The sequence below is a fragment of the Ambystoma mexicanum genome, chromosome 3p (assembly GCF_040938575.1).
Source record: "Ambystoma mexicanum isolate Mex_15411 chromosome 3p, UKY_AmexF1_1, whole genome shotgun sequence".
Classification (NCBI taxonomy): Eukaryota; Metazoa; Chordata; class Amphibia; order Caudata; family Ambystomatidae; genus Ambystoma; species Ambystoma mexicanum.
The window spans coordinates 735,838,315-736,890,982 of NC_090925.1; the positions used below are offsets into that span (position 1 = coordinate 735,838,315).

At 48.0% G+C, this 1,052,668-nt stretch overlaps 1 protein-coding gene across 2 annotated transcripts; it reads left to right on the plus strand.

Moving 5' to 3' along the window:
* Positions 1-352: 352 nt before the first annotated feature.
* FBRS (fibrosin) lies at positions 353-710,977 on the plus strand. 2 transcript variants are annotated; one of them, XM_069651625.1, is made up of 19 exons: positions 353-1,169; positions 127,810-127,992; positions 129,775-129,861; positions 129,985-130,020; positions 189,939-189,968; positions 253,284-253,332; positions 305,874-306,255; positions 361,513-361,757; positions 361,947-362,164; positions 418,817-418,861; positions 472,201-472,281; positions 507,571-507,639; positions 562,432-562,461; positions 596,786-596,857; positions 667,237-667,369; positions 667,458-667,538; positions 685,114-685,197; positions 687,537-687,753; positions 709,323-710,977. In XM_069651625.1, the coding sequence occupies exons 1-19, from the start codon at positions 864-866 to the stop codon at positions 710,509-710,511; spliced, it is 3,537 nt and encodes a 1,178-aa protein (XP_069507726.1). In that variant the 5' UTR covers positions 353-863; the 3' UTR covers positions 710,512-710,977. The 2 variants fall into 2 exon arrangements, with proteins under 2 accessions (XP_069507726.1, XP_069507727.1); XM_069651626.1 differs by having other exon boundaries at positions 361,947-362,143.
* Positions 710,978-1,052,668: the final 341,691 nt, after the last annotated feature.

Below are 1,052,668 nucleotides of genomic sequence, written 5' to 3' on the forward strand. Positions count from 1 at the left end.
CATAACGTCCCTTTAAAGAAGTTTTCCGTTGAAAACATAGATCAGTTGTATGGCAAATAGAGAATATTGCTTCTTCCGTGATTAATTTCAGTTCTTTTTTTCAAAAAAGGCCCTAACCATGCTCAGACACGAAGTTATATTACAATTGTATTGGGGAATAAAGTTCTCCCCATCTCTAATTTGCTGAAACAAACTTTAGCTCCTTGTTCAATGAGTCGTCACGACAATAGTTCCTTCACTAAACGCAAACACAAAGGTGAACCAAAAGGTTCGCGCATGCGTACATTCTTTGTGTACGTTTACCCGGACAAGAAGTGGGTCGACATGTCACGTGATATCCACATCCTGCGCATTGACGGTGTTACGCACGACGTGCACAGACCGGGCGGCTCCTGACCGAGGAGAAAGAAGGCGGCGGATAGAGACGGAAAAAGAAAGGGACCGGTAGCCGCCAGCGAGAAGCGAGTAAAAGATCTGAACTCTTCCCACCTAAGAAAGGACTGGAGGCTGCCCTGCGTTAGAGATTGGCACGCAGTTTTTGAGCAATGTGAGAGGAAGCTGCACAGGGAACCCACGTCGAAGGCCGTTGAAGCGGGTAGGAGAAAGAAGGAGCAAGCACTCTCCGGACAGCTGTAGTAAATAAAGGGAGGAGAACTGGAGACTAAACGAGGCAGACTGTTGTGATGGCAGACGCGTGGGGTCAGGTGAACTGAATGTAACGGAAAGCTCGCCCCGCGACGTTGCTGTGCCAGGGGTGACATTTTGGAGTTTCACTGTGACGCCACGCAAGCGTGGAGCCACCCCAGAAGACGCTTTAAATGTTAAAGATTTAGGCAATGCAGGGTGAGTGACGAGCTTATGCCATGGAGGCCCCGCCCCTCTGCGCGCGTGTGGCCCCTCCCCCGCCACGCTCGCGCCGCTCACGCTCAGCGCGGGACCGCCGTCGTCCCCCCAGGAGCACCCCACTGACCCCTCCCTCCTCAGGTTCTGAGGGGGAGGGGCGGGGGCCGCACCGTAGACACCGGCGACCACCTCGCCGCCGCCCTCCTGCTGGACCCCCACCTGAACCCCCGAGCGAGGAGGAGGAGGAGGAGGAAGAAGAAGAGGAGGAGGAGCTCATCATAGACGGGTTTGCGATCTGCAGCTTCAGCAGTCTTGAGGCGCTTCAGGTGAGGTGTTAATTGAAGGTAAACTGTATATGTGGGCGTGGCCAGAGCTTTATGGCTCACCTCGACCATTTGTCAGAAAAGTGGCAATACTCAAGGGAAATCGCCCTATCCCTAACAGTGATATACAGACGAATGAGAATAGGATAGTTTCTTGTTATTGGTAACTTGAAATGCCTTCATGCATAAGGGTGGCCTATCAGAAATTTGACAGGTGTGTAGAGCTGAGGTTATGTTAAAGCAGGCAAATGTTTTGGTAAATTGTTTAACAAAATAAATGATGAAAGCGGGTGTATCTAGTAAACACTTGTACACAGATTTTTTAAATTGAGCATGACGCAAAATCTTCCCTCATTCAAGTGATCATGCACTTTTGTCTAGTAAGAGATACTATCCTGCATGCCTGTGATCGTGTCACAGATGACCGCGAGAATACCACTACTGCGAGAGACAGTTGAAGGGTTTTTTTATTTCAATTTTGTAGTAAATGACTCTAAGGGCTGACCCCCTCTCTCTCTCTGGTATTGGAATGGGCAATCCCTTCATACCCCAGGATGGTAGTAGAGATTGGTAAGTCCTACTATCTAAACACCCTCAGCCTTTTGGTGTTGGTCTACATGAAAACGTCTTTATCTGTCTAGACTTCCTCTGGCAACAATCTAGGGGTTCCTTACTCCAAAATTCCCCAATTATGTGATTCAAGGTTTATGCCTTTCAAACACTCAAGTGCCACACTCTTCTCCATCAATCTTTTGTTCCTCTCTGTCTCTCTTCTCCCTCCTATTCCACAGACCGTCTCTCATCTTTCTCCCTGACTCTACCTCCTCTGTCCTGCCAATCGTACTCCCTACCACTTTACTCTTCATCTCACCACTAATCTCTCCTCAACCTACTACTCAGCCCTCACCAACCTATTGCTCTCCTCTCCACACCACTACTTTCCTCACACGTCTATTACACCCACTTAGTCAATCACTTACTCTTCCTGACAACTTATCGTTGACTCCAAGCTCTCCCCTGCCGCTCGACTCATACACACTCCTCTTATTCAACTCCTAGTACCACTTTCACCAACCAATACCTCATCTTGTTCGCTGTCTGAATAATCAGTCACCATGCTCCTCTTCACCATCCTTCCTCCCCATGGTCTCTTGCTCTGGCTCCTTCTCCCCTGACCTCACCCTAAAAAGCCACAACTTTGTGTCTTTTTTTTTTATCCTCCAATGGCTGTCATTAATTGCTGGTTCTGTAGGCCACTTTCCTCCTACTCTACCTGCCAGGGAGGAGTTTGAATATTCAAAAGACATAAAAGGGGTATCTAATATCCACACCGTTCTTGTTTCCGGGTCTGCCTGGCAATGGCAGCCCAGAGTTCGAGAGTTTCCATTCCAATTTGTGCAGTGGGCTCGCTGTCCTAGTGGTTTGCCTGGTGAGCGGTTCTGTGTCTCCATAACAGGTACATTTCCTTAAATTATGGAGCGGTTGGGAGCTTGCAGCATCTGTTCTTATCACCCTTCAGTTTTCTCCTGTTGTAGCACCTTGCAGCTTCACTTAATTCTCTTGACGGTTTGGGAGTGTGGTGGTTCTTGAGTCTTTCAGTCTCAGGCTGTTTTGTTGTTCTGTTTGTTTACAGGCTGGAACCAGTAGTTCTAAACGAAACTGGCCATCTTTATGCAGGACAAGTAATGGAATGATTGGCAGTGGTACCTCGCACATGCGTACTGGGCCTGGGGCCCTCTCAACTGCCACCTTTCCACTCTGGGGTAGGACTAGATCCTATCCTGATAAACCTCCCACCCCAGGCTGAGGGGAGGGTGGGGGTGGCATTCCCACTTGACGGGAACAGCTTAATGACCATGTCACAATCACCAATGAGAGAGTTTTCCTCTTTCATTCTGGGTCATTAAGGCTTTGCCATTATCATGTGATGTCGCTTCTCAAAATCTCGTTTAAGAAATATCAATGCATGTTCCAGGATATATTTTTGGTCTTAGGTTTGTAGAAACCCAAATACATCACCAAGTAATCCAGTAAGCATCCATAGTCTGCAAAGGACCATATTTATTTCTATATATCTGTGCACAAGTAGAGAGAGGCTGACATAGTAACCCTGTCGTAAATTTGTGACTGCCCTCGGGGGGGGTGGAGCGGGGGGGGCATTGGTGGGGGCTAGGGGTCATGGGATTTTATACAATGAGCTATGTATTAACAGAGCATCCTTTTGTCCTTGAAGGGCAAGGCTTTACAGCACCATCATTTTTTTCTTTTTGTTTCTTCACACAATTCCATTGAGCCGCCTCTAGCAGATCTTACTGTTAGACATAATACCTGATGGGTCTTGTGCTTGAAATTTGCACTCTCCACTAGCCATTTGCTAGTGACAATTGACTCTTGGTGAGTAAGAAATGGTTTACTGTGTGCTTGTAGAGAAATGAGGGGGCAAGTGGCTTATAATGCCTGGCAAGTAGCTTACAAATGTTATATATATTTATTTTATTTTATTACCCCCGGTCTAGTGGCTTTGTGGTTACTGTTCTCAGGCTGCTTAACACACCTTTTGGTATACATCGATGTGTTTCTGGGCATACCTGTGCTTCGAACAGAGGCTAATGCCATGATGCCTTCCCTGTATTATGGGTCTTTATATTTGTGCTAACTATTCACACGCCACCTCCCTAAACGATTGCTGCCGTCCGGCTGAAGTTTTTCTGTCCATAGTGCGTGTATGTCTGTGGCTCATCAGAAATTGTGTGCTCTGTGTATGTTATACCAATGTGATTTATACTGCGTACCACTTCCATTTTTATGGTCGCCAAGTGCACTGGCGGGTCTGAAAAGAAGAGGATGGTTAGTGGGAGGTGCACCAGAGTGCTTTTGCTGTTCTGGTAGTGGTCTGTTTGGAAAGAACTGTCACTGTTGTGTTGGGTTTGCTTCTAGGTGGTATGGGTTGGTGGATGTTCTGGTGTAGGGTTGGAATTTGAGCTTATTGAGTTCTTGGAGATGTGCATGTAGATTGTTTGTTTAGTTTAGACCAGTGGTATTCAAACATTTTCATGCTGAGCCTCCGCTTGAGTAAAAATGTTTCTTCTTGGCCCCTTTCACTTGTGGGTTGGCGACCCTAATGGTCCCAGGCTCTTTCTATCTAGTCACCTTAATCCTTTTGTAGTATTAACAGTAATCTTAATCCCTTTTTTAAAGAGTCTGGGCCCCCCAGCCATCTTTCGGTGCCCCCAGTTTGAACACCACTGGTTTAGACTGAGATGCAGCGGTAGTTAGTGATACTAAGTTTTGATTCTCTGACCCTGTCCAGTTTGGCTGACTTGATCCAGGAGGCAAAATCGACCCCATCATTCCTGGTGCATTTCTTTTGTATTGAGGTTGCATGTTTTCTTAGACCGTGGTTTGGCTTTTAGGTTGGCAAATCAAAGAGCCAGGTTTTGAGTGATTTCCTGAAGGTTAGATGTTCTTCTATTTTGCGTATTTCCTTGTGAAATGAGTTTTTTTTTTAAAAAAAATTTTTTTTATTCAAACCGTTGTTTGTAGTTTGATTACCAAACTTTTACAACTTTCTTTTTCATTACAGATTTCATTCATATTTTTATGCTTTTCCACAGACAATTTTCTAACATGTTTTAAAAAATATTAGTGATTGTAAAATACAAAAAATCAAAAGCACCTAAAATGCATTCTCAAACAAAAATAGTGATTGTCACATGGTACCTTCTCCCCATTCTTCCACTTTTTTGTTTACATAGTACAACCCCATACATGTGATCGCATTGTCAATTTTCACTTTCACAGTATCAATTTGACATTAGCTACTTCGCTGAACATTTTGACATGAGTACAGCAGATTGTGTTTGTCCATATATCAGCAGGGACGCGGCTTCTCAAGCAATTCCATTTGAGTTGGACACACAATTACTTACATAGTAGGCATTATGTTTTTCTTAATCCACATTCATTATGGATATAAAGCGCGTGAGCCGTAAGATGGCTTTGGTTGTCGAGCCCCACATAGATACCAACCAGCGCCATTCTCTTGATTCAGCAGAATCACTTGCATATTAGAATTCAGATATTTCTTTACGTTGCACTTCAAAATAGGTACAATAAATGGTCAGATGCTTTAGTGATTCGTGCAAGTTGATCACTTTACAGAATCTGCAGATGTCTCCGGACAAAACTTCAGTGGACTTTATCCAATTTATTGTTTTCTCTAAGGTTAGCAGTGAACCTTAAGTACATGTCCCTGGCTATGGGGCAAGGACATTGCTGTAGATATAGCTTGTGTGGAATGCGAGCTGTAGCAAATTTGGCAGCTTCTTTGTAGGACTTGAATTTGTCCAAGGCATTTAATGTTTTACACCAATCGTGCACAAATAGGCGGATTGACATGTGCTTGGCGATATTCAAGATCAGCAGGAGTTAATGCCATCTCCTCCTAAGAGAGCTTCCATTTTCCTGTAGATTTTTTTTTTTTTAATGGAGGGAGGGATTGAGGTCATTAATCATCATCCCCAGATCTTCATATAGAGAATTTTGGAGGGGAAATAACATTTTTGCAAGGTTTGTGAGTTGACGCCAGTTATAGCGGGCTGACAATGATGTCAATCCTAATTCCTGTCTTAATACCGTGTTCGGAAGCGAGTTAGCCAGCTGCAACACACCCTTCCAAATGCGACCTTGCAATTGATCAAGGAAGTGATCTATGTTTGCCAAGCACATGTCAAGGGCATACAGTAATATCGCCTCGACTTTAAGGATATAAAATTCAAATGGTGGAATCAAAGAAAACTTGAAATATTTGACTAATACCATGCGCATTTGTGTTGAGAGAATTTTTGATTCAATATGTTCTTCCAAAATGAAATTGCGTTTGAGTCTGATATCAAATAACCCAAGTATCGAATCGTGGATATCTGTGGGATGTAAATCGAAGGAATGGTCCAGAGCCGTGGACAGGAGCGTTAGTTTAAGTTCTTGAACAAGAAGATATTGGATTTCCCTGCATTGAACTGCAAGTTGTGAGTTAAGCAGTATTCGGCAAACAGGGATAGCTTAGTTTGCAACCCTGACAGTGTTCGGTCAAAGATGACTGTCATCAGCGAATGCGAGCCACTGGATTTTGAGATGGCCTAATTGAGCTGGATAACTGATTTGTTGTAACCAAATTTCGTTGATACTGCAGAGATATAAATTGAACAGGGTAGCAGCCAGGTTGCAACCCTGTTTTACTCCTAGTGCAGTCGGAATTGGCCCCGTGGTAGCTCCAGTTTGGTTAACTCTAATGAAGTACACTGTATTGGTGTGCAGTTTGGCAATTAGGTATATATGATGCCCAGGAATACCCATTGCCCGCATTTTTGCCAGAAGAAGGCACCGCACTACGCAGTCACAGGCAGCTGTTAGATCCACTGAGGCCATGTATAATGCCCCTGTGTCAGGAGTCTTTGTTTTGGCGAGTAAATGTGCCATGAGTGTTGCGTTAAGGAAGGTTCTCCTCCGTGATCTAAAACCAATCCGAAAACAGGACCGAATATTGTTGGTTTTCAGAAATGCTTGGAGATCCCGTAAAAGTAAGATAGCAAAAACTTTGGCTGACTAATCTACCAGTGCGATAGGCCTGTAAATTGCGGGATTATTCCTTTCCCCCTTTTTGTATTTGGTACAATAATTGAACCCAACCATGATGGAGGAATAACTAAGGATGTTAACACGTTATCAAATTGAAGTTTCAGTAGTTTAGCCCAAAGTAGTGGATGGCGTTTCAAGACACAGAGGAATGCCGTCTGGACCAGCTGCCTTTGAATAGTTAAGTGCATTCATTGCACACTCAATATCTTGAGTGACCACGGGATTAGTGGCAACTGTGTAGGAGTTGGGTCAATTTCATTGATGGGAGAGAAACGGGATGAAGGCGCAAATCTGTTCTCATAAAAGTTGGCCCATGTTGCTGCAGAAATCGTGGATGTCTGATTCATGGGTAATTTGCTTGCATCTGACCTCAGAATTGCCCATGTTGATCGCCGGTCATTGCGACAAAGGGAGTTTATTATCTTGATTATCGGATTTGTATGTATGTCGTTTGATGTTTTTACATTTATCACGATATGTGTTACAAATCGTTCTTTTCTGCTTATCTTAATTATCTGGTGTACAAAGGCTTTTTCTTTTAAGTTTGCGTACTTCAGCATTTTTAGTACGTTTTGCTAAAAGGAGTTCAGGACAGCCACTCGATGGAGTTTTGGTACTTTGGTTGTTTCGTTTTGGATCGCAGTCATGGTATGCGTTATCTGCATATATTTGGCTGGGTTTATGATGATTGATTGATACTTTCCAGAACTGTCCTGAAGCACATCAAGCCAATTATCTAGGCGAACGTTGATTCTATCGCATAGGCGATTGTTCCATCTAATTGAGAGCTGTGGGCGATCACCTTCCAGAAATCTCTGATTAGGATTGTGATAACAGCAGCGTTTGTGTTTATAGTCAGCAAAATTATCATGTGATCGCCATATACCGGGTCGATTGTTATGTGGTTACAAGAGTCTTGAAGGTTCAGTGAAATAGCAAAATGATCTATGCAAGATCTAATTGGTCCTCTCTTCCAGGTGTACTCTAGACCTGGATTTTGAAGTGGGAGAAATATTAAATCCCAAGATGCTAAATGTTGATTCCACATGCAGCCCCTACCTTGTGAAGAAAAGGGAATCTCATTATCCATGTTAGTGGTAGGTTGCTTCCAACATTCGGCGTTAAAGTCCCCACCAATTATTCGACATGCCGCGTATTTGGTGAGTACTTTGTCTAATAGTGTGTCTAAAAGGTCAAATGCACTTACACGGATGGGATTGTGATATAAGGATACACATAAAAAGTACTCCAAGGAAGAAGGTTGGAATGATATAACAGCAGCTAGATACAGTGGTATTCATAAACTTCATGGGTAATTGAATGCAGTTTTGTGTTTATACAGATGGTGATTCCGCCATGCGGACGGCCACTTTGACCACACTCGGCTGGTAATTGATGGACAAGAAAGCCAGGTAGTGTGGTGACTTGCATTGCCATGGTTTCTTGGCAAAGTAGTATATCACAGTTTATGGCATCATACCTCTTATTGAACCATGAATCAAGGTTTTTAAAGCGACATGAATTCCATGAAATGATGGAAATCTTGTGTGGCTTGTTAAGTGGGGATGTTATCCATGGCGGGGTTCAATGTGGAAGCTAGGGAGGTCAACCAGGACCAATCCTTGCTGGCATTTGAAAGAGAGACCAACTGACTAATTACTTCCAGTTGAATCCCACCCTGATCCTTTGGAGCGGCTACAGTTGGTAATGTTTGGGCAGGTTGGCTGTGTGTTGTTTCATTAAACGCAATTGCCTCATCAAGAATTTCGAATGGTGTCGGCAGGAGCCCAATCATTTGCAATTCGCGCCTATGTTGCCATATTAAGTCGGAGATGATTGTGGTTTGCATTTTGCATACCATCCGGTAGTTGTGTGTTTGGGGAAGAGTCATCCGAATGGAGCGTCCTGAGTGCTGGAATTTGTCTAAAAGCCTTCAGCTGAACGATTTAAACGTTTCTTACTGTAAATGTCCGGATCGGACTCCCATCCAAATATGGTGGGCAACAGTGTGCTGGCTTTGTGTTTGGACTTTGCAGAACCTGGAGGTTCTTGGGGGACGGGGCCGTGGGGGGGTGGTTTTGCAGAACCTGGAGGTTCTTGGGGAGGGGGGGGGGCTCGAGGGGGGGCAGAGCTTCTCAACTGCAGGCCCTGCCAGTTCAGAAGCATTCCGCATGTTTACATGGTCGGGTTGGTCAAGGTCTGTATCCCTTCCCAGAGGTGAATTAGGTTGCGGACTACCTGTTGATTCGATGGACTGCGGCTTTAATATTTGTGAGTCTTCATGATTGGAAGGAATTTGCTTTCCCTGCTTGTACAGCTTTGATAGCAATGGGCTTAAAGAAAGCAGATAGCTGAGTTTGAGCAGCAGTTGGTGTTTTACCGTGTGACGCAGGGAGTCCACCAGAGCTAGGCCCTGTTGTTTCTTTGCGGTTTCCCCAAAATGCTCTTTCCTTTGTGATTTGTGGATGACGGGACCGTACCGATACTTTGAGTGGGGAGCTGGCGAACTTTTTTAGATTCAGTGAGGGGGACATGTGGGGAGGGGCCTTGTTCAATTTCTGGAGACTGGATGTCATCCTGTTCCGAACGGCCCATTTGGGTAGAATCAGAATTTTAATGTTTTTGTATTTTCATTTTTGTTTTTTTAATTAATTTTTGGAGTAGGTGGTTTTGCCGCAGTAAGAGATGGTTGTCTGTCGGCCTTCCTTTTTAGAGCTCTAAGGAAAAGGCGTTTTTCTTTGCGGGAGGTGAAGAATGGCCCAGCACTGGCCGAGTTTTCATTCTTCTCTTTTCCTTTGCCATCCGGAGCAATTGGATTGCTCTTGGGCTCCAAAAAAAGGTTGGTAAGAGCTGACGGACTGTCTGGGTGGAATATTTGATCTACCTCCGAGTCCTCTAGGACCTCTTCACACTCAATTGGATAATCAGTAGGACTCTTTTGAACAAAGAGTATTTGGTCAATCTTTTCTGTGTTTTTATTGACTATTTGACATAGTTGGGCGTGAGTGAAAATGTGATGGTCGGACGGGATCAAGGGAGCAGCAACCGTTTGGGCAAAGGATTGCGCAAATGAGTAAGTGTTTGGTTGGAGGTGGCTTAGCTGGAGAAGACACCTGTTCCCTTGGTTCAGTTTGAGTAGCTGGGCTCACTAGATCACCTTTTACTGGATTATCGATGGATGCAGGTACACTGCCTCCAGTCAAGGGAGTTACCCCTTCAAGGCGGATAGAGTCAACGAAAATGAAACCTTCAGTTTAAATAGAATTTGATTCAGAGAGGACTTGCAGTCCCTAAGTTCATAGTGGGTATAATCGTGGCCTTTGTCAAGTAGGTTCAGGATATGTGGTAGAACAGGGTATGAGGCCTCTAAGGACTGCAAGTCTTCTTAGGGATCCAACAGATCGAAGCCCAATGGGGGGACAGAGGGCTTAGTAGTAGAAGAGGCAACACCTACAACCGGGGACATTGGATCTATTTTGTCCGAGGAAGGCATCACTTAAAGCAGATCCGTCGTTGCAGGGAGATTAGTATGAGTCGTCGAGCTTGAGATGTTGGAGATGTCTGACATCACACTTTCCTTGCAGTGCAAGTGTACATCTGCTCTTTTGCAGCTAGGCAGAGTGACCGAGGTTGAAGGTCCATCCGACAGACGAACACGTTTTTCAAGGGCAGCAAGAACTGCCGGGGCAAGAATTGAGTTCTCGGAGGGTGAAGTATTCAATGGATCAGTGATGCCCTCACCCAAAGAAGATGGCTCATCCATTCTCATACCCGGAAAACTCTTCCGTGAAGAGGACGGGCGTGCCAAATCTCCCCCCCCCCCTTGTAGGAGCAGGTATCTGTTTGGGCAGGGCTGACATTGCTAATTCCGCCTGAGAACGTGCATATGCGAAGGCTACTTCGTGGCAGATTGTATCATTTGCCATAGCAGAGTTCCAGGCGGGTGCAGTGCTTTGCTCTCCCTGAATTAGCTCCATGTTTACAATCTCAACAATTGGAGAAAGATTTGAGGTGACAGTTTTTGAGTTTTTAGGATTTTAGTTTTTGGCCACGAATTTGCTAGGGGGGCGGCCACTGCGTAGGGAGTAAACCATTGAGACTAGACCATAGGATACCCACTTCTCCTTCAAGGATAGTTCCGTGTTAGTAAAGTTTGTTTGTAAAGTGGGTAGATGTCTCAAATATCAGAACAATTGCTACAACAAAGCAATGTGTAGTACACTCTTCATTATACAGTTTTCCATACACCTGCTATAGTTTAACGCATGGCCTCAACGGCGGCGCCAGAGTTAAGTATGTACTCAATTAGGCAACGTCACGGAAATACATAAGGTATTCCGGACCGAGCCTTAATTTGCGATGCTGAGTTGTTCAATCTGAGAGGGAATCTAACCTGTAGTCCAAAAGTAGCCACCTTTCTATTTTAAATCGGAAAATAAGCAAGTAAATTCTCAACGAGAGAGGTGGGATACCAGCCTCTCCCAAGGCTGAGAACAAATAATAGTCACCATTAAAGCCCTTGAGTGCACCCAGCACCCCCGCGAACAGTCAACAGTACTTCAAAAGTACTTCCATGGTGCGCACGCGGGTGTGCTGGATGCGCGTGATTTATTCAGGCAAATGGGGCGTCGCCACAGCACAGGGCGGGGAGGCGTTCTGTGACACACCTTCAAGAGAGGAAATACAATGTGTCAGTATGTACTGTGTTAATTAATTTCAACACTCAAGGTTAAGAGGTAAGGAGGCGTGTCTTGTGCATCCAAGGCGCTGTGCACCTTCACGCAGACACAATGTGACACAACGTATAGAACGAGTAGGTCCCCCAAACACAACGTGCACAACGTTGCACACCACTCGTGCGTTCAAATGTGCAGTCGAGCTTAGACAGGAGCTTAGACAGGAGCTTAGACAGGAAAACAGTCACCATCCTTTCCATTGAGGCAGTCCAGGCAGTTTGTGCATCCAATAAAGACTTCCTGACTGCTCCGGATATTGGAAGACAGAGTAGTAAGGCAAATGCACAGCCAGTGACCGCTTCCAGATAGAGCTCCAGCAGCACCCGCCGCCAGGCAACAGTACTTCAAAAGTACTTCCACGATGCGAAATGAGTTAGAGTTTTGTTGAGATGGCTGAGAAGACTGATCCGCTATATTTCGTTGTTTGTGTTCAAGGAAAGTAATTTCTTGATTCCAGGGGTCTTTTCGGTCTATAGAGATTATTTCTTGCAGGAATTCTGCTCCTTGACCATGGATTGCTCTGTGGGCTATGCAGAATGTTTTGAAGCAAACCTCTTTTGACTGGTACCCACTGTAGGAATGTTAGTGCTCTTGTGATGTGCAAAGTTGAGGAGTAGTCTTGCTGCTGTGTTCTGTAAACTTTGCAGTTTTTTTGGTACGGTAGTCCAGCGTTCTAAGGTACATGCTGTTGACGTTGTCTACTCTCCTTTTATTTTATTTTTTAATCATAGCAAAAGAAACAATCCCTGTGGCTGGATTTATGCAGGTTTTACATCCATCGCAAGTGCAGCATTGATGGAGCCAAGTCTCCTGGAGACAAATGATATTATGTTGCTTCAAAGCCTTATTTTCTTCATTTACTAGAGCACCTGATCCTCTGGAATTCCAAGAGCAGAGGCTAAATCTTGACTCTAGCGGTACGTTTAGTTGTTACTGACGAGCTTCTCGATGTATTTCTTGCTATGCACATTGATATCATCTTCTCTGCGAATGGGATGATACGTTTGTGACAATGTTCTACTTAGTAGCATAGAATTATTTCTGTATCTGATTACTTGTGTCGTTAAAGGCTTCTTCGTTGTGTTGATCCTGGCTATGATCTTGAGTCATAGCTTTGTCCATCTTAGTTGCAATATTTCCATTTTGTTGGATGTAGGAGTCTTGTTCGTCCTTTTCTTCTAGTCGAGTGCAATTTGAATCCCAAATTGATGAACATTTTTTTTTTGTGTCCATCACCTTTTCAAGCGTAGATGAGGTGTTAAATAAATCCAGACTTTCTGTTTTACGTTCGTGGAAAAAATCGACTAGTCTGTCATCCGATTTAATATTTAGCTGTGGGGCGACATTCATTACTCAAAGGGTGTTTGTTCGGTTCATAATAAGCCATTGTTCGTTGTTTATCTGTTTCAGCTTTATTTTATTATTGTGTTCCTTGGTTTGGGGATTTTGGAATATGGGCATCTTAAGTCGTTCTGTTAGTGGTTCTGTTGTGTTTGTTGAATGGTCACCCTTGTGTCTTTCATCTAAATGAAACGAATAATCTTGCATTGATGGATCTGAAATGTAACTGTAGTCTGTGATGTTATTCGCAAATTCATTATCTGTGTTAGTTTCACAGGATAACTCTCTCCTTTTGGTGTTTGTGGTATGCCCTTCTACATATTCGACTATGATGAGGGAATCGTCTACTTCATTGGATGTCATTTTTTTCGCATGTTATTTATTACCTCTGTGTCCATATATGTTGAGAGATTCATTAGAATTTCTTGGCCTGTAGTTTCTTCAGATAATGGCAAGCTTTGTTGAGTCCCATAATCAGCGAGTTTTGGTTTTTCATTTTGTTTGGGTTTAGGAGTGAGCATCTTTGTCTTTTTATAGATTTTTGATGGGCTCCTTTTGCGTTGGTATTGTCAAATTTCTTTAAAATGCTCTCAATCCTCTTTGGATGTATGTTTGACTTTTGGCCTGTAAGTTGGTTCGTTCTTTTTTTCCTTTCTCAGGTTTGATTGTAAATTGCTAGAATCGACTTTAGCTCAGTCTAACATAGGAAAAGTTTCCGTCCCTTGAGGAGGCATGGCTGGTGGTGGAACTGTTTGTTGGCTATCTTTTAATTTGTGTGTCCTTTTCTTTTAAGGGTTTTGGAATTCCAGTGAGTTTATCTTCTATTATTTTGCCCGTAGCTTTTTGGTTCTTTTTGTTTTCATATCTGTCCCTGCTGAGTTTGGTGATTGCCTTATTCCAATTCTTTGATCTTGTGTTGTCGTCTCTCAGATTGTCCTATTTTGGGTTTTGATAATTGGAATGGTGGTTTCTATAATCATTTTGATGCTTGTATCATTGAACATTTGCATCATGGTTGTCGTCATTAATGCCTTGTCCAGAGCAATGTCGAACAATCTCGCCTGCCAAGTGTTTGTTTCTGCTTCCAGACCCAGTCTAGATTCAATTTTGGTAATGAAGGATTCACAGATTTGTTTAGTGTGAATCATAGCTAGTAAAGTTGCATGGTCTTTTAAAGATTCACTAATTGACGCATACAGTTTTAGAAATTGAATCAGTGTGTGTGTGTGTTGACGCAGCCATAAGCATGTTTTTGTAGCTCAAGCATCGAGGTTGGAATCGCTTCTCGTATTTGTGGTGTCGGCGGGCATCGGCATGTCTTTCTCTTTCTTGTTGCAGATTCAGTGTCAGAATTTGTGGCTGTGATTGGTGATTATCTGGTTCCTCAGGGTCTTGTCTGGTGTTTTAGTTCTTTTTCCAGTTTAGTCTTTAAATTTTAACTTTTTAATGGCATTTATATAAACATTAACGCTTCCAAACGTGAATGGAACCCCTGCCTCCTCCCTTCCCCTTGGTTCGAGAGTAGTCCCAAAAGGTGGCAGTTCATATTCTGCAGAAAACACTGTGTTCGATAGTTAGGTAGATGTGAGTGCTGAGTCTTTAGACCCTTCATAGGTCGCCTTCTCTGGGATGTTTTACTATCCCAAGGAGCCGCATGGCCCGAGGGCACCATGCTACCCTTGCCCCGTCCTTCAGGTACCCCAGGAGGGAAGCCCAGTCTGAAGAGAATCTAATGTGATCCCCCCCCTGGATGGAGTACGTGAGCCACTCCACTGGCAACAAGTTTAAAATGTTTGCTACCCATTCGTGGTCCTGGGTCCCTCACCTTCCATTTGCGGGCCAAGACCAACGCAGCCGCCATCATCTTTATCACATAAAGCTTTCGACCCGCCTTGGTTTTGATTGATTCGAGTGATCTCCCCCAGCCCTATGAGTGTGAGACTTTTGTACCCCCCTGAAATCAATTCCTAGGACTTGATTGGCAGCTTCTAGGACTCCCGCCCAGTATTTTGCCATTTTTGGGCATTCCCACCATATGTGCTCCCAGGTGCCCTCCGCTCTGCGTTGCCTCCAGCAGAAGTGCAATACCACTCCCCCCCCCCACCCCCACTGACGTGTATATTCTATGGAGTTTCGATGTGGTCCTGTGCCACTGGGTTAGCAATTTCAACCAGATCTCCCTTATCTGGAGAGACCTCAGTAAGTTTGGGATCTGTGTCCATATCCAGGCCCAATCTTTCTCCTCCACTACACACCCCTTGGCTACCACCCATCTCCTCATGTATGGTCTCGCTAGGGGTTCCTCTCCTGCCTGCAAGTGTTTGTATATTGCTGTGATCCGGTGCCTATTCCCATCCCCTCCCTCCTCCCCCCCCCCCTCTCACCCCACCTTGAGTCCCTGCTGAGCTATCTTTCTAACTCGTTTAGTTGGCGGTTTGCCGCTTGTAGCATGGTGGGATGGTGAAGCCAGTGCCTCAATTGGAAGTGTGGGGGTGGGGGGTTTGTTGGTCCACACAAGTCCATATACATTTGATTTCTAGGAGCTTCGCTGGGTAAGGGTTGTTTAAAATAGGCCATTAGTTGGTTGGGCTGTCTCCTTTTTCTCAAAGGCTCTTTGACGAACCGTTTAATGTGTGCCACTTTAAAAATCCTTTGAATGGTTCCTGTTGCCAAGGAGTAGTTCAGAAGGTTGAGGAAATATTCTGCAGGTGTCTTTACTGAGGAGGCCTTTGCAGATTTCCGGTGGGCCAGTGTCTACTGGCGATCCGTCATTGTTGCTTTTCTTTATTAGTTTAGTCAAGTCTTCTGTCGAAATTGGTATGAAGTAGTTTATTTAGTCCTTAAGAAGTTGGGTCGCTGGAAAAGTTGTTGCTCGTGCGTTTAGGCATACAGTTGATGACTTGTTGGATATTTATAACCTTGTTTTTGAAGTGGTTTGCAAGGTTATCAAATCGTTTCTGCGAGGGAGTGGATGTGTTGCAGGCTGTTGGGTTTCTTAACATGGATAATGGATAATGCTGAACATATCTTCCTATGTGCTGTTTGCTTTTGAAGTACGTTCTGTGTAGTATCATTTTTTTCGCTTTCAGGATTTCTGCTTTTTATAGAGCTGTATTTGTTTCTGATGTGTGATTATTTTTGTCCTGTTGGTTCTAGTCTTTACTCCATTCCTGTTCCTGTTTCCTATTTGTTTGGTGGTCAAGGGCTAGGTGGATGAAGAGTGATTCACATTTTGGGATAATTGACTGTTTTTACTTCTGTATTGTTCTTCCTGAATTTGTGTAGAAATAATTTGGTGAGTACTATTTATGGCTGGCTAGTAGCTTGCAACCTAAAATCTTTACCCCTGCTGTCGGATTAGACCGGTTAACCCGATTATGTTGTATAGAGTAGCCTGTGCAACCTACAGTATTTACATGTTGCCAAATGAAGGCTTGTAGTCCTTTTTCTACTCTACAATTTTTATGCAGGACAAGTAATGGAATGATTGGCAGTGGTACCTCGCACATGCGTACTGGGCCTGGGGCCCTCTCAACTGCCACCTTTCCACTCTGGGGTAGGACTAGATCCTATCCTGATAAACCTCCCACCCCAGGCTGAGGGGAGGGTGGGGGTGGCATTCCCACTTGACGGGAACAGCTTAATGACCATGTCACAATCACCAATGAGAGAGTTTTCCTCTTTCATTCTGGGTCATTAAGGCTTTGCCATTATCATGTGATGTCGCTTCTCAAAATCTCGTTTAAGAAATATCAATGCATGTTCCAGGATATATTTTTGGTCTTAGGTTTGTAGAAACCCAAATACATCACCAAGTAATCCAGTAAGCATCCATAGTCTGCAAAGGACCATATTTATTTCTATATATCTGTGCACAAGTAGAGAGAGGCTGACATAGTAACCCTGTCGTAAATTTGTGACTGCCCTCGGGGGGGGTGGAGCGGGGGGGGCATTGGTGGGGGCTAGGGGTCATGGGATTTTATACAATGAGCTATGTATTAACAGAGCATCCTTTTGTCCTTGAAGGGCAAGGCTTTACAGCACCATCATTTTTTTCTTTTTGTTTCTTCACACAATTCCATTGAGCCGCCTCTAGCAGATCTTACTGTTAGACATAATACCTGATGGGTCTTGTGCTTGAAATTTGCACTCTCCACTAGCCATTTGCTAGTGACAATTGACTCTTGGTGAGTAAGAAATGGTTTACTGTGTGCTTGTAGAGAAATGAGGGGGCAAGTGGCTTATAATGCCTGGCAAGTAGCTTACAAATGTTATATATATTTATTTTATTTTATTACCCCCGGTCTAGTGGCTTTGTGGTTACTGTTCTCAGGCTGCTTAACACACCTTTTGGTATACATCGATGTGTTTCTGGGCATACCTGTGCTTCGAACAGAGGCTAATGCCATGATGCCTTCCCTGTATTATGGGTCTTTATATTTGTGCTAACTATTCACACGCCACCTCCCTAAACGATTGCTGCCGTCCGGCTGAAGTTTTTCTGTCCATAGTGCGTGTATGTCTGTGGCTCATCAGAAATTGTGTGCTCTGTGTATGTTATACCAATGTGATTTATACTGCGTACCACTTCCATTTTTATGGTCGCCAAGTGCACTGGCGGGTCTGAAAAGAAGAGGATGGTTAGTGGGAGGTGCACCAGAGTGCTTTTGCTGTTCTGGTAGTGGTCTGTTTGGAAAGAACTGTCACTGTTGTGTTGGGTTTGCTTCTAGGTGGTATGGGTTGGTGGATGTTCTGGTGTAGGGTTGGAATTTGAGCTTATTGAGTTCTTGGAGATGTGCATGTAGATTGTTTGTTTAGTTTAGACCAGTGGTATTCAAACATTTTCATGCTGAGCCTCCGCTTGAGTAAAAATGTTTCTTCTTGGCCCCTTTCACTTGTGGGTTGGCGACCCTAATGGTCCCAGGCTCTTTCTATCTAGTCACCTTAATCCTTTTGTAGTATTAACAGTAATCTTAATCCCTTTTTTAAAGAGTCTGGGCCCCCCAGCCATCTTTCGGTGCCCCCAGTTTGAACACCACTGGTTTAGACTGAGATGCAGCGGTAGTTAGTGATACTAAGTTTTGATTCTCTGACCCTGTCCAGTTTGGCTGACTTGATCCAGGAGGCAAAATCGACCCCATCATTCCTGGTGCATTTCTTTTGTATTGAGGTTGCATGTTTTCTTAGACCGTGGTTTGGCTTTTAGGTTGGCAAATCAAAGAGCCAGGTTTTGAGTGATTTCCTGAAGGTTAGATGTTCTTCTATTTTGCGTATTTCCTTGTGAAATGAGTTTTTTTTTTAAAAAAAATTTTTTTTATTCAAACCGTTGTTTGTAGTTTGATTACCAAACTTTTACAACTTTCTTTTTCATTACAGATTTCATTCATATTTTTATGCTTTTCCACAGACAATTTTCTAACATGTTTTAAAAAATATTAGTGATTGTAAAATACAAAAAATCAAAAGCACCTAAAATGCATTCTCAAACAAAAATAGTGATTGTCACATGGTACCTTCTCCCCATTCTTCCACTTTTTTGTTTACATAGTACAACCCCATACATGTGATCGCATTGTCAATTTTCACTTTCACAGTATCAATTTGACATTAGCTACTTCGCTGAACATTTTGACATGAGTACAGCAGATTGTGTTTGTCCATATATCAGCAGGGACGCGGCTTCTCAAGCAATTCCATTTGAGTTGGACACACAATTACTTACATAGTAGGCATTATGTTTTTCTTAATCCACATTCATTATGGATATAAAGCGCGTGAGCCGTAAGATGGCTTTGGTTGTCGAGCCCCACATAGATACCAACCAGCGCCATTCTCTTGATTCAGCAGAATCACTTGCATATTAGAATTCAGATATTTCTTTACGTTGCACTTCAAAATAGGTACAATAAATGGTCAGATGCTTTAGTGATTCGTGCAAGTTGATCACTTTACAGAATCTGCAGATGTCTCCGGACAAAACTTCAGTGGACTTTATCCAATTTATTGTTTTCTCTAAGGTTAGCAGTGAACCTTAAGTACATGTCCCTGGCTATGGGGCAAGGACATTGCTGTAGATATAGCTTGTGTGGAATGCGAGCTGTAGCAAATTTGGCAGCTTCTTTGTAGGACTTGAATTTGTCCAAGGCATTTAATGTTTTACACCAATCGTGCACAAATAGGCGGATTGACATGTGCTTGGCGATATTCAAGATCAGCAGGAGTTAATGCCATCTCCTCCTAAGAGAGCTTCCATTTTCCTGTAGATTTTTTTTTTTTTAATGGAGGGAGGGATTGAGGTCATTAATCATCATCCCCAGATCTTCATATAGAGAATTTTGGAGGGGAAATAACATTTTTGCAAGGTTTGTGAGTTGACGCCAGTTATAGCGGGCTGACAATGATGTCAATCCTAATTCCTGTCTTAATACCGTGTTCGGAAGCGAGTTAGCCAGCTGCAACACACCCTTCCAAATGCGACCTTGCAATTGATCAAGGAAGTGATCTGTTTGCCAAGCACATGTCAAGGGCATACAGTAATATCGCCTCGACTTTAAGGATATAAAATTCAAATGGTGGAATCAAAGAAAACTTGAAATATTTGACTAATACCATGCGCATTTGTGTTGAGAGAATTTTTGATTCAATATGTTCTTCCAAAATGAAATTGCGTTTGAGTCTGATATCAAATAACCCAAGTATCGAATCGTGGATATCTGTGGGATGTAAATCGAAGGAATGGTCCAGAGCCGTGGACAGGAGCGTTAGTTTAAGTTCTTGAACAAGAAGATATTGGATTTCCCTGCATTGAACTGCAAGTTGTGAGTTAAGCAGTATTCGGCAAACAGGGATAGCTTAGTTTGCAACCCTGACAGTGTTCGGTCAAAGATGACTGTCATCAGCGAATGCGAGCCACTGGATTTTGAGATGGCCTAATTGAGCTGGATAACTGATTTGTTGTAACCAAATTTCGTTGATACTGCAGAGATATAAATTGAACAGGGTAGCAGCCAGGTTGCAACCCTGTTTTACTCCTAGTGCAGTCGGAATTGGCCCCGTGGTAGCTCCAGTTTGGTTAACTCTAATGAAGTACACTGTATTGGTGTGCAGTTTGGCAATTAGGTATATATGATGCCCAGGAATACCCATTGCCCGCATTTTTGCCAGAAGAAGGCACCGCACTACGCAGTCACAGGCAGCTGTTAGATCCACTGAGGCCATGTATAATGCCCCTGTGTCAGGAGTCTTTGTTTTGGCGAGTAAATGTGCCATGAGTGTTGCGTTAAGGAAGGTTCTCCTCCGTGATCTAAAACCAATCCGAAAACAGGACCGAATATTGTTGGTTTTCAGAAATGCTTGGAGATCCCGTAAAAGTAAGATAGCAAAAACTTTGGCTGACTAATCTACCAGTGCGATAGGCCTGTAAATTGCGGGATTATTCCTTTCCCCCTTTTTGTATATCGGTACAATAATTGAACCCAACCATGATGGAGGAATAACTAAGGATGTTAACACGTTATCAAATTGAAGTTTCAGTAGTTTAGCCCAAAGTAGTGGATGGCGTTTCAAGACACAGAGGAATGCCGTCTGGACCAGCTGCCTTTGAATAGTTAAGTGCATTCATTGCACACTCAATATCTTGAGTGACCACGGGATTAGTGGCAACTGTGTAGGAGTTGGGTCAATTTCATTGATGGGAGAGAAACGGGATGAAGGCGCAAATCTGTTCTCATAAAAGTTGGCCCATGTTGCTGCAGAAATCGTGGATGTCTGATTCATGGGTAATTTGCTTGCATCTGACCTCAGAATTGCCCATGTTGATCGCCGGTCATTGCGACAAAGGGAGTTTATTATCTTGATTATCGGATTTGTATGTATGTCGTTTGATGTTTTTACATTTATCACGATATGTGTTACAAATCGTTCTTTTCTGCTTATCTTAATTATCTGGTGTACAAAGGCTTTTTCTTTTAAGTTTGCGTACTTCAGCATTTTTAGTACGTTTTGCTAAAAGGAGTTCAGGACAGCCACTCGATGGAGTTTTGGTACTTTGGTTGTTTCGTTTTGGATCGCAGTCATGGTATGCGTTATCTGCATATATTTGGCTGGGTTTATGATGATTGATTGATACTTTCCAGAACTGTCCTGAAGCACATCAAGCCAATTATCTAGGCGAACGTTGATTCTATCGCATAGGCGATTGTTCCATCTAATTGAGAGCTGTGGGCGATCACCTTCCAGAAATCTCTGATTAGGATTGTGATAACAGCAGCGTTTGTGTTTATAGTCAGCAAAATTATCATGTGATCGCCATATACCGGGTCGATTGTTATGTGGTTACAAGAGTCTTGAAGGTTCAGTGAAATAGCAAAATGATCTATGCAAGATCTAATTGGTCCTCTCTTCCAGGTGTACTCTAGACCTGGATTTTGAAGTGGGAGAAATATTAAATCCCAAGATGCTAAATGTTGATTCCACATGCAGCCCCTACCTTGTGAAGAAAAGGGAATCTCATTATCCATGTTAGTGGTAGGTTGCTTCCAACATTCGGCGTTAAAGTCCCCACCAATTATTCGACATGCCGCGTATTTGGTGAGTACTTTGTCTAATAGTGTGTCTAAAAGGTCAAATGCACTTACACGGATGGGATTGTGATATAAGGATACACATAAAAAGTACTCCAAGGAAGAAGGTTGGAATGATATAACAGCAGCTAGATACAGTGGTATTCATAAACTTCATGGGTAATTGAATGCAGTTTTGTGTTTATACAGATGGTGATTCCGCCATGCGGACGGCCACTTTGACCACACTCGGCTGGTAATTGATGGACAAGAAAGCCAGGTAGTGTGGTGACTTGCATTGCCATGGTTTCTTGGCAAAGTAGTATATCACAGTTTATGGCATCATACCTCTTATTGAACCATGAATCAAGGTTTTTAAAGCGACATGAATTCCATGAAATGATGGAAATCTTGTGTGGCTTGTTAAGTGGGGATGTTATCCATGGCGGGGTTCAATGTGGAAGCTAGGGAGGTCAACCAGGACCAATCCTTGCTGGCATTTGAAAGAGAGACCAACTGACTAATTACTTCCAGTTGAATCCCACCCTGATCCTTTGGAGCGGCTACAGTTGGTAATGTTTGGGCAGGTTGGCTGTGTGTTGTTTCATTAAACGCAATTGCCTCATCAAGAATTTCGAATGGTGTCGGCAGGAGCCCAATCATTTGCAATTCGCGCCTATGTTGCCATATTAAGTCGGAGATGATTGTGGTTTGCATTTTGCATACCATCCGGTAGTTGTGTGTTTGGGGAAGAGTCATCCGAATGGAGCGTCCTGAGTGCTGGAATTTGTCTAAAAGCCTTCAGCTGAACGATTTAAACGTTTCTTACTGTAAATGTCCGGATCGGACTCCCATCCAAATATGGTGGGCAACAGTGTGCTGGCTTTGTGTTTGGACTTTGCAGAACCTGGAGGTTCTTGGGGGACGGGGCCGTGGGGGGGTGGTTTTGCAGAACCTGGAGGTTCTTGGGGAGGGGGGGGGGCTCGAGGGGGGGCAGAGCTTCTCAACTGCAGGCCCTGCCAGTTCAGAAGCATTCCGCATGTTTACATGGTCGGGTTGGTCAAGGTCTGTATCCCTTCCCAGAGGTGAATTAGGTTGCGGACTACCTGTTGATTCGATGGACTGCGGCTTTAATATTTGTGAGTCTTCATGATTGGAAGGAATTTGCTTTCCCTGCTTGTACAGCTTTGATAGCAATGGGCTTAAAGAAAGCAGATAGCTGAGTTTGAGCAGCAGTTGGTGTTTTACCGTGTGACGCAGGGAGTCCACCAGAGCTAGGCCCTGTTGTTTCTTTGCGGTTTCCCCAAAATGCTCTTTCCTTTGTGATTTGTGGATGACGGGACCGTACCGATACTTTGAGTGGGGAGCTGGCGAACTTTTTTAGATTCAGTGAGGGGGACATGTGGGGAGGGGCCTTGTTCAATTTCTGGAGACTGGATGTCATCCTGTTCCGAACGGCCCATTTGGGTAGAATCAGAATTTTAATGTTTTTGTATTTTCATTTTTGTTTTTTTAATTAATTTTTGGAGTAGGTGGTTTTGCCGCAGTAAGAGATGGTTGTCTGTCGGCCTTCCTTTTTAGAGCTCTAAGGAAAAGGCGTTTTTCTTTGCGGGAGGTGAAGAATGGCCCAGCACTGGCCGAGTTTTCATTCTTCTCTTTTCCTTTGCCATCCGGAGCAATTGGATTGCTCTTGGGCTCCAAAAAAAGGTTGGTAAGAGCTGACGGACTGTCTGGGTGGAATATTTGATCTACCTCCGAGTCCTCTAGGACCTCTTCACACTCAATTGGATAATCAGTAGGACTCTTTTGAACAAAGAGTATTTGGTCAATCTTTTCTGTGTTTTTATTGACTATTTGACATAGTTGGGCGTGAGTGAAAATGTGATGGTCGGACGGGATCAAGGGAGCAGCAACCGTTTGGGCAAAGGATTGCGCAAATGAGTAAGTGTTTGGTTGGAGGTGGCTTAGCTGGAGAAGACACCTGTTCCCTTGGTTCAGTTTGAGTAGCTGGGCTCACTAGATCACCTTTTACTGGATTATCGATGGATGCAGGTACACTGCCTCCAGTCAAGGGAGTTACCCCTTCAAGGCGGATAGAGTCAACGAAAATGAAACCTTCAGTTTAAATAGAATTTGATTCAGAGAGGACTTGCAGTCCCTAAGTTCATAGTGGGTATAATCGTGGCCTTTGTCAAGTAGGTTCAGGATATGTGGTAGAACAGGGTATGAGGCCTCTAAGGACTGCAAGTCTTCTTAGGGATCCAACAGATCGAAGCCCAATGGGGGGACAGAGGGCTTAGTAGTAGAAGAGGCAACACCTACAACCGGGGACATTGGATCTATTTTGTCCGAGGAAGGCATCACTTAAAGCAGATCCGTCGTTGCAGGGAGATTAGTATGAGTCGTCGAGCTTGAGATGTTGGAGATGTCTGACATCACACTTTCCTTGCAGTGCAAGTGTACATCTGCTCTTTTGCAGCTAGGCAGAGTGACCGAGGTTGAAGGTCCATCCGACAGACGAACACGTTTTTCAAGGGCAGCAAGAACTGCCGGGGCAAGAATTGAGTTCTCGGAGGGTGAAGTATTCAATGGATCAGTGATGCCCTCACCCAAAGAAGATGGCTCATCCATTCTCATACCCGGAAAACTCTTCCGTGAAGAGGACGGGCGTGCCAAATCTCCCCCCCCCCCTTGTAGGAGCAGGTATCTGTTTGGGCAGGGCTGACATTGCTAATTCCGCCTGAGAACGTGCATATGCGAAGGCTACTTCGTGGCAGATTGTATCATTTGCCATAGCAGAGTTCCAGGCGGGTGCAGTGCTTTGCTCTCCCTGAATTAGCTCCATGTTTACAATCTCAACAATTGGAGAAAGATTTGAGGTGACAGTTTTTGAGTTTTTAGGATTTTAGTTTTTGGCCACGAATTTGCTAGGGGGGCGGCCACTGCGTAGGGAGTAAACCATTGAGACTAGACCATAGGATACCCACTTCTCCTTCAAGGATAGTTCCGTGTTAGTAAAGTTTGTTTGTAAAGTGGGTAGATGTCTCAAATATCAGAACAATTGCTACAACAAAGCAATGTGTAGTACACTCTTCATTATACAGTTTTCCATACACCTGCTATAGTTTAACGCATGGCCTCAACGGCGGCGCCAGAGTTAAGTATGTACTCAATTAGGCAACGTCACGGAAATACATAAGGTATTCCGGACCGAGCCTTAATTTGCGATGCTGAGTTGTTCAATCTGAGAGGGAATCTAACCTGTAGTCCAAAAGTAGCCACCTTTCTATTTTAAATCGGAAAATAAGCAAGTAAATTCTCAACGAGAGAGGTGGGATACCAGCCTCTCCCAAGGCTGAGAACAAATAATAGTCACCATTAAAGCCCTTGAGTGCACCCAGCACCCCCGCGAACAGTCAACAGTACTTCAAAAGTACTTCCATGGTGCGCACGCGGGTGTGCTGGATGCGCGTGATTTATTCAGGCAAATGGGGCGTCGCCACAGCACAGGGCGGGGAGGCGTTCTGTGACACACCTTCAAGAGAGGAAATACAATGTGTCAGTATGTACTGTGTTAATTAATTTCAACACTCAAGGTTAAGAGGTAAGGAGGCGTGTCTTGTGCATCCAAGGCGCTGTGCACCTTCACGCAGACACAATGTGACACAACGTATAGAACGAGTAGGTCCCCCAAACACAACGTGCACAACGTTGCACACCACTCGTGCGTTCAAATGTGCAGTCGAGCTTAGACCGGAGCTTAGACAGGAGCTTAGACAGGAAAACAGTCACCATCCTTTCCATTGAGGCAGTCCAGGCAGTTTGTGCATCCAATAAAGACTTCCTGACTGCTCCGGATATTGGAAGACAGAGTAGTAAGGCAAATGCACAGCCAGTGACCGCTTCCAGATAGAGCTCCAGCAGCACCCGCCGCCAGGCAACAGTACTTCAAAAGTACTTCCACGATGCGAAATGAGTTAGAGTTTTGTTGAGATGGCTGAGAAGACTGATCCGCTATATTTCGTTGTTTGTGTTCAAGGAAAGTAATTTCTTGATTCCAGGGGTCTTTTCGGTCTATAGAGATTATTTCTTGCAGGAATTCTGCTCCTTGACCATGGATTGCTCTGTGGGCTATGCAGAATGTTTTGAAGCAAACCTCTTTTGACTGGTACCCACTGTAGGAATGTTAGTGCTCTTGTGATGTGCAAAGTTGAGGAGTAGTCTTGCTGCTGTGTTCTGTAAACTTTGCAGTTTTTTTGGTACGGTAGTCCAGCGTTCTAAGGTACATGCTGTTGACGTTGTCTACTCTCCTTTTATTTTATTTTTTAATCATAGCAAAAGAAACAATCCCTGTGGCTGGATTTATGCAGGTTTTACATCCATCGCAAGTGCAGCATTGATGGAGCCAAGTCTCCTGGAGACAAATGATATTATGTTGCTTCAAAGCCTTATTTTCTTCATTTACTAGAGCACCTGATCCTCTGGAATTCCAAGAGCAGAGGCTAAATCTTGACTCTAGCGGTACGTTTAGTTGTTACTGACGAGCTTCTCGATGTATTTCTTGCTATGCACATTGATATCATCTTCTCTGCGAATGGGATGATACGTTTGTGACAATGTTCTACTTAGTAGCATAGAATTATTTCTGTATCTGATTACTTGTGTCGTTAAAGGCTTCTTCGTTGTGTTGATCCTGGCTATGATCTTGAGTCATAGCTTTGTCCATCTTAGTTGCAATATTTCCATTTTGTTGGATGTAGGAGTCTTGTTCGTCCTTTTCTTCTAGTCGAGTGCAATTTGAATCCCAAATTGATGAACATTTTTTTTTTGTGTCCATCACCTTTTCAAGCGTAGATGAGGTGTTAAATAAATCCAGACTTTCTGTTTTACGTTCGTGGAAAAAATCGACTAGTCTGTCATCCGATTTAATATTTAGCTGTGGGGCGACATTCATTACTCAAAGGGTGTTTGTTCGGTTCATAATAAGCCATTGTTCGTTGTTTATCTGTTTCAGCTTTATTTTATTATTGTGTTCCTTGGTTTGGGGATTTTGGAATATGGGCATCTTAAGTCGTTCTGTTAGTGGTTCTGTTGTGTTTGTTGAATGGTCACCCTTGTGTCTTTCATCTAAATGAAACGAATAATCTTGCATTGATGGATCTGAAATGTAACTGTAGTCTGTGATGTTATTCGCAAATTCATTATCTGTGTTAGTTTCACAGGATAACTCTCTCCTTTTGGTGTTTGTGGTATGCCCTTCTACATATTCGACTATGATGAGGGAATCGTCTACTTCATTGGATGTCATTTTTTTCGCATGTTATTTATTACCTCTGTGTCCATATATGTTGAGAGATTCATTAGAATTTCTTGGCCTGTAGTTTCTTCAGATAATGGCAAGCTTTGTTGAGTCCCATAATCAGCGAGTTTTGGTTTTTCATTTTGTTTGGGTTTAGGAGTGAGCATCTTTGTCTTTTTATAGATTTTTGATGGGCTCCTTTTGCGTTGGTATTGTCAAATTTCTTTAAAATGCTCTCAATCCTCTTTGGATGTATGTTTGACTTTTGGCCTGTAAGTTGGTTCGTTCTTTTTTTCCTTTCTCAGGTTTGATTGTAAATTGCTAGAATCGACTTTAGCTCAGTCTAACATAGGAAAAGTTTCCGTCCCTTGAGGAGGCATGGCTGGTGGTGGAACTGTTTGTTGGCTATCTTTTAATTTGTGTGTCCTTTTCTTTTAAGGGTTTTGGAATTCCAGTGAGTTTATCTTCTATTATTTTGCCCGTAGCTTTTTGGTTCTTTTTGTTTTCATATCTGTCCCTGCTGAGTTTGGTGATTGCCTTATTCCAATTCTTTGATCTTGTGTTGTCGTCTCTCAGATTGTCCTATTTTGGGTTTTGATAATTGGAATGGTGGTTTCTATAATCATTTTGATGCTTGTATCATTGAACATTTGCATCATGGTTGTCGTCATTAATGCCTTGTCCAGAGCAATGTCGAACAATCTCGCCTGCCAAGTGTTTGTTTCTGCTTCCAGACCCAGTCTAGATTCAATTTTGGTAATGAAGGATTCACAGATTTGTTTAGTGTGAATCATAGCTAGTAAAGTTGCATGGTCTTTTAAAGATTCACTAATTGACGCATACAGTTTTAGAAATTGAATCAGTGTGTGTGTGTGTTGACGCAGCCATAAGCATGTTTTTGTAGCTCAAGCATCGAGGTTGGAATCGCTTCTCGTATTTGTGGTGTCGGCGGGCATCGGCATGTCTTTCTCTTTCTTGTTGCAGATTCAGTGTCAGAATTTGTGGCTGTGATTGGTGATTATCTGGTTCCTCAGGGTCTTGTCTGGTGTTTTAGTTCTTTTTCCAGTTTAGTCTTTAAATTTTAACTTTTTAATGGCATTTATATAAACATTAACGCTTCCAAACGTGAATGGAACCCCTGCCTCCTCCCTTCCCCTTGGTTCGAGAGTAGTCCCAAAAGGTGGCAGTTCATATTCTGCAGAAAACACTGTGTTCGATAGTTAGGTAGATGTGAGTGCTGAGTCTTTAGACCCTTCATAGGTCGCCTTCTCTGGGATGTTTTACTATCCCAAGGAGCCGCATGGCCCGAGGGCACCATGCTACCCTTGCCCCGTCCTTCAGGTACCCCAGGAGGGAAGCCCAGTCTGAAGAGAATCTAATGTGATCCCCCCCCTGGATGGAGTACGTGAGCCACTCCACTGGCAACAAGTTTAAAATGTTTGCTACCCATTCGTGGTCCTGGGTCCCTCACCTTCCATTTGCGGGCCAAGACCAACGCAGCCGCCATCATCTTTATCACATAAAGCTTTCGACCCGCCTTGGTTTTGATTGATTCGAGTGATCTCCCCCAGCCCTATGAGTGTGAGACTTTTGTACCCCCCTGAAATCAATTCCTAGGACTTGATTGGCAGCTTCTAGGACTCCCGCCCAGTATTTTGCCATTTTTGGGCATTCCCACCATATGTGCTCCCAGGTGCCCTCCGCTCTGCGTTGCCTCCAGCAGAAGTGCAATACCACTCCCCCCCCCCCCCACCCCCACTGACGTGTATATTCTATGGAGTTTCGATGTGGTCCTGTGCCACTGGGTTAGCAATTTCAACCAGATCTCCCTTATCTGGAGAGACCTCAGTAAGTTTGGGATCTGTGTCCATATCCAGGCCCAATCTTTCTCCTCCACTACACACCCCTTGGCTACCACCCATCTCCTCATGTATGGTCTCGCTAGGGGTTCCTCTCCTGCCTGCAAGTGTTTGTATATTGCTGTGATCCGGTGCCTATTCCCATCCCCTCCCTCCTCCCCCCCCCCCTCTCACCCCACCTTGAGTCCCTGCTGAGCTATCTTTCTAACTCGTTTAGTTGGCGGTTTGCCGCTTGTAGCATGGTGGGATGGTGAAGCCAGTGCCTCAATTGGAAGTGTGGGGGTGGGGGGTTTGTTGGTCCACACAAGTCCATATACATTTGATTTCTAGGAGCTTCGCTGGGTAAGGGTTGTTTAAAATAGGCCATTAGTTGGTTGGGCTGTCTCCTTTTTCTCAAAGGCTCTTTGACGAACCGTTTAATGTGTGCCACTTTAAAAATCCTTTGAATGGTTCCTGTTGCCAAGGAGTAGTTCAGAAGGTTGAGGAAATATTCTGCAGGTGTCTTTACTGAGGAGGCCTTTGCAGATTTCCGGTGGGCCAGTGTCTACTGGCGATCCGTCATTGTTGCTTTTCTTTATTAGTTTAGTCAAGTCTTCTGTCGAAATTGGTATGAAGTAGTTTATTTAGTCCTTAAGAAGTTGGGTCGCTGGAAAAGTTGTTGCTCGTGCGTTTAGGCATACAGTTGATGACTTGTTGGATATTTATAACCTTGTTTTTGAAGTGGTTTGCAAGGTTATCAAATCGTTTCTGCGAGGGAGTGGATGTGTTGCAGGCTGTTGGGTTTCTTAACATGGATAATGCTGAACATATCTTCCTATGTGCTGTTTGCTTTTGAAGTACGTTCTGTGTAGTATCATTTTTTTCGCTTTCAGGATTTCTGCTTTTTATAGAGCTGTATTTGTTTCTGATGTGTGATTATTTTTGTCCTGTTGGTTCTAGTCTTTACTCCATTCCTGTTCCTGTTTCCTATTTGTTTGGTGGTCAAGGGCTAGGTGGATGAAGAGTGATTCACATTTTGGGATAATTGACTGTTTTTACTTCTGTATTGTTCTTCCTGAATTTGTGTAGAAATAATTTGGTGAGTACTATTTATGGCTGGCTAGTAGCTTGCAACCTAAAATCTTTACCCCTGCTGTCGGATTAGACCGGTTAACCCGATTATGTTGTATAGAGTAGCCTGTGCAACCTACAGTATTTACATGTTGCCAAATGAAGGCTTGTAGTCCTTTTTCTACTCTACAATTTTCCCTGTTTCAAGGCTACCAGATAATTATTCACTAGGAACATAATCATTTTGTACCCAGATCATGTAAGATAAAAATGGTTCCAGTGTATCTTGTTTGAAATGCTTGACTCCTGGGAGCAGATAACTTTATTGGAAGCAGTCTCCTTCCAAACGTAGATGAATTCCCAGATATTAAACTCACCATTTGCTAATTCTGTTAGCCCTCCACCCCTCCAATCCCCATGTACTTGGGTGGAGGGGTTGGGGAGGCAAATGGATTTTCCCCAAATAATCTTTAATGCCCTGTGAAAGCCGAACTCCCTTACTAGGTCTACGGTCCGGGGCAGTAATATTCCAGTTACTCGGGCCCAACTATATATCATTGCGTTTAAGGATATGCATTTTTGTATTGTGAGAAACATGAAGGTGTCTCACCCGCTAGTCCCCAGGGATCTGTCATCCAGGTGGCCAGGACATGGCCAACGCAATTGGATCCAGTTCCTAGGGGTGGACCAGTGCGGGAGGATCACATCCTGGGGGTGGACCAGTGCGGAAGGATCACCTGGATGAGGGGTCTTCGGGGAGTGGAAGTGGAACACCGAGGGGTGAGACACGGTATCCCCTTCCTGTAACACCTTTTCCCCATCCTACCAGGTAGGATACCTAAAGGCTCAACAATTCTACCCCACCACCCCCACCAGCCCTTTGCGACACACTTTCTCACAGACAGTTCATCATGAGCGACGAGAGGACTGCAAGGAGGGAACTACCTATGACCTTTTTGCAGAACTGTGACTTTGAGAGGGCCTGGGGGGGGGGCTTCAGGGAAGAAGGGATTGCCGCTGTGGTACTGTCCTTGCCTCCGGCAACAAAGCGACAACAGTAAATTCAGCATAGCCGGTGAGTCAGAAAGACCGATAACAGACCGGGCTGTGTTATGCTCAAGGTTGCCAGTGCCAACATTGTATGAGGAAAGATGACTTGTATGCGATTGTACTTTATGAAACCGAAATTGGTAGCGGATACAGACTGGTCCGGTGCCACGTGGATGCTCTCTCAAAGGTCTCTTGTTTGGTATCCAAATGGGGCGTGTGAGAATTATTGAACTGTGAAACTGAAGTGATCCTGCTGCGGGTCAAGCTAAATCCCGGGCACATTTGAAAGTCTTTGATAGTCTATGAACTGAAATTGGTCTGAGCCCACTGAGGGAGACTAATTGTATAAAGGGGATCGGAGCACTGAAGAGAGGGAACCGGGGTGAACCAGGAGTCACCCGAGAAGATATTGCTGTGGGTGAAATGTGAACCTGGCTGAGGGATGCCTGCAAACTAAAATTGGTCTGAGCCCGGCAGAGGGAGGCTAATCGTATAAAAAACGATCTGAGTCTGGCTGAGGGGGAATCCAGGGTGAAGTGTCTTGCCCGACTTGAATATTTGGAAAGGAACCCCCCCGCCCCCCCTCCCACCTTTTAATTTTTTTTGTACATCAGCTCCTTTGAATCTGGAGACTTTAAATGTAAGACTTGGGCACAGCAGGCCCCGATGTTGGTAAAAGGAACTGTCCTGGTGCAGAAGAAGCCCAACAGTGCTATGCTCGAATGAACCTCCTTGTTCCGTGCTGAAAAGTGGGGAAGGGAGGCAAACGGCCTGAACATCCTGACTTATCATTTTGCAAACACTTCTTTCTTTTTCATGAACATTACCCCACACTATTTGTAACTTGGCGGTAAGGATTGGCAACAGATTTTTTTTAGTATACGCCCTTTCTTATTTGGCGAGACTCCTAGGACTGTATTATTTGATGTTTGTAACTTGCTCCTATCTTAAATTTCACACCCTTGATAAAGTTCAATAAACTGCCCTGAACTGTGGTCACTTGTCTGTCTTATTTTGATACCATGCCTTCCTTACAGTATACTGTCTGGAACCTCCAAAACCATCAAAATGCTGTGCCTCCGGATCCAACGTGTCACAGCCTCGATTGGCAAAACAAAGTCGGAAAGAGCGTGGGCAGCCCTACTGCATTCTGCGTGTTTAGCCAAAACTGTCTGAAAATAGTCCTTGCACTGTGACCCTTGGTTTACTATCAACTTGTTAAACCAACCTGGAGAAAGTTGGGGCAAACCCATCATCTTCTCTAGCACTTCAAACACATAGCTGCCATGAATGGATTAAATGCTGTATGGGAGTCCAGCGAGAGAACGCTCGCAGGAGGGTGGGTGACTGGGGAAGGCAGTGGGCTTCATGTAAGCTGGCACAACTAAAGCGATTATGTTGAGTCGCAAATCAACAGAGAAACATGCAGTTTGGGATGCAATACATGTCAGAATAGTTGCTCGGTTAAGGATCACAAAGAACATTGGTTTCCCCACTGCATTTTCCGATCTATTTTGTTTTGGGGGTGTTGCACTGACTAGTGGTAGGGACAATGATCGTCTGTAGGGACAATGATCGTCTGTTCTAACAATGTCTCAGCGATTACAGATACTTCCTTCTCTACTTCAGGCATTGGGGGATATTTGGTATCTCATGGAACAGGTATTGTTGGGTTCACTTCAATATGTATTGGTTGGTAATTTATGATTAAACCTACTTCATTTGCTTGCTGTGACCATAACTCGTTATACCTTTGCCAGTAACGACTCCAAATCTGTTTGACTAATTTCTTACCTGCTCTAGCTCTGTCTGCAATATTGCCAGCACTTCATTTTCATATTCCCTTCGGATATCTGAACACTTGTTCGGAGTATGTAGCGGGTTGTGATTTTTCTAAGCTCTCGACCCAATAGTAACAGGAGACAACGGAATGAGGAAAAAATACATGATTATCAGAAATTGGACCTATAGCTATGTACAAGGGGTTGTTGCCCCGCCGGCCCCCCATATCTATTAGACAAACTACATTCTTTTTTTATCTGTAGGTATCCACGTGCGAATTGCGTCTTTTAATCCTTGGCTTTCCTAAACTTTACACATTCACGTTTCGAAATGGAGGGTGTTCCAGTGACCTGAAGCTTGGGTCTGTTGGGACACTCTAGCTTTCAATGCCCATCCAGCTTGCAACAGTGTAACTTGTGGCAAACCCATTATATGGATTCTGATTGCGTTCTTGGTTTGGAGCACTACAACCCCCTTTTCAAGTTTGGTTGCTCTGAACACTTGCTGGTTCCCTCGCTCCCCTTCCCACAATCTCATATTTGGGTTCATGTTTGCAATTACATACACACCCAGACCCACCCTTGCTATTGCAAATTCTGTAATTGGAGAGAGACTCTCGAGAAACGAGAAGAGTACCACAGTCGAGAGACTCATCCCAAACCTACTCCCCACACTTAATTCACTCCCCGATAATTCGGATCCAGAAACCTTGGTCGAAGAATACAATAAAACTATGGCCACCTCACTGGACCTTATTGCCCTCCCTCAAACTCAGACCTAGCAAGCCTAAAACGCATCTAAACAAATGGTATACTCCATTCCTCAAGAACTTAAGGCAGCAAAAAAGAAATTGCGAGGCCACCTGGAGAAAACTCCCTTCAGTAGCCAATAAACTTAAGTTTTCTAAACTAGCTGCCCTCTACAAAAAAGACATCTACAACAAACTTTCTTTGACTCCCGCATATTCCAAGCGAAAACGTATATGAGGGAATCAATCTCCATCCTTAAAGAAGTAGAAACCCCTATATTACCACCAGATACTTGTACCAAAGATAAAAATTGGTGCTCAGAAATCCAAAACGCCTTCGCTAACAAGATTGCTACCTTACAAAATAAAATCTCTCGCAAAAAAGCCTCCTTAAATGAGCCTTTTCCCCTACAAACTACCCGAGAAGCTTAATCTAATAGAAACCATTTGCTTCAATTTCTCCAAAGTCACCACACTTGAGGTAGAAAAAATCATCTTGTCACTGAAACCACCCCTGCACAGCTCATTAAAGACGCCGCCCGCGACCTCTCCCCTTTCATTACAAAACGAATTAATGCCTCCTTCTCCACTGGTTCTATCCCCACTAATTTTAAAATAATCCTGTGTACTCCCACTACTAAAAAAAAAAAAAAAAAAAAAAACACACACTTGGCCCAGCCACGCCTACCCATAACGACCGTACCATTCCTTCTGATTGATAAGCTCAGAGTCAATGGCCAAGCCACCCTACGCCTCCTCCTTGATCTCTCTGCAGCATTCGACTTGGTCGATCACTCTGTCCTGTGCACACACCAGCTCACTTCTCCGTTGAGGCCATCACCTGGATTAGATCATTCCTTAACGGTAGAACCATGAGGGTCTTCTCACCCACAGCTGCAGCAGACCCCATACCTATCACTTGCGGTGTGCCACAGGATTCCTGTGTCTCCCCTACATTGTACAATATATTTACCAAGCCCCTTTTCGATGATTTGGATCTTCTCGGTATCACCTACACTAACTATGCTGATGATACCCAGATCCTCCTTCCGCTTTCTGGAGATTGAGAAGGATTTGGCCTTGGTGAATAGTGTACATCATCATCCAGGCATGGATGGCCACACATGATCTATGCCTGAATGATGATGAAACTGAACTCATCATCCTGGGTACTACCACCAGTTTAAAGAAACTAGGCCCTGCCTACTGCTCTTTCATGATTGATGGCAATAGCATAAAAGTAGGACAAGAGGTTAAAACGCTAGGCTTTTACCTGGACTCTAACTTCTCCTTCAACAGACAGGTGAACTCCCTGGCATCCTCCATGGCGTAAGCGTGTAAATTTATCCGTGCAGCCAAACCGTTTCTGTTGCACACAAGTTGCCTTACCCTCGCTAGAGACCTCATACTGTCCCGCCTGGACTATTTTACCGCTCTTTACCTAGGATCTTCGAAGGCTACTACTGGCAAACTACAAACCTTTCAGAACAACGCTCTTAGAGCGGCTCTGAGCATCCCCAGAAGAGAGCATATCACAGCACATAGCCAACATAACAATTGGCTTTCCATCAAAGATAAAATACTACTAAAAACAGCGTCACTCCCTCATAAATCCCTCAATAACGCTGCCCCAATGTACTTGATCGACAGATTTCACAGACATTCCTCCCTGAGACCCACAAGAACAGCCTACAAAGACTGCCTTTCTGTCCCTAACTTCAAACCGTCCACAATAGGGGGCAACAGCTTCCCAGTGAAAGCAGCTAAACTGGAACTCTTTACCGACAACTCTCAGAATGGATTTGCCCTATCAAACTTCGATCCAAGGTAGTTTTATAGCTGAAAAAGTAGGCCTTCAAACACTTCCAGGTGCCAAAACTCTCCTGCACCCTCTAGTTGCACACTCTGTAACCACTTTTGCCTACTTGTATAAATGGATATTATCTTGTTACCACTCTTATTGTGTCTATGTATGTACTATGATTGTTGTAACTAAGCTTTGCATATTCATGTAAATGCTGCGCCCTGATACCTGAGGGTATGCTCGCGCATTACAAATAAAACAAACATGGTTTGCCTTTTTTAATTTTAATTTCTTTTTTTTTTTGACAAACTCAATAATTTGCCAGTGCAGTTAGTTCCACAAGTGGCTATGTTTGCCACTATTTGTCTTTCTGGCACCCTGCTGAAATTTTCCTTACCCAATTAACTGCTCGTACCAACTCTTTACCATATCTTTGGTGGGCCAGCCGCTCTTGCTTTGGCACACCTCACTCACGCATGATTACCCTATTGGGCTGATTCATATCCGGCCAGGATGGGTTTTAACACTGGATTACTGTTTTGAATCAATCCGCTTTTCAGGTTCTTCTGATACTTGGGGATCTTTTGACAAATGTAGTTACGCCGCCTCACAACCCTAGTCATCAGCTGTGGATACAACTGTCCTTTCTGTCCTCGGTTTTATCCATGCCTTTTTAATCCCCTCACCCTTAACTCTCCAACTCTCCTTGTTCTTGTGCCCTCCCCAATGTTCTGATATTTGTGTACCTCTTCACCGTATGTCGTAACACACATTTGGACTAAACTGAAGTTACCCTCCACAGGAAATTGCCTACGTTAATCTCCCTATTTTATGGAGTTCCATTTCTCTAAATATTTACAGTTGTGCAGTTGTTTGGATAATTCACCTACATAGGGGACACTGGAGTGGCCCTGTTTGGGGTGCTGTGTTCCTTTGACTGACCCTTGCCCACCCCCCCTAATACCGCCTGCAGCTTTTTCCTAAAAATGTTCTTGTCCACAGAACTGTGATTTAAACGAACAGTGCCACTCGAGCGCAGCTCCTAGTCCCGATTACAGGTTGTTTCCATCCCCTCATAGTTTTGAGAACTGTTCCTACTGGGTCCCTTCCTCGACATCTTTCCTCCTCTTGGCTCTGTCCTCAGCTCCCTTCTAATTTTTCCCTATCCTTTTTTGGTTTTATAATTGTATCCCCTTTCTAAACTAGTATTTCAGAGTTGAGTATCCCCTTTCCCCACATTAGTCTTTCCCAGAGCTTAATTCCTCACACCCATCACTCTGGATCTACCCATGCTTCCAGTTTAAATTAGTACAGGCTTTTGTGTCACCCCAGAAGAAATACCAACCTTCACAGTAGTTTAAAACACCTTGTAGAAGTTTTTTAGGCCTCCTACCTAGCATTGTTTGCGTAGTAATTCCATGGAGAGCGGTCTGCGATCTTGTTACGGTCTCAGCTGAGCCTAACAATACGAGGCGCACCAACATTGAAACTCAAAAAAGCTATGCAGGGCGCTTTAATTTCATACAGCTGTATAGAAATGGACAGAGAAACTGGCAGGTGTCACCATCCCAAGTAATGGGGCTCAAGCTCTCAATCCTCTGGCTTTTATAAGGGTTTACTGTGACAAAAGGACTGGCTGCCCCCTGGGGAGTAAAAGGGGGGAGTATATGGCCAGACTAGACTACCTACTCAGCCCCACACCATCACATCTACTAAGCAGCAGTGATCCAAATTATAAAGGTGAAGCAGGCGCAGCCTGGCGGGTGTACCTCATTCTCCTTTTATGTAGCTCGGACAGAAGGTAGGATACACTCTTCAGGAGGGGTGTGAGATGGGACAGAAGCAATCCAAACCTCAATAATCCGAGTTGTAATGACATGGCGAACAGAAGGCTTTCAGACTTTGTAATTTTTACAAAAGCTACTTTATTGAGCATTTGTAACCAAAACAGTGTTGAAAGAACAAAGCAAAATGTTCAAACGTAAATGCTTTAGAAGTCCATGCCTGATTGAATAATGCAAATTGAAGGTTTACCTTACCTATGAAACAAAAGGGTGCCCAAAGTACTAAAACCCCCTAAAATAAGCTTGCCTGTCGCAACTAATCCTTGACCGTAAGGGGTTTCCTGAATCAAACGCCCCTAAAAGTGAGTTGTTAGAATAGCTAAATCAAATGGTGCAATGGCGAATATAAACTTAAAGCCCTTCCCTTGGCTGAAAAGTATTGAGGGTAGAATATCTGTCCTTCCCTAAATAAAAGTCCCAACAGTTCAAAAAGGTCTTCTCGCGGTTTGCTCAACAACAAGGCCACTTATGTAAAGCGGCCAAACTGGGACACGTAGTTGTCTCTTAGGTGCAGGGCCTTTTAGTCGAGGGATCTGCTAGTTTCTGCACTTTGGTTCTCTATCTCCATGCTTCCAGTGGTTCTTCCTGCATGACTCCTCCTTCAGTACGCTATCTTTACCTATCTTCTTTACCTTCCTTCTCTCTTCTTTTGCCACTCACGTCCTCAAGGGACCTGGATTGTCGCCCCCTCCTCTCTTCTTGGGTGTCATACCTCTGTCCTGGTCTCTCTCTACCAGGAACATAGCAGGGTTTTGCTTTATCCTCTTCCTAGGCGGGTCTACCGCGCCAACAGTAAAACCCCATTTGAACTCTTGTTTGGGAGAACAAACAATGTCAGGTTGTGAGGTGTCCGGCTCTGTGTCCATTGTCCAACTCAATCCACTCAGTCTTTACAATTCTGCCTTATAATGGTATTTACATCTGGCACGTGTTGAAATGCTGACCATTGAATCCATCTAGTGTGTAATGCCCTTGCAACGCTAGCTTTTGTGGCAGCTTCAAGTTGAGCTAAAGGTGTTTTTATGTGTATGGTTCTATTTGCTGCCAAAAGCCTCTTTCGGAATAATCATTTGAACTGAAGCCAGAATTTTCTCCTCGGGTGTAAATATTAACTCTGGTGTGGAATATACATGTGACTTGTATGCAATTGGTTTAGCCTCCCCTAGATTGCACACTGTGTTTGTGAAAGCATTGTCTCCCACCACAAGGTTTTTCTCGAAGTCTTTATCTGTATTCTTGTCCTGCAAAGGACCAGCGAGAGTCATTAATGAATATACCTGGTGCAGAATGAGTGTTCTGGCAGCCAGTGAGCTGCCTTGAAATTTGGTTTTATCAAAGCATACAATGGTTTCACTAGCTCAGCAAAATTAGAAACCTACGATCTGCCAAAATGTAACCGTCCTAGAATAGCCTGTAACTGCCTAAGCGTGATAGGTGTTTTTTTGTTGTTGTATTAATCGTGTCCTTTTGCAGCCGATGTGTGAATCTGTCTACTTGTTGCAGTGTTCACTGAGATTCTCATGGGTGATGTAAATATCATCTACATACTACCAACAATTAGGAATGTCTGCGAGTAAGCTCTGTATTCTACTTGAGAATGCAGATAATATTAATTATTATGAAGTGCTAGGTGAATTTTTATACCCCTGCATTATTCTAGTGTACTGGACATGTGTTCTCTTAAACGTAAATGCAGTGCATTTCTGGCTTTGTTTTATATTTACATCTGTGTAAGTTGGCTAGTAATCCAGAACTGTGTTGGTTCTGGACTGCCTCTGTCTTATAATGTGCATTCTAAATTCGTGTGTCGTTTAGTCTTGGGGACGATGAGATGAGTGCGTGGACTCTGCATTCTGCGAAAACAGTAGGGCTGCCGTGTGTTTTTTTTTTTTTTTCCTCAACCTTCACTTCCTTCACCTAAGCCTTAGAATGGACCAGAGTCCTTGCTTGTTGGGAAGGAGACAGGCTCTCATCAGTGCCATACTTCTGTGGACTTCATGTGTTTCCTTTCTCTAAAATCATAGTCCGTAAGTCTGAAATGGGACTGGCCCCCAGGCTTACCCCATGATCGTCTACCCCTGTGGTTGCCATGCCACAGATTTCTCATTTGTATGCCCATGCTCGGGATATTTTTCTTCCTCTATGGGCGATAATTGCCGGCTCTGTGGTTTGTTGCCTTTTTTAGCATGGAACGATCCTCGTCCATTCGAGGGCTTTCCTTCGTGGTGTGTTTCTTTATCTGGTTTTCTGTGTCTCTGCGGGTCTTCTACCCAAGTGATCCCAGCCTAGCGATGGGTAGATCACTATGTCCCCAAATTGCTCCCTTTTTTTTGTTTGTTTATTTTTTATTTATTTTTTGGGTCAATTTTCTATGGACTTCTAACCTTGCAGGCTCTCCTTTTAATAAGGGTAGGATTATGCTGTCAACAAATTGATAATCGTTAGATGCTATAGACTGGCCTAAATTCATGGCTACGGCTGCGCCTTGTGTTCCCATGATGCCAGCTGGTATTAGTGCTAGTGATGTGATGGAAGGCCTGCCTACCTGCTGTAAATAAAGCCAGCTATAGATTGAGATCCAGCTATCACAGCTCGCTAGAGGCGGAGTGCAGCCAGATGGAAGAAACATAGCTTGGGCCCTATGTCTGTGCTGAGGGGTGACTTGTGGATAGGCAGCTTGTAAATGCCCTAATTTCTCTGAATACCACTTTGGAATGTCTTCATTCTTGGATGGACACGATCTTAATATTATTCTCAATGTCTGTAGTAGTACCCCACCTGCATCCAGATGTTGCTGGATTGTGCAGTTTGTCAAGTGCAAGCCTTTCTGCAAGTGGCCCGAATAAGTTGTTTTTAGTTGATGTACTTTTGTAGAACTATGACAAGGGTTAGAGCAGGCAACTAGACATTGCCTTTGCAACGAGACATCTTCCTTTTCTTTTTGGACACAAGTTCTTCAAACATCTTTGCCTGATGAAAGACTTTCCTCTGTTTTCTATTATAGCAGGCTACAGAAGCCGGGTCTACCTCCATGCCGTTACTGCTCGTAGTCCCTTTATTAGCGTTCGGGAAGTCCGGTAGCAAATCCTTTAGTGCAGAAATAGTTGTATGTATTGCATCCAAACTAGTCGCGTGAGTTTTTGGAAGTTTTAGTGAGTGAATCCAAATCCAATATGCTCACTGATTTGAGAATTAGGGAACCTTGCTGTTCAACTTGAATAGCATGCCATCACATTTAGTTATGAGGTCGGACAGCCGCATTCCAGAATGTTGAACATAGCAGCCGGCGACCCACTTTCATCAGCAAGTGACATTGAATGGTTTGCATCACTGAGCTGCTCTTCATCAAAAGACAATACGTTGGTAAACAAAGGTTCAGGCGGCACTAGAAGAGGTAGTACGCCACCTATCGAGTGGGCCAAAGCCCTGGCCCCATCCTAGGCACCACTACTCCAGACTCCATCCCACTTAATAGGGATACTGGTTTACAGTGGGGTGGCTGGAGAGAGCATCATTCACCAGTACCACCTCATCTATTCTCAGACAGGTCGCCAAATCTGAGGAAAACATTCCGAAGATGTGGCATACAGCCACTGCATAAGATTCCACGCACAGCGTCTGCTGAAGTGTTGGTGTAATCAAAGCCTTAACCAACGGTTCAATGGTTTTTGAACCGATACATGGGATTGAGGCCGTAAACTCTTTCGTAAATTCAATAGAAAAGGCTGGGTCCGTACCTACACCCATTGGGCCATTATCACATGAAGGAAAAAATCCATTATTTGCTGATTGCCTCTGTTCGAAGCCCCCAGCTTAACAGTTCGTGGGGCGCAAGTATTTTTCGCTGGAGCAGAGGGGTGTAAATCACCTGAAATTAAGGCTTGAAGTGCCTTCGTTCCCCACGACTCCTTCTAAACAAGAAAAAAGTGAAATTCGCGAGTAGTTCATCCGTTTTACTGCTCGTCCTGCAATAATACTGGGGGCCTGCTGCTTCGACATTTTTGCAGCGGAGAGATAATTGACTTGAAAGGAAGGAAGCTCTGTGAGCACTAGAGTATAACTGACCACAAGTGTGAAGATTGGCGAAAAAGTAAACCCAACGTGGTAGCAGGATACAGAAGAGTTCAAAAGTTAGAAACACTTACTGCTGCTTCGCTTGGTCAAAACTCTGTTGTACGTACTGTCAGGAACTCATGGTGGCAACAGTGAAGACAGAAACAAGTGATCACAGTTCAAGAGTGTTAATTAAACTGTATAAATGGGTGAGAACGCCTAATCTAACCGAAATCTCAGATGGGAGCAAGCTACGGCCATCAAATAATAAGGCAGTCCTAGTGGTGTCTTGGCAAATAAAAAGGGTTATACAAAAAAAAAACGAAGTTCCAAAACAGTGTGGGAAAATGTTAATCAGAAAAGAAAAGCGTTCACAAAATAAGTCAGGATGGTATAACTGGGGTCTCCCTTCCCCACGTTTTTAGCACGGGACAAGACGAGAATCTCTAGCACAGCACACTCCTGGTCTTCTCCAGCACATGCTTACATTTCGTTTTCCAAAATATCAGGGTCTACTTTGGCCAAGTCTCCGTTAAACTCAGTCTCTTACCTCAGAGGACCTGATGTACCATTAACAACAAACGAAAAATTCCTTTCCAGTAATCTTATCGTCTGCTGATTTTTCCTTTCACCCGTGGATCCCCCTCAACCGGGCTTGGATCCTTTTTATAACCTTGGCTTCCCTCAGTCGATTTCACATCTGCCAGTTTCACACAGTTCACGTATTCGTGAAGGCTTGCGGGATACACTTGCCTTAGCTTTCCAGCCCCCAGTCAGGCTTTCCATATTCATCGTTCATACAGAGTTTTCCCTCCGCCGGGCGCATACGCTGGTTTCACACTGTCACAACTTTGGTAATGGGTTAAGAACTTTGGATTGTACCAGGAATTTTGGCTTGACCCTCGTATGACCACCTTAACGCTGTATGTCAGCTTTTCCTACAGCCCCTTGTTACTATATTATTCACAAGAAAAGGGGACTCGCCAGAGTCTTTCAGTAGCACACAAGTTCTTTGTTCAAGTTGCCGTTTGCAAACTTTGCTCAACATAGCCCGTTTATCGTTTCTCCCTCCGACTCAACAGTTGTGCTGATCTTCTTGTTGTTTCTCGTCTCTGGAGTCACGGACGGTACCACAGTAGCAAGTAGGTCTCCCTGCCTCGGTTATCAGAGCGGGAGGGTCCTGTGCAAAGTTGACATCATTACACCACACGTCAGCTGTAGGTCCCAGTCTTAAGATTCCTTTTACGGAAGCTTTGCAGGCTCGGCCAGGAAAGGGCAAGGGCATTTCCCTCCTTGTTGTCCTGTCTCTCTGCATTTCTTCTCCGTTGGAACTGCTGTCCTGAAATGGCTGCTTCCCCGTGCGCTTGTCCTTGCTCAAAGTGTGCACTCCTGCTCCACCTTTTATACATGTGGGGAAGGGAAAGGACTGTCAGGTGTGTGTAGTTATGGTCAATTGCCTGACTCTTGTGTTGAACACGTCTGGTAAACGGCTCTGGTGTTAGTCCATTGTCTTTCACGATGTAAGAAAGTGTTTGTGTCGGAAAGGGGTCGGGGTGGGGGATAGAGCTTCTGTGTGCTACGGGATGGGATGGGGAAAAGGTGTTAGAAGGAAGGTGGTATCTCGTCTCACCCGTCTGTGTCCCACTTCAACTGCCCGAAGACCCCTCATCCAGGTGATCCTCCCCCACTGGTCCACCCCCAGGAACTGGATCCTTTAGCGATGGCCGTGTCCTGGCCACCTGGATGACGGATCTCGGGACTAGCGGGTGAGACACCTTCGGGTTTCTCACAGTACTCTCCAGCCAATCAAAGAAAGGCTCAGGATGCGGGCAAACCAAGTGGAACAAGCAAGGAACTTCAGCAATTACAAGCTGATCCTTGTGACAGTGGAGCGCCACCGGTCACACAGAGCCATCAAACACTCTGCAGCACTCAGCCACGCTCTACTTGTGGTATGGAGTTTAATAGGGAAAGCACCTCCTCTCCTGCGTAGACAGTGTAGTTTGACTGAATCAGTGTTGCTCCTCTGAACACTCTGCAGCCCTCTGCAATTGTTTAATGACCAGTGTGAATTTTCAAATTGAATAAGTTTATACTTTAGGCATGAATAGTGTTCTCTGCTAAAATCAAGATTTAAATGTATCATTAAAATACCATATTAGTCCTGAAAATTAGGGACATACTAATACTGTATGTAATTTGAATGGCTGTAAATGCATCCAGGTTATAATAGAGTACATTACATGCAATCAAACTATCACTGGCTTTAGTTTGCCGGCTCGATATCCAATATATTAAATAACGAGCACACTATTGGTGGGCTCGTGGCTCAGCATCTCTGGCGAACAATCTAACAGTTGTGAAAATGTCTAAGCAAGCTGCCGGGCATAAAAATGAACTTGCCCTCTTCATTCTCCACACATATACACAGCACACAATGTCTTACTCTATTTTTATGAGCCAGTTGTTTGTGTTAGACATTTTTAGGCTGCAGTATATTGTAAGTCTGTGAGTGAACCTTCAAAAAATCAGTTGTGGAATCATATATAAGTAGTATGTGCACATTGTCTTATGATGTGTTATGGCTGGAATTGTGTTGTAATGTTGCAATATTTGTAATAAAACGTCTGGTGCCTGATGGTATTATGAGATGAAATTAGTTTTGATATGCAACTATAATCCTAGTGATTCATGTACCTGCCACATGCAAGCTAGGTTTGTAAAATAATTAACATAATTCGAAATTGCATGTTTTAAGTGAGGGTGAAGGTATCCTTTCACTGTTCTATCAGACCTTTTGATTTCTTTCATTAAGGCATGGTTATCCTTCTTTACACCTGGACAAAGCTTGCTCCTCTATCTTAAAAATAAAAAGTTTTACATACATTTATTCCTGAATCCTTTGTCTCAAGTGGACAGATCTTAGCTTTGTGTGCTGAAATTGCAGAGGAAAAAGAATATGCGTCGGCTTTTAAACCTAGCACAGCTCATTGATGGCGTCTTCACTTGTATTGTCAAAGCTGCTGCTTGCAAAAGCTGTATCCCCCTAAGAGCTTCACTCCCATTGAAAGGTGACTTTTCAGATGAATGACTACTGGGGTACCATTGCTAAAGCGCCCACTTGAGCTACACCATCAGCACTCTGTAAGTACTAATGTATGCATGTCTGCTCTCTAGCTGACACCGTGTGGCCAAGCAGTTGTATAAAGTTGGGGAGTAAACCTCACTGTTAATTTTGTTGGGATTCCTCAAGTATGGATGGAAGTGAAAGTGCAAGTTAATGTAGTGACTACTGCACTCCTAATCTATGGTCGTCTCTCCTCTACACGCCACCCCATCTTCGCCACCATAAAATCGGTCGGCTTTGTCATAGGCAGATGAAAAGCTATTTTGGGAAGAGGGTTTGAAGTAGAAGGTAGGGTTGAAGTCATGTGCATGTCTTTGTAGAAAGTTTAATAGGGAATTTGCAGGAGGAAAAAAGCTATGTCCAAGTAGCTGGAAAATGGAGACGGAGTAAAGTGGACGAAGAGTATAGTGGTCACCATAGAGAGCAACCTGTTCTGTCCCAGAGAAGTTACATTTTTGGCCAGCCTCTCGTTTGTGGAGACATTTTTGTTTATTTGAGGTTTACACCAACCAACCGTTGCATTTTGTACATGTTAAGAGGGTAGCAGATTGAGATTATTCTTTTGGGTGATTCCATAGACTGGGACTAGGAACAAATAGTAATGGGCGAATGCAAATCAGCAGAATCTCTTCATTCTGCAACATCTGTATACTCTGGCTGTAAATTCGATCTTTTTATCATTAAACGGCAAGGAAGAGATGGGCAGCAAGGTACAACAGTATGATGGATCATTTGAATTGTAATATTGTATTTTTACATGAAATTTGATTGCGTCGCCTATTGATGGATTTACATCTATAATTAAAGCCAAAAAGGGGGCGAGGGCCTGGCCCTCGGTGGGTTTGTTGATAGCTATCGTTTGGGGCTGGGCACCTTTGAAAACTAACTCGGACTCCAATATTGGTATCAAAATGGTCAAATCTGGGGCCAAAGGGATTCATGTTTTAATGATATATATTGCAATCCATGGTCGGTTAAAGAGGATCACATTAGGTCTGAATTACTGGAATGGGTGTCAAATAATCGGTTACCTATGGCTTTGTGTAGGTGATTATAACTGTTTTTGCCCAGATATAGGCAGTGCAATTGAAGAAACAAGTAGCATTCAATGCTCCAGTAAAGTGTTCCAATAGAATCACTTCAGAAGGAAGCTAGAGGCCGTATCTGGGCGCACTTTATGAATCAATTTGATCTTTTAAGAATTCATGTGAATTTTCATGCTGATGGTCCAAGCCAACCTACCTGATATGGCCGAATGTCAAGTTCAACTTTTGATTTTGTTTTCAATTTTCTTTCAGATGGTATTTTTTTTTTGTGGTTTCTAAAAATGTAAACTGTGATCATACGATGTTGTCTTTTAAAAACGTAGGCCTAATTTGGGCGGCTGATGAGGGTAAGTGCCATCTGTAAAAAATGTCATGGTCAACGATTCAGGAAATTGCCTGCTGCAGGGCTGTTTAATTTGAGGATAAGTAAGTGCTAGAACAGTCGGTATTGGAGAGAGATAATTGTTCTCCTAAATCCTTCAATGCTACTTTAGAGAGGTCTAGTTTTCCACTGTCATTTGAGTGTTGGAAGCAGCACCTATTTATAAATGCTATTTATAAATGCTAATGTTTGCGAGTTTGACCTTGTTCGAAATAGCAAGAGAGTACTGCGTTTTGTCTTGAGAAAAACAATTTGGACTTAGTTGCTATCGAGGAACGAGTTGCAGAGTGCTCGAGGATTACACAAATACAAAAACTGGCATACATCACACAATTAACCATATCAAAGTAAATCTATTGATGAAGGTATTAGTTATGAATGATATCTGGCGGTTATTGCACAGACAGGAAAGTAAACCAATTTCATGTCAAGCCAATTGTTTTTCGGAGTCCTGGGCCATCCACTTTTCAAATCTCTTTTCTAAAGATGATGCACCTTTTGCACTCGTTGGGTTTTCTCAGATTCCTTGAGGTGTGGGGGGGGTGCTGAACTTTGATTTGGAAGACTTGGAGTTGGCCCTCAGAAGACTACAATTCAGGTGCTAGTTGTCCCGATGGCGTCTTCAATAGCGTGCCAATAGAAAATGTAAATATGAGGGCACTCCTTTTAGTCAGTTGGCCATTGATTTGATCATTCCGGACTCCTGGCATATTGCCCTCATAGTATCAATTTACCAATGATGTCCCCCCAAAAGCCTTAATTGGTACATCGAGTCGGGTGTTACCTTTGTGCTTTAAGACTTGGTCAGGTGGATGGAAAGCAATAATTTAGCAAACAGGTTTTATGAGAGGAATGGGGGACCTCTCTGAATGTACTAATTATACACCTTATGTCAAACCAAGGCTTCTATGGCCATGGAACAGCCTCTCTATTCAGCAGCTTGCACTTATCCGCTGCATTTGACGGGGTGGATAGAGGTCGCTTGGGGGCCAAGTTATTTAATTGGGCCATCCCCCTCAGTTCTTTTAAATACGTTAGTGCCATTTTACTTTAATAATCGCTTAAGAATTTGTTTGGACTCTGCGCTATTAAGGGATTATTATTTTATTATGTTACGTTAACTTATATTGTGCATCGCTACCACCAGTGAGGCGGTCTCCAGGCGCTCATTAGTATTATTAGGGATGCACCAGTTGAGACTTGTTTGTTAGTGTTGTGTGTTGGCAGCCACGCTCTTCACCCTGTACATCTGATTTGCGGGCAATGCTTCTTAAATCCCCCCTTTTTCCTCCAAAACTAGGCTCCTTGGATGTTGGGTGGATGGCCTATTGTGAGAAACCTGAAGGTGTCTTGCTAGTCACGGGGGGCGGGGGGGAATCTGTCATCCAGCTGGCCAGGACACAGCTATCGTTATTGGAACCAGTTCCTGGGGGTGGACCAGTGTGGGAGGATCACGGGGTCTTCAGGGAGTGGAAGTGGGACACGGTATCCCATTCCTTATGACACTTTTTCCCGATCCTGCCACATAGGATATTTAGAAACGCTACCCCTCCCCCCTTTCCTACACAAACACTTTGTCACGCCGTGGGTGACAACTGACTAATACCTGACCTGTCCCAACACACGGGTCAGGCAGATTTGGGCAATTGCCAACAACTACTCACTCTCTTCCCCATTGGGATAAAAGTCAGAGCACAGGAGCAAGGCCGAATGCACGAGGAAGCAGCTATTACAGGATGGCAGTTCAAACTGAGGAGAAAGGCGACCGAGACCTGAAAGGACATCAAGGAGGGAGTTGTCCTTGCCCTTTTCAACCCAGACCCGCAAAGCCACTGATTAAAGAAACATAAAACCGGGAATCGCAGCTGGCGGATGTCAGTGGTACATGGAACCCTCCCACACTGTTAGCCAGGTCAGGGAGACACGGTTGCCATCGTGGTACCGTCCTTGACTCCAGCGGCAAAAGAAACGTCAATGAGTTCAACACAGCCGGTGAGTCGGAAGAACTTGATCGTGGACCGGAATGTGTTAGGCGCAAGGTTGCAATGGCAACATGAAGAAGATGAATAGACCAAAGCCCCGTGTGAACAAGCTTGGTACCAGAGATAGTGGTCGGGGGCGCTCGTTTGGAGGTCTCTGGCTGGTACTCCCTCTCCTGAACAAAGGGACTGTGTTGAACATTGTGAATGAAGAAGCTACAAGTACCTAGAGGCCATAGGGAAGGCCAACATAAGGAGTTAAGGTAGTCATACAAGGGTCAAGCCAAATCCCTTGCACAATCGAAAGTCCTTGACACATTGCAGAAGTTGTGACAATTGTGAAACGGGTGTTTGCACCCTGCTGAGGGAGGAATGCCGTTTGAACTGCGATTTTGTAAAACCTGCACTTGCCTCAGACTAACAGTGACCCAGCGAGATGAGATCGCCCTCCGGAAGTCCAACATTGGCAAGTGCTTTGGAAGGTCTGAGCCCAGATGAGGGGCACCTCACTAAACCGAGGGGGTTGTTTAAAAAGACAGACTTTTGATCATTACAAATAAGGAGATTGTGATTGAAAGGCGATAGTAAAGCCGACTGAGGGACGTCAAGAGTAAAATTATGAAGAAGCTAAGTGAGCAACATTGTGATGACAAATATGAACACGTCTGAGGGATGTCCACATTGAGTGGCTGGTCTCAGCCCGACTGAGGGAGGCTGACGACCGAGAGAAGGATGGCAGCCTGGATGAGGGGGATCCAAGAGTGAAAGGGTAATCACCCGACGTAAAGGTTACCAGAAGGAACTTTTGTTAAGTTGTTTTGGCATATCGGGCCCTCTGATGCAAGATACTGTGCATGAGAAGAGACTTGGGCACGTAGAAGCCCAGGAGTATGCTGTGCTCAAGAGTCGCGCCTTGTCCCATGCTAAATAACATGGGGAAGAGAGACCCCCGGCCATAACATCCTGATTTATCATTTTTTGAACACTTCTTTCTTTTGAACATTAGCCCACACTATTTTGTAACATGGTGGTAAGGATTGGCAATAGGTTTCTTAGTATAGGCTCTTTTATTTGACTAGACTCCACTTGGACAGTATTTTTTGATGGTCGTAGCTTGCTCCGATCTTAGATTTAGATTAGGCGTTTATCTCACCCATTTTACAGTTTATTAAACACCCTTGAACTGTCTTAATTTGATACCATGCCTTGCTTGCACTATGCAGACCTGATTCTTCTAGATTCAAAAACCATTGGCCTCCCAAAGATGTGTGGATCGCGTTGGGTTGTATGCAAGGGCAAATAGTGTAGAGATTAATCCTGATAATCACGTGTTGATTTTTTTCACACAAAAAAGGAAGTATAAAAAACTTTAGGTGGTATGTAAATGGTAATAACATTGAATAAGTCAATCATTTATTGTAATTGGGGTTTATCTTTGCTAATACGAATCAGCTAGGCCTCATTAAGGCGATATTGGGGACCAGGATTTATGCTTTCGTTACATAGATGACGAACATTCAGGCCATATTCTGTAACTATCCTTTAAAGCTTCTATTCTATGAAGCAAAAGTGATGCTGGCTGTTATTTATGTACTCAAGCCGATAACAATAAAGAATGGGAAATGGCTTAATGTTTTCATGGGAAAAATTGCGTGCAGTCTTTTGGGTCACCCTTCCGATTGGGGTTATTTGTTTTGCGTTTGGTCTAAGCTCCTGGTGGCTCAACTATACATGGAATAAATTGCTTCCTTGCACGAAGATCCAAGAGGAAAGAGGTGAATCTCCTTTTCTAAGTTGGGGACTTTCGCTTAGAATTGGGCTTCTCTAAATGAGGTTCAGTCCATGAGGACCGGTGAAAACTCCTGCTTCAGTTAAAGTTATCTTGGAATCTCATCTCTCACAAGGAAAAGGTTCAAGGAGTTTCATTATATTGAAAATGGGGAGTATGTAACTAATTTAAAACTCTCTATAAAGAGTATATAGATACTCTCCCAAGTGTTAAATCCTTGATGGCTTACCTTTTTATAAATCCCTGTCTAGGGACTGTAGAATGTGGTTCCTTGGATTCAGGTTTAACTGTCTTCATACGTTGGAAGTGGTTGGCTCTCGAATTGTACTGCTTAGAGAGAGTTGTATATGTAGACTTTGTAAATTGAAGGAGCTCGAATCACTATGCCATTTAATTCTGTATTGTCCCTTCTTACAGAGAAGCACATTTTATTTTTTTTTAAAATTCATCCATTCCACTTGGGCAGTTTCCCAGCATCTTTGGCGGGGGCTGAATGGCAAACATTTCTCTCTGAATAATCGTTTATTTTTTTAAGGGAGATATTTCCTCAGTTTGAAGATATTTCTAGTTAAGCAGACTTTTTGTGGATTTTACAGGACCTCATGTTCTGTCTGGGAGCACGGTTTTGTAGAATGTTTCCAATTTAATCAGGTCTAGTGCCTCTGTACTGTATTCTAGACACTTGTTGCTGTGGCTTAATTGGACGGAGGACCCAATGATGGTTTCTGTGTTTTGCTGTCTGCATATTTGCACCATGACCTCACAATAGGTTCTATTTTGTAAAGTATGATGGTCACTTTATGGAATTTGCACTTGTCACTTTATATGGTTGTAGGAAGTTACAGTGGGGTTTTAGCAAAGCATTTGATTTCTTTTTATACGAATCCTATAATAAGATTAGCAAACTTCAAATGCTCTCATTGTGAAATGTTATACATCAGAGGAATTTTAGAGTGTACATTTTAGACTGAAGGATATTGTTTGTAATATTTTATTTTTATTGTGCTAGTTTTTAATTAGAAACCACAATAAATAAAAAATAAACGGCTAGGCCGTGCGTGAGTCACTAGAGCATCCCCCACCTCGATTTTGTGCACCCTTCCTGTTGCGGGGAGTACAACTTGTCTATGGCATTATTTTGAGGTTTAAAACAATATAAGAAAAGCCCCACTCCAATAAGACAGCCACCAACTGAGAGTGAAGGTTTCACTTGTGATTATTCTCAGAGCACCTACTCAGAATCTGCTTCCTTATTGGCTCTTCCTGGGGAAGTGCGATAAGTGGAGAGTATGGCCATTATCACATTTCTACTGGTAGGAATGCCAGTTGCAGAGATGTTGTGCAGATCTACTTGTTTAACTAAACCATTGCAATTGTGTAGACTGTCAAATTTGCACCACCTAACCTGCAATGCTCTAGAAGAAAGCCTTCACAGCATAGGTAGTCCTGAAGTTTCAGGAGATTGGTGTACCAAAGCACTTAACCGGGGTACACAATCTATAGTTAAAACCTGTTTACGGTTGCACACCAGCATAATAGTGCCACACCTGTTGTGCTTAACACAGAGTGACTATGTTCTGGAATGGTGATCATCCAACCAGAAGAGCGCTAAATCTGCAGGCGTCTCATTTTCATCCTGGTATAAGGCAAAGGGAAACATGTAAGAGGGGCCATAGGGCAGAGCAGTCTCTGAAACAACCATGCAATTGCTTGTTTGTGGTTAAGAGGGAAGATGCAAGTCTGAAGGTCATGGATTCGCTACTTTGTTTTAAAAACTCTTAATTGCTTTCTTGTGGGATGTGAAAATGGCTGGTCGTGCACAGCCGCTATGGACTATTTCTTGTGACTGACTGAAAGCCCTTTATCGAAAAGATCCAACGGGCACCTCAGTGATGAGGGTGCCTCCTGACTGGTGCCACTCCCAACCCTCAAACGTAAATGTGCACCTCCAGATTGCTGATTAGTCCGGTAGCATCTTGTACTGGAATAGGCTCCCCCACCCTCCCAAGAAAAGGGAACACAGAAAAAAACGGCAGGGTTCCCATGTCGCTATGTGGAGGTATTGGTTCCTGAAGATTCACTGATGGAACCCATATCCGCAGGTGTGATAATCTTGAACCTCTATAGGAAGAGGGCTTGCAATATGATGGGTTAAAACTTGTCTGCAGGCTTGCCTGGATTCTTTTGGGCAATGGTGAACAACCTGGAAAAGGAGCAGGTCCTCCACTGGTAGGGAGGAACTTTCTCCACTCTTCCAAGGCCTGATAACATCTACCTCTCCTGAAGAAGAGGCAACAACCTTAACTGCTGCAGCTAGGGATAATACTCTACATCCTCACTGGAGTGACATCAGGGCGAATCCAGCTGTGGCGGATTAGGAACCCTTACCAAATAAAACCTTAAGGGATTGAGCACTGCTGCTTTCTACAGTGGCCTGACTGTGACCTGTACTGTTTCCTAGCTCTCTGATCATGAAACCTCTGGAATCCTCTAAAGGATCTATATTTCTGCTGAGGCTTTGCCAGCTCAGCCTGAGACTCGTCAGTCAGCATTGCAGGGGAGGCATGACATCACAAGTATAACACAGACACAATAGGTACAATTTGTAAAACCATTATTGTTTCTGGGGTTGGAAAACTCCTTCTCTGCCCTAGAACTAAAATGGGAGTAGTCTCGACCATCAAACGATAAACAAAACGGTCCTAGTGAAGTCTAACAAAACCTGATGCCGCCTCCCCTATCTCTTGTACAAAAAGTGTAAAAAGGAGAAATGTATGCAAAGGAAAATTCAGTGCTCATATTAATAAATGAGGCTGAACTAGCTCTCCTCCTCATGTTGGACCCCATGGGATAAAGTGGTCCTTGTAGGCAGGATGACACTCTGGGTTGGGTTCTCAGTACAAAAAACAGTTCCAAAACGTGGATTGATGTCCGCCCGGCCTTCCACGTTTAAAGTCTCTTTCTGACCGTCACATATGGCTTGCACACAAAGTTCATGTAGGTCCCCTTCTGTCGGGCTCGGACCTTTTCAGCACAAAGTTCAACCAAATTTGCAAAGAGACTTCCTTCCCCAAACTTATTTTATGTTGTGTGTCCCTCAGCCGGGGTCAGGCCACCTTTGGGTGTCGAAGACTTTTGAATGTGCGTGGTTTTATTTACAGACCTCCTTCGCCTAAAGGTTCACATGTCAACTTGCCCATACCCACAGGCAGTTGGGGTGCTTTACAAATTAAAAAAAATAAAATAAACTTCCACTCTCCCCTTCCCTAGGAGGTAATTCTGCTTACTTGGCTTTTGCACTTCAATCGCTTTATCGTTTCAAACAATGCACCTTTCACTGAGACTTTCGAGCGGGCTACTTTGTTTTGTTGGACCACTCCGTTACTCAGTATCGCTGACTCCAGAGCTGTCTTTTACTTCAGAGTTCATTCACAGGTCTGCCTTTCTTCGCGTCTCATCCTCACGCGTGCAGCCTTCACTTGCAATATCATGTTGCCACTTCAAACATTTTATAACCCACACCAGTCGCTTAGTCACTTGCCAACTCACCGGCTGTGTGCATTTGTTTCTTGGTTTTACGATTCCAGTTCATGAGTCCAGGTTAGTGTCTGGTCCCAGTCATACGCAGAGGTAGCACGTACTCCTACTGCCCCCCAGGTGTTGGGGAAGAGAGATGCGCCTTATCTTGTGCTGCTGCTTGCTGTGCGGTGGCGTGATGCCATCTCATTCATACCATATCATGCATTCATGCCCACTGTGCCCCAGCAGTGTCCATACTATGATCACACTCACCCCACACTGTACTGACCCTTGTATACGCTGCCCAGGTTCTTCACCAGGCATTACATGAGCCCAGTTACCTCACCAGACTCTACTGATCCCCCATTGCCTCACTGGGTAGTGTGTTGGCCAACACCTATACTGATTAGGCATTGTAGATTGCTCTCCCGAATAGTAGTTTAGCAGTTTTCCCTCTGCGAGAGAGCCCCATTTTAATCAAGGAGGTTCACACTTTGGAGGAGGTAAAGGGCAGTTTTCTCATCGGAGGCAAGTGTTGGGAGAGTGAAAGAGGACCAGATGGTTAGTTGGACATATTGGGGGGAGTGGAGAGCCTGTTTAGAGTCAATTTTATTCTGACCTCCGAAAGCCTGTGGGGAAAATTGCATGCCACGCTTGGAGGGAAGGGGCGTGGGGTACGGGGGTGTGATTGAGAGGTTGAAGTGCAACATGGGAATGAGGCGAAAGACTATAATTGGTGGGAGAAAGGACAGATTTTCGGTGGGTGGGTGGGTGGGTACTACAGGAGGGACATGTGTAGACTGGTGGTGGGGAATCGAAGACTTCCTAATTGTCAAGCTTTGACACATTACTGTAGTAATTGAGAACTGCCTATCTGCAGGATCGATTCTCCAAGAATATTAGGTGGTGCCATGGTGATCAGCGTTACTTTTCTGCAGGACATTTTTACAGGGGAACACATTTTGGGATTTGAGGGGGCTAAAATTAAGGGGGGGCACATACTTTTAGCTTAATTGGCTGGTGTGGTTATTTACTAAATTGGGGGCCCCCAGACTAAAGTATACATTTACGATTGCGTCAGTAAGAAAATCATTCGATTATGAAGTCTTTGCAGGAGGCGAGAACTGCATCACACTTAAATACTTTTTAGGAGGCTTGTGGTATGTCCCATGATGAGCAAAATGTATTGCAATTTAGTATTGCTCCAGACACTTGGGCCCCTTTTTTTCAAATTTGTATAAAGCCCTTGGAGGCCTCTAGAGATTCTAATAGGGCATAAAATAAGCTGTGTTGCATAGCAATGTGCTATGCAATTCTGTATCATATGATACGTAGTTCATAACGAGTCTGTACGCAAGTGTTTCTAGGGGCGACGAGACCGAGGACAAAGCAAACGATCTTACTAGGCCTTGTCATTCAGATCTTGCAAACCATGCTAAGTGCAGGGGGGGGAGCAAGTGCCACCAGGGTGTAGCAGTGCTCTGAGGATGAGCAGCCAGGGATGCACCGCGCTGGTAAGTGCAAGGAGGCAGGGGACTGTAGGGTTACAGTTACAGCCCCTAAGTGCACGATGGGCCCGGAGGCAGTGCAGGGGAGACTGGTTGTGGAGGAGCCTGGTACTCAGTGAGACTCTGGGGGTAGCCAGGCAACCAGTCAGTGCAGCGGACAGGAAGGGTCAGCAGGGGGGAGAGAACAGAGGCAAAAAGGAGGGTCTTGAGCTGCTTCTGGAATTTCAGGTGGTCCGGCTCAAGTTTGAGACGGGCTGGGAGGCCATTCCAGAGGGAGGCACCTGTAGAGGAGAAAGATCTACCCTCCACTCTCTGCTGGAGGAGCGTCTGACCCTCTGAGTTGGAGGTGGCTGAGCGAAGGGCTGGAGAAGGAAGGTGTAGAAGAAGGAGTTGGATGTAGTGTGGGTCCTGGCCTTGAGGCCTAAAATTATGGTGATTATTCTTGTATGGCAATATGTTTGCGTGGCTATTAACACATGGAACCCTTTAACTAGATCCTTGCAGCCACTGGGAGCCAGTGGAGGGATTTCGGGGCTGGAGAGATGCAGTCCCTGGGCTTGATGCCAAGGATACGTTTTGCAGTTCTGTTCTGGATTAGTTGCAGAGGGCGGAGAGTAGAGGAAGGCAGATTTAGAGAGGCTGTTGCCGTAGTCCAGCCTAGAGATAACCAGGGTTCTGGAGACTAAGCTTCTGGGGGAAAGTGAGAAAAGGAAGAATGCCTCAGAGGAGGTGCAACTGGTAGTGGGCCTTCTTGGTGTGGTCTGTGATGTGAGGAGCGAGTGGAGTTGAAGAGGACGCCAAGGTTTTTTGCCTCACAGGAAGGTGAAGGAAGAGAGGCCCATGGAGGGTGGCCAGAGTGGAAGAGGGAAAGCTGGAGCACGGGTCCCAATCAGAAGGATCTGTCTTACTGGCATTTAGACAGAGATTGTTGGAGGGGCAGCAATCCTGGATAGCGGATAGACAGTCAGGATTGAGTGAGAGGAGGGTTGGGCATAAACACATAGGGAAACAGTTTGGATGGGGGTGACTTAATTGCCCCTTAGGGCGTGATTCCCTGCCCACCCCCCCTCGACCCTAGGTAGGGCTGTGTGGTGTGGGCACAATCAAAAGTTTTAAGTTATCATGAGAGGTGCCTTATGGGTTCCGGCCTAGCGCTTTGACAGTTTCCCCTGAGTGTTTGTACCTCTTGTCATAATTGACCAACATTCAGCCAGAAAATATTGTGTAGTTCTTTTTGACTCAGAGAGACCTCATTTTGAAGCATTATTCAAAAATATGAAGCTGACACTGGAAGGTAGCAAGTCAATATATTTAATATTTCTGAACTCTACCAGCTTTGATCATCATTACACCTGCTATGATTAACGCAGTAAAAACATAGCATACTGCTAGATAGAGAGCAAGCATTGTCGCATAAGCTATAAGCATGATTTGCATTTAACAAAGAAAGTACAATTCATCATTCTGAAACACCGGCTTGCGCAATCATAGAGTTCATGTTATGTTTGTCTAAGCTATACTATGGTATGATCAGGAGTGGAGTGACATAATAAAACACGCAGTCAGTCTAACATATGTTAGAGAGGTTCAACCAACACACTTGAAACTCAGTCTCCTGGGCTTGCTGCTCCGACCTGCTATCGACTGCTCTTCCCAACCCCCCATGATCTCGTGGTCTGCCTGCTGCGGAATTCCTCTAGCCCTAGTCTGTTGTGCTTTTATATTAACACCCGAGACTTGGCCTACATGTGCTATGTGCGTCACTTCCTTGATCTGGAGAGAAAGTCTAGAGTCTGAATATGCTCTTGTGCACCGGTTTGCATTGCACACATGATTTACCTATGTGAAAACTCAATCGACAGGTACCGTCTCCGTCTTTTGGATATTTTACCTTACAGTGAATGTGCTCCGTGTAGGGACAAGAGCAAAACATGTCATTCACTCGTTGACACCTTTAAAGCCTCATTCTAGTGAATGCCTTTCTTCAGAGGGAAACAGCTACACTTGTCTTCAGCCACTCTAACCGCGTATTTTCTATTTTGGTATTGTTTCCTGCCTTTTGACTATTCATCAGCGCAGAAGCATCTTAACTCCTACGAGCTTATCTTAAAACGGGTAACTGTTACTTGTGGTTGGCTTTCTCCTGTTTGAAAGGGGAAAGAACTGTTCACCTTTAGCTAACCCTAACGGCATGTGCCTGTGGATTTTACAGTTAGTGTCTGATTCTGTCTTATGAAGGCCACGCTAGCATTGTGTGTGAATGCATGTTTTTTGCTCAAAGAACATCCATAGCTTATTACTATGATTGTGTATTTTCAAGGCATTAAGCCGTTGAAGACCAGAGGCTCGCTACCAGCTACGACGACATTCTGCTCATTCTCTTACTTCCTCTTGCATAACGAATACAGAAAGCTAATTAGATGTTTACATTAAGTAGTGATCAATAGCTCCATCCAGTCTGTATATCTACAGACCTACTGCAATACCCTAACACTGGAGATAGCCTTCAAAGCTCACTTTGCTCTAAGATTATGATCGTATTATTTAGTAGCATCTGTGGGAGAGCTGGACAATCCGGAGGCTGGGAAAGCAAGCAGAATCTGCAAGCAGCTGCCTGCATTTCATGCCCCCCCTGCCCAGCCTTCACCCTATTCTTGGAGGTGGTGCACCAGTCTGAATTTCCACTGACTGCCACTCTGACGGGGCCACCCTCATTCCCCCTGACCACTCCTGTACATCTCCTTGTTTCCTTCAGGTTCTGGAAAGTGATTTCCTATTGCTGAAATATGTAATTGCTTTTTAAGGGAAGCATGAATTGCGCAAAGCCTGGTTCCCTTAAAAATAAACAAGAAAATAGATGGGTGCCAATAGTGATGCATGGGTGCGTTCTAGTGAGTCATGGGTGCGCAGTGCTGGAATGTTGCACTTGGGTGTACCTGGCTCAGGCTTGAAGGCTGGTAGCGGCCCTGCTCGCCTCCGAACTGGTATTGAAAACAGTTAATATCAATGAGGGGCAAAAATCATCTGGTCTACCCGAAGTTGACATTTACCCTGCCTACCTCAACACTATATAACGTACTTGGTCTCAGGCTATGACTTTCCTTTTTTATATTTTTGTTTTTGATTTATGAAACTTTTAAACTTCTTATTAGACAGAAAATAATGGGGCAAGCATGCAGTAAACTGGATACTGCACTGTACAACTCCTACTGCACCCAGCTGCACAGAGCCTTGCAATGAAAAGTTGCAGTGCCTTTTTATCATTTCGATTTTTGTCTATTCATGCAGCTAACCTTTACATTTTTGCAGCCCCCTATCTCACTTATGTGTGTCTTCAGCGGTACGCACAAATGCTGAATTGTTTCTCATTTTGTCTTACAAATAACCTCCGGTGACATTAAAAATTAGTACATCATTGCTAATAAAATAGGTATGTTTGCTAATTAAAGTTTTAATTACCAACTCTTGCATATCAATTTTTGAAAACAAATGTATGCCTTGCTAATCTGGTTGCCCAGAAAGGGGATTTGTCAATGTATGCATCAGATATTGTATGGAGCATTGATGAGGTAGTCCAGGCCATTACAGCCCGGAAGGTGGAAAGGCACAGGGGCCCGAATGCATACCTAATAGACCTTTTTACGCATGAGTTATCAATATGGGGTCCGGTTTTGGCGAGAGTTTTCAGTGCAGTGATTGAGACCGGCTTAGTACCAACCACCTGGTGAGAGGCATTGTGCCCATAAAAAAGAAGGGTCGGAAAGATCAACCAGAAAACTACCACCCCATTTCTTTTTTAGATGGGGTAGGGAAATTGTTTGCAAAGACCATTCTGGGACACCTTCAAGAGTCGGCAGACTCAACTGGAGTAATAAACTCTCTGTAGGTGGGCTTCGAACAGGGGATGGGTACCTTTTGGAGCAGTGACTGAGACTTGACCTACTTGTCAAATAATATGAATAACCAGCTGCATTTGCTGATCCAATAATCTTTGGCAGGTTTTGCATGGTTATAATATTCCTACTGTCCTCATACAGCTATTATACTCCAACAATGGTGCCTCTGTAAGATGGGGGATGAGTGGAGAACATACTGAGAAGTTAAGGCAGGTGGCATGGATCCACTTAGGATTATAAACTCCGATTTCTAGCTTTCTTCAGACAGTGTTGCTGTCAACATCCCCGATGGGTATAAGGCACATTGTAGGACAAAAGCACACACCACCAAGCACAAAAGCCCCAGTCGACATTCGGCAGATAAGTCGACTAGCCGACAATGTTCGACACCCCGTGAAAGGTCCAGAGTCCCGGTCCTCTAGGCAATCTCATTCAAGATCGGCACACGACAGGATTCAGCCGTCGTAAGACGGCAAGGGGGTTGCACGAAAAACTCCCTCCGAAGGCCGATCATCCGCGGACGAAGCCTCGGCTCCCACACCCGAAGTTCGAAGTTCATCGGCCCCCAATAAGTCTGTTAAATGCTCATCTGGGCCATCTGGGTGGGGAAAAACATCATAAAAAACATCATATAAGACCCCTCATAGGGACAAGCGTTCTACTAGGGACAAGTCCTCTCAAAAGTTTATACTGTCCAAGCCCATAGAGAAACCTAAAGAGATTATACCTCCCACTAATGAGGATAATGGTATTTCCACTCAACCCATTGTAATCCCAAGTTCGAAGGAATGGTCTTCGCAAGATATCGATAGGGTTATGTGAATAATGACCTTTATGGCAAATTTTTATGAAAAGAACCTAGATTACTTTTCACTCCACTCCTCCCACCTAAGCTCCTTCCGACTCTCCAGCCTCTGCCTTACCCTCTCAACCCCCCTGCTAAGAGGTCTTGCTCTAATGTCCCCTACAAAGCAAGGTTATAGATCTATATGACCCTGAAATAGACCCAGAAGACCAAGATGACCTTTCATTTGTGGAAACATCTGACCCTCAATTTATTGAAGAGGAAACAGATGAACTTTATTATGGGGGTGATAAAGACCCAGACGAAGACCAGGAGGCAAACATGGACTCCATAGATTCTCCTATTAATCAAGACCACCCCAGTGGTAGATTCCCCTGTCGACAATCAACCCATCCTCAATGAAGTATTCGCCAAAGGGGTGGAACACTTCCGTAATGAGACACAGGAGGTACAGGAAGATGGACTTCGCTGAACAAATATTGGGGGACAAAAAGACAGTAGGTCAGTTTATCCCACTGCTAAAATCGGTACAACGCAGAATATAACCTTCCTTAGAGGCTCCCAATCTCACACGGGCCGCATGTTTAAAAACTGTTCAAGCCTGCACCTTCAGACCCTTTTAGACATAAGAGGCCAATTGAAACCAGGCTCATTGGTTGTCACCACCACAAGCAAAAGAGCAGGCACGCCCTTGCTTCCCCCGAGGCACCAACGGATAAGGAAAGCAAGAAGGTATATGCAATGGGCAGAAAGGTCACCCCTTCGGCGGCCTACCAGACGAGAATAGACAACGCTACGCTTTTGGCAAGTTATAACTGCCATAAGTAGGAGGAGGTGTCGGCGTTACTTTCGACCCCCCCCCCCCCCCCCCCCCCCCCTCTCCGAGCCACTTAATCACAACTAGCTCAAGTGGCAGCAGACGGAGGAGCTGGATCTACTTGTCTCCTCATCAAATTCCGATGCAGCTGACCATTGTCAGTCATTGCAGAGGGGACTATTATAAAGAGGCATGCATGGCTTTGCCAGTCAGGCTTTAGGCCAGAAACATAAGCCACTGTAATAAATATGCCAGTGGAACCCAATGTGCTCTATTCGGCAAGGTAGTAGAAGACGCACTTAAGACTGCAAAGGATGAGTATGACATTCTAAAATCTTTAGGTCAGCTCACAAACCTACGGGTCAGAGGTAATGGTAATTTTCGCCATTTTCGGGGCCAAAATTCAGAGGATCCGGCTACAATCCAGGCCAAGGTTCCTATGGCAACAATCAAGGACAAGCCTTCCAAAGCGATCCACGAGGACAACACAGAGGTCGTGGTAATCTGGGCAGAGGCCCAGCTCGAGGTGCACCCCACCTAGGATCAAGTGACGTTCCGCTCCAGGTACCCTCCTATGCATCTCCAGTAGGACGCATTTCCAACTTCACCCACCCATGGGAGGGTATCACCTCGGACAGATGGGTGCTGTCCACGGTAGCAGGGCGCTGCTGCATAGAACTTCAGTGTCCTCACGACCACCCCCCAGGACAAAAAGTCCACTCGGAGGAAAATCAGTGGATCCTTCTAGAAGAAATAACAGCTCTTCTATTAAAGGACGCCATAGAAGTGGTCCCAATCAACCGGGTAAACAGTGGTATTCAACTTACTTCATTGTGCCAAAAAAAATCTTAACAATGCGCTCTGTATTAGATTTGCGCCCTGCGAACAAGTATGTCAAGCCACAAAAGTTCTGCATGGCTACGCTACAAGAGGTAATCCACCTTACTAAAAAAGGGGATTACATGGCAACACTGGATATGAAAGATGCCTATTTTCATATTTCAATGTTCCCAGCGCACAGAAGATACTTGCGTTTCAAGATAGCAAACAAGCATTACCAATTCAAAGTGCTGCCCTTTGGAGTAGCCTCGGCTACAAGGCTATTCACAAAGGTTCTGGTGGTAGTGGCGGCGCACCTGCGAGCAATCCCGGTGTACCCCTACTTGGACGACTGGCTCATAACCGGGGAATCCCCTCTGATTTGCAGACAAAACATCCAAACAACAATCAACCTCCCTTTTCAATTGGGCTTTTCAATCAATGAGAAAAATCAAGCTTAGTACCAAGCACTTCCAAACAGTTCTAGGAGCTATCCTAAACACAGAGGAAGGATTGTTCTTTCCCTCGGAGGAAAGAATAGAAAATGTGTTACTGTAAATACCACATTATCAGGCTGGTCGGCAGATAATAAGGGTGCACAAAGCAATGTGTTTAATTGGCATGATGGCATCTTGCATGTACCTGGTTACGCGCGCCTGTGTCCCATACATGAGTGGTTGGTGAAACAATGGTCTCAGGCAAGCAGTCAGTGGGGCGATCTAGTGGTCGTTTAGCCAACACTTGTACAAAATCTTTGCTGGTGGACGAGATAAAACCTGACGGGAGGGAAACCCTTCTACGACCCACAGATACAGGCAGTGGTCACAACGGACGCCTCACTGGCAGGGTGGGGGGGGCTCACTACCTTCACCACACAGCTCCGGGTCTGTGGTCATGCACTGCAGCTCAGAACCACATAAATGTGCTGGAACTTCTGGCAATATTGAAAGCCCTTCAGCCATTCTAACCCCCAACAAACCTGTTGGTGCAGATTCTAACGGACAGAACCACAGCAACAAATGGGGGCAGGGGGGGGGGGGGTACACGCTCTCCAAATCTATCTAGACTTGCACAGAAAATCTGGAAAAGGGCACTCCTACGGAAAATGTTACTGTCATCACATGTTCCAGGGGGACTCCACGCTCTAGCAGACTCATTGAGCAGAGATCCCCTACCAGAGGAACACGAGTGGCGTCTACACAAAGTCGTAGAACGCCTCTTCTCTCAATGGGGTTTCCCAACTATAGACTTATTCGCCACAAGCGAAAATAGTCAATGCCCAGACTTTGCGTTCAGGGTACCCCCAGCCAGGCTCCAAGGGGAATGCCCTATGAATGAACTGGTCAGGGATGTTTGCTTACGCTTTTCCCCACCGACTCCTCAAATGAGGAAGGTGGTAAACCAGTTACACAAGGATCCGATGACGCTAATCCTAGTTGCTCCTATGTGGGCAAGATAACCGTGGTATCCACATCTGCGCAAACTGGCGATGTGATCCCATCAAACTGCCGTGCCAGTACAATCTACTCACCCAGCACGGGGGACTAAGTGCACCCACAGCCACACTCCATGAACTTGGCAGCATGGCTTCTGAAGTCAGAGTTCGGACATCTCAATCTACGACAGATGCATGGATGTCTTGAAAGAATCCAGAAAACCAAACACTAGGCACTGTTACTATGATAAATGGAAACTATTCGTAATTTGGTGCCAGAATAAGCAAATCAACCCCATTGATTGTACTCCATCTAACATTCTAACCTATATGGCCCACTTACTAGATGCAGGGGTCAGTGTTCAACTCCCTAAAAGTCCACCTGGCGGCTTTGTCAGCCTACACCACTTCCATAATGAGGTCTCATGGTGGAAGGTACCGGTCATCAAAGCATTTATGGAAGAGGCAGACTCCACCCTCCAATCTCTAACCCCCGCCAGGTTGGGACTTTAATGTGGTACTCGCTAAGCTCATGGGACCCCCATTCGAGCCAATGTGGTGAAAAAGTTGCGGTAGGTTGGTAGTGACGCAATACTTTGTGAATGGGTGTGGGTACGAGTGGTGGAGGTTGTGGTATGTTTGTACATTGTGCGGATCACAACCTGTTTTCGTGATTGGGTGCAATGCAGAGGTTCAGTATGTGATTGGGTGTGTGTACAGGTTGGGTAAGAGTGCTGGTGGAAGTGGTGTGTATGTGGATAGGGGTAGTTGGTAATATGGTGGCATTACGTTGAGGTGCCTGTGTTCAAGGCTTAGCCTATTGGGTGAATGACCGAAGGCCATGGATTGAAAAACCTACCACTTGAGGAAACCCACGCCCCAATGCAATTTTGACTTTTTATCTAGTAGAGGGCGTTGACCTGTAAAGAATGGTTGTGGAGTATATTTCAGACGCCATAGAGCAGCAGAAGTGAGGTGCCAGCTGTGTATGTTTGGTTCCGCCGGTGAGGTCGCTGGTTCGAGGTGGTAAAGTTTTGGATGTGTGATTGGAGATGGTGCAATCCAGTGTCATGCAGTGTGGGCACTGGGAGCAGTGTGTGCATAGTGGCTCTGCACAAAGCGTTGCAGAGAATTCTGTAGAGGTGTAAGATGAGCGTTCATGTTCAGGTGAGAAAAATGTGAGGAGCAGAAGCAAACAGTGAGCAAAAGGGAGAAATGAGGAACAAAAAACTGTATGAATGCACGAACATAAACTTGATGAAAAGAAAGTGTTTTTAGAGAAATTCCTAAAGAGACAATCCCCATCCCTGTTTCACATCCCCAACACCCTCTGATTCCCCCTCCCAGTTTGTATCACGGTAATGCCATGGATTTTGCAGCACTTTGAGGATTAGAAGTGGCATTGCCGGCTCTGTTTAGGATGGCACTGGCCATGTGGAGGCTACGCCATTGGGCAATGTGCTGGGTGGTTGTGGTTGTGCTGTATACATAAACACTCTGACAGGTTTGTTGGTACCGATAAATGTAGGAGGCTATGGGGAAAGCTAAGGGGCATGCATCCTTTATGTATGCACTGCACGCACTTAAAGTTGCTAATATACATTCCCTGCTGCTTTTGTGGGTTCACTTTTCTGACATTTGTATTGCATGCATGGCAGCAGGAAGAAGACCTTATTCTGAAGTTTACAAGGTACGTGGCAGGCATCATGTTATGAGTGTAGTGTGTGTATTATTATGATATGGTATTTTGTGCCATTTGTATCGCGCCTACATACAGATTTGTGAAGGCGCGCAGAAGAAAGGGAGGCGGAACGGAGCCCACACAGAGACATTGATTCCTCTAAGACAACTGACATTGAGATTGCGCAAGTGAATGGGAAGGGGAAGGGCAAAGTGCAGTACATGGGGAACACTAAAAACAAATCTAAATGAATGCAACTACGGCCGGTGCCGGCAAGTGCAAGGATAAGTGTTGACATGAAGTGGTGGCTGCAATGTTAACGTTATAGAAAGCCAGTGGAGGGGTGGAACTGTAGGGAGGGAGGTGGCCTGGGGCACAGATTATAGGGTGGGTTGGAAAGCAGTGCACAACACTTTTCAGCCAGGACGTGAGTAGGGGAAATGAGGGGAAAAGTAAGCACATGGAAAGGTTTCCAGGTGCTTTCAGACCCTACGATGCTTCTCCTCAAGGTCCAGGGAGACGGAGAGCGTGTTGCACAGGGAGGCTGCAGCAGAAGAAACACATCTACTAACATGTGGTTGGGTGTAGAAGCAACTGACCCTGAGGGAGTATGAGGTGGACGAGGCTGGAGCAAGCAGGTGTTTAGGAAGTCGCATTGCAAGTTATTGAGGAGGTCCAGGGACCACAAGGCCTTCTGTATAATGCACAGGGCTTTAAGTTTGTTTGCAGTCGCTGTGAGGTATTGCAGACATTTTAGTCTAGCAGAGATAGAATCCCTGGTGTTCAGGCCAAGGCCAAGTTGCGCACTCCTCTTACGGATGAGTTGCTGAGGGTGCAGAGTGGAAGCTGTCAGATTTTAAAAAGGGCCTGTGACAACAGTGCAGTGTGCACTTCACCACAGCCGTGCAGAGACTGACCTTTTGGAAAGTGACTGTACGTTGCTAAGATATATTTAGTGGTGGCTTTACTGCCTTCTTTTTATGAGTTATGTAGTAGGTGGATTAGTGGGGAACAATTTTTGTAGCATTGTCGGAGGGAAACAGTTCCTGCTTCGCTAATATAGTGTATGCTATGGGTAAAAACATTGCACGCACATATGAACAAATTGCTACTTTATGGAAGGAGATGGGCGGAACATCAGTATGCTTTTTAAACATGTAGTGGACGCTTGGAGGCAGATATCGTGCGCAGAGCCACTTATAACAGAGTTGTGCACATGCTGCAAAAAAATCTGTCCATAGCTTTCTTTTGTGGTGAAGGGTGCTTATGTGGGTGAATGTGTATGTACAACTCATGCAATGTTTCACTGAAGTTTCCAATAACCGCACACGTGCCGGCTGATTTTGGAACGGTACATATGATGTCTTGTGGAGAACTGACATTGTAAGCTGCTGAAGTCTTGGAGGCCTTTGGTGGATGCGTGTGTCAGTACTTAGCAATACCAGAGGTGTGGTGGGAAGAGGATGGTAGAAAGGGAAGGACTTGTCATGATTTACTGGGGCGCGGCCCTACCATACTTTGTGCGTCACATGTGCTACATTCTGCGCTTTTAAACATGCTGGCCATTGGAAATGCGATTGTTGCAATTGTCCTATCAGGTGGTTAGAGTGTGCATCACAGGAAACGGCGGCCATATTTTGTTTAATTACTCTGTGTACTGAGACTGGCAGAGATGGCCAGGCGTACAGCTTTCATAGTGGGTGATCGCTTTGTTGTAGATCTGTTCCAGTCTGCCGTGGAAAGAGGCCTTAATGGCAATTTGAATTTGGATGAAGTGGAGACTTTGTGGTGCGGTGTCGCTGTCCGTACTTTGGACCATTTGCTTGTAGTGTCGACGAGTGACCAGTTTCGGTACTGTACACGTTGTGGTAGTGCATTATGGAGCATTGCTTTTGGGTACCATAACTTGTGCAAGTGTGTACCGTCAAATCAAAAAGATGATAAAAAGTGCAGCGCATTTTTGCCACTGCAAAGGTGCATTTCTCATGTATACCACCAAGTCCATTATATAACTATCCCAATGAATGTTGTCTGCAGCTAGAGGTGGGAAGGCGTCTTATCAACAGAAGCATGTGTAACGTTTTGCGTGCTGCTCGGATGCACTCCTGTGACAATGGCGACATTGGTGATCGATATGTGCACCTTCTCAATGGAAACAGCATTTCATTGTTGCACAGTGGCAATGAGATTTGGTTTTGCAATCTACAGGCTGCACTAAAGATGGTATTGTTTGAATTTGAGGCAAAGTGCAACAAACTTTTTTCAGGCTTTTATAAAAAAAATGAATGTAGAAGTTGTTTAAAAACAAAACTGCTTTTTTCAGAGCCACCACTACAAAGGACATCCCCTACCCTGGTTGACACTTATTCCCCTATTCCCGCGTGCGCACACTTGGAAAAATCCACGCAAATCGCAACAGTTGCAGGGTGTACGTGTAAAATACGCCCCTTTTGCACATGGCCATTTTACGTTTGGGACTGTGGTGGACACAAGATTGCCCAATAAGCTTTCAGGGTGTGGAGTGCAAGCCCAGACTGTGGTATACGGTATATTTGTCGACCTAAATGCAGAGGGTGAGCTTATGGCTGTGTTGTACGAGCCACAGCGTATGCTTTGTGGTGGAAACCAGAGTCTGGTGGAAGTTGTGTGTGGAGTGTATCATGTGGGTTTTTACGCGTATGGAGCAGCTACACTGAAGTGATTGCTTTTGGTTTGTCTGTGTGAGACTTTGGTGATGCTCTATCACAATATTATTGTTGTTGACTTATGAGGGACAAATGAACACAATGTAACACGATTTTCAGTGCCGTTTGTGCTGAGGGAGGCAGTAGGCCACGTAATGCTTCTGTTTCCAGTCTCCTGCATGATTGTGTATCCCATTATGCAGACACCCATGTAGGCACGTTCTTTTTTTTATTTGGTCTGGAAATGGAGGAAGCGTGGTACATTGTGAGGAAGTGTATTTATGTCCTTTTATAACTTGTGCCATTGTCGTACTGTGCAAACGGTAATCTATGGTTTCACAGCACGAACACTTTTGCCCACAAATAGCGTTCCTGTTGATATGCTCTACACACATTGCCTTGCTGCCCTTTTTGGAAGTATAGGAATAATGTTTGTGCTTGCTCTTGCGTTCTTGGTTCTGTGTGTTGCAGTGAGTTTCCATCTGTTTCAAAAGCCACACATTTCTACCTGTTTCCACTACAGTGTTTCCCACAGTACCACAGTACAATTGTGTGGTGGGTATACGATGCACGTCGCACTGCCTCCCTTCATTGGCACTTATATTGTGACACTCTGAAAGGAGCTTTATATCATAATCGGCCACAAAAAATATTGCTAATGGGACGGTATGGTACTACAAACATAGCATCATTGTTAAATACACTATGCTAAAGCAACGTTATGTTTAATAGTGCCCTAATGAAAATCTGTGAAATTCACTAACAAAGCACGTTGTTAAAGGGACTTTATGGTTACAGGTAAAAGGGAAAAAAAATACAGAAATTCGCCAGTTATGGTAAACTAAGCAACCATAACTCGCGCTACCACTGTGCACTGCAAGGACGAACACCCATGACATCAAAGATGACATCACAAATATCATTGATGACATCACGTGCAGTTATTTTTCATGAAAAGTCCTTACAAGGGGTTGTGAGGATCATGTTGGCAAAAAAGTGTGAGGGGGTGATTGCAAGACTTATTGTGAACTACGTACTTCACTAAAGAATGTACTCCTATAATTTGCCATTTGAGTGTTCTTTCTAGCACAGCAATCTACTCATACAGAAACATAGGCATTGCCTGCAGCATGCACCATAGAGGCACAATATTTATAATGTTGCCATGTTGCATAGTAAAACAGTGAATGCTTCCAGATCAAACTTTTGCATATTGTGCAAAATGTTATAACTAGCTAATAATGGATCACTTACTACACACTTGTACTGCTACAAACAAAACATAACGAGGTCACCATGCATACAAATCTGTGGCATACAGAGGGAATATAAAGTAACCCAAAGAGAAGCAGTAGCATCAGAAACTGTTCATAACCTAAGTGGTTATCTTGATGTACTGAAGTTATAGCTGTGCTTTAGGCCTGCTTCTTCCCCTATGTAATAGGCATCACAAGATGCGACTGAACCCTAAAGAAAGTACTGTAAGAACATATGAGAAGGGAACGTCTGCAAATACAGTACCTGAATTTTCCGTTTGACTGTGAAGAAAACCACCTGGCCTAGATATGTCCGTGAACAAAAAAGGATCCAGGCATGTGATGTCATCAGTGATATTTGTGATGTCTGAAGCTTACCATAACTGGCGAATTTTCGGAAGTTTTTCGGTTTTACTTGGAACCATAACGTCCCTTTTTAACAAAGTTTTTTTATAGAATTTCATAGGTTTTTATTAGTGCAACATAACCATAAAGTCCTTTTTTAACCAAGATATTTTCAGGAATAGTATGTTTTTTATTGGTGCAACTTAACCATACATCTCTTTAAAAAAAAAAAAATATATATTTCAGAGAATTCCATGCGTTTTTACCAGTGCATGATATTTTCGCTACAACTTAATAATATCATACTTCACCCAATATAGCAACGTTTTTGTCTAATTTACGTTTCTCCTTAAAACGCTGCCATTTCCCACCTTCTGGCATCATTTTTAACACTTATATACTTTTTCCACTGTTTTTGCTTCCGTCAATGTCTGCAAACGTCTGACGTCATTGTGGAACTTCCGGACAGAGCCGCGTGACCATGCGCTTGCGCGCTGCATGATTTTTCCATGAAAGCATTTGCTCTTTGCGTTCGGGTCCTTGTTCTGAGGACCGTTCAGAACTGCATTTTTCTACTGATCTAGGAACTTTCAAGCTCAAAATGTACCTTGCACAGCTCCTACATCTATTCTTACTCATTATCCATTAACATGCACATACTTGGAAGAATAATGGCAAAACTGCTATTTATCTTAAAATGGCATCAACTATTGCCATCCCTCCTCAAGAGCCACCACCACCAGCTGGAGGACCCCCACAAGAACAAAAAAGCACAGTATTTTCGAAGACAATGAAGAGGACCAAGAAGATGAGGTAGAGGAAGTGCCTACCTCTAAACCTGTAGCACCCAGAGAGAATCAATGGTGTGGCAGTTCTTTACCACTATTGGGAATGTAGCAAATGCTAAAGCTACAAAAGTGAAAGGCACTACTCAGTCGCAGACTACCTGGACATTACTCCTACGGGACCACCTCCATGCGCTGCCACACCACATCCAATTACTGCAATGCTCTCAGAAAGATTGTTAGCACGTAGTAGGCTGTCTTCCTTCACATCCTCTTCCTCAACCAATACTGTAACCACACAGCCTACTTCTGTGCGACACAGAATCCCACCAGCTACCTTGCAAGCAATATGTTTTTTAAAAAAAAAGATTTTACTGATTTTTACAACAAACAAAACGTAACCATCACACCGACATTTTACAAGCTTCTTAGCTTACATTTGCATGTTATGTATTACTGTCTCCCCCCGACCCCCACTCGAGCTTCCACCACGGTTCTTAAGACTTCCCATTTGTTGGGGTTCATCCCCTTCACCGTTCTCGGACGTGTCATATTCACTGGAGCTGGCATGGGAGGTTCCTGACAATGTGGCTACTATTTGTCCCCATGCTATCAGAGGTCCCACTTCATTGTCCTCCCCTCTGCTAGCTGCCCCGTACCATACTACTGTCTCAGCGTCTGCCCATTTCAGGAGATCGTTCCACCATACCTCTAATCTAGGTCTATGGCCTGCTTTCCAGCCCATGGCTATTCTCCTTTTGGCCAGAATGTAGGCCAGGTCCTTGAGTTTGCTCACATGTTTCAGGTTGCGCGGTCTGGTGAATTTCCCCCAACGCCCCCCCCCCCCACCCCCCCCACCACCATCCTGCATGCCCACACGGATTTCACATCTAGCTTGATTCCCTTTTCAGACAGCAGGAGCTTAACTTCCTCCCAGAATCTTCCCACCTCCGGGCATCCGGGCACGCCCAAAACATGGATCATCCCGGCATCCACCTCCCCGCACTTAGGGCATTTTTGTACTTCTGTACTTCCGAATCTGGCAATATTTCGGGGGGGTCATGTACGCCCTATGGTTCACATGTAGCTGAATCTGCTGCAGCCTCGCATTCCTATACACCTTATTGATATCTGTGAGTTCTTTCACACTGCCCATCCTGCATAGGTTCTCCCGCTTCCTCCTCCCAGTCCCGTCTCAATTGGAGAAACTCCCTACCCACTCTAGATATCACCAGTTCATAGATCTGGGATATTTTGTGCCCTCCCTCCGAGATATCATACATTGTTTATATGGCAGTATCAGGTTGTTCTGCTAGTGCTATTTCAGACCACATTTCCTTCACCCGTTTAACTATTCTAGTATATGTGATATATTGCCCCGTTTGTACCCTGGTTTCATCCGCTATCGTTTGGAAGTCCAATGCCTTCCCCTCTTGCCATATATCTTCCAAGGTTGCTAGGCCTACCGGCTCCCAGTGTTTGCGGATCCCTCTCCTCAGTTGCTCATCTGCCCCGCATAGCGCCACCAGTGGCATCTGCGGGTAGCATGGGGTAGAGTTTCCTGCCCAGTTCCAGCAATCATGATCGCCCTTGCAACTCTGGTTTGGGCAGCCATATCAGTTCTTTTAAGAAATAAGGCTCGCATTCACCCCTCAGCAATCTAGATTCTGCTGTCTCGTCTTCCGACAGCCACCTAGTGGCATATTGTAACTGCCCTGTCAAGTGGTATATCTCATAGTTCGGCAGGTTTATACACCCTGTCATATGTATTCTGTAATTTTCAAAGGGCCACTCTGTTTCTGGAGTTGTGCCACAGGAAACCTCTACATAAACTCTGGAGTTTAATAACAAAGCGTTTGGGCAACATATGTGGGAGATTTGTGAAAAAATGTAGTAGCCTAGGTAGGACCACCATCTTGAGCAAGGCCGCCCTTCCCACCATAGCTAAGGGGAGCTTTGGCCAGAACCCCATGCTGTTCTTGATACCTTCTACTGCCCTCTCCGTGTTGTATTTGTGCTCGTCTACAATCGTGTGATATGTTAATCCCCAGGTATCTGAATGTTCTGCCATCATTCTGCCAGGCTATCTGTAAGATGGCTAAGCTCTCCCTTGGGACTCCGCCGTGCCTCCCCAAGGGGAACATGCACGATTTTTTGGGGTTCACCGATATGCCCGAAAGAGTCGCGTAGCGCTCCATCACCTCCAACATGTATTGCAAGTTTTCCTCTGGAAACCTCAGGTATTACAGCATATCATCCGCATACAATGATATCAAGTGCAGTCTCCCCTTAGTGTAAACCCCTATTTCTTCGTACTGCTGTCTGGGACAAATCGCTAGTGGTTCTAGTGCGAGGATGTACAGATGGGGGACCATGGACAGCCCTGTCTCGTGCCTCTGCTAAATTGCCATTTATCTGAAACTATCGCACCCATTTTGACACTGGCTGTTGGGGAGCTATACATCATTTGCACCCACCGCAGATACCCAGGTCCCATCCCGTATTCTTCCAAGGCCGCCATCATCCAAGGCCACCTTACGGAGTCGAAGGCTTTCACTGCATCTAGCGAGACTACTGCTATTTCACTTGGGTCGCCCTCTGCCTGTTCTATGATATAGTGGAGCCTCCTGTGGTTATTGGATATGCTTCTTCCTGGGACATATCCAGTTTGATGAGGGTGTATGAGTTTATTTGTTACCCGCTTCAGTCTATTTGCCAGCACAGCCGTGAGAATTTTGCTGTCCTGGTTCAGCATAGATGGCGGTCTGTACGACCCACAGTCTGTGCTTGGCTTATAAGTTTTGAGGAGTGGAATAATTACTGCCTCCCTCAGATTCCGGCAGTGTCCCTTTCTCGACGGCTTCGTTAAGCATTGCCAGTAGCGGGGGGAAGCACTTCTTGTCTATATGTTTTATAGATTTCGCTAGGGAGCCTGTCTGTCCCAGGGGCTTTGCTCGTGGGCAGATGTATTACTACTATCTCTAATTCCTCTATTGTAATTGGGGCATCCAGGTTCTCTCCGTCTTCCTCAACCAGTTTAGGTAATCCTATGTCTTCTAGCGTCTCCTGCTCCGCAGTCTCTCCTGCATCTTCATAGAAGCATTTGTAGAATCTAAGGGATCCCTCGTTCACACTCTCCTGGGTGTTCCAGACTTGGCCCGCTTCTCCCGTTATCTCTCTAATTGCTGATCTTGGTGTCTTGTTCTTATATAGCCATGCGAGCAGCCTCCCTGGTTTCTCTCCCCCTGCGTGTTGTCTTTCCATGTATTTTTTTGTAATTGGGTTGCATTGCCTCTCCCAGAGCCCACCACAAGCCTGTTGTAATTGGCTCACCTGTTCGGCGTCCTTCTGTGAGGTGCCCTCTCTTTTCATAATTGCTTCTGGTCTCTTTTCTGTCTCCTGTAACTCTCGCACTGTACCTCCTTGGAGCCCTTTAGATTTGGATATGGCCGCCCCCCGCACTACCACCTTGAAGGCCTCCCACAGGGTACCCTCACTCCACACTTCCTGTATTATTTTCAAAGTACCAGATTATCTCCTCCCATAGGTCCTCTCGGAATGCGGTATCCTTCAATGCCTCGGCTCTAAGCCTCCATGTTGGGATTCTGGCCCTGGGGGGGGACTGATGTCTCCATGTCAGGACCAGAGGGGAGTGGTCCGATAATATTCTCGCTTTATATTCTGAACCCGTCATTTCCCCAGCAAGTTCCAGGGCGGCGAACATGTAATCCAGTCTAGTGTACAGGCTGTGAGGGGCGGCATAGTGTGAGTAGTGCCTATCATTCGGGTGTTGCTGCCTCATACGTCTTCCAGCCTAAAGTCTCTCAGCAGGGCTTGTAGCGTTTTCGCTGCGGGGGTGGGTTTATCTAGTTTTGTGTCTGATCTGTCCATTTTGGGGTTCAGCGTGCAATTGAAGTCCCCACCCCATATGACTGCGCCTCCTATGTGGGGACTGATTTTACTATATAGTGTCTTAAAATAGGCCTCTGTATCTTGGTTAGGGGCATATGTTTAGAATGCACAGTTCTCTAGCAGCCCCCAAATCACTACTATCCGCCCATCCGGCTCCACCGTGGCCTGCAGCATCTGGAAGGGCACGTGAGGCGCCACCCAAATGATCACCCCTCTGGCATATGCTGAATACGTTGCTCCTATGGTGGTCCCTCTCCACTTTCTTTTAACCACCTCTTGTTTCTCTTTGGTGAGGTGGGTTTCTTGCAGTAAGGCTATTAACGCTCACCTTGTTGGTCCACGGGGGCGCCTCTCGAATAGCTCGGATGCTCTCGGGAACCCTTCGCCTGTCCTGGAATCTGAATAATCGAGGGGCAATTCTAGAAGATGGGAGGGGGAGATAAGCTTCGGTTCTTTCCTTGCAACCCACCTCCCGTGTTCCCCTTGCAGTTCCCCAGAGAATGTCTCTCACCTTGCTTTCTATAATGGTGCGCCCTCTGTCCTGCCGCGCTGGGCAGGGCCGCGTCGAAAGGTGGCACCGTTCTGCCGAGTTTCTTCACTGGCAAGGGCCGGAGTTCAGGCTGGCTGCAACTCCTTTCAGGCAAAAGCCGTGTCTTTTTGATGCAAGCAAAGTCTTTAGTTAAATTTGCAATAATGTCTTTCTCGCTTCTTGTTGCAGGTGGCTAGTGCTGCGGTAGAAGCCGAAGCCCGGTTTGAATAGGTAAGAAGAACGCCAAGCGGCGCTGGGAGCGTCCTGGCAAGAGGCTAACCTGTGGTTTGGTTTTGTTCTGTAGGTCGCGACAACCAGGAGAAGAATGTTCCCCGGGAATCCGACTGGATGAAAGATGTCTTGAAGATGATGGCCTTCCGGGCGACCAGTGGAGCTGGTAAGGATGGCGATGGTTCTTGCCTTGGATGAGTTCGAAGCCAATGGATGCTGCAGAGCAGGTAAGGATGGCGATGGTTCTTGCCTTGGATGACTTCGAAGCCGATAGATGCTGCAGAACAGGTAAGGATGGCAGGGCAGGATCTGATGAGCGTCACGCTGCAAGGCAGAATAACGCGAAGCGCGTGCCCTTAGTCGGGCGTGGTTTAAATAGCAAGGTGGTATCCCAGGTGTCTTTGGGGCGGGCCCCATCCTGAAGGCTAGACTGCAGAATGCAGTTCCCCAGTATTCCACATGGGGGCGGCCATGCTTGTCCTCTGTCCATAGAAACCCCGTCCCAGCAAGCGTCTCCTATGCCAACAGCGCCAGGACTGGCTCCAAGGCATCCGAGGGGGCCCGAATAAGGTCCTTGGGGCCCTGTGAGCACCTGGTGTGGATAAGGTTGTGACAGCTATATACACTTTTTGCCTTCTCAGGTACTTCATTACCTTATTTCTCTTCAGGTAGCTGTTGAGTCCTCTGACATTCCAGGTTACTATTCTAAAGTCTCCCATCATCCTCCATATCCCGTCCCTTCTCTCTCCATCCTTGCCGTTCTCTCTGACCCCTGTTGCATTGGCGTATAGATATTAGCTTGTTCCCTGTCGAACCTCACCCCACTCAACTCCCCAAGCCCCCCCCCCCCCATCCAACCCAAACTCAACCAACTCCCAGCCCTCCCACCCCATCCCAACTGATGCCCAGCTCTATCCCTGGATCTCCGGCTATCCCGCATCTAGCCCTTTTTCCTGGTATTTGCCAGTACTCTGAACACAGCAGGGGAACACCGCCCTTCTGGCGATTCTCCTACTTTAACTACTGGGGATCGGTCGCTTCCGTCTTGTGTCTCCTATGTAAGCTATTGGTTATTGGGCACTCCCAGCACATGTTTGACTTGTGCCATTCTATATTCTAGCCCAACATGTCCACATGTGTGTCAATTGATTTCTATCCGCACCCTACCAATGTGCCCCTTGCACCAACCTGTTATCGCTGCCACATTAACACCACTCCTAGCAATAAAATAGCATGGCATCGGGTCACTTATCCTGTCCACCTCGCTCTGGTCCATCCTCAGTCTCTGGGCAAACTTGGGCGTCCAACCAGTGCGTTGCGCGCCTCCGGTGATTCGAAGAAATATGTCTTGCCTTTGTGTAGGATCTTGAGTTTCGCAGGATACAAAAGCATGTACTTGAAACCAGCTTTTCTCAGTGTTCTCTTCACTGCCACGTAGCTGAAACGTTGTCTCTGTACCAGCATGGTATAGTCCGGGTACGCGGTGACAGTTGCCGACGCCCTAGTTATTGTACCACCTTTCCGAAAAAATTCCAGGATCTTCTCCCTGTCTCTGTAGTTCAAGATTTTTGCTATAATAGCGCCGGGAGGAGCCCCAGGTTAAGGCCTTTTTGTCTGGGCCCTGTGTGCCAATTCGATTGCAAACCCTTGGGAGAGCTTGCTAGCCCCTATTTCCTGGATCAACATGTTCTCCACATAGTCCGTAGGGTCCGAGCCTTCTTCCCCTTCTTGTAGGCCCACCACGGGTATGTTGCGTCTCGCTCGCCCTTCAGCCTCCTCTGCTCGATCCTTTAAGTGACGCACTTGCTGTTTCAATATATGAACCTCCTTGGCGTTGGCAGTACTGACCTCTGTATTGGTTTTTACCGCTCTCTTTAGGCCACTCATGCATTCCGCCAATGCTCTCACATCCTGTCTCAAGAGGTTAACATCCACCCCTACCGCGTCTATCTTAATTTCCAGTGCTGCTTTCAGTATCGCCATTGGGGACCCCCATGAAGATTTCAGGTCTGTTATGGCGTCCAGTATCAGATGGTCTTCCCTTGGCGAGGCCTTCCCTTCCTGCGTGGTAGCTCCGGCTTGTGCGGGCATGGTCGGGGACTGCTCTGGTTTGGTAAATATGTCCATTCTTGGCTGTTTCCTTTTGACTTTGCCACTCTTGAGCGCCTTTGCATTTGGCGTTGCTGGCACGGCCAGCCTGCTGCTTGAGGCCATGTGGCACCAATGTTGTAGTTCTTATGCCGGTCCGCGGCCCGTGCTTTGCAGGTGCGGGGCTTCCTGTGGTGCTGCCTCTCTTGTTCCTTCCTATCAGTGGCCAGGTCTGCCGTGTGTGGGATCTGCTTCTCTCATCCACTGGCCCTCAGGGCCTGTATTGTCATGTTGCACCAATGGGGTCTTCGGCACCTCTTTACCCCAAAGTTCAAGCACTGGCTCGTTGCCTATGGAAGCACATGGGAGTGGAGTCCTATATGAGCCTGAGCTGGCTGCTAGTTGTGGGCCCACTCACTTCTCCACGGGTTCAAGTCCTAGATTAGGGTTGCAGCTTGCTGGACCATATTGGGCTGGACGAAAGCTCAGCCGACCCAATAGCGCTCGATCATCCCGGGTGGTCCTATAACCCCTGCGCACTCGGATTAGGATACCTGGCTTTCACCCGTCTGGACTTTCTATTTGGCGCAGTCTCTCGGTTTTCAGATGTCCTTATGCACACCTTATCAGACTCACACACCACATGGCGTTGCACGCCCCACTCTCTCCATCATTCAACTAATATGGATTATATTCAGCTTCTGGGTCTTTCCAGAAAACAGGAGGCGGCAGGGGGGTATTTGTACTGGGCTGAGTCACGCCTCTCCAGACTCCATAGCGTCTGCCTCTTATCTTATCCATGGGCGTCCTCTGCCGACGTACCTCTTTGTCTGCTGTTCGCCGCCTCGAGGCTGTGGCCTCGTTCCCCTGCTCCTTGGTGCATTCCGACATTGACCCCCATCTATTCCACCACTGTTGCTCCCATCTAGTGACTTACCGGACCCTCGTCCTGACAATTTGCAGAGGCACAGCCCATCAGTCATCTCGTTCTCGCTTTTTTGCTATGGGAGGCTGCCTCTGTGTCCCGGACCGCCCCACGTGCCTCCTGTACTGTTCAGCTCTCGTGTAATTCACCCTCCTGTCGTTGCAGACACGCTCATAATGTGCCTGTGTCCGAGGTTTCGGCCATGCTGGATATGGGCACCCGCCTTGCCAAAGCTGTGGGGGCGCCCACCAACCTCATGTGGTGCAGCGATGGTTGTCCCAGCTCACGGACACTGCGTGCACCTATTTTCGGGTCTTCTGGCCTCAGCGGCGTGGTTGTCCCCGCACTGCTGCTGTTCGCAGGGGTCGTCTGCCACAAGCGCAGGCGCACCCAGGACAGTCTCCCACGTCGCCGGTCCCGTGGGCGCTCCGGTGCGAGCGTCTTGGTCCCTCCCAGCAGCACATCGTTCCTGTTCTGTGGATCATATGCGGGTCGGCTGGAGGCAGTGTCTGCAAGGGGGCCGATTCCTCAGTGTTCCTGGTGTTCGTCCTTCTCATCATGGTCCTCACCCCAAAGGGGTCCTTTGTCTGGGGACGGCTGCCATTTTGCTGCCAGCTCCGTGATGCCAGGCCACATCTTCAAAGCTCCATAACTCCGGTTCCTCTCATCCAATCTGCCCGAAACGACGTGCCTTAGAGTCCCTCATGTTCCCACAGCTTGGAACGTATTTTCCTGTTGGTGCTATAGCTCAAAGTCTGCGCGTGTCGTGATCAGTTTGCGGATCAGCCAAGCTCACAGGAAGAGCAGCCTAGTCCATGTCTGCCAAGCCACGCCCAATAAAAGAGGTTGTTGAACAATATCTTTGGAAGACTATAGTCCTCTGTATATACTTGAACACACAACTCTGCAGAGGGAAGCGATTTCGACATGCGTTTGAAGCTGTAATCCAAGACCATGAGAATCACTGCCCACTACCTTACAAGAAAAACGTTCGCAACATCTTCCCCGTCCACCTGCCTCTTCCCTCATTTACTTCCTCAACTTACGTTCTAACCACTCCTGCAAACATTTTTTTTTCAAACAACAAAAGAAAGGTTCCTTTAGGAACCACCTTTCACAGTTACAAAATAGAACAAAATAAAACAAAATAAAATCTTCGACTCATCTACTTTACATTTCTCAGTAAAGTACATAGACTCAATACGTTTTTCCAACATTTCCGTTAGCATTGTGTTATTCTAATGGGGATAATGTGATGTTCATCTACCGTTGCAGGGACCGGAACGGGGGATAATGGGCCGGCAACATAAGTTATCGGCCCAAGCAAAGTGTCTGTGTGCGCCCTGATGCATGCATGCAGGCTTTGGTGCGTTATAAATGAATAACGAGAGCTCCGGACCATTATCCTCCATTGCAGCCTCTGCAATGGGGGATAAAGGCCATTCGCACCCCTGGTTCCCAAACCGGGAACCTGAGGTGCTAAAAACGTCCCGCTGTAGGAAGGAAAATCACTTTCCAAGGTGGCTCCATGGAAAGAGAAGGCGGGGCTCCGTAGAGAGACCCTCTTCCCTTTCCATGGCAGTCTGCAGAAGGCGAAGTCAGAACCCTAGGACTATATTACCACAAGCGCATTTTTATTTTTCCTTTTCAAACCTAGCCTACTTTCGAATAACTTTACGACATAGCCGGTCCCAGGTGGACATTGTCACTTAAATACAATTTTTCGTCCCTCGTGGTCATGGCCATTAGCCAGATTGTCCGGGTCATTACCTTATACCATGACCCAGACAATGCCCATATACCTCAGTCACCAAAGGTATATCACTATTTGTTTGTACCTACATTATGACACTTGTTGAAAAAAAAAAAAAACCCGGGCACATTTGCAAAGCCATGCTTTAAGGTCCTTGCCAATGCTCCTTACACGAGCTTGCTTGAAATCCGCCCATGTTTTTTATTTTTTCAAGTGTCGAAATGTGTGTACATATAATAGTCATATAAGTTGGCCCCCACTTCACGCAATCTATTCAGTCATTACACAAACATTGAAGGTTGGGTCTATAATCTTTCTGAAAACTTTTTTTTTTTAACTTTGTTTTTATTGACATCATACATATAAGGTAGGGTCGCGGGCAATCCCTGTCAGCAATACATTGAACAAGCATAGATGGCAGTTTACAATTTAGATTTTTTTTTTTTTTTTAATTTTTTTAAATCCAACGTCCAAACATCCCCCCCCCCCCCCCTCCCACTTTTTTGAACATACCAGGTCCAGAGGTGTCGCGGGTTATAGAAGCTGCAGAGGGAGCATTCAGAAATCAATACGTTATTAGACATTCAATTTGACATAGTGGGGCCAGATCAGTTCACAGCGAGTAAGGGGCCCAAGCTGGGTCCCTGTGGTTGGTGGAGAGACGTGTGAAATGGGGGCGTTGAAGGACGTACTTTATAGACGCATAGAGATGCAATCATCATTAAGAAGCACTGCGGTCCATTCCTGTATAAAATCCGACATGGTGTCATTTGTTATCGCAGAGAGTTTTTCATAGGTGAAGATCGACCTAAGTTTACAAAGCCATTCTTCCTTGGATGGAGCTTGGGCATTTTTCCATTTTTGAGCTAGTGCTAGCCTCCCTGCCCTCCACATGGCCCCAATGACCCTTAGGAATGTGGACTGTTTTGTCTCCGGCATATGAGTACCCAGGAGAATTTCCAGTGGCTGTAAGGTTGGGGCGTACCCTTCTATGTCCTTGATCCAGCTGAGCAGTTCCGACCAGTACACCTGAATGACCGGGCATCCCCACCACATGTGAAACCAAGTGCCCCGTTGTTGACATGTCCTAGGGCAAAAGGGAGACACCTCTTCAAACATCCTGGGCAGGGTGGCTGGAGGGCGATGCCATGAGTGGAGTATCTTAAAGCTATGTTCCATGGCAGCGGTGTACAGTGAACCCGTGAATATAGCTTTAAAGATTGCCGACCAAGTGTGGTCATCCAGAGTCATGCCCAGCCTTACTTCCCAAATTCGTTTGAAGGGCTGCCTACCCTCCAGATTAGCAGTTATCAATGTGCCATAAAACTTAGATAGGGAGCCTTTCCGGGAGGTGCTTTTAGCTAGGACAGATTCAAAAGGCGTGAGGGGGCGTTTGAGGTCGGCGGCCCACCGAGGGTGGGTCAGGATCCCTTTCAGGCGCAAATATTCAAAGACTGAGGGCGGGTTGTCGCCCAGTGCCTCATTCCGCTGTTCATATTCTATGAAACCCTCCTCCCGAGAGAGTTGAGAAGCCCTCTCCATGCCCGAGTCCGACCATGCCTGTGTGTCTCTAAAGCCCTTGGTGTCCAAATCAATGGGGGGCCCCCACAGCGATGTTAAAGGAGACAGCCAGGATGACAGCAGCTTGTTGTCCTTGTTCGGCTTCCAGACTGCCCAAAGGGCCGCTAAGGTTGGGTGCGCTCTGAGGTGGGGGGGTGTAACGCTCACCTGATTCCCGTAGAGGCGCCGGTCTTGACTGGGCGTATACCGTATCTTCAAAGGTGATGTGTAACACACGGCTGGCTCTTTCGGCTGGACCTCTGTGCACTGTATGTCTGACTCGAAGGGTAAGATGTCTGCAGATAGAAAATATGGGATTAATGAACTGGGTTATTGAATGTCTCTCTCTTCTTCCCTTTCTCTTCTCCTGTAGAACCCCAAAGGTTAACGCTCTCACCTTAGGTAAGTGAACGCCGTGCTCTCCATCTGCCTCGGGGCAGGGTGCTGTAACCAGTTTCTTCACTGGATAAGGGGAGCAGGCCTCTTGACTTCAGAGGACTGCTGTCCGTCGTTTACTGCACGAACGGTAAGTTTCGAGTAATTCTAATGTCTTTAAAAGTCTTTAGTAATGATGTCTCTTGTTTTGCAGGGTTCCGGCGATGGCGGATGACGGGCTGAAGTGAGTTGAAGATGGAGCCCGTGTGATGAATAGAAGCGCCTGGAAGCACGTAAGTAAGCGCTTGTTGCCTGCTACACGATGCGCTCTAACTGTCTTTTTATTTTGCAGGTACAAGTTCGGAGCGGCTGCAGGGTGCCGGAATACCCACTGGGTTAGATGTGGAAAGGAGTAATGGCACGTGAGTATTAAAGTTCCCCAATGTCTTTAAACGCACCTTGTTTTGTCTTTCAGATGCGGGATGCAGCGCCGAAGGCCTCCGGAGCGTGCGAAGAGTTGGTAAGCTTTTGTCTTTCAGATGCCGGAATGCAGTGCGAAGACCTCCGGAGCGCACGAAGAGTAGGTAAGCCTTTGTCTTTCAGATGCCGGAATGCAGCGCGAGGCGTTGGTGACAGCCGATGGACCAGGTAAATGAAGCGCTGTCACTGAAGACCGTAATGCTAACCTGTTCTTTCTTGTCTTTATAGGTGTTGCTGAAGACTGGATTCAGGATGGTAAGCCTTTTTCCTTAGGCCCAGGATCAGATGCAGAAGACACGATGAGCGTTCTGCTGCAGAGGATGCAGAATAACGCAAAGCAAGATTCATCCATCGGGTGTGGTTTAAATAGCCTCCTGTAGTGCTTAGGTGTCTCCTTCCACAGCCACGCCTAGGTAAGAAAAGAGTTCCTGCTTTCCAGAAGAGTTCCAGTGTTCTGAATCTAGGGAGTGGCTCCTGCCCCACCCAACAGGAAAAGTAGTTCCAAACAGAAGAGGATCAGAGGCTCAACTGGCAGGCAACTAAGCAGCATGGTCTGCTGCAGGTAAGTCCACCCAAGCATTATGAGCCCGGCGCTTCCAGCGCTGGGACTGGGCATATTTATGAGCCTGGTGCCACTGGCGCCAGGACTGGGTCCAAAAGGTCCCAATTGGGACTGGTTGGCACTCGGAACCTGGGTTATGGATCTGCTTCCAAGGGAGTTGGGAAAACCCTGACCTTTTGGAAGCAGAGATCATGACAGGGGGGGCGGGCCCTTAGGAGGGGCCCATAGCAGGTCCCTGACTTTTCGGGTGGGTGTGGACATCCTCAATGAAAGTCCATTATGTCCCCAGGTTGTCCCTCATGTGCTCCAACATCACCCGGAGTTGAGCTGCTTTGTAATAAAGTCTGGGAGGCTAAATCCACCATGAGACTTGGGGAGAGTTATGGTAGAAAATTTGACCCTTGCTCTTTTGCCGGCCCAGATGAACTGAAGGACTCGGGACTGTAGTGTCTCAAAAAAGGCCTCCGGGATCACCACGGGGAGGGCCGCAAAGAGGTAGAGTAAGCGGGGCAGGATAGTCATTTTAACAGTGACCATACGCCCAAACCATGAGAGTGTGAGAGGTGCCCATCGTTTGAGATCACTGCTAATCTTGGCCAAGATCCCCGGGAAGTTACATTGATAAAGTTGTGACAGATCCCTGGGAATGGTGGTGCCCAAATACCTGGTGGAAGTCTGTTCTATTCTTACTCCTAGGATTTCGGAGTTACCCCCGATGTCATGGTCCCCGGGACCCATGGGCATAATGCTAGACTTGGACGTGTTCACCTTAAGCCCCGAAAAGGTGCCCTAGTAGTCTATAAGTCCAAATAATCTGGGTAGAGAGTCCTGAAGGTTAGTCAGGTATCCCAGGATGTTGTCTGCAAACAGGGAGAGCTTAAAGTCGCAATTGTCGCATCTAATTCCTGTGATTTGCTGGTCAGTTCTGATTGCTATAGCCAGGGGCTCCATTGCCAAGGCGTAGAGCAGGGGAGACGAGGGACAGTCTTGACGGGTGCCTCTAGACAGGGCCAACTGGTCTGAAGTGCCACCATTGACCAGGACTCTTGCCGATGGGCCGTTGTAAAGGGCTGAAACCCAACCACAGAAGTTGTCTCCCAGACCCATTTTCCAGAGGACTCTACCCATGTAAGGCCACTCGACGCGGTCAAAGGCCTTTTCCGAGTCTAGTGAGAGGAGATAACCCTCCACCCCCTGCCTAGAAGCCTCATGCATGAGATCCAGGGTCTTCCGTATGTTATCAGATCCCTGGCGACCCAGGATAAAGCCAGTCTGTTTGCTAAAAGTTTGGCTAATATCTTTACGTCGGCGTTGAGGAGGGATATAGGGCGGTATGGTTGGCACTGAGAGGGGTCCTTCCCTTCTTTGGGGAGCACTACTATCAAGGCGGACATCGTGGGTGGAAGGGAGCCCAGTTCCAGTGCCGAGTTGAACATTCTGGCCATGAATGGGGCCAACGTAGACTGATAGGTCTTGTAAAACTTAACAGTGAACCCATCATCCCCCGGGGCTGTACCACTCTTTAAAGAGGATATGGTGTCTATTATTTCTTGTGGGGTTATGGGAAGTTCTAGTGTTTCTGCCTTGTCGGGAGAGAGGCCTGGGATCGGGAGGGCGTCCAGGAAGCCGTCTATTTCGGTCCCGTCCCCTGCATACTCCGAGCAATACAGCTGTTCGTAATATTGTCTGAATTGCTCAGCTATCTTGCTGTCTCTCACAGTCGAGTCCCCTTGCGGGGGTGCGAATGGAGTTCACCCTCCTACTATTTCTGAGCTCGCCGAGCCTCCAAGCTAGTATCTTATCCGCTTTTTCCCCCTTTTCCATGTATTTCTGTTTCGAGAAGGACAGCTTCCTTTCCGTTTGTCCCACCTGGAGGTCTGCCAGCCCAGAACGCAATCTTTGTAGCTCTTCCCATTGTCCGGGGAACATCTGCGTTTTCAGTTTCCCCCCCGGTTGGATAGCATCTCTCTTCTCTCAATAGCTTCTCCTCGTGGCCCCTCTCCCTCTTTTTTTCTCGAGCCTATCTCTATAAGGACACCCCTAATGGTTGCCTTGAATGCCTCCAGACACCCATGACACCAACCTCCCCATTGTCATTGGTAGAAAAGTAATCTTTTATGGCTTCTAAAAGGGTTTGGCGTACTTCCTTATCATGCAGGAGGAGGTTGTTACACCTCCACAGGGATCCGGATGCGGGGGCTGGGGGAATGCCCAATTTTACTCTAACCAAATTGTGATGAGACCAAGGGACAATCTCCACCCCCGAGTCCGTAACCTCACCCCAGAGCGTGGCGTCAACCAGAATGTAATCGATACGGGAGAATGCGTCATGAGGCTTTGAGTCGAAGGTGAAGTTGGGGTCTCGGCCTTGCTTAAAGGGTTGCGTATCACTCAGGCCCAGTTCTCCGTTGACTTCTTGGAAAATTTCCGCCAACTTTTTGTGGTGACGCGAGTTTGGACATGGGTTTACTGACTTCCTATCCCTCTCGGGGCAAAGAACCATGTTAAAGTCCCCACCTACCAATAGGGTGCCATCGGAGAAAGCCATAATTTTTTCTTTCATCCCTTCCCAAAAGATATCCTGAGCCTCGTTTGGAGCATAAATACAAACCAAGGTGAACGGCCGGCCCCTCACCTCCCCCTTGACCATAATATATCGTCCTTCCAGGTCCGACTTCTGAGCTTTGGCCATGAAGAGGGCCCCGGGAGAAACCAGGAGGGCCACTCGCGTTTTTTTAGCCCGGAAGGACGCCACATACACCTGATCGATGTTCTTGGCCCTTAACTTGGGTTCCTTGCCCTGCACCCAGTGAGTTTCTTGTACAAACAGGAAATGAAGGCGGAGCCTTGAAAATTCTCTCACTACCAGCGACCTCTTTGTAGGTGAGTTAAGCCCATGTACATTCAACGACCCCACTGTTAAGAATTGAAGCGAATCATCCATCAAAACGATGATGAAAGCTCATGGCTCCCTCCGAGGAGCACAAAATGACAATGCTTCCGCAGAACTTCTGCACCCTGCTGGTGCCCAGAAACACTTCTATAAATGCAAAGTGGACCTGAAAACCTGGTGTGACCCAACAAAATCCCCAATAAACGAGCCCCAACTTTTCCCTCCCTCCTCCCCCCTGAACGCCTGGTTGATTAGCGGCTTCATCCAGTCGCCAGTCCAGGCCACCATTGTCTCCCCCTTCCGGGTACCCAAACTCTTCAAAAACAACTCAAGCCCCTCTACACCCTAGTCCTTATCTTTTACTCCACATTCGTCAAACTGAAACAAAGTTATAAGCCATCTAAAAATGTTGAGCCCCCTCTAATTCAGACACCTCTTGAGAAAATACCACCAAACTTTACAAAAAACATTTATATCTAGATTTTATTTTTTGTGCAAATTCGTCAAATGGCATCACATTTATTAGCCTTTACAATATTTTGGGGCCCCCTGCACCGCTCTAGATTGTTCCCTCTTGACAAAACAACTCCACACTTTCCAAAACAATTCAGAATCTAGTCCAGAATAGAAATCCAAAATTTTATGCGGTTTCATTGAGTGGCGCCAAATTTATAAGCCATCCAAGAACTGCTTTTCACCAACCTTGTAATGCAGAAATAGGCATAGATGCCCCCGAAAATCCGGACTGTTTGCGGACTTTCAGGGGTGCAAAACGCCTGTTTTTTTGGCTTCTTACGGCCATATCCCATCCCATCCTCATCACTCACCCACCCAGAGATTGTTTAAGTTTGACAGTGCAATGTTGTGTTTTTAAATTTAAAAAAAAAATGATTCTATCGCAGTGTGCGCGAATCCAACATGGCTGGCGTTTCCAAAAATCTGACGCACTTCACGCTTTTCAACATTTAATCAGTGGGCACGTCCGATGTCCGCGGACATCACTGCACCTGCTAGGCCAATGGAATGCCTGTCCACGGACCAAACAGGGAAATGGGTCCGCAAAGTGGAGCCAGATATCACTCATTTATTTTATTTTTTTTGGACCTACATTTTGGTCATTTAAAAAAACTACTGGGTGGATTTACACAAAATTTACAAAAGCACGCTTTCGTGACCAAGCCGCTTGGGCAAAACTTTGTTCCATTATGTCTGACCCCCCTCTAATAATTTTGCCTCCCATACCCCACTTGACAAAACCTCACCAAACTCTGCTCAGCATGACACAGAGAATCACTGTTACACATACATATTGCTGCCTGTCGCGATCAGTTCTTCCCAAGTCCTCTGTTCATTTCAGTGACTTTTCAGAGTTTTCTTCAAGACTGCCATGCTGTTAGCAGTACTGTGCCCTGCTGCCAAAACCCAATAGGGAAACAAACTAATTATGCACACTGCTCCTGCCCGCTCACCCATTGCCCCTATTCTCCCGCTTACTTATCGACTCTGCTTCGGCCTTCGCGTTCCCTGTATTTGCTCAGTCTGCTGCTGCTTATGCTTCACGGGGGCGGGTTGCCCGAGCGCACAAACATCCTTTGTACCAATGCATTCCATGCAGTTAAGTTGTCACTGACCTCCTTCTGCCCCCTTCGTACTTTTCTGTGCCATTCTACGGTCTCTGCCTCAGGACATTTTTTCAGGTCTTGCCACCATACCTCTACCCGGGGTTCCTCTGCTGTTTTCCACACCCTGGCAATCTGACGTTTGGCCAGGACGCAAATTAGGTCTTTCATCTCATCTATATGGGTTTCTGTGCGCCGGCTCTTGAACAGTCTTCTGGTGGCCAATCGTGAATGCTTATTCCCTCCGGCTGGGCCCTGTCTGCTATGCCACTGCCATAAGATATGTATGTCTGCCTTATCTTACACCTTGGGCATGTCTGTGTCCCTGTTCCCTGGAATTGTAAGATAGCATGCAGTGTCATGTATGCTCTGTGGTTAACCTACAGCTGTGTAGGCTTAAGGCTGGTGTTTCTCGATGCCCTCCTCTTGTATAACTTTACTCTGGTCCACTCATCGTCTGTAAAGGTGCACCCATTTCCCACTTGACCCTTACCCAGAGCTCTGGTTTGCTCATCGCCTCCAGTATTCGTAGAGCCTGGAGCCAGGGGACCACCCCGGTGATGATAGTGCGCAATACAAATATCCTTTAACATGACATGGCCACCCTCAGCTACCTCATATATCGTGTCTAGCATGGCATCTCCCACTATTCTGGTCCTCACTGCTGGCCACCTGCTCACTACCAGCCTGGTCACCCTGTGCTATGTCAAGAACTGCCCACCTGTGATCCCATACAGCTCTGTAAAGTCAGGCAGGCTCCGTAGTACTCCGTCCTGGATCAGTTCCCCCATGGAGATTATCCTGCATGGTTACAAGTGTCGCCTAATAATTTGGGCCTCCTCGCTCGTCCTACCAACCACGGCAAGGGGTATATTCTCAGAGTATGGGTCCTGTTGCCCTACTAATTTCGAAATTGTGCCACAACTTTTGCCCCAGTGCGACCAGCCTGACACTTTTCCAAGCCCACGCGCCACTGCCTATGTCACTTCCTTTAAGTAGTACGGCCGGACCTACTCTCCTAGTAACCTTGTGTCTTGGGATTCCTCATCCACCAGTCAGCGACGAACTACAGCACACATCAAAATGTGATGCCCTGATTCCCCCGCCCCCCTTCCTTATAGCCCCTGTGTAGCACATCCAGTGAAATTCAGCACCTTTTTCCTCCCCAAATAAACCCCTGCATCGTGGTGTCCCGTCTAGGGATTTTGTAGGGTACATTTACAAAGTTATAACAATAGGCGTGGTAACACTAGCATCTTGCGGCGCGCCACCCGACCCATCACGGGACAGTTGGAGATTCTGCCTGAATGCAATTGATTTCTCAACCCCATGTAGCACTTTCAGCATATTTGCTTGTTAGGCAGAAACCTGTGCAATTCCCTTAGGGACCACTGCAAAAAGTTTAAGACTACAGGTGTTAGCAGTAAACTCAATTGGTAGCAGTCTGCACCACCCAGATTTACCTGGTAGCTGTGGCTGAGCAGTCGGACTTCTCTCAAGAAGAGTTAGGCAGTATATAGAGTATACACAATAGGGCTAGAAATACAGTAGTACAAGCAAACACTGACCAGAGCTTGGGTATAAAAGTATATAATTATTTATGTAAAAATACACTGGCACTAATATGTCAAGCAAGTTCACACACAGTCACTGGAAATATATACACCTCCCTAATTAATTATTTGACAAGTCTAGGTTAAGACACCACTTATATAGCAAAACGGAGGTGAGCGCGTAACCGTAGATGGCACTCCAATAATTATTTAAAAAAGGAGAGAAAAGACAGAATAGAAAAATCACACAGTACCAACACTTTTAAGAACTCACAGCAAGTCAAGAAAGGCAGGGTCTACTGTAGAGAAAAAAGGTCATAGGCCAGGCCCACTCTTGGAGAGAGAGAGCAAGGCGGAATGTGCCCAAGATCACACAGTGGAAATGCACTCTGTCTTTGCAGGAAAGTCAAAAAGAGGTTGGATTAAGTTAGAAAGGTAATGTTAACAGGTCCGAGGTCACCCCAGGATAGAAAGTCAAGGATTTACGGGACACCTTGGACAGTCTGTTGCAAGGGAGACCAGGCGGGACACAGTACCTGAAATGGTGAGAAAGCTCCAGCGGGGGCAGTTGTTCCTGGCAGCGGGTGCAAGTCGAGGGTTTGTCCAGCAAAGAGATCTCGACGTGGAGGAAAGCTGAAGGTCGTTGCACTGCCAGGGAAGAAACCAGCCGCAGAGTTTCTCGGTTAAAAGGTGCTACCCTTTTATTCGCGGTAGTGGTGAAGCGTGGCTATCCGGCCGCCGGGGTGCTTTGCAAGGGCATTCGACCACGAAACGATCCAGGAAGACGAAAAAGGCGAACTGGTTGCTCCCACCAGCTCAAAGGGAAGAAGTCTCTCCTGGAAGAAGATCTTCTCTGTCATCGGGAAAGTGGTGAGTTTCGTACAGCAGGGCTTCACCGGTGGTGTCGTAGATGGCTAAGCTTCTCCCCTCTTTGGATTCTTTAGGTCCTGTGGTGACTTCAGTCCCCAAAGCCCTGCTTTTATGCAGAAAACCCCCATTCATCAGCCTAGCGGTCAATCAAACATGCTAAATGGTGAGCCGGCACTGAGGGTGCTGTGTAACACACTTACCAAAAACACATGAAGCCCTATGGAGTAAAAGACCCCATAGCTCATAAAACACATTATTAAGTCAAAGGGCATTCTCAAATCATGCCTAAGAGTGGGAGATAAAGAGTCTTGGCAGGAGAAAAAAATAAACCCCAAAAATCCAGCAAAGCTGCTGGGGGACTCACTAGGTTTGGGGAAATTAGCCTTAACAGAGAATTCTCCCTAACATTGCTTCATGTTCTTTCTTTGGTGTGTGGGATATGTTTACCCCCAGGTATCAAAGTATCCACCTCCCACTTTAGCCCTAGGTGCGGTACGTTCCCAGGCTCTAACTCGGCTAGGCCTGCCAATGGGAACAGGACCGATTTCTCCCTTCTGGTGGCGATACCCGACAGCTCTGCAAAGCACAGCTAATGTATGGGCTAGGTTGTCCGTGTGATTCTTAACCTACTGCAGCATGTCTGCATATAGCGATACTACATGGATGCCGCCCCCATAGGTATGCCAGCTTTGTTGAATTCCGTCTTGAGGTAGGCCATGAGCGGCTCGAGTGCTAGTATGAACCGCATGGGAGATAGCGGGCACCCCTGTCTGGTGCCTTTACCCAACTCCCGAGATATGCCTCCCTGTTAAAGGCTGGGTGTTGAGCAGCTGTATCCACTTTGCAAAACGCGGGCCTACCCTGAAGTGTCGCAGGTAACCAGTCCCATCTTACAGTCGAAGGCTTTTATCGCGTCTACGGAGGCCACCGCGTATTCTGCGTCTTTCCCGTTAGTTTGTTCTATAACATGGTGCTGTCAGCGTATGTTCCAGGATGTGCTTCTGCCGGGTACATAACTCAGCTTGGTCCGGGTGGACCAGTGTGCCAATCACTCTCCTCAGCCTGGTTGCCACTTGAGCGGCCAGTATTTTACAGTCTCGGTTTATCATTGAGGGTGGTCTTTAAGTCTCGCATTCCTGCAGGCTCCATCGTGTGCAGGAGGTGCAGCGCGATTGCTGCTGCATATTCCCTATAGAATTCTGTTGGGAACCCGTCTGCCCCCTCTGTTTTGCCAGTGGGTAGTGACCGTATGGTCTCCTGCATCTCCTCTTCCGTGAGCAGTGCATTTAACATGTCCACCTGCTCTCGTCCCAAACAGGGTGGCTCTATCTCTTCCCACACTGCCACTTTGCCACGATTGTCTCCACCCTGTCCTCTGTCGGCGTCATATAGGTTCTGATGGAACCTTCTGAAGACTGAATTAATCTCCCCTTGGACTTGCCATTCCTCCCCACCTCATCTCTAATGGCGCTGATCATGTCTCTGCTCTCCTCCGCTCTGCACAACCAGGCCAGCAGTTTCCCAGGCTTGTGGCTTCCGGAAGCACCTTAAGACCTTCCTCTTTTCTTCTGCCTTCGCTCCCCCTCTCCCCTGTTCTCTCTTGGCACCGTGCACCTGGCCACCCTGTCTTTTGGGCCCAGGTACCTGCTCATCCTGTCACCCTCCCGCACTGCCTCCGGGCCACCCCTCGCACTGGGGTCTGTATCTGTACCTATACAGCCCCCCCTTTTTCTTCCTGCACTTATCGGACCTATCCTGTCTGCTGCCTTAAACCTAGCACTTGCAAATTGCTGGCTGCATTACCACTGTTTGTTGCCTTTATTATTTATTTATTGTTTATATGTTTCTCCTCTGCTTCACACTTTTCCCCTCCCCCCTCCCATGCACTTATGCATTCTCAATGTCACTGGGCCTAGTGAGATCGCGGTTTTGTTCTCCTCTGTTCCCCTCCCTTGCCTTGTTGCGCTCAAACACTTGGGTCCGAGCACGATAGAAATAAAATATCAATCGGTCCCTTCCTTCATGGAGTTTCTCCACATAATTGCCATATGTAATCACATCCTTATTGAAATGACTGACATTAAGGTTATGTAAGAGTGCAGAAGGAGGCGACTGACACACAGGTGGCATGGTTGTTGGCATAAACTTTTAGTTGTAATGAAAAAATAAAAAGAACATAACTTTCCCTAATTCTGAGAGTTGTTTCCCTACCTACCTCAACTAAAAGTGCTAATGGATCTTTCAGGGTGTCTAGCAACTAAGGAATCTACCGTCCTGTGTCAAAACCCTTCTGCTGTCCCTCACACCTACAACTAAACCAAAGAGGTAGTGGATCTTCTTGGTCCAGAACAAATGGCTCCCTTCTTCTGGACAGTGGATCACAGTTCAAGTTCTTGGGTGGGATCTTTACCTGAAGGAATTGACTCCTTTCCACAGGCTCCATCCCTTTCCAAGGTACAAAACAAAAGTTCCAGGTTGTAATGCCAAAAAGCAGTAACATTCTCAATTCAAACTCAAAAGGTAATGTTTAAGTTCAAACATAAACATTCCTTATAGCCCATAGTTGCTGCTTCGCTGTTGGGTTCCTGAAAAATGCCTCCAGGTATCTTGACGCAAAGCCGGGGGGGGGCGGCGGGGGTAATGACTCCCTTTCACTGGCCTTCCTTGGCTTTGTTCTCACACTCTTGGCTTTTACTTTAACATTTCACAACGCCAGAGGGGACACCCTCTTTACCCCCCTTCCCCCTGGCCTTTGTCAGCCTTCATATCACAGTTTACAATGCCTGGGAGAAATGTCTCCTTTCCCCTGGCCTTTCTCATATACTCAGGCCGATGTGGATTCCAGACCCTATTGCAGTTCCTTTAGTGATTGTTTTGGCAGACCTGGTTCACTACCCTGCCAGGTACTGCTACGAAAGACTAGTGATGCTCTCCCTCTTGAGTTGTGGTTCCCAGGCCCTGCTCGTATTTTACTTATAATAGACCTGATTCACTCTCCTGCCAGATACTATTGTTTAGAGTATTCCTGTGTTTATATATGGGTTGCAGACCCTTGGTTTGCGGTTTCTCTTGTCTCCTTCTGAACCCAACAGCTCATGTTCCTTCTGGGACTGTTGTTCCTCTTTTGGTGGTCTTGGGCACTTCCAACGTTCTTGTTAGCGTCTCTTGCTCTCCCGCTGCACTTGTGGTGGCTTTGCAGTGTTCTGCCATGGGCGGGCTGCGCGTCTCTCCATGACCGCGCCATCCGGCTACTTCCGGTGTCAGGACTCCTGTTTCTCCAGTCGGCCTGTTCACGGCAGACTGGGTAAGGATTCCTTGCTTGCCCTTCTCGCGTCCCAGACAGCTAACCTCTCCTTTTCTACTCTGGATGTCCTCAAAGCTCGCGTTTCATCTTGGGAGGGGTCTGATGACCAGGTAACTAAGTCCTTCGTCTGTCTTTATTTGGAATGGGCAATGGTGCCTAGATGGCACCTTCAGATTCCAATGGGGATTTGCTATGGCTCAGCACCTCCTTGTCTCAGGAGATCTTACTGAAGTCGTAGTCAAGTCATCCCTACTCTTCCTCGTCTGTGACTGCTGCCTCATCAACCTCAGATATACATGGGACAGGGTGGTGTGAAGGAGTTGGGTGCGGGGTCTGGAATGCCATGTTTTCCCGAGGTTTCCTCACTGATTTCCCCCCCACCCCACAGGGGGATCCCTCCTCATGAGATCCAACTGCTGAGTAACACCGCCAGGGGGACTATCGGGTAGCGGCCTCACCTCCCTGGCCTCATGTGACAGAGTTTCCCCTCTGAGGAAAAGTGACAACATCTCGGTATTCGTCAGTTAGCAAAAACGCCCAGACATACGTTTAGAAACCCAGTGCCTCACTATACATTGTACCCACATAAATTTAACTTTAGTGCTATTTTAATCTAACAATTTTTAAAGTACTTTTTTTGAGGAGTAAAGAGTGACATTTAATTTCCAATCAGGGTTTGTTTTCGCTTTCTCAATGGCGTACCCAAGGTTTGTAGACTTTATCATCATATAAATGTTTTCGGCCGCCAGGCCATCAAAATACATCCCAACACAAAACATTTATTTAAATTCCATAATACATCATGTCATGTCAAAAGAACAGTGGCTAAAGACCCGCTGAGGCACAGTAATTTGCAAGCGAGGGGGAGTCGGTCCAATGCTCCACAAGCCCATACCTAAAACGGGTCCCAGTTAGCCTTGTCCTCAAGGGTGTAAGGTTCGCACCAGATAAAACATGGGCAGTTGTTGTACTTCCAGGTGGGCCAACCGGGCCAGAGTAGAGATGCCGAATAATTACAATCCCGCTGTTGGCAATCCCACCATGGCTCCCCGATCTTCCCAGGACAACATTGGCCATTCTCTGGTCCCAAAAGTCCAGCTTTACAGAGTCATAGGGATTATCACACTCGCTAGGCGATCTATAACAGCCCGCCAAGGCTTCCCTGGAAACGCACAGCCCCCAACAAAGGGAAGCCAATGTGGGCATTTGTTTAGAAGGGCGTTTGTTGGTTCTTGCTTGTTGGCTGGCAATTTGGGTACCCCATAGAGGAAAAGTTTCACTTCTTAGCCCCTATGATCGTGACTCTTAAGCATGCTCCCCCTAGGGCAGCTTCTTTGTGCTCTTGATTCCTTCACGCTAAGGCATTGAATTCCCATTGTGCATCGCTCACGGGCCACCAAGCAATGGGCTTTCCATGAGGATTTAGGGGCTTATTAGGCAGGTTGTGCAGCTTCTCAGACAGGGACTGCATCATGTGAATGTGGGCATTAGTCTCACAGGGGGCAATGGCCGGATTCAAATTATGGCTAATGGCCATATCTTCGAGTCAACAGGCCAGATGTGACTGTATTAATAGGAAATTCTAAGGATGGATTGTGGGGTTCCATAACCACAAACTGGACACTAGATGGCCTCCCCTGTCCTTGGTCTCTCAAGACTAGTAGCAGTTTTTAAAAAAAACATGTTTTTTATTCTAGCTGCCTGTTCGGAAAGCACACGTTGACAATTACATCCACGGGCAATATGGTCCTCCTTGGTTGAAGATTCAGTGGTAAGACCGAGTGCCTTGGATACATTGGTTGGCTTGAGAGCCCTAAGTGAGGTTATTTGGAGGAAAGATCTAGAACCGGAGCACATGGATGACGTATTCTCACCCTAGATGCTACCGGTGAGACAGAGGGCTTGCCTTTAATTACCTCATTAATCTCTGTGTCCATTGGGTCCAACGTGCGTGATGCAGGATTGGGTGAATAGTCTTTGAAGGAACAGAACACAGGCAGGGGATGAGGAGCCTGACAGATGTTCACAGGAGTAATCCCCCCCCCCCCCCCCACGGTTCTGTGAGAAGGGCAGCCAACAGAGCGGGCAGATTTGGCACCATTTGCCACTGCTATTGGAGATTTCCCCCATCCCAGAGATGATCAAATCCGAAGGGCGATGGAAAAATGGGCACGGTAGGTTCCAATATGGGGATGCAAAATACACTATCCAGGGAATTTTCAACTGGAGTTTGAGACGAAGGGAGAGGAAGCCCATTATGGGATTAGGGAAGACCCTTCCCAGAGAACGCTGTATAATTCAGCTTCTAGTGCTAGCCTCCCCGCCCTCAACATGGCCCCGATGACCCTCGGGAATGCAGGCTGTTCTGTCTCCGGCATAGGAGTACCCAGGAGGATTTCCAGTGGAAGTAAAGTTGGGGAGTACCCCTCTATGTCCTTAATCCAGCTGAGCAGTTCCGACCAGTACACCTGAATGACCGGGCATCCCCACCACATGTGAAACCAAGGTTGGTCGGGTAGCCCAGGATATCATCTGTGAACAGGGAGAGTTTAAAGTCGCAATTGTCACATCTAATCCCTGTGATTTCCTGGTCAGGTCTGATCGCTATAGCCAGGGGCTCCATTGCCAAGGCATACAGAAGGGGTGACAAGGGACAGCCCTGCCGGGTGCCTCCAGATGGGGCCAGAGGGTCCGAGGTGCCACCATTAACCAAGACTCTCGCAGAGGGACCATTGTAAAGTGCTGAAACCCAGCCACAGAAGTTGTCCCCCAGACCCATTTTTCGGAGGACTGTAGCCATATTAGACCACTCGTCGCGGTCAAAGGCCTTTTCCAAACCTAATAAAAGGAGATAGCCTTCCACCCCCTGCCTTGAAGCCTCATGCATAAGATCCAGGGTCTTCCGTATGTTATCTGATCCCTGGCGTCCCGGAATAAAGCCCACTTGATCTCCGTGTACTAGGGAAGGGAGGAGTCTCGCCAGTCTGTTTGCTAAAAGTTTGGCCAGTATCTTTACATCGGCGTTGAGGAGGAATATAGGGCGCTATGATTGGCACTGAGAGGGGTCCTTCCCTTCCTTGGGGAGCACTACTATCAAAGCGGACATCATTGTGGGTGGAAGGGAGCCCAATTCCTGTGCCGAGTTAAACATCCTGGCCATAAACAGGGCCAACGTAGACCGATAGGTCTTGTAAAACTTAAGTGTACCCATCATCCCCCGGGGCTGTTCCACTCTTCAAAGAGGATATGGTGTCTATTATCTCTTGTGGGGTTATGGGAAGTTCTAGCGTTTCTGCCTTGTTGGGAGAGGGGATCGGGAGGGAGTCCAGGAAGCCGTCTATTTCGGTCCCGTCCCCTGCGTACTCCGAGCAATACAGCCGTTCATAATATTGTTTGAATTGCTCAGCTATCTTACTGTCTCTCGCGGTCGATTACCCTTCCGGGGTGCGAATGGAATTCACCTCCTACTATTTCTAAGCTCACAGAGCCTCCAAGCTAGTATCTTATCCGCTTTTCCCCCTTTTCCATGTATTTCTGTTTCAGGAAAGACAGCTTCCTTTCCGTTTGTCCCACCTGGAGGTCCGCCAGCTTAGAGCGCAGTCTTTGTAGCTCCTCCCATTGTTAGGGGAACATCTGCGTTTTCAGTCCTCATCCCCCCACCCCTCATCCCCCCACCCCTCATCCCCCCCCCCCCCAACCCCCGGTTGGATAGTGTATCTTTTCCCTCAATAGTTTCTCCTCGTGGCCCCTCTCCCTCTTTTTTTTTCTCGAACCTATCTCGATAAGGATGCCCCTAATGGTTGCCTCGAATGCCTCCCAAACACCCATGACGCCAACTTCCCCATTGTCATTGGCAGAGAAGTAATCTTTTATGGCTTCTAAAAGGGTTTGGCGTACTTCCTTATCATGCAGGAGGAGGTTGTTGCACCTCCACAGGGACCCGGATGCAGGGGCAGGGGGAATACCCATTTTTATTCTAACCAAATCGTGGTCCAACCAAGGGACAATCTCCACCCCCCGAGTCCGTGACCTCACCCCGAAGCGTGGAGTCAACCAGAATGTAATCAATAAGGGAGAATGTGGCATGGGGCTTTGAGTAGAAGGTAAAGTCGCGTCTTGGCCTTGCTTAATGGGGTGCGTACCACTCAAGCCCAGTTCTCCATTGACTTCTTGGAAAGCTTCTGCCAGTTTTTTATGGAGATGCAAGTTTGGACATTGATTTACTGACTTCCTATCCCTCTCAGGGCAAAGAACCATGTTAAAGTCCCCACCTACCAATAGGGTGCCCTCGGAGAAAGCCATCATTTTCTTTCATCCCCTCCCAGAAGCTATCCTGTGCCTCGTTTGGAGCATATATACAAACCAGGGTGAACAGTCGGCCCCTCACCTCCCCCTTGACCATAATATATCGTCCTTCCAGGTCCGACTTCTGAGCTTTGGCCACAAAGTGGGCCCCGGGAGAGACCAGGAGGGCCACTCCACCTTTTTTAGCCCAGAAGGACGCCACATACACCTGATCAATGTTTTGAGCCCTTAGCTTAGGTTCCTTGACCCGAACCCAGTGAGTTTCTTGTACAAATAGGAAATGAAGCCGGAGCCTTGAAAATTCTCTCACCACCAACAACCTTTTTGTAGGTGAGTTAAGCCCACGTACGTTTAACGACGCCACTGTCATGAATTGGAGCGGATCATCCATCAAAGCGATGGTAAAGGCTCATGGCTCCCTCCATGGAGTCTGAAATGTCAATGCTCCCGCAGAACTTCCGCACCCTGCTGATGCCCAGAAACAATTCTAGAAGTGCAAAATAGACCTAAAAACCTGGCGTGACCCAACTAAATCCCCAATGAACAAACTTCAACTTTTCCCTCCCCCCTCCCCCCTGAACGCCTGGTTGATTAGCGACTTCATCTTGTCGCCAATCCAGGCCACCATTGTCTCCCTGTCCGGGCTCCTAAACTCTTCAAAAACAACTCGAGCCCCCCCCCCCCACCCCATTGTCCATACCAGTCCATGAACAGTTGCGTCGCATCCCCACTCACAGAATCCAGTACACGCTTGATCGTCGAGCTCCCAGGGGTTCTTCAAGTGTTGGGCAGATCTGGGGATGCCAGAGCCACTCTTCTGAATTTCCTGTGGCCTCTGACCTTACGCCTTTCCTGTGGAGCCCTCCTCTGCCCCGGTCCAGCTGGGGCTCTCTCACGTTCTTGCTCGCCCACTTCCATATTTGGATCATCCAGGAGCTCCCCCGACACCCTGCGAATATCGTCCTCCGTGACCAGGGCATACTTGTAGCCGTCTAGCGCAAAGGAAGGTGAAAAAGGGTATCCCCACCTATATCGGACCCCTTTTGGTCTGGAGCATTTTCATCAGCAGGGAGCAGAGCCGACGTCTCGCCAGGGTGAAGGCAGACAGGTCCTGATACACCGAGATCTGGGTCCCCTCCCAGTCCACTGGGCCTTTCTTGCGGGCCAGTTCAAGAATTTTACTTTTCTCTGCAAAGTAGTGGAATCGTACTAGAATGGACCTAGGCTCTATCAATAGTCTGTTTGTTCGTGTTAGCCCCTTCAAAGAGTGATCCCACCACCGCGTTAACAGCTTTTATAATGTCTGCTTGTGTTTTACCCTTGCGCTCCGGGAAGCCTAAAAAGCGCAGGTTACAGCGACGTTTCCTGTTTTCCAAATCGTCAAGCTTTAGGGAGCATTTCTCTTCCCGCCTCTCAAGCTCCGCCAAGCGCATGTCAAATTGCGTCTCAAAGATGTCATTCGAGGCCGTATTGTTTTCCAGCGCTTGAACCCTGTCATCTATATTGTCCACTTTTTTGTCCAAGCTGTCCAGACGTAGCGCTATATCCACTCTGAAGCCTCTGATCTCCTCGAGGAGGGCGGCCATACCCTTGGTGACTGTGCTAGTGTCTGTTAGTTCCTGATGCGTCGAGGCCACCATCTCAGAGAGTGGGGGGGGCCAGGGGCCAAACGTCGGAATTTCTGCAGGGATTCTTTCCAGTTCATAGGCCTTCCCCCGGATCTTCACCACTCCACGGGGTCCACCCCTAAAAGCCCCAAGTCTAATGGGCACCGCCGTGGGGCCACGATACGACTCTGAAGAGGTCCTGCCGTCTAGGCCCTGTGCTCACTGTTAGGGTGGGGGGTTGTTTAGGCCTGTTCTCCGGTTCTAAGCCAGCGGGGGTCTGTTCCCCCCCCCCCCCTCCCCCTCCCCCTCCCCCCCGGTCCCAACGTTGGGTCCAGTCGCATATGCAAGGGCAGTCCCTGGAGGGGAGTGTTCACTGATGTGGGGTAAGGCGGAGACCTAACAGTAATTGTCCGGGGGCCGGCTCTCTTTGCCCCTAATATAATGCAGCACTTTAGGGCAGCCTCTCACCTCATGGGGGCTCCGGTGCCCCCTCGGCACGTCTCCCGATCCACCGCCAGATCCAGGGAGGGCCCGAAGTGGGGGGGGATGGGTGGACTGCTGTGGGCACCCCTTTGGGGGGGGTGGAGGGGTGCCCGTTCTTCCAAGTCGCCGGCGGGGCCTCTGCTCTCGCTGGTCTCCGATGAGGGCTGGCCCCCTGGGAGAGGTGGGGGCTGAGGATGCTGCAGGGGCAAACCAGCTCTCCAATGGGCCTCCTGGGCCAGATCCACTGAGCGCCGAAACCCGGGGGTGCAGCGCAAGCCACCGAGCCCGGTGCGCCGCTCCGGGGTGCAGCCCCAATGGCGGGAAGCAGCCTAAGGCGTCCTGCAGCCCTGCCTGGGCTCTGTTGGGCACGGGAGACCGCTGCAGTCAAGTTTTGGGGGAAGGGGGCTGCTCTCTTCACGCTGTCTGAAGCTGCAGGCCTCACCTTAGCCGCGGCTCTCCTCTGTGCGGAGCAGCGGTGCAGGGGGAGGCGGGGCTCTCCCTCCCTCCTGTCTTCGAGGGCTCACTGCGCAGCGAAGGCGCCACATCGGGAGACCGGAGTTGGGGTATTCAGGTGCCCCACGGTGTTAGAGGGCTGCAGTGGGGGTCGGCACTTCACTCCGGGGGATTGTGGGGGGGCTCAAGTCCCAATGACGGCACCCTTCGGAGGAGACGAGAGGAGATGCGTCAGTGCATCTCTGCGCCCCCTGGTGGTTTGCCTGGTACTCGTTTATCGCCCTTGAAAGGATAAAAGGCTGAGTTGGCCTTGTCGGGACTCAAACCTACAAATCACTCAAAGATTGTGGCAACGAGCTCTCAACCGGATGAGCCATCTTATTGGCTAACCTCCTTTTAGAGGTCGGTCGACTGAGGTATAATGACAGTGCCTAGATGTTGGACGAACCATGTATTAAGCGCTACATAAAGTTAACTACCTATCTGGATTATCACAGGGCCAGGTTTTGCTGAGTTTCTATTTCAGTTACGAATGTAACGTTCATTTTTTTTTTTTTTTTTTTTTTTACAGCCCTTGCACTTCCTGGGGAGTCAGGTTTTGGATGTTTAATTTGTAGTCTTGAAGATTTGAGAGGCTAGAACATCTGTGATTTCTGTAATGGCAATAACTCACCCTTGAGCAAAGACTGCTGCCACTGACAATTTATAGTAATGTACTCCATTGACTGCAAGGTTGAATGGCTGTAAACGAAACCGTGCATAGTAATAATTTTACAGTTTTTTTTAATAAGAGATTAAATCAGAAGTGTAAAAATGATATGCCTCTGCATGATTATGCACACAGCACAGGAACTCTGAAAAATACAATTGTGCAATACTGGTTTGCTTTCACTGGGGGGGGGGGGTAAGCCTAATTTGTTACAAAAGATGTATTCTTAATTGCAACTTAGTTTTCCATCCTATTAATTATAGAATCCTAAAATGCTAGTGAAATGTGCACAGTGCTTCTGTTTGCTCCATGAGCATCAACACAGCAGAAGCTGAATGTAAAGAAATCATTCCTTTTTATCACAGTGTGCAGTTGCTTTTTTTGAAAGGCTTCAGAGAAATGCATTCAGTTTCAGAGGCTTTTATTAATCGCTTGCAATTGCAACATGTAGACACGAATCAAAAGCATTCTGGTTTCTGTCAAGTAACCTGACCTTTACACTGCCCTCTGCTCTAAACTTGTGTGTAAATGTGCAGAGGAAAGTAATAAAGCTGTCGTATTTACAAGATTTTCATACGTAAAAAGGCCTGGTACGCACCTTATATGGAGGCCTGACTATTGGCTTTCCATATAAAGATTACACAAATACTGTGAAGATGATGCCCAGGAGAAAGCAGATCGCTCCAGAGAACCAGTGTGAACTGTCTAGTCTTCTGCAATATTTTATTCTAAGTGCGCAAGTTCAAATCCCTGTCGGCTGGGACACCAAGGAAGAGTTACCCTCCAAGGAGGAGAGTCGAGAGTAGCTGGCAGCCGCGAGAACCGCACTGGCAAGCCCGATGGAGAAGGGGCGATGATGTGCACATAAGACTGAGGTACACGGCTGGTAGTCCAGGAAGAAGGGAGCGGTGCGAGCAAGGACCCAAATCAACCTCCAGGTGTCCTCTTGGCCCTCCGCCCCCCCCAAATTTGAGAGATGCATTGCAGAGCACAGCCGCTCGGAGAAGGATGCCAAAGGCAACGAAGCGACAAACAGTGAAGCAAAGTCTCCAAGTGCTGCCGGAGCATCGAAGACGGGCCAGGTCTCGGGAGACGCGAACCAAGGGAAAAGGTACACAGGCATACCGAGAAGGGCTGGAGGTCCGGGGATTCTGGGGGAGAAGTGTGGAAAGCAGTTGAGAAGGGCCTGAACCCTGAAAGCAGTCGGATGTGCACCCCCGTGAGAAACGGAACGAGAGGGCCTGGGATCTTGAAAGTAACTGAAGGAAGTAAGAGCCATGGCCTTGGCATAGTGAACCAAGCTGCTGTGAACACGCATTGCAAGTCTGGGACCTGCACCCATATAAGGGACCAATTCTGAAAACAATGAGTGGGCCTGGGAACGTAAAGAGTGTTGCAACATTTAAAAGGGGCACATGTACTTGACATAGTAAACCCAGTCGTGGTATTGCAACATTGCGAGTTCCGCACCCATATGAAAGTGACGTGTATTTGGCAGGAGAGTAAACCAAGACCTGGTGTTACAGCCTTGCGAGTGTGGGACCCACATCCACACGAGGACCAAATAATGGGGTCTGGGACCCTACGAGAGAGACTGTCCAGAGGGTAGTATGTTTGTCAAGAGAGTACATAGTTTTGTGATACAGCTTTACAAGTCTGGGACCTGCACCCATATGAGGGCCTGAGAATAAGAGGGTCTGAAAACCGAAAACCTAGTTAAAAAAAACTGCCTCTTACTGAAAAGGAGACGATCAGCTCCTAATCAGAACCAGTTAAAGGCCAGGGGAAAGGAGCCAAACCCTGGTCACTGGAATATAGTTGTAAGAAACTGATAATTTGTTTTCCTTTGATAATTTGTTTTCCTTTGATAATTTGTTTTCCTTTGATAATTTGTTTTCCTTTCATAATTTGTTTTCCTTTCATAATTTGTTTTCCTTTGAACACTTGAGACTTTGAGAACTTTGAAGTGGCAGGAACTGTCATTAGTTTACTTTTGCGTTTTGGAGTCCTTAAACCATAGTTGATTTTGTTAATTTATATAGCTGCCAAAACCCTGAGGTATCAAGGTGCTTAAATTTAAGAGATTGGTTACAGTGCTTAAGGTTACAGAAAAGGGAGCGCAAGAGGTGAATTGCATACATCGTGGAACGTTCATAAATAATACATCGTATGCAAAGTGCAAAAGAGAAGTACATAGTGATCATATTGAGCCTGAACTCAAATTGCCAAATTGCAGGGTGGCAGCAACATACAGAAGCAAAGTCAAATCAGTGGGCAAGTGCATGGTGCCTACCCCATGTTGCAGGGCGGTAGCTGGGTCCGAAGTAAGGTTTTGGGACACAACGTTGACGGGCTGTTTTCATTCAGACATTTTGACAGTTTTCCTTCGTTTTTAGGGATAGAAAAGGGTTTTCTCCAACCCCTTCATTTTTATGAATGAAAGTTCATAACTAAAACAATGCCACACTTGTGTCCGAGCATTACTCCTGCACCCTCATACAGGACTAATTTGTGTTTTATGTCCTGTCAGTGAGGAACGTTATCCAGCGTAGCGTGGTTCCTGTTAAACTGAAGTTGTCATATCATTTTAGCAGGAGTTTGTGGCTGCTGTTGATTGTGACGGATGTCCTATAGGATAGGGGCACTTGATAAATTGGCATCAGAAAAAAAACTTGTGCAGTATCTGTAGTGAGCTTTTTTTTTTCTATTTTTTTTGGAGTTGTGGGTTTTCCTGAATATTGAGTTTGGGGTACAGCATTTGTCTTAGATCTGCTTTTGGGAATACTAAGAGGGGTTGGTGTTTGGGGCCAATTTTAGGAGTGTCTAGTTTGATCTCCTTCCAGAGCCAATAGATTTTAGTTAGTGGTGCAACTTGTGTTAAAATGCTCAACGGTTTTTCGAGTTGGCATGTCACTCCTAGCCTTTTTCCTCTGCCTTAGAAGCACTGGGGAAGAGTTACATTTTGATTACTGAGAATTAAAGGGAATGTGTTTTTTCCTTTTTTTTTTCTTTTCTGTTAGTGGGCCTTCATAGCTCCTTTAGCTCTAAGGCACCCAGGCTTGCAATCCAAAGATTAAAGTCTGAGAAACACAGTAACATCAGGGCTCATACTTTGCACTTCCTATTGGCTAGTGACCGTTGACTCTTGGTGCATAAGGTGTGCTTTGTGTAGGTCGCCCAGGGGCTTCATGGCATGAGGATAGCACAGCGAGCAACTAATGAGTAACAGCAGTCTAAAAGCGACCAGTTTTGAGGAGACTACGAAACGGAGGTGATTATCAACACGTCTTAGGGCAGCAGGCAATTCATTCCATAGTTTAGCCGCTGCCACAGAAAAGGCCCAGCCACCTATCCTAGAGAAGCAACTTCAGAACCATCACCAGAACAGCTTTACTGGAGCATAGGAAGCGGCCTGGGACATAGGGTAAGAATTTTTCACGGAGATGGTCAGCCCCCTGCTCATTAACTGCTCTGTGTAACAGAGGGCTTTAAACTCTACACTATGTGTAGAGTTGAGGTGGAGAGAGAATGTTTGTCTGGCTAGTGTGTTGCAACTTGAATTCCCCCCACCATTCCTTAAACAATAACCTAACAGATGTGTACCAGACTCTATACAGAAGGACACATGGTTCTTCTCTCCCTTTTTAGTCTAATTAATTCAGCCTGCATGGGTAGCTCAGGCTCAATTTTCTCACACTTGGCTATGCACTGTGAGGAGCCAAGAATGAGACTGACACTAAGGATTCATGCATTTGGTCAGACTTTTATTAAAGAAAAAGGGGGTGGGGAGATGTCTGTTCCCGCTATGAGGTGTTTCCTTACCTAAAACCAAAATGAAGGATCTTTCAAGGGAGATTCTCCAAAGCAAAGCTGCCCCATGTCCAAAGTACTATTCTGGCCCTCACATTCTAATAAACTAAACTCTGAAGTGAAAAGGGTAATGTCTTTGGCGTTGCGGGGGCTCAAAGTTTGTAACTCCAGCATAAAAGTTCCAAAAGGATGGAGTTCCTTATTCCAGAGGGTAGTTACTTTCCCATAGATTTTCTTCCCTTGGGTTTATCTTGATCAAATGTACGAAACAACTTAGCTTTCTGTCTGTCTTTTTATTTTAGGATGCCTGGTGCACTCTCCTGCCAGCTAGTATAGCTCAGTGGCAACACGCTCATCTTGGAAGCAAGACGATGGTGCACAGCAACTCAAGTTCGAATCCCGGGTCCCAACTTGGAAACCTCTTCGGTATTAAACACGTTATAAATAACCAATTATTATAACCAGTGGTCAGGCCTTTAAGACTTCCGAGTCCAGGTGGGCCTGTGCATTTTGAAACAATGCCCAAATACAAAACGAAGACTCCGAGCCCTTCTTCTGAACCCTGTAAGCCCTGAGCAGTTGGGTTCTTTAGATCCGAGAGATGGAAGGAAACCTGTGCCCTTTTAAGTTAAGGTGGTTTTTGGACTAGAACTCTTCTGGGGGCAAATCCCTTGACCTGTTGAAGTTCTGCTAGGAGTGTTAAGGGCATGGACCGCTAGGAATTTTAGGGGAGTGGATCTAGTAATTGTGTGAGCCAAGACTTCTCTTGTGGTGTGGTTGGGCTCTTATGTAATCTGTGTAATCCTGCCCGGTTATTGTCTTCTCCACCTGGGCTGCAGTTACATTGTCCTGTTAAAAGCGAAGCAGGTGAATCTCAAGCAGTAACCGTGACATGCCAAACTAATATTTCCAGTCCTATCTTGGGTGTTGAGGGATTCTATCATAAACATTTGGGCGCTCTTGTGTTTTTATTTGGGTGTTTGGAGGTCTGCCTCCTTATGACTGCCTCAAAACACTTGAACATCAGACATTACTGCAATTTCATGTAATTTAACATTACAATCTTAACCGTATCATGTCCCAAAAGAAATGTGTTGAAAAACGTGGACTAAAATGGATGTTCTACTATGCAATGTATTGTGATACAATGTTCGACAAAGCCAAGCTGTGCTATGTTAATCTGCTTGCATACTGGGCAAACCACCACCATAGTTGTCTCTGATGAGGGATCTATGCGAAAATAAAATCCTGGAAATGAAAATGTTGAATGTATAACAATCTTACATGCATATTGATGCATAGATATGCGGCGAGGGATGGAAGGGGAGCCCCCCCCACCCCTCATCCTTGCTTCCCCCATATTTATGATCATAACCCCTGACCTCTGTTGGCTCCTGGCATTCCCACAGCATGTTACTACTTGCAGTCAGATTCCCTGCTTTTGGTTCTAGAGCTGGTCTGTGCTCCGGCTTCCTCTACAGCCTGTCTCTCGGCTCGTTGCGAGAGAGGCAGCTTTCTCTCTCCAGCAGCTCTCACTGGTCAGCTGCTCCTCTGGTTTAGTGCACTAATCGCTCACTAAGACTAGAGCGCAACCTGTGTTCCTGGCTTTCCTTGGTCTGCATTCATCTTTCTTGTTGCAATTCTTTGGTGGTTATGGAAATACATGCTTGAATTCTTATAGGTAAAGTCTGGGTAATTGTTCTTTAAAGTTGTCAGTTGTAGATGACTTGGTTAGAAGCCGAGATTATATTTTCCTTATTTTATAGGGTAAGCCTGACCGTGATGACTTATACACAGCTACCATTAGAAAGTCATCGGCATCTTCCCATAGTGGATGAGGAGAGGTGTTGCAGTAAGCCATTAGACAGGTATGGGGTTGTCCTCAAAAGAAGAATGGGGATGCCATGTCTCTGATGGTGCCATGATATTCCCCTGGAAGATGGTCTCTGCCCCAGGCCCCCAACTACCCCTCCTGCTTCTCTCCCCCGAATGTGATCCTCGATCATTTATCTCCCCCCGGACCCCCAAGGAACCAAGCTATGCGGTCTAGTGTTTTGGGTGTGGTAGCCTAGGGACTACTTTACCTGGACTATTTTGTTGGGGCTATTTAAACCACACCCGAGCAAGACAACATGCTTTGCGTTACTTTGCAGCTTGAAACGTGACACTCACTGTGTCCAGCTATTCACTCGAACCTCGGAGAAGCAGAACTTGCAAGGAGACAAAAGGAACATCATTAGCAGCAGCATCTTACCTGCAGTCTTCATCTTTAGCCACTCGCAGCTACTGAGAACAGCTTCCTCGAATCTGCACGCCTCCCGGACAGAACGACCTGAAAGAGGAAGATAGTGGCAACATTAAAGAAAGCAGAGACATTTGCAAGTTACGAACTGCCCAAAAGTCTTACCTGGCTGGTCGCCCCTCGGCTGGCACCACTCTGGACATTCCACTCGCGCTGAAGAACACCGCGACCTACAAGGAAGGAAAACGCATGTTAGTAAAGGCAAGACTTTGCTGCGCATAGCGCTTACCGCATCATAGCACTCTTAATACGCCATCATTTACCAGCGGGGCTCAACCAAGCCAGTTCGTCGCGCTGAAGCTCCGCATACCTAAGGGAGAAAAAACACATTTTAAACAAAGGCATGCAGGATAGCAACAAAACTAAAGAACAGCAGTAAGACCTACCTGACCAATATCAAACGGGCCGGCGTCGGTGAAGTAACTGGACCGCAAACACCCATGAAAGACAACACGCCCCTGCAAAGAAGGCAGGACGGAGAGCACGCCTAACTCTACCACAAGGTGAGGAGAGGGCCCCAGAGGGGCTGAAATCCTACGGGGGTGGAAGGAGGATACTTACCCCGGTCGGTCAGCCTTGAACACAGTCCTCCTGTATTTTCAGGCAGAACCTTCCCCCGCAGACAATATCTGGGCAAAGCTGAGAAGCATACCAGCGAGTAACCCGACTGGGTGGCGTCCCTGTGGATACCAGGTGAGCGTAACGGTGCCAAACGCAACAAAACAGTTCCTATGCGCCGTCTTAAACACGGAAGGAGGGTTAACCTTTCCATCTATGGAAAGTGTTCAAAACATGCTACAGCAAATACCTCTGCATCTGTCAGGAAGGTCCGTAGACTCCTCTTCTTCCTGTGATACCCCAGACTCCCCTCCCTCCCCTTCCTCCTCACCTTGAAGTCTCCGGCGTTGAATTAGCGTTGGATTGTCCTTAGTTCGAGTCTTCACCCCTTTTTTTTGAAGATAGGGACGACCAAGGTAGGACGCCACAGTGACACCCTTTTGGGTGATCTGTGGCAACCCTCCTCGGGCGCAGTTATTCGGGGAAAAAGCCAATGGCACAAAAAACCCCGGAAGAGGCTGCAGTAGAAGGAGAGGAATCGGATGAACACGGTCCAGTTATCGAAGAAATTCCAGGAAGAATCGGGTAAGATCTAGATCAAAGAAAGTTCCAGAACAATAAAACAGAAGAGGGCTAGGCGAAGCAATCCAAATGGCAGGCAGAGGTCGGTACACGGGAATCAACAGGAGGTAACTCTGGTACAGATTTAGCAGACAAGGGCTGGGCGAGGCAATCCACAAGACAGGCTGAGGTCGACTCCGGGATATCACTGATAGAAAAGAAGGAGGATAAGAGGAGGAACAAGAGTGGAGAAATCCTAACGGGGAGCAGACTAGAAAAGACGGAAAAAGAATAGAAGGAAAAACTCAAGACGGAAGGGTGATTAGATGGGAACGGAACCGATAAGGAGGAGAGGGCAAGAAGGAGGGGAAGAAAAACCTAGATGAATGTTCGGAGCGAAAGAAAGGGAAGAAGAAGTGAAACAAAGAATACGGAAGGGAAATCTGTTGCTACTCAGGAAAAAGACAGCGGCGCAGGAACAGGACGAAAACACTGTACGTTGCAACGCACCTGACCCCGGAAGTGAAAAGGCTTAAATACCGAGTTCAGGTACGCCGCAACGACAACTAGACCTGCATTGCACGCCCAAAATGTACGTGACGGAACCCGCTAGGGCGGGCGCATCTTCCACTTCTTCCAAAGCCGCCAGTTTCCCTGCGGCGTGACAGCATCAAGCCGGTCGCCAGATAAGCGTATGCAAAGCAATGCGATTACTAGGCATGATGGCGTTGTGCATTTACCTGGTACCACACGCACATCTGCGCATTCGCCCCATGCAAGAGTGGTTGGCGAAACAATGGTCTCAGGGTAGCGGTCAGTGGGACGATCTAGTGGTAGTTTCGCCAACACTAGTACAACATCTATGCTGGTGGACAAAGGAGAACCTGTTAAAGGGAAAAGCCTTTCACAACCTGGAAGCGCAAGCGGTTGTAACAGACTCGTCACTCTCTGGGTGGGGGGCACACAACCTCCACACCCACAGCACACTGTCTGTGGAATGGCATCACTCCACAGAACCATATCAACCTGCTGGAACTCCTAGCAGTATTCAAAGAGCTTCAAGCATTCGAAGCACAGCGAACGAACCAGTTATTTCAAATCCTAACAGACTGCACCACTGCAATGTTCTGTGTCAACAAGCAGGGGGGCACACACTCTCCGAATCTGTCCAAGTTGGCACAGTAAATATGGAGATGGGCACTGAGATGGGGGATGTTCCTATCCTCCCAAACGTGTTCCAGGGGTACTCAACACTCTAGCAGACTCTGAGCAGAGATTCCCTGTCAGAGGAACACGAGTGGCAACTTGACTCGTGTCGTAGACCACATCTATGTACTCATCTGAGGTTCTCTCCTAAATACATTTCCAAATTCCACGTGAACCAATCCATTGAGCAATCCGCCTTTTTTCAGAATCCAACTAGCTCAGCTGAGGTAAAACTCTGGTTGTGAGGAGGGCGGTCCTTTACTACGTAAACAAGGCCAGACCACTAAGGAAAACAGACCAGCTGTTTGTCTCTGTAGCACCAGACAGAGAGGGAGACCTCATGTCCAAGAATGCCATCTCCAGATGGATCGTCAGATGCATACAACTGTCCAATTCATTATCCAACAAAACGCTGCCTTTCACACCAAGAGCTCACTCCACAAGGAGCACAGGAGCTACTTTGGCCTTTATCGCAAATGCCCCCTTAGACAGCATTTGCAAAGCAGCTACATGGAGCTCAGTACACACCTTCACTCGGCACTACTGCATTGACACCCATTCCAAAGCAGATACACAGGTGGACAAGCGGTTCTAAAATACGGGTTTACTGCGGCTCCTTCTCACAACCCACCACCTTCTGCAAACAATGCTCGCTAATCTATGCATAGCATGTGATCTAAGCAGATTCCACAAGCCTCAGAAGGGATACATTACTCACCATAATCGTATTTCTGATGCTTGTATCTGCTTAGATTCACATTTGCCCACCCTGCCTCCCCCGAGAGAAGGTGCATAGATGTTTTATGAGCTTTTCTGCTATGTATCTGCTTGGATACACCTGTATGCACGACACACTTCATGCTGCCTCACGTCAAACAAAAATTGAAGGACCTCGACGCTTTAAGGACCATGAGTACAGTGGGCGTCACACTAGGGATAGTATTACTGGCACGCCCTGTCGACTTCTCATTTCGAAAACTATAATACTCTGCAGCTTCCACTAGATGTCTGCCTATGCACAGCATGTGAATCTAAGCAGATACAAGCATCAGAAATAGGATTACGGTGAATAATGTATCCCATGGGGGGGTGGGGGTGGGTTTAGGTGTTTGGAGGCAGAGTTAACGGAGCGTGAAAAACACGAAGCAGAAGAGCCCAGCAGGGACAACGGGACCTAGAGAAGCAAAGCACTAGATACAGCAACCGAAGAGGAGACCCTGAACAAGCGCTGCCAGTCCACCCAGAGGAAGCCAGGCCGTATTGGCAGTCATGCCAAATCCAAGTAAACATCAATTGTGTGTGTGTGTGTGTGTGTGTCCGACTGACCAACCACCAGGCATACAAGCTGTAAGGGAAAAACCAAACCAGAGACTAGCCACTTTGGAGCGGTGTGCATAGCCCACATAAGAAAGCCCTGGCAGGAGGGTATACCAGGCAGTTGCAAGTAGGAAGCCCTAGAAGGAAAAGTACTCCAGGCAAGGGCAGGTTGAACATTGAATAGGGCTGCAAGGCATAAAATAAGCAGTGTTGCATAACAATTTGCTATGCAATTCTGCAGGTTTGCTAATTAAATGGACACTTGTGTAGCATAGCTAGCTATTGTTTACTTATTTGAATTAGCTTAAATCAACATTTCGTACAACCATTCAACATAAAAATATGACAATAAATAGGTAAAAATAACCATGACAGCATATCAAGAAAAGAATACATAAAAAGGAAAATACATGATAAAATTATTATACAATAAAATTTCCATGACATCAACCCATGACAGCAAACCAATTATTCAGATAACACAAATGCAAATAGTCACATGTTCAATTCCTAGGGCTTTGTATCACTATCTAAATCCAAACGTCTTAGAAAGTTAATGGATGCAATGTGTAACGGCATATATGCTGGTGAGAGTATTAATGCCCAACATTGATCAGGATCCAAGTCTCCCAAATATTTACAATGACGTGAAAAATGGGTTTATCTGGCTGGTCGTAGTACCACACATGTTGTAATAAAAGTGCTCCAATGTTTCAGGGGTCCGTGGACTTGAACAAAAACGACAACCAATGTCTGTGAATGGTAAGAGCTTAGGTTGGACCAAGGGCGCCTTCGTGGGCCATAACTCAAATCTCATACGTAAGATACTAGAACGAAACTGAACAGATGGAGCACGCAGCAAATAGGTTGGTAGTGTACGGGCTTTTTTTGGTGGAACTCTACTCGCAGAACCATTTTTATAATAGAGGCATTGATCTAGAGTTTTAATCCAATCCACATCATAAATTTTCGATTTTGCTTTGTCTGGATTGGTAAGCAACTCATCAATTGATACATTCGCTTCAACCAATGTGTGGTATACTTTATAAATCCATTCAGTTACAAAGACATGCTTTGTTGTGAAAAAGTAGTTAGCCAAAGATCTTAGAATGGAATTTTGATTCGTAGAAATGAAGCATTTCCTAATGAGAGAGCATGCTCGCCATAGATGGAGCGCTCGAAGGGAAACCAGCCCCAGCTCATATCTCAGCCAAGCATTTGGAATGCAATGTGGAAGATGCAAAACTTGCTTCCAAAAGGTTGCTTCCCATTTATCGAATTGGAGATCAATACCACCAGACAGGGTTTCTAGTTCATATAAGACTTGGGACTATTTTCATGTTCCAGAAAATCCATGCTGGTTTGATTGAGAACTTCCCATATTTGTACAACATTTTCGCCTGGGATATGGCTGTAACTAGTTTCGCCTCGATTTGCACAATTTGAGCCCTGGCGTTGCTATGACCTTCAACAAAGGCCATGCCGAAGTATATATAATATGGGACAACAATCAAGGGAATGTTGTTAATCGACCAGATGAAGACCTTCTTAGGTACTTTTTGGGGAGTAAAACACAATTTGGGTTTTATCAGTATTAATCCGTCGTTCATTTTGCGTAATATAAGATTGGAAGCCATCAAGCAATTTTTGGAGACCTATTTGTGTTTTTAAAATTAGTACCAGGTCATCTGCATACATTAGCGCTTTTATTGATTGTTCATTAAATTTAGGTGAATCTGAAATTATTTGATCAAAAATATATCATACATCATGTATGAAATAATTTAATATTGCAGACGCCAAGAGACAGCCTTGCTTCAGGCCTCTCGCTGTTGGAATTGATCTTGATAATAAACCTGCAAGTGACAATCTGACTTGTATTGACGTCTCAGAATGTCGGGATGAGATGATATCAAGAGGATGGACATTGATCTCTATTCAGTTTGGAGAATAGGGATCACGCGTGAAATGGAGTCAAATGCAGCTTTGAGGTCCACAAACGCAAAAAAAATTGGTTGTTTTAGCTTGTGGCATTTATGTTTAATGGCTTTTAAACATAATAAATTAATGTTGGTGCCTAAACCTGCCACAAATCCTGTTTACGATGGATCTCTAAAATGACATTTTCCTGTCCACTCATTGAAATCTCTTCGGATCAGTTTGCAAAAACAATTCCTGGCGCATCCAAAAGCGCAATTGGACGATAATTACTGGGCATACTGCGATTTCTCCCCCCCCCCCTTTAAAGATTGGGATAATAATAGATATTTGCCATGGTGTTGGTACTTTTTGCTATTAAGATTCCCCAGAATAATTTGTATAAAATCCGACTCCATTCTGTGTCGGGTGTGTCTTGAGCATTAGATTTTTAAGCCCATCGGGACCAGCTGCTCGGGATGAGCTTGCCTGTAATATAAAGTCATAAATGGTCTGTTGTGTGAAAGCTATTTGCCAGTGGCTCCTTGAACAAGAGATACGAGTCATGCCGGTGTAATGAATATCGGAATAGAGATCTGAATAAAAGGAGATCCACTGGTGTTCTTGTACGCCATTAATCTGGGCGACAGCTTGCATGTTAACCGAATGGTTTGTTAAAAGTTGCCACATGCCAGCTAGTTTTTATTTGCCATCGCTAACCCCATGCGCTCGCTATCTTTCTGGAACATAAGAGATTTCCGACTTTTGATCCAATTCTTATAGCAGCATTTGCCTGTTTTGAGCTCCTTGCATAACGTTAACGAATTAGATTGTTTAAGAGTTTTCCATAGCTGTCTATATTCCACGCGTTTTACACGCAAAGCTGGATCAAAGATATATGCATGTTGTACTACATTGTTCCGCGGGATAGTGATGGTGTTGGAAAACGCTGCAAGCAAATCTGGATATTTAACTGAACAGTACCCTGAAATGCAATTATCTATATCTGATTGAAATTGAGCCAGCTGAGCTGGATTCCAGCGTATTCTAGATCTCGATGAATTAGTGATCATAGCTTGGGGGTGGGAATTGGGTATTTGAATTATTGAATCCCAAAGAATGGTTAATGACAGAAGTCTATGATCACTTTCATCTTGATCGGTTAGAACCATTGTTTGGATATGCTGTAATAATGAGGCTTCAACATAGATATAATCAATGGTACTACTACTACTGTTTCCTCTATGCCAAGTGTGTTTTGGGGGTGTATCGCCCATTACCGCTCCATTGACCATGTAGAAATTTCGATTTTCCATGAAGGAAAGCCATGTATACACCTCTGGTAGCTTTATCCTTATGCCAACAATCAAGATTGAGGTCGCCCACAGTGATGGTGTGCGTGTAATGGACGCGCATTTGATAATGTTGTTCAAAACTTGGGATAAACCTTGGTAGAATGTCACATCCGTCATAGCCGCAGGATTGCGGTATATGTTCACTAACGCAATGGTCTTATTTGTACACGATATTATCACTAACTGGATATAGGCATTCACTGAATCCCATGGTGCTATTGTTAGGCCTGAGGCCACATTGACTGCCACCATTAAACAGGATGACTGTCTGTCTCTGACAGATATAGCTGGTAATAAAACCACATCATAATTATCCCACACAGGCATATTTAAAAGCCATGTTTCTTGGAATGGCAAGATATGATAGCGCCCTTCAAATTTTTTAATCGATGGCTGTAGATGAGAATTACCCCGGTGTTCCAGCATGCAATATTCAGCTCAACAGGGGAGGGTCCCAACGGTTGTTAATTATACATGTGCTTTGGGATAGACAAGGGACCTTCTACAACCCCTGAGAGCTTTGGTAAATGTTAGGTGTAGTCAAGGTATGATGTGGTCTGGCGGCTGTGCAATTAGAAAGCCCATATTGAACAACACAATTTTGGCTTTCCAGGTGACGTTCATGACCACTCCCGATGTTACCCAAAGCGGCACCACCGGACACGTTGATTCAGAGATTAATTCAATTTGATCGATGTCGCTCGAGACGACATCCTCTAATTCCACCAGATCATTAAAGATGTTAAGTATACTGCAGCTATTGAGGTCATATGATGGAAACGGTCCATTTCTACACTTCATTATCTGCGTGTGACACGGCGAGTTGAGAGGATGAGCATATCTAGATACGTTTTATACGCAAATCTATCGCGGGCCATATCTGGATGGGAATGAGATGAGGTAGCCCCCTCCCCTTGTCTTGGCAGACAGTCCCTTTCCTGCGGCCGAGCCATGGTCAAGGGAATAGAAGCAGTAGATTGAATGCTAGCATTGACTGTATGCTGTCCTATGTGATGTTGGGTCAGATTGCCATTTTGAGGAATCAAGGGTTTGACCTCTGGTTTAGCTATACGTGCTGCGAGATAAAGGTCCACCATATGATGCATTGTTTGAGTTTCAGTTTCATTAATCAATGCTGATGGTGCCACAGGTAAGGAGAAGGATACAGTTTTTCTGAAGGGAATGACAGAGGCATTGCATTTATCTGCCTTGGCCCCCTCCTCAATAGTGTGTATGAGGTTATTCAACAGTGAATAGGGCTTGGGTGTTGTATCCTGCTCTGAATTGGGAGGAATCATCAATGTTTGTTGTGAAGCACTGGCATCATTTGATGCACAAGATGTCATACCATTTGTCCCATCTGCAACCTTTGGGAGTTTGGTTGATTGGTCAAGGTCTTGAAAAAAGGCATTCAATGTTCCTCTAAAAAAGTTTTGTAGCAGCCATGTTTTTTGTTTTCTTGATAAACGTGCAGCGACCTTATGTTGCCCGCTTAGAATGTAATTGGATTTTGGTTTGCTTTGGGGCCTTTGTAGCAGCAATGGATAGTTGTATGGGAAGTTCCACCCCCAAGGGCAACGCGAGCGGCGTCTTCGTAGGCAGAGCTGGGGGCGAGTAATCGGATAGCGATGACTTATCTTCCCTGCAGGGAGCGGTTGGTGTTAAGTTTTTTTTTTGTTCAATGGCACGAACAATACCCGAGATAAGTGGTAGAGGGGGATTAGAGATGGATGGTGCAACATGGATATCCTCTACAACAGAAGCCAACTGGCGGGATCTGGAAATCTCTAATTCGGATGCCACGTGAGTAGGTTTAGCTATAGATGGTACTATTGTGTTGAAATAATGCAAGGATTGATTTATTTTTGAAGCATGTGGTCAACTCCATCTTGATAGATTGAACAGAAAGTTTACTGTCTACAGTCTCATACAATTTTACCAGGCTAACAAGAGTGGTGTTAATGGCCATTAGTGCGGGTTGTAACATGGTCAAATAATGAGGAAATGGATCTCTCAAAGGGGAACACGGCGGTCTTGGTGTTGGGTGCATGAATGAGTCCGCCAGTGAGTGAACTTGCGCCATGGAAGAATTCAAAGTAACAACCTCAGAACAACTTAGCCGCGTCTCCTCAATAATGTAGATGGGAGACTCACACTGATTGGCATATATTGAAATGCCAGAGGTATTTATTATGTGTCGGTCTCGGAACAGCAATTGGAGAAAGGGGCAAAAGGGAATTGTTTCAACAGTATTACCCTTGACTGAAGTCAAAATCGTGTGGTCATATAATAGGTGGGAAATTGGCCTTGTATTGGGTGTCTTTAAAGACCTACATGGAATTTGTTGAAGAGAGCACATGTGGTCTGAAAGACACTGCCGCTTGGGATGGGTGGGCATGTGGCAAACCAGAAGGTGTAGAAACAGACAAATGGATTCTCATCGGGGTAATTGTAAAGGCTGATTGGAACAGTTGGGGAGGTATGTGTGGAATGGCTGTTGCATTGCTCTCTGAGGAGCTAGGCAGCCTATGTGTGGAAGGTGTCGGCATGTTTGTTTTGAGGGAATACATTGTGAAAACCATGATATACTTTTTAGCAGGTGCAGCAAATAACAGTCTTAACTTAAAATCAAATTTTACAGAAACTTTCCAATATGTCACTGGTATGACAATTATGAATACCATGAAAACCAAAAAAGAGAAAAGTGTGTGTGTGTGTGTGTGTGTGTGTGTGTGTGTGTGTGTGTATGCACAATTTATGTGAGCAAGGAAGTACGGCGTTGCAAATGGGCAGGCCATGGGCGGACCAGGCAGCAACTGCAATGGAAAAGACACTATCGGTTCAGGTCGTGTCTCGCAAACATGGAAAAAGTGGCTTCAGTACATGAATCACGGAGCGAGTTTAGTCCTCAGTCACCTTATTGTCTGTATACAGTTTGCAAGTCCATGAGTCTTGCTGGATTAGCAGACATAAACAGCGCACAGCAGGCGTCCGGCAGGGAGACTCGAGTTCAATGAAAGCATAGCTCACCCTGCATTGCTCTCAAGGATCTTGCCACTCTAATTTGTCTCTTCACTGCACGTTCAAACGGTCTAATGGAGAAAGAGTACAACAGTAATCACCTCCTGCACTTTTAAAACAGTATTGCCCCATTCCTCACACAGTCCCAAAGCATGAGGCTCGACTTTCCATAATGACCGCACTATTTCAATAAGGTGTTCCCCATATGTGTTGAAACTAGCCACTACATGGGTGCTCAGGCTTGCCCATCACAGTTCAATATGTAGCTATAATATGCTATCCCTCCCTGCCAGCGATATGGTCACCTGCTTTTACCTTGTTGCCTGCACTGTGCCTATGCCATTTGAAATGCAATCATTATAGCCCTTCGTGCCTTGCTACTTGCACCCTAGTCACTGCAGCCCACTGTGCCTTTGCTGATCTCTGCCCACTGTGCCCATGAGTATTGTAGTCACTGCAGCCTATGGAGACTATGCTGAACCATGCCCTCTTTGATTTTGTGTAACTTAGTTTCTGCTACCCACTGGGCCTATGCTACTTGAACCTTAGCCACTGTGGCCTACTGTGCATATGCTATTCTCTGTCCAGTATGCCCAATTGAAATACCCTATCCAGCTCTCCGTGCTTATTGAAATTTAGCGTCCACAATAGACCTTCATAGTACTGTTACAGCTTGAGCAGCCCTGAACAGTGTGTTTTTCACCACCTACTGCATAAACATGGTCCCCTACTAATACACCTTATGACCCATTTGAGACCCTCCTGGTCGCTTGCCAATTGTATGATCGCTCAGAGACCACTATGAGCGACCATAGGGCACAGCACAATATCAGAGACCACTGTGATATTGTGTTGTGCCTTATGGTCGCTTAGAGACCACTGTGATATTGTGTTGTGCATTATGGTCGCTTAGAGACCACTGTGATATTTTGTTGTGCCTTATGGTCGCTCAGAGACCTCTGTGATACTGTGTTGTGCCTTATGGTCGCTCCTGACCGCTCACAGGCCCTCCTAGGATTTTTGCTATTAGCCTAACAGTATTTTACTGTTGACTACTGTATCTAGCCCAATTGGTGCAAATAAAGCCAGCCGAGCCTCACTTTACACCACCCCCCCCCTATATCCCTAGCTATGTTAAGTTGGATATTGTGCATCATGTTCCCCTTCTGCCTTGTCCGAGCGGACACCCCGTGCACTGGCACTCACTTCCTCGCCCTCAGTAATGGGCTCACCAAACTAGCTTGCCCAAGACACCATCCCATCCCCTGTCCTACCCCCTTCCTCCCCACCACACCTCCCTTCCCAGCCTCCTCCATTCTCTTTTCCAGGCTCAAGGACACCTACGCAACCAGTAAGGAACACCATCCCACCTCGACCATCACTGATGATCCACATGTACACCCCAACCCCTCAAGCAATGGTAAAACACACCCTATCCTAGGATATGAGAGAACATCCCGTTTAAGAGCTCGCACAAGGCTACCACACCACAACCCTACTACCAAGACCCAGCCTCCCATATCACCCAAACCCACGGCCCACACAACAAATGACACACACACCCAGCCTAGAGCAACTAAAACTACTCCACTAAGTGGCCCACCAACTATAAACACTCCCACTAAGGAGCCCAACCCTCCCATTAGTCTCAAAAATGCACTCATCAATGCCCGCTCCCTTGGAGCCCACGCCATTGATATTCATGACCTCATCATCGAACTTGACCTTGACATGTTAGTAATCACAGAAACCTGGCTACACCAAGCATCAGGCCCTCTGCTAGCATTGGCTATTCCACTAGATTACACCATTCTCAGATCTGATAGAACCACCACTCCAGGAGGCGGTGTGGCCATCATTGCAAAAAACACTTATCAAACTTAGATCAAGTTCCATTGAAATAATCTCAGGGTACGAACTACTACTCGCCAAACTCTCATTGAATGAAAACACCACAATTAACATAGTGGTCATCTATAGAGCCCCTAGCACAAACAGCCACCCAGAAACAGACATCCCACTAATACTGGCGCCCTTCCTCAAACCCAAAACGAAATGTATCATCATTGGTGACTTGAATCTAGGTTTTAATGATAACCAAGACACCAAAGCAACCGCCCTCATCCTGGCATTAAATGACATGAACTTCTGCCAACACGTCAATGTCCCCACCCATACCAAGGGCAGAACCCTTGATTGGATCCTCACCCTCAACACCAACATCACCTTGGGCCCGATTACCGCACTGAATTGGACAGACCACTACTGCATAGAATTTACAATCACTAGCGACGTCCCTTGCACACCCAAGAACATATCTATGGACATCATCGAAAGTAGACACTCTAAAAAGCTCACACCTGAGAACTTCGACCCCACCTTGAACAAATTGCTAGATACCCACTCAATCCTCAGCAATGACCCAACTACTATCGCTGAGTACTACCACAAATGCCTCTCCACAGCGATTAACACCATAGCACCTGTAACCTCCAAACTAAGGCGCCTCAACAAAAAATCCAACTTCTGGTTCAACAAGGAATTAATCGCCCTTAAAAGTAAAAAACGCTCTCTTGAGCATGCCCATAATAAACATCCCTCCCCGGACTCAGCTAAAGCATTCAAAGACGCAAATACCCTCTACAAATCAGCTATAATCTCACATAAAGCTAACGCCTACAATGCTCGCATTAGCAATGCAGCATCCGACTCCAAAGAGCTCTTCTCTATCCTTAGAGAACTTGAAAATCCACTTCCGACCGACACACCCATAAACACAAGCAAAGAATGGTGTACCACCATACAAGATGCTCTTGCCACCAAAATCACTGTTACAAAACAAAATCAACTCCAAAAAATTACTCCTAGCTACAAACCCCCCCCCCTTCCCTAATCCCTGTACCCTTTTCAGTGACAACTCCAACCCCCCCTTCCAATTCACACCAGTCACCCACAATCTCGTACTCAATACTATCGCCAAACTAAAAGCATCCAACTGCAAAGGAGATACTGTCCCAGCCAAACTAGTCAAAGCCTGTGCACCCACCCTGACCCCCCTCATCACTAAATTTGTCAATGCCTCATTCAACTCCAATACAGTTCCGACTTGCATTAAAGAAGCCTGGGTTACACCACTTCTAAAAAAACCAAATCTAGACCCTACCATTCCAACTATCGCCCCATAACCACGGTCCCATTCTTACTCAAAATCATCGACAAACTAGCCTACAACCAAATTCAAACCCATTTAGAATCTAACCAGCTCCTCGGCACCAGACAATCAGGCTTCAGGCCCAACCACAGCACTGAAACAGCTCTCTTGGACCTCAAAATCCAGATGGATGCCATTAGGGATTCAGGGAAACTCTGCATTCTCCTGCTGTTGGACCTCTCAGCTGCGTTCGACTTGGTGGACCACGACAAACTCTGCAACTCACTTGCCCGTGATTTTAATTTCTCTGGGGCAGCCACTGCTTGGGTGAAATCATTCTTAACTGACCGCACCTCCAGAGTGTCCATAGGCAAAGAAGCAGCCAACCCCATCCCAGTCCCCATAGGAGTGCCCCAAGGCTCTTGCCTTTCTCCCACGCTGTATAACGCATATACCAAGCTCCTGTTCTCAGCACTTGACGATATGGGTGTCATATACACACATTTTGCGGATGACACCCAGATCCTTATACCTCTTACAGGCAACTATGACCAGGACACTTTAACAATCAATAAAATTTACGTCATCATACAAAACTGGATGGCATTAAACAGCCTATGTCTTAACGATGAGAAGACGGAAGTCCTCATCGTAGGAGCTCCAGCCAAATTAGCAACCCTTCAGCCAGAATATTCAACCATCAACATCGACGGCACCAATATTCCAGTGTCAAAACAAGTAAAAACACTGGGCGTGTACTTCGATGCTAGCCTGACCATGACTAAACAGATCAATGTACTTTCCTCCTCCACGGCCTACACTTCCAAATTAATTGCACTCAGCCGACAATTTCTGACCCCAGCAAACTGCCTCACCCTGGCCAGAGCACTGGTCCTATCGAAATTGGACTACTGTAATGTATTAACTGGGCACCTCAAACACCAACCTAGCCAAAATGCAACTTTTGCAAAACAAAGTCCTGAGGGCAGTGCTAGGCATAAAAAAATCAGACCATATATCCAAGACCAGGAAAGATGCCCACTGGCTCCCCATCAAAGCCCGCATAATTTTCAAAACATTATGCATCACCCACAAATGCATTACAAAAAAAGGACCTATCTACCTCAATAACACTCTGCATCCTAAAACTAACATAAGATTACTGAGATCCAACGACAAACTCCTCCTGGACCCCCCCCCCCCCCGATTCAAAACCACAAGAGCAGGGGGCAGCAGCTTCAGCACTTTAGCCCCCAAACACTGGAACACCCTACCCTTCATCAAAAAAAGCATCCTCCTTCACGATCTTTAAGAAACAGCTAAAAAACTGGTTATTCAACCAATATTGGCACCCAAAGATAGGACACCTTCCATCGGATACTGTTGTGAATATGTTGTAACCTATATCATGTAATGCAACTAATGTAATGTTTGAATGTGACTAATTTCTAAGCTATCTTATAACCTCGCCGTGACACCCGAGGGTCTGGGCGTGTAACAAATAAAAAAAATAAAAAAATAAAAAAAAAATTCCTGCGCACACCATTACTGTGAAAACGAAAATAGTGCATCATTTACAATGAACATAATGCGAAAATATAGATGGGGTGGGGTAAGGGATTCTTTAAAGTGGGGTGAATGGGGTGGGAAGCACTTCAGGACCCCCGCCCCATTTCCTTTCACATACATTCGTTGAAAATGATTAAACATTTTTGCATTTGCAGTAGCAGATGCCAAATGTTCACATTAGATCCCTTAAAAATGCCCAAAGGGGAGTGCAAGCCAAGAAAAGATTTCTTTTTCAAATAATAGAAAACCAGAATTAATCAGGATGATACTTTTATCCAGCTAACTGTAAACTGTTTGGCAAAGGCCGGTATGTGTTAACTTTATATATTTTCAGGCAGTCCTGCAATTCCATTCCTAAAAATGAATTTGTTGCGTAATGCATAACTACATTATTGCTACTGTAAATCACTGCAGTGTTTTTTTTCAATGATGTTTACGTTGGTGACCCTAGTGTCAAATAGATTTCATTTTGTTGTGGAAGGTGCATAATATTGATGACTAACCGCTTTTTGAAAAGTTAAATGACGACACAACCAGGTTCTGTGACCTGCTAGTGGCATCTTTGCAACTGATGCTCAACCCATGAACTGATACCAAACTCCTTGGCATAATATCTTTTCGCCCCTGTTGCTTCATACCAATTCCCCTGAAAAGTGAGATGGCCGCAAACTACAATATTTTATCTAGTTTTCTGCCTACTAGGCCATCCACTTTGCTTAGTCTGTTATTTTCTTTCCTCTTAGATAATGAATATACAAAGCTAACTAGATGTTGATGCAAAGTCGTGATCAATAGTTCCATCATATCTGTACATATACAGATCTACTGTAATTCCATACACGGTAGTTAGCCTCCAGAGCTCACGTTGGTCTTCGATTAGGATTGCATTATATATTACTACCTCAAGGAAAGAGCTGGCCAATCTACAGGCCAGGATTGCAAGCAGAATCTGCAAGTAGCTGCCTACATTTCATGCCAGCATTTTGCACCTCTGTCCAGACTTTAACCTGTCCTTGGAGGGAGTGCCTCAGGCTGAGTCTCCACTTGGGGTGTCACACCTCTCACCTCTACCCACCCCCTCCCAAGCCCCTCACTCACACCTCTGGGTCCACCTGCAGGCCCTGGGAATAGTTATTTTCCAATCGCAGACGTATGGGTAGTTTCTTTTTAAGGTAAGCCTGAATTGTTCAAAACATGGTTCCTTTAAAAACTAAAAATTAGCACCCCTGGTGGCAGCTCTCGGTACCAATAGTGATAAATACTACTTTCATGAGTGCACAGGGCTGACATGCTGCACTTGGACCTACCTTGTTCAAGCTTGAGGGCCATTAGCGTCCCTTCCCACCCCCGAAAGTGGTATTTAGCGTTCTATTGAAAACCGATGCTAGCAATGATAGACAAGGCTCATCTTGCCCACCTGAAGTTTGTCTCGGGCTATGACGCTCCTTTAACATTGAACTTTTTGATATATGAAACTTCTTGCACAGCAAATGATGGGTCAAGCGTACAATACACAGGACGCTGCCCTGTCCAACACAGACTGCAACACACTGCACAGAGCCTTGCATTGAAAACTGAAGTCAGTCTTTTTTTATCACATGTATTTATGTCCATTCATGCCGCTAACCTTTACATTTTACAGACACTCATCTCACCGTTTTACTTCAGTGGTACACAAAAATGCTTTGCAACATTGCTAATCAAATAGGTTTGTTTGCTAATCAAGAACATTTTAATTAGCAAACTCTGCTAATCAATGTTTGGAAACTATTTTATGCCTTGGGCTGGTATCTGGTTGAGCTGACTACATCAATAGATCCAGTGATATGTTAGCTTGGTGTGGTAGGATGGTGCATGCATGGTTGTATGCAATTGACCCAAGCCCATGGTCAAGCTCTACTTCATGTATGCGTAAATGCTTCATTTTATGGTAGCAGGATTAGATCCCCAAAGTTGACTTGGCGTGTTAAAACTTATGTTTCATTTGTGCATCCTCAAACATGCAGCTTCCGTTATCGGTACCCAGACAGTGCCGTGCTACTCATCTGTTCAACTTTGGGGATCTAAACCCGCGAGCATGATGCTTTTGAAGATTAACCATTTACGCATACATGAAATGGAGCTAACCAGGATGTGCATAAACACGGGATATCCAGAAATAGATTACATAGGACAGTATGTCTTTGTAATTGAGGAGTGTGTAGTGATATAAGCCCCGAGGAAGACCTTCAACAGGTCGAAACATCTGCCGGCTATATGTAACTAACTCACATTAAATGAAGGAGAATACGAAATCAGTGTTAGTGTTGTTTGGACAATGGTTTGTTAAGAATCTAGTAGGCGTAAAACGAATGTGGGCCACTTAGGATTGTAGATAAGTACAACTTAGAATTATCAGGATTAAAGGAGCACATGTAGTATTGCTAAAACAACCCCTTTGCAGTTTAAACATTGTATAAGATATATGATATGTTACTTATAACACACTTAATACCCAGAAGTTTCTAAGCACGGACTCGGGGATCGAACCTGTGTTGCGCCGTGTCGCCTTGCTTCTCAGGTGAGCACGTTGCTCCCGAGCTATCCTCCCAAGACGAATCGGAGGTGCTGGGAAAAGCAAATCTGGGATGGCGAAAAAGGTTGTGCTGCACCAAAGACACTGCTCCGTGTCCTTAAGTCTTTTCCACGAAATGGACAAGCCTAGGTGCTCTGAGAACTACTGCCATGATGATTTGGTGCAGCATTACAATATTGCATCATAAAGAGGGGAAAACTGAAATGTTGCTGATTTTTCAGGGATTTGCTAACACAGCAAATTCTCATTCCTGAACCATAACTCCTCCCAACATGTTTTTGCTAAAGCTACTTGACAACCTTTGCCAAGCATGTTTAAAGGGAATGCAGAGCAATTTCTGCATTGAGCACGCATCCATGCTTCACTAATTTTCATAAACCCATTTCCCATCTCTCTGAAGTCTTGGAAAATACTCCTCGACTTTTCTTCAAGATCATTTTTCCAACATTGCATCACGTTACACACACATGCAGATAATGACCCCTCTACCCATGTCCCCATTTTTCTCGTTAACTTTGTATCTTAATGTATCTCGTTACCTTAGAATTCCTGTCTGTATTGTTCTATGAGCTTACACTTACACATGCGCTTACAGAGGTATACTCACTTACACATGCGCTTACAGAGGTATACTTTGTTGAAAAGGGCCTGCATGTGGGATCTGGGGGGGGGCATAGCAGAGAAACTCATGTCCTGTTGCAAAGAGAACTCAAATGGTCTGTTCAATTGAAGGTGTCTAAATGCCCTCTAAATCTACACCACCTTGATTTGTAATTTGGACTGTTAGTCATCTGATTGGAAGGTCAGTCACTCCGCAGTCTTCCGAAGTGCTTGGCTGCATTTTACCTACTAGACTAACCATACTCTTCTACCTGATGGAGGGTTTTATTCACCCCTGCATTGCAAAATGTTCAGTGGAATTAATTTCCAGCAAAGCATAGTTGCTATGTATGTTGAGAAAATTATGGAGTCAATGAACTAGCAAGTATATCCATTTGAAGGTATTTTAAGGTGACTTTCACACAGTGCATTTGCATTATTTTACTCAAAAGAATCTCCATTTATGACCCATATAACTCACTGCCCCTCGAAGAGCAATTTTTAGGTTTGGCAAGAAAAGTTGTCAAATGTGATCTTTCTATGGTTTTTCTACTTAATGACTGGAGGAGGAACTTCATTCGAGATTAGAGGTGGGATGGTAACCAGTCTATTTCGGGTAGACTCTGGTATTTGGAGTATATAGAAATGCAGTTATGTTGGTGTGTATTTGAAAATGAAGAATCGGTACTGAAGGTTATATGCTTCAATTTTAATATATTTACCTCTGATGCCATCAGCAATTAGTTAAAATTTGAAGTTGCAAGCCACTAGCCAGCCATAAAGTCACTTCCCACCGCAATGCTGCACACAGTACACCACCACACACTTACTCGCCAAAAGTCAACCATCATTACCAAATTGCGAGTGCACATTTTGAGCCCGGACACAATTCACTGTATTAGTAAAATATTGTTTCTTTAACCTTTTTAATGTGTAAAAGGTTTGTATTAAGGAATATGATAAAAAGAAAATAAACACGCTATGGCCAATCAGAGTTTCCAACATGGACCATCAGAAAATGAACGCATCAATGAGTGCAGCATTGGCACAAACTATAGTCTGGCTTAGCTATACTAACGAGCAGAAAGGTGACTTGGTATAATCCTTTGGCTACGGATTGGCAAGAATGAGAGATGATGGGATGAAACATATTGACCTACTGTGAGATTACTAGCAAAAGCCACCAGTCTGGGTTAGCTTTTATAATTGCAATTCAAAACAGATACACAGGTTCAAACAAGACCTAGGTGGAGTTCCCAGGTTTATGTATATGACCAAATCGAAAACCCATTGATATGATTACGGATGTTTTTGCCACGAAGGCTGGAGCAGTAGCTAAATGCAGGTCCTCGCTATGGGGTTATGTGAAGGCTCCTGACCTTAAAGTTGCAGAAAACTGCTTCCTTAAAGTCCTAGGTTTGCCTCGATCTGCATCAAATTATGGAATTCGCCTAGAGTTTGGACTCATTAATTTGGAAGATGATTTTGTAATTCAGCCAACTTTACATTGAATGTGTCTGGACCAATAAGAGGGCTTCCCTTACCCAGTCAATCATTAAGGTGATATTATCGGAAACAAATGCACTTGAAATTCCTTGGCTGAATCACGTTCGTACACAATTCACTATTAATGCAGAGTCCTATTTCAAAGACAGTTCCATTATAGAAGGAAAAACAGCTATTGTTTTAAGTAGTAGGATAAGGACACAAGTAGAGGAGAACCGAGAATCTTACAAACTAAAATCTTAATCCGAATTATTATGTACCAATTTCGTTGGGATGCACACACAAATACCCGACGTGGGTAACTAATCCAAACCAAAGGATAGTAATAACAGGGGCGAGATTCAGTGGTCTTCCATTGAGAGTGAAGACTTGGCAATTATGTACAGCTCTGGGATTTTTAAATGACTGCAGAGATGTTTTTCCTGTCGTCAGAAAAATCCGGCCTTTTGTTTTTACTTGAAAATGGATTGTGGCTTGATTTGCACGAACCCAGCTCTACGAGTACCCTATTGAAGGCACCCAAGCACTACATTTGTTTTCATTTTAAAGCTTGTTGAAAAATAATAGTTATGACTTTATATTTACGGACCCAAAAACAAATGTGGATAAGTACAAACGGAACTGTTGAAAAAAATAAATACTATAAAACCGAGATCCTTAATTATAATATGCAGGGTTATCAATTGCTGCTGAGGTAGCTTGCCGATGATGGCCCCTCCTTCCTCAAACTTCCCATTCCCCACCCCTCCCAGAAGCCCCACATACGCATCTCTGCTCTTTGATCATCAGTCAAATTTTATGCCATCTGTAAACTGAACATTGGTATAAAGTGCAGTACTTCACTAAAAAGACTGGTTGAAAGAGGTGTTTATTGGCAAAATCAGACTTGGGATTTAAAGGTTTGCTCTGCAATCATGGGCATAATTTTGGTGTAGTGGTTGGTTGTACCTCTGTTGCACTTTCAGCACAATCGACACATTTGCAACGTCCATGATTTTAATCCATGCGACTACTAATATGGTTAGTCCTTATGCCCTTTGGTTTGGATAATTTAGGTAGTCTGGTCTGTGTGTCTGTAATCGCTTTTGTTTGAGTTGCAGTTTTGTAGCTAATGAATATCGGCGAAATGGTGTTTTTGTTTGTTTTATTTCTAATGCGCTCCAGGCCCATAGGTAGAAGGGCGCAGCAGGTAGGATAATGCGAAGCTTACATCGTTACAGATTATACAGGATAAAGTGAAAGTTATACATATTATACAAGATACAGTAATGGATATTATAGATATTATGCAAGTTATACAAATTATACAGGATACAGTAATAGTATACAAATGTGCAGGACCATCGTCGTGCAAGTCGATGAGTTCCATAGAGGATGGTACGCATAATGTCGTAAGACAGAGGAGAGGTCGAAATGTCATAAGACATGTCGTAAGACAGAGGAGAGGGACCAGTGTCAGGTCTGAGAATACTATAAACCTATGTCTAGTGGTCGTTGGAGATAAGATATTGGATGGCATTCCTTCTGAATAGTGGGTACTGCTGATCTGCTCTTAGATTGTTAGGTAATAGATTCCAGGTTTTGGCCGCCTTCACAGGGAAACTATTCCCACCGACCGTGGTTAGTTTAAATCTAGGTACTACCAGACAGTTAGTATTAGTAGCTCTCATTGGTCTGATGGAGGTTTTTTTTTGTATTTTGTTCGTGCGGTAGCTTGGGGCAACGTTGTTAAGAGCTTTGTGTGTCAAGGAGATCATTTTTAATTGAATTTTGTGGTTTGTAGATAGCCATTTATGTTGACGTCTAATGGTGGAAATGTGTGCCCTTTTATTTATGCCCAGTGCGGCTCGCAAAGCATTGTTTTGGAGTGTTTGTAGTTTCTGGATGGTTGATTTGTTGGCGCCACTGTAAAGGGCATTACAGTAGTCGATCTTGGAGAGGATAAGTGCTCTAGCCAAGATCATGCAACTGTTGTTAGAGAGGAAAGGCTTGCCTGCTCTTATCAGTTTGCAGGTGTAGGCGGTGGTGGAAGCCAAGGTATTAAGTTGTTTATCGAATGATGGTGTTGAATCCAAGTAGAAACCGAGGGTTTTTACTTCCTTGGAGACCCTGATAAGGTTTCCATCAATATTGAAGGAAGAGAATTCCTGACTTAATTGCACTGACTGGTCAACTTTATGTCACTGTCGCATTTGTGACAAATGTTTACATGATTAGTATTAAACTTCTGTTAAATTTGGTGCTCCTCCAGACAAGATTTTGTAACTTAAATGGCAATGGAAGCTGTTGTGTTTTTCTAGGTAAGACCATACATTTTTCTATAAGCAAGACAAACGGATGCTTTTTAGATTTCTGACGGATGATATGATAGGTTATTTATAGCATGCTTAATACCCAGAGGTTTCTAAGCGCAGACCCGGGGATCGAACCTGTGTTGCTCCGTCGTGTCTTGCTGCCAAGGCGAGCACGTTACCCCTGATCTATCCTGTAGATGGTGATATCATTCATATTTGTACAGAGACTGGCAATAAACTTGAGTGGAACTGAATTTGGTTCTTTTGTAGTAGCACTGAGGGCAAAGGTGGGACTACGTGTGTTTTTTAAATTATTTTTATTTCCCCCCGAACAGGAGGTAAAACGCCACAACCAACCTCAAAGGTGTTTAAGCGGCAACAAGGTTTCAGCAAAAAACAAGTGTTAAACCAAAATATTCTTGGGTCTTCATTTTAACAGCTCAAGTTGCCCCTCGAGGACTGTGTAGGATTTAAAGACCACTGTTAAATACAGTAATTCATCAGCATATATTTTCCTAGAAAATGATAAAAGGAGGATACAGGCACCTATGAAACAAAATCTGTAGATTAATGTACAGTGGATTTTATATGGCGCAAAGGAAATTGTCAGATAAGGAAGCTAAAGCAAAGAAAAATGATTTGCACAGATGAAACCATTAGACTTCAGATACAGATTTTATAGCTGGCATGGGTAGGTTCCAAGCTACTTTCCCCAAGTATTCATCCTTCTAAAACTGTGTTCTTGGTTTAGTCATCTGTTTTCAAAGACAGGTAAGCCGCTAGAGATGAGACCATTTAGGCTCTGGCTCGAGTCTTTGCTCTCCCTCGGTCTCTTATGGCTTGTTTCAATAGGCACACTTCATACCAATTTGAAATGCCTACTTCTTCATAATAGTCACGCTTTAGTTCTTACAAATGTCACAATAGGTCCATCAAACTCCCCTTGCAAAAGTGCTTTAAGGGTTACTAGCTATGTGAATCTGCTGTGTAAATAACATGTGCGTTCTTTGTTGCAATACTTTATTTTCTGTTCCCTGTGTTTGCAATCTGCAGAAGGATGCAACTTTGAAGCCCCCACAGCGGCAGAAGCATCGGATGAAGCACACTGGGAAGAGGAAACGAGGCAGCGACAATGACTCTGAGCCTGAGCATCCAGAGGCATGTTCAGAGCATGATCCAAACCAGGCCAGCGGGGAAAAGGAGAGGAGAAAACTGATGAAAAAGAGTAACAAAGAGGTAGGCAAGAGGGACAGGGGCTTATGCAGCTACCAAGTGACTGCAGAGAACAGGAGGCATAACGTGCTACCGAAGCATAATATTGAGATTGCAGGCACGAGCAACTGGACATTAGGGGCCAACCTATGCTGCAGATGTAAATCCATTGGGGCTTGGATAGAAGTAAAGTCTCTGATGCAAGACATGAGAAGGTAGAGCCATAAAGTTGCAGTTTTGTGCCAGTTAGGGTTTGAGCTGTGTTGAGCCTGCAAGTAGATCTGGGTGTAAATGTTTGATATGGAAGGGGGGTGGGGCAGAGTGAATGTTTTTTTTTTTCAGGCATGCAGTGACGTGTAGGTTACTGGGTGTGCAGAGTTGTGTTGGAAATTCTGGGTGGTTAGGATGTTGCTCTAGCCATTTGTAACCCGAGGGAGCTGGGCGTGAGAGTTGCAAAGGTGCATGTGGCTTGGCGAGGGACATACAAGCGCTATGCCATGCTTGAGTAGTGTGGTAGTCTGCAAGGCAGAGCAGAGTGGGTGTAGGTTGTGGTGAGGCCACTTCGGCTCGTTTTGTGTAGAGCAGTGTTGCAGTTGGAGGTGGTTAACAGGTAGGGGCCGTTGACTAAGATGTGTCCTCCTGTTAGTTATGTGTTAATGTGCCTCTGGCCCTTGCATTATTGGCCTTGTCCATTTTGTTTGGGTACAAGTTGACTGTAAATGAGAAGGTGTTGTGGCTTGGTTGGTGGTGCAGCCTAACTTGGTTCATCTGGTGGTATCATAACCATAGACCTGCCCAGTTGGGTTGCTTTCATGAGTTGGTTGTGGTTTATTCTTTCGTTTTTACTGTTGGAAAGGTGCAGAGTTTGATCTTGCTGTTGAAAGATTTGCATATGCCTAGCTTCTTTACATGTTGCTATCTTATCAAGTGTGGGTTGATCTTTCTTTTTTTTTTTGCAATGTTAATGGGAATGGTTTTGTCTAGGTGCTTGACTTCATTGGTTAAATTGGGCATTGTGGTAGATCCCTGCTTATATTCTTTGATTGTTTAAGCATATACAAGTTTGATATTGTGAGTTTAACGGTTCTTGGATGGATTAATATCATCTTGTGTGGATTTGGGATTAACTCCCTGAAGTAGGTGAGTAACCCATTGTGATCACATAGACCGGAATTGATCAGATGGCACTTTCTGTTTCTCTTGTGATTGTTGTAGCTGGACCTTGCACTTAAACTGATCTTAAACTGAACGCATTGTTACAGCTCGGCGGTGTTTATTGGACATTACAGTAATATCGCAACCCTGACTTTGTGGATTATCGGGTGGGGTCTTGTTACAGGGCTTCATTTCAGCTGATGGGATCATTTTGGTGGCCAATGTGGTTTGTGTAGTGCTCATTGAAACAATGCTTTGTTTGACTTTAGGTTCCGATGGATCGTGGTGGTGTCTTGGTTTGGGTATTGAAGGATTCCTTTGGGTCAAGCTCTGCTTACTGTGTCTCGGGTTGTTCAGTATGGCGTGGTTGGAACTTTCCTCTTTTGCTGATATCAATATAGCCAGGCTGCTAGTAATGATAGTGTCTGTTCGAAGATGTTGACCTCCATCTCTGCCAGACTTGCCAGTTATGATGGCTTGACAGACCGTGTGGCATATCTTTGCTTTTTCAATGTTGGGGAGGGGCTGCCGTTAAACATGTTATATTCCCATGCATTTCATGGTTTCCAATGGGGTTTTTTCTACTGTTTCAGGGCTGTTGACTGTTTAATTTTTTTTCCGGTCGATTTTAATACAGACTTTGTTTTTTAGGTGTCCTGGCTGGGAAGCGAGAGTGAAAGTGGCAAAGTGGAGAGAAAAGTTTTCAAAAGGAGTGACTCCCTGGAAGTTGGAAGTGATGTGAGTAATAGTTACTGCTGCTTTTCTTGCAGCCTATGTCCTTTGCTCGTCCATGGGACCTTTTCTAGACATACTGATGTAATGTTTTCGGTTTTATCCTTTATTTATTCTCTTGTTTTGCAGGGATCTGGCCGCTCGTACATGGAGACGGGATACATCGTAAGTCTTTGATTCACTTTTAGAGCACTTGGGTTCTGTTGAATCCATAGTTTTTTTTTTATGTTGGGTGGGGTTCCCAGTTTAGATTTTTTTTCTCTTCATTCTGGAGGTGGTGGGAGCACATTCAAGGGTTGACTGGACTATGGGTCAACTGAGGTTGTTCTACCCACCAGGAACAGATGTATAGGTTTAGTGACACTGGCTTTGATGTGTCTACTACACTGTGTTTTTATGAATTTAGGCAGCCATACTGAACTGTAGCTTCTGTTGGGCTTTATTCAGAATTCATGGGGAAACTCTCAAGGACCGGATTTAGGGAAGGGCTGTGCATATGTTTGTGCTACCAAGAAGAATGATTTTGCAAGGGGGAGCAGGTGCTGTAAGGCAAATAATGCTAATGGAAATCTGTGATGGGTTGGTCCTTTTGGGCAAAGTCTGCAATAAGTCTGGGCTCTGAGGGAGGAGGTTCTAATGCAAGGGTGTGCAACCTGCGGATCTCCAGATGTTTTGGACTTGGACTCCCATGATCCCTCACCATTGGCTGTGCTGGTGAATGCTGATGGGAATTGAAGGGCAAAACATTTGGTGAGCCAAAGGTTGCAGACCCCTGTTCTAATGGCACATAGCTAGTGGAGATTTGTTAGACATGGTGATGTTTACAGGAGAAATATGTTGCAGAGCAATGTTTTTGTTGAAATACCGGTGCAGTTTTTATTTTTGTGGATTTTTAATAAAGCACAAGCCTAGCCAATGGGTAGCAGACTGTTGCACATGGGTCATTTAATTAAACTATTATGAAAGTGATGAAAGTAAACGCTGCCGCAGGGATCCTGCCCTTATTGAGGCACTGTCGGAACAGTAAAGTCTAAGTTGGTGCTAAGTGGATGGCTGGTGGATGCTTAGTGGCATGGTGTTCTACAGTGTGGGTGCAGAACAGAAGACCTGCCTCCTGATCTTTTCTATCTAGTATGTCTTTTAAAATGTTGGTGTTCTTTATTCTTTTCATACACAATTGACAAACTTAACCCACAGTTGGGCAGAGTCTCTCTTTAAAACATAATGGTGCAAAAGCGTCTCCAACCCCCCCCCCCCCCAACTCCCTGCTAACCTCAGGAATCCCTGCCCCGGCATTAAGCGTCCAATCCACAGTAATTTCCTGTCTGGTATGTCAATGTGTACAATTTCTTTGCTGGAAGTATCTACACTATTCATAGCATGGCAGAGTGGCTGACGTGTGAGTCCAGGCTATCTTGGGCTGTGCCACATTTTTGCAAAAATGCACCCCATTCCAGTTCTCTTGACGGCTGTACATCATGCAAGGCCCCTGTTATATTCTCGATCTCGTGCATTTCACTCTCTGTTGATCAACTGGAATTTTTACAACCTCTATCTCCTCTACCCAAACAATGCCAGCAACGCTTCCACTCTTCTCTCTACCCCATCAAGGCACCTGGTCCAGCCTAGGACTTCCTTCCAAAATCAGCATACATCTGGGCATGTCCACTACATATGCCAGTACGTAGCCCTCTGGCTGCAGCCTCTCCAGCAGGATGGGTACACTCCACAAAACATTCTGGAGAGGTGGTGATGGCTGTATTGCCACCTGTATGAGCTTTAACCAGTGCAACATATATTGACACGCCACTAACGTCTTATGCGCATGAATGCACAGGGGTCTCCACTGCCCTAACTGCAGCTGTCTCCCGTGGTCCCTTTCCCACCTCATGTGGTACTGCACTTTCTAACCTCTCCCTGTCTGCAACAGCGCCTGGTATATGCTGGAGGTCAGCCGCCTGGTTGTCGTCCTCTCACGCATTTCCTGTCTGTGCCCTCTGTTGCTCCCCGTTCAATTTCTCTGCCATCAACATCCCTTGAATTGCAGATAGTGGAACACAGAGTCTCCCCAATCCTAACGTCTCTTAAAGCCCATCTATGGAGATAAAGGTGTCTGCCTTAACCAGTTGTCCCACTCTTTCCAGCCTGCCTCAAACCATGCCTGGAAGCGCAGCGGCTCCTGAATTTCGTCTGATTGGGGGCACCCAGATGTGGCTCAAGGGTGACAGCCAGTTTGTCGCACCCCTTTATCTCTCGTTTCACACTCCAGTTTCCAGAGCGGGCCTAATAAATTGTCTCCTTACCATTCGAGGCACCTTGCTTGGTGGTGCCCACAGCCACTTCCCCATCGTTACTGTCCATAGTAGGTAATTTTCAATGGCTTCCCAGTGCTTTTCCTTATCTATCGGAAGGTGTGGTATCTGTGCACGAAATTGAGCTGCTCGATAGTAGGTGTACATGTCTGGGAGTGCCAAACCCCTCTCCCCCAACCCCCCTCCCCCTCTGTTCCCCCTTCCTTGTGCTGCATCAGGGTCCCCCCTTGCTATTCTGTTTCTGGCACTTCCATATAAACCTCCATAATCTTCTGCATTAATACTTTTAAATGCTCTTCAAGCATCTCAATCGGTAGCATGTGGTATAGGTATAGTACCTCAGAGTAGGGTCACCTTGACTGCGTTTAAACGCCCCAACCAGGACAGTGTTTGAGAGGGCCAAGTCGAAGAGCTTATTGAGCAGCGCGGGGGAAATTTCGCCTCATAAGTGCCCGCTATGTCTTGTGTGACCCAGACCCCCAAGTACTATAACGCTTTCTGCTCTATGGGCATCGTGTATCTTTTTAGACCTTCAGTCAACTGCAGCATGGTACAACCAAAGGGGAAGATGACTGACTTGCCACTATTAATTAACTTTGAAGCCCGAAAGGTGCCCATACTCCCCTAGCAACTGGAGTGTCTTTGGAATTGTGTGCGGATCCCTCATATGCAGTAGTATGTTGCCTGCATACATCTCCAGCTTATTTTCCCGTTCCCCTATCACTCCCGCATTATCCTTTTCCATCCTGATCCATATCCCCAAGGGTTCAATTGACAGTGCAAATTGCAGGGGTGAAGGGGGGGCAGCCCTGTCTGGTTCCTCTTGCCCAGCTGATCGATCTTGATGACCTCCAATTCACTACCACTTGGGCTGATGGGTCTCTGTATATGGCTTGTATACCCTTAAAGAGCCTTAGCCCCCCCCCCCCCCCTTTCCACGCGGCCTAATCCCTTTTAGGCATCCAGACTCAATAGCACGTTATTATTATTAGTCCTCCAGTTGCTGGAATTAAGGGAATACTTTGTGAACTGGATCACTATGCCAAGGAAAATGAGTTGATAATACATTTGGAGAAAACAAATGTTATGCTGGCGTCTAAGAAAATTAAGAGTAGCCATGGATGGCCCTCTGGGTCTAATTCAATATACTTCTTCATATAAATATCTTGGATTGGAGCTGATGCATTCAGCAAGCTACGAAAATGTTAAGATCAAAACAGCAAAGTCAAGACAGTTAACATTTCTAGTAAAGAGATTTGCTAGAGAAAGGACGGCTTTCTCTTATTTGTTTGCTTGTTATGCCCTTATACAGGAAGCAAATACTGTTTCAATGCGCCCACAGGGCAACGGAGGGGACAGGGGATGAAGGACAATTCAAATTATAATACATTAAAAAGAAAACTGGGTAGGAGAATACGAACCTATGTCTTGCGAGTGTTCAGAACGTGCAAGTGCAGAAGGGAGGTGCTATGGTGCTCGTGGGTGAGCAGCAGGTAAAGTGCAATGAAAGGGAAGTGCAAGCCTCCAAGGGTGGAGGGTGAGCCAAGGCAAGTGCTGATGATACAATGTGGGTGGCCAGGGCCTTGAGGATGCATAAGGACCCTGCACACCAATCAACTGAGGAAACCCATCAACCACCTGCTCTGTTTAGCAAATTGCTTTACACACAAGGAATGTGTGCCAGAGGAGCTCTAGAGGGGGACTATTTAGTAAGTAAGAGTTGAAGATAGTGTGGTCGCCAGCCAGCCTTGTGGATGATAGAGAGGGATTTGAATTTAATCTGTGCAGCAACTGGGAGCCAGTGCAGACTTTGTAGGGCAGGAGAGATGCGGTCCCTGGGCTTTAGGCCAAGGAGAAGTCTTGCTGTCCTATTCTGGATTAGCTGAAGGGTTCGCAAAGTGGACGAAGGTAGATTCAGGAGGAGGCTATTGCAGTGGTGAAGCCTAGAGAGAACCAGAGCCTGTGTAACACCTTTGGGGGAAGGTGATAAAAGGTAGAATTCATTTGAGAAGGAAGAGCTGAAAGTGGGACTTGTTTTCAATGTCCTGAGTGTGAGGGAGGGAGGAGAGACAGGAGTCAAAGATTACTCTGAGGTTTCTGTTTTACGAAGAGGGAGCAGGCGTAGATCCCATGGAAGAAAGCCAGAGTGAAGGGTAGAAGTAGGGTGCAGTGGTCCCAATAGGAAGGATCTGTTTTGCTGGCATTGAGGCAGAGATCATTGGAAGTGCACCAGGCCTGGATGGCAGAGAGGCAGTCTGGGATGATGGAAGGTGCAAGGGCGTTTGAAGCTTTCTTGTGTCTCGTCGGCTTAGCACTGGAAGTTGGGGGAGAAGGCAGAGATGAGGTGTGCCAGCAGAGTAGGTAGATGTTAAAGAGCCAAGGCGAGAGAATAGAGCCCTGGGGGATGCAACAGCTGGAGAAGGAAGTAGGCAAGGAGGTGCCCAGGATAACTTAGGAGGAGCAGTCAGTTAGGAAGGAGGTCAGCCAGTCCAGTGCCCGCTCCGCGATACCAGGGGTGTCATAGAGCTTTTTTATGAGGATGGAGTGGTTGACAGTCAAATGCAGAGGAGAGATCAAGCAGGATGAGGACATCAGGGGAGTTGGAATCTAGGGATGCAAGCAGTTCTTTACATGTATTCAGAAGAGCAGTTCTGATGCTTGTTAATCTGCTTAGAATCACATGCTTTGCATATGGTCCGACATCCAGTGGTAACCGCGAGTATTGCATCTTGTCTTTTGAGGATCGAAAGGGGACGTCTGCATAGACGTATCTGTAACACTATCTTTAATCTAACGTGTAGTGTACCCAAAATCCCTCGCACGCTGACGTCCCTCAGATTGTTTTTTCCGCCCAGATTACTGGTTGCCCTAATGTGGAGCTCTTGCGTAAATAGCGTTATTGTCATTATTATCGACTTTGTCGTTATTCCCATTAAGTCACTTCGACTGTTGAATCCTGTGAAACAACGCCAAAGACTGCTGTGGACTTTAGGCACCTGTTGATCCCAGCGGCGCTGCCGTCCACGTGGCCGGGCCTTCCGACCGGCCCTACACAGTATGGACAGTGGGGTTGGGGTGGACATATCCTTTCCAAGTATGCCTTTCCTCTTTCACCCTATCTGCTCCATGGGTTTCGTCATTGCTCTAATTAATTGTCTTTTGCTATGGAAAAGCCACCATTTAGGTTTTGTCCCTCGGGCAGGGCCAAATATCCTTGGAAGGACGAGCACGCTTGGTGCAACAATTGTCTGCCCCTCGACCACAAAGAAGCGAGTTGCGCGGCCTGTAGTCTCCTGAGCCCTAAAACGCTTAAGGGGTGCCGCTTAAAGCAGTGGGCGGCCTACGACATGTTGCAGGCCGGATGTTCTTTTTCCCCCTGTTGCAATCGACGAACGTGATGAACTAGCGATGACCAGGCCTCTGTGTCGGAAGCCATTGACCCAACTGCGGACCACGCTCGGTCCACGATACCTTCCCCGACCCCACCAGGCCTGCCGCGAGTCACGCTACGGGAAAAACACCTGGCGACAGGGGGTGCACACAATCGGAACACTAAACGCACAACTCAAGGTTCTGTTTCGGCGACTGTGTTGAAGCGTACCAAAGCGCCAACGGAACCGTCAAAATCTTCGACAGGATCCTCTGATCGGCAGTCTTCCCCGCAACCGCAGTTGCGGCCTGCGACTGGGCAATCCAAAGTCAAGGGCGCTAACACTAAAAGACACGCTGAAGTCGAAGCGCTCCTAGAGAATGCGCAGATGCTGCTTAAGGGACGGGTGGCGGTGAAATCCTCCGCTCAGCCGATAGCCCGCCCGGATTCTCCTACCATTGCCGACAGCATCGCTAGGATTACTTCGGCAGTTAGACTGAAGGAGCGGCCGAGAGACGTGTCGAAAGCTACACCCCAGCGCCCAGAACCCTGCCAGGACTAGTGAAAGTCCTGTACCTTTATCAGGCATATTGGGGGGAAAAATCTCGACGCCACAGGGAAGATGAAACCTTTCCTCCCCTGCACTCCTCTGGTTCATCCTCGTGGACCAGGGAGAAATTTGAGGGATGGACGGACAGATTAGAAACATGTCTCCTATTCTGAGGCCCTTGCTTCCAAAAGACCTCGAAGACTTTCCTTCTACCCCTGTATCTAAGTTTCGAAGGACCTTGGAGGATCCACATGAAGAGTTTACTTGTGTCCTCACAGATGAGGATGTTATGGACATGTGATCAGGATGAAGATGGCACCTTTCTGGAATACTGCAATGTGGATGATCAGACGGGTCCCGCCTCTGGTCAGAAATGACCTGCAGATTTAGGTCCCCTCCCATGCAACCCCGGTCGAGGGGCTTATTACATCTTTCCTTATAGCATGTGAGGGGATAACAGACCAGTGGGTTCTAAAGACGGTCGCCCACAGGAATTTGCCAGACCACCCTGATAGTTAAAATAGAATCAACTCTGTGACTCTACACCAATACAGACCGCCAAGATCAAGACACCCGACACCAGACCACCTGCAAATCCTACTGCAAGAGGTGCAGACCCTTCTAGGAAAGGACGCCATAGAAGCAGTCCTTATTCTACAGGTAAACGAGGATGTTTATTTAGTGTACGTCCTTGTACCCAAGAAGGATCTCACCATGCGCCCTGTGCTAGACTTGCGCTCAACGAACAAGTTTGTCAAACCTCAAAGGTTTTGTATGGTTACTTTACAGGAAGTATTCCCGCTGTTGAAACAGAAGGATTACATGGCAACACTGGACATGAAAGATGTACACTTTCATATTTCAATGTTGCAAGCGCACAGAAAATACCTAAGGTTAATAATAGAGGACAAACACTATCAGTTAAAGGTGCTCCCCTTTGGCATTTCGTCAGCACTGAGGGTGTTTACAAAGATACTGGCAGTAGCGGCAGCACACCTGCACAGACTATCCGTCCCGGTTTACCCTTACCTCGGCGACTGGCTCATAACGGGGGAGTCCTACGAAACATGCCTATTGAACACTCAGAAGACAATAGACCTCTTAATCAGTCTGGGATTCTCCAATAATGAGACGAAATCCAGCCTAGACCCCAGTCAAGTCAAACAGTTTCTCGGGGCGCTAATTCAGATAAGACAGCATCGTCTTCCCCTCCGAGAGGGTTCAAAACGTGCTGTTTCAGATCCCTCACTATGTAGCTAGTCGGGAAGTGACGGTACGCAAGGCCATGCGACTGTTAGGGATGATGGTGTCCTGCATTTACTTAGTTCCTCACGCGCGTCTGCGTCCCATGCAAGAGTGACTTAACAGCCAGTCGTGTCAGGCCAGCGGACAGTGGGAAGATCTGGTAGTTGTCTCTCTCTTTTTCTCTCTTTCTCTCTTTCTTTCTCTCTCGTTCTCTCTTTCTCTCTTTCTCTTTCTCTTTCTTTCTCTCTTTCTTTCTCTCTTTCTCTCTTTCTCTCTTTCTTTCTCTCTTTCTCTCTTTCTCTCTCTCTTTCTCTCTTTCTCTCTTTCTCTCTTTCTCTCTTTCTCTCTCTCTCTCTCTCTCTTTCTCTCTCTCTCTCTTTCTCTTTTTCTCTTTTTCTCTTTCTCTCTCTCTTTCTCTCTCTTTCTCTCTCTTTCTCTCTCTTTCTCTCTCTTTCTCTCTCTTTCTCTCTCTTTCTCTCTCTTTCTCTCTCTTTCTCTCTTTCTCTCTTTCTCTTTCTCTCTTTCTCTCTTTCTCTCTTTCTTTCTTTCTCTCTTTCTCTCTTTCTCTCTTTCTCTCTTTCTCTCTTTCTCTCTTTCTCTCTTTCTCTCTTTCTCTCTTTCTCTCTTTCTCTCTTTCTCTCTTTCTCTCTCTCTAGTGGTGGTCGAGGGGAATACCTTCACCAACCCCGCAGTACAATCCACTCTAACGACTGACTCCTCACTCACAAGGGAGGGGGGGGGGGGCCCTCATCTGCTTCAGCAGATGGCACATGGCGTGTGGTCCCCACATGTAGCGTCCAACCACATAAATCTGTTGGAGCGATTAGCAGTATTCAAAGCACTCGAAGCCTTTCAGACACAATTACAGGGGAAGACAGTCCTGATCTTCAGACAGCACCACAGCCATGTACTACCTGAACAAACAAGGGGGCACACACTCCCCAGGGCTATCCAAGCTATCCCAAAACATTTGAATATGGGCTCTCAAACACAGGATGTTTCCTGTTGTCCCAACACATTCCAGGGAAACTCAATCTTCTGGCAGACGTGCTCAGCAGAGATTTCCCACTGCCCGTAGAGTACGAATGGCAACTACACGAAGACATTGTCTCCAACGTCTTCGCAGAATTGGGTTTCCCAGAGATCGACTTGTTCACAACTCTGGAGAACGCTCAATGCCAGGATTACACCTCCAGGTACCCAGGGCTTTGGATAACCTGGTCAGGGACATTTGTTTATGCTTTTGTTTATGCTTTTCCACTGACTCGCTTACTCAACAAGATCGTGCACAAGATGCACCAGGAGCCAGTCACAATGATATTGGTGGCCTGGGCCCGCCAACCCTGGTTTTCTCATCTGATGGAGATGTCCTCTCCGATGAAACTGCCCTGCCCATACAACATTATGTCTCTGGTCAGAGGACAATTATTTTATTTATTTGCATTTTTAAAGGGTTCCTAGTGTTAGTTTCGAATGGCAAAGTTTCGTACAAAAATGCGTTGAAAAAATGAATTTTAAAAAAGTGAATGGGGGGTCCCCCTCAACCCATGTTTTTTTGCTGCTTCATACCCATTTTTGTTAAAAAAAAACCTTTACCTACAAAAAAAATGCAGTTTTTCGATGCATTTTTCCGAAACTTTTGTCATTCGAAACTGTTTTTGAAAGTATGTCTGGATACCTTTTTAAAGCGCTCACACAGCCCAGGGGCATTGCGGCGCTGTTACATGAATATGTTGCTTAGTTGTGTATTTATAACACGCTTAATACCCAGAGGTTTCTAAGTGTGGACCCGGTGGTCTAACCTGTGTTGCTTTGTGTCGTCTTGTTTCCAAGGCGAGCATGTTGCCGCTGAGCTATCCTCCCGGCACACTGCACCCATGCCCACAAGCTGCGAACTTGGCGGCCTGGCTCCTGAGGTCATAGAGTTCGGACACCTTCAACTACCTCAGAGATGTATGCACATACTCGGGGAAGCGAGGAAAGTCAACACCCGATACTGCCATTCCAGTAAATGGAAACGCTTTATCTGGTGTAATGCCAAGGGCGTTAATCCCACTGACTGCTCTCCTACTCGCATTGTATTGTACCTGACCCACTTACTGGATTCAGGCCTGGCTTTTAATTCCCTAAAGGTTCACCTAGCTGCTCTCACCCTACACTACGTCACAGCAAAAGGTGGAAAATGGCAGTTAACATGGCTTTCATGGAAGGTGCTAAGAGGATTCACCCCCCACTCTCCCCCTCCCACCTCCCCCTCCCCTCCATCCCCATTTCAAACCTAGCTCCCGGATGGGACTTAAATGTGGTTCTGACTAGACTCATGGGGTCTCCCTTTGAGCCTATGCACAAAGCAAGTCTAAAAAAGACCTTACCTATAGGACAACCTTACTAGTGGCTATCACTTTTATTAGAAGGATTAGTGAACTGCAGGCCCTTTCAGTACTAGACCCTTTTGTTACTCTTCAGAGATAAGGTGGTTCTGCGCACTTTCCCTCGATTTGCGCCTACATTTATTTCCAAGTTCCACGTGAATCATCAATCGAACAGCCCCCTTTCTTCCAGAACCCCACTAACATGGCCGAAAGCAGCCTACACATGTTGGATGTGCGCAGGGCAGTCATGTTTTACGAGAAGGAAAGAATTTTGGAAGAGGGAGTTGAATGTATTGTGGGCCCGGCCTTAGAAAGCCTTGCGGGCTATGCAGAGGGTATGGAACTTCATCCTTGCAGCCACTGGGAGCCTGTGGAGAAAATTTAGGGCTGTAGAGATACGGTCCCTGGGCTTGAGGCCAAGGACAAGTCTTGCAGTCCTGTTCTGGATTAGTTGCAGAGGGCGGAAAGTAGAGGAAGGCAGATTGAGAAGGAGGCTGTTGCAGTAATCCAGTCTAGAGAGAACTAGGGCTCTGGAGACAGTGAGCTTCTGGGGGAAAGTGAGAAAGGGAAGAATACCTCCGAGGAAGTGCAGCTGGTAGTGGGCCTTCTTGGCAAGGTCCGTGATGTGAGGCTAGAAGGACAGCATGGAGTCCCTCAAAAGGAAGAGGGCCCAAGGAGAAGGGCCAACGTGAGGGAGGGAAAGTGGGAGTCCCAATGAGGAGGATCTGTCTTGCTGGCATTAAGGCAGAGATCGTGGATAGACAGTCAGGAATGAGCGTGAGCGGAGAGAAGGCCGAGGGAGCCTAAAATAGAGCTTAGTGTCATCTGTATAACATAGTTCGAATAGAGGGTAGATATCAGGGGCCAAAGGGGGTCAAGTAGACCTTGAAGAGCCAGGGTGAGGAGTTGGGGGGGGGGGGGGGGGGTGGGGGGGGAGAAAGAGGACACACACACCTGGGAGGGTCGGTCCAGGAGGAAGGTCAACCACTCCAAGGCCTGATCCGTGATGCCCAGGTTCTCTCAGTCGATTGATCAGGATGGTGTGATTTACCGTGTCAAGAGCAGATGAAAGGTCAAGGAGGACGAGGACAGAAGGAAGGCTGGAGTCAAGATTAGAGAGCAGATCTCCACAGGTGTTCAGGAGAGCAGTTTCCGTCCCTCTGGCTGCTCTGAAGCCAGACTGATGGTCATGGAGACAACCAACAGCTTCAGTGTTGGGAGTAAGCTAGGAGATGGCCAATTTGTCCAGGAAAGGAGTGTTAGCGATCAGGCGATAGTTAGCCGGACAGGTAGGATCGGCAGAAGGCATTTTAAGGAGGGGGTAAACAAGGGAGTGCTTGAGGAGAGAGGTGAATGATCTAGTGAAGAAAGAGTCCTTGCAGAAATAGGCCAAGGCTGGAGTGAGTGTGTCAATGTGGTCCTTGATGGTTCTAGAGGAACTGGGGAGCAGCCGTTTGGACGACACTTTTATAGATTGGACTTGTCTAGAAACATTGTTAGTCTCATCGGAGAGAAGGAGTAGCGGAAGAAGTGGGGCCAGGAGTAAGTAAGTGAGTGAATGAGGGAGTAAGAGCAGAGCGAGGACAGGATGTCCTGTTTTTTTGTTTTGTTGTGAAGTGAGAAGCCAGAGCTGTACATGGGGCCTGGGAGGGAAGAGGAGAGGTAGATACTGCCGACGGATTGGCCAGCTCATTGCTGATTTTAAAGAGTTTGGCCGTGTTGTTAGAGGCCGCATAGATGCTGCCTTGGATGTGGACTCTTCTTGCACAGGACAAGAGAGTCTGTATTTCCTTTGGAGCAGGTGGCAGGCCAGTTTGTCAGAGGATGCGCCCGATGCCCTCCATTTCCTCTCAGCCACCCTGCACTTGAATTTCTGGGCGGTGAGGTCAGTCATACCAAGAGTTGCACTTGGAGGTAGGCTTCAAACAGGTTCTCATGACCAGGGCCAGGATGTCCAGAGTGTTGGAGATAGAAAGATGCAGGTTAGAGAGGACTGTGTCAGAGTGTGAGTCAGCCACAGGCGTAAGAGCAGAGAAGGTAGCAGCAAAGGCATCCACTGACATGCTTCATGGGCCGAATGTACGAGAAAGTAGGTGACAGTGCTGGAGTGGCCTTTAGTCTGAGAGACAGAGTTTCAGGTGAGAGGAGAGCAGGAAGTGGTTCTTCCAGGAGAGGAGTGGTGAGAGGGTTAGAGTGGGGCGGTGGGGGATGTCTGAGGCGTTAACATCCACAGTGTGTCAGACAGAGTGTTGGACCAGAGGGCTGAATGGAAAGAGTTGCTGAGGTTGCAGAAGAGCCCAGAGGGGGTATTGGATGCATCCAGGTAGATGTTGAATTCTAAGAGGAGTTCAAGTTGAGAGGTAGAAGCGATGAGATGAGAGGTTAGCCCACTCGGAGAGGACGAGGGCAACCTGACCAGGTGGCCTGTAGATGGTGGCCACAGTCGGAGAGGCCAGGAGAGATAGAGAGCCTACAGACCAGGCTTTTCAAAGGAGGAGTAGGCTTGTGTAGGAATGACGGGACCATACATTTTATATAATGTTTGTGATGGTTTCCTACATTGCAGCAAGTGCATGATGAAATCCTGCACCTTTAGCTGTTCCTTAGCTGCAAGGGTATTAGCAGCATCTTGCATGCACATTGTTTTATGGGGGTTGGATGGAAGGAGAGCTTAACTTTATTTTGCAATATTTAGCGTTTGTATTTGTGTTGCCCATGGCATTGAATCTCTGGCCGTTGCTGGAAATATGAATTCATGTATGACCGGTTAAAAAACAAAATCCCATCTAGTTCACGGGTGGAGTTTATTTCTCTTGGGTAAATTAGATAAACTGTTATGCAACCTGTGGGTTTGGAAGGATTGTTCAGGTTTTTTAGGCCTGAAAGGTGTGCCTTTTTTATTTATTTATTTTTAAACTGATTCTGACGGGTACATTGATGCTAGTTGATGTATATCAAAAGCATGTTTTGTAAACATAAGACTGTGGAGGTCTTGGAAAGGCCTGTGCCATTGCCTACTCTGTCTTACAGCATATGTCTGGACGATGAATGAAGTATTACGTCCTAAGAGTTTGATCCTCGATGCTCTTTACTTCAAATAAAAATCTGAAGGCTGTAGAGCGCTATATTTGGTTTCCAGCTTCTTGCAAAGCCCGCCTCCCCACATCCAAAGCAGATATATATCTGAAATTGAGTTACAGGTACTCCCAGTAGCAGAATGTAAAAAATATTCTGGAAGGCAAGATCGATGCCTCTGTATGATTCTGTGGTGGAGGCAGTAACGCACCTCTTTGTTACTCTACCCTCTATCAGAACTCAGTTTGTTCATGCTCCTTCCATATTTTACATGATGGAGGTGCTATGGCAACTTTTTTTGGATGTCAAATGGAACTACCACCAGCCTTTTTGGAGATGAAGAGGAAGACATTTGAGAGTTTGCACGGGGGCGAGCAAAGTGCCCAGGAAAACCTGAGGGGTGGAAAACAGTGGTATAAACGGCTTGAGGAGGATGCAGGAAATGAGTCAAGAACTCTAGAAACCAGAGCAAGGAAGAAAATGGAGGTAAAATTGTGTATATATGGTGGTGTGACCCTTCCGTTATCAGACAATTGGAGTCCCAGGGGGAGTAGGATGGAGGGTTGTCTTGGAATTTCGAATGGGGCTTATGAATCCCCACAAAATTGTTCTGAGGATGAGTGAGGGCCAGGCGCGAGGGACACATCGTCCGAGTGTTCTTAGGAACCTGATCTCTCCTCTGGGAAGTGGAGGGGAAATTAGGGCCCTGGGTGTTGGTTGAGGATAAAGGGAAGGGGAAGAGTTATGGTGGGGGGGAAATCGATGGAATGAGCGTAGGGATCTGGGGGCAGGAAGATGGCTAGAGTTCAGTCAAACACAGTGAAAATACTGTTATTCAGTGTACGGGGGATGAACACCCCGATCAAGAGGGAAAAGCTAGAGCGGCTGGTCTGGTGTCTGAAAGCAGACATCCTTGTAAAAAAGCTGATAGTAAGCAACTAAACATCAGAGGGACAGCCCAAATATACCAAGCATACACAAGGGTAAAGAAGGCGGTGTCCTGATAGCCCTAAATAATAGATTGCAGGCACGAGTACAGGACTCAGAGGGGCGGCATCTCTTCCTTAATGTCGAAGTCAGGGATAGGAAATTAACATTAGCAGCGATATACGCCACAATACTTGACAGAACAGCTTTCTAGGCTACGTATGGGCCTCCACAGGCCTAATAGGGAAACTGGGGGACATTGAAGTAGGTACTATCTCTTTTCAGACCACGCTCCGGTACCAGCACCACTTGTGACCCGGGGAGGAATATGGAACTGAAAGTTTCCTACAGACTTTTACAGGGCCAGCTCCTAGTGGAGTCTATAAAGGACGATATTGAACTGTACTTTTCCAACAACGACACAGGGGACACTTTGCAAGTAATCTAATGGGACACCTTTAAGGCGGTATTAAGGGGATGCTGAATAGCCATAAAAGCGAACAGGGATACACACAGAATCAGATAGGAAGAAGAACTTGAAGAGAAAGGGTAACAAAAAGAAGTGGCAAACAACTCCGACAGGAAAGTAAAACTAGCCAACTGGGGACATTGCAAAATAAGAAAGCTGCAGAAGCACTCCTACGCTTAAAACACTCCTACTATATACTGCGGGGGAAAAAGGGCAGAATAAAACGATCCTGAAAATACGGTACAAGCAAGGACAAATAGACATCGAACCAGGACCTGGGGGAGATTCTGAGGGGCTACTACTAGACCTTATACAGGTCAGACGATCTGCGTGTGGGTTTACAGAAGAAATATCTAGAGGAACTTAATCCCCCCCACCCCCAAATCATGGAGAAGGACAAGACACTACTAGATGGGGATATATACAGGTAGAGGAAGTTATAAGTGGAATTAAACAGTTACCGAGAAATAAAGCACCATGCCCAGATGGGTACCCAGACTCCTATAGGAAATATCCGGACATCCTAGCACCAAAGCCAACTAACCTGTTTAATAGCTTTAAGAGTAAGGGCGACCTAACTAGATCAATGAACGAAGCTAAACTGGTGGTTTGCCCCGAACAGGGGGAAGGACCCAACACTCCTGGGATCATCCCCTTAATAAACCTAGATGAAAAACTCTACATGCAAATCCTGGCGGACAGGCTTACATGTCTACTCCTGACGTTTATAGGCCCAGACCAGTCTGGATTCGTACGAAGCAGGCAGTCTGCGACAACACCTGCAAGGTATGCCATCTAATTGAGAAAGCAGAACAGACTCGCACCTCGACTATACTCGTGTCACTAGACGCAGAGAAAGCTTTTGACAGGGTAGAATGGACACAACTCTTTGATACAGTAGTGCGAATGGGCTTTGGGGCAAGCTGTTTACAAATGATTAAGATCCACTACAATTCACCAGCGCTGCGGGTGGCCATAAAGGGAATTTTGTCGGGAACATTCTCCCGAAGTAGAGGCATTAAGCAGGGATGCCCACTCTTACCTTTTTTTTTTTTTTTTAAAGATTTATTTAATATTTTCAGTTACAACAATGTAAACCCCTGACTGTTCCCCAACTTCCCCTAACTCCCACCCCCCCTCCCACCCCGGAAGGTTCTTGTTAGTTCTTCGTTTCTGTGTAAGTCTATGTTCTCAATATGTCCGAAATTCTTATATTATGGGGGCACCATTGCTCCATGTAATCTGATTGCAGGTATTCGAGTATCTCTCCCCATTCCTTTGCAAAGGTCTCTTTCGTTCCTTGTAATGTGTGTGTTAGCTTTTCCATGGTCAATTGTGTCCATACTTTCTGGAGCCAAGTGAACATATGTGGGGGCTCTTGTTTCTTCCAGTTTTGGGCAATTGTCGCCCATGCGGGTAGTAGAAGGCCCATGAAACCCCTCCATTGCGATTTCCTGAATTTCTTCGCTGCCTGATCTTTGATACCACATAGCCAAACTTTTTCGCTCAGGAATTCAGCCTCTGGAAATATTTTCCTAATTTCCACCTTTAGTTCCGACCAGAAGGCTCTGATTTCCCGGCAGTCCCACCAGATGTGTTTCCAGGTGCCCACCTCCAGGCAGCCTCTCCAGCACGTGTTCGATGTTTGTGGGTACATGGCGTGCAGTCTTTCCGGAGTGTAGTGCCATTGGGTTACTATTTTTAACCACATTTCTCTTTTTTGGACTGATCGGGTAATTTTCGGTATAGTGTTCCATAGGTCTTCCCACTGGCGTTTGTGGATTTCCTCCCCCAATGTTTTCGTCCACTTGACCAAATACGGCCATTTGAGTTCCTCCCCTGTGGAGTTGATAAATGTGTAGAGCGAGGAGACTAATTTCCTAGTTCCTGAGTTGGTGATTAGAAACTTCTCGAATGGCTTGAGATCCCTTGTAGCTGCTGTTTTTATGTCTGAGGTTGTGAGCCAGTGCCTTAGCTGTCCGTATTTGTATTTGTCTGCTTCCGTTAGTTTTAAAATTTCTCTACATTCTTTGAAGGTCCTTATTTCTCCGTCTTGGAACATTTCGCCTATCTTTGTGTAACCTGCTGCCTCCCACTTCTCGAAGGCTCCCTGTTCCATTCCCGGTGGGAACTGCGGGTTTCGACAGATGGGTGTGAACGGCCCCTCCACTGTTGTCATGATGCCCTTCCGTGTCTGCTCATCCCAGGCCTCAAGGGTGGTTTTCATGATTTCGCTTATGCGGAGGTTTGGGTGCCTGTGTTGTTTTGCTTTCCATAGGGTTTCCTCCAATGGGGATCTGGCTACCGCTCTGTCCTGAGACACCCATATTGTTTGTTGATTGTCCCCCAACCATTCTCTCAGGACCCACAGTTGCGCAGCCGTGTAGTATTTGCGAAAATGTGGTAGGGCCATTCCCCCCTCCTTTATTGGGGCAGAAAGGGTCGCTCTGGCAATCCTCGGGGGTTTTTTGTTCCATATATAGGACGAGATAGCTTTGTTCAGTGCTCTAAAGAACGATTTAGGGATCCTGATTGGGAGAGCCTGAAAGTGGTATAGCATTCTGGGGAGGATGACCATTTTTACTGCTTGAATTCTACCCCACCATGAGACCATTAGGGGGTTCCAGCGCTCCAGGTCTCTCTTTACCCGTATCAGTAGGGGGGGGTAGTTCTCGATGTATAATGTTGCTATCTTGCGTGTTAAGGTGATCCCTAGATATTTTATTCCTTTATCGGCTATTTTCAGGTTTTGCGAGATCGCTATTCTTTCCATTTCCGGCCTCCCTCCGGCTAAAAGTAAGAGCTCTGATTTGTCCTTGTTAATTTTGAGGCCCGATACCGCCCCGAAGGTTTCCAGCTCTCTAATGGCTTGGGGAAGTGCTGTTCCCGGGTTCGTAAGGGCTAGTAGCATGTCATCTGCGTATGCTATTACTTTGTGTTGGGAGCCTCCCATTTCTATTCCCGTTATGGCTTCCGTCTCCCTTATTCTCGTTGGAAGTGGTTCCAGGAAAATGGCATATAGGAGAGGGGACAGGGGGCATCCTTGTTTGGTGCCACGTGTTATTTCTATTTTGTCCGTGATCGCCCCGTTAATGGCTATCCTGATTGACGGGGAGGTGTAGTTGGCTTTTACCATTTTTATGTACTGGTCTCCAAAGCCCATATGTTTTAATGTTTTAAATAGTATTGACCACTCCACTCGATCGAAAGCCTTTTCGGCATCTAATGAGAGCAGGGCTGCTTGTATTTGGGTGATCTCGGTCTTCTCGACCGGGTGTATAATTCTTCTCAGGTTGTCATGCGTGAGTCTCCCTGGGATAAATCCTGATTGGTCTGGGTTTATTAGAGACGGGAGAAGTGTCGTTAGTCTGTTCGCCAGGATTTTAGTGTATATTTTTGCATCAATATTAATCAGTGCTATGGGACGGTATGAACTGGGGAGGGATGGGTCTTTCCCTTTTTTATGGAACACCAGGACCTTCGCTTCATTCATTGATTGGGTCACATTGCCCTGTTCTTTAAAGGTGTTTAGAAGTCTCGTGAGGACGGGGATAAGTATATCTGCGTATTTTTTATAGAAGGGGGCGGTAAAGCCGTCTGGCCCAGGAGCCTTCTCTGTCGGGAGCGCCGCAATTGCCTTTTTGACTTCCTCCTCCGAGATCGGGTTCTCTAGTGCTATTCTGTCTTCCTCAGGGATTCTTTTTAAAGGGAGGGTTTGCAGATAAGCGTCTTGGTCTGTTTCGTTCGGGTGTTCTGTGGTGTAGAGATTTTGGTAAAAGTCCTGGAAGATTCTCCCTATGTTTAAGGTTTGTGTGTGTAGTTTTCCCTGCTTGTCCTGCATACTCATTATGTTTGTTGACTTTTGTTTTTCTGAGCTGTCTTGCTAAGAGTCTGTCCGCCTTATTGGCTTTTATATATAGCCGTTGTTTTAGAAATTGGAGGGATCTTTCGGCTCCTTTTGTGCGAAGCATTTCCAATTGCCCCTGTGTGTGTTTTAGGGCCTTTTTTAAGGCTCTAGTTGGGTGGGATATAATTTCTTCCTGTATGTCCGTTATTTTCTTTTCGAGTTTTTTCCCAGCGGTGTCTTTGGTTTTCTTTAGAGGCTTTCATGGCTATAAAGTTACCTCTGGTCACTGCTTTGAATGCCTCCCAGACCGTGCTTAGTGGGACCTCTCCTGTGTTGTTTTGTGTAAGGTATTCCGTTATCTTGTCCCTCATCGATTCTCCCATTACTGGGTCATGGAGGATATCCTGTGGGAGCCTCCAGCGCCACAGTCCTACTCCTTTTTCTGTGGTTGTAATCTCAAGCCAGAGTGGGGCGTGGTCAAACAGGGATATTGACCCCGTTTCTATATCTTGGATTTTCCCCATAAGGCCCACCGACACCCAAAAATAGTCTATTCTTGACATTGTGTTGTAAACGTGTGAGAAGTATGTGTATCCTCTCTGCTGGCCCTTTTGCTGTCTCCAAGCGTCGCAGAGTGCGAGTTGTTCCATTTTTTGTTTGAGTCGTTTGGAGGGAGCACCCTGTATAGCGGGGCCCGCAGTGCTCCTGTCTATTTGTGGCTGCCATGCGAGATTTAGGTCACCTCCCAAGATCACCTCTCCCATTGCGAAGCCCTCAAGCTTCTCCAGAGCCTCTCGAATGAATCCGTCTTGTCCCGTGTTTGGTGCATAGATTGTGGCCAGAGTTAGATGGGACCCGTCCAGGTGGACATTGACCATTGCGAGTCTCCCTTCTTTATCCGTGTGCCTGTCCGTTAGAGTGACCTTTGCTCCTTCTTTGATTGCTATGAGGACTCCTGCTTTTTTGTCCGTGGCATTCGATTGTGCCCATATCCGATATCCCCTGAGGCGTATTCTCTGCTTGTCTTGTGCTTTGATGTGTGTTTCTTGAAGCAGGAGGAGGTTCGCCTTTTCTCTCCTCAGCAGGGACTCCACTTTCTTTCTCTTTATCGGGGAGTTCAGGCCTCGTATGTTGTATGTTAGGATTCTAAGTTTCCCCATTTCGTGCTCTCAGATTGGGAGATTCCCATTTCCTTATGGTGTGAGAACTTTGCATCTTCCGGTATCTTTCCCTCCCCCCCCCCCCTCTCAGTCCCCCCAACTTCCAACTTTTGAACATATAACTTCCCAAGGAGGGCCCGGGTACCTATGGTTGCTTGGGCGTTGCGCCTATCCCTCCCGGCCCTCGAAGTGCTCGGTAACTGGTTCGCGGGGGGTCCTAAACCCCGCATGGCCTGAGGCCTTCCTGAGTTTCTATTCCAAGGGGGCCCTTTCCGGGCCGCCAATTTGTGTTTTCCGTGGGCTGATGTTGGGCTGTGTGATTACCCATTTTATTTCTTCTTTTTCCGTATCTCTTCCCATCCTCTCGGCCTTTTTTGGAGACCGCCTCTAGTTCTGTCGTGCGCTTCCGCCGGTTCCTCTGTTTGTATGTCCATAATTTGCAGGCCTTCATCGCATGTTGTCACTCTTCGTTGATTGCCTTCCCAGCTGAACAGTAGGCCGAATGGGAACGTCCATTTGTATCTTATTTCCTTTGAAACCAGAACCTTAATTAGCGGTGCCATATCTCTCCTTTTTTGTAGTGTGATCGAGGCCAGATCTTGGTACAGTTGGATGTCCGTCCCGTTCATCCTGATGTGGTCCATTTGTCGCGCCTTCCTTAGAATAAGTTCTTTTTGTGGGTATGATGAAAGGGCTGCTAGGACATCTCTAGGTCTTTCTCCGGGCGCCCCTGTCCTTCTTGGGCCCACTCTGTGGATTCTGTCTATCCCTATGGTTTCCGTATCCTGTGCCTCCAGAATGTCTCTGAAGACTTCCTGGACTGCGTTCTTAAGATCCTTGTCGAGTACTGCCTCCGTGATGTTCTTGATCCGGATGTTAGATCTGCGTGAACGGTTTTCTAAGTCCTCGCACTGGATCTCTAGGTTGTGGGTTAGGCGTGCTAAGTGTTCCTGGGTCTCACTGTTTTGGGTTGTCTCCTCTTCTAGGTTTTGGATGATTTTCTCCACCGTGTCTGTTCTCTCTTCCAGTTGGGCAATGTCTCTCTTCACTTCTTGGACCACCTGTTTCATTTCATTTCTCATTGAGTTGAACTGGTCCTGGACCGTGGTCATGAATCTCTCCTGTAGCTCCGTGAACCACGAGTGCATGTCGTCCCTTGATGGGAGCGATGGGGTTGCGTTGGGGTGGTTGCGGTCCTCCGGGGAGTCTTCCCGGGGTCTCCCCCTGGTATGGATCTGGGATTCTGCCGACCACATTTGGACTAGGTTCGCATCTTGTTTGGAGGACTGCGAATTTGGGAGTGCCGTACCCCCCCGCCCCTTTGTTTTCGACATGCCTTCCTTGGGGAATCCTCTTCTCCCGCGGGTATGGGGACTGACGGTGTGCTTTTGGGAGGGCCCGGGAGGTGAGTCCTGCTCTTCTTCCTCCCTGGCTTACCCCCTGCTGCGTGGGGTTGTCGGTGTGGTTGAGGGGCTTCCTGCGTGTGGCGGGTGCCCTCGATAGGGCTTCGTCTGTAGCCGAGGCAAGTTTGTCCTTTTTCCCCCTCCCCCTCTCCCCTCCGCTCCGGAGTTCGGGTTATATGATGTTGGGCGAACTTGTCCCCCGAGTCTATTAGCGTTGTGGGGGGGGGGGGGGCGCGCTCACCTTGTCGAATTTCGTGGTGTTCCGGCGCCGGGCCTTTTCTTCTTCAGGGCGGGCCGCTCGGTGTTTGCCGGGTTGCGCCCTCGCTACTGCTAGTTTCCTCCTTGGGGGAGGGGGGGGGGCGTATGGGCCCCGAGGATGTGGGCCCCCTCGCTCACCCTCGTGTGCTCTGTCCGGGTACTACGCCGTGGACTGGGTGGTGCTGCGGCCGCCTGTGTCTCCTCGGTGGTGCCCCTCTTCCGCGGGAACAGTTCCGGAGGGGGAGGGGCGGCCGCTCCGCTCTGCCTCCGTGTGTCGCGTCTGGCAATTCCCTCTGATGCGAGGTCGGTTCCCGGTGCCGAGTGGTGCCGTGCACGTATCGGGTAGGTTTTCGTGGTTTTTCCACGGTTCTGAGCTGCTTTATTGTCAATTCCGTGGCGGCCCGGGCGGAGAGCGATCTATGTGCGTCTTCCTATCCCGGCGGCCATCTTGGAATCCCCACTCTTACCTTTTATTAAACACCATATACTCCTACGTCCCGTCCCCTTTCCTCCATACTTGTGGACATTCCATCCTTTGGGATGGGTCCGGAGCACTTTTGATAAAAAGTATCAAAATGTTGTCCATCTTTTTTACGCAGGGTATTGCACACAGCTATATGAAGCAAGATAAAGTTTTTATCTTGCACCTCCTTCACTGTCAATAGCTGCATAACCCCTGGTATACTCCCCTGCCGGGTATCTTTCACAAATGCCTTTTCCTTTTTATATGGATTACCTGGGATAATCCCCTGTCAGGAATACCCCCTCTGGGTTTTGCAGATCCCCGGATATACTCCCCTGCTACGTACCTTTCTCCCAAAGGTTCACTGCCTGATGTGTTTGTAACACCAGGACTTTCCACAATGTTCTTTTAGTATAACAAAGCTGTACTAATTCGCTGATTATGCTGCCTTGACATTAGATACTACTTTTTATTGGTATTTACAACACAAAACATAACCTAGAACAACTTAAACAACAAACATCACATCCCTACTGGCACGTTTAAGTTGGAGTTTACACTGCTTTTCGCTATCGGCTTGATTTACTGCAAGGCCTCTAATTCCTCTGTCCACAATGTTCGTACGCTTCTCAGGTTCACCAGGGTGCAGTTGTGTGCAAGCCACCCCCCCTTGACTCTTTTCTTCTCTTGTTTGCCAAGCTTTCTCCGCTGTTCTCTAGTTAGTCCTCCTCCGGGCCTTGAGGATCCTCTAGATTATCTCCTCCTTCGCTTCTGAACAGGTCATGCACTTGAGTGTTCCACGCTAATACCTTGGCCCCACTGTCATCTTCTCCCCTGCGCAGCACCCTTGTCCACACTGATGTTTCGGCTACCGTCCATTTCTACAGGTCTGCCCACCACATCTCGATTGACTGTCCGGGGCTTGTGTTCCATGCCGTTGCTATGCAGTGTTTCGCCAATATTGTCAGCAAGTCTTTCATTTTTGCCAGGTGTGTCCTCTGTTGAACTCCTCTCGGGAACAGGCCCAGCAGGTAAGACTCCGGTGACCATGCCTGCATTTGGATTCCCACTTCGCTCTTTCCCTGATAAGAGTCCCAGAAATACGTTATCACCAGGCATGACCAGAACATGTGCAACATATAGGCCAGTTCTGCCGTGCAGCGCGTGCAACTCTGGGTCTGCCTATTCCCCATGGTCGACATTCTTTTAGGCGTGAGATAGGCTCTATGTATGAGATAAAGCTGCATCTGTCTGAACCTTGCGCTCCTGGAGACTTTCTTTTCATATCGGAGGGTCCGGCTCCATTCTTCATCTGTGAAGGGTTTCTCTGGAGTTCATCCTCCCATCTGGCACGGGCTTGTAATTCTCTTGAGTTGACGCCCAATAGCTGCTCAAAGTCTGGATACAGTGTCTCCTCCTCCCCACCCCTCCCCCTGAGAGGTCATACCATGCATCTAGTGCCGCACCTAGCCCTCCCACCCCCGCATCATCCGCCTCCGGCAAGGTATCCTAGGTCTTCCTGATCATTTGGACCATGTTGTTGTACAATATGAATTGGCTGTTATGAATGCCCTGCCCTTCTAACAGGCTCTGAAAGTCCACCCAGTGTCCATCTTGCCACAAGTCTCCAATCTGGGCTATTCCCTTATCTTTCCACTGTATTTGGTACATTGCCAGAGTCACAATGCAAGCTTCAACTAATCCCACAAGGGGAATTTGCCTAGAGTAGGGGGTCACTTATCCCTTGGATTTTCCACGCTCTCTTCCATAGGGCCAGGCCAAACTTAACCATGTAGGGAAGTGTGTGAACTGATGCTGTGTCTATCCACAGGAGCTCCCTCAAATAATATTGCTGCAATGCCGGCTGTAAAAGTATGGAGTTTATAGATGTGTCTTCGCCCATCCACTATCTTAAATTGTAGTTGTGCCGCCAAATAATCATTCCAAGTCTGGCAACCTGATGCCTCCCCATTCATAGTCTCTCTGTAGTGTACTTGCTGCTATCCTGTTTCCCCCCACAGGAATTCCCTTGCCCTGGTGCGTAATAGTTTAAGAAATGACCTAGGTATGTTGTAAGGAATGTTCGTAAAATAATACAGGAGATGGGGTAGCACAGTCCTATTCAACGGAGCCGCCCTCCCTATCATCCCCAACGGTAGCGTCCTCAAACTGCATTGCCTTCCCTATTTTGTCTAGGGCCACCTGAGTGTTAGCCTTGTGTGTCCCTGTATTCGGCCCTGAGAAAGGCAGCAAATGACATCGGGGACAGTGGGCATCCCTGCTTTGTACCCCTTGCAATGTTCCACTCCTCCGAGACATGCCTGCCTGTCTTCACCCTTGCCCTTGGATCCTTATATTGGAGCTTAATCCAGCGTAGAAACCCCTCACCTATCCCAGAGTGGGCGAGCGCTCCCAGAAGCCAGTCCCAGTTCACCGAATCGAAGGCCTTTGTAGCACCCAGTGATGCTACTGCACATTCCCCCCCCTCTCTGATTCGTGTGGTCTATGACATGGTGGAATCTGCGGAGATTCCACATTATATTCCTTCCTTGTACATAACCTGTTTGGTCTGGGTGTACCAGCATGGGTATAACCAGTTTGAGTTGGCTGGCCAGAGCTGCTATCAGGATTTTGGGCTCTTGGTTTATCAGGGAGATTGGTCTGTAGGAGCCGCACTCTAGGGGTGGTTTCCCTGGTTTTAATATGGGTACAATTATAGATTCTGACATACTCCTCGGCAACTGTCCCCTCTCATATAACTCCTCAAATGTCTCTAGAAGTCTCTCAGCCAGGCTATCCGTGTATTTCTTGCAGAATTCACTGGGTTACTCATAAGGTCCCGGGGACTTGCCTGTTGGGAGATCAGCTTTGACTGCGGACAGTTCCTGCACTGTGAGGGGCGCATCTAGCATTTGAACTTGCTCCTCTGTTAGTTGGGGGAGGATTTCTCCACAAGAGCACCAGCTATATCTCCCGTCTCTGCCTTCTGGACCCGGGAGTACAATTTCTCGTAGACTCGTGAGCAGCTTGTTTATGCCTTCCTGGTTCCTGACCTCCTCGCCCTGTTAATCTTTAATTGCATTTATCGGTTCCTGCTTTCTCTCCTGTTTAGCTAGCCAGGCTAGCAGCCTGTTGGGCTTATCCCCCCTCTGCGGGCAGCCTCTGTATATACTTCCCATAAGCCAGCCTCTCCCAGATTGCTCTACACTGAGTTCTCCTGGCACCTCTCCCATCCTGGCTGCTCATGCTTCCACCCGTTCTATCTCCCTTTCTACATAGCCCAGTTTGGCCAGAAAACTTCCCCATAGTCCTCCAGTCTTCCCTATTGCTGCTCCCCTAACCACCACCTGCCATGTGGGTACGGGGGCCCTCCTGTATGTGCCCATGCTGCAACTGGTGGGCGTGGTCGGATAATGTGTGTGAATGTGTACCCCAGTGAATTCCCCCAGTGCCTCCTTGCCCATGAACAGATAGACTATGCGAGTGAATGTCCCATGCGGGGCGCTATAGTGTGTGTATCCCTTAGTGCCTGTGTGTACCTTCCTCCAGTTCGAGCTGGTCCAGTATGTTCTGTATTGTTCTGGCCAGCGTTGCTGGCTTCCTGTGCTTGGTATCCAATCTATCCAGTCGAGGGGCCAATGTACAGTTGAAGTTGCCACCCCAGATGACCGAAGTTACTCTGTATGGGGCCAGCCGGGGCGTAAGTGTCCTGAAAAACTCTGTTGCTTCGTGGTTGGGGGGGGGGCATACGTATTTACTAGGCACACCTCCCGGTTCTCCAACATTCCCTGAACGATCACAACTCTGCCTTCCACATCCCTTTCCTGTTTTATAAGCTGGAACGGGGTCCCTGGGGCAATCTAAGTCAAAACTCCTCTGGCGTAATTAGAGTACATTGAGCTACACATTTGGCCTCCCCACTTCTTGGCTATCTTGGTTTGCTTCTCGACCGTCCGTTGTCTCCCGTGTAGCATTGCGATGTGAACTTTCGCTCTTTTCAACCAGGCATAGAGCCTTAGCCTCTTGACCTAGGCCTTTAGTCCTCTGACATTCCAAGTAACTATGTTTAGTGCTTCCTGGCCCATTTGTTCACTGAATCTGGCGGTCCGCCCGTTCCCATGGGCCTGTGTGCTGTTATTCTGATGACTGGTGCTTCCTCCTCTAACCTCCCCGCCTGTTAAGGTGTTGTTGACCTCTCTGCATCTCATTGAATTCTGCTTGCGTCGGTTCTGTGCCAGCCCTAGTCTCTGGCGCACCTCTCTGGATCTTTGTATTTGGTCGCACCTCTGGTGTTCTCCCTTTTTGCCTCTGCTGTGTCCTTGTTGTTTGCTTTTTCCTCCACTCATGCCTTCACCTAACATAACTAACCATACAACTACTATAACTATGAACAAATGCCCAGTCACCCTCCCCCTACTCGGGCTCTGCCGCTTTCAGGTGCTTCCCTCCTTCCTGTTGGTGCACTTGTTGCGGCGTGGTGCCTTGAAACTGGCATCACAAGTACTGTCATTCCACAGGGTCCCGTCTGTGGGTCTTGGTGGCCTGCTCTCGGAGACTGCGGGCTCCCTCATTGTCAGACTGCTGGTTCATGTCTCTGTGCTGTAACTCGTCTGTTTGGTGCGCTTCTTCATTTTTCATCGGGGGCATCCTTGTTCTGCTCGTCCGTCTCTCTATCAGTTGTGGGATCCTCTGCTGGTCTATGCACTCCTGGGCCTCAGTTGTAGTCTCAAAGATGTATGGTCTGCCATTATGCAACACTTTCAGTTTGGCCAGAGACCGCAGCATGAATTGCACTTTGGCGACCCTGAGGTGTTCCTTCAGACAAAATTGCACTCTGCGCCTTTGCACTTGCGTTGTATAATCCGGATAGATAGTTATTCTGGCGTTTCTTGTTCTTACTCCACCCTCTCTCGAGAATGTCAAGATCTTTTCCCTGCCTCAAGTTCATATAGGAAGGGATTGTGTCCTCCGACGTATTCCTGATCTTTGATGATTCGTCTCCAGCTTGCTGGCCTCGGGAATGTTTTCTCTGTAGAGGGCTCTGCGCGTCGACGTCCGCCGAGTCAATATCCCTCGACAGCCACCGTATTGGCGCCGACGTCCCCTTGCCCATAAATAGCCACGCACTGCGTCCGTTGCTCAGTTACGTTTTTCTGCGCTTCGTGGGGCCTCGGAATATCATTGCTCAGTTCAGTCAGATAAAACCTCTTATATTTACTCGATAAAACCAACTCGTTCTCGATGGCTTGTTCATCCGAACCAACGACTCCGCGGTCCGGCTTCAAAAAATGTTGAGACTACGGAAAGAAAATGAAGATAACGGATCCTCACAGGATCTGCTTGTGGTGCTTGGGAGTCGAGCACCATTGTTCGGAGTGTGAGGACTGCATGTCCATGACGGCGAAAGCCTTGAAGGAGCGCAAGGAGAAGTTCGAGAGAGGTAAGTCAGTCAAAACCTCCTCGAAAGTTTCTTCGGCCGAGGCATTCGTCTCCTCCCCGTCGAAAGCATTCCCATTCTAGGTCTCGAAGTAGCTCCCACCACTCGTCGAGATCTAGACACTCAAAGAAGAGATGTCGAAGATCCCCTTCCTCGTCATCTTCTGTTTCACCAGAAAGGGTCTCCTGCCCCACAGCTCTCAGGCTGAGTGGGAGGAATTCAGGAAGAAAATGCTAAGCGTCTTCGAGAAAGCGGCCTCGACCCCCTCGAAGACAGCTGAGGGTGATACCCCGGGTGAAAAACCCAAAAAATCGAAATGCCGCGAGTCGTTGCACCCGGCGAAAGTCCACCCGAGAGCGCCACGGGTCATCGGGTAAGAAGGCACCATCTTCGCCGTCGTCTAAGATCCCTTCGACGCATGGATCGACGCCATCGACGCCGTTGTCGAAGGGTTCTTCGACACATTGGTCGATCGAATTGACGCCATCGTCGACGCCGATAAAAGAGAAAACCACGGCTACTTCACTGCCAACGGTTATACCAAGAGCCTCAGGCACGACGCCGAGAACGTCGTCGACATCCTCGAGTAGGATCCCGATCCTCTCAAATTCTTCTAGGTCTCTTTCAGTTTTCTAGATGCCTTTCTCGGCGCCTTCGAAGCCTCTCACATCGGCGTCGACGACATAGACGTTTTCTCGCCCAATAATGACGAGTTTGGCTCCTTCTGCCTTAGAAATGGGTTTTACACCATTTCCGAGGTCAGAGTACCCCAGATTATCTTCAATCTATGAAGAAGGGGAGGATTCCGACCAGGAAAGACCCTTCGGGTTGCAGAGGACCACACTACCTGTTTCAGAGGATTTTACCTCTGAGGAAAGCAGGTTGAAAGACCTACAGGAATCATTACATGAGGCAAGTGGGCTGGACACTTCCCCAGAAGTGGAATTTGTCAAACCAGACCCAGGGGAACGTGCCGAAACACCATATAGAACTAAATGGCAAGGATTATTGAATTTATGGGTTGGTCTGCGCCTTCACCTGTTTTTCAACAGGATGACCTTACGGACATACTAGACAAAGGTCCACAGGAGGATCCTGTGGTCCCCTTCCATGCAGCCTTGCAAAGGAAGATTTCATTAAATTGGGAAACTCCTGAGGTTATCCCTGCAGTCAATAAAAGATTGTCGGCCAAGTATAGGGTAGCTGCGGCTGACCCTGAATATTTATCAAAACACCAGACTCCAGAGAGCCTGGTGGTTCAAGCGGCAACTTCATCAAGCAGCAGATCCGCTTACCCTACTGTCCCACAGGATAGAGATGACAAAAGGTACGATTCTATGGCAACAAAAAGTATTTTCTGCTTGTAGTATGGCGTTGAAGTCCATCAACGCCACCTGTACGCTTGCCAGGTTCAGTCGCACACTGTGGGAGTGTGCTTCATCAGCGGCTGACTGCATACCGGAAGGAGAGGAAAGGGAAGCCTTCCTTAACATCATTAAAGATGGGAAAGATGCCATGTGCGAATAACTTCAAACTGGCATTGATTCCGCTGACAGTATCAGCAGGGCCATGGCTGCAAGTACGACAATCCGCGTGGTTGCGAGTCTGGCTTTGCTCCAGATGTACAGGCCAGACTTTTGAATATGCCCTTTGACGGCTCTTCTTTATTCGGTAAAAAGGCTGATGACAGTCTGGAAAAGTTGCAAACATCTAAAGCAGCAGCAAAATCTTTAGGAGCTGCAATCCGCCAAACTCCTTTTCGCCTCTCAGGAACCTCTGGGAGAGGAAAGTTCTTTCGCTATTATTCCGCATTCGGGAAAGGCAGAGGACAGCCGGCTCAAAGAGGCCAAAGGAGAGCCACCCGAGGTGGACGGGTCAAAAGTACTAAAGCCGCAGCAGCAGCAGGTGCCTCTTTACCCTCGGCATCTGCATCAGCCGCCTCCCAAACAACTCTGAGGTCTTTCCACACATCACCTGTAGGGGGCAGGTTAACTCACCATCTGAGGCAATGGCAAGCTATTACGTCAGATGCTTGGGCATTGGAGACAGTTGCCCAGGGTTACTGCCTACCCTTTCTACACATCCCTCAGTCATCCACTGGGGCATAGCTCTCTAAAAGTTCCGGATCCGCTCCTCTTGCAGGGAATTGTAGACCTGCTAGAGAAAGGTGGCATAGAACCGGTACCTGTAGCGGAGAGTAACAAGGGCTGGTACTCCCCCCTACTTTCTCATACCGAAGGAGGACGGAGGACTGAGACCCATCTTGGACTTACGAGAATTGAACAAGTTCCTCAGGAAGGAAAAGTTCAAGATGTTAACTCTCTCTCAGATCCTTCAGGCCCTCCACATCCAGGACTGGCTGTTATCTCTCGAACTTCAGGATGCTTATTTCCATGTGCCAATCCATCTCAAACACAGGAGATACCTGAGGTTCGCAATTGGCGGCTCATTATCAATTTCGAGTTCTGCCATTTGGGCTGACCTCCGCCCGAGGGTCTTCACCAAGCTAATGTCGGTAGTGGCTGCGAGTCTGAGGGAAGGGATCCACGTCGACCCCTACCTGGACGATTGGCTGATCAGAGCTGTATCTTCGGAACAAGCTCAGATCCAGCTAGATTGTCTGCCACTACCTTCACAAACTGGGCTTCTCCCTCAATTTAAAGAAGTCACAGATGATACCATCACAGAGACTCCAGTTCATTGGAGCGGTCCTGGACACTTCCCTGGGAAAAGCCTCGCCACCAGAGGTGAGGGCTCAAGATATTCTGCAGATGGTCACCAAGTTTCAAAATGCCCAGCGTCTCCCAGCCTTCGACTTTTTGAGGTTGCTAGGCCTCATGGAACCCTGCATCTTCCTTGTGCCAGAGGCTCGCCTGAGAATGAGATCTCTTCAGTGGGCACTGAACTCAGTGGTCGCAATTCTCAGGGAGAATGACAGATCTTCGGACGGATTCCGGACAAGGTATCCCACGACCTTCAATGGTGGGCCTATCCAGAGAACATCTTGAAAGGAGAACTGTTTTGGCAACCATGGCCGGAGATGACAGTAGTCACAGACGCCTCACTCACGGTGTTGGGAGTCCAGACCACACATCAACCTATTAGAGCTGAGAGTGATCAGACTAGCGCTGAAAGCTTTCCTGCCATCAGTACAGGGAAGAAATGTCCTGATAATGACGGACAACACGGTGGCCATGCACTACCTCAACAAAAGAGGAGGCGTAGGGTCACTGCCACTGTGCAGAGAGGCAATGCAGCTCTGGTTTTGGGCAATTCAGGAAGGAATCTCTCTATCGGCAGTCCACCTAGCCGGAGAGAAGAACTTGACAGCGGATGCTCTGAGCAGGCAGAGCAGTCTCCCACGAGTGGGAGCTAGCTCAGGAAGTCCTTCAAGAGATCTTCGCCCTTTGGGGAACCCCTCAGGTGGATCTGTTCGCCAGCAGCACCAACAGGAAGTGTTATCTGTTCTGTTCAAGGGAATTTCCCCCGAGAGGAGCTCTAGGGGACGCGTTCGTAGTGGACTGGGAGTTCCCACTCCTTTACGCGTTTCCACCATTCCCTGTTATTCCTCAAATGATCAGGAGGTTGAGAAGATTCCGGAAAACCATGATCCTAATTGCCCCAGACTGGGCCAGGAGAACGTGGTACCCGGACCTTCAAGATATGTCCATCTGTCCTCCAATCCGTCTTCCACTCAATGAGAATCTTCTCTTACAGAAGGGAGGTCAGGTTCTCCATCCAGACATCGGAGCCCTCACCCTTCACGCTTGGCTTCTGAAAGGGCGAGGTACAAGGATTGGGACCTCCCTGATGACGTCATGGAGGTGTTGCTTTCTGCCAGAAGGCCAGCAACAATGTCTTTATACCGCTGCCGTTGGAACACATTTTGCAGCTGGTGTAGAGAAGAGAATATCGACCCTTTTTCATGTGGTACACCAACTGGGTTATCGTTTCTACTCTGCTTGGCAAACTCAGGCCTTCAAGTTGGCACTGTAAAAGGCTATCTTGAAGCGCTATCAATCTTCAAGCGCACTGCGGAGGAACCATCGTATTTCAAACTACCCCTAGTAATACAATGTCTCAAGGGATTAACTAATGTTTATACTCCAAGTTCCCTTATGGGACTTAAATTTAGTCTTAAATTATTTCCTAATGGGTACTCCCTTCGAACCACTCCACTCTTGTTCGCTGAGATTTCTCACTCTTAACTGTCCTACTGGTAGAACTAACATCTGCTAGGAGGGTGAGCGAATTACAAGCTCTTTCTTGTAAACCCCCCATACAATTTTCCATAAGGACAAAGTTGTCCTACAGGTGAAGCCTAATTTCTTCCCAAAGGTGGTTTCTGAAGTTCACATCACTCAGAAAATTACCTTACCTTCGTTCTACCCTCCTCCCCATCCGGGGAAAGAGGAAGAAAGGCTACATAGGCTGGACCCAATGCGAGCTTTAAGCTTTTACATCAGCAGACTGGCTAGGATTATGCAAGCAGACCAACTGTTTGTAGGATACTTGGATCACAAGTTGGGACTACCCATAACAAAACAGACCATTTCCTGGTGGATTATTTTTGCCATTCTAGAATATTACAAACTGGCAGGGAAAGAGCCACCCCAAAATCTCAGGGCTCATTCAACCAGGGGTATCGCAGCCTCTTCGGCCCTCCAAAGAGTGGTACCGGTCCGAGACATATGTGCGGCTGCCACATGGTCGTCTGCACATACATTCACAAGATTTTACAACCTGGATTCCTCCACTGGTCAAGAGACCAGATTTGGCAAAGCCGTATTACATTCGGTTCATTCCTAAAAGGAATAAATGACATTATTCCTCCCACCTCCAATTACATGCCACTGCCATGGGAGTCTATCAAAGATAAGGAATACGTCGGAGGACACAATCCCTTCGAAGAACAAGTTACTTCTTACCTGGTAACGTTCTTTCGATGGGATGTTCCTCCGACGTATTCCTTATCGCCCCTCCCATCCATCCCCGCAGTAATACTTCCCTTGTGGTTGCAGCTTACGCTCCTTCAAGGTCAATAACCAATTCAGGCATGACTTATCTTATGCTACAAAACGGAACTGAGCAACGGACGCCGCGTGTGGCTATTTATGGGCATGGTGACATTGGCACCGATACGGTGGTTGTCGAGGGACATCGACTCGGCGGATGTCGACGCGCAGCACCCTCTACAGAGAAAAAGTTTCCGAGGCCAGCAAGCTGGAGACGAATCATCAAAGAAAAGGAATACGTAGGGGGAACATCCCATCAAATGGTAAGAAGTAACTTGTTCATCTTCGCTATGATGGGTGTTGGGCGTGCTCCTGGGCGAGGTTTTCCTTCTGCGTCCTCAGCCCTTTGCTCCAAGGTAATTATGCGATCTAGCGCCACCGCCATTTGGCTTTGGGTGGTAGTTATGTTCGCTGTGTTACCCTGCGCTTGCTGTTCTGTGGTGCTGACCCTCTCTGACAGGTTAATTACATCTTGACTCGGGAGTCCCACGTCAACTATCACTGCATCCATCTTGTATTCGAGTGATGTTTTCAGCGCCGCTATGGCTTCAAGTATCCAGCCCTCCTCCTTTACCTTCTCAGCCTGTGTGGTGTCTGATGTGCTGGAACCAGCTTCTGGTGTTTGTCTGGGGTGCTTCATTCTTCCGGGCGAACACCCCCATGCTGGTTTGCTTACCTTTCCCTCCTTTCTGTTTCTCCGACGTGTCTGTGCTGGAGGCGCTTTTGTCGTTTGTGTCGGGGCCCCAGTCTTGCTTCCTCTCTGCCACCGCAGTGTGTCCGGCTGGTATCCTGGCGCTGCTCTCCGCCTACTAATGTGGCCCCCTGTGTCGTTGGGTCACTGTGGCGCTCTGGACCTCTCTGGCTGCAGTTCTTGTTGCTCTGCTCCTCCTTCCCTCTGCTGTGGCCCCATTCCCACAGTTCGGTCAGGGCCCTGTTTGTGAAGGGTGGCTATGACGTGGCACCCCAGGCTCCCCTTGCAACAAGTGCTGTGATGCCCTAGTTGTGTAGGCTGGTCCTCCTCTTATGTAGGTCTTTAATTGGGGTTGTCCGTGCTTCCTTCTCCGTGTCTATTTGAGGCCAGGCTCTCCCTTTTGCAGCTAGTGGATGCGTGATTGTGAGCCAGTGGACTGTGGCCTCCCACTTAATATGGCTTGTCTTGCTATGCAATACTAGTCCACCATCTGCTGGTGTGAACCCCCGGCTGCATGCCGATTGTCCGTGGCTTCCGGGTCCCCTACCCTCTGTCTTGCCCCCACTTCTTCTGTCCAGCTGTCGAGCCTTGTTCTCTTCACCCACGTGTAGGCTTGACTAGGCCGGTTTGGGGTGGCTCCCTCTGCCGCAAGGAGCTGCGATGTGAACTGTGTCTTCTCTCATGTGTGGGATGCTGCCCCGGATGTGTCTGCTTAGCACTTAGGCAGCAGGCGTTCCGCTAGGTGGTCTTTAATGCTGGTGTACGGAGCCTTAGGGTTCGCCGTTCTGTCTCCTACTCTTCTCTCTTGAATTTAGTTGTGTGCTGGTCCAGGCCTAAATCCCCTCCGGGGGAGTGTTTCAATCCTCCCCTACCATCTACGCCTGCTGCTCGCCAGATTGGGGTCGCCGGCGGTAATTGACCCCGTTGGGTTGTGCTGGATCGTGGTGATACTGTTCGCCTCCCACTTGCCACTAGTTGCGCTGTAGTTCGCCACCCCCCCTGGTCCTCACTACAATGTCGTTTGAGCGTCCCTATACCCACTGAAACCTCTTATTCCCCGGGGGCTGTTAGTTTCTAGTGGTCCCCATGGAGGCCCTCCACCTTTATTGTGCTTACTGTGTCTGATGTGGCCTTCTGCTCTCTCCGTTCTCTCTCCGTAGCCTCAATGCACGGCAGAGCTGTCTGTTCTCCTCGGCGCAAGGGGGGGGAGGGGTGTCCTTTTGTTCGATCGCTCACTTGAGGGTAGTGTAGCGGGCGTGCTTGGGGAGCCTGCTTGTGCAGATTCCAGTTTGCCCCAGTGGGTCTGCCTTCCTGGTCTGGGTCTTAGCTGGCTAAGGCTCCCCGGGCTGCTCTGCGTTTCTGTTTCCTGCGCTTGGTGCTGGTGCGAGGTCTCCATGGTGCCTTCAGTCCTCGCTCCTTCCCAGTGTCCAGGCCCAGGGGTGTTCACTGTCCGCCTGTCTCTCCTCACCCTATGGCTCAGGTGTTGTGGCCTCTCCCCCTGGGCATCACCCGCTCAGTGTCCTCCGTCGCGGGTTCCCCTTCTCGCTCTGTCTGGCGCTCCGGGGGCCTGGCCGCTCTTGTGTGCGCCCTGCTTTCGCCCCGAACTGCCACCCTCTCCTGTGTTTCTCGTTTTTACCTCTTTAGGTAAAGGGTCCGATATCACTATTGGAGTGCCCTTCTCCGCCAGCGTCAGTAGTCTTTCCTGTCTTCCACTGCACCTCGCAGGGCTGCCCCCACCAGCTCGAGGTTGCGTCTGCCATTTTGTGAGGCGACACAGGTCTCGCTTCGGGCTCTCCGTCCTCCGATTTCGCTCTGGCGTCTCCCCAGCTGTCTCACAGACCTTCAGGCACCCTTCAAGGTTTCTTGGGTTCCCTTCCCGTTTCATACCAGCTTTTTGTATGGATTTGCCGGATCGTGTATGAGCTCCAAGGAGCTGCGTCTCTATCGCATGGCCGACGAGCCACACCCGACTTTAGATAGTACTTGTTCCAACGTTCCCCATAGTGACATTTCATGTATGGAGACTTGTACAAGATCTGGATGTTGGCTTCTTCACTGTTATTTGCTTGTGGCAATGCTTGTTCCAATTTTCCCCTTATTGACATTTCATATATGGAAACTTGTACATATATTGCCTTTCAACTTCCTCATTGCTGTTCATTTGCTAGTGATAATATTTACTCAAACTTTCCCCATTTTGGCTTCTATTATTTGAGGACTTATGTACATCTTGCCTTTCAAATTTGCTTGGTCAGTATTCAAACAGGGGTTTGATTGTCCATATCTGTTGGTACGCCCCGTGGTCCCCACCTCCTATGGGCAGACTCGCCAGTGTTTGCTGGCGTTTCCGACCAGTGATACACTGTTGGAGAGATGCATTTTCTTCGGGAAGGCTTCACCTGCTCAGTAAACCCTTGCCTGGTTCCCTTTCCAGCTCTGCATTCTCCCACTGGCGGAACTTATGCTTTTCCAGGAGACCGTGTCTCCAGCAGCCTCGCTTCCATCGCCAGTGGTGCAGTGGTCCTTTCACAGCATCCGCTGTGCTTCTTTCGGTATCCTGCTTCTCTGGTAAGTCAGGCTCACAAGCGGTTGCTTGTAAGAGCCTGTCTCTTAGTATGGTCCGTTACCGTGCGCTGGTGTCTGTTTCCAGTGCTGCAGCTCTCGTCTCCACCAGTCAATGGAAGGTATTCTCCAGATTTAAATGTTCTGCGCAGCTGATATTTATTATAAGAACTACTCCTTCAATTTACATGAACTCCTTCCTCGTCTCAGTACTTGAGGCTTTGTGGAGTTGAGTCCACATGAACTTTAGAGCTTTTAAAGCTGAGCTGTTTTGGATCTTGGTTTGAATCATAAACTTTAGACCGGAGATGTTAAATGAGAATTGTGTGTACATGAAGTATGGATGGTGTTCGGTTTGGGTTGTTTTTAAGAGGTTTTTGGATCATACAATGAGGGGGATTTTTCAATTGGCAGCAAGCCGTCAGAAGTTTGGGAATTATAGGGGCTTCTTCCTCTGGAAGGGAAGAATACCTAGTCTCTTCTGATGGGGTCACCACATGTCCCCAACAGCCATCTGCTCCCATGTGATCCTTGCTCACAATACCACCCCCAGGGTCATGATCAGGTAGCGACTGCCTTCCTCTGGCCTCATGGGAGGAAATTTTAGGCTGGGGTTAAGTGTTGACTTCACAGGATTCATCACAGATCTTCATTCAGATCCATAATTGGTGATCCTCTCCTCCGATGTGTGGTATCCAGGAACGATTGTTAACATAGGAGCGAACAGTCTTCTTGCTAACATTTGAAGTAGCGTCTCATACATTTTGTTTTTGGTTGCGTGTGGTAATTTATAGATGTATACATTTTTTTTTTTGGAGACTTGCTTTACAGGTGCGTACTAGGGAGCAAGACTGGTGTGAGGGTCAGGAATGAGAGTCGGACACATTTTGGACAAGGACTTTTATTAATGAAATGGAAAGGTTGGGAAAATGCCTTGCTGTCCCTGTGCTAGAGGAGTTTCCCTACCTAAACCAAAATCTAAGGAACGGTCAGTGGCAGGGTAGCGTCCAAACTAAAACTGTCCTGTGTCCAAAATACTATTCTGACACTCCCATTCTAATGAAATAAATCTTAGGGTGAAAAGGATTTTGTCTTTGGCCAGTTCTTCAAAAGCGTTAAAATGAAATAAATAACTCCAACAGAGATTGAAATTGGTTTGTTTGCTAGGAGTCAAAATCTGCTTCTTGGTATCTGGCATAACTAGTTAGGCCGGAGCTACCTCTGTGGTACCCAGAGCTAGTACAGACTTCACAGCAAGTCCAACTTTGCACAAGATTCAAACTCTAACATTTTGTCAATTTCATGTTATCCAATATGCTCTAAATGTTCCTTGCGTGTGTTCTTTATCATCCTTTATATACATCCCCAAACATAAATGGTTAATGTCACACAGCTAGGGTTGCATTGAACTGCTTGCCCCAAGAGTCAAAAGTAGCTCCTGGTAGCTGTTGGTTTCAAGCTAACCAGGATCCCCCTGACTAGTACCAGGAGCTAAACAGCTCCCAGCTCCTGCCAATTTCGAAGCCTGCTCCAACCTACAATCTCGCAAGATTATAGTTCCTTGATCCAGAGGGGATCACCCCCTCCCCCCCCCCCCGGTTTCTTATTCACAATTTATGGACAGTAGTGATTGTCTGTTCCTTTTGTTCAGATGAAAGGTATGAATAATTTCGACATTGAGTCTTTCAAGGATAAAGTGCCGTAGCCCAGAGGGTGTCATCCTTTCCCTGGTTTCTTCTTTATGATTTCTCATCAGTAGTGACTTTTATCTTTGACATTTGTGTCTTAATTTCACCTTTGATTGTCAGAATACCTGGTATACTGGTATACTTTTTTTTTTTTTTCCCCAAAAAATCTTTATACATCACCAGAGATCGCAAGCATAAAACAGTGGGTATGGCTTAATGTGGTCTGGTCTTCACTAATAGTTCTTCTATGGAAGCCCTGTTCTATACATTTCTAGCCATTGTCTCTTGGTGATGTCTTTTATAAACATATAACAAGTCCTCCATTTGCCCCCCCGCCCCCCTGTATTTAACATAAGGAAAGTAGGATGACCCCTGACGGATGATCAGGCACTCAGTATTCCGCCTCTTATTCGTGTAAAGCGTCTGTTATTATCACAGGACTGACAGGTTCTTAAGCATGGTAGGTCTAAAATACTGTTATCGGACGAACTCTTGGAAGAGGAACCAGACCTTGAGATACTTGTAAGTCCCTGTAGGCAGAGCGCCAACTTTTTCCATGGCCAATATCCCCATACCTTCGCCCACCACCACGCTATTGACGTGCATTCCTCAGTTTCCCATGCTTGGGCTAATGTCATTTGTGCTGCTGCTAATAAGCGTGTGATTAATGTCACTGTAGGTCTACTAGCAGAGTAGGGCTCTTCGGCTGTTGCACCCCAGCAGCCTCACCAGTGGTGAGTTGGGTAGTTCCGCACCTGTTATCTCCTTGATGTGGCTCAATAGCTCCGTCCAGTAAAATTTCGTCTTTGGGCATGACCACCACCTATGCCCCAGATCACCCAGAGTGCCTTATTTGCTGCAGCAGAGGGAAGACCATTCTGGCTTTATCTTGTTTAAGCACTGGGGGGGTTAGGTACCATCTGTAGCAGATTTTGGCCATACATTTGGAGGCCCTATGTGCTCGCACCCAGATTTGTCCCCATACCTCTTCTGAGATTTCTGTATCCAGGTCTTTCTCCCACCTAGACTATTGTTGAATATGATTGTCTAGTAGGCGATAGTCACAAAACGCCTTTCTTTGCCCCTCCCTCTTTCATTGTCATTTCTCAGCCCTATCAGTGTCCGTCTGCCAGCTTCTTTCCTTCTGGGATATCCAATGTCTAATCTGGACATATCTATAGCGTTCCCCCTCTCCCACATGGAAGTTAGTCTTGCAGTCTTCAAAACAGAGAGGCTCCCCCTATAGTAAAAATCTATCGGTCGTAGGGCCGTGCGCCCTCCCCATTTATCCCAAAATACTTTGCTCCAGCCTGGGGAGAACTCCCTATTAAAACCCTTCGGGCTATAGGCACTAAGGCTTGGGGTCAGCCCCTTCATTCGCATCGCCTGATACCATGCTTGGTATTCAGGTCGCCCCTTGTTCTACTTTGCACCATCCTTTCCTTGGGTTGCCCTCTGCCCAGTGTAGCATGGGTGCTATTTGTGCTGCAGGTATGTATCGTTTTAGTTCCGGTGCTTCCAATCCCGCATCATCTGGGCTCTAAACAAGATTGATCTAGGGACCCTTGGTCGTTTCTTGTGTCATATGAATCCTAAGACTGCTGTTTGTAGTGTTTGTAACCATCTGCATTGGAATTATGATTGGGAGTGAGCTCGAAACATAAAGGAGTCTGGGTAGTAGTGTCATTTTAATTGCAGAGATTCTAGTGAGCCATGAGGGTTCCTGACTATCCCATCTGTCTAGTCATCCAGCAGTTTCTTCCATAAGGGAGGAATGTTTGCCCCATATACTCTAAAAAATCTAGACTCCCAATTCAGTCATTTCACCATTGACTCCATTAAAATAACTGTCTCCGACTCGGTCAAAACTCTTGGTGTCTATTTGGATTCCAACATCTCCATGGACAGACAAGTCAACGCAATAGCCTCCTCAGCTGCGTACCACGCCAAACTGATCAACGCAGTCAGACCCTTCCTCTCAAAGAGAATTGCACAAACATAGCCAGAGCAATCACCGGCTCCAGGCTAGATTACTGCAATGTACTCTTCCTAGGAACTTCCAACAAAAACCTGGAAAGGCTTCAAATCATACAGAACAATGCCCTCCGCGCTGCCCAAGATATCACGAAAAGAGAACACATCTCTGAGGCCAGAAAACTAGCCCACTGGCTACCAATAAGGGAAAGAATCATCTTCAAAGCTCTGATACTGACCCACAAGTGCATCCACCTCACAGCCCCGGTCTACCTCTCACAAAGAATCCACCCTGTCTCCTCCACAATGTCAACCAGGTCACCATATACCAACATATTCTGTGTGCCACTAGTAAAAAGAGCCAGAGCTGGAGGATCCAGCTTCCCTTAACTCGCACCATCACACTGGAATGCCCTACCTCCCACAATCCGAGGTGAGCCCTCCCTCATTGCCTTCCGGAAAGCTATGAAAACCATCCTCTTCAGATAAGGTCTCTCGCAGCACTATGCTTGCCAATAAACTGCCTGTAATGTAATAACCAAAGATGCATGAGCTGTAATGACTAATTTGTTTGTAGCAATCATAATGTGCCAACGACTGCTACCAATCCTGTACCCCCTGTAACCAAGTTCCTGCAAGTAACAGCGCCACAATGCCCCTGGGCTGTCTGCACGCTATATAAATGTAAAGAAATAAATAAAAAAAATATAGCTCCTTGTATGTTTTAGTTGTTCTCCCCAGGTAATCTATCCCCTTCTGCGAGATCAGTGGGAATGCATTACTTAGGTCAACTATGCTATCAGATCTGTTGGGCACATTTAAGGCTTTGGATATCGAATAATTAAGTGAAACCAGAGACTGCGAATTCCTGAAGTCTCTTAACTTTTGCCATAGTCTGGTTTGTATCCCTCATGAAAAGCAGGATAATGTCAGCATAGAGGGCAATCTTACGTTCCATCTGTTTGTACGTGACACCACCCGCTATTCCGGGGTCTTGCCTGATCATTGCAGCTAATGGTTCCATAGAAATCGAACTTTTTAATGGAGAAAGTGGGCATTCTTGTCTCGTACCCCATCAATGTCTGTTAGGAAGAAACCTGTGCAGTTCCCTCTGGGACCACTGCAAAAGATTTAGGACTAAAGGTGTTTGGCAGTAAACCCACTTGGTAGCAGTCTGTACCACACAGATTCACTTGGTAGCTGTGGCTGAGCAGTCAGACTTCCCTCAAGAAGAGTTAGGCAGTATTCAGAGTATTCACAATAGGTCAAAAGAACACAGTAGAACAAGCAAACACCGACCAGAGCATGGTGTAAAAGAGATATAATTATTTAAAACCACATCTAATAAAACACACAGGCACTAATATTAAGCAGTTCAAAAACACGGTCACTAAAAGATATACACTCCCTTAAAAGAATATTAGACAAGTCTTCAGTAAAGCACCACTTATTTTCAGACTGCAGTGAGCGCTTAACGCAGATGGCACTCTAATAATTCGGTTTAAAAAAGGGAGAGAAAGGCACAGCATAAATTGAAACGGATCCCAACACTTTCAAAAGAACACAGCAAGAGAGGAAGGCAGAGTCAAACCGTGAAGTTAGAGTTCAGAAAGCCGGATCCACTTTGAGGATCAGAACGAAATGTGTCCAAGGTCACACGGTTGAAAAGTGCACAAAAGTCTCGATGGTTCAGAAAGAGTTGGACCAAAAGAAAGGGACCAGTTAGAGGGTCAAGGCGACCAGCCCAGTCCAGAAGGTTAAGGGATTATTATTATTACCTTGTAGCAATCTTTAGAAAGGGAGGTCTGGCGGACACGGTACCTTAAAGTGGTGAGAATACTCCAGCGGAGGCAGTTGTTCCTGGCAGCGGATGCAAGTCGGTGCTTCGTCCGGGGGAAGAGAGGATCTCGTCGGGGAGGAAGACAGGAGTTCGTTGCACTGCCAGGGAAGAAACCAGCCGCGGAGTTCTCAGTTAAAATGAGCGGTCCTTTTATTCGCGGTCAGGTGGTAAGTGGCTATCCGGTTGCCGGGGTGCTTGGCACGGGCAATTCGACCACAAGACGTCCTGGGATGCGAGGAAAAGAAGATAAACTGGTTGTGCCCACCAGTCAGGGGAAGACTCTCCAGCAGGGAGATCTTCTGTCGTCGGGAAGTGGTGAGTCGGTTTCTTAGGGCTCCACCGGTGGTGTCGTCGTAGCAGGTCGGCTCAGCTTCTCCCTCGTCGGATTCTCAGGTCCTGTGGCGACTTCTGAAGTTCCAGTCCCAAAAGCCCTGCTTTTATGCAGCACACCCCCATTCACTCAGCCTAGCTGTCAATCAAACATGCTAAGTGGTGAGCCGGCCGGCTCACCACTTGGGCCAATCACACACGAGTGCGACTTGAGTTACCAAGGTAACTCAGTCCAGGGTCCCTAAACCCCCCCCCCCCCCACCCCTCCCACACCCCCTGTGGTACCCAGACAGAGTGGCACCACTTTTGGAGGCTTCAGTGGAGAAGCCCGCCAAAAAGTGGAACAAAGGGCTTGACTGCGGTTGGAGTCACAGAAGAGAACACAAACGCCATTTTAGAATCGAGTCCTGGCAAAAAATACCAACCGGCGAATTAATATTAAATGAATAAACCGGCGGTATGTTCAAGGCTATGAGAATTAAATAAAGTTGGTAGCCTCGAACAATGGGAAAATCCCATAGAGATATATTTGCGGTGGAATATAAAAAGTAGTATCCACTGCCACCAGCCAAAACTCAATCGGGGGGGATGGAGACGTGCCCCCTCAACTAACAGACCCCGGGGCAATCAAATTGCCCCGACCAGTACGTCCACAATATGATGGTTTGTACTGGTTTCTGTTCATAATTTGGGACTAGTAAAGCCAATGGTGACTTTACATGCCCTGGGAGACAGTAGTCAGTCCCAGGGTATGGAGTCTATGGTGGGGTGTCGCTATGACACCTCTGTGTCACTGCACGGAGGGTGCTGTTAAACACACATAGTAAAAACACATGAGACCCTATGGAGTAAAGGACCGCATTGCTCATAAAACACATTAACAGTCAAAGGAACACCACCTGTTATCCTGTCCAAGAGTGGGAGAAATAGTCTCACTCTTGGCAGGAGAAAAAACAAACTCCAGAAATCCAGCAAAGCTGTTGGGGGACTCACTAGGTTAGGAAATTCAGCCTAAACGGAGAATTCTCCCTAACAATGTCCACCCTTGCCGTGAGTTTCCCATGAATCAAGAATTTAGTAGCGGGAATCTGAAAATTAGCTCGGACCATCCTAGTAAATGTTGGACCACCTTCAAATGTGACTAGCGTTTGTTCAAGGAACTGCCAGTCCATACTGTCGAACGCCCACCTTGCGTCAAAGTGGCTATCGACATTTGGTCTGACTTGATGCCGATTTCAATTATGTCCACTGCTCGCCTTACATTATCCTGGGCTTGTCTTCCTAAGATGAATGCCGATTGGTCTTGATCGATCACATACGGCATGATTCGTGTTAGTCTCCCGGCTAAGATTTTGGCATACAACTTAGCATCGCCATTAAATAGGGAGATGGGGTGATAATTGGCGCAATCAGAGGGATTTTTTCCCAGGTTTCAATATTGTGTTGGAGTCGCTCGTCACCTGAGACCACCCCTAGTTCCCTAATTCTATTAAAATGCCGGGTCAGCGGCCTCTTAAGCTGTGTCCGAAATGTCTTGTAATATCCATTTCCTAGACCATCGGGCCCTGCAGCTTTATTGGCTGGTAATGAGCTAATGGCCTTCCCTACTTCCTCTGTGATGGGGTCCTCGAGGAGTCCATTGTCTTCCATTATCTTCGGCAACTGCACCTCTTTGATATATTCCTCTTGCCGGGATATGTCTGTCTTCCCTTTTCAGTAGCTCCTTATGAAATGATTTTACTATTGCCAGCTTGTCGTCCTCCGTCCCTTGCAATTCCCTTGATTCGTTCTTCAGCTGTTTAACTTAGTTACCTGTCTGCTGCTTTCATAATTTAGCAGCGAAGAAATGATTGGCCTTAACCTCTTTTAATATGTCTGTTTCACCCTCATTAGTGCCTGGGCGGATCGATCTGCCATATGGGCCTCCATTTGCGCTCTGGCCTTCCGTAAGGTGCGTAGTGTCTTATGTGTTTGTTCTCCCCCCCCCCCCCCGAACTATGGCTTTACTTGCATCCCAGATCACCCACCAATTGATTCCTTCTGAGTCAATTTCTTTAAAGTAGTTGTTGATGTCCTTCTCCATATGGGACCTCAAGGCCATGTCCCCAAGGACCAATTCATTCAACCTCTTCTGTCTGGGGACCTCCTTCGGGGGTCTTTTGAGGTCTATCTTGATGGACACGGAGTCATGGTTTGAGAGGTATTGCGTCCCTATTTCTATTGTCATGATTCTAGGGATTAGCGTTGCTGACACTAATACAATGTAAATTCTGGAAGATTGGTGTGCCGCTGATAAATATATTTAGTCCTGTACTCTTACGTCCCGTTTCCTCCATAATGCATGGGCGTCTGAACCTTTTTCACCAGAAAAAAACCTTCTTCCCCTTTAAATTTAGAGGCACACTGGGGTGCAGCCCTGGGAGCATGTGCTACCCTAACTCTGCCTACCTGCGCCACACCTTGGTCCCCTTTTCCGCATCAACTGGAACGGGCAGATTTCACCAGTGCTCCTGGGTTTCGCTTTGGCCATGTAATTCCACGCGTTCTTCCCCGGATTCTTCTCCTATCTTTTTGTCTTCTTTTTGTTCGCACAGAGGACCTTGCCATGAGACGTGCATTGGCTTTGTGAAAAGGGGCGTAAGCGTCTAGTGATGTCGGCTTCAGGGGCGGGTGTTATGATTTAGTGGCGCGAGGGCACTCGAACATAGGGCGATGAAGCAATGGATAAGATTAGCATAAGATGGCCACGCCAAACCCGTTGTTTTCTCATGTGTAAAAGTGAGGAAAACTAAGGTTGGATGCATAGGAATGTTTTTTTTTTTTTTTTTTTTTTTTTTTTTTACGATCGATCACAGTATGCTGAAAAACACATGCCCGAACGATGGTCACAATAACATTTTTGAGCACACCATCACTTTAAGGATTAGAGTACTTACAGAACTATTTGAAAAGATTTGTCTATTTCATCTGGACATCCACCCTACCCCACATAAGACTAATCGTCACTTTCTGGTCCCAGTAGGAAGTTGAAAACAGCTGAAAAGTTAATTTGTTTTGAGTTTTAATGCTTTTACCCAGTGATATTCTATGCTTGAAGAATAAAGGAGTGGGGCCTGTTTTTGAAATTCTCTTGTAATGTTTTTCAATGGGTTATTACATTTGTTTTTAATGCAAATTCTTATGTAGATTGATACGTAGATACTTGTGTACTTTAAACGTAGCATTTGCTGTTGGTCACTGGAGAGCTCCCTAAAGTTAATGGCAGAAAATCTGCTTTATGATCATCTTGTATCCAGGTTAGACTCCATATGCTTCTACCAGGTATTTTCTTCAAAGCCTCTTCCACAATATCCCTGTGTGTAAGCAAATTGCAATCTGCATACATGAGTAAGTTACTCTCCGTGCTAACCAGATTTCTAACATAAGAAGTTGACAGATTTTAATAGCAAAGGGTTCTAGGAGCAACAGAAGACATCCCAGGCAAGTTACTTTAGTTCTAATAAAGGGTTGAGAATGAAAGTTGCCCTTGGAAAGCTGGACCCCTAGTTAGGTTGTACATTGTACCAAGCCATAATCTACAAAGGGATGGGAATCCAAAGTTCAGTATTCATTCGTGCAAGAGAGGCCATTCAAATGGATTGTGTCCTTCCACGTATTCCTTATCTTATACAATTTCCAGATTCAGCTGCTTTTGAAAAAGATTTCTCTGGGCGTAGGGCGCTGTGCGTCGAGACAGTTGACTCGATGTCCCTTGAGGGCTTTCATCTCGGCTGACTCCATCGTCAAGTACATATACCACGTGCAGGGAACGTTGGCTTTAGTTCTGTTTTTCCGTGAATTACGGTGCGCTTCAGTTATCTTTGAAAATGGCAGTCTCCAGTTCCGAATACTCCAAAGGCTGGCTTCAAAAAGTACCTAAAATGTGGCGCCAAGATGTCCATCACGAACCTGCATAAGATCTGCATCTGGTGTCTGGGCGTCTAGCATGTAACACTGTCGATACCGTCAGTCGATGACGGGTAAGACCTTAAAAGAGCACAAAGCTAAATCTTTGGTGGGTAGGATTGTCCCCAAATACCCATCCACACCATCGAAATTTGGGTCATCCCACGAGTCGAGAGATTACTCTGCTCACAAAAAAGATTTTAAAAACAGTCCCAGTCGAGGAGCAGACACTCCTAGTCATCGAAAAAATTGAAGAGAAGGCATACATCACCTTATTCTTCTCATCTTCCTTAGATTAAAGGAGCGTAGTCTGCCCGACCATATACTCCTCCAAAGAGGAGTTGGAACTCTTTAGGAAGAGAATCTGTAAAAATCTACGAATTGGGCCCCATCGTCCTCAAAACATAAGAAAGTGGCCATGCTAGGATCGATGACGAGCATGAGGCCAAGGCAAAACCCTGTGCGCCCTCAAGCCCGGGTCATAAATCTAAGACTACTCGAGGGTCTTCGAGTGTTCTACCAGACGAGAAATCGTTGAAGAAACCACCGATGTCGACCGTACATTCTTCAGCGCCTTTACCACAAAAAAGCCAGGAAAAGGTTTTTAAACCTTTACCTATAAAGGATTTTTTTAGATCCTTAACATCTATGTATGAGAGCTATGAAACCTCAGATGACACCCCTCCATGCGGTCTCCAATTGGATACTCCTAATATAAAAAAATACTAACGTACCTGAATGTTTTATTTCAGAAGAGACCATCGTTAGGGAGCTACATGACACCCTACAGACAGCTAGTGGAGTAGACCACTCCCCAGAACAAGATTTTGGGAAACCGGACCCGGCTGATCATGCAGATGCATCATACAGAAGCATATGTCCAGAGTGGTGGATTTTCTGGGATGCAGTAAACCAACTCCTGCATTTGACCAAGACGACCTGACTGACCTATTGCACAAAGATCCTCAATATATGATATGGTATTTATAACGCGCCTATACACAAGTGTTTCCACGTGGCACTTCAAAAAAGGGTTGTGGCCAACAGAGGCTCCAGAGCCTGCAGCAAACAAAAAATCAGACCCAAAATACAGGCCTTCCAATAGCGACCCTGGCTACCTGTCGATACATCTAACTCCGGAAGGCCTAGTAGTACAAGCAGGGAAATCTGCCTCCAAGCAAGCTGCATACGCAACCATACCCCCTGATAGGGATGACAAACACATTGACTCTTGGGCAAAAAGTATTTTCTGCTAGCAGCATGGCTTTAAAGTATGCTAATTCTACATGTGCCCTTGCAAAGTTCTCATTCACCCTGTGGGACTCTATGGCGTTGGGGGCTGATCACATCCCTGAGGGTGAGGAAAGAGACTGCTTCGTGAACCTGATAAGGGATTGCAAGGGAGGCCATGTGAGTCTCTGCAACCAGGTCTGGACACTGCTGACGGTGTTTGCAGTGCCATGGCGGCAAGCACGGTCATATGAAGATTAGCATAATTGAGGCTGTCCGGATTTGCTCCTGATGTACAATCCAGACTCCTTAACGTGCCTTTTGACGGCTCCCATTTATTTGGAAATAAGGCTGACGAAAGAAAGCCTTGAAAACCTGCTGATCTCAAAGGTGTCAGCCAAGTCCTTAAATGCTGCAGTCAAGCAGCCACAGCCTTTTCACCCCGCGGATCATCTTGGAGGGGTAGGTCTTTTCGCTACTACTCTTCAGTTCGAAGTTCGAGAGGACAGGCTGGTCAGAGAAGATTCCCTTGTGGTGAAGGAGGAAGCGGTGCAGAGTCCACCCAAGCAGCAGCATCTTTACCATCAGCCGATTCAAAACCACTTTGAGGACTTGACTTGCGACACTCTGATAGGAGGCACTGTCGCAGCATCTGAAAGAATGGCAGGGTATTACTTGGGATGCATGGGCACTGAAAACCGTAGCCCAGGGCTACTGTCTCCCCTTTTATACAGAGACCTTGGGGATCATCCACCGAGAAGTAATTTGCTAAATGTTCCAGACCCATTTCTGTTGCAGGAAATGTTTACCCTGCTAGAGAAGGGTGCTATAGAAACATTACCTCTGATGGAGAGGAACAGAGGATGGTATTCTCCCTATTTCCTAATCCCCAAGAAGGACGGAGACCTTGTACTTCAAATGCTTGAACTAGTTCATCAGGAAGGACAAGTTCAAATGGTCACTTTCTCAGATCCTTCAGGCCTTCCCGCTCCAGGATTGGATGGGATCGATGGACCTTCAGGATGCTTACTTTCATGTGCCAATCCAGCACAAGCACAGGAAGTACCGGTGGGTCGCCATTGGAGGTTATCAGTTTCGAGTTCAGCTATTCGGGCTGACCTCCGCCCGAGGGTTTTTACCAAGTTAATGGCAGTGGTGGCAGCAAGTCTCAGAGGGGGATTCTTGTCTACCCCTACCTGGACGATTGGCTGATCAGGGCATGTTCACCCAAGCAGGCCCAGGAACATCTGTCACCTGACACTCCATCCATAGACTGATTCTCCCTCAAGATACCATCTCAAACTCCAGTTTATTGGAGCAGACCTGGATGCATCCTTGGGAAAAGCCTTGCCACCCGAGTGCCAAGGGTCTTCTGCCCTTCGACTTTTTGAGGTTGCTCAGGTTCATGGCATCCTGCATTTTTCTGGTGCCAGACTCGCCTGAGAATGTGATCCCTTCAGTGGGCTCTCAAAACACAGTGGTCTCAATTCCCAGGCAGGATGTTGTATCTTCTTCAGATTCCGAGCAGTTTCTCACAGGACCTACTGGGGTGGGCCTGTGAGGACAACCTTCTGAAAGAACCTTTTTGGGCACCGTGACTGGAGAGAACAGTAGTGATGGATGCCTCACTGATTGGTGGAGAGCCCAGACCATCGCTCTGACAATCAGTGGTCGTTGGCCTCCGTCCGAGTCCAAACTACACATCAACCTTTTGGAGTTAAGGGCAATCAGACTAGCGCTGAAGGCCTTTCTGCCCTTTGTCCGGGGAAAGAATGTCCTGATAATGACAAACAGTGGCCATGTACTACCTCAACAAGAGGAGGCGTGGGATCACTACCACTGTGCAGAAAAGCAATGCAGCTGTGTTTCTGGGCAATTCAAGAAGTAATCGCTCGATCAGCAGTTCACCTAGCTGGAGATGAGAACACAGCAGCAGATGCTCGAAGCAGGCAGAACAGTCTCTCACGAGTGGGAACTAGTTAAGGAAGTCATTCAAGAGATCTACACCCTTTGGAGAACACCTCAAGTGGATCTGTTTGCGACCAGTGTCAACCGGAAGTGAGAACTGTTTTTCTCAAGGGAATTTCCTCCAGGAGGAGATCTAAGGGACGTGTTCATAGTGTTGGAATTTCCACTCCTGTACGCGTGTCCCCATTCCCCGTCATTCCTCAAGTGATCAGCAGGTTGAGAAAGTTCGTGAAATCCATGATCCTAATTGCCCGGGATTGGGCCAGGAGGCCATGGCACCCGGATCTTCTGGAAATGTCCATCTGCCCTCCAATGCATCTTCCACAAAGAGAGGACCTTCTCTCGCAAGAGGAGGGTCCAGTAGGTTCTGCATCCAGAGGTCCAGACACTCGGCCTTCATGCATGGTTTCTGAGAGGCTGAGGTACAAGGATTGGGACCTCGTGGATCACGTAATGGAGATTTTTCTTTCTGCCAGAAGGCCAGCAACCAAAATCCTTATACCGCTGCCATTCGAACTAGTTCTGCACCTGTTGTAGGGAGAAAGATGTGGACAGTTTTCAATGCGATACACCTACGGTGTTATCGTTTCTATTACGTTTGGAAAATCTGGGGCTCCAGATTGGAACAATCAAGGGTTATCTAGCAGTGCTTTCCATGTTCAAGGGCCCTTAATTCAATTTCTTAAAGGACTCGCAAATGTTTCCCCCTACACCATTCCAAATGCCAACTTTAACTTGGTTTTAAAGTTTTTGACGTGCACTCCTTTCGACCCACTCCATTCCTGCCCTTTAAGGCTGCTAACAAACATTTTGTTACTAGCGATAACATCAGGTTGCAAGGTGAATGAGTTGCAGGTTTAAAGTCAAACCCTCTTTTCTACCTAAATGGTAATCCGATTCAATCTTATCACAGAAAATTGTGCTTCCGGCCTTCTATTTGCCCCCGTCATCCTGGCAAGGAAGAGGAAAGATTTCATAGACTCAATCCGAGGAGAGCTTTAAGCTTTTATATTTCAAGGATGGTAACGTTGCGACAGCACTACCAACTTCATTGATTATACATGGTACAAAGTAGGTCTGTCCGTTACCAAACAGACTCTATTCAGATGGTTCATACTGGCTATTTCGGGGTGCTACAGGCTAGCTGGAAAAGATCCAGCCCAGAAGATTTAAGGGCTGATATCTCTAGGGGCATGGCAACTTCCTCTGTCATTCAGAGGGGAGTTCCCATAAAATATATCTGCGAGGCAGCTACCTGGTCCACCTTCCACACGTACACAACATTTTCTAAGCACCTCTAACAATGAAGATTGGGGAAGGCAGTTCTATGCTCCTTTCTAGACAAACATTAACTCTCAAAGTCTTACTTCCTCCTCCAAAAGAACCTAATGCTGCTTTGGGAGTCAAGATGAGGAATACATGGGAGGGGACAATCCATTCAAAAACAAGTTACTTACCCCTGGTAACGTTCTTTCGACTGGATGTTCCTACCACGTATTTCTCATCGCCCTCCCACCCTACCCTGTTGTATAATTTCCGATCATTAGACCTTGCACTCTTTTAAGGTCTGATCATTTAAACGCACTTAACAAGCCTTGTAATTCTGCATAAGAATGGGGGGGTTGAAAAAACAGAACTGAAGCCACGGGCGCTGCGCGTGGTATATGAAGTCAGCCGCGATGGAAGCCCTCTAGGGACATCGAGTCGACCGGCTTCACGCAGAGCACCCTCTGCCGAGAGAAATTTTCCTGAAGCAGCTCAAAAGAATGTTACCAGGTGTAAGTAACTTTTTCTTCTGCACAGTGAAATACCTTTTTGGCATCTATCGATCTAAAATCAGGGGTGTTGGTCTCATTCTTACTTGGATATGTAGCAGGGAGCACAATTTCAAGTTGCAAGCTACTGGCCAGCCATAAAGTCACTCGCCACCTCAATCCTATAAATGCACACAGCACACCATTTCTTAATCTCCAAGAGAGCACATTTTGCACCATGTCTATATTATGCATTTAAGGTTGCCTGAGGACCCATTGTGGTTACATTCTACATGATTTGGGTGAATAACTGCACTTTTAAAACCATGAACTGTTCTTGCAATGATTTGTGAGAATTTTAATCTTTACTAAGAGAAATGTGCCAATCGCTCCCATAGGAGAGAGGATCATACTCTTGGTTTAGCATCTAGCAAATGCATGGCCGCCATATAGTTTGTGATAACACCTGCTGCCAAGATGCGGTTTATAATTTGGAATGGCTGGGGAGTCCTTTCAACTTTCAAATGGAATGCAGCCTGTGCCCTCTGACAGTTTTGATGACGTCTGTTTATCTCAAGCTTTGCATTTAGTCCAACCAATGCATCAGCACTGGTAAGGAGAGATTGGGGTAGGGTAAATGCCGCAAAATAGTCTGAGCATTCAAATTCCTTTAAGAAAATCCTTTACGTTTTCCGATCTATGGCGATTGGACCCTGCATTATACATATCGCAGGCCTATGTTAAGACTTCAGCATTTGTTTAGTTAAGCAAGCTAAGAATTGGCTGGATTGGTTGTCCAGCTTTTTTAATTGCAAACCGCTTTTGCTGTGTATAGGTTGGATGTCTGAAGTAGTGAGATTTCTCAGGTTTGTAGGTTATTTGGAGCCATTTTGAATGGGATAACATTTTTGCATATATATTCTCCATAAAAATGTCTTGGAATCATCCATACAATAGCTGGTTTGCCCTTCATCTCCATTGAGATTAAAGTATTCTTCAAGCTAAGATTGTAAATCTGAGAGCTCTGAGTGGTGGTACATTTCCAGGTTTGAGGTAGCTGCAAAGTAGACTCCACCATAAGATTATCTGGAAGGCCCTGTGCCTATATGAAGACACACAATGCTTAGTTGCCAGTAGAATGTATGTGAGCGAAGCCAAAAAGAAATTCTGATCTGACTGGTATTGCAGATGTTATTTATCTACCAATCCCTGGTCTTCTAGCTAATGCCTGAGAGCTATCCTACTATGCTCGTCTTAAATCGGGATCAAGGAATATCTATGGGCAAAACGAGAACCCCATATCAATCCCCACTTACAAGTAAATAACCTGAATATGGGTGTAAAGTTGTATCCGGTTTATTAAATAGCTCTTATGTTGGGGAGAATTCAGGGAGAATTTTCAGAAATGTGCTAATTCCTTTCTACCTTAAAAATCCCCAGCTCTTTTGCTGGATTTATCCTGGAGAGAATACCTTCTCCAGCATTGGATCTTTCATGGATTCACGTGCTGTAAATATTCCCCGTTGTCAGGCTGGGAACCTCGGTCACTTTAACCTAGCATTTTCCTATGGAAAACTTCGACACTTTAGTGTCCTATCAACGTCCTTTCTGGGTGCTTTAGTCCCCACCAATAGGACGTAGGCTATAAATAGCCCACCCACGCAGCTTTCCTTCAGATTGCAATCGTAACCAGACTTTTGGGATCACCTCGTGTTTGTTGTGTTTTTGCATGTGCGTGTGCTCTTTGCGTATTGAGATGGCTTCTGGGGCTCCGAAGCAGTCTGTTCCGGCCCTGCATGACTTGTGGGTCGAAAGTGTATGAGGGTGAGAGGCATATGGATTGCCTCTAGTGCCTTTACTCTAATCACTCTGACTCTTGCAAGATCTGTAGAGGGTTTTTGCAAAAGACTCTTAAGGACCGCAATAGACAGTTGGTGTGTTGGCTTATAGAGGGCACCTACCCGGGTTTCGGACGTGGGGTTGCTCCGGAGCCTGTCCTCCGAGCGGCCTGTGCAGTGGGCGGAGCATCGCTGGGCAGTGCCAGCTGAGCCTCTGGCTAAGAAACCTCGTCCTGCTCCTGTGTCAGAGGTGGGGAAGAGCGGTAGAAACTCTGAGTAAGCAGCTGTCGAAGGGCGCTTCTTCGTCCAAGCATGGTCGGTGGGACCATTCCCGAGGGTCTGCTGGTAGACCCGAGAAGTCTGCGTCGCAGGAGAAGGCCAAGGACTCGTCGAAGCACGCCTGTTCGGGGGACCGTCGAGGTCGTCCTCTAACTGGGAGTCTTCTAAGCACCGGTCCAGTGCTGCAAAATCTACACCGCAGGTGGCGGTTCCGACGACCTCCTCGTTGACGGGTGTTCCGTCGTCGACAGTTGTCATCGGCTACGGCGACAATGGTGTTGGATAAAGGCCCGATGCTTTTCTCGTCATCGAGGATGGACACTGACAGTTTGTTGCAGCCAGTGGGGCTTGGCAGTCTTCTGCTATTGACTTGCTTCTGCCTTACACCATTTTACATCAGGAAACAGCAGTTTTTTCAGTGTCCTCCGAGGTGGACGACCGGGAGCCAGTGTTGGGCCAGTCGGCCTTGGGACTGCAGAGTGTTGGACCGTTGACGTCGGTGGGTGTGGGTGTTGGTCCTGCTAGTTACCCACTGCTGAACCCGCAGTCGATGCTGTCGCTCCAGGCTCTGTCCATGCTGCAATCATTGCTAGGCCAGCTGTATGCAAGGTTGCCTCCGCTGAGTGCGGTCCCGATGGGGTCTGTCATGGACGCTGCTGGTGTTCCGCCACGTTCATCGGCCACGGCTGGGTTGCCGGTGCTGCGGCCGGTGAGTGAAGATCATCACAGTTGTACCTTGAGGAGGGTGAACTGCCCGAATCGGAGTCGGATAGTGTGCCTCGGGACACCATGTCTACTGGTATGTCGTCACTGAGGGACGATGCGTGGGATACGGACAGGGATTTGGAACAGCCTCAGTGTCTGGTGCAGCCTTCCTCTCCTGATGATGTTTGGGCGTTCCACGCCATGATGGCGAAGGTGTGTGTGGAATTTGGGCTGACACCTGAGGAAGAATGGAAGGAGTGTTTCCTGTTCGATCACATGGGCAAGAGATGGAAAGCAATATTCTCCATGCCTATTCTGGACCACGTGTGGCAGGAGGGCCTGCGCACGATGCGGCATCTCTTTTCGGAACCGGCTGTCAAAGGGAGGCTGGAGAAAAAGTTTAAGGCCCCGGACTCTACCCCGACGTGCTTAGTGTCACAGCCCACCCCTGAGACTGGTGTCGGCGGCAGCCAGCCGTAAAGCCTGGAGTCAGCACAAGTGTGTTACTCCTCCGGATAGTGAAGCCTGGGGACAGGATGCCTTCGGAAAGGTTTTGACTGTTGGGGCGACGACGGTGAAAGCGGCCAATTCCTTGGCGATCATGGCACTCTATGATCTTGAGATGTGGCATCGGCTAGCACCTATTTTGGAACATCTGCCGGAGTACCACCGCAAGACCGCCATGCTTTTGGTGTATGAAGGGGAGGAAGCTTACAATCACAGTATTAATATTGCTGTTGACCTAGAGTCCGGCTTTAAGCAGATTAACAACGGCGTAGTGCTGCGTCGCCAAGCCTGGCTTAAGTGCACAGACTTTCGCCCGGAGGTGCATTATAAAGTTCTGGACAATGCCCTGTGAGGGGGAGCAGTTGTTTGGCGAGAACATTGATGAGACCCTCAAAAGGATGAAGGAAGACACAGAGACTGCTAAGTCATTGGGGGCTTAGCAAAGTGGGCGCTCTTTTCGCTCCTTTCGACCATTCCGGAGAGCTTCGGGTAATGCCTAGTTTGCCTTGACCAGAGACCGGGGTTACGGTCGGTGAAGTTATTCCTCCCAGGGGTATCAGAGATTGACGCAGAAGAGTCGGGACTTTTAGGCCCAGCGGAAAAGGGGTGTGCGGCCTTCCACCTCTAAGGGGAGGCAGGCTAAACCACAGCAACGACTGCCTTCAGGACAGTCTGCTGGGGGGCAGGGTGGCGATGCACGTGGACGAGTGGTGCAAAATTACGTCTGACCGTTGGGTGTTGGACACGGTGCGTCTGGGCCACTCGCTGGAGTTGGTGTTCCGCGGGTTCCATTCTTCCAGTGTATGTTTTGCAACCTCACCTTCCCATCCTGCGGCAGGAGGTAGTGCTTATGCTACAGAAAGGGGCTATAGAATTGGTTCCGGTGTCAGAGAGGGCAAGGGGTCTATTCCCGCTACTTTGTAGTGAAGAAACCCAACGGCAAGTGGCGGCCCATGCTGGATCTGTGAGTGTTGAACAAGATTCTGCAATGCCTGAAGTTCACGATGCTCACTCTTCAGGAAGTTATCCGGTCGGTACAGCGGAACAAGTTTCTGGCGTCTCTGGATTTAAAGGACGCATGCATCCACATTCCCATGCGTTGACGGCACCGCAAGTTTCTGCGGTTTGTCGTAGAAGATCATTACCAGTTTCGAGTACTGCCGTTTTGGTTTAAAGTCGTCCCCCAGGACGTTTACGAAATGTTTTCCACCAGTGATGGCATGGCTCCGATGGGAGCGTCATCGCGTATACCCGTGCCTGGACGACTGCCTGGTGCGAGGCTCGTCGCCAGGGGAGGCGCAAGAAAGTCTAGGGGCTACCATGCAGCTGTTGCAACAGCTAGGCTTCGCCGTAAACTTCGAAAAATCCTTTGTTGCCTTCCAAGGACTTGGTGTTTCTGGGGGCGGAGTTTCAGACTCAACTTGGACTTGTGAAGCCCTCGGGCGAGAGTGTCATGAAGCTCCTGCAAAGGGCAGCAAAGTGGAAGATTGGCGCAAGGGTGTCGGTCGGGACCTACATGTCGCTGCTGGGGGGCCACGGCGTCCTGCATTCCACTATTGCCAAACTGTCATCTCTTCATGAGGCCGGTACAAGAGTTCCTTGCGGACCGGTGGGCTCAGTCGCTCGCAGCTCTTGGTCAGACAAGTTGGTGATCAACGGCGCTCTGGTGGAGGCTCTTCGCTGGTGGCAGTGCTCGGACACTCTGGTTCGGGGCATGCCGTTGCTGGAACCGGGGTTCCAATTTACGATTGTGGCAGATGCCTCTCAGATGGGGTGGGGGGGGGCACATCTCAGCTGCTCCCAAGTCCAAGGCCTGTCGTCTCGGGTGGAGCCTCGGTTCCACATAAATGTCCTTGTTGAGAGCGGTTCATTGGGCCCTCAAATCGTTTCTACCGCGCAAACGCCGTTCGGTGGTGAGGGTGTTGACCGACAATACCACCACAATGTTTAATCTCAGGAAGCAGGGGGGCACGCATTCCAGGGTGCTGTTGAAGGAAGCACAGGAACTTTGTTCTTGGGCTCTGTTGCACGACATTGGCATTGTGGCCTTTTATCTGCCGGTAGTGTTGAATGTGCAGGCAGATGCGCTCAGCAGGGATGTAGGCCAGCTGCACAAATGGCAGCTGAAGGAGCAACAGGTGTCCATGGTCTTCCGGAAGTGGGGACATCCTCCGTTGGATCTCTTTGCAACGATGGAGAACAGTGCAGGGAGTTCGCCAGCAGGTGGGCTCACCCCGAGTATCTGGGGGATACGTTGTCGTTCCCGTGGACGGGCCGGTTTTCGTATGCCTTTCCTCCATTTCCGCTCATCCGACAGACCCTCCAATGGATTCGGAAATGCCCATGCTGTGTGATTCTGGTGGCTCCGTTCTGGGCCAGGCAGCCGTGGTTCTCGGATCTCCTTCACCTGTCGGTGGCAGAGGCAATTCGGTTGGAGACAAGGGCACAGTGTGGCACCACAATCCGGGATCCTTCAGCATGACGGCTTGGCTCCTGACTACTGCAAGTTTGGCCTGCTAAGGTTTTCCAGTGACTGTCGACGGTTTTTGGAGGCGGTAAGAGCACCGTCCACAAATGTCTCCTATGCATGTAATTGGAAAAGGTTTTGTGTATGGTGTAAGGGCCAGCCGGGGGTGGACCCTTTGACCATTTCCCCTGAACAAGTTTTTCCCTACCTGTTGAAGTTGGCAAAAAAAGGGGAATGGCGTTATCCATTAAGGTACACTTGGCAGCGATTTCTAGTTTTACTTGGAGGCGACATGCGGCTCCTCTGTTTGGTGATCGCCTAATCATGCATTTATTGAAGGGTTTGTTTTGTACTTTTCCTCCGATCAAGAAGTTTGCACCGGTGTGGACCCTTAATGTGGTGCTTTCGGGTCTGATGAGATCGCGTTTTGAGCCGCTGTCGACGGCTCCTTTGCAGTTTCCGTCATGGAAGGTGGCTTTTCTGGTGGCCATTACTTCAGCCAGGAGGATATCAGAGTTGCAAGCATTGGTAGTGGACCCCCCATACTTGAGGTTCTTGGAGGACAAGGTTGTGTTGGCTACCAATCCGCACTTTATCCCTAAAGTGCCAAGGGCATTTCACAAACTCTCTTCTATTGTTTTGCCCTCGTTTTTTGTTTCAGCGTCAATGCCTGCAGAACGGGCTCTGCATTCTCTGGACGTAAAGGGGGCGTTTCAGTTTTATTTGAATCATACTCATGATTTCAGGAAATCTAAACAGCTGTTTGTGGCTTATGGGCTACCATAAAGGGACGGGCAAGCTCCAAACAAGGACTGCCTTGTTGGGTGTCCTTGATTTCGTTCTGCCACACTAAAGCTGGGAAGCCTTTGGGAAGGACTCCAAAGGCACACTTGACGAGGTCTACGGCTTCATCAGCAGCATTATGGTTGGGGATTCTGGAGGTGGACACTTGCCAGGCGGCGGCCTGGTCGGTGCCGCATACCTTTACCCGGCATTGCTGTCTGGGCCAGCAGCATGGTGATGATGTGGAGGTGGGGCAGACTGTCCTGCAACGCCTATTTCAATAAGGTAAGCCCTGCAGCTTCGGGGCGTTTGTTGTTTGAACTTGATCACTGTATGGGTTCATTGGTCTCATGTATGTGATTCTGTTTTCTGTATTGGTTTGCCTTTACACTCCACCATGCATGATTGATACTGCTATGTAATCTATTCACAGCTTGTGAATCCATGAAAGATCCAATGCTGGAGAAAGGGAGTTGTTTCTTACCTGTAACTCCATTTCTCCCACGTTGGTATCTTTCATGGATTCACATGCGCCCTCCGGCCACCCCTGCAGGCAAACCTGGTTTGGGTTCCCTCTACTTTGGGGGTTAAAATCTGAAGGGAAGCCGCGGGGGTGGGGCTATTTATAGCCTGCGTCCTATTGGTGACTAAACCACCCAAAAAGGATGTTGATAGGACACTAAAGTGTCGAAGTTTTCCAAAGGAAAACGCTAGGTTAAAGTAACCGAGGTTCCCAGCCTGATTACTTATCCCCTTTGTCTAGTTTCTCATGTAACATTTTTGTTACCCTTTCCACAATTAATGGTTGGTGGCAGTGCATTAAAGCACCCGTGTGTGCCCATTTTGTCAAAATTGTCATTTTTTGCCATTTCTTTTTGGAAAGGTCCTTCTGGAGATTTACTCTGCGCGCCAAACCAGGTTTGGTCTCTTTGTTAATTTTGTCTTTGGTGAGGTTCACTGGTGAAGCCCGCCTCTGGCTCCAGCATGTCTGGCAGGGCAGGAAGTGAGGGAGGTCCCGAAAGACTCCCTGTGCTTAATCCCCTTGGTTACAGGAATGCACCCGAAGATGATTGGCTGGCTGGCTGGCTGGCTGTCCTTGGAGGACAGCCACCCTGCTGTGTGAGTAAAAACGAGGCTGCGAATGAATGGGAGAAACCTGCATAAAAGGCGACGTCTTTGAGACAGAAGGCAGAGTCGACCAGTGGACAGAGGAATCCGAAGAAGAACTTGGAAGAGAAGCTTACTGCAACTCCTGGACTGTTGGTTTGCCCAGTGAAGCCTTGCTGCAGTGCTGAAGCTTCAAATTCGCCTCGACTAGAAGCCCTGCAAAGGGCGACTTCTCCCCTTGGGTTGGTGGGACCAATTGACCCCATGATGAACTCATCTGGAAATACTCTCGAAGCTAGCGCTACTTCCATTGCTGCTGCAGGAACAGAGTGCCAGGGAGAGGAACACCAGAATCGAGTGCATTGTTTTTAAGTCGGACCCGAGCTCCATGAAGATCCTCCATCCTCCTTCGAAGCTGGACTAACCAAGGCCCCCCAGAAGCAAGGAAAGCCCACAAGGTATCCAAGAATCATGGTGGTGCTATTTGTGAGAAGCTGAAACCGCAAAGTGCTGCTGATCTGAAATGTTCCTATTGCTGCCGCCGACCTTCGAATCGTAGTGCAGGAGTCCCCAGACGTCGTCCCTCTTGTCCCCACGACTGAGGGCCAGGAACAGGATCTACCATACTGGAACAGAAGCCAGCTGGAACTAATTTCTTCAGACCTAAGGTACTGTAATCTAAGGAGTACTTACCTCTTGCTGTGCAACTTGCTAGCTCTCAGTTGAGACCTGCCTTTGTTACATTTTGCAGAGTTGCTTGCAGCTTTGCCCATCACAAGCCTCCCAGCTTGTGGCCCAACAGCGATTTCTTTTTCAACAAAAACTCTCTAACATTGTGCAAGACGTTTTACCTACCTTCAGGAAGAACTTCAGCTCCCCTAGACTTTGCTCAATTGACATTGGCTCTTCTAACCTCCTGACTTTGTGCTTTGATCTGTCCCTCCCAAAAGTCAGATTCTTAATTTGTGTAGCTGGGAAAGGGTTAATCTACATTGCATTGGGGGGGAGGTGGGGGTGTTTAAAAGTTCTTACCTGTTTGAGAAACCTGTTAACCATTATTTTCCCCACTAACCCTTTCCTTTTGACACCAAGCTCAGTATTGCTCTAAATGTACCAGTGACCTATCAATGTCCACAGTATCCTAGTTATTTAGGTCGTGGTGCAGGAAGTGCCTGTGTGCCATCCCAAATGGGTATCTGCTGATGTATTGGAACTGAGTGTATCTTTTAAGTATATTTAAGTGTTACGTATTTCCTCCTTTCTTAAGAAGGCTTTTTCAACTGACTGTTAAATTAATAAATAATCGTTTAATCAAGAAACCTTGAGTGTAAGTGTTATTTGGATACCTGTCACTGTCTGTTACAACCCTACAGCTCGCATTGACCCCTCTTGAGATGCCTGGCTGCTCAGTCACTCTACCAACTTGTGTAGTACAGGCCTATACCAAAGGTTCGATTACCTATTGCCAAGAGGACAAGGCTGGTGCAGTCTTCCACAGGATACTGCATACAATCTTGCCTAACAACTTAAATTGGTTGGGGCTAGGTGAGTACCCAACAGTAAATTATCTATTTGGCTGAATATTGAATTGTTTCATCCAAGAATTTGGCCAAGAATCAACAGTTGCTTATTGAACAAATGTTTCTCAGAAGATGACACATCCTCCAACCACAAAAACAGGACATGTTCTAGCATGTATTTCCATATCTTTCTTTAGACCATGTTTTGCCAAGGTCTGTTCACTGCCGTATTTGTAAAGCACGCCGAAGCAATCCAGGCACTTCATCAATAGCATGCAGGGACATAACCTCAACAGGGTATTTGGTATGCAATTCAGTTGTTTCTTTGCCGTATTGTGGAAAAGCAGGATGACGTATAAAAATAACTAAGAGAAATAATGCACCATTTAGTTCCACAGCAAATACATTCAAATGTAAAATGTTGCATTTTTACTGAAGGGAAGGCTTATCGGATGTAAAACTAGAGAAGCAGTGTACTTGGCATTGAGTGGTCAAATTCAGTGACCTAGAAACTATTGCAGTCAGACTGGAGCTTTTACCATAAATGGACATCTCTTTTTTCTGTTCAATGAAAAAGGCTCTTGGCGAGTGGACAATTACTGGAAAATAACAAAGTGGGGGTGGGGAGAGTTGGAGAAGGTTTCACATATATATTTTTTTGTCCCCTGAATTTTACTCCTAAATTCACATAACTTAATGAAAAGTATTTGATTGCATTATTCAGTTTGTGCTTAAAGAAGAGTAATCTGCAAGCAGTGTAGTGCTGTGACTAGAATGGGTCTTTGTCTGTACTATTTGTGACATGCTGTGCCATATGGTTAACGTACGGCTGTTTAGATGAGTCTGCGAGTACTGTGGGCTAACATAGCTGTGGTCTGGGTGACATGATAGAATGTGCCAGAATGGGTGTTTGACTATTTGGTCATGTAGAAAATAATCTGTCTGATTTTCTGATGCAATGTATCCTTTTTCCCCACCCTCTCGTGTTTCAGTGCGACACCGAAAGTGACTCGGATGGCAAGGTAAGGAGCACATTTCTCTGTCCATGCAAAAGAGGTTAAGCATGCACTGGTGGGCTGGAACACAAGTGAGCTCTTAAGGGGTCGGGGGAAAATAGCAAATGTCTGTTTTATTGAGGAGGAACACAGATCAATCCTTTGTGGTATCTTCGATATAATCATTAACTGAATATCTCTGCATCTGAGTGGAATCCATTAACAAGCTTTTGAAAGTGCTGTTTGTAGAAAATACAATTACGTGGAAACTATTTTCTTTTTGTTGTTTTAAATGGCTTTGAAAGAGGGGAAAAGAAAAATGACAGACTGAATAAATAGACTATTTACAACTGATTACTGCTACTTTAATGGCCAGTGAAGGGCAGAATTCCATTTTTGGGGGTTCTGCTGTTCCCTTTCTGTGGATACAAGATCTCAAGGCCCCTCTGGTGCTTCCATATTTGCTGTTGGCCAAATCAGGGCTGGCCCAAGCCTCCAAGGTTCATCTGGCGGCCATCTCCTGCTACACCAGATCCCCAGGACTACCAATGATGGCAGATGCCGCGTCTAGATGTAGCTACGAGTGTTGGCATGTACCTCGCTTGGATGACAGGGTTGTGAGCGGTGGCCTGCATGGGCAGCTGGGTAGGATTGTGATTGCAGATCATTGCCACATCTGGATAGAGTAGCGGTTGTTGAGCGAAGCCACGTATGGACTGCATCGGGAATGCCACTAAGGCCAGATTAGGATGGAATCGCGAATACCAGCAAGCTCCACACATAGACCGGGTCAATGGTGGGCAAGGGCCAAATTTGGGCACAGTTGTGAATATTGACGAGCCTTATTTGTGGAAGGGATAATGAAGATTGGCTGATGCCGGAGCTAGATTGACATGCAATGATGTTCGCGCCACACCTAGAAAAAATGTGGAATTTCAGCACACTGCTTATAGGCAACAATGCCAATAACCTATCAACTAACAATTTCACCCCTCCGCCTCTCAAACTCTAACCAGACACAACCACAACCCTATACCACAAAAAAACCGCACAAACTTCACTACCTTCACTACAACAACAAAACACACCTCACATAGACTCACACCAGCACACGACGCCTACTGACCGGAACACACCCCAAGCCCAGTGAACAGTGTTAACCGTGTTGTGTCTGCCAACAGCACATCACTGCTCTCTTGCACTTTTCCCCGCTTACTCACTCTAACTCACCCGCCTTCCCGTTTCAGAGCCGCCAGGGGACCACTCCGGTGGTGATGGTGCGCGGTACAAATATCCTTTAACATTAACATCCCTTTACTTGAAAAAGCATGAAGTAGAAATGTCCATTATGCCTGCATTGACTCACTCTGAGCCCTGCAGTGTACCCCTGATTGTGGTTTGGACTTGTTAAGACCATTTCCTACCCGGAGCCAAGCCGTTACACATTCTGTTTGGGTGGACCTGAATGGTTGGTTATTTTTTAGGCCTTTCTCATTGACTGACTGCCCAAACTTGGGAGCTCTAGGGTGGGATTGGAGGTCTGACTTAAGCCAGTTCATGTGTGTATGGGTTTATCTAGGGGAGACCCTGACACTTACTCAGTTGTGCTGGATTTTTCTTGGGAGGCTGCACATGATTCTTTCTTTTTTGTATTGTTTATTGGTTAAACAAAGCTCAACCATAACAATATAATTTAAACAATACATCAAATTACATTTAGAAAGTTGAAAGCACACGTTACAATACAAAACAATAAATATTATTTACAAAATTTACTTGCATGGAACATTTTGGCACCAAAGAATTGCTGATGCAATTTTGAGATGGTTTGCTCATTCTGGCTGGGCCTGTCTCCCGCTAAACGTCCTGGGACTGTCTCTGGGTCCTTTTAATGCAGATTTCTAGTTTCACTGCTTTGGTCATCTTTGGTGCAGGAAGATGCTGTTGCCCAGAAAGGTATTGGGACCCAAAACCTGCCTTTGTTTGTCTTGGGCTGTTGGGAATCTCCCATCATGGGACCATTTTCTGCTGGTTGGCTTCTCCTCCGTCCATTGAGCTTTTGGAATCTGCTTGGCTGGTGTACTCTGTTTTCTAGGAGCAGTCACTTATGGGCGGTTCTTACCATGCTTGGGGGAATATGTATTCTTTTGGCAATTTGGATCGTTGATGCATGGTTCAAGTCAGTGTTACCAGGTCTTGTAAACTACACCTGTAAATCAACTCTACTCACTGTTTTATTTCAGTATTCCCTGTTGTGACTTTTTGGCAATTGCTACCATGGGTACTTGTCTCAGGGTCCTGGGTTGGTGGGCCATTGTGATATTTTGCCTTGTAGTTCCCCTTGGTGAAGGGTTGAAGGTTTCTTCAGCTGCGTTTTTGCCACTGACTTAATTTGTCTGAATCACATTTATTTATTTGAATAGCGCACATCGCCCCGGGGGCACCGTGGCTCTGTTGCAGTATGCTCACTTAGTACATGGATACATTATAGCAGGTAAGTAGATTTATTGTTACATACAGTTAATATGTAAAGGAGAGGTGAAGACGGGTTAGTTTAACACAGTGGTTTTCAGCTGTTTGCGGAATGCAGTGTAGGATTTTTCGTTTCTTAATGCGGTGGGTAGAGAGTTCCAGCTTTTTGGTGCTAGGTGTTGAAAGCTGGACCCACCGGCTTTGCTTCTTTTGAAAGTGGGTACATAGATCTGGTTGGTCAGATGGGATCTAGTGGGTCGGGTGGATGAGTTGTGCATGATCACATCTCTTCCTGGGGCTGGTTTTAGTCTCAAACCTGGCTCAAACGAGACTCTCCTGATGTCCCCTGGGGTAGGTTGCTGTTTTCTCCTCCTCTGGGATAGAATTGAAACTTATCTTTGTTTTCCCCATAACCGCAGCTATGTCTACTAACCTCTCCCTGTTGGGTTCAGACGTTCCCTACTTGATTGATCTGGAGCTCTCTTAAAGTGACTAAACCCGTACTTTGCTCCTCAGTGCCTTTCTCTTGGGTTCCTGGAGTTTTAGGCCAAAGGCTGTCATTTCAGCAAGGACATCGATTTTCAATGTATTAGTGTTGCATTACACTCCTACCTATGAAGAATACCTGATTATAAAGCATTACAGTAAAGCTTAACTATCTGTATTTCTAACTGTGTATTGAGTTGATGGTATACGTTTGTTTTGACTTTTGGTCACTTCAGTTTTGCATTCTAAAAGTATTGTCTTTTTTTTCCTCCATCTGGGAACTAATTTTACTGTCTAGTATGCATTTTGTATAACTTTGTCATGGAGGTTTACCAATTTCTGTCAAGTATTGGAACATGGCGTCCTGATTATGACTTTGATTGCATTTTCTTATTATCCAATGTTCCCCCTTAGCCTTTGTATTGTCTGTCACCAGATAGTGGGCTTTCGTTTTAGGGATGGATGTTTGGGATCTTGGCTGTTTGGCAAATTTTCCTTAAACCTTCTCAGTGTTTGAGATGCAGTCTTCACTTAGGGGTATCAGTGATTCCCTCAAGCTCACCAGGTAATTTAAGTGGTAGTGTAGCAGATCAACTCAGGCCTTTGATGATAAAATGGAGTAACTGGTAAGGAACTCGCTTTTCCTATCTAGGCTAGAACGTTTCACGTAAACCAAGTGAAGTTGGAAAAACAGTTGAAACAAAACCAGTACATACGGTAGGTACTAGAGTAGGAAAAAGGTAGCAAAACACTTATGAGCAATACTAGTATTAGATCTCTATCCTTAGTAAGTCCAGCCCTGATATGAAATGTGTCTTAGTGACCATAGGTCACCAGTTAAAAAAGTTCTTCTGTTTAGTAATGTTTGCTGTTGGATTTGAGCAACGCCAGTGGTTTTGATTGAGTTCCAGCAATGGGGAGGGGGGGGAGAGGGGGTGGGACAGGGGTGGGGTGGGAGTTTAGGGAAGTGTCTCACCTAGTCCCGCCATGCTAGGGAAGTCCCGAAGGGGATCCTTGACCACACCACAACTGATCCTGCGCAGGAGAGAAATGGAGCCTGGACCCATTTAATCCTATGGGAAGAGGGCAGGGGGAACGAATAGGTAGTATAATTTTATTTTCTTTATTTTTATTTTTTTAATTAAAATGTTAGTTTATTTCTAAACATTTAATTTCTGTACATTTCTTAGATTACATGATCGTATTGAAACAGTTAGGACTGCATCCAGTGGCTTGTATCCTATGGTTTTGAGTCTTTCTTTAGAATTGTTTTCCAAAATTGGATGATCGTGAATACCATTTTCTTATTGTTGCCTAGCAGGATCAGGTCCCATCGATCATTTGCATCCAACTGTATCGTGAGTTTCAAATACATTTCTCTGTGGGCATTTCTCTGATCCGTCAGTTCTTTGCATTGCATTATTAAATGAGAGATTCAAGATGTTCTGGATCTTGACAGAATCTGCAGTACGCCTGTGCAGTCGGTATTTGGTTTGTTTTCGCCAACCGTTCATGAGTTGGCAGCAAATTGAGGCGTAGTCGCAGAAATTAGTTGCGTATGTATTTATCTGGAAACCATTTCAGATAGTTCGGAAGATGATTAATCGCCATAGTCTCTGAATTACAGTTGAGGTTCATACGATATTGTCTTAGCTTGCATTGTATGGATCCAGTCATTTAGCATAATTCTTTTTTTTTTTTTTTTTTGCATTCTGTGGACACTGAACCAACATTTCCTTCGAGATATCGGACTTCTCAAGTGCAAGCTCCGTTTTCCTTTTCCAGCTGTTCAGTGCGCTTGTCTTGGTTGTACTTGAGTTGTTAGAATTTCCAAAGCTGGGACTTGATCTTCGTTCGATATGTTTCGGAAAATCCAGAAGTTTCCATAATGCATTGAATTGCAATGACTGAGATGCAGTCTCGTAGCAAATCCTCACCATAGGCAACGTCGATGGTAATAACTTGCGCCAGACTATGGCTTCTAGCTGTTGCCTTATAGCGGGGTTAAGGTTAATCATAGCTCCAGCTCCATAGGTGAGGTTCGCTACAACTTTTTTATTTTTTTATGTAAACTTTGTTTATTGGCAGAGAGTTAAGACCTGCACAATGCAGGTTACATGGCAGCAATCTACCAATTTAGCATCACAAACAGCAGCACAAAACGAATGGAGTGGCTCGGATAGGGCGAAAGGAAGAAAAAAGTACAGTTTCATGGCGTAGCGGGTCGTGTTTGGGGAGGGGAAGCTACCCATTCCACACCATCTCTATTGTTCAGGTAGCTGCAGAATTCTGACCATACATTTTTGGGGCGTGATGTGGTCGGTAGAGATCCAATGTATTCCTCTTCGCACACGTGTATCCAGGTAAGGGCTTTGAGCCACATCGTGAGGGTGGGGGGGGTTGCGGCGCTTCCAGCTTTGCAATATGCACCTTTTAGCAACAATGGCGCTCACATTAAAAAATTTAGACATTTTCTTTGTTTGGTATCTGGGAGGGGGAAAGTGCAATCGGGCAAGTGGGTCCATGTCCACCGAGGACTCTTTCAGAGAGCGCCTCTGTTACAGCCACCCAAAATGTGTTTATCGGGCAGGCCCAGAACATGTGGATATGGTCTGCCTCAGAAGATTTACATTTAGGGCATGTATGAGACATGGAACCCGTGAATTTCGCCACTCTATACGGTGTATAGTAGAGCCTGTTGAGGAATTTGAATGTATGCAGCGGAATCTGGCGCTGAGGGAGACCCTGCGGGTATGTGCACACATTTTACCCCACAGTTCATCGGTTATTTCCATTTCGAGCTCCCTAGCCCATGCCTCACGTGGCTTGAGGTAGCCAGTCACTATTCCTCTTCCCAGTTGCATCCTGTACAAATTGGATAATATCCCCTTGGAACCCGCGGAGTTCGCTATGTACTGGAGGGCTCGTCTGGGTATGAGGGCCACATAGCACGTACTGCAGCTCGGAGCCTGTAGTATTGTAGCCTCTCGAGCAGGGAGTTAGTGTGTTCTGGGCGCCATGTTTGAGGGGTGATAAATTTACCTTCTGGGAAGAGGTCAGGCCACGATAGCCGAGCTGCTCCCAGTGTCTCGAGAGAAGCTGGTCGTGTATGGGAGAGTCCAGGAAATTGCCACAAGGGAAGCCACTTATAGTACGGGGAACTCTCTTGTTCGGAATACAGAATAGCATGCCAAGCCTTAATCGTGGTGGTCACTGGGTCGGCATCGGCATCCGTACGGAGGGTGCGGTGCAACAGTAGGGTCATGATATTGGTCCCACCTCCCGCCATTTTCTCGAGTTTTACATGCGGAGGCGGATTCTGGACTGCGTACCAATGAGAGGCATGTTGGGCCTGTGCTGCGTACCAGTATAAACGTAGGTCTGGAGCTGCGAACCCCCCTATCATATGGTGCAGTCATGTGTAGCCACTTCTTGCGGACCGACCCCGGATGGCAGAGAAACTGGGCGCATTCCGAATGGAGCACTTAAAGTATTGCTTCCTGGGCCAGACTGGAACATTAGTGAAGATGTAAAAGGAGCTTGGGAACCACTATCATCTTTATCAGGGAAAGTCTGGCAGCCAGCGACAGCGGCAAGTGTTGCCACTTGGAGAACTTGGAAATGAGTTGAGACGCAGCCCCATAATCGTCCTTTAGTAGGGCCGATTTGGTTAATGATACCTGAACCCCGAGGTACCTGACTCCCTCCAGGGACCAGCGCATGGGGTACTCACATGACGGTTGTTGTGTTGCTATGGTAAGGGGGAAAATTTCCGATTTGGAGTAGTTTATTATGAACCCGGAGTACGTGCCTATTTTAGTGATATCGCGGATGATCGGGTCCAGATATGTGGAGGGGTTTCTGATATATAGAAGGACGTCATCCGCATAGAGTGATATGACTTCCGGAGTGTCAATTAGACGAATGCCTTTGTTGATGTGACGCCCTCTAACATGGTCAGCCATGGGCTCGATGGCGAGCGCAAAGAGGAGGGGGGAGAATGGGCAGCCCTGGCGGGTCCCGCGGTGTAGCTTGTAGAGGGAGGAGGGAATAGAGTTTACAAGGACCCTAGCTAACGGATCAGTATATAAAAGCTTTATGTAAGAGAGCATGTTTGGGCCTACACCCATTTTCTCCAGCACCGCCCACAGTTATTGCCATGAGACCATATCAAAGGCTTTCTGGGCATCTAAGGTTACTGCCACAGCCTCTGCGCTCGGGTCAATCCTGGACATCATGTTAAATAGGCGATGGATGTTGAGCGCCGTGGACCTACCGGGGATGAATCCGCTCTGGTCAGGATGGACCATGTGGGTCATGAACGGGAGAAACCTATTTGCAATTATCTTGGCAAAGATTTTCATGTCAGTATTAATGAGGGATAGGGGTCTGTAAAACCCGCACTCCTCCGGGGGTTTTCCAGGTTTGGGGAGAACTGTTATTAAGTCTTCCCTTATGGAGGGGTGGAGGATGTGTAATCGAAGCGCCTCGGTCCAGACCCCGTGTAGTGCTGGCGCCAAAACGGACACATGCTCCTGGTAAAATTCAGAGGTGAGTCCGTCCGGACCAGGAGCTTTGTTTTTGGGGAGATCCGAAATCACCCGGACTATCTCCTCTAGAGTGAACGGGGCTTCAAGACGGGGCTTCAAGACGCTCTCTGGTGTCCTGGAAAATAATAGTCATCGGGATGCTCTCTAGGAGATCATCCAAATCCTGATCTGAGTGTTCCTGTTGGGGACCATATAGATTAGCATAAAAGCTAGCAAATATGTCAAGGATGGACCGGTCAGGCCAGTGCCTCAGTCCCTGCTCGTCCACAATGCAATCAATCCGAGACTTGCCACCCTCCGCGCGAACCAGCCTAGCCAGTGTTCTACCCGGTCTGTCCCCCTCTCCATACCTACGGACGGCTACAGGACAAGCATAGTATTGCACCTCCCTCATAGCATGTGCCTCGAACTGTTCCAGCTCTGCTCTGATCGCCGCCAGGGTTCCCGGGGATGGAGTAGCAATATATTCCCGCTCTAGAGCCTTTTAGGACACCTGCTTCCTTGGAGATACACATCCCCCTTATGTAAACCTTGAATGCCTCCCATCTAACCCCCTCCGTTGTGTCGGACGTATTGTTTTTTTCGAAGAATGTGGTAATGTCCGCTAATATTTCAGCTTTGAATACAATGTCCGCCAAGGCGGCTGACTTAAAGCGCCAAGCGGGACGTGTTGGTCCTGTGTTACCAAGTTGGATCTGTAGCAGCACAGGGGAGTGATCAGACAGTGTGCGCACCAGGATCTTGACGTCCGAGACTCTACCCACTAAAGCACCAGAGAGCAGGAATAAATCAATCCGCGAGGAGCTATCATGTACTGTGGAATAGAAAGTATAGTCCCTATCATGGGGGTGGAGAGTCCTCCATATATCGTGTACGTTTAGAGCGTCCATATGTATGCGGAGCCGCCCCGCCGCACGCGTAGTGGCCCTGCGAGTGGTGGTTGTTCTGTCTAGGACATTGTCGATTATCAAATTCATGTCTCCACCCCATATGATGGGGGGTATCTAGATATCTCAATAAAATAGAGGCCACATTGTCAAAGAACTCGGGGGAGTCGGTATTGGGAGCATATAAATTGACCAGTAGGCATTCCTCATGAGCTAAGGTACAGTGCAGAATAACGTATCTGCCTTCTGTGTCAATGTGGGACGTGTGGAGAGTGAAGTTTAAGGACTTATGGATAAGGGTCAGGACTCCCCTAGCTTGAGTGGAGTATTGAGTATAGTATCTATTGGGACCCCAAGAATGTGCTATATTCGACGATAAGTGTTTCAGAGCGTGTGTCTCTTGTAATAGGAGGACCTTGACCCCATGCCTTTGCGCATAGGCCGCAATCCTGCGAGACTTTGTAAAATTTGTCAGCCCCTGGACATTCCATGACATCATTTTGACCGCCATATCGCCAACTTACGGAACATCCCAAGTAGAGCATTTGACACTGATTACCACCGTGTGCGCTGCACCGGCATAAGGGCGCCACCCCCAGACCCAGCCTCAACTTCTCTGCCATTTTGTAAATAACCTACCCCAACTTCTACACCCCCCCACCCTCACCGCCCTGGCCCAACCAGCAGTGTTTAGAAACGGGGGGAGGAGGGGACAAAAATCGTGAGTTTCGTCGGGCTGGATAGGAGATTCGCGCTGATGTCCAACGGATTCCAGCAGGCAGAGACGGAGCTCACTGGCTAGGCAGCCATTTTCTCCGGCTGCTCAACGGCCCCCCCCCCCCGCTACAACTTTTTGTCGAAAAAAGGTGAGTACCGGTTTCAGAGAAAACTTTATGTATTTTCTATGGATAAAGATGCCTTGTCTCGCAAAGGCATATGCTTTGGATTTGAGGTGCAGGGACCATTCTGTCTCGGATTTGGATTGGTTGATGCATACACCCAAATATTTCACTGAGTTAACCTGGGCAAGTTTTTTCGACTTGGTTTGTTTCTTTAACATGATCTGAGTTTTCTCAGTATTGATCTTTAATTTGTTCAGTCATGTAGTCTTCTAGTTGGTCCAAGCATATCTGGAGACATCTGTAGCAGTGCCGTAGCATTGATTTTCAGCGGATTTCGGGTCAGGATGTTCATATGCTCATCAAAGTAGAAAGTGAAAAGATTGAAGAGTATCGCGCCAAAGGGCAACCCTGTTCAGGCCATTTGATGTCATTATTGGTTCAGAGACGATACCATCTGCAGTCATACGTATCTGGGTACTGGTGATACTATGATAGTTTGACTGGCTCCCAAATTTCTGGGGGACATCCCCAAGCTTTCAATTTAGACCAAAGCGATTGTCTATTGATCATATCAAAGGCGAGTTTCAGATCAACGAAGACCTTGTATATTTGAATTTTTCCTTGGATGGCATCTTGTTTTAGGAGACTTAGTCAAAACAGGTTGAGGTTGGTACCGACCCTTTTAACAAATCCAGTTTGTCTTTTTGCTTGCCTGTGGTTCTTGGCAGCCCAATTGGACAGCTTTTGCAATAGATACGAAACACTTTCCCAAGCGGATCAAGCAAGGCAATAGGACGATAATTATTCGGTTGTTTTCTGTCTCCCTGCTTGAAAATGGGGACTAGAATTTCCGATTGCCATGTTCGAGCTATGGCATTTAATTCTGAGATCAGACTGTACAATTGCATGCTGAATCTCGTCCAATGTTGGTTATTCTGTTTGAGTGCGTTGGATAACCCGTCTGGGCCTGGGATGCTAGACATATTTAACTTGGATATGACTTGATTGAACTCGAGTGACCATCTATCCGGATGTTTCTCCAAATCCACCTTTGAGTTGGAATCTCTTATTTTATATAATTCGGTGAAATGGGTAATCCAGATGGATTCGGGTACATCCAAGATTAATCTATCGTTGATGTTGTCACATTGGTTTAGAATATTCCGTAGATTTCTGGTATTTTTATGACTCAAGGCTTCAAGCATTTTTTCTGCATCCTGTTGAACTAACAAGTATCTGTTGTTTTTACTCCAGTTTGTGTTTCTGTTTTTCCCTTTTTAATCAAGAGTTGCTTATTTCCCTCTTGGCTTTTGGTAATTATTTAGATGTTCCTACGCATTTCTGCTTTATTCTCTTTTTGCTGGGGGTTAAAACTATGAAGATGTTGGAAGGATTGATTAGTCTTACAAATTATTTTTTGCTGAAGGGCCTTAAAAGCCATTCATAGTTTAACTTACCCATTCCAGTCTGTTGCGTTACAAGGAAGGTTTGAGGTAATGAGCTTATATGGTTGGTATTTAAATGCAGGCTCATTAGTCTTCCATCTAATTCAACGCTTGGTAGGGACAGTTTTGATCTTATTTGATATGGTGGTGCCCAAGTTAGATGCTACATCCAATGGTCACTTTTGTTGGAATAGATGCTATCAATTTTCATAAAATGTCCTCTCATCTCTTGAGAGACATACATATAGTCGATTGCCGAGGAAGGGCCTCTCGACCAGGTCAACTGCATTTCCCCTTTGTTGTTCAACGGTTTAGTTAGAAGCGAAATATGTCGGCAGTCCATCCCTTTAGACCAACGTCTTGCCCTAGGAGTAAGAGAGCTTGGGTCTAGGATTTTCCCTTGGCGATCGTATAGGTGGTGATTTAAGTCGCAACATATGATGATTTCTGTTTTTTGGACGCGACCAATGGCGTTGTCAATGGCTGTGAATACGGCATCTATAAAAACCTCATTGTTTAACGCTATAGGATTCCAATATAGATTCACAATTGTCAGCGTTTAATCAGTTGGTAAAGCTCCATCTGTTTCAGTATCGGGACTCTTGGATTGATAACTCAAAGTGGTGATTTGAATCCAAGGATTTACATCGCTGGTTTTCAAGATTTCAAAATTCGCATCAACTCTAATCGGAGTCAGAAAGCCAGCCGTCGGGCGACCTTTCTGTCCTTGTACCGCTGGATTCATATGTGAGGTCATTTTCACATACCGCTTGTTGCGTGAGCCATGTCTCTCTGAGACAATCTGAAAACAGTTGAAGATTGAGCTATTCTGATAGTAAGAATGACCTCGAATTCCATGTGCATAAAGAGATCTCATAGCCTCTTTCGCGAATTAGTTGTTAATAGTGGGAAGTACTTGCTTCAGATCGTGGCGTTTCCATGTAATCCATATTTCTCCATATCGGATGTTTAAAGGACTGTATACTCGCTTTTCTTTCGTGCGGATAATTACCCCATATTCTCTCAAACTGTTAATTGAATCAAGGGCTCATTCAGATTTCCATCTCCTACCTTACTCAGTTTCGGCTGCAGAGTGATCAATGTATTGTATACAAAGGAAGCCAAGTTGATGTAATGAGTTGTCATATTTCAGAATATTTGTTTAATGTTCTGTCATGGAAATCCACCCATACATCGTCCAAAGCGTGGTTATCAAAGAACTTATTCCAGTTTCTTCCCGGAATAACTTCAGGTATTAGTAGAACCGATGAACCCTCTTCTGCCATGTGTCTGTTCGAGGCAGGTCCATGGGTTGCTGGTGCAGAGGTCCGTTTCTGTGTTGTAATTTGGTCCGGCTAGTACATGGTTCAAACTCCAGTGATACGGTTCTGCAGACTGGACAGCTGGCGGCCCTCGACATGGAGATGCAGATTTCCACAGCATAGGCAACATTAGGAGACACCCAGGACATGAAAGGGGGATTTCAGCGGAAGTCAACGCGATGAAATTGCAACAGGCAATCTTCGGTTAGTGAACAAACACTAGCAAAGCATAGCAACACTGGTTTGAATCCCGGGCTCGCAATAAGAAACTGGTCCTTGGTATTAAGCACGTTATAAAAGAACCATTTTTTTTTTTATTTAAAGAACAATTAGTGTTTACTATATTTGGCAATTCTGGACCGAGAGGGCAAAAAGAATGACAAAGGCCAATATTTCCACAGAACAGGTGAAATGCTCATGGCACTGCCATTTTAAGAGTTATGGTTATCTTTATGGCATTGTGTGGTAAAATGCAGACTGGCATGAGTAAAGTCAAAAACACTGGAGAAAAATATTGGTGGCCACCTGCCCATCCTGGACATATTGCATTTGTAACCAAAGTTACAAATGAAAGTTATTAGCATTCAAAGTATCCTAACCACACGCCACTTTAGGGTGATGTGTGCAGCTTTAAAAATAGAAGAATCTACTGTCTTGGGGACTGATCAGTTTCGCCATAAGAATGAGAAAAAAGCAAGGGAAGGAACCCCGAGAGCTTTACTTGACTACAAAAAGTCAGGCCATCAAACAAAAAACATTGCAAGTCCCGTGGAAGTCTGTGAGAAAAGCGGCAAAAAGCTAAATTTTCCCAAAAGTCAACGATGCAGGTTACCACTATCCAGCTCAGGATTCAGCATTTGACGATGGCTATACCTTGAGAAGGGACCCCTGGGAAGAACTACTACTGAAGAAATGCTTGCGCTGTTCTACAGAAATGGAGCCAGCAACAGCAGGAGGCCTAGGAGGGGAGTTTGGCCGCACAGGCCCCTGGAGCATACCAGACTGAGAATAGAATACCCACACTTTTCTGATGTTTTGGAATGTCGGTTTGACAGGGAGTCTTGAGATTCCTGGCAGCTTAGGGTATATCACGGCTGGATCTGGTGATGGAGACATGAACGTCTGAGCTAGACCTTCACGCAGCAGCTGTGATAGTTCTTCGCTCTGGATTTATTTTATTTATTGGACATATATAAGGCGCTTGTACAACAAAACAGTGTTTCAAAGCGGTGCAAGGGAGAAAAATAAACAATAGAAACAGCGGTCCTACTAGTCCTTGTGACATTCCGAACGTGCAAGTGCAGTAAAAAAGAAAAGGGGAGGGGGAAAAAGGGGGATGTGGGGTGAGAGTAAGTGCTATTAGGGTCCCCTAGAGGAGGAAGTGCCGGTTGGGGACGCAACGGGTAAGAGCATGGGCAGAGACATCCAAGAGGAAGAGGGCCTACCCCATCCGCCCCACCCCCGTGGGTTAAGTGTGGGGCAGAGGCGAAACCATGTAACAGGCGGGTGTGTGCTCTGTGGGCAGTGCAGGTGGGTGCTGGGGGCGATTGTGCAGAAGGCCAGGACCCTATTTGACACTTCAGGGAGCAGGCCGCCAATCTCTGCGACAGATTGGATGGTTCGCATGGGGGGGGAGGATAAAAGAAAGGTCTTTAGTTGTTTGCAGAATTGAGTTTGTCCAGTTTAAGACGGAGAGAAAGAGGGGAGACTGTTGATTGGAGGGAGTCAGCCGCGGAGGGAGATGTGCCCCAGCTCTCTGCTTGGAGAAGTGGTTGATCAGCAGAGAGTTGGCGACAGAAGGGATCTGGAAGAAGAAAATTTAGAGGGTTCCAGGTAGCGTGGACCCAGGCCCCAGAGGGAAGCAGTGCCACAGTCTGTTCCTTCTGCCTATACAAAAGACCAGAACTTTAGTTTGTGAGGGAAGACTGATAGGCCCAGAAACGGAAGAAAATGGCGTCTGTGTTGGCTTGCAGATGGTAGGTTTCGTGCACTGGCTTCTTTTATCTGTACGGGTAAAGTCCAATGCCTGGGATGTTTCTATGTGACTGTTGTGTTTGGGTGTGTATGTGTTTTTGTTAGGAAAGATTTCTCTTTACTGCACCTTTCCTTCCATTTTTATGCACCTCCAAACTTTCTGCTTTTAGTTTTGATCCTGACCTGTACTTTTTACAGTGCAGTTAAACCTTAAGCTTCACTACACTGTCTTTTTCTCATCTGTTATGGGGAAACTGACATGTCCTTCAGGCTGTCAGTAGCGGGAAAGATTGTTTCCCTTAGTCTTGTTACTTAGTTACTACTTTTAGTAACTTATCACTTGTGGTAACTGTTTGCACGGCATTGCAAGATGCATTTTACAATGCTATGTCGTACGTTTTGCTGTTTGCCCTAGACTTGCACTCAGTGGATATTTGGTTACTCTAGGTGTGCTAAATAAATAAGCTGGTGGCAGCAGTGACTTTTTACCATTTATTTGGTGCTTTTTGTTTTAGCCTTACCGTGTTTACCACGTTTGGCTACTAACTGTGTCTTGTGAGACCAGGAACATCCTTATATGAACTTCCAGTTCCTGGGAAAGCAGAGGCTCTGGGGGGGGGCGCTACTGGAGGGCTATGTGTTTGCTGCCGGGGTGTGGGCTGGGACTGTCTGGTCCCAATCCACAAACTGGTTTGTGTCTCTGTTATGCATGAGTTTTCCCACCAGTGGTCCTTATTGGACCACTGCTGGGGTGTGTGTGGGGCTAGTTCTGCTATTGGCTAGTGGCAGTTTCTGCTCTGGCCTGGCTTTTGGGATGAGAGGACCCCTGCACCCACTTTGGAGAGATCTTGGAGAAACCTGAAGGAGCCAAGACTCCTCTCCAGCTGTGAGACTCTGAACGAGGCCTGGCAACCAACTTTTGCTGCTGTCCTGGAAGAGCCCTGTCTTGCTATTGATCTACAGCAGTCCTGTGAGGGAGCTGGAACCTTTGGGAGTGGAGGGGAACATCCTTTCCTGATGTCTGCCCTGTGAAGAAGAGCCTTCTAAAGTGTCCTGGGACTGCCCTATGGCTGACCAGCTCGGAGTTTGGTCTACCCTGCTGCCGGCATTGCCATTCCGTGTTGAGGCTTGGAACTGAGGGCAGTAGGGGATGGGCGGGGGAAAGGGGGATATCCTCAGCTTGTTGAACAAGACTTACCTTCGGCGAAATGTTGGAGTCCTAGCATCAAGGAGACCTGAGATAGGAGGGGAAAGTCTGACCGTGAACGTAATGCTGTGTGTCACAGCAGCACAGCGTAACTTTGTAACGCTGTGCTGCTGTGACCACCATCCGAAACCGCTTACCTGAGTCCAGTCCTGAGAAGGGTCCTGCGTCGTGTTTTTGCTTCACTCTGCCACTGGGTCTCCTTGCATCAACCAAAGACACTGACCAGAGATCTGCTCGAACCTGCAACCCCTGCGAGTCATGGAGTAAGGCTGGCGGTGGGGAAAGCGGCCTCAGACGCTCTTCCATTCCTGTGAGGAATCATAGTACAGGGTTGAGTTAGAGTGGTTACTAGCTGCCCCTAAACTCCCTTTAAATGTTTTGCTAATTTTTCTAAAACTTTTACAAATACTTTGGCTTTTCCATTTCTTGCTCGCGCAATCCTTCTGAAAGTTGGGAACATGTTTGTTAGTTGGAATGACTTGTCTTCTAACCCTTGGAATCGTTCACTGGACTCCAGAGACCCTACCTTCTCTTTTTCCAGCCTTACAAACGGTCAGAACTTTTGGGCATGAGGCCCCAGACAACATAGGGACAGACTTTTGAAGCTAGGGCTAATTCTCTGTGGACCTGTAGTGCATAAACTAACCTGCACATTCTATTATTGGTGTTGTGTGATACTTCTTCCTTTTTAGTCATTTTTCATAGTGTTGTTGGCCATACTGTACGGTACTGTGATACATACTTCTAAGTGTAATTTGTGAATTCATTGTGTACTCATTGTGGACCCTTTACATGCTCACCACCTCTTGAGACTTAGCCTAGACCTCTCGTCACTGCTACCTTGAACTGGTTTGGCTACAGCTCCGAGTTGTCCCTGTTGCAATATAGTTTGGCCTTCTACACATCCGTCCCGAGGCCAGAGTATAGAAAATCTGTCCTAACAGTTTTATGTGTAGATTGGCAGGTTAAAGTTTGAGCGCACTGATTTGATGTGTCCGTATGGGTAAAGTCCAGCGTCCGGGTTTGTGTTCAAAGTGTGTGTTGCTTGGTTTAGGGTATAAATTGGCAAGCCTAGTGTTGTCCCTGGACTACTGCAAAAGCCTTTTTCTCAATCTGCCTTCCTCTACTCTCTGCCCTCTTCAACTAATCCAGAACAGGATTGTGAGACTTATCCTTGGTCTCAAGCCCAGGGCCCGTATCTCTTCAGCCTTGAAATCTCTACACTGGCTTCTGGTAGCTGCAAGGATCAAGTTGAAGACCCTCTGCATCGTCCACAAGGCTTTCTGGGGCCAGGGCCCGCATTATAACCAACTCTCTATTTCAAAATACCTTCCTTCCCGAGCCCTTCGCTCAGCTACCTCCTAACTCTCTAAGGGTCAGACGATTCTCCAGGCAGCGAGTGGTGGGTAGATCTCTCCTCTGCTGGTGCCTCCCTCCGGAAGGGTCTCCCTGCCCTTCTCAAACTTGAGCCGGACAACCTGAGGTTCCGTGAGCAGCTCAAAACCTTCCTTTTCTCCTCTGCTTTCTCTTGCGCCTTCATCTGCTGACCTACCTGTCTACTGCGCCAATTGATTGCTTGGCTACCCTCAGAGCCTCCCTGGGTACCATGCCCCTCCATGATCAGTCTCCACTGCACTGCCTCTGGGCCTACAGTGCAACTTTGAGCAGTAACTATAAACTCTACAATTCCCTGCCTCCTTGCACTTACCTAGGGCCGTGCTGCCCTGATTGCACTTCCCACCTCCCTCTCCCTGGCATTTCCCTCTCCCTTCCCCCCTGCACTTTGTGCTGTCGCCCTTGGACGATCTGAATGACACAAGGCCTAGTAAGATAGTTTCTTGTCTTTCCTCTGTCTTGCTTGGAACACTAGTGTGTAGGCTCTTTATAAATGACACCTATATCACCAGGGTCTTTTCTGAATCTAGCAAGAGTAGATGGGCCTCCGAGCCCTTACTCGAGGCTTCGTGCATCAGGTCAAGTCTTCCTTATATTATCTGCCCCCCCCCCCCCCCCAATCTCCCCCTGTCTACCCGGAATGGACCAGAGCAGGGAGATGTTGGGCTAACTTATTAGCAAGTATCTTCTTTAAGATTTTTACGTCTGTGTTGAGAAGGGAAAAACAATACATAGAAGTAGGTTACTCGAGATTTTACATGCTCATCTCCTGCTTGGGATTGTAAAAGTAGTGCTTTTTAAGTTTGTGGAGCAATGCTCTGGTGCGATGACTACAGTCCACTGCTTTTCAGAAGCAGTAGTGGCTTTTGTCCGAAATTGTAAATGTGATCTTGAAAAGAATGGATATGAACTGGATGGCGGAGATGACCAAAAAAAAGGTGAAAATAATGACAAAGTGATGAAACCTTGCAAAAAAGTAGAGCAAAAACACCCGCGAGTAAGGATGTTGATATTAAAGCTGACGGAGTGGCTTTGCACATTCTTACCAACAGTTATTAATCAGAACTGAGATAAGATTGATGTAATTTCATGGAATACCCGGGGACATAACCATTTGTTTGGCCCCGGCGGCTTTTATGAGATGTTGATGGATGCAGAAGTAATTTTGTTACAGGAGACATGGCTTCTCCAAAAACCTGTTTTTGATGGCTATACTGCCTATTTTAATGTGGCAAGGAAAGTTGAAATAGGGAGACCTTATTGGGCGGGGGGGTTAGCCATTCTGGTGAGGAATGGAATAACCTCATGTGAATGTATGCAAATGAATCATAACCCAAACTTGCTTATGGTAGAACTTATTTTGGTGGACGGACTAAATAGTAATTGCTAATGTATATGATCCCCAGGGGGACGAGCACACGCTGGACATTCAATTCTGTATATACCAAAATATTATTTATATATACTCTGTGGCATCAGAGATTCATTTTATACTGGGGAGAGACCTCACTGTAAATCTTATTGGATTCCAGCATGATGCGATTGGAGCTGATGTGGGGTACGGAACTAGCTTGAAATACGAGAGATGGCAGACATTCATGGACAATATGGAATTCTATATAGCTAATGGTTTTGATATGGAGAGTAAGGCTAGTGGTGCGACATGGACAAATGGTATTTACTCTTCTGCCATTGACCATGTATTCCTAAGTGAAAGTCTTAGCAGGCTGCTGGTGATAGTCAATATTCAACCTACTTTGTTCAGTAATCATTCAATTCTGAATAGTACTTTTTCCAGCAAAACACATATAGATTGTTTCTATGATACCATTGGGGAAGTGGCGCTGCTGGGTGGATGTATTCGCCTGGGCTGGACAGATGAGAACCTTGATAAAGCCAGTCAATGGTGCATGAATCTGAAAATATTGGATATGATAAAGATGCCAGCAGATGAGATGGTTAACCTGATTTCAGCCAGTATGCATGGGTTGATGCTAATTGGATCAAATCTTCCTCCCCAACACTTGTCCATAGGTCATGCTGCACCCTATAAGGTATGCTGCACCCTATGATAAGGTAATCAGTCTGGAGAAAAGAAAAATGCAAAAAGCAAGAAGAGATTTGGAAGACACCATTCCTGATGGGGGCCCTGCTCCTATTGCAGAAGTGTAAGGTTAAAAAAACATATAGCAATTGGATACTTGCGCTATAGAGCTTCCAATAATATCAATTGGCAAAATATGGTGAATATCTTGCTAGCAGGCGATAGAAAGAAATTTCTGGCTAATTTTAGGTCTGGAAGTCGAGGAGGTAAACATATGGCCTGCTGCATTCATAGTGATATATGGTCGAAATACCTATATGAGAAATTTAAAGGAGATATGGCATATGTGAAAAAAGAGCCTATCTCAAATTTCGTAATAAATTACCAGGATATCAAAGGTATTATTATGAAATTAAAAACATCCCGCGCTCCGGGCCTTGATGGGCTGTGCAATTTGATAATCGAGAAAAATGCGGATATTTGAGCGGAAATACTACTCCGCATATCAAAAAGTGATCGTAACAGGCTGTACACCTAATTCTTGGTCTACCTCCATAACTATTCCCCTCTTTAAAACCGGACAGAGAAGTTTGCCCAATAACGATTGCCTACTTGCAATTACAGATGTGCCTAGCAAGATATTCTGTACATACGTACTACAAGAAATAAATGTGTGGATATCTAACAAAAATATCCTTGATAAAGCACAAACAGGATTTAGAAAAGGTCATTCTACCATCGATGATATTCTATTGGTTAATATACTTATTAAACAGGCCATAATGTGCCGGCGTTCCCCTACTCGACACGCACATTTGGACCACGGGAGACTTCTATTCACTGTATGTGTATATATATATTTCTGATGTTTGTTAATCTGCTTAGAATCACATGCTGTGCATAGTCCGACATCCAATGGTCACTGCAGAGTATTGCATTTTGTTTTTTGTAGTCGAAAAGGCGTGTCTAACACTATCCCTATAGTGACGTGCAGTGTACCCACAATCCCTCACGCGTCGAGGTCCCTCAGATTGTTTTTTTCCGCCCAGTTATTGGTCGCCTTTATGCAGAGCTCCTCGAGAGACATTGCGAAATCATTTCCTCGACCTTTGGTCGTTTTTACTATTATTTATCACATAGATCCCTCCCTCGACATAGCTGCCAAGCTGTTCTCCGCCGAGCAAGATCTTCGACGGAGGGACGAGCGGAGGAGATCCTTCGGCGCTGCCGAACACGTGGCTGCGCCTCGCCGGCCTAATACAGTAGGGAGAGTGGGGTTGGTGGTCATTTCTTTGTTAACACTCTAAGAATGCCTTTCTCTTTCCCCTCCCTCTCTTTCGAGATCGTAATCACATTTCATGCCCTCAGCTATGGAGAGATGCCCTTTAGGTTTTGCCCGCGTTGCAAGGGCAAGTTTACCTGGAAGGACGAGCACAAACGGTGTAACCGTTGCTTGCCCCTCGATCACAAAGAGGACGGCTGTGCGGCCTGTAAGTTACTTAAACCCAAAACTCTAAAGGACCGCAGGGTCAAAAGGTGGGCAGCCTTTGCGATGTCTAGGTCTGACTCCTCGCCAGCTGCCGCCGCATGTGACGAGGACAGTGATTACACGGCCTCCGCAAAGGAGGTCGTAGACCTCTCGAAGGAGCGTTCCCGCTCGTCGTCCGTCCCCAGCCCCGACGAGCCCGGCTCACGCCCCGCTTATGGGGATGAACACCCCGGCGACAAGGACAAACGCAGAAAAACACATAAGCACATACCCCACGGCACGCATTTGGCGAAGACGAAGGCAGCCATAGCGTCAACGGAGGTGTCGGGTCCACCGGCGTCTTCCGCCGACCGTAAGGGTCGCAAGCCCTCCCTGCCACTGCTTCCGCGACTGGGCTTTCTGTAAATAAGGGCGCTAACCCCAAATCCTCAGGCGACGCGCCTCGCAAGAGTGCGTACATTGCCAGTAAAGACTCGGCACTGTCTAGCGCGCCGGCGGCCGATCCCTCGACAGAGAAGCTGATCGCCGAAAGCCTTGCGCGTATATCGTCTAAAGACGGCCAGAGACGGACGGCGGGTGACACGTCGAAAACCGCTCACAAGGCCAAAGAAACAGAGGACACCGGAGGGTATGCTGGGACAGCTCCCACCATCGACAGAAGACCCTAGCCAGCGAGGGGGTTTCTCAGAAGGCTCAACGCTATGGGGCAGAACTAAGCAACTACAGGGAGAGGGAACTCCCTTTTCACTCCCAGACCGCTCTGGCCTACCTTACTGGACTGTAGAGAGGTTCCAGTCGTGTATGGACAAGCTAGACAGGTTCATGGCCGTCCCAGAAAATAGGACACCCAAGAGGCCAAGGGAGGTACTCCAGGAGGGGCCATGGGCTAAATACCCGAAGCTCTTTAACCCCCTACAGGAAGACATGAACTCTTACGACCTCACTGAAGAGGACTCTCACTTCCAGGATGAGTTTGTGAATAATGAAGACCAACAAGAGGGAGAAGGTTTTCATGATGACACTAACATAGGTGATGAGGGCTACGAGGAGGACCCAGGTGAAGGTGGTTTACAGCCCTGGCAGTCGCCATCAGGGCCTACAGACCCCGACATTATAGACATTTCTTCTCCTCAGACCACACCGGTCAGGAACCCATCTCCAGTAGATCAGCCCACCTTCAATGCGCTACTGAGGAAGGCAGAAGCGCATTTCGAAGTTGAAACTGGGGAGGTCACCCCAGATACTGATTTCGTCGAAAGGATTATTAAAGAAAAACCTCCCACTAGTCAAAATATTCCTATCCTCGCCTCGGTTAAGAGACGACTCACCCCATCGCTGTCCACCCCCGCGCTGGTAAGAGGGGTCAATCCAAGAATCCAGAAATTGTTCTCACCCTCAGTCAGACCCATTATATATCAGGGGTCACTCAGTCCCGGACTCCTTAGTGGTGACTAACACAAGGAAGAGGGCTGGGGTTCCACTGTCTACCAGCGAGGCACCCCCAGATAAAAAAGGGAAAAAGCTCTATGCCTTGGGCAAAAGAATATCCGCCTCAGCAGCGTTTTCAATTAGGATTGGCAATAATAATACATTGTTGGCAAGCTATGCTGATGCTCAATGGGTAAAGCTTAAGCAGGACATTGAAGAAGCCCCTAAACCTCTAAGAACACGCTTATTGGCTACAGTTACAGAAGGAGCTCTGGTCAACCAGAGCATCATTAAGAACACTCTTGATGCGGCAGAACCTGCTGGGCGTTCTTTGGTGCAGGGAATTCTGCTGAAGCGTCACGTCTGGCTTCGCAATTCCGGTTTCAAGGCAGAAACGCAGGCGTCACTCATTAATAAGCCAATAGAAGAGTCAAATCTCTTTGGAAGGGCAGTGGACGACGCACTGGAAAATGCGAAGAAAGAATTAGACACCATAAAGACCTTATACCAAATCTCAAAGCCTCCAAACAGGCGGGGATTTCGGAACAAGTGCTTTTTTCGTGGCCAACGCCAACAGCAGCAGCAGCAGCAACAGCATTACACTGCGGGCAACTGGCCCTCTAATCAGGGTACCAGTAACCAGTATAACCAAAGAGGACAACGCAGTGGCAAGGGCAGAGGCCGGGGCTCAGCCCCAGAGGCACCCCGGCAAGTAACACCAAATGACCCGAAGGTTCAGATCCCCTCCCATGCGTCTACGGTTGGGGGATGGATAACATTGTTCCTTTCAACATGGGAGGGAATAACATCAGACCAGTGGGTATTGTCAACCGTAGCCCACGGGTACTGTACAGAGTTCAATCGGTCCCCCACCTACAGACCTCCAAGGGGACGATGCCTGCCACCAGAACACCTCGTCATCCTCCTGCAAGAAGTAGAACAGCTGCTACAGAAAGGAGCAATAGAGGTCGTGCCCCTATCTCGGGTAATGGAAGGTATTTATTCAGTGTACTTCCTTGTACCCAAAAAGGACATAACCATGCGCCCTGTACTAGATCAGCACCCAACGAACAAATTTGTAAAACCACAAACATTTCGTATGGTAACATTACAGGAGGTAATTCCCCTGCTATCTCAGAGGGACTACATGACAACAGTAGACATGAAAGATGCATACTTTCATATTTTGATGTTGCCAGCGCACAGAAAATAACTCAGGTTCATGATAGAGGGCAAACCCTACCAGTTCAGAATGCCACCCTTCGGCATAGCGTCTGCACCAAGGGTATTCACGAAGGTACTGGCAGTGGCCCACCTGCGCAGGTTGTCCATACCGGTATACACTTACCTCGACGATTGGCTCATAACAGGGGAGTCCTACGAGACATGCTTCTCAAACACCCAGAAGACAGTAGACCTTTTGTTCCAACTGGGCTTCTCCATCAACGAGAAGAAGTCTAGCTTAGACCCCAGCCAAATCAAACTATTCCTAGGGGCTCTAATTCGAACAAAGGACGGCCTCGTCTTCCCCTCCAACGAGAGGGTCCAAAATATTCTGTTTCAGATCCCTCAATATGTGGCCGGTCGAGAGGTGACGGTACGCAAAGCAATGCGCTTGCTAGGAATGATGGCGTCATGTATTTATTTGGTACCTCACACGTGCCTGCGCACGCGCCCAATGCAAGAGTGGCTCAACAGCCAGTGGTGTCAGGCCAGCGGACAATGGGACGATCTAGTGGTGGTCTCGCAGGCCTTGGTTCTCTCGCTACGGTGGTGGTCGAAGGAAAACCTGGTAATTGGGAAACCATTCGCCACCCCCGCAGTGGAAGCCACTCTAACCACAGACTCATCCCTCACAGGATGGGGGCTCACCTATCCCATCAGACTGCTCACAGAGTCTGGACTCGGAGCGTAGCGTCCAAACACATAAACTTATTAGAGCTACTTGCGGTGTTCAAGGCACTGAAAGCCTTCCAGACACGCCTACAAGGGAAGACGGTGATGGTCCTCACGGACAGCACCACAGCCATGTACTACCTCAACAAGCAAGGGGGCACTCACTCTCCAGGACTGTCCAAGCTGTCCCAGAACATCTGGAAGTGGGCTCTCAGACACATGTTCCTATTGTCACAACATGTACCAGGGGAACTCAGTCTGCTAGCAGACGAACTCAGCAGAGTCTTCCCTCTGCCCTCAGAGTACGAATGGCGGTTACACGAAGACATCGTCTTCACAGAATGGGGCTTCCCAGAAATAGACCTGTTCGCAACTCTGGAGAACTCACAATGCCTAGATTACGCCTCCAGATACCCACAGAACCGCTCCAAGGGGAACAGTCTCTGGATACCATGGTCAGGGAAATTTGTTTACGCTACCCCTCCCCCCCACCTTCTCTGCTGAACAAGATAGTGCACAAGATGCACCAGGAACCAGTCACCATGATACTGATAGCCCCGATGTGGGCCCGCCAACCATGGTTTGCGCACCTGATGGAGATGTCCCTGTCCCCACCAGTGAAACTGCCCTGCCCGTACAACTTGCTGTCACAGGACAAGGGCAAGACACTACACCCATGCCCACAGAACATGAACTTAGCAGCCTGGCTCCTGAGGTAATAGAATTTGGCCATTTACAACTCCCTCAGAGATGCATGGACATTCTCAAAGAAGCTAGAAAACCCAACACTTGCCACTGCTATTCTAGCAAGTGGAAGAGATTTGTCATCTGGTGCAGAGGTAGTCCATCTAGTGGCACTTTCTGAATACTCCACCTCTCAACTTAAGGTGTCATGGTGGAAAGTCCCAGTTATCAAAGCCTTCATGGAGGGGGTAAAGAGAATACACCATCCGATAGCAAACCCAGCTCCCGGCTGGGACCATAATGTGGTACTCACCAGGCTCATGGGCTCACCCTTTGAACCCATGCACAAGGCAACTCTTAAGGACCTCACCCTTAAGACTGCTTTGCTAATAGCTATCACCTCCATTAGGAGAGTAAGTGAACTACAGGCTTTCTGTTCTAGACCCCTTCGTAACAGTTCACAAAGATAAGGTGGTTCTACGCACACACCCAAGGTTTGCACCGAAATTCATATCGAAATTCCACGTCAACCAGTCAATAGAACTACCAACGTTCTTTCAAAACCCTTCCAATTTGGGAGAAAAAAGCCTGCATACACTCGATGTGCGCAGAGCTGTCATGTTTTATATGGAAAGAACTAGGCCACTGGGAAAGTCTAATCAGTTCTTTGTCTCGGTGGCAGCAGGAAGAGAAGGAGATGCAGTCTCAAAGTCCACTATATCTAGATGGATTGTTCAATGCATCACTCTGTTACACTCTTGCTAAGAGAACTACCCTTCAAGCCAAGAGCACACTCTACTCGAGGCACGGGGGCATCCATAGCATTCATTGCAAACGCTCCCCTTGAGTCCATTTGCAAAGCGGCAACCTGGAGTTCTGTACACACCTTTACAAAACACTACTGTCTAGATGCTCACTCTAGATCTGATTCCCAGGTGAGGTGGGACAAGCAGTATTAAGACATCTTTTCTCTACTGTTCCTTCTCACAACCCACCTCCAACTCCGGGTACTGCTCGCTAGTCTATGCACAGCATGTGATTCTAAGCAGATACAACCATCAGAAATGCTTTTACGGTAAGTAATGCATTGCCGTGTGTATCCCTTCTGAGGCTTGTGGGATCTGCTTAGATCACATGCTGTGCATAGGCCGACATTTAGTGGAAGCTGCGGAGTATTAGTTTGTTTTTTGAAACTCAAAGGGCTTCGAACTAAGGCGGGCCAGTAATACTATCCCTAGTGTGACGTCTACTGTACCCATGATCCCTCACACGTGTAGGACCCTTGGATTGCTTTTTCCGCCATACTAGTCGGACGCATGTTGCGGAGTTCCCTTGGCATTAGCCAATTATACTAAATTTATTGTTCAAACTTCCCCGTTCTTTCCACCCTACGCCGAAGATCGACGCCAGTGAAGATCGAGGAAATCAGCTGTCGAAACTCCACGACGGGCCTTGGAAGGCCTTTGGCCTCAGCCCGGGCCTTGGAAGGCCTCTGGCCTCGGCCCGGGCCAAGTAGGGAGAGTGGGGGGTGGTCATACAGGCTCCCACATTTATTTCCTACATATACCTGCCTGCTGCCAAATTGATACATATGGAGGGTACTCATTTCAAATTCTGCTCTAAGTGTAACAGGAAGTTCCCCTGGTTAGATGAGCACAATACATGCAATTTGTGTCTCCCACAAGACCATCCCGCGGCTACCTGTCGAGCTTGCAAGCTCTTCAAGCCAAAAAACCTTAAGGACCGCTCCACTAAGCGCTGGGCCCACTATGCCAGGCATCGAGAGGCCATGGACGTCGAAGGGTCTTTTAGCGATGGCAGCAACTCCGCCATATCGGACGGCGACGGCAGAGGGGTGACTTCAGACACCCACAAGCAAGCCCCCGACCCCGGAGGATTGGCCGGCGGCTCAGTTATGGGGACCACACCCTGCGGCAGAAGCGCGACACACACCACTTCCACTAAGCACATTAGCCCCGGCCGCTACTCGACGCGTGTGTCGTGCGATCGGCAACCTAAGACACAGAGCGGTCCAACGATTGTCCTCTGGGCGTTCTCGTTCGAGATCGCTTCATGACAAAAACCAACCGTCCACGGTTGAAAAAGGTGTCACACTCCCAATACTCCCAGAGGCCCGATTGTCAGAAGACTATTCCGACCTCTATCCCCAGTCAAGACGTGTAGCGTCTACTCCCAAGATTCAACACCCTTCCTCCAAGACCACCTCCAAATCGCAGATCACCTCCGAATCTCGATGTAAGGCGTCCGGTTCCTTGGAGGCCCCTAAAAGCACTGGGAAACATTCCTCTAGTCATGGGAAGGGGCAAAACAACACAAGAAGCCTTCAGAACTTCATGTTCCTAAGGAAAAACAAAAAGCCCCAAAATCAGTAGAAAGGTCCAAAGTCCCTGTCCCTGAGGGGAAGATCATCCCTCCCACTGCTCAAGACATGGGTATGGAAGAAGAAACAGAACAGGTTGTGGTTATCCCTTGCTCTAAGGATTGGTGCTCTGCTGATATCGACAGGGTTATGAGAAGAATGAAAAAGACCCTAATTATTTTCATAGTTGTGCTAACGCACCAGCTACCTCGGCCCCTTCGGGGTCCAAGGATTCTCAACCCCTTAATAAAAGACCCCGCGCTGATGCCCTGGTGCAGAATTTGGGCACAGACCCTTTAGTCATTGAATCTTTCCATCCTGAGTCATATTGTGATGACGGACCCACAAATGATGGAAGACCAAACGGGTCTCTTATTATGGTTTTGGATCAGGAGGATGAGGCTGAAGCCTACAATCTTGACTCCCCAATTCCTAAAGAACCCCCGGTGCATAACTCACAAGTTGATGATCAACCACTCCTCAACGAGATACTGGCTAAAGCCGCAGCCCTTTTTCAGATTGACACTCAAGGTGTCCGGGGACAGGGATTTTGCAGAAGAGATCCTGGGTGACAAAATAGCCATTGCTCAAGCTATCCCAATACTAAAGTCTGTCCAGCGTAGAATTGACCCCCCCTCGCTGGTAACTCCAAATCTTACTCGTGCAGTGAATCCACGTTGAAAAATTATTCCGTGCCCCACCTTCTGATCCCCTATACATTAGGGGCCAATTAAAACTCGACTCCCTGATAGTAACAACCACCAGAAAGCAGGCAGGTACACCACTCGCTTCTTCAGAGGCACCTCCCGAAAAGGAGAGCAAGAGACTATATACTATCGGCAGGAAGGTTGCCACCACTTCTGCCTATCAGGCACGAATTGCAAACACCACTACCCTTTTGGCAAGTTACAATTGCCACCAGTGGGAACAAGTAGCTGCTTTGGTATCTTCCGCTCCTGAACCACTGAAGAGCCAGTTGGCTCAGGTGTCAGCAGATGGAAGGTCGGTTTCAGGATGCATTCTAAAATAAACTTCGATGCAGCAGATAATGCTGGAAGACTAATTGCCGAAGGCATTGTGATAAAACCTCATGCTTGGTTAAGACAATCGGGGTTCAAACCCGAGACTCAAGCCTTGCTCATAGACATGCCGGTAGAACCGGACGTACTATTCGGCAAGGCAGTGGAAGAAGCCTTAAAGACAGGTAAGTACGAGTACAAGACTCTAAAATCTCTCGGACAACTTCACCCTCAGAACAGAGGGGAAACTCTAATTTTCGTCGCTTTCGGGGGCCAAAGCTCCCAGAGGGGTTCGAATTACTATCAAAATCAAGTAATCTCATGGGGCAATAATCGGTTCCAAGCATCACAAGCCTTCCCAGAGGGCAGCGCAGAGGCTGTACTAGGGGTAGAGGCAGCCCCGCCAGAGGTGGTACGCCACCCAGTAAAGTGACGTTCCGGTCCGGGTCCCCTCCCATGCATCCCCAGTAGCGGGGCGCATTTCCAACTTCACCCATGCATGGGAAAGGATCACTTCCGACAGATGCGTGCTGTCCAGTGTCCGCAGGATACTGTATAGAACTACTAGAGCGCCCCCCCACAACCATTCTCCAAGACGGAAGGTACACTCGTTGGAGCACCAGAAAATCCTTCTCGAGAAGATCGCCATTCTACCTGCAAAGGACGCCATAGAACTTGTCCCGGCAACCAGGTAAACGGGTATTAATTCAACCTACTTCCTTGTGCCAAAAAAAGATCTAACAATGCGCCCAGTATAAGATTTGCACCCTGCAAACGTATGTCATGCCACAAAAATTATGCATGACTACACTCCAAGAGGTAATCCCCCTACTAAAAAAGGATTACATGGCAACATTGGATATGAAAGATGCCCATTTTCATAATTCAATGTTTCCAGCGCACAGAAGGTTCTTGCGTTTCAAAATCGACAACCAGCACTACCAGTTCAAGGTGCTGCACTTCGGTATAGCCTTGGCTCCAAGGGTATTCACCAAGGTGCAGGCGGCCGTGGCGGCGCACCTACACAGGGTGGCAATAATCCCAGTGTACCCTTACCTGGACGACTGGCTCATCACAGGGGAAACCCCCGTAAATGGCAGACTAAACATTCAAAGAACTATCAACCTCCTCTTCCAATTGGGCTTCTCAATCAACGAGAAAAAATCAAGCCTGGTGCCAAGCACCTCAAACAATTCCTAGGAGCTGTCCTAAACACCCAAGAGGTGTTGGCCTTTCCATCAGAGGAAAGAATTCGGAATATGTTGCTGCAAATTCCTCTATCAGGCCGGTCGCCAAATAAGGGTGCGCAAAGCGATGAGTTTGCTAGGCATGATGGCATCTTGCATTTACCTGGTTCCCCACGTGCGCCTGCGACCCATGCATGAATGGTTGGTGAAACAGTGGTCTCAAGCAAGTGGTCAGTGGGACGATCTAGTGGTCGTTTCGCCAACACTAGTACAGAGTCTTCGCTGGTGGACAAGAGAATCTTACGAAGGGGAAACCCTTCTACGATCCAGACAGGCCGTTGTCACAACAGACTCCCCCAACCCCCCCTCCCCCCTCCCCCCTTCCCCCCTCCCCTCCAGGCAGGGTGAAGAGCTCACTATCTTCACCTCACAGCTCAGGGTCTCAGGTCTCACACAGTGGCTCAGAACCACATCAATCTGCTAGAACTTCTGGCAGTCTTCAGAGCGCTTCGGGCATTGGAACCCCTCCTATCCAGCCTGTCGGTGCAGATCCTAACAGACAGCACAGCGGCGATGTTTTACTTAAACAAACAAGGGGGCACTTGTTCGCCAAGTGTGTCCAAGCTTTGCCAGAGAATCTGGAGATGGGCACTCAGACGGAAGATTTACCTGTCATCCCAACATGTTCCAGGGGATCTCAAATCGCTAGCAGATGCTCTGACCCGGGTCCCCTTCCAGAAGAACACGAGTGGACACTACACGAAGAAGTCGTAGGAGACCCCTTTTCTCAGTGGGGTTTCCCCACTATATACCCATTTGCCACAAGCGAAAACGGGCAATGTCCAGCCTTCGCAGCCAGGCACCAAGGGGAACGCCCTGTGGATTAATTGGTCAGGGATGTTTGCCTATGCTTTTCCACCAACCCCTCTGAGGAAGGTGGTCAACAAGATCCACAGGGAACCAATGACGCTCATCCTAGTTGCTCCTATGTGGGCGAGACAACCGTGGTACCCACACCTATGCAAATTGGCGGTGTGCGACCTCCTCAAACTCCCATGCCAGTACAACCTACTCTCCCAGCACGAGGGCCTAACAGTGCATCCTCAGCCCAACTCAATGAACTTGGCAGCATTGCTCCTGAAGTCATATAGTTCGGACATCTCAATTTACCCCATAGATGTATGGATATCTTGAGAGAGTCAAGAAAACTGAACACAAGGCACTATTACTATGACAAATGGAAACAATAGGTTATTTGGTGCCAGAATGAGCAAATCAACCCAGTTGATTGTTTAACTCGCTTAAAGTGCACCTTGCAGCTTTATCAGCCTACACCACATCCTATAACAAGGTGTCATGGTGGAAAGTTCCAGTTGTCAAAGCATTTATGGAAGGGGTAAAGAGACTCCACCCTCCAATTTCTAACCCACCACCAGGTTGGGACCTTAATGTGGTACTTGCTAAGCTCACAGGACGCCCCTTTGAGCCCATGCACAAATCTAGTCTCGAACACTTCACTTATACGACTGCCTTCTTAGTAGCCATCACATCCATAAGAAGGGTCAGTGAAATTCAAGCTCTGTCAGTGCAGGATCCTTTCTTTACTCTTCATAAGGATAAACTGGTTTTACGCACTCACCCTAGGTTCTCACCTAAGTTCATTTCAAAATTCCATGTTAACCAGTCTATTGAGTTACCAGCCTTCTTCCAGGAACCCAAAAGCTCTGCTGAGGTGAAACTCCACACACTAGATGTGAGGAGGGAGGTCCTCTACTATGTAGACAAGACCAGGCCACTAAGAAAGACGGATCAACTGTTTGTCTCCATAACTCCAGGCAGAGAGGGAGATCGCGTCTCTAAGAATGCCATCGCAAGGTGGATAGTCGGATGTATCCAACGGTGCTATTCCCTTTCAGATAAGACACTGCCTTTTACGCTTTGGGCCCACGCTACAAGAGACTGGAGCCACTCTGGCTTTCATTGCAAATGTACCCCTTGACACCATTTGCAAAGCAGCTACATTGAGCTCTATTCAAACCCTTACTCAGCACTACTGCATTGACATTCATTCCAAGACAGATACTGAAGTGGGACAAGCGGTTATAAGACATTTGCTCATGACCCTTCTCACATCCCACCTCCTTCTTCTAACACTGCTTGCTAATCTATGCACAGCATGTGATCTAAGCAGATTCCACAAGCCTCAGAAGGGATACATTACTCACCGTAATCGTATTTCTGATGCTTGTATCTGCTTTGATTCACATGCGCCCGCCTTTCCTCCCCTCTGAGAGAAGGCGCATGGATTCTTGTAGTCTTATCTATTTTATCTGCTTGGATACTCTGTACTCATGCTACGCCTCACGTTACCTCATGTCAGAAGGGTCCTACACGCGTGAGGCATCATGGGTACAGTGGATGTCACACTAGGGATAGTATTACTCGCACGCCCTAGTTCGCCCTTTTTCAAGTTTTGAAAAACTAATACTCTGCAGGTTCCACTAGATGTCGGCCTATGCACAGCATGTGAATCTAAGCAGATAAAAGCATCAGAAATACGATTACGATGAGTAATGTATCATACATATATATTTCTGAGGCTTGTGGAATCTGCTTAGATTCACATGCTGTGCATAGGCCGACATCTAGTGGAAGCTGCGGAGTATTACAGTTTGTTTTTCGAAAATGGGTGTCGACACAGGGCGTGCCTGTAATACTATCCCTAGTGTGACGTCCACTGTACCCAAGATCCCTCATGCGTCTAGGATCCACAGATTGTTTTTTTCCGCCATACTGGTCGGAAGCATTTTGCGGAGTCCCCTGGCTTTAGCCATACTTTTGCTAAAAATTTAAAATAATAATCTATTGACATCCTTCCCCACCCCGACGTCGAACTTCAACACTCGACGCCGGCTGGAGAAGAAATCGACCGTCGGCTGCTGCACGACGGATTTGGGCTTCGGAAGGTCGCTGGCCTCGGCCCGGGCCTGGTAGGCCGCTGGCCTCGGCCCTGCAAGTAGGGAGAGTGGGGGGGTGGTACATACTCTACACTCTTGGTATATAGGTACACCTTATACATTTCCTACACTTAACAGCCCGCTGCCTCAAGGTGCGTATGGAGGGTACCCCTTTTCAATTCTGCCCCAAGTGCAATCGCAAATACCCTTGGGTCGACAGGCACGCCACGTGCAATCTCTGCTTGCCGAGGGACCACCCCGAAGGGAACTGCAGAGCGTGTAGTAGGTTTAAACCTAAGACACTTAAGGACCGTTCGACGAAGCGTTGGGCCCACCACGCCAGGCAGGCGGCCATGGCAGCGGAGGGCGCCTTCAGCGATGGCAGCGACGCCGTACTTTCGGACGGCGAGGGCATTACGGCGTCGAAAGACAGCCGAGCGCAGGTCCCCGATCTCGGAAGGTCGTCCGGCAGGGCGGCTATGGGGAAGACCCCCGGCGACACAAGCGCTTCACATACTACACACACTAAACAACACACGAAGTCCAACCGAGACTCGACGACGTCGAGCTCTCGGAAAGAGGCACAGACAGAATGGTCCGATTCGGTGTCCTCTGGGCGCTCTCGATCAAGATCGCCGCATGACTCCAGGCAATCATCCACTCTTGCCAAGAGTGCCTCGCTCCCTAGGCTAACAGAAGTTCGATCGTCGGAAGACGAAGGCGACTTCCACCCCCAGGCCGCGCTCCAGGAGTCGGAGCCCGCAATTTAAGCCAGCGAGGCCCCACGCTCGAAGGACCGGGACACCTCGCCCGATCCTCGACGCCAGGCGTCGAAAAACTCCAGAGCCACTAAGGGACAGGGAAAACATTTTTCTACGCACGGGGAGGGGGGAAAACAGCAGAAGAAACTACCTGTACATTCTGCCACACCTGTGAAACACTCCACCCCCCCCCTAAACAGACAGACAAGCCCAGGTCTGCTGATAGGTCCACAACCAGCAAAGCTACTCAAGATAAATCCCATAGACTTGCTGAGAGAGTCATTCCCAGTTCCAAAAAATGGTCCAGTGAAGACATAGATAGGGTCATGTCAAGAATGTCTTCTTTGGCTGATTTTTATGATACAAATCCAGAACATTTCCTCTCGCCTATCAACAAGGGGCCACACCCTCAGGCTCTACTGATCCTATCCCCCCCGAGTAAGAAAGCCCGGTTTGAAACCCCGATGAGGTCTGAACCCTTCGAGGTACAAGCTTACGCAACACCATACTCACGGTATCAAGGAGAGGCTTCCTTTTGTGAAGACCAAGAATTTGGTATGATAGAAGAGCAAACCGGGACGGGCTACTATGGGGATGCTTAGGACCAGGAAGAAGAAGAGGATGACCCGGAAACATACAGAGTAGATTCCCCGGTAGAGAACCAAGCCCCGGTTACCGACTCCCTGGTCGATAACCAACCCCTCCTAAATGAGGTTCTCGTTCGCGCAGCAGAACATTTCCACATTGACACCCACGGTGTACAGGAGGAAAGGGACTTCGCAGAAGAGTTAGTGGGAGAAAGGAGGCCTGTTGCCCAGACCATCCCTATCCTTAAATCCATTCAGCGGAGAATAGATCCGTCCCTGGTGAACCCAAACCTCACCAGAGCAGTCAATCCCAGGGTTGAAAAACTTTTCAGGGCGGCACAGTCTGACCCTCTCTATATAACAGGACATCTGAAGCCAGACTCCCTAGTTGTCACCAACACTCGTAAGAGGGCTGGGACACCCTTGTCTTCGTCTGAAGCTCCTCCCGACAAGGAGAGCAAAAGAATATACGGTTTCGGCAGGAAGGTAGCCTCAACGTCCGCCTATCAAGCAAGGATTGCTAACTCCACCACCCTGTTGGCCAGCCTCAACTGCCATCAGTGGGAAGAAGTCGCAGCTTTCATAGCCTCTGCTCCTGAACCGTTAAAGGGCCAATTAGCTCGGATTTCCGCAGAGGGTAGAGCCGTGTCTGGTTGCATTTTGAAAGCAACCTTCGACGCCGCGGACAACGCAGGCAGATTGATAGCAGAAGGTACTGTTATCAAGAGACATGCGTGGTTACGGCAGTCTGGTTTTAAGGCAGAAACACAGGCATCATTGATGGACAAACCGGTGGAAGCCGATCTGTTGTTTGGTAAGGCGGTCGAAGACGCCCTGAAAAATGCCAAGGACGAATACGAGACACTCAAGTCCCTTGGCCAGTTAACCAATAAACCCCCTAACCAGAGAGGGAATAGTAATTTTCGTCACCCACGCGGCCAAAATTCCCAGAGAGGATCTAACTATTCCCAGGGGCAGGGTACACAGTGGAACAACCAACAGTCTACCCAGGGTTATGGCAGAGGTAATAGGAGAGGTCGTGGTAAAGGCAGCGGCAGCCCCAGCAAGGGAGGCGGCACGCCTCCACCAAAGCAGTGACGCTCAGTTCAGGGTCCCTTCTCACACAACCCCAGTAGGGGGACGCATTTCAAACTTCACCCAGGCTTGGGAAGGGATCACATCAGACAGATGGGTGCTGTCAACAGTATCCACAGGATATTGTATAGAGCTACTGCAGCGTCCCCGGAACCATCCTCCACGACAGAGTACACTCCTTAGAACATCAGAAGATTCTCCTCGAGGAGATCGCCATTCTTCTACAAAAGGACGCGATAGAACTCGTCCCGGGACACCAGGTAAACAAGGGTATTTATTCAACTTACTTCCTTGTGCCAAAGAAACACTTGACAATGCGCCCAGTATTGGACTTACGGCCTGCCAACAAGTATGTCAAGCCCCAAAAATTTCGTATGACCACGCTACAAGAGGTAATCCCCCTCCTAAAAAAGGGGGATTACATGGCAACCTTGGATATGAAAGATGCTTATTTTCATATTTCCATGTTCCCAGCGCACAGAAAGTACTTGCGCTTCAAGGTGGACAGTCGCCTCTACCAATTCAAGGTACTGCCCTTCGGGATAGCTTCAGCACCAAAGGTATTCACCAAGGTACTGGCGGTGGCGGCTGCACACCTACGCAGGGAGGCAATCCCAGTGTACCCTTATCTGGACGACTGGCTCATAACGGGTGAAACCCCAGGGATTTGCAGGACAAACATTCAAAGGACTATCGACCTCCTACACGAGTTAGGCTTCTCAATCAACGAGAAGAAGTCTAGCCTGGTGCCAAGCACCTCAAAACAATTCCTAGGAGCAATCCTGGATACCCAGGAGGGGTTGACCTTTCCTTCAGAAGAAAGAATTCGGAATATACTACTGCAAATTCCGCATTATTAGTCCGGTCAACAAATAACGGTACGCACAGCTATGTGTTTACTGGGCATGATGGCGTCATGCATTTACCTGGTCCCCCACGCGCGCCTGCGCCTGCGTCCCATGCAGGAATGGTTGGCGAAACAGTGGTCTCAGGCAAGTGGTCAGTGGGACGATCTAGTGGTCATTTCGCCAACACTGGTACAAAGCCTTCACTCGTGGACAAGAGAGAATCTCGCACAGGGGAAACCCTTTTACAATCCCGAAGTACAGGCAGTAGTCACTACAGATGCATGTCTGACGGGGTGGGGAGCTCACCATCTCCACCACACAGCTCAGGGTCTCTGGTCTCACTCAGTGGCCAAGAACCACATCAACCTGCTAGAGCTTCTGGCAGTATTCAGAGCGCTTCAGGCGTTCAAGCCCCATCTACTAAACCTGTCAGTGCAAATCCGGACGGACAGCACTACAGCCATGTTCTACCTGAACAAGCAAGGAGGGGACTCGCTCGCCAAATCTGTCCAAGCTTGCCCAGAAAATCTGGATATGGGCACTCAGACGGAACATCTTCCTGTCATCACAACATGTTCCAGGGGAGCTCAATTCCCTAGCGGATGCTCTGAGCAGAGACTCCCTCCCAGAGGAACACGAATGGGTTCTTCACAGAGAGGTCGTAGAAGATCTCTTCTCTCAGTGGGGTTTCCCCACTATAGACTTATTCGCCACAAACGAAAACAGACCATGCCCAGGATTTGCATCCAGGTTCCCCCAACCAGACTCCCAGGGGAACGCCCTGTGGATGAACTGGTCAGGGATGTTTGCGTATGCTTTTCCACCAACTCCTCATCAGGAAAGTGGTGAACAACATGAACACGGAATCGATGACGCTCGTCCTAGTTGCTCCCATGTGGGCAAGACAGCCGTGGTTCCCACACCTACGCAGGATGGCGGTGTGCGAGCCCATCAAACTTCCAGCCTGGTACAACCTACTGTCCCAGCACCAAGGTCAAACAGTGCACCAGCAACCAAACTCAATGAACCTGGCAGCATGGCTCCTGAGGTCATAGAGTTTGGACACCTCAATTTGCCACAGAGGTGTATGGACATCCTAAAGGAATCTAGGAAACCAAACGCAAGGCACTGTTACTTTGACAAGTGGAAGAGGTTCGTTATCTGGTGCCAGAGTAGACAAATCAACCCAGTTGATTGCACTCCTTCCACTATTGTTACATACATGCTCCACCTGCTAGATGCAGGATTGGTTTTTAACTCACTGAAAGTACACCTGGCAGCCCTGTCGGCTTACACCACTTCCCATAGCAAGGTTTCGTGGTGGAAAGTACCAGTAGTTAAAGCCTTCATGGAAGGAGTAAAGAGACTTCACCCTCCTATTTCAAACCCACCACCAGGGTGGGACCTTAATGTGGTGCTAGCCAAGCTCATGGGCCCCCCTTTCGAACCCATGCATAACAGCAGTCTCAAACACCTGACTTATAAAACGGCCTTCTTAGTAGCTATTACTTCTATAAGAAGGGTCAGTGAAATTCAGGCTGTCAGTGCAGGATCCCTTCTTTACTGTCCATAAAGACAAACTGGTTTTACGCACACACCCTAGGTTCTCACCTAAATTTATATCAAAATTCCATGTAAACCAAACCCTAGATGTGCGTAGGGCGGTCCTCTACTATGTAAATAAAACCAGACCGCTAAGAAAAACAGATCAACTGTTTGTCTCCGTAGCTACAGGCAGAGAGGGGGATTGCGTCTAAAGGTGCCATCTCGAAGTGGATTATTAACTGTATCCAGCTGTGTTACTCACTCTCTGAAAGAACTCTGCCTTTCACGCCAAGAGCCCACTCTACTAGAGGCATTGGGGCCACTCTGGCTTTCATTGCAAATGTACCCCTTGACACCATTTGCAAAGCAGCTACTTGGAGCTCTATTCACACTTTTACTCAGCATTACTGCATTGACACCCATTCCAAGGCAGATACACAAGTGGGACAAGCGGTTCTAAGACACTTATTTGCTCATGACCCTTCTCACATCCCACCTCCTTCTGGTACTGCTCGCTAATCTATGCACAGCATGTGATCTAAGCAGATTCCACAAGCCTCAGAAGGGATACATTACTAACCGTAATCGTATTTCTGATGCTTGTATCTGCTTAGATTCACATGCAACCCACCCTTCCTCCCCTCCGAGAGAAGGCGCATGATTGCTTGTAGTCTAACCTTTCTATCTGCTTGGATTATCTGTACTCGCGCTACTCCTCATGCTACCGCATGTCAGAAAAAATACAATCTGAGGATCCTAGACGCGTGAGGGATCTTGGGTACAGTGGACGTCACACTAGGGATAGTATTACTGACACGCCCTGTGTCGACGCCCATTTTCGAGTTTCGAAAAACAAACTGTAATACTCCGCAGCTTCCACTAGATGTCGGCCTATGCACAGCATGTGAATCTAAGCAGATACAAGCATCAGAAATACGATTACGGTGAGTAATGTATCATATATATATTTCTGATGTTTGTTAATCTGCTTAGAATCACATGCTGTGCATAGGTCCGACATCCAGTGGTCACTGCGGAGTATTGCATTTTGTTTTTCGTAGTCGAAAAGGGACGTCGACAAGGCGTGTCAGAAATACTATCCCTATAGTGACGTGCGTTGTACCCACAATCCCTCACGCGTCGAGGTCCCTCAGATTGTTTTTTTCCGCCCAGCTACTGGTCGCCTTTATGCGGAGCTCCTCGAGAGACATTGCAGATTCCATCTCCTCGACCTTTGGTCGTTTTTTCCTGTTTAATATTTAACATATCGATCCCTCCCTCGACGCAGTTGTGAAGCTGTCTCCGCCGAGCAAGATCTTCGACGGAGGGGACGAGCGGAGGAGATCCTTCGGCGTTGCCGAACACGTGGCCTGGCCTCGCAGGCCAAATACAGTAGGGAGAGTGGGGTCGTGTGACATCTCTGATTCTTTTCTGAGAATGCCTTTCCTTTTCCCCTTCCTTTCCCTTGGGGTAGTTATCACGATTTATTGCCTCGGCTATGGAGAGGACACCCTTTAGGTTTTGCCCACTTTGCAAGGGCAAGTTTACTTGGAAGGACAAGCATTCACGGTGTAACCGCTGCTTGCCCCTCGATCACAAAGAGGAGGGTTGCACGGCTTGTCTGCTTCTGAAGCCAAAGACTCTAAAAGACCGTAGGGTCAAGAGGTGGGCGGCCTACGCTATGTCGAAGGCCGGTTCTTCACCCGCCGCTGCTACCACCGACAGTGACGAGGAACGTGATAACACGACCTCCGCTACGGAAGTCGTACACCCCTCTAAAGAGCGCTCGCGCTCTTTGTCGTCTGTCCCCGGCCCCGACGGGCTCGGCTCACGCCCTGCTTATGGGGATGAACACCCCGGCGACACTGACGCACACGATACAACACATAAGCACACAACCCATAGCTCTTCTTCGTCTTCGACGAAGAAAACATCAGCGCCCAAGGAGACGCAGGTTACACCGGCGGCCTCTTCGGACCGTTCAGGTTCGAAACTCCTCTCGCAACCGCAGCTGCGACCAGCGACTGGGCTTTCGGCAAATAAGGGCTCTGCCCCCAAACCATCGGCCGGCGCGCACCAGCAGAGAGCGCACGCCGCCGTAGAACGCTCGACACCCGTAACGTCGAAACCACAGCCCTCCGCTGACAAACGAGTCGCAGAGAGCTTGTCGAGGATCGTGGTAGCTGACGCCCAGAAGCGTACGCCGAAAGACACGTCGAGTGCTACGCAGAGGTCGAAAGACACGCCGAAAATGCCCAAAGAAAGACAGGGACTACCCCCTTCAGTCGGGGGGACCCCCAGCACTCCGGAAGGCTTTTCGGAAGGCGACGGGACACTTTCCTCGACGTTATGGGAGAGGTCAAGCCGTTTTCAGCTAGATGACACTAATTTTCCCCCGCTAGACCGCTCAGGGATACCCCATGAAACCATGGAAAGGCTCCATCTCTGCATGGAGAGAATGGAGAGGTTTATGAAGACCCAAAACCCTCCCACTCCCAAGAGAAGGGCCTCAGGAGGACCCCAGGGCCAAATATCCGAGACTAGTCAATCCCCAGCAGGACACAGCCTCAGACTTCAATAATGTGTTTGACCTCACTGGTGAGGAACAATACTTAGAGGAGGAGGATGAATTTGTGGACGATGAAGAGGGACAGAACCAGGAGGAAGGTCTGGAAGACAGCCCAGACATGGTAGGAGAAGGCTTCGGAGAAAATCCAGAAGAAGGACCTTCTCATCCCTGGCAATCCCCATCAGTATACTCGGACACTGATGTCCTGAACCTAAATCCTCCTGACAATTCACCTGTTAGAAACACGTCTCCCATTGACGATCAGCCCACATTCAATGCCCTGTTGCTCAGAGCAGCAGCACATTTCGAACTGGACACTGGGGAGATCTCTCCTGAAATAGACTTTGTGGAAAGAGTAATTAAGGAGAAACCCCCAGTCAGCCAGACCATTCCCCTCCTCGCTTCAGTGAAGAGAAGAATCATCCCTTCGCTATCCACACCCGCACTAATTAGAGGAGTTAATCCAAGGATTGAAAAACTTTTCACTCCTTCACCCTCAGACCCTCTGTACATCAGGGGACATTCCATTCCGGATTCCCTTGTAGTAACTAATACAAGGAAGAGGGCAGGGGTGCCGCTGTCCACCAGCGAGGCACCACCTGACAAGGAGGGCAAGAGGTTATTTGCCCTTGCAAAAAGAGTCACATCCTCGGCTGCCTTTTCGGCAAGAATTGCGAACAACAATTCTTTGCTAGCTAGCTACGCGGACGCGCAGTGGGCCAAACTGCGCAAAGACGCCGAAGAAGCGCCGGAAGCACTACGTACACGCCTGCTATCAACTATTGGCGAAGGAACCCAGGTCAACCAGAGTATTGTAAAGAACTCTCTGGATGCTGCTGAGACAGCGGGACGTTCCCTGGTTCAGGGAATACTCCTAAAACGCCATGTATGGCTGCGCAACTCAGGGTTCAAACCGGAGACACAGGCGTCTTTAATAAATAAACCTGTTGAAGACTCAAACCTCTTCGGGAAAGCGGTGGATGAGGCTCTGGAGATGGCTTAAAAAGAGTTTGATACTATCAAAACTCTTGACCAGATCTCTGAGCCCACCACCAGACGCGGCTATGGCAACAAACGCTTTTTTTCGTGGCCAGCTCCAACAGCAGAATCAGCAGCAACAGTACCCTGCCACCAGTTACCAGACCAATAGTGGGCAGTACAGCCAAAGAGGCCAGCGCCGGGGCAAAGGGAGAGGTCGGGGGTCCACCCCCAGAGGCTCCCAAGCCCCCAACAACACCAAGTGACGCGAAGATTCGCGTCCCCTCCCATGCAACACCGGTCGGGGGCCGGATAACATCCTTTCTTCCAGCATGTGAGGGAATAACGTCAGACCGCTGGGTACTTTCCACCGTAGCCCACGGATACTGCATCAAATTCAACAGTTCCCCAACATACAGACCCCCGAGGGGACGACACATGACATCGGAACACCTTGCCATCCTTCTCCAAGAAGTACAACTGCTGGAAAAAGGAGCCATAGAGGTCGTGCCTCTATCTCAGGTAACGGAAGGTATTTATTCAGTGTACTTCCTTGTACCCAAAAAGGATCTAACCATGCGCCCTGTATTAGATCTGCGCCCAGCGAACAAGTTTATCAAACACCAGAAGTTTCGTATGGTGACCTTACAGGAAGTGATCCCACTGCTATCACAGGGAGATTACATGACAACATTGGACATGAAAGATGCATACTTTCATATTTTAATGTTGCCAGCGCACAGAAGATACCTCAGGTTCATTTAAAAAAGGCCATCACTACCAGTTCAGAGTGCTACCCTTCGACATAGCATCAGCACCAAGGGTATTCACGAAGGTATTGGCAGTGGCAGCGGCCCACCTGCGCAGGTTGTCCATCCCAGTTTACCCTTACCTCGACGACTGGCTCATAACAGGGGATTCTTACAAAACATGCTTCTCCAATACCCAAAAGACTGTAGACCTTTTGTTCCAGTTGGGCTTCTCCATCAACGAAAAGAAGTCCAGCCTAGACCCCAGCCAAGTCAAACAATTCCTAGGGGCTCTAATTCAAACAAAGGACTGCCTCGTCTTCCCCTCGAAACGAGAGGGTTCAAAACATGCTGTTTTAGATCCCTCAATATGTGACCGGTCGAGAGGTGACGGTACGCAAAGCAATGCGCTTGCTAGGCATGATGGCGTCGTGTATTTATTTGGTACCTCACGCGCGCCTGCGCATGCGCCCTATGCAAGAGTGGCTCAACAGCCAGTGGTGTCAGGCCAGCGGACTATGGGACGATCTAGTGGTGGTCTCGCAGGCCTTGGTTCTCTCGCTACGGTGGTGGACAAAGGAAAACCTGGAAAGAGGGAAACCTTTTGCCACACCCGCGGCGGAAGCCACTCTAACCATAGACGCATCCCTCACAGGATGGGGGGCTCACCTATCCCATCAAACTGCTCACGAAGTGTGGACTCCGAACGTAGCATCCAAACACATAAATCTACTAGAGCTACTAGCTGTGTTCAAGGCGCTAAAAGCCTTCCAGGAACACCTACAAGGCAAGACTGTGTTGGTCCTTACAGACAGCACCACAGCCATGTACTACATCAACAAGCAGGGGGGCACCCACTCTCCAGGACTGTCCAAACTGGCCCAAAATATATGGAAGTGGGCTCTCAAACAAAACATGTTCCTACTGTCACAACATGTACCAGGGGAACTCAATCTGCTGGCAGACAAACTCAGCAGAGATTTCCCCCTGCCCGAAGAGTACGAATGGCGACTGCACGAAGACATCGTCTTCGACGTCTTCACACAATGGGGATTCCCAGAAATAGACCTATTCGCAACCCTGGAGAACGCACAATGCCTAAGTTACGCCTCCAGGTACCCCCAGAACCAATCCAAGGGGAACGGTCTGTCGATGCAATGGTCAGGGAAATTTGTTTACGCTTTTCCCCCGACTCCCCTTCTCAACAAGGTGGTGCACAAGATGCACCAGGAACAAGTGACCATGATACTGGTGGCCCCAATGTGGGCCCGACAGCCATGGTTCGCTCACTTGATGGAGATGTCTCTATCTCCCCCAGTGAAACTCCCCTGCCCGTACAACATGCTGTCAAAAGACAAGGGCAGGACTCTGCATCCATGCGCCCAGAACATGAACTTAGCAGCTTGGCTCCTGAGAACATAGGATTCAGACATCTACAGCTCCCGCAGAGATGCATGGACATCCTCAGGGAAGCCAGAAAACCTAACACTCGCCACTGCTATTCTAGCAAGTGGAGGAGATTTGTCATCTGGTGCAGAGGAAAAAGCATCAACCCGATTGACTGCTCTCCCACACATATTGTTCTATACCTGACCCACTTATTAGATTCAGGTCTAGTGTTCAGTTCCATTAAAGTCCACCTAGCGGCACTTTCTGCATACACCACTTCCCAACGCAAGGTGTCGTGGTGGAAGATCCCTGTTATAAAGGCCTTCATGGAGGGAGTGAAGAGAATACACCCCCCGATAGCTGACCCAGCTCCCGGATGGGACCTTAACGTGGTACTTACCAGACTCATGGGCTCACCTTTCGAACCCATGCACAAAGCATCTCTTAAAGACCTCACTCTCAAGACTGCTTTTTTAATAGCTATCACCTCCATCAGGAGAGTAAGTGAACTACAGGCTCTTTCTGTTCTAGACCCCTTCGTTACAGTTCAAGGATAAGTTGGTTCTACGCACGCACCCAAGGTTTGCTCCGAAATTCATCTCGAAATTCCACGTAAACCAGTCTATAGAACTGCCAGCGTTCTTTCAAAATCCTTCCAACTTGGAAGAAAAAACTCTACACACACTAGATGTGCGCAGAGCGGTCATGTTCTACATGGAAAGAACCAGACCACTGAGGAAGACTAATTAGTTCTTTGTCTCGGTGGCAACAGGAAGAGAAGGGGATGCAGTTTCAAAGTCCACTATTTCTAGATGGATTGTTCAATGCCTCACTCTCTGCTATACTCTTGCTAAGAGAGAACTGCCCTTTAAGCCAAGAGCACACTCTACTCGAGGCACGGGGGCGTCCATAGCATTCATTGCAAATGTTCCCCTTGAATCCATCTGCAAAGCGGCTACCTGGAGTTCTGTGCACACCTTTACAAACCACTACTGTCTAGATGCACACTCGAGATCTGACTCCCAGGTGGGTCAGGCAGTATTAAGACATCTTTTCTCTACTGTTCCTTCTCATAACCCACCGCCAACTCCGGGTACTGCTCGCTAGTCTATGCACAGCATGTGATTCTAAGCAGATTAACAAACATCAGAAGACAATGCATTACTTACCGTAAAAGCATTTCTGATGGTTGTATCTGCTTAGATTCACATGCGCCCACCCTTCCTCCCCGCTCGGATGGAAGGAACATAGACTTCCTTTTATATCTCTTTTCTGTACTCGCTCACGTCTAGAAGGCTCCCTCAGGGCAGAAAAATACAAACAGAGGGACCTCGACGCGTGAGGGATTGTGGGTACAACGCACGTCACTATAGGGATAGTATTTCAGACACGCCTTGACGTCCCTTTTCGACTACGAAAAACAAAATGCAATACTCCGCAGTGACCACTGGATGTCGGACCTATGCACAGCATGTGAATCGAAGCAGATTAACAAACATCAGAAATGCTTTTACGGTAAGTAATGCATTGTCATATATATATATCTATATTTCTGAGGCTTGTGGAATCTGCTTAGATCACATGCTGTGCATAGGCCGACATCTAGTGGAAGCTGCGGAGTATTAGTTTGTTTTTCGAAAGTCGAAAATGGGGCGTCGACACAGGCGTGCCAGTAATACTATCCCTAGTGTGACGTCCACTGTACCCAAGATCCCTCACGCGTGTAGGATCCTCAGATTGTTTTTTTCCGCCATACTGGTCGGAAGCATCTTGCGGAGTTCCCTGTCCTTAGCCATACTTTTGCTGTTATTATAATTATAATTCTTATTCATTCCCTTCCCCACCCCAACGTCGACCCTCAACTTCGACGACGGCTGGAGAAGTCATCGACCGTCGACTGCTGCACGACGGATCTGGGCCTCGGAAGGCCGCTGGCCTCGGCCCGGTCCTAGTAGGCCGCTGGCCTCGGCCCTTACAAGTAGGGAGAGTGGGGGGGTGGTACATACTCTTCACTCTGGATATATAGTTACATTTTATATATTCCTACACTTAGCAGCCCGCTGCCTTAAGGTGCGTATGGAGGGTACCCCTTTTCAATTCTGCCCCAAGTGCAATCGCAAATACCCTTGGGTCGACAGGCACGCCACGTGCAATCTCTGCTTGCCGAGGGATAACCCCGAAGCGAACTGCAGAGCGTGTAGTAGGTTTAAACCTAAGACACTTAAGGACCGTTCGACAAAGCGTTGGGCCCACCACGCCAGGCAGGAGGCCATGGCAGCGGAGGGCGCCTTCAGCGATGGCAGCGACGCCGTACTTTCGGACGGCGAGGGCATTACGGCGTCGAAAGACAGCCGACGAGCGCAGGTCCCCGACCTCGGAAGGTCGTCCGGCAGGGCGGCTATGGGGAAGACCCCCGGCGACGCAAGCGCTACACACCTAACACACACTAAACACACTAAGACCAACCGGACCTCGACGACGTCGACTTCCCGGAAAGAGGCACAAAAAGAACGGTCCGACTCGGTGTCCTCTGGGCGCTCTCGATCGAGATCGCCTCACGACGCAAGGCAATCATCCACTCTTGCCAAGAGTGCCTCGCTACACACATTAACGGAAGTTCGATCGTCGGGAGACGAAGACGACTTCCACCCCCAGGCCGCGCTCCAAGATACCGAGACCGCGGTTAACACCAGTGAGGGGCGTCGAAAGTCTCTGGGGCCTCCAAGGGACAGGGAAAACATTTTTCCACGCACGGGGAGGGGGGGAAACAGCAGAAAGGACAGCCTTCCACTCCTGTAAAGCCATCCTCTCACCCTAGGCAGACAAGCAAACACAAGTCTACCCTTGAAAAGTCCCATAAATCATCACCTGCTAAAATAATACCCTGTTCCAGGGAATGGTCCAGTGAAGACATAGACAGGGTTATGTCTAGGATGTCTTCCTTGGCTGATTTTTATGATAAGAACCCAGAACACTTTCTTTCATATAACCCTCAAGGGGCCACACCCTCAGGCTCCTCCGATCCTATCCCGCTAAGTAAAAAGCCCCGGTTCGAAAGACCTGAACCCTTCGAGGTTCAGCCTTACTCCACTCCATATTCTACTCCACTCCCCAGTTACCAGGGACAAGTTTTCCCTGAAGAGGACCAGGAGTTTGACATTATGGAAGAACAAACCGGGACAGATTACTATGCAGAGGATGAGGACCTGGAGGAGGGAGAAGATGAGCAGGAAATTTACAGAGTAGATTCCCCAGTACAAAGCGAAGCCCCAGTTACTTACTCTCCAGTTGATAACCAGCCCCTCCTTAACGAGGTTCTCGCTCGAGCAGCGGAACACTTCCACATCGACACCCACGGTGTACAGGAGGAAAGGGACTTCGCGGAGGAGTTTGTAGGAGAGAGAAGACCGGTCGCTCAGACCATCCCTATCCTCAAATCCATCCAACGAAGAATAGATCCTTCCCTGGTGAATCCGAACCTCACCAGAGCTGTCAACCCCAGAATTGAAAAGATTTTCCGGGCAGCCCAGTCTGACCCTCTGTATATAAGGGGACATCTTAAACCAGATTCCCTAGTGGTTACCAACACTAGAAAAAGGGCTGGCACGCCCTTATCTTCATCAGAAGCTCCTCCCGACAAGGAGAGCAAAAAACTGTACGGGTTTGGCAGAAAGGTAGCCTCAACGTCCGTCTACCAAGCAAGGATTGCGAATTCCACCACCCTGTTGGCTAGTTACAATTGCCATCAATGGGAAGACGTCGCGGCGCTCATTGCCTCTGCTCCAGAACCGTTAAAGGGCCAGCTGGCTCGGATCTCGGCAGAGGGGAGAGCCGTGTCTGGTTGCATTTTAAAAGCAACTTTCGACGCCGCTGACAACGCAGGGAGATTGATAGCAGAAGGTACTGTTATCAAGAGACATGCGTGGTTACGGCAGTCGGGATTCAAGACAGAAACCCAGGCTTCTTTAATAGACAAGCCAGTGGAACCCGACCTATTGTTTGGGAAAGCGGTCGAAGACGCACTTAAAAATGCCAAAGATGAATATGAGACTCTCAAATCCCTTGGCCAGCTTACCAACAAACCCCCTAACCAGAGGGGGAACAGTAATTTTCGTCGCCCACGCGGCCAAAATTCACAAAGAGGCAACTATGCCCAGGGACAGGGTACACAATGGAATAACAACCAGCAGTCTACCCAGAGTTACGGCAGGGGTAACAAGAGAGGTCGTGGAAGAGGCAGAGGCAGCCCCAACAAGGGAGGTGGCACGCCTCTACCAAAACAGTGACGCTCAGCTCAGGGTCCCTTGCCACGCAACCCCAGTAGGGGGACGCATTTCCACCTTCACCCAGGCTTGGGAAGGGATCACCTCAGACAGATGGGTGCTGTCAACAGTATCCGCAGGATATTGTATAGAACTACTGCAGCGTCCCCGGAACCATCCTCCACGACAAAGAGTGCACTCCCTAGAGCATCAAAGGATCCTTCTCGAGGAGATCGCCATTCTGCTAGAAAAGGACGCGATAGAACTCGTCCCAGGACACCAGGTAAACAAGGGTATCTATTCAACTTACTTCCTTGTGCCAAAGAAAGATTTGACAATGCGCCCAGTATTGGACTTACGGCCTGCCAACAAATATGTCAAGCCCCAAAAATTCCGTATGACCACGCTACAAGAGGTAATCCCCCTCCTAAAAAAGGGGGATTAAATGGCAACCTTGGATATGAAAGATGCTTATTTTCATATTTCCATGCTCCCAGCGCACAGGAAGTACTTGCGCTTCAAGGTGGACAGCCGCCACTACCAATTCAAGGTACTGCCCTTCGGGATAGCTTCAGCACCAAGGGTATTCACCAAGGTACTGGCGGTGGCGGCTGCACACCTACGCAGGGAAGCAATCCCGGTGTACCCTTATCTGGACGACTGGCTCATAACGGGGGAAACCCCAGGAATTTGCAGGTCAAACATTCAGAGGACTATCGACCTCCTACACGAATTAGGCTTCTCCATCAACGAGAAAAAGTCAAGTCTGGTGCCAAGCACCTCAAAACAGTTTCTAGGAGCTATCCTAGATACTCAGAAAGGATTAACCTTCCCTTCGGAAGAGAGAATTCGGAATATACTTCTGCAAATTCCGCATTATCAGTCAGGTCAACAGATAACAGTACGCAAAGCTATGCGGTTACTGGGCATGATGGCGTCATGCATTTACCTGGTCCCCCACGCGCGTCTGCGCATGCGTCCCATGCAGGAATGGTTGGCGAAACAGTGGTCTCAGGCAAGTGGTCATTGGGACGATCTAGTGGTCGTTTCGCCAACACTCGTACAGAGCCTACACTGGTGGACAAGAGAGAATCTCGCAAAGGGGAAACCCTTTTACGACCCCGAAGTACAAGCCGTGGTGACTACAGATGCATGCCTGACTGGGTGGGGAGCTCACCATCTCCACCACACAGCTCAGGGTCTCTGGTCTCACTCAGTAGCCAAGAACCACATCAATCTGCTAGAGCTTCTGGCAGTATTCCGAGCGCTAAAGGCGTTCGAGCCCCATCTACTGAACTTGTCGGTGCAGGTCAGGACGGACAGCACGACAGCCATGTTCTATCTGAACAAGCAAGGGGGGACTCGTTCGCCAAATCTGTCCAAGCTTGCCCAGAAAATATGGATATGGGCACTCAGACGGAACATCTTCCTGTCATCGCAACATGTTCCAGGGGAGCTCAATTCCCTAGCGGATACTCTAAGCAGAGACTCCCTCCCAGAAGAACACGAATGGGTCCTTCACAGAGACGTAGTAGAAGATCTCTTCTCTCAGTGGGGTTTCCCCACTATAGACCTATTCGCCACAAGCGAAAACAAACAATGCCCAGGATTTGCATCCAGGTTCCCCCAGCCAGACTCCCAAGGGAATGCCCTGTGGATGAACTGGTCAGGGATGTTTGCGTACGCTTTTCCACCAACTCCCCTCATCAGGAAGGTGGTGTACAAGATGAACAAGGAATCGATGACGCTCATCCTAGTTGCTCCCATGTGGGCGAGACAACCATGGTTTCCACACCTACGCAGGATGGCGGTGTGCGAACCCATCAGACTCCCAGCCTGGTACAACCTACTGTCCCAGCAACAGGGTCAAACAGTGCATCAGAAACCCAACTCTATGAACCTAGCAGCATGGCTCCTGAAGTCATAGAGTTTGGACATCTCAAATTACCACAGAGGTGTATGGACATTCTAAAGGAGTCCAGGAAACCAAATACAAGGCACTGTTACTTTGATAAGTGGAAAAGATTCGTTATCTGGTGCCAGAATAAACAAATCAACCCGGTTGATTGCACTCCTTCCAACGTTGTAACATACATGCTCCACCTGCTGGATGCAGGGTTGGTTTTTAACTCGCTAAAAGTACACCTGGCAGCCCTCTCGGCTTACACCACATCCCATAACAAGGTCTCGTGGTGGAAAGTACCAGTGGTTAAAGCCTTCATGGAAGGAGTAAAGAGACTTCACCCTCGTATTTCGAACCCACCGCCAGGATGGGACCTCAACGTGGTGCTAGCTAAGCTCATGGGACCCCCATTCGAACCCATGCATAAAAGTAGTCTCAAACACCTGACTTATAAAACTGCCTTCTTAGTAGCCATTACCTCCATAAGAAGGGTCAGTGAAATTCAGGCTCTGTCAGTGCAGGATCCTTTCTTTACTATCCACAAGGACAAACTGGTTTTACGCACACACCCTAGGTTCTCACCTAAATTCATATCCAAGTTCCATGTAAACCAGTCCATCGAGCTTCCGGCTTTCTTCCAAAACCCGCAAAGCTCGGCTGAGGTGAAACTACACACCCTAGATGTGCGTAGGGCGGTCCTATACTATGTAAATAAAACCAGACCGCTAAGGAAAACAGATCAACTGTTTGTCTCCGTAGCTACAGGCAGAGAGGGGGATCGCGTCTCTAAGGGCGCCATCTCGAAGTGGATTATCAACTGTATACAGCTGTGTTACTCTCTTGCTGAAAAGACTCTGCCTTTTACGCCAAGGGCCCACTCTACTAGAGGCATTGGTGCCACTCTGGCTTTCATTGCAAATGTTCCCCTCGACACCATTTGCAAAGCGGCTACTTGGAGCTCTATTCACACTTTTACTCAGCATTACTGCATTGACACTCATTCCAAGACAGATACACAAGTGGGACAAGCGGTTCTAAGACACCTGTTTGCTCATGACCCTTCTCACATCCCACCTCCTTCTTCTGGTACTGCTCGCTAATCTATGCACAGCATGTGATCTAAGCAGATTCCACAAGCCTCAGAAGGGATACATTACTCACCGTAATCGTATTTCTGATGCTTGTATCTGCTTAGATTCACATGCGACCCACCCTTCCTCCCCTCCGAGAGAAGGCGCATGATTGCTTGTAGTCTTACCTTTCTGTCTATCTGCTTGGATTATCTGTACTCACGCTACTCCTCATGCTTCCTCATGTCAGAAAAAATACAATCTGAGGATCCTACACGCGTGAGGGATCTTGGGTACACGGGACGTCACACTAGGGATAGTATTACTGGCACGCCTGTGTCGACGCCCCATTTTCGACTTTCGAAAAAACAAACTAATACTCCGCAGCTTCCACTAGATGTCGGCCTATGCACAGCATGTGAATCTAAGCAGATACAAGCATCAGAAATACGATTACGGTGAGTAATGTATCCCATATATATCTATATATATATATATATATCTATATATATATATATATATATATCTCTGAGGCTTGTGGAATCTGCTTAGATCACATGCTGTGCATAGATCGACATCTAGTGGAAGCTGCGGAGTATTAGTTTGTTTTTTCGAAACTCGAAAATGGGCGTCGACACAGGGCGTGCCAGTAATACTATCCCTAGTGTGACGTCCACTGTACCCAAGATCCCTCACACGTCTAGGATCCTCAGATTGTTTTTTTCCGCCATACTGGTCGGAAGAATCTTGCGGAGTCCCCTGGCCTTAGCCATACTTTTGCTAAAATTTAAAATTATTAATCTATTGACATCCTTCCCCACCCCAACGTCGAACTTCGACACTCGACGCCGGCTGGAGAAGAAATCGACCGTCGGCTGCTGCACAACGGATTTGGGCCTGGTAGGCCGCTGGCCTCGGCCCGGGCCTGGTAGGCCGCTGGCCTCGGCCCCGCAAGTAGGGAGAGTGGGGGGTGGTACATACTCTACACTCTTGGTATATAGGTACACCCTACACATTTCCTACACTTAACAGCCCGCTGCCTCAAGGTGCGTATGGAGGGTACGCCTTTTCAATTCTGCCCCAAGTGCAACCGCAAATACCCTTGGGTCGACAGGCACGCCACGTGCAATCTCTGCTTGCCGAGGGACCATCCCGAAGCGAACTGCAGAGTGTGTAGTAGGTTTAAACCTAAGACACTTAAGGACCGTTCGACGAAGCGTTGGGCCCACCACGCCAGGCAGGCGGCCATGGCAGCGGAGGGCGCCTTCAGCGATGGCAGCGACGCCGTACTTTCGGACGGCGAGGGCATTACGGCGTCGAAAGACAGCCGAGCGCAGGTCCCCGACCTCGGAAGGTCGGGCGGCTATGGGGAAGACCCCCGGCGACGCAAGCGCTTCACATACTACACACACTAAATACACTAAGTCCAACCGAGACTCGACGACGTCGAGTTCTCAGAAAGAGGCACAGACAGAACTGTCCGATTCGGTGTCCTCTGGGCACTCTCGATCAAGATCGCCGCATGACTCCAGGCAATCATCCACTCTTGCCAAGAGTGCCTCGCTCCCTAGGCTAACAGAAGTTCGATCGTCGGAAAACGAAGACGACTTCCACCCCCAGGCCGCGCTCCAGGAGACGGAGCCCGCAACTAAAGCCAGCGAGGCCCCACGCTCGAAGGACAGGGACACCTCTCCCTATCCTCGACGCCAGGCGTCGAAAAACTCCGGAGCCACTAAGGGACAGGGAAAACTTTTTTCTACGCGCGGGGAGGGGGGAAAACAGCAGAAGAAACTACCTGTACATTCTTCCACACTTGGTAAACACTCCACCCCCCCTAAACAGACAGACAAGCCCAGGTCTGCTGATAGGTCCACAACCAGCAAAGCTACTCAAGACATATCCCATAGACTTGCTGAGAGAGTCATTCCCAGTTCCAAAAAATGGTCCAGTGAAGACATAGATAGGGTCATGTCAAGAATGTCTTCTTTGGCTGATTTTTATGATAAAAATCCAGAACATTTCCTCTCGTATGATCCACAGGGGGCTACACCCTCCGCCTCTACTGATCCTATCCCCCCGAGTAAGAAGCCCCGGTTTGAAACCCCGATGAGGTCTGAACCCTTCGAGGTACAACCTTACGCAACACCATACTCACGGTATCAAGAGGAGGCTTTCTTTTGTGGAGACCAAGAATTTGGTATGATAGAAGAGCAAACCGGGACGGGCTACTATGGGGACGATTAGGAACAGGAAGAAGAAGAGGATAACCCGGAAACATACAGAGTAGATTCCCCGGTAGAGAACGAAGCCCCGGTTACCGACTCCCCGGTCGATAATCAGCCCCTCCTAAATGAGGTTCTCGCTCGCGCAGCAGAACATTTCCACATTGACACCCACGGTGTACAGGAGGAAAGGGACTTCGCAGAAGAGTTAGTGGGAGAAAGGAGGCCGGTTGCCCAGGCCATCCCTATCCTTAAGTCCATTCAGCGGAGAATAGATCCGTCCCTGGTGAACCCAAACCTCACCAGAGCAGTCAATCCCAGGGTTGAAAAACTTTTCAGGGCAGCTCAGTCTGACCCTCTCTATATAAGAGGGCATCTAAAGCCAGACTCCCTAGTTGTTACCAACACTCGTAAGAGGGCTGGAACACCCTTGTCTTCGTCAGAAGCTCCTCCCGACAAGGAGAGCAAAAAACTATACGGTTTCGGCAGGAAAGTAGCCTCAACGTCCGCCTATCAAGCAAGGATTGCTAACTCCACCACCCTGTTGGCCCGCTACAACTGCCATCAGTGGGAAGAAGTCGCGGCTCTCATAGCCTCTGCTCCTGAACCGTTAAAGGGCCAATTAGCTCGGATTTCCGCAGAGGGTAGAGCCGTGTCTGGTTGCATTTTGAAAGCAACCTTCGATGCCGCGGATAACGCAGGCAGATTGATAGCAGAAGGTACTGTTATCAAGAGACATGCGTGGTTACGGCAGTCTGGGTTTAAGGCAGAAACTCAGGCATCATTGTTGGACAAACCGGTGGAAGCCGGTCTGTTGTTTGGTAAGGCGGTCGAAGACGCACTGAAAAATGCCAAGGACGAATACGAGACACTCAAGTCCCTTGGCCAGTTAACCAATAAACCCCCTAACCAGAGAGGGAATAGTAATTTTCGTCCCCCACGCGGCCAAAATTCCCAGAGAGGATCTAACTTTTCCCAGGGGCATGGTTCACAGTGGAACAACCAACAGTCTACCCAGAGTTACGGCAGAGGTAATAGGAGAGGTCGTGGTAAAGGCAGAGGCAGCCCCAGCAAAGGAGGCGGCACGCCTCCACCAAAGCAGTGACGCTCAGTTCAGGGTCCCTTCTCACGCAACCCCAGTAGATGCTTATTTTCATATTTCCATGTTCCCAGCGCACAGAAAGTACTTGCGCTTCAAGGTGGACAGTCGCCACTACCAATTCAAGGTACTGCCCTTCGGGATAGCTTCAGCACCAAGGGTATTCACCAAGGTACTGGCGGTGGCGGCTGCACACCTACGCAGGGAGGCAATCCCAGTGTACCCTTATCTGGACGACTGGCTCATAACGGGGGAAACCCCAGGAATTTGCTGGACAAACATTCAAAGGACTATCGACCTCCACGAATTAGGCTTCTCAATCAACGAGAAGAAGTCAAGCCTGGTTCCAAGCACCTCAAAACAATTCCTAGGAGCAATCCTGGATACCCAGGAGGGGTTGACCTTTCCTTCAGAAGAAAGAATTCGGAATATACTACTGCAAATTCTGCATTATCAGTCCGGTCAACAAATAACGGTACGCAAAGCAATGTGGTTACTGGGCATGATGGCGTCATGCATTTACCTGGTCCCCCACGCGCGCCTGCGCATGCGTCCCATGCAGGAATGGTTGGCGAAACAGTGGTCTCAGGGACGATCTAGTGGTCGTTTCGCCAACACTGGTATAAAGCCTTCACTGGTGGACAAGAGAATCTCGCAAAGGGGAAACCCTTTTACGATCCCGAAGTACAGGCAGTAGTCACTACAGATGCATGTCTGAAAGGGTGGGGAGCTCACCATCTCCACCACACAGCTCAGGGTCTCTGGTCTCACTCAGTGGCCAAGAACCACATCAACCTGCTAGAGCTTCTGGCAGTATTCAGAGCGCTTCAGGCGTTCGAGCCCCATCTACTAAAGCTGTCAGTGCAAATCCGGACGGACAGCACTACAGCCATGTTCTACCTGAAAAAGCAAGGAGGGACTCGCTCGCCAAATCTGTCCAAGCTTGCCCAGAAAATCTGGATATGGGCACTCGGACGGAACATCTTCCTGTCATCACAACATGTCCCAGGGGAGCTCAATTCCCTAGCGGATGCTCTGAGCAGAGACTCCCTCCCAGAGGAACACAAATGGGGTCTTCACAGAGAGGTCGTAGAAGATCTCTTCTCTCAGTGGGGTTTCCCCACTATAGACTTATTCGCCACAAGCGAAAACAAACGATGCCCAGGATTTGCATCCAGGTTCCCCCAACCAGACTCCCAGGGGAACGCCCTGTGGATGAACTGGTCAGGGATGTTTGCGTACGCTTTTCTACCAACTCCTCTCATCAGGAAAGTGGTGAACAAGATGAACAGGGAATCGATGACGCTCGTCCTAGTTGCTCCCATGTGGGCAAGACAACCGTGGTTCCCAAACCTACGCAGGATGGCGGTGTGCGAGCCCATCAAACTTCCAGCCTGGTACAACCTACTGTCCCAGCACCAAGGTCAAACAGTGCTCCAGCAACCCAATTCAATGAACCTGGCAGCATGGCTCCTGCGGTCATAGAGTTTGGACACCTCAAATTACCACAGAGTTGTATGGACATGCTAAAGGAATCTAGGAAGCCAAACACAAGGCACTGTTACTTTGACAAGTGGAAGAGGTTCGTTATCTGGTGCCAGAGTAGACAAATCAACCCAGTTGATTGCACTCCTTCCACTAATGTTACATACATGCTCCACCTGCTGGATGCAGGATTGGTTTTTAACTCACTGAAAGTACACCTGGCAGCTCTCTCGGCTTACACCACTTCCCATAGCAAAGTCTCGTGGTGGAAAGTACCAGTAGTTAAAGCCTTCATGGAAGGAGTAAAGAGACTTCACCCTCCTATTTCAAACCCACCACCAGGGTGGGATCTTAATGTGGTGCTAGCCAAGCTCATGGGCCCCCCTTTCGAACCCATGCATAAAAGCAGTCTGAAACACCTGACTTATAAAACGGCCTTCTTAGTAGCTATTACTTCTATAAGAAGGGTCAGTGAAATTCAGGCTCTGTCAGTGCAGGATCCCTTCTTTACTATCCATAAAGACAAACTGGTTTTACGTACACACCCTAGGTTCTCACCTAAATTTATATCTAAATTCCATGTAAACCAGTCCATCGAGCTTCCGGCTTTCTTCCAGAACCCGCAAAGCTCGGCTGAGGTGAAACTACACACCCTAGATGTGCGTAGGGCCGGTCCTCTACTATGTAAATAAAACAAGACCGCTAAGGAAAACAGATCAACTGTTTGTCTCCGTAGCTACAGGCAGAGAGGGGATCGCGTCTCTAAAGGAGCCATCTCGAAGTGGATTATTAACTGTATCCAGCTGTGTTACTCACTCTCTGAAAAGACTGCCTTTTACGCCAAGGGCCCACTCTACTAGAGGCATTGGGGCCACTCTGGCTTTCATTGCAAATGTTCTCCTCAACACCATTTGCAAAGCAGCTACTTGGAGCTCTATTCACACTTTTACTCCGCATTACTGCATTGACACCCATTCCAAGACAGATACACAAGTGGGACAAGCGGTTATAAGACATTTATTTGCTCATGACCCTTCTCACATCCCACCTCCTTTTGGTACTGCTCGCTAATCTATGCACAGCATGTGATCTAAACAGATTCCACAAGCCTCAGAAGGGATACATTACTCACCGTAATCGTATTTCTGATGCTTGTATCTGCTTAGATTCACATGCGATCCACCATTCCTCCCCTCTGAGAGAAGGCGCATGATTGCTTGTAGTCTTACCTTTCTGTCTATCTGCTTGGATTATCTGTACTCGCGCTACTCCTCCTGCTACCTCATGTCAGAAAAAATACAATCTGAGGATCCTAGACGCATGAGGGATCTTGGGTACAGTGGACGTCACACTAGGGATAGTATTACTGGCACGCCCTGTGTCGACGCCCATTTTCGAGTTTCGAAAAAACAAACTGTAATACTCCGCAGCTTCCACTAGATGTCGGCCTATGCACAGCATGTGAATCTAAGCAGATACAAGCATCAGAAATACGATTACGGTGAGTAATGTATTATATATATATATATATATATCAGTACATGATTGAGGCTTAACAATATGGGCCTCTTGACTGAGCAGATGGCAGTGGAAAAGGGAGTTCGCCAGGGATGCGCTTTGGCGCCAACGTTTTTTTAACTTGTTCATTGCTGACTTTGGCAAGATATTCGAGAAAATGAGTGCTTTCCTTAGAATAGGCATGAATAAGTTGGGTTGGATCAGTTATGTGGAGATATTGTCATTTTTGACACCTATAATGGAATATGTGACAGCACAAAGGCAGTATGCGATTATGCAGAGAATAATGGCCTAAAAATAAATCTCTGTAAAACAGTTTATGGCCATTGGACGTAGACAGTGTAAGATGACATATATCCGTAGCCCGATTAAGATCATAAAGGTGACCACCTATAAATAGCTGGGATTTGAAGTCCCTTCGGGTAAGGTGTATTTTAATGAAATACTACAACGTAATAAGAGAACTAAGGTGATGGCTACTATGGGTGCTGTATTATCCTTTCTAAACGGACAGCTGGCTATAAAGTGGCATCTGTACTACCTATAAGCAGAAGCTAGCAGCAGCCTTTATATATGGCTTGGAGGCATCATATACCGAGTGGTCAGTTTGGTCCGATTATAATTGAAGGAATAATATGGCGTAAGATCTTGGGGCTCAGTAATTATATCCCAATTGAGGCTATCCGACTAGAGATGGGCCTGATTTCCTTGGTAACGCTGATCAACTATAACGGAGCCAAACTCTATATTAAGATGATGCACTCCAAACCAAATTCCCTTTTGTTCCCTATACGAACTGCTGTGTGCAATTGTTTGCGGAGTGTCATCAATAGATTTAAGGCCATGAATGATGTTTTCTTCGAGAAAATGTGTTGGACTCCATGCTGGGATCACGGGGAGGGCATGCTTCTAAAATCCCTGAAAAATACTGCTGAAAAATATGACTGGGTAAAAACTCATGAGAAGGTGGCTGGAATGAAATTGCTACACACCTTCTCTAGAATGTTCTTTAATTATAAGGAACCTCAGGCCTGCCTAAAGCTTTCTCCTTCTGCAATTACTCGACTTACATTCATGAATATCAGACTTAACAACCTAAATGTGCTTGAAAGTATAGGTCTTGGACTAAGGCTCGGAGGTCTCGTGATGCGGGTGCATGGAAATTCTGAATGGTGGACTTGGTGTAAGTAAGGTTGGTGGGCTTTGCTATGATCCAGCAATGTTCTAGTGGCCACAGGAGTGAGGCTCATAGGGGGGAAAACACTCTTCCCACCGTGAAGTGATCCAGGCTTTGCGGCAGTGTGACTCCACCACCCCTGATAAATAGGGAGGTTTTGCGCGTGGGTGTCCTTGGGTTGGGGGGGTGGTATGTCGGGAGATGGTTCCTCCTCTCCCCTCGGGGGGTGGGAGGGGCTGGGGCAGTTCTGTTGATGGGGTGCGGTGGCCCGGGTTGGACCCCAACACAAATCGTAGATGGGGGAGGAACACAAATCAGAGATGGGGAGGCTTGGGGGGGGGGGGGTGGTCTGATGCAGGGAAGTAATGTAGGGTCCTCCCGGTTCCCTGGTTCGACCAGTTGGTGACATGGACAAGGTCCCCTTCCTTCCCTTTTCAAAGCGTCCAACAGTGTTCTTGCTATCGGAGTGGTCTTGTTGGACAACGGGCTATGAGGAGCGTGGCTCTTTCCGCACTAGGCCGCACCAGGACAGGGATGAGCCGATGACACAGCTCAGGCAAGTTCACGCAGGGGAGGAGGCTCGTGAATTTAGGGCTTGGGGTGCAGGGCTCAGACGAGGTAAGGCAGGGTCCACTGCTAGCAATCTGTTATGGCAGCCAACATGAAGCCATGTGGGCGGCAAGATGTCCGGTGGATGGCTAGCTGTGTAGCGCCATTGAGTCAGGATGGTGTGCTGGGAGGTGGACTGGCGAATTGCTGAGCGCCTGACTGCGCTGTTGAAGGTGACTTTAGCACCATAGAATTTGTTTGCACCTTGTGTATTCTTAAGCCAAGGGGGTGAGGATGGGCCAAAGAAGTCGGGGGCGCTCGTCTACAGGGGAGGGCCGGCTTGAACAGCTGATGTAGCGGGGCCACTCAGGAGCAAGGTCGTCAGGGGGGGTGGGGGGTCCCCTGAACCACTCGATGGTGTGGCGAGTATCTGCAGGGCAGGGTACCCCAATGCAAGGTATCGGGTCTGGGTCGCGTTGCAGGGTCCTGACTAGTGTGTAGGATAGCTCCACATGGAGAGGGCCGTGAGTGCGGTTTGATGGAGGAGGGGAATCTAAGCCCTAGACAACAATTGGCCGTGTCAAGACCAGAGGGCCTCCCACCCCCAGCAGAGGCCCGTGTCAAAAGGGGGCCTTTCGCCCCCCCCTTGCTGTGTCAACTTAACTGTAGGGTGGTGCAGGTTGTGGGCAGTGGATCCCCTGCTTTGTCGGCCTCAGTCACATCAGTCGTTCCCTCTCCCTGTTCCGCAGCAGAGGGAGAGGGTGCGGTGTCCGGCAGGACGCAGCGATGGATAAAGAGGGGGACCTCTGAGCAGCGCCCTCCTCGACGGAGAGATCCTCTTCACCCGCCTTCCAATGCGAGCTACCTGGAGGGCAGTTCTGAGGCGCTGAAGGTCCCAGGGATCAGCGGCAGGTCTGGCAGTGGGTGTCCCACAGCCTCCTGCTTAGGTGAATTGGTTGCGTGGTCCCCCCCGCCCTCCACCCCCTGGCCCCCCAGAGGATCGTCTAGACTGAGGGCTATGGTAAGCTTTTCACATCTCGGGCAGTCATGCCTCGCCCTAGTCAGTGTCTGGTTGCCCGTCCTGGAGCTGCAGCGTGGTCCAAGAGACGCTGGAACTCTGCCCCCTCTTATGGAGGCTTGGATCTCCAGTTATATTTGGGGTAGAAACGCCATGATTCGCTCCATTCAGTGCTCCGGGTGCTCGGAATGCTCTTGGAGGGGTTGCCCCAGTGGAGGAAACCGACAGAGATGCGTTAGCACATCTCTGCGCCCCCTGGTGGCTCCACTCAGTTGATACCCTTCCCATCTAACTTGAGTAGTATTGGTCATCCCATCCACTCATCCTGTACAATTTTGACTTCACTGGCTTTCTTTCTCTCCCTTTTGTCTATTGATATCGTCTTCTATCTTTATCACTCTTTCCCTTCTCTCGTTGCGTTCTTCACTTTTACTACGTCCAGAGACATGTATTTGCATTCTTTATTCGTATTTTCTTCTTCACTCTTCACTATTACAAGCGGGTGGAGCATATATGTGATTAATATACCCCATCGTTGCTTTCATCTATTTTAAAGGATAAAATCTGTTTTTCAATGTCTCTACTCCTGTCTTCAGAAGAAGAGGAGCCGAGGGCGTTGCACCCTCTCCCCTCATGCTGATTAAGCATCCACTCCCTCTCTGATGGGTGTTCTCTCTCACTCAGATACATTTTCTATGGCTCTAAAATAGCGAACCTTTTTTGTAGCTTCTTCACTGTGTACACAGCATGTTAGTATGTTGTCATGTGTTGCAATACTGTTATTGATGGGTAACCCCATTGAGGACAAGGCATGAACATTTTGTCAGCTGTGACTCTTATCCTTTCAGCATGATATTTCCTAATTTTGGGTGTGTACCTCGATAATATTTTGCACAAGTGTAGAAGAGGAGTGTCCTCCATGACAAGTCTTTTTTAACTGTCAATACTTACTGGACCTTTTTATTTAGCTATTTCTTCAATAATATCACAATCGATTCAGGCAAGCACCATCAATCGTTGTCCATTTCCCAAAAACAATTTCTTCAATCACTTCAAGTCTGCACAATAATATTCTCTTTGCTCCTTTATTATAATTCTTTTGATTCTTCCTACCCTGCTGTTTTATTATTGACAACCTAAGAATCTTATTGTGCTCCATTTCCTCCCTCAACAGAAAAAGTTAGATTACTATCGTTCTATATTTCTAGTTCAACAAAAACTTCTACACTGCCACATTCATAACCTCAAACAAATGTGCGCAACAAATTCTAAGATCGTTTTTCATTACTTTCTCTAGTAAAAGTACCTCATCTCTATTTTACCCCATTTTGGAGTGTGTAAAGCATTCATGTCGACCTTGCCTCAGGAATCCTTTCTATAAATACCCCAACTTGGGGTGTAATGCTTTACCCACCAATTCCCCTTCAGTCTACAGGGCACCCGTGAAGACCAGACAGGAATTTCTTCAGAGGCTCCTGCTCACTGCTGACCGCCCTGGGTCACGTGTGTTGTAGCACCGCGCTCTGCCGGAAACGCAGGGATTTTCCAGCTGGTGGAAGACGTCAAAAATCAGTGAGTCTGGATCTGAACCATCCATACTGCTACCAAAATGTGTAGTAGTACCTGGAGCATTCAAAGTGCCGAATAGGGTTAACAAATAAATCAACACAGGCACAAATGACGGGACAGACTCAAAGAATATGGCAAAATACTACTTTATTATCAGTTCAATAAAGTATGAAAACCTGGCGAACAAACAGATTGTAGCTCACATGCTCAGTGCATTTCAATTACGTAAAAGGCCTTGTGCCTCGATATACGTCCGCTATGACGTCATCCTACGTGGCAAATAGTAAAAACCTATTGGGCCTAGGGATTTGTAGAAGGAACATGTATACCTATAGTGCATATGTGTTGGTATCATCGTTGGCTGCCTCTTATCTGGTAGGCACACCTTGAGGCTTTACCTCCCAACTATGTAAAATACAGATAACATAATACCAGCAGCGCCTAGGCTTCTGCAACAATGTATGGTCCACCATTACATAGAACCTCATGATTGGTTGGCACTCTCCCAACCTTGGACATTCGGCTCGTTAGCAGCACGTAGGCAACGATACACAGATGCAGGAGAACGTCAGACAACTGCCCTTCGCAGCTAATTAGCCTACCATCTCATCAGTTAGGCCCTCAGCCAAGTCTTCTTCTATGTAGCTGATCTTGCTGACTGGTCTCTTCCCCAGAACTTTAAACCAAGTGAAGGTACATTGCCATCTTCGTCTGAAGCTTGATGGATAGTCAATGTCTTCTGGTCTTACACCATGTGTGAAGATGCCATGATTTCGTTATTCTGTCCTTTTTAATGTTGTTTGATTCCATTATATTGGATGCTATTGCTCGCTTTGGCCTCTGGAGATATGGCTGTCCTGTCCTGCATGTGCTTTCTCCATCTTTGATAGTTCAGTACTTGGCACTCCAAATTATTCACTCCTTTACTTGATCTAAGAGAAATATGTCCTATGTACATGGCTTATCCTCTTCCACTACTTTCGTGCCTTGCAGTTGCTTGTTGCTGTGGCATCCTTGATTCTGTGCTAAGCAAATATCCTTTGTTCTTGCACAATCTGTAAATTTTCTCAACATGGCCACTATACTCCTGTTATATTTCCTACTTTAGCAAGCTTCTACATTGTCTTATCCACCTTTCCTTTTTGCGTATATAAATCTATTACATTGCGTGTAAATGATCTTCTACATATATATGGTTTTCTTCATTTTCAGAAGGTACTTCATTGCTTCAGTTACATCTTCATTCTTCAGACACTGATGCTTTAAGTGTCTATGTATCTTCTCTCTTTATAACATCACTTCGTACCTGGCAGACTTTACTTATAGCTCTTCTGTGTCCAGTAGTGTCTGCAAGCTCATGTCTACCACCTCAGTTAGAGTGTAAATTCGATACGGTTGTCTAAGTGCATGACGTCTCTCATACCTTCAATGTGTTATTGGGATGATATCGGGTGTCGAACACCGTGCTTTCTTTCTGTTTTTCCAATATGACGGAGATGAGGGGGTGTGCTCCATACATCTGCCTCGTCAAGTCAAGCCTCTTCCATCTTGCCGGTTTTTACTTGACTGGTTAGGTAAGTGGTCTTGTATAACACCCATCAGCAATCATGTTGACCTTGCTTCATGTAGTTCTTAAAAAAAAAAAAATGTGGAAAGGCAGATGTGGAAAATAGTGGTGATTGAGTTCACGTTGGAAGTACCCATTACTTTGTAGAGTTTTGGCTGATAGTTGCCCTGTAGTGCTCTACGGTGATTTCTGGCATGGGGAAATCTATGAAAGATGCAATGCAATGGGAAGTTTACTTGTCTGTAGTTTGCCATTTTATGGCACTACAAAGCTTAGTTCCCTTTGTTTTTACTAGGATCTTACTTTGTTCTGTTCAGAGGGATGTCTACTGCAGTCTGCATGCCACAGCAACGCCTTTTTACCATGTTGTCCTATGGTATCCCTTAAAGCTCATTCCAAATAGGTGCTTGATAAGCACTCCATTTTGTGTATAGGATGTTAATATCCCCCTAAAGTGGGCTTGTAATTTAGTTGTGGCTTCAGAAGGGGTGCAGACAATTTTACCCCGTTAATAGTCCTTGTACCTTTATGGTGGTGTGGGTACTAATGTGTTTTAAGTCCTACTCTCTGCCATTTTCTTTTGGGCCATCTGTTTGGGAAAGCTACAAGGCATTCCTAAAACTGCTTTTTTGCAAACGTGGGTCCACTCGAAGCCCAGCCTTGCACTTGTGGTTTGGACTCGTTTAGACTAATCCCTTGCCCTAGATGGCCAATACAAAATGTTTAGGTGGATGTGATTGGCAGCTTTTAGGGGCCAATCTGGTTGGCTATGAACCTTTGTGTGTCTACCTATTTCTTAATTTGGAGGGTTCACTTTGGCAAGCCTGTGATTGAATAGCTGTATGTAATCAGACAGTGACTCTTGGGGTTTTGTAGATTTGCTTATGTTTGCTGGACAGTTTTTGCTGTGAATCGATGCTGTTGGATATTTAGGACTAGGTTTGGCTACAATGGCAGGAAAATTGGAGGCTGTAGCTTTTTTTTTTTAAGCTCCGGTTTCTACTTTGGCTTAGGCGTGGGCAGTGTCCGTTTATGGCCCTTAATGTTTATATACATACAGTGTACATTACTAAGTGTTATGTTCTAAACCAGTGTCATTATTTGAACTTTTAGATATTCTCTGAGTAATTTGAGAATTGTAGATTGTGGTGTTCAACAATTGGGTGTAGTCATGAGGGGGTAATTATTAGGAATAACTAATCTTCACTACAGGCCCACAGCCCTGTCAAGTGACTGCTCTGCCATAGCTACCATGTTAGAGAGTTTGATATTTCTTTTTGTTGGAAACCCTATCTTACCTATAAGATCACACAGCTTTACATACCCCTACAGAGTGCTGTTGAATACATTACCAAATGATGCTAATGAAGTTGATGGGCTCCAAATTCAGTGATTTTTCTTATGTATTCAAGCTTAACTGAGCGTTTGGCTGTGCACTATTCTAGCACGAGTCTATGAAAGATGCCACTGAAGGAGAACCAGAGTTACCGGTAAGTAACTAAACCATGTGTATCTTGAGATGGCCTTGCTGGAGAACTATTAAGTAGCTGTTTTCCATGCCCCATTCGTTTCATGTCATAACCCCTGCATCCTGCTTGCACTTTGCTTTTGCAGTTGTGTGTGCCTGTAGCATTGTTGGCAATACTTTGGGAGAATAAGATAACTGTAAAGCTTATTTCATGCTTCACATTTTGATCACTTTTTTTATTTGTAACCAGGTTTCCAGTGATGGCCTTGAATCATCATTCATTGTGTCTGCCAACAAAGGTCAGTGTGGTGTGTTTTCCGAGTTATGTCCGACTCATAGTAAGTTGGTGCTGACCTTTCTCTGAAATCCTATGTTAACACTGTTGCATGAATAATAGAATGAGTTTTTCATAGTTGGTACAACTTTAGTCAGAGTGGTGTTTGGGCACAAGTTTGGTAATGTTGTCCTCCGTTGGATGTGAAAGTAATTTCCCTTATGACACCACCCTAGAGTGTTCCTCACCAGTTACTCGGTAGCAATAGTATTCGAGCAACCAAATACGGGTAGCAGGTTTACTGGGATCTTATGCTCTTTTGAGAGCTTGTAAAATGGGCATTTTGGGGGAGCAATCTGTACGCCCCCACCCCACCAGTTGTGTGCTGCTGTTAAATGGGGGTACAATAGGTATTATTTCATGGAGTTGTGCGCTACAGTTCCGAATGCTGCTAAATGTGCACTTGGCAAAGTCATTTGCAAAAGTCATATTGACTTGTGGCGAGTATGAAATGGGGTGGCGTGTGCGTGCGTGTGTGTGTGTGTGTGTGTGTGTGTGTGTGTGCGCGCACGTGTGTATAATTAAGAGGGAAAGATTTTTGTGCCTGGCTAGTTTGCAACATGACATTTCTACCTCTGCAGTTGATTTAGGGGCATTACTTTTAGTTTGAAATCCTTGTGTGGTGCTGTTGAGTGAATGGAGATCTTTTGAGCATGTTGTAACTCCCTGTTAACTGCGGGGGGGGGGGGGTCAAATGTTCTTTTGAATAATGGTCTGTGTATGAAGATTGTAAATATCGGTTTGGAGAAAGCCTGTCTAAATATTTAGGCATTTCAAAGTATGAAGATTATTTAATTTCCTAATATTTTTCATGTCTGAGGTTAAAAGGCATTGTTTTCTAGGGGAGTGAGTGATAGTGGCGGTCTGCATCTTATGTTGCAACCCTTAAACTCTGCCTCTATTACATCAAACGTTTTCTGCAATTGTAGAAGCATATATTGTATATAAGGACTGGTGCTTCTACAGTAATATCCCTTTTACTCATTCCCTATGTTGTTCATTGTTGGGAAAGATTTCTCTTTACAGCACCGTTCCCTCCATTTTTATGGACCCATCAAACATTTTACTTTTATTTTTGAATCTGACCTGCTCTTTTTGCAGTACAGTGAAGTGAAGCCTTAAGCTTTACTTCGCTAGCTTTTGCTAATTTGTCATGGGAACACTCGGTCCTTCAGGCTGTCAGTACTGGGAAACATTGTTTCCCTTAGTGTTAATTTGTTGTGACTTTTGGTAACCAAGATTGCATCACACAATGCAGTTAAATGGGGTAAATTTTTTGTTTTGCCCTAGAAAAAAACTGAGGATTTTTGGTTACTTTAGGTGTGTCCAAGGGACACGCTGGTGCCGGCAGTCAAGGCATAAATGAGTTTTCAAAAATTGATTGGCAGAATTAACTAATTAAAATATTTTTGATTAGCAAATAAAAGTATTTCATTAGCAATTTTGTACTCCTATTTTAAACATCACCAGAAGTCTGTTTTACCCCAAGAAATACAATTGGCAAGAATACAGCATTTCTATGTACCTCCTGAAGTAATACATTAGTGCTATGAGTGTTTGTAAAATGTAAAGGTTCACTGCATGAATTGACCACATAAATAGATCTGATAAAAAAAAAAGCTCTGAATTTTTTTCAGTTCAAGGCTCTGTGCAGCTGTCATGCAGCAGTCAGTGGTTCATAGTGCAGTGTCCATCAAATTGTCAACAAGACATCAATAAAGACGCAATTGTGCGTGTGTCATTTTATTAGCCAGTTTCATTTAGCTAGTATAGAACAGTCAGAAGCAACTGCCCAAGATGAAGACAGCAGCTACACAGAGTTTGACAAACTGGGGACATAGTTATCTTATTCTGCAGAATCAAATGCCCAGATGCCAGTCTCTTGGTCTGCCCAGGTCAGTGAGGCCCTGATGCAGCACCTACCAGTTACTAGTGCTGCAAAGTCTCATCTGCGAGACAAATGGGCCCAGCAAGTTAACATGTAATCATCCATTTGTGGTCTGGCTTATTGCAAGTCAGCAAAAACTGAGATGATTTAAAAGCTCAAAATAAATGATCTAAAGACACCTAAAAGCCAACAGAAAAATCATCAGGGTGCCGAAGAGGTCGGAAATCTCTTTAAACCTATGGGGCACAGGTACAGCATTTTTGGACTCCACAGCATTGTGGGAAGTACTGAGTGGCAAGTTAGCAGCAAATTGTACAATGTAATGCCCATCAGGCCACCAACACTGTCTAAGGATAAATAATGCACATTTCTGTTTTTGCCAGCACACTGGTGTGGCTGAGTTGGGTCAAATGATTTGCCCCGGATCACAGTTTGGATAAGCAGTGAAGGAAGAATTTGCCAGCAATTTAAGCAACTTAGCAAATACCTTCCAAGCTCTAATTAGTACACGTTTGTTTTGTGTTTCAAGAACCACAAATGGTTGTTTATTTGCAAAGAATACAAATCACTCGAAGCAACCACCTTTGGGGGAGTATTTGCACCACCCTGAATATAAAGTGACAGCCTCATAACACAACCTGTTTGCAAAAGGCCTTTTAAATATTAAATTCTCGTAAAGTGCTATCCATCGCACCAAACGCAAAAGATGTTTTTTTAGTATAGAAAGGTGGGCTACGCTTTTCTTACCTCTTGGGCAACTTTTTATTTTCTTATATAAAGCGCGCTGAACCCAAGGGTATCTGGGTGCCTTACTTGGTTACAGAAATATACAGATACAGAAGAAAAATACAAATGACATATAGAATATGTACAGAACTATACAGGAATGTACATATGCCGAGAGTATACAAATCCTACAATTTCAGGACATAGTAGAGGTAGCAGCTGGCAGCAGGCCTAAGAGGCCTATGGACAGCAAGTACCTAGACTATGGGCAGAGTCGGTAGGGAGGCAGGGTCAAAGTCACGTTATAGAGCAGGGGTCCTTAATTAGATTGTGCGAACAGCCAGGTTTTTACTTTTTGTCGCAAGGAGAGGGAGGGTAGGTTCAGCCCTTAATGCGGTAGGTAGCTTGTTCCAAGTCTTGGCCGCGATCACTGGGAAGCTAGAACCTCCTGCTTTACTGAGTTTGTAATTCGGGATGTTTAGGCAGTGGGTGTAGTTAGTTCTGGTGGATCTAGTGGATTCCTTTCTGGTAAACTTGTTGATCAAATATTTAGGGGCCGAGATTGTTGAGGAACTTGAGGGTGATCCAGATAGAGGGTATTACAATAGTCCAATTTGGACAGTATAAGTAATCTTGCAAGGGTAATGCAGCTGCTAAGAGTCCAGAAAAGTCTACGGGCATTTATCAATTTTGCTGTGTAGGCAGTTGAGGATGAGGTGGCATTGATTTGCCTTTGAGGGGCTAAGGCAGAGTCTAGGTAAAAGCCTAGGGTTTTGGCTTCTTTGTCAACTCTACTGAGGTTGCCGTCAATGTTAAATGAGGAATATTTTCGGCCTAGTTTATGAAGTCTTAACTTCGAACCGATGAGTAGTTCAGTTTTGTCGTCACTAAGACAAAGGCCATGATTGGCCACCCAAGACTGTATTTTGCTGAAATATATTTTTTTAGGTAGGTGGAGTCTGATTGGTAGTCACCCGATACTGATCCATAGGTGTGTCCGCATAATTTGTATATGATATGCTAAGCTCATCTAGGTGGTCGAATAGGAGCTTAGTGAATATATTGTAGAGGGTGGGGGGCACATGCGGAGTCCCACAGGGCTCTTGTGTGTTCTAGGGGAGGGGGGGGGCAGCTGCGGCAGTAGGCTAGAAGACCCTCATGGATCCATCTGCCAAGGAGGTGTTAGCCCAAGCTGCAGCTTTACTGGAGAAGGAGGCAGCTGTGGTAAGGTGGTTCGTTAAGATGTTATGGTCAACTAAATCGAACGCTGCCGATAAGTCCAGAAGTAAGAGTAGAGCAGGCTTTCCATTGTCCCTAGTCTTGTCCATTTAGATTTTCGGGTCCAAGAGGTCTGTTTTTGTCCCATGCTTTGGTCTGAAACCCGATTGTCTGAGGCCCAAGAGGTTATTAGTCTCAATGATTTTTTTATTTGAATATATGCAGCTTTATCCATAAAAATTGTAGAAAAGGCACTGTGATAATTAGCCTGAAATTAGTGGGGATATTTGGATCAAGGTTAGGTTTTTTGATGAGGGGCATGACCCAAGCGGCTTTGAGGTTTTTAGGGACAGTGCAGGAGGCAAAGGAGGCATTTATAAAGGAGGTGATAAAAGGGGCAAACATTCACTCCTTCCTTTATGATAGAGGCTGGCAAATGTCACCTTGGCATCTAGATGGTTTAAGACTTCAACTTCTAGTGCGGTTACAGGGGTGAATTCACATTTTTTGATCGGTTTGGAAGGTGAAGCAGTTTGGGAGCTCTGATCGGTCTGAATAGGGTTTGAATTACAAGTTTTGGCAGCGGTAGATAGGCAGGTTATTTTATGTTCGATTTTTGATTGCGATAGTGTGCTTTTATTCAGTAAGGCCTTTTGGATGCTCGTGCACCAGAGAGTATCCTTTTTGCAGGAGTTTGGCAAGGTGCAGGGATATTAAAGTTCTTTTAAGGATGGTAAAAAATGTTCCTTTGTGCAAGATTTAGCATTCGAGATTCTAGTATTGTAGTTTGTTCTTTTTGTTTCCAGGATGGCCATTTTATAGGTGGTGGAGGCAGTTATGAATTTATCCTTCATCATGGAGGGATTTTTTTTTCCAGGATGTCTCTGCGTCTCTTTTGGCTTTGCAAAGTGTTTTTATTTCTGAGGAGAACCATTTATTAAGGTGTGCTAAGGGTTTAGCTTTCCTTAATTGAGTGGGGCAAGTTGGTCACGGGCCTTCAGTAGAATTTGATTGTATAGTTCTACCATAGAGGCGGGATCTGAGTTAGGAGGTGCATGTTGGTGGGTGATGGATTGCAGTAGGCGGAGCATGCTTTCTAGTGTGATTAGTCGATGGTTTGTAGTTAGAGCGGGCGGGGCTAGTAGGTCCTTGGGGGACGCTTGTTTGGTGTCAAACATTTCAAAGGAGATGACATTGTGGTCTGCACATGGAGTTTGCTAGGATTTTGGTATTGCAGTTAGTCTGCTACCCAATCTAGAATTCTGCCTTTGCAATGTGTAGGGTCAGCAAGCAGGAGATCTGTATATAAAAGAAAAGATGTGGAATCCTTGGCAGGAACATCAGCAGACGGAACGTTAAGAGTGGTTAGTAATTTGTTCTTTCCCAGCATTACAATTTTACTGAGGTAACCACCAGGTCTGTCGCACAGTTAGCCTATGAGTCGGAAGGGATTGGTGCAGGCCTACTTTACTATCTATATGTTCTGCTCTACATCTCAAGTACGTATTTGATCTATGTGATCTATACACTCTGAAGGAAAACTGGCAGCAGTCATCAATGGGGGTGGTTTCCAACAAAGGATTCTTTTTGGTTTCTTTCTGCTCTGTGGATTTGGTGCCTTTTTCCAGGAGCCAGGTGAAGAACAAATATCGCTTGTCAGATTCTCTTCTCTCTTGGTCTTGTATTCTGGTGAGGGGACTGCAGGTATTCGAATCTTGTTTCTGGAGGTCCAGTAGGATTTGGAGTTCGAAAGATCATGCATTGCACTCAAGCTCGAGGTCCCCTGGTATTGGCGGTTTGCAGCTCAGCAAGGTCACAATGTCGAAGTATGGCTAGTTCTGGAGGTCTTCTCAAAATTGGTGGCTCTCACCAACCTCTGGGTAGGAGTCTCATTCGGGACTCCTAGGTCGTGTGGAAGGAATGATTACATCAGGCTCTGTTCGCGCAGCAGTTTCTCTGGTTGCTGATAATGGTTGCAGCTGTAATTTCTTCATCTTCGGGATTTGGTTCCAGTGGTTGACTGGTCAGCAGCTTTCAGGATCAGAGTATTTATCAGGAACTACAGCACAACTTCTGCAACTCGCCCTGCATTTTATTGAAAGGAGCATTCTGGCTGTCCAATCGGGACAGCCAGCCGCCCAGTGGGAATGGGTCCCTTTCAGGCAAGGTGAAAGACAAAGGGCTGCAGAGTTTTGGACTCCTACTTCGCATCCTGCCTTTCCAGACACTCTGGAGCCTCTGCAGGGAATACAAAGGATTCCCGCCAAAGACCACTTCCAGGGTCTTTCTCGCCCAGGATGACAGAAGACCCAAGTAACAAAAAGCAAACAAGAAATGGCGAAAAAAGGAGACCACCATTCTATCAGAATGGTGACCCTCCTGTGCATCAATGCGGCTGATTTGACAGCCTGTGAGTCATAATGACTAAAAGTATTTCCACTGCCACCAGCCATTTAAGTGAACTTGCAATTGTAACAGAAATGTTAGTGTATCAACTTGCTTACTTGTCTGTTATCTTCCCAGCACTCCACATACGGTGTGGTGTGCTGGCTCACTATATAAAATGTAAAAGGGATGGAACTCCCATGTATTACCCCTTGGGAACAGTAGTTCACCCAAGTACATTAAAGAGATATTAAAGGCAGCTACTGCTTTTAAAATGTGGTGTGCTGCGATAGTACTTTACAGTCAGTCCAAAGCTATAGTAAACTTTTAACTCCAATCACACACTATGGAGAGACCTAGAAAGGTCCCATAAAAGTTTAAGACTAGGTGAGAGGGGAAAAATGATTCCCACTCATTTAAGGACAAGGATAACTAGATACCAAGTCCAAGCAAAATGTTATGGGGTTGACACATGTCTGGAAGATATTCCCATTCATTAACATCTTACCTAGCTTATGAGTCAAACTGCAACCATTTCTGTTCCCGCCATGAAACGGGAACAGGAGTGACCACAGACAATGGTTGCAGGACTTAAACCCCAGGTATCAATTTTGCTCATGTTAATGGTTCCATGTGGCTGTTGGCACAGTTAAATGAGTGCACCGCGGTGCAGCCTCTAAAATGGAGCTACAGCTCTCATAGGAATACCCTGGAGTGACTTGTCCCCGAAAGCTATGTTGGCTTCCAAGGCAGCACCTATCAAATTGTGTTGCAAGCTTAAGTGAGCCTCTGATTTGGCTTTACTGGGGATCAAAGGTCCAAAGGGATATCTGACGTAACAAAGTTTGAGTAATACAGAGCAGGCAGCGGCAATCTATGTTGGTGAAGAACGGGCTCAGAGAAGGAAGTTGCCGTGTGTTAGGCAAGCTTTGGAACAGCATCCTTTGGGTGCAATAAAACGACCTTGACCTCCTGGCAATAGCTACCCAACCTTTGGTATAAGTCTGTACTACACATGTTGGTAGTGTGACTGAGCAGTCGGGCTTATCTCAAGAGATTTCAATGTTAGCAGTAGGGTGGTTACACAGATTCAGTGACAAGTATCCAAATAAACACTTGCACTCAAGGGTTCTTGTTTAAACAATTACTAATTTATTTAACAGTCAGTTTGAATAAGGCTTCTTCAGAAGGGGCTATATAATAGTGACACAAACTCGCTCTAAAATACACACGCAGTTCTAAATCCACAAATACCCATTTGGGATGGCACACACACTTCCTACACCCTCAGTTGACTTAAATAGTTGGGTCACTGTGGACATTAATATATCACTGGTACATTTATACCAATACTGAGATGAATGTTAGAGATTACAGAATAAAACAAGAGATCACACAAGTATTCTGAAGCAGGTAAGTACTTTTGAACCCCCCCCTCCTAATGCAAAGTAAATTAACCCTTTCCTGGAGGGAAGGTGAGACACAAGCAGAGGAGAGAAGAGTCATCCAGGGAGCCAGGCCAGCCAATGTCAATTGGGCAAAAGTCAAGGTGAGCTGAAGCACTGCTTGCAGATAGTAAAAGTCTTGCACAATGTTTTAGAAGTCTTTGTAGAAAAAGTAGAATCAAAGTAGGGTCACAAGCCGGGAGGATTGTGGGGGGGGTAGAAGATGCAAGCAACTCTACAGAAGCAACCAAGACAAGTCACAACTGAGATTAAAGTAAGGTTACAACAACAAGAGGTAAGTTATTGGACTGTACAGTACCTTTGATTCGAAGAAATGGTTCTTGCTTGCTTCTGGTCCTGTGTGGCTCTGCAGATCCTTTTGTTCCTGTGCCTTAGTCGTGGGGACAAGAGGGGGGACTTCTATATACTCCTGCAAAGGGACGGTCAGTGACGGCAAAGGTCAAACTTCAATTCAGTGGCACTTTGGCTTTTCAGCTTCTCGCGTCTGACAGCAAATGGCAACACTGCGTTTCTCGGATAACGCTTCAGACTTTCCTTGCTTCTGAGGTCCAGCACTCTGATGAGGTGGCTCAGGCTTGGTTAATCCTGCATCGGGGAAGTCCGGAGGATCTTTCTAGCGCTCTGGTTTCGACTTAAAAGCGATCCACTCGCTTTGGTGTGACTCTCCCTTGCATTTTGGTTCCAGCAGCAGTGGAAGTACAGCCAGCTTCGAGAGGATGTCCAAGCGAGTGCACGTTGGAGTTGATTGGTCCCACCAACCCAAGGGGAGAAGTCGTCCTTGCAGGGATTCTCTAGTCGAAGCGAATTCGGAGCTTCAGCGCAGCAGTAGGGCTTCTCCGGCCAAACCAACGGTCCAGGAGTTGCAGCAGGCGTCTCCAAGTTCTTCGGATTCCTTCGTCCCTTGGTCGACTATCCTTCAAAGCCAAAAAGCCTCACCTTTTATGCAGGTTTCTCCCATTAATTCCAGCCTAGCTGTCAATTGCACACCAGGGTGGCTGTCCTTGCCGGTCAGCCAGCCAGCCAATCACCTTTTGGGTGCATTCCCGTAACCAAGGGGATAAAGCACACGTAGTTTTTTGGGCAGCTCCCTCACTTCCTGCCCTTGCCAGACATACTGGAGCCAGAGGCGGGCTTCACTTGTGAATCCTGCCAAAGACAAAACTAACAAAGGTCCCAAACCTGGTTTGGCGTCAGAGTAAATCTCAAGAAAAACCTTTCCAGCAAGAAATGGGGGAAAAAAGATGACCAGGGCTATTTTGCCAAATGGACACCAATGGGTGCTGTACTGCGGCTGCAAATGCAGCCCGCGGTAATCTTCCAATGTTAGTTAAAAGTAAACCACTGCCACCAGCCATTAATTGTAGAAAGGGCAACATAAAAACCTTACATGAGAAACTCGACAAAGGGGATCTTAAGTAACCCCTCCAGCACCCTATTGTAAGATTGTGTCTGCTGGGTCTAGAAAGTTACAATTACAAGTAAGTCAATTTCACTTTACAGCTCTTGGAAACAGTAGTTTATCCAAGAGAATGTATTTAAACCTTTAAGAAATCTAAGACTTCGCTGTGTCACTGAACTGAAGGTGCTGTGTGTTTCAATGCAAAGATGCCTATGGTGTTTGTCAGACTCCAAAAACCAAAAGTAACAGTTTGAATTACAGTAAAATACATGAGACATTGGGAAAAAGGTGTCTCTCGGGTTAAAAATTAAAAAGTCCTAGAGTCCAGCAAAAAAGCTGGGGGTCTCTTAAGGAAGAGAGGAATTGGCACATTACTGAGAATTCTCCCTAACAAAATGATATATTTATTTTCTCAATTTAGGTTGAGGAAACCCAATCAATATTGTTGCGTACAACTGTCATATACAATTTAGTGGTCAGCTCATATATTCTCACTAATGTTAGCAAATTATAATTTTCATATTTGGACTTTAGACATTGCCCTAAAACTGTATTATTCACATACATCCTTCACACTTCTCTATCCCTACATGTTTCATTCCACTTAATACTCTTAAAACCATTATTACAGGAAATTCCTCAGGGGGAGCCAACTCCTTTCCGTGATTGCGCCCACTTTAGGACTTATTCCCCTTTCATATGATATGACATTCATAACATGCCTCTATACAAGTGTTTCAAGGCGCAACGAGGCAAGGGAGGACAAAGACAACGATCTTACTTGGCCTGGTGACATTGAGATTGCGCAAGTGCAGGGGAGAGGGGAGGGGAAAGTGCTAGGGGAAGGGGAGGAAGGCCAAGTGCAGGACACAGGATAAAAAAACTAGTGCAGGTGGCAGTGCATGGGTTAAGTTCAGACCACAAGTGTCCGATAAGTGCAGGTAAGGGACTTTAGGGTTGCAGATACAGATCCAAGTGCAAGGGTTGCCAGGAGGAAGTGCATCTGTGCAACTGGCCGGGCAGGGACCTGGGCCCGAAGGTAGCCAGGGGACCAGTGCAGTATCGGACAGGAGATCAGCAGGGAAGAGCAAGAGAGAAGGCGGAGGCAAAGAGGAAAGTCTTGAGATGCTTCTGGAATTTGAGATGGTTCTGCTCAAGTTTCAGAGAGGCAGGGAGGCTGTTCCAGAGGGGAATATTTATTTTTCTCTTCTCTTGGGGGATTTCTTCTTGGTTTTTCTTGTGTTTAGTAACAACTGCTGTCGTGCACCATACGTTTTGACCTCTGTTCTCACTCGCAACACCCATGTTCGTGATGCACTTTTTACGCGAGTCACTTTGCGTGTACTTTTTTCTTGAACTTATGATCTGTAAAATACGCCCACTAGTAGGAATCTAGAATGGCTTTGCTAGTGGGGTGTAAATTACATATTACTCACCGGAGTGAATAGCATACTCCTAGTCCATAGTCCCCTTACATCCATACTGTATGGGTGTCACTCGTGAGGGATGTGAACGTAACCTTTTTTCCAGAAAATATTATTTCCCTTTACATTTGGACTCTTGCAGTTCATGGCCCTTGGAGCATGCACTCCCCTGAACCCGCCCACCGGCGCCACACCTGAGGCCCCTTTTACGCCTCGGATGCTTTAATTCACCTATGGACGCTGCTATGTTGTAGGGGCAAGGATGGTGGTACATATGGAGGAAAGGGGACTATGAATACGATAGTCACTACAGTGAGTTACAGGTAATTAATTACTCCTATATCCTGTCCCCTTTCCTCCATCCTGTATGGGCGATTATCACTGTATAGAAGCCCTGGGGAGGAATGCCGTTGCTATTCTTATGCAAACAGGTTTTGCAGCACTGTTTGGCCAAAGGCCGCCATCAGACCACGCACTGACATCCAAGCAGTAATGTTTGCAAAAGGCTGAAGGGGTAGCCCATGTGGCCAGCTGCTGATTGTTTGTCATGGTACGTGTCTTTGGAAAGCGACCGCTGTTGCCTTGGCCCTGAGGGTGCATGTTCTTGGGGAAACTAGTTAGGCTGCATGCTTCCTGAATGGCTATAGAAGTCTTGGACACTTGCCTGCCTGGCCTGGATATGCCGAATGTGACGGTGAGCATTTGACTTGTGGAAATCAGTGGTCCTAGCCAGGTAGAATTTCAATGCTTGCCCGACGTCTAGACGTTGAAGCACCTTCCCCACCCCACCCGTAGGACTAGGGAAGAAGGTCGAAAGTACAATTTCCTTGATGTGGAATGAGACCACCTTAGGGAGAAATGCAGGAGTGTGGGCACCACCTTGTCTAAATGTAATGTATGGTTCAGAGCCTGAATTTCGCCGATTCTGCATGCTGACCTAAGTCAGTTTTGTTTGTAACCAACCTGATGTCTACAGGCCCCATGGGCTCGAATGCTTTATGCACGCGTGCGCTGAGGACTACATTGAGGTCCCAGACTGGATGCAGGCGTTCTACGGGGCGGGAGCAGCCTTGTCTACCCCACCAGGTGTCTTTTCACCACAGGGTTGGACGGATAGAAAGAATTTGTGTCCAAGTTTATATAGGCGCCTATGGCCGCCAAATTTGTCCGGCAAGTGCCTACCTGGACCCCTGATCTAGCTAGATGCGCTGAGAATGAAAGTACCTGATTCAGAGTGCATGTTAGTGGGTCCACTCATGCGTCTCTGGCCCAGAAGCAGAACCTGGTCCATTTGCTTTGGTGTTGCTTGCGCGTAGCCTGGCTCCTGGCCTCTTGGATGTTTTCAAGGTTATTCTGAGACAGATGGAGGTGGTGAAAAGTTATCTGCTCAGGGACCGGGCTGCCTGAGATCACCTCTCTGGGGAGTAGTGAGTCATTGCTCCCTCCTGTGTCAGGAGATGGTCCAACCTGAAAGGGGGGGGGGGGGGGAGGGAGAAGCGCCATCTGTAGAAGGTCCGAGAACCAGAGCCTGGCCGGCCACTGTGGAGCTATTAGGTTTGGGCGCAGATGCTGAGATTCTCTGATTTTGTGAATTACCCTGTGTAGCAAGGGCGTCTGAGGGAACGCTGTAAAACAGAGGCAAGTGACCACAGTTCAAGTGTTTATTGAACTTCTATAAGGGTATAATAAACACCCATCTAATCCTAAATCTACAGATGGGTCAAGCTAAAACCACCAAATGTCGCAGTCCTAGTGGAGTCTTGTCACCGAATAAGGTCCTATGCAAAAACAAATATTGCCAATCCTTACCTTTTTAAATACCAATAGTGTGGGGTAGTGTATGACAAAGAAGTGTTCAAAATGTCAGATTTTCACACGGTTACAGTTCAATCATCGGCATCAGGGCCTACGGAGCGTAAGTCTCCTTGCTTCTTAAAGTCTCCTCTCAAAGGGCCTGATTCAACCAAATAAACAACAAGTTATTTTCCTCTTTAGATTTTCACATCAGGTGATTCACTATTCACCCCAGATCCCCCTCAGCCAGGCTCAGATCCCTTCAACACAATTGGTCTCCCTCAGCTGGGCACGGACCAATGTCCATTTTACATCCAGTATTGAAGACTTTCGAATGTGCACAGGGTTCGGCTTGACCTGCTGCAGGACCACGAATTCCTTTTTCATTCAGTCAGTCAGTCATTCACTCACACCCTTTCGGTTGGATACCTAGCAGATTTTCGAATGAGCACCCAGTGGTGCCGGACCACTTGGTCTACGGTATTGTATTTTAGCTTCAAAGTTCATTCATCCGCTATTTAAAAATCCTCTTTATACAATGTGGCTGCTTGCAACCTTGGTTTCCACACAGCCCGGTCTGGTATCATTCTTCCCAACTCACTGACTGTGCTGATTTACTGCTGCTGCTTTGTTGTAGGAGCTAAGGACAGCACCATGGCAGCAAACGCTTCTCCCCACCTTGACTATGGACACGGGAGAGCCCTGGGTACCTCTGACGCATAATGCAGGATTCTTCAGCTTTAATTCCAGGTCTTACGTTTCCTATTCTCTCAGGTTCAAGAAAGATGTGGTCTTTCGGTGAAAAGGTCAAGGGCACTTACCTCCTTGCTATCCTCCTTGTTCTTGCCATCTTCCGCCTTGTATTAAACTGCCATCTTGGAACTGCTGCTTCCTTGTGTGCTTTGCCTTGCTAAGTGTGCTTTCAAGCTCCGCCTTTTATCCCTGTGGGGAAGGGTGATGGAAGTCGGATGTGTAATGATCAGTAGTTGCCTGACTCTGCCTCACCATTGAAGTGGGACATGTCGGGTATATGGCTCAGTGTTAGTGTGTTTTCGATCACAGGGAGTTTTTCGTGGGAAAGTGTTTGTGTTGGAAAGGAGGTTTGGGCGGGGGGGGGGGGGTTTGAATCCCTAAGTATCCTGATAGGATGGGGTAAAGGTGTTACAGGGAAGGTGATGCCATGTCTCGCCATCTGGTGTCCCACTTCCACTCCCTGAATGCCCCTCATCTAGGGGATCCTCCCTACTTGTCCACCCCAGGAACTAGTTCCAAAAGTGATGGCTGTGTCCTGGCCCTCTGGATGACAGATCCCCAGGGACTAGCAGGTGAGACATCTTCAGGTTTCTCGACGAGTAGGCCCACATTTCGTTCCACTGCATTAGCAATGCATCCCCCATGGAGCCTTGGCCCCGTTCCCCCAGGACGCAAACTGACATGTCCGTTCTCTCACAAACAGATCTATGTGAGGGTGTCCTCACCTGCTGGAAATGTCCTGAAGGACCTGCATGTTGGGCTGCCACTCATAATTGTCGGAACCCAGCCTGCTGAATCTGTCCGCCTCCTGGTTGGAGTCCCCCGGGAGATGGACTGCTGAGATCCATACTCTGTGAGCGATGGCCTACTCCCAAATGCTGATGGCAAGCTTGCACAGGGGGTGGACCTGGTGCCCCCTTGTTTGTTGAGGTAGTACATGTAGGCGGAGTTGAACGTCTGAATGTGCACCGCACTGGACCATTGGAAGAAATTCCTTGAGTGCGAGCCAGATGGCTATCATTTCCAACTAGTTGATACGGTTCTGTTGCTCCTCAGTCGACCAAAGCCCATGCACAGCATGGCTGCCGAGGCAAAGCTCGAAATTGACTGGATAAGCTGGAGCTGAAAGCAGTTCCTCGGTATCCAGCATTAACCAGTGATCAGGAACTACCACTGGCTAACGAGCAGCTAGTACATAGCGTTCCACAAATGTAACTTTCACATAAAATTGAAGCGTATCATTTTGTCCATATTTGACACCTAATGCTTTCAATGTTGTATGGATGTTCCCTGATGTTTGTTTATCGAATGTTCCCAGTGCACAGCGTTATATGGCATTCATGATGCGCCTATACACGAGTGTTTGAAGGTGCCACGAGGCACGGACGGACGGACGGATGGAGTCGGGGAGGGAGGACAGAGACAATGATCTTATTTGACCAGTTGACATTGAGATCACCCAAGTGCAGGGGAAAGCGGGGGGGCAGTGCTGTACATGGGGATGTGTTAAATTCATAGATATATTTGTTTGCCATCAGTTGGCCTGTGGAGCCAAAATTAGCTCATGGTAGTATCAAGCTTACCAGGCTCTTCTAGAATGCAAACAAGAGCTAAATAGCTCCCAGCTCCCCTCAATTTGGATCCCTGTGATGGTGGCTCCCCGACCCCAGAGAGCGTTTCAGTCCTAACAGTTTGGGCCGGCTTGGGTTGTCTGAACGGCCTGCCCGGCATGAGGATTGGTGTCCTGCCCCAATGTATGTAAATCGGTGCTGACTGTGCCCCAGTCTCCTGGCTCCAATAGGCAGAAAAATGCACCTGCAGTCTCCTCATTTTGTGCCTGGTGTGAGGAACTGTCAGGAAACATGCAGCCATTATGCCCAACAAGTGCTCATGCCACCAGGCATGGATGATGTCGATACGGCGGCTGTCGAGGGACATCGACTCGGAGGACGTCGACGCGCAGCGCCCTCTAGAGAAAAAATTTTCCGAGGCCAGCAGAGCTGGAAGGAGATATCTAAGATGAGGAATACGTCGGAGGAATATCCCGTCGAAAGAACGTTACAAGGTAAGAAGTAACTCGTTCTTCTATGGTGCGCTCTATCTCACTGATCTTTTCTAACTGCTTCTCCATTGACTATCCTGCTCTCCTCACTAAATCTGGTAGGAAAAAGTTTAAAAAGGACAGCCTGGTCTCCAACCCAGGCCTCCCTATCGCTGACACCTACACTAGTGCCTCCACCAAGGAAACTCTCAATGACATCCTCTTTTTCGTGCCTTCACCTGACCTATGGACCCTTCATATGCTCTGTGCTCTCTCCTTTCTCCTCTTCTCCCATTAATGGTGGCACCCGTGGGATGTCATCTTGGCCTCCTTCCACTCCTCTAAGGCCATCATTAATGTCTACGCTAATGGGACCGTCTTGGTCCAAGGCCCTCAGGCCAACCTTCACCTCTTCGATAGACGCTTCCCACGCCTCATCAACTTCCTTTCCTTTCCTGCTGTACCCCCTCCTCTGTCCTCGACTACCTTGCCTCTACCCTCCCTCCCCACCCCCTCTCGTGCTCCTTCACCTCCGCAGGGCGTACCTCTGATCTGTACCCCTCCCCGAAAGTCCTTTTCCACATTCCACATTGCCACTCTTAATTCTCGCTCTGCCGTCAAACATTCCTCTGATATCTGCCGCCGCCTTGAGGAACTTGACCTTGAATTACTCGGTCTCACTGAGACATGGTTCACGGCCAGCTCTGTCACCAGCTTTGACACACTCCTACCCGACGGTTACAAGATCCTCTCCATGCCCAGGCCCAACCGTGCTGTGGGGGGGGGGGGGGTGTGGCCCTTATCTTCCCTGAGTGGATTCCTGCCACCGTTACTCCCACGCAGACCTACTCCTCTTTTGAATGTCTTGTCTGCCGACTCTCTTTTTCTCTTTCTCTCTTTCCCTTTCTCTTTCTCTCTCTTTCTCTCTCTTTCTCTCTCTTTCTCTCTCTTTCTCTCTCTTTCTCTCTCTTTCTCTCTCTTTCTCTCTCTCCCTCTCTCTCTCTTTCTCTCTCTCTCTCTCCTAGCCTTTCCCTTACCGTGGCTACTATCCATCGGCCACCTGGTCAAATTTCCTCCTTCCTCTCTGAGTGGGCGGACCTCTCCTCCTCACTCCTGTCCTCAACCACTCAACTCCTCTTTCTTGGAGACTTCAACATCCACCTGGATGCCTCCTGTCCCCCCCCTCTGGACTCTTTTGCGACCTTTGCGACTCTCTCTCACTCTCTATTCTCCCGTCTGGGCCGACTCATTCTGCAGGGCACACTCTTGATGCCCCGATCTCCTCTGACCTTCCCCTCTGTCCCTCTCTACACTCCTCTCTCCTGGAGTGATCACTTTCTCCTCTCCTCCCACCTCACCCTCCCTACCCCACAGGCAAAGGCACCCCCATCACTGCCACCTTCCTTCTCGGTCATCCGACCCATGAAGCGCGTGCCAGTTGAGGCTTTCGCTGCCACCTTCTCGCCCACTCCTCCCCCCACCCTGACACAGCCCTCTCCATGCTCCACTCTCCACTCTCCACTCTGTTTATCTGATACTCTTGATATCCTTGCCACTGTCATGAGAATCCACCTGAAGCCCAAAGCCAAATGTAACTCCTGGTATGAATCGGATCTCGTCACCCTTAAACGCAAGTGCAGGGTGGCAGAGAGGAAATGGCGTGCTTCATGTTCATCCTCTGACAAACTGGCCTGTCGCCTGCTCCAAAGGCAATACCGGCTCTCCGTTCTCACCAAGAAGAGAGCCCTTATCCAAGCCAGCATCTCTGCGGCATCTAACTATTCGGCCAAACTCTTTAAAAATCTGCAAGGAGCTGGCCAACCCTGCTGCAGTCTCTACCTCTCCTGTCCCCTCCTAGGCCCTCTGCACGGCACTGGCCTCTCACTTCATTTTAAAAACTCAGGACATCTTGTCCTCACTCTCCTCCAATCACCCCCCCTCCCCTATGCCCTGCCCTTCCTCTGGCTCTTCTGCAGCCACCCCTCCTTTCCTTCTCTGCCTTTCCCCTTTTTTTCTTTTTTGCTGCGAGGTTTCAAGATAAGTCAGATCTATGAAAGTCTCGTCAAAACAGGTCCACCCTGTTCCTCCAAAACTATCAAGGACCACATCGACTCCTTGGCTCCTGCCCTTGCTGACTTCTGCAATCACTCCTTCGCCTCTGGAGTCTTCCCAGCCCCTCTCAAGCACTCCCTTGTGCACCCCCCTTCTTAAGAAACCCTCTTCCGACCCTTCCTGCCCAGCTAACTATCGCCCTATCTCTATCACTCCCTTCCTGGGCAAGCTCCTGGAGAAACTGGTCATCTCCCAGCTTAATCTCCATGCTGAATCTGTTGGTAGTCTTCATGACCATCAGTCTCTTTTCAGAGCTGCCAGAAGCACGGAAACTGCTCTCCTGAACATCAGTGAGGACCTGCTCTCGAATCTTGACTCTAACATTCCATGTGTTCTCATTTTGCTTGATCTCGCTTCTGCCTTCGATACTGTCAACCATACCATCCTGCTCAACCGTCTTCCTGATAACTTGGGTATCACTGGTCAGGCTCTGGCGTGGCTGACCTCTTTACTCTCAAATCGACCCTCCCAGGTCCAACTGGGGACTTTCCCCTCTGACATCTTTTTATCTACCTGTGGTGTCCCCAGGGATCTAACCTCTCTCCCTGGCTGTTCAACCAGTATCTGGCACTTGCCCACCGCATCACCGCTCTACCCCTACTTCCAGTGCTACCCGGATGATACCCAGCTCATTTTCAGGCTCCCCTCGGCCTCCTCTTCTCCTTCCCTCATCTCGGACTGTCTTTCTGCTATCCAGGAATGGTGTGCCGCCAACGACCTCTGCCTTAATGCCAGTAAGACTGAGATTCTACTCATCGGTAATCCCACTACCTCCTTCCCTGCTGCTTTCTGGCCGGCCTCTCTGGGCCCTCTTCCTGCTCCTACCTGCAAGGCAAAAAACCTTGGGGTCCTCTTCGACTCCACACTCTCCTTCTCTCCTCACATATCCGACGTCTCTAAGAAGTCACACTACCAGCTACTACACCTCAGAGGTATCCTTCCTTTCCTCTCCTTCCCCCAGAAGCTCACTGTCTCTAGAGCCCTGGTTCTCTCAAAGCTGGACTACTGTAAGAGCCTCTATCTAAATCTGCCCGCCTCTACTCTCCGCCCTTTGCAACTCATCCAGAACAGGACTGCGAGACTTGTCCTTGGCCTCAAGCCCAGGGACCGTATCTCTCCAGGACTGAAATCACTACACTGGCTCCCACTGACTGCGAGGATCAAGTTCAAAACCCTCTGCATTGTCCACAAGGCCGTCTGGGGCCTTGGGCCAAAATACCTTCAACTCTCTCTTCCTAAATATCTTCCTTCTCGAGCTCTTCGCTCATCCGCCTCCAACTCCCTCAGGGTCAGCCGCTTCTCCAAACGACGAGTTGGGGGCAGATCTCTCCGCTGCAGGGGCCTCCCTCTGGAACAGCCTTCCTGCCTCCCTGAAACTTGAGGAGAACCATCTCCGGTTCCGGAAGCACCTCAAAACCTTCCTCTTTGCCTCTGCTTTCTCTCCCCCCTCTCCCCTGCTAATACTACTGAAACTTTACTGAATCTGTAACAACTGGGCCACTCACCATTCTTGGTCCTTGGCCCAGCCACTCTCCCCTGCACTGCCTCCCCGGCAACCCCTTCACTGCGGGACTTTCTGTATCCCTACAGCCCCCCTTCCCAGCACTTGTCTGCACTTACCTCGCACTTGCCACCAGCTGGCCCTTGTTATTTATCCTGTATGCTGTATGCTAATAACCCTGACCTGCACTTTCCCCTCTCCCTTTCACCCATGCACTTTTCCCTTCCCCTCTACCCTTGCACATGCGCGATCTGAATGACACCTGGCCTAGTAGGATCGGTGTCTGTCTCCCCTTGTTCCCCCCCTGCCTCGTCGAGCCTTGAAACACTTGTGTATAGACGCGTTACAAATGCCATATCATATATCATTCAATGTTGCATAGGATATAATGGGAGAAGTCAATGGGTCATCTGCTTGAGTGGAGGTAAGTCAGACCAATCGCACAGATGCAAATTCCTTACCGAGCAACCCCAGGTTCGTCATAGGGAGACCCCCAAGAATTTTTCCAGACATAGAAGAATAACCCAAGAGGGAAGATGCAGCAGGCAGGAGTACCCCCAATAGAAGTCTATGGGAAATGTGATAAACACTCTCTTCCAAAGATCTACTCCAGAGGCAATCCTTGGGGTGAGCATCTTGAATAATTGTCCATGCATGTTCCAAAAGTAGGTACTCTAGTTGGTGGTTTTGACAAAAACATCCACAGTGGCACAAAGCACCAGCCCAGTAAGTAGAGGGCTTCTTTCCACACGTGTGATTTCTAGGATTCTGTTCCCAGGCGCTTGTACCCTGGGCCAGAGGTGATTTCCGCTACCTGATAGTAGGAGGAGCTTCTGTTTCTTTTGTCAACTTCAAGCCTGGTTTTAAATTTGGCTAGGAAGATGTGTGAAACCGCAAAGATGTCTCCTGTCTGCTCAGAGGACAAAAGACGGCAGCACAACATCAATCAATCCCAGGATGGAGCAATGGCTGCAGGCATCTTCTGATGGCTTAAGTTGAATAATTGTCAGGGTGGTAAAGTGTCAGAACACCCATAGCCAAGCGGAAGATCCTGTTGTGAAAATGCCCAAATAATAGTTCTAGAGTGGGGGGGCTCGACCCAGTAGATGGACTATATGCTTGATGTTTTTGATTGATTTGTATAGCTCACCTAAACTAACCAAATCTTATCCGGGCGGAGATGGAATCTAAATGCACTTAAACGATAATATAAAGAGGAAAGCACATCTACCAGATTCCCAATCCTGATACTGGAGTAGCGCCTACCTTAGACCATCTTCCTATAGTCAACTTAAATAGATGGGTCTTTTAAACTTTACAAAAAGAGCCTTTATTTTCTGAATTTCCAATGGCAGGTTGCTCCATAGCTTTGGGCCGTATATTGCAAACCTACGATCACCCTTAGATGCACAATTTGAGGGGTGAGTTGGCAACAAAAATGTCACACGACCGCAACGATCTGGTTGGTACTGGGTTATTGTTTCTGATGGATAGCTGGGGGACATTTGAACACCAGACAAAGAATTTTAAAGTCAATAGGATCTTTCACCATAAGCCAGTGCAACGGTCGTCACAGGTTTGAAATTGGGGAGGAGTTTGTTACTCTAAAAATAATTCTAACAGCTGCATTTTGAGATTTTTGCAATCTCTGGATTTTTGTAGAAGGTATTCTTGCCAGTAGCCCATTACAGTAATGCAGACGTGAATTCACCAATGTCCCCACCACCACTGCGTGATCCTTGTCTGGAACAAACAGGAGAGCATGTCTCAGGGTGTGCCAGGTGCTGAAAACTGACTGCACCTTAGCACTTACTTGTGCTTTGCACCCCAGGTCCTCCTGACGGATACACCCCGGAGCTTTTATTTTAGGGGCAAGTACTAGGTGAGCCCAAAAAGCAAGGCGACCCTGGACGCCTGCTTCCCTCCAATAGGTGTTTAGGGAAAAACAATACTACCTCGGTTTTCCAAGCATTCAGGAGAAGCCAGTTGGAGGACATCCTCCTTTTTACTTCAGACATAGTTCCACTGTCTGAAACGTCTCCTCCACCTTGCTTATTTGGATGAACACGTGGGTATTGTCTGCTTACAAGTGAAATTTCACTTTGTGCTTCCTCAAAATGTCCATCAATGGCCCGATATATAAATGAAACAGTCCTGTGGAAGAGTTTGACACAAACCCACCCAGTTTGACCTGTTTTTCCCGATCTGACAAAGGACTGAAACCAGCTCAGTGCTTGATGAGATGTTCCCGATCTCCCCAAGCAAGATCTGGTGATACTGTATCAAACGCCGCCAAGATTCTACATGACCAGTAAGGCTACATCTCCCTGATCTTCCACTTCAAGGAGGTCATCCCAAACTTCCATCAATGTTTCAGTTCCGAAGCCTGGAAAACCCGATTGAAGGGGGTCTAGCAAAGATTCCCTATCCAGTCTTGTAACTGAAACATTAAATACGCCTACGTCCCATCCCCTTTCCGCCATACTTATGGGACATCTCTCCGTCCTGTGGGACGGGACCGGAGCACTTTGTTAAAAGCATCCAAATTTTTTACAAAATTTGTCCCTCCTCTCTTTCCTGCGCGGGGCCCGGCACGCGGCCGTAACCCCGCCCACCTTGGCTCTGCATCGCCCATCAGTCCTTTTCTCTGCACAATCTGGGCCGGACGCACTTTCATCCTAGAAGTTTTTCTTCCGTTTTTCCGTCTCTGGCTCTCGCTAGCGTTCGTTTACTAGTCTGTCTTTTAAACTAGATTTTCCAGACAGTTCATCGTGTCACCGTCGCTTCGCGAGGGCGGATCCCCATCCTCTTTCTTTAGAGTGTTTGGATCCGGAACACCGTTGGGACTCCTGTTTTTACTGTGACTCCCTTTCGGTCCGGGCTCTTCAACGTCGGTTGGAGCGGTGGGAGGAGGTGTTCGGTCGGACTCCTCCTTCGGATTTTCAGGCGTTCATCGACGAGAAGAAAAAATGCCCGGTAAGTTCTTTGATTTTCAGAGCACCCTTGCCGGGGGATACCTTCCCGGGTTCCTCGCTAGCCGGGACAGGCATCGATCGCTCTGTTACCGGGGTTCGCCCTGAGGTACCTGTTGGGCCTAATAATTCTACTGGAGTTTTCTCAGAGGGTCACCGTAAGGGGCCTGTGTTCACCGGAGTACACTCCGAGACCCCTCCTGTGGGGGCTGTGTGTAGACCCAGTTCTACTGAGTCGTGGGGTACCGGAGCTTGCTCTGAGGCTGTTCTTTCGGCTTCCCTCAAAAATAAAACCGAGGTACGCCCCGAGGTCTTGGCTGGGCTTGAGGTTACCGAACGCATGTTCGAGGCCCGTGCCGAAAAGGCTTCTACCGGGCCTAGGTCCGAGGTTCCTCGTACAGAGACTAAGGCTACCAACCGTTCTGAGGGGCCAGGCAAGGCCCTGTCGATGACAGCGCACCGTTCCCGCCCTTGTGGTGACACCAGATCTGTTGAGGGGGCAAAGAAGGTGGTTTCCTTGACCGGCAGTGCCGAGGCTCTTCCTTCGAAGGCTCAGTTGGCGGTTGGTATGGCGCAGAAACATTCCAGGCCTCATAGTACCGGCTCTGCCGAGGTTCCTTACGTTAAGGCTAAAATTAAGACCCCTGATCCATCGACGGGGACCCCTGCCTCACTTCCTCACGTGCCGCAGTTCCCCTCAGATGAGGACAAAATGGCGCCCATTCCCGCCACGACCGCGGTGGCAATTTTAGGGACTACCCCTACAAGTATGCCATCGGCCCCTGGTGTAGGTTCGGTGAACCTAAGGTCCCTTGTGTGCATCCTTACCGGCCAGTTTTTGATTGGAACGCCCGGATGCCTCTTCCGCACAATGTTTCGTTGCCTGCGGGGGCGGCTCCCTTGATTTATGTGGATACGTTGGCATAGGGGCTGGTGTGGCACCCGTCCCCGTTGCGTCCCTGGTTTTGTCCACCTCATTAGAGGCCTCCTCAGGTTCCGAAAAAATCTCCTGAGGTTACCTTTTTCGGTAAGTTTCAAGCGCTTATGCGCACTGACCCCATGAGGGAATATTTCAAGGGGCTTTTCAAGGAGGAGATATGTCCACCCGCGCCTCCGGCTCCAACCGTCCCGTCGGTGGTTCCGCCGGCGCCTCCCTTGCCCGTGGTGCCTCCCCCTGCGCTTCCGCCTGTGCCGCCATTGTCCCCAGTGGACAAGGCAGTGCCTGACTCGGCTCAGCAGGAGCCGGACCTGTCAGATGACCCTCAAGGCGATCAGGACAACAAGGACCTGCCCCGCTCTACCAGAGCTTTCCATGACCGTGTACTGGACATGAGCTTCTTGGATGTTCCGGTGCCCGAGGCACCTGCTCCGCAGGAGGGCGTGCTTTCTGGGGCGTTCACCTTGTCTCCTTTGGAGCGTATCGGCCTGTTCTTGCAGAAGGACATTCTGGCCGTGGTCCAAAGAGTTTGGGAAAAGCCACACTCGGGACTTTTTGTCAATAAAAAGATTGACGTGAGGTACAGGCTACATTCCTCGGAAGAAGTGGCCTTGTCTTGTCCGCCTTCCTCCTCCACAGTGGTGGCTGCGGCCAAGTTGCAATCCAGACCTGCAGCTTCCTCCTCCGCGACGGTGACTCAGGTCTTGGGGAAGGAGGACAAGCTCCTGGACTCCCTAGAGAGAAAACCTTTGCCAATTTGGCCTTGCAGCTCAGGCAGGCCAATGCAGAATTGATTTTGGCGGGAGCTAACATGCGGATGTGGAGAGGTCTGTCGGAGTTTGAGGAGCACATCCCGGTCGAGAAGCTGGAGGATTTCAGAGGAGGCCTTTCCGATGCCAGGGTCTTGGCCCAGGATCTCCTGGAGGGTGCGGCTCTTGGGCTCGGGGTCTGATGTTAGGGGTTGATACCTTGCGGCAAGCATGGCTGCATGCCACTAAGTTCTCGAAGGAGGTGCAAGACAAGGTCATGGACCTTCCATTTGATAAGGAGCTTTTTCACTCTTCTACTGATGTAGAGCTCACCAAAACCAAAGACGGCACTCAGACGGCTAAATCTTTGTTCTGGTTAAATCTCCCTTCAAGACCTCAAAGGTCGTTGTCGCATGGTCGACCTCCTCTGGTTTAGGGGCTTCCTCGACCGCTAAAATCGCAGAGTGGATACTCCTGCGGGGAATAACCGCCATAGACAACAGCGTACGCGGTATTTCTCCTGCTCCTCAGCCTCCTCATCCGGTTCAGGTGGCACCGCCACCGATTAACCTGCCAAATGAGGGTTTTCCGTGCTCGCACGAAACCCCGGTCGGAGGACGCATTGCATCTCATTGGGAGGCGTGGCAGACCATCACAGAAGACCGATGGGTCTTGTCAGTCGCTCGAGCGGGCTTCCGCTTACCCTCAACCCTCCTTTTCAGCTTTCGGGCTCACCCTCCCTCAAGGCCGAGGTTCAGAAACTTCTGCTCCTCAGAGCTGTGGAACCTGTTCCCATTGGTTGTGTTTACATGCCGCATTGTTTCTGCCTAAAGCTGATTTCCCATTTGGCGCTCTCGGGCTCCCCACGGGGGGCCCCGAGAGCCCCAAATGGGAAATGCTAAATGCTGCAGTGTTTCTGCCTAAATCGGATTTCCCATTTGGGGCTCTCCGAGCCGGAGGAGCCTGAGAAACTTGGAAAGAAAAACCGCAGCGTTTTCAAACGCAATAACGTTGTATTTATGTGTGCGGTAGCTACAAAAGCGACCGCAAACATAAATACAAAGTTTTTAAAGCTGCGGTTTTATTTCTAAGTTTTCCGGGCTCCTCCAGCCCAGAAAACGTAGAAAAAAAACGCAGCTAGTGCTTTTTTTTTATTTATTTAAATAAATAGCACTTACTGAGATTCAGCTGCAGCTTTCCTGCTCTGGTCTCCGGTCCCCGTCCTCCGCGTACAGCACCAATGAAGGAAAAGCCACCCAGTGGTAGCTTTTTGTTTACTACAGCTGGCTGGCTTTTCCTTCATTAGTGCTGCAAAAGCCAGCACAGGCAGGCATCCATTTCACAAAATGGATGCGGTCGTGTGCTTGCTTTTGCGAATTTTGAGCTTGAATAGCTAAAAATTTTACATGGTAAGTTTAAAAAAAAAAAGTGCTAGTATTTTTTTTTTTTAATGTTTCCTATCTATTTTTTTTAATACATTTTTTAGCTGGACTACCCCTTTAATACTAGGGCTGTACCGAACTTTGGCTTCGAGTAAGTATTCGGCCGAATTTCGGCTGAAAATCAGCTGTTCGGCTTCGGCCGAAGGTTCCTGCAATACTCGCTCGAAGCCAAAGTAAAAAAAAAAAAAAAATATGAGGAGTGGTGCACTTGGGAGGACCTGGATACTTTGGTCTTTATGTTTGTTTTTTTTCCAATTTTGGAACGGATTTCCATGGATTTTTAACGTGACTTTTTCCCTGTGAAATAAATAAAGGAACAGTTTGGAATGAAAAATCGGTTTGGATTTCAACTTCTTGCAATGGTGACTGGTTAAAGTTATTGTGGAGAGTGCAGCTCGAACCATCTACCTAACGGGTAGAAGCAAGAGAATATATATATATATATATATATATATATATATATATATATATATATATATATATATATATATATATATATATATATATATATATATATATATATATATTTCACCAGACAAATCCTGGTGCACCAAAATACAGAACGCCCTCAACAATAAAATTTTGGGACTCCAAACTAAAATCGAAGACAAACGGCAACAACTCTTCAACAATAAGGTCACCAACCTTAGCCCATCCACACCCAACAACACTAGCGCAGGCTTCTCGTTCAAAAAAGTCACCATCCCGGATGTTCAAAAAATCAACTCCCTGAAACCCTCTAACTGTAAAGGAGACAGCTGCCAGGCTCAGATCATAAAAGATGCAGCCAGAGAGCTCTCCCCCTTCATCACCAAACTCATCAACCTATCCTTCACCAATAACTCTAACCCCAGCAACTTAAAACAATCATGGGTTCTCCCTCTCCTGAAAAAACTGTCCCTCGACCCGGCCACACCCACAAACTACAGGCCCATCACCACAGTCCCCTTCCTACTGAAAATCCTGGACAGAGTTGCCTACATCCAAATTCAGGAACACCTAGAATCCAACCAACTGCTAGGAATACGTCAATCTGGCTTCAGACCTCAACACGGAACTGAAACCGCCCTTGTTGATCTCAAAAGCCAGATTGATGAAATTAAAGACAAAGGAAATGCCGCAATCCTACTCATACTAGACCTCTAAGCGGCCTTTGACCTGGTCAGCCATGAAGTCCTCTGTAACCACCTTTCCACCGCAGCCCACTTCTCCTCCTCTGCCATCACATGGATACAATCCTTCCTGGCAAACAGAACCATGCGAGTCTTTTCCACTACAGCTGCAGCAGACCCCATCCCCATCACATGCAGGGTCCCACAAGGATCCTGTGTATCCCCCACCTTATACAACATATTTACAAAGCCTCTGTTTGACCAACTGGACCGTCTGGGTGTCACCTACACTAACTACGCAGATGACGCCCAGATACTCCTCACCATCTCTGGTAATTACCAAGAAGACTCCGCCCGGATCAACAAAATATTCTCCATCATTCAGGATGGATGGCCTCCCATGGTCTCTGCCTGAATGATGAGAAGACAGAGCTCCTAATCATCGGCTCCCCCAACACTCTAAACTTGACCCTAGCTATAATAACATCACCATCGATGGTCATGCCATTCCCATAGCCAAAAGCGTAAAAACCCTTGGTTTCTAACTAGATGCCAACACCAACCTTAGCAAACACACTAACATGACCGCCTCAGCCGCTGCCTATACCGGCAAGCTCATTAGGGCCAGCAGACCTTTCCTTTCACCCAACAGCTGCCTCACCCTTGCCAGGGCCCTAATACAATCCAAACTGGATTACTGCAACAGCCTGTACCTAGGTGCTAATCAATCCGTACTCAACAAGCTGCAGGTAATACAAAATAATGCCCTGCGCGCAGCCCTCAACATTCCCAGACAAGAGCATACCTCTGATACTAGGAAAGCCTGCAAATGGCTATCCATACGCCAAAAAATTGATCTAAAAACCATCTGCCTCACGTACAAAGCCCTCAATCACCTAGCACCACCTTATCTAGCTAATAAACTCACCCTGAAACCTTCCACCAGATCCTCCAACACTCTTTGCCTATTAGTACCCAGGTTCCACCGAAAAAGAGCTGGAGGGGTAAGCTTCACAGTGCTTGCCCCCCAATTCTGGAACTCCCTACCGCTTAACATCAAAACTGTCGAATCCTTCCAGATCTTTAGGAAGCAGGTCATCAGCTGGCTGCTAAACCAAGAATAACGCCTCTAACACCAGACCCGTGCGGTAACTGGCTTAGACACTGTATCTATTCTGAAAATTGTATATTGTACGTACTGCATATGTTCTGTTTATTGACCACTGTATATATATATATGTATATATTATAAACCTGTACGAAGTATGCAACACAAAGATACTTCTCAAACGCTGTAACCAAATTCTTAAGCGCCCTTCTACGTCCGGGTTTGGAGCGCCATACAAATAAAATAAATAAACAAATATATATATATTTCTGAGGCTTGTGGAATCTGCTTAGATCACATGCTGTGCATAGGCCGACATCTAGTGGAAGCTGCGGAGTATTAGTTTGTTTTTCGAAACTCGAAAATGGGCGTCGACACAGGGCGTGCCAGTAATACTATCCCTAGTGTGACGTCCACTGTACCCAAGATCCCTCACACGTCTAGGATCCTCAGGTTGTTTTTTTCCGCCATACTGGTCGGAAGCATTTTGCGGAGTCGCTTGGCCTTAGCCATACTTTTGCTAAAATATTGATTTATTGACATCCTTCCCCATCCCAACGTCGAACTTCGACACCGGCTCGAGAAGAAATCGACCGTCGGCTGCTGCACGACGGATTTGGGCCTCGGAAGGCCTCTGGCCTCGGCCCTGCAAGTAGGGAGAGTGCGGGGTTGGACATACTCTACACTCTTGGTATATAGGTACACCTTATACATTTCCTACACTTAACAGCCCGCTGCCTCAAGGTGCGTATGGAGGGTACCCCTTTTCAATTCTGCCCCAAGTGCAATCGCAAATACCCTTGGGTCGACAGGCACGCCACGTGCAATCTCTGCTTGCCGAGGGACCACCCCGAAGCGAACTGCAGAGCGTGTAGTAGGTTTAAACCTAAGACACTTAAGGACCGTTCGAAGCGTTGGGCCCACCACGCCAGGCAGGCGGCCATGGGAGCGGAGGGTGCCTTCAGCGGTGGCAGCGACGCCATGCTTTCGGACGGCGAGGGCATTACGGCGTCGAAAGACAGCCGAGCGCAGGTCCCCGACCTCGGAAGATCGTCCGACAGGGCGGCTATGGGGAAGACCCCCGGCGACACAGGCGCTTCACACACCACCCACACTAAGCACACAAAGTCCAACCGAGACTCGACGACGTCGAGTTCTCGGAAAGCGGCACAAACAGAACGGTCCGAATCAGTGTCCTCTGGGCGTTCGAGATCGCCGCATGACTCCAGGCACTCATCCACTCTTGCCAAGAGTGCCTCGCTCCCTAGGCTAACGGTAGTTCGATCGTCAGAAGACGAAGACGACTTCCACCCCCAGGCCGCACTCCAGGAGTCGGAGCCCGCAGACAAGATCAGCACGGCCCCACGTTCGAAGGACAGGGACTCTACCCCTGATCCTCGACGCCAGGCGTCGAAAACCTCCGGAGCCACAAAGGGACAGGGAAAACACTTTTCCACTCACGTGGAGGGGGCAAAACGGCAGAAGAAGCAGCCTCTGCACTCTTCCACACCTGTAAAACACTCCTCTCCTCCTAAATAGGCAGACAAGACCAGGTCTGCTGATATTTCAAAGAGCAAATCTACTCCAGATAGATCTCCAAAACTTTCTGAGAGTCATTCCCAGTTCCAAAAAATGGTCCAGTGATGACACAGATAGGGAAGACATCCTTGACATGACCCTGGCAGACTTTTACGATAAAAATCCAGACCACTTCCTTTCTTATGATCCACAAGGGGCTACACCCTCAGGCTCTAATGATCCTATCCCCCCGAGTAAGAAGCCCGGTTTGAGACACCGATGAGGTCTACAGACCCCTTTGAGGTACAACCATACTCACGGCCATACTCACTGTATCAAGGAGAGACTTCCTTTCTTGAGGACCAAGATTTGGCCATGGTAGAAGAGCAAACCGGGACGGGCTACTATAGGGACGATGAGGACCAAGAAGAGGAAGACCCTGAAACCTACAGAGTAGATTCCCCGGTAGAGAAGGAAGCCCCGGTTACCGACTCCCCTGTCGATAACCAACCCCTCCTGAACGAGGTTCTCGCACGTGCAGCAGAACACTTCCATATTGACACCCACGGTGTCCAGGAGGAGAGGGACTTCGCAGAAGAGTTAGTGGGAGAAAGGAGGCCTGTTGCCTATCCTCCAGTCTATTCAGCGGAGAATAGACCCGTCCCTGGTGAACCCTAACCTCACTAGAGCAGTCAATCCCAGGGTTGAAAAACTTTTCAGGGCAGCCCAGTCTGACCCTCTCTATATAAGAGGACATCTGAAACCAGACTCCCTAGTTGTCACTAACACTCGTAAGAGGGCTGGAACTCCCTTGTCATCGTCTGAAGCTCCTCCAGACAAGGGGAGCAAAAAACTATATGGTTTCGGCAGGAAAGTAGCCTCAACGTCCGCCTATCAAGCAAGGATTGCAAACTTCACCACCCTGTTGGCCAGCTACAACTGCCATCAGTGGGAAGAAGTCGCGGCACTCATAGCCTCTTCTCCGGAACCCTTAAAGGGCCAGTTGGCTCGGATTTCTGCTGAGGGTAGAGCCGTGTCTGGTTGCATTTTAAAAGCAACCTTTGACGCCGCGGACAACGCAGGCAGATTGATAGCAGAAGGTACTGTTATCAAGAGACATGCATGGTTACGGCAGTTTGGTTTTAAGGCAGAAACCCAGGCATCATTATTGGACAAACCGGTGGAAGCCGATCTGTTGCTTGGTAAGGCGGTCGAGGACGCACTGAAGAATGCCAAGGACGAATACGAGACACTCAAGTCCCTTGGCCAGTTAACCAATAAACCCCCTAACCAGAGAGGGAATAGTAATTTTCGTCGCCCACGCGGCCAAAATTCCCAGAGAGGATCTAACTATTCCCAGGGGCAGGGTACACAGTGGAACAGCAGCCAACAGTCTACCCAGGGTTACCGCAGGGGTAATAGGAGAGGACGTGGTAAAGGCAGAGGCAGCCCCAGCAAAGGAGGCGGCACGCCTCCACCAAAGCAGTGACGCTCAGTTCAGGGTCCCTTCTCACGCAACCCCAGTAGGGGGACGCATTTCCAACTTCACCCAGGCTTGGGAAGGGATCACATCAGACAGATGGGTGCTGTCAACAGTATCCTCAGGGTACTGTATAGAACTACTGCAGCGTCCCCAGAACCATCCTCCACGACAAAGAGTACACTCTTTAGAACATCAGAAGATTCTCCTCGAGGAGATTGCCATTCTGCTAGAAAAGGACGCGATGGAACTCGTCCCGGGACACCAGGTAAACAAGGGTATTTATTCAACTTACTTCCTTGACAATGCGCCCAGTATTGGACTTACGGCCTGCCAACAAGTATGTCAATCCCCAAAAGTTTTGTATGACTACGCTACAAGAGGTACTCCCCCTCCTAAAAAAGGGGGATTACATGGCAACCTTGGATATGAAAGATGCCTATTTTCATATTTCCATATTCCCATCGCACAGAAGCTACTTGCGCTTCAAAGTGGACAGTCGGCACTACCAATTCAAGGTACTGCCCTTTGGGATAGCTTCGGCACCAAGGTACTGGCGGTGGCGGCTGCACACCTACGCAGGGAGGCAATCCCGGTGTACCCTTATCTGGACGACTGGCTCATAACGGTGGAAACACCAGTAATTTGCAGGACAAACATTCAAAGGACTATCGACCTCCTCCACGAATTAGGCTTCTCAATCAACGAGAAAAAGTCAAGCCTGGTGCCAAGCACCTCCAAACAGTTCCTAGGAGCAATTCTAGATACTCAAGAGGGGTTGACCTTTCCTTCAGAGGAAAAAATTCGGAATATACTACTGCAAATTCCGCAACATCAGTCCGGTCACCAAATAACGGTATGCAAAGCAATGCGTTACTGGGCATGATGGCGTCATGTATTTACCTGGTGCCCCACGCGCGCCTCCGCATGCGTCCCATGCAGGAATGGTTGGCGGAACAGTGGTCTCAGGCAAGTGGTCAGTGGGACGATCTAGTGGTCGTTTCGCCAACACTAGTACAAAGCCTTCACTGGTGGACAAGAGAGAATCTTGCACAGGGAAAACCCTTTTACGATCCCGAAGTACAGGCAGTAGTCACAACCGATGCATGTCTGACGGGGTGGGGAGCTCACCTTCTCCACCACACAGCTCAGGGTCTCTGGTCTCCCTCAGTGGCCAAGAACCACATCAACCTGCTAGAGCTTCTGGCAGTATTCAGAGCGCTTCAAGCGTTCGAGCCCCACCTACTAAACCTGTCCGTGCAAATCCGGACGGACAGCACAACAGCCATGTTCTACCTGAACAAGCAAGGAGGGACTCGTTCGCCAAATCTGTCCAAGCTTGCCCAGAAAATCTGGATATGGGCACTCAGACGGAACATCTTCCTGTCATCACAACATGTTCCAGGGGAGCTCAATTCCCTAGCGGATGCTCTGAGCAGAGACTCCCTCCCAGAGGAACACGAATGGGTTCTACACAGAGAGGTCGTAGAAGATAACTTCTCTCAGTGCGGTTTCCCCACTATAGACTTATTCGCCACAAGCGAAAACAGACAATGCCCAGGATTTGCATCCAGGTTCCCCCAACCAGACTCCCAGGGGAACGCCCTGTGGATGAACTGGTCAAGGATGTTTGCGTACGCTTTTCCACCAACTCCTCTCCAGGAAGGTGGTGAACAAGATGAACAGAGTCGATGACGCTCGTCCTAGTTGCTCCCATGTGGGCAAGACAACCGTGGTTCCCACACCTACGCAGGATGGCGGTGTGCGAGCCCATCAAACTTCCAGCCTGGTACAACCTACTGTCCCAGCACCAAGGTCAAACAGTGCACCAGCAATCCAACTCAATGAACCTGGCAGCATGGCTCCTGAGGTCATAGATTTTGGACATCTCAATTTACCACAGAGGTGTATGGACATCCTAAAGGAATCTAGGAAACCAAACACAAGACACTGTTACTTTGACAAGTGGAAGAGATTCGTTATCTGGTGCCAGAGTAGACAAATCAACCCAGTTGATTGCACTCCTTCCACTATTGTTACATACATGCTCCACCTGCTAGACGCAGGATTGGTTTTTATCTCACTGAAAGTACACCTGGCAGCCCTGTCGGCATACACCACTTCCCATAACAAGGTCTCGTGGTGGAAAGTACCAGTAGTTAAAGCCTTCATGGAAGGAGTAAAGAGACTTCACCCTCCTATTTCAAACCCACCACCAGGGTGGGACCTTAATGTGGTGCGATCTAAACTCATGGGACCCCCTTTCGAGCCCATGCATAAAAGCAGTCTCAAACACCTGACTTATAAAACGGCCTTCTTAGTAGCTATTACTTCTATAAGAAGGGTCAGTGAAATTCAAGCTCTCAGTGCAGGATCCCTTCTTTACGGTCCATAAAGAGAAACTGGTTTTACGCACACACCCTAGGTTCTCACCTAAATTGATATCTAAATTCCACGTAAACCAGTCCATCGAGCTTCCGGCTTTCTTCCAGGACCCTCAAAGCTCGGCTGAGGTGAAACTACACACCCTAGATGTGCGTAGGGCGGTCCTCTACTATGTAAATAAAACCAGACCGTTAAGGAAAACAGATCAACTGTTTGTCTCCGTAGCTACAGGCAGAGAGGGGGATCGCGTCACTAAAGGTGCCATCTCGAAGTGGATAATTAACTGTATCCAGCTGTGTTACTCACTCTCTGAAAGAACTCTGCCTTTCACGCCAAGAGCCCACTCTACTAGAGGCATTGGGGCAACTCAGGCTTTCATTGCAAATGTACCCCTTGACACCATTTGCAAAGCAGCTACTTGGAGCTCTATTCACACTTTTACTCAGCATTACTGCATTGACACCCATTCCAAGGCAGATACACAAGTGGGACAAGCGGTTCTAAGACGCTTATTTGCTCATGACCCTTCTCACATCCCACCTCCTTCTTCTGGTACTGCTCGCTAATCTATGCACAGCATGTGATTATCTAAGCAGATTCCACAAGCCTCAGAAGGGATACATTACTCACCGTAATCGTATTTCTGATGCTTGTATCTGCTTAGATTCACATGTGACCCACCCTTCCTACCCTCTGAGAGAAGGCGCATGGTTGCTTGTAGTCTTACCTTTCTATCTATCTGCTTGGATTATCTGTACTCGCGCTACTCCTCATGCTACCTCATGTCAGAAAAAATACAATCTGAGGATCCTAGACGCGTGAGGGATCTTGGGTACAGTGGACGTCCCACTAGGGATAGTATTACTGGCACGCCCTGTGTCGACGCCCATTTTCGAGTTTCGAAAAACAAACTGTAATACTCCGCAGCTTCCACTAGATGTCGGCCTATGCACAGCATGTGAATCTAGGCAGATACAAGCATCAGAAATACGATTACGGTGAGTAATGTATCCCTTCTGAGGCTTGTGGAATCTGCTTAGATCACATGCTGTGCATAGGCCGACATCTAGTGGAAGCTGCGGAGTATTAGTTTGTTTTTCGAAAGTCGAAAATGGGCGTCGACACAGGGCGTGCCAGTAATACTATCCCTAGTGTGACGTCCACTGTACCCATGATCCCTCACGCGTCTAGGATCCCCAGATTGTTTTTTTCCGCCATTCTGGTCGGAAGCACTTCATCGGAGTTCCCTGGCTTTGCCATATTTGCACTCAAAACTAATTCTAATTTGCCCCGTTTTGTCACCCTTACGTCGATCAGCATCTCGACGCCGAACCGGGGAGGAGATCTACGTCGAAACCCGACGGATTGGGCCTTGAGGCTTCCGCCTCGGCTCGGGCCTGGGCCGCTGGCCTCGGCCCTACAAGTAGGGAGAGTGGGGGGTGGTACACTTCCACACTCGGTTATAGACACCTTCTTACTTACACACACTTGCCCGCTGCCCACAGGCGCGTATGGAGGGTACGCCCTTTCAGTTTTGCCCCAAGTGTAATAAGAAATACCCTTGGGTAGATAAGCACGCTACGTGCAACCTTTGCCTGCCCAGAGAACACCCCGCGGCGGGTTGCAGGGCCTGTAGTAGGTTTAAGACTAAAACTCTTAAGGACCGCTCCACCAAGCGTTGGGCCCACCACGCCAAGCTAGCAGCTATGGAGGCGGAGGGTACCTTCAGCGACGGCAGCGACGCCGGACTTTCGGACGGCGACGGCACCAAGGCGTCGAAAGACAGCCTAACGCACGTCCCCGGCCTCGGAAGGTCGTCCGTCCCGGCGACTATGGGGAAGTCCCCCGGCGACAAAAGCGTTACACATACACACGCTAAACACAAAAGATCCACCCGAGATTCGACGTCGTCGAAACCTCGGAAAGAGGCACAGAAGGAGCGGTCCGAAAGGACGTCCCCTGGGCGGTCCCGGTCGAGGTCGCCGCACGACGTCAGGCAAGCCTCCACACTTGCACATAGTGCCTCGCCCATTAACATCACGGAAGATCACTCGTCCGGAGACGAACACGACTTCCATCCCCAGCCTGCACCCCAGGGAAAGGGTACATCACTTGGTAGTAAGGAGGGCCCAGTTTCGAAGCCTAGTTCGAAACACAGGGATTCCACCTCCGATCCTCGACGCCAGGCGTCGAAAGATAAGGGAAATGGTAAACACACTTCCACCCACGGGGAAGGGGGTAAGCAGCAAAGGAAACCACCCCTGCAATCCCCCACAACAAGAGAACTGACTTCCCAGTCCAAGTCTTCTCAGGGACAGTCCATAGAAAGTTCCAGCAAGGTCACCCCAAGCTCCAAACTCTGGTCATGCGAGGACATTGACAGAGTAATGTCAAGAATGTCTTCCTTAGCAAATTTCTTCGAAAGACACCCTGACCAACTCCTAGCTTTAAACCCTCAGGAATCTTCTCCCTCAGGTTCAAGGGACCCTATCCCTTCAAATAAAAGGCCCCGGGTCGAGACACAATTAAAGGCTTCAGACCCCTTCGAGGTCCAACCCTATTCTTGCCTTTTCCCTACAGGCCAAGGAGACTCTTCCCTTATAGAGGGTCAGGATTTTGAGACACCAGAATATCTCGCAGTGTCAGATTATTACGGGGAGGACGAAGACGAGGATGAGCCAGAAAATAGCCCAGATATTTTCAGAATGGACTCACCAGTCGAAAGGGAAGCCCCAGTGTCTGATTCCCCAATAGATAATCAGCCCCTCCTGAATGAACTGCTCTCTCGGGCAGCTAACCACTTCCACATAGACACACAAGGTGTCCAAGAAGAGAGGGACTTCGCGGAGGAACTAATAGGGGAAAGGAAGACAGTAGCCCAGACCATTCCCATCCTGAAATCTATTCAACGCAGAATAGCACCATCCCTTATCAACCCAAACCTGACAAGACCTGTAAACCCGAGAGTAGAGAAGCTGTTTAAAGCAGCCCAGTCGGACCCTCTATATATTAGAGGCCAACTTAAGCCAGACTCTCTAGTCGTAACTAACACCCACAAGAGAGCTGGAACCCCATTATCTTCCTCGGAGGCTCCCCCCGACAAGGAAAGTAAGAAACTCTATGGTTTTGGTAGAAAAGTAGCTTCCACGGCAGCCTACCAAACCAGAATCGCGAATTCCACCACACTGTTGGCCAGCTACAACTGCCATCAGTGGGAAGAAGTGGCAGCACTAATAGATTCCGCTCCCGAACCCCTTAAGAGCCAGCTATCTCGCATTTGTGCAGAGGGAAGAAACGTCTCAGGCTGAATTTTAAAAGCAACTTTGGACGCCGCAGACAATGCGGGTAGGATTATAGCAGAGGGGACTGTCATCAAAAGACATGCTTGGTTGAGGCAGTCGGGATTCAGAGCAGAAACACAAGCTGCACTCTTAGACAAACCAGTGGAAAGTGATCTCCTGTTTGGAAAGGCAGTCGAGGACGCTCTAAAAAACGCTAAGGAGGAATTCGACACCCTCAAATCCCTTGGCCAGTTAACTACAAAACCACCTAACCAAAGAGGGAACGGCAATTTTCGTCGCCCCCGCGGCCAAAATTCCAATAGAGGAAATAGCTATTCCCACACCCAGGGTACACAGTGGAACACCAACTCACAACAGTCTACCCAGGGGTATGGTAGGGCTAGTAGAAGAGGACGTGGTAGAGGCAGAGGCAGCCCCAGTAAAGGAGGCGGCACGCCTCCACCAAAGCAGTGACGCTCATTTCAGGGTCCCTTCCCATGCAACCCCAGTAGGGGGACGAATATCCAGCTTCACCCAGGCATGGGAAGGGATAACATCCGACAGATGGGTGCTGTCAATGGTATCCAAGGGGTACTGTATAGAACTACTGCAACGTCCCCGAAACCATCCTCCAAGACAAAAAGTCCACTCTTTAGAACATCAGAAGATCCTCCTCGAGGAGATCTACAATCTGCTCCTAAAGGACGCGATAGAACTCGTCCCAGGACACCAGGTAAACAAGGGTATCTATTCAACTTACTTCCTTGTGCCAAAGAAAGATTTAACAATGCGCCCAGTATTGGACTTACGGCCTGCCAACAAGTATGTCAAGCCCCAAAGATTCCGTATGACCACGCTACAAGAGGTAATCCCACTCCTAAAAAAGGGGGATTACATGGCAACCTTGGATATGAAAGATGCCTATTTTCATATTTCCATGCTCCCGGCGCACAGAAAATACTTGCGCTTCAAGGTGGACAGTCGCCACTACCAATTCAAGGTACTGCCCTTCGGGATAGCTTCAGCACCAAGGGTATTCACCAAGGTACTGGCGGTGGCAGCTGCACACCTACGCAGGGAGGCAATCCCAGTGTACCCTTATCTGGACGACTGGCTCCTAACGGGGGAAACCCCAGGAATCTGCAGGTCAAACATTCAGAGGACTAACGACCTCCTCCACGAATTAGGCTTCTCTATCAACGAGAAAAAGTCAAGTCTGGTGCCAAGCACCTCAAAACAGTTTCTAGGAGCTATCCTAGATACTCAGAAAGAATTGACCTTCCCTTCGGAAGAAAGAATTCGGAATATACTTCTGCAAATTCCGCATTATCAGTCAGGTCAACAGATAACAGTACGCAAAGCTATGCGGTTACTGGGCATGATGGCGTCATGCATTTACCTGGTCCCCCACGCGCGTCTGCGCATGCGTCCCATGCAGGAATGGTTGGCGAAACAGTGGTCTCAGGCAAGTGGTCAGTGGGACGATCTAGTGGTCGTTTCGCCAACACTCGTACAGAGCCTACACTGGTGGACAAGAGAGAATCTCGCAAAGGGGAAACCCTTTTACGATCCCGAAGTACAGGCAGTGGTGACTACAGATGCATGCCTGACTGGGTGGGGAGCTCACCATCTCCACCACACAGCTCAGGGTCTCTGGTCTCACTCAGTAGCCAAGAACCACATCAATCTGCTAGAGCTTCTGGCAGTATTCCGAGCGCTGCAGGCGTTTGAGCCCCATCTACTGAACTTGTCGGTGCAGATCAGGACGGACAGCACGACAGCCATGTTCTATCTGAACAAGCAAGGAGGGACTCGTTCGCCAAATCTGTCCAAGCTTGCCCAGAAAATATGGATATGGGCACCCAGACGGAACATCTTCCTGTCATCGCAACATGTTCCAGGGGAGCTCAATTCCCTAGCGGATGCTCTAAGCAGAGACTCCCTCCCAGAAGAACACGAATGGGTCCTTCACAGAGACGTAGTAGAAGATCTCTTCTCTCAGTGGGGTTTCCCCACTATAGACCTATTCGCCACAAGCGAAAACAAACAATGCCCAGGATTTGCATCCAGGTTCCCCCAAACGGACTCCCAGGGGAATGCCCTGTGGATGAACTGGTCAGGGATGTTTGCGTACGCTTTTCCACCAACTCCTCATCAGGAAGCTGGTGTACAAGATGAACAAAGAATCAATGACGCTCATCCTAGTTGCTCCCATGTGGGCGAGACAACCATGGTTTCCACACCTACGCAGGATGGCGGTGTGCGAGCCCATCAGACTCCCAGCCTGGTACAACCTTCTGTCCCAGCAACAAGGTCAAACAGTGCATCAGGAACCCAACTCTATGAACCTAGCAGCATGGCTCCTGAAGTCATAGAGTTTGGACATCTCAAATTACCACAGAGGTGTATGGACATTCTAAAAGAGTCCAGGAAACCAAATACAAGACACTGTTACTTTGACAAGTGGAAAAGATTCGTTATCTGGTGCCAGAATAAACAAATCAACCCGGTTGATTGCACTCCTTCCAACGTTGTAACATACATGCTCCACCTGCTAGATGCAGGGTTGGTTTTTAACTCTCTGAAAGTACACCTGGCAGCCCTCTCGGCTTACACCACATCCCATAACAGGGTCTCGTGGTGGAAAGTACCAGTGGTTAAAGCCTTCATGGAAGGAGTAAAGAGACTTCACCCTCCTATTTCGAACCCACCGCCAGGATGGGACCTCAACGTGGTGCTAGCTAAGCTCATGGGCCCCCCCTTCGAACCCATGCATAAAAGTAGTCTCAAACACCTGACTTATAAAACGGCCTTCTTAGTAGCCATTACCTCCATAAGAAGGGTCAGTGAAATTCAGGCTCTGTCAGCGCAAGATCCTTTCTTTACTATCCACAAGGACAAACTGGTTTTATGCACACACCCTAGGTTCTCACCAAAATTCATATCCAAGTTCCATGTAAACCAGTCCATCGAGCTTCCGGCTTTCTTCCAAAACCCACAAAGTTCGGCTGAGGTGAAACTACACACCCTAGATGTGCGTAGGGCGGTCTTATACTATATAAATAAAGCCAGACCGCTAAGGAAAACAGATCAACTGTTTGTCTCCGTAGCTACAGGCAGAGAGGGGGATCGCGTCTCTAAGGGCGCTATCTCTAAGTGGATTATCAACTGTATACAGCTGTGTTACTCTCTTTCTGGAAAGACTCTGCCTTTTACGCCAAGGGCCCACTCTACTAGAGGCATTGGGGCCACTCTGGCTTTCATTGCAAATGTTCCCCTCGACACCATTTGCAAAGCAGCTACTTGGAGCTCTATTCACACTTTTACTCAGCATTACTGCATTGACACTCATTCCAAGACAGATACACAAGTGGGACAAGCGGTTCTAAGACACCTGTTTGCTCATGACCCTTCTCACATCCCACCTCCTTCTTCTGGTACTGCTCGCTAATCTATGCACAGCATGTGATCTAAGCAGATTCCACAAGCCTCAGAAGGGATACATTACTCACCGTAATCGTATTTCTGATGCTTGTATCTGCTTAGATTCACATGCGACCCACCCTTCCTCCCCTCCGAGAGAAGGCGCATGGTTGCTTGTAGTCCTACCTTTCTGTCTATCTGCTTGGACTATCTGTACTCACGCTACTCCTCATGCTACCTCATGTCAGGAAAAACACAATCTGGGGATCCTAGACGCGTGAGGGATCATGGGTACAGTGGACGTCACACTAGGGATAGTATTACTGGCACGCCCTGTGTCGACGCCCATTTTCGACTTTCGAAAAACAAACTGTAATACTCCGCAGCTTCCACTAGATGTCGGCCTATGCACAGCATGTGAATCTAAGCAGATACAAGCATCAGAAATACGATTACGGTGAGTAATGTATCCTATATATATATATATATCTCCTCTTTCTATGATTGCCAATTGTCTCTCAATGTGAGAGACGATAGCCAATCCTAGAAAGTAGGACAGTGGGAAAAGCAGCAGTAGCCAGTAAGCTGATGGCTTACTGGCTGCTGCAAGCAGCACAAGAAAAATACCCTGCACCGAGGCCGAGAAGAAGACGACCAGAAGAAAGACGGACATCGAGGCGGTATCAGGTAAGTCTTGTGTTCGTATATTTATAAAAATGTATAAGTGTGTTGTGACTGTGAGTCCAGCTCTACTGACAAAGCGTACTCTCTGTGTCTGTGCCATTCTATGTGCTGTGGCGCCCTGCTGGAGGTTGGGGGTATGTGGGGCGGGAGGTGAGGGGTATGGGGGGTGCAGGGGGTGCGGGGCGAGGGGGGGGTACAGCATAAAAAACCAGTATCACCTTTCTATTGTTACAAAAGAAACGCCAACGCTGTAACGCTTCCACATTTCACGGGGAGGAATAACGCTGCACCGTGCAGCACATGTTGCGTGTCTCTTGTATGTATGTATTCAAGCCCTTGCTGGTTGGGTTGTTTTGCTAAAAAGAAAATGTGCAAACGCTGTAACGCTTCATTTAAATGTTTCAGGCCACCAGTAGGTGACTAGAACAGAACTACCTGGTTATACGATGGCACAGCTGGCCCATGGTGAGTGCCTACTCATACAATGGCAATGCCAACTGCTGGCTTTTGCCCTTCTCATTTTGACAGGAGTTAATTGCAATAACACATATTGCTTGTCGGGTGGCTAAAGACATACTTGGTTAATACATTTGTATTACAACAGAAGCTGACTTTCAGCTCCAGAGTCATTACCTTTCAGAAGGTTACTTTGAAAAGGCGGTGGCAAACCCATAAAAGCCTGTTTGGTGTTGCTGAGCGATGTCTTTATCTCAAGACAGCATGAGTGTGTTTTTGGACACAGAGGTGAGTAGTGGGTGGCAATGGAGTAGTGGGTGGCCATGGCCAGTGGGATTAGCCTCACTCCCTCCTTAAACCCGATTTACCCTCCTCTCTGCACTCTTATGCTATACATTTGGCTTCATAGGCGGTCCTAAGAAGCCACCTAATAGCCAAAACTAAAGTGTGTTGAAAATACTCTAATGTATCTGCAATTTGGAAAAACAACTTGAATAAAATGTTAACGCCCTGAAATCTAACCAAAATAGGGAAATTCCAACTCCAAATCCTGTAAAATAGCTGATCGTGGCAACTGCAGAGATCTTGGTACACCAAAGCAAACATTTGGGGACCCACATTACAAACACTAGCCCATCATCCCCCAAAACTGAAAAATATACTCCATCAGTAGCTCATATAAAAAGACGAAAAGGCCACCTCTTGGAAAGGTGAAGGCATGTTTTTAGAAAAAAGTTTCTTCTTTTAGGAGCACTCTGTGATTAGTCAAACCCTCCAGGATATTGCGGCATGAAATGGAAAATTTTGCGGCACAAAAAAGAAAAAATTGCGGCACACAACTGCATTTTTTGCGGCATTATTTATTGTCGAAAAATACATCATTTAACATCTTTTTTATCCAAAAACAGAGAACTTGATCAGTACATAGTGTTGCACATTGAAACAGGAATGTTTGAGGTGATGTGGAGAAATTTTAACAAACCTTTGAGCTAACTTTATCGAGCAATAGCATCAAACTGTGAGCCTGAAATGCCTGTCATTGTTTTTTCAAAGCAGTCTTCTGAGTTAATGCCTTCTGGCACTTGATTTATAAGCACTATAATGGCACTGATTGCATAGCTTTCTGAGCAAACCCGTCCATTCCTGAGGTACATCAGTTTCAGTACTTGGTCTCAATCCCATCTCCCCTAATCACATCAGTCCTGACTTGCAGCTCCTCTTTTATTCTGTGGGTTCCTAAATATAGCTCTACCAGTCGACCTCAGTCCTGACTTTCAGCACTCTACGCAACTCCTGCTTTGGTACCTTCATAATGCTGCCCAGCTATAACCCCTGCATTTTCAGTACTGGGATGTAGACACATACAGGCACACACGCACACAGCTCTGCTGATCTACCTAAATTCTAAAATGCGCCCCTTCTGCTATCCCCCTACTGAGATCCTCTCACACAGGTGCGTCCAGGCACACCTGTCCCTAGTTAAGGTAACCCTTATGGTCCATTTCTGGAAGCCCATCACTGCCTCGCTACCACTCTTTAGTCATGGCATGTGAACCCAATGTGTACGGGCAGTCCTCCGGGGTTAGGTCCACACATTTCAAAACAATGACATTGAAGTGGAGCTAAACACCCTCAAAGCCTAAATTGGCAGATAAGTACCAAAATCGAAAATTTTAAAAGACTGGGGAGTGAAGCGTTGGGTATAGATAGTGGGTGAGTGCAGTGAAGAAATAGGAAATCCAAAGATGGCATGGGGGTGGTAGGATCCCTATAAAAGTAAATGGAAGGTGTATCTTAATTAAAGATGACAACGTCGATACAATAATCTCAAAAAGACTCAGTCTCCCATCCAAATGAGCCATGAGAATCCTCCCTTCAGCAGAGGACAGGAGCATCCTCTGCAGGCCATCTGGCTTGCCTCCAAGGCTGAAGGAACTTCCCTCGCCAGCATTTGTCCCCCAGATCTATACTCCCAGTCCGTTGCTGTGCACTGCTAGAATTGTTTTGCATAAATCAGGGCATTTATGTAATTCCTTTAGCTCTTAGTCTTCACTGTGGGTCACCTGCGTCTGAAAATCACCTCCTTCCCAGTTCCTATTCCAGCTTTCTATCAGATTCACTGCCTGCTCCTCTGGAAGCACTCTCGAAACTAGTGTTCTGTGAGTTGCTCCCAAAGCCTTAATCCTCCACAGCAACACTGTGTTATTTGGGGAAGGAGTCCCTCAAGATGCTTCTTAAGCTCAAGGGATCCAGTAAGCGCTCGCCAGTAATCCTGCCAGGTTTCCTGGCACCTTAAATCCTTTAAGTCATTTAGTGCGGTGGACAGGCCACATCACTGGTGAGGGTCACAGCACAGCTGTGGCAGCATTGCGCTTTACAGGAGCTTGCTGCCATGTGAAGAGGATATGGGATACTGCTGTTGCCGAAGCTTGGTCTCGGCAAGCTTGGTGTCAGTGCAGACCCTCCCTAGAATACCTCTGTTACACTTAATCAGGTCCAGTACCTCTGCCAAACACAAAACGTGGGTTCCTTCCCCAAGATAGTTTCTATGAGTGTCCTTCACTGAAGTCCTGCTAAAAACAAGCATTTGCAAATCCAACAGTATTGACTTGATTTTAACATAACTGTGTATAGGAATTGCCAGCTGCTGCTATGGTAATTAATTGCAAGGCCTTTGTCATTTGTGTCCCATTCTGTCTGGCCACACTCTTTAGGACAGCCAGGCTGAGTCACCACAGCCTAACATTTTGGGGTGTGGAGGGGGAGAGGGCTACAGCTCGATCAGCTCCATGGAGGGGCTTGAATTCAAAGGTGTCAACCCTGGTTCACACCTTTGAACTGAAGCCCCTCGGTTTATTTGCTTTTTGCTCAGTGGAGTTGTTAACCTTTGAGCTGCTGCAATTGGCAACCCCTCTGTGGATGCTATAAATCATTAAATGAGCGTGAAAAAGATACATAACGCTAATGTGTCTTTTTTGCGCTCATTTAATGATTTATAGCGGCCATAGCGGGAAAAGGCACATTTTGCGTTTTTTTTTGCAAATCGCAAAATCGCCATAAGCTGGGTGGTCTGATTAGTGAGGTGTTGATGTCCAGAATTGGCTCCTTTTTTAGTTTTGGCTATTAGTAAGCCGAAACTATTGCATTGAAGAAATGGCATATGAGGAGTTACACAGCTTGAAGTGGTTTGGTTATTTGCCCACCCATCCACTGCCCATGGCCTTGGTAATCCATATGGCCATTCCACCCACTCTCTGCCGCTCCCTGACCAGAGCACATCCTCCTGGGATCTCTTTGAGCTAACTTTATCAAGCCTTGCCATCAAACTTGGAGCAAGAATTGCCTTCCAGGGTTTTTTCAAAGCAGTCTTCAGAGAGTCAATGACTTGGAGCTGTAAACGCGCAAATAGTGTGATAGAAATATCTTAACCAGGTCTGCCTTCAGCCACTCAATTAGCACCATTTGTAGCCGCTTTTTAATAGGCTATGGTGGGTACCAGGTGTCATTGCTGGACGATCATGCCAATAGCCCTGGTTATTGTTATAAGCCCGGTGCTGTGCCCTGAGATGTAAATAGTGTTCATTAAAAAAAACAGGCACGCGCGGCCTGAGTGATGGGTGGCAGTAGAGCCGGTCATAGAAATGCAAGATGGGCTCCAGGTGGAGCCCATTTCTGTTTTTATGATGCGGAGGCAGAGAGGAAGGTGGTGCTCAGCCAGTAGCCAAAGGGGGGGGGTCTTCCGGCAAAGGTAAGTGAGGGTATGGGTATTGAGGAGCAAGTGGGTGTGGGATAGGGCAGATGGCAGGAGGTGGGTGAAAGGCCCCAGATTCTCTTGTACTCTGGGAGTAAGGTGTTTGTTTTATGCTGGAACGCAGGCTTGTATTGTGAGATTCAGTTGTGTTGCTGCAATCCTGACTGGGTGCTGCCTTCTCCCCAGTTGCCAATAGCAATTAAGGCAGCATTTTAGGGGGTATGTATGCTGCTTTCAACTGTTCAGGAGCACCATTGACCTGCTGCGCGCCACTGCTTACTTTGTTTGCCTCAGCCTTCAATTCTAATCCCAAGCCACTTGGACGATCCTAGCAGGATCCTTGCAATGCTTTTATTTTTTATTTTTATGGTGCCCCGCAACCCCTCTGTTGTCCCGCGATGTTCTCCCATGTCCCCCCCACCCCCTCTGTTGTCCTGCGATGTTCTGCCATGCCCCCCCACTCCCTCCGTTGTCCCGTGATGTTCTCCCATGTCCCCCCCCCCCACCCCGTCCGTTGCGGCGCATCACAGTATTGGCCAAATTTTCCCATAGGAAAAGGGTTAGGCTTGCTGAAAATGTGTAATGTGGCCAATTTAAAAATTATTTCTGGGGCCTCTTTTGGCTGTGCAAATGCTCAAATGGGGTTGAAAAAGGGCAGCTGAATGTGTGCATCCGTGATGCGCGCATTCACATACTCTTTACTGTCTTGCGAAGCAGTTTTTCTCATGTGCTGGACAATGTATTTAAAAAAAAAAAACTATTCGGCTTCGGCCGAATAGTTTTGCTAACTATTCGGTATTCGGCCAAATAGTAATTTCACTATTCGGTACACCCCTACTTAATACCATAAAAAAATATATCCAGGACCACAGGAACCCCACGGACTACTGACTCCCTTGTCATTGTATGGATTATTACTATTGCTCGAGCTACACACATCCCTTGAGTGGAACACACTACCCTTTTGGTCTGTGAATTCTATAGGTATATTTAGTTTACTGAGCAGATCCCTACCCAACAAGTTCACTGGGGAACTCTCTGAATATAACAAGGGTGCTTATACTACCTCCCCTCCCACTTTTATATCCAGCTCCTCAGTGTATGGAACCAGAGGAAAAAACCCCAGAGAATATGGCATTTATAACGCGCCTATACACAAGTGTTTCAAGGCGCAACGAGGCAAGGGAGGGGAAACCGAGGGAAGACAGACAGCGATCTTACTAGGCCAGGTGACTTTGAGATCGCGCAAGTGCGGTGGAATGAGGGAAAAGTGCATGGGATGAACAGTGAATTAATGAGGATAATAAATAGAATAAGAAGTGCAGCCAGCTGGTGGCAAGGGTAAGTGCAGACATCAGGTGTCAAGTGCTAGTTAGGGGCTGTAGGGATACAGAAACAGTCCCAGACTGCAAGAGTTGCCATGGGGGCATGGCAGGTGAGCAACTGGCAGGGGGGGGAGAGGGGGGAGAGACACCTGGGCCCCAGATCAGAGGGTAACCAGGTAAACCAGTGCAATTTCAGATTCATCCAGGGGATCAACAAGGGAGAGGGGGAGATAAAGTGGAAGCAAAGAGGAAGGTCTTGAGGTGCTTCCGGAACCAGAGATGGTTCTCCTCAAGTTTCAAAGAGGCAGGGAGGCTGTTCCAGAGGGAGGCCCCAGCAGAGGAAAGATTTACCACCAGCTTGTTGCTTGGAGAAGCGACTGACCCTGAGGGAGTTGGAGGCGGGTGAGCGAAGTGCTTGAGAAAGAAGATATTTAGGGAGAGAGAGTTGAAGGTATTGCGGTCCCAGGCCCCAGAAGGCCTTGTGGACAATGCTGAGGGTTTTGAACTTAATCTTCGCTGCCACTGCAGAGATTTCAGTCCTGGAGAGATGCGGTCCCTGGGCTTGAGGCCAAGGACAAGTCTTGCAGTCCTGTGGAGAGTAGAGGCAGGCAGATTTAGAACAAGGCTGTTGCAGTAGTCCAGCCTAGAGAGAACCAGGGCTCTGGAGACAGTGAGCTTCTGGCGGAAGGAGAGGAAAGGAAGAATACCTCTGAGGAGATGCAGCTGGTAGTGTGACTTCTTGGAGACATCAGAGATGTGAGGAGAGAAGGAAAGTGTGGAGTCGAAGATGACCCCAAGATTTTTGGCCTCACAGATGGGAGCAGGAAGAGTGCCAAGAGCTGCTGGCCAGAGAGACAGGGAAGGAGGAGCAGGAGTGCTGATGAGGAGAATCTTGGTCTTGCTGGCATTGAGGCAGAGATCATTGGCGGCACAGCACTCCCGATGACGGACAGTCCGAGATGAGAGAAGAGGTGGCTGAGGGGAGCCTGAAAATGAGCCCAGTGTCATCCGCATAGCACTGGAAGGTGGGGCAGAGAGTGGCTATGCGGCGGGCAAGAAGTGCCAGGTATTGGTTGAACAGCCAGGGAGAGAGGTTAGACCCCTGGGGAACACCACAGGTACAGGTAGAGGTAGAGGTAGAGGGAGTGATGGAGGAGAGGAAGGACCTGAGTTGAACATGGGAGGGTCGATCGGAGAGGAAGGAGGTCGGCCAGGCCAGGGCCTGATCGGTGATACCAAGGTTATCACGGAGACGCATGAGCAGGATGGCATGGTTGACCATGTCGAAGGCAGAAGAGAGATCAAGTAAGATAAGGGCACAGGGTGTGTTGGAATCAAGGTTGGAGAGCAGGTCTTCACGGATGTTCAGGAGAGCAGTTTCCGTGCTTCTGGCAGCTCTGAAACCAGACTGATGGTCATGGAGACAGCCAGCAAATTCCGAGTGAAAATTAAGCAGGGAGATGGCTAGCCTTTCCAGTAGTTTGCGCAGGAAAGGAGTGATGGAGATGGGATGATAGCCGGGCAGGAGGGCTTGGCAGAGGGTTTCCTAAGAAGTGGGTGCACAAGGGAGTGCTTCAGGGGGGAGTGGAAGACTCCGATGGCGAAGGAATGTTTGCAGAAATCAGTCAGAGCAGGAGCCTGGGTATCAATGTGGTCCTTGATAGTTTTGGAGGAACAGGGTTGAACCTCTTTTGATGAGACTTTCGTAGATCGGACTGGTCTAGAAACCTTCAGGGGAGAACAGGGGAACGGCAGAGAAGCATGGAGGAGAGGTGGCCGAAGAAGGGCCAGAGGAAAAACGGAGTGGACAGGAGAAGGCGGATTGGCCAGCTCTTTGCAGATTTTAAAGAGTTCGGCTGAGTTGTTAGATGGCTCAGAGACATGGGCTTGGATGTGGGCTCTCTTCTTGGTGGGGACAGAGAGCTGGTATTGCCTTTGGAGCAGGCGGCAAGCCAGTTTGTCAGAGGATGTACCGGAAGCATGCCATTTTCTCTCAGCCACCCTGCACTTGCTTTTAAGGTTGACTAGGTCGGAGTCGTACCAAGGGTTGCACTTGGCTTTGGGCTTCAAGCGAATTCTAATGACGGGCAAGCACTTCAAGAGTATTAGATATAACAGAGTGGAGCATGGAAAGGGCTGTGTCACGGTGTGAGTCAGCCAAGGGGAGAATAGGGGGGGAGAAAGTGGCGGCAAAAGCCTCAACGGACACACGCCTCATGGGTCGGATAACTAAGAAGGTAGGTAGCAGTGCTGGAGTTGGCTTGGCCTGGGGGGGTAGAGAGGGTGAGCTGGGAAGAAAGGAGAAAGTGATCACTCCAGGAGAGAGGAGTGGTCAGAGGGGATGATAGTGGAAGGTCTGAAGAGATCAGAACATCCAGTGTGTGTCCTGCAGAGTGAGTCGGGCCAGAGGGGAGAATAGAGAGTGAGAGTGAGAGGGAGTCGCAAAGGTCACGAAAGAGTACAGTGGAAGGACAGGAAGTATCCAGATGGATATTGAAGTCTCCAAGAAGGAGTTGTCGAGTGGTTGAGACCAGGAGGGAAGATGAGAAGGCTGCCCACTCAGAGAGGAAGGTGGAGGTCTGACCAGGTGGCCGATAGATGGTAGCCACAGTAAGGGAATAGCCAGGAGAGAGAGAGAGCCTACAGATGAGGCATTCAAAAGAAGAGTAGGCCTGCGCAGGAATCCACTTGGGGAAGATCAGGGCTACACCCCCTCCAGAACGGTTGGACCTGGGCACGGAGAGGATCTTGTAGCCATCAGGGAGGAGAGTGGCAAAGCTCGTGACAGAGCTGGCCGTTAACCAAGTCTCAGTGATGACAAGGACATCGAGATCATATTCCTCCAGGAGACGGCAGATGTTGGGAGTGTTTGACGGCAGGGCGAGGGTTGAGCGTGGCAATATGGAGAAGGTTGCCCTCCTTGAAAGACTTCCAGGGAGGGGTACAAATTAGAGGTACGCCGTGCAGAGGTGTAGAAGCTGCCCTGGGCGGGGCAGAAGAGGAAGGAGGAGAGGGCAAGGTAGCCAATGAGGAGACACCAGGGGGAGGCGAGGAAGCTGTGGAGGGGAGAGGGGGACAGCAGGAGAAGAAAACAAATTGATGAGGTGCGGGAAGCGTCTATCAAAGAGAAGCCTAGCCTGAGGGCCTTGGACCAAGACGGTGCCATTCAAGTAAACATTAATGATGACCTTAGAGGAGTGGAGGGAGGGCAGGAGGGCCTCCCACCGGGTGCCACCATTGATGGGAGAAGAAGAAGAAAAGGGAGAGAGCACAGAGACCATATGAAGAGTCCATAGGTCTGGCGAGGGAACGACAAAGAGGATGCCGGTGAAGGTTTGCCTGGAGAAGGCACTGGTATAGGTGTCAGCGATGGGGAGGCCTGGGTTGGAGACCCGGATGTCCTTTTTAAACTTCTTCCTACCATATTTCGTGAGGAGAGCAGGATTGTCGATAGAGTAGCAGTTAGAAAAGATAGGAGAGACAGAACGCACTGCGTGTAGAGAGTTTTACCTGATAATGGAAATTTCCCCTGCGTGATGCAAGATTTAGTTGCACCTGAATCTACCATAAATATAAATTACCTGTTTCCTATTTCCTCCTCTACCAAGGGCTCCTCTTCAGGGTGTGCGGTTGTCAATAAGATTGGACATGCGAGTGCTCTCTGGGCTGTCCTAATCAGACTATGTATTTGTCCCGGGGTATGAAAAAGGGCCGCCCCACCATTGTAACTCCTTAGAATGGGGGGCATGTTCCCTGTTCCCCCTGCCATCCTGTTAAACTGTTCCCTCGCCCTGCTGTAGTAGTTGCCCATGTTGCCCCTGCCTGTCGGCCCCATAAGGGAACTGATTTTGACCCCCTCGCCAAAATTGCTGTTGTCCCATTCCTTGAGACCCTTGGAATCCCTGCCCTGGAGGGGAGAGCCCCTAATTAAATCCCATCCCGGGCCTGTACCTTGCAAAATGCCCCCATCTCCTGCAATACCAGCACTGTGATGTTCCCTATCCTCCCAAAGCCTCCTGCTCTTGCTCCTCAAAATACTACTCTTCCCCTTGGTGCTCCTTCATACTGCCACTGTGGGTTGGGGTACTGTCCCCCCCCCTGTCCATTGTCCCTGTCCTCCTTCACCACATGGTGCCGCAATTGTGGCATTCCCAATTTGTTGAGTGTCTCCTGTCTTTTCCCCCTGAGCCGGTGCCGTCACTGGTGCTTGGACGACAACCTTATTTAGTTTCTTTTCCACTAGTTTTGCCTCACCCGTTTGCCTCTTCTGAGCTGTCTCCGTCCCGCTCATTGATTCTCTTACAATGGTGGACTATTATACTTTGTATCTCTGCCCACCCTTTGGTTTCAGTTCCCACAATTTTATCTAGTGCCTTCTGGACCTCTTTTTGGTAATCCCCTCTTTATGATTAAATAGAAAAATGGTACTGTCTCAACTCTACACTTTTCCTGTAACTTAAGAATAAACCTAACTGTGTCCTCCATCACCCATTGGGCACTCCATTGAATAATGTAAGTCAGGGGTATCTCTGTACATCCTTCGTAGGGCATCCCAGACCCTTGGTCTTACCTCATTAAAGGCTGCTCCATCATGTTCATTATCTACAAGACTTATCCTGTGTACCCGACCCTTGCCCATATGTCCTCAGCCTGGTCCCCAAATATGGCGACCAGTAAACTCTTAAAATCTCCTAATGCTAAGGCTACCCCTCCTGTTTGTTTTTCAAATTCATAGATCCATTTACTAGCTCCGGCTATAAGCTGGGGAGAGCTTTAATCAAATTATTTTTGTCCATTTGAGGCCTTGGCACATACTGGGTCATCCCTACTCTATGTATAAGAGGCATCCGCATATCTATATCTTTCTACCCCTTTTTTCTTCTGATTTTGTACTACCACGATTAAATCTGGTCTTTCTTGGTCTGTCCCACCTCACTGCCTCTTGTGGCAGGGACAGGTTTCTCACCACCTCCTCTCCTTGATCATCTTCTTGCCCTTTTCTGCATTATTTCTACCACCTTGATGGTGCCGAGCCTGGTCCTAAAAATGCAGAAGTACAGGAAATTCTCTAGCAGGCAGACCTGATTCTTATGCAAATTCAAAACCAAATGAGCAGAATTGTTTAGGAATCTGGTATCCTTTAATGTTTTTGGTCTGCTCTGGTGACGGTCAATGGACCCTATGGAGCTTTAATTGATCGGTTTAAGTTGCTTAGGTTCTTTTGTCCGGAAGGGTTGCTTGGTTGGTTGTTTGTCTTTGAGAACCGCATTCTTCGGTAGACACTCGGGAAGCTGAACTGCATTTTTCAAGTTTCTCCCCTGGGGACTATTCTTGGAGAGGTTGGGTCTTTGCAGTTAGGGAAGCTGTGGATGGTGTTTTCTGGAGCTCTCTACCCACAGACGGGAGAAGTATTGCAGATATCGTCTAAATGACGCCTTCTATGTGACAGGACCACAGTAAAGTTCTCCAGGGTATCCCCCATGTCTCGTCTGCAGGCCTACATCCTGGAACTTGAAGGTTCCGCAGGGCCACCACCTGCCTACTTCCATCGCCAAGCATGGGACTTGGTCACGTTCAATATGAAGAAATGGTCATAAATACTGGACTTTAGTGTGTTTTTTTGGCTCTCACTTGGGCCACTGGAGTACCCTAACAATTACTGACTTTAGAAGGTACTAGTGATTTATGAGGAAATTGATGGAACCTCCTCTTTCGTTGTCTTGGCCAGACCCTACACTTAAACAGGTAGCAATGATGGCTTGAGTGCAGCGTAAGACCATGCAAAAATTATGCTTTAAAAAATTTCGTATTTATCATTTTTTTTGTGACCGCATGAATCCATGGTCACCAAAACCACTCTGTGGCCTGCAATTCCTCACAATAGCGTATGAGCAATGCCAAATACAAAAAAAAGTAATCTCATTCTTAGCGTATGCTTGAGGTATGGGGCCCTGCCACAAAGCGATTGTATAAAGCGCACAAGGTGTGGGTGGGAGTTTAGGAGCCCTTTACTGCTCAATTACACTTTTTCAGCCTGCTCTCCCAAGCCGCCTCCTAGCCTTAGCCATCCTAAGGCACCACCACATGGAGGGTGAAAAAAAAAAAATATTGGCATTTGGTTTCAACCAAGTAGACTTTAGCCCGATGGTGTATTGCTAGGCTTGGTGGTTTCCTTTTTACTGTTCATCTCCTTTGCTTGTTCCCCCACCTTCCAGTAGTCCAGGATGAGCTTGTAGTTATATTCAAAGTTCATGAAATAGAAAGGTGATTCTATGATGGAGCAAGACCAGTTACTTGCAATTCAATTTGTCTGTTATATTCATAAACTGTTCCCTCCGACCATGCAAGAAGACCCTGTATTGTAAGACGCTGGAAAAACAATCCTGGATCATTCCTATGCACTGCATATACAAGAACTTTGCTTCCTCTGCAAATGTGATGAACTATGTAGGGGTTACTGAATCCTTGTAACGTAAGGTGTCAGTGTTCCTCAGTTTCCTTTTTACATGGCAGCATGCTTGCCTTTTTTTCTTTTCTAAGATGGGGTTAGGCATTGAGTTAATGCAGCACTGATGTGCTTTTATGAGGTTGATTGGTTTTAATGCAGCAACAATAAATGAGCCAGGCAGGCTATACACAGAGAAAAAATTGTCCATGTTGCAAGCTCCTTTGCTGAAGCAAATTATTTGATGCCAATGCTCCACATGCACACAGCATATCGTTTTGCACCTTCCAGTTTAGAATGGTGAATGAATATGAATATAACCATGATGGAGAACTGGATTTTTAAGTAAATATTCCATGCTCGCTGTACTATCTATGGTAGTGTCCCAACTTGTGCAGTGGTAAGACCCATCGTTCAACAGCTGAACTGCGCCTTGGCCATTGTATTTAACTCATTGTTCAGAGCTTTTATTCTCGAAGTGGTATGAAACTGCTCCGAAAATATCAATTTCCTTGAGTTGTCTGCACAATATGCTGGAATTGTGGGTTACAATATTGGGCATCGCTTGTGTTAAGGAAGTGGGAGTGCTGCATGCTGTCTGTTTCATATTTCTTTGAGTTCTGGCATTCTGTATCTGAGGTGGTTTTTGTAAAGGAGATGTGCTGAATGTGCTATTGTGGTGGGTCTGGAAAAGTGGTTGTTTAACAGTGCTTTCTGTTGTTCCATTGCAGCCTCTGATTTCAGTAATTTGAATGGTAGCTGTCTTCCCAAGCTCTCAGTGCTACCCAAAGTTTCTGGACTGGAACGAAGCCGTGAAAAGAATCAAGAGCTGGAAAAGGACCCTCTTCTAGTGCCTTTCCTTTTAAAGGATACTCCGTCTCCGGCAGCCATGCCAAGCCCATTCTCTGCTCCAGCTTGTCCCTCATCCAGGGCTCCTACGCCGGCTCAGAGCCAATGTCAGACTCAACTGCAGACTGTGGCACGGACAACCCCTCAGCCGAAAGTGCATACCAATCAGAACCTGCCTCAGCCTCCGATGCATATGAAGGTGCCTCCATTTAATTCTCAGCCTCTAAGCACCTACACCAGTGGCTTGGACCTCAGCACGCTTGGGTGAGATCTACATTCTATACAGAACCTCTGTCGTCTGATGCCATAGCAATGTTTGTGAATCTCACTATTTTTCATGTAACACGTGTGTATCCCTTAACCATATATTTGCATCGCATAAACGCTGCAAGCACGAGTGCCCCTCCCTCGTACACAAAGCCCTCGATGCTACAGGCACAATGCACTGAAAAAACATTGGGCACACACAGCTCGGTGTACTTTCGTTCTGTGTCCTCAACACGAAGCATTGCAATGCCTTTTCCAGATTTTCCTAACTGATCAAACCCATCCATTAGTTTACTAATTCACAAGCGCACCTGGGGGCCATGCAAATGACAGCAGTGCACGGTGCAGATCTCATTAGCCCGAGAGAGAAAACTGATGTTATGTCTCTTCCATTGTATAGTGTACTGAACATTTTGGTGATCTTTGGGTGCAAAATGTTTTTGTATTAACAAACGAAAGAAGGATGTGGTTGTGCTTGTTGGAATTTCTGGATATGAGGTATTTGATGCTGTTGTGACTCCTTAAATATAAGGCATGAAGCTTTTATTCTGTGCCGTATTACCAGCTTAGTGGTAGCAAAGTGCATGGATTTTCTAGACAGTAGGCATATTGTATCCCCATCAGGTATGATCAGACCATAGTCTAAGGATAAAGTAGTGGTGCGAAAAAAATGGGACGGAAAAGTGGGTCGCCTTTTTGAAAGACAGGAGGGGTGATGTAGCCTCAAAGGGGTAGATTTGTGATAGTGTGGGTATGTATGGGTCTGCTTGAGGACTGGATTTCGGCACTTGAAGGTGGTGTTGGTTGTGTAAACAATTGGTAGTTTTCTTGTAAAAAGTTACATACCAAAGTGATTGGATGAGTGATGGGCCCAAAGTGTGCTCAAGCCGCCAAGTAAAGAGGTGGCTTTCATCTTATTCGGTTCATCCTTGTACCAGGTCTCATCCATGCCAGGACTGGGCATAAGCAAGACCACCCAGGGTGGGCTTTAAGACTCATGAATGAGACCTTTCCATCCCATGTATGTCTTTTTTCTTTTGGAACTTGTTAATGTTTAGAATTGCTTTTTAAGCATATAGCCCACCATCTAGCATTGGCCATGGAATATTAGAACTGGTTAACTGAGTTGGGTGTTTACCGGGATGCTTGTGTTATATTATCACTGTTGGGTGGTTTTTCTGAACCACTAATAAAGTACGTTTCTTGGAAGCCAACCTTAGTTGACCTCCATCTGGTTCATGCAGGCCCAAACCTCTTAGTAACTAGTACCAGTGAAGGCAAGCGTCCCCAAACAGCACGATCCTCCCCGCAATGAGAGACAATGAAGGACTCTCCCAAAATGGGAATTAAGGCCAAGACAGAGTGCGGGTGAGCGTAAATGGGAGTTTATCAATCAGAATTGGGCATGCAAAGAACTCTGCAAACTCTGAGAGCGCTCTGTCTGACAATAGCAAAGACAGGCGTATATATTTACAAAAAACGTCATCAAAACCTACATACTATAGGGGGCACAAGTTCATTGGGATTGGGTGGCGATGACTAACTATAGGTGCTGCTGCGGCATGGTTGGTCTTGGCTGAAGGACGTCACTGGTCACCCTCGTGGGTTGGGCTGGGCCTGGCAGGTCGGCTTGAGTTCATCCGGGCGGTGTTGGTGTGCCAATGCGGCCTGTGGCAGAGATGAATGCCTTTCCTGACTTACTTGCCCTCGGCCATGCACACCGCAGTCATTCAGTCATTTACAGTGTTATTCTCTTTAGTAAATCTTCCAATAGGTTATTTTATAGGTTAATGCAACACAGGAGGAATGCACCTTGTGAGGGGTCTGGAGGTAATATATCGAGGCCTGGTTACCCGTGTCCTGTTGACCGGGGCCATAGGTCGAGGGGCTAAGCTTCGGGGCCTGGGACGGGCGGTGCAGGTCTTTCTGCCTTGTTAGAAGTTGTTATGGATGTTCCGCTGCGTGTTGTCAAAGTGTTGAGTGTCCTGATTGCACAGGGCCATAAGTCTAAGATGGTCCAGTGGGTTGTGGGGTTTACGAGGGGGCGCGTACGTTCAGGCAGAGGTTTACTGCTGTGCTGTAAATAATGCAGGTGGCGGGTGGTGGCCTTGGGTGCTACAGAGGGGGTTACAAATCTTTGAAGCGGCTCCAGTCTGGTTGGGGGAGGTAAAGCAGCGCGGCGCGGTCTCTGCTCTCATGCCTTTGGCAGCCCTCACAGGGTGGGAGGGGGAATGGCCTTGCAAGTATTTCACAAAGGTATCTCCCTCGTGTGTTGCTGAGTTAGGTATAAACATCAAACATTTGAACATTCTATAATACTTATTCAAATCCTTTTAGAACATGCATTTCAACTTTGCTGGATGTGTCTCGATTATACCCAGTCCGAGCACCATATTTGTATATTATGTTCTAGCAGCTACAGTGTTTCAGTCACATGCATATACATTCGCGGTAAATGAGGTAGTGGTTAGATCAGTGGAGTACATAGAGAACGACCCGCCACCGTTCGTGACGGTGGTGGCATATGAGAGGCTCAGACATTCACACATGATACGTGCACTCTCGCGCATTCTTTCGTAGTATAGTTGCATCCGCTTTCTCGTGTACTCTAGCAGCATTAGCTTTAGTTATGGCGCGAAACCATGGGAGGTAGGCTGCCCAGTGATATGCGCAACAAACAGATCCCTGGAGCGTTCCTTTATTATTAGTATCCACCTGCAAGGGTGTGAACTCGCCATTGCTTATATCATGGGAGCATGCTTTCTCATTTTAATACATTCTACAGGCGTTTGTAATATAGGAGATTTTGTGGAAGAAAGCATATTTCGCACGAGGTCTTGACATTAATATATACATATATATAAAGACTGTCTGCCATCAGATGACCATTTTGCCGTTCTTCTCATTGCTCAGGCCTGCTGGCCGGGTCATGCTGATAGTGATAGTACACTGCGGGAGGTGAACTGTTACAATGTTAGCGTATTGCGCTAGCTCATGTCCGTCTTGTTCGTGGGAACGTACTCGCAGCGGATCTGCCAGGGTGCTGCGGCAACAGGGATGTTCTCCAAGGGTGGGGGCCGCGCTACAGTGCGCTGAGCTCACACCATCTTTACTGGGCAGAGAATGGTTTTTGGGCCTAACTAAATTTGTGTTGTGATTAATAGATGTGGGCATTCGATACGTGCGGGCAATGTCTCCAGTGGGTGTGCCCTCCACCACCTGGGCCCGGGTGGCATGAGGAGACACCCAAGAGAGCCATAGTCCTCACCTGGGGAGAAAGTGCAGGCGAGGGGGGTCGTCTTGGACCAGTCCTCCCCTACATTTCCCCCCTTTCGTTACTTAAGTAACAAATTCTTTAAATCTTCTATCCTCCTACATTCGGCCTCGTCCATCACTGCCTCATCCCATGCCGGAGTTCCTTTGATGGGCATCCATGCCCTGCACACTGCTCTTAAGCTCTCACCTCTCCGGGCATATTCATCTGGAGTACATGTTAGATATATGCACCCACCATCTGCTTCTAAATCTACCCAAACTTCCTCATACCATTCTAGTATACGAGGCTCTTTGATGGTGGTGTGCCACAACTTATCTACAATATCTTTATCGTGGTATATGGGCACCAGCTGGTACCTGGGCGAATTATCTATCCCTGTTTGTACTTGTGCTTCTTGCATTGTTTTTATTGTACCGTGTGAGTTGCCCATTGTCACCATCATCATTGCACCGTTTGGTACTGCGTTGGCACAGACTCGAAGACCCACCTGGCACAGGCAAAAAAGTAGAAGGAGGAACACAACAGCTGGTATTAAAAATTTCACAGTTGTTCCAAGCCATGAGGGAACCCAGGAGAAGATGTTGTCAAACCAGGTGCTCGCTTCTGCTCCACCTTCCATTTTCATTTTTTCTCCTAGGTTGTGGACTGCTTCTATTACATGGGACAGGGAGCCATTCTCGGCTTCGAAATGTGTTCTCTCCATACTGGTGTACATGTTTCCTCTATCCACTGTAATTTATCCGGCGCCACACCTCTTAGTGCTTCCGCTTTGCACAGCACTTCTTCATCCTTCCGCTTGTTGTCAGAAAAAAGTGTCCCTTCTATCACAAAAAATGGTTCTTTCAAACATACTACTCCTGTCGTCTTTGGGTAACAGGTTTTCTCGTTCTGCAGCATTCGAAAAGTCACTTCGTGTGCCTGGAAGGTGTTCTTAATCCTGCACAGCGTGAGATGAAGGAGACACTGGGCATCCACAATAGGCAACTCTTTGGGTAACAATACTTTGGGTGTACCTGATGCATGGGGGATGAGGGAACAGACATAACAGCTTTCGTTTGTAGTCTGTTTAGCTGTGGCACTCATGTCTGCATACCACTTATTTGTTTGATGGGGGTGTCGTGGGTCTTCCATCTTATCTAGACCTAGCCCATAATACTCATCATACTTCTTCCTCCCTGTTTCTCTCTTTCGTCTGATGTTCTTGTTACTCATGTACTTCCCACCCCCCTGAGCAGTGGGCAAACTAGACCCCCCTTTCTCATTCCCGCCCCCCTGGGCCCATTCATCATATAGTATTTCGTGTATTTCTAGTAGTTTGTCGTTTTCTTTTCTGATGCTATCTGGCAGATTGTTTTTTGGAATGTGGGCAAGTTTGCTGGTGGGGGTGTCATACAACCATGATATGGCAGACGGGTTTCGATCGTTGAGACTATGGGCATTGTAACTCGATACCCCTGGTGGAGATACTGTGTTGCTCTGCATTTCACCATGTGGCTTTTCTCTTTGTGTGGTCACAACACTTGATGGTGTGGTATGATACCCCCAGACAAGTTTAGTTCCGTCCCATATCAAGAAATCACCTTCCCTGGTATTGACATCTGCAGTTGTATTGGGCCCGGTGGTACTGTTAATTGGTCCAGTAGTGTTATTACTCCCTCCCCCCTCGTACATCTCGATAGAGATGAACGCTATAAACCAATATGTAACCAAGCCAAACATTATCATAAAAAACAATGTGATGCATACTGATAATCCACACTCATACGAATATCTACATCTTTCATATACTAATTCTCTCATTCTACTAATTCTATCCGTTGCAGGCTGCCCGTTAGATGCCATGGAAGCTCCTGTTTGAAATATAAAAGTGCATTAAGTGCATGCATGTAAACGTTTTGCTGGCACCATCTGTGCCAATACATTTGACGGGGAATGGAAGCGGGTGGGGGTGCGGGGGAGGGGTATTCACAGACAAGGGTATATACAAGTTATAATATTATTATTTCACTAATTATACATCACTCACCTAGATAAAAAAAAAAGAAATCCCACACTCGCACCCTTCTTTTTTTTTTTTTTTTTGATATCCTTGTCAGGCATTATTTCATTCAATTCCAGTGCTGACAGTATTCCATTCAGGTCCAGTGTTGACACACACACTCACGCAAGCCGATATTTAGACATCCTACTCATTTGCATCGTTTGCTGTTGTCTGTGCCTCCTCGTCTATCTCCTCGTGTACATTGCTGTATGCTTTTCGTACGTCGGTTAAGTGCACCCAGTATCTCAAACCCTTCACCTTTACTGCTGTGGGCGTGCAAAATATTACTTCGTATGGGCCATGAAATCGTGGTGCATTCCACCGACGCACGAAGCTTCTGACATAAATTGAGTCACCTGGCATTAACTGCAGCTGTTGCTCTGGCTCCGTGACAGATCCTGTTACATTTCCCTCTTCTCTAGTGAAGGGTGGGGACAGTTGCTTTGATATTGCGCGCGCTGCCCTTGTTAATTTTCTTAGGTAGTCTGTGAACTCATCCCCCAATATTGCGGCGCTTCTGTGAGCATCTGAGTGTTCACGCAGTGGAGAGTGTGCTGTGTTCATTCGTCTCCCAGTCACGATCTCGTGTGGGGACAAGTGGTGGTCTTTACTTGGTTGATTTCTCAACTCAAATAGAGCCAGGGGTAGACAGTAAATCCAATTTTTCTTTAATGAGAAGCATAGTTTTGATAATCTGCCCTTTAACAGGCCGTTCATCTTTTCCACTACGCCATTACTTTGTGGATGATAAATCGAACATAATTTATGTTTGATACCCAATAACGTGGTAACTTCCTTGAAAAGTTCATTCACAAAGTGAGAGCCGTTGTCTGAGCGTATTACGTCACAAATTCCCCAGCGCGGGAACACTTCCCTTACTAGGAACTTGGCGGCGCTTTTGGCATCAGGTCGCGCACATGGTCCCGCTTCCACCCACCTTGAAAATGGGCACACTACCACGATCATGTACCGCGAGCCATTACACCTTTCCCCCATGTCTGCATAATCTATATGCAGTTCTCTGAAGGGGCCAATGGGTTTGGGAATTGTTCCCCGGAGTGTGCGTAATGTCATTCCTGAGTTGTATATTTGGCATGTTGTACATTCCATTGTCAATCGAGACACATGTTCCTGGAGACAGGGCACAAACCATTCTTCCTGTATCTCTGCTGCGATGTGCTGCTTAGTGTTGTGTGCGGGGAAGTGTAACTGTTGAAATGCAACGTCTAGTAATTGCAGTGGCATTACCACTTTCCCTGAGTTATTTTGCCGCCATAGTAGATCTGTCCCTGATTGGCTGCATCCCCGTTTCGTCCATGTTAGTTTTTCTTCTGCACTAGCTCCTTCCTGTAATTCTAGTATTTGTGATAGGGGCATCATGTTATACCCTTCTGACAGTTCTTTAGTTGTTGTGTTCTTGATCATGAACTCACCGGTGTCGTATTTCTGAAAATAGGAAGCCTCCTTGGCGGCAGCGTCTGCTGCCGCGTTCCCTAAAGACACAACATCTGAGTTGGAGGTATGGGCCTGGCACTTCACTATTGCTACGGCAGTAGGGTTTTGTAGGGCCTCTATTAATTCTTTTAACAATTCTGCATGTTGCACTGGTGTTCCATCTGCCCTTCTGAAACCCCTACGGCCCCATCTTGCTAGACCTCCATGTACGGTCGTTGTCATGTAAGCTGAATCTGTGTATATTGTAACTGCACAGCCCTTTGCTGCGTGTAGTGCTTCTATGAGTGCAACCAGTTCTGCTGCCTGTGCAGAGTAATGCGACGGGAGGCGGTACTGTACTAATGTTTCAAACTCACCTTCCTCTAATCTCACTACCGCCATGCCAACGTGTTTTTCTCCCGTGTCCATATCAATTGATGCGGACCCATCCACAAAGTACACTTCCCCCTCGCTGAGAGCGTTTTCACACACCACTGTGCCCTCCCCTCCTTCTCCTGTGTAGGTTGCGCAGTCGTGATTTTGCATATCTTCTACTGTGCACGCTTCTGTAATGAATGTGGCGGGGTTCACTGTTTTACATCTCACTATGTGAATATTGGCGCTGGACAATATAATCTCGTATGCTGTTGCCCGCTGTGTAGTCAGTGTGCTTTTAGGCAGGCCATTAGGCTGAGACTATTGAAATGAAGGGTTGTTGCAAAGTACAGCTAATACAAGAGCAACAGGCTTTCCAATCCATTAAGTATACAAAATACCTCTCTTCAACAGCACATGCATTAGTTAAGTTACTAAAGGGTAAGTACAGCAATATTTCTACATATGCAATCAGTTTAGTTTGTAAACAGGATCACACACAACTGTTTCAGATTCATTTAAAGTAGCATCTTGGAAGACAAAAGATCTTAAACAATCACTGCACGGATAACCTGTGAAGTAACCAGCTACTAGCCTGGTATTCGTCACACTCCCCCCTCAGTTTTCCACATAAACTCAGCACACCATTTCTTACTTGACAAGTCTATCACTAGCCAATGGCTAGTGTGAATGTTGAGACCTGCTTATTGCATTATAGGGCACACCAACACTTAAGCAGTGAACATGTCCGATCCTCGGAACAATTCAACAATGTATTATTTTAACGATAGTTTTTAATGTAACTAAGTTATCCCATATGAAACAAATAGGCATGATGTAGCGGTAGAGAATTGCTTTCGTATATATGTTGGGTTTCTCAGTGTCGTGAGCGGGCAGCTACTTAGTGAGCACATAAGAACCCCTAAAAGGCTGCCCAGCTCGCATTCACCACAAGCCAGACAGAATATCCTGCTGAGTTGGTTTTTGTGCCCATTCGAAAGAATGGGGAACGGGGCATGGGTTGGGCGATGAACAGACTTTTAAAACTGGTACACACGCTGACCCCTTGAAATCTTCTCAAACAAAGTAACCACCCCATGTAAGTCGGGCCTTTTAGGGAACCAGTTCACAGTACCTGATTGATTGATCATTGAAAGCGACAGGGTTCTGTGTGCAGTGTCTTCTTTGGCAATCAACTTTGACAGGGTCTGATGAGTCAGTGGTTCTTGTTTCCATCAGCAACCTTTCAGAAATGGACCACCAATTAGCTGGATTTGGCTGTAGATGCAGAAAATACTCTGCAACGACTTCCCAGATGTTGACAGAACCCCATGAAACCTCAGGCAGTGAAGTTAGAAAAACATGTGACCCATGCTTCTTATATTTCAGTTAATTGCAAGGACGGCTGATCTTGACCATTTCCATTAAGTCCAGAAATGTTTAGATTTTCTTTTAGCCAGGGTTTAACATCCCCTTGTCTCTGATTCAATGTGGCTTTATAGGTTTTTAGCCAGTTTTTATATTGCTGGAGTACTTTATCTTTTTCATACTCGTATGTTTCATGGAATCACCCTTGGAGCTCAAGCAAAGCGACCTTCTCAATTCTTTTTCTAATCTGTGTCTGCAAGTCAAAAACATGAAGCAAAGGGTACTGCTTTCTAGGGTGCAGATTTTCCAATTGCCCCATCCCTCATCTCTGTATTTTCATATAGAAAGTTGGAAAATTGATTGGGAGCTAAGCAATTGCATTTTGGCTGTTCTGAAAGATTCACATACCGCTGTTGCATGTTCGAATGAAAGATCTTAACAATAGGAGGAGCCCATCTGGCATGTTTTTCAGCCAAATTTTACCTGGAAATGTCGCTGCTTCATTCTCCCAACCACCGGTTTGAACATAATAATCCATCTCGGCGTTGCAGGTGAGCGCAGCACTTCGGTGAGACTCTGCATGAAATGCCTCCTTTTTGGCCTATTGTGGCCCCGGCCCATTGCAGCCATGCCCCGAAGCGTCCCTTGATTGCGGCTCCCCTTCCCTCCCTCCCTCCCTCCTCCCGCCTCCCCCTCACCCCTATTGGCCTATCAAGGCTCTTAAGCCACCTTCCCAGAGCAGCCCCCTGCCTAGCAGCCCCTGCAGCTAAGGACCCCGAGGCGAAGGGCGGCTACAAGAAGTGTCTGCAGATGTCCGCAGGGGGAGCAAAAGAAGCCAACAGACACCAATAAAACTGTAAGTGTGGCATGGGTGAGGTGTAGAGCAATTACTCTACTCCAGAAAGCCCTTGCCACTCTACCTTACCTCTCCAAAACGCAGACTGCCATAGAATGACACCATGCATACTAGAGAGATTTGTCACCACCACCCTAACTCCATTCTTGGCCTGACTGTAAATGTTGTATTGAATTACGCCCTAACACGCTAGCCTATATTAACTAGTGCCACAACTATAGAGAACTGTCAAGATTAGCCTGCGTCACCTTTAGACAGGTGTAACAATGTTAGCATGTACACACTTAGCTGGAATTCATTACTTTTGCCCGCTTTACATCTAGATAGAAATGTGAATGTTAGCATGTACCTCACTTAGATGAAACTGCGAATGAAGAGAAGTGCAACAATCAATTGGAATCATGATCACCAGCCTGCCTCACATCTAGATGGAATATTGAAAATTGAAACGATGGAATAGTGAATGATAGAAAGCATCACACCTGGACATAATTGAAAGAACAGCAATGCCAACTAACCAATCCACAAACCATTTCATCCCTCTACATACACCTCTCAAACTCTAACCAAACACAACCACAAGCCTAAAACGCAGCAATCCACACAAACTTCACTACACTGCAACAACAAAACAAACCACACATAGCATTGCACAACAGCACACGACTACCGACCGTAAAACACCCCAAGCCCAGCCGACGGTCCCACCAGGCTAAGGCTGCCATCAGCACATCACTGCTCTCTTGCACTTTTACAGCCTATTCCCACTAACTCACCCCCTCCCCCTCTTTCAGAGCCACCAGAGCGCCAGGGGACCACTACGGTGGTGGTTTGTTTTGTTTGAGAGGTGTATGCAGAGGGGTGAAATTGTTAGTAGATTGGTTAGTTATCATTGCTGTTCTAATTATGTCTAGTTGAGATGCTTGCTATCATTCACTATTCCAGTGAGTGTGGTACTTGCTAATTTTCAATATTCTGTCTAGATGTGAGGCAGGCTAGTGATCACAATTCCATCCATGTGTGGCACTTGCTAACATTCACATTTCTATCTAGATGCAACACAGGCTAAGGTTAAGAATTCCCACGGAGTGTGGCACATGCTAACAATCATGATCCCATATAGATGCGACGCAGGCTAATCTTTGAAGTTCTCTCCATGTGTGGCACTAACTAAGATTGGCAGGTAAGTTAGTATGTATTGCAAAGCAACATTTACAGTCCATTTACAGTGGTCATAAGTCTCTCGAAGTATGCATTATGTCAGTCTATGGCTATGGAACTGACATAATGTCAGTGCTAGTCTATGCTATGGAAAGGTAAGGTAGAGTGGCAGGTGCTTTCCAGAGTAGAGTAATTGCTCTACACCCCACCCATGCCACACTCGCAGTTTTGTTGGTGTCTGCTGGCTTCCTTGGCTTCCCCTGCGGACATCTGCAGACACACTCTGGAGCCGCCAATGTAGGAGCCGCCCTTGGCCTTGGGACCCTTGGCTGAAGGGGCTTCTGGGCCGAGGGCTGCCCTGCAGAGGTCCCTTATGACCTTGATGAACAGCCAATCACGTGCGGTGGGCGGGAGGAGGGAGGGAAGTGGAAAACACACAGAAGGGGAGAGGGGTGCAGGCAAGGCCCAGGGTCCCTAAGCAGGCCCAAGAAAAAACTGAAAGATGCCCAGGAGGCTCGGCTCTCAAGTGTCCTCACCTGGCAATAGTTATTTTATTATCCCTAGAGATGCCCCATTGATTTCTTCAGCATCAGGTAGTTGACTCTGTCCCTTGCGTAGAACTGAGTGCTGCAGATAACGGGCAATCCTCTGCCTGTGACCCTTGCTCCTCAGAACTGTTTATTTACCCATGATCACAACCCGTTGTAACAAACAAGATTAGACCTTTGACTTCCAAACTATTAATCAGATTAGAGGCCTTTCTCAAGTTATGAAGTTTAAAGTAATAATTTAGAGTAGTTGGCTCATAACCAAGAGAGACGAGTTTATCTTCTTTCGCTAATAGGACACCATATACTATGGAAGAATGGAGATGCAAAAGGACGAGGTCTGTTCGTTCCTCATCTAGGAATTAAACTAGGTCGATGTTTTGCGCTTACACAAATCTTAGAGATGGTATGTTGTGAAAGACTCAATAGATTTGTACGATTCAGGAGTTTCGGATCATGTTTTCCAAGGATCAATTCTAAGAGTAAGCGTTTGCCGGGATTTGAAATCCTTACTTATGTCTTTTTTGCAACTTGAGGCCAGCCCAGTATTCACAAATGTTCAGGTTCCTGTCCGGTACCAGTTCTTCCCCAAGGAGACTGTCCTCTCCTAACTCTTCTATCAAGACAACATAGTCCTCTTTAAATTTCCCCACATGTATTGAGTCACTTTTTTCCTGCCTCTTTCTCCGGCTCCACAGAATTTTTGTCCAGATCTTGCTGCAAATTTGTGACCACTACAACAGCCTTTGACTTAGATGGGGATTTTAAGGGGGGGATTTAAATCACCTCCTCGACCGAAGGGCTTTTCTTTCTTTTTGGGCAGAATGGGGGTATTTAAATCTCCTGCCAACTCAAACCTTGCAGGATTTAGCTCATCCTGTCCATTCTGCCTGTTAGTTGTGTTTTTTGATTTGATCACAGCCATAATTAAGAATGTGCTTGCTCCATTCCTGCAGGAAGCCTGATTATTGCTCTGCTTTAGAAGTTTACTTTTTTGCCCTTTTTTCTTATTTTGAATGGTTACCAAATGGGGATTCCTCTGTCACGGAGTATTACATCTTAAGCTGCTGCAGTGCATGTTGTGTGAACTTCCAGATGGCTAGCCTGCCCCGAGGTGCCAATAACCCTCAACCATACTTGTTTTTTGTGGGTTTTTCACCCCTTAGGTCACATACTTGCACAGATGACATACCAGTAACTCTACCCATAGTTATAGCGTTTTATAACCTATGGGTAGACTTTGTTTATTTCTGTCCCTTTTCCCTCTCCTCCGATCTTCATAGCATTTGACTAAGGCTCCCTCTGCCGCCTCCTCCACCCTCCATTTCCTTTCACCTGGCCATCTCCCTGACGCACTCCCACCCCTGAACCCCCCCCTCTCCCCGCCCCTCATCCCTGATGGTGCCAACACTCTCCAGGAAGCACTCTAGGATTGATTTCCAGTGCAGCCTTGGGGCCAAAGGCCCTAGGATACCTTAATCGCCTCTTTGCCCGTTTGCCGTACAAAGCAGTCTATTGCTATAAACAGGTAAGGTGGCAGAAATTTGGAGCATAGCCAGTGCTGCACTGTCTAAATCCTGCCACTACCAAATTACCTTACAACTACCACACGATTCTTACCACTGTTTTGAAATCTCAATGCACTCCCAAGCTAGTCAATTTATTGCATTTAGATGAATCTTTGAGGGTAGCCAATGTTTTGCATTCAGATTAATCTTTGATGGTAGACTATGTATTATTAATTTTGAGGGAAGCTTATGTATGGGATTTTTTAGGATAGTCTATGTATTTTATTTAGATACATTTTTTTAGGGCCACCATTACTGTATTATACTAGGCACATCACTTTGAATTCATCACCTTCTATATCCAGCTGCATCTACACAACCAAGAACCAGCCAGGACACATGGGCACTGTGGTGAACCTGACAATGTCCTCACTTCTTCCTGTAAGGACTCTAACTCTACTTGATATTACCCTGGGGTCGGCTATATGACGGAGGACCATCTGGGGGATGTACATCTCGGGGAAAGATTAGAGAGAAAAAAAAGAAAAGGAGAAGACTGGGTGCAGGCGGCTCGCTGCTGATGGGAGAGAGAGAGCAGGAACCGCGCACCATAGAAAGAGACAGCAAGGGTACTGCGCACATGAAGCTGGTACACTGAAGCAGACTGGAGTAAAGGAGCACTGGAGGCACCCAGTATTCCCAAGGAGTATAAGGGTTACCGCGTTGCCAGCTCATTTGTACACTCTATACAAATAATAAACTGAAGGGAACCGCAACGAGGGGAGGCCCGAAGTTGTTGGTGAACCCGGAAAACACAAGTAGGTTACTGGATGGCCTAATGTAGTTACTTCTTGAAAACGCAATGAGAGGCCAAAATCAAAGCCGCTAAAGAAATAAAAGGATGTGTAAAAAAATTCACAAGTGGGTTATTGAACCTCAACATTAAAGAGAAAGTATTTGTGTGAAAAAGTCCTGGCAGGAAAGTATGCGTGGTGAAACTAAGTATCTGTATAATAGTCCTAGTGGGAAGGTGTACCAGCTGAAGGTAAAATTAAGTGTGTGTTTAGCAAAACCTGGCAGGAGAGACGTCCAGGTGACGATCAATAGAGAAATAAGTATCAAGAGTCTTAAAGAAGGTTATGACCTTTTGATTACGAATTGTTGTGAAAAGATATAAAGGAGTCCTTCAGAAGTGACATAACCTCAGGATTTTCAGGACAGGAGCGTTTCCCAAAGAAAAAATAACAAGCAGGGGGAATCCTCTAGGGACCAGATTATTCTTTTTGAACGTGGTATTGGAAGGAATCTGAGGAAGGAAGTTATTCTCTGGAACTTTGAACATTGTTCATTGGAACCCCTTTTTGTTGGATTTGAACTTTTGTATTGCACTTTTGAAAAGCAAGAGAAAATATCCTTTACACTGAGTTTAGAGTGTGAGATCCAGAATAAGATTATGGGCACAGGACATACTTTTTTATGGACCTCTTGACAACCGGACAGACCCATTACTTTTGGCAGAGCTAGGGATATTCCTCCTAGATTAGCGATGGTGAGGTAGTTTCCAACCCCCATTTATATAAAAGTTTGTAGCAACAAACAAAACTCGTGTCCATGTCTCATTCCTGGCTCTTCACAGTATGCATCACACGCCATGCCTTTGGATACTAGCCGAACGCATGGTCACCCACCCACGAGCATCTGCTGTCATGCACTACTCTAAACGTTGCAAAACACCTCTGTCATTAGAATGCAGATATCCCCCATGATAAAAATTGGGTCTAGCAGCAAACATAATGGTTTTCCTGCTCTCGCATACTACCTCTATGCACCCATCCAAGTGCCTGCTCGAGATGGGTGACGAGCAGGGACTTTGCCACCCCTACCTATACCTACCTTCTTATTGGCGGCTAAAATGCAGACACCCATTCTATAATTCTCTGAATTTCCCATACCTGGACTTCTATCCCCCAAGGGCGTTTAACCTACAGCGCATTTGTATCATAGAAATGATGAAGAAAGGCACTCTTTTTTATTTTTTGTTTGGTTGATAAATCAACCTTTCAATTTAAAACACATATACAACGGTATTATAAACATGTCCTCAAATCTGAAAAAGCAAGCTTTAGATTTAAAATATTTAGTATCTCAAATTACAAGTTCACATATGTACAATTTTCTAAAATAACCGGTTCTTAAAATCTCTTGACACTTTCCACATCTACAATTTTTTTACAACCTTTGCACAGGGAAGAGGCTTGTTTAGGTATCAAATCATTGCACAGTCCAGCACCAAGTTAGTCTACCAGTTCCGTGGCATCTACCTTTAAGTCTAGAAGGAATTGGACAATAGCTATGTGATGGCTTGCAGAGGAGAGGAAAATATTCTAAACCAAAATGCATCTGGAGTTCGCATTCTATAGCTCTCAAATAGTGTTTTGAAATATTTACAACGTAACAGCTTTAATGTAGGACAAACAGCTATTAGATGTTGTAGGTTTTCCTCATATTCTGGCAATTTGCAAAACCGACACATGTTCTCGTGTTTCTTTAGTTGTCCTCTTCTACATAAAATTTCTCTAGTGTGCCATAAGTCTGAGTCTGAATCGGAGAAAGAGATTTCTAAAACTGGGTGAAGGAAATTTGAGCAAGTAGCTCTACCTCTTGCTCTTTTTAATCCAAAAAGATGAATGCTATAATCTTTATAATTAGAGCATTGTTCTAGGGTACATATCCAGTCATACTGGTATAATTTCATCTGAGTGCGTTTGGGGTTTGTTATTAATAGGTCGATTGTGATGTCAGCTTCCATCAGAAAGGTTAACGACTAAATTTCTCCACTTAACTGCAAAAGGATGAATAGATTTTAACATATACATGGCCAATATGTGCGACAAATCAGAACAATTTATAAACATTTCCTCAAAGAACATAATTTCCATGCATAAAATACAAACAGCGAAAGGGCTCCTAGCTCATATTGTATCAGAAGTATGGGTGTTGAGTTTGGTAGATTAAATATTGCGTGCCAGAATTTGCCCTCTAACAGCTCCTTAAACACCCGGTGCCTAGGATTTTTGGTTTCGGAACCATATGTAATAATGGGTAAAACATTTTGGGTGTAATATAGGAGAACAGGGGAGTATGTAAATTTACCAAATTTATATAGCAAATTTATGTAGCAGAACTTTGGCTTGGCAAATATTGTTTCAATTTTGTTTTATATCATTGACATACGGGGTTATACAAATGACAATTGCATTACTTGACCTTTTCCTTCACTGGACTTAACACAGGGTCCTCATGTCATTGCATTTTCTAGAATGTTGGAGTATTTTTCCTCTTATTTCTCCCCTGCCCCTTTCCATTTTTGAACATCCTCTGGAGAGTCCACTTCTACGAGCACACCCTGAGATTCGGTCCCTGCCGAACCATCACCTTCAAATTTGAGGATTTCAGAGATCACTTGGAGAGTCTGCAACATTGGCCCCTTTAGGCTCCACAGACTCGACCACCTCTATAGGACGGGGGTGGGTCAGAAGGGCGGGCGTTCTGGGACGCCACGCATTTACAGGTGTTGGGGCTCCCTCCTTTTTAATGTGTGTACAGTTGGAGAGTGCACTTTTTCCTCGGCAGCCATTGACTCCCAAAGGTTTGTGACCGCATTCAGCACAAAGTGTAGAGCAGATAAAGATACGGGTGTAGATTAATTTATTCCTTGAAGGATTCCAGCTTCTTGTATAAGTCCTCCAAGTCCATAGGACCCTCCAGCTGGCTTTTTGTGGGCTCTTGAAACATCACAGGCAAAATAGGCACCCATTTTCTGCTTCCTTTTGCATTGATAACTGTTAATTTCCGATTGCGATAGGTACAGATTTGCATGTCCCTGAAATTTCAGTTATACCAGAACGCAGGTTGCAAAGTATTGCGACGGATCCGTCCACATAAAACGAAAGTTGCCTCACCATAGGTGCTTTTACCAAAGCGACCACATACATTTCTTTCAGGGGGAGGTGAGTGGGCAGTGGGGAGCAGTAATTTTCCCTTTCGAAGAGGTACCTGCTGCGACTGTACTGAAAATTACAACAGAATTATCCAACAAAGGTATCGCAGGATTGTCCATTTCCGTGAGACCGAAATCAAGATTGCAGTTGATGTTGGCTGTCCTGACAAAGTTGTGCCAAAGCATCGGTTTACTATGAAGATCATAAATTTGGTAAGGGGGCTGTGCGGAGAGGGGGAGTAGACTGGAGGAGGGTAATGGGCCTCAAGTCGTAGAACAAAGGGAAGGCAGATGAGGGATAAATGGAAATTCTACCTTGTCCCTCCGAATGGCCCAATGGCCCGTATACTGCCAAAAAACAGCCAAACAACTGCGCTCTGCACTGCGCTACGCTACTTCATGCCTGGTGACATTTTGGATAGGGAAGTTGTCTCCTGCAACTCCATCCCCATGGCAACAGGACTCCACTCGACCCAGCCAATCACAGCTGTACTCAGCAGTGTAGTCTGCTATTCAGGAATATTTGGTTTGGAGCAATTTTAGACCGGTGTCTCATCAAGAGGGGCCCAACTTAATTGTTTACCCCTTAGCGCAGTAACGGGACATTGCTCTCGTCGAAAGGTGCACAATCTGCAACCATTTTATTATTTTGTAGGTCTTACCAACATGCTGGTTCCAGAACCATTTTACCGCTGGGAAGAGGAACATGTCTTACACAATGTCATCTGGCCCTCTATTCTCTATTGTAATTGTAGAGCGCTTATACACAAGTGAAGGGCTTAAAAGCACTTCAAGGCGGGAAGGGCACAAGGGAATATAGTCATTCTTGGGCCTTGAAGTTTCTGAATGATCGAACAAAAGTAATTGGCATACTAGGCCCGAGACATTTCTACTAGTGCATGACAGCAGGGAAGGAGAGGGGGGAGGAGAAGGAAAGAACATACAATAAATAAACTTCTGTACTAGGCCTAACGACTTGTCAGATAGTACACGACAAAGAGTGGGGAGAGGAGGAGGTTTATAAGAACATGCAGATCAATAAATAGCTTCTGATGCTTGTAAATCTGCTTAGAATCACATGCTGTCCATAGTCCGACACTTGTGTATAGGCGTGTTATGCCATATATCATATATCATATCTAGTGGAAATCGCAGAGTATTGCATCCTTCTTTCGAAGATCGAAAGGGGACGTCGACATGGGCGTGACTAACACTATCCGTGACGTGTAGTGTACCCAAAAAGCCTCGCGCGTCAAGGTCCCTCAGATTGTTTTTTTCCGCCAACGTAGTTGGCCGCCTATGCGGAGCTCGCAAAAGTTAATATTGGTTACTTTGTTTGCATGACCTACGGTCGTCTAGTCTCCAGATGACTACCTCGTGGGTTTCCAGCCGCAAAAGACCTCCTCGGCTGCTCGACCACTGTCAATCGTTTGGCCTCTGCCCTCTGGCCAGGCCCTTAGAGTAGGGAGAGTGGGGCCCCTGGGTTTATTCTTTTATAAGAATGTATTTCACTTTCTCCAGCATTGGATCTTTCATGGATTCACATGCTTAGAATATTCCCCGTCGACAGACTGGGAACCCTCCGTAAGCTTATAAAGCCTTTTCCCGTAGGAAAACGTTCGCCACTTTTGTGTCCTATCTACGCCGTTTTGGGCCGCACACGCACGCCCCACTAGGACGTAGTGGTATAAATGCCCCGCCCCGCGGCTCCCTTCAGATTTCAACCGTCTCCAAAGTGGGAACACCTCGTGTATTTTCTACTTGGTTAGGTTGTGCTGTTGCGGTTTTTCTCCTAATGTCTGGAAAAGCACTGTTCCGCCTGTGCGCTACGTGCGGACTAAAGGTCTACGAGGGGGAACGGACATATGGACTGCATTTACTGTCTGCACCCTCATCACTCGGCTGACAAGTGCGACATATGTAAGGGATAGATTCTCCCAGAAGACTTAAGGATCGGAGTCGCAGACTTGTCGCAGGGTTGAACGGCGGAGCGGGGGCATACCCACCTTCGGAAGTGGGCTCCACACGCAGCGTGGCCTCGGTGTCAAAATCTTCAGGGGCCCCGCGCCGCTCAGTCATTGGAACCCCCGGTAAAGAAATCGCGACCGGTGAACAAGGAATCGTCGGTAGGCCATTCCGGGGACTCTTCTTCGAAGAAGGCCTCTTCGTCCTCATCTTCAGCGAGGAAAGACAAAGAAAAATCTAAATCCTCCTCGGGCGATCGTCATAGATCGACCTTGAGTTGAGAGACAGAGAAACGCCGCTCCAGTTCAGAAAAGGCGGGAGCAATGCATAAGCCTGCGCGACCACCACCGGCGTCGACGGTTGGGCAGTCGTCAACTACTTCTCTGCCGCTGACGCAGTTGACATCAACCGTTCCTGGATTGCAGGCGACGTCGATGACTGGGCCAACTATTGCTTCGTCAACAGATATCCCGCAAGAGGCCTGCCGTCCAGAGGTCTACGACCCAATTTTGCCGGATACACTTCTACAGCAGGAGGCCTTGTTGGTTTCCTCCGGAGACGAGGGTGAAAGGATAGCTGCCCCTGCAGACCTGGGGTTACAAGTTACCACACCTTTCTCCAGGAGCATTCCGGTTTCTGCCCCCTGCTCAAGCCGCAACCGTTTTTATCATTGGAGGTCTTGTCCAAGCTGCAAACGCTGCTGAGGACACTGGATGACAGACTGCCTTGAACAACTCCGGCTAGGTCGGTCGTCGACGACCCGGGCCCGTCTCGCCACCCTCCACCTTCAACCCCCGCGGCAGGGCCTCCGGAAGCAAATCTCTCGGCCCCACGCTGCGAGGAAGGGGAACTGTTGGATTCGGAATCAGGCAGCAGAGCGTCGTCGGTGGTCTCCCTTTCCCCCTTCAGGGATCCGACCTGGGAGTCCGATGCAGAATTGGAAACCCCGAGGAGCCCGACTCGGCTGTCTCCTCCAGACGATATCGGGTCATTTCACAACATGATGGCCAGGGCTTGCACGGAATTTGGACTGGCCAAAGAAGAAAAGGACTGTTTTTTTCTTTTCGACCACATGGGTAAAAGGAGAAGGTCTGTTTTCAGTGCCCATCCTGGATCATGTGTGGAAGGAAGGTCTTCAAACCATGCGTCACCCTTTCTCAGAGCCAACGATGAAAAATCCTCGTTAACGCCGTCCAAAAGCTTGGTGTTTCTGGGTGCACAGTTCGAGACCCAGTTGGGGTTAGTCAAGGCCATCCCTCGACAGGATCACCAGGCTCAGTCGATTGGCAAGTCAGTTGAAAATCAATTCCAGGCTGTCGGTGAGAAAATATACATCAATCCTGGGAGCTATGGCGTCCTGCATTCCTCTGGTGCCCAACTGCCGCCTTTTCATGAGACCAGTGCAACAGTTTTTGGCGGATGGTTGGACGCAGGCTCAGGGCCTCTGGTCAGACAGGCTGACCGTCTACTACGACGAGCTCCTATCAACTCTTTTGTGGTGGAAGAGGGTTCAGAATATTTCCAAAGGAGTACCCCTACAGGAGCCGGAGTTCCGGTTCACCGTGGTGACGGACGCGTCCCGAACTGGCTGGGGAGCGCACATGGGCACTCTGCAGACACAAGGCCGTTGTTCTCGGAAGGAATCTCTCCTGCACATCAACGTTCTGGAATTGAGAGCGGTCCGCTGGGCCCTGAGGGCGTTCCTGCCTCACATCAGGGGATCCACAGTGTGCGTTTTGACGGACAACACCACAGCAATGTTTTACTTAAGGAAGCAAGGTGGCACGCGATCCGGAACCCTCTCCATCGAGGCTCAGAAGGTGTGGCACTGGGCTCTAAAATACGATATATCCATCGTAGCTCATCACCTGCCAGGAGTGAGGAACAAGCAGGCGGACTCGCTCAGCAGAAATATGGACCAGATTCACGAGTGGGAAATAGACACTGATCAATTGTCGAAGGTCTTCGAGAAATGGGGGCGACCTCCGCTGGATCTCTTCGCCACGAAGGCTAACAAGAAGTGCGAGATGTACCCCAGCAGGTGGCCACAGGAAGTTTTGGTGGGAGAAGCGTTTTCCTTCCCGTGGACGGGCAAGTTCCTCTACGCCTTCCCTCCGTTCCCTCTGATATGGAGAACTCTGCAACCATGGTTTTCCGACCTGCTTCATCTGTCAGCGGATCACCCGATAACGTTCCCGAAGGTGCCCAACCTCTTGTCCCGGGACGAAGGAACGGTGTGGCATCACAACCCGAGCAGCCTCAACCTCACAGCTTGGCTCCTGACTTTTCAGAATTTGGTGCCTTGAACATTCCCTCGGACTGTCGTAAGATATTGCAGGCTGCGCGGGCCCCGTCCACCAACAAGTCCTACAGGTGTAAGTGGAGGAGATTCTGAAAGTGGTGCCAAGGACAGGTAGGAGTGGAACCTCTGAGGGTTACTCCGGAACAGCTTCTCCATCATAGCTGACCCATCACAGGAGGGGACCTAGGAGGATAATCCCTTTGCACAGGACACAGCTGATCAAGACCCAGATTGGGATCAAGATCAGTCAGGGGATCAGGGCCTTTAGCTATGACCAATGCATAACCCCTGATGCGAACATCATTTGTCTAGATTTCCCTTCACCCCCACAGAGGCATTAGTCGATCAAATGTTCGATTTTAAAAAGAGCACCAGATCATTTCCAGATCGCAACACATAAGACCGCTCTAGACTCTGACTTTGTTGAGAATATCCTCAAGGAGAAGCCTCCCACTAGTCCAGCCATCGCCCCTACTCAACTCTTAAAGAGATGCCTAGCCCCCTCCTTGTTGTCACCGTCACCGTCACAGGCGGCCAACCCCCAGGTTGAAAAATGATTTCATCCATCACCTTCCGACCCACTATACAGAAGAGGTCATGCTACACTGTACTCTCTGGTAGTTACTACCATTCGAAAAAAGGGCAGGGGTATCACTGTCTACTGCGGAAACCCCTCCAGATAAAGATGGTAGGAAATGTTATGCCCTGGGTTAAGCGGGTTACTGCCTCTGCGGCCTATTAGTCTAGGTTCGCAAACAGTTCTACTCTCCTGGCAAGCTACAGTGATGTCCAATGAGGCCTAGTCCAGGATGGCCTTAAAGAGGTCGCAAAGCCCACCCGATCACGTTAGCTGGCAATCGTGGCAGAGGGCAGAGGGGTTACTCGCAACATATTAAAGAACACTCTGAACTCTGCTGAGACTGCTGGATGCACCCTAGCCGAGGGGACTTTACTTAAACAGGCCTGGTTCAAGAACTCCGGCTTTAAACCTGAAACTCGGGCCTCTCTATCAGTAAACCAGTTGAGAATTCAAACCTTTTTGGGAAAGCTGTTGGTGACGCTCTGGGGAGAGTGAAAAAAGGGCACAAAACATAAACGTCGCTCAGCCAGATCACGGTTAAGCCCTTTCACCAGCGTGGAGGCTCTAACTTCCGCCGGTCCCTTCGTGGACAATCTTTCTCCCGCTCTCCCCATGGCCAATATGGCTCAGGGAGTACCCCCTGGTCCTCCGGCCAAGGCTCTTCTAACGAGCAATAACAGAGAGGTCCTCGGAGAGGCAAAGGTAGAGGCAGGAACTCTACTCCTAGAGGCTCCCCGGCCTCCACCTCAAAGTGACTCGCCGGTTCAGGTCCCCGCCCACGCTACCCCGGTCGGGGGTCGCTTGTCATTCATTCACGCCTGGGAGGGGATCACATCAGACCAATGGGTGTTAAAGACTGTTACCCACAGTTACTGCATAAAGTTTCACCGACCACCTCAAAACCACCTACCGAAGAACTGACGCCTGTCGCCAGGTCACCTCTGCATCCTGCTGGAAGAGGTTCAGGTCCTTCTCAGGGCTCCATAGAAGTCGTCCCCATTCACCAGGTAAACAAGGGTATTTCTCCAGCATGGGGTCTGGTATGGATTCACATGCTCATGAATATTCCCTGTCGTCAGGCCGGGAATCCTCGGTATAGAAAAAAATCAGTATCAGTTTCGTTTCTGATCTGACTTTCTTAGTAACCAATCGCTGGTCTCTGGGTCATACTGCCCCCAGCCAATGACTGCCCTCTCCCTAAGCCCCGCCTCTGGCAGCCATCCTCAGATTTTTACCGCACGTTCATGTGTTGGGAGTCCTCGTGCTGTAGCTCTCGAGCTTTTGCTGCGTTTTTTCGTGCTTTTTCAGTAGATTTTTCTCATATTTCGGTTAAATAGAGCCTCAAGCTCCACCGTTTCTACATCCGATCAACGGGGATCCGTTTCAGAGTTTTCTACGCCCCTCAAGGGTGAAGATTTCGTCGAGTTGCGCTTTTGGAGGATTCCAGAATTTCCGAGGCCTACCCCGGACATGGCCCAGCAGAAAGGAAGCTCGACGCCCGGGAAGCTGGTCAGGACCTGCCCTGGATGCCAGCTTCAGAATGTTTTCAAGGAGGATGAGCATTAGTTATGCCTCTGTCTCCATGAGGACAAGACGCACACGGAGAAGGACTGTGCGTTTTGTGGGAACATGTCAGAGCGGACCATGAAGGATCGCCACCTCCGTCTCGCCAACTGGCTGGAAGGAAAGAGCCCGTCAGGCGAGAAGAAGAAAAGAAGTCCGGGCGGTCTTCTAAGTCCTGTGAGGGCGCCCCGGCGACGGGGGCCCAACAAAAGGCCAGGCACCGGGAGCGCCGAACGGTCGGGCTCCTTGGCTTCCAGGCAGGGCGCATCCTCCCCGGCGCCAGCAACCACGAGCCAACGCTCTGGCTCAGGTAAGAGGAAGAGGGAGGTGAAGGCCCCAGGTGTACAGAAGGTGACGATGGCCTTAATTCACCCTTCTACATCCTCGATTGAGGATGTCGCAGCGGCCCTGGCTCAGCCTGTGGAGGCGACCTCAGGACCCAGAGTCTCCCTGCCACCGCGGAGGGAGTCGTCTTTCAGGCCCATTGAAAAGACCCCCACGAAGTCCTCGTTGGAAAAGGTGGGGGAGGGGCAGGTAGCCATCGTGGATATGGACACGACCTCTGAAGAAGAGCTCATCGAAGTCGTGGAAGAGGCCCAGCCCATCAGGAGGGATGGCGACGACGAGAGCGATGGTGTCGCCGACGAGGTTCCTCAAGGGCCCTCGCGCCCGTCGTTTCCAGCTCCGCAGGACACTTCGGTGGCCATTTTGTCAGCGATTCAGTCCTTATGCTCGGAGATAAGGACAAGGTTGCCCCTCCCCCCGACGGAGGTACCTGAGCCAGACCCGACGGTGGAACCGCGGAGCCGGGACCTTCGGAAAGTCCACCGCATAAGAGGACGACGACGCATCCTACGCCACCTCTCCCACCTCTGCGGCCTGCTCTGCCTTCCCCCCCACCCCCGGTCTAAAACCCACGGGGATGATACAGGCACGGACACGGCTACGACAGGTACAGATGATGACGGAGGCGACGACGGGACGTGTCCCCCGTCGCCCCCAGCTCGGGCGTCCCCGCCCGACTAGATTGGATCCTTTCATGCCATGATTTCCAGGGCATCCGAGCTCTTCCAGCTCTGCCCAGAAGAGAAGAAATAAGGGTTCCTTTACCAACGGCGCGAGGCTAAAAGGAAGACAGTCCTCGCCGTTCCACTTCTTGATGACATCTGGGATGAGGGGCTCGCCCTCCTCAAGAACCCTGCCACAGCGCCGGCAAAGGGGGACCGGTGCGAGAAGTACCGGGTCCCCGACGCTGCCCCCTTGTGCTTTCGGGCGCAACCTACCCCGGATTCGGTCGTCTCGGCGGCGGCAAAGAAGAAAGCTGGGGGGGCATCGGCCTCGACATCCCCTTCCCCGTCGGACGGCGATGGCAGGAAGCTGGACACAATGGGAATATGGGTCATCTCATCCGCAGCGACGACTATCAAGGCGGCCAACGCCCTGGCTATCGTAGCCCGCTACGAAAGGGAGTTGTGGTTCAAAATCGCCCCTCTGTCGGACTTCCTTCCGGATGCCCAAAGGGCTGAGGCCCTTGAAATCCTACAGGAAGGTGAGATTGCTTCGGATCACGGTGGCAACGGACATCGCCGACACCGGTTTCTGTCAGTTGGGCAACGGCGTTTGCCTGAGACGACGTGGATGGCTCAAGGCGACGGATTTCCGCCAGGACGGTCAAACCAAGGTTTTAGACATGCCCTTCGACGGGAACAACCCGTTTCGGAAGGCGGTTGATGAGTCCCTTCAGGCCATTAAGACGGACACGTAGACTGCCCGGGCGCTGGGAGTGCTCCAACAACGACGTCCGTCCTTTCGGAGCTCCGGAGGCAGACAAGGTGCCTCCAAGAGATCCGGCAGTGGCTCCTCCACGTACTGCCAAGCTGCAAGATCTTCGTCCCAGGAAGCCTACAGGGGACGCGGCAAGTCAGGTGGTGCCCGTCGTCGTCGACAGGGAGGTCAAGGAGGCAAGGCGGCCTCCAGACGAGATTGAACCGACCCTGGGGTCGGGCCCCCGCCGAAGCACCCCGGTGGGAGGCCGGCTGTCGAGGTTCGTCAGCGTGTGGGAGTCCAGCTCCACTGACCGTTGGGTGCTGGACGCCCTGGCCCAAGGGCACGCCCTCGAGTTTCAGAAGAAGTGCCCTCGCGTTCCACCCGTGGCCAGGAAGGAAAATCACGTCCCTCAACTACTGTTAGAAGTAAGGGCGATGCTCAAGAAGGGTGCCATTGAGCTCGTCCCAAAGAGGCTTCGGGGCTCCGGAGTTTACTCAAGGTACTTCATCGTAAAAAAGACAGGAGGATGGCGCCCCATCCTGGACCTGCGACGACTGAACAAGCACATCAAGGCACAGAAGTTCCGGATGGTCACCCTCCAGCACGTGCTGGGACAGCTGGAGGAGGGCGATTTCCTGTCGTCGTTGGACTTGGAGGATGCGTACTTCCACATCCCCATTCTAAAAAGACACCGAAAGTTCCTCAGGTTCGTGGTCCAAGGGTGGCACTACCAGTTCAAGGCCCTCCTGTTCGGATTGAAGTCGGCACCCAGGGTTTTCACCAAGTGCCTTGCACCGATGGCAGCGCGCTTCGCCTACAGGGGATCCACGTCTACCCCTACCTGGACGACTGGCTCATCTGGGCAAGGACAAGGGAGCTCGCCGTGGAGCACACTGAGAAGACTGTCCAGCTGCTCACGGACCTGGGATTCTCCAACTTTCCAAAATCCCACCTGTTTCCGTCGCAAGTCGCCCTGTTTCTGGGAGCCAAGCTCGACACAGTGGCGCGGCTGGCCTCGCCGTCGGAGGAAAGGACCATTCTGGGCAAGGTGCAGCATCTGCTGGCCACGGACATGGCCAGGATAAGATCTATCGAGTCCCTCCTCGGGATGATGTCCTGCATTTATCTGGTGCGCCTTTGCAGGCTTCGGATGCGCCCCTTACAAGAGTTCCTCGACGCCCTCTGGGTCCAGTCGAGGGTCAGCTCTGAGGACAGGATCCCTCTCAACGAGACGTTCCGTCAGGCGATCTGGTGCTGGGGTACCCGCTCTCATCTGTCGGCGGGCACGGACTTTCAGACCCCAGCTCACCAGGTGACTGTGACGACGGATGCCTCCCTGGAAGGTTGGCGAGCGCACTCCGGAGAGCTTCACGCAAGAGGCCTTTGGCTCCCGGAGGAGATGTCACTCCACATCAACATCTTGGAGCTCCACGCAGTGTTCTGGGCCCTCAGGTCTCTTCTTCCGTCCCTCAAGGGCAAGGTGGTGAGGATCTTCACCGACAACACCACCACGATGTTCTACATCCGGAAGCAGGGCGGAACCAGATCCCATGCCCTATCCAAGGAAGCCCAGGGTCTGTGGCATTGGGCCGTCGCCCAAGGGATGTTTCTGGTGCCTCATCTGGCAGGAATAAAAACACGATCGCCGACTCACTCAGCAGAGAGCTGCGCTCGTGCCACGAGTGGGAACTACGCCAGGATCAAGTGGATCGACTCTTCCGACGATGGGGCAAACCCCAAATGGATCTCTTCGCGACGAATTCCAAGTGCCGGAGGCTCGCCAGCAGGTTCCCCCAGCCGAGGAGCATGGGGCGATGCTTTCTCGTTCTCCTGGGACCGCCTATTTCTTTATGCGTTCCCACCGCTGCCGTTGCTGCTCCGGCTCATCGAACAGCTCTAGAGGTCCCGGTGCAGGATGATCCTCGTCGCACTGGCGTGGCCAAGACCAATCTGGTTCCCGGATCTTCTGGACTTGTCAACGTCCACACCAGTCAAGCTGCCGACGGACGCAGATCTTCTCTCCAGAGAAGGAGGCGCCATTCTTCACCACAACCCGGAGTCGCTGAACTTGCAGGCCTGGCTTCTGCAGCACTAGAGTTTGGAGGATACGACATCCCGGCCGACTGCAGAGAGGTTCTTGCAAAGGCCAGGGCGTCCTCAACTCTCAAGTGCTAAGGACATAAATGGAAGAGGTTCTCTCTGGTGCCGTGCACAGAAGATTAACCCTCTGCGGATTACGGCCCCTCAAGTATTGCCCTACCTACTGTCATTGGCTAAGGCTGGACTAGCTCACGCTTCCATCAAGATGCATCTGGCCGCCATCTCACGATACACCAGAACTACGGGATGGGCGTCCTTGTGGTCTCATCGACTGGTGAAGGAATTTATGAATGGATTGTTCCGATCATTCCCGCCAGTGAAGGCCCCTGCCCCAGCGTGGGTGCTCAACGTGGTACTGACCAGGCTCATGGGGGGGGGGCCGGCCCCATTTGAGCCTATGCATTCGGCACCGTTGAAGTTTCTGTCGTGGAAGACAGCTTTTCTCGTGGCATCACCTCTGCACGACGAGTGGGAGAGATCCAGGCCCCATCTTGCAAGCCGCCATACTTGACGTTTCACGACACAAGGGTGGTGCTGAGGACGCACCCCTCCTTCATGCCCAAGGTGCCGTCGGACTTCCACCTCAGCGAACCCTTGGTGTTGCCAGTTTTCTTCCCGTCTCCTTCGTTGCCGGCTGAAAGGACTCTGCACTCGCTGGACGTAGCTAGAGCGCTGAAGTTCTACGTGGACCGCACGAAGAGTTTTCGGAAGACATCACAGCTGTTTGTGAACTTTGGGACTGTGAATCAAGGGAAGGCTCTCTTGAAGACTTCCATTTCCAGATGGCTCGCCGGCTGCATCATGCACTGTCACCGGTTGGCAAACCGACCGCTGCCGGGCCGTCCAAGCCCATTCGACCAGAGCGATCGCTGCTACCACTGCGTTCCTGTCTGGTGTGCCCCGCTGGACATCTGCAGGGCTGCGACGTGGAGGTCGACGCACACCTTCACAAGATTCTACTGCGTCGATCGGGACTCCAGGGAGGGGTCCAGGGTCGGCCAAGCAGTGCTGCGCAACCTGTTCACCTAAGGTGAGCCTGGTGAGGAGGTAAGAGATGCTTAATGTTGAGTTGTTGTATTGCTTAATGTTGAGCCTGTTGCCACCTCCCGTGGTTGTGCATGTGTGTACTGCTATGTATTCTCTTATTCATGAGCATGTGAATCCATGCCAGACCCCATGCTGGAGAAGGAACAAGTTACTTACCTGTAACTGTTGTTCTCCAGCATGGGTCTGGCATGGATTCACATGAAAACCCTCCCGCCTACCCCTCTGCGGCTCTTCACTTGGTCATACTGCCACTTTACGTGCTACCAAATATGAGGATGGCTGCCAGAGGCGGGGTTTAGGGAGAGGGCAGTCATTGGCTGGGGGCAGTATGACCCAGAGACCAGTGATTGGTTACTAAGAAAGACAGATCAGAAACGAAACTGATATTTTTTTTCTATTCCGAGGATTCCCGGCCTGACGACGGAATATTCATGAGCATGTGAATCCACGCCAGACCCATGCTGGAGAACAACAGTTAGAGGTAAGTAACTTGTTCCTTATTAGGTGTACTTACTTGTACCCAAAAAGGATCTCACCATGTGGCCTTTGTTAGACCTGTGCCCAGCACGCAAGTATGTCAAACCTCAAAAATTCAGTATGCCAACACTGCAGGAGTTAATACCACTGCTGCAGCAGGGGGATTACATGGCCACATTGGACATGAAAGATGCATACTTTCATATTTCAATGTTGCCAGTGCAGAGAAAGTACCTCAGGTTCATGATCGAAAATACCCACTATCAGTTCAACGTTCTTCCCTTCGTCATTGCCACAGCACCACGGGTATTGAAAGGTACTGGCGCTAGTAGCTGTTCATCTGCGCAGGTAGTCCATCCCAGTCTATCCTTACCTCGACTGGCACATAACGGGGGATTCGTACGGAACATGGCAAGCAAATAACAAGAAGGCGGTAAACCTTCTCTTCAACCTGGGTGTCATGGTCATCGGGCCAAGAACGCAAACATTAAAGGGCCACATACACAGGCGGCCGGATGGACACAGTCCTGGCGCCTTTGGTGCCAGGCCCATGAATAACAGTAACCAAGAACATTTATTTGGGACAAGAATGCTTTTATTATTGACATAGCACCTCATTTTGGGTGCAAAGTGCATTTAACATGGGAACTTCCATTCACTAAAGCAGCCCCACATGTACTCATGGGTGTGGCTGCTGCTATTGGGTTGCCTTGCACGTGCTGAGTCTCTACGAGTGGCAGGCAAGCCAGGCTTAGTAGGCGTGCCCACAATCGCAGCTATATAAGCTGCTCCGATCCCAGAGGCAGACGCTTCGTGTTATTCTGCACTTCAATACAGTGTAACGCTCACCACCGCCTGGGATCAGACTTACCTTTTGGAAATCTGGCTTCCAGCCATCATACTTAGCATCCTGGGAAACCTGCTTGCACCTGTACGCGTCTTCGTTGATCCTGGCATTCATCTTCAAATCTTCCGGCACGCTGAAATCTTCATCTTGGCACCGCAGCACGACACGCTCTGTCAGCGACAGCAGCACCTGCAAGGAAAAAACGAAAGACAAGGTTCAACACTTAAGACATTCCATTTAAGGTTGCGCTACCACCGAACCTGGCGCTTTTCCTTCAACCATCACTTACCTTCTGTCGGACATTGCGGATGCATCCATCTTCCGCGCGTCCTGCAGCTGCTTTTGGGCCGCATTTCCACCTATTGGGAAGAAAACAGAAGAGAAACATTAATCAGGAATTGACGACAATATTGGGAGCAATAATACAAAGACATTAAAACGAGAAGAGGCAAAGAGAAAACAGAAAGGGAAAGAGACCAGAGATATTGAGAGACACTTACTACCAACCAGAAGAAGCATAGTTGCAGCTGGACCGGACTATTGCTTAACGGGGATCAGTGAAGGAACTGGGTCCCATCAACAAGCACCCCTGCCAGAAGTAGCAGGACGGAGGGCTTAGCAATAATTAACAGGGCCGAAGCATGCTCACAAAAGCCAAACCTTGGGGAGAAGGGTTTGAGAGGTACAATAGTCACAGATCAGCGCACTCACGTTCTCTCATATCCACGCAGGAGCAGTGTCACCAATTGCCGCCGCTCACAGCTTATCTGCATTGGCCTGACGGGGGTTATCTAATTCCTGGGAGGGCTGCAACTGTGCCCCAACGCCTCCGCAGAGACCACGTGAGCGTGACACCGGGCTTCTTTAGCAACGAGAAGTCCAGCCTAGACCCCTATCAAGTCAGTTTCTGGGGGCTCTAATTCGGACCAAAGACGGCCCGTCTTTCCCTCAGAGGGTGCAAAACATGGTGTTCTAGATCCCCCACTGTTTAGCCAGTCACCAGGTGACCGTATGCAACTTTTGGGAATGTTGGTTTCATGTGTCTATCTAGTTCCTTGCGCTCGTCTGCGCATGCACCCCATGCAAGAGTGGCTTTTGAGCCAATTGTCTCGGCAGCCCTCGTTCAGTCTCTGCAGTGGTGGTCAAGGGAAAACCTTTTGCAGGAGAAGACCTTCACCACCCCCGAGTAGAAGCCACTCACCAGACTCATCTCTGACTGGGTGGGGGGGGGGGGGAGTGGTCACCTCCAACAGGCGGCGCACAGCGTGTGGGCCCCAGCAGTAGCATCCAACCGCATCAACTTGTTGGAACTGCTAGTTGTGTTCAAGGCCCTGAAAGCATTCCAGACACACCTCCAGGGGGGAGATAGTTCACGGACAGTACTATGGCCATGTATTACTTGAAACAAACAAGGGGGGGGGGGACTCACTGTTTAGGGCTGTCCAAACTGTCCCAGAACATATGGAAGTGGGCTCTCAAACACATGTTCCTCCTTTCACAACATGTCCCAGGGGAACTCAATCTTCTGGCGGACGTACTTGGCAGAGACTTGCTCCCTCCCCAACCCCCCCCCTTACCCATAGAGCATGAGTGGCAGCTACAAGAGGACTTTGTACTCAACGTCTTTGCACTCGACGTCTTTGCAGAATGGGGCTTCCCAGAGATCGACTTGTTCGCTACTCTGGAGAACGCACAATGCCCAGATTACGCCTCCAGGTACCCTCAGAACCACTCCAAGGATAACGGTCTTTGGATTACTTGGTCTGGGAAATTTGTCTATGCTTTTCCCCCGATTCCCTTGCTCAACGGAATAGTGTACAAGATGCACCAAGAACCAGTCAGGATGATTCTGGCGGCCCTTATGTGGGCTCACCAGCCTTGGTTCTCCCATCTAATGGCAACGTCCGTCTCCCCTCCCAGGAAGCTGCCCGTACAACCTGCTGTCCCAAGCATGGGGGGGGAAACGCTACATGCTTGCCCGCAAACTCTCAACTTAGCAGCCTGGCTCCTGAGGTCATAGAGCTCGGGCACCTCCAGCTCCCTCAAAGATGCATGGATATACTCATCGAAGTTCGGAAACCTAACACCAGGCATTGCTACTCCAGCAAATGGAAGTGCTATGTCATCTAGTGTAATGGCAAGGGCATCAATCCTATTGCATACTCGCCTAAAGATATTGTCCTGTACCGAACCCACATGTTAGATTCATGACTGGTTTTAGTTCTATAAAGGTCCACTTAGCCTCACTTTCGGCATACACCCCGTCCCAGAGCAAGGTTTCATGGTGGAAAAATCCTGTAATTAAAGCCTTTATGAAAGGGGTGAAGAGACTTCATCCCCCAATTTCCAACTCGGCTACCGGGTGGGACCTGAATGTTCTTACCAGACTAATGGGTGCTCCCTTTGAATTGTATTCCAAACCAAGCGAACAATCATTCGGCAGGTTTGTGGTTTTAGCGAGAAGTGAAGGCTGCATGTTATGCTACTGTGATTTGTACCACAAGCTGCTGACCTTTCATGGTCTACAGGCGCTCATGCAGATGTACAAATGGAGAATGGCTAGGGGAGTAGGTTGGAAAGATACAGTGCTTTGATTAACTGTTGCTGCGTGTAGAATCCATAGCAAATGGAGTCTGTGTGGATGCATTTTGTAGGTGGATGGTGATTTGTAAACCAGAGGCATTTTGTTTTCATAATGGGACATCGTAAGCAGCGGAAAACACTTCAAGTTGCAAGCTAGTAGCCTGCCATACAAAGGAATGCAGCACCTAAATTCTACATATACACACGTTGCACCATTTCTTACTCGCCAAATGTCAATTCTCACTCGCCAATGGAGAGCAACTTTTACTCCCTTCCTCAAGTGTCTGGCGAGGATTTGAGTGTTTTGACCAGTGGACGGATTTGCAGGGTGTAGAGTTGACTGTTGTGCTGTTGGTTGAGGTTTGTTTTTAGCAGTTTGTGTTGGCACGTGTTAAGGATTGTAAAAATAAATCATTTGGGCAGATTGTGAGAGGCTGCTCTATTCCAGTGAATAGGAAAAGCCACTGTCTTGCCAAACTCTATTGAGGTAGTGTGATTCTTCAGAAAGGCTTACAACACTGTGTAAGGGTGGTTAAGCATGGAGTTTGCCAGCATTACACTTCATAGATTCACATGCTCGTCCATATTCGCCGCCGTTGGGCTAGGAATCCTCTGTAACATTAAGCAGTTTCAAAGAAATAAATGAAACTGCATTCACTTAAGTGTTCGTGTTTTCTCATTTACCCTTCAGCCAACGCCAACAGGCGTTGCCTCTCTTTGCGCCACCCCTGGAGGCCATCTTGAAATTCTGTACCTTTCATTTCGATTTGGGAGTCCTGTCCAAAGGTCTCCCTTGTTTCCATGTTTTCTCCAAGAATCTTCATTCAGCTTTACTTTTGAAATAGTTTGAAAGTAACAGATACATACTTTACTCTTGTGTGGTTTTGTAGTTCCTGCACTCATTTGGTGCTCCTTCCAGGCGACATATGTTCTGTTTTCCTCCAGTGTCAAACCCAGTGAAGTGTCCCTTCCTCTCCTCACTATGGCTGATATCAAGGCCAAAACGTGCATTTTCAAAACTTGTTCTACCTGTAAACTGTAAAACCTCTAGGTAAAGCATAAACCTCCATAATGCTATTGTTTCCTTTACCCAAATATTGATCTGGGTTCCTGCTCAATGTGCCAGTGTTTCACCAATAAGAAGACTGGTCGCTTGTGTAGGATTGGGCCTGTAACCAAAAGCAGACCCACCTTTAAAGAGTACTTACACGCTTTGTCCGTAAAGCAAGTTTATTGTACAAAAGGCTGGGAGGGGTTAGATGACATCAGTGAGTCAAATAACCGGTCTCCCTGAACCACACAATACACACATTTGATACAATTTGCAACAGTTAAAACACTCCCAAAGGTTTTGTTAGTCAACCCACCACACGATTGGTTAAACCTATGTAACCAGATTCACTTTAGTTACCACACTTCTTATTGGATACATTAATCTGAGATCATCCTCAAACTTATAATTGCATGTTTCATATTTACACTACACCCCTCTCTGGGGCCTTTGCATATTTGTTCATAGCCCCATCTCCTAGTTACAGTTGACGGGTTCCTTCGGGTTAGAAACCTTTACCCCTACTTGTGACACACACGGCTATTCTATGGAAATTCCATTGATGCAAAAGAGAAGTGAACACATCCTTTTGATCTATTGTTGCTGGTTTTATCGTCCAAAAATGTTGGTGTCCACATTTCATTCTAAAGTATGCGACTTAGCAATCCAGCCCACATGGTCCCCCGCATGATCCCAACCCATATCATGGGGCCGGAATATTCAATAATGGACTCCTTTATACTTGGAGATTACATCTCCCCCTCCACAATGCACCTAAACCATAAAGACCTGCCTGAAACTGACCATCTGATATTCATCACAACTGCTGCTGTCTTTTCCCAACCTTGTAAAACTCGTTTTTCAGTCCCTCCAGCTTATAGCGATTTTGCGATCCTGCAAAAAAAATGCAAAAACATCCTTTTTTGCCGAAAGTACAGTTCGAAAATACAAGGGGTAAGGTTCTCCAAACATGTTGATGCAAGAAATGAAATGCGCAAGCACATCTCGTCACTTGCGCCAAACAAAGAGCAGCCCAATCCACTATGGCATCTGAAGTGGTGCATCTTATATGTGCCCATTCAGATGTCTTTTTTCACCCCTTTGCGCAATCAGGTGGGTTTCTGCACATTTAAAAGCGCATCTCAAATTTACAAACAAGATGCACTTTTACATGTGCAGAAATTGTAGGCAACCCTATGCGCCTGCTACGAATAGGCACACAGTGGGTGTCACTGCATGATAGGGTCTTTTGTGACTCGGTTGTGCAAGTTTGTTTTTTACATGTGACAGCAAAGTTTATAACCGCTGTTGTCTCTCTAATAACATTAAAACATTGTCACCATATGCGAGGGACAGGAGAGGGTGGGTTGATGGGTGAGATGTGGAGCGGTAGGCAAGAAAGCAGGGAGAGCAGTGGGTCAGAGGGGGAAGCAGTGGGCACAAGCAGAGAGGAAGCAGTGGGGGGGGCAGAAATCAGAGGGGGGGGTTCAGAAAGTAAAGGGAGCATGGGCTCAGGAGGAGCAGTGGGCCCAACTGCATAGAGGAAGTGGTTGGCCGGAAAGAGGCAGTGAACTACAGATTGGGAGAAAGGATGAGGGAAGAGTAAGTTGGGAGAAAGGATGGACGATGCAAAAGTAGCATGAAAGAATAAAGGACTCTGTACTGCAGGAGGAATTAGGGAGTGTAAGGTGTGATCAGGGAGTATGATTTGGAGCGTGGCAGGAACTGGGAGTGCAAATTGTGACTTGGCAGTGTGACAGAGCACATGAGTATGTGTATGACTGAAAGGTTCAGAAATGCAAGTTGTGACTGGTATTTGGTACGTGTGAGCTGTGTTTGTGCAAACAGAATGGTGTCGTCCTTCGCTGATCATGACTTTCAGGCTGCGTTCAGCATTGCCTGTAGCCAATACATGATAGGAAGGATCTTTGTGAATTATAGTAGTTGCAGCAAGTCTTTTCCACATCCATATATGCAGTCGAGATGGTTTGAACTTGGAGTTATGCTCTGGAATGGGAATCTTTGGGAATCTTTCTCCCCAGAGGGGAATCGCTCCCAGTGAAGTGGGACTTGCCCAGACCCCTAGGGAGTTGCTCTCCTCTGTGGAGATGGGACAAATTGTCCAGATTTGTCAACGCATTGAAAGCCATCCTGATGGTGGGTCTCATCTTGGCTTAAACTTAATTTACTTGCTAAAGAGCGAGCTCTCCCTCCCCAATTCACCCACTTCACCCACTCCATTTGACCCCACCACTCCCTCCAGTGCTGCCTAATGTCACTTTGTAGATTTGTACGGTACTAGTGTTTAGTTTGACACACTTGCCCCCCCAGGTTAATGTTGCCTCCAAGTCCACTGCTTTATAATTTTGTTTGTGCTTTGTCTCTGGTATGCGCCACTTAGTTAATGCCTCATAAACTGGCTTACCACTTGCTCTCTTCTTTGTGCTATTGTACAGGCACCATTCCAAAGAACACGTCTGTCATATGTAAATCTTATTGCAAGCAATTTCTGATTGAAATTGACATAGCGGTTCCTTAAATACCAAAACTCTCCTAGGATGACCCAAGCCAGCCCTAAAATCATGCATAGGGTAGCACAAATGTTTTGACGAATGCCCAATCAGGCTAGCCCTAAAAACTGCCCAACACCCATGTCCACACACAATGTGTATTGCTAAACCACCCTGGAGTTTGCAAGACTGTGCTCCGTCAATCCATGTTTACACAACAGACCGGTTTAATTATGGGATTGAAAACAAACTCTGGAGGATGAAGACAAGCTTAGTAGGCCTTGAGTATTGAGAACGTGCAAGTGCAGAGGTAGTTGGGGGCAAGTGCTGTAGTGTCTGTGCTCGTGGGTGAGCAGCAGATGTAAGTGCCACGTATAGTAAGTGCTGGTGAGTGTTGAGCTGTAATAAGTGGGTAATTGCGGGCCTATAGTGGCATACGCCAGTGGGTGCTGGTAAATGCTGTGTGTTGAATCGGAAGCTGACGCGATTGGGTGGGGGAGGCTGGGGCTCCGAAGACACATTGGGCCCTGGTTACCATTCGCAGCAACTGGGGTTAGCTGAAGGAAGAAGGGAAGGAGTAAATGAAAAGGAAAGTCATAAGCCTATAGAGCGATGGGCCCTGACGCAAACCAGTTTCAACTCTCTATGGCTTGGGGCACGAACTAAAAACTGGTCACAGTGTACAGCCAATAGTATGCCCTTGTTGCCAGTGGCCCGAGGAGGACTTACATTTTGTGTTCTTCTGTCCGGCCTACATGGATTTGAGAAGAAAAACAATATAACCATTGCTCAAAAACACAGGCATCACCCAGGTTAGACCAGCTTTATTTGCTATCAGCTACTATGATGCCCGTGGCTTGGGGCGCTGTCGATTTATTTGAGAAAAGCATGGCACCGGCAGAACAAAATGATCTCTGGCAATTTTATATAACCCTCATAATAACTTCATCTAAGAATTTTACTGGTACCAGTGGCTGTTATTCTTATTGTAACTTGATGTCACACATGCACTGTTTATCCATTTTTTTTATTGATATTCCTCTTATTTTTTAAAGATTTGCATGCGTCACTGGGTCTTAACAAAATAACTGTTGTATTGATCCTGTTTTTTTATTCTGTAAAGTCCGTTTATGGATAATTTATTCTGAATAAACTTATTTGAATGAAATGAAGTCTTGAGGGGCTTCCAGAATTTGAGGAGGTCCGGCTCATATTCCACAAGAGGGAACCAGCTGAAGCAAGAGATCGGCCTGCGGCCCTCTGTTTAGCTTAACGCTTGAGTTGGTACCAGAGGAACGTATATATTGCTTGATATTTAGCAATAGCATGTTTCAGATTGGGTTGTCACCAGCCACAGACAGCGTTTTGGATGATGTAGAGTAATTTTAATTTAATCCGTGAATCAATCATCCGAGAGCCAGTGAAGAATTATTAGGGCAGGAGATGCAGTCCCTGGGTTTGAGGCCAAGTTTGTCTCTCTGCTCTATTCTGGATTAGTTGGAGTGGTCGTAGGGAGGAGGAAGGTAAATTCAAGAGAAGACTATTGCAGCGGTCAAGCCCCTAGAGAGCTCTGGTGACATTGAGCTTTTGGGGGAAAGTGAGAAATTGGAGAATTTCTTTGAGGAGGAGTTGAAAGTGGACTTGTTGGCAATGTTTTGAATGTGAGGGAGGGAGGAAGGAGAGAGAGGAGTCAAAGATGACTCCAAGGTTTGTGGCTGCGGATGGAGAACGGGGAGAGCCCGTAGAGGATGGCCAGAGTGAGGGGAAGAAAGAGGGAGCAGTGTCGGTGTCCCAACAGGAATGATCTCCGCCTTGCTGGCATTGAGGCAGAGATAATTGAAGTGCACCAGGACTGGATTGCTGATAGGCAAGGCGGGATGATGGAAGAAGCAAGAGGGTCAGCAGGAATTTCGAAGAAGAGTTGAGTCATCTGTGTAGCAGGGGGAGAAGGAGGAAATGATGCGTGCCAGTGGAGCAAGTTAAGTGTTATAGAGTCTGGGGCAGAGTTTGGAGCCCTGTGAGATACCACAGGTGGAGAAGATGCCCAGAAAAACCTGGGACGGACGGTCAGTTAAGACGGAGGTCAGCAAGTCCAGTGCCCCCTCCGAGATACCCGGGGTTTCATGGAGCTGTTTTATGAGGATGGCTTGGTTGACCGTGCCAAAGGCAGAGGAGAGTCGAATGAGGACAGCTGGGGAGTTGGACTCTAGAGATGCGTTCAGTTCTTCATGGGTGTTCAGAAGAGCAGTTTCTGTGCCTTTGGATGCCTTGAATCCAGATTGATGGTCGTGGAGACAACTGGTTAAGTTGGGGGCAAGGCCAGCTTCTCCAGGAGTTTCCCAAAGAAGGGGGTGGTAGTTAGCTGGACAAGTAGGGTCTGCTTAAGGTTTTTTTCAGGAGGGGGCGCACAAGGGAGTGCTTGAGGGAAGAGGGGGGGAAGATCCACTATTAAGAGTGGTTGCAGAAATCAGCAAGTGAGCCAATGTCCTCGATTGTTCTGGAGGCGCAAGGGGAACATGATCCGGCAGTGCAAGCTATTGTTATGACACTCATCACTCTCCGGGTGTGGGGCACATCACCTTCACCACACAGCACATGGTCTGTGGACTCGCATCACAGAAACACATCAACCTGCTGGAACTTCTGGCAGTATTCAAAGTGCTTCGAAGCTCAGCCGACAAACCAGTTGGTACAAATCCTAACCGACAGCCCTGCTGCAAGGTTCTACATCAACAAGCAGGGGGCACACACTCTCCAAATCTGTCTAAGCTAGCACAGAAACTATGATAATGGGCACTCAGACAGTGGATGACATGTTCCAGGGGTACTCAACACTCTAGCCGACTCTATGAGCAGAGATATCCTACCAGAAGAACACGAGTGGCAACTAGACTAAAGTGTCGTACACCATCTTTTTCGCAGTGGGGTTACCCCCACGCTAGACTTGCTCGCTACAGGAGAAAACGAGCAATGCCCAGACTTCGCGTCCAGGTGTCCCCAGCCAGACTCCAAGGGGAACAGCCTATGGATGATGGATGAGCTGGTCGGGGAAATGTGCTTACGTGCCCCCCCCCCCCCCCCCCCATCCCAAACTCCTCTTATGTGCAGGGTGGTGAACAAGATTCACAGAGAATGTATGACTCTCATCCTAGTTGCTCCCATGTGGGCAAGACAACCATGGTATCCACATCTGTGCAAACTGGCGATGTGCCATCCAATCAAACTCCCGTGCTAGTCAATCTGCTGACCCAACATGGGGGAATAACAGTTCACCCTCACTCAATGAACTTGGCAGCATGGCTCCTGAGATCATAGTTTGGACATCTAAATCTACTGCAACGGTGTATGGATATCCTCAAGGAGGCATGTAAACTAAACACAAGGTGCTATTATTTCGACAAGTGGAGGAGATTTGTAATTTGGTGCCAGTCTAAACAAACCCCATAGAATGTACTCCATTCCACATCCTTAACTATATGCTCCACTTGTTAGACTCCAGGTTAGTATTCAACTTTATAAAGGTCCACCTGGAGGCTTTATCAGCTTACACCACCTCTCAGAGTAAAGCATTGTGGTGGAAAGTTAGTCATCAAGGCATTCATGGAGGGAGTAAAGAGACTCCACCCTCCAATTTCAAAACAACCGCCAGGCTGGCATCACAATGTAGTACTCGCAAAGCTCATGGGATCCCCCTTTGAGCCTATGCACAAGTCCAGTCTTAAACATCTGACATACAAGACTGCCTCGTTAGTGGCTATCGCTTCCATAAGAAGAGTTGGTGAACTGCAAGCATTCAGTGCAGGACCCTTTCTTTGTCATGCACATGGACAAATTGGTTTTACGTACACACCGTAGGTTTCACCTACATTAATTTCCAAATTTCACGTGAGCCAATCCATTGAGCTACCAGCCTTCTTCCAGAATCTGACAAGCTCAGCTGAGAAAAAACTCCATACACTAGATGTAAGGAGGGTGGCCCTTTACTATGTAAACAAGACCAGACCGCTTAGGAAAACAGACCAATTGTTTGTCTCCGTAGCACCAGGCAGAGGAGACCGCATTTTCAAGAATGCCATCTCCAGGTGGATAGTCAGATTCATACAGCTCTGTTACTCATTATCAAGCAAGACACTGCCTTTCACACCAAGAGCTCACTCCACAATGGGTACAGGAGCTACTTTGGCCTTTTTCGCATATGTCCCGCTAGACACCATTTGAAAAGCAGCTACATGGAGCTCAATACATACTTTCACTGAGCACTACTGCATTGACACTCATTCCAAAGCAGATACACAGGTGGGACAAGCGCTTCCAAAACATCTATTTGCCGCTGGACCTTCTGACAACCTTCTCCTAACACTGCTCGCTAATCTATGCATGGAATGTGATCTAAGCAGATTCCACAAGCCTCAGAAGGGATACAGTACTCGCCGTAATCGTATTTCTGATGCTTGTATCTGCTTAGATTCACATGCACCCACTCTTCTTCCCCATGGAAGGAGCATGGATGTTTATACGAGCTTTTCTGATACATATCTGCTTGGATACACCTGTACTCGCGCTTCACTTATGCTACCTGTCAGAAACAGAACAATCTGAGGGACCTCGACGCTGAAGGACGATTGGTACAGTGGACGTCATACTAGGGATATTACTGGCACGCCTATCGACGTCATTTTCCAGTTTAGAAAACTGTAATCCTCTACAGCTTCCACAAGATGTCGGCCTATGCATGGCATGTGAATCTAAGCAGATACAAGCATCAAAAATACGATTACGGTGAGTAATGTATCCCTTATACACAATCACTGGTGTAGGGCAAAATGCAGATCAAGCCCCTGAAATGGAAGGTACAGTTTAGTATAAGCACTACTGGTCCCTAAGATGCATAGAGCCTTGTCACCCCCCGCCCCCCACCCCACCCTTGGCCCCCCCATACTCCAATACTTTACAGGACATGGCAGGTCGATTGAAAAAGGTCCAAGGTAGCTTTTCCCCCTGTTAGCCTCAGCCACTGATTCCCAGGGATTGCAGGTTCGAGCAGCTCTCCAGTTGGTGTCTAATGTTGGTTCAAGGTCTCCCAGTTGAAGAATGCAGCAGATTTCGTTGCAGAGCCCCTCTCCGGACAGGAATGGACGCAGGTAAACGGTTTTGGACGTCGGCCACCGATGCATATTGACGCAAAAGGATTTACTTGCTGCAGTCAGACTTTGCCTCATATCATGGGCCCCCTTGATACTAGAACCACATAATTTAGCTGAGGTAAGTGTTGTAGCACAAGCCCTAGGCCTCAACTCGGAACAGTGACGTCTGCAGCACGGTAGCCCAAACTCTGAGCAGGTCAGCCACTGGGCGGTCCAGGGTCACTTCTGAAGGCTCTTCTTCGTAGGACTCCAAGCTGACATCGAGAATGGATGTTCCTCCACTCCAAGGGTTGCAGCTTCCTCGCAGAACTACTGGAGATCTTTCACAAGACAGGGCTCTACCAGGACAGCAGCAGAAGTTGCCCTGGCCATATTTGGACACTAGCCACAGTTAGTAGCCAAACGCAGAAAGGTTAAAACGAAATGCACCAGAAAATAGCAAAAAGGAACTGCTGCCACCATCTTGTCCTTTAAGCACACCTCGAGTAACCAGAAATCCTCTGAGTGTTAGTATAGGGCAAAACAACAAGTGTGCCCCATTGTACTGCATTGTAAGTACAACATAAAGTTACCAAATTGAGAAGTTGTCAAAAGTAGTACCAAAGTAAAAAGACTAAGAGAAACATTGTTTCCCAGTACTGACAGCCTGACGGACATTTGTTTCCCCATGACAGATGAGCAGAACGCCAGTGCAGTGAACCTTAAGGTTTACTGTCCTGCAAAAAGAGCAAGTCAGATAGACAAATGTAAAAAGCTTGGGGGGGGTTAATAGAAATGGGAGGGAAGCTGCTGTAGAGAGTAATTGTTGTTAAAACAGGGTCTCCAACAATTGCCACTCTGCAGGGCAAGAACCCGTAGGGTCATTGTTGGGTAAGAATTGGTGCAGTCACACTGTATGATACTACACCACACTTATCTGCTTGGTATTAGGTAACCCACCTTTTGGTATAGGTCTTTACTACACAACTTGGTAATGTGGCTGAGCAGCCAGGCCTTTCTCAAGAGGGGTAAATGTGAGCTGTACAGATGAAATCGGTCAATACAAATAACCAAGTAACACTTACACTCTCAAGGTTTCAGTTATATATATTCATTTACACATCAGTGTTAGTTGAGCATTCTTTAAAAAGACACTTGTTTGTAAAGTGATTCCAAAGTTTGCTTGACTATTACAAAGTCAATAAAGTTGGTGAATACTTTGTACATGCTAATACATTCCTCCTACACCCTTAAGTGACTACAATAACATGTATAGTATTGCATTTATCATAAACACCAATACGCTTTTTAGACTCTTGGTTTCAGGAAGGAAGGGTTAAGGAAATAGAAAGGTTAGAACATACTTTCTTTTAACAGGAAGACAGTTTGTATCCTCTAATGAAATCTAGGTAAGCCTTACACAGCAGTTAAAACCTATGAAGGCACAATCCATGCCAAAGTCAATAGAGTAGAATGGTCCCTTTAAGGAGCCAGGACTGCCAAAGTCAATTGGACCAAGTCGATCGTTCTGATGCACTTTTTGGATAGTCTTATACAAAGTCAGATAGTTCAAATAGATCACTAAAGGAACACAAGATGTTCTATCTGTACAAGGGGAGTTGAAATCAACTGAAAAAGGTAAGCCGATGCACTTCTCAAGTGAGAAAGCATGAATTATGGCGATAAGGTAAATGCTGCAAGCCCCCACAGTACCACTGGTTTGAAGAAAGTGTTCCAGCTGGATTCTTTCTTGCTACAGCCAAGCAGACCCTTGTTCCCGAGTCTCAGTTGTGGGGACAAGAGGGAGGACCTCTGCTGGGCTCCTGCAGTGGTACTCTGGAGAGGACCACATCAGTTAATGATTTTCTTGGATTCAGCTGCTCTTTGTGGTTTAAGCGCCTCGCAAACAGCACTGATGCAGAATGACTATTCCTGGTTGGAATTTCCTTGCTCCCTCAGTCCTGGACTCTGGATCTGGAATGCCTGCTTCTGGAGTGTCCTTTCGGAGGCTCCTGGAGCTTTTGGCCCGATTAGTTCCACGGAAGACGTTGCACTCTATAATGGACACTCGACCCCTGGCATTGGGCTTCTGCAGCACTGGAGAGGCACAGCAAGTCTGCAATTACGCCAAAGTGGAGTTTGTCGCAGGGCTAGTTGTTCCCACCAGCCCGAGGAGAGAAGTTGTTCCGTCCGGAGCTTCTCTATCAATTTCAATGAGGAGGTAAGCACAGCAGCAGGGCTTTGCTCTGCCCTTCGAGGTCCAGTAGGTTACAGCAGGCTTCTCTTCACAATTTCTTCTTCGGATGTTTCTTCCAGTGGTGGACTCTGCCTGTAGTTCCAAGAACCTCGCCTTTTTAAGCTTGTTCTCATTTATTCACAGCCCTAGGCTGTCAATCGCCCAGCAGGGTGGCTGTCCTTCCCGGACAGCCAGCCGGGTAATCGGGACTGGTTTCGATCAGGGACACCTAGAGACAAAGCAATGGGAGTTTCGGGACCCTCCCTCACTTATTGTCCTTCCAGACACACTGGCGCCAAGGGCGGGTTTCAGGGCGGAAGCCCACCAAAGGCTAAACACACAAAGGACTCAAACCTGTCAATTTACAGAGTAAAAGCCAAGAAAGACCTCACAAACAGAAAATGGCGAAAAAATAATACAGGGGCCATTTTGACCAAATGGAAATCCATGGGTGCTGTACTGCAGCTGAGGGTTCAGCCTCCAGTAAAAATGCACACTGGTAGTAAAAAGTAAACCACTGCCACCAGCCATTTATAGTGAGCATAACAAAAAGTTACATGTGAAAGTAGAATAAGGGAGCTACATAAGATGGTGTGTGCTGGACCCACAAAGTAAAACATTTAAGTAAGATCAATTTCACCTTACTATTCTTGGGAAAAGTAGTTCACACTAGAAAAGGTATTTAAACCTTGAGAGAAATCCAAAGGATTTCTCAGTGACACTGCTCTGAGGGTGTGGTGTCACTATACAAAAAGCAGATGCCTATGGAGTGTGTCAGACTCCAAAAACATAAATTCTAGTTGGGGGGCGGGAGGGGGTGGTGGGCACACAGGAGGGAAGGAGAAAAAGTTCCCACTCAGGGGTTAAAATTAAAAAGTCATAAGTCCAGCAGAAGAGCTGGGGGTCTCTAAGGTGGGCGGAAATTATCTCAGAAATGAGAATTCTCCCTAACAGTCATTAGGATCGGGGACACCCCCCTCCGTCCAAACACTTTCACCCCCCCTGAACCCCTGATCAGCCACCACAATTGTCTTCTCAGTGACCAAGATGTGTTTTTCAATTTTCCCAGCAATATCCTTAAAATAAACTCCCAAAAAGGATTGTGAATTGAGATCAGTTTTCCTAAAGTTTTGGTACTTTTTTTTTTTATTTTTTATTTTTTTTAGCCTGCTTACTGGTTAAGGTTTCATCACCAGCCTTACGCTTAACCATATTGCAAAAATGTAGATTAAGTCAAAAGGGAGAGAAGAAAAAATAACTCGTAGCAGATAAACTGAAGATCAAATATAATTTCCCAATTAAAAAAATATAAAAACAGAACTGAAATCCATATATATATTTCTGAGGCTTGTGGAATCTGCTTAGATCACATGCTGTGCATAGGCCGACATCTAGTGGAAGCTGCGGAGTATTAGTTTGTTTTTCGAAACTCGAAAATGAGCGTTGACACGGCGTGCCAGTAATACTATCCCTAGTGTGATGTCCACTGTACCCATGATCTCTCACGCGTCTAGGACCCTCAGATTGTTTTTTTCCGCCATACTGGTCGGAAGCATTCCACGGAGTTCCCTGGCTTCCAGCCATATTTTGCTAAATATCTTAATATTTCCATATTTCTCACACTCCTACGTCGAGTCATCTAAGTTCGAAGCTCGACGCCAGCACAGAGAAGAAAACCGTCGAGAGCTGCACGATGGACTTTGGGCCTCGGAAGACCTCTGGCCTCGGCCCGGGCCTTGGAAGGCCTCTTGCAGGGCCGAGGCCAGTAGGGAGAGTGGGGGGTGGCAACATACTCTACACTCAAATACATATATTTCCTACACACACTAGCAGCTGCCTCAGGTTGTGTATGGAGGGTACCCCTTTCAAATTCTGCCCCAAGTGCAACCGCAAGTATCCTTGGGTTGACAAACACGCCACCTGTAACCTCTGCTTGCCGAGGGACCACACCGAGGCGAACTGTAGAGCGTGTAGCCGGTTCAAGGCTAAGACACTAAAGGACTGCTCCATCAAACGTTGGGCCCACCACACCATGCAACGCGAGGCCATGGAAGCGGAGGGCACCTTCAGTGATGTCAGCGACGCCGTACTTTTGGACGGCGAGGGCAACGTGGCATGGAAAGACAGCCAAGTGCAAGTCCCCGACCTCGGAAGGCTGTTTGGCAGGGCAGTTATGGGGAACACACCTGGTGACACGAGCGCTATCCACACCATTTCCAATCCTAAACACTCGAAGTCCAACCGAGACTCTATGCGTGTGTCGAGTTCTCGGAAAGAGGCACACAAAGTGCGGTCCACCAAATCGGTGTCTCCTGGGCGTTCTCGGTCTAGATCGCCTCACGACACCAGGCAACCATCCACAGTTGCCAAAAGTGCCTCACTCACCAAAGTCATGGAGGTTTGCTTGTCAGAAGACGAAGCTGACCACCAGCCCCAGGCCGCTCACCAGGAGTCAGCATCAGCAGACCGTTCTGCGGTTGCTTCCGAATCTCGACGCCTGCATTCTAAGGAAAGGGGCACTACCCCCGAATCTCGACGCCAGGCGTCGAAAGGCACAGAGAAAGCGAAAACCCCTGGGAAACAGTCTTCCACTCATGGGGAAGGGGGGGAAACCACCTAACCCTTCTTCTGCACCACAGTTACATAAAGACAGTGCTAAGTCTTCTGATAAACAGCTAGCCAAAACCCCTGCACAAGCCCATAGGTCCAGTCAAGTCATAGTAGGGAAACCCTCTCAAGTAAGGGTAATCCCCAAGCTCCAAGGAATGGACCAGTGAGGATATAGACAGGGTTATGTCTAGAATTTCATCCCTAGCATACTTCTATGCCAATAACCCAGAACACTTTCTCTCCTATACCCCTGACGGGGCTACTCCCTCAGGGTCTAGGGACCCGCAACCCCCTGGTAAGAAACCTCGGTTTGAGACACCAATGCAAAGTCGGTCTTCTGACCCTTTCTACGTCAAGCCTTACGCCCAGTATAGTGAGGATCCACTACAAGATTAGGATCCAGAATTGGTAACGCTGGAGGACCAAACTGGGGTGGATTATTATGGGGATGACGAGGACCAGGAGGAGGAGGAGGAGGACGACGAGGATGACTCAGAAGTCTACAGAGTAGACTCCCCGGTAGGCAAAGAACCTCAAGTTACCGACTCTTCAGTCGACAACCAGCCCCTCCTAAATGAGGTCTTGACTAGAGCGGCGGAACACTTCCGCATCGACACTGAGGGGGCACAGGAGGAGAGGGGAATTTGCTGAGGAACTAGTAGGAGAGAAGAAGCCCATTCCCCAGGCCATTTCAATTCTCAAGACCATGCAACGGAGAATTGATCCTTCCCTTCTCAAGCCTAACCTCACTAGGACAGTAAACCCCAGAATTGAAAAAATGTTCAGGGCAGCCCAATCAGACCCGCTTTACAGAAGGGGGCAACTGAAACCTGACTCCCTGGTAGTTACCAATACCCGGAAGAGGGCGGGAACGCCTCTATAATCATCGGAGGCTCCCCCCGACAAGGAGAGCAAGAAGATCTACGGGTTGGGAAGGAAGGTAGTCTCCACTTCCACTTCCGCTTACCAGGCAAGGATTGCCAAATCCACCACTCTGCTGGCTAGTTACAACTGCCCCCAGTGGGAGCAAGTAGCTGCCCTCATAGATTCCCCACCGGAACCCTTAAAGGGCCAGTTGGCTCAGTTTGCGTTGGAGGGGAGAGCGTGTCCGGTTGCTTCCTTAAGGCAACCTTTGATGGCGCAGATAACGCCGGCAGGCTAATAGCAGAGAGCACTGTCATTAAGAGACATGCTTGTTTAAGACGGTCAGGGTTTAAACCCGAGACACAAGCGTCCCTAATTGACAAGCCAGTGGAACCGGACCTTCTGTTTGGCAAAGCGGTAGAGGACGCTTTAAAAACTGCCAAAGACGAGTATGAGACTCTGAAATCCCTGGGACAGTTGACGAACAAGCCCCCTAATCAAAGAGGGAATGGTAATTTTCGTCACCCCCGCAGCCAAAATTCACAGAGGGGCTCCAATTATGGACAGGTTACATAATGGGGTAACAACCAGCAGTCTACCTAGAGTTATGGCAGGGGAAACGAGGGGCCGTGGTAAGGGTAGAGGCAGCCCCAATAGAGGCGGCGGCACGCCTCCCGCTAAACAGTAACGTCCCGCTCAGGGTCCCTTCTCGCGCATCCCCAGTAGGGGGGCGCATTTCCAACTTCACCCAAGCTTGGGAAGGGATCACATCAGACAGATGGGTGCTGTCCACAGTGTCCGCAGGACACTGCATAGAACTGTTAGAACGTCCCCGAAACCACCCTCCACGTCAAAAAGTACATTCCTTAGACCACCAGAAGATCCTTCTTGAGGAAATAGTCTTCTAGCAAAGGATGCGATAGAACTCATCCCGGGACACAAGGTAAACAAGGGTATCTATTCAACTTAGTTCCTTGTGCCAAAAAAAAATTGACAATGCGCCCAGTATTGGACTTACGCCCTGCAAACAAGTATGTCAAGCCCCAAAAATTTTGCATGACTACTCTGCAAGAGGCTATCCCCCTCCTAAAAAGGATTACATGGCAACATTGGACATGAAAGATGCCTATTTTCATATTTCCATTTCCCAGAGCACAGGCTTTGCGCTTCAAGGTGGACAGTCAGCACTACCAGTTAGAGGTGCTGCCCTTCGGTATAGCCTCGGCTCCAAGGGTATTCACCAAGGTACTGGCGGTGGCACACCTTCGCAGGGAGGCAATCCCAGTGTACACTTACCTGGATGACTGGCTCATCATGGGGGAGACCCCAGTAATTTGCAGATCAAACATTCAAAGGACAATCGACCTCCTCTTCGAATTGGGTTTCTCCATAAATGAGAAAAAAATCAAGCCTGATGCCAAGCACCTCCAAACAGTTCCTAGGAGCTGTCCTAAACGCTCAAGAGGGGTTGGCCTTTCCATCAGAGGAAAGAATTCGGAATCTATTGCTGCAAATTCCTCTATCAGCCCGGTCGTCAGAGAAGGGTGCGCAAAGCGATGCGTTTGCTAGCTATGATGGCGTCATGTATTTACCTGGTCCCCCACGTGCGCCTGCGCATGCCTCCCATGCAAGAATGGTTTGCGAAACAGTAGTCTCAGGCAAGTGGTCAGTGGAACGATCTAGTGGTCGTTTCGTCAACACTTGTACAAAGACTTCACTGGTGGACAAGAGAACCTGTCAAAGGGGAAACCCTTTTACGATCTCGAGGTACAGGCTGTAGTTACAACAGACGCATCTCTGTCAGGGTTGGAGCACACCTTCTTCACCACACAGCTCAGGGTCTCTGGTCTCACACAGTGGCCAAGAATCATATCAATATGCTAGAGCTTCTGGCAGTATTCAGAGCGCTTTAAGCGTTCGAGCCCCACCTACTAAACCTGTCAGTGCAGATCTTGACAGATAGCACAACAGCAATGTTTTACCTAAACAAGCAGGGAGGGACTAGTTCGCCAAATCTGTCCAAGATTGGACAGAAAATTTGGATATGGGCACTCAGACGGAACATCTACCTGGGATCTCAATTCACTAGCGGACGCTTTGAGCAGAGATCCCCTCCCAAAAGAACACAAATGGTGTCTACACAGAGAAGTCGTAGAAGACATCTGCTCACATTGGGGTTTCCCCACTACAGACCTATTCGCCACAAGTGAAAACAGGCAATGCCCAGGATTCACATCCAGGTTCCCTCAGCCAGACTCCAAGGGGAACACCCTGTGGAGGAACTGGTCAGGGAATGTTTGCGTATACTTTTCCACCAACCCCTCTCATGAGGAAGGTGGTCAACAAGATGCATAAGGAATCGATGACGCTCATCCTACTTGCTCCCATGTGGGCGAGGCAACCGTGGTTCCCACACTTATGCAGACTGGCGGTGTGCGAACCCATCAGACTCCCGTTCTGGGACAACCTACTGTCCCAGCACCAAAGTCAAACAGTGCATCCTGAACCCAGCTCGATGAACTTGGCAGCATGGCTTCTGAAGTCATAGAGTTTGGACATCTCAACCTACCTCAGAGATGTATGGACATTCTAAAAGAATCTAGGAAGCCAAACACGAGGCACTGCTACTTTGACAAATGGAAAAGATTTGTTATCTGGTGCCAGAATAAACAAATTAACCCTGTTGATTGCACTCCTTCCACTATTGTCACCTACATGCTCCACCTGCTGGACGCAGGGTTGGTATTTAGTTCACTGAATGTACACCTGGCGGCACTGTCGGCATACACCACCTCCCACAACAAGGTGTTGTGGTGGAAAGTACCAGTGGTTAAAGCCTTCATGGAAGTGGTAAAGAGACTCCACCCTCCTATTTCTAACCCACCACCAGGATGGGACCTTAATGTGGTGCTTGCTAAACTCATGGGCCTCCCCTTTGAGCCCATACATAAGAGCAGTCTGGAACACCTGACCTATAAAACTGCCTTCTTAGTAGCCATTACATCCATAAGAAGGGTCGGTGAAATTCAGACTGCCAGTGCAGGATCCTTTCTTACAGTTCATAAGGATAAACTGGTTTTACGAACACACCCTATGTTCTCACCTAAGTTTATTTCTAAATTCCACGTTAACCAGTCCATTGAGCTTCCGGCTTTCTAAGAACCTCAAAGCTCTGCTGAGGTGAAACTGCACACCCTAGATGTGCAAAGGGCGGCCCTATACTATGTGCACAAGACTAGGCCGCTGAGGAAAATGGACCAACTGTTCGTAGCTATAGGCAGAGAGGGAGATCGCGTCTCTAAAGGCGCAATCTCAAAATGGATAGTCAATTGTATCCAGCTGTGTTACTCCCTTTCAGATAAAACACTGCCTTTTACGCCAAGAGCCCACTCTACTAGATGCACTGTGGCCACTCTGACTTTTATTGCAAACGTACCCCTTGACACCATTTGCAAAGCAGCTACTTGGAGCTCTATTCACACCTTTACTCAGCACTACTGCATTGACACACATTCCAAGACAGATACTCAAGTGGGACAAGCAGTTCAAAGATATTTATTGGCTCATGACCCTTCTCACATCCCACCTCCTTCTTACACTGCTCGCTAATCTATGCAAAGCATGTGATCTAAGCGGATTCCACAAGCCTCAGAAGGGATACATTACTCACCGTAATCGTATTTCTGATGCTTGTATCTGCTTAGATTCACATGCGACCCACCTTTCCTCCCCTCTGAGAGAAGGCACATGGATGCTTGTAGTATTATCTTTCTATCTGCTTGGGTAATCTGTACTCGCGCTACTCCTCATGCTACCTCCTGTCAGAAAAAATACAATCTGAGGGTCCTAGACGCATGAGGGATCATGGGTACAGTGGACATCACACTAGGTATAGTATTACTGGCACGCCTTGTGTCGACGCCCATTTTCGAAAAACAAACTGTAATACTCTGCAGCTTCCACTAGATGTCGGCCTATGCACAGCATGTGAATCTAAGCAGATACAAGCATCAGAAATACGATTACGGTGAGTAATGTATCCCATATATCAATATGCAGAGTACAATTATACAAGATATAAAGTCTACAGAATATGCAAATTTGCAAAAGATACAAAAATGTACCATGCTGAGGAATAAATGCAATGGACAAATGCTCAAAACCTGCAAATGATAATGTATCAATATACCCATAGTAATTGCGAGCTAATCACCCTATGAGGGTTGCTAATTGCAAACTAAACACCCTATGAGAGTTGGGCAAGATACACCACAGCAGCTTTGGAGGTCAGAGTCTGACTCGCCAATTGCCCCCCACTGCCCCATGCCACCCTGTCCGCTTAAACTTCTCTACTAAAACACTCAAATGAAAATATCCAGAAAATGTAAATGCATATAGCCCAAAAACCAGAATACCAGATTACCCACTGGGGTAAGGTCAGAGCTAATCAAGTCTCTAGAAACTATAGTGCATTCTGATGAGTCGCCACAATGTTGCAACGCCCTCCTGGGCAAAGTTCAGCACAAACAAACAATATTGATCCAATCACCAGGTGAAGACGGATAAGAGCAAGCGATAAACAGGAGGCAACATGATTTATAGGGTTTAAGGAGCCTGCCTCCTCCACTTTCTTACACACCAGTTGCTTCCTGCTGCTTATGACATCTACCTCCTTAATGCAGCCATTGCTCTGATTGACATTGACCTGCGCAGGTCTACAGTCTTCCACAATCTTCGATCTTGCTTGAATTATTGGAGGTCAGTCTAGGCAGCTGCAACAGGTGCAAATGATTTTACTCCCCAAGTGCTCAAATTAAACAGAAAAATACTCAAGAGTACACAGGGATCTGATCACCAGTACCACCATTGAAAGTGGGACAGAGATGTTACTTGTGCCTTTACTTTTGGCTGCCTTTAAAGAATTTAGAAGCTCGAGCCATAACCAGCCACTGAGAAACAGGAAAGCTGGACACTGATGGGGCGGGGAGAGCAGAGGGGGCACCCTGATACCTGGGCCAGCAGGAACAGCGATAACAGCCCTCCTTGCTGCCCACTCCTAATGATGGTTTTAGAGGCGTTGCGCCAAAGCTGCAATACTCGCCGGTCTGTCCCTCCTTCCTGCTCACAGCTGCTGCACGGCACACAAAACGGCCCACCTCGCTGCCTGCTCCACTCCGCCTAATGATGGTTATGAAGGCGTTAAGCCGTAGCTGGAGAGCTCACAGGTCCGCCCCGCCTTGCGTGCTCACAGCTGCTGCATGGCATTCCAAACAGCGAGAACAGCCCACCTTGCTGCCACTTATTTGAACTGATATGCTATTTGTTATTTAATAAATATGTATCTTTCAATATACCGGTATGTCCTCTTTAAGAGGAAGTGTAGAGAATAACTACTAAGTCTTCCACCGTCTCTTGAACGAAGCTTGACTGCATTGCTACAGCTACACATATAGAAGTCTGGATTCTGGCGATGTTTCTTTCTAGGGCTATGTTGTGGAAGTGGTCTGAGAGGGTGATGTTTGGGTGTGGTTGGGAGAGGTGGCTGTGCATGCTGGGGCAGTGAATTCGGAGAGGAGTTTGGGGAGTGTCCTGTAGATGTTCAGGGCGTTGGAGATTCTATTCCACTAATAGGATTTTTTTGGCTTTCCGTATTTCTGGTTGGTACATTTTGAGCTGGCAGGAGTAGGCTATTCTGTTTGACAGCGATGGGTCTGCGTGCCATCTGCGTTTTTAGGTGGTTCTGGGATTTGAGTTTTGAGGGCTGTGGTTAACCATCTAGGGTCCAGGCCTTTTCTGCCAGAAAAGGATCTAACTGGGCTGAGTGCCCCCGAGAGCCAATGATCAAAGTGGCAGAATGGAGATCTGGCCCGGGTGTGGAGGCCAGGGTGGCAAGTTGGGAATCTTCCAGTTCAGGACTTCATTTGACTTTCTCCCAAAGAGGGGAGTGGGTAGTTGGTTGCCTTGGGTTTACGGGTGATGGTGGTTGGCGCGATCTACGTTGGAAAGAAAGATTGAAGAGGACTGCCGAGTTGTCCGTCCAGACGAGTGGGTAGGGTGGCAGTGAGGTGATGAGGTCAGTCTGGAGAGCTGAAGATTGCGTCTAGGTTGTGTCCTGCAGAGTGTGTGATGCAGTAAACTGCAAGGGATTCTCTGAAAGAGCACAGGGTGCGCCTGCACTGACATTCATATGGGCCGAACAGTGCCCCCATAAGAGATGAGCGAAGCACGGAAAGTAGAGCGAGAAGACTTTTGTTTAACTCCAGCTGTCAGGACAAGATTCTCGTCCTAGGCAAAAGTTGGGGTGGTTCCATTGATATCAATGGAGGAAACTCTGCAAAATAAACAAAATCCTAACTGACGATAAAGGCAATCCTCAATTTGTAGTCTTCATTCTATACTGGCCCACAATATTGAAAATGTCTGGAATACTGATGCAAAGTTTCCCCTTAAGGCCCCACTGCTTGCCACTAAAATCTTTTACATTTTCTATATGCTACAGAATGGACCGTGCTTCTTTAAATTTTCACCAATTCATCTAATTTGTGACAAGGCACCAAGAAGGCTGTCTCTTCTGTTGCTTGTTCTTTGCCAACATTGTAATTGTTAGGGAGAATTCTCAGAAATGTGATAATTCCCTCCACTTTAGAGACCCCCAGCAACTTCGCTGGATTTTGAAGACTTGGTTTTTCTAACCTGGAGAGAGTGAGACCCTTTTTTCCACTCTCTCATGTAATTTAATGTGATTTCTGAAGTTTGTGTTTCTTTTGGTTATGGAGCCTGACAAACTCCATAGGCATCATCTTTTACATTGTGTCACACTGCACCTACAGTGCAGTGACACAGGGAAGTCTTCCAGATTTCACAAAGGTTTAAATACATTCTCTGGGATAAACTACTTATTCCCAGAGCAGTAAAGTGAACTTTACTTACATTTGTAACTTTCTAGACCCAGCACACAGTATCTTACAATAGGGTGCTGGAGGGGTTACCTAGTATCCCCTTTGTCTAGCTTCTCATGTAACATTTTTGTTACCCTTTCCTCACTGGATGGCTGGTGGCAGTGGTTTACTTTTAACTACCGTAGTGTGCCTTTACCGCTGGCTGGTTTCCCAGCTACAGTAAAGCACCCAAGGGTGCCATTTCTGTCAAAATGGCCCTGGTTTTCTTTTTTCCCCATTTCTTTGTGGCAAGGTCCTTCTTGAGATTTACTCTGGACGCCAAACCAGGTTTGGTCCCTTAGTTCGCTTTGCCTTTGGCGGGATTCACAAGTGAAGCCCGCCTCTGGCTCCAGGGTGTCTGGCAGGGGCAGGAAGTGAGGGGGGTTCCCGAAACTCCCTGTGCTTAGTCTTCTAGGAGACCCAAATGGACTCTGTGGTGATTGGACGGCTGACTGGCAAGGACAGCCACCTTGCTAGGTGACTGACAGCTAGACTGGAATAAAATGGGAGAAACCTGAATAAGAGGCGAGGCTTTTGGCTTGGAAGGAAGTCGACCACTGGACGAAGGAAGCGAAGAAGAACTTGAGGATGCCTGCTGCAACTCCTTGACCGTTGGTTTGGCCGGTGAAGCCCTGCTGCTGTGCTGAAACTCCAAATTCGTATCGACAGAGAAGCCCCTGCAAGGACGACTTCTCCCCTTGAGTTGGTGGGACCAATCAACTCCAAAGTAAGCCACCTGGACTTTTTCTGAGAGCTTGTTGAATTTCCAAAGTTGCTGCTGGAAACCGAATAGCCAGGGAGAGGAACACCAGATTGTGAGCGTTGCTTTTAAGTTGGCCAAGAGCTCCAGGAAGATCCTCCGGACTCCCAGGAAGCAGGACTGACCGAGCCTGAGCCCCCTCAACAGTGCAGGACCCCAGAAGCAAGGAATGTCCCTCTCAACAGCCAGGAATCGCAGTGTTGCTATTTGCGGTAGTCACGTGGAGCTGAAACACTGAAGTGCCACTTGTTTGAAGATTGCTGGTCGCCAGCAGTGTCTCTCACATTGCAGTGCAGGAGTCCCCAGAAGTCCTACCTCTTGTCCCCACGACTGAAGCCCAGGAACAGCGACATCTGCAGAGCTGCACAGGAACAGAAGTCATCTGCTGCATTTTTTCTTCAATCCAAAGGTACTGTAAAGTCTGAGAGAACTTACCTCTTATTGTAGAGTTGCTTGCATCTTCTACTACTCGCAAGTCTAAACAGCTTGTGGCCCTACATTGATTCTTCTTTTCTTCAAAGACTTCTCAAACACTGTGCGAAGACCTTTTCTTACTTACCTACCAGAAGTGCTTCACCTCATATAAACTTTTGCCCATTGACTTTGGCTTAACCTATAACACTGAAGGACTCTGCTTGGGGAATCCAAAAGTATTTGCCTACTTAAGAATATTTGTGATGTCTTGTGTGTTCTAATAACCCTCCCCTTTGACCAATTCCTAACAATGTTATAAATGCTACAGTAAGATATTAATGTCCCAAGCACCCTAGCTATTGAAGTCACCTGTGGGTGTAGGTTGTGACTGTGGGCCATCCCAAAAGGGTCTTTACTGATTTAGTAACTACAGTGTGTTTTGAAGTGCATTTGATTTACTGTTTATATTGCTCCCTTCTGAAGAAGGCTTATTCTCACTGACTGATAAATACATTAATAATTGTTTATTCAAGAAACCTTGTGTGTAAGTGTTTATTTGAATACTTGTTACTTTGTAACTCCCCTACAGCTCATATTGACCCCTCTTGAGATAAGCCTGGCTGCTCATCATGCTACCAACCTGTGTAGTACAATCTTATACCAAAGGTTGGGTTCCTATTGCCAGTAGGTCATGGTTGTTGTAGTGTACCCAAAGGGTACTGCATACAATCTTGCCTAACAGTAATAAATGGGTATGTTTCATACAGTGACCATCTTACATGAAACCCATGCTTGCGCTCTGTCTTTTAAGTGAATGTCCTCTGAACATTCACATGTTACGTCTTCCCAAGTAATTATTGTTCTCATCATTTTTCCTTTGTCCTTGTGCTATTTCTATTTCTATGTGCCTGACTAACACTGACTGAACGAACTTTGATTTTTATTGCAGTTCGAGTCGGAGCAGCCATCCATCCAAGCCTGCAGGTCCTAGTTCCCAGATCAGTCACCGTCCCTCCACGCCTTCACTCCCTCATACTCTCAGCAACCATTCCACTTCGCACAGCTTTTCTCCAACTGTCAGAGCTCCATCCCACCATCATCACTCAACCATGTTTACCCAGTCGCCGGGTCTCCCACCACCACCTCCACTGCTGCAGGTTGCCGGACACCCTACTGCTGCTGCCGCATTATCAGGTAAATTAGAGAACAGTGGAATATGCTTGCAGCCTAGAATAACGTATGATTGTGAGGAGGACCCAGTCATCAAATGTTTTTGAATCACTTCGCTGTGACTTTATGTGGTGGTTTACTGTGGTTTCTCTATTCTCAAATGTATTAATGTCAGTTTTAGTGGTTGTAACGCAATGTGTTAATTTTTTTCAGAGCAAGAGTTGATTCGTCAAGATTTGAGTTCACGCTTCTTGACCTCACAGGGTGGAACAGATATGAATGGAGCTGTTCGACCTATGGCATTCCAGTTTCACCAGCACAACCACCAGCACCAGCACACCCATCAGCATACACATCAGCACTTCACACCTTACCCACCCTCCATCGTCCAGGCACCGGCACCTCCCATGGTGCGTACTTCTCGTCAAAATGTGAGGATAAGTAGAATGCATGACTGTGGCCAGGCCTTACATCTCTGCCGAGGTAAAACAATTACAGTGGTATATGCTTAGTGACTGTTTTTAAGGAGGCCTATGGTGAGGCAAAAGCCAAGTTTAGAGCAGACATTGTTTCTCGGTTTATGAAATTGATTTGATGCCGAACTTTTTTGTACGCACTGCCTCATTCAGACATACCTGGTTTACCCAGTCTTCTTTGCTCCAGATTTAAGGGATTACTTGACTTCATTGGTGTATTTCAGAACTTTGCGTAGTAAATAATTTAAAATGCAATATTTGATCCTATACTTGCCTCCCTGTACGCCTGCCTATGTTTCCTTCTGCTCTTCAGTGCTAGATGCATAGTTGTTTACCCTTTCATTGCTATTAATCTGTGGCATGGGCCTCTGCCTTGTAAGCTCAGTTCCCCATCCTTTCTTTTACTATATACTGTTAGCATTTGTGCTGGTCAGATATAATTTCAATCATGGGACCTTCATACTCCTATGTCCCGCCCCCTTTCCTCCATACTGTATTGGCGTCCCTTGCTAGGGACGGGAAACTGAACCATTTTCACCAGGAAAATGTTGTTCTCCTTTAAATTTATATGCGTGTGGGGGCATGCGGCCCAGGGAACATGTGCACCCTTGACTCCCCTCGCCGGCACCACTCTTCAGTCCTCTTTTCCACATCGACGGGAGCAGACCTCTTTTCACCAAGGCTGTGGTTGAGGCCCTATTTCTTGCTCGTAATTCCACGCTACAGCTTCCCTAGGGATATTTTTCCTTTTTTTTCTCCATCTAGCTAATTTCTTCAGTCATTAGTGCTCTGTCCTCCGGTGCCACGCTCCTCCCTGGCACATATAGACTGCAGTGGGTTTCAGCAGGTGTCCGGCCTACGAGGGCTCCTTCCCCCAAGTTGCATCCACACACGCTGTGCCTCTGGTGCCTTGGCGAGGACCACGGCTGGGCGGTTGCTCTGTGTGCAATGTGCTCACCCCACGGCTAGGTGGAGGGAGCTGTTCTCAAGATCACCACCGGAGCACATCAAAGAGTATGTCAGGAGGAAGACCAGGCCAAGGGTAGGTGCCCTGTTCTCCACTGCAAGGGCGACTCCCTCCCTTGGAAGTGTCCAAGCAGGAGGGGCCTTCCAGGCCCTACTACCAGCAAAGGGGCCGAGGCTCTACGAGCTACCAGTCATATGACTGAGGGATCCAAGGACCCTCCCGGTCCTGCTGCTGAGGGGCCACAAGGCTCTTGTATCAGGGATCTCCCTGAGGGGCTTAGCTCGGATTCCGGGCTCAAACCCAAGGGGGCGCCTAAACGCAATACCTTGCGCACTAATGTCAACATGGCCGAGGACAATCTCCCTCCCAGGCCCTTGGCTGAGGTGCCGGGATGGTCCGAGCCTTTGCAAGCAGGCGGGGACTGTTCCCAGTACCACAGTCGTCGCAGAGCAAGCATGTGGCGCAGTACCAGACAAGATGGCCTCCCGGCCAGACAAAATAGTGGCGCATCCTGAGCCTCACCATTCCATTGCGCAGGGATTGGAGCGCGTGCCAAGGTGTGATTAGTCACCACCAGTCACCTGGTGCACGTCATACCCAACTACATCCACACAGGGGCGATGCACAGACCCCAGCTACTTCAGACAGGGTGTGGGAAAAGCACAGCAACAGGCCCGAGGAACGGACCCATGCAGTAGCGCACCTCACTAGCATACAAGGACAGGTTCTTCGAGAAATTCCTAACACCCATGAGGTCGCCTCAAATGGGGACCTTACTCAGGGGGTCATCCAATACCTGCTCCCTGCAGCACTCATGCAACCTCTGCCTTGGTTCATACACCGGTACCAGTGCAGGCCCGGGTTCCGCGCTACCCCGATTGCGGCGTCTTCCCTCGTGGCATGCCCCCCGTCCATTCCCCGGCGCAGCCCATCAGCTCGCCACCACTCCCTGCAGCACCCCCTAGCACTCCACCAGCAGGTCCGGACCTACAGGACACAGTGGTGGACACAGATGAGGAGGATCAAGACACTGCCTCCTCAGCTAGGGCTTTCCATGAAATGCTGGCGGGAGTGATCACACAGCTGCAGGTTGAGCAACCGGAGGCGGGGGTCTTGGCAGAGGTGCTTACCATGCAGTTAACCACCAAAACTGGTATCTGTTTCAAAAGGATGCTGAGTCTGTGGCAAAGGGCTTTATAAAACCACAGCCTACAAACAAGCACCTAGATGCCAAATATCGGTAGGTGGAGAGGGACTTTCTCGGTGCACCCGCAACCTCACTCTTTGGTTATTGCGGCAGCCTTGATGTATGCAAAGTCACAAGCCTCAACGTCTACACCTACTTCGGCCCTCCTAGGGAAGGAGGGGAACAAACTAGCCTATGGGGAAAAATATTTTCAAATGCTACTCTCCACCTGCGGCAGGCTAATGCTGACGCCCTGCTAGCTGCTGCGAACCAAAAACTATGGCGTAATTCCTTCCTGAGCTTTCCGGCACACAGTCCGGTGAGATTCAAGGCAGATCTTGCAGAGGCGAAGATAGTGGCCCAGTGTTAGCCAAAGTTTGAATGCAGTACACTCCGGGAACACTACAAACAACTATGACTACAGTTAAAGGCAACCCAACCTTTTGTATAAGCTTGTACTACACAGTGTTGGTAGCGTGTTGAGCAGCCAGGCTTATCTCAAGAGGGGAAATGTGAGCTGTAGGGGAGTTGCACAAAAATTCACAATTACAGGTATTCAAATAAACTTATACTCAAGGTTTCTTCCATAAACAATAATCTATTAGTCAACTATAAAGCCTTCTTCAGAAGGGAGCAATTGAATATTAACACACAAATAAATATACTTCAATACTGTACACTGAGTTTCTGAATCAGACAAGACCTACACCCACAGGTGACTTCAGTAACCAGGGTTCTGGGGACATGACTGTTTTACTGTAAGCATTCAGAATACTCTTCCAAAGTAAGTAAAAGGCAACGGGTATTAGAACACAATAAATACATATATTCATAAGCAGGGCAAATACTTTCAGATAGCACTTAGTCATTCAATTCAATAGGCTAAGCCAAAGTCAGTAGGCAAGTCTTTGTCTAGGATGCAGAACTTCAGGTAAGTAAATTGGAAAAGTCTTTGCACAAGTTCTTAGTAGTCTTTGATAAAAAGAAGAATCACATGTAGTGCCACAAGCTGATTAGACTTGTGAGTTGCAGAAGTTACAAGCACTTCCACAGTAAAAGGTAAGGTCTCTTAGACTTGTTCTACAGTACCTTGGTAAATCAGAAAAAGATGCAGCTGAAGACTTCTGTTCCTGTGCAGCTCTGCAGATTTCACTGTTCCTGGGCCTCATTTGTGGGGACAAGAGGGAGGACGTCAGGGGACTCCTGCACTGGCACGGTCAAAGCTGGCAACCAGCAAACTTTACTTTCAGCGGCTGTTTCGCGTTTCAGCAGCTTGCGGTACAGCAAATAGCAATAAGCGTGGTTCCTGGCTGTCCAGGTGGACTTTCCTCACATCTGAGGTCCCACACGCAACTGAGGGGGGGGCGGCGTCAGGCTTGGTCAGTCCTGCATCATGGGAGTCTGGAGGATCTTCCAAAAGATTTAGGCCAGCTAACAAGCAACACACACAATCTGGTGTCCCTCTCCCAGGCTCTACGGTTTCCTGCAGCAACTCTGAGGGAATTCAACCAGCTCCGAGATGGGTGTCCAGGTGGCTTACTTTGGAGTTGATTGGTCCCACCATCTCAAAGGGAGAGGTCGTCCTTGCAGGGGCTTCTCTGTCGATGCGAACTTGGCAAGTAATCACTGCAGCAGGGCTTCACCGGACAAACCACTGGTCCAGGAGTTGCAGCAGGCGTCCTCTTCAAGCTCTTCTTCGGCTCCTTCGTCCAGGGGTCGACTATGCCTTCCAAGCCAAGACTCGCCTTTTGTTCAGTTCTCTCCCTTTCATTCCAGCCTAGCTGTCACTCACCCAGCAGGGTGGCTGTCCTTGCCAGACAGTCAGCCAGCCAATCACCACAGAGTGCATTTGGGTCTCCTAGGGGACTAAGCACAGGGAGTTTCGGGCACCTTCCTCACTTCCTGCCTACCCCAGACACTTGGGCGCCAGAGGCAGGTTTCTCTCAGAAACCCTGCCAAAGGCGAAATGAACAAAGAGACTAAACCTGGTTTGGCGTGCAGAGAAACTCTCTAGAAGGATGTTTCTTCAAAGACCTGGCGAAAAAAGATAGGGCACCATTTTAGCAAAGACGGCTGTATGCCATTTTGAAAAAGATGGCTCCCGCGGTTACTTTACCGGAGCCGTGAACGGTCGCGGTAAATGCAAACCAAGGTAGTTCGAAATGAAACCTCTGCCACCAGCCAGTCAATTGAGGAAAGGGTAAGACAAAAGATGTTACATGAGCATTTAGACACACGGGTATACTAAGTAACCCCTACAGCACTCTATTGTAAGTTAGGGTGTGCTGGGTCTAGCAAGTACAATGCTAAGTAAAGTCAATTTCACTTTACTGTTCTGGGAAACAGTAGTTGATCCCAGAGGAGGTATTTAAATCTTGGGAAATCTGGAAGACTTCCCCGTGGCACTGCCCTGAAGGTGCTTTGTGACAGTGGTGAAAGATGATGCCTAAGGATATGGTTAGACCCCATAACCAAAATGGACACAGTTTATACAATCTCATTAAAATACATGAGAGAGTGAGGAAAAAGGGTCACACACTCTCCAGGCTAAAAAAAAATCAAGTCCCCAGCAAAGTTGCTGGGGATCTCTAAGGTGGAGGGAATGAACACATTTTTGAGAATTCTCCCTAACAAGCACTGCTCTTCCTTTCACTCCTCCAGAGGCAAGTCGACCAGATCGTCAAAGTTTCTCTTCGTCATATCACCAGCCCTCCAGGTCCCCGACCCAGGAAGCCTACAGAGGCCGTTTCTAGGCCTACAGTGGAAGAGGTCACGCCGCTGTCGCCCGAAACGAAGGACGCTGGTTCCAAAGCAAGCCTGAACCAGCCAGGATGCCGGGCTCCACCCATGCACCCGAGTGGAGGCCGGCTGATGAAATTCGTCAGCAAGTGGGAGAAGATCACCACCGACAGATGGGTGCTGGGTCCTCTTGCCCACAAACATAACCTGGAGTTTCAGCACAGATGTCTGCAGATCTCTCCGGAGGCCCGGCAGGAGCAGTACATTCTGCAGCTCTTGGAGGATATAGGGGCCATGCGATGAAAAGGGGCGGTAGAGCTGGTTCCCCAATGACTCCGGGGCTCCAGTGTCTATGCCGAATACTTTTTAGTCAAAAAGAAAACTGGGGGCTCGAGGCCCATTCTAGACCTGCAGCGTCTGAACAAATATCTCAAGTCCCAAAATGTCAGGATGGTCACATTGCAGCACGTGCTCGGCCAATGGGAAGGAGACTTCTTGACGTCGCTGGATCTGGAGGAAGCCTAATTCCAAGTCCCCATCCACAAGCGGCAACAAAAGTTCTTACGCTTCGTAGTGCAGGGGCCGCACTACCAGTACAAAGCCTTACCCTTTGGCCTGAAATCAGCCCCCAGGATGTTCACGAAGAGCCTGGCATCGGTAGCGGCTCATCTACGTCTACGAGGGATACACATGTACTCGTACCTCGACGACTGGCTCATCCGGGTGAAGTCACGAGAGTTGGCCGTCGACACACGAGATGACGTCCAGCTGCTGACAGATCTGGGATTCTCCATCATTTATCCGAAGTCTTGCTCGACATCACAGAACGCTCAGTTCCTGGGAGCTGGGCTCAATATAGTCTCTTGCCTAGTGTCGCCCTTGAGAGGGTAGTGGCCATGCTGGGGAAAGTGCAGCAACTGTCATGTCATCTTGCATCTAACTTATCCAGCTCTGCATGTTACGGATGCAACTTCGGGAGTTCCTGGATGCTCGCTGGATACCGGTGTCCGGAAGCTTTGCTGAGAAGGTCCCGCTCGACAAGGAGTTCAGTTGGGCAATAAGGTGGTGGGGGCATTGACTGTCGCACAGGGTTTCAAACCCCCAAACCCCCCCCCCCCCCCCCATACCAGGAAATGGTAACCACTGACACTTCCCTGGAAGGCTGGGGAGCCCACACCGGATGTCTGCACGCCAGAGGCCTGTGGCTACTGGAGGCAAAGTATCTCCACATCAAAGTCCTGGGGCTGCGGGCAGTGTTCTGGGCCATCAAGTCATTCCTACCGTCTCTGAAGGGCAAAGTGGTGAGGATCTTTACGGCAACACAACCAAGATATTCTACATCAGGAAGAGAGGTGGCACTCTGTCCCTAGCGCTCTCCAAAGAGGTGCAGGACTTGTGACACTTGGCTGTCGGAGAAAGATGTTCCTCTTAACCTGGCGGGAGTCAAGAACACCATTGCAGACTCCCTCAGCAGGGAATTGTGCTCCTGCCACAAGTGGGAGCTTCAGCAGGAAGTGAAAAACCGCATCTTCATCAAATGAGGCAGTCCTCAGGCCGATTTGTTTGACTTGCGCAAATTCCAAATGCCAGCAGTTTGTCATCAGGTTCCACCAGCTGAGGAGCATGGGGGACGTGTTCTCCTTCCTGTTGAAAGGCCTGTTCTTGTTCGCACCGTTGCAGTCATCAATACACTGTTTCAGTGCCGATGCAGGATGATACTCGTCGCCCTGTTGTGTCGGAGGCAGATTTGGTACCCGGACCTTCTGAGCCAGTCAGCGTCGCCTCCTGTCAAACTGCTAGTAGCCCCGGATCTTAACAGAGAAGGTGGTGCAATCCTGCATCACGACCCAGGATCGCTGAGCCTGAGGGTTTGGCTCCTGCAGCCCTGGAGTTTGGAGGATGAGAGTTGTCAGCGGACTGCAGACAGGTCCTTGCCAAGGCCAGAGCATTGTCGACTTTGAAGTGCTACGGTCACAAGTGGAAGCATTTTGCTACGTGGTGCCGGTCTCAGAAGATCGCCCCTCTGAGGATCATGGCCCCGCAGGTTCTGCCATACTTGTTATCCTTGGCCAATGCCGGACTGGCATACGCCTCTATCAAAGTGCATCTGGAGGCTATCTCCCGCTACACCAGGTCCCCAGGACAATCTTCTCTTTGGTCTCACCGTCTCGTCAAGGAGCTCATAGGATTGTTTTGATTTTTCTCGCCAGTAAAGGCTCTTGCCCCGGTGTGGGAACTCAACGTGGTGCTGACGAGGCTCATGGGAGGCCCCCTTCGAGCCTAGGCATCAGGCCCCTCTCGTTCCTTTCGTGGAAAACTGTTCCTTGTGGCCATCACCACCGCCAGGAGGGTGGGTGAGATCCAGGCCCTAGCCAGCAAACAGCCATATTTGACTTTGCACAAGTCGAGGGTGGTGTTGCGGAACCCCTCCGTACCCCCCCTCCCACCCCCCCCCTCTCCTTCATGCACAAGAATTCCATCTCCACTAGCCTTTGGTGTTACGTGTTTTTCCTGAAGCCTTCGTCACCAGCTGAACGGGCCTTGCACTCGCTGGACGTTGCTCGAGCCCTGAAGTTCTATGTGAAGCGCACAAAGAGCTTTCGGAAGACTTCTCAAATGTTCATGAACTAGGCCTTGTCCAAGGCTTCCATCTGAAGGTGGCTCTCGAGCTGCATCACGCACTGTCATTGGTTGGCGAACTGACCGCTGCCTGACTGAGAGAAAGCCCACTCCACCAGAGAGATTACTGCAACAACTGTGTTCCTGGCTGGTGTGCCCCTGCTGTACATCTGCAAGGCTGCTACAGAGGTCTATGCACACCTTCACAAAGTTCTACTGCGTCGACAGGGATTCCAGAGAGGAGTCCAGAGTCGGTCAAGCAGTGCTATGCAACCTGTTAGAGGGGAGTCTGTTCAGGCAGTAAGAGTTGCGTCTGAGCCTTGTCACCTCCCGTGGTTGTGTAATGGTGTACTCCTATGTATTTGTTTTTCATGAACATGTGAATCCTTGCTAGAGAAGGAGTGTTGGGGAGAATTCTCAGAAATGTGCTAAAGACCCCCAGCACCTTTGCTGGATTTTGAGGACTTTCATTTTTTTACCTTGAGAGAGAGAGAGATCCTTTTTCCCACTCATGTATTTCTTCTGTGATATGAACACTGTTTTGGTTGTGGAGTCTGACAAAATCCATAGGCATCATCTTTTACATTGTACCATACAGCACCTTCAGTGCAGTGGCACAGGGAAGTCTTTCAGATTTCCCAAAGGTTTAAGTACCTTCTCTTGGATAAACTGTTTAGTGAAGTGAAATTGCTTTACTTGCATTGCAACTTTCTAGACCCAGCACACACTATCTTACAATAGGGTGCTGAAGGGGTTACTAAGTATCCCCCTTGTCTTATTTGAGACTTAACATTTTTATGTTGCCTTTTCCCCGATTAATGGCTGGTGGCACTGGTTTACTTTTAACTACTGTGGTGTGCTTTTACCGCAGGCTGCGTTCACAGCTGCAGTAAAGAACCCAAGGGTGCCATTTTTGTCAGAATGGCCCTGGTCCTCCTTTTTTCGCCACTTCTTTGTGGAAAGGTCCTTCTTGAGATTTACTCTGGACGCCAAACCAGGTTTGCTCCCTTTTGTTAATTTTGTCTTTGGCAGGATTCACTAGTGAAGCCCGCCTCTGGCTCCAGTATGTCTGGCGGGGGCAGGAAGTGAGGGAGGTGCCAGAAACTCTGTGCTTAATCCCCTTGGTTACAGGAATGCATCTAAAGGTGATTGGCCGGCTGGCTGTCCATCAAGGACAGCCACCCTGCTGTTTGACTGGCAGCTAGGCAGGAATGAATGGGAGAAACCTGCATAAAAAGCGAGGCTTTTTGGCTTGGAAGGCAGTCCCGATCACTGGACGAGGATTCCCGGCCTGACGGGAAATATTCATGAGCATGTGAATCCATGCCAGACCCATGCTGGAGAAAAATAGTTACAGCTAAGTAACTTGTTCCTAATGAATCATTTAGCTGATGGCTTTACAGGACAAATGCACTTGCAAGGCCCTATGGATAGATGGGTAAATGCACCCCCAACAGCCGAAACGATGCAAAGTCCACTACTGGCGAATTCCAATAAAATCAGCATCTCGCTTGGTATCCAAACGCATGGCTGAGACATGCTTTCTCAACAACTGTACCTCAAACTGATTATTCTGACACTATGAAATAAACTTAGGAGCCTTCCAGGCAGCAAATCAAAACCATTGCATCTGAAATTGGAGCCCCCACCTCAGTGGAGAATGGCTACGATGAAATGGGAGAATTGAGAAAATTGGCATTTTGAATGGATAGTGTCCTCCTACCTATTCCTTATCTAGCTTGCTGGCGTCGGAAAAAAATTTCACAGTAGAGGGCGCTGCGCGTCAACGTCCCTCAAAGGCCTCCGTATCGGCGCCAACGTCACTATGGGTATAAATAATCTTGCGCAGCGTCCGTTGCTCAGTTCCGTTTTTCCACGCTTCATAAGCCTCGGAGACGCAATGCTCAGTTCCTCAGTAATTCTCCTTAATCTTCGATTTCCTTGAAGTAATCTTCGAATCTACGATGGCATCTTCGTCCACTTCGACACCACCATCCGGCTTCAAAAAATGTTGGGATTGTGGAATAAATATCCTCACAAGATCTGCCTCTGGTGCCTGGGCTCAGAGCACCAGTGTTGGGAGTGTCGGGAGTTTATGTCCATGATGGCGAAAACCTTGAGGGAACGTAGGGGGAAGCTGGAGAAAGGTAAGACCGTTAAATCCTCTACCCCTTCAAAATTGTCCTTGACCATGTCGAGACATTAGTCTGCTCGCCATTGGAGAAAACATTCCTGCTCGCGATCTCAAAGTGGTTCTCACCACTCCAGATTGAGACCTACCAAGAAGAGGTGTCATAGATCACCTCCTCTTCATCTTCTAACTCGCCAGAAAGCGTCACCTGTCCCACTAAACACAGCTCTCCAGCTAAGTGGGAGAAATTTTGCCAAAAAAATGTTAAGGGTCTTCAAGAACGCGGCCTTTTCACCCTCGGATGCCTAGACGTGATACCCCGGGTGAAGACCCTAAAATGCTGTGAGTCGTTGCCCTCGGCAAATAAAAACCCCCGAGAGCATCATGAACCCTCGAGTAGAGACAAAGGCCCTTTGCATACAGCTGCGTCATCGATGAAGGCGCCTTCGACATATAAGACAATGTCATCAATGCCGTCATTGACCCCGATGAAGGAGAGGCCATCGAAGCCTCATGCCCCAACTGCACCATCAGTACCCGGCGTGTCGAAGGATTTTTCGAAGGCGTTGAAAGGGGCCTCGGCCCCATCGATGACAGAGTAAAATTCCGATTATCTCGACGACATTGAGGTCCTACTTGAGTATATCAACGCTGTTTGTGGTTTCGTTGAGCCCTATAGCGTCTAAATCGACTACTACCCTATCTCAAGCGTTGTCGACCAATCGGTCTCCCTCATCGCTTGTACTGGGTTTTACCCCATACCCACGCTCTGACTACTTCAGAGCTTTGTCCTCTATGAAGGAGAAGACTCTGATAATGAAAGGCTGTTTGGCTTATAGACTACAAGAGATCCTATTCCAGAGGAGCTAATATCAGAGGAAGTCCGATTAAGAGGTCTTCATGAGTCTCTACAAGATGCCAGTGGCATAGATTCTTCTCCAGAGGCTGACTTCGGCAGAACAGAACCTGTTGAGCATGCAGAAATGTCTTACAGATCTCTTATGGCGAGAATTATGAAATGTATGATTTAACTGACATCTTAGATAAAGGGCCTCAAGAAGACCCTATAGTTCCTTTCATGCAGCATTACAGAGGAAAATAGCTGCCAATTGGGAAACACCGGAGGTTATCGCTGCAGTAAACAAAAAGCACTCTGCGAAGTACAGAACGCCGGCTTCAGATCCTCTGTACTTCAGTAAGCATCTGACCCCAGAGAGCTTTGTAGTGCAGGCTGCGACTTAGTCAAGCAGTATATCGGCATACCCCACTATACCACAAGATGGAGATGACAAAAAATGTGATGCCATGTCCAAAAAGATCTCGGCATGCAGCATGGCACTTAAGTCTGTTAAAACCACTTGCACGCTAGCGAGATTCAGCCACACCTTTTGGGAGAGCGCTTCATCAGCGGCTGACCGTCTCCCAGAACGGGAGGAATGAGACTCATTCTTGAATATCAAGGATGGGGAGAATGCGATGTGCGAGTCCCTCCAAACAGGTCTCGGCTCTGCTGACGGCATCAGCAGAGCCATGGCGGCGAGTACCACAATCCGCAGATTTGCATGGTTGCGGAAATCTGGTTTAGCTCCTGATGTACAAGCCAGACTTCTGAATATGCCCTTTGACGGCACCTCTCTATTTGGCAAGAAAGCTGATGACAGTTAGGAGAAATTGCAAACCTCTAAGACGGCAGCCAAATCCCTTGGGGCTGCAGTTAGTCAAACTCCAAACCGCCCCACAGGTACGTCTTGGAGGGGGGGAAGCCCTTTTGTTTTTACTATGCATTTGGAAAAGGCAGAGGGCAGCCAGCTCAAAGGGACCAGACTATTCACCCGTGGTGGACTGGTCCAGGGTACCAAGTCTCCATCAGTAGGTGCTGCTCTGCCGTCAGCATCTGCGTCAGCCGCTCCTAAACCCCTCTGAGCTCTCTCCACACAACACCAGTAAGAGGCAGGTTAACTCAACATCTGACAAAATGGCAGGCTGTTACGTCAGATGCTTGGGCATTGGAGACATTTGCCCAAGGTTACTACCTGCCTTTCCTACACAGTACTCAGTCATCCACCGGGGAGCAACTCTTTGAAGTTTCCAGACCTGCTCCTTATGCAGGAGATTTTAGACCTGCTAGAGAAAGGTGCTATAGAACCGGTGCCTGTAGCGGAGAGGAACAAGGGTTGGTACGCCCCTTCATCCTTTTTTGGTATTAGGAATTGAGTATTGAGACCCATTTTGGACTTGCGAGAATTGAACAAATTCCTCAGAAAAGACAAGTTCTAGATGGTAACCCTTTCTCAGATCCTTCAGGCCCTCCAGTTTCAGGATTGGTTGGTATCTCTGGACCTTCAGGATGCTTACTTTCATGTGCCAATCCATCACAAGCACAGAACGTACCGGAGGTTCGCCATTGGCAGTTCTCACTATCCATTTTTCGTTCTGCCATTTGGGCTGACCTCCGCCCGAGGGTCTTCACCAAGTTAATGGCAGCCGTGGTAGCAAGTCTAAGGAGGGAAGTGTTTCATGTCTACCCCTACCTGGACGGCTGGTTGATCAGAGCAGTGTCACCGGAACAAGCTCCGGTCCATCTAGATTATGTTCACCACTTCCTCCACAAGCTGGGCTTCTCCCTCAACTTGAAGTCACAGATGATACCATCACAGAGACTCCAGTTCATTGGAGCAGTCCTGGACACATCCCTGGGAAAAGCCTCGCCACCAGAGGTGAGGGCTCAAGATATTCTTCAGATGGTGACCAGATTTCAGAATGCCCAGCGTCTACCAGCGTTCGACATTTTGAGGTTGCTCGGCCTCATGGCATCCTGCATTTTTCTAGTGCCAGAGGCTCACCTGAGAAAGATCTTTCCCAGTTTGCGCTAAGGACCCAGTGGTCCCAATTCTCAGGAAGAATGTCCGATCTCCTACAAATCCTGAGCAGCGTAGCACAGGACCTTCAGTGGTGGGCCTGTCGGGAGAACATCGTGAAAGGAGAACCGTTTTGGCAACCATAGCCAGAAATAACAGTAGTCACGGACGCCTCACTCACGGGGTGGGGAGCCCATACTTACGATTAACCATCAGCAGTTGTTGGTCTCCATCGGAGTCCAGACTACTTATCAACCTGGTAGAGCTGAGGGCAATCAGGCTAGCACTGAAAGCTTTCCTGCCATCAGTACAGGGCCAAAATGTTCTGATAATGACGGACAACACAGTGGCTATGCACTACCTCAACAAAAGAGGCGGCGTAGGGTCACTGCCACTGTGCAGAGATGCAGCTCTGGTTCTGGGCAATTCAAGAAGGAATCTCTCTATCAGCACTTCACCTAGCCAGAGAGAAGAACATGGCGGCGGATGCTCCGAGCAGGCAGACAGTCTCCCACGAGTGGGAACTAGCTCAGGAAGTCCTTCAAGAGATCTTCGCCCTTTGGGGAACCCCTCGGGTAGATCACTTTGCAACAAGTGTCAACAGGAAATGCAAATGATATTGCTCAAGGGAATTTCCCCCGAGAGCAGCTCTAGGAGATGCGTTTGTGGTGGACTGGGAGTTCCCACTTCTGTATGAGTTTCCTCCAGTCCGCGTCATTCCTCAAGTGATCAGGAGGTTGAGGAGATTCCGGAAACCCATGATTCGAATTGCCCCGGATTGGGCCAGGAGAAACTGGTACCCAAATCTTCTAGACATGTCCATCTGTCCTCGGATTAGTCTTCCACAAAGAGAGGATCTTCATTCCCAAGAGGAAGGTCAGGTTCTCCATCCGGATATCAGGACTCTCAACCTTCATGTTTGGTTTCTGAAAGGTTGAGATACAAAGATTGGGACCTCCCGGATGATGTAATGGAGGTGTTGCTTTCGGCCTGCAACTAAATCTTTATACCGCTACTTTTGGAACAAATTCTGCAGCTGGTGTAGAGATAAGGATATTGACCCTTTTTCATGTAGTACTCCGATGGTGTCATCTTTCCTACTATTTTTGGCAAATTCAGGCCTTCAAGTTGGCACAATAAAAGGTTATCTCGCTGCGCTATCAATCTTTAATCGTTCGGCTGAGGAACCTTCATATTTCAAGTTGCCTTTAGTCATTCGTTTTCTGAAAGGGTTCACTAATGTCTTTCCTCCCAACTCCTTTTCAAATTCCCCTGTGGGATTTAAATCTAGTATTAAAATTTCTAATGGTTACTCCATTTGAATCTCTTCATGCCTGTGCATTAAGGTTTCTCACTCTAAAAAGTCTTCCTAGTGGCTTTAACTACTGCCAGATGAGTGAGCGAACTACAAGCCTTATCTTGCAAACCTCCACATACCATCTTTCACAAAGATAAGGTAGTTCTTCAAGTGAAGCCAAATGTCCTCCCAAAGATTGTCTCAGAATTTTATATCACACAAAAGATAACCTTGCCTTAATTTTACCCTCCTCACCCAGGGAAAGAGGAAGAGAGATTGCACAGGCTGGATTCAAGGCATGCCTTGAGTTTTTACATTAACAGACTTGCAAGGATTGGGCAAGCAGATCAGTTGTTTGTGGGGTATGCAGGACATAGACTAGGTTTACATATCACGAAACAGACCATCTCAAGATGGATTACACAAACTACCATAGAGTGCTATAAATTGGCAGGAAAAGATCCTCCTCATCACCTCAGGGCTCATTCAACCAGGGGTACAGCAGCCTCGTCAGCTCTCCAAAGAGGAGTTCCAATTAAAGACATGGTCGTCTGCACATACTTTCATCACCAATTTGTACAGTCGAGATTACTCCACTAGCCAGGAGACTACATTTGGGAAAGCTGTGTTGCACTTGGTGCATCTTTAAAAGGATCATTACGTTTTACACCTGCCTCCTATACATATTACTGCTTTGGGAGTTTATCAAAGATGAGGAATACGTGGGAGGACACAATCTATTCGAAGAACAAGTTACTTACCAACTGTAACGTTCTTTCGACTGGATGTTCCTCCCACATATTCTCGCCCCGCCCATCCTTCCCCGCAGTAAAACTTCCCTTGTAGTTGCAGCCTACGCTCCTTCAAGGGTACTAACCATCTGATACTGGGCAAACACAGCACCTCAAAACGGAACTGGGCAACGGACACTGTGCAAGACTATACCTATGGTGACGTTGGCGCCGATACAAGGCCTTCGAGGGACACTGACTGAAGGGACGTTGATGCGCAGCGCCCTCTCCTGTGAACATTTTTTCCGAGGCCAGCAAGCTGGAAGTGTATTTATCAAAGATGAGGAATAAGTGGGTCCAGTCGAAAGAACGTTAGTCGGTAAGTAACTTGTTCTTCTGGAAGAAACGGTTAGGCAGAATCCACTACACACAATTGGGACTACAGGTGTTAGCCAAACCAACCTTTGGTGTAAGTCTGTACCCCACAGTTTTTGGTAGCGAGCTGAGCAGCCAGGCTTCTCAAGTGAATGTGAGCAGTGCAAGTGATTACACAGAGAACTTTCAATCAGTGGTTCAAGTAGACACTTTTACTCAAGGTTTCTTGGTAAAACACTTATTAATTTATTACACAATCATTTAGAAAACATTTCACTAGAAGACAACTTAATATTTTATACCAATTCACTTCAATGCAAAACTTCAAGACTTTTAGACAGTTTGAACTCCCCTGAAATAGGAGCCAAATGGCAGTTCAGTTAATTAGAAGTGAGCAAAAGGGACAAGGTAAGTAGAATAGATCACATATACTTGTTACAGTGTAAATAGTTTCAGTTCACCAGAAGAGTTCAATTCAAGTCAATAGGTCAGGCCAAAGTCAATGGGCTAGTGTTCTGGATCGGAAAGAGCAGTTCTGGTATCAAACGGTAAAGTCTTTGCAAAAGTTCTCAGAAGTATTTTAGGTAAAAAAAGAATCCTATGTCGGGTCACAAACTGATTAGGCCTGCAAGTTGGGAAAGTTTCACAAACTTCCACTGCGAGAGTGGTCTCTCAATCGGGTTGGCACAGTACCTTAATATGAAGAACAAAATGCAGCTGAAGACGTTGGTTCCTGGCAGGTCCTGCAGATCTCACTGTTCCTGGGCCTCAGTCGTGGGGACAAGAGGGAGGATGTCGGGACTCGTGCACTGCACGGGATCGTCGAAAGCAAATGAGATGGAGTGTCTTCAGTTCCAGTAGATGTAGCTTCAAGCGCACAAGCTGGTATCACTCTCCCTGGTTAATCCTAACCAGCCTTGAGAATGGTACCCAGGTGGCTTAAGAGTTGATTGGTCCCACCAACTCAAAGGAAGAAGTTGTCCTTGAAGGCGCTTACCTCTCGAGATAAACCTGTCAATTTGGACCTTCAGCAGGGCTTCACCGGGCAAACCAACGGTCCAGGAGTTGCAGCAGCAGTCCTCTTCCAGCTCTTCTTCAGTTCTTTCGTTCCAGTGGTCGACTCTGCTTTCCAGTCCAAGAGACGCACCTTTTAAACAGTTCTCTCCCTTTCATTCCAGCCTAGCTGCCACTCACCCAGCAGGGTGGCTGTCCTTGCCGGACAGTCAGCCAGCCAATCGCGCCAGAGTGCATTTGGGTCTCCTAGGAGACTAAGCACAGGGAGTTTCGGGCACCTCACTCACTTCCTGGCCACCCCAGACACTACGCCAGAAGCAGTCTTCAGTCCTGAACCCAGCCAAAGGCACACAAACAAAGGGACCAAACCTGTTTTTGCTGTGCAGAGACCAACACTAAAAGGACCTTTCCAAAAAGATATGGCAAAAAAAGACCGGCACCCATTTAAACAAAGGGGATTAAGGCACCATCTTGAAAACATGGTTCCCGTGATTTTTAGCTACCGGTGTTCGCGGTCGGGAAAAATCATGGTAGTTTGTTGTAAAACCACTGCCACCAGCCTAGGAAAGGGTAGCATTTGACTGCTACATGAGTATTTAGACACAGAAGACACTATGTAACCCCTCCAGCACTCCATTGTGTGTGCTGGGTCTAGGAATTTGGAAAAGACTAGTAAAGTCAGTTTCACTTAACATTCTCTGGGAAACAGTAGTTTATCCCAGAGAAGGTATTTAAACCTTTGGGAAGTCTAAAAGAGATCCCTGTGTCACTGCACTGAGGGTGCTGTGTAACACACATGAAAAGATGTCTATGGAGTGATCTAAAACTCCATAATCAAAGAACACACGTGTAAAACATACATCAAAACAAATGAGTGGGAAAAAAGGCTCACCCTCTTTCCAGGAAAAAAAGAAATCAAGTCCTCAAAATCCAGCAGTGTTGCTGGGGGTCTCTAAGATGAAGGGAATTGTCACATTTATGAGACTTCTCCCCAACAGAAACACATTGCCGAAATATCAGCCCGTTCCTACATCTTGGCTACGTTTAATCAAATAAGGCAGTTAAATACAGCAGAAATGGTATCAATTGAACTTCCAAGAATGGGCTGCAAAAACAACTGGGCACTAAAATGTACTGTTCCGTTTTTTGGTTGGATGCTTCATTGTTGGAGGACTTTGGCTTTGCACACCATTTGTCGTAAAGGAAAGAAACAAAACTCTTAATCTGTTGCTCGCAAATTTGATCAAGGATATAAGCAAGGGGATATTCATCTGACTAAGCAAGCGGTTCTTAGAGCCCATCAAAGCTATACTCACCTGCTAATCCCCAAACAACAAGAAATAGAATACTGTGCTCCCGAGCGAGTTCAAAACTGAGCCAATTGACAGTTTGCATTTGAACAAACAATGCCCTAGCTTTCATGGAACACAAGGCAAGGGGATATCGGTCCTTTCTTTCCCAACCAGCTGGACTCCAAAAACCTTTGACTTCAGATGTATACACCTTATAAGAAACTTGGCTCACTACACCTTTTCATATTGATAGATACTAATGTATAACTTTGCCATACCGTCCACTTAGGGCCGAGCTAGTGGGGGACTGGCGATAGGAACCAGATTAAATTACTCGCTAGAACCTTTCCTGTGCCAATTTTCTTCCCATAGGGATTATATGCTATACTCACAGTGCCAGTAGCATTTGCAAAGACAATGTTTGACCCCCCTACAGGTGCACACACCAAAGCGATATAAAAGATAATTGGAAAATTATACTCTCCTGGTATGAACCATCCAAAAGATTTAATTACACCATCTGGTGAAACATAAGAGATCACCATCTAAGTGCGCATTTGGGGGTTTGCAGGGATAGATAATGGAACACATTTGTTTCCTCATGGTTTGGAATGTTTACCTTTCGAAGTACTGGATGCAGGAATACCCACTTCTATGTGGACAAATTACACCATCTATTCACACATTGAATATGTTATTGTGGATCCAGAAATGGCAGCTTTTTGTGGCCCAGCTAAAAGTAATCCTCCTGATGTGAGCGACCATGTTTTAATAACATGGTCAGTCAACCTAGCACCGCCTATTGATCGAAACCTGGGAAAAGTTAATACAAACATTTATGCTAAAGGTGTCCGTATAAGGTGGTCAGTTGACAGGATCAAAGATATTAATTACTCTGAGTAACTATCTAGTTAAGGAAAGGTGGACTGAACAGATATGGGATTTGGCGGGTCTAATAGGGTTACGTACAAATTGCCCTCAAAAAGGGAAAAAAAGAACCCATATGGTAATAGGAATGGCCCGCAATTGGCCCAGTTTGCTATAATTTATCAGCAAACCGTATTACAGAGCAAAGATGGGGGTCTGCCATTAGTTAATTTTGCATTAACCATACTGCACAGAGAGGCAGCCCTAGTCAAGTCCAAGTCTGTCACCTGCTACATAAATTGGCTGAAACGACAAACAATCTTTCTTCAGTGCAAATTGGCAGCCAGTCACCACTTTATTAAAATAACGTGATGGCCATAAATTCTGGTCCCGGTTTAATGATTATCAAAAAGTTCCTTTGGCTAGAGAATTGAATCCAGTAACTGAAACAGCATGGGAGTTGCATATAAATGGATTCTATACTTCCCCTGGAAATGTGGTTATGGTGGCAAATCTGGATTGCAAAAATATAACTGCACCCTTTCGAAATAGATTTGGAGGACTTGGAAAATATCATCCGAAAGCTAAAATCCTTTGTAGCGCCTGGGCTTGATGGCATTCCAAATATCTTGCTAAAGGAAAATCCACAGTTATGGCCTAAAATTCTATTGAACCTGTTTGAACAGATAGATTGAAGGGGCAGTTTTTCTGATAGCTGGCTCTGATCGACACTAATACCAGTCTTTAAAAAGGGTGACAGAGCTGCTCCAGCAAACTATATCTGTTGCTGGCTATGCTTGCCAGTCACGAGATTTTTGCCACCATTCTGCTTAAAGGGCTGACAACATGGGCAGAGGGGAAAAAAACACAAAAGACTCGGCTGTGTTTATAAAAAAATACAGCACAATTGACCACATACGTCATCCATTACCGAACGGTGGAAGCTGCTGTTGTTCAATGGAACAATCTGTACTGCTGCTTTGTAGATTTTATCAAAGCTTTTGACTTGGTTTCACAAGAGCTCCTGTGAAAAACTCAAGAAATTGGGGATAGAACGTGAGCTATTACATTATATTGAGATGTTACACACTAATACAATGGTCTTAATACGGCTGAATTTAACCAGAAACCTCAGCAATTATTTTAGCACTAGCCAGGGATCAAAGCAGGGATGCATTCTAGTACCCCTGCTCCACAATCTGTATGTTGCTGATACGGTCATCTTTGATGTGACTGCAGTGGGATTGCAGAGGTCAATAGACGAGCTTTCAAAATATTCAGAAGCCAACAGCATGGAAATTAATCTCAAAGACAATGTGCTTGGTGGAAAATCTCCCCAAAAAGCACATTCCAGTGGAAACTTAATGGAGAAGCACTAGAAATAATGGACCAATACAGTTTGCTGGGACTTCCAATAAAATATAAACATTTCGGTGAACTACTATAGCAATATATACATCCCAGAAATGTGGAAAAATGGCTGGCAGTTAAACATGACTAGTCAGAAAAGGGAGTCTAAATATCGAGGGTATGCTGGAAATTTCGGCTCACTTCCTTGCAGGCCACTTGGCCCTTGCAAAGTTTCTTGATGTACTGCAAAATATCATTGCCATGTATCAATACATACTCTTTGATTAAATTATTAGGAAAAAAGCATGGTTGCAAGAAATACATTTTATAGAGAATTTACAGCAATGTCTGATATCCGGTTTCAAGAATTGAACTTTCTACTGGCAATGCTGGCAAACTCCAAATATTGAACTATGTGGAGACCACATATTAGACAACAGACTATCGGCTATCTACAATACTATGGAGAATTGGATGAAAGCCCATTGGATGTGTATAAATGGCTCCAAAACCGAATTTATGACATTTGGAAAAACAAAAGCCTTACAAAATCTAGGCCCAGCCTACTCTTCCTTCATTATAAAAGACTCCAACATCACAGTCACAAACAAGGTCAAAACACTCGGCATATACTTGCAATCTTCATTAGGAGCGGAGGCACAGGTCTCGTACCTGAAAAACTGCCAGGACTATCAGAGATTGCTATGCCACATCAGGCCATTCTTAAACACCAAAAATAGTGCTACCATTGCTGGAGCCACCGTCCTATCATGACTTGATTGTGGAAATGCATTGCTGCTAGGATCTATCAACAGCTGTATTAAGCGATGTCAAATCCAAAATAATGCAGTTGGATCCATCACTGGGAAATCCAAACGCGACCACATAACACAAGACAAAATTGGCCTCCACTGGCTCGCCATAGACGAGTGCATTAGATTCAAATCTCTGACGATGGTCCACCGCTGCCTATATGGCACGACCACAGCATACCTAAAAAAGGAATTCAAATGGTATGAACCAAGCCAAAGCTTAAGATGGGCTAAACAAGGGCTACTTGAATCCGGCCATGTCAGAGTAAAAGCCACTGGCTTAAGCAGGGCTTTTCCCACCAAAGCTATCTCTTTGGAACGAGCTACCCTGCAATCTCAGGCTGGAAAGCAATTTTCTCTCCTTCAGAAAGCAGTTGAAAACATTACTCTTTAGGTAATCTGACGCATTATCCAGCGCTGGACTCATATTGAGTCCATCTTCTCCCTTTTCTGTATAGTCCCGTGATCTCTGTGTTTGTGTTCTTGTTGCGCCCTGATGCTTGCGAGCTTCGGCATGTTACACATATATAAATAAATAAATTGACAGCATACTAAAGAAAAAGATTGACATGAAACAGGATCCAAAGCATAGACTTTGTCTATAAACGAAGATGCAATGAATATTCGCACCAAGCTTTCGATCCAGATACACCATGTATATATTTGAAAAAAGTCTGTTCCATGAATCTGAAACATTTTATTCTTTCTCAGATTAAACATTTTGCCAACCAGTGAGTATCTTGGCACCTAGCAAGATATTCCACTAATAGACCGTGTATGCCGACTTTGCCAAAAAAGTTGAAACATGTCTGCATCTGTTAACTGCATGTCCGGTACTAAAACGGCAATATCTGAGAAGCTATAGTACATTTATAAGGAGCTTTGACTGTATAGCGCTGGATCAATTTTGGGTGACTTTAAACAGAGCAAAATCAGTGGTTATCACAGCAGCAGCTTTCAATGTGTGGAAGGAATTGCTGAAGCTAATTGAGTGAAAATTGCATCATTTTATTGTATTTATTACCTGTGGTTTTTAATTGTGGTTTTAGGATTGTTGTAATTCTCCAGTATAGGGTGTAGCATGGATTCACATGCTCATGAAAATTCCCTGTCAGGCTGGGAATCCTTGGTAAAAGAAAAAAACAGTTTCACTTACAAACTGTATTTCTCCTCTAAACCAATCTCTGCCCTCTGGGTCATACTGCCCCATCAAATGACATTCCTCTCCCTAAGCCCCTCCTCGGGCAGCCATCTTCAGATTTTACTGCACGCTTCAGTTTTGGGAGTCCTCGAGGTTGCTCTTCGAGCTATTTCTATGTTTTTTTCGTGTTTTCAACGGAAAAGGGTTCGATTTTTGTTCCGAAAGAGACGATGTGCTCTCTTCCACCTGCTGACAGCGGGGATCCGTTGTCGGTGAATTTCAGTGCCCCTCAAGGGCAAAGATCGTTGAAGATTTCAGAAAGCCATCAGGCCTACTTCGCACCCTCTGACCATGACGGAGGAGGAGGGAAGGTCCCTCTACAAGCCCTGCACCAAGTTGGGGGTCGGGGGGGGGGGGCTGGAGAGGGGGAACACTCTCCAGGGCTGTCCAAACTAGCCATAACATCTGGCTGTGGCACTAAATCACATATTCCTAGTGGCACATGTTCCAGTAGAACTCCATTCTCTGGCACTCGTGCTAAGCAGGAGTACAATGCTACCCTCGAGCACGAGTGGCAACTGAAAACAGATGTGTTGGACAACGTCTTCTCAAACTGGGGTTTCAAGGAATGGACCTCTTGCAACCCTGGAAAATGCACAATGCTATGTTACCAGAGTTGTCCTTTCTTATGAAGGCTTCTTCCAAACAGGTTCCCCCCTGCTTGTGCAGAACTTACAAGGACTACATTGGCTCTGTTGCCCCTGCAATCGCTGATTTCTGCAAGCACTCTTTCGCCACTGGATCTTCCCCTCCTGCCTCAAGCACTCCCTTGTGCGCCCACTATTGAAAAAGCCTTCAGCAGACCCTACCTGGCTATCCAACTAATGCCCTATTTCAATCACCCCCTTCCTAGGGAAACTGCTGCAGAAGCTAGCCTTGCCCCAACTCGACTCACACTGAACTTGTTGGTGGCCTCCACGATCATCAATCTGGATTATGAGCATCCAGAGGCACAGAAACTGCTCTTCTGAACACCTGTGAAGAACTGCTCACATCCCTGGACTCGGTTAGGCAAGATTGGATTACACCAGCCTTGTCCTCTTGATAATGGGTAACCCACCTATTGGTGTCGGTCTGTACTACACAAGTTGGTAGAGTGACTGAGTAGCCAGACTTATCCCAAGAGGGGTAAATGTGAGCTGTAGAGATGTAAAACGGAGATTCACAATTACAAGTATCCAAATAACACTTGCACTCAAGGTTTCCTAGTAAAATAGTTATTTATGTAAGTCAGTTTTAAATAAGCCTTCTTTAAAAGGGGCAATATGCAACAATAAAACTACACTTCACACTTCCTCAGATTTACGATGAGCAAGTAGATACCCTTTTGGGATGATTCACATACACTTCTTACACCCTGAGGTGACTTCAATTACTAGGGCAATGTTTGGCATTCATATATCACTTTTTGTACTTTATGCAGTTCTAAGGTTGTGGAAAAGGTTAGGGAAGGAACACGATTGACAGGTTCTCAATCTCCCAATTAAATCTATATGAGATCTATCTTTCCCAGCAATACAAGTTAAACTTATATACCACCTATGAGGGGCAGATAGAACCAAAGTCAATGGGTTAGAAGAGTCTGCAGGGAGCCAGGACAGCCAAAGTCAATTTGAACAATGTCTATGGAGGTGAGGCACTTCTTTAGATCACCTAAGTCTTGCACAAAGTTTAAGAAAAGAATCATTGTTGGGCCACAAGCTGTTAGAGCAGAAATCAACTCTGCAAAAGTAGCCACTGCAAGTCTCCAGTGAGAACAAGCAAGCTACAGACAAGAGGTAAGTACCCCTTAGCCAAGACAGTACCTTAGGTTTGAAGAAGAGGATCCAGCTGGCTTCTGTTCTGTGTCCAGTCTTGCATATCCTGGGTTCCTGGGCATCAGTCGTGGGAACATCTGGAGGACTTGTGTACTGCAGTTTGAAGGTTGGCGGCGGCTATGGGTGCTTTTCAATTCAGTGGCACTTTGCGGTTTCAGCTACCGGTCAATAGCAACACTGCGGTACTTGGACACTTGATGGGCTTCCCTTGCTTCTGGGGTCCAGCACTCAGGTGGGTCAGGCTTGGGTCGTCCTGCTTCCTCTGGATCTTCCTGGAGCTCAGGTCCGGCTTAACGACGATGCACTAGATTCAGGTGTTCCTGACCCCTGGCACTCGGTTCCAGCAGCAGAAAAGAAGTACAGGCAGCAGGGAGAGGTTTTCCAGTAAAGTTTGTCCCACCAACTCAAGGGAAGAAGTTGTCAGTTTCGGGCTTCTCTGGTCGATACGAAATTGGAGCTTCAGCACTGCAGCAGGGCTTCACTGGACAGTTCAACGGTCCAGGAGGTTGCAGCAAGCTTCTCTTCCAGTTTCCTTTGGATGTTTCGCTCGGTGTCGATTCTGTTCAAGAGACCTCTCCTTTTTATGCAGGTTTCTCCCATTCATGCACAGCCTAGCTATCTCTCACAACAGGGTGGCTGTCCTACAAGGACAGTCAGCCAGACAATCAGCAATGGGTGCATTCAGGTAACTATGGAGAATAAGGACGGGGAGTTTCGGGCACCGCCCTTGCTTCCTGCCTTGCCACACACTGCAGCCAGAGGCATGCAGCATTGAAGCCTGCCAAAAGCAAAACGAACAAAGGGGTTAAACCTGGTTTGGTGCGCAGAGTAAAACCAGAGTAAGACCTTGCAAGCAAGAAATGTTGAAAAAAGACCGGGCCATTTTGACAAAATGGGCACCCATGGGTGCATTACTGCAGCTGAAGATTCAGCCTGCAGTAAAAATGCACAATGGCAGAAAGATTTAACCACTGCCACCAGTCATTAAAGCTTGTGAGGGGTAACATAAAAAATGTTACATGAGTAAGTAGGAAAAGGGGCTACTAAGTAACCCCCCAGTACTTCCACATAAGATGGGGTGTACTGGACCTACATAGGAAAAACAGGCAAGTAAAGTCAATTTCACTTTACTGTTCTTGGAAACAGTAGTTTACCCAAGAGAACGTATTTAAACCTTATGAGAAATCCGAAGGACTTCTCTGTGACGCTGCATTGAAGGTGCTGTGTCACAATACAAAAAGTAGATGCCTATGGAGTTTGTCAGACTCCAAAGCAAAAGAAACTGTGTCAAAATCAGGACAGAAATACATGAGGGAGTGAGAAAAAGGTCTCACTCACTCCAGGTTAAAAATCAAGTCCTAAAGTCCAGCAGAAGAGCTGGGGGTCACCAAGGTTGAAGGCAATTAGCACAGAAATGAGAATTCTCCCTAACAGACTCCAACTCCCCAGCTGACCTCATTCTACTTGATCTTTCTTCTGCCTTTGATACTCAACCATTCCTTCCTCATACAAAAGCTCCACTATACTCTTGGTATCTTGGAACGGGCACTGGAATGTCTGACTTCTTGCTTTACTGACCACTCTTCCCATGTCATCTTGGGCACCTTGTCCTCTCCTACTTCCTTCTCCACCTATGGTGTCCCCAAGGGATATAGCCTCTCCGCCTGGCTCTTTAACATCTACCTTTCTCAACTGGCATGCCTCATCTCCTCCGTCTCCCCCAACTTCCAGTGTTATGCACATGACACTCCTCTTTTTCAGACTTTCTGCTGACTCAGTTGCACCTTCCTTCATCTGTCACTGTTTCTCGGTCATCCACGCTTGGTGCTCTTCCAATGATCTCTGCCTCAATGCCTGTAAAACTGAGATCCTTCCGATTGGGACCTCTCGTCCCTCCTTCCCTTCTCTCTGGCCTCCCACCATAGATGCTCCCCCTGCTCCTCCTCCTGAAGCCAGAAACCTTGGAGTCGTCTTTCACTCCTTTATCCTTCCTCACGTGCAGGACATTGCCAAGAAGTCCCGCTTCCAACTCTTCCTTCTCAAAGGAATTCTCCCATGTCTCCCTTTAGCCCTAAAGCTGAATGTTTCCTGAGCCCTGGTTCTCTTTAGGCTTGTCTACTGCAACAGCCTTCTCAATCTACCTTCTTCCACTCTGTGACCCCTTCAGCCAATCCAGAATAGAGTAGCGAGACTTATACTTGGCCTTAAGCACAGGGACTGCATCTCTCCTGCCCTAAAAAGCCTCCAGTGGCTCCCAGTTGTTGGGGAGAATTCTCATGTCGGTGCTAATTCCCTTCAACGTTAGAGACTTCACCCCCATCCCCCCTCTCCACCCGATCTTTTGCTGGACTTGAGGACTTATTAATTTTAACCCTGGAGTGAGTGAGCCCTTTTTCTCACTCATGTGTTTTGACCTGATTTGGATTTTGGGTTTCCCTTGTTTTTCTAGTCTGACAAACTCCATAGGCATCTTCTTTTTGTATGGTGACACATCTTCAGTGCAGTGTCACAGAGAAATCCTTTAGATTTCTCATACGGTTTATATATCTTTACTATTCTTGGGAACAGTAGTTCTCACAAGAAAAGTGAAATTGTCTTTACTTAGCTTTTCTCTTTGTAGGTCCAGCACACACCATCTTATGTGGAGTGCTGGGGAGTTACCTAGTAGCCCCTTATCCTTCCTACTCATGTAACATTTTTACCCTCACTACTTTAATTGACTGGTGGCAGTGGTTTAATTTTCCTACCATTGTGCTTTTCTACTGCAAGCTGTATCCTCTGCTGCAGTATAGCCACCCATGAGTAACCATTTTGTCAAAATGGCTGTGGTCTTCTTTTTTCGCTGTTTTCTGTTTGTCTGGTCTTTCTTGGGTTTTACTCTGCGCGCCAAGTCAGGTTTGAGCCCTTTGTTCGTTTTGCCTTTGACAGGCTTCAGTACCGAAACACGCCTCTGGCTCCAGTGTGTCTGGAAGGGCAGGAGGCAGGAAGTGAGGGAGGTTCCTGAAACACCCCTGTCCTTTGTCTTTAGGAATGCCTGAATGCACCCAATCGGATGTCACTGCATCTGGCGGATGCAAAATTTCACGTCCCCATACAAAGGAAGCATTGGAAGTTCCTATGCTTCGTGGTACAAGGAATACACTACCAATTCGAAGCCCTCCCCTTTAGCCTCAAATCAGTGCCAAGGGTGTTTGCCTGGCACCAGTGGCGGCCCATCTACATCTACAACGGATACACATGTACCTGTACCTCGATGACTGGCCCATCCTGGTCAAGGGAAGTGGCTGTAGGGGACACTGAAACAACAGTCCAGCTGCTGACGGATCTAGGATTCTCAGTGAATTATCCAAACTCCTGCTTTATTCCATCGCAGAACGCACTGTTCCTGGGGGCCAGGCTCAACCCTTCTCCTGCCTGGCATCACCCTCTGGGGAGAGGGTAGCGGCCATTCTGGGGAAGGTACAACGGCTGTTGTCACTGAAGACCGCCAGGGTGCAGACCATCAAGTCGCTGCTCTGCATGATGTCTTTGTGCATCTACCTTATCCTGGTCTGCGGGCTGCAGATGCAACCTCTTGTGGAGATCCTGGACACTCGCTGGATCCAAGTGTCCGGAAGCTTCAGACAAGAGCCCTCTCGTCGAGGAGTTCCATCGAGCGAGAAGATGGTGGGGTGTCCACTCCGTCACCTGGGGCACAGGGTTTCAGAACCCCCATGCAAGGCGACGGTCACCACGGACGCTTCCCTGGAAGGCCTGGGTGCCCACACTGGACATCTGCCGGAAGAGCAGGATCTCCACATCAATATCCTGGAGTTGCGGACAGTGTTCTGGGCCCTCGAGTCATTTCTTCTGTCCCTGAAGGGCAAAGTGGTGAGGATCTTCAGACAACACCACCATGATGTTCTACATCCGGAAGCAGGGGGGCACCCAATCCCCAGCGCTCTCCAGAGAAGCGCTCGACTTGTGACGCTGGGCCGTCGACCAAGAGATGTTCCTCATCCCCTTTTAATTGGCGGGTGTCAAGAACACCATTGCCGAGTCCCTCTGCAGATGCGCCCCTGCTACGAGTGGGAACTCCGGCAGGATCAGGTAGACCACATCTTCCTCAAGCGGGGCAGATCCCAGTTCAACTTGTTTGCGACGGTCGCAAACTCCAAATGCCAGAAATTCGCCAGCAGGTTCCAACAGCCGAGGGAGCATGGGGGACATGTTCTCCTTCCCTTGGGAAGGTCCTGTCACTTTATGCGTTCCCTCCGCTGCTACTCCGGCTGTGAGTCATCGAACAACTCAGTGCTGATGCACTACAATACTAGTCTCCCTGGAGTGGCAGAGGCAGATTTGTTACCCAGACCTCCTCAGCCTGTAGGCGTCGCCTCCGGTCAAGCTGCCAGTGGTCGCGGATCTGATCCCCAGAGAAGGAGGCGCAATCCTGCATCACGACCCAGGATCGCTGAACCTGAGGGCTGGACTCCTGCTGCCCTAGAGTTTGGAGGATACGAGTTGCCGGCGGACTGCAGGGAGGTCCTTGCCAAGGCTAGAGCGTCACTCTTAAGTGCTATGGGCACAAGTGGAAGCGTTTTATGTGGTGCTGGTTGCAGAAGATCAACCCTCTTAGGATCAGGGCCCGCAGGTTCCTCCATACTTGTCCTTGGTCAAAGCAGGGCTGGCGCACGCCTTTATCAAGGTGCATCTGGCGGTTATCTCCTGCTACACCCGGTCTCCAGGACGATCGTCTTTGCTCACACGGTCTTGTCAAGGAGTTCCTCAAAGGACTGTTTAGATCTTTTCCGCCAGTGAAGGCTCCTGCCCTGGCGTGGGAACTCAACATGGTGCTGATGAGGCTCATGGGGGTGGGCCCCCCTTAGAGCCTGTGCATCAGGCCCCTCTCAAGTTAGTCTCATGGAAAATGGCTTTCCTCATGGCCATCACCTCCGCCAGGAGGGTGGGTGAGATCCAGGCCCTATCCTGGAAACAGCCTTATCTGACTTTTCATGCCACAAGGGTAGTGGTGCGGATGCACCCCTCCTTCATGCCAAAGCTTCTGTCGGAATGCCACCTCAACGAGCCTTTGGTGTTGCATGTGTTTTTCCGAAACGTTTGGCGCCGGCTGAAAGGACTTTGCACTTGTTTGATGTGGCTCGTGCTCTGAAGTTCTACGTGGCATGCACGAAGAGTTTTCGGAAGACGTCTCAACTGTTGGTAAACTTTGGTCCTGTGAACCATGGCAAGCCCTTGTGCAAGGCTTGCATTTCCAGGTGGCTCTCTGGTTGCTTCACACACTGCCATCGGTTGGCAAACCGACCACTGCTCCTCAGTTTGAGAGCCCATTCCATCAGAGCCATTGCTGCAACTAATGAGTTCCTGTCTGGTGTGCCCCTGCTGGACATCTGCAGGGCTGCTACGTGGAGGTCCACGCACACGTTCACAAGATTCTACTGCGTAGACTGGGATTCCAGAGAGGATACCGGGGTCGGTCAAGCAGTGCTACGCAACTTGTTCGCTTGAAGTACAAGCTTCTGTTGAGCCTTCCTACCTCCCGTGGTTGTGCATATGTACTGCTGTGTAATCGTTATTCATGTGATGTTATTTGGCATTTATATAGCGCTCTATATATCATTGGTATGACCTCAAAGTGCTTGTGGGTTGAACGCCCTTCGGGACTGCAGTTCAGGTCTGTCGAGAGAGTAGGGTATCATAGGGTGCTTGGGTGCACTCAATATGTTAGCAGCTGATTTGATGGGCTGATAGTAGCTGCATTCTTAGATTCGGTGTGGTGGTGGTGGTGGTGTGATTAGTAAAATGTGTGCATTCTGGAGGTTTGTCTTCGAGGCTGGATTCTGGCTACATTAGGCCTGTGAAGGACGCTTATGAGAGCAGCTAGGCTGAGTTTTCGTTGGGTATAGCTGTGGCCGGGTTTCAAGAAGTGTCGGGACTGCGGTTTCAAGATGTCGCTTACGGACCCATACAACGCCTGCCTCTGGTGCCTAGGTGAGGACCACGCCACGGACGATTGTGACGAATGCCAGTCGTTAACTTCGAAGGCCTTGCGGGAGTGTAAGAAGCTTTCTGTCGGTAAGGTGTCCAAGCCCCGAAAGTCGGAATCCACTGGGCTTTCGACCGACGATTCGAGGGGTGAGACTCTGCATCGTCGGCGCAAGTCCAGGGGGGTCTCGGTCCCCGAGTGGGTCCCGCCATTCCTCTGCCTCTTAGAGGCATTCGCGGAAGTGCAGTCAGCGGTTGCCTTCCTCGTCTGAGGACTCCGCCCGTCGGCGGGTAGCTTGTCCCAACAAGCACAGTACTCCTACGGAATGGGATGACTTTCGCACGGAGATGATGGCGATTTTTCAATCGCGGGGCTCCGTTCCATCCACGCCTTCAAAAGAAGCCGGCCGTGAACGTGCTAGAGCTGCCGCTCGCACTCCTTCGGGCTTCGGTTGTCGGCACGATCACCGGGAACCTTAGAGGTCCCGGTCAGACAAGGTGGATCGCTCTAGACCTGCCCGCTCCAGGTCCCGGTCCTCGACGCCCTCGAGACCGTCGGAGCCTGCGACGTCTTCGAAGAAGTCGACGCCTCCGGGGCCATGTCCGTCGAGGGACTCTCTCTCGAGGCTCCACCTCTGATTAAGTCTTCGACGCCATCGGTGCTAAGGCCGTCGAAAGAAACGCTCTGAGCTCCACCCTCAAGGCCTGTGTCGAAGCCATCGGCGCCACCGACTATTCTGTAGACGCACTAGACGCCTTTCATAGCTGCTTTGTCGGAGGTACCGCGTGTGTCGGTGGAGACCCTGAGAAAGGCCCTGAAGAAGTCGGTGAGACCTATCTTTGAGCCTTTTTCTGTGCCCTCCTCCAGGGATATTCCAGCCTCTGGATTATATTTCTGAGGTGGAGGAAGGGTCTGAGGAAGGTTTGGTTCCAGATGAGGTTCCTGGCGAGATTTTGTTTGGTCATAGCCAGATTGAAGACTTGCGTCAGTCTTTGCACGACGCCAGTGGTCTTGATACCTCCCCGGAGGTTGAGTTTGGCAGGCCCGAGCATGGTACGCATGCTGATTCTTCGTACAGGCGGCTAATGTCGAGGGTGACAGAGTATTTGGGGTGGTCTGCGCCACCAGTGGATTTTCTGCAGGATGACCCGACAGATATCTTGGACCAAGGTCCACCAACTGACCCATTAATACCATTCCATATGGCCTTGCAACGAAGGGTGGTGGCGGCTTGGACTACTCCGGAGAGGCTCCCGGCAGTGGGTAAGTCGTTGCCGAAAAAGTACCGCCCAGCCAGTGGCAACCCTGGGTACTTGTCCATGCACCCTACTCCCGAGAGTTTGGTGGTGCAGGCAGCTACGGCCACAGCAAAACAGGCATCGTACCCTACCATCCCTCCTGACAGGGGCGACAAACGTTTTGACGGTTGGGCGAAGAAAGTCTTTTCTTCAAGGGGTATGTCTTTGAAAGCAGCCAACTCCGTGTGTGCCTTAGCACGTTTCACTCACACTCTGTTGAATTGTTTCATTAGCGGCTGAACATATTCCCAAAGGGGAGGAACGGGATGGCTTTCTTGCCCTTGTACAGGACGGCAAGGATGCCATGTGTGAATCTGTTCAGTCTGGTCTGGACGTGGCAGACTGTGTCAGCCGGTCCATGGCGGAGAGCACCGTGATGCGCAGATATGCGTGGTTGCGGAAGTCGGGGTTTGCTCCGGATGTTCAAGCCCAGCTCCTCAACATGCCCTTTGATGGCGACCATCTTTTTGGCAGCAAGGCTGACGAGAGCCTTGAGAGGTTGCAGACCTCCAAAGCTGCAGCGAAGTCATTGAGCGCTGCAGTTCGCCAACCTCTGCCTTTTTCGTCCTAGGGGACAGCAATGGAGGGGAGGTTCCTTTCAATACTACTCTTCCTTTGGTAGATGGAGGGGGGGCTGCAAGTCAAAGAGGCCAACGTAGGAGTCCCAGAGGTGGAAAACGAGGTACTCGAGGTGCCAAGGCCGCTCGGGCGTTGCCTATTTGCCCTTAGGCAATGCCACAGCCACTTCAGGTCAGTCATGAGGGCATGTCCCATGGTTCGCCGGTTGGGGGAAGGCTGGCGCAGCATCTTGTAGAATGGCGTAACATTACTTCAGATGTGTGGGTTCTGGAGATCATAGCCCATGGCTACTGTCTTCCCTTTCTGCAGAGGCCTCACGACAATCCACCAGGGAATCTCTTTGAAGAGTCCGGATCCGCTCCTTGCGCAGGAAATCATATCCCTGCTGGAGAAAGGCGCCATAGAACTGGTACCTGTAGTGGAGAGGAACAAGGGGGATGGTATTCCCCTTATTCTTTGATTACAAAGAAAGACTGGGATTGAGACCCATCATGGACTTGCGTGGTTTGAACAAGCTCCTCAGGAAGGACAAGTTCAATATGGTTACTCTCTCTCGTCCTCCAGGCCCTTCAACTTAAGGACTGGTTGGTGTCTCTCGACCTCAAGAACGCTTACTTTCATGTGCCGATCCATCCCAAGCACAAGAAGTACCAGAGGGTTGCGGTTGGAGACTCGCACTTTCAGTTTCGGGTCCTGCCGTTCGGCTTGACCTCCGCCCTGAGGGTTTTCACCAAGCTCATGGTGGTGGTGGCAGCGTATCTCAGGAAAGGGGGATTCACGTCTACCCCTACCTGGACGATTGGTTGATCAGGGCGCGCTCTCCAGAGCAAGTCCTGGATCATCCGTCAGTCACCTGCCACTCCCTTCACAGGCTGGGCTTCTCCCCCAACTTAAAGAAGTCCCACTTGATGCCAACACAGCGGCTCCAGTACATCGGAGCAGTGCTCGACACTTCCCTGGGGCAGTGTTTCCCTCCCCTGGTGAGGGCTCATCACATTCTGCAGATGGTGCACAATTTTCAACATGCTCAGTCTCCCGGCATTGCAGTTCTTGAGGTTGCTCGGCCTCATGGCATCCTGCATTGTTCTGGTGCCAGAGACTCGACTGTGGATGATATCCCTGCAGTGGGCTCTCAAGATGTAGTGGTCACAGTCCTCCGGCAAGATGTCGGACCCCGTTCAGGTGCCACCCTCGGTCGCCCAGGACCTTCTGTGGTGGGCCGTTGAAGGCAATCTGATGGGAGCTCCGTTTTAGCTACCTTGGCCGGAGGTGACGATCGTGACGGAAGCATCCCTCACGGGATGGGGAGCTCATGCCAACAAGTTGACAGTCAGCGGTCGTTGGTCTCCGTCGAAGTCCAGACTCTATATAAATCTGTTGGAGCTGAGGACCGTCAGGCTTGCCCTGAAGGCCTTTCTGACGACTGTGCGAGGGAAGAATGTCCTGATTCTGACGGACAACACAGTGGCCATGCACTACCTTTACAAAAGTGGGGGGGGGCAGGGTCACCACCTCTGTGCAAGGAGGAGATGCAGCTCTGGTTCTGGGCCATCCAGCAGGAAATTCCGATCTTGGCTGTTCATCTGGCAGAGACGAAAATGAGAAGGCGGACGCTCTGAGCAGACAGAGCGCGATCTCTCACGAGTGGGAGCTGGCTCAGGAGATTCTCCTTGAGTTCTTCGCCTTTTGGGGGACTCCACAAGTGGATCTCTTCGCCGTCAGTGTCAACCGGAAGTGTGAAAGGTTTTGCTTGCGGGAATTTCCTCCAAGAGGAGCCTTAGGAGTCGCGTTCGTGGTGGAGTGGTCCTTCTCACTGTTGTACGTGTTTCCTCCAGTCCCCGTCATCCCGCAAGTGCTGTGGAGGTTACAGAGGTTCGGTTCCCGGATGATCCTAATTCCTCTGGCATGGGCCCGGAGAACGTGGTACCCGGACCTTCTCGACTTGTCCATCTGCCCTCTACATCGTCTTCCCTACCGAGATGATCCGCTCTCGCGGGAGTGGGGGGGGGGGGTCAGGTTCTCCATCCAGAGGTCAGATACCTCAACCTTCACGCCTGGCTTCTGAAAGGTTGAGGTATAAGGATTGGGACCTCCCTGAAGACGTGATGGAGGTGTTGCTTTCGGCCACACGGCCTGCAACAAAGTCCCTGTACCGTTGCCGTTGGAGAAAGTTCTGCGACTGGTGCAGGGTTAAGAATGTGGATCCTTTTACGTGTGACATTACTGTGGTTCTGTCTTTTTTGCTTTCTTTAGCCCACGAGGGCCTGCAAGTGGGTACCATTAAAGGTTACCTGGCGGCTGTGTCCATATTTAAGCGCTCGTCTGAGGAGTGTTCTTATTTCAAAATTCCTTTAATTTCTCAGTTTCTGAAAGGGCTCACTAATGTGTTTCCACCGTCACCTTTCCAGGTGCCCAGTTGGGATTTGAACCTTGTTATAAAATTCCTAATGGGTGCTCCATTTGAGCCTTTACATTCTTGTCCTTTGAGACCGTTAACCCTCAAAACTGTATTGTTAGTTGCGGTCACTTCCGCTCGCAGAGTGAGTTGCAGGCACTTTCTGTTAATCCACCCTTCACGGTGTTTCATAAGGACAGGGTTGTCCATAGGGTTCGTCTTTCCTTTCTTCCGAAAGTGGTGTCGGAATTTCCCTTAAGCCAGAAGATCATTCTTCTGGCATTTTATCCTCCTCCACATCCTGGTAAGGAAGAGGAGAGGCTCCATAGGTTGTATCCTAAGAGAGCTTTAAGTTTCTACATTTCACGCATGTCACGGGTCAGAGTGGGCGATCAGCACTTTATAGGATACGCTGGAAGGCGTTTGGGACAAGCTGTTACTAAGCAGAATTTGTCTAGATGGATTATCTTGGCAATTTCTGAATGTTACCGCTTGGCGGGTAAGGACCCTCCGGTAGGCTTACGGGCCCATTCTACTAGGGTTATGGCTGCCTCTACTGCCCTTCAGAGGGGCGTTCCTATTCGTAACATCTGTGAAGCAGCCACATGGGCTTCTGTCCATACTTTTGTAATACACTACTCCCTAGATTCTATCCATGGGCAGGATCTGGCCTTTAGCAAGGCGGTCCTTTATTCTGCAATTTGATTGGGCATTCGAAATTTCTATTTCTATATTTTCCCTCCTCCATACATTGGTACTGCTTTGGGGGGTCTGTCATAGATATTGAATTTGCCGGAGGACCCAATCCCCTCGAAGAACAAGTTACTCTTACCTGGTAACATTTTTCGATGGGATGGTCGGACGACATATTCTATATCGCTCCCTCCCACGCAGACGCCGAAAATTTTCCGTAGCAGCACAGCTGTGGTGATTTACCTGTCATAGATATGGAATACGTCGTCGGACCATCCCAACGAAACAACGTTACCAGGTAAAAAAGTAACTTGTTCTTCTATCTAAATGTGGCACTTGCTTACTTTCAGAATCCTGTCTAGATGTGAAGCAAGCCAACATTTATAATCCTGTCTGTGTGATACAAGCTAATGTTCACAATTCAAATTAAATGTGGCAATGGCTGATTTTCGCAAGTCTATTTAGATGTGCCACTGGCTAACATTCACAGTCCTGTCGAGTTCTTAAGCTATTTAGTATTAACATCTTGGTTGCCATGTTCTGAGGGTAGGTGGCGTGGCCGGGCTTCTGGAGTAGTGATTGCTCTACTCCCCGCCCAGGCCACACCCACCTTGATGGTTGCTTCTAGTTGACGGCTGGCCCTGGCCTCCCCTGCTGACACCTGCAGATACTGTCTGGAGCCGCTACTGTAGGAGCCTCCCTTTGCCTTGAGATCCTTAGCCGCAGGGGCGTGAACGGGCAGAGGGCTGCCCTGGATTGGCTCCTTAAGAAGGGCTTGCGGGCCAATGGGAAGGTGCAGATGGGATGGGATGGGATGGGAGGCGGGATGAGGGAGTGGGTCAGGGAGAGGTGATTGGAGAGATCAAAAGTTTCAATAGACGAAGGGAAATAGAAGGAAAAACATGAACGCAGGTCTGGAGAGGTATGGGCTTGCACATGGTCACTGGGTGCAGAGAAATGTGGAGTTGGGCCCCCTTAGGGGTCGGAAAAGCAGCATAGCATTTACCCTGTGCGCCGAGACCACGCTGAAGTGAAGATGGCTAGCAATCTCATGAGCATGTGAATCCATGCCAGATCCATGCTGGAGAACAATAGTTGCCGGTAAGTAACTTGTTCCTTATACCAACTTAAATGACTGGTGACAGTATTTACTTTTTACTACCTTTTGTGCAGGGTACTTGCAGGCTGATTTCTCAGCTGCAGTACAGCTCCCATGGGTGACCAGCTTGTACTTGAACAGGTAGGCGCCTCTTGAGCTCCTGACATTTTTCAAAACTCCTGACTGAGGCAGATTTTCTTAGAGAATGTTAATCAGATTGGGAACGAGTGGGAACTGACCCATTCACCTTGGTTGTCCTGGTTTCATAAATGCCTCTCTTCTGAACCCTATTGGCTCTGACACTGCTTGTTCCATTACAGGTTTTAATTGTTGACACCATCATTGCTGGGATAAAAGACTGCCTACATTCCTCTGGGAGAAACTATTGAAATAGTTGCTAAAGTGTGTTCTAACTAACTCTGAAACGTTCCTTTCCAAACTCAATTTATATATATTTCTGAGGCTTGTGGAATCTGCTTAGATCACATGCTGTGCATTGATTGATATTTTATTTCTATCGCGCTCGTACACAGGTGTTTCAGAGTGCGGCAAGGGAGGGGAACAGGGGAGAACAAAACAGCGATCTTACTAGGCCCAGTGACATTGGGAACGTGCAAGTGCATGGGGGAGGGGAAAAGTGCATGGAAGGAGGGAGAAGTGGAAAGTGCGAAGCAGAGGAGAAACCTTAAATAACAATAAATAAATAAAGGCAACAAACAGTGGTAATGCAGCTAGCAATTTGCAAGTGCTAGGTTTAAGGCAGCAGACAGGGTAGGTCTGATAAGTGCAGGAAGAAAAGGGGGGGGCTGTATGGGTACAGATACAGACCCCAGTGCAAGGGGTGGCCCGGAGGCAGTGCGGGAGGGTGGCAGGGTGAGCAGGTACCTTAGCCCGAAGGACATAGGGTGGCCAGGTGCACAGTCCCAAGAGAACAGATCAGCAGGGGATAGGGGGAGCGAAGGCCGAAGAAAAGAGGAAGGTCTTGAGGTGCTTCCGGAACCGGAGATGGTTCTCCTCAAATTTTAGAGTGGCAGAGAGGCTATTCCAGAGGGAGGCCCCAGCCGAAGACAAAGATCTACCCCCAGCTTGTTTCTTTGAAAAACGACTGACCCTGAGGGAGTTGGAGGTAGAGGAGCAAAGAGCTCGAGAGGGGAGGTATTTGCGCAGGGATACCTGAAGGTATTTTGGACCCAGGCCCCAGAAAGCCTTGTGGACAATGCAGAGAGTTTTGAATTTAATCCTTGCATCCACTGGGAGCTAGTGGAGAGATTTCAGAGCTGGAGAGATACGATCCCAGGGCTTGAGTCCAAGCACAAGTCTCACAGTCCTGTTCTGGATTAGTTGCAGAGGGCGGAGAGTAGAGGCAAGTAGATTTAGAAAGGGGCTGTTATAAAAGTCCAAGCTAGAGAGAACCAGAGCTTGGGATACCATGAGCTTCTGGGGGAAGGAGAGGAAAGGCAGAGTACCTCTGAGAAGGTTCAGTCGGAAATCTGACTTTTTAGAGACCTCGGGGATGTGGGCGGAGAAGGAAAGGGTTGAGTCAAAGATGACCCCGAGGTTCTTAGCCTCGCAGGTGGTGGTAGGTGGAGGGCCAAGGGAGGCCGGCCAGAGTGAGGGGAAAGGATGGTTAAGGTGTGCCGTTGAGGAGGATCTCCGTCTTGCTGGCATTCAGACAAAGCTCATTGGCGGAACACCAATCTTGAATGGCAGTTGGGCAATCCGAGATGAGTGAGGGGGAGGAGGTGGCAGAGGGCAGCCTGAAAATGAGGTGTCGTCAGCATAGCACAGCAGAAAGTGGCAATGCAGTGGGCGAGAGTTGCCAGGTATTGGTTGAAAAGCCAGGGCGAGAGGTTAGATCCGTGGGGAACACCACAGGTAGAGAGGAAGATAGATGAAAGGAAGGACCCAAGTTGGACCTGGGAGGGTCGATCTGAGAGGAAAGCGGTCCGCCAGGCCAGAGCCTGATCAGTGATGGCCAGGTTTTCACGGAGACAGTTGAGCAGGATGGTATGGTTGACCGTGTCGAAGGCAGAAGAGAGATTGAGGAGGATGAGGACAGAGGGAATGTTAGAGTCAAGGATGGAGAGCAGATCTTCACGGATGTTCAGGAGAGCAGTTTCCGTGCTTCTGGCAGCTCTGAAGCCAGACTGATGGTCATGAAGACAACTAACAGAATTGCAATGAAGGTTAAGCTGAGAGATGGCCAACTTTTCCAGGAGTTTGCAAAGAAAGGGAGCAATGGAAATTGTGCGATAGTTGGCTGGACAAGAAGGATCAGCTGTGGGTTTCTTGAGAAGAGGATGCACAAAGGAGTGCCTCGGAGGGGAGGGGAGGGAAGGATCCCGAGGCAAAGGAGTGGTTGCAAAAATCAGCAAGGGCCGGAGCGAGGGTGTCAATGTGGTCCTTGATGGTTTTAGAGGAACAGGGATGAACCTGTTTTGACGAGTCTTTCATAGATCGGACTGGTCTAGCGACCTTATCGGGTGAAAAGAGGAAAGGACGAGAAGGATGGTGGGGGGGTGGCTAAAGGAGGGTCAGCAAGCACAGATGGAGAGGAGAGAAGGGGTGTGGGTGGAGAGGATGGACACGATATCCTGGTTTTTTTTTTTTTTTTTTTTTTTTTTTTTTTTATTATATGAAGTGAGAGGCCAAGGGCATTGCAAAGAGCCTGGGAGGCAACAGGAGGGGTAGAGACTGCAGCAGGGTTGGCCAGCTCCTTGCAGATTTTAAAGAGATCGGCCGAGTTGTTAGATGCCGCAAAGACACAAGCTTGAATTTGGACTCTCTTCTTGGTGAGGACAGAGTCGGTATTGCCATTTTAGCAGGCGACAGGCCAGTTTGTCAGAGGATGAACAGGAAGTCCTCCATTTCCATAGGCCGACATCTAGTGGAAGCTGCAGAGTATTACAGTTTGTTTTTCAAAACTCGAAAAGGGGTGTCGAACTAGGGCGTGCCAGTAACCCCTAGTATGACGTCCACTGTACCCATGATCCCTCACACATGTAGGACCCTCAGATTGTTTTTTTCCGCCATACTTGTCAGAAGCATAATCGTGGAGTTCCCTGGCTTTTAGCCATTTATCATATAATTATTAAAAAATCCCTGTTCTCCAACCCTAGGTCGAAGATCAACGTCAGTACTTGAGACAGAGGAAGAACAGCCATCGGGACTACTCGACAGACTTTGGGCCTTGGAAGGCCTCTGTCCTCGGCCCGGTCCTTGGAAGGCCTCTGGCCTCGGCCTCAGAAGGCCTCTGGCCTCGGCCCTGCCAAGTAGGGGGTGGGGGGTGGATATACTCTCTCGTTTTCCTACATATACCCGCCCGTTGCCAGATATTGACATATGGAAAGTACTCCATTTAAATTCTGCCCGAAGTGCAACCGTAAGTTCCCCTGGGTAGATAAACATAATACCTGTAACCTGTGTCTTCCAAGGGACCACCCTGAGGCAAATTGTAGAGCTTATAAGCTCTTCAAAGCCAAGACACTTGAAGATCGCTCGACCAAGCATTGGGCCCACTACGCCAGGCAACTTGAGGCCATGGACTCGGTGGGTTCCTTCAGTGATGGCAGCAACGCCGTCGTATCGGATGGCGAGGGCACAGGGGTGTTGTCAGGCACCCAAGCCCCTGACCTCAGAGCACTGACCGGTGCATCAGTTAAGACCCGACGGCATGAGCGCTACCCACACATCTTCCACTTAGCGCACACACCCGAGATTCGACGCGTGTGTCGACTGATCGGCAGAAGAAGGCAGAGAGCGGTCCGCAGAATCGGTGTCCTCTGGGCATTCCAGGTCACGGTCGCCCCATGACACACAGCAGCCATCTACGATTGCTAAGAGTGCCACATTACCCAACGTCACGGAGGTATGGTCGTCGGACTAATCCGACCTCTACCCCCAGGCAGCACGTTCGAAGGATACTCCGGTAGTTTGTTCGGCGTCTGCTTCTGAGATTCAACGTCCATCTTCCAACACACCTGAATCTTGCGATCCATCCTCGGAATCTCGATGCCAAGCGTCGAAAGATTCACAAAAGTCCAAGGGGTCAGGAAAACACTGCTCTACACATGGGACAGGAGAAAAACAGAAGAAAGCCTCTGAACACCAGGTTCAGAAGGAGAAACACAAACCGCCTTTAGAAAGGTCCAAGACCCCTGGCCCTGTCACTAGACCAAAAATTGTCCGTCCCCACTCCTCAGGATATTGGCATAGATGAGGAACCACAGCAGGGAAGGGTTATTCCAAGTTCCAAGGAATGGAACTCTGAGGACATTGACAGAGTAATGAGGAGAATGTCTTTTTTTTGTAGATTTCTATGAAAAAGACCCAAATTACTTCCATAGTTATCGGAGTACTCCTTCTACCTCTGCCCCTTCGGGATCCAAAGACCCTCAACCTCCTACTAAGAGACTCCGTACTGAGACTCCAGTTCAGGGGCTGATTTCAGACCCATTCAGTGTTGACCCTTCGCATCAGTATGGTGAGGATTCGGAAGTACAAATGCTAGACGACCAGGCCGGGGTCGATTACTACGTAGATGAGGACCAGGAAGACGAGGCGGAAGCCTATAGTCTCGACTCCCCTATTTCCAAAGACCCCCCTGTGAATGATTCAACTATTGACAATCAGCCTTTGCTTAATGAAGTTTTAGGCAAGGTGGCAGCCCATTTCCAAATTGACACTGGGGGTGCCCAGGAGGAAAGAGATTTTGCAGAGCAAATTCTAGGGAACAAAAAATCCATTGCCCAAGCTATCCCCATTCTAAAATCTATTCAAAGCAGAATCGATCCTTCCCTGGTGACCCCTAATCTTACTCGGGCAGTTAACCCACGAGTAGAAAAATTATTCAGGGCCGCTCCTTAAGACCCTCTGTACATAAGGGGTCAGCTAAAACCCGACTCATTAGTGGTTACAACCACCAGGAAAAGAGCGGGAACACCATTAGCATCTTCAGAAGCTCCCCCGGACAAAGAGAGCAAGAGAATATACGCTCTAGGTAGGAAGGTGGCATCCACATCGGCATACCAAGCGCGCATTGCCAATACCACCACTCTGCTAGCAAGCTACAACTGCCACCAATGGGAACAGGTAGCTGCCCTCATTGCCTCCGCACCAGAACCTCTAAAGAGCCAGTTGGCCCAGATTGTGTCGGAAGGAAGATCAGTGTCCGGATGCATTCTCAAGGCTAAGTTCGATGCAGCAGACAATGCAGGGAGGCCGACAGCAGAAAGCACTGTAATTAAACGACACGCTTGGCTAAGGCAGTCTGGGTTTAAACCCGAGACCCAAGCCACCCTCATAGACATGCCGGTAGAACCTAATGTCCTTTTTGGGAAAGCAGTGGAGGAAGCGCTGAAAACGGCCAAGGACGAATGACACCTTAAAGTCCCTTGGCCAATTAACAAATAAGCCCACAAACCAGCGGGGAAATAACAATTTTCGTCGCTCTCGTGGCCAAGATTCCCAGAGGGTCAAATTACTACCGGAATGAAGGAACCTCGTGGGGCGGCAATCAACAAGCTACCCAAGGTTTCGCAAGAGGTCAAAAAAGGGGCCGCGGTAGGGGGAGAGGCAGCCCAGGTAGAGGCGCTATGCCTCCCAGTAAACAGTGACGTTCTGCTACGGGTCCCTTCCCATGCATCCCCAGTAGGGGGTGGGAGGCGCATTTCCATCTTCACCCACGCATGGGAAGGGATCACTTCGGACAGTTTGGTGCTGTCCACTGTCCGCGGGATACTGTATAGAGCTACTAGAACGCCCCCGCGAACATCCTCCAAGACAGACGATACACTCCTTGGAGCACCAAATAATCCTCCTCGAGGAGATCGCCATTTGTCTTGCAAAGGACGCAATAGAACTCGTCCCGGGCAACTAGGTAAACAAGGGTATTTATTCAACTTACTTCCTTGTGCCAAAAAAAAAAAATTTAACGATGCGCCCAATATTAGACTTACACCCTGCAAACAAGTATGTCAAGCCTCAAAAATTTCACATGACTACACTCCAGGAAGTAATCCTCCTACTAAAAAGAGGATATTACATGTTAACTTTGGATATGAAGGATGCTTATTTTCAGATTTCCATGCTCCCAGCGCACAGAAGATTCTTGCGTTTCAAGGTAGACAACCAGCACTACCAGTTCAAGGTGCTACCCTTCGGAATAGCCTCTGCTCCAAGGGTATTCACCAAGGTACTGGCGGTGGCGTCGGCGCACCTACGCAGGGAGGCAATCCCAGTGTACCCTTGCCTGGACGACTGGCTCATCACAGGGGAAACCCCCGTAATTTGCAGATCAAACATTCAAAGAACAATCGACCTCTTCCAATTGGGCTTCTCAATCAACGAGAAAAAAACACCAAAGAGGGGTTGGCCTTTCCATCAGAGGAAAGAATTTGCAATCTGTTACTACAAATTCTTCAATATCAGTCTGGTTGCCAGATAAGGGTGCGCATAGCAATGTGTTTGCTAGGCATGATGGCATCATGCATTTACCTGGTTACCACGCGCGCCTGCGCATGCGACCCATGCAGGAATGTTTGGTGAAACAGTGGTCTTGGGCAAGTGGGACGATGTAGTGGTTGTTTCACCAACACTAGTACAGAGTCTTCGCTGGTGGACAAGAGACAATCTTGCAAAGGGGAAACCCTTTTACGATCCAGAAATACAGGCTGGAGTCACAACAGATGTGTCCCTGTCAGGGTGGGGAGCACACCTCCTTCACCACACAGCTCAGGGTCTCTGATCTTACACAGTGGCTCAGAATCACATCAACGTGCTAGAACTACTGGCAGTCTTCAGAGTGCTTCGGGCGTTCAAACCCCACCTATCCAACCTGTCAGTGCAGATCCTAACGGACAGCACGACCGCAATGTTTTACATAAACAAGCAGGGGGGGGCACTAGTTTGCCAAATCTTTCCAGGCTTGCCCAGAAAATTTGGGTATGGGCACTCAGACAGCAACATTTACCTGTCGTCCCAACATGTTCCAGGGGATCTCAATTCACTAGCGGACGCTTTGAGCAGAGATCCCCTCCCAGAACACGAATGGCGTCTACACAAAAGTCGTAGAAAACAGACAATGCCCAGAATTTGCATCCAGGTTCCCCCAGCCAGGCTCCAACGGTAACGCTCTATGGATGAACTGATCAGGGATGTTTGCCTGCGCTTTTCCACCAACCCCTCTGATGAGGAAGGTGGTCAAGATACACAGGGAATCAATGACGCTCATCCTAGTTGCTCCTATGTGGGCGAGACAACCATGGTTCCCACACCTATCCAGACTGGCAGTGTGCGACCCCATCAGACTCCCGTGCTGGTACGACATACTCTCCCAGCACGAAGGACAAACAGTGCACCCTCAACCAAACTCTAACTTGTCAGCATGGCTCCTGAAGTCGGAGAGTTCGGCCATCTCAATTTACCCCAGAGATGCATGGATATCTTCAAAGAATCAAGAAAACCTAACTCGAGGCACTGTTATTTTGAAAAGTGAAAAAGATCTGTTATTTGGTGCCAGAATAAACAAATCAACTGAGTTGATTGCACTCCTTCCCTACATCCTGTCACCTACATGCGCCACTTACTGGACGCAGGGTTGATATTTAATTCAAAGTACACCTGGCGGCGCTGTCAGCCTACACCACCTCCCATAACAAGGTGTCATGGTGGAAGGTGCCAGTTGTCAAAGCCTTTATTGAAGGGGTGAAGAGACTCCACCCTCCAATTTCTAACCCACCACCAGGGTGGGACCTTAATGTGGTGCTTGCTAAACTCATGGGACCCCCCCCTTTGAACCCATGCAAAAAAGCTAGTCTCAAACACCTGACTTATGAAACTGCCTTCTTGGTAGCCATTACATCCATAAGAAGGGTCAGTGAAATTCAAGCTGTGTCAATGCAGGATCCTTTCTTTACTGTCCATAAGGATAAGCTGGTTCTACGAACTCACCCTAGGTTCTCACCTAAGTTTATTTCTAAATTCCATGTTAACCAGTCCATTGAGCTACCGGCCTTTTTTAAAGAACCCAAAAGCTCTGCTGAGGTGAAACTACACACACTAGATGTGAGAAGAGCGGTCCTCTACTACATAGACCAGACCAGACTGCTAAGAAAGACAGATCAACTGTTCATCTCTGTAGCTACAGGCAGAGAAGGAGATTGCGTCTCTAAAGATGCCATCTCTAAATGGATAGTCAACCGTATCCAGCTGTGTTACTCCCTTTCAGAAAAAACACTGCCTTTTACGCCAAGGGCCCACTCTACAAGAGGTACTGGGGCCACTCTGGCTTTCATTGCAAATGTACCCCTTGACACCATTTTCAAAGCAGCTACATGGAGCTCTATTCACTTTTACTCAGCACTACTGCATTGACACTCATTCCAAGACAGATACTCAAGTGGGACAAGCGGTTCTAAGACATTTGTTCGCTCATGACACTTCTCACATACCACCTCCTTCTAACACTGCTCGCTAATCTATGCACAGCATGTGATCTAAGCAGATTCCACAAGCCTCAGAAGGGATCCATTACTCACCGTAATCGTATTTCTGATGCTTGTATCTGCTTAGATTCACATGCGCCCGCCCTTCCTCCCCTCTGAGAGAAGGCGCATGGATGCTTGTAGTCTTATCTATCTGCTTAGATACTCTGTACTCGCGCTACCTCGTGTCAGAAAAAATAAAATCTGAGGGTCCTACACGTGTGAGGGATCATGGGTACAGTGGACGTCACACTAGGGATAGTATTTCTGGCACGCCCTAGTTCGACACCCCTTTTTGAGTTTCAAAAAACAAACTGTAATACTACGCAGCTTCCACTAGATGTCGGCCTATGCACAGCATGTGAATCTAAGCAGATACAAGCATTAGAAATAAGATTACGGTGAGTAATGTATCCCATATCTGATCTTTATTGATGTCACGCTGGTTGCTTGAACTGTACAGCATAGAAAGAAATTACTTGCCTACATTATTGGTTCTTGTATTAATTAATTCTTCCCTTGAATATTACTATTAGTTATTACCTTATTAAAGCTTGCTTAGTTTGACTTGTGTATATATAAATAATTTAATATACTTCAAGTGTGTAAGTGTTTACTTGGAGCCTTGTGTGTACTGATTTCATTGTGCTGCTCTACAGCTCACTTTACCCCTCCTACAATAAGACTGGCTGCTCAGCCACTGTACCGACTTGTGTAGTACAGGCCAGTTGGGAAGAATTCTCAGAAATGTGCTAATTCCCTTCTACCTTGGAGATCCCCAGCTCTTTTTGCTGGACTTTAGGAATTTTAATTCCTAACCTGGAGACAGTGAGCCCTTTTTCCCACACTCATGTGTTTTTCTGTGATTTGGACTCTTGTTTCTTTTGACTTTGGAGTCTGACAAACTCCATAGGCATCATCTTTACATTGTGACACACTGCACCTTCAGTGTAGTGGCACAGGGAAGTCTTAAATTTCCCAAAGGTTTAAATACCTTCTCTTGGTGTTTCCAAGAGCAGAGAAGTGAAATTGACTTTACTTAAATGTTTTAACTTTCTAGACCCAGCACACACTATCTTACCATAGGGTGCTGCAGGGGTTACTTAGTATCCCCTTTGTCTAGTTTCTCATGTAACATTTTTATGTTACACTTTCTACAATTAATGGCTGGTGGCAGTGGTTTACTTTTTTCCTACCATTGTCTGTTTTTACCTCGGGCTGCGTTCGCAGCTGCAATGAGGCACCCATGGGTGCCCATTTTGTCAAAATGGCCCCGGTCATCTTTTTTTGCCATTTCTTGTTGGAAAGGTCCTTCTTGAGATTTACTCTGCGTGCCAAACCAGGCTTTGGTACCTTTGTTCGTTTTGCCTTGGGAGCGATTCACGAGTGAAGCCCACCTCTGGCTCCAGCATGTCTGGCAGGGGCAGAAAGTGCCCGAAACTCACTGTGCTTAATCCCCTTGGTTACAGGAATCCACCCAAAGGTGATTGACTAGCTAGCTGTCCTTGGAGGACAGCCACCCTGCTGTGTGATTGACGGCTAGGCTAGAATCAATGGGAGAAACCTGCATAAAAGGTGAGGCTTTTTGGCTTGGAAGACAGTCGACCACCGGACAAAGGAATCCGAAGAAGAACTTGGAAGAGAAGCCTGCTACAACTCCTGGACCGTTGGTTTGCACGGTGAAGCCATGCTGCTGTGCCGAGGCTCCGAATTTGCCTCCACTAGAGAAGCCCTGCAAGGACTGTTAGGCAAGATTGTATGCAGTGCCCTTTGAGTGCACTACAACAACCCTGACATCCTGGCAATAGGAAGCTAACCTTTGGTATAAGCTTGTACTACACAGGTTGGTAGCATGTTTAGCAGCCTGGCTTATCTCTCGAGGGTTCATTGTGAGCTGTAGGGGAGTTACACATACATTCACAGTGACAAGTATTAAAATAAACTCTTACACACAAGGTTTCTTGATTGTTAAATAAATTAATAATTAAGTCAGTTAGAGTAAGCCTTCAGAAGGGAGCAATGTAAAACAACACACAAATATATTTCACAAAATACACTGCTAATATTTCTAAATCAGTAAGTACATTTTTGGGATGGCCCACGACACAACCTACACCCTCAGATGACTTCAAAAGCTATGGTGCTGGGGACATTAATATATCACTGTTGCATTTAGAATCCTTTAGGAGTAAGTCAAAGGAAAAGGTTATTGGAACATGCAAGAGACCTAATTCTTTAAGCAGGCAATTACTTTCAGATCCCCCAATAAGTCATTCAGTGGAATAGGCTAAGCCAAAGTCAATGGGGAAAAAGCCTATATGAGCTGAAACATTTCTTTGCTGGTAAGTAAGAAAAGTATTTGCACAATGTTCTAGAAGGCTTTGAAGAAAAGAAGAATCAATGTAGGGCCACAAGCTGTTAGACTTGAGTAGTAGAAGATGCAAGCAACTCTACCGCAAGAGGTAAATTCTCTCAGATTTTTACAGTACTTTTGTTTCGAGGGGATTGGGTCCTCTGACGTATTCCATATCTATGCCAGCAATCACCACAGCTGTGCTGCTTAGGAAAGTCTTTCGGCGTCTCCGTCCTGTGTCAATGTCGATACACTGTCCTCGAGGGCCTCCGTCAAGCCGACGTCACCGGATGTTATAAGGACGACGCCCGTAGCCTCAGTTCCGTTTTTTCCGCAAGCGTGTTCGCTTTGGAGATCTCGGCGCGCCTCGACTCTTCTGAGTTCTGTTCTTTCGGTTCCTCGAACCTGTTAGTTTGTGATATCGCATGATTTCATCGTCGTCTTCTACCCCGCGGCTGGGTTTTAAGAAGTGTCGGGACTGCGGGTCCAAGATGTCGTTGACGGATTCGCACGTCGCTTTCCTCTGGTGCCTCAGTGAGGACCATGACACGGATGACTGTGTGGATGTGGACTGCCATTCGCTTACTTCGAAGGCCTTGCAGGATCGTAAGAAGAAGCTTTCTGTAGGTAAGGTGACCAAGCCTCGTAAGTCGAGGTCCTCTGGGCTTTCGACTGACGATTCGAGGGGCGACTCTACGCATCGTCATCGGCCCGGGAGGTCTCGGTCCCGGAGTAGGTCCCGCCATTCCTCTGCCTCTTCGAGGCACTCACGGAAGCGCCTTCATCTGTCGCCTTTGCTGTCCTCTTCTGAGGACGTCGGCGGGTTGCTTGTCCCACCAAGCATTCGACTCCTGAGGAATGGGCTTCCTTCCGTAAGGAGATGTTGCTGATTTTTGAATCACAGGGCGCCGGTCCGTATGCGCCTCCGAGAGGAGCCGGCCGTGACCATACTAGAGACACTGGTCGTACGCCTTCGGGCTTGGGTGGTCGGCACGATTCACGGGAAAAGTCCCGCTCGGACAAGGGGAATCGTTCTAGTCATGCCCGGTCCTCGACGCCCTCGACCGTGAGAACCTGTGATGTCTTCGAGGAAGACATTGACGCCTGCGGCCCCGCGGTCGTCGACTGACTCTCTCGAGGCTCCGCCTCCGAGGAAGTCATCGGCGCCCAGGCTGTCGAGACACGCACAGGGCTCCGCCCTCGAGGCCTGTGTCGACGCTGTCGGCGCCGCGCTCGACGCCGATTCCATCAAAGCCTTTCGAGGTGGCTTTTTGGGAGGTGCCCCATGGCACGGTGGCACCCCTCAGAAAGGCGCTGGCCAAGGCTAAACATGTCTTTGTTCATTCTTCTGTGCCCTCCTTTCTGCCTCTGGGTTATATTTCTTAGGTGGATGAGGGATCTGAGGAAGGTGTGGTTCCTGCAGAGGCTCCTGAAGACATTGTTTCTGGTCATGGCCAACTTGAGGACCTACATCAGTCGTTGCACGATGCCAGTGGTCTGGACACCTCTCCGGAGGTGAAGTTCGGTAGGCCTGAGCCTGGCACGCATGCCAAGTCCTCGTACCGGCGCCTGATGTCGAGGGTCACGGATTACCTGGGGTGTTCACATACCCCCCCATTCCCCCAGTGTCCCTGGGGACTTTCAGCAGGATGACCTGACTGACATCCTCGACCAAGGTCCACCAACTGACCCGGTGCTGCCATTCATATGGCCTTGCAGAGAAGGGTGGCTGTGGCTTGGACTGGACTTCGCTGGAGAGTCTCCCGGCAGTGAGCAAGTGCTTGCCGAAGAAATATCGCCCAGCCAGTGGCGACCCCTGCTACTTGACCACGCACCCTACTCCGGAGAGTTTGGTGGTGCGGCTACAGCCCCAGCAAAGCGGGCGTCGTACCCCACCATCCCTCCTGATAGGGTGTTTTCTTCTGGGGGTATGGCGCTTCAGGCTGCCAACTCTCTGTGCCTTGTCTCGTTTCACGCACACTCTGTGGAACTGTATTTCCTTAGCGGCTGATCATATTCCCGAAGGGGAGGAATGGGATGGTTTCCTTGCTATCGTGCAGGATGCCAAGGATGCCATGTGTGAATCCGTTCAGTTAGGTCTGGACATGGTTGATTGCGTCAGCCGGTCCATGGCAGCGAGCACCGTAATACGCAGGTTTGCGTGGTTTTGGAAGTCGGGGTTTGCTTCTGATGTGCAAGCCCCGCTCCTCGACATGCCCTTTGATGGTGAACATCTTTTTGGCAGCAAGGCTGACGAGAGCCTTGAGAGGTTGCAGACCTCCAAAGCTGCAGCGAAGTCGTTGGGCGCTGCAGTTCGCCAACCTCCGCCTTTTAGTCCTAGGGGACAGCAATGGAGGGGAGGTTCCTTTCGATATTACTCGTCCTTTAGTAAATCGAGAGGAGCTGCAAGTCAAAGGGGCAACCGTAGGAGTGCCAGAGGTGGAAAACAAGGTACTCGAGGTGCCAAGGCCGCTTGAGCAGTTGCCTCTTTGCCCTCAGGCACTTCCGCAGCCGCTTCAGCTCAGTCATGAGGCCTATGCTTCGCCGGTTGGGGGAAGGCTGGCGCAGCATCTTGTAGAATGGCGTGCCATTACTTCAGATGTGTGGGTTCTGGGGATAATAGCCCACGGCTACTGTCTTCCTTTCCGGCAGAGGCCTTGCGACAATCCACCAGGGAATCTCTTTGAAGAGTCCGGATCCGCTCCTTGTGCAGGTAATACAATCCCTGCTGGAGAAAGGCGCCATAGAACTGGTGCCTGTAGCGGTGAGGAACAAGGGATGGTATTCCCCTTATTTTTTTGATTTTGAAGAAAGACTGGGGATTGAGACCCATCATTGACTTGTGCGGTTTGAACAAGCTCCTCAGGAAGGACAAGTTCAAGATGGTTACTCTTTCTGAAGTCCTCCAGGCCCTTCAACTTCAGGACTGGTTGCGCTCTCTAGACCTCAAGGACGCTTATTTTCATGTGCCGATCCATCCCAAGCACAAGAAGTACCAGCGGTTGCAGTTGGAGACGAACGAGGAAGACAGAACAAGAAGGCGGACCAGGCAAACGAGAAGCACGGAGATCACGGAAATCAATTTAATAACCAAATACATCACAAGTATTTGAAAGCAGCGAAAAAACACAATGAATGGAAACCTGCAAAACGGATGTTTTCTAAAGAAAGTAAAATAAGGCAATTCCAGGCAATTTCACAACAAGAAACAACGCATTTAGTTATAGTGTTTTCCAATCTAAAGAAGAACCATATTAAAACAAATTATTTTTGATATTGACATATGGTCAATATAAAGATAATGAAATTCAAACAGACCAATTGGGGAAAGAAACAACTATACAAAGATCTCCTGAAGAACCGTCAGATAAAAAGACGGGGAAACACGTGTCGAGGACAATAGAGGACAACAAGGACACAACCAAATCGTAAGGACACAACCTAATCAAGGACATTTAGGCCACTTATAAATTCTAAAGAGGATATTTAGGATACAACTAACCCAAACAAAAGGGTAAAAGTGGACATCAGAAGTGGACATTAAGGACACAATTACAATTGCAATTTCTAAGGACATAATTAAATCCTAAAGAGAGTATTTAGGATATCATCAATTTAGACCAAAGTGGAAATTAAGTGCAAGACATTTTATTGCAGTGAATAATATGAATGTTCAATAAAAAGGCGCCATACCAAACAATACAGTATTGTTGTATTATTTTGATTATCTAACCCCTGGGCAGCCTAAGGGGGACTGTATTTTTGGATTCTGAGCTGCCAGCAAGACAACATCAACAAGAATCTATTGCTTATCTTTTTTAATTATGCACTAACACAGGGCGCCAGTAGCTGCCCAAAGGCTGTATTTTTACAAATCGAGCAAGCACAAGAAGTACCTGAGGTTCGCGGTTGACGACTTGCACTTTGTTCCGGGTCCTATTCCGTTTGGATTGACCTCCGCCCCGACGGTCTTTACCAAGCTCATGGTGGTGGTGGCAGCGTATCTCAGGAAAGGGGGGATTCACGTCTACCCATACCTGAGCAAGTCCTGGATCATCTGTCCGTCACCTGCCACTCCCTTCACAAGCTGGGCTTCTCCCTCAACTTAAAGAAGTCCCACTTGACGCCAACTCAGCGGCTCCAGTACATCAGAGCAGTGCTCGACACTTCCCTGGGGCAGTGTTTTCCTCCCCAGGTGAGGGCTCGTCACATTGAGCAGATGGTACACAAGTTTTGACATGCTCAGAGTCTCCCGGCGTTCAAGTTCTTGAGGTTGCGCGCCCTCATGGCATCCTGCATTCTTCTGGTGCCAGAGGCTCGACTGCGGATGAGATCTTTGCAGTGGGCTCTCAAGATACAGTGGTCACAGTCCTCCGGCAGGATGTCCGACCCCATTCAGGTGTCTGCCTCGGTCGCCCAGGATCTTCTGTGGTGGGCTGACAAAGGCAATCTGATGGGGGGGGGGCTCCATTTTGGCTACCCTGGCCAGAGGTGACGATAGTGACGGACGCATCCCTCACGGGATGGGGAGCTCATGCCAACGAGTTGACAGTCGGCGGTCGTTGTTCTCCGTCGGAGTCCAGTCTCCATATCAATCTGTTGGAGCTGAGGGCCGTCAGGCTTGCCCTGAAGGATTTTCTGCCGACTGTGCGAGGAAAGAATGTCCTGATTCTGGCAGACAACAGTGGCCATGCACTGCCTCAACAAAAAGGTGGGGGTCGGGGGGGGGGCAGGATCACATCCTCTGTGCAGGGAGGCGATGCAGCTCTGGTTCTGGGCCATCCAGCAGGAAATTCCGATCTTGGCTGTTCCATCTGGCCGGAGATGAAAACGAGACGGCGGACGTTCTGAGCAGGCAGAGCGCGATCTCTCACGAGTGGGAGTTGGGTCAGGAGATTCTCCTGGAGATCTTCGCCCTTTGGGGACCCCTCAAGTGGATCTCTTCGCCTCCAGTGTCAACCGGAAGTGCGAAAGGTTCTGCTTGTGGGAATTTCTTCCAAGGGGAAGCCTTGGGAGATGCGTTCGTGGTGGAGTGGTCCTTCCCACTGCTGTACGCGTTTCCTCCAGTCCCCGTCATCCCGCAAGTGCTGCGGAGGTTATGGAGGTTCTGTTCCCTGATGATCCTCATTGCTCCGGCATGGGCCCCGGAGGACGTGGTACCCGGACCTTCTCGACTTGTCCATCTGCCCTCCACGCCGTCTTCCCTACCGAGATGATCCGCTCTCACGGGAGTGGGGGGGGGGAGGGTCAGGTTCTCCATCCAGAGGTCAGATACCTCAACCTTCACGCTTGGCTTCTGAAAGGTTGAGGTATAAGGATTGGGACCTCCCTGAAGACGTGATGGAGGTTTTGCTTTAGACCAGACGTCCAGCAACAAAGTCCCTGTAATGTTGCCGTTGGAGAAAGTTCTGCGACTGGTGCAGGGTTAAGAATATGGATCCTTTTTCATGTGACATTTCTGTAGTTCTGTCTTTTTTGCTTTCTTTAGCCCACAAGGACCTGCAAGTGGGTACCATTAAAGGTTACCTGGCGGCACTGTCTATATTTAAGCGCTCGTCTGAGGAGTGTTCTTATTTTAAAATCCCTTTAATTTCTCAGTTGCTGAAAGGGCTCACTAATGTGCTCCCTCTGTCACCTTTCCAGGTACCCGGTTGGGTTTGAACCTTGTACTTTCAGTTAAGCCACCCTTCACTGTGTTTCATGAGGACAGGGTTGTCCTTAGAGTTTGTCCGTCCTTCCTTACTTTCTAAAGTGGTGTCGGAATTTCATTTAAGCCTGAAGGTGGTTCTTCCGGCATTTTATCCTCCTCCGCAGCCTGGTAAAGACGAGGAGAGGCTCCATAGCTTAGATGCTAGGAGAGCTTTAAGTGTCTACATTTCACGCATGTCCCGGGTCAGAGTGGACGATCAGCTCTTTGTAGGATACGCTGGAAGGCGTTTGGGACAAGATGTTACTAAGCAGACTTTGTCTAGATGGATTATCTTGGCAATTTCTGAATGTTACCGCTTGGCGGGTAAGGACCCTCCAGTAGGCGTACGGGCCCATTCTACTAGGGGTATGGCTGCCTCTACTGCCCTGCAGAGGGGGGTTCCTATTCGTAAGATCTGTGAAGCAGCCACTTGGGCTTCGGTCCATATTTTTGTACGTCACTACTCCCTAGATTCCATCCATGGGCAGGGTCTGGCCTTTGGCAAGGCGGTCCTTTACTCTGCTATTTGATTGGGCATTCTAAAATTGTATATTCTAAATTCTTTTCCCACCTCTTTACGTTGGTACTGCTTTGGGAGTCTGTCATAGATATGGAATACGTTGGAGGACCCAATCCCCTCGAAGAACAAGTTACTCTCTTACCTGGTAACGTTTTTTCGATGGGATGGTCCGACGACGTATTCCATATCTCTCCCTCCCTGCCTACCCCGCTACAGAATTTGTGATTGCAGCTTATGTTTCCACAAGGCTTTCTGTGGTCATACTGGCAGAAGATTGGTGCCACACATTCTGAGGAAGAAAGTACAACTGAGGCTTGTGCGTCCTACTTATACCATCCGATGACGTTGGCTCGACTGAGGCCCTCGAGGACAGTGTATCGACGCAGGACGCAGATGCCGAAAGATTTTCCCAAGCAGCACAGCTTTGGTGATTACCGTCATAGATATGGAATACGTTGTCGGAACATCCCATCGAAAGAACGTTACCAGGTAAGAGAGTAACTTGTTCATTGAAGAAAAAGTGCAGTAGATGACTTCTGTTCCTGAGCAGCTCTGCAGATCTCACTGTTCCTGGGCCTCAGTCGTGAGGACAAGAGGGAGGACTTCTGGGGATTCCTGCACTGCAATGGGACGTTCACCGCTCACACCCGGCAATCTTCAAACAAGAGGTAGTTTGGTGTTTTAGCTCCTTGCGTATACTGCAAATACCAACAGTGGTTCCTGGCTGTCAAGATGGGCTTTACTTGCTTCTGGGGTCCTGCACTCTGTTGAGGGGGCTCAGGCTCGGTCAGTCCTGCTTCCTGGGAGTCGGAGGATCTTCCTGGAGCGCAACGCTGTAGAAAGTCGACCAGCTTCAAGAGAATGTCCAGGTGGCTTACTTTGGAGTTGATTGGTCCCACCAACTCGAGGGAAGAAGACGTCCTTGCAGGGGCTTCTCTGTTACGAATTTGGAGTTTCAGCATAGCAGCAGGGCTTCACCTGGCACATCAGTGGTCCAGGAGTTGCTGCATGTGTCCTCTTCACGTTCTTCTTTGGTTTCTTCGTCCAGTGGTCGACTCTGCCTTCCAAGCCAAAGCCTCTGCCTTTCATTCAGTTCTCTCCCATTCATTCCAGCCTAGTAGTCTGCCTCCCAGCAGGGTGGCTGTCCTTGCCGGACCGTCAGTCGGCCAATCACTACATAGTGCATTTGGGTCTCCTAGGAGACTAAGCACAGGGAGTTTTGGGCACCTCCCTCACTTCCTGCCCCCGCCAGACACCCTAGAGCCAGAGGCGGGCTTCACTCATGAATCCCACCAAAGGCAAAGTGAACAAAGGGACCAAATCTGGTTTGGCGTGCAGATTAAATCTCAAGAAGGACCTTTCCACAAAGAAATGGAGAAAAAAAGACCACAGCCATTTTGACAAAAATTGCACCCTTGGGCACTTTAGTGCAGCTGTGAACGCAGCCTGCGGTAAATGCACACCACGGTAGATAAATGTAAACCACTGCCACCGGCCATCCATCAAGGAAAGGGTAACATAAAATTGTTACATGAGAAGCTAGACAAAGGGGATACTAAGTAACCCCTCCAGCACTCTATTGTAAGATCCACTGCTGCTGGAACCGAAGTGCCAGGGAGAGGAGCACCAGATCGAGTGCATCGCTTTTAAGTCTGACCTGAGTGCCAGGAAGATCCTCTGGACTTCCCTGAAGCAGGACTGACCAAGCCTGAGCCACCTCAACAGAATGCTGGACCCCCGATTCGAGGAAAGTCTGAAGTGGCATCCGAGAACCGCAGTGTTGCTATTTGCTACAGACGCAAGGAGCTGAAACCGCAAAGTGCAGCTGATTGGAAGTTTGACCTTAGCTGCCGACTATCTTCCCATTGTGTTGCAGGAGTCCCCAGAAGTACTCCTTCTCCCCACGACTGAGGCCCAGTAACAGCAGGATCTGCAGAGCCATACAGGAACAGAAGCCTGCTGGAACCATTTATTCTAACCAAAGGTACTGTAAACTTAAGAGGACTTGCCTCTTGTTGTGTAGCCTTGCCTGTTCTCACTTGTGACTTGTCTTTGTTGCCAGTGCAGAGTTGCTTGCAGCTTTGCCCCTCACAAGCCTCCCAGCTTGTGGACTTTCAAGTGAATCTTATTTCTATGAACTTTTCTAAAAACGTTATGCAAAACGTTTACTTGCCAGGAAAGATCTTCGGCTCCACTAGACTTTGTTCAACTAACATTGGCTGTCATGGCTCCCTGAGACTCTTCTTACCTCTGACTTAGTGCTTTTGCCTTTCCTCCAGGAAAGGGTTAATTTACTTTGCATTGGAAGGTTTAAAAAGTACTTACCAGTTGATGTATTCTTTGTTAACCTTTGTTTTATTTCTCCATCTAATCTTTTGCACCCCAAACTCGATATTGCTCTAAATGTGCGAGTGATAAATCAATGTCCATAGTGTCCCAGCTATTTGTCACCTGAGGGTGCAGGAAGTGTGTGTGCCAACCCCAATGGCTATCATCTGATTGAGAGAAACAGTGTTTTGAAGTGCATTATAATTGTTACATATTTCGCTCCCTTCTGAAGAAGGCTTATTGAACTGACTGTTCAATAAATTGTTTAATCAAGACACCTTGAGTGTAAGTGTTTATTTGAATAACTGTCACTGTGAAGCTTTGTGTCACAACCCTACTGCTCACATTGACCCCTCTTGAGATAAGTCTGGCTGCTCAGCCACACTACCAACCTGTACCAAACTGACTTATACCAAAGGTTGAGTTCCTATTGACAGGAGGTCAAGGTTGCTATAGTCTTCCAAAGGATACTGCACACAATCTTGCCTAACAAGGCCTATATTAAGAGTTGGGGTCCCTAATATCAAGAGAAGTCTTGTGAAGTCCCACACCAGTTGGACTTTACAAACTCTCACCTTACACCATGCAAAGCAGATTCTAGGATAGTTGGGGGTTTTCCTGGTATGCTGTGTAGCCACATTTCGTGCTGTAAATGCATATTCAATTCCTTATCCAAATTCCCCTAGGAGATTTTACATTCCAATTTCCCCCTTTCAACACAATAAAATATGGACTTGGAAAATGTAAGCAATAAACCCCGACGGATGGTGGCTTTACCGGCCCTGATAATGCCTGTGCCAGTTAGTAGCCCGAAAGAAGCAAGTTATTTAACATTAGCCTCACATTACCTGCCCTGGTAAAGCCCCGCCCAGAGGGGTTTATTGCTATTAGCATACCGGCATGGTCTACTGGGATGCTAATAGATTTTTTTCAAGATGACAAACTGCATGTTTGCTGTTTCTCAATTTGGAAAAAACTACAAACCAAAATGGCCACCATGGATTATGGGAAAATAACTACACGTCACTTTCCATGGGCATTGCTGCGACACAGATGCGCAGAGATCAGTGTTGCTGGCGGGGTGCAAACAAGCACAAAGTGGTGTTGGGGATGTGGAAATTGGGGTGGAGGGAGAGTAAAGTGTGCGCACTTACCTGATTCCTGACAGGGAAGATGGCAGTCTCATGCTTTGACGAGGCTCAAAGCTGGGGCTTTAATCTTGAGACAAAGACCCCGTTACAAGCCTCCTGATTTACTGAAATGATACTTTATTTATGTTGCGCTCGTACACAAGTGTTTCAGAGTGTGTCCAGGCAAAGGGAGGGCAACGGGGGACAACAAAAACAACGATCTTACTAGGCCCAGTGACATTGAGTATGCGCAAGTGCATGGAAGGGAAAGAGGAAAGTGCGGAACAGAGGAGAGGACAGAAAAAATAAATAAAAATAATTAAAGGTGGTAGTGCAGCCAGCAATTGGCAAGTGCTAGGTTACGCAGATAGGGTATCTCTAATTTCAGAAGAGAAGTGGGTGGGGGACTATATGGGTATAGATACAGACCCCGGTGTAGGGGGTGGCCAGGAGGCAGTGCAGGTCCAGAGACTGGTAGGCTGACTACACCCACGTGCCACCTGCACCCAGTACTAAAATTGCAAAATGTGGTCTCGAACATCCTTTTCTTGTCTCAAATATTTGCTGTTTTTTTTACATTTCTCATTCTCATTCCTGTACTTGCTATTCTCCTTCACTGCTTTCTCCCCTCTTTCATTTACCTACCAATCTACATAATCCTGTGTCTACTGTACCCTCTCCCTGGCAGCTGGTTTGTCACCCCTCACTAGATTGTATCTATCTTCTGGTAGTGATCCTCTGCCATGCACAATTCAGTTAATTATTCAGATTCTTATTGCTTTTTCTTACCTTCTTTGCCAGTTTGAGAAATATCCTGGAAAGATGGATGGCCTCTATAGGCAGAATGTGAGTACAGTTCCATTACCTTAATGTTACCTTAACATTATCTGTGTGTTCTTAATACTGCCTTACCTTTAAAGTATATTTTGCAGTGTTAATGTTGGGAAGGTTTTTCTATAGAGCAACTTTAACAGGATCTGCAAGTTTTCCATTAAGATGGGCGAAACTATCAATGTTAAACCCTATGGTAGTTGAGGTTCATTCACAAGAGGTTTGACACATGCTTGGATCATTCACAATGGTGAAATACTTAGGTTGTCCCTATGTATATAGGTACTTCTCCTGAAAATGGCTCGACTTCAAGGTAAGTAACCTTAAATTCTCCAGCATTGGATGTTTCAGTTTTACAATATTTAATATTCCTGTCATCAGGCGGGGAAACACTAGTTTAACATTTACCTTAAGTATCAAGTTTAAATTAAGATACCATCACTACTGCAACCCATTTACCTTGTTTCATTCGAGGTTCCTCTCAGCCAATGGGATTGTTAACATGGATTCTTAAGGATAAGTGGATCATTTGTATTATGTGGAGTGTTAAGGGGATACCTTGTATTCCCCTTTCCTTTGCTCCTGTGAATTTTTAGTCACATAGACAACCCTATATTTATGGCTGGTTGCAGTGGACGTGTTCTACCTAGTATTGTGGTATTTTCTACCGCAGACTGTATTCAGTCTCGGTTATGCACAGTAGGGTCATGTGCTAACATGGTGGCTCCTTTCTTTTTTAGCCATTTGTCGTGGTGGTTCTTCATTAGTCTTTCTACCATTCTAGGAAGGGGGGTCTGTGTGCAAGTGTGTTTTCTTTGGAAACCTTGGGTGTCCCTGTGTCTGTGCAGGCAGGAAGTGGGGGACTCCCTTGTCCATTGTCTGCCAGAGTGCCTGAATGGAACCAGTTCCCACTGGGGGGGGCTGGCTTTCTTGATTGGACAGCCACCCGCACCTTTATGTAAAATGCTGAGCACGTTTTCAGAGGAGTGTTAGGTAAAGTTTTCACATTTTGTAATAAATCTTCCTGACCTGTCTCAACCCCAGAACTTTTTGCTTGCACTTGATTATTTTCTTTTGTCCCTAGCTGAAGGGGAATCTTTTTTCCCCCCTCACCTAGTCTTTTACTCTCTTTATGGGTGACATTTTAATGTCTCTCCATAGTGTATGATTGGAGTTAGTTTGCTATAACTTTTGGGCTTAGGCTGGGTTGCCCCTTTGGGCTTCCCTGTTAATTTCTCTACAATGTACTTGGGTGAACTGCTGTTCCCAAGGGGTAAAGAGGGATTTTCATCCCCTTTACATTTTATATTGTGATCTGGCACACCCCACCTTTTATATGCAGTCCTGGAGGGTGGGGGGGATACAATGTATCCCCTTGCTTACTTACCTGTAGCATTTTTGTTACAATTGTACATTTACGTGAAAGACTGTTGGTAGTGGTGTTACTTTAGTGACTAAAGAATCTACTCTCATGTCCCGTCCCCTTTGCTCCATACTACACAGGCGTACCTTTCACCAGAAAATCCTTCTTCCCCTTTAAATTTAGAGGTGCGCAGGGGTGCGGCCCAGGGAGCATGCGCCACCCTAACTCTGCCCTCCGGCGCCACACCTCAGTCCCCTTTTCCACGTTGACGGGAACGAGGCAAATTCACTAGTGCTCCTGGGTTTTGCTTCTGCCATGTAATTCCACATGCGGATATTTCTCTTTTTTTTTGACTTTTTATCATTCAGGTACCCGGTCCTCGGGCGTCAAGCTCCTCCCCGGCGCATGTCGACTTCCACAGGGTTCAGCAGGTGCCCATCCTGCGATGGGCTCTTCCCAACTTCAGACCCCCACTGCCTACGTTGCCTTGGGCCAGACCACGGTTGGCAAGCTTGTACAGCGTGTGGCTTGCTGTCATCGAAATGACTGAAGAACAGACTAGCCAGGTGGAGGGAGCTCTTCCAGAAGTCGCCTCCAGAGGACCTCAAGAACTTCATGAAACACTGAGCCAGGCCCAAGGTAAGGCCGCTATTTTCCATCGCACCCGCAAAGGAGTTGCCTTCCCAAGGACTCTCCCGCGCGGGAGGGACAATTCAGGGCCTTGTACCAGCATGTGCACCGAGGCTGCTGCAGTTACTGGCCTTCGGGCAGAGGGATCCTTGGATCCTCCTGGTGGCAGTGTTGGGGGACCGGAAGGTTCTTGTACCGGATTATCATCCGTGGGGCTCCGCCCTTGTATCAGCAATACGTCCGAGGGGGCGACTAAACGCAGCTCTACCGACTCCCGGGTTGAGGGTGTCACACCTACCGGGTCTAGGCCTGAGGAGGAGGGTAGGCCTCGTGATCCACACGCTAGAGTCTTGGAGGAGGCTGGGCCCAGTGAGCCGAGCAATACGTCGCAGGCACGTGGCAGGCAGTTCGACCAGATGGCCGATGCGCCAGAGGCACCCGTCTGACTCCATTCCAGGAGTTCGGTGTTTTAGGGAGAATTCACATAAATGTGCTCATTCCCTTTACCTTGGAGACCCCCAGCAATCCTAGATTTTTAGGACTTGATTTTTTACCTGGAAAAAGTGTGAACCTTTTTTTCCCCCCCAATCCATGTATTTTGATGTGTGTTTTAAACTTGTGTTCTTTGATTATTTAGTGTTTTTTTTCATTTTTTATTTTTATAGGCTAAATTAGCCTTTTAAAAGAACAGAAGAATTTATCATTCAGCATTTCCACATAACATTTGTACACACGAGTTTTCAAGTCACGTGCATGGAACAATCCCTCATCCCAACATTAACACCAAGACATCAAGCTCCTTATTATGCCATTAGCCTGAATTACCACACTTTGTGCTCTGTCAAAGCATGTTCCCCTTTTTTTGTTGTTACACAAGCAGTTTTTCCAACAGATACAAAAATTGGATTAGTGCATAGTTTAATTGCCTCTCTGCAGTCAAGCAGTGCTTGCCACCAGTCCTCCGCACTTTGGGTTTGGTATTTCATTAGCTGTGACCCCAAAGTCGGTGATCTTTGCGGCCGCAGGCCCTTACAGAACAATGTTAGATGTTTTAAAGTTTCTTCCTCTTGTTTGCAGAATCTACACTCTGCAGTGGTGGCTTCTGCTTTGCGTAGCTCTCTTAGCCACTCCTTGGTTTTGAGGGCATTTAAACAAAATCTTATAAACGAGAGTCTGCTGACATTGTCTGGATGCAGTTCAATGTGATTCAGCAGAGTATTCATGTTTCTGGGTTTGTTCGGGGCATCTTTCATCAAGATGTTGGAATTTCTTTGGGTCCCAGTCAGAATCCAGTCTAATCTCCAGACTTTGGTTTTCGCTAGATTTGGATTTTCGTGTAGAGTTTAGATCTATGTCGTAAAACTCCAAGATTTCCTCGCAGCGTTTATTCCAGAGTGACAGGAGACATGCAGGGTTTCCTTTGCCTCGGTTATGCAATATTTCAAACTGCAGGGCCACTTTCTTCAATGTTGTCAAGACCGGTGGGGGGGGTCTGTACTTCCGCTCTCTATATGGTAGAGGAGAGGCACAGAGGACCCCAGCCAAGATTCTCTATTACGGTAGCGATGGACGAGCAATCAAGGCCTAGCTTCTCAGGAGGTGATGCAGGCTGGTTCTTAAGTACAGTGTATCCCCAAGCCCCCACAAAGGAATGTCCACACACTGTATTACTGAAAACACAGTCTTTATATAATTAATATTCAAGGGTTATGTACACTTATCACAACAACGCACTTTGTGCTCAGGAAAATCAATAATGGTAAATATCTACAATTCTAAAGTGGTACCACTAATATTAGACCTCATTAAAGTGCATCCATAATACTGTAAAAATGGCACGCAGATCAATAAGAAGGAAACCAGCAATAGAGAGAGGAGAGATAACAGATGGTTGAAACAATAGGCAGAAGACTGGCCCTTGCTACTGGACACAGTTCTGTGTGGAGATCCCCCCACCTGGGCAACCTGTAAAATAAAGAGATATAACACAAGCCCAGTCCATATATTGTTCAATAGTCTTATTCTCTCCTACAATGTTTTTACCCCCCCAATGTACCTGGTGGAGTCGAGTTCTTCGAGGAGGCGTCGACAGATCCTTCTTGAATGACCCCCTTTAAAGCAGGAGTCACGGATCGTCGAGAGGCGTCGAGAAGCGTCGAGGAACTCGGTGTTCGATGTCGGGGAATCGACGGCCCTTCTTGAATGCCTTCCCTTTCAAGCGGGAGACACGGGGCGTTGAACGTCCGACAACAAACAGGGTAGAACGGCGTCGATGAGGCGGCAGGCTTCGATCCGAGCGGTGCTCGTCAGCGTCGAGACGTCGGCGTCCTGCGAGGAAGAGGCGTGCGGGGCACCTCGGCGACACTAGTTCTGGACCGCAAAGATTGTGAATGACGGTGGCCCAGCAAGGGCGTCGAGTCGCTCGAGTCTTTGGAGTCGTGAGGTGGCGGGAAACCCACCGGCGGATTCTCCTCGGCGCATTGGTCGTCCTTGACTTTCTCCGGCAGGACAAAAGCGGTCGACGATGCGGACGAGGGAGTCCTTCGAGTCAAATGTTCTTAGGCAAGGAGCGGACGGCTCCGGTCGTCGGCGGCACGGCGCCAAGTGGTTCCCACGGCTGGGCAACACAACTTCGACGGGCCTCCAGCGGTTACACAGACCTGCGAACCCTGGTCGACGGCAATGGACTTCGACAGCGTCGATGTCCGGGTGCTTCACTTCGATCTCCTCGGCGGTCCCGTCTCGGGTCGGCAGCCTTTCGAGGGTCTGACTTCCAGGGCGCTTCGGCGAAGATTCAGCGGTGCTCGATGGTCCCTCGGAGCACGGGAAGAGGGCGCCTAGCCAGGTCCTCTCTCGGGTCAGTCCTCGACGAACACGGCAGCCTTCGGATCGGTCGAAGCAAATGCAGCAGCAAGTCTTCTTCTTCCAGCTGGGCGTCGAGGGTCAGCAGTTCCAGTTACTCTTGAGTGGAGACTCAGCTTCTGAACGCTTCTGAACAACTTTCAGTGGTGGGAGGTCCCCAGATATACTATTCTGTCTCTCATCCACACTGCTGGCACACACACAGCAGCCAATCACACAGAAGGGCATTCATGCAGTCAGTCAGCCAATCAGGCACACAGTGCATTCAGGCCACACTCCTCCCTTTCAGACATTCACAACAAGGAATGTGGATTGGGGCAAGTACCCAGCCATTCAACACTACACACTGCATTCAGACCAGTTTCGGGCAGGGCTGTCTCAGTCTTTGTCTCACATGCCAGAAACCAGACAACCACAACAAGGAGTGTATATTGGTCACCCACTCCATTCACCCAGGTCCCACCCACAGGAGGTACCCACAACATACAGTCAATGGGAAGGCTCCAGTCAGTCTAGCTGGGCCTTCACAACAACACCATATATGGACCTTCCACGCAACAGCCAGTCAGGGGGAAGGGACAGAGTCAGGGCTTCCCAGGACTTTGGGAAAAACAAGATAACAGGCAATAGAAAGCAAGAGGCCACAGGGGCCATCTTGTTTTCTATCAGGAATCAACTGATCCCAATGGCAGGGCCTGGGTATCCCAAAATGGAGGACACCCAGAGCACCTGTCAAATTCAGCATGGAGCTGCCACCAGCCCATACCCTGCTCTGTGGGCCACCCACAGGTGCCCACAAAACATACACTAGGGGCACAGGGTTGTACCCCTACCCATGGGTGCCATAAGGGTATCCCATGGGTCTGTTCACCAAACCAAAAGAGAGAGCTGCACTGCCAGGAGTCCCACATGGACTCCTGGGCAGAAAACACGACAGAACACACGATAAAAAGCAGTAAAGGACAAGGATTCAGAGGCCCTGTCCCTCTGATGCATTTCCAGCATCACAAATGTCACCTTCCGGAACAGACTCAGAAGATTCCAGCTGACACGTGCATTGATTGAAATTAGATTGAATTCATGTCTAATACAGGCAGTAGATGTTCCTTTCGGTAGTTGCAAGACTCTTAACCAGAAAATGTTCTCTAAGGTTGACCATACATCAGAAGAGCATCCAAATGCATTTTCCGCACCGAATATTAGGCACCTTTTGGCAATAGAAATTCCTTACTGGTGTAAAGGAAAATTCTCCATACTTCTTGTGTAGGACACTCGCTTGGCATGCAAATTGTCGACATTTTGTTTTGGTGACTTCTTCCCTAGGGCTGTCATTCAAATGTGAGTTCATTTGCATGTCCAAGTATCGTTTGTTTGTCACATTGCTGAGGCATTCATTCCCCAAGTACCATTTGTTTTTTTTCTGCTTGGATGTTTTCAGATTTTGCAGGGTCAAAACCCCACTCTTTCTTTTGTTGATCTGTAGCCCATTTGCTCTTACATACAGGTCTACAGCATCCATCTTTCGCTGCAGGCCTATTGGTGAGGTATCCAGTAATAAGTCGTCTGCATATAACATCCAACTTATTTGGCATCCATTTATTCTCGGTGAGAATGATCAAACGCCATTGATGGATCTTCCAATGTCCGATAGAAATAGGTTGAATATAACTGCGGCCAGTCGGCAGCCCTGCTTTACTCCACAACGGGTGTTGATCGCCTCAGACAAGGTGCCCTTTTCGTCTAAACTGATTTGAATGGTAGTTCCGGTATGGAGCTCTTGAATAGTTGCTAACAGTTTTTCAGGGCACTCCCACGTCTTCAGTTTGTCCCATAATAGTTCTCGATCTATACTATCAAAAGCGTGGGAGAAGTCTATTAGAGCCAAGTACACTTTAGTTCCAGTTCTAATGAATTCCATCTTTAATACATTTATCATGAGGAGGTTCAGTCCGCAACCTACGCCCTTAACAAAGCAAGTCTGCCGTGGATCCATATGCTTTGATTCGGCTGCCCATTTCACCAGTTGCTGCTGTAAAAGGGTTGCATAGACTTTCCCCAGCACGTCTAAGAGTGCTATAGGGCGGTAGTCTTTGGGGTCAGTGCGATTTCCTTTCTTGAAGATGGGAATAATAATCGCACTCTTCCATGATTTGGGACTTTTGCAGTTGGCCGATATCCTCTTGAACAAGGCGTAGCATAGCTCCGTCCACAGTCCCGGTTTTTGCTTAAAAGTGTGGTTCGTTAGACTGTCAGGTCCTGCAGCTCTGGAGGAGCTGGCTTTTTTTAATTATCTCCTCAATTTCACTCTTATCAAACTTTAGGTTCCAATTTTCATGTATGGGGGCTGATCTCGTTCTTGCATCTCCTCTTTTGTTGTACAGTGTGGAGAAATGTTTCACCCACTCGGCTTCTGTTATTACATCGGCCAGCAATGCCATATGGGGAGCCCCTTCGTTGTTAATTTTCCAAAACTCAGAGTTTTTATTTTGAAGTTTCTCAATTATTTATTCTGAGTCATTTTGCACATAACTGCTTTGTGGGATCTAAGCCAATGTTTATATTTTTGCTTACATTCTCGTGTCCAAAACTCCCTGTGCTTATTCTCCTAGGAGACCCAAAGGCACTCTGGCGTGATTAGCTGGCTGACTGTCCGGCAAGGACATTCACCCTTCTGGGTGAGTGACAGCTAGACTGGAATGAAGGGGAAAACTGTTTAAAAGGCGAGTCTCTGGGACTGCAAAGCAGTCGACCACTGGAACAAAATAACCAAAGAAGAGCTGGAAGAGGACAGCTGCTGCAACTCCTGGACCGTTGGTTTGCCTGGTGAAGCCCTGCTGCAGGTCCAAATTGCCAAGTTCATCTCGACCGAGAAGCCCCTTCAAGGACGACTTCTCCCTTTTGAGTTGGTGGGACCAATCGATTCGTAAGCCGCCTGGATACCATTATCAAGGCTGGTTAGGATTAACCAGAGAGAGGGATACCATCTTGTGCGCTTCAATCTACAGCTGCTGGAACTGAAGTGACACCATCTTGTTTGCTTTTTCCGACGATCCTGTGCGGTGCAGGAGTCCTGACTGCTCAGCTCTCTACCAAAAACTGTGTGGTTTATACTTCTATTTATACTTAATTTGCACCAGGATAGTACATAGAGCTGAGGATGGGCCGTATCTCCAGGGGAGTGCCCCCCCCCCCAATCCTTCTCTGGGTGATCCGGCGTTGTGCCGTTGATGTGGGGCAACCGATGTCTGTTAGGCAGTCTAGGACTATCTTGGGCCCAATTATAGCATTTACTCACTGTATCATGGCACCAAGGAGTTGGCAACTGCGTTTTCACTTCTCAGTGGGGGGGGGGGGTGTGGGAGGGAGTCCGCTTCTTATTGATCTCAGGAGGAACCCTTCGCCGTTAACTTAGTTCAGGTGGAAGCTTTCCATTCAATCAAGTTGCCACCGTTTCCTGAGCGCCCCCAGGTGCACTTGGAGCCGAGTAAGTGCTGCTGACCAGTTCTCAGCGAGAGGGCATCCGCTCATCAGTTAATCTATGCTGCCTTCCGGGTGGCTATTCCTTTAATGAGTCAGGGTCCCCAAGCTCAGTAGCCCCGTGAGGTAGTGTGCCACTTCCTGCATTCTGGCCCAAGGACCTGCAGCGGGCAGGCGTGTCTCTGCAGTTGGTATTCTCGGTCCGCCCTCACGATCAGGGTCCTGCACTTCGAGATGGGGCGGGGTAGGCCGGGACAGCGGAATGGAAGAGAGCGAGGGTTCGGGCAGCTCACCGTCGCTGTCCGCGTGAGGTGCTGCTCCTTCCCCCGTTTGCCACTGCATGCCTTCACAGTATGTAGCACGCGTGGGACGGAGGGGCCTCACAGTCCACTGACCGTTGGCTAAGTATCTGCCGGGTGAGCGGGGGTCCTTCTCTTGCTCCTCGGTGTCACTGAGCTGCTGGGCCGACTGGGAGGTCTCATGCACGCATCTGTTGCAGCGTTGCTTTCAGTTTCGATCACACGTGCCAAGGCGGGCCAGTGGTTCACTACACAGCCCGAAAACCAGCAATTCTGATGCTTGTTAATCTGCTTAGAATCACATGCTGTGCATATGGTCCGACATCCAGTGTTAACCGCTGACTATTTCATCTTGTCTTTCGGGGGACTGAAAGGGGACGTCGGCATAGGCGTGTCTAAAACACTATCGCTATCGTGACGTGTGTAGTACCCAAAAATCCCTCACGCGCCGAGGTCCCTCAGATTGTTTTTTTCCGCCCAGATAACTGGTCGCCCTATAGCGGAGCTCTTCATGAGACATTGTTTATCTTACTGAATTGTCGGTTTAATCCCTGTTAAGTCACTTCGTCTATCAAGAACATCTTCGACGAAGACTACGGGGGAACCGCCTACGGCTGTGGATTCCGGCACCTAAGATCCGGCGTTCGGACCTCCACGTGGTCGGCCCTTCTGGCCGGCCTACACAGTAGGGAGAGTGGGCTCGGGGTTTGCCATACTGCTATAAGATGTCTTTCCTCTTTTCCACTTCTTTCCTTTTTGGTCTGGTCACCCTTCCCTTCTGCTATGGAAAGTGCTCCATTTAGATTCTGCCCTCTGTGAAGGGTCAGATATCCGTGGAAAGACGAGCACACTTCGTGCACGCTTGTCTCCCCCTAGAGCAATAAAGCGGTGTTCAGCGTATAAACTCCTAAACCTAATCCCTTAAGGAGCGCCGGTTGAAGCGGTGGGCCGCAGACGGTATGTAACGTGTGGAGCCTCCCTCCCCTGCCGCGACACCAGCCGAGAGTGACGGGGGTACATTGGATGACCAAACGTCCAACGCGGACGTTGTAGACCTTGAGGCGGACGATTCTAGAGCCGCCACGCCCGTCCCTGACCCTTCTAGGCTCGACTCCGGTCTTGTTACAGGGACCATACCCGGTGACAGGGGCGTACAATCGCACCACACAAAACACACAACCCAAGCGCCCTCCTCGACGAGGTCGAAGAAGGCTCAAGCGCCATCGGATGGATCTGATCCGAAGCCTTCCCCGCATCCGCAGCAGCGCATGACGACTGGGCTTAATAAACTTAAGAAAGGCGCTACTCCCCAAACTACACACGCAGAAGTTTCTGAACAAGAAACTTCAACAACTTTCAAGGTTTCCAAGGCTCATGCAGGCCCGAAAACTACGAGTCTAACTAGGCCTCTACCCGGGAAGCCATCATCATCGGCGGTGTTGTCCCCCGAAGATTCGGTAACTATCAGTAAAGAGCATCAATAGGATTGCTACGGCAGCGGGCCTTGTACCGGTTTCGCCCACAATTATGGGCCAATCCGCCGAAAGGTTTTCCACGGTTTTGGAAAACGATCCTGAGGACTCTTACGAAGAGAGCCAGGTACCCCTCAAGCACCCTGAGGAGATCCTCTGAACGCCTTAGGGCGGAGGACCCGGTTCCTTCTCAGCTGGGTCCATTTGTGTCATCCAAGTGGACCACGGAGCAATTTGAGGGGTATATGGATCGGCTGCAGCAGGTTTTCGGTGTTTCTGATCAACCTCCGCCGAAAAAAGCTCGGGTAGACCCTAACCCTCATACACAAGTTGCCCAGCACCTAGATTTTCAACACTATGTTGATTATCAAGAAGATGTCCAGAAGGACACGTATAGAGACATCTATACAGAAGAAGAGGAGACTTCTTTTCTGGACAATTATGGGGAAGATCAAGGCGCAACGGACAACTGGGAGGACACCCAGCAGGATGATCACAATTCTGATATTGTTTGCCTCGACTCTCCCCCATCCACACTGGTTAGGCAGGCTCCCCCGGTGGATGATCAAATGGCTTTCAACAACCCGTTGAAAAAAAGCAGCGGAATTCTTTAAAATTGCCACGCTTGAGGCATTGCCTGAACAGGATTTCGCGGAAAACATTATTAATGACAAGCCTCCGGCTAGCCAGTCTATCCCCCTCTTGAGCTCTGTAAAGAGATGGCTGGCCCCTTCTTTACTCACACCCACTCAGACGAGGGCTGTGAACCCAAGGGTCGAAAAACTCTTCCGGCCCTCCCCCACCAACCCGCTTTACATCAAAGGGCACGCAATCCCAGACTCGCTGGTGGTGACCAACACTCGCAAGAGAGCAGGGGTTCCCCCTGCCACGGGAGAGTCACCCCCGGACAAGGAGTCCAAAAGGTTATATGCCTTAGGCAAACGGGTCACGTCGGCGGCTGCTTATACCGTCCGGATTGCCAATAACACAACGTTACTGGCAAGCTACGTCGACGCCCAATTGAACCTACTCCAGGAAGGCCTCCAGGAGGTTCTGGAACCAACCAGAGCCAAGCTTCTCGCCATTGTCTCGGAGGGTAAACTTGCCAATCAAAATGTTGTAAAGAATACCCTGGACTCCGCTGAGACAGCAGGCAGGTCTCTCGCACAGGGTACTCGCCTAAAGAGACACGCGTCGCTGCGCACGTTGGGTTTCAGGCCTGAGACCCAGGCATCCATCATCAATAAACCCATAGAAGAGGCCAACCTCTTCGAGAAGGCGGTAGATGATGCCTTGGAGACAGCCAAGAAGGAGCATGAGACTATTGTCGCTGCACCAAATTTCCCAAAAACCCTCTTCACAGAGGGGCAGCAATTCTCGACGGTCCTTTCGAGGACAAGCCTGCGCCGCTCAAAATAATTTCGGCACGGGCAACTTTAACGCAAGTCAACCGGCTGCAAGCCCCACTTACTACCCCCAGAGGGGTCAGAAGCGTGGAAAGAATAGAGGCAGAGGCTCCAATTCCAGAGGTGCGTCAACCTCGGGTCAGAAATGACAACAAAGTTCAGGTCCCCTCCCATGTCTCCCCGGTCGGGGGGCGATTAACATCTTTCCTCAAAGCATGGGAGGGGATAACTTCAGACCAGTGGGTGTTTAAATACGGTCTCCCACGGTTATTGCGTGGAATTCGCCCGACCCCCACAGTTCAGACCGCCGAAGCATCAACGCCTTTCACCGGAACATCTGCAGATCCTGGTCCAAGAGGTGGAGGCGCTGCTGGGAAAGGACACCATAGAAGCCGTCCAGATTCTTCAGGTAAACGAGGGTATTTATTCAATATACTTCCTTGTACCCAAAAAGGATCTCACCATGCGTCCTGTTCTAGACCTGCACCCAGCGAACAAGTTCATAAAGCCCCAGAAGTTTCGCATGGTAACACTTCAAGAGGTGATCCCATTGCTAAAACAAGGGGACTTACTTTCATATTTCAATGCTGCCAGCGCACAGAAAATTTCTAAGGTTCGTGATTCAGGACAAACACAACCAGTTCAAGGTACTCCCCTTCGGCATAGCCTCGGCGCCACAGGTGTTTACCAAGGTCCTGGCAGTGGCAGCAGCACACCTGCGCAGACTTTCAGTTCCAGTTTATCCTTACCTCATCACGGGGGACTCGTTCGACATTTGTTTTTCGAACACCCAAAAGACAGTACACCTACTGTTCAGCCTAGGATTTTCTATCAACGAAAAGAAATCCAGCTTAGTCCCCAGCCAAGTAAAACAGTTCCTGGGGGCTCTAATTCGCACGGAAGACTGTCTAGTCTTCCCTTCCAGCGAGAGGTTCAGAACATGCTCTCTCAAGTTCCTCAGTATGTAGCCAGTCGGAAGGTGACGGTACGCAAAGCTATGCGTTTGCTAGGGATGATGGCGTCATGTATATACTTGGTCCCCCACGCGCGGCTGCGCATGCGTCCCATGCAGGAGTGGCTCAACAGCCAGTGGTGTCAGGCCAGCGGACAATGGGAAGAGCTGTTAGTTGTCTCGCCAGCCCTCGTTCTCTCTCTGCAGTGGTGGTCGAGGGAGAACCTCTTGAAGGGGAAAACCTTCACCACCCCTGCAGTGGAAGCCACTCTCACGACAGACGCATCTCTCACAGGGTGGGGGGCTCACCTGCTTCAACAAACAGCGCACAGAGTGTGGTCCCCTCATGTAGCGTCCAACCATATAAACCTACTGGAGCTACTGACAGTGTTCAAAGCATTGAAGTCCTTTCAGGAGCAACTGCAAGTAAAGAAAGTGCTGGTCCTAACCGACAGCACAACAGCAATGTATTATCTGAACAAGCAGGGGGGCACTCACTCTCCAGGGCTATCCAAGCTGTCCCAAAATATCTGGATATGGGCTCTCAAACACAAGATGTTCCTGTTATCCCAACATGTTCCAGGGGAACTCAATCTTCTGGCAGACGTACTCAGCAGAGATTTTCCTCTGCCAGAAGAATACGAATGGCGTCTACACGAAGACATTGTATCCAACGTCTTCGTAGAATGGGGGTTTCCAGAGATCCACTTGTTCGCTACTCAGGAGAACGGCCAATGCCCATATTACACCTCCAGGTACCCCCAGAACCGATCCAAGGGGAACGGTCTCTGGATAACTTGGTCGGGGAAATTTGTTTATGCTTCCTTCCTCCATCCCCCCCCCCCCCCGACTCCCCTTCTGAACAAGATAGTGCACAAGATGCACCAGGAACCAGTCACCATGATTCTGGTGGCTCCCATGTGGGCCCGCCAACCCTGGTTTGCGCAACTGATGGAAATGTCCCTCTCCCCACCAGTCAAACTGCCCTGCCCGTACAACATGTTGTCTCAGGACAAGGGGGAGACTCTGCACGCATGCCCACAAACTCTGAACTTAGCAGCCTGGCTCCTGAGGTCATAGTTTGGACATCTTCAACTCCCTCAAAGATGCATGGACATACTGAGGGAGGCAAGAAAGCCTAACACACGTTATTGCTGTGCCAGCAAATGGAAACGTTTTGTCATTTGGTGCAGTTCCAAAGGCGTCAATCCCACTGATTGTTCGCCTTCACACATTGTGTTATATCTATCCCATCTATTGGACTCTGGGTTAGTCTTCAATTCCTTAAAGGTTCACCTAACGGCGTTGTCAGCCTACACCAGGTCACAGCAGAAGGTGTTGTGGTGGAAAATACCTGTGATTAAAGCCTTTATGGAAGGGGTTAAAAGAATGTATCCCCCCATCACTCACCCAGCCCCTGGGTGGGATCTAAATGTGGTTTTAACTAGGCTTATGGGACCCCCTTTTGAGCCTATGCATAAAGCTAGTCTGAAAGACCTGACTTACAAGACAGCCTTTCTAGTAGCGATCACTTCTATTAGAAGAGTAGCGAACTACAGGCCCTCTCGGTCTTGGACCCCTTTGTTACAGTCCACAAAGATAAAGTAGTTCTGCGCACTCATCCCAGATTTGCGCCGAAAGTTATTTCGAAGTTCCATGTGAAACAGTCAATCGAACTACCCACGTTCTTCCAGAGACCTACTAACATGGCCGAAAGAAGCCTTCACACACTAGATGTGCGCAGGGCAGTCATGTTCTACATGGATAGAACTAAACCACTGAGGAAAATTAAACAATTCTTTGTTTCAGTGGCAGCTGGTAGAGAAGGGGACCCTGTCTCTAAATCGGCAATATCAAGGTGGATTGTCAAATGCATCACACTGTTACACTGTGGCAAAGAAAGAACTGCCCTTCAAGCCTAGAGCACATTCTACTCGAGGCACTAGGGCATCCATAGCATTCATTGCAAATGTTCCCCTAGAGTCCATTTGCAAAGCGGCAACCTGGAGTTCTGTACACACCTTTACAAAACACTATTGCCTAGATACTCATTCTAGGTCTGATTCTCAGGTTGGACAAGCAGTACTAAGACATCTTTTTTCTACTGTTCCTTCTCACAACCCACATCCAACTCCGGGTACTGCTCGCTAGTCTATGCACAGCATGTGATTCTAAGCAGATTAACAAGCATCAGAAGGCATGCATTACTTACCGTAAAAGCATTTCTGATTATTGTATCTGCTTAGATTCACATGCGCCCTCCCTGCCTCCCCGCTCGGGGTGGAAGGAACATAGACTTCTTACTACCTTCTCTCTTCATGTACTCACTCACTATAGCCTTGAGCTCCGTCATGGCAGAAAAAATACAATCGGAGGGACCTCGGCGCATGAGGGATTTTGGGTACTACACACGTCACGATAGGGATAGTGTTTCGGACACGCCTATGACGACGTCCCCTTTCGGTCCCCCGAAAGACAAGATGCAATACTCCGTGGTTACCACTGGATGTCGGACCATACCACTGGATGTCGGAGCATGTGAATCTAAGCAGATTCAATCATCAGAAATGCTTTTACGGTAAGTAATGCATGTTTTACTCAGCAAGTCCGCTAACTATTTTCTTCAAAATTTCGATCCGGTGTAGGAGGGGATATTCATGTTTGTTTGTTCGTTTAATCATTTTATATGGCGCACCAAACCCAAAGGTAGCAGGGCGCAGGCATTACATGTAGGCGTTAGGTTACATGGATTACAGTTACAATGGTAGTGTTAAAATATTGTAGGTACATGCGTTTGCAGGTAGTCCATGTAAGGGGGGCATTATAGGATTACAAGTACATATACAAGTATACAATAATTACAGATACACATATAGGGCAACAACGAGCTAGTCATTCAGGTATTAAGTATAGGTGGTAAGCTAAGCGCATTATTCTTAGGGTTGGGTTCCAGGGTGCGGGTCCTTTGTTCTGAGCCATTTCGGTATGTTGCGTCTGAAGCTAGGGTAGGTTTTATCTGTGCGAAGTGAGAGAGGGATTGATTTCCAGGTTTGCGCTGCCAAGACTGGGAAACTTCTACCGCCTGATTTAGTTAAGTTAAATCGTGGTACAAGGAGGCAAAAAGAGTCGGCAGTCCTAGTGGCTCGATTAGTGCTTTTTCTGACTATACGGTTAGTGAGGTAGAGTGGGGCAACGTTATTCAGGCATTTGGAGGTAACTGAAGTTGTTTTAAGCAGGATTCTGTCATTGATTGATTAGAAGACAAAACCAATGGTCTGTAAACTCAGATATATGCTCTTTGTTTGGGATGTTTATGGCTGTTCTCAAGCATTATTCTGAAGAGTTTGGATCTTATTTAGGATATACTTGTTGGCACCCAGGTAAAGGGCGTTGCAGTAGTCCAGCCTTGAGAGTATGAGGGCATTTTCTAGGATGGTACAGCTGGCTGAAGAGAAGTATGGCCTGCAGGCCCTAATTTGCAGGTGTATGCTGATGTGGTGGCCAAGGAGTTAACTGGTTTGCTCAAGGTTAGGGTGGAGTCGAGGTAAAAGCCTAAAGTTTTTACTTCCTTTACGGCGTTGATAGGATTACTGTCAATGTCAAATGAGGAATAATTCGGTTTTTTTTTTAGGTTAGCTGGGGTTCCTATGATTAAGAGTTCAGTCTTATCGTCATTCAGGCAGAGGCCATGGGTGGCCATACACGCCTAAATGAGAAGATACATTTTGTTCATGAGAGCCGTGTCATTGAGGTAATTGCCCGAAAAGGGTATGAGGATCTGGGTGTAGTTGGTGTTGGAGGCACCCAGATTATCCAGTTTGTCAAATTGGGGCTTCGTGAAGATATTGTACGTGATGGGCGAGACACATGAACCTTGTGGGCCGCCACATGTTATGGGAATTGGGTCTGAAGGGGAAAAGACATGCATAGTTGTGTTTGGGAACGGTTGGACCCATGCTATTGCATCCTTAGAGAAGGGGGCCGCCAAGGCAAGGTGTTTGCAGAGGACTACATGATCAAAGGTGGCTAACTGGTCAAGGAGGGGCAGCATAGCAGTTTTACCTTTGTCCTGAAGTTCCTCGATTTGTGTCTTTAAGTCAATTAGTGTGGTGTCATGTCGTGGCCTAAAGCCTGATTGGCGGGCGCCTAGGAGTTAATTGGTTTCAAGGTACTGCTGTATCCGAAGATGCGCTACTCTGTCAAGTATCTTCAGAAGTAAAGGCAATGTCGTGATAGGCCTGTAGTTAGTAGGAATGAATGGTTCTAAGGTTTGCTTTTTAAGTAATGGTAAGACCTATGATTCTTTAAAGTTGCTTGGGACAGTTAGTTGAGAACGACGCATTGATAAGATTAGATATAAATGGTGGCAGGTCTCTGGCTGCGTCTCTGATTAGTTGTGCTGGACAATTATCGGCCTGGCATCTTGATGGTTTCAGTGAGGAGATAATTTTCTCCGCCTCAAGGTTAGAGACTTTAGAGAATTTGAATTGATCTGGTCGGTTAGTTGGTGACTTGGACGTCAGGGTATGTGTGTCCTGTTTGGGTAGGGCAGATTTTTTGTTGGCAATCTGAGCTTGGAGAAGTCCAATTTTGTTAGCTAAAGCCTTCTGTATGTTAGTACACCAGGTTTTATCTTGGATAATGTGCTGGTGTGATAGGGGCCTCCATTTCACATCGGATAGTGAATAGCTCCTTTGTGTTTGAGCTGGCTTTGAAAATCCTGTCGTCGTATAGTTCTTTCTTAGTACGGATTATTTATTTTTTGTAGTTATCAGCGAATTTAGTCAAGGTCGTTTAAATTTCAACTGAAGGGGTATGGCGTCATATGGCTTCCAGTTTTCTTTTTTCTAACAAGTTCTTTTAGGTGTGGAGTGAACAAGGCATTCGAGTGGGCCCGTTTACTTTTGCATAGTTTGAAGGCTCACCAACATTTTTCGTTGGGGGAGGGGGGTGTACAGTGGGGGCTCAGACCACTATTTGGACCAGTGGATTCAGAGCTCACACGGAGATGCAGCTCATCTGTGCACCCCCTGGTGGCCGTCTCGAGGACTTGATTATTTTACCTGAAAAGAGTGTGAGCCTTTTCCCACTCATGTATTTTGATGTCTGTTTTACTCTTTTGTTATTTGATTATGGAGTTTTAAGATGACTCCATAGGCATCTTTGCATGTGTGTTACAGATCACCCTCAGTGCAGTGACACAGGGATGTCTTTTTAGACTTCCCAAAGGTTTAAATGCCTTCTCTGGGATGAACTACTGTTTGCCAGAGAATGTAAGGTTAAATTGACTTTACTAATCTTATTAAATTCCTAGACTCGGCACACACTATCTTCCTATACAGTGCTGGAGGGGTTACCTACTATGCCCTGTGTCTAGAAACTCATGTGGCAGTCAAATGCTACCTTTTTCTATCGAAATTGCTGGTGGCAGTGGTTTTAGAACAAACTACCATGATTGTTTCCCAACCATGAACACTGGTAGCTAAAAATTGCGGGAGCCAGGTTTTTTCAAAGGTGGCGCCTGAAGCTCCTTTGTTTAAACAGGTACCAGTCTTCTTCTTTTTTCCCTATTTCTTTTTGGAAAGGTCCTTCTAGTGTTTGTCTCTGCGTGCCAAACATGGTTTGGTCCCTTTGTTTCCATGCCCTTGGTGGGCTTCAGGACTGAAGACCGCCTCTGGCACCCGAGTGTCTGGGGTGGGCAAGAAGTGAGGGAGGTGCCCGAAACTCCCTGTGCTTAGTCTCCCAAGAGACCTAAATGCACTCTGGCGTGTTTGGCTGGCTGACTGTCCGGCAAGTACAGGAACCCTGCTGGGTGAGTGGCAGCTAGGCTGGAATGAATGGGAGAAAACTGTTTAAAAGGCGCGTCTCCTGGAATGGAAAGCAGAGTTGACCACTGGAACGAAAGAACCGAAGCCGAGCTGGAAGAGGACGGCTGCTGCAACTCCTGGACTGTTGGTTTGCCCGGTGAAGCCCTGCTGCAGGTCCGAATTGCCAATTTCATCTGGACAGAGAAGCTCCTTAAAGGATGATACTTCCTTTGAGTTGGTGGGACCAATCAACTCATAAGCCACCTGGATACCATTCTCAAAGCTGGTTAGGATTAACCAGGGGGAAGGACACCAGCTTGTGTGCTTGAAGAACAGCTACTCGAACAGATGGGACTCCATCTTTGTCTGCGTTTTCCGGCGATCCCGTCCGTTCAGTGCAGGAGTCCCCCGACTTCCTCCCTCTTGTACCCACGACTGAGGCTCGGGAACAGTGAGATCTGCAGGAACTGCCAGGAGCCAACGTCTTCAGCTGCATCTTTTGCTTCATACTAATGTACTGTGCTAACCCGATTGAGCGAACGATTCTCTTGCGGTGAAGTTCGTGGAACTTTCCCAACTTATAGGCCTAATCAGCTTGTGACCCAACATGATTCTTTTTCGTACAAACTACTTTTGAGAAATTTGGCAAAGACTTTACCGTTTACTTCAAGAACTGCTCTTTCCTATCCAAGACTTGACTTTGGCCGAGGCCTATTGAACTGAATCGAGTCCTCTAGTGAACTGTAACTATTTGCACTAAGAAAGTATTTGTGATCTATTCTATTAACTTGTGCCTTTATCTTCCCATTCAAAGTGACTGAATGCCGACATTTGAAGGGGGTGGAGGAAACTGGGGGTTGAGTTTTGATAGGGTGGACATACTAAACTTCATCAATAAATCCTCCTCATCTAGATCTGCGGGCCAAATGGCCTCACTTATCAAGTTCTCAAAGGAAATGTGGTCCTGTGGATGGAAATTCTCTACACGATGTTTAGGGGAGTGATAGATAACAAACTAATTCCCCCTTCTTGGAGGTCAGCGATTATAGTCCCGATCTTCAAGAAGGGGGATCGTAGAAATCCAATGAGCTAAAAGCCAATTACGTTACTGGATGTGGAGAGCAAGTTGTTCACCAGTCTAGTATTAAGAGAACTTAACTTGAGCAAAAGGAAACATAATTCCCAAACAACAAACAGGGTTCAGAAGGGGCCACTCAACATATTTGAACAGTATAATACTTGCCTCACTAACAAACCTTAAAGATAAAAACAATGGAGGCAGATTCTATGGTGCGTTTATTGATTTATTGAGTGCCTTCGATATGGTAAATCGGGATAAGCTTTGGTTCAAGCTGGAGCAGAAAGGAGCACCGAACGTTCTGACGAATATCTTAGTAAGCCTGCATGAAGCTAACTCAGCCAGAGTCAGACTTAACTAAGCGGGCACTTATCAGATTATATAAACGTAAAGAGCAGTCAGACAATGTTGTTTGGTGGCACCATTTCTCTTCAAATTTTACCTGGGAGATTTTGGGCAGTTAGAGTTCTCAGCATTGTCAAGTCCTAAGGTGGGTTCACTTCCTATCAAGTGGCTCATGTATGCAGACGACATTGTCCTGCTAGACAGGACCTCAGTCAGTCTGCAAAGATTGCTGAGAGCACTCGATTTATATATGAACGAAAATGATCTGGTAGTAAACCCGAAAAAATCAAGGGTGGTAGCCTTTGGAGGCAAGAGCATCAAAGGAGCCAGATATTCCTGATCAATTGGTGGTCGACCAATTCCTGTGGTTGAGGAAGTGCTATACCTCGGTTTTACTCTGCATGCGGTCCCGACAATGGGAACGCAGTTCGCAGAACTATTGGCCAAATGTATACAATTGATAGCACAAATGAAGAAGATATTAAGCCTTTACTGCAAATTTTCCATCTTGCCCATAACATTTTACATGGCAAAAACGATTCCTGTACTACTCTATGGAATCGAGGCTAAACCTCTTCTATGGTCCATAGATTGGCACAAAGTAGAAAGCAGCATCTGGAAGCAGGTACTGGGTTTGCCCAAAAGCCTCCAGACAGCCACACTGAGATATGAGTTGTGCCTAAAATCCCTAAAGATCTCAGTGGAATGGAAATGGCTTTCCTTATATAGGTATATCTTGGTGCCAATGACAAATACACTATATGAAGATTTCTTAGACAATCTGAAACTAGACTCCTCCCTAACCTTGAGAGAACTTAAGAAGGTGGCAGAAGACCTACTGATTTATTGTGAACAAGCCAATCGCACATTGATCACAAATCCTCTTAGGGTCAAGAAAGCAATGACAATAAGAGATTGGATCACTACATCAGATACAGTGAGGTCATCTTCCATTCCGACATCCTTTAAGTATGGAAAAAAGCTGGGCTTTGTTCCAAGGTACTTAATGAAGTTCCCAGACACAAAAGGTAGGCAGAATTTCATGAGTGTGTTTGAATTTGATCAAAACGGGCTCGGTTTTAGCCAAATGGGGGCTCGAAGAGGAGGCTCGGAGGCTATGCCTGGAGTGCACGGACCTGAGGGAACAAACGCTTGAGCATCTACTGATATTCTGTAGAGGTACTTGGGATATTAGAGTTCAATACCTGGGTAGCTCAGTCAGGACAATCAATCGTTTATCAAGTGCCTTTTGGGAAAGAATGATCGCTGGCCACGAGACTAAACTAACACTAAGTGTCTTAAGAGTATTGCAATATGCAGGATTCATTCCACAAAAATATTGGTAAATTATTTTTTGTTGAAGGATGCAAGTGTGCTTTTATTTTAATGTTACTGATCTTTTATCATGTGTAAAATTGTATGGAATTTTTGAAATGAATGATGAACACATTTTTCTTTTCCATTTGTATTAAAGTTTGTGTAAACACCTAGATTTGGTTATATCACAATAAAAAAAAGTGACATGCCCTTTGGCTCCTATTTTAGGGGAGCTTAAATTGTTCTGAAACTTATTGGTTTTGTGTTAAAGTATATTTGTGTATATTAAGTTGCCTCCTAGTGAATGTTTTCTAATGCCATCATTGTCTACTCTAATGGGACCGTCTTGGTCCAAGGTCCTAAGGCCAACCTTTACCTCTTTGATAGATGCTTCCCGCGCCTCATCAACTTCCTTTCTTCTCCGGCTGTCCACTTTCTCCTTTCCTTGGCTACCTGGCCTTCCCACTCCCTCTCTGCCCCCTCTCAGGCCCCTTCTGCACCTCTGCAGGGCATACCTCTGATCTGTACCCCTCCTGCTTGCACCCTGCCCCCTGTGTCCTTCCCTAGTGTTCTACCCTTCCCCCTCTCTCCTCTCCCCTTCTATCCTATGGTGCTCTCTCTCCTATTTTTTAAAACTGCTTCTCCATCGACCATCCTGCTCTCCTCACTAAATCTGGTCGGAAGACGTTTAAAAGGGACATCCTGGTCTCCAACCCAGGCCTCCCTATCGCTGACACCTATACCCGTGCTCCTCCAGGCATACTGTCACCGACATACAGCCTCTGTCGTTAACCTCGCCAGACCTATGGACCCTACATATGGTCTCTGTGCTCTCTCCTTTCTCCTCTTCTCTACTCGGTGGGATGCCCTCCTGACCTCCTTCCACTCCTCTAGGGTCATCATTAATGTTTATGTGAATGTCATCGTCCTGGTCCAAGGCCCTCAGGCCAACCTTCTCTTCGATAGACTCTTCCTGCGCCTTATTAATTTCCTTTCTTCTCCTGCTGTCCCCCCTTCCACAGCTTTCTCACTCCCCCCCTGCTGCCTCCTCCTCGGCTACCTTGCCCTCTCCTTCACTCTCTGCCCCTCCCCTCCCCCCTCAGGCTCCGTCTTCACCTCCGCAGGGCGTACCTCTGATTTGTACCCCCCTGGAAGTCCTTCAAGGATGGCTACCTTCTCCACATTGCCACTCTTAACTCTCGCTCTGCTGTCAAACACTCTTCTGATTTATGCCGCTGTCACGACCCCCAGCCCTTACCCCCACTGGCAAGCCCACAAGCCAGGTGGAATCAGGGCTCGGATCTTTAATAAGGCCAGACTTGCACTTTTCAAGCCCTCTTGGAGCCAGTCCTGGCGCCTTTGGCGCCAGGCTCATCAGTTAGGAGAGGAATCTGCTTAAGGGACTACTTTATTAAGGCTTTCAGCCAACATGGAGGCATCCACATAGCTGGGTTCCTAGAACCAAGCTATGCGGTCTTGTGCTTTGGGTGTGGTGGCCTAGGGACTACTTTACCTGGACTTCTTTACAGTGGCTATTTGATCCACAACCCAACAGGAACACACGCTTCGCGTTACTTTGCTTCTAGCAACGTGACGCTCAGTGTCCAGCTTCTCGCGAACCTGATGAATTCCAGACCTGCAGAAAAAACAAAGAAACATCGTTAGCAGCAGAATCTTACCTGCAATCTTCATCCATCTTTGCTCACAGCTCCTGGGCATCTCTGTTGGAGGAGTTTGCCTCCCGGATTGAGGGACCTGAGAAAAGGATAAAGACATTAACGGAGGTACTAGAGACATTACAACCATAAAAGCGCTCAAAGACTTACCTGGCTGGTTACTTCTCGACCGGCACTGCTCTGGAAATCCCATCTGCGCTGGGTACTCTCCACGACCTACGAAAAGGGAAAAACACAGGTCAGTGTGGACAAGGCATCGCTGCGCTACGCAAAGCACCTCCTTACCACATCATAGCGCTATATTGCGCCATCATCTCCCGGTGAGAACCAGCACATCCCATTCTCCGAGTGGACACTCCACGCCCCTAGAGGAGATAAAGAGACATTAGAACAGACAAAAGGCATGCAAGAAATACAACACTATTAATTGCAATAAGACCTACCTGAAAGACACTACAAGGGCCAAAGTCAGTGACGTAACTGGACCGCCAGCGCCCACAAAAGCCAACGCACCCCTGCCCCGAGAGCAGGACGGAGAGCCCACTGATTCCGGCAACCAGGTGAGAAGAGAACCTGGAAACATAAGGAGGTGGGGGATTAAACTGCTTACCTTGGTCGCCCAGTCCTGACATTAGTCTTCATTTTCCAGGCAGAATTCCCTTGACACCAAGCCCACAGGGGAACCATCAGGAGGGCATCAGCGACCAGCTGGCTGGGTGGCGTCCCCGTGGATACCAGGTGAGCGTAACAGCCGCTTTCTGAAGAACTTGACGTCGATGTCTTCGGTCTCACCGAGACCTGGTTCACAGCCAGCTCTGTCACCAGCTTTGACACGCTCCTACCTGACGGCTACAAGATCCTCTCCGCGCCCAGGTCCTAGCGCTCTGGTGGTGGGGGGTAGGCCTTATCTTCCCCAAGTAGATTCCTGCCTCTGTCACTCCTACGCAGGCCTACTCTTTTGAATGCCTCGTCTGCAGGCTCTTTCTCTTCTTGCCATTCTCTTACTGTGGCTACTATCCATCAGCCACCTGGTCAGATCTCCTTCCTCTGAGTGGGCTGACCTCTTCTCCTCACTCCTGGCCTCAACCACTCAACTCCTCTTCGTTGGAGACTTCAACATCCACCTGGATGCCACCTGTCCTCCCTCTGGACTCTTCCGTGACTCTCACTCACTATGCTCCCGTCTGGCCCGACTCACTCTGCAGGGCACACTCTGGATGTTCTGATCTCCTCAGACCTTCCCCTTTCTGTCCCTCTCACCACTCCTCTCTCCTAAAGTGATCACTTTCTCCTTTCCTCCCTTCTCATCCTCTATACCCCTCAGGCCAAGCCACCTCCATCACTGCCACCCACCTTCTCGGTCGTCCGACCCATGAAGCGCGTGTCGGCTGAGGCTTTCGCCGCCACCTTCTCACCGTCCCCCCCTCTCCCCTAATCACCCTTTGGCGGACTCTCACCTTGACACAGCCCTCTCCACCCTCCACTCTGCTATATTTGATACTCTTGATATCCCGGCCCCTGTCATAAGAATCTGTCCCAAGCCCAAAGCCAAGTGGAACTCCTGGTACGACTCAGACCTTGTCACCCTAAAACGGAAGTGCAGGGTAGCTGCGAGGAAATGGCGTGCTTCATGTACATCCTCTGACAAACTGGCCTGCCACCTGCTCCAAAGACAATATCGTCTCTCCGCCCTCACCAAGAAGAGAGCTCATATCCAAGCCTGCGTCTCTGCGGCATCTAACAACTTGGCTGAACTCTTTAAAATCTACAAGAAACTGGCCAATCCTGCCGCAGTCTCATCCTCAACCTCTGCACGGCACTGGCTTCTCACTTCATCTCTAAAACTCAGGACATCCTGTCCTCACTCTCCTCCTATTCCCCTCCCTGCTCTTCCTCTGGCCCTCCTGCAGCCACCTCACCTCCCTCCTTCTCTGCCTTTCCCCTTTTCTCTGCAGATGAGGTTTCTAGACAAGTCCGATCTATGAAAGTCTTGTCGAAACAAGATCACCCATGTTCCTCAAACTATCAAGGACCACATCGACTCCCTGGCTCCTGCCCTGGCTGATTTCTGCAATCACTCCTTTGCCACTGGGGTCTTCCCACCCCCTGAAGCATTCCCTTGTGCACCCTCTTCTTAAACCCTCTGCTGACCCCTCTTGCCTGGCTAAATATCGCCCAATCTACATCACTCCCTTCCTGGGCAAGCTCGTGGAGAAACTGGCCATCTCCAACTTAATCTCCACATTGAATCTGTTAGTTGTCTTCATGACCATCAGTCTGGCTTCAGAGCTGCCAGAAGCACAAACTGCTCTCCTTAACATCTGTGAAGACCTACTCTCCAATCTTGACATGAACACCCCCTGTGTCCTCATCTTGCTTGATCTCTCTTCTGCCTTTGACACTGTCAACCTTACCATCCTGCTCAACCGTCTCCGCGATAACCTGGGTGTCACTGGTCAGGCTCTGGCCTGTCTGACTTATTTCCTCTGATCGACCCTCCCAGGTCCAACTTATTGGTTGAACAGCCAGGGTCTAACCTCTCTCCCTGGCTGTTCAACCAATAACCAATAAGTAGCACTCCTTGCCCACCGCATCTCTGCTCTGCCCCAACTTTCAGTGCTATGCAGATGACACCCAGCGCATCCTCAGGCTACCCTCGGCCTCCTCCTCTCCTTCCTTCATCTGACTGTCTGCTATCCAGGAGTGGTGTGCCGCCAGTGACCACTGCCTTAATGCCAGTAAGACTGAGATTCTCCTGATCGGTACACCTGCTCCCTCCTTCCCTGCAGCTCTGGCCGGCCTCTCTTGGCCCTCTTCCTGCTCCCACCTGCAAGGCTAAAAACCTTGGTCATTTTCGACTCCTCACTCTCCTTCGCTACGCACATCGCTGATGTCTCTAAGAAGTCACACTACCAGCTGCATCACCTCAGAGGTATTCTTCCTTTCCTCTCCTTCGCCCAGAAGCTCACCGTCTCCAGAGCTCTGGTTATTTCTAGGCTGCACCATTGCAACAGCCTCTTTCTAAATCTGCCTGCTTCTACTGTCCGCCTTCTGCAACTTATCCAGAACAGGATTGCAAGACTTGTCCTTGGTCTCAAACCCAGGGATCGTATTGCTCCAGGACTGAAATCTCTGCAGTGGCTGCGAGGATTAAGTTCAAAACCCTCTGCATCATCTACAAGGCCTGGGGCCTCAATACCTTCAACTCTCTCTTCCTAAATATCTCCCTACTCGAGCTCTTCGCTCATCCGCCTACACTCCCGCAGGGTCAGTCGCTTCTCCAAGCAACGCTTTGGTGGGAGATCTCTTTCCTCAGCTGGGGCCTCCCTCTGGAACAGCCTCCCTTAAACTGGAGGAGAACCATCGCTGGTTCCGGAAGCTCCTCAAAACCTTTCTCTTTGCTTCTGCTTTTTCTCCTCCCCTCCTCTGCTGACCTCTTAGTTGTAACCAACTGCACTGGCTACCTGGATACCCTCTGATCTCGGGACCAGGTCCTTCCCTGCCAGCGGTTCCCACCTGCACTGCCCACCTGGCGACCCCCGCAATTGGGGACTGTCTCTGTATCCCTACAGTCCCCCTCCCAGCCCTTGACACTGATGTTTGCACTCACCCATGCACTTGCCACATGCTGGCCGCTACTTATTGTTATCCATGTACTGCACTGTCCCTGCCCCCTTCCCACGCACTTCTGCAATCTGAATGACACCTGGCCTAGTAGGATCATTGTCCGTCCTCCCTTCGTCCAGTGGTTGACTCTGCCTTCCAAGCCAAAAAGCCTTGCCTTTTATGCAGGGTTCTCCCATTAATTCCAGCCTAGTTGTCGTTCACCCAGCAGGGTGTCTGTCCTTGCCGGACAGCCAGCTGGCCAATCGCCTAAGAGTGCATTCTTGTCTCCCAGGAGACTAAGCACAGGGAGTTTCGGGCACCTCCCTTGCTTCCAGCCCCTGCCAGACACCCTACAGCCAGAGGCGGGTTTCACTCGTGAATCCCGCCAAAGGCAAAACGAACAAAGGGACCAAACCTGGTTTGGTGCGCAGAGTAAATCTCAAAAAGGACCTTTACACAAAGAAATGGCGAAAAAAGAAGACCCGGGCCATTTTGACAAAAATGGCACACTTGGGTGCTTTACTGCAGCTGCGAACGCAGCCCGTGGTAAATGCACACCACGGTAGTTGAAAAGTAAACTACTGCCACCAGCCATTCAGTGAGGAAAGTGTAACATAAAAATGTTACATGAGAAGCTAGACAAAGGGGATACTAAGTAACCCCTCCAGCACCCTATTGTAAGATGCTCTGTGCTGGGTCCAGAAAGTTGCACGTGAAAGTAAAGTCAATTTCACTTTACTGTTCTTGGAAACAGTAGTTTATCCAAGAGGAGGTATTTAAACCTTGGGGAAATCTGAAAGACTTTCCTGTGCCACTGCACTGAAGGTGCTGTGTGACACAATGTAAAAAGATGATGCCTATGGAGTTTGTCAGACTCCACAACCAAGAGAAACCGAGTTCAAAATCACATTAAAATACATGAGTGGGGAAAAATGGTCTCGCTCTCTCCAGGTTAAAAATTCAAGTCCTCAAAATCCAGCACAGTGCTGGAGGTCTGTAAGGTAGAGGGAATTAGCACATTTCAGAGAATTCCCCCTAACACTTCTCCCGTTCCTTTCGTGGAAAGCAGCTTTCCTCGTGGCCATCACCTCTGCCAGAAGGGTAGGTGAGATCCAGGCCCTTTCCTGCAAAAAGCCTTATTTGACTATTCACGACACTAGGGTGGTGCTGTGGATGCACGCCTCTTTTTTGCCAAAGCTTCTGTCGGAATTCCACCTCAACAAGCCTTTAGTGTTTCCTGTGTTCTTTCCAAAACCTTCGTGGCCGGCTGAGAGAGCCTTGCACTCGCTGGATGTGGCTCGTGCTGAAGTTCAACGTGGCACGCACAAAGAGTTTCCGGAAGACATCTCAACTATTCGTGAACTTTGGTCTTGTGAACCATGGGAAGGCCTTGCCCAAGGCTTCCATCTCCAGGTGGGTCTCCGGCTCTTTCACACACTGTCACCGGTTGGCAAACCGACCGCTGCCCGGCTGTCCGAGAGCCCATTCCACCAGAGCGATCGATATTACGGCTTTCCTGTCTGTTGTACCCCTGCTGGACATCTGCAGGGCTGCTACGTGGAGGTCTACGCACACCTTCACGAGATTGTATTGCATCGACCGGGATTCCAGGGAGGAATCCAGGGTCGACTAAGCACTGCTACGCAACATGTACTCCCATGTCCTGTCCCCTTTCCTCCATACTGTATGGGCATCCCTCGCTAGGGACGGGAGACGGAACCTTTTTCACCAGAAAAAAATCTTCCCCTTGAAATTTAGAGGTGCAGCCCTGGGTGCATGCTCTCTGCTTACTCTGCCCACCGGTGCCACTCCCCAGTCTGCCTTTCCTCGTCAACGGGAGCACACCGCTTTCACCAGCGCTCCTGGGTTTGGCTTCGGCCTTGTAATTCCACACGCTCTTCACTGGAGACTCTTTAGTCTTTAGGCAGGTACTCAATCATCTGGTGCCACGCTCCTCCCCGGCACATGTTGACGTCTTTGGGTTTCAGCAGGTGTCCAGCATGCAAAAGGCTCTTCCCTACGTCCGACCTCCATGCTCTTTGCCTCGGCTGCATTGGCCCCGATCACGGCTGGAAGGGTTGCCCCACGTGTGACGTACTTACACCGCGCACTCTGAAGAGCAGGTTAGCTCGGTGGAGGGAGCTCTTCGAATGATCGCCTCCAGCGGACTTGAAGGGCTTCATCAAGTACAAGTCCAGGACCTAGTTAGGGCCCCTTATTTCATCGGCACCCTGCAAAGAGGACTCCTTCCCAAGGAGATGTCTGAGCAGGAGGGACCGTTCAAGTTCTACCACCAGCCCAGGTACCGAGGCTACTTCTGCTACCCGCTGCCAGGCCAGTCACTCGATCCTACTGGGGAAGTTGCTGAGGGACCGCAAGGTTCTTTGACTGTGTGTCCACCCGAGGGGTTACGCCCTACTACCGGACAAATGTCTGAGGGGGCGCCTGTACGCAACACTACCAGCAACACATCCAAGTGTACGCCCACCAGTCCTCGTCCTGAGTTGCAGGGTAGGCCTCAAGCCCCACTGCCAAGACTCCTAAAGGAGGCCGGGCCCAGCGCAGCCAGCAACACGGCACAGGTGCGTGGCATGCAGCCTGACAAGATGGCCACTGCACCAGACCAAATGGCTGCTCGTCGGATACCGCTCCCTGGTGCGGAGCAGGTGGAAGAATGAGTTTCTATGGTGGGACTGGTCTACACCAGGTACGTGGCCTACTGCATATCTTTCAAAGTCGCAGGGCAGATACACCTTATAGGCAACAAGACAGAGTGCGCCCAGAGCTCAGCAACCTCAGGGCCCTACTCCACCTAGCGCCACACTGGCCTGTGAGGACAAATTCTTCGAGAACCTCCTCACGCTTATGAGATCCCCCTCAGATGTTCCACATCCTTTGGGATGTGATCAGTGACCTGCTAACTCCTGTCCCGCCCCTTGTGCCATAGTCATTTTCGCGCCTTGAAACACTTGTGTATAGGCGTGTTACAAATGCCATATCATTCATCCTATGTCTCCAGCGCCTCGGGCCCCTGCCAGCCTCTGCTGTCCAGCCGACCCCTGTGGTTCTGTCGTCTCTGCCTCCTGCTCCACAGGCGTTTCCATACCAGCCTCCGCAGCAGCCTCTGGGCCCGGTCACCACACCTCAACCTGCGGTGCCCAGTACTCCTCCACCTGTCCTGGACCAACCGGACACCCTGCTGGACAGCGAGGAGGAGGAACCCGACACGCCGTCTTCAGCCAAGGCTTTCCATGATCAACGTGCAGGTCTGGCCGAATACTTGGGCTTCCACAACCCGAGGTTGAACAACTGAGGTGGAGGTCCTGGCCGAAGTCCTCGCTCTATGCCCCACGGCTAGAACAGTGATCTAGATGCAGAAGGACTTTGTTGCCTTGGCCAAGAAGGGATGGCTTAAACCCCATTTGGCTCAGCCCACCAATCGGCGCCTCAACACCAAGTACAGGCAATCGGAGGGGGAAACACTCTTGCTGTCGGCACACCATCAACCGCACTCTTCGGTGATTGATGCATCCTCCATCTACTCGAAGCCTTAGTCTTCCTCGGCCCATCGTCCTCGGCACTCCTTGGCAAGGAGAAGATCTTGGAGGCGCATGGAAAGGTCTATTCCACCGCTCTGCATCTTCGTCTGTCGAACACGGACACCATGCTCGCTGCCGTTAACCAGAGGCTTTGGTGGGAAATAGCCGACTTCCTTTTCGGAACTTCGGGTTCAGTCAGGTGTGTTTCAAGTCTGGGCTGGCAGAGGCAAAGTTGGTGGCTCAAGTCATCATGGAGTCCACAGTGGTGCATAGACACCTCAGGCCGTGCCATCTGCATCACCACAGACATGAGAAGGACTGCCTGGCTGCGGGCTATGAAATTTAATCTGGATGTCCAGGAGTGCATATTGGACATTGCATTCGAGGGTAGCAACCTCTTCCATCCCACCACCGATGAGGAACTTGATAAGAATAGTTTGCAGACTGCGTAATCCTTATCATTCTGATGCTTGTTAATCTGCTTAGAATCACATGCTGTGCATATATTCCAACATCCAGTGGTAACCGCAGAGTATTACAACTTGTTTTTCGAAAATCGAAAGGGGATGTCGACATGGGCGTGCCTGTAACACTAGCCGTGATGTGAAGTCCCAAAATCCCTCATGCCTTGAGGTCCCTCGTTTTTTTTACGCCCAGTGTACTGGTCGCCTTATGCAGATACATCCAGATACATTGTTATACTTATCGACCTTTGGTGGTTTTATATTCGCTTACAGTCCCTTCCCTCGACAACTGTTTCCTTACCTACGCCGAAGCCTGTTCTACAGACCTTCGACTGCAGTTGATCCGGTCGGTGCTACCGACCACGTGGCCGGGCCTTCTGACTGGCCTACACAGTACGGAGACTGGGGTTGGGGTGGGTGGACACTTCCTTTTTAAGAATGCCTTTCCCTTTCCTCTTTTTTTAAAATTTTTCCTTGGTCCTGTCATCGCTGTTATTCCTGCGCTATGGAGCGGACTCCATTTAGTTTTTGTCCTTCATGCAAGGCAAAATTCCTGTGGAAAGACAGACACCTTAAGTGTAATAGGTGTCTTCCCCTTAACCACAACGAGGCGGCCTGTGCGGCTTGTAAGCTCCTGCGTCCCAAAACACTAAAGGAGCGCAGTGTTAAGCGTTGGGCGGCCTACGTAATGTTGCGGACCAAGTATAGTTCCCCCTGCTGCAGCAGCGTGACTAAGGGCTTAGTGACGACCAGGGCCCCAATTCGGAGGCCATTGACCTCACGGCAGAGCGCTCTCGCTGCGCGTCGTCCGTCCAGGCCCCACCAGGCACAACGTGAGTCCTGCTGTGGGGACTGTACATCCCAGCAACAAGGACCCACACTCTTCCAACACTAAAGACACAACCCCGGTCTGTCTTCGAAACAGTCGAAGCATTCCCTTGCGTCAACGGGCACACCGGATAGTTCGGCAGTGCCCGCCGATCTTCAGCCCTCCCCGCAAACGCAGGTGCGGCATGCGATCGGACAGTCTAAATCAAAGGGCACTACCACCAATCTTCAAGCGACCGTTGAGACGCATCCGAAGAAGGCGTCTGCAGCGCACAAGGCCCTAGTTACGCCAAAAACAACCGTGCCACCACCGGCCCAGTCTAAACACTTTCCTGTGAAAGCATCACTTAGATTGTATCGAAGACACTGGAACCCCCAAGACTTTTCAGAGAGCCCGGTGTCTCTTCGACATTGAGGGAAAAATCTCAAATTTCTAGAGAAGATCAACTAGAAGAGCCTTTTCCACCTCTAGACGCCTCTGGCTCCTCATTATGGACCAGGGAGAAGTTTGAGGGGTGTATGAATAGGTTACAGAAATTTGTGGATTTCTCAGAGAAATCGCATCCAAAAAGCCTCGAGGGGAGAGACTTTTTACTCCTGTGCCAAAATTTCAAAAGACTGATCGTTCCTTTCAGGAGGAAGAGTCTTCTGACCCCACTGATGAGTTTCCTATAGATCAATTCAGTCAAGATGAATACCCCTTTGGGGAACCTGTGGGTGATCCCACAGAGGGTTGGGAAGACGACCACGTCCAGTGACTCGACCTTCAGCCTTGGGCATCACATAGTTCAGCACCGGAACCTGACGCCCTGTGCATGGAAAAAGAGCTTACAAGTGTAAAACACACATCAAAATACATGAGTGGGGGAACAAAATGCTCACACTCTTTCCAGGTAAAAAATCAAGTTCTAAAAATCCAGCAAAGTTGCTGGGGGTCTCGAAGCTGAAGGGAATTAGCACATTTATGAGAAGTCTCCCCAACACCCTCTGATCCCCTCTACATCAGGGGACATGCTACACCAGATTCCCTGGTGGAAACTACAACCAGGAAAAGGGTGGGGTTCCCCTGCCCACAGGGGAAGCGCCCCCCTAACAAGGAGTGCAAAAGGTTATATGTATTGGGGAAAAGAGTCACAACTGTTGCAGCATTTTCCACTCTCATAGCTAACACTACTTTGTTGGCTAGCTATTCAGACGCACACTGGAATATGGTACAAGAGGGTCTTCAAGAAGTCCCTGAACCGCTGCGGGCTTGCCTGCTTTCCTTTGTAACGGAGGGCAAACAGGTTGATCACAGTATTCTCAAAAATACATTGGATGCTGCAGAGACAGCTGGCAGGACCTTAGCACACAGTACCCTCCTGAAGAGGCATAACTGGTTACAAAACTCTGGTTTCAAACCAGAAACCCAAGCTTCATTGATAAATAAGCCGGTGAAGGAGACCAACTTATTTGGGAAAGCTGTTGATGAGGCGCTTGAGACAGCTAATAAGGAACGCAACGCCCTCAAGACCCTGGATCAAATCTCCCAGAGGCTTTCCCAAAGCAGAGGGGGCGGTTCTCGATGTTCCTTTCGTGGCCAATCTCGCTCCCCTAGCCAATATGGCGCTGGAAATAACTGGTCTTCGCCTCAGGGTACCAGCTATGCAACCCTGTATCCCCCAAGAGGTCAACGATGTGGAAAAGGAAGGGGCCGGAGTTCCACCCATAGAGGCTCCCCAGCCTCGGGTCAGAAATGACCAGCTGATCCGGGTCCCCTCCCATGCCTCCCCAGTCAGGGGGCCGGCTAACATCATTTCTTCATGCATGGCATAGCTACAGACCAGTGGGTACTCAAGACCGTCGCCCACGGCTCCTACATAGAATTCTGCCCCCCCCCACTCCAATTCAGACCTCCATGATCCTGACGCCGGAACACCTGCGCATCCTGCTGCAAGAGGTCGAGGTCCTCCAGGAAAAGGGGGCCATAGAAGTCGTGCCTCTTCTACAGGTAAACAAGGGTATTTATTCTGTGTACTTCCTTGTACCCAAAAAAGGATCTCACCATGCGCCCTGTACTAGATTTGCGCCCAGCGAACAAATTTGTCAAGCCTCAAAAGTTCTGTATGGTCACTCTGCAGGAACTAATTCCCCTGCTCCCACAGGGAGACTACATAGCAACATTGGACATGAAAGATGCATACTTTCATATTTCAATGTTGCCAGCGCACAGAAAATACCCCAGATTCATGATAGAAGACCAACACTAGCAGTTCAAAGTACTACCCTTCGGCATTGCCTCCGCACCGAGGGTATTTACACAGGTACTGGCAGCGAAACACCTGAGCAGGCTATCCATCCCAGTTTATCCTTACCTCGATGACTGGCTCATAACAGGGGATTCCTACGGAACATGCCTGTCAAACGTTCAAAAGACGATGGACCTCTTCTTCAGCCTGGGAATCTCCATCAACGAGAAGAAATCCAGCTTAGACCCCAGTCAAGTCAAGCAGTTCCTAGCGGCTCTTATTCGAACAAAGGACGGCCTGGTCTTCCCCTCCGAGAGGGTCCAAAACATGTTTCAAATCCCTCAATATGTAGCCAGTTTGGAGGTGACTGTAAGCAAGGCCATGCGACTGTTGGGAACAATGGCATCCTGCATTTATTTGGTGCCTCAGGCGCGGTTGCGCATGTGTCCAATGCAAGAGCCGCTCAACAGCCAGTGGTGTCAGGCCAACGGTCAATGGGATGATCTAGTAGTCATCTCGCCAGCCCTAGTTCTCTCTCTGCAGTGGTGGTCGAGGGAAAACCTCTTGAAGGCAAAATCCTTCCCCACCCCCGCAGTAGAAGCCACTCACGACACGCATCTCTCACGGGGTGGGGGGAGTGGGGGTTCACCTGCTTCAGCAGACGGCGCACAGCGTTTGGTCCCCAGAAGTAGCGTCCAACCACACATCTGTTGGAGCTGTTAGCAATATTCAAAGCTCTGAAAGTCTGTCAGACACAGCTGCAGGGAAAGACGGTAGTGATCCTTACAGATAGCACCACGGCCATGTAATATCTGAACAGACGCAGGGGGCAGGAGGGTAAGGGGGTACGGGGCAACTCGCTCTCCCGTGCTGTCCAAACTGTCCCAGAACATTTGGAAATGGGCTCTCAAACACAAGTTCCTGTTGTCACATGTTCCACATGTTCAGCAGAGATTTTCCCCTACTCATGGAGTACGAATGGAATGGCGATTACACAAAGACATTGTCTCCGTTTTCGCACAATGGGGCTACCCAGAGATCGACCTGTTCAACTCTGGAGAACGCTAATTGCAAATATTACGTCTCCAGGTACCCCCAGAACCGTTCCACGGGGCACAGACTCTGGATCACATGGTCAGGGAAATCCCCTCCCCTCGACTTAGCCAACCCCCCCCCCCCCCCGACTCCCCTACTCAATAAGATAGTGCACAAGATGCACCAGGAACCCGTCACCAAGATATTGGTGGCACCCATGTGGGCCCGCCAACCCTGGATCACTCATCTGATGGAGATGTCCCCCCCCCTCTTCCAGTGAAACTACTTTGCCTATACATATCAGGACAAGGGATAAACACTTCACCGTGCCCGCAAACTCAGAACTGGCTCCTGAGGTTGAGTTTGGGCACCTCCAACTCCCTCAGAGATGCATGGACGTACTTAGAGAGGCAAGAAAACCGAACACCCTATATTGCTACCCCAGTAAGTGGAAGCGTTTTGTCATATGGTGTAATTCCAAGAGCATAAACTCCACTGCCTGCTCTCCTACGCACATTGTATTGTACTGGACTCATTTACTAGACTGTAGCCTGGTTTTTAACTCGCTAAAGGTTCACTTAGCTGCTCTTTCAGCCTACACTACATCACAACAGGTGTCGTGGTGGAAGATACCAGTTATTAAGGCTTTCATGGGGGGAGTAAAAAGAATCCCACCCCCCCATTTCTAACCCAGCTGCCGGAATGGACCCAAATGTGGTTTTGACTAGACTTATGGGGGTTTCCTTTCGAGTCCATGCATAAAGCAAGTCTTAAGGATCTTACCTATAAGACCGCCTTCTTAACAGCTATCACTTCCATAAGAAGAGTCAGTGAACTACAGGCCCTCTGTTCTAGACCCCTTTGTTACAGTTCAGAGAAGGTGGTTCTGCACACTCAACCTAGGTTTGCGCCTAAATTAATTTCAAAGTTCCATGTAAACCAGTCCATAGAACTACCAACCTTCTTCCAGCACCCATCTCACATGGCAGAAAGAAGCCTGCACACACTAGATGAACGCAGGGCAATCATGTTTTACTTGGAAAGAACTCGACCACTAAGAAAGACAAACCAGTATTTCGTTTCAGTTGCAGCGGGTAGAGGAGACCCTGTCTCCAAATCTAAAGGTGGATTGTCAAATGCATCACACTCTGCTACACTCTTGCTAAGAGGGAACTGCCCTTCAAGTCTAGAGCGCACTCTACTCAAGACGCGGGGGCTTCCATAGCATTCATTGCAAATGCTCCCCTAGAGTCCAATTGAAAGCAGCAACCTCGAGTTCTGTACACACCTTTTACAAAACACTATTGCCTAGACACTCATTCTAGGTCTGATTCTCAGGTGGGACAAGCAGTACGAAGACATCTTTTCACTACTGTTCCTTCTCACAACCCACCTCCAATTCCAGGTACTACTCGCTAGTCTATGCACAGCATGTGATTCTAAGAAGATTAACAGGCATCAGAAGGCATGCATTACCTGCGGTAAAAGCATTTCTGATGATTGCATCTGCTTAGAATCACATGCGCCCACCCTACCTCCCCGCTCGGATGGAAGGAACATAGATGTCTACTGCTTTTTCTCTCTGCTGTACTCGCTCACAATAGTCATAAGGCTCCCTCACGGCAGACAAAATACAATCTGAGGGACCTCAACGCTTGAGGGATTTTGGGTACACTACACGTCACGTTAGGGATAGTGTTACAGGCATGTCCATGTCGACGTCCCCTTTCTATTCTCGAAAGACAAAATGCAATACTCCACGATTACGACTGGATGTCGGACTATATACACAGCATTTGAATCTAAGCAAATACTATAATCAGAAATGGCTTTACGGTAAGTAATGCAGATCATCCTCACAAAGTCCATGCCCAAGACGGACAGCCAGACGCACCAGTGTTCCAACAAGGGGTGGGTCTTCGGTGGGTTCTGGGGCTTCCAGGAACGAATGTCCAGGCAGCCGGACCGATCTGAGTCAGCACTGCTGCAAACACAAGGCAGGGAATAAGGTATTCTTTCAATCCCCCTTATCCGCCCAAGCCTCAGAAAAAGAAAGGCATGATATTCCCCTCCGGGTCCGCATGTCTCTGGTGGGGGGGGGGATCCAAGCTTGCCCTTCATGCACAGTATTGGGGCGTAAGGTTTGTAGACCCCTGGATTCTATCCGTAGTGTCCACTGGCTACCGCCTACCAGTTCCTCCCTCTCCCCTCTCCTCCCCTCCCACTCCCACATATTGGGACAACAACTCTGTTGGCAGAAATTCGATCGCTCGTAGAGAGCTAGGCAGGGGAAGAAGTCCCAGCCTCCCAGTACGGTATGGGCTTCTACTCCAGAATTTTCGCAATACACAAGAAGAACCAGGCTGGCCTGAGAGCTGTGTTGGACCTTTCCACCCTGAACCTTTCCCTCCCTCTTCAAAAGTTCAAGATGGTTATCACACCTCCGCCCTCTTGAATACGATACACGAATTGGGATTTTCCATCAATCTCAAGAAGCCACATCTGGCGCAGAGTCTGGCGTTCCTCTGCCTCATCTGGGACACGAGCTCCGATTGAGGACAAGATCACAGCTTCAAGAGGGCCACAAGGAATTTTCTCAGCAGAGCGGTGAGCTCAGCATGGTGGTACCAGCACCTCTTGGGTATCATGGCAGCATTGTTACTGGCAGTGCCTTAAACGGGCTCAGAAGGAGAAGATTACAGCTGCACTTCGCATCCTCTTGGAGTCAGGAGCGGGATTCCCAACCAGAACTAGTCGGCATTCCTTGTTTTCTCCACCAGGACTTCAACTTGTGGATAGGTAGACCCTTCCGGCAATCAGCACCACAGCTTACCATCACCACGGATTCCTACTTGGAGGGCTGAGGCGCTACTGTGGACAACTAGAGCATCCATGGGGTCTGGTCCCTTCAGGAACACGAGGCCCATTTCAATTGGCTAGAGCTGAAGGGGATCTGGCTCGCTCTCAAAGCCTTCCTGATGCTTATCAAAGCAGGGTGGCACCAGGTCTCCTCCCCTGTGCAGCCTGGAAATCGGCATGTGGGAGCAACATTCATTTAAGCGCAATCCACCTCCCGGGGGAGTCAACACTGATGCGGCCAGGCTCCGCAGATTGGGTGTGGACAATTACGAATGGCAATTGAACAGATGGGGCAGCCCCAGGTGGATCATTTCGCCACCTGGTACAACAGGAAGTGCCCTCAGTTTGTGTCCTGGCAGCGACAAGGCCTAGGCTCCCTGGACGACGCCTTAGTTACAGTGGAACAGCATGAACGCATATGCATTTCCTCCCACTCCCTGGGGTGCACAGGGTGATCTGCAAGATAAGGGAGTCAGTACACCTCGGCATCATTCTTATAGCTCTGTGCTTGCCGGCAAGACCATAGTTCTCAGAGCTGCTCAGCCTCTCGGACCAGCCTCCGATTCACCTTCCATTAGGCCCAGCTCATCTTCTATCGCAGGAAGGAGGCAGGGTCATCCACCCCACCCCACCCCGCCCCGCAGAAGTTAACCCTTGCAGTGTGGTTTCTGAACAGGCCACACTAAAGCATCTGCGTCTGTCGCAGGCTAACCTAGACCTCATACAGGGCGCTGGGAGTAATGCTACTAGGAGCCAGTACAAAAGCAAATGGTCTAGGTTTTTCCACTGGGCGGAGTCAAAGGAAGTTTATCCTCTTATTTGCACGTTGGACGATGTGCTATCCTTCTTTGTATTTGTATTTATTTTATTTGTATAGCGCACCAGGCCCAAGGGCACCCGGGTGCATATCTTAGAACAGGACATTGGTACAACATTGGTACAGAATAAACAGTTAGTGTGAAGGTTTCATAGAATCGTACTGGGAGATGTACATAGGTTTACAGTGAGGAAGAGAGTCGTGATAGTAGGAAAGGCATTATATGTACAATACATAGTAAAGACGATATACAAAATAAGAACCTAACAATGTCAGGGTGAGCACTATATATATAATAGCATTATAAGCAATATATAATATACAACATTATCGACAGCATATAGAATTTAGTTACAAGAATTTAATTACAAGCGCAGGGAAGGTAGCGAGCTGAAGTCCTGAGGTGGAGGTGGTGAAGGAGTTTAGTCTTGTACGGTGGATAACCAGAGTTTGTTTTTTGTTTGAATAGGGACTGAGAGGATTCGGATCTGATGGTTAATGGAAGCCAGTTCCATAGTTTGGATGCAAGGACTGGGAAGCTTGCACCACCTGCTTTCTGCAGTTTGTATCTAGGGATGGTCAAGCAGTGTGGTTGGGCTGATCGGAGTAGCCGGGTAGGCGAGTGCTGAGAGAAACGGGAAACTAGTGAAGGCGAGCGTCCCCCAGATAGCACGATCCTCCCCACAATGAGAGACAATAATGGACTCTCCCAAGATGGGAATAAGGCTAAGACAAAGCGCGGGTGAGCTTAAATGGGAGTTTATCAATCAGAATAGGGCATGCAAAGGACTCTGCATACTCCGAGAGCGCTCTGTCTGACAATAGCAAAGACAGGCGTATATATTTACAAAAAATGTCATAGGAACCTACATACTATAGGGGGCACACGTTCGTGGGGATTGGGTGGCGACGACTAACTATAGGTGCTGCTGTGATGTGGTTTGCCGTGGTTGGTGGACGTCACTGGTTACCCTCGTGGGCCGGGCAGGTCAGCTGGGTTCATCCGGACGGTGGTGTTGTGCCAGCAGTGACCAGTGTCAGTGATGAAAGTCTTTCCTGGCTTTCTGCCCTAAGGCCACGCACACCGCATTCATTCAATATTGCAATATTATCTTCCCCGGTAAATCTTCCAATAGGTTATTCTACAGGTTAATGCAACACAGGAGGAATGCACCTAGAGTGGGGTCTTTTGGTGATACATCAATACATGGTTACCATCGTCCTGTTGACCGGGTATCATAGGTCGCGAGGTTGGGTCTCAGGGCAAGGGACGAGCTGTCCGAGTTATGTCCCGTTAGAAGTCATTATGAATGTGTTCCTGCAGTGTTGCTATAATATTGGGTGTCCTAATTTTACAGGGGCCATTAACCTAGGGTGAGCCGGTGGGTCGTGGAGCCTAAGAAAGGGCGCCTTCGGGCCTGCGTTTATGGCCGGGGTTTACTGCTGGGTTGTAAATAATTCAGGTGGTAGGCCGCGGCCCGGGGAGCTGCGGCGGAACGTGAATGTTTGAAGCGGCTCCAGCCGAATTGGGTGAGGTGAAGCAGAGCAGCACAGCCCTCTGCTTTCCGTCTGGCAGGCTTCAATGGGGAGGAAGGGGGAATGGCCTTGGATATGCCCACAATGGTGTTTTCCTCGTGCGTTGAAGGTTAAGTGGAAGAGGCATAAACATTCATATAATATACAATACTCATTGAGTCTTTTCAAAGCTTATGTTTTCTACATTTAGTGCCTTTTACATGGCCATTTCAAATGCGTTACCTATATGTTAAGTATTTAACAACCACAACATTTTGTTACATTCCTATACATGCGCGGTAAGCGAGGTAGTAGTAAGGTTGGTGGAGCATGCAGGAACAACCGGCTAATGAGACTGATGGCAGTGACACATGGTGAGCTTGGACATACATATTTTGCTTTTTCGTGCACCATTTACATGAGCTCCCAATGGGGTTGTATTTGTCTTCCTTTGCACTCTAGCAGCATTAGTTCAGTTATGGCATGGGACCTTGGGGTGCAGTCTTCTCGGCGAAACATATAACATGAAAACCCCGGGACACTTTTACCATTTGCGCATAGCTACGGGGATGTGGGTACTTCAACCAGAATGCCATATAAACACACATTCTGCCATCTTTATGGAGGTTACATGTTTTTAGTCAGAAAGGTCATGGAGAGAAGAGTTTCATCACAGGTAGTTTGCTCATTAGTATTTGGGGGCTCTGCTTTTGTCAGGGGACCATTTTACAGTTCTTTTCCACCCCGGCCCTGCTGGCCGGGTCATACTGGGAACAGTGATACACTGCGGAAGGTGCAATGTTACAGTGTTTGCATCTAGCACTAGCTCATGTCCGTCTGTTCGTGGGAACGGGCTCTCAGCGGATCTGCCAGGGAGCTGCGGCCGCAGGGACAAGTGAGACTCTCCAGGGGTGGGGGCCGCACTGTGGTGCACAGGGCTCATGCCATTTTGATTTCACAAAATGGTTTCCAGGGCCTAGCTAAATACAGCATGTTTGGTCAATGTCTTCAGCCAGTGGTCCACCCGCCACCTGGGCCCTGGTGGCAGGGGGAACCCCTGACGAGCCATGGACTTCACAGGGGGGAGAGGATGTAGGGGAGGGGGGTCTCTTGGACCAATCCTCCCATACACTAGGTAGATGGGAGCCTGATTGTTCAAACATTTATGTGTGAGAGCGAGAGATTTCAAAGATATTCTTTGTGTTACTGAAAGCCAGTGTAGATTTCTCCTTGTTTCGGAGATGTGTGAGATCTGGCGATGTTGAGGGCAGCTCTGATGGCGTTATTTTGGATAACATGGAGTTTATTTAGGTTACGTTGGATGGTCCCTACGTATAAGGCATTGCATTAATCGAGTTTGGACATAAGCAATGTCCTAGCCAGAGTAATGTAGTTTGGTTAGGAAGGGGGGGCATGCTGTAATAAGCTTACGTGTGTAAGCGGAAGCAGAGACAACAGCAATAGTTTTTCTATTGAGTGATAATGTGGAATGAATATAGATTCCTAATGTTTTGGTGTCGGTAGAAACTTTAATGGAATTGCCGTCAATGTTGAAGGTTTTGAATGATGGGTCAAGTCTATTCAGCCGATGTTGGGAGCCCAGGATGAGAAGCTCTGTCTTGTCGTCATTGAGAAAGAGCTCATGCTGGGCCATCCAGGCTTGAATGAATTGATAGATATCGTTCAGTGCTTTTGCGTCCACCTTGTAATCACTTGTGATGGGAATGAGTATCTTGGTGTCGTCGGCGTAGTTAGTATAAGTGACACCCAGATAATCAAATACATCGAACAGAGGTTTGGTGAATACATTATAAAGCGTTGGTGAGACGCAAGAGCCTTGAGGCACCCCCACATGGCACTGGTGTAGGCTCCGCCAATGAAGTAGGTGAGAATACCCTCATGTGTCTATTTTCCAGGAAGGAACTAATCCATTTGGTGGCTTACTCTGAGAAATGGGCAGCTGATTTCAAGTGACAGGATTTGGTGGCTGACCATGTCAAAGGCTGCCGATAAGTCGAGGAGTAATAAGGCCATTTTGCCATTGTATTTTAGGTCCTCAATTTTGAGTTTTGCGATCTAATAGGGCTGTTTCCGTCCCGTGCTTGCGTCGAAAACCAGATTGTCTTGTGCTGAATAGATTGTTGGTTTCTAAGTACTTCTGAATCTGTAGATATGCTGCCCTATCCAAGATTTCAGTAAGAACGGGACCGTCGTGATGGGCCTGTAATTGGTGGTTATACTAGGGTGAAGGGTAGTTTTTTTTTTTTTTAGCAACGGGATGACGCAAGCATCCTTGAGTTTGTCGGGGACCGTGCCCAAGTGAAATGAGGAATTGATAAAGGCGGTAATGAAAGGGGCAAGTTCATGCGCAGATACCTTAATGATAGGGGCAGGGCAAGAGTCACCCTGACAATTGGAAGTTTTCAATTTACTAATGATGCTTTCTACCTCAGGGATGGTAAGAGGAGCAAAACTAAACGGTGTATGAGTGAATGTGGAGGTTTTAGTGTTACTAGTCGAGAATTTAGTTTGGGAGATGGTTTGTAGGCAGTTTTGCTTGGCATTCATTTTGGACTGTAAGGTAGATATTTTAGTAAGGAGAGCTTTTTGAATGTTGTCACACCACGTGCTGCCTTACTGCATGCATCGGGGATGGAGGAGGGGGATTCTAGTTCTTTAAGAATTTTGAATGACTCCTTCGTATTAGGGATAGGTTGGTTGTACGTCTTTTTTGCTTGTATAATTGCTTCCTTGTAGTTAAGTGATACTATAGTGAGGTTGTCTTTATTAGGCTCACATGGGAGACTTTTCCAGAGTGTCTTCTGCTTTACGTTTTTCATTGCGTAGTATTCTGAGATCTGGCGTGAACCACAAGTTGAGGTGGGCACGCTGTTTAGGTTTCCTAGATTTGAGAGGTGCTATGGTGTTAATAGCTTTGAGCAGAGTTTGGTTAAAGGTGTCCACTAAGACCTCGGGTCATTATGTACAGAGGCACAATTATTGAGAATAGGCAAGATGAGAGGTAGCAGTTTGTCTCTGGTGATGTCCTTTTTGTTTCTTGTGGGGATGGAGGGCGCAATAGTAGGTTTGGTGTGTGGGTCATTGGCAGGTATGTTAAAGAGGATGTGGTGGTCAGACCAAGCACATGGGTGGCTGGAGCCAATATGCGTGTTGCAGTTTAGGTTAGCAATCCAGTCCAGTCGAGCGTTCTTCCCTTGGAATGGGTAGGTTCGAGAATGCAATGAGAGAATCCTAAGTTGGAGATAATGCTAGCAATCTCACCAGCATGGAGGTCATTGGGGTCCAGTAGTCCGAGATTGCGGTCACCAAGTAATAAGACTTGGGAGTTGGGTTTAGTATTGTCGGTGAGAATGGTCATGTCATCCAAGAATGTAGAGAGGGCCTGGGGGTCTGTAGATGAGGTGCAAAGTGGCTGTGTGGGTATGGGATAGAGAAAGTTTGACTGATGGGGACTCAGCCGAACTAAGTTGTGTGTTAGGAATAAATCTCATGTTGATGTAGTCTTTGTGAATAAATGCAACGCTGCCTCCTTTAGAGAGGTTGGATTTACGGTCACTTCTGATAATGGATTATCCGTCAGGAATGGCTAATGCCAATAGACGACCTGAGGCTGCATGTAGCCAGGTTTCTGTGATGGCGATGAAGTCAAGGTTTTGTGTAGTGATGAGCTCTGCGATGTCAAGCTTGTGGGCCGGAAGGGATCTAGCATTGATGAGGGATCCCTTTACCTCATTTTTTAAGGGGGTCTTGAGGTTGACGGACTGTGCCTGGACAATCGGAAGTGGTGTACTGGTTAAGCGTCGGTGAGTATTATGATAGTCGTGGTGTGTGGAGGAATCTGGTTCCCAATCTGTAGTTTCTCAGGTGGAGCCAGCAATGTTTGGGGTGTAGGTTTAGTTGCAAAGTGCTGCAGCCAAAAGGGCAGGCGAGTTAAGGTAGGGATTAGTGGCGTGGAGAGGGTTGGAGTTTTGGGTGTTACTGTAGATAGGCAGGATGGGCGTAGTAGTATGGTGAACCAATGGTTTGATGACAGGGTTCATGGCCAGGAGCATGGTAATAGGATAGTAAAGGTGGGTCTCAGAGGTAATGTTGTGCGAAGAGCTGCGTGTGCAGGCCGGCGGATCAGCCATGACCCAGTGTACAAGGATGTGGCAAGCGAAGAGGTGCAGCAGCATAGCGAGACGCAGATGCACTGTAGGCTGGCTGGTTCTGAGCAAGGCTGTTAAGGCGCGGCAGTAATTCTAAGTCCTAAGAACACGGACACAGTCACTATCATTAGTTATGTACAATGATGAGATAGTGGGAGGCAAACATTCTAGAAAACGATGAGTCACCCGTATGCGCATGATAAGGTGGGGGACAGTGGTTTTTGTGCCCAAACAGTCACTATCACAGGAGTAATAGAGTAGGAGACAGTGGTGATAAGATCATTGATACGGTAGATGGCTTTCTCATGGCAATGCTGATGTGCAGGTCATATATCTGCAAAAGGGGTTAGAGTAACCCAACAAGGGTGCAGTACATTATGCGCATGACAACGGTACAATGTATAATGGAGTATGCATGGCAAGTTCTCTAAGGCTATTCATATTTAGTACAAATGCACAGATGTTGTATAGGTCATAAGGCTTGACGGTGAGTGTTGATGCCAAGCAGTGAAGGAATACACAGTAAAACAAGCAGTGAAAGAGTATAAAGTAAACAAGCACAACAAGTCGGTGGCAACAGAGATGGCAGTGGAGCTACTTCATAGAATATAAAAATTACGGCAGGTAATCGGGATTAGTACTGCGAGCACACATAGTGCTACAGTGAGTGTTTGTTCAATGTGGCGCTCGACTCAGGGTCTGGGTGTGCGCAGTGACGGCATGAGTAAACGGAGCGCGGGGATTCTCTTACCAGTGGTCTGGAGACTGGCAGTATTCGGTGAATGCAGTGTGAAGTGGTGGATGGCTGATGTACTTCCGTTTGGTACATTAGGCTCTTGATGGCGACAGATTTTCTAGCCTTTGCTGGGTGTGGATAGATCTGACTCGGATGGGGGCCGAAATGTTTTATGAGAAGGGGGGTGGGTTAGCGGAGCAGTGTCACACGCCATACTGCCGGTGCAGACAGGAAGGGGGCCTTTGGTGGGGTGGGCCGGCTTCCACCTCCGGCTCACCTTGTAGGCTTTATTACGTCGCGCAGGTGGTTGCTAGGCAACCGAAATAAACATAATAAGCCAACCAAGTCGGCGGCCATTTTAGGGAGCACAAATTTGGTGCAGCGGCTCCTCGTGGATGTAAGAGTGCAGGGGGCACCTCATACCTTGCTGGTAGCCTGATGGGTGATTCCCGAAATTTATTACCCAGAAGCCCTGGCAAAGTCTGAAATGTACCAAAAAAAAAAACAATTTTTCACTTTGGGGGGATTCTGGGTAAAACATTCTAGTGCGCTTCGCGCAAGTTGGACCTCTGGATTCCCACTGGTGACCTCTTTTCAGAAATGCAAAGGGTTCTCAGTTTTCCTTGGTGGCTTGGGCAACCTAGTCCCAAATCTGTAGGTTATCTCCCCATACCCTTTTGTGGTTACCAGTGGGTTAGCCTTTTCCCTTTGCGGCTAGATTGAACCCACACATGTGAGGTACTGTTTTTGTCGGGACACCTGTGGGAACGCGAGAAGGTACATTGTTGTTGGCAACGTTTTTCGGTGAGTGGACACAGGAAAATGTCGCTGAAATTTGATGGAAATGAAGGCAATTCTCAGATTTCGCTCTGGCCACCCACCGAAACACACCGCCAAGAACACATGGCCTACCTTCCCGTGTCCCCACACGTGTCCCGATGAAAACGGTACCTCACATGTGTGGGTGCACCTATCGGGGGTGCAAAAGGAAAAGGGTAACCCACTGGTAACCCCAAGCCTTTCGGCACAGCTCATTTTGTTCATGTGGGCAACCTACAGATTTGGGCCTAGGATGTCGAAGCCAGCAAGGAAAACAGAGAACCCCATGCATTTGCCAAAAGAGGACACCCGTGGGAATCCACAGAGGTCTGACTTGTTCAAATCGGCCCAGAATTTATTACCCAGAACCCCCGGCAAAGACCCACATGGGAGAAGGGTGCCCAAGGCCAGGGATATTACCGCCGACTTTGCTGGAGCCCTGGCTGCCCTGCGTTACAGCTTCTCCCCACCAGGGAGTCTCGGCAGTGTGCCAATACCTCCCCCGAAGGGAAAAGCTGTAATGCAGCCCAGCCGCAACTCCAGGACGGTTGGAGGTGATGTCCCTGGCCCTGGACATCCATGTACCATGTGGGTGTACCGTCCCCTAAGCACAGCAGCAGGTCCAGGGAGCCCCAACAGGATCCCCATTCCTCCCCGGAGGAGACATCTGTAGCGTAGCACAGCCAGAGGTGTGGAGCCTGGGTTTGCAGATGGACAACTTGCATGGGAGGGATCCGCTCACAGGGAAACGGCAATTGTTTTGCTGGCATGGGTGGCAATTTGTGGCCTTCCCCTGCAATTGTATCCCAGCCCACCAACATATCTGCCCAGACGGCCCATTCCCACCCAAATCACCAACAATCCAGCCCCAGTCTCGCCCATCCCACTGGCAGTGGGCCCTAACCATAGAATAAAAAACAGTACTCTCTTAATGTTGCAGCTACTCGCGTAGAAAAACTGTAAAGAAAACCAAAAACATGTTACCTGCGGTCACACCAGCAAAATGTAGCCCTCCCTGGGGGCAGATAAGGGGGAGGTTGTCCTGCACTCCTCCCTGGGCTCAGTCGTCCCTTCCTAGGAACATGGCACCCACTCCATTGCGGGTTGGGGGTCAACGCCCCATCCCATTAGAAAAGTCCCTGTCCCTTTGGGGTGCCCCACAGCCCCCCTAAAATGCATTCCACCATTATCACTTTTTTCCTTTGGTAAGCCAACTCCCCTTGGCGCAGAGGGCACATTGGTGTGCCAATCTGGCGCCAGGGTGCCCAAACCTTACTGCCCCACCCACTGGGGGGCCTGTCCCACAATGTTTGGGGGCCCTCTCCCCCCTCACCCCAAATGTGTGGCGGGGGCACCTCATGCAGGCCTCCCTGGGCCTCCTACAAACGGCTGCGTGAGGTATACCCCCTCCATTTGGGGTGGGAGGGAGAGGGCCCCCATAAATTGTGGGACAGGCCCCCAGTGGGTGGGGCAGTAAGGTTTGGGCACCCTGGCGCCAGATTGGCACACCAATTGCGCCAAGACAAGTTTCGTAAAAGAAAATAATGGAAAATGGTACACTACACTTTAGGGCGGGTTGAGGGGCACCCTCAAACGCCAGGTAATTTTCTAATGTAAGGGGGGGGACCCTCTACCCCCCACACCAAATGCAGGGGGGCCCATCTCATTCAGCCCTCCCTGGGGGCAGATGCCCCTTCCTAGGAGCAGATATCTGCCCCAACGAGGGCTACAAGGGGTGCCCCCATTTCCCCTTGGGGTGAGGGGGAGAGGGCCACCCACCCTTTCTGTAAAATAAATCCCTGGTGGCCCCCCACTCCCACCCTAACCTGCAGGCCCCATCCTTTGGGGGGCCTGCACACTTATTCCTGCTGGCCCTCCCCCCACCCCCCAATTGGATGGGAGGTCACCTCATGTACTCCTGCCTGGGGGCATAAATCTGCCCCCAGGGAGGGCTACAAGGGGTACCCCCCTGTCCACTTGGTGTGGGAGGGGGAGGGCCATCATCCTTTCAGGGGGGCAAAAAAATCCCAGCCCCCCACCCCCATGATTCTTTTTATTTTACCCCCTTCCCTGGGGGCAGAAGATTAGCCATCTGCCCCCAGGTTTTATCATATATGTGCCCCCATGCTTTGGGGGTGGGGGAGAGAGGGCTGCTTACTGTAAGCAGCTACCTCCCCCCACAACACAAACGTATCCCTGGTGATCCACGGATCTGCGCCGATCCGTGACCAGCAATGCATCAAAAATGGTGGTGTTGGAAAGGGGAGAATCTCCCCTTTCCAACGACACAATTTTTTCAAAAAATCCATGGTGGCCTAGTGGGCCCCAGGGCCCAAAACCCCCTCCCCCTTCTTTCGATTTTTTTATATTTTTTATTTATTCATCACCCCTGGGGGCAGATGCTCACTGCCCCCAGGGGTCTCCTGTGCTGTGGCGCCATGCTTTGGGGGAGAGGGGGCCGCTTACCTAGTAAGCAGCCCCCTGCTCCCTAAACAGATCCCTGGTGGTCTAGTTGCCATTGCTGGCCAAGGATTGAGCTCTGCGCCTGATCCGTGACCAGCAATGCTGTCACACAAGGTATCGCTGGAAAGGGGAGAATCTTCCCATTCCAACGATATCTGCCTCGATCTCCGGCTTCAAATACAGCCGGAGATCGAGGCAGAGTAAGGTGAACACTCGCCTTCTGTTTCACCGCGGCAGCCGAAACTGGCTGCCGCAGTGAATTTACTTTCAATTTCATGTCGGCGTGCATTGGATTAGTTTTGTGCGATCCCTGCTTGGAGGGATCGCACAAAACAGAGTGCCTGAAAGGACGAGCTATCTCATCCTTGGCAACAGGGAGGGAATCCCAAGGACGAGATAGCTCGTCCTTGGTGCTAATGAGGTTAAGTACGGTTGTCTCCCCCACTGATGGCTCTCAAGTGTAGGGAGTCCACAGCTGGCGAGGCCAGCCAATTGCTTTGGACCTAGGAAAGCGACATCGAAGATGTACTCCATCAGAGTTCAAGCTATATACTACTCGCACCATGTCTGTGGACACATGCTGCAGGCACGGCCACCCATCCATGCACTACAGAATGCAGCTATGGCTATGCAAATCTGTTGTAGCAACTTGCAAAGCCGTCGACACTGATACCCCTGGCGTACCTCAACACCTCCACCATTAGTATGCAGAGACAAACTACTAAATGGTTGTCTAGCTTGGACATACATTGAGTCTCCTGCACTAGCACTGTAGCCTAATCCTCCTACAGCACCCACCCACGTTCCTGATCGTGGGTCTGTTTACTGGAGCCTACCCAGCCTGAAGTCTTAGCCTGGCTTTATCCACACACGCGCCTTAAAGTCACTCTTAGAATCTCCCATACATGGACTTCGGTTCCCGAGGGCGTTCCAAACCACAAAGCACATTGAGGCCATACAAATGGCGAAAGGGCGCTATATAAATGACTATTACAATTAGTCATGCCAAAGGTCCCGTCTGACTTAATTTAACAAACCTTTGGTCTTACCAGTTTTCTTTGCAAACTTTTCTACTCCTGCTGAAAGGTCCTTGCATTCATGTACGTGTCGTGCGCCTTGAAATTCTATGTGGCAAACACTCATATTTTTTGTCAACTGTGGGGCATTGGAAGGCCCCATCGAAGGCTTCCGTCTCCAGGTGGCTCTATGGCTGTATTATGCATTGCCATCAGTTGGCCAACAGACCATTGCCAGGCTGGCCGATGGCACATTCCACCAGAGCCATAGCTTGGCCTACTGCTTTCCCCTCTGGATTTACTCATCTGGATATCTGCAGGGCTGGTACGTGGAGGCCCACCCACACCTTCCCTAGGTTCTACTTTGCTGACGGGGATTCCGGGGAGGAGTCTTGTGTCGGCTATAGTGCTCAGCAACCTGGTCGCAGTAAGGTGAGTCTGTTCCAGGGGTAAGTGTATTCATTTTTTGAAACCTGGCCATTTCCTGTGGTTGTGTAAGTGTACTGCTATGTAATCTTATTCTTAGTACGTGAATCCATGTAAGACCCTATGCTGGAGAAGGTACAAGTTACTTACCTGTAAATCTTGTTCTCCTGCATAGGTCTTGGATTCAAATACACAGCTTCCCTCCTTCCCTGGCTCTTCTTGGTTCCTGAAGATGGCTGCCATGGGTGGTGGAGCTAAGCAGGACCTAGGTCTTTGGCTGTGCAGTTGAGTAAGAATTGGTGCAGGCCAACAGGTGTGGGACTACACAAGACGTCTCCTTGGTATTAGACCCACCTTTTAATATAGCCCTGTACTACACAAGTTGGTAGTGTGACTGAGCAGCCAGGCGTACCTTAAGAGGGGTAATGTGAGCTGTAGAGCTGTGCAATGAAACTAGTAAATACACTTACACACTTAAAGGTATACTAAATTAAGTATGTATAAACAAAGATATTGAAAGCATTATTCAAAAAGCAGTAATTAGCTGTAAATTAATCCCAAGTTAGGAATCAATTCAAAAAGTGAACTGTGAGCAATTCATTCATATGTTACACATTTTCCAGCGCCCAGAGGTGACGTCATTTGAGGTCATTATAGCATTTATATAGTCCGGCCTTTGCAATATTGAGTTTTTCAGGAAAAAAAAGTTAGTTAGATCAAAACAAACTGATAGGTTGTCAAGAGTTAGATTCTCCCAAAGGGATGCAGGCAGTCAATTATGCCAGCATTAAAGTGTTCAACTTTTAAGCCCTGTAAGGAACAAGCACTGCCAAAGCCAATGGCTTCAGTAGGAGGCCTTTAGGGATCCCGGGCAGCCAAAGCAAATGGACAAAGTCAAAGTTCTGATGCTCTTCTTCTTAGAAACATTTTCTTAAATGGTCCATGTTCAAAAGGGAAATCACAGCAGCTCAAAAGGAGTCACCTTTAGAAAGCACAAGCTGTAAGGCCAATGCAGGTAAATTGAGGTCAACTTGGTGTTGGTTTCAAGCACAACCCCAAAGGTAGGAAGCGCCCCAAATGGCAACAGGATAAAATACCCCATCCCCGCAGTACCTTGAAAAGTGTTCCAGCTGGTTGCCTTCACGATGCAATGCAGTTGTTAGGCACAATTGTATGCAGTACCATTTGTGAATACAACAACCCTGACTACAGGTAATGGGAAAACCAACCTTTGCAATAAGCTAGTCCTACAGTTTTGGTAGCGTGTTGAGCAGCCAGGCTTATCTCAAGAGGGATCAATGTGAGCTGTAGGGGAGTTGCACAGAGATTCACAGTGACACGTATTCAATTAAACTCTTACATTAATTGTTTATTCAAGAAACCTTGTGTGTATCAATCAGTTAGGCAAGCCTTCTTCAGAAGGGAGCAATTTAACAGTAACACTCAAATATACTTCACAAAATACACACTCTTAATATCTCTAAATCAGTGAGTACCCTTTTGGGATGGCCCACAGACGCAACCTACACCATCAGGTCACTTCAGTAGCTAGGGTGCTGGGGACATTAATATACCACTGTTGCATTTAAAATCGTTTAGGAGTAAGTCAAAGGAAAAGGTTATTAGAACATACAAGAGACCACCAATCTTAAGCAGGCAAATACTTTCAGATCCCCTAATAAGAGTCATTCAGGGGAACAGGCTAAGTCAAAGTCAATGGGCAAAAGTCTATATGAGCTGAAGCATTTCTTTGCAGGTAAGTAAGAAAAGTCTTTGCACAATGTTTTAGAAGTCTTTGAAGAAAAAGAAGAATCAATCTAGGGCCACAAGCCGTTAGAATTGTGAGTAGTAGAAGATGCAAGCAACTCTACAGCAAGAGGTAAGTTCTCTCAGACTTTACAGTACCTTTTGTATTGAAGTGTAGCAGATGACTTCTGTTCCTGAGCAGCTCTGCTGATCTACTGTTAAAGGGCCTCAGTCGTGGGGACAAGAGGGAGTACTTCTGGGGACTCTTGCACTGCAATGGGACGGTCACCGCTTGCAACTGGCAATCTTCAAACAAGTGGCTGTTGGGTGTTTCAGCTCCTTGCCTCTATCGCAAATAGCAACACTGCGGTTCCTGGCTGTCGAAATGGACTTTCCTTGCTTCTGGGGTCCCGCTCTGTTGATGGGGCTCATGCTTGGCCAGTCCTGCTTCCTGGAAGTCCGAAGGATCTTCCTTGAGCTCTGTGCAAGCTTACAAGCAAGGCACACAATCTGGTGTTCCTCTCCCTGCGTTTCGGTTTCCAGCAGCAACTCTGTGGAATGTCAACCAGCTCCGAGAGAATGTCCAGGTGGCTTACTTTGGAGATGATTGGTCCAACCAACTCGAGGGGAGAAGTCGTCCTTGCATGAGCTGCTCTGTCGACACAAATTTAGAATTTCAGCACATCAGCAGGACTTCCCCGGGCAAAACAACGGTCCAGGAGTTGCAGCAGGCGTCCTTTTCAAGTTCTTCTTTGGTTCCTTCATCCAGTACCCTCCAAGCAAAAAGCCTCTCCTTTTTATACAGTTCTCTCCCATTAATTCCAGCCTAGTTGTCAGTCATCCAGCAGCGTGGCTGTCATTGAAGGACAGTCAGCCGACCAATCACTACAGAGTGCATTTGGGTCTCCTAGGAAACTAAGCACACAGTTTCGGGCACCTCCCTCACTTCCTGCCCATCCCAGACACCCTGAAGCCAGAGGTGGGCTTCACTCATGAATCCCGCCAAAGGCAAAGCGAACAAAGCGACCAAACCTGGTTTGGCGCTCAAGAGTAAATCTCAAGAAGGACCTTTCCACAAAGAAATGGCGAAAAAAGGCTGGGTCCTTTTTGACAAAAATGGCACGCTTGGGCGCTTTACTGCAGCTGCATACGCAGCCCGTGGTAACTGCACACCACAGTGGATAATAGTAAACAACTGCAACCAGCCATTCAGCGAGGAAAGGGTAACATAAACATGTTACATGAGAAACTAGACACGGGATACTAAGTAGCCCCTCCAGCACCCTATTGTAACAGTGTGTGCTGGGTCTAGAATGTTATAAATGTAAGTAAAGTCAATTTCACTTTACTGCTCTGGGAAACAGTAGTTTATCCCAGAGAAGGTATTTAGACCTTTGGGAAATGTAAAAGATCATGCCTATGGAGTTTGTCAGACTCCACAACGAAAAGAAACATTGTTCAAAATCACATTAAAATGCATGAAAGAGTGGGAAAGAGAGTCACTCTCTGAAGGTACAAAAAAGTCCTCAAAATCCAGCAAAGTTGTTGGAGGGAATTTTCACATTTCTGAGAATTCTCCCTAACTGCAGTAGACCGTTGTTCCTAGTCCTTGGTCATGGTGACGAAAGGGAGGACGTCTGGTGGGCTCCTGCGGCAGCTCTCGAGGGAGGGACTCGGGAGCAGTAAAATAGGGTGGAGTTTGCTGGACCCGTAAAGTTAAGTAAGAAAGGGGTCATCTTACTATTCTTGGGAAGAGTAGTTCACCCAAGAAAATGTAATTCAACATTAGGAGAAGGCCAGGGGACTTCTCAGTGGCACTGCACAAAAAATGTGTCTCACAATGCAAAGGCAGATGCCATGAAAATCATAGTCTGGAGAACATACGAGTGAGTGAAAAAAGGTACCACTCACTCAGGAGTCAAATTTAAAAGGCCCGGGTTCCAGCCAAAGAGCTGAGAGTCTGTAAGATTAAAGGGAATTGGCACAGAAATGACAATTCCCTAACAGCAGTGTGACCCAAAACTACAGTAATGGGCAATGTAAGCGTTGAGCAGTCTTTTAGCTTAAAGCTATACTGCTTTATATTAGTGAGGATTCCCAGCCTGACTGGGAATATTCATAGCCTGTGAATCCATTTGACTCATGCTAGAGAACAAGAGATACAGGTAAGTAACTTCCTTATCTTGTGTTAAGGCATCTAGCCAACTTCTTGCTCTGCATGATTACAAAGAGCATTTGTGCCATTTATTGCCAAAGGTTGTTTCTCCTGCTGATGTGGTCCTGCATTATTGACTGGCCTGTGCCCTACTATCCTTTTTGCTTTTACCTGTTTGTACCATCCTGCAATTGGTAACTGACTCTGTGTATTCTGATTCTTTGTTTCACACATTTTTCTGTTTTTCAGTTTTATTCCTTTCCGCAAGTGGCACCTGTTCTACCTCCTGCTGCATCTTTTGGGTCCTTGCAAGGTGCTTTTCAGCCCAAGGTAAAATCCCATGCTATTAGTAATCATTGTACATGGCTGGTAGTGAGACTGGGTTGAGAGGAGGGGCGGACTAAGGGTAGTAATGAAAATAATTGAATAGCTTTGTGTGGTGAAGGCAATTTGGTGGAATATCTTGTAGAGATGAACATTTTGGGTTGATTATGAAGTTGTTACTCTGGTGCAAAAGAGTAAAATGAATTTCTCAAAAGTTGCATCTTTGTTATTTCACATGCTGTTTAAATGGTCCTCATTGTCAGACTGGCCATACTTTGTATATTTACAAAGAAGTTTACGTATATGTTAACTAAAGTGTACTCTACTATAGCTGTGAGTCTCATTTCAGGGCTTTATGCTTCTAGCAACTGAGGAAGAATCCCTCTTAACCCCACACCCGGAAGCCATCATCAGATTATGTACCGCTGGTTCAAGTGGTAGTCCTCTTCACTAACTCTGCTGTACCCTAGAATTTCTAATGTGAAATAACAGTTTTCAATATTTCTAATCTTGGGAAGGTTTTTCCACCTACAGCGTACACCCCAAGGATGTGGTGAAAAATCCCTTGGAAACCCTTGTGGTCTGAGCTGCTTTTATGAAAAGCCATTTTAAAAGCTTGTTTTTTTAAAGAAAGTGTACTTTCTAGACCAGTTCTATCACTATTGACTTATACCCTCATCAAGACAGAATTCAATTTTTGGTATTCTCTGGACCACCTTTGTGGCTCCCCTAAACCTTTTATCTTTAATTTACGTGGCTTCCTTGTTTTTTACTTTACTTTTATGGCCTTCTATGGATGTCCCTGAGCCCTTGCAGCCGTTTCTGTGATATAGGGAGGGCAGATGTGCTTTGAAAGGTCACAATTTTGGTCCCAAGGTGATACTGTTTGTTGAGATGGATTTCTAAAATCAACACTTGGGGAAGATTTTAGAAGGCCGCCCTTGATTAGGTTTTGGCTAAACACTGAAACTCCCTGTTCACCATAACAGGATATCTTTTAAGCCAGGATTCCTATTTTGGGAATTCTGTCATTTTCGGGGACCCTTAACTTTTTGCATTTTCCCCTAGTATTTTTTGGTTCTTTGTATCTTTTAGGTGGACAGAGGGACTTCTCCTGAGGTTACCCTGCCATTATTTCCCTTTATACCATATGTGGTAAGATGGACTTCTAGAATCTGGCATGGTAGACCAGTTTAGGAGGCCACCCTAGTTATAGCAATGTTTCAGCATGCTTAAGATGTAAATAATGTGTTTGTAATGGTTCACAGATACAATAATAATGTATATATGTACTGTGTAACCTATCTAACCTCAAGAAGTGTGCCCAGATGCCCCAGGGCTTAGTGCGCTTTACAAATGAACAAATCAAATAGTTGGGTACGATTTTCATAGATAAAAGCGTCAAAGCAAGCAATCTATTCGAACTGGAGATGACCAAACCCTCAACAATGGAACTAGAGTTGGCTGACCTAGACTGGAAAGCGGAGCTACTACACAAATAGATTGCTGATATAATTGATAAGAATGCCCCGGAAAAACCATTCATCCCATTAAAAAAAAAGAGCAATGACAAAATGGTTCACCCCACTAACTAAGCACCATGAAAAAGGACAAGACGATGGAACTGGAATGGAAGAAAGAATGCAACCCAGACACAAAAATACTGTTCCAGAAACAAATCCGTGCATACAACAAGGAAATACAAAAGGCGAAGAGAAGGCATTATGATGACAATCCCCAATGCCACCAACACACAAAATGAAATGTTCAACATCATTAAAGAAATGAGAAGCCCACCAGGCTGCAACAACACCCCAAACCCCTCAGAGAAACTCTGCAACGACCTGGCAGACCACTTCAAGAACAAAATCAACGACATCCGACAAATCATACAAAAAAGACCAACCAACCACAGCATTCAACCAACTGGACCTAACAGAGCCACAGCAAAAACTCTAAAACTTTCCTGAAATATCAGCAGAGGCATTAGTTTTGTTGGTAAAACACAGCAAGAAAGCAGGATCGCCCATGGATCCCTGCCCCCCTGACATCTACAAATCTCCTCGCACAAGGCACGCCATCAGAATATTATAGAAACCTCCTAAATCTCTCACTAGCAACAGGAACTGTACCAAGAACCTTCAAATCGGCATATATCAGACCGCTTATAAAAGCACAAGTGGCGACGTAGAAGACCACTCCAAATACAGGCCGATTTCAAATCATTCCTAGCAGACAAAACAGACACAATGGATAAAACCCTTCAAATTCACCCCACGAGTCAACGACTGGAGTACCGCAAGGGTCCTCACTATCACCACTGTACTTCAACATCTACCAGACTCCAGTAATCGTAATCTTCAAAAAAATACAACATTGCATGCTACAACTATGCAAATGACGCTCAAATCTACAAAATCGAAAACACTCAAACAGATCACTCAACCCTGATTGAGTGTCTAAAAGAAGTCTTTAACTGGTTGAATGCCAACAACTTGAAAATCAACCAAGGAAAGACAGAAATCATGATATCCAAAAACCAAGAGAACACCTACATTCCATGGGCAACGGAAATGGAAACCGCACCAACACCACCCAAGGTAGTAAAAAATCTGGGAGTCCTGATGGACAACACCCTAACCTTAGAACCACAAATAAATGCAATCTTCAAGAAATGCTTCTTCCTCCTCCACACGGCAAGAAAAATCCTACCTTTCCTCTCCTTCACCCACAAAACATTCACAATTGTCGCCCTCATGTCAAGAATCGACTATGCAAATGACCTCTACCTCGGGATACCAAAATACCTCCTGAAGACCTACAACAGATCCAAAGTACAGCAGCCAGACTGTTCCTCAAACTATCCAGAAGAGACCACATCAGCCCTAGGGAGCTGTGGTACAAGCTGGTGCAAATTTGGAGTTCCTCCCTGATGACAAGAAAATGGAGGCAATAGCTCTCTTCCAGGCTGGACCTTGAAACAGGGTTCCGGCAGATTGGGGGGGGAACGGTGTCTGCCTTTCATCGCCAAATGCTGGATGAAGGACACAAATTTGCGCCAAGAGGACCAAGCGAAGGTACTGGACATGCCTTTCGACAGGGATATCCTTTTTTTGGGAAGGTCGTCGACTACTACCTACAGGCCATCAAGGTGAATGCAGAGACTGCCCATTCCCTGCGCACACTGCAGCAGCACCGCTCTTCTTTTCCCTCCGCCAGAGGAAAATCGAGCAGGTCTTTGACAGGTTTCTCCTCATCGTATAGTTGGGCTTCCAGATCCACGACTCAGAAAGCCTGCAGAGGCTGCTCCCAGACCTAAGGTGGCAGTGGACAGCATACAACGTCGCTGTCGCCTGCTGTGTTGAGGAGAATTCTCATTTCAAAGGGATTGTGTCCTCCGACGTATTCCTTACCTTTGATGGATCATCTCCCAGCTTGCTGGCCTCGGAAATTCTTTTTCAGTAGAGGGCGCTGCGCGTCGACGTCACTCGAGCCGATGTCCCTCGACAGCCTCTGTATCGGCGCAGCGCAGCAAATAGACTCGCGCAGCATCCGTTCCTCAGTTCCGTTTTTCCACGCTTCGTGGGGCCTCAGAATATCGTTGCTCAGTTCTTCAGTCAAATATACCTAATTATTCCTCGTGAATTCCGACTCGTACTCGATGGCTTCCTCACCCGAACTGACGACTCCACAGTCCGGCTTCAAAAAATGTCGAGACTGTGCAAAGAAAATGTCGTTGACGGATCCTCACAGTATCTGTTTGTGGTGCCTGGGAATCGAGCACCATTGTTCGGAGTGTGAGGACTGCATGTCCATGACGGCGAAAGCCTTGAAGGAGCGTAAGGGGAAGCTCGAGAGAGGTAAGGCAGTTAAAACTTCTTTGACAGTTTCCTCGGCGGAGTCGAGACATTCGTCTCCGTGCCATCATAAGACATTCTCGTTCTAGGTCTCGAAGCAGTTCCCATCACTCTTCGAGATCTAAGCATTCAAAAAAGAGACGTTGAAGATCCCCCTTCCTCATCTTCTTCTGTTTCCCCTAAAAGGGTCTCCTGCCCCACAAAACATAGCTCTCAGGCTGAGTGGGAGGAATTCAGGAAAAAGATGCTCAGCGTCTTTGAGAAAGCGACCTCGACCCTCTCGAAGACTGCCCAGGGTGATACCCTGGGTGAAAGACCCGAAAAATCAAAACGCTGCGATTCGCAGCACCTGGCGAAAGAAGCCACTCGAGAGCGTCACAAACCCTCGAGTAAAGGCAAAGTCACGTCTTTGCCGTTATCAAAGGGTTCTTAGATGCACAGGTCAGTCGAGTCGACGCTGAGAAAGGACAAACCCACGGCCACTTCACAGCCAGTGCCCATACCCAGAGCCTCGATCATGAGAATGTCGTCGACAACCTCGAGTAGAATTCCGATACTCTCGAGTTCATCGATGCCTTTTTCGATGCCTTCGAAGCTTTTAACATCCGCGTCGACGACGTAGACGTTTTCTCAGCCAATCATGACGAATTTGGCCCCTTCTGCTCTAGAAATGGGATTTATACCATTTTTAAGACCTGATCACTCCAGAGTCTTATCTATTTATGAAGAAGGAGAGGATTCGGATCAGGAAAGACCTTTTGAGTTGCAGGGATCTGCAACTCCTGTACCAGAGGAATTTACCTCTGAGGAAGGTAGGTTGAAAGACCTCCAAGAATTCTTACAGGAAGCAAGTGGGTTGGACACTTCCCCAGAAGTGGAATTTTCCAGACCAGACCCAGGGGAACATGCTGAAACCCTTTTATAGAACCTTGATGGCAAGGATAATAGAGTTTATGGGGTGGTCCACACCATCACCGGCTTTTCAGCAAGACAACCTCACAGACATCTCGGTCAAAGGTCCACAGGAGGATCCTGTGGTGCCATTTCATGCGGCATTACAAAGGAGAATATTGGCAAACTGGGAAACACCTGAGGGAATCCTGGCGATTACCAAACAATTATCAGTTAAATATAGGGTGTCTTCTGCTGCCCTGAATATTTATCCAAACACCCAACTCCGGAGAGTCTGGTTGTTCAGGCAGCTACTTCATCAGGTAGTAAATCGGCTTACCCTACTGTTCCACAGGACAGGGATGATGAGAGATATGACTCTATGGCCAAAAAAGTATTTTCTGCATGTAGCATGGCGTTGAAATCCATCAATGCTACTTGTACGCTCGCAAGGTTCAGCCACACATTTCGGGAGTGTGCTTCATCATCGGCTGACTGCCTCCCGGAGTGAGAAGAAAGGGAAGCGTTCCTAAACATCATCAAGGATGGTAAAGACTCTGTGCGAATCCCTTCAAACTGGCATCGATTCTGCTGACAGCATCAGCAGGGCCATGGCGGCAAGTACAACCCGTAGATTTGCTTGGTTGTGAAAGTCTGGTTTTGCTCCAGATGTGCAAAGCAGACTTTTGAATATGCCCTTTGACGGCTCTTCTTTGTTTGGTAAGAAGGCGGATGACGGTTTCGAAAAACTACAAACATCAAAGGCAGCAGCAAAATCCCTGGGAGCTGCAATCCGTCAGACACCATATCGCCCCTCAGGAACCTCTTCGAGAGGTAAGTCCTTTCGCTTCTATTCTGCATTCGGAAGAGGCAGAGGACAGCCGGTTCAAAGGGGTCAGAAAAAATTCACCCGAGGTGGATGGGTTAAAAATACAAAAGCCGCAGCAGCAGCAAGTGCCTCTTTAGCCTCGGCATCTGCATCAGCTGCCTCCAAACCGCTCTGAGGACTCTCCTCACAAAACGCCAGTAGGGGGCAGGTTAACTCAACATCTGACGGAATGGCAGGCTATTACGTCAGATGCTTGGGCATTGGATACAGTTGTCCAAGGTTACTGCCTGTCTTTTCTACGCATTCCTCGGAGTCCTCCACCGGGGAACAGCTCTGAAAGTTCCAGATCTGCTCCTCTTGCAGGAAATTGTAGACCTGCTAGAGAAAGGTGCCATAGAACCGTGTACCTGTAGCGGAGAGGAACAAGGGCTGGTACTCCCCCTACTTTCTCATACCGAATAAAGACGGAGGACTGAGACCCATCTTGGATTTATGAGAATTGAACAAGTTCCTCATGAAGGACAAGTTCAAGATGGTAACTCTCTCTCAGATCCTTCAAGGCCTCCAGCTCCAGGACTGGCTGGTATCTCTGGACCTCCAGGATACTTATTTCCATGTGCCAATCCATCTCAAACACAGGAAATACCTGAGGTTCGCAATTGGCGGCTCTCATTATCAATTTCGAGTTCTGCCATTTGGGCTGACCTCTGCCCGAGGGTCTTCACCAAGCTAATGTCGATAGTGGCTGCAAGTCTCGGGAGGGAAGGGATTCACGTCTACCCCTATCTGGACGATTGGCTGATCAGAGCTGTATCTCCGGAACAAGCTCAGATTCAGCTGGATTATGTCTGCCACTTGCTGCACAAACTGGGCTTCTCCCTCAATTTAAAGAAGTTACAGATGATGCCATCACAGAGACTCCAGTTCATTGGAGCGGTTCTGGACACTTCCCTGGGAAAAGCCTCGCCACCAGAGGTGAGGGCTCAAGATATTCTGCAGATGGTCACCAAGTTTCAAAATGCCCAACGTCTCCCAGCCTTCGACTTTTTGAGGTTGCTAGGCCTCATGGCATCCTGCATCTTCCTTGTGCCAGAGGCTCGCCTGAGAATGAGCTCTTCAGTGGGCACTGAGAACTCAGTGGTCGCAATTCTCAGGAAGAATGACGGACCTCCTTCAGGTTCCAGACAAGGTGGCTCGAGACCTTCAGTGGTGGGTCTGCCAGGAAAACATCTTGAAGGTAGAACTGTTTTGGCAACCATGGCCGGAGATGACAGTAGTCACAGATGTCTCGCTCACGGGGTGGGGGGGGGCCCATACCAACGACTTTACCATCAGCGGTCGTTGGTCTCCATCGGAGTCCAGACTACACATCAACCTGTTAAAGTTGAGAGCAATCAGACTAGTGCTGAAGGCTTTTCTGCCATCTGTACAGGGGAAAAATGTCCTGATAATGACGGACAACACAGTGGCCATGCACTACCTCAACAAAAAAGGAGGCGTAGGATCACTGCCACTGTGCAGAGAGGCAATGCAGCTCTGGTTTTGGGCAATTCAAGAAGAAATCTCTCTATCGGCAGTTCACCTAGCCGGAGAGAAGAACGGACGGCGGACGCCCTGGGCAGGCAGGGCAGATTTTCCCACGAGTGGGAACTAGCTCAGGAAGTCCTTCAGGAGATCTTCGCCCTTTGGGGAAACCCTCAGGTGGATCTGTTTGCCACCAGTACCAACAGAAAGTGCAATCTGTTTTGTTCAAGGGAATTTCCCCCGAGAGGAGCTCTAGGGGACACGTTCGTAGTGAACTGGGAGTTTCCACTCCTGTATGCGTTTCCACCAGTCCCTGTCATTCCTCAAATGATCAGGAGGTTGAGAAGATTCAGGAGGACCATGATCCTAATTGCCCCATACTGGGCCAGGAGAACGTGGTACCCAGACCTTCTGGACATGTCCATCTGCCCTCCAATTCGTCTTCCACTCAAGGAGAATCTTCTCACAGAAGCGAGGTCAGGTTCTCCATCCAGACATCAGAACCCTCAACCTTCACGCTTGGCTTCTGAAAGGTTGAGATACAAGGATTGCGACCTCCCTGATGACGTCATGGAGGTGTTGCTTTCGGCCAGAAGGCCAGCAACAAAGTCTTTATACCGCTGCCGTTGGAACAAATTTTACAGCTGGTGTAGAGAAGAGAATATCGACCCCTTTTCATGTGGTACACCAACGGTGTTATCCTTTCTACTGGACTTGGCAAATTCAGGCCTTCAAGTTGGCACTATCGAGGGCTATCTCGCAGCGCTATCGATCTTCAAGCGCACTGCAGAGGAGCCATCATATTTCAAATTACCCTTAGTAGTACAATTTCTAAAGGGATTAACTAATGTCTAACCTCCAAGACACTTCCAGGTTCCTTTATGGGACTTACATTTCGTCTTAAATTTCCTGATGGGTACTCCTTTCGAACCACTCCACTCTTGTTCGCTAAGATTTCTCACCCTTAAAACTGTCTTATTAGTGGCTTTAACATCTGCTAGAAGGGTGAGTGAATTACAAGCTCTATCTTGTAAACCCCCTCATACAATTTTTCATGAAGACAAAGTTGTCCTACAGGTGAAGCCTAATTTCCGCCCAAAGGTGGCTTCTGAATTCCACATCACTCAGAAAATTACCTTACCTTCATTCTATCCGCCTCCCCATCCGGGGAAAGAGGAAGAAAGGCTACATAGGCTGGACCCCAGGCGGGCTTTAAGCTTTAACATCAGCAGACTTGCTAGGATTAGGCAAGCAGACCAACTGTTCGTCGGTTACTCAGGACGCAAATTGGGACTACCGATAACAAAACAAACCATTTCCAGATGGATTATTTTGGCCATTCTGGAATGTTACAAACCAGCAGGGAAAGAGCCTCCTCAAAATCCTAGGGCTCATTCAACCAGGGGTATCTCAGCCCTCCAAAGAGGGGTTCCGGTTCGAGACATATGTACGGCTGCCACATGGTCGTCCGCACATACCTTCACAAGACTTTACAACCTGGATTCCTCCTGTAGTCAAGAGACTAGGTTTGGCAAAGCCGTATTACATTCTGTTCATTCCTAAAAGGAAACATGGCGTTTTACTCCCACCTCCAATTACACACAACTGCTATGGGAGTCTATCAAAGATGAGGAATACATCGGAGGACACAATCCCTTCGAAGAACAAATTACTTCTTACCTGGTAACGTTCTTTCGATGGGATGTTCCTCCGACGTATTCCTTATCGCCCCTCCCATCTATCCACACAGTAATACTTCCCTTGTGGTTGCAGCTTACGCTCCTTCAAGGTCAATAACCAATTCATGTAAAACAACTGTTAACGTCAAAACGGAACTGAGCAACGGACGATGCGCGAGTCTATTTATACGCGTGATGACGTCGGTGCCGATACGGAGGCTGTCGAGGGACGTCGACGTGCAGCGCCCTCTACTGAAAAAAATGTCCGAGGCCAGCAAGATGGCAGATCTATCAAAGATGAGGAATACGTCAGAGGAACATCCCATCGAAAGAACATTACTTGTTCTTCTGTGTGAATTCCCTTCTACTTTAGAGACCCCCAGCTCTTTTGCCGGACTTTAGGGCTTTAGATTTTTATCCTGGAGTGAGACCTTTTCACCCTTGTATATTTTTCTTTGAATTGATCCCTGTTTCTTTTGGTTTGGGAGTCTGACAAACTCCATAGGCATCATCATTATTGTTACTCACAACACCCTCGGTGCAGTGTCACAGACCAAGTCCCTTGGATTTCTCTTAAGGTTTAAATACCTTCTCTTGGATAAACTAATGTTTCCAAGATTAGTAAAGTGAAATTGACTTTACTTGCCTTTTTTTCTTTGTAGACCCAGCACACACTATCTTAGACGGAGTACTGGAGGGGTTACTTAGTATCCCCTTTGTCTACCTTCTCATGTAACATTGTTACCCTTCCTACTAATTAATAGCTGGTAGCAGTGGTTTATTATTACTACCATTGTGCGTTTTTACCGCAGGCTGAATCCTCAGATGCATTATTGCACCCATGGGTGCCCATTTTGTCAAAATGGCCCGGTCTTCTTTTTTTGCAATTTCTTGTTTGTAAGGTCCTTCTTGAGATTGAATGTGTGATCCTAACCAGGTTTGGCCTCTTGTTAGTTTTGTCTTTGCCGGGATTCACTGGTGAGGTCCGCCTCTGGCTCCAGAGTGTCTGGCAGGGCAGGAAGCAAGGGAGGTTCCCGAAACTCCCTGTGCCTAGTATTCACCCAAAGGAGTTTGGCTGGCTGGCTGTCCTTGGAGGGCAGCCACCCTTTGTGAGTAACAGCTAGGCTGCGATTGAATGGGAGATAATTGCAGAAAAAGGCAAGCTATTTTGCAAGGAAGGCAGAGTCGACCACTGGACGAAGGAACCGAAGAAGGAACTGGAAGAGAAGCTTGCTGCACCCTCCTGGACCATTGGTTGGCCCGGTGAATCCCTGCTGCAGTCCTGAAGCTCTGAATTTCTAATAGACTAGAGAAACCTGGAAAGGGCAACTTCTCCCCTTGGGTTGGTGACACTGACCCCAAGACGAACTTGACTGGAAGCCCTCTCCCAGCTGGCTCTACTTTTTTGCTGCTGCTGGAACTGAGTGCCAGGGGACACGAACACCAGAATTGTATTGTTTTTAAGCTGGACCCAAACTCCAGGAAGATCCTCTGGACACCCGAAGCTGGAGTCACCTCAACAGTGCTGGACCCCCCATAAGCAAGGGGAATCCCACAAGGTGTCAAAGAATTGTGGTGGTGCTATTTGCGAGTAGCTGAAACCGCAAGGTGCTGCTGATCTGAACTGTGCCCATTGCTGCTGCCGAACTTCAAAGCGTAGTGCAGGAGTCCCCAGACGTCCTCCCTCTTGTCCCCACGACTGAGCGCAGGAACATGATATGCAGGACTACAACAAGAACAGAAGCCAGCTGGAACCTTTTCTTCAGACTACTGTTTAAGGAACAAGTTACTTACCTATAACGGTTGTTCTCCAGCATGGATCTGGCATGGATTCACATGCTCATGAATATTCCTGGTCAGGCTGGGAATCCTCGGTAAAAGAAAGTTTCTCTTTCGTTTGTAAACTGTCTTTCTCCTATAAAACAATCACTGAGCTCTTGGTCATACTGCCCCAGCCAATGACTGCCCTCTTCCTAAGCCCCTCCTCTGGCAGCCATCTTGAGATTTGGTAGCACGTAAAGTGGCAGTATGACCAAGAAAACCCAGAGTTGTAGGAGGGACGGTTCGCATGTGAATCCATGCCAGACATATGCTGATGAACAACAGTTACAGGTAAGTAACTTGGGGAGTCTGTGACCCTCCGAGGGTCAATCTTCTGCGATGGTTAACAATTCGCGAAATGCTTCCATTTGTGCCCATAACACTTCGTAGGTTCAGCAATCCAGGGTCGTGGTGCAGGATTGCGACCCCCTTCAATTGCGAGAAGATCCGCAACCACTGGCAGCTTGACTGGAGGGGACGCTGACATGCTGAGAAGGTCCTGGTACCAAATTTGTTTCGGCCACGCTGGAGCGATGAGGATCATCCTGCACCGGCACTCCCTGAGTTGACTGACTCGTACTAGCAGCAGCGGGAACAGGTAAAAGAACAGGACTTCCCAAGGGAAGGAGAATGTGTCCCCCATGCTCCCTGACTAGGGAAACCTGCTGGCGAACCACCGGCACTTGGTGTTCGTCGCAAACAGATCGATCTGGAGACTGCCCCACTTGAGGAAGAGGTTGTCCACTTGATCGTACCGAAGCTCCCACTTGTGCCAAGAGGTAGTCTGCGACTGTGTTTTTTGATTCCCGCCAGGTGGAAAGGAATGGGGAACATCCCATATGTGACCGGCCGGTGCCACAACTCCTAAGCCTCTCTGAAGAGATCTGGTGCCACCCCCCCCGCTTCTGGATGTAAAACATTGGGGTGGTATTGTCTGTGAGGACCCTCACCACTTTGTCCTTGAGGGGCGGAAGAAGTTACTTGAGGGCCCAAAACACTGCCCGTAATTCCAGTATGTTGATGTGTAGCATCTTCTCCTGGAGCCACAGGCCTCTGGCGTGGACACGTCTGGTGTGTGCTCCCCACCCCTCCTGAGAAGCGAAGCGTCTGTCATGACACTGCTGGTAGGGAGGGCTCTCGAAGTCTGTGCACCAGGCGATGTTTGCATGCACAAACACCTTATCGCTTCTCATTGAGCCCGATCTTGTCCTTGAAGCTTCTGGACACCTGGACCCGGGCGTCCATGAACTCCTGGAGCGGTCACATCTGCAACCTGCAGAGCCAGACCAGGTAGATGCATGACAAGATCATGCCGAGCAGCAACTTGATTGTCCTCACCGTGGCGATGTTTAGTGCGAACAGCGGTTGGACCTTGCCCACAATGGCCCGCTAGCCTCTCCTCCAATGGAGCCGCCAGACAGGACACTGTGAGCCTGCACCCCAGGAACAGTGCGTTCTGCGATTAGTCCAGCAGGATTTTGCATAGTTCAACGAGAACCCCAGATCCGTCAGCAGCCGGACGGTCCTCTTCGTGTGATCGGTAGCGATGCCCTTCAACCTGGCCCGGATGAGCCAGTCGTCGAGGTAAAGGTACACATGAATTCCCTGTAGTCGCAGCTGGGCCGTCACTGGAGCCAGGCACTTCGTATAGACTCTGGGCGCCGACTTCAGTCCGAAGGGGAGATCCTTGAACTGGTAGTGCTTCCCTTGTACAAATAAGCGCAGGAACTTGCAATGTTTTACGTGAATGGGGACCTGGAAGTACGCATCCTCCAGATCCAACGACGACAGTATCCCTCCTCCAGTTGGCTGAGCATGTGCTGCAATGTGACCATCCTGAATTTCTGGGACTTGATGAACTTGAGCCGTCATTCATAGAGCATGGGCCTCCAGCCCCTGGTCTACTTGCTTACCAGAAAGTATCTTGAGTAAACTCCGGAACACTGGAGTCGCTTGGGAACCAGCTCTATCGCCCCTTTTCTTAACATGGCCCGAACCTCCAGCATCCGCTGAGGGATGTGGTGTTCCTGCCGGGTCGCCGGTGGTATTCGCGAACACTTTAGTTGACACTCCAAAGTGTGTCCATGGGCGAGAGCGTCCAGCACCCACCGATCGGTGGAAAGGTTTTCCCACACGCTGACTAAAATCGCCAGCCGGCCTGCCACTGGTGTGCAGGGGTGGGGGCCTGATGTCCTGGCCGGTTCAGTCCTGCTTGGAGCGGGGTTGGCGTTAAGAGGGCGATCCACTGTTGAAACTCTTTGAAGACCTCCCCGACTTCCCTCCTGAGGGACGAAAGGATTGACAGTGCGTTTGCAGCGTGCCCAGGGCACAGGCTGGCTCCGTGTCAGCTTTGATGGCTGTTAGGCTGAGTTTGAATGCAGACTACAGGTGTAAGCAAAACAAACCTTTGATAGAAGTCTGTACCACACAGTTTTGGTAGCAGGACTGAGTAACCAGGCTTATCTGAAGAGGGAATGTGAGCTGTAACGATTTAGAGGTCTACAATCACAGGTGTCCAAATAAACTTACTCAAGGTTTCTCGGGTTAAAAATACTTACTAATTTATTAACCATTCAATTATGAATCATTCAAAATAAGGAGGCAATTATATCATACACACAAATGCACTTTAATACCAATTCAGAGAGTGATGCTTTTCAAGAGGATTAAAAGGCAAAAGATTATTAGAACATGAAAGGTCACAATATTCTTTATTTAGAGTTCACCAGAAGTCCATTCTATTCAATTGGCTAGGCCAAAGTCAATGGGCTAAAGTCTTGGATAGGACAAAGCAGTTCTGGTAGTTAAACAGAAAAGTCTCTGCAAAAGTTCTTAGGAATAGTTTGCAGCAAGAAGAATCCTATGCTTGGTCACAAGTTAATTAGGCCTGTGAGTTGGTAAAGTCTCAAGCACTTTCACCGCGAGAGGCAAGTACTCTGTCTGGTTTTACAGTACCTTACAAATGAAGAAAAAGAGGCAGCTGATGACCTCTGTTCCTGGCAGTTCCTGTAGATCTCACTGTTCCTGGGCCTCAATTGGGGGGACGCGACTGAGGCCGTCAACGGACTCCTGCACTGGGACTGGTCAAAAAGCTCGCAACTGGCAAATCTTCGATTCCGGTAGCTGTAATTCAAGCACACAAACTGGTATCCTTATCCCTGGTTATTCGGTTTCCTGCAGCACTATGAGGAAAATACAACCAGCTCCGAGATTGGTATCCAGGTGGCTTAGTGTCGAGTTGATTGGTCCCACGAACTCAAAGGGAGAAGTCGTCCTTGTGGGTATTAGGGAGAATTCTCTGTGGCTAATTTCCCAAACCTAGTGAGTCCTCCAGCAGCTTTGCTGGATTTTTGGGGTTTATTTTTTTCTCCTGCTAAGAGTGACTTTCTCCCACTCCTAGGCATGATTTGAGAATGTCCTTTGACTTTGTAATGCGTTTTATGGGCTATGGGGTCTTTTACTCCATAGGGCTTCATGTGTTTTTGGGATGTGTTACACAGCACCCTCAGTGCAGTAACACAGGGGTGTCATAGTGACCCCCAAACATAGACTCCATACCCTGGGACTGACTGCTGTCTCCCAGGGCATGTAAAGTCACCAATTACTTTACTAGTCTTAAATTGTGAACAGAACCAGTACAAACCATCATATTGTGGAAGTACTGGCTGGTGGGGTAATTGGATTGCTCCTGGGTCTGTTTTTCGAGGGGGCACTGTGCAGTCCCCTCTCGGCGAGTTTGTCTGGTGGCAGTGGTTACCACGCAAAATAATATTCCACCGGAATATTTCCTATGGGATTTTCACATTCATTTTAAACGCACCACTTTTTTGGTGCAATGTTAAAGATACTGCTCGGTTATTTAATATTTATTCCCCGGTTGGGTCTTTGTGCCAGGACTCGGTTTTAAAATGGCGTTTGTGTTCGCCTCTGTAACTCCAACCCAAGTCGAGCCCTTTGTTCCACTTTTGGTAGGCTTCTGCACAGAAGCCTCCAAAAGTGGTGCCACTCTGTCTGGGTCTACAGGATGTGTGGGAGGGGGGCGGGGAATAAGCACCCTGGACTGAGTTGCCTCGGCAACTCAAGTCACACTCTTGTGTGATTGGCCCAGTGGTGAGCCGCCCGGCTCACTACTTGGCATGTTTGAGTGACAGCTAGGACTGGTGAATGGGGGTTTTCTGCATAAAAACAGGGCTTTGGGGACTGAAACTTCAGAAGTCGCCACAGGACCTAAAGAATCCAAAGAGGGAGAAGCTGAGCCGACCTGCAACGATGACACCACCGGTGGAGCCTTGCTGAACCGCCTCACCACTTCCCGACGACAGAAGATCTTCATCTTGGAGAGTCTTCTTCCTTTGAACTGTTGGGGTTCACCTCTTTTCGCCTTCATGGATCGTCTCGTGGTCGAATCGCACGTGCCAAGCACCCCGGCGGCCGGATAGCCACGCTTCACCACTACTGCGAATAGAAGGTTAGTACCTTTTTAACCGAGAAACTCTGCAGCTGGTTTCTTCCCTGGCAGTGCAACGACCTCCAGCTTTCCTCCACGTCGAGACGTTCTCTTCCCCTGGACGAAGCACCGACTTGCAACCGCTGCCAGGAATAACTGCCCCTGCTGGAGCTTTCTTACCATTTCAGGTACTGTGTCCCGCCTGGTCTCCCTTGCAACAGACTGTTCAAGGTGTCCCGTAAATCCTTGACTCTCTATCCTGGGGTGACCTTGGACCTGTTAACTAACTTTTCTGAACTGATCCAACTCCTTTTGAACTATCTGCAAAGACTTTTAAAGTGTACTTCAACTGTGTGATCTTGGGCACATTCCGCCTTGCTCTCTCCAAGAGTGGGTCTGGCCTATGAACTTTCTTGCTCTACAGTAGACGCTGCCTTTCTTGACTTGCTGTGGTTCTTTTAAAAGTGTTGGTATTGTGTGCTTTCCTAACTCTGCCTTTTTCCTCCCTTTTTAAATAATTATTGGAGTGCCATCTTGGTTAAGCGCTCACCCCTGTATTGATAAGTGGTGTTATTTTCCTAAGACTTGTCGAATAATTAATCAGGGAGGTGTATATATTTCTAGTGACTGTGTTTGAACTTGCTTGACATATTAATGCGAGGTGTATTTTTATAAGTGTTTTTAAATAATGATATACTTTTATACCTAAGCTCTGGTCAGTGTTTGCTTGTGCTACTTTATTTTTGTACCTAATGTGTATACTATATATACTGCCTAACTCTTCTTGAGAGAAGTCCGACTGCTCAGCCACAGCTACCAGGTAAATCTGGGTGGTACAGACTGCTACCAATTGGGTTTGCTGCCAACACCTGTAGTCTTAAACATTTTGCAGTGGTCCCTAAGGGAACTGCACAGGTTTCTGCCTAACAGTCGGGGCTCCTCTGTCGAGATGAACTAACCGATTCAGAACTGCAGCAGGGCTTCACCGGGCAAACCAACGGTCCGGGAGTTGCAGGAGCCATCCTCTTCAAGCTTGTCTTGGGTTCTTTCGTTCCAGTGGTCGACTCTGCCTTACAAGCCAAGCGTCTCGCCTTTTATTCAGTTCTTTCCCATTCATTCCAGCCTAGCTGCCACTCACCCAGCAGGGTGGCTGTCCTTGCCGGAAAGTCAGCCAGCCAATCACCACAGAGTGCATTTGGGTCTCCTTGAAGACTAAGCACTTGGAGTTTCGGGCACCTCCCTCACTTCCTGCCCACCCCAGACACTCTGGTGCCGGAGGCGGTATTCACTCCTGAAGTCCGCCAGAGGCGATGGAACAAAGGGACCAAACTAGGTGGCGCGCAGAGACTAATTCTAGAAGGACCTTTCCAAAAAGAAATGGCGAAAAAAAGACCAGCACCTGTTTTTGCAAAGGGGGAGACGCCATCTTGAAAAACATGGCTCCTGCGATTTAACACTACCGGGGCTACGAATAGTTTGCGGTCAAGAAAAATCATGGTAGTTTGTTGTAAAACCACTGCCACCAGCCATTCTGAGAGGAAATGGTAGCATTTGACTGCTACATGAGTATCTAGACATGGGATACTAGATAACCACTCCAGCACTCTTTTGAAAGATGGGGTGTGCTGGGTCTAGGAATTTAAAGACTAGTAAAGTCAATTTCACTTTGCTTACTCTGGGAAACAGTAGTTTATCCCAGAGAAGGTATTTAATCCTTGGGAAAGCCTGAAAAGGTTTCCTTGTCACTGCACTGAGGGTGCTGTGTGACACACATGAAAAGATGTTGCCTGTGGAGTTGTCTAAAACTCCATAATCAAAGAACACGAGTAAAACGCACATCAAAATACATGAGCGAGTGGGGAAAATAAGGGTCACACTCTCTCCAGGTAAAAAAATCAAGTCCTCAAAATCCAGCGAAGTTGCTGGGGGTCTCTAAGGTGAAGGGAATAAGCACATTTTTGAGAATTCTCCCTAACACAAGCTGCATAAAAGGCGAGGCTTTTTGGCTTGGTGGAAGGTCCCCAGAAGTCCTCCCTCTTGTACCCACGACTGAGGCCCAGGAACAGTGAGATCAGCAGAGCTGCAAAGGAACAGAAGTCATCTGTTGCACTTTTCTTCAATCTAAAGGTAATGTGAAATCTAAGAGAACTTAATTCTTATGGTAGAGTTGCTTGCATCTTCTACTACTCGCAAGTCAAACAGCTTCTGGCCCTACATTGATTCTTCTTTTTCTTCAAACTTCTAAAACATTGTGCAAAGGCTTTTCTTATTTACCTACCAGCAGTGCTTCAGCCCATATTGACTTTTGCACATTGACTTTAGCCTGGCCTGTTCCACTGAATGAATGGCTCTGCTTGGGGCGTATCCAAAAGTATTTGCCTGCTTAAGAATATTTGTGATCTCTTGTTCTAATAACCTTTTTCTTTGACCTAATCCTATGAATATTCTAAATGCAACAGTGATATATTAATGTCCCCAGCACCCTAACTATTGAATTCACCCGAGGGTGTAGGCTGTGTCTGTGGGCCATCCCAAAAGGGTACTTACTGATTTAAGTGTTTGTTTTTTTTATTTAACTTTTTATTGCCATTGTTTATGAACATGTAACACAATCAAACTCTTCTGAATCGCCAACACCACTGTGTGGCGGGTCGAGGGAATATCCTGTGACAAATCTCAGAGGGACAGGGTTGCTGGGCACGGTGCCTGTGTCATTGCCCCTTACCCACTCCTTTATGTTGTCGTCGCCCATATCCTCCAGGATGGTGTGGATGGAAACATCTTCATCAGACTAAGAAATAGCCATGCCCTGTATCTGTTCCACATCCCCCCACCCCTTTCTTCAGGTCCTTGGAGGTCGGTCTCGGGCTGAGGTCCGGCATCCTCTTCTCTGCTGTTATGGCCGAAGCCTCCCGTTGGGGAGGGAGCGCCATTCTGGCTGCCGCCGGGGTACCCTGGACCGGGTCAGCCCCTTTCGCCTTCTAGAGGGCGGCAGCAACCATCTTGATAGATTACGTCTTTGTCTGGATCTCCTCCTTAGCTGGCAGGACGGACCCCTTGTCCTGCTTGGCCTTCTGCGGTTTTTCACACAGCTTTCCCGGGGTAACTGACCTTCTCTTCGAAGAAGAGCTGGGGCGATGGCTGGAGATTGAGGCTGATGGGGACGATTAACTTGCCCTGACCATCGCGGGACCCGCTTTCGCGTCGACCCCGGCGGAAGCAGACTTGCAGTGCTTGGCCTTGTCTTGGGCCCCCACAGATGGAGCGCCCTCAAAGGACTTAGCAGTGCGCTCTGGTTGGCTGGATCCGGATGAGGCATGCCCCTGTGCACCACATGGGGTAGAGGCCTTGGCCTTGAGCCAGGTCGGCAGTCGGATGTGCCGGTTAGGCAAGATTTGGAGCCAGTACCCTTTGGGTGCACTAAAACAACCTTGTGGTAATAGGAACCCAACGTTTGGTATAAGTCTGTACTACACAGGTTGGTAGTGTGGCTGAGCAGCCAGGCTTCTCTCAAGAGGGGTCAATGTGAGCAGTAGGTTTTTTACAGATTCACAGTGACAAGTATTCAAATAAAGTCGTACACTCAAGGTTTCTTGATTAAACAATTTCAGTCGGTTCAATATGCCTTCCTTAAAATTCAGCAAAATATGTCACACAATAATATACTTCGAAAATACGCTGTTTCTTTAAATCAGTAGATACCCATTTGGGATGGCAAATCGATACTTCCTACACCCTGAGGTGACTTAGAACACTGTGGACATTGATATCCCACAGGTACATTTAGAGCAATACTGAGTTTGGTGTCAAAGAAAAGGTTTTGGGGAATAAAACAGGTAAACAGGTTAGTACTTTTTGAACCTTCCCATGCAAAGTCAAATTAACCCTTTCCTGTCGAAAAAGTTAAATCTCAAAGTCAGAGGTAAGAAGAGTCTTTCAGAGAGCCAGGACAGCTAGTGTTAATGGAGCAAAAGTCTAAGTGAGCTGAAGCACTTCTTGCAGGTTGAAAAAAAGTCTGGAACAATGTTTCTCTTTGTAGAAAAAGAAATCACAGTATGGCCACAAGCTGGGAGGCTTGTAAGGGGCAAAGCTGCAAGCAACTCTGCAAAAGCAACCAAGACAAGTCTCAACTGAGAGCTAGCAAGGCTACAATAACAAGAGGTAAGTCGTGGGTCTGAAAAAAGTGGTTCCAGCTGGCTTCTGTGCCTGTGTAGGTCTGCAGATCCTGTTGTTCCTGGGCCTCCGCCGTGGGAACAAGAGGGAGGACGTCTGGGGTCTCCTGCACTACGAATTGAAGGTCGGCGGCAGCAATAGGCGAATTTCAGATCAGTGACATTTTGCGGTTTCAGCTTCTCGCAAATAGCACCACTGTGGCTCTTGGATACCTTTATGGACTTTCCTCGCATCTGGGATCCAGCACTCTGTTGAGGTGGCTCAGGCTTGGTCAGTACTGCTTGATGGGAGTCCGGCGGATCTTCCTGTAGCTCGGGTCCGACTTAAAAACAAGGCACTCAATTCTGGTGTCCCTCTCCCTGGCAATCGGTTCCTGCAGCAGCAATGGAAGTGCAGCCAGCTCTGAGGATGTCCAGACGTGTTCGCTTTGAGATTGAATGGTCCCACGAACCCAAGGTGAGAAGTCGTCCGTTGCAGGGCTTCTCTAGTCGAGGCGAATTCAGAGCTTCAGCAATGCAACAGGGCTTCACCGGGCAAACCAACGGTCCAGGAGTTGCAGCAAGTGTCTCTTCCAAGTTCTTCTTCGGATTCCTTCATCCAGTGGTCAACTCTGCCTTCCAAGCCAAAAGCCTTGCCTTCTACGCAGGTTTCTCCCATTCATTCGCAGCCTAGCTGTCAGCCAATCACCTTTTGGGTGCATTCCTGTAACCAAGGGGATTAAGCACGGGGAGATTTGGGCACCTCCCTCACTTCCTGCCCTGCCAGACACGCTGGAGCCTGGAGGCGGACTTCACCAGTGAATCCTGCCAAAGACAAAACAAACAAAGGGACCAAACCTGGTTTGGCGTGCAGAGTAAATCTCAAGAAGGACCTTTCCAACAAGAAATGGTGAAAAAAGACTGTGCCATTTTGACAAAATGGGCACCCATGGGTGTCTTACTGCAGCTGCAATTGCAGCCTGCGGTAGACGCTCACTACAGTAGGAAAAAGTAAACTACTGCCACCAGCCATTCATTGTAAAAAGGGTAACAAAAAAAAGTTACATGAGAAACTAGACAAAGGTGATATTAAGTAACCCCTCCAGCACCCTAATTGTAAGAGTGTTGTGGTGTGTCTAGAAAGTTAGAAACTGTAAGTAAAGTCAATTTCACGTCACTGCTCTTGGAAACGGTAGTTTCACCAAGAGAAGGTATTTAAACTTTTTGGGAAATCTAAGAGACTTCCCTGTGTCACTGCACTGAAGGTGCTGTGTCACAATGTAAAGATGATGCGTATGGCGTTTGTCAGACTCCAAAGTCAAAAGAAACAGAGTCCAAATCAATGGAAAAATACATGAAAGTGGGAAAAAGGTCTCTCTCTCCAGTTTAGAAATTAAAAGTCCTAAAGTCCAGCAAAAAGAGCTGGGGGTCTTTGAGGTATGATATGATAGTTTATTTATATAGCGCTTATACACAGGGAACAAGGGAAAATACAATGACATTCTTACAGGCCATGAACAGCAAGGATGTGAAATTAACTATCATACTAGGCATGACGACATTTCAGATGGTACAAGAGCTAAGACATAGATAGGGAAGGGAGGGAGGGGGAATAGTTGGAAAAAAAATGGAAACAGACGGGCAACTACCATACTAAGCCTGGTGACATTATGTATAGGGTTGGGGAGGGGGGGGGGGGGAGAAACAAGTAAGGGGAGGAGACAGACAAGCTTGCTATCATACTAGGTCCAGGGACAATTCTGATAAAGTGCATAGAAGAAAGTAAGGGGAGGAGATGGGGGGGGGGGGGTTAGAGAGGAGGGGGGAGAACAGAGAATAAGCAGTCAAAAAGGGTGGAGAAGCAAGAGGGAAGAGCGAATACGATTGCAGAAGTCAGTAGTAACACATAATGTTGCAAGCCAGGATACAAGATGAAGATGGGAACAGCATCATTCAGGGCCACCATGAGTACAAGATGCAAAGGAAGTCCAGCACGAGTTGAGATAGGGTGACACACCGTGAATCTGTGAAGTCCATAAAAGTCAAATCCAGCATTTGCCACAAGACGGCGAGGGTGAAACCAGAATGTTTTGGGACAGACTCCTTCAGAACTAGGTTGGAGGAGGGGAGGGGGGAGCAGGGTAGAAGAATCCAGCAAACCGGGCAACACCTGTGTGCAAGACGAGAGGGGCACAAGAGAATATCAAGGGGACCAGAGGGGTGTGGATGGCCTGTGGGGACAGAGGGAGTAAACACATGTTGGTGCATGCTTACCTGCTGTCTGAGCAGGGGGTCGGGCGCTGGGTCCTCCTGGTCCGAAAAAGGAACAAACAGGAATTTCCCTTTTCTTCATCAGCCCTTTGCTTCGGTCGCCCGGGCAAGACACCCTTTATCTAAGAGTTAAGAGCAGGCAGGAAGAGTCCAAGTTAAGGTGGTGGGTGGTGCTTAGGTCAGGTGACCTAGATCCACTTGCACCTGCTCCCCATCAGGAAAAAGGGAATTTGCACATTTCTGAAAATTCTCCCCAACACTGCCGCAGTGACTTTGGGGGGAATACGGCTCAGGCCCTGTTCGAGCCCCGCAGGGGGGAAAAAGGAGGGCGCGGGGACCCCAAAGCAGCTCTCGGCAAGGCCATGGCCCAAGCCATGGAGGGCTCGTCCACGGACAACGAGAATCAGGAGTCCTTGCACACAGTACCTAGTTTGCTGATTCCACCAGCTCAGCCGAGAGATGGGTCTCTGAAGATTCTGTCGACCCATCACACCTTGATGTCAGAGTTCCAGAAGCAGATGCCTCTGGGCCCGGTTCCAGTGGTACCCCAGGCCCCCGGTCAGCGTCCAGCGAAGAAGCGTCACCCGACATCCCCATTTCAACCTCCACATCAGGCCCCTTCTCCCCCAGCAGACACAGGTACATGGACAGATATGGCCACGACTACGGACAGCAAAGTTATCGTCGCAGCGGAAGGTGAGTCTCCGCATTTGGATGCGCCACCAAGGGTGTCCCCACCAGATGAGGTGGGGGTTATTCCACTCCATGATCTCCAGCACCTCTGATCTTTTCCAGCTTGTGCCCGTGGAGACCAGGAAGGTGGGTTTTTTGTACCATAGGCGTGAGGCAGAGAGACAATCATGGTGTGCCCCTTCTGGACGACGTGTGGGAAGAGGGCGTGGCTGAGTTCCTGAGGTTGCAACCCTCGCCGGATTCGGTGGCATCAGCTGCCGCGTGGAAATGGTCAGCTAACCTGTCCTGTCTTTGGTCCCTGCGGACAGTGAGGGGTAGAAGATGGATTCCATGGGATGAAAGGTGATTTACACCATGGTGTCAACTATAAAGGCAGCCATCGCACTGGCGATCCTAGCCAGGTACAACATGGAGCTGTGGTACAAGCTGGGGCCTATTCTGGAGTTTCTCTCAGGCGATAAGAGGATGGTGGCAATCACTCTCTTCCAGGAAGGGGGGGGGGGGTGGGGAGTAGCGTCTGATCATGCCATTACAGTGGCGTTGGACATCGCCGACACAGGGTTCTGGCAGATGGGGAACAGTGTCTGCCTTTGTCGACAAGGGTGGATGAAGGCCACGAATTTCCGGCAGGAGGTCCAGGTGGAAGGTGTTGGACAGGCCCTTCGACAGAGAGAACTTGTTTTGCAAGGTCCCTCCAGGCCTTCAAGTCGGATATGGAGATGGCCCGTTCCTCGCCACTCTCCAGCACCTTCTTTTCACTCCTCTAGGGGAAAGTCGAGCAGGTCTGCTAAAGGTTTCTCCTCTTCGTACCATCAGCCCTCCAGATGCACAACTCCAGAAGCCTAGAGGCCATTCTCAGGCCTACGGTAGCGAAGGACAGCGTCGTCGCCTGCGGGGCAGGATTCCGGCTCGGAGGCGGGCCTGAGCCGGCTGAGATTTTGGGCCCCCAGGCGTGCACCCCGGTGGGACAGACTGACGAGGTTCGTCAGCGAGTGGAAGATGGTCACCACCGACAGATGGGTGCTGGAGGCTCTCGCCCAGGGCACACCCTGGAGTTTCAACACAGGTGTCCGCGGATCCCAATGATTACCTATCGGGAACATCACATCCCTCAGCTCCTGGAAGAGGTACAGGCCATGTTGTGAAAAGTGGCGATGGAGCTAGTTACCCAACATGGAATCTTTCTAAGCTTTGTAATGCAGGGACAGCACTACCAGTTCAAAGCTCTACCCTTCGGCTTGAAGTCGCCCCCCAGGGTGTTCACGAACTTCTTGGCTCTGGTGGTGGCCCATTGCGTCTACAGCAGGGGTCTCCAACCTTTTCGTTGGCAAGAGCTACTTGTTGTTAATGGCCAATAGACGGGAGCTACTAGATGGTGATATCCATGAGTATGAGAATTTTGACCAAGATGTTTTGGGCAGTTAATTCGCTATTCATATAAAAAAGGAATGCTGTATGTATTTTCTGATATTAATATATGAATAACTTCAAAAACATGTTTATTTTATTAGAAACGGTTTCCTAAAATTAAGCATATCACAAGTAGGAAACTAATTGGGACATTCTATGTGAATGCTTAACCTGCATGCTATCCACCATTGCTCAGTAATCTGGTGTAAAGCTTCAATGAGCACTCAGATGCTGTTAGGCAGAATCAAGGTTTTGATTTCAGGAAGATTGTCTGAAAAGGGCAGATTCACAGAGACGGGCAATCACAGTGGCTGATGGTGCAATTACCTTTTTTTTTTTAAATTTGATTTTATTGGTTTTATCATAAACAACAAAGAAAAAGAAACAGACAACCAAAGTACACATCAGGTGATACACCATTCGTAACCTTCAATTACATAACGAAAGCAGAAGGCCTAATGTCAGCTCGCAGTGTTAAACATTTATCTCAGTTCTCAGTTGAGGTGTATATCTTGAAACTAAAAATAAAACGTCCCCTTTCCCCCCACCCTCCCGTGTTTTAGCACCGATCCATTATTCGTTGAGGCATAGAAACGTCGATAGGGCAATATTCGTGCCTCCGGTCTCTGGTCGCAAAATGATCACTTATTTCGAGAATTATTCCATTACTGCTGCTTGGGCTTTGGATTTCCATTAGGACTCCTCAGGTTCGTCCGATTGGGAATCATTATCTGTTGTTGGGTGTTGACTTTTAAAGTCCATCCATAGGGCTTCACATTGAGCGGCCCCTCCGTGCAGGGCGGCCGTTATGGTTTCCATTAGGTAGATATTTGTGGCTAGGGCAATCCATTCATTCTTTCCAGGTACCGCTACAGATTTCCATTTGATCACCAGGAGAGCCCTGGCGGCAAGGAGTAGATGGGAGGGGGGGGTCAAGCCCTTCACTCTGGTCCAATCGTCTGCATCCCTTTCTAAGACAAACAGCACGAGGTAGAGGTCAGCGTCTCTTTGGATACCATCTATTTCCTTGATCCACCCTAGGACTTCGTTCCAGAATACTTTGATGCACGGGCAACCCCACCACATGTGCCAGTAATTAGCCGTTTGACCACATTTCCTCCAGCATGTCGGGCTCATTGTCGGAGACATTTTGGATAGTCTGAGGGGGTTGTATTGCCACCTGTGCAGGAGTTGGATGGCATGTAGTTTGTATTGACAGGATATCGATGTCCTGGAGGCAGCTCTACACATTATATCCCATTGCTCGGGGCGTATGTATTCCCCAAAGTCTTTTTCCCACCTGGACCTCAAGGGCTCCGTGGATCCATCTCCCGCTGCTATTAGTTCCTGGTACATTATTGATATGAGACCTTTCATCCCCGCTTTAGAGTCTAAAATCTTCTCGAATGGGGTCAATTCTCTGTTCAATTTGTCCTTCCATTCTGCCTTCGTTAGGACCCCTTTCAGTTGAATGTACTGAAATGTGGATAAGGGTGCCTATGCCCAATGCTTCAGTCAGTTCCGGTAGAGTGATGTAGGAGTCCTTCCTCTGGAGCTGGCCCACTCTCTCCAAACCCGCCTCATACCATGATTGGTATCTGCCCACATCAGATATGTGATTGTTTATGCCGGGGGACCATAAGTGAATGAGCGGGGATGGCCAGATAGTAATTTTGCGCATCTCCTCGTTTACTTGCCTTATACTCCATATCGTCCTCAATATAGGATGGCCTTTGATTTTCCGTAGTACCCTTTTGTGCGGAGTCTATAGCCATTCTGATACTGTGGCCGGGGCAAAGTAGTGGTTGTCCATTTGGATCCATTGAAGGTTCTGATGTTCTCTGAGGTGTGGGATCAAGACTCGTAGCTGGGCAGCATTGTAATATGATCTCAAGCCCGGGAGCCTCACCCCTCCCTTGTCCTTGGGGTATCAGCGTGGTGTATGCAATTCTTGGTTTCTTTCCATGCCATATAAATCATCATGATTTTTTTAGCTTCAATAAAGAACCATTTGGGTATTTCGATTGCCAATGCTAGGGGTACAGGAAGCGGGGACGGCACGTCATCTTAACCGCGTTGATTCGGCCAAGCCAGGAGATCGTAAGTTTACCCCATTTCCTAAGGTCTGCTGTAAACCGCTGGAGGAGCGGAGGAAAGTTGGCTTCAAATAAATCATTCAAGGTTCTAGTAATCCGTATGCCTAGATACTGTAGTGTGAGGTGTTCCAGCTTAAGGCCTAGGGGGAGAAACTTGAGATCATTTTCTACTGTGGTTCCCTGAAGGGGGAACAGGATGGATTTTGCCTTGTTTACTTTAAAGCCGGAAAATTGACCATATTCGTCCATTAGTCTAAGGGTATGGGGGATGGACTCTGCAGGATTGGTTATGTGGAGGAGAATGTCGTCCACGTAGAGCGCTATTTTGTATTCTGTCAGGCCTAGTCGGATCCCTTTTATCGTGGGGTCAGCTCTTATCTTTTGTGCGAGGGGTTCCAATGAAAGGGCAAATAGGATCGCAGAGAGGGTGCATCCCTGACTAGTTCCTCGTTGCAATTCAAACCAACGGGAATATTCTCCGTTCACGGATATCGAAGCTGTGGGGGATGTATATATTGCTTGTATACCCCTCCTAGCTTTAGGGCCTATTCCAACCTTCTGCAGGACGGCTCCAAGAAATTCCCACTCCACTCTATCAAAGGCCTTTTCCGCATCGATTGGCAACAGGACGGGGTCCCCGGGGAGATTGCGGGCCTTGTGGATGAGCTGCAATGTTTTGTGCATGGAGTCGGCCCCCTGTCTCCCGAGTATGAACCCAACTTGGTCTGGATGAACCAGATGGGGCATTGGTGTTTCTAGTCTAGCCGCTAGCACCCTGGAGTAAATTGTTGCGTCAAAGTTAAGAAGGGAAATCGGACATAAGACCGCAGTTTTTAGGGCCCCTACCCTCTTTGGGAATCACTGTTATCAAAGCTTTTTTTAAGGAGTCTGGGGCCTGTCCTCTCTCTAGTATTTTGTTGAATAGATCTGATAGAAAGGGGGCTAGTTGTTTGGCAAACGTCTTATAGAAACCAGCAGTATAGCCATCCTCTCCGGGGATTTAACTAGTGTTAGCCTTTTAATCGCCTCCTGAACCTCTTGTTCAGTAATTGGGGAGTCCAGGAGCTCAGATTCTGCGTTCCTTATTGTGGGCAAAGTGATTGATGATAGGTAGACTGACAGGTCCAGTTGGCCAGGAGTTATTTCAGAGGTGTAAAGCTTCTCATAGAAATTGGCGAAGGATTCTGGAATATTGCAGGGGGTATGGATGGGTGGGGGGGGGTGGCATCTTCGATGATTTCGTTCACCCTGCGGTCAGCTTTGTTCCCTGAGTCTAGCAGCTAATAAAGCATCAGCCTTCTCTCCTTTCTCATAAAATTTCTGTTTTAGGAACTGCAGTTTGCGCACCACTTGGTTGTGTTCTAAGAGCCGCAGTTCTTCCCTTTTTAGCTGAGCTGTTTTCATTTTTCCGGGGTCCACTTTAGGTTCTTTTCCCATCTCCCCCTCTAATTGACCTATTTCAGCCCTTAGCCTTTGCTCTATGATCTTCCGCTCTCTCTCCTTAGCGGACCCTTCCCGTATTAAGACCCCTTACCATGTGGCCTTCCCTGCCTCTGACTACTTGTTTGGAAACCTCCCCATCGTTATTTGTTTTAAAGTACTCTTCAATTTCGGTCTCCATATTCATCTTAAGACCGGGTCTTTCCAGAGGGTCTCATTACATCGCCATTTCCCTCCCATGATGGGTAGATTAGCCCAGGAAATATCAACCAAAACCGTGTCGTGATCCAACCAGGTTATCGGGATGATATCTGAGTGTTGTGCTGTGGTTGTGAGGTCGTCAGTTATATATAGTCAATGCGTGTAAATGTGTGGTGGGGGTTCGAATAGAAGGTGTATCCAGCTGCACTGGGGTGCATTATTCTCCATACATCCTTCATGTTGTAGAGATCCATTATCTCAGCAAGGTCGGTTCGTTCCCCTTTATTTTGATTTCTTGTTTCCGGATTTCCTGGTTTCCAATCGGTACCCTGGTCAGCCCATTGGTTGAAATCACCCCCCAGAATGACGTGCCCTGTGGCCTCCAACATTATTTTTGGGATCACTTTCTGAAGGAATACAGTCTGTACAGTGTTAGGTGCATATACAGTGGCAATGGTCACTTTCACTTGAGCTATTTTCCCCGTAATCAGGAGGGTCCGACGTGCCACATCCGACCATGTCTTTTCCACCTTGAATTGGATGCCCTTCTTGAGCAAGATACCAACCCCTCCCTTTCTCAACGGGCCCGAACCCCAAAACTCCAGACCTCCCCGCTTCCCGACAATGCTTCGTTCTTCCCCTTTGGCGAATTTAGTCTCTTGAAGGAACATTATGTCAATGTTGGATATGCGGAATTCCCTGAGCGCTAACGACCTCTTAGTCGGGGGAGTTCAGCCCTTTCACATTGATGGACGCAACTCTGAGTAAATCTCTCACTTTGTGGTTCTCAAGGGATGCCTTCTTCGAGTGTCTCTGGAGTGCCTTTCACTACTGGCGACCAGACAATTGTTTGATCCTCAAGGACCACATCAACGTTGGTGTTGCAAATGAATTCAAATGGTGCTATAATTATTTAAAAATATCTCTTCACCCCTCCCACCCCAGTACCCCTCTTCCTGAGTCCCTGGCATTCATCTGAACCCGGGGGCCGGTGATGTGCTGTCTCCAGCATTTTGATGGCGTCCGACGCGGACATGGTGGAAACGTTCAGTCCCATATCGGACCACCATTTGGGGACCATTGCCTCTCGGTCCCGTTCAAATATACCAACATCACCTATCGTTGAGCCCCCCTTACCTGTCCCCCCCCACGCTCCCCAACTACATTTACTTGAACAATAACATCAAGACGGGAAAACAAAAGTATAACTATACGTGTGTCGGGCAGCCTCTTCTTTGGGTACTCATCTCCCCCCTTACTTCAGGGGGGGTTGTCGCTGCCTGGCACTGTCCTGATTACAGCGTTCTCGCCATTGTGATCCACGAAGGGCTCGGTTCCGCCCAACTCTTCCCGTAGGATTCCGTGTGTTACGTAACATTACGTGCGTCCTCTGGCTCCTTCATCTGAAGTTCATGTTCTCCATCACTTCAGAGGGGCGCTCTGTGGCGGCAATTCACACGTCGGCTGTTTTCCAGGATCTCTGTCCCTCTGAGGGTCTGTGGAAGAGTTTCAGCCGTGGGTTTCGACATGTTAGTTCGTAAGAAGCACGAGATTCGTTTTCATTTTGCGCTTTCAGGAGTGTTATTAGGGCGCCTGTATTTTCTTAATCCTTTCACTCTTTTTCTCTTAGGGCCCTGGAGCTCCCATTGCATTCCAGCTCGCTCATTTTCACTTCCTTCGCCTTCTCCCAGGCCCGTTCCCAGAATGTCATTGATGCAATCCTTAATCTCCCCTTCTGACGGAGGACAATTTTCCTGCTTTCGTGCTCAAAAGTGAATGAGAAGGGGCATCCCCATCTGTACCGTGTGCCCCGTTCCTTTAGCCATCTTGTAAGAGGGCCGCAGAGGCGTCGTAGCACCAATGTGAGCGAGGATAGGTCCTGGAAAATCGTTATTTGGGCACCTCCCATTGTGAGTGGACCTCCAGATTTGTCCTTTTCAAGGACCCTAGTCCTGTCTTGGAATCGGTGGAATTTGGCTAGGACCGAACGCGGGCCACCTGGCGGCCCGCCTGCTCTGTGTATTCGTTCAGATTTGGGTTCATCAATGTCCTCGTCTGCCGTTAGGATTTTGATGCTATCATGGATCGTGCTTTTAAGGTCTCCTTCGGTTTCACCTTCACGTTCCGGAATCCCAAAAAAAACGCAAGTTATTCCTCCTTTCTCTGTTTTCTCAATCGTCCATTTTGAGATGAATCTCCTCTTCTTTTTTTTCAATGTTCCGTAACCTCATGTCCATCTGTGTCTCGAGGGTATCAATTGAGGCCTGGTTGTTCTCGACCCCCTCCAACCTCTCCTCAAAGCTGTCCATTCCGAGTGATCTTGTCGATTTTGCCTCCAAGGTTGGCTCCCATATTTTTTATCTCATTTACCAGAGCGGCAATGTCTCCTTTAGTAGCGGCCGCTTCCTCGTTTTCTGTTGACATGGTAGCTGTGGTGGTGGTGGGGCGGAGGGGGCGTAGGCGTACTTAGCCAGCTTATGTTGAATGTCCATAGGGTGAGTCCAGGGTGAGAGGAGGCACACGCCGCTGGATCGGGGGCCTTACCTTCTCTGGAGTTCCGTAGATGAGTAGTGTCTGGGAGGTCCCATATATTAAGACCGATATACGATTCAATGGAAGGGCTGACAGGGTGTTCGGTGGGCAGTCAGCAGTTCCAGGGGAAAGTATACCCTGAGGTGTCGCCTGTGGGAGAGGAGGGCTCACGGAGTCTGAATCCAGCTCACTGCTCAATTGTGTATCGCCGTTTCCCAATATGTGGCACATGCGTCTGGGAGCCGGTAGTCATAATCCCCAGATCCTGCCAGTGATGGGGGTCATGTGGTTGCAAGGCTGGGGTTGGGGATGGTGCTCAGGGGTGTCTGTTGATCCTGGGCGGCTGCAGGCCGCAGTGGTGTGAGACCTTCTAAAATGTTCCTCTTTCCACGTTCATTGTGGGGGAATACTTACTTGATTCCCCATAGAGTTGGGGTTATGACAGTCTCCTCTCTCCTACCCCAAATTACCAGCCTTGGGGGATCAGGCACGGGATAACCGTGGCAGACAGCCTTATGCCAAATTTGAGTTAATTCAGTTGTGCAGGGCACCACCAACCGCCTCGATCCCCCGCGGTGCGGCCTGAGCTTTGGGACCGTAGTCCGTGCCTGGTGGGGGGAGGTGCCGACTTCCTTTGTGGGGATGCCTGGGACGCACCTCTGATGGAGGTTCTGGCGGTGCTGTGGCCCTGGGGGCCCAGTATGCAGTGATGAGTGGGCAGTCCCTTGTTCTGAACGCCGTTTGTTTATGGACTCCGGAGGGTTGCGGGTCCCCCGTAGGAACTAGAGGGGCCCTCGCGTCTGGCATGCGTACAGGCAGCGGGTGGAGGGAGCCGCCACATGGATTTTTCCTCTGTGGGGGCCGAGGGAGCGATCGAAGTGGCCCGCCTGTCTGGCGCCGCGCGCACCAGCTGCGGGTGAGGGAAGCCGCTGCACAGAGTTCCCCGTTCCGTGGGGGCAGAGGGAGGGATTGGAGGGGCCTGCTCGTCGGGTGCCGCATGGACCAGCAGTGGGTGAAGGGAGCCGCTTCACGGATTCTCCCGCTCCGTGGAGGCAGAGGGAGGCTCCTCACCTCAGTGCGCTCGCAGGCTTCTCCAGCTCTTCAGTGGTGCGGGGGTCGGGGTGTCTCGCCGAGGGCGCCCCCGGGACCGCCCAACTCTAACGCCCGCAGACGGGGGTCAATTGTTCGTAACAAAGGGGGAGGGCGGAGGGGTCCGGGGGGACACTCCGCGGGCCGACCGTCCAGGGATGTTCCGTCTCATGGAGTCCGCGGCCGGGCCCCGCAATGTTGAAGCGTGGTTTCACTTTTGCTCTAGGCCCGCCTTGGGGCTCGGATATTCGGAGGGTGGTTTCTCTGCTTTCCCGGGCTGATTTTGCCCGCGTTTTCTCTTAGCTGTGGCGGGGGGGTGTGGGTCTTCATACAGCAGCTCAGCAATTCATATCTCGGAGAGGGGAGGGGGGTCGTGAGGCGGGGGCTCAGGTCGCCTCAAGGACCATCGGTGTCGGAGCTCACACAGAGTTAGGGCTCATCCGTGCGCCCCCCTGGTGGCCAGTCCTGCAATCACCTTTTTAACCATTGTGATTGCACACCTGACATGGCAGACTTACATTCAGAACAGTTTTTAAACTTGCTTAGAACAGACTGGGACGTGGGAGTAACTGTACCCTTCACAACTGCACCATCTGTAAAAGAGCATTTGTTTTTCATCAAATAATTGGCACCTTTTAAAGGATGGCTCTGTAACAGCATTTGGATTGCAGCATTTAGTTTACCTACTTTTTAGAATCGCAGACACATTCCTTTTGGAAAATTATTTTCATAATTTGTGCGCGTTACTGCAAAATTCCTATCAATGTTACTATTTTATTCCCACTTTAACTTGGGCACCGTAGATTGAAGATGCACATTTTCTTTTTACACAAACAACAAAAATGGCTTCCCTCTCTGGATGGAAATGGTACATCTTTTGCCTTTTGTTGGATGGTGAGTCTGAAATCTGACTAGTTTTCCAATAAATGCGGTATACAGCTTTAAAACAAAATCCAGCATATATCACATTCTGCTTTGTCAAAAAATATAATCCACTGCCAGTTTAGCATATCCCCAATTCATAAACATTACTCACTAGGTCACAGAAGTCAGCCAAGGAAAAGGGGAAGTCCAATGGACTTCAAACACCAAATTAACAGTGCTCTTTTCGGGGTCTGAACAAAGAGCTACTGGGAAGCCTCAGGCGAGCTACCAGTAGATCACGATCTACTGGTTGGAGACCACTGGGCTACAAGTCATACACGTATACCCATACATGGGCGACTGGCTCATTCGCGCCCGCTCGGACACAGATGACCGTCCAGCTGATGAAGGATCTGGGATTCCACTCGGAGAAGAGGGTAGCAGCCATTCAAGGGAAGGTGCAGCAACTGTCAACTAAGACAGCCATGTGCGTGCCATGAAGTCATTGCTCTGCATGTCATCCTGCATCTACCTCATCCAGCTCTGCAGGTTGTAAATGCAATCTATTCAGGAGTTCCTGGACGCTCACTGGTATTCAAAACCCTCCATATCAGGAGGCGGTCACCACAGACGCTTCCCTGGAAGGCTCGGTAGCCCACACTGGACGTCTGCAGGCCAGAGGCCTGTGGCTGCCAGAGAAGAATCTCTCCATATCAACATCCTGGAGCTACAGGCAGTGTGCTCGGCCCTAAAGTAGTTTCTTCCGTCTCTGAAAGGAACGGTGGTGAGGTTCTTGATGGACAACACCACCACCCTGTTCTACATCTAGAAACCGGGGGCAATCAATCCCCAGCGCGCTCCAAGGGACAGCAGGACTTGTGGCTCTGGGCCGGTCGGACAAGTGATGTTCCTCATCCCTCTACACTTAGAGGGAGTCCAGAACATTGCAGACTACCTCAGCAGGGAATTGCGCTCCCGTCGCAAGTGGGAACTTTGGCAGGACCAGGTGGACAGCATATTCGTCAAGTGGGGCATGCCACAGATCGATCTGTTTGCGACGGCGACAAACTCCAAATGCCAGAGTTTTGCCAGCAGATTCCACCCACCGTGGAGCTTGGGGGATACTTTCTTTCCCGTGGGAAGGACTGTTTCTGTACGTGTTGCCTCCCTTTCCTCTCCTGCTACAAGTTAACAACACACTCGGACAGTGTCAATGCAGGATGATACTCATTGCGCCGGTGTGGCCGAGGCAGATTTGGTACCCGTACCTGCGCAGCCTGTCCGCGTCGCCTCCGGTCAAGCTGCCAGTGGTGCCGGATCTTCTCACCAGAGAAGGAGGCGCAATCTTGCACCACAACCCAGTATTGCTGAACCGGAGGGCTTGGCTTCTGCAGCCCTAGAGGTTGGAGGATACGAATTGCCATTGGACTGCAGGGAGGTTCTTGCCAAAGCCAGGGCGTCGTCGAATCTTGGTGCTACGGTCACAAGTGGAAGCGTTTCGCTACGTGGTGCCGGTCACAGAAAATCACCCCTCTGAGGGTCACGGCCCTGAAGATTCTTCGTTACTTGTTGTCCTTGGCCAAGGCGGGACTGGCACACGTCTCTATCAAGGTGCATCTGCCGGCTATCTCCCACAACACCAGGTCTCAAGGAAAATCTTTTCTTTGGTCCCACGGTCTTGTCAAGGAGTTCCTCAAAGGACTGTTTTGATCTTTCCCGCCGGTGAAGGCTCCTGTCCCGGTGTGGTAACTCAAAATGGTGCTGACAAGGCTCATGGGGGGGATGGAGGGGCCTTTGAGCCTATAAATCAGGTCCCTCAAGTTTCTCTCGTGGAAAACTGCTTTCATTGTGGCCATCACCTCTGCTAGGAGGGTGGGTGAGTGAGATACAGGCCATGTCCTGCAAACAGCCATATCTGACTTTCTACGATTCGATGGTGGTGCTGCGGGCGCACCCCTCCTTCATGCCGAAGGTTCCGTTGGAGTTCCACCAAAACGAGCCTTTGGTGTTACCTGTGTTTTTTTTTCCAAAGCCTTAGTCACTGGCTGATGGGCCTTGCACTCGCTGGACGTTGCTTGTGCTCTGAAGTTCTACCTGGCAAGCACAAAGTGTTTTCGGAAGACCTCACAACTATTTGTGAACTTTGGTCCTGTGAACCATGGGAAAGCATTGTCAAAGACTTCTTTCTCAAGATGGCTCTCGGGCTGCATCACACATTGTCATCACTTGGCCAACTGACTGCTTCCCAGCCGTCCGAGAGCCCACTCCGCCAGAGCGATCGCTGCGACGACTTCGTTCCTGTGTTGTGTGCCCCTGCTGGACATCTGCAGGACTGCTATGTGGACATCTACACACACCTTCACAAAGTTCTAATGCGTCGACAGATTCCAGAGAGTAGTCCAGAGTCAGCCAAGCAGTGCTACACAACCTGTTCGCTTGAGGTGAGTCTGTTCCAGAGGGAAGAGTAATTGCTTCTGTTGAGCCTTGCCCCCTCCCCTGGTTGTGAAATGTTGTACTGCTATGGATTTGTTATTCATGAGCATGTGAATCCATGCCAGACACCATGTTGGAGAAGGAACAAATTACTTACCTGTAACTATTCTCCAGCATGAGTCTGGCATGGATTCACATGCAAACCCTCCCTCCCTCTGCGGCTCTTCTTGGTCATATTGCCACGTTCCGTGCTTACCAGATCTGAAGATGGCTGCCAGAGGAGGGGCTTAGGGAGAGGGCAGTCATTGGCTGGGGGCAGTATGACCGAGAGTTCAGCAATTGGGCTATAGGAGAAGGACAGTTTGTAAATGAAAGTGAAACTGTTTTTTCTTTTACTGAGGCTTCCCAGCCTGACGGGGAATATTCATGAGCATGTAAATCCATGCCAAACCCATGCTGGAGAACAAGTTACAGGTAAGTAACTTGTTCCATATTCCCATTTGGCAAGAAGTTGTGTTGATTATTCATTGAATCCTATTTTTCAAAATACTGCCTCACGCTGGTCTGCCACTTTAGAAGTGCATTAAACGGCCACTGGCACAGCTGACTGTGTTGGCACAGATTTTGCAGCAGCGTTTTCCTCCCTTTTGCATTGTTTTTGTTCTGTTTGCCTCATAACAAACTGCTGTAAAATATTGTGTACGTAGAGTGGTGGTCATTCCAATAGCAGCTTTGGAAATTATGGTCAGATTAGCAGTATGTGGGCTGGCGAGAGTCGCTGCACAAGAGAAATCCACTCTGGTTCAGCTCAGAACATGACTGCCCCCACAAATACATTACCAAGTTTTGATATTTGTAACATTGGTTTCAAACCTAAATGTCCATACAATTAAACTTATTTTGCATACATGGGGGGTGGGGGGGGGACCTTTGTAGAAAGAAAAACTTCATGAGCAGGCCTTTTTAAAGCTGCAACCTAGACTGGTGGTGTTTGTTTTGTTCTGCGATAATGTCTTTGGACGCTTGTTGCTATTGCATCTCATATTAAGTATCGTTTTGTTTTAAAGAGCACAAATCCTGATTTGCCTGCAAGGTTGGGCGCCGTACCTCCCTCGCTCTCACAGAAAACACCTCAGGTAAGGAACAATGTTGTGCTGCTGACCACAGGAGCATTTGACTGCGTGGGAGGAGATGGATTCTGGTGTTTGCATAGAATTTTTTATAGATTTGTTGACATGCATTTATCAAGTTTTTTTTTTTTATGTACATGTATTCATTGCCTGTGGAAATTAAACAAAATGGGCTAATTCCCTCCACCTTAGAGACCCCCAGCAACTTTGCTGGATTTTGAGGACTTGATTTTTTTTAACCTGGAGAGAGTGAGACCATTTTTCGGACTCTCGTATTTTGATGTGATTTTGTTCACTGTTGCTTTTGTTTGTGGAGGCTGACAAACTCCATAGGCATCATCTTTTACATTGGGTCACACAGCACCTTCAGTGCAGTGGCCCAGGGAAGTCTTTCAGATTTCCCCAAGGTTTAAATACCTTCTCTTGGATAAACTGTTTCCAAGTGCAGTAAAGTGAAATTGACTTTACTTACATTTGTAACTTTCTATAAACCCATCACACACTATCTTATAATAGGGTGCTGGAGGGGTTACCTAGTATCCTTTGTCTAGCTTCTCATGTAACATTTTTTTATGTTACCCTTTGCTCAATTAATGGCTGGTGGCAGTGGTTTACTTTTAACTACCATGGTGTGCATTTACCGCGGGCTGCGTTTGCAGCTGCAGTAAAGCACCCAAGTTGCCATTTTTATCAAAATGGCACTGGTCTCCTTTTTTTCGCCTTTTTGTTGGGAAAGGTCCTTCTTGAGATGTACTCTGCGCACCAAACCAGGTTTGGTCCCTTTGTTCAATTTGCCTTTGGCGGGATTCACGAGTGAAGCCCGCCTCTGGCTCCAGGGTGTCTGGCGGGGGCAGGAAGCGAGGGAGGTGCCCGAAACGCCCTGTGCTTATTCTCCTAGGAGACAGGAATGCACTCTTAGGTGATTGGCCAGCTGGCTGTCCGGTAAGGACAGCCACTCTGCTGGGTGACTGACAGCTAGGTTGGAATGAATGGGAGAAGCCTGCATAAAAGGCAAGGCTTTTTGGCTGGGAAGGCAGTCGACCACTGGACGAAGGAATCCGAAGAAGAACTTGAAGAGGACGCCTGCTGCAACTCCTGTACCGTTGATTTGCCCGATGAAGCCCTGCTGCTTTGCTGAAACTCCAAATTCGGATCAACAGAGAAGCCCCTGCAAGGACGACTTCTCCCTTTTGAGTTGGTGGGACCAATCAGCTCCAAAGTAAGCCACCTGGACATTCTATCTGAGCTGGTTGAAATTCCACTGCAGTTGCTGCTGGAACCAAATGGCCAGGGAGAGGAACACCAGATTGGGTGCTGCCCAAGAGCTCCAGGAAGATCCTCTGGACTCCCAGGAAGCAGGACTGACCGAGCCGGAGTCCTCAACAGGTTGCGGTACCCCATATGCAAGGAAAGCCCATCTCGACAGCCAGGAACCGCAGTGTTGCTATTTGCGGTAGTCGTCAAGAGCTGAAACACTGAAGTTCCAGTCCCCAGAAGTCCTCCCTCTTGTCCCCACGACTGAGGCCCAGGAACAGTGAGATCTCCAGAGCTGCACAGGAACTGTCTGTGAGAGCAGGAAGTGATGGAGGAGTCCAAAACTCCCCAGCCCTTTGTCTTAAGACTCACTTGAATGGGGACAAAGCCCAGTTGGAGGGGGGGGGGAGACTGGCTGTCCTGATTGGACAACCAGACCGCCCCTTCTTGTAAAATGCAGAGGTTGTGTTGTAATTCCTAATAAATACTGCAAACCTGGAAGCTGAAGATATGTCAACCACTGGAACTTAAACCGAAGAGGATGACAAAGGAAAAGCAGCGGAAACTATTTCCAGCGACCGGATAGTCTGCTGTGTAACCGGAGCCTGCTGTAGCCCTACCTTCCAATCGACCTGGGGACTCAGAAATCGACGGCCCCGACCCAGAGCCTGGTGAGACCAACTAGACTCAAGGAGATCTGCATCTTGAGCCATCCCATGCGTTGCTGCGACCTTGCGTTTTTGTAATACCCCAACACCATGGGACCTGAAGCCACTGTGCGGTGCACGGTCTTCCGAATTCCGAATCTCGCTGAAACTTCGTGAGCATCCTGGTGGATCTCCAGAGGCACGAATAGAGTCCAAAAAGGCCCCTCACCAGAGTGCTGGACCTTTTTAAAACGACGAGAATTCAACAGTGATTTTCTGTTTTCTGAGCTCCTTAAAAAAGCACCAAATCCGCAGAACCGCATTCAGCCGCGAGGGAAACCTTGCCTAGAGCCTTCTTCATCGATCCCTGCTGCAAAGTCCCTTATGAGGTCTTGTTTTCCGTCTCCATGACAAAGAATCCACTGACTGGGTATTTGGCTGCAGACCCTGAAGTTCTCCTGCTGCAAAATCTTCTTCAATGCTGAGGTTCTGTGTTGGCTTGGGTATGTACTTTAAGCCTGTTAAGATTTCTGTGTAGCTATGTGGTGTTTTCTGTGAATGGGAGGTCCCTCGTCCAGTACACACAGTCCCACTGCTAGAATCCTGCTAGGGTATCTTCTGCGAAGCCCTTGGACTCTCTTCTAACTCTAAAGTGAAGTACTTACCTGTTTGCCCAGTTTTCCTAAGGAACTCTGACTTTTGCTACTAAAGAACCTATTCTGACACTGCCTGTTGGTCACTAGTCATAGTGACCGCCCCCTTCTGCCACTGAGAACACTCATGCTCCAAGAATAAGGGTAGGACTGTCAAGGGATTGGGACTTCTGCCTGGAAAAGAAAATAAGTGTTTTTAAAAGTTACTTTCAAATGGATTGCGTCCTCCAACGTATTCCACATCTTTGACATGTAATGTCCACAGCTGTGTACTTCGGAAACTTTTTCGGCAGAGGGCGTCCTGCGTCGATGGCGTTCGGTCGATGTCCCTCGAAGGCCTCTGTCGAGGGCAACGCCACCAGATGTTAAAAATAGGACGCACAGCGCCCCATGGCCTCTGTTCTGTTTCTTCCACAAACGTGTTTGCTTCGGAGACTCTGCGCGCCTCGTGTATTCATCAAGAATGTCTTCTTCGACCGCTCTGACTCTGCGGTCTGTCTTCAAGACTTGCCAGGACTGAAAGTCGAAAATGTCGATTACCAAACCGCATCACATTTGTTTGTGGTGCTTGGGTGAGTCACGCGACAGCTATGATTGTTCCAAATGCCAGTTGCTGACTGCTAAGGACTTGCGGGAGCAGAAGGGAAAGCTTCAGGTAGCTAGGGGTTCGAAACCAGTGCGTGCCGTAAAGCCAAATCCAAGAAAGGTATGTCCAACGACGATTTGGGGGTGACTCCACGTCGGAAGGAGTCCCGGGGGGGTCTCGGTCCTGGAGCGGTTCCCGCCATTCCTCCTTGTCTCAAAGTTCTAGGAAGCGCTGTCACCGGTCCGTCCTCTTCGGAGGATGGCACCACGAGGAAAGCGGCTTGCCCGAATAAGTCCGCGACCCCAGAAGAATGGGCTGCCTTTAGGGAGCAGATGTTGGCGATTTTCCAATCGCAGGGCACAGTTCCGTCTGCGCCTTCTGATGAAACCAGCAAGGAAAGGTCTCGATCCGTGGCTCGCACGCCTTCGGGCTTGGGTCCTCGGCGCTATCCTCATTGGGAAGCTTTGAGGTCCCGTTCGGACAAGGCTCAGGATGGTCGCAAGAGACGTGCTTCCAGGTCTCAGTCCTCGTCCCCAGCGAGACCTGCTAAGGGCTCGAGGTCGCATCAACTCCATCGGATACAGACGTTTACACCTTGCCTTCGTATCAGCCCACGGCGCTGTCGGCGCCCGTGTCGACACCAAAGCAGTCAGCGCCTTCGAGGCCTTTTGGCCAACAATTATCGTCGGAGATCCCTACTGCTGTGGATCCTCCTAGGAAGGTTACTTCCAAGTCTGTGAGGCCTGTTATGGACTCCAGGCCCTCGGCTGCTCCGAGACGGGACTTTTTCCTCCCTCTGGATGACATCTATGAGGAGGAGGAAAGGTCAGATTTTGATCTTGACCTCGTTGAGCCTGATGAGGCGCCTGTCTTTTCAGGGGATAGCCAATTGGAAGAGTTGAGGCAAACTCTTCATGACGCTAGTGGCCTGGACACTTCTCCGGAAGTGGAATTTGGCAGGTCCGAGCCTGGTGGGCATGCTGAGTCGTCCTACTGGTGGCTCATGACTAGGGTCACGGAGTATCTGTGCTGGTACAGTCCTCCTGAAGCTTTTGTGTAAGATGATCTAACGAACATTTTAGATCAAGGTCCGTCCTCACACCCGGTGTTACCCTTTCATCTGACATTACAGAAAAGGGTGTCTGCTGCTTGGCAGTCACTGAATCTCTTCCGGCTGTTAACAAATCGTTAACCAAAAAATACGCAAGGTGTTTTCTGCCGGAGGAGTATGGCGCTAAAATCAGCCAACTCCACTTGTGCCTTGGCAAGATTCTCACATTCTGTGGAACTGTCTCTTTTGCGGCTGAGTATATTCCCGAAGGGGGGGAGTGGGATGGGTTCCTTGCTCTCTTGCATGATGGCAAGGATGCCATGTGTTAATCCCTTCAATCGGGTTTGGACACGGCAGACCGTGTTAGCCGGTCCATGGCTGCGAGCACCGTTCTACAGATTTGCGTGGTTGCGGAAGTCAGATTTTGCCCCTGATGTGCAAGCCTGTCTTTTGAACATGCCCTTCGATGGCACACATTTGTTTGGCAGCAAGGCCGACGAGAGCCTTGATAGGTTGCAGACCTGAAAAGCAGCGGTAAAATCTTTAAGCGCAGCTGTGCATCAACCTCTGCCTTTTCGTCCCAGGGGACAGCAGTGGAGGGGGGGGGGGGGGTTCTTTTCGTTAGTACTCCTCCTTTGGTAGAACGGGAGGAGCCGCCATTCAAAGGGGCCAGCGTAAAAGTACCCGTGGTGGTCAGCGTAATCGAGGTGCCAAAGCCGCTCAGGCAGCTGCCTCTTTGCCTTGAGGCGCTTCCGCAGCCGCTCCAAAACAGTCATGAGGCCATGTCCCATGGTTCGCCGGTTGGGGGCAGACTATCTCAGCATCTCGAAGAGTGGCAAGCCATTACTTTGGATGCGTGGGTTCTGGATACCATAGCCCACGGCTACTGCCTTCCCTTCGTAAAGCGTCCTCACGACAATCCACTGGAGAATCTCTTTGAAGCTTCCAGATCATCTCCTTGTGCAGGAAATCTTGATCCTGCTAGAGTAAGGCGCTATAGAACTGGTGCCTGTAGCGGAGAGGAACAAGGGATGGTATTGCCCTTATTTTTTGTTTCAAAAGAAAGACTGGGGATTGAGACCCATCCTGGACTTGCCTTGGTTGAACAAACTTCTCAGGATGGACACATTCAAGATGGTAACTTTCTCAAGTCCTTCCGGCCTCAGGAATGGTTGGTGTCTAGACCTTCAGGAAGTTAATTTCATGTGCTGATTCATCCAAAGCACAGGAAGTACCTGAGGTTTGCCGCTGGCGACTCACACTTTCAGTTTTGGGTCCTGCCATTCAGATTGACCTCGCCTGAGGGTCTTCACCAAGCTGATGATGGTTGTGGCAGCGTACCTCAGGCGAGGAGAGGGGGGGGGGTGGGGGCCGGAGGGATTCACGTCTACCCCTTCATGGACGACTGGCTGATCGGGCGCTTTCTCCCGAACAAGTGTTGGATCATATCGGCCTCACCTGCTGCTGCCGCCTTTACAAGCTGGGCTTCGCCCTCAATTTCAAGAAGTCGCATCTGACACCTTCCCAGCAGCTCCAGTACATCGGGGCTGTGTTGGACACGTCCTTGGGGAAGTGCTTGCCTCCCAAGGTAAGGGCTCATCACATTTTACAGATGGTGGACAAGTTTCAACATGTGCAGTCTCCCGGATTTTGAATTCTTAAGGTTACTCGGCCTCGTGGCATCCTGCATTCTTCTGGTGCCCAAGGCCAGGCTGAGAATGAGATCCCTGCAATGGGTCCTCAAGATGCAGTGATCGCATTTCTTGGGCAAGATGTCAGATCCCGTTCAGATTCCACTATCGGTCTCCCAGGACCTTCTGTTGTGGGCCAACGAGAGGAACATGATTAAGGGGGAGTAGTTTTGTCAACCATGGCCAGAGGTGAATGTAGCGACAGATGCTTCCCTCGCAGGATGGGGAGTTCATGCCGGAGACTTGACCGCCAGCAGTCGTTGGTTTCCATCAGACTAAACTCCACATCATCCTGTTAGACCTGAGGGTCATCAGGCTAGCCCTGAAGGCTTTTCTGCCGTCTGTAGGGTCCCGTTGTGCAGAGGGGCAATGCAGCTCTGGTTCTGGGCAAACCAGCAGGAAATGTCGCTCTCGGCAGTTCATCTGGCCGGAGAGGAAAATGGGGTGGCAGACGCTCTGAGCAGGCAGAGCACGGTCTCTCACGAGTGGGAGTTGGCTCAGGAAGTCCTTCTGGAGAACTTTGCCGTTTGGGGAACCCCACAAGTGGATCTCTTCACCGCCAGTGCCAACCAGAAGTGTGAGAGATTCTGCTCACTGGAATTTCCTCCGAGGAGCCTTAGGGACACATTCATAGTGGATTGGTCGTTGCCACTGCTGTACGCGTTTACTCCAGTCCCCGTCATTCCTCCGGTGTTAAGGAGGTTGCGGAGGTTTGGATCCGACGTGATCCTCATTGCTCGGGGTTGAGCAAGGAGAGCGTGGTACTCGGACCTTCTAGAAATGTCCATCTGCCCTTCACGCCATCTTCCCTACCAAGAGATCTGCTCTCTTCGCGCACGGGCCAGCAACAAAATCCCTGTACCGTTGGCATAAGTTTTTCGACTGTTGCAGGGGACAAAATGTTTATCCTTTTCTGTGTTCAATTCAAGTGGGTACCATTAAAGGTTACCTGGCGGCGCTGTCTTATCTTTAAGTGCTCGTCTAAAGAATGTTCTTACGCTAAGATTTCTTTGATTTCCCAATTTCTTAAAGGGCTCACTAATGTGTTCCCACCATCCCCTTTCCAGGTGCCGGTTTGGGATCTGAATTTGGTTTTGAAATTTCTGATGGGTGCTCCGTTTGAACCTTTGCACTCTTGCCCTTTGAGGTTATTGTCTTTCAAGACTGTGTTCTTGGTTGCGGTTAATTCCACTCGCAGAGTGAGTGAATTGCAGGCACTTTTATCTAAGCCACCCTTTACTGTGTTTCACAAGGTTAGGGTTGTATTGAGGGTACGTCCTTCCTTTCTACCTAAGGTAGTGTTTGTGTTTCATTTAAGGAAGAAAGTGGTTCTTCCTTCTTTCTATCCTCCTCCTGGTAAGGAAAAGAAGCATCTCCATAGGTTGGATCCTAGGAGAGTTCTGAGCTTTTATATTTGAAGGATGTCCAGGGTCAGAGTGGACGATCAACTCTTTGTGGGTATGCTGGGCACCGATAGGGCCAGGCTGTTAACAAACAGACCTTGTCCAGGTGGATTATCCTCACCATTACTGAATGTTAAAGATTGGCGGGTAAGGACCCTCTTGAAGTGCTGCAAGCTCATTCCACTAGGGGCGTGGCTACTTCCACAGGCCTACAACAGGGACTTCCTTTTAGGAATATTTGGGATGCAGCCAAATGGGCTTCTATCCACAACTTTGTTAAACATTATTCCCTGGATACGATCCATGGTCAGGATATGGCCTTTGCTAAGGCGGTTCTTTATTCTGCTGTCTGATTGGGTACTCTCAATTCTTTTCCCTCCATTTTCTGGTACTGCTTTGGGAGTCTGTCAAAGATGTGGGATACGTTGGAGGACACAATCCATTCGAAGAACAAGTTACTTACCAACTGGTAATGTTCTTTCGATTGGATGTTCCTCCAACGTATTCCACATCGCCCTCCCAGCCTGCCCCTCTGGAGAATTTCCTATGCAATTGCATCTTAAGTGTCCGCAAGGCTATCTGCAGTCCAGCAGGCATTGGATTGATGCCACACGTTATGGGGTAAAAAACATGAACTGAGGCTACGGGCGCTGTGCGTCCTATTTATAACATTTGGTGACGTCGCCCTCGACAAAGGCCTTGGAGGGACATCGCCCCGACGCCATCGACGCAGGACGCCCTCTGCCGAAAAAGTTTCTGAAGTACACCGCTGTGGACATTACATGTCAAAGATGTGGAATACGTTGGAGGAACATCCAATCGAAAGAACGTTACCAGTTGGTACTTGTAAAGAGTTGGTTGGTAACTGTTAAACTAAGAGTGAACAGTTAGAAAAGTTCTTACTTATCTTGAATATCTGATGCACTATTCTTAAAAGTATGGTTAACATCTTTTCTCCCTTAGCCGCTGTTTTGTCAGTCTAAAAGAAAGTAGATGTGAAGGTATTTTACACTCCTGTGATTAGGTTGTGCCTCTTCCCAAAAGTAAAGTGTTGGTATCACCAGATTAGTCCTTTTGAGGATAATTGACTGAGTGTCCCCGAACTGGGTCTCGATTCCCCCGACTTTCTGCTAGCCTGTCCTTAATAAGTCTGCATTAGGTTGTTGCCTACCTAGAATAACTATTCAGTCAAGTGTAACATTGGGTTTTACTTTCCCCCTCCATTGTTAGGTTAAACAAAGTATGTGGGTTTTACTTACCATGTGTTAGCTGTGTGCCATCCAATAAATACGTTTTTACTGCACCTAGAATAAGTGTTTCACTAGTCATCAAAAGTATATTGTTCAGTTGACTGCTTAAGTGATTTGTGCTGAAAATCATTATACAACTGTAAGAGTCTACTGCCCTTACATTACTGAATGTAATTGTAAAAAGTAACCATTGGTTTTTACACCCCAATAATAGGCTTGACCTATAATGAATGTGTATGAAAAGGTTTTGACTTCCCTATAACTACTGTTGGGTACTTTCCAGTATAGTGTTTTTATATTGTGATTTCATATGTGTTTGTACGCACTTACCCCTAGATTTATCTGGGCCTACCTGTATTTGAATAAATCCTTTATTTTTACAATGCATAGTGTTTCAGTGTTTCTTTGGATAATTTGTATGACAATTTCACTTGTACTGATTCTACAGCCCTCTCTCCCTCCTAAGATAAGCCTGGCTGCTCTGTCTACGCTACCATATACTCAGGTGGTACAGCCTTATATTAAGAGTGGAGTCTTGTACTGCCTCAGTTAAATGGTTTTACTAAGCCCTTAGTTGGACTTCAGAAAAACTATCCTAACAGACATCAATCCCATTGATTGCTCCCCTAAAGGTATTGTCTGTACCTAAATCACCTGTTAGATTCAGGACTGGTTTTCAATTCCCCAAAGGTCCACTTACCCGTTCTCTTGGCGTACACCGTGTCCTAAAGCAGGGTTTTGTGGTTGAAGATTCCTGTGATTAAAGCCTTTATGGGGGGTAGAGGGGGTAAAGAGACTTAATCCCCCTAATGCCAACCCAGCTCCCGGATGGGACCTGAATGTTGTTCTTACCAGACTAATGGGTCCTCCCTTTGAACCACTGCACAAGGCTAACCTTAAGGCACTCGCCTACAAGAGCGGCTAGTGGCGATCATCTCTATAAGGAGAGTTAATGTACTGCAGGCTCTTTCAGTTCAGGAACCCTTCATCACGATTCACAACGACAAGGTGGTTTCGCGCACACACCCACTCTGTGCTCCCAAATTTATCTCAAAGTTCCATGTAGTCCAGTCCATAGAACTGCCCACCCTTTTCCAGCGCCCCACTAATGTGGCGGAAAGGAGCCTCTACACACTCTGTGAGAAGAGCAGTAATTTACTATCTGGAAAAGACAAACCCACTACGATAAACAAACCAGTTCTTCGTATCGGTGGCAGCTGGTAGAGAAGGGGACCCTGTCTCGAAGTCCGGTAAGTGGATCGTAAACTGCATCACACTGTTGCTCTCTTGCCAAGAGATCTACCCTTCACGCCTCAAGCACACTCGACTCGGGGGCACTGGGGCTACCATAGCATTCATTGCAAATATACTCCTACGTTCCGTCCCCTTTCCTCCATTCTGTATGGGCGTCCCTCGCTAGTGACAGGAGAAGGAACCTTTTTTTACCAGAAAAATCCTCTTACCCTTTAAATTTAGATGCGCGCGGCCCTGGGAGCATGCGCTCCCCTGACTCTGCCCAGTCCGGCGCCACTCCCCAGTCCTCTTTTTCCGTGTCGACGGGAACGGACCACTTTCACCAGCACTCCTGGGTTAGGGCCTCTGGTCTTGTAATTCCACTTGCTCTTCCCCGGAAAAAGTTATTCTTTTTCTTTTTTCTCTTCCAATTGTCAGGTACTGCTCTGTCCTCTGGTGCCACATTCATGATCACCAGAGATGGGTACTATCCTCAGGGACGTAATCAAGGACATGCTCCCTCCGGTACAGCCACAAGCACCCACTGTGATACCTGCCCTGGGTCCAGCTCAGCCCCTGGCTCCCACGCCTGCCCCAATCACGGCGGCTCATCCCCCTCAGCAGCCTCTGGCACTGACAGTCAGCACGCCACAGCGGTCCGCGCCCAGCACTCCTTCTCCTTCTGCTTCTCCAGATCTGCAGGACACAACAGTGGACACAGACGAGAAGGAAGACCATGACTCCATTTTCAGCCAAAACATTCCATTAGAGGCTGGCGGGTCTGGCTGAGTACCTAGGCATCCTGCAGCCACAGGTGGAACAACCAGAGGCGGGGGTCCTGGCTTAGGTACTTACGCTACGTCCTCCAACTAGAACTGGAATTCGACTTCAGAAGGATGTCTAAGCCTTCGCCAAAAAAAGGCAGAGTCAAGCCACACTCTACCCAACCTACCAACAAGTGTATTGCTATGAAGTACAGGCAAAATGAGTGGGATTCCCTCCTATTGTCAGTGCACCTCCAACCAGACTCCTCAGTGATAGCAGCTGCATCAGTATAGTCCAAACCAGTCTTCCTCAGTGTCTACACTCCTGGACAAGGAGGAAAATTTATTGGAAGCACTCGGAAAGAAAATGTACTCCAACGCCATGCTCCCCCTGCGTCAGGCCAATACTTATGCCATGTTGGCGGCTGTCAAACAGAAGCTGTGGCGGGAGATGGCAGACTTCCTTCCAGAGCTTCCCGCCCACAGCCAGGCACGGTACAAGGGTGGATTGGCAGAGGCCAAAATTGTGGCCCAAGATATAATGGAGTCCACTGTGGCCCACATTGACACCTCAGGCCGAGCCATATGTATTGGCACCGACATGAGAACGACGGCCTGCTCAAGGCAACAAAATTCAACCCTGACGTGCAGGAGCGCATACTCGACCTTCCTTTCGAGGGGGGGCAACTTGTTCGATTCGACAACAGATGAGGAACTAGTCAATAAAAAGAATGGCTCCCAGACAGCAAAATCTTTATTCTAACTATGTCCACACCCAAGACCAGCGCTCGGACAAAGATTGGGCCTTAGGAGGCTTTAGGGGCTTCCAGGAGAGACGGTCCTGACACCCACATAGATCCCCAAGCCAGCTCAGAGTCGAGCAGCACAGCCTCTGAGGGGAAAAAAGTTGTGACAGGTCCATCCGGATCCACGAGTCTCCACTGGGGGGCAGGCTTGCCCTTCATGTACACTCCTGGCAGAAAAGGTTCACAGACCCGTGGATCTTCTGTGGTGTCCAGGGGCTTCCGGCTACCAATTCCTCAGTTTCTTCCTTCCTCCTCTCTGCTCCCACAGATTGGTACGGCAACTCTGTGTTTGGCAAGAATTGATTTAGTAACCCTGTGGGAGACTGCACAACACTTGTTCTTTTAGTATTAGGTAACCCACCTTTTGGATAGGCCTGTACTACAAAAGTTGGTAGTGTGACTGAGCAGCCAGGCGTATCTCTATTTATTTACATTTATATAGCGCGCTGTGAAGAGGGTAGTCTTCAGCGTTTTGCGGAAGGTGGTGAGGGAGGCCTCACCACGGATAGTGGGTGGTAGGGCATTCCAGTGAGAGGGCGCGAGATAAGGGAAGCTGGATCTGCCCGCTTTTACTCTTTTTACTAGTGGCACAGAGAGCATGTTGGTGCACAGTGATCTGGTTGGCCTGGTAGTGGAGACGTGGTGTATCCTTTGTGAGAGGTATGCAGGAGCAGTGAGGTGAATGCACTTGTGAGTCAGTGTCAGGGCTTTGAATATGATCCTTTCTTTTATTGGGAGCCAGTGGGCTAGTTTTCTGGCCTCAGAGATATGTTCTCCTTTATCCCTAGAGTGGTAAATGTGAGCTGTAGATCTCTAGCAATGAAATCCACAAATACAAGTAGCCAAGTAACACTTATACTCGAGGTTTGTTATAAATATTTAACATCATTGTTTAAATAAGCATTCTTTAAAAAGGGCAATGTATGTAACAATCAAATATACTTTAAAATACTTTTCCAGAATCAGTACAAAGCTAGTAGATAATCTTTAGAGATGCTTTTTACACATTTCCTACACACTGAGGCGACTTCACTAACTAGGACAGGAATGGCATTTATATATCACTAGTACGCTTTTGTACGTTCTGAGGTTGTTTGAAAGAAAAGGTTAAGGAAAGGAAAAAGGTTAGACAGGTTCTCAGAGCATGTGGGCACTTCAATCTTCCAATGAAGTCTAGATGAAAACCTTTCCCAGCAATAATAGTTAAAAACTACTTTATTACCTCTGAGGGGACAGTACATTTCAAAGTCAAATGGAAAGTCAAATCTTGCTGTTTTTGCTTTTTGCTAGAAAGTCAAATCTTGCCGTTTTTGCTAAATTCTCTCTAGTTTGCTTGTATACTGTTGCATCTGCTACTTGCCAGCCGAGTGACCTTGCCACTCTTTTGTCCCACACCTACCTGCCTTAGCACCTCAAGTTTCTCCATCCTCTCCACGCTTCCACCCCCATGGCGCTTTCTGTTTCTCCTATCTTTTCCAACTGCTTCTCCATTGACTATGAAGTTCAAAAAGGATATCTTGGCCTCTAAGCCTGGTCTTCCTATCTCAGACACCTACTCCAATACTTCCTCCAGACAGACCCACAACGACATCCTGTTTGTCGTTCCTTCGCCAGTTCTATGGACTCTTCATATGATCGCTGTGCTCTGTCCTATCTCCTCCTCTCCCATTAATGGTGGCACTTGCTGGGAAGTTCCCATGGCTTCCTTCGAATCCTCTAGTCATCATTAATGTCTACCTTAACGGCACTGTCATGGTCCAAGGCCCTCAGTCCCGTCTCCTCCTATTTGATGGGCGCTTCCCTCGCCTCATCAATTTCCTTTGATCTCCTGCTGTTCCCTCCTCTTTCCCCCCCCCCTTTGCCTACCTTGCTCCCTCTCTCCTCCTCCTCTGCCCCTCTAGGACTCTTTCTCCTCCGCAGAGCGTACCTCCGATCTGTACCCCTCCCCGGAAGGCCTTTAAGGCTGGCAACCTTATTCACATTGCCACTCTCAACTCTCTCTCTGCTGTCAAACACTCCTCTGACATCTGCCACCTCCTTGAAGAACTAGACCTTGATGTCCTTGGTCTTACTGAGACATGGTTCATGGCCAGCTCTGTCACAAGCTTTGACACTCCACTCCCTGATGGCTACAAGATCCTCTCTGCACCCAGATTCCTGCCCCTATCATTCCCACTCAGACCTACTCCTCTTTTGAATGCCTTGTCTGTAGGCGCTCTCTCTCCCCTACCCGTTCTCTTACTGTGGCTACCATCTACCAGCCTCCTGGTAAAATCACCTAATTTTTCCTGAGTGGGAGGACCTCTCCATCTCCCTCCTGGCCTCTACCACTCAACCTAGCCTCCTCGGTGACCTCAATATCCATTTTTACACTCCTTGTTCCTCCTCTGTACTTTTCGTGACCTCTGCGACTCCCTCTCCCTGTCCATCCTCCCCTCTGGCCCGGCTCACTCTGCATGGCACACACTCAATGTCTTGATCTCCTCTGACCCCTTCTCCATCCCTCTGACCACTCCTCTCTCCCTGAGCGATCACTCGCTCCTCTCCTCTCTCCATCTCTTCCCCCCCAAGCCAAGCTTACCCCAACACTGCCACCTACCTTCTCGGACATCCGGCCCATGAAGCATGTGTCATTTGAGGCTTTTGCCGACACCTTCTCTTTGCCAACCCCCGCATCTCTGGCTGTCTCACATCCTGACACAGCCATGTCTCTGCTCTACTCTTCATTTTCTGATATTCTTGATGCTCTTGCCCCCTGTCATTAAGGTCCGTTTGAAGTCCAAAGCCAAGTGCAATTCCTGGTATGACTCCGACCTAGCTACACTTAAACATAAGTGTAGGGTGGCTGAGAGGAAATGGAGGGCTTCTTGATCATCCCCTGACAAACTGGCCTGTCGCCTGCTCCAAAGGCAATACCGACTCTGTCCTCACCAAGAAGAGAGTCCACATTCAAGCTCGTGTCTCTGCAGCATCTAACAGCTCTTCCGAATTCTTTAAAATCTGCAAGGAGCTGGCCAACCCTGCTGCAGTCTCTACCCCCTCCTGTTGCCTCCCAGGCTCTTTGCAATGCCCTTGGCTCTCACTTTATCTCAAAATCCCAGGACATCCTGTCCACCCTTCCCCCTCCGCTCACTTCTCCGTCTGTGCTTGCTGACCCTCCTTCAGACACTCCCTCCTGGCCCCCCTCCCCAACCTTCCTCCTCGTCCTTTTCTCTTTTCTCCCCTGATGAGATCGCTCGACAAGTGCAATCTATGAAAGCCTAGTCAAAACCATCAAGGACCACATTGACACCCTTGCTCCAGCCCTTGCTGATTTTTGCAACCACTCCTTTACTTCAGGATCCTTCCCCCTCCCCTCTGTAGCACTCCCTTGTGCATCCTCTTCTCAAGAAACCCACAGCTGATCCTTCCTGTCTGGCTAACTATCGCCCAATTTCCATTACTCCCTTTCTGGGAAAACTCCAGGAAAAGTTGGCCATCTCTCAGCTTAACCTTCATTCCAATTCTGTTGGTTCTCCAGCATGGGGTCTGGCATGGATTCACATGCTCATGAATATTCCCTATCGTCAGGCTGGGAATCCTCGGTAAAGAAAAATCAGTATCAGTATCAGTTTCGTTTCTGATCTGTCTTTCGTAGTAGTAACCAATCACTGATCTCTGCGTCATACTGACCACAGCCAATGACTGCCATCTCCCTAAGCCCCGCCTCTGGCAGCCATCTTCAGATTTTTACCGCACGTTCAAGTGTTGGGATCCTTGTGCTATTGCTCTCGAGCTTTAGTGCTTTTTTTGCGCTTTGTCTTAGGAAAATTTTCTCTTTCGGTCAAAAGAGCCTCAAGCTCCACCGTTTCTTTATCCGATCAACGGGGACCCGTGTCGGATTCTTCTACGCCCCTCAAGGGTGAAGATTTCGTCGAGCCACGCTTATGGAGGACTCCAGAAGTTTCTCAGAACCATCTAGATCATGGCCCAGGAGAAGGGAAGATCGACGCCCGGAAAGCTGTTCAGGGTCTGCCCTGGATGCCAGCTTCAGAATGTCTTTAAGGAGGGCGAACACTCCCTTTGCCTCTACTGCCTGCATGAGGACAAGACGCACTTGGAGAAGGACTGTGCGTTTTGCGGCAATATGTCGGAGCGGACCATGAAGGACTGCCATCGCATCTCGCCAACTGGCTGGAAGGGAAGAGCCCGTCAGGCGAGAAGAAGAAGAGGAAGTAGTCAGAGCGGTCTTCTAAGACCTTTGAGGGCGCCCCGGCGACGGGGGTCCAACAGAAGGCCAAGCACCGCGAGTCCGCTGGCACCAGGAGCGCCGAACGGTCAGGCTCTACGGACGCCAGGCAGGGCGCATCCTCCCCGGCGCCATCAACCACGAGCCAACGCTCTGGCTCGGGTAAGAGGAAGGCCGAGCACCCGCCGAAGCTCCTGGAGAGATCCCGGTCGAGCTAGAAGGCCCCATCGGAGGGGGAGCGAGGCGGTGACCCTCCCCCCCCAAGGAGAAGGCGGTGAGCGCACCTAAGGTGGTGAAAGACTTGATCCACCCGGCGAAGGCCTCTATCGAGACAGTCGCGGCGGCCCTGGTTCAGCCTGTGGAGGCTACACCAGTGATGGCGGCCTCTGGGCCCAGAGTCTCCCTGCCACCGCGGGAGTCCTCTTTCATGCCCATCGACAGGACCCCCGTGAAACCTCCGACGGAGAAGAAAAAGGGGGGGCAGGAGGTCGGCGTGGATTCGGCCTCAACCTCTGAGGAGGAGCTGATCGAAGTCTTAAGCCACAGCGTTGGCGTGGAAGAAGACCAGCCCGTCGGGAGGGACCCCGACGTAGGAGACGACGAGAACGTCGAGGGTGCCGACAGGGCTCCTGACCGCCCGTCGGAATCCCCTCAACCAGTGCCGCAAGACAACTCGGCGGCCATTTTGTTGGCTATACAGTCCTTATGCTAGGAGATAAGGACGAGATTGCCGTTACCACCAACGGAGGAACCGCTCCCAATGGGGGACCCGGAGCCAGGCCCTTCTGGGAGCCCTCCTCTTAAAAGAAGGATTCATCCTCCACCTGCTTTTCAACCATCGCGACCTGCTCAGCCCTCCTCCCCGTCCACGACCCGTTGGGATGATACGGGGACTGACACGGCCACGACGGGTACATACGAGGTTTACGAGGAGGATCTCCCGTCACCTCCTCCCCGGGCTTCCCCGCCCGATGAGATTGGATAGTTTCATGCCATGATCGCCAGGGCATCCGAGCTTTTCCAGCTCTGCCCGGAAGAGAAGGAAGGTTTCCTTTATCAACGGCGCGAGACCAAGAGGAAGACGGTCCTCGCTGTACCTCTACTGGACGATATCTGGGATGAGGGTCTCGCCCTCCTCAAGAACCCATCCACAACGCCTGCGAGAAGGGATTGGTACGAGAAGACGTACCGGGTCCCAGACGCGGCCCCCTTGTGCCTTCGCGCACAGCCGACCCCGGACTCGGTCGTCTCTGCGGCGGCCAGGAAGAAAGCGGGGGGGGCGGCCTCGGCCTCTACATCAACCTCCCCGCCGGACGGCGAGGGAAAGAAATTGGACACGATGGGACGCAGAGTCATCTCATCGGCAGCGACGACGATTAAGGCTGCCAACGCCTTGGCTATCGTAGCCCGCTACGACAGTGAGTTGTGGTACAAAATCGCCCGCCTGCTGGACTTCGTACGACAAGAGGGCGGAGGCCCTAGAGATCTTGCAGGAAGGAGAAGTGGCGTCGGACCACGCCATTATGATAGCGACGGACATCGCTGACACTGGATTTCGCCAGTTGGGCAACGGCGTGTGCCTTAGACGGCGTGGATGGCTCGAGGCAACTGACTTCCGTCAGTACGTGCAGACCAGAGTCTTGGACATGCCGTTCGACGGGAGCAACCCATTTGGGAAAACAGTGGACGATTCCCTACAAGCCATCAAGACGGACACGGAGACGGCCCGCGCTCTTGGTGTTCTCCAGCAACGACGGCCGCCCTTTCGGAGTGGCGGAGGCAAGCAGGGTGCCTCCAAAGGTTCCGGCGGCGGATTTTCCACCTATCATCAAGCGGCCCGTTCGTCGTCACAGGAAGCCTACAGGGGACGAGGCAAGTCGGCAAAGCCTCGTCGAAGCAGGACTGAACCGGCCGTGGGGTCGGGCCCCCACCGAAGCACCCCGGTGGGAGGCCGGCTGGCGAGCTTCTTCAGAGTGTGGGAGTCCATCACACGCTCGAGTTTCTAAAGAAGTGCCCACGCGCCCCCCCCCCCCTCCCATGGCCAGGAAGGAACATCACGTCCCTCAACTTCTCTTGGAGGTAAAGGCGATGCTCAAGAAAGGCGGCATCGAGCTCGTCCCAAAGAGGCTTCGGGGCTCCAGAGTTTACTCAAGATACTTCCTCGTGAAGAAGACTGGAGGATGGCGTCCCATCCTGGACCTACGACGACTGAACAAATTCATCAAGGCACAGAAGTTCCGGATGGTCACCCTCCAGCACGTCCTGGGTCAACTGGAGGAGGGCGATTTCCTGTCGTCGTTGATTTGGAGGATGCCTACTTCCATATCCCCATCCTAAAGGGACACCGAATGTTTCTCAGATTCGTGGTCCAAGGGCGTCACTACCAGTTCAGATCCCTTCCCTTCGGATTGAGGTCGGCACCCAGGGTGTTAACCAAGTGCCTCGCACCGGTGGCGGCGTGGCTGCGCCTGGAGGGGATCCACGTCTACCCCTACCTGGATGACAGGCTCATCCGAGCAAAGACAAAGGAGCTCGCCGTGGAGCACACGTCCAACTACTCACTGACCTGGGATTCTCCATAAACTACGCCAAGTCCCACCTGGTGCCCGCGCAAGACTCACTGTTTCTGGGAGCGAAGCTCGACACAGTGGCGCTTCTGGCCTCTCCGTCGGAGGAAAGGACGAGGGCCATCTTGGGCAAGGTGCAGCGGATGCTGGTTGCGGACGCGGCCAGGGTGAGGTCCATAAAGTCCCTCCTCGGAATTATGTCGTCTTGCATTTATCTCATCCGCCTGTGCAGGCTTCGGATGCGCCCGTTACAGTAGTTCCTGGACGCTCGCTGGATCCAGACGATGGGCAGCTTCGAGGACATGATCGCACTCGACGAGAGCTTCCGACGAGCGATCCACTGGTGGGGCACCCGCGCGCATCTGATGGCGGGCATGGACTTCCAGACCCCGGGCCACCAGAAGACAGTGACCACGGATGCCTCCCTGGAAGGGTGGGGGGAGCGCACACCGAAAATCTGCACGCGAGGGGCCTTTGGCTACCGACAGAGATGTCCCTCCATATCAACGTCCTGGAACTCCGTGCAGTGTTTTGGGCCCTCGGGTCCTTTCTTCCGTCCCTCAAGGGCAAGGTGGTGAGGATCTTCACCGACAACACCACCACCATGTTCTACATCAGGAAGCAGGGCGGTACCAGATCCCCAGCCCTGTCCAAGGAGGCGCAGGATCTGTGGCATTGGGCCGTCGCCCAAGGGATGTTTCTGGTGCCGTTTCATCTGGCAGGAATAAAAAACACCATTGCAGACTCGCTCAGCGGAAAGAGCTGCGCTCATGCCACGAGTGGGAACTACGACAGGATCTAGTGGACCGCCTCTTCCGACGGTGGGGCACACCCCAGATCGATCTGTTCGCGACGGCGACGAACTCCAAGTGCCGGAGGTTCGCCAGCAGGTTTCCCCAGCCGAGGAGCATGGGCGATGCTTTCTCGTTCCCCTGGGAGGGCCTGTTCCTATATGCGTTCCCTCCTTTGCCGCTGCTGATCTGGCTCATCAACCAGCTCAAGAGTTCACGGTGCAGGATGATCCTCGTCGCACCTGCGTGGCCGAGGCAGATATGGTTCCCGGACCTTCTGGACTTGTCAGCGTCCCCGTCAATCAAGCTGCCAGTGGACGCGGATCTTCTCTCCAGGGAAGGAGATGCCATCCTCCATCACGACCCGAAGTCGCTGAACTTGCAGGCCTGGCTCCTGCATCGTTAGAGTTTGGAGGCTACGACATACCGGCCGACTGCAGAGAGGTTCTTGCAAAGGCCAGGGCGTCCTCAACTCTTAAATGCTACGGACACAAATGGAAGAGGTTCTGTCTGGTGCCACGCACAGAAGATAAACCCTCTACGGATTACGGCTCCAAGTACTGCCGTACCTGCTGACGCTGGCCAAGGCTGGACTGGCGCACGCTTCCATCAAGATTCATCTTGCTGCGATCTCCCGATACACCAGAACCATGGGACGGACGTCTTTGTGGTCTCATCGTCTGGTGAAAGAATTCACGAAGGGACTGTTCAGGTCTTTCCCGCCGGTGAAGGCCCTGGCCCCGGCGTGGGAGCTCAACGTGGTCCTGACCAAGCTCATGGGACCTCTGTTCGAGCCTCTGCACTCAGCTCTGTTGAAATTCTTGTCGTGGAAAATAGCGTTTCTTGTGGCCATCACCTCCGCACGACGGGTGGAAGAGATCCAGGCCCTTTCCTGCAAGCCCCCGTACTTGACTTTTCACGACACGAGGGTAATGCTCAGGATACACCCCTCCTTCATGCCCAAGGTGCCGTCGGACTTCCACCTCAACGAACCCTTGGTGTTGCCTGTTTTCTTCCCTTCGTCGCTGGCTGAAAGGACTTTGCACTCGCTGGATGTGGCTAGAGCGCTGAAGTTCTACGTGGACCGCACGAAGAGTTTTCGGAAGATGTCACAACTTTTTGTGAACTTTGGACCTGTCAATCAGGGGAAGGCTCTCTCGAAGGCTTCCATTTCCAGATGGCTCTCCGGCTGTATCATGTACTGTCATAGGTTGGCAAACCGACCGCTGCCTGGCCGTCCGAGAGCCCATTCCACCAGAGCGATCGCAGCTACCACGGCGTTCCTATCTGGTGTGCCCTTGCTGGACATCTGCAGGGCTGCTACGTGGAGGTCGACTCACACCTTCATGAAATTCTACTGCGTCGATCGGGATTCCAGGGAGGAGTCCAGGGTCGGCCAAGCAGTGCTGCGCAACCTGTTCGCCTAAGGTGAGCCTGGTGAGGAGGTAAGAATTGCTTAATGTTGAGTTTTGGATGTAATGCTTAATGTTGAGCCTTTGCCACCTCCCGTGGTTGTGCATGTGTGTACTGCTATGTATTCTTTTATTCATGAGCATGTGAATCCATGCCAGACCCCATGCTGGAGAAGGAACAAGTTACTTACCTGTAACTGTTGTTCTCCAGCATGGGTCTGGCATGGATTCACATGCGAACCCTCCCGCCTACCCCTCTGCGGCTCTTCACTTGGTCATACTGCCACTTCACATGTTACCAAATCTGAAGATGGCTGCCAGAGGCGGGGCTTAGGGAAATGGCAGTCATTGGCTGTGGTCAGTATGACGCAGAGATCAGTGATTGGTTACTACTACGAAAGACAGATCAGAAACTAAACTGATACTGATTTTTCTTTACCGAGGATTCCCAGCCTGATGACGCGGAATATTCATGAGCATGTGAATCCATGCCAGACCCATGCTGGAGAACAACAGTTACAGGTAAGTAACTTGTTCCTTGTCTCCATGACCACCAGTCTGGCTTCAGAGCTGCCAGAAGCAGCTCTCCTGAACATCCGTGAAGATCTGCTCTCCAACCTTGACCCTAACATTTCCTCTATCCTCATCATTCTCGATCTCTCTTCTGCCTTTGGCACTGTCAACCATACCATCCTGCTCAACCGTTTCCGTCATAACCTGGGTTTCTGATGCTTGTAATTCTGCTTAGAATCACATGCTGTGCATATAGTCTGACATCCAGTGGTCACTGCAGAATATTGCATCTTGTCTTTCGAGAATCGAAAGGGGGCGTCGACATGGGTGTGCCTGTAACACTATCCCTATCGTGACGTGTAGTGTACCCAAAATCCCTCACATGTCGAGGTCCATCAGATAGTTTTTTTCCACTCGGCATACTGGTCGCCTTAAGCAGAGCTTGTTCTGAGACATTGTGAATTGTCCCATAGACCTTTGATCGAATAGATTATCTTAATATTTGAGATCACCCTAACCGTCCTTCCTTTCGACGGCTGTTCCGGATCTCAGCCGAAACCTCCAACGTACCTTTGATGGACGGTGATCCAGTCAGCGCTGCCGACTACGTGGCTGGGCCTTCCAGCCGGCCTACACAGTAGGGAGAGCGGGTCGGGGTGGACATTTCTGTACAATCTGAGAATGCCTTTCCCTTTTCTCCCTTTTTCCTTTTTGGTCTTCGTCACTTTCTCTATCCTCAGCTATGAAGAGGACTCCCTTTAGGTTTTGCCCCATATGCAAGGGCAAATTTCCTTGGAGAGATGAGTATCAACGGTGTAACCGTTGCTTGCCTCTCGATCACAACGAAGGTTGTGCGGCTTGCAAACTCCTCCGTCCTAAAACATTGAAGGAGCGCCGTGTCAAGTGGTGGGCGGCCTACAGCATGTCAAAGGCCGAGTTATCTCCCGCTGCTGCAACAGCCGAGTGTGACGAGGGCAATAGTGACGAGCATACCTCCCACCCGGAGGTCGTTGACCTTTCAACGGAGTGCTCCCGCTCCTCTGTCCCCACCCCGCCAGGCATGGCTCAGGCACTGCTTTGGGGAATATCACCCCAGGCGACAAAGACGAAAATTTGCAAATCACTAAGCGCACAACCCCCGGCCAGTCTTCGAGAAAGTTGAAGAAGACCACAGCACCAACAGGCACACCAGAGGTTCCGGACATACCCACTGACTGATCAGCAGCCCTGCCCGCAGCCGCAGATGTGTCTAGCGACCGGGCACTCGAAAACAAAAGAGCTCTACTCCTAATATTCCAAGTTCCGTCGAGAGGCATCGTGAGAAGGCGTCCGCTGGAGACAAGCCCCCGGCTCTGCCGAAAACGACACAACCGCATGACAAGGCTACGCGTCTCCAGTCTGCGGAGGACGTTGCCGAAAGCATTGCGAGAATTGTTTCGGCTGACGCTCGTAGGCGGCAGTCAAAGGATTTTCTGAGGCCTACAGAAATGGCCAATGATCCGTCGAAATTAAAAGATAGCCTAAGGAGAATACCAGAACCCTCCAGCAAGCCTAATGAGAAACACAGGGACACACCACCTCTGTCGGTCCCCCGGGAGGAGTTTTTGGAAGGCATTGGCGTTGAGACAAATCTCAACATTTGGCGGCAGAGGATAGTTTACAGTAGCCCTTTCCACCTCTAGACCCCTCTGTCTTCTATTTGGAATAAGGAAAGATTTGAGAAATGTATGGAGAGGCTTGATAGCTTAGTTATCTTATCAGAGCAATCCACCCCCAAAAGACCACGGGAAGAAAGCATTTTGGACCCTGTGGCTCCATTTTCAAAAACTGTATCTTGAGCTAGCTCTGTTGAAGAATGTATTAGAACTCCCACTAGAGTGGAAAATTTGCCTCAAGTACAACAGATCAGTAGACTCTTTGACCCCTCTCACGAAGAGGATGTTTACACTTACGACCTCACTGAGGAGGACGTTCCTGCAGACATTCAGGATGAAAATCATTTAATCGATCCTGAGGATATGCATGAACCCATAGAGGGATGGGGGGGGACCAGCCTTGGCAGTCTCCAAACCCTTGACCAGATCCTGGTGCCCTGTGTTTGGATTCCCCCCAGACTACTCCCACTAGACGGCCCTCTCCAGAGGACAGTCAAATGATGTTTAACGCCATGTTGCACAAAGCAGCATAACATTTCAAAATTGCCACCGATGAAGCTGTTCCTGAAGTTGACTTTGTGGAGGATATTCTTAAAGAGAAGCCGCTGGCCAGCCAGGCTATTCCTCTCCTCAACTCGATTAAAAATAAAAAGCGTCAGTCTCCCTCATTAGCAACACCTACACTCACAAGAGCAGTTAATCCGAGGATAGAAAAGCTTTTTCGGCCTTCCCCCTCTGATCCCCTTTATTTAAGAAGTCACTCCACCTCAGACTCTATGGTGGTGACCACTACAAGGAAAAGGGCAGCGGCTCCCCTGTCAACCGGCGGGGCACCCCCTGACAGTGTACTAGGAAAGTGGGTCACTGCCGCAGCAGCTTTTTCTACACGCATCGCTAACAATACCACCTTATTAGCCAGCTACGTGGACGCTCGGTGGTCCTTGTTGCAGGAACCCCTGCGGGAGGTTCCTGAACCACTACGGACTCGCCTTCTGGCCACGGTAACCGAGGGCAGACAAGTAAACCAAAGCATACTTAAGAACACTTTGGCTTCTGCTGAGACAGCATGTCGATCTTTGGCTCACGGCACCCTCCTAAAAAGACATGCGTGGCTAAGCAACCCTGGGTTCAAGCCAGAAACGCAAGCGTCACTTATTAATAAACCCTTGGCAGAATCCAACCTATTTGAAAGAGCGGTCAACAAGGTTCTCGAGATCGCAAAGGAGGAGCACGACACTCAGAAGACGCTAGACCAAATCACACAAAGATCCTCCACAAGATGTGGATCTGGGTCCAGACGCATTTTTCGTGGGCAACGCTTCCCTCAAGACCAGTACACCTCTGGAAACAATTGGTCCTCTCCACAGGGAACTAGCGGATACACCACCCCGTATCCCCAAAGGGGTTAGCGTCGTGGAAAAGAAAGAGGCCGGAACTCGTCCTAGAGGCTCCCCAAGCCTCAAGTTAAAAATGACTCGAAGATTCGTGTCCCCTCCCATGCCTCCCCAGTCAGTGGCCGGTTAACATCATTCCTTCAGGCATGGGAGGGGATTACTACAGACTAGTGGGTGCTGAAGACCGTGGCCCACGGGTACTGTGTAAGAGTTCAAGCGGTCCCCAACGGTCAGACCTCCACACGCAAGACTGACGCCAAACCATCTGCGTATCCTTCTTCAGGAAGTAGTCACTACAAGAGAAGGGAGCCATAGATGTCATACCTCTTTCACAGGTAAACAAAGGTATTTATTCAGTGTACTTCCTTGTACCCAAAAAGGATCTCGCCATGCGCCCTGTATTAGATCTGCGCCCAGCGAACAAACTTGGAAAGCCACAAAAGTTTTGTATGGTCACCCTGCAGGAGGTCATCCTCCTGCTTGCGCAGGTGGATTATATGGCAACATTGGACATGCAAGATGCATACTTTTATATTTCAATGTTGCCGGTGCACAGAAAATTACTCGGGTTCATGATACAGGACAAACACTATCAATTCAAAGTACTACCCTTCGGAATAGCCTGCGCACCACGGGTATTTAAAAAGGTACTAGCAGTGGCATCGGCACACCTACGCAGGCAATCCATCCCGTGTTATCCTTACCTCGACGACTGGCTCAGAACAGGGGACTCTTACGAGACCTGTCTATCAAATACCCGAAGAACAATAGCTCTTTAATTTTTTTTTGTTTTAGCTGAAATTAATCAACTTTTCAATATACTTTTTACAACAGAAGTTTAGAAAACAAACATAAAATCAACAGTATTGCAAACATTTGAACATAAAATCAGCAGTATTGAGAGCATAAATATAAAATGAAACATATATTACAACTGTAAGACTATAAAACAAAAAACAGAATACAAAAAACAATCTACTTCTTTTCCCACAATGTGTGAAAGAATTTTGTAAATATTCAGATTCCAGCCTACATTGACAACTAAAACCCAAGCAATATTTCTATCAACACACAGGTGACTCAGTTACTATCTAAGATTTCAGAAAATTAGCAGTCGCCATCTGTATTGCGATTTTACCAGAGCACAAGACATACAGCCAACGTAGTTCTTGCTCCACATGCCATAAAGTTGATGCAGCACATTCAAATTGGGTTATTCTTGAACTGCTTAAGGCTGGACAATTGCAAAGATGTTCAAGTGATTCATCCGAATTTTGATTTAAGCAGAATCTACAAAATTTAAAGGCACTATATATCAGTTTCTCACTTGTACTTGTCAAAACACACTCTTAAAAAGGCTGCTCGGAACTCTACTGAGGGTGATTTTAAAAGATAAGATTCCATCATCTTGCCATTCTTGGGCCAAAATCTGAATTTATTATTCTGTCGATACTTTAGACATTGTATTCTCCTGGCAATCCAATCACAACGATAGATTAAAGCTTTGCTTTTTCACGATTTGTGACCAACATATCAATTGATGCACATGAATCTGCAAGAATGGTATATACTTTATCAGCATTTTTGCAAACTTAAGACATGAAGAGAACATATAAGTTGTGATCAAATTTAGCATGTTAGTCGAAAAAGACACTTGCGAAATATTGCACAAAGACGCGAATGATAAAGAGCATGGCGGGAAATCGGGCCCAATTTATATTGCAACCATGGGCCAGGCACACACTGTGGCAAATGAAGAATGCATCTCCAGAATTTAGCTTCTAGTCTGTCAAAATTTTGCAATTCCCAAATCGGTAATGTTTCTGCACCATAAAGTATGGCGGGAATTGTTTTATGATTCCAGATGAGAATTGTTGGTTTTAGAGTATTCTTGCCATATCGGTGTAGTAAGATCTTAGCCTGTAATATGGCCGTATTTAATTTCTGCTTCATGCCCCTTTGAGTTAACAATGCCCTCAAAGATCATTCCCAAAGAAGTATACTTGCTAACTATCTCCAATTTCGCCTGATTGATGGACCAAGTATACGTATTCGTATTCAGGTTGCTTTTATGGGCTGCATATATCACCATTTGCCCCATCAGCTACTGTGATAACCACCGGGGACTCCAGGGGTTTTGAAATTTGAACCTCACGAGGATTAGCGTCTCGCTTAAGCTTGCGCACTAAATCATTCAAGGGTGCATATGATAGTGGTGGCTTAACAGCCCCACTATCTTTAGGCAACTCCACCTGAGGAGCTATATTAGTCAGCTGTTCCACTGTTAGATCATGAAGATTAGTGGCCCCTGTGATTTTATTTATTTATTATTTTGGGCTAGGCCTCGCAAACCTTTTTAGAATTTTTATTATTTTTTTTTTTTACATTTGTTTTAGCCCATGAACACCATCCCCATTACCCCTTGATCTACCGGAGGGCGTTGCATGGGACTGGCATCTGCCTTGCCAGCATTTGCCGGCAAATCCATCACACTTATCCAAGATATGTTTATCGGCAGCGTGGTCAAGGCTGTTGTAAAATCAGTAACTGGTCTAATTATGTCCACAAACACGGTAAAACAGCCGCAGGCATCGCCTCAATATCAGACAACACCCGTACAGTTACAATAGCTGACTCGTTTGCATTTAAACTGGGGCCCTTACCCGCCATAGACCTGTCACCTTGTAGTATATTTTGCTTAGGGTGCTTTGACCAATTCTGTTTATTCAGGATCCAGGCCGAAAGGTGGTCCACTTGTGCCGCTTGTTTGGAAGCTTTAGCATCAAGTGTTTAAAACAATTTTAAGAGACTCAATAACATGGTATTAACGTCAGTTAAAGCGATTTGAATCATCGGCGTATGCAATTCAGGGCTCTCCTCTAGGGGCCGAGTGGTGGGGCGCCGCGGGGTAGGTTGGACAAAGGATACAGATTGGTCATGAAAAGATGAGTCTGTCAAACACTTTCATGATTATTCTGAGTACTACGGATGGAAATGGGGGGATTCACACTGACTTGCGTAAATTGATAAGTCAGAGTCTTCCACACTTTGTCCTGATAAAGATGACAAGTGAGAACTCAGAGCGGTGCCCCCACATACATGCTGGTTTGGGGACATGGAGAGGCTAAGATGGTGTCATCTGATAGCACTTGTGGAACCCCCCCCCCCCCCCCGACCCCGGTCTCACTTACATAGTTCACTTGGCAAGCTGCCATCTCTTTGGTTATTAGCCAATATAACTGTGCTACCATTTTTCGCCCCAACTATTGTCACTAGGTTTTGGTGTAGATGAGATGTATGGCTTGAAGGAGGTAGCCATGCCATGCTGAGGCTGCACAGACGTGAGGTTGAGCGTTATTGATTTGCGAGCAACATGCACCTTCTTATCTAGAACATTACCTATCATGACAGCAATTGGCATAACAGATTTTAAAGAATACAATCTCCCACAAGTATTCATTCTCGCACACAAGCACAAATAACTCGCTCAGTCAACGTTCTCCACCAGCCACTGGGTACTTATTGCGAGTACTTGCGCGTGGGTGAGCAAACTCGTAGTTACAGGAAGAATGATTGGATGGAAAGGGAGACGGGACCTAAGGAAACAGAAAATAAATGGTTGAAACGGCGACCAGTAATGGAAAGTTGCAAAAGGTTGCTTTCCTTTCTTCTGTCCCAGTCCACTGCTCACTTAAAGGGGTAGCACTCCTGTACCACACGGAATCCACACTGCAGCAAAAAGTCAACAAAGTCCAAAAGGATCTCAACGGCCAGGAAACCAGCAGCCAATCGGTACTTATTGCGAGCACTTGCTACGAGTAACTCTTTAATTCAGTCTGGTATTTTCCATCAACGAGAAGAAATCCAGCCTAGACTGCAGGTCAGGTCAAGCAGTTCCTAGGGGCTCTAATTCGAACAAAGGACAGCCCTGTCTTTCTCTCCAATGAGAGGGTCCAAAACATGCTTTTTCAAATCCCTCAATATGTAGCCAGACGAGAGGTGACGGTACGCAAGGCTATGCGACTGTTAGGAATGATGGCGTTCTGTATTTACTTGGTTCCTCACGTGCACTTGCGCATGTGTCCAATGCAGGAGTGGCTCAACAGCCAGTGGGGTCAGGCCAGCGGACAATGGGATGATCTAGTGCTTGTCTCGCCAGCCCTCTTTCTCTCGCTGCTGTGGTGGTCGAGGGACAGCCTCTTGAAGGAGAAATCCTTCACCACCCCCGCATGGAGGCCACCCTAACTACAGATGCATCCCTCACAGGGTGGGGAGCTCACCTGCTTCAACAAACAGCGCAGAAAGTTTGGTCGTCAGACATAACATCCAACCACATAAACCTGTTTAAACACAGTTTTCCAGACACAACTGCATGGAAAGACGGTCCTCATCCTCACAGACAGCACCACGGCCATGTACTACCTCAACAAACAAGGGGGCACTCACTCTAGGGCTTTCCAAACTGTCCCAGAACATTTGGAAGTGGGCTCTCAAACACAACATGCTCCTGTTGTCACAACCTGTTCCAGGGGAACTCAATCTTCTGGCGGATGTACTCAGCAGAGACTTCCCACTACCAGTGGAGTATGAATGGCAATTACATGAAGACAGTCTCAAACGTTTTCGCAGAATGGGGCTTCCCAGAGATAAACTTATTTGCAACTCTGGAGAACGCTCAATGCCAAGATTATGCCTCCAGGTACCCCCAGAACCGTTCCAAGGGGAACGGACTCTGGATAACATGGTCAGGGAAACTTGTTTACACTTTCCCCCTCCCTGACTGCCCTACTCAACAAGATACTGCACAAGATGCATCAGGAACCAGACACTATATTGGTGGCCCAATGTCTCGATCTCCTCCAATGAAGCTGCCTTGCCTGTACAACATGTCGCAAGACAAAGGGAGACTCTTCACCCATGCCCGCAGACATTGAACTTAGCGTCTTGGCTCCTGAAGTCATAGTTTGGGCACCTGCAACTCCTTCAGAGATGTATGGACATGCTCAGGGAGGCAAGAAAACCTAACACTCGATATTGCTATTCCAGTAAGTGGAAGCGGTTTGTCATCTGGTGCAACTCCTAAGAGCATCAACCCTATTGACTGCTCTCCCACACATTGTTTTGTACCTGACTCATTTACTTTACTCAGGCCTGATCTTTAACTCTCTAAAGGTTCAATTGGCTACTCTTTCAGCCTACACTACATCACAACAAAAGGTGTTGTGGTGGAAGATGCCAGTTATTAAGGCTTCCATGGAAGAAGTAAATAGAATTCACCCTCTCATTTGTAACCCGGCTTCTGGATGGGACCTAAATGTGGCGTTGACTAGACTTATGGGTTCTCCTTTCGAACCCATGCATAGAGCGAGTCTTAAAGATCTCACCTAGACAACTGCCTTTTTAATAGCTATTACTTCCATTAGGTGAGTAAGTGAACTACAAGCGCTCTGTTTTAGACCCCTTTGTAACAGTTCAGAGATAAGGTGGTTCTGCACACTCACCCTAGGTTTGCGCCTAAGTGCATTTCAAAGTTCCATGTGAACCAATCCATTGACTGCCAATGTTCTTTCAAAATCCTTCAAACATGGGTGTAAGAAGCCTGCACACACTTGATGTACGCAGAGCAGTCATGTTTTACATGGAAAGAACCCGACCACTAAAAGACAAATCAGTTTTTCGTTTCAGTGGCAGCAGGTCGAGGAGGAGACCCGGTCTAGGTGGATTGTCAAATGCATCACACTCTGTTACACTCTTGCTAAGGGAGAACTGCCCTTCACGCCTAAAAGCACATTCTACTCTAGGCACTAGGGCTTCATCGCAAATGTTCCCCTTGAGTCCATTTGTAAAGCGGCAACCTGGAGTTCTGTACACACCTTTTACAAAACACTATTGCCTAGAAACTTATTCTAGGTTTGATTCTCAAGTGGGACAAGCATTATTAAGACATCTTTTCACTACTTTTCCTTCTCACAACCCACCTCCAACTCTGGGTACTGCTCGCTAGTCTATGCACAGCATGTGATTCTAAGCAGATTAACAAGCATCAGAAGACATGCATTACTTACCGTAAAAGCATTTCTGATGATTGTATCTGCTTAGATTCACATGCGCTCACCCTTCCTCCCCGCTCGGATGGAAGGAACATAGACGTCTTACTACTTCTCTTTCTTTGCTCACTCACGATGGTCATAAGGCTCCCTCACGTCAGAAAAAATGCAATCGGAGGGACCTCGACTTGCGAGGGATTTTGGGTACACTACACATCACGATAGGGATAGTGTTACAGGCACGCCCATGTCGACGTCCCCTTTAGATTCTCAAAAGACGAGATGCAATACTGCGCGGTTACCACTGGATGTCGGACTATATGCACAGCATGTGAATCTAAGCAGTTACAATCATCGCAAATGCTTTTACGGTAAGAAATGCATGTCATCACTGATCAGGCTCTGGCCTGGCTGACCTCTTTCCTCTCTGATCGACCCTCCCAGGTCCAACTTGGGTCCTTCCTATCATCTATCTTCCGCTCTACCTGTGGTGTTCCCCAGGGGTCTAACGTCTCGCCCTGGCTTTTCAACCAATATCTGGCAACTCTCACCCATTGCATTGCCATTTTCTGCTCAAATTTCCAGTGCTACGCTGACGACACGCAACTCATTTTCAGGCTGCCCTAGACCACTTCCTCCCTGTCTCATCTCTGATTGCCTAACTGCCATCCAAGATTGGTGTGCCGCCAATGATCTTTGTCTGAATGCCAGCGAGATGGAGATCCTCCTCATCAGCACACCTTCACCATCCTTTCCCCTCATTCTCTGGCCCGCCTCACTTGGCCCTCCTCGTACCCCCACGTGCGAGGTTAAGAACCTCAGCGTCCTCTTTGACGCCACACTTTCCTTCTCCGCCCACATCTCTGATGTCTCTAAAAAGTCAAACTTCCTACTGCACCCCCTCAGAGGTATTCTGCCTTTCCTCTCTTCCCCCAGAAGCTCATGGTTTCCCAAGCTCTGGTTCGCTCTAGGTTGGACTATTGTAACAGCCTCTTTCTAAATCTACTTGCCTCTACTCGCCGTCCTCTGAAACTAATCCAGAACAGGACTGCAAGACTTGTCCTTGGCCTCAAGCCCTGGGATCGTATCTCTCCAGCTCTGAAATCTCTGCATTTGCTCTCAGTGGATGCAATGATTAAATTCAAAACCCTCTGCATTGTCCACAAGGCTTTCTGGGGCCTGGGTCCAAAATACCTTTAGCTATCCCTCTGCAAATACCGCCCCTCTCGAGCACTTCGATCCTCTACCTCCCTCAGGGTCATTGGTTTTTCAAAGAAACGGGCTAGGGGTAGATCGGTCTTCAGCTGGGGCCTCCCTCTGGAACAGCCTCCCTGCCAGTCCAAAACCTTGAGGAGAACCATCTCCGGTTCCGGAAGCAACTCAAGACCTTCCTCTTTGCTTCTGCCTTCGCTCCCCTGCTGATCTGTTCTCTTGGCACCGTGCACCTGGGCATCCTATGTCCTCCGGGCTCGCGTACCTGCTCACCCTGCCATCCTCCCGTACTGTCTCCGGGCCACCCCTTGCGCTGGGGTCTGTACCCATACAGTCGACGTCCCCCACCCCCCTTTTTCTTCCTGCATCTATCAGACCTACCCTGTCTGCAGCCTTAAACCCAGCACTTGCCAATTGCTGGCAGCACTACCACTGTTTGTTGCCTTTATTATTTACTTCCACTCCTTCCCCCTTCCCCTTCCATGCACTTGCGCGTTCTCAATGTCACTTGACCTAGTAAGATCGTTTTGTTCTCCCCTGTTCCCCTCCCCTCCCTTGCCTTGTCGCGCTCTGAAAGAATTGTGTACGAGCGTGATAGAAATAAAATATCAATATCAATAGAAGAATTTGCAGGGAGCCAGGACAGCCAAAGCCAATTGGAGCACAGTCTATGGAGCAGGGGCACTTCTTAGATAGCAGTCTTGCACAAAGGTAGAGAGTTTGTTGAAGGGAAATCACTGTAGGGTCACAAGCTGTTGGACTTTTGAAGGGTAGAGCTGAAATCAACTCTAGCAAAGTAGCTACTGCAAGTCTCAACTGAGAAGAGCAAAGCTTAAGACACTGAGGTAAGTTCGTCCCACTAACCCAAAGGACGAAGTCATCCCTTCCGGAGCTTCCCTTGTCGATCAGAAAAAGGAGTTTCAGCACAGCTGCAGGTCTTCACCGGGCAATTCAAAGGTTCCGGAGGATGCAGCAAGCTTCGTTCACGGTTTCTTTGTCGGGTTGTTCTTCCCATTGGTCGACTGTCTTCAGTCCCTAAACCCTCGCCTTTTAAGCAGATTTCTACCATTCATGCACAGCTTAGCTGTCACTCAAATAGCAGGGTGACTGTCCTGAAAAGCCAGCCAGCCAGTCAGGACTGGGTGCATTCAGGCATTCCTAAAGACAAAGGACAGGGGAGTTTCGGTAACCTCCCTCACTTCCGGCCCTTCCAGACACACTGGAGCCAGAGGCGGGTTTCAGTACTGAATCCCGCCAAAGGCAAAACTAACAAAGGGCTCAAAACTGGTTTGGTGTGCAGAGTAAAACCCAAGAAAGGCCTCACAAACAGAAAATGGCAGGAAAAAAAATACTGGGGCCATTTTGACTAAATGGGCACCCATGGGTGCTATACTGCAGCTGAGGATTCAGCCTGCAATAGAAAAGAACAATGGTTGGAAAATTCAAACACTGCCACCAGCCATTTAAAGTAGTGAGGGTAACATAACGTGTTACATGAGTAGGTATGATAAGGGTCTACTAAGTAACCCCCCAGCACTCCACATAAAATAGTGTGTTCTGGACCCACAGAGAGAATAGGTAAGTAAAGTCTATTTCACTTTTCTATTCTTGCGAACATTAGTTCACACAAGAAAAGCTATTTAAACCTTAAGAGAGATGTAAAGGATTTCTCAGTGACACTGCACTGAAGGTGCTGTGTGTCACAATACAAAAAGTAGATGCCTATGGAGTTTGTTAGACTGCAAAAACAAAGGCAACAAGTCCTAAAGTCCAGCAAAAGAGCTCGAGGTCTCTAAGGTTGAAGGGATTTGGCACAGAAATGAGAATTCTCCCTAACACACTGTTGGTGGAAATCTGCTCGGTTGCAGCGAGCCAGGCGGTGGGGAAGTCCCAGCCAGGCAAGGGCTTCTATTCCCAAATTTTCACCATACACAAAAAGAACCAGGCTGGCCTGAGAGTTGTTTTGGACCTTTCTTCCTTGAACCTGTCCCTTTGCCTCCAAAAGTTCAAGATTGTTACCCCAGTCTTCATTGCAGAGACCTTTGGGTGTTGGAGACTGGATGTGCTCCCTGGATCTGAAGGATGCCTACCTACACGTCCCGATTTGGGAACTTCATGTGTTCTTCGTGAGGTTCAGAATCATGGGTTTTCACTTTCAATACAGGGTTCTAGCCCTTTAGAGTCAATTCGGTCCCCAGGGTCTTTACAAGACAAATTAACACAGTTGCAGCTCTACTCTGGGCACAGGGCCACCACATTTGTCCGTACCTAGACTGGCTAGTCGGGGCGGGGGTCTCCGGAAGCAGTACAGCACACAACCTCTGCCCTCATGGACACACTATATAACCTGGGATTTTCTGTCACTCTGAAAAAGTCAGTTACAGCTCACACAGACTTGTCTTCCTACACGAAGTCGAAGAGCATCTTCCCCTAAGAGGGATACAGGGCATTTTCTCAGAGCAGCGACCTTGGCGTGGTGGTACAAACACCTGTTGGGAGTCATGGCAGTATGTCTCCTCACAGTGCCACATTCAAGGCTCAAAATGAGGAGGCTGCAGCTTCACTTCTCAGCCTCCTGGAATCGGGAGACGGGATCTCAGGCGGAGCAAGTCGGCATACATCACCACCGGGATCTAGTCTGGTGGGGTACAGACACCAACCTGCGGATAGGCAGGCCCTTCCGGCAGCTTGCACCTCAGGTCACCGTTACCACAGACTCGTCCCTAGAGGGATGGGGGGGGGGGCTACCCTGGACAACCAGTGTCCGTGGGATATGGTATTGTCAGAAAAAGCTGCAGCACATCAACTGGCTCGAGATAACTATCTGGCTTGCGCTCAAAGCCTTCCTCCCCATGATCTCCGGCAAATCTATCCACATTCAGACAGCTCCACCTGCATGTATTACATCAAAAAGCAGGGTGGCACCTGGTCTCCTCCCCCCCCCTGCAGACTGTCGATTGACCTTTGGGAGTGGGCTCTGGTGAACAACATGCACTTGGCGGCAATCCACCTTCCTGGGGAGTCCAACCTAGAGGCGGACATGCTCAGTAGGCTGGGATCGGACCACTACCAGTGGCATTTGAACAAGGACCTTTAGGGGATCTTCACCAGGTGGGGTCATCCGCAGGTGGACCCCTTTGCCACCAGTACCAACAGGAGATGCCCCCGGTTTGCCTCATGGCTGGGGCAAGGCAGGGGTTTGTTAGCTGATGCGTTGCAGATCCACTGGAACAACATGAATGCATATCTGGCAGCCATTGGGGCCTACAAGAACTCGGGTGAAGAGGTCTTGGCTGCTCTGACCAGATTGTATCCACCTATCAAAAAACCACAACCGGTCTGGGACCTTAATGTGTTGCTGTGCGCCCTGGCGCATAAACCATTTGATCCCATGGATTCTGCCGACAACGGGCTGGTTACCATCAAGACAGCCCTGCTATATCACGCCAATCAGTGAAATCCATGCCCTCGTTGCTTCAGAGCCATATACTACCATTTACTAGGGACAAGGTGGTGCTTAGAACACACCGTGCACTTCTTCCTACGGTCGTCTTCACTTTTCACCTGAATGAGGAGATAGTATTTTCAACATTCTTTGTGGACCCCAAAGATGAGGCTCAGACGGTATTGCACTGTCTGGATGTCAGGTGTGTGCTAAGATTTTATCTGGACAGAACCAAGAGCTTCTGTAAATCGGACGGCCTCTTCACCTTTGGGGGATCAAAACCAGGCTGTCGGGCCTCCAAGGCTTCTATAGCAAGATGGGTGGTGAGCTACATTAAGTAGGCGTACGAGGGACAGCATAAACCTTTGCCAGCAAACGTGCACGCCCACGCCATCAGGTCTAAGGTCCCAACGGTAGCTTTCCAAAAACATGTCCCGTGGAAGACTGTTAGGGAGAATTCTCAGAAATGTGCTAATTCCTCTCTACCTTCGAGACCCCCAGCCCTTTTGCTTGACTCCGACTTTTTAATTTTTAACTCGGAGTGAGACCTTTTTCCCACGCTCATGTATTTTTCTGTGATTTAACAGTTTCTTTTTGGTTTTGGAGTCTGACAAACTCCATAGGCATCATATTTACATTGTGACACACTGCACCTTCAGTGCAGTGGCACAGGGAAGTCTCTTAGATTTTCCAAAGGTTTAAATACCTTCTCTTGGTGAAACTCTTTCCAAGAGCAGTAAAGTGAAATTGACTTTACTTGCCATTTGTAACTTTCTAGACCCATTTAGGCAACGTTTGAATGCAGTAGCCTCTGGGACCACTACAGACAACTATGACCACAGGGGTAAGCAAAACCAACCTTTGGTATAAGTCTGTAGCACACAGTTTTGGTAGCGGGGCTGAGTAGCCAGGCTTATCTCAAGAGGGAATGTGAGCTGTAATGATGTTGCACAGAGGTCTACAATCACAGGTGTTAAAATGAACTCTTACACTCAAAGTTTCTTGGTTAAAAATAACTATTAATTTATTAACCATTCAATTATAAAACGTTCAATAGGAGACCATTCTATCATACACAGAAATACACTTCAATACCTATTCAGAAATACTTTTCAAGAAGGGTAAAAGGCAAAGATTATTAGAACATGAAAGGTTACAATATTTTTAGACAATGCAAATATTTAGAGTTCACCAGAAGATTCAATTCAATAGGCTAGGCTAAAGTCAATGGGCTAAAGTCTTGGATAGGATAAAACAGTTCTGGTAGTTAAACGGAAAAGTCGAAACGAAAGTTCTTAGGAATAGTTTGTAGCAAGAAGAATCATATGTTGGGTCACAAGCTGATTAAACCTGTGAGTTGGGAAAGTTTCAAGCACTTTCACTGCTAGAGGTAAGTGCTCTGTCTGGTTTTACAGTACCTTACAAATGAAGAAAGAGGCAGATGATGACTTCTGTTCCTGCAGATCTTGCTGTTCCTAAGCCTCAGTCGTCGGGACAAGAGGGAGGACGTCGGGGGACTCCTGCACTTGAACAGTCAAAAATCTTGGCTAACTTCGATTCCGGTAGCTACAAGTAAAGCACACGAACTGGTGGCCCTCTCCCTGGTTATTCGGTTTCCTGCAGCACTCTGAGGAAAATACAACCAGCTCTGAGATAAGGTGTCCAGGTGGCTTATGGTTGATTTGATTGGTCCCGCCAACTCAAAGGGAGAAGTCGTCCTTGCAGGGCTTCTCTGTCAAGATGAACTTGGGGATTCGGACCTGCAGCAGGGCTTGACTGGGCAAACCAACTGTCCAGGAGTTGCAGCAGCCGTCCTCATCGATCTAGTCTTCGGTTCTTTCGTTCCAGTGGTCGACTCTCCCTTCCAAGCCAATAGACTCGCTTTTTATTCAGTTCTCTCCCATTCATTCTAGCCTAGCTGCCACTCACCCTGCAGAGTGGCTGTCCTTGCCGGACAGGCAGCCAGCCAATCACCACAGAGTGCATTTGAGTCTCCTAGAATACTAGGCACAGGGAGTTTCGGCACCTCCCTCACTTGCTGCCCACCCCAGACACTCGGGCGCCAGAGGCGGTCTTCACTCCTGAAGCCCGCCAATGGCGATGGAACAAAGGGACCCAACCTGGTTTGGCGCGCAGAGACAAACTCTAGAAGGACCTTTTCAAAAAGAAGTCGCAGAGTTTTCTTGTTTTACTCAGAACTCTGCTGCCTGCTTGTTTTTGTGTTGCCGTGAGCTACTGGCACTGCTATTGCCATTGGATTACAGCGTGGATCCTTAGTCCACTTTCTACTTCCAGAACTAAAGTCTTCACATACCGGAGCGGCCGCAGAGTCTTCCTGTCTTCTTGTCCTTCGCGTATGGCGCGGCGGATGGCTTGGGTATTTCACATCAATCCCTGAAATTTACTTCAACCGAATCAAGAAAACCGGGAGCAGCCGTCAGCAAAGCAGAGAAAGTCAACAGCTCTTCAACGGTAAGCCGTGGAAAAAGGGACTAACAGTGCTCAACAGTGCGCGTTGAGCGAGGAGGGGGGAGCGGGTGTTGTGCTGGTGCGTTCTACGGCTCGACGCACCTTTTTTCTTTCTCCACTTCCTGATAGATTCCAGCACTGCTTCTAGGGCAAATAGGGGGTTATTATTAAATAGTCAAACTCAATCAGTGGAGCTGCCTAGGAAAACAGCACAAACTCGCCTGAAAGCTTTCTTTTCATTAAAGCTCCACTGCAAAACCATCTACGTGCTTCTAAAAAGATGACACTTCGTAGCACTATGCTTCCAGAAGCAGTAAACTCGCCTGAATGGGATGGATCTTACATGGAGCAAGCAACGGGATCCGGGTTTGAAGCAGCAGCTATAAAAACACCAGCTGCTTTGCACAACTCTATCATTACGACCCAGGCCCAAGTATATATGCAAGATCCTATTCGTCAATCAAATGTAGGATCACGGGAGATGGAAGTACACTTCTCTAACACAAGGCTGGAAACGTGGCCTAGAATATACGGTCACAATAAAAAGATCCAAAGAAAAATTAGATAATTTCAGCAGAAAAAGAAATAAAAGTATGAAGGATGTGGAAGAGACCTCTGACTGCATATGGCCGCGTGCGCAAGCAATGCAGGATGGAGGAGTCTGGGCAGTGTCTCCATCTACCAGTTCAAGAAACGAGAGAGGAGCCAACAAGACGAGAGGTTGATTTGACTGGCACGCATAACTCCCCAGAAGGGATCGAAGTAAGACCCGGAAACACCTGCTTGCAACAGACACTAAAAGACCAATGAAGGCGCACACTCGGCACTGAACTTTTTGCTAAATTCCCTGGTATCATTATTTGAACTCTTCAAGACGGAAGTACAATCACAGGCTGGTATACTTTTAGAACTCACTAATGGAACGGCTAAATGTGAGGCTACAATGGTGGGACTCAGTACTGTTGTAAATACCATCATGGTCCTCACAATGAAAGAGGTTTGAATTGAGGTGGCAAAACGAGGACTAGACATTTCCTCAATGCAAACCCTCCTCAACCTGGAAAAAAAAACTATGAAACAAGTCAAGTTATCAAAAGATCTATTGGAGTTTCTAAAGGCTCATCCAGCCTCCCATGAAGAGGTGGACGGGGGGGATATTGACACTAATCCAGTATTTGATGATGCCCCTCTATCTGAGTCCACTCTAGAAGAATTTTGGAGACTGGCAAATGTCGAGGTGGAGGAAAATGTGGTGATCATTGAAGCCCTGCCATCAAACGGAAGTGCCCCAGACGGGGACTATAACAGAACCAGCCCGGACACCTGCAATATGTCAATGTTACGGAGGCGGAAGAAGACTAAAAAGGAAAGGGAGGTAAAAAAAGATAGAGAACACTACCCCCTCAATCAAAGAAAGATGAACAAAAAAACAACTCCTGTATAAAAAATCCAGGAATTAATCACTTCCTGAAAAATATAACCCTCTCCTAGAACAGTGAAGAAACAGTCGGAACTCATCAGGATTAACTCAAGAGGCACTGTTAAATGGGGCACGCAGCCGATATTGGAGAAACGTAAAAAAAATGAACGAAAAAATAAAGTACCCAGAGACCTGAATAAGATCTTAAAGGCTTCCAGACAGAATTATACGGAAACATATTGAAGGGGGCAACTGGAATTTGGGAGAAAATGACCCCAAAGGAAACAAAAGGAGTTACAATCCAGATGCAAGGAAAAATAAATACCATTGACAGCCTGGCCTTGTTAGTCAGCACCAAGATAGCACCAATATTTCTGAAGATAAAGCCCCCTGTAAGCAGACCTTAACTGAAATGAATCCGCGAAATAGACTGTTGGTGAAACCAACAAAACTGGCACCAATCTTCATGAAAATAGCCACAAATAAAACTTTGGTCCCTAGCTCCAATCCTCCGACTTCAAGCACAAGAATGGGAGTAGGGTAACTTCAAGGGAAATCCACTACCGTAAGGGGAATATGGAATGGATCGGGGAAATCAAGGGAGATTGAAGTAATCACAGAAAAGAGTAAGGGAAGATCAAGTCGGACCTGCTAATATAGGCACAGCACCAAAAGAGGAAGAGGAAATCAGATTTTTTGATCCCGAAACTGTAGATGAGGCTAACGTCAAACATCATAAATCGTTGTGCAGATCTGTGATTTTGTCCCATCTTAAAAAAAAGTCTAATCTCTACTGATTGTCCTCTGATGATATTGAGTATGTGAGATTTCCAAACAAGAGACCCATTATATGGAAATGGGACTAAAACAAAGAAAGGCGCAGACTACAATACTTAACAATATGAGATTACTGCAGCAGTTTTGATTGAAAGTGTACCGCACTCCCTAACAGGATCCCTTTAAAAGGAATTACCAATCCTATGGTACCCCAAAAGAGAGAAAATCAAAGCGGAGGGGAGGAACAAAGAGGTCCAAAAGCCTGGGATAAAGTTGGACTCTGGGGCAATCGCCAATGAAAAATGCTATCTATGCTCTCCGAAATCTTATCCCAAGTTTTTAAAAAACGAAGTAGGAACACAACATCTTTAGGCAGAAAAGGCTTAGCTTGGTTAGTTGGAACACGCGCGGACCAAGTATATTTAAAACCAAAAGACTGAAAGATCAATAATTTGAATCAAATGATGGTTTACTATTTCAGGAAACATAGCTAGTTTATTCCATCGAGATAGAAGGGTTTTCGATTCACTGCCTACCAGCCTTACAAAAAGCAAAAGGCAGACCCTCAGGAGGACTACTGATGGCTTTTAAAAACAACTCTGTAAAAACCATCATCCCGGTTTTCAATAACATATAGGCATACAAGCGTGTAAGATTTCGTTAAAATGTGATATGCCAGATCCTGAAATGGTTGTCATCAATATATACTGGAACCCTGCCTGGGTCATTGTTGACAAGGTTAAAGAGATTATGGCAATTCCAATTTGATTCTAGCGGGCGATTTGAATGCAGAGTGCCTCGAACAAGCAATAGGCAAGCGAACCCCAGTAGTGAGGAGAATTCCCAAAAAGGGGCGTATCTGGTTGGATTTCCTAGAATCATGGGGTTTAAAGATGACTGGGAAGACTGAAGGAGGTGACCATATACTCCAAACTTGGCATTCCCTCTGCCATAGATTAGCAAGAAGGTTCCCTCTGCCATACATGAGCAAGAAGGTTTGGTAGGCAACAAAGGGAAAATACGAGCAGTAAAGTACAAACACGATGGATATAAGCGGAACGCCAAGTTGGGAAAAGTTCAGAAAGCCATATGGGAGGAAAAATGCAATCCGGACAAATTTACAAAATTTGTCTGGTCAACACCCCCCACTCCCCCCCAAGCGTATTAGGGGGGGAACCCCAAGCAAAATCACATCCGTAGCTTCTATGAGGAGACTTGTAGGGGAAAAAAAGAGAACTCCGAAGTAGCCTGCGCAAGTTGAAGAAAATGTATAGTAGCCCAAGGGAGTTTGGCCAAGAAGGCAAAGTTGGATTATAGGAATTGGTCTAAAAACCAGAGGCACTTGCGCCTGCCTTCAGCAGGACAGAGAACGGATGTTACATCTGTTGAGAGAGAACACAAGAAACCTCTGGACAGTGATTGGCCAATTAGACTCTGCCCCCAAATAGTTCACTGTGTAATCTGGTTCCAGAAGCAAAACTGGTAGAATATCTTTCAGAAACCTTTCGAAGCACTGGGGTTAACCATGAAAATGCACAAGCTGACACGCCATGGCATCTTTCGTTTGAACAAGATATTTTCAAAATAGTAAAATCACCCGCTAAGGCCGCAGGAATAAATGGCCTTATTTATCAGGTCCTGAAAAATGTCCAGGGCTTTGGGATAAACTATTAAACTGTCAATTTCCAGCCCACGATTTTTGGTGCAGTTGCATTAAAGCACTGATACAGACACTCAACAGAGCTAGCAAGGGTGTACATGAGTCTACTCTATAACCTTAGAGCATGACATCGAGTACTTCCACATCAGGAAGCGTTTAGTCCCTAGACACCCAAGAGCAGTGACGCTCTTCAGCTAAGTGCGGAATAGAAACACACACGGAGGGGTGCAAGACAGCGACCCTAGACAGGCAGTCAAGACCTTCTTAATTAAAAGTCCTGATGAAGATGACCACAATAAGTTACGGTTATGAAACCGGTCGACCCTGATTTAGCATGAGCAGGTCTCATGTGTTTTTTTAGATCTATGCAATAAATTGCTGACATAGACTGTGTTATACATAGTTGACATCATATTGTGTATGTTGTCTATATAAAAGGTTTTAGGTGTTAAACAGGACCCCTCTTGTGAGGCGCCTGTGGTACTTTAAAATTGTGTGATAATAGTACAAGTGTTTTGGGAGTTTTTTTTTTTTTCTTCTATATGCTGGCACTATAGTGGCCATTAAAATACTTATACACTGGTGCACAGATACAGCACTAGAACAATCCATTGAAAAGGCATTATCTAATGTAAAATGCCTTATGTACTCACTCGTTTGTGATTTATACACTTGGTACTGTATTTTAACTTTTAGAAATGATTTAATGGACACTTTTTTTGATGTTGAAAAGAATCATTTATACACTGAAGAATTGTCTTTACTGCTTCAATAGCCAGATGAAATGTTTGTGCATATTAAACTATGTTTTGTAAAACCACTTCCTCTATAGACCGTGATTGAGTATCTTTGACCTCTACAATAGTGCAAGTTCTAGAAAGCTGTGATATAGTAATCTAAGGCATAGCAAGGGGAATCTGTTTTTATGTAATGGTAAATAGTAGTTAACATACTCTAATCCCAAATTGAAAAAAGGCGGAAAGTGTTAAGTTAGTAGTATTATATGATGATCTTTGTTATTTATCTCTTAAGGTAAAGGTTAAATGTATATGGTTTTATATTTGCTTTTGCTTTTTCTTTTAACAACTGATGATTTTCTTTACTTAAATATATTTTGTAAAGCTTTTTTATTATAACCAAATACAAATAAAAAAAAAGTAAATAAATAAATAAAAAATGGCGAAAAAAGAAGACCGGGACCTGTTAATACAAAGGGGGCTTAGACGCCATCTTGAAAAACATAGCTCCCGTGGTTTAACGTTACCGGAGCCACGAATAGTTTGCGGTCGGGAAAAATCATGATAGTTCGTTGTAAACCCACTACCACCAGCCATTCTGAGAGGAAAGGGTAACATTTGACTGCTACATGAGTATCTAGACACAGGGGATACGATGTAACCCCTCCCGCACTCTATTGTAAGATGGGGTGTGCTAGGTCTAGGAATTAAAAATACTAGTAAAGTCAATTTCACACTACTTACTCTGGGAAACAGTTTATTCCAGAGAAGGTATTAAACCTTGGGAAAGCCTAAAAGGCTTCCCTGTGCCATGGCATTGAGGGTGCTGTGTGACACACAAATGAAAAGATGTCTATGGAGTTGTCTAAAACTCCATAACCAAAGAACACAAGAGTAAAATGCATCAAAATACATGAGTGGGCAAAAAGGCTCACACTCTTTCCAGGTAAAAAAAAATCAAGTGCTCAAAATTCAGCAAAGTTGCTGGGGGTCTCCAAGGTGCAGGGAATTGGCACATTTTTGAGAATTCTCCCTAACCGGTTAGAAAATATAGGGCGTTTAGCTTAGGAGATGCAAGTGTGCATGTTGCCGTTCTCGGACTTGGGTGGCTGGCAAGGCTCGACTAAGCAGCCCAAGAGAGGTCAAACGCATGGGTGGCTGTTGTTGAGGGTTGGAGATAGATTGCTATTGTTGAGTATGTGAGGCCAGCTATACCGGATTTCTTTCGGGCGGTGGTCGCTGTATGCTAGTGGCAGAGGTGTTGAGGTAAGTTTAGCGTTTGTCTGGATGGCTGTGTGCGCACTAGACCGGATGTGCTTGGCCGCAGACTAGGATTTCAGTTTTCCCAGGCTTGAGGATAAGGTGATTGGTCGTCATCCAGTGATCAATGTCGGAAAGGCACGATGACTGGTCTGGCCTTGCAGAGCCTCCAGAGTTTGGGATTTTGAGGATGATCTGGGTATCGTCTGCATAGTTGTAGCCGGTGTAAGGTTGTAAGGTTGTATGAGCGGATGATTGCAGGGATGGGATGTATGTAGAAATTGAAGAGTAACAGTCATGCTCCTTGAGGGTCACCTTTACAAACTGGACGTGTTATGGATGTGAACTGGTCGAGATCCATGATTTGCGACTGGTTAGAGATAAAGGAGATCCACGAAAGGGGCTGTGCCTGTGATTCTTAGTGTTTGGAGTCTGAATAATAGAATTGAGTAATCGATGGTATTGAGAGCTGCGGAAAGGTCTAACAGGGTGAGGACTGCGCAGCCGTCTGCGTCTGCTATTCTTTTGAGGTCGTTCAAGATGGAGACTAGGGAGGATTCTGTTCCCCTTAACGGTCTGAAACCTGATTGTGCCGGGTCTAGGAGGTTGTTGGTTTCAATTGGCCAAGCTGTGTGTAAGCGGCGCGTTTAATCAGTTTTTGGATGAAACGCCTATTGGGGTTGAATCGGTAGTTTTGGGGAAGAAGTGGGTCAAGGGTCGGTTTTTTGAGAATGGGTTAGGTGTAGGATGTTTTTGGGCTTTCGGGAAGGATCCTGATGTGAATGAGTGATTCAGGATTGTGCGTACAACATTACCTGCACAGGTGGAGGTTAGAATTTTTTTTTGCATTGAGGGTGGGCACGGGTCTTCTGGGGAGCCTGATGGGCGGCTGACTGCTAGAAGCAAGAAGAATTCTTGTTGTGTGATGGGGGAGAAAGAGTCCAAAGAAGATTGTGATTTTGGAGGGCTTTGGGTGCAGTGTTGTGGGCGGTGGCGGTAGGATTTTTAGTTTAGTGATGATGGTGTAGTCTTTCGTTGGCGGCATTGTAGAAATGGAGCGAGAGTGTCACATAAGGCTTGAGAGCTCGGAATGGACAGGCGAGAGCATGAGAGGGATTTGAATTCTGCTATGATTTTATGTAGTTCCTTACTGGGGTTGCAAGCATTATGGATTTGGCTCCCATAGAAGGATCTCTTGCTTTTTCCAATTTCCGATCAGTACATTCTGGTTGTTCTCACTAGGGCAGTTTTGTTTTGGGGATGAAGGGTCTGCTCTTCAGGTCTGTTCCAGACAGTGCTTGAGAGTTTTGGGATTAGGAGTGCACCACCTCGGTATTGGTCCAGATCTGTGTGGTACATTTAGCCGGGGTGAGGGTTTTGAGGGCATTGGTAAGCCAGAGGTCGAAGTAGTCTATTGCTGGGGGTACGTCCGCGAGGAAGAGTGAGTTGAGGGAGTAGCAGAGAGAGTACAAGATCTGGGGTGATTACCACTTTGTTCCATAGTGGGAAAGTGGAGGGTGCTGTTGGTGGTGGACACGTGGGGTGTTGGCCGCTGACCAGTGTTGAGTGGTATGGTGAAACAGAGTGCTGAGTGATCCGGCCATGATAGGAGGTGCAGGGGCTGGGTAGATATGTTTGCGGTGCTGAATATTGCGTCGAGGGTGTGGCCTCTGGTGTGGGTGGATGGGAGTGGAGGTGTGGTGTTTCAGATTGAGTGGATCTTAGGCTGTCTGTGAATGCCCTGCTGATAGGGTTTGATGGGGAGGCAAACCATATGTTGAAGTCTCCTAGGATGGTGAGGGTTGGATGTAGGATGTCTGGGTTTCTTCTGTGATGAGGTCATAGATGTGGAGTTTGTTTTTGGAAACTGTATCAAGTTTCCTACAATTCGACTGGAATAAGTCCGCTTTAGAGGCTCCCCTCAGGAGGTTCTCATTTGAGGTGAGTACAGATGTGTCAATGGTATTAGTAATATCTTGAGCCAAAACACATGTAAAACAATTTCATGTATTTTTCGTGGTCAGTTTTGCGTAACAATGGTGCTCACCATAACAACGGCCCAAAGAATCCACCCAAGCACAATTATAAAAAATGAATGCAAGAAAAAATTATAAAATAAATAGCCAGAACAGCCCATGAAAAATGCATGAAATTGTTTCATGTGTTTTGGCTCAAAGTAATACTAATAGCATTGACACATCTGTACTCACCTCAGATGAGAACCTGAAGGGGGCCTCTGTGGCTGATTGATTCCAGTTGAATTGTAGAAAACTGGATGCATACACAATTGAAAAAGTATGCCTAACTAACAAGTGGAAAGATCCTGTTCCTTTGTTTCATCTTTATTTAGCCCTTTTGTCTTTCCACTCAGGGGCTCCTCTTGAGTTGTCTACATCTCCATCTCCAGTCATCGCTCCAGCTCTTCCTCAAAGAAGAAGTCTGCTAACCCAGGGAAGCTGCGAGAGAAGCCGGAGAAGACCAAGGTGCAGGGAAAGGTGTCGATCTACCCCTGAAGGCTCAGGCAACCCAGGCGAAGTCCTCCTCAACTATCGAGCTGGTGGTGGCCACCCTCTCAAAGGCAAAAGGGACTGACCCAGTCCATGGGCCCCGGTGGTGCCCAGGGTATCCCTTCACCTGAGGGGGAGGACCCAGCGAAGTCGGTGGAGAGGGCGTCTGAGAAGAGGATGCTATCCCTAAGCCCGAGACGACACCTCAGGATGCAAAAGTGTGGGGTTTTGGGGGTTAGGCCTCAACCATATTCCAGGGCACAGATATTACATCCTCTGACGAGGACCTGTTGTCCGTTCACGCAATCCTGGAAGACGAGGGAACTGCTGATGGGGATGGTGGAAATGCCGACAGGGGCGCTGGGCCCAGCAAACCTACTGCCCCCCCAAACACCTCCAAGAGACGTGTCGCTGGACATCCTCTCGACCCTCCACACTCTAGTGTTGGAGATCCAGAAGAGAATGCCGACTGTGCCTCCGGCCCATGCGATACCTAGCCAGCCTCTGGCGAAGAAGAGACCGCAACCTATACCGCTGCGCTAACCTCCACACATTCCCTCCCCCTTAGGGATACGGGGACAGGCCCAGCGACTACGGACACGGACGGCAGCATTTCTCCTCTGCCAAGGGCTTTTCCCCCCCGAGGGCCTGGCCTTGTTGAGAAACCAGGCCTCCGCCCTGGCGAACAGGGATGTGCTGGAGAAAAAGTACTGGGTGCCGGAGTCTGCACCCAAGTGCCGGCGTTCGCAGCCTTCTCTGGACTCAGTTGTCTCGGCTGCCGCAAGAAAGAAGTCCTCTAACCCCTCTTCTTCAGCCTCCGTCCCTCCGGACAACGAAGGGAAGAAGTTGGATGCCATGGGTAGGAAGGTTATCGACTCGGCTGCGACGACAGTCAAAGCAGCTAACACGCCTGCAATCCTGGCCAGATACGACAGGGAGTTTTGGTATAAGATGGCCCCGCTGCTGGAGTTTCTACCTGACGACAAGCTGGTCCAGGTGCTGGTGATCCTCCAGGAGGGCAAGGTGGCAACGGACCATGCCATCACTGTGGCCCTGGACATCGTGGACACAGGGCTCTGCCAGATGGGGATCTGTCTGCCTCAGTCGCCTTGGCTGTTTCAAAGCCACCAACTTCCGTCAGGAGGTTCAGACAAGGGTGCTGTACATGCTTTTTGACAGTAACAACATCTTTGGGAAGGCCGTCGAATCGTTGCAGGCCATTAAGAATGACAGACGGCTCGTGCCCTGGACACGCTTAAACATTGTCCTTACTTTCGTGCCTCAGGAGGAAAATCTGCCAAGTCTTCGAAAGGGAGATCCTCTTCGTTCCACCAGCCTTCTCAATCCACGACCCAAGAGGCCTACAGGGACTGCTCCAAGGCTTTCAGAGGAGGTGGCTGATGTAGTCGCTCCCAAGGTGGCACGCAGGCCCAGAGCAAGATTCAACCATCCAGGACGTCGGGCCTTGCACCCCAGTGGGAGACGGGCTGGTGGGCTTTGTCAGCGAGTGGGAAAAGCTATCCACCGACCGATGGGTGCTGGACTCTCACCCACTGACACTCTGGAATTCCAACAAAAGGGTTTGTCGATACTGCCGGTGGCCCAGCAGGAGCAGCACATCCCACAGCTCCTGCAGGAGGTACGGCCATGATAAGAAAATGGGCGATAGAGCTGGTTCCAATGCGGCTGCGGAGTCTACTCCAGATACTAGTCTGTTAAGAAGACCAGAGGCTGGAATCCCAGTCTAGACCTGCGGTGCCTCAACAAATACCTCCAGTCCCAGAAATTCAGAATGGTCACGTTGCAGCATGTGCTCGGCCAACTGGAGGAGGGAGACTTCCTGACGTTGCTGGATCTGGAGCACGCTTACTTCCATGTTCCCATTTATGAAAAACATTGAATTCCTGCGCTTTGTAGTGCAGGGAAAGCACTATCAGTTCAAGGCCCTCCCCTTTGACTGAAGTCGGCACCCAGGGTGTTTACGGAGTGTCTTGCATCTACAGGGGATGCATGTATACCCGTACCTAGACTGGCTCATCCGGGCCAGGTCAAGGGAACTGGCCGTCGAACACACAGAGGAACGTCCGGCTGCCGATGGATCTGGGGTTCTCCGTCAACTATCCAAAGTCCCAATTGATAACATCGCTCAACGCGCTGTACTTGGTTGGGCCGGGGGAGGGAGGGGGCGCAGACTCAAGTCTCCTGCCTGGTGGCTCCCTCAGTCAAGCAGTTGGCGGCCCTTTTTTGGGCAAGGTGCAGCTGCTGTTGACACTGAAGACCGTAACAGTGCAGACCATCAAGTCTCTACTCAGCATGATGTCATTGTGCATTTATCTGATCTGGCTCTGCAGGTTATGCATGCAACCCCTTCAGGAATTTCTGGACGCTCGGTGGATTCAGGTATCCGGAAGCTTTGCAGAAAAGATTACTCTCGATAAGGAGTTCATCGAGCAATAAGGTGGTGGGGCATGCGCTCAACATCTCCGGGTGCATGGATTTCCAGAGCTCCCCATACCAGGAGACTGTCACCACAGACGCTTGCCTGGAGGGCTGGGGAGCCCACACTGGCCATCTCCACGCCAGAGGCCTTTGGCTGCCAGAGGAGAGGGATCTCCACATAAACGTCCTGGAGCTGCGGGCAGTGTTCTGGGCCCTCAAGTCGTTTGTTCCGTCCCGCAAGGTGGTGGGGGTCTTCACAGACAATACCACCACGAATAATGTTCTACATCTGGAAGCCGGGGGAATCAGATCCCCAGCACTCTCCCGACAGGCGCAGGACTTGTGGCACTGGGCCGTCGCCCAGGAAATTATCCTCATTCCTTTCCATCTGGCGGGGGTCAAGAACACCATCACTGACTCGCTCTGCAGCGAGCTGCGCTCTTGCCACAAGTGGGAGCTTCGACAGGATCAAGTGGACAGCCTCTTCCTTAAATGGGGCAGACCCCAGATCGATCTGTTTGCGACAGCGACGAATTCCAAATGCCAGAGATTTGTCAGCAAGGTTCCACCTGCCGAGGAGCATGGGGGTGGCGTTTTCCTTCCCGTGTGAAGGCCTGTTCCTGTACGCCTTCCCTCCCCTGCATCTCCTGCTGCGAGTCATCAATCAAGTCAAACGGTGCTGATGCACGATGATCCTCGTCGCCCCAGCGTGGCCTAGGCAGATTTGGTACCCGGAGCTTTTCAGCCTGTCAACGTCACCTACAGTCAAGCTACCAGTGGTCGCGGATTTGCTCACCAGAGGAGGCACAAGCCTACATCACGACCCAGGATTGCTGAACCTGAAGGCATTTTTTTACTCCTGCAGCCTTAGAGTTCGGAGGGTACGAGTTGCCGGCAGACTGCAGGGCGGGCCTTGCCAGGGCCAGAGCGTTGTTGACTCTTAAGTACTACAGGCACAAGTGGAAGCGTTTCGCTACATGGTACCGGTTGCAGAAGATCAACCATCTGAGGGTCACGGCCCTGCAGATTCTTCCGTACTTGTTCTCTTGTTGTACTGGTGCATCTGGTGGCTGTCTCCTGCTACACCACGTTTTTCCCTTTGGTCCCACTGTCTCTTCAAGGAGTTCCTCGAAGAACTGTTTTGTTTGTTCCCGCCTGTGAAAGCGCCTTCCCTGGCGTGGGAACTCAACATGGTACTGAAGAGACTCATGGGGGGCCCCCTTTGAGCCTATGCATCAGGCCCCTCTCAAGTTCTTCTCGTGGAAAACTGATCTCCTCGTGGCCATCACCTCTGCCAGGAGGGTTGGTGAGATCCAGGCCCTACCTGCAAACAACCTTGTCTGACTTTTCACAACATGACGGTGGTGCTGTGGACGCACCCCTCCATTCCAAAGGGTCTGTCGAAATTCCACATTAATGAGCCTTTGGTGTTGCCTGTGTTCTTTCCGAAAGTTTTGTCGCCGGCTGAAAGGTGTTAGGCAGCATTGCATGCAGTACCCCCTGGGACCATAACATACAATTAGGACTACAGGTGTAAGCAAAAACCAACCTTTGGTATAAGTCTGTACTACACAGTTTGTGGTAGCGAGCTGAGCAGCCAGGCTTCTCTCAAGAGGGAATGTGAGCAGTACAAGGATGTTACAGAAGTCTTACAATCACAGTATTTGTGTTAGTAATGCGCCGGTAGCCCGCAGACATCAGGGCGCAGAGAGACAGATTTAGGATAGGCAGTCAGGGTGCTGATAGGGCTGTGAAGTCGGGAGTTTATTTGAAAAGGTGGGTCTTCAGATGTTTCCTGAACGTTTTTGTAATTTGGTTCTACTTGCATAGTCACTGGAAGGTTGTTCCACTGCCGAGCTGCCTGAACCGGCAATTATTTCCCGACACCCAAGGCTCAGATTGCCAAAGGTACCTGTAACTTGCCTAGTGCTTGTGATCTCGGGGTCCTGTTCGGGATGTATCAGGTGAACTTGGATCTGAGGTACGACGGGGCTGCTCCATATAAACATCTATGCACTAATGTCATAGATTTAAAGAGGATTCTCTCCTCAACTCTGAGCCAATGAAGAGATCTTCTGCCCTCCGTCACGTGGTCTCTTCTATTCCCTTTTACAACCCGGACCGCGTTCGTTTCCATTATCTGGCATTTATTGGTGCATTTTTGGGTGCTCCCAGTAATAATGAATTGCCATAGTCAAGGCGCGCCAGTATGATGGCCCTGGCTATCGTAGCCGCGTTGTTCTCATTGATAAGTGGGCGGATGGCTCTCTGGCGCCTTATATAGTAGGCATTGTTTTTGTGGAGGTAGTTTGTCTGAGCTTCAGTGCCCATGGTGGACTCCATCATCCCAAGTGTTTTTACATGTGAGACTACCTTAATATGAGTCTTTGATCACAAACTCCTCATGTTCTATTCCTCGCTTATCCCTCGCTTGGCTAGAGCCAAAAATCATTAGCTCAGTTGTTTTGCTATTCAAGCACATCCAGTTGTCTTCCATCCATTTGTCTATCAGGTTATAAACGGTCATGATCTATTCCTTGTCTGATTGGTAGTCGCCCTCCAGCTCTAACACTAGCTGTGTCATCTGCGTAGTTTGTGAAATATACGCTGATGGATTCTAGAAGTACACATAAATATTTCATATATAGGTTGAAAAGGAGAGGGGATATACTAGCTCCCTGTGGTACCCCTGCACTTATAGGGTTTGGAGTTGAGAACTTCTCTTCCCAGTGTACTCTGGCTACTCGATCTGTGAGAAAAGATGCCAGCCAGGCCATCATGCTGTTCTCTCCAGTACCTGCTGTAGCAGTGTGTGATCGACAAGATCAAAAGCAGCGCTTAGGTCCAGAAGCATTCGTATCCCTGTCTTGCCCTTATCCACTATGGAAAGCATTCACGATTGAAGATCTAACATTGCGGTTTCTGTGCTGTGAGCATCACCGAAACCCGACTGCTGCTCGTGCCGAATGTTGTTGGCTTCCACGTGTGCCTGCAATTATTCTGTAGCAATTTTATCCATAATTTTCAGGATAAAATTGTTGTTGGTGATTGGGTGCATATTACTGTGATCGTTGGCATCCAGACCTGTTTTTTTTTTAGCAATGGTGTGATGGTCACCTTCTTTATGGTTTGGGGAATCATGCCATCATGGAAAGATGCGTTAATTATCTTGGACAGCACTGGGGCAAACAGTTGCTTGTTTTCCACGATTATTTTAGGAGGAATTAAATTTTCTCACAAGAGGACAAGAGGATGGTTTCATTTTAGCTAGCACCTTCACCATCTCTGCTTCTGAGATGGGTTGAAAGTTAAAGCTGTCTAATTTGTAAGGTTGTAATTAAGGAAGATGAAACTCATTGGCGGCTTCTCTAGCCTGGATGATAGCCTCTCTGGCTTTTTGTGTTTTATCTGCAAAGGCCTTTTTCACAATTTCACAATCCTCCTCCGTAGGTGTATTGGGAGGGGGGGGGGGCAGAGGGGGGGAGACGGGGATTTTCGTTTCTCATACGAATTGAGAATGTCAAAGAGCTTACTTGCCGAGTTGGGTGCGGCTTCGATCAGCTCATTATAGCATTCTGCTTTTAATGCCCTTTCTGTATTTGAAGTTAGCCTGGTTCCATTGTTCCTAGTCTCTGGTGAGGGGTCTTTTTGCCAGATTCTTTCCAACCGTCTTTTCTCAGTCTTGGGATCACAGAGTGTACCATTTCTGATGGTTTAGTTTTTCTAACTATTTTGGATTTAAGAGGGGCATGTTCCACCATCTCCAGTATGTGATTCGAGTAGTGGTTCAAGTAGACACTTCCACTCAAGGTTTCTTGGTAAAACACTTATTAATTTATTACACAATCATTTTGAAAACATTCACTAGAAGGAGGCAATTTAATATTATACACAAACACAATTCAATACCAAACCAATAAGTTTCTGAACAAATTGGGCTCCCCTGAAATAAAAGCAAAATGGCATTTCAGTTACTTTCAATGAGATGAAAAGGCACAAGTTAGTAGAATAGAAAACAAATACTTTCTTAGGCAGTGCAAATAGTTAACTAGAGGACTCGATTCAGTTCAATAGGCCTAGGCCAAAGTCAATGGACTAGTGTCCTGGATAGGAAAGAGCAGTTCTTGAGGTAAAGGGTAAAGTCTTTGCCAAAGATCTCAGAAGTAGTTTGTACGAAAAAGAATCATATGTTGGGTCACAAGCTGATTAGGCCTGCAAGTTTGGAAAGTTCTGTAAACTTTCACCGCGAGAGGTAAGTTCTCTCAATCGGTTTGGCACAGTTCCTTAATATGAAGAACAAGATGCAGCAGAAGACATTGGTTCCTGGCAGTTCCTGCCGATCTCACTGTTTGTGAGCCTCAGTCGTGGGGACAAGAGGGAGGACGTTGGTGGACTCCTGCACAGGATCGTCAGAAAACGCTGACAAAATTGAGTCAATTTGGTTCGAGTAGCTGTAATTCAAGCACACAAGCTGGTGTCCTTCCCCCCCCTGGTTAATCCTAACCAGCTCTGAGAATGGTATCCAGGTTGCTTACGAGTTGAATGGTTCCACCAACTCAAAGGAAGAAGTCGATCTTGAAGGCACTTCTCTGTCGATATGAACTTGGCAATTCGGACCTGCAGCACGGCTTCACTGGGCAAACAAACGGTCCAGGAGTTGCAGCAGCCGTCCTCTTCCGGCTCTTCTTCGGTTCTTTCGTTCCAGTGGTCGACTCTGCTTTCCAGTCCACGAGACTCTCCTTTTAAACAGTTTTCTGCCTTTCATTCCAGACTAGCTGCCACTCACTGAGCAGGGTGGCTGTCCTTGCCGGACAGTCAGCCAATCACACCATAGTGCATTTGGGTCTCCTAGGAGACTAAGCACAGGGAGTTTCAGGCACCTCCCTTACTTCCTGCCCACTCCAGACACTCGGGCGCCAGAGGCGGTCTTCAGTTCTGAAGCCTGCCAAATGCACACGAACAAAGGGACCGAACCTGGTTTGGTACGCAGAGACCAACACTAGAAGGACCTTTCCAAAATGAAATGGCGAAAAAAGAACACTAGGACCTGTTTAAACAAAGGGGCCATCTTGAAAAACTCCCCCGATTTTTAGCTACCAGTGTTCGCGGTCGGGAAAAATCATGGTAGTTTGTTGTAAAACCACTGACACCAGCCATTTTGATAGAAAAGGGTAGCATTTGACTGCTACATGAGTTTCTAGACACAGGGGATACTAGGTAACCCCTCCAGCACTCTATAGTAACATAGTGTGTGCTGGGTCTAGGAATTTAAAGACTAGTAAAGTCAATTTAACCTTACATTCTCCGGGAAACGGTTTATCCCAGAGAAGGCATTTAAACCTTTGAGAAGTCTAAAAAGGCACCCCTGTGTCACTGCACTGAGGGTGCTGTGTGACGCATGAAAAGATGCCTATGGAGTTATCTTAAAACTCCATAATCAAAGAACACAAGAGTAAAGCATAGATCAAAAAACAAGAAAGAGTGGGGGAAAAAAGCTTACACGCTTTCCAGGTAAAAAAAAAATCATCAAGTCCTCAAAATCCAGCAAAAGTTGCTAGGGGTCTCTAAAGTGAAGGGAATTGGCACATTTGAGAATTCTCCCTAACAAAAGGACTTTGCACTCGCTGGATGTGGCTCGTGCTCTGAAGTTCTTTGTGGCACGCACAGACTTTCCGGAAGACGTCTCAACTATTCATGAACTTTGGTCCTGTGAACCATGGGTAGACCTTGTCCAAGGCTTCCATCTCCAGGTGACCTTGGCTGTATCACAGTCATTGTTTGGCAAGTCGACGACCGCCCGGCCGCCCCGAGCTCATTCTACCCGAGCGTTCGCTGTGACGGCATTCCTATCTGGTGTGCCCCTGCTGGACATCTGCAGGGCTGCTACGTGGAGGTCCACGCACACCTTCACATGATTCTACTGCGTTGACTGGGATTCCAGGGAGGAGTCCAGGGTTTGGCCAAGCAGTGCTAGGCAACCTGTTCGCTTGTAGGTGAGCCTGTTTCGGAGGTAAGAGTAATTGCTTCTGTTGAGCCGTGCCACCTCCCATGGTTGAGCATTTGAATCTATGCCAGACCCCATGCTGGAGAAGGAACAAGTTACTTAGCTGTAACTATTGTTCTCCAGCATGGGTCTAGCATGCATTCACATACAAACCCTCCCACTTGCACCTCTGCGGCTCTTCTTGATCATGCTGCCACTTTACATGCTACCAAATCTGAAGATTGCTGCCAGAGGAGGGGCTTAGGGAGAGGGCAGTCATTGGCTTGGTATGACCCAGAGTACAGTGATTGGTTTAGAGGAGAAATACAGTTTGAAAGTGAAACTGTTTTTCTTTTACTGAGGATTCCTGGCCTGACAACAGGGAATATTCATGGGCATGTGAATCCATGAGCATGTGAATCCATGACCGACCCATGCAGGAGAACAATAGTAACAGTTAAGTAACTTGTTCCTTACTCACCGTAATCGTATTTCTAATGCTTGTATCTGCTTGGATTCACATGCGCCCACCTTCCTCCCCTCTTGGAGTAGAAGGAACCTAGACTTATACCTTCTCTCTTCTGTACTAGCTCATGCACACTATAAGGCTCCCTCACAGCAGAAAAAAACAACCAGTGGGACCTTGACGCGTGAGGGACTTTGGGTACACTACATGTCACTTTAGGGATAGTGTTTGCCACGCCCATGTCGACGTCCCTTCCGATCTTCGAAAAAAAGATGCAATGTTCTGTGATTACCACTAGATGTCTGACTATATGCACAGCATGTGAATCTAAGCAGATGCAATCATCAGAAATATGATTACAGTGAGTAATGTATTTCATTTTAGTCTTGCTAACAGAATACTTTAATTCCACTTCAATGTTTCCAAAAGTAAAATTATTGTAGCTCTCCATTAATGCTTCTCATTTTTTTGCCCACAGATCACAGATCCCTTCAGACCAGCCCTCAGAGTGAGTAAAACCTCATTACCACTTAATGGCAAACTATTAATCCTTGTTTGTTTTTTGGTGAAAAGAATGGGGCAGATTTTAAAAATGTTCATTTTGCATACAAGGACTGGGCAGTGAGTATGGTGCTGTGGATGTCATGAGCAGTGTTGGGAAAGATGTTTCTTTTTTCAAATTTCCCTCCATTGACCTCAATGGAACACTAAAAGTTGTTTCTATGTTGTGGAGGCAAGTCTTTTTGCTTTACTGCACTTGCTCAGTTTGCCTCTTCTAGTGCTGAAGGACACTGTCACCTATGAGGGATACCTTTGTTGTGCTATTGCACACATCACCTTAAGTGAATTAGTGCATGGGTACTATGAATCCATTTTTCCTTTTAGATAGGTTTTGTTACTTTTTGGATGTGTCAGTAGGTTATTTTCGACCGTTTTCTTTCATTTTACTTGCGTGGAAATTCGTTTTTCTGCATGCTAAGCCAGAATTCCTATTTTGGGGTTACTAGGGCCATTTTTAGAAGCCACTCTTTTTTTGGTTCTTGTTAGGAAGAATTCTGTTAAGTGTGCCAATTCCTCCCACCTTAGAGCCCTCCAGCGCTTTTGCTAAACTTTTTGACTTTGAACTTTTAATTCTGTGTGTTTTAATCTTGTGTTTTCTTTGGTTATGGAGTTGGACAACTCCATAGGCATCACCTTTTCATGTGTTACACTGCAACCTCAGTGCAGTGGCACAGGGAAACCTTTTCAGGCTTTCCCAAGGTTTAAATCCCTTCTCTGGGATAAACTACTGTTTCACAGAGTGAGTAAAGTGAAATTGACTTTACTAGTCTATTTAAATTCCGAGACCCATTGCACCCTATCTTACAATAGAGTGCTGGAGGGGTTACTTAGTATCCCCTGTTTCTAGATACTCATGTAGCAGTCAAATGCTACCCTTTCCTATCAAAATGGCTGGTGGCAGTGGTTTTACAACAAACTACCATGATTTTTCCCGACCGCAAATACTGGTAGCGTTAAATCGCAGGAGCCATGTTTTTCAAGATTGCGTCTGAGCCCCCTTTGTTTAAACAGGTCCTGATGATCTTTTTTGCCATTTCTTTGTGGAAAGGTCGTTCTAGAGTTTTGCGCTGCGCGCCAAACCAGATTTCGTTCCTTTGTTCATTCGCCTTTGGCGGGCTTCAGGACTGAAGACCGCCTCTGGCGCCCAAGTGTCGGGGGTGGGCAGGAAGTGAGGGAGGTGCCTGATCTCCCTGTGCTTAGTCTCCTAGGAGACCCAAAGGCACTCTGGCATGATTGGCTGGCTGACTGTCTGGCAAGGACAGCCATCCTGCTGGGTGAGTGGCAGCTACGCTGGAATGAGTGGGAGTAAACTGGATAAAAGGCAAGTCTCTTGGCTTGGAAGGCAGTCGACCACTGGAACGAAAGAACCCAAGACAAGCTTGAAGAGGACGCCTGCTGCAACTCCTGGACCGTTGGCTTGCCCAGTGAAGCCCTGCTGCAGGTCCAAATCGCTAAGTTCATCTCGACAGAGAAGCCCTGCAAGGACGACTTCTCCCTTTGAGTTGGTGGGACCAATCAACTTGACACTAAGCCACCTGAATACCATTGTCGGAGCTGGTTGTATTTTCCTCAGAGTGCTGCAGGAAACTCAATAACCAGGGAGAGGGACACCAGTTTGTTTGCTTGACTATAGCTACCGGAATTGTTGCCAGTTTTTTGACCAGTCCCAGTGCTGTGCAGGAGTTCCCAGACATCCTCTCTTGTCCCCACGACTGAGGCTCAGGAACAGCCAGATCCGCAGGAACTGCCACAAACGGAAGTCTTCAGCTGCATCTTTTTGTTCATTTGTAAGGTACTGTGAAACGAGACTGAGAGTACTTGCCTCTCGCTGTGAAAGTGCTTGAAACTTCCGCAACTAGCAGGCCTAATCAGCTTGTGACCCAACATATAATTCTTGTTACAAACGACTTCTGAGTTCTTCTACAGAGACTTTACAGTTTACTTACCAGAACTGTTTTTACCTATCCAAGACTTTAGCCCATTGACTTTGGCCTAGCATATTGAATTGACTCTACTCTTCTGGTGAACTCAAAGTATCTGCACTGTCTAAGAAATTGTAATCCTTTTATGTTCTGAACCTATTCCTTTTTGCTCATTCTTCAAAGTATTCTGAATGCCATTTTGCTTCTCCTTCGAAGTAGTCTGAATGGCTCAGAAACTTAATGAGTATAGTACTGAAGTGTAGTTGTGTGTGATATTGAACTTCCTCCTTCTAGTGGATGTTTTATAACTGGCTGTTGAATAAAGTAAGACTTTAACCAAGAAACCTTGAGTGTAAGAGTTTGTGAACACCTGTGATTGTAGACCTCTGTAACATCCTTACAGCTCACATTCCCTCTTAAAATAAACCTGGCTGCTCTGATCCGCTGCCAAAAACTGTTCAGTACAAACTTATACCCAAGGTTGGTTTTGCTTACACCTGTAGTCCTAGTTGTGTGTAGTGGTCCCAAAGGGGACTGCATACAAACTTTGCTTAAGTTATTTTAACTTTATGATGACCAGAATGGCTTCTCGTGTATTCCCCCTTCTCCAGCATGGGGTCTGGCATGGATTCACATGCTCATGAATATTCCCCGTCAGGCCTGGAATCGTCGGTAAAGAAAAAATCAGTATCACTTTTGTTTCTGATCTGTCTTTCTTAGTAGTAACCAATCGCTGATCTCTGGGTCATACTGCCCCCAGCCAATGACTGCCCTCTCCCTAAGCCCCTCCCCTGGCAGCCATCTTCAGATTTTTACTGCACGCTCAAGTGTTGGCAGTCCTCGTGTTTAGCTCTCGAGCTTTTTGATGCGTTTTTGCGCTTTTCTAATTTTTCGGTCAAATAGAGCCTCAAGCTCCACCGTGTCTACATCCGATCAACGGGGACCCGTTTCGGATTTTTCTACACCCCTCAAGGTTGAAGTTTTCGTCGAGTTGCGCTTCTTGGAGGAGTCCAGAAGTTTCTGTGGCCTACCCCGGACATGGCCCAGGAGAAAGGAAGCTCAACGCCCGGAAAGCTGTTCAGGGTTTGCCCTGGATGCCAGCTGCAGAATGTGTTCAAAGAGGACGAACATTGGAAGTGCCTCTACTGCTTTCATGAGGACAAAACGCACGTGGAGAAGGACTGTGCGTTTTGCGGGAACATGTCGGAACGGACCATTGATCAACATCTTTGTCTCTCCAACTGGCTGGGAGGAAAGAGCCCGTTAGGTGAGAAGTAGTAGTCTGAGCGGTCTTCTAAGTCCTGTGAGGGCGCCCCGCAACGGGGGCCCACCAGAAGGCAAAGCACTGGGATCGCCGAACGGTCGGGCTCCTCGGCCGCCAGGCAGGGCGCATCCTCTCCAGCACCATCAACCACGAGCCAATGCTGACTCAGGGAAGAGGAAAGCCGAGCTCCCGGCGGAGCTTATGGAGAGGCCCCGGTCGGTCTCGAAGGATCCAGCGAGGGGGACTGAGGCGGTGACCATCCCCCCCAAGGTGAAGGCCACAGGCCCGCAGAAGGTGGTGAAGGCCTTGAGTCACCCGGCTAAGGCCTCTATCGAGGAAGTCGCGGCGGCCCTGGTGCAGCCTGGGGAGGCTACACCAGTGGAGGCCCCGGCGGAAAAAGGGGTTGGGGCGGCAGCCATTGTGGACACGGACACAGCCCCCGAGGAGGAACTCGTTGAAGTCTTGGAGGGCATAGACGAGTGTGTCGAAGAGGCCCGGTCCCACGGGAGGGATCCTGACGAAGAGGACGAGAGCGATGGCGAGGTTCCTAGTCAACAGTCGCACCCGTCGCTTCCGGAGCCACAGGACAACCCTTCGGCCATTTTGTTGGCAATACAATCCTTATGTTCGGAGATAAGGACGAGATTGCCCCTACCACCGACGGAGGAGCCAGACCCAGGCCCGTCGGGAAGTCCCCCAAACAAGAGAAGACAGACCCATCCAGCCCCGCCTTTTCAGCCCTCGCAGCCTGCTCAGCCTTTGCCCACGTCCCCCGTACCTGGGGATGACACGGGAAAGGACACGGCCACGACGGGTACGGATGACGGTGGTGACGACGGGACAGAGCTCCCAACGCCTCCAGCCCGGGCCTCCCCGCCCGACGAGATTGGGTCTTTCCACACTATGATCGCCAGGGCATCTGAGCTTTTTCAGCTCTGCCCCGAAGAGAAGGAAGGTTTTCTTTACCAACGGCGCGAGGCCAAGAGGAAGACAGTCCTCGCCGTGCCTCTGTTGGATGACATCTGGGACGAGGGTCTCGCCCTTCTCAAGAACCCGTCTACGACGCCTGCCAAGAGGGATCGGTACGAGAAGTAGTACCGGATACCCGACGCGGCCCCTTTGTGCCTAAGGGCGCAACCGACCCCTGATTCGGTCTTCTCAGCGGCGTCCAAGAAGAAAGCAGGGGTGGCGGGGGGGAGGTCATCGGCCTCAACATCAACTTCCCCACCGGATGGCGAAGGAAAGAAGCAGGATGCAATGGGACGACAAGCCTCCGGAGTATACTCAAGGTACTTCCTCGTGAAAAAGAAGACAGGAGGGTGGTGACCCATCCTGGACCTGCGACGACTGAACAAATACATCAAGGCACAGATGTTCCGGATGGTCGCCCTCCAGCATGTGCTGGGACAGCTGGAGGAGGGCGATTTCCTGTTGTTGGATTTGGAGGATGCATACTTTCACATTCCCATTCTAAAAGGACACCGGAGGTTCCTCGGGTTCGTGGTCCAAGGGCGGCACTACCAGTTCAAGGCCCTCCGTTCGGATTGAAGTCGGCACCCAGGGTTTTTACCAAGTGCCTCGCTTCGGTGGCGGCGCGGCAGCGCCTGCAGAGGATCCACGTCTACCCCTACCTGGATGATTGGCTCATCCGCGCAAGGACGAGGGAGCTCACCATAGAACACACAGCGAAGACCGTCCAGCTGCTCACAGACCTGGGGTTCTCCATCTTCCCCAAGACCCACCTGGTCCCCTCTCAAGTCGCACTGTTTCTGGGAGCCAAGCTCGACACAGTGGCGCGTCTGGCCTCACCGTCGGAGGAAAGGACAAAGGCCATCCTAGGCAAGGTGCAGCGTCTTCTGGCCATGGACGTGGCCAGGGTGAGGTCCATCAAGTCCCTCCTCGGGATGATGTCCTCTTGCATTTATCTTGTGCGCCTGTGCAGGCTTCGGATGCGCCCTCTACAGGAGTTCCTCGACGCCTGCTGGATTCAAGCGACAGGCACTTTTGAGGACAGGATCCCTCTCAACTAGACCTTCGGACGAGCGATCCGGTGGCGGGGCACCCGCGCTCATCTAGCGGCAGGGACAGACTTTCAGACCCCGGCCCACCAGGCGACGATGACGACGGATGCCTCCCTGGAGGTGTGGGGAGCACACACCGGAGATCTTCACACGAGAGGCCTTTGGCTCCCGGAGGAGAAGCCGCTCCACATCAACATCCTGGAGCTCCGGGCAGTGTTCTGGGCCCTCAGGTCCTTTCTCCCGTCCCTCAAGGGCAAGGTGGTGAGGATCTTCACTGACAACACCACCACGATGTTCTACATCCGGAAGCATGGCGGAACCAGATCCCCGGCCCTATCCAAGGAAGCCCAGGATCTGTGGCATTGGGCCGTTGCTCAAGGGATGTTTCTGGTGCCGTTTCATCTGGCAGGGATAAAAAACACCATTGCCGACTCAATCAGCAGAGAGCTGCGCTCGTGCCACGAGTGGGAACTAAGCCCGGATCAAGTGGACCGACTCTTTCAGCGATGGGGCAAACCCCAGATGGACCTGTTTGCGACGGTGACGAACTCCAAGTGCCAGAGGTTCGCCAGCAGGTTTCCCCAACCGAGGAGCATGGGCGATGCTTTCTCGTTCCCCTGGGATGGCCTGTTCCTATATGCGTTCCCTCCGTTGCCGTTGCTGCTCCGACTCATCAACCAGCTCAAGAGGTCCCGGTGCAGGATGATCCTCGTCGCACCGGCGTGGCCGAGGCAGATCTGGTTCCCGGACCTTCTGGACTTGTCGGCGTCCCTACCCGTCAAGCTGCCGACGGACGAAGATCTTCTTTCCAGAGAAGGAGGCGCCATCCTTCATCACGACCCGGAGTCGCTGAACTTGCAGGCCTGGCTCCTGCAGCACTAGAGTTTGGAGGGTACGATATCACGGCTGACTGCAGAGCGGTTCTTGCAAAGGCCAGGGCGTCCTCAACTCTCACGGACATAAGTGGAAGAGGTTCTCTGTCTGGGGCCGTGCACAGAAGATTAACCCTCTGCAGATTACGGCCCCTCAAGTACTGCCGTACCTACTGTCGCTGGCCAAGGCTGGACTAGCTCATGCTTCCATCAAGATCTATCTGGCTGCGATCTTTCGATACGCCAGAACTACGGGACGGGCGTCCTTGTGGTCTCATTGCCCGGTGAAGGAATTTATGAAGGGACTGTTCCGATCGTTCCCGCCAGTGAAGGCTCCTGCCCCGGCGTGGAAACTCAACGTGGTGCCGTCTAGGCTCATGGGGGCACCATTCGAGCCTCTGCATTCGGCGCTGTTGAAGTTCCTGTCGTGGAAGACAGCATTTCTTGTGGCCATCACCTCCGCACGACGAGTGGGAGAGATCCAGGCCCTATCCTGCAAGCCTCCATACTTGACTTTTCACTACACACGGGTGGTGCTGAGGACGCACCCCTCCTTTATGGCCAAGGTGCCGTCGGACTTCCACCTCAACGAGCCCTTGGTGTTACCAGTTTTCTTCCCGTCGCCGGCCGAGAAGACTTTGCACTCGCTGGATGTAGCTAGAGCGCTGAAGTTCTACGTGGACCGCGCGAAGAGTTTTCGGAAGACGTCACAGCTATTTGTGAACTTTGGACCTGTGAACCAAGGGAAGGCTCTCTCGAAGGCTTCCATTTCCAGATGGCTCTCCGGCTGCATCATGCACTGTCACCGGTTGGCAAACCGACCGTTGCCCGGCCGTCCGAGAGCCCATTCGACCAGAGCGATCGCTGCTACCACGGTGTTCTTGTCTGGTGTGCCCCTGCTGGACATCTGCAGGGCTGCTACGTGGAGGTCGACGCACACCTTCACGAGATTCTACTGCGTCGACCGGGATTCCAGGGAGGAGTCCAGAGTCAGCCAAGCAGTGCTGCGCAACCTGTTCGCCTGAAGTTGGCCTGGTGAGGAGGTAAGAGTGCTTAATGTTGAGATTATGTAATGCTTAATGTTGAGCCTTTGCCACCTCCCGTGGTTGTGCATGTGTACATGTATTCTTATATTCATGAGCATGTGAATCCATGCCAGACCCCCATGCTGGAGAAGGAACAAGTTATTTACCTGTAACTGTTGTTCTAAGAGATTGTGTCCTCTGACATATTCCTTATCTTTGATAGATCTCCCAGCTTGCTGGCCACAGAATTTTTTTTTCAGAGGGCGCTGCGCGTCAACCTCCCTCGGGCCGATTGTCCCCGACGGCCTCTGTATCGGCGCCGACGTCATCACGCATATAAATAGACTCGCGCAACGTCCATTGCTCAGTTCCGTTTTTCCGCGCTTCGTGGGGCCTCGGAATATTGTTGCTCAGTTCTTCAGTCAAATATATCAATATTCCTCGTGAATACTGACTCCTACTCGATGGCTTCCTCACCCGAACCGACGACTCCACGGTCCGGGTTCAAAAAATGTTGAGACTGTGGAAAGAAAATGTTGTTGACGAATCCTCACAGGATCTGTTTATGGTGCCTGGGAATCGAGCACCATTGTCCGGAGTGCAAGGACTGCATGTCCATGACGGCGAAAGCCTTGAAGGAGCGTGAGGGGAATCTCGAGAGAGGTAAGGCAGTTAAAACTTCTTTAAAAGTTTCCTCGTCTGAGTCGAGACATTCGTCTTCTCGCCATCACAAAAGACATTCTCGTTCTAGGTCTCGAAGCAGTTCCCATCACTCTTCGAGATCTAAGCATTCAAAAAAGAGAAGTCGAAGATCCCCTTTCTCGTCTTTGTCATCTTCCGTTTCCCCAAAAAGGGTCTCCTGCCCCACAAAACATAGCTCTCAGGCTGAGTGGGAGGAATTGAGGAAAAAGATGCTAAGCGTCTTCGAGAAAGCGGCCTCAAACCCCTCGAAGACTGCTGAGGGTGATACCCTGGGTGAAAGACCCGAAAAATCAAAAAGCGCGAGTCGCAGCACCCGGCGAAAGAAGCCACTTGAGAGCGTCAATCCCTCGAGTAAAGGTAAAGTTGCGTCTTCGCCGTCGTCGAAGATCCCTTCGACACATAGGTTCTTCGACGCACAGGTCAGTCGAGTCGACGCCAACAAAGGATAAACCCACGGCCACCTCACAGCCAGTGGCCATACCCAGAGCCTCGAGCACGAGAATGTCGTCGACAACCTCGAGTAGAATCCCGATACTCTCGAGTTCATCGAGGCCTCTACCACCTTTCTCGATGCCTTTTTCGATGACTTCAATGGCTTCGAAGCCTTTAACGTCCACGTTTTCTCAGCCAATCATGAAGAATTTGGCTCCTTCTGCTCTGGAAATGGGATTTATACCATTTTCAAGACCTGATCACTCCAGAGTCTTATCTTCTAATTATGAAGAAGGGGAGGATTCGGATCAGGAAAGACCTTTTGAGTTGCAGGGACCTGCGACTCCTGCGCCAGAGGAATTTACCTCTGAGGAAGTTAGGTTTAAAGACCTCCATGAATCCCTACAGGAAGCAAGTGGGTTGGACACTTCCCCAGAAGTGGAATTTGCCACACCAGACCCAGGGGAACATGCTGAAACCCCTTATAGAACCTTGATGGCAAGGATAATAGAGTTTATGGGGTGGTCCACACCCTCACCTGCTTTTCAGCAAGACGCCCTCAAATACATCTTGGTCAAAGGTCCACAGGAGGATCCTGTGGTGCCATTTCATGCGGCATTACAAAGGAGAATATTAGCAAACTGGGAAACACCTGAAGTAATCCCAGCGGTTAACAAAAAATTGTCAGCTAAATATAGGGTGTCTTCTGCTGACCTTGAATATTTATCCAAACACCCAACTCCGGAGAGTCTGGTTGTTCAGGCAGCTACTTCAGCAGGTAGTAAATCGGCTTACCCTACTGTTCCACAGGATAGGGATGATAAGAGATATGACTCTATGGCCAAAAAAGTATTTTCCGCATGTAGCATGGCATTGAAATCCATCAATGCTATTTGTACGCTCGCTAGGTTCAGCCACACACTTTGGGAGTGTGCTTCATCTGCGGCTGACTGCCTCCCGGAGGGAGAAGAAAGGGAAGCATTCCTAAACATCAAGGATGATAAAGACGCTATATGCGAATCTCTTCAAACTGGCATCGATTCTGCTGACAGCATCAGCAGAGCCATGGCGGCAAGTACAACAACCCGGAGATTTGCTTGGTTGCGAAAGTCTGGTTTTGCTCCAGATGTGCAAAGCAGACTCCTGAATATGCCCTTTGATGGCTCTTCTTTGTTTGGTAAGAAGGCGGATGACAGTTTAGAAAAACTACAAACATCTAAGGCAGCAGCAAAATCCCTAGGAGCTGCAATCTGTCAGACACCATATCGCCCCTCAGGAACCTCTTGGAGAGGAAAGTCCTTTCGCTTCTATTCCGCATTCGGAAAGGGCAGAGTACAGCCGGTTCAAAGGGGTCCGAAAAACTTCATCCGAGGTGGACTCGGTAAAAACACAAGCCGCAGCAGGTGCCTCTTTTCCCTCGGCATCTGCATCAGCTGCCTCCAAACCGCTCTGAGGACTCTCTTCACAAAACACCAGTAGGGGGCAGGTTAACTCAACATCTGACAGAATGGCAGACTATTACGTCAGATGCTTGGGCGTTGGAGATAGTTGCCCAAGGTTACTGCCTGCCTTTTCTATGCATCCCTCAGTCATCCACCGGGGAACAGCTCTCTGAAAGTTCCAGATCTGCTCCTCTTGCAGGAGATTGTAGACCTGCTAGAGAAAGGTTGCATCGAACCGGTACCTGTAGCGGAGAGGAAGAAGGGCTGGTACTCCCCCCTACTTTCCCATACCGAAGAAAGACGGAGGACTGACACCTATCTTGGACTTACGAGAATTGAACAAGTTCCTCAGGAAGAACAAGTTCAAGATGGTAAATCTCTCTCGGATCCTTCAGGCCCTCCAGCTCCAGGACTGGCTGGTATCTCTGGACCTCCAGGATGCTTATTTTCATGTGCCAATCCATCTCAAACACAGGAAATACCTGAGGTTCGCAATTTATTATATTATTCGCATTAATTTCGAGTTCTGCCATTTGGGTTGACCTCCGCCCGAGGGTCTTCACCAAGCTAATGTCGGTAGTGGCTGCAAGTCTAAGGAGGGAAGGGATCCACGTCTACCCGTACCTGGACGATTGGCTGATCAGAGCTGTATCTTCGGAACAAGCTCAGATCCAGCTAGATTGTCTGCCACGTCCTTCAGAAACTGGGCTTCTCCCTCAATTTAAAGAAGTCACAAATTATACCATCACAGAGACTCCAGTTCATTGGGGCGGTCCTGGACACTTCCCTGGGAAAAGCATCGCCACCAGAGGTGAGGGCTCAAGATATGCTGCAGATGGTCACCAAGTTTCAAAATGCCCAACGGCTCCCAGCCTTCGACTTTTTGAGGTTTCTAGGCCTCATGGCATCCTGCGTCTTCCTTGTGTCAGAGGCTCGCCTGAGAATGAGATCTCTTCAGTGGGCACTGAGAACTCTGTGGTCGCAATTCCGGACAAAGTGGCTTGAGACCTTCAGTGGTGGGCCTGCCAGAAAAACATCTTGAAGGGGGAACTGTTTTGGCAACCATGGCCGGAGATAACCGTAGTCACGGATGCCTCACTCAGGGGGTGGGGAGCCCATACCAACGACTTGACCATCAGCGATCGTTGGTCTCCATTGGAGTCCAGACTACATATCATCAACCTGTTAGAGCTGAGAGCAATCAGACTAGCGCTGAAAGCTTTTCTGCCATCTGTCCAGGGGAAAAATGTCCTGATAATGACGGACAACACAGTGGCCATGCACTACCTCAACAAAAGAGGAGGCGTAGGATCACTGCCACTGTGCAGAGAGGCAATGCAGCTCTGGTTTTGAACAATTCAAGAAGGAATCTCTCTATCGGCAGTTCACCTAGCCGGAGAGAAGAACTTGACAGCGGACGCTCTGAGCAGGCAGAGTACAGTCTCCCACGAGTGGGAACTAGCTCAGGAAGTCCTTCAAGAGATCTTCGCCCTTTGGGGAACCCCTCAGGTGGATCTGTTCGCCACCAGCGTCAACAGGAAATGCGATCTGTTCTGCTCAAGGGAATTTGCCCCGAGAGGAGCTCTGGGAGACGCGTTCATAGTGGACAGGGAGTTTCCGCTTCTGTACGCGTTCCCACCGGTCCCTGTCATTCCTCAAATGATCAGGAGGTTGAGAAGATTCCGGAGAACCATGATCCTAATTGCCCCGGATTGGGCCAGGAGAACGTGGTACCCGGACCTTCTAGACTTGTCCATCTGCCCTCCAATTCGACTTCCACTCAGAGAGAACCTACTCTCACAGAAGGGAGGTCAGGTTCTCCATCCAGACATCAGAACCCTCAACCTTCACGCCTGGCTTCTGAAAGGTTGAGATACAAGGATTGGGACCTCCCTGATGATGTCATGGAAGTGTTGCTTTCGGCCAGAAGGCCAGCAACAAAGTCTTTATACCGCTGCCGTTGGAACAAATTCTGCAGCTGGTGTAGAGAAGAGAATATCGACCCCTTTTCATGTGGTACACCAACGGTGTTATCCTTTCTACTCTTCTTGGCAAATTCAGGCCTTCAAGTTGGCACTATCAAGGGCTATCTCTCAGCGCTATCGATCTTCAAGCGCACTGCAGAGGAGCCTTCGTATTTCAAATTACCCTTAGTAATACAATTTCTAAAGGGATTAACTAATATCTACCCTCCAAGACCTTTCCAGGTTCCTTTATGGGACTTAAATTTAGTCTTAAATTTCCTGATGGGGGACTCCTTTCGAACCACTCCACTCTTGTTCACTAAGATTTCTCACCCTTAAAACTGTCTTATTAGTGGCTTTAACATCTGCTAGAAGGGTGAGCGAATTACAAGCTCTATCTTGTAAACCCCCTCATACAATTTTTCATAAAGACAAAGTTGTCCTACAGGTGAAGCCTAATTTCCTCTCAAAGGTGGTTTCTGAATGCTGCATCACTACCTTACCTTACCTTCATTCTATCCGCCTCCCCATCCGGGGAAAGGGGAAGAAAGGCTACATAGGCTGGACCCAAAGCGGGCTTTAAGCTTTTACATCAGCAGACTTGCTAGGATTAGGCAAGCAGACCAACTGTTCGTAGGTTACGCAGGGCACAAATTAGGACTACCGATAACAAAACGAACCATTTCTAAATAGATTATTTTGGCCATCCTGGAATGTTACAAACTCCTCAAAATCTTAGGGCTCATTCAACCAGGGGTATCGCAGCCTCCTCGGCCCTCCAAAGAGGGGTGCCTATTCGAGACATATGTGCGGCTGCCACATGGTCGTCCGCACATGCCTTCACAAGATTTTACAACCTGGATTCCTCTTCTAGTCAAGAGACTAGGTTTGGCAAAACCGTATTACATTCGGTTCATTCCTAAAAGGAATCATGGCGTTTTACTCCCACCTCCAATTGCACACCACTGCTATGGGAGTCTATCAAAGATGAGGAATACGTCGGAGGACACAATCCCTTCGAAGAACAAGTTACTTCTTACCTTGTAACGTTCTTTCGATGGGATGTTCCTCTGACGTATTCCCCGCAGTAATACTTCCCTTGTGGTTGCAGCTTACGCTCCTTCAAGGTCAATAACCAATTCATGTGAACAACTGTTAACGTGAAAACAGAACTGAGCAACGGACGCTGCGCGAGTCTATTTATATGCGTGATGACGTCGGCACCGATACAGAGGCCGTCGAGGGACATCGGCTCGAGGGACGTCGACGCGCAGCGCCCTCTAATGAAAAAAAAATTCTGCGGCCAGCAAGCTGGGAGATGATCTATCAAAGATAAGGAATACATTGGAGGAACATCCCATCGAAAGAACGTTACAAGGTAAGAAGTAACTTGTTCTTCTCCAGCATGGGTCTGGCATGGATTCACATGCGAACCCTCCCTCCTACCCCTCTGCGGCTCTTCACTTGGTCTTACAGCCACTTTACGTGCTACCAAATCTCAAGATGGCTGCCAGGGGAGGGGCTTAGGGAGAGGGCAGTCATTGGCTGGGGGCAGTATGACCCTGAGATCAGTGATTGGTTACTACTAAGAAAGACAGATCAGAAACAAAACTGATATTGATTTTTTCTTTACTGAGGATTCCCGGCCTGACAGGAATATTCATGAGCATGTGAATCCATGCTGGAGAACAACAGTTACAGATAAGTAACTTGTTCCTATTCCAGCATGCGGTCTGGCATGGATTCACATGCTCATGAATATTCCCCGTCAGGCTGGGAATCCTCGGTAAAGAAAAAATTAGTTCCATTTCTGAACTGTCTTTCTCCTAACAACCAATCACTGGGTCATACTGCCCCTAGCCAAAGACTACACTCTACCTATGCCCCTCCTCTGGCAGCCATCTTCAGATTTTTACTGAACGTTAAAGTGTTGGGCGTCCTTGTGCTTGGCTCTCTAGCTTTTACTGCGTTTTCCCGCTTTTTGGAAGGGTTTTACTCTTATTTTTTTGGTCAATAGAGCACCTGTGCTCCATCAATCAACCCTCAGATTAACAGGGACCCATTTTTCAGATTCTTCAGTGCCCCTCAAGGGTTAATTTCGTCTAGTTTTTTCATGGAGGGTTCCAGAAGATTCTTCAAGGCCTACACTGCGCGGACCATGACGGACAAGAATGATTCTCCCTCTTTTCAAGCTTTGTACCAACTGCGCTCTGCAGAATGTTTTTATGGACGATAAACCTTCCCAGTGCCTCTACTGCCTGTACCCGACTCACAAGGAGGAAGATTGTGCATTTTGCAGTGAACTCTCGACTCGCACGTTGAAGGATCAGCGTAAGCGGCTGAGTGAGTGGCTGCAGACCAAGGCCTCTGCACTGGGTGAGTCCCAGAAGCATGCCTCTCCCGGATCCGGGAAAGCTGAGCGGGCTTCGAAGTCCTTTGAAGGTGCACCTCCTGTGGAAAGGCCAAGCACCGCAAGTCCACTGCCACCGGGAGCACCGTTACGGCAGACTCATTGCCGGCCAGGGCGCGCTTGACGTCTACAGAAACCTTGGTCACCAACCAATGCTTAGGATCTTCGTCCAAGAGGAAATCTGACCATCCGGGCAAATTCAAGGTGGACCCCGAAACAGCCAAGGAGAAGTCCAAAACCAGCCTGCCCTCGACAGAGAAGGCCAAGGGGGACCAAGGCTCTGACCCTCCCCTAAGGAGAATGCCAGGCAGGACAAGGGACCGGTCCTGACTGAAGGCCCAGGTACACCTGACGAGGGTTTCACCTTCCATCGAGGTGGTGGTGTTGGCATCCCTTTTGGGGAAGGCAAGAGTCTCTCTCCCTGCCAGGAGATAGTCTTCATTCCATTATCTTTTCGGGAAGGCTCCTCAGCCCAAAAGACCAACAGGGGCTGTTCCAAGGCTTTTGGAGGAGGACATCGTCGTTGCCAGGGACCACAATGCGTCCCGTAAACGTCCAAGCAGAAATGAACCGGCCGCGACGTCTGGTCCCCACCTGTGCACCCCGGTGGGAGGCCAGCTGGCGAACTTTGTCAGGATGTGGATGACCATCTCCACCGACCATTGGGTGCTGGACGCTCTCACCCATGGACACACACTGGAGTTTCAATGGCCCATTCTCGACCTCCGACGACTAAACAAATACATCAAGTCCCAGAAGTTCCGAATGGTCACTCTTCAACACCTGCTTGGACAGCTGGAAGAGGGAGGCGTTCTGTCGTCGTTGGACCTGGAGGATGCGTACTTACATATCCCAATTCACAAGGGACAGCTCAAGTTTCTGCGCTTCCCAATTCAGGGCCCTTCCCTTTGGATTAAAGTTGGCGCCAAGGGTCTTCAAGTGCCTGGCACCAGTGGCGGCCCATCTGCGACTGCAAGGGATCCACGTCTACCATTACTTGGACGACTGGTTCATCCGGGCCAGCTCAAGGAGCATCACTGTCGACCACACGGGGAAGACTGTCATCCTACTGACAGATCTGGGGTTCTCTGTGATTTATGCAAAGTCCTGCTTGCTGAACATGGTGTCATGCCTCGCGTCGCCGTCGGAGGAGAGAGTGGCAGCCATCCGGTGGAAGATGCAAGGGCTGCTTGCTCTGAAGATTGCCACAGTGAGGACCATCAAGTCTCTGCTCGGCATGATGTAGTCATGCATGTATCTCATCCGACTCTGCAGGCTATGGATGCGGACACTGCAGGAGTTCCTCAACGCCCATTGGATTCAAGTGTCCAGAAGCTTCCAGAACCTGATCGCACTCGACGAGGGGTTCTGTCGGGTGATACAATGGTGGGGTGTGCGCTCACATCCTGCCGGAACCACAGATTTCCAGGCCCCACCACGTCAGGAGACTAACGACTGATGGGGAGCCTACACCGGAAGTCTGTGGCTGCCGGAGGAAAAGATGTTACACATCAATGTTCTGGAGATAGGGGCGGTGTTCTGGGCCCTCAAATCGTTCCTGCCATCCCTCAAGGGCAAGGTGGTACGGATCATTGTTGTTTTACATCTGGAAACGGGGGCACCAGGTCCCCAGTGCTCTCCAAAGAGGCGCAGGACTTATGGCACTGGGCCGTCGCCCAGGGGATGTTCCTTATCCCGTTTCTTCTGGCAGGAGTAAAGAACACAGTCGCCAACTCTGAGCAGTGAGCTTCGCTCTTGCCCCGAGTGGGAATTTCGACAGGACCTAGTGGAGAACCTGTTCCTCAAATGGGTTATCCTCAGATCGACTTGTTTGCAACGGTGACTAACACCAAGTGCTGGAGGTTTGCCAGCAGGTTTCTCCAGCAGGGGAGCATTGGGTATGCATTCTCATTCCCTTTGTAAGTCCTCTTTCTGTATGCATTCCCTCTGTTGCCATTGTTACTTCAAGTTATCAGTCAACTCAACCAGTGCCAGTGCCGAATGATCCTCGTCGCACCGGCGTGGCCGAGGCAGATCTGGTACCCAGACCTTCTCAGCATGTCAGCGTCTCCACCTGTCAAGCTGCCAGTGGTCGCGGGACAAGAGGGTGGACGTCGGACTCCTGCAATGCACGGGATCGTTGAAGAAAACAAACAAAATGGAGTCACTTCAGTTCCAGTAGCTGTAGATTCAAGAACACAAACTGGTGTCCCTCTCCCTGGTTAATACTAACCAGCCTTGAGAATGGTATCCAGGTGTCCCACGAGTTGATTGGTCCCACCAACTCAAAGAAAGAAGCCGTCCTTGAAGGAGCTTCTCTGTCGAATGGAGTTTGGCAGTTCGGACCTGCAGCAGGGCTTCACCGGTCAAACCAACAGTCCAGGAGTTGCAGCAGCCGTCCTCTTCGAGTTAGTCTTCGGTTCTTTTGTTCCAGTGGTCGACTCTGCCTTCCAAGCCAAGAGACTTGCCTTTTAAACAGTTTCCTCCAATTCATTCCAGCCTAGCTGCCACTCACCCAGCAGGGTGGCTGTCCTTGCCGGACAGTCAGTCAGCCAATCACGGCAGAGTGCATTTGGGTCTCCTAGGATACTAAGCACAGGGAGCTTCGGGCACCACCCTCACTTCCTGCCCACCCCAGACACGCCAAGGGCCAAAGGCACATGAACAAAGGGACCAAACCTGGTTTGGCGCGCAGAGACAAACACTAGAAGGACCTTTCCAAAAAGAAATGGGGGAGGGGGGGGACCCTAATCAAAGGGGCTTAAGGCGCCATCTTGAAAAAACATGGCTCCCGTGATTTTTAGCTACCGATGGTCGCGGTCGAGGAAAATCATGGTAGTTCGATGTAAAACCACTGCTACCAGCCTTTTCAATAGGAAAGGGTAGAATTTGACTGCTACATGAGTGTTTAGACATAGAAGATAATATGTAACGCCTCCCGCACTCCATTGTAAGATGGTGTGTGCTGTGTCTATGAATTTGGAAAGACTAGTAAAGTCAATTTCACTCTAAATTCTCTGGGAAACAGTAGTTGATCCCAGAGAAAGTATTTAAACCTTTGGGAAGTCTAAAAGACATCTCAGTGTCACTACACTGAGGGTGCTGTGTAACACACATGAAAAGATGCCTATGGAGTTATCTAAAACTACATAATTGGAGAACACAAATGTAAAACACACATCAAAATACATGAAAGAGTGGGACGAAAGGCTCACACTAGTTCCAGGTAAAAAAAAAAATCAAGTCCTCAAAAATCCAACAAAGTTGCTGGGGGTCTCTAAGGGTAAAGGGAGTTAGCACATTTCTGAGACTTCTCCCTAACAATAAGCCTGGATGCTCAACTCTGCTACCAAAAATTGTAGTACAGACTTATACCAAAGGTTGGTTTTACTTACACCTGTAGTCCTAGTTGTGTAGTGGTCCCAAAGGGTACTGCATACAAACTCTGCCTAACGGGCACCTCCCTGAATTCCTGCCCTTCCAGACACTGGAGCCAGAAGCGGGTTTCAGCACTGAAGCCCGCCAAAGACAAAACAAACAAAAGGGTCAAACCTGGTTTGGCGCGCAGAGTAAAACCCAAGAAAGACCTCACAAACAAATGGCAAAAAAAGAAAGGGTCATTTTGATAAAATGGGCACCCATGGGTGCTATACTGCAGCTGAGGATTCAGCCTGAGTTAGAAACGCACAATGGTAGGAAAATGAAACCACTCCCTCCAGCCATTTAACGTAGTGACGGTAATATAAAAAATGTTACATGAGGAAGTAGGAAACGGGGCTACTAAGTAACCCCTCAGCACTCCACATAAGATGGGGTGTGATGGACCTACAAAGGGAAAAGGTAAGTAAAGTCAATTTCATTTTATTATTCTTGCAAACTGTAGTTCACCCAAGTAAAGGTATTTAAACCTTATGATAAATATAAATGATTACTCTGACACAGCACTGAAGGTGCTGTCGCCATACAAAAATTAGATGCCTATTGAGTTTGTCAGACTCCAAAAACAAAGGAAATATAAAATCCAAATGAAATCAAAACACATACGAGAGTGAGAAAAATGGCTCACCGACTCCATGGTTAAAGTCCTAAAGTCCAGCTAAAGATCTGGGGGTCTCTAAGGTTGAAGGGAATTGGCACAGAACTGAATTCTCCTTAGCATCCGTGAAGACCTCCTGCTCTGCTGTGGCAGACCACAGTGGCTCTTTGTTAGTTAAGAATTGGTGTAGTAACACTGTGTGAGACTACACGACACTTATCTGCTTGGTATTAGGTAACCCACCTTTTGTTATAGGTCTGTACTACACAAGTTGGTAGTGTGACTGAGCAGCCAGACCCCTCTCAAGAGGGGTCAATGTGAACTGTAGAGCTGTAGCAATGAATAACACAAATACAAGTTTCGAAGGGATTGTGTCCTCTGACGTATTCCTTATCTTAGATATCTCCTTCCAGCTCTGCTGGCCTCGGAAAATGTTTCTCTAGAGGGCGCTGCGCGTCGACGTCCTCCGAGTCGATGTCCCTCGACAGCCGCCGTATCGACGTCATCCTGCCTATAAAGGCGGCGCGCAGCGTCTGTTGCTCAGTTCCTTTTTCTGGGCTTACTCAGTGCCTCGGAATACCGTTGCTCAGTTTTGTCAGGTTAATCCTATTTACCTCGAGTTATTCGATCCGTACTCGATGGCTTCTTCGTCGGAACCGACAACTCCTCGGTCCGGCTTCAAAAAATGCCGAGACTGTGGGGAAAAGATGTCGCTGACTGACCCTCACAGAGTTTCTGTGGTGTTTGGGAGCTGAACACCATTGTTCGGAGTGCGAGGACTGTATGTCCATGACAGCTAAGGCCCTGAAGGAGCGTAGGGGGAAGCTGGAGAAAGGTAAGACTTTCAAAGCTTCTTCCTCGACGAAGTCGAGACATTCGTCTCCTCGTCACCATTCGCGCTCCAGGTCTCGGAGTGGGTCCCATCACTCCTAGAGATCGAAGCACTCGAAGAGGAGACGTCGAAGATCCCCTTCTGTCTTCCTCTTCCTCTGCTTCTCCAAAGAGAATCCCTTGCCCCACGAAACATAGTTCCCGGGCTGAATGGGAGGAATTCCGCAAAAATATGATGTGCGTCTTCGAGAAAGCGGCCTCGACCCCCTCGAAGACTGCCGAGAGCGATGCTCTGGTCGAAAGACCCGAAGGTCAAAACCGCCGCGAGTCGCAGTACCCGGCGAAGGAAACTTCTCGAGCGCGTCTCGAACCCTCGAGTAAGTCTATGACCTCCAAAACCTTCTACGAAGGTTCCGTCGACGCCGAGGTCGGTGTCTTCGACGCCGTTGTCGAAGGGACCTTCGACACACGGGTCTGTCGACTCGACGCCATCTTCGACACCGGCGTCAACGCCAAGAAAAGTCACGGTTACGACACACCCAGTGGCTATCCCCAGGTCCTCGATGACGATGGCGTCGAGATTGTCGACTTCCTCGAGCAGAATCCCAATTCTGTCGAGGTCATTGAGGCCTCCGCCTTTGTTTTCGACGCCACGCCCAAAGCCTTCGACGACATCGACGTTTTCGAGACCGATTATGACAAGTTTGGCACCCTCTGCCTTGGAGATGGGGTTTACACCCTTTGAGTTCAGAACAATAGAGAACTATGTCCTCAATTATGGAAGAGGGTGAATTGTCTGAACAGGAAGACACATTTGAGTTGCAGGGACCTGCAACCCCAGTTAGAGAGGAGTTATCCTCTGAAGAACGCAGATTAAAGGATCTTCATGATTCCTTACATGAGGCAAGTGGGTTAGACACTTCCCCTGAGGTGGAGTTTGCTAGGCCAGACCCGGGGGAGCATGCTGAAACCCCCCTATAGAGCCTTAATGGCCAGGATCACAGAGTTTATGGGGTGGTCTGCACCTTCAGTCTTTCCAACAAGATGACCTCACTGATATTCTTGACAAAGGCCCACAGGAGGATCCTGTAGTGCCCTTTCATAAAGCTCTTCAGAGGAAGATTATGACGAACTGGGAAACCCCAGATGTCGTCCCAGCAGTAAATAAAAAAACTGTCTACAAAATACAGGGTATCTTCTGCAGACCCGGAGTTTTTGTCAAAACACCCATCCCCAGAAAGTCTGGTGGTACAGGCAACATCTTCTACTGATGTCAAGACTGCTTACCCTACCGTCCCACAGGACAGGGACGATAAAAAATATGATGCTATGGCAAAGAAAGTTTTTTCGGCATGTAGCATGGCGTTAAAATCTGTTAATGCTACTTGCACCCTTGCTAGATTCAGCCATACACTTTGGGAGTGTGCTTCTACAGTGGCTGACTGCATCCCGGAGGGAGAAGAAAGGGAGGCGTTCCTGAATATCATACAGGACGGTAAAGACGCTATGTGTGAATCCCTCCAGACGGGCATTGATTCGGCTGACAGTATCAGCAGAGCAATGGCGGCAAGTACAACAACCAGGAGATTTGCTTGGTTGAGAGTCTGGTTTTGCCCCAGATGTGCAAGCCAGGCTCTTGAACATGCCATTCGATGGCTTTTCTTTGTTCGGGAAAAAGGCGGATGACAGTTTAGAGAAACTGCAAACTTCAAAAGCAGCAGCAAAATCCCTAGGCGCTGCAATCCGTCGGACACCTTTTCGTCCCACAGGAACCTCTCCGAGGGGCAAGTCCTTTCGCTTCTACTCTGCAATCGGAAGAGGTAGAGGACGACCGGCTCAAAGGGGACAAAGAAGAACTACCTGAGGTGGACGGGGTAGATATTCAAAAGCCGCAGCAACAGCAGGTGCCTCTTTACCATCTGCATCAGCCGCCCCAAAACCACTGAGGACTTCCCTCACGGGACACCTGTAGGAGGCAGGTTGACTCAACATCTGGCGGAATGGCAGGCTATCACGTCAGATGCTTGGGCATTGGAAACAGTTGCCCAAGGTTACTGCCTGCCTTTCCTACGCATACCTCAGAGTCATCCACCGGGGATCAACTCTCAGAAAGCTCCAGATCCGCTCCTCTTGCAGGAAATATTGGACCTGCTAGAGAAAGGTGCCATAGAACCGGTACCTGTAGCGGAGAGGAACAAGGGCTGGTGCTCCCCTTACTTTCTCATTCCAAAGAAAGACGGAGGACTGAGACCCATCTTGGACTTGCGAGAATTGAACAAATTCCTCAGGAAAGACAAATTCAAGATGGTCACTCTTTCTCAGATCCTTCAGGCCCTTCAGTTCCAGGACTGGTTGGTATCTCTGGACCTTCAGGACGCTTATTTCCATTTGCCTATCCATCTCAAACACAGGAAATACCTGAGGTTCGCAATTGGCAACTTTCATTATTAATTTTGAGTGCTGCCATTTGGGCTAACCTCCGCCCCGAGGGTCTTCACCAAGTTAAAGTCGGTAGTGGCGGCAAGTCTAAGGAGGGAAGGGATTCACGTCTACCCCTACCTGGACGATTGGTTGATCAGGGCTGTATCTTCGGAACAAGCTCAGATCCAGCTAAATCACGTTTGCCACTCCCTTCACAGACTGGGCTTCTCCCTCAATTTAAAGAAGTCACAAATGATACCATCGCAGAGACTCCAGTTCATAGGAGCGTTCCTGGACACTTCCCTAGGAAAAGCCTCGCTACCAGAGGTGAGGGCTCAAGATATTCTACAGATGGTTACCAAGTTCCAAGATGCCCAACGTTTCCCAGTCTTTGACTTTTTGAGGTTGCTAGGCCTCATGGCACCCCGCATTTTCCTAGTGCCAGAGGCTCGCCTGACAATGAGGTCCCTCCAGTGGACACTGAGGACTCAGTGGTCACAATTCTCAGGGAGAATGACAGATCTTCTTCAGGTTCCCGACAGGGTAGCTCGAGACCTTCAATGGTGGGCCTGTCAGGAGAACATTCTGAAAGGAGAACAGTTTTGGCAACCCTGGCCGTAGATAACAGTAGTCACGGATGCCTCACTCACGGGGTGGGGAGCCCATGCCAACGACTTGACCATCAGCGGTCGTTGGTCTCCATCGGAGTCCAGACTACATATCAACCTGTTAGAGCTGAGAGCCATCAGACTTGCACTGAAGGTGTTCCTGCCAGCTGTACAAGGGAAAAATGTCCTGATAATGACGGACAACACGGTGGCCATGCATTACCTCAACAAAAGAGGAGGCGTAGGATCACTACCCCTGTGCAGAGAGGCGATACAGCTCTGGTTTTGGGCAATCCAAGAAGGAATCTCTCTATCGGCAGTTCACCTAGCCGGAAAGAAGAACTTGACAGCGGACGCTCTGAGCAGGCAGAGTACAGTCGCCCACGAGTGGGAACTAGCTCAGGAAGTCCTTCAAGAGATCTTCGCCCTTTGGGGAACCCCTCAGGTGGATCTGTTCGCCACCAGCGTCAACAGGAAATGCGATCTGTTCTGCTCAAGGGAATTTGCCCCGAGAGGAGCTCTGGGAGACGCGTTCATAGTGGACAGGGAGTTTCCGCTTCTGTACGCGTTCCCACCGGTCCCTGTCATTCCTCAAATGATCAGGAGGTTGAGAAGATTCCGGAGAACCATGATCCTAATTGCCCCGGATTGGGCCAGGAGAACGTGGTACCCGGACCTTCTAGACTTGTCCATCTGCCCTCCAATTCGACTTCCACACAGAGAGAACCTACTCTCACAGAAGGGAGGTCAGGTTCTCCATCCAGACATCAGAACCCTCAACCTTCACGCCTGGCTTCTGAAAGGTTGAGATACAAGGATTGGGACCTCCCTGATGATGTCATGGAAGTGTTGCTTTCGGCCAGAAGGCCAGCAACAAAATCTTTATACCGCTGCCGTTGGAACAAATTCTGCAGCTGGTGTAGAGAACAGAATATCGACCCCTTTTCATGTGATACACCAATGGTTTTGTCCTTCCTACTCTATTTGGCGAATTCAGGCCCTCAAGTTGGCACCATTAAGGGCTATCTCGCAGCGCTATCCATCTTTAAGCGCACTGCGGAAGAACCAACCTATTTCAAGTTACCCTTGGTAATACAGTTTCTAAAGGGGTTAACCAATGTTTATCCCCCAAGACCATTCCAAGTTCCCCTATGGGATTTAAACTTAGTCCTAACTTTCCTGATGGGCACACCTTTCGAACCACTCCATTCTTGTTCGTTAAGATTCCTTACCCTTAAAACTGTTTTATTAATAGCACTTACATCTGCTAGAAGGGTGAGCGAATTACAAGCTCTTACTTGTCAACCCCCTCATACAATCTTTCACAAAGACAAAGTTGTCCTGCAAGTGAAGCCTAATTTCCTCCCAAAGGTGGTTTCTGAATTCCATATCACTCAGAAGATTACCCTACCATCTTTCTATCCTCCTCCTCATCCGGGGAAAGAGGAAGAGAGGTTACACAGGCTGGACCCTAGAAGGGCTTTAAGTTTTTACATCAGTAGATTAGCCAGGATAAAACAGGCAGACCAGCTGTTTGTAGGTTACACAGGTCACAAGCTGGGGTTACCAATAACTAAGCAGACCATTTCCAGATGGATCATTCTAGCCATTTTGGAATGTTATAAACTGGCAGGGAAAGAGCCCCCTCAAAACCTTAGGGCTCATTCGACCAGAGGTATTGCAGCTTCATCGGCCCTCAAAAGAGGTGTGCTGGTTAAAGACATCTGTGCGGCCGCTACATGGTCGTCTGTCCATACCTTTACACGATCTTACAACTTGGATTCCTCCTCCAGTCAAGAGACTAGGTTTGGAAGGGCTGTACTGCACTCTATTCATCAATAGAAGACAGCGTGAAGTCAGTACTCCCTCCTCCAATAATAGAATACTGCTATGGGAGCCTATCTAAGATGAGGAATACGTCGGAGGACACAATCCCTTCGAAGAACAAGTTACTTCTTACCTTGTAACGTACTTTCGACGGGATGTTCCTCCGACGTATTCCTTATCGACCCTCCCATCCATCCCCACAGTTCTACTTCCCTTGTTGTTGCAGTTTACGCTCCTTCAGGGTGATTAGTCTAGTCCAGACAATAATACTGTGGGCTACAAAACGGAACTGAGCAACGGATGCTGCGCGCGGCCTTTATAGGCAGCGCCCTCTACAGAAAAATTTTCCGAGGCCAGCAGAGCTGGAAGGAGATATCTAAGATAAGGAATACGTCGGAGGAACATCCCGTCGAAAGAACGTTACAAGGTAAGAAGTAACTTGTTCATCCCTTATACTCAAGGTTTGTTATCCATCTATCTATATTGTTTCTTGTATAGCGCCATTCGCCCATAGACCTCAAGGTGCTCAAATAGACAAGGACAAACATGTAAAATATTAAAAGCAGTGGGGATCTAGTAGCTAGGGTAAAGTAGGAACTAAGTAGTTAGATCATCCCTCCTCCGAACAGCAATGTCTTCAGCTGTTATTTAAAGAGCAGTGGATTCACAGTTCTTGAGATCAAGGAGAGAATTCCAAATAGTAGGAGCCCAAAAACTAAAGTTGGCTCCGCCAATTTTTTTTAAGAGTCAATCGGATCTGATGCAGCATTTGATTTCCATTAGAGCGAAGGATTCTTCTTGCAAGGGCTTTTTTAAAATCTTGTTTACAAGATAGCTTGGTGCATTTCCTAAAAAAACATTTAAATACCAATACTGCAACTTTACATTTTATTCGCTGTTCAACAGGGAGCCAGTGCAGCTTTCTCCTGGCAGACGAAATCTTAGAGCATCGACTCAAACTGTAAACAGCCGTAACGGCTCAATTTTGTATTGTTTGCATCTTCCTTACGTTTGTTCTGGATGTACCCATCAAGAGACTATTGCAATAGTCCAATTTTGCATTTATGATTGCACCAGCAATCATAGCTCTATTTTGTTCGTCAAATATGGACGAATTTGCCAAAGGAGATTTATATAAAAAGCACATGTAGATTACAAATATGAATATGCCTTTTAAATGGTAACTGGGAGTAAAGACTCCCAAGGGTTTTTACATGTTCTAACAACTGATCATCCAATTTGTTTAAATGTTTGTGGTGTGCCTATTATCAGTAGCTCTGTTTTCTCTTTGTTTAAGGTTAGATAATTTGCTGCGTTCTATTTTCAAATGGCTTTAAACACCATTTACTCCTTGGGCATTGTCCTTCTATGTTCCTGGCATCTTAAAAACCACCTGTGCATCGTCTGCATAATTGGTAAACTGGACACCCAGTGTCGTGAGAATGTCACATAGGAGCTTCGAGAAGACATTGGTACTCCACATATTATGGATGTTTTTCTCGACCAGCGGTTATCTTTTAACTACTGCAGCCATTCTGGTCCCAGGAAGGATTTAAACCATTTGGCTACGTGTGGTGTGCATTTCCCAACTGTAATATATGAACCAGAAGATCATATTCTATCAAATCGAATGCGGAGGATAGGTCCAATAAAAGTAGTGCTGCATTCCCTTCAATGATAGTGGCAATATTAGATTGTAGGTCCAATAGGGCTGTCTCCGTACCATGCTTTGCTCGGAAGCCAGATTGTTCAGAGGCAAGGAGGCCATTATTCTCTACACTATTTTATTTATTTATTTTTGTTACATCTTTTTATTAGATTTCCAAAAAATATAATTCCATCACATAGGTTTCAATGAATTACAACAGAATCGAATACAATAACTTTTCAATAACACCATTAATAAATATCTAAAATTCCAGTACACCCTCACCCAAATATATCAATATACGATCACCCTATACAAATGGCAAAAATGAAGCAATTATAAAATTGACACCAAAACGCACAAGTCACAAAAGACGACAGAAGAAAAAAAGGGGGGGTCCTCACTCCTCTCTCCCACCTTCCCACCATCTCTAGATTTCATCACTCATATAAAGTATTGAATGGCCCCCATAATGAAAGATAATCTCCCTCTTTACCTTTACCCTTCATTGAAATCTTTTCGTATTTGGACAGAATCTGCAGCTCCGCCAACCATTTCCTAACCGTAGGTTTCTTTCTATACTTCCAGACCTTAAGGATTGGCTTAATCGCCACCATTTCCAGATATGTTCTAGTGTTCACTCACCTCCTTCTATGTAGAAGCAAGATCAAATTTGCCGCCGACCTTTGCATGATTATATCAAAAAACCATATCAATCACATCTCTCCAAAAATCCTGTACTCTTGAGCAGTCCCAAAGTAGATGCAATAGGGATACCTCTTAGCACGACTCATAATCCTCAACTTCAATTTCAACATCTTAACTAGTGTCCAATAAATCATACCAACTATTTTCTGCCTAGCTAAACACACATTCTTATCTTTTTCCAAATGTATGCTTACTCTAAGAACATCCCTCCAATCTTCTTCCGAAATGACCACATCGACATCATCCGACCATATATTCCTTGGCTCATTCCAAGCAATTATGTCCTACCTCCATGGGCATGAAATTCATATAGGTACGCACATTATATTCTTGCCCAATCAACAGCTTACAGATCTCAGGTTTCTTCCCCAATGAATCAACAGCCATACTCTTTCTTTGATTAATGAAACCAAATCCAGATATCTACTTCATTCTCTATTTCCTAAATTATTCTTACCTTGCAGCTCCTCAAATTGCAGTAGGCTACTTCATCTAACAAATCACTTAGATTTAATATACCTTTTCTGATCCAACTTTGCCAATGCAAACACCTATTATTGAGTTGCAATATCTCATTATGCCATACAGACGCATCTTGTCTGAAACCATTTTTTGATACTGTAAGTAGGTGATCTTATCAATCACTTTCTGTTAAAAAGGCACCTTTGTAATTGGTCTAAAGCTTCCGAGAATAGAGGGGTCCATATTTACTCCGTGGGGTTATCCAAGCCTCTTATATTTTCCAGGACATATGCTTCATCAAAGGATTGATTCACAAACTGGGTGACCCATGGGGCAAGAGTTTCTGCAAATTCCTTAAATAATGTAGCTGGGAAAGTGTCCCCTTTGCATGAAGTAGGTTATAAATATAAAATAGTTATGTATTTAACATCACGTTTTAAAGAAGTGTTCTTTAAAAAAAAAAAGGGCAATATATGTAACAATCAACTATACTTTATAATGCTTTTCAAAATCAGCACAAGTTGGTGGGTACTCTTTGGATATGCTTTTTACACACTTCCTACGCCCGGAGGTGACTTTATTCACAAGGACAGTAATGGCATTTATATATCACTAGTTAAACTTTGCAGATTCTGAGTTTGCAGAATGGAATGGTTAAAGGAAGAATAAAAGGTTAAACAGGGTCTCGTGGCTTGTGAGTATACTTATATCTACCAATGAAGTCTAGACCAGCCTTTCCCAGCAATAACAGTCTAAAACAAGTTGCCACCTATGAGACAGAAATCAGTCAATGGACCACCCAGAAGAACCACGCGGCACAAAGGAATCATAAGATGGCCGCCGCCACGGTTGCCCCGGTGACCAGGCATCCACACAGCCCGGATTGGCCCCTGCAACCTGTCCGGCCTTTCCCTCCTGCTTTAAATGGAGGGGTGGTGCGCCGGCAGGTGAAGCCATGGAGCGAAGGCCTGGAGGAAAGGCCAGGCTCCCTCTCTGCAGCTCGGAGCTGCTGGATGCAGAATTCCATGCCCACCTCAAAGGTAAGGGTGGCGCTGCCTCCCACGATGCCCCCATTGCTCACACCCAAAATGTATCCAGCTGTAACGGAAATCTCCGTCTGCGCACCCTGCGCCAGCTCCCCTGCACGTACCAGCCCAGCGCATCCATGCGGAATGCACGCCTCGGCTCCAGGAATGCGTCGCATTGCAAACCCACGCCCCAGCCTGCATTGGGATAGGTTGTTTTTCCAGTCTTATCCCGGCCGCAGGCTGCAACCCTGCTGATATAATGCCCAACGCTCCGAGATCCTTACTTCCACTATCCCTAGAGCGCTCCCGTAACCCCTGCTCAAGGCTCCTCACCCATGATACTAAGGCGCCCCACAAGGTCGTTGTGTGGAGAGGCACAAACCGCCAGTCACTCGAGAAGTCGCCACTAGGCACTCATCCCACCCTTGGGCGCTTACCCACATGCATGCAAGGTGCCTCATGTTATGCAGATGCCCCCATTGTTCTGCTGGGCCCTGATGCCCCCAATGTTTTGCTAGGCCATGATGCCCCTGAAATTAGTGATGCCACTCTTCCCATTGCCCCACCTGCCATGGCCACTAACCAAGTGTCTACTCAACCCTCCTCAGCAACCCCATCTAGCCTCTTCCCTACTTTTCTTAACTGTGCCTTAGTGAAAGCCCTCTCCTTCCCTGCGCACATCCTTGATGTGCATGACCTCATCACCAGGGATAAGTTTGACCTGCTCTTTCTCTGTGAGACGGGCTACAAGACTCCTCCGGACCAGCCCTCTCACTGGCCGTCCCAACTGGTTTTACCATATTTAGACAGGATCGGGTAGGACAAAGGGGGCGAGGTGTGGCTATTATAGCGAAGGACACTCTTGACATCAGAAGAATTCAGGGTGAAATAGGACACAACTCAGAATACCTTCTCATCAAGCTCAAAATCTCCCCTAAAGCTACCATTGCGTTCCATCTTGTGTATCGCTCACCAGGCCCATCCACTGACTTCCAAGAATTCCTCATCTACTCTGTAAGACCACTGAAAAAAAAAACACCAAAGTAGTACTACTGGGTGACCTCAATCTAGGGCTTAACGACCCTAACGATGCCAACGCCTACTCTCCGCAAAAAGCGCTAGCCACACTAGGGTTTGCCCAAGCCATCACCAAGTCCACACACATTAAAGGATGTACCCTAGACTTGATTACACAACATAATTGCCCCTTCTCCTTCCCACCATCTCTCCTATCCCCTGGTCAGACCATTTCTGTATCAACTTTCACATCGACACCTCCACAGGACCATCTAAACCTACCATCCTACTCCCTGCCGGACTCTCAAGGAGCTCTAAAAAACTTAGCAAAGATACTATCCTACCTCACCTGCTTGTTCAGCTATGCAATCACCCTTCCCTAATGATCCTGTCCTCTTAGCCAACACTTTTAACCAAGTCATAACTACGGCAGTAGATGCCATCGCCCCTCACTACCAAAAAAGCTAAAAAAAAAATAAAACTGAACACTCCAATGCCTGGTTTTCCCAAGAACTCATGGACCTTCAAGTCCTTTGCTAGAAAATACAAAACAGCGATCACGCTTGCCAAAGCTGTATCTTACAACAGTAGGATTAACAACGCCAACTCGGGGACTAAGGAAATCTCTGCAATTTTCACGGAACTGGAGGCGCCCTCAACTACCTTCCCCACCCCCTCATCCACCCTCACCCAGGACGAGCACTGGTGCAACCAAATTCAAGCAGCCATGCTACACAAATTCGACTCCCTACAGACCAAAATAATAGCTCACCAAAAAGCTCCAACTCTACCAGCCTGTCCAGCAGCACCTCAAACCTGTAACACCTGCAACGAGGTATCTAAATTTGAGTTTTCTGACATGAGCGAAGCAGAAGTCACTGCCCTCATAAAATCTATCAAACCTTCCAATTGTAAGGGTGATGCATGCCTGGCACACATCAAGGACTGTGCACCTGCCCTTGCCCCTCATCACTGCGTTCATCAATTCATCCTTCCAATCATCACATGTACCAACTTCCCTAAAAGAAGCTCGAGTCCGACCACTCCTCAAAAAACATCTCTTGACCTGTTGATATTAGGGAATTACAGACCCATTACTACGGTCCCCTTCTTGCTAAAGATTCTGGACAAAGCAGCTTACCTTCAGGTTCAAAAATTTGAGGATAACCACCTTCTTCGACTACGCCAATCCGGTTTTCGTCCTCGTCATGGCATCGAAACGGCACTACTTGACCTAAAAAATCAAATAGATGACCTAAGAGACGCAGGCAAACCTGCACTCCTACTGCTCCTAGACCTCTCTGCAGCGTTTGACCTGGTAGAGCAAAAAACACTATGCCACCATCTCTCCGCCTCAGCCAACTTCTCCCCCAAGGCATGTGAATGGATAACTTAATTCCTTCAGGGGAGAGTAATGAAGGTCTTTTCTGACTCAGCTAATGCCACCCCCAGTCCTATCAAATGTGGGATCCCACAGGGTTCCTGCATAGCCCCTACTTTGTACAACCTTTTCACAAGACCTCTGTTCAGAATCCTTGATGACTTGGGCATCTCGTATACGAATTATGCAGATGATACCAAGGTACTCATCCCCCTCTCTGGGGACTATCTAACCGATATGAACACCCTCAATTTCATCTACTCCACCATTCAATCCTGGATGGCCGACAATTGGCTCTGTCTAAACAGTGACAAAACCAAACTTCTGTTAGTCGGGGTCTCCATCCACACTGGGCAAACTTGACAAGTACCACTCGTTCTCCATCGACCATAGCCCCATCACAGTTTCTCAAATGATCAAGACTTTGGGTGTGTACCTTGAACCCAGCCTTACCATGGACAGGCAGGTCAATGCCATTGCCTCCTCGGCAGCATATCACTTTAAATTGATCAATGCTGTCAGGCCATTCTTGTCGCAGCAAAACTGCATCACCATAGCCATCATTGGCTCCAGACTGGACTATTGCAATGTCCTCTTTATCGGAACCTCTCAAAAAAACCTGGCGAAACTCCAGATTGCCCAAAATAATGCCATATGGGCCGCAACAGGCATCTCACGCAGGGAGCACATTTCTGGTGTCAGGAGGCAGGTACACTGGCTTCCCATCAAGGAAAGGGTTGTCTTTAAAACACTTGCCCAACACATAAATGTCTTCACGGTCTGGCACCCATGTACCAAGCGCAGAGTATCGCCAAACAAACAGCTTCTAGACCTTCAAGGTCCGCCTATGCCAACCGTATCATGGTTCCTCACACACGCAGAGTGCGTGCGGGAGGTGCCAGCTTCCCAACAATGGGTGCAACCATGTGGAACCTCCCAGCACAGATCAGATCCATCGACTCCCACGCACGTCTGCTTTTCATGAATGTCACACCTTTCTATGCATCACATAGTACTATGTAACAAAATGTGTCAACAATTGTAACCTAACTAACAGTATCTAAGCATTATCCTTTGGCCGCTTATTGTAACCCTCAAGCAAGCCTTCTTAAGTATCCTTTAAGCGCCACGATGCCTGTGGGCTGTAGTGCGCTCTACAAATCCAAAAATAAAATAGTCTTCAGGGAACCAGGACAGCCAAAGTCAATTGGAGCACAGTCTATGGAGCTGAGGCACTTTTTTATAATAAAGGTCTTGCACTTAAAGTTTTGTAGAAATCACCTGTAGGGCCACAAGCTGTTAAGCCTGTAAAAAGCAGAGTTGGAATCAACTCCAACAAAAGTAGCCACTTTAAGGGTAATCCAATACAAGTCTCAACTGAGAAAAGCACAGCTCAAAAGACGCTTAAGTACATACCCCAAGTCTAAAAAGTACCTCCGGTTTGAAGAGTGATCCAGCTGGATTTTGTCCTGTTGCAGCGGTGCAGACCCTGGGTTCTTGAACCTCCGTCGTGGGGATAAGAGGGAGGACGTCTAGAGAACTTGTGCAGCGATGGGCTCTTTTCAGATCAGCGGCACTTTGCGATTTCAGCGCTTGGTAAACAGCACCACCACGGATACCATTGTGGCTTCCTTCACTCCTTGGGTCCTACACTCTGAGGACTGGAGCTCGGGTTGTCCTGCTTCTGGAGGGTCCACAGGAGACTCCTGGAGCTTCTGGCCGGGTTTGACGTTGCACTAGACTACCGTTTCTCGCCCCCGACACTCTGTTCCTGCAGCAGCAAACTAGTACAGCCAGTCGGGGAAGATGGTACAGTGAGTTCGTCTCGGGTTTAGTTAGTCTCACTAACCCAAGGGAAGAAGTCATCCTTCCAGAGCTTCTCTTGTCGATTAGAAAAAAGAGTTTCATCACAGCAGCAGGGCTTCACCTGGTAATTCAAAGGTCCAGGAGGATGCAGCAAGCTTCGTTCACAATTTCTTCTTCAGGTGTTTCTCCCAGTGGTCGACTCTGCCTCTAGTCCCAAAACCCTCGCCCTTTTAAGCAGCTTTCTCCCATTCATGCTCCGCCTAGGCTGTCAATCACACAGCAGGGTGGCTGTCCTAAAAGGACAGTCAATCAGGACTGGTTTCAGTCGGGCATTCCTAGACACAAAGGACAGGATAGTTTCGGGAACCTCCCTCACATCCTGCCTTTCCAGAAACACTGGGGCCAGAGGCGGGCTTCAGGGCTGAAGCCCACCAAAGGCAAAACGAACAAAGGGCTCAAACCTTGCTCAACGTGCAGAGTAAAACCCATGAAAGACCTCACAAACAGAAAATGGTGAAAAAAGACGACCGGGGCCATTTTGACATAATGGTCACCCATGAGTGCTATACTGCAGCTGAGGATTCCGCCTGGTATAACGTTTAATCGGCAGTCATTTTTACAACTGCCTTTTAAACTAGGATAAAATTACAAAAAAAAGTCATAGAATTATTTTGGGGGGTGGTGGGAAAGGGTAAAATAGGTGTAGGGGGAACGGGAATAGTTAAACATAGGGGTGGGAGAGGGGTTTGGGGGGTAAACCCTGCACCCCCAAAAAATAATTTGATGACCTTTTTTGTAATTTTGTTACTAGTTTAAAAGGCAATCCTAAAAATGACTTGCAATGAAAGAACAGAGCCCTCCGCCTGCGGTAGAAATGTACAATGGTAGGAAAATTAAACCACTGCCACCAGCCATTTAAAGTAGTGAGGGTAACAAAATTGCATGAGCATGTACCATAAGCGACTACTAGGTATCTCCCCAGCACTCCACATAAAATGGTGTGTGCTGGACCTACAAAGAGAAAAGCTAAGTAAAGTCAATTTCTCTTTAGTATTCTTGGTAACAGTAGTTCACACAAAGAAAGGTATTTAAACCTTATTAGAAATAAAAAGGATTTCTCTGTGATACTGCACTTAAAGTGCTGTGTGTCACCATACACAAAGTAGATGCCTATGGAGTTTGTCACTGTTAAAAGTCCAGCAAAAGAGCTGCGGGTCTCTAAGGTTGAAAGGAATTGGCACATCAATGAGAATTCTCCCTAAAACTCTTCCTTCGCAAAGGCTCTCTGCTACGGTGTCTCCCTGTGAGGAGGTCCTCCCTATTCACGCTGGCTGTGGTGGCCACACATCCACCTGTGTTAGATGATTAGACGGCCATCACCAGAGGGTTGTGCTCAAATCACCCTTAAATACATTGTCCCACAAATGCCTCATCTTACTAGATCATTCCGTCTCAGCTGCTCAGAATTTCTAGGGGCATAGTGTGGCTCGACTGTCTCCTTGACTCCTTTACACATTATCCGTGCTACTCCCGGTGTGTTTTTGGTGATCATACTTAAAGCATGCACCACGCCCCCACCTTTTTGTCCAGATACAATGCAGGTACAAAAGCAGCCATGACTACCCTAGAGAGATTGCATCATGTATTGCAAATTATGAGCTCGATGGAAAGCCAACTCCTCGTGGATTGAACACAATTGACCAGTACAAAAGTTTCAGTGAGTTTCTATCAGTGGCATGTCCCATGGGAGGCAAGCCATCGGGGCCTACCTGTTGGCTTTCTACAAGCACTATTCTCAGAACATCGGCTCAGTTTGGGCAAGCAGATCGTTCCTTTCGAAGAGTTGTATATTTCTTGGTACTCGCCCAGAAGTATAGAGGAAAGGGAACAGAAAGCTGGAGAAAGGAGAAGTTATTCACTGTGGTGAGTGCATTATTCCTAGTCCATATTCCCCTTTGCACCATACATGCACCCTGCATACCTCTAAAAAATTTAGCTAGCTCTTCCAGTGCTCATAATGGTGTGTTGGAGTCATGGCTATGGCTGCGACCTTATACAGCCAGTCTCCGAATGTACTTTTTGAAAGGGAGAAGCTGGCTTTGCTGTACTTCTCTACAGGAATTCCCATTAAATATTGAGGCATGGGGACTTATGATTTAGGAGTACAGTAGTCACTACGGTGAGTAACTGTCTTTTATTCTGAGCTGATTTTTGAAACAAGCCCAGCAATGACTAACACTGTGCTTTAGATATTCGAAAGTCCTCTGATCTTGGAAAAACTGTGCCTGCATCAAGGTTGTTTCAGGTCATGGTCCTGGATGGAGCTTTACTAGTGCTTAGCTGTACTTTTTGTGACAAATTATGACATTGGACAAATTATTACATTGATACTCTGTACTCCTTTTATATGTGTATATATGTGTTTGTATGTTCTCCCTCTACAGAAGTCTGGAAAGTGGTGTGCGATGCACGTGCGTGTGGCTTACATGATCTATCGGCACCAGGAGAAAGTTAAGGTATTCTAGATCATATGCTTTGAGAGGATGTCTTTTACTTCAAATGATGTCATGGTGTAAGAACTAACTCCATACTGCACAGCCTGCTAACATAGAGAACATTAATTCAGTGCAATACAAAATAATGCGCCCAGCTCACTTTACAACTTGATGAGATTACTTGTGTGACTGGGTATGTCTGAAGAGCACTAAAGATGATTACTTGGGCAAATGGGGACCCTGTGTGCCAAACTTGATCACCTTTGTGTGTATCATACTGCCACACAATGCTCTTGTATTTTCACCTTTGGGCACCTAGAAATGTTTCACACGATAGGTGTTCTCTTCGTATGCTGCTCAAACCAAACTTCCCATCGAAAATGACACCACTGTCACAAGGTTCAAAATTGCCAGGAGATGGTAACTATCTGCTTATAGCCAAGGGAAGCCTTGTTAGCTTGAAACAAGCAGCTACCAGGAGCTACCTTTGACTCCTGGGGTAAAGTGGTGGCATAGAAATCTGGCTATGTGATATTTACTGTGTATGTTTAGGAATGTATATAAAGGACTGTAAAGCGCACACTTAAAGGTCATATTGGTTAAAATGAAATGGACAAAGTTTGCATTTTGCCCAAAGTTAGATCTGCTCTGCAATCTGTACTCGTTCCCTAGAGGTAGCTCCTGCCTAAATGGTTATGTAAAATACCTACGAGATGCTTTTTGCTCCTGGTCAACAAATCCCAATTTTGATCGCTGCTGTTAAACAAGTGCATGCTGAAGTGGGATGCAGGAAGAGTGTTAGGCAGGATTGTATGTAGTTACCCTGTAGGAGACCACACCAGCCTTGTCCTCTCTACAATAAATCACCCAACTATTGTTATAGGTTTGTACTAAAGTATTCAAATAACACTTATAATCAAGGTTGTGTAGATTAACCCTTTCGAAGGGATTGTGTCCTCTGACGTATTCCACATCTATGACCGTAGTGTCCCACAGCTGTGCACTTTGGAAACTTTTCAGCTGAGGGCGTCCTGCGTCGATAGTGTTGGGCCGATGTCCCTCGAGGGTCGACGTCACTGGATGTTATATATAGGACACAGTGCGCCCGTTGCCTCCAGTTCTTTTTTTTCCGACAGCAAACATGTATCGCTTTGTGAAACTCTGCGCGCCTCGTGGATTCTTCTAATCTCTTATGATATCTATTTCTTCGGCCCCTCGGACTCCAAGGTCCGGGTTCAAGATTTGCCGGGACTGCAAGTCCCAGGATGTCGTTGACCGACCCACACTGTATTTGCTTATGGTGCCTGGGTGAGTCGCACGACACCGACGACTGCTCCTAATGCCAGTCTCTAACAGCCAAGACCTTGCATGAAAGGAAGGGGAAGCTCTGTGCAGTTAAGCCCTCAAAGTCCCATAAGTCCGGATCGAAGTCTGTTTCCACCAACAATTCGAGGGGCGACTCTCTGCGTCGGGAGGAAGCTCAAGGTTCTTGGTCCCGGAGTGGTTCCCGCTATTCCTCGTCTTCGTGGCACTCTCGGAAGCGTCGACACCGGTCGCCTTCCCCGTCCTGGTGCCGTTGGGAAGGTAGCTTGTCCCACAAAGTCCTCGACTCCGGAGGTGTGGGCCGCTTTCAAGGAGCAAATGATGGCGATTTTCTAGTCGCAAGGCACTGATCCTGTCGCGCCTTGTCACGAAGCCGGCATAGAACGCTCTTGAACTGCGACTCGCACCGGGAGCCCTCGAGGTCCCGTCCGGACAAGAGCCGTGTGTGGTCCTCGTCCCCAGCGAGACCGTTGCAGCCTGTGGAGGTACCGACGCTGGTGTCGACTTGTTCGGCGCCGGTCCAGTCGGACTCGGACGATGCTGTTCCGTCCTGTCAGCCCACAACTGTAGCGGTGTCAACACCGAAGGTCTCGGCGTCGGTACCATCAGGGCGGATTCCGTCGCTGAAGCCCTCGGCGTTCTCGACATCAATGTCCTCGATGCCCTCAGCGTCTAGACTCTCAACGCCCTTGGCGCTTTTTGGGTGTATTGTGTCTGGGGAGTTTCCTGGGGCTTCCTCTACGTCTGGGGGGCCTGTATTGGGCTCCAGGCCCTCTCCTGTCGCTTTGGCTGGGGTTTACAAGCCTTTGCGTGACATTTTTTAAGAGGAGGAAAGGTCAGACATTGAAGATCCTGTTTCTCAGGGTGAGGCTCCGGGATTGTTGGGTGACAGTCCATTGGAGGAGTTGCGACAGTCCCTACATGATGCCAGTGGCCTGGATACGTTTCCGGAAGTTGAGTTTGGTAGGCCTGAGCCGGGAGCTCATGCAGACTCTTCCTACAGGCGGCTCATGTCTCGGTTCTGCAAATACCTGGGGTGGTCCAGTCCTCCTGAGGAATTTATTCACGACGACCTTACTGACATCTTGGACCAAGGTCCCCCCCTCTGACCCGGCATTGCCCTTCCATCTTACATTGCAAAAAAGGGTGTCCTCGCCTTGGCAGGCCCCGGGATCGCTTCCGGCGGTCAATAAGAATTTGTTGAAAAAGTACCACCCATCTGTTAGCGACCCCAGCTATTTGTCTACTCACCCCACTCCTGAGTTTGGTGGTTCAGGCACCTGCAGCCACCTCGAGACAACAGGCATACCCTACCATCCCTCCAGATAGGGACGACAAGTGCTTCGACGGATGGGCTCGGAAGGTCTTTTCTTCAGGGAGCATGTCACTGAAAGCTGTCAACTCCACATGTGCCTTGGCAAGATTTAAACACACTCTGTGGGCCTGTATTTCCTACGCGGCTGAGCATATTCCAGAGGGGGAGGAAAGGGATGCTATCGTGCGTGACGGCAAGGATGCTGTGTGTGAATCCCTTCAGTCGGGGTTCGACACGGCAGACTGTCAGCCGGTCCATGGCTGCGAGCACCGTCCTACGCAGCTTTTCGTGGTTGCGGAAGTTGGGGTTTGCTCCTGATGTGCAAAGCTGTCTTCTGAACATGCCCTTTGATGGTGTTCATTTATTTGGCAGCAAGGCTCTAGAGCCTTGAAGACCTCCAAAGCTGCAGCGAAGTCTTTGAGTGCTGCAGTACGACAACCTCTGCCTTTTCGTCCTAGGGGACAGCAATGGAGGGGAGGTTCTTTTCGGTTTTACTGCTCTTTTGGTACATCGAGAGGGGCTGCCAAAAGGGACCAAAGTAAGAGTACCCGTGGTGGACGGGGTACTCGGGGTGCCAAAGCCGCTCGGGCAGTTACCTCTTTGCCCTCAGGCACTGCCGCAGCCGCTTCAGCTCAGTCATGAGGCCATGTCCCATGGTTCGCCGATTGGGGGCAGACTTGCGCAGCATCTTGGAGAATGGCGTGCCATTACTTCAGATGTGTGCGTTCTGGATGTCATAGCCCACGGCTACTGCCTTCCCTTACTTCAACGGCCTCACGACAATCCACTAGGTAAGCTCTTTGAAGCTTCCAGATCCGCTCCATGCGCAGGAAATCTTATCCCTGCTGGAGAAAGGCGCCATAGAACTGGTGCCTGTAGTGGAGAAGAACAAGGGATGGTATTCCCCTTATTTTTTAATCCCAAAGACAGACAGGGGATTGAGACCCATCATGGACTTGCGTCGGTTGAACATCCTTCTCAGGAAGGACAAGTTCAAGATGGTCACTCTTTCTGAAGTCCTCCAGGCCCTCGACTTCAGGATTGGTTGGTGTTTCTGGACCTCAAGGATGCCTACTTTCATGTGCCAATTCATCCCAAGCACAGGAAGTACTTGAGGTTCGCGGCTGGCGACTCGCACTTTCAGTTTCGGGTCCTGCCATTCAGATTGGCCTCCGCCCAAGTGTCTTCACCAAGCTGATGGTTTTTTTTGGCAGGTACCCCAGGAGAGGGGGGGGTTCAAGTCTACCCCTACCTGGACATTTGGCTGATCAGGGCGCGCTCTCCGGAGTAAGCCCTGGATCATCTGTCACCTGCCATTCCCTTCACAAGCTGGGCTTCTCCCTAAATGTAAAGAAGTCGCATTTGACACCCTCCCAGCAGCTCCAATACATCGGGGCAGTGCTCGACTCGTCCCTGGGGCATTGTTCGCCTCCCCAGGTGAGGGCTCATCACATTCTGCAGATGGTGGACAAGTTCCAAACGTGCCCAGAGTCTCCCGGTTTTCAAATTCTTAAGGTTGCTTGGCCTCATGGCATCCTGCATTTTTCTGGTGCCAGAGGCCAGACTGCGGATGAGATAACTGCAGTGGGCTCTCAAGATGCAGTGGTTGCAGTTCTCTGGCAAGATGTCGGATCCCGTTCAGATTCAGGGCACCGTTTTTGCAACCATGGCCGAAGGTGACGATGGTGACGGATGCATCCCTCACAGGATGGGGCGCTCATGCCAACGAGTTGTTAGCCAGCGGCCGTTGGTCTCAGTCGGAGTCCTGACTTCACATCAATCTGTTAGAGCCGAGAGCCAGCAGGTTGGCCCTGAAGGCTTTTCTGCCGTCTGTGCGGGGGAAGACTGTCCTGATTATGACGGACAACACAGTGGCCATGGATTACCTCAACAAAAAGGAGGGGTGGGGGCAGGGTCACTCCTGTTGTGCAGGGAGGCGATGCAGCTCTGGTTCTGGGCCATACAACAGGAAATGGCGATCTCGGCAGTTCATCTGGCCAGAGATGAAAACGCGGCGGCAGATGCTCTGAGCAGGCAGAGCATGGTCTCTCACGAGTGGGAGCTGGCTTAGGAAGTCCTTTTTCAAGATCAGCGCCCTTTGGGGATCTCTTCGCCACCAGTGTCAACTGGAAGTGCGAGAGATGCTGCTCGCGGGAATTTCCCCCAAGAGGAGCCTTGGGGGACGCGTTCGTAGTGGAGTGGTCCTTCCCACTGCTGTATGCGTTTCCTCCAATCCCTGTTATTCCTGGAGTGTTGCAGAGGTTACGGAGGTTCGGTTCCCGAATGATCCTCATGCTCCGGATTGGTCCAGGAGAGCTTGGTACCGGGACCTTCTCGACTTGTCCATCTGCCCTCCACGCCGTCTTCCCAACCAAGACGATCTGCTCTCACGGGAAGGGGGGGGGCTCTGGTTCTCCATCCAGTGGTCGGGTCTCTCAACCTTCATACTTGGTATCTGAAAGGTTAAGATACAAGGATTGGGACCTCCCGGATGACGTGATGGGAGCTGTTGCTTTCGGCCGGGCAGCCCGCAACGAAATCCCTGTACCCTTGGCGGAAGTTCTGCGACTGGTGCAGGGGTCAGAATGTGGATCCTTCCCCAATGCTCCATTCCTATGGTGTTGTCTTTTCTGCTTTCTTTAGCCAACAAGGGCCATCAAGTGGGTACCGAATCTAAGTGATTTGCCCGCGGCTGAAACTACTGCGGGCAAAACGTTTGCATGAGAAAGGTGAGAACTACCAAAAGTTTGCAACTTTCTCATGCGAACACACATACATTCTCACGCCCACACACACAACACACCCATAATACCGCCCCCCAACACCCTCAGCACACCCCCACCCCCAACATAAACCCCACTTACATTCATCTTCACGCTGGGTTCCTGCAGCGCCAGTTCCCTTTCACTTCCGTGGTCGGGAACTGGCGCTGCAGGGTCCTTTTCTCTTTTAATTTTTTATTTATTAATTTTTTTCAACGCTACCGCCAATGGTTCGAACATTTGGTGTTCGAATCTTTGGTGGTAGCATTTTTAGAACTTTTGGTCATTGCAACCATTTTTTTTCAGTATATTCGTCCTAAACCTGTGTACCATTAAGGGTTACCTGGCGGCGCAGTCTATATTTAAGCGCTCGTCTGAAGTGTTCTTACTTTAAGATTCCTTTGATTTTGCAGTTTCTGAAATGACTGTCTGTGTTTCCACCGTCCCCTTTCCATGTGCCTGGTTGGGATATGAATTTGATTTTAAAGTTTTTGATGGGAGCTCCGTTTGAGCCCTTGCACTCTTGTCCGCTGAGACTGTTGTCTTTTAAAACTGTGTTTTTAGTTGTGGTTACTTCCGCATGCAGAGTGAGTGAATTGCAGGCACTTTCTGCCAAGCCACCCTTTACTGTTTTCCATAAGGACAGGGTTGTTCTGCGGGTGCAACCTTCTTTTCTTCCGAAGGTTGTGTCTGAATTTCATTTGAGCCAGAAGGTGATTCTTCTGGCTTTTTATCCTCCTCCGCATCCTGGTAAGGAAGAGGAGAGGCTCCATAGGTTGGATTCTAGGAGAGCTTTGAGCTTTTATCTTTCACAGATGTGGCGGGTCAGTGTGGACAATCGGCTCTTTGTAGGTTATGCTGGACACCGCTTGGGTCAGGATGTTTCCAAACAGACCATGTCCAGGTGGATTGTTTTGACGATCACTGAGTGCTACCGTCTGCCGGGAAGGACCCTCCTGTAGGCTTACTGGCTCACTCTATTAGGGTTGTGGCTGCCTCCACTGCTCTACAAAGGGGTGTTCCTATTCAAAATATTTGTGAAGCAGCCACATGGGCCTCTGCTCATACTTTTGTGAAACACTATTCCCTGGACTCCATCCATGGGCAGGATTTGGCCTTTGGTAAGGCAGTCCTCTATTCATCCATTTAATGGAGTACTCTCAATTTCACCTTCTAGATTCTTTCCCTCCTTCATAGTGTGCTACTGCTTTGGGAGTCTTGTCATAGATGTGGAATACGTCGGAGGACACAATCCCTTCGAAGAACAAGTTAGGGGATGTTACTCCAACGTATTCCACATCGCCCTCCCAGCCTGCCCCTCTGGAGAATTTCCTCTGAGATTACAGCTTCCATTTCCACACGGCTGTAGGAAGTTATACTGGCAGGAGACTGGTGTCACACCTTCTGGAGGGAAAAAGCTAAACTGAGGCAACAGGCGCTGTGTGTCCTATATTTAACATCCGGTGACGTCGACTCTCGCTGTAGGCCCTCGAGGGACATCGGCTCGACGCAGGACGCCCTCTGCTGAAAAGTTTCCAAAGTGCACAGCTGTGGGACACTGTCATAGATGTGGAATACATCGGAGGAACATCCCATCGAAAGTACGTTACCGGTTTGGTAAGTAACTTGTTCTTCCCAGCAATACAAGTAACTTATGCACCACCTATGAGGGATAGTTGAACGCAGTCAATGGGTCAGAAGAGTCTGCAGGGAGCCAGGACAGCCAATGTAAATTAAAAATGTCTAGGGGCGCTGAGGATCTTCTTGTAGGTGGCACTAAAGTATTGCACAAGTTTATATAGTTTGTAGAAAAGAATCCCTTTTGAGCCACTAGCTGTAAGGCTTGACAGCAAAGCTGCAAGCAACTCTGAAGAAAAAGCAGCTACTGCAAGTTTCCAGTGAGATAGACAAGCTACAAACCAAAAAAGGTAAGTACCCCTTTAGTCAAGAAGTACCTTAGGTTGGAAGAAGAGGATCCAGCTGGCTTCTGTTCCTGTTGCAGTCCTGTAGATCCTGGGTTCCTGGGCCTCAGTCGTGGGGACAAGAGGGAGGACGTCTTGGGACTCCTGCACTGCGGTTTGAAGGTCTGCGGCAGCAAAGGGCTCTTTCCAAATCAGCAGCACTTCGCGGTTTCAGCTACCGGTCCGTAGCACTGCCACGGTTCTTTGATACCTTGTGGGCTCCCCTTGCTTCTGGGGTCCAGCACTCTGTTGAGGTGGCTCAGGCTAGGGTGGTCCTGCTTCGAGCGGGTCCTTAGGATCTTCCTGGAGCTCGGGGAGGGAGGGGGTGGAGGTCTGGCTTAAAGACAATGCACTCGTTCCTGGTGTTCCTGTCCCCTGGCACTCGGTTCCAGCAGCAGCAAAGAGTCACAGCCAGCAGGGAGAGTTGTTCTAGTCAAGTTTGTCTTGGGGTCAGTTGGTCCCACCAACTCAAGGGAAGAGGTTGTCCTTTCCGGACTTTTCTAGTCTGAGAAATTTGGCGTTTCAGCACTGCAGCGGGGCTTCACTGGGCAAACGAACAGTCCAGGAGGTACAGCAAGCTTCTCTTCCAGTTTCTTCTGATTCTTCGCCCAGTGGTCGACTCTGCCTTCTGTCTGAGAAACCTCCCCTTTTATGCTTCTCCCATTCATTTGCAGCCTAGCTGTCACTCACACAGCAGGGTGGCTGTCCTCCAAGGACAGCCAGCCAGCCAATCACCTTTGGGTGCATTTCTGTAACCAAGGAGACTAAGCACGGGGAGTTTCGGCAACCTCCCTCGCTTCCTGCCTTGCCAGACACGCTGGAGTCCGAGGCGGGGTTTCAGCACTGAAGCCCACCAAAGACAAAACAAAGGAACCAAACCTGGTTTGGCACGCATAGTTAAACCCAAGAAAGACCTGAAGCAAGAAATGCCAAAAAAAAGACCAGGGCCATTTTGATAAAATGGCCACCCATGTGTGGACTACTGCAGCTGAGGGTTCAGCCTGCGGTAAAAACACACAATGGTAGGAACATTAAACCACTGCCACCAGCCATTAAATGTAATAAGGCTAACAAAATGTTTCATGAGTAAGTAGGAAAAGGGGCTACTAAGTAACCCAGGTACTTCCACATAAGATGGGGTGTACTGGACCTACATCGGAAAAACAGGTAAGTAAAGTCAATTTCGCTTTACTTCTCTTGGGAACAGTAGTTTACCCAAGAGAAGGTATTTAAACCTTAAGAGAAATCCAAAGGACTTCTCTGTGACACTGCAGTGAGGGTGCTGTGTGTCTCACAATACAAAAGATGATGCCTATGGAGTTTGTCAGAGTCCAAATCAGATCAAAATTATGAGAGTGAGAAAAAGGTCTCGCTCACTCCAGGATAAAAATTTAAAGTACTAAAGTTCAGCAAAGAGCTGGGGGTCTCTAAGTTAGAAGGGAATTAACACAGAAATGAGCATTCCCCCCAACACTGTTGCTCGGTTATCAGGTTTCAAGCAGTGTTCCGATTGTGGCACCAAGATGTCCATCACTGACCCACACAAGTTGTCTCTGGTGCCTCTTCACGGGACTGACTGGTGTCTGTTGTGTACCAAAATGCAACCCAAATCCCTACGCGATTGAGCTGCAAAGCTCGCCCTCGGTCGACGGCCGTCAAAAATCACTGGCACGGTCGACAATTTGGTCTTCGGACGGGCACAACCCAGAGAACACATAGGTGGAAGAAGAAACTGTTCCACTCGAGCCACTCTTCAAAGACACCGAAAGAGATGCAATGGAAGCTGGATCAATCCCGTGCATCCAAGGGTGCCGACGCTATGGCTTCTCGATCGACACGGACATCCAACATATTTTTTTTTTATTCACTTTATTTATCATTTTGAAAGTAAAACATACAAGAGAAAAGCAACATGTACATATCCATTACACCAGAAATATGCATTCAAATTGTATAATACTTATAACAATTAACTAAACCTAACCAAACTTTAATCCAAAACCTGAACACACTACCACAAATCCCTATCTACAGTTGAAAGTCAAATATCCCCAAAAATTAGACAATACAACACCAACAAACACAACATCAAGTACGAAAAGAATAACCCCCATCCATCCAGCCAATAAATGATGCATGTAATCGGTGAACATCAACTGTATGATTCATTGAAAGAACCCCAAGTTCTAAGGTAATGCTCCTCCCTCTTCTGCTTCGTTAACATAATTTTCTCGTAATCAGACATCACTCAGCCATTCATCCACAACCGGCTTTTTCCTTGACTTCCAAACTTTTTGTTTAGCCGCTACCACTAATACCCTATTAATCCATCCTGTTCTCACACTGCCCATGTCATTTGTATAGGGGTGCAGTCAAATATGGATTTAGGGCTGAGGTAGATTAGACAAAGGATTTTATGTAGATTATATTGGACCCCTCCCTGAATGGCCAAGCTAGGATTGTTGGATAATGATCTCTGTTGGGGTTGTGGTCTTAATTGGGGCACCCTGCTTCATATGCTATGGTCATGCTCAAGGGTATCTATCTTTTGGTGGGATGTTTTGAACAGTCTAGATATTTTGATGGGGGACTCCCTACCGCAAACGCCTTACTTGATGATATTATCGAGCAGGGAGAGAGGGGACATCCAACATATTGACACTGAGACAAACCCTTGACGTCTGTCGAGAAAACCTTCACCCCACAACCATGGTCTGAATTTTTGGTTACTATGGCAGTTATCTTCGGTAATGATGCCGATGATCAGGGGGATGTCGACCATATCTACTTGAGTTCAGGAGGGGTCCATTAATTTGACCAGAATCAGCTTTTGCAACTAGCTCAAGGCCTCCAGCACGCCAGCGGTCTGGACATCTCTCCAGACCTCGAATTTCAGCAATCCCAGCCCTATATACATAATACTTCTAAATTCAGGGCTTTTGTAGAAATGGTTGACACCCTGGATTGCATCCGTCAGTGGCACCTGTACAATGTTATGACCTTCCTGACATTTTAGATGAAGGCCTCACCACAGAACGTAATATGCCTTAAAACCATTGTTCCATTTCTCCCGTCGGCTCCACAATTTCCAGGAAATACAGGCTGGCTAGAAGAGATTCTTCGTACCTCTCCTCTCACCCTTCCCCGGAGGGGCTTGTTATGCAGGCTGCTACTGTCTCTTCTAGACCTGCATCTTCCATGGCCACTCTGCCTCACAACAGGGACGTGAAAAAAGTTGATGCCTTAGTAAAGAAAGCATTTACTTCCGGTAGCATGGCCCTAAAAGCTACAAATGTGGCAAGCAGTTTTGCCAAGTACTCCTTTGGTCTATGGACAGCAGTTGAACATGCTGGTCAGTATGTCCCAGAAGGAGAAATGCATGAGGGCTTCCTACAGCTAATGGAGGAAGGGAAAGGGGTGGCCAGGCAGTCGCTGCGAACAGGCTTGAGCATCGCCGACTGTGTGTGGGCTGCATCGGCCATAACATGAAGAAGATGGGCCTATTTAAAAATTTCTGGGTTTTCACCTAATGTCCAAGTCAAGCTTCTGGACATACCATTCGAGGACTATCTTCTATTCGGCCAGAAAGCAGATGATTCCTTAGAAAAACTTAAGGAATCCAAGATTTTTCCTTAGGCCTAGCTGTGCAGCCGGCCAAACCTGCATTTAGCTTCGCCTCTAAGGCACAGGGCTATAGGAAATCCGCTCCTTATGGCAGCAGAGCGCAGCTCCCACCGGCCAGGGAAGAGCATAAGAGTTTCCCGTGCTCCGGAAGGGGCAGAGGGACTTCCTAGAAGTCAACAGGCCGCATCAGTGGTGGGGGTCGGGGGGGTCAGGGCGGGGGGGACCCAGCCTCCGAAGTCGCTTTGATTTTCCCCTCACAGTGGACCGTTTGGAGCGCGGTTGACGGAGCATTTGCTCCAGTGGCATGGAATTACCTCTGATGCCTGGGCTCTTCAGCTCATTCGGTGGGGTTATTGTCTGTCTGCCATTTGTAGGAAAACCACTGGACAGACTGCCCCCACCCCCATTCCAACCAAAACAGGAGCTCCAAGAATAACTGAGCACCCTGTTGAAGGGTGCCGTGGAAGTGGTACCAAGCAGAGAGCATTGTGTTGGTATTCCTGGGGTTTCCTGGTACCCAAGAAGGGAGGAGGTCTCCGTCCCATTCTGGACCTCAGGGCCTTGAACAAGTTCTTGAGGAACGACCAATTCAGGATGGTGATGTTGAGATTCTCCATGCTCTCGAACTACAGGACTGCCTGGTGTCGATGGATGGAGTACCTTCTGTCACTGGCCTCAGCAGGCCTTAATGCTAATTTTTTTACAATCATGGTAATGGCACAAATGTTGAAAGTTGTTGTAAATCAGTTTCTGATGCTTGTGAATCTGCTTGGAATCGCATGCTGTGCATATAGTCTGACATCTAGTGGTAATCGCAGAGTATTGCATCTGGTCTTTCGAGAATCGAAAGGGGACGTCGACATGGGCGTGCTTGTAACACTATTCCTAACGTGATGTGTAGTGTACCCAAAATCCCTCAAGCGTCGAGATCCCTCAGATTGTTTTTTTTCCCCACCCAGCTAGCTGGTCGCCTTATGCGGAGCTCAAACATTTCAAAAGTTATGTTTCTTTATCAATGCCCGTGGGTAGTTTCATATTCGTCCATCCATCATTGACGACTACTACTGAACCTACACCGAAGAAGACCACAGATTTCGGTATCACTACATATTATCCCCACCAAAAATATCACTGTTTCTGAGGCTTGTGTAATCTGCTTAGATCACATGTGTGCAGAGGCTGACATCTAGTGGAAGCTGCGGAGTATTAGTTTGTTTTTTGAAACTCCAAAAGGGGCGTCGAACTAGGGCGTGCCAGTAATACTATCCCTAGTGTGGTGTCCCATGTACCCATGATCCCTCACGCGTGTAGGACCCTCAGATAGTTTTTTTCCGCCAAACTAGTCGGACGCATGTTGCGGAGTTCCCTTGGCATTTGGCAATTATACCTAAATATTGTTAAACTTTCCCCGTTATCTTGCATCCTGCGCCAAAGATCGACGTCAACGAAGATCGAGGGAACCAGACGTCGAAAACAACACGACGGGCCTTGGGCCTTGGAAGGCCTCTGGCCTCGGCCAGGCCTTGGAAGGCCTCTGGCCTCGGCCCTGTAAAGTAGGGAGAGTGGGGGGGTGGTCATAACTTTCCCACATTTATTTCCTACATATACACAGCCCGCTGCCATATTTACACATATGGAGAGTACTCCTTCCAAATTCTGCCCCAAGTGTAACAGGAGGTTTCCCTGGGTAGATGAGCACAATACGTGCAATCTGTGTCTCCCACGAGACCATCCCGAGGCTACGTGTCGAGCTTGTAAGCTCTTCGAGCCAAAGACACTTAAGGACCGCTCGACAAAGAGCTGGGCCCACTACGCCAGGCAGCTAGAGGCCATGGATGTCGAAGGGTTGGTCAGCAATGGGAGCAAGGCCGCCGTATCTTTCAGCGAGGGCAGGGGGCGACTCCATACACCCACGCGCAAGCCCCCGACCTCGAAGGAATGGCCAACCCCCAGTTAGGGGGACAACACCCAGTGTCAGGAGCGCAACCCACACCACTCCCTATAAACACATCAGCCCGAGCCATGACTTGACACGCGTGCCGAGCGATCGGCAACGGAAGGCACAGAGAGAGCGGTCCTCCAATTTTGTGTCCTCTGGGCGTTCCCGTTCATGATCCCCACATGACAAAGACCAACCGTCTGCGGTTGGAAATGGTGCCGTACTCCCAATAGTCCCAGAGACTCAATAGTCAGAAGACCATTCCAACCTCTATGCTTACAAGGCAAAGCGCGTAGCGTCTACTCCCGAGATTTGGCGCCCTCCTTCTACTACCTCTCAATCTTAACACAAAGCGTCAAAGACCACCTCCGAACCTCGACGCAAAGCGTCGAAACCCTCGGAAACCTCTGGAAAACATTCCTCTAGTCACGGGAAGGGAGATAAACAACACAAGAAACCTTCAGAACACCGTAAAGAAAAACGGAAGGCTCCTAAAGTGATAGAAAAGTCCAAGGTCCCTGACACTACTCCTAAGAGTAAAATTGTCCCTCCCACTCCTCATGATATGGGCATGGATGAGGAAACGGAACAGGAGAGGTTTATTCCCAGTTCCAAGGAATGGAACTCAGCTGACAATGATAGGGTGATGAGAAGGATGTCTTTTTTTGCAGACTTCTATGAGAAAGTAACTAACTAGTAACTATTTCCATAGCTATGCCAACACACCACCTACCTCTCCCCCTTTGGGGTCCAAGGAGACTCAACCCCCTACTAAAAGGCTCTGCTCTGAGTCTCCGGCACAGGGATTGGTTTCAGACCCTTTGCTAATTGAACTTTACCATCCAGAGTCATATGGAGAGGAGACAAACGCATATGCTGGAAGACCAGACAGGGGTTTCTTATTATGGGGATGGCGAGGACCAGGAAGAGCAACAGGCGGATGATGCGGAAGCCTACAATCTTGACTTCCCAAATCCTAGGGACCCCCTGGTGAATGACTCACCAATATGAGAATCAGCCACTCCTCAATGAGGTACTGGCTAAAGCAGCAGCTAATTTTCAAATAGACGCACAGGGTGTCCAAAAAGAGAGGGATTTCGCAGAAGAAATCCTAGGGGACAAGAGAGCCATTAGCCAGGCTATCCCAATATTAATATCAATCCAGCGTAGAATTGATATCTCGCTGGTAACCCCAAATCTTACTCTTGCAGTGAATCCACAAGTGGAAAAAATTATTCCGGGCCGCACCCTTCGATCCCATGTACATAAGGGATCAATTAAAACCAGACTCCCTGGTAGTAACCACCAGAAAGAGGGCAGGTACACCACTATCCTCTTCAGAAGCTCCTCCCGATAAGGAGAGCAAAAGAATATATGCTCTGGGTAGGAAAGTTGCCTCCACGTCAGCCTATCGGGCATGTATTGCTAACAGTACCACTCTTTTAGCAAGCTATAACTGCCATCAGTGGGAACAAGTAGCTGCTCTAGTAGCCTCTGCACCTGAACCACTAAAAGCCCAGTTGGCCCAAATTGCAGCAGACAGAAGGTCCGTATCTGGATGCATGCTTAAGACAAATATTGATGCAGCACATAATGCTGGAAGATTAATAGCCAAATGCACAGTAATAAAGCGCCACCCTTGGCTAAGGCAGTCAGGGTTCAAACCCGAGACCCAAGCCACACTTATAGACCTGCCGGTTGAGCCAAAACATTCTATTCGGCAAGGCAGTATAAGAGGCACTAAAGACAGCTAAAGAGGAGTATGAGGCTCTAAAATATCTTGGACAACTCGCATATAAACCCTCGGAGTAGTTTCGCGCTGAGTTTGTCAGCTGCAGTCTGCGGCAGGTAGCCAGCTGCCAGGTAAGACTTTCGATCATGGACACTCTTTCTTTAACTCGCCTAAAAGTGAAACAAACCTTGCCCTGCGCTGGGAGCGAAATGTTTTTGAACCAGGCGACCGCCGAAGTGGATAAAAGCCTTTTGACGGTCGTTTCAGGGGCTGATCATAAAACCTGTGACCTGGGAGCGGGGAATGTGGGGAACGAGTCTACCTTGCCGAGACACAGGGTCCGGCGGCACCAGTTCCATCGATGTCTGTCATTCTCGAGCCCCCTCTAACACCCCCTCAGTAGTCCCTCGGTCTCTGACGAAGAACCGAAAGGACGGTTCCCAGCGTGGTTTGTATTCACCCAGCAGCGTCTAACGACGAGGCCAGCCCAGCTTCAGATGCTTCCGTAATAGCGGGAAAAGCCGAGGCAAAGCTTCCCGATAATGAGGTTAATGGGCATGAGTGTAACGCTCGAGCAGATGTCTCATGTGACCCGCGAAGCGCGGAAAACATTAAAAACACTCTGAACGAGCAAGATCACATTCAACAAAATATACAACATGTGGTCACTCTAAAGGTTGAAAGAGCCGCTCAGTCTGCCTGTAAAATAAGTTCTGAAGCTTCAAGTAAAATCTTGCAATCATGTGGTCCACTAGATGGGAACAACGAGGAAGGAGAAGACCTATTCTATTCCCCATTTGATGTGACGGACGCCAAGCTTCTGAACTCTGACCCCGTGCGCACTCAAAAAAACACCAAAACGTTAAGATTTCATTTTCGGAAACAGGTTCCAGATCGAACTGTTGCTCACACAGAAGTATTTCCTTTGACCCAGATGAGCCATCCACTCATTATCCAGCTGGTGAGTGATATAACGTCGAATTTAGACACAATAAACATTGATAAATCAGTGTCAATAACAAAGAGAAAATGCGAGTCGGCACTGCACAACTTACCCCTTTGATGAGATTGAATAATAACGAAATTGACTTACCTGGACGGGAGGCCAGACTTACTCTGAGGTTGCAAGCCGACTTCGAATCAATGAAGGCAAAGCTAGCAGAAAGTTATTCCAAAGATAAATATGGAAATGGCCACAGTAACAGAATGTCGACTGAGCATTTCAGCGTTCTGGAAACAGGAAATGCAAACCTCCAACAAAAAATAACCCATCAGGAGCAAAAGGAGAACGAAGCTGTTAGCTTGCCGAGATGGGAGAGGGATATCCCCGGATCTCACCGGTCTCATGTTTTTGGAGACAGACGAGCCAAAAAGCCGAGAGGGGCGGCACTGCGAGCTAAGTCCTTGACAAAAAAAGGTGGAGATAATGCCCCAAATTGCGCCACTCCCCTAAATGCTTACACAGTTGAATCTGCAGAGACATGTCGTGAGAAGGAACTTCCGCCCCGACAAGCTGAACACTGCGACATCAACTGCCATTGCAAGGATAAGGCAGCAAGCCCAATGGACTCAATTACAGAAGCCAAATCTAACCTATCCGTTGCTGCGGCAATACAGATAAATAACAACGTTTTAGCGGCGACATCGCAGGCCCTAATACCTTTCATACAATTATATGAAAGTGTGAATGAAACGTTACACAACAATGGAGCGATAGTTGGACACTTAGCCGAAAAAATATCATTGATGGAACTCAATTTCAACTCTCAACAACAAAGAGTAAAGGAACATATTGAGATGGAAGATGGATTCAAAAAAATATTTCAGCTAATCGAAAAAAACTCAAATGAAGCCAGGATTCAAATGGATGAGCTTTTGAACTTTATGAAAAAGTCCTTCTTGAACTTAAGCTCAGCATTCTCAAACTCGGCTCACCCAGGAAGTGGTAGTCGTCAAGACATAAGTCTTAGTGACCCAGCTGCACCACAAAGAACACAAACTGATAACATTCCAGCTAGCGCCCAAGTCAGCACACTCCGTCGGGCACATTCTGACATAAGCGCAACAAAGCCTATCATAAAAATGAAAGAAATTGAAACAAAAATTGATAATCAGGTGGAATCTCAATCACACGTAGTGGAGGCCCCAAAATTGAACGATGGGAGGCAAGCATGCAGTGGCGTAAAAATCGGTCCCTTCCAATATCTGGGAGTTGCCATCGGCGGCACCAAGTTGTTCAAATTCAAAGGCCTCTTTTGGAATCTTTCATGGAGGAGCAAAAAACCTCCAAATTGGAAAGAACCCAGGCATCACCCAAGATGAAGGGCAAGGAGGGGCAGCAAGTAGTGCTCAACACAAAAAAGGAAAGAAAAGACAAAAAAATGCAGTTGTCACGAAGTAAACTTCAAATTCGAGGAAATTCATTCGAAACCTAACTACTCCCCCCAAATCTAAGGTATTTGCCCTAGAAAAGTCTTCAGGGAAATCGACAAACAACTGTTAAAAGAGAACGACAATGGATAAGAAAAGCAAAAAACACTCAATGACTCGATTTTGAACGACAATGACGCAAGACAAGCATCTAATCCAGCAAGATCGAACCCAAACAAGCGGAGGAATCTAGCTGCGACTCGACAATCGATGGACTCGAAGAACTCTGCAACTTGTCCAATTACTCACATGAAGTAAGTGAAGAATGCAGCAGCGCTTCCTACGATAACTTCTCCAATGCGAGAACGAATTTTCAGGAAGCACAAACTCAGTCACCAAAACAGATCGAAAACAAAACTGATTCGATCACGTCTTCCCCAAAAAATGGGAGAGAATCGTGCTCCAGCCTTTGTGGAATTAGATAACCAAACGGATAGCGGAAAGATGGGTAATCCCTGCAACAGCAAGGAAAAGCTAGTTACTGTATTAAATCCAAAGCGTACATCCGCCCAAAAACAAAAAATTGGAGAACCAACTCCGAAGACTTCCATCTCTGGGCAACACTGCACATCATCAAAAAAAATAAAATTGCCAAACGTGTTGGCAGATGATATCAATGTAAATCTGAATCGTGGCAACGTAATGCGCCTGTTGCACTCAGTGCCTTTACTAAGGACAATCACTTCTGATGATATACAAATTGTTGAATATATCTCAGAAGAACGGATTGACTGCGTATTGCTACACGTTAGTTCGCAAGCAGTCAGAAAGTCACTGATGGGTGTGAAGGATGATATTTTATGCCTTGGCTTCGAGTTCTCTGAATATCTAGAGCCGACAAGACAGAAAGGAGCAGAAGGCATAGACAGGCGAGAGTCGAAGAGCTCTCTGAGTCACCGGCACGACCAGATTCGCAAGCACTTGAACTCAAATTCGACGTCTGCCATGAACAATAGGACCATTCAGCAATCTGAAAAAAACCACTAACTAGACAATGATTGATTGGATGCCGTTAACACCTTGATTTCATGGAACACCAGAGGCTTCAGCCACTTAGGTCCACTGGGAAGGTGTTGTATATCAGACAATTTCATAATATGCCTGCAGGAAACGTGGATGCGTCAATCTCCCGTAAAAGATGGATACCATATACTGATAAACCCTGCAAGTAAAAACACAAGAGGTCGCTCTTTTTCGGGGCTATTGACGCTGATAAAAATAGGAACAAGTTGGGAAGTGGTGGATTCAATAAACCCAAATGGACATGTCCAATCGACCCTACTTGAAAGAATAAATAGTGGAGATGGAAAAGAGCATTCTAGATCTGAACACCTTTTGTTATTCAACGTATACTGGAACCCAGCAAAGATCACGCCAGGGGCATTCATTAAATCAATAACCACAATAATTGACAAAAATCAGGAGTCTCCAAAAGCCCTGGATAATTGTGTGTGGTGATCTAAATACATCCTGGTTTAATGGAAACCAACAGAAAAGTAATCCTCGCTGCACTGAAGATCTCAAGGATTCCTCCAGAAGAGCATCGAGGCTATGGAATTCAGAGATTGTACTATGGTCAACGGAAACGTGCCTGGCGATTCTCCGCCACAAATTACATGGCTAAATATGGGGTTAAAGAAAATATTGGATTACATTTGGGTCTCGAACAACGTGATGCACAAAATTACCAATCTGCAGATAACACCGACGAATAACGGTGATCATTACCCATTGAAAATGTCCTGGCAACCTCAATGTAGGCGCTTGAGCGGTACTTCTTGTACTCAATTAGAAGTGAATTCTGGCCGCAACAGACTCAGGCTGAATATAAAACAGATCCAGCAATTAACTTCTGTTTTTCAGTCAGAAAATAAAGAAAGCTCAGACTTTACAAATTATCCAGCAATTCTTCTAAATTTGATCACGCACCCCTCAAGAAATCCTCTTCCAGTACCTAACCACAAACATACGTGGAGTACCAGCTTGAATAGTGAAAAGAAGAAATTGAGGAAAGACTTAAAAGATCTGCGATCCAGATTTGGTACCAATAGTGCAGGTATAATCAAACAACGCAAACAAAGGTACCGAAACTGGTTAATAGCATTCGCACATCAGCGGGACCAAGAACGCGGCGAGGTGATGCTTTCCTTGATAAGAACACATAACACCAGAGACATTTGGAAAATCTTAAATCAAGATCATCTAAATAAAGCTGTAACAATGGCAAATGGGAGTACCCGAGCCGGCATGGGTGAGCCACTTTCAGAAAGTATTATCATCCCATGTTCGATCGACGGAGGAGGAAAACAACTCTGCTGATTCATGCTGGGACACAATAGAGACGGTGGAGAACAGTCTGTGCAATAGCAAAGCTAAAAAATTCTAAAGCAGCTGGCCCGGCCGGCATCGCAAATATAATGTTAAAACAACATTCTTATGAATGGGCCAAGTTCATAGCTGAATTGTTTGTGACAATGGCAAAATCTAGGAAAATTCCTTCATCCTGGTCTGAGGCAATAATCGTCCCGATCCATAAGAAAGGCAGCAGGGACGTCCCTGCCAATTACCGACCAATTGCGTTATTGGATACCATCAGAAAGGTATTTGCAACCTTCTTACAGAAAAAAATCTCAGCTTGGGCCCTTCAGTTTGGGCCCTTCAGTTTGGGCTAAACGATGTAAGGCAAACTGGTTTCACAAAGAGAGTTGGAACCGAAAACAATCTTTCCATATTGAACCTCTTGAAACTGGAAACCCTGCGAAGAAAAGAAAACTGTTCCTTGCATTTATTGACATGCAACAAGCTTTTGATGAAATAAATCGGGCAAAGCTTTGGGGAAAGCTGCAGAAATGGAACTGCCCAGACAACATACTAAATCCCTTCAAGGCCTTGCACGATTTAACCTCGATAAGAATAAGGCTAAACGAAAAGGGCGACCTCTCTGAACCAATTGCAACAAATAAGGGAGTAAAGCAAGGCTGCCCACTAGCAGCGGTTCTATTCAAACTCTACATCGCTGATGTGTCGGGAACGTTAGCAAAAACTCATTGCTTCCCCCCTAAAGTCAACGGAAATCCTGTAAGTTGTCTGATTTATGTAGACTATCTTGTACTGATTGACAAAACGCAAATAGGCTTACAGAGGTTATTAAATACGCTGAATATATATTTGATGGAAAATGATTGGAAAATCAATGTGGAAAAAACAAAGATTGAAGTTTGGCCTCGTTGAGGGTCACAGAAATAAGAACTTTAAGTGGACAATAAACAACGTCCCGATTGAAGCAGTGAATGAGATCCGCTACTTGGGTATATCCTTTAGCACTTCGATAAGAGAATGGAGCTGGGTGACTGAACTTGAAAAAAGAATCAAAACATTAGCTCTACAAGGAGCTAGAATTCACTCACAATACGGGAAATTTTCTTTGATTCCAGTACGAACCTTTTACCTACAAAAGGTGATACCAGCAATAACGTTTGGAGCCGAGACAGGCTGGAATATTGACTACAAGATCCGGTCAAAATTTAAGGTCTTTTTTGGCGACGTGCGCGAAGACTACCTAAATATTTATCAGTGATAGTAATTCGCCATGCATTAGGACTGGAGCCTATGTATGGAGCAGTCATTTGGAAATCGATCGCTCTATCTATCTGCATTCTTGTATTGCGCCACTAACCCATAGGCCTCAGGGCGCACACAGAAGGAGAAGGGACGGCAGACAACAGAAAACAATGTCAGACAGGAAAAACAAAGACAGGGAGACTGGGGAAACCCAAACCTCACGAGACAAAAGAAAAAGGAAATATGGCGGAAAACTGAATTCAGTACCGAGAGAGCTATGCTAAAGAAATAGAAAAATCATATCCTTTGTCAAACAGGAAGGTCTTCAGTTGCTTTTTGAAGATAGGCAGAGACTCACTATTAACAAGATATTTAGGGAGTGCATTCCAAAGAGCCGGGGCCCAAGAGTCAAAGCTAGTGCCCCCAAATCTTTTCTGAATAGATGGGGGTTGAACCAGGGCTGTATTTCTACTTGAGCGCAGGGAACGGATGACAGGTTTCTTTTTAATCCTTGTAGTAAGGTAAGATGGAGCTTGACCGTGAAGGCATTTATGGTGTAAACGCTGTTTCACTGCTAGCCAGTGTAGGCTGCGCCTGGCGTCAGAGACGTGCATGTTTCGCTTAAGGCCCAGTACAGCGTTATTCTGTATAATCTGCAACGTTTTAATGTTGGCCAGGGAAGTACCAATCATTAAACTGTTACAATAATCCAGCTTGCAGTTTACAATTGCAGCTGCAATCGGTGCAAGGTTCTCTTTGGACAAATAGGGACGAATCTGCCATAAAAGCTGAATATAATAGTGACACGAGGATTTGAGATAGTTGACCTGGCGGGTGAAGGATAGCTGTGGGTCAAAATAGACTCCCAAGGTTTTTACGGATTTAGATACAGGAATGATATGTTGACCAATCAAAAAGTTGTCATATTTTGTGTCAAGTTTCTTCAGTTTTTGCTGGGTACCCAAAATCAGCAGCTCTGTTTTAGCATTAAGGGCCAAGGAGTTTAGCGCCATCCACTTCTGGATTTCAATGAAGATGGAGTTAATGTACTCTACATCTTTTAAATACTCGCCAGTGAGTTTAATGACAACCTGCGTGTCGTCAGCGTAGTTGGCAAAATAAATGCCTAAGGCTGACAAGAGAGTGCAGAGAAGACGAGAGTAAATGTTAAAGAGTAGGGGCGAAAGACATGAGCCCTGTGGAACACCACATAGTAGTAAAGAAGCCATGGAGTGAGCATTATCCTTAATAACTCTCATGTTCTGTGGACCCAGAAAAGATTTAAACCAGGCAGAGGCTTCAGGGGAACATTTTCCGATTGTGATTAGTCTGTCCGTCAGTAGATTATCAACTCAATCGAACGCAGCGGATAGATCTAATAATAGTAAGAGGGCAGTGTGACCTTTGTCAACAAGACCAGCAATGTAAGATTTTAAATCTAACAGTGCAGTCTCAGTCCCACGATTGGGGCGAAACCCAGATTGTTGTGAAGCTAGAATATCATATTCTTCGACAAAAGCTTGATATTGACAGTAGGCAATTTTGTCTGATTTTCAGCAAAAAGGGAACATTAGTGATTGGGCGATAATTTCCTGCCTCTGCAGGATCCAGATTTTCCTTCTTGAGCAGAGGAGTAACCCATGCTTCCTTTATGATTTCGGGGACATGTGATTCAGAGAAAGATCTGTTAACAAAAGTAGTGATCCATGGGGCAAGAGTATGAATATGATCTTTGAATAAGGAGGCTGAAAAGACGTCTCCCTTACAGGAAGTGGGTTTGAGTTTAGAGACGGCGTCGATAACTTCTACTGTAGAGACAGGTCTGCTGCTAAAGATGTCAGTGGAGAAGCCGGAACCAGCATTTAAATTGTTTAGCTCACTAAAAAACTCAAGCATGGAACCCCTACAGGAATTGTGGTCTGAAAAAGTAAAAGCAAACATGCAAGCTGCACATATCACCATGGAGATGCTATTAGAACGTCCTCAAAATGGCAAGAAAAAAGTGAGACAATGGCTATGGATTGATAATCTGGAAAAATATCACAAATTAAAGACTGCCCTGGATCTGCGGTTGACATCGAACAAATTGGACCAACTGCCGAAATACTTGTGCAAATTTCCGCCTCGACATCACAGAGATGGTTTTCTGCGTTTAAGAACAAACACCTACAAGACTAGGCAATTGTGTTTTGTCCGGCACATTGACAATATAAAGGATCCTCTATGTAGGTTCTGTGCGAGTCATCTAGAAACTATAAAACACATACTGACTGAGTGTCATTTGCTTAAAGATCTAAGAACTCTACACCTGTTTAAGTTCGCTCCACTTACTGACAGCATGAATGACTTGTGGATGCGAATCCTAAGTGAGAATTCAGTTCACCTGACTTGTGCAGTCATAAATTTTCTGGAGAAAACGTTAAACTGAAAGGTTTTCTGAATTTTGAACTTTGATAATCCACAAGATGTGAAATGGAGAGACTGACGAGGAAAGGTGATAATAAAAATTGTAATAAAAGTTTGTAAGAAACTAGAAATTACAAATAAAAAAAATAAAAAAACCCACAGGTCAAAGGGGAAATAATAGTTTTCGTTGCTTTCGCGGCCAAAGCTCCCAGAGGGGTTCCAACTACTACCAGAATCAAGGAACCTCTTGGGGCAACAATCAGTTCCAAACATCACAGGGATTCACCAGAGGCCAGCGGAGGGGCCGCACTAGTGGTAGAGGCAGCCCCGCCAGAGGTGGTACGCCACCCAGTAAACAGTGATGATCACTTCGGACAAATGGGTGCTGCCCACAATGTCCGCAGGATACTGTATAGAATTATTAGCGCGCCCCCACGACCATCCTCCAAGACCGAAGGTACACTTGGAGCACCTGAAAATCCTTCTGGAGGAGATCGCCACTCTACTTGCAAAGGACGCCATAGAACTCGTCCCGTGCAACCAGGTAAACGGGGGTATTTATTCAACCTACTTCCTTGTGACAAAGAAAATCCAACAATGCGCCCAGTATTAGATTTGCGCCCTGCAAACAAATATGTCAAGCCACAAAAATTCTGTATGACTACACTCCAAGAGGTAATCCCCCTATTAAAAAAGGGGGATTACATGGCAACATTGGATATGAAAGATGCCTATTTTCATATTTCTATGTTCCCAGCACTCAGAAGATTCTTGCGTTTCAAAGTAGACCACCAGCACTACCAGTTCAAGGTGCTGCCCTTCGGTATAGCCTTGGCTCCAAGGCTATTCACCAAGGTACTGGCGGTGGTGGCGGCGCACCTACGCAGGGAGGCAATCCCAGTGTACCCGTACCTGGACGACTGGCTCATCACAGGGGAAACCCCCGTAATTTGCAGACTAAACATTCAAAGAACAATCAACCTCCTCTTCCAATTGGGCTTCTCAATCAACGAGAAAAAATCAAGCCTAGTGCCAAGCACCTCCAAACAGTTCCTAGGAGCTGTCCTAAACACCCAAGAGGGGTTGGCCTTTCCATCAGAGGAAAGAATTGGGAATCTGTTGCTGCAAATTCCTCTATCAGTTCAGTCGCCAAATAAGGGTGTGCAAAGTGATGCGTTTGCTAGGCATGATGGCATCTTGCATTTACCTGGTTCCCCACGCGTGCCTGTGCATGCGACCCATGCAGGAATGGTTGGCGAAACAGTGGTCTCAAGCAAGTGGTCAGTGGGACGATCTAGTGGTAGTTTTGCCAACACTAGTACAAAGTCTTCGTAAGATTCTCTCTTGTCCACCAGCGAAGTGGAAACCCTTCTACGATCCAGAGAAACAGGGCGTTGTCACGACAGACTTCTCCCTAGCAGGGTGGGGAGCCCACTACCTTCACCACACAGCTCAGGGTCTCTGGTCTTGCACAGTGGCTCAGAACCACATCAATCTGCTGGAACTTCTGGCAGTCTTCAGAGCACTTCAAGCATTCAAACCCCTCCTATCCAACCTGTCAGTGCAGATCCTAACAGGCAGCACAACGGCAATGTTTTACTTCAACAAGGGGGCACTCGTTCGCCAAATCAGTCCAAGCTTGCCCAGAAAATTTGGAAATGGGCACTCAAACGGAAGATTTACCTGCCATCCCAACATGTTCCAGGGAATCTCAACTCGCTAGCAGATGCTCTGAGCAGGGATCCCCTTCCAGAAGAACACGAATGAACACTACACAAGTCATAGACCTCTTCTCTCTGTGGGGTTTCACTACCATAGACCTATTAGCCACAAGTGAAAACAGGCAATGTCCAGACTTCGCATCCAGGTTCCCCCAGCCAGGTACTTGCTAAGCTCATGGGACCCCCCTTTGAGCCCATGCACAAATCTAGTCTCAAAGACTTGACTTATAAAACTGCCTTCTTAGTTGCCATCACATCCATAAGAAGGGTCCGTGAAATTCAAGCTCCGTCAGTGCAGGATCCTTTCTTTACTGTTCATAAGGATAAACTGGTTTTACGCACACACCCTAGGTTTTCACCAAAGTTTATTTCCAAATTCCATGTTAACCAGTCCATTGAGCTACCGGCCTTCTTGCAAGAACCCAAAAGCTCTGCTGAGGTGAAACTCCACACTAGATGTGAGGACGGCGGTCCTCTACTATGTAGACCAGACCAGACTGCTAATAAAAACAGATAAACTGTTCGTCTCCATCGCTCTAGGCAAAGATGGAGATCGCGTCTCAAAGAATGCCATCTCTAGATGGATAGTCCGATGTATCCAATTGTGCTATTCCCTCTCAGATAAAACAAAGCCTATTACGCCAAGGGCCCACTCTACAAGAGGTACTGAAGCTACTCTGGCTTTCATTGCAATTGTACCCATTGACAGCATTTGCAAAGCATTTACATGGACCTTTATTCACACCTTTACTCGGCACTACTGCATTGACACTCATTCCAAGACAGATACTCAAGTGGGACAAGCGGTTCTAAGACATTTATTTGCTTGTGACCCTTCTCACATCCAACCTCCTTCTAACACTGCTCGCTAATCTATGCACAGCATGTGATCTAAGCAGATTCCACAAGACTCAGAAGGGATACATTACTCACAGTAATCGTATTTCTGATGCTTGTATCTGCTTAGATTCACATGCGCCTGCCCTTCCTCCCCTCTGAGAGAAGGCGCATGGATGCTTGTAGTCTTATCTTTATCTGCTTGGATATTCTGTACTCAAGCTACTCCTCATGCTATCTCATGTCAGAAAAAATACAATCTGAGGGTCCTACACGCGTGAGGGATCTTGGGTACATGGGATGTCACATTAGTGATAGTATTACTGGCACGCCATAGTTCGCCCCTATTCAAGTTTCGAAAAACAAACTAATACTCTGCAGCTTCCGCTAGATGTCGGCCTATGCACAGCATGTGAATCTAAGCAGATACAAGCATCAGAAATACGATGTCGGTGGGTAATGTATCCCATATATGGTCGTCTGGAACGGCCATAGGCGATATTTTTGGTGGGGATAATATTTGGGGTTTTTGGGAGCGTGGGTGTCCCCCGCACCTTTAAAAATAATGCAGGGGTGTACCCCGCAGGTTCCATGCCTTAATATCGCCGCAAAAATATGGCAATATTTTTGCGGGGATTTTAACACATGGAACCCAGATTTCGGCGGCTGGTGCTTCGGTCTACGCTGTCGACCTCGTGGCCTCAGCCCTCCAGCCAGTCCTATACAGTAGGGAGAGTGGGACCCCAGGGTTTGATTCTTTGTAGAATGCATTTCCTTTTCCCTCACTCTTTTCCCTTCTGATCTTGCTGTCGCTTTTTACCTGAGCTATGAACAGGACTCCTTTTAATGTTTGCCTGTCTTGGAACGGCAAATATCCATGGAAAGACGCTCACTGAAAGTGTAATAAGTTTCTACCTTGTGATTACGACGAGCGATCCTGCAGGTCCTGCCAACTTTTATGTCCAAAGACGCTAAAGATCAGTGGACGAAGCGGTGGGGGGCATACGCCATGCAGCAGGCCGAGAGTAATTCCTCCGTCGGCGCAGGCACCTCGAGTGATGAGGATTCAAGCGACAGCCATGGCTCCGATGTGGAGGCCATGGACCTCTCTGTGGAACCCGCAGGTTCTGAGGTGTAAGGCCCTGGCAGGCAGGCCACCGGTTCTGCTATGGGTAGACAACATCCCAGCGACAAGGACACACCCGCACCACAAAAAGAAATGCACACAACACCACAAGCTTCCTCGACGGATGCGGAACCCACCGATCTCCATTATCGGCTGCCCTCCCTGCAACAGTCGATACGGCATGCGTCCAGGCATTCTAGTCAAAAGGGTGTCGGCACCAAACATAAGAGCGCTGAGGCGCCTCATAAGAGCACAATGCGTCAAAGGTTTTGGCGACACCGAAAACCACGACAAAGCCGCCAGGCTCGTCGAAATCACTACCTGATCTGCCAGAGATACGCGAGAGTCTCGCAAACATAATTTCAAATGGATTGTGTCCTCCAACGTATTCCGCATCTTTATCATGTAATGTCCACAGCTATGCTTTTCGGAAACTTTTTCGGCAGAGGGCGTCTGACGTCGGGTCGCTGTCCCTCAAAGGTGACGTCACCGGATGTTATAAATAGGACGCACGGTGCCCGTAGCCTCAGTTCTGTTTTTTTTCTGCAAACATGTTTGCTTCGAGTACTCGGCACGCCTCATGTGTTTCATCGTAGTGATGTCTTCTTCTTTGACCCCTCCGACTCCGCGGTCTGGCTTTTAGACTTGCAGGGACTGCAAGTCTAAAATATCGATCACCAACCCGCATCGCATTTGTTTGTGGTGCTTGGGCGAGAGTCACAACACCGACGACTGTTCGAAATTCCAGTTGCTGACTGCCAAGGCCTTGCATGAGCGTAAGGGGAAGCTTCAGGTGGGTAGGGGGTTCTAAACTCAGGAAGTCCCGAAAATCTAAATCGTCCAAGGGGGTTTCCACCGACAACTCGAGAGAGACCACTCTCCGCGTCGGGAGGAGGCCCGGAGATCTCGGTCCCGGAGTGGTTCCTGCCATTCTTCTTCCTGGTCCCGGCATTCTAGGAAGCGTTGTCACCGGTCGCCTTCCCCGTCCTCCTCGGAGGATGGTGCCTTGAGGAAAGTGGCATGCCCGACAAAGTCCTCGACTCCGAAGGAATGGGCTGCTTTTAAAGAGCATATGTTGGCGATTTCCAATCACAGGGCATGGTTCCGGTTGCGCCTTCTAACGAAGCCAGCAGGGAACAGTCTCGTACTGTGGCTCGCACACCTTTGGGCTCGGGTCCTCGATGCGACTCGCACCGGGAACCTTCGAGGTCCCGTTCAGACAAGGCTCAGAAAAGTCGTGCCTGCAGGTCTCGGTCCTCGTACCCAGCGAGACCGCAGAAACCTGCTAAGGGTTCAAAGCCTGCGTCGACTCCATCGGTGCTGTCGGGATCGGACCACGATGCTTTGCCTTCTTGTCAGCCATCAGCACCGTTGGCGATGCCGAAGCCCGCAGTGCTCTCGACGCCAAAGCCTTCGGCACCTTCGACACAGTCAGGGACCTTTGCCGGCAATTTAGCATTTGACTACCCTGATCTCGTGGATCCTCCAAGGAAGGCTTCTGCTAAGTCTGAGAGTCCAGTAGTGGACTACAGGCCGTCTTCTGTCCCCAGACCTGGTTTTCACCTCCCTCTGGATGACATTTAGGAGGAGGAAGAAAGGTCTGATTTTTGAGGACCCTGTTGAGCAGGATGTGGCTCCTGTCTTTTCTGGAGACAGTCAATTGGAGGAGTCAAGGCAGAGACTCCATGATGCCAGTGTGTTGGACACTTCTCCGGAAGTAGAATTTGGCAGGCCTGAGCATGGGGCTCATGCAGAGTCATACAGGCGACTCATGGCTAGGGTGACGGAGTATCTGGGCTGATCCAGTCCTCTAAAAGATTTTGTCCAAGATGATCTTACGGACATATTAGACCAAGGTCCATCCTCTGACCCGGTGTTACCTTTTTATCTCACTTTACAGAAAAAGGTGGTGGCTGTTTGGCAGTCAGGGGAATCTCTTCTGGCTGTTAAATAATTGACAAAAAAGTACCACCCTTCTGTTGGTGACCTCAGCGATTTATCCACTCACCCCACTGCCGAGAGTTTGGTGGTTCAGGCGGCTACAGCCACCTCGAGGCAGGTGGCGTGCCCTACCATCCCTCCTGATGGGGACGACAAACGCTTGGGTTGGGCTCGCAAGGTATTTTCTGCGGGGAGCATGGCGTTGAAATCGGCCAACTCCACTTGTGCCTTAGCAAGGTTCTCACACACTCTGTGGAACTGTTTCTTTAGCGGCTGAGCATATTCCCGAGGGAGAAGAAAGGGATGCCTTCCTTGCTCTTGCAAGACGGCAAGGATGCCATGTGCAAATCCCTTCAGTCGGGTTTGGATATGGCCGACAGTGTTAGCCAGGCCATGGCTGCGAGCACTGTTATACGCAGATTTGTGTGGTTGCGGGTCAGGTTTTGCTCCGGATGTGCAAGTCGTCTTCTGAACATGCCCTTTGATGGCGCACATTTGTTTGGCAACAAGGCTGACGAGAGCTGCAGCAAAATCTTTAAGCGCAGCTGTGCGACAACTTATGCCTTTTCATCCTATGGGCCAGCAGTGATGGGGAGCTTCTTTTCGTTACTACTCCTTTGGTAGAACGAGAGGAGCTGCCAGTCAGAGGGGCCAGCGAAAAAGTACCTGTGGTGGTCGGGGAAATAGAGGTGCCAAAGCCGCTCAGGCAACTGCCTCTTTGCCTTCAGACACTGGTGCAGCTGCTCCAAAACAGTCATGAGGCCATGTCCCATGGTTTGCCGGTTGGGGGCAGACTATCTCAGCATCTCGAAGAGTGGCAAGCCATTACGACAGATGCGTGGATTCTGGATTCAATTGCCCACGGTTACTGCCTTCCCTTCCTAAAGCGGCCTCACAACAATCCACTGGGGAATCTCTTTGAAGCTTCCAGATCCGCTCCTTGTGCAGGAAATATTGACCCTGCTGGAGAAAGGCGCTATAGAACTGGTGCCTGTAGCGGAGAGGAACAAGGGATGGTATTCCCCCTTATTTTTTATCCCAAAGAAAGACTGGGGATTGAGACCCATCCTGAACTTGCGTTGGTTGAGCAAACATCTCTGGAAGGACAAGTTCAAGATGGTTACTCTTTCTCAAGTCCTCCAGTCCATTCAACTTAAGGATTGGTTGGCGTCTCTGGGCCTACAGGATGCTTACTTTCATGTGCCGATTCATCCAAGCACAGAAAGTACCTGAGGTTTGCGGCTGGCGACTCACACTTTCAGTTTCGGGTCCTGCCATTCGGATTGACCTCCGCCCGAGGTTCTTCACCAAGCTCATGGTGGTGGTGGCAGCGTATCTCGGACGAGGGGGGGGATTCACGTCTGCCCCTACCTGGACGACTGGCTGATCCGTGCACGCTCTCAGAGCAAGCAGTGGCTGACCTCGGTCTCCCTCAATTTCAAGAAGTCGCATCTGACACCTTCCCAACAGCTCCAGTACATAGGGGCTGTGTTGGAAACGTCCTTGGGGAAGTGCTCGCCTCCCAAGGCGAGGGCTCATCACGTGCAGATGGTGGACAAGTTTCAACGTGTCCAGAGTCTCCTGGATTTCATATTCTTAAGGTTGCTCAGCCTCATGGCATCCTGCATTTTTCTGGTGCCAGAGCCCAGACTAAGGATGAGATCCCTGCAATGGGTCCTCAAGATGCAGTGGTCGCAGTTCTCAGGCAAGATGTCTGATCCCGTTCAGATTCCACTCTCGGTCTCCCAGGATCTTCTGTGCTGGGCCAAAGAAGGGAACCTGATGAAGGGGGAGCTATTTTGGCAACCATGGGCGGAGGTGACTGTAGTGACGGATGCTTCCCTCACAGGATGGGGCGTTCATGCTGACGACTTGACCGCCAGCAGTCGTTGGTCTCCGTCGGAGTCCAAACTCCACATCAACCTGTTAGAGCGAAGGGCCATCAGGCTAGCCCTGAAGGCTTTTCTGCCATCTGTGCGGGGGAATAGTGTCCTGATCATGACGGACAACACAGTGGCCATGCATTACCTCAACAAAAAAGGGGGGGGGGGCTAGGGTCACTCTCGTTGTGCAGAGAGGCAATGCAGCTCTGGTTCTGGGCCATCCAGAAGGGAATTTCAGTCTCGGCAGTTCATCTGGCTGGAGATGAAAATGCAGCGGCGGATACTCTGAGCAGGCAGAGCACGATCTCTCACGAGTGTGAGTTGGCTCAGGAAGTCCTTCAGATCATCTTCGCCATTTGGGGACCCCGCAAGTGGATCTCTTCGCCACCAGTGCCAACCGGAAGTGCGAGAGATTCTGCTCAAGTGCATTGCCTCTGAGAGGAGCCTTAGGAGACGCATTCGTAGTGGATTGGTCATTCCCACTGCTGTACGATTTTCCTCCAGTCCCCGTCATTCCTCAAGTGATGCAGAGGTTCGGTTCCCACATGATGTTCACTGCTCTGGATTGGGCTAGGAGAGCATGCTACCCAGACCTTCTAGAAATGTCCTTCCAGTGGATTGTGCCCTCAAACGTATTCCTCATCTTTGATATTCCATCCAGCTCAGCTGCTTCGGAAAAAAATTTCGGCAGATGGCGCCGTGCGTTGTCGAGTCGATGGTCCCTCAAAGGTGTCCGTCGAGGGTGACGTCATCGGGTGTATAAGTAGCACGCGCTGTGCCAGTTTGCCTCAGTTCTGTCTTTCCGCCGTGTACGTTGCTTCGGAGAATCGGCGCGCCTCGAGTTCTGTGAAGAAAAGATAAATAACGAAATATGTCTTCGTCATCGACGCCAACCACGACCCTGAAATCGGGTGTCAAGAAATGTAAATCGTGCGGCTCAAAAATGTCGATTACCGATCCGCACCGAGAGTGTTTATGGTGCCTTGGAGAGGGCCACGACATGGAAGCCTGCATGAAGTATCAATCGATGACGGGGAAAGCCTTACGAGAGAGGAGGGGAAAACTGCAGGTAGGTCGTAAATCCGACCGAAAAGCCTCTAGCGTTGAGTCGAGGTCCAGTGAGGAGAAATCTCCTCGACGCGAAAGGCATCGGTTGGGGGCCCGAAGCGATTCCCATTGCTCATCTTCGACAAAAAAAAACGAAGAAACAACGCCATAGATCCCCCTCCACTTAGTCTTCGGACGAATCCACACAAATGATGAAATGTCCTACAAAACATTCATCATCCGAAGAATGGGAAGCTTTTAGGATGAAAATGTTGGAGGTTTTTGACAAAGCGAAGCCTCGGTCCGCGCCTTCCTCGGAAGCCGGCCGGGAGCGCCATTGCTCAGACACTTGCGCACCCTCGAGCCCGGGTGATCGAAAGAGGAAGGCTAGAGAACCTTCTAGGACATCGAGCGTAAAAAGCCAGTCGAGTCGACCGATCAAGGTCACCGACACCGTCCGAGACTGAACACTCCTCGAAGGGCAAGTCCTCGAAGGGTGCCTCGACGCCGTCGAAGTTATCGACGCCTTTGTTGACATCAACGCCGAAGCCCTCGACGCCGAAACTTCCACCTCGACAAGATCAGCTAGGAAGAGAGAAAGAAAAGGCAAAAGCACCTGGGTTGCATTCGGGACCCAGTAGCACTCCTCCTATACCACCCCCAGAGAAGGTTTTTAAGCCTTTACCTAGGAAGGAGTTCTTCAAATCCTTGACCTCAATTTTTGAGGAACAAGAAAGATCTGATGAAGAAAATGTTCCCTTTGGCCTTGAATTTGGTACTCCAAATGTTCCTGAATGCCTGATTTCAGAGGAAAGCAGGATGAAGATTTTGGTGGAATCATTACACAATGCAAGTGGTATTGATGCGTCCCCAGAGAGAATTTGGTAGATCAGAGCCAGGTGAACATGCTAATCCATCATATCGTCAGTTAATGACTAAGGTTGTGGATTATTTGGGCTGGGCCAGGCCTACAGCCCAATTTGTCCAAGATGATCTTACAGACATATTGGACCATGGTCCTACTGAATATCCAATTCTACCTTTCCATGTGGCCTTACAAAATAGGGTGGCCAAAAATTGGGAGACGCCGGATTCTATTCCTCCAGTGAATAAATCCCTTACCTCAAAATACCGCCCTGCCAGTAGCGACCCCAGCTATCTAAGCATCCCTCTCCAGAAAGTTGTTATACAGGCAGCCACAGCTTCAAACAAACTTGCGTACCCGTCTATCCCTCCAGACAGGGACGATAAGCGTGTGGATGGCTGGGCAAGGAAGGTATTTTCAGCCGGGAGCATGGCATTAAAATCAGCCAACTCCACCTGTGCCTTGGAAAAGTTTTCGTACACTCTTTGGGAATGTATTGCAATGACGGCAGAGCACATACCAGAAGGGGAAGAAAGGGAAGGATTCCTAGCCATCGTTAGAGATGGAAAATAAGCTATGCAGGAATCCCTTGAATCTGGTTTGGACACTGTTGATAGTGTGAGCAGGTCCATGGCCACTAGCACAGTAATGCGTAGATTTGCATGGTTAAGGAAGTCGGGTTTTGCACCGGACGTGCAGAACAATCTTCTGAACATGTCCCATGTCCTTTGACGGGTCTCACCTTTTTGGCAGCAAGGCTGACGAGAGCCTTGAGAGGTTGCAGACCTCAAAGGCCGCTGCCAAATCGTTGGGAGCTGCTATCAGGCAACCTCAGTCCTTTCGTGCGACAAATCAATCTTGGAGGGGACGATCCTATCGTTACTACACCTCATATGGAAAGGCGAGGGGAATGGCCAGTCAAAGGGGCCAAAGAAAGGCCACTCGCGGCGGACGAGCAAGACGTGCAAAGCCAGCTACAGCCTCTTTGCCACCAACGGCTGCAGCAACCGCCACAAAACCACTTTGAGGACTTGCATCACAAGACACCTGTAGGAGGCAGGCTGTCACAACATCTACAAGAATGGCGAGCCATTACTTCAGATGTTTGGGCCTTAGAAATAGTAGCCCAAGGTTACTACCTTCCTTTTCTAACGCAACCTCAAAGCAATCCACCAGGGAGACACCCGTTTAAGTCTTCGAATCCGCTCCTATAGCAGGAAGTTCTAACCCTGCTGGAGAAAGGTGCTATAGAACCAGTACCTGCAGCGGAAAGGAACAAGGGATGCTACTCCCTGTATTTTTTGATCCCCAAAAAGGACAGAGGATTGAGACCCATCTTAGACTTAAGAAACTTGAACAAGTTCCTCAGGAAGGACAAGTTCAAGATGGTTACCCTTTTTCAGATCCTTCAGGCCCTTCAACTTCAGGACTGGTTGGTGTCATTGGACCTCCAGGATGCTTATTTTCATGTGCCGATTCATCTCAAGCACAGAAAATACCAGAGGTTCGTGGTTGGCGACTCACACTATCAGTTTCGAGTCCTGCCATTCGGATTGACCTCCGCCCCGAGGGTCTTCACCAAGTTAATGGTAGTGGTAGCAGTGCACCTCAGGAGAGGGGGGATTCATGTCTACCCCTACCTGGACGATTGATCGGGGCGCGTTCTGCCAAACAAGCACTGGATCATCTGACAGTCACCTGCCACTTCCTCCACAAATGGGCTTCTCCCTCAATTTCAAGAAGTCGCAAATGACACTTTCCCAGCAGCTTCAGTACATAGGAGCTGCATTAGACACATCCTTGGGAAAGAGCTTGCCTCCCAAGTCGAGGGCTCAAGACATTCTCCAGATGGTTTACAAATTCCAAAATGCCCAAAATCTCCAGGCTTACGACTTTTTAAGGTTGCTCGGCCTCATGGCATCCTGCATCTTCCTGGTGCCAGAGGCACGCTTGAGGATGAGATCCCTTCAGTGGGCGTTAAAGACTCGATGGTCCCAGTTCTCAGGTCAAATGACGGATCTTCTCCAGATTCCGAACAAGGTTCGACAGGACCTTCTATGGTGGACTTGTACAGAGAACATCCTAAAAGGGGAACCTTTTTGGCAACCATGGCCGGAGATCACAGTAGTGACGAACGCCTCACTCAAGGGGTGGGGAGCTCACGCCAACGATCTGACAATCAGCGGTCGTTGGTCTCCATCGGAGTCCAAATTACTCATCAATCTTTTGGAGCTGAGAGCAATCAAACTAGCGCTGAAGGCTTTCCTGCCATCTATCAGAGGGAAGAATGTCCTGATAATGACGGACAACATAGTGGCCATGCGTTATCTAAACAAGAGGTGGTGTAGGGTCACTACCTCTGTGCAGAGGGGCAATGCAACTCTGGTATTGGGCAGTTCAAGGAGGAATCCCTTTAACGGCAGTTCACCTAGCCGGGGAAGAGAATATGATGGCAGATGCTCTGAGCAGGCAGAGAACGGTGTCCCACGAATGGGAACTGGCTCGGGAAGTCATTCTAGAGATCTTAGCCCTTTGGGAAACCCCTCAGGTAGACTTATTTGCGACCGGTACCAACCGAAAGTGCAAAAAGTATTGCTCAAGTGAATTTCCCCGAGAGGAGCCCTAGGGGACGCCTTCGCGGTGGAGTGGAATTTCCCACTACTGTATGCGTTCCCTCCGATTCCTGTCATTCCTCAGGAGGTTGAGACGGTTCGGGAGCCGCATGATCCTAATTGCCCCGGATTGGGCCAGGAGAACATGGTACCCGGACCTTCTAGATTTGTCCATCTGTCCTCCAGTACGTCTTCCTCAGAGAGAGAACCTTCTCTCTCAAATGGAAGGTCAGGTTCTCCACCCTGAGTTCAAAACGCTCAACCTTCATGCTTAGTATCTGAAAGGCTGAGATACAGGGATTGGAACCTTCCAGATGACGTTATGGGGGTGTTGCTTTCGGCAAGAAGGCCAGCGACAAAGTCTCTATACCGTTGCCGTTGGAAAAAGTTTTTCAACTGGTGCAGAGAAAAGAATGTCGATCCTTTTCTACGTTCTATCCCGGAAGTACTCTTTTTCCTTCTGACCCTAGCGCATTGAGGTTTGAATATTGGAACAATAAAAGGTTACCTTGCGGCGCTTTCCATCTTCAAGCACTCGTCGGAAGAATGCTCCTACTTCAAAATTCCTTTGATAATACAATTCTTAAAAGGACTCACTAATGTGTTTCCTCCTCACCCATTTCAAGTACCGATTTGAGATCTCAATTTGGTCTTAAAATTCTTAATGTGTGCTCCTTTTGAACCGCTGCACATGTGCCCATTGAGATTGCTAACATGGAAAACTGCTTTTCTAGTTGCCTTAACATCTGCAGGAAGAGTGAGCAAATTGCAGGCACTGTCTTCTGGGCCACCCTATACTGTGTTCCATAAGGACAGAGTTGTTTTGAAGGTCAAACCCACTTTTTTACCGAAAGTGGTATCTGAGTTTCACTTAAATCAAAAAAATCCTGTTAAAGACTTTCTATCCTCCACCCCATCCTAGTAAGGAGGAGGCAAGACTCCATGGGTTGGATCCAAAAAGAGCTTTAGGCTATCTAGGTTTAGATTGGATAACCAACTGTTTATTGGCTACACGGGAAAAAGATTGGGTCAATCAGTAACAAAACATTCCATATCACGTTGGATTGTCCTTTGCATTTCAGAATGCTACAGACTGGCGGGGAAATACCCACCAGAAGGTTTAAGGGCTCATTCCACCAGGGGCATCGCTTCGTCTACAGCCCTGCAAAGAGGTGTTCCTATAAAGTCCATTTGTGAAGCAGCGACTTGGTCATCGCTGCATACTTTTTCAAAATTCTACAACCTAGATGCTTCCCAATCTTAGGAGTTAAATTTTGGCAGAGCAGTTCTATACTCGGCCATCTAAAAAAAAAATATCTAATCCCTCCTCCATAAGGTTTGTCCTTACTGCTTTGGGAGTCTATCAAAGATGAGGAATCCGTTGGAGGACACAATCCACTCGAAGAACAAGTTACTTACCAACTGGTAACGTTCTTTCGATTGGATGTTCCTCCAACGTATTACTCATCGCCCTCCCAACCTACCCCTCTGTAGATTTTTCCCGGGCTATTGCCACACCAACTCTCGCAAGGCAAAGTACCTGTCTACCGACAGTCTGCATAGTGTAAATCAATAACAAAAGAAGGGGGAAAAAAAGAACTGAGGCAAACTGGCGCCGCGCATGCTACTTATACACCCGATGACGTCACCCTCGACTGAGGCCTTTGAGGGAACCATCGACTCGACGACATCGGCGCCCTCTGCCGAATTTTTTTTTTTTCCGAAGCAGCGGAGCCTGATGGAATAACATCAAAGATGAGGAATACGTTGGAGGAACATCCAATCGAAAGAAGGTTACCAGTTGGTAAGTAACTTGTTCATCTGCCCTCCACGCCGTCTTCCCTACCGAGAGGATCTGCTCTCGGGCGAGGGAGGGCACGTTCTCCATCCAGAGGTAAAGACTCTCAACCTTAACGCTTGGTATCTGAAAGGTTGCGATAAAAGGATTGGGACCTCCTGGATGACGTGATGGAGGTGTTTCTCTCGGCTTACTTTCGGCTTACTTTCTTTGGCCCAAAGGGGCCTACAAGTAGGTACCATTAAAGGTTGCCTGGCGGCGCTGTCTATATATTTAAGTGCTTGTATGAAGAATGTTCTTTAAGATTCCTTTGATTTATCGATTTCTTAGAGGACTGACTGTGTTCCCGCCGTCCCCTTACTCGTACGTCCCGTCCCCTTTCCTCCAGACTGTATGGGCGTCCCTTCCAAGGGACAGGAGACGCAACCTTTTTCACCAGAAAAAACCTTCTTCCTCTTTAAATTTAGAGGCGCATGTGGGGGCGCGGCCCAGAGAGCATGCGCTGCCCTGACTCCGCCCTGCAGCGCCACACCTCTGTCCCCTTTTCTGCATCAACGGGAACGGGACAAATTCACCAGTGCCCCTGAGTTTGGCTTCGGCCATGTAATTAAACGTGCGGATACTTTCTTTTATCTTGCCTATCATTCAGGTACTCGGTCCTCAGGCGTCACGCTCCTCCCCGGTGCATGACGACTTCTACAGGGTTCAGCAGGTGTCTATCCTGCAACAGGCTCTTCCCAACTTCAGACGCCCACGCCCTCTGCCTATGTTGCCTTGGCTCAGACCACAGTTAGCAATCATGTTCGGCATGTGACTCTGTCCTTGAAGGTGCTGAAGAACAGACTTGCCAGGTGGAGGGAGCTCTTCCTGAAGTCTCCTCTAGAGTATCTCCAGAACTTTGTGAAGCATCGAACCAGGCCCAAGGTCGGGCTGATATTTTCCAGCGCACTCCGCAAGGGAGACTCCTTCCCAAGGACTCTCCCATGCGGGAGGGTCCAGCCAGGTCCTCCTACCGGCATGTGCACCGAGGCTGCTACAGCTACCGGCCTTCGGGTCGAGGGATCCTCCCGGATGCAGTGTTGAAGGACCGGAAGGTTCTTGTACCGGGTCTACACCCGAGGGGCTACGCCCTTTTACCGGCACCATGGCTGAGGGGCCGCGCCCTAATACCGGCAGTACGTCTGAGGGGGCGCCTAAGTGCAGCTCCACCGACCCCCGGGTCGAGCGTGTCGCACCTACCGGGCCGAGGCCCGAGGAGCAGGGTAGGCCTCGTGATCCACATACAAGAGTCTTGGATGAGGCTGGGCCCAGCGGGCCGAGCAACACATTGCAGGCAGCTCGACAAAATGGCCACCGCGCCAGAAAGGGGCACCCGTCTGACGCCATCCCACGAATTCGGCAAAGGAGTGTCAAGGTGGGACTGGCTTCAACCAGGTACGTGGCCTACAGTCTACCCTTCATTTGCGCAGGGCAACTTTCCCTTGCGTCCATATGGACAGGGTATGCAGCGACCCCAGCAGCCTCATCGGTACCCCCTGCCACCTCTTTGGCCAGTGAGGAGTTGCTCTTCGAGAAGTTTCTCGGCCTCATGAAGTGTCTCAGATGGGGGTTATCATCAGAGGCTGTCGGGGAAGTCCTCCCTGCCATGCTAGAAGCACCACGGACTCCTCCATCGGGCCCCAGGCCACGGTGCAGCCATCCCCTCTGGCTCCACAGCCAACTCTGCAACCTCCTCGGCCTCCGGCTGCGCCATTCTCAGCCAGGGCCTTCCTTGAACGTCTTGCTGGCCTGGCGGAGTACCTGGGCCTCCCCCAACCAGAGGTGGAACAGCCAGCAAAGGGGGTTCTGGCTGAAGTCCTTGTCAGACGCCCCTCTGCCAACACGGGGATTCCACTTTAAACCGATCTAGTCTCCCTGGCCAAGAATGGTTGGCTCAAGCCACACTCGGTCCAGCCGGTCAACCAAAGCCTGGATGCCAAATACAGGCAGATGGATGGGGATACACACCTGCTCTCGACCCATCCTCGGCCACACTCCTCAGTGATCGCTGCAGCATCACTATACTCCAAGCTTCAGTCGTCCTCAGCCGCCTCCTCTGCGGCGCTGCTAGACAAAGAGAAGATCTTGGAGGCGTACGGCAAGAAGATCTACTCCAGCGCCTCCTTGCACCTGCGTCAGGCCAATGCAGATGCCATGCTGGCTGCCGCCAACCAAAGGTTATGGCGGGAAATTGCGGACTTCCTCCCGGAACTCCCCACCCAATGCCAAACACGTTTTAAGGTGGGGCTAGCAGAACCCAAGCTTGTGGTGCATGACCTCATGGAATCCACAGTGGCTCATATCTATACCTCAGGCGTGCCATCTGCATTGCCACGGACATGAGGAGAACAGCCTGGCAACGAAATTCAACCCTTGCGTCCAGGAGCGCATTCTAGATCTACCGTTTGAGGGGGCTGTGGGGTGACATCTTCCACTCCTAAAGACCAATCCCAAGTCGTACATCCAATCTCAGCAGCGCTTACAAAGGGGTCGTACATATGGAGGGTTGAACAGCTTCCAGGAACGCAGATCCAGGCAGCCGGACCTCTCGCCGTGTCAGATCTGGTGCAAACAAAAATGGGGCCGGGGTGGGGGGGGGGGGAGTAAGGGCTTTTTCCAGTCCCCCTCCACAGCGTCAGCCTTCGAGGGATAGAAGCCATGATGTGCCCCTTCGGGTCCACGTGTCTCCGGTGGGGGGCAGACTTGCTCTCAATGCATAGTTCTGGTGCCAGAATTTCACGGATCCCTGGATCCTCTCCGTAGTATCCACGGGGTACCGCCTTCATATTCCAGCCTCCTCCCTTCTCCACTCCCACAGGTTGGGACAACAACTCTTTTGGCGGAGATCCGGTCGCTCGTAGAGAGCCAGGTAGTGGAGGAAGTCCCAGCCTCCCAGCGAGGCTTTGGCTTCTACTCCAAGGTTTTCGCCATTCAGAAGAACAACCAGGCGGGCTTGAGAGTTGTGCTGGACCTTTCCACCCTCAACCTCTCCCTACCCCTGCAAAAATTCAAAATGGTTACGCCAGCTTTTATAGCAGAGACATTGGACAAGGGAGACTGGATGTGCTCCCTGGACCTGAAGGACATGTACCTACACATCCCGATTTGGCAGCCCCATCGTTCTTTCCTATGGTTCAGGATCATGGGCTACCATTTCCAATACAAAGTCCTTCCATTTGGCCTCAACTTGGCCCCCAGGGTCTTTACCAGACTCATGAACGCTGTGGCGGTCCTCCTCAGAGCGCAGGGCCTCCATATCTGCCCATACCTCGACGACTGGCTCGTCAGGGCTACATCTCCGGAAGCAGGTCGCTACTCTTCCCATGCCCTTATGAACACACTGCACAACCTCGGCTTCTCGTTCAACCTCAAGAAGTCACAGCTGCAGCTTACGCAGACTGACATTCCTGGGACTCATTTGGGACAAGTGCTCTTAGAGGGTTCTCCCGTCGGCGGACAAAATCTCAGCCATCAAAAGGGCCACCGCCCACTTCCTCAGCAGAGAGGTGACTTTGGCATGGTGGTACCAGCATCTCTTGGGTCTACTGGCGGCGGCCCTGTTAGCCGTGCCGCGCACGAGACCAAGGATGAGAAGGATTCAACTGCACTTCGCGGCCTCATGGAATCGGGATCATAAACGTTCCTCCATCTCTCCACCTGGACCTAACTTGGTGGTCCATGGACGGCAACCTACGGCAAGCCCTTTCGGCCACCCTTTCCGCTGGCTACAATCACCACAGACTCCTCGCTCCTGGACGATCTCTCGGTCCACGGCACCTGGACTCAACAGGAGCAGGAATACCACATCAATTGGTTGGAGCTGAACGCCAACCTGCTAGCGCTCAGAGCATTCCTACCACTTGTCAAGGGCAAGGTTGTCCTCATCCAGACAGACAACTCGACCAGCATGTACTACGTCAACAAGCGGGGAGGCACCAGATCCCCTCCTCTGTGCAGACTGGCGATCAGCATGTGGGAATAGGCCCTGGAAAATGACATTTACCTCTCGGCAGTCCACCTCCAGGGGGAATCCAACCTGGAGGCGGACAGGCTCAGTCGGCTGGGAGCGGACAGTTAAGAGTGGCAGCTAAATGACCTTGTTATTCAGGAGATCTTCAACAGGTGGGGTCACCTCCAGGTGAATCTCTTTGCCACCTTGGACAACAAGAAGTGCCCCCCAGTTCACATCCTGGCAGGGTCAGGGCCCCAGCTCCTCCCTGGGCGATGCATTTCACCTCCAGTGGACCGGCATTAAGGCCTACGCCTTTCCGCCCACTCCCCTGATCCACAGGCTAATTTGCAAGATCAAGGAGTCTCACCGACTCCTCATTTCGATAGCTCCTTGGTGGCCGGCCAGGTCATGGTTTTCGGAACAACTCAGCCTCTCGGAGGTGCCCAGATACACCTTCTGACGGGTGCAGCACATCTTCTGGCACAGCAGGGGGGCATAATTGTCCACCCCGCGCCAGGGAGACTAGCCCTCACAGCGTGGTACCTAGCAGGTAACGCTTCGGCACCTTAGCCCTCACAGGCCAAATCTGGAGATCATACTGGGTGCCAAGAGCAAAGCCACCAGGGCCCAGTACAAAAGCAAATGGACCAGATTCTCCAAGAGAATTGACCCCTTGGCCTGCAATTTGGACGACGTGCTCTTTTTCGGTGCACTTTGCTCATTCGGGCTTACGTGTCGACACCTGCCGTGCATACCTTGTAGCCATTGGGGCTTACATTAACTCGGAGGAAAGCATTTTTTCCTCCTCCAAACCTATCGTCAAACATCTGATGGGTCTCGCTAGGCTCTACCAGCCCGTCAAGAGACCACACATAGTCCTTAACATAGGCTTGGGTGCCCTGGCGCACAAACCATTCGAGCCAATGGCGTCCGTAGACATTAGGTTGTCAGGCATGCCCTAACATTCTACTTGGACAGGACCAAGGGCTTCCGCAAGTCGGATGCCCTGTTTCTCACTTTTGGGGGCCCGAGGCCAGCCGATCGGGCCTCTAAGGCCTCCATATCCCGCTGGATGGTCTCTGCCATCAAAGAAGCATATGAGGGCCAGCACAAGCTGCTCCCAGCCAACATGCATGCCCACACAGTCGGGGCCAAGGCAACGGCCATCGCATTCCAGCACCATGTCCCTTGGCAAGTCATAAGCAGGGCGGCCACTTGGGCCTCTCCCTCGGCTTTCTGCAAGCATTACTGTTTGGATGCCAGCTCTAGATCTGATGCGGCTTTCGGACAGGCGGTTCTCAGGAACCTATTTGCTTAAGGAGGGTCTCCTCTCCACCCTGGGGCTACAATCAGGTTTAATCGCCCATACAGTATGGAGTAAAGGGGACCGTGAGGGTAAGAGTAATTACAAGTAGTACTGACTAACATACTCTTAGTTCCCTTTCCTCCATACGTCCACCAACCTCCACCCTATTAATACTGGTGTCATTAGGCAATGTTAAATATATTGGCGATGTGTCAATGGGGACTGAGGTGTGGCGCTGGAGGGCGGAGTCAGGGCAGCGCATGCTCCCTGGGCCGCACCTCTAAATTTAAAGGGGAAGAAGGTTTTTTCCTGGTGGAAAAAAGTTCTGTCTCTTGTCCCTTGGAAGGGACGCCCATACAGTATGGAGGAAAGGGGACTATGGACTAAGAGTACATTTTGTCACTGCGGTGAGTAAGTCATAATTTCCGGGTGCTGGTTTGGGATTTGTCATGGGTGCTCCATTTGACCCTTTGCACTCTTGTCCTTTGAGATTGTCCTTCAACAGCAGGCACTTTTCTCTAAGCCGCCCTTTACTGTGTTCCACAAGGACAGGGTACTACTTAGGGTACGTCCGTCCTTTCTACGTAAGGTAGTATCTGAATTTCATTTGAGTCAGAAGGTGGTTCTTCCTTCTTTTTATTTATTTATATTTATTTTATTTATTTGCATTTTTAAAGCGCTCCCACAGCTATCGAGGCGCTGTTACAGAATTTTTGTTGTTGTCTTAGTTGCATATTTATAACGCGCTTAAATACCCAGAGGTTTCCAAGCGCGGACCTGGGGATCGAACCTGTGTTGCTTCGTGTCGTCTTGCTTCCAAGTCGAGCACGTTGCCACTGAGCTATCCTCCCAGGACATGTTTCTCCCTGACCATAAGGGCTATCATATAGTACTTCTGGTTCTGAGAACTCTATAGCCTCTTCCTTTCTATCCTCCTGCTCATCCTGGTATGGAATAGTTGAGAATCCATAGGTTGGATCCTAGGAGAGCTCTGAGCTTTTATATTACTATCCTGTCCAGGGTCACAGTGGACGATAAACTTTGTGGGATATGCTGGACACCGATTGGGCCAGGCTGTTACCAAACAGACCTTGTCCAGGTGGATTATCCTCACCATTACTGAGTGTTACTGGTTGGCGGGTAAGGACCCTCCTGAAGGGTTGCAAGCTCATTCCACTAGGGGCATGGCTACTTCCACTGCCCTCCAGCGGGGTGTTCTTATTAGGAATATTTGTGATGCAGTCACATGGGCTTCAATCCACACCTTTAAGCATTACTCCCTGGATACGATCCATGGTCAGGATATGGCCTTTGGTAAGGCAGTTCTTTATTCTGCAATCTGATTGGGTACTTTCCCTCCTCCATTTCTCTGGAACTGCTTTGGGAGTCTGTCAAAGATGTGAAATACAATGGAGGACACAATCCATTCGAAGAACAAGTTAGTTACCAACTGGTAACATCCTTTCGACTGAATGTTCCTCCGTGTTCCACATCGCCCTGCCAGCCTGCCCCTCTGGAGAATTTCCTATGCGATTGCAGCTTACGGTTCCGCAAGGCTATATGCAGTCAAGCAGGCATTGGATTGGTGCCTCACGTTATGGAGGAAAAAACATAAATAGGACGCACGGCGCCCGTAGCCTCAGTTTATAACATCCGGTGATGTCGCCCTCGACTGAGGCCTTTGAGGGACAGCGACTCGACGTCATCGACGCAGGATGCCCTCTGCCGAAAAAGTTTCCGAAGTGCACAGCTGTGGACATTACATGTCAAAGATGTGGAATACGTTGGAGGAACATCCAGTCGAAAGAACGTTACCAGTTGGTAAGTAACTTGTTCTCCTGCGGCAAATAAGCCTAAGGACACGTCCAGAGGAATATTCAGGTGGGTCACAGCCCATCTCTAAGGCTATGACTAACAAATCTCGATCCCTTCTATTGCCGCCGCCCCTCTCTTTCCCCCCCTTCTGTCCCAGGGTCCCCTGTCCTCAAATAGAGTACTCCCTCCCGATCCCCCTCCACACCCCTCTGGTTCATCCTTATGGACCAGAGTTAGGTTTGATGATATATGGACAAACTCTCGAAGTTTGTTGACTTCTCAGAGAAGTTGATCACCCCAGAAAGGCCATGGGAGGACGACTCCTGCCCTACCCCTTCTAAGGTACAAAGGACTCCCAGTGCATTTCCCCAGGAAGAGGCTATAGAGTTCTCAGAACCCGAAGTACTATATGATGGCCCTTAAGGTCAGGGAGAAAATCCTTTTGAGGAAACACCAGACCATTGCTCAGACTGGAGGCCAGAACAGCCAGCAGGGGAAGCACAATGGCTCTCCTCCACTAATACTCCAGATCCAGACGCCCTTTGCCTAGATCCTCCCTCCTTGCCTCCTCAGAGGCAAGCCTCACCCATTGATGACCAAATAGCCTTCAACGCAATACTAAAGAGGGCAGCAGACCACTTTGAGATGGTCACAGAAGAGGCAGTACAAGACAGACTTTGTGGAAGTTATCTTAAAGTAGAAACCCCCCACAAGCCAAGCAATACCTTTGCTTAGCTCTATCAAGAAGCGCATCACACCCTCATAGTTGTCCCCATCCCTTACCAGGGCAGTCAACCCTAGGGTAGAGAAGATCTTTCATCCCTCCCCTTCAGACCTGCTGTATATCTGGGGCCATGCTAATCCAGACTCCCTTGTTGTCACTACTACCAGAAAGAGGGCTGGTGTGCCATTATCCACATCAGAGGCACCACCGGATGAAGATAGTAAAAAGGTATACGCCCTACGAAAGCGCATCATTACATCAGCTGGTTATTCCACCAGGATTGCCAACAATACTACACTGCTGGCAAGTTATGACGTTCAGCGGAATTTAATTCAGGAGGGCCTGCAAGAAGTCCCAGAACCGGTACAATCACGCCTGCTGGCGGTTGTATCGGAGGGGAGACTGGTCAATCAAATATCCTGAAACACCTTTGATGCAATGGAAACAGCAGGCCATGCCCTGTAACAGGGAACCCTTCTCAAAAGGTGCACCTGGCTCATAAATGTAGGTTTTAAACCAGAGAGACGGGCATCCCTTATAAACAAGCCGTGGAGGACACTAATTTGTTTGGGAAAACAGTGGACGATGCTTTAGAAACATCACAGGGGGAGCATGAGACCCTTAAGTGTCTGAACCAAATTACAGCAAGCCCCTATCAACAGCGAGGAGGAAACTCTCACTGTTCCTTTCGGGGGGGCAATCCTTCTCTTTACCCACACAACTAGTATAATACGTGGAATTAATGCACAGGCCCGGCCGAGCCGTGAGGCGAAGCCGGTGCCTCGCATTTAAGGGCTGCATGTAAGGGTGATCCCTGTCTATTCCCTGTCCTTGCCATGGACTTGCCTGTGCCTCTCATGCCTGCTCGACGCACGCTTAATCGCAATATCTATATGCCTGGTCAACTCTGCAAGGTAAGATGTGCGTGTACATGACCATCCTTTCTGTGACCCCTGTCCACTCATTAAGTATATCCTTCTCAGCTCTATCTCTCGTACTTCTGGCCGCTGCTCCATGTCATTCGCACAGTTTATCGTTTCTCACCCGCCTCCTGATCTCACTCGAAAACCCTGCTGAAAGACTCAGTACCTACTTGAACTTTGCTAATCGGCGTCACGTGTGCTGCAACGGCATGGACCCTGTCTCACTGACTTTCTCATCTATATGATTCATTTTAATCAAACTCTCTTCCCGCCTACGGCTCCTGCCCTCCTGTGCCTTACCCAATGTTCACAGTCTGCATATGTATGCACACCCTACAACCTATCTGCAAACTTATAACCAATAGCCTCCACTTTCACAATTGCTTAATCGTCACCGAATACATTGTCTAATCTGCAGGAATCCTGTTATGAGTTTGATTACTATGCACTATAATTGCCTCTCTGAAAAAGTTCCCATTTATCTGTCGAGAGACACGCTGTTATGTATGATCGATACCTCTGATCAGGCGCACTGGCTCAGGATATGTTACGAGTTTGTGCACTATTCTGCTGCTTTCACTACCTGTTTGATTTATACCGATTTGTTACATCTGTACGACATGTGGCGCCTCTAACTATTGCCCTCTAAGATGGGTGTTATGGAGAATTCTCATAAATGTGCCAATTTCTCCAACCTTGGAGCCCTCCAGCTAAACTTTGGACCTTTTAATTCTGTTTGTTTTCAGTCCTTTTTGGTTATGGAGTCTAGCCAACTCCGTAGGCATCATATTTTCATTTGTGTCACACAGCACCCTCAGTGCAGTGGCACAGGGAAACCTTTTTAGGCTTTACCAAGGTTTAAATACCTTCTCTGGGATAAACTGGTTCCCAGAGAATGTAAAGTTAAATTGGTTTTACTAGTCTTTTTAAATTCCTAGACCAGCACACCCAATCTTACAATAGAGTGCTGGAAGGGGGTACTTAGTATCCCCTGTGTCTAGATACTCATCTAGCAGTCAAATGCTACCCTTGCCCCTCGAAATGGCTGGTGGCAGTGGTTTTACAACAAACTACCATGATTTTTCCCCTTCGCGAACACCAGTAGTGTTAAATCACGGGAGCCATGTTTTTCAAGATGGCGTCTGAGCCCACTCTGTAAAAACAGGTCCCAGTCTTCTTTTTTCACTGTTTCTTTGTGGAAAGGTCCTTCTAGAGTGCTGCTCTGCGCGCCAAACCAGTTTTGGTTCCTTTGTTCATTCGCCTTTGGTGGACTTCGGGAGTGAAGACCGCCTCTGGCACCTGAGTGTTTGGGGTGGGCAGGAAGTGGGGGAGTTGCCCGAAGCTCCCTTTGCTTAGTCTCCTAGGAGACCCAAATGCACTCTGGCGTGATTGGCTGCCTGACTGTCCGGCAAGGACAGCCACCCTGCTGGGTGAGTGACAGCTAGGCTGGAATGAATGAGAGGAAACTGGATAAGAGTCTCTTGGCTTGGAAGGCGGAGTCTACCACTTGAACGAAAGAACAGGACAGCTGCTGCAACTCCTGGACCGCTGGTTTGCCCGATGAAGCCATGCTGCAGGTCTGAATCGCTAAGTTCATCTCGACAGAGAAGCCCTGCAAAGACGACTTCTCCCTTTAAGTTGGTGGGACCAATCAACTCGACACTAAGCTACCTGGATACCATTCTCGGAGCTGGTTGTATTTTCCTCAAGAGTGCTGCAGGAAACTGAATACCCAGGGAGAGGGAGACCAGTTTGTGTGCTTGACAACAGCTACCGGAATTGAAGATTTGCCAGTTGCCAGCTTTTTGACCAGTCCCAGTGTAGTGCAGGAGTCCCCCGACGTCCTCCCTCTTGTCCCCACGACTGAGGCCCAGGAACAGCGAGATCTGCAGGAACTGCCAAGAACAGAGGTCACAAGCTGCATCTTTTTTTTCTTCATTTGTAAAGGTACTGTAAAATCAGACTGAAAGTACTTTCCTCTTGCAGTGAAAGTGCTTATAACATTCCCAACTCGCAGGCCTAATCGGCTTGTGACCCAAGATATTTTCCGTTTATCTACCAGAACTGCTTTACCCTATCCAAGACTTTAGCCCATTGACTTTGGCCTAGCCTATTGAATTGACTCTTGCGGTGAACTCTAAATATCTGCACTGCCTAAGAAATAACTGTATTCTTTCTATTTTCTGATAACCTATGCCTTTTTGCTTCTCCTTCAAAGTATTCTGAATGCCTCAGAACCTTAGAGTGTACAGTACTGAAGTATATTTGTGTGATTATATTGCTTCCTTCTTATGAATGTTTTATAACTGACAGTTAAATAAATTAATAGGTATTTAACAAACCTTGAGTGTAAGAGTTTATTTGAACACCTGTGATTGTATACCTCTGTAACATCACAGCTCACATTCCCTCTTGAGATAAGCCTGGCTGCTCAGCCCGCTACCAAAAACTGTGTATTACAGACTTATAACAAAAGTTGGTTTTGCTTACACCTGTAGTCCTAGTTGTGTGTAGTGCTCCCAAAGGGTACTGCATGCAAACTTTGCTTAACAATGGGGTTTTGCACCATGTACCTGCCTTTGCTGGATCTATGCATCTGTGTTGCTGCTGCCCTGTAAAATGGGGTTTTGCACAGTTTACCTGCCGTTGCTGGGCCTATGCACCTATCTACCTATTTCATCTTTGTCGTTGCTGCCCTGTAAGATGGGGTTAAGCACTAGATACCTGTGTTTGCTTGACTTTTCTGCCTGTTTGCGCTGCCGCCCTGTAAAATAGGATTGGCACCTTGCCCGACGAACGCCTAACTCGACTTTTGTGCCTGTTTGCGCTGCTACCTTGTAAGATGGGGTTGGCACCCTGCCGGTGAACACCTATACTATGTCAATGTAATCAACTGCACTCCCCTGGCCTTCGTACACCAGGTATGCTACTATATGTACTGCACTTACTGTTACCACTTTCTTATGTTTGAGTGCCATGATGCACAAGGGTGGTGCGCGCTATACAAATAATAAAACCAATGCACCATGGTCCTCCAGACAGAGCGCAACTGCCACTGGACCGTACCAACAGAGAAAGGCACGGTATAGAAACTCCACTCCAAGAGTGTTAGGCAAGATTGTATGCAGTACCCTGTGGGAGACTGCACACGCCTTGTCCTCTTGGCAATAGTTAACCCAACCTTTGGTATAAGCATGTACTACACAAGTTGATAGTGACTGAACTGTCAGGCTTATCTCAAGAGGGGTCAATGTGAGCTGTAGGGTTTTAACAGTTTTACAGTGACACTTCTTCAAATAAACACTTATAGACAAGGTTTCTTGATTACACAATTATTCATTTATTTAACAGTCAGTTGAATACGCCTTCTTTAGAAGGGAGCAATCCTATAACAGAAAATATACTTAACAAAATACACACTGTTTCGCTAAATCAGTTGATACCCATTGGGGATGGCACACACACTTCCTAAACCCTCAGTTGACTTAAATAACTAGGACACTGTGGATATTGATTTATCACTGGCACGTTTAGAGCAATACTGAGTAGGAGATCAAAGGAAAAGTTTTAGAGGGAGAAAACAATGGTTAACAAATATTCTTAAGCAGGTAAGTACTTTAAACCCCTCCAATGCAGAGTAAATTAACCCTTTCCTGGGGGAAAGGCAAAGAATAAAGTCAGAGGAACGAAGAGTCTTTCAGGGAGCCAGGACAGCCAATGTTAGTTGAGCAAGTGTCTAGGTGAGCAGAAGCACTTCTTGCAGGTAGGTAAAACTTCTCGTACAATGTTTTAGAAATGTTTGTAGATGATATCACTGTAGGGCCACAAGCTGTGGGGCTTGTGAGCCGCCAAGCAGCTCTGCAAGGGCAACCAAGACAACCCTCAACTGAGAGCTTTCAAGGCTACATGACAAAAGGTAAGTCCTCTTAGTTTTACAGTACCTGTGGTTAGAAAAACTGCTTTCATCTGGCTTCTGTTCCTGTGAAGGTCTGCAGATCCTGTATTCCTGGGCCTCAGTCGTGGGGACAAGAGGGACAACGTCTGTGGACTCCTGCACTACGAATGGAAGGTCGGCGGCAGCAATGGGCAAACTTCAGATCAGCACTTCGTGGTTTCTGCTGCTCGCGTCTTTCACAACAGCACCACCGTGGTTCTCGGATACCACTATGGACTTTCCTCGCATCTGGGGTCCAGCACTCTGAGGTGGCTCAGGCTTGGTCAGTCCTGCTTCATGGGAGTCCGGATGATCTTCCTGGAGATCGGGTCTGACTTAAAAACGATGCACTCTATCTGGTGTTCCTCTCCCTGGCACTTAGGTTCCTGCAGCAGCAATGGATGTACGCCAGCTCTGAGAGGATGTCCAGCCAAGTTCACTTTGGGGTTGATTGGTACCGCCAACCCAAGGGGAGAAGTCGTCCGTTGCAGGGCTTCTCTAGTCAAAGCGAATTCAGAGCTTCAGCAATGCAGCAGAGCTTCACCGGGCAAACCAACAGTCCAGGAGTTGCAGCAAGCGTCTCTTCCAAGCTCTTCTTTGGATTCCTTAGTCTAGTGGTCGACTCTGCCTTCCAAACAAAAAGCCTCGCCTTTTATGCAGGTTGCTCCCATTCATTCGCAGCCTAGCTGTCACTCACACAGCAGAGTGGCTGTCCTCCAATGGCAGCCAGCCGGCCAATCACCTTTTGTGTGCATTCCTGTAACCAAGGGGATTAAGCAGTGTGTTTCGGGCACCTGCCTCACTTCCTGCCCCTGCCAGACATACTGGAGCCAAAGGCGTGCTTCACCAGTGAATCCCGCCAAAGACAAAACAAAGGGGCCAAACCTAGTTTCGCGCGCAGAGTGAATCTCAAGAAGGACCTTTCCACAAAGAAATGGCAAAAAAAGATCGGACCATTTTCACTAAAATGGCACCCTTGTTTGCTTTACTGCAGCTGCGAACGCATCCCGTGGTAAATGCACACAACGGTAGTAAAAAGTAAACCGCTGCCACCAGACATTCAGTGAGGAAAGGGTAACATAAAAATGTTACATGAGAAGCTAGACAAAGGGGATACTAGGTAACCCCTCCATTACCCTGTGCTGGCTCTAGAAAGTTACCAGTGTAAGTAAAGTCTATTTCACTTTACTGCTCTGGGAAACAGTAGTTTATCCCACAGAAGGTATTTAAACCTTTGGGAAATCTGGAAGACTTCCCTGTGTCACTGCACTGAAGGTGCTGTGTGACACAATGTAAAATATGATTCCTATGGAGTTAGTCAGGCTCCATAACCAAAAGAAACACACAGTTCAGAAATCACATTAAAAAATACATGAGGGGGGTTCTCACTCTCTCCAGGTTAAAATAATCAAGTCCTCAAAATCCAGCAATGTTTTGAGGGGTCTCTAAGGTAAAGAGAATTAGCACATTTCTGAGCATTAAATATATATTTCTGATGTTTGTTAATCTGCTTAGAATCACATGCTGTGCATAGGTCCGACATCCAGTGGTCACTGCGGAGTATTGCATTTTGTTTTTCGTAGTCGAAAAGGGGACGTCGACAAGGCGTGTCTGTCTGTAACACTATCCCTATAGTGACGTGTGTAGTACCCACAATCCCTCACGCGTCGAGGTCCCTCAGATTGTTTTTTTCCGCCCAGCTAATGGTCGCCTTTACGCGGAGCTCCTCGAGAGACATTGCAGATTTCATCTCCTCGTCGTTTTCCTATATTAATATAGAACATATCGATCCCCCCCTCGACGCTGTTGTGAAGCTGTCTCCGCCAAGCAAGATCTTCGACGGAGGTGACGAGCGGAGGAGATCCTTCGGCATTGCCGAACACGTGGCCTGGCCTCGCAGGCCAAACACAGTAGGGAGAGTGGGGGTCGTGGGACATCTCTAATCTTTTCTGAGAATGCCTTTCCTTTTCCCCTTCCTTTCCCTTGGGGTGGTTATCACGTTTTATTGCCTCGGCTATGGAGAGGACACCCTTTAGGTTTTGCCCGCTTTGCAAGGGCAAGTTTACTTGGAAGGACAAGCATTCACGGTGTAACCGCTGCTTGCCCCTCGATCACAAGGAGGAAGGTTGCACGGCTTGTCGGCTTCTTAAGCCGAAGACTCTAAAAGACCGTAGGGTCAAAAGGTGGGCGGCCTACGCTATGTCGAAGGCCGACGCTCCACCCACCGTCGCTACCTCAGACAGTGACGAGGAACGTGATACCACGACCTCCGCTACGGAAGTCGTAAACCCCTCTAGGGAGCGCACACGCGCTTCGTCGTCTGTCCCCGGCCCCGACGGGCTCGGCTCACGCCCTGCTTATGGGGATGAACACCCCGGCGACACTGACGCACATAAGACCACACATGCACACAACCCATGGCTCTTCTTTGCCAAGGGCAAAGAGAGCATCAGCGCCCAAGGAGACGCAGGTTTCACCGGCGGCCTCCTCGGACCGTTCGGGTTCGAAGCCCCTCTCGCAGCTGCGACCAGCGACTGGGCTTTCGGCAAATAAGGGCGCCGCCCCCAAATCATCGGCCGGAGCGCATCAGCAGAAAGCGCATACCGCCGTAGAGCGTTCGACACCCATAACGTCGAAACCACAGCTCTCTGCTGACAAACGAGTCGCTGAGAGCTTGGCGAGGATCGTGGTAGCCGAGGCCCACAAGCGTACGCCGAAAGACGCGTCGAGCGTTACGCAAAGGTCGAAAGACACGCCGAGAACACAGGGACAATCTCCTTCAGTCGAAGGGATTTCCAGCACACCTGAAGGCTTTTCGGAGGGCGACGGGACACTTTCCTCGACGTTATGGGAGAGGTCGAGCCGTTTTCAGCTACAAGACACCAATTTTCCCCCGCTAGACCGCTCAGGGGTACCCCATGAAACCATGGAGAGGCTCCATCTATGCATGGAAAGAATGGAGAGGTTTATGAATGCCCAAAACCCTCCCACTCCAAAGAGAATGAGAGAAGGGCCTCAGGAGGACCCCAGGGCCAAAATTCCAAGATTAGGCAATCCGCACCAGGACACAGCCTCAGACTTCCAAAGTGTGTATGACCTCACTGGGGAAGAACATTATTTTGAGGAAGAGGTAGAGGATGAGTTTATGGACGAGGACCAGGAGGAAGGTCTGGAAGGCAGCCCAGACTTGGTAGGGGAAGGCTTCGGAGAAAATCCAGAAGAAGGACCTTCTCACCCCTGGCAATCACCATCTATATATTCTGACACTGATGGCCTGAACCTAAATCCTCCTGACATCTCACCTGGTAGAAACACGTCTCCCATTGACGATCAACCCACATTTAATGCCCTGTTGCGTAAAGCAGCAGCACACTTCGAACTGGACACTGGGGAGCTCTCCCCTGAATTAGACTTTGTAGAAAGGGTAATTAAGGAGAAACCCCCAGTTAGTCAGACAATTCCCCTCCTTGCTTCTGTGAGGAGAAGAATCATCCCTTCGCTGTCCACACCCGCACTAATCAGAGGGGTCAATCCTAGAATTGAAAATCTTTTCACTCCTTCACCCTCAGACCCGCTGTACATCAGGGGACATTCCATTCCAGATTCCCTGGTAGTAACCAACACAAGAAAGAGGGCAGGGGTACCACTTTCCACCAGTGAGGCACCGCCTGACAAGGAGGGCAAGCGGTTATATGCCCTTGCAAAAAGGGTTACATCCTCGGCCGCCTTTTCGGCAAGAATTGCCAACAACAATTCTTTGCTCGCTAGCTATGCGGACGCGCAGTGGGCCAAACTGCGCAAAGACGCCGAAGAAGCGCCGGAACCTTTACGTACACGCCTGCTTTCAACTATTGCCGAAGGAACCCAGGTCAACCAGAGTATTGTAAAAAGCTCTCTGGATGCGGCAGAAACTGCGGGACGTTCCCTAGTTCAGGGAATAGTCCTAAAACGACACGTATGGCTGCGCAACTCAGGGTTCAAACCGGAGACACAGGCGTCTTTAATAAACAAACCTGTTGAAGACTCTAACCTCTTCGGGAAAGCGGTGGATGAGGCTTTGGAGATGGCTAAAAAAGAGTTCGATACTATCAAAACTCTGGACCAAATCTCTAAGCCCTCTACCAGGCGCGGCTATGGCAACAAACGCTTTTTTCGTGGCCAACGCCAACAACAAAACCAGCAGCAACAGTACCCTGCCACCAATTTCCAGACCAATAGTGGCCAGTACAGCCAAAGAGGACAGCGCCGGGGCAAAGGAAGAGGGCGAGGGTCCACCCCCAGAGGTTCCGAAGCCCCTAACAACGCCAAGTGACGCAAAGATTCGCGTCCCCTCCCATGCAACACCGGTCGGGGGCCGGATAACATCCTTTCTTCCAGCATGGGAGGGTATAACGTCAGACCGCTGGGTACTTTCCACCGTAGCCCACGGATACTGCATCGAATTCAACAGTTCCCCAACATACAAACCCCCGAGGGGACGACGCATGTCACCGGAACATCTTGCCATCCTTCTACAAGAAGTACAACAACTGCTGGAAAAAGGAGCCATAGAGGTCGTGCCGCTAGCTCAGGTAACGGAAGGTATTTATTCAGTGTACTTCCTTGTACCCAAAAAGGATCTAACCATGCGCCCTGTATTAGATCTGCGCCCAGCGAACAAGTTCATCAAACCCCAAAAGTTTCGTATGGTGACCTTACAGGAAGTGATCCCACTGCTTTCACAGGGAGATTACATGACAACATTGGACATGAAAGATGCATACTTTCATATTTTAATGTTGCCAGCGCACAGAAAATACCTCCGGTTCATGATAGAGGGCAAACACTACCAGTTCAGAGTGCTACCCTTCGGCATAGCATCAGCACCAAGGGTATTCACGAAGGTACTGGCAGTGGCAGCGGCCCACCTGCGCAGGTTGTCCATCCCAGTTTACCCTTACCTCGACGACTGGCTCATAACAGGGGATTCTTACGAAACTTGCTTCTCCAATACCCAAAAGACAGTAGACCTTTTGTTCCAGTTGGGCTTCTCCATCAACAAAAATGTTGATGGAGAAGCCCAGACCCCAGCCAAATCGAACAATTCCTAGGGGCTCTAATTCAAACAAAGGACGGCCTTGTCTTCCCCTCCAAAGAGAGGGTCCAAAACATGTTTTTCAGATCCCTCAATATGTGACCGGTCGAGAGGTGACGGTACGCAAAGCAATGCGCTTGCTAGGCATGATGGCGTTGTGTATTTATTTGGTACCTCACGCGCGCCTGCGCATGCGCCCAATGCAAGAGTGGCTCAACAGCCAGTGGTGTCAGGCCAGCGGACTATGGGACGACCTAGTGGTGGTCTCGCAGGCCTTAGTTCTCTCGCTACGGTGGTGGACAAAGGAAAACCTGGAAAAAGGGAAACCCTTTGCCACACCCGCGGCGGAAGCCACTCTAACCACAGACGCATCCTCACAGGATGGGGGGGGGCTCACCTATCCCATCAAACTGCTCACGGCGAGTGGACTCCGAACGTAGCATCCAATCACATCAATCTTCTGGAGCTACTAGCGGTGTTCAAGGCGCTAAAAGCCTTCAAGGAACACCTACAAGGCAGGACAGTGATGGTCCTTACAGACAGCACCACAGCCATGTATTACATCAACAAGCAGGGGGGAACCCACTCTCCAGGACTGTCCAAACTGGCCCAAAACATATGGAAGTGGGCTCTCAAACAGAATATGTTCCTTCTGTCACAACATGTACCAGGGGAACTCAATCTGCTGGCAGACAAACTCAGCAGAGATTTCCCCCTGCCCGAAGAGTACGAATGGCGACTGCACGAAGACATCGTCTTCGACGTCTTCACGCAATGGGGGTTCCCAGAAATAGACCTGTTAGCAACCCTGGAGAACTCACAATGCCAAAGTTACGCCTCCAGGTACCCCCAGAACCAATCCAAGGGGAACGGTCTGTCGATTCAATGGTCAGGGAGATTTGTTTACGCTTTTCCCCCCGACTCCCCTTCTCAACAGGGTAGTGCACAAGATGCACCAGGAACAAGTAACCATGATACTGGTGGCCCCAATGTGGGCCCGACAGCCATGGTTCGCTCACTTGATGGAGATGTCTCTATCTCCCCCAGTGAAACTCCCCTGCCCGTACAACATGCTGTCACAAGACAGGGGCAGGACTCTGCATCCATGCCCCCAGAACATGAACTTAGCAGCCTGGCTCCTGAGATCATAGAATTTGGACATCTACAGCTCCCGCAGAGATGCATGGACATCCTCAGGGACGCCAGAAAACTTAACACTCGCCACTGCTATTCTAGCAAATGGAAGAGATTTGTCATTTGGTGCAGAGGAAAGGGCATCAACCCAATTGACTGCTCTCCCACACATATTATTCTATACCTGACCCACTTATTGGATTCAGGTCTAGTGTTCAATTCCATTAAAGTCCACCTAGCGGCACTTTCTGCATACACCACTTCCCAACTCAAAGTGTTGTGGTGGAAGATCCCTGTTATAAAGGCCTTCATGGAGGGAGTAAAGAGAATACACCCCCCGATAGCTGACCCAGCTCCCGGATGGGACCTTAATGTGGTACTTACCAAACTCATGGGCTCACCATTTGAACCCATGCACAAAGCATCTCTTAAAGACCTCACTCTTAAGACTGCTTTTCTAATAGCTATCACCTCCATCAGGAGAGTAAGTGAACTACAGGCTCTTTCTGTTCTAGACCCCATTGTTACAGTTCACAAAGATAAAGTGGTTCTACGCACTCACCCAAGGTTTGCTCCAAAATTCATCTCTAAATTCCACGTAAACCAGTCTATAGAACTACCAGCGTTCTTTCAAAATCCTTCCAACTTGGGAGAGAGGACTCTGCACACACTAGATGTCCGCAGAGCGGTCATGTTCTACATGGAAAGAACCAGACCACTGAGGAAGACTAATCAGTTCTTCGTCTCGGTGGCAGCAGGAAGAGAAGGGGATGCAGTTTCAAAGTCCACTATTTCTAGATGGATTGTTCAATGCATCACTCTCTGCTATACTCTTGCTAAGAGAGAACTGCCCTTTAGGCCAAGAGCACATTCTACTCGAGGCACGGGGGCGTCCATAGCATTCATTGCAAATGTTCCCCTTGAGTCCATCTGGAAAGCGGCTACCTGGAGTTCTGTGCACACCTTTACAAAACACTACTGTCTAGATGCACACTCTAGATCTGACTCCCATGTGGGACAGGCAGTATTAAGACATCTTTTCTCTACAGTTCCTTCTCATAACCCACCGCCAACTCCGGGTACTGCTCGCTAGTCTATGCACAGCATGTGATTCTAAGCAGATTAACAAACATCAGAAGACAATGCATTACTTACCGTAAAAGCATTTCTGATGGTTGTATCTGCTTAGATTCACATGCGCCCACCCTTCCTCCCCGCTTGGATGGAAGGAACATAGACATCTTTCTATAATTCTCTCTTTTCTGTACTCACTCACGTCTAGAAGGCTCCCTCAGGGCAGAAAAATACAAACAGAGGGACCTCGACGCGTGAGGGATTGTGGGTACTACACACGTCACTATAGGGATAGTGTTACAGACACGCCTTGTCGACGTCCCCTTTTCGACTACGAAAAACAAAATGCAATACTCCGCAGTGACCACTGGATGTCGGACCTATGCACAGCATGTGAATCTAAGCAGATACAACCATCAGAAATGCTTTTACGGTAAGTAATGCATTGTCATATTTCTGAGGCTTGTGGAATCTGCTTAGGTCACATGCTGTGCATAGGCCGACATCTAGTGGAAGCTGCGGAGTATTACAGTTTGTTTTTTCGAAACTCGAAAATGGGCGTCGACACAGGGCGTGCCAGTAATACTATCCCTAGTGTGACGTCCACTGTACCCAATATCCCTCACGCGTCTAGGATCCTCAGATTGTTTTTTTCCGCCATACTGGTCAGAAGCATTTTGCGGAGTCCCCTGGCCTTAGCCATACTTTTGCTAGAATTTAAAATAATAATCTATTGACATCCTTCCCCACCCCAACTTCGACACTCGACGCCAGCTGGAGAAGAAATCGACCGTCGGCTGCTGCACGACGGATTTGGGCCTCGGAAGGCCGCTGGCCTTGGCCCGGGCCTGGTAGGCCGCTGGCCTTGGCCCTGCAAGTAGGGAGAGTGGGGGGGTGGCACATACTCTACACTCTTGGTATATAGGTACACCTTATACATTCCTACACTTAACAGACCGCTGCCTCAAGGTGCGTATGGGGGGGGTACCCCTTTTCAATTCTGCCCCAAGTGCAATCGCAAATACCCTTGGGTCGACAGGCACGCCACGTGCAATCTCTGCTTCCCGAGGGACCACCCCGAAGCGAACTGCAGAGCGTGTAGTAGGTTTAAACCTAAGACACTTAAGGACCGTTCGACGAAGCGTTGGGCCCACCACGCCAGGCAGGCGGCCATGGCAGCAGAGGGCGCCTTCAGCGATGGCAGCGACGCCGTACTTTCAGACGGCGAGGGCATTACGGCGTCGAAAGACAGCCGAGCGCAGGTCCCCGACCTCGGAAGGTCGTCCGGCAGGGCGGCTATGGGAAGACCCCCGGCGAAATAAGCGCTTCACATACTACACATACTACACACACTAAACACACTAAGTCCAACCGAGACTCGACGCCGAGTTCTCGGAAAGAGGCACAGACAGAACGGTCCGATTCGGTGTCCTCTGGGCGCTCTCGATCTAGATCGCCGCATGACTCCAGGCAATCATCCACTCTTGCCAAGAGTGCCTCGCTCCCTAGGCTAACAGAAGTTCGATCGTCGGAAGACGAAGACGACTTCCACCCCCAGGCCGCGCTCCAGGAGTCGGAGCCCGCAATTAAAGCCAGCGAGGCCCCACGCTCGAAGGACAGGGAACCTCTCCCGATCCTCGACACCAGCCGTCGAAAAACTCCGGAGCCACTAAGGGACAGGGAAAACATTTTTCTACGCACGGGGAGGGGGGAAAACAGCAGAAGAAACTACCTGTACATTGTTCCACACCTGTGAAACACTCCACCCCCCCCTAAAAAGACAGACAAGCCCAGGTCTGCTGATAGGTCCACAACCAGCAAAGCTACTCAAGATAAATCCCATAGACTTGCTGAGAGTCATTCCCAGTTCCAAAAAATGGTCCAGTGAAGACATAGATAGGGTCATGTCAAGAATGTCTTCTTTGGCTGATTTTTATGATAAAAATCCAGAACATTTCCTCTCGTATGATCCACAAGGGGCCACTCCCTCAGGCTCTACTGATCCTATCCCCCCGAGTAAGAAGGCCCGTTTGAAACTCCGATGAGGTCTGAACCCTTCGAGGTACAACCTTACGCAGGACCATACTCACGGTATCAAGGAGAGGCTTCCTTTGGTGAAGACCAAGAATTTGGTATGATAGAAGAGCAAACCGGGACGGGCTACTATGGGGATGATGAGGACCAGGAAGAAGAAGAAGATGACCCGGAAACATACAGAGTAGATTCCCCGGTAGAGAACGAAGCCCCGGTTACCGACTCCCTGGTCGATAACCAACCCCTCCTAAATGAGGTTCTCGCTCGCGCAGCAGAACATTTCCACATTGACACCCACGGTGTACAGGAGGAAAGGGACTTTGCAGAAGAGTTAGTGGGAGAAAGGAGGCCTGTTGCCCAGACCTTCCCTATCCTTAAATCCATTCAGCGGAGAATAGATCTGTCCCTGGTGAACCCAAACCTCACCAGAGCAGTCGATCCCAGGGTTGAAAAACTTTTCAGGGCAGCACAGTCTGACCCTCTCTATATAAGAGGACATCTGAAGCCAGACTCCCTAGTTGTCACCAACACTCGTAAGAGGGCTGGGACACCCTTGTCTTCGTCTGAAGCTCCTCCCGACAAGGAGAGCAAAAAACTATACGGTTTCGGCAGGAAGGTAGCCTCAACGTCCGCCTATCAAGCAAGGATTGCTAACTCCACCATCCTGTTGGCCAGCTACAACTGCCATCAGTGGGAAGAAGTTGCGGCTCTCATAGCCTCTGCTCCTGAACCGTTAAAGGGCCAATTAGCTTGGATTTCCGCAGAGGGTAGAGCCGTGTCTGGTTGCATTTTGAAAGCAACCTTCGACGCCGCGGACAACGCAGGCAGATTGATAGCAGAAGGTACTGTTATCAAGAGACATGCGTGGTTACGGCAGTCTGGTTTTAAGGCAGAAACTCAGGCATCATTGTTAGACAAACCGGTGGAAGCCGATCTGTTGTTTGGTAAGGCGGTCGAAGACGCACTGAAAAATGCCAAGGACGAATACGAGACACTCAAATCCCTTGGCCAGTTAACCAATAAACCCCCGAACCAGAGAGGGAATAGTAATTTTCGTCACCCACGCGGCCAAAATTCCCAGAGAGGATCTAACTATTCCCAGGGGCAGGGTACACAGTGGAACAACAACCAACAGTCTACCCAGGGTAACGGCAGAGGTAATGGGAGAGGTCGTGGTAAAGGCGGAGGCAGCACGCCTCCACCAAAGCAGTGACGCTCAGTTCAGGGTCCCTTCTCACGCAACCCCAGTAGGGGGACGCATTTCAAACTTCACCCAGGCTTGGGAAGGGATCACATCAGACAGATGGGTGCTGTCAACAGTATCCACAGGATATTGTATAGAGCTACTGCAGCGTCCCCGGAACCATCCTCCACGACAGAGTACACTCCTTAGAACATCAGAAGATTCTCCTCGGAGATCGCCATTCTTCTACAAAAAGACGCGATAGAACTCGTCCCGGGACACCAGGTAAACAAGGGTATTTATTCAACTTACTTCCTTGTGCCAAAGAAAGACTTGACAATGCGCCCAGTATTGGACTTACGGCCTGCCAACAACTATGTCAAGCCCCAAAAATTTCGTATGACCACGCTACAAGAGGTAATCCCCCTCCTAAAAAAGGGGATTACATGGCAACCTTGGATATGAAAGATGCTTATTTTCATATTTCCATGTTCCCAGCGCACAGAAAGTACTTGCGCTTCAAGGTGGACAGTCGCCACTACCAATTCAAGGTACTGCCCTTCGGGATAGCTTCAGCACCAAGGGTATTCACCAAGGTACTGGCGGTGGCGGCTGCACACCTACGCAGGGAGGCAATCCCAGTGTACCCTTATCTGGACGACTGGCTCATAACGGGGGAAACCCCAGGAATTTGCAGGACAAACATTCAAAGGACTATCGACCTCCTCCACGAGTTAGGCTTCTCAATCAATGAGAAGAAGTCAAGCCTGGTGCCAAGCACCTCAAAACAATTCCTAGGAGCAATCCTGGATACCCAGGAGGGGTTGACCTTTCCTTCCGAAGAAAGAATTCGAAATATACTACTGCAAATTCCGCATTATCAGTCCGGTCAACAAATAACGGTACGCAAAGCAATGCGTTTACTGGGCAAGATGGCGTCATGCATTCCCCCACGCGCGCCTGCGCATGCGTCCCATGCAGGAATGGTTGGCGAAACAGTGGTCTCAGGCAAGTGGTCAGTGGGACGATCTAGTGGTCATTTCGCCAACACTGGTACAAAGCCTTCGCTGGTGGACAAGAGAGAATCTCACACAAGGGAAACCCTTTTACGATCCCGAAGTACAGGCAGTAATCGCTACAGATGCATGTCTGACGGGGTGGGGAGCTCACCATCTCCACCACACAGCTCAGGGTCTCTGGTCTCACTCAGTGGCCAAGAACCACATCAACCGGCTAGAGCTTCTGGCAGTATTCAGAGCGCTTCAGGCGTTCGAGCCCCTTCTACTAAACCTGTCAGTGCAAATCCGGACGGACAGCACTACAGCCATGTTCTACCTAAACAAGCAAGGAGGGACTTGCTCGCCAAATCTGTCCAAGCTTGCCCAGAAAATCTGGATATGGGCACTCAGACGGAACATCTTCCTGTCATCACATGTTCCAGGGGAGCTCAATTCCCTAGCGGATGCTCTGAGCAGAGACTCCCTCCCAGAGGAACACAAATGGGTTCTTCACAGAGAGGTCGTAGAAGATATCTTCTCTCAGTGGGGTTCCCCCACTATAGACTTATTCGCCACAAGCGAAAACAGACAATGCCCAGGATTTGCATCCAGGTTCCCCCAACCAGACTCCCTGGGGAACGCCCTGTGGATGAACTGGTCAGGGATGTTTGCGTACGCTTTTCCACCAACTCCTCTCATCAGGAAATTGGTGAACAAGATGAACAGGGAGTCAATGACGCTCGTCCTAGTTGCTCCCATGTGGGCAAGACAACCGTGGTTCCAACACCTACGCAGGATGGCGGTGTGCGAGCCCATCAAACTTCCAGCCTGGTACAACCTACTGTCCCAGCACCAAGGTCAAACAGTGCACCAGCAACCCAACTCAATGAACCTGGCAGCATGGCTCCTGAGGTCATAGAGTTTGGACACCTCAATTTGCCACAGAGGTGTATGGACATCCTAAAGGAATCTAGGAAACCAAATACAAGGCACTGTTACTTTGACAAGTGGAAAAGGTTCGTTATCTGGTGCCAGAGTAGACAAATCAACCCAGTTGATTGCACTCCTTCCACTATTGGTACATACATGCTCCACCTGCTAGATGCAGGATTGGTTTTTAACTCGCTGAAAGTACACCTGGCAGCCCTCTCGGCTTACACCACTTCCCATAGCAAGGTTTTGTGGTGGAAAGTACCAGTAGTTAAAGCCTTCATGGAAGGAGTAAAGGGACTTCACCCTCCTATTTCAAACCCACCACCAGGGTGGGGCCTTAATGTGGTGCTAGCCAAGGTCATGGGCCCCCCTTTCGAACGCATGCATAAAAGCAGTCTGAAACACCTGACTTATAAAACGGCCTTCTTAGTAGCTATTACTTCTATAAGAAGGGTCAGTGAAATTCAGGCTCTGTCAGTGCAGGATCCCTTCTTTACTATCCATAAAGACAAACTGGTTTTACGCACACACCCTAGGTTCTCACCTAAATTTATATCAAAATTCCATGTAAACTAGTCCATCGAGCTTCAGGCTTTCTTCCAGAACCCGCAAAGCTCGGCTGAGGTGAAACTACACACCCTAGATGTGCGTAGGGCGGTCCTCTACTATGTAAATAAAACCAGACCGCTAAGAAAAACAGATCAACTGTTTGTTTGTCTCCGTAGCTACAGGAAGAGAGGGGGATCGCGTCTCTAAAGGTGCCATCTCGAAGTGGATTATTAACTGTATCCAGCTGTGTTACTCACTCTCTGAAAAGACTCTGCCTTTTACGCCAAGGGCCCACTCTACTAGAGGCATTGGGGCCACTCTGGCTTTCATTGCAAATGTACCCCTTGACACCATTTGCAAAGCGGCTACTTGGAGCTCTATTCACACTTTTACTCAGCATTACTGCATTGACACCCATTCCAAGGCAGATACACAAGTGGGACAAGCGGTTCTAAGACACTTCTCCAGCATGGGGTCTGGCATGGATTCACATGCTCATGAATATTCCCCGTCGTCAGGCTGGGAATCCTCGGTAAAGAAAAAACCAGTATCAGTTTTGTTTCTGATCTGTCTTTCGTAGTAATAACCAATCACTGGTCTCTGCGTCATACTGACCACAGCCAATGACTGCCCTCTACCTAAGCACCGCCTCTGGCAGCCATCTTCAGATTTTTACCGCACGTTCATGTGTTGGGATCCTCGTGCTATTGCTCTCGAGCGTTAGTGCTTTTTTTCGCGCTTTTTCACAAAAAAACTTCGATTCTTTCGGTCAAAAGAGCCTCAAGCTCCACCGATCCTACATCCGATCAACGGGGACCCGTGTCGGATTCATCTGTGCCCCTCAAGGGTGAAGATTTCGTCGAGCTACGCTTCGGAGGACTCCAGAAGCTTCTCAGGCCCGGTCTCGGAGATGGCCCAGGAGAAGGGAAGCTCGACGCCCGGAAAGCTGTTCAGGGTCTGCCCTGGATGCCAGCTGCAGAACGTCTTCAAGGAGGACGAACACTCTTTCTGCCTTTACTGCCTTCATGGGGACAAGACGCACGTGGAGAAGGACTGTGCGTTTTGCGGCAACATGTCGGAACGGACCATGAAGGACCGCCATCAACGTCTCGCCAACTGGCTGGAGGGTAAGAGCCCGTCTGGCGAGAAGAAGAAATCCGAGCGGTCTTCTAAGACCTTTGAGGGCGCCCCGGCGACGGGGGCCCAACATAAGGCCAAGCACCGCGAGTCCGCTGGCACCGGGAGCGCCGAACGGTCGGGCTCTACGGGCGCCAGGCAGGGCGCACCCTCCCCGGCACCATCAACCACGAGCCAACGCTCTGGGTCGGGTAAGAGGAAGGCCGAGCACCCGGCGAAGCTCCTGGAGAGGCCCCGGTCGAGCTCTAAGGCAGAGGAGGAGCGTGGCAGTGCCCCCTCCCTCAAGGATAAGGCGGTGAGCGCACCTAAGGTGGTGAAGGCCTTGATCCATCCGACCAAGCCCTCTATCGAAACGGTCGCGGCGGCCCTGGCTCAGCCTGTGGTGGCTACACCAGTGGTGGCGACCTCAGGGCCCAGAATCTCCCTGCCTCCTCGGAGGGAGTCTTCCTTTGTGCCTATCGATAGGACCCCCGTGAAACCCTCCGTGGGGAAGAAGAAGGGGGGGCAGGGCGTCGTCGTAGATTCGGCCTCAACCTCAGAAGAGGAGCTGATCGAGGTCTTAAGCCACGGCCTAGGCGTGGAAGAAGGCCAGCCCGTCGGAATGGACCCCGACGCAGGTGACGACGACATCGTCGAGGATGCCGACGGGGCCCCTGCTCGCCCGTCGGATTCCCCTCTGCCAGCGCCGCAAGACAACTCGGCGGCCATTTTGTTGGCCATACAGTCCTTATGCTCCGAGATAAGGACGAGGCTACCGTTACCGACGGAGGAACCTCTCCCGTCGGGGGATCCAGAACCGGGACCTTCTGGTGTTCCCCCTACCAAGAAAAGAAGGATCCATCCACCACCTCCTTTTCAACCGTCGCGCCCCGTCCAGCCCTCCTCCCCGTCCACCCGAGGGGATGATACGGGGACTGACACGGCAGCGACGGGTACGGACGACGAGGCATACGACGAGGATTTTCCGTCGTCGCCTCCCACCAGGGCTTCTCCGCCCGACGAGATCGGATCTTTCCACTCCATGATCTCCAGGGCTTCCGAGCTTTTCCAACTCTGCCCTGAGGAGAAGAAAAAGGAAGGCTTCCTTTATCAGCGGCGCGAGGCCAAGAGGAAGACGGTCCTCGCAGTGCCTCTGTTGGACGACATTTGGGATGAGGGCCTTTCCCTCCTCAAGAACCCTTCCACGACGCCAGCTAGAAGAGACCGGTACGAGAAAAAGTACCGGGTCCCGGACACGGCCCCCCTATGCCTCCGGGCGCAGCCTACCCCGGACGCGGTCGTCTCCGCGGCAGCCAGGAAGAAAGCGGGGGGGGGTGAGGCCTCCACATCGACTTCCCCGCCGGACGGCGAGGGAAAGAAATTGGATGCTATGGGACGTAGAGTCATCTCGTCGGCAGCGACGACGATTAAAGCGGCCAACGCCTTGGCTATCGTGGCCCGCTACGACAGGGAGCTCTGGTACAAGATAGCTCCCCTGCTGGATTTTCTGCCGGACGACAAGAGGGCGGAGGCCCTTGAGATCCTGCAGGAAGGTGAGGTGGCGTCGGACCACGCCATCACCGTGGCGACGGACATCGCCGACACTGGGTTCCGCCAGCTGGGCAACGGCGTTTGCCTTCGACGTCGTGGATGGCTCAAAGCTACGGACTTTCAGCAGGACGTCCAGACCAGAGTCCTGGACATGCCCTTCGACGGGAACAACCTGTTTGGGAAGACAGTGGACGATTCCCTTCAGGCCATCAAGGCGGATACTGAGACGGCCAGGGCCCTTGGAGTCCTGCAGCAACGACGAACGCCCTTTCGGAGCGGCGGAGGCAAGGGCGCCTCCAAAGGTTCCGGCGGCGGTTTCGCTTCCTACCGTCAAGCGGCCCGCTCGTCGTCGCAAGAGGCCTACAGAGGACGAGGCAAGTCTAGCGGACCCCGCCGTCGTCGCCAAGGAGGTCAAGGCGGCAAGGCCGCGTCCAAGCAGGATTGAACCGGCCGTGGGGTCGGGCCCCCACCGAAGCACCCCGGTGGGAGGCCGGCTGGCGGGCTTCGTCAGCGTGTGGGAGTCCATCTCCACCGACCGTTGGGTGCTGGACGCCCTGGCCCGGGGCCACGCGCTCGAGTTTCAAAGAAGGTGCCCGCGCGTCCCCCCCGTGGCCAGGAAAGAACTTCACGTCCCTCAACTTCTCTTGGAGGTAAAGGCGATGCTCAGAAAGGGCGCCATCGAACTCGTCCCAAAGAGGCTTCGGGGCTCCGGAGTCTACTCGCGATACTTCCTCGTGAAGAAGAAGACGGGAGGATGGCGCCCCATCCTAGACCTGCGACGTCTGAACAAGTTCATCAAGGCGCAGAAGTTCCGGATGGTCACCCTCCAGCACGTCCTGGGTCAGCTGGAGGAAGGAGACTTCCTATCGTCGTTGGATTTGGAGGATGCCTACTTCCACATTCCCATCCTAAAGGGGCACCGAAAATTCCTCAGATTCGTGGTCCAAGGGCGTATTTACCAGTTCAAAGCCCTTCCCTTCAGACTACGGTCGGCACCCAGGGTATTCACCAAGTGCCTCGCACCGGTGGCGGCGCAGCTGCGCCGCGAGGGGATTCACGTCTACCCCTACCTGGACGACTGGCTCATCCGCGCCAAGACGAGGGAGCTCGCCGTGGTCCACACGGCAAGGACCGTCCAACTCCTCACGGACCTGGGATTCTCCGTGAACTACGCCAAATCCCACCTGGTGCCCGCGCAAGTCGCACTGTTTCTGGGAGCGAGGCTCGACACAGTGTCCCTTCTGGCCTCCCCGTCGGAGGAGAGGACCAGGACCATCTTGGGCAAGGTGCAACGGATGTTGGTGGCCGACGCGGCCAAGGTGAGGTCCATCAAGTCCCTCCTCGGGATGATGTCTTCCTGCATCTACCTCATTCCCATGTGCAGGCTCCGGATGCGCCCGTTGCAAGAATTCCTGGATGCGCGCTGGATCCAGACGACGGGCAGCTTCGAGGAAAGGATCAAGCTCGACGAGAGTTTCCGACGAGCGATACGGTGGTGGGGCACCCGCGCGCATCTGACGGCGGGCATGGACTTCCAGACCCCAGCCCACCAGGAGACTGTGACCACGGATGCCTCCCTGGAAGGGTGGGGAGCGCACACCGAAAATCTGCACGCAAGAGGACTCTGGCTCCCGACGGAGAAGTCCCTGCATATCAACGTCCTGGAGCTCCGTGCAGTGTTTTGGGCCCTCAGGTCCTTCCTTCCGTCCCTCAAGGGCAAGGTGGTGAGGATCTTCACCGACAACACCACCACCATGTTTTACATCAGGAAACAGGGCGGAACCAGGTCCCCAGCGCTGTCCAAGGAGGCGCAGGACCTGTGGCATTGGGCCGTCGCCCAAGGGATTTTTCTGGTGCCGTTTCATCTGGCAGGGATAAAAAACACCATCGCCGACTCACTCAGCAGGGAGCTGCGCTCGTGCCACGAGTGGGAACTACGGCAGGATCTGGTGGATCGCCTCTTCCGACGGTGGGGCACACCCCAGATCGACCTGTTCGCGACGGCGACGAACACCAAGTGCCGGAGGTTCGCCAACAGGTTTCCCCAGACGAGGAGCATGGGCGATGCTTTCTCGTTCCCCTGGGAGGGCCTGTTCCTCTACGCGTTCCCTCCCTTGCCTCTGCTAATCCGGCTCGTCAACCAGCTCAAGAGGTCACGGTGCAGGATGATCCTCGTCGCACCTGCGTGGCCGAGGCAGATATGGTTCCCGGACCTTCTGGACTTGTCAGCGTCCCCGCCGATCAAGCTGCCGGCGGACGCGGATCTACTCTCCAGGGAAGGAGGCGCCATCCTCCACCACGACCCGAAGTCGCTGAACTTGCAGGCCTGGCTCCTGCAGCGCTAGAGTTTGGAGGATACGACATACCGGCCGATTGCAGAGCGGTTCTTGCAAAGGCCAGGGCGTCCTCGACTCTTAAATGCTACGGACACAAATGGAAGAGGTTCTCTGTCTGGTGCCACGCACAGAAGATTAACCCTCTACGGATTACGGCTCCCCAAGTACTGCCGTACCTGCTGACGCTGGCCAAAGCTGGTCTGGCACACGCGTCCATCAAGATTCATCTTGCTGCGATCTCCCGATACACCAGAACCACGGGGCGGACGTCCTTGTGGTCTCATCGTCTGGTGAAGGAGTTCATGAAGGGACTGTTCAGATCGTTCCCGCCGGTGAAGGCTCCGGCCCCGGCGTGGGAGCTCAACGTGGTGCTGACCAAGCTCATGGGACCTCCGTTCGAGCCTCTGCACTCGGCCCCGTTGAAGTTTCTATCGTGGAAAACAGCTTTTCTTGTGGCCATCACCTCCGCACGACGAGTGGGAGAGATCCAGGCCCTTTCCTGCAAGGCCCCGTACTTGACTTTCCACGACACGAGGGTAGTGCTCAGGACGCACCCCTCCTTCATGCCCAAGGTGCCGTCGGACTTCCATCTCAACGAACCCTTGGTGTTGCCTGTGTTCTTCCCGTCGCCTTCGTCGCCGGCTGAGAGGACTTTGCACTCGCTGGATGTGGCTAGAGCGCTGAAGTTCTACGTAGACCGCACGAAGTGTTTTCGGAAGACGTCACAACTCTTTGTGAACTTTGGACCTGTCAATCAGGGGAAGGCTCTCTCGAAGGCTTCCATTTCCAGATGGCTCTCCGGCTGTATCATGTACTGTCACCGGTTGGCAAACCGACCGCTGCCTGGCCGTCCGAGAGCCCATTCCACCAGAGCGATCGCAGCTACCACGGCGTTCCTATCTGGTGTGCCCCTGCTGGACATATGCAGGGCTGCTACGTGGAGGTCGACGCACACCTTCACGAAATTCTACTGCGTCGACCGGGATTCCAGGGAGGAGTCCAGGGTCGGCCAAGCAGTGCTGCGCAACCTGTTCGCCTGAGGTGAGCCTGGTGAGGAGGTAAGATGCTTAATGTTGAGTTGATGTGATGCTTAATGTTGAGCCTTTGCCACCTCCCGTGGTTGTGCATGTGTGTACTGCTATGTATTCTTTATTCATGAGCATGTGAATCCATGCCAGACCCCATGCTGGAGAAGGAACAAGTTACTTACCTGTAACTGTTGTTCTCCAGCATGGGTCTGGCATGGATTCACATGCGAACCCTCCCGCCTACCCCTCTGCGGCTCTTCACTTGGTCATACTGCCACTTCACGTGCTTCCAAATCTGAAGATGGCTGCCAGAGGCGGTGCTTAGGTAGAGGGCAGTCATTGGCTGTGGTCAGTATGACGCAGAGACCAGTGATTGGTTATTACTACGAAAGACAGATCAGAAACGAAACTGATACTGGTTTTTTCTTTACCGAGGATTCCCAGCCTGACGACGGGGAATATTCATGAGCATGTGAATCCATGCCAGACCCATGCTGGAGAACAACAGTTACAGGTAAGTAACTTGTTCCTTATTTGCTCATGACCCTTCTCACATCCCACCTCCTTCTTCTGGTACTGCTCGCTAATCTATGCACAGCATGTGATCTAAGCAGATTCCACAAGCCTCAGAAGGGATACATTACTCACCGTAATCGTATTTCTGATGCTTGTATCTGCTTAGATTCACATGCGACCCACCCTTCCTCCCCTCCGAGAGAAGGCGCATGATTGCTTGTAGTCTTACCTTTCTGTCTATCTGCTTGGATTATCTGTACTCTCGCTACTCCTCATGTCAGAAAAAATACAATCTGAGGATCCTAGACGCGTGAGGGATCTTGGGTACAGTGGACGTCACACTAGGGATAGTATTACTGGCACGCCCTGTGTCGACGCCCATTTTCGAGTTTCGAAAAACAAACTGTAATACTCCGCAGCTTCCACTAGATGTCGGCCTATGCACAGCATGTGAATCTAAGCAGATACAAGCATCAGAAATACGATTACGGTGAGTAATGTATCCCATATATATATCGGCCTGTCCTGTGCAGACGATCAAGCACTGAGCAAGACTGGTCGACGGCAGAGTCTAGGTCTATTAGGGCCCTGCTGAAGAATTTTCCGAGCAACAGAGCTGGATGAGGACTTCTATCCGATGAGGAATCTGCAGCAGAAGACTCGATGGAAAGAACATTACGTTAAGTAATTTTTCCTTCTCTGTAAAAAGTCAGGGCAAGGTGAACGAAAGGTTTTAGGGTCCATAGAATGTGGATCGAAAGTTGCCTAAAAGAGAGATCTTTCCCGACGGCCATCCACCAGAAAGAACATTACCCCAGGTAAATAATTTGTTATTTTGCAGTATATTATTTATTGCAGTCTTTTACTGTTATGGACCCATTGTCCTTGGTTCCACGTTATCACCTCCTAAAAGTCATGCCTGACAGTTATTTGTTGTTTTGGTCTAATTCGATGTACACCCTGGCTTTCTATTCATGCTAGGTCTCTACACACTGTCACCTTTTTCCTTAATGGTAAGGACAACGTTTATCGGCATTGAATCTGAGCAATACCAATGTTGGAAACCAATGTTAGAAGGAAGTATCTTTTTAGTTAAATCTGCCTCTGAACCAACAGATACAAAACATGATTTCATAAACCCTACTGGACAGTTGAGCAGATTTTTCAAGGGATGAGGTAACAATTCAGTTTGTGGCACTCTTGTTCTCCTTAAATTAATAATCACATCTTCCATAGAGATATGTAGGGCCTCTGGTCAGTGTGATTTTAGACAAGTAAGAATATAATTTATCTTTCAGCTGATGCAGGGTGATCCTCATAAGCTGGATTTCAGGAATGATCTTCCCACTTGCCTTCCTGGATCAGGAGCTTTTGGAGCCCTCCCTCCTGGACATGAACTTGCCCGGCCAGCCACACTTTTTACTGCAACAGGTAATTCAACATTTAGATCAAGTCCTGTCTGGGAGGAGTTTGTGCTGTAATACCTTTGACTCCTGTGTTCTATCTTTTATCTTTCTAGGTGCTGTTCACCCGACTGGTGCACACTTTGGGCCACCATCGGCCACTCATAGCACTTTCCTGAATCCCGCTGCACACATTGGTAAGTTAGAGCTGGTGATTTTTAGCTTGAAGGATGACTACCCGCTATTTTGTCCTGGAGGTCTCGTGCAGGCGAGGATGGCATGTCGCACTTTCCTGCGAAGGATGGCTTGTTTACTGTTTTTTGCTGATTGGTCTGCCTCTAATATATAATGGTTCACATAATGTAGGTTTCGCTTTCTGTAGTCTTTTAGGTAAGAATTAGTGCAGTCCAACTGGTGTGGGACTACACCCCACCTTACAATATATGCCTGTACTAAACAAGTTGGTTGTGACTGAGCAGCCAGACTTATCTTAAGAGGTGTTATGCGAGCTGTAGAGTTGTGCAATGAAACTAGTAAATACAAGTATCCAATTAAACACTTACACACTTAGTTATAATAAATACATTATTTATATGCAACAATATTTAAAGCATTATTTAAAAATCATTAATTAGCTGTAACATTAATCCCAAGTTAGGAGTCAATTCAAAAAGTGAACAATAAAGCAGGTGAGAAATTCATTCATATGTTACACTTGTTCCAGCACCCGGCGGTGATTTTATTTGAGGTCAGTATAGCATTTATATAGTATCACATTTGCAATATTAAGTTTTTCAGTAAGGAGCAATATTAAGTTTTTCAGTAAGGAAAGGTTAGGATTAGATTGGTTATAAGAACAGTCAGTGTTGGGTAGAATTCTCAAACGTGCTAATACCCTTCTACTTTAGAGACCTCCAGCTATTTTTGCTGGACTTTAGGACTTTTAATTTCTAACCTGGAGAGACCTTTTTCCCCCACTCATGTATTTTTCTGTGATTTGGACTCTGTTGCCTTTGGAGTCTGACAAACTCCATAGGCATCATCTTTGCATTGTGACACATAGCACTTTCAGTGTTGTGGCACAGGGAAGTCTTAGATTTTCCAAAGGTTTAAATAACTTCTCTTGATGAAACTACTGTTTCCAAGAGCAGTAAAGTGAAATTGACTTTACTTCCTTTATAACTTTTTAGACCAAGCACACCCTATCTTACAATAGGGTGCTGGAGGGGTTAGTATCCCCTTTGCCTAGTTTCTCATGTAACATTTTTGTTACCCCTTGTACAATTAATGGCTGGTGGCAGTGGTTTACTTTTTCCTACCATTGCGGGTTTTTGTCACAGGCTGCAATTGCATCTGCAGTAGGACACCCAGCCCCTTTACTTTTCAGATCCGCCAGGGGAACCACTCCGGTAGTGATAGTGTGCGGTACAAATATCCTTTAACGTTAACATGGGTGCCCATTTTGTCAAAATGGCCCTGGTCGTCTTTATTCACCATTTCTTTTGGAAAGGTCTTTCTTGAGATTTACTCTGCGCGCCAAACCAGGTTTGGTCCCTTTGTTTGTTTTGTCTTTGGCAGGATTTACCAGTGAAGCCCATGTCTGGCGGGGGCAGGAAGTGAAGGAGGTGCCGGAAACTCCTTGTGCTTCATCCCCTTGTTTACAGGAATACACCCAAACGTGATTGACCGGCTGGCTGTCCTCTGAGGGCAGCACCCTGCTGTGCGTGACAGCTAGGCTGCGAATAAATGGGAGAATCCTGCATAAAAGGTGAGGCTTTTTGGCTTGGAAGGCAGTTGACCACTGGACGAAGGAATCTGAGGAAGAACTTGGAAGAGACGCTTGCTGCAACTCCTGGACTGTTGGTTTGCCCAGTGAAGCCTTGCTGCATTGCCGAAGCTCCGAAATCGCCTCGACAAGCGAAGCCCTGCAGCAGACGACTTCTCCCCTTAGGTTGGTGGGACCAATCAACCCCAAAGTGAAATTGTCTGGACATCCTTTCGGAGCTGGCTGTACTTCCATTGCTGCTGCAGGAACCGATTGCCAGGGAGAGGAACGCCAGTTCGAGTCCATTGCTTTGAAGTAGGACCCGAGCTCGTGAAGCAGGACTGACCAAGCCTGAGCCACTTCAACAGAGTGCTGGACCCCAGATGCAAGGATAGTCCATTAAGGTATCTGAGCACTGCAGTGGCGCTGTCTGCCCCAAGCCTGTCCGGAGCCGTGAGGCGCCAACGCGGCGCACTACCCAGGGTAATCCCTGCCCCTTCCTTCCATGCAGCTGCACTGCTCCACTCCCAGGATCGACCCCACCATACGCACGCTTTCAAAGCCTCCTTCTACTAAGCTCCACAGGTCATCCCTAACACATCCACCTGACCCTCCCTTTACTTGAATAACAGCCAACAAGGTATAGACTTGCATAGACTCATGCCTGCATGACCACTCTAGAAACTCGGCGCCGTCGAATTGACTCCTAATATTCCGCTCCCCTAAGCCTTCACCCAATATTGTCAGACGCCGCTCCACACCTAGCATATCTATCCCCAACGTAGACTGGTAATCTTCACAGAAAACATTGCATATTGCTCACTGCTCGCTCAACTTACAATATTGGCCCATACGGCCACAGATGTCTGTTTCATAGCCTAAACTATCCAGCTTTACACTGTCCAGAAACATTGTCTTAAATGTCTCCTATGGTCAACCGCACGCTGCCATTGATTGTTGCATAATCTATACGGTCGAGTTAACACTGTTTAAAATATACTGCCTCTAAATGCTTCCTAATGTACACGGTATGTGGATTTTAGCAATACTGGCACCTTACTGCCACAGATGTTTCTTTCCTAATCCATGCTGCCTAGTTTAACGCACCCTAAACATACTGCCATTACCAATTTTTGTGGCTATATAGCCGCAGAGGTTCTATAGTTTGTTGCCTAGCTCAACCTTGCTGGAAATATACTGCTATGATTGTTAATTACCCCTTGCCGTGCCCTTATTAGTACTGATTGAAATACACAATCTCATGTGCCGCACTCCTTATGCTGGCCCGCTTGCCATTGCAAGCAACTGCTCGTGGGACATTCCAAGTCAGCCTTGCCCCAAAACCACTGCCCTAGATGATACGCATCACCTACTACCCCTTAGCATAAAAGTTCAGCGACCAATAATTCCACCTATCTGGAAATGCATAAACTAGTTCAACCTCCACACTGCCAATCCAGGCAGCACCAGGACTCATCACCAATCAAAACTGCCCCCACCCTCCAACAGAGAAATGCAAGACTCGGTGACCAGACAAAAAACCCCTCCTTACACTAGATACACACACCAGTCTAAGAAAACTAATCCCCATCGCAGCCAATCCGATCCCAAAGCTACCACGACCTACTCCACTGTATCGGGTGTAACCACTCAATAGCACTCAACCCCTGGAAACGCACCAAGTACGACCACCTGGAAAACCAATACACCTAAAGCAGCAAACAGTCCATCTAACCGGTCCAAAGAGAAAGATATGCTGTCCGCTATTAAGGGAGCTCTCGTCAACGCCAGATCCCTCCCTGTGCACGCCCTGGACGTCGCAGACCTAATTGCCGCCAATGATCTAGACTTTATCGCCATAGCGGAAACCTGGTTACATCCGGCAGCCGGACCGTCCCTTGCCCTTGCCTTTCCGGATGGATACTCCATCAGAAAAGAGAGAACCATTTCAAGGAGAGGCGGAGTCGCCTTCATCTCCAGAACAAATTTTAACATGAGAAATACCAAACCAAGCCTTCCCATCAGGAGAACCGTTGACTGCTAAAATAACGCCATCTACCACAGCATCCCTTTTAATCCACCTAATCTACAGGCCCCCGGGCCAACTTCCTCTTTCGAAGAGGACATAGCATCACAATTTACCACAGACCTAAAACCCTCCTCGAAGGTTCTTCTCCTAGGGGACTTCAACTTGGGTCTCAACGACAGCACCGACACTCAAGCCACAGTCCTGGCCAACAACATAGAAGTAAAACATAGAAAGGGACCAGTGGGATAGGGAATGGTATATATCAAACACTTATCTTTTCATAAATAACAATGCAGTTTTTTAATTCAAATGTTATTAACATAGAAACATATAAAATATCAATTCTTAAACATATTACCATAATTCAACTCTCACACACACACACACACTCATGCACTCCTACCATCCATTCACGATCTTAAAACATGTACTAATCATACTTGGTGTGTTGACTAAGTCAACATACAGTTTAGGTCGCAATACAAAAGTCCTCCACATCAATAGCCGATGAAACTATCTGTGTTTATTCAATTCCACAGATTGGTCTACATATGTTTCGGTTGTCTATTTGGACTGCCGTAAATTCGTCGTCTCGATAAAGCAACCTTTGTAAGGACCAAATATGGGAATTAGGTCATTCCCATTAAACCATGTAGGGTGAGTTACAACACCTAAAAACACAAATACACCTTATTAAACATTATACCATTCCCAATTTGTTTGATTTATACTATTAATGTAAATATACATGATTATAATAAGTAATCATTACCAGTCTATCTCCGGATGTAGTATCTACACATACCAGAGAGAGAGACATATTTTGGATCAGTCCTATTTGCACTTCAGAGCTAGGAATCAACCTGTCTCACCCCACTTCAAGCAATGCAAAAAAAACAGCATAGTAACTTTTAATTTAATTGCTCTTTTAGCTCTTTACAAATGTCTAAACATCCAGATACTTATTCATAGACCTAGATCGCGGCAATTCTACTGTCCGTTGAGTCGTTCAGAATATCCTTAACGATTACGAGAGGGGTTCTCCACATCCCAATAAATTCTTAGCACTCAGCATTGTGCCAGCATCTTCTCATATATCACTCAATGTCCTACAATAAGGGTAGTATATCAGCACAGTTTTTTTACTACGAACACCCTCACTAGTAGTCAAAGTGACATAGAAATAGGAATACTTACAAATAAGCTCCTTAGTATTAACTCGCATCAGATCACGTGCTGCCTTAGAAATATTCACGTGCAGCCTTAGAAATATTCTTGGCTTCCAGAGTACATCCTCTATGATGGAATAGTAATCCTGTGATGACATAACATGTCCACATAGTTAAAGATATCTCCTTTAATTCGTTTATATCTTATTGAGTGGCAAATGCTACGCTTTCAATCTAAAAAAAACTACCATTAGAAAGAGCAATTTATTTAGGCGAGCGACCCATTTATTAGTTCATATTATACATATTCGAGTAATGAATCCTGCATCACGTTGTGTATGCATTTCATAAACACTGTGTGAAAGCTAAACGTTGCACATGAGGCACAGTGCAACGAATGCCCGCACAATAAATACTCAATCAATAGAAACATCACTTGTTTCACTCTAGGCGTTCTAAGATTATAACGCGAGTTAGCCACCCCTACAAGAAAACCCTCCAATTGATGATCAGTTGACGTTTAATGTAGTGTTACTTAAGGCAGCTGAACACTTTAAGATTGCCACTGAAGAGGCAGCCCCTGAAGCCGACTTTGTTGAAGATATACTCAAAGACAAGCCGGCAGCCAGCCAGGCTATTCCTCTCCTCAATTCGATTAAAAAACACTTGGCTCCCTCCTTAGCAACACCTGCCCTCACAAGAGGTGTAAACCCAAGAATTGAAAAACTTTCGTCCTTCTCCCTCGGATCCTCTATATTTTAGAGGTCATCCCACCCCAGATTCTATGGTAGTCACTGCCACAAGAAAAAGAGCAGGGGGTCCCTTTGTGATCCGGCGAGGCACCCCTTGACAAAGAAGGGAAAAGACTTTAAGCGTTTGGACGACATGCTCTCCTTTTCGGCACACCTCTCATTCAGGGATGCAGGTGGACACCAGCCGCACATACCTTGCAGCCATTGGGGCTTACAGGAACTCGGAGGAGGGCATTTTCTCCTCCTCCAACCCGATCATCAAGAAACATCTGACGGGTCTCGCTTGGCTCTACCTTAGCATAGTCTTGGGCGCCCTGGGGCACAAACAATTCGAGCCAATGGCGTCCGTGGACATCAGACTGGTCACCATCAAGACGGCCTTACAAGTTGGCCTTGGCTCGTAGAGTCAGTGAGATCCAGGCGCTGGTCACATCAGAACCATATACCACTTTTCACAAAGACAAGGTAGTCCTGCGGACCCACATGGCATTTCTGGCCACGGTTCCGTCTGCGTTCCACTTAACGAGGAAATAGTCCTTCCTACGTTTTGTACCAATCCCAAGAATGAAGCACAGTGCTGCACTGCCTGGATGTCGGGCGTGCCCTGAAATTCTACTTGGACAGGACCAAGGGCTTCCACAAATCGGACGCCCTGTTTGTCACTTTCGGAGGCTCAAGACCAGGCTATCAGGCCTCTAAGGCTTCCATATCCCGCTGGATGGTCTCTGCCATCAAGGAGGCGTGCGAGGGCCAGCACAAGCCGCTCCCGTCCAACATGCATGCTCACGCAGTTGGGGCCAAGGCAACGGCCATCGCATTCCAGCGCCATGCCCCTTGGAGGAAAGGGGGCTATGGACTAAGAGTACATTAGTCACTAGGGTGAGTAACTTATAAACTCTAGACCCAGCACACACACATCTTACAATAGGTTGCTGGGGGGGTTACTTAGTATCACCTTTTGTCTAGCTTCTCATGTAACAATTTTGTTACCCTTTCCTCGATGAATGGCTGGTGACAGTGGTTTACTTTTCACTAATGTGGTGTGCTTTTACCATGGGCTGCGTTTGCAGCTGCAGTAAAGCACCCAAGGGTGCCATTTTTGTCAAAATGGCCCCGGTCTTCTTTTTTTGGCATTTGTTTGTGGAAAGGTAGTTCTCGAGATTTACTCTGCGCACCAATCCGGGTTTGAATGATTTGTTCCCTTCTGAAGAAAACTTATTCTAACTGACTGATAGATAAATAATTTTTTATTCAAGAAACCTTTTGTGTAAGTTTTTTTTGGATACTTGTCACTGTGAATCTCTTACTCCCCTACAGCTCACATTGACCCCTCTTGAGATAAGCCTGGTTGGTCAACACGCCACCAACCTGTGTAATACAGACTTGTACAGGTTGGATTCCTGTTGCCAGGATGTCAGGGTTGTAGTGCACCCAAAAGGTACTGCATACAGTCTTGCCTAACACACTTACAGACAAGGTTTCTTGATTAAACAATTATTAGTTTATTTCAGTCAGTTGTATAAGCATTCTTCAGAGGGCGAACAATATATAGATAACTTATAATACACTTCAAAACACACTGTTTCTCTAAATCAGCTGATAACCGTTGGTGATGACAGACACTTCCTACACCCTCAGGTGACTTAAATAGCTAGGACACTGTGGAAATTGATTTATCACTAATACATTTAGAGCAATACTGAGTTTGGTGCAAAAGATAGAAAAGAGGAATACAAGTAAGGTTAACAAATAATTCATAAACAGGAAAAGTACTTCTAAGAACCTTCCAGAGTAGAGTAAATACACCCTTTCCTGTGGGACAGGCCAAAGCACAAAGTCTGAGGTAAAGAGGAGTCTGTTAATTGCACAATGTCAAGGGGAGCAGAAGAGCTTCTTTGCAAGTAGGTAAAATGTATTGCACGTTTTTAGAAATGTTTATAGAAAATGGATCACTTGAAGGGCCACAAGGTCGGAGGCTTGTGAGAGGCAAGGTTTTAGCAACTCTGCAAGGTAACCAAGACGGGTCTCAACTGAGAGCAAGTAAGGCTACACAACAAGAGTTAAGTTCTCTTAGACTTTACAGTACCTCTGCCTAGAAGAAATGGTTCCAGCTGGCTTCTGTTCCTGGGCAGCTCTGCAGATCCTGCTGTTCGTGAACTTCGGTCGTGGGGACAAGAGGGAGGACGTCTAGGGACTCCTGCTCTGCAATGGGAAGGTCAGCGGCAGCAATGGACAAACTTCGATTCAGCACTTCTTCGGTGTTTCAGCTCCTCGCGTCTGACAGCAAAAAGCAACACTGTGGTTCTCAGCTACCACTTCAGACTTTCCTCGCATCTGGGGTCCAGCACCTGTGGCTCAGGATTGGTCAGTACTGCATCAGGGAAGTACAGAGGACCTTCCTAGCGCTCGGGTCTGACTTAAAAGTACGCACACTCTGGTGTTCCCTGGCACTTCGGTTCCAGCAGCAACAGCAGTAGAAGTACAGCCAGCTCCGAGGATGTCCAGACGGGCTTACTTTGGAGTTGATTGGTCCCACCAACTCTAAGGGAGAAGTAGTCATTGCAGGGCTTCTCTAGTCGAGGCGAATTAGGAGCTTCAGCACAGCAGCAGGGCTTCACCGAGATAACCAACGGTCCAGGAGTTGCAGCAGGCATGTCTTCCAAGTTCTTCTTTGGATTCCTTCGTCCAGTGGAGAACTCTGCCTTCCAACCCAAAAAGCCTTGCCTTTTTATGCAGGTTTCTCTCATTCATTCCAACCTAGCTGTCAATCGCACAGCAGGGTGGCATAGTCCTTGCTGGACAGCCAGCCGGGCAATCACCTTTGGATGCATTCCAATAACCAAGGGGATTAAGAACGGGGAGTTTCGGGCACCTCCCTCACTTCCTGCCCACCCCAGACACCCTGGAACCAGAGGCGGGCTTCACTCGTGAATCCCACCAAAGGCAAAGCGGTCAAAGCGACCAAACCTGGTTTGGCATTTAGATTAACTCTCAAGAAGGACCTTTCCACAAAGAAATGGCGAAAAAAGAGCGGGCCATTTTGACAAAATGGGCACCCCTGGGTGCTTTACTGCAGCTGCAATTGCAGCCTGTGGTAGAAACACAATGGTAGGAAAAAGTAAACCACTGCCACCAGCCATTAATTGTAGAAAGGGTAACATAAAAATGTTACATGAGAAACTAGACAAAGAAGATACTAAGTAACCCCTCCAGCACCCTATTGTAAGATAGTGTGTGCTGGGTCTACAAAGTTACGAATGTAAGTAAAGTCAATTTCACTTCACTGCTCTAGGAAACAGCAATTTAACCAAAAGATGGTATTTAAACCTTGGGGAAATCTGGACTTTCCCTGTGTCACTGCACTGAAGGTGCTGTGTGACAATGTAAAAAGATGCCTATGGAGTTGGTCAGACTCCAAAGTCAAAAGGAACCCTGTTCAAATTAATGAATAATACATGAGTGGGGAAAAGGGTCTTGCTCCCGCCAGGATAAAAAATAAAAGTCCTAAAATCCAGAATAAAAGAGCTGGGGGTCTCTAAGATAAAAGGGAATTAGTACATTTCTGAGAATTCTCCCTAGCATCAACCCTCTGAGGGTCACGGCCCCGCAGACCAGCCAGACCCATATTGGAGAAAAATAGTTGCAGGTAAGTAACTTGTTCCGTCCTTCTCCAGCATTGGATCTTTCTTCTGCTTGATCAAATTTCTAAAGTATTCATGAGGTTGGGGACGCTATCTGATTATTGGGCTGTTGGAAGCCTGGTCTTTCTGAAATGGCTTCTTGGTTTTAATTTCTTAGTTAAACCACATGAGTGTGTTAATGTCTATAGTGACTTTTTAGATCGTGAAGCTGCCCTGTGTGGCGGTCAAAGATAAAGGTTTGTAAAAAACCAAAACTCTTAATAAAAAAAGGTTTATGCTTTGGTCTGTGGACCTTCAAGCATGTGTTTTTATGTGTTTGACTCTGTGACAAAGTACTTACCCCAAGACTCTACTTGGCCTTACTGTATTTATAATCTTTCTTTTTTATAATAATACTTGTGTGTCTGTTGAACCTTTGGTATATTACAAGTTCTTTGTACCTTCCTCCAGTCCTCACGCCCCATGTAAAATGGGCCTGGCTTCTCGGTCTATGCTACCATAGACTCAGGTGGTACATCCTTATACTAAGAGCTGAGTCTTGTACTGTCTAGTTGAATGCTTTTACTAAGCCCTTAGACTTCAGAAAAACTGTCCTAACATTACTGACACAGACTATCCTTAGTTTATTTAGGTAGGCAAATTCCACCTTAGCATAGAGCAAGTTAAGCCTTACACCATCCTGACATTTAAGTTAAAGGTATTTTTTTTACTTTGAATCTGTTGTCTGTCTCCTTCCATGATGCCAACCTCACAATGTTCACCTTCTGACATACACTACCCCGCATTTAGGCGAAAAGTCCTAGCTTGGCTATGGACCAATGATGACTAACCTGAGCCACTGATGAATCTCCCCCCTTCCAGACAGCCCCTCCCGACCACCACTCCAAATTATATATATCCCACTGTACCACCTGCGGGCACCTTGCAAATTGTATCTGTAATATGTTTACCCACTGTAACACTGTATAGATATCTATGCCTTTATATAACTATGTATGTACGTAACTTCTGGTAACTAAGCTGATAAGTATCCTTGTAATACTTGCGCCCAACTACCTTTGGGTCTCGGCTGCGCCATATCAAATAAACACTGGTCTTGTTTTCAATTCCTTGAAAGTCCTTTTAGATGCACTTTTTGCTAACACTTCTCAAAGCAGGGTTTCATGGTGGAGGATTCCAGGTGTGAAAGCCTTCATGGAAGGGGTGAAAAGAATATATCCCGCCCCTCCCTCACTTACAAATCCACTTTCAGGATGAGATTAAAACATTGTCTCAAGTAAGCTCATGTGACACCCCCACTCGTCGAATCCATTCATAAGGCAAGCCTCAAAGCACTCACTTACAAAGACACTTTTCTTATAGCCAGCACCACCATGGGAAGAATAAGCAAGTGTTATGCAGAACCCTCTGGGACCACTACACACAATTAGGACTGCAGGTCCTCTGCAGGCACCAACCTGTGTACCACAGTTTTTGATAGCGAGCTAAGCAGCCAGGCTTCTCAAGAGTGAATGTGAGCAGTACAAGTAGTTACACAGAGGATTTTCAATCACAGTGGTTCAAGTAGACCCTTATACTCAAGGTTTCTTGGTAAAAACACTTAGCAATTTATTACACAATCATTTTAGAAAACATTTCAATAGAAGAAGGCAACTTAATATTATATCCCAATACACTTCAATACAAAACTGTAAGCTTTTGAGACCGTTTGAGCTCCCCTGAAATAGGAGCCAAATGGCAGTTCAGTTACTTAGCAGTGAGCAAAAAGGACAAAAGTAGGTAGAATAGATCACATATACTTTCTAGGCAGTGCAAATGGTTTCAGTACACCAGAGGAGTTCAAATCAAGTCAATAGGCCATGCCAAAGTCAATGGGCTAGTGTTCTGGATAGGAAAGAGCAGTTCTGGTTTCAAACGGTAAAGTCTTTGCAAAAGTTCTCAGAAGTAGGTTAGGCAAAAAAGGATCATTTGTCGGGTCACAAGCTGATTAGGCCTGGAAGTTGGGACAGTTTCACTAACTTTCACCGCGAGAGTGGCATTCTCTCATTCGGGTTGGCACAGTACCTTTGTATGAAGAAAACAAATGTTGGTGAAGTCGTGGTTCCTGGCAGGTCCTGCATATCTCGCTGTTCCTGAGCCTCAGTCGTCGGGACAAGAGAGAGGAAGTCGGGGGACTCCTCTGCACGGGATCGTTTAAGAAAGCAAACGAGATTGAGTCACTTCAGTTCCAGTAGTTGTAGATTCTGAAACACAAACTGGTGTCCCTCTGCAGCCTTGAGAATGGTGTCCAGGTGTCTCATGAGTTGATTGTTCCCACCAACTCAAAGCAAGAAGCCGTCCTTGAAGGAGCTTCTCTGTCGAATGGAGTTTGGCAATTCGGACCTGAAGCAGGACTTCACCGGGCAAACCAACGGTCCAGGAGTTGCAGCAGCTGTCCTCTTCCAGCTCGTCTTGGGTTCTTTCGTTTCAGTGGTCGACTCTGCTTTCCGGTCCAAGAGACTCTCCTTTTAAACAGTTTTCTCCCTTTCATTCCAGGCTAGCTGTCACTCACCCAGCAGGGTGGCTCTCCTTGCCGGACAGTCAGCCAGCCAATCACGCCAGAGTGCATTTAGGTCTCTTAGGAGACTAAGCACAGGGAGTTTCGGGCACCTCCCTCACTTCCTGCCCACCCCAGCCACTCAGACGGCAGAGGCTGGCTTCAGTCAAGCCCGCCAAAGGCACACAAACAAAGGGAACAAACCTGGTTTGACGCGCAGAGACAAACACTAGAAGGACCTTTCCAAAAAGAAATTGCGGAAAAAAAAGACCTGGACCTGTTTAAACAAAGGGGCTTAAGGCGCCATCTTGAAAAACATGGCTCCTGTGATTTTTTTACCTACTGGTGTTTGCAGTCGGGAAAAATCGTGGTAGTTTGTTGTAAAACCACTGCCACCAGCGTGATTGAGCAGCCAACCTTATCTCAAGAGCGGTCAATGTGAGCTGTAGGTATCATACAAAAATGTTGCCATCATTTGTGCGCCCCCACAGTCACTGCGACCTTTGGAGGCGCACAAAATGAGGGTGACATTTACTGCACCCAAGCAGAACAGGGGTGTCCCCCTGCTCTTCCTGGGTGCAGTAATTGGGGTCAAGGGTTGCGGGGGTGTCCCCCATTTACCGTTTCGGAAAGCGGGGGACATGTAAAAAAATGAAGAAAAAAAAGCACCCTGCGGCATCAGCTCCAACCCACGTTAGTGGGAAGAGCTGACGCCGCAGGGATCAGAGTGCGGGCGGCACACACAGAAGTGTGCCGCCCTAAAGGTAAGTGGGGTGAGGGGTTGGGAGGAGTACTGCAGCCCAGGGGAGGCGGGCACAGTGATCCATATGATCAATGCGCTGCGCCGTAACTGCCGTCAGCATTTTCGGCGTCGCAGTTGCGGGCGGCGCAGTGATCACATAGATCCTGAGCTGTACGGGAGTTACACAGATTCAAAGTGACAAGGATTCAAATAAACCTACACATGGTTTCGTGAATAAACCATTATTAATTTATCAGTCAGAGTAAGCCTTCTTCAGAAGGGGGCAATATAATAGTAACACTCAAATACTTCACAAAATGCACACTCTTAATATTTCTAAATCGGTAAGTGCCCTTTTGGTATGTCCCACAGACACAACCTACACCCTCAGGTGACTTCAATAGCTAGGGTTCTGGGGACATTAATATATCACTGTTGCATTTAGAATATTCTTGGGATGTCAGAGGAAAAGGTGATTAGAACATACAAGAGACCACAAATATTCTCAGGCAGATCCTTCAATAAGAGTCTTTCAGTGTAACAGGCTAAGTCAAAGTCAACGGGCAAAAGTCTGTATGGGCTGAAGCACTTCTTTGCAGGTAAGTTAGAAAAGTCTTTGCACAATGTTTAAGAAGTCTTTGAAGAAAAAGAAGAATCAATGTAGGGCCACAAGCTGTTAGACTTGTGAGAAGTAGAAGGTGCAAGCAATTCTACAACAAGAGGTAAGTTCTCTGACTTTTTCTGTACCTTTTGTATTGAAGAAAAAGTGCAGCAGATGGCTTCTGTTCCTGAGCAGCTCTGCAGATCTCACTGTTCCTGGGCCTCAGTCGTGGGGACAAGTGGGAGGACTTCTGTGGACTCGTGCACTGCAGTGGGGCGGTCACTGCTCGCAACCGGCAAACTTCAAACAAGTGGCTGTTGCAAGTTTCAGCTCCTTCCATCTACCGCAAATAGCAACACTGTGCTTCCTGGCTGTCGAGATGGCCTTTCCTTGCTTCTGGGTCCCGCACTCTGTTGGGGCTTGGTCAGTACTGCTTCCTGGGAGTCCGGAGGATCTTCCTGGAGCTCTTGGGCAGCTTAAAAGCGACGCACACTAACTGGTGTTCCTCTCCATGGCTATTCGGTTTCCAGCAGCAACTCTGTTTAAATTCAACCAGCTCCGAGAGGATGTCCAGGTGGCTTACTTTGAGGTTGATTGGTCCCACCAACTCAAAGGGAGAAGTCGTCCTTGCAGGAGCTTTTCTGTTGATACAAACTTGGAGTTTCAGCACAGCAGCAGGGCTTCACCAGGCAAACCAACGGTGCAGGAGTTGCAGCAGGCGTCCCCTTAAAGTTCTTCTTTGGATTCCTTCTTCCAGTGGTCGACTGTCTTCCAAGCCAAAAAGCCTTGCCTTTTATGTAAATTGCTCCCATTCATTCCAGCCTAGCTGTCAGTCACCCAGCAAGGTGGCTGTCCTTCCCGGACAGCCCGCCAGCCAATCACCACAGAGTGCATGTGGGTCTCCTATGAGACTAAGCACAGGGAGTTTCGGGCAACTCCCTCACCTCCTGCCCCCGCCAGACACCTTTGAGACAGACGCAGGTTTCACTCGTGAAGCCCGCCAAAGACATAGCGAACAAAGGGGCCAAACCTGTTTTGGTGCGCAGTGTAAATCTCGAGAAGGACCTTTCCACAAACAAATGGTGAAAAAAGAAGACCGGGACCATTTTGACAAAAATGGCACCCATGGGTGCTTTACTGTGGCTGCGAACGCAGCCCGCTGTAAAATTCCATAATGGTAGTAAAAAAAATAAACCACTGCCACCAGCCATTCATGAGAAGCTAGACAAAGGGATACTAGGTAACCCCTCCAGCACCCTATTGTAAGATGGTGTGTGCTGGGTTTATAGAAAGTTACAAATGTAAGTAAAGTAAAATTCACTTTACTGCTCTGGGAAACAGTAGTTTATCCCAGAGAAGGTATTTAAACCTTTGGGGAAATCTGGAAGACTTCCCTGTGTCACTGCACTGAAGGTGCTGTGTGACACAATATAAAAGATGCCTATGTAGTTTGTCGGACTCCATAACCATAAGAAACACTGTGTACTAAATCACATTAAAATACATGAGGGTGCGGGAAAAAGGGTCTCACTCTCCAGGTAAAACGAATCAAGTCCTCAAAATCCAGCAAAGTTGCTGGGGGTCTCTAAGGTAGAGGCAATTGGCACATTTCTGTGAATTCTCCCTAGCAGTACTGGTGCCACATTAGCCTTCATTTCAAATGTGCCGTTAGATGCAATATGTAGGGCAGCAACATGGAGATCAGTTCACACATTCACCCAACGGTACGACACAAAAACTAGGAGTGACTCAAGTAGGACGGGTGGTGTTAAGACATCTTTTTGCCTCTGTCCCTTTTAACAACCCACCTCCTCCTGGTACTGCTTGCTAGTCTATGCAGAGCTTATATCTGTTTCGGTTCACATGTGCCCACCATTCCTTCCCTCTTTTGGAGTAGAAAGTTGTTGGGGAGAATTCTCAAAAATGTGCTAATTTCCTTCAGCTCAGAGACCCCCAGCAACTTTGCTGGATTTTGAGGACTTGATTTTTTAACCTGGAAAGATTGTGACCCTTTTTTCCCACTCATGTATTTTGATGTGTGTTTTACTCTTGTGTTCTTTGATTGTGGAGTTTTAGACAACTCCATAGGCATCAGCTTTTCATGTGTCGCACAGCACCTTCAGTGCAGTGACACAGGGAAGCCCTTCAGGCTGTCCCAAGGTTTAAATACCTTTTCTGGGATAAACTGTTTCCCAGAGAAAGTAAAGAGAAATTGACTTTACTAGTCTATTTAAATTCCTAGACCTAGTACACCCTAGCTTACAATACAGTGCTGGAGGGGTTACCAAGTATCCCCTGTGTCTAGAAACTCATGTAGCAGTCAACTGCTACCCTTTCCTCTCGAAATGGCTGGTGGCAGTGGTTTTACAATGAACTACCATGATTTTTCCCAACCGCGAACACCGGTAGCGTTAAATCACAGGAGCCATGTTTTTCAAAATGGCGCCTGAGCCCCCTTTGTTTAAACAGGTCCCGGTCTCCTTTTCTCGCCATTTCTTTTTGGAAAGGTCCTTCTAGAGTTTGTCTCTGCGCCCCAAACCAGGTTTGGTCCCTTTGTTGCATCACCTTTGGCGGGCTTCAGGACTGAAGACCGCCTCTGGTGCCCGAGTGTCTGGGGTGGGCAGGAAATGAGGGAGGTGCCCGAAACTCCCTGTGCTTAGTCTCCTAGGAGACCCAAATGGCGTGATTGGCTGGCTGACTGTCTGGCAAGGACAGCCACCCTGCTGGGGGAGTGGCAGCTAAGCTGGAATGAATGGGAGGAAACTGGATAAAAGGCGAGTCTCTCAGCTTGGAAGGCAGAGTTGACCACTGGAACGAAAGAACCAAAGACGACCTTGAAGAGGATGGCTGCTGCAACTCCTGGACTGTTGGCTTGCCGGTGAAGCCCTGCTGCAGGTCTGAATTGCCAAGTTCATCTCGACAGAGAAGCCCTGCAAGGACGACTTCTCCCTTTGAGTTGGTGGGACCAATCAACTTGTAAGCCACATGGATACCATTCTCAGAGCCGGTTGTATTTTCCTCAGAGAGCTGCAGGAAACTGTATAACCAGGGAGAGGCACACCAGTTTGTGTGCTTGTCTACAGCTACCGGAATTAATTTGCCAAGTGCCAACTTTGACCTGTCCGGTGCAGGTGTCCCCCGACGTCCTCCCGCTTGTCCCCACGACTGAGGCACAGCAGGGTCTGCAGGAACAGAAGTCTTCAGCTGCATCTTTTTCTTTATTGTAAGGTACTGTGAAAACCCGACGGACAGAACTTACCTCTCACTGCGAAAGTGCTCTGAACTTTGGCAACTTGCAGGCCTAGTCAGCTTGTGACCCAACATATGATTCTTTCTTTTACAAAGCACTTCTGAGAACTTTGGTAAAGACTTTTCCATTTAACTACCAGTACTGCTTTATTCTATACAAGACTTTAGCCCCTTGACTTTGGCCTAACCTATTGCATTGAATCAGCTCCTCTGGTGAACTCAAACTATTTGCACTCTAAAATGAGTAACTATCTTCTTTTCGTTAACCATGCCTTTTTGCTCCTACTTCAAAGTACTCTGCCATTTTGCTCCGCCTTCAAAGTAGTTTAAATGCCTCAAACGTACAGTGTAAACTACTGAAGTATATTTTTGTGTGATATTTATTGCCTCCTTCTAGTGAATGTTTTATGACTGACTGTTGAATAAATTAATAAGTGTTTAACCAGGAAACCTTGAGTGTAAGAGTTTATTTGAATACTTGTGATTGTAGACCGATGTGTAACATCCTTACAGCTCACATTCCCTCTTGAGATGAGCCTGGCTGCTCAGCTCTGCTACCAAAAACTGTGTAGTACAGACGTATACCAAAGGTTGGTTTTGCTTACACCTGTAGTCATAGTTGTGTGTAGTGGTCCCAAAGGGTACTGCATACGAACACTGCCTAAACAAAGGTGCATATACTGCTTACAGTCTTCATTTTTCTTCACTCTTATGAAGGACCATGTACTTCATGCAACCTCAAGTCCGAAACGAAACTAAAACAATCTGAGGACCTTGACACGTGAAGGTCCATGGGTACAGTACACATCCCACTAGGGATAGTATTACAAACGCACCCTGTTGCATGCTTTGCACAGGCTGACATCTAGTCGTTGGTGCATAGCATTACATCTCTTGTTTATGAAATCGAAAAGAGACGTCGACAGGGCATGTTTGGAATAATATCCTTTTTTTTTTCTCACTTGATTTCTTGATGGGGCTGCAAGTCTCCAGTCAGTTTCTTGATGCATAAAATGGTTTGTAATGTTACCTCTGCTTAAATCTTTTTCTTGCTTGCTTTCTTTTCTGTGCTCTTGCTTTCTTCTTTGATTGGAAGTAGCTCACTTATAGTTTTCCTCTCTTGGTGTCTTGTTTCCTATTCGTAGAGCCATAGGTCTAACCTTTTCTGTGTTGGTACCCCTTGGACTGCAAAATATCATGTGAAACGTAGTCACTTAAAATGTACCCTTTCTGCCTCATGTGCACTTCCTTCCCATGTCTAGCGTAAATGTATCTCTCTGTCTCCCAGATCCTTTTTCAAGATCAACTGGATACACCCCTTTAGGGGCCCTTACCAACGGAGCCTTTGGTGGTCTTGGAAGCCCCACTTTCAGTAAGTACACTCTGGTCCATTTGTCGTCGGTTTGTCTTTGGAGCCCTGAGAATTGGAGGATACGGGTGCCTAAAGCATTTAGACCCATTCTGGTGCAATCCATAACTAATCAACCTCTTGGTATCATTTGATGTAGAGCACATATGCCAGTTATTTAGTCCATCTGAAGGCTTTATGGATATTTGACTTTACTTTGGGCTGCCTGGGTTAAGGGGTTGAGAGGCTAGTAATTTGTTGTGGGTTCATGAGCATGAATGACATGTTGACAGTTTGTATATTTGAGGATGGATCTTATATGATGGTCCATCGGAAGGGAGTTGATGTGGTAGATCCTCTTGTGTATGGCTAGCCTGATGGGCCTCATAGATAGTAAATGTGTCTTATTTCTGTAGTGCCATATTGTTGAAGAGGTTTTCCTTGAGCTCTGTTGTCGGGTTCAATAGGTATGCCACCCTTCATTGTATACCAAGGATTCCCTTAAGTTTCTTTAGTGGTAGAATGGTAGCGCATCCATGCTCAACTCTTAAGAGGTGAAGGGGGGGGATTAACTGGTATAGAACAGTTTTCACAAATATCAGTGAGTTTGTGCACGCACTACATCTTTATTTTTTAAAAAAGTATCCTTTATTAAAAATGTCACAAAATAAATGTGTAACATTGGTGTCAGGTAAGTAGCAAGGTTTTAAGAGTTCTCAAAAGTTCAGTAGTCTTACATAGAGAACAAAAAGCAGTTAAAGGCAAGTAATCTGTCAAGGGCAGTAACATTATTAAAGTGGCCAAAGGCGACCAGTTTGGCAGATTTGGGGGTTGGCTTTTGCTAAGTCGTAATGAGAATTCTCTAGAGTTCCGGCCCATTTCAGACCACAGACCACCCTGGGTGTGGAAGAGGGAACCTAAGATGGAGATCCATCTCAAGAAAGGACTCCAGCGGTGCCTAAGAGCAAAACCCTTTGTCCAAACTCTGCACTAGGTTTTTTGTTGTTTCCCGAAGCAGTCACTGCTAGTTTAGTGACAGCTGAGGGTTGCAGCTGCAACAACGCACACACTAGTGCAAGAGGACCCTGTAATAGATCTGGCAGTCCCCAGGTATAGGTTCCATTGCAGAGGAACTGAAAAGCAAAGGAGTCGTCGGCGATGATGGATTTCTCAGGCTTTCTTTGGCTCAGGATTCAAACTCTGAGGTAAGGGCCATCTTGAAGACCCGAGGGCATGAACGATTCTTCAAAGTCCATGAATGATTTTCAAAATCCTCTGAGGGACACACACCAGAGAATAGCCCACCATGATAGGAGGACTGGTAGGCAAGGTTAGTAAATGTGGTTGAAGAAAAAAAGCATCACAGACCGCAGGGTCTTCCCAGATAAGGGAGGGAGATGTAACCAGGTTGCATGTGTCTCATTGGATGGGGATTCTCCATTTCAGATGCTGTGGAGTCGTCAGGGTCCCAGCAGCAAAGATGCCCACACTTCTGGATGAGGCACGCAGGCACTGTAGGGCGCTTCAGGGGGCGAGTGTGTTCAAGCAGTACAGCACTACACACACACACGGAAAAGGGGTAGTCAATTTATCACTCAGTTGTTCAAGGCAAACCTAGATTGCCTTGTTTTTGTGAATGGAGAAGCGGTTGAAAATTAACCACAGCTAGGTAAAATGGGTACCACGAAGTGGAAGCCATTTTACACAAACCGCTGCCACCAATACTAACCATATGACTTGCAGATGGTGTTAATCTAGGGATACTATGGTGTACCCCTGGCATAGTATTAAGGAACCTTAAGACAAAAGCACAACAGAAACAAATCTGTCAGGCTTTGTTCTAAGCAGTCTATCTAAATGCTTTACAAAAGACAGCAAAGAAATCCAGGGTCCTACCACATCGGGTAAATGGAAGGCTTTCTGCCTAGCACGAACGCAGCCAAACTTCTTGAGTGCTGTATCCTCAATTTAGTAACGTTTCAAGATAGGCAATGCTGACCAGCAATTATTCTTTGACAAATTGGGAGCTAAACTCAAGAATGAGAAGACTTTGCTTCGTAGTCAGATTTTTCCTCTGAGAATTCGAGTAGGTCATAAGTAATGGATCACATTTGGTGAAACTGGAGCCATTCTGAACTGATCCCATGTAGGTTGTATGGTTCTGTTCTTAGAGGTGAATGGCTGGGATATGAACACTCCTGGAGGCAGATAATGTGTTGTCCTCCTTGGGGGAGTCCATGGCACTGATGCCCAGGGCTCAATATGCTGCAGTGGGGTGTGAGATTTGCAAATTGTCTTGAGCAGAATTCTCCCTACTCACAGAAGGACGTTACTTTTTTGACCTTTTTAAAAATATTTCTTAGATCCGAATCCAGTGTTTGGACCGAAAGATGCCTCTGGTGCCCACAGTTTTTCAAACCCCCAGGATATCTGGAACCGGCTCCACCGCACACCCCCTTCCTTCCCTACTGCACCAGCACAAGTGTGGACCAAACAAGGGGAGGCAGAACGGAGCTCTCACGAGAAGGAGCGGGAAATGGAAAAACGCACAACACCAGTGATCAAAGATGAGAAGGACAGGTGAGTCTCGAGTATATCTGCATTCTGGTACCTTGTTAACTTTGTGTCCTCAAACAGTTGTTACCATATATGTTTGTTCATTTGTGTTTCTTGCCAGGCTGAATGATGCAGCTTCAGATAAGCTAGTATTCAACATTTGGTGGGGGTGGGGAGGAGCAGTGTGCACCTTTCTCCATTAGGTTTTAAAGGGCTCAGTTTGCTAAAATGGATTTTCAGAATCATCCTTAAGTGAGGGTTCTGAGAGGCCACCCTCTTTTAGTTAACAAGGAAAGGCACTTGGGTCTAGCCAAACTCAAGCAAGGTAGGCAGAAAAAATTAAGGCTTGGATGTAGGAGATATTGTGGTGGCGGAGTAGTAAAACAGTAAGTGACACCCACAGAGCATTCAAACAAAACCAATTAGACAGCAAGTATACCAAAACAGGCCTCAACACATGCTAAGCATTGAGATTAACAGGTAAGTAGTAACACTAAATCAACACTATACACCTATGTATATTAACTGTTGAATGCAGCAAGTGATCACCCACGCTTTTAAGTCGGTTGAAAGTGATTCACATATGAAACATGGAAAACCGTATGCAGTAAATCATGCGAAAAATAATCAATGTAAAGCAATTAAAGTTCAATCAAAAACAATGGAATACATGTTACCATGCCTTTTTTTTTTTTTTTTTTTTTTTTTTAAATAAGGCCCCTAAAAGTCCATCCCTGCATAGGTAAGTAGCCTAGTGCTTTTAAGAGTAGAGTCCCAAGAAGAAACGTTTTGTAGGTAGTCGCAAGCCTTTCGTGTGAAGAAACAAGTAGTGGCAATGGTTCGGGTGAGTAAAATGTTGTAAAGCCTGTGGGGTAAAGGGCGTGGGAGTTTGCTGCACCGGACCCGCTCCAGAACCCAGGAACCTTTGCTGCGTTGTCCACACCCCCAGACTACTTCTGTCCTGGCATCCCCCCACAGGGTGAAACCTGCGGGGGAAAGGGTTTGGGAGTTTGGCATCCCGCAGGGAGTTCGGCTGGCACAGGAGGAGGGGTGCAAACAACAAAGACCGTGTTGGCGATGCAGCTGCATAAATGGGAGATCAGGGAGCCCAGGTGAGAATAAATTAACTCTGTGACATGATTACTAGCCAGCCTTATTTGGTGTCATCACCCCAAAAGTGGAACCAAGGCGAAAAGGAAAATCCTGTCAGTCCAGTGGCAGCTGGTGGTGGGCCCAAACTGTGTAGATCCTGATTCCGGCATGTCTTTACAAAAGAGCCAACCACCGGTCCTGACAATCACAGGGAAGCTTACTATCTGACACAGGAAATCAACCAATTCCTGGCTATCAACCATATGGCCAATGGTGATAAAACCAAGGACGGTAAGACAAGGGGGGCCCTCGGCATAGACTAGAATAGTGTGGTGGCTTGTGGTCCTGTCCAGTGGCACCAGGCAAAGTATGTAGGGGGACTAAGGGCGGAAGTAAAAGTGTAAAAGGTCTTGAAGCCACCTGCACCCCTCCACCTTGTGAAGATCCAAGTACCCATGAGATCATCATTCCGGGCCCAGAATTGTCGGTTTTTGTTGCAACTGACAAAGTACGATCCCAGGGGTTGGGGGCCAATGGGGGAAATTACATTATTCTTGCTCGAAGGGTTAGAGAGGCGCTTCTGCCAAATGAGCCGTGCATAACCAGCACCGCCACCACTCAATTTGACACTTTTTCTATTCTCCACTCTAATACTGACCCAGCCTCCAGTAGCCCAGTCCCCATGTCTGCCCCGAAGCGGGTGTGATATTACTTAAAATGCACAACCGGCCCCTACCCGAACAAGCTGTTTAGGGGAGAGGTGCAAGTGAGGAAATCCTCATCGAGGGACTCGACCAATCCCCACCCACTAAAGGTCAGACATCACGATTCCTACTTCATGGGAACCCTAATTAAGTTTTGACTTTCTAGACTCTCGCCCGGACCTGAAGGGAATGCCAACTGATTCTGTTGGCAAGGTCGTCATGCAGGGGCCTGTTCGAGACACTATGCCTGCTACTCGCCCACTGCCCGTGGGCCCCAATCAAAAAAAGAACCACTGGGAGAGTAATCGATCGTTATGCCAGAGCAATTCATACACCCCAACATACTCTTACGTCCGGTCCCCTTGCCTCCATACTGCATGGGTGTCCTTTCCTAGGGACGGGAGACAGAACCTTTTTCACCAGAAAAAAACCTTCCCCTTTAAATTTAGAGGCGCAGCCCTCAGAGCATGCGCAACCCTGATTCCGCCCACCGGCGCCACACCCAGTCCCCTTTTGAGTCGACTGGAACGGGCCGATTTCACCAGCGCTCATAGGTTTGGCATCGGCCATGTAATTCCACACGCTCTTCCCCCGATACTTCTATCTTTTTGTCTTCTCTTTGTCAAACAGGTACTTGGTCTTCCTGTGCCACGCTACACCCAAGCGCATGTCGACTTCAGCAGCCTGCGAGGGGCTCTTTCTTGCATCCAACCCCCACGCTCTTTGCATCCGCTGCCTTGGCCCCGACCACAGCTGGGAGGGTTGTACGCACACTGAACAGGCTAGCTAGGTGGAGGGAGCTCTTCGAAAGGTCGCGTCCAAAGGACTTAGTCAGACACAGATCGAAGCCCAAGGGAGGGCCACTGTTTTCCATTGCACCCCGTAAGGGTGACTCCTTCCCAAGGATGTGCCCGAGCAGGAGGAACCTCTGGTTCTTGCACCAGCACACTCCCCAAGGCTAGTCCAGCTACCGGCCGAGGGGCCAGTAGATCCTTCCGGGCGCAGTGCTAAGGCACCGCAAGGTTCTTTTACCTGGTGTACACCTGAGGGGCAAAGCCCTAGTACCGGCCTAATGTCCAAGGGGGCGCCTGCAGGCAGCACTACCGGCAACACTGCTGAGGGCGATAAGCCTTCCAGGCCCCTGCCTGAGGTGCAGGGTAGGTCTCATGCTCCACCGCCAAGAGTCTTGGAGGAGGCCAGGCCCAGGGAGCCAAGCACCACGACTTTGGCACGCAGCTCGACAAAATAGCAGCCGGGCCAGACATGGCTGCTCGTCCAATGCCACTCCTAGGAACGGAGCAGGCTGGAGAACGGGTTTCAAGGTGGGACTGCTGTCAACCAGGTATGTGGCCTACACTTTATGCATCAGCAGAACAGGATCCCCCTGCAACTGAGACAGAGTGCGCGCCAGCCCCAGCAGCCTACAGCCAGAGTCAGTATCACCTGCCACCTCTCCAGCCTCTGAAGACTGGTTTTGTGAAGCATTCCTGTGCTGATGCAAACTCCTCAGACGGCTCCGGTCACTCGACCAGCGCCCCTAGTCATTCCGCCTAGGGCTCCGGTGCCACATGCCTCAGTGCAGCCCCCGCTGTCCTTGCCGGCTCCTTCGATTCCAGCTCCCCTCCACACCACAGCCCACGGCACCCAACACTCAGCCACCCTCTTCGGACCAACTGGACTCTCTGGTGGTCAAAGACGAGGAGTAGGACCCTGACACGCCATCGTCAGCAAAAGCCTTCCACGAACAACTTGCAGGTTTGGTGGAATATTGGGGCCTTCCTCAACCAGAGGTCGCGCAGCCCGAGGAGGGGGTCTTGGCAGAAGTCCTCACCCTACACCCCCTACCAGAACGGGTATCCTGATGTAGAAAAGAGGTTGTTGCCTGGGTCAAGAAGGGGTGGCTCCTGCCACACTAGGAGCAACCTGTCAATCGGCGCCTTGATGCCAAGTATAGACAGATGGAGGGGGGATCCACTCTTGCTGTCGGCACACCCTCAACCACACTCTTCAGTGATCGCTGCAACGTCGCCACCTCGTCTTCGGCGCTGCTAGGCAAGGAGGAGAAGATCTTGAAAGTGTACGGGAACAAAGCCTTGCTGCACCAGTGTAAATCCAACACGGATGCCATGCTGGCAGCCGTTAACCAGAGGCTTTGGCGGGAAATAGAGGACTTACTTCCAGAACTTCTGCAGAGCCAAGCACGCTTCAAGGCGGGGCTAGGAGGAGCCAACTGGTAGCGCAGGACATCATGGAGTCCACCGTGGCCCACATGGATACCTCTGGCCGGGCGATATGCATCGCCACGGACATGAGGGCTGCCTGTCTTCGGGCTACTAAGTTTAACCCTGATGTCCAGGAACGCATATTGTACCTTCCATTCAAGGGTAGTGGCCTCTTTCACTCTACCACCGATGAGGATTTAGATAAAATGACAGCTCGCAAACTACAAAGGCTTTATTCTAAAGAAGGACACGCCCAAGGCGTGCACCCAGCCGCATCAATGCTCCGACAAGGGGTGGGCATTCGGCGGCTTCCAGGAACGGAGATCGAGCCAGCCTGACTGCTTTGAGTCAGCACCGGTGCAAACAGGGTGGTGAGGGGGGGTGTTCCAGTCTGCAGCAGCCTGAGTGAAAGAAAGCATGGCGTGCCCCTTCGGGTCCACGTGTCTCGGGTGGGGGGCAGGCTTGTCTTTCACATGCAAATTTGACGCCAGAACTTTTCAGAACCTTGGATCCTCTCTATAGTATCTTCGGGGTACCGCTTAACGCCCCCCCCCCCTCTCCTCCACAGATTGGGAAGGCAAATCTGTTGGCAGAAATTCGGTCATTTGTCGAGAGCCAGGCAGTGGAAGAACTCCCAGCCCCCCAGAGAGGATTGGGCTTCTATTCCAGGTTTTTCGCCATGCAAAAGAACAAGGCTGGCCTGAGAGTTGGTCGACCCATCCACTCTCAACCTCTCCCTCCCTCTTCATAAATTCAAGATGGTTATGCCAGCACACATTGCAGAGACACTAGACAGGGTAGACTGGATGTGCTCCCTGGATCTGAAGGACGCTTATCTACTCGTACCGATTTGGCAACCACATCGCTCCTTCCTGCACTTAAGGATCATAGGCTGCCATTTCCAATACAAGGTGCTACCCTTTGGCCTCAACTCAGCCCCCATGGTATTTATCAGGCTCATGAATGCAGTGACAACCCTCCTCAGGGCCACCACATCTACCCTTACCCGGACGACTGGCACGTCGGGGCGCAATCTCTAGAGGCGGTACACCACACTTCCTCTGCACCTATGAACACTCCACGACCTGGGGTTTACTATCAACCTCAGGAAGTCTCAGCTGCAACCTATGCAGAACCTAACCTTCCTGGGCTTCATCTGGGACACAAGCTCAGAGTCCTTCCCTTGGAGAACGAAATCTACCTTGCAGCCGTCCACCTCCCGGGCTAGTCCAACCTGGAGGCGGACAGGCTCCGCAGACTGGGATCGGACACTTCAGCAACCGAAGGGGCCAGCAATTCGCGCCCCCGCTCCTGGGGCGACACATTCCAATACAGGGGGACGGCTGATGGCGTATGCCTTCCCTTCCACACCCATGGTCCGCTGGGTGATCTGTGAGATAAAGGAATCTTGTCACCTCAATATCATGCTGACGGCTCCATGGTGGCCGGCGAGACCGTAGTTCTCCGAAATCCTCTGCCACCCATTCACCTTCCGAGGGGGCCAGCTCCCTTTCTGGCACAGCAAAGGGCAGGGTCTTCCACCCGCTCTACAGAAGTTAGCCCTCACAGCGTGGTTCCGGAACTGGTCGCGCTCTGGCACCTGAGCCTTTCGCAGGCTAATATAGAGCTCATTCAGGGGGCCAGGAGCTAAGCTACCAGAAGCCAGTACTAAAGTAAATGGACTTAAGTTTTGTCATTGGGCGGACTCTAAATAGAGAGACCTCCTTACGTGCACATTGGATGATGTGCTCCCCTTCTCTGCGATTTTGCGTGCTATGGCGTGCAGGTGGACACATGCCACACCTATTTGGCAGCGTAGGGGGCCTGCAGGAATTCAAAGAAGACCACCTTCTCCTCCAACCCGATAGTCAGAAGACATTTGGCTGGCCTCCCCAGGCTCTGCCCGCCTCTCAAGAAACAAAACCCTGCGTGGGACCTCAAGGTAGTGCTGGGCGCCTTGGCACAAGTCCTTTGAGCCAATGGCATCCGCGAACATCAGGCTGGTCACCATTAAGACAGCTTTACGAGTGGGTCTCACCACTGCTCGCAGAACCAGAGAGATCCAGGCTCTGGTGGCCTCAGAACCCTACACCACTTTTTAGAGATACAGTGGTCCTGCCGACTCACCCCACCTTCCTACCTAAGGTACTCTCCACTTTACATTTAAACGAGCAAACCGTCTTACCTATGTTTTTTGCTGACATTAGGAGTCGTCTCAGAGGGTCTTGCACTGTCTGGATGTCAGACGCGCTCTGAAATGCTATCTGGACAGGACCAAGGGCTTCTGCAAGTCGGACGCTCTGTTTACTTTCGGCGGGGGGGGGGGGTGTCAAGGCCCGGGTATCGGGCAATCAAGGCCTCTATTGCACAGTAGATGGACTCCGCCATCAAGGGGGTGTACGGGGAGCAGCACAGATCATTGTCAGCAAACATGCACGCCCACACTGTCAGTGCCAAGGCCATGGCCATTGCATTCCAATGGTAGGAACCATGGCAGGTCATCAGCAGGGGGCCACCAGCGACCTCCCCAGCGGCTTTCTGGAAGCATTACTGTTTGGACGCCCCTTTCGGAAGATGCACTACTTTGCGGTGACCACTGGATGTCGGACTATGTGCACAGCATGTGAATCTAAGCAGATACAACCATCAAATGCATGTCTTATAAGTTACTCTTCGTAGTTACTAACATACTCTTACGTACTCTTAGTCCTTAGTCCCCTTTCCTCCATACGTACCACCATCCCCCCCCCCCCCCTAATAATACTGGTGTCATTTGGCAATGTTAACTATTGTCGACGCGTCAATGGGGACTGAGGTGTAGCGCCGGTGGGTGGAGTCACGGTAGCACGTGTTCCCAGAGCCGTGCACCCTGTTAGGGAGAATGCTCATAAATGTGTTAATTCCTCCCACCTTAGAGCCCTCCAGCTCTTTTGCTAAACTTTGGGACTTTGAACTTTTCAATGTTTTTTCTGTTTTTCTTTTAGTTATGGAGTCTTACCAACACCATAGGCATCATCACTTGCAATTGTGTCACAGAGCACCCCTGTGCAGTGACACAGGGGAAGCCCTTCAGGCTTTCCCAAGGTTTAAATTCCTTCTCTGTGATCAGCTATAGTTGCCCAGAGCAGTGGAGTGAAATTGACTTACCTTAGTCTTTTAAATTCCTAGACCCAGCACACCCTATTTTACAATAGTGCTGGCGGGGTTACTGAGTATCCCCTGTGTCTAGATACTCATGTAGCAGTCAAATGCTACCCTTTCCTCTCAGAATGGCTGGTGGCAGTGGTTTTACAACAAACTACCATGATTTTTCCTGACTGCTGCTCCGGTAACGTTAAATTGCGGGAGCCATGTTTTTCAAGATGGCGTCTGAGCCTCCTTTGTTTAAACAGGTCCCAGTCTTCTTTTTTCACCATTTCTTTTTGGAAAGATCCTTCTCGGGCATTTCTCTGCGTGCCAAACCAGGTTTGGTCCCTTTTTTCCATCGCCTCTGGTGCCCGCGTGTCTGGGTGGGCAGGAAGTGAGGGAGGTGCCTGAAACTCTGTGCTTAGTCTCCTAGGAGATCCAAATGCACTCTGTGGTGATTGGCTGGTTGACTGTCGGGCAAGGACAGCCACCCTGTTGGGTGAATGACGGCTATGCTTGAATGAATGCGAGAGTACTGAATAAAAGGCGAGTCTCTTGGCTTGGAAGGCAGAGTCGACAACTGGACGAAGGAACCTAAGAAGAGCTTGAAGAGGACGATTGCTGCAACTCCTGGTCTGTTGGTTTGCCCGGTGAAGCCCTGCTGCAGTTCCGAATCGCCAAGTTCTAATAGACACAGAAGCCCTGCAAGGACGACTTCTCCCTTTTGAGTTGGTGGGACCAATCCACTCCAAAGTAAGCCACCTAGATATCTATCTCGGAGCTGGTTGAATTTCCTCAGAGTTGCTGCAGGAAACCGTAGAACCAGGGAGAGGGACACCAGTTTGTGTGCGTTGCTTACATCCACCGGAATTGAAGTTTTGCCAGATTGCCAGCTTTTTGACCAGTCCTAGTGCAGGAGTCCCCTGACGTCCTCCCTCTTGTCCCCACGACTGCCTCTTTTTCTTCTGAAATAAGACAGAGTACTTGCCTCTCGCGGTGCAAGTGCTTGAAACTTTTGCAAATCGCAGGCCTAATTAGCTTGTGACCCAACATATTATTCTTTTTGCAAACTACTTCTGAGAACTTGTGCAGAAACTTTACCGTTTACTTACCAGAACCGCTTTATCCTATCCAAGACTTTAGCCCATTGACTTTGGCCTAGCCAATTGAATTGACTCTTCTGGTGAACTCCAAGTATTTGCACTGCCTAAGAATAATTGTAAACCTTTCATGTTCTAATAATCTTTGCCTTTTACTCCTCTTGAAAAGTATTCTGAAATAGTATTGAAGTATATTTGTGTGCGATTATATTGCCTCATTCTAATGTTTTATAACTGACAGATAAATAAAGTAAGTATTTATCAAAGAAACCTTGTGTAAGAGTTTATTTGAGCAATAGGGGTGTCTGCCAGTGGGAATGGCAGATGGAACAGGGCAAGATTGACACCTGAGGAACTAGCTGGAAGCAAAGGGTATATTATCCAAAGCAAAATGAATCTGAGGTCAAGGGGGGCTGAGCTTCCATGTGCAAGTAGATCCAGACGGCCCTGAAAAGGCAAGGACTGTTGAGTTGCACCCTTTTCAACTAGTCAGCCCAAGTTGACCTGAAGTCCATGATTTCAAGTTGCTTATCCACTTAAGCAGGCTTCATCTAGGGGAGTAGATCAGGCCCACAGAGTTAAAACGTCAAGAAAAGCCAACACTTGGGGTTGGTCATGCAGTGCAAAATAATGCACAAAATAGTGTTTGTTAATGGACCACACTGTGTACTCTGGCCGAGGCCCAACCGGTCGCTAAGTCTACTTGCACCATGTCCCGATCTACCCCAAAATCAGTATGAATGTAGGGAAGCTCTGCAAATAAAAGCTTACATTGGCTCTGTACCATACATGGCTGTCTATTTGTAACCCGGGAGACCATACTTAACTGCACATGGATGTATTACATGGGGTTGAGCGAGCATGACTCTATCCGGGTTGAACTCCGGGACCAGTGTACAGCAACTTGTATTTTGGTTTTCAGTATGAAAAATTCCCCATTATCCAACAGCACAATTTCAATTGGCCCACATCACGACTGTTTGTCCATGCTGCAACATGGCCCTGTAGCATTGTTATCAGGGGGCAAATGCACTACCTTTGCATGAGCAGGTGTTCTGGGACGTTTGTAAATTTGGCCTCCAATGGAGGAAGGACACAATGAGCTTATTTTACTTCCTTTGTCACTTGTTGCCATTTATTGATTTGTTCGTCGTGTTTGTGCTTAAGTTATTGATGAAAATGTTAGTGATGAAAGAATAAAGGAACATTTAAAAGATATGGGGTTGTCACCCAATCCCACCATTTAGGGGAAGCCTGTGGGGGATCGTTGGCCAGAACTCAACCGATTACGACTAGGACAGTGCGAGGGGTTTGCACCTGTATGACCTTATGGCAAATTGTATGGGTGCGGGATGGAGACGGCTCTCCTTTCAAACCACCTTGCTCCAATTTAACTCGAAAGTACCCTCTGGTCACTAGATTGACTGGGCCCACTTCTATTTTTGGCTCTCTTGCAGGTGATCCGGGGGGGTGCAGGTGCAGTGATAGTTACTAGGTTAGGGGTGTTAGGCAAGAATTTGAGTAGTAACCCTGTGGGAGACTACCCCACCCTTGTCCTCTTGGTATTAGGTAACCCACCTATTGGTATAGGTCTGTACTACACAAGTTGGTAGTGTGACTAAGCAGCCAGACTTATCTCAAGAGGGGTAAATGAGCTGTAGCATCGAAATGCACAAATACAAGTATCTAACAATTGCACTCAAGGTTTTATAGTAAAATCATTATCTGTCAGTTTTAAATGAGCATTATTTAAAAAGGGCAATGTGCAACAATAAAACATTCAAAATACGCTCTCAGAATCCAGGCAAAGCAAGTAGATACTCTTTAGAGCTGCTTCATACACACTTCGTACACCCTGGGGTGACTTCACTAACTAGGACAGTAATGGTATTTATGTATCACTTTTATACTTTGTATATTCTGAGGTGGGTAACAATGGAAAGGTTTAAGGAAGGGAAAAAAGTTATGCAAGCACTTCCAAATCTTCCAATGAAGTCTAGATAAAAACCTTTCCCAGAAAATATTAGTTCACAACCAATGTATCGCCTATGAGGGACAGTTGGAATCAAAGTCAATGGACTAGAAGAGTCTGCAGGGAGCCAGGACAGCCAAGGTCAATTGGAGCAAAGTCTATAGAGCTGAGGCACTTCTTAGATAGCAAAAAGTCTTGCACAAAGTTAGTTTGTTGTAGAAAATCACTGTTAGGCCACAAGCGGTTAGGTTTGTGAAAGTTGGAGCTGAGATACTCTAGAAAAGCAGCTACTGCAGATCTCAACTGAGGCAAGCTACAGAGGTAAGTACCCCTTAGTCAGCACATTACCTTAGGTTAGAAGAAGAGGATCCAGCTGGCTTCTGTCCTGGTTGCAGTGTTGCAGATCCTGTGTTCCTGGGCCTCAGTCGTTGGGACAAGGGGGAGGACGTCTGGAGAACTCCAGCACAGAGTTCGGAGGTCAGCGGCAGCTATGGGCTCTTTTCCATTCAGCGGCGCTTTGCGGTTTCAGCTACTGGCAATTAGCACCACTGCAGATCTTAGACACTGGATGGGCTACCTTCGCTCCCTGAGTTCAGCACTCTGGCGAGGTGACTCGAGCTTGGGTTGTCCTGCTTCGGTAGGGTCCTCGGGATCTTCCTGGAGCGTTGGTCTGGCTTAAAGACGTTGCACTCGACTACGGATTGCTCAACCCCCGGCATTCGGTTTCAGCAGCAGCAAAGAAGTACAGCCCGTTGCGGAAGGTCTTCCTGCAAAGTTTGTCTCGGTTAGTTGGTGCCACTAACTCAAGGGAATACGTCCTCTCCGGAACTTCGATTGTCGATTCGAAAAAGGAGCTTCAGCACAGCAGCGGGGCTCCACCGGACAATTCAGTGGTCCAGTAGGATGCAGCAAGCTTGTCTTCACGATTCCTTCAGATGTTTCGTCCAGTAGTAGACTGTCTTCAGTCCAAGAAGCCTCGCCTTTTATGCAGGTTTCTCCCATTCATGCACAGCCTAGCTGTCGCTCACACAGCAGGGTAGGGTGGCTGTCCTCCAAGGACAGACAGCCAATCAGAACTGGATGCATTCAGGTAACCAAGGAGACGAAGGACATGGAGTTTCAGACACCTCACTCACTTCCTGCCCTGCCAGACACACTGGGGCCAGAGGCGGGTTTCAGCACTGAAGCCCGCCAAAGTCAAAATTAACATAGGCCTCATACCTGGTTTGGCGTGCAGAGAAAAACCCAAGAAAGACCTCACAAACAAGAAATGGTGAAAAAAGATGACCAGGGCCATTTTGACAAAATGGGCCCCCATGGGTGCTATAATGCAGCTGAGGATTCAGCCTGCAGTGGAAACGCACAATGGTAGGAAAATTAAACCACTGCCACCAGCCATTTAAAGTAGTGACAGTAACATAACATTTTTTACATAAGTAGAAAAAGGGGCTACTTAGTAAACACCCCCAACTCCTCCCCCCACACTTAGTAACCCCCTCCCCCAACCCCCCCGCACCCCTGCGCACTCCCCATAAGATGGGGTGTGCTGGATCTACAAAGTGAAAAGATAAGTAAAGTCAGTTTCAATTGACTTGTCTTGAACGGTAGTTCACCGAAAAAAAGTTATTTAATCCTTAAGAGAAATTCAAAGGACTTCTCTGACAGTGCACTAAAGGTGCTGTGTTAACATACAAAAGTAGATGCCTATGGAGTTTGTCAGACTCCAAAAACAAAGGAAATGCATAATCCAAATCGGATCAAAATACATGAGTGAGAACAATGGCTCACTTACTCCAGGGTTAAAATTAAAACGTCCTAAAGTCCAGCAGAAGAGCTGGGGGTCTCTAAGGTTGAAGGGAATTAGCACAGAAATGAGAATTCTCCCTAACGAGGGTCCAGCTAGGTGGGGGTTCTGAGCTCTGAAGAGATTGTTCCTGATGCTGTGGAGCTGAACTACACGAGCACCCAGAGATGCAGACATCCATCGGTCCCACCCAACAGGAGAACTGCAGGACATGTTGGAAGTTTGAGGCAGTGATGAGCACTGTAACACGGTGGCAGCAGGTGGCTCGCGTGCTGAAGAAAAAGTGCTCCGAAAAGGCCCTTACAGACACATTCCTCATGTTTTGAAATATACGGTCGACACGCCAGACCATTTTCTTGAGTTCCTTTTTCGGCTGAAACGCACCTGAACGAAGTATGCTTCTCAGCATGGGGTCTGGCATGGATTCACATGTTCATGAATATTCCCTGATCAGGCTGGGAATCCTCTGTAAAAGAAAAAAGTTTCACTTTCACTTACTGTATTTCTCCTCTAAACCAATCATTGTACTGTGGGTCATACTGCCCCCAGCCAATGACCGTCCGCTCCCTAAACCCCTCTGGCAGCCATCTTCAGATTTTTACTGCACGTTAAAGTGTTGGGAGTTCTCGAGTTTTGCTCAGTGAGCTATTCTACATTTTTGCGCTTTTTCAAAGGAACACAGTTCTATTTTTGTCAAGACAGAGCCTGTGCTCTTCCCTCCATCTGCTGATAAGCTGGGATCCGTTTGTCAGTGAATTTCAGTGCACCTCAAGGGCAAGGATCGTCGAATTTTCATTGAAGTTTCCAGAAGGCCTTCGGGTCTACTCCACACCTTCGACGATGACGGAAGAGAAGGAAGTTCCCTTTCAAGCTCTGCTCCAGATGCGGACTGCGGAACGTGTTTGTGGAGGGCAAACCCCTTCAGTGCCTCTACTACCTTCACCCAGACCACAAAGGAGATTGCAAGATCTGCCTCGGCTTCTCCAAGGGAACCATGAAGGATGGACACAGTAGACTGGCGGCGTGGCTAAGCGCCAAGGCCTCTGCCCCGTGCCCCAAGCAGGGTCATGCTTCACCTAGGACCACCCGGTCGGACGATTGGGCTTCTAAGTCCTTTGAGGGTGCTCCATCCGTGGGGGCCCTAAGACGAGGCCAAGCACTGAGACCGCTTCTTTCGGGGTCTCCGCGCAAGCGGGTCCCTCTATGGGCAGTGCACGATGAATCGCCAGCCATCCATCGAGCTCCTCCTCAAAAACGAAGTCGCCCAACCCGGCTAAGCTGTGGGAGAAGCCTAGGGTGGAGCAAAAGCCGGCTGACCTGCCCAAGAACGCCCAGGCGGTGCAGGAGCAATATTCGTTGACGATTGAGCTGGTGACGGCTGCTCTCACGAAGGCCAAGTAGCCCCTAGTGCGCCCAAGGTGTCCCTACCAGTGGGAGGCCTCAGCCAGGGTGATGGCAAAGTCAGCTGGCACACAGGAGAAGAGGATGCCGTTGCTGAGCCCGGCTCAGATCCATCAGGGTGCAAAAAGGGGGCGAGGGGGTGCCGCTATGAAGTCCCAGGCCAACCACAGGCTGTACCCCAAGAGATGGATGTTTCCTCCTTGGACTACCAGGACCAGGACGATGACAGCTTGGTGCCTAGTGTGCTGACCACGCCTGCTCAGCCTAGCTATGTATCCCTGGACATCCTTTCTACCTACACACATTGGTGTCCGAAATCCAGAAGAGGATGCTGCAGGCCCCGGCCCCTGTGGCTCCGGATCAGCCTCCGGCTAAAAAGGAGGCACCATCCAACGCCCCTACATCAACCTCCGCATTTGCGCCTGGTGCCCTCCCTCCTGCCCCGATGGGTACGGACACGGCCACAGCGACAGTCAACATTGTCCTCAGTCCCTCCGGACAGCGAGGGGAATAAGTTGGATGCTATGGGGAGGAAGGGGGTTTATCTTGGCCAGGTACAACGGGGAACTGTGGTACAAGCTGGGCCCCATTCTGGAGTTCCTGCCTGAGGTCGAGGCATCGGGCTCCTCCAGGCAGATAACCTCTTTGGGAAGGCCGTCAACGAGTCCTTGCAGGCCATCAAGATGGATACAGAGACGGCTCGGGCATGGGCACTCTCCAACAGCACCTCTCTTCCTTTTGCACCTCTGGAGGAAAGCCAGGCAGATAGAAGAAAGGTTTCTCCTCATCGTACCGTCAGCCCCTCGCGGTCCACGACCCAGGAAGCTTTCAGTGGCGGTGGTCAGCGCTGTTGCCGCCCCCGAGGCAGAACACAGGCGCCGAAGCAGGACTGCACCGGCCAGAATGTCAGGCCCCCACCCATGCACCCCAGAGGGAGGCAAGCTGATGGGGTTCGTCAGCGAGTTGGAAAAGATCTCCACCGACAGATAGGTGCTGGACTCTCTCGCCCACAGACATACCCTGGAGTTTCAGGAAAAGTGTCTGCGGCTCCCTCCAGTGACCCGGCAGGACCAGCACATCCCTCAGCTCCTACAGGTGGTACGGGCCATGCTAGGAAAAGGGGCAATGGAGCTAGTCCCAAGATTACTCTGGGGCTCCAGAGTCTACTCCAGATACTACTTAGTCAAAAAGAAGGCTGGGACTGGAGTCCCTTTCTAGACCTGCGGCATCTCAAGTATCTCAAGTCCTAGAAATTCAGGATGGTCATGTTGCAGCACGTGCTCGGCCAACTGGAGGAGGGAGACTTCTTGAAGTCGCTGGATCTGGAGGACGCCTACTTCCACGTCACCATTAACAGGAAGCATCAAAGTTCCTACGCTTTGTGGTGCAGGGAAGAGACTACCAATTCAAGACCCTGCCTTTCAGCTTGAAGTCGGCTCCCAGGGTGTTCCTGAAGCACCTGGCACCTGTGGAGGCCCATCTGCATCTACAAGGGCTACACGTGTGCCTGTACCTAGATGACTGGTTCATCCTGGCCAATTCAAGAGTGATAGCCGTCGAGCACATGGAGACGACCGTACAGCTTGTGACAGATCTGGGATTCTCCGTCAATTATCTAAAGACCTGCTTGATACCATGCAGAACACACGTTCTTGGGAGCCAGGCTCAACACGTTCTCTGCTCCGAGTGCGATGCAAGGCAGGAGGCTAGCAGCTATTCTTGGGGAAGTGCAACTGCTATTGTCACTTTAGACCACCACGTTGCGGACCATCAAGTCGCTTCTCGACATATCGTCTTGCATCTACCTTATCCAGCGCTGCAGGTTACGGATGTGACCTCTTCAGGAGTTTCTTGACGCTCGCTGGATTCAGGTGTCCGGAAGCTTTGCAGACCAGATCCTGCTCGACGAGGAGTTCCGTCGGGCGATACGTTCACTCCGTTGCCTGGGGCACAGGCTTTCAAAGCCCCTGTACCAGGAGACAGTCAATGCGGATGCTTCCCTGGAAAGTTGAGGAGCCCACACCGGACATCTGCACGCCTGTGGCTGGCGGAGGAGAATGATCTTCACATAAATATCCTAGAGCTACGAGCAGTGTTCTGGGATCTCAAGTCATTCCTTCCGTCTCGGAAAGGGCAAGGTGATGAGGATCTTCACGGACCACACCACCACGATGGTCTACATCAGGAAGCAGGGGGGGGGGCACTTGATTCCCAGCGCTCCAAAGAGGCGCAGGACTTGTGGCACTGGGCCATCTGTTAAGAGATGTTCCTCCCCTTTCACCTGGCAAGAGTCTATATCTCCCTCGCCGACTCAATCAGTGCGGATTTGCACTCCTGCCACGTGTGGCAACTTCAGCACGGACCAGGTGGACTGCATCTTAATCAAGTGGGGCAGGTTCCACCAGCTGAGCAGCATTGGACACGCATTTTCCTTCCCATGTGGAGGCCTGTTTCTGTACACGTTACCTCGCCTGCTGCGAGTCATCAATCAACTCAAACGGTGCCGATGCAGGATGATGGTCATCTCCCCTGGCATGGCTGAGGCAGATCTGGTACCCAGAACGTCTCAGCTGTTCAGAATCACCCAGGTCGGACTACCAGTGGTCCAGGATCTTCTCACCAGGGAAGGAGGCACAATCCTGCATCATGACCCAGGTTCGCTGAACCTGAGGGCTTGGCTCCTGCAGCCCTAGAGTTTGGGGTATACGAGTTGCAAGCTGACTGCAGGGAGGTCCTTGCCAAGGCCAGAGTATCGTCGACTCTGAAGTTCTACGGTCACAAGTGGAAGCATTTCGCTACATGGTGCCGGTTGCAGAAGATCACCCCTCTGCGAGTCATGGCCCTGCAGATTCTTCCATACTTGTCCTTTGCCAAGGCGGGACTGGTGCACGTCTCAATCAGCACTGGGATCTGTATTCTTTTCCCATACAGTCCTCCACTCTTCTTCTGCACTTATCAGATATACCCTAGCTAACTCATCATGCACTTCCCACTTGTCTGGCTGCACTACCTTTTCACTGCATTTATTTATTTATTCCACTTATTATTTATTCTGTTTCCTCCTCTGTTCTGCACTTTCAACACCTCCCCCTCCACACACTTTCCCCGTTTCTCCTTTTTCCATGCACTTGCACATTCTTAATGTCACTGGGCCTAGTCAGAAAGTATTTTTGTTCTCACCTGTTCCCCTCCCTATGCTTGGTCGCGCTCTGAAACACCTGTGTATGAGCGAGATATAAATAAAATAGATCATATCTCAAGAGGGGTCATTGTGAGCTGTAGCAGAGTTACACAGATATTCACAGTGACAAGTATTCAAATAAAAACGTACACACAAGGTTTCCTGAATAAACAATTGTTAATTTATCAGTCAGTTAGAATAAGCCTTCAGAAGGGAGCAATAGCACAGTAACACTCAAATACACTTGTAGTTACTAAATCAGTAAAGACCCTTTTGGAATGGTCCACAGTCACAACCTGCACCCACAGGTTACTTCAATAGCTAGGGTGCTGGGGTCATTAATATCTTACTGTAGCATTTAAAACATTCTTAGTGTGATGCTGGAAATGCCTCGGAGGTACAGGGCTTCTGAATCCTTGTCCTTTATTGCCTTATGTATGTTCTGACTTGTTTTCCGCGCAGGAGTGCATGTGGGACTCCTGGCGGTGCGGCTCTTACTGTATTTGGTTTGGTGAACAGACCGTTGGGATACCCTTATGGCACCCATGGGTCGGAGTGCAACCCAGTACTCCTAGTATATGCTTTTGGGCACCATTATGTGGCCCACAGAGCAGGGTACGGGCTGGTGGCAGCTCCATGCTGATTTGACAGGTGCCCTGAGCGTCCTCCATTTTGGGATGCCCAGGCTTTGTCATTAGAATAGTGGATTCCTGATAGGAAACGAGATGGCCCCTGTGGCCTCTTGCTTTCTATCGCTGGTTACCTTACATTTCCCCCAAGTCCCGGGAAGCCCGGACTCTGTCCCTTCCCCCTGACTGGCTGTTGGGTGGAAGTTCCATATATGGTGTTGTGGGGAAGTCCAGGCCAGACTGGCTGGAGCCTTCCCAATGACTGTATGTTGTGGGTACGCCCGTGGGTGGGACCTGGGTGAATGGAATGTGTGAAGAATATGCATTCTGTGTTATGGGTGTCTAGTATCTGTTTGATACAATGACTGAGACTGCCCTGCCCGAAACTGGTATGAATGCAGTGCTGAATGGCAGAGTGCTTGTCTGAATCCACATTCTATGTTGAGTGTCTGGATGGAGAAGAATGGCCTGAATGCACCGTGCGACTGATTGGCTGTCTGAATGCCCTTCTGAGTGATTGGTTGCCTGAGTGTGACCCAGCAGAGTGAATGGGAGATCAACAATATAGATGGGGGCCTCTCACTGCTAGAAATCGTTCAGAAATTGACCTTGAAACTGACGCTTAACTTTGAAGCCCACTGGAAGAACTGCTGCTGCTGTCCTCCGCTAATCTGAAAGCTGTTGTGCCTTAAAGGACTTGATCCAAGGGAGGACCTGGCTAGGAGACCTCTCCGCGAGCTACGAGGGACCATTGTGCACCAGCTGATCTTTGCCAAAGCTCCCTTGTAGACGGACCTACGAAAGGCTGCCGACCGGAGACAGGGACTGGCGCGCAATCGCGAAGAGAAGCACTGAACAGCTGTCCAACGTCGCCGACCGGAGCCGCAGTGCTCCCCTTGCCCAAGAACATTTTGATCCAAGGACTCCCTTGTTCACCCTCGTCGACCACTTTCGTCCTGCTGGAGAAAGTGAAGGCTGCCGACGATCGAGGAGAACCCGCCGGTGGGTTTCCGGCCACCCGAAGACCTCAGACGCCGACAAAGCTACTGAGGCCAGCCGTGGTCACGCCCTGTTCGCCGACGACTCGACACCCTTGCAGGGCCAAAGTTCTTCATTGACTCTTTGCGGCAACTAACACTAGTTGTCGAGGTGCACCGCAAGCCTCTTCTTCACAGGAAGTTCACAAGCTTCCGTCAACGAGCACCGTGAAGATCAAAGCTGCTCCCTCCACGACAACATTCACCTCTACACCAAATCTCGATGACACATGGTTCCTGCCTGAAATGTGGTGCGCTCAAGAAGGGCCTGTAGATGACTCACTGAAGAACTCTACACAACCAGGTACTTTGGGGCAGTAGAACTTTTGTAGGAGATGAGACTTTAATAGACAATACATGGACTGGGCTTGTAGTGCATCTTTATTTGCAGGTTGCCCAGGTGGTGGTGGTAGGGGGGGGGGTTGTCACGGTCCTCATACAGAACTGTGCCTAGTGGTAGGGGCCAGTATTCTGCCAATTGTCTAACCAACTTGTCTTCCTCCTATGTCTATGGTTGATATTGTTTTGCTGTGTTGATTTGTATGCTGTATGAAATGAGTACAGTTATTCCATTTTAATGGAATCGGAGTAATCGTGGTACCACCTAGAACTGTATATATTTACCATTTTAGAATTGTCGAGCACAAAGTGTATTATCGCGATTGTGTATATAACCTTATTTATATAAAGACTGTGTTTTAACTAATACAGTGTGTGGACATTCCTTAGTGGGTGCTTGGGGACTAAACTGTACTTAAGAACCAGCCCACATCACCTCCTGAGAAGCTAAGCTTTGATTGCTCGCCACGTTTACCCATATAGAGAATTCCACCTCAACCAGCCTTAGGTGTTACCTGTGTTTTTTACGGAGCCTTCGTCGCTGGCTGAAAGGGCCTTGCACAAGCTGGACATTGCTTGTGCCCTGAATTTCTACGTGACACGCACAAGTTTTTTTTTTTCTTTTTTCGGACGACGTCTCAACTATTCCTTAACATCAGTCCTTTGAACCATGGGAAGGCCTTGTCCAAGGCTTCCATCTCCAGGTGGCTCTCTGGCTTCATCACGCACTGTCATCCGTTGGCGAAACAACCGCTGCCAGCCCGTCTCAGAGCCCACTCCACCACAGTGATTGCTGGGACTATGGTGTTCCTGTATGGTGTGCCCCTGCTGGACATCTGCAGGACTGCTACGTAGAGATCCACGCATCCACGCACAACTTCACGAAGTTCTACTGCATCGACAGGGATTCCAGAGAGGAGTCCAGAGTCGGCCAAGCAGTGCTGTGCAACCTGTTCGCTTGAGGTGAGTCTGTTCCAGGGGTAAGAGTAAATGCTTCTGTGGAGCCTTGCCACCTCCCGCGGTTGTGTAATGTTGTACTGCTATGTATTTGTTATTCATGAGCATGTGAATCCATGCCAGACCCCATGCTGGAGAAGGAACAAGTTACTTGCCAGTAACTATTGTTCTCCAGCATGGATTGACATGCAAAATCGCTCTCTGCCCACTCTGCGACTCTTCTTGTTTGTGCTGCCACTTTATGTGCTTACCAAATATGAAGATATCTGCCAGAGGAGGGGCTTAGGGGAGAACTGTTATTGGCTGGGGGCAGTATGACCCAGAGGACAGTGATTGGTTTAGAGGAGAAATACAATTTGTAAGTAAAAGTGAAACAGTTTTCTTTTACCGAGGATTCCCCGCCTGACGGCAGGGAATATTCATGAGTGTGTGAATCCATGCAAGACCCATGCTGGAGAACAAAAGTTACAGGTAAGTAACTTGTTCCTTCAAAGACCTTTCTCCCCAAAAGTAGGTCCTGATCACAGTTGGCAGATATGCTTTTGGTCCGATTAAGAGCTGGGAAAGTTGCCAAAAGAAACAACTTTAACACTGGTAAACACAGAAGATGTGGATTTAACCTGCGTTCCCACAACTGATTAAAATGCTCATAATATCTGGTCTTGGGTTATGATTTGAAGCTTCCTGCACCCTAAATAGCCAGCATCATATATGACAATACTTTGCGTGAATGGATACAAAGGTTCAGTTTGGTTGACTAATAAGAGATGGTGACCAATGGGCTCTGTGCTAAAGAACTGTGTACTTAATTTCAAAGTGGCTGGCAACTGCTTTGGGTAGAGCTCACACAGCTTAATAGGCAAGTTAACTGGCCTAAGAAAACACAGGTTACATTTTGGGCAGCCTACAATGAGACTGGAGGTCTCTGAGCAAACTGAGTAGCGCTACTAGCGAGAGTCTCACGGAGACACTTGTCAGAACTATAGTTCAGGGTTTTGTTCCCCCATCATACTGTAGACACTACTGGATTCTTTCTTAATCTCTAGTCCCTTTTCACCACACAGCCTTCCCTCCCTCCTTCCTTTCAACAATCACTTAACCACAGTCTAAAATGACTGGCATGGTGTCCTGGGCAAGGCTTGCAAACCAAATCTGGTCGCCCACTCGCATAGATGAGTAGATTTTATGAATATTGACTACCATTTGCTAGTTTGCTTAAGCTGACCTGTACCATTTTACAGAAAGTGATTTTTATATTTTTGTAACGTGTCGCCAAGGGTAGAGTGCATTTCTCTTTGGTCGAGTAGGTAAATCTACTCGAACTACGGGTCTAGCGGAATTATAAAGAATTTGTAAAGCCTTCTGGGGAAGTGATATGGAGAAAGTGGGAGTATGGTTAGGGAAATGTGTTGCTCTGGTGCAAACCTGGATATCGCATGAATATGGGGAAAGGGGTACTGTGGACTAGAAATATGAAGCAGTCACCACAGTGATAAACTTGTATAATTAACTTGACAAATCTACTCCTAATTTCTGGCCTACCCTTAGCAAATTTACCAGTCAAAGTTCGAGGATGTAGGAAAGTGGTTCAGCATAGAATTAAAGGTTGTGGAGCATCCACTACAAGTGTTATTGCGCCTGATACCTACGGTCCTGCAAATTGTTGTGGATACCCCTTGCCAATGACTGATGGGCTTGAAGTGCAGAAATGTAATATTTTGAGTCTTAGGGCAGATGTAATTTGGATCAGTGAGCGTATGAAATGCACATATGACATTAGCCCGATGCTCTGTCGTTTTTTTTGTCCTTTTTTTTTATTAATCCACAACACAATTTTCATAAATTATTAAATATTCTAAGTAGCATAAACAAAAGATCTAAAATCATAAATATTCACTAAATCAATTAAATGGATATTAAAAACATAGCATGAAATAATGTAAGCTATAAAATGTGCTCTTTTCTAAATTATGTATTTTGGGTCAATTGCTAAGATGTTATAGTTTGTAACTGCTCTTCTCTGTTGCAGGGACCTCCTCTTCTCCAGGCATCCAGTCAGAGTCTCACCAGCGACCCCCACGCACAAGCCATTGGTGACGCAGTGCAACGGCCGTGCATCTGTTGGTGATGAGCGTGGACATGGCAGCAGTGAAGTGCGCGAAAGAGAACGTAGCAGAGATCATGTGGACCCAAATAAAGACCACATTCTGTCAGAGCTAAAGCTGCGAGAGACACACGCTCTTGTGGAGGGTAGTCTGGGTCTGGTCCGTCGTCTACCCACTGAGGACACCAAGGCCTCTGGCCCCAGAGAGCATTCACCGTATGTCCGTACGCCAATAAGTGACAGTGCCAGACCCAGCAGCAGGTCCAGTGTCAGCCGGGAGGCAACGGACCGTAAATCGCAGCTGACGCCAGACCAGGTGCTGAGGAAACACGACATCAAAGTTAAAGAGGAGCGCAAAGATGACCCGGACGTGATTGTGACTGGCTATGAAATGGCACAGGTCTCCCGTGCCCCCAATGTTCTTCATGCCAACCCTATGCAGAACATTTCACATGGCCAAGCTACCCTGCACATGCCGCTCCATATGTCCCCTGCTGGCATGCACTCTCTGAACACGCTGGCGATGTTCGACAGACCCAGAGCCATGGCACCGTATCTCAGCATGGGACACAACATGGGGGTAGGGGAGCGATTCCCGCATGCCTCATATGCTCTGGAAGCTTGGAGAGAGCCATATCGCAGTAACATGGAGATGCATCGCAGAGAGCTGCTGAGCCGAGAGCTGGCACTCCGGTCGGATTCTTTGCAGCGTCTCACTGGGCCCCGATACTTTGAGCACGAGCAAGCCTTCAGAGAGCGGGAGCCTGATCGCACTGCTGCTGTGCTGATGGAAGAACGGGCTCAGATGCTGAGAGAGGACTACGAGCGAGCCCGTCTTTATGGGCTTCACCCGTCAGCTCTGGAAGCCCACCTCCCTCACCACACCTTAATTGCGGCTGGACTTGGGGGCCACATGTACTCTCGCATTAACCCCGCCATGGGCCACCCTAATGGCCTGCTCAGCAAGACTCCTCCTATCAACCTGCTGAGTGCCCCACCTCCTCTTATTCCATCCACAAGCATGCGACCAGGTTCCCCACCACGCAGGACCACACCACATGCTGCAGAGATGCGTGACCTCTCGGCACTCTATAAGGAGAGGGAGTCGAGATAATAGTGTCCTCAGCCTTCCTGTCTTTTCTCAGTAATATTGTTATTATAATTATTATTATTATTATAATATGTATTTGGACTCCAAACCTTGGTGTGGAAAAAAAAGCCAGGCTTTTGGAGGTAATGTGTAAATATTTATATATTCCAACTCGCGACATTCATGACTTTAAAGAAAATATTTTGTACATTTGTAAGGTTTGGGGGGTATGATTTTAAGCACTGCATATGCCCCACTCTCCCTGGTTTTAATGTATTTCTCTTTTTTATTCCTGTATGTTCCAGTGTGAAGGGTCGACCTCTGCCCCACCCTTTCCCTGTATGTGTGTGTGAATGGTAAAGGAAGCCGATGTAAATGGGAATGGCCAGTGCTGGGCTGTGGGAGACTGGGAAGTTCCACCAGCCTTTTCTCCCACTTTTCTTATTGCCATGCTGGCCCCATTTGTGACTTAATTAAATCCTGAAATGAATCCTGTGCTTCTTTCTGTTGCTTCAAAGTTGAGATTTGGAATAACCAGAGGAACATTCTCTTACTTTTTGGGAGTGGGATAGCTCTGAGTACTTAGTTACAGCGTTGTAACATTTATAATGCTTTATAGATAGGTGGTTTAAGGCTTTTATTTTGTAAAAAAGATCTTGCAATGGAGCGGCTCATCATCCCCCAATTTGAGGCATTTCTGCGTCTTGTATTTTGTAGGTTGGATCCTTATATTGAGTTTAAATGTAATGGCAGTGGCACATTGCTTGGACAGAGATCTTTAGCTTTACTCTGTCCATCCGCTCTGTTTGTAGAATATGAACATTCAAAGAATTCCATCTTGGCTATAGCTCCAAGGAAGATCCACAGGGAGATTTGTAAAACCTATGTTCAATGGATTGCACTCTCCCGCAGATTCACTATCGGGTATCCTTCCAACGTCGGCTGCTTAGACACTTTTTCGACGGGAGGCGTAGTACGACTCTACATAGACTCCTCCTGACTCAACAATGCCACTCCTTGATTCCAGACATGACGTTGGCTGTATATATATATTACATCACTACGCCCCCGTACCTCAGTTCCTTTTTACCATGCACTCAGCACGCTGCTTTTCGGGAATGTTATTGTGAGAGACCTTTTCAATTCAAAGTTTGTCGATATGCCAGGCCCTAAGACCTCGGGGTTCAAACGTTGTCTAGACTACAACTCTGAACATGCCGATCACTGACCCGCATGACATCTGCGTGTGGTTTCTGGGGAAAGACTACGAAATCAAAAAGAGCGTTTTCCATCAACAAATGAACCTGAAGTCCCTTGGAGAGCAATCCGTGAAATTGGCGTGGGCAGCCTCCAGCGAATTCCCTGACTAGTTTGGCTGTTTGATTGGGCCAAGACACCAGAGGCCTCATGCCCAAAAAAGGACAGGCACTCATCCTCCCACAAGTAAAATACGCCATTGATGCAGACAGACTCCCGATTCGTCAGATGAACGCAGTAAGAACCAACCCTGAGATCGGGAGTAGTGGGAGGCCTTCAAGGAGCAAATGCTCCAGCTTTTCCAGAAATCAGTGACCGGTACGACTTTGGTCTCAATGCTTCAGGCAAATACGGCTCCAGTTGTGCCTGGAGGGTCCAGCGCCAAGGTGACCATGTTTGGTCCTATGCCCTTGTGCTCACCACAATGAGCGGGAAACCGGCTCTGGCACTGAGCGGCCTTGTAGGAACAACTCATCGACACAGACAGTCGAACGTTCCTTTCCCCCACGAATCTCAATCAGTGTTTTTCGACTCTGAGATTGTTGGACAATGAAGAAGGGGACCAAGTGCCTTGAGCGTGGTGGCTTGAGGAGATTTCTTTGCGGACCAAGACTATTTGTTTTCCCTGGCCGAAGGCTTACATGATGCAAGCGGGTTAGACACCTCTCCCGACCTGGATCTGCAACAGGCTGCTCCTTATGGTCACACTAAGGTGCAGTACAGAAGGACTATAAAAAATGTGGTAGTCCTTTGGTCTGGCCACCCCGGCTAAACTCATGTATGCATATGAATTGATGGACATCCTAGGTAAGGGACTGTTGGGTAAGAATTGGTGCAGTCACACTGTGAGAGACTACACAAAACCTATCATCTTGGTATTAGGTAACCCACCTTTTGGTATAGGTCTGCACAACACAAGTTGATAGTGTGACTGAGCAGCCAGGTCTATCTCAAGATGGTAAATGTGAACTGTAGAGCTGTACAATTGAAATTTGTAATACAAGTAGCCAATTAAAACTTATACTCAAGGTTTCAGTTATAAATAGTTATTTAACTTCCGTTTTAAATTGGCATTCTTAAAGGTAATTTGTTGTAACAATTCAAATACACTTCAAAATTACTTTTCAGAGTCAAAGCCACTGGATAATCTTTGAATATGCTTCATACACTACTCCTACACCCCCAGGTGACTTGAATCACAAGGATAGTACTTGCATTTGTATATCGCACTAATCTACTTTTGTAGACTCTAAAGTTGCAGAAAGGGTTAGGGAAGTAAAAAGGTTTGAACAATTTCTCAGCAATTATTAGGCTAGCGGAATCCTCCAATGAAGTCTAGATGAGCCTTTCCCAGCAGTACCAGTATACAACAAGCTACCACCTATGAGGGATAAAAAAATATAAAAGTCAATGGATTTACAAGAGTGCCTTGAGGGAGCCAGGACAGCCAAAGTCATTTGGACACAGTCTACGGATCTGATGCACTTCTTGGACAAAAGTCTTGCACAAAGTTCGAGAGTTCAGAAAAATCACTTAAATGGTCACCGGCTGTTAGACTTGTGAAAAAGGAGTTGAAATCAACTCGTAAAAAGGTAGCCAATGCAATTACCCAGTGACAAAAGCACAGCTAAATGCAATAAGGTAAGTAGCCCAAGCTTAAACAGTACTTGGTTAGAAGTGGTCCACCTGGATTTAGTCGTGCTACAGCGCTGCAGACCCTTGTTCCTGAGCCTCTGTCATGGGGACAAGAGGGAGGACGTCTGGTGGGCTCCTGTGGCAGTACTCTGGAGGTCATCGGCAGCTATGGGCTCTTTTCAGTTCTGCTGCACTTTGAGGTTTCAGTGCTTAGCTAACAGCACTAATGCGGATCTCGGACACCGGTTGGCCTTCCTTCACTCCCTCGGACCTGCACTCTGGATCTGGAGGTAATGCTTCTAGAGGGTCCTTAGCAGGCTCCTGGAGCTTTTTGCCGGATACGTTCTGCGGCAGACGTTGCACTCGACTACGGCACTCAACCCCTGGCATTTGGCTCCCTCAGCAACGGAGAGGGGACAGGAAGTCGGGCATGGTGATCCCCTGTAGAGTTAGTCTTGGGGTTAGTTGGTGCCACTAAACAGGGGGCAAAGTCGTTCCGTCCGGAGCGTCTGTCGAGGTGAAAAAGGTCGGCACAGCAGCAGGGCTTCACCGGACAATTTAAATGTCCAGGCGGTTGCAACAAGCTTTGTTCATGGTTTGTCGGGTGTTTCTCCCAGTAGTCGACTCTGCCTGCAGTCCCAAAAACCTCACCTTTAAAGCAGGTTTCTCCCATTCATGCATAGCCTAGGCTGTCATGTCCTGAAAGGACAGCCAGCCTATCGAGACTATTTGCATTCAGGCATTCCTAGTTTTGAGACCCTCCCTCATATCCTGTCCTTCCAGACACACTAGAGCCAGGGGTGGGTTTCAGGGTTGAAGCCCACAAAGGCAAGACAAAGGGCTCAAACCTGTCTCTATGCACAGGTTAAAACCAAAGAAAGACCTCACACTGAAAATGGCGAAAAAAGACGAGCCATTTTGACAAAATGGTGCTGTCCTGCATCTGAGGGTTCATCCTGTGGTAGAAAAGCACAATGGTAGGAAAAGTAAACCACTGCCACCAGCCATTTACAGTAGTGCGGGTAACAACATGTTTTAGATGACAAAGTAGGATATGGGGCTACTAAGTAACCCCCCAGCACTCCACATAAAATGGTGTGTGCTGGACCTACAAAGAGAAAATGTAAGTAAAGTCAATTTCACTTTACTCTTCTTGGGAACTGAAGTTCACCCAAGAAAAGGTATTTAAACTTTAGTGACACTGCACTGAAGGTGTCACCATACAAAAAGTAGATGCCTATGGAGTTTGTCAGACTCCAAAAACAGTGAAAACACAAAATCCAAATCGGGGAAAAAACAGAGTGAGAAAAGGGTCTGAGTCACTCTAGGTTTTTATAGTAAAATAATTCTTCCCAACAGGGAGCGCCAATGGAAAGGGTGTTATCATATAATGAAGCTATCCTGCAACCAGTTACCACATTTTGGTAAAGGCCATGCTCCACGCCAACTGGACACAATCGCCAAAAAATATAAACCGGCTGGTGGGGAGTGATTTACCCTTTGTAATCTCACCCTATGCCAGAAGGGCTAGTGGTAGAAGCCGCTACAGTGAGCTCTAGACTAGCCACGTCCACCTCCAATCTTCCTACAGACAGGCAATCCAAGAAAATGGATGCCCCGACCATAACATCTTTGCTTCAGGAAGTATGGCCTGGAAGGCAGTTAATGCGTTATGTGGATTCGATAAATATTCCCACGGACTCTGGAGAATGGTGGCAGAACACATTCCGGCTGGTGAAATGAGGGATGGTTTTCTACACTTAATGGATGATGGCAAAGAGGTGGCATGCCAAGCACTGTAGTCGGTACTGGGCCCTGCAGATTGTGTAGGCCGCTCAACGTGGATGCCCACAGCACTAAGGAGGTCTGCCAGCTCCACAGTTCAGGATTTTCACCGTAGGTTCAAGCTAAACTTCTCGACATAGCTTTTGATGGTGAGCACCTGTTCAGCCCAAAGGCCAATGAGTCCTTGGAGAACTTCAAGGACACCCAGGTTGGCTGGCAAGTCACTGGGTCTAGCTGTGCAGCAACCAGCAAAACAATCTTTCGGCTTCTCCTCTGGGGTAGAGGCTATAGACATCCCGTTTGGCAAGAGGGCATAGCTCCCGCAAGCCAGGCAAGGGCAGAGGCTTTTCTCACGCCCCGGACAGGGCAGCAGGGTTTTAAGGGCCAGCAGACTGCGACAATGGTGGCGGCACCTGCTAAGCTACTTGGAGTTCTCCCCACATGTTTCTCCTGTGGAGAGAGAATCTGAGCACTGAGACCAGTGTGGGAAACCTGAAGGTGTCTCTAGCTAGTCCCTGGAGATCCATCATCCATGTGGCCAGGACACGGCCATTGCTATTGGATATAGTTCATGGGGGTGGATCACCTGTATGGGGGGGGGTCCTTGGGGAGTGGGACACTGACGGGTGAGACGTGGTATCCCACTTCTTTCAACACATTTTCCCCATCCTACCACGTAGGATACTCCAAAACAGTGCTCCGCCCCTTTTCCCTCACAAACACTTTTTCACAACAAGAAAGACAACGAACACCAGAGCTGATTACTTGTCATGTCCTGATACAAGGGTCAATCAATTGAGCAGAATTGCACACACCTGACGGCCCTTTCTTCCCTTTGCCACAGGGATAAAAGGTGGAGCACAAGAGCACAGGATAAGCAAGGCAGACCGCACAATGTGAGGGCGAACTCAGCATGGCAGTTAAAGAGGAGGCGAAAGATGGCAAATACCGTGAGGGTGACGAGGAGAGAGGTGCCCTTACCCTTTCCGATCAAGACCCGTGAAACCTCTGCAGACAGAAACAGAAGTCCACAAACAGTAGCCAGTGGCTGTTGCAGCAGATGTCTACGGTACATGAGAGCCTCCTCCGCTGATAGCCAAGCTGGGGATAGACGCTGGTCTCCATGGTACCAACCTTGACTTGAAGAAGAAAGGCAAACAGTTCATCACAGCAGGTGAGTCGAGGGGAGAATCGATAAGAAAACCGAAATGTGTTGAATGAAAAGTAGCCAACAGCTAATCTGAACTTTTATCCGATAAACTTCCATAACCAGAAGGCCTTGGGAAGAGGCAAAGAGGTCAAAGTGGTCATACAGTGGTCTTGTAAAATCCTCTGTAACGTCGAAAGTCTTTGACCGACTGATGAGTGTGAAAGAAGGGACGAAGTCTGAAGTCCTGTGGTGAAAAACTAGTACATGAACTGTGTTGTAAAAGTTGGCGAGAGTGAACCTGGTAGAGGGAAGCCGACCAAAAGGGGCAAAGCCCGAAGAACTATTTAAAAAGACATTAAAATTTGAGAATGCAAGAAAAGACACAGTGAACCCGAAGGAGGGAGGCGAACGTCTGAAAGAGGTCCGAGCCTGAAAGAGGGAGATCCGGGGTGGAAAGTTGTCACCCAAAGTGCATTGAAAAGGAACTGTTGGATAGATTGTTAAATACAATTTTGTGAAGGGTCTAAGCCCAGAAGAGGCGGACCCAGGGGTTAAAACCATCACCCAAGGTATAAGAAAAGAAGAACTTTGTTTGTTGGATGCATCAGGCCTCGAAGGCAAGACACTTTTTATTGAAAAGAGACTTAGCCCTCAAAGAACCCGACAGCTGATGCAGAACTGTCTGCTCGTGCTGGGAAAGTTAAAGCGTGTGCTGTGCTCAGGAGATCCACTTTCTCCCACGCTCAAAACATGGACAAGTGAGATCCCCTGGCTATCACATTTGGACTTATTTTTGAACACTTCCTTATTGAAACCCTATCCCACACACTTTCTGTAATTAGTTGTAATAGGTTTTTCTTTAGTGTTGTCCCTTTTATTTGACACAACGCCACTAGGACTGCCTTATTTTTCATTCGTTGGTCGACGCTTAAGGTTAGGCGTTTTTCCACCCTGCATTCATTGTTCAATAAACACCCTTGAACTGTGATCACTTGTCTGTCTTTACTGTTGCCACCATGAGGTCCTTACACAGGCGGAGGAGAATAGCCTCACTCCTGAGCCTTGCACCTCATCGAATGGGGCTACTGTCTGCCATTCTTAAGAAAACCACCAGACAGACCACCCTGCTCGGAACAGGAGCTCCAGGAGGAACTGAGAGCCCTGATATTGAAGGGTGCAGTAGAAGGTGCCACCCGAGCTGAGTGGGTAGTAAAAGCAGTAGGACCCGTCCCAGCCTTGACTGCGGGGCCTTGAACAAGTTACTGAGGAAACAGAAGTTCAGGATTGTAACGTTGAGAGAAATTCTCTAGGCTCTACCACTTCAAGACTGGTTGGTGACACTGGACCTTTAGGACCCTTATTTTCCTTTGCAATTCCATCAGAGGCACAGCCAATTACTGGGATTCATCATCTGAGACCCTCCCTTTCAAGGTTTGGCTTAACCTCCGCACTCAAGGTTTTCACCAAGCTGATGGCAGTGGTGGAGGCGCACCTCAGGAGATCCACATGTAGTCCCATACCTAGATGACCTGCTGATCTGAGGAAGGTCTCCGGAGCAGGAATTGTCTCAGCTCGAAGAAACCTGTCTCTGCTTCAGTTTGGGCTTCTCCTTGAATTTCCAGAAGCTCCAATTCATCTGAGCTGTCCTGGACACTCTGGTGGGGAAGGTTTTTCCCCCCGAAGAAATATCCACCAATACCAGGCAAATGGTCAAGCTTTTCCAGAGCTTCGATTGCCTACCCTGTGCCACTTGGGTTTCATGCCTTCCTGCATTCTTCTGGTGCCCGAGACAACACTACGGAGGCGATCTCTGCAGTGACTGCTGAGAAGTCAGTGGTCCAATATGCCATGGAGGACATTCTGAGGGCGATTAGGTTTGGTGGCCAACCTTTTTGGTGGACCAACAGAGAACATGAGGGTGGGAGAATCCTTTTGGCCACTGTGGCCTCAAGCCCAGGTGGTCACTGCTGCATCCCTAAAAGGTTGGGGCGCTCACTGTAGGGATCTGCAGGCGAGTGACCTTTGGTTGCCAATGGAATGCCATTGGCATATCAACAGGCTGGAGTTGCAGACAATCGGGTTGGCCCTGATGACCTTTGCGCCTTGCTTTCCCTCAACGGGAGACCCATCGGCAACACAGTGGCCATGCACACCTAAACAAGCAGGGAGGCGTTGCAGCTATGGTTCTGTTGCTGGAGAACCGGATGTCTGCTTCGGCTGTCGATCTAGCAGGAGCGGAGAATGGGCTGTCGGATGTTCTGTGCAGGCAGAGCGTGGTTTCACACAAGTGGGAAGTGTGCCAGGAAGTTCTCAAGAGATCGTTGCCTGGTGGAGGTACCATGACCATGTATTTATTTGCCACAAGGATCAACGCGAAGAGCAGACAGTTTTGCTTGAGGTAATTCCCAGCGAAGGGTGCACTAGGGGATGTGTTCCTGCTGGGGTTGCTCTTCCACCTCCACGCTGCATTTTCTCCGATACCTGCTGCCCTGTGGGTTCTCGGGAGGTTTTGAGCCACCATTATCTTGATTGCCCCAGACTGGGTGAGGAGAACATGGTACTCTGAGCTCCTGGACTTGACCATGTGCCCACCTCCCTGGTTGCCTTGGCGACCGAACCTCCTATCAGGCGGAAGGTTGTGTGCTCCACTTGGAATCCCTCAATGTATATGCGTAGCTCTTCAGAGGATGAGCAATGACTGGGATCTCTCAGAAGAGGTACCTGAGGTACTACTGACTGCATGCAGACCTTACTGACTGCATGCAGACCTATGAGATCTTTGTACGCCTGGAGAAAGTTTGCGGTGTTGTGTAGGGAACGCAGGGTAGACCCTATCGGTGATGGAGTTCCTTCTGTCACTGACCTCTGCAGGCATTCCGATGGGCAAAGTCAAGGGCTACTTGGCGGCTTTGTCAGTGTTACCGTGGTGGCCGGATCAAGGATTTTTCTTTACGGTCCTGGTAATGACCCAATTCTTAAAGGCTTTGTAAATAGGTTGCTGCATACTCCGTTTCTGGTTCCGGACTGTGATCTACATTTGGTTTTGCCATTTTTAATGGTGTCTCTGTTTGAGCACATGTATTCATGTCTCATCAGGCTACTTATCTGAAAACTGTTTCCCTGGTGGCAATCACGTCAGCAAGACGTGTAAGTGACCTTCAGTCTCAATCTTAAAGGCCGTCTTTCCTATGATTTATCAAGGTGTACACTTCTCTCAAGGTGAGGCCTACAGTTCTCCCAAGTGGTTTCTGAATTCCACATGCCCCAAAGCATTGATTTCCCAATTTTCTGTCCTTCACGTCCCTCCAGGAACAAGGAGAGGCTACACAGGCTGGAACCTTAGAGGGCACTCTGCTTCTACAGAGCTAGGACAGAGGAAATTAGGCGTGTTGGCCAACTTTGTGGCTTTCTTTCTGTCCAGCAAGGGGCTGGCTTTGTGCAGACAATTACTCGCTGGGTAATTCTCTGTATTGCAGTTTGTTACCAAAGAGCAGGAAATGATCTGCCACCAGGCATTGGAGCACATGCTACCAGGGGTGTAGCAGCATTCTGCCTTGCAAAAGGGTGTGCCGGTGAAGAAAATATGTTGAGCATCGAACAAGGTCGTCGCGCCACACGTTCATGAAGCGTTACTGCTTAGATGTGGCAAGTGGTTTGGGTGCTAGATTCGGCAGAGCTGTGTTGCAGATCTTCCTTGCCTGAGGATGTTCATCCCGTCTCTACACTCTTTATTGCTTTGGGAGTCTGGTGAGGAATCTGCAGGAGAAAGCAATCCATTGAAGAAGTTACTTACTGGTAAGGTTCTTTCTATTGATTTTTCTCCTGCAGATTCCTCATCACTCTCCCATCCTGCTCCGCAATGAAAATCAACAGCAAAGAGTATCTGGTGCACACCAAATGTTTGTTGAAAAGACTCCAAGTATAAAGGTCCAGCCATGCTGGTTTCAAAAAAATGAAGGTGCAGGGGAGGAATTAAAGCCTTGGCACAAGACCCCACTATACACACACAAAGAGGAAGAGGATCCACATCAGGAATCCTCCCATTCCTTGCACACTATCTGAATCCACCAACGAGGAGTTTATTTTTTCATGCAGAACAATCACAAAACTTTTTAAAGTAGTTTAACAAGATATTCATTCCATATAACCGTTCAATAAGAAGTCTGTGTACACAGTTTGTAAAAACAAGGGTATTTTAATCATGAAACAATATAGCGATAAGCGAAACACATCCCAAAGGACCAAATACAATAGCTTGACGCGTTTCGAGGTGCTCTCTTCATCAGAAGCTTAATTGGATTGTTGATGAATGACATTCATGCACGGGAAAAAAGAAAACAAAATAGTGGCCTGCTGCCATTATCTTCTAATGGGCCGAGGTTATGACAATTAGGCGTTCAGCACGATTTGGTGCCACATTGTATGAGTAGCATCATTCGGTTGTTTCCATTGCAGTTCTGTTCCTCAGAAAGGATTTGTTTTTTGGCCGTCTTTAAGTTGAAGCCTTTAGATTCTTCTGACGCTGCTGAGCTCCCGGCGGAGTCAATTGAGGTACTGGAGCATAGTGATGTAATATATATACGGCCAACGTCTCGTCTGGAATCGAGGAGTTGCATGGTCGAGTTAATTCATACTACGCAGTTTTTAAAGTTTCGAAGCAGTTGACACTGGTAGGTTATCTATCTGAGGACTCTGTGGGAGAAGATGCATTAAAAAGAATAATACCGTTCTCCAGCATGGGGTCTGGTATGGATTCACATGCTCATGAATATTCCCCGTCACGTCGGGAATCCTCTGTAAAAGGAAAAAGTTTCACTTTCACTTACAAACTGTATTTCTCCTCTAGGCCAATCACTGAGCTTTAGGTCCTACTGCCCCCAGCCAATTACTACCCTCTCCCCCTCCTCTGGCAGCCATCTTCAGATTTTTACTGCACGTTCAAGTGTTGGGAGTCCTCGTGTTTTGCTATGTCAGGTGATCTACATTTTTCACGCATTTTCGGTAAAAAGTTCCATGTTTTTGTCAAATAGAGCCTGTGTGCTCTTTTCCTTCATCGGCCAACAAGCGGGGATCCGTTTGTTGCTGAATTTCAATGCCCCTTAAGGGCAGAATCGTCTAAGTTTCATTGAAGATTCCAGAAGGCCATCAGGCCTACTCTGCACCACGGGCCACGTCGGAGGAGGAGGGGGGGAAGCTCCCTTTTCAAGCTCTGCTCCAGCTGCTGACTGCGGACCGTGTTTGTGGAGGACAAACACCTTCAATGCATCTGTCTCCATCCGGATCACAAGGAAGTGGATTGCGAAATCTGCCTCGGGTTCTCCAAGTGAACCGTGAAGGATCTTCCCAGTAGGCTGGCGGCGTGGCTCACCGCCAAGGCCTCTACCCCATGCAGGAAGCGGGGACATGCCTCAACCAGCACTGGCTGGTCCCAAGAGCGGGCTTCTCTAAGTCCTTAGAGGGTGCTCCATCCGTGGGGGGCTGAAGACAAGTTCAATCACAGCGAGTCTGTTTCCGTCGGGGATGCCTTGCAAGTGGGTCCGGTGACGGGCAGGTCGCTCTCCTCTTCCCTGTCTGCCTCCATCGCTCCAGCTCCTCCTCGAAGAGGAAATCTGCTAACCCGGCAAAGCTGCAGGAAAAGCCAGAGAAGACGAAGGCGCAGGAAATGATGACTGATCTGCCTCAGAAGGCACAGGCGGCCCAGGTGAAGTCGACGATTGAGTTGGTGGCGGCAGCCCTCTCGATGTCCAAGGAGGCTGCCCAGACAAGGTAGCCCCGGCAGTGACCAGAGTATCCCTGCCACCGCAACGGGAGGCATCCGCCAAGCCAGTGGAGAGGACACCTGAAAAGTGGATGCCATCCCTGAGCCCAAGCCCAGCTCCCTGGGATGCAAAGAAGGAGGAGGGTGCGGGGGGGGGCCTCGACCGTACTCCAGGGCACAGATATTTATTCCTCGGACGAGGAGGACCAGGCATCTGTCCACACGATCCAGAAGAACGTGGAAGACGTTGACGCCGATGGCAAGAATCCCGATGGGGATGACGACTGAAGTGACGGACCTGCTGATGACTGACCGGGTCCCAGTAGGGCTACCGCCCGACCCCTCTGAGGGATGTATTGCTGGACATCCTTTCGACCCTGCAAACCCTGGTGTGGGAGATTCAGAAACAGATGGCGATGACACCGCCGGACCAGCCTCCGGCGAAAAAGAGGAAGCGGCACCCTACGCCACTGCATCAACCTCACGTGCCTTACCCCGTCCCATTTGGGAGGAAGGCCTGGCTTTGATGAGGAACTCAGCCAAGGGGGATCGGCTGGAGAAGAAATACCGGGTGCCTGAGTCCTCACCCAAGTGCCTACGTTCACAGCCTTGCCCAGACTGAGTTTTCTCGGCGGCAGCAAGGAAGAATTCCTCTAACCCCTTGTCTTCATCCTCCGTCCCCCCGGATAGCGAGGGGAAGAAGGTGGATGCCATGGGAAGGAAACTAATCTATTCGGCAGCGTCAACAGTCAAGACAGCCAATGCTCTTGCTATCATGGCCAGATACGGCAGGCAGCTGTGGTATAAGATGTCCCCCACTGCTATAGTTCCTACCCGACGACAAGCGAGTTGAAGCCCTTTCCATCCTCCAGGAGGGGGTTGTGGCATCAGACCATGCCATCACGGTGTCCTCGGACACAGGGTTCCGACAGATGGGGGAACGGTGTCTGCCTCCATATTTGTGGCTGGCTGAAAGCCACCTACTTTCGTCAGGAGGTCCAGACGAAGGTTCTGGACATGGGCTTTGACAGGGACAACCTTTGTGGGAAGGCCGTCGACAAGTCGTTGCACGCCATTAAGACTTGACACTGATGCGGCCCGTGCCTTGGGCACTCTTCAACACCGCCTGTCCTTTCGTGCCTCCGGCGAAAAATCTGGCAGATCGTCAAAGGGTTTTGCCAAAGGATCCTCTTCATACCGTCAACCCTCCCAATCCACGACTCAGGAGGCCTACAAAGGCTGTTGCAAGGCTTTCGGTGGAGGTGGCAGACTTCATCGCGCTCAAAGCAGCACGCAGGCCTCGAAGCAAGATTGAACCGGCCAGGATGTCCGATCACGACCCGTGTACCCCGGTGGGAGGCTGGCTGGCAGGCTTCGTCAGCGAGTTGGAGAAGATCTCCACCGACTGATGGTGGCTAGACGCTCTCGCCCAGGAAGTACGGGCCATGAGAAAAGGGCTGATAGAGCTGGCTCCAAAGCGACTCCGGGACTCTGAAGTCTACTCCAGAATACTTCTTGATAAAGAAGACTGGGGGCTGGAGGCCCATTCTAGACTTGCGGCATCTCAACAAATACCTCAAGTCACAAAAATTGTGCTGCAATGTGACCATCCTCATGCTCGGCCAACTGGAGGAAGGAGACTTCTCAACGTCGCTGGATCTGGAGCACGCATACTTCCACGTCCCCATTCACGAGAAACATCAGAGGTTTCTGCGCTTTGTAGTACAGGGAAGGCACTGCCAATTCAATGCCCTGCCCTTTGGATTGAAGTCTGTGCCCACAGTGATTGCGAAGTGCCTGGCACCAGTGGCGGCCCATCTGCGTCTACAAGGGATACACGTGTACCCATACCACGACTGGCTCATCCAGGCAAAGTCCAGTGAAGTAGCCGAGAGGAGCGTCCGGCTACTGACGGATCTGGGGTTCTCCGTCAACTATCCAAGTCCTGCTGGATACCATTGCAGAACACGTTCCTGGAGAACAGGCTCAACAGTCCCCTGCCTGGCAGCCCCCTCAGAAGAGAGGATAGTGGCAATGCTGGGCAAGGTGCGACGGCTGTTGGCACTGAAGACCATCACAGTGCGGACCATCAAGTCGCTGCTCGGCATGATGTTATGCATTTACTTGATCGGCTCTGCAGGTTGCGGATGCAACCGCTTCTGTCATTCCTGGATGCTCGGTGGATCCAGGTGTCCGGTAGCTTCACAGACAAGATTGCTCTCAACGAGGAGTTCCGTCGAGCGATGTGGTGGTAGAGCATGCACTCCAACATTGCCAGTGGGCATGAATTTCCAGAGCCCCCCGGTAACAGGTGGCTATCAACACGGACGCTTCCCTGGAGGGCAGGAGAGACCACACCGGACGTCTAAACGCCAGAGTCCTGTGGCTGCCGGAAGAGAGGGATCTCCGCACAAATGTCCTGGAGCTTAAGGAAGTGTTCTGGGCCCTCGAGTTGTTCCTCCCGTCCCTCAAGGGCAAGGTGGTGAGGGACCACCACAATGTTCTACATCAGCCAGCAGGGGGGCACCAGGTCATCAGCACTCTAGAGAGGCGCAGGACTTGTGGCACTGGGCCGTCACCCAGGAGATGTTCCTCACCCCTTTTCACCTGGCGAGAGTCGAGAACACAGTTGCCGATTCCCTCAGGGGGTGCTGCGCTCTTACCACGGGTGGGAACTTTGACAAGATCAAGTGGACTGCCTCTTCTGCAAGTGGGGAAGACCCCAGATCGATCTGTTTACGACGGCGCCAAACTCCAAATGCCAGAGATTCGCCAGCAGGTGCCACCAGCCGAGGAGCATGGGGGGCACTTTTTCCTTCCTGTGGGAAGACCTGTTCCTGTATGCGTTACCTCTCTTGTTGCGAGTCATCAATCAACTCAAACGGTGCTGATGCAGGATGATCCTGGTCGCCATGGGCGTGGCCGAGGCGGATTTGATACCTGGATCTTCTCAGCCGGTCAAGCGGCCAGTGGTCGCGGATCTGCTCTCCAAAGGAGCTGCGATCTACATCACCCAGGATCGCTGAACCTGAAGGCTTGCCTCCTGCAGCCTTAGACTTCGGCGGGTGCGAACTACCGGCGCATTGCAGGGTGGTCCTTGCCAGGACCAGCGCGTCATCTACTCTGAGGTGCTACGGGGACAAGTGTAAACATTTTGTGACGTGCCGGACGCAGAAGATCAATCCTCTGAGGGTCACAGCCCTACAGATTCTACCGTACATGTCCTTGGCCAAGGCAGGACTGGCACACGCCTCTATCAAGGTGCATCTGGCAGCTATCTCCCACTACACCAGGTCTCCAGGACGGTCTTTTCTTTGGTACCACCGTCTCGTCAAGGAGTTCCTCAAAGGACTGTTTCAATCGTTCCTGCCAGTGAACTCATCCGCCCCGTCGTGTGAACTCAATGTGGTACTGACGAGGCTCATGGGGGCTCCCTTCAAGCATATGCATCAGGCCTCTCTGAATTTCCTTTCATGGAAAACCTCTTTCCTCGTGGCCATCACCTCTTCCAGGAGGGTAGGGGCGATCCAGGCCCTATCCTGCAAATAGCCTTATTTGACTTTTCACGACACAAGGAGGGTGGTGCTGTGGACGTACCCCTCTTTCATGCTAAAGGTTCAGTCGGAATTCCACCTCAACGAGCCTTTGTTGCCTGTGGTTTTTTTTTTCCGAAACCTTCGTCGCTGGCGGAGAGGGCCTTGCACTTGCTGAATGTGGCTCGTGCTCTGAAGTTCTATGTTGCAAGCACCAAGCGTTTCCAGAAGACTTCTCAACTATTTGTGAACTTTGGTCCTATGAACCATGGGAAGGTCCGAGAGCCCATTCCACCAGAGCGATCGATGCGACAACGGCATTCCTGTCTGGTGTGCCCCTGCTGGACATCTGCAGGGCTGCTACGTGGAGGTCCACGCACACCTTAATACTATTCTACTGCGTCGACAGGGATTCCAGAGAGGAGTCCAGGGTCAGCCAAGCAGTGGTACGCAACCCGTTAGCTTGAAGGTGAGCCTGTTCCGGAGGTAAGGGTAATTTCTTCTGTTGAGCCTTGCCACCTCCTGTGGTTGTGTAATGTTGTACTGCTATGTATTCTTCATGAGCATGTGAATCCATGCCAGATGCCGTGCTGGAGAAGGAACAGGTTACTTACCTGTAACTATTGTTCTCCAGCATGGGTCTGGCATGGATGTACATGCAAACCCTCCCGCCGTCCCCTCTGTGGCTCTTCTTGGTCATACTTCCACTTTTCCGTGCTTACCAAATCTGAAGATGGCTGCCAGAGGAGGGGCTTGGGGAGAGGGCATTCATTGGCTGCGGGCAGTATGACCCAGAGTACAGTGATTGGTTTAGAGGAGAAATAGTTTGTAAGTGAAACTGTTTTTTCTTTTACTGAGGATTCCCGGCCCGATGACTGGGAATATTCATGAGCATGTGAATCCATGCTGGAGAACAATAGCTACAGGTAAGTAACTTGTTCCTTAAGTCATTTCCCCTACTGCCATGTCCCCTTACCATCATACTTAAGGATTGTAGGGCAGATACCTGGCACATACTCTTATCCGTGGCCTGGTCCACCATCTCGCAAGCTCCCAGCAGCCAGACCTTTTTCCTGCATAGTCTGACAGGATCATTCGCGAGTGGCACATTCTTCTTTTGAAAAAAATGTTTTACTAAAGGATTTTGCTTTTTTGCTTAGCTACAGTTATTCCCGCTCTTTAGGGTTTTGATGTAGCGCCAACCCACCACAAAGTGTGTGGCCTGCGGCATGCATGGGGTCTCAAGTGTATGTGGCTTGTTGTAGAAAATATCACCACTCCGCAAATCCAATTACACGGATGATTGCTATGAGTCTTTGATGGCCGTTGGCAAAGCAGCGTCCAGACGTCTGCAGAACAGGATGACACGGAACACCCCGATCCATGGAACACTGTACAACAACCCCCTTAACTCCTCCCCCCTGCACACAACAAGGCCTTCTATGGAAGGGGTATACCAAAAAAGGTGTGATGGCCACAGAAAACAATGTCTCTGGGAATCTTCACCTGTTCACCTGTTCTTCACCTGTTCTACATGGTTCTCATAATACAGTTCAGACATCCCCCTACATTCACACACCTGGGTGATAATACTTTGCAACATGGAGCAGACCTACTCAGAGACTCTTTCTAGTTGGCAGATTCTGGTCTAACTATGGTACTTGGTGTCACAGGGCTCAAGCAGTGCCTGGTCTGCCTAATGTGTTTAATTCTACAGGCAGTATTCTACATCTTGATTGTCTGAGCCAAAACGTAAAAAGTGGACAAGCCTTCAAGTGGGCTGCTTCTCGCAGCCTACCTTGTGTACATTTGGCTAGGACATGCGCACAACGACATAAGTTTAGGCTAGTTTGAGGCAGCGTATCATAATGAGGCTAAGCTTTTCATGTAAGGCATAGGTTTAAATGACTAGCAGCGTATGCATATTTTCCACCACCAGCCTGACAGTTCCTGGCCTGACAGTGCACACTATAAGCTCCTACATCCCTGACCCTTTTCCTCTGTACCTTTGGGATGTCGTCCCCAGGAGCACTCTGAGGGTCAATGCGCTGGAAAAGCCCACACGCTGATAGCTCTCTACAGCCTCTTCTGCTCACAATCAGTCCATCTCTAGTTGCATTTGAGTAAGATACTTAAGTTCACTGACTTATTTGTGTCATTGTTACTTTGTTTTAGTGCCCGAGTCCCTTTTTTTTCTTTTTTTTTCCTCTCTACTGGTCTGCCCTTCCCCTATGCCCTGTTCCTGGAGTATTACTTGCTTCCATTCCTTCATCAAGTTTTTCTTTGTGTAACCCCTGCACTTGTCTCCTCAGTCTGGACCACAAGTGGCCTCTTTAGACTGATTTCCCTCTCAGTTCATTAGCATCAAAACGTTCACCTTGGGAAGAACATTTTGTGTCCAGTCCGCCAAAGGTTTCTGGACTTTGTTAAAGCAGATCTTTAACTGGGCTCCACACAAAGGTAATAACTTCTCAGACAAGCTAAAAGAACGGGTCTTTTGTGCATTTCTGTGCCAAATCCTACCAGCACACCCTGAGGTGCAGCCAATTACCGACTCTGCTGCGGGATTCGATGATGCAAGGCTGGCTGGGTAAATTACTTTCTGATGTTTGTTAATCTGCTTAAAATCGCATGCTGTGCATAGTTCGACATCCAGTGGTAAACGCAGAGTATTGCGTCTTGTCTTTCGGAAATCGAAAGGGGACGTCGACATGGGCGTGCCTGTAACACTATCCCTACGTGACGTGTAATGTACCCAAGATCCCTCAAACATCAAGGTCCCTCAGATTGTTTTTTTCCACCCAGAGACCTGGTCGCCCATATGCAGAGTTAGTAAAAAACATTGCTATTGTCCAACCGACCTTTGGTCGAATAATTTTATAAAAATAGTTAAGATCACCTCTTCCTTCTCTTATCTCGACGGCTGTTCCAGTCTACGCTGAAGACCTGCGAGAACTTCGACAGAGGGTGATTCTGTTGGCGTTGCCGACCATGTGGCCGGGCCTTTTGCCGGCCTATACAGTAGGGAGAGTGGGGTCGGGGTGGGCATTTCTTTTCAAGCTGAAAATGCCTTTCCCTTTCCTTACTCTTTCCCATTTGGTCTTGGTCACTCTGTGCCCTCAGCTATGGAGAGGACTCCATTTAGATTTTGCCCTATTTGTAAGGGCAAATTCCCATGGAAGGAAAAGCACAGACGTTATAACCAGTGCTTGCCCCTTGATCACAAAGAGGAAGGGTGTGCAGCTTGTAAGCTCCTCCGCCCCAAGACCTTAAAGGAGCGTAGGGTAAAATGGTGGGTGGCCTACGGTATGTCCAAGGCCGGGAATTCTCCGACTGCCGCTACCACCGAATGTGACGAAGGCGAGAGTGACTATCAGACCTCTGAACCGGAGGTTGTTGACCTTTCGACAGAATGCTTGCCTTCCGCATTGTCTGTCCCCGGCCCCGATAAGCACGCCGTAAACTCTGCTATGGGGAAGTCACACCCCGGCAACAAAGACGGACACGTGCACGGCACTAAGCATACAACCCCCATCCTTACTTCGACCAGGTTTTGGCGCTAACGGGTACACCGGTACCTCCGGCGATCCCCGCCGACCGCCAGGATCCGCAGCGGCATATGTGCCTAGCGACTGGGCAATCCAAGACAAAGGACTCCACCCCAAAAATACATACATACATCCGCGGACACGCATCACAAAGCGTACGGCGATATGGTTTCGGCTTCGCCGAGGGCTACTCAAGACCTTACCACCGCCAATAATTACTGCGTTACTGGAATAGGTGGCCGAAGGCAAAGCTTCAGCGCAAAGACTCCCTTACAGTCGGCTGCTACGCGCCTCCCGTCTGCGGAAGACGTCTAAGACAGCCTGGTAAGAATCGTGTCCGCCGATTCTCATAGACGGCAGTTTAGGGACGCTTCGAAAGTTTCCGAAAGGCCCAAGGATCCGCCGAGATCTAAGGAGAGCGTTCATAGGTCGAGAGAAAGACATCGGGATACCCCACCTTCATCGGTCCCGCCAGAGGAATTCTCTGAAGGAGAAGGACTTCCTTCGACATTAAGGCAAAGATCTCGACAGTTTCCGACGGAAGAGTGCTAGGGACACCTTTCCACCTTTAGACCATTCTAGGTCATCAGTCTGGACTAGATAAAAGTTTGAAGACTACATGGAAAGACTGGACAGGTTTGTGTCACGTTCAGAACACCCTAGACCAAGGGATGAAAGCCCCTTTAATCTTAAAGCTAAATTCCAAGGCTTTTTGACCCCTCTTTAGAAGAGGACATATATAATTATGACCTTACTGAAAAGGACATTCCACCAGTTACTGTAGAGGAAAATCCTTTTTCTACCGAAGAACAGCATGAGCCCATTGAGGGCTGGCGTGAGGACCCAGATATGGGTGACCCTCAACCATGGCAGTCCCCAGATTCACAAGATCCAGATACAGATGTTCTGGCTTTGGACTCCTATCAAACCACCACTACAAGAAACCCCTCTCCAATTGATGATCAGCTGACGTTTAATGTAATGTTACATAAGGCAGCTGAACACTTTAAGATTGCCACTGAAGAGGCAGCCCTTGAAGCCGACTTTGTTGAGGATATACTCGAAGAGAAGCCGCCAGCCAGCCAGGCTATCCCTCTCCTCAATTCGATTAAAGACGCCTGGCTCCCTCCTTGGCAACACCTGCTCTCACAAGAGGTGTAAACCCAAGCATTCTCTTTCGCTCTTCTCCCTCGGATCCTTTATATATTAGAGGTCAATCCACCCCAGATTCTTTGGTAGTCACTACCACAAGTAAAAGAGCATGGGTCACTTTGTCAACCGGCGAGGCACCCCTTGACAAAGAAGGGAAAAGACTTTACGCCCTTGGGAAGAGGGTTACCACATCAGCGGCATACTCTACGCGTATTGCCAATAAAACCACTTTGTTGGCCAGTTACGCCGATGCGCAATGGGCTTTAATGCAAGAAGGCCTACAAGAGACTCCAGAACCTCTATGAACCTGTCTCCTCACCACAGTCTCTGAGGGTAGGCAAGTTAACCAGAACATTTTAAAGAACACCTTGGATTCTGCCGAGACAGCCAGTCGAGCCCTGGCTCAGGGCATACTCCTCAAAAGATGCATGGCTTCGTAACTCGAAATTTAAACCTGAGACGCAGGCATCGCTTATAAACAAACCTGTGGAGGAGTCCAACTTGTTTGGGAAGGCAGTCGACGAGGCTCTAGAGACCGCAAAAAAGGAACATGACACCCTAAAGAGTCTGGACCAAATTACTTGGAGACCCTCCATGAGGCGAGGTTTTGGAAACAAGGTTTTTTCATGGCCAATGCTTCAGTCACCAACAATACTCTTCAGGAAACAACTGGAACACTCTACAGGGAACCAACACTTACACCACCCGTACCCCCAAAGCGGACAGCGCCATGGTAAAGGAAGGGGCAGGAACCCTACCCCTAGAGGTTCCCCAGCCTCGGGTTCCAAATGACCCGAGGATTCAGGTCCCCTCCCATGCCTCCCCGGTCGGGGGCCGGCTTACATTGTTCCTTCAGGCATGGGAGGGAATAACCATGGACCAGTGGGTGCTAAAAACCATAGCGCGCGGTTACTGTGTAGAGTTCAACCGGTCCCCAAAATTCAGACCTCCACGACAAAGAAGACTAACACCAGAACATCTTTGCATACTTATGCAAGAAGTCGAGATACTGGAACAAAAAGGAGCCATTGAGATCGTACCCCTATCGCAGGTAAAAGAAGGTATTTATTCAGTGTGCTTCCTTGTACCCAAAAAGGATCTAACCATGCACCCTGTTCTAGATCTGCGCCCAGCAAACAAATTTGTAAAAGCACTAAAGTTCTGCATGGTCACCCTGCACGAAGTAATTCCCCTGCTCACACAGGGGGATTACATGGCAACTCTGGGGGTTAAAGATGCATACTTTCATATTTCAATGTTGCCAGTGCACAGAAAATACCTCAGATTTATGATACAGAACAAACATTATCAGTTCAAGTACTACCCTTTGGCATAGCATCTGTACCAAGGGTATTTACGAAGGTAGAATTATCCAAAATGACATCTGATTGAAGACTGCGCCAAAATTCAATTGTGCAAAAAAAAAATGTATTCAGAATTGCCCTTGTATGATACGTGTTTCAGCTAATTAATTAGCCTTTGTCAAATCAGGGCTTTAGAAACTACTTGATAAAAATAATGTTCAAAATAATTGATCACATAAACACAAGGTAGCAGCCATGTTACAATCACAAATAATCACATTGGTAATGCCACCAAACGATAAACATAAAAGAAACAAAGCAAATCAAAATATCCGAGTGGGAAATGGGAGGGAAGGGGGAAGGGATGGATAAATTAGCAGATGTTTCAGTAAATCAATGAATTGTAAGCATTAATTTCACCAAAAAATAGGCACGGATATTCATCAATAGATCACAGAGAAATATGGGTTGGCGATGAGGTGGATTAATGGGTGAAAACAAATAAACATACGTAAATGCATCACATCAAAAGAAAACGGGGAGAGCGAAAAGTACATCTAATTAATACAAATGTTCTCTATAGGTAATTTCACAATTTTCAAAGTGCTGGTTAATGAAATAGCAAGAGTCTTTACCGTTAAATGTATGATATCATTGCTTGTATCAGTTTTATTTTCCCGAATAACTGGGGTCGATCCCTTAAAAAAAAAGTATATGCATAAGACTCCTTATTTTAATTAGATAAATAATTTTGTATAAATGCCCTATAATTGTCGTATTTGTTTAATTAAGTTGTATAGCAAAAGCAAGTCAGCATCTCATCTCCGATGTAACCTAGGTATCTCACCTCAAAAGTTAGAGGTTAATTCATCATGGCACGCTTAATGCGTTTCAAAGCATATTCCAGCCTTGTATTCATTAACCTATTTACAAAGGTTCTAGCAGTAGCGGCAGCACACCTGTGCAGGCAATCCATTCCAGTATATGCTTACCTCGACAACTGGTTCATAACGGGGACTCCTACGAGTCATGTCTGGCAAATACCCAAAAGCCAATAAATCTGTTATTCAGTCTGGGTTTCTCTATCAACGAGAAAAAGTCCAGCTTAGACCCCAGTCAAGTCAAACAATTCCTAGGGGCTCTAATTCGAACAAGGACGGCCTTGTCTTCCTGTCCAACGAGAGGGTTCAAAACATGTTATTTCAAATCCCTCAATATGTAGCCAGTCGAGAGGTAACAGTACGCAAGGCAATGCGTCTGTTAGGAATTATGGCGTCATGTATCTACTTAGTTCCTCACGCGTGCCTGCGCATGCGCCCAATGCAAGAGTGGCTAAGTAGCCAGTGCTGTCAGCCCAATGGACAGTGGGAGGATTTAGTAGTGGTCTCACCGGCCCTAGTTCACTCACTGCGGTGGTGGTCGAGGGAAAACCTCTTGGAAAGGGAAATCCTGCACTACCCTCGCAGTGGAAGCCACTCTAACTACAGACGCTTCCCTTACAGGGTAGGGAGCCCACCTACTTCAGCAAACAGAGTTTGGTCGTCAGACATAGCGTCCAACCACAAATCTGCTGGAACTGCTGCCATTGTTCAAAGCACTGAAAGCTTTCGAAACACAGCTGCAGGGAAAGATGATCCTAATTCTCACACAGCACCACGGCCATGTACTGTCTGAACAAACAAGGGGGCACTCATTCTCCAGGGCTGTCCAAACTGTCTCAGAACATTTGGAAGTGGGCTCTCAAACGCAGCATGTTCCTGGTATCACATGTTCCAGGGGAACTCAATCTTCTGGCAGACGTACTCAGCAGAGACTTTCCGTTGCCCAGGCAGTACGAATGGCGATTACACAGACACCTTGTTGCCAATGTTTTCGCACAATGGGGCTTTCCAGAGATAGATCTGTTTGCAACTCTGGAGAACGCTCAGTACCAAGATTACGCCTCCAAGTACCCCCAGAACATCTGGATAACATGGTCAGGGAAATTTGTCTACGCTTCCCCGCCGACTCCCCTTCTCAACATCATGCACAAGATGCACCAGGAACCAGTCACGATGATACTGGTGGCCCCCATGTGGGCCCGCCAACCCTGGTTCGCTCATCTGATGGAGATGTTCCGATCTCCTCCAATCAAACTGCCTTGCCCGTACAACATGTCGCAAGACAGAGGGGAGACGCTTCACCCATGCCCACAGACAATGAACTTAGCGGCCTGGCTCCTGAGGCCATAGAGTTTGGACACCTGCAAATCCCTCAGAGATGTATGGACATTCTCAGGGAAGCAAGGAAGCCAAACACCAGATACTGCTGTTCCAGCAAATGGAAACGGTTTGTCATCTGTTGCAACTCAAAGATCATTAACCCAATTAACTGTTCTCCCACACACATTGTGTTCTACCAAACTCATTTACTTGACTCAGGACTGATCTTCAGCTCCTTAAAAGTGCACTTAGCTGCACTTTCTGCCTACACTACAGCACAACAAAAATTGTCATGGTGGAAAATACCAGTTATTAAAGCTTTCAGGGAGTGAGTGAAAAGAATTCACCCTCCCATTTCTAATCCGGCTCCCGGATGGGACCTAAATGTGGTGTTGACTAGGCTTATAGGAGCTCCCTTCGAGCCCATGCACAAAGCAAGTCTTAAAGACCTCACCCTTAAGACTTTTTTTAAAAAAAAATGTTTAATAGCCGTTACCTCCATCAGGAGGGTAAGTGAACTACAATCGCTCTCAATCCTAGATCCCTTTGTAACATTTCACAAAGACAAGGTGGTTCTGGGCACTCACCCTAGATTTGCACCCAAATTAATTTCCAAGTTCCATGTGAACCAGTCAATAGAACTACCAACATTCTTTCAAAATCTTTCAAGCATGGGAGAAAGAACCCTGCACACACTAGATGTACGCATAGCTGTCATGTTGTACATGGAAAGAACTCGCCCACTAAGGAAAACAAATCAGTTTTTCATTTCGGTGGCGGCAGGAAGAAAGGGAGACGCAGTCTCCAAATCCACTATCTCTTAATGGATTGTCAAATGCATTACACTCTTGCTAAGAGAGCTGCCCTTGAAGTCTAGAGCACATTCCACTCGAGGCACTGGGGCGTCCATAGCATTCATTGCAAATGTTCCCCTCGAATCTATTTGCAAAGCGTAACCTGGAGTTCTGTACACACCTTTACAAAAACACTATTGCCTAGACACTCATTCTAGGTCTGATTCTCAGGTGGGACAGGCAGTACTAAGACATCTTTTCGCTACTGTTCCTTCTCACAACCCACCTCCAACTTGGGTACTGCTCGCTAGTCTATGCACAGCATGTGATTCTAAGCAGATTAACAAACATCAGAAGACGTGCATTACTTACCATAAAAGCATTTCTGATGGTTGTATCTGCTTAGATTCACATGCGCCCACCCTTCCTCCCCGCTCGGATGGAAGGAACATAGACGTCTTATTACTTTCTCTCTCTTTTCTGTACTCGCTCACGATAGTCATAAGGCTCCCTCTTGGCAGAAAAAATACAATTGGAGGGACCGCGACGCATCTTGTGTACACTACACGTCACATAGGGATAGTGTTAAAGGCACGCCCATGTCGACGTCCCCTTTCGATTCTCGAAAGACCAGATGCAATACTCTGCAGTTACCACTGGATGTCGGACTATGCACAGCATGTGAATCTAAGCAGATACAACCATCAGAAATGCTTTTACGGTAAGTAATGCATGTCATATCCAAAGTGTCTTGGGGCTTGAACAGGCCTGCTTAAACCCCTGAAGACTCGTACCATCTTGAGTGGGTGCTAGGTTTTATTGTCTGCCTCTGTAAGCATTGGAGCACCCTCAATGGTGTGGCCTCACATTGATCACAGCCCTGCACTTTGGTGTTCCCAATATGATGCATTGCTCCCCTAGGGCTGAATACCTAACCACCTTGACGGCATCAGCTGGGGGAATGGGGGAAATCTGTGATATTTTCGAAAATAAAATACTGAATCCCAAAATAACAAATTTATTTTTCTTTCACCCCATTTCACTGCATATATATGCAGGGGGAGACCCCCTCGTATACCCCTGCACGTTCTTTTTATTAACTTTACCCACGCCTCACATATATATGCATTGAAATGGGTCATCCAAAATTCAGTATTTTGGGATTCTGCATTTTTTGCCGCACAATTATGGGGTAATACCCCCCTGACGAGTGACGGTCCTGCTTACTGTTGATTCTGAAGCAAGAGGGAGACATCCCCCTCACATTTTGTGAAGGACATGGAGGATGGGAAGCTTGTTCGACTGTCATATACTAAATGGGCTCGGACAGAATGTGCAGTGGTCTCCCGCAGTATTTTCTGCAAATTTATTTCATTTGTATTGCGTGCATACAACCAGGAGGCATTGAGGCGCTGGTACAGGTACATGTTCTCACACTGGCTTTGTCAAACAATATAATGGGTTAACACAGGTACATGTTATCGCAGTGACATTGACATGGAGTACAGTAGTTGTAGCATGATCAGGCTTTGCAGCATGGCATGAACAGGGGTTAGAGATAGCAGGTGCTGGGGTGTTATAAGCTGGGAGAAGAGCAGAGTTTTCAGCTGGTTCTTTTTCTAGTTTGTCAACATCCAGGGCATATCTGTAATCCAAGCTGTTTTGGTCCCCTCTAACGTCTTTCCTGCCCTAATGGCCTATTCCCCTTACGAAGCAGCGGTCCTCTGTATAGAAGGAAAACCACCTTTGCGAAGGTCATGGCCACCCCGACCAAACGGGAGTTCTTTTAGGACATCAAGAACAGGATCCCATTGTTTCCTCTGATGGCACTACCACCAGCCACAGTGCTGCCTGCAGTGACTGCTCCGACGACCACAATAATGATCCAGTCCGGAGGGATACCAGGGAAGTCTGTGCTGTCTTCCTGCCCTTGTCTACAAATCCTCAGATTATGTTGGTCATCACCCCTTGGGGCAGTGCGGACTATTTGGTTTGGGGGGTGGGGGGGTCCTCCTGTTCCTCAAGGCAGACACGCTAGTAGCCCTCTCCAGGATGTGGTCCTAAGTGAAGTCATGTTTGTTCTTTTTTTTTTTTTTAAATGGCTTCAAAAAATATCAATTTAGACAGACTGCTTTGTGACATCACGGAGCAGTGTTTCTAAAACGGAGGTAGAGGAGGTACGTTTCTATGTGTCTGGGTGTCTTGGGTGTATGTTTTGAATTGAGGATAGGGGGTCATGGGTGGGTAGAGGGAGATGGGGGGGGCTGAGGGTGGTGTGGGATGTGAAACCCCTCCCGATTTCATGTAAATCCCACCGGGGGGCTGGAGGGGGCGCAGGGTGGTTGGATTTGATTTGGGGCATAGGAATGTGGTTTTTCATTTTTTCGGCTGATTTTAGGCATCCAATAAAAAAATGTCTTTTTGTTAGGCGGCCTATACAAAATTGAAAATATCACATAGAACCCAGGATGTTCGTCCTTCACCCTTCAGGCGCAAGAGGCGATCCTGTCACCTGGGCCTTCTTCCACTAGTTGGTTCTAGGAGTGATTGTTTTCCTGGCTTGCCAGTATCTGTGCCATTTCCCCATAAAACCAGATTCTTGGTCTCAGTGAATAACAAAGAGCCCAATCTATGGACCCTGCCGTCTTTTGGGTTCTTTTTGTTCATTTTTTGACAGTTCCGTGTGTCGGGGCAGTCGTTCCTCCCTTGCACCCAAATGTGTCTTAACTGTTGCGTGAAACTGTTCTTTTTGTAATATTTTTTTATTCATTGGCGTGCACTGCGATATACTGCCTTGTAACGATCTTGGTCTCGATGATGCAGAGTAAACCATAGTAGATAGTTACTGGTCCAGCATGATGGGATAATGGATGCCAGAAGAGTGTGGAGTAAGCCACATTCCACTGTTACCACAGATGAGCCCCCCTGGAGGCAACATGTAGGCACTTGGTTGGATGATGACATGCTTTGACTAATTTATCATCATCTTGTCCAGTCAGTCTGTGTCTGCAGTCTTGTCTTGGTCCAAGCACTTGTCTGTAGTGTCATCATCTGTCCCACTCGCCCCTCTCTCTGTAAGAAGGTGCTGGATGCTACTGGCAATTCTTTCCTTCATTTCTGTCAGGCAAATGACACCAGCTTGGCATTGGTAACGCCAGATTGTGGTGGGAAATTGCACATTTTACAAAGTGGTTGCCTAAAGACAAACCTGAACAATTTGCAGCAGGTGTGGCAAGGCTAGTGACATGCTGGAGGCAGCAACAAATACTAAGTGCATTTCCTTGAGGGTTATGTGTTTTGGCTCAGATTCCCAAAGGCGAGCGTGGCTGAAAAGCATGAAACTCTTCCAAGACCCTTAAAAGGTGTTGCACCGTCTTTTTTTTTTTTTAGATGGATTTTCAGTAGCCACCCCTGTGGGAGCGTTTTGATAGGCCACCTTACATGATGAACAGGGTAATTGACAATTGGATCTAGCCAAACTCTAGCAAGGTAACGCAGACTGAGCAGTAGGGAAGACTTCTGGGACTGTGGGGGTGGTGTAGTAGAACAGTTAACCCAACATAGAATATTCACATATCACCAGCACAAACAAGTACAACAATATTCTAATGTATTATGCCTTAACTCTAAATAGGCAAAGTAAGTCCAGAATTTTACTAAAACCGATTGTCTTCACAAATGGTGAGATCACCCACACTTTACAATGAAACATGGTGAAACCAGTTAACATACATGAAGCAGAAACTCTGTAAGCAGTGCAGTGAGAAAACAGTGCATTAAAAACAGTAATCATATACCTTGCCATATGACTTCTAGAACTTCAACAGTCCTTCCATACCAGGTGAGTAGGTCTACTACCTCAACAGTCTGTTCCAGGTAAGTCTCTGTGTAGGAGGTCTTAAGTTTCCCTAGAACACACTTTGGCAAAACCAACCAGTAGGAGACTGTTCCAGAATCAAGCACTTTGATGCTTTCAAAGGTAAGTAGAAAGTCTTTAGGGGTACTCTTCCAATCCCACCATACTGGGGGTTACCCCATGGGGAATCCTGGCCAGAATTCCATTGATTTCGACCAGGCAAGGTAGAGTTAGGGAATGGAATCTATGCCCATGTAATCCCGAAGGTGAGTGGAATGAACCGGTAAGTAGACACACTTCTGCCTGTCAATGGCGTTCCAGGGGTTGCAAGAACAGTGACTAAAATGGACTGCCAGATTGGTTTGGGCTAGATGTCAGTTCCACGCTATGGCAGAATGGTTGCAGTACGCTTTCTGCAGGACTCGTGCAACATAGAACAGCAGCCACGGCAGGTCCCACAAGAGGAGACCCCCAGCGCACAGAGATATCGCCGGGGAGTTCTGATCCATGGGAACCAGATGAGTTTTGTGCAGTGACCAAGAACCTGCTCCTGTAATGCATCGCTTCATGCAGGAGACCAACTCAGGACAGCAACCGATGTACTGGAAGTGCCTTTTGCACAGCTGGACAGCTCACCAAATGGTGCTGGGATGCTTCAGACTTCGCTTGCATAGATCGTTACTGCTTGGTCATGCTCGGTCCCAAGGGTCAACGCACTGATGAGGGTTGTCTTGGATCATCGAAAGAGAGGCCGTGTGTTGAGATGCATCCTGTGGGAGGGTTCTACTTGATGAACAGGGTAATTGACACTTGGGTCTATCCAAACTCTGTCAAGATAAGTGTGTATTAAGCAATGTGGCACACTTCGGGAGATATGGGGCTGGTGAAATTGTAAAGTTAAACGTATGGAGCACTGAAACCAGTGGTACAAAACTACTTTATTAGGCCTTTATACCAAAAGCATGAAAAGCAAACAGTAAGTATTTCTAAGACACCCAATAAACACATGTATATATTTGTGGCTTGTGAAACCTATTAGATTCACATGCTTTGCATAGTCCACCTTCTAGTGCTTTAACATACATATTTTGTTTTAGAATTCAAAACCACATGTCAACGTAGTTGTATTTTTTGTTTTTCTGACATGACGTCTGTATTGGTGATGTAACCGATCGTGTTGCTGATGTCTGTACTGTCCCATTGCTCCCTTGTGAGGAGGCAGGGCAGGCGCATGGATTACAAGTAGATGCAAACCACAGTCTAATACTGATTAAGTACCATTGTCATATTCGTGAGCTTGTGATTATGCTTAGCTTTGCATAGGCCCACATTTACTGGTTGTTGCAGAGTGTTAAATCTTGTTTTTCATTATCAAACTCAAAAAGGTGGCATCGACGGGGGCGTTCCTGTCATACTATCCCTGCTCTGTGTGGACAATTTGCTGGTCACCTGGCAAGCTAATGAGGGGACGAGGGGTACACAGGGGTTTGGCGGAAAGGGGACTATGGACTAGGAGTACATAAGGTACTATTGTTAGTTACATTTTCATACTCCTATATCCTATCCCCTTTAGTCTGCACTTATGGGAGATTACAAAGCACTAATCAACCAGGGAGGCTGGAAGGTAATCTTTAGGCAAACAGGTTTTGCAGGCCTGCCTGGCCAAATCTAGCATGTGACCTGGCCACTGTGTCAATTCAGTTTACTACTGCAAAAGTCGGGCGGGGAAGATCAGGTTGCTGCTTTACTTCCCAAGGGATGTACCTTTGGACTGCAATCGCCGTAGCTTTAGCCCTAACTGAGTGGGCATGCAAGCCTTTGGACACTGATATTTTCTGAAGCATGTAGGCCTCTGCAATGCAGGAGACGATAGATACATCAGGCTATAGTTGCCTTTGACACCTGAAGGTTAGGCTGCCGCCAGCCGAGTCATAAATAGACTTCCAGAATTTAGGAGACTTTGTTCTAAATAAAATAGAAGTCTGCCAAACATCCAGCGAATGTAAGGGCTTTTTCCATCAGTTTGAGAAAGAAAGAATCTAGATGAGAACCATCTCCTGATTTAATGAAATCCAAAACATCCTCCAGTAAAAATGTAGAATGTGACCGAATGACAAACCATATATGGTTCTGAATCTGACGGGGCCTGAATTTTACTGATTCTAATAGCCAAAGAAACTGTAACTAAAAAGGCTGCTTTCCAAGACACCACATTTGTCTTCTCTGTACATGGGTTCAAGCTGCTTATGCAATATTGCTGCTAAGACTACATTACATTCCCATACTGGATGAGATTTAAAGGACCTCGAAATGTCTCTTGATGATAGGATTTGATGTGAGAATTGTAAGCATTGGAGTGCTGACATCAGCCCCAATAGTGATTAAATATGTGCAACAAGACTGAATGTTTGTGAGATAAGGCTGGAAAAACTGAATATTGTCTAAGGAAGGACATGGAGGAATCAGTGAATGTTCTAGCGTCCAGAAGCAAAAGGAAGTACACTTTTGTCTTATGTTGGGCCCTTGTAGATGGCTTCCTGGTCACCCAGCATTATTCTCGTATTCTGATCTGAAATCCAAAAATGAGGGCAGGCGGTACCAGGCAGCTAAGTTCATTGATATCGGGGAGGAGTAGAACATCCAAACCCCCTGGTGGGACAGAAGATCCTGAGTCACTGGGAGTGGTAAGGGACCCTCTGTTCTGAGATGTAGAAGGTCCGAATACCAAATAAGAGTTGCCCAATCGGGAGTGAACAGGATTTGAGCGCAATGAGCCGATGTGTAGAGCTTTAACCATTTCCTTTAGAATGAGCGTCAGCGGGGAGAAAGCCTAACATGTCTGGTCTTCAAAGGAGTCTGGCTCTTGACCAGCAGGGATGCAAACAGGTGACATTTGCAGTTCTCTTACGTTACAAATAGGTCCACCTGAGGAAATGTCAATTTCTGAAATCTTTCCTGAAATGCTTGATCTCCCATTCGTGGTTGCAGTGAGCAAGGCGACTGTGTCAGCAGTCTTGTTGAGATCTCCAGCGAAGGGCACCTCCTGGAGAGCTATTTGATCTATAACTGCCCCTTCCCAAATTTGAATTGCCATTGAACAGAGGGGAGAGAACTTTTTTCCTCCCTCCTTGTTGACATGGAACATGGCAGTTATGCTGTTGGTCCTTATGAGTACTTGAATTATTGGCAGAAAGGATTTCAGATCCTTGAAGATTGCTAAAAGCTCCAAAACATGTATATGCAATTGACTCTGTCGTGGACCATAGGGGGGCATGCTTTTGAAACTAATCAAAGGTTGCACCTCAAACGGTCAGGGACAAATTTGGGGTATCAATTTGGGGGGGGGGGGGTTCAGATCCTTTTTGATTGAAATTCTTTCCTCGGCACAGGACTCTGCTAGGTGTAGTTCAATATGCCTCTTCTTGAGGTGGGCCAGCGGAAGCAGCCATGTGACCCAAAAGGTGTAGAAACCACCACACTGAGGTGCTCTGCCGATTTTAAGAAGTGTGATATCGCCAATTGTATGTCCTGAATTCGCTCTTGCTTGAGGAATTCCCTGCATACACTTGAGTTCCAGCTGAACCCTATGAATGTGTCCTTCGTTGGGACTAGGCACTTAATTTTGTGGTTGACTGAGAGCCCCATATTGATTAGTAGATTCAGCATCAGATTGAGGGATGCCATCGCTTATTGACATGTCTGCTCTGACGAGCCAGTATTTATAGGGATAAATAGTAATCCCTTGTGCTCTCAAGTGAGTTCCTATTGGACTTATCAATTTTCATCATCGTTGACTTTTGTTAGGCTTTAAAAAGCATCAGGTACAACACATCATAAAACGATAACAAATTAATTATCCAAGGGTAGAGACAATTCTCTAAAGCTATTAAATAGTTAAGAAAATTCAGATAGTGGGAAAGAAAGCAGAGTCCATTGTTTACATAGCCTTTATGGGAATTTTAAAAGGAGAAAGCGTAAAAAGAAATATATCATAATTTCCAGTATAATAATTGTCGAGAGCAAGCTCGCAGCCTCAGTTACATTCGAATTAACAATTTCACAAGAGCCGTAATGGCTCGGCATCATCTTGTAACTTTTGGCCTCTCTTGTCTTTTAGTCTATATATCCAAGCCATATGAATATTGCGGGCAGTCGTGAATATTACATGGGGCATCATTGCATCCTTTGTTGTATGGATCCCAACAGCTTTAAAAATTGCCCGCAGATATGGTCCTCCTATCTTCTACATTACACAAGTCAAAAGGAAATTTGAGTCGTTTCCTCTTTCACCCCACGTAACAGGCAATCCCCTTTGCCATGACTTTGTAAATATTGCCTATGATAGTGTTCCGAACCTGAATCAGGCATACAATGTTCTTTCAAATGGGGCATTTATTTGATCTAAATAACATTTGAACGCCATGCCTGACTTATGCAATAAATACTCTGGTCCCAGGTGTAGCCTATTAGCTGCTTCTATGAGTTGGTCTCTTGATCTTATGTCTGCAGCCCTTATTATTTTCAAGTGGGTTGAACTATTCACATTCTGTGGTGTTTCCCCAAACATCACTAATACAGAGAGCCATCTGAGTATCCTTTTAAGTGTTTCACCCACCCGAGGCTGTTCCTTCCACAAAAGACAAGAGATGCCCAATGGCCTCTTTGCTTCTGTAATCCCTCAGTGCGCCATAACCTCACCCAGTACAATACTGGTTTCAAACTAATAGTTGCCTGCTGGCAGAACATCCAATTCCAGGCACACAAGTGTGAGGGAGTGCTCTGGGACAATAACAGCAATTGTTTCAGGAAATTACATTCCACTCAATTCAAGGCCCCTGTGTCCCCACAGCCCCAAATTTCAGCCCTTCATGTTGATGCAGGCAGAGCCTGTTTTTTGTATAATTCCAGTGCGTGTATAAGTGCACCGCTCCTGTGCTTATTAAAAAGGTTTAGTAGTCGGGCTACATTTGCAGAGGTTTGCACTGGATTTTTCTATCTGTGCTGACCACTCGGTTTTCCGGAAACCGAATACCTAACCAATTAAAAAAAAAAGGTGCTCCAGCTTAATACCGTTAATTTCTGAATTTAAAGGGCAATATTTTGAACGTGTGGGTCTAAAGACATTACATTAATCTTCCCTATATTCACCACCATCTCATGGTAGTCACATTTTCTCTTGAAGACGTTTAGGGTGGTCTTCAGATCTTGTGTTGAGGTTGCCAGGATTACTGCGTCGTCCGCATTAAAAAAAAGCATTGGGTACTTTTCTACACCCATCTTGGGGCTATCCAGGCATCCTGTTAGAAGTGCATCAGTTACCTCCTGTAAATACACTGAGAACCAGGAGCAGGAAAAGCACACATCCCTGCCTTACACTTTTCTCTACCTTTTTAAAGGAACGTTAATTCTCCTAACCCATAACGGAAGTCTGCACTGTTCTCTTGGTAAAGCTGTTTCAATGGATTGCTTTTCTCCTGCAGATTCCCCATTTGATAGATATCCCTCCACAGCTCTGCTGCTCGGAAACATATTCCACAGGGGGCATAGTGGACCTCAACTCTGCAGACTATAATCAATCCGCCTTGTGTGGTGGTAGATCGTCGGCTCCGGAAATGGCGCCATACAAATACCATGTCACTACGCCCCATGCCTCCATTTTCTTTTTTGCCACGCTCACACGCTGCATCGGGATCTTGCTCGAGTTTCACTCAACTTAAGTCTTTGATTTACCTGGACTGTCTACACACCGGATTGTGGGTTTTAAGCAGTGCTCGGATTTTTAGGCCAAAATGTTGGTGACGGACCCACTTGACGTCTGTGGTATCTGCGTTCCACTCACGACATGGAGGTCTGCGTGTCGTGCACCAAGATGCAACCCAAGTCCCTGCGAGACACAGCCGGTACGCAGGCCCTGGGCAGACCGCTGCCGAATTCTCTGGCGCGGTCTTTCATCAGGTCATCTGAGGCCAAGACTGAGGAGCCCACTCGTCCCAACAAGAGTCGGCACCACAAGAAAACAAGAGCTTCCACTCCAGAAGCCATTCAGGGTCCTCTTCCTCACGGAAGACGCAATGCCACCATCGGCAGGAATCTGATTCTTCCTCGAAGCGAGGTTAAGCCGTCTAAGTGGCCGACCACTCTGGAAGAGTGGGATTTGTTTAAAAAAGAAATGCGTGACAAGTTTCGTCAACAGGCGGCTGTCGGCGCGGCTCCCACCCTCGACCAGCAGGCCTCTGCAGCAAAAGCAGTGCTCGGTACCCCTGACCCCACGCTTGCTAAAAAGTCGCTGATTGAACTTTCGAGCTACATGGCCTAGGAGGCCAGGAAATCACCCTCACAAAGCCTCTCCCATGGCACCCATCAGAGCTACCGGTGCCAATCTCTAACCCTTTGACCTCTAGGGCTCCGCTGGAAGCTAAGCCCTCGGCCTCAGCATCCAGACCTGTGGAGCCGAAAGGTAAGCCTTCGACGTTGACCAATGATATCAGCGCTTTTCAACCACTGTCGCAGACAGGGTTTTTCGACTCGGAGGTCTATTTTCGCCACCGATCAACCCGAAGAATGTGAAGAGGTCGACCCCATCTTTGTGGGATCTGGCGGCATCGACTCTTTTGAGGACCGAGACAACATGACGGCACTGGCTCAAGGCCTTCAAGATGCCAGTGGGTTGGACACATCTCCAGATCTTGAGATGCAACAGAAACAACCCTACACTCACTTTCCTGTCAAATTCAGGACATTGGTAGAGAAAGTGGTTGACACACTGGGCCTCAAGTCGACCGCCATTCCCCATCAAGGGTATGACCTGATGGACATCCTGGATGATGGCCCGGCTGTTGAACACAACATGCCCTTCAATCAGGCCATAGCTGACCCTTTGGCTTCCATCTGGCAGACCCTATGCAATTTGCCCCCCTCTCACCCCCTTCCCCCCGAGAGTACCAATGTCGCAGGGAAGTACAGGCTGACAAGAGGGGATCCCTCTTTCCTCAACACACCATTCCCCGGAAGGGTTGGTAGTTCGGGCTGCCACTATATCTTCCAGGCCTGCAGCATCCACCTCTAATCTCCCTACAGACAGGGAAGTGAAAAGGATTGATGCTTTGGCCAAAAAGGTGTTTACCTCTGGCAGCATGGCTCTTCAGGCCACAAACGTAGCTTGCGGTTTCGCAAAGTTTTCTCAGTTTGTGGAAGGCAGTAGAGCATACAGCAGACTACGTCCCGGAAGGTCAAATGCTGGACATTTCTACAGCTTGTGGAGGATGGGATGGAACCGCCAGGCAGTCCTTGCAAACAGGCCTGGATATTGCTGACTCTGTTGGTCACTCCATGGGGTCGGCAATAGTAATGAGAAGGCAGGCCTATTCGAACAGTTCTGGCTTTTCCCCCAATGAACAAAACCCCCTTCTTGACATGCCTTTTGAGGGGGAGATGCTTTTTGGACAGAAGACGGATGAGACTTTGGAGAAATTCAAGGAGTCTAAAGTCGCTGGGTCTGGCTGCGTAGCCTGCTAAGCCTGCTTTCAGCTTTGCATCCAGAAACTGTAGGCGTTGTGCCTTATGGCAGGAAAGTGTAGCCCCCACAAACCTGGCAGGGGCAAAGATGTTTCTTGCGTCCCAGAAGGGTCAGAGTAGTGTCTAAGGGTCAGCAGCTGTGGCGGGGCGATGGTGCCATTGAAGCCGCTTTGATTTTCCCCTCCCACGACATACCGGTTGGTGGACGTTTGGCAGAGCATTGGTCCCCGTGGCAGGCGAGAACCTCTGATGCCTGTGCCCTACAGTTAATTCTGTGGGGTTATTGTCTGCCCTTTTTTTGAGAACTTCTAGACTTACCCTATCTTCACTGATCAACCTAGACAGGAGCTCCAGGAAAAACGGAGAGCCCTGTTGTCGAAGGGTGCTGTGGAAGAGATGCATCCCGATCAGAGAAGGTCGGGCTGGTTTTCCTGGAACCCAAACAAGAGGAGGAGGTCTCTGTCCCATTCTTGACCTCAGGGCTCTAAACAAGTTCCTGAGAAAAGACAAATTCAGGATGGTGACATTGGGAGAAATTCTCCACGCTCTCAAACTTCAGCAGTGGCTGCTGTCCATAGACCTGCAGGATGCCTACTTCCTTGTGTCCATACATCAGAAGCACTGGAAATTCCTGCAGTTCCTCATTGAGGACAAGCACCATCAGTGCAAAATGCTACCCTTTGGGTTGACTTGCGCTCCAAGCGTCTTCACCAAGCTCATGGCGGTAGTCGCAGCTCACCGCAGTAGATCCGTAGTCCACGTATTCCCATACCTGGACAACTGGATGTTCTGGGGTAAGTCAGCGGAACAGGTTTTGACTCCTCTAGATGACACCTGTCTGCTACTGCACAGGCAGGGCTTCTCCCTGAGCTTGGAGTCCCACTTGACTCCGGTCCAAAGGCTCCAGTTCATTGGGGCAGTCCTAGACACTTAGGCAGGGAAGGCCTTCCCTCCTGAGGAGAGAGCCGACAACATATGGTCCAGTTGTTCCGGGACCATGCCACCTTGCCAGCGGCTTCCTTTCTCAGCCTTTTGGGCCTCAGGGTCTACTGCATTTTCCTGGTGCTAGAGGCCAGAATGCGCATGAGATCCTTGTAGTGGCTCCTACAAGACCAGTGGTCTCAGTTTCTGGGAGCTCTCTAGAGTCCTCTCAAGGTGTCCAACCAGGTAGTTTGTAGACTCAGCTGGTGGGACACGCGCACAAATCCGATGGCGGGCAAACCCTTCTGGCCTCAGGCCTGAGTGGTCACGAATGCGTGCCTGAAGGGTTGGGGCGCTCACTGTGAGGACTTGCAGGTGGGCGGCCTCTGGACTGCGTTGGAATCCAGGTGGCATATCAACCGGCTGGAGTTGCGAGCCATCAGGCTAATCCTGAAGGCTTTCGCCCCATCGCTCAAGGGGGAAGCATGTCCTGATTCTGATGGGCAACAAAGTGACCATGCGCTACTTACCCAAGCAAGGTGGAGTGCATTCCCGTCCTGTCTGTACAGAAGCGATGCAACTGTGGTTCTGGTTGCTAGAGAATCTAATCTCGGTCTGGGCAGTCCATCTGGCGGAGACAGAATAGTTTGGTGGATGCTCTCAGCAGGCAGAACACAGTATCAAACGAGTGGGAAGTGTGCCAGGAAGTCCTGGGATATCCCAGCAGTGTATCTGTTTGCCACAGAAGCCAACAGGAAGTGCAAACAGTTTTTCATGAGGGATTTCCCAGCGAACGGTGCACTGGGGGACGCATTTCTGGTGGATTGGACCTTCCCTCTGATGAACTGGAGCCTTCGGACCGGTGTCAAGTGGGTCTTCAAGTTCAGGGAGAAGCCCAGCCTGTGCAGTAGCTGACAGGTGTCGTCTAGAGTCAAAACCTGTTGCGCTGACTTACCCCGGAACAGTCAGTCGTCCAGGTACGGCAATAGGTGGACTACGGATGTCTGCCGTGAGCTGCAACTACCACCATGAGCTTGGTGAAGACCCTTGGAGCGCAGGTCAACCCAAAGGGTAGCACTTTAGTGTTTACCCTCAAGCTTGAGGAGAACCATCTCTGATTCTGAAATCACCTCAAGACCTTCCTCTTGGCTTCTGCCTTTGCACCCCCCCCTCCCCTGCTGATCTGTTGCCTCTTGGCACTGTGCACCTGGCCACCCTCTGTCCTCCGGCCCAGGTACCTGCTCACCCTGCCATCCACCCGCACGGCCTCTGGACCACCCCTTGCATGGAGTCTGTATCGGTACCCATACAGCCCCCCCCCCATTTCTGCACTTATCAGACCCACCTTGTAGCTGCCTTTACCCAGCACTTGCTGGCTGCACTACCACTGTTTGTTGCCTTTATTATTATTTCTATGATCTGTTTTCTCCTTTGCTCCACACTTTCCACTTCTCCCCCTTGCATGCACTCTTCCCCTCCCATGCACTTGAGCGTTCTCAGTGTCACTGGGCCTAGTGAGATTGTTCTTTTTGTTCTCCCCTGCTTCCCTCTCTTGCCGCGCTCTGAAAGACTTGTGTGTGAATAAAATATATAATTACGCGTTCCCTCCGATCCTCGTAATTCCGTGGGTTCTGAGGAGGTTTAAGAGTTTTTGAGCAACCATGATCTTGATCGGTCTGGATTGGGCGAGGACGTGGTGCTCCGATCTCTTGGATCTGTCAATCTGTCTGCCTCACCAGTTGCCTCGGTGGCTGTATCTCCTCACCCAGTTGGAGGGTTGGGTACTACAACCAACCCCTGAATCCCTCAACCTACATGCGTAGCTCCTGAATGGATGAGGTATGATGATTGGAACACCTCTGAGGAAGTTCTTGAGGTGTTGCTGGCTGCACGCAGTCTACAAGATCTCTGTATGCGTGCAGGTGGAGAAGATTTGAGATGTGGTGCAGGGAGCGCAAGGTTGACCTCCATCTCTTGCCCTACCACAACGGTTGTGGAGTTCCTCCTGTTACTAGCCTCTTCAGGTTGCAAAAGTCAAGGGGTATTTGGTGCACCTTTCTGTTCTTAAAAGTTCCCCGGATCAGGGTTCCTTTTTTTACCATACCAGTCATGGCCCAATTCCTGAAGGGCCTGCTCAACAAATTAATGCCAACTCCCTTTGTTTCGGATTGGGACCTTAACCTGGTTCTCACCTTTCTGATGGCGTTTCCATTTGAGCCCATGCATTCTTGTTAGCTTGGGTTGCTGTCCCTTAAAACAGCCTTTTTGATTGCCATCACATCAGCCAGGAGAGTTGGTGAGCTGCAGGCCTTATGCTTCAAGCCTCCTTGTTTGCATTTCTTCAGAGAGAAGGTTTCTCTTAAGGTCTGACCGGGGTTTCTTACAAATGTTTTGGAATTTCATCTTTTGCAGTCTATTTCTTTGCCAGTGTTCCCTCCTCCACACCCTTCTAAGGAAGAACGACTGTTTCACCGTCTCAATCCCAAGAGCCCTCCGCATTTATGTTGCCCTCACAGCGGAGTTCAGGAAGACAGACCAGTTGTTTGTCGCCCATTCTCTTTCATGCAAAGGTTGTGCGAATGCCAAACACACCAGCTCGTGCTGATCATTTTATGCAGCACTGACTGCTATCAGTCAGCGGAAAAAGTCCCACCGGGTATCGGGGCCTATTCCACCAGGGGACTCTCTGCTTCCACAGCCCTTAAGAGGGGGGGCCTGTTCGGGACATTTGCCATGCTGCCACGTGGTCCTCTACATACTTTCACGAAGCATTATGCTCTCGAAGCATTATGCTCTGGACATTGCACGTTGGGCTGATGCACGTTTTGGCAAGGCAGTTCTGTAGATCCTGCTTGTGATCCTTTCTGCCCTCCTCTTTTGCCTTACTGTTTGGGGAGTCTCTCAAGATGAGGAATCTGCGGGAGAAAAGCAATCCATTGAAGAAGAAAGGACCTTATCGTAATGTTCTATGGATTCTTCTCCCGCAGATTACTCGCCCCACCCAGCTGTCCGCACTCAAAGTGTTGTGGCCCTTAGCTTCTGATTCCATGTAGTACGATGGTGATGGCTTCAGGGTGCTCATCTCAATTGTTCAAATGAAAAAGAAATGTTTTTCTCATTGGAATGTTTTTAACCTCGGGTTTCTATTCCATAGTTGCCAAATTTAAGGCTAGTTAGCCTCCTTCCGTTTTCCTATGCAGCGTTTGAGCCTGGAAAATTAGGGAGGAACTGAGGCATGATGCGTAGTGACGTGGTATTTGTATGCTGCCTGGTGTCACTTTTGGAGCCGATGATCGACCACCACGCAAGACGGATGATCGGCTGAGTCGAGGTCCACTACGCCCCTTGTGGAAAAAGTTTCCAAGCAGGAGAGCTGTGGAGAGATATCCCACCACAGCTCTCCTGCTCGGAAACTGAGCTGAGGAATCTGCCAAAGAATAATCCATAGAAAGAACATTACTGTAAGGTAATTTCTCCTTTAATACAGTTATCAAATATTCAGAAGCCTTCCTTGAAATTCAAATTTGCCACAATAGCTTTCTAAATACCCCATCAAAATCAGTCCTTCAATCCAAAAATACTGCATATAATTTAACTTTCAATATTACTGTATATTTTAAGATTAAAAGAAACCGAATAAAACGCTGGTCTGCAGTCCCCTGGTTAGCCTGACAACCTGCCTGTAGGTTAGTGATTATATAGTTTGAATCAACCCACTCTTGGCTTAGTAAAATGTTCCCAAATATTTTACCAGAGCTGTGCAAAAATGATCAGGCTATAATTAGCCGGCATATCTCTACGCCCCTTCTCCAGCATGGGGTCGGGCATGCATTCACATCCTCATGAATATTCCCCGTAGTCAGGCTGGGAATTCTCAGTAAAAGAAAGTTTCACTTTCACTTACAAACAGTATTTCTCCTATAAACCAATCACTCAGCTCTGGGTCATACCGCACCCAGCCAATGACTGCCCTCTCCCTAAGGCCCTCTGGCAGCAATCTTCAGATTTTTACTGCACGTTCAGGTGTTGGGAGTCCTCGTGTTTTGCTCCGTGGAGTTTTTCTGCATTTTCTTTCATCAAAATGTCGATATTCTGTCAAATGGAGCTTCTGTGCTATTTTGTTCTTTGACTGGCAAGCAGGGATCTGTTTCGTTGCCCTTCAAGGGCAAGAATCGTCGAGTTTTCATCAAATATTCCAGAAGGCCATCGGGCTTACACAGCACGCTGGACCATGTGTCGTAAAAAAGAGGATGCCGATTGTGCCCCTGGTGACACCGGGCCCGCTATCGGCTAAGAGGAGGAAACTGCACCCCAAGCTGCCTCATCAACCGCCTCACATACCCTCCTCCCTTCCTAGGGATTTGGGGATGGACACAGCGACAATGGTTTCCCCTCCGCTGAGAGCGTCTGCGCCGGACAAAGTGGGATTGGTCCACTCCATGGTCACCCGCGAGTCTGAGCTCTTGCAGTTGACGCCAGAGAAGACCCAAAAGGAAGATCATGCTGGCAGTGTCTCTCTTGGACGACGTTTGGGATGAGGGCGCTGATGAAAAATCCAGCCTCAGCCCTGCCGATAAGAGACTGGTTGGAGTAGTATCGGGTGCCGTAGTCCGCACCCAACTGCCTGCGGTCGCAGCCTTACCCGGACTCCGTCATCTTGGCAGCTGCGAGGAAGAAGTCCTCAAATCCATAGTCTTCAGCCTCTGTTCACCCGGACAACGAGGGGAAGAATTTGGATGCCATGGTCCGAAATGTGATCTACTCGGTGGCAACAATGGTCAAAGCAGCAAATGCTCTTGCGATCCTGGCCAGGTATGACAGGGAACTGTGGTACAAGGTGGCCCTGTTGCTGGAATTCCTCCCTGACGACAAGCGGGTTGAAGTGCTGGAGAACCTCCAGGAGGGGGAAGTGGCATCGGACAATAGCATCACCGTGGTCCTGTACATTGCAGACACAGGGTTCTGCCAGATGGGGAACAGTGTCTGCCTCCGTCGTGGCTGGTTGAAAGCCACCAACTTTCAGCCGGAAGTTCAGATGAGGGTCCTGGACATGCCGTTCGATGTGGACAATCTCTTTGGAAAGGCTGTAGATGAGTTGTTGCAGGCCTTCAAGAACGACGCAGATACGGCCCTGGCCCTAGGCACGCTTCAGCAACATCGCCCTTCCTTTTGTGCCTCAGGAGGGAAGATCGTCAAAGGGTTTTAGTGGTGGATCGTCCTCTTACCGTCAGACCTCCCGTTCCACAACCCAGGAGGCCTACAGGGGTCGTTCCAAGGCTTTCGGAGGTGTCTGCCGTCGTCGCTCCCAAGGTAGCACGCAGGTCCCGAAGCATGACTGAACCGGCCAGGAGGTTGGGCCCCCACCCATGCACCCTGGTGTGAGGTGGTCTGGTGGGCTTTGTCAGTGAGTGGAAGATCATCTCCACCGACCGATGGGTGCTGGACACTCTCGCCCACGGACACACTCTAGAATTCCAGCAGATGTGTCCGTGAATACCACCGGTGGGCCGACAGGAGCAGCACATCCCTCGGCTCCTGCAGGAGGTACGGGACAGGACATTCTAAGGAAAGGGGCGATAGAGCGGGCTCCAAAGCAACTCCAGGATGCCAGAGTTTACTCCAGATACTTCTTAGTCGAACTTTCCTCAAGTCGCAAACATTCAGGATGGTCACGTTGCAGCACGTGCTTGACCAACTGGAGGAAGGGGATTTCCTAACGTCGCTGGATCTAGAGGACACTTACTTCCAAGTCCCCATTCACGAGAAGCATCGGCAGTTCCTGCACTTTGTCGTACAGGGAAAAGCACTACCAGTTCAATGCCCTTCCTTTTAGACTGAAGTCTGTGCCCAGGATGATTACGAAGTGCCTGGCACCAGTGGCGGCCCATCTACATCTGCAGGGAATGCATGTGTACCCGTACGTCAACGACTGGCTCCTCCGGGCCAAGTCAAGGGAAATCGCGGTCGACCACACGGACAGGACCATCCGCCTGCTGACGGATCTGGGATTCTCTGTGAATTATCTGAAGTCTTGCTTGATTTCATCGCAAGTCGCTCTGTTCCGAGGGTCCAGGCTCAACACTGTGAAGATCGCCACAGTGCGAGCCGTCAAGTCACTGCTCGGCATGATGTCTTTGTGCATCTACCTGATCAGACACTGCTGGATGCGGATGCACCCCCTGCAAGAATTCTTGGACGCTCAGGTCTAAGTGTCCGGAAGCTTCACGGACAGGATTGTCCTCGACCAGGAGTTCCGTCGAGCGATAAGGTGATGGGGCGTATGCTCCAACATCACCATGGGCATGGATTTCCAGAGCTCCCCATACCAGGAGAGGGTCACCACGCCAGAGGCCTCTGGCTGCCCGGAAGAGAAGGGTCTACACATCAACGTCCTGGAACAGCGAACAGTGTTCTGGGCCCTCAAGTTGTTCCTTCCGTCTCTCGAGGGCAAGTTGGTGGGGGTCTTCATGGCGATAACACCACAATGTTCTACATCAGGAAGCGGGGGGCAACAGGTCCCCAGCGCTCTCCATAGAGGCGCAGCACCTGTGGCACTGGGCCATTGCCCAGGGGATGTTTCTTATTCCTTTTCACCTGGCGGGAGTCAAGAACACCGTCGCCGACTCCCTGAGCAGGGAGCTGTGCTCTTGGCACAAGTGGGAGCTTCGGCAGGATCAAGTGGACAACCTCTTCCCCAGTTGGAGCAGACCCCAGATCGATCGATTTGCGGTGGCGACGAACACCAAGTGCCAGATGTGTTCCTGCACGCGTTCCCGCGTTGCCTCTACTACGAGTCATCAGTCAACTCAAACAGTGCTGATGCAGGACGATCCTCGTCACCCCAGCGTTTCTGAGGCAGGTTTGGTACTCTGACCTTCTCAGCCTGTCAACGTCACCTCTAGTCAAACTACTGGTGGTGGCGGATGTGCTCTAGGGAAGGAGGTGCAATCCTGCACCACGACCCAGGATTTTTGAACCGGAAGGCCTGGCTCCTGCAGCATTAGAGTTCGGTGGGTTCAAGCTACCGGTGAATTGCAGGGAGGTCCTTGCCAGTGCCAGAGCATCGTCGATTCTTGAGTGCAATGGACACAAATGGAAGCTTTTTGCGACTTGGTGCCGGTCGCAGAAGATCAACCCTCTTGTGGGTTACTGCCCCTCAAGTACTTGCATATCATCATTGGCTAAGTCGGGTCTGGTTCACGCCTCCAAGGTGCATGTGGCGGCTATCTCCCGCTATACCAGGTCTGCATGGCGGTCTTCCGTGTGGACGCACCGTCTAGTCGGAGTTCATCAAGGGACTGTTCTGCTCATTCCCGCTGGTGAAGGCGCCGGCCCTCGGCATGGGGACTCAACATGGTTCTGACTAGGCTCATTGGGCCCCAATTCGAACCTATGCATATTCAGCTCTGCTCAAGTTTCTGTTGTGGAAGACAGCTTTTCTTGTGGCCATCACCTTTGCAAGAAGAGTAGGTGAGATCCAGGCCCTGTCCTGCAAGCGTCCTTACTTGACTTTCCACGTGATGAAAGTGGTGCTGCGGACGCACCCCTCCTTCATACCCAAGGTTCCGTCAGAATTTCATTGCAACGAACCCTTGGTGTTACCTGTGTTTTTTCAGACTAATTTGTCACCTGCTGAAAGGACTCTGCACTCGCTGGATGTGGCCCGAGCGAAGAGTTTCCAGAAAACTTCTCAGCTTTTTGTGAACTTTGGTCCTGTTATCCATCGGAAGACCTAGTACAAGGCATCCATTTCCAGGTGGCTCTGCGGCTGCATCACTCATTGTCACCGGTTGGCAAACCGACCACTGCCTGGCTGTCCGAGAACCCACTCCTCTGGACATTTGCAGGGCTGCTATGTGGAGGTTGACGCACACCTTCATGAAATTCTACTGCGTCGACAGGGATTCCAGGGAGGAGTCCCGAGTCGGCCAAGCAGTGCTGCACAACCTGTTCGCTTGAAGGTTAGCCTGGTGAGGAGGTAAGAGATTGCTTCTGTTGAGCCTTGCCACCTCCCGTGGTTCTGTAATGATGTACTGCTGTGTATTCTTTATTCATGAGCATGTGAATCCATGCCAGACCCCATGCTGGAGAAGGAACAAGTTACTTACCTGTAACTGTTGTTCTCCAGCATGGGTCTGGAATGGATTCACATGCAAACCCACCCGCCGTCCCCTCTGCGACTCTTCTCTGGGTCTAATGATTTTTTTTCTTCACTTTACACGTCCAGACCCCGGGGCATCACGGCGTGGTTAGACATATTAAAGATATTGGTATACACAGGCATTTGTTATACATAGGATACAAAAACATTGGTATTACAAGGTCATTTAAACATCAATACAATTGTCATGGTTTGGTGCTGTGCTAGTATAGGTTTAACATCCATGTTTTCAGTTGTTTTTTGAACATGGGGAAAGAAATCTCTTTTTTGATGTAGATGGGGAGTGAGTTCCAGTGTTTGGGAGCTAGAACATAAATGATGCTACCCCCTGCTTTGTTGTTGTACCGAGGTGTCACTAGGTTTTGGCTGTTATTAGATCTTAGGGATCTGACGTTTTCTTTTTTTGTAGAACATTGTTCAGGTAGAGTGGTGCTTTGTTGGTAATGCATTTTATGCGTGATGCATAATGTGTTGAAGATTATTCTTGCTTTGACAGGGGGCATCCTTCCTAGCCTTGGATATATGGTCGTATTTTTTTTTATCCCTAGTGCTGCTCTTAATGCTTTATTTTGCAAAAGCTGTAGTTTATCAAGGTTGGTGGTGGAAATCTCTGCAAGAAGTACATTACAGTAGTCCAATCTGGACAATACCAGTGCTCTGGCCAGGGTTTGGCAATTTGTCGGGGCCAGGAATTGTCGACTTAACGCTATAGGTTTTGATGTGTATGCTGTGGATGATGCAAGCGTACTGATGTGTTTGGACATCGTAAGGTTGGCATGCATGTATACTCAGTGTTTTCACTTGTTTGAGGGCAGGGCTCATGGTGTCGTCAATATTGATAGAGGAGTAGTCTGAGTGGAGGGTTGCTATTTTGTTAGGGGTGCTAATGGTGAGGACTTCTGTCTTTTCATCCTTGAGACAAAGGCTGTGGAGCGCCATACAATTTTGTATGATAGAATAAATGTTGTTGATGGTCAGAGAGTCTTGGTTGTAGTCTCCTGTGATGGGAATGAGGATCTGGGTGTCATCTGCAAAGTTGGTGTAGATGACAGGCTTTGTATAGTGTGGGAGAAAGGCATGATCCTTGGGGGGACTCCAATGGGAACTTGTATAGGGTCAGCAGCTTCCTTGGCTATAGAAACTCTGAAGGTCCGTTCAGCGAAGAAGTATTTGACCCACTTGGTGGCATCATTCGAAAAATTGAAATCATTAGTTAGGGAGCTACATAGTTTATCATGATCTACAAGGTTGAATGCTGCCTAGAGATCTAACAGCAATAGAATGCAGAGTTTCCCCGTGTCTCTGATGGTGTCCATATGTTTTTTTTCAAATCTAGAAGGGCTGTTTTGGTGCTGTGGTTAGGACTGAAACCTGATTGTCTAGTTCCCAGAAGTTTATTTTGTTCGAGATGGGATTGAATTTGTGTGTAGGCTATTTTGTCTGAGTTTCAGGAGGAAGGGGACTGTTGTTATTGGGCGATAGTTTGTAGGTACTGTGGGGTCGAGTGAGGGAAGTTTTAAAGAGTGGGGTGACGCAGGATTCTTTGATACTTGCTGGAACTATATTTGTATTAAAGGAGGCGTTGATAAAATTGGTGATGGCGGGTGCAAGATAGGGAGTACACTCCTTCACTAGTTTAGCTGGGACACTGTCTCCTTTGCAGTTTGAGGCTTTCAATTTAGATAAGGTGTTGAGCACCATTTCTTGGGTGACTGGAGCAAAATGGAATGAGGTATTAGGCTTTTCAGAGGAGGTGATGGGTGGAGGTATGGGTGTTTTTTGTTTCTGCTAGCAATTGTCTTTTAGTGGAGATTTTGTTTTGTAGCATCGTGATTTTGGCTGAGGGATAGTAGTGGGATGTCGGTTTCAGGGTGGCTAGTGGTACTGGGCGTTCTGTATGCCACTATAACGTTAATCGTGGTTTTCTTGTTCATGGCCAGTTTGACCAGCAGACGTTCATAGCCTGGTATGTCTTCAATAGTGCTAGATCTAAGTTGTATATTGTTTCTGGCTATGATGGCTACACCACCTCCTGTGGTATGGGTTCTATCAGCTCTGAAGATGTTATACTCGGGTGGTATGGCAAGTGCAATTAGAGGTCCTGATGCTTGGTGGAGCCAGGTTTCTGTTATTAATAGGTCTAGGTTGTGTTCCGTGATAAGGTCATGAATTTCAATGGCATGTGCTCCTAAAGAGCAAGCATTTATAAGGGCACTTTTGAAACTAGACAATGGCTTGGATGTTGAAGCTATGGTAGGTTTTGGTAGTTGAGTGATCTTTGGAATTTTGGTGGTAGTCAGGATAATAGTTGATCTACATGTTTGGTTTATTTTTTGCCTGAGGTTGTTAGGGTTTGGTGTTTCAGATGTCCTATGTATGATGGAGCGGTGTGTATAAATGTGTTGGGTGTGTGATCTAAGGCACGATATTCTATCTATACCAATAATAGGGTAGGTGTTAGATAGAACTATGGCGTCAGCGTTTTCATGAGTGGAGGCAGGTTCTCTAGCAGTGTTAGTGGTCAGATTGAGGTTATGTGTAGGGCTAGTGAGCATGGGAAATGGTTGTGTGGTTGGGAGGAAAGGAGTGGGGCAAGGTATTGGGAAGTGTCTGGGGCATGCCAATCTGTATAGGCCATTTCTAAAAGCTAGAAAATGGTTACCAGAGCAAGGGGTGTTGCTAGGAATAAGGCAGTATGGGAACATAATGATGAATAGCCAACCTAGCATGGTTTGTGGGGGTGGGCAAGGGTGGAAAGGCGTGTGGGGCGCCGGGGTCGCTGGGTGCTAGGATAAGTATGGTCAAGATGTATTTTAAGTACTGCACGCTAAAATCACATTAAGACCACAGCTGGCTAAAACGTCTAAATCACAATGGGCTAAATTCACTAGGGTCGTAGTAGGCTAAATGCATCTAAATCATAGTGGGCTAAAAAGCATTTAAATCACAGTAGGCTAAATGCAGCTGGATCACAGTGGGCTGAAAAGCGTTTAAATCACAGTAGGCAATTGAACTGAGGACATAGTAGGCTTGTGGTCCTTATTAAGATGGATTTCTGAACTCTTACCTGGTGGGCAGAGGTTCAGAAGGCCAGCCTAGTTTCTTGGAACAGAGTAACCTTCTGGACAAGCCAGACCAATCAAGGTAGCATTGGCGGCGGTCAAGACAAGGTCTCAGAAGGGGTGAGGGTGACGGAAAGACCTCAATGAGCACACAGAGTAAAAGACACTTATAAATCACCCCGTCATGTGTATATAAAAAAATACAAATACATTTATTCAAGGCCAACACACAGTAATTATCAACAGTAATACCTTTAAGCCAATACAATCTTACTACAGTACATATATGCAATACCAAGTGGCCTAAGATGTTAAAAGCACAGAATGGGTCCACAACCTAAAAGGGAACGAAGCAAGCAGTGCAAATAGTCTTTCTCCAGCATGGGGTCTGGCATGGATTCACATGCTCATGAATATTCCCCATCAGGCTGGGTAAAGAAAAAATCAGTATCAGTTTCGTTTCTGATCTGTCTTTCTTAGTAGTAACCAATCACTGATCTCTGGGTCATACTGCCCCCAGCCAATGACTGCCCTCTCCCTAAGCCCCACCTCTGGCAGCCATCCTCAGATTTTTACCGCACGCTCAAGTGTTGGGAGTCCTCGTGTTTAGCTCTCGAGTTTTTTACTGCGTTTTCACGCTTTTTCAGGAGATTTTCTCATTTTTTAGGTTTAATCGAGCATCAAGCTCCACCGTTTCTACTTCCGATAACGGGGACCCGTTTCAGAATTCTTCTACGCCCCTCGAGGGTGAAGTTTTCGTTGAGTTTACACTTCTTGGAGGATTCCGGAAGATCTGCGGCCTACCTCAACGGACATGGCCCAGGACAAAGGAAGCTCGACGCCCGGATCCAAGCTGTTCAGGAACTGCCCTGGATGCGGATTATATAAAGTTTTCAAGGAGGACGAGCATTCGCAATGTCTTTACTGCCTCCATTGGGACAAGACGCACGTGGAGAAGGACTGTGCGTTCTGCAAGAACCTTTCGGAACGGACCAAACAAGATCGTCGTTCCCGCCTCGCCTCCTGGCTGGAGAAGGGCACAGCAAGTGAGAAGGCGAAGAAGAAGGTTAAGCGGGCTTCTAAGTCCTTTGAGGGCACCCCAGCGACGGGGGCCCAACAGAAGGCCAAGCACCGCGGGCTCCGGGAGCGCCGAAAGGTCGGGCTCTTCGGTTGCCAAGCAGGGCGCTACTTCCCCGGCACGTTCGACCACGAGCCAGCGCTCTGGTTCGGGGAAGAGGAAGTCCGAGAACCCGGGTAGGCCGCTGGAGCGGACCCAGTCGATCTCGAAGGGGGAGCGAGGCGTTGACCCTCCCCTCAAGGCGAAGGCCCAGGACGCACCTAAGGTGGTGAGAGCCTTGATCCACCCGGCTAAGGCCTCTACCGAAGTGGTCTCTGCGACCCTGGCGGAGCCGGCTGAGACTACGCCAATGGAAACGGCCTCTGGGCCCAGAGTATCCCTGCCGCCACAGAGGGAATCCTCTTTCCAGCCCACCGCTAAGACCCCCGTGAAGCCCCTGGCTGAAAAAGAGGGGGGGGGCGGTGGCCGCTAGAGACTCGGAATCAGCCTCTGAGTATGAACTGGTGGAGACCGAGAGGGGCCTCAACGAAAGGTCCATAGGCCTCAACGAGAGGTTCGAGAAGGTTCGATCCTAGGGGACGGTCCCTGCTGACGTGATCGAAGATAGCGACGAGGAGGACGAACAGGGCCCAGTGGAACGGCCATCCCGTCCGTCGCAGCCATTGCCTGAGCCCAGGATAGCTTGGCGGCCATTTTCTTGGCAATCCAATCCTTATGTACTGAGATAAGGACGAGATTACCAAAGACCTCGACGGAGGATCCAGAACCAGGCCCGTCAAGAAACCCTCCGAACAAGCGGAGGAGAGTCCACCCCTCTCTGCCCTTCGTGCCCGCGAGGCCGGTGGACCCCTCATCCCCCTCGCCAGGAGAGGATACTGCGACGGACGACGGCGGTGATGACGCAGACATCCCGTCGTCACAACCCACCCCCCCCCGCATCCGCGGGCGTCCCCAGCCGACGAGGTTGGCTCTTTCCACGCCATGATAACCAGGGCATCCGAGCTCTTCCAGCTCTGCCCTGAAGAACAGAAAAAGGAGGGGTTTCTGTACCAATAACGAGAGGCTGTGAGGAAGACGGTCCTCGCAGTGCCTTTACTCGACATCTGGGACGAGGGGCTTGCTGTCCCCAAGAACCCTGCCACGACACCCGCCAAGAGGGACAGGTACGAGAAGAAGTACTGAGTCCCTGATGCCGCCCCCTTGTGCCTCAGGGCCCAGCCCGTGCCGGACTCGGTCTTCTCGGCAGCGGCAAAGAAGAAGGCAGCGGGCGGAGCGGCTTCAACTTCCACTTCCCCGCCGGACAGCGAGGGCATGAAGTTGGACTCCATGGGACGACGGGTCATCTCGTCGGTGGCGACGATTAAGGCGGCCAATGCCTTGGCGATCGTGGCCCGCTACGACGGGGAGCTCTGGTTCAAGATAGCTCCCCTGCTAGATTTCCTGCCTGATGACAAAAGGGCGGAGGCCCTAGAGATTCTGCAGGAGGGCGAGGTGGCGTCGGATCAAGCCATTACGGTGGCAACAGACATTGCCGATACCGGATTTCGCCAACTGGGCAATGGAGTTTGCCTCCGACGATGAGGATGGCTCAAGGCGACACTTTCACCAGGACGTCCAGACCAGAGTGTTGGACATGCCGTTCGACGGCAACAACCTCTTTGGTAAGGCGGTGGATGAGTCTCTACAGGCCATCAAGACCGACTCAGACGGCCCGGGCCCTTGGAGTGCTTCAGCAGCGACGGCCCTTTCGGAGCTCTGGAAGCAGACTGGGTGCCTCCAAAGGATCCAGCGGTGGCTCTTCCACCTACCGCCAGGCGGCCCGCTCCTCTTCCCAGGAGGCCTACAGAGGTCGCGGCAAGCAAAGGGGTTCCCGCCGTCGGCGGCAAGGCCGCGTCCAAGCAAGACTGACCCGGCCGGGTGGTCGGGCCCCCACCGAAGCACCCCAGTGGGAGGCCGACTGACGAAGTTCGTCAGGGTGTGGAAGTCCATCTCCACCGATCGTTGGGTGTTGAACACCCTGGCCAACGGGCACTCACTGGAATTCCTAAAGAAGTGCCCTCGCATTCCTCCCTTGGCCAGGAAGGAGAATTGCATCCCTCAACTGGTGTTGGAGATAAAGGCGATTCTCAGGAAAGGTGCCATCGAGCTCGTCCCCAGGAGGCTCCGGGGCTCCGGAGTGTACTCAAGGTACTTCCTCGTCAGGAAGAAGACAGGCGGTTGGCGCCCCATCCTAGACCTGCGTCGGTTAAACAAATACATCAAGGCGCAGAAATTCAGGATGGTCACCCTCCAGCACGTACTGGGACAGCAGCAGGAAGGCGACTTTCTATCGTCGCTGGACCTGGAGAATGCCTACTTCCACATCCCCATTCTAGAAAGGCACAGGAAGTTCCTCAGGTTCGTGGTTCAAGGACGCCATTACCAATTCAGAGCCCTACCGTTTGGATTGAAGTTGGCACCCAGGGTTTTCACCAAGTGCCTGGCACCAGTGGCTGCTCGGCTGCGCCTGCAGGGGATCCATGTCTACCCCTACCTGGACGACTGGCTAATCTGGGCAAGGTCAAGGGAACTCGCCGTCGATCATACGGCGAGGACCGTCTGGGTGCTCACGGAGCTGGGGTTCTCCAACTACCCCAAATCCCACCTGGTTCCGTCACAAGTAGCACTGTTTTTGGGGGCAAAGCTTGATACAGTGGAGCAATTGGCCTCCCCTTCGGAGGAGAGGACCAAAACCATCCTGGGCAAGGTACGGCGACTGTTAGCCACGGACGTGGCCAGGGTGAGGTCCATCAAGTCCCTTCTCGGGATGATGTCCTCATGCATCTACCTTGTACCCCTTTGCAGACTTCGGATGCGTCCTCTACAGGAGTTCCTCGACGCCCGCTGGGTTCAGGCGGGGGGCTGCTTCGAGGACAGGATCCCCCTCGATGAGGAGTTCCGTCGGGCGATCCTATGGTGGGGCACCCGGGCTCACCTCACGACGGGCACGGACCTTTAAACCCCGGCGTTTCAGGAGAATGGTGACTACGGACGCCTCTCTGGAGGGTTGGGGGGCCCACACCGGAGATCTCCACGCAAGAGGCCTTTGGCTCCCGGAGGAGAGGTCTCTTCACATCAACATCTTGGAGCTCCGTGCAGTGTTCTGGGCGCTCAAGTCGTTCCTCCCGTCCCTCAAGGACAAGGTGGTGAGGATCTTCACCGACAACACCACCACGATGTTCTACATACGGAAGCAGGGAGGCACCAGGTCCCCAGCACTATCCAAGGAGGCCCAGGATCTGTGGCACTGGGCAGTGGCCCAGGGGATGTTTCTGGTTCCCTTCCACCTGGCGGGAATAAAAAACACCATTGCCGACTCACTCAGCAGGGAGCTGCGCTCATGCCACGAGTGGGAACTGCGTCCAGGATCAAGTGGATCGACTCTTCCAACAATCGGGCAAACCCCAGATCGACCTGTTCGCAACGGCGACAAACTCCAAGTGCCAGAGGTTCGCCAGCAGGTTCCCACAGCCGAGGAGCATGGGCAATGCTTTCTCGTTCCCTTGGGATGGCCTGTTTCTATACACGTTCCCTCCGTTGCTGTTGCTGCTCCGCCTCATCAGCCAGCTCAAGAAGTCCAGGTGCAGGATGATCCTAGTTGCACCGGCGTGGCCGTGGCAGATCTGGTTCCCGGACCTTCTGGACTTGTCAACGTCCCCGCCAGTCAGGCTGCCGGCGGACGCAGATCTTCTCTCCAGAGAAGGAGGCGCTATTCTACACCACGACCCACAGTCGCTGAACTTGCAGGCCTGGCTCCTGCAGCGCTAGAGTTTGGAGGGTACGATATTCCGACTGATTGCAGAGAGGTTCTTGCAAAGGCCAGGGCGTCCTCAACTCTCAAGTGTTACGGTCAGAAATGGAAGAGGTTCTCTGTCTGGTGCCGTGCACAGAAGATTAACCCTCTGCGGATTACGGCCCCTCAAGTGCTGCCGTACTTACTGTCGCTGGCCAAAGCTGGACTGGCTCACGCCTCCATAAAAATACATCTGGCTGCCATCTCCCGATATACCAGGATTACGGGACGGGCGTCCTTGTGGTCTCATCGCCTGGTAAAGGAATTTATGAAGGGACTATTCCGTTCATTCCCGCCGGTGAAGGCTCCTGCCCCGGCGTGGGAACTTAATGTGGTGCTGACCAGGCTCATGGGAGCCCCATTCGAGCCTATGCACTCAGTGCCCTTGAAGTTCCTGTCATGGAAGACAGCGTTCCTCGTGGCCATCACCTCTGCACGACGAGTAGGAGAGATTCAGACCCTATCTTGCAAGCCTCTATACTTGACTTTTCATGACACAAGGGTAGTGCTTAGGACACACCCCTCCTTCATGCCCAAGGTGCCGTTGGACTTCCACCTCAACGAGCCCTTGGTGTTACCAGTTTTATTCCCGTCGCCTTCGACGCCGGCCGAGAGGACTTTGCACTCGCTGGATGTAGCTAGAGCGCTGAAGTTCTACGTGGACTGCACGAAGAGTTTTCGGAAGACGTCACAGCTATTCGTCAACTTCGGGGCTGTGAATCAAGGGAAGGCTCTCTCGAAGACTTCCATTTCCAGATGGCTCTCCGGCTGCTTCGCGCATTGTCACCGGTTGGCAAACCGACCGCTGCCCGGCCGTCCGAGAGCCCATTCGACCAGAGCGATTGCTGCTACCACGGCGTTCCTGTCTGGTGTGCCCCCGCTGGACATCTGCAGGGCTGCTACGTGGTGGTCGACGCACACCTTCACACGATTCTACTGCGTCGATCGGGAGTCCAGGGAGGAGTCCAGGGTCGGCCAAGCAGTGCTGCGCAACCTGTTCGCTTAAGGTGAGCCTGGTGAGAAGGTAAGAGATGCTTAATGTTGAGCCTGTTGCCACCTCCCGTGGTTGTGCATGTTTGTACTGCTATGTATTCTCTTATTCATAAGCATGTGAATCCATGCCAGACCCCATGCTGGAGAAGGAACAAGTTACTTACCTGTAACTGTTGTTCTCCAGCATGGGTCTGGCATGGATTCACATGCGAACCCTCCCACCTACCCCTCTGCGGCTCTTCACTTGGTCATACTGCCACTTGGCATGCTACCAAATCGGAGGATGGCTGCCAGAGCCGGGGCTTAGGGAGAGGGCAGTCATTGGCTGGGGGCAGTATGACCCAGAGATCAGTGATTGGTTACTACTAAGAAAGACAGATCAGAAACGAAACTGATACTGATTTTTTCTTTACCAAGGATTCCCAGCCTGACGACGGGGAATATTCATGAGCATGTGAATCCATGCCAGACCTATGCTGGAGAACAACAGTTACAGGTAAGTAACTTGTTCCTTAGGCAACTCTTCATGAAGTTAACCTTTAACTGAGAGGCAGTCCAATCCCTACGAAGAGAGGAGCCTAGCACTCAATGTACTTTCCAGTGCTGGTGCACGCGATAGTGCAGACTGGTGAAAACAGGGTGTTTTACAGGGCCTGTAGCAGCTCAGGAAGGTGGGTGACACAATAAAGAAGTTGTTCCCACTTTTCTTGGAGGGTCTCCCCAAGAGGGCAGAAATGGTTCCAGGAGTTGAGAATGGTTCAATAGCTCAGGCTATCTGTGGAAAGGAGAGTGGCCCTCAGGGGACACGTGCATAAAAGTTGGTGGATACGCTAGGGGCCACCGGTAAGGCTTGCAAGTACTCACCGACCCCCGATGCACTCCGGACCATACTTCGGCAGTCAAGTCCACTTCGGTTGCAGGTTCAAATGTGGCAGTTGTTCGGCTCTCCGGTTTTCAGCTGTGAAGTTGTAACGTTGATTCCCAAATGGGACAGTGGTGATTTCTCCGCTCCTGATCGATGGATCAGGCCAGTTTCACAGTCTTCAGGGCACAGAGGGGCACCTCCGAAGTTAGTTACTGTGGCTGGGTGCACAGTAACCGCGTGTACTCTGGTTTGTGCGCTCTCAATTTATTCCAGATCTGGGAATGCCAAGTGTATCAAGTTTGGTGAGTGCCGTGAACACAGAGCTTGCGATATACCAAGTTTCATGGGTCTCCTTGAAACGGCAGTGTCAGAGCAAAGGTCCTGTGCAAGCTGGTCAGCCCACTGGTTGGCCCAGGGACACTTCCGAGAAGGCTTACTTGCAGGGTTTGATGAAGGTGCTGAGAATAGTTGGTCCCACTATTCTAATTGGTCGAAGCGCCTTCGCAGACATTCTAGTTTGATCAGATGCAGAGGGGTCCAGCGGGACGAGAGCGGGCTCAGGGTGCCAAACCGTCCAGCAGTTTCTCGACTCGGCTTCTTAGTTTCAGGATACTTAGATCCTATCCTAGGTTCAGTGAGAACTCAAGAGATCAACCTGGTGTGGGTGTTTGGGGTCTTCTCTTATCCAGATTCTCCTTTGCGCTTAAACAAAGAGGACACAATGGGAGATCTGCTCACATATAGGCACACCAGACATGTACCAATCACGTACCACAGTGGTCCCAGTCATTCACAGCACACCAGACTCTGGCACCCAGGATGTTTATTGGAACTAGACAGTCCAACCCACATCCTGGAAGCACACACAGGCATGCAGAAGCCTGCGGAATCTTGGCGTTTTGCGTGTGAATACATGCCTGAACAAGGACTGCCCCGGGTTGGCTTGACCTGGGTAAGGCAAAGGGGCAAGATGGCCAAAGGACAGGACAAAGAACCTCGTGGCATGGCCATTTTAGAGACGGGCCACCTTTCTGTGCCAACCGCGGTAAATGCAGTTTGCATGGCAAGAGGTTAAAGTAAAGCGAAAAGATACGCTGCAACCAGGCACATCTGCACTTCTCCTGAAAAATCCTTTGAGGGAGTCTAGGGCCTTTGAAAACGAAAGGAAGACCCAAGCGCACTGTACTGTAAGGTACGTTGTGCCCTTGTAACATGTTGCATAAGAGTTGCAACGTGGGAAAGGACTAAGGGAAACAGTCTCCCGTTACTGACTGTCTTTAAGGGCATGTCAGTTTCCCCATAACAAAGTGAGCGAAAAGCCCAGTTGAAGGCTGTGCTTCACTGGCAAAGTCAGACTAAGGTGTTTAAACAGCAGCAAAAAGTTGGGGGTGGTGGAGGGGTACACAACTGGAGGGAGAATTACTCATAAATGGAAATCTTTCCTAACAGTCCTACTGCCACTTTGCGTGCTATCAAATCTGAAGATGACTGCCTGAGGAGGGGCTCAGGTAGTGGTCAGTCATTGGCTGGGGGCAGTATGACCCAGAGCTCAGTGATTGGTTTATAGGAGAAAGACAGTTTAGAAACAAAACAGTTTTTTTCTTTGATCGAGGATTCCCAGCCTGACTGGGAATATTCATGAGCATGTGAATCCATGTCAGACCCATTCTGGAGAACAACAGTTACAGGTAACTTGTTCCTTATTTTCGTTTAGAAAATGTCTTTCCCCCATCTGCTCCATCAACGTCCAAGATGGGCTTCAAGAAGTGCCAAGACCGTGGATCGAAGATGTTAATCACCAACCCCCACCGCATATGTCTGTGATATCTTGGTACTAGTCACCGTACCTCCGAATGTGGCTTCTGTCGGGGCGATGACCAAAAAGCCTCTCAGGGAGCCTTAAGGTAAATTGGCAGTGGGGCGGTTGCCTTCAAAGTCTCCATCTAAGAGTTCTAACAGAAAGACAGATGAGTCAGGGGATTATTCTCAGCGTAAAAAATCAAAACGGTCTTGATCGAGAAGTCGATCACACCATTCTTCGTCGTCTTCTTGGAAGAAGGCCAAGAAATGGCATCATAGGTTATCTTACACCGCCAGTGATTCCTCAGCTGAGGTATTAGTGTCCAACTAGATCGGACTCCCCAGTAAAGTAGGATGCGATTTTTAATGAAATACTCAAATCTTTGAGAATGCGGCCTCAATCCCCTCGAAGGACAAGCAGCATGCCCCTGTCAATCTGCAAAAAGACAAAGGGAAGTCACTGAAGACCAAATTCGAAACCGAGCCTTAAGCCATTTCTGCATCAAGCAAAATCTCGATCTGACGAGAAATCGTTGAGGGCTTCGAGTCAGGAACCCAGCCCACTGAAGGTTCTGTCAAAGAAACATAAGTTGACGCCTTCGTTGACCCGTCAGAGCCAGCGTCAACCAGTACCGAAGTTGAGGCCTGCTAAGGCGATTCTGACTTTGAAGGCATTGTTGACGGTTACTGAGAAATTGTCGAAGCCAGTGGTGGTCCAGGAAAAGATTTTTCAAACCTTTGTCTAAAAGACTTTTTTTTTTTATCAGCCACGTATGAAGATGAACCACCTTCAGATGATAACATACCACCATTTGTGTTACAATTTGGCACCCCCAATGTGCCAGATTAACTGATCTGAGTCTAAATTAAAGGATTCATGACAACTTCAGTCAGCCAGTGGGTTAGATACATCTCCCGAGTTAGAATTTGGCAAGCCAGATCCTACTGAACATGCTGACTCCTCATATAGAGTTTGTAGGTTGAAGCAGACCTACTCCTATTGAGCAAGTTTGACATGACCGACATCTTGGATCAAGGTCCCCAGATAGATCCCATCTTGCCATTTCACACTGCATTACAAAAAAGTGTTTCTGCAAATTGGGAGACACTAGAAACTGCAGCTGCAGTGAATACACATATTGCTAAAAAATACAGACCATCCAGCAGCGACCCAGAGTATCTGACTAAGCACCCAACACCAGAAGGTTTGGTGGTTCAGGCTGCTTCATCTACGAAGCAGTCAAGATACCCATTAATCCCTCCTCATAAGGATAAGAGAGTGGATGCCTGGGCGCGAAAGGTATTTACTTCTGGCAGTATGTCATTAAAATCAACTAATTTAACTTGTACCTTGTCAAGGTTTACGTTTACCCTGTGGGACTGCGTAGCTATGGTGGCTGACCACATCCCAGAAGGAGAGGAAAGAGATGGCTTCCTGGCAATCGTCAAGGATGGTAAGGAGGCAATGGGTGAATGTCTCCAGTCAGGTCTGGTTACTGCAGACTGCATCAGCAGATCCATAAAGGCTAGCACAGTGTTACGCAGATTTGCGTGATTGAGGAAATCTGGGTTTGCACCAGATGTGCAAGCTGGACTACTCATGCCCTTTGACTGCTCGAGGCTGTTTGGCAGCAAGGCGGATGAGAGTTTGGAAAAGCTGCAGACCTCAAAGGTGGCGGCTAAATCCCTTAGCGCTGCCATTAGACAGCGTCAACACCCCTACTCAGGCTCATCTTCCTGGAGGGGTTAGTCAGATGCTTGGTTTCTGGAAACTGTAGCCCAAGGTTACTGCCTTCCTTTCCAGAAAAGGCCTCGGGATCATCCACCAGGCAACAACTGTTTCAAAATTCTCTATCTGCTCCTTGTGCAGGAAATGTTGACCCTGCTACAGAAGGGTGCAATAGAACATGTACCTGTAGCATAAAGGAACAAGGGTTGGTATTCCCCATACGTCCTGATTCCCAAAAAGGATGGAGAATTGAGACCCATCTTGGACAAGTTCCTCAGGAAGGACAAGTTCAAGATGGTTCCCCTTTCCCAACTCCTTCAGGCTCTCCAACTCCAAGACGGGATGGTGTCATTAGGCCGTTAGGATGCTTACTTTCATGTGCCTATCCATCCCAAGTACAGAGTACCTGAGGCGGTTCTCATCAGTTTTGAATTCTGCCATTCAGGCTGACCTCTGCCCAAGGGTTTTCACCAAGTTGATGGCTGTGGTGGCAGGGAGTCTCAGGAGAAGGGGATTCACATCTACCCCTACCTAGACGATTGGCTGACGGGGCTTGTTCACCTGAACAAGCCCGGGAACATCTCAGTGTAACCTGCCACTCTCTCCACAGACTGGGCTTCTCCCTCAATTACAAGAGGTCCCACATGATAACATCTCAAAGACTCTAATTTATTGGAGCAGTCATGGATACTTCCTCTGGGAAATCCTCCCCACCCGAGATGAGAGCTAAACACATTCTGTAGATGGTTACCAAATTACAGACTACCCAGGTTGCTCTGTCTCATGGCATCCTGCATTTTCCTGGTACCAAAGGCTCGCCTGAGAATGAGATCCCTCCAATGTGCTCTCAGGACTCAATGGTCCCAGTTTTCGGGCAGAATGTCAGACCACCTGAAAGTTCCAAGCAGAGTTTCTCAGGACCTTCTGTGGTGGGCTTGCAAGGGCAACATTCTCAAGGGAGAATCTTTTTTGCAGCCATGGCTGGAGGTAACTAGTGACGGATGCCTCACTCCCGGGGTGTGGAGCCCAACCAACGATCTGACCATCAGTGGTCGTTGATCTCCATCGAAGTCCAAACTACATATCACCCTTTTGGAGCTGAGGGCAATCAGACTAGCGCTGAAGGCCTTTCTGCCCTCTGTACGGGGAAAGAATGTCCTGATAATGACAGATAACACAGTGGCCATGTACTACCTCAACAAGAGAGGTGGTGTTAGGGTCACTACCACTGTGCAGAGAGGTGATGCAGCTCTGGTTCGAGCCAATTCTAGAAGGAATCTCCCTATCAGCAGTTCACCTAGCTGTAGAAGAGAACATGGCGGCGGATGCTCTGAGCAGGCAGATCAGTCTCCCACGAGTGGTAGTGTCAACCGGAAGTGTGAACTGTTTTGATCCAGGGAATTTCCTTCAGGAGGAGCACTAGGGGACGCGTTCATGGTGGACCGGGAATTTCCACTCATTTATGCATTTCCTCCAGTCCCCGTCATTCCTCATGTGATCAAGAGGTTGAGAAAGTTCGGGAAATCCATGATCCTAATTGCTCCGGATTGAGCCAGGAGGACGAGGTACCTGGACCTTCTGGACATGTCCATCTGCCCTCCAATGTGTTTTCCACAAAGAGGATCTTCTCTCGCGAGAGGAAGGTTGGGTTCTCCATCCAGAGGTCAAGACACTCAGCATTCACGCATGGTTTCTGAGAGGCTGAGATACAAGAATTGGGACCTCCCAGATTACTTAATGGAGATCTTGCTTTTGTTGGAAAAAGTTCAGTAGCTGGTTCAGCGATAAGAATGTGGATCCCTTTCTATGTGACACACCTATGGTGCTTTCCTTTTTGTTACATTTGGCAAATCTGGGGCTCCAGATTGGAACAATTAAAGGTTACCTGGCAGTGCCATCTATTTTCAAGCGCTCTTTAGAGGAGGATTCATATTTTGAGATCCCTCTGTTTGTACAATTCCTAAAAGGCCTTACTAATGTATTTCAGCCAGTTCATTTCAATGGCCTTGTGCGGGATCTCAATCTGGTGGTAAGATTTTCAACATGCATTCCCTTTGAGCCTTTACACTCATGCCCATTAAGACTTTTAACATTCAAAACTGTTTCGCTTACTGCAATAACGTCAGCCCACAGGGTAAGCGAGTTGCAGGCTCCAACTTTCTACCCACTTCCCCCATCCGGGAAAGGAGGAGGAAAGATTACATAGACTGGATCCAAAAAGGGCTTTCAGTTTTTACATATGTAGAATGGCTAAATTTTGCCAAAATGACCAATTATTCATTGGCAATACTGGCCCTAAATTGGGTCTAGCTGTTACAAAACAAACCATAATCCAGATGGATTATCCTGGCTATTGGTGAATGTTACAGATTAGTGGGCAAGGACCCGGTGGAAGGCCTAAGAGCACATCCCATAAGGGGCATGGCAACCTCTGCTGCTCTTCAAAGAGGTGTCCCAATCAAAGACATTTATTCAGCGGCCACTTGCTTGTCTGTTCACACTTTCGTGAGACATTACTGTCTGGATTCATCTTCCAGTCAAGGAGGACAATATGCAAAAGCCATCCATGATTAGAACAAAATTTAATTTGTATTCAGAACACCAAATTATTACTGCTTTAGGAGTCTGACATAAAATGAGGAATACGTGGGAGGACACAATCCATTCGAAGAACAAGTTACTTACCCCGGTAACGTTTGTTTGATTGGATGTTCGTCCCACGTATTTCTCATCACCCCTCCCAGCCTACCCTGCTGTACAATTTCCGTGTTCTTACACTTTACACTTTCTTGGAGTCTACGGTCTATGGTACACCTGATAATCTCTGGCGGGGACAGAACTAAAGCCAACGGGCGCTGCATGCACTACTTATACAGATGACGTCGAAAGGAGGCCCTCGAGAGACATCGACTCAACAAGACTGCGCACAGCGCCCCCTTTCGAAAAGAAACAATTCCTGGGGGCTATTTGAGACTCAAAAGAGGAGCTAGCATTCCCCTCAAGCTAGAGAGTATGAAATATGCTGCTGCATGTACCTCAATGCAAGGTTGGTCGCCAGATAACCGTACGCAAAGTAATGCGCTTGCTAGGGATGATGGCCTCCTGCATTTATTTAGTTCCCCACGCGTGCATGCGTCCAAAGCAGGAATGGTTATCTAAACAGTGGTCTCAAGCAAGCGCACAGTGGGGACGATCTAGTGGTTGTTTCGCTAACCCTGGTTCAGGCTCTTTGCTGGTGGTCCAAGGACAACCTGTTAAAAGGAAAGCCTTTCCGTGCTCCACCAGCCCAAGCAATCCTAACTACAGACGCCTCACTCGCCGGTTGGGGGGGGCACAACCTCCACCACACAGCCCACGGACAGTGGATACTCGCTACTGCCCAAAGACGCGTTAACTTCCTTGAGCTCTTGGCAGTTCTCAAAGCTCCTCAGCAACATCTCCAGAGTCGGACTGTGCAGGTCCTCGCAGAGAGCACCACGACCATGTTCTATCTGAACAAGCAGGGAGGCACACACTGAGTCTGTCCAAACTATCCCAGAACATATGGAGGTGGGCACTCAAGCGGAACATGTTTCTAACGTCGCCACATGTTCCAGGGGAACTCAATTCTCTGGCAGACATGTTAAGCAGACACCCTCTACCAGAAGAACACGAGTGGCAACTCGACAGATATCCTAGATGGAATATTCTCACTATGGGGTCACCCCCCACTAGACTTGTTCGCCACAACGCTAAACGCTCAATGCGCAGACTTTGCATTCAGGTTTCCCCAGCCAGGGTCCAAGGGGAATGCCCAATAAGTGGAAAAGATTTGTGATATGGTGCGCATCACAATAAATAGACCCATTAGAATGTTCTCCAGCTAACATTCTACACTACATGCTTAACCTATAGACTCCGGCCTAGTAGTCCATTCCTTAAAGGTACATCTAGCAGCCCTATCAGTTTACAACACTTCACAGAACAAGGTGTCCTGGTGGAAAGTCCCTGTCATCAAGGCATTCATGGAAGGGGTAAGAGACTATACCACCTCAATTTCCAACCCTCCCTGGGTTGGGATCTCAATGTTGTGCTCTCCAAGCTCGTGGGGCCACCCTTCGAGCCTATGCACAAGGCTAGACTAAAGCATCTTACCTATAAAACTGCATTCCTGTTAGCTATCCTCTCCATCGGACAAGTGAGTGAGCTACAGGCTTTATCATTACAAGACCCCTTTTCATCATACACAAGGACAAGGTTGTCCTCCGAACACATCCTAGGTTTTCACCGAAGTTAATTTCAAATGTCCATGTAAACCAGTCTATAGAAATTACCACCTTCTTTTAGAATCCATCAAACTCGGCAGAAAGAAGCCCCCATATGCTTGATGTACAGAAGGTGGTCTTGTACTATGTGAACAAAACCCCTAAGGCAAACAGACCAACTCTTTGTTTCCCTAGCACCTGGTAGACAAGGTGATCACATATCAAAGGCGCCATCTCCAGCTGGCTATTGAAATGCATACAACTCTGCTTTGAATGGATCCCAAACTGCCTCAAAGTGTAAGAAGGGCACCTCGGCCTCAGTCGCAGATTCTCTTTGGCCGTGCCCTAGTGTTGATCAAAATAAGTCTTCCAACATCTTGCCACTTGCTGATCCACTGTCACTAGTAAACAAAAACTTGGATCCCAAGAATCTCGTCGTCGGACAACAGCCCTTGGTAGCACCTCCACTGACTCAGGCTGTGTTGGTTGCTACAACTGGTAGTGTCAGCGACACTTTGAGCACTAATATTCTGAAAAGGATCCCTGACTCTACAACAGAAACCAGCTTTGCGAAAGCTGTAACAGAAGCTCAAGATTCTTTGAATCCAGCTCTTTCAAAACCCCAAACACTGTCAACTTCTACAAGCATCTCCGGCCAGCTGATGGGGCCTGTGGCTCCAGATAGAGTGCCGTTGGATGTTGTCGAAGTGCCGGCTGTGGTCTATGACATCTTCAAGAACCCTACTGAAGCACTGAAAACTAAGAAAGACACTGTACTCGCTATAAGTGGTTCCACTAAGAAACCGAAAAATCTACCAACACGGAAGGTGAAGAGAGCTGCTACAAATTCATGAAAATTCTTACGCAACCTGAAAACTGTGAATTTCACAGTAACCAGCACTCTACCTAAAGAGAAGCTAACTGAAAGTAGCCTGACAGTAAAAGTCTCAAAGGAGTCTCCAATAGACTTAGAATCCGCAAACATGTGCATTAGTGATGTATCTGACTCACTACTGAATGTATCCACTTATGAAGATGTGGAGACAGTCAGCACTGCCTCTGATGTTTCTACGTTGCCAACATCTGGGTCGGCAACAGCGATTTCAGTGGCTGCTGGGGCTGCCCCGGTAAAGCCTACTGCAGCGAACACGGGGAAGATGGTCCACGTAGAAACTGTGGAAATGGCGATTATTGATGAGCAATCCTTGCCTACAGCATCAGCTGAAGTGGTGCTTGCCTCATCTGTGGAGACAATGTTGAATCAAGCCGTGTCATTGAGCACGGCCCCGAACAACAGACAACTAGCTGTTACAACGGTGCCGGACAGTGTCACAAAACCCACTATTCCTGCAAAGGACAAAAGCCCAGCAAAAGTCTTGCGAGCCCCAGTCCAAAAAAGTCCAACAAGAGTTTGTCAACTTGTTGAATTACAATGTGCTACTACTACTGGAAACGCGGATCCCTACCCAAAATTTCTAACTCTGGCAGAGAAACGCAAACTATTAGAAGCTAAATGGAACATCTCTCGAGAGGCACAAGGCCTGAGCGCACCCGTCCTTAATCAGAGAAGCAAGGCTCTGCTGTCTGATCTAAGCACTTCCACTGTGCCCTCCTTAAAAAGCTCCTGTAGGGCCAATGTCTCAGAATGCATTGAGCCCGCCTGGCCCCGTAACTCAGACGAGCAGCTGTCCAGGCAGGGTCTTGTCAAAAGAAATGTCCGATCCAAAGGCAAAAAGTTGGGATCCATAAAGAGCAACTCTCAGCAAGGTCTTCAACCCCTTCTACTGGAGCGCATTGTATCCTCGGACAACTTAATTTTAAATCGTCACAATGTAATTTGGCTCTGCCATTTGATACCAAGTTTGAGAGCAATTGCATCCGAGGACCTCATAATTGTCTAATTTTTTGACGAAAAAAAAAATGACGCTGTAATCCTACATTTGCAGTCGAAGTTGATTGCTGATGCTCTACCAGACGCGGTCCTGTCATGATGTCATTAGGTTTCGACATATTAAGGGTTGACCCTAGTGTGTGGATGTGAACCACAAAAGAAGAGAACATCATGTCAACTGAGCTAGAAGCAAACTGCAATCATTTAAAGCCAGAAGTGAGGCCTTCTGTGCCAACAACAAAAGCCCCTATATTGGACTTCCCAGTGATGGCAGACTGTGCAGTTTTTCACTGTGAAGACAAACCAATAAGGATCACAATTGGGGGATCACAGATTCCTCCAATGATTGACGGCGTAGTTGATGTCCTTCCTTCCAACAGTGTATCCGATTGGTCCTGGCTATCTGCCTCCATAAACAAAGTATCTAACATCTAACGCCAAGACGCGGAGCCAAGAAGCAACTGCACTCTTGCTTCTTGGAACACTCGTGGATTCCGACATTTGTTCAATGTCCCGTGGGCAAAAAACTTGGATCTAATTTGCCTACAAGAGACATGGATAAGCAATGTACCATTACTTGAAGGATTCGAAATTGCCTTTAATCCGGCTATATGCCAAGCTAAGGGCAGACCAATGGCTGGCCTCCTGACGGCTGTCGGGAAAGCTTCGGGGTTCAGGATATCTGACACTATCAATGTGTCACCTTTCATCCAGTTAACTACTATATGTAGGCCCGAAAGAGTGAACTATAAGACTGATAAACTATGCATCATCAATGTCTATTGGAACCATCAAGCCAAAGAAGCTAATGCGTTCATAGACACAATATCAACAACAATTGATGAACTACTTGAAAAATCTTGCCCGTCCGATTTGATCCTATGTGGTGATCTAAACCTCCTATGTGTAAATGAAAAAAGACATTTAACGCCCAGAGCATCGCAATGGTGCACAGAAATGAAAGCTCGAGGAATGCATATGCTGAATGGACACACAGTGGGAGACATCCCGTCTAAGCCCACCTGGAGACGGTTAAATCAAACCTCAACTCTAGACTACATATTTGTCAGCGAAAACATTCATAAGAGTTCTTCGTTTGGACGTACTTGAAACGTTGCATAGTGATCATGAAATGGTACAGCTCACCCTTGAAAATTCGACCAAACCTGTAAGTATGTGCTGGCCATACGCTGTCGATACTGGGTCTAGTAGGATTCGTCTAAACCTCCTGGAAACTGAAGTGGAGTCGATAACAGCGACTTTCGTGAGAAACTCAAAAGGGCTTGAATATCAACATTTGTTGCAGAGTTTCACAGAACACAAAGACAAACTACGTCACTGTGAATTCAGACCAACACATAAATTCGATGTCCTTGTTTTGCAACAAAAAAGACATGAGACAAGAAATAAGGAAGCTCAAGGGGCCAATGAATGAAAACACAAAACAAAAAATAAGGAAGGTTAAACAAAACTATAAGAATTGGTTCAAGTCGCACGTAGCAATGATGCTGCAAAACGATGCAGAGCAGATGTTAGCCAAAATGGGAGGAAAGAAATCGGCGCAATTTTGGAAATTAATAGCAACCTAGCGCCGCAAAATGCTATTCAGGCAACTGTTGTGACCGAAGACGCCTGGATCAAACACTATTCAACCTTGTTCACTAAAGGAGTCTCACTGACAAATTTTGTTTTGCCAATTATAACAAAATGGGATTTAGAGTTTGAGAAAACAGACATCCTCTTGATAATCAGAAGTGTTCATGAATCGAGAGCGCCAGGGCCTGACGGCTTAACAAACTATACGATTAAGCGTAATCCGGCACTATGGACTGACTTCTGTGCAACTTTATTCAAGCGAATTGTCTTGGCTCGTGCTACACCCAGTTCGTGGAAGAGCGCTGTTGTGGTCCCTATATTTAAGAAAGGGGACCGCACGAATCCGAAGAAGTATAGACCTATAGCGCTCCTCGACGTCCTGGGGAAAGTATATGCCATATTACTCCAAAGAAAACTCTTGAAATGGGCCGCAGACTCCAACCACATTGACCTGAGGCAGGCAGGGTTTGTAAAGGGTGTGGGTTGTGGACTAAATCTCCTAATACTGAACATTCTGAAGATGGAGACCCTCAGACTCAACACCAAGCTGTACTTGGCAATGATAGATCTCTCGCAAGCGTTTGACAGCATAAACAGGGAGTTGCTGTGGGAAAAACTAACAAAATGGAACTGTCCGAGTCTCATTAGCGCAATCTGTGAATTGCACACGAAAACCTCCATCAGGATTCGGCTTGATTTGTCTGGCACGCTGTCTACCAAAATATATACACATACAGGCGTGTAAAGCAAGGGTGTCCCTTGGCAGCTACCATTTTTAACTTGTTCATATCCGATATACAAGAGCTATTTTTGGATGTAAACTCGTTTCCCCCAAAAATACAAGGTTCACCGATTGACTATTTGGTATATGCAGATGACCTTGTATTGATTGACCAGACTCCTGTTGGACTGCAACGTAAAATGTCATTGCTAGAGGCATACATATCATCAAACGGCTTGTCCATTAACACCCAAAAAAGTGAAATTCTGATTTTGGAAAATCTACAAGGTACCTGCAGTAGGGGTAAGGAAACCCTCCTGGTTCATTGCTAAAAACAAGATCCAGCTTGTCAAATATTCAACATACTTGGGTATGCGAATCAGTGTGAGCCGGAACGATGCTCCTTGGGTCGAAGTTGCTAAACATAAATGCCGTCAGTTAGCATCACAAGCTTCCTTTATTAACAACAAATATGGAAAATTCTCACTGAAGCCAATTATCATGTTTTATAAACAAAAAGTGGTGCCCATCTTGACCTATGGAGGAGAAAATGCCTTTGGGGCGTCTTGTGATCTCTGGAACACATTAGAGAACATCTTCTGGTCCCGTGTGCTGAAACTGCCAAAGGGCACCTCAACGGTTTGTATACGGTATGAACTGGGGTTGATTTCAATGCATGCAAGGGTTGCATGGAATCTCCTAAGCTTATACCGCAAAAAGATAATGACGGAACCGGTTCCTCAGTTTGACATTTTGCACAAGTCAGTATCTGAAAAAGCAAACCCCATCTTTGCAAAATGGACCCGGACGGCGCAAGACCTACTTGAAGACTTTAACATCACACGTGCTCTTCTACTTGACAACCCAGAGGCTGCAAAAAAAAAGTTGTGGAAATTGGATTGGATTCTAACTTGTGATCAAAGAGCGTGTGCGTCCTCAATGGTTCAAGTACCTGGTGAGGCAAAAGCATATGACCATCGTGCGAATTACTTAATGTGCCTCCCGAATCAGCATGCAAGAGCACTGTACTTGCGCTTTAGACTAAACGTCTTTCCGACGAGAGATCGGATCGGACTAAGGTCAAAACAAGCTACTTTTAATTTTAACTGTCGATTCTGTAATGAAGCCAAGGAAACTCTAAAACATTTGATTGTCTTGCCAGTCCCTGGAGCAGCAAAGGAGCCGCTGCTTCGCCCCTGTGACTAATCTCCATTGCTTAAAGTGCGCAGATGAGTGGTGGCAAGTGCTCTGCGAAGGAGTAAATAGAGCAGCCTTATTTACCCTAGTTAACTTTCTACAAATCTTAAAAACCAGGCTAGAAGCAGAGTCATAACTAGGTATGGCACGAAATGTAAAGAAGCCTTGCTGATATGTCTCGACAGTATCGATTGTCGACGAGGACGGACTAGAGAAGAAGAGTCCCCTTTTATGAGTTGGAGTAACATGAGAAAGACATGTGTGTTGGCTGTATATGTCTTGTGTTGTCTTTTTTTTTTTTTTTTAAAGGTTGAATAAACCAATAAAAAAAAAAAACTCTGCTAGTCCCTATCCAAAAAGGTTCTACCTTTTACACCAAGGGCACACTCTACCAGAGGTACAAGGGCTACCTTAGCTTTCATTGCAAACGTCTCTCTAGACGCCATATGCAAAGCTGCTGCATGGAGTTCCATCCATACGTTCATATATTACTGCATTGGCACACATTCTAAAGCAGATTCACAGGTGGGACAAGTGTTCCTAAAACATCTCTTCCGCTGTACCTTCTAACTTTCCACCTGCTTCTCTAGATACTGCTCGCTAATCTATGCAGAGCATGTGATCTAAGCAGATACACAAGGGATATATTACTCGCTGTAATCGTATTTCTGGTGCTTGTATCTGCTTAGATTCACAAATGCCCACCCTTCCTCCCCTACTGGAGTAGAAGGCGCATGGATGTTTTCTGGGTTCTTTTCTGCTTTACAACATCTGTACTCACGCTGTACTTCATGAAACCTCATGTCCAAAACAATCTGAGGGACTGTGACGTGTGAAAGACTGAGTACAGTACATGTCACACTAGGTATAGTATTACTAATCGCGCCCTGTCAATGTCAGGTTTTGAGTTTGTAAAACACATCTTGTAATACTTTGCAACTTCCACTAGATGTCGGACTATGCAGAGCATGTGAATCTAAGCAGATACAAGCACCAGAAATACGATTACGGTGAGTAATGTATCCCATCCAAAACTATCAGCCGGCAAGCCTGGTTCTTTTTCCGGACAGTGAACGGGCGAGAGTAAAACCTTAATCCTCTTTCTGTAGGGGGGTGACCTCTATCGCCCTGATTTGAAGGAGATTGAGAATCTCCAGGAAGAGATCGAGGCCTAGATGATTTTAAGAAAGGGGGTATAGCTAGTCTGTTCTCCAGCATGGGGTCTTGCGTGGATTCACATGCTCATGATTATATACTCTATCGTTGGGCCCAAAATCCTTGGTAAAATTAAAGCAATTTTGCTTTAAAGCTTAAAAACTGCTCGTCCCTTCTATAGCCTATTGTTGTCACTTTGGGTCCTACTGCCCCAGCCAATGACATTCCTCCTCCTAAGCTCTACTCCTGGTGGGGCCATGTTCAAATTTTTACTGCATGTTTTCATGTTGGGAGTCCTCGTGTTTCGCTCCTTGAAATACTGATAACTTTTTGCCAGAAATTCTTTCAATTTTTCTTTCTTCTTTGGTCAAGTTGTGACTACTGGTGGCGGGTACCCATTGTGGGATGAGATCCTTCCATCGTCTGATCTGTGGATCGTGAGCGGCCGCAGGCCCAGCCTTGTGCCTTCACACTATGGCGGACGCCACGAGAAAAAGCCTCTTCAAGTCCTGCGAACATTGCGGCTGAAAAGCATCTTTATCTAAGATCAGCATCTCAAGTGTATATTGCCTACTTACAGACCACAATTCTGACGGATGTTCCATATGCCAGGCCTTCTCCAAGATGGCTCTAGAAGGTTAGTGGCATGGATTGAGCAAAGGAAGGCCTCTGACTCTTCCTCTGGGCGCAGTCATGCCTCTTCCAAGGTCGGCAGGCCCAAAGATCATGCTCCGTCTGACAAAGGTAGAGATCCTTGGAGGTCACTTCCTGGGGGAAGATGCCAGAAAAGGCTAAATTCTCCAGCATGGGGTCTGGCATGGATTCACATGCTCATGAATATTCCACGTCGTCAAGCTGGGAATCCCTGGTAAAAGAAAAAACAGTTTCACTTTCACTTAAACTGTATTTCTCCTCTAAACCAATCACTGAACTCTGGGTCATGCTGCCCCCAGCCAATGGCTGCCCCTCCTCTGGCAGCCATCTTCAGATTTTTACTACACGTTCAAGTGTTGGAAGTTCTCAAGTTTTGCTACGTGAGCTATTCTATGGTTTTCGTGCCTGTTTCGAAAAAAAAAGTCCTAGATTTGTCAAAATAGAGCCTGTGTGCTCGTCTCTTCATAGGCCGACAAGCGGCGATCCCTTTATCAGTGAATTGATCGTCGAGTTTTCATGGAAGTTTCCAGAAGGCCATTGGGCCTACTCTGCACCTCCGCCCATGACTGAGAAGTGAATTTCCCTCTTCAAGCTCTGCTCCAGATTCAGACTGCAGAACCTGTTTGTGGAGGACAAACAACTGTAGTGCCTCTGTCTTCACCCAGACCACAAAGAAGGGGATTGTGAGATTTGCCTCAAGTTCTCCAAGAGAACGATGAAGGATCATCACAGTAGACTGGCGGCATGGCTAAACGTCAAGGCCTCTGCCCTCTGCCCTGTGCCCGAAGCAGGGTCATGCCTACCCAGTACTGGCTGGTCCGAGGAGCTGGCTTCTAAGTCCTTTGAGGGTGCTCCATCCATGGGGGCCCAAGACAAGGCCAAGCACTGCAAGTCTGTTTGTCGGGGTCGCCCTGCAAGCGGGTCCTGCGATTGGCAGGTGCGATCAACCTCACCATCTGCCTCCCATCTCCAGCCTTCAATCAAGCACTTCCTCCTCTAAAAGGAAATCGCCCAACCAGGCTAAGCTGCAGGAGAAGCCCGAGAAGCATAGGGTGGAAGAAACAAAGGCCAACCTGCCAAAGAAGGCCCAGGCGGCATATGACAAATCAACGTTCAAGATGGTGGCGGCCGCTCTCTAGAAGGCCAAAGGGCAGACCCTGTGAAGATAGCCCCAACTGCATCCAGTGTCCCTACCCCGAGGCGGGAGACGGCTGGACCAGTGGCGAAGACACTGGAAAAGAGGATGCCGTCGCTGAGCCTGGCTCTGACCCCCTCAAGGTGCAAAAACAGGGTGGGGGGAATGAGGTCACAGGCCATACCCCAGGACATGGATGTTTTCGACGAGGAGGACCAGGAGTCCGTGCACACGATCCACGACGACAACGGCGGGAAAGCTGACAACGGCGCAGGGCCTAGTACACCGACCGCTCCTGCTCAGCCGAGGAATGTATCTCAGGACATCCTTTCGACCCTACAGAGGTTGGTGTCAGAAATCCAGAAAAGGATGCTGCATGCCCCGTCCCCTTTGGACCCGAATCAGCCTCCATCGAAAAAGAGGAAGCTCCACCCAATGCCCTCTCAACCTCCACGCCTGTGCCAGATGCCCCCTCTCCAATCCCCCTGAGGGATCCGGACAAGAGAACGGACATAGCCAGGGCGACGAGGGACGACATTGTCAAGGCGGGCAGATTGCTGCAGCCGAGGGCATCCCCACAGGATCAGGTGCGTTTGTTTCATGCCATGGTCGCCAGAGCTTCTGAGCTCTTCCATCTGACAACCGAGGAGATCAAAAAGGAAGGCGTCCTATACCATAGGCGTGAGGCCCTATGGTATATCATCATGGCGGTGCCCTTCCTGGACGACTTGTTGGAGGAAGGCCTGTCCCTGTTGAAGAATCCCGCCCGGCCAAGCAGGATAGGCTACAGGAAAAAGTATTGGTTGCTGGAGTCCGCACCCAAGTGCCTACGGTTGAAACCGTTGCCGTATTCAGTGGTGTTGGCAGCTGCCAGAAGGAGTCTAAGCCTTTGTCCTCATCCTCAGTCCCTCCGCACAGCTAGGGGAAGAGTTTGGACGCCATGGAGAGAAAGGTCATCTACTCTGCAGCATCGACAGTCAAGGCAGCCGACACGCTGGCGATCCTGTCCAGATAGGGACCTGTGGTACAAATTGGCTCTGATTCTGAAGTTTGTGCCCGACAAGCGGGTGGAGGCGGTCACACTCCTCCAGCAGGTGGAGGTGGCTTTGGACCATGCCATCACGGTGGCCTTGGACATCGCTGACACTGGATTCCGACAGTTGGGCAATGTCTGCCTCTGTCGTCGAGGCTGGCTGAAGGCCACCAATTTCCGCCAGGTGTTCCAGTCGAGGGTACTGGACATGTCCTTCGACAGGGATAACCTCTTCAGGAAGGCCATCGACGAGTCATTGCAGGCCATCAAGATGGATACGGAGACAGCTTGTGCCCTGGGTGCTCCAACAGCACCGCTCTTCTTTTCGCTCCTCCAGAGGAAAGTCGGGCAGCTTGACGAAAGGTTTTGGTGGAGGCTCCTCATCGTACCGTCAGCCTTCCTGGTCCACAGCCCAGGAGGCAAGGCTTTCGGTGGAGGTGGTCAGCGCAGTACCCCTCCACCCCCCACAGGCGGAATGCAGGCGCCGAAGCAGGACTGAACCGGCCAAGACGTCAGGCTCCCACCCAAGCACCCTAGTGGGAGGCTGGCCGATGGGATTCGTCAGCGAGTGGAAAAAGATCTCCACCGGCAGATGGGTGCGGGACGATCTCACCCACGGACATACCCTGGAGTTTCAGCAAAAGTGAGCGTGGATCCCTCCTATGGCCCGACAGGAGCAGCATATCCCTCAGCTCCTGCAGGAGGTATGGGCCATGCTAAGAAAGGGGGCGATGGAACTAGTCCCAAGATGACGCAGGGGCTCCGGTGTATACTCCAGATACTTCTTAGTCAAAATGAAGACCATGGGCTGGAGGCCCATTCTAGACCTGCACCGTCTCAAGTACCTGAAAGTCCCAAAAATTCAGCTTTGTCATGTTGCAGCATGTGCTCGGCCAACTGGAGGAAGGAGACTTCTTGACTACGCTGGATCTGGAGGACTCCTACTTCCATGTCCTTATTCACCGGAAACATCAAAAGTTCCTATGCTTCGCAGTGCAGGGGATACACTACCAATTCAAGGCCCTCCCTTTCGGCCTAAAGTCTGCACCCAGGGTGTTCACAAAGTGCCTGGCACCTGTGGTGGGCCATCGATGTCTACGAGCGATACACGTGTACCCGAACCTCGACGATTGGCTCGTCTGGGCCAAATCAAGGGAGGTAGCCGTCGAACACACTGAGAGGACTGTCCAGCTACTGACGGGGTCTGGGGTTCTGCATCAATTATCCAAAGTCCTGCTTGACGCTGTTGCAGAACGCACTGTTCCTGGGGGCCATGCTCAACACGGTCTCCTGACTAGCGTTGTCCTCGGAGGAGAGGGTAGTGGAATTGCCGGGCAGAGTGCAACGGCTGTTGTCACTGAAGACAGCCACGGTGCGGACGATCAAGTCGCTGCTTGGCAGGATGTCATCATGCATCTACCTTTTCCGGCTCTGTAGGTTGCGGGTGCATTTAAAAAATAAAGGGGATAGCCCAAAAATCTAGGGTTCTATGGGATTTTGTACTGAGCCGGCCTCACGTACTAAGGAAATCGCACACATGAGAAAGGAAGCCCCTTTTAAAAGAGTGGTCTGTGAGACATCCTGAGGGAGACTCCACCTGTGACTTTCTAAGTAAGTACATTGGTTGGTCAATGAAAATAGACTAAATTCATCAATAATATGTAAAAGTTCATTATTGAACTGTATGGTTGTACGGCATCCTTGTAGGTTTGTTCGCATGGTTTGGGACTCCTATTGGGGTACGGACAGGATTTATCCATTTGTTAGTCGTTTTCCACATCATGATCTAAAGTTGAAGATGGACGCGACACTGTCTTATATATAGACATTGGTACGCAATAATAGTGTGTGAATAAATTAGGAGGATGACACAAAAGGAGAGATGTAACTGAGGTGTTGTTATTTCCAATGTTTTTAGGTCATTTGATCCACCCTACTAGTTCTAAAGGGACATCATTGTTCCTATTGTTTGTTCTGAAGATGGTTGGCGTACATAGTGCACTGAATAAAGTCTAGAAAATGCAACCTGAAACACGTGTCGACTTACTGCCTAATCAGAGATGGGTAGTCATCCATATGTGAAGATTGTACTAAAATGATTTAATACTGAATAATGATATAGTAGAATGTTGGAGTGTGACTGAATTTTTGCGGTTATAAAGTATTTGTGTGAAAGCTGATATTAAGTGAAATTAATGGTATGTAGGGTTGAAAGTTTTTGTGGATCTTAAGCAAGTGTAAACTGTGTTTTACGTTATAAATAATTTTTACACCATTGGGTATTACTTTATATATAAAACATTATTAACACTGTGTTTAAGTAAAAATATTGAATCATTTGTTATTTATAAAAAAACAAATGCATATGGTGTCATCCTCATCTAAGGGTTCCCTTTCTATTTCGGTTGCGGGTGCAGCCTCTTCAGGAGTTCTTGGAAGCTCGCTGGATACAAGTGTTCGGAAGCTTCGTGGACATGATCCCTCTCAACGAGGGGTTCCGTCAGGCGGTAAGGGGGTGGGGCGTGCACTCAAACATAGCCCGAGGCATAGGGTTTCAAACCCCCCTTCCCCCTAGTGTACCAGGAGGCGGTCACCACGGACACTTCCCTGGAGGGCTGGGGAGCCTACACCAGATGTCTGCACGTCAGAGGCCTGTGGCTGACAGAGGAGAAGGATCTCCACATCAATATCCCGGAGCTGCAGGCAGTGTTCTGTGCTCTCAAGTTGTTTCTCCCGTCCCTGGCGGGCAAGGTGGTGAGAAACTTCTCAGACAACACCACCACAATGTTCTACATTGGGATGCAGGGGGGCACTCGATCCCTAGCCCTCTCCAGAGAGACGCAGAACTTGTGGCACTAGGCCATTGACCAAGAGATGTTCCTCATCCCACTTTACCTGGCGGGAGTCAAGAACACCATTGCCGACTCCCTCAGCAGGGAGTTGCACTCCTGGTACGAGTGAGAACTTTGGCAGGACCAGGTGGAATGCATCTTCATCAAGTGGGGCAGACCCAGATCGATCTGTTTGTGACGGCTGCAAACTCCAAATGCCCAAAATTTGCCAGCAGGTTGCACCAGCCGAGGAGCATGGGGGATGCATTCTCCTTCCCGTGGGAAGGCCTGTTTCTGTACGCGTTGCCTGTCCTGCTGCGAGTCATCAATCCACTCAAACAGTGCCGATGCAGGATGATACTCGTCACCGTGGCGTGGCTCAGGCAGATTTGGTCCCTGGACCTTCTCAGCCTGTCAGCGTTGCCTCTGGTCAAGCTGCCTGTGATTGTGTATCTGCTCACCAGAGAAGGACGCACCCCTCCTTCATGATGAAGGTTCCATCGGAATTCCACCTCAACGAGCCTTTGGTGTTGCCTGTGTTTTTTCCAAAGCCTTCGTCACCGGCTAAAAGGGCCTTGCACTCGCTGGACGTTGCTCGTGCTCTGAAGTTCTACGTGGCATGCACGAAGAGTCCTCGGAAGACGTCTCAACTTTTCGTGAACTTTGGTCCTGTGAACCATGGGTAGGCCTTGTCCAAGGCTTCCATCTCCAGGTCGCTTTCCGGCTGTATCACACACGGTCATCGGTTGGCAGATCGTCCGCTGTCTGGCCTTCTAAGAGCCCATTCCACTAGAGCAATCGCTGCGACAACGGCGTTCCTGTCTGGTGTGCCCCTGCTGGACATCTGCAGGGCTGCTACTTGGAGGTCTACGCACACCTTCACGAGGTTCTACTCCGTCGACAGTGATTCCAGAGAGGAGTCCAAGGTCGGCCAAGCAGTGCTAAGCAACCTGTTCACTTGATTTGAGTCTGTTCCAGAGGTAAGGGTAATTGCTTCTGTTGAGCCTTGCCACCTCCATGCTTGTGGAATGTTGTACTGCTATATATTCTTTATTCATGAGCATGCAAATCCATAACAGCCCCCATGCTGGAGAAGGAACAAGTTACTTACTTGTAACTATTGATCTCCAGCATGGGTCTGGGATGGATTCACTTGCGAACCCTCCCACCTACCCCTCTGCAGCTCTTCTTGGTCATACTGCCACTTCCTTACCAAATCTGAAGATGGCTGCCCAAAGAGGAGCTTAGGGAGAGGGCAGTCCTTGGCTGGGCGCAGTATCACCCAGAGCACAGTAATTAGTTCAGAGGAGAAATAGTTTGAAAGTGAAACTGTTTTTTCTTTTACTGAGGATTGCCAGCCTGACTGGTCATTTTCATGAGCATGTGAATCCATGCCAGACCCATGCTGGAGAACAATAGTTACAGGTAAGTAACTTGTTCCTCGTTCACGCTCCGACTTCGTCGACTATCTCTGCGAAGCCCAGGTCTGAGAAACATTGAACCTCGTTGCCCCCCCACTGTCGGCGGGCAGTTTGCCGTTGAGCGGCTAGGTTGCTGAGGCCAGCAGCTACATATAAAACCTTGTTGACACAGAACCAGTCATCGGATCCGTCCGGCTTAGCCATCGACTACCCTGTCGTCCTTGCGGACCCAGTCAATGACATCATCTGCCAAGTCAATTACCCCATCAATGACTAGACTGACGACTTTGTCCACGACTCGTCTTCCATCCTGTTGACTGGCTTGTCCACTACAGTCACTGTTTCCATGAAGAAGATTGCCACCCCCAGAGTGGCCTTGCCGTCTAGGCATCAGTCAGTGATTCTGACAATGGCACCATTCCCTGGTCCCAGTGATGGCATCCGTTCCCAGTGGCTCGAATTTGGGGAGGGAGATACCTCCAGCTTTCGTTTTTTCTTCCTAGACGCACCAAGGCTGCACTACCTTTTACCTGATCTCCTTTGGGGCTTCCCAGGGGATAATCCCCAGTTGCAACAACTTGCTCCTCCAGTGCTTTTGACGAAGACCTTCTAGAGGGTTTTTACTCCGACTGGGAAGGCAGACGGGGGAACCTGAACCCACTTAGGCAAAGGGGTCAACCATCTTGCCTGCCATCTTGGCCTTATAACACTTCACGGACCTGCAGGGGCTTCTGCAGTGAAAAGGGACATGTCAATGGACATTTTGATGACTTTACACATTCTGGTGTCAGAGATCCAGCTTCTTCTAGCTGCACCCATACCTGTTCCATCAAAGGGCCCTCCCAAGCCCAGCTGACGCCCTCTCATCCAACCCCAGCTACCACCTCCTGTGGTGGAAGAGGCAACACAGACGGACACTGATACCGATACAGTCACAATCCAGGATACACAAGGAAGTGATGAGTTTGATGACTACGTTCAAGCAGATGGGGAGCCTCTGGACATTGCAGTATTCTCCAGGGATTCCCTGCCAGATGAGATTGGGTAGTTCCATTCCATGATCTCATGGGCAGCATCCCTGAGGAGAAGAAAAGGGAGGTTTCCTTTTCGAGTGGTGGGAGTCCTCTATTGTCAGTTCCCAGTCTAGTTGGCATTTGGGAGGATGGCCTGTTGATCATGAGGTCCTTTGGCAGGGCCACGGCGAAAAAGGGATAGTCTGGAGGACAAAATACCAGGTCCCAGACACAGCCTAGAAGTGCCTCATAGCTCAACCATCCCTCGACTCTGTGGTTTCTGCTGCGGCTAGAAAGAGAGCTTCTAATCCCTGTTCATCTTGTATGGTTTCTCCGGATCAGGAGGGTAAGAAGCTGGATGCGACTGGGAAGCGTTTCATCATGACAGCTGCGTCTACCATCAAGGCTGCCAATGCCTTAGCCATTCTCACAAGTTACAACAGAGCTTTGGTTTAAGTTGGGCCTCATCCTAGACTTTCTCCCAGAAGATGAGAAGGCTGAGGTACTGGCGTTGTTTCACGAAGGAGAGGTAGCCTCTGATCATGCAATTACCTTCGCCCTGGACGTCTGACTCTGCTTTCCAGCAGATGGGCAATGGAGTGGCCCTCCGCCGCCAAGGTTGGCTCAAAGCCAATAACTTCCGCACAGATGTGCAAACAAAAGTGGTAGACCTGCTGTTTGACGGTGACAACCTGTTTGAGAAGGCAATCAACACCCTACGAGCCATACAAACTGACACAGACAGTATGTTCATTAGACACTCTCCAGCAGAGGCGGCCGACCTTTCTATCCTCTAAAGAAGGTTCTGTAGTACTCCAAAGAGTACAGCTTGCCCTATCACAAGCCCTCCCACTTAACCACCCAGGAGGCATATAGGGGACATTGCCAGGCCTTCAGAAGTGGGAACCAGCGTCAGCGCGCTCCAGACGCCAAAGCAAGACTGACTCGGCCTAGGGCCTGCGTCCTTTCCTCTGCACCTCTGTGGGAGGCCGGTTATCACAATTTGTTGACCAGTGGTGGAACATCTGCACAGACAAATAGGTGCTCGATATGCTTCCACAGGGCAACTCTGGAATTCCAGGACAACTGCCTTCACATTCCTCCCGTCCCCAGACAAAAACAGCACGTAGCGCAGGCATGTGAAACAAAGGGGCAATAGAGCTGGCCCCTCAATGCCTCTGGAGTGTACTCCAGATACTTTCGAGTGTGAAAGAAGTCGGGAGGGTGGAGACCATTCTACTCTTGTTATGCCTCAACAAATTCCTCAAGTCCCAGAAATTCCTGGCACCACTCGACTTAGAGGATGCTTACTTCCACATCCCCATTCATCGTAAACAGAGGAGGTTTCCTGTGTTTTGTCATTCAGGAAAGACATTACCAGTTGAAAGTCCTTCAGTTGGGCCTGAAATCTGCCCCGATGGTGTTCACCAAGTGTTGGCTCTGGTGGCAGCGCACCTGTGTCGCAGGGGAATCTACGTCTATCCTTGCCTATATGATTGGCTGATCAGATCCTGCTCTCATGCACTGGCTATATGGCACACCACAGAGAACATCCCGACTAACTTCTCTGGGATTCTTGATAAATTATCAAAAATCCTGTATAGTGCCATCTCAGAACGTGCTATTCCTGGGATCCTGCATCAACACTCGTGCTTAGCGGCTCCTTCGGAGGAGTGTGAAGACCATCTTGGGAAAGGTCCAAAAGGCTGTCGACAGTTTCAGTTACAACAGTGCGGTCCAAGTCCTTGCTGGGGATGATGGCCTCCTGCAACTGGCTCCCCTTTGCAGGCTACAAATGAGAACTCTTCAAGAGTTCCCGGATACCGGATGGCAGCAAGTCACTGGTGCCTGGAGCGCCAAGTTCGCCCTCAATCATGCATTCCGAAAGACCTTCAATGGTGGTCAATTCACCTGCATCTCTCACAGGGTGATCCATTTCAGATCCAAGCATATCAGGCGACAGTCACGAACAACGCCTGTCTAGAGGGTTATGGAGCCCACACAGAATGTTCATACGCCAGATGCCTCTGGCTCCCGGAAAAAAAAGATTTGCCCATCAATGTCCTAGAACTGTGGGCAGTTTTTTGAGCTGTGAAGTGTTTTCAGCCTCTGCTCCAGGGGAAGGTGGTGCAGGTCTTCACCATGTTTTACATCCGGAAGCCGGGCGGGATGCGCTCCCCCTTCTCTCTCGGGAGGCGCAGACCCTATTGCACTGAGCCTTTGCTCAGCAGATGTTTCTCGTCCCATTTCACCTGGCAGGCGTTCAGGACACCATCGCAGGCTCTCTCAGCAGGGAGCTGCGGCCCTGCCATGAATGGGAGCCACCAGCAAGCATAAATGTCTTGTCTCTTCGATGAGTGGGGTCTCCCTCAAATTGACCTCTTTGCAACAGCGACCAATGCCAAGTTTCGGAGGTTTGCCAGCAGGTATCCTCTGCCAAGGAGTCTGGAAGATGCCTTTTCATTCCCTTGGGTGGGCCTCTTCCTGTATGCATTCCAGCTGATTCCCTCTGCTATGAGTGATCAACACACTCAGATGTTGCCACTGCAAGATGATCCTCATTGCACCGGTGTGGCCCAGGCACATCTGGTACTCCTAACGTCTGGATCTTTGTGTCCCCAGCCATCACATTGTCTACCCTTCTGGACCTGCTCTCCAGAGAAGGGTCAATCCTGCACCACAACACAGCATTTGAGCCTCGCAGGCCGATTCCTGCAGCCCTGGGGTTTGGACACTACTTGCTGCCTTTGGTATGCTAAAACATTTTGGCCAGGGCCCCCTCTACACTAGCCTGCAACAAACACAAGTGCTTTATAGTGTGGTGCCAGTCACAGAAGGCTTCTCTGCTGCACATAACGGCGCTCCAGCTTCTTCCTTACCTGCTCTCGCTTGCAGAATCTGGCCTTGCCCATGCATCTATCTAGGTACACCAGGCTGCCATATCCTGGTAAATCCGGTCTCCAGGCAAGCTCTCCCTGTGGTTGCGCAGGCTTGTTAAGGATTCAAGGGCCCCTTCAGAAAATTGCCTCTGGTGAAGGCTCCTGCCTCTTTGTTTAACATGTGGTACTGTCTAAACTGATGGGACGTCCCTTTAAACCTATGCATTGTACCTCCTTTGTTTCTTGTGGCTTCATGGTGGCAGTTGCCTTGGCCTGGCCTTGGCCTAGCAATTGGGAAAATGCAGGCTCTCTCCTGTAAGCCACCATATTTGTCATTTCATTTAGCTAAGGTGGTTCTCTGTACCCATCCTTCCTTGAAGATCTGTTGGACTCATCTAAACAAGCCTTTGGTTCTACCAGTTTGCTTTTCAAACACTTCTTTTAAAAAAAAATGTATTTACTTGTGTATAATCAAAGAAAAAGAATTGATTTTTACAAGAAGAGGAGGAGACTAAATTAAGATCACTGTTCAGATCATCAGATAAGTCACTTAATTGCATGTTCAACTGCGAAGGTTGTTATGAGACTGTTTCAATGGCATTTATCTTTGCGAAAGCTTCTTCCATTAACTTAGCTGTCGCCACCGACCATTTGGATTGTTCACCCGAAATCAGATGGGACCACCATGTGTCTTCTTCCACAAGAACTGAATTTACCCACAAAGGGGCCAAGAAGGCTGTGCGCTCTGCCTTTAGCGCTGGACAGTTTAACAGATGGCGGACTGTTTCTTGGTTGTCCCAAGTTTTTGCACAGTCTGCAGGTTGTGAGATTGGCTTGACTTCTTATTGCTAGGATCTCTCTTGTGTGTAATAGGTTGAGACGGGCTTGTAAGAAAGTTTTTCTGCGTTTTTCGTCCGGGAATTTTATGCAGTAATCCAAAGGGCTTTTACATTTGTTATATGTAGGTGGGAGATGTTTCAAGAGCTTAATCACCACTAACTTTTCACCTGTAGTAATCCAGTCATCGTTTTTCAGCTTTTGGATCACTCTTTGTGGATTAACAATCAGATTGTCTGCGGTGCTCGCTAAATTTTCCAATTTGTTTTTTTTGGTGGTCAGCCCAGTTGCATAGTGCTTTGCATTTAGTTGATTTGAGCTTTTTCTCAATGATGTTGAATATTGGAAGACCATCACGTATCCGTGTTTTCCTGTAGAGTGATATTGAGGACACATGGACAGTTGCTTCTAGTGACAACAGACCTAGCTCTCTTCTCACTGCCGATATTGGTATTGAATTGGGGAGACCAAGTACCGTTTTCCAGATATATCCCGGCCAGACTATCTTTGGCATGGTGATGGTTGCTTCCATACCATATGCTAGGGCTGGGGCTATTTTGCCAGTTGATGGCTGGCAGCAGCGAGAATTTGCCGAATTTTCAGTCGATCAGCCTCATTTGTGAGGTCAAATATTTTGTTGCATTTTGGCCTCTTGTGATGACCCATCAATGATGACTCCCAGATACTTGAAATTTTGAACAACTTTGATTTGCGCTTTATTCACTGACCATGTTTTGGGTGCTTTGCAGAGTCATTCGGTTTTGGCAAAAATCATGATTTTCGTCTTATTGTTTATTGAGCAGTTGTTGGCTGTCATATGTGGCGAGGTTATCCAACTACCGTTGAAGACCTACCGGCGTCTGATCAGGAAGAATCATGTCGTCCACATATAAAATTAGTGATACCTCGATGTTGCCTATTTTCGGGGGAAAGCAGCGGACAGCTAGTTCTGATTCTTTGAAATCCCCTAAGAAAGCCACAAATGGGGCTGGAGCTAGGGGGCAGCCTTGCTTGACTCCTCTTCCTGCAGGTATGTCTTTGGAAAGTGTGCCTTGTCTGTTCAGTCGAATGCAAAGAGATGTCTTTGTGTGGAGCGCTATTATTGGGTTCAAAACATCTTCAGGACAGTTCCAGAGTTTTAACTTTTTCCATAGAAGAGCTCTATCCACCTTGTCAAACGCCTGCGATAGGTCTATAAATGCAGCGTAGACAGTTGGTGATCCCTGTTTTTGCCTTAAGAATGTTTAGGAGTATGTTTACAGAGGTACTACCATTTTTTTTTAAAGCCCACCTGGAAGTGGTCGATGCAGGGCGCCATTTTCGCCCAACTGTAGTAAGAGAGTTGCTAACAGTTTTCCCATAATGTTGAGGAAAGCTATGGGGCGATAGTTTGCTGGATCGTCCCTACTTCCTTTCTTAAAGATCGGGACGACCGTTGCTTTGGTCCATGACACTGGGATCTGTCTATTGTCTCTGCAGTGGTTGAACAGGAGACTGATAAAATCTGTCCATTTATGTAGCTCTTTAGGTCTGTTAGTGAGGCCGTCAGGACCCGGCGCTCTTGATGTTTTGAGCTTTTCAATGGCTGAGCTGAGCTTATGTCTGATTTTGAGGAGAGGTCAATCCAGGGAAGTAGATTGGTCTCAGGGTATAATATCTCGGTGGTTGGTGGTGCCGCAAAAAGATCTGTGAAGAATTTGACCTATGCCGATTCTGTAACTGCGTTTACCATGTTGGATCCCAGATTTCCCCGTGAGATATTGATTAGGGCCCAGAAATCGCCTGATCTTAGTCGACAAGGTTCTCATCATTGTTTCAGCGTCATTTTGATATAAATCAGCTTTACGTGATCTGAGCCAAGATTTGTAGATTTATTGCTCTTTGGACCACGTTTCCCACGCCAGATCGTTGTTTTCAGCTTTTGCTTTACGTTTCAATTTTCTCAATGTCCTTTTTTTTCAGCTATTAGTTTGTCGTATACGTGATGAAAGCTGACTGCAGGTTCCTTGCCCTTTTTCTGTTTGGCCTTGTATTTGATCAGAAGTGGAATATAATTTGACCTTGGTATGGTCTTGGTACTTCCCGGAACGCCCCCTACTGCGACATATTGATGTGTTATAGCTCCCACATTGGCTGCTGTCAGGCGCAGCCGTGTTTGTTGAGTGTTGATCTCTACCGAGGCTGTGTAGCATTTGGTCTGGTGAGAATTTGGAGGACCATGCCATGGATAGCATGTTGCGATCACTTGCCTTTGTTTTTACCACCTGGAAATGTTCAATTTCTGAAAGCTTGGCACTGGAAACAAAAATGTAGTCCAGGGTGGCAGTTGAAGTACCCCTTTCCCATGTGGGGATCTGTGTGGCCGTCCTTGATCCAGGCAGCATTGTGGAAGTTTCTGGAGGTCATCAGCCTCATCCATGCTTGACCTCTTTCTTCTGCTGACGACGGCAGGACAGTTGGTGCAGGTCAATCTTTTGGGCGAACGCAGTTTGAATTCATGTCCCCACTAATGATTATGAGTGTTGTGTTCCATTCGATTATAATAGCGTCGATGGTTTCAGCCATTGTTTGGCAGAAGTCTATAGTCGACATTTTTTGGGGGTTCCAGTAGATGGTGATTATTGCGATGTGTCGATGACCAAGCTCCTGTGGCATTGGAAAAGTAATTCCACTGTATAAGGACAGCCAAAACCCTGTAAGATCTTTTGATCGTCTTAATGATCGTCAGGTCCTGACCTGTCCGCACTGCAATGATTAGGCCTGATGATAGGCGACCCATCAGGCCTTTTACAGCTGGTGATGTCTCAATTTCAAAGCCATCCATTGACGTTGTTTCAAGAAGCCAAGTCTCTTGGAGACAAAGAATATCAAACTGTCCTAAGTCCTCGCTGTTGGGATCTGTTAGATGGACAAGGCCTCTAGTGTTCCAAGAAGCTAGGGTCAGTGCCTTTTGAAGTTAGGGTTTTGTTTGAGTCTTCAGTGATTGCTATCTTTTGCGATTTGGGATCAGGGCCCCTTTTAACCAGTTTCAAGGACCTCCTGACGTCGATTCTTTCCTTTCACCGACAGGTGTGTCGGTGGATGTCTTTGTCGGTGAATCCTGTCTAGTGTTTCTGTAGCTGTCGAATCTGGTCTGGCGTGGAGAGCGTTCTCTGAGGCTATGTCTTCTTTGGTAGACATGTTGCCTATCATTACTTGAATGGGCAGGTCTTGAGCTGATCCTTTCTTTCTGATCACGAGAGTGAAATACCTCCATTTTGTCAGTCGAGTATTTGCGATGATTCTTATTTGTTGTCTCCTCAAAGTGGGCCTTCAGCTCTGCTCTTCTGCTGTTATGGTAGTCTGCTGATTTAGGCTTGTTTCCTCGTGTTCCCAATGTTTTCCTCGAGTTTTCAATTTTTTTGCACAACACCTGGGCTTTTTATTTCAGATAGTAGAAAGCCAGCTAGTTTTAGCTCTCTACCAGCCTCCCGAGTCAGGTCTTGGATTGCAGTTGCCCCAATATGTAAATAGGCCTTGGCCTTGTTTGCTCTATGGTACAGCTCTATCAGCTTGAAGTCTTCCGTCTTTAGCTTTTTTAGGACAGTTGTACTTGCTGCGATTTTCAGCACTGGTTTCCGGTTAAGAACCATATATTTGTCTTTACTTGAGGCCTGTTCTAATTTGAAAAGTCGATAATAGCCGCACCAGCCTCTGTTTTTTCTGACGATCTATTTACATTTTGGTAATGCCTAGTCAGGCTTGAAAGGCGTGACTGCTTGGCTGGTGCTTCTGATAATGGTTCTGGTGGTGTAGTTGGTGCTGTTGGGGACGTAGACTTTTTTTGCTGCCGAGACTCGTGGTCAACTTTCTGCTGGAGAGTTCCAGTTGTTGACTGACTTGGAACTGAGGGTCGAGTCGATACCTTTTGAGTGCCTTTAGGGGTCCTCTGACTGTCTTTTATCACAACACTGAACCTTGTGTGTAAGTGTGGGATATCCTCCACTGATTCCCGTTCAAGGTGCTGGGATGGATTTGTTATGATACTTGAGTCCAAAAATTCGCTCATAGTTTTGGGCGATTTGGTAAGGTCAATTGCCGTGATTGCTTTGCTCACTGGTAAACTGGTAGCTGTGACCGTTTGGACATCGAGAATTTTAGAGTCGAGTATGGATTGTGTTAGACATATCCTCACATTTTCTGATTGGTCTTTCTCTGATAGTTTCAGGGCTTTCTTCCCTGTTTCCAGCCCTTGCTGGACTTCAGTAGTCTGTGTTAATGATGGATATGTGTTCAATTGCATTTCATTCAATTTAGAAGCCAGTTTTAATTTATTAAATATTGGTGCAATTTCCTTAATGCATTTACACTGAGTCGTCTGTGTAGATTTCTGCTCAGATGGCCGAGCTACTGTATCTTTTTGTCCGGTTGAATCCGGGCTCGTTTCGGGGTCCACCTCGTTCATGTCATCCCGTTTTCTTTGTGCTATATCATATTTCAAGTCTATCGCTGTTATAAATCCTTCCTTCCAAAAATGTTAATTTGAACTGAATGAGTGCTAGCATCGCTGCGTTGTCTCTGGATGGATCGCTTATGTTCTCATAAAGTTTGCAGAAAGGTGCTATTGCAATTGTTATGGCCTACATGACTGTCATGTCTCGTCTGTTAGGAGAATCTTTTTGCGTCTCAGATGGAAGCTCACTGAGTCTTCTGTTTTTCAATGGCGTAGTAGTGCGCTCTGCGCATTGTGGATTCGTAACTGATCGCCGAATTCTATCTGAGCAAGGGGCAGCCTCCGCTGAGTGGTACGACCTGGGTGAAGAGTTCCAAGGGCCAGTATCGCCAAATCCTCGGAGAAGCAAATCTGTCGTGGCTTCTGGAAGGCCCGGCGGCGGGTTTATGGTTGGGAGGTGGTTTTTTGCCCCCCGATTGCAGACTCAGTGCTCTTTCTTGGGGGTAGGTTTTTGGGTGTAGTAGCGCAAGTATGTCTGGGATGACCTGTGCGTGTCCCGGAGGATCTATTGCTGGAGTTTGCTTAGTGTTTTCTGTTATTGTCCGTTCATGTTGGTTGGTTGACCCTGCGCCAATGTTATTTGCCTGCCTGTCTGGGTGTCGGATTGCTTCCCCCACCCGAATAGCTGTTCGATTATCCGGCGTTGGTAGTGTTTTTCTAAGTTTGGACAGTGGTGGGGTTTCTTCCAGGGCTTCCAAAATTTCTGCCCCCGAGGGCTTGGTATCAGTGTGTAATTTTCTTTTGCATTGTGTTCTAAAAAAATTCAGCAAGGCGTTGGAGAGCAAAGGGGTCGGTAAACTGCTTTTCTCAATACCCCGTTTTGTACTGGTGGTTTGGTTGTCCGTGGTTCGATTAGTTGTTTCCTTTGTCTTGGTTCCATCCTTTTTTTTGTACAGTTGCATTTTCTTTAGTGCCGTATGTAGGAGGCATTTGAGATTTACCCCTTCCTCTTTTTTTGTGTGGGATCCTTTTTCTATTTGGAGGGAGTATGTGGTTTGGTTTAATGGTGTCAGCCAGAATAGGATCTTAGACGAGGGCCGGATCTGAGTCTGCTGCTGATGATCCACTTTGATTTGTTTGACTCGTACTTGATTCTTGGGTGAGCAGTTCATCTGTCTGCCTCGGGGTCTCAACTGGCATATGGGCATTCAAAGTGGAGACCACGTCACTCGGGATCAGTACGGAAAGTGAAGGTTCTGATATTGTTTCTGATGACTGAGCCTTGGTTGTGTTGGTTTTAGTAGGGGCGTCCTCTGCGTGCGCATGTACAATGGCCAGTATGTTGTTCCTGGCGGATGTTGTCTTATGCGGCTACTGTGCATCAGCACTTCCAAGGTGACTATTATGTTGCCCAGGGATCAGGTCTGCCGAGGATGTCCGAGACACTGGGGCATTTTCAATCTTTGTGGCCAGCGGACTGAGCGGTTGCGTACTGCCGGTCTCAGTATTTCGGGCATTGAGCAAGTCCAAGTGGAGCGCCGGGTCGCTACCTTCCACCTGGGCCGTTGCCCCAAGGCCCCATACGAGGGTTCCTCCGACCCTTTCGCAAGTAAGGCCACTCGCCGAGGCGGTGAAGGGGCAGTCAGCACAGGAGGTCGTGATGGCGGGCGCTTGTTCCGGCGATGATTGAACTCCTCCCACCGAGCCAGGCGTGGGAGACGCCGGGGCCGGACATGGTGGAGTTGAAGTTGACGGTCCGCTACCTGTTAACGGTACGGTCCTTCGATTCTTCTCTGAGGTGGATGAACTTTTTTGGACAGTTTGCATAGTTTCTACAGTGTTGGTGATTTTTAGTAAGGGTTGAAATAAAGCTGCATTTGCTGGTGAATGAAGTGTTCTGTTCGCTGTAAATGTCAAAATTGGCATACATGGATTGCTTGGTTGCTTTGATGTCGTGTTTTTTTTTTTTTTTTTTTTAACATGGCTCCTGAGACAGCGTTGCTCAGCGTCTTCATCCATTTATCACTGGCAACGGGCAGTATCCAAAGTTGAGGTGCGGGTCAGGTTGTAGACGATGGTATGGAGTCCCCCCGCCCCTGGCCCTATTAAAGTTAGGGCAGTGTGACTTTTCATGTCAATGTGTGTGCGGTGATGCATATTTTCAGGGACTTCACCTGCTGAAGGATCTTTGCATTTGCCTCCGACTGTATTATACAGTGCCATAGTCTGGCCCACAGACTGCTACCAGGCCATCGCACTGACTACAGCATTTCTCTCTGGTGTTACTCAACATCTGCAGGGCTGCTACATGGAGGTCTACTAAACCCTTCACAAGATTCTACTGTCAAACGGGATTCCAGGGAAGAGTCCCGGGTTGGCCAAGCCTTGCCACCTCACATGTTTGTGTATATGTACTGCTGCATAAGCATGTGAATCTATGTAAGATCCCATACTTACTGTAACTCCTGTTCTCCAGCATGAGTCTTACATGGATTCACATACGAACCCCCCCCCCCCCCCCTCTCCAACCCCTGTCTGGCTCTTCTTGGTTCCTACGGCCACTCTACGTGCACAACCAAATCTGAAGATGGACACCAGGGTGCAGTTTAGGAGGATGAATATCATTGGATGGGGCTGTATGAACCAAAGTGACACCAATAGGCTATAGAAGTGACCGGCAGTTTTTAGCTTTAAAACGGAACTGCTTTAATTTTACTGAGGATTCGCAGCATGACAACGGGGGATAGTCATGAGCATGTGAATACATGTAAGACCCATGCTGGAGAACAGGAGTTAGAGGTAAGTAACTAATACCTTCCCTAGTGACCACAGATGGGGTCCAAGTATCCTCTGAAATGATACATCAGTCCTGTTGGTACTCGGAAATTCTGTTTTTGGGTTCCGCCAAGGGAAGAAGAAAATCTTCTGTTTGATCTTTGTTTTCTCCTCTGACTGCTAGGCTGCCTGGTTTTCCTATCGTGGTAGCCACAAAACCCACCAAAGCTCTTTGTTTCGAAAACTCAACCGAGGCTGTGTAAAAGATGAAAAGGACTTCTGAAGCCCCTTTGCTAGAACTGTTGTAGAACTTGGCTGTGGGGAATGGAAGTCTTCTTGTTTATTTATTTCAAAAATACTTGTAACCAGAAATGTTTTGTATATACAACAGAGAATAAAACACAGCATATGATTTGACATTAGGAATACATATATCAACAACACAGCAGAATCCAATTGAAACAACTGAACAATTAAACAGGAAACAAAAAGAACAGGTTGACAGAACTTAGGATGACACGGACAACCCTAGAACTTACTAAAGCTAAATCCCACAATAACAAGATAGACCATACTAGGCAGCATAGGACACAAGCGACATCCTCATGAGGACAGAATTAGCATCCCTGCCCAACACCATCCAACAACATAAGGGAAACCCCAAAAATAACCAAAGAGAGAACTCTAGATGGAATAGGACACAAGCGACAACCCATGAGGACAGAAATTAGCATCCCTGCCCAACTCCATCTAGCAACCTCGCGCACTCCATGAATGCTACCAGTTGCCATACTCGGATGGAATTCTGAGTGTTGGCGGTAGGCACATTTGGGCGGAGTTGTGGACATTGGCATGAGCCGAGCACGGACAAAGCTGTGAATTATGGCAGGTGCTGCACCTGGACGTAGTTGCGGGTGTTGGCATGTGCCATGCCGGGATGAGGTGTGAACGATAGCCTGTGTGTGCAGGTGGATGGGATTGTGAATGCCGACCATCGCCACATCTGGATAGAGTAGCGGTTGCTGGCCGATGCCGCATCTGGAGTTTATTGGGAATACTATCGAAGCCAGATTAGGACGGAATCACGAAAATTTGCTCTCCTCGCCTACAGACAGCTTTCAAAGGTGGGCAGAGGCCGAATTTAGACAGTTAGGAATACTGTGGGCTTCATATATGGAAGGGATTGTGAATATTGCTGGATGCCGGATCTAGACCGAAAAGCACACGCCACACCCAGAAAGAAAGTGGAAATCTTAGCACATTGCTTCCAGACAGCGATACCAATAACCAACCCGATAACAACCTCACCCCTCTGCATACATTTCTCAAACTCTAACCAAACACAACCCTATAGCACAACAAACTTAACTACACTGCAACTACAAAACAAACTACACATAAACTCACACAACAACACATGACGGCTACCGTCCGAAAAACACCCCAAACCCAGCGAACAGTGTTAACCATGTTGAGGCTGTCAACAGCACATCACTGCTCTCTTGCACTTTTCCTGCTTATTCCCACCAACTCGCTCGCTTTGCTTTTTCAGAGCGCCAGGGGACCACTCCGGTGATGATAGTGTGCGGTACAAAAAAAAATCCTTTAACATTAACATAAAACACAATTTGTGAATAAATCCGTATTACTGAATCATCTGAGGTTGTACAATATGTGAGTGATTGTTCACGAAACGCGTTGGGCCTACAATAAAAATCAAGTTTTATGGCACTACTTGTGTATCTTAAATCATTGTGATGTGCATTACAATTGATTTGTATATGTATGTTCGCATCTAATTTTGACTATATCCAAAGATATGTGAAAATCTTCTTTCTTTGGTAAAAAGAAAGCAAAAACTATTCATTGTATATTTCTTTAATGACTAGGACTCAAAATTGAGCCTATTGATAGAGTGCAGAGGACGGGAGTTCCCATACACGGGAACTTGTCTGTTTGTCTCTGTTAGGCAAAATCCTGTGCAGTGATCTTAGGGACCACTACACACAATTAAGACTACAGGTGGCAATACGAGTTTAAACTTTGGTACAAGCCTGTACTACTATGTTAAAGTGGTAGCAGTAGCGGAGCAGCCAGGCTTATCTCAAGAGTATATGAGCAGTAGCAGAAATTACACAAAGGGACCACAATTACTGTGACTCAAGCAAACACTGACTCAAGGTTTCAGGTAAAAAATAGAAGTACATTTATTTTTAAACCATTTGTTATTGACACCAACCTTCTATTAATTCAAAAACCTCACGTAAAATATACTACAACTAACCAATTCACTTTGTACAGTATTACTCAAGGTAAGTACCCTGTGTTTGAATGGGCCGGTGTTACGAAACAGAACAAGTTACCGTGAATACAATTGCGATCACTTTTTGACAGTTTGGTCTACTAGATAAATGCATATCCATGGCAAGAAGTTCTACCGGGGCAAAAACGCAGGCAATATGTTAGTTAGGCAGACAGAATCAAAGAACACGCATAGACAGGAATTCAAGAGTCAAAGGGCCGGAGCCAAAGTCAAATGACACCAGGTGCCTGTTGTCGAGGATCACATAGTCTGACAGTTCAAGATTCAGCGTTGCCAAGAGTACTTTGATATTGTCAGTGTTCGGAAGCAAAGGTTATAAGGAGGGAAAAGGAAGGACAAGCCTTAAAGTAGAGAAATAGGGATTTCACCCAAAATTCCTCAAACAGGACACAGTACCTTTCTCAAAAAATGAAGCTGGTGCCACATCATTTGTTCCTGTTGGTTTGCCGCAGACCCACGCTTTCCTGCAGCTTCAGCACAAAGGAGGACGATGAGGGGGTCCGCACCACACAGGGATGAGGCCGGCAGCAGCGACAATGAATAAAAGATGCACTCCTTAAAAACAGGAGAGGGTCTTCAGGTGGCTATCCGGACCACTACAGCAGTGTGCAGCAATTTCGACCACAAAGGCGACCTCTGGCTGAAGATGAGCTGGTTATCCCCACCAGGTTCAAGGGAAGAAGACTCCGGACTGGATCTCCTCTTAGTCGTTGAAGGGTGGAAACCTCAGGACTGCAGCAGGGCTTCACCGGTACGGGGTAGTTGCAGCAGTCGACTTCTCCACTTCTCGTCGGTTCCTTGTAGTTCCAGTGGCGACTCTCTGACTTCCAGCCCAAGAGACCTGCCTTTTATGCGAAAACCCCCCATTCACACAGCCTGGCTGTCAATCACCCAGCAGGGGGGTTGTCCAGCCCAGACAACCACCTTAGCCAATCATGACAAAGTGTGACTTGGGTTTCCTAGGATACCCTGTGCAGGGGGTGACTACACCCCTCCCTCACATTCAGCCCACCTAGACACCCAAGCACCTTGAGGAGGGCTTCTAGGTAGAAGCCCACCAAAAGACAGTGAACAAAGAAGGCAAACCTAGTTTGCCACGCAAAGTAAAACACAAGAAGGAATTTAACAAAAAGAAATGGTGAATAAACTGCACCGGAGCCAAATGAAAAAGGATTTGGTCAAGCAGGTTTAAGTTTGAGGCTAACACAATAGCCTACAATATTACCACAGTTATATAAGATAACTGCAGTATAAATTCACGGTAGATACCACTGCCATCAGCCATGTCTAAATGTTAACAGAGCGAAACACTACTCTAGGTTAATCCTTCCAGCACTCCATGTAAGATGGTGTGTACTGGATCTGTGGTTACATTTGACTAGGTAAAGTTAATGGTAACTTTACCCTTTTCCGGAGGACAGTAGTCCCCTCAGAAATGGAGTCGAGAAGTCTGAACGACAACCCTGTGTCAATGCACACAAAGAAGGGGTGTACTTCAGAGCTCACAATTTTAAAAACAGGTAAAAGACACATAGAAAAATAGGTGTAAGAGTGGGGGAAAAGCTCACACTCTTACCAAGTGGAAAGAAATAACTCCAGAGATCCAGCAAAGCTGCTGAGGGACTCACTAGGTAAGGGAAATTAGCCATAGAATGAGTATTCTCCCTAACAGTCTCATATGTCACAACCCATATGCCAGGGTTGTTTATTATCTCCTCCGCACCTAGAATTGCATGAAAAATTCCATATAAAATTATTTAGAAACCAAATGTACATGGAGTGCAAATCAATGTTTTCACTTTCATTGTACAATATGTGCACAACAATGTCCTTATTTAAGAAAATGGGTATGTCATGGATGAGATTAAAATTAAGTTGGTCATAAATAGGAAGTCAGTTGGATAAAATGTTAACCTCAGCACATTTCCAGTATTGTTTACCATATGATGAATCAAATTATGGCCACAACATTCATGAACAATTCCCACAATGTAGTAAGGTTGTTACAATTAAAATGATTATTGTAAGATTTAACATATCTATATCGTAAGCGTTGTAAACTTTCACACTCAATAAATGTTTTATAGTTTTCAACGCTTCAGAGCCCCATAAGCGACAGTAACGTGCTTCACATTGAAGACCTGTGCGGGTATCGAGGGAGATGAATGCTACTCTGATGTTCAATTTCAAAAGCATGTACTGCCTGGCTACTGCACTGTTGGGATAAGCTACAAGATAGGATGGTTTAATCAGACGGGTGCGGATATATTCACAGGATGACTCACTACAGTATTTTGTTTGCAGGAAGTTAAAATATTCATTTTTACTCATCGTTGTCAGGTTTGTTTTTCCAGGCGAGATTGAATCACAAGTGGCACAAATTCAGGTTATGGGTTACTACAGCCAACTTGCTATTTTGAGTGGAAAAGACGGAGGGTCCCTAAGGTTCCCATTTTCTTGTAGTTGTCAATAGTAAGAAAAGCTTTTAAGAAGCTCATGATCATTGTGCCGTTGTTAGAACATTACAATTTTCATTATGCACTCTTGTCGGATTCTGTTGAATTCAAATTCGAGATATTTGATTGAAAGTGTTGTGGCATGCGGAACAGTCTGCAGAGCATTTCAAAACGTTTTAATTCTATTTCAAGACGATGCCCCCATATCTCTATTCCGTCACATAGGATTGGGTGAATTTTGGTGGAGTATTGAAGCAAAACGGTTGTTACGGAGACTCCTCCTTGTCGCCCTATAAATTGGGAAATTGCTTTGACTGCTCTATTGCATTTCATTGTCGTCTCTGTACAATGCTTCGCCCACTTCAGGAAATGTTCCACATGCAACCCTAAGTTTTTGTAAGAGGGTACACTTTCTAATTCGATGCCATTCAGTTTGGATGTGATATTCTTCAGCTCTTTAGGATTGGGGGAGAACGTCATGATTTTACTTTTCTCTATATTGATTTTAAGGCCATTAGCGGCAGTGTATGCTCCTAGCACAGAGGTCAAATTTTAGAGTCCTTTTGGCGTATGAGTAGAAGCAAGTCGTCTGCATATGCTAACCAACTAGTACTATGCTGACCCATTTTCACTGGGCGTACTTGTGAGGAAGTGAAAGCAGTCTCAAGATCCGCTAAGTACAGATTAAATAGTGGCGGCCACAATACATCCCTGCTTTACCCCGCTGTGGGTCGGCATAGAAGTAGAAAGTCTACCCTCTGCATCTAATCTTATTTTAACAGAGGTATTAGAATACAATAACATCAGCATCCGGAGTAGGCCTGGGGGAGGAATGTTCCATTGGGATAGTTTATGCCATAATTTGATCCGTATTACAGAGTCAAATGCAGGGGAGAAGTCGACAAAAGCACAATGGACTGGAGTATCTGTTTCCAGGCATATTCTATAGAAGTGACCAGTATTATTACATTATGGGTGTTGCTCGCATTCTTAGTAAATCCCATTTGATTGGATGGAAGAATGTTATATTCTGTTATCCATTGGTTTAATTCTTCGAGTAGGATTTTCGCAAACAACGGGAATGTCTTGCATTGCCAGCATCCTATAATTGGATGCTAATTTCCAAGTACCTTTTTTTTATAGACCTGGATAATATTGCTTTCGCGCCATGTGTCTGGTAATTGACCGGTCATACATATGAGTAAAGAGCACGTGCCCACATCTCAGAAGATTGTTTTACTAAGGTATTGCATATGCCATCATGGCCGGCTGTTTAAATGTTCAGTGGTATAGATTAGATCTATCCATGGACAGTCTGGTAGAGCGTGAGGTTTTTCACTGGGCGATACAAGGCCTAAGGTGGAGGCAATGTGGAGAACCCACTCAGGTTCTGTTACTCTGTTAATTGTTGCCTTTCGTGATTCAGTACCCCTCGGAATAGAACATATTTTGATATTGTCTTTTTGAGTAGCTAATTGGGCAATTGAGTTCCACTAATCAGCATTACATTTTAGTTTGTATTCGCGTGCCCATTTGCGGTGTGTTTGCTTCGCTTTTTTTAATGTATTGAGTGATCTCGGAAGGGGAGAAGGGACATAGGCTAGTGTATAGGACTTCGCATATGGTGCGCCGCAGTTGCTGTTTGGCACAAGCAATAATGGGACAAAATGTACACTGTCAGAAGGGGGCAGATTTGTGCGCTCAGCTACAGATTTATAGTTTTTGTTGGGGTTCTATTGATTCTTTCAATTGGATTAGAGTATCAGAAAACGCAACAGTATCTGGGGGGGGTTTCTACCTCAGAACTGTGGGAGAGTCGTATGAACGATGGCAATAACTTCACTGCTATGTTTACAGCTTTAAGGAGTTTCCTCTCATTCCAGCGAATGTGATTATCTGCAAAGTTAATGTGAAACTCACCATTGATATCCTGGGAGTTTGCTGTTGCAGGGACGTTTAGTTTTTTTTAAGTAAAAGACATAGTGGCAGATGGTCACTTTCCGTCCTTGGGACAATTGCCATATCTTTGACATGAGGTAACCCTCTAGAGTTGAGTCAATTGTCGAGGCAGATTTACTGCTAAATACGTGTAATGCTAAGTCTTCTTGTTTAATTTGTCAGTTGACATATGAAATAGTTTACCTCAAAAGGGAGATCCAATATGTTCTCCTGAATGTTTTTATTAAAATGCGTGGCCTTTGCCAAGCTGTTTGGTGCATGTCAATGCTAATGGCTCTAGATACCCTATCAATATGGTGCATTGAGGCTTCACTCATACCTTGAGCAAGAAGCTGGGCTTAAAATGAGCCTGATTTGAACTCTGCTATTCTCTCGTGTGGCAAGTAATATTGCAAGTCGGCTAATTCAAGCCACAAATGTTGGTTTGCATCAGCGTTTGCTTGACAAAGATGAGGGGATTCATTAGCTTAGATTTTTTTCCCATAAGCGTCTAACACCATGTCCTACTTCGAAAACAGATTAAATGTTTGAGATTCAAAAGAGGTGTACTGAGAAGGCATGGTAAACCATGTTGCTGCTGTAACCACAGATGAGTGTAGCTGTGGATTTGGAGAAGGACATGGAGGATCAGAGCGTAGCTCCCGATATCAAGTCTCAATTTCTATGAGGGAATTTAATTCAGATTTTTCCACAGATTCTTTGCTTCAGCCAAAACAGCCTTTTGTAAGCAAATACTGGACTAGTCTGTTTTATTAAATGAGAGTATGCTCACAAGAACTCTAGGTTCCAACTCAGTTTTTTCTGGAACAGGAAGGCCCATGATGTCCTGAGCACTTCCCACCCCCCCCTCCCCCGCCACATCTGATTACGAAAAGATTTTGCTGATTAGAAATCTTCCTCTTTGCCATTATCTTGGTCGGTGTCCCCTTGAGCATCTGTGTCCTTCCTAGGACCTTGAACTGGAGGGGCTGACTCGAGTTGCATTCAGGATTGATAGCAGTGGAGCTGATGATGAACAAGCTGTGAGGCTGAAGTAGCGGGGTGCTGGTAAAGGTGCCCATGACGGCTGAGACTTTTATAACCACCATAGAAGTTGTAGGAGTAATGTGTGGTTGGCACTTGCAGAGTAGATGTCGCTTGAGGGATAATTTCCCTAATGTGGTTATTAAAATATCCCTCTTACTTTTTTGTATTGACTCTTGTGTTAAAAGTCATAAGTATGTATTATATTGTTTTTTTATATGGCTATGACACAATAAATAAAAAATATCCCTCTATTGGCTCAGAATGCCTAATTCTTTGGAATTGTTTAAAGCATCTGTCCTCCAATGATGCTAAGGCTGTTGGCGTCCATGAGGATGAGACCGGCTACCATGAAAGGTAAAGATAATTTGTAGGGTAGGTAGGATAAGTTGTTGACCAGGTCGACAGGCGACCAGTCAACACTCAAAAACGCCTCTTTGCTGACTGAGAGAGGCAGTAGAATCTGATGCGTTGTGCAGCCTAAAGTATCCTTAGATTTTGGTGAGATAATCTCAGACCTCTACCGCACGAGATACTGAGATTGGGATGTCCCTCTTTTTATCCTGTTTTTTTTAGATGCCATTTTATATTGACCCTGTAATGGCATCACATCTTTTGAGGCTTGTGAGATGTCGACTCATGTTGACTGTTTTAGAACCTGATGCGTGCGAGACACAAGGAGTCTTGCTCAGTGCAGAGCTTTTATTTTTTCTAGGCCTTTGTGGGCCCTCTTGGCAAACCCATGTGTTTGGATAAGCCCTCAGAGCAAGCTCCAGTGGGTCGAGGAACCTCTGGCTGTATGGGTCGAGTAGGTATATGACGTCACCTCTTGAAGACGTGGTATGAGACCCAGAGAGTCCCCCAATATAAACACTAATAATAGCCTGGGAGACCTCGGGGACAGCTCTGGTAAACTAAAGGCACCTCAGAGAAGCCGATGCAACCTCAAAGCGAACTGCGGTGATGCAGTGACTAGCCACTGACAAACTGACGTCCACTACTTGAGCTGGGTGCTGGACTCATATCTTGAAGCTTTCGATGAGGCCAATTTTTGGTGTCCCGGAGGTTGCGCATGGAAAACTTCACGGCAACAAGCTAATTCCTGCGCAACACAATAGAGAATGTGTGACATGACATTCAGCCCACCTATCTCTGATCACGCCTAGGCTCTCCAAACGATGAGTGCTGCTGGGGGGGTAAAACAAGTCGAAGTAAAATATTCTTGGTGGAGAGAAAGGGTTCAGCAAAAAAAAAGGCACACGCCGTGTTAAGTGCTGTCCCATGAAAGGGGAGAAAACGACTGAATTGTGTTGCCGGTAGATGGGGTCAGTGGGGTAGGCCATGCCCAAGCTGCCAAGTCTTCCACGCAAAACATTTATTTTGAAGAATTACATCTTTGCTGTGCAAAAAGTGCTCCTGTTGAGTTTATTTTGTATCGCGCACCAAACCCTGGGTTAACTGGCCGCTAAGTATGGACACCCATAAGTATGGAGGAAAGGGCATGGGACGTAGGAGGAAGTATAGAATTTGATTACGTTTTCGGCACCACATTTTAGAACATTGACGCTGGGAAAGTGTGAAGACACTGAGCTGCTCAGTGACTGCTGTTGAAGTCTACAAGCCTAGAGGCACACAGATGGACATGCGTTACCGATCGGCTGCAGTCAAGGACCCTATACCAAAAGGCTTACAGTAAGGATAGTAGCACATTCACGCAAGTAATGTATAGAATGCGTTACTATCCTTGGGTTCCAAATATGACTCCCTGCTATTCATTTGGCACCCATGGAGAATGGCCAGTTTTAAATTCTGCTCCACCTGCAATACCACATTTCCCTGGAAAGACTCACATTGTGTGTAACAGTTGACTCCCCTCGGACCATAGTGAAGAAGGGTATAATGCTTGCACAACTTTTTAAACCTAAAAGCTTTAAGGAAGTTGGAGCAAAGCGGTGAGACACATATGCAATGGAGGCGGAGAAGTCAACAGGTAAGTCAGTCACTAAGGTGGAGGACGTTGAGGTCAAGGGAAAGCCGCATAGGTTTTGAAAGTGAAACTGAGATGTTTGTAGCAGCCCGCACATATCCCTGTAGTGCAGACTTGGAGTCATGCTCTAGAGAATGCAAATGGTGTCCAAAAGGCTGCCTACGGAAAACTAAACCCAAATCAAAGTCTGGTAAGCCGCAGCTGAAGTAGCGTGCAGAATCCTTGATGCAGGGCGTAAAGCCCAAGATGGATGAAAGTTGCTCAGCGAGCATAGTCCGTTTGTCGTCTACATGAAAACATACATCGGATGACAGTGATTTGAAGTAGAGTTTAGAACACTCTGCCCAGCAGATTAAACGTTTGGAACACACAACATGGCTTATAAACATTAAGCCAACACATGAAGCTCAAGGAGAGATTCTCTTTTTCAGCAATGCAGAAGGGGATTATTGAATTCTCAGAATCGGATGAAGATATAGGTAAGGTGCTGCAGACCATATCAATTCAATTTGAAAAAGCATGGACCAAAGAACAATTCCAGACAATAATGGCCAAGTGTTCCTTTATGGAATTCACTGAGTCACCCCTTAAAAAGAAAACTATAAAAAAAATCCAAAGCTTATTTAGAACTGGGTCAAGAAGAGGAATATTTTTCAAAGGAGGATGTTTTAGAGGACGATCAAAACATTGACCCGAGGAATATCCATTACCCTTCCCTGATGTGGTGGAGCCTCCCATCGCCCGTTCACCCCCCACTGATGACTAGTGCCTCTATAATGACCTTCTAAGGACAGCAAGTAGGTTTGGCGTTATGTTATTTGGCATTTATATAGTGCTCTATAGATCATTGGTATGACCTCAAAGCGCAGGTAGGTTGAACGCCCTCTGGGACCGTAGTCCAGGTTCAGTTGAGAGAGTAAGGTGTCCTAGGGTGCTTGGGGGCACCAATTATGTGCGCAGCTGGTGCAAATTGCCTGATGGTAGCTGCAGCCTTGCATTAGGTCTGGTGGTATTGATATCAGTTTAATGTGTGCAGTCTGGAAGATGGGCACCAAATCTGGGTTCTGGCTGTGTTGTTAGGCCTGTTTAGGACACTTATGTGTGCAGCTAGGCCAGTTTGTCATGGGATGTAGCTGCGTTTTATTAGTATGATGAGGTGTTCATGGAGTAATGTTCGTATGTGAGCAGCTAGGCCGAAATTGATCATGGGGTGTAGCTGCATTCTAATTGCGTGTTGGTCTAGAGTAGAGAGTAAGCATAGTGATATGGGAGCTGAGTGTTTGAGTGGAGTTATGATCTAAGGAGCTCACTTTTCCGGATTTCAAGCGTGCGTTTGCTTAATAGTGACTTAATAAGCGTATTTAGTGGCGTCATCGCTCGGGATCTCATTGAGCATTTGTCATTGTGTTGCGCGGTCTTAGTTGCCTCAGATGGTCATAGTCGGCATTACGGAAAGAGCCACGTTTTTAGAGCTTTGCGGAAGGTCATATAGTTTTGGGTGTGTCGAATATGTGGGGGGAGTGAGTTCCACAGAGTTAGGGGCAAGGTTGAGCAGGCGGATCCTCCGATCCTGACAGACATTGGAATCACTAGGAAGAGGGCAGTGCTAGATCTTAGGGTGCAAGATGGGAGTTAGGTGTTTATCTTTTCTTGTAGGTACGTTGGGCCGGTCTTGTGCACTGCCCAGTGAGTGATGCATAGGGTCTTGGTGGTGGCCCTTGGTCTGACTGGGAGCCAGTGGAGGGTTCAGAGAGTGAGTGAGATGTGATTTCTTTGACCCAGGGCGAGGAGCAGTTTTTCAGTAGCGTTTTGAGCTGCTAACAGGTATAGGGAGTTGGCCTAGTCCAGTCTCGACATCACAATAGACATAACTTTGGCAAGTCTGTTCGGGTAGGAGTGGTAGGGAACAATGCGTCTGTGAAGTTTGAGGTGGTAGTGACCGCATTTTGACACGTTGATATGACGGGAGAAGGTTAGGCCTGAGTCCATAGTGCAGCCTAGGTTTTTGACTATATCAGAGGGGGGCCATGGGAGCGGATGTGGGAGAAGGGCAGTATTGCTTCACACCATGATTTCAGTTTTATCAGGGTTCAAGATTAGGTGTTTTTATTGTCATCCATTGGTCAATATTGTGGAGACAAGCTTCAAGGTCGGGACGAGGGTTGGGGATTCTTAAGATAATTTGGGTATCATCAGCGTAGTTGTAACGGGAGAGGTTTTACATGCGGATGATTCCTGGTAGAGTGGTGATATAGAGGTTGAACAGGAGAGAAGATGGGCATGCATCTTGAGGTACTCCAGTGTTCACAGAGCGAGCAGTTGAGACAAAAGGGGAGAGGAAGGTTATTTGTTTCCTGTTGCTGAGGAATGAGGTAATCCATTTGAGGGCAGTGCCACAGATTCCTAGGGAGTGAAGGCGGTCAAGGAGGATTGAATGGTTAACCGTGTCAAAGGCTGCAGAGAGATCGAGGAGAATCAGTGCTGCGCAGCCTTCAGAGTCTGCAGTGACTTTGAGATCATCCCAGATCGAGATCAGAGTGGTTTCTGTTCCATGTCGCGGTCTGAAGCCTGATTGTGCTGGGTCGGGGAGATTGTTGGATTCTATAAAGGAGTTGAGCTGGGAGTATGCGGTCTGGTCAATGAGTTTCACGAGGAATCTGGTGTTGGAGATCGGCCTGTAATCCTTGGGGTCAAGGGATGTTTTTTTTAGAAGTGGCTTGACATGCGCTATTTTGAACGCTTCTGGGAAGATACCAGAGGCGAGGGAGTCATTTAGTATGGCTCTCATGTTCTCTTGTGCAGGTAGAGGAGAATATTTTTTCCAGGACAGAGGTGGGGCAGAGGTTGAGGGGCGACCCAGAGGGTTTGCTGGCTGATAGTAGGTCAAGGAACTCATCTCTGGAGATGGGTTTGAAGGAGACAAAAGTAGGTAAACTGGGTGTGGGAGCAATGGGATCAGGAGGGGTCGGTGAAGGGTAGGGGAAGAGCAAGGACAGTTTGGTGTTAAGGGTTGCCGTCCTGTCAAGTGCAGTGTTGTAGAAATGTAGTGAGGGGGAGTCGCAGAGTGATTGTGTGGGGGTGGATTGGGTAGATGTGCATGTAGGTTTCACGAATTCTGATATGATCATGTGGAGTTCTTTGCTGCGGTTGCCACAGTTCAGAATGTGCTTATTGTAATAGGCTTTTTTGGCCTTTTGGATTTGTAGTTGCGGTGGTGCAGAGCAAATCAGGATCTGCTAAGATCGGTTTTAGATGCTCGCCATTTGCGTGAGTTATTTTCTTTTTTGGAATTACTCAGGTGGGGCATCAACCATTTGGGGGACGGTCCTTTCCGTGAGGATGCAAGGGTGAGGGGGTGAGAGGAATTAGTGAGTCTTTAAGCCAGGAGTAGAAGGAATCTCAGGCCAATCTCCTCCTCTTTGATGGGCGCTTCCCTCGTCTCATCAATTCCCTCTCATCTCCTGCTGTCCCCTCCACTCCTCCTTTGGCTACTTTGCCCTCTCCTCCTCCTCCTCTGCCCCTCCTAGGGCTTTCTCCTCCGCAGGGCGTACCTCTGATCTGTACCCCTCCCCGCAAGGTCTTTATGGCTGGCAACCTTCTTCATATTGCCACTCTCGCTCTGCTGTCAAACACTCGTCTGACATCTGCCACCTCCTTGAAGAACTAGACCTTGATGTCCTTGGTCCTACTGAGACATGGTTCACGGCCAGCTCTGTTATGAGCTTTGACACTCTCCTCCCTGATGGCTGCAAGATCCTCTCTGCACCCAGATCCTCCTGGTCCGGTAGGGGGAAGTGGGGGTAGCCCTGATCTTTCCTGAGTGGATTCCTGCCTCCATAATTCCCACTCAGACCTACTCCTCTTTTGAATGCTTGGTCTGTAGTCTCTCTCTCTGTCTCTGTCTGTCTCTCTCTCTCTTTCTCTTACTGTGGCTACCATCTACCGGCCTCATGGTCAAATCACCTCATTTCTCTCTGAGTTGGCGGACCTCTCCTCCTCCCTCCTGGCCTCTACCACTCAACTCCTCCTCGGTGACCTCAATATCCATTTAGACTCTCCTTGTTCCTCCTCTGTACTCTTCCGTGACCTCTGCTACTCCCTCTCCCTGTCCATCCTCCCCTCTGGCCCGACTCACTCTGCAGGGCACATACTTGATGTTTTGATCTCTTCTGACTTCCCCCTCACAATCCCTCTGACCACTCCTCTCCTGGAGCGATTACTCCCTCCCTTCTCTCCTCTCTTCCCACCAAGCCAAGCCTACCCCAACACTGCCAGCTACCATCTCTGACATCCGCCAATGAAGCGTGTGTCAGTTGAGGCTTTTGCCGCCACCTTCTCTTCCCCCCGCCCCCCTCCAGCTCTGACTGTCTCACATACTGACACAGCCCTGTCTCTGCTCTGCTCTACTCTTCAATTTATGTTACCCTTGCTGCTCTTGCCCCTGTCATGAGGATCAGTTTGAAGTCCAAAGCCAAGTGCAATTCCTGATATGACGGCGACCTAGCTACACTTAAACGTAAGTGTAGGGCGGCTGAGAGGAAATGGAGGGCTTCTTGTTCATCCTCTGACAAACTGGCCTGTTGCCTTCTCCCAAGAAGAGAGTCCACGTTCAAGCTTGGGTCTCTGTGGCATCTAACAGCTCGGCTGAACTCTTTCGAATCTGCAAGGAGCTGGCCAACCCTGCTGAAGTCTCTACCCCTCCTGTTGCCTCCCAGGCTCTCACTTTATCTCAAAGACCCAGGACATCCTGTCCACCGTCTCCATCTCTCCCCCTCCTCGCCCCTCTCCGTCTGTGCTTGCTGACCCTCCTTCGCCCACCCTCCTTCTCGTCCTTTCCTCTTTTCTCCCCTGATGAGGTCGCTAGACAAGTCTGATCTATGAAAGCCTCATCAAAACAGGTTCATCCCTGTTCCTCTAAAACCATCAAGGACCACATGGACACCCTCGCTCCGGCCCTTGCTCAATTTTGCAACCACTCCTTTGCCTCAGGATTCATCCCCTCCCCTCTGAGGCAATCCCTTGTTCATCCTCTTCTCAAGAAACCCACAGCTTATCCTTCCTGTCTGGCTAACTATCGCCCAATTTCCATTACTCCCTTTCTGGGCAAACTCCTGGAAAAGTTGGCCATCTCTCAGCTTAACCTTCATTCCAATTCTGTTGGCTGTCTCCATGACCACCAGTCTGGCTTCAGAGCTGCCAGAAACACGAAAACTGCTCTCCTGAACATCCGTGAAGATCTGCTCTCCAACCTTGACTCTAACATTCCCTCTAACCTCATCCTCCTTGATCTCTCTTCGGCCTTCGACACTGTCAACCACACCGTCCTGCTCAACCGTCTCCTTGATAACCTGGGTATCACTGATCAGGCTCTGGCCTGGCTGACCTCTTTCCTCTCTGATCGACCCTCCCAGGTCCAACTTGGGTCCTTCCTATCATCTATCTTCCTCTCGTGTTCCCCAGGGGTCTAACCTCTTGCCCTGGCTTTTCAACCAATACATGGCAACTCTTGCCCAATGCATTGTCATTTTCTGCTTAAATTTCCAGTGCTTCATGGCCTTGCAAATGTACCATATATGGACTCATTGATCTGAAATGTTACCGTTGCTCTCTGTTGTGTTGCCAAGAAATAATAAATAAAGTTTAAAAAAAAAATAATTCCAGTGCTAAGCTGACGACACTCCACTCGTTTTCAGGCTACCCTCGGCCACCGCCTCTCCCTGATTGCCTAACTGCCATTCAAGATTGGTGTGCCGCCAATGATCTTTGAAAGCCAGCAAGACGGAGATCCTCCTCATCGGCACACCTTCACCATCCTTTCCCCCTCACTCTCTGGCCGGCCTCCCTTGGCCCTCCTCCTACCCCCACCTGCGAGGCTAAGATCCTCAGGATCATCTTTGACTCCACACTTTCCTTCTCCACCCACATCTCTGATGTCTCTAAAAAGTCAAACTTCCTACTGCACCTCCTCAGAGGTACTCTGCCTTTCCTCTCCTTCCCCAGAAGCTCATGGTCTCCCAAGCTCTGGTTCTCTCCAGGTTGGACTATTGTAACAGCCTCTTTCTAAATCTACCTGCCTCTACGCTCCGCCCTCTGCAACTAATCCAGAACAGGACTGCAAGACTTGTCCTTGGCCTAAAGCCCTGGGATCATATCTCTCCAGCTCTGAAATATCTCCATTGGCTCCCAGTGGATGCCAGGATTAAATTCAAAACCCTCTGCATTGTCCACAAGTCTTTCTGGGGCCTGGGTCCAAAATACCTTCACCCATCCCTCTGCAAATACCTCCCCTCTCAAACTCTTCGCTCCTCTACCAGGGTCGGACTGGGACAAGAAATAGGTCCGGTCATGCAAAAAAAAGTGGCCCACTCCTTGCCCTATGATGACATCACTGGAAGTGATGTCATTTGACCCCACCCCAAAGTGACATCATGGGAAGCGATGAAACACAACCTTTCAGCCCTTGACAAAACAGGAAGTGGCATCAAATAGCATTGTTCCTAAGTACACTAAATTACTGTGAATCCAAGCAGATGTCCAAGGCCAAATGATAATGTTATTGTATAGCACTTATGCGTAAGCTCTTTTTTTATAGAAAAAATATGCATACAATATCACCAAACCTGTGTTGGTACTCATTTATTGACCTAAGAAGGATGAAAGGCTTTTTGAAAAAACAAAACGGCCCCCACTCCCCACAGGCCGAAAGGCCGAGGGGCCAATCCGACTTTGTCCTCTACCTCCCTCAGGGTCAGTCGTTTTTGAAAGAAACGAGCTGGGGGTAGATCTGTCTTCGGCTGGTGCCTCCCTCTGTAACGGCCTCCATGCCACTTTAAAACCTGAGGAAAACCATCTCCGGTTTTGGAAGCACCTCAAGACCTTCCTCTTTGCTTCTGCCTTCGCTCCCCCTCTCCCCTGCTGATCTGTTCTCTCTTGGCACCTTGTACCTGGCCACCCTCTGTCCTCCAGGCCCAGGTACCTGCTCACCCTGCCACCCTCCCGCACTGCCTCCGGGCCACCCCCCTTTTTTTTCTTCCTGCACTTATCAGACCTAGCCTGTCTGCTGCCTTAAACCCAGCACTTGCCAATTGCTGGCTGCACTGCTACTTTTTGTTGCCTTTATTATTTATTTCTCCTTTGCTCCGCACTTTCCACTTCTCCCCCCTTCCACCAAATATATCTTAGGATTCAACGATGGCCATGATGACAAAGCAGAAGCACTACACTCCTCCATGAAGGACATGAGCTTAACTCAGTTAGTGAACTCCCCCACCCACATCAAAGGAAGAACTCTTGATTGGATCCTTTTGCTCAACACAGATATCGCTATTGATTCCATAACCCCTGCAGACTGGTCAGACCATCACAATATTATGTTCACCATTAACTCCTTTGAACCCCTCATAACCACTTCTAAAATCTCTAATTCTTATGAGACCAGAAACCTTCACAAACTCACCTCTGAAACCCTAGAACCACTGCTCTCCAAAGCACTAGACATGCTTTCCACCTCAGATGACAACCCCAACAAACTAGCAGACGCTTATAACAACTGCCTCACGTTAACCATCAACGCAGTAGCCCCACTCATTACTAAAACCAAGCGTTCAGAAAAACTATTGTGCTTCTGGTTCAATGAGGAACTTGTCGCTCTCAGACGAACCAAACGGGCCCAGGAACACACCTATAGAAAACATCCCACACCTGAAACTGAAATAGCCTACCAGGAAGCTAACAGAACTTATGAAAAAGCCATCATCACCCATAAAGCTAACACCTTTAACACTCGGATCAGCAAAGCTGCATCCGACTAAAAAGAACTATTCTCAATCCTAAAAGAATTGGAAAACCCAACTACCAACTGCACCAATTCCAGTAAAGAATGGTGCACCACTATCCAGGACGCTCTTGCTGCTAAGATCAACCCAAACTAAAAAACAACTCCTGGCAGATAAACTTGCCACTGACATTCACACCCGCCCACCATTAATGACACTACCAAACCAACCTTCCAATTCACTTTTACAAGAATTAGTGTTCAATACCACATCCAAGCTTAAAGCATCCAACTGTAAGGGAGACTCCTTCCGTGCGAAAGTAGTCAAATCATGCGCCCACGCACTGACACCCATCATAACTAAATTCATAAATGCTTCCTTTGTCAAATATGTGGTGCCAGCTAGCATTAAGGAAGCCTGGGTTACCCCTTTGCTAAAAAAGCCCAACCTTGACCCCGCTGTGCCCACGAACTACAGACCAATAACAATGGTCCTGTTCTTACTAAAAATCCTTGATAAAATAGCCTACAACCAAGTCCAAGCACATCTGGAACAGAGCCAACTCCTTGGCACCAGACAATCTGGCTTCCGCCCTAACCACAGCACGGAAACAGCTCTACTGGATCTCAAAATCCAAATGGACACTATCAGAGACTCAGGAAAGCTCTGTATCCTACTCTTATTGGACCTATCTGCAGCGTCCAACCTTGTGGACCACAACAAACTCTGCACCACCCTAGCTAAAGATTTCAACTTCTCCAAGAATGCCACCACGTGGATTAAATCCTTTTTGGCTGAATGAACATCTAGAGTGTCCGTAGGCAAAGAAGCTGCGGACCCCATACCAGTCCCCATAGGTGTCCCACAAGGATCCTGCCTATCGCCCACATTCTATAGCGCTTATACGAAGCTCCTCTTCACAGCGCTGGATGATATGGGTGTCATCTACACCAACTTTGCGGATGACACCCAGATCCTTATCACTCTCTCAGGGAACTACATACAAGACACATCTACCATAAATAAAATCTATTCCATAATCCAAAATTGGATGGCTTTAAACAGCCTCTGCCTCAACGATGAAAAGACAGATTCTCATTGTGGGCTCCCAATCCAAAATAAACGCTCTTCAGCCAGACCATCAACATAGACTGCACCTTCATCCCAATACTCAAGCATGTAAAAACATTAGGAGTTTACTTGGATTCCAATCTCTTCCTGACCAAACACATCAGCGCACTCTCATCCTCCACTTCCTACACTTCCTACACCTCAAAACCTATCTCACTCAGCTGCAAATTTCTGACCCCCACCAACTGCATCACTCTAGTTAGGGCCTTGATCTTATCAAGACTTGATTATTGCAACGTACTATTACTAGGTACCTCGACCACCAACCTCGATAAACTGCAGATGATACAAAATAAAGCCCTAAGGGCTGCCCTTGGAATAAGAAAATCTGATCATATATCCAAAACCAGAAGAGAGTGCCATTGGCTTCCCATTGAAGCCAGAATCTTATTCAAAACATTGTGTATCACTTTCAAATGCTTCCAAAGATCTAATAACCACTCACTATTGGCAATACCTCACTACAAAAAGCCTACAGCAGGGGCTGCCAGCTTCCAACATTTAGCCCCCAAACACTGGAACTCTCTTGCGCTCTCCATCAAAAATGAGGAAACCCTCAAGGGGTTAAAAAAAACTGCTGAAAACTTGGCTATTTAACCAATATTAATAGCATAGCCATCACAACATTCTGTTAATATGTCTTCCCCTATGTATGTACTTGTGTGTTATGAACATTTGTCCTCTATTTTATGTATTGTTTGCCAATATAACTGTTGTTACGCTCACCTGGTATCCACGGGGGCGCCACATGATACTGGATAGAGGCTATCCCGGACCCCTCTCTGCTTGGTTATGTGCCAGACGTTGGGTAGCGCCTATAACAGGAGAATGGAGGGTTAAGATACTGGTTCTGTGATGGGTGGACTCCCACCTCCCTCTGGTCCAAATCTCCTCCCTTGGGGTTATTGCTCACCTTAGGTTTTTGTATGTTGAACTCTCCGTCCTGCGTCTCTGTGCAGGGGTGCGTAGTTGGTGCAGGCATTCCGTGGACCTAGTTGCTTCATTGGTCCATGTGCCCTTATGTCGGGTCCAGACCGACTGTGACTCTGACTCTGCTTGCTGTCTTCCAGGTGAGTTATAATGTCTTTTCCGTCTTTATTCTGTCTCTTTCATTCCCTCTGTTTTCTCTGTCTTCTCGGCGTCTTGCTCCTCTACGCTGTTCATAAACAATGTCTCTTTTTGTTTTCCCAGGGATGGTTACGATCTCTGAGTTGCTGTGCTGACGGCAAAGACCACAGTGAGTTATTGATGCGCGGAGGACTGTGCTGTTTATTAGTGTTAATTGCTAACATGTGTCCTCTTCTCTTTGTACAGGATGCGGTGATGTTTCGGAGTGATGAGTGATCGAAGCGCTGCTTGCCCAGGTAAGTGCTTTCATAATGCTGACCTTTTTCCTTCTCGTTTGCCGGTTGCGGTGAAACCCGGAGATGGGCAAGGTAAGAGAAGTGCAGGGTGCTGCCAGGACTTGCTGCTTGCCAATGTAAGAATTGTTATTAATGCTGTCCTTGTTTTTTTACCTTTGCAGGTTGCGGCAAACTCCGGAGATGGGCGAGGTAAGAGAAGCGCAGGATGGATTCAAAACCGGTTACTTCACGGGTAAGTGTTCTTGCTCGCTAATGCTGTTCTTGTTCTTCCAGGTTATTAATGGAATCCGGATCTAGGGCTTCAGGATCGGGCCGCCGGAGAAGCAGATGAGCAGGAGCTGGACACGGTGAGCGTTACACTGCAGGAGTGCAGAATAACGCAAAGCGTGTTCTACTGTTTGGGTGTGGTTTAAATAGCCCAGGTAAAGTAGTTCCAGGCCCAGCCACATCCAAAACACTAGACCGCATGGCTTGGTTCTAAAGAACTGAGCTGTGTAATAGGCCTCAGTGGAGTAAAGGGCGCGGCTGTTGTTGGCTGTGCGGCTGCTGTGATCTCTCCTTACCTGCAACCGCGACTTGCTCCGATTTGTGTTAGTCTAACGGCTGGAGCCGTTAGTAGTTGAAGTGAGCACTTTTTCTTCCTGGTCTGTCACGTGACTGGAGTCACGTGACCCTTCTTTGACCACACCTACAGGAAGAACTATAAGAGCTGCACGCAGCGGCCCTTGCGGCGTGAAGCCCGCAGTGGAGTAAAGGGCGCGGCTGTTGTTGGCTGTGCGGCTGCTGTGATCTCTCCTTACCTGCAACCGCGACTTGCTCCGATTTGTGTTAGTCTAACGGCTGGAGCCGTTAGTAGTTGAAGTGAGCACTTTTTCTTCCTGGTCTGTCACGTGACTGGAGTCACGTGACCCTTCTTTGACCACACCTACAGGAAGAACTATAAGAGCTGCACGCAGCGGCCCTTGCGGCGTGAAGCCCGCAGTGGAGTAAAGGGCGCGGCTGTTGTTGGCTGTTTGCGGCTGTGTGCGGTAAGTACTCGCTCCTAATAATATATCTGGCTAAGACACTATCCTACTGTTATCCTCCTCATCGAGTGATATAACCCTTCAAATGGAGCCCATCAAACCACGAACTCGCCTTCAAGGCAAATTGGATGAAACGCTATCCTTGGCAAATAATGGTCCTACTAAAATAAATACAAAAGGACAACGAACCCTGAAATTATCTTCCCCTCCGCATGTAGATTTGGCGTTTGATTCACAGCAAGCAGATCACCAGGCCCCGCATTTAACAGCAATTCATCACTCTTCTGGAAATGCAATGCCAGTAATACAGTTAATCCAGAATATCGAGCCGGATCCTGTCTTGCCGCCACTTCCGCTCTTCCAACCTGCGCAAGTGGAAAGTAATTCTATATTTGATGACCCCAGCTATTCACAAACCCTTAGGGATCGAGCGAAACTTGCAAAACAACAATGGCAATCTTCTTATTTATTAAACAAAACGACTGTCAATGACAATCCAGAACCACTCCCAGCTCGTACTGCACGGTTATCGCTTGATATGACTGAAATCAATGCAATCATGGATTCCCAACAAAAAAGAGAAGACATTATCGGAGCTAATCAGAATTTAACAATAGCTCCAAAAATAAACACATCGACCCCAATTGTCTCTAAGGGTCTCTATGCACATATCAAAACCTCTCCAAAGACTATTCAAGATAATATAGAGCATGACTCGTTCTTACCTCCTAAGATGTCTGAAGTAACAGACGACTTTCAAGACCAACCAAACAGACTACCTACGACGATGTTGGAGCTACAAAACTCGCTAGTCGCTGTACTTTCTGTAGCTATGATTCCTTTTTTAAAATTACAAGAAGCAATGGTAGATTCTACCAAAGATCAAGCCACTCTACTGGCAATGATTATGACTAAGCAAACGTATTTAGAAAGTTTTATTGGAACTATCCATGAACGTTTAAATCATGAGGCGGAAACATCGAGGATATGGCAAAGCCGACTCGCCGAAGTCGCAAGATCAGATCGTGCCGAGAAACAAAATTTAATGGAGACTGTTTCCTCCATCACAAAAAGAATGCTAGATGAAAAAATAAAGAAACAATCGCTAGTGCTGCCCTCTCCTGCAAGTCTAGCAAAACAATCTCAAACTATTGATAGCACTGTACAAACTGACGTTCCAAAAACAGAACAACGACACGATTTTGAAGTACAACCAATCAATAGCGGTACACTAGATCCAAATCATATGATGCCTACTCCTAACTCTGAACCGCCGGCATGTATTCCTTTTGACATCTTTGATTTGACTAAACGAGGCTCAGTGGGAATATCACCTCTTCCAAAAACAAACAAAAAGAAACTCACAAAAAAAATACAAACGGGGTCACGGGCCTTTTTAAGAAAAATGCAAATTGTACAAAAGTCCGTGCAAGAAAACACAATCAATACCGGAAGGGAAAAACAAAAAAAGTTTAAATCTAGCAGCCTGTCAGCTGTTGCTGCCTCTACGTCAAGTGATACTGGACCAACCTCATCCAATAAAGATGTGGACAAATTGCAATCGGAACCACTAGATGCACTACTGGCCGTTATAAATCAAGACGCCCCTAATAAAATCATTGCATCAGTAATCGATGGCGAGAATAACTCTGATGACGTTACAACTCTTGAAGTTGTGACACATAAGACGTTCAGCTCTATAGATCCACAAGATGAGATCTTTCTTGTGCTGGACGAATGTAAAGAATCTTCCTTTGATTCTGTGGACTCGAGTTACACCTCCAGGCACTCCTCTATTATTTCTTTAGAATACTCAGAAGTGTCCGAGGATGACTCAGGGTCACAGTCAGAAGTGAACCAGAAATCAAGGGACAACATGTCTCGTTCAGCTCAACCGGACCCTCCACTGATTAGACCGACCTTTCTTAATTGGAAAACAAGGTCTCTTGCTTTCAGAATTTCTCTAGCTTCCTGCGCAGCAAGTAATGATGAGGCTGTAATATTGAATAGAGCAAATGTATTACGCCTCCTAAATGCTATTCCACAAACGGCGGATATTAAATCGCGAGATATAGAAGTAATTCTATTTCCTAATAAAAACAAAATGGATTCTGTACAGATAGATTTTTATTCCGAAAAACTTATGAATCGTGTATTGTCTACTACAAAACAATTGGAAATCCTGGGATTTGAAGCTAAAAAAATTACTGTATCAAGCCTTTTGGCTTTGAACAAATACACTCACAAACTTGCGATAATGGACTCCTATCGTCATAATAAAACAATTGTGTACAACAAAACCACAAAATATAATGAGGAAAATTCATTATTTGATCGAAATGAATTTACAAAGAAACGCAGGATAGGGAGAGATCTAGAACGGTCCCTCGACACAAATGTACTATATAACGATCATCGGTCCACGACCAAGAAAACATACTTATAACAATCAACAAGAAATCCAACACAACTGAGCGTGATTTCACTATGCTCGTGGAACACTCGAGGCCATAAACATCTTTTTAATGAAGGATCATCTGTGCTTTCTGAAACTATATGTTTACAAGAAACCTGGCTGAAAGAGGAGGTAGTCTGCGAAGGGTTCATTACATTATCAAACCTTGCAATCTCCTCTCAACTTGGACGTCCAGCCTCAGGTATGATGATCCTAGTGAAAATCAATCCATTTTGGAAAATTATAATGAGAAAGAACATCCATCCTTGGGCTCAGTTTGTGACCATTCTTATTTCAACTTTATTTACAGACCAAGATCAATGTAAGGATAATAACTATATCACTATATTTAACATATACTGGAATCCGTCAGCAATGAACGACCATAAATTCCTGGAATCCATACTGGACGAAATTGATAATATTGTCTTACTCAACCATAGAACGGTCTTTTTAATTGTAGGGGATTTCAATTTCCACTTATTTGACAAACAAGGCCAAAAACTGGACAGAAATGCATTATCAGAGAGAGCAAAAAAATGGGTAAAAGAATTATCGATTCGTAACATCACATTAATCGACCCTGCTGTGGACAACAAAGGAATCCCGATTCCAACATGGTCCCGTAACAACACAAATTCTATTATTGACTACATTTTTTCATCAGAAGGTTTGAGAACTCTAATAACTTCGATTGAAAATCTTCCTCAACCTTCCAGCGATCACCAACAAATAAGAATCACCTGGGATTCAGCAACATTAAAATATCCACGAATAATTTTGCCACCTCTCGAGATTAATAATGCTCTTAATAGAATTCGTATTAAAAATCACCAAATACCTGAGTTACTGTCAACTTTTAAAGATTCTACACTTCATGATCATGCAAAACTTAACTATAGTTGGATTCTCGAGAAATACCATCATCCATCACATAAAAAAAACCATCCTATTGTCTGTCATAAGCATCAATTCAATCTTGAAATTGCCCAGAAGAAAAAGAAGCTTCAAAAACAAATTAGACAATTAAAAAAATTGAAAGAACCTGACTTTGAGACCAAAATAAAAAAAGAAAAACAAAAATATTCTAATTCAATTAAAACAATTAAAGCTCTAACTAAACAGAATGACGCTGAAGCAATTTTAGCGGCTCTAAAAGACAAAAACTCAAGGAACTTTTGGACTCTGCTGAATCCTGCTTCTAAAGTAACCGCTATGACCCAAGAAGTCGAAGCTCAAGAATGGATAAAGCATTTTACATCCTTGTATAACACCTATCCAAATGCGTCTATAACTAATGAAATGCAAAACAAAGAACCTTGGAATCTCAACTGGGATGTGGAGGATATAAGAATTACCATCATGGAGTTGAATCCTTCCAGAGCACCGGGACCCGACGGTCTATCTAATGCTACCCTTAAAGCAAACCCGCATGAATGGGCATCCTTCTTTTTTCTTCTCCTCCAACTGATAGAAAAAACAAAACAAATTCCGCAAAGTTGGACTTTTGCCGTTTTGATTCCCATCTACAAAAATGGAGACCGCAAATCCCCTGCAAATTACAGACCCATAGCCCTGTTAGATCCCTTGGGCAAATTATTCGCAGGATACCTTGTTAACAAACTCACCAATTGGGCAATGGAAAATGACAAACGAGACCAAAGACAAACTGGCTTTATCAAGAAAGTTGGAACAAATGTGAACTTATTACTCCTGAACCTGATTAAACATGAGGCGATACAAAAAAAACATCAAATATATGTAATCTTCATAGATTTAAAAATGGCCTTTGATTCGGTGAACAGGTCAAAGCTATGGTCCAAACTGACAGCCTGGGGTTGCCCAGACTCTATCTTGCACCCCATCATGCAACTCTATTCAAATACTTCTGTTAGAGTTCGCTTAACGAACGACGGTACAGTTACTTCTCCTATTCAAACCTCCAATGGCCTGAAACAAGGATGCCCTTTGGCTGCCTGCTTGTATAATTTGTATACATTTGACTTTAGCAAACAAATCCAAAACTCGGTAGCAAATCCTCCTAAAATCAACAACGAAACTGTTCAGACTTTAATTTATGCTGATGACATCATCATTCTGGATAAGACTATAGCGGGCTTACAAAAATCTCTAGATAAAACCCAAGAATTCATGCAGGAGAACGATCTAGTGATTAATTGCAACAAAACAAGGACGATGAGACTCGCCCCGCAGAAAACCGATAAACCCAGCCTAAAAATATTCTTAGATGGGAATGAGATCGCCATGACAACCTCGATGAAATACTTGGGCGCGATGATCAACTCCTCTGCAAATGAACAGGAATGGAAAAATTACTTAGAGGACAAAGCCAGATCTCTGGCCAGACAAGGCTGCTTCTTCCATAGGAAGTACGGCACATATTCTTTTAAACCAATAATAGCCTTCTACAAACAAAAAGTAATTCCTGTTCTATCGTATGCTTCTGAATCCCTCATCAACTATGAATCCATTAATTGGACTAGATATGAAGCACTGTTTTGGAGAAAAACCTTATCCCTTCCAAGATCTTTTCCTATGGCTAGAATACGATTCGAACTAGCTCTCCAATCCATTAAATCCATCGTTCTATGGAAGCAAATGGACCTTCTTAGAAAAATAATCACAAAAGATAAGATCCCGTCATTGGAAATATTGAGAGAAAAAAAAACCGCTTTCCACATCACAGCACTTACAAAATGGAGCTCTAAAATTAAAATGGAAATGCAAGCTGGCGATATATCTGAGGAAATGTTAATTAATAGACCTCAATATGCCAAACGCAAAATTCAGACGAACGACTGGATCCAAACCATCGGTGATCAAGACCAATACAAAAGACATCTAAAATGCCAAATAGAATCAAGAGCCTTACACGAATTACCTGCTTATCTAAACATCTTTCCGGATTGCTATATCCGTGACCTGTTCTTCCGATTTAGGCTGAACATCCTACCAACACAAGAGTATCAAGCTATGATTGATAAAACAAACAGAATAACACCATACTGCCGTTTTTGCAAAATTGCAACCAACAAAGAAACTTTATTTCATTTGGTTATGGTCTGCACGGCCTTGATAGACCAAAGATCACTACACAGAGACTATTTTGGTATATCAAATAAACAACTAACAACCAGTGAAAGATGGGACAATCTGTTAAGAGGTCAAGATCAAAAGTTAATTTTAACAATTATTAAATTCTGGATAGCTATTAACAAATGACATTTGAAACGCACGAAGGAAGCAGAAACAAGGATTATATGAGTTTCCTATTTTATAATGTCACTTTGTCTAGTTTCTTTTGTTGTATTTTATTTTTTATGAAGAAATGAAAAGTTTGTAAAATCAAACAAAACATTTTAATAAAAAAAAAAAAAAAAAAAAAGTAATAGGCCTCCATGTTGGATTAAGGTCCAAAACTGGTATTGCTTTATTCCTGATAATGAGCCTGGCGCAAAAGGCACGTTTCTGATGGAGTTTTAAGGCCCTTGGGGCCAGTGTGAAGGGCTTTAGTCCCACTGCTGCCATGGGGCTGTTATATCTGAGGTGGTCAGGGGTATGGATCGTGAAAGCACTCCCCCCCCCCCTCCCCCTAAGGCCCCTCTCATGGTATTTCTTCCATCTGGCCCTGGGTTGGTCGGATGGTTCCGATGAAATCGTCTTACCAGGCGTGGGGCATGGACATGCTTGCTAGGCTCCCATGTCATGGCCTGAGGGCTGTATCCCTTCCAGTCCACTAAGTAATATAACTTGGACCTGGTGAGTTTAGAATCTAGGATGTCCTTGACTTCAAATTCGGGTTCTCTGTTAACCAGTACCGGATTTGGTGGTGGTTTGACCCGAGTTCCAGGCAGAACAGGTTTTAAGAGCGACACGTGAAATACGGGATGGATCTGCTTATTTGGTGGTAAAGCGAGTTTTACTGGCACAGGATTTATAATAACCTTGATGGTAGAGGGCCCTAGATATCTGGGAAAATGTTCGAGTTCCTCTTATGGGCACGTGCCGAGACGCCAACCAGACTTCATCTCCGACTTAGTAGTCTGGGGCTTTTCTTCGGTGTTGATCAGAGAATCTTTTCTATCTTTCTTTGACTTGGATCAAGTGTTCTGCTGCCTTTTTGAAGTCTTGAGTGATGGTCGTATGTAAAGTCTTCACTGCGGACATTTCCAAGGCCATGGGGGTATCTAATTCGGAAGTACGTGGGTGCCTGCCTTATTCAGTATAGAATAGACTCTGTCCGGTACTGGTGTGTAGCGAGTTGTTGTAGGCATGTTCGGCTATCCACAGCACATCCTTCCAGCTTTCTTCCACTTGATGTAACATGCACTGTAGTTATTGCTCTAGTGTCTGATTCGTCCGCTCTGTTTGGCCATCAGTTTGGGGATGGTGACTAGTGGACAGACTAATATCGATTTGGGCAATTGCACAACTCTTCCTCCAGAAGTTAGACACAAACTGACTCCCTCGGTCAGAAATCAGGATGCAGGGGAAACCATGTAATCGTACGACTTGCTCTAAAAACACCTTTGCCAGACTGGATGCGTTTGGTAGACCCTTAAGCGGAATGAAATGGCCCATTTTAGAGAATAGGTCAACAACCACTAGGATAGTGTTGAACCCTTGACCGGGAGGCAGATCTGTGATGAAATCGAGGGAGAGTGTGTGCCAAGGTGCAGGTGGAATTTCCAGGGGTTGAAGAAGGCCCGCAGGTCTTTGTTTCTGAGATTTATTCTGTGCACAAATGCCACATGACAGAATAAACTGTGTAATGTCCTTTCGCCAGGTCGGCCATCAATAATTTTTTTTCACCTTGGCTAGGGTCTTTGCAATTCCTGGATGTCCTATCGGGGTTGTGATAACCAGAAATGACTTGTTCTTGTGGTGCCTTATCCGTTAGATATAAACGCACTCTGAAATACAGGAGTTGGTTATTTGTTGTGTAATGTTCACCTTGAGTGGTCCAGTCTTGTAGAGCCTCAGTGTCCATTAGGAGCCGAATTTCCTTTTGGAGTTCGTCCAGAGATAACGTTGTTATATGTCAGAGTAGTTTGTCACCTGGAATAATGGCCACCGGGTCTGGGGTTGAATATGCGTTCTCATCAATACCCATACGGGATAGGGAGTCGGCTTTTCCGTTCTGGATTCCAGGTCGGTACGTGATTATGTAATCCTATTGTGTGAAGAATAAAGCCCATCGGAGTTGACGGGATGATTGAGCCTTTGCTGTCTTGAGGTATTGTAGGTTGCGATGGTCAGTGATTACTGTGATGGTATGTCTGGCGCCTAGGAGGTAATGCCGCCAAGCCTTAAAGCCTGCCTTGATCGCTAGGAGTTCCTTGTCTGTTATTGCTTAGTTAAGTTCAGGTGTAGTCAATTTTCACGACCAAAAGGCCACGGGATGTAACTGGCCTGTTTTGGGATCCCTTTGGGAAAGAACAGCCCCCATTGCCATGCTGTAGGCATCTGTTTCCACTACATATGGGAGATCTGGGCAGGGGTGTCGTAGCACCGGGGCTGAGCTAAAACTTTTCTTGAGTTCCTGCAAGGCCTTCTCCGCCTCTTCTGTCCATTGGAAGTTTTTTTTTTCGTGATAAAAAAGTGATCGGGTGCACAATCTGGGAGAAACCCGGGATGAATCGGCAATAAAAGTTCACAAAGCTGAGCATACTTTGGACACCTTTGACTGAAGACGGTGATGGCCAGCTAAGGATAGCATCTACTTTGTGCATATCCATCTGGACGCCTCTGGTAGTGAGGACAAAACCAAGGAACTCTACTTTGGTGACATGGAAGGAGCATTTTTCAAGTTTGGCGTATAGCTGGTGCTGTCAGAGTTTTGCAAGGATGGAGCAAACGTGCCTGACATGGTCCTGTTTAGAAGAGGAGTACACCAAGATGTCGTCGATGTAAACTAGGGCACATTCGTCGATCAATTCCCATAGTACATCGTTCAATAAGTACTGGAACACGGCAGGAGTATTGCAAAGCCCAAAGGGCATCACCTGATATTCGTACAGCCCATACTTAGTACGAAAGGCAGTCTTCCATTTGTCTCCTTTCTTTACACACATGAGATGGTATGCCCCCCTGAGGTCCAATTTGGTGTAAATTTGGGCATCCTTGACTTGGTCTAGCAGTTCTGGGATAAGGGGTAGGGGATAACGGTTTTGAACTGTTACCTGTTTTAGTGCGTGGTAGTTGAAGCACGTTCTCAAGTCCCCCTCCTTCTTGGGTACGAAGAATAGGGGCGAGGCTGCCAGGGATTTGGACGGGCGGATAAAACCGTTTGCCAGGGATTGGTCCAGATACGATTTCAAGTGGAGATTTTCAGGTTTGGTGAGTGCATAAATTCGACTACATGAGATTTATGCACCAGGTACGAGGTCAATCTGACAGTCATATGGCCTGTGAGGGGGTAAGGTATTAGCCTGTTCTTTTTGGAAAACATCTTGGAAATCGTGGTATTAACTTGGTAGTGTACTTGTTCTACCTAGTACCAACGCCTCTTTATCTTGGACAGGTGTCGCTGGGTCAGACGATGGCATTTCCACTTGGTAGCACGCATGAGCACACTCATTGGAGAAGGCTAATTTCTTGGCTCGCCAGTCGATGTTGGGATTGTGAGCCACCAACCACAGCATCCCTAGAATCACCCGGAACTTAGGGGCCTTGATAAGGTCGAAGGCAATGGCTTCCCGATGTCCGTCTTGGCACAGAAGGGTCAATTCTGCTGTGCGTTGAGTTACAGGACCAGAAGCTATCTCCATGCCGTCGACAGTGGTGACCTTCTCCGTTGTCGTTTTCTGTTGCCAGGCCTTGGTCTATGTAGTTACCAATGGCTTTGCTGTCTATGTATGCCTCCACAGCATGCATCTGAGACGGTTGTTGGTGACTGATCAAAATCACAGGCAGGGCAAGGTGTGAGGTCTGTGGCTCTTTTCCTTCACTCGTCATACGGACCTCTACGCTTGCCGGGCCTGGAAGTTTTCCGACTCTTGTTCTCCTCCTTCTTTATCTGTAGCTCCAACTGTTCTCCTAGGGGGTTTTACGGGACATTCTCTGAGGAAGTGACCTGATTTCCCACAGTACAGGCATAATTGCTGTTGTCTCTTTCGGCTTTGGTTAATGGACTACTTCCCACCCCAATTTGCATGGCTTACGAAGTGTTTTCTGATGAACGCGGACTGTTCTCCTTTGAGCGTACATACATAGGGGGTCATTACGAGGTTGGAGGTAATGGAAAAACGATGCCGGTAAAGGATTACCGGCACCGTATACCGCTCCGGGCTATTTCGACCCAAGAACCCGGTATTAGAGGCGCTGCCATTAACGTTGCCGCTAATAGCAGTATGGGCGCGGGCACGCAGGCCTTCAGGCCGGCAATACCGGGATGCTGCTAACAGGACGACATCACAAGTCAGGCGGACATGCAAATACCGGCATCATGAAGGTGCTAATACGGGATAACGGCATGCCGGCAATACCGGCATCTTGAACCATCCGTAAACTGCTATGTGCAGTGTTCCCAACTGCTAAAGGTGCACACAATCAGCACAGGTGGAGGCAATGGAGTCTGGGCCAGCACAAAAAGGAGCACACCCACACACCACACCCCTTCCCACACCAAAATGATTCCACTAGTAGTAGCAATACTAGGGCTGGAGGACATGCTTGCATTGCTACACCAGCAACAACAGGCACCACAGAGGAGACGCAGGAGGAGAAGGAGGGTGAGACAGGCCCAGCAAGTCCCACCAATGCAGGCATAGGCACCACGTAGGCAGCCACCAATACCTCGCATCAGAGCCAGTCCATACAACCTAACACCGGAGCAGATCCACACACTGTACCGGCTGGACCGGGACACCATCACCACCATAGTGGACATGATAAACGTTGACAGCATCAGCCTGATTTAAATCCACACTGCCATCCCCCTCCACTGAAGGTAGTGTCTGTAACCATTTACTGGCCACAGGTACCTACCAGCACACAGTGTGCCAGCTGCATGGCATATCACAACCTCTCCTTCCATGCATGCTGACCCAAGTGCTGGATGCCCTCCTGAAGCACGCACACAACCACATATCCCTACCACGGAGTGGCCAGGGGCTCGTTGACACTAAAGTTGGCTTACATGCAGTGGCAGGCATGGCCAATTGCATCAGTGCCCTCTACTGCACCCATGCTGAATTGGTGGTCCCACATGCCATAGTGGTTGTGTACCGAAACCGAAATCGTAATAATACCACTCCATCAATGTGCAGATGGTATGTGATTCCAGCAAGATCATCACGCACTGTTGTGCCCGATATCCCGGATCCACACATGATGCCATGGTGCTGCGGAATTCCTTGCTACCCTGCCACATGGAGCGACATGCTGGACGACGTGCCTGGCTGCTCGGTAAGCTGCCTGACAGGCCCATGGCAGTGCAGTTAGGGGTGGTGGGTGGGGAGGGGGAATGAATACTCCACCTGGGTGTGATTGGGGGGGAGTGGAGACAGCACATAGAGCATAACAGTGTGGCCCTGAACAAGACCCAACAATGCCTTTCATTACACCAATGTTTCACACCAATGATAATGACATACGTAGAAGCAGGTAACAGAAGGTGCCACAAAAAACAGCTACGCACCTATACACGCATTAGATGTGCTTAGTTGTAACAAGTGCTACTTAACATGTCGGTCAACAGATCCAGACAAAGAGAATAGAGATGAACATTTTAACCAATACATATAAAAACACTTGGAATATTTTCCGTGTAAGACAGTGGACAAAAAAGCATTTTGTTAACAAACAGAGAAAAAATATCACATAAAAAACAAACTCATGTGGCGGTCATGTTTTTCAATAATTGAACAGAACCACAAATTTCATAAAGTGGCAGCATTGTGATGTTAGCAATAATGTGTAATGAACACATAATTATTTTCATAATTTTTAAATAATAATTGCTAGTCCTTGACTCTGTCGACACAGAGGAATGTGTTTCTGGGAAACAGTGATGATACTTGGGGAGAGTCTATAGCCAACTGTGACCGCTAATAGATGTATACTGAACCCGTCTTCAGGACGAAAGATGGTGGCATCACATCAATAGTGTCAGAATTGAGGGTGAGGAACCGTCAAGTAACTTTTGCTGTTATAGCAATCTAAAAACCAAAAGGCACAAGCAACGGCGAATTGGTAACGTAAGAATATAAAACCGAACTTAAGGGTGACATATCTCTATTAAAGTGCACTTACAACTCCTTGCACTAACCTTTCAATTGCTTTGATAACGTGTATGGCCGCGAATAGGGAGAATAGTTTAACCAAATTCAGCTTCTATCACTGTGTAGTCTCGCAGTGATTGGAGCTAAAATGAACAAAAAATGAAAGTAATTTAGGGCGGTGGAGTGGTGCTATGGGACACATTAAAATACAAAGCTGAAGTCAAGAAGCAATTAGAGAACACTAAGTTCTATAAACAACTTGCGGGTAATCCCACAAATGGAATAAAAGATGAAATTAGAAGTCTTCTCCTTCATGCTCACACTGAAGGATGGATTGACGATAATGAAAAATCTTTTCTCACTATAAGCGCCCCCACCACTCCGGCTTTATACTGTCTTCCTAAGATTCATAAGAACGCCCTCAACCCTCCCGGGCGCCCCATTGTTGTTGCTATCGGTTCTTTGTTAGAACCATTGTCATTCTATACAGACTTCTTTCTCAGACCGTTCGTCCTTAAAATGAGATTATATGTGCAAGATGCCACCTGCATGATAAAAATCATCTATAATCTCACCTCAGAATTCAGTGACATTTTGGTCACTCTAGATGTAGAATCCCTTTACACTAGTATCCCTCAACTCCGCTGTATTGAAATTATACATACATACCTTGAAAAAAGAGAAGATCTATCTGTGCCCTCAAATTTCAACTGTGAATGCATCAAAATTGCCTTAGTGAACAATTTTTTCATGGTAGAAGACACCTATTATCAACAACTCCATGGTACCAGTATGGGTGCAACGTTTTCTCCAGATCTAGCAAACTTATTTATGGACAACCTGGAACAAGAATCAGTATATCACGAGAGCAACCCTTTTAAAACACAAATAAAAGCCTGGCATCCTTACATTGACGATGTGTTCATGCTGTGGCGAGGTGATGAAACTTCCCTGTGCAAATTTTTGTTATGGATAAATTCACGAGACCCATGTATCAAATTTACAATGAACTTCGATCCTAAACAAATAGCCTTCTTAGATCTGGTTATTTACAAGACACCCACTGGTGATCACAAGAAACCGCCAGATAAAAATACTCTTCTGTCATTCAAAAGCTTCCACCCACAATCTCTGGGCGAAAATTTACCTTTCGGACAATTTTTGCGGATTAAGCGCAATTGTTTGACAAAAGAAGAATTTGACACCAACAGCCAAAATCTATCCCTCAGGTTAAAAGAACGCGGGTATCCATCTCACATTATCCGAAGGTCAATGAAAAGAGCACGAAATATCAATAGATCCGACTGCTTAGAGAAACAAATAAAGGTCCAAGAAAACAATAACATGTGTCTCCACGTATTCACCAATCAGCAACGACCTACGTCGCTGCATTCTAAAAAATTGGCCTCTCATCCAAACCGAAGATTTTTCCATCCACAAACCATGTTTTGCTTTCAAGCGCATGCCAAATTTGCGTGACAAGTTAGTTCACACTTACAAAATCCCGCAAAAATTGCCTACTTCCCAACAAACACTGTGGCAGCTACCACCGGTTAGTGGTCACTTTAAATGTGGGAATTGTTCAGTCTGTGATTTGACAAAAAACATCAAGTCCGTTATCCTCAACGGTCGTACATGGTATCTAAACAATTTCACAAATTGTAACACACCGTGGGCCATTTACGCCATTACATGTCCATGTGGCTTGATATATATTGGCAAAACTAAGAGACCCATCAAGCAGCGCAACTGCGAACACCGCTCCTGTGTAAAGAATTCGGTACCCGATAAACCTTTGGTTTCCCATTTTCTGAAGGCTAAACATACCGCCAAAGATATACAATGGTATATCATCCAAACAGTGCCGGCCCACCCTCGAGCTGGAGACAGAGATCGGAAGCTGAAACAACTAGAGCAGAAATGGATCTAAAATTTAAACACCGTACAAGCAGGCCTAAATGTTGGAATTGAGTGGAGCCTGTTTCTCCACAAATGACCTTCCATAACCCATTAAGTCGACTTGTATACATGATCCAATATCTATTTATTCATGCCAATCCCTTTAAAATCCTTGAAACACATTTGATAACTATCTAAATCCTGTTACTTCGAGATAAATGTGTTTGCTCTTATATATGCATTCATGCTATAAACATCTTGTGTTTTTTCATCCTCGTACTCCGGGCGTCTGCCCCAACAAAACAATCCTTAACCTGCACCATTGAAATGTGTTTGGTCTCAAGCGTGTATCTATGCCACAATATCTTGGGCTCTCTCGCCCTCGTGTCTTGGGCACTTTCGTTCCCTTAATTTTTTTTTTTTTTAATTTCGCCCTTTCTTTGCCCACATGCCATTATGGTCACATTCCCTCTCAACTGTGCATATTGTTCTACCAGTTTTGATGGAATAGGGGCACCCCATGTGCTCGACATAACTATATGTTTCAGCTGTTTTGCTGCAAACGGTCCGCCATTTTTTATTCAAAGATGGCTGTTCAGTCTTGAAAAAACGGTTTGGAAGCTGCGGTCTAGTTGCGCGCAGCCCCTCTACCAAACCACTTCCGGATACGACAACCGTGTATGCATTTGATACAACACGGCATCCAGTTACATTCAATCGAGGAGCGGGTCTTTGATTTAACAACGCAAACATAAACAGAAGGTAAGCTAAGCCGCGGCACGCTTACATTTTTTCAAGTTTCTCATATTTAACACGAGGTGCGGTAAAAATATTTAATTCTTCGTTTTGATACAGCCCGGCACCATGAAACGCTAAGCAATACGCTGGCCAAGCGTACAGACCTTCAACTGCCTTGTTTGGGGGAACATCATTACGAGGTATTTATATACATTATGTCATTTAAATGCCATTAGCTTCCGCATGCGGTTAATAACATCCTGTTCACATGCTGGCTTTACGGCTGCACATATCAGGGGCCAGCATGACACCACTGCAATATCAGTAATAATTATGCACTGATTTGAGTGCGAGCACTTTCAAATACAAATAACACACATGTGTAGAAGTTTGCGTGATGCTCACGAAAACAATACTAATTTGCTTATAGTTAAAAACAATAAGAAACATTTTTGCAAAATGCAAGGTTCCCTAAGTTACTGTCATTTTTTGTTCATTTTAGCTCCAATCACTGCGAGACTACACAGTAATAGAAGCCGAATTTGGTTAAACTATTCTCCCTATTTGCGACCATACACGTTATCAAAGCAATTGAAAGGTTAGTGCAAGGAGTTGTAAGTGCACTTTAATAGAGATATGTCAGCCTTAAGTTCGGTTTTATATTCTTACATTACCAATTCGCCGTTGTTTGTGCCTTTTGGTTTTAGATTGCTATAACAGGAAAAGTTACTTGACGGTTCCTCACCCTCAATTCTGACACTATTGATGTGATGCCACCATCTTTCGCCCTGAAGACGGGTTCAGTATACATCTATTAGCGGTCAAAGTCGGCTATAGACTCTCCCCAAGTATCATCACTGTTTCCCAGAAACACATTCCTCTGTGTCGACGGAGTCAAGGACTAGCAATTATTATTTAAAAATTATGAAAATCATTGTGTTCATTACACATTATTACTAACATCACAATGCTGCCACTTTATGAAATTTGTGGTTCTGTTCAATTATTGAAAAACATGACCGTCACATATTTTTTCTGTTTGTTAACAAAATGCATTTTTGTCCACTGTCTTACACGGAAAATATTCCAAGTATTTTTATATGTATTGATTAAAATGTTCATCTCTATTCTCTTTGTCTGGATCTGTTGACCGACATGTTAAGTAGCACTTGTTACAACTAAGCACATCTGATGCGTGTATAGGTGGGTAGCTGTTTGTTGTGGCACCTTCTGTTACTTGTTTAAATCAGTCCTCAGCCACACAGCCCCCTAAAAAAAGAGGACACCTTAGCTCTAACTACTTGTATTTCTCATACGTAGAAGCAGGCCACATCCCTCAACGCGTCCACTGCACATCAACTGAGTATACCCTCTGCAACACAATCCAGCAACATGCAGTGAGTATGCCTAATGCACAAGAATGCAGCAAAGCACAATACAGGACATCTGCAAGAGCATGCAAGTGAACACCCTGCAACATCTGGACAACACAATCCACACCTGCAGACCATTGTCAAGCACACATTGTGACAAATGTACCTGCATGCATACATCCAGGGACATGTGCATGTGAACACCAAATAGCTGCAGCCAAGTGATTACTACAGGTGTAATGCCAGAAATTGAGTCACACATACCTCATTGTGCTCCCATGCAGGTCATGGTGGCTATCCCTTAAATCCGTGGCTCCTCACCCCTGTTCGGATCCCGCAGACCGGGCACGAAGAGGAGTACAATTGGGTTCATATCCGTACCCGTGTTGTGATCGAGCAGACCTTTGCCTGTTGAAGGCACGTTTCCGCTGCCTCAGCAGGTCTGGTGGAGCACTCCTTTACGGGCCTGAGAAGGTGGATTAGATCACCATGGTCTGTGCTATACTGCTCAACATGTGCATCCGGTGGAACTTACCCCTGCCACCTGACATTGACCAGTAACCACCAGGTGAAGATGCGGATGATGAAGGATCACCCATGTGGCAATGCCCATGAGGGACGTGCTGTGCGCCAATCAGTGATGGACATTTACGTTTGATGCACTGTGATGAAGAGGGTGCATCAATTCCCACTCGCTGTGCACTGGGATTGGGGGACTCTGGGCAGTGTACACTGTTTGGCATTACATTCTGACACACTCAATAAGCAAAGTCCAGTCATGTTATTTGTTTCCAAATTGATATTTTATTTCTATCCCGCTCGTACACAAGTGTTTCATGAGTTGTAATTATCAATGAAACTATTTACATAGATGAACAGCCCACCCACGATGCAAATGAGTCTGCCCACCCACCCCCGTCCCCTCCCACCACCCATCCCTATAACCCCCCAAAACACCCCAAACACCCCATCCCTCAACTCCCCCACACACCCACGTCCTGGCACACATGAGTTCTTACAGCCTCCATCCCACATGTCTGTCTGGCTAGAATCAGCCCCTTTTGTATGGAGGCTGTAGCTCCCCTGGCCGGCACATGGTGCGTAGCGACCTACGCACTGGGCTTGTCTCAGCTGAGTTTACAGGGGTACTGCTCGTGGATGGCGGGGATAGTGACTCGGCAGATGCTGCAGGGCATTGTGCCATGGTGGCAGCCAAATGTGTGAGTGCCTGATTCCATGCCCTGGCTCACCCGCCTGACAACGCGGTTCACAGCGCGGGTGAGTGCCTGTGTGCTGTCACAGTGGGGCTGGCGTGTCGCTTCCCCTACTGTGATGAATTGTCGCAACATCTTGTCCATGGACTGCTGACGCTCCTCCATGCGGGTGATGCAGGCTTCTAGTTCACGCATGTCATTGACTGCTGGTGGTCACATGGGAGCTGGGGTTGGACTGATTTGAGGGCTGAATATGGTTTCAGCCATCTCCTCCCCAGAGCTACCACCACACGACCCATGTCCCAGGGAGTGCTGTGGTGTGTGCCCCATGGATGGTGTCCCCTCAGTGTCCTGCGTCATGCATTGCCCTGCCGTGTCAGCCTTATCCTGTTGGGCATCATCCTCTGCACTATTTGTTGCGGATTGGGCCACCTCCCCATGCTCACTAGTGGCCAGGGACTGAGGAGCCTCACCATTGCTGGCTGTTGGTGTACCCTCCTCGTCCACATGAGCTGGCTGCAGTGGGGCAGGGGTTGTTTGGTCTGTGGGCTTGGGGGCCGGTGTGCCTTGTGGCAGGTGTGCAGTGATGGCACCCAATTTCCCAGGCCGGTGCACATTCCCATGTGTCGGGGGTAGATGCTCCTCAGGTCCTATGGCCTGTGACCCCTGTTTACCGGACTGCTGTGGCATGGGGGTGCTGTTTTTTATCTGCCCGGCCCTTGACGTGGACGGCCTACTGCCATCATTTTCCCCTCTGCTTCTGCCTTTGTTTCTGCGGTGGGCCTGTCATCGCTGTCTGATACTGTGCCTGTGTGGGATGGAGAGGCAAGGCATGAGTCATGGGTGTAGGGACATCCAACATATATTAATGTAAGTACATTTTGGGACCTTTGCATTGCTGTCTGCATGTTGGAGGGGCAGACATGGTGCTTACAGGTGTTGGGTGTGTGGTGCAGTGTCTGTGCGTCCTTCTAGCGCATCGCATCCATGTTGTGCATGCAGTTTGCTTGGTGGATTACGGGTGTGTGGTGGATTGCGTGCAGTGTACATGCCTCAGGGTGTGCGTGCCATGCGATGTGTCTCTAGGGCTCTGGTATACACTTGGTGGTGGAGATGTCTGCACCATGCAGTGCGAAGTGACACTGGTGGGGCATGCTTCTTTACAGTGCTGCATGTGTGTGGCTGCATGCTGATGTTACTTGCATTTTGAATTGTACACTGGTGGTTTGTGTCAGTGGGGTTGGTTGCGTGTGTCCGTGACAGGGGTGTGGCATTTCTGTTGGGCAGTCATTAGGTGGGTGGTGATGGGCAATGTACTTGCTGTCATCAACTTGCCATTTGGACTCAGCCATTGGATTTGGGTTGGTTGTGTGTGTTCACTTTTGTGTAGTGCCAACGCTCACTCACCTTCGTCAGCCGATGTTACTCCTGTCTCAGCACGCCTCACCCTTTCAATGGCCTCCATCTGTATCTGGGAGCAGCACGTTTCCTCCCACCGTGCTAGCTTGATGGGTGTGGATGGTTCGCTTCCTGTTGCCTGGGCCTGCTGACGGTTGGTAGTCAGTATGTTGCGGACGGCCGCAGGTCGACCCACCTTTTCCTGCATTCCTTTGTATTCTGCGGACATCTTCTGGGCCACCTCCTCCCAGATCTGTTTCTTCTTGATTTGTGTAGCACGGCCAGTGGTCGAAGTGTACGAAAAGAAGTAGTGGAACGATGTTCCCTGCTGGCCTGCACCCACTCTGCCTGTCCCAGCCTGTCCTATGCCGGGCACTTGCCTCTTGCCAGGAACTCTGAATTTCGGTGCCAACCGGATGACAACGCTTTAAGGTACTGTTACTCCTGCACAACTCTTTAGTAGAACTCCATGTGCAGCCAACTAGTTATGTAGTATAACTCCCTCTGGACGTGCTATTTCTCCCAGTAACACTGAACCCCAAGTATGTGTTAATGTACCAGCCAATTGTTGTGCTAATTCTTGCAATGCCGTTGCTCCCTCAATGAATCTATAACTAGTCAATTTGTAATATATACCTGTATGTACCTCAGCGCCGCAATTCACGTTGCGTCCACGGCTACGACCAGATCCCTACTGTGCTTCATTTACCTCATCTCGCACTGTGCCGGTTTTCGCCTGTGCTCGCCTCTGTCCGCACTATACTACTGAATTATCCCCTGGACTGCAGGATCACGCTGCCATTTGCGGCCGGGTACCACATCTGTCCTGTTGCACATGCACTGTGCTAACCTCAACTGTTTGCATTTATCGTGCTATACTGTCTGGATGCCACCCTATGACCACTGCATATTCCGCTGATCCTACCTAGTCAGTTAATGTGTATTATTCGCTACTGCCTTACTGTTAGGATTGTCACCCTCTGCTTCAGCATATTACCTATAACTCTCAATGCACAGGTACCGTACCTCTAGTGGTCGGTTGGTCGCCACCTCAACCACCTTATTCCTGCCTTACAAGGCATTGATGAGTTGTTTCCTGCATAAGCTCTGTCACCGTGCCTTTTTGTTTGCCACGTTAGCCATGCCGCATTTGTACCTGCTAGCCTTCATAAGATCACCGTAATGTGTCTATTGGTCGGTTGCCATACCGGTATTAGCACTCACCCTAGGACAATCATTATGTATTAGCCTGGTCATCGTACCTCTAGCGGTCGGTCGCCACTTTCTACCGTTAAATGCATGCCGTGCCAGCCTTTGTTGTTCCTTGCAATGCTCATTGTGGTCACCATACACTCTGATGTGCATGCCATACTCTGAAAACCAAACCATATCATACTGACCTTGCCTGGCGTAGCCTGTGGACGGTATTCCACATTGCTCACTCTCACTGCGCTGCCTTAGGCTGCCCGCCTATGCCAGTTGCCATACCTTGTGCACCAGCCTCTCCTGCAACCCAATAGTTGTTGACACGCTTCGTAGTTTACCCACCCCTATCCACCCTGGCTTCACTCTATCATTCGCTGAGCGTTTTAAAATGTATAGGATTAGTGATACTCGCCAGCACCTACTACTCCCAGATGCTAGTACTCCCAGGCTTACATACTTGCCTTTGTTATACACTGGAACGTACTTACTGATCACCATGCAGGTCCTAACGTGGTCTCTGCTCTGCACCTCTGCCACACAGTTTAATGCGCTACCTTCACCATCTTACAGTACAGCAACATCCTACAAACTCCCACTTTCATCCATCATGACAGATCCCAATCCTTACTTAAATGAGTCAGCACTCTGGCTTCGACACTTCGCAACCAAACCTACCCCTAACCAACCTTGCCCTACCCTATCCAGAAATTCGAGGCTTGGCTCGCGCCTCCGCCATCCACCTCGCCAGTAATTTCCAACAACCTATAACTTCTCTACACCCTCCACCTATAACAACACTGTGCTTAGCACAAACATACCAATTCCAACTGATACCTCTCTTTCCCTCCCACCCCAGGCAAACTCTGCTTCCATATGCACACCACTGCCTTACCACCCCTTGCCCCCTCAACTCAGTCTACCTTGTGCCGCGTCAGTCAGAAATCAAAGACTAGCTTCCAGTTGTCTTCACTGGTCTTACCACCATTACAATCATGTGACAGACAATACCTCCAACGCTAGCAAGAACAAAACCATAGTCCACACGATTCCCATGGTTGATAATGCCTCCCATCTACCTAATGACGCCAAGGTTATATTATAGGCTAATATCAATGGTGTGCTCATCAACTCACGCTCCATCCCGGTACACGCCCTAGATATTGCTGATTAGATCATCACAGAAAACCTGGACTTTCTTGCAATCATGGAAACCTGGTTGCATGCGGCCTCGGGCCCTTCCCTGTCCCTAGCCATTCCTGACAACTACTCGATCATCAGTTGTGACAGAGACTCTAGCCAAACTAAAGGTGGGGAACTTGGCTTCATATTCAAGAGTTCCCTTAACCTCAGAGCTACCAACAATATTAACCTGGCATCAGCAGAATCACTGTCCATCAAATTACCAATCTCACCCAACCACACAGCTACAGTACATCTTATCTACAGGCCCCCAGCTCCCACCTCCTCGTTTGTAGAAGACATCTCATCTATTCTAGCCTCTAGCACTAAGCCTAACTCACAAATTATTATTTTGGGTGACCTTAATCTAGGTTACCAGGATAAGAACGATTCCAAAGCTTCTGACCTTGAAAATGTCCTGACCGACTTTGCCCTCACTCAACATGTCAGGGAGCCCACACACATTAAGGGTCGTACTCTAGACTGGGTCTCAGACATCAACTGTGCACTCAACGTCACTTCTGTGTCTCCTTACGCATGGTCTGATCACCACAAAATAGCTTTCTCCATTAATTCCAGTCCACCCACAGTTAAACCTAACCTTGCTCCTCCAACCTACACATGCAACAAAAAGGACATCACAGTTGAGAAACTACTCCCTCTCATCCTCCCTTTATTAAACTCTGCATCTTCCACCTGCTCGGATCCTACAGCACTAGTTGACACCTATAAGTGTGTCATGTTAAAAGCCCTCAACTCCATCGCCCCCATCAAACTACGTAAACAAAAACCACGGCTCCACCTAAACCCCTGGTTTACACCACACTTACGTGACTTGCAGAAAGAAAAAAGGAAAGCCGAGGATCACTGGAAAAGCTCACCCTCTCTAATCAACAAAAACAACCTCACGTTAGCATCCTTGATTTATAAAGATGCTATCCTTGCTGCGAAAAAGGAAGTGTGCAATAAAAAGATCATCCAAGCCCAATTTAACACCAAGGAACTCTTCAAGATCCTCAAGGAACTTTAGTCCGCTGTCGCCCCGCTCAACACGTGTACCCCTGACACTGAGTGGTGCACCAATGTTCAAAAAGCACTGCTTGACAAAATCGCCATGCTACACGCTTGTCAAGGAGTCCCCCCCCCCCCTTCTCACCTGAATCCGTTCTTTACTGGTGTCCTTGGATGCTGCCTTCTTTCGGATGGATTGGGTTTTGAAGAAGGCGGCCCGTGTCTCTGCCGAATCCAGAATGCGTTCAGTTTTCCAGGAGGCTGAATCCAGGAATCCAAGAGGCAAGGTAAGTTTGCTAGAACTAGAATCCAGGAGGAGGAAGAAGGGGGTTAGAGGAAGGGAAAGCGGAGTGGAAAGGAGAAGAACCGCGATCTATGGCGCACACGTCTGGTCGCTACTTCGCTATAGCATTGAGATGCGTGGAGCCGCGGAAGGCATGGTCTAGAAATAGAGAAAGGTACGTCCAACGCATGGAGCGAGAAGGGATTGCGTTGGACGGCCATATTGGAGGTATTAATGTGTATAAGTCCGTTGTGACAGGGACCATGAGGCCCAAAAGGGGCGCACCCTGCGATTCATGACAACTCTAAAATTAATGCTAAAAAAAGTCTCTCCTCTGTCTCATCCGGCTACCCCATGTCCTACAAAACTGCCTCCCCCACACACTCCTTCAAACCGTTCTGCTTCTCACCCCTTACCATCAAGGAAGTAGAAAATATAATTACGAAGCTCAAGCCATCCAGTTGCCAAGGCGACGCTTGCCCCGCACCAATCATAAAGGAAGCTGCACACAAAACCTAACCTCGACCCCAAGAATCCCTCTAATTACAGGCCCATCACCACTGTGCCTTACCTTCTCAAAATTCTCGACCAAGCAGCCTATCTCCAAATTCAGGCTTACCTTGAAAACAACAATATTTTAGGGCTTAGACAATCAGGGTTCCGTCCCAGACACGGTACGGAAACAGCACTAATAGATTTAAAAACCCCAATTGAGGATCTGAAAGACAAGGGCAAGCAAGCGCTTCTGCTACTCCTTGATCTTTCAGCAGCCTTTGATCTGGTCGATCATCAAATCCTCTGCCACCACCTTAGGATTGCTGCTCACTTCTCGGATGCAGCCATATCATGGATCAGCTCATTCTTAGCAAACAGAACCATGAGGGTCTTCTCTTCCATAGCTGCAGCTGACCCAGCCCACGTCCCATGCGGAGTCCCACAAGGTTCGTGCATATCCCCAACACTTTACAACGTGTTTACGAAACCACTCTTTGATATACTTGACCATCTGGGTGTCTCCTACACGAATTACGCGGATTACACCCAGATACTCATCCCCATCCCTGGTGACTATATAACTGATGCCAAAGCTCTCAACACAATCTACACTGTCATCCAGGCGTGGATGGCGCATCGTGGGCTAATGATGAAAAAACAGAGCTAATCATCTTAGGTTCTCAACCTAAACCCACCAAGCTTGACCCCAAATACAACTCTTTTATTATTGATGGGAACGTCATCAAACTTTCCAACGTCACAAAAACATTGGGAATATATCTTGACTCCACCTTATCCCTCAATCGACAAACCAATGCAGTTGTTTCTGCATCATCTTACACTTGTAAGCTGATCACAGCTTGTCGCCCATTTCCGACAACGGGCAACTGTCTGATTCTCGCCAGAATCCGCATCATGTCTAAAATAGATTACTGCAACGCCCTGTGCTTAGGGACGAGTCAGAGAAACCTTGACAAACTCCAGGTCACGCAGAACAACGCTGTAAGGGCAGCTCTCAACATCCCCAGGCGCTCTCACATCTCTAACGCCAGACGCAACTTACACTGGCTCCCTATCTCTCATCGCATATCCCTCAAAGCACTCGTTGTAACCCACAAGGCCCAGAACAACGCAGCCCCTCCCTATCTATCCATGTGCTTCAGACAACACATAGCATCTAGAACACTGAGATCTGCCCAGGCACACACCCTGGTGATCCCCAGCTTCAGATTACGGACATCAGGGGGTACTAGCTTCCCTATCTTTGCAGCCAAACACTGGAACTCCCTTCCTAACGCTTTGAGAAGCGTTCCTCACTGCCGCGCCTTCAAAACCAAACTCTGGCTTTTGGAACAAGATGCATTAGCCTCCCCACAACACTCCTACAGCTTATAATATCAGCACCAACTGGGCCGATCATAGCCTGCCCTGACCCCACACTGAGATTCGATGCGCCCGTTACCTATTATAATTGGAGTCGCCATCTGCTATGTTGCACACTATGTATATATGTGAAGAAAAGAAAATGTTTTTACCATAATTTATCTGTTGGATCTGTATTACTTCTGCCTCCTCAACTGTTTACCTCACCATGAACATGCTTAAGTTGGCACAATGTAAATTGTATACTTCATCTATTTTTGTTGTAAATTGTAACTGCTCTCTAAACATGCGCCCAGAAGCCCTTGTGCAAGGTGCGCACTATAAATAAATACAAATACAAACCCCATCACCAGGTCCCCTCCCACACACAATAAACACCCCCAAACACTTGCACCTGCTGTTTAAGGGAACATTCAGTGCAGGTTTCAACTTCTTCCTACACTTTTTTTTTTTTTTTTTTTTTTTAAAACAAAACCGTTCCGGAACGGTTTCTTTTTAAAATAAAAGTATAAGAGCTGTGAAAGGTAATTTAAAAAAGTACAGGAGCACTGCTCCTGTTCACTTCGACCTTTGCGCAGGTCTGTGCTCAACACCACATCTGCATGCGGTGCCAGGGTGTCAGCCAGCATGTTTAGCTCCTTTGTCGCAGAAATGTTGTTTGCACAGACAAGGTGTGCCTTTGAGGGTGGACTGTGTCATTTCCTGGCAGGCTGGGATCTTGGTTTTGGATTTCAGTGCCTGTAGCCATGGGATTGCAATGGATTTTGATTTTTAAGATGGCCAGCATGCGCTTTCGCGTTCTGGCGCAATGACGTTACTTCCAGTTCCGCTTATTAGCGGTCACCGCTAATAGCGGTGTCCGCTAATGCTGTATCCATTGATGCCGGTAGTGCTGTCTGCGCTTTCCATGATGCCGCTAAGGGGCATTTTTGGGACTTAAGCGGCATGCCGCTACTGGCATGCTACTAAGCTTGTGCACGTGAACTCGTAATAGCCCACTATTAGCAGGCTCTTTCCTACATGGACACGGTATTTGGTCGATGCCGGTAAGGACGGTTACTTACCTCCAACCTCGTATTGATCCCCATAGTCCAATTCTCTGTTCTGGCTCAATCTGTCCTTCGATCTTGCAGCCTGTGGTCTAGCTGCACCACTAGGTTTATGAACTCTGCACAATCTTTTGGCGGGTTTACCACCTGAGCTAGGACGTCTTTCAATTCCCCCCGTAATCCTCGATGGAATAACGTTGTTAGTTTCTCCTCAGGCCACCCAGTTTCAACGACAAGTCTGTTAAAAGTGGCGATATATGTTAACAAATCTTGGCTGCCTTGGCGGAGGGACAGAAGTTTGTTATCCAAAGCTCGTCCCTGGGTATGTCAGGCGAACAGCTTCTCCATCTCCTGTTGAAACCCCCTGAAATCCCGCAGGAGTGGGTCATCCTGGCTTACTAACGGTGTGGACCAATCCACGGCACTACCACTCAGATATGACAGAACTAAGGCAACCCCCGACTGATCATTAGGAAAGGCTCCGGGTCTACAAAGAAAATGGAGGCGGCATTGGTTCATGAATGCTGCATATTTTCTAAGGTCCCCTCGTAAAACGTTCCGGTGGGGCCAAAGTAACTGCCCCAGGGAGGACCACCTGCACTGGAATGATGGATGTGGCTGGAACCGACGGAATACTTCCTGGCAACGGAGCATGCCAAGCCTGTGTTTGGAGCAATAGTCTGGCTAATTCAAGGGCGTTGGTTTCTTGCCGGGTCGAGTGCACCTCGGCACGTAATTCTCCCAGTAACTGGGCTAGTTGGTCAGTCTCTGATGTTTCCATGACGGCCAGGTGGATGTTTTAATTAAGGCTTCGCATTCTGTTACGCTCACCTGGTATCCACGGGGACGCCCCACTATACTGGATGGAGGTCTAAGCACTATCCCGGACCCCTCTCTGCTTGGTTATGTGCCAGACATTGGGTAGCGCCTATAACAGGAGAATGGGGGGTTAAGATACTGGTCCTGTGATGGGTGGACTCCCACCTCCCTCTGGTCCAACTCCCCTCCCTTGGGGTTATTGCTCACCTTAGGTTTTTGTGCGTTGAACTCTCCGTCCTGCGTCTCTGTGCAGGGGCACGTGGTTGGTGCGGGCGTTCCGTGGACCTAGTTGCTTCACTGGTCCGTTTGCCCTTGTGTCTAGTCCAGACTGGCTGTGACTCTGACTCTGTTTGCTGTCTTCCAGGTGAGTTATAATGTCTTTTCTGTCTTTATTCTGTCTCTTTCTTTCCCTCCGTTTTTTGTCTTCTCGCCGTCTTGCTTCTCTAGGCTGTTCCCTAACAATGTCTCTTTTTGTTTTCCCAGGGATGGTTGCGATCTCAGAGTTGCCGCGCCGATGGCGAAGACCGCAGTAAGTTATTGATGCGCTGCGCTGTTTATTGGTGTTAATTGCTAACCTGTGTTCTCTTCTCTTTGTACAGGATGCAGTGATGTTTCAGAGTGAGGAGTGATCAAAGCGCTGCTTGCCCAGGTGTAAGTGCTTTGTTAATGCTGACCTTGTTCCTTCTCCTTTGCAGGTTTCAGTGAAACCCGGAGATGGGCGAGGTAAGAGAAGCGCAGGGTGCTGCCAGGACTCGCTGCTTGCTGTTAAGATGGATTTCTGAACTCTGACCTGGAGGGGCAGAGGTTCAGAAGGCCAGTCTAGTTTCTTGGAACAGGGTAACCTCTGGACAAGCCAGACCAATCAGGGTAGCGAAGGCGGCGGTCAAGACTAAGTCTCAAGAGGGGTGAGGGTGACGGAAAGACCTCAATGAGCACACAAAGCAAGGACACTTACAAATTACTCCAGACAGGTGTTCTATTAAAAATATAGACACATTTATTACAAGGCCTTTGTAACATCAACCATAGCAAAGAATCACAATACTACTAAAGTAAACCAACACATCACAATCAATACAATATATATACAAGACTGAGGGGGTCTGAGGAGTTATGAGCACGTAATATGTAGACCACCTAGATGGGGAGGAAAACAGGCAATGCAAGTAATCATTAGACCCAGTTCGACATCAGAAATACACCTAACTAGGAGGAAGTCCGAGCCCTACGAAGAGAGGAGCCTTACGCTCAAAAGTACCTGCATGCACGGGTGCCAGTGGATAAAGTAGGGACTCTTCAAAGGTCTCAGGCAGTTCAGGAAGGTGAATGAAACGATGCAGAACAAGTCCCCACTACTCAAGGAAGTCCTCCACTTGGGTGCAGAGGCAGAGTGAGAGTGCAGGATAGAGTCGCTATTTCACAACAGCGGTAGAAAAGAAACGGGCTCCTGCGCGAGGAGCCACCGGTTGGGGTATGGACTACTCACCGGTCCCGACGCAGGCAGACCCAGACTTCTCCAGTTCAGTTCACGTTGCTGGCAGGTTCAGCTGCGATGATCAGGACGTCTCGACACCGTGTAGATTCTGCAGGGTCGAGGGTGTCCCAAATGCAGCGGATGTGCACAGGTTGTTACCGCAGCAGGGCAACACGGCAACCGCGTTTACTCTGGTCCGGGCGCACTCGTCTCACTTCAGACCTGGGAATGCCAAGTGTACGAAATTCAGTGTGAGGGTGCCGTGGACGCAGAGCAAGCAGTAGACCAAGTTTCTAGGGCTTCCATGAAACGGCGGCGGTGACAGAGCAAAGCGTCCTGCGTAAGCTGGTCAGCCCACTGGTTGTCCCAGATACACTTCCGAAGAAGCTTACTTGCAGGGTTTGATGAAGGTGCCGGGAATAATTGATCCCACTATTCCAATGGGTCGAAGCCCCTTCGCAGACCTTCTAGGACGATCAGATGCAGAGGGGTCTCACAGGTCGACAGCTGCTCAGGGTGCCAAACCTTCAGTGGGTCACTAGCGGTTCCTCGACTCAGCTTCTTGTTGCAGGATACTTGGCTCCTTATCCCTTGTTCGGTGTGAACTCAGGAGATCGACATGGTAGTGGTGTTTTCAGCCTCCTCTTATCCAAAGTTCCCTTCGCGCCAAAACGGAGAGGACCCAATGGGAGATCTGCTCACAAACACTCACACCAGACGTGAACCTATCATGGACCACGGTGGTCCCAGATACACTTCCGAAGAAGCTTACTTGCAGGGTTTGATGAAGGTGCCGGGAATAATTGATCCCACTATTCCAATGGGTCGAAGCCCCTTCGCAGACCTTCTAGGACGATCAGATGCAGAGGGGTCTCGCAGGTCGACAGCTGCTCAGGGTGCCAAACCTTCAGTGGGTCACTAGCGGTTCCTCGACTCAGCTTCTTGTTGCAGGATACTTGGCTCCTTATCCCTTGTTCGGTGTGAACTCAGGAGATCGACATGGTAGTGGTGTTTTCAGCCTCCTCTTATCCAAAGTTCCCTTCGCGCCAAAACGGAGAGGACCCAATGGGAGATCTGCTCACAAACACTCACACCAGACGTGGACCTATCATGGACCACGGTGGTCCCAGGCATTCAAGACACTCTAGACTCTCTGGCACCCAGGATGTGTATTGGGAACAGACAACCCAGCCCACATCCTGGAGGCACACACAAGGCATGCAGAAGCCCGCGAAAGCTTTGGGTTTCGCGGGAAAGTGCATGGCCAAATAAGGACTAACACGGGTCGGCATGACCTGGGGAAGGTGAAGGGGCAAGACGGTCAGCGGACAGGACAAAGAACCTCGTGGCATGGCCATTTTGGAGCCAGGCCACTCATTTGTGCCAAATGTGGTAAGCGCGGATAACATGGCGAAAAAGGGTTAAAAACACACGAGAAACGATAGCTGCCACCAGTCCTGTCCGTGACAACTTGCACAGTTCATAATAAGTCCAGTAAGAGGTTGTAGGGCCTTTGGAATGACTAGAGACGCAAGAGCACGGTAAAGTAAGTTACAGTGCACTCTTGTTTCATGTTGCACAAAAGCTGCAACATGAGGAAAGGACTAAGGGAAACTAAGTCTCCCATACTGACTGTCTTAAGGGCATGTCAGATTCCCCATAAGACTTGAGCGAAAGCCCAGAGGAGTGCGGCAGAAGGCTGCGCTTCTCTGGCAAAGTCTAGATCCGGGTGTAAAACAGCAGCAAAATGTTTGGGGGTTACCACATGGAGGGAAAATTACATACAATTATGAAATATTTCCTAACACTTGCCCAGGTAAGAATTGTTATTAATGCTGTCCTTGTTTCTTTACCTTTGCAGGTTGTGGCGAACTCCGGAGATGGGCGAGGTAAGAGAAGCGCAGGATGGATTCAAGACCAGTTACTTCACAGGTAAGTGTTCTTGCTCGCTAATGCTGTTCTTCTTCTTCCAGGTTATTAATGGAATCCGGATCTAGAGCTTCAGGATCGGGCCGCCGGAGAAGCAGATGAGCAGGAGAGTGCAGAATAACGCGAAGCGTTTTCTGCTGTTTGGGTGTGGTTTAAATAGCCCAGGTAAAGTAGTTCCAGGCCCAGCCACACCCAAAACACTAGACTGCATGACTTGGTTCTAAGGAACTGAGCTGTGTAATAGGCCTCCATTTTGGATTAAGATTCAAAACTGGTATTGCTTTATTCCTGATAATGAGCCTGGCGCAAAAGGCACCAGGACTGACTCCATGTATGTTTCTGATGGGGTTTTAAGGCCCTTGGGACCAGTGTGAAGGGCTTTAGCCCCACTGCTGCCAGGGGACTGTTATACCTGAGGGGGTCAGGGGCATGGATTGTGACACTGTTGCCATTCCAGCCAATGTAATGTGTGTATCTTCAAGCTGTCTGTAACCTTGCTGTGATACCGAAGGGTCTGGGGGAGTAACAAATGTAATAAATAAAATGAATGCACTTTTCCCCTCCCCCACTTCCATGCACTTGCACGTTCTCAATATCACTGGGCCTAGTAAGATCGTTGTTTTGTTCTCCCTTGTTCCCTTCCCTTGTCACGCTCTGAAACACTTGTGTACGAGTGTGATAGAAATAAAATATCAAAATCAATCGATAGTTAAGGGTCTAATACAGTGCATTGTTGCAGGGGGATAGAGAACCAGGGCTTCGGCTAGGTCGCGAAGGATCTTGACTTTGTTCCAGCATTGAAATCGGGGGTGAGGGCCGGGGGAGCTATAGTGCGAGGGGCAGGTGTGTGGATAGAGAAAGGGATGGCAAATTGGTTGGTCCAGATCAGCGGTTTGGGACAGGATATATAAGCCAGGTCATGGGAGCAGAAAATTGCATCAAGGGGGTGCCCACCTGAGTGGGTTGGACCAGTGGTATGTTGGGAGAGGTTGAGCGCATCAAGACTGTCAACCAGCGGATGGGTCATGGGGTTATTTGCCATATCGAACCAAATATTGAAGTCTCCCAAGAGTGTAAGAGAAGGGTGATTTACCTGAATGGTAGCCGTTGAGTCACAGAGGTTGTTGGCAAAATGTCTGTCATATCCAGGGGGCTGTAGATGAGTAGGAAGCCGTTGCTGAAATTCTATCGTAGCGAGTTTTACCAGCAGGGATTCACAGGAGGCATTGAATGTCTGGTATTCGACGAGTGAGACAGAGAAATGGTGTTTGAAGAGGATTGCTACTCCGCCACCTCTGGAGGGTCTATTGTGGGCGATAAGCTAGTAGCTAGGGGGAAGGCTTTGTGTGCTACTGGGGCTAAGTCTTCCGAGAACCAGGTTTCAGTGATAAAAATGAGGTTGGGATTGTCGGAGGATAGGATGTCAAAGATGCTGTGTCTGTTACTTGCTACGGAGTGGGCATTAAAAAGGATGCATGTGACATTGTGAGGGGAGTTGTTTTTGGTGATGTTCATCGCAGTGGGAGCTTGGCGGACATGGATGCCCGATGGGGTGGTGGGTGTGGTAGGATCATTCAGGGTGGTTGAGACCGGTTGAAGTGGGGTAGAGAGTGGGGGGGCTGGATGCCTGTGGACTTTGAGTGTCGGGTGAGAGGGTTATGTCGATTGGGGGGGGCAGGAATAGTAGGAGGGTGGGCGGAGGTAGGTATGTGAGAGACGAGGGGTGGGTCAAGGGGGTTAGGGAGGGTGGTGAGTGGAACATTTGAGGTGTGTGGGTTTAGGCGGGTAGTTTTTGGCTTGAGTCTGGAGGGCACTGGCGGTTTAGGTGTCCTGGGTGAGAAGTTAAGAGAAAGGGGGTGGAAACTGGGAGAGGGGAGTATCTGGCGTTAGGGGAGAGAGAGGATGGGAGGTTGGACTGAAGCAGAGGTGTGAAGGGTCGAGGGAGAGGACTAGTCACTTTTTTTGGCATGTTGTGGGATTTGGTGCCACAGGGGTGTGGGAGAGGGTGGGGGAGTTGGAGGGGGCGGGAGATGAGGCTACCATTCTAGCAAGGGTGAGGCGAGCTGCTTTCAGGGAAGGGATATGAAGGTGGGGTCTGTTGATGGGGTCAGGTGTGAGGGGAGAGGGCGGCATGGGAGGTAAGTTGAGAGGGTGGGGAATTCCTCAGTAGGCACCACAAGGATGATGAAGTGGATTCGCGCTGTTTGGAGCGCCAGAGGGCTCCTCTGGCTTGGGAGTTCGATAATGGGCATTGTGTATGGGCCGGGGGGTATCAGGATGTTCTCAATAGATTTCAGAGGGAGAGTGGATGTTAATATGTTTGGGCGGGAAGAGGAGTTGGGGATGAGCGTTTGAGGAGGCAGGTGTTGGGCACGCCAGAGTGATCCCCTGATCTTAGAGTTGGACGAGGGATGATGGTAGGGGTGTGGGCGGGCGGCTTCCGGGTGGCGTCCGGGTGTATTGTACAGGGGGAGGGGTCATTTCTTTGCGACCAGATGGATAAATGGGGGAGTCTTCAAGTTGGGTGTTAGAGTGTGGGTTATGCGCTGTGAGGAGTGAGTTATGGGGGTGGGGGGTATGGTGTAGGGAGGCCAGGGATCAGGATGGGTTGGAAAGGAATCTCCATCCCGGGAGGAGGTTAAGGGCAGCACCTTGAGATTGATGTACTTGTAACAATAGATGCAGTGGCCTTGGGTGTAGAACCTGCGTCTAGATTCTGGACAGTGGGAGAGGGCAAAAGGGGGGCAACAGTAGAATGGAAGTCTAGATGCAGTAGCAGCGCCTATACTTGGGACACCTGGATAGAGGGAGAAAGGGCCTAACACATGGGGAATTCTAAAGTGGCACTCTATAGACTGGGCACAATACAGAATTGACACATTTTTAAGGCATGCAATACAGGTCTAAAAACACAGTTCTCTTAGAGAAGGACGCGTGCCAGTATTCACAGTACTATCACATGGTGGGATTTTTTTAGGTGTGAGTCAGTGCACCATTAACAATTTCGAAGTGTGAGGCACAAGCAAATAAATCACAGTGGGCACTTTACTGATGTGAATCAATCTAACAAGCAACTCTAAGTGTGCGGCGCAGGCAAGTAAATCACAGTACTATCTCAGAGGGCACATTCTGGATGTGAATCAATGTAACTTTCTAGATGTGAATCAGTCTAACAAGAACAATGTCCAAGTGTGCGGGACAGGCAAATAAATTACAGTACTATCACAGAGGGCACTTTCTAGATGTTAATGTAACAAGATCAAATTCTAAGTGAGCGGCACAAGCAAGTAAATCACAGTAATATCACAGTGTGCATTTTCTAGATGTGAATCATTGCAGCAAGGACAGTTTCTAAGTGAGTGGCGCAGGTAAGTGAAAAACAGTATTATCTCAGTGGGCACTTTCTAGATGTGAATCAATGTAGCAAGAACAGATGTGATTCAAATCAATCTTAGCAGCTCCCTTAGGTGCGACACAGGCTAACATTCATAGTGCTGGGCTAGTTTGCAGAGTGGTAGGGGTTCCAGGGTAGAGTGATTGCTCTACTCCCCACCCCGGCCACTCCTACCTTGGCTGTAGCTGCTGGTTGACGGCTGGCCAATGGCTTCCCCTGCTGACACCTGCAGGCACTGACAGGAGCTGCCTCTGCTGGAGCTGCCCTTTGCCTCGGGGGCCCTCAGCCGCAGGGCCTGCATGGGCAGAGGGCTGCCCTGGGAGGGTGAATTAAAAGCAGAGATCGGACCAATGGGGCGCAGGGGGCGGGATGGTTGGTGGAACAAACTGACTCAGAGGGGAAAAGGAAGCAGAGACAGTTGGCGAGATACGGGGCAAGGAGGCACAGGTGATAAATTGACAATTTGCATACATTTGGGCACAGGAGGGTCGGGAGCCTTTCCACTCACCTGCAACGCGGTTGAAATACAAATCTGAAACACATTCACCCATTGAAACACAAAACTGATGACACTGATTTTATTGAAGATATTCTACAAGAAAAGCGAATTGCACAGTATATTTTATTACTTCAGTCCAATCAAGAGTCTTTGATGTACTCCGATATCCTGCATGCAGCTCGGAAACTTTTCTCAGCCAGCGGGTGCCATGCGTTGCAGGCGTATACCTTGTGTACTTTGAGGGCCTCTGTCCTCCGAGTATGACGTCAACGCTGCTATAAAAGGCATGCACCGGTCCGTTGCCTCAGTTCAGTTTTTCCGCAGACTGCTCTAAACGGTTCTTCGCCTCAGCATGTTTGATAACTGCATAGTTTGTGAATGTATCTAAAAATGTTGACTCATACCCCAAAAACGGGCTTCAAGAAATGTGCCGAGTGTTCGGCTAAGATGTCTATAACCGATTCTCATCGGGTATGTCTTTGGTGGCTGGGGTCGGGCCACATCGTTGACGATTGTGGCTTGTGCCAGTCTATGACAGGAAAGGAAAGGAAGGGAAGGGGAAACATGCTTTGGGCAGACCAAAGTTGTCTTCGGTAACGACCACAAAAAAAACATCCGAAGATAAGAGCCCATGGGAGAGATCTCCACACAGGGCTAAGAGGCACAGTAAGTGTGTTAAGCGTTCGAGATCTCGTCATTCCTCTTCATAGTCTTTGAGGTGATCTAGGAAATGGTGTCATTGCTTCAGTTCGTTCTCTAGGGCTTCCTCGCCCAAAGGGAAACGGGTACTCTTCAGTTCCTTTTTTCCACACATTTGCAAGCTGTATCAGGAACACGACTTCTTCACTTGCCATTTATGACAAAATGTCTATTTCAGAACACCTGGACAGCGAGGTCTACTCACTGGATTTCAGGCTTCAAAAGATGCACTGATTGCCAGTCCAAAATGTTGGTTGCTGACCACCCCACAACATTTGTCTGTGGTGCTCAGGTTGCGAGACACAACAAGGAGGCCTGTGCGTCGTGCTCGAAAATGCAGTTGAAATCCCTATGTGAGAGCCGCAAAATTTGCTTTGGGCCAACCCCCTCTAAATCGTTGGCACGGTCACTTGTGCGGTCTTCTGAGTCCGAGATGGGGGAGCCCACCCCCAAAAAGGAGAAGCATCATTGAAAAACTAAGAAACAGTGACACTCAAGAACCCATTCTTCTTGGTCTTCCTTGCGAAAGAAGAAGCAGCGTCGGTCATCGACACAAGTCTAGCTTGTTGTCAGAAAGAGGTAAGCCCTCGGCTGGGCCAGCCACTCGGGAAGAGTGGGGAAGTTTCAATAACTAAATACTTGAAATGTTTAGGAATCCAGCTGCTGTAGGTGCTGTTTGCCCCGCCCACCCCGACCAGCAAGTTTTGGCAGCAAAAGCTACGCTCAGTGCTCCCGACCCCACGATAGCCGTTCCATGGAAACACCTTTGGGCTCGACGCTTGTAAAATGCCATTGGCTGTACATCATAAGGCTGATGTTCACGACGTCCATTTGTCATCGAAGCCTTCCTCTGCTCCGAAATACTTCAATTGGCTCCGACAGCTGTCTCATCGGCATCTGTGGGAAAACCTTCAGCACAAATTGTCAGTGGTTCCTTTTTACCACTGTCAAGGTTGGGATTCTTCAACTCCATGCAGTTGATCCTATATATTCTGGTACTGGAGGTGTCCATTTCTTTGACGACCAAGCCAATTTGTTAGCTCTAGCCTTAGGGATTACAAGAGCCAAGTGGCCTGGATAAGTCTCCAGACATTGGACTCCAGCAGGCTCAGCCCAACATGCATACTCATGTAAAATTCAGGGCCCTGGTTGAAAGGGTGGTAGACACCCTTGGGTTCAAAGACGGTATGTACCGTATGGTAGGAAGGCGCAGCTCCCGCTGGCCAGTCAGGAGCCGGGAAAGGGGCAGAGGCGTTTCTCGTGTCCTGGAAATGGCAGAGGGGCTTCTATAGGCCAGCAAGCGGGGGTGACTCTGCCCTCTAAGCTGCTTTCATTTTCCTTCCCACGATTTACAAATTGGTGGACGGTTGGCAGGAGATTACCTCTGATGCCTGCGCCCTCCACACAGTTCGGTGGAGTTATTGTCTGCCCTTTTTAAAAAAAAAGCCACTGCACAGACTCCACCGCCTCCAATCCATCTGGGACAGGAGCTTCAGGAGGAACTAAGAGCCCTGTTGTCGAAGGGTTCAGTGGAAGAGGTACCTCCTGATCAGAGAGGGTTGGGCTGGTATTCCCGGTATTTCCTGGTATCCAAGAAAGGAGGTCGTCTCCGTCCCACTCTCGAACTCGGGGCTCTAAACAAGTTTCTGAGGAAAGACAAATTCAGGATGGTGACGTTGAGAGAAATTCTCCATGCTCTCCAACTTCACGACTGGCTGGTGTGAATAGACCTACAGGATGCTTATTTCCATGTGCCGATACATCAAAAGCACTGGAACGTCCCAAGGATCCTCATAGGGGACAAGCACTATCAGTTCAAAGTGCTTCCCTTTGGGTTGGCCTGCGCTCCAAGGGTCTTCACCAAGCTCATGGCGCGGTAATTACGGCTCACCTCAGGAGATCCAGGGTCCATGTATTTCCTTACCTTTATGACTGGCTGGCTGATCCGGGGGGAAGTCAGCAGGGCAGGTTTTCTCATCTAGAGCACACCTCCCTACTACTGCGTAGGCTGGGCTTCTCCCTGAACTTGAAGTCCCACGTGACAACAGTCCAAAGGCTCCAGTTCATCGGAGAAGTCCTAGACACTCGGTTAGGGAAGGCTTTCCCTCCCGAGGAGAGAGCCGACAGCATAGCCCAGATGGTACATTTATTCTGGATCCACGCCACTTTACCAGCGGCTCCCTTCCTCCGCCTCTTGGTCTCATGGCCTCCTGTATTTTTCTAGTGCCAGAGGCCAGGCTGCGTATGAGATCCCTTCTGTGGCTCTTAAAGGACCAGTGGTCTCTGTACCTGGGAGCCATCACGGATCCTCTCAAAGTGTCCAACGAAGTGGTCCTCGACTGGTGGGCCAACCACAGCAATCTTGTGGCGGGGGAACTCTTCTGGTCTCCTTGGCCTCATACCTGAGCCGTCATGGATGCATATCTGAAGGGTTGGGACACTCACTGCTAGGATTTGCAGGTGAGTGACCTTTGCCAGTTCTCTCAAGGGGAAGCATGTCCGGATTCTAATGGACAACACGGTGGCCATGCACTTCCTGAACAAAACAAGGTGGCATGGGCATAGGTGATGCAGCTGTGGTTCTGGGTACTGGAAAACCGGATCTTGGTCTTGGCAGTTCATCTTGTGGGGACAGAGAACAGTTTGGCGGATGCTCTGAGCATGCAGAGCATGGTCTCACACGAGTGTGAAGTGTCCTGGAAGAGGTCTTCTATCCCTGGGGTACCCCAGCAGTGGATCTGTTTGCCGCAGAGTCCAACAGGAAGTGAAAACCGTTTTGCTCGAGGGAATTCCCAGTGAACGGCGCATTGGGGGATGTGTTTTTGGTAGACTTAACTTTCCCTCTCTACTACGCCTTCCCTCCAATTCCCATAATTCCTTGGGTTCTCAGGAGGTTGAAGAGATTTTGAGTGACCATGATCTTGATTCGCCCAGACTGGGTGAGGAGAACGTGGTGCTCCGATCTCTTGAATCTGGCCATGTGTTCACCTCACCTGCTGCCTTGGCATCTGGATCTCCTGACCCCAGATTCCCTCAACCTACATGTGTAGCTCTTGAGAGGATGAGGTATGACGACTGGGGCCTCTCAGAAGAGGTACTTTAGGTGTTGCTGGCTGCACGCAGACCTTCTACAAGATCTTTGTATGCATGCAGGTGGAGAAGATCTGAGGCGTGGTGCAGGGAACGCAAGATTGACCCCTTCTACAGTGAGCAAGTCTCTTCTGTCACTGGCCTCAATGGGCCTTCAAGTTACCACAGTCAAAGGATATTTTTCATCCTTGTCTGTCTTCAAAAGTCCCTGGATCAAGGTTCTTTTTTCACTATTCCGGTCATGGTCCGATTCCTGAAGGGCCTTCTCAATACATTTCTGCCAATTCCTTTTGTTGTCCCAGATTGGGATCTTAATCTGGTTTTGAGTTATTTGATGGTGGCTCCGTTCAAGCCCATGCACGGCTGTTGTCTCTTAAAACAGCCTTCTTAGTTGCAATCACGTCAGCCAGCAGGGTTAGTGAGTACCAAGCTTTGTACTGCAAACCTCAGTTTCTACGATTTCTTTTCTAGAGAACGTTCCTCTGTCAGGCCTAGCATCCTACCTGAAGTAGTTTCAGAATTTCACCTCTCAATCTATTGATTTGCCTGTCTTTTACCATCCACCACATCCCTCGAAGGAGGAATAGCGGTTCCACCGTCTTGACCCCAAAAGAGCCTTATGCTCATTTGTTGCTCGTACATCCGAGTTTCGGAAGACTAACCAGTTGTTCGTGGCCCATTCATTATCCCGTAAGAGTCCAGTCCCACTATAACCAACCAAACCCTGTTGCGTTTGATTATTTTTTGTATATCTGAATGTTACCAGTAGGCTGGCAGCGAGCTTCCTCCTGGCATCGGGGCACATTCAACCAGAGGTGTTGCAGCTCCTACAGAGAGGGGATGTGGGGGGCCCTGTTAAAGACATATGCCGTGCGACCACATGGTCGTCCTTGCACACATTTACCAAGCATTATTCTTTGGATAGTGCACGTGGGGCTAAGGCATGTTTTGGTTGAGCAGTTCTGCAAAATATGGTTGTTTAATACTTTCTGCCCTCTTCCCTTATCCTAACTGCTTGGGGAGTCTTATCAAGATGCAGAATCTGCGGGAGAAAAGCAATCCATTGAAGGAGAAATAACTTACCGTAATGATCTTTCTATGGATTCTTCTCCTATAAATTCCTCATCACCCCTCCCATCCATCGCCACTCAGAAAGCTCTTATGGCTTAAAGTTTCTGCCTAAGCGAAAGACTGTAATGGCTCTAAGATTCTAGTGGCCAGATGCTTGTTTTAAAAAAGAAAAAAAATGTATTCCAATTGATTGGGGGGGTCTCACCCTGGGATGTTTCCCATTGTTAAGTTTTTATAGGCTGGTTAGTCTTCCCTCCTGTTTTTCCTCTGCAGCATTCGGGCACGAGGGAAAAAGGAAGGTACTGAAACATGGGGGGTTGTGACGTGCTATATATACGACGCCTGACGTCCCGTTCAGAGCCGACAATCGAGCAAGACGGATCGACAGTCGAGTTGAGGTCCAGTACGCCTCCTGTGGAAAATGTTTCCTAGCAGCAGAGCTGGATGAGGATATCTATCAAGATGAGGAATCTATGGGAGAAGAATCCGTAGAAAGATCATTATGGTAATTAATTTCTCCTTCATCAGGCAGTATGGTACTGAAGGCAACCAATGCAATTTGTGCACTGGCAATGTTTACCTACACTTTCTGGGAGGTAATTTCCATGGCATCGGAGCACATCCCAAAGGATGACGAAAGGGATGGTTTTATGAGCATTATTCAAGACGGGAAGGATGCAATGTGTCAGTCCTTGGAGTCAGGTCTGGACACTGCAGATTGTATTAGCCGTTCTATGGCTGCTGGTACAGTGCTTAGATGTTTCGCCTGGCTTAGAAAATCAGAGTTTGCTTCTGACGTGGATATGCCATTTGAAGGGTCTTATTTATTTGGAACAAAAGAAGATGAAAGCCTTGAGAAATTGCAGTAGTCTAAGGCAGCAGCAAAATCTGAGTCTAGCCATTAAGCAGCCCCAACAGAGTCAACCAACTCTGATCAGAGAGGGTTGGGCTGGTATTCCCGGTATTTCCTGGTATCCAAGAAAGGAGGTCGTCTCCGTCCCACTCTCGAACTCGGGGCTCTAAACAAGTTTCTGAGGAAAGACAAATTCAGGATGGTGACGTTGAGAGAAATTCTCCATGCTCTCCAACTTCACGACTGGCTGGTGTGAATAGACCTACAGGATGCTTATTTCCATGTGCCGATACATCAAAAGCACTGGAACGTCCCAAGGATCCTCATAGGGGACAAGCACTATCAGTTCAAAGTGCTTCCCTTTGGGTTGGCCTGCGCTCCAAGGGTCTTCACCAAGCTCATGGCGCGGTAATTACGGCTCACCTCAGGAGATCCAGGGTCCATGTATTTCCTTACCTTTATGACTGGCTGGCTGATCCGGGGGGAAGTCAGCAGGGCAGGTTTTCTCATCTAGAGCACACCTCCCTACTACTGCGTAGGCTGGGCTTCTCCCTGAACTTGAAGTCCCACGTGACAACAGTCCAAAGGCTCCAGTTCATCGGAGAAGTCCTAGACACTCGGTTAGGGAAGGCTTTCCCTCCCGAGGAGAGAGCCGACAGCATAGCCCAGATGGTACATTTATTCTGGATCCACGCCACTTTACCAGCGGCTCCCTTCCTCCGCCTCTTGGTCTCATGGCCTCCTGTATTTTTCTAGTGCCAGAGGCCAGGCTGCGTATGAGATCCCTTCTGTGGCTCTTAAAGGACCAGTGGTCTCTGTACCTGGGAGCCATCACGGATCCTCTCAAAGTGTCCAACGAAGTGGTCCTCGACTGGTGGGCCAACCACAGCAATCTTGTGGCGGGGGAACTCTTCTGGTCTCCTTGGCCTCATACCTGAGCCGTCATGGATGCATATCTGAAGGGTTGGGACACTCACTGCTAGGATTTGCAGGTGAGTGACCTTTGCCAGTTCTCTCAAGGGGAAGCATGTCCGGATTCTAATGGACAACACGGTGGCCATGCACTTCCTGAACAAAACAAGGTGGCATGGGCATAGGTGATGCAGCTGTGGTTCTGGGTACTGGAAAACCGGATCTTGGTCTTGGCAGTTCATCTTGTGGGGACAGAGAACAGTTTGGCGGATGCTCTGAGCATGCAGAGCATGGTCTCACACGAGTGTGAAGTGTCCTGGAAGAGGTCTTCTATCCCTGGGGTACCCCAGCAGTGGATCTGTTTGCCGCAGAGTCCAACAGGAAGTGAAAACCGTTTTGCTCGAGGGAATTCCCAGTGAACGGCGCATTGGGGGATGTGTTTTTGGTAGACTTAACTTTCCCTCTCTACTACGCCTTCCCTCCAATTCCCATAATTCCTTGGGTTCTCAGGAGGTTGAAGAGATTTTGAGTGACCATGATCTTGATTCGCCCAGACTGGGTGAGGAGAACGTGGTGCTCCGATCTCTTGAATCTGGCCATGTGTTCACCTCACCTGCTGCCTTGGCATCTGGATCTCCTGACCCCAGATTCCCTCAACCTACATGTGTAGCTCTTGAGAGGATGAGGTATGACGACTGGGGCCTCTCAGAAGAGGTACTTTAGGTGTTGCTGGCTGCACGCAGACCTTCTACAAGATCTTTGTATGCATGCAGGTGGAGAAGATCTGAGGCGTGGTGCAGGGAACGCAAGATTGACCCCTTCTACAGTGAGCAAGTCTCTTCTGTCACTGGCCTCAATGGGCCTTCAAGTTACCACAGTCAAAGGATATTTTTCATCCTTGTCTGTCTTCAAAAGTCCCTGGATCAAGGTTCTTTTTTCACTATTCCGGTCATGGTCCGATTCCTGAAGGGCCTTCTCAATACATTTCTGCCAATTCCTTTTGTTGTCCCAGATTGGGATCTTAATCTGGTTTTGAGTTATTTGATGGTGGCTCCGTTCAAGCCCATGCACGGCTGTTGTCTCTTAAAACAGCCTTCTTAGTTGCAATCACGTCAGCCAGCAGGGTTAGTGAGTACCAAGCTTTGTACTGCAAACCTCAGTTTCTACGATTTCTTTTCTAGAGAACGTTCCTCTGTCAGGCCTAGCATCCTACCTGAAGTAGTTTCAGAATTTCACCTCTCAATCTATTGATTTGCCTGTCTTTTACCATCCACCACATCCCTCGAAGGAGGAATAGCGGTTCCACCGTCTTGACCCCAAAAGAGCCTTATGCTCATTTGTTGCTCGTACATCCGAGTTTCGGAAGACTAACCAGTTGTTCGTGGCCCATTCATTATCCCGTAAGAGTCCAGTCCCACTATAACCAACCAAACCCTGTTGCGTTTGATTATTTTTTGTATATCTGAATGTTACCAGTAGGCTGGCAGCGAGCTTCCTCCTGGCATCGGGGCACATTCAACCAGAGGTGTTGCAGCTCCTACAGAGAGGGGATGTGGGGGGCCCTGTTAAAGACATATGCCGTGCGACCACATGGTCGTCCTTGCACACATTTACCAAGCATTATTCTTTGGATAGTGCACGTGGGGCTAAGGCATGTTTTGGTTGAGCAGTTCTGCAAAATATGGTTGTTTAATACTTTCTGCCCTCTTCCCTTATCCTAACTGCTTGGGGAGTCTTATCAAGATGCAGAATCTGCGGGAGAAAAGCAATCCATTGAAGGAGAAATAACTTACCGTAATGATCTTTCTATGGATTCTTCTCCTATAAATTCCTCATCACCCCTCCCATCCATCGCCACTCAGAAAGCTCTTATGGCTTAAAGTTTCTGCCTAAGCGAAAGACTGTAATGGCTCTAAGATTCTAGTGGCCAGATGCTTGTTTTAAAAAAGAAAAAAAATGTATTCCAATTGATTGGGGGGGTCTCACCCTGGGATGTTTCCCATTGTTAAGTTTTTATAGGCTGGTTAGTCTTCCCTCCTGTTTTTCCTCTGCAGCATTCGGGCACGAGGGAAAAAGGAAGGTACTGAAACATGGGGGGTTGTGACGTGCTATATATACGACGCCTGACGTCCCGTTCAGAGCCGACAATCGAGCAAGACGGATCGACAGTCGAGTTGAGGTCCAGTACGCCTCCTGTGGAAAATGTTTCCTAGCAGCAGAGCTGGATGAGGATATCTATCAAGATGAGGAATCTATGGGAGAAGAATCCGTAGAAAGATCATTATGGTAATTAATTTCTCCTTCATCAGGCAGTATGGTACTGAAGGCAACCAATGCAATTTGTGCACTGGCAATGTTTACCTACACTTTCTGGGAGGTAATTTCCATGGCATCGGAGCACATCCCAAAGGATGACGAAAGGGATGGTTTTATGAGCATTATTCAAGACGGGAAGGATGCAATGTGTCAGTCCTTGGAGTCAGGTCTGGACACTGCAGATTGTATTAGCCGTTCTATGGCTGCTGGTACAGTGCTTAGATGTTTCGCCTGGCTTAGAAAATCAGAGTTTGCTTCTGACGTGGATATGCCATTTGAAGGGTCTTATTTATTTGGAACAAAAGAAGATGAAAGCCTTGAGAAATTGCAGTAGTCTAAGGCAGCAGCAAAATCTGAGTCTAGCCATTAAGCAGCCCCAACAGAGTCAACCAACTCCTTCTAATGTAGGATGGAGAAATTGTTCATTTCGATAATACTCCTCTGTTGGGAGAGCAAGAGGTCAGTTTATGCAAATGGGACAGAGAAGACAACCACGGGGCGGCCAAGTTTGTTCGAGCAGAGCAGCTGCTACAGCAACAGTTTCTTTGCCTTCCGCACCGACCAGTGCCCCAAAACCACTTTGAAGACTTAAAGCATTGGTCTGCAATGGGAGGCAGGTTAGCCCAGTATCTGAAAGAATGACGAAGCATTACAACAGATGCTATGGTTATACAAACTGTTGCCCATGGCTACTGCCTCCCCTTTGTGAAGAAACCACCAAACTGAACCTCAGGAGTCCAGTCCTTGAAAGCACCAGATCCGCTCCTCCTACAGGAAGTTCAGACACTGTTGGAGAAGGGTGCATTCGAACAGGTACCTGTAGTGGAATGAAATCAAGGCTGGTATTCTCTTTTCAGATCCTGAAAAAGGACAGAGGGTTGCGACCCATCTTGGACTTGAAATGCTTGTTTAAGTTCCCCAGGAAGGACAAGGACAAGTTCAAGATAGTCACACTTTCGCAGATCCCTTCAGCTCCAGGATTGGATGGTGTCAATGGATCTTCAGGATGCTTATTTTCATGTGCCGATTCATCTCAAGCACAGAAAATACCCAAGATTTGCTGTTGGCAGTTCTCACTATCAGTTTCAAGTATTGCCATTCGCGCTGACCTCCGCCGAGGGTATTCACCAAGCTGATGGCAGTTGTGGCAGCAAATCTATAGAGGCCAGGGATTCACATTTACCCCTACCTGGACGATTGGCTGATCAGAGCTTGTTCACCAGAGCAGGCTCTGGAACATCTGGACATCACCTGTTGCTCTCTACACAGACTGTGCTTCTCCCTCAACTTCAAGAAGTCCCACATGACACCTTCCCAGAAGCTGCAATTCATTGGAGCAGCCATGGGCTCTTCCTTTGGAAAAGCCTCGCCACCCGAGGTAAGGACTATCCACATATTGCAGATGGTAAACACATTTCAGAGTTCCCCAAGTCTTCCGGCCTTCGATTTTCAGAGGTTGCTCGGTCTCATGGTATCCTGCATCTTTCTGGTGGCAGAGGCCTGCCTGAGAATGAGGTCCCTTGAATGGGAATTCAGGACTGAGTGGTCCTTCTCGGGCAAGGTGACTGATATGGTACAGATCACGAGTACCACAGGATCTCCTGTGGTGGACCATCAAGGAGAATGTGTTAAAGAGGGAACCCTTTTGGCATCCATGTGCGGAGATTATGGTGGTTACAGACTCCTCCCTCTCAGGTTGAGAGGGGGGGGGGTCACACTAATGGTCTGACAATCAGCGGACACTGGTCTCTGTTGGAGTCCAAACTGCACTTCAACCTTTGGGAGCTGAAGGCAATCAGACTAGCTCTGATGGCCATTCTGCCCTATGTATGGGGAAAGAGTTTCCTGATAATGACGGACAACACAGTGGCCATGCATTACCTCAACAAGAGGGGGGGCATAGGGTTGCTGCCCACGTGCAGGGAGGCAATGCAGCTCTGGTTTTGGGCACTGCAAGAAGGAATCAGTTGGAAGTTCATCTGACCAGAGAGGAAAGCACAGCAGTGGGTGCTCTGAGTAGGCAGAAAACAGTCTCACATGAGTGGGAGTTGGCTCAGGAAGTGCTTCAAGAGATCTTCGCAATTTGGGGAATCCCTCGGGTAGATCTGTTCGTGTCCAGTGTCAACAGGAAGTGCAACCTGTTCTGTTCAAGGGAGTTTCCTCAGAGAGGAGCTCTAGGGGACGCGTTCTTGGACTGGGAATGTCTGCTGCATTACGCGTTTTTACCGATCCCTGTCATTCCTCTGGTTCGCAGGAGGCTGAGGAAGTTTCAGAAATCCATGATCCTGATTGCTCTGGACAGTGCCAGAGGACATGGTACCCGGAACTTGTGGAAATGTTCATCTGCCCACCAATTAGTTTTCCACAAAGCTGAGGTTCTCCTATTGCAAGAGGAAGGTTGCATTCTTCATCCAGAGATCAGGACCCTCAACCTACACGCATGGTTTCTGAGAGGATGAGGTACAAAGATTGGGACCTTCCGGAAGATGTGAGGGAGGTTTTGCTTTCGGCCAGAAGGCCAGCAACTAAACCTCCAATACTGCTGACGCTGGAACAAATTTTGCAGCTCGTTGGGAGAGATAAAGGAATTGATCCTTTTTCTTGTGACACACCATCGGTTTTGTCTTTTCTCCTACATCTAACCCATCGGGGCTACAGGTTGCTACGGCCGAGGGCTATCTGGCGGTGCTGTCCCATTTTCAAGTGCTCCCCTGAACAAGCTTCCTATTGTCATCCAGTTTGTTAAAAGGATTGACCAACATCTTCCCAATGGTTCCATTCATTGTTCCGGTCTGGGATCTCAACCTGGTTTTAAGCTTCCTGATGGGCTCCCCATTTGAACCATTACATTCTTGTCTACTTAAGATGTTGCCTTAAAAAATGGTATTCTTGACGGCCATTACCTCTGCTCATAGTGAGCGAGCTTCAGGTCTTACTTCTAAACCACCATTTCATTATCTTCCATATAGATAAAGTGGTTTTTAGGGTTTCCCCTTATTTTCTACTAAAAATAGTGTCAGAATTTAATTTGATGCAAAAAATGGTTCTGCTGGTTTTCCAACCTCCCCATCCATCTAAAGCTAAGAGGTTACACAGACTTGACCCTAGAAGAGCCTTGAGCTTCTATATTAACAGGGTTTCTAAGATAAGACTGGACGACCTACTTTTTGTTGGTTACACAGGCCACAGAATGGGACAGGTGGTTACTTAAACGCTGTCTCAGTGGATTATACTGTGTATATCTGAATGTTACAACTTTGCTGGTAAAGAAGTTCCCGAAGGTCTAAGGGCCCACTCAACTAGAGATGTAACCACTTCTTCAGCCCTCCTTTGCGGGGGTACCCCTGCAGGATATCTGAAATGCTGCCACCTGGTGGTCTGTGCATACATTTGCTAACACTACTATTTAGATTACCTTTTGGGCTGAGAATCCAGATTTGGAAAGGCTGTTTTACACAGCGTAAATAAAAATTGAACTTTGTTTCCACGTTTTGCAAAACACTGCTATAGGAGATTATTAAAGATGAGGAATACGTGGGAAGGGACAATCCATTCGAAGAACAAATGACTTACCCAGGGTAATGTTCTTTCGACTGGATGTTCCTCCCACGTATTCCTCATCGCCCCTCCCAACCATCCTCTCTGTCGAGGAGTTGCGTGATTTACACGTTCCTCTCCGTTAACGTTCATGTATTTATCATCTTTGAGACTGCTGTGGTGGTGAGAGGAAAAACATGAACTGAGGCAATAAGTGTAGTGTGCGCCTTTTATACCAGCGTCAATGTCCTACTCGAGGACGGAGGCCCTCGAAGGACACAAGGTCGATGGTGACACATGGCACCCTCTGCTGAGAAAGCTTTCCGAGCTACAAGCAGGATATCTGAGTATATCAAAGATGAGGAATACGTGGGAGGAACAACCAGTTGAAACATTACCATGGGTGTAAGTCATTTGTTCTTTTACAGTAGGAAATAAGTGCCATTATGAAAGGCGGGCCATCGAGGAAGTACCTTGAGACCAGGTAAACAAGAAGATGTATTCACTAAACTTTCTAGTACCGAGAAAAACACAGAAGCTGGCTCTAGAGCCGAGATCTACAAACAAATATGCCAAGCCACAAAAATTCAGAGTCGAGGATCTGTGGAGTGCCAAGACTCCTTGAGACGGTGACCAATGCAGCGAGGTAGCCCAGGAAGAATCTTGTCAGCCCACAGGATGATTCATGGGCAATTCCAAAGGCTTCCAATGGCAGAGTCCTTAAGCAAGGGTTGAGATGGTTGTTCCCACCAGTCCCAGGGGTTGAAGCAAGGACAAAGGCCTACTGGAGATCAGCAAGGATGTAGAACTTTGCTGTGACAGTTGAAGAAAGCAAGAGGGTGGTTTCCTCTTTGTAGGAGGTGCCAATGACAAGCCAGTAAATGGCTTCTGGAGTCGCCTCTGAGACCACCAATGGTAAGGATCTACAACATTGAAACTGGCAGGGGATCTCCCATCATGCACAGTATCTGGCCAAGACCAGACGAGACACACACACACACACACACGCGCACGCACACACGCGCACGCACGCACGCACACGCGCACGCACACGCGCACACACATACCACCCCCTGCCCCCGAGAGGGCAGTGTGAGAAACTGGAGGGTGTACTCATCGGTAGACCCCAGGGATCCTTTGTTCAGGAGGCCAGGGGAGGACCATCGTGCTTGGATTCCGCCCCTGCAGGTGGACAAGCAAGGGAGGATCACCTGGGCAAAACCCTTCCATCTTTATAGGATATTGCCACCACAGTCCCCTCCTACCCCAGTACATCCCTTTAAGAAAAGGCAGGAGAAAACCCCTTTATCCACTACAACACCTGTTCCCCTCCTTTCTGACAATCTTCCCTCTTCGTCAGTGTAACACTACAAACCCCATAATCCCTGTTTTCTTGTTCACAAACCTTTCAATAATTATTCTGCCAACTTTCTTCCAAAATCTACAACTCGCTACATTTCCCAGAATCCCCTTCATTCACTCTGGCTTTCAAATACTGCAAAGAAGAGGAAGCAACAAGGAGTAATGAGGATTACCCATAGGAATCCCTGGATCATTGACTCCTATGTACGACCACCGTTTTATCCCACTAACGAGAGCAGGCAAAGTCAGGCAACACCTGAACCAAATCACAACTCCCAGGAAGTATAAAAGGCGTGGCAGTAAAGCACACTTTGAGCGAGTAGGGGATGCTGGAAGGTGCACGAAGCTAGAGGAAGTCCGGAAGAGCTGCAGAGACCCTGGGAGACCTGGAGGAGGAGAAAACTGCCCTGACACTACCTTGTGAGTCCAGGAGGGACTGCACTGTCTAGAGTGAGCTGTACCTCCAGAATGCAAGACCAGGGTCAGCTGGAGTTGCCTGGCAGTACCCACAGTAAGACTCCTCTCCTGGGCCAGTCAAGTGAACAAAGGTCTCTGAGGGTCAGCAGAAGAGACTCTAACCTCAGAAAATGATCCCCTTTCTAGCTCCTGCAGCTCCCAATGCCAAATGCTGTTTTGGGGAGCTGAGCAATGGGAAAATCCTGATAGTGCATTCTGGGACTGAAAGTCCCAAAACCCTTTTTGAAGATTGTGAACTTTGTGAGAGTGGTCCGAGCCCGGTGGAGGGAGACCCTTGAACCTTCTGAGAGGGGTCCAAGCCTGGCAGAGGGAGACCCTTGTGAGAAAGGTCTGAGCCCGGAAGAGGCAGACCCAGTGAACTTTGTGAGAGAAACTGGCACCAGAGATAGTGGTCCGGCTCCACGTGGGTGCTCATTTGAAGGTCTCTGGCTTGTTTGCCCCCTTGTCTGAACCAGGAGAAACGAATACCAAAAAGCCATAGGGAAGGCTGGCGTGAGGTGCCAAGGTGGTCATACAGGGGTAAAGCCAAACCCCTTGTACAGTCGACGTAAGTCCTTGACACGTTGTAGAAGTTCTAACACAGTGTGGCGGCAGATGTGAACTCGACTGAGGGACACTTGCACGTACATTTGTGATGAATGAACAGTGTGAAGCCTGACTGGGGGCTGAGACCCAGACTTAGATAAAAGGAAGAACCGAAAGGGTCTAGAATGACTTTTTGTTGAATTGTGAACTGTGGCAAATGTGAACCCGACGGAGGGATGCCAAGACAAAGCTAGGGGAAGGGAACCCACGCTTTCTGATGAGATTCAGGAATCGTGAACTGTGAAGTTGTGAACCCGACTGAGGGAATTGTGAAACAGGCATTTGCGCCCAGCTAAGGGAAACGCCAGTTGAACTGTGATTTTGTGAATCCTGCACTTGCCTTAGGTTAACAATGACCCAGTGAGATGAGATCGCCCGTCGGAAGACTGTTTAAATTGGCAAGTATTTTGAGGGAGGCTGACGATTGAGAGAAGGATCGGAGCCCGGCTGAGGGGATCCAAGGGAGAACCATTAATTGCCCAATGTGAGAAGGAACTTTTTTTTGGGCATATCGGGCCCTCTGAAGCAAGAGACTTTGCATGAGAAGAACTTGGGCACAGAAGGCCCTGATATTGTGAAAAGGAACTGTAAGCTTGTGCCAGAGAAGCCAAGGAGTGTGCTGTGCTCACGAGTCCCGTGCTAAAAACATGGGAAAGGGAGACCCCGGCCGTAACATATTGACTTATCATTTTGTGAACACTTCTTTCTTTTCTTGTGAACATTATCCTACACTATTTTGTAGCATAGCGGTTAGGATTGACAATAGGTTTCTTTAGTATAGGCTCTTTTTATTTTACTAGACTCCACTACGACTATATTATTATGATTTGATGGTTGTAGCTTGCTCCCATCTTCGATTTAGGTTTAGATTAGGCATTTTTTCTCACCAACTTTACCGTTTAATTAACACCCTTGAGCTGTGATCACTTGTGTCTGTCTTACTTTGATACCATACCTTCCTTAAAGCAGGAAGACAGCTAAAATACAAGATGGCCAAAGGACCGGTAAACATCATTTGACATAGCCATTTTACAGTGTATGGTACACTTTTTTTTGCATTAAGCAGTAAAATGCAAAAGTGTACGAGACCATACAAATAAAAACTGTACAACAGCATCCACTGTCAGCCCGTCATGAACACTTCATGCATGTAACCACAAAGTCCTAAGCACACAGTGTTTCCGCCACACTTATCAGTAAAGGGAAAAATAAAGAATTTTATAATTAAGAACACGTTTCTCCTATACTGACAGTGACTGATCATGCACTCTCACGCCTCCCCCAAGGATGAACTTAGCAATATGTTACAAACAATAGCAACATGTTGGGGTGTCCCATTGCTGTTTATGGAGGTAAAGCAGCAAAAAGAAAATCTTTCCCAGCCCCCTCGCTATTTTAAGACTGTCTATTCCTCTAAGCTTGTATACATTTTGTCTACGGTGTAATTCCAAAGTCCCCTGGTGGGACATGCACAAAGTGTGCAGTAGCTGTCTCCAGCGGACCATGCCGAGGCTTGCTGCCTGGCGTACCTCAAATGTAAACTCTGCATTCGGGCACTGACACCAACTTACTCTCTAAAAGCAATGTAAAGTGATATAATCACCGTAGGGGAAAAATATGGTGTCTGGGATGCACCCTTGGGACTATGCACCGAAGTGGCGATCCAATATCATATACCTTAAGGTAAAAAGGGGTGCAGTGGTAGGCGCACTTCAGAAGAATACCCTGTAGCCATAAAGAGGTCAGTGATACAGAAACATAAAGGGGGGAGGGTAAAAAAGCAAAAAGATAGGGCCCTAGAATATCCAAATATAGGTATTATTTCTTAACAAAAGTTAACAGCGCATAGGAAAGGGACTGGCGATTGGGAGTGGAGGATTACGTGAGGGCCTTCCCTGTGCTTGAACCCTCTACACGCTTTTTACAATCTGCTGGGAAGAGTGCTCTTTTGCACGTCCCCTTAAGGATGACATCCCAATGGTATGGAGGAAAGGAGACTGAGGTAGAAGTGCAGAAGTCACTATAGTGAAAAACCTCAACTATTCAGGCCGCACATTGCAGCTTTAAAGCCTTTTCCTATCAAGAATGTAAGTATGGGGGCCACTGTTGAGCATGCAGACGTGAGTTTCTGCTGCTCCCTCAGGGCTGCTGCAATATGAAATAAAAATCCTGTTAGCGGCTTGGTTTTCCAGCGATTTTATAACGCTGGGTCGGCAGAACAACTCCTCTACATCCTCCATCAAAACCGAAGAAAATCAGAGCCCAGGTTCAGGCAGACTCCACAAAACGTAAAGAGACCATCCGCCGTCTTGGTGTGCTGGTTGAAGGAAAGCGGGGGAACACTTGTGCCCCGGGCTGACCTGCAGTCAATGGCGGTCGTGGTGGCCAGGCACAGAAGAGGGACAAAACCCGATGGGCGGACTGTCCCCGCGGACCACGTTGTCGTGTGGGTCCGCGCACTTGGAAGTGAACCGGGCTGCTGATGACCCTGGAAGAGGCTGGTGAGACCTGCAAAGTACTCGCAGAGGGAACCACCGGTCAACCCCTCCTCCTGGAACCATAAATCCAAAAAAGATGTCCAGCACAAACCTGGCCCAGCGTTGGTGAGCCCAGCAAGCCCTGATAGACCAGAAAGGGATAACATGGGCGCACAGTGGGCATGGTGCCATCACAAGTCAAGACCAAGGGTGCGAGGTGGCGGCTTACCCCTGCCGCAGGAGACCAGCAGATCCGGCTCCTTGGACAGGACGGAGTACTCTGAGACACGCTGAATAGAGATTAGAGTGCCCGGCAAAAGAGAAGACACACTGAGGTGTGGATCGCATGGTGGGGCAATTGGGGGACAGTGGCGTGGCTGTCTGGGAGCGCCGACCATCAGCTACACAAAACCCCCTGGGGTGTGCCTCATGGGGCCTAACGCACAGCCCGGGGAAGCAGTGATCGCTCCTATTAAGGCGCACTACACGCCCACAGGCCCAATAAAGCGCTGCATCTTGCCCCCAGATCCGGAGACCCTCGCTGGCAGTCCCTTTACCCCCTCCTCTCCCTCCTGGCACAAACACTGGGGTTGACAATCCACTGGAAACAGAGGGTGCCAGCAGGACTAAGAGTGTTGACTGCACCCTCCTGGGACCAACACAGCGATGGTGAAAGACATGCCGCGGAAAGGCACCGCGCAGAAAAAAATAGACCGCTATACAAGTGTCACAAGACACTCTTCCTCAGCACAGGAGAAGATGGCAGTGCTTCTAGGGGAGGCTCTCTCTCCCTTGTATTGGCTCACCACCGGCAACATGCCCAGGCAATAGAGGCAGAGGAGCTGGTGTCAATAAGGGAGGAGGAATTCCTTGAGTCGGGATCGCGGCTTCACAAGAAGCTCTAGTATCTGCGCAGCAGGCCATAAAAAACATGGCACTAGGCAATGCGAGGGTAACCCATTGGACGGTATGCAGCCAAATACACGAAACGGAAGACAATGCTGGAAAAACCCTGGCTTGGCTGGAAAGGCAGGACAGGTGGAAGGGACAAGTACGGGCAATACAGGACGCTGATGGAGGGATGTTAACGGAAGACTCGGATATCGCTGGGGCCTTCGCAACCTTTTATGAAAACCTCTACTCCCCCAGGCACTAGCGATTGAGAAGGATGGATTAAATATCCTTGACTCGATAACGATCCCCCGCCTCTCGGAACAGCAGACGCTGGATCTCAAGGCTGAAATCACAGAGGAGGTGGTGGTGGCAGCACTGTCCCAGCTCCAATCCGGCAAGACCCCGGGAACCAACGGTTTTCCGATGGAAACCTGTAAACGACTGGGTGAACCAGTGATAGGGCACATGCACTGCTTGTTTATACAAAGCAGAAATAATGGGCAACTCTGCCCAGACCTCAGGAAAGCATGCATTGTGGTGATCCCCAAACCTGGGAAACCACCAGAACTCTGTGCCTCCTACAGGCCAATATCACTAATTAATTGAGAGACCAAGGTCCTGGCTCGGGTCTTAGCCAACAGTCTACTAGGCGTGATAGACTCCCTGATACATACACTCAGACCAATGCAGATTCATGCTCTCCAGGTCCACTTGGATTAACCTGCGTAGAGTGCAGTTCGCCATTGAGCAGGCCTCAGCGATTTCAGACCCAGTAGCGCTTTTAGCTGTTTTGCTGTGTGGCTGGACAGAGAGACGGCACTTTAGAGAGACGGCACTTTATAGCGGTCACAATCAGGAATACCCATCAGCTCCGGTACGTACGTCCCCAGGCTTCTGGATCATAGGGCCGAGGGGGCTGGGTTTCATGCCTTCTCAAACCAGAAAATATCACTGGACCAAGTAAAATCGGGAAGCCCATGACCCTCAAGACACAGAGTTGTGCTGTCATCATGACCAAGCTGAAGGTAAGAACAGAGGGGAAAAATAGAATTTTGGGGAGGACTACTATACGGCGCAGCGGCGTACCAGACATATTCATGCAAAAGTGGGCATTGTGCAAGCTCAGTGTAGACAACTATAAAATACTGTACTCAAACAATTATTGCACAGCACTGGTCTAAAAACGAATTAAAGTGAAAGAAAATTGTTATCTACGGAAGGATCTACAGGTTTATAAACTGGGGGAGCAGGGATATAGCTGGCCTGCAAAGTGGGTGGAAGAGGGAATACATTAATATACAAAGCACCACTCTTTGAGGCCTTCACCCCTACCACTTCAGACCCGTCAAGCAAGCAAACAGAATACCTCATCTAATATGAAGTTACGGAGCACAGCACATGCAGACGCAACAAAAGCGTCTGAATGGGATGGATCCTACCTGGAACCCCTGACTCAATAGACTACAGCAGAAACGCTGATAATGCATGAAACTGGAACTGTTCCAAACAAAATGCTTACAACAATCAAGGCACAAATTTATAGAACCAATCCTCTGGTCAACAAAGAGAAAGAAGGAAACAACATCCAAAATGAACTGACAAATCAGTGGAGATGTGGATTTGAATACACAATCACCACAAAAAATATCCCGAAATAAAAATCAAAGAACACTTTGGGAAAAGGAGAAACAAAAGCCTAAACGACGTAAGTGGAAAGGCAATACGAACATGGTGTCTGCAAATATCACCAATGAAAGAAGGGGCAATTACCATCCAAGGGAAGGGCAACTGCAAGACACCCCCCCAAATGGTCAAAACACAAAGGACAAGGGCACATCAGATGAGCTGGCCTCATTGAGGGGTTCAGAAGAAAGACGAGAATTACAAGAGGAGAAAAATTCATCATTGCTGGGGGAGAGAACATAGGTAACCAGCAGCCAAATGAGACCACACTGAAGGCCCTCAATTTTGTCCTGAACTCTTTGGTTTCGGTATTTGAACTGTTAAAAGGCGAGGTACAATCCCAAGCAGGGATCCTCCTCGAGTTATCAAATGAAGTGGCCAAAAGTGATTCATCATTAGTGGGTCTGAATACTATAATCAACACCATGATTATACCAATGGCAAACGAAACCAGAATTGAAGTGGCAAAACAGGGCCTTGATATCTGAGCAATCCTCAGGCACCTCTCAGAAAATAAAAACGAAGAGAAAAAAACAAGAAGTCAGCTGCAGGAAGTGCTGAAGGCTGTGCAAATACTTTCACCACCCCAAGAGATCTCTGGGACAAAGATCAGCGAAAGTCAGCAGATCTTTGGTGATACTCCACTCTCAGAGTCCGTGCTGGAAGAGTTCAGGAGGTTAGCCCAAGTAATGGAGGATCAACCGGAAACAATAGGGAGGCTTCGCCCCCGCAGCAAGACGAGCCAGCAACAAACATGGAAGACCAGGAATCAACCTGGATTGCAGCGAGCAATGAAAGCTACAAAAGGAGGAGAAAAACAAAAACAAAAAAAGCCAAAGCGAATAAGAAACGGGTAAATATCCCTCAGCAGACAACCAAAAGAAGGGGAAAAAAATAAAAAAGAACAGAAAAATAATATAGCGAGAAACACTGGATTACAAAAGTTCTTAGATGACATCACAATACCCTCCTCAGACAAACACATTGAAGTAACGGAGAAGGATCAGGGCGTCAGCCTACAAGAGACAGAGCAACCAAGCATCGGGCGTGGACAGGGCAAAGCAAAACAAAAACAAAGGAAAACATCCCAGGAAAATCCAGAGATTGTGTGTGTGAGTGTGGGTCTCCAGACAGAAATACAAGAGAATGTGCCCAAAGATCCTAAAGCCAAGAAAGAGAAGGCAGAATCGAGAGAGGTTAGACCCTCGTCTGCAGCCCACACTAGCACCATTCTAACTATCCCTGCAACCACCGTTGGTCACCGTGGTCAAACTCTACAGCTAGCCCCAATATTCAGGCAAAAGAAGATGGTGCAAAAAAAATCATTGGTGCCAGAAAAAGAAACAGACAACGAGATACAAAAAGTACATACAAAATTGGCACCAATCTTCCTGCATACCAAAAGACCTGGAAAGACATTGGCAGGAGAAAAACAGATAATAGCACAAGCTGCAGTTTCCTTGAAACTGGGGCATGGTAAACATCAAGCCCTCCCAGGTGCACGGAATGGATCAGGGAAATCGAGAGAGGTTGAGCATGGCCAAGACAAAGTCACCAGTGCCAAAATGATCCTAGAGAGATAGACTACACCAAAGAAGATGCCACCACCGGATTCAAAGTACCAAGAATATGATTCAAAACCACAACAAAAATTAAGCATCAAACCTCGCTGAGCAGACTCGTGATCCTATCCATACTTTAAAAAGTCAAAAGCCTTTTCCTATTCTCCACCACAGATATAGAATATGTAAAAGTTCCAAGCCCGAAAGATCTTTTTATGGTGGAGATAGGACTAACCTCAAAGAAAGCTCATTTGGCGATACTGACGGCTGCAAAAGCTATAGAAAAACAGGGCCTAAAAGTAGCAAAGGAACCATTTGAATCAAAGGAAGAGGAGCTCTTACAGGGCTCTGAATCTGCAAGGGACTGCAGCCAGAGAAATGAAAGAGGCCCTGCTGGTCCAAGAAATGAAGATCAAAAAAAGGAACAAGAAGGCGCACAGCCCAAGAATAAGTGATAGCGGCTCTGCCAGAGATATTATCACAGGTTCTCATGAATATGGGACTGGGGCCACAACCACTTTAGTCGGAAAGGCTTCAACATGACAAGCGAGAATACGCGGGGCTCCAGTATACTCGGATCAAGGGAAACAAGGGATTACCTGTTAGAGAAAATGTACATTCTCCTATTTCAGGAGACCTGGCTCCTAAACCCCATTGCTCTGGAGGGATTTACAATACATTGCTTATCAGCCAGTCGAAAGTCCAAAGGAAGGCCAGCGGGAGGGTTGATCCTGGCATTAAAAAACAGTGCAATAAAGAGAACCACCCTGCTTTGTAAAGATAAATTGGGAATTCTGGCCTGTAAATCTGAATATACGCAATCCAGTACTAGTATTAATAAAGATCTACTGGAACCCTGCTTCTTTTGAACTCCATGTATTCCTAGCAGAGCTGGCAGTGCTCCTGACAAGCATCAAACTAGAAATGGGTGAAGCCAACACTATAATAGCTGGAGACCTCAATGCTGAATGCGTACAAACAAAAAATGGGACAGTGTCATGCCCCGTGTCGCCTCGCCCTCAAATTGGCTTGTTTTCACAAAGGCATGGAAACTGCCTTGGCGGCTGTCACAACGACGCCACTTGAAGCACTACATATCCCAGCATCCTCGGTTCAGGAAAGGTCATGTGATTGACATGCTTCTCGTATTCCTCGTATTCCTCACAGTATAGCTATAAGTACGGGAAAAGTGCGCAACCCCGGTGCACCTTAACCGTTGCTTTGCATTAAGTTAAGTCGCCCCTTGAATCCTGTCTTGCTGTTTGTTATATCTGACCCGGACTACTTTCTCGATCACGAACACGGATTACCCTATTCCTGCTTCCGACACCTGGCTCCTGCTCTGACCGCTTTCCTCGATTACCGGACCCCTTGCATTCCTCTTGAAGCTGCATTTACCTAGCCCCAAATTGGTTTGTTCTTTTGGTCCAGTCCCGAACACTGACGCTGCATGCTGGCATACACACCTTGTTCCTGATCTGTGTACAGCAGTCGCATCTTGCTTCTGGCTCTTCCCGTGGGTCAAAGGACTTCTACATTGACTATCAACCTTCTGACCCTGTTTGTTTCCTATCACACATTATCCCCAAGTGACTCCTGGACGCTTTTTGTCACTAACTGCTACTTCCTTGGAAGGTTTTTTTTGGGACGCTTTGCTGTGTAGGTGGATTCCCTTTGGACACTTTTAGGTGGATTGCACTTTTTTGGACGCTTTGCTGCACCCAGAGGATTTCCTTGGGACCCTTTGTTGTTTGGATTGCATTTTATTTTTGGACATTAGTTGCGCCCTCGTTCTGTTCGAGTTAGCTGCACAGACTTTCACTCCCTGGAACACTTTGAACTCTTTCACTGGTCTCCAGCACATGTTCCCAGCCCTCCAGTAGGTTCTTCGCTTTATCACTATTCACTCCAGGTAAGAGTGGGGAATTGAGGGAGGTGATTTTTGTCTTTTTCCCTTAGCTCTGTTGCTGCTTCTGACTTTTCACCCAGGCCCCTGGCCTGTCAGGTGCTTATTATCCTGCAAGCCGTGCTCTTGGGGGGAAGGTGTACTATCTACGGTCTACTGTTCAGCTGGCACATAATTCTAAGGGTGAACAGTCTCCTAGTGAGGATACTTGTTTTGTTGCCTCCACTGGATCACGACAGACAGGGATAGTAACAATGAAGAAGATCACCAAAAAAGGTCAGCGTTGGCTAGACTTCATGGAAGAGCGGAACTTAAAAATGATAAACGAGTGTTCTGGCGGCAATGAGGGCCCTAGCAAGACATGGTACAGAGGTCATTCCTCATCAATTATAGACTATATATTCGTCAGCCAGGGCCGTCTTTACTATGCATCTAACTTGGTAGTCAAACAGGATCAAGGAAGTGACCACTCCCGCCTAGAACTGTCTAACCGTAGTGCCCCAGATGGTGCATAAACAGAAAATAACATGAAAAAAAGGAAGACTGAAATTGGTAAAATATGGGCATGGAGGGATGGAACTAAATGGAGACTTATCATCCGCCTCCAACTCCCTCAGGGTCAGTCGTTTCTCCAAGCAACGAGTTGGTGGCAGATCTCTCTCTTCGGCTGGGGCCTCCCTCTGGAACAGCCTTCCTGCCTCCCTGAAACTTGAGGAGAACTATCTTCGGTTTCCTTAAGCACCTCAAAACCTTCCTCTTTGCTTCTACTTTCTCTCCCCCTGTCCCCTGCTGAATTCCTGGCTGAACTGCACTGGTTACCTGGCCACCCTTTCTGATCTCGGGCCCAGGCCCTGCCAGTTGCACACCTGCACTGCGTCCCTTGCAACCCCTGCACCTGGGGACTGTTTTCTGCATCCCTACAGTCCCCCTAGCAGCACTTATGTCTGCACTTACCTTGCAGTTGCCACCAGCTGTCCGTTTTTATTTATCTTATTTATTCTACTATCCCATGTACTGCACTTTCCCCTCTCCCTTCCCCCACACACTTTTCCCTTTCCCCCTTCCCATGCACTTGCGCGATCTGAATGACACCTGGCCTAGTAAGATTGTTGTCTGTCTTCCCTTTGTTCCCCCTGCCTTGCCTCGTGGCACCTTGAAACACTTGTGTATAGGCGCGTTATAAATGCCATATCATATCATATCATAAAAGAAGTCTCACAATCTAGGCTGCAGGGTTGTTGTCACCCAGATAAGTTTGTCAACTTTATATGGTCAGTGGTCCCCCCAAAAACACTAAAAATGAACATCGGGCAAAAACATATTCATGACTTTGATGAAAGTACATGGATTAAGAAGCAGGAAGTAAGAAGAGATATACGCAGGATAAGAGCAGCAAACCCAACTGAAGAAACATATAAGAAAGAAGTCAAATAAGTAAAAAATAAATACAAGCACTGGTCAAAAAACCATAAAATGCTGCGACTTCAAAGCGATTGGGAGCTAATGCTAGCACTCCTGGTGGAAACCAATGCAATAAACTTCTGGTCAATAATGGGCGAATTAGACTCAGTCAAACAGCTCTTTATGTAACCTAGTGCCGGAAGAGATATGGGTACAACACCTTACAGAAACCTTTAAGAAACCAAAAGTCGACAAAGAACAAAGACCATGAAGCCCGGAGTGGAAACTGTCGATCAGGAAGGACGGAATTGCAGAAATAATTACCAAATCATCATCATCTAAAGCTGCCGGCCCCAATGGCCTCACGTACCAGGTCTTCGAGAATGACGTAGAACTTTGGTCCAAGCTTCTAAACCAACTATACGAGGGGATACTGAGGACAAAGTACGTACCCCCTCATGGAAAATATCCCTAATCATTCCATTTTTTAAGGGGGGGCAATAGGACAGAACCTGAGAACTACCCTCTTATCGCCCTCCTGGACATCGAGAGCAAAATCTTTATGAAATTGCTACTTCTGATCTTAATATATGGATGAATCGAGAGGAGGTCATGACTCGCTTCCAAACAGGTTTTAGGCAAGGTCTCCCAACATTGATAAATGGATTGACTTTGAGCCCCGCTAGTGAATCAGCCACAGGAAAGGGGGGAGATCCAGTCTATGGTGCATGGATAGATCTATCCAAGGCATTCGATCAGATCAACAGAGCAAATTTATGGGCTAAACTCAGGGCAAAGGGATTACCAGATACTCTGTTGTCAATGTTGATGTAGCTGCATAGCGGTACCACAGTAAGGGTCCACTTAGACGCGCAAGGACATCTCTCATGCTCAGTTCAGGTTGAGAGGGGAGTAAGGCAGGGGTGCCTAGGAGCACCCCTGGTCTTCAACCTATTTCTATCTGACCTGGGAGACTACCTAGAGTCATCGGCCCTGGCCAGTCCAGAATGACATGGGAGAAAAATATATTGGCTGGCCTATGCGTACAATATTGTCCTATTGGACAAGACGGCCATAGGGCTGCAAAGACTCTTGACAAAACTGGGAGAGTATGCCACCCTGAATGGGTTGGTAATAAACCCCGGGAAATCAAAAATCTTGGTCTTCAAGCACCCATTAAAAAAAATCAAGTTAAAAAAATGGTCATTGAATGGCCAGAGCATTCCCCAAGTGGAGGATCTAACATACCTGGGGTATAAGATCTTTGCAAATCCCACGGCATCCAAACTGGAGTTGGACATTCTAAATAATATGCAGAAATTGGTTCCACACATGAAACAAAATAAAAAACAAATACTGCAAATTCTCCATTGTGCCTATGATTAAGTATTACACAATGAAGGTGTCCCCATCCTGCTTTATGGCCTGGTGGCCAAACCACATCTATGGAATCAAAATTGGTCTAAAATCGAAGGCAGGATTTGGAAAGAGGCCCTGAATGTACCATCATGCACCCTGGGTGGAACCTGCGGTTCAAACTGGGGCTTAAGTCGTTAGAATGCCTGGCGGAATGGAAGTTAGTCACACTGTATAGAGAAATTACAAATCCTAGACTGAAGTCTCTATACAAGGACATTAAAAGAAAATATCTCTAATTTGAAATCCAGACTTCTGGGAGGGTTAGAAGAAAAAGTGAAAACGATTCTGGCAGAAACGATATTGGACCCAGAGACTCTTGTTACCAACCCTTTAAGGATGAAAAGAGACCTGGAACTATTAGATTAGACCGAGGCAACATCAAAAGTTCGGAATTCAGTCCCAAATAACACTTTTTTGGTAGTAGACAAAAAACTAGGTTTTCTTCCATGATACCTGGAGAAGTATCCTGACCATAAGGTTAGGAATAGCTTCTTACGGATCAGGTTCAACCTACTGCCTACAGGTGAAATGTTAGAAACACGACATCAGAGTGCCATAGCGGTCTCATTCTGCAAATTCTGTGCCACCCCATCGAAACAGACCCTCTATCACCTCCTAATGGAATGCAAAGGGACCCTGTCTTTGAGGCAAGACAAATTTGGAAAGGGGTGGGGAAAGAATTACATCTGAGCATTTTTGGAAATAGACTGATATCAGGACATGAAATCCTCCTCACGTCGGCAGTGGTGGAAGTACTGAAGCTTCTTGGTCTTCTAAATTAGAATATTGGAAACTCGGGCACCGGCAGGGAAGAGGGGAGGATGAATAAGTACAAATCAAAATGCAAACAAGATAAGCGACAAGGGAAAAAAAAAGGAAGAAAACCAAAGACTGATCATATATTTGATTTTAATTTTATTAGCAAATGTATTTTAACTTTTTGATACATAAGAAATTAAGGATAACATTTTTGTAAAGGTTTACATTTTTACTAAACCAAATACAAATAGCAAAAAAAAAATAGAGAGAGGTTTGGGAGGGGTTCCCCAAAATGAAAAAGTCCATTTTTTTCAAAGTAATTCCAACGTCGGAAAGTACTTAGAAAAAAAAGTCAGTCGGAAAATTAACATAGAACTGTCTAGACCGCGCCTTCAGGTTCCAATAGGGATTTGTTATGGCTCTGCACCTCCTCCTTGTATCAGTACCTCTTACTGAAGTCATAGTCAAGTCATCCCTACTCTTCCTCGTCTCAGTGACTGCTGCCTCATCAACCTTGCAAGCATACATAGGAGAGTGAAACATGGAGGTGTGTGGCCTGGGACAATAGGGTGTGGAGGGTGAGGGGTGTTGTACCGCATTCCTCCGAGATGTCCTCCCTGATCTCCAGAGGGTAAGTCTCTCCCCATGAGATCCATCCGCTGAGTACTACCCCCAGAAGGACCAGCCTCACCTCCCTGTCCTCATGGGCAGGGGCTCCCCCCTCGGGGAGAAGTGACATCATCTCGGTTTTCATCACAGTTTAACTCATTCACAATGATTATTGACTCATTCACAATGATTAACCTCTTCTATCTCTAGACCTTGGATCTTGGCCTTATTCTGTTAGGTTCTAGCAAAGGTTACTCATCGGGAAGGTTGTTAGAAATAATAGTGTCCTCTGTCTGTAAGCCTGCACTAACCCAGATTCTATCCCTACCACTTACAATAAAACATACAAAGCAAACGCTCCTGATATGTGAATGTTGGCCTTTTCCTGGACTCTTTCCCGCCTCCAACGTCCTGCCCCACCCCCTCTGCCCCCCCCCCCAGGATAGGTTTATCCTTTTGTTCTCAGCCCAGTTCACAGTTTACCCAGTGCTCCAAATGTCAGTTTAAGTGTTCTTTACACAGTCCAACAATGTCGCTCTTCTTTCTAGCAAGCGGTGGTTCCTGGTACTCTCTTCCAGAGAGATCCAGACCTTCTTGCCTGTGAAAACAGCCCCATGACTTCACACTGCATAAGAGTTTGGTTACTCACACCTCACCTTGGGATAATTTCTCTCTCGCCTTTCCCTGGGCTCTGCTTTCTTTCATCCCCACCTTGGGCTTCTGCTTCTCTCACTGTGCCTTGCGATATAGTGGCTTTCACCCCATCCTGAGGTGGTCTCCTTCACCCCACCTTTGGGTCTGGTTTCTCACAACCACTCCTCCTCTCTCCCCGCCTTGGGATATTACTTCTCTCACCCTGCGTCTGCGGTATGATCTGGTGCACCCCACCTTGTGGTATGGTTTCTGGCACACTGCCCTGGGGTATGATCTCATGAACCCCAGCTTGGGGTATGGATTCTTGGAACCCCCCTTGGGGTTTGGTCTTGTGCACATCACCCTGGGGTCTTGCTTCTATCAGCCAGCCTTGCCTCTCTGTTTTCCCAGAGCCACTTTGTACCTTGTAGTTCGGTACGGTGCTCCTTGGCAGGCTGGGAAGTTCGGTAGTGGCGTTGCTGGTTCTTTGGTGTAATCTGCCTCCCTCTCTTCCGGGGGATGATGTTTCTGCCTTTTTGTCACAGGCTCCTCGCTACTCTGCAGCACCTGTTTCACGCTGCTGATCATCACGTGACCTGGCCTCTGTGCTGGTGTCTTTGTCTGGGTGTTCCCGTCTCCACATCGAGCGCGGCTCTCAGCATTCAGCACTTCTGAATCTCTGTGGATGTCTCTTTCCTCTGATGATGAATTCTTTATTCCTCTGCAAGGGGTGGACATACCCACGATTCTTTCAATCCTCGCTGACACTCTGTCCATAGATGGTCAGAAACAACACCAACCATTTCTACAGGAAGTTGCTGCTCTCAATCATTGCAACCTTAATGTAGCCAACAAACAGCGCCTTGATGCCTCTGGGTTTAGAGTGCTTTATTTTTTATTTTATATATTTTTTTTATTGGTTTTGATAAACCTTTAAAAAAGAAAAAACATGTCATCATTACATTACATGTACTTTGTCGTAAGTCCAAAACATCAGAATACCCAACATGAACTGTAGCCTCACCACTCAAGTGGTTATGTAAAAGTTATCAACTTTTTGCCAACTGAACGGTCATTCAAGACCACTAGGTGTGTTGGACAAAAGTTCTTTCAAGTCCTCTAGGAAAAACACTAGGGTGTAAGTTAATTTTCGGTTTTGTCCGTAGAACATTAATTGCCACCAATCTTCACTACCCAGTGTTTGTTGACTTCCAATAAATGTCGACAGGCGTTTTGATCTGAGTGCCTGGATGACAACACAAAACAAGACCAGATGTTTCAAAGTTTCCTCATTTTTTGAGCAAAATCTACACTTTAAGTCTTGTTTTTGATTTTTGGACCATGCATTTAATCTTTCCTTGGTTTTAAATCCATTTAGACGAAGACACAAGGATATGTGTCTATGATGTGAATTCGGAAAGCGTTCAACAAAATGTGAGCGTTCGTTGAATCTCCTGGCTTCAAATGGGGCGTCTTTCATCAGAGTTTGGCTCGATCTCTGGTCTTGTGTTGTAATTCAGTCGAGCATCCATAGTTTTTTTTTTTGTTGGACTGAATCTGGATTACACTGTAACATTGGAACGTCCGTGTTGAGATCATTTAGTAAGCTGTCACATCGTTTCAACCATTGAGATAGGAGAGACTCTGGATTCCTATTTTTTGGTTGATGTAGAATTGAGAACTGGGGGGCGGAATCCTTCATTGTTATTTTACGATATAATGCAGGGGTGTTCCAACAAATTGGTGCATTAAGGGAAAGAAGGCCCAGTTTGTATCGTATACAGACTATGGCTGTTCCTTCAGGAATTTTCAGGACTTTGGTCCAAAATATGTTTTCCAGAGTAGACCAAAGATCATACGGACACCCCAGTGCACATTCTGCCCCGAATATTAACACCGGCGTTACATTTTGATTGTAGAAATGTATCACTGGTTTTAGTGAACATTTCCCATATTTGTTGTTGATAATGGTGGCTTGACATGCAAGCTGTTTGCATTTGTTTCTCGCTTTCTCCACCTGTCGTCGATGTGACTGCTGATCTGCATCCCCAGATATCTGGTGTTAGTTATGATGTTCAAAGCTTCCAGTCCCAAGCACCATTTGAATTTTCTCACTTTTGTTTTTGTTCTCAAGTTATGCAATATCAAGATCTCGCATTTATTCTTATTGAAACACAGGTTGTTAATCTTGGCATATTTTTCTACGGCACCTAATTTTCGTTGGAGACCAATAGCAGTGACATCTAGAAGCAACAAGGCTGCCATGTATTTTAGGTGGAAACGAGCAGACTTCTTCAATGGTGGCAACACTGTTTGAAACAATTGTGGCAAATAGAGCTCATCGTTCAATGGAAGAATGGTGGGAGGAATGTTTCACAGAAGCTAATAATAAACTAACGTATGCTCTGACATTTCTCCTCAAAAATATTGAAGAACTATCTAAATCTAACTAAGAGTGGACTCAAATCGTGCTTTCGGTTTCGTGTGCTATTTTGCTTAAATTATTGTTCTCATGGTTTTATATTACTTTTTACTGTTTTTGATAGGATGTTTGCTTTTTAGGTGTTAATTATGTTATTTTCAGGTGTGATTTGTTAGATGTATTTATCATTGGTCTTTTTTAAAGGTTTGAATAAACCAATAAAAAAATGTTTTTTTTAAATCCCTGATATAAACATGTTGAAGATAATTGATGCCAACGGACACCCCTGTTTGACACTGCAAAACGTTGCAATCGCAGTAGACAGTGTACCTGATTGGTCTAGTCGAATCCTCACATTTGTCCCGGTGTGTAGATCTTTAATGGCTGCCAGCAAATCAGTTGGACAATTCCAGCTTTTCATTTTCGTCCATAAGATTTCTCTATCTATGCTATCGAAAGCATGAGAGAAGTCGATCATTGCCACGTAGACTTTGCCTTGTGTTCTTATGGCCTCCATTTCCAGGAGGTTTAGGATAAGTAAGTTCAGCCCGCATCCTACTCCCTTCACAAATCCTGTTCGTCTTAGATCTATGTGTTTGGACTCAGAGATAAAGTTGAGTAGTTTTTTTTGGAGCATAGTTGCGTACACCTTCCCTAAGACATCCAGAAGTGCTATTGGTCTATAGTCATGAGGATTTGCCCTGTTTCCTTTTTTAAATATGGGCACTATGACGGCACTTTTCCATGACGCCAGGGACTCGTGTTTGGAATTGATCCTGTCGAAAAGAATAGAACATATTTCGGCCCACTCTTCAGGATTCTGTTTAGTGGTGTAATTTCTGAAGCCATCGGTTCCTGGAGCCCACGAGGCACTCACCTTTTTTAGAATATCCATAATATCAGATTTCCTGAATTCGAGGCTCCAATGTGTTAGGGTGGGCAAGTCAGGTTCTGGAAAGTCCCCTTTTTTGCTGTACAGCACACTATAATGTTTGACCAAAAAGGCCTCTGAAACTGTATTAGACTGTAACAAGGCTTGTGTTCCACTTTCGTTGTTAATCAGATTCCAAAAGTCGCGAGAGTGTTTATTCTTTAATTTCGCCATCATAAGATCTGAGTCGTTTTGGAGCATGATCTGACGATGCGAAATTATCCAATTTGTATACCTTTGTTTCACTAGATTTTTTGTTTTTGTTTTGAATTCGACAAGATCTTCTGTGTGAAGTTTCCTCATGTCTTGACGCATCAGTCTTTTGCGTTTACTTATTTCGAGATCAAAAACATGTTTTGAAGAGAATTTGTGGTGTTTCAAGCCTTGCTTTTTCTCAGTGTGCTGTGTTAGTAAAGGTCCGTATTCAATTTCGGTGTGATGTACACAAAACTGGCTGACAATAGATTTTGTTTCAATGTCAGAGAGGTGCAGTCTCACTCTATTCGATTCAACATTGACATTCCAGTGCCATGAGGTATTCTTTGTTGTTCCAACTTGCACCATCATTTTTAGCATCTTGTGATCACTCTGAGAGCCTTCCAAGACATTCATGCTGACAACTCGGCTATGTAAGTTGTTCGACACATATATGTAGTCTAGGACTGATCGTTGGTTTAGTCGGTTCCTGATGTGTTGAGCAGGTATATCACCTTTTATGTTGCCATGTAGCATGTGAAGATTTCTCGAGTCCATCTCAAGACACCAACTGTCCGCAATTTTGTCGTAAAATGTGGTATTCGAATCGCGACAATTGATGTTCAAGTCTCCACAGACAACGGGGCCAGCGTGTGAAGATTCCTCGTAAGCCTCATCGATCAAAGTGGTAACTTGGTCGATAAAAGATGTAGTTCCTGTAGCCGAGTGATGCCAATATTGTTTGAGAATATAGATCGAAACCTGAGTTTGGTGGAAGATTTCAGTCATTTGTATATAGGAAGATACATTTCTTGATTTAATGATTTGGGATCCAGACGCCTTTCGTACCAGTGTCAGCAATCCAGCCATAGGTCTTCCCTTGGAGTTGTCTATTGCTGGATTCTCCAGAAGCCAAGTTCATCCAGTTATTTTGAAACAGATGTTTGAAGCCTCTTGTATTCCACGTTCCAAGCTTAAGTTGGGACTCTTCCCTAGAGGCTTTGCATTATAACCGGGAATTTTTTTAATTCTTTGCTGTGAGAGCTTCGGCAAGCCAGTACCAATCGTCATGTTCAGAATTTACAGTTGTGGCTACTTCAGAGGTTTTGGATCTTATATTGCATCCAATCGTTATTTTGATTTGTTGTTCAGTTAAACCATCAATTGTTATTTGTTCGCGCTCAGGTGTCAGGTCTTTTTTTGTTGTTGTTATTAGTGCAGACTTAGTTGTGGATGTATTAGTTGAATTCCTCAAATTTGTTTGTGGGAGTGATTTAGGACTTAGACTCAGATCACTTCTTGCCTTGTGAGAGTGTTGTTTGTGGTCTTTCAAGGTACTTGAACTCTCAGAGATTTCAAAGATGTCAAAGCCTAATGATAGTAAGATCCTGGTGGCCTCAAGCAATATGTTGTAGATAATTTTCGAGTTTAAATGTAGAATCACCTTGTCGTTTTCGATCACTCCTGTGAATTGTACTATTTTCAAGTCATCAGATGCAATCATTCGGATGCTAGGGATGTGGTGGAACAGGTAAAGTACGTTCTGTCGATTTAGGATAAGACTGTCAGTGCTCACAAGGTGTTCCAAGCCTAGTTTGAAGATAGGAGGACACCTGGATTCAGGTTTCCTTGCATCTTTTTTGTAAGGCGCGGAATCAGGATTTTTGCCATCACTTCCTCGTCGATGAAATTCAACTTCGCACTTCGTAGACGACTTTTGTGGATAATGAAAATTAATTTTGGATCTGTTTGTGCAAGGGGACACTGATCTCACTGCCATATTATGTGAAACCATGTTGGAGCAAGCTCTTGAGTCCTCCTGTTGTGTGCAACCGTGTTGCTGATCGAGTTTAATCCATCTCTCGCTCAGCGTTATAGGTTTGAAATTAGTTTTTGCAGTGCTGTTGGAGGCAAAGGACACCGGATGAATCATGGTACAGATTCTTCCTTCTCCAGCAACTTTATAGGTCTCCAATTGATCCCTTGTCAAGTGTTCTGATGGTGTTCGAACATTCGGTCCTTCTGTAGGGCTTACGTTTATTTTTGAGGCACAGTCCTCGTGCACTGAACCAAACTGTTGGTCAAACCTGCTGCATCTTGCATTTAGTGTCGTGAGACAAGAATTACTTTTGGCTTCTATGGCCGGTGTGCCAGACGCTACTTGAACCAAGGTGCATGTTCTGCCAACAGTGCCAGCCTCTATTAAGGGACCCTGCTCGTAAGTTGTTATTTTTTCTGTTGTTAAATTAGACGTGACTTCTGGCGCATTTGGGGACTTTTTTGTTGTTTGTTCGTTCATTTTGACCACATCCATGTTTAATGAAAACAGAGTTTTAGTTGTGGAATCAGCTTTTCTTGTCGCACACAGTGGCGGTGTTTCTTGAATAACTAAACAGTCATCATCATATGTGGACATGTTCATTAGGTCATTGATAGAGTCCTCACTAATGACAGTCTCCACATTTCGAGAAATATCTAGTGTTTTTACGGCGTTGATTGTTTGCGCTTGTGTGGTGCACCACCATTTGTGTTTACCGTCAGGTTAACAGTTTTTAAGTTGCGCAGAAATTTCCTTGATGTATTGCAATTTCGACGGTTTTTCGTACGTTGGTTCTTGGTTTTCTTTTGTTCTGGCTTTTTTGTCAGGGCTTGCTTTGAGGGTAAAGCGGTTTTGTTAAACATAGGGTAGTTTTTAGACGTGCTTTTATCTTCAAAAGTGCCAGCCAAGCCATTGACATCAGGGTTCGTTTCAATAAGGCCCATTACATTGCCTGAAGTGTTTGGTGGTTGAAGGTCGCGTAGGGCGGGATTCGTAGTCTCTTTGCAACTTTGTACAGCACTGGCAAATGAGGATTTCATGGTTAATACTTCAGTGGTAGCTGGTGCTGTGGATAAGTCGTTCAGTGTATTAGCGGCTAATTCCAACTGAGTTGAATCTCTCTGGCACGTATGAGGTACTGACTGGGCCCCAACCTCGTTTTTATTTTTAGTGGTGTCTTTAGTTCCATTTTTCTTTACATGGTCTTGATCTTCATTCGGGCCAGTTGCAAACTCGCTGGAAGTTTGCAATGTATGCACCATGGGGCTGCTTGCTGCCCGTATGACCTGAGTTTCATTTGTTGATATTTGAGGAACCAAAGTATGTTCACTTCCTGTTGTTGTTGGCAAAGGCTCGTCTGACATAGTGTCTTTATTTTTAGTCTGAGATGACATATTTCGATCTATCTGTTCACTTTTGTTTCCCACAGAGTGTTCTTTCATTCCAAGCAATGTTAGGGCTTCTTTAGCCACTTCAGCGAACAGTCTTTTTTCCACATTGCAATTTTTTCTTTTGATCCATTAAACTATTGAGCGAGTTTTCGATCCTGGCATTCATTTCGTGATAAGTGTATTTGAAAAGTGTGTTGTCACTTTCAAGATTCATCAGCGCTACCAGTGTTGACAAGTCTTTGATATTGTCATTTATCTGCTCATATAGTTTAGTAAATGGCGATATAGTTATTGCCAAGGTGGACATCAGGACTGGTTGCACGTCTTGTAGAAGCTTTTTGATTATGTCATCAGTTCGTACATCGATCCTTGAGCGAGCCCTGTGCATAGTTTTCCTTATTTGTGGGTAGTCGCGCTCCATGATTGATGAATCAGTTGAAGTAGATGTTGAACTAGAGGAGTTATCACTAAACCTGATCGACTGGGCTTTTGTAACGACAGAGCCTTTGTGATGTAATGTGGATTTCCTTGAACTGCATTGCGAACACATAACATGGGGGGAGGAGCTTAAGTCAACTCTTCTTCGCTTGTTGGGACCCACTGTCCAAGTGATTTTAGATGGACTTTCGTGATTTACATCTTTAGACGTTTTTGGTTGATTTACATTAGGTGACTTTCTAGTGTCACTGCACTCTTCGTTACATTTATTCGTTTTGTTTGTTGTATTTAGGTGCGAGAGGTCCTGTCACGATTTGGTTCTTGAGATGCGCTAATGAGGAGCTCAGACGGACCTGCAGGGGTCTGCATATTGCTTTCAGGGAACATGGGAATTTCAGTGTAGGCAAGCAAGGGAGCATGGAAAACGTCATTGGTTTCCTCAGCTCCGTGTTGCACATGACGAGCACTTGGTGAGCCACCTGAGAAGGCCCGTGCTTCCGCACCCGCAGAACCCCGCACTGTCAGGGATGACGAGCTGCGGGACCAACACGCGAGGGCAGGACCGCTGACCTCCGAAGCCCCGCCCCCCGAAGCCCTGAGGCCGCAGAACCCACACCATCCGCCATTCCGCCAGCACGCTAGGCAAGGACGCGCAACATGGGAATGCGAGAGGCACTTTTCATTGAGTTTGTGGATTCAAAAGTCTTGTCACCATTGTGCTAACTCAGAAGTGCGTGTGGGGAAGTTGCTCCAGAGCACGCATCATTAGAAAAGTTGTAAACGTTGTGGATAAGCAAACAGGTAGCAGGTCAGAATCAGTGGAGGAAGGGGACATGGGAAGGGATGCCGCTTCAGCAACAGTGTATGTTTTTAAGTTAGTGCACTCGTTAGCGGACAAGGTCGCGGCAGTGCATTTAAGTGACCTCGATCTGCCGCAAGGCGCAAGCCGCGGCGCGAGTCAGGTTTTAAGCAGAGTACGCCCAGAGATTAGACAGAGAAAAGTTACTGCTCCAGACACCAGACACCAGCAGCTCCAAAGACTGCTTGACTCCACGGCCGCTCCGTGGCGCAAGTCAGGTTTTAAGCAGAGTACGCCCACAGATTAGACAGAGAAAAGTTACTGCTCCAGGCACCAGCACCTCCAAAGACTCTGCTTGACTCCGCGGCCTTTCTGCGTCGCAAGTCAAGTTTTAAGCAGAGTATGCCCATATATTAGACAGAAAAGTTACTGCTCCAGACACCAGGCACCAGCAGCTCCAAAGACTCTGCTTGACTTTGCGGCCGCTCCGTGGTGCGAGTCAGGTTTTAAGCAGAGTACGCCCACAGATTAGACAGAGAAAAGTTACTGCTCCAGACACCAGGCATCAGCAGCTCCAAAGACTCTGCTTGATTCCGACTTTATAAATGAATGAATAAATAAAAAGAAATACATTGGAGGCTTGGTGATAAGGAGGATAACTAACATCCCGTTCTAGGGAACACACTTCCCTAGCAGGCGTTGAAGCTGGACATGCTAGAAAATACTGCAAGCTATGGGGCCCGAAATGCTCTGCAGAACTTGGCCGAAGAGCTCAAAGGTAGAGGGCAATGTTCAAGATTAACTCTGGGCTCTCTCCTTTCATGTCCTCCATAGACAAGGAGTTGAGAAAGAAGAAAACAATCACTTACTGCAAAATCCTTGTCGACTATAGAGCTTGGATTGTTCAAGAAGGGATTCCTTCTCTTCCCAATCTAGGAAGTGGTAGTTCACTGCCAAGAGGTTCTTCTCCCCCCACCCCCTTTCCTCCATCACGTCAGATGAGCTCCAAGTCTGAAAGTCCACAGCCCAGGGTGGAGGTAGTCCTTTTCTACCAGACATGGAGATCGGTAGCATGATACTCATTTGTCATTTCAGGCATCCCCAATGGCCTCTTTTTCACCCTTCCCCACGCCTACGCCTGTACCAATCCCTCAACAACCTTCATCGAATCTTGCAAGCAAAATTAACACATTTCTGCAGATGGTGAGGGTACCTTTCTGAGATTCAGGAGGGGGTCTACTCCTGATTTTCTTAGTCCCCAAGAAAGGGCGAGGCTGGTCTTCAAGTCATCCTAGATTTCTTGGATTCCAATGCTTTCCTCCCCTTGCTAATGTCCAAAATCACACCAGCACATATTAGGGAAGCATTTAACAGGACGATTGGCTATACACTTGGGCTCTCTAGGATGCATACATGCACATTGTTCAGGTTGAAACTCTCGTCCAATCTTTATAGTTTCAGGTCTTAGCCTTCAGTCTCAAGGTTTCTACAAAGGTTATGGTAGTGCGCTCATTCATCAAGCAGGAGGGCATTCATATCTACCCTTAACTGGAGATTAGTGCGCGTTTCATTCTGGTATATTGTGGCTATAGCATTCTTGTGCTTTTATCTTGCATTGCACAGTAAGGAATTTCTGTTCCCTCTGGCCATTAGGCGCACCTTAAGCAGCATTCACATAGAAAATTCGGTACACAAAGCACTTGGCGTTTTGTAACAGAATTGTCAGCACTGCGCGCACCCTTGTGACAACTTGGTGCAGAGCAGCTGGGATAACAGACTTTTCAATGCCTAAAGAACATGAGAGCAAAGCACACTGACTGATAGTTAATCCACTTTTTAGGTGAGATATTTGCAATTCTATCTATACCAGTCCACTCCACCTGCACACAATGAACTCGGCAGTTTTAGGCATGCGGTTCTCCCCTTTTAAAACCAAATGTTTTTATTTCAAACTGACATAGCAACGTGTGACCGCCCCTGTCAAGTTACACTCAGGACTCAATGCCTATAACGAACACTGGAGCTGGCTGCAGCCTTTCCCACACAACTGAGAGTATCCTGGAGAAATCTTGTGTAGGCGGTTTGTGGAAAAACACCACATTACTTTGTAAGTATTTTCTTTAAGGAGGATGCACTTGGAACGTTTTTGAGCTCTCGACAAAATGTGCGTCCTTCAATACAGGGTAATATGTAATTGAAAGCTCTGTTCCCAGGCTGCCATTGATGGTAATTTTTCATCTGGGTCAGATCTATGTAACAGCTTGTAAATTCTAGAGATCTTGCTCTTGCCTGTAAGTTCCCTGAGGAGCAATTCAGGGGCTATAGGCACCCTGGTCCCAGCACGGCAGACCTACCTGGATGTAATCTGGCAATAATGTGACCTTTTGGTTTCCAGCAAAGAGAATTTAGTTTTGAAATCTTCAAAGGAGCATGGGTGGCCCTGGGTGTAGCAGTCCCGGAGATGGCCTGGTGTGCCCCCAAATGAGCAGCGGAAAGCCTTTAGGCTCAAAGCGGGAGTGAATATTGGGTGCCCCAAGACTACGGAGAGGGGCCCCATGCCTGGTCCAATGCTGCAGTGTCTATGGGCTGCATCCCAATAAGATAGGGTTGCCAATGAAGAGCTCAAAAGAGAACCTCCCTGCATGCGCTCCTGTTTCGCCATGAAAGGGAGGGAGGCCAGTGGGGGGTGGGTGTGAGTTTTTTCCAAGTTCGGCCACTTTGTCCCTGTGAAGTTGCTGCCCCATTTCTCTACATATGCCAGTTGGGCTGCCACGAGATACCTCTGTATGTTTGTGACTCAGAGCCCACAGATCGCTGCTGAGCAGAATAAGTCCCTCTGAGAGACCATGGGTTGTTTGCCCCCCTCTGCCCTGCCCCATATAAAGTTAAAGATCTTCTGTTGGATGACCAGAAGAGATGATTTGGGTAGCTGATAGTGGCTTGACCATTTCAGGGGGAATTCACCCTGTAGGCAGCAGATCGCCCCTGCTGTTTCGGAGACGTTCAACCTGGAGGACTTGTCATAAATTGACTGTGTAGCCGTAACATGCAACAAATTCCTCGAGCTCTCGAACTGAGCAGTAGCAGTATATCAGCAGCATAGATGGCTATTTACTGGGTGGTTGGGTCCATCGCAATCCCCTGAATATGGACGTTGGCCCTGATTTTGCCTGTCCGGGGTTTCATTACGAGAGCTAACAGAAGGGGAGACAAATTGCAGCCCTGGTGTGTGCCCCTCTTCGGGTGAATTGTATGTGTGGTGTGGTCGTTTATCTTGATCAAGGTGAGGCCAGCGTGGCCAAGACCCAAGATCTGAAATTGCTGCCGAACCAAAAGGCTGCCAGTCTCCTCCATGAAGCGCCAATTAGCATGTTGAATGCTTTGTTGGTGTCTTAACGCCACCAAAGAGAAATTCTGTTTATATTCTCGCGGGTGGATCTATGTGTGATGAAGACTGAGTGGACGAGGGATGGTAGGACAGACGAGAGTCTGTTGGCCAGCATCTTCCCGAAAATCTTTGCATCCGTATTTAGCAAGGCAATGGGTTGTTAAGAGTCGCAATCTACTACTGATTTTCCGGGTTTGAGGAATAGGACCATCGCCGACTCCTCCTTTGGGATTACTGCCTTGGAAGTCAGAAAAGAGTTCAATAGGTTGGTCAATGGAGGAATTAGCTGGGCTTTAAACTGCTTATAAAAGTGTGTGAGGTCGCCATCCGGGCCAAGGGTTTTGTTTTGATGGGTGGGGGACAAAATCACCTCATCCACCTCCTCTTTGGAGATAAGTGCAACAATGGTTTGTCAGCTACGGAAAGTGCGTAGGGGGGAGTGTTTCAATATGGATTTTAATAATCCTGATCTTCAAGCTACTCATGTAAGCAATACCCTAACGGAACTTTGTTTAAATTTCATAATCTGACCCCACGCACAATATATGGTGCACATTAGAATAGGTAATTTCCTAGAACGTCCTCCCTACTGATCTAAACTCTTCTATCTTTTATACATTTAATGAGCTTGCACATCTAAAGACATCAGTATTTAAATCTAACGCTTTGGATCCAGCTGGTATATGGCTATGCTTGGGCTCGTTAAGACCAACTCCTGAAAAATGGAGTACAATTGAAAAAGAGATCCTATCCAGAATAACCTTTGCAAGCTCAAACAAGCTTGTAGCTACAAATCGGCCATCTCTAAAGCTAAAAGTGCTTTCTAGAACCATCAAATAGATGCTTCTAAATCTACCAAGGAAATGTTTATAATTGTGAGCATGTAAAAAAAAAACATAGTACTCCAGCTCCAAAAGTACAGGCATCTGTAGTATATCACAGAGGGTCTAAAGAACATGCCAAATCCCAGACGTGGTTCAAGGGTCTTTATTTAAAACATTTGTGTGCCAATGACCATCCCTCACTCCCTCCTCTAGAAGTTTGTTTCCGCTCCAGCCGCGGTATCTTTACTCCCCATTAAGCAAGGGTGTGGGAGCCCCTCTACTGAGAATGAACTTGGGTCAAATAACCTGTTCAATGGAATTTCTTACCCTCAGGGGTCTATAACCACATTTTGGCTCACTGCAACCCTTCACAGAGGAGAAATATACCCATTTGCATGTCAGTATGGTCCCACGCACATGGGCAGTTCAGCACCGAAATGCTAGGCAAATCTCCTCTGAACAAGTTTACCATCATCCACCCCAGACACGTGATTCAGACTTGTTGGGCCTCCTCAGTGAGGTGAAGCTGAGCATCTCTACGGCACAGCCAGAAAGGGGTCCAGTTCTGTGTTACTTAGGGTAAAACCCCACGTTTTACAAATTAATATTGTGTGCGGGAGCCCCTATACTGAGAACGAACTTGGTTCAAATAACCTGTTCTATGGAATTGCTTCCACTCTGGAGGGTCTACAACTCCCCATGTTTATCTCTAGAGCATATTGACCCCTACTGTAAGTTCAAACTTTTCTAGAAGTGAAGCCCTAAAGACAATCTTCTCATCTATCTTGTCTCCCTCAGGGAATTACTAGACTAACTCTGATGATGGTTCTATAATGCATTTAGGGATTTGCTTTCAGACACTCCAGCCTCTGTTTTCTTTCTCTTATGCCCAGATGTTCCTCTTTCTACTCCTCGCTACTATTCAATCCCTCCTCCTCCTGACTACACAATGTCTGTCTCGCTCTCTCTACCTTCTAACTAAACCCTCTAATGTTACCCTCTCCTATGCCCCTCTTCTCCAGTATCCAACCACTTCCCCTTCTCCACTCTGCTGCTAATCTCGCCCTTCCACTATTACTCTTCCTACTCTCCCTTCCCCACTCCAACTCTCAGCACTACTACTCCACCCATCGTTTACCCAGTCTCCCTCCTTTTTACTCTCACAATCACTTTCCACTCCCACGTTCTTGAACACTCACCCACTGTGCACCACACTTGCAATAAAGTACCACTTGCTCTCCAACCAATACCTCACCCACCATTCTCCAATCCACCGTCGTCCTTCCTGTTGGTCTCTTGGTCTGCACACTCTCAGAATGGTTTGACTCGCCTTAGCGATTTTCTTTGACTAACGTAATACTTTCTGTGATTTATCACAATGTCTATGCCGAAAATAGGCTTTAAGAAATGTGTGGGGAGGAGCCACCAGGGGGCGCCAAGATGTTCTTACGCCTCTGTGTCAGTCTCCTCTGAGGGCTGTATGTTTTGCGACCTGAGCCCCCCCACCCAAGCTCCCCCAGGAGTAAGGAGTGACCCCCGAAACGGACCCCAGGTGGTGGAGTGCAACTGTTGAGCCTTTTTCCGACTCAAATCGGTGTGGGAGAGACCTGGATCGGGCTGCCGACGTGTTGCAGCGGAGGGACGCCGGCGCAGTTGGCCGCCCTTGGGCTCCAGCTTCCTGGGAGCCACAGAACGCAGGGGCTAAGCATTCCGATGTGGGAGGACTTGTGACTTGCCACCCCCTCTGCAGGAGGACTACAGGGTGATGGGTCCGACGGCTGCAGGAGGAGGTGAGCCGTTGCATGAGGTGCGCGGGAGCCGCGACCTGGTCCTGGCGGCCTCGGCCCTTTGCCTCGCCCCTTTGCCTCGCTTTAGCCTTGTGAGCGGGCGCTCCGAGCGTGGTTGCCTCCGGGCTTGGTGCAGGTGCGGCCCACGCCCCTCCTTTGGGCTCCCGAGTGGGTCTGGTGGAGGGCCCGCCCCCCGCGGGGGCTGGTGGTTGAGCGGCTGGGGGGCACGTTCTGGCGAGCCTTCTCTACGAGACCCTTCCCCGGCTCACCTCTTCTCCAGGAAGGCCCCTGATGGCGCTGCAGCTGCTCCGGAGGTTGTGTGAGGCACGATCACACCCTCAATCCCCCCCCCTCGCATTGAGTGGAGCTGGTGAGCCGGTCTCGTGTCAATCGCTCCTCTGATTCTCTTTGGCGCTGAGGGGGCGTCTGTGGTGGGGGAGAGGGGGACTAGTTGTGCTTAATGTTTGTTTGCCTCCTGTCACCATCGCCCCCTAATTTTTCCCCTACTGCCACAGCCTTCATGTTTGGGGAATCAGTTTTTGCCCGCAGCTAGAGGATCTGATGGACTGTGAGACTCCAGTGCAAGAGACTGCCGCCTGGTACCTTCGTGTTTCCCCATTTTCGGTTTTGGACTGGGTCTTCTCGGGAGTCCTTGCTGGGTCCTGTGTTTGACCGCACAGTTGGGGAGGTCTTGGGGGGCACGCACAGTCGGTCCGGAGCCTCTGCAAGTTTGTGCTTCTTCCCGGAGGTTGCCCCATTTGCTTTTGGTTCCCCCCGTCACCCCTCTTGACGACGCCTGGTAGATCACTGGATGAGCTGGACCCGAGCCCTCCAAAAATACTGATGCGCCCCTCCTGCAGCACAGGCCGCTCCCGACATGGCAACCAAGGCGCCAGCTGAGATGCTGGATGCCCAGGAGGTCAATAAGAACATGGCTGCCGTTTTGGAGGAAATTCGCGGCTTTCGGGCTGACATTGGCAAAAGACTGGACTGTCTGGATAAGAAGGTGGACTCTGTTGATGAACGTGTTCAGGCCCTGGAAGCGAACCTGTCCTCGGTGGACATTTTGGAATCCCAGATCGATATGTGCCTCTCGGAACTGGAAAGGAGGGAGGAAAAGTGCGCTCTTAAGTTGGACGCCTTGGAAAATAGGGAGCACAGGGGCAACCTGAGATTTTTAGGGGTGCTGGAACGAGAGGGGGAAACCCAGGCGGATATCCTCAGGATGGTCAACTCAGTAATGTCAGTTGTTAGAGGGGAGCAACACCAACGAACCTACAATTGACAGGGCTCATCGAGCGGGCATCCAAACAAAGGGCCCGGGTCAATCCTAGTTAAATTTCATTATTATGCAGGGAAGTCTAAGATTCTTGACCTGGCAAGGAAAAAGGGCCCCGTCGATTGGGAGGACAATAAGGTGACTATTTATCAAGACCTTTCTGCCTTTATTCTGGCCTGCCGTCGCCAGTGCAGTCCCATAACTAGATGGCTACAATCTAAAGGAGTGAGATACAGATGGGGCCACCCCTTTTCTCTTTCATTTGAATACGACGGCTTTAAATATTCTTTGGTCACGGAAGATGACATTCAGAGGGTCACCTGTGAGATCCTCGGCGAGCCTGAGCAGGGGGGCGGCCAGGAGGGTGAGCGAGTCGACGTGTCCCAGTCACATGCCCCTAGGGGGCCCTCTGAGAGGCGTCGGGTGCAGGGTCATAGGAAGTTTTGGAAGGTGTCGCCACCCTCGCCGGGCACGTCTAAAGTCTGATTATGTTTAGCTGTTTGTATGCACTCAGATCTGTCTGGCGGTGGGTTTTGGTTTCTTGAAGGATCTTGGGGATTATGGTTCATTATTTGATCCCTTGGTGCGAGATGAAGGGGTTACTGTGTCAATAACTTCTGCAATGCCGGGGGGGTACAGGCGGGGGGAGGGAGGACAATTCCTCAATTTGTTACTAGGGGGTGTGGAGGGGGGGCTCAATGTAGTTCTTGTGCTTCATGGGCATTTACCCTTTGGAGGTAGACGCTGGTGGCCTGGTCCTGGTGATGCTTATAAGGTCACGTGGAATCTAGGCGCTCGGGGGGCATGGGGTGTGTTGGGGTTTTGTCAATTGTTGCTTTGGGATTTGAAGCTTATATCTTTGCCGAGTTGGGACCTGTCCCCTGGGGAATATCTTGGTTCTTTTCGAGATCAAAATGTGGGGAGTCTCCTGGGGAGTACAGCCTTTTGGCGTCTTCAGGGGGAAAGACTGAGAAGCAAACGCCTTCCTAATGGCTGATTCCAATCACGCACTGATCCCAGGTTCTCTGAATGTCCGAGGTTTGAATTCTCCCCATAAGAGATCTTTGGTGGTGAGGGAATTCAAGAGGTTGAAACTCCATGTGTTGTTCCTCCAGGAAACTCATTGGACAAGGGGTAAGGATTGGCCTCTTAGAGCTAACTTTGTCCAGGGGGTTTACCAAGCATCTTGTCAGACAAAAAAAAGGGGGGTGGCAATACTAGTTTCCTCGAAAGCCCACTTTATCCTACACTCACAGCGAAAGGACCCGGAGGGCCGTTTTGTGATGGTTAAGGGGAAATCAGAGGCAATAAAGTGACGCTGGTGTCAGTTTACACCCCGAACGAAGGCCAAGACCAGTTTTGGGAATCGACTAAGTGAAAAATCATGGAGTTCACGGAGGGGGCTCTCTTGGTGGGAGGTGATTTTAATATGGTTCTTGACCCCGATGTAGATCGTAAATCTGAGCACCCGTGCGCAGTCTCCCGCAGGCTGAGGAAGATCTCGGCCTCCTTTCATAACACATACTCAGCACTGGGCATTTCGGATTCCCGCTCATCCCGGAAGGGTTGCGCCCCCCTCTTTACCTTCTTTTCTAGCCCACCCTCTTCCTTCTACCGTATTGATCACATCTTGGTGGACAACTCACTGAAGGAGAGGGTATCTAGCTTTGGGGTGGAGTTGATCTCATGGTCGGATCATGATCTAGTTCGGGCCCAGATAGGGATGCCCTCGGAACATCCCCAGAAAGCGAGGTGGTCATGTAACAATCTGTTGTTGCGGGATAAAGTCCTATCTCAGGAACTTGTGGTAGCGATAAAAGACTACTTCGCTTTGAATGACAATAGTGAGGTGGGGGTTGCCGGTGTATGGGAAGCATTTAAGGCCACGATTAGAGGGGTGCTCATTGCCATGGGAGTGAGGAGGAAGCAGGAGAGAGGAAGGGAGGAGAAAATTCTAAGAGACAAAATGGAGACTATCCAGCTAGGGGGCCAACTTAGGTCCCAAATGTTCCTGGGTAAATGGTCGGAACTTCAACGACTTAAGGCCCAACTAGCAGCTCTCTTGGTGGGTCAAACCGAGAGAAAAATAGCTTTTCTTAAACAGCGATATATGGAGAAGGGGGAAAAGGCTGATAGGATCATTGCCTGGAGACTAAGGGAACTCAGAAATAGCAAGAGAGTTCATGTGCTGCGTTCCCCGGGGGGAGGAAGGTGTATGGAAGATTCTGGTATAGCTGACCTCTTCCGACTATATTATGAACGCCTCTACTCCTCGGAATGTTCTGGAGAGGGCGCTGAAGCGGACGTCTTCCTAGACTCCCTCACGCTTCCCCGCCTCTTCCCGGAGCAGGCTGAATCTTTGGAGAACCCAATTTCCCTGCAGGAAGTAGTCGATACGATAGCCTCGATGAAAAGTGGTACCACCCTGGGGGACAATGGTTTCACTGTCTCCTTATATAAGACCTTTGGAGCTATCCTTGCTCCCTTCTTGGCCAAACTGTTCAATTCCGCTCTCGATTCCGGACTACTCCCTCAGTCGATGATTTCAGCCCTTATTGTCGTTATTCCTAAAGAGGGGAAAGACCCTTCTCAATGCCACTCCTATCGTCCCGTTTCTCTACTCAACACCGATGTGAAAATCCTGGCGAAACTACTTGCGAACAGATTGGTCCAGCACCTTCCAGCGCTGGTCCACGGTGACCAGGTGGGTTTTATCCCTGGCAGGAAAGGGTCAGACAACATCAGAAATACCCTGGACCTTATGTATGAAGCCTCGAGTAACAGCTGAGAGGCCTATTTGTTGTCTTTAGACTCGGAGAAGGCCTTTGACCGGGTCGAGTGGCCATATATGGGCAGGGTGCTGCAAAGAATAGGTGTAAAGTTTTGCCGGTGGATTGCCACCTTATATAATAGGCCCTCGGCCAGAGTAGCGGTAAATGACACTCGGATCGGCTGTTTCTTTCCAGGGGCACCAGACAGGGTTTCCCCCTTTACCTCCTTCTTTATGCACTTGCAATGGAGCCTCTTGCCATAGCGATATGGCAACACCAGGGGATTACGGGGATCATGGTGGGCGAGCTAGACTTTAAACACTCACTCTTCACGGATGACATTCTAGCATATCTAACTAATTTGGATACTTCTCTCCCTAATCTCCTCTCCCTGATCCGGTCGTTCGGAGCTTTCTCAGGCCTGAAGATCAATCCATCAAAATCCTGCTTAATGCCAGTGGGGTCGGGCTCCAGGGGCAAGGATGGAGGAGATTCAGTGCAGGGCATCGAGATAGTTGGTTCTGACATTCTATATCTTGGGATCCATCTCCCTAGAGACCTGGGGTCCCTTTTTTAACTGAATTTTCCACCAATTCCCTCCAGGATGAAGTCGGACCTTGCTAGGTGAGCGCCCCTGACCCTCTCGTGGTTTGGTCAAATGGTGTCCGTTAAAATGAATGTCCTCCCCCACCTTCTCTATCTCTTCTCTTCCCTCCCCACAAAGATTCTGGAGTCTTACTTTAAGTCTCTGCGCCTTATGATTCAGCGTTTTATTTGGAATGGCAAGAAACCAAGGATCAGGTACGATACTCTGACTCTCCCGAGGTCCTTTGGGGGGTTTGGGCTCCCCGACTTTCGCCTGTATTATAAGGCAGCTCAGCTTAGGGTCTTGTTGGAGCATATGTGGGACGATATCCGCACCTATTGGACTTACATCGAGGACACATATACGCACTCCAGAAAAGTTTGAGACTTGTGGTGGTCCCAAGGTAGTGAGCTTCCCAGTTGAGTGAAAACTGATCTTACGCTAGCGGTTCTGTGGGAACTCTGGCAGCCATCCAAGGAGAATCTTACCCTCTCCTCTTGGCCTTCACCTCTCTCCTCACTTTGGGGTCCACCCATCGACCTAGGTATAAGGGGTTTAAGAAACACTCAGATGTGGTCAGACATGGGCCTGGAAACGGATGTTCAACTGTTCCCAAAGTCTCCTTTATAGGGTTCTACGTTATTTCGCCGAACGAAATTTCATCGTGGGACTTTTCATCGCCGACCCTTTCATCGCCAACATTTTTATTTTTATTTTTTTTATTTATGGGGGGACTGCGTCCCTCCAAACCCCCCCACTTAAATAATCATACCCCAACCCGCACAAACACCCACCCCTAAAAAGAAAATTACAAAAAGAAATGTTGGCGATGAAAAGTCCCACGATGAAATTTCGTTCGGCGAAATGCGTGTATACCCTTTATAGAGTATGACTCCCTGGTAGAGGCTATGGGGGATAGCCCAATGTCAATTTTAGATTTTCTCTGTATTAAAGGTATCCTCACATCACCTCCGAGCTCAAGGTGCTAGCGCGCCCTCTCACACCCTTTGAGAAAGTGATTATAGAGTCTTGTTCTCGCCGGGGTTCCCTCTACAGAATTTATCGGGTCTTGAGTAGAGCCCAACTGCAGGGTAGACGAGGGTTTAAACTCTTCTGGGAGGAAAAATTTGGGTTGCTGATAGAGGATTCCACCTGGTCTAGAATTTACGAGGCCATCTTTTCGGGCTCCCTGTACACTGCAGCTATGGAGCATAACTTTAAGATACTCCATGCTTGGCATCTTTCCCCGGACAGGCTGTCAAAGATGTTTCGGGGTCTCTCCCCCTTGTGCCCTAGGGACTGTGGCCAGCATGGTACATGGTTCATTTGTGGTGGTAGTGCCCGTCTGCTCAAATTTACTGGTTGGTGCTTCTGCGTTGGATCAAAGATATAGTGGGTTTTGCCGTGCCTAAATGTCCTCTGGAAATATTTTTCGGTGTTTCAGCCTCGGAGGAAGACACAGGAGGCTTACCGCAGGTAGTCAAGGGTATGTTGAGGGCGGGGAGGTTGGCTCTGGCACAGAATTGGAAAAGTACGTTAGCACCATCCAAATCAGATTGGTTGTCGAAATTGTGGGTGATTTTTACCTATGAGAAACTGTCAGCACTGGCACACGATAAAATTGAAGCCTTTCTGCGGGACTGGACTCCGATACTCCTTCATGAAGACTGTGAGGCACTGCGACTTTGAGAATTTTCCGGGTGCATGGTTTACCATCTGGTTTTCTGTGCTCTTTGCAAACAAACCTTCGGCTATCTTCAGTCTTTGTGGGTTGGTGGATTGGAACCCATTTGAGTCACCTATTGGTGGTGTCATGATCTTGTGGTTAAGTTCTTTTTCTTTTGTTCCTCAGGGTTTGTGGTCCTAGTCTGTGCTCGGCAACTATTGGGTAGGGGGGTGGGGGGAAGTTGGGATTTTCCAGATCTTTTTGTCGCTGATTTCCTGCTGTGCAAAAGTATCTGGTTTCTTGGTTATTGTAAAATGTTCAATAAAAGCTTAATGGAAAAAAAAAATGTGCGGACTGTAACTCGATGATGTCAATCACGTATCCACACAGTATTTGTCTCTAGTGCCTCGGCGAAGAACATAGTCGATGAATGAGGCTCCTGCCAATCGATGACCAGTAAGTCCTTGAAAGAGATAAGGTCAAACCTCACCCTACATATGGTCAGTTTCTAAATCTCTGTCTTCCACACCTCAAAAAGAAAATCTTCCGAAGGTAGGAGTTCCACCAGAGGCAAGTCTCCAGAAAGGCACAAAAAATGTTTCAAACATTTTAAGCAATGGATATCCAGGCACAATTCCAGTCGCCCTTCTTCTTTGTCACAGAAGAAAATGAAGAATATGTATTAGGGATCCTCTAAGACTTGTAATAAATAAGTTACCGGTAGGAGCCCAAAAAGGAAGGCACACCGTGCATGAAGTAACGCTGTTTATTACAGCTGAGCAAGCACAAATCAAACTGCACAGTGGAACAGAACTGGTTGGTGAGAGCTGACAAACTTGCTCACAACGGACAGTAGTTTTATACCGCTAATACAATGTTTGTACAGTTAGAAACAGTTGCACTTCAAACTTCACGTCTTCTCAGTTCTCAAGAAACTGACTGGTTAGACTACGTCATACCCCTATAGCTAGACACACATTAGTTAGACATGATTGGAGCAAACAGACCTACCCCTTCCCAGCTCATCTCCCTGTGTGGTGTCACATTGCTTCCTGCTCCACCTCGCAAACAGTTTGCAATTAGTAATAAGATAATTGTGCTGACCTCTGGGTCTTTATTCATCTGCCATTGGCCAGCACCAGAAAGGAAGGAACACGAGACACCCTTAGCCAGTGGGGAGGAATACATTCACACGGCACCTGCAAGATACTAACCTTCACAAACTCTGTTGTGGACACTCTGTGAACGCGACTGCATTCTGCTGGAGACGAGCAGCCTGAATTCAGCTCGCCCCTCCCTCAGCTACAGTGCATGGGCCATGTGTTCAAAGCGGGCCTATAGGGTGAAGCCCACCTATGGCGCCCCCATGGAGAGTGCTTAGCTGCGCTTTCGCCTTTCTCACATTTGTGCAGCAGGTTCCCTTGTATCCATGGTGTGTTATATACAGAGTGTCGCCCCTTGTTCCCCTTCATGCATGGTCCTTGGAACTAGCTACAGCTCCCTGAGGCCCGCTTGTCCCACTTAGGAGGTCTCCCAGCCCATGCCTCTTTATATCCATAATTGGTAGGAGCGCTCCCCTTTCTGACGCTGAATCAGCACCTTCATTGAATTCCCCCCTTGGATCAATCTTTCGATCAACACCTTCTTTCCCATCATCTCCCTACTATGTTCCTTGAGCATCCATATTCTTGTTACCCTGTCTATGTCCCCTTCGTCTACCTCATACCCTTCCAGTGTGTTCCCAATTATTAGACAATTGCGTCCATCTAGGGAGCATGCCAACCAAAAAGCATCATAGTCTTCAGCATTTGGTGGGGGGGGCTGCAAAAACCACATGCATTCCGTCCTCCCCCCTTATTCACCTTGGGAGGCTGTCTCTCTAGTCCGCTATGCTCATCATATACTCTGTTAGCAGACATTATATACCATACGTTTCCCTTACGACAATTGCACTGTTTGATGATCCACTGTCCAACACAGAAGTAAACGAGCATCAAAACAAGCACAAGGACAGTTATTTTGAACAGAGCCGTCAGCCACTATGGCACCCAGGCAAATAGTGAGTCCAGCCAATTGTCCGAGGCATTATCATGGGTTTCTTTTACCATTTTTCCATGTAGTATACTTATCTCCACGACCGCCTCTGTGAGAGTTTGATTGGCAGCATCATTGGCAGGTATGCTCTACATCAGCTGATCCCAATTTTGTGGCAGACACCACCCTCCATTGCAGTCATTAGATGAATAACAAATTGATTCTGTAGGGCCACCAGGCGCAGGGCACTCAGCTATTCCCACACTTTGTTCTGTTTCATTTGCCAACTGTAGCTCCTCGTAGTGGGTAATCTGCAGCCATTTGGCGTTGGCATCTGCTTGTACCACGGGAAGCAGTAGGGATGTGAAGAAAACTGAGTGCTGTGGAACTGCGTCCAAACTGTGCACTTACTCGGTAGATATGTAGCTACTTCTCCTTTTCTTTCTTGCCACTTGCTTAGGCTGATCTCTCCCCTCCTTCTGCTCTTCTTCTGATTCTCTTGCTGTGATGTAGAAAGTTTATTGAATGGAAATGGGTCCGCCCATGGGTATGACCAATGCAGGGTTGTAGAGGGTCACAAGTGCACCTACCCCTCCCCAGTCTGGAGGCAACTGGGCATAAGCTTTGGATCTGTACTGCCGTTTTCCCTTTCTGCAAAGCTGAGATGCTCATCGTCCTCTCGCATCCAGTGTACACCCCCAGTATGATCATTCTAGTTGCACTGAAACACCGAGGGATGCTGTGTGAGTGGTTTTATATATACTGGACGATGTTTTTCATCTATCCATGACAAAGCATGTATATTGACATCACATATTCCTCTGCATTTTTTATTTATTTTATTTACCACTTCATATCCCACCAGCCCTTCTGCACGGCGCTGCACCATCCCTCTTTCCCACTTTCCATTGTGAAACACTGAACCCCCTATTCACATCAGGTGTGGCACCACAGGATTTCATGTCCTGTGGGTAGTAGCCAATTGTTCCCCCTTTGCGCCCCTCCTATATTATATTCCAGTATTACATGCTTTGTTGCCTCTTCCTTGGCCATGCTTTCAAGCTGTATATAATTTTCTGCATGCACCTCCTGGCCTTCGTCTCTCCATTGCACTTCTAATGTGTGCCCCTGACACAGGCCGGAGTTCTGCATAAGGACAAGTGCATCAGGCATCCCGCCTTCTCTGCTGCTACTTCTTGTGGCAAGAATTGTTTTGGTATCCCTGTAATGTGCGGGATTAGCGAGCACAGATAGCAACGGCCATTAGTGCTCTCTCGCCCCACCCTTTTAATTCCATCGTATCACACATTTCCAGATGCTGTGTCTCCCCCCTCTGCAATGGAATCATAGAACATCTCAGTGCTTAATATACTCCTCTTAGTGTGTGCCTCCTTTCCATTGTCGATGGGCACACCCCTACTTTCTTTATATAGTAGAAACCACAACAAGAAGAAAAGAAAATAAGAAAGGGACCAAGCAATCCTATCCCTATAGTTCTCATATCATATTTATGCCTTCTTCCCTTCCTCCCACTTGAGTCCTGCCCACCTCGTGCTCCCTTTGTAGGCTTTTGGTAAAGACTTATAGCTGTAAACAAATGTCAATGAGAATTGGGTTACACTTCTCATCAAGTTGCATTTCACTCCTCCCCTTCCGTGGTGCTGTTGTTGACCTTGTGGACGTCGGAAACGTGTATCCATGCCCTCCTTTCTTTTATTTTCACAGCTCTGGGTGTTGCGTATACAACTCCGTAAGGGCCAGTGAAACTTGCCTCCGACCACCGCTGTACAACATTAGACAAGTACTCTGTCCCCTCTGGTAGAGATGTGTGTACTTGTTTTTCAACTTTGGTCGGCTGACTTGTTGAACCTGGCGGCAAATGTTTTTGATGTCATTTGTTATTTCAGTTAAGTACGTGTGTTGCTCTTCTCCCAAAACCTGTGCCATGTTATTTGCATATGAAATTAATGTTCAGAAGGAATAGGCGCATGCATCCTCCTGCCAGTTAGAATTTTGTGCACTCAAATGGTGGATAACACCAGGTGAGTTGCAAAGGGCAAAAAGAGCCAATGGGAGGCACAATAAAGCCAGTTTTTGCATAATACTGTGGTTAGCTTTGCAAAGCGTTCTTTAACTAAGCTGTTTCTATCTCTCAACAATCCTGTTAGTCTACAACCGGAACACTCTGCATAGCCTGTGTTTTATTCCTAAGAGGCGCGTTATTTCTTTAAAAAGGTATTTGGTGAAATGTTGCCCATTATTAGACCTTATTTCTTCGCATACCCCCACCTTGAAAACACCTCCTGTACTAGGAACTTTGCAGCTGACTTTGCGTCGTTCTTAGCACAGAGCCCCGCCTCAAGAAAACGTGAAAATGGACAGACAATAAGCATGTACCTATAAGAGGTACATCTGTCTTGTATATCAAGATAGATGATATGCAACTGCCGGAAGGGCCCTTTGGGTCGCGTCAATGTCCCCCTTACAGTTTTTAAAGTATGACAAGACAAGAACTGCTGACCACACAATTTCCTGTAAATTCTGCCACTCTCTCATGTACATTGGAACATACCACCCTTTGTTTATTTCTGCCACTATGTTTTCTTTAGACACCTGGGCAGGAAAGTGCAGCTGTTCTAATGCTACACCTAACCATCTTTTTGTCATCATTGGTTTCCATGTGCTGTTTTGTTTCCCTTTCAAATTGATGGGTGAGTGGCAACAACCTCTGTGTATCCTCAAATCTTTTTCCTCCTCCGGAGCCTCTCCTTGCAGCTCTATAGTCTGTACAATATGTATCGTGTTGAAACTTTCCATGTTTTCTTCCTCTTAACCGTTTCTTCTCTCTGCCACCATTATTTTCATTCTTCCTTTCGCACCCGGGTACAGTCTCATACTTCCCTCAGGCCGCTTCTTCGGCTGCTCGGTTGGCCATTTTGTTCCCTAAAGATATGCAGTCCTGCTCAACTGTGTGTGCGGCACATTTTATTATGGCCATTTCCACTTTGTGCTTCAATCATTTGCCCGCGCAATTCAGCACGTTGTACTGGCGACCCGTCCCTTCTCCTGAACTCTCTTCTCTCCCACCATGCTAATCATGAATGTAGTGTGGATGCCACGCAAGCTGAATCTGAAAATGTTAGCTGCATGCCCTTCTATCATGTTCAATGCACATATCATGGCCACTAACTCTGCTGCCTGCACTGAATAATGCGATGGTAACCTCTGCTGGGATGCTATTACATATTCCCTGTTCTTGTAGGACACTATCGCAGCTCCAGTATGTCTCCCTCCTGTATTGGGGTCTATACTTATAGACCAGTCAATGAAGACCATGTCTGCCCCTTCTTTTTTTTCTTTTTTGACCCACATATTCCCTTCCATTCTGTCTATATGTGCTGCGCAGTCATGCCCGTAGTCTCCTTCTTCCGCGGGTTCTGCATTGAATATTGCCAGGTTTACCACCTGACAACTCGCTACCTCAGTGGCTGGGTTTGTCAGTATTACTTCATAGCACAATGCCCTTTGTGTCGTTAGTGTGCTTTTTGATTTTTCCAAAATTGCAAATAATGAATGCTCCACGTACAGTACTACGGGGCAACCCATGGTAATTGTCGCGGCCTTTTCTATTGCAAACGCTGCAGCTGTGAGCGCTTGATCGCAGGGGAAATGTCCCTGCATTACTGGGTTTAGAACACCACTATAGTAAGCCAAGGGTTTGTGTCACTGTGTCTTCTTTTGTGTGAGGGCTGCCGTCATCACTGAGCCACCTGAGTGGGAGAACACGTAAAACTTCTCCTTGTAGTTAGGGGTGGCCAACACTGGCGCATGGGCAATGCTTCTTTTAGTTCTAAGAAGCTTTCATTCATTTCTGATGTCCATTTTAGTTCCGTCTTCTCCTTCTCCGCTTCCTTAATGAACTGTAGTAAGGGTTTTGTGAATGTAGAGTAATCAAAGACCCATGCCTTGAAGTAATTGCATAACCACAGGAACTTCTACATTTCCTTCACTGTGCGTGGACGAGCAGTCAAGTGAATTGCCTCTAACCTTTCCTGTGTTATCTTGAATCCTTCAATGGATATTATTTGTCCCAGGTACACAACCTCCTCCTGGTAGTTTTGCCTTTTTGCCTTTTCCACCTTATTCCCCTTGTCTGCTAGTAGTATTAAGAGATACACCGAATTGGCCCTACACTCTTCCTCAGTCTTGCTGCATAATACCAAATCATCAACATATTGTATCACTGTGCTTGACATTTGTAAGTTGCTCAGGTCCATTTGTAACACACTGTTAAAAATGCTAGGTGATTCGCAGTACCCCTGGGGCAACCTAGTGTGTTCAAATCGGGTTCCCTGATACGTAAACGCTGTCAAATATCTAGAGTCTGGGTTAAGTGGGATGGAGAAGAAAGCATTCTTCACATCAATGTCCGTGAAGTACGTTGCCTTTGTTGGGATGTTGCACAGTATTGTATTATTGTAGCAGGGTTCGATACCAGGGAAACTCTGCTTCCACTAGATCGTTAAGAGGGTGTACATCTTGTATAAATCTCCATGACCCACCCTTTGATTTCTTAATTGGTTATATAGCTATGTTGCATGACGATGTGGATGTCTGTATGATACCCTGCTGCCATAGAGCGTGTATATTCAAGTATATTCCCTCATTGGCTTCTCTCAACAATGGGTATTGTTTTGATTGGGGGCAGCAGCACCCCTTCCTTTAACTTTATCTTCACCACCCCTTCTGCTTTTAGTATCCCTATGTCATGAGGCACTTTTGTACATAGTTTCTCTGGAACCCTTTTGAGATATTCATATGTGTGCTTGCTTCCACTCTTTAACAATGGTTTCAGTGGGCCTCATTACGACCCTGGCGGTAATCGCCCGTCATTACCGCCATGGCGTAATGAGCGTTTACGCCGTGGGACGATGGCGTAAAGAGCGCCACATCACGACCCATCGCGCACGAGCATTACGCCATGGTGGTAATGCAATTAACGCCATGGCGGAAAAGGCCCCTACCGGCATCGCTAAGCGAGCAAGGTGCCCTTCCGCCAGCGTAAGTAGCGGCCACCGTAATTTACGGCCACCGTAATTAGCGGCGGCCGTAAAAGGCCAAACCGGAAATAGCGTCATCGCGCCGGAACGGGAAGCAGCCCGTCGGCCATCTTTAAAAACACAATCCATCGCCATCCTACCAAACAACACCAGACCCAACCCTGACACCTGTCCCAACCAAACACCCACCCATCCAAGTTCCCGAAAATGCCAAAATCCGTGAAAAAGGCATGTGACCGCCAGCGCCAGGAGCGATTCAGCCGGGAGGAACTCTGCATGCTAGCGGAGACCCTGCAGGACAACGCAGGTGTTGTTTTCTTCCCTGAAATGACCAGGACAGCAATCGGGAAGAAGAAGGCCATCTGGGCCCTGGTGGCTGAGCGCGTCAGCGCGGTGGGGACCGTACCCCGCACCCCACAGCAGTGCCGGAAGCGCTGGGATGACCTGCGCATACGGGTCAGAGCCGTCATCTCAGCAAACCGCAACCTTGCCCAGGGAACCGGTGGAGGGTCGGAATCCCCCCTGAAACTCCAACTGTGGGAGGAGATCTGTGCAACCACCATCGGCATGGAATCCATCGAAGGCGTTGGAGGGATGGAAAGGGGAGCCCCGACATCAGGCGATGAAGGTAGGTGCCTCATACAAGACATGCCATAGTCACAGCAGTCCAATCATGTGTAGCACAAGGTTGCCCTAGAGTGTAAATGCAACACAAATCAATACTGCCCATAGCCACATGCGAGCACCACCCTGCATACACTGCTGGCACCCGCATACCTGCATCCACATACCACACTAAAAGGAGACAACCTGCATGGCACGGCCTGAAATCTGCCTCATCCACTGGCCAAAATAATGTCAACCATTGTCATTCCAAAGTCCGTAGACCCATCAATAACGCCCTCCCACCTTTGCTCCACCACAGGCACAGAATCACACCCAGAGGACCAGGACACCCCTGCGCCGAAGAGAGCGAAGTCCAACAACAACGTCCCTGCACCCTCAACCTCAGCTGCAGTGAGGCAGACCCCACGACAAGCAGGTCCCACTGCAGGCATACCGGAGGTCCCACCGGCAAGCACCCCTGTTGGCAGCAGGCCAGCAGCAGCTGCTCCACCTCCACCGACATTGCCTGCCACAGAAGGCAGGGGGTCAGCGGCCAGCAGCAACATCGGGGAGACAGCTGCAACAGCTGCATGTTCTGACTCGGACATGGAGCAGGAGGTCAGAAGCCCCACTGACCAACTACATTCCCCCTGTTTCTCAGACGCCAGCCCCCATGAGGGTGACACACAGGGGCACACTGAGGCAGAGGAGTGGCCTTCCACCCCATGCCCTGTCCACACTCCACAGGAGGGGAGCAGCCCCTCCATCACTCCACCTGCACTGGCCATGGGCCAGCACGGCCAGCAGTCCCTCGAGGACATCACTCAACGGCAGCATCAACTGTCCGCAATGCTGGATGAGCATGCCGCGGAATGTGTGGGGGCTAGGTTTAGCATTGAACAGGCCACGGAGACACTAAGGGCCGAAGTGGCGCAGAGCACTGCCACCCTGAGGGATGCCATGCAGGCCATGTCCAGGGACATCTGTGCCGAACTTGCGGGCTTGCGTCGTGCGGTCACTGACCTCACCCACACAGTACAGGAGCTGCATGCACAGGGGCAGCCAGGGACATCCTCCACTGCCAGTTCTGCGCAGAGCAGCCCCGTGCGACGTTCCGGACGCAACCTGCGCTCCACAGCCAGGGGTGCCCCGGGGGCCGGGAGAGGGGGCTTGTGACGGCCTGTGGACACTGTCACAGGCATCTGTTGACACCTACATGGGGTGTGTTGGGGTGTGCAGGGGGGAGGTGGGAGGTGGGAGGGGGTGTGTTGGGGTGTGCAGGGGGGAGGTGGGAGGTGGGAGGGGGTGTGTTGGGGTGTGCAGGGGGGAGGTGGGAGGGGGTGTGACACGACAGTTCATAGTTCCAATACACTTTTTTCTTTCAAAAAAAGAAATGTGTGGACATTTTCATTGCGTATGTGTGCTTTATTGGTGTACAGTCCACAGTGTGCATGTCCCAGAGACACACAGTGCCCCAAGTGCAGTCTCCATGCGATAAACACCAGCCCTGTGTGCTAGAAGCAGTGGTCGATGATACTTTGGCGCATGGCACGCCCCTCCTGTGCATCGCCTCCTCCATGTGGTGGCGCCCCATCTGCACCCTCCTCATCCTCATCGTCAGGTGGTTGCAGTTCTGCGTCAGGGGGCAGGGGCACATTCCGTCTGACGCACATATTGTGCAGCATGACACATGCCATGACGATCTTTGCCACCTTCTCATGGCCATACAGGAGTGCCCCACCAGACCTGCTGAGGCTTCGGAACCGTGCCTTCAGGAGGCCGAATGTCTGCTCTATGACCACACGAGTACATGTATGTGCACGGTTGAAGTCCTCCTCGTGCTGGTTCTGCGGGTTCCGGACTGGTGTGAGGAGCCACCTCTTCAGGGGATAGGCTGCATCACCTGTATGTAGGCGAGAATGTATGTGTCAGTCATGTTGTCTGATCAGGAACATGATGTTCCACCATGGCTGGCATGGAACTGTTACCTTGGCTCACTTCTACATGCACTAATTGATTCACACAATGCAACCAGTATATGCTCGTTGCTGCCATGGCCTGTTTTGCATGCCATCACCCTATGTATGCAGAGGGGTTGTGTGCATTGTGAGTGCCCTTCCTCTGTCTCCGTTCTCTGTGTTACTCACAGCCAGGTGGAGTATGCATCATCCCCCCACCCTTTCTGCCAGGTGGAGTATGCATCATCCCCCCCCTTTCTGCCAGGTGGAGTATGCACTGGTACGTCATTCCCATGCCCACTTCCATGACATTGCACTCACCGAGTAGCCAGGATCTTGGGCCTGCATGTCGCTCCATGTAGCGTGGTATTGTGGAGTTCCTCAGGACCAGTGAATCATGGGTTGATCCGGGGAATCGGGCACAACAATGTGTGATGATCTTGTTGGAGTCACAGACCATTTGCACGTTGATAGAGTGGAACTGTTTCCGGTTGCGGTACGGTACCTCCATGGCACGTGGAACCACCAATTCCACATGGGTGCAGTCGATGGCACCAATGCAACCGGGTATGCTGGCTAGTGCATGGAAACCCACTTTGGTGTTTGCAATCTCCTGGGCAGTCCGTGGTAATGAGATGTGGTCGTCTGTGTGCTTGAGGAGGGCATCGAGCACTTGGATGAGTGTTCGTGAGAATAATGGTTGTGAAATGCCATGCAGGTGCCCCACTGTGTGCTGGTAGGTGCCTGTGGCCAGGAAGTGGAGTACAGCCACTACCTTCAGTAGGGGGGGGATGGCGGTTGGACTTTCTATCATGCTGACGATGTCGTTGTGTGTCATGTCTACGATGGCGGTGATGGTGTCCCGGTCCAAAGGGTACAGGGTGTGGATCTGCTCAGCAGTGAGGTTGTTTGGATTGGCTCTGATGCGTGGGATTGGGGGCTGCCTGCGTGGTGGCACTGGCTGTGCTGGTGGGGCTTGCTGGGCCTGCCTTGCCCTCCTTCTCCTCCTGCGTCTCCTCTGTGCTGCCTGTTGTTGTTGTTGCTGTTGTAGTAGCACATGCATTGCTATCAGGTCCTCCAGCCCCAACATTGCTAGTCGTATTGGCATCATTGTGGAGTGTGACTGGGTGTGGGTAGGGGTGGGGTGTGCTCTTTTTTTACTCCCCTGAGTCTGTATTGCCTTCACCTGTGCTGTTTCTGTGCACCTGTGGCAGCTGCATTCACTTGACATGGCCCTTTACGGTTGGTTCGCGATGGCGTTATTTGCACCATGGCGGTAAGGTACTTAGCGGCCTCGGTGATGGCGTTAGGTGCATGTCCGCTTGGGTCGGCATTTGCGTACCTTTCCGCCATGGCGCTAAGTACGGTGTGGGCGGTCGCGTGCGCGCACCCTTAGCGCAGTTAGCGGCAGCGTTAACTACGATGCCGCTATTGGCATCGTAGTTTACGGTCAGGAGTCATGATCGGACCTGGCGGAAAACGATGGCGGTAACCATTTACCGCCATCGTTTTTCACTTAGCGCCAGGGTCGTAATGAGGCCCAGTATCTGCAGCAGCATTTCTACTACTCTTAATGGGCAGGGTATTTGTAGCTGGAATACCATCTCTCCCTCCTCCTCCCAATCGGAGAACAGTTGTTCATCCTTTACTCCTGTTACTTACTGTCAGTGTTGAGTCGATGCATAACACTGTATGCCACTCCATGTTGTCATTGTCCGTCCCACATAGGATCACCATGTCTTTGTGTGTCACTACCTCTTCAAGCTGTAGTACTAGTGTGGTGCCTTTTATGTCTTCCTTCTGGCACTGTGGTCTGAACAAGAATTCTGATGCCACTCAGAAAACCTGCCCTCGAATTCCTGGGACCAATCCCAGTAGTATCTTAACACCATATAAGAACATGCTAGGGTGCATGGGTTGGCCTCGTAGGGTGCTCTGAGCGTGTGTTGCTAAAAGGAACATGGCCACCCATGTGCAGTAAATGCCTGGTGTTAAGCACACCATCCCCTTTTCCGTGAATAATATTGTGGCGTTCAGTTTGCTGAGCAAGTCTCTCCCTAGTATATTGATTGGGGTACCTTTTGGAATATAGTAGTTGCACTACTATGTGCTGTGTCCCTATTGTTAGTGGTAAATCTTTCATTACTGGAACCTTCACTACTGCCCCAGAGAAGCCCTGCATATCCATCATTTTGTTTGATAGTGGGAATCCCCCTTCCCTTACACAAGATTTGGTTGCTCCTGGATCTATGAGGAATGAGAACTCTCTTGGTCCTATTTTGACTAATACCTCAGGTTCCTCTTCTGGGCCATCAGTTATTGCTAGGATTGGACACACTCAAGCCTTCTACAGGCCTCCCTATTGTTGGGAGTTACTCTGTGGAAAAGGGAAAGGATTTCCTTTGACAACACACACCCTGGTGTAGTGAGGTACCACGTTCTGTCCTAGCACCACTGTATTTCCCAAAGCTAGAGCTGGTGTTTGCGTCACATTTGGAGGTGCCATTCCACCATATGTTGGCCCCCCTTGGACTTGCTGCAGCAGGGGGTGTCTGTCCCTGCTGCAGATGGGCTCGGAGGGGCTACATCTACTGCCACTGCTGCTGTGACAAACCCTTGCTGCTGCGCCATCTGGATTGCTGTTTTCTGAGCTTGTTGTCCGAAAGGCATGTACGCGCAAAATGCCCCATGTTCCTGCATATAAAACACGGTCTGAAAACCCTGTATCCTGTCCCCTGGTATCCTCCTCCTCTTCCTTGTTGCAAGTACCCTCTACCCATTGGAAAGTACTCCTCCTGCATGTAATTCATTTGCTGTGGGGCTCCCCACTGTGGCATATACCGCAGCTGCACATAACCCACCTGCTGTGGCGCACTCCCCATGGGAAAACCTCCCTGTTGGGTGGGTGCCACTGCAGCAGCATCTGGTACAAGGATTTCCCCTTCCATTGTATACCACCCCAATTTCTTTTGTACCTGTTTTTTCTGCCATGGCAGCATTTCCTACCGCCTGCCACTTGCTCTCCTGCTTCCTTTTACAGTAGTGTACTATCATTGCCTGTGTCTCTGAATATCCCTTTGCTTCTATTCCCACAATCTTGTCTAACGATGCCTGGACGTCTGTCAGTAACCCCTTGACCAGAATGTGGTAAAACAAGGGTACGCCCCCATCGTCCCAGCACCTTCGCGTTTCCTGCATCCAGAGGTCCTGCACCCATTTTATTTATTCTGCGGGTTGTCAACAGGCTTCATCTTATGTGCCGTTACTAATACTGACTCATAGCTATCTGGGTAGATGCTTCTCAGGAACTCCCATATGAGTGCTCGACAGTTGTCGAACGGAGCCCCCTCATGTGCGTTAGTGCTTAATTTCATCCCATTCTGCTCAACCTGCTCCTATATTTTGTCCCTTGCCTCCTATTATGGTTGCGAATAAACATTTCATAACCCCTATTGCCAGCGTCACCCCAGCAGTCTTTTTCAATGGATTGCTTTTCTCCCACAGATTCCTCATTTGGTAGCTAGCCCATTTAGCTTCACTGCTTCAGAAAAATTCTTGACAGGGGGGCATAGTGGATCTTGATTCGGCTGTCGATTCGGCTTGCCCAATACTCTATCATTGGCTCCGGACATGACACCAGGTGGCATATATAAACTATGTCACTATGCCTCATACCTCAGTTCCTTTTTACGCATGCTTCTCAGGCTGCTTGGGAACACGGTCAAGTATTTGACATATTTGACGTTTTTGTCAAATCTTTCGATTGTTTTATTTTTTATTTCTCTACGCGAGATGTCCATCGCCCGGGTTTCGGGTTTCAAGCGTTGTACCAATTGTCACACCAAGATGTCCATCATTGACCCTCATGAGTTATGCCTCTGGTGCCTAGGCACGGGTCACGGGATGCAAGGGTGGTCGTTGTGTGCCAAAATGCATCCGAAATCCTTGCGTGATCCGACTGCTAAGCTTGGCATGGGTCGACCGCCCTCAAACTCTCTGGCGCGGTCAATGGTTCAGTCCTCAAAGACTGAAAACCAAGGGGCGTACACCCAAGAAAGAATATCGGCGAAAGAAGAAATGGTCCAGCAGTGGCAGTACAAGGGGTACGACTTGACTGATATTCTAGACGAAGGTCTGGTTACGGAGCGCAACATGCCCCTAAACCCTGCAATTGCCGATCCTCTGACCTCTCTCTGGCAGTACCTTTGGGTGTCTAGTCAAATGGTCGACAGGACAATTGGTCGACAGGACAATTGGTCGACACCAAAAGGTCGACCGATCAAATGGTCGAATTTTTTTTTATTTATATATATATTTTTTAGGTTTTCGTTTAGGGGAAAAAAAGGGTTTTTAGCAACAACAAAAAAAGGGGGTTAGGGGGGGACCCCCCAAAGCAAAAATGAAAAAACAAAAAAAAAATAATTCGACCATTTGACCTGTCGACCTTTTGGTGTCGACCATTTAAATTCGACCAAATGACCTAGAACAGTACCTTTGTTCTATTCCCCCAGTCAGTTCCACCATATCGGGGAAGTATAGGCCGGCCAGAGGGGACCCATCATTCCTCTCCTCTCACCCTTCTCCGGAAGGGCTCGTTATGCAAGCTGCTACAGTCTCCTCCAGACCAGCTTCTTCAACTTCCACTCTACCACCCGCCAGGGAAGTGAAGGAGGTTGATGCCTTGGCCAAAAAGGCTTTCACATCGCTCAGTATGGCCCTTAAAGCTACGAATGTGTCTATTGGATTTGCAAAATATTAATTTGGTCTTTGGACGGCAGTGGAGAATGCTGCACAGCACATCCCTGAGGGGGAAATGTGCAAGAGATTACTACAGCTGGTGGAAGATCGGAAGGAGTTGGCCACGAGGTCGCTGCTTACGGGCCTGAACATAGCCGACTGCATGGGCCGATCTGTGGCGTCGGCTATGATGCTGAGGCAGGCCAGCCTACTTAAAATCTTCAGGCTTGATTCCAAGATGGCCACCAGTAGGAGAGCAGCATGACCGATGCTCTACTAAACCTCTGGACTGTAAACACAGCTAACTAAGTAATCACTCCCTCCCCAGACATTCAATATTTTGGTGGAAGAGCCCGCTGTGGTGGGGGCTATCACCCCCCTCCCTTCCATATAAATGCAGGATAATCTGTAATGTGGGACATCGACACACCTTTCTGTCAGATTCCGTATTAACAATCTGAATTTCAAACTCGTCAGTCCCACTTCCCTCCTCTGACTCCTCATCTGATGAGCTTGAGTCTGTAGAGTATTGCTGAGCCTCACGATAATGGTAGCCGGCGGAGGCGGTATCCCAACCGCGGTGGGAAGCCACAGTGTTCGCTAGTGAACAGCGGCCTCTGCGGCCCTGTCACCGCAGGTGGGTGAAAGTAGGGGAAAAAGCCAAAGGCGTACAAAAAAACCCCTCTTGATGGTCGAAGTGGTAGGCAGCAGAGGTGAAGTCGTAATCCAGGAGGCGCCGGGAGCTTGTGGTCCAATGAAGGAGGATCGCAGAAAGCAGCGGAGTCTGGAAGGGACCCAGAGAGCCGTAGCCGGGAAACAAGCGGAGAGGAAATGAGCGAGGAAGGGGAAAAATGGAGAAAGATAGTGGAGGCAGGGAAAATGGGAAACAACAGGAGTCGTAATGAGCAGGGAGATCAGTAAGAAAACACAACACAGCGTACAGCAACCAAGAGCGAGAAAACACACAGTTGCAATGCGCAGTTTGCCAGGAAGACGCGGAGTAAGTCTTCCTGCAATGGCTACGTCACAACGTAGAAAAACGTGCAAAGACTAGACTGTTACCAGATAAAGAGAAAAAGCCTGTGTATTCTCTAATGTCTACTCCATCGGAACCGCCGCCACAATCTCCATGGGGGGGATCGCATGACACTTTCAGGCTGCAGGCCCGCCTCTGAATACAGCTGATGCCAGGGCAGGAATCCGGTGATCCCGCAGTGAGGAACGAGTTGGAGGATCCGGAAGGGGAGGAAGAAGGGAGTCCTTGGAATCTGGCAGGAGTGAGAGGAGACATCCGTGCCTGTGCGGCGAGGTCCCTGCTGGCAGCTTGAAGAAGGAACAAGCAGGAGCGGAAAAAGGTCCGGTGGGCAAAGCTCCATCATCGGAGGGCCCAGGTAAACAAAAGAAATATGTCACCCACCGGTCTGCCTTCTTCCGACTGCAAAGTTGGGAAAAGTACTAAGCGGTAAGTGAGGACGGAAAGGAGGAGATATCAGAAGCAGAGAGGCTGCAGAGGAATACGATACAAGTAAGACCTCTGGCAGGGATGAAAGGGCAAGTTACCCCCTATCAGGAGCCTGGAGTAACGTGGGGTGAACCCCCAAGAGTTGAACGGCCTGGCAGCAAATCAAGGAGAGGGGGCCAATGCCCAAACAAGGGTGCGCAATCCAGCAGGTGGGGATCTCCGGAGGGAGAGGGATCGATACCAGGCAGCGATCGGTACCAGGCAGAATCAGCCCCAAGGGGGTCTTGCTCCCCGCTACCCCACACAAAATCTGCTCATTGCAGGGGCAGATTTCACACAATGCCTCAAAGGGCGAGGGTAAAACAAACGCCTCCCCTCGAGGCGAACGAAGGCCATTGTCTGAAAGAAATTCCTAAAATACATTATGAGACATGCACTACAACTGAGGCCCAAACCTATCAAGAGACTGATCATGCCTACCCCTCTGTACTGGGAAACTAGAGGAATCAAGCCTGGAACTGTCTTACCCATAGCAGAGGAAGGGTGAAGTGAAGTGTACCCAGTGGGAAAGGAGTATTGTCCCGGAAAGGCTAGGTGAAACCAAGAGGAAGGGCGGTGAACGACAATGTCCAAAAGTAGGGTGAAGGACCCACCAACTGCTTCAAATGGACCCAGGAAGCCCCCGGAGAGCAATCTCCAGAGGGTGTGGAGCAAAGACCTTAGTTCGCCGCTGGGAATGCAACAGGGCCAAGACCAAATAGATCAAGGAGGATCTTGACTAGAAGAAGAACAGGGCCAAATGGTGACATAGTCACTACTCAAGCAATACTTCAGTGAATTTGGTGACAGAATTGCAGACACAGTCCAGAAGCAAATGACCATAATGAGAAAAGATCTAGCGGTAGCGCTCCAGGAAATAAAACTGGACGTGAATAAAATGGAAGAAAGGGTGGACATAAATGAAAAAGCAATAAAAGAGCTTACGGAGGACTCTAGGAAAACAAATTTGGGTGGAACAATTGGCAAATGCGACCAACAACCTTGACCGTCAGACGGAAGACCTGGAAAATAGGTCAAGGAGATCGATTAGATCATTTGAATTAAAAACCTGCCAGAGGAAGTCACAGACAAAGATCCCGAAACAGTAGTTAAAGGTATCTTTGTGGATCTATTGGATGCAGATGGAAAACTTGAAGTGAGGATGGACAGGATCCACAGAGTGGGGCCCCGAAGAATGGAACCGGGGGCGCAGCTTAGAGACGTTCTAGCAGCCCTGCAACACTACAAAACCAAGGAATATATTTTGCAAACATCGAGGAAGGCGAAACAAATAACCTACAATGGGGCTGAATTACTGCTTTCCCAAGACTTATCCCAAATAACCCTGTCCAAAAGGAGAAAAATAGCTCTGGTCCTGAGGGTACTCTGAGAAAAGGACATTTGTTATCGTTGGACGTTCCCATTTGGATTGGTGTTCGAGTGGCAGGGGAAGCAATATAGGATTGCCTCCTACGAAGCAGCAAGAATTCTAGGTATCGATGAAGAACGGGACTCTCAGGCAAGAGCCAGGACAGCCCCCAAGAGCTGGGAATGGTCAACAGGGAAACCAAAGAGAAGTAAGAAGGGGGAGTATCAGCCTCAATTGTAAGGTCCGGCTTTCGGAGAAGAACAGGAGAGGGGGCCTCCTCCTGCAATGGACAGCATACGTTGAAACAGACAATGAGGTACTAAGGGCTATCTGATTTACAAGCCTGGGAAGGGCACATACTAGGGCTAACATTGAAGTTCCCGAGGGGGTGAGGGTGGAATCTGGAATTGGTTGGGGAGAACCTGCTGGTGCGCATGCTGGGATTAGTAAAGGGCTCAATTCCCGAGAGCGCGATCCGGGTGGGGGGGGGAATCTAGAGGCCGGTTGAGCTCTCCCAGTCAGGGGGAGGGAAGAGGAAGGGGTGGTTTAAGGGGGAGGAGAGGGGAGGGGCGGGGGGCGAAGCCCGAACACAATCAGGCAAAGAGGTACACCAAGCATTATTACACCCATGACAATGGATAAACACAATAAGTTATGCATTATGTCCTTGAATGTCAACAGATTAAACTCCCCATTGAAGAGGAAAAAAATGGAAAGATGCATATGGAGGGAGGGACCAGATATAATAACATTACAAGAGACCCATGTGCAGACCCGCAATAGAGACAGACTAAGACTGCAAGGCTACTGCCAAATTTACCAATCTACTGACATGAGTAAGAAAGGGGGAGTGTTGATAGCCCTGCAAAACAATCTTGACCTCGTAGTCACTGATATGGAAAGGAATAATCAGGGAAGATACTTAGCCCTCAGCTTGAAAGGGAGTGGCGGGGTCTACATGGTAGCAACCATTTACGCAACTAATACAGGACAGGACACCTTTATTCAAAATTCCTCAGCCAAACTTGAAAGATTTGCAAAGCGACACATAATTCTGACTGGAGATTTGAACATGGCTTGGGACCCAGAAAAGGTTATGAAGGTTTATGAAAATTCAGAGAACACAGGTGAACCCATAGGCCCTTTAAGCAAGGTAACGATTTATTGGATGGATGGGGATGCAGGATTTACTCTTACACCAATAATAAGAACGACTCAGGAAGTTGGTAAAACTTAGCCGTTTTATTATCAATTGTCTAAAAAAGGGAGTACAACGGACATCAATGGACAATTCGCAGCATATCTCTCAATGTTTTAGATGAAAAAAATACATTTATATAGTCTAAATTCATCATCATTGATGTCATACTACGTGGCAAAGTAAGAAAAACCTAACTAACATTGTGGTTGGTCTACGGGGAACATCTAGGTATACTTTCTATGGGGGATAGGATTATGATTAAGTCTCTATAGTCAGGTGGACAACTATGCCCACCCTTAGTGCCAGTCATCTTCATTGTCATAAAATACACAATGTTTCATTGGCTCTTAAACTATAGGGCCCTTTGCTATGTGGCCCTCTGTTTGGTTGGCACACTTGTACCCTTCTGGAATTTTCCTCTCGCTAGCAGCACGCAAGCTGGTACCCCAGATGCTTGTGGGTGGACTTGACCATGCCTTCCCACCCAATTAGCCCATCGTCCATCATCACTCCTGCTGCCTGCCATCTGAATTTTCTTTGAACTCGCCCTTGCAAAGTATCACTGCAACTGAGAATAGAAGGGAGTGCGAGCATGTTCTTATCTCCAGTCAAGATGTAGCTTGCCCAAAGTCTATTTTCATCTACACCATGTGACAGGAGACCATGTTTTAGCTCCTTCTTTGCATTTAATACTCTTAAATGAATAAAACCTGGCACTCAGTGTTTTTCCATTGCACCTCAACAGGAGCTCACCTCGCTTCTCACGTTCATTATATCTTCTTGAATAGAAAACCATTTTCTTGGCTGGCTCAACCCTTGACACTGGACTGGCAAGCCTTCTCGATTCCTCCTCATCGTCATGTGACATCACCAGTCTCTTGCCTTTATCGCTTCACCCTTATTCAGGAACCTCCTTAAGAGACTGTCATTTTTCAGTGGGTACATCATGTAAGGCTTTCTTAATGGATACCTTGTTTAGAGGATACTTCGTGGGATGGGTACCATTACTGGTGTTGTGGATGTCGCAATTTCTGGCTTCAAACATATAGGGAAAATAGGGGCAAGATTTCCGGTAGAGGCATTTGGCTCCTCCTCCACACACACCCCCCTCTTGTTGATTCATCGACCAATCTTTCACCTGTTTCTACATCCAGACATCCTCTCCTGAAAAAGTGCTTTTTTGGAGTCCACACCTTCACTACTGCTTTCAGAGATCCTGCTGATTTTGCATGTTCATCAACATTCCAGGTCATGTGGCCACATTGTCCATTCGGGCTGCAGTAGATCAATCTCCTCTCATACTTCATGTGGTTTCTTGGATACAGGAACTTCCTTCCCTCGGGTGCTAGAATACTTGCTTCTATAGATTTTCTGATTTCTTCCTCTGTCAGCTATTTGGGTCCAAACCCAGCCTCCACATCGATCATAATCTTCATTCCTACTGCTTCCTTTGCTGTCTTCTTGCAATGTGTGATTATTATTCTGATCACACAGAATCCAAACATTATCACCACCAGTAGTGCTCCAAGGAACTTGAAGATATTTGCCATCCATTGTGTAACCTATAAGAAGATTGATGCAAACCAGCTGTCATCTGCTATATCTTCTGTCTCATCTTCCTTCTTGATGTGCAAGTTTGTCAGTAATGTTATGGCCTCCTGTCAGGGTCCCATTCTCGTCATTGTGAGAAGGAATAAATGTGTAGCATGATTCTCCGATTTTGGCACAAACCACTCCATCCATTGCTATAATCATGTCCAGGACATATCTGTTCTGCAGGGTCATCAGCCATATGGCTCTCAATTCTTCCTTGATAGCACTGAATCCCTTTATGGTAGTGTTGAACATCTACAGGAGTTCCCAGTGAGTGATTTGCAACCACTTTGCAATTCGCCATCATCTGGATCCCTGGCATAAAGATAGAATACTGCAGCAGTTTGACTGAACAACCTGTGTTCATATGGAATCGAATCAAAGATTTCTACGGACTTAGCTGAAAAGTAGTTCTCCCTCTTTGTTCGATTGAGAAATCCAACTGATCTCCTCTTCCTCTTCCTCATGTGAGCATCTGCTTTTCGAAACTCTCCAATGTTCAGGTCACTCTTCGGAATCGCCAATGCTGGAATGTGAATGAGAACTATGGAACACAGCCCTCCCCAGTCTTTGAGCAACTTCATACATGCTCTGGATCCACATGCCCATTAGTGATCCATTATTACTACTGTTCCATCCTTCATTCCTGGTGCATCAAAAATGTGGCCACACTACTGATTCATTCCAACCATTATCATACCGTTTTTTCTGAAGCACAGTTCTGCACTTGCTAGAGGTACTATCTGCACAGGTCCTCCTTTGTCATCGACCCATGTCAGCAATTTCACAATTTTTCGGCCATAGATCCTTGCATTTCTGTTCTACCTGTGACACGACTCCTTCCCATCTTCCTGTGGCTGCTATTGCTCTGCACACAACCAGTCCTTCAGCCCATCCTCCAGGGGCCATCACTGTTCCATTGATCTGCAAATGTCCTTTTTCCCAACATATTTGTATCTCTTTGGGATCTTTTCCTTGACAATTGAACATTTGGTGTTCTTCCCTTCTGATGCCTGCTCTATTTATTCCAGGCTGTTCATATCTTATCACTTTGTTGCTGGCCTCTCGTCTTTAAATCTTGCACATAATTATCTTCTTTGATTTGTCGCCTTGGTGACCCATACCAAGGATGCTGTTTGACCCTGGAACTGACCTCTCGTATGGCAGAGTACAAGGTGTGTCAGGCAATGAGCTTTTATCACTGGTATCTCCATAGCTCTGAATATCTTAGAATTCCCCATAGCATAAGGTAAGAGAGCACAAACATAGCAACTCTCCTTTGACGTTCTCTCTCTGACCTTTTTCATGTCTAGATAATTATTTAATTTATAGTCATCTTCCCTTATGTTTCTCTTGTGTTACCCTTTTGCAAAATAAGTGCTTGCATAATACTCAAGAGGTATATCAGTAATGGTCCTTCCTACAGGGGGGGATCATTGGTACACTTGTCATAGAAATAGGCAACCTCACACGAGCTACTGGTGTGGGGAAAATCACAATCAAGAAGCTAAAGAGATCCCGAGCCCTGGGACCAGATGGTCTCTGTAATATCATCCTAAAATAAAATCCTGAAATCTGGGCTGACATCCTACTAATACTGTTTCAAAAAGTTATTGATACAGGGAGGATGCCCAACTCTTGGAAGAATTCTAATATTCTACCTATCTTCAAGAGTGGTCCGTGTAATCTTCCTGGGAATTATAGGCTAATAGCCCTTATGGATGTCCCCTGCAAGATTTTCTGTACTATCATCTTACAGGAAATCAATAAATGGATTGTGAAAGATAACATCTTAAAGCTCAGACCGACTTTCGGAAAGGATGTGCTATGGTTGATAATATCTTCATACTAAATACACTAATAGAACAGGCTAAATGTGATATAAATCTACCACTGTATGTATTATTTGTCGATTTCACCTCCGCCTTCGACTCATTTGAGCGGGGGGTTATGGATGAAATTTAAAGCCTGTGATATGCCAGCCAATTTGTTGCACTTTTGTATGATGATTTATGATGACAGCAGGGCCAGGATATGTTTGGATAATCAGGGCACCCTATCTGAATCCATCTACATCTCTAAAGGTGTAAGACAGGGATATGCACTAGCGCCCATATTCTATAATTTGTTCATGTTGGATTTTGGCCATATCTTTAAAGATGAAATGAATGCTTTCCCCAAAATTGGCCTACATAAGGTGGGGTGGATCTGCTACGCAGACGATATCATAATCATGGACAATAAGTATGTGGGCATTTGTAACAGTGCTGCACCCCTGTGTGATTACGCAAAAACTAATGGTGTTACTATTAATTGGAAAAAACACAATTTATGGCCTTTGGATCACATTGTTGTAAAAAATCCATACTTTGCTCCCTGGGAAATATAAAGAAAGTTAACAGCTATAAACACCTGGGTCAGTAGATATGTGGTGAGAGAAAGAAAATGAACCCGTTAGCCCACCTGAGCAAAAGAACTAAGATAATGGCAACTCTAACAGCTATTATGAACTTTTCCAAGAAAACTGCGGGTTTTAGTTTACTGGGAATCATCAATATATATAAGCAAAAGTTGGTTGCAATTTTCTTGTATGCTCTGGAAGAATCCTTTTCTGATTGGTCTGACTGGGCGGATGTGACGGAGGGTGTGATCTGGAGGAGACTACTTGGTCTCTCTAATTATAAGCCGATTAAGGCCACTCGGTTAGAAATGGGGTTGATCTCCTTATCTGCTCAAATTGAATACAACAGGACAAAGCTATATATTAAAATAATGTATGCACATCAAGGTACACTGTTATATATCCTACGCGAAGGACTGAAGGGTGGAAACATGGTGACTCTGAATACCTTCCAGAAGAAAATACTGGATATTTTTGAAAGAATTGATTTTGTACAAAAATGGGACTATGGTGAGGGGGTGATATTGAAGACTCTGAAAAATTCTTTGGAAAAGTGGGATTGGGCCAACAGCAATGATAGGGTTGCTGAATTCAGCTCCTTATGTACATACGCAAAACTACCATTCCTTTATAAAAAAAAAACAGAGTACTACCTAAAGCTAATGCCCTCTAAGGTAAACCGGAAAATATTCCTGGACATGAGGCTTAACCGCCTCAATGTGCTAGGGGTACGGGGAGCCTGGTTAAAAATCCCAGAGGAAGGGAGGATGTGCAGATTGTGCTGTAATGAAATGGAGAAGGAAACCATCAGACATGTGTTTACCTGCTGTAAAAATATGAGCTCTGTTTATGAGAAGTATTTCGCAAAATATGAATATGATCTGACATATTGCTAGTGAAAGGTTTTGGCTGAGATGGTTAGCAGGATGGAATAGGAGTTTAATAATTGCAATAACCCAGATTTGGAAGGTGGCAAATTCTCGCCTTGGGGAATTTGAAGGAAATGTGAAGCTATTAACTGAGCTATAATTGCACTGTGCACTCTTTGGTGGTTGTAATATGCTCATACTTCGGTTACTCTTTTTCCTGTCCTTGAGTGAGAAATAGACACGCTTAGTGTCCCCTACACCAAGTACCTGTGTGGCTCTGTTCTGATCTATACCATTGTAATTTTTATAATTATTGCTTTTTGTAATTATCTTTTAATAATTTTAATACTGTACTATTGGTGATAAATTAATTGCTCTTAGTATGTCTATTTCCATTTCTTTTAATTGATTTGTTATATGATTTGTGAAAAGTTCTTTGAACTATAACACAATTAAAAAAATGTTTTTAAAAAAAGAAGTGATATTCAAGATGAGTATTACATATTGGATCAGAATACAGAAAAGAGATCCCACAGCGAATGGTAATAGTGCGGCAGCGGCCAGCATTTTATTATGAAGATTTGGAAAAAGTACCAAACTCTTTATGGACTACAGGACCTTATGACATAGGCCTGTTGAAGGGGCTAGGGGAGGTTAAGATAAAGTTAAAACTCGGAGCACTTTTACCTCGAGCAAGACAGTACCCAATGTCTGTAGAGGCAGATGAAGGGATTTTTAAGACTATTTCCAGGTGTGTTTCTAGGTCTGTAAACGATCTGGGACTACGCTAATATCGGTATTGTCAGGACTCAGGGCTAGCTAGACTTTTTGGTTTTAGCCCTTCAGCTTCCATCTGCAGAATACAACCAAGAAACCCAGGACTACAGCCCCTTCAGCCCCCCCTAGCAACGCCTCTGATTTCAGCCCTGATGGAACAGGTATTTTAGTGATGTCAGAGTCACAGTGCAATAGAGCAGTGTATCCTATCAAGAAATCAAAAGAAGGGTCATGGAGATTCATACAAGACATGAGACCGAGTAACCAGATTGTATAGGCAGAGTTGCCTTCAGTAGTTCCGAAACTGGCGACAATACTATGTAGTATCCCAGCAGAAGCACGATATTTCAGTGATTGACTTGAAAAATGTGTTTTTCTCAATCCCGCTGCATAAGGACTCCCAAGACCTTACGTTGTTTAAGTTTCGCCAAACTAGACTGAAAAGTACTTGTTTACTCCAAGGGTATTGTGAGTCTCCATCGATCTTTAATAGGGTCCTCCAGATGGACCTAAGCAATATTGATTTAAAAAGAGTTGTGATACAATACGTAGATGATATTTTGGTTTGATTATCGCTTTTGAATCTGTGTCGCATCTAGCAGCTACCCGCCCTGCCATTTGACTGCCTTTGACTGCCACTTGAATACCGTACTTTGCACCTAGCTGCCCTGCCTTTGACTATCGCCTTGTCATCTATGTTGTATCTAGTAGCCACCTGCCTGCCATTTGACTACTGCATCTAGTACTTAACCGCCCTGCCACCTGGTAGCTAAATTTAACATCTAGCTGCACTGCCATCTGACGGGGACACTCAGCACCCTGCCGCGCTCAGCCTAGATCTGCCCTGCCATTTGATTCATGCACCTCACCTACAGCCTACAGGATGTACCTACCATGCATCTACTCAGTACTGCTGAGAGTCATTCTCCACCTTATCAACTCATCCAGCTATCCTAGCTTTACCTCTAGTTCCGCCTCCATAAGCACTACTCCACCACCATCCAAATTGCCTTACGCCACACACCCACTCTGCCCCACTCCGCCCCACTCCTCCATGCCATGCAGCCTTTCCGCTAGAAACGCCAAATTACGTTTACGTGCCAGACTACCTAAACTATATGAGCCTTGAGCTAGGGTCTCCATCCAGTCTAAACTGACTGACCGGAACCCACCCATGCACATGATCACTCGCACCAACCTTCCCTTGGATAGACCCAAGCACAGCCCAACCATTACTACGACCATGCACAAGGCTCACAACACAGCCACCACACCTACCCATACTATAACTATCGCCCCGCCCAGTGCTCCAGATAAGATTTTGAGGTGAGAGTATTGTACTCCCTAATTTTAGAATGAGAGCGTAAATGCAATTTCAAAAGCGTAAAAATGAGGTTTCTCCTTCGCAAGAGAGTAAAACGTCAGGTACTAACACGCAGAGGAGTTCCAGTTACCTGCAAAAAGATTATAACAGTCATACTGCAGCGTGGCCCCTGTCCCTGACAAGTGCAACATAGAGCAATGTAACAAGGGGTGGGGGGGGAAGCAACAAGCTGCTCAAGTGCTACAAGTTGGGGATCCCTGCCCTAGTGCTTACACAGCCCTGAGAGTACTACCTACCTTTATACAATGATGCACTGTGCACATAAGTAGGCCAGTGGTGGCTGGTTAAATTATTAATTGGAAGGGTGTACATATTTGCCATGAATAGGGTGTTGTCCTGAGAAAATAAGTTTAAAATAATGGGTTAAATGATGCATTTTACAGTACAATTCTGGTGGAAACTGGGTAAAATGCCAAAGTTTGCTATCTGCTTCACAGGGTGACAGATGAAAAAATGCACTAGATGCCAAGACACCAACAATGCACAGGAGCACTTTCCAACATATTTTCATGATGCCTTTTCCCACAATACATGCTAGTATATAAAAACATAGGATCATGCTGGCTGTGCCCTATCCTGTCCTGCATCAATATTTGTCAGTATCCCCCATGTAAGAACCTTAGTTTAGCACATATTGCCAGCAATGCTACTCAAGAACGCATTGCCTTGCCAATAAGAACATTCTCCCGTTGGCTTTGCCCATAATGCCCAAACGAAAACGTTGTGTCCGTATAGCTATTGTGCGTTTTCCAGCTTGGCTTGCTGTTGGTCATCTTGGTGTGTATGCTTTTTGGTCCATGATCTTCTAGTTTGCAGACAGGACTCAGTAATAAATGCAATCAGCGTAATTCTTTTCATAATACACTGCTGATTCTTTGTTTATTTAGGATGTATTATGTCAACATATGTACATGTTCATAAAAAAGAATCGTACAAAATACCCTGCTATCATGGTTCACGGAAAGAGAAGTAAAGCTAGAGCGTTGCTGCGACGCTCTGTAAAGAAAAAGACCATTGATTTCTTAAACTGTCAAACCTTTTTTGCCTTTCAGTGACGTACACTCAACGCCACGAAAAACGTGTCTGTCTAAATAGTTTCTATAAGGACTGGACATATATCTCTTGCAAATAAATATGGAGCGTGTAATCGACAGTCCTGCTAAAGTTATGCTTGTGAGTGACTGCCTCATTAAACCGAATAAGTATCCACTTTATCAAACTTGGTATCCTGGCCTTATGTGTGTGTGTTCACAAGCTTAGTCGTGATATGTTTGCTGACCCTTTCATGCGGCATTGAGTACCATCTCATGGCTCACTCTGTAACGTGGAGAGTAATCAAATGAAGACGGCTTGAAATGAACCAGGAAGCCTAAAAGAATGGTCATGATAAATAGCCCAGCAGTGAGAGATGTTTTACTGTGCTCACACTAAACATAAAAAATATATTGCAGAGTTAATCGTAGTCAGATTGGAAAATAGTGTGTGTGGCGCTGCCCCTTTTACAGGGACGCGCATGCGGTGGCGTGACGTTGCACGCCGCCGCGTGCAGCATAAATAAAGGCGGCGTTCCCGGACGCGGGCAGAGCGACCAGGAAGCCCAAACAGCAAGGACGTTGTGTATGTCGTCCTTGTGGAGTTGGGGGCTTACGGGCATCGCATGGGGGGGTCTGGACAAACCCCCAACAGTGGCGACGGGTGGATGATGATGCCTGGGCCCGGCAGTGACGAAGTTGAATAATTTTTTCCCTGAAACGGAATCAACAGGCATTTCGTTTCGTGCCGTGGCCGTGCATCGCACACGCGGCTGGCGGCCATTTTGTCAATGAGGCTGTGGAACTTCACCGAGCTCCGGTTTGGGCAGTGAGTGGCATCCAGGCCTAATTTCTGGACACACTGCTAGCAGGCAGTTATACCTGCATGCCCGATTTTTGATTTTTATTCAAGATTTGGGTCTCCTACGTCGAGTGTAAGCAAGGAGAGGGGCTATAATGGCTGGGCCTGCATAGCCCAGCTCTCTTTTCTTTGGCTCAATTTTTGGGACTCCTACACCCACTGGGTGCTACTGCAGCTGGGGTCAAGGTGCTTCTTCATCCCCTTAATCAGGCTGCGGAGGCTTCCTTCTTCATCCTCTTCATCATCAGTGAGGAGTGTTGCAGTGGTGGACCCTCCATTCTGGTTTATTCTTCTGGTTCTTCGTCAGGTCCAGTTGCTGTGTGGGCACAGGAGACGGCCTGGAGCCAGAGGCATTGCACCATCATCATACTCCCCCAGGTTAGACTTTTCATTTTCCTGGGTAGGGCATCAGAACTGTGCTGTGGTGGTGGGCGATTGAGTTGCGGCCCCCAAAGTCTAAGGTGGGGGTGCCTGTGTGCTCAGGCCCATGAGTGACTCTGAAGACCAAGACGGCGGACAAGCAGCGGCTCAACAAGCCCCCCTAGCTCCAGCAAAGGGTCAGGTCCCTGTGCCTCCGGTGCAGCCACAGATAGCAGCTCCACAGCAACTCCCTCAAGTTCAAGCAGGTGGGCAAGCTCCTCTGCCTCAGGCACCGCTGGCGGTACAGCAGATTGCTCAGCAAGGGCCTCTCATCATGGCTCAGGCACGTGCCCAGGCAGCCCTACAGCCCATCACTGAGTTCGACGTATCGGGCCCGCCATCCAGCATTGGGCCCAGATGGAAGAGGTTGGTCGACCGCCTCGACATGTATTTTAGAGCTGCACAAGTGACAGATGACAGCAGGCTAGCAACGATGCTGTATTTGGCGAGACGTTCGGTCCAAGAGATTTTTGAGGCGCTTCCACCGGGAGATAGCTCCTATGACGCAGCCAAGACTGCCCTTCAGGCTCACTTTCTGCCTCTCGCCAACTCGGACTATGAAAGGTTTGTGATGCTGTCGGCGAAACAAAAGGAAGATGAGACGCTGGATACCTTTTATGGACGCCTGCGTCGCCTCTCGCTGGCATGTGCGTGGGGAGACGCAGAGGACATGATACGAACCATGCTGATCCAGGCGTGCACCTCGGGAAAACTCAGAAGACAGGTCCTGAGAGAGCCGGGACTCACTCTCCCCCGCATCCTTGAGCCGGGCCGGTGCCATGAGGTGGCGGAGGCTCGGGCAGCCAGGATGGAGGGGGGGTCCCATTCAGACAAGTCTGAGGAGGTGTGTGCCATGTGGCGAGGTGGCAGAGGAGTCAGAAGACCGGAGGTAGGCCCCTGTGATAGAGCAGGAAGAGCGGGTGAATCTTGCCAGAAGTGTGGGTATGATCTTCCTCACCCAACTGAGTGTCCGGCGGCGGGGAGGACATGTGGTAGGTGCGGACTGCCTGACCATTTCTCGAGGGTGCGCAAGGCAGCCCTGCCCGTAATGTTGCCGAGAGGCCCGGCCCGGTCCGGGTTCCAAAGCCGCCCGCCAAATGTAGCTCAGGTGGACCAGGGCGAGGAGGATGCCCAGGTGGAGGAGGCAGAGGAGGAAGAGAAAGAGAACGTGTTCTTTGTCTCCAGCGTGGGAATCCTGAAAGGAAAGAACCGGAGACAACCGAGGTGTGTGGTGGAGGTCAACAACTCGCCAGTCCCGGTCCTGGTAGATACTGGGGCATCGGTCAATGTGATGGCCCGGGGACATTATGATGCCATGGGCTCGCCCCCAAGCTACTACCACCGAAGGCTCGCATATTTGCGTTTGGGGGACTGGAGATGATCCCACTGGATGAGGCCTTTGTGGCGAAGGTGGAGCACGAGAGCTTGCAGATCAAAGCCCGATTCTACGTGACGCCAGTTAGCAACAACACTCTGCTGAGCTGTGCCGCCGCTGAGGCTCTCGGAATTGTCAGCTTCGCGTACTCGGTATACCTCGAAGACATCAACGACCTGCTCGAGAAGTATGCCGCTCTCTTCAACGGGATTGGACGGATGACCGGCGACCCAGTGAGGTTGCATATTGATGACTAAAGCAGGCCCAGAACTTCCTGGAATCACCTTCATTAAGCAGCCGACCCATGCGTTCCCAACTAATGTTCTCCTCAGAGGCCCGATAGTATTTGATCGCATTAGAATACTTATTCCGAATCTCCCTTCTACCTCTATGAAGTGTTTCGGGGCTCAGACAGAGCTTACTACATTGTCGCATTTTTGTATTCGCATTTCCCTTTTCATATCCCTTTTCATATCCCTTATGTTTTTATCAAATAGTCTGCTGTTAATAGCATCATTCTTTAAGGGACAAACTTTCCCTGGGATAGGCATAAAATCAGAGAGATGATTAGAAATCCAAGCTACTATGTTATCCACTGAAGTATGCAGAAATTGTTCAACTTCAATTTTTTCACACCATCTCTTTGCTTTGGCCAAATTAGTATCAGACCTACCACAGGTGTATATTTCACCTACTGCATCCTGAGCTGGGGGGGTGGATATCAAGTTCAAGCCTACATTGTAGGAGACAATGATCACTAAAGATATTATCCAGAGTTTCAAAACCTTAAGTCTGACCAAATAGCTTATCACTTAAGCAGATATAGTCAAGGGTGGAAGTATACGCATTATTGCATTATTGGCCCATGTTATAATATTAGGGATTTTATAATACCTACTTCCATTTAGTAACTCTAATTCGATATCAGTAATAAAGGTTCTCCAAAGTGCTGCTTTGGTTAATATGCCTATGTCATCAGCTAACAGATTAGCATTAAGATCCCCTCCAAGTATAATGTTCATTTCTCCCTCCCCCATGGACTGATTAGCCAGAGAATCAAATATAGTCTTTTATATAGCAAAAGTATGGTCAGATCCTAGTGCGGCATATATGTTAATCAGAAGGATTTTGGAAGTATTCGGCAAGACAACCGCCACCATTTGGACATTGGGATTTGTTGGCAACAATACACATTCTTGGGATTTTAATATATTGGAGACCAGAATAAGAAGGCCTCCAAAGGGTCAGCCCTTATCTCCCCTTTTTGCAACATTATGATATGCTGTAAAGCCATCAAACACTGCACCCTTCATTAACCATGTTTCCTGCAGGAGAACAAATAATGCATCTTTCAATAAGTGGAAGGAGCCATTTTCTGAGAAAAGATGGGAATGGCCCCTAGTGTTCCAGGATCCAATAGTGTAATCCAATCATTCACCATTAGATACTGGTGGCAAAAATGAGCATAGCCATTCCCAATGAGATTTGTTTATATAATTTCCCATTTTGGCATCTTTTTTCCTCTGATAATTTTTAGCAGTTTTGACAAGGGCAGGTTTATTACCATGGCCTTCTACCTCGTCATGTTTCACATCTAGAAGATGACCATTACACTTCAGTTCATCTTTGTATTCTCTCACAAGACTTACCACTACCTCAGAATAACAGTGAATTCGGCAAAAATTGCCCCTGCAGGGCTCAACAAATTTGATGTCCCCACTTTTCACTATTCTTATCTGAAGTTGCCTATGTAGGGCTTCCAGCAGCACCCTCCTACTAATAACATTAGTATTTATTTTATTCGTACAGGAGATAGTAAACTGCTTTTTTGCAGAAAGACATTAGTCGGATTCACAGTTTTGCTTAGCCTACCAGGCTTTGTCTTGGATTTACCAGAGGTCACCCAGTTATCCTGAACTATCTTAGAAAATGTCACCTTTGATTTTGTGATGGGCAGTGACATATCTGTCGATTCGGCCACACTGTAGCTACTGCTCACCGATGAAACATCATCATCATCGATAGAGCTATCACTACTATCTTCACACACGATTTCCTCAACTTGTTCATTAGACTGTTTAGTGGAGCTGATTTTAGTTTGTCCAGCATCAATCACCCATGATGTTAAGGTACCCTTTTTTTCAGCACACGTTTTTAGCATGCTTCCTTGCATTCCTTTCTGCCCTCTTTCTCTCTCTTTTTGTGCGATTCTGATTCACTACCTAGGGTGCATTTCCCTTGTCTACCAAGGTTTCCCCATCTTTAACCACTTTCTGTGAATCTCCAAGTATCTTGCGTTTTTCTCTCTTAGAGAGAGGACAGCCATTCTCACTCTCACACTCACTCCCCGCCAGTATTTCAACAAAGGTGGATTCTAGGTTGGCTTTACACATATCTACAATTGGCACAGACATTAATGGGACTTCAGACCTGTTTGTTGCTTCTCCCATCTTTCTGGAAGTATTAGCCTTGGATAGTTATTTTAATATATCAGCATTATTCCTAGCTTGTGCAGCAGTAGTATAGCAAAGCCTTAGTAATATTTTAAGTGCAAAACTATTTGCAGAATCATCAGCATCAAGATCTTTGAATTTTGATTCAATGTCGCATTTGCCACAGTCATGGTTAAGAGTCATAGATACACTGTCCTGTGCAGCACTGGCTTCCATATTGGTTGCATCTACCAGGCCAGTCAGACAGGGAGAGCAGGAAAGTCTTTCCTTATTTGTATTCAATATGGTACTTGAAGAGATATCCATGGTAATGGGATCATGATCAGATACGGCTTCCCTAGGTTTAGCGAGGTCTGGCTTCCCAGACCTCTCTAGGTGGAGAATTTGGCCATCCAAACTGTAGCACAGGTTCAATAAAGAATTGTTATTATCAAACTCCGCCGGGATACCAGCCTCGTCACTCATGATAGTGGTAGTAGATGGTGGTTCAGAATGGACTTGCGCCACAACTGTCTGATTGACAAAGAAGTCAGTAATCTTCTTTTCCTTGGCTATGGGGGTTTGTGGGCTATTGTCAGTTAAAACTCAGGCTTTCCCCTTATTTAGTTTTTTTTCTTCAGTTTTTATATTTTTCAATTTACTTCTGAGCTTCATAATGCAATTCCTGCTAGGTGTAATAGAAGACACCGCCTGATGCTCACGCCAAACAGCAGTACAAACAAGTCACGCCAGCTCAAATAAATTAATCCACAGTCACCGGCAGTCACTAAAATGGAGCCACATAGGATAGCGTGATCAAAGGAGTTTCACTCCTGCAGTCTCACGCAATTCTCCAAGCTATAGGCACAGTAGGCAGTGTGGCTTTCCTTACCTATGTAGTAGCGCCAGCCCTTGCACAATTCTGTTTGTCATTGATTTACCGCCGTATGGATGCCCTTAGCACGCAGCACAAACAGCAAAAACATTGTAGCAGTTTCAACGCCCTTAACAGCACTATCGGGCTTCACTCTGTGAGGGCAAACGGCTCGGAGTTTATACAATTCACTTCCTGGTGGGGGCTTCCAAACCAGGGAAGACCTTAAAGGCATTGTGCTCCATGCTCGGCATGCCACAAATTAGCCAAACGGAGTATATGTACCGTAGTCCAGGCACCAGTTTCTCCTCAGATAGCAAAAACAGTGTAGCAGTTTCAACGCCCTTAACACCACTGTCGGGCTTCACGCCGTGAGGGCCAGTGGCTCGGAGTTTATACAATTCACTTCCTGGTGGGCGTATGCAAACCAGGGAAGACCTTAAAGGCACCTGTGCTCAGCGTGCCACAAATTAGTCAGAGTATATGTACCATAGTCCAGGCACCAGTTTCTCTTCAGATAGCAAAAACAGTGCAGCAGTTTGAACTCCCTTAACACCAGTGTCGGGTTTCACCATCACTTTATCATCTGATGGATCATCCCTAAAATGTCTTTGTCTGTGATGTCAGTCAGTCTATACACTTCCCCAATGGAAATCACTGTTCGCCATGGCGTGCCCTCGTCATCTCTTCCTTCGAGCATGGCCATTTCCACTCGTACTATGGCTGCATCTAATTCTAGAGGAATAACTTGTCCCCCCTCTTCGTCCATAGGTATCTGTGGCCTGAACAAAAATGAATCAGGTATTCTCATAATCTTTCCCACTAAGCCAGGTAGCCATGTCAACAGAATGCGTACCCCATAAAGAACTTCTGGCTCTAGGGAATTCCTTGCAGAGCCATTTGCCCTGTAAACGGCAATAAAAATTCACCCACATTCATATAATGTATCCCTGGAGTAGAACACACTATGCCTTGAATACAATAATGGAACAGACATGTCACACTCTCCTATAGAGACTGGTAATTTGTCAGTGAAAGGAACTTGACTTGTAGCTCCGGAGAATCCTTGAGCATTCATGGCATTTCCAGACATTGGGTATTTTCCTTCTCGTATACATGAACAAGTAGCTCCAGTGTCTACTAAAAAAGAAAAAGATTTGCCTCCTATCGTCACAGCAACCCTTGGTTCCTCTTGGGGGTCTGGTGTCACTGATCGTACTGAACACATCAAGTCACCCTGTGAGCTGTCCTATTGTGGATACATGCTTATCCCAGTACCTGTGAAAGGGCTTCCTCCCACCACAGTGACACCCCCTACTCTAGGTGTCAATAATTGCCCCGTGTTTGCATTCTGTTGTATCTGCATGGGTGCATACTTTGACTGCCCTTGTGGGGGGATTCAATGGTGCTTGCTGTGGTTGCAATGCCTGTTGTATTCGAGGCGCTTGTGCTTGATACACTGTCTGATCTTGGGCTAACCTGTCCCTAGCTTGTGAGCTATATGCTGGAGGATGAGCTGTCCCCCTCTTGAGAATTGTCCATTCTGTACATACCCTTGGCTTCCACACATGCGCGCAGTGTGCCCTGTCATCCCACATGTCCAACATACAGGAGGAACTCTTCTTATTTGTCCCCCTTGGTTAAATCCTCCTTGCACATTTTTATCATCATTCTGCATATTCTGAAAACCACCCCTTCCTCTGTAGCCCATTCTTCTGCCTCATGGCACAAATCCACTCCCTCCTTGATCCATTTGGGGTTGATTATTCCCACTGCTTGCTGCATTCCCAATCCTTCTCGGCTTGTCAGTACTGCCCCTTCTATGGCATATTTTGACAATTTCTTCTGAACTAACTTGGCTTCCTCAAGATTTCTGGCATCTTCCTTCTTCCTATTATTCTCTTGCAACTGTCGACAGTGATGCACTATGGTCAACTGTATCTTTGCCAATGGCTTCGTTTCCATTCCCACTAATTTCTTGAGTTGTCTTTGTACTGGATCGGGCAATCAATCGCTGACATAAAATGTGGTAAAATACTGCCACTATTTTTCCCCACGGTTCCCACATTTCAAGAGTCCACCGTTCCTGAATACTTTGAATGTAAGCAAGCAGATCTTCGTCTTTTTTCATTTTATGTGCCATAATTGCACCCATGTCCGACGTGTCAGGATACTGCACCCTAAGTGCTCTCCAGACATCTGCTCTACAATTATTAAATGGTGCTCCATCGTGCTCTGTGTTCAGTGCTGTGACACTTGAATAGCCTGCTCTCGTCCAAATGTCATCAGCCCTTTACCCAAGAATGGCTGCTAGGAGGCCCTTAATGTTCCCTATTGCTAAAGTATTTCCTCTTGTCATTTTCTCTAGCTCATAGATCAATTTTCCCACACCCGCTGTTGAACTAGGAAGTTTACACCTTAAGTTATCCTTTTCCATTTGTGGCCAAAGAATATACTGCATTCTTTCCCCACCTTTCTCCAATAAAGTTAACTCTGTGAACCCAAATCTGCAATCGGCTTCCATTGTCGGCATATCCTTAGTGGGGAGAATGGTTCCTGGTTGCCTTCTGCCTGGCAATGACCTCTGCCTGGCAATGACCTCTGCCTGCTCAAATATGGTGGTGACTCTCCCTTCTCGCTATGCGATCGTCCTTTAGGATGCTCTAGATATGCTATGGGATCTTGCGTCCTATCTTTAGGCTGCTCTAGATCAGACCACCTCACTTCCTTGTCTGTCTGTAAGCATCCCTCAGGACCGCATGCACCTCCTCCCTATTCCCTCCAGCTAGGCTCATCCCCTTCACCCTTATCTAATGTCAGCCTGTCTAGGGACAAGACTCTATGCTCGAGACTGTACAGGTCTTTTTCTTTGCTTCATGATTGGAAGACCAGGGACTGATTCCCCCTCCCTCAGCTTTCCAATTTACTACCTTCCCTCAAGTCTTGATAGGCTTTATCCGATGATCCTTATGTCAACATTTTCCTGTAGGGCTACTCTAGATGGCCCTGAAGTTGCTCCCTGTGGCGGGAGGAATGCCTCTATATTGCCCCCATGATATTAATGGGCTTGGTTCCATTAGTCTCTGTCATTTCTCCGGAGCACATAGAGGTGTACTCCCCTGCTTTGGAAACCTCACTTCACACCTGTAGGCTGTGCCAGCCCGCCGCACCACTCCTGTACAAGGTAGGAGAATACCCCTGACTCAGAGAAGCGCTGCATCTTTATTGCAGAATTTTTAAAGGAAAAAATAATTTTTAATTTTTGTGGGGATTTTGTTCTAAATATATTGAATATAGCGCATTCTTCATTGCGCTACTCTACATGGCTTGCTGGTGGCCCACAATCTCTCCTGGTTGTTGGAAATGCTGCAGTCTTACATCTGGCATGCCCTGGAGTGCCATCCACGCTGCAATTTAAAAATGCCTGCCACATTTTACTGGTTGGGAAGGCAGTCTGAGTGCCTTTTCTAGCTGCTTCCCTGCATAGACATTTCTCATTGGGAAACATAAATCTATCCTGTTGGGGACCAGCAGGCTTTAGCCAGCTCCTCATCAAAGGCCCACCTTCTAAGGCCCCTGTCTGTTCCCCTGTCTGTTGCCTGGCCGTGTCTGTGACCTTCTCCTCCGGGTGCACATTGGGGAATGGGTTGGAGAGGACACAATTGCTCTGGACATTGAATCAATGGAATCTTGGAACTCTTACTTGAAGGTTAGTCCCCAAAATCTAACTTTCATTGACCATCTTCTCCGCACCCAGGACTGTTCCCTTCTCTCTACCCCAACTGCTGCAGTGAGTTTCACCTGTCCTGCCAAATTGTAATTTAGCTTGTTCAGTTGCTGCAGTGTTTTTCACCTATCCTTCCAAATTGTAATTTAGCTTGTTCAGTTGCTGCAGTGTGTTTCACCTATCCTGCCAAACTCGTATTTTGCTGCTCTCAACTGCTGCAGTGTGTTTCACCTATCCTGCCAAATTGTAATAATTTAGCTTGTTCAGTGGCTGCAGGTGTTTCACCTAGCCTGCCAAACTCGTATTTTGCTGCTCCCAATTGCTGCAGTGTGTTTCACCTATCCTGCCAAATTTGTATTTTACTGCTCCCAACTGCTGCAGTGTGCTTGGCACCTAGTCCTGCCAAAACTGTTTTTAGCTTTCCCTAGTGATTGTGCAGTATCTTCATTACTTGTGTGCGCTACCCTCCTCCCCTGTGCCCCCACCCCTCCCGTTTCTTCGTGTGCATCAGTGCTTCAGACCCATAAGGTTCCCCCCCTGCAGCCTACCATGTCTATGTCTATCCTATTTTCGCTAACTGCTTTACCATCTTCTATCCCTCTCCTATCACTACACTTGGCCGGAATAAACTTAAGAAGGACATCCTGGCCTCCAACCTAGGCCTTCCCATTGCAGGCACCTATGTCACGGCTTCTGCCAGACAGACTCTCAGTGACATCCTCTTCTTCATTTACTCACCTGACCTATGGACTAGTTACATGGTCGGTTTTCTCTCTCCTATGACCCCTTCTCCCATTAATGGTGGCACTCGCTGGGAGGTTCTCCTTGACCTTTTTACCATTTACAGAGTCACCATTAATGTCTATTTCAATGGAACAATCTTGGTTCAGGGTCCTCAACCCACCCTTCTTCTCTTTTACAGGCTCCTCCCTCGGCTCTCTCACCTCACATCTCCCTCCGGCCAGGTTCCCTCACCCTCTGTGCCTTCCTCCACCTCCGACCAGGCTCCCTCACCCTCTGTGCCTTCCTTCACCTCAGGCCACGCTCCCTCACCCTCTGTGCCTTCCTCTACCTCCGGCCAGGCTCCCTCGCCCTCTATGCCTTCCTCCACCTCCGCCAGGCTCCTTTGCCCTCTGTGCCTTCTTCCACTTTCAGCCAGACCCCCTTGCCTTGCCGTATTGTCACGGCCCCCTTGTCAGCCATGGCTCCTTCACCATCTTCCACTTTCCCTCTGGCCTGCTTGTCACTCTCAGGCGGGAACACTGTCCCCTGTGCCCCCCGAAGGAAGACCCTCAAAGATGGCAAACTACTCCACATTGCCACTATCAAACACTCGCCTGACATCTGCAACCTCCTCGAGCTTATGGATCTTGATGTGCTCGCCATCACTGAGACTTGGTTCAATGAGAGCTCTGTCACAAGCTTTGACACACACCTCCATGAAGGCTACAAAATCCTCTCTGTGCCTAGGCCTAAGAAGAAAGGTGGGGGAGTGGCACTTATCTTTCCAGAATGAATACCTGTGTACATCATCCCTACCGAGGTCTACTCCTCCTTGGAGTGCCTAGTATGCAGACTCTCACCTAAATGTTCTCTCATTTTGGCCACATGCTATAGGCCACCAGGACAGTCCACGCTCTTCCTCTTGGCACAGACTGACTTGGTCTTCTCTTTACTCACTTCCTCTCCGCAACTCCTCCTGATGGGTGATCTCAACATCCACCTGGACTCCCCTGACTCCTCAGGACCTCTCCATAACAAATGCGATTCTCTCTCCCTATCTATTCTACCATCTGGCTCCACGCACACTGCAGGTCACACCTTGGATGTTCTCATCTCTGCTGACATCCCTCTCTCTATCCCTCTACCTCTCTCTTGGATTGACCACTGTCTTCTCTCAACACACCTGAAGCTCTCCTCCCCTCTTGCAGCAACACGTCTGGCACAGCCACTCGGGTTCAAAGTCACCAGACCCAAGAAAAAAGTGACAGTGTCTGCCTTTGCCTCCACCTGCTCTCTTCCCATTCCGGTGGCTGATTCCCACCCTGACACAGCCCTTGCCAACCTCAACCTTTCTTTCTCCAACACTCTTGACACTCTTGCCCAGGGTCTGTCTGAAGCCTTGCTGGAGGCCCTCTCCAGAGGGTTCTAATACTACCAGCTCTTATCCAGTGCAACAGTATGAGTATAAGAATACCTGTCAGTGTACAAAGTGAGGTGCCTGGGAGAGTCCTGTTGGGGAATTACTTAAAAACTCTTGGAGTTGTATCAAGCACCCCCAGGCCTCCTAGTAAAAGGAAGCAGGAGCAGACTAGGAAGGCCAGAGAGCTCACTTTAATGGCTCTCAGTGGGATGTTACAGAAGAACCTATAACCTATAACAAAACCCTCTGCATTGTCCACAAGGCTTTCTGGGGCCTGGGTCCAAAATACCTTCAGCTATCCCTCCGCAAATACCTCCCCTCTCGAGCTCTTCGCTCCTCTACCTCCAACTCACTCAGGGTCAGTCGTTTTTCTAAGAAATGAGCTGGGGGTAGATCTCTGTCTTCAACTGGGGCCTTCTTCTGGAACAGCCTCCCTGCCACTCTAAAACTTGAGGAGAACCATCTCCGGTTCCGGAAGCACCTCAAGACCTTCCTCTTTTCTTCTGCCTTCGCTCCCCTTCTCCCCTGCTGATCTGTTCTCTCTTGGCACCGGGCACCTGGCCACCCTCTGTTTTTTGGGCCCAGGTACCTTTTCATCCTGCCACCCTCCCGCACTGCCTCCGGGCCACCCCTTGCACCGGGGTTTGTATCTGTACCCATACAGCCCCCCCTTTTTCTTCCTGCACTTATCAGACCTACCCTGTCTGCTGCCTTAAACCTAGCAATTGCAAATTGCTGGCTCCATTACCACTGTTTGTTGCCTTTATTATTTATTTATTGTTATTTATCTGTTTCTCCTCTGCTTTGCACTTTCCACCTCTGCCCCCTTCCATGCACTTTTCCCCTCCCCCTCTCCCATGCACTTGCGCGTTCTTAATGTCACTGGGCCTAGTAAGATCGGTGTTTTGTTCTCCCCTGTTCCCCTCCCTTGCCTTGTCGCGCTCTGAAATACTTGTGTACGAGCGCGATAGAAATAAAATATCAATCAATCAATCAACCCAGCCCACAGGAAAAGCCAACTTCTATTTCCAGGAAGAAAGAGACAAAGGGGAAACACAAGGTCTCAGGAAACAAGAAAGATAGCACTCCTGTGCATCAAACCAGGACATCCCAGAGAGTACAGTCCAAAGTCACGCCTGTGACTACTCCACCAGCTGAGGCTGAGTGTGTAATCCAACCAGAAGAGGTTGAGTCAGCTACTAATGATACTGAGTTGGAAGAAGACCTTCCCCCTGTTGGAAATCTGGATCCTAAATACCATCCTGAGCTGCAGTCTTTACTAGTAGAAGGTGGCCCCTGCAGGGCAGACCAAAGAGAGCGTCCTACTCTTGAAGGACTTTGCCAACAGGCAGCTTCCCAGCTGGAAGGGCAAGTGCCAGGGAAGCGTAGGTTATACTGGGAGGATGGCCTCCTCTACAGAGAACCTAGTGAGTCTACCCCAGGAGACTACAGAAGACTTGTAGTGCCCCAGGAGGTGAGACCTCAGTTTCTACAGTTAGCCCATGAGATTCCTTTGGCTGGTCACTTAAGTTTTAAGAAGACCAAGGAAAGGATTTCTCTTTATTTCTACTGGCCTAGGATGGGGTCTGATGTAGATAGATTCTGTAGAAGCTATCACACTTGTCAGACATCTGGCAAGAGTGGAGCCAAGAATGTGGCACCTTTGGTGCCTCTACCAGTGGTGGGAGTCCCTTTTGAGAGGGTAGGAATCGACATTGTTGGTCCCCTAGACCCTCCAACATCTTCAGGCAACTGCTTTATATTGGTTGTGGTAGACCATGCTACCAGATATCCTGAAGCGATACCTATGAGGACTGTCACAGCTCCGGCCGTGGCTAAGGCCCTACTTGGTATTTTTTCCTAAGGAGGTTATCTCTGACAGGGGAATCACACTTTATGTCCCACTACATGCAGGCCATGTGGGACGACTGTGGAGTGACCTACAAGTTCTCAACAGCCTACCTTCCCCAGACCAATGGGTTGGTAGAGGGGTTTAACAGGACTATGAACAGCATGATAGGTGCTTTATAAGAACCCCCTAGAAGAAAGTGGGACCTTCTACTGCCATGCCTTCTCTTTGCTTAAAGAGAAGTCCCTCAGGAAGGGGTTGTATTCGGTCCCTTTGAGCTTCTCTATGTTCATGCGTTTAGAGGTCCATTGGCCCTAATCAAGGAGAGGTTGGAGAGTGCTCCTTCCCCCAAGCCAGTGAGAGTCACTGACTATGTGTTAGGCCTCTGAAGCAGAATGACACACATGATGACAGTAGCTTCAGATAACTTAAAAGGAGGTCATGCTCTGGTGAAGCACTGGCATGACAAGAAGGCCAACATGGTTGAGTTTACTCAAGACCAGCTAGTTCTAGTTATGGTACCTACAAGGCAGAGGGCCTTACAGGACACATGGATTGGACCCTTCAAGGTTGTGGGAAGACTTGGAGAGGTCAATTATTTGATGTGTTTCTAATAACCTTTTCTTTTTACCCACTTCTAAAAGTATTCTAAATACCAACAGTAAGATATTAATGTCCCCAGCACCCGAGTTATTGAAGTCACCTGTGGGTGTAGGTTGTGTCTGTGGGCCATCCCAAAAGGGTCTTTACTGATTTAGATTTAGAAACTAATAGTGTACAGTATTGAAGTGTATTTGTGTGTTACTATTATATTGCTCCCTTCTAAAGAAGGCTTTCTAACTGACGGATACATAAATTAATAATTGTTTATGCAAGAAACCTTGAATGTAAGAGTTTATTTGAATACCTGTAACTGTAAATCTCTGTGTAACTCCACTATAGCTCACATTTACCCCTCTTGAGATAAGCCTGGCTGCTCAACACGCTACTAAAACTGTGTAGTACAAGCTTATACTAAAGGTTGGATTGGCTATACCTGTAGTCAGAGTTGTGTGTAGGGGTCCAGAGGGTTCTGCATACAAACTTTGCCTAACACCTTTATACTCTCATAGAGCGAGATGAGGATACACAGAGCCTGGTTTATTTCCACAAGTAGACCCTCCTGTGGTTCTCCAGGCACTATTGTAATAGTTTAATTACGGCAGACTATCTCCTCGGGGGCAATGAGGTCGGAGTGGAATCATGGTTGACTCCAAATTAAAATGATCCCGTGTCACAAGATCAGGTGGAGTATCAAGAAGACTAGATTCATTCAACTGCTCTCCGAGAGACATACAGGGATCATGCTCACCATTATTCATTATTAATTAAATCCCACCTACATCCGCGGACAGGTGTTCTTCCAACAGCCTTAGTCCGGCCTGCTCCCCTGAATTATTTATTGAAGAGTGAAGTAACTCTGTTTCATTCTGCGTAGCCGGGGGGAAAACAAGGTGATCTTAGTAGCATGCGTATTGACAGTAGCCTTTGATGGGAGAGTACCACTCAATCCTCGGTTGATGGAATCACTTCAATGGGTATTGGCCCAAGCGTGCTAACATTCTGTTGGATCGAAGTACCGTCCCCAGATGAGGGTGGCAGGGGGAGGTTCACTGCTGCCAGTATGTCAAAATCAGAAATATGTTCATGTTATGTTACTTGGCATTTATATAGCGCTCTATATATCATTGGTATGACCTCAAAGCGCTGGTAGGTTGAACGCCCCATAGTTCAGCACCCCCTGCATTTTCTTTCCACTACGCAGATCGTACATGTACGTAGTTTGTAACACTGGCTACAAATTCTCATGTTCCATAAATACTATCCCCAACGTAACATTTCAGTATTATGTGTCAACAACGCATGAACACACACCCATCTTGTTTTCCCAGTTTTAATATCCCCTCTAATGTCTGCATCTATTACTCCTGCCATAACATCTAGGCCATGCTTCCAACCTAGACCAGACTTGCGGCCAACCTGATGTAAGTCCCGGAGGAGGAGGGGCGGAGGTCAATACTAAGTCTGTTGGTATTAGTTGTCTTTAACTTCATTCTAAGACTGCTTCCCTACTACTGGAGAGATCAAATCCTATTGACTCCTTAGTGTTGACTGAGGGAGGACTACGTTTAGTAAAAGTAAGGGTCTCCCAATTTCTATCAACTAGGTCCGATCCCACGCGTGACGCCATATGTAAGGGTGCAGAAGTAAGGCTTGGACACAGTGGTGGCATGTTGTTGGGTAGAAACATTTCTTATATTTCTTATATGAAAAAGGGTTGGAGAAAATGCCTCTCTGTCCAAATTATAAAGTCTGACACTTGTGCCCCAAAAAGCCTACTTCTGTCCCTAACACTAATAACCTTACCCAACTGTGCAAGGATGATCATTTCCTAAAGTAAAGTGTTCTGTGTAGATCCAACCAACAGAAAAAAATCCCAGTCTCTTGGCAAAAATAAAGAAAGGTTCAAAACTGTAGGACTCCAAGATAAAGGTTGTAGTCCTTCCACCTAGAAGCCTTCTTACAGGGTTTCTCTTGCTTATGGGGCCTTTCAGGCCGGCATCTTCCTTTATGGGCTTCTCAGGCCTTTCAGGCCGGCATCTTCCTTTATGGGCTTCTCAGGCCTGTACTTGTTTAAGCAAATGTCAATAGGCAGTTCACAAGAATATACTCCTTATGATTCTCTTATTTATCCCGCCAACTTGGCACACTCCTTTTGGCCAGGTGTAGGATCTGTTTGCACAATATAATATTCACTTATTTTGACTGCGGGTCCAGACTCGCAGTATTCCCGAATGGCGTGGTTTCTTCTTTGCCAAAAAAATGCCCTCTCATGGACTGTCCCTCTTTTGGGCATGAACCCCAGACTCACAATATAACTGATTGGTTCACTCTCCTGCCAAGCAGTTATCTTTTCTTGAACTTCTTATTTGGGTGTGGGTCCAAGACTCGCAATAGTCAAACTGGCTTGGTAGTCTTTCCTGCCATGCCCAGTTGCTTGGTTTACTAATCTGCCAAGCAACTGTCCCAGTGTGGGCTATCTCTTTTTGGGTGGGTGCGGGTCCCAGACTCGCAATATTCTTTTTGGTTTTGTTTCAGTTTCTCATATACGTGTGGGTCCCAGACTCGCACTATTCGGATTGGCTTCTGTTTCTCATATGGGGGAGTCTCCCAGACTCGCACTTCTTTCCCAGGTTCCCAGACCCTCTTAATCTGACTTCCGCCTTCAGCCCCTTGCTCCCCTACATCTCCACCGCCACTGAGGTACCCCATGTACCTGTTTGGTACCTTCTGGTAGGCATTTCCTGAGCAGCTGCTGCGGTCGCATTCGGGGCTTCGTCACAGTCGGCAGTGGCTTTCCTGATGTCTGCTTCTCTCTGGTGGTGCGTCCTCTCGCCAGGACGGTTCGCTGGTGCTCTGGATGCCTGGAGGTTCCACACAGCGGCAATGTGAGCAGTCCTTGCTTCTGGGACCTCACTCGCATTCTCCTCCTCTGCTATTGGCTTCTCTCCTGCTGGCTCTCGTCCCTCTCGCCACTGTACAGCTTTCCGGTTTCCTCCTTGCAGGATTGTTCTCCTCATGCATCTCAGCTGTTTGATGTTTAAACTCCTGCATTGGAAAAGGGAGTTGTTTGGGCCAATCACGTTCGTTGAGAAACTAGAGCGCTAACACTGCTTCTCCATAGTGATCGTTGGACTACTGGCCATCTTCTTCTCAGTACGTGCCATAGAGGATAGCTCTGTGGCAACGCGTAGGTCTTGGAAGCAAGACTACGCTGAACAAACACAGGTTCAAATCCCGCTTGGAAAAAAAGAAAACAAAAAAACATGTGTAAATAACCTGCACTTCCACAATTCAATTAAACTAGCATCTAGATACCTACGGGTTATGTGCACTGCAAATAAATCCCCCCAAAAATAGAATCAGATGTAATATACTTTGCATTTTTTAATGTTTGAATCTTGTAGTACATTAAGTTTTCCAATACTTGAAATCGAGCCATATGCAATATACTTTGCCTTCTCTAATGTTTTAACGTTGTCAAGTATATTACGTTGACTAATTTGGCAATAATAGATATTGGCCCTATCAACAAAAGGGGAAGGAGGATTTAATATTGGGAATGGTTTAGGTGTACTAACACGGGGAGTGCCACATTCTCTGAACATGGTCATCCCTAATCCCATGAAGAGGTTCCTCCTCCATGTGATCCTCTCTCGGTGGACCACCCCCAGGGGGACTATTGTACTGTGGATGCAATGCCTGGCCCCTTGGGAAAGGACCCCCCTAGGGGAGAAGGGACGACATCCTCAGATTCGTCACACTATGCAACTGTGTTAACACTGCTTGAGCAAATCCCTCACGTTCATTGCAATACAACACAAATGGCCTATCATAATCAGGCCGACCCAAGGCTGGGGCCTTTGTGAGAGCTTGATTTATGATGACAAAGGCCTCTTCAGCGTCCTGAGACAATGGCAGGGATTCTGGGATCGAATCATGAGTGAGCGTCTGCCGAGACTTAACTATAGCAGTATACCCTGCGACCAACTGACTGCAGTAACTGGCCATCCCTAGGATTGCTTGCTGGGGCTTGGGAACTTTCTGGATCACCACAATATAATCATGGGACATGTGTCTTTCCCCAACTAAAATCTTATGGCCCAGATATTGCACATGCGTTAAGCACAGTTGTAACTTATCTTTAGACGCCTTGTGACCCTTTTCAGCAAGCAGTGTCAACGGCGCGAGGGATTCCTACTTGCAGGCCTCCCGGGAGGGGGAGGCTAGGAGCAGATCTACATACTGCACCAGCGGGGATCCTCTTGGGAACAATACAGAGTCAAGATCCTGCTTTTCTATTTGGGAAAACAAGGTGGGGCTCTCGAACGTCCCCTATAGGAAGAAGTTTGAACATGTACTGTATGGATTTACAGGTAAATGTAAACAGGTATCGTAAGGGTGGATTGGGATGGAGAAAAAAAGCAGAGCACAAACCTCCAACAGTAAAATAGGTGCCTGACGCTGGGATGCAAGACACAATGGTGGCTGAATTGGGGACCACAGGAAAGTCTGGCAGGACAGTGTTAGCACAAGCTTGATATTCTTTGCCAAATAAGCGTAGTTCCGTCTTGGCAGTTGAACCCGTCGTGTAGTCGGCGAGTTCTTTCTGCCAATATACCCTTCAGAGGGACCAAGAAATACCCTCTGAAGGATCTATTAACCAAAAGATGGATGGACGTCACAGGAACCGCCAGCCTGCAAAGAAAGTCACAATTAATACCAGCCAAATGACAGTTACCACCCAATATAGGAAATCATAACAAGGCAATACCTGAAAGACTAGCAGGAAGTCTTAATAAGAACTCGAGACGTCTAACCTAGAAGAACACCAACGCTATTAGACACTAATCAAGGATTTAACTATATTACTGAATGAGTCAACATAGAACGCTCTTACCATATGTATTATTCTTGCAGGTCTGTGAAGAAGATGAATCCGGTAATCCAAGGTAAGTCCGGAAAACACCCTATCACCTGCCGGCATGAGGACGCCTATTAGTCCCAAAATCCCAGTGTCCGTGATGAAAAGTTCAGCGATCCACCAACCAACTGCCGACATGAGGATGCCTAATTTAGCAACACAAAGCGTCTAGTTAATATGCCAGGAGGAATAGTGCATAGATGAAGTCTGCGGGAAGAAGGGCTCTGATGTCCGATAGATGGGTCACAGATACAAGGAGAGTCGAGGAAGCGGTCTGGGTCGGCAACAATGCAGGTAAGGAAGAGACAAAGGGCTAGGCAGTAGCAGGTCGGGGAGTAGTCTGAGGGTCAGAACCGAGAGAGCAAACAGGAATCAAAATCACGAAGCAGAGGAAGGTCGCTTAGCTGTCTGGGGTCATAGAAGTCCAGGAGCAAGAAACAAGAAGGGCAATCCAAAGGAATCCAAAAAGCAAGTCGGGGTCACGAAAATTCCAAGGGTCAAGAAAGTCACAAAAAGCACTGGCAGTAGAATACAAATTCAGAAGCGAAGCGCCAAGTTTGAACGGGGCATTAAAACAATGAACGCCGGTCATGTGATCCGCAAAACAGGGCTCAACGTGAGAGGACAGGTGATCCCAGTAACGCAGAGCGTCCGTGTTGCCAGGGCAAGCCCCTGCGCTTTCGGAAAAAATGGCAGCGTACCTGATGATTACGGGTACGATCGCTGCAGGAAAATGCCCTAACTCCATGACGTGCAAGACAGGTTCATGTGGGAACAGAGGGTGGAACAGGCCTCATTACTTGACACCGGGTTCCGGACTTGACCGAATACCTGATGTCCTTACGTTTCCTGACAGACAGCAGCATTAACTGTCCTCAGGTCTTGTATAAAATGGTATGCACCTTTACCTGGCTTCTTGATGGCCAAAATATGATATTGCAGGGGCTTTGTGTAGGTGAACTAATACCCTGTTCAAGCAGGGACTCTATTACAGAGCGGTTACCTTCTTTTGCCTGCCTACATATGGGATTCTGAGGCACACATTGCAGGGGTTTGGCTGGGTTCTGGGTGATCTTGACTGGTGCAGCCGTGAGCATATATCCGGCATCATTTGCATGGATAGACCACAATTTAGATGGAACATGGTCCAACACTGCCTGCTCTAGCAAGGAAGCGCTTGCTTGGCCATCAGGGTTCGAATGGGAAATCTCCTGTAGCACAGCCAAAAGCTCATGTACTCTGTCAGCAAGGATGTCAAGAAATATGCTGTCAGGGGGAACAGTAAATGGAGCAACTCAGCATACATAACAAATCTAACCAATATAATAAACAGGGGAAAGCATGGTTATCTGAAATAGGACCGAATGTGACCATAAGACCATAAGCAGGGGAGACATGGTGAGGTAACGGCGTACCTCTAATACCAGCAGCATTGACAATTTCATTAGAATGAACAATATGTGAAAATTCAGAAGCCTTCAGTGCTGAGCGTGATGCTCCAGTGTCAGCGAAACATGATGGCTTTTGACCAGCAATAGTACAATCAACATAAGAGGCAACCAGATTAAGCGGTATGAGTGGTGCAACAAGTTCTGGAATCCATTGACAATCATAATGATCATTCTGGGGCGATGGTGGGAGGAGGGAGGCAGGGGCAGAGCCAACCTGATTGCTGCAGTTGGCTGACTGCCTCGATGTCCTACTGAGGCCGATTTGGACATTAAGCTTTCCAGTGCCCAAACTCTTTACAATGATTGCGTTGGTTACTGTAAGCATTAGTGTGATATATCTCGTTACCCATGCCGTGTTTGTGTGGCTGAGGAGCACCTCCTCCCCATCCCACATCCCTGCACCGTCCCACTGGCATAGAGCAGAGCCCTCCCTATGGAAGGTTGTAATTGCTATATCTGTAATGCCATAAGCTTGGTTTCTGTATTTTCTTTCTGTCTTTCAATCTTCTCATGGAAATGCTGAGCAGCTAGCAAAACCTCAGTCAAGTTCTTTCCATCCAAGCCTAATGAACCCGGACAACTGGCCTTTTAAGACGAGGTAACAGTATCCGAGATGGATGGGGATGCAGATCTTACTCAAACATCAATAATAAGACCTACTCATGAAGTTGGCAAAAGTCAAAGCTGTTTTAATAACAAGTCTTTAAAACAGGGAGCAAAACGGACATCAACGGATGAACGGACGCCGCACAGACTTATCTCAACATAATTCATTAAAAACATTGCCTTTATACTAAATATTTGTCATGATTGATGTCGGGATACGTGGCAAACTGCAAAATCCTACGGGATTGTGGTTGGTCAACGGGGGAACATCTACATTGACTTTCTATGGAATACAGGGATGTGATTGGACCTCTAAGGTCAGGTGGGCAACTAAGCCCATCCCAAGTGCAACTCATCTTCTGTGTCATGAAAATATATGTTTAGTTTAGTTTAGTTTATTATTTGTATAGCGCCGCCTGGCCCTAGGGCATCCAGGCGCTTGCGATGAATACAACAAGAATAATACAACAGAAATGTACAAACCGATTACATATTTACAAATTTACAGTCTTGGTGCATGCTAGTAAGGTAGGGCTAGGCAGTTTACGTTTCTTTGGATAGAAGCCAAGTTTTGGTGTTGTGTCTAAATCTGTGAAAGGAAGGTTCTGATCTCAGCTCGAGTGGAAGTGAATTCCAAAGTTTGGAGGCAAGCACGGGGAAGCTGGAGCCACCTGCTTTTTGGAGCTTAAATCTTGGGATATTTAAGCAATGTGTTTGAGCTGATCTGGTAGGGCGCGCTGGGGTGTGGTGATTGAGATTGTCGGATAGGTATCTGGGTGCTTGGTTAGCTAGGCATTTGTGTGTGAGTGAGATGGTTTTATATTCAATTCTTTGTGGTATGGATAGCCAATGGCAGGTGCGTCTGGCGTCCGAAATGTGTTCATGTTTGGGTATGTTCAGGGCTGCTCGCAAGGCGTTGTTTTGTATGACTTGTAGTTTGTTGATGTTTTTCTGACTGGTTCCCAAGTATAACGCATTGCAGTAGTCAACTTTGGAAAGGACTAGCGCTCTGGCTAAGGTGATGCAGTTGGATGGTGAGAGGTAAGGTCTGCTGGCATTGATGAGTTTACAGGTGTAAGCAGTGGCTGATGAGATGGAATTGATCTGTCTTGTCAGTGTGAGGGAGGAGTCGAGGTAGATTCCTAGGGTTTTGACGCTGTTAGAGACGATGATGTTATTGCCGTCTATAGTGAATGCTTGATAGAGTTTGTCGAGTTAATTAAGTCTGGGTTGGGAACCTAGGAGAAGAAGCTCGGTCTTGTCGTCATTGAGGCATAGGCCATGCTTGGCCATCCATTCTTGGATAATGGAATAAATGTTGTTGAGAGCAGTGAGGTCGGTGGAGTAGTCGCCTGTTAAAGGGATCAGTATTTGGGTGTCATCTGCGTAGTTGGTGTAGATGACACCCAAGCGGTCCAATATGTCAAAGAGGGGTTTCGTGAACACATTATATAGAGTGGGGGAGACGCAGGAGCCCTGGGGGACACCGCAAGTGACTGGGGCTGGGATGGCAGAGGCTGTGGGTGCGTAGACTCTCATGGATCTGTTGTTAAGGAAGGAATGGATCCATGCGTTGGCGTTATCTGAAAATTTGGCTGCTGAGGATAGATGTTTGCAGAGGATGTCGTGGTTGACCAGGTCGAAGGCGGCCGATAAGTCAAGAAGGAGAAGGATGGCTAGTTTACCATTGTCTTTAATGTTGTCCATCTGTATCTTAAGGTCAATCAGGGCGGTCTCAGTGCCGTGTTTGGGGCGGAATCCTGATTGTCTGAGTCCTAGTAAGTTATTTTTCTCAAGGTGATTCTGTATCTGAAGATAGGCAGCTCTGTCGAGGATTTTTAGTAGGAAGGGTACGGTCGTAATGGGTCTGTAGTTGGTGGGGACATTAGGGTCAAGGGTGGGCTTCTTAAGTAAAGGAAGAACCCAGGAGTCCTTGAGGTTGTTGGGCACTATGTTGGAGGTGAAAGATGAGTTGATGAGGGAAGTGATGAAGGGAGCAAGTTGTTTGGCTGCATCTTTAATGACTGGGGCTGGGCAGGTATCGCCTTGGCATTTGGACGGTTTAAGAGAGTAGATTATTTCTTCAACCTCTTTGATGGTTATGGTGGAAAACTCAAAGAGGTTATTGTCATCATTTTGGGGGGTGGTGTGGGTGTGTGTAGAGGGGGTGATGTTATCAGTGAGGGTGAGGCTTTCTTTCTTTGTCAGGATTTTGGCTTGTAGTGTGGCAATTTTGCCTAGGAGTGCTTCCTGGATGCTCGTGCACCAGTGGATGTCTTTGTTACAAGTGTCTGGAGTGGGGGAGGGTGATTCGAGTTCTCTCAGGATATTGAAGAGCTCTTTGGTATTAGATTTGGCGTTGCTGATTCTTTCATTGTACATGTTTTTTTTAGACTGGATGATGGCTGATTTATAGATGTTCGATGCCAGTGCGTAAGATGTCTTATTAATAGTGGATGGTGACTGTTTCCATGCTAATTCAGCTTGTCTTTTGGATTTGCGGAGTGTTTTTAGTTTGGGGGTGAACCAAGAATTGAGGTGTGCTCGTGGTTTGGCTTTCCGAAGCTTGAGTGGTGCTATGGTGTTTATGGCCTTAAGGATAGTTGTGTTGTATAACTCTACTAGTTCAGTAGGGTTGGTCATGGTGGGTGAGAAGTCGATGATGGGTTGGAGTAACGGGAGGAGTTTCTCTAGTGTGATATTTTTGTTGTTTCTTGTGAGTGTGGGTGGGGCATTGGAGGAAGGCCCTGGTGTTTGAGTGCCTTTGTTGATGGTGAAGGTAATAAGGTGGTGATCAGTCCAAGCGCATGGAGTGTTGGAAAGGATGGTAGTGTTGCAGTTGAGGTCAGCTATCCAGTCAAGGATGCGGCCTTTGTTGTGTGTGGGTTGTGTGATATGGTGGGTGAGTCCTAATTCTGAAATTGTGTTGGCGACAGTGTGAGCTTTGTCATCTTTCTCATCATTGAGACCTAGATTAAAGTCTCCTAGGATGAGTAGTCGAGAGTTAGGTTTGATATTGTCAGAGAGTAAAAGGGCTATGTCGTCATTAAAGGATAGTATAGGGCCTGGCGGTCTGTAAATGAGGTGGATGGTGATAGTGCTTGTGTGCGTTGTGTATAGTTTGAGGGTGAGTAGTTCCGCTGATGGCAGTGATTGGTTTTGTATGTGTCTTATGTTGATGGAGCTTTTTGCAATAATGGCTACTCCACCACCTTTAGCTGTTTGTCTGTCTGCACGGTAGATGGTATAGTCATTGGGTATAGCAAGTGAAAGAGAGGGGCCAGACGCTGGGTGGAGCCAGGTCTCTGTAATAGCTATGAAGTCGAGATCTTTGAAGGAAATAATGTCGGCTATGTCTAGGGCATGGGCGACTACAGATCTCGCATTGATGAGTGCACCTTTGATGGTTTCGGTGGTGATGCATGATTTTTTGATGTGGGTGCGGGGGGAGGGTGCGTTCAGGCCGTGTGATATCTGGTCTGACGGAAGTGTAGGGCGTGTGCAGGGAGGGGCAGATTTGGTTAAGGTTATATTTTGTTTGTTGCCTAGATTGAGGAAGGATACGGGTGTGTGTGTTCTGGATCTGAGTCGGGTGAGTCTCGATAAGCCTGAGCAGGGAAAGGATTTGCTGGTAGTGAGGTTCGTGATAGTGGATTGGCCGATGGGAGTAGTTTGTGATGCTTCTTGGGGGCTGGAGGTGTCTGCTGTGCGATGAGAGTCGATGGAGGAGGTAGGCTGGAAGGGGTTGATGTTGGGTAGGAAGGGGGTGGGGCAGGGTATGGGATAATGTCTGGGGCAGGCTAGTCTGCTGAGGCCATTGGGGTGTAAGCGAAAGTGTGGCCCTGTACAAGGGGTGTCATGGGGGACCAGGCAGAATGGGAACATAATGAGGAAGGTCCAGGTTATCATATCTGAATTTAGAGGGAACTGGCGCACAAAATCATCAGAGAGAAGCTAGTACGCAATGTTAGTGCACAATGGTGCTGCAGTGAGGGTACTAACGCAGAGAATCAGAGAAATGCTAGTACACAGTGCTAATACACAGTGCTAATACACAGTGCTAATACACAGTGTACTCTAAGCGACCATAAGGCACTACACAATGTCACAGTGGTCTCTAAGCGACCATAAGGCACAACACTATGTCACAGTGGTCTCTAAGCAACCATAAGGCACAACACAATGTCACAGTGGTCTCTAAGCGACCCTAAGGCATAACACTATGTCACAGTGGTCTCTAAGCGACCCTAAGGCACAACACAATGACACAGTGGTCTCTAAGCGACCATAAGGCACAACACAATGTCACAGTGGTCTCTAAGCGACCCTAAGGCATAACACTATGTCACAGTGGTCTCTAAGCGACCATAAGGCACAACACAATGTCACAGTGGTCTCTAAGCGACCATAAGGCACAACACAATGTCACAGTGGTCTCTAAGCGACCATAAGGCACAACACAATGTCACAGTGGTCTCTAAGCGACCCTAAGGCACAACACAATGTCACAGTGGTCTAAGCGACCATAAGTCACAACACAGTGTGAAAGTAGTTTGTGTTAGACCGTACTGCAAAAACAGGGTTCAGTGAAGGCTTGAAGCAGTTCAGGTTGCTGGCTGGAGCAGTGGAACAAAGGTTGCTGTAAGGGGCAGTATGCTTGCCCCAGAGGAGATGGGCAGGGGATCTAGCCCTATTCTCGATGGCGTATACAGGCTAGAGATAGGCACCGTGTACAGTGCCTTCGAGGTGGGCCGGTTCGAAGCTTGCTGGCTTGTGGTTGGCTCCCAGTAGAGGAGAGGGGCCAATCATGATGTTTGCAGGGTTGCGGGCCGGGTGGAGGGCTGAAGATGCGACGGTCAGCCATCTTTAAATGGTGTGGACCTAGGGGCTTCAATTGGTGGCTGGATGCACTCTGAGTGCAATAATGGGGCAGATCCTGGCTGGAGAAGGCCACACTGGGCAACGCTTGAGCGGCGCGGATATTATTAAATAATCCGCCGCGTGTTGCCTTCAAGACGCACGCTCGACATACTATTGGCTTATCAAACTATAGGGCTCTCTGCTATGTGGCCCTCTATAATTGGTTGGCACACTTGTACCCTTCTGGGAGATTCCACACACTAGCAGCACGCAACTGGGACTCCAGGTGATGGGGGGGTTTGGCCTGGTCATGCCTCCCCACCCAATTAGCCCAACATCCATCATCACTCCTGCCGTCTGCCATTCAATTAATACCTGTGAACTTGGCCTTGCAGAGGCGCACTGCGCCTGGGAATAAAAGGGAGTGAAGCATGGTCTTATCTTCTGGTCTCGGTGTAGCTCGACCTAAAGTCTATTCTCATCCAGTCATGTGACTGGAGACCACATTTATTATCTCTTTGTTGTATTTTAATACCATTAAATGAAGAAATCTTAGCATCCTCAATGGTTTTCATTGAACCTCAAAAAGGACCTAAGCTCACTTCTCATGTTTTGTATCCTCTTGAGTACATGGCAAGGCTCTTGGCGGCCACGACTCTTGACTCTGGGCCAGGCGAGCCTTTCTCGAATCCTCCTTCGCCGTCAGCTATTATTCTGCTGTGCCACACTCCCAATTCTTCCATTCACAGGGTCAAGTTTGCTAAAATGTGTTTGTGGAACATCCAGATTCCATATATTCCTTTGTATATACATTGGCGCATCGCCACAATCTATTCACTACATAGCCAGCCTTATGATTACTTTGTCTACTTACATTACTGCATCTGTACAATTGTAAACTGGTTTTGTATTTTCTTTGGTGCCACTACGCACATGCAATCTTCATCTCAGGGGCAAAATGATACATACTTCATTACGCCATCAGGTTTCTATAGGGTCTATATTCTTACTTCATGTATATCTCTTCTGTGCGCATCACCTCAGCTTCATGTGACGTCACCAGTTCTTTCTTCATTCATTTTCACACTTCTTCCAGAACTTCCTTCAGAAGATCATCATTTCTTCGTGGATATATAGAGGGCTTTCTCAGTGGATACCTTTTTTCAAGAACTTTTTTTGCGATATAGTCACCATTATTGGCTTTGCGCATGTTGCAATTTTTGGATGCCAATATATAGGCAGAATAGGGGCGGAATTTCCAGTAGATGTACTTGGCTCCTCCTCTACACTTCTGCCTCTGGGTGATTCATCGACCACTCTCCCATCAGTCTTCACATCTAGACATCCTTTTCTGAAGGAATGTTTCTTTGGAGTACATATCTTTATTACTTTTTTCAGGCATCCTGCTGAATTCACATTCTCATCAATATTCCAGATCACAAGACTGCGCTGTCCATTTGGACTGCAGTAAATCCATCTTCCCACATACTACTTGTGGTTTCTTGGATACAGGAATTTTGTTCCCTCAGATGCGTGAATACTGGCCTTTACGTAGTCTCTGATTTCTTCATCTGTCAGCTCCTTTGGTTTGACCCCAGACTCAACATCAATCGCGATCTTCATTCCTGTAACTTTCTTTGCAGTCTTTTTGCAATGTGCGATTATAATCCTAACCACACAGAATCCAAACATGATCATCACTAACAGGGCTCCAAGGAACTTGAAAATGTTCGCCATCCATTGTGGAACCCATGAGAATATTGACGCAACCCAGCTGCCATCAGTAATATTTTACACTTCATCTTCCATTTGACGTGCAAGTTTGTCAACATTGTTATGGCCTCCATGAAGTTGCCATTCTGGTCATCATGAAAAGTTATGAATGTGCAACATAATTCTCTGATTTTGGCACAAACACCTGCATCCATAGCTGTAATCATGCCCAGAACATATCTATACTGAAGAGTCATAAGTTGTATGGCTCTCAGCTCTTCCTTGATAGCATTGAATCCCTTTATCGTAATATTGATCGTCTTCAAAAGCTCCCATCTGGTTATTTGTAACCACTTGGCATTTGCCATTGTCTGAATCCCAGGCATAAAGATAACTGTAAACACTGACACAGTCTTGCTGAATAGTCTGTGCTTATACGGAATAGCATCAAAATCTTGAATTGATTTAACTGAGAAGTAATTTTCCATCTTCATTCGATCAAGGAGTTCAGCAGATTTCTTCTTTCTCAGGTGAGCATCTGCCTTTGGAAACTCACCAATGTTCAGGTCACTCTTTGGAATCACTAATGCTGAAACATGGATAATCACCATAAAATGATAGTCCTCCCCAAGGCTTCATTTATGCTCTGGATCCACAGGCCCAGTAGTGGTCCATTATCACTACTGTCCCATCCTTCATTCCTTGTACATCGAAGATTCGCCCACATTGTTGGTTTTCTCCAACTTTCCTTGGGCCATTATTTCTGAAGCACAGTTCTGCACTAGCCAGAGGCACTATCTGCAATGGGCCTCCTCTGTCTTCGACCCATGTCAGCAGCTTTGCAAGCCTCGGCCAGAGACGTCTGCATCCTTTTTCCACTCGATCTATAACTGTTTTATGATGTCCAATTACTGCCACAGCTCTGCATACGACTATGCCTTCTTCCCAGCCATCTGGAGAAAGTACTGTTCCCCAGATCTGCATCTGTCCTCTTTCCTTGCATTTTTGTATTTCTTCATCAGTCCTTCCTTGGCAATTGAGCTTTTTATTTATTTGCCATCGGATTCCTGCTCCTTTCATGCCTGGTTGTTCATATCTTATCACATGATCTCTGGTGTGTAGTCTTTCTCTTGTCTTTAAATCTTGAACATAGTCGTCGTCTTCTGGCACTGTCCATTCAGTTGCCCAGACTAAAGATGCTGTTCGACCCTGGAATTGACCTCTTGTATGACAGAGCGCAAGCTGAGTTAAGCAATGAGCTGTTTAGACATCTATCCCTATAGCTATGAATATCTTAGACTTTCCCAAAGCATAAGGTAGGAGAGCACAACCATAACAATCCTCCTCAGAGGTTCTCTTTCCTACCCTCTTTCATGTGACCACATGTTGTTCCACAAATGTACTGTGCTGTCTAAGGGGAAGGGGCAGGGAACCCATTCATAACAGAAAAGAGGGCATAAAGAAATCTAAGCAACACAATGAGGTCAATTAGAAGCAATGACCTAGCCTTAACGACACTGAAGATTAGGGGCCTGAACTCCCTGTTGAAAAGAAAAAAAATAGAAAGGTACCTACAGAGAGAAAAAACAGATATCATAGCGCTCCAGGAGAGACCCATACAATCAGCGGACTCACACCGGGTACCAGAATACAAGGGTACAACAAGGTGTTCCAAGCCAACGAGGAGAGGAAAAAGGGGGAAGTTCTCCTAGCCATACGATCCTCTCTCAACGTCTCGATAACAAGCTGGGAAAAGGACAAAAGCGGAAAGTATCTAGCCTTAATAATGCAAGGAGGGGGGGAGAGTTACACGGTAGCCACATTTACGCGCCCAACTCTGGCCAAGACAAATTCTTACCAAAAACTTTAAACAGGTTTGAGGGTTTCGCTAGAGGGCCTATTATTCTAATGGGGGACCCTAATATGGCGTGGGACCTGCTAACAGACAGAAGCGCGGGAAGACTGGGAGACCATCGAGGGAACTAAAGGATAGAATGGATAGGCTGGCTCTAGTGAACACCTGGAGAGAAAAGAAGGGTGATGCAAAGGGGTACACATACTTCACCCACGTTCATAGGACCTACTCGAGGATCGATTATGTTTGGATCTCACAGGAATTACTAAGGGAGGTATCGGATATGGAAGTTGGGGCAATGGCACTATCGGACCATGCCCCCATTATCCTGACTCTGGGTAGAACTGCCAACTTCTGCAGGTTATGGAAATGGAAATTCCGAGCACATATTGTCAAAGATGGGCTAATTAGGGAAGAGGTAAAGAAAGCAATAGTAGAATTCTTTCTCCTCAATAAACCAGGGGACACAAGCCTTAGCTCGAGATGGGATGCGTTTAAGGCCACAATCAGAGGCCAGCTCATCGCAATAAAAGCGAGAAGGGATAAGGAAAAAAGGCAGCTTGAAAGGGATCTAGAGAGCAAACTGCAACAGGTTATGGGTAAAATGGGGGAGGGGGCTAGCGGGGAAACCAGGAGGGAATATAGAACAATTAGGGGCCAATGAGAAGTACTACGGACAAGGGAGGCCAAAAGGACATTGTTACATTTTAAGCATAAGTATTACGTTAAAGCTAATAAGGCTGACAGGTTGCTCGCCAGGCTTCTAAGAAAAGAAGAAAAAGACAGAACGATCACTAAAATCAAATTAAGCAGTGGTGGAGTGAGTTCAGCCCAGTCCGAAATTTAAAGGGAATTTGTAGAATCTTACTGGGATTTGTATAAATCAGAAGTCCCTTTAGACTCCCTCCAACTAAAATACTTAAATAATGTACCCCTTCCAACCTTAATAACCCAGGAGGGCCAGGCCTAAGACCAAGACATAACGGCGGAAGAGGTGAACATAGCTATCACCTCAATGCCCACCAACAAGGCTCCACAGCCGACTTTTACAAAATATATAGAGAGGTGCTGAATCCTCACCTGATCCAATTATTTAATGGGTTCGGGAGAGAAGGGAAGCTAACCCCTACAATGGAAGAGGCTAAAGTGGTACTTCTCCCTAAACTAAGCAAAGACCCCGAAAGCTGCAAATCCTACAGGCCGATAGCGTTAATAAACACTGATGCTAAGTTATACACAAAAATTCTGGCCAATAGACTAGACCCCCTCTTACCCAAACTAATTAACACGGACCAGTCCGGCTTCATAAGAGGCAGACAGACCGGGGACAATACAAGAAGGGTAGCACATTTAGTACAGAAAGTTAACTTAAAAAATGTCCCAGCGCTCCTCCTCGCACTAGACGCGGAGAAAGTGTTTGAACCCATGGAGTGGCAATTTGTATTCTACACTATGAAGAAGATGGGTTTTGGGGAGAAACTTTTGAATAAAGTGTGGGCCAACTATTCCAACCCTTCCTTATGCCTACTGATAAACGGACAAATAACTGATCCCATTCAGGTTACAAGAGGAATGAAACAAGGGTGCCCATTATCCCCCCTGTTGTATGCAATTTTTTTAGTGCCCCTACTGGCCACAATCAGGGCCACTGACCACATAATAGGCATCCCGTTCGGGGGGCAGTCTCACAAAATATCAGCCTTTACGGATGACATGATATTAACCCTCACTGAACCAGACAGATCCTTTGGGGCACTGGATACGGGACTCGGAAAGTTTAGAGAGGTAGTAGGATTAAAAATTAATATGAAACAGTCGGAGGCCCAGAGCCTTACGCATCCGAAAGGGATGGAACGGGAGATATTAAAAGCGTCCCATTACACCTGGGTGCCAAATGGGATAAAATACCTAGGGATCAAGATCCCCAAAAAGATTGACTTATTGTACCAGGAAAATGACCCATCCCTCGTGGCCAGATTAAAACAAATCCTACAGGAATGGAGCCCCTTCAGAATATCTTGGCTGGGAAGGATCAATGTAATAAAAATGGTCAAACTCCCTAGTAAGGTCTTATATTATTTTACAACAATCCTGACGAAAGACGCAAAGGCCTTTTTTAGGGCGCTCCAGGTGGCAATAGGGAAGTTCATTTGGAACCACAAAAAACCCAGAGTGGCGAGGAACCTGATGCAAACACCAAGAAACAGGTTTTTTTTTTGGGTTCCGGACATGAGGGCCTACTATCTGGCTGCCCAGACCAGAGTAATCGGAGATTGGGTATAAAACGACAGAAATAAGGGGTCGAGACACATGGAACAAGCGTTAGCGGGGGGCCTAGTCGGCGCTATGGTTGCCCAAGGAGGATAGGCCTCATAATCTATACAAGAGCTTGATAGGGTCATTAGTGTGCAAGGCATGGTATGAACTAGTAAACAGTTTAAATTTAACAACATACCCATCCGCGTTCACCCCAATTTTGTATAACCCAAAGTTCTCCCCTGGGGTGGAAGGAAAAGGGTTCAACAAATGGATAGGGGAAGGCTGCCTAAAGATAAAAGACATGTTCGAGGGAGGGGAAATAAAAATATTTACCCAGTGAAAAGAGGGCTTTTCGCTGGGAGAGATTTAGATATTTGCAAATCCATCACTGGCTGCTCCACCCGGAGACAAAGAAGGCAGCCCTGAGGCCCCCGACTCCCTTTGAAAAATTCCTAACAGAGGGTGCTGGAGACAAAAACCTGATAGGAACTTTGTATAAATTCATAAATCAAAATGAGGCAATAGGGCCTAGATCTTGTATGAGACTATGGGAGGCAGAGGTGGGATGCCAGATAGAAAACGAAGAGTGGGAGCACTTGTGGGGAACACATCTAGCCTCACGAAATCAATCCAACTACAAGAATTCTGGACCAAACTAATGTGTCAATGGCACCTCACCCTGGTAGCCCTGAACAGACTATATCCTCAAGTGAAAAACGAATGCTGGAGGGGGTTTGGAGAAGTGGGGTCATGGTGTCACACTTGGTGGAAGTGCCCACTTATACAAGCCTACTGGGACATGATTGTGGCCGCAGTAGAGAAAATGACAGGATCCAAGGGCCTTAGGAGCCGCGGAGCAGCCATCCTGGGCCTTGGAGGGGGGCGTTGGAAGACCTTCCCTCTAAAGCGATAATATCTACGTGAGCCTGATGTTAGCGGGGGCCCTGGTCATCGCACAGAAGTGGAAGTCAAACGCCATGCTGCAAGAACACAAATGGGTCTGTAAAATATGGCAGCTTGCTTCCATGCAGTGGGTAACATATTCCTTGCAAGGAAAGCATCAGGGCTTTGTGGCGGACTGGGACCTAGTGATGAAGTTAATACAAAAGGACTCAAGAGGGGTTTGGTGCCCGAGGAGAATTAAACCGCTGGGCCTTGTTTAGAGGGGCCGAATAACCGGAGGGAAAGGACCACATGCAGACGGGGCCAATGGCTGTTGTGGACGTTAGGAAAAACAGCTTCCCGGAGCCAGGGAACCCCAGGAGAATTTTCAAATAATTATTTTCGAACAATTAATAGGAGAGTTTGGATGGATCAAAGGGGGGGAGGCGTAGGGAGGGGAGGCGGGATGGGAATAGTTTTATGTTTTGAAAAATGCTAATAAAAACTTAAATGAAAAAAAAAGAATGACAATAACAGATGCTGTGCATATATAAATTATGCACCAATACATAAAGCCCCACCATTGATGTCTCTCCGCACGTCGTTGAGTTTTCTCACTTTCTGGAACTGCATCATGCTCAATAAATCTCGTTGTGCCTGACTACTTATTTTTTAAGGAAGGAAAAAAAACCTTTTTAATCAGGCAGCCTCGTTAAATGCTCAGGTAGCTGCCGAATATGCTCGATTATCGCTGGCAATAATCTTGTAATTACAGGGCTATTTTTAGGATCCTGCACAAAAGTGCACACATCAGTATTGTGCCCAACAAGAGCTCAAAGACAGCAACAAGGAATATATGGACATCAATATCTGACAGGACCATTCATGTGTCCAAAGAGATACTGAGTAAGAAACGAATCTGCAAACTGCTCCCTTTTCCAATCATCAAAAAATAATTCCAGATCTGGCATTTTTCATTTGTCTCAGCACTTCCTAAGGTCCAATTTCAACAAATTCCTGTAGCTCAAGAACAGTAACCGTCTCACTTCCTGCTAAAATATCTATAAGGTGTGTCCATGGGAGCCACAGTCCAAATGCACACTTTCATTTATTTATTCCATAATCTTTGCGTCCTTCCTCATCATCGATCGAGTCTGCATGCGCTGAACTTCTTCTTCTTGACTTGCTTCCGAATCGGGTGAGGGTGTCCCGGTCTCACCAGCATATGGCTTCATGTCGTTAAGGTGTATCCATGCATGCCTTCCGTGAACTTTTACTGCAGATGGAGTAATGTTCTCCACTATAAAAGGACCACTAAAACGGGGCTCATACTACTTCGTTGTGAAACTGCGGATCAATATGAGATCTCTACTAAATAGTTTAGGAACAAGTAGTTCTTGGTATCTGGTTGTTGAAGGGTCTTCATCTGCATCCTGAGACCGACATCCCTTATGCCTGAGTTGATCTGAAATGACAGAGATACTAGCGGTCATACATGTTAAATACGCATGTAACAAATTAACTAACAATTCTGCAGTTGTCTGGGCATCACTCTTTGTCCTCAATGGAGGAGTCGGAGGCATCCTTATTTGCCTCCCTGGATCGACCCAGGCTGATTTCTCAATGCATATAATGCATATAATACAAGGAGCAGACAATTCAGCCACCCCTGCTTCAGTGTTAATTTCAACTTGGCGATTCTCTCTTTGAGAAGGTTGTTGAGTCTCTCACATATTCTGTTAGCTTGCAGGTGATAAGCAGAGGAAAACCTTTGTTTAATAATAAGCAAGGAGACTAATTTGCTCAAACACCTCATTAACAAAATGGGGCCCATTATCAGATCTTTACACCTCACATATTCCTCATCTAGGAAATACTTCTTGGACTAAAACCTTTGCAGGGCAAGTGGCATAAGGATGTGTGCATGGACCAGCTTCAATCATCTCAAAAAGGAGCACACTACCACTATCATATACCTATATCCACTACATACCTGCAGCATATCAACATAGTCAATATGTAAATGCTGAAAAGAACAATTTGGTCAAGGAATCATGTTCGCAATGTGTGCCCAGCAGTAAACCTTTGACATACGATGTAATTTACTACATAAAATGCAACGTGTTCTAACAGGTTTGGCACAAACCAGTCTTCTGCAATAGCTGCAATTAGACTCTCCCTAGTTACATGCGCTAGGTAGTGTAGCTGTTCTAACGCTACCCTTAATAAGGCTACAGGCATCACAACTTTACCAGTGCTGTCCTGTTGCCAAAATGCTTCAGAAGGGGATAAAGAACACCCCCCTCCTTGTCCACAGCTCTTTTTCATCCTGCGGAGCACTACCTTGAACTTCCATCAGTTGCGTTATTGACAAATGATTAAATCCTTAATTTACAATCACAATTGTGACAATTTTTTCTTTCTCATCAGGAGTATCAAAACTAAAAATATCAGATGAATATGCAACTTTTTTGGCCTCTTCTTCTGCGGCTTGGTTTCTGTGTGAAATAAAGTCAGTTCTCTTAGTATGTCCTGCACACGTAAATATTGCAATGGCTACTGGGAGCTGTAGTACCTTAATAAACCTGTCCAAAAATGCTGCGTGTTACACTGGAGCGGGGCCGCTCGGAGGTAGCCCCTCCTTTTCCAAAATGCTAACCCTGCGTGTACAGTTGATGTCACATAGGCGGAGTCACTATACACTGTCACTTTCTGCCCTGTGTGATTCTCGAGCGCAACAATAAGCGCCACCAATTCTGCAGCCTGTGTTGAAAAATGAGATGGTAGTCTCGCACTTGCTACTACTTCAAATTCCCTGTTAGCTCTGTGCCTTACCACAGCTGAACCTGAATGCCTTTCTCCATCAGTTTGATCAATTTTCAAAGACCCGTCAATAAAATGTACCTCCCCTCCTGCTAGAGCGTTCTCCTTCACCCTCGGGAGTTCGTCATAAAACTCCTCATAATTTGAGCAATCATGCACCTGCTCGTCCTCTGTCACAAGTTTGGCTACAAATGTGGCAAGGTTCACAATTTTACACCAGACTATTTTGATTGCTGGGGTCGATATAAATACCTCGTATGCAGACGCCCTCTGTGACGTTAGTGTACCGTTAGTTTAACAAAAACAAAATAAATCCACATATAGAACAATGTAGTTTGATGGTATTTTTCTTTACAATTTGGATAGACTCACCAAGAGGGAAAAGGAACACAAAGGTGTCTACGGTTTGTCAATATTTATTTAGAAGACAAAAGATTTTAAGGTATTCAATATGTAAACAAATAAACCAATGGGTGATTGAAAGAGAGAATACAAAGAAGACATTTGTATAATAGCAACAAACAATACAACATTGATAATAAAGAATCAAATGATTGAGCTCTAGCATCCAAGTTAGTATTAACCAACATAGAGACACATTGAATAGAATTAAAAATGTGATGGTCTCATTTATATTCATGATCAGAACCTGATCATGTCTGGTTAAATTACCAATCTGCCAACGTGTGTGCCAGTATGTCTAAATACTAATATATACAGTGCTTCATAAATTGATAGAAAACAGTTTGTTCACGGAAAAGGAAAAAAGTGATTGCAATGAACACTGTAGCACGTTTCGGTTTGCTGGAATTGGCGGCATCAATGTTCAGCCTTCCTTGGGATGAAAGAACCTCAGGGTCCCTGTAACTCAGTCAGGGGGTGTGGGAGGCGTGTGACCTTGTATCCGAAGTCACAGTGTTCATATGGACTGGTTGGGCTGACCCAGGCGGGTACCTATTGTAAGCTCCAGGTGAAATGTCCCTTTGACGCCGTGTAAGCAATTCCTAGGGTATCTTGCTGGGTCCCTTGGGATATTCATGTGAAGGTTACAGGTGAATGGTAGGTACAGCCATCTGTGTGTAATGCGGTCCCTGTGCAGGAGATGGCTCCCATCCATAGGTAATGGATCCACGCAGTTAAGGGCGTCTTATTGAGTGGCAGCGTTAAATAGCACTGTGCAGAAGTGCCATGATTAGTATAGTGGCCAGATGTCAGAGGTTAAGCAACAAAGGTGCCGCAGGTTGTGTTCTCAATGGCGCGGATGGATCTATCTTCTCGCGTCTTCGTGTAGTGAGGGACACTGGAAGCCTGTACATGCGCAGATGTGATGATTAAATACTTAATTTACAATCACAATTGTGACAATTTTTTCTTTCACATCAGGAGCATCAAAACTAAAAATATCAGATGAATATGCAACTTTTTGGGCCTCTTCGTCTGCAGCTTGGTTTCTGTGTGAAATAGTCAGTTCTCTTAGTATGTCCTGCACACTTAACTATTGCAATGGCTACTGGGAGCTATAGTACCTTAATAAACCTGTCCAATAATGCTGCGTGTCGAGCTGGAGTGCGGCCGCTGGGAGGTAGCCCCTCCTTTTCCAAAATGCTTACCCTGCGTGCTAGGCCCTAAAGACCCTCGCTCATGGAAACAAGGCACAATCATCATACACGATCTGATACGACAGACACAAGGTTCAATTCCCAATAACTGGGGTTTATTGCAAAGCAAATATTCTCAGTCGGCCGACCGGGTCTCACGTCTCGCAACGTGTGTCACCCAGACCTCGTGAGATGCAAGAGAGCAAGCATTCTACAGCAGTATCATATATACAAAAAGAAAATCGTACAATCTGTTTGTGACACATCAAAACCGCCCATAATGTATCTTCTTGAGCTAGGGTTTGGTGATTGACATTTATGACAAATATGACACGGTATGTCTTAATCTGTATTACTTGGTTTAGCAATAGTTGCAATTTGCTGTAAGCAGACATGTTTCTTTGTTATAGAGAACATAAAGTACTTGTTTAGCGAACAAACTGTGTTCATAGGAGAGACACATTCCAAAGCATGCTATCGTCTAATTTCTATTTGTGAACTGGGGGTCCGCCTGATCTAAGAAGGCCCCAAAAGGGTGGCCGCTAGAAGAGTATAATTCATGCCTTTAACGGCCTGTTTCTGCAGTTTCAGCGAGACCGGCTGGCACCTGGCTTGGTGATTAAATGCTTCTCTGCTTGCCTTCAAGGACTTGTGAGGGAGGAAAACAATGTATTTCTGTACTGTTTGTTATCTCTGTTTGGGCCGATCTCGCAACATGTAACTTGTGACCTTGCTTCGTGTTAGAGCAGAACGAAATAAAATACATTTTGCGAAGCGTTTGACCAGAAAGGCAAGGAAAGCAAATGGCAGATCTAGAGGCAAAATGGACGCTCTAAGGTTATGCTGACGATTCTGTATTGGCGATGTAGGGCATATGATGCAATTGACTTTCGGCCAACATAATATATCATCTATGCTTTGGTAGGGTAATTTCTAGACTCACAAACCCTCCTTTTGGCTGTAAACCAAGAGCATCAACCATATATCGCATCTTCCTCTGACCATGTGTCCAGCTCTGAGCTACGCATACTACTGTAATCATCATCATCAATGTTAATCGACATGAACTCTTTCATAGTTTCTGTTTTGTTGTATGCATTCGTATCCACTTTGGGAGTTCTCTTCTCTGTTATCGTGTGTACGCATTCATCAGTTATTTCAGAGCAAATAATTGGCAGGCAGTGTATGCAACAACAACATGTCATGAAGATTCTGAGTATTGTTACTAAAATTGCAATTAGTTTCAATACCCATGAGCGCAGTAACTCCCAAAAGCAGGAACTTATATTCAGTTCCCAACCACCTTTCGGGGCATGAAGGTTAGAGCTCATAATGTATAATTTCTTTATTGCCTCAAAAATCGTGGGGGAGGAGTCACTCACAAATACGCAGCATGCTGACCCCACAATTTTGCAAACACCTCCACGGTCGGTCAGAATTATATCAAGAGCCATTCTATTCTGAAGTGTCATTAATCTAACTGCCTTCTCTTCTAGGATCATATTATACAATATGTCGGTTGTCCCATTTATCGTTTTTTCAAAAATTCTTGATAATCTTCGTATATTCCAGGAGTTTATTGCTTGGCCCCAAAATGGTATAAACTATTTTGCTATGTCTTCCGCAATTAATCCTGTTTCATCCCGCCGGGGCCTCGATCTAGATAATCTTAATATGTCTGATGTTCTGGAAAGGAATACCCCAGGGAAAAGGATCCCTAAATAACAGGTCCCACCCTAATTCCTAGGCAACCAGGGATAACCTTTTTCCCCACATACAAAATAAACGGGATCACCTACATATATTGGTTCTTCTTCTCCCTCAAGTACTGCAATATTCATGCATCCATTGAATGTCCCTACTGAATAGGAACCTTTTTTTCGTAGACAAAATGGGACAGTGCGAGGATTGTAATTTATTGTATACAAGGAGGGGCACTACGTCCTTGTTCCCTACTGGGTTCATGTGAAACATTATTACAGATGACTTATAAGGCACATACAGTCTATCTGCTGGCTTTACCACCACTGGTTTTATCACTCTTGCTCTGTTAAATATGGAACAACCTACAGGTTCCATTACCACTTTCTCAAATTCATCCATGTTTGTTCTGTCTAATTGACCTGTGTCACTCTTATTCCACTTTCCTTAAAATAGTGCACTTAGTGATGCATAGCATGCTGTATTAAGGGGTAATGGCTGTACATACCACCCCATCCCTTTCCCGGCATGCTGGGGTAGATGGGAGCAAGCCTAGCAGTTTGTTCTGTTCAGGATAGAGTGAGTCATGTTCATTATCAACAGCAACGTGTTATTACCATAACCTTCCCTGTGTCTTTCTTCTATTGGAGGGAGAGTATAGGAGAGTACATGGACTGGGCTGTCTGTGACAGGTGCTTTGGTGCTAGACAAAAGAGAACTCGATGGATACACGCTCTCCAAATACCATAATACTGGGATCAGTGTACACAGAATGCACGGAAGTGTTGTAATCATAAGCATTGATTTCTTACAGCAACTCTTTCTATATTTCATAGTCTCTATATCTATTACAACATCAGCATTGGTGCAGGAGGGAACAGAAGCGAGTATGGGCATTGCGTGCAATTCTTCTTCTCCAACAATGTTCGTCGTGAATAGTTCTTACAGCGGCACCCGTTAAAACACTAAAATGTTTGAAGAGGTCAGCAAAGTGTCTAGGGCAGTTCTCGGCAGCCTCGATTTCTAAACATGTGGCAAGATTATTGTGCCTCCGCACAGTGCTCAAAATACTCCAGAGCAGACATCAATTGCCTTTGTACCATATGCGTCCCGCTTGTTCGCATGGGGTGATCAACAAATGAATTTCACTTTTTCTTCCAGAGATAGCACCGGGAAGCTGCGTTCCAGAGCTCCCAAATTGATGCAGATTGGTACAGCCCCCACGCTCGACTTCCCTAGGCCTCCGATTTCCAATTCATCCATGATGGGAATAGAGGCGAAAACAAAACACGTAGATCAGATCACTGTCGATTTTGAGATCGTAGGTTGTACCTTATAGCTCCAGGTATTGTGTGATCACTGAACAGTGCAGATGCACTTCCAGATGCAGGCTCAGTGTCAGCCAGTGATGCAGCAAGTGATGAAGCAGGCTTTATGTCAGCCTGTGATGATGCACGTTCAGTAGACAAAGTTGGGGCATATTCAGCCCTTCCTCCTCTTTAGCAATCTTTTCAGGCTTTTTCTCCGGCTCAGGCAGTATTTGTGGCAGAGAACTGGCAATGGTGCCTTTCGAATCAAGGGCAGCTGTCTCTTTCTTGTCGTCCGGATCAGGCAGTTCTTTCAACGGAAATGGAATTCTTTTTGTGTGGGTGGCATGGATCCATGCCTTACGACCATCCACTCAGACTGCAGTCTGCGTTCCCAGGAGAATTTTATATGGGCCCCTCCACCTGGGTGCGAGTGAAGACTTCCTCTCAAAGTTTTTGATTAGCACCCAGTCTCCCGGCTGCAGACAATGCCCCAGGCCTGTGTATCTGACAGGAAGAGCCTCCTGCACCTGCTGATGAATCAAACAGAGGTTCTGCATTAACAGGTTACAATAAGTACTGAGCAAAGGGTATTATACATCACTTATGCGCCTAGTTTGCGGTGCGCACCAAACATTTGCAGGTCTCCCCATTACAATCTCATATGGGGAGAGTCCAGTCCTTGCTTGCACAGACGTGCGCATACTGTCACGACCCTCGCCCAAAACCCCCTCTGGCAAACCCATTGGCCAGGTGGAGTCAAGACTCGCCTGGCATCCTCTTTAAAAGCCCTCATGGGGCCAGTCCTGGAACCTATGGCGCCAGGCTCAAACACCATGAACAACAATGTGGTTGGGAACTACTTTATTGTATTGTCAGCCAACATGGAGGCATTCCTATAGCTTGGTTCCTAAGAACCAAACTATGCGGTCTAGTGTTTTGGGTGTTACAGTCCTGGAACTACTTTCCCTGGTACTACTTTACCTGGGCTATATAAACCACACCCTGACTGCAGAACATGCTTCGTGTTACTTTGCAGCTTGCAACATGACGCTCACCGTGTCCAGCTATTCCCTTGAACCTCGGAGAAGCAGAACCTGCAAGGAGACAAAAGGAACATCATTAGCAGCAGCATCTTACCTGAAGTCTTCATCTTTAAACATTTGCAGCTACTGAGAACAGCTTCCTCGAATCTGCACGCCTCACGGACAGAACGACCTGAAAGAGGAAGATAGAGGCAACATTAAAGAAAGCTGTAGAGACATTTACAAATTACGATCTGCTCAAAAGGCTTACCTGGCTGGTCGCCTCTCGGCTGGCACCACTCCGGACATTCCACTCGCGCTGAAGAACACTGCGACCTACAAGGAAGGAAAACACAGGTTAGCAAAGGCAAGACTTTGCAGCGCTGCGCATAGCGCTTACTTACCACGTCACAGCGCTCTTAATGCACCATCATTTACCAGCGGGGCTCAACCAAGCCACTTCGCCGCGCTGAAGCTCTGAATACCTAAGGGAGAAAAAAGAGACATTTTAAACAAAGAAAGGCATGCGGGATAGCAACAAAACTAAAGAACAGCAATAAGACCTACCTGAACAATATCAAACGGGCCGGCTTCAGTGAAGTAACTGGACTGCACTCGCCCATGAAAGTCAACGCGCCCCTTCAAAGAAAGCAGGACGGAGAGCATGCCTAATTCTACCACAAGGCAGAACCTTCCCCACAGACCACATCAGGGCAAAGCTGAGAAGCATACCAGCGAGTAACCCAGCTGGGTGGCGTCCCTGTGGATACCAGGTGAGTGTAACACATGCACAACAAAGCTAAGGTCAGCGCATCCGGCCATTTCAATTGACTCCCTGAACAGATCTTACTTATTTCATTTTTTTTTTTAAACATATCTTTATTATTTTAGTGAACAGCGTACAGTCAACTTGTACTAACTTTCCCCCCCCAACTCCCCCACCCCCCCACCCCCCAGGGACACATGATATTTATCTCGGAGGGATTATTCTATGCGTTGAATACGTCTGCAACCTTTATATTGTGGGGGCACCATTGTTCCATATAGTCCGACTGTAGGTGTTCCATGACACTGCCCCATTCTTTGACGAACCTGTCCTTTGTACCTTGGATTGTGTGGGTGACTTTTTCCATTGCTGACTGTGCCCAGACTTTCTGTAGCCATGTAAATACTAGTGGTGTTTCCCTCTTTTTCCAGCTCTGTGCTATTGTTGCCCAAGCCGCTATGAGGAGTCCCACAAAGCTTCTCAATTGTGCTTTCGTGTATCTTTTTGTAGTGTAGTCTCTCATTCCGCACATCCATACGCCTTCACTTATTTGCTCCACATCTGGGAACATTTTGTCCATTTCTCCCTTAACTTCCTCCCAGAACGGCACTATTCCTTTACAGGACCACCAAATGTGTTTCCACGTCCCCACCTCTCCGCATTCCCTCCAACAGAGGTTAGACGTTTTTGGGAACATGGTGTGCAGTCTCTCTGGCGTGTAGTGCCACTGAGTCACTATTTTAGTCCACATTTCTCTCATCTGCACCGATCTCGTCAATTTGGGGATCAGGGCCCACATGTCCTCCCACTGTTTTCTCGTTAGCTCCATTCCCAGTGTTCTGTCCCATTTGCTCATATATGACCATTTGATCTCTTCATCTTGCTTATTTATAAAGGTGTATAGTGACGAGATCCATCTCTTTGCCCCTGAGTTGGATGTTATGTAAGTCTCGAATGGGGTTAGGGTTCTCGTTGCCGCCTTCGCGATTTCGGGGGATTTTAACCAGAGCTTAAGTTGTTCATATCTATATCTGTTCCCTGTGGTCCTATTTGGGAGTGTGAGGCATACTTCGTATGGTCTAATTTCTTTGTTGTGAAACATCTCCCCAATTTTCTTTAAGCCCGCCTCCTCCCAATCGTCAGAAGCGCCCTGCTCCATCCCTGGCGGGAATTGCTGATTCCTCCATATGGGTGTGAATGGGCCTAGTGTGGTTGGACATTGCTCCCTTACGTGTTTGGGTATCCCAAGCTTCCATGGTCGTGCTCAGTATTTCGCTGATCCCTATGTTGGGATGTCTATGCTGTTTCTGTTTCCAGAGTAGTTCCACCAATGGGGTTCTAGCCACCGCCCTATCTTGAGCTGCCCATAGTTGTTGTGGGTCTTCTCCCAGCCACTCCCGTAGCACCTTTAGTTGGGCGGCTTGGTAATACTTTTGGAAGTGGGGTAGCGCCTTCCCTCCCTCCCTTGTTGTCGATGTTAAGACGGCCCTGGACAGTCTTGGAGTTTTCCCCTTCCACACAAAGGTTGAGATCGCCCTCAGGAGTGAACTGAAAAATGAGCGGGGAAGCCTTACCGGTAGGGCTTGGAAGTGGTAAAGGAGCCTAGGGAGAATGGTCATCTTTACCGCCTGAATCCTACCCCACCATGAGATCAGCAGGGGATTCCATTTACCCATGTCTCCTCGGACGCTGGACAGTAGCTGCGGGTAGTTTCTGCAGTATAGTTGTTCCACCTTATGTGTAAGGGTGATTCCTAGGTACTTGATACCCTCTTCTGCTATTTTGAGGTTGAGTGCCCTTGCTTCTCTTTTAATCTCTTCCCCGTCTCCTGCTAGTATTCTTATTTCATTTTTTAAGATGCTGTTTTGGCGTTCAACAAGACCAGCACTCATCGGGTGCCTGGCGGAATGGAATCGGTTATCAATATGAAGGCCTGCACAAATCTGCAATATCACGGCGGCAACAGAATATGGCCCTTTGTCTGACCATATGACCCGTGGCAGGCGAAATCTAGAGAAATATTCATTTAGCATCACTTTTGCTGTGCTCATTGCTGTGCAGTTCTTAAGCGGGTATGCTTCCACACATTTACTGAATGCACAGACTACCACCAAGATGTATTTCAGGTTCTGACATCTTTCCATTTCTATGAAATCAAAATGGGTGACTTCAAAGGGCCTAGAGGGGGGGCAAAACTACCTGTTAGAGTAGTTGTTCCTTTTGCAATATTATGTTTCAAACAAGTCATACAATTCTGGACTAGCCTTTCAGCTGTTTTTCTAATGTGTGGATTCTGCCATACTGTGGTCAGATGCTGAATCATCTTTTTAGCACATATGTGTGTAGGGCTGTGGGCCATGATGACCATTGCGGTTACATAGGAGTTGGGCGGCATCCACTTTCTACTTTCTTTGTCCACCCAGAAACCTTCTACATCTAACTCTCCGGAGCCCTCAGCCCACGCTTTTATTTCATCTGCAGTTCCTTCTGTTTGCATCTCCTTGACTGTGGCAATCCCATTTTCGATTATGCAGGGCACTTCTTCTGACCCTGCTATAAACATTTTTGTACGTAGATCAGTGGCAGTTTGTTTCACAATTTTGTCTGCAAATGCGTTTCCTTTTCCAACGTTACGTGTTACTTTCTTATGCGCCTCGCATTTCATTATTGCTAGTCGCTTTGGACACGTGACTGCAGACAACAATCTTGCTATCAAAGCACCATGTTGGATCTTGGTTCCATGTGACGATAGAAAATCCCTCTCAGCCCAGAGTCGACCAAAATTGTGCACCACCCCAAATGTGTACTGACTGTCAGTATATATGTTTACATTCAAATTTTAGGAAATTCCACATGCTCTTGTCAATGCTATTATCTCTGCAGCCTGTGCTGAATTCTTTTGCTCTCTACAATGCTCTTCAGTGTCGTAATGGCATATGCAACAGTTGATGTGCCATCGGGCAACTTCAAACAGGAACCGTCACAAAACAGTTCTCCGTCTGGCTCTTTCTGTGGGGTGTCTCTTAGGTCAATTCTCCCTTTCGTTTCTTGTTCAGTAACCATTATACAATCATGGGGTGGTGATTTCTTCTCACCCGTGTCTTCATTGGGAGGGGGCATTAACTCTGCAGGATTCAAAGCGCAACATCTCTGAATTTGAATATGTGGTGCAAAGAGGACAATTTCGTACCTAGTCAGTCTGGCTGATGTAAGATGTTGCGTCTGCGTTCTATTCAAAAGAACGTCTACCGTGTGGGGCACCATAAAAGTTAAGGTGTGACCCAAAACCATTCCCTAGGTTTGTTTTACTGATGCGGCAGCCGCAGCAACAGCTCGCAAACAGCGCAGCAAAGTGCATGCAACAGAATCCAGCACGGAAGAAAAATAACCGTATGGTCTATTTCTTCCTCCTTGTTCCTGGGTCAAAACAGCCAGCGCACAGCCATCATTTTCATGCACAAATAACGTAAAATCCTTTTCATAATTTGGTGTGCCCAAAACTGGAGCTGAGCACAATGCAACTTTGAGCAGATCAAGTGCATTTTGACATTCCTTACTCCATGGTAAAGGCAAAGCAACATCCTTCTTTGTCAATGCCACCATTGGTTTCACAATCATAGTGAAATTGGCAATCCACTGCCTGCAATATGATGCCATGCCTATTATGGCTATGACTTCCTTCTGTGTCTTTGGAATAGGCATACCAGAGATGATTTCTATCCTTTGTGGTGTCAGTCTCCTTCCCTCTTTCGAAAGGAGGTAGCCCAAATAGGCCACTTCCTTTCGACAATACTGGAATTTTTTTAATGAAACCTTATGTCCATGCGCTGCCAAATGTGTCAACAATTTAACAGTACTCTCTTTGCAAATGTCTTCTGTGTCTGCAGCCATCAGTATGTCATTGATGTATTACAATAGTACACAACCTGTTGGTAGCTCGAGCATGTCTAGCTGTTCTTTTAATGCTCTGCTATCAATACTCGGGCTCTCAGTGTAATCTTGTGGAATTCGTGTGAATGTGAAAGAACGTCCTCCTAGCCTAAAAGCAAATAAATATCTGCTATCTGGATGTACTGGGATGCTAAAAACTGCATTCTTAAGATCTACAACACTAAAATGTGAAGCAGAGGCTGGAATCATTGTCAAAATAGCAGTGACATCTGGGACTAATGGAAATTGGGGATCAACTACTTTATTCAATGCGCGCAAATCAATTATAAAACGATATGGTATCTCATTTCCTCCTTTTTTATAAACTGGGAGATTGGGGCTATTGCAAGTGCTACCAGTAATTTCTTCAATCACGTTTCGTTTAACCAAATCAGAAACAATGCATTTTAATGCTTTCTCACCTTCCACTGAAATTTTATACTGTGGGATATGTGGCAATGTTACTCCCTCTTTCAAGACAATTCTTACTGGCTCTATTTTCAAACAACCAACATCGTTATCATTCATCGCCCATATGCAAGTCGGTACCCTACTTAATTCAGTTGGTAATGGTTTAGAAATAAATTGTGATGCTGGCATCTTTTGTGGTGAAATTGCCAAAAACACTCCATCAGGAGAACAATGAATAACTGCACTTAATTTTTTCAACAAATTTAAACCCAATAAATTCTCGCTGCATTTTTGTGTCAAAAGGAACGTGCAAGACTCAGTGAATGGACCTAGTGTTATGGGTACTGACTGTGACACTTGACTAATTACTGGGGTGCCTGCGAACCCTAATGAAACATTCTTTTGCCATGACAGTGGTATCTCCGGAACCAAGTGATGGTCTATTGAGCACTTCTTTGCACCTGTGTCCACCAGAAAAGTGTGCTCCTTATTCCCAATTTTTATTTCTACGTAGGGTCCTTTCTGATCAACAGGAATAGACACTGGTTCCAACGCTGGTCATGGGCTGTCCTAGTTGAACAATACATCATCCGATGTGAAGTCACCTGAATAGTAGGTATTCGTTTGAGTATCAAAAACATTTTCTTCTCCTGCACCATTCTGCTGATATTGGTTTTGGTTCTGATTCAGGTTGCTATTTCCTTGGTTATTCTGATTTTGTGGCATTCTAGTGCTCCTATTCTGTCCTTGTGTTCCCGGGCGACCTCTGTTCTGTCTTCTCGGGGCATTCCCATTTCTATTCTGTAAATGGGGGCATTGTGCTCGCCAATGACCTTCTTCTCTACAATATGCACATTGATTCTGTCCAATTGGACCAACGTGCATGTTGGAGTAATTCCCTCTCATTTGTGCATTTCCTCCACCACTATTATTATTCTCCACTTGTTGCAGTAACACTCTCGTTTTTAGATTCACTCTATCCCTCACCTCTTTCCCTGTATTTACTCTATTCTCATAGTATTATGCCATGTATAATACTGCACTTTGTGATTTCGCTTGCCATGCACTTTCTGACGTCATTATCAAATTTTGAATTTTCGGTAATAACCCTCTCACATATTTGTCAACAAATAATCTCTTCCTGGGTTCAGTGCTTAAATCTTGGCCACTAAAATCTGCAAACACTTCTTCAAATCTATTAAAATAGTCAGTAGCCAATTTGTCTTTACCTTGCACGCATGCAGTTAATTTGTCCCAGATAATTCTTCTCTCAGGCACCAAAATCTTTAATATTTGTACTATTCGTGCTGGTAATGCTGACAGAGTTGGTGACGGTTTCTCACCAGCTTTTCTGTCTGTATCCTCTTTTATCAAACTTTCCCATGTACCACCCAAAATCTCATTGTCATCTACAGTCCTAATTTGCTTCCATATATCCCCTGGGAGAAACACAGGAAATAATAGGTCAATATCACTCATTGTAAAAAATGGACGATTTCAAATAGGACTCAATCTCTTTAGAGAATCCTGCCGGGTTTTTCCTCAAATCAGGGATTGTCTGTTTTATATTATTCACCTCTTGTCTAGAAAAAAGGACATGTACATAGTGTGCTGTATAATGCGCTTCTGGTACCTGCGCTGGGGCCCCATTAACACCAGAAATGTCTATTTTTGGCACAAAAGTGGGAGGGACTTCCCTCATGGGAAATATCGAACTGGCCGTTTCCTCTTTTGTTCTCTTATTAAGTACTATAGCTCGATCGAGGGATAGGGCAGTCTTTCCAGTTTCAGGTGAAAACGCTCTCTTGTATATTGTCATCAATTCAGAGGGACAACAATCATCTTTCTCAACACATTTATCTTTCAAATACTCAATCATCACTTGCAATACCTTTCTTTGCATTTCCATCGTATATTGTTCAAACGTATCATACACCTCCATTGTAGAAATACTAGTATCCGTAATCCATCTAAGCACCTCTCGTGTACATATTTTAATTTCTTCACTCACAGGTTTTGACGGTGGGAAAAATCGCCGCACAACATATGGTGCCACCTCTTGTCTCCCTCTTTTTATCTCTTGCTGCCGAAACCCAGAAACAGAAAACTTCTCTGCATGCAATTCATCAAGTTCATCTTTAAACTCAAATAGCCTGTCGATGTGCTCTTTTATTTCTGCCTCACTTTCCCTCATATGTGAAAAAGCATTCAAATCCCGCAACTTCTGCAGTGCTACCATATCAAGTAATTGCCTCCATCTATCCATATGATACTCTCCAATGCATTCTAACAGTACCTGTTTTTCACCGAGCTTCTTATAGTCATACATTGCACTCAGCGTGGATCCCTCGTCATTCCCTTCAATATACTTTTCTGCCCATCCTTTAAGTTCCTCTCTCCTCTTGTTACTAACCGTACTGTGGGTTACTCTGGTACTTCCTCTTTGTGCAGGCCCCGCCTCTGCAGAGCTACCTTCCCCTATAGCTGCTAATTCATGCTCTGTCGGTGGAGGGGGTAATGGGATCACGTGCGCAGGGGGAGATGGTGCAGTTAGAACAACAGGAATGGGGAGGGACAACTGAGGTGGAGCAATGGGTATTGGTGCAGTTATGTCAATCTTGCTTTGAGGGCGTTCTTGTCATTTTTCATTCAAAATCTTATTTATTAGTTCATCTGATGCATGCAACTCATGTTGTGGATGTATTTTTTGTACGCCTAATTGGATGCTCCTATCCCCTCTTCTAATATCCTCATCCCATTTTTGCTCTTGTTGTTCCATTGCCTTCTCCATGTTTAATTTGTGCCTTCGCGCATGTTTCTCTCTACTTTTTTAAACAGAGGTTAGCTTCCGTCCTCCAGTCTCTGATGACATCAAATGCAGAGGGGCACGCTTTCTTGCGCAGCACAACTGATTCCAAATGCTCTATTCGGGGCATCTCAAAAGTACCGTCTTTCGGCCATTGCAAATCTTCTACATGTCTGGTCTGCCTATGCCAAATTTCATTAAAGATTATTGCTCCTATTCCATATTTCACATACATCTCAAACGCTGGCGACCCTACGGGTGGCACAGCGTGGCCAGTTTCCAAAGATTGTCTACCGCAGTGGAAAAATCCCACTAGACACGAAGACAATTTCCCAGGCATGTTCAATCTTATTCGTACCTTACCCTTGCAAGAGCAACTCTCGACCAATATCAGGGCTGATAAGAATCGGGGCACGACTCACTTGATCAATCCATTTGTCTCTCAAGACGCAATTCGTCCGTATACAGAAGCAACCAAGGATCATCGTGACTGCGTATCTGGCTCAATCTGCCTCGTTTCGGGACCCTCGCCTTCTTGCTGTCTGGCCACTGCGCGTTGATCAGGGACTGGCTGTGCACAGATCTGCAAAGGAGTCTCATCACTTTCACAGGGGCACCCCGAACACCTTCCGATCCCAGATCGACGGCCTCGTCCTCGATTCGTTTTCGCCTTCTTCAAATTCAAACGTACACGATGGAGCAAATGGGGGAGGGTGCCTATTCTGGCGCCCTTTTTGCTAAGCCCTGAAGACCCTCATGCATGGAAACAAGGCACAATTACCATACACGAACTGATACGTCAGACACAAGGTTCAATTCCCAATAACTAGGGTTTATTGCAAAGCAAATATTCTCAGTCGGCCGACCGGGTCTCACGTCTCGCAACGTGTGTCACCCAGACCTCGTGAGATGCAAGAGAGTGAGCATTCCACAACAGTATAATATATACAAAAAGACAATCGTACAATCTGTTTGTGACACATCAAAACCGCCCATAATGTATCTTCTTGAGCTAGGGTTCGGTGATTGACAATTATGAAAAATATGACACAGTATTTCTTAATCTGTATTACTTGGTTTAGCAATAGTTGCAATTTGCAGTAAGCAATATGTTTCTTTGTTATAGAGAACAAAGAGCACTTGTTTAGCGAACAAACTGTGTTCGTAGGAGAGACACATTCCTAAGCATGCTATCGTCTAGTTTCTATTCGTGAACTGGGGGTCAGCCTGATCTAAGAAGGCCCCAAAAGTGGGGCCGCTAGAAGAGTATAATTCATGCCTTTAACGGCCTGTTTCTGCAGTTTCAGCGAGACCGGCTGGCACCTGGCTTGCTGATTAAATGCCTCTCTGCTCGCCTTCAAGGACTTGTGAGGGAGGAAAACAATGTATTTCTGTACTGCTTGGTATCTCTGTCTGGGCCGGTCTCTCAACATGTAACTTGTTGCCTTGCTTCATGTTAGAGCAGAACAAAATAAAATACATTTTGCGAAGTGTTTGAACAGAAAGGCAAGGAAAGCAAATGGCGGATCTAGGGGCAAAATGGACGCTCTATGGTTATGCTGACGATTCTGTATTGGCGATGTAGGGCATATGATGCGATTGGCTTTCAGCCAACATAATATATCATCTATGCTTTGGTAGGGTAATTTCTAGACTCACATCCGTGTATGGTTGATGTCACATAGGTGGAGTCATTATACACAGTCACTTTCTTCCCTGTGTGATCCTCAAGCGCAACAATAAGCGCCACCAATTCTGCAGCCTTTGTTGAAAAATGAGACGGTAGTCTTGCACTTGCTACTACTTCAAATTCCCCGTTAGCTCTGTGCCTTATCACAGCTGAACCTGAATGCCTTTCTCCATCAATTTGATCAATTTCCAAAGACCGGTCAATAAAAAGTATCTCCCCTCCTGCTAGAGTGTTCTCCTTCACCCCCATCACGATGCTTGCAGATTTCTCAATGGCAAACGTGGCTGCAGCCAGCGATTGTTCGCAACGAAAGTGTCCTTGTTACTCACCGGTCGGGAGAGTATGTGAGACAGGAGACCAGGAGTGTGAGGTGGGACAGTTGCTTGAAGAACTCGGGTTGGAGCCTCCACCCGAGTCTGCTCTCTGTGTGGGATTAGAACTCTTTTTTGTGATATGACCACTTGCTGGAGGTTGTACCAGACAAGGGGACTGATCCTCCAAAAGTGCGGGGAGAACGCACCGCAACGCACCCAGCTGCAAAGAAAAGGACAAGAGGTGAGTATGAGTTCAGACAAAACCCCCTTCCCCTGAACCTCCTCTATCTTGCTCGGAATACCTTAGCAGTCTCCCTATTTTCAGTGACAAGACTGGAAATGACCTAAAGAACAGAAGGAGATTCAGGCTCTAGTCAAGGCAGAAAGAGGATATGAAGTATAAAGATAAATAGGCTTGATCTTACCAGTGGATCTAGATTAGAACTGCAGATTTCAATACAGAACACAACTTAAGGTATAAAATAACAAACAGGAATGGTTAGTAGGGAAGCTACACCCGAGCGGCACGAGGGTCGCACTGGTTTTGGGGTGGTGCACCAGCAGCAGAGCGTCCTTGCGTGCACTGTTCAACTCCAAGGTGGCAGAAATCTGTAAAGTAAAAGTCAAATTCGAGGTACAGAGGAGTCTTAACAGTGTTCACTGGGAGAGTGGATTGAAGGTAGTCCAAACTGTCAGGAGAGTGAGAGGAGCAATGGTAGCAGGGAACAATAGCAGAAGTGAAGGTAAGGTGATCCGTAATCAATTACAGCACTGGTAGACAGGGGAGGAGGGAGGGAGGGGTTTTAGTAAGAATACAAAAAGTTACCAGAGGAGTACGTGAAGCAGGTAAGTACTCTGATGCAGAGGCGGTTGGCAGCAATGACATAAACGTGTCCAAAGGAGTCAGTGAAACAGGCAAGTATTCTGATGCACAGGCGGGTGGTAACAAAGGCAAAACGTGTCCTAAGGCATACGTGAAACAGGTGGGTTTTCTGATGCACAGGCAGTCGGTAATACTAGCAAAAAACGTGTCCAAAGGAGTCAGTGAAAATCATCCAGGTCGGTACACAGCAGGTAAGGAATAAGGAACAGCAATGAAGACGTAACTTCAGAATTGCCGGTTTTGACTTTAAACAGAAGCAGCATTCTGAATCCTGATGCTGCTTAAAACAACAAGAGGGCGGTACCACAGGAAACCGAGGCTCCGGCTAATGTAGCCAAATACAATATCGCCTCAGGTTTTCTGGGAAATGTAGTTTGTAGCCGCTATTTTCCACGGCAGCTTCCATTGGGAATAGAAGGGAAAATTACAGTGCTGTAACCCCTTATGCAATGCTACAACCTTCTTGTTTTTTGAGATCGGGGTAAATATGGGCTTCCACTCAGCCCTCTGTGCATGGGGGGTCAGAGTGGCACGATGTGGGCGCCGAAGCGGGCGGCGCGGCGAGCGCCGATTGTAACAGCATCCACCCCCAAAGGCGGCGTCGACCCCCTCAAGGCATGGAAGCGGCATAGAAGCGCCAGAGACGACAGGTTGCACAAAGGTTCAGATAGATGCGTGGAGGTCGGGCAAGGCTTCAAGAGACAGACGTGAAACACAGGATGCTACTTCCAAGAGGCAGGTATGGAAAGGCGCATAGCCACTGGATTCACGATGCCAGTGATGGCAAAAGGACCCACAAACTTTGGCAATAGAAGGCGCTTGCCGGGAATGTGTAGGTTACGGGTAGACAACCAGAATTTCATGCCCACTTTATAAACAGGTGCCGGAGTCCAATGCCGATCTGCATATTTCTTGGCCCTCCCCTGAGCACGAAAAAGGTGACACCGGACCGTCCTGCGGACGGACCTCAGTTCTCTAACATAATCCTGAGCGGCTGGGTTGTCAATGGGAAGCGCTGGGTCCAAAGGCAGAGACCTAGGATGGTAGCCGTACAGAGCGTAAAAAGGAGACACCCCTAAAGACGTATGCAAGGAATTGTTGTAGGCGAACTCAGCGGGTGGCAGTACTGTCAACCAAGATGTCTGAAAACGCAGGCAGAGACATTGAAGGAACTGCTCCAGAGTAGCGTTCACTCTTTCGGTCTGCCCATCAGTCTGAGGATGGTAGGCAGAACTAAACCGGTCATCGATGCGAAGGGACGTGGTCAAAGCCTTCCAGAAGCGAGAGGTGAATTGAGGGCCACAGTCTGAAACCAGGATGGAGGGTACACCAAAAAAACGGAAAACATTTGTGAGAAAGAGAGAAGTGAGGACGGGAGCTGAAGGCAATCCCGAACATTTGATGAACAATGCCATTTTGTTAAAGTAATCTATGACCACCCATATAGTGTCGAATCCGTTCACAGGAGGCAAATCCACAATAAAATCCATGGAAATCATGTACCATGGTTTGTGAGGCACAGGAAGCGGCTGCAATAGACCCATAGGCTTAGATCGAGCTACTTTGCACTGGACACAAACTGAACAGGATGCCACATAGCCGATCACGTCTCTAGACATAGTAGGCCACCAAGCCCAGCGGCGTAATGCTTCCAGCGTCTTTTGTTTGTCTGGATGGGCTGCCGTCAATGAATCGTGGGACCAAGCAAGGGCACCAAGACGTGCAATCTCAGGAGGTACGAACAACCGACCTTGGATGTAAGGCACAATATCGAGGTTAAGCGACACACAATCCTCTTCATCTCTTCATGAGAAGATACCCAGTCCGAAATTAGGGTACGAAGGGAGGGCTGAAGCGTGCAAGCACAGACCACACTGGTAGGTAGTAAGAGAGGGCGTTTGATCGTGGTACTGCAAGGATTGGTAGAATGGCGCGACAGAGCGTCCGCGCACGTGTTGAAGCGGGCTGGCTAATATGTAATAGAAAAATGGAACTGGGAAAAAAAAAGATGCCAACGGGCCTGCCGAGCCGCGAGGCATTTCATGAACTTGAATGCGAGGAGGCTTCAATGGTCTGAGAATACTGTAACAGGATGACTAGCACCCAGAAGGTGATGTCGCCATTCAGAAAAGGCCTCCTTAATGGCCAGCAATTCCCGCTCCGTGATAGGGTAATTGCGTTCATACGGAGTTAACTTTCTTGAAAAGTATGCCACTGGGTGTATCTCACCCGAATTGGGACATTTTTTTTTACAGCACTGCTCCAATGGCTGAGCCAGAAGCATCTGCTTCCACGAGAAAGCGAAGCAGAGGATTCGGATGTTGCAATAACGGGGCAGTTGAAAAGGCAGCCTTCAGTGTCTCAAAAGCCATTTGTCCCTCTGGGTTCCATACATAGGTTTTTTTTTAGCTTGTCAGTGCCGTCAAAGGAGCAGAAATGGCTGAATAAGAATGGATGAAGCGCCTGTAAAAGTTTGAAAACCCCAAAAAAGACTCTAAGGCCTTAGTCGATGTAGGCACAGGCCATTCTAATATAGCTTTAACCTTAGAATGATATGATATGATATGATATGGTATTTGTAACGCGCCTATACACAAGTGTTTCAAGGCGCGACGAGGCAGGGAGGGAGGGAAACAAGGGGAAGACAGACAAACGATCCTACTAGGCCAGGTGTCATTCAGATCGCGCAAGTGCAGCGGTAAGGGGAAAAGGAGAAAGTGCAGGGGGAGGAGGTGGGGGGAAAGTGCAGTACAAGGTAAGTAGCGTAATAAAAAATAAATAATAAATGATAAATAAAAAGGGCCAGCTGGTGGCAAGTGCGAGGTAAGTGCAGAGCAAGTGCTGGGAAGTGCTGGGAAGGGGGCTGTAGGGATACAGTGACAGTCCCACAGTGCAGGGGGAGCCAGGGAGGCAGTGCAAGTGGAGAGTGGCTGGGCCCTGGACCGAGGTCGCTGAGAGTGGCCCAGATGCAGGTTTAGTGCAGAATTCAGTGGGGAGTTAAGAAGGTTTAGCAGGGGAGAGGGAGAGAGAAGGCAGAAGCGAAGAGGAAGGTTTTGAGGTGCTTCCGGAACTGGAGATGGTTCTCCTCAAGTTTCAGGGAGGCAGGAAGGCTGTTCCAGAGGGAGGCCCCTGCTGCGGAGAGAGATCTACCCCCAGCTCGTTGCTTAGAGAAGCGGCTGACCATGAGGGAGTTGGAGACGGATGAGCGAAGGGCTCGTGAAGGAAGATATTTAGGAAGAGAGAGTTGAAGGTATTTAGGCCCCAGGCCCCAGAAGGCCTTGTGGAAAATGCAGAGGGTTTTGAACTTAATCCTCGCAGCCACTGGGAGCCAGTGAAGAGATTTCAGTCCTGGAGAGATACGGTCCCTGGGCTTGAGGCCAAGGACAAGTCTCGCAGTTCTGTTCTGGATAAGTTGCAGAGGGCGGAGAGTGGAGGCAGGCAGATTAAGATAGAGGCTGTTGCAGTAGTCCAGCCTTGAGAGAACCAGGGCTCGGGAGACAGTGAGCTTCTGGGGGAAGGAGAGGAAGGGAAGAATACCTCTGAGGAGTTGCAGCTGGTAGTGTGACTTCTTAGAGACGTCAGATATATGAGGAGAGAAGGAGAGTGTGGAGTCGAAGATGACCCCGAGGTTTTTAGCCTTGCAGGTAGGGGCCGGAAGGGGGCCAAGGGAGGCCGGCCAGAGAGCTGCAGGGAAGGAGGGAGTGGGTGCGCCGATGAGTAGAATCTCAGTCTTACTGGCGTTAAGGCAGAGGTCATTGGCGGCACACCATTCCTGGATAGCAGACAGATAGTCAGAGATGAGGGAAGGAGAGGAGGAGGCCGAGGGTAGCCTGAAAATGAGCTGGGTATCGTCCGCATAGCACTGGAAGTGGGGGCAGAGAGCGGCGATGCGGTGGGCAAGGAGTGCCAGATACTGGTTGAAAAGCCAGGGAGAGAGGTTGGATCCCTGGGGGACACCACAGGTGGAGAAAAAGATGTCAGAGAGGAAGGAGCCCATTTGGACCTGGGAGGGTCGACCGGAAAGGAAAGAGGTCAGCCATGCCAGAGCCTGACCAGTGATACCCAGGTTATCACGGAGACGGTTGAGCAGGATGGCATGGTTGACAATGTCAAAGGCAGAGGAGAGATCGAGCAGAGTGAGAACACAGGGAGTGTTGGAATCGAGGTTCAGGAGCAGGTCCTCACGGATGTTCAGGAGAGCAGTTTCCGTGCTTCTGGCCGCTCTGAAGCCGGATTGATGGTCATGAAGATTACCAACAGATTCAGCATGGAGGTTAAGCTGGGAGATGGCCAGTTTCTCCAGGAGCTTGCCCAGGAAGGGAGTAATGGAGATTGGGCGATAGTTGGCCGGGCAGGAGGGGTCAATGACTCATTCTGATACCTTGACTGGTTAAATCGTAGCCAAGGAACTCCACCTGGTTGGAATTAAATATGCACTTTTCTGCCTTAATGAATAAATGATTGTCTCTTAAACGCTTCAAAACCATACGTACATGTGTAATATGATCTTCTTTAGTGGAGGAGTATATCAGTATATCGTCTAGATAAACTACGACGAACTGATACAAATAGTCATGAAAGATGTCATTCATAAATGCCTGGAACGTGACAGGGGCATTGCACAGACCGAACGGCATCACGAGATATTCATACAATCCGTACCAGGTTTTTTCGGTAGCTCCCGAATCAATTATGGCAAAAGAGGAGAATGAGGTGTTGGGAGCGGTGGTAAAAACTACCGGCAAACTAACGGGGGCAGAAGCAGCACCTTGTGAGTCCAAAGAGTGCACCCCTGGCGTAGGGACTCTGTCTATCGCCAGGTTCTGGCATTTCCCGCCTTCTTTACAGGTTTCTTAGGGCAATCCTTCAACTGGTGTTCGGCTGACCCACAGTACATACAAAGGTTATGTGATCTACGATATTCACGTTGTGCTGGGATCAAGGGGCCTTGGACTGCTCCAACCTGCATAGGTTCTGGTGCCGACGTGGAAGGACCGACAGATTCTAAAGAGGAAGGTACCCGAATTGGTGTTTTGCGTTCCCCCTTTCTCTCTGCCCTTCTAGCGTCCATTTGCAGCACCAGGTCCAATAATTCACCAAATGTGTGGTAGGAACCACAGGGACCGTAGCTAGAACGTCTTTCAATTCTTCTGATAGTCCCTTGTAGAACACGGCAGATTTTTTCTCTTCGGGCCAGTCCGTCTCGGCCGCAAACTGATTAAACCTGGTTGGATACGTAAACAGAGAGGAAGTGCCCTGGCGCAGGTTCAGAAATTCTAAATCCGTAACCTGAGACGTATAGCGGGTATCAAAGACCCTGTTCATGGCTGTGATGAGCGCATTGCCGTCATAGAGGACATAACTATTGGATTCGAGTAGAGGATTGGCCCAAGCCGCCACTGTTCCCCCAAGATGGGAAAGAACGAAAGCGGCCTTTGTAGTAGAATTAGGAAAGGCAGTGGGCCGGCACAGGAAATGCAACTTGCACTGATTTATGAACATCCGGTATTGTTTAGGGTCTCCGGTGAAGCGCTCTGGGGGGGCCAATGGAAACTGCATGGCCATAAGGACCAGAGCTGCAGTGAAGCCCAAGGCAGAGGCTGACGAGGCACCGGACCCTGAAGCGGTGGCGGCGGACGTGTCTATTCCCAGGTTTTGGGGAGTCGGAAAGGTCCGTAAACTGTCGATCCTATGATGGATGGCCTCATGTGCCGTTGTCATATCGGCTCGAAGTTCGGACACCACACGAACCAAAGCCTTCAGTGGATCCACTTCTTCCATGTCTTCTGTTTTTGTTACTCACCGGTCGCGAGAGTATGTGAGACAGGAGACCAGGAGTGTGAGGTGGGACAGTTGCTTGAAGAACTCGGGTTGGAGCCTCCACCCAAGTCTCCTCTCTGTGAGGGATTAGAACTCTTTTTTGTGATATGACCACTTGCTGGAGGTTGTACCGGACAAGGGGACTGATCACCCAAAACAGCGGGGAGAACACACCGCCACGGACCCAGCTGCAAAGAAAAGGCCAAGAGGTGAGTATGAGCTCAGACAAAACCCCCTTCCTCTGAAACTCCTTTATCTAACTCAGAATACCTTAGTAGTCTCCCTATTTTCAGTGACAAGACTGGAAATGACCTAAAGAACAGAAAGAGAATTAGGCTCTAGTCTAGGCAGACAGGGTGTCACAACCACAGACCTTAATTCCATAGGTCTGGTCTCTTGTCCCTGCCTTAGGGCTCCAAAGCACCATCCAAGGCATCATGGGTGGTCCTGGGCTAGGTTACAAGCAGGGGCAAGGTGGGCCAAAGCATGGCAGGACTGGTGGCATGCCAAGAACATCTGAATGAACTGTCATTTCTTTCCTGGGCATTCAGGGGTTAATTATGGAAATTCAGGGGTTAATAAACCTGGGACAAGACTTTTAGGGATTAACAAGATCACGTTAGGTACATCCTGTATCACTCAGCCTCTTCAAGATGGAGGCACTACTTTTGCTGGCATCTTTGATTATAGGCCAGTTATTTGGGTTTGGCCGGGCTGGCTACTATAAATAGCCCCACCCACTCAAGATCCTTGCTTCGCGTCGATCTGCAGATGCAGCGTGACGCTCCCGGTATCGTTCCTGGGGAAAAAGAAAACAGAAGTCAAGATAAGGATTATGCGCGCGGCCCCTCTCGTCTCCAGCAGCTGTTACCTGCATGTATTCAAGATCCTCGCTGCGTTTATCCCGTTCTGGAATCTCTGTTTCCTTGCCATCATCCAGGTGATCAGCTGCAGCCTCCAGGACCCCAAGCAGCTCTGCGCTTCGCTCATCAGTGATTGCAGCCGCATGCCACTTTTCTCCTTTCAGCGAGTGACCTCTTCACTACAGACTTTCACTGCTGGCAGCGCTCCTGAATATAAAGGGAAAAGACAAGTTAGACAAGGTTAGTGATCAGCTGGCAGCTCTCCGTGATCATAATCGAAGTACAAGCTCCCCATAAGGTACCAAGGACAGTTAAGGCAAATATAGCACTGAAAGAGGACTTTCAAAAGACAAAGGCGCTAAGGCGGCACGACGGAAAGCATAAGGCGCGCAGCAGCACAACGACGGAAAGCATAAGGCGCGCATCAGCACATTGAGACTTTGGAACTGTACTAAGCGTCTAGAAGGCCAACGCGCAAAGGAACAGTCACGTGAACGCTTACTTCAACTTACCTGATTGGACTCTATAAAGACTTTCATGCCACAGCAGGTCTGGGCAGAACTCAGAAAAACAGCCAGTGAAATAACTGGTTGCATCTAAGCGCCCCTGTTGAGATCAAGCAGGATGGAGAGCTTCCTGTAACCTAAAAGCAGGTGAGAGAAGGGCCCAGAGGTTGGGGACTGTGGGAGGTGCTGGGTGGTGGTTCTTACCCGCACGACACAGTAGCTGACATATCTATCCATTTCCTTACAGAAACACGCTCACAGTTCAGTACTTCAGAGCATACTCAGGTAGGCAGAGAGAAGAGGACTCCTGGTGCCCCTGCAGAGCAAAGGTGAGCGTTACACAGGGGATATGAAGTATATAGATAAAGAGGCTTGATCTTACCAGTGGATCTAGAGTAGAACTGCGGATTTCAGTACAGAACACAATGTAAGGTATAAAATGACAAACAGGAATCGTTAGTAGGGAAGCTACACCTGACCGGCATGAGGGTCGCACTGGGTTCGGGGTGGTGCACCAGCAGCAGAGCGTCCTTGCGGGCACTGTTCAACTCCAAGGTGGCAGAAATCCATGAAGTAAAAGTCAATTTCGAGGTACAGAGGAGTCGTAACAGTGTTCATTGGGAGAGTGGATTGAAGGTAGTCCAAACTGTCAGGAGAGCGAGAGGAGCAATGGTAGCATGGAATAATAGCAGAAGTGAAGGTAAGGTGATCCGTGATCAATGACAGCACTGGTAGACAGGGGAGGAGGGGGGAGCTGTTTTAGTAAGAATACAAAACGTTACCAGAGGAGTCCGTGAGGCAGGTAAGCACTCTGATGCAGAGGCGGTTGGCAGCAATGACATAAACGTGTCCAAAGGAGTCAGTGAAACAGGCCAGTATTCTGATGCACAGGCAGGTGGTAACAAAGGCAAAACGTGTCCTAAGGAATCCGTGAAACAGGCGAGTTTTCTGATGCACAGGCAGTCGGGAGTACTAGCAAAAAACATGTTCAAAGGAGTCCGTGAAAACAATCCAGGCCGGTACACAGCAGCTAAGGAATAAGGAACAGCAATGAAGACGTAACTTCAGAATTGCTGGTTTTGACTTTAAACCGAAGCAGCGTTCTGAATCCCGACGCTGCTTAAAACAACAAGAGGGCAGTACCAGAGGAAATCGAGGCTCCGGCTAATGTATCCAAACTACAATATCACCTTAGGTTTTCTGGGAAATGTAGTTTGTAGACACTATTTTCCACGGCAGCTTCCATTGAGAATAGAAGGGAAAATGACAGAGCCTTAACCCCTTATGCAATGCTATAACCTTCTTGTTCTTTGAGATCGGGGTAAATATGGGCCTCCACTCAGACTTCTGTGCATCAGGGGGTTAGAGTGGCACGATGTGGGCGCTGAAGTGGGCGACGCGGTGAGCGTCGGATTGTAACACTCCTCTCATGACTGGATCTAGAATCCCACTATAATATGCTAAGGGTTTATACCCAATAGTGGTTCTCTGTGTGAGTACTGCTGTCATAACTGTTCCATTTGTGTGGGAGAACAAAAAGAACTCCTCTGAATAATTGAAAATTCCTAAAACTGGAGCTGTACAAATTGCTTTCTTCAACTCCTCAAACCCCTCCTTCATTTCCTCCGTCCATTCTATTTTCTCATTCTTCACTTGGGCTTTCTTTAAAGCTTGCAAAAGTGGTCTTATATATGAACTATAATCAAACACCCATGCTCTAACATAGTTACATAATCCCAAAAATTGCTGCATTTGCTTTATCGTGTGCAGTTTTGATGTTTTCATAATCGCCTCAGCTCTTCCAAGAGTAACCTTTTTTCCTTCATGTGAAATCAACTGACCTATGTATAACACCTCTTCCTAGCAGTATTGTAGCTTCTCCTTATCAACCTTATATCCTTTGTCTGCCAAAATAGTCATCAATTGGTTTGAATCTTTTTCTATACTCCTCTTCTGTCATGCTACAAACTAAGCAAAAACAAAGAGGTGATGGCTGGAAGGTTTAGAATGAATCTTAACCACTGGCAATGCTCTGGGCAACCCTCCAGACCACCGTTCCTCGCCTGCCAAGCCATTACAGAAGGGGAAAGACCATATGCAAATCAGGTTTGGCCCCACCCCAAAAGGGGCAGTCCAGCCCGAACTGCGAGCCCCATCATTTCTGCACGAGACCACAATCATCCTCAAACATGTTTCGCCCTTGTTGGGGCTGATCAGTGAGGAGTGGCAGAGGGACTCCCAGGACCCCCTTTGTTAATTTATGCTACAAACTAAAATATCATCTACGTACTGCAGCACAACACTTGGGAAATTAACATTAATAGAGTCCTACAGATGGATCTAAGCAAAGATTGATGGAGACTCGCAGTACCCTAGTGACAAACGGGTACTCTTCAACTTAGGCCGTACGTAAATGACGTGAGGTCTTGAGAGTTCTTATGCAACGGGATTGAGAAAAATGCATTTTTCAAGTCAATCACTGTGAAATATCATGCCTCTGTAGGAATACTACATAAAATCATCAGAGGATTCAGAACTAAAGGAAACTCTGCCTCTACAATCTGGTTAATCGGCCTCATGTCCACGACTCTCCCTTCAATTTTTTCGCAGGTTACACAGCCATATAACACAGTGATTCTGACATCACCAAGATGCCTTGTTCCATCATAGCTGATATAGTCTTAAAAATGCCCTCATCTGAGACATTGGATCCTGCCTTGCTTGAGAATTGCTCCTAGGTTTCATCTTAATCTTAACTTCTCCCACCCCCTCAATAGGCCTACTTCATAAGGGCCTATAGTCCATAAAAAGGTTGGCACCTTTTCCATGTCCTCATCAAAAAATGCAGGGCGTTGCCGCACAATGACCATTTGCTGTGGGATTTCCTTTCTCTCTATTCTGACCCAACATGTAATACTCATTTCGAATACCACTTCATCATCTAATGGATCATCCCGAAACATGCCTTCATCTGTGACGTCAGTCAATCAATACCCTTCCCTAATGGCAATTACTGTTCTCCATTGCCTACCTTCATCATCAAATCCTTCAAGCATGGCCAATTCCCCTCGTATTATAGCTGCCTGTAACTGTAAGGGAGAAATCTGTCCCCCCTCTTCGTCCATAGGTATATGTGGTCTAAACAAAATTTCATCAGATATTCTCATAATTTTCCCCACTAAACCAGGTAACCATGATAACAAAATCTGTACCCCATTAAGAAAAACTTCTGGCTCTTATGGCACACTTCATAGAGCTATCTGCCCTGAGGATAGCTCAGCGGCAGCGTGCGCGTCTTGGAAGCAAGACGACACGAAGCCAACAACAGGTTCGATCCCCGGGTCCGCGCTTAGAAACCTCTGGGTGTTTAAGCGCGTTATAAATACGTAACTAAGACAAAAAAAACAACACAATTACACAACTAAGAAAAACAAACAATTCCTGTAACAGCGCCTCAATGCCTGTGGGCTATGTGAGCACTTTATAAATGTTAAATAAAATTAAAATTAAATGCCATAATAAATTCACCCATATTTAAATAATGTATCCCTGTAGTTGAGCATACCATTCCCTCATCAGTGAAGGAAATTGACCTATTTAATTTCATCATTAAATCTCTACCCAGAATATTAACTGGTGTCTACCTTAAATACAATAAAGGTAGGTATTTCATCCGTAAAAGGAACTCTACTTGTAGCTCCAGAGAAGCCTTGAGCATTCATGGCATTTCCTGATAACAAAAACGTTTCTTCTCGTATACATGTGCGAGTTGCTCCAGTGTCTACTAAAAAAGAAAAAGATTTGCCTCCTATGGTAACATCGACCCTTGGTTCCTCTTGAGGATTTGGTGTCACTAATAGTACTGAACACATCAAGTCACCCTGTGAGCTGTCCTATTGTGGGTACATGCTTATTCCTGTGCCCGTTAAAGGACTTCCTCCCGCCATAGTAATACCCCCTACTCTAGGAGTCAATAACTGTCCCGTGTTTGCACTCTGCTATATCTGCATGGGTGCATGCTGTGATTTCCCTTGTGGCAGATTCATTTGTGCTTGCTGTGGTTGTAAAGCCTGTTGCGTCTGCGGCACTTGTGCTTGATATATTGTCTGATCTTGGGCAAACCCGTTCCTACCTTATGGGCTATATGCTGGAGCATAGCCTGCCTCCCTCTTGAGAATTGCCTATTCTGAACACATGTTCACGCAATATGCCCTGTCATACCACATGTCCAACATATAGGAGGGAATTTCCTCAATTGCCATCTCTGCACATTTTGGTTATCATTCTGCAGATTCTGAAACCCGCCTTGATTATTTTGAAAACCACCCTGATTATTCTTAAAGCCATCACTTCCTCTAAAGTCTGTACCTCTGCCTCTTGGCATAAACCCATTTCCTCCTTGATCCAACTGGCGTTGATTACTCACCTGTTGCACACCCACTATTTGCGGCGTTCCCAGCTCCTCTCTGCTTGTCAATACTTCTCCTTCTATAGAGTACTTTGCTAATTTCTTCTGAACTAACTTAGCTTCCTCAAGTTTCCTAGCATCCTCTCTCTTCTTATTTTTCTCTTGTTGCAGTCGGCAATGATGCAAAATAGTCATCTGTATCTCTACCCATGGCTTCGCTTCCAATCCCACTAGCTGCTTGAGCTGTCTCTGTACCTGTTCTGGCAGCCCTGACACAAAATATGGTAAAATACCGGCACAGATTTCCCCCAAGGCTCTCGAGTTTCCAAGGTCCACCGTTCCGGAAAATTTGGAATATAAGCAAGCTGATCTTCATTCTCTTGCATTTTACGTGCCATGATTGCACCCATATCTGATGTATCAGGATACTGTACTCTAAGCACTTTCCAGACTGCTGCCCTACAATTATTAAACGCCACTCCATCATGAGCTGTATTCTGTGCTGTAACACTCAAATAACTTGCTCTCGTCCAAATGTCGTCAGCTCTTTCCCCAAGGATGGCTGCTAGGAGACCTTTAATGTCCCCTATCGCTAGCGTGTTTCCTCCTGTCATCTTTTCTAACTCAAAGATCCATTTCCCCGCACCCGCTGTTAAGCTGGGGAGTTTGCATCTTATATTATCCTTGGCCGAGGGGCGTGGCCAGAAGCGCCAGCGATGTGGCTGCTTCCTTGATGGCCTCTGTGCGATACCCGCAGCATTCTGTTGATAAATTAAGTTCCTGCCATCTATTTGCGGTGAATAAAACAGCTGCTGCTTTCGGAAGGTCCAAACTTAAGGCAGGTTTCAAGATGAGCGTTCAGCATCCCCTGGAGCCTCTGAACGGACCCGGCGAATGTTGCACCCCCACCGACGCTCCTAATCTAAGATGGCGAACGGGCCAAGAAGACATGACCCCCACGCCTGATGTGCAGCCCGCAAGTGACGCAGATCCCGGTGGCCTTAAGAATTTGGGTGCCTGCCCATGTTGGACCTCTCCCCCTCTGGCTGCCCAACCCGGATTGCCTGCATAGCTGTTGTCCGCCCGCGGCTACAACTACGAGCGGCCACTATGTCCTCACTCCCCCGGCGCCCCTGCCACCAACAGAGAGGAAACACAATCTGGCGGACCTGTGGCGGAGAAGAACCCCAGCCGCGACTTTCCCTGCTCCTCCCCGCCGTGCTTGAGAGATCCTCATTGCTCCCCTCGCCTTGCGCGGCTCTGTGCTCTCGGGGTATTCTCTGCTCCCACGGCTGGCCTCCTACTAAGTTCGGAGGGGCGACGCGAGACCTCAATGCGTCCAGTGCTGGCCGCTGATCTCTGGAGGCACCCGCTTGTGGTCCCAGCCTGTGGGCATAACCCGCAATATCACTTGGCTCCACACTGTGGCCCCAGAGTACCCGAGTTCCCTGGACTCCCACCATCAAAGGGCCCAAGCTGCAGCAGGCCAGGCCGGTCCCCACCTTCTTTCCGGGACCCCGCCAGCCCCTGCCTGCAACGTGGCCGCACTCAGACTGCCACGCATTCTTGGTTCTCTTCCTCCTGAGGCTCGGCTCGCCTCACCGTCTTATTGTGGCGGCTATCCCGCTGTAGCCTATGCTTGTGCCTTCCTGGAAGCCCCCACCACCGCAGTACTGTGGCCTGGGCCACATGATCTGGCCCCCTCCCTGAAGCCTGGCCTGTGCTCCCCTCCTGGACCCCTACTTAACCTCCACTGAGGATTCTATCAGTACCAGCGTCGGCCACCACTTCCTGGGGCGTCCCTGCCCACCATCTACCACTACCAGAGTAAGGAGGCCTGGACCCCCTGACTTCATCCCGGGGGACTCCGTCAGTCGGTAAGCAGGCCGCTACCCGCAACCTTTGAGTCCCCCCAGTCCCCTTCCATCCAACATAACCCCCATTGAGGACTCCATCAGCACCAGCGTCAGCCGCCACTTCCTTGGGCGCCCCTGCCCACCGCCTACCACCATCAGAGTAAGGAGGCCTGGAACCCCTGACTTCAACCCCGCGGACTCCGCTAGTTGGTAAGCAGACCACAACCCGCAAGCTTTGAGTCCCCCCCACCTCCCCTCCATTCACAGTCTGATAGCCTCATACTTTCTACAGAGGAACTTGCCGGCACCCACTCTACCTACCGCTTCCTGGGGCACCCCTGCCCACCTCCCAGCCTCGCTGCCACTGAAGTAAGGGAGCTTGATCCCCCGGCTCTCATCTTGGGGGACCCCACTGGTCGATAGGCTCACCAGCGGTAGTGACAGTCTTGGCACCTTACAGGGAGCCATCTCCCCCCTGAATCCTGAGACAATGGCCAAACTCCTTAAACCCCCCAAGTCCGCAGATACCTCCACCATGCTCCTCGCTGCAGACAAAGTGAAGAAATCGGATCCCCCGAAACTTACGCCTCAGAATATTCCGGAGGACAAAGGGACCCTTGCAACTAAGGAAGACCTCCAAGTCTTCATGTCTGATATTAAATCAGAATTTAGATCATGTATGTCGGAACTCACCTCAAAGCTGGAACAGGGGAGCAGAGGGTTGCAGATGTTGAGCATAGTTTGGGGGAGATGGAAGACCTGGCCCAAGAGCATTCTACTACCCTTGTGGAGGTGCAACGCACAATCCAAGCCCTAATGGACAGAACCGAGATCCTCGAATTCAAGCAAGAGGACCTCGAAAACCGAGCCCGCCGCAACAACCTGCGAATTTGTGGTGTCCCCTCCTCAGTTCCCGATACGGAGCTACCCGAATATGTGAGCAACTTCTTCCAGTCGCTGCTGCTGCACCTGGACAAACCCCAGCTTCTGCTGGATCACACTCACAGATTGCGCCCCCGACGAGGAATGCACTCAGACTCCCCCCCCCCAGATGTGATCACGAGATTGCACTTTTATACCACCGAGGATGCCATCTCGACAATAGGTCGCTCACGTGATGAGCTATCATTCCAAGGATCCCCACTCCAAATATTTCAGGACCTTTCTCCCCTGACGCTGCAGAGGTGTAGGGCTTTGCGTCCGCTTACGCTCTTCCTCCGAGATCATCAGATCCGCTACCGGTGGCTGTTCCCAACGGCATTGCAATTCTCGCACAATGGCACCCCTCGAACGATCTGCCATCTTGACGACGCGGCATCAATCCTATGCCCCGGCTCCCCGGAGGGTGCAGGGTCCTCCTCCCCCGGCCGGGTGGTGACCGAACTGGGCACAGCTTCCCTGAAACTGAGGCGAGCACCCTGGACGAGAGTGCAGAGAAGCTGCAAACCTATATGAAGAGCAGCGGTATGTTCAAGGAACACATAGCATTGGAATATTGCTTACTAAACCTTGCTGCAGGCCCCATACGGCCCATGCAGCCCGTGCCCAACTCCAAGGTGCATGTCACCGTTTTACCCTTGGAGTGAAACCCAACCCCATCGGTTGACAACAGCCTGGTTGGCTAGGGGATGTACCGGTAAGTCAAAACCGGTCCCCCAAGTTAGAATTCACCACCCTAAATGTTAGAGGCCTAAACTCCGCTCCGAAAAGGAAATGCACCCTGCAAAGGCTACAGGACGAGGGAACTTCGGTGGCCTTCTTACAAGAGACTCATCTGATGCCAGCGGACTTCTCCCGCCTTCATAGTAGACTTTCCCCCCTACAACTGCTGACTTCCAACGGCACCAAGAAGGGAGGTACTGCTATCCTCTTTGTAAGAGATCTGAGACTGCAAATCCTGGATTCACAACGCTGCCCGGAGGGTCGCTTTCTTGCAATCAAATGCATCATTTCCGGCCAACTCTACACCCTCATCTCAGCCTATGCTCCGAATGATCACCAGGAAGGGATCTACCGAGACTTAGAGGAGGCCCCCTCCCATTCATCGAGGGACAGCTCGTCATAGGGGGAGACTTTAACGGAGCCCCAGACCCACTTAAGGATAGATCGCACCCCCATCCTCTAGAGACCTAAAACTGGCAAAGGGCCTGCTCCACCTCTTTTGGACCATAGACGTCGTGGACACCTGGAGGGTAATATCTCCAGATGAGGAAATCTTTACTTTCTACTCATACGTGCACCGTACCTTCTCCCAAATTGATCTACTTCTGGCCTCCTTTCAGATCCTGGCCTTCACGGATGACGTCACCATTGGTCCCAGGATCCCCTCTGACCATGCCCCGGTCTCGTTGACCCTATGAGCACACGACTCTGATCCCCCCCGCCTCGCCACCGATGGAACCTATGTGACCCTATCCTAAATGACATGGCAGTAAGGGACTCCATTGCTAGATCAATAAAAAACTTCTTTCTTCTTTGCAGAAAACCGCAACGAGGACACGTCCCCAGCTAACACCTGGGATGCCATGAAGGCAGTGCTCAGAGGGGAGCTGATCGCCCAAGGCGCAGCCTTCCACAAGCGAAAACAGGCGGCCCGCACCATCCTGGAATCTGAAGTCCGAGAGGCCGAAGCCACTCACAAGCAGAAGAGTTGGTCCTACAGGGCTCTACATGCGGCACGAAGGAGGCTGCAGGTGCATTACGCTGAAGCCACGGCGCACCTGCTAACCATAACTAAACAGTGGTTTTATGTCAAAAGTTATAAAGCAAATAAGCTGTTGGTAGACAAACTAGCCAAAACGAAGAAAAGAAACACCATCCTGGGCCTTGGCGATCCACAGGGCGCGGTCCAATTTGCGAAACACGAGAAGCTACGATTGGCAGTGGCCCATCTCTGAGATAATGACAGCAGTTCCAAGGGACCAAGATGAACAACAGACCTACCTGCAAGATGCAGCTCTCCCACACCTTACGCCCATGGCGAGAGAAGGACTTGAAGCCCCCATTACAAGCGAGGAAGTTGAGGCGGCCATAAAAAGCCTGAAACCCAGAGCTCCGGGCCCAGATGGGTAGTCCACCTGGTTTTATAAACTCTTCCGCCCTCAGCTGGTGGCCCCCTTAACTCGGCTCTTCAACTCATTTGCCGCCACCGGAAGTATTACCCCCACCATGCAGGAGTCCATCACGATCCTCCTTCTCAAGCCCGGAAAAGACCCCAGGGACAACAGCTCATATAGGCCCATCTCCCTGTTAAACATGGATGCCAATATATACTCTAAGATCCTAGCCAACCGTTTAGCGCCCATCCTCCCGAGCATCATAGACCCAGACCAGACCGGGTTCATTACCCACAGGTCAATAAGAGACAACATCCGCAGAGCCATGAACCCTAATAGATGCCGCTAACCAAGAATCCCAACAACTTGCCCTGCTGGCCCTGGATGCGACCAAAGCGTTTGATAAAGTGGACTGGGCCTTTCTGCGCCTCGCCCTCGAGGCCTTCAGCATTGGCCCGACGTTCCAAAAAATGGTCCTAGCTAACTACCAATCCCCCAAGACCCTTCAGAGAGTCAATGGTCTCCTGTCAGACCCGATCCCCCTCACATGTGGAACTAGACAAGATGCCCTCTGTCCCCCCTGCTCTTTTCCCTGGCCATGGAGCCCTTGGCTCAATGCATCCGCCTGAACCCTCAGATCAAAGGCCCACAAGTAGGCCCTTCCCACCATAAGATAGCTCTTTACGCTGATGATGTGTTATTGACGATCACTGACATTGTGGCCTCTATGAAGGCGGCATTGGCCGAAATCCGGAGACTGAGGAGAGTAGCAGGTTTTGCTATCAATTTTGAGAAATTGGTGGCCCTGGGGGTGGGTCTAGGCCCAGGTGAAAGAGAAGCCCTATAGAAGCAAAGCCTGATTCAGTGGAGCATCAAGTCAATCCCATATCGGGGGGTCCAGATCCCGGCCCACCTGGCAAAAGTGTATCAGACAAACTTTCCCTACCTCTTTCAGGAGATGGAAAAGGATCTCAAACGCTGGCTACCGCAAGAGATCTCCCTTCTGAGCCGCATTACGGCCTGCAAAATGAGCCTCCTCCTGTTGTGACTTGGTTCGCCTCTCCCTGTGGAGTCCCAATCTTCTAGGCCTCGTCCACTGTGCAAATAATATGCGGAGACAAGGGAATCTACAACCTCTCTTTATTCCCTCTACAGCTTGTGTGCCTGGCTCTGCTAGCCCCTCCTCTTCCTCCCTTCTGCCCCCTGTGTCCTTTGGTTCCCTTCCTCTCTTCTTTAAGGTGGCTCTCCCCTTAAGGTGGGCTGGCCACGTTGCATGTCACAACACCCCGTTCCCCTTGCTTATCATCTTTGTAGGGGTTGGTGTTTCTACTCGTGTGTTCCGGTGGCCGTCGTGGTCTTCTCCTTGGCCTCGTTCCCATTCGCTGTTTTCCACTTCTGTACCACGCTGGTGTGCAGTTCTGATCTTGTGTTTCTCTTTCCAGTTTCACTCAGCCTCTGCGCTTGTTTCCCATCCCCCTAAGTACGTGTGCTGTGTGGACGGGGTTGTAGTTGTCCTGGAGACCTACGTTGTGTTATCGCTCCGTGTTCTGTTCGTAGTGACTATTTGGATTTTCATCACAGTCACATATCGGGGCGTCCGCGACCGCCTTTCCGTCCCCTGGGATCATCGCGGTTAGAGCCCAGGCTGCCAGCGTGGTAGGATGTGTTTTTGATGCTGTAGTGACGGCCGGGGTCTCTGTGGTGCTGGTACCGGCCTGGGTGTGCTGTTTGGTTGGTTGCACATTATCGTTGTGATGGCTGTTGATGACGCTTGCCCGGTCAGTCTGCTAGCACCTTCTTTAGGCCGGTGATGTTGTTGATGCACCTGCCTGTGCTGTACATGTCCTTCTTGGTGGCTGGGGCCCATCCTTGCCTCTTGCTCCTTCTCGGGGGGGCTGCTGATCGACTGCAACGGTTGTGCTGGCAACAGAGGATGCTGTGGTCGAGGTTCCGGCTGGGAGGACCCGGTGTTTGCCTGCGCCTTTATTGCAGTCTACTGTTGGTATTTTGTCCATTGGTTCCAGTAGGGAGTGCCCCCTCCTCTCCCTTTGCAGTCCTTGAGGAGCATCTAGCGTGGAGGCATGCTGCAGTGTCTGTCGATGCTCCTCACTTGGTTCTCGTGTTTGTTCTGATGGGTTTCTGCTCTTGTCTTGGGCTGTGTCTTTTCACTGTCGCTCGATGATGATGGTACATCACCAGGCAGTGGCAGACTTGTGTTTGGGTGTGGTGCCTCCTTTGTCCGTTCAGTCTATTGGGCATGTCTGATTGGTAGCTGGCCATTCCATGTGTTGGGTGTGCCTTTGTGGAGTCTTGCCCCCACTCTCTTTTCTGCCGCGTGGTGCCATTGTCTGTGCTGTCTCTGGGTTGTTGTGTTTGTGGGTGCTCTTGCTTGTTCTTCTTTGTGGGTGTGGATGAGCTTCTTTAAAAGCCCTTGTCTTGTTGGTCTTAAGGGCTTGATTCTGGGGGTCACTGTGGGTGGCCGCCCCAGGCTCCGTCTCTGGTCGACTTGTCGGGCATGCATGGTTGTGTCCTGTGAGCTTTAGTTCCTGGGTTGTGCTCTGGTTCCTTGGTGGTGCCTCGCTTCGTTTGTTGACCCTCCTTTGCTTTCCGGTTAGCACTGGGCGCTGCCTCTTCTGTGTTAGCTGCTACACCGCATTTAGTCTTTCTCACCCTGGCGCGTCTTCCCAGCAGCCTCCGTCTGCTTCTCCTGCCCTGATCAGTCTCCTCCTTCACCATTTCTTTCCTTCCCTTATAGGGCGTCTTGTGGGTCCTCCTCACCCTTAGGTGCTCTTACCTCCAGCAGTCCTGGGTCTGCCTTCTCCTACATTCTGTACCTCATTCGGCCCTCTCCTTGGGCACATTCTTCCTCGGCCCCCTCCTTGGGCAATATTCTTCCTTGGCCCCCTCCTTGGGCAGTATTCTTCCTTGGCCCCCTCCTTGAGCAGTATTCTTCCTTGGCCCCCTCCTTGGGCAGTGTTCTTCCTTGGCCCACTCCTTGGGCAGTGTTCTTCCTTGGCCCACTCCTTGGGCAGTGTTCTTCCTTGGCCCGCTCCTTGGGCAATATTCTTCCTTGGCCCGCTCCTTGGGCAATATTCTTCCTTGGCCCCCTCATTGGGCAATCTCTGTTGTGGCCCTCTCCTCGGGGAGTCTCACTTGTGGCCCCCTCCTTCGGCAGTCTATCTTGTGGCCGTCGTGTTTGCCGTCTCCAGCTTTTTCGTTACTTCAGGGTCATCAAGATCTCCCCCATCCCATGCACCTTGCGTTTCTGCTTTCTTGTCGTCTGATGGCCTCACTGTCGATCTGTCTATCTCCTGCCATGTTACTCTGTACCTGTACTTTTCTATCCTCATGTGCTCCTTAGACATCATACTCTTGGTGTCCTCAGCAGGCTATTAACTGTCTTGATCCTTGAATTGTTTGTGGTTTGCTTCATGCTGTGTGCGCACTCCTTATCAGTCTATCATGTGCGTTCTTTGCCGTCCTCACTTCAGGTGTCTTCCCTTAGTGTCGTCTGGTGGGCCCATGCCTTCTTAATCTATAGTGCGCACAGTGCCCATGCGGTAGTGTTTCCTGTTGGTTTGCTGGGAGGGTCTGGTGGGGAAATCCTCCCTCTGTTGTCCCGTGGGGTGCTTCACTGGTGGTGTAACGGGTGGACTTTGTCTTGGGATGATCGTGGTGGTTGCTGCTTTCTCCCTTTTAATGTGGCAGGTGTATGTCATGAAGAAAAATCTGGCGGTGTATGTGGCTTGCCTGGTGAGTGTCTTGTCCTTCCTCCCCCACCTTGCTCACTTTCTCCCTACCGTGTACTGCTGTGTATTTGCCCCTTGGCTTCTTTTATCCTCATGCTCCCATGTCCTGCTGCAGCACGTTTATTGTCTGTACTTTGGGTTGTTTGTGCTCCCTCTTACTGGCTGTGTGCTCATTTGGCGTTGTATCCTGTATTTCCTCCGCCTTCCCTGAAGGGGTTTGCCAGGTGTCAGTCCCATGCTCCTGTTGCTGCACACTGGCGCATGGTTGGTTCACCGCTGGGTGCGTCTCTCACCCCTTTCCCTGTGCGCTGTGTGGGTACGTCCCCGCTCCTCACAAGCGCTGGTGGAGGGCCAGTCAACTCCAGGGCCACTCCGCTTAGGTTGGAGAGTATCTCGGGTCCCTCGCTGGCCATCTGCTGCACATGCCAATGTGCTGGCAGGGTGTGTTGTGCTCTGGTCCTCTCCCTCGAACACGGTGCTTCAAAGGCTGGGTGTGCAGTGCTCCAGGCCTCTCCCTCGAACAAGGCGCTTCAAAGGCTGGGTGTGCTGCGCTCTGGTCCTCTCCCTCAAACACGGCGCTTCGCAGGCTGGGCGTGCTGCACTCTGGTCCGCTCCCTCGAACACAGCGCTTTGCAGGGTGGGTATGCTGCGCTCTGGTCTTCTCCCCCTTCACGGCATGCACGACGTCCGTCCCGCTGTACCTTATTTGGATGTCAGTGATCTGAAAATGTCAGACATGGGCTTTCCACTCATGTACACGCTTGGGCCTTTCCATTCGTCGCCAGTTGTTGTGACTGGGTTCGCCTATCCCTGTGGAATCCCAATCTTCTAGGCCTCGTGCACTGTGCAAATAATATGCGGAGACAAGGGCATCTACAACCTCTCTTTATTCCCTCTACAGCTTGTCTGCCCAGGCTCTGCTAGCCCCTCCTCGTCCTCCCTTCCACCCCCTGTGTCCTTTGGTTCCCTTCCTCTCTTCTTTAAGGTGGCTCTCCCCTTAAGGTGGGCTGGCCACGTTTCATGTCACAACACCTCCCACGGTTCCTTTATGCCTGTTCCCCCCTGCCCATCTCAATCCCGCCCCCCCTGCAGCGTCTTCAAAGGAAAATGATCAACTTTATTTGGAGGGTCAAGAAAGCGCGCATTCCCCGGAGAACCATGATGGGCAGTGCTAAATTGGGGGGATTGGACCTCCGCATATACCAAATAGCAGCGCTACTAGCCCATATCCAAGCATGGGGAATCGCCTCAGGGCGACCGAAATGGGTGGAGATCGAACAGTCCCATCTCTCCCTCCCGCTTCGCTACCTCCCATTCGTCCCTGCCTCACTGTGCCGAACTTGGCCGAACATTCTGGCCTCCACTAAACACTCAGTGAGAGCCTGGGACTGGGCCCGCAGACACAAGGGCAGCCCCGGGGGGCCTGAGCTCATTCTCTCCAATCTTTCACAATCCAGCCTTCTCCCGGGCTTCTTCCCAGCAAACTTTAGGCATTGGGTGGCGGGAGGCCTTGAATCGCTGCTGCAGCTCTCCGAAGCGGGCGCCCTGCGCCCCTTCGAGCAATGCAAGATAACCTTCCAGCTAGCGGAAACAAAGGTTCACCTATGCTCAACTGCGGCACTGGTGCTCCCCCCAGATGCAAACAGCAGCAACCCAAGCTCCCGCTCCGCTAGAACTCACTGCAAATGACCTGCCAGCCCAAGGGAAGATCTCTGCCCTTTATAAACTACTTCAGGACGACCCCTTCCTCATTAAGCCCTCCTACATGTCTCAATGTGAAGCGGACCTGGTACATGCCATAGAGGACCAAACCTGGGCGGACATCTGGTCGAGAACCCGCACGTCCTCCCCTTGCATCACCAATCGGGAGTGCGCCCACAAGCTGCTCCTATGCTGGTACTTTCCCTCTCTTCACCTTCACCACTTTCAGCAGGCGCTGGACCCGCGCTGCTGGCAGCTCTGCGGACTTCCGGGATCCTTTCTCCACATGTGGTGGACTTGTCCCAAGGTAAGAGAATTTTGGTCCCAATGCCTTGCCGCGATAAAGGACATTACCTAAGTGGAAATTCCTCTGGCCCCCGAAAATGTCCTCCTGGGGATTCCGGTCCCAGGCTCCTATCCGAGAACAGGAAGGAGGGCAGCCCTTATAAGCCAACTTTTGCTGGCGGCCAAAATTACGGTGGCACGCACCTGGAAATCCACAGAAGGCCCCCTGATGGCCCTCTGGTGGATTAAACTTTGGGACATCCTGATAGCCGAGAAGGTCACTGCGGCCAAGGTGGGCCTCCTCCATCGCTTTACGAACATTTGGGCGCTGCTGTTAGACTATGACCAGAACTACCCGGCGCTGACTTATAAACCGTGCCTAATCGCGAGAGCCCTGCACTCGAACAGCGAGCACCCATTGCTCGACCCGGTTCAGTAAGACTGGAAGTAGATGCTCATCCGGGGTGGTAACGGGTGAGGGACAAGGGAAATGTCGAACTCATATGCCTTGCTGGGGGCGGCAAGTAAATGTTGATGTATATGTTCACCTGTGTGCTGATTTAGAAATAAACTAATTAAAAAATATATATATATATCCTTGGCCATTTGGGGCCAAGGAACATACTGCAGTCTGCCCCCTCCTTTCTCTAATAGGGGGAATTGCGTAAACCCAAATCCGCTATCTGCTCCCATCATCTGCCTACTCATAGTGTGCCTTCTACCTGACAATGACCTCAACCTGCTCACATATGGTGGCAATTTTCCCCTCTCGCTATGTGACCACCCTTTAGGTCACTCTGGGTATTCCATAGGGTCTGGTGTCCTATCTTTAGATTGGTCTAAATCTGACCATTTTACTTCCTTATTTGTTTGCAGACATCCCTCATGATTGCATGCACTTTCTCCCTCTTCCCCACGGGAGGTTTCTCTTTCTTTGACTGACATGTCTAGTCCCCAACTAGTGTGACTTTTTTGTCTTTCTCATCTCTGTTTAACGTTAGCCTGTCCGAAGACAGGGCCCTATGCTCGAGACTAAACGGACTTCCTTCCTTGCCTCGTGACTGGGCACTGGTGAGTCGATTTTCCTTTCCCTTCTCGACTCATTTTTTGTCCTAATTTCCTGGTAAGTTTTATCGATTCTATCTCCTATATTTTCTATCTCAAAATTCTCATCTAGGTTTACCCTAGATGGTCCTGGCATTACTCCTTGTGAGGGGAGAAACTCCTCTATGTCGACCCATGATATTATTGGACTCAGTTCCATCAGCTCTTTCTCAATGCAATCAATATCGCATGCTCTCGGTCTCCTCTTTTGTTCTATTTCTTCGTCTAATTCCCTTTGTTTTCTCGCTTCCCATCTAAATCTATCTTCTTCCTGCCTTTTCTCTTCCCTTCATTCGTTTGCTCTACGCACTTCTTCGTCTCTTCGTCTTTGTATTCTTTTATCCTATAATTTCTGCTCTTCCTCTTCTTCTCTCTGCTTCGCTAACCTGTCTCGTTCCTCGATTGGTCTCTGCCTGTTGTCATACTTTCTCTGTTCTTCTGCCCTTTCTTCCCTTCTGAATGGCTCCTCTGATACATTTGCTCTCGCCTTTGTCTATTTTTCCATTTAGGCTCATCCTCTATCAATCATTCCTCTCGTTCCCTGTCTTTTCTATCTTGTTCGTCTTGATCTTCCCCTTGCCTTACTTTCTCGATGCTCTTCCCATTGAGTTTGAGCAATATCTGTCCGCCCATTCATTCGTTCTGTACGAGCATAACCTCATTAGTTCTATCTCTTTCTCCTTTACAGCTTTTAATCTCTCGTTCTATATCTAAAGATACGTTCGTTCGGTCATTCACTCTTCTCCTCTTTATCTTGCAGGACCTTAGAGGTCTCCTCCTTTTCTTTCACCCTTTCTCTTTCTGGGCTCTCATCACTGCTATAGGCAGGCGGATTACTATATCAATATTGCCACTTTTAGTTCCCTCAATCGGAACAACCAGTCATCTTTCATACTATCGTCATGAACTTCAGACTTGGTAAGGGGAGCAGAAGGCTCGACACCCTCCTTCCTGCACAGGTTAAGCATCCAATCCTCAGGAGGTGGATCTTCTCGTTCCTCCTGGTACATTTTCCAAAGCTCTAAGCTAGCTAACCTTTTCTCCAATTTCTTCTCTGTGTACGCAGCATGTACGTATGTGGTCATGTGTTATAAAACTGCTTTTGACAGTGATCGCCTTTGTGGCCATGGCATGAACATTTTGTCTGTAATACCCTTAACCCATTCAGCACTGTACTGTTTAAGCTTTGATGCTTGCACAAATGCATTAATGGAGTAATATCCCCCATTGTGACAAGTCTCACTTGACTCTCAATACTTAACATTACTTTACACAAAACATGTTTCAGAAAAACAATAAATATGAGCATGCACCAATAATCTCTGCTCAAAGCCTCTAATTTACAATTTTACTCCAATCTATCTACTCCGATCAGTGCCGATAATAACTGAAACAGATAAATTATAACATTTTGATCTCTACCCAACACAACCCGTCCTTGTTGCTCCTCGACATTTCACTTCTCTTATGCATAAAATACACAAACAGACAAACTAGTCGACTTTCCAACATATACTTCCTCAGCGCTCTTCGCTGCTATTACTTGCCCCTAATTACTCCGATAGGAGTGTAAGTTATTCCCTCTCACAGACCTTGTCTGTGTGCAGCCTAGTTTTACCCACTTGGGTTTTGAAATAACTCCTTCTAGACACTTCTCAAGTTTAAGGCACTGGGCTTATCTCAGATGCTCTTCGTCTCTGACACTCCTCGTCACATATATATATTTATTTACTCAACCAACGTTACTCTTCACTATCATTACAATCCCCAGTTCTCACATTTCTCACATCTGTTTGCCACATTCTTCAATCCACTCACCATTCGCATTTCAGCTCTTGACACTGAATCGTCTCCTCCTCTAATCGGCCACTTTCGCCTTTGGTCCACTCGGCGCCTGTGGAACTCAGGAGGGATTTCATGAAAGAGCGACCTGTCCCACCTGTATCTTCTTTACTTGCAAGTTTGTCAATGTTCGGCCGCTCTCTACAGGAAACCTTGCGTTTTTCCAGTTAGATGGCGGAAGGAGGCAGGATATTTTGCAATCTCTAAGGGCTTACTGAGATCGATGGGTCTGAACCATCTTCTGCTACCAAGTGAACCCAGAAAACGGGTCCTTTAGGACGAGGTAACAGTATCTGAGATGGATGGGGATGCAGATCTTACACAAACATCAATAATCAGACCGACTCAAGAAGTTGGCAAAAGTTAAAGCGGTTTTAATAACAAGTCATTAAAACCGGAAGTACACCGGACATCAACGGATGCCGCATAGACTTATCTCGACATAATTCATAAAAAACATTTCCTTTATACTAAATATTTGTCATGAGTGACATCAGGATACATGGCAAACTACAAAAACCTACGGGGATTGTGGTTGGTCAACGGGGAACATCTACATGTACTTTCTATAGGATACAGGGATGTGATTGGAGCTCTAAGGTCAGGTGGGCAGCTAAGCCCATCACCAGTGCAAGTCATCTTCTGTGTCATGAAAATATACGACATACTATTAGCTTATCAAACTATAGGTCTCTCTGTTACGTGGCCCTCTATAATTGGTTGGGACACTTGTACCCTTCTGGAAGATTCCACACGCTAGCAGCACGCAACTGGGACTCCAGGTGCTGGGGGCTTTGGACTGGTCATGCCTCCCCACCCAATTAGCCCAACATCCATCATCACTCCTGCAGTCTGCCATTCAATGAATACCTTTGAACTTGGCCCTGCAGAGACTCACTGAGCCTGGGAATAAAAGGGAGTGAAGCATGGTCTTATCTTCTGGTCTGTGTAGCTCGACCCAAAGTCTATTCTCATCCAGTCATGTGACTGGGGACCACGTTTTCGAGCTCTTTGTTGTATTTTAAACCATTAAAGGAAGAAATCTTGGCACCCTTGATGGTTTTCATTACACCTCAAACAGTAACTAAGCTCGCTTCTCACGTTTTATATCCTCTTGAGTACATGGCAAGGCTCTCGGCAGCCCCGACTCTTGACTCTGGGCCAGGTGAGCCTTTCTTGAATCTTCCTTATCCATCAGCTATTATTCTGCTGTGCCACACTCCCAATTCTTCCATTCACAGTCTCCAAGTTTGCTAAAGTTTGTGGAACATCCAGATACCATAAATTCCTATATATATATATATATATATATATATATATATATATATACACACATTGGCGCATCGCTGCAATCTGTTCACTACGTAGCCAGCCTTATGATTACTTTGTCTACTTGCGTTACTGCATCTGTACAATTGTAAACTGGTTTTGCATTTTCTTTGGTGCCTCTCCGCATATGCAATCTTCATCTCAGGGGCGAATGTTACATACTTCATTACTTCGGCATCAGGTTTCTATAGGGTCTATATTCTTACTTTGTTTATATCTCTCTTGTGTGCATCATCTCAACTTCATGTGACATCACCAGACTTTCTTCATTAATTTTCACACTTCTTACGGAACTTCCTTCAGAAGATCATCAGAAGATCATCATTTCTTCTTGGATACATATAGGGCTTTCCTCAATGGATAACTTGTTTCAAGGACTTTTCACGATATAGGCACCATTATTGGCTTTGCGCATGTCGCAATTTCCGGTTGCCAGCATATAGACAGAATAGGAGTGGAACTTCCGATAGAGGTACTTCGCTCCTCCTCTACACTAATATGACCGATTTTATAACATCTGCTATTTTCGATTGTAACTCCATAGCAAATGATGCCACCACAGCCTGCAGAGCTACGACCGCTGCATCAATAATTCCAGAACATTGTTCAAAACATTGTTTTAGGCACTCAAGTTATTCTGCTGGATTTTCACCCTTCGCCAGGCATTGATTTTCGACCAATCTATCTTCCGGGGACACATTTCAAGAATGGTTTGTAGTAGTCTATCAGTAAATGCCTTTAACCCCTCAATGTGGTATGAGGGATGGGGGGGCTCTTCGTTTGGCCAGTTGGAATTGACTTTTTTTATCAACTCCTTTTATTTTCATTTTTAAAAACAAAAATGACCATAGTATCAAACAACAAACCATTGCACAACGTGTAGTTTCAATTGGTTGGAGTTATGGGGATCGGAACTTTCTATCTGCTGTGCACCTCCTATTAGTTGTTTTGGTTCAGCCTGCAGCCTGGATCATGGTTTTGTCCAAGATTCCCAATTGATTGGATGCTTTTTGGGAAGACAAACCTTTGATTGCGTGTTGGCGCTGGGTGGATTTGTTTGTACAAAATTCTGGCAGTTAAGCCTTTTGTTATAAGTCAAGGTCCAGTCTTAGAATTGTTGGTGCATGTGTTTTTTTATTCATAGACGCGTGTTTCGACCTGAGTCTTTTTCAAGGCAGATGTGAGTAGGATGGTAGACTCTAAGTAGAGTTGGTTGCTGATCCTCCCAAGTCCGGGTGCCAGGTTGGGCTGGGTAGCCTAGTCTAGTGCCGGGTTACGGCTATCTATTTATCGGGACTTTAGACTTCACCCCTGTTTCATCGGCATCCCTCCATCGGGTTCACTCTTGCCAACTTTGTCAATCACACAATTCCTTGAACAGTTCTTACAATGCGGGATTCACTTCCCTTAGCTTCACAATCGTCTGTCAGTCAAAGACTTTCGACTGTACAGAGGATTTTACGAGACCCCTGTATGACCACTTTGACCCCTTTCTCGCCTTTCCCAAGGCCTTCTGGTAATGATAGTTTCAACAATAGGGTAATTGCCCAGCATTTCCTGAGTGAGCACCCACGTGGTGGCTGACTCTTCTGTAGCTGGTTTTCCCCTCTCGTATAAATAGTTCTTTGTATTTTCTTCAATTAGCCATTTGTTACTCTTGTTCAACACAGTTCGGTTTCTTATCGGCTCTCCCCTCGACTTACCGGCTATGATGAACCTCTTGGCTCTGCTTGTCGCTGGAGTAAAGGTCGGTAACACGGGGGCAAGCGTCTCTCCCCGGCTTGGTTTATCAGCGGAGGAGGGCCCTGTGTACCGTTGACATCTGTTGCAACACACGCTGACTATTGTTCGCAGTCTTACAATTCCTTCTGCAGAGGCTCCGCGGAACTTGATCGGAAAGGGCAAGGTCGCTTCTCTCCTTGTCACCCTCTCAATTCATGCCGTCTTTCTCCTCCTCTTGAACTGCCGTGCAAAGTTATCTCTCTTGTTGTGCGGTCTGCCTTGCTCGTCTTGTGCTCTCTTGCTCCACCTTTTATCCCTGTGGTGAAGCGAAAGCGCCATCAGGTGTGTGATTCTAGTCAATTGCCTGAATTTGGCTTACGCTTGTATTGGGACATTTCAGGTAAACGGCTCTGGTGGTTGTCCGTTGTCTTTCGTGGTGTGCAAAAGTGTTTGTGTCGGAAAAGGAGGGGGGCAGAATATTTGAGCATCCTACGGGGTAGGATGGGGAAAAGGTGTTATGGGAAGGGGGATACCACATCTCACACATCGGTACCCCTCATCTAGTTGATCCTCCCACACTGGTCAACCCCCAGGAACTGGAGGTATCCTGATAAGTTAAGGATAAAGAACCATGTTGTTTTTTGTGGAGCAGTTGCATTGTGAATTAAGAGAAATTCAAGGAACTGATACCTTTAAACATACAACAGAGGGAAGAGAAATCAAGGGGAGAGGAACCACCCCCTGGAGTAAGGACATTTGTCCTTCTGGAACTTTTGTGTTGGAGTGATGCATTTTTCCTTTGAACATTTGTGACCCACTTAAGGCCAAAGACATTACCGTTCACCTTAGAGTTTATTTTCTTAGAGTGTGAGGGCCAAAATAGTACTTTGTCACAGGATGGTTTTGCTTTGGACATTCTGACATTGACAGACCCTTTGTTTTGCATTTAGGTAGGGAAACACCTCCAGTGCAGGGACAGAGAGGCATTTTCTCACCCCCCCTTTTGTTTTAAGAAAAGTCTTTGACTAAACCTCTGAACTTCTTGTGTCGGAGTTTCACTCCTGGCTCCTCACACCACACAATGATAATCAAGCACAATTTCTGCTCCTTTTTGCTGCCGGAAATGGGAACAAGACAAGAAATATTAACAGCAATAACAAATCTGGGAATGCTCATAGAGGACAGACTCACACTAGAAACACAGAAGAACTCAATTGACCGAAAATGTTTCTGGGCATCCACGCTCATTCAGGCATGTCCTTCCATACCTAAGCTTCTCACACCAAACCTGTGCCATAATCTCAGTGATACGGACAGGAATCCACTACGTAAACAGCCTATACCCAGGAATGCCTGATTACCTCACCTAGACTTGTTATCACTAAAGAAAATAATCCACTTCAAGGCACTCTGTATCACTCAAAGGGCACTGCATGGCTGGGTAGCATAATTCCTCCAATCAAAAATCACCCACTACCAGCCGAGTACAACACTGAGATCAAACAGCGACCTACTGAACAGAACCAAAGACCTATGAGAAAAACAAGAACGCAGGGACTGCCTTCTTCACCCTCGTAGCAAACATATGGAACTCAGTCCCAAAAGAAATCAGGCCGACAGAAGGCCATTGGACATTGGGGAAACTCCTAAAACCTGGTTATTCAGCACAGCTGGATAGAGATCGACCCATAATCCCTAAAATGGCAAGCAAAGAACAAACTGCCACAACAATGCCATTACTGCACAAATCAACACCTTCCCAGCATACGGCACATAAAAACTTGCACAATAACCAAAACTCCCCCTTTACCCTTAAGTGCCAAGGACAAGTATGCTCGTCATTTTTGCATAGACTTGCATAATAACCTGGCAGTTAAGGGAGACATTACGACAAACCTCCAGAACAAAGGAACACCCACAAAGAGATCTGACCACACTCTTCATCCAGAGCCATACACACCACCACCAGAGATCACAAGTTACGTGCGAGGAAGAAAGATACATATAGAAAAATACTCAGAAATAAGACACAAATAGAAACATTCTCAGATGAAATCAAATAACACATCCATGTCCAGCAGACCTACCCAATGATTCCAACCTACTAACAAGCTCACCTTACTTACACCTTACTCAGCACATGCTCACCAACTCGATGATACAAATAACACAGTAAAGAAATAATACTATGGACGATACAAACCTTGCCTAAACTCTACACCTCTCCACCCAACTGCTAAAACCAACCCCCAACAAACAGGCTCTCCTGCCCCCTCAGATCTCCCATATGGAATCTGGGGAAAAAGTACAAAGCACCTAGAAAACTCAACCTGCACTGAAACTAGTTGCTCATGACTCTTCTGGCTCCAACAGTTGAGCACAGTGCCTTATATCTCCCACTAAGTCCCTAAACACTCTCCCTGTCTCCTTCTACATTTACAAATCCATGAGAGCACCTGCAGACTCTGAAAATGGCAGCGGTGCACAATATAAGTCAAAATACCATAACAGGGACAGCACTGCCGAAAAAGGCAGAGAAACTCACAATCGCAGCACAAAAAACGAATTTCCACCCCACAGCATGACAGAGAAACAGCAGGAGACCCATCAGAAGCTGCTTGCATAACCATGCTGGAAAAGAGGAAGGGGCTTAGAGCGGTTCATAATGCCTCCAACCTGGGTCACGGCACAAAGACAGGCACAGATTGGTGCAGAGTGTCAGCTAAGTAATGCAGCTAATCGAAGGGGAAGGGAGAAACACAGCCACCAGCCACACACTACAAACAACAGACAGAAGGAAAGGCAGAGTGTGGGTTGTTTGGGTGAGTTTGCAGGAGGAGGAGAAGGCGGACATAGAGACCAGGCGGAGGACGAACAGACAGTGGAGCAGAGTGTTAGAGAGTTTGTAGCAAAGCTTAGTATAGGTGAGGTGTTTATGAGAGAGAGTGGTACCAGTTGTTTGTAGTATAGGGTTGTGTAGTATATGTTTATATTTAGAAATGTATAATGCAGAGACCACCAGGGATGCAGGCAAAATGGCTGCGTTCCCTGCCCTGGCGTATCGTGATGCATTTGCGGAGTTGAATGCCCTGGAACTACCACAATGGCTCCCGGGACGGTGGAGGACATGCTGCTACTGTTGGGATTTGCTGAAAGAACCTCAACCCTATACTGAGGCAGAATTGGCCCTGAGCTGGAATGCCGGTGGGCGTGAGACAAGTGGTGTGCGGAGCAGCACGTGAAGCGGCCGGCTGCTGGAGGACTATAACAGGTGGAAAGTGGGGCCTTCGGAAGGACCGGACCGGCTATCGGGAAGGGCTGAGGGCAGCCCTGCTTACCCCTGTGGCAACGTTGGTGGACGCCAGGTCCGGCACCTCTCCTCCCTTGCCTACTGCAAAGGAAGTATGGAGGCAGTGAAGAAGGCCATCAGGAGCCCGTGAAGCGCCCTGGTGCAGGAGGGCTACAGCTGGTGGAAATCGAGGGCCCCAGAAGACCTGAGCGGCTTCCGCAATGTGCCCCGGCAGGTGGGATGAGCAGGTGGGAATGGGGGGGTGGAGGCAAGGCAGGGGGGGAGAGAGGTAAAGGGGATCTCATACTGCTAATTCCGTGGGGAACAGAGGGGGGTGGCTCTCACAACACCTGAAGGGGTAAAGAGGGGTAAAGAGAACAAGGTGAAAAGGGGATATGTCTAAGTTGCGGATAGCCATGCTAAATGTCAAACTGCTGAATTCCCAAAACAAAAGGCTTTTCCTGCAGGAAACCCACTATAAACAGAGTCCCCAATGAAAGGTACTGACATTGGTTAAGTGCTCTGGACCTCCCATAATGACCGCAAGAAGGAGGGAGTAGGTATTATATTGACAAAGGTGTTTAAGTTGGTGGTGACACAGGTTAACAGGGAGTTTGGGGCCCGGTTCTGTGGGTGAAGGGCCTCTACAAGGGTGTTAAGCTCATGCTAGCGATGGTATACGCACCCAATGTAGGACAGGTGAAATTTCTGCGTAAGATATTGGGGATGGGAATTCCAAGACGGCCACCGGAGTGTAAACAGCACGATCTCCGAACTCCCGCATCTACAGGCCGGCTTTTGGCAATAAGCAGAGTGGATAAGCCCTCCCCAGGTACCACAGTACAGCCAAACCATCGCAGGTCCCAGGCGGAGGCAAGGGAAGCAACTCCAGACTCCATGACCCACGAAACCTGCGGGAGATGGATTTGGCAGGGCACTGCGGCCTACACGCCCGCCCTAGGGTCCACACAGGGGAAGAATATCAGGGGACGGCACGGACATCAAAGAGACCTCACAGCCCCCAGATCTCATGCACAACCGGCGACACTGCGGCAACCAGAGACACCGGGCAGGGAGACACAGCTGTCGCGTGGAAGCGGGGCCCCAGGGACGACCGCCCCGGTGAGGGGGCGCAACCAGTAAGGTCAGACTGCCAATGCAAGCCTGAGTGGGCCGAGGCACCCCAGACCCACTGCGGCTAACCTGAGACCCCCTGGATTCATCCAACAGAGAACACAAGCCCACCCAGAGACACGCACCTAGCTAGCGGACGGAGCCCCGACTGTCCCCTAGACTTTCCAGCCACTCAGCACCAGGCCGACCTGCGGCTTGTCTGGGACAAACAGAGCCTCCAGCACGGTCTCGGAGACCTGCCTTCACCCAATAGGGCCCCCTGCCACCTCACAAACACTGCAGCACCACTCCAGCAACGCTGTCGCGGGTCCAGTGGGCTGCGACGCAACAGGTCACTCGGCAGAGGAAGAAGCAAGGAGGGGACCACAGGCACCTGATAGACCCCCAGCGCCCGGCCACCTTTACCCGGAGTTGTCGTACGCCCGCAACTGGCACTGATGCGGTCCAGGACACTGGGACCCAGCGACCCTCCTCCACCTTGTCTTACGCCGAGCAGCTAACAACGAAGAGGCAAGGTCCTGCTGCCCCTCTTTCCCATAGGAGCAGATTCCCACACCTGGACATCTAACAGACCTCCAAGTAAATGAGGAAGGGGGGGCGGCAGTCGCCGGGGGGGCAGGCACCACTAAGCTGGGGAGCGACCACCGCAGTGGCCCCCATTCTACGCCACTGGCCACGGCCTGTCCCACTTCCTAGGCCCTACACCCAGCATCAGGGCTGAGAGGCCCATCCACAGGCCCTTACCCGGACCCCAGCAGCAACGGGGCACAAACACAAGAGACTTCTCCGCCCTCCCAGCAGAGGCAGGTCCCCCCCTGGCTAAAGAGGGCCGCCACATCCTCCACGATCCAGCTGCCGCTACTCACATCGCAGCACGCACCACAGGGGGCGATCCCACCTGACCCACGCATTGGAGGAGAATTGAGCAGCCCCCTAAATCACCCCTCCACCCACTGGGTTGCACAGAAGGGGCAAAAGACGAACCACGGGAAGCCTCAGACAAAAACCTAGAAACAGAAGCAAAAGAACATCATCCCAGGCAGGACGCAGAGGACATCCTGCAGCTGAACATACCCGATACCTAGCACAGGTTTCAGGGAGTTCCACAAACGGTGGGGGGCCAGCAGCCTACAAGCCAGCCAAGAAGCCCTACCCCAGCATCAAAGGAGCAGGGGACTTCCTTCAATGCACCACTCAAGCAAAGCCCACTTACCCGCCCTCACGATGTAGAGGAACAAGAACAGGGACCCCTCTGCCCCATCCAAAATAGCAAAGAGAACTCAGGAGGGCACCCTAACACAGATAAGGGCCAGAGACACAGAGCCAATGGAGACGCCTCCACAGACAGTACAGAGGACCATCAAGAGAGACCAGTGACCTACTCCGCTCTCAAAGACCTGCCGGGGGAGTTACTGGAGAACCTCACCAACGCCGGTCAAAAACAAATGAAGACTCTGAGAGAGGACCTGGCCGAGGAGATCCAAGAAATCAAAAGGGACATCAATAAAATAGAAGAAAGAGTGGACATTAACAAGAGGGCTATTCAGGAGATAACTGAGGAAGCACGTAAAGCAGACTCCTTGCTGGAAATCCTGGCCATGGCCACACACAACCTGGATCTATGAACTGAAGACCTAGAAAACTTCTCCCGGTGCTCCAACATACGAGTAAAATCTCTGCCAGAAATCGTCCCGGACCAAGAGCTGACCCAGACCATGAGGTCCATCTTGAACGACCTGCTGGAGGAAGACCAAAGCACGGATATCTGCTTCGACAGGATCCACAGGGCGGGCCTGAAATGCCAAGAACCAGGGGCACGACCTCGGGACGTCCTAATTGCCTTTCACAGCTATACTCTAAAAGAACAGATCCTGGCAAAGGCAAGGTCCACCAACCAAATCACATATAATGGTGCAGAGATACAGCTCTCAAACCACATTAAACAGAAGACGGCGCATGGCCCCGGTCCTGACCCACTTGAGAAGCCAACAAGTACGGGACTGTTGGCAGCACCCAATCGCACTAAGCTTCTCATGGCAAGGAAAATCACAGAGTAACAACGTGCGAGGAAGGGGCAGCCATCCTGGGAATGGAGGAGGAGAATCATATAGCTCATCCCTCACAGCCCAGCCCAAAAACTACACAGAAAACATGCAAATGGACAACGATAGAGCCCGAGAGAAACAGGGGGGCGACAACCCCGTCGTGATAGCACACCCTCTCAAGCAGACCACGTAAACCCAGGGCAAGCGGGAACACAAGACGGATGACATACCCTAGAAGGCTCAGACTCGAACAGCCACCAAAACCCTGGGGAGGGCACACAACAAGCACTTCGCAAGCCAGAGCCACAAACACTATAGTATTGCAAGGGGGCGGGAGACTAGGGAGGGAGGGAATGGCATTTGGAATGGGAATGGTAATTCCAATTACATCTGGCTGTCCACTCCCCTGTTGGACAAAGTAGCCGATATAGCGCTGGGGGCTATCTCCCTCTCTGACCACGCGCCCATGACCTTAGAGTTAGCGAGGAAAAGGGGCCCTCTGGGGATCTGGAAGTGGAGGTATCCGGGACACCTCTTCAAAGACACAACCTTGGCAGAGGATGTCTTAGAAGAAATCAACAGATACGTAGACACCAACAAAGTGGGGGACACCAGTTGGCAAAACTGGTGGGATGCGCTTAAAACGACTCCCAGAGGCAAGACCATAGCGATCAAAGCTAGGCGCACGCGGGAGCTGAGACTCGAGGAAGCCAATCTAGAGGCCAAACTAAAAGAGCTGATGCCCAAAATGGGCCTGAAACAGACCCCTGCCATCAAAAGGGAATTCAGGGCGATCACGAGACAACTAGACATGTTGCAGACCAGAGCAGTGGGGCATAATCTTCTTCACCTTAAACAGAGGCTGTATGTCAAAGCCAATAAATCAGACCATCTACTAGCTAGAATGCTCAGGAAGGAGGAGAGGGACAGAACTATATTTAAAATAAAGCAGCAGGGGGGGGCAGACAAGCACCAACACAGAGGACATACAACAGGAATTTGTTGAATTCTACACCAACTTATACAGCACCGAATACCCGACCCTAGAAAAACAGGAAGAATACCCGAGGGAAGCCCACCTAAACCAGCTAACCAGGGAAGAGAGGGATATGCTGGAAGTGGAAATCACAAGAGATGAAGTAAGGGCAGCCATTAACTCTCTCCCCCACAACACCCCCACAACAAATCCCCGGGCCCCGACGGATGTAGCTCGGAGTTTTATAAGCTTCACAAGGAAGACCTTATTCCCCACCTCACCACTTTATGTAATCATATAGAGGCAGCCAAAGCATTACAGAATACTATGGAAGAGGCAAAAGTTATATTAATTCACAAGAAGGGAAAAGATGCAACCGAGTGTGGATCATAGCACCCTATTGCATTAATAAATGTCAATGCCAAAATCCATACCAAAATACTGGCCAAAAGGCTAGAACTTATCCTCCCAAGATTAGTCCAGGCCGATCAGTCAGGCTTCGTGAGGGGCAGGCAAACGAGTGTTAATATTAGACGCATAGTCCACCTAATTGAAAAAGCCCAGAAGAAGGCCATCCCCCTCTTCTTTTAACCATAAATGCTGAAAAAGCTTTCGACAGAGTGGAGTGGGGATTCCTTTTCATAACCTTGAGGAAGATGGGATTCGGGCCGAGCTTTTTACGTAGGGTTGAGGCTAACTATCAGCACCTACTCTTGCGACTGGCCATAAACGGTCACATCTAGGAACTGATCCTAGGAGAAAGGGGTACGAAACAAGGATGCCCTTTGTCACCCATTCTCTACGCCCTACACCTAGAATCCTTCCTTGAGGCAGTTAGGGCAAATGAGGAGATAGCTGGGATGCCATTCGGGGGGGAACCACATAAAATAGCAGCCTTTGTGGATGACATGATCCTTGCCTTAACTCGACCAGACACATCTCTGAGAGCTGCCCAGAAAGAGCTTGACCGATTTGGAGCAGTCGCGGGCCTAAAAGTTAACATAACCAAATCAGAAATCCTTAACCTCACATTAACCTAGCAGGAGATGCAAACTCTTAAACACAACTTCCAATTTAGATGGGTAGAAAATTCCATCAAGTACCTGGGGGTATCGCAGACAATCAAGGTTGATGGGTTGTACCAGGCAAACTCACCACCCCTGTTAGAGAAGCTGAAAAAAAAACTAATAGACTGGGGTCCACTAGCCATATTGTGGCTGGGCCGCATTAGTGCCTTGAAAATGACGGTCCTGCCGCGGCTGCTCTATCACTTCACCTCCCTCCCAATTCACGTGCCGCCTCGATTCTTCAAAGCCCTCCAGAAGGCAACGGACAGCTTCCTCTGGAACCAAAAACCACCAAGAGTGGGGGGAGGGTCATGAGAACTCCAGTGGGGAGCGGGGGAATGGGAGTGCCGGGCTTCAAAGCGCACTACATGGCCACCCAAATAAGGGTCATCAGAGACTGGCAAAGAGATGACAGGGGCATGATATGGAGACCGATGGACAGAGCTGCGATAGGAACGGAGCTGGAGGAAGTGATGTGGAAACCCAAGGTGGACAGACCACCACAAATGTACGCAAGCCTTATCACGTTCACAGTGGGCAGCACCTGGGACCTAGCGGCGAGCAAATCCTGTACCACGACATTCCCTTCCCCATAAATGCCTCTCTTTAGGAAACCCCAGTTCACCCTAGGCCTCGTCTCAATCGCTTTTCAGGACTGGCAACGGGGAGGCTGCCGTAGAGTGAGGGACATGTTTGTGGGCTCCCAGATCAAAATTATGACCAGTGCAAAGCAGATTTTGAATTGGGGGGAAAACCAACTATATGCATATGCTCAACTGAGACACTGGTTGTCCCACCCCAAGATGAGAGCTGCAGCATCCCGGGAGCTCACGTCATTTGAGAAATATCTTGAAACGAATACGGACGAGAAGAAAGTGGTCGCAAACAGACACAGGATCACTAAAGAAAGGGAGCCAAGACCAACCAGGCCATATAAAGCAAAATGGGACTCTGACACGAGTACGACAATAGACTCAGCTGCATGGGCGACAGTTTGGAACCAAATAACAAAACTCACGAGATCAATCCAAATACGGGAAATATGGATGAAACTCCTAACACCTCACCCTGGTGAAACTCCACAAGATCTACCAAAGGGTATCGCAGGAATGCTGGAGGAAATGTGATCAGACGGGCACATGGAGCCACATATGGTGGTCATGCCCGAAAATAGCACAATACTGGGAAACGGTCCATTCGGCCATCGAACAAGTCCTGAGACTAAAAATAGAGGGGAACTGGGGCCTAGCCATGATAGGACTGGATGGAAAACTAGAGGAAATCAATAACAAACCTCACCGGAAGCTCTACATCATCATCATGATGATGGAGGCGGCCCTAGTCCTTGCGCGCAAATGGAAATCGGCGCACCCTCCCGCAGACCACGAATGGATTGCAAAAATATGGTAGCTCCTAGCGATGGAATGGCTGACCTACTCACTACAAGGAGACCACTTAAAGTTTAACGAGAATGGTCAGCACTAATGCAATACCTAAAGGAGGGCGCGCGATGAGCATGGCGTCCGAAGGCCATGACGCTTCTGTGGATAATCCCGATCAGGAAGACAAAGACATATAGCGACAGCTGGTGCCTGAGCCCACTGCACAGGACAGAAGGGCGGCATGCAGAGGGCACAAACCCAACGAACTGCCACAAACACCCTAGGGATTGCTCCGGACCGGGGGGAAGGGCGAGAGGGAGGGAAGGGAGGAAGTCCTTACTTGTTCTTTTTCAGATGTTTTACTATGCTTTTGTCCAATTCTGTAATGTTCACTTATAAAACATCAATACAAATGTATTGGAAAAAAAAAGATATTGGGGATGATGGAAAATTGGGCAGAAGGGACACAGTGTTAGAGGATGACTTCAACCTAGTGGAGGACCTGGCGGTGGACTGTTGGGCACTGAAGGGGGACGGGCAGAGGGTGAGGTTTACCCGGCACAAATATTATGAACAAGGTGATGCAACAGGGGCCTTCCTGGCAAATAGGGTGAGGGGTGATAGGGTGGCAAGGAGGATCGACAGGATTCAGGGAGCAAACAGGGTAATGGTGGAGAAAGGGGAAGAGGTACCGACCCAATTTGCAGAGTTTTACTGAGGGCTCTATACTGAGTGTGAGACGGTAGGGCGCTTGGATATTCGTGGGTATTTGGAGGAGGTTGGGTTACCCAGCCTGGCACCAGAGGACAGGGAAATACTGCATAGGGAAGTGACGTGGGAGGAGGTGTTGCTGGCGATTTGCAAGATGAAGGCAGGGAAGGCCCCGGGGGAGGATGGATTCACTGCAGAAGGGTCCATCCCACCAAGGTTTATCTGCGCTCTGATCACAGTTATCCCAAAACCTGGTAAGGACCCAACCAGCTGCGCTTCATATAGGTCCATTTCGTTATTCAATGTGGACCCAAAGAGCTTCACTAGGATGCTAGAGTCCCACCTGGAGTCTTAATTACCAGGCTAATACACGCTGACCAGGCTGGATTTATATTGCATGGGCAGGGAGCGGACCATATGCGGAAGACGTTCCATATTTTAATGCACCAGGGGTGGCAAGGGAGGGCGCTCTATTGCTGGCCTTAGACATTAAGAAAGAGTTCGACAGGGTGAACTGGGCCTTCATGGGGGAAGTCCTAACGGTGATAGGACTGGGGAGGGAGATGGAGGCAGTGGATTGCGGCCCTGTACTCAAAACCATTAGTCAGGGTGGTGGTTAATGGGAGCATGTCACAGGTGTTCCAGCTACACTGAGGCACTAGTCAGGGTTGCCTTCTTTCTCCTTTGCTTTACGCATTGGTGATGGAACCATAGGCCAGGGGGTTGCGTAGAGGATCAAGGCAGTGACGGTCGGGGAGCGTATGCATAAGATGAGCCTTTTTTCAGACTTTGTTCTGCTGTATGTTACAGATCCGTTGTCTTCGATGCTGAGCCTTATGGAAGGCCTGGCGCAACATGGGAAACTATCAGGCTTTAAAGTTAACTTCGATAAGTCAGTAGCCATGTTGGTTGGAGGATTTCTGGAAATAGAGAGAAATTACGTGGGGACTCCCGTTCCAGCTGCAGGAAGAACTCTTTCGGTAGCTGGGAATTCAGGTGCATAAGCAAGTAGGAGATCTCTATGCAGGGAACTATTCACTTTGTGATTAACAGTGCGCAGGGACATGGAGCGGTGGGGTAGGCTGGGGTTTCCGTGGATGGCGCCCCTAAATTGCATAAAACTGGTAGTATTACCCAAATACCTGTTCCTGTTTCAGATGCTCCCCTGTGGTGGTCCCGAAGTCCTTTTTTGAGGAGGCCAAGGAGGTCCTGTTGAAATTCCTGTGGGTCGAGGCCAAACAAGGAATTGCATATAAGACATTCATCCTCCCAAAGGAGGAGGGTGGGGTGGGTTTTCCGGATCTCCCAACCTACTACAAAGCGGCCCAGCTGTGGGTGCTACTGGATCACATAGACCCGGCATCAGAGAAGCAATGGGTACCGTTGGATAACAAGGTCTTGTCGCCCGTCCCCCTGTGGGAGTGGCTATGGGTTCCTCGTTCCCATGTTTCCGAGGAGGGCATTACATCATCCCATCCAGGAAGTTCTATGAACACTCTGGCGTGAGGGAGGTGAAAATAGATGGTTGTCCACATGGCCGTCCCCCCTGAGTTGTATTTGGGCACCACTAATTCGAGATGGGATTGCAGAACTATTGCTGTTCCAATTATGGTATGAAGCGGGACTGAGTAGGGCAGGCCAAATGTGGGAAGACAGGGCCTTCATCACAATAGAGAATGCCTGCAGATAGGCACAATGTTCATTTTCCGTTACCTGCAGCTGAAGGGAGTTCTCCTGGAAAATCGATAGGGGGAGAATGTGCAGAGGGGGTTGACAGACTTTGAGAGACTCCTGCTTACGAGGACAGGCTCTAGGGGCCTCATAGCCAGACTATATAAAGGGATATTGCTAGTGGAACCCAGGGACCCACTCCCAGCCAGGAATAGGTGGGGACATGATCTAGGGAGAGAGATTGACGATACCCTATGGGCATTAATGTGCAGGAAGGGTGCTAGCACGATGGCCGCCATGCAATATCGGTATCAGGCCCTAAGAATTTTGGGTTTTGGTAGAAATTACCGAAAAAAAGTTCGACCTATACAAAAAGGTCGTAAATGCATGAGACCAAAGGTTCGAACACCAAAAGTTCGAACCTTTGGTGCCATGCATTAAAAAAAAAAAACACTGTAGGTGCTGCGGGCGTGTCCCCCGCAGCACCCCACTCACCATAATATACAGTATGGGGAGCGGGTGTTGCGGGGGACACCCCCGTAGCACACTTGAAACCCCCCAAAAAAACAGGGCTGCGGGGGTGTCCCCCGCAACACCCCACTCCCTACACTGTACAGTATAGTTAGCTGGGTGTTGCGGGGGACACCACTGCAGCACTCCAGAGAAAAAAACATTTTGAAAAAAAAGAAAAAAATAAACAGGAGAAGCGGGGGTGTCCCCCACAACACCCCGCTCACTATACTACACAGTATAGTGAGCGAGGGTTGCAGGGAGAAACCCCTGCAGCTGCCCACAAAAAAAAGAAATGAAAAGGACCCTGCAGCGCCGGTTCCAATTCACAAACGTGAAAGGGAACTAGCGCAAGGTAAGTAGGGTGTGCGTCGGGGTGTGGGTGGGGGTGTGTTGTGGTGGTTTTGTAGTGTTTTTAATAATATGTTTGCATGGGAAATGTATGAACATTTTGTGTTTGTGCATTTCCCATGCAAACTTTTCCGTCGCAGTAAAAGAAGCCGCGATCGGATCACACAGATCCGAATTTTGCACAGGTGGCATTACCCACCGGCGGTGTTGGCAAAGATGTGCAGGGGATACAATCCGGGCTGGTGGAAATGTGGGGTATGAAGGGGGACTCTGGTCATATGTGGTGGGACTGCGGTAGGGAGACAAACATACTGATGGGAAGTCTTGTCATGGATCAAAGGGGTTGATAGAATCAATAGGTATCCCTCCACGTGGCTGCTTGTCTTCGGGGTAGCGCTGGAGGCTGACAAGGGGAGGTCGGACACATGGTAAAGGTAATGGTAATGTTGGTAGCAGCTGCCTTGCTCAGGTGTGGAGGAGTCCGGGGATGCCAGTTGAGAAGGACTGGGTAGCCAACGTGCGAACCATATATGACATGGAGTTCCTTACACATCTGTTGGATGCGTCCCAAACCAATACTGAGAGCCTATGGATACCTTTCTTCAAAAAGTACGAGCGTTGCGAGGTGAGGGGTTGTGAAGTGCTGGGATGGGAAATACTGCTGAGTTTGAGGACATCTGGCTACTGAATCCATGGTCTTCAAGCCCCGGGAATGACATGAATGGGTCAAACCCAGGTGAAACATAACCAGATGGTGGGATGAAGGCGTATTCAGCTATGGCGTCGCACGACTATTCATGGGGAGGAGTGCTTGCTTAGGGGTGGGGAGCCTACTGAAGAGGTTGTGCATGGGCGCCATGTGGGGTTGGAACTGGGGCACAGAGTCGGTAGGGAGGTAAGGGGCGCAGGGAGGTAAGCGGGCGGGGTGTGTGGGAAAGGACTCAGGGGAGTTTGTGGTCATTTTGAAAGTTGCCTGAGGGGCAGTTATGGACTTGAGCTCGGGGACTGCATCGCCTGTCTGAGTTTAAAGAGTCGGGAGCGCAAGTGGGCAGGTCGGGGCAATGCGGCCAGGCGCTTTCAAAAGTTTGTACTGTTATGATTGAAATGCCAATAAAGTTTAATTCTAAAAAAAAAATGTATAATGCGCTTTAGGCCCAAAGGCAAACGGGCATAAAATAAAAAACTACACAAAATAAGACCATAAAAACATATAAGACAATAAAACAGAATACTAAAATAATAACATAAAACAGTCAGCAACAGTAATAAAAAAAAATCACAAAGCTCTAAGAAAATGAGCAGGCAGTATGAAAATCAGCATGATTAAACCAACCAGGAAGTAGCGAGGGGGGTTGTATTAGAAGCTGTGAGAGTAGAGGAGTGGGGTAGTAGTAGTAAGAAGGAGAGGGTGTGAATGTTAGATCAGACTGAAGCCAGCAGAGAGGGATGCAGAAGTGTGGTATGAGGAGAAGGATCTAGGAGAAAAGGGGGTAGGGGCGGGAATAGTGAGAGTGAGTGTAGTGGAAGGGTGAGTAGAATGCCATATCCCTGAGTTTGGGGAGTAGTACTGCAGAGAAGAGAGAATAGTAGTCATGTGGGGAGGGTAGTAGAGTGAAGAAGATCAGTAGTAGTATGGGTTAGTGATAGGAGGACGGAAAGAAGAGTAACATCAAAGGGTTGAGTCGAGGACTAGAAGTGTGGAAGACAATGGATGGAAGTGCAGGGAGGGTAGAGTAGTAGCAGTGAGAGTAGTAGTAGTGGTAGTAGTGCGGGAGAGTAGTAGTAGTGAGGAGAAGGGAGAATAGTAGTAGTGAGGTGGAGATTTGTAGTGTGGAGAAGGTAGACTTGTAGTAGTTTGGAGCGGCAAATAATGTAATAACATTGTAGAGCAGAGGTAGGTGGCAGGAGAGAGTGAAACATCTGAGGAGAAACGATTGGGGACGAGACAAGGTGGCAAGGTGGCATGAGTTGGACTGAAGAGATAAGGGGAGGAGGAGAGTAGTAAGGAAATATAGTGGTGCTTGAAGATTGAACAGCACAATCATACATCAGCCTTTAGAACTAACCATTGATAGTGTAAGGCCAGTTATGACATCCCTGAGGGAGTGTAGAGAGATAAGGACAAGTACCTTTAGGTCACCATCACAGCTTATTTTGGATAATTAGTATATTGAGGATGTAACAATCAGTAGCCCTAACCCAGAGATAAGGACACCTGAGCTAGGGAGGAGGGTGTACTAGATAAGTTAGAGTGGAGTGGAGGATTTGCCTCCAGGAAAATCCTGGAGGTAAATCCTCCAACTCACAGCCGAAAAATCGCCAGAATCGGGCGAATTACCATGGCAGAAATTCTGCCCGGATAATTCCACTAAAAATGCCCCATTGAGTCCAATGGACTCAAATTAAGTGGGGAATTACACCACCACTTGTAATCTGGCGGAAATTCCGCTGAACCAATTTACCACCGGGATACCGCCCAACTCGTAATGAGGCCCTTAAACTTTAAACTTTCAGCAAGACTGTGTGACTTATTCTGACCCTCTGTGGCAGTATGCCAAAACATATTCCCTGTTATTCTTCGTCCATCTAAGCCATCACTTTAGGAGCTGTGTGGTCTTGGCAGTACCAATAGGTTTGGTTATGTGGTGATCGTGCCACAGCACCATTGCAAGGTCATAGAGCATAGTCTAGACATGGTAGTACTAGGTGGTTCTGATAATAATGGAGTCCTTCTGGGAACTGTAAAAATCCCCACCCTTATGTTCCTTTTCCTAACAGTGCCCTCTGTGAAGGCATCACGAAGCAAGACACATACAACAGATTCAAAGTTCAAAACAAAAGGGTTTATTAAGCCAAATGTCAGGATGGTAGAAGGCCTAACCTGCCCTATACTAAGGTGGTATTTTCCAAACTGAACGAAACTAACGAAAGTCTGAGTCAAATAGTTCTACTTAAAAGTCTGTCTGTCTCCAAAACCTATGCTCACAACTACAACTAAACAAAGTGTAGGGTGTCAATAATTAACAAAATGTTGATCAACACAAGCTTCTTCCAGTTCTTAGCTTCCTTCTCAGCTCCCCTTCTCCAAGTTCAAGAAAGTTCCACAAAAATCTCAAGATTACCTTTCTCAAGTTCAAGGCGGTTTCACAAATCCCTGGGGTTCTTTTCCCCAAGTTCCAAGTAACACATTTCATAAGGGAAAGGGGTCTTGAGGCTCCATTCTCAGGACACAGTTTACAGTTCTTCAAGTCTCAGGGTTCCATTCCCCAAGACTTCAACGTAGCAACTGATATTTGATTCAGTGTATCAACGTTCAACACAGTTCCAGGCCAACTTGACCCTTCTTCTGGTTTGCATCACCAGCTCACTTACAGTGCTCCTTCTTGTTATATTTCACAATATATTTGGCTTTCACAATTCTGAGCTCTCTGGTCTAGGTGCAGTTGTCAGACCACAAGGTGCACCCATTGCAGGTCGCACAGCCAGGAACCCTAGGCTCTCAGCCCACACAGGTTCCTCTGTATTTGCCCCTGTGTCCAAATAGACCTTCACTTTGCTTCTGTTTGTTGACCTCTTGGTTTTGCGAATGTTCACACTGTCATGGCATCTCCTGGTTAGCCTCTTGGCTTTGTCATTATGTGTCACACACCTCTTGTCAGTCTTTGGCCTTGCCACACTGTATCTATTCATAAAGGTTCCCTTTGAGGTGGTTTATGAATCCCCACCATTCTGATGCACACTCTCACACTGGTGCTCTTTTCCATGGGTTGCTTTCAAAAAGATCACTTTCCCCTTTAGCTTTCATCAACTATTAGTTTTGCCAGTGAAATTTCATTCAATTTAATATTCAACATATGTAGTTTTGCTTTGTTTCAAAATTTCATTCAGTTCGGTACTCAATGTGCATAATTTAACTCTTCTGCATGTTTTCATTAATTTCAGGATTCAATAGGCATAATTTAACTCTTCTTCGAGTTTTCATTCAGTTCAGCATTCAATATTGGTCATGCAGCACTTTAGTATTCATGCATAGCCCCAAGGAGCGCCCCAGCTTTGAATGACACCTCTTTCCAATCACTGGTACTTGGCGTTCCTCCTCTGGCTGCTACGCGGCTTCTGTTCTGTGTCACAGGCGAGCAGGCCGATTACTGTGATCCCTGCTCGCACTCTGGGTCCCTGACGCTTCTATTCTGCTTCACAGGTGAGCGGGTCAGTCTCCGGAAGCCGTGCTCATATTTTGTGTGCTTCAGAGCACACGCCGGCAGCTCTTCAACCTGACTCCATGGACGGGGACAGTGAACCCTCTCTCTTCTTCCTTGTTTGCAGCTCCATCTGCTTACTCTGAGCAACAGAGGCTCCCACACCTGTGGCAGCCTAACTGCTCAACTTGCCTTGGGCTCCATAGGTTGTCTGGGGTATCGGCCGGTGTCCTGGCTTCCGCTCAGGTCCCACTATGGCTGTCTCCTCACGACACGGGTTCCCTGCTGGTCTCTCACACAGGCCTCCCTGTTGCTCTCTCCCACACAGGCCTTCTTGCTGCCCCCCTGTTGTGTCACTGGACTCCCTTTATACACCTGCAACTACTCAACAGGTTGCAGGTGGATTCCCAATTGGGTTTGCCTGACCATAGTAAAGGGACATGACGGACTTTCAAATCACTCTGCAGGCATCTTCTTCGTCCCAGTACCAAAGTGGTGCATTGAAGTTTTAGTGTTCATTACTCTTAGTCGCCTCTTCTTCGTCCCAGTACTTTCAGAGGTCACATATGTGGAAATACGGGGACCTTTTCTGCAGTAGCACATAAAGGCTGGGGGAGGGTTAGGTTGGTCTTCAAAAGGAAAAGGGGGATACCCCACTTCTAATCCCCAGAGATCCTCCCTCGCTTTTCCACCCCGGGTTGGGATCCAAGAGCGATGGCCTTTCCCTGGCCACCTAAGCAGAGGATCCAGGGGGACTAGGAGTGAAAATACCCTCAGGTTTTCACACCTCCCTTAAGGACCGCATCAGGCGTGGTTGTCCTGGATGCCATTGCTCTGAGCCAGTCAGACCTATCTTTTTATTTCAAGGAGATCGGAATGAGATGAAGCACATCGTCAAATAGTTCTCCGAGGGAAAAGAATGGTGGGGGTGTCCTCTTCCCTGCTATCAGGTCTCTCGAGCCCTGCCATATGCGAAAAAGTATCTGCTTTTCCAAGCTCTGCCCAGGTCTACCTGATCAGAAAGACACATGCAGGAAAAAACAGATGCCATTGTGCTAGTCTTGGGTTGGAACATTGGGTTGCATTTAATGCAATCAGGTTAATGTAATCGGTATATAGTGTTATTTGATGACGAGCTCCGAGAAGATGATTCCTGCATTCTATGAATGCATCCTTGATTGTGACTGGTAACAGTTCCCATTTGCTTAGATTCTAGTTAGATTTAGCCTGAATTAGCTTTTATGAACAGAACACCACGGGATGAAGTTTTCTGTTTACTTCACATTGTTAGGACAAAACGGCTCCAACCATGAACGCGGTTGCATCTGTCCATTAATGGGAGATCTGGTTTGGAGGGATCTCTGATTTGGCATGTTGCAAGACCAGGGCAACCAACCATGAACGCGGTTGCACCTATCCCATGAATGGGAGCTCTGGTTTGGCATGTTGCAAGACCGGGGCAGCCAACCATGAACGCGGTTGCATCTGTCCTATGAATGGGAGCTCCGGTGTGGCATGTTGCAAGACCAGGGCAGCCAACCATGAACGCGGTTGCATCTGTCCCATGAATGGGAGCTCCCGTTTGGCATGTTGCAAGACCAGGGCAGTCGTAAACACCTTTTTCAATGCCTCGAAGGCCTCCTGAGTTTCTTTCATCTATATATATGGAACAGCTGCTTTGGTTAGGCCGGTAACACAATGAGCTATCAAAGAGAACTGATGAATGAAACATTAATCGAAATTTGCGAACCCTAAAAAACTCTGAAGGGCCTTCCGGTTTTCAGGTCTTGGCCTTTCGAGCGCAGTTCTGAGGACCCCATCTTTATTTATTTCTTTTATTTATTTTGATGCTTATATAGCACGCCAAGCCCAAAGGCATCTGGGCGCTTTGCTTACATAAAAAGGATTACAATTGTTACAAGGTTACAGCATAGAAAAATATTTAAATTTTGTACATATTGAGATCAATTGAGAGATTGTGATTCGCCAGCAAGGTTGTCCCTGGGATTAAGCCAAAAAGCATCACATTAATCATTAATCAGATCAAAGGCTGTAACCTCTTAGTGTCCCCACCACAAATTATGTAATGGTCAAATGGGTGTTTGAGGACTGGACCCAAGAACAGGTTGGTCCAGTCGCCTGCCAATATGGGTTTGGGGGTGGTCCCCTTCTTAATCATAGGGGCACTTAGGGAGTGGGCACAGCTCACATCCATATAAATACCAGTTTCATTGGAATCCACTAATGCAGCAGTTTCCACCAGTGGAGAACCGGCCCATGCAAGGGTAGCTTCCATGTGTACATTTGTGAAAGCTGCCTGCAACGTATTCATTGAATAACAGGAACTCTCCAGGGCTTGGCTTGCACCCTCCATTCCCATCAGGGGTGAGTGTGGGAGTTTCCCGATTGCCGTGGGATCTTATTTGGGCAACCACGGATCATGTGTCCCAAATTCTAACAGCAAAGGCACAATCTCAAGGATCGACTCCTCTCCCTAACCTGTACAGAGAGACAGCCACAGACCCCACCAATCTGCACTGGTTCATCCGTATCCTGTCTAGAGGGTCCCTCCAGGGTATTGCATATTTATGATACCAATGTTTGTCTAAATCAAACTGACAAAGCTCCCCTCGTTGGTCTACCATAGATTGATTCACTTGACAAACCAAATTGAGAAAATTATAAAGGTCTGTGGGCGTTGCTGCAGTATTGCAAGAGCATCCTTGAGGTCATCTTTTTTTCATCTAGCCAACCCGTGGATGCAGCCAACTGATGAAGGTACTGATGCAAATTGTACCCTCCTTGTTGGAGTGCCACCAATTCTAAATCAGCAGTGTGATGGAGATTATGAATGTCAAACACTGTGGCTAAGGCCTTGGTCAAGACCTCAAATTCATAAGACCAGGGGTTGCTACATACCGGCAAAGGGGTGGTCCAAGAAACTGCCACTCTCCCAAGATTAACAGCGTAAAGCTTGTCAGATGACAAAACAAGTACAATTTTCACTGTTTCAGGAATGTTTGAAAGGTCCTAGGATCTCCCTGAAAATAATCTGATGGTGCTAGAGGAAATGGCATGAATAGGCGTCCAGCGGTTCTATATCTTCCAGCTGATTTTAGGCAGCCTACAAAAATCAAAAAGACAAGGTTACTTTGTCCCCCCTCCCTCCCTCGTTGGCAGGATTTGTTTGAAATCTGGGGGTTTCACGCCCTGCACTCCCCTCCCTAAGCCCTGCCCCTCCCTCGCCACCCAAGACTCACCTTAAACTAAACAAACACAGAGACACAAAACAAACATACACTTACCCGTTCTCTCACGACGTTGCTTCCGAGTCCTGGTCAGCCTGTCAGTCCCTGCACGCAGTCATGTACGGCAGGGATGTGACAGTTTGATTTGGAAAGACTGCTCTGTACCTTTTGTCGGGCTTTTCTAAAAAAATATTTTTTTAAACGACTTTATAACTTCAGACCTGCCCAGCATGGATAGCAGTCTTGTAGTTGTTTACATCTGTGCAATCACTCTTTTTGTATAAAGGTTTTGTGAGAAACCACAGGGTGTCTCACCTGCTAGTCCCTGGGATCTCTCTCTCAGGTGGCCAGGGCACAGCCATCGCCTTTGGATCCAGACTTGGGGGTGCACCAGTGCGGGAGGATCACCTGGGTGAGGAGTCTTCGGGGAGTGGGGGTGAAACGATGGATGGTGAGATGCGGTATTCCCCATCCTATGTTTTCGGATGCTCCGAAGTCCCAACTTTCCCCCCTGCCCTTTTTACACAAACACTGGGCAGAGGAGGAGGCTGACTGCGAGTAACAACATTAACTTTCACACATCGTACTGGCCATGTCCTGCTAATCGAGTCAGGCAAAGTCGGGCACTTAATTCTAAGTGCATACACCTGATACCAATTGGCTCTCCTCACACGAATAAAAGGCAGGACCCAAAGACACACTCTGACCAAGTTGGAACATGAGAACAAGCAGGGCTTCCAGGACGAAGGCAAAACTATTGGAGCAGAGCGACGGATCAAGGGACGAGAACAGCAGGTCAGAAAACCCCAGCGTTCCCTACTGGATGTTGTTGCCTCCAATCAGGGTCGGACTGGGACAAGAAATAGGCCCGGTCACACAAAAAAAAGTGGCCCACCCCTTGCCTCAAAAAAGTGCCCCATCGCTCGCCTCACGACCCTTGACCTCTGATGACATCACTGCAAGTGATGTCATTTGACCCCACCGCAAAGTGACATCCCAGGAAGCCATAAAACACAACCTTTCACCCCTTGACAAAACAGAAAGTGGAATCAAATGTCATTGTTCCTAAGTACACTACGAAAAAATATTTTTATGATTTCACTAATGTGATATACATTTCATGCAAGAATGGATCACGATATGTATCATTAATATAAGTGTGTATAGATCCATATGTCAAATTACTGTGAAGGCAAGCAGACGTCGAAGGCCAAATGATAATCTGTTATTGTATAGCACTTACGCTTAAGCTCTTTTTTTTATAGAACAAATATGCATACAATATCACCCAACCTGTGTTGATACTCATTTATCGACCTAAGGATGAAAGGCTTTTTGAAGAAAAAAAAAATGTGGAAAAAAAGATTTTTGTTTTTCAATTTCTTTTTTCCAAACCGGACGAGGAGTGGCCAGAAACCGGCGCCCACTCCCCAGGGACGATTTCAGCCCGACCACGGGCCGAAAGGCCGAGGAGCCAATCCAACCCTGCCTCTGATAGGCCGCGAGACACACATGGAGAAGGACATATCCCGCAAGGGAAAACTGCATTGTGTTTCAAGCACGCCAGCGACCCTCCCGGGTGAACGGCAAAGTTCGAGCACTAGCCTGTGAAACTAACCTTGACTCGTGAATTGGAAATCGTAAAGCAAAGAAGAGACACACACAGCCAGTGACTTGGCAAGCGACCTGAAAGACCGGTGTGTGTTAAAGTTTAAATAGCAAAATTTTATCACAAGTTAAGGCTGCACACATGTGAATGAGATGCGAGGGAAGGCAGACCTGTGCATGAACTCTGAAGTAAAAGATGGCTATGAGTTCAGCGATACTAAGTAACAGAGTGGCCCGTGAAAGAAAGTAGCCCACTCGAAAGTCTCTGTGTAAGGTAAATTGTTCGAAGCGCGAAAGCGAATATACAGCAAAAGTGATATAAAGAAGTTGAACTCCTAGAGAAGGGGAAAGTAAAAGTTGAACTGTACATTTTTGAGTCAAAGTGGTCCTACAGTGGTCTGAAAAGTGAGCCACGCACCTTCGAAAGCCTTCGATATTCGAAAGTGGTCCGAGCCCGACAGAGGGAAACCCGAAGTGTATTAAGCTTGGGGAAGGGAGTCCCCTTGCAAGTTTGTGTAGAACTTTATCGTGAGAGGTCTGAGCCTGGCAGAGGGGGACCTACGAGAACTGTGTGGTGAAAGGTCTGAGCCCAACAGAGGGGGACCTTTTTAAACATTTTTGTTGAAACATTAATTTTGGAAGTCGAGAAAAGAGAATTAAACATGGAAGGCCAGAAGACGGGCCTCGATCCATGTTCTGGAACCGTTTATTGTGTTGGAGCCGAGCCAGAGTGTGTCATCCTGCCTAGACGAACAGCCTTACTCTGTGAGGGCTAACGTGGGGAGGAGAGCTGGTTCAACCACATTGATTCATTTGAACACTGATTTCTCTTTTTGCATACATTTCTCCTTTTTACTCTTTTTTGTACAACAGATAGGGCAGGCATTAGGTTTTGTTAGTATAGGCCATTTTGATTTGACAGACTCCACTAGAACTGCACTATTTATTATTATTGGTCGAGACTATTCCCATTTTAGCTATAAGGCAGAATAGGAGTTCTCCAACCACAACCAATTCAATAAAGGTTTTACAAATTGTACCCATTGTGTCTGTGTCATACTTGTGATACTATGCCTCCCCTACAGGTTGAACACAGACTGCTGCCATGAGGATGGCACCTTTCGCTCCCTACAAACACGAGCAAATAGTACCAGCATTACGTGGGCCCAATTACCTGGGCCACTCTTTAAGATCACATTGGCTAAGCCACTGGGGCCGGGTGATCTTGAACTCTACAAGGTAATTATTGCAGCCTTATTGTTCCTCCGGCCGATATCCCTCAGCCAGATGGTCCTTGCACTGATATCTTCACGTAAAGCTTTCAATTCAAAGGATTTTGAACTTATATGGGCACTCCAGACTGCACCAGAAATGGGTTTTACCAGTTTTTCTACTCTCTCACCCTTAACTGTGGCAAGCATTTTCCAAATGGCAGCTGTATCATGCTTTTTAAAGATGTGAACAAAGCGTTCCCACTTGCCCGTGTCATGTTTCAGCCAGGACCGATATTCCTTGTTAATTCATATTATTTCGACAACTAAGGCTACTGTCAGGCCATGGGCCCTAGCCCTCAATTTGGCCGCTCTAATAGCCCTGCACTTAATACGCTTGGAATGACATATATTGATGTCAAATACATTGATGATCTGCTTTTCGCTAGCCACATTTACTTTCCTCCTCACGGCCCCTGTTCTGTGTGCAACCTGTCTGAGCCATTCTTCTATCTCATTAGCTCTTTTGCCCTTTAGCTTCCGCCAGTCAAATAAACCCTGATCAGGATGGTTGCACACATTTTCACAATCATGACCTTGGTCCAACTTAACCGATTATCCGCATTGTTAGGGACTAAATCCCCACAGTTGAGGTTATCTAGCTCACTTATATTCAGTTGAATGTCCAATACCAGCATGGCGTGATCACTATACTCATTTGGTTAGACCCTAAGAGAGTTTACATGCTCCAATAGGCAGTTGTTGCAGGCAAAGTAGTCCAATGTGGCTCTCTTTGTTCCACACAACCACGTTGGATCACCCGGCTGATCGTCAAGGGCCCACCCATTGAGCAAAGGCAGTTCCCATTCCTTCAAATAAAGGAGCCACTATAACCCCTGAGAATTGGATACTGTATGTGGCATTACACTATATTCTGCTATGTTTTCATATGAAGCACGCCTCTTCCTGTCGACACATCTGGAATTCCAGTCACCACATTTTACTACCAGGTTGTTGACAGCCAACTCTCCCCACGGTGTCAACACTTTATCTAGGTTATCAAACACTTAATCTGAGTCACAATTGCCTGGGGAGGGGTCATAGATGTTTATGACCAACATTTGTGTAGTCGCCCCACCTGCTTTCATGTGTACCTCAACGGCCAAAACATTGCCCCCAGTATCCCTTGGCAACACTAAGGAGGGATTGAGGTCATTCCTCAATTCAATCAAAAGACCGGCCGGCCTTCAATCTCAACTAAGGTACTTTATGGAATAAGTGCATCACAGTATAACAAATTAAGTTCTGTTTGCCTTCAGTCACTATAGCCTGACCAATACTAAAAACTTTAGAATCAAGTTCTTCTACTACCAGTACATCATCAGTGATTGTTTGTTGGTATTTAGGAGGTACTGGGATGTCATCATCCATACTCGCGTCAGCACTCTGTGGCAGTGTAGTCCCAGGTTGCTATCTAGGTTCTCTGGTCATTTGCATGCATGGATCCTCGAGAGCTACAACCTGCGCTGGATCATCATCCTTCACCAACCAGCTGGCTAGTGTGACCACATTTTGTGCAGACCTCCTTTTTCGTTGTGCTTCTCTTTTTCTTAGCTTTTTAGGCTTTGCATTTGGTACAGATCTTATAGTTGAATTTAGGGGTTACGAAGCCACAATATCAAACAGTGCTTGCTGTGCTCTCTTATTTTTGCACACCCTACCCTGCAGGCGCTTCGTTAGCCTTTCTTGTTTGTGGGTAAGGTAGGTTACCGGGGAGGTTACGCCTTCCTCATTTATAAAATGAACATCTTGTGCATCACATTGAATGACATTAATAAGATGTGAGATGAAACCCTGTTATCTGTCTGTGGTTCTCCTTATTCAATTGTAGGCACGTTAGGCCTCATCACAAGTCCGGCGGAAACCCTTAAAAGCGGCGGTAATGGTAATAGTGCTGCAATGCCACTCCACCAGATCATGAGCCAGCGCAAATACCGCCCACTGTAAAAGCAGGCGGCGCTATTACAGCCGATGCCAATACAGCCGGCGCTATTACAGCCGCCCATACGAGGTGCAAACACAGCCGCATCACCGCCATCCTCAGCTGTATTAGCGCCGAAAACCAGCGCAAATACAGCCAAAAACACGGTGCAGTTACCTCCAGCATCCAGCTGGAGGTAAATGAACACAGGAGGCAGCAATCAAGGCACAGGTGCAACCAATGCACTCCAAATAGCTTCATAAGGCACTCCTCTAACCCAAACACTGTTTTCCACACCATGCTGTCATTAGACCCTGTGAGCTGGGACAGGCAGTTGCTCATGCTGCGCCTGGAAGCAGAGAGGCAAGAGGAGCAGGGCACAGGGAGCACGGGGGGTGGGGGGGAAAGGTCTTTGTAAGGTATCCAGCTGAGAAGTGTCAAAAGCGAAAGTGAGGAAAAGGTTATATCAAAAAGAAAACAAGTAATTGTGAATCAAAGTGGTCCTGCGACGGGTCGAGCGAAATCCTGCGCTCAGTCGAAAGCCTTCGATTTTGATAAAGTAGAGAAAGTTTGGAAAAGTAAATACATTTGTTCCAAGCCCAGCGGTAGATCAATTGAAGGTTTTGTGTTAAAGTGGGTCTGAGCCCGGCAGAGGCAGACCCGGGTTGAACAGTAAATCACCCAAGCAGTTGTACATGTGACATTTTAAAAAGAAAGGAACTTTAATGTTTGTCGTGTTGCATCAGGCCCACTGAAATAAGAGACTTTGAATGGCAAAGAGACTTTGGCACAGGAGGCCCTGATGTTAATGTTTTGAACTGCATCCTCGTGCTAGAGAAGCCAGAGAGTGTGCTAAGCTCGAGTGTGCCACCTTGTCCCGTGCTGAAAACGTGGGCAAGGGAAGCCAATGGCTTGAATATCCTGACATATAATTTCTTGAACATTTTTCTTTCCCACACTATTTGTATTTAGAAGCAAGGATTGACAATACGTTTATTATTATAGGTCCTTTTATTTTGACAGACTCAATTAGGACTGCGTTATTATTATATGATGGTCGTAGCTTGCTCCCATCTTTAGATTTAGGATTAGATAGGCATTTTTCAAACCCAATTGAAGTTCAATAAACACCCTTGAACTGTGATCACTTGTGTCTGTCTTACTGTTTGATACCATGCCTTCCAGCACTCTGAAGCTATGATGCAAGGCATGGCACATCCCACATTCTGTGCAGTTCTTGCCCAGTTGCTGGATGCCCTCCTGTGGCATGTGCAACACCACATCGCACTGCCAGCCACCCCAGCCCAAGGTCAATGCCATGAAGGCAAGGTTCTATGCCGTAGCCCAATTGCCTAATGTGATTCCAGCCCTGGACTGCACCCATGTTGCATTGGTGGCCCCCTAGGCCCACAAAGCAGTGTACCAAAATCGCAAGCACTACCACTCTCTCAATATGAATGACATTAATAAGAAGTGAGATGAAATCCTGCCATCGGTCTGTGATTCTCCTTGTTCAGCTGTAGGCACTTTTGGCCTCATCACAAGTCTGGCGGTAACCCTTAATAGCGGCGGTAACAGTAATAGTGTCGCCAAAGCCGCTCCGCCAGATCATGACCCCAAACTCATCATCACCCATTGCTGTGCCCGCTACCCAGGTTCCACCCACGACTCCATGGTCTTATGGAACAGCACACTGCCAGGATAGATGAAGAGGCACAGAGGACAAAGGACCTGGATAGTGGGTGAGTAAAACGGCCAGCACCTATGCACTGTGAAGCACCTGACCAAATTGGGGGGGGGGAATAATGACACAAAGGGCCTCATCACGACTTTGGCGGTAACCCTTAAATCCGGCGGTCGCGCTATTACTGCCGGATTTAAGGGTCCACCAAATCAGGACGTCGGCGGATTTCACCCCAGCTCTTGGCTGGGGGGATATCCGCCGAGAATTCCCGCTATTACCGCCGGCGGGAAATCCACCAGCGGTAAGAGCACACATTTTCCCCATTGAGCCCAATGGGGAATGGGGCATTCCCGAATGGGCTCAATGGGGAATGAGGAATTACATTACCGCCGAACTCGTGATCCGGCGCTATTAGCGCCGGGGAGTTCGGCGGTAGGGCTAATACCGCCGGCGTTACCGCCAAAGTCATGATCAGGCCCAAAGCATGGTATGCAAAAGTAAATGCAAAACCAGTACCCGGCCAGCTCCCACACCAATGACAGGATACAGCCCAGGGAGAATGTACATTTTGAACAAACCTGGACAGACATGCAGATGAACACATACAAAAGTAATTCATTCCACACACATGACTACAGGTACCACAATGCATCATGCATAAACGAAAGCAATAACAAACAAAATTCCACATTGCAGCACACAACAGCAGCACTGCCATTGCTGCATCCGTGTACCCTTGTACACCCACCCCACAATGCTGACCTACTGCCCCCAGAAGCGTAGGGAATGCTGATAGGCAACCCAGCAAGCCACATGCAAGAAAGCCACCAGGTACACGTCACTGACAGACAAATCACGATACATCTGCTGCAACGTAACAGGGTGCATGTGATGCCAATACAATGCATGATACCAGTGACACAGCATGCACAGACATCCCCATATGCATGCACATGATGACCATTGCCATGATGCTGTGTAAATCCACCCCCACACATTTCAGAGTGACTAATGTCTGTGCCTCTCCCCAAGCAGGTTACTCCGGATACCTGCAGCTGCCTTGGCTAATTACGCCTTTGCGTGATCCACGAACACCGCACAACATAACCTTCAACCAGGCACACAGCAGGACCTGTGTGTGCATTGAGCGCACCTTTGGACTCCTGAAGGCACATTTTCACTGCCTAGGTACGCTCCAGAGAAAGTAGGAAAAATAGTGCTTGTGTGTGCCATGCTACACAACATCTGCACGAGGAGGAATGTGCACCTACCCCCTGACGTGGACATGCCACCCCCAGAAGATGATGATGAAGTGCCTGAGGCAGGGGCCACAGCAGGCAACGTTAGAGATGACGAGAGGGATGTGAGACCTGCTCGCCAGGCACTGATTGACAATTTCTTTTAAGTAATTTCTCGGCACAAGCCATGTACCACTATGTGACTGTCACTTCTTTAAATAAACTCCACAATGACACAATCAGGAATGTCCTCACATTGATGTAGTTCAACTATTTTATTCTAACGATGTGCCCTGACTATGCCCACTCCCACACCAACTCCCCAGCACACTATCCCCCCTCCCATCACCAACTCCCAAGCACACTACCCTGCTCCCACCAACTGCCCAGCACACTATCCCTATAACTTTCAGTGCTATGTGGATGTACCCAGCTCATTTTCAGGCTACCCTCGGCCTCCTCTTCCCCTTCCCTCATCTCTGACTGTCTTTCTGCTATCCAGGAATGGTGTGCCGCCAACGACCTCTCCCTTAATGCCAGTAAGACTGAGATTCTACTTATCGGCACACCCACTCCCTCCTTCCCTGCAGCTCTCTGGCCGTCCTCCCTTGGCCCTCTTCAAGCTCCTACCTGCAAGGCAAAAAACCTTGGGGTCATCTTCGACTCCACACTCTCTTTCTCTCCTTACATATCTGATGTCTCTAAGAAGTCACACTACCAGCTACACCTCCTCAGAGGTATCCTTCCTTTCCTCTCCTTCCCCCAGAAGCTCACTGTCTCCAGAGCCCTGGTTCTCTCGAAGTTGGACTACTGTAACAGCCTCTATCTAAATCTTCCTGCCTCTACTCTCCGCCCTCTGCAACTCATCCAGAACAGGACTGCGAGACTTGTCCTTGGTCTCAAGCCCAGGGACCGTATCTCTCCAGGACTGAAATTGCTACACTGGCTCCCAGTGGCTGCGAGGATTAAGTTCAAAACCCTCTGCATTGTTCACAAGGCCTTCTGGGGCCTTGGGCCAAAATTCCTTCAACTCTCTCTTCCTAAATATCTTCCTTCTCGAGCTCTTCGCTCATCCACCTCCAACTACCTCAGGGTCAGCCACTTCTCCAAGCAACGAGCTAGGGGTAGATCTCTCTCCGCAGCAGGGGCCTCCCTCTGGAACAGCCTTCCTGCCTCCCTGAAACTTGAGGAGAACCATCTCCGGTTCCGGAAGCACCTCAAAACCTTCCTCTTTGCCTCCGCTTTCTCTCCCTCTCTCCCCTGCTAAACTCACTGAACCTGCACTGAATCTGCAACTGGGCCACTCACCGATCTCGGTCCTTGGCCCAGCCACTCTTCCCTGCACTGCCTACCTGCACTACGGGACTGTCTCTGTATCCTACAGCCCCTTCTCCAGGCACTTACCTTGCACTTGCCTCCAGCTGGCCCTATTATTTATCTTGTATTCTACTTACCATGTACTGCACTTCCCTTGCACTTGCCACCAGCTGGCACTATTATTTATCTTGTATTCTACTAACCATGGACTGCACTTTCCCCTCTCCCCTTCCCCTTGCACTTTTCCCAGTCCCCCTACCCTTGCACTTGCGCGATCTGAATGACACCTGGCCTAGTAGGATCGTTGTCTGTCTCCCCTTGTTCCCCCCCGCCTCGTCGCGCCTTGAAACACTTGTGTATAGGCGCGTTACAAATGCCATATCATATATCATATCATATCCCCCCTCCCGCTCCCAATGTCAACTCCCCAGCGCACTATCCCCGTTGCCCCTCCCACACCCAACTCCCAGGCACACTATCCCCTCACCCCCTCCCATCACCAACTTCCTGGCAATGCCACTCATGGTGGCCGGTGTCCCAGTGTCAATCACTGCCTGGGCCTCTTCCCCACCTGTTGGCCCCAGGTGATCTCGGGCGCAGTAGTCGCTGCTCCTGTCGTCCTGGCGTGCCCTACTGTGAACGCTCCGTGGGCGTGGTGGAGGTGGATGGGATGGACTTCGTCATATGGTTCTGCTGGCCCTGCAACTCATTGCCCTGCTGTATGGCTTCCACTAGGGCAGAGACTCCCTCTGTCATTTCACTAACACTTTGCGCATAGAGTGTCAGAGCGGACGTGTTTGCAATGGTCTCGGCCCTGTTCCACACCATCTGACACTCTACCCTGTGGGTGGCCCCCTGAATACAGTCCCTGATGGCCTGCAGGTGTGCAGAGTGAGTGCATCTGATCGCTTTCATCTAATGCTGACTGTGCTCCATCACATCCAGACTTTGCAGCAGCACACTGCGAGATGGACTATGGTTCCTGGGAGAGGGGCTCTGCACTGCGCCAGGGCTGCGGGCAGATGAACCATAGCTTTGGGTGTCCACGTCCGGCTCCGGTGTCATCACGTACTGATGGAGTGCAGCACACCCTGGGGATTGATGGTGCTGGCGGCGCAGAGGGCTCCCTGGGGATTGATGGACTTCAGAAAGTGGTGACTCTGTGCTGCTCTTCCCCTGTGGCTCTTCAGTGTCTGTTGCAGCAGGTTTTGCCACTGTCTCCGTGGCTATGGTTGCTGGGGTTGGGGCAGGGCCTGCAGGCCTGGCCTTGCTGGGTGCCAACGTTGCACGGTGGTCCATACATCTAGGTGTGGATTGTGTGCGCGCCTATGTGGGATGGTGGTGGCAGACCTTGAGGGTCTTGAAGTGTCACTGCCTGATGGGCCGGTAGCCTCCTCCTCCGAAGTCTCTGGCGATGCGTGTGCCCCTGCAGGGGACATAGGGAATGTCGTCTGGTATGGTTCCCCCCCCATGTTTTGGCATGCCACACACACATTCTATGGTGCAGTGTGTGAACCCACACATATGGGCAAATGGGCATTGTTGGCAATGGGAGGATGCATGTGGGACCACAGTAATGGTGTAGCATAATGCAATGGGTGTGTGGCCCATGGCCTGATGGTCATTGACCTGTGTTTGGGTAGGAGAGGTGTCCATGCTGGGGTGGATGTGGTCGGACATACATGCTTGGGATCCTTCATGTCCCAGCATCCCCTCCCCTGGTGGCAGTGACAAGGTGGGGCTGGGGGACGGGGGTTGCTTGTTCCATGTCATGGTCATGGCTATATGGGGCACTGATGCGCAGCCAGCAGGGCTGTTCTGTGGTGCACAGTGATTGGCAGGCTGGGAACATGTCTGTGTGTGGGACGTGTACGAGGGGTTCACTCACCTCCTCCTCCTGGCTGCTGGGTCCCGACTCTGCACTGCCAACTCCCTCTATCCCCTCAAGGTCAATCACCGTACTGCATTTCTCCTCCCAGGTAGTGAGGACCAGTGGCTCAGCAGTGCTTCCTGCTGTCGCCAGGGACTCCTGGCGGTGTTGGGACAGCAGTCCCCACAACCTTACCCTCAGGTCATTCCACCTTTTACGGCAGTCCTCACCATCATAGTACACGCTGGTAACTGCTGTAACCTTCTGGGCGATGTTGTGCCATATGGCTGTCTGCCACTGGTCTTTCTTTGCCTGGCTCCATACAGCTCTTCACAGTGGGCCACTACCTCATCTTTAACAACCACAAGCTCACCCTTGCTGAATTTGGGCTTTCTGAGGCGATGTTTGGCCCCCTTGCCTCTTAGCCTCTCCTGGGACATTTTGGATGGTTTGCAGTGCTGTATGGCTGCAGGAAGTGGGGATATGTAATGGATTGTGTTTTTCAAAACGGCCACCAGGATTCTTCCCGTTCCGGTGCTGTGGCAATTTTCACTGGTGCTAATAGCACCGGGATTGCCAGCGGTAGCGCTGTTAGCGGTGCTTACTTGGCGGTAGCCCCTTTTCCGGCGCTATTAGCCCTGGGCGCTAGTAGCGTTACCGCCGGAGTTGGAGGCACGTTAACGCTATTAGCAGCCGGCGGTAATTCCACAGCGTTACCGCCGGACTTGTGATGAGGCCCTTTGTCAACAGCAAGGTAGCTCATTTAGTTGCGTAATTACTTCCCCTTGTCGCTCTAGGTCTTCATCAATAGTACCGCAAAGTTCAAGGAATATTAGTAATAGTTATCGATTGCGGCTGCTTTTCTGTGTTGTTCCTCTTTTTGGGATAAAAGGCGGTGATTTTCCCTTGCATGCCTCAGCATTTCCTGCAATTTCAATTGTGTCAATTTCCGTCTGCCTGCTCCGATCGGCCATGGGGTTAATGAGTGTTTTTTCCGACCTGAGGCCGTATGGTTTAATGTTACGTGCAAGATGGGTTTTACTTCTACTTAATGCTTTTCCTGGCGTCATAAAAGTTTTAGTCTCAGGAAAAGAAATACAAAAGTATACACTATTTAAATAATGATCTGAAGTATACTTGATCTAAGGTGAACTATTTATCCAATTTAACAGGCTCACCTTGTTTATACACAGCCTTCTCTGTGCTGCGCAGTACTGTTTAATGTGGCTCTCCTTGACTCTCTGGCCCCGTACGGACCACAGACAGACCACTTAGCAAAACCTCATGCTAAATCCGCACTGCGCACCTCGCTGTCCCTGTGGTTTTATGCTGGTACAGGGAAAGTGAAGAGGCTCCTCCTCAGAAGTTGAAAATAGTAGAAATAGTATTAAAGCCAGATGGACATACCACTTAGCACAACCACTTGCTAAAACCGCGCCATGCTCCGCGGTGTCCCCGCGGTTTTATGCTCCACGGCAAGTGAAGAGGCTCCTCCTCTTATGTTGAAAATAGTATAAAGACTGTATTACAGCCAGACCGACAGACCACTTAGCAAAACCACTTGCTAAAACTGCACCGCGCTCCACGCTGCCTCAGCGGTTTTATGCTGGTACATGGCAAGTGAAGAGGCTCCTCCTCGGATGTTGAAAATAGTTGAAAGACTGTATTGCAGCTAGACGGACAGACCACTTCGCAAAACCACTTGCTAAAACAGTGCCACGCTCCACGCTGTCCCTGTGTTTTTATGCTGGTGCACAGCAAGTGAAGAGGCTCCTCCTCGGATGTCGAAAATAGTATAAAAGCTGTATTACAGCCAGACCGACAGACCACTTGGCAAAACCACTTGCTAAAACTGCACCGCACTCCGCGCTGCCCCAGCGGTTTTATGCTGGTACATGGCAAGTGAAGAGGCTCCTCCTCAGATTTTGAAAATAGTTGAAGACTGTATTGCAGCCAGACGGACAGACCACTTAGCAAAACCTCTTGCTAAAACCGCAATGCGCACTGTTGGGGGTTGCTTGCGACCCCTGGCGCCTCCCGTAAGCCCCATGACCCAGAAGGACTCACTCCGACACGTTCTCTCGGTTCGGGCTTCCCGGTCGCTCTGACGTGGCCGGGAAATGCCCCGTTTATTTATATTGCATGCAGTGGCATGCAACGTCACGCCGCCACGTGCGCGCCCTGTCATCGGGCAGCGCCACACTCCTCCTTTTTCCGGGAGAACAATAAACAATACTAATACTAGACACTGTAAACCAAACCAAAATATATGCATAGCATTTCACAAGGCCCCATGTTCGAAACACCCCTTTATTAACATCCACCCGGGTCCCCTTACTTAACAGTTCTCAGAATTAGGACAATCAGCCAGATGACCCAACACGTAGTCGCTGAGGTGAGCAGGTTTCCCTCGCCCAGCCCTCTGGGGGTACCTCCTGCTCGCCTCCAGCATGGATGATCTGTCCATAGGCATGCCCCGGGCCGGGGACTCAGGCAGACAAGGTGTTTCCCCTTCGTCCTCAGGGACCTCTCCTGGGTCTGGATCAGGAGGTGGATCAGTTCTTGGATCCCGCAGCTTCTTGAAGAAACTCACGTTGCGAATTACCGCAGACCGGCCGTCCGATGCAGTCACCATGGATCCCCGGACTGCGACGACATCCAGCGGTTCCGGCTCACACGGTAGAGAGAGCTTTCCATGGGGATGCCTATTTCGAATGAGAACCTCATCACCTGGCTCCAGCTGCTGCGGGCGAAGCCCTCTCCGAACATTCTCTTGCTCGATTCTTATTCGCCGGTCCATCTCGACTTGTTGGTCATTGATCACCCCATGTTCTTTCTCTCCTACCTCCGGCAGCAAACCTCGAGGGCACCGCTTAAAAAATGCCTCTGCCGGGGCCACTCCAGTGGATGCATGTGGGGTAGTGCAGTACACCCTCAGAAACTGGTACAGGGCTCTCTGGAGGGACTGCCCCTGCCCCTGAGCAATTCTAAAGGTCTTATTTAGAGTCCTCATCAGCCTTTCTGCTTCACCATTGGCCCGGGGCCAGAGAGGCATGATCTTCCTGTGCACCACCCCATAGCTCTCCATCAGCTCTGAGAAGCGTTCGCTCTGGAAGGGCGCCCCGTTGTCCGAGCACAGCGTGCGTGGGAACCCATGGGCCGCAAACACCTTCTCCACAAAGTGCTCAAATGCCACCGACTCCACAAACTCCACCTCGGGATACCTAGAGTACTCGTCGATCAGAACTAGGAATTGGGTGCCCATCGTGGTGGACCCAAAGTCCGCATTAACAATTTCCCAAGGGCGCGTCCCCTTAGGCATCGTCTCTATGGCAGGCTCACGCTGCAGGGGAGATGCCGCCTGGCACCAAACACAGGCCGCCACAAAGTCATCCACCTTGTGTTCCAGCTCGGGGAACAACACCTTTAGCCGTAGGCGTGCCTTGGTCTTGGCGGCGCCCTGGTGACCACGATGTGCCAGGGCGATCACCTCATCCACCTTCGATTGGGGCACCACAATCCGATCTCCGCGGAGTAGAAGGCCCGATGCTGAAAACGATAATTCCTCCCGGACCTTCCATAGCTGCTCAAGTCCAGTCCTGGCCTCCTGAGTGCGTCCCGCCAGAGCCTCCAGCACCGACTTCCAGGAGCCCTGTTGCATAGAGTGTCTCAGGATTTTGAAGCACTCATCATCCGCTGCAGCTGCCTCCAGCTCCTGAAGAGGCATGGCATTCGGCGTAGCCGCCTCCACCACCACCCAGAAGTGTTCCTCTGCCTCCTCTGCCCAGGCATCATGGTCTTCTCCTCCGGACACCCCAGGGTGTCTGGAGAGATAGTCTGCCACGTTGTTCGCCCCTGGCCAGTATACCAAGGTGACTCCATATTCCAAAAGGGTGAGCATCCACCTCTCAATGCGTGCCGGTGTCTTGCATGTCATGATGCCTACCCTCAGGCATCCGGACCAAGCCCATCAGCCCCGGGAGCAGGCATCTAGACATTTAGTAAAACCTCAGCAGCCCCGGCTAGGGGCTAACTGGGTTCAGTCCTGGCGCCCTAGGCGCCAGGCTCATAGTAGAAATCAGTCCTGGTGCCTAAGGCGGCAGGCTCATAGTCATTACTTACCTCAGGCAGACCATGCTGCAAATGACTCCAATCCAACATGAAGCCTGAAAGGGACTATTTTTCTACAGGGACTATTTTTTACTCGGGTGTGGTTCTAGGGACTTCTTACCTGGGACTACTTTTGAGGCTTTTTTAACCACGCCCGACCAGCAACACACGCTTCGCTTTATTCTGCATCCAGCAGCGTAACGCTCACCGTGCCTGCAGCCTGCATCCAGTCTTCTGCCATGCCCGCCTCGAATCCGGAGCTCCTAAAACAAAGAGGAAAGAAAGCGACAAGGTTAAAAAACAAACTTATTTCTATTCCACACCTGATTCTGGATCTATCTCGTCTCCGGACCTGTAAAGAACATCATTTCTGCACGTGCCGCATCTCCAGCTGCAGCGCCACGCCATACTCACCAGTCTTCACAGCATCCTCTGGGTCGGCGCTGCCTCCATCATTTCTTCGCCGAACTTCGGCACCTAGGAGACAAAAGAAAACCACAAGGTGAGCCGAGGGAACCAACAAATATAATTCTTACCACGATAGACTTACCTGATTTACCACCGGCGGCATCCTTTTGTGACTCTCCATATTTTCACATGCCGCATCTGTAAAGAGAGACAAAACAACACGTTTTCCACGTGCAACAGCGGACAGCGCCGGGTAATACAGACTCTTACCTGAGCGCCACTAGCTGCCACAAGAGCATCTTTTCACGAGCCAGCTGCAAGACAAGAAAGGAAGGGGCGAACAAGAGTGAACATCTGACATATTGAACTCTATTAACTTAATACTTACTGATCCTCACCAGGAACCTCAGAGTCAATACTCTCCGGAACTCTCCCGAGCCTTCAAACCAGTGAAGTAACTGGAATCGACGCTCCCCTGCAAATCCACGCAGGATGGAGAGCTCATCTTTCAAGAATATAAGCTGAGATTGCTGTGAGGGCATTTCGGAGGTGATTAGTTGGGGAGGACTGTGGGGGTGCCATCACTTGAATCCACAAGTGGCTAAATCCATCTCTCCACTTGCAGGAGAATATTTCTACGGGTTAAGCAGACAAGATTAGGAGGGCAGATCCAGTCAGTCATCGCTGCACTACGCATCACGTGGGTGGAGACCGCAGCTGTCCGGGTCTGACCGACGCCCCTGTGGGAGCCAGATAAGCGTAACAGAACACGAAGCCTATCTACAAATCCCCACCCGGGCGTTATGGAAACCTCAGAAACCGACCAACTAGCCCTATTGTTAGGGGAACTTAGGGCAGAAGTGCACTCCGCGCACCAAGAGACTAATGCCCTCAGGAGAGAACTGATTGTGTCAAAGGAGCGCACTGATGATCTTGCTAGACAATTACTGCAAAACCAAGCTGGGCAAACACCATTACCTGGATTCGGGGGGAATCCAACTCCTGTTTCATCGAGCAATCCTGTGCAAGTGGTTCTACCAGGGAGCATTCCTTTAGCTCCACCCAAACGTTTTGCTGGGGACCCAAAAAAGTTTGCCGTGTTTATACACCAATGCCGCTTGCACTTTTTATGCAGACCTGGAGCTTTTCCGAACGACCAAACCAAAGTAGCCTTTGTACTATCATATCTTAGTGGCAGCGCAGCGGATTGGTCAATTCCATTAGTTAACCAAGATGACCCTCTTCTTCGGGATTTTCAAGGTTTTCAATTGAGCATGGAAAGACTATTTGCCAGACATTCACAGGGACAGGCCCTGGATAACAAACTTTTATCATTACGACAAGGTAACCAGGATCTACTAACCTATATCGCCACTTTTAATAGGTTAGTGGTGGAAACCAGATGGCCAGAGGTAAAACGAATTACATTATTTCATCGTGGACTTCGGGGTGAACTCAAAGACGTTTTGGCCCAAGTTGTGAACCCACCTCAGGATTGTGCAGAATATATAGACTTAGTGGTCCAGTTAGACCACCGACTTCAGAATAGAAAGGCTGATCGAGCTAAGTTCGAGACTCGGGTATTAACCAATGTAACCCAATGTTACCCTCAAAGGAACAGATGTATCAGAACCGATGCAGATCGGGGGGGTCAAGGGACCCTTAACTCAAAAGGAAAGAGAAAGTAGACGGCAGAGGCAATTGTGTCTGTACTGTGGGGCCTGAGGACATTTTCTACGGGATTGCCCTATAAAAACATCTAAAAGAGTAGTCGGAGTTGCTGATAAAAATCAAACAGAGCCTGATTCGGGAAACGACCACGCCCGGCAAGCGTAGAGGTCCGCTTGCCGAGCTTGAAGAAGGATACTCAGACCTCACACTTCATCATACCAATGGTCCTTATAGATCCAAGGCAGCCATCATGTATGCACGCAGTGAGGGCATACATTGATAGCGGGGCCATAGGAAACTATGTGGACCACGAGTTGGCTTCTAGGATGAATCTATCTCTCTGCAAAAAGACCACTTCGGATGTCATCACCACAGTCGATGGAACTGAAATTGCCTCTGGGCCTGTAACTCATTCCACCGCAGAGATGACACTATTGGGTCAGGATGGGCATCGAGGGACTATTGTGTTTGATTTAATCAAAGCCCCGCAGTTCCAAATAATACTGGGGATACCTTGGTTGGAAACACATAATCCTTGTATTGATTGGCGAGAGAAGAGAATAACCTTCCCAGATTGTGCACATACTTGTTACCCGAAAAAACCCTTGAACCAGGGCCTGGCCACAGTCGCTACTCCAGTCGTGCAGTTACCTCAGGAATATCAAGAATTCCAGGATGTTTTCCACAAGGAACAGGCAAACACCCTACCACCTCACAGATCATACGATTGTCAAATCGATCTCATACCCGCTGCACAACCTCCATGTAGTAGGATCTACGCCCTTACGGAACCCGAAAACCTTCACCTACGACAATACTTGGACCAATACCTTGCTAATGGCTTCATTCGTCCATCCAAGTCCCCTGCATCTTCAGCTTTGTTCTTCGTGCCTAAAAAGGAAGGTGACCTCAGAACGTGCATAGACTACCGTGCATTAAATCAGATCACGGTTAAGAACCGATACCCATTCCCTCTGATCCCCAAATTACTAGACCAAGTAAAGGAAGCTTGCACCTACACTAAATTAGATCTCCGAGGGGCATATCATCTGGTACGTGTAAAGAAAGGCGACAAATGGAAGACTGCTTTTCGCACTAAGTACGGGTTATTCGAATACCAGGTGATGCCCTTCGGGTTGTGCAATGCACCAGCAGCCTTCCAGTATTTTATGAACGATGTCCTTCGTGAACTCATTGACGTCTGTGTTGTTGATATTCTAGTGTACTCCTCTTCAGAATCAGACCATGTGAAGCACGTTCGTGCAGTCCTTGAGAAACTACGCCAGCACAAGTTATATGCAAAATTGGAAAAATTTGTTTTTCATGCTACGGAAGTTGAATTCCTTGGATTTATTCTGACTCCAAAAGGAGTCCAAATGGACTCTCGAAAGGTGGATGCAATCCTCAAGTGGCCATCACCCAGTTCAGTTAAAGGGGTACAAAGCATGCTCGGATTTGCTAATTTCTACCGCAGATTCATTCCGGATTTCTCACATGTTGTACACCCTATCACAGCACTTTTGCGAAAAAACAAACGCTTCTTGTGGACCGAAGAAGCTGAAAAGGCCTTCCAAGAGCTGAAAGCGAAATTCACGTCTGCACCTGTCTTAAAGCATCCACGCCCCGAACTTCCATACATAGTTGAAACTGATGCATCCAGTTAAGCCATGGGAGCTGTCCTGTCCCAGAAGGATCCTGAAACTGGTCAACTTCACCCAGTAGCATTTTGGTCCAGAAAGTTCTCGGCACCTGAGTTAAACTATGCGGTTACCGATAAAGAATTATTAGCCATCAAATCCGCCTTCAAGGCTTGGCGGCATTATCTTCTCGGTGCCAGGCATACCATTACGCTAATCACCGATCACCGGAACTTGCAGTATTTAAAAACAGCCAAGGCCCAATCGTCGCGTCAACTTCGATGGGCATTGTTCTTTGCCGAGTTTGATTTCATGATCACTTATCGACCAGGTTGTAAAAATGGCAAGGCAGATGCCTTATCCCGAATAGGGATGGGAGAAGCATATGCGAACCCGGAACCAGTGCCTATAATTTCAGAACAAAGAATTCTTGGCATAACCACTCTACAGACACTAGAGGATATTCAAGTAAAGATCCAACAACTCTTCGATCCAACAGCCCTGCAGGACTGGGTGAAGAAAGGCTCGGACTACTCAGTCATCAATGACCTACCTTATTATCAAGGGCGACTATTTCTACCACACAAGGAACTACAAGAACTAGTCATCTCCAATTATCATGACACCCTGATGGAAGGACACCCAGGTATCGCAAAAACTGAAGCTAAAATTAAGAGACAATTCTGGTGGCCCACCTGGCGAAAAGACGTAAAGTCATTTGTAATGTCTTGTGGCATTTGCGCCCAAAACAAAAGTCAGAAGAAAAAACCAGCTGGCCTCTTACAACCTTTGGATATTCCACCTACACCATGGCACACCTTATCGTTAGACTTTATTACAGATCTACCTCCATGTAATGGATTTAACACCATTCTAGTTATTGTGGATCTTTTTTCCAAGATGGCCCACTTTATTCCTCTAAAGGGATTACCTTCTGCTTCAATTCTGGCCAAGGAGTTCCTCGAAAACATTGTTCGAATGCACGGATTTCCTTCCGTATTGGTCTCTGACCGAGGTAGTCAATTCATTTCACATTTTTGGAAGAAATGTCAACTGGCGCAGATCGACGTGAGGTTATCAACCAGTCACCATCCCCAGATCGATGGTCAGACGGAGAAGACCAACCAGACCCTTGAACAGTACCTACGTTGCATGCTACACCAGACCGAAAGTAATTGGAAAGATATTTTATGGATTTCCGAGTATGCATATAACAACTCTGTACATTCAGGAACCGGACAAAGCCCCTTTTATACCATATATGGACATCACGCGCGAACCTCAGAACTAGATTCACCTCAGCATTTAGAAATGCCTGCAGTTAGTCATTTGCATTCTACTATTACACAAGCCTTTAAAGAGGCAACAGAACATTTGAAACAAGCAAAAGAGAAATATAAGAAAAATGCTGATCAACATATAAGTGAAACTCCGCAATACCAGATTGGGGATCAAGTTTGGCTGGCTACAAAACACATACCTCTGAAGGGAACTCAGACTTTTAACCCTAGATATTTGGGACCTTACACTATTAAGGCCATTATCAACCCGGTAGCCGTCAAATTGGAATTACCCTCTAATATGCGCATTCATCCTGTCTTTCATGTTTCACCTTTAAAACCAGTTCAACCAGGAACAAGATTAACCAAACCAACCGACCCCATCTTGATAGATGGAGAACCTGTATTTGAGGTAAAAAATATCCTGGACTCCAAGATGGTTAAATCAAAACTTTTTTATTTAATCGATTGGAAGGGCTACGGACCACAAGAAAGGTCATGGGAACATAGTGACCACGTCCATGCACCTCGGTTGGTGAAAAGATTCCATCGGAACTTCCCAGACAAACCAGGGCCCAGGGGAAGAACAACTTTAGGAGGGGCCTTGGGGGGGAGTGCTGTCATGATGCCTACCCCCAGGCATCCGGACCAAGCCCATCAGCCCCGGGAGCAGGCATCTAGACATTTAGTAAAACTTCAGCAGCCCTGGCTAGGGGCTATCTGCGTTCAGTCCTGGCGCCTTAGGCGCCAGGCTCATAGTAGAAATCAGTACTGGCGCCTAAGGCGCCAGGCTCATAGTCATTACTTACCTCAGGCAGACCATGCTGCAAATGACTCCAATCCAACATGAAGCCTGAAAGGGACTATTTTTCTACAGGGACTATTTTTTACTCGGGTGTGGTTTTAGGGACTTCATATCTGGGACTACTTTTGAGGCTATTTAAACAACGCCCGACCAGCAACACACGCTTCGCGTTATTCTGCATCCAGCAGCGTAACGCTCACCGTGCCTGCAGCCTGCATCCAGTCTTCTGCCACGCCCGCCTCGAATCCGGAGCTCCTAAAACAAAGAGGAAAGAAAGGGACAAGGTTAGAAAACAAACTTATTTCTATTCCACACCTGATTCTGGATCCATCTTGTCTCCGGACCTGTAAAGAACATCATTTCAGCACGCGCCGCACCTCCAGCTGCAGCGCCGCGCCATACTCACCAGTCTTCACAGCATCCTCTGGGTCGGCGCTGCCTCCATCATTTCTTCGCCGAACTTCGGCACCTAGGAGACAAAAGAAAGCCACAAGGTGAAACGAGGGAACCAACAAATATAATTCTTACCACCATAGACTTATCTGATTTACCACCGGAGGCATCCTTTTGTGACTCTCCATATTTTCACGTGCCGCATCTGTAAAGAGAGACAAAACAACACGTTTTCCACGTGCAACAGCGGACAGCGCCAGGTAATACAGACTCTTACCTGAGCGCCACTAGCTGCCACAAGAGCATCTTTTCACGAGCCAGCTGCAAGACAAGAAAGGAAGGGGGAACAAGAGTGAACATCGGACATATTGAACTCTATGAACTTAATACTTACTGGTCCTCACCAGGAACCTCAGAGTCAATACTCTCCGGAACTCTCCCGAGCCTTCAAACCAGTGAAGTAACTGGAATCGACGTGCCCCTGCAAATCCACGCAGGATGGAGAGCTCATCTTTCAAGAATATAAGGTGAGATTGCTGTAAGGGCATTTCGGAGGTGATTAGTTGGGGAGGACTGTGGGGGTGCCATCACTTGAATCCACAAGTGGCTAAATCCATCTCTCCACTTGCAGGAGAATATTTCTACGGGTTAAGCAGAAAAGATTAGGAGGACAGATCAAGTCAGTCATCGCTGCACTACGCATCACGTGGGTGGAGACCGCAGCTGTCCGGATCCGACCGACGCCCCTGTGGGAGCCAGGTGAGCGTAACATTGGATGACGACCCCGCTAGGATGGGAAGCAGTGGCTTGTGGTCTGTCACCACTGTCACCGGGCGTCCAAGGACGTAGAGCCGGAAGTGCCGGCATCCCCAAAGTACTGCCAGTGCCTCGCGTTCGATCTGCGAGTACCGCTGCTCTGCCTCGGACAGGGCTTTGCTGGCATACGCCACCGGGCAGACACCCCATCACAGTCAATCTGCGTTAGCACGGCACCCAGGCCGAATGGGCTGGCGTCGACGATGATTTCTGATGGTAACGCAGGATCGAAAAATGACATGGTGTCCTCAGCTGCCAGGGCACCCTTGATGTCATCAAAAGCCGCCTGTTCAAGCGGGCCCCAGTTCCAGATGGCATCCTTCCTTGTCAGTGCCCTGAGCGGTTTCATCCTGGAGGCAAGATTTTTAATGAATCGTCCACAGTATGTAACCATGCCCAGGAAACTTGGCACCTCAGAGACGGACTCCGGAGGCTGCGCCTTCTTTATGTCCTGCACCTTCCTGGGATCAGGAGACACCCCCCCCCTCCTTGAATACAAAGCCAAAAAATTCTATCGATGGTCACAGAAATTCACACTTCTCTTTGTGGAGGGTGAGGCCCAAGGATTGTAGTCTTCCGAACGTCTTCGCCATCCGCCTCAGATGGTCTACCTCCGTTCTTGCAAACATCAGGATGTCGTTGCTTATGTTCAAAACGCCCTGTAGATCAGCCACAGCGCCCCGAATAATGTTCTGGAACACCTCCGCCGCCGAGGACACACCAAAACCCAGTCTCTTATAGCGGTATAGCCCTCGGTGTTTCGTAAAGGTGATAATATACCTCGTCTCGGGATGGTTGACAACCTGGAGATAGCCCGCCCAGAGGTCCAGTTTCGAAAAGAAGCGAGCACCCTGTACCTCCGCAATGATGTCATCAATCATCGGGGTGAGGTGTCTCTCTCTCTTAATGGCCTTGTTCGGGAGCCTCATGTCGACGTAGATTCTGACAGCATCAGGTTGTTTAGGCTTCCGTGCCACCACCATCGGGGACATCCAGGGAGTCGGGCCCTTCGATGTTTCAGTGCAATGGGCTGCACCAATTCATCAATGTGCAGCCTCACTGGGTCACCGGCCATCTGCCCAATCCCCTTGAACAGTGCGGCATACTTCTCGAGCAAGTCATTAATGTCCTCTAAATAGACAGAGTATGCAAAGCTAACAATGCCGAGGGCTTCTGCTGCAGCACAATTTAACAACGTATTGGTGCTCACCGGTGTCACGTAGAATCGTGCTGTGATTTGGGAGCCCACGTGTTCTACCTTTGCCACAAACACACCGTCCAGAGGGATAGGATCAACACCACCAAAGGCAAAGATGCTGGCCTTGGGTGCAGCCAGCTTGGGGGGCTGGTCCATAGCATCATAGTGTCCACGGACCATTACATTTACCTATGCCCCCGTATCCACGAGGACCGGGACTGGAGATCGATTCACCTCGACCACGCACCTTGGCTGTCTCCTGTTCTTACTTTTCAGGATCCCCACACTCGAGACAAAGAAGATGTTCTCTTCCTCCTCTTCTTCCGCTTCCTCCACCTGGGCATCCTCCTCAGTCTGATCCACCTGAGCGACGTTGGATTGTCGACCCTGGCGAGTGACACTGGACCGCCCCGGGCCCCTCGGCACCAGCACTGGCATTGCCGCCTTGCATACCCTTGAGAAATGATCCGGTAGCCCACACCGCCCAAAGGTCTTTCCAGCCGCAAGGCATTCTGCTGGGTGGGGCAGGTCATACCCACATTTTTGGCAGATTTCTCCTGCCCTCCCGGCTCGATCCCGGGGACTGCCGCCAGGTCTTCTGGTGACCCTGCCACCTCGCCACATTGCACATACCTCTTCGGTCTTGATGGGGCGCGACCCGGCCTCCATTCTAGCTCCTCTCGCCTCCGACACCTCATGGCACCTCCCCAGTTCAAGGATGCGCTGAAGCGTGATTCGGGGCTCCCTTAAAACCTGGCGCCTTAGCTTGCCTGATGAACACGCCTGGATAAGCATAGTCCTGATCATGTCCTCTGCATCACCCCAAGCACAGGTCAGCGAGAGACGCCTCAGCCACCCATAGAAAGTGTCCAGAGTCTGATCGTCTTTCTGTTTGGCAGAGAGCATTACAAAACGCTCATAATCCGCATTGGCGAGAGGCAGAAAGTAAGCCTGCAGAGCGGCCTTCGCCTGATCATAGGATCCATCCCTGGCGGCAGCGATTCAAAAGTCTCTTAGACAGAGGGACCTGCCGAGTACAGCATGGTTGCCAGCCTGGTGTCATCATCAACCACCTGGGCAGCCCGAAAGTACATTTCCAGGCGGTCCACCCACCTCCTCCATCTGGGCCCCAAACTGGAAGGCGGGCCCGATA

What these genes read in the sequence shown, in the direction of transcription:
- FBRS (XM_069651625.1), top strand. Translation starts at nt 864, where the DNA reads ATGGAGGCCCCGCCCCTCTGCGCGCGTGTGGCCCCTCCCCCGCCACGC. An exon ending in ACATGGAGACGGGATACATC is followed by an intron (nt 130,021 to 189,938) that starts GTAAGTCTTTGA and finishes CTCGTGTTTCAG; the next exon opens with TGCGACACCGAAAGTGACTC. An exon ending in TTGGACCTCAGCACGCTTGG is followed by an intron (nt 306,256 to 361,512) that starts GTGAGATCTACA and finishes TTTTTATTGCAG; the next exon opens with TTCGAGTCGGAGCAGCCATC.